General features: G+C 34.8%; 1 long non-coding RNA gene and 2 pseudogenes across 1 annotated transcript; 2 read left to right on the top strand and 1 right to left on the bottom strand.

Annotated features, from left to right (window-relative positions):
* Positions 1 to 214,050: 214,050 nt before the first annotated feature.
* Positions 214,051 to 1,036,034, bottom strand: LOC136794446 (uncharacterized). Its single transcript, XR_010841210.1, has 7 exons — positions 1,035,969 to 1,036,034; positions 916,206 to 916,327; positions 701,811 to 701,923; positions 590,538 to 590,633; positions 458,125 to 458,176; positions 316,750 to 316,833; positions 214,051 to 214,961 (listed from the first exon to the last, which is right to left on the bottom strand). It is a non-coding gene; the product is annotated as an uncharacterized lncRNA (long non-coding RNA).
* LOC131758227 (putative tyrosine carboxypeptidase MATCAP2 pseudogene) lies at positions 730,387 to 801,641 on the top strand (annotated as a pseudogene).
* LOC131758226 (ribose-phosphate pyrophosphokinase 2 pseudogene) lies at positions 807,812 to 808,351 on the top strand (annotated as a pseudogene).
* Positions 1,036,035 to 1,153,433: the final 117,399 nt, after the last annotated feature.

Below are 1,153,433 nucleotides of genomic sequence, written 5' to 3'. Positions count from 1 at the left end.
TGAGCCAGTCAGTTAACACTATAACATACTAACTAAATATATGCATTAAATATACCAAGAAACATATTTAACAGGCAATAGATTTGAAATCTATTGAAAATTATATAAAAATAAAATTAAATAAAGCTGTAGTTTTAGCACACAAAAGAGACACTTGCATATAATAAAAAGCATAATTTATACACTAAAATCTAGCTCTTGACAGAAGATGTAAACAGTTGGACCATCTCCTAAAACATTTAAAAAATTTTTCTTTATCTGTATGCACATATGTTTCTGGTTTGTGTCCTCCTGAATTTCTTCTAAAATTATCAAAATTGTACTTTAAAATTATATTATCTCTTATACACAGTCTCATTTAAATCTCTATGCTCTGAAGTGAGAATTTAAAGTTAATATGCCTCATTTTTTAGTTTCTCTATACATAAATGATATCATTATTATTAAATAAGTATTTATGCCAGCATACTGTGTTAGTATATTTATAATATAATAAGATATATACCTTAGGAAGACTTTTTTACAGCTGTTTCACATGACTGATGAATAGATTTTCACAAATCTAAACATTTGTGTAGATAGAGTTTCAGCATACTTTTAAGCAAATTTTAATCACCACAATTACTCAATTTAGTGATTCTGAAGTGAATTTGAGAGATCCAAATGGAGGGGCATGGGAGAGGCAGATAAAAGTATGAATAAAAGCTCACATGTACATTTGTCTATCTGCTTTTTAATTGAGGTATATATATTTTTCATTCTTCCCCATATTTTTCAATGCTCTCATTTTTGGTACTGTTGTTAAACAAAGTGAAAACACAATACAGTAAAGTTGCATGTGACAATACAATGTTTTGATGCTTATGTAATTGCTATTTGCCTTGGATTTTAACTTTAGTTGCAAAAATATTTCTCTTCTGTTTTATTTTCAAATGTTATAACATAAAATGGACTTGTTGGTTAATAAAATCTATGATATATCTTATGTTTATCCTAAAATATTAACCTAGTACCAAGTAGTGTGATATAATGTAAATGTTGTCTTCCTTATTTACGCATTTTGATTTAGCATGTAGTTTCCTTATGGATTCATGTATTCATACTGTTTTTAAATGCCATCCATAAGGGTGCTTTACTAACTCTGTATTTTCATTATGATAACTCTAAAAACAGATATAACTCTTGAGGATCTATATATGATCAATAAATACTGTGTACCTTTTAAGGTTAAGAGAATTTAATTCTTAGAAATGGGTTATTCCATTGACATATCAGTATTATCTCCTCTATTTTTATTTATACACTGCTCTTTAGTTTTCTTGCTGAATAATCTAAATCAGCTTAATGGGCATTCTACTTGGAAAACATAGTTTTGGAAGTCCTAGCTATAGCAATTAGAGAAGATAAAGAAATAAAAGGAATTCAAATTGGAAAAGAAGAAGTTAAACTGTCACCTTTTGCAGATGACATGATAGTATACATAGAAAATCCTAAAGATGCTACCAGAAAGCTACTGGAGCCCATCAGTGAATTTGGTAAAGTTGCAGGTTACAAAATTAATACACAGAAATTGTTGCATTTCAATACACTAATAACAAAAGATCAGAAAGAGAAATTCGAGAAACAATCCCATTTACCATTGCATCAAAAAGAATAAAATACCTCAGAATAAACCTACCTAAGGAGACAGAAGACTTGTACCCTGAAAACTATAAGATGCTTATGAAAGAAATCGAAGGCAACACAGACGGAAAGATATACCATGTTCTTGGATTAGAAGAATCAATATTGTCAAAATGACTATACTACCCAAACCAATCTACAGATTCAGTGCAATCCCTATGAAATTACCAATGGCATTTTTCATAGAAATAGAACAAAAAATCTTAAAATTTGTGGGGAGAACAAAGGACTCTGAATAGCTTAAACAATCGTAAGGAAGAAAAACGGAGCTGGAGGAATCAGGCTCCCTGACTCCAGACTATACTACAAAGGTATAGTCATCAAAACAGTATGGTACTGGAACAAAAATAGAAATATAGATCAGTAACAAGATAGAAAGCCCAGAAATAAACCCACACATTTATGTTCAATTAATCTATGACAAAGGAGGCAAAACTGTACAATGGAGGAAAGACAGCCTCTTCAATAAATGGTGCTGGGAAAACTGGACAACTACATGTAAAAGAATAAAATTAGAACAGTCTTCAACACCATACAGAAAAATAAACCCCAAATGGATTAAAGACCTAAATGTGAGACCAGATACTATAAAACTCTTAGAGGGAAACATGGGCAGAACACTCTCTGACATAAATTGCACAAGATCTTTTTCAATCTATCTCCCAGAGTAATAGAAATTTTAAAAACTAAAAATAAACAAATGAGACCTAATTAAACTCAAAAGCTTTTGCACAGCAAAGGAAACCATATACAAAATGAAAAGACAGCCCATCGAACGGGAGAAAATATTTGCAAATGACGTGACCTACAAGGGATGAATCTCCAAAATTTACAAACAGCTCATGCAGCTTAATATCATCGAAACAACCCAATCAAAAATGGGCAGAAGACCTAAATAGACATTTCTCCACAGAAGTCATACAGATGACCAACAGGCATATGAAAAGATGTGCAACATCACTAATTATTAGAGAAATGCAAATCAACACTACAATGAGATATCACCCCACACCAGTCAGAATGGCTGTCGTCAGAAAATGCACAAATAATAAATGCTGGGGAGGGTGTAGAGAGAAGAGAACCCTCCTACATTATTGGTGGAATGTAAATTGGTACAACCACTGTGGAGAACAGTATGGAGCTTCCTTAAAACGCTAAAAATAGAGTTACCATGTTATCTGTGAGTCCCACTCCTGGGCATATATCTGGAGAAAAACATGGTCTAAAAGGATACATGCACCCCAATGTTCATTGCAGCACTGTTTATAATAGCCAAGACATGAAAGCGACCTAAATATCCATCGACAGAGGAATGGATAAAGAAGATGTGGTACATATATACAATGGAATATTACTCAGCCATTATAAAGAATGAAACAATGCCATTTGTAGCAACATGGAGGGACCTAGAGATTGTCATACTGAGTAAAGTATGTTAGACAGAGAAAGAAATATCATATGATATTGCTTATATGCAGAATCTTAGAAAAATGATAAAAATGAGCTTATGTACAAAAGAGAAACAGACTCACAGACTTAGAGAACGAACTTATGGTTACCAGGGGAGAAGGGCGGGGAGGTGGATAGTTAGGGAGTTTGGGATTGATATGTACACACTGCTATATTTAAAATGGATAATCAACAAGGACCTATTGTAAGGTACAGGGAACCCTGCTCAATATTATGTAACAACCTAAATGGGAAAGGAATTTGAAAAATAATAGAAACGTATATGTATAACTGAATTACTATGCTGTACACTTGAAACTAACACAACATTGTTAATCACCTATACTCCAATATGAAATAAAAAGTTAAAAAAAATTACTAATTAACCACATTTAGAAATTAACTCATTTGATCAAGTCAGCAAACATTTATTGCATGCTACATTTAAGTCAATGACATTTCAATGAGATTGATTCATGAAATTAATTTGTCTTCAGTTATTATATGCAGTATGAATGGTATCCATTTCTCCCTTCACTCACCCCTTTATTTTAGTGAAAACTAGGTATAAACAAACATTTTTTTCTGCTAAGCTTATGTGTTTAGATAAGTAGTTTTGACTGTTGATATAGATGATCAAGCTCTGTATGAAACTCATATTTATTCTGTGAATCAGGTTGCCAATTAGCTGTTAATTTCTGGAAGTCTCTGTTTTTCCCATTTTCATTATGTTAGTTCTCTTTAGAGAACTGGAGAAAGTGTTTATTTTTGACCTAACTTGCTATAAGACTTCATTGATTTTTCTCCTCAATATTAAGAAATAAATCTGATTTTCATCAGTTGGCCCAACTAAAATGTGGTACAGAAGTGAATGGTAGATTCAACAGAAGTAATTTAGAATGTTCAATAGCAATTGCATTGATTTCCATCATCTTCTTCAGCCATGCATGTGACTTTGTGTAGACATTTCTGCATATTGCTCTGAGTTGGTCATCCTCAAGCATAAAGAATAGACAATATATTCTATGATATTTTGGTGTTTTCTAATCTAGTCAGGTATGATCCCAGATGGAGAAAGAAATGACCTAGTCACCATCTGATGCCAGAGCCTTCTCATTCATTATCTCGGGGGTGGAGTGGTCTATGCTCCTTTATGGATTTGTCTACATGACAGCAACTAACACTTTGGAAATTAATTAACATGAACATATGGAAGCAGGTGTTAGTTTCATAACATACAAACTGGTTTGGTTTTACAAAATGTTTCATCCAAATATTTCTTCCAGTGTAGATAAAATAGGCTCTTAGAATCATTTGAAAACTTGAAGGAAAATGTGCCTTAGTGATTCAGACTCACTAATTTCGGTAGAAGATAACGTGTCTTCATGGAAATCTTTTCTATTTTTGAAATTAAATAGGAAATTCTAAGACAAGAGTTTACCTTGAATTACCCAGATTTGTTTTCTTTCATTTTTTATTTAAAGTATATTTGATTTACAATGTTGTGTTAGTTTCAGGTATACAGCAAAGTGATTCAGATATACATACATATATATTTTTTTCAGATTCTTTTCCTGTATATGTTATTACAAAATATTAAGTATAGTTCCATGTGCTATACAGTAGGTCCTTGTAGGTTACCTATTTTATATGTAGTAGTGTGTATATGTTAATCCCAAACTACTAATTTATCACCCCATTTCTCCTTTGGTTACCATAAGTTTGTTTTCTATATCTGTGGCTCTGTTTTGTATATAAGTTCATTTGTATCATTTTTTTTTAGATTCCACATATAAGCGATATTGTGATATTTATCTTTCTCTGTCTGGCTTACTTCCCTTAGTATGATAATCTCTAGGTTCATCCATGTTGCTACCAATGGCATTATTTCATTCTTTTTTATGGCTGAGTAATATTCCATTGTATGAATATATATATATACCCAGATTTACTTTTATAGACCAACTCTCAATGTTTATACTGATAAATTCTTTTCATGGCAAATAATCTAAATTTTGCTTTTGTCTATTTTAAATAGTCCAAACTGTTAAATTGAATTAAATATTTTAAACTTGTGAATTAACTATGACATATTTTTACAATTACATATTTCCAAATAACTGATTTGATTAATTTTTCACTTGGGCTAGGTATTTATTGGTGAAATTAATAAATGTGCAAATGATAGCATTAAAGTTATAAAACCGTCATAGAATATCATTTAATTGGACACCAGTTCTGCCTGTAGTACAGTTAGATCCAGTTTACCCACCAACCTTCCTTTGAAGTGGGAACCAATCAATATGATACCTCCGCATGAATCTAAGCTACATTTCCCCATAATGATCCATGGTCTGTCCAAGGCAAGTTTCATAACAAGGATTGCACTAACATGATATTATTTTCAGATAGATTTCAGAGATTTGTACATAAAAATATAAAATTTTTAAATGGGATGTATATTGATAGAGAAATTTGTTTTTTAAAAAATTCATTACTGTCTTCATATATTTTTGTGTAATATACTCTTTTAATGTGTTTTCATTTGAAAATAGAAAAACGTGTTTTTTAAATTGGCTATTTTGTCTCAGAAGTAACATATTTTAAGTTCACCATTAGCAAAAAAGTTTTTCATATTAAATTCTAAAATCCTTATTTTTTTAATACCATTAAGGATAAACATAAATAAACAAGCTTTAAAAATAATTTTTTGACACTTGATTATTTTGTAGCTACCAGAATCTGTGTGATACATAAGAATAGTAGTATAAGTAGTACTGGTAATTTGCTAGAACTATCAAAAATGGGATTAATTTTAAAGTAGTTAACCTGAGTTGTTTTGTAGGGTATGCTATGTTTTATGAATAACAATTCTGTAATTGTGCATACATAATATAATTATCTCTCATTTCATATAAAATTAATGTAACTGTTGCTGCCTGACCAGCATAATTATAGCAAATTGCTGCCCCAAAAGAAATTTTCCAAAACAGATTCACTTTTGGCATAATGACTGACACAATGAACCTTTAACAAAGGTTTGGTCCCATAGTCATTTTCTGTGAGAAAGAAGATATATGTATGTAACAAAATGGAAATGCAGGTTCCACTATTAAGGGCAAATATCATTGAGCACATTTACCAAGGAAGAATAATAAAAAAGATGGGGAAGCACTTATTTCAGGTACAGCTCCCTTACTATTCTAAAGCTATAATGTGATGGACTGCAGGGCACCAAACCCTGGAGCTTCCATTTGTCCTAGGCTGAGCATATATGCAGAGACTGGAGGAATTTGTAACTGCAGTCTGCAGTCTGGCAGCATATGCATACTCTACATTTCAGATACATGCGTATCTTCTGTCTCACTCTATTCTCCCCCTGATTTTGTTTTAATTAATTGTTAAATGCTGGTTGTGTTCCTTGCTGTAGATCAGTACATACATACATAGGCATATATAAAACATACTATTATTAAGCAAATATTTCTACTGTGTATTTTAAAAGTCTTTTTGTTTGAGATAAACTTTATTGTTTAGCACAGTTTTAGATTTATAGAAAAATGGAAAAGATAGTACAGAGGGTTTCCATCTACCTCACACTCAATTTTCCCTATATTAACATCTCATGTTAGTACAACATATTTGTTACAATTACTGAACCAATACTGATACATCATTATTAACTAAAGCCCAAGCTTTTTTCAGATTTCCTTTATTTTTGCCTAATATCCTCTTTCTGTTTCAAGGTTTCATCCGAGATACTTCATTACATGTATTCATCGTGCCTCCTATGCCAAGTATTCTTGGCTGTGACTTTCTCAGACTTCCCTTGCTTTTGATAATGTTGACAGTATCAAGGAATACTGGTCAGGTATTTTGTAGGGTAGCCCTGTATTAGAATTGGTCTGATATTTTTCTCATATTTAGACTGGGGTTATGGGTCTTTAGGAGAAAGAACACAAAGATAAAATCTCATTTTTGTAACCTCATATCAAGGGTAAATTCTATCAACATTATTTTCACTACTTATGTTGACTTGATCACTTGGCTCAGGTAGAGTTCAACAGATTTGTCCACTGTGAAGTTACTGTGGAGTCAATTTACTCCACATTTTCCACTGGAAAGTTAAATGTCCCATTTCCATTGTGTACTTTTTGGAAGAAAATTACTATGTGTAGTCTACATTTGTGGAATTAGAAGTTATTCCATACCTCCTTGAAGGTAGGGTATCGAAATAAATTATTTACAATCCTTCTGCATGGGAGATTTTGTTTCTTCTGTGATGTACTTATTTATTCAATCATTTATATCTATGTGGACTCATGGATATTTATTTTATCTTTGGGTTATAAATGAATACTAATTTATCTATTTGGTTGTTCAAATTTTTCTGGCTGTAGACATTAGCAGTTCTACTCAGTTGTCTGCTTTATGACCCTTTGACATAACACCATCGATGTAGAATAATCATGAGTCACGTGATACACAAATTATTGAATAAGTAAACAAGTGAGAGAGAAGAGACAAACTTCCTGGTCAGAAAAATTCAGAATAATTCATATAGATATCTACCTTCAAGGAAATGCAGCATAAATTCCCCAGTTCTTAAGTGTGGTCTGTGAATAGTGACTTCCTTTGAAAGATTCACTCTGAAAAAGGGAATAAAACTAATAATTGTACCGTGGAAAACCTGAAAAACACTACTTCATCCAGATAACTAAGGTCAACGTTAACAATAAAAAGTAATGCTGAATAGTATGTACCCTTGAAATTATATGATAAAGACAGTACTTTATTTCTGAAGTTCTCCTCTTCAAAATTTATAACCTAGGTCTGAACATGAGAAAAGCTTCAGACAAATTCCAATAGAGGGTCATCCTGCAAAATACCTGACCAGTATTCTTCAAAACTGTCAGTATCATCAAAAATAAGAATAGTCTGAGAAATTATTGTAGCCAAGAGTTGCTAGCCTACAGAAACATGATGACTAAATGTAATATGTCATCTCAGATGGGGTCCTAGAACATGTCCTTTAGGTATACGATTCACCTAATATACCTAAAGGACATTGGTTTTTACCATGTTCTTCCGTTAATAATGTATCTACGTTATTTCATCAATTGTAACAAACCTTCTCATGAAAGATGTTAATAATAGGAAAAATTAGTGTGCAAAACATGAAAATTCTATATACATTTTTCTATAAATCTAAAATTTTTCCAAAAATAAAGTTTATTTAAAAATAATACAGTGTTCTTTACTCATAACAGAGTTAACATAGAAGTTTGAAATACAGATATCTGAAAATTTCTTAAATATTTGGAAATTTAATAACATACTTCTAAATATGATTAAAAGAGGAAATCACTAGGGAAATTATAATATATTTTGAATTACAAAAAATTGAACACTCAATGCATTAAAATTTGTAGGGAGCAGCTAGAGACCTGCATAGGAGGGTATTTATAGCACTCAAAATTCATATTAGAAGAGAACAATGGTGTCAAATCAATAATCTAAGCCTCCAACATAGAAAAAATTTTTAGAAAGAGCAAAATAAACGCAAAACAAGCAGAACGAAAGAACTAGTAAGTGTAAGAATAGATTTCAATGAATTTGAAGACAGAAAAACAATAGAAATAACAATGAAACAGAAACCTGAAGTTGGTTTTTGTTTGTTTTTTGTTTTACTTTTGGTGCTGAAACCTGGGATTGAAAGAAAACTGAAGTTTTGAAAGGATCAGTAATACTGATAAGCCTACTCAAACTGAATAAGAAAAGATAGAAGCCACAAATTACAAAAATCAATAATGAGAGAAGAATATATATATATTTAAATATACATATTATATGTATATTTAAATATATATAAAAATATAACAAATATAAAAATATATTTAAACATATAAAATCTATTTAAAATATATAAATAAATAAAATATATATTTAAATATATAAAATATATATGCATTCTGGTATATAGTTTTGAGGCTCTGACCAGAAGGAGGTCAATTCCCCTTAAGCAGCTGATTAAGTCAACAGATGTATAGGGTTTTTCCCCCATACTGACTGATTCTCTGACACCAGCTGGGTCTCCTACAATTTATTTTAGTTCTGACACTATCTACTTGCATCAGATCCCACAAGTTAAGGAAGGGCTCAGCCCCACAACGCTGCCCCCACTTCAGATGCCAGTCACAAGTCTCAGGTTGTCACTTATACTTTGACTGACTAGGTAAATCCAGGTTCCCATGACTCCTTCCTTGAGTTCAGTCATTTGCTAGAATGGCTCATACAACTCAGAGGAAATTTATTTACACTTATCAATTTGTTATATAATAAAGGATGTGATAAAGGATACAAGTGAGAAGCCAAATGAAGAGATACATACCACAAATATCATTAGCTGTTGGGAAGATAAACAATTTTTTAAAACACCATAACTACTTCAAACCTATGAAAGGGGCTAACACACACAACACCAAAGGATTATCCATAAAATAAATAATTGATAAGCTGTATTTAATTGAAATTGATAACTTTTGCTCTTCAATAGACATTAACAAGAGAATTAGAAGAAAGCCACAGGCTGGGGAGAAAATATTTGCAAAAGACACATTTAATAAAGGACTATCATTCAAAATAAACAAAGAACACTTAACCCCAAAATAGGAAAAGAGACAACCCAATAAAAAATGGACCAAAGACTTTAACAAATACCTCACCAAAGAAGATATACAGAGGAAAATAATCATATGTAAAGATGTTCCACATTACATGTCATTAAAATGACATTTAAAACAATAATAAGATGCCACTAAACACTCATTAGAATGGCCAAAATCCAGAACACTGACAACACCAAATGCTGGCAAGAATACAGAGCAACAGGAACTTTCATACATTACTATTGGGAATACAAAATGGTAGATCCACTTTGGAAGAAAGTTTGGTGGTTTCTTACAAAACTAATCATACTCTTACTACAAGATCCAGCAACCACACTCCTTGGCATTTACACAAAGAAGTTGGAAACTATGTCCACACAAAAAACTGTACACAGATTTTTTTTTGAATTTTATTTTATTTTTTATACAGCAGGTTCTTATTAGTTATCTATTTTATACATATTAGTGTATATATGTCAATCCCAATCTCCCAATTCATCCCACCACTACCACCACCCCCACCCCACTTTCCCCCCTTGGTGTCCGTATGTTTGTTCTCTACATCTGTTTCTCTATTTCTGCCTCACAAACTGGTTCATCTATACCATTTTTCTAGATTCCACATATATGCATTAATATATGATATTTGTTTTTCTCTTTCTGACTTACTTCACTCTGTATGACAGTCTCTAGGTCCATCCACATCTCTACAAATAACACAATTTCATTCCTTTATATGGCTGAGTAATATTCCTTTGTATATATATATATATATACCACATCTTCTTTATCCATTCGTCTGTTGATGAGCATTTAGGTTGCTTCCATGACCTGACTATTATAAATAGTGCTGCTGTGAACACTGAGGTGCATGTGTCTTTTTGAATTATGGTTTTCTCAGGGTATATGCCCAACAGTGGGATTGCTGGGTCTTATGGTAATTCTATTTTTAGTATTTTTAAGGAACTTCCATACTGTTCTCCATAGTGGCTGTATCAATTTACATTCCCACCAACAGTGCAAGAGGGTTCCCTTTTCTCCACACCCTCTCCAGCATTTATTGTTTGTAGATTTTCTGATGATGCCCATTCTAACTGGTGTGAGGTGATACCTCATTGCAGTTTTGATTTGCATTTCTCTAATAATTAGTGATGTTGAGCAGCTTTTCATGTGCCTCTTGGCCATCTGTGTGTCTTCTTTGGAGAAATGTCTATTTAGGTCTTCTGCCCATTTTTACTTTGGGTTGTATTTTTTTTGATATTGAGCTGCATGCACTGCTTGTATATTTTGGAGATTAATCCTTTGTCAGTTGCTTCATTTGCAAATATTTTTTCCCATTCCGAGGGTTGTTCTTTTGTCTTGTTTATAGTTTCCTTTGCTGTGCAAAAGCTTTTAAGTTTCATTAGGTCCGATTTGTTCATTTTTGTTTTTATTTCCGTTACTCTAGGAGGTGGGTCAAAAAAGATCTTGCTGTGATTTATGTCAAAGAGTGTTCTTCCTATGTCTTCCTCTAAGAGTTTTATAGTGTCCAGTGTTACATTTAGGTCTTCAATCCATTTAGGGTTTATTTTTGTGTATGGTGTTAGGGAGTGTTCTTATTTCATTCTTTTACATGTAGCTATCCACACACAGATATTGATAGCAGTTATATTCATAATTGACAAAACTTGGAAGTAACCAAGATGTCATTCAGTCAGTGCATAGATAAACTGTGGTACAGCCAGACAATGGGATATTATTCAGTACAAAGGAAAAATGAGCTATCTAGAGATGAAAAGACATGGAGGAACTGTAAATGCATATTTCTAAGTGAAAGAAGCCAATCTGAAAAAACTGCATACTGTATGGTTCCAGCTATATGACATTATGGAACAGGCAAAATTATGGAGATAGTAAAAAGATCGGTTCTTCCAGAGGTTGTGAAGGGTGTTTAGGATGAATAGGCAGAGCAGTCAACTTTTAGGGCAGTGAAAATACTCCATCTGACAATACAGTGATGGATATATGTCATTATGCATTTGTCCAAACGCATAAAACATCAAGAGTGAACCCCAAGGTAAACTATGGACTTTGGATGATTATAATCTGTCAGTGTTGGTTCATTCACATAAAAAATGTACCATTCTGATGAGTAATGTTGATAATGGGGGAGGTTATGCATGTGTGGGGTGGCAGGAAGTATGTGGAAAATCTCTGTACCTTCCACTCAATTTTATAGTCAACCTAAAACTTTTCTTAAAAAAGTAAAGTCTATATAAAACAACAACAACCCCAACAAAATGACTGCAAAGTACATTATGCTGAGAAAAATAACTTTGTTAGAAAGTGCTAAAACTTGCAGTTTTAGAGACCTTTAGCTCACAGACATAGTAATTAGAAATGCTGGTGTTAATTACATTACTAATGTCCCAGATATTCAATGTCTGACCCAGATCCTTTGATAAGCACTAGCAGTAATAATAGGTGAATGACCTTTTCAATTTTGGAGCCACCAGTAAGATATAAAATGTGAAAAAGTAATAAAATATATTTTAATGAGTACCTGATTGATCATGACTATTTATTTAAATTTATGTTTGATAATGTAATAAAATATAATAAAGAACTTATTTTTGCTAGATTTTTAAATTAATAGCAAACAGAAATTACAGGAAGGAAAGATTATTATTATTTTATCTTTGTTAACTTCATCTTTTAATACAATAGCTCTTTACACTTTGACTATATAGACATAATATATATTTTTATATTATATATAACATAAATCTATATTATATATTTTTTATTTCCAAAGCCAACCATACTCCTTTTGTCAACAAAGCCATGCTAAGAAACACTTTCTAATTTATGAATGGTTGTATTTTTCCCAATAATATTGTGACACCAATGATCAATTGAATTGCTTACCTGAAAGTCCTTTTAATAATTTTATTTCCTCAAAAAATTGGTATTACAATATAATATTAGAGACTATATGACTACCATAATAAGTTGGATTTTAAAAGGCTACTACTGATACTGATAAAATAAAAAAGGTAATCTACCTTACCATAGCTACCATAGCTCTCCAGAAATTATTCTAACATCTTTAAAGAAAGATGGCTAACAATAAGGTCAAGAATACATTTTTGAGATTAAACTATTATAATTGTAATGTTTTTTCTTTTTACTGATCTTTTAATGTTAAATCCTCCCTTTTAAATTCATGATGACAAAAGTAGAAAGTAATTTGAAAGAACCTCAATGTCATTTTTAGCTAAAATGATAATGTACTTGAGTTTTTAAAAGTTGTTTAAGATGCTCAAAATATTATTAGGCATATCATTTAAAGAACTCGAACTTTTAAAGTGCTCAGCTTATGAGATTTGCAAAATTAACTTTGTAATTACTGTGTGTCATAAAACACAGCACTGATAGGCATTTTCCAACTGAATGAAACTCACCTTAAAGCATTGAAAGCTATGCACAGCAGAATATCAGTAAATAATTTTGTCATCACCAAACCTTGTTTGTATGAAGGCATCAGAAAATAAATATTCATAAATTTTATATAAAATTTATAAAATTTATTTATTACCTGATTTGGATATTCCACTGAAATATCTACAGTAATTAAATCAAGTTTGTAATATGTGCCTTGAATAACAAAATAAATTTCATTTCCTTTTTGAAATTTATTTTTATTTGAATTATGACACTAAAACTGTCTCTAAACATGCTTTTGTCTGTATTGATTAGTGTATTATTTATTTATTAAGCAAATGATACAAATAAACAATTACAGTTAAATGAAAATTTGCTTCACTACTGTTTGTTTAATCCTGTAATAAACTTGAAGCAAGCAAAATATTATAACTTGAAAAGTAAATATTTTATGATTTTTAATACATTTTACTGTTTACTAAAAAACAGATACCCACTTTTTCTATATCATTGTGCAATACTACTTATCTTGAAAATGTCATAATAGAAAAGCTATTTTCCTATTTATAATCTTGATTTCCAATCTTATAACCTTACATATTAAAATTGTAAATCTAATAGCATGACATGAAAATAATATAAATTTTAAAAATTAGTCATGAAATGCAGTTCAAACTGGGTTATTGAAGTGAAATAAAAGTGATTCAACATTATTCTGAAGACCCAACTTATTTTACCTTGCTTTATTTTTGATGTTTCAAAATAAACTGTAAAGATAGTGCTCTCCATCACATATTTTTCACTATCCATTTCCTCCCTAATCAAGTCGGACTTTATATTTTAGTAATGGTTGCTAACATAGATAATATCTTTAAAATAACCTTCAATTAAAGTTTATGATATGAGCTCTGTAGGTGTGTTATGTGATCCTGAAAAATATAGGTATTGGAAGGATTGAAATAAGATACTGATGGGTAGTTATCATGAGAACACCATAAATAATGGTATCCTATCCTGACTCACATCAGAAAAATCCAAATACACCGCACCTTTCACTAAAAGCTCTGGCCATTTCTGGAATAGATCAATATGCCTAATATAAAAAGACTTAAACTATCCTGACTAAAACTTTATAATTCCTCAGGCTTTTTCCATTACTCCTTGGCATGTACAGACCTAAACTTTTGTAATTGGTATAATCATGATTAGAGGTATGTGGTTCAAAACTGAGATAGCATAGGGTTAGTCTGGGGACATAGTGTGATTTTTCTCTGGCTAAAATGTACGTCTTATTTCTTATGTAAAAACGACTGCTAAGATCATGTTGTTCTCAAGTCCAGAACCTGCACATTCAAAGAAAAGGATGTGGAGAAAAGCTATATTTTCAAAGGGGGAAAAAGACAGGTGGACATTGTTTATTTTATGCTTTTCACATAAACATACATGTGTTCTCTCAGTGTGTGGCCCTCCCTACATTTTATAAAATGAAGTTCATTTTGACATATGCCTTTCCACTAGGCAATAATTATCTCTAGGGATGTTTTCTTTAGAAAATACTGCTACAGAATGAATTGAATGAACTGTAGAATTAACTAATTTTAAAACATTCTTCTCTTCTAATTCTTCTATTTTCTCAAATCCTTCTATTTTTTGAATAAGCCCTAACAGATGCAAAGTTGCAAAGAAATGTTCTTTAAATAGATTTATGCAAAATTCAGTGACTGAAACAGTAATTCATCTCCTTAGAGAAACTTTTTTATTACTTGAGATTTAAAATGTGTTGTTCTGGGTGGTTCCCTTCAGAGCTGCTGCTAGCACCAGGACTCAGGAAGACAAAGTCAGAAAACGTGGGTTAAGGAACAGAACTTATTGAGATGGGAGAAAAATCACAAGTGCAGAATCAGCAAGGCAAAGCAACACGCAATACCTCAGCCTCCACATCATTCAATAGCGTATTGTACCGAGGCCAGAGTCTCAGCTGCAGTCCGCCATGGGGGAACCCCACGTCACTCTGTGGGTCTCCTTTTAGAGTGTGAAAAAATGGCCTACATGGCTGACTGGTGCCATTTAGTGTGGATTTCTTTTTTTTTTTTTTTTTTTTTAACATCTTTATTGGAGTATAATTGCTTTACAATGGTGTGTTAGTTTCTGCTGTATCACAAAGTGAATCAGCTATACATATACATATATCCCCATATCTCCTCCCTCTTGCGTCTTCCTCCCACCCTCCCTATCCCACCCCTCTAGGTGGTCACAGAGCACCGAGCTGATCTCCCTGTGCTATGCAGCCGCTTTAGTGCAGATTTCTTGCTATTTATAGGAGTTGCCTGGGAACTTGGAACTTGGGTACAATGCATCTGAAGAACTAGGTCCTGTGGTGCTTATGGAGTGTCACAGCCCCACCCGTGTTAGCATCCTCGGGTGGTGGTGGCTATGCACAACTGGGACAATGTAGCGTTGCGCAGACCACCCAGGTCATTCTTAGGCAGTTCCACTCCTGGCATAATCAATGTTTTTCCACAGTTAGGGCCATTTACTATGACTCTAAATTTTAGTTAAGAAATTATGATTCGTGAGTGACATCATTTCAGTTTTATACATGCTGCAACCCCTGTTTTGGAAGTCAGCGTTTCATCTGACACTCAGGGCGCCCACTGGTGCTTGAAACCTTTCTTAGACAGCATATCCTCCTCCTTTTACATTTAGGTTAGACTCTTGCTCTGCTTCTTTTCTTCCCTGGACAGTAGGTCTGTTGCCTCTCCGTGTACTATTTGGGCCACACAGGAGCTGACGCACACCAAAGCGAACAAATTAGGCCACCTTTCTGCCTGGTCATATTAACTACACTATCACTTCCTGAAACCCACCTGCCCAGAAGTCTCTGACCAGAGACCCAGGTCAGGAGTGGGCTGGGAACTCCTCGGCCTTTCCAGAATCTCTCCTCTTCTCTTTTGCTGAGAAACACCTAAACACAATATATATATTTTTTTTTCTTTCCCAGATCTCCCTCTATGCCTTTCATATTCCCTTAAGTCTTGAGAATTTTTTCCAAAGAGTTTAATGAAATGCCAATGTTTCACATGCACTGAATAGAAGCAGGAAAAAAAATTTAGGAAGAAGATCCCAAAGTTGAATCATATTTCCTCTGATAGAAAAACTCAATTTAAGAGAAGTCAGAGAAAAATCCAGTCTGGTCCAATCATTTTAAGTTAAAAAGAAAGGAAGAGCTAATGGGTCAACTTCATCAGAAAAGTAAGAGATAGGTTTGAAATCTCTGTCTTTTTGACTACAGGACCAATATTTTTCCCTGGTTCTCAAAAAGTTCTAGGATCACAGTAGAGGGAACACACTAGTAGTTTCCAGTAGGGAGAGGGAAGAAGGAAGGGGTAATATAGGGCTAGGGGATTAAGAGGTACCAACTATTTTGTATAAAGTAAGCTATGAGGATACATCGTACAGCACAGGGAATATAGCCAATATTTTATAATAACTATAAATGGATTATAACCTTCAAAAATTGTGAATCACTAAATTGTATACCTATAACATATAATATTGTACAGCAGTTATACTTCAGTAAAAGAAAAGAGTTTGATAGAGTATGCTAATAAAAAATATTTTTATCTTTAATTTTTTTTAAAGTTCTAGGATCCCGTAGACTACGTTTACTAACGTAAACGTAAACGTTTGGAAGACATTTATATATGAATTTTCAGCTAAATACATTCCCACAGAGGTGAGCATACTTAAAAGTAATGCTTAAAAAATGCTTTGCAAAGGTCGTGTGTAGCATTCTGAAGTTAATATTTCAGAAAACAGCAACAAAATCCTAGGCAACATGACCAAGACAATGGAAAACTGGAAAATTCATGGGCATCAAAGGAAACCCATTTTCCTCTGTTGAGAAATCAGAACTCTAGAGCCTTCTCTGGTGTGGGAGGCTTGAATATTTTCACCATACTAGTAAAGTAAATAATGAAAAATCCATTCTTACCTGTAAGATTGCAGATGTATAAGCCTTAGCATTAAGTGCAAAATACTAAAATTCCGAAAAGGAGAATCAACAGCACATGTTTTCTCACACTGTCTTTAAAATCTCATGATGCATTGTTTATTCATATTTGAGAAATGACCTATCAAATATTTTTTTAATTCTAATAAAATAAAAACTAAGCTATATAACTATATTAGTAGTAAAATATACACTTCACATTTTCACTCCTTGGAAAGATTTTTTGGTTTCACAGTTCGACATATTCATAATTTTTTTATTCCTACTAAGATCCATTGAAATCCATAATTGTCTCATTTGAGCTCAGCATGGTTACCATTTAAAAGCTTTTTTTTTTAAGGTGTCCATACTGCTTTAGTGCATAATAAGCTGTATGCAATCTTGTGATAACATGATGAGATCCTCACTTGAGGCTAGAATGACTGCATCTTAGCTCGGTATGAATGCTGTAATGATGCTTTGTATTTCATGCTTTGAAAAGAAGAAACAATAAAGTAAAATAGCAATTGAAACCCAATATATCATTTCAGATTTCAAACCAGAGGCGCTCTATGTGCCTTAGATACACCATGCTAACTGAAAGCTTATTTCATGTGAAAAAATGATGTAATTAGAACATGTCTTTCATTAAGACATTATAGTTACTATTTGGTTATTTGGTTTAGACTCAAGTAATTTATTGGTTATTCAGTTAAGTATATTTGAAATGTTAACTGTAGTTCCAGAGTATTTTAATTAGCTTTTTCATGGAATTTCAAAGTATATTATTAAAACAAATGCATGTAGTTAATGAACTGTGATAGTAAAAAAAGTGTTTTGTGTTCCCATATATCATTATAGCTACATATTGGTGTCATTTTATTAATCTATGTTTTAAAGTAATTTTAATTTTTCACTAAAATGATTTTCAATTCAAATAAATTTCTTAAAGTCTATTTCACTTTAATCAGTGATTTTAAAAGACCCTTTTTTCTGTGTAATTACTATTCAGAGCATAGAAAAAATAGGCAATGGGAAAGAGCATATTTCATTACTACTACTTTTTGACATATTTTAGTTTTGTAGTTGGCTTGTGTTTTTTGAGTACATTCTTTTTCAGAATAGCCGCATCTAAAAGCACCTAAATAACATTATTTTAAGACTATGTAAAGATGTCATACAAGGGAAAAATCAGAGTTCATTATTTAATATATTTCTTTTAGATCATTAAAATGAAAAGTAAATGGAGCATCTATTTAGGTAACTTTCTTTATCTAGACTTTATTCATGGTAGGACTCAGTGCATAACTAAGAAAATAAAGATCACCTGAGGAGGCTTATTTAACCCAAATGACTGTTTCTGGAGAGCATGTATTTGTCTCATACAAGCACAGAATATAAAAAGATACTTTCAGGATATAAATTTACACATGTAAAAAAGTTTCAGCTTATCAAAAGAAGAGTATTTAATCTTCTGTTTCAAGATATTCAGTATATTCAGTAATTTGGCATAACTTTATACTGCATAATACATCTTTTTCTCCTTTAATTGCCTGATATTTACATTTTTATAACTCATAATTCACTCCTCCTCCATTGTACCCCTTTTCTTATTCATCATTAGGTACATATAACCGAACTCTTCTTATTTATGAGACATGTAAAGTGCTAAAATCGGTTATGAGGGGAATCTCATTACATAAGTAATTAATAGTTGTGGTTCTAAACTATAAATAATCAAGTGATATTTTATGAAATATGTACAAGTAGTATAGGGATATGTTTTGAAGGTAATTTATAATCTAAAATTTCTGAAGGCTATGGATATTTAAATAAAAGGAATACTCTCGTACATTTTAATGGAAAAAAAATTAAGATAAATAGTAGTAACCCATTCTTACTTTTCTTTTTTTCTTTTCAAAAGGTTGCTGTTAATTTAAATGCAACATTGAAGTACTTTTGAAAATTATTGAATGAAACTGTACATTTTCACTCAGTGTGAAAATAAAAGATGCTTCACTTAAATTTCCTTTGCAATTTCAGAAATGTTTAGAATGGTCTTCATTCTAAATTAGAGATCACATTGATTAAGTAATTGTTTGACATTAATACTAGAAGTATACAAATTTTAGTCTTTCAGATACATAATTTGGACCACAACTTAAGGAATAAAAGGAAAATAGAGTTTAGTTAACATTCCTTCAAAATACATTGGTAGTAAACAAAAGAGACATTTTACTATGTAGTGGATGACTGTATTTTATCAGGGTGTTTTACAATCTTGTTTTCATTAAAATCTGTTGACAGTAAAACAAACATGTCATTATTTCTGAAAGCAACACTAACCCCCCAAAATCCATCAATATGCTCCAAGCACAAAGAACCTATTTGCACGCATCACTTGAAGTTTTTTTTAAAAGAAAGTGAAATTAAAAAGAAAAGCAAAATTTCAGATGAAATTGAAACAAAAACATTTCTTGTTTCAATACCTTGTAAGTAAAATTATTGTCATTTTCATGAGAGCAGCTCTTATGATATATGAGTAATATTTAAAATGAAATATATTACTAAATTATTTGACATAAAAAGTTAAGGCTTTATTTCATAAATTTTGGAAACTTTTTATATGTGTAAAATATGTATATACAATAGTTTAGATGTCATATTTTCCAGTGACATTGCAAATAAAATAAGATCATATTTAACTACATGCCTCATTATGCAGTTTAATTTCAACTTTAGTCCACGGTTGGTGTGAGTTTCTTACTGTGTTGCATACAGGATTAAACTGTATACCACACACCAGATGTAAAATAGCATTTTTCCTCAATAAATCATAGTTTATATGCACATTTTATTTCCTGATTGATGGAGTACCAAAATTGCTATGCATAATTTCTGCATAATATCTACAATTGTATTATTGAAATGTAACTTAATTCCATTTTATGACTAAAATAAAATGTAATCCAGTTATACCAGTGGGAATAAATAAAAGTACAGATATTACTTTAGGTGATTTTAGAAGGGATAGATTTATATAAAGTCATATTAAAATATAGTATATCTATATTTGTATTGAGAAATGTTTTTTGTTTGTATTTAGAAGTATATATCAATAAACCAATTTTTCCATCAAAAATAGGATGCCCCCTCCAGTTAGGTTTTAATGGTTGGTCCAAAACTGTGTTGCTTTTTTATATCCCACAATTCCTGAAATAACAACATGTAGTTACCCAATATCTACATTTGGAATGGGTGATCATTTTCTTTTTAAAAATACACAAAATGAAGAATATTAATTTAAATTAGAATAAATAATTGTAAGCAATTATTTCCAGACTTAGATTACTATTTTTATGTCTTAAAAATAGCAACAGAGCACATTTTTAAACAAAAAAATCCCATCTGTTTTTTTATAAATATACACCACATAAATGTTAAGTTATAACTGTAACGTGTGTCATGACATAATACAGATTTTAGAAAATACCTTTGTTATGCTTTCTTATATTAAGTGGAGTTGCATTTTGAAATACTGGATAAATGCCAATTTAAAAATTATTTAGATATATGAGAAAACTGTTAAAAGGGTTCTGCTTCCTGATAAGTAAAACACAATAAAATTAAACTGAAGTGAGCTGGCAAATTAAAATTGGTTTCTTTTTGGTTTTAACATTCTATTTCTCTGAGAATAATGAAACTAAATAACAACCCAAATTATTTTACTGTTGGTATTGATTACTTTCAAAAATATATCAAGTTCCACTCTGAATCCCCTATTACGTGATCTCTGTTTAGTGTTCTACGCTATTGATCATTTTCTCCATCTTGAAATTCTTAATTCCTTTGATTTCTATGATGACATTATTTCCTACTTCACCTTCCTCTTGAACTCCTCCTTTTCAGTGTTTTATGTCCCTTCTTTTACTCAAACGTTAAATGGTATCTTTTAATATTATAGTCTTCCATTTTTTGTTTTTACTCCTTTTACTTGTTTTTACTCCTTCCATGTGAGCTCCCTTAAAGATTCAGTTTCCACCAACCCTATATCATGCAACTCATAAATAGGTACAGGCAGAATCCTGCCTGATATTGAACACAATTATTTAAGGGTATATGGGACATATATATAATATTCTCCAATTAACTCAATATGGTTCTTCTCAAACATTTTCCTCATTTTATCTTATCCATTTTGGTTAATAAAAACACTATTGGGTTGGTTACCCAAGTAAGAAACCCACTGTAAAAATTAATTATAAAATTGCTTCTTCAATACCTACACTCAGTCACTTATTAATCCTGTTGACCTTTTTCTATTTTCTTAACATCTTTCATGACTACCCTCTTCATTTCTAAGTCTGCTGCTTGTTTCAGATCATGACTTACTTCTGCCTTTAATAATATAAAACCAAACTTCCAAAAAAAAACTGACTACAGGTAAAAACAATACTTATTATACTAGCTAAAATTTATCGAGTGTATCTTACGGCCTGGGCACTGTTCTGATTGCTTTACATGGATAGCCTTGATTCATCCACAAAACTACCTATGAAGCTGTTACTATCTCCCTTTCACAGATGAGGAAACTGGGACCCTGAGTGACTACGTAATCTACCCATTGCCACTCGGATAATAAGAGGCACAGCAGAGATGGGAAACCAGAGACTGGGATTTCAGTACTGAACTTTTGAACCCTCCTCTATGTGATCTCTTATTTTAAAAAGCGAGTTCTTTAATGTGAAGATCTTCCATGATTAAATGGCTACTTCTCTCTCATATACCTTCTGACAGTATTCTCTTTTTTAGGTCCTCATTTCAGGCACTCCATGCCCATATATTTCCCTGAATGTGAATAACATTCTTTCCTCTCTCCGTACATCTTTTTATACATCTTTATTGGAGTATAATTGCTTCACAATGCAATGCTAGTTTCTGTTGTACAACAAAGTGAATCAGCCATATGCCTACACATGTCCCCATATCCCCTCCCTCTTGCGTCTCCCTCCCACCCTCCCTATCCCACCCCTCTAGGTGGTCACAAAGCACAGAGCTGATCTCCCTGTGCTATGTGGCTGCTTTCCACTAGCTAGCTATGTTACATTGGGTAGTGTGTATATGTCCATGTCACTCTCTCACTTCATCCCAGCTTACCCTTCCCCCTCCCTGTGTCCTCAAGTTCATTCTCTATGTCTGCATCTTTATTCCTGCCCTGCCACTGGGTTCATCAGTACAATTTTTTTTTTTTAGATTCCATATATATGCGTTAGCATGCGGTATTTCTTTTTCTCTTTCTGACTTACTTTACTCTGTATATTTGGTGTTGCCTCTGAAACACTGTGCACTCTCTTCCCTCTTAAATACCTCTTGAACTATTCTCCACTCAGTATCTTATCTTTGACCAACTAGAGCATAGTTTATCAAGCTTTTCTTTTGCTATGCTGTATCATTGTTCTTATAGCAGTACATTTATATAATTTACGTGTCTTCCTGATTCATCTACTACAGTATGGCACAGGGACATGCATGTTATTTATCTTTGTACTCTTGCATACTATAGACATTCAATAATATTTATTAAATGAGGTCCAGATTTCTCAATTATAATTTTTTCTCCAGCAACAAAACTAGCACAATTTTATTTTTTTGATTAATTTTTATTGGAGTATAGTTGACTTACAATGTTGTGTTAGTTTCTGCTATACAGCAAAGTGAATCAGTTATACATATACATATATCCACTCTTTTTTTAGATTCCTTTCCCATATAGGTCATTACACAGTATAAAGTTCCCTGTGCTATACAGTAGGTTCCTATTAGTTACTTATTTTATATATGGCAATGTGTATATGTCAATACCAATCTCTCAGTTTATGCCTCCCCCCTCCCCCCTTGGTAACTGTGAGTTTGTTTTCTACATCTGTGACTCTGTTTCTGTTTTGTAAATAAGTTCATTTGTACAATTTTTTTTTTTTTAGATTCCACATGTAAGCAATATCGTATGGTATTTTTCCTTCTCTGTCAGACTTACTTCACTCAGTATGACAATCTCTAGGTCCATCCATGTTGCTACAAATGGCATCATTTCATTCTTTTTTATGGCTGAGTAATAATCCTTTGTATATATGTACCACATCTTCTTTACCCATTCCTCTGTCAATGGATAAATTTAGGTTGCTTCCATGTCCTGGCTGTTGTAAATAGTGCTGCAATGAACAATGGGGTGCATGTGTCTTTTCAAATTATGGTTTTCTCCAGATATATTCCCAGAAGTGGGATTGCTGGATCATATGATAGCTCTATTTTTAGTTTTTTAAGGAACCTACAAATTGTTCTCCACAGTGGCTCTACCAATTTACATTCCCACCAACAGTGTAGGAGGGTTCCCTTTTCTCCACACCCTCTCCAGCATTTATTGTTTGTAGATTTTCTGATGATGGCCATTCTGACCAGTGTGAGGTGATACCTCATTGTAGTTTTGATTTGCATTTCTCTAATGATTAGTGATGTTGAGCATCTTTTCATGTGCTTTTTGGCCATCTGTATGTCTTCTTTGGAGAAATGTCTGTTTAGATCTTTTGCCTGGTTTTGATTAGGTTGTTTGTTTTTTTGATACTGAGCTGCAGGAGCTGTTTTTATTTTTGAAGATTAGTCTCTTGTTAGTCACTTCGTTTACAAATATATTCTCCCATTCTGTGGGTTGTCTTTTCATTTTGTTTATGGTTTCCTTGGCTGAGACCTAGCATTATTTTAGAATGAGGCTCCTTAGAGCTACTGTACTTCTGATATTTCAGTCACATAGTAATCTCAATTAATGAGAGCAGAACTCTCTAGGTGAAAAATTCATAACTAGTAAGCTGAGTGGACCTACCCATAATACAATACATACGTGAAATCCCTCTTCTGACACATTTCTTACTCTGCATATTCATATTCTACCTTACTTCATTGTTATCTTCGCTTTAACTCTGATATGACCTATTCTGAATCTGTAAGATGACTTATTCTTGTTAGTGATGATCACATTGGCCTGTTCCTCCCCCAGTAAATTTCCAGGGCTTCATGACGTCAGCCAGAAAACAAAGGTCAAAAATAGTTTCTTCTGAAATATACATCCTCATTTATAACACTACTTGAAGCAATTAGCAGTTTTATATACTAAATGTTTCAAGTTTTATGAAATCCTGAAGTAAGAGACAGAGTCCCAACAGAGAATAAATGAGTACATTATGAATAAATAAATGAATATAAAAATGCAAAATTTTATGCATTAAATAGAAACCCATTTTTTTCCAATTAAGTTATAACAACATTATTGTGACACATTAATGCTTTTATCTCTATCCTGTCAGGTATTTATATAATTCATATTGACGAGCTAGAAATTATTTTATATCAGACTATGAATACATATTAAAATTTTTTTAAATGAACAAAGATATCATTTGGATATTGTGTTAAACTACTTTCACTGTTTAGCTGGAGTTGCAGGTTTGAGAGTTTAAGGAAATTCATTTCATTGTTCCATTAATTTTATAGTTTGGATGTAGTATTGTAATACTTATCTATAAAATCAAATGAGTTTTTACTTTGTTATTGTTTCGGTTATTACTGAATAGCATACTATCCACAAAGTTTTTGAATTAAAATAATAATCACTTTACTATATTTCATAATTTTATGAGTCAGGAAATTGAGCAGAGCTCAGATGGACAATTCTGCTCCACACAGCAAAAGCTGGATTCACTTGTGGTGTTCAGCTGGTGCCTGGTGTGGTCTGGAGGGTCAAAGAAAAATTAACCCTCATGTCTGATGTCTTGATGGGACCAATTTTACAGTTAGGCTCAGTAGGAACCCTCTTCTTCTCAGTGATTTTGGGGCCTCTATGTGCCTCCTCTCCAGGGTACTTAGGCTCCAAAAAGCCTCTCAGGGATACAAGAAGTGAGCTTTCCAAAAAGCCCAGGGAGAAACTGCAAGGTTGTGATGACCTAAGTTCTGAAGTCCCAGAATATCTTATCTGCCACATTCAGCTGGCCAAGCAAATCTCTACTCAAGCCCTGATTCACAGAAAGGAATAGAAGCTGCTTCTTGATGGGGAAATGATGTACCTGGTTAAGAAGAGAAAGGACTGATGGCAATCTTCTTGGAAACATTACCTTAGTCAGCTACTCACAACAAAACACCTTTAAGAACCGCAACGCAATTAGTCTAAGATTCCACTAAGATTGTCCTAAAACCGTATTTTAATTTTTTTTGTATTTAAAACCATGCACATATTTTATCAGTTTTGTTATATACATATACATATACATATTATGTTTGGCAGTTCTATTAATAGAAAAATTCCCACAAAACACATTATTGTGATTTTCTTCTAAAGAGTATACTTAAAATTTAGCCCACATGAAATAAATGACATTATTTTTATGTTCAATTTCTACTTGCAGTCAAACTTCACTCTGTTATCTGTACTTCTATTCTCCATCTCTTTCAGATACAGATGGCTCAAGTTTCAGGGACAAAAATTTTAATTTTTTTTTTTTCATAAGCAAATGTGAGCAAATTTGGAATTAAGTCTGGAACAGCAAAAAGTTATAGTTTTCATCTTTTCATTTACTAAGTCCAAAAATATTTTTGGCCACTGATAATATGTTGAGTATGGATAGAACATAACTGGAATGGCTTCCTAAAACTCCTCTCTCTGTATGCCTTTCAAACTATATCATTTCCCATAATGTTAGGTTCCATTTGCTGTGTTCTTCAATATTTTCCCCCATGGGTTCTAGAATTTCTTTCGATTGATATTATTTCAGGCAAACAACACTTTACATTTAACATAATTTTAATTTCTGTCAGGTGAAACAAAATGTTTTGGCTAATTGCAGTGTATTTCTTCATCAATAAATTGCATGTGAGGAAAAATGGTACCATAAACAATTAACTGAAGAGTGCTTTGATCTCAAACCCTAGAGTAAATCAGAGATCCACCATTCAGTAACGTCGCAAATTTAACTTTAAGTACTAGGATCCTTGTTTGTGTGGTAAAAATGCTCATATCCACAGGATTACTTAAATGAAAATATTTACTGTAATAAATTTCCATTGTATCATTGCACTCCTTGAATAAATCCAACTTGATCAATAGGATGTTTCTTTTTAAAATTTAAATAAGAATGAATTCAATATTGAACATTTCTGTTTTGAACTTTTTATCCACGCCTCTGAGTGTGATTGTTCTTATCAGGTTTGGTAACCAGTTTACACAGCCTTGCAAAAAGATGAGAATACCTCCTTTTGTATTCCCTTCGAATGCTTGAATAATATTGAAATTATCCATATATTCTTGTATATGTAATAGATGAATGGAATCCCTCTTTAGTCCCAAGTTTTATTTGTGGATTTTACCTATTGATCCATTTCTAATGATTATTTTAGAACTTAGATTTTTTTAGGTTTTATTAATCTTTTATTTTCCATCTAAGTAAGACTTTTTTAAGAAAATTGTTCATTTCATATATATAATTTATTTTTCAAAAGTACTGAATTAAAATATTTCAGTGGATTGTAGTTTTATTGTAAAGTTGTTCAAATATACACGAAAGAAAATTAACAAATAATCATCATTTAAAGAAGAAGAATAAAATAAGCAGCATGATTCCCATCACCCAGTTTAAGAAAAGAAGCATTGCCAAAATCTTTGGATCCGCCTTTCTTCCCTTTTTAATTCACATGTTCTTCTCCCTAAAAAAGCAACATTTATTATAAATATAGAGAGCTATATTGCCTTATGTTGTTTTACAATATTAGTACATATATATGTAACCATATAAAATAACAGTTGTTTAGCTTTCCCTGTGTTTGGATATTTTATAATTGGAATTATACAGTTTGTGGGAAGTCAATTATATTGCACAAAATTAGCTCTGAGTGTGTGATGAGAAGAATGCCTCTCCAAAGATGTTCACAGCCTAATCTCTGGAACTGGTGAATATGTTACGTTCTGTGGCAAAAGAGATTTTGCAGATATAACTAAGTTTATGGACCTTAAAATAAGGAGATTACCAGGATGATTTTGGTGGGCCTGGATGAATTCTATGGGCTCTTAAAATGCTGAGAACTTTCTCTGGCTTGAGTCAGAGAGATGAGGGCAGAAGAACTGAGAACTGCTGAGCATAAGGGGTAGTGGATGCACCGCTGCTGTTTCAAAGCTGTAAGGAGTTATATGGAAAGCGTGAGAAGGAGGAGAATTCTGTCAGCAACCAGTCAGCTTGGAAGAGGATCCCAAGCCCGAGATAAGAACTTCATTAATAATTGAAGTGTGGAACGTGACAGGTGAAAATTGATATTGATTTCTTTCCTCTAATATTTGGAAGAGTTCTAAAAGGTAAATAAAAGGAGATAACAAGAAAAAAAAAAAAAAAGAACTGCAACCCCAGCCTTATCTTGATTTTAAACCAGTTGAACCCTGAGTACCCAGTTGCGCCTACTAGGCTTCTGATCTAGAGAAATCATGAAATAATAAATGGGTGTTGTTTAAGGCCCAGAGTTGTGATGATTTTTATGGAACAATGGAAAATTAATGCAGATTGATTCATGCTGATTTGTATCTCTGTGTGTATTTCATCTCACTGATGAATAATATTCAATTTTGATGATCCTATAGTGTATGATCCATTCTGCCATTAGTATGCATTTCTTCCATTTACTTACTATAAGGAATAATGCAACTAAAAGTATTTGTATGTTTATCCATATATATGTCTATATATGGATGTATATGTGTGTGTGTGTATATATATATATATATATATGTGCGTGTGTTTGTTTCTCTAGGATATGTAGAGAAAGGGAACTATTGATTGTAGATTTTTCCTCTGTTAAACTTTATATTTCCTAATAGTTTATAAAAGTGATGTAAAATTTTGCACTCCCATATTTATACCAATAAGCTTGCATATTCCTTCGCGTCTTCTGAAACAACTGTCGGTGTCTTAACTTCAACTTTTTGTGTGTGACTCTGACATCTATGGAGTGGTATCTTGCTATAATTTTAATTTAATTTTCTTGATAACTAATCAAGCTAAGAGTATTCCTGAGAAATACCCCTATACACAGTTTAAACCCCCCACAACACACAATTTTTGGTCTTATTCTTACTGATTTATATGTGTTCCTAAATATTCTATATTATAATCCTTTTTTTCAGGTATTATTGTCTTCTCCAAGTTCATTGTTTTGTGTTTTAGTCTCTTTATGAAGTATTTAATAAACAGAGAAAATAATATTTATTTTAACTTGGTAAAATGTATTTATATCTTCCTTTGTGGTTTGCACATACGTTTTGCAGCAGAAAGATAATCTCTAAAGTCATAAAGATATTCCTAAATAAATTTTATGAAAAGTTTTAAAATTTATTTCACAATTAACAATTCATATATCTGGATATGGATTTTTTGTGAAGCAGGGACCAATTCCCACTGCTTTGAATATGGGTAAATACTAGTCTCAATACTACATATGCAATCTTCAGTTCTTTTCCCACTAATGTCAACTGTCATGTACCAGTTTTCCATAGCTCTGTGCTCCACTCATCTCCATTATTCTACTTGTCTACCTCTTCATCAACAGTGCACTTCTTAATTAAAAACAATAGTTTTCTACTGAGTATTGGTAGCTGGTACAGCAAGTATTTATACCTGGTTCTTCTTCAAGAGTTTTTTGACTATTCTTATAGACTTGCTTATTCACATAAATTTTAAACTCTGTTATCAATCTCAAGGAAAATTTCTATTGGCATTTTATAGATTTCAGTAAGTATGATATACAATCATACTTTCCTAACTACTATATCATTTTTGTGCAATATTATTATTTTAACTTCTAAAAATCGCAGGTAGACGTTATTTTTATTTTATTCAGTAATTTTTAAAATGTACCAGGTGTTTAAAGATTTATTTTGCCAACATTTCCTCATGCATCTCAGAACTTCCTTCTCAGATATCCTAGAGGTTAATTTAGGGAGATTTTGTTGTTGAAACATTCTCTGCATTTGGACCTATTTTTGAATAATAACTTACCAGAATTAAATTCTATTTCATGCAGCATTTTGAAGATACTTTACTGTCTTGTGTATTTCAGTGCTGCTGCTCAGTTGACTGCTGTGAGTGAAACTGATACTTTTTTGAAAATCATCTGTCCTTTATATCAGGGTGCTTTTAAAATGCTCTTTCTCTTTTGTGTTTAGCGATTTCCGTAAGTTGGGCAAAGGTATGGCTTTCTCAGTGCTATACTGGTAAACTAACTCTCCAGATGAAAACCGCGGACCGGTAATGTTTGTTGATGTCCATTGTGTGAATATTTCCATCAAGGCCAATGCAAGTTACCGATCTTTCAAAGATCAGCTGGTAAATTGCTGAATATTTAACAAATGACTCTTGTGGGACAATATGAACTAGCTCCAGCACACCACTGCCTTTCTTCCGTTTATCCTGTAATGAGGCCATTTACTTACCAAATCCAAGGCTTCCTGACTTTCATCAATTTTGGAAAACCCTCAATATCTCTTTGTGTTTTTATCTCTGTCTCATCCTGAAACTTCAATTAAATGTATATTAGACCTTCTCGTTCTGTCCTCCACATTTCCCACAATCCTCCCTTTTATCAATTTTCTGTGTTGCGCTTTGAATAATATATTTGGATCTATCCTTCTTAAATAAATTTTTAAAATTCATCTTCTCATTGTGGTTTCAGTCTATCAATGTCCCTGCCTTGTTGTAAAATTCACTATTACAACACCCCAACTAATGATAGCTAAACATTGTATCTCCAATAAAGCTTTAAAATCCAAGGCTCCAAGTTACTGGTATCAGTAGAAACTTGCAGGATAATCTTTGGGTTTGGCTTAAGTGTTTTCTTTGAACTCTTTTTAGCCCTCTTTTAATTTCTATCCTTGGTTTATTATTCTTGCTCTATTATGATCTCAGTCAAAACATGAAAGCATATTTGTGATATCATATTCAGCATTTCTAAGTGTTTACAATACGAGAGTTTTAAGAATATTTAACCTGACATGTTGCCAGGAGTAGAATACTAGTGTATTTTTATATGCAAATAAATAAATAACAGGTAAATTGGAAAATTACACAAACAGTAACAGTCAGCGAATATTGTCTATGTCATTGTGCATTATATGTAAAAAGTTAGAAATGGTTTACTGCTGCAGACCTTTCCTTTATCCATTATGTACTTATTATGGTATAGTTACAGTTTTGGTATGTCACTTGAATTCAGGCTACAATTATTTATTTAGAATAAAACATGCAAATCACTTTTTATATCAAGGTTCTTTGTGTTTTGGACGTTATCCTAAAAAGTCAATGTTTAATGTAGGCATTATGTAAAGATATCAGGAAGCTTGATGTGGGACAATGTATAAGTGGGTTTGTTTCTCTTTACTCCAGGGGCAGGTTTAACTTTGCTTTGTAAAACTGTTTGCATTCATGTATATGACCACATTGGTGAAATGTGCAGGTACTGTTTTTAACACAATATATTATTCTGAAATTTTCTGTACTTGAAGAGTTAGAACTTGTCATTTGCAGTTATTGAAAAGTTTGTTCTTTATTTGTTTCTACTCTAACTGTATGTTGAGCCCCAAAACTACACTCAATAAAAAGTTATAGTAGTATTTTATATTTACATAAATTATATATCGTACAATTTAGCATCATTTATAGGCCACAAACAAGAGAAGAGGGTTTGACATAAAAGTCTAATACTTTATTTCTTAATAACTTGCTACGTATTTTGACATCATTATTCAGAAACGTAAACTAGTGAGAGTAAAGCGGTATTGTGGTCTCTGTTTCTTAATTGTCTTTTTTTTTTTTTTTTTTTTTTTTTTTTGCGGTACGCGGGCCTCTCACTGTTGTGGCCTTTCCCGTTGCGGAGCACAGGCTCCGGACGCGCAGGCTCAGTGGCCATGGCTCACGGGCCCAGCCACTCCGCGGCATGTGGGATCTTCCCGGACCGGGGCACGAACCCGCGTCCCCTGCATCGGCAGGCGGATTCTCAACCACTGCGCCACCAGGGAAGCCCTCTTAATTGTCTTTTATTCCTGCATGTAATACACAGACGTCAGACCATAAATTAATTGTGAAAACAAACTGACTTTATAGTGAGCTATTTACAATTTTTTCTTGAAGATAACCTAATGCTATTTGAAAAGGAAGAAAAAAAGACAAATTAAGTTCTAGTTCCTCAAATTATTTGCCTGGACTGTATGACATTATCAAAATCAATACTCTCATTGAAAAACTCAGTACCTTGTTATATTCTGAATTATCGGTTTTTATTTAGTGGTTCTAATAGTGAACATATTTAAATGTTTTAAATCAAAATTACAATTGTATGCATAAAACCTTTCTCTAGAAAGAACACAGAAGTACCCTATTACCAAATTAGAATCACACATCAAATCATTCTATTAAAAAAATAACCCCCAAAATCCCTAGTGAGAAAATTCCAATAGATTATAAAAGTTGTATTTTTACTTCCTGGAGTAGAGTACATCGGTCAGATGTGGCCCTCATAATGTAAATTTACCAAAGACTCAATATATCTTTTCTTCTTGCCATTTGAGCTCCTGATAAAATTCTTCTGTACAGTTCTTTTTGAAAAGGAAATTATTCGTTTCTAATCCTTTGGATTTTCTTCCTAAATATCTTTTTAAAATTCAACGGTGAAATCTGTATATTGTGGATATTTACATTGCCTTTATTAAAGATACCCTCTTCATATTTTTGAATATCTTTTACAGTCACAATATGATTTACCATAATTATGAGTATATGAACCTCTATGAGTTCATAATTATGAGTATATGAACCTGTACTCATATATGAGTATATGAGTATATGAACCTCTCTGGATGCAGAATGTAGCTACATCTTACTTGACCTTACACCTTAATATATGGGGTTTCTATCCTAATTTTTGATGCTTTTCTTATTTAGATGAAATTCACATTTATAATTTAGTGTACCGTGTACAATTTTGTGGCATTTAGTGCTTCTGCAATGTTGTACCACCACCACCTCTCTAGTTTCAAAACTCTTCACTGCCTCACAAAACACCCTATATGTGAAGCAATTATTCTTCATCTCCCTTCTCATACTCTGGCAATCGCTAATCTACATTGTGTGTCTATGGATTTGCCTACTCTGGATATTTCATACAAAAGTAACCATACAATATATGGACCTTTCAAGTCTGGCTTCTTTCACTTTGCATAGTGTTTGTGAGGTTCATCCAAATTGTACAATGTATCAGTATTTCATTCATTTTTATGGCTGAATAATATTCCACTGATGTATAGCCATCGTTTACTTAGCCCTGTCTCCACTGGTGGATATTTTTGTTGCTTCCACCATGTGGCTATTGTGAATAGTATTGCTACGAACATTTGTGAATAAATATCTGAGTATCTTTTCATTTCTATTGGGTATATACCCAGGAATGGAATTACTGGATTATGTGGTAATCCTGGTTGTAACTTTTCCAGAAACCACCAAATTGTTTTCCACACTAGTAGCACCATTTTACCTTCTCACCATTAATGCATGAAGGTTTCTACTTATCCACATTCTTGCCATTTATTATTATTATTATTAAAGTTTTCCTAGTTGGAGTGAAGTGGTATCTCACTGTGGTTTTGATTTAGAGTTCCTTAACGGTCATCTTTTCATGTGCTTGTTGGCCATTTGCATGTCTTCTTTGGAGAAATATCAGGGCTTTGCTCATTTTAAAAATTAGATTGTCTTTCTTGCTGGTAAGTTGTAAATATTCTTTATACATCCTGAATACTGAACTCATTAGATTTGTAATTGCAAATATGCTTTTGTCCATTCTGTAGATTGTCTTTTCACTTGCTTGGTAATGTCTACTTTAGGCTGAATGTTTGTGTCCCCCCCAAATTCATATGTTAAAACTTGATCCTCAGTGTGTTGCCATTTGGAGGTAGGGCCTTGGGAAGGGATTAGGTCATGAAAGTAGAGGCTAATGAATAAGATTAGTGCCTTTATAAAAGATATTCCTGATAGTTTCCTTTGCTCATTCTGCCACACGTGGACACAGTGAGAAGATGAACATCTGAACAAGGTAGCAGACTCTCATCAGACACTTTATCTGTTGTGCTTTTATCTTAGATTCCCCAGCCTCTAGAACTGTAAGAAGTTTCTGATGTTTATAAGTCATCCAGTCTATGGTATTCTGTTACAGCAGCCTAAATGGATGAAGACAATGTCATATGAGGCATGCATCTTTAATTTTATGAAGTCCAACATATCTATATTTTGTTGTTGCTTGTGCTTTTGTTGTCTAATCTAAGAATCCATTGTCAAATCTGAAGTCATGAAGATTTACCCCTGTGTTTTCTATTAATAGTTTTATAATTTTAGCTCATATTAAAGATGTTATTCTATTTTGGGTGGATGTTTGTATATGGAGTTAGGTAAGGTGTCCAACTTGATTTTTAGAACGTCCCTATCCTCTCGTCCCAGCACAATTTGTGCAGAGAGTATTCTTTTCCCCCATTGAATGATCTTGGCACTCTTTTCAAAAATCAATTGGCCAAAGATATTTAGGTTTGTTCTAAATTCTTAATTCTATTCCATTGCTCTATATGTTTGTTCTTATGCCAGTACAACACTGTTTTGATGATTGTAGCTTTGTAGTAAGTTTTGAAATCAAGGTGTGGGCCTTCCTACTTAGTTGTTGGTTTTTGTTTTTGTTTTTTTCAGTACTGTTTTAACAGTTTAGAGCCCCTTGCAATTCCATATGAATGTGAGAATCAGCTTTTCCATTTCCTAGAAAAAAGTCATTGGAATTTTCACAGTAATTGCACTGAATGTGTAGATTGCTTTAGGGCATACTGCAACTTTAACAATATTAAGTCTGTGAACATGTCATGCCTTTCCATTTAAGCATTCTTTAATTTATTTTATCAATATATAGTTTTTAGTATACAGGTGTTTTATGTCATTGGTTAAATTTATTCCTAAGATTTCTATTATTTGTGATACTATAATGAAAATTATTTTCTTAATTTTCTTTACATTAGTTCATTGCTTGTGTATAGAAATAGAAACACAACTGATTGTTGTGAGTTGATTTTCTACTCTGCAACTTTGCCGAATTATTTATTAGCTCTAGTAGATTTCTTGTGCATTCTATGGAGTTTTCTTTATAAAATCATGTCATTTGTAAATAGAAATAATTTTACTTATTCTTTTCCAGTTTGGATGCCTATTATTTCTTACTCTTGCCTAATTGCTCTATCCAGAACTTCCAATACAATATTGAAAAGCAGTGATGAAAGCAGATATTTTTGTCTTGTTCTTGATCTTAGGGGGATAGCTGTCAGTCTTTCACCATTGAGTATGATGTTAGGTGTGGGTTTTTCAAACATGCTGTTAAACATGTTAAGGAAGATTCCTCTATCCCTAGTTTTCTGAGTGTTTTTATCAAGAAGGATGTTGAATTTTGTCAGATGCTTTTTCTGCATCCATTGAGAAAATCATGTATTGTTTCTTCTTTAATTCTATTAATGTGGTTTATCACTTAGATTGATTTTCTTTTACTGGACCACTTGTGATAAACCTCACTTTATTAAGATGTATAACTCTTTTAATATATTATTAAATTTGGCATGCTAGTCTTTTACATCTATATTCATTAGAGATATTACCTTTCTTATCTTCTTTTCTTACCTTTCTGATCTTCTTTTCTTACCTTTCTTATCTTTCACTGGTTTTGGTATCAATGTAATGCTGTTCTCATACAATGTGTTAGGAAGTGTTCCTTCATCTTCTATTTTTTTGAAAGAATTCAAGCAAGATTAATTTAATTCTTCTTATGCATTTGGAAGAATTCATCAAGGAAGCCAACTGATCCTGGACTTTTATTTATGGAGAGGTTTTTGATTACTGATTTAATTTCTTGTTAAAAGTCTGCTGAGATTTTCTATTTATTTTTTTTTTATTCAGCTTTGATAATTTTTGTATTTCTAGGAATTTACCCATTTCTTCTAGATTATCTAAATTATTGTTGCACAATTTCTTGTAATATTTTCTTATTATCCCTTTTATTTGTATAAGGTTACTATTTTTGCTCCAATTTTATTTTTGATTTTTTTAATTGGCCTCTTCAGCCTTTTTTAACATTAGTTTAACTAAATACCTGACAGAAACCAACCCTGAGGAAGCCCAATTACTAATAAAAAATTAACTGTATTAAACATACGCAAAGAGCTGTGGTAATAATGGACAAAGAGCTGAAGGAAATCAGGAAAATTATCTGGACTATTAATAAAGAGAAATTACAAAAAGGAAACCAAGTAGATATTATGGAGTTGAAAACTACAATAGCAGACATGAAAAAGATCACCAGAAGGAGTCAGCAGGGGATTTAAGCAGGAACAAGAAAAATATCAGCAAAATTAAGTATAAGGCAGTTGAAATTACACACTATAGGAGAAGAAAGAAAACAAAATGAGGAAAAACAGAACCCAAGGGAACTGTACGATATTATCAAGCACACCAAAATACACTTTTCTGTTATTTAGAATTTATTAATTTTCTACTCTAACTCTACATTCATACATAAGGAATGATTGCTGGATGAGAGTTCCTGAGTCTGTTCTCTGCACTTTCACTCTATGTTTGCTTTCCCTTCAGTCAAAGAAATACACACAGTCGACGCAGGCATTATGGAAAATAGAAAAAAATTTAATTCTGTAACCTTCTGATAAGAGGTAATATTAAGTAATTTTTCTATTTTATAATAAACCAAAATATTCATAATCAAATAAAGAAACTGCATAATTTTTCAATATTTAATAATTTATTAAAACTATTCAATGAATATGTTTCTGAGATAAGAATATAATATAATTAACGTTACATCACAAGACCTATATATGTAATTAATTTATTATTAATAAATTTTAATTGTTAGTAACACATTTGACATTTATCATATAAGCTGCCGTGCTATTTATATCAATTAACTCACTTATCTAATGTCAATTAGAAGTTTAAGGATTAATTACTTTGAAATCAATTTGTCATAGACTACTGCTTAAATGTTAATGTGTCAAAATTCCTTGTAATTACAAGGTAAATATGCAGTTTAGTCAATGAACATTTATTATTTATATTATGTGTGCAATAACCAATAGCAAAATAATTTTTTGAATATACATGAATCAGTTTTTAAAATAAAATATACAAAGTAATCAAATTTTATTTCAGTTTTAAAGAATCAATATCTTATTGATAAATAACATTTCAGAACTTCTTTTTAATTATCCACTATATTATATGTCTTTATTACTGTAATTATTCTAAGAATATTTAGAACAACAGTAAGAACAAAAGACAGAGCCAGAAGGTAAGTTTATGTAGGAATCAGTTAATAAGAAACAATATAACTCGGGATTTATTTGTAATCCTTTTACTGTGTTTATTTATGGCCTAGAAAACAGCTGCTCTGTATTGCAATCGGCATTGCATTGAAACCATTTTAATGCAGCAAGTGGTAAGAATCCCAGTTCAGACTGGCTTAGATGAAAAGGCATATGTATCATCTTACGTAAAATATAATGATGTCTGTGATCACACATTACCACAGCATCAGGAGATTAGGAGTCTCTGTCTCTGTCTCTCTCCCTCTCTTCTTGGTCTGGCTTTCCTCTAGGTTGATATCACTCTTAGGCAGGCTCTCAATCTGACAGCTGTTCGCTAAACCAGGCCTAAATTTTCCTGAGTTAAAAATTGTGCCTATCCTTCTCTGCCAATTAATTAAAATTCTCCAAGTTGAGTTTCATTAATGTGGTTTAAGTCATATGCCCATCTCTGAACAAATAATTATGATCAGTGAATAAAATGTACATACTTATGATAAGATTTCTAAGAGAAATCATATGCTCTCACCCCCAGTGATCCCTGAAAAACCTGGTACTAAAAATCACAAAAAATGAAGAAAAACTTAAAATGGAAAGAGGAGGAGAAAAACAAACATACAAAAAATCTGCTGATCATAAAACCGGATTATTGATTTCCTTCTGCATTACATCTTTTGTCTCATGTACTAATTAGTTTATAACTCACATTGTAAATATCAATACCAATCAAGAAGTATGTTCAGGAATATTTTAGATATCTTTACCAGAAAAAGGAAAATATGCTGGGCAAGCAGAAACCACAGATATCCACTATTAGAACAGATCTCACATCGGCATTTCTAAAGCCATAATCCTGTAGACTAATAAGACAGAGTTGTAGGCTGAAAACACTGTGCTGCCTGCCAGTTTCTGATTATGTCATAAAAGTTCTAGGAGAAAAGCATATATATATATATATATATATATATATATATATATATATATATACACATTTTAGTTTTTCTTATAGTAGAGAAATAGATTTATAGACATGTACCTATTAGAATGAAATAAATTAAACCAAAGAATACCTATTAATAGGGGAAGAGTTTAGTAAAATGTTGATATAGATAGCAGGTAAGACATTGCTAAAAGTAAAATGGAATGTACTGGATGCATTCTACCAAGATAGATAATCCTCACAATGATTTGTTGAATTTAAAGCAAGGTACAGGGCTTCCCTGGTGGCGCGGTGGTTGAGAGTCCGCCTGCCGATGCAGGGGACGCGGGTTCGTGCCCCGGTCCAGGAAGATCCCACGTGCCGCGGAGCGGCTGGGCCCGTGAGCCATGGCCGCTGCGCCTGCGCGTCCGGAGCCTGTGCTCCGCAAAGGGAGAGGCCACAACGGTGAGAGGCCCGCGTACCGCAAAAATAAATAAATAAATAAAGCAAGGTACAGAAAATGTAAAATTAAGTAACATTTGCGCGAAAAAAGCTTAAGAGTACTATATAATTTGTATAGTGTTGGGACTGGTTAGACGATTTCTTGCCTCCAGGAGGGAAATAAAGAGGAGACTAGGACAGCGGGAAGTGATCAGTCTGTAGCATGTGTACTATTCCAGTTTTTCAGAAGGACAGCTATTTTTGATATTTAATATTAACTTGAAGGTCATAAATAGAACAGAAGATTGTGTAGCCAGGGAAGAGAAGATGCAGTATAGAACCTGAGGGAAACTGAGTATATGAACGTGAAAGCAGGAAGAGGACACGGAACAGGCAAGAAAAGTCGCTGGGAGGTAGAGGAGCAGGAAGAAGCAGATACTAGGGATGCAAGGAGTAAGATTCAAGAAGATGGTCAACAGTGACATGTCCTAGAGAAAGAAGTGCGTTGAGAACTGAAGATCCAGGAGACCCAGGCAAAAAGTTGGAGTAACAATGGCAAGTCAGATTACTAGCGTTTTAAATAGAAAGGTGGAAAATGAGATAGTCGAGTCAGCAAAAGCACTCTGTTTGTTTCAATAGTAAGAATGTTTTAATTTTCTTTACAACACTTCATATACGCCAGTCATTGGCCCTGGCCTTATATATATTTAATCCTCACACAAAATTGGGAGGTTGGTACTATTATTATCACTGTTTTTAGACATGTTTCAGACAAAGGTACAGCGAGATTAAGTAACTTCCCTAAGGTCTCAGAGCTAGTTAGTGCTAGTGCCACATGCAGACTACAGAACCACTGTTTTATCACTGTGTTATACTGAATGATGTCAAATGCCAATTGAAATAAGGGAGAATGATTCCTTAATTGGAGTTGGAGAGATGTAAATTCCAATTACAGATCGAAATTAATTTTGTCTTAATTTTGTTTGTTTCTTTGAAAGGAAATTTGGTTTTGGTCATGGTAGACTAAAGACATGATTCAAAGGAGAAAAGGATAGAAGATCCAGAACATATGAGTAAAACCTGGGACGTAGAATAGGAGATGGACCCAAGGATGTAAGTGGGGCAATTCGTTTTACAGAAGAGGGAGAATAAGTCTTGAGTTAAGAAAGGGGAGTAGGAGATTCATGCAGTCATGAGCTCTAAGAAGAGAAACTGAAGGTTTTCTCTGCTATCTTCCTCACAAAATGGAGAGTGAATTTTTCTGCAGTGAGTGAGGTGGAAAGGAGTGAAGAGAATGGTACATATTTAAAATTTGAAAAATATCTGTGGGAGCCAATTGGAGATTACTGTCATCTGTTAAGAATAAAAATTCTGGATTGAATAGCAATGAATGTATAATGGAATCCATCAGCCTGGTTTTGTTATTTTTGCTAATATCCATCCAGAGTACTACAGTGTTAATCATATAAGACTATTCAGTGAGAAACAAAAACTACACTTAATGCATTAAACAAGAAGGATGTCATTTTAAGTAATTTGTAGGTTTTTATGCAAATGATATTACTTTCATCTTATATGGTGTCTCTTCATTTTCTCCATTATTCAGTCTGCCAGATTATTATTTAAACTAAACACATCTTAGTTTCTTAATGTTCAGTAACATATTTTAACAAGATGGATTTAAAAATTAACCTTGCAGAATAAAGCAGTTGAAGTTTTAGCTTTAAAATAATGTGTTTAGATATAGTGAGGAAATAGATTTACATTGTAATATATATTTTTTGGAAATATTTTAAAATTAATTTTTCTTTTTTCTTATTTTTCTACTTTTTCTAATAAATTTCTTTTTGAAATAATTTAATTATAGTGAAACTTAATATTTTTCAATGCTACTATATTTTTTTAAAGTCTTCAGGAAATCTTCACTAATATATGCAACCCTAAAGCAAATTTATGTCTAAGAAATTGAAGATATTGAGCATGATAGTTCAAAGTAAAGATACTTATTAATAATTAATGATTAATGATTAAGGTTTACTATAATTTTAAAAATGTGCTTCAGAAGACAAAATGTAGACTCTCAGATTATAAACTATCTGTGGGACAGCCTTAACTTTATTACACAAGTCCCTTATTGTGCGTCACATACAGTTATATTAAAAATAGCCAGTGGTGTAATACATCGATGTATGAATCGATGTATAATTTTTCAACAAAGTAGCTATCAAATTGTGGAAATAGAAAACTTAAAGTATACGAAGATTTAATCACTGTATCTGACGAAATAACGTTAATTATATAAACACTTGTACATTTCAGCCACTAAAAATATTTGATCCTGAACTTTCTGTTTGTATAATATGCTTGCTAGTGAAGTTCTGTCTGTCTCCATGGCAGAGAATATGTACAAATATTTAGCATCAAGTGTTAAATATATATATGTGTACACACACACACACACACACACACACACACACACACACACACAGAGGCATGCAGTTTCCTAACTGCATTCATGCCATTACTAGATTACTCTTAAGTGGGTAAGCCAAGTTAGACTATTTTCTAGACTTGCCTTTCTAGCTATTTCCAGCTGACACTGTGTGTACTTGACGTTTCATTTTTTTTTAGTTGTTTATTCTCTCAGCAGTCACTGCCATGTTAAAACAAGATGCTAAGTGCTGTTAATCCAATACTGAGTAAAAATAGTCTCCTACTGAAAAGTAAAGTCTGTGATAAAATAACTCTATGCAGCAAGTAGAAAGTGGCAGGCTTTGTGTTAAGTGCTTTGCATACAGTAATTCAGTTGTCATCATAACAAGCCTCTGAGTTGTATGCTACTATCACTATCATTATTATGCTAATAATAATACTACTATTGTTTTACAGTTGAGGTAAAGTAAGTTCAGTAACTTGGTACCCTTACAGAGCCAGGAAATAGTAAAGAGGGAAACTGGGTTGAGACAGCACAAATTCTCAATGGTCCCACACAAAACACACTTTTCTCCAATTTTTAAATGTGTTTTTTCTTCCTGGAGTGATCTCTTTACTTTTATGCTCAGCAAAGTCATTCTCATCCTTTATATTGTAGGCTCAGTAAATATTAACAAAATGAGTGAAATATGCTTGTTTCTCTCAATGTAGTATCTGTGTATAATGGTGAAATGAATTATCTAGTTCTAAGCAGTGACTCAGGACCCCTTGTAAGACTGCATTTCCTTTATGTCCCAAAGGCTCCTCATGGTTTGTGCCGAAGTATCAATACATAGTTCTCCAATGCATGGATCACAGAATTTCTTCAAACATTTTTCCTATTAGTATAATAAATTTTGAGCACACCCACCTAACGTATAATTTATAGTAAATAAATTATAAACATGTTAAAACTGTAGTTCAAATGCAAAGAATAATTTTCAAAGCCTGAGATAAAGTTGAAATTCTTAAAAGATATATTTAAATGACTTGTAGATTGTGAAGTTTGATGTTATCATAAACTAATTCTCAAGGCAAAATGCACTTGTAATGAGATTCATTAACAATAGTTCTAACTTTTTTATATCAAAAAGTTTTCTTAATTCCTTAATTTTCAGAACCCAGTAGATGACCAGTGCTTTTATCTTGTAGAGAAGACTGATTGTGAACTTAGTTAAGTTTAGAAATGTCAGCTCTACTATTGTCTTGTTTTCTTAGACTTAGACATTATCTTCAACCCGGAGTTTATTTACAAGAACCTTTAAAATCACCTTTGCGTTTTGTGGAGTTTGCTTTCATTTAATTTAAAATAGATAGTATAGTATATATTAATACTGGAGATGCCACTGTCAACATCCCCATTGAAGAACTCTCATTCTTCTCTCAAATTACATTGAGTACCTTGACTGAAACATGATTGTCTGGAATACAGGTCATGTGAGGACATCAGTGCAAATCTATGTATTCAATGTTGAAAAGCTTAGTTTATTTTTAATATGGAAATTACCAGAAATACAAATTGTTTTCTCCTGCATCCTAATGGCTCAGATTGCATATCCTCTAGTGTGCGTGCCACTTTGAAGTCCACAGCTTCAAGAAAGCACACTTAAGGGTCTGTAGTGATCAAATACTAGGCCCATTTCTACATGTTCTGGGCAGCCTCCTCATTTCGCCAATGAAAATAATAAGGGCAGTTACTTGACCCAATCTGTACTAAGAATAAAACTGTTTGCTTACTATGTTCATGCTCTGTGCCTTTGGGGACTGTAGTGTAGTTTATGTTGTGACAAAAGATTGTGTCAGGACTATGTGTCCGGAGCCCTTGGGTCTGGCTTTAGTAACCTCTCTGTTATACTACTTCCTTTTTGAGTTCCTGATCCTGGCACACTGGTAGGTCCGTGTGGGAACCCAAATTATTAGGTGAAGGGTGCGTTGGTGGAATAGCTGTCTAACATTGTAACTCCTGAAATATACTCTTTTTTAAACAGCCATTTTGGGGTATTTTTTTGTACCTATTATTAAAAGGGATTAATAGTTTTTAAAACTCTATTTATGTGTTGTCACAAAACAAAATCTAAAATATTTACAAGTTGGCTTCAGACATTGGAGGATTTACACGGTGTTTACCATGGCATAACTCATTCCATTCAGGGCAATGCAGTTTAGTTTTGGGGAGATGTATAAAAAATTTGATGGGATTATAATTTCATTACCAAGAAGGAATCCTTTACAAAACTGAAGCTAAAATTATTTCGATTAAATAAAGTTTAATTAAGTGTAAATTTTCAAAATATTTGCAACAAATTAATTTTGACCTATTTACTTACTTAGGGTATGAAAGTATGTGTGTGTACTTTGTATATACAGTCATAAAATATATTATAACTGTGTAAATAAATGAAATTAAATAATATAATTCAAATCATACATATATGCATACACATACACACATGTGCATAAATATGAATATAGAGAGATATATATGAAACATGAAAAATATATGAATATAGAGAAAGAGAGAAAGAGGTTATATTTTCATTTTTTAGGTTAATGTGGATTTTCACTTACCATTCTGCTCAATTACTCATGATCACGATTGTGCCTTACTAGTACACCTAATAAACTTATCTTTTACGGAGGCTGGATCCTATTTGTCTGAATTTGGTCAGCCAGATAGTTTATACTGGCCTTCAAAAACTGCATATGATCCAAAGATGAGTAGAAGAAAATATGTAAGATTAAAGGCAGTATACAGATGACAGAGAGCTGGAATTTTTTTTTTTTTTCCCCTTGGACGGACCAGAAAAGAAACCCAATGCGCTTTTATATAGGGACATAGCTTTCAGGGTAGGTTAGCCTGTTAAAATAATAGAGTCAGGGAAGAAAGTCTTTTCTAAAGTACAGCATGGCTATAAGCAAAGCCTCCTTCTTTCTGTTGCCTGCCTGACCCTCTATTGCTTTTCTGTGTTAGCTGTCTCTCTTCTGAGCTTCCTTAATCAAACCATATCATTATTGTGTATCTCTAAATATTAAACATCCTTGGTGAGAACAGATTCTATTCCATCAAGCTCGTCAAGCCTAAGTTTTTGAATAACTTCCTTTCTTTCAATAAATACTCATTGAAAATCTTTATATGTCAGGGATACAGTGAAAATATGTTATTATATTATTGTATTTTATTTTCTTCAAGAGGGGAAATCATGCTGAATCTATTGTTAAAAATGAAATGAGCCACATGCTATTTCCATGCTGGAAAACATTGCGTCCACAATTATGATTTGACCTTTGTAATATTCTTCAATGGAAAATTTTACTTATATAAATCAAACTCACAACTTTGAGAATTTTGGTTGCAATAAACAGGGTTTGCATGTCATTCCTGTGCAGGGTTATTGGGAAAAGAGCTAGAAGATGTGTGTGGAGGTAGGGCAGGGGGCGGGGAACAAAATCAGGAAGCTGAACAGGAGGCTATGATTGTGTCATAAAATATGGAAAAAACCTAAAAGAAGCTGAAAAAGAGGAAATGGAGAACTTACCCATGCACTACTGAAGCAGCTGACGTAGAGGAAGCCTCCTCCATTGGCCTTAAAGGGTGGACACTTTGTGCATAAGACCTGTATTTCTTCAACGAGGGTCCCAGGGAAGAGCTTACTCATAGAGTGGATCTCAATTCATCACAGCCTCAGACAAGATTCAAATATTTGGTTTAAGGGAGAAACAAATAAGCATGAGGCTTAAACAGAAGTAAGACAACTTTGCTAGAATCTCAGTGTAACTAAAAGGAAGAGACACCTTAAGACAATTTTTAGTGAACAATAAATTATAAATCTGATTGCAGATTCAAGATGCCAATTTACTGATTCTTTGGTTCCATTGTAATAGATTAAAAATCACTTATAAAGTACTAATGTAACTTTGTGGAAATTATGTCATTCCTTCAACAATATCTTTTTAACATCCTGTTTAAAAATTTAAAAAGAAAACCTTCATACTACTTGAATTCATATGTCTAATTCACCAGGGCCTTTAGACACATATCTAGAAAAGGAATAGAATATCTACTATGATTACTCTATATCTAGTCATTCTTAATTTTAAGATCTAAGTGAAACTTTTTTTATAAAGAGTTTATCACCAATACATTTCATGGGATCAATAGATCTTATATCCAATGCATGTTTCACTTGTTAAGTTTGAAGTGTTTCTCTGTACCCTGAACCTTTTGTGGATTTAGGCTTTATTTATTAAACAAAGACTTGTTTTGGTGAACTGTGGGCTATGTACTGGGAATTTCTATGTGGAACATGCTAGATGTGTTGCTTGCCATAAAGGAACTTAGAAACTACTTGGGGAATTGCTTCCAGTTCTGAAGTAAAAAGGCAATTACAATACAGGACACTACCAGGGCTCATAGTACCCGAGAATCCCATTTGGTGGTTAATAATGACATCTGGGAGGAAGTAGTGTCTAAAATAAGATCAATTTAAGATGAGTAGGGTTAGCTGATAGGTTAGGAGGAGATGAGGAGAATATTTCTAACAAAAGAGTCAGAGCAATATTGTTTATAGGTGGAATCTAAAAAATACGACAGACTAGTGAATATAACAAAAAAAGAAGCACACTCACAGATACAGAGAACAAACTAGTGATTACCAGTCGGGAGAGGAAAGGAGGAGGGGCCACATAAGGGTAGGGGATAAGGGGTACAATTTATCATGTAGAAAACAAGCTACAAAGATACATTGTACTATACAGGGAATATGGCTAATATTTTATAATAACTATAAATAGAGTATAACTTAAAAATTGTGAATCGTTGCATTGTACACCTGTAACATATAATATTGTACATCAACCATAATAAAAATATTATAGCAAAAGCAAAAATAATAAGGGAACTCAAGATTTTGCCTGAATAAAGCTGAAAGAATGGGCGGTCCATACCAGAGATAAGTGAGAACCGGACTAAGAATGTAAGGAAAAAAGAGGGAAGGATCATGAATAATACATGAGTTTCTTGTTTAAGCAACGGGAGGCAAATAATGGGTGCCATTTATTGAGATAGAGAGTTTAGAAGAAAGACTATTTAAAGAACATGTCAACTTACGATTTTGTATATATTATGATGAAGGATTTTGTGATCATACATGTTGAGATGTCTTGTGCGTGCTTAGGCATTTCATCCTAGAATGTTGAAGTAGAAGAAAAAATGTAGCACTCTAAGTATTGGATGTAGATATATTTCTGCATTGGTACAATAGAGAATAAAGACAATAGGAATCAGGATATAATTCATACAACAGCAATGTTTATATTTAATTTTTCTGTACAGTTTGTTTAAAAAGTAATTGTGAAAATAAGAGACTATATTGTTGACATTCAAGTATGAATTCAAACTTATTCCTTACTTTATGCTACTGCTGATAGGCTCACTGTCCCACAGTTGAGTACGATAACTGTACCTAGTTACTAAAAATACAGTATGTAATTAGCAAACATATATTGAATTCTAAATAAATTTTGCTTGACAATGTATATTTTCCATTAAGAATATTTTACTATTAAACAAAAGTGATTTTAGTTTAGCAAGATCTTAGTAGATCTGGTAAAAGTAAATAATAGGAATATCTAAATTTAGCCTTCAAACTCTTCTTGTAAAATGGCAGGGTAATTTCTTTAGCCTGAATCATTCATGTAATTGCTTTATCTCTTCAATGTACCTGTGTAGAAATAGCTTTAGTTTCTCTGTGTGCTAGAGATCTGAGGATTAAGTCAAGGCCTCTTTCCAATTCCAGAAGTTTCTAGATACAAGTATAGTTTCATTGTATCTATTAGTTTAGTGAAACAGTTTGATTGTTATAACTGTATCAAATATATTATTATCAAATTATTATTTGATAATTATAATTATCAAATTATATTATCAAATATGTTATTGTGAAAAAAGTGCACCCCACTGGTATAAAGTTAAGGAATAATATTAAACCTTCAAACCTGCAAAGCTTTGTGTCCAGCATATTAAAAGTATGTTTCATCTGTACTCTGGGGTATTTTTTGGGAAATGAAAAACATTATGTCACAACTAAAATTAGATACGTCCAACTGTAAAGGTTCAAAACCTAATAAAGACCAAATAATATAGTGAAGGATCAAAATAGTAAAGGAAGACAGAATAAGCATCAAGTACTAGTTGAGTTTGCATGGTTAATAATGTAGAGGTTAAGGCTTATGCATCTAAAATAATATACTTGTTCATGCTTTCTTCTAGAAAGAAGAATATAGAATATATATTTTTAAATTTAGGATCATTAAACGTATATTGCTCCAAAAATATCCAGGTCTTTATAACAACTTGAGAATATTAGTAAATATAACATGATTTAGCAAACATTTTAACTTTCTATATAATTATATAGGAGTAAATAGAGCAGTACCATTTCCTTATATGAAATTTTACAATTTCATATAATTGGGAAATATTTGAGTAAAAATAATATCCATTACTTTGTGTCCATATGTTATACTGTGAATGCTAGAATTCAAAATTTTAAATATTATTTTTAAGGAAATTATACTTCTGAGTGTCATATACATTTTTGTTAGATAACATTGTCTTGAGCATTCCATTAGTAAAATAAATACATGGCACTTCTAAAATGTATTTTAACTCTATATTGTAGTGGCCCATTAGGAAAAAAGATGTATGTAATTGATCGAACTATCAAGTTTGATTAATTGAATACAATTTAAAGAGTCCCTAATTTAAAATACAAATTGTCTTACTAGACTCTTGCAACAAATGTCTTTCCTAAATTCCTGAGGTAAGTTGTAAACTGAGCAAGTATATTTCCAATTTCTCCTGTATATTTTATTGATCAAATAATAAAAGAAAGAGTACATATATTTGGTTTTAGTACAGGTTTCCTCAAAGTTATAAAAGTTTATCACTGGATTTAGTAATAAACTTCAAAGTGCTGGAGGTATAGAGAGATATCATACACAAACTCTAAAAGAGTTTGAAACTCAAACTTTTATCTTACTGTTTATTTATGGTTGTCACAGAAATAGGAAAAGTGGTTCTGGTGGTGTCTGTATAAGAGTCATAGAGAAATATCCAAAATAAGTTATTTATATTTTCAAAAATATTTACTCTGCAACCTACTTATGTGTAAAACTGTGCTAAGTAACATTGTATATATAATAGTTAAAAATAAGACAGATGCAGCCAGAGGACTCTAATATGTATGTGTGTGTGTGTGTGTGTGTGTGTGTGTGTGTGTGTGTGTGTGTGTGTGTGTATATAACATATGCAAAGTCATTTGTCCTGAGGAAATGTACAAGAACGCAATTTTGTAAATTTCGGAGTTGTTTGAAGTAAAAATGATATTCCTGAAACCTGGTTCATGAGACGCTATTCACACTGGCGTAAGAAAATAGGTATTATTTATGTATGAGCAGTCAACTCAAATTATTATAGTTTCATTAATCTGCATTCATTACTTCATGGATAATAGAAGTTAGATTTATTTATTGAGTTTACAATTTTTTCCCTTTTTTCAAATTTCACAGTTAGCACCGTTGGAGAGAAAACAGAATTGAGAAGAAGTACAGGGATTTCATATGAGGTATGTTACACGATGAAAATTTCATAAATTAATTGCTTTTTAGTCATTTTGCTCTTATAACCCCTTTCACACAGAAAATGGAAATTTAATCTCATTTCCCTCTTTCACAAAAAGCACCCAGGTCTTCAGGGTCTAGATTTACTCTACTAGATACTTTATTTTAATATACTGATACTTTGTTTTACATGCAAATATAAGCATAGTATCACATAATATCAATAAAAACATTTAATAACTTTACAATTCTAGACTGTGTATTAAATGTTTTACATGGATAATTTCATTTAATTTCCACAATAGCCCAATATCATATTATCTTACCCATCCAAAATGGAGAAAACTCAGACATTTTTTTAGATTTAATTACAAAGTTATACTGCTTCATCATCATCTTCATCATTTTATTCATCTTCATCGTTGTGAAGAGTGGAATTAAATCATACACTTATTTCCAGGATATAATGAAATGTATTTTTATACACAAAATGCATGCTTACTTCTCTAATAAATTGCAGTAGCTAAGTCTAATATTTTGGAAATAGATGAGTTCTTTTGACACCTTTCTTTTTACTGCAATAAATACTGATAAAGTGCTATGAGAGGTAAAATTCCATTGTTAAAATGAGAAACTGTCATGAAACATAGAGCATTGGGGCCGAATCTGAAAGATCATAATGAAAGAGTAGTGGGATGTGTGGAAATTGATGTCTAAATAACTGAGAAGATCCAGCTGAGGGACAAAGCTTGCGTCCAGAGTTTTCATTAATATTCTTTGCAATTCAAGAGTGTGATGTTGGGGTTGGAGAGGGAGTATCGGGGTACATAAACTGGGGGGGGGGCAACAGTAGTAGGTAATATAATAAATATATTTAAATATATATAATAAATAAAATAGGTAATGGGAAAGTCACACTAGGAGTTTCCTAACAGTCTGTACCAATGTTCCATCCACTGGGCTGCATTTTAGGGGATTCTTTACAAAGAGCTCATTTCCACACAGAGTAATAATGTTTCTACAATAGGAATTTAGCAATGAGGTTACATCTTAAGGCGACAATGAGCGAAATACCAAAGACACACAGAAGCTAAGTCCATCTCCTCTTAAAGAGCTTCCTTTGAGGCTTCATATGACTTCTGCGCACATCTCCTTCACCAGAAGTAACCACTATCAGCTGCAAGGGGGTTAAAATGAATACTTCAATTGGACGGATCGCTGCCTCAAAGGACATTAGATTTCTGTTACAAGAAAGAAGGACCAAAAAGACACCAACAGTGTCTACTGCACTGGGATGAGAAGGGCCTTTATGAGTCAGAAGATGAATGAGAAAAGAAATAGAATTCATAAAATGAGAAAAACTCTGAAGTGTGACAGGTATACCATCCTCAGTTAAAGCTAATAAAGCTTAAATTTCAGGTTCCTCACTTATATAGAGCCTTCCAAGGCCTTAGGGAGCTTAGCAGTGTATCCTCATGATTGTATACTTTTATAAAATTCACAGTATTATGATATTTAAGTGAGAACTGGTTAAAGTATTCAATCTTTCTATCATAATTTTCCTCTTACATTTCTTTTTGTGAGGATGCCGTTTTTAGTATTCGGCTAAAGAAAATTTGAATAAAAAACATGCATAGTAAAAATATTTTGGAACATCTCAATAAAACAATAGGAAATTATAGACTCCGAATTTATTCATTATAAATCACTTAAAATAACTTATCTAGTCCCCTTTTAGATTATTTATTATAAAATTAAGAGAAAATAAATATATAAAATAGAATAAAAAATAAAGCAATGGCATCAATAGATATTATTTGGAAATCAAGCAAATTGGTATATAAATTAATTGAGTTCAAAAGTAGCAATTTATTAAGTAGAAGAGATAGGTTTTTTTAAATATGTTAACAAGAAAGCTGGGCAGCTAGGAGATTTTTCTTAGGGCTGCCTGTAGACAGCAGCAGTTTCCATTTATGCCCACCAGGGGGCAGATGCAGGTGAAACAAAACCGTGGACTTCGCAGATTCCAAGTTAAAGACTGCTAAGCGGGGCCCAGGTGTCTGGCTGGTAGCAGCAAAAGGGGAAAAAAAGTAGCTAAAGCCAGAATAAGCTTTAGAAAACTCACAGAGTATCTTGGAAATGGAAGAATTTCCAGGTACCCATAGTGGCATTAAATTAGCAGAAATCAGACATGAATGGGACTGCGCTGTGAAGGCTGAGAGCACAGATTCTGATGGTACGGCTTAGATGCGAAGCTGCCTCCACTGCTTATAAGCTGTGTGACCTTTAGCAAATTGCTTTAAATTTCTTTTTGTCTCAGTCTTCTCATTTTAAAATGAAATCACCGAGAGTACCAACCGGATGGGGATGTTAGAGAGGATTCAGTGATTAATATTTGAAATTAAAGAAAAAAACCAGCTAGTACTGTTACGTATCAAACGGCAAACATTCTAGAAGTATCAGCTATTATTAGATCCACAGTTAACTGTGTGGCCTAAAGATGGGGAATACAGTAAAATAGCTCAGAAGATAATTCATGGACAGACAACTTTTGGTTCAAGATACCTAGCTTCCACCCCTACTCCTGGAAATAAAGACACAGCCCAGAGTGAAAGAGAAGGGAAGCACCTGCACCAAACTAGGTAAAGTTTCTGCTATTTGTGTGGAATGAGGGCTTAAAAAATTCAATTCGGTATACAAATAAAATCTACTTTCATCTCCCCTTGAGTTTTTTGGACCAAATTAGTATCCACCAAAAGATTTGTGAGGATTATAGTATACATATGAATTGCACATCAGGGAAACCTAACTTAGTTTCAGACACCAGAGAATGTTTCACAAGGGAAATTATTATGAGCTGAGTCCTAGAGGATGAGACTAAAAATTCTCAATGCAACAGAGATTTTTTTTTTTCATCAAAAGGAAACCTATAAGTTCTTGCCTAGATAACAGAAAAAGCATTATAAATCCTAACAGCCGAATCCAGAGTGGGTATTTGTTGTTTTTTTTGTTTGTTTGTTTTTTTGCGGTACGCGGGCCTCTCACTGTTGTGGTTTCTCCCGTTGCGGAGCACAGGCTCCGGACGCGCAGGCGCAGCGGCCATGGCTCACGGGCCCAGCCGCTCCGCGGCACGTGGGATCTTCCTGGACCGGGGCACGAACCCGCGTCCCCTGCATCGGCAGGCGGACTCTCAACCACTGTGCCACCAGGGAAGCCCAATCCAGAGTGTTTTGAGCCTCAGGTATTCAAGGAAATGTCCTATCATTTCTACATCCGATATTTATTTTAAATGCACCAACTTATTTCCATTTTCACTGCTACCAAACTGGTTTCTGACCTGGATTTCTAGAACAACTGTAACTGGTCCGCATAGCTGCAGAACTGCTCTCATCCAACCCAGTCCCAAATCATAGCCAGGCGGGGACCGTGGGGAACACAGATCTGATGCTTTTCTTTTTAAAAAACGTCAACAGGTCCCCAGTGTATGTAGGATACGTTTCAGAAGTGTTGATATGACATAAAAAGTTCTCAAAATGCTGATTTCTTGTGTGACTCTCTAGCTCCATCCCCTTGTCTGTCTCCGTTCCAGCCTCAGTAGAATGTATCCCCATTAAGCCTATTTTCAAGGAAGCCAAGGATTGGCTCCTCTGCTGTATCTCAGGGACTGTGGCTTATGAATATTGCCTAATCTAATGACATGATGGAGAATTTTTTTTTTCTTCTTGAATTTGTGTGAGTAAGATGTTCATACCCACATGTAATTTCCTGTACTCCTCTTCATTTAAACATTAGGCACAGGGGCTCTGTGATATTTTAAAGACACTGTTAGATATTTTATCTTAAGAAAACTAAATAAAGAGAATTCCATAATTTGTTAAATGCAAATAAAAATATAATAGTTATAAGAAACCCAACTACCCATCCTTGCTACGAGAGGCAGAATGAAGAGAAAAAGGACTGAATTAACCATGTTTGAGCTGTGTCATATTTTTGGCACTTAATCTACATTGAACAGGAGTGACAACAGAATTTATTGCCCTTTATTTTTCCATAGTTTTTCAACAAGTGTTTGTAAATATTTAATTATTTGCATAAAAGTTAATTTCAACTCTCAGTAAGATATTAATATTTAATGATCAATTTGAAAAAGAATCACGGTAATTTTCACTGTAGATGACTGAATAATGTAAAACATTCATTTATTTATTTAACTAACATTAAATAATCAGTATTTGCCATAAACTAAACTATATAAAACAGATAAAATAGGGGTTCATTTTCCATGAGCTTATTATTTGGTATGTTGTGATCATTTCTTAAAATATCAAAAACAGATGCAGTCTACTTTGTATTCTTTTAATGAGCAGTTATTTCCTAAAGATAACTTTTTGATCTCTTAATTCTGAGTAATGCAAATGTCACAAATTATCCGGACTATTTGAAAAATAAGTATAAAATTTTAAGGTTAAGACTACCTTTAATGAAAGAAAATGATTTTTTTAAAGTGATAACTAAGAGACATGAATACAGAGAAAAATGAAACTATGCACTAAAATTGTTGTTTGTTTGATATATTTCCCTGCCTGTGATTTCAAACTCTAGCCAGTCTTTCTAATTTCATTCCTTTGGGATTTGGTACAAGCAGAAAGCTTCAATTGTCTGAAGTAAAAGCTTCTTCAAATGTTGCCTAGCAGTCAAAGCCCAAACAGAGGGGTGATTTCTTCTACACTTCCCGGGTACTTGGACACACATGGAATATTTCAGATCCTAGACTATTGAGAGTTCTTTCACCAAAGAATTGCGTATTCCAAATTTGGTAATAACAATAATGAAAATTCATAGAACACTTTTACCCTGTGATATAATTTTTTAAAGTCACATGTTCATTATATCCTTCCTCCTTACAATAGATCACAAATATTGTTATTATTTCCCACTTCATGGTGAGGAAACCACGAAAAGAAAAGCTAGGAAACTTACCAAAGGGCTTAGTACAATCAGTACTGTAAGGGCCCCCAAAATGTCCAGTAGCTTTGAACAAGGGAGAGATTCAGGGAACTGACCGAACACTCTAACCACAGAGGCTGCTCTGGTAAGCAGGATTGAGCATCCAGGATACAGGTGAGTTCCTGGACACAGTGGACCTGTGGGTTGGGAGTATGGCCAATTTAGATTACTAAGTGATGACAGCAGAGCCCTTCCCTAAAGCTTAGAACTTCCTGCGATTCTGAGATCAGGATGTAGGTGGGGAATACTTTAGATATAACTGCAGACTTTGGAAGGCTGGACAAATAGAGGATAATCAGCAGAAGAAAGTAGGAAGCATAGCATTGTTTGACTCTGCTAGCAAATGCCATTTCTCTGAGATTCCTAAAAGATCATTTAGAGCTGGAATGGACATTTAACATGCAGGTGCTTTCCTCCAATTCTTAAAAAACAAACACAAAAAACCCTCGAATCCATCAATAGCCTCAATGTGGACATACCTCAGAAGGCTGGTCAACCATGCTGAGACAGATTGTCAGACTGACATATTGCCTGTGCTGAAACAGTAATCTACCAAAAGTGAGTTTGTTTCCTGGGAATGGGATCACTGCAGTAGAACAAAAGATGTCCTTCCTTCCCTCCCTCCCTCCCTCACCCCCATTCGCCCTCTTTTTTGTTTTTCCTCTTCCCTCCCTCCCTCTCCCCTACCCTCTTTTCTCTCAATTCCTTCCTTCCTTCTTCCCTTCCCTTCTCTTCCTCCCTTTCTTTTCTATCTTTTGTTTATTCAGCAAATATTTACCAAATTCCTTCCATGCATTAAGCAACATCTTAAGGGCCTGAGATAATCCAGAAAAAAAAAAAAAAATTTCTGGGCTTATGGAGTTCACATTCTAGTGAGTGGACACAGAAAATTAAAAAAAAAAAAAAAAAAAGATATATGTCAGTAGTGTTCGAAACTAATAAAGGCTAAAAAAAACCTGTAGAGCAAGTTGCAGTTCTTAAAAAAGAGATACAGATAGGCTTCCCTGTGAAAATCATATTTGAACAAGGATTAGAAGGAGATGAGGAAGTTATCATTGGTGTTTTCAGTTTCACATGTCCACCTCACTTATCTCTCTTTCCTTTCTGATATTTTCATTCTGACCAGAAATTATTCAGAGGTAAATTTCAATTGAAATTACTACAAAGTAACTTTTTAGAGGACTAACAAATTTTATTTTGCCATCTAACCTTCTTATTATAAGATTACCAAGCATATTCATGGCTACAAGCTTAAGATATTGCTGGAATTCATTATGCATTCTGAGAGTACCTTTCAAGTAGTGCCAAGTACTCTGCATTATAAAGCCGTATGGTTTTCAAATTCTTTTTCTCAAATAGTATCAAAATACCTACGGTTTTCAATCTAAGTTTTACTTCGAAGACATTAGAGTGATAAAGTCGATTTTCTTTTCTCTAACCTTTAAGAATAACTAACTAATACACACACACACACGCACACCTTTTGTTAATTATGTTTTCCCTATTTACTCAAAAGTAGTGTGGGGAGTAAGATCTATTTAACCATTGAATTTAACAATTACAAAAATCTATGCAAATGTTCTTCTTTCAAACTTTGCCCTTTAAAATATCAATACGAAAATCTACCACCATTCCACCCCCCACGGTGTTCGGACTGTGTTCCTTTTACATGAGAACTTCCTATATTACCTCATATTGAGTTTGAACTTTTATCACTAGAAAAGGATCAAAGGATAGCGGAGGGAGAGGAAACACATGGCTGTAAATACATACATAACTGCATATTGCACATCCGTAAATAAGAACTCTCACTCATTTAGGCTAATAAGAATGTAAACTATTATAATCTGTATTTTAAATCTATATGTCTAGTGGGAATTGATCAAGGATAATATATTTAAAAAGCAAGATTTCTTTTAAGAAAAGAGGATCAAATATGGGTAAAGAGGGAAATGAATGACTGCAGTGTAACAACAGATATGGCATATATAACAAACTCATGATATTAAAATATTTACCCTTGAGATTCAAATTCAATTTAAAACATTTTTCGATGTAGATGATATGGTTTACAAAAGATGGAGCAGAAATATGAAAATGTCACCTTAGAATTTTCATGAAGGCTCTGGTTTAGAATGTGCTTTGTTTAGTATCTGATTTGTTTATCACAACTTTTCACTAAAATATTAATAAAAGAAGGCAAAAGATGTCAATACATAGAAATAGTTAATGTTTTAGGTTATGTAGAGATAGTCCTCACAGTCTAAATAAATGGACGAAAGAATTCAATGGGTGGTTTGCTACTTGTTTGATGACTTTTTTCCAGAGGTAATACAATGAGAGGTTAATGCTCTCATTGTTGGCTACATGGCTGCCAAAAATGTAGACTGTTATATTTCCAATCTGTGGACCCTGCTTCAGTTTAGACTGCATTATTGTATATCACCCTCTCTCCATACCCAACCGGTATTACTATTTTTATATCCATTCAGAATTCAGAGAAAACAATGATTTAAAATGTTGTGGAGGAATCAACTTTGGACATGAAATTTCTAGGAATAAAATTTTAAGACAAAGAGCCCCGTGCCCTCAGAGGGATGCATCTTAGAGTTATGGATTCACAAGTGTTTGATAAGTTCAAAGGGTCAGCCATTAAAACATTTGGTGTAGGAAAAAATGGAACATGAGTTCTAAAGGAATTTACTGAATGAATATTTGCCAGGTATTGGAAATTAGTCTAGAAATTATTCACTACAAGTTTCCTTTCAGCTATCGATGAGAAAAGCACGTTTTAAATGGTGCTAAAATATAAAGTGACCATAACAAATACCTGAAAGATTTTAAAGCCCAGTAATAAATATATATAGAATCCAGGCCAAGTAATATAACATTACTCCCTAGAAGACCCCAATATATTGTTTTTTCACCTTAGTCTCTTGGGATATCTTAGCCTCTGCACTTTCATAATACATTTATCTTGCTCCCAAAAGTTGTGATTTTGTTTGAAATTGTACTGATTTATAGATCAAATTGAGGAAAAAAACTAATATAATAATGATATTATTCTTCCTAGAGATACCTTTCTATTTATTTCTTTTTATCAAAGTCTTTTTTAGTGACTGTCAATGAGAGGAAAATATGTATTCATTATATTCATTATAAAGGTCTTACATTTCATTTTCTTATTTTTCTATATCATATGGATTTTATGGTTATTTTTAAAAAATAAGGATTCTGCTTGTTGCTGTATAGAAAGTATGTGCATATATATCATTAAATTCATATATACTGAAATACCACTTTTGATTTATCATTGCCAAATTATCAATATTATCAAATGTAAGAATTGCCAACAATACATTTGCAACCCAACTGAGAATGATTTAGTAGTATCTAACAAGATAACAAATGCACATACCCCTTTCCTGTCTATAAATATGGAGTTGAGTCTTATTTTAGTACATAATGGAATATAATGCAATCATAAAAGAAATGTAAAACTATCTTTGTGTATTAATAAAAAAAGGATCGCCAAGATACATTATTGAGTGAAATAATGGAGAGCAGATTTAATGATATGCTATTTTGTGAAAATATTTATATAGCTTTCCCTTTGTGTATGAAATGTACCTTTGTTACCTCCAGAGAGAGGGACTCAGAGACTTTCAACAAGGGTGAGAGGGAATCTTTTTGCTGTATTTTTCTGTACTTCCTTATTTTTGAACATGTGAATATTTTCCCTATTCAAAAAAAATTTTTTTCATTAAGCTTCTATTGAAATTATTTTGAAAAATGCAAAGATGAGATGACAAGCTGAAATAAGGAAGAATATAATTATATAAAACACCTGGGTCAAGAAGAGGAAAATAGTTATGGAAGAATTGACACCTTACTAGAGCAGCACAGAACAAATTAATAGTGTAAAATATTATAGGAGGGATATAAAAAATACATTTTTGCACTGTTTTAAAAAATCTAAAAGAAAAGGCAAAGAGATGGAAAAGATAAAAAAAAAATTGAAGGTAGAAACTAGAAATATAACTATAATTTGTGGACATTCACAGTTGTAACCAATTAGTATATAAAAGTTTCCTATTGTCCTGAAATTGACAATGAAGATTCAAAGCTTAAGATAAAAATTCATTGTTTATCCCATATCTATGAGAAAGCTACCAAGGAGCCACTAAGAATCAGGTATTAGAAGGCTTTGTCAGGGTCTACCACAGTGTCTTCCATTGACTTCCCAAGGCATCACCACTATCTTCTATATACACAGGACACTGCAATGGGGGTTGTTGGAGAGATTGTTTGGAATTGTGTCATTGACCTAGTGGGAAGGTTGTGGTTTCTATACAAGGAGCTTACTTTTCAAACACAACTTCAAGTCAGGTGAGGCTGGCTACTCTCCAAAAGAACCATTTGAAGAGATTAAAGTTGACTTGAGGAATGAAAGCCTGGCATTTCATTTCACAGTTAGAAGTCTACATACCCAACAGCATTGATTAGCTGCTCTATACCTATCTGAAAGGTAAAGATAATTGAAGAGGGGTAACATGATATAGAGAAAAATTTGCATTGGAATGTCCTTCTTTCTCACTTATTATCACAGCAGAGATGTACAATTTCCCTTCGGATATAGAGATACTGCAGAAGGTAAACTAATTGGGTTGTCTTGCTGGTTACCCAATTAAAGAAATGGCTGCTTGGTGAAAAGGGAGAATAAGTGGTGGAATTGGACCTAGATTTTCTTTTTCAGGGAATTGTGCTGTTATAGGATCCTCTGGTGTCACATGAGAGAAGTAGAATTTGAATACCTGATGCTCAGAGGACATTGACTGACAGCCAGTGTTAGTAGAAATGCAAGAATAACAATCAAGCATGTAACAAAAACCAACAGTTAAGTGAAGTAGAATTTGCTTTTATAATTAAGACCTTGAGAAAGGAGGGAATATAGATATTCCTGAGGCAGCCCATGCACACTGCCATCCCACACTCAAAGGGACTAGATAGCAAGGAGGACTGAAAAGTGGAGACAAAACTCCTCCATAACTCCAAGTCCCCAAGATTATAAGTGTAGCTGGGGCTTGGGAGGAGGAGAGAGCAGGATTGATTTTGAACAGGTTATAAATTTGGTATTTGAACTAGATGGATATTTTGTCACTAAACATACTCAAAAAATATGCCATCTGCCTAAAATAGCTCTAGGGGTCAGGAATTAACATTCTGGAGAACATGCTTGAAAGCAGTCATTGGAGAAATATAAAACTGTTTCAAGTGTGTATCCCCACAAGTTTAGACTGCTAAATAAATTAGTTACCCAAGGAAGCAATAGGAACAATTGGAGCAGAAATGGTAATATAATCATGCCTGAAGAGAATAATTCAGATTTGAAAAAAATCAAATCACAAGTGTGCATTCTTGCAAGGCTCTGGGATTTCTTTAAAAAACAGTGTACAGTAGTAGAGATATGCTTTTGTGTTGTTGAAGCCCACAGATATGGATATGAAGGCACATCAGGGAAACTTCAGGGAGGAGGCAAGAAGAGTTAAGAGAATGTGGATTAAAGACAGAAAACACTTGGTAGAGACCATCTATGGGTAAATGAACACCTCTTTCTTATCAGACAATCATGCAGTGAGAATTCCCTGAACCTGCTCTGAATGCTTTGTTGCAAGGAACATAGGCCTGGAAGAGCTGCAACCATTTTGCACCATGAGGAAAGACAGTCTGAGAATGAGGCTAAAACTTTGAAAAAGTAGAAGAGAATAAAAGAAAAAAAAAAACAGAGACCCTGCAAAACAAAACAAACACACAAGAACCGTTTGTAAAGCCAGTGATGTACTGGTCAGGGTTGGGGGGGGAAACCTTGAATTGTAGCTTTTACCATTATCCTCAGTGTAAATATCGTTACCAACTTGACGTCCCTGAATATGGATTTGGAAAGAGATGAAAACAAATGGCTCTCACTAGCTGATAAGACCTGGTTCCAGCACGTCACTTCCTGAAGCTCAAGTTGTTTGCAGACTTTTTCAACTGAATGGGAGACTATATTCCCATTATAATTTAAAAATGGAGCCCATAAGATACATCACTCAAAACTGAGAAAGTTTAAAAAGTGGCAGTATTACTCCTATTAAAGTGTTGCCTAAATTTGGACTTTTCAGGCAAAATGAGATGTTTGACCACCTTAAGGCAGCCAATTTGAGTCATGTGTTGTGACAATAATTACATAAAATATCTTCACTGATATTTAGAATTAAGTAATCCCAGCACAACTGTATTTCACCGGGTATGTCCATAAATACAATGCAAGAAAGATAAGAGTTGAGGACTCAGATGTGAAGCTCTTAATTCATAGCTATGTAAGGAGGTCTCATAAATTACTATTCTCATTCAGTGAAATATTTTCTAAAGCAAAAATTATAACCTGGTAGCCCTGCAGGTCACTTGTCAAATAGAGACATGTCCTCTATAGTCAACAAGGTTACTCAAGTTAAATATATTTATTCCTGTATTTATTCAATATTTGTATTATGGGAAGATCAGAAGATCTAATACTACTGCTTATTATGTTTGCTAATTTTCTCTTATTGTAGATTTGCTGTCTTGCATGTTTTGTAATTTGGGATTATGAGCTAATCTTATCTATGGAAAACCTGTCCCTCCAGAGCCAGTTTGCTTCTGCTACTGTTGAATGGCAGGCCTATCACTGGACTGGGGCCCCATTTTTATGTTGTTTTGGCTGAAGAGTTCCTTATCCATGTGTGTCATATGAATATGAGTCCCAATTTTTAGGTTTATAGTTTAAAATTCTGAAGGGTAATTTCAAGATTAGAATTGTAAATGCAGTATAAATTTTTACACTTCTTTTCTAGGTTTTTGTCTCTAGAGAGTAACTTTAATTTCTTGAAACTCAGATATTGATTTAAAACTATCTTGATATTTGGCAATTCAGGGTCTTCAGGATGTTTGTTTTCCAAAACACTAAAGCCAGAAATGGAAGCATATTTAAATGGATATCAATTAGCTCTTCATCTTAAGTAAGTTCTGAGATGGGAGGGAAAAATAAATCTAAAAATATCTCATGTCCATTATTGAACCAATTTATATAATCAGGTAACTATCATGCAATGAATAATTAAACCCAGGGGTTATCATGTTGAATTTGAATTAATCTAGATCTTCTCTTATAACTGAGAGAATACTACAAATGGCATAGACAGGTAGAATGGGTATGGGAGTATATAACACAATGTCTATTACATGTAGTCTGAAAATTGTGATTTATTTTACAACATGAAAATAAAAGAGAGAATCTTACCTTTAACCAGAAAACAATTATGAACTTGTTTAACACAAAGGAAAACAATCAAAAAGTTCTTCATGACATAGCCAAAATCAGGAAATAAAGGGATGTCACCTACTTTGTGTTCAAATAATTATACAAAGCAATATAGCAAATAATATACTCTGACATATTGTGATTTATTTGTGAATGCACAGAAATTTATTATCATATATACAAACACTCAGAAGGAAAGGCATCTATACAGTCATTTTTTAAAAAATATTTTTATTGGAGTATAATTGCTTTACAATGTTGTGTTAGTTTCTGCTGTACAATGAAGTGAAACAGCTATATATAAACATATATCCACTCCCTCTTTATATACTCATTCTTGAACAGATATTTCAAATGAAGACTCTACAATAATGATTGATTAATCAAATGATATAGTATGGTGTAGAATAAATAATCATCAGAGGATGCAAGCACAGTACTTCAGACATATATATAAAGAAATATCAATTGCAAAGATAATTATAAAGGAGCCTAAAAAATACAATTCACTAAAATACTTAACAATTATGAACTAGATTTTAAATCTAAGAATATCAATACAATGACAACTCAGCCTGAAAAAGGATTTGAAATAGGAGCAAATAAAATTGTACCAATTCACTTATGCTACAGAAGATCCATGACCTGGCAATTATCAACTGATATGGACACTGGCATTATTGTTGAAGGCAATAATTAGTGTGATAATCCCTGCAAGAACCACTGGCAGTGTGATAAAAAGTCTTAGAGTATGATGCACTTTAACTCAAATTACATTTCAGATACTATATTCTTTCTTTAATACATCTTTATTGGAATATAATTGCTTTACACTGTTGTGTTAGTTTCTGCTGTATAACAAAGTGAATCAACCATATGCATACATATGTCCCCATATCCCCTCCCTCTTGAGCCTCCCTCCGACCCTCCCTATCTCACCTCTCTAGGTCATCACAAAGCACTGAGCTGATGTCCCTGTGCTATGCTTCTGCTTCCCACTAGCTACCTATTTTACATTTGGTAGTGTATATATGTCAATGCTACTCTCACTTTGCGTCAGCTTCCCCTTCCCCCCTCCCAGTGTCCTCAAGTGCATTCTCTATACTGCATCTTTATTTCAGCCCTGCCCCTAGGCTCATCAGTACCATTTTTTTTAGATTCCATATATATGCGTTAGCATACTGTTTTTTTTTCTTTGGTTTTTTTTTTGCAGTACGCAGGCCTCTCACCATTGTGGCCTCTCCCATTGCGGAGCACAGGCTCCGGATGCACAGGCTCGGTGGCCATGGCTCATGGGCTCAGCCACTCCATGGCATGTGGGATCTTCCTGGACCAGACCACGAACCTGTGTCCTCTGCATTGGCAGGTGGACTCTCAACCACTGTGCCACCAGGGAAGCCCCTAGCATACGGTATTTGTTTTTCTCTTTCTGACTTACTTCACTCTGTATGAGACTTTAGGTCCATCCACCTCACTACAAATAACTCAATACCATTCCTGTATATGACTGCATAATATACCATTGTATGTATGTGCAAGATCTTCTTTATCCATTCATCTGTTGATGGACATTTAGGTTGCTTCCATGTCCTGGCTATTGTAAATAGTGCTGCAATGAACATTGTGGTACACGTTTCCTGTTGACTTATGGTTTTCTCAGGGTATATGCCCAGTAGTGGGATTACTGGGCCATATGGTAGTTCTATTCTTAGTTTTTTAAGGAACCTCCATACTTTTCTCCATAGTGGTGGTATCAACTTACATTCCCACCAACAGTGCAGGAGGGTTCCCTTTTCACCACACCCTCTCCAGCATTTATTATTTCTAGATTTTTTGATAATGGCCATTCTGACCAGTCTGAGGTGATACTTCATTGTAGTTTTGATTTTTATTTCTCTAATAATTAGTGATGTTGAGCATTTTTTCATGTGCCTCTTGGCCATCTGTAGGTCTTCTTTGGTGAAATATCTATTTAGGTGTTCTGCCCATTTTTTAATTGGGTTGTTGTGTTTTCAGTATTAAGCTCCACTAGCTGTTTGTATATTTTGGAGATTAATCCTTTGTCCATTGTTTCATTTGCAAATATTTTCTCCCATTCTGAGGATTGTCTTTTCATCTTCTTTATGGTTTCCTTTGTTGTGCCAAAGCTTTTAAGCTTAATTAGGTCTCATTTGTTTATTTTTGTTTTTCATTACTCTAGGGGGTGTTTTTCATTACTCTAGGAGGTGGGTCAAAAGAGATCTTGCTGTGGTTTATGTCAAAGAGTATTTTTCCTACATTTTCCTCTAAGAGTTTTATAGTGTCCAGTCTTACGTTTAGGTCTTTAATCCATTTGGAGTTTATTTTTGTATATGGTGTTAAGTAGTATTCTAATTTCATTCTTTTACATGTAGTTGTCCAGTTTTCCCAGCACCATTTATTGAAGAGGCTGTCTTTTCTCCATTGTATGTTCTTGCCTCTTTTGTCATAAACTCGGTGACCATATGTATGTGGGTTTATCTCTAGGCTTTCTATCCTGTACCATTGATCTATATTTCTGTTTTTGTACCAGTACCATACTGTCTTGATTACTGTAGCTTTGTAGTATAGTTTGACATTGGGGAGCCTGATTCCTGCAGCTCTGTTTTTCTTTCTCAAGATTGCTTTGGCTATTGGGGGTGTTTTGTGTTTCCATACACATTGTGAAATTTTTTGTTCTAATTCTGTGAAGAATGCCCTTGGTAGTTTGAAAGGGATTGCACTGAATCTGTAGATTGCTTTTGGTAGTATAGACATTTTCACAATATTGATTCTTCCAATCCAAGAGCATGGTATATTTCTCCATCTGTTTATGTCATCTTTGATTTCTTTTATCAGTGTTTTATAGTTTTCTGAGTACAAGTCTTTCGCCTCCTTAGGTAGGTTTATTCCTAGGTATTTTATTCTTTTTATTGCAGTGGTAAATGGGAGTGTTTCCATGTTTTCTCTTTCTGATTTTTCATTGTTAGTGTATAGGAATGCCAGAGATTTCTGTGCATTAATTTTGTATCCTGCAACCTTACCAAACTCATTGATTAGTTCTATTAGTTTTCAATGAGAAAACTCAAATGAGACTGCAACCTGGCTATCACCTTGACTACATCTTTGTGAGACCCTGAGCAGAGAATCCAGCTAATACATATGTATCCAGATTCATGATTGACAGAACCTATAGGTAATCAATGGGGGTTGCTTTAGGCCACTAAGCTTGTAGCATTTATTACACAGAAATAGATAATTGATATGATTACCATGAAGACCTAAAATGTTAATAATTCTAAAAGTAGTAACAATACCAATGACAAGCATAATCTTTCTTTATTTTATGTACATGATGCTGTTGCTCAGCTTCTATTAGATATGCACAAATATGCTGTTTGATTCACAATAACAAATAAATAATATGTACTGATTTTTTAATTAATAAAACAGAGTACCTGTGAATTGGAGAACAATAAGCCATGACTTTATTTTAGTAACACCTTCAGCAGATTTTCTCACATTTCGTTTTATTCTTCCTTTTAATTAAGGTTGTGATTTTTTAAAATTCATTTTGCACTTGCTAAATAATACTTCAACTCCTTTTTTCTTTCAGTGTTAGAATAATAATAATAGTGAAGCTGGCCTGACTAAAATTAGCTATGCACCTTTTGATTTATAATGTGTCTTTCATTTACATAAAATTAACAATAGTCAATACCATTAATTTTATTACATACACACAAGGGACTTTCAGCTTCTATTTAGGAAGGAAAAAGCTGGAATGAGCATCACACCCATCCTGACAATAAGAGAAAAAAAATCTGTAAAATCATAACTTTTCTTTAATCCATCAGTGCACTGAGGTCACAGGGCAATCAGCCTGAAATCTAAGAAAAGACAAGTACTTCCAATGAGAGAGAGAAAATAAGACAATGAACAAGAGGAAGATAGGGCTGCCATATAAGTAACGTGAAATTCAACTAAATTTTTTGACAAATTGCTAAGGGCTGAGTGTATGCTAGCATGAGTCTAGATACCCTGGTAGCCTCAGACACAAGGGGAGTCTGCATCTACTTGTAGGTTCTTTTCCATAGTCATTTACAATGTACTCATAAGGAAGATTGAGGGCAAGATACAGGGAAGAGCTTTCATTTGTGAATTATATACAAATGTACATAGTACAATTGTGCAGGAGGGATGCACAGCCATTATAGGAAAAGCACAAAGCCCCGTTTGATAATTTTCCTCTCTGGAACTAAAGACTTAAGGAGCTGTTGAAGGGCAGCAAACTGACATACATAAAGCAAGGAGAATACTCACCATGGAAAAGAAAAGGAAAGCAACCTCTAACACTCACGGAGGAGCAGGAAACATGCACATAGGAGATGTCCAATTTCTGGGGAAGGGACAGGATTGTTGAAAAGCTCCTCAACCCTGAGACCCAATGGCTGTTTAAGACTGAGACAATACAGGGCCACAGAGGACACCACCTCCCACCACCCATTGCCAAGCTAGCAAGCATTGAGTAAGGAGCAAGAAAGTAACACTGGGGGTAAGGGGGAGAGTGTGGAGAGAGACTCTCTCTAAGGAAAAGATATATGGGAAGGTGTAAAACTGTTGGAGGAGCAGATATTGAAAAAAACCCATTGGAAAACCAGTCTTCAGCCTGAGCACAAGGAAACACTGGAGAAATTATAATCAGAAGCATTGAAGGTAACAACACCCACAATAAAACACAAACCAGTTGGACTCTCACATACCAATGGCTTAGCAGAAGGGGAATAATAAGTTTCCAGGAAAAACACTATTTACCTTTGTCTCAAGTGCCCTACATCTGATGTCTGGCTCTCAACTAAAAATTAAGAAACAAAAATGCACATGCACACTCAAAAGACAAAAGCACTGTCCAAGGAGATAAAACAATCCACAGAACCAAAGCCATGTGTGACCCAGATGTTGGAAATATCTGAGAGAAAATTTAAAACTATGTTTTAAAGGCTCTGCATGAACTGATGGTGAATTTCAAGCAGAGATGGAACGTTTAAGGGAGAATCGAATTAAAATGTTAAAAAAAATGCATTAAAAGAGAAGAGTAACTTTGAGGTATTCACCAGTAGACCTCAAAGAGCCAAGGAAAGAATTACTGAATTTAAAGATAGGTCAATTTAAATTACCCAAACTGAAAACCAAAGAGAAATAAGAGTTAAACAAATGAAAAAACAAAAGGATTAGAGGACTGATGGGCTGCAGGACAAATCCTAATGACCTAACAAATGTGTACTTGGATTCCCAGAAAGACAGAGAAATCCAAGAAAAAGAGCCAGAGATTGGGCAGAAAAAATATATATATATTGAAGAGATAATGGCTGAGAATTTTCCAAATAACAAAACAAAAAAGAAAAATGCCAGCCACACAAATTCGAAAAGGTCAGAGAACACCAAGCTGGATAAATACCAACAGAACCCATACAAACACACATGTCCACACTTATTATATACAATGTACTTAAAAGCTAAATTAATAATACATATATACTGAAGGAGGGTAGAGAGAAAAACATCACAGAGAAAAAAGATAAGAATTATAATTATAAAAATTACAACCAAAGTAAAAGAGAAGTTTATAAATCTCTTGTTACTTAAAAGTTACCTTAGTTAAATGAATCTTATAGTTTTTCTTAAAAAATATATATTGCTCAGATGAGATTTATAATCTTTTTTTTCTGAAATTAAACTACCTTCAATGATTTCAGTAGCTAGTGGAAATTGAGCCTATACCAGAGAGGATGTAATATACCTCCTAGGAAAAAATAATAAATCTACATAATCTGTTACTGATATATTTTCTTATAACCTTAGTAAAACCAATTTTTAGTATGTATTCTGTGACATGTACATGAAGCAATTATTCATATTATCACACAAACTCCTGTAAGATATCAGATTAGGCTGAAAGCATAATTTCTATTATACAAATCAGAGAGATACAACAGGGACACAGCCTCAAACTATAAGTGGTAGAGAAAGGATTGGATTCCTGGCTTTACCTCCAACATAATAATTGTGTTCCCCTTCTGTTTTTCTAACTTTCTATGAAAAAAATATTAATGTTATCTCTTTTTATTTAAATGTGTACCTTGGGGTAAAGGCATTATTGTAGGCAATCTCAAGGAACATTTTTCCTTTTTTTTTAAATTACTTTTTAAATTGAAGTATAGTTCATTTATAATATTATGTAAGTTTCAGGTATATAGCATAACGATTCAGTATTTTTACAGATTATGCTCCACTATAAATTGTTACAAGACAATGGCTATAATTCCCTGTGCTATACAATGTATCCTTGCTTATCTATTTTACATGTAGTAGTTTGTATCTGTTAATCCCATACCCCTAATTTGTCCCTCCTGCTTCTCCCCTCCCTTTTGGTAATACTAACAAATCTATGTAGCATTTTGGACAATATTTCCCACTAACACTCTTCTAAATCTGTGCAATTAACAACTACAAAAACAAGTTACAAAAATAATTTTCAAAAGCACAGACCATCCTAAATCTGTCAATTTTGGATCACTTCAAATATGGATGTTACCGAAGTAGCTGCCCAAGTCTAGAAGGGGCATTAGTCCTTTCTGGGTTTAGGATGTCCTATGTGTGTGTGTGTGTATCAGATAATATATGCTCTAGGGCACAGGAGGGTTCTGCAGAAGTGTAAAGGGGGCCTTGGAAGTGTCATTGCTTACTTTCAGTTTGTTCAGATTACTTGGTTAAAATTTTGTGCTTCACAGAGAGCCTATCCACAATAACCATCCTAGAATCACTACCCCAGATAAGTAATTTAAAAAGGAGTCCCATTCCTATCATGTCACAGATATTTGCATTTTAAAATGCTCCACTAACGATGCTCTTCTTATTACATGATAAAACACATATCACAACTTTAATTATAATATTTAGTTATTTCCCCCAATAATAGAACATTAATTATATTAAAAGTTGAAATGAAGTAAAGAAAAAGGAGATATATATTTAGAAACAATAGAAATTGCTGAATGATGCATCTCAAATTTCCGTATTGTATGCAGTGTGAAAACATTTCCCATTTGTTAAAACTTAACTTACCATTATCTTTGCAAATGTAATGGAACATTAAATTATTTTAAAGGTGAATAAATGTGTGAAACATAGACTTTTCTAAGGATATCAAATATTGTCAACACTATTTATAGAAAAGGTATAGGTTATCATTTCAAAAAAATAGAAAATAACCTATCCTTCAAATACAGAATTTAAAAATAAGGTTAGTATATAATATTGGATAAAATATTATATATACAATTAGTATTTTCTAACATTTATTTAATACTCTGTGCCAGTTGCTATAAAACTTTTTCTTAGATATTAGCTGAAATCCTCATGAGAACCCTGAGAGGTAGGAATTATTATATCCTTTTTATAGAGAAAGTAACTGAAGACTCCATGACACCTGGAAATTTTTCCGAGTCACCCAGGATGTAAAAGATGTACGACTCTAAAACCTTTAAAAATGCTGGTGGGAATGTAAATTGATACAGCCACTATGGAGAACAGTATGGAGGTTCCTTAAAAAACTACCAATAGAACTACCATACAACCCCGCAATCCCACTACTGGGCATATACCCAGAGAAAACCATAATTCGAAAAGACACATGCACCCCAATGTTCATTGCAGCTCTGTTTACAACAGCCAGGACATGGAAGCAACCTAAGTGTCCGTCAACAGATGAATGGATAAAGAAGATGTGGCACATATATACAATGGAATATTACTCAGCCATAAAAAGAAACGAAATTGAGTTATTTGTAATGAGGTGGATAGACCTGGAATCTGTCATACAGAGTGAAGTAAGTCAGAAGGAGAAAAACAAATACCGTATGCTAACACATATATATGGAATCTAAGAAAAAAAAATGTCATGAAGAGATTAGTGGTAGGACAGGAATAAAACACAGACCTACTAGAGCATGGACCTGAGGATATGGGGAGTGGGAAGGGTAAGCTGTGACGAAGTGAGAGAGTGGCATGGACATATATACACTACCAAATGTAAATTAGATAGCTAGTGGGAAGCAGCCGCATAGCACATGGAGTTCACCTCTGTGCTTTGTGACCACCTAGAGGGCTGGGATAGGGAGGGTCGGAGGGAGGGAGACACAAGGGATATGGGAACATATGTATATGTACAACTGATTCACTTTGTTGTAAAGCAGAAACTAACACACCATTGTAAAACAGTTATACTCCAATAAAGATGTTAAAAAAATGCATATGGGGCTTCCCTGGTGGCGCAGTGATTGAGAGTCCGCCTGCCAATGCAGGGGACACAGGTTCGTGTGGGAAAATCCCACATGCCGCGGAGCGGCTGGGCTCGTGAGCCATGGCCGCTGAGCCTGTGCGTCCGGAGCCTGTGCTCCGCAACGGGAGAGGCCACAGCAGTGAGAGGCCCGCGTACCGGGGAAAAAAAAAAAAAAGCATATGTATTTGAAAGATACCTAGGAACATGGAAACTATCAATAAACATAAAGTACTAAATTATATAAATGGATATATTTTATTTATAATAGCTACACCTATATGTATAGTTAGAAGAGCAGCAACTTATGCTGTAGATTCAAAAACAGCTTTCCTCTGATCCCTGTTTCATCCCATGCTAATTATATCTTAATGTGATGGGCTTATGGATGATTTTCCTTATCCTTTTGTATGCCCTTAGAGTATTTTTTAAAACTCTGAAATGAGCATGTATTACTATATGTAATATTAAAATAAGCATGCTTAAAATGAGATCATATGCATCGTGATTTGTCTCTATAATTCATCATAATTGTCAGACTTCTGTTATTATTAATTTTAGAATCACTTTTTAGCCTGTTAGTTGAAAAAAAAATCCTTGATTGTAGCATTGCTCTGGATACAATTAAGTGGGGGCTGGTTACAAAATCATGAGAACGTATGGGACCAAAATCCAGTGACGTATAAAAGAAAAGATACCCAGCATCTTCAGTGGAGAGACTTTCAGTCAAGAGCAGGAAAGAATGTCTGCCAGTTTCTCAGTAGCATGATTTCATATCAGTTTCATGGTAGGTATAAATTCAAACGTACTAATGTGAAAATGTTGTTGGTATATATCTTGAGTTTTGGCTTGTTTTCAGTAGTTACATTGTTCCAGACTGTCTATCATCCCTTCCTTAGGATCTGCCTTTGCCTTACTCTTGGGCAAAGAGTTTGGGACATTGCCATTGTCACAAACACCGTAGGAGCAGCCAAATACAACTGAAGCTATTATACCATATGTACTATAATTTGAGTGTTGTGTGAAGAGACGAAGGGACCCAAAGGAGTTAGACCTTAATAGTCAAACAAAAGTCCTCTTCTACTTAAGATTCCCAAGAGGTACCCTGATTTCTATTTTTCCCAAAGATTGCTTGTTTTTCTCTTCTGTTGATTCTAAGCTAAAGATACCTTCCTTTTTCTTACCAGGCTAGTCTAAGTTTGCTTCTGTTGCTTGCAAATACATTATCTGAACTAATTCATACTCCACTATACATACACACATAAACTCACACACACACACACACACACACACGGACGACCGAACAGGATTTTCTTCTGGGATACATGAACTATTAAAAAGCATTATTTAAAATCATAGAATATTGTATAAATTGTAACAATCATGTTGCCATGTGACGTGGTAGAGATTGAGTTAGACATCTAGTAGAAGATCTATCAGTATGTAGGTATCAAGGAACTGTCCAAGAGAAAAGAGTGTTACAGACTGATATTTAAGCTCTATCAAACTTTATCTATTGTTATATTGTAATTTTTGACCAGTTAGCTAGTGTTTCTATAAACTCTTTATTTTTGGAAAATGCCAAATACATGGTTAAACTTCTGAATGCAATAAAATCTAGACAAAATACAGAACAAGTCTTTGAAAACATTGCTCTTTGAGCAATTCAGAGGCTTTCCCTCTGTTTTTAGTTTTTCTCTGACAAACTCCCTTTGACTATTTAAGAACATTTGTCTTGACTAAACACATGGGGTACCAGATATTTCAACATAAATCCCTTACAATAATATCTATGATGTTAATTACATTTTTAGTCTTCCGCAAGCAAATGAGTATTTAGTAGGTATAAAAGAAGTCAAGATTTTACTATTATGCCATTTGCAACTCATTTGGATTTCATCTGTGATAATAAAAGACCTTTTTCAATAAAAATTATTGCCATTTTCCTTTTTCAGATTAGAATTCTAGCTTAAAAAGTGATTTCTCCTGGAGTATTCTACCTGATACGAATGGAAGACTTATAATTAGTCTAAGTTTCAAATAAAAACACATCTATACTAAATTCATGACTTATATGTTTGATTTTGTGAAGTTTATTAAATAAAATTCAGTATTTTAAAAATTCAATATTTAAAAAAAATGACAAAGTTATTTTCACTTACCTTTTTCAGTAAATGACTGACAAATAGTATAAGCATTTTATCAGCAATATTGTACACATACTAAAATGTATTACTAAATTGCAAGCTTATTAAGTGACAAATTTTAATTCTCCAAGCACAAATATGTAAGAAAATATGATAACATTACTAATTCATAATTCCTGTCTATGAAATTACTACCTCCTATTAAAGAGGTATTCCGTTCAAGCATAAAAATTCATGAATTTCTGGATATTTGCTAATTTTATTTTTTTAAGTGTTTTTGATAAAACATCTCAGTTAAAATGATATATATTTTAAAATATTGTAAATAAATACTGATTATAAAAATCAGGCATATTTTAAACTTTTGAATAACATTAACAACAACATGAAACCATTTGATCAAGTTAATTTAAAAATATTTAAGAAAAATTAAGTACTAAAACAAGCAATTCTTTCAAGGAAGATGATGTTAAGAAAGCATATTTGTGGAACTAGGCTGTGTCTTTTTATTTTTTAAAACAAGTATCCATAAATAATTTGTGTGTGTGCGGGGGATGGGGTGTATGTGTTTGGGTTGGGTAGTTAAGTAGCATATAAAAAAATTATTGTCCTATAAGAAAATAAATATTAATACAATTGACGAGGCAAGTATGCAGTCTATGCCCTATAGTAGCAAACAACTAATATATCATGGAATATACTATTTAACAAAAGTTATCTCAGAAACAAATCAATCAATCCTTGATTCATGATATATTATTGTCATTGGTCTATGCATAGCCAGGTTATATCTTATCTTTTATACCTGATTAATGTATTCATTCATTTTTAATAACATAACGAATATCTCTGAACTCAAGATTCAACCAAGACCTGCAACATTACCAACAGCTTCTATTAACCTGTGCTCTTCCCTGACCTTCTACCTACCTACAGGATTTATCTTCTGTCCTGAATTATCTATTATTTGTTTCTTCAATTTATGTGTAATATTTGAGTATCTGTCTATCTATCTATCTATCTATCAACTATCTAACTTTATGTTATTGTGGTAAGAATACTTAACTTGAGATCTACTCTCCTAACAAATTTTTAAGTATACAACACATTATTGTTGATTCTAGGTACAATTTTGTACAGCATATCTCTAGAACTTATTCATCTTGCTTAACCCATCCATATATTTTACATGATGTCAGATTATAAATATCATTGCTATACATGGTTTGCTGGGTGAATATATCACCATGTATTTGTTCATTCTCGTGTCAATGATACTTTGGTTTCCATTTATTCAATTACAAGTTGTGTTGATAAAACACATTCACATGATTTACAGTGTGACATGTACAATTATGTCTCTGGGTATTTATAAGTAGAAGCTTTTGAGTTATGCAGCAGGAAATATTTCAATGGTACAATGACAGTGACACACTGTTTTGCATAATGGTTATAGAAAGAGATCTCATTGATTCACATTCTCTCCAATATGGAGTATTTTCAGATTACTGAATTTTTACAAATTTAATGGATATAAAATATTTTATTGTTGTAGACCCACTTTCCTGATTATGAAAATATGAAGGTAGAATACTTATTCTTGGTGTTTTTATTTGTTTTCTCTTCTTGTGATAACAGTTCATGTTTTTGTCCATTGTTCTTTTAGCTAACTGTATTGTAAGAGTCCTTCCAATATTCTTAATACAAATTGTTTGTAGAGTATATGTTTGAAAAATGTACATGAATAGTTTCACATTTTGATGTGGCAATATATTTTATAAATAAACAACAAAGCATTAACCATGAAAAAATAGATAAATTAATTGCATGAAGAATAAGAAATTCTGTTTACCAAAACACTTTAAAAAAAGTAAAATGTAAAAGTGAAAAGATAAGCTACAAACTGGGAGATAATATTTTCCACATGCGTAATTAACAAATCATGTATATCAAGACTATTAGAAAGACTCCCTGAACTATCTTCAGAGGGGGTGAGAAAGTTAAATCTAAGTGCCTGGAAGAAAAACAGAACTGATGTGACACATTGAAATTCTTCACCACAGTTTGGATTCATGGTATGTTTATGGGATAAAAGGCTCAAATTTGTATTATTATATATGAGAAGTAAAAACAAAGAGTGGAGGTTGATGCCTATGGATGGAATTCACAGATAATGTCAATAAAAGAAAGAGAAGATGGTTTTAGAGGGAAGATAATAAGTTCAGTTTCAGACACATTGATTTTTCTATAGACTATAGTGCAATCAAGGGAAGATGCTGGATCATATTAGGATAAGACTGAAGTTATTATTGATATGTGGGCTGGTATATAGATATAAGTAAATTTATGGTAGTTGTGAAGATTGCCTAGGGTAACTACAGTGAATGTTTATGGTAAGAGCAGAAAGACAAATAAACATGGGAAAGAATGCCAAGGAACAAAAACATTTCTTAGCAAAAAAAAAAAAAATTAGTAAAACTCATGAGAACATTTGGAGGGAAAGCAGGAGAGAGTTGCAGTGTTTCAAAAGCTGAAGGGAGAATATATCATAAGCAAATAATCAGCTGTATCACCAGTGTAAAAACCTGGGTGTTTCCACTAGTTTACCCAAGGGTAGGGAGTCTGGACCCTTGATAAAGTCACTTGCAATTTCAGTTGGTTAAGGATATACTCATTCTTGGAGGTAAAGGCAGCATAATAATTTCACCTTTTTAAGCCTTTAAAAGAGTAAATGTGCGTAATATATTGTCTTTTATCAGAGAAATGTGAAAAATTATGATTCTCTTACTTTCAGCTTTCAACTTTTCCTGAATTTGTTTCATACAAACTATTGATTCTGATTTTGTAAAGGTATGTTAATATAGGTAAGCATGATGATGGTGGTTTCAAAAGCATATAACTTTATTTTAATAATACATTATATACATAAATAATTAATGCAGTGTAAATATCTTAGCTGAATCATTTTCTCAGCTTGCTTAGAACTCTTTATGTAGTTAGGTAAAAAACAGCAAGAATAGTCAATCTATTATTCAACACATTGTGAAATCCCAGCCTTTTGAGATTCTAATTTAAATTCATAGGAATAAATAACAGCTATTTATAGTATCAAATAGGAGAAGTAACAACTTCACAGGTTTAGCCGAATATTTGTTTGGATTATCCTGCAAACCTATTTTATTACTTGAGAATGAGTATAGAATAATGATAGTGGGATTTATTTATTCATTTAACAAATATTTACTAAGCACCCACTTGTGTTCTAGGCACTATTTTAATGACAGGGATAAAATTGTGAACAGAGAAAAAAAAATCCTTCATGGAGTTTATAATCCAATGCTTGATATAGATAAGAAAGAAGCACACACACACATACACACACATACGTGTGCACATAGACTTACATATACATATGCAGTGATACATGCCATAAAGAAAAATAAGACAAAGAAATAATGAATGATGTAACCTTGTGGTGTGACAGAGATTGTCTTTGTGAAGACACGGCATTTGAGTAGAATATTGAGGGAGTGAATCAGCAAAGATCTTGGAGAAGAATGTTTGAGGGAGTGGGAACAGAACTTCAAAAGTTCCAGGTAGGAATGGCCAATAAAGAATAATAATTGAATTATTTAGGATAGCGATGAGATAATTGCACTAAAAATAAACTTGAATAATTGAGAGAGGATGGGTATTGACTAGTACACAATTGGAGGGATTAGTTTTAGGAAAAAACAGAAAATTCACCTATAGAATAAGAGGGAATGCAAAATATATGGGTAAATTATGTTATTTTATACATTAAAAATAATGTATTTTAGATTATGTTTAAGTGACCGTTTTTAAAGGTATATGAACAAATTAATAATGTAGGAAATTGGTGGTAGCAGGTTCAAGAGAGAAGAAAAGGTATGGAACAGTCATCTCAAAGGATGGGAGGGTAAATTAACAAGGAAACCTAGGCAGTATAGACAGCTCACCTTCATACTGTGGTTTTTAGTTTAAATTAGTATTTTGTTGTTGTTGTTCCACCTACATTTAACCACAGTAGGCCAAAATTAGAATAGGAAGAAAATTGAATCTAAGCAGTGTTCAAATTTACTAAGAGCGTTGAGTTAAAGAGAGAATGAAAAAAGAGTCAAGAATGCTCCAGGTGGGCAATTATAGAGGTGAACAATGGTGTCTTGGGTGAGTAGAGAAAAGTGAGTTCTAGGGAGACAGGGGAAAAATGGTAGCATCAATGGATTTAAGGTCCATTAGTAGCAACCGAGTTTAGAGTATAAAATACCCAGTTTTACTGCAGAAGCATGGAAGAAAAGGCACTTGGAATTTAAGAGTTTAAGGAACTGGGAGGCCAGTGTGTTGAATATTGTTGCGCGTGGACAGGATGGTGAACTCACTTTTCTTGTTGGATAGGATGCTGTAAAATGTTGATAGGTAGTTTGCTATAGTCTGAATGTTTGTGTCCCCCTAAAGTTCATACATTGAAATTCGAAGTCCCAAAGGTGTTGATATTAGTATCCCAAAGGTGAGGCCTTTGGGAGATGATTGTGTTCTGAGGGTAGAGCCCTCGTGAATGGGATTAGTGATTTCGTCCCATTATAAAAAAGATCCCATAGAGCTCCTTAGCCCCTTCCTCCACAAGAGGTTACAATGAGAACGCTGCAACTCAGAAGAGATTTCTGACTCCCCTACGTTGACACGAAGATCTTGAACCTCGTACCTCTACCACTGGGAGAGATAAGTGTCTGTTGTTTGTAAGTCTCCCAGTCTGTGGTATTTTATTGTAGCAGCTTGAATTGCAGTTGGGACTAGGACAGCAGAGGTGGAAAGAAAGACAAAGAACAAGAGCAGAAACCTGCAACTAATGGTAAATGCCCTGGGGTTTGGTAGATAGCAGATAAGTGTGTGGGGATCACATACACAGTTTGATGGCATGTCTTTCAGTGGAACTGGACTTTTTTTTTTCTGTTTGATGGAGGAGGGAAGATAACATGGAACCAGCTATTATGAGCAATGAGGATGCCTACCTGCATCCCAGGTTTTGTGTTAATTTATCTATAGGGAAATTCGAAGAGTTAATTCCAAAGGGGACTTTAGGGGAAGCCAGATACTTAGGAGAGCCAACCTCACCAAGAATGAGGAGGTAAAGCAAACAGTATGAGAAGTAAAATGTGATTTTTTAATGACACAGTGCACATAACAAAATGCGTGCATGAAATATTTGGGGGTGACAACTTGAATTGGATAAGGACAGATGCAGATTTGTGTGATAATACTATTATAGAGAATCAGTCCTCACCTGAAAGATTTGGAATTCCAACTTTGAATGTAGAAAATAGAGTGGGGAGTAAGAGGGAATTACAATTTGTAGCCTCTGTGGAGTTTGTTGGGAACAATTCTGAGCATGTCTTCTTTTTAGGCCTGTGAAGCCTGAGCAGTGATAAGGCAGGTGAAGCCGGGGTCTGTTGCAGAGCTATCCAGAGGCTTTCTTTGGCCTTACTATGGGAACAATGCTCATAAAATCCTGCCAATCCTCTGTCTCCTTCTAGGGTTGAGGAGAATTTCCCAAACTTTAAATCCAATTCTTCCACCTCCCTTAAGCTTATCCTCCTTCTGCTTTTCTGAATATTCAACAGTCCCCTCAATTGCACCTTTGCCCTGGCTTCCTAACATGATTATGAAGAAAGAAAACTAATTCGATTAACCAATCAATGTTTATTTCATTCCAAATCACCCTGTTGCCTGTCATCTGTGTGTGTCCTTTGTATCTCCTTTGTCCATGCAGTAACTAGTTTCTGTTTTTTAATAAATATTTACTGAATGTTTGAATGCTTCTTTTCCCTAATCATTTAATATTTGTACAGTAAGCCAGAATATCTGAGTTGTGAACATGAATAATAAAATGGGCTTTATGGTAGCCAAGGGAATTAAAATATGTGATGTGGAAAGTCATTGCCAAGACAGAAAGACTGTCATATGTCAAAAAATATAGATGTCTTTTCTCATGTAAGAAATAGTAATGTCAGGTTGGAAGTGGCAGCTTTATGCTTTGGGTATAACACAGGTCTCTAAAGACTTTGGAATTGTCTTTGGAGACGTCTTCAAGGTTCATTTTCTTCCCCAAGGTGTAAGATTTATGCAGTATTTTGGTAATAAAAGACATTTTATAATTGGATGTGTTTTATTGAAGCTTCACTTGCATTTTAGAAAATAATAAAGAACAGGCCCCACAAATGCTAATTATGCTGAATTGAGTTCTTCCCAGGGGCTCAGAAGACTTCAATCTGTTTTAATAAGTAGTTTGTTCTTTACTCAGGCATCATATAAATTAGGTTGAAGTAGATATAGTACATATTTCTCATTCATAGCATTGAGACTTGCAGCCATTCTTTTGAACTCACATACTTATTTAATATTATAGAAACCGTTTAAATGTTAAAATGTCACCCAAATATTTTAATCAACAAGTATTTTTTATATGCACACTCACACACACATACAGCTTAGAATGGTAATCTGAAGTGTACTTCTCCACACAAAATCTACAAGTATGCATTTTCTTTCTGAAAATTATTGGCAATTTACAAAATGTTAGCTGATGGATTGAAGGCCATAGAAAAGTGGGGACCAAGAATCTTAGTTGTTACTGTATTGAGTTTATATTTAGCCAGTAGGCTTTGGCACCGCTATGCCAATTGATACAATCCTGAAATATTTTAGTAGAGGAGAGAAATAGTCACTGGCTGAGTTCTCAAATCCCCCCTTTCAAAGAGACCCCAGCCACCCCGAATCCTACGAAAGGATGCCCCAACCTTCAAACAGCCCTGCCCAGTTTGATTACTACATTCACGTGCTCTAGGGTTACGCTAGCTTTGATTCTGATTGGTCAGTGCTCATTAAATCTTTGGAATATCATCATTGATTATATGGGAGATGTATCAAAAGCAAAGTGATATTTAATTGGATCCCATTATCACCATTGTTTTCATAGAGATTCTAGTAGCATTAAAGTTCCTCCATTAGGTCCAGAAGAGACTCTTCAGTAACTTCATGGTACTGATTTCCCTGCTTTGTACTGTATATCATATCTAATACTCATTTCTAATGAGTACAACACCAAGAGGCAGTCAGGGAATTCTATGATTAAGGTAATGGAATGAAGAGAGCCCTTTTCTTTTTCTTCTCAGAGTTCATGAGAATAAGTAGCAAAGTGCAAGATCAAATCAGAATGTAAAAAGAAATCTAAAGAGAATGTCTGATGGTGCAGTTATCAAACAAATGGAAGAGAATCTAGTACTTCCAAATGGGTATCCTCAAACATTTGTTGAGAATATCAGGTTTTGGGTGCATAGGATGGGAGGAGAAGCTTCCCTTGACCTCATTTTCTATCATAGTGAAGAGGGAGATGGGACAGAAATATACATTCATATCACTTTGTAGGTATTGTAAACATTTTATTATTCCGTTGCTTGATCATTCCACTATTAACTAAAAGAAATTCAAACAGATGTCACTATAGGATATTGTCTTTTAGAACCAGAAAAGTTTATTCTAAAATTTGTAATAAGTTTATAAGAAAAATATTCAAAAAGAGGCAGGAAATTTATGAAAAAGAAAGGGTAACTAATGTATTAAGGATGATTTGCCCTATCAGTTATTTAAACATGAAAACTAATCATAAGGATATCTGATATCTTGTGTGCCGGGTTAAGCGCCACGCTCTTAATATTTTATAGTGCTGGTCCTTGAGGATTATCTCTGTTTGAACGGAGGTCAAGATATGATCTGCTTTAGGATGATGTAGTAACTCCACGTGCAAACACTGACACCACTAGGAAAAATGAAAGAGGGATGCTGCTTCTCTGAGTAGAGGTTGGATGGTTTGAGTGTGGGGTTACTTTTACCAGCAAAGAAACTGAGGTATCAGCTCACAATTTTTGTTTGTTATTGTTCAGTAAATTTATTATTTTGCATTCTAAATAAGAGGAATTATATTTCAAATATCCATGAACCCATGCACTTAAGAATTCAGAAATCTGTTTTCTCTTCCCAATTCAGAATCCTTACTGTCCACCTTTTTTCCCCATCAGAGGAAAAATGAAATATTTAACTGAGGTTTAGCATTTAAACACTTTTTTTTTACACCTTTTAACATATATATATGTATATATGTTAAAAATGTATTCCTAAGGAGTACATTATTCTTTTATATGTTTAAAAACTTTATGTAACTGGTACAATGCTCTGTGAATTCTTCTGGAAATTGTGTCTCCCCCCCACCCAAAAAATGACTTGAGTTACATACATGTTGATATGTGTGACTCTGTTTCATTTATTTTGCTGTTGCATTCCATTGTATCCATTCCTCTGCTCTTGCAGAGCAATTTCCCTAGTGTTCACTCTTAGGAGTAAAAATTCAGTGGTAATAAAATAAATGGTGCGTTCAAATTCAATAGATATTGTCCAAGAGTTTTCAAAGATGGCTGTGTTAAATCACATTTGCATTAGCAGTTTATGAGCTTTCCCATTATTGTACAAGCAGTGCCATATACACTATTTTCAGATTTTTTAAAAGCCACCCATATCTTGGGTATGAAATTTTATCTGTGTAGTTTTAGTGTCTATTTTCCTGATGTGATACTGTGATTCATTTCATGTATTTACTGATTATTTAGGTTTCTTTTTCTATATATAGCTTTGCCATATCTTTTATCTGTTTTTCTATCATATTTAACCTGATTTATAGAAGTTCTTTATATATTATTAGATGAGATAAATACATGTATGTATAATCATTATTATTAGCATCAATCATTTGCAATATATTCTTCCTAAATGTAATGATCTTTACTCTTTTATGGTGTCTTTTGATACACAAGGTTATATAATTTAATATGGCCAAAGTTTAGATATTTTTCTGTATTATTAATATTTTCTATAAAGATGTTCCCTTGTAATTTATTTGTATTTTTGTAATTTATTATGCTTTTCTTTAGTAAGGCATATATTCAATAGAAACTGATTTTTCTGTATGGTGTGAGGTAGGGATTTTTTTTTTTCCCACATAGATAATTAAACATTTCTAAATTTTTTTTTTTTTTTTTTTTTTGCGGTACACGGCCCTCTCACTGTTGTAGCCCCTCCCGTTGCAGAGCACAGGCTCTGGACGCACAGGCTCAGCAGCCAGGGCTCACGGGCCTAGCCGCTCCGTGGCATGTGGGATCTTCCCAGACCGGGGCACAAACCCGTGTCCCCTGCATCGGCAGGCGGACTCTCAAACACTGCGCCACCAGGGAAGCCCTCTAAAATGTTGATTAGTTAGCCCTTACCCATTGCTGTGCAATGCTACTTCACTTGTATATTAAGCCCCTGTTTAGGCCTGGGTTTGTGGGCTCATTCTTCTGTTCTGCTTATCTGTTTGTTTATTAGTGAAGCAGCACCACATGCCTGTATCTCTTAAGAATAATTGGGATCCTCTTGTGGACTTTACAGGTTTGCTTTGGCAGAGACAGTTCTTAACCTGTTAGCTTAGTTTGGGTTTCTGGGTATGTTTGCTGGTAATGTCCTTGGGAAGGTGGGGCCTGCTATTATGGTATATTTTGGAGTGAGGCAACAGTTTAGTCTCTGAGGATGGGAATGGGGAGGATGTGCCACTGGCTAAGAACGTTTGGATAGGACTGCTGGCTTGATTACCTCCCCAAGTGAGGCTGTAGACTGGATTCTACAGCTGCCTGAGATCTCTGATCAGGCTTACTAGATGGTTGGGACTGAATACTATGATCAGTGTAGATGGAGCTATGAATTAGTTTCCTTGCCCTGACTGGGCAGCAGGATGAGTTCCAGGGCCTGTAGAGCTCATTGTTTGGGGGCCCACATTAGTCTAGCATGTGCACTGAATTTCCTGGTCTGGTGAGGCTAGCAGTTTTTCTCTGCAGATGGGGGAAGATACAGGTCCTGCTGTCTGTTCAAGTGCCACAGTAGTAGGGATGTTGATTGGGAAATGCACCTTCTTGTGTGCTCTGGTTAGGCTCCCTGGTCAGATAGTCTGAAGGCTGTATTCAGCAACAAACAAATCTATGAATTAGATTCCCTACCCAAGCACAGCAAGAGAAGCAGCTCTAAAGCCAGTAAAGCTTTTTGTTATCTTAACTCAAGCTGACCTGCACCCCCAAGTTTCCTGTCTGAACAGACCCATTGGCTTCCCACTGCAAACTTTCAGATCTGTTGACCTCTCTTTTCAAATGTCTCTGGGCCACAAGGTTTCCAGCAGTTGTTCTCCTTCTTTCGTGGTCAGATGGGTCTGAAGACACTCTCCACAGTGGGTGGGGCTATGTCTCAGCTCTCTTGCCTGGGCACGAGGGGAACTGGCCACTCCAGGCTACTGTCAATTTCCCAACAGTCTCTCAGGTTAAGAGGGGCAGGAGTTACCCTCAGCCTTGGCTATGAATGAATCCCTTGCCTGTATGTAGCAAGGGAATGCTCCACTCCCTTGTAGTGGCTTTGCTCTGGGGATGATCAGCTCTGCTCAGCACCTCTTGGCTCAAGCACCACAGGACTGCACGGCTTTCAGGAGTTGTCGTCAGTCCTTCTAGTAAGATGGGGCTGGAAAACGCTCTCCACAGAGGGTGAGGCTGTGATTCATCTTCTTGCCTGAACATGGCCACACTGGGCCTTAGGACTAGTAAAACCCTTTATTTGAAGATTCTAATGAGGCAGATCTATACCCCACCAAGTTCCCTGGTTAAAGTACACCTGCAACTTGGTTCTGCAGATGAGCAAATCCTCTGGTTGGGATTATTAACTGAGCACCACAGATGTGAACTCAGTCTTGTTGGTTTCTACAAACCCCTACTCCCTTCTCCATCAGAGTCAGATTCCCAGGGATTGAGTCCCACAAATTCCCCTGCAATCCCAGTGGTGCAAGATCAGAGTAGGTGCTCTTTAGAAGTGACCCACAATGCTGGAGAGGGACTGTTTGTCCCCTCTTGGTTCTCTTTTCCCACTGGAGAAACCAGAGGCTCAGTGGAGACCACTCTACATGGTGCTGCATTGGCATGGGGGAGGGGCAATGTGGTCAACTTATAGCCACTTGTCTTACCTTCTAATATGTTCTGTCTCAGTTTCTATCATGCAGAGAATGCCTCAATCTCAGCCCTGTGTTTTAGGATTTTCTCAGTGGTGTCTTGCTCTTGATAATTTTAGTTGTTCTTCCTATGAGGGGAAGCAAAGTCAGGAACAACCTATGTCACCATCTTGGTGAGGTGACTCCTCCTGAAATGCCTTTTTATTAAGTTGAAAAGTATCCTTCTTGTTTCTGGTTTGCTGAGGGGTTCATTATTTATTTTAACCATATTGCATTTTGAATGTTCTCAAAAATATTTTTCTGCATGTCTTGCTTGAGTAGTCATTTTTATTTAAGTCCTGTTAATTTTACAAATTACAATAAAGTGTATGTGTGTGCATGCATGTGCTTGTGTGTATATAAAATAACTTGCTCTTTCTTGTAACTACGTTCATAAGTAAGATTGGCTGGTGATTTACTTTTCTTTAATACCTTTATCTGATTTTTCATAAGAAGTTATATTACCCTCATAAGTATTATTGGGAAATAGGATCTTTCAGGTCTTTCCTCTCGTTATATTCCATGACGTAGTGTGAAACCATATCCCAATGAATTTGATAGATAAACTCTGATTATAAATTCTTAGTGAAGACTTTTTCCCAGTGTAGAACCAATTCTGAAACCTCAACTTGGCTTATTTTCTCCATTTTCTGACCAACAGTTGTTTTTTTTTTTCTAAGTCTACCCTTTTCTGAGAGTGTTTCTTCAAGGGACCTTGCAACATGCATGGGTCTCAGTTCCATTCCCCCTACCCCGCTCTGTGTGTTGACACAAAGGATCCTGTCCCTTAGCTGCTTAAAAATTTAAGGCTCTGAGTCTCACTATCAGTGAATGCTACCAGGAGAGCTGCAGGTTTCTTTCTTGCTCACCCACTCCAATTTTTATGTCTTTCACCTTTGCAGTCTTGAGAATTTTACTTATAAACATTCAAATAAAATGATGTTTGTTATATTTATGCAACAACTTCAGGTGTTTTGTTTGGGGGATTTTCTCAGACATTTAATTTTTGCTATTATTAAAAAGAGAGCTGACATGTAATTTTAAAGATTCATAAATTTAGTTGTAAAGATCATTTTGAAGTGTTTTAAAGATTAAACTAGGAAAGAGTAATTTACAGATATTTGAGAAACTTCCAGCATCTTTGTTTTAAATCTTTTAACAATATAGCATAATTTTTATATTATCTCATTTTGAGTGGCCTTATTATTAGGGAATGTTTATATTTTTTCACATGCATTAAGCTTTGAAAAAGAAAACCTTTTATAATTTCAAAGGAATATTATTTAAATGATATTTGATTATAACCACAGCATTAAGAAATGATTCTGTAAAACCCAAAATCAAAAGAAAAGAAAAAGTAGAAGGTATTATTAAAATCAAAGACTCAGAGGTAATTTTAGAGATGCATATCCACAATTCTCTTTGGATATTTCTCTAGTAGAAGAAAACAAGAAATTAGTGAGTTTTTCTGGCTAGATCACTCATTACTCGCTCATTTACAATGTTTTTGGTTTGCTCCTTCTACATGCCTAACTCAATTCTTGGAGATAGCGCAATAAGTAAGAATGACAAAATGTTTCCTCATAAAGCTTGCCTATGTTATAGTGAACAAAGCAGAAAATCAACTAATAAAAATATAAATAAAACTCATGGAGTGATAAGTGCTAGGAAGAAAAAGAGTAAGCAGCCAGTGAGCCAGAGGGATGAGAGCAATTTTTAAAATGATTGTCAACAAAACCTCTTTGGGAGGTCTTATTTTAGCAGAGACATGATGATATGAAGGAGAAAGCCATTATAAAATCAGGGAATGAAATGTTCTGAAGATATAAAAATGAGAGCAGAATTAGCCTGATGTGTTCAAAAAGTATTGACATTGTCAGTGTGGTTGGCATGTGAGATCCCAGGAGAACATGGTAAATAACAAGCAGGGAGAGGAAGACAGGGGTCAGATCGTATATGGGCTTTTGGGTGATCTGTCCACAGAATTCACAGCTACATAAGGACAGTTTTGAGCAACAGGCATAAACCATGACTGTCCTAGGTTCTCCAGGTCAAATTGTTGCACTGACTACAAACAAGATACAGAGTTTATATTTTCCCTAAGTGTAACAGAAAAACTTACCAATGTTTTCTGTGGAGGGGTGTTGTGAGCTGACTTAGTATCTGAAAGACCACTCTGGTCCTGTTTCATCCATTTATTTTATACTCTGGAACTGAATATGTAGAAAAAGTCCTGAGTTAGCAGGAGAGGAAACATTGAGACCAATTCAGAGGCCCAGGTGGCCATTATTCAAGAGGGAGAAGATGACTAGTCATGTTAAGAGGGTCACTGCTGATTACTTGCAGATTTGGAAGTGTTAAGAATCTTTGGAAGGAGCAAGTAGTAAATTTAGTAATGAAATAAATATTTGTGTGAGTGTATATGTGTCTAATATATATACATATTTCAATTATAGGTAATATTTACCAAACTAAGATATGTTAGTAAGTTATATACTCAAAGTTAATAAAGGTTATCTTTTTAAGATACAATAATTTTTCTGCAGGTTAAAAGCAATCATATTAACACTATGACCTTTATATTGTATAATATCATTTTTATGTTTTTCCAATAACTCATAAGAAGATTAAGAATATTTCATACACTGGAAATAGCGTGACCCCTGGAGTTACGATAACCAAGTGTCTGTCGCTTGCAGCCATGTATTTTTACACGTTCCCTGACCTTTCGAAGCCTCAATTTATTGTCTTTGTATGTGTGGTTAAGAGGATTTAAAGAGCTAACAAATTTAAAGATAAAAATATAGATAATGTTTCATATTAAACTCCTCAGAAAATGGTAACTATTTATCATCATCTTCATCATTATCCTCCTCATCATCACTGTTACTACTCCTTGAGATCTGGACCACGATGTTTCTGTCAGCACCAGTTTTTGAAAATGGGTACTTTATTCATCCAACTAAATGAATAGGATTCTTATAAAAGTATCTACCAACCCAGCTTCTTGAAGACTCCTAAAAGTAGTATTTAGTAAATTTAAGTTTTAAATCAGAGCTATTTATGTAGAAGGAGATCATTCTAAACAAAACTTCTCCGTAGGATTTTTTTAAAGGAAAAAAGTGTGTGACCAAAATTATCTTGCCCATTTTGCTTTTTAAATTACTAAGTGCTAAGTAGAGAGAGAGAGAGAGAACAACAGAGAGATGCTAATTAGTAATTTTATTTTTCCTGTTATTATTGTTAAAATTGGAGAATAGGTTGTTTAAAAAAGTGTTTCCATAATCCTTATTGCATTGAATCTTCATTAAATTCAGTAAAACAATATATTAAGTATTATTTATTATGTAGTAATATTTCAGTTATTTTTTGAAACAGAATATGTAATCATAGAGATTAGTTGATTTGTTCAGAGTTATACAATAAATCAATGGTAGAAATTGTACTGCAATGTATATCATATAATCTTACTTAAACTCTCAGTGTTATTAAGTCACAAATAAGAGCCATCCATGTAATGAGGTTTGTTTGGTTTCTTCATAAAATTTTGTATAATTTGTTAAAAATGCATTATCAACTCCCTCTATATATGTAGTTTTTATTTTACTGTAGTTCTACTGTAGACTACGGTAGTTCTACTTCTATTATATCTAAAAATACCTTTTCTTCCTTCTCACTTTTGCTCCAATATCTGAAATACTTCAAACGGTATCAAGAATTAGGCCCGATAAGAAGGTTCTAATGCTGGATGACTATAAACCTAGTGATGTAGCTTTCCTATGACTTTATTTTTAACCTTGAAGAAATTTGGATGTCTTGATTTTTCCATTTTATATGAAAATTACAAAGTGACGTGTTAACACACACACACACACACGCACGTATATAGATACATGTCAAATTACATAAGGTATATAGATTGCTAGCTAATAACACAGACCTAATTGTAATTTATATTAATATTCATAAAAAAGGAGTTATATTTTGGCCACTAAATATCTAGCTTTAATTTACTTATTCAAAAATATTCAACAGATCACTGCTTCTGAGGACCATTCACATTTATGGGACACATGCATATACATACATACACTCTTTGCTTTCTTACTCCCATATTCGTCATCAAGTATCTACTGAAGAATTGATTTACATTTTTGAAAATCCTTAATAATCTGAATGTATATGTTCAAATATCCTTCACTTCATCTCTATATTTTAGCATTTTAAGTTCATTGTGTTTATATTTGTGAAATAAATAATAGTACATAATCTCATCATGGAAACTGAAATTGATATGTCTTTCATAGTTTTTGTACCTTTCAAATATTAAAATAGAGAAAAATAAAATTTAAATAACCATTTTATAGAAATAACCATTTTATAGAAATAAAATATTAATGTGATTATTCTTTATCAGAACAAAATTTACTCTAAAAATAAAACACATATTTACCCTAGAAAATATGGAATTGGAATTCCATATTGGAATTAAAATAGGTTTAACTTTGAACATATTTTAATAAAATATTGAAATGACTCATGTTTAAAGTATGAATAATATTCTATTTTTAAATTCTCTGACATTACTCAAAAAAGCATTTTAATTCAAAGTTAGGATATTGCTTTGTCAAGATTGAATTGACCAGACCTTATCTATGTGGAGAGAATGTATTGATAGAGCATGACATAAAGAGCACATAGTACAGACTCTTGCATGGTTCTGAATAATCTCCTTCTTTTTAGTAAGTGTAACTGTCTTCTATCATATATATATTAAGTTGATTTTTCAAATTGAGGGTGAAAAATGGTTTATAATAATGATATCTCTTATGGCCTTGATACCATCTTAAAGTAATTTTTAACACATCACTTCATCTGTCATAATAATAATATCGTTTTTCCTCTAATACTGACTAAACTTTAACTTTAACCTTCACATCTCAATTTGTATTATTTTTAAAAAGGAAAAGGGAGAGGAATAAACTGTATATGTGAAAAGGTCCTTTTAGAATTCTGGTCTGAAAAATAATATTAATTGAATATTTTTGGCAAATCTTCCTCTGAGTAAAAATAAAATATTCTTTTAAAGTGCAAATTTTCATAAACAAGATGCTAACTTGCTCAAATACAAAATGTAACACAACTCATTCAAAGTTATATAATTAATTCAATGGCAAATTATATGACCTACTTTCATGTATGCAATTAGCAGTTCAACAAAATCTCTCACTCTGAATTACTGGAAATATGTTGGTGCCCATGAGAACCAGCGGGGTACTGTCTATTTTAAGTTTGCCTTAATAGCAGGTTATTATCAGCTTTAGGATATTTTCACTCATTTAGTAAATTATCAGTTTTTGAGAGCAGTAAAGCTGTATCTAATGTATTACATAAATCATCACCTCATTTCTAATTTGTAGTAAATAATAGTCAAGAGATAAAAATGATTCTTTTTTTCCTCTCCAATTCCTTAGTTGAACTTAACTGAGGAAGGAGCATAGAATAAATGATGTTTTTTCTATAAATGAAAAATGATCCCTTCATTTTTCATTTATTTTTATGATAGAAGGGTTAATTGGTTTTCTACTATAGTAGTGAAGGGTTAAGGGAGAAGATTTATACCAGTACTGGGTACTTTGTCTCATATATTAAGCTTACATTTACATCTCAATTGCATACTTACAAAGCGAAATAGGTGAGATTCTAAATTTTGGTCTTAAGTGTTTAATAACTTGAAAATGTTCAAAACATCTGAATTGGTGACAATATTTAAACAAAGAAATTGAAATTAGATTTGAATGAGGTAAAACATATTTCCCAACTCTCTTTGTTACCACAATTCTATTTTAGTAGCTTTTTATCAATAATATTGATGTAATTTTCAGGAGTTTTGTAAACCATATCCACATCTTGTTTTTGTAATAAAACAAATTGGCAACAATGTTACTTTTAATGGCATGTTTGCAATTCTTAAAGATTTTATGCCTGATATTTTCCTACTAATACCTAAAACAGGTATGTTTACACAAAATGCAGTTGATTTATATTAAAGAATGTTATACTTATTTAAATGTACATTATTTGTTATGAGTCATAAATTCACCCAAATAGTTTACTTATGTTTTACCTTAATTACTAAGCATTTCATACTTATTCTTCATAAATGAGTTAATGAATATACGTTTCTTCTGTGGCATTAAGCACTATCTATCTGAATGTCAGCTAAAATTATTTATTTCAGGAAGTATATTGCTACCTCATAAAACTAAATGATGGTTTATATATTTATTAAGGCTAATTAAGTAGACATGTTAATTTACTCAATGGTGAATCATTTCTCCTTCAGTGGTTTATAATCATTTTAATTCTTCATAACTGGAGGGTAATTTTTCCATCTTTCAAAGGCTATTGTGATCATCCGTGTAAACTTATTAAATAGTTTGATTTAGCTCCACCCAGAAACATGCATGCTATTCTTAGCCACTCAACATTTTTAAGAGATAAAGCAAATTCAAACACAGAAGATGCATTTAACCTTTCTTACTCTCTCAAATTTTATATTTTTTCCTAATTTAATAGTCTGTGGACGTCAAGCATCTAACATCCCCACCCACTACGCAAGACTCAAATTTTCTTTATGTATGTTATCTTGGAGGGACAGTGTGTCTGCCTTCCAAAGCATAAGGGACCGGATCCATTCCCACAGCCCCACGGCCTCTACCTGAGGACCAGGTACATTATTGTGGTCAGCTGTCTGATGTTTCTCAGAGCCAGTCTCTCCCACATAGCCCCGCATATGTCAGGACTTACTGAAGAAAAGCTGTGTGGATGTTAAAGGCTGCGAGGAAATGATTCTGTGCCTGACCTTAGATGTAGTTCCTGCTGCCCAGCAGGAACGTTGGAGCATTTTTAATTCCAACATTTTCGCCAGGGCTGTACCCTGAAACGATTATCTATCTGGGACTCTGTGATAAGTGCCAAGTGAATTCCACTTTTGCCTAAGATAACATGAATTAATTAATGTTGTGTTTTACTAGTTTATCGGTACGTGTCTTTTTGACTTGTATTTTTTCCTTACTTTATACTTAATGCTGAGATATACTTTTTCTCTCATGCTGTTTTATCTCTTTGGAGCTTTGCATTTTTAGGGAAAAAAAATACAGTCCTGAATCTGCAACGGGTTTCAGAAATATAAATCTGTAGTTTGAGAAGCTACAGAATTTTTTTGAGATGTCATTACTTTGATAACCACTATTCTGGCTTCTATCAGTTATATTAGCTTTGTCTCTTGAACTTCATAAGGCAGAGCCAGATAGTAGGTACTCTGTGTTTATAGCTTATTTTCCTCATCATTATGCGTATAACCTTCGTTCATATCATTTGGTACAGCAGTAGTTGTTTCTACTTATCAATGTGTCATATTTGATTGTACAACTACATTGTTGTTCTATTACTGATTCTACTTTTAAAGAGTAATTCAGTTGTTCTTGGAAATATTTTGAACATGGTTGCTTTGAACAGTGCTCTAATTTTTTTTGGTGAATATTTGTGCTTATTTCCATAGATAGATGATAGGTAGGTAGATAGAGATAGAGGTATCATAAATAGATATATTGCATAATATATATTTGAAATTTCTTAGTGAAGAAGAGAAGAAGAAAAGGCTTAGCTTCAGTGGATATTAATAAAAAAAGTTTGCCAAAGAGGTTTTTATAAGTTCTCATACTCACCAAAACTATATAATTTTATACATGTTTGTCATTCTTACCAATGTTTGGTATTATTAGTCCTTTTAATTTTCTTTGATATCTCATTGTGCTTTTAATTTGCATACTGGCCATTTGCTATTTCTTAATTGAAGTACCCATTAGAATTTTGGGTCCATTTTTAGGTTAAGTTTCTTATCTTATAATTATTGATTAGCATTTCAATTTTTATTTATTTGAATTTTGTAAAAAAATGGAGGTGTACATGACTTACAGTATTACATTAGTTTTGGCTGTACAACATTGTGATTTGGTATTTTTGTAACTTATACACCATACAAAGTTATATAAAATATTGACTCTATTCCCTTGCTGTACTCTACAACCCTGTAACTTATTAATTTTATAATTGGTAGTTCGTACCTCTTAATTCCCTTCACCTATTTCGTTCTTCCCATCACCCTTTTACCCTCCAGTAACCTCTAGTTTGTTTTCTGTATGTGTGAGTCTTTTTCTGTTTTGTTATATTTGTTTGTTTGTTTTGATTTTGAGATTCCACATCTAAGTGAAAACACACACGGTATTTGTCTGTGTCTGGCTTATTTCACTAAGCATAATACCCTCCAGGTCCATCCATGCTGTTGCAAATGGCAAGATGTTTGATGCTTTTTTGTGTTCTGCGTAATAGATCTTTGCCTAATCCACCAAGCTCATGAAAATAGTTTCTTATATTTTCTCCTAGAAGTTTTCTAGGGGAAAAAAAAGAGACTAACCAAGTGTGTATTCTCCCAAAAATGAAGCTTGCTATTTTAAAATAAAATTATTATTACCATGCAATTATTAATTGTAAATTGTATTAACAAACTAATATATATATATATATATGATCTTTTCATTTGTTAAAAGACATTCAACAAAATTCAACATCCATTTCAGATTAAAAAACAAAAAAACTCTCATCAACATGAAAAGCAAAAGATACTTCTTAAAGTGCCTGACTAAGAGCAGTTAGGAAAAAAACCTATAGCTAACATCCAACTGAAAGGCAAGAATTGAATTATTTCCCCCTAAGGTCAGAAACAAGATGAAGATGTCCACTTTCATGACTTCTATTAAACATTGTACTGAGGTTCTAGTCATTGCAATCAGGCAATAAAATGAAATAAATAAATAATATCAACCAGGTTGGAAACAAATGAGTAAAACTGTTTTTATCTGTAGACAGCATGATCAGCTATGCAAACCATCTTCCCTTCATGATATGCTGCCCTATAAATATCTGACTTGCTTAGCCAGCCCCACAATTGCATAAGTCAGTTTCTTATAATAAATCTACATACAGTTGATCCTTGAACAACAGGATTGAACTGTGTGGGTCCACTTATACGCAGATTTTTTTCAGTAAATACTACAGTACTACAGCGTCTGCAAATGGGTTGAATCCGCAGATGCAGAACCCCAGATAACATTAAAATTTTACTGCCTCGATTCTCTGGTTGAACCCTGGCTGATACAGTCATAAAGCTTCTTCTGAAATCTGCATTACCATTTTATTTTATTTGAATATGTTCTAATGAATTAGGATTCCTATGATAGTCAAAACAATATTTCCAAAGACTACCTCATATGTTATATTCCATCATACATCTACTAATTCATTAATGAATTTCCTCATTTAACCTATATTTTCTAGGATTTAGATGTGCTACCAAGAACTCAGACTTCAGCTAGAATTGGGGAAAAAGTTTGAGTATTTTAATACCTGTATCGCTATTTTTCTAACAATAGTCAGATTCTGTAGTCATATGATTGGCGTAGGTGTCAAATTTTATCAAAGAATCTGGCAGAAGATGAAACATACAGACTTTTTGATCTGATTGAAGGCAGAGAAGAATGTGTCAAGGAATTTCAAAATCAGAGTATATGTAATTAGAAATCTCAACAATGATGGCTGGATTATTACTTATTTTAAGATCAGTTCCTTTATAAAGGTAATTCTTGGTCTTTGCCAAAATGACAGAATAGCTAATATAGATTGTTCTGAAAAAATCCTTAGTTGCTATCAAGGACCTTTCTTAGACTTTTAAAAAATGATATATGAGGGACAAAACATTATACTTCAGATTGAACCAAATCTCTGAGGTCCCCATTATATGCAAAGTTCTGCAATAAATATTGTGAAGATATCAAAATGTATTTGTAATGTAAGGTATAATATAAAGTGGTTATTTTCTCTGAAAGTGATTTTCTATCTAATGCAATTGTTATTACTGAGATATACACATCAGTTATCCATTCATGAATGTCTACTCTCATGAATATGTTAACTACCGAAATCTCTATTACTTTCTATATCAAATATTGAATTAAGGCCTATACACAATAAATTTAACAAAGTCTTTACAAAACTTAAATCATCATCCACTAATTCATACAAAATTATGCATTGAACATAAAACCTTTCTAATCAGAAATATAATAAATTAAATCCAAGTCAGTGTATTTGGCAAAGTCTACTTTATAAACTGAATAAAAAATGTCATTATATCATGTTAATATAAACTTAAATCACATTGAAAAATACCCAAACTTCTGGAATGAATCAAATGATCACAATAAAAAGCTAGTGACTTTCAGAGCTAACAGCATCACTGAAATGGATGAGATGTAGTACAAAGCAAACTTTCAAAATATTTTCAAAATGATATTTGATACAGCACCCAAGTAATTATGAAATGCCACAATTAATCTAAAAAAGTTTTCACACATCAGTAATAAAAACAACAACAACAAAAACAGCCCTAAGATTAGGATGGATAGGACTTGTTATTTTGAATCTTTTATCAAGAAAAGAAGTTCTGCTTTCTGCTTTCATGGAAAGAAGCAGAACTAAGAAGTATTTAAGCATCTGTCCTAATCACAGTTTACCTAATTTTCTTTTACTTCATGGACTATATGTCCTGATAAAACCTATGTTGGAATTATGACAAGAAAGAAGTAGAGGAAAGTTACCTTTGTGATATGAGAGGCCTAAAAGCGTTACCTGCCTCCTCACCAGATAAATTTTTGAGCATTTTTTTTTAATTAAAAAAAATGCAGAAACTGACTTTTAAAGTTATATAAGTTAACTTGGAGGAGGAAAGGATAGTGAACTATTCTTCCATTTAACAGGGGACCACAGATTAGCTTATTAAATTAGGAAGTGGCTGGTTTTGAAAGTTAAGGGAAGGTGTGATGGTTAATGTCTTAAGGAAGATGAACAAACAGGGTGAGTTAGATCAAGAGGCAAAACAAGTCTCAAAAGATTGTACAGCCTGAAGTATGCTGATGGGGAAATAAAATGCAAGCAAACTGACAAGAGAGACTTAGTATATGTTTTACATACTTTGCCAGTTTGTTGATGCCATGTCTAAATTCCACAGTGGGCTCGGACCTTACTCTGACATCTAAAGAGCAAATGTCAGGGGAAAGGCAAGAGCGAATTTTGCATGCGTATACGAGAGTCCAACTGCTGACAGTTTCTCAAATATAATAAATAAATGATAAATATTTCATTTTATATATTACTTTTAAATACTAATCTTTCTTCCTGGAGCAATATTAATTTAATTTATGAAAAAAAATTTAAGCCATCTACTTCTTCTGGTAAAGGTTAAACAGTTTCTTGTCAAATAAAAGCATGCTATTTCTTAAACAAAAGGGCAGGTTTGTTAATATAACTTGGATTTACTTGCACATATGTCTTAAGTCTTACTGGATGATTGGATGAGTTGACCTTTATGTCTATCAAACCCTGAGGTTTTATGATTTATGATTAAATGACTTTCATTTATTCTTATATAATAGGAAATGTGATACATCACCAAAAATTTTAATTAAGTAGTTCTTTTCTAATCATAGAGATTTCCATGCAAAGGACACAGTCATAAATAAGGACAACCAACTCTAAGAGGCTTTATTTTGATCATCTTAGTGCGTGGCATGGTTGGGGCTTCAGGCACCAGGGTCAGAAGTTTGCAAGCTAATTGGAAGAATAGGTGAAAGACTCAAGACGAGCATGTCGAGATGGACCAAGAATTCGTCACTCTTTTCCATTTATTAGTTCTGTAACCTACAGCAAATCTTTTAATAGCAAAGGGTTTTATGAAGATTAAAGAAAATATTCTATGTGTAACCACTTCCCCAATTATAAGTTTTGTACAAATTTAAACATTTTTACTCTGAAATATTATCATGAATTTATATCTGCATTAAAGTTCTAGAACTATGTATATATAGATTTTCTATATCAACTTCTATACACTTGTAACTCCTGTCCTTATAATACTGCAGGGAAAAAAAGACCTTTTCTAGAAAAAACATGTGGTAGAGGACAAGAGAGGAACATCCTTCAAGGCTTCTAATATTCTTGGCCATATGCAGGTATATAAACTGATGCATCTTCTAGCTTTGTACCCGTGCCTTGTTTAGTCAGCCATAAGTTTGCAACTCAAAGTAATCATTAACTTGTATAAATAAGGTCTAGGGAAAGAAACTCTGGAGAATGCGTGTACATACTTAGTGATTAGTTGATAGAAGTTAATGGAGAAAATGGAGTCCGGGTTCATTTGAACCACAATAGTTAAAGTCTGTTTTTTTAACCTTTCTTCAAGCCTTCAGTTTTCACCTCCTCATCATTTTAGTGCTTTTTCTATCTCCGTATCTTTTTCTTGGTGTATACCAATTAAAAATACAGGGATATTTCTTATAAAAAATGACTTATTAGCTAGAATCAAATTTTATACTTAATATTTAGTGGCTTTCCTTTTGAACGCCATTATTTTTGTGCAATTTGGTCCCTTTCAAATTGTACTGCATTAATAGAACCTTCAAGATAACCAAAAGGAGGTTCTAAAAGCTACGACTTAAAACAAACAGAAGAACTTTTTACAGTTGGTGCAAGGAATTATCAAAATATAATTTATATAACCCAGTACTGTTTAGTACATCCCAGACTGAATAATTAAAATAGTATATTGATTTTTTTTTAGATAAAGTCCATAACAGTTCAAGCTGATTACTGAATAGGTCACTTAGCATATGATAGCTACTTGGTAATCAGCAGCAATTTAAATGTAGCAAATTTTTAAAACATATTTGCACCTGTTTAATAAATATCAATTTAAAAAATATTTTTCTAGCATATATGTAAATTATAAAAAATAATTATTGATTACATAGACTATTTTCATCACAAAGCCTCTGTAGAGTCCTGAGATATTAGCATCCCATAAAATGTCTTCTGGGAGGGTTGCCCTGGGTTGGGGAGATACGTCATTCTTATAAAAGTCTCATATTCTGAATCCCTGATGTTAAATTATAAATAGACAGAAGCCACAGTCATGAAATTATTATATGAAGTGTTGTCTCTAACTGTATTGTCTTGCACTTAGGAACCTTGAAAGGCAACTGTCATTTCTATCTATTCACTTGATCTGAGAGATATTCTAGTATATTATCAATGATTTGAATTTTCAGTTGTACCGTAGATCAGCGTAATCTGAAAGTTTGATCATTTCATGTGTTCTGCACCTGCCGAATTACCTTTGCCACAATTTCATCTTCGCAACAAGTCATACATCTCTTCCTTGTTTTACAGTTTCTCTCTGTAGTGTTTATCTCTTCTAACACTACAAATTTGTTTGATTTCCCCTCTAAACTGTGAGTTTCATGAGAGATTTTTGTCTCTTCTGTTCACTATTGTGTCGCAGGCCCTAGAAGAGTGTCAGATATTAATGGTGTCTAAAAAACATCTGTGGAATGAATGAAGAATGAATGAATGAGAAGAATGCTAGTTTCCAGGAAATCATTATATTTACCTTTTTTACATCCAGAGATATATTTACTCATCCCTAAGCTTTGTATGATAAATGTTTCCTCTCGGTACGTGACAAAAATGAATAAATACTAAAGCAATTCAGTGCTTTTGTCGTCCACCTTGAAATTATACAGATTTGAAGGACAAAGAGTAAAATTTACTTCTATTCCTCGAAAATTTAGACTCAGTCCAAATTGCTTCACATATAATAAGTTGTTCAAGTAAAATTCATTACATTTAGTTATTTTCTGAGTAGTAGCATGAAATGCTTAAAGCTAGAGTTGGCTTAATTTCAACAAATTAGTTTTACTTTAGTAACCCAGAAAATTAAGCAAACTTATTTTTCTCAGGGCTTAACATTGTAACTGAATTTATATGTTCAGGGGAATTAACTTTATTTAATAAGAATTGGTTATTTAGATGTTTGGGGAGATAAAGATTTGTATTTTTACAGGCATCTCATTTCAAAATCATTACAAAATACTGTGATTTTGGTGATCAACTGTTTATCAGCAATAAGATTTTGAATTAAGTTTTATTTTCATACTAGCCCTAGTGAAAAGGTTAAATTCCCATGTACATTTTTATTTAAAATACATAAATTATGTTGCTTTTATTATGTGTTTACATAAGAGAGTTAACCTGTTCAAGCTCAATCTTTTTGTATAATACTTGCTTATAGTGACACATAAAACAAAATGATGGTAACCTTGCATGGTTCTAATGAACAAAAAAATTAGGCAGGGCAAAAACTAATTCTAACAAGACTTTTAGCTCGTTTCCTTCGCTTATACTTTTTTCCTTTTTCAGATATTTACTGAACTCCATTATGTGTCAAACGCTAGTCTAGACACTAGGAATTCAGCAAGTAGAAGTTGTAATCTCATGCGAAAATAAAAATAATAAACCAATACATGCATAACATTTGGCCATTATGGGTGCAATGAAATAAACAGTGAAATGTTACTGTCAGCACTTCAATATTTAAGCAGATTAAATGGATGAGGAAAAGAAGACCATTGAAATGTTACTTAGACATCTCGGAAGAGAATTACAAGTAGACACAATAGCAAATTCGAAATCTTTCATAGGGAATAAGGACAAAGGCAGAAGGAATTCAGCTCTTCTCAAGGTCAGAAAGAACAGAGAAAGAAGAGCACGGCTGGAGAGGGTAATTCAAGCGGGAGGATGGCAGAAGGTGAGCGGGGCGGGAAGGGCAAGGATGAGCTCTTGCAAAGCACGATGGGTGCTGTTTAAACAAGGTATCCACAGGCAACAAGTAACTTCTTGTCCCTGATCTCCCTCTGCTCGCTTCCATAATCAATAAACCTCACTGACATCTTGTGTATATTACTATATATTGGCTTTTGTTTGTAGCTGACTTCATACAAGTATATACTATATGTATATATACTAAATAATATATGCTATATATATATATATATATATATATATATATATACAACATATAGATAAGTATGCATGTATATCATTTCATCAAAACGATTTCAGGTGGTTTCCAAAATAACCGGTTTTCCACATCTCAGGATAAGAATGCCCTTCACCTTACATTCTAATCTTCTAAGTTAGACATTGCATTGCCTGCGTTTCTAAGGGGCTGTATACCAGTGTGCTGTAAACGACAATCCACACAAACTTGGCTACGTTAGAAAAACCAAGATTCAGAGGTGGATAGGAGTCAGTTACAGAGAGAGCTGAATTAGTGACCAGCTCTCTCTTACCCTGCACCTGCCCCATCCTTCTCTTGGAATTGGCTTTGAAAGTAGAAAGGATACGTGTGTCCTTCAGAATTGTTTTCTCTAGAGGGGAAAAGAAAGGCTGGTGCCTATTTCTCCTCCAACAGAAATATGTGAAGATGAAAGACTTCCTGCAATGTCCAATATCCAACACACACAGGCCAAATGGCAACCACAGGCACTCAGAGAGGCGCAGGAGGCACCCTTCCTTTCCTGAGACTCTTTGAAGGACCTTGGTAGTCAGTAATGGACGGTATACGCAACAGGGAAGTGCTCAGCTGAGTGCCGATGTGATGCAGGTGAGAGGCCAAAGGACACATGGCTGCTGCCCCTTTGAAGCCGTCAGGAGTAAAGAACCAGCTGCACGAGAGTACCGTACAACGCCAAGTCTGTCACACACGCTGTGCACACGCCTCACTATCAGCGTCACCTGACTAGCTCTAAATCACACTGAGACCACAGGCTGCCACCACCCGACTTGTCTTAATGAGCCCTAAATTGTGTAATCGGACTCCTCTGTTTGGGGCTGCTCCCAGGCAGAGTCATACCCTTTGAAAATAAGCAGGACAGGTGACCAGTTTAAGAGGGACCTAAATACGCCTCAAGAAAAGCCTTGATGTTGAAATAATCGGGCAATTGAAACCCTTGACAGCAATTGGAATTTTAATACAAAGTCTGGCTTTGCCGTCACTGGCCTTCACTGAGAGAGTATATTTTTCTCCAGAAGCAGTCCCCAAGACTAAACTCAATGCAAGCAGTTTATTTGAGAGGTGAAAAGAGAGGAATGGGGAAATGAGATGGCTACATTATCCAGCTGGGTGCCAGTGGGGACCACTGGAGTCCAGTCTCACTGGAGACGTTCCTGGAGACAAAGGAGGAAACACATGTCAGAATTATCTCATCTGACGGGTGAAAGGGCGGGCGTCCTTATACACCAACCCGGTCGGTTCTGTCTGAGAGTGTAGGGGGGAGGTGTTAATTCTACAGCATGTATAGTCTGCTGTGCCAGGGCTAAAGTTGGATCTAGAGGCAAGAGAGCCCAGACACAAAGTGCTGTTGCTGGCAGTTGGCAATCTGAAGTGCTGAGTCTGTGGGTGGGATATGCTGTCAGCGTGTTGCACCAGGACTGGTGTAGGATAGGATGACTGCATCAGGAAAATGCAGGTCGGTCCAATGCCAAGATAGACATATGTCACTAGGACCATAAAATAATTGCAAGTGTGCACATACTTAATGGCAACTGCCTGATCATGCTTAGTGTGCATATTGTTGTGACTAATTAGATTCTAGTTTTAAGCGGGGAATGCAGAAATTATGATTGATTATGAACCAAATATGTGCCAGGCATGCTACTGGACAAATCATTTATTTTCACTGTAACCCTTAAGACCTGTTCTACCTGTTGAAAAGAAGAAAAATTGAGGCCCAGAAAAGCTTTCGAGTTCATGTATCTATAGGAGCTGAAAAATAGGGGATTCCCCGTAGTGTGCAGTGCTATACTTGGCACCCAGTTGATAAATAAATGCACAACAAAATGATCAACGTGAAAGAGTTAAAAATGGAAAAAAGACATTTTCAAATATGGACATTGCAATGAAAATACGTTCAATGAAGACATAATAATTTTGAAAAGTTCTCATTTATGTGTACTAACTTTAAGGTCCCCAGGCCATAGTGATTTAAGATGTTACGTTTTAACCATATTTGTATCCATATGTAATGCTGGCTAGAATGTCCTGTTCTCAAGCCAGCCCTCTCATTTGGGAGATTTGTTCTGTTTTACTCTCTGCATGCTGCTTGTGGAAGCTATCTCTCTCCAATGCAAAAACTTTACAGCCCCCTGAACACTGGCCCCATGGGGTGCCTTCATCTCCAGCTCTACTGAGCAGCAAAACTCCACTCCAGGATATCATTTTGTCATGTAGCACACATGGAAATACGATAAAGGAAATCCAGTTGTCTAGCTGAAAGGGGTATGTCTGCTCTTTTTATCCCATACCTCTCCTGACTTGGCTGTCTCTTTTCTTTCTCCCATTCTTATATTTTGTTCCTTGATTGGTTAAGAGGGACATCATATCTGGAATATGAACTGTGCCTTTTTTGTCTTGATTATCTTCATAATTCTTCCTTTATATACTTTTAACACTTTATAGTGTCAGAGCATGAAGTAGGAATTATTATCATATATTTGCTAATCTCTAATCTCAGAAATCTGACCGAAGCATGTGATACAACAAAATTTCAAATAATAATAAAAATATTACTAAATATTTTTCAAGTATATACTGTGTACTATGTGTTTATACACAAATTAGCTGATATCATCTTTAAATAACTTCATAATTTGGTGTTACCCTTATAAAAGATCAAAGGTGTATCATAATCCTATTTCCTTTACATGGCCTTATGATCCTGTACAGCAGAGAGAGAGAGATTGAAATGACTTGGTTTGAACAGTAAAGCTCAGCTTTAGCGTACAAATATTATACACCATTAAAAAAGCAATGATGTCCATAACTCTCTAATCACAAAATACATACAATGATTTAAAAAAAGAAATGGGGATAAGAGAAATGTCACTGGCTAGCCATCTGTCATGTTTCAAGTGATTAACACAGGCATAACTACCTACTATCTCAATTGGTATAATAATCCTATAATAGAGGTAAAATTATGCCCATATTACAGAGAAGAATCTGAACTTGTGAAGGGTAAATTAACAAAGGAATAGGAGTTAGGTAAAGATTTCTTTGTAAGCCTGGAAAAAGAAGGAAACTTATAAATATCTTCAAAGATCTTATTTAATTCTCAGTGATACATATTAACACCAAATGCCAACCTGTTTTTTTTCCAAATGTGAGAAATAAAAATTTGAGGATGACAATTAGAGGATCACAAGTAAGATATACAACTACTGAATCAATGAAGATGGGAACCAAGAAAACAAGAAAATCCATTCTATCTTGACAGAGTGAAAGAACAAAGAAGGAAGAAAGAAAGGGGGGAATAAATGAAGAGGGAGAGGTAGAGGTCAAGAAACTGTGACAAATAGAAAATGTGAAATACTTTGGTAGGAGCACAAAAACGTCTTAGCTCATTAGTAACCAAAATTCTTAAGATTAAAACAAACGAAGTGCCATATACTGTTTCAAAGTGCCACACCTCAAAGTAAAAATGATAAGTGGTAATACAGTGATAAAATAAATCTTTCAGAATACAGCCAAAGTTTAATAAATCTAACACCATAGTGGTTTATTTTTTAAGCTGCCTCAAAAATATTTTGTGGACTGAAAGTGAATAAGAACATAAAATATGTGAATAATTTAAAATCTATGTGTTCATAATTAACAAGCCCAACCCCATATATTATGTATTACTCAGCAAACAGAAAACACAGTTTTTTCAAGCATTTAAAAATTGATTAATGTTAATTAATGCCAAATAGTTTCAATATGAAATCCAAATTATATTCTAATAATACTACAAATTAGGATTTAAAGGAAAAATATTGTAAAATATATATGTAACGCTGAGCAACTTTGAAGCTGTTTCTAAGTACTAAGTAAGATTCCTTAAATAATTTATTACACTTGTGTCTAAAAATTAGGTATAAGTATGCTCAGTGCAGCTGTGAAAACAACCCAAATGTTTGTCATATGGGAGAGTTGGAATAAATTATATCCCATTTAGGCTATAGTTATAAAATCTAATCTATAGAATGCTATTTTACAATTTAAAACAGTTGGCTAGATATAAACGAACAGATTTAGAGAGATCTCCAAAGCAAACATTAAAAAAGTCACAGATAAATATGTATAGTGCCTTTTATGTAAACCTCTTATAAATGGGCATTGATTTTTGTTGTTGTTGTTATCTGTAATAAACACATTGAAACAGGATTAAAAGAACGCGCAGTTACAAGAGTTCGCAGCAGTTATCCCTGGGGAAGAGAGAAGGCAGTGGAAGGAAAGCCGTTAGAAAGGGAACTTTCACATTTATCTTGCTGTATTTCCACATTATTTGAATCTCTTACAACAAAAATAATTTGTGTGTTATTCAGTAATTAAAAATGTAAAACACACACCACATAGATATACAATTGCCAACTACTTGGTAGGAACTGACAACACTAGAGTTACTAAATTGTACTCATCGGCTCATATTTGGGTATCACATAATTCATTGTAACAAAAACCAATTTCTTTGGGAAAGTATATTTGTTTTTACACCCTGATCACTTTTACTGCTTCTTTTTTCTATTTTTGTTTAAAAGTAAAAAAAAAAAAAAAAAAAAAAAAAAAAAAAAAGCAAATCTAAATATGTTGCTCATTACCACTGTAACAGATGATAGAAATCTAAAGCATCGTGTGAGCAAGATAGGCTATGATTTGAGCTTTCAGGAGGATTAGTAGGATCAGAGCTGTGGTGCCCGAGACAGGAGTAAAGTGTGGACTGGGTAGTGAGAGAACTTGGTAGAGACATGCTCCTTAGCTTGGGGCAGGAGAGGAGAAACTTACCGGGATATAGAACTGGTCCTCAAACTAGAACATTTCAGCCTGAAGGTCAATGGCTGTAGCAAAATGTATGCTCCTATAACACAATGGGATTCTATTGATTGACAGTAGTTACCTTTTGAGTATTATCTCTACGTGTTGGAGAACTTTGTAAAAAAACATTTATAGACCTTGAGGCACAGTGAGACAAGAATTAAAGCACTGGCGAAATGGATGCCCGGACCCCTTTTCACCCAGGGAATTAGCTGCAGTGCAATTCTTGGCCCAGTCCCTGCTTTATGAATCATTTCATATAGGACATCATTTTTACTGCTTCTAAATCCTCCACTGGGTATTCTTGTACCACAGAGACACGTGTGTTAACTATAGCCTCACAGAGGAAACAATTTTATGCCTTTTAACTTACTCTTGTTTTCTAATGCCAGACTAGAGGAATTCACCTAAACCAATGGTTAACATTGTGAGTAAATAATCTCACTTGACCATCTGCAAGAGTTGGACTGATGAAAACATCTTAGAATAAGTCCATTTGTCTCTTTTGTGTTCACAGTAAGTTATATGTTCAAATTGCTTCACTTTTTAAAATTTAGTTCCACATTTTCACTCTTTGCATACTTGCAAACGATATATCAATTACTTGCAGAATTTTAACACAGTGTAAAAGAGATCATATATGGTCCCTTTCAATCAAATAGTCTTAACCTAATTTCATGGCAAATATTTATCCAAATAAAACATAGTAACATTAAATATAATCAAGATTTAGAATATGTCAATGAATATTGAATTTTTAAAGCCCGAAGTGTTTTCTGTCCAGTGGGCTTAGTTCTTATTGAGGACAGCCATAAATAACTTTAAAATATTCCAGTGTGATAAGAAGGAGCTGTAGATTAGCTCATTGTGGAATTATAGTTCCCTTGCTTAATGATTGTAGAAAATTGCCTGGCAATCGAACAAAGAGAAAGAGGGCAATATGGTGAATGCCGGCTAATTAAACCAATAATTGCTTCTTGTTGTTCTACCCAGATAATGTGCCCCTGATAATTTTAAGTGAAGTCTTGAAGCAGTCTTCTTGAATGAAGTGCTGTGCTGGTTAAAGCTCTAGTATATACAGTTCTCCTTGTGCTTAGATGGTGGCCTACTTCTAGAAGTTTCTTGCATGGCTTGATTTAAAAAAAAAAAAAATCAATGGCATGGAAGATGTCTCACATTAGAAATGTTTATGTCAGGTAATATCTTTGTATTGATGCTTTTATTCCTTATAACCTATTCATGTCATGCAGTATATATAAATTTGGGGATTAATTGCTCTAACAGTAGAGATGCCACACTCATGTAATTTCCTGGGAAGAATTCTAAACATTAAAATGTGTTGATCACCAAAATTCTATTATATTAACCACAACACATTTTATATAGTTCACCTTATGTTATTAACAATTAGCAACAAGATATTAAGACTTTCATTTCATAAATATCTTTAACTTGTTTATCCTGTAAGGTCATTAATAGTTTTTGAACCTACATCATTCAACAATTCTGGTTTAGACATAGTACACCAGTGTCCTCAGGAAAATAAATTCAGGGTTTTTAAAATAAAAGTTTATTATTTAATGTATATACGTTTATGACAATGCTTCTAGGGAACTTTTTCATTTCTCTACATTGATTTCCTACAATAACCACATTTTCCCCATTTATAATGATAAAACCAACATTACTTAAAAAAATTTTTAATATAGAGGAGAGTAAAATAATGGCGGAGTGTGATGTGTAATTTATTGAACACTATACACTGTGATCCTCAGCTTTTCCAAATTTTACTATGGATTGTAAACCTTACTGTTACCTGTTTGATTACCGTGTCATGACTTTGCTTTCTTGTTGGTTCATTTTCTGCCACCTTCCAAGAGTGAATTCTAATATACAGGTTTTGGCATCCGTACTCATCAAGTTTTACTTATTTGTCAGCTTTTATAAAGATAGTGGTTACATGAGGTAAAGTGAGATGTGCTAAATATGCAATTATTTGCATATAAAATGTCAAATATTTTATACAAAAATAATATATCCCTAGGTACTAGGGGTTTCTTAAACTAAGGAATCTTCCATATTCAGGGATGTCATTTTGTTTAAAATCATAGTTACTTCAGAATATGTCACATATTTAGATAATAAACACATTTAAGAGTCATATGTGCCCCTGTACCAATAAATGTCCATACATGGGAACACTAATTGTATTTCTAAACTATCCACATTTTTACTCTTTCTTCTCTAAATAAACAATTCTGAAAATCCACATATATTTAAAGTTATCTGCAAACAAATTATACTAATTTTATGAGCATTTGAGAGCTTTTCTGGAAAAACATGTAGAAGGCAGTGTTCATATCATCTTTGCTTACTACACGGCCTGACAGAGCTTCATGCATATAAGTGTTTACTAAATGGTTTGGGGCCATATTGTGTAAGTTGATCTATAAGTTTATGTTCTTCCATGTTTTATTTAGCCATGTGGGGACAATATAAAAAAAGGGAATTTTTAAAGGGAAAAGAAACTGAACTATAATAATATATTTATTAAATCTAAATTTTTTTAATAAAACTTTTCAATTGGAAATATCTGAAAATATGACATTAAATACAACAATTAATTTTAAAAGTGTAAGGGGTACTAGATGATTTAATTATATCCTCGGTATAAAATTAAAGTCACAAAAAAGGGGAGCCCTGTCTCATTCCTAGGGTTTACTTGTGGTCCTGGTATTGCCATTGTTTTTTTTTTGTTTTGTTTTGTTTTTTTTTTTTTTTTTTTTGTGGTACGCGGGCCTCTCACTGTTGTGGCCTCTCCCGTTGCGGAGCACAGGCTCCGGACGCGCAGGCTCAGCGGCCATGGCTCACGGGCCCAGCCGCTCCGCGGCATGTGGGATCCTCCCGGACCGGGACACGAACCCGTGTGCCCTGCATCGGCAGGCGGATTCTCAACCACTGCGCCACCAGGGAAGCCCCTGCCATTGTTTTTTCATACACACAGGTATCTCCCGAGATCCTCCTATACACATCCTGATGCTTTTTTTTTTTTTCATCCTGATGCTTTTAACACAAAAAACAATCTTCTCTGTTACAATAACTTGTCCTTAACCCAATACTATACCCTCCGCATCTGCTGTCCTCCAATGCTATGTAAGATGGACAAAGAAATTTAGTTTCTTTCTATTTACCAGTCATTTCACAGGCTTTTGAATTTATTGAACAAACCATTCTAATTCAAAAGGTATGCTGCACCTGTTAGAGTCAAAAAATGCACACACACACACAGACATTTGCCTCTGACTGCATATTAGTAGAAGTCAAATTTATATGTAAAGCCTGCATAAATGGTTTTTCATGTTTGCATGTGTGTTTCTTTATATTTTTACCAGACTAATGTATAAAAAGCTTATAATACTGAATAGATGACAGAAATCTAAAACATTTCCATACAGTATGTTATTTGTTACTCTTATTTTTATGTAGACATTGCATAAAAGCTTTGGAGTTTTTATTTTATTACAATCTCTCTCCCTCTTTATGACAGAAAGCCTTTTATCATTATGCTGCAGTTATGCTTAAATGAGACCAATATTGCTAAGCATGTTATTGGAAACATTCTATCATCACTTACTTTAAAAAAATTTTTTTTGGTGAAACAGTTTATAAGGCAGGGTGAGTGCTTCCTAAGAAGCAAATAGGTTTTCTATAAACTTATTAATTCTTTAGGAATCATAGGATATTACAGCTGGAAAATAGTTTAAAATCATTTGAGCTCAAATCTTATATTTTAGAGATGAGTAAGATTGTAACTTTGTAAAGCTTTTTGTTTAACTATAACATAAATATTACCTTAACTTTCCTGGTTTACTTACATAGTGTGTTATTACATTATAGTCCTCTGTAGATATGCAAATTTTTCCATTTTAGGATAGCATTTCACAGGTTTAATCTAAGGACAGTTTACATCTACATGCTGTACATTCGGCACAGAACAGAAGATACAGGTTAAGTATAACCCATTTTCCTAGCAGAGCCTACAATTCAGTCAGAAAAGTAAATCTGGCACAGTGATTCCCCACAAGGAAAATTCTTGCAACCTATTTTTAATAGAGTTATTATCCTGAAAATTCATGCAAAACATTTTCACAAATAGGTTATGATAAAAGTCAGCTTTTTAAAATGTACAATGCTGGGACTTCCCTGGTGGCACAGTGGTTAAGAATCTGCCTGCCATGGGTTTGATCCCTGGTCCAGGAAGGTCCCACATGCCACGGAGCAACTAAGCCCGTGCACCACATCTACTGAGCTTGTGCTCTAGAGCTCGCGAGCCGCAACTACTGAGCCCGCATGCCACAACTACTGAAACCCGCACACCTAGAGCCCATGCTCCGCAACAAGAGAAGCCACCACAATGAGAAACCTGTGCACCACAACCGAGAGTAGCCCCTGCTCGTAACAACTAGAGAAAGCCCACACGCAGCAATGAAGACCCAATGCAGCCATAAATAAATAAATAAATGTATAAAAAAATAATACATACATAAATAAAGGGAGTTGATTCCTAGTCTCCTGCAAGTTCCTGGTGAACCAGGCCACTGAAGACCTCCCGGACTCCCTAACCAAGAAGCTCCTAGGGTAGATCCCAGGATGATTCTGGTCTGAAAAAATAGTGGCATTGTCAATTCGGTTAGAGCAAAAGAAACAAAACTATTTAAAAATGATAAAATTTAAAAAAATAAAATATGCAATGCAACTGCAGTCTTTGAAGGTGACAGATACACATTTATAAGTTGTGAAATAGAAATTCAGAGAGAAATACACTCAATATGCTTGAGCTTGCAGAAATTCATACAGTGAGACACAATTTGGCCATAAAGAACTTATGTTTGTTCTCTGTCTTTATAAAAATTTTTGATATAAAAGCATCTATTTAAAACTTGTAAAAATAGTCTGCCCATGCACGTAATCCTAAGCATCATAAATTACTTGAATACTGAAGGTCTGAAGTGTTGTGCTGACATAGATGATTCCTGCTGATGAATGAATGTATTGAAAGGCAAAGCATGCCTGTTGAGAGTGGGAGTAATTGTATATCATTAGTGTTTTATACACAAATCATCCTCATTTCACTTCTAATTTATACAATAATCATTTTGACTTATATCAAAGTGTTTAAGATTACCAAAACCACCATAAGTATTGCTCCATTTACAACACAAAAGCTCGATATAATGAAATATTAAGTTAATGTCAGGAAAAATAAAAAGAACCTGAGAAAATAAATTTTACCCAACACATTATTAGGTTAAATATTTTTCACATCAACAAACCAACACATAGTATATTAATGGTATAATAACAACTGACTCAAAAATCATAACTTACTGTTTTAAAAAGGAAAATTTCGATATCATATGTAAGAAATAGCAACAGTTTGCAGTATGATATAAAAGTCAAAGTGCTAAGCAAAAATGTTTAAAATATGAAATGAATATATATTTAATAAATCACCTATGTCGATGCCAGATATTTCACTGTCAATCATAAAACAAAATAAGAACATAGACATTAGTAATCAAGGCTTCTGAGAAGCTCAAACACCAGTCATAAACTTTCATTATAGAAGCTTATGCAGTTCAGAGGAAAAACCACATTTCTTGGGTCAGGTACTGTCATCCTTTACTGTGAAGCAGAATTGCTCAGTGGTGTCCTGCGTGGGTGCTGGGTTGAATCCTGGCTCTTGCAACTTCCAGTTGTGAAATATTGGCTATCACCCAGTTTCTCCATTCTTCATTCGTTAAATGGAAATTTAATATTATCATCCTCATAGGACTGTTGAGTGAATTAAGAGAGTTAATATAAAAATGGTCATTAAGCTTACTGTTCGTTTATGCCAAAGATATAAAAATTGTTTTATTTTCTAGTGACATAACATTAGATAGAGTACCCTGTCTTGGACTGAACCTCCTTCCCACCATCTCAGTATTACAACCTACATTCTTCACTTACTGGGGAAATTGTGTATATTTGTAAATCTTTCAAACACAGAAAAGCAAAAATCTTGACAGCACATGTGATCTCCTATGTAAGATGCAGAATATAAATATTGATTATTTTTAATTTGCAGCAATAAAAATATATTTGAATTCAGTTAAAAACTAAAATAGCTGTTATAGCAAACATAAATTACCCTTGTAAAAATAAAGAGCATTAATTAACATAAAAAAATAGCAATCCTGAATTCTGTCTTTAAAAAAGGTATACATCTGTGAGAAAACAAATTTTGTTAAGTAATGAAATGTTTGAAAATAAGCAATCTTCAGAACAGTAGCAAATACAAAACAAAGATCAGCATGAAAAATGGGTGTCAGAGCAAGTAAAACAAGGCTACAAACACTGAGTGATCTAAATATAGTACTTTATAAAATATATCATTCTACATAGCACAATGATAAAAAGTTATGCTGAAAATAAAGTAGCACAGATTTAATTTTTCTTTTTTTTTCAATATTGTTAAGCACAAGACAGTGTTTGTATTCCTCATGCTTAAATCAAAAAACTTAATCTTAACATTTTATAAATTATATTGTATTCTATTGTTAAAAATATAAGTATCTGTATTATGGAACATGACGTGATTGACTTCCTTTCTCAGAATACTATAAAACAAGTAAGCAGTGTAAATTTTCTGTGAAGGCAGCATAAGTGAGAGATGCTCTCCTATAAGGCAATACAAAAGTCTCAGAACTTCTTATGCTCCCAAAATTATTTTGGGGCCAAAATTAACAAAATAAGGGAATTCCCTGGTGGTACAGTGGTTAGGAGTCAGCATTTCCACTGCCAGGGGCCTGGGTTCAATCCCTGGTCCGGGAAGTAAGATCCCACAAGTGGCACGGCGTGGCCAAAAAAGAAAACAAAAACAAAAAACCATAATAATAAGAGCAACAGCATTTGATCCCACCCTAAGGATTTTGTGATAATTTACAAACTTTTCATAAAAATGTTTCTTAAACAAATGCAACTTATGATTCCCCACTTCTTTTTCCACCCTTCATCCTTCTCTTAGCATCAATCATAAGACCCATCAATTATATCTTCCAAATATTTTCTCCTTTCTCTCTATTCCCACTGCTATCATCTCAGTTCAGGCCAAATCATCTTCAAACATATCAGAGAGTGCTGAGATAAACACATGACATTAGTACGTTTACCTCTATTCTAGATTTTTTAATCTACTGCCACCTACTATGTAGATACAAAATAAATATCTATGAGTTTACCTATATTAAAAAAAAAACAACCTTCCATTCTTCCTCTCCAAATGTGCTTTACCCAGTTCCCCATGTCAATAAGTTGCAACTCTATCCTTTAACTCCCTGAGACCACAATCCTTGAGGTCTCATTGATTAGACATTTCTTATCTTACCCCGTGTACAATTCACCGCCAATTCCTAATAGCTGTCTTTCAAATATATCTGGAATTCAAACATTTCACCTCTGTTTCCCAACTCTGAGCTACCTTCCTCCCTCATCCGGATTAATGTATTAGTTCCTTACTGAGGTCTTTGCCTCTGAATGCTTCTATCTTCAAAACATTCGACAAGACTGGTGTTTTTAAAAATAAATGACTAAGTCATGTCGCAACTCTTTCCAAATCCCTGCAATGGACTATTTTTTTTTTTTTTTTTTAATGATAAAAGTCCAAATCCACTCACTCTAAGCAGAGAGTTACATCTGTGTTTATGGACATGTCAAGAAGGTTTCATCCTCCAGGCAGAGGCCTATGTTTCAGCTTTTGCTTCTGCCTACAAAGATTTTCTCACAGATATCATACGAATAACTCCATCTCCTTCAGTTCTTTGCTCAACTATCAAGTTCTCAATGAACATCCTAAGACGATTTATAGCACCATGACATGACTGACCAGTGCTAGCTGATTCCACTTACCATTTGTGGAGGTTCACATTGTTTCTCTCATTTGTTTATTCTTTCTAGCCAATTTCATTGCAATTTCTTCTACTTTTATCCAGTTACATACAATTATAAATTGTATTACCATAAATAGCAGACAATGACATCTTGGTTAGAGGTCTGAGCTTTGGAATTAACTGCCCGTGTTCAGAACATTGGCTTTCAGATGGCATCAATGCAATGTTAGCAAAGTTAATATACCTGCATGTGCCTCAGTTTCCTCATCTCCAAAATATGAATGATAATAGAACCTATTTCAGGTTCTGCTATCAAGATTGAATGAATTTATACATGTATAGTTCTTAGAACTGTACCTGGTCTATAGTAAGGACTCAACTCCTGTTAACTTTTAGTATTAAAAAATACATAAAAGGTGATAATAACATTTCTTTACTTCAGTGGGTTTGATGGGTGATAAAATTGCCAAATATTAAGGAGTTCTCAATTTAAAAATTCGAACCATGCAGTTTTATTTTACCAAAAAATGAGTGTTCTAAATTTTTTGACATTTCCTATTTTGGGAACTATGTCAATATTTTGCTACCTAGCAGACATAATATGAAAGACAAGGGGATTATTCTTCCAAAATTCATCCGTTCTTACTAACAAAGTTTGTTACGTATATTGTTGTCTTGCCTTCTCAATTTTATTCACTTTGTGTTAGTTATGTACACTTCAGTAATGTCTTACAATAGCTTGATTCTAAAATTGAATATAAATGACCAATATTTAAATATAATTGTGTGATTATTATTTACAGTAATTGCAATACATTATCACATGTAACTAAAATACTTTGCTTAGGTGGCTCTACTGAAAACCGGGTTTTTGTTAATACTGCTTTGCTTCATCTGGATAATAATCACTTAACATGGTTTGTCTCCCGTATCATCCACCTCTTTTACTGTTTTACTTTGTTGAAATAATTTAAATATTTACTTTCAACTGGATATAGGTAGATAGATATAGATATCTAAATTCTTTAAAGACCAATATGCTTTTAATTGGCTCTCGCACTTGGATAATTTTTAGGCTTGGTGTGTAATTGTTTCCCTTCGTATTTGAAGCTGCTGTTCCATTACATTTCAGAATGTTGTATTGCAGATGAGAAGTCTAAAATCAGCCTGATATTTTTCCAACGAAGTTAAGCTGAAATTTTTGTTTTGCTTGTATTTTTCTTCCCATTCCGAAGGCTTTAAAAATATTTAGAAATGTCACTTGGTTTGTACTGAATGTGGATCTGATTTCAATCACACTTATTGGATCTCAGGTAGAATTTAACTCTGTCAGGTATTCTGAGTTCTGTAATGAAAGACCTAGTACAATAATACTCCTTTGGCCTTCTTTCAGTAGTTTCTATTGACTACAGGCTTGGAATTTCTTAGCCCTCTTATATTAGTGGAATGAAGCATATTTTAAAACAAAAAGTAAACCTGCACTCAGAGAAATTATTATGACGCTTGTCACGTACAGTATTATTGCTTGAAGAGCCTAAGAATACAGATCACTATAAACTGTTTTACAGAAAAATTGTGTCTTAGTATAATCCACCTGGTCAAACGTAATTAAGGTGTAATCTGTAATATGTTAACATACTTAATTTATCTCTAAGTTTGAAGTTATATAAACTTATAAAGACGTCATACATTCTATCCCTTATCCTAAGACACATAAGATAGAAAAAATAATTACAAAATGGTGATAAGTAGAGGAGTGGTTTTCTAAGTGATGCAAAGTTTCCTGTGAAAAAAACAAGAATGAACATTAGGTCCATTAAAATCTAATCAATAATTTGTTCTCAGTAATGTGTTGCTGAAATCTATTTATTCCCGACCACTTATTCGTGCTTTCCCCCCAACAATAAAGCAGTACGAGTTGGGGAGTGTATACTATCTGTAAGTCCTACATTAGTGACATATTATTGCCCTCTGCAGCCACTTTGCAATTTAGTAAAATAAATCGTACTCTAGATTCACCAAGGTCAGATAGTTTGGGGTTTGACTGTCCACTACTTAAAGGTTAACACCTTGATCTACTTAATCTCACTAACACCACGTTTGACATCTTTAAATGGGGAGTGGGCAAAATGATACCTTATCACCAAACGGCAATGCGAAAATGAAATGCCCTTCATAAAAAGCTTGGCATTTAGTGGTTGTTCCATAAATGTTCGTTCTCTCCATCGCCTTTTACCTGCTTTCTCTCTGCATCTTCTGCGCCAATCCAAGGGAAAATTTGCCTGTCATCTTCGTAACATTTTTTTTTCAGTATATTAATTTATTTCTTTACGTTTATTTTTCTTTAGTAATTTTTGGTTTACCTTCATGAAATGAAAGAGGCATATGCATGATGTTAGGTTATTAAATAAACTTTGAGATTTATGTGCCCGGTGGCTGAAATTGTGGCTGAGTATAATTGCAGACAACTTCCGGAAGATGATGAGCTCTGAAATGTAGTAGGTGTGTAAAAATGTTGCTTGGCAATGGGAGATGCTATCAGGACGTGTATTAATGAAATGTTTGTATGTCCTCAATGTCTCACTTTTTAATTATTCAAGGGAGCTATGAAATAAAAATGCTAAATTGGCAAACTGCAGCATTAGTGATCTAATACAGGATAGGATGCTAAGGATCTAAATTAGAGCATTCTTTTTTGTCTGTATAGAAACCCTAATAGTCTGAAAGAAAGAAGTTGAGCTTCTCTTAGGTTAAGCTCTTAGACCTGAAAACGATTATAAATTGTTCTTCCTGCTCTTCAACACGTTACTTTCCTTTTCTTCTTTGCCCAACGAACATTTTATTTTGTTTCTTGTAAATGTATAATGTGTGTGTATTATATATGAGGAAGGTCTATAAAATTATTTTAAAAGATGGCAGAAATATATGGTAGCGGCAAACATTTATAAATACCTACTAGGAGCTGGTGATCTTATACATAGTCTGTCTGAGAAATAGGTATTGTAATTGTCCTCATTTTAATATGAGGGGATGGACACTTCTGAGAGTTTAAGAGACTTCCTCAGAGTCACACATTTGATGAAAAGAAAAAAAAGAAAGAAAGAAAGTAGTAATCATCTGAAGACTTTTCGAAAATGTTATGCTGTTAGTTCACTTGGAAGACCTCTCACATTATTTTTGTTTGCCTCTGACATACACTAAGTGTTACTTTTAGAAACTTGGCCAAAGTACCAGGATAATTCCCTTCTCTTTGCTAAGACCTATTTAATAATTTGGTATTATATAAAGCATGATGTGGACATCCATAACAAAGAGAAACAGAGACCAGTCCAAAGAGTTTTTAGTATACCTCAGATTTTATTTGACAAGTCTCTTTTTAATTTTCTACTAAAAGTAATGTTAAATAATAGTCAAATATCACCTAAATTGGTTTATTTTTTTAATCTCAAAATAGAAAAATCTCTGTCATACAACCTGGAGTGGGGAAGGAAGAGAAATACAGTTTGCTTATGCTATATGAGTATTTCTATATTGTATAAATGTGATTAGGAATTCCTTCTAAAGTGAGGAAATGCTTTGATACTCTCCTTTATAATCTAGATGATTGAAGTTATGACATTTCAGTGAAACTTTTCTCCTTTGGGACACAAATGTTCAACTTTATCTTTCACCTGACTGAGCCATTACAAATAACCAAGTATGTGTATCTACCACCCCACCACTCCACCCAGAGAATAAGACATACAATTTTTGAGGCACATTGTATGTTTCTACTTACTCTTTTCCCTTGTGGTGATTATAATACTTTAAGGATCTTGCAGTGGCAAGATCTAGAAATACTGTGACAGCCTATCACACACGTGTTTTCCCTGGAGAAGATTAAAAACCCTAAAACTGGCAATGTGGAAGAAGTGGTGTTCAAGGAGGATTGTCTGCGTATAAAAAAAAATATTTGCTGTCTAACAGTGCCATCCCTAGCAACGTTAAATGACTAAGTGTCATCATGTGGTTTCCAGGGAATGAGCAAAGCAGAAAACATTTACACTTTAATCTTTTACTTTTCACTGAGTCTCCTACTTGGTGATGTTGAGCCGACATCCCCGCCAATCATAAAATGTCCTTCATCCTCCTTTACCTGCCCATAAATATGTCCTCCTCCTCCTCGTGCTCAAATATATTGATAAAACAGTTCATGTTTGCCCATCGCATTTCTTTCCATTTTTTCATCATTCCAAGCAATTTTACTTCCACCGTTAGCTTTCAACAGAAAATGTTCTGCAAAACTCATCAATGATCTCTTACTGCAAAATTAAACTTCATGCACATTCTTCTCTACTTACCTGCATTATTTCATCTCTATCTAACACTCTCTCACTCTTAAACCTGTTCCCTGCTTTGTTCTCTCTTTTCCATTCTTTGCCAACTGTTCTTCTCCTCTTTCTCTGATGAAACTTTCTCAGCCTCCTGAAAATATTCCCCATCCTCTACTTACTTCTTAAATATTGATGACATTCTGTGTTCATAATCTTTACTCCAACTCTACACTTTCATAAGGTCATTTCTTATATACACAGACTAGCATACAAATGTTCATATTTTACATTGTCATTAAAATAATTTTGTAAGTAGGTCTGTGACCCATGCCCATGCACAAACCAAAGACAAGCTTCTCCTTGGAAGGACTGCCTCTTAAATTGCTTACATTTCACAGTGTTTAGGATAGTGCATGCACACAATCACTTCTAAAAATATAGGTAGTCAAGTGAATATAGAGAAAGCTACTTTTCTATATTTTTATCTTTATCAACCTACACATAAAATATCTGTGGATTTTTTAAATTAATTTTTATTGACGTATAGTCACTTTATAATGTTGTGTTAGTTTCTGCTGTACAGCAAAGTGAATCAGTTATACGTATACATATATCCACTCTTTTTTAGATTCCCTTCCCATCTAGGTCACCACAGAGCACTGAGTAGACTTCCCTGTGCTTTATGGTAGGTTCTCATTAGTTATCTGTTTTACACATAGTAGTGCATATATGTCAATCCCAATCTCCCAGTTCATCCCACCTTCCCTTCCCACCTTGGTAACCAAAAATTGTTTTCTACATCTGTGTCTCTATTTCTGCTTTGCAAATAAGTTCATCTGTACCATTTTTCTAGATTCCACATATAAGTGATATTATACAATATTTGTCTTTCTCTTTCTGACTTATTTCACTCTGTATGGCAGTCTCTAGGTCCATCCATGTCACTGCAAATGGCACCATTTCATTCCTTTTTATGGCTGAGTAATGTTCCACTGTATATATGTACCACATCTTCTTTGTCCATTCCTCTGTCGTTGGACATTTAGGTTGCTTCCATGTCCTGGCTATTGTAAATAGTGCTGCAATGAACATTGGGGTGCAGGTATATTTTGAATTATGGATTTCTCCAGATATATGCCTAGAAGTGTGATTGCTGGATCATAAAAATTGCTGTATTTTTAGTTTTTAAGGAACCTCCATATTGTTCTCCATAGCAGCTGTACAATTGACATTCCCACCAACAGTGCAGGAGAGTTCCCTTTTCTCTGCACCCTCTCCAGCATTTATTATTTGTAGATGTTTTGATGATGGCCATTCTGACTGGTGTGAGGTGATACCTCATTGTAGTTTTTTTTTTTTTTTTTTTTTTTTTTTTTTTTTTTTTTTGCGGTATGCGGGCCTCTCACTGTTGTGGCCTCTCCCGTTGCGGAGCACAGGCTCCGGACGCGCAGGCCTAGCGGCCATGGCTCACGGGCTTAGTTGCTCCACGGCATGTGGGATCTTCCCGGACCAGGGCACGAACCCGTGTCTCCTGCATCGGCAGGCGGATTCTCAACCACTGCGCCACCAGGGAAGCCCCTCACTGTAGTTTTGATTTGCGTTTCTCTAATGATTAGTGATGTTGAGCATCTTTTCATGTGTTTTTTGGCCATCTGTATGTCTTCTTTGGAGAAATTTTTTGATTGGGTTCTTTGTTTTTTTGATTAAAATATCTGTGGATTTCTTTAGTATGCTTTATCTTGACTAATTCTGTAAGGTAAGCATGACTAATTGCCAGGGAGAATAAGGTTCAAGGTGCAAATAAAGGGTTGAATATAATAAAGAATCATAGGATTTCAGTGGAATAAAAAAAGAAACAATGACACAAAAAGTGTGATGGATAGTAAAAAGAATTTGGTAGGATTGATCATTTTCAGTGTCACCTGCAGTGCTGAATAATTTGCAGGAATAGGAGTATCGGATGGAGTGAGGTGGGAATTAAGGATGTTGTCTGAGAATGAGATATTTTGAAGTTGAGATTCAGGTGGAAGGGAAGTTACTGGTAATGACAATATGTAGGGTGTAGCCATAGGAGAAAGTGGCTAAGAGCAGAAGACAAGGTTACCTGCAAACAAAAAAGAGAAAGTAACAGAAGTTAAAATTCAAGAATAATCCAAGGCTTTTGAAAACAAGAAATATTATGACTGGAGTAGTGAACTAAAATACTTAAGATCATTTCTCCATGTATTCAAACATCAAATGATTATGCCGTACACCTGAAATGAATATAATGTTATATGTCAATTATACCCCAATAAAAAAACACTCAAGAAATAATCCAAGCATTTGTGATTAACAATAACAAGGAAGGATAGTGGAATATATATATAATTTGATGATATGAAATTCAAAGATTGGGATTCTTATGGAAGGAGGGAGAGTCATATAGAAGTTGCCATGTGGTTCAAGGAAGATAGATACCACACAGCCAGGTCTAGTCACACTAGGATTGAGAGAAAGAAAAGAGCTACCACTTGGGATGGCTTGAGAGGACTACTCCAGAAACATACAAACTTCTGGAGCCCTCCTATCCATTCTTATGTATGGTGGGGTAGAACCCTAGGGAAAAGAGTTTTTCAATTACACTAGACTTAAATATATTTCCAAGAAAGTATGGGGACTTGGGAGCTACAGTCTGACCCAGGGCTATCCAACTTCCTTTCTGCACCTGCACCCACGTAGCAGAACATGACTGAAGAAACAGAACAATAATTTTGCAAATAAGTCTCACTTTAATTTTAAAGTCACTAATCTCACATAGTTCCCTAATACTCCTGGGTAATCATTACTCTAGTACACTTTTCCCATCTCCTAGGTAACTATTTAGTACCTTTGCTCGACCTCCAAAATCTTCCCATCAGCCTCATTCCAACTGATGAGCTTTGAATTTCATTCAGATCGTAGTAAGCAATTCGAACAGTATTTACACAAGCTCCTGGCAACTTCTCCATATGTCAAAGGGCACCTATGCCCACATACTTCATTCTTCTCTGGTGGCATTGAATGACTCTCTACTTTTAGCCAAATCTAAATTCTGCATTGTACTCTAGAGTCCTGCCCTAGTCTGGGTTTAAACGGGAGCAGACTCTGAGACAATGGTTTGAATGAAAGAGGGTTTTAGACGAGGAGAGTGTATGGTATACGATTTAAAACTGAAGAAGTGATGAAGGACAGAGAAGGCGTTCCGTAAATTATACACTATCAAACCAGATTCTACAGTGATTGACAGCCCTTAGTCCTCTGGGGAGTTTCTAGGAAATAGTATAAAATGCATACTTTTGTACTATCCACCTGAGGGATGAAGGAAATGAGTATTTTATACATAAATATTTAAGGTCCTTGGTTAAGGGTTGTTCTCAGGAGATGTTAATTCCCTGGACCTTCCAGTCCATCCTATAGATGGTCTTCCAGGGCTCTACAGAATAAAAGCCTTCAGGCATAGAAGTGAAAATCGGGAGGGAGGGAAGTTGTTTACCTGAGGGACAGGAGTGGGCTGTTCTGAGGCGTATGGGTTGGGTCCTGACACAGTTGGCCACAAGCGCACTCCCTTCCTTCTACCTTGTATTCAAGGAAGTCACACCAACAGTCCTCCCTTCATTCTCTTTCTTAGACATTTCTATTTCTTTTCACTAGATCTTCCTTATGAGCCTATAAACAGAGTTTTAGTTCCTCATTATTAAAGAAAAAGAGCCTCTCTTGACTTCCTTTGCCATCCAGTTTCACCCATTTCTCTTCTTTTCAAAGGAAAAAAAAAAAGCTTGAAAGACTTGTCTGTCCTTGAGGTTTCATGTGTTCTCTACCAATTCTTTTCCTAACAAAAATCTGCACTGATCTCCACCGAGCAAAACACAGTGTGTAATTCTCAGTTCTTATCTTACTTCACCCACTGTTATTTATTGCAGTTGTTCACTTCCTCCTGCTTCAAGTACCTGCTTTATTTGAAACTCCAGATGCCTCACTTTCTTGGCTTAACTCATCATGGACTCTTTTGCAGTGTCTTTTAAAGGTTTCTCCTCCATTGACAATATTTAAAGATTGGAATTCTTCACTTCTCAGACTCTGAACCTCTTCTATGTTCTATGCACACTTACTTGCTTGGTCATCTTAAGGATTAATTGTTGTCCATACAGGAATATCCCCCAAATTGTGTTTCCCTGGTTTAGAAAACTTCATTTTGATGTTTCATATGTATTTCAATCTTAATATGCTAAACCCTTATCTGCTGACCTTAACACTACCCATACACACTTGCGTACGCCTACCCCAGCCTATAAATGGCCACTCCATCTTACAGCTGCTCAGGCCAGAAACGTAGAGTCATCCTAACTCTTTCCTTCACACCCTCTCCTCTCCTCTGGTTTAAAAGTAGCCTCCTAACCTGTTCTCCTTCCATTTCTGTCCCCCTGATACTTATGCTATACACAGGAATGGAAGTGTTATTTTTAGAAACATGTATAATCTCTACTCAAATCTTCCAGTGGCTTTCCATCCCATGCAGAGAAAGTAAGAACCCTCGACAGACTGTTTCTGAAGCTCTAGAAGGTCTCAGTCCTGGACTGTCTCTGAGCTACAACCATATTTCCTCTTTTCCACACTCCTCCAGCCAGTTCTTTGTCTTCCTAGAGCACTGCATACATGCTTCAGTCTCAGTCTTTGTACTTGTTGTTTCTTCTGCCTGGAATGTTCTGTGAGATATCTGCATGGCTTACTCTTTCACCTCTTTTAGTTCTTTGCTCAAATTTCAACTTTTCACTGAGCTCTTCCTTGACTATTCTATTAAAAATTCCACCTGGTCCCACTCCCTCATCAGGGATCTCTGTGCCTCTTACTCTGCTTTAATTCTCTATGTAGCCCTTACCATCTGACATACTCTCGTTTATTTATTATTGCCTCTCAATGTCTCCACTACGGAAGGAAAGATTTACAAGAGCAGAATTTTTGTCTGTTCAGCTAATAGTGCATGACACACAGGCATCCCATAACCATTGACTGAGTGAATAAAAAAATTAATGAGTAAACACTAGTAGACACTCTTATTGATGACTAGGTCTCTACAGTAAATGTCTCTAAATATCATAGTACTCTTTTAAACCATCTTGGTGCAGTGTTTCAAATCTGGGAGCACGATTAGTAAATGATGAAAAAATGTTATTTACATGTTCAATATCACTGCAGATTTTACGTGCCTACTTGGATACATTTGCTTTGATTCTTCTCAGCTTAATTTTGGCTTTGTTTAGGGCAAAACATTGGAGAAAGCATTGACAGATATTTGTCCATATATCCAAAACAAATTGTTCTTTTAGGTGTGTAATTTCAGGTCCTCTTAGAAATAGGTACCACCTTGGAATTAAATATGCAGGAAGAGTTTTAAGGGAAATATTTGTGAAAGAGAATGGAAAGGGAACCTGGGAGGCTGGTAGAGCCATGAAGCCACAATTCAGGCTGGTCACCAAGTAAGGGAGAAAAGAGAGGAAGGGAGGAACAGAAGGAAGGGAGGGAGAGAGGGAGGGAGGGAAGAGGAAAGAAGGGAAGACTGGGTGAAAGCATCTTAGACTGCCATCAGCTCTAAGGCAATTTTAGCAAGGCCATTCGAAAGCCCATGAGACTGTGTCATCCGTCAGAGGAGTCCTGCTTCTCCAGGCACAGGCTTGCCACAGTATCCCTGCTGGCTGAGGCATCAGAGGGAGCAGACTATGGGAAGTTTGGTCTCAGCCTTCAGGGCCAACGCAGATTCCAGAGTGCAGCAGATGGGGCCCTTGGTCAATTAACTTACCTGCCTTCAGAGATGTAAGAAGCATATTCTCATAGCCACCACATTTGGTAAAATCTTTTAGATTAACTGATATTATTCAATCTTGTAGAAACCCTCATCTACATTCACTACCTATGAACAAGAAGATTCGTATGCAGCAAATAGCCTTACATAGTCATTTAAATAGATTCATGCTTTGTGAATGTTTAAGTGCCTCTCTGCTTGCATTTCATTTTTGTTGTTGAGGCTGTAACTGTATGCAGGTCTAGTAGTAGAAGGACTAGGGACTATTTTGAGGGACTCTTTGGAATTCCCTGAATATTCCTGTCTGTAAGAAACAATGTAAACTGTTTCAAGATTGTGTCAACCTGATGTAAAATTGTGGAGGTAGATATATCTTTACTTTGGGGAATCTCCTTTACTTAAAAGAAGTTTGCATTCATGTAGAATTATATTATACATGGGAATTTTTAAATGATTTTTATTCCAGAGCTTTGTCTACTCTGCTTTAAGAGATTGTAAATATTGTAAAATATTATTCTAAATGATCATAGTTTAATGGGGTTCTGTTTTCAAAAATAAAAAAGGTATGATCTTAATTTTCTGATTCACAGGCATGCTTTCTGTCTGCTTTCATTATGTTGATTTAAATATTATATAAAGTTTGATGTATAATTTGTTGAATTAAAATTTATAAATTCTGCCCTTTAAAAATTCAAATTTACTGAAAGAGAGAAATGACTGCCTCAAGTGGGGAGAAGAAAACTTGGTAGCTTGCTAATAACTGTTTTTTTGTACTAAAGCACTGACCTGAATTTACATCTTTTATCTAGTAGCTAAAATGTGCTCTGCTGGTAGGAACAGCTATTATGTTCCTACCATAGCAATGCTATTCACCCATGCAGAATCGTCAAGCCCTTGAATCAGTCTACCCCACAGTAGCTATATTGAACCAGCTTCTCAAGAATAGGCTATACTATTTTCTATAAGAATATCTGAGTGCTGCCTAAGGATAAACTAACACAATAAGAGGCAGATTTTTTTGTAACACAGTACCTCACTTATGAGAGAAAAAGAGAATTGCAAAGAAAAGAAATCTATATTTTAAAATTTAACTCATCCAAAATTCCATCTAGGTATTTATATTAATAATATGTCATTTACTTTTGTATTATGAAGATTTATTATAGCCTGTATAAATTAGTGATTTTAGCTACAAAATGATTGTCTCATGTGTGTAGTATATAAGCTTGCAAAAATATTTTGAAATAAAGTTATGGACTTCTTTTTCCAGCTCCACAGAATGTGAGTGAATTTGGTCATCTTTTAAGCCTATTATAGATGCTAATTTGCATCTATTAAAACAAATTCCTAAGCCTTGATGTTCATTTATATTGAGATGTCACATATTTTTCTCATCTTCTTTCTCTCTATGGTGATATAGACACAAAGTCTCTGAGGAAACTTCTCTTAACGCTCTTTGGCCACCCCTCCATGAAGGTCATTTTTATTCTGCTACAAGACTAGTTTCAATGGAGAAGAAGGACAGTGCTTTCCAAAGTGTGAGCTGTGGACACATAATTCCCTCCCCATAATCTCCAGGGGGGGGTCTTGTTAAAAATACTGTACAGGTTTCTCGAAGTCACTTCACATGTACCGAGAAAGGAGTCATGGTGCAATCTGGGAATCATCATTTTAAGCCAGCAACCCAAGTAAATCTTTTGCCCAAGACACGTTGAAATGCATCAATGTAAGGTCTGAATTCAAAGCTTAGATAGTCAATAACCTTAGATAACCTTTTCAAAATATTCATTTATTTGCTTAGTTGTTGGCCTGGCACCAATAATGCTAAAATGTCATTAGAATATTTTGTTTATATTATTACACATTTGTGAATCATTATAATTGGAACAGCTGTAGTTTAAATGGCCTCTTTCTTGCACATATTACCTCTGAGAACATGCAGTGATATCATTTTAAAATATGAAACATTTGGGGCTTCCCTGGTGGCGCAGTGGTTGAGAGTCCGCCTGCTGATGCAGGGGACGCGGGTTCGTGCCCCGGTCCGGGAGGATCCCACATGCCGCGGAGCGGCTGGGCCCGTGAGCCATGGCCGCTGCGCCTGCGCGTCCGGAGCCTGTGCTCTGCAACGGGAGACGCCACAACAGTGAGAGGCCCACGTACAGAAAAAAATAAAATATGAAACATTTGTATTACAGACATTCATTGCAAGCTTGACATCTGGGAGGAGGAGTTTAACTGGTAAATTAATCAGTGTTTTTGCAAAGTTTGGAGAAAGAGGAGTATTCTACTGAATGATAAGGAACAAAGCAGACTCAACATTTGGCTCAGTTGCCACCTACAAATTTTTTTTCCATGTCATCTATAATAGAGTCATACCATATAATACTTTAATCAGTTTTGCCTCATCTAAAATATCATTAAAATTAAATTTTAATAATTTCCAGATTTGAATAACCAAAGACAAATATTTTAACATACCATTTAAAATTAACTAATGGAAGTCATCTCTCCTTCATTTTCTTTGTAGTTAGGTTTATTTTTTCTGGATGATGAAACTACCCCTCTAACTGCTGTTTGTGTAAATGAATACTTAGGGATTTCAGCAAATCAGAACTCACTACAAAGAAAAATCAAATACAGCGTTTGGGTCGGTTGCTTGCATTTTGGGGTGGTGCTTTGTGTAGGGGCTCACACTCTGCATGTGTATGTTTTCAAAATTTCTGCTGCTTCTATAGGACCCACCTTCACCTTCACTAATACGCATACAAAAATAACCTAACAGTTATGTGCAAACATGTGAATAACTAAAAAGTACTTCCAAACACACGTAGCCAGTTTTCCTTTATATTCTTAGAGTAATAGCTAGAAAATAGTGAGCAGGAAGTTACGTGTAAGTACACATTTGAATTCATACACATTCGATTCATTGTTTTACTGCTCACAACCAAAAGAGTGTTAAGACTTTTTTGAAATACAAATTTATTTTATTTATTTTATTTTTGGCTGTGTTGGGTCTTTTGTTGCTGCGCGCGGGCTTTTCTCTAGCTGTGGCAAGCAGGGGCTGCTCTTCGTTGTGATGCGTGGGCTTCTCATTGTGGTGGCTTCTCTTGTTGCGGAGCACGGGCTCTAGGCACACGGGCTTCAGTAGTTGTGGTTCGTGGGCTCTAGAGCGCAGGCTCAGTAGTTGTGGTGCACGGGCTTAGTTGCTCCGTGGCATGTGGTATCTTCCAGCACCAGGGCTCGAACCCGTGTCCCGTGTATTGGCAGGCGGATTCTTAACCACTATGCCAACAGGGAAGCCCCAAGAGTGTAAAATTTTAAATTCTTTCATGATTTTGGATTCCAGAAGTACTTTGCAAAGACTAAGAAGTTGAGTGAAATTCCTTATATCATAATCATGAATAGCAAAATCATCATAAATATCATAAATCATATCTGACTGATATAATTTATAAAAAGTATGTGGATAAACTAAAATTCATTGAGAATTTACAATGTGCCAGGCACTGAGTTGTTCATGCATGTATATATCATCCCATTAAACTTCATTAAAGAAACACAATCGTACATATTGTACTATAACATTTTACCAAGAAAAATAACTTCTAAAAGATCATTTGTTCATTAAAGCACTGATCCATGCATTACTTGGTCTCCGTTAAACTCAAATATATTTACATAATGATAATATAGCAAGGATGAAATTAAAATTATTTATATATATATTATCTATAAATATATCACCACAGATGCAAATACATATAACATTTAGTTAAGGACTTTATTAAAACTCCATTGGGTTACAAGAAACTGGAATAATTTTTAGATGAAACACATTATGGAATCAAAATACAAATAATTCAAATGTGCCCCCTAAAAGAAGCAAATTTTGACTTTTTAAATTGTAAATAAATGTCCCCAATAATAAATCTTGTCATCTTAATGCAGTAGCACAAAAATGACCAAGTTTATGATAATCTAATCCATTTTTCTGCTTTGAACAGTCCTTTTGCAACATATAAACTTATCTGTACAGTTTCAATAAAGAACATATGTAAATATTACAAATATTCAAAGGCAAATATAGTCAGCTGACATTGATTACCCTGATTAAATTTTTAATGTCTAGGGTTCTACATAATAAATACAGAACATAAATTAGCCTTAATGTTTGTGGAATGAGTTATTTTAATAATTTTAACAAATCACATTAGAGACACATAAGAACGTAAATAAAATAATGATGCCAATCTAAATGCAGCTGGAAGTTTGGACAGGAAAATCAGGATAAGTGATGACTTTAATAGGATTAAATTTTAAAGTAACTGAAAATTCATTCATTCATTCAAAAATATTTATTGAGTGCCTGTTATATGCTGTACACTTTTGTAGATGCTGAGGATAGAGGAGTCAACAAAATAGATCAGATCTCTATTCTCATTATTCCTTGGAACATACATTTTACTTAGGGGCAGTTTTATAGATAGGATATTTTAAAATTAACCAGTAAATATGGAATATGTTAGGTGATAGGAAGTGTTTTAATGAAAAATAAAACAGGTAATGCAGTGGTAATCTGGAGGTGGTTCATGCCAGCTCTCTAGAATTGATTATTAATTATTATGTTTTCGGGAATTTTGCAAGCTGTTTCAAGTTTCAGCCACTTGTATCTTGAAGCAAGTTATAATGAGAATATTTTAGAAATTGGAAATTGGGAAATCTACAACAGGGGGCTCTCTTTCCTCTACCCTCCCCCAGAGGCTGGTAAACATTTACCATTGGAATCAAATGTACTGGGTCCGGGTGGATATTAATTAAAAAGAGGGAGCCATGTAGGCATTCTTAAACAAAAATCCAAATAAAAAAGTTCTCCTCTTTCTCAATCTGTCATATAATCACTTTAGTTTCCATACTGCTGTGTGTATGTGTGTGTGTGTGTGTGTGTGTGTGTGTGTGTGTGTACACATACAACTGGTGAGCTGAAGAATAGTATAGCTGTTAAAACCAAGTCCTGAAGAAAGTTTGTCTAAGTTTTTAATTCAAATTTCTTTCCCCTTTACTATTTTGTCTCTGAATTTCTGTAGTCTTATGGGGATATTAACATAATCTACTGCAAAAGTTGGTTTGTAATGATTCAGTGAAACGAGGCAGGTAACTAATTGTTTAGTAAAAGTTAAATATTACCATCGTTATTAATGCTATTACCGTTCTAATTATCACTCTTACTAATAGCAAGAAAACAATTGTATATTTGAAAGTTGCTAACAGTATATTTTAAAACTTCTCATCACAAGAAAAGAAACTGTTAAGTACATACATGAGGTAATGGATGTTAACTAAACTTACTGTGGTAAACATTTCTCTCTGCCTCTCTCTTTACATATATATATATATATATATATATATACATACACACACATTAAATCATTATTTGTACACCTTAAATTAATATGTTATATGACAATTATATTTCAATAAAACTGGAAAAGATCGCAAAAAAACACATGTTCAAGGATATAGATTGATTTTTCTCTTGTTGCCAATAGCTACAAAATTTACTTAACCAATTTTTCCAGAATAAATAGAATAATAATGTAAATATTTAATTTGATGTTAATTTCATGATTAATAATTTGATAATTAATAATATTTAATTAGTAATTATTTGGTGCCACTGTATGGTCAGGCAATTCAAGATGGCTGTTCTCTTGCTCTCTGTACATCCCCCGCTCAACCTGGGCCTGCTTCACCTACACCCTAGTCACATGACTGACCTTCGTGCATACGTGCCCCACCCTAACTGGTGATTGTTCTCATCAAAGGGGCAGGGGAGGGCGTGCCCCTCTGCCGGTTGCCCTGGTAACTAATGAGCCAACTTGACTGATTCCGCCTATAACTGGCATCTCTCCTTCCTCCCAGGAAGGAAGACTGCTGTCCTCGTCCTCCGCACACGGTGGGGAGTCGCCCCAGGACCTTGCTTCAGACATGTAAGCTCCCCCATCCACTAAACCACTGATGTCTTTGTTAACGACTCCGGGCTCTTACTTTGGTCTTAAACCCCAACAGCCACCATGCAAAGCGATTTACTTCCATTAACTCATTTAGTTCTTATAACCACCCAACAAGATAAGCACAATTGTTATCTTCATTTTAAAGATGAAGAAACTGAGCTTAGGAATGTCAAGTCCGTATCCAGAGAGAGAATCCCAAAGCAGTCCTGAGGGATTTCAAATCCTGTGCTCTCAGAGTCTGCATGGAACGCTGGCTGAGAAATTTAGTTGCAACAGTACTTAGTAATATTTCCTAAAATAATTAGAAATATTAACTGTTGGAGTTAATTAGAGTAGAGAATTAACCAAAATTATTTTTTTTTTAGTGTTTTTCACTTGCTATTAAAATGTTATAAACTTGTGGGTGAAAAATATTTAGTATCCTTAGTGAGAATTTTGTATAGTGTATTAATGAGCATTTACCAAAGGATAAGGAATAAATAAGGAATAAATAATTAAATAAATAAGGAATAAATGTTTTAAATGTATTCCAGATCTGACCTAAATTCAGAAATGTTTTCTTTCAAGTCAAAAGGAATTTTAAGGACAATATTAGATTGATTGGGCTGATTCCCAAAGCTTTGCTTTCCTTCATGTTCTTTCTTTTTCAGGGGAATTGGCAGTATTGTGAATCAATACCGCAAAGACTGCAGCCTTAACTTAAACTGAAAAGTTATTTTTAAACTGTTTGTGCTTAATGTTTCTAAATTATAAAATATACACAAACAGAAATATACCACATAAATCACTATTTAAATGTCTTAAATTAAAATGTTTACTTCACAAATCACCCTATTCTATAGGTGGTCTTCTAAGACCAGAAGATGCATTTTGACATATTTTGACAAAATGCTCAAAAATTCAGAAAGCATTAAAGTAAGATTTACTAATTTTTATACTTGTTCTACCTTGTTTTATTTAAACATATACACGTAGAAACCCTTGCACAAAATCACATACAACTTTACTATTTACCGTAGCTTTGAAAGATGATATTTTTCACGTTCAATTATTCATAAAATCCTAAGGCTAATTTATATGTGAAAGAAAAGAAGAATGTAACTCTTGCTCCTAAATCTTTATTTCTGAACAGAAATCTAAAAGATTTATGATCGCTACATTATGGCGAGTTTCTATCATATGATGTATTAACTTGCAATCAGACGCAAGTAGAGAAGTCCTATAGTGGTAAATAAATCACAGGGTATTTGGTTTGGAGAAAACCTGTGGGGAGTGGTCATATTCATAACACAGGTGGTAGGAGTGAGGGATCCCAATACCCTCTAGAGTTTTTAATTAGGCTGAATGAGCATTCATTTGATTGTGACGTAGCCCCACCTCAATGCTGTCCTTAAAAAGATATCTCATTGTAAGCCAGTGGTACAGATGTACAAATTTAACACTTAAAACCACAAATCTGGTCTTGACTTATATCACTCATGTGTATGAATTCCTCCATGATGTTTGGGTCCAAGAAAAAAATGCAACTGTTTATCTTTCTAAATTAAATTAAATCCCTTAGCTTATGTGACCTGAATTGTTAGAAATTTTAAGCATATGTATGTGGGGTTGCTTCTCTTTTCCATTACAATTAAATAGGAATACTGTGTTTTATACCATCAAGCTAATTTGAAGAAGAACATCTTGTTTGTAATTTAGTGTGAGTCTTTGAATAGATTTAATGCCTCGGTAGTTCCATCATTTACTTGCTATGTGATCTTGGGCAAATTGTTTTACCTCTCTGTGCCTCAATTCCATAATTTTTCTAATGAAAACATAGTCATTGCTTTATAGGAATATTGTAAAGATTAATGATTTAATACATGTAAAGCACTTAGAAAAACTTTTTGCACAAAGTATGCACTGAACAAACATTTGCTTTTACTCATCAAAGCTAGGCCAACTTACTGGAAGCATCCATGTCTGTCCTTTGGATGCAAGCTCATGGGTTTATTATGCTTAGACATCATCTGTCAAGTTTCCACAGTTTCCCTTTATGGTTTCTTCCACAGTTAGGGTGGAGAATATTTGTTGGGTCTAATTTTCCACTTCTCAAAAATCTTCCCCCTGCCCTCAAGACTTTGCATTTTTGTAAACTTTACATAGTTTCTCAATTATTTGCTCGGTTCTGTAATATGTGCAATATTATGTATTAAGAATTTTAAGAAAGATGGGACTTCCCTGGTGGCGCAGTGGTTAAGAATCCGCCTGCCAATGCAGGGGACACAGGTTTGATCCCTCGTCCAGGAAGATCCCACGTGCTGCAGAGGAACTAGGCCTGTGTGCCACAACTACAGAGCCTGTGCTCTAGAGCCCTTGAGCCACAACTACTGAGCCTGCATGCCACAACCACTGAGCCCATGTGCCTAGAGCCTGAGCTCCAAGACAAGAGAAGCCACCACAATGAGAAGCCCACGCGCTACTACAAAGAATAGCCCCTGCTCGCCACAACTAGAGAAAGCCCATGTGCAGCAACGAAGACCCGACGCAGCCAAAAATAAATAAAAAATTAATTAATTAAAAAAAAAAGAATTTTAGGAAAGAAAGCTTCATAAACTGTCAGTGAGAATGTATTATATATAAAATTTTCAAAAATATAATACAGTTGAATCTTCTTAAGGCGATGATCGTTCATAATTATAAAAAAGTACTGAAGAGGTGTTGCTAGTAAATCCTTATTAATGTATCATCTATATATTTAAGTATATGAGTATAGTTTCTACACTAACTATATTAAATGTATGCAGGTGCTTTTTCCAATAGAGTTATTGTTATCTCAATATTCTAGAGACATTGTTTAACATACAATAACATAAATATAGTCTTTTCTCATTTCCCTAGTCTTTGAGAACCATCATTTTTACAGTTCTTTATAATGTAAAGATAATAAAATACCCATGAGTATTTTATCATGGGTAAACAGTTTCATTTTCTTGAAAGATGAAACTCACATAAAGAGTGTTCAGGAATATGTTCTTACCATTGTCGTTGTCTTGAGTTTCTTCTCTGCTCATGAACCACACAGGTGTATGCTGACTCTGGCCTTCTGCTTCCTAGAAGCCCTCTACCCTTAATCTCCAATCACCTTCAATTGTTGGTCTCTCCGTCTTGCCGTGTTCCCCTGGAGAAAATTCCACAACTGCAATGGGAATTATTCAGAGTTCTTTATTGAAGGGCCAGGTAGCTTTCAGCATAGCTGCACAGCGATGGGACAACAGTTACTGAAGTGGGTGTCACACAGGGTGAGACCTTTTCTGATTATGGACACCCCTTATGTCTTTATTATCTCTCCCCCTTCCCTCAACCAAGTTCCATCCTCCTCTTGAATCCCATTAGTCCCTCGCCACTCATTGCCTCTTAAAAATTAAGCTTTCTAGGTGTTAGCCAGAAGCTGCAGGAAGCCCTCTTCTAATCATCTGCTCAGTCACTGAGGCATGATGGAGAGAGTAATTATCATTCCGCAGTTAAGGCAAAAATGAGTGCTCAGAAATCACTCCTGAAACATGCAGAAATATCTTCAGGATGGAGATTGCCTTCACTGTACAGAGTGAGAGAATGTTAAAGGGGGCATAGACACATTTATAGATTATTTATTTTTATATTTGATGAATCCACACCTCTTTCCCAGGCAAAAGAATCAAGATCTCAAATTGTTTTCTTCTCCTTTTCCTAGTCTTCCAAATTTGTGTCTTCCTGCCTATTTCTTCCTTTTTTTTCTAAACTCACTGTAGTTATTACTGGCTCACTTTGATCTCTTGTAAATTATCTTTGAAGTCAATACACAGTTGTCGGTCAACATGTGATAGATTTTTTTTCTGTCTGAGGTCAAAGATAATCTACTGGTTTTGATAAATGATTTCCTAACATTTTAAAAATTGTAATGCAGTCCATAGGAAGGAAAACATTTTATGTTGTCTCTATACTTACGCAACACACCCTCCCCACACACAAATGTATGTATGTATATATAGTGTGTGTTTGTGTACATACATATATAAACTGAAAGTAAAAGTAATGAACCTGTATTTACTCTTACATTCAAACACTATCTTCTTTGTTTTTTAGTCAAACAGACTCCAGTTTAGTTTAAACTAGTCTTTTGTCTACTGGGAAAAAAGTGCACAACTTAAAAGTGGAGAATTATTTTTATATGGGGCATTGCTGAGGGCTATAGCCTGGAAACAGCCTCTCAGGTAGCTCTGAAAAACTATTCCAAAGAGGTAAGGGAGGAACCAGGATATATAGGAGTTTTTGCAAAAGAAAAAGAAAAAAACCCACGTGTAGTTGAACATCAAAAGATTATTGCTGGGACTTCCCTGGTGGTCCAGTGGTTAAGATTCTGGGCTTCCACTGCAGGGGGTACAGGTTTGATCCCTGGTCAGGGAACTAAGATCCCATGTGCTATGTGGTGTGGCAAAAAAAAAAAAAAGATTATTGCTAATCACAAAAAATAGACATCTCAAAGTTAGTGATTTTAGTGCTTTTCTATGTATGGGAAGATTCAAGAATGCAAGAGTCTGGATTTATTGAATTTAGTCCTTTGATATGCACCTTAACTATCCTAGGTCAGTAACCTGTTTTTCTCCATCCTGAATTCCCCTCAAGCACACGCTCGAGGTGGGGGGTTTACAGTGGCTGATGGCTTTATGGCTGAAACCTTTTTGTTTACTGAAATGCCGGGTGACGTTCTTTGTCCACACTTTTCTAGTCTAGTATATTCTCTTACATTCTATCCTATTTTTTATAACATTGGTCAAAATTCAATACCTTGATTCCAGAACCCACTATTTGTTACAACCTATTTTGAGAAACACTATTCCTGGTCAAATCTTGTAGAGAGAAAAAAATGATAATTTCCGTTTAAATATTAAGTATTCAACAAAAACTGGGAATCAGTAACTTTAAATTTTCTTAGGAGGATGATATGTAAAGGAGTGAATATTATAAAATAATAAGTACCGTAAAGAATGGATATATACATTTTAAAATTCTTGTCTCACCAATATAGTGAAAGGAAAAATATGCAATGTTTTTATCTCACAAAACAAACAAAAACTATTTGGAGTACATCATTTTATGAAAATTTAGCCATGAGATTTATTAATGAGGTGAAGAAATTATACAATTTTGATAACATATTTCTCTTACTTTAAGGGGCCCATAAACAGCTCTGTTGGTCACCAGATTAGGGTTTGTAACAAAGCAGAGTCCCATTTCAGGCCAAGACATATTCAATATTCTTTTCCTCTGACACAAACTCCTTCCTCAATGCATATTCAAGCCACTCTGGACATTACACTAGGATGACATGACAGCAGGAGAATGTTTCTGAATTTGTTGCAGGAAGGGAGACCCCTTCCAGGGCCTGAGAGTTGGCTCTTGTCTAACACTTGGAAGTGAATTGTCCTAGGACACGCACGTGCTGACAAAGCAAGAGACTTTCTTGGGAAGGGGCGCCCGGGTGGAGAGCCGGAGGGTGAGGGAATCCAGGAGGACCGCTCTGCCACGTGGCTCATGGTCTCAGGTTCTACGGTGATGGCATTCGTTTCCGGGTCGTCTCCGGCCAATCACTCTGACTCAGCGTCCTTCCTGGTGGCACATGAATCGCTCAGCCAAGATGGATTCCAGCGAAGAGGATTCTGGGAGGTTTGGTAGGACATATGGACTGGTGTCTACTTTTGACCTTCCCCAAATTCTTCTGGTTGGTGGTGTCTTGTTAGTTCCATGTTCCTTACCAGGACCTCCTGTGTAAGATAATTTATGCAAATGGTTACTGTGGTGCCTGGCCAGGGTGGGCGGTGTGTCAGTCAGTGTTTCCCCTAACAAATTCATTGCTGCCTAGAGCATTAGGAGATGAACAACTAATTTAGAAAAACGTTTTGACAATAAATATAAGATATTGACTTGTAAGAGTTGTAAAGAAGTTAGACTTCAGAAAGAAACATCAGGAAACATAGGGGTTTTTTTGCATTATTATTTGCAGTTGCTAAGATATGGAAACAACCTATCTGTGGACAGATGAATGGATAAAGAAATCGTGGTATATATACATACAGTGGAATATTATTCTGCTTTTAAAAAAAGGAGGAAATCCTGACATTTGCAAGAACATAGATAAGACTGGAGGACATTAGGCTAAGCAAAATAAGCCAGAGGCTGGGGAGTGGGGGAAATAGGGAGAAGTTGGTAAAAGTGTACCAACTTTCAGCTATAAGATGAATAAGGTCTCAGGATCTAATGTATAATATAGTGACTATACATAGTTGATAACACAGTATCGTATAATTGAAATTTTCTGAAAGTAGAACTTAAATGTTTGTTGTAGAACTGAAGTTTGTGTCTCCCACGCACAGTGAGGCCAAAGCAAAATGCTGCAGTTTGGAGCAGAGCGGTTTATTGCAGGGCCAACCAAGGAGAAAGAGTAGCTTATGTCCGAAAGACGCAAACTCCTGGAGGGTTCTGGGGGAAGAGATTTTGTAGGCAAAGTTTGGCAGGTAGGTCTGCAGGATGTGGACCTTCCTCTGAGTGGTTGGTGGTGACGTAATAGGATGTTTCTCCTGGAATCTCAGTCGTCAGCCTTCTGGTTCCAGCCAATCTGGGGTCCACATTCTTGTGCTCAGCCTGAATTTACCAACCTCCACCTGGGCAGGGGGGGGGGCCTTTGTTCCTATAGAATTCAGAGGTCTGTGTCAGATTTCTATGCACATCCCTCGAGGAGAAACCAGGCCCCTGCCCCGTCACTGCGCTCTTGTTTCTTGACAGCCTTTCCTCTGTTTTTGTATCCCCTCACCCCTCTAAATGAGTAACTGAATCTGCCCTTTGGAACTCAGGGAAGGTCTAGGAGGCTAAAGCCTTTTTTCTACAAGCAAGAAATGAGGGACCCAGAATGGCTTTTGTGCCTGGGAGGGCCCCACAGGGGTATAACATATGCTCAATTTAATCTTAGTGTTTTTGGAAGAAAGATCTGTAACTACTGTCATCTGTTTAACTTAAGCATGATTATGTAAAATCAACTACAAATGACAGAGGCGTTATTTTCTTGATAAATGAAAATTCTTAGGCAGTGAGGCTGAGAGAATTTTTCTGTTCGAGTGTGGCCGGGATTCTTCTTTATCTCGTGTTACTCAAGTATTGTTGATCCTCTTCTATGCTGTCCACATTTTCTTCCTCACACCAAACGATTTAAACAGAAAACGTTATTACCTTGAAACAGGACATTCACACTTAGGAGTGAAGAATTCTTTCTGTGCATCTCTAATTCCTCAAAGAACACTTTAACCAGGCCATCTTCATCAGTATTATTTTTAAAAAGGTTTTATTTTCCTCCAACATGCTCTTCAGAATACATTTCTCCCTCTCCCCCAGTTATCTTGGTATATTGCTGCAGTAAAGTGGTTTCTCTTTTTGCTGCATATATAGTCTGCGTGTCCATGGCCCTGATCTCTAATAGGGTTATTCATTCCCTCTGAACTTATTTTTTTCGATACACGGGCCTCTCACTGCTGTGGCCCCTCCCGTTGCGGAGCACAGACTCCAGACGCGCAGGCTCAGCGGCCATGGCTCACGGGCCCAGCCGCTCCGCGGCACGTGGGATCCTCCCGGACCGGGGCCCGAACCCACGTCCCCTGCATCGGCAGGTGGACTCTCAACCACTGCGCCACCAGGGAAGCCCTGAACTTATTTTATGTTTCCTCCAAACAGAGTAAGTGTAATTTCCAGATTGAAATCCCTGCTAAAATCAGATTTCCTTCTTCCTCTCCCTGATGCCAAAAACCTCGTCCTCTGTGCACCAGTGCTGAAGCAAATCTCGGACACAGAGTTTTGGGTGAAGTAGAAAAGAATAGTTTTATTGCTTTGCCAGGCAAAGGGGGACACAGTGGGCTTGTGTCCTCAAAACTGTGTGTCCCAACGGGGGGGGGGGGGGATTTGGTGAGGAGTTTTAGAGCAGTAGTTCAAGGGCCAGGTTGCTTATAAGGATTAGGGTGTGTAGAGCCTGCATTCCTTTAATCTGGCCTCAGGTGGTCTCCTGAGGAGCTTCTGTGGTTTGGGAGGTTATCAAGCTGTGACCTCTCTGGCATGCAGAATGCTTCATCAAGTAGTTAACATCTTCCGTTTGTTAGAGGTTTTTGTTCTGCGGAAGAGCTCAAAGATATTGTTATGTGTATCCCTTGAGGTCTGTCCCAAGGCTGCACTCGTGTCTCTGGATTACTCCTCCCTTGTGTCTATATTCCCTCCCTTCTCTGGTTAGCAACTGTTTGATCCTGCCCTTTGGAACTCAGGGAAGGTCGTGGAGGCTGAAGCCTATTTCCTACGAACACGAGAAACAAGGGATACAGAGAGGATTTGGCGCCAAGGAGCCTCACACGGCACTGCTAGATTTCATCCCTATATTCAAGAATGTACAGAAATATGGCTGCCGTGATACTTTTTGAGTTCTCTCTTCTCAGTACTCCCTCTCAATCTCTTTTCAGTTCAGAGCCATATTAGGTGCAATATCATGTGTGTTATACTTTAAAAATCCACTTTATTTTATTCATTTAGATAATGCTACTCAGCCGCATTTGTTCTACACAGAGTGTATCTTAACCTCAAAATCTATCCATGTTAAATGCTATAAAATGAATGTCTTGAAGAGTCTGAATAAATCAATATAATTCACTACAAGAATCTCTAAAAAGTGGAAATAGAATTCATATTAATATTTATGTGCATCAAGTACTTGGTAAAATTTAATAAAAGTCATGATAAAAATAAGTGTCATAAAGGAAGATGGTCTCATACTCAACAGATATTTATTTACAGGTTTATAGAGCAGTGAAATCCAATGGTCAGATAGTCAATATAAATATATTTTATTACATTGGCTGTTTGTAGCAGATTTGTTGCTAGATGATACATTTATATTTACTGATAGTACTAAAAGTGAAATGGATAAACAGAATGTGAAGGGATTTTTAATAAGTTTTATTGGTTTATATGACATTTGGAATTTTAAAATTGCATTATTTTATGGGCACTGAGTGCAAATTTTCCCAAGAGCTTATAAATATATAGCAAAGGCTTTAAAATAAGGCACAGAAATTAATAAATATTTATGGCTTATTGAAATACAATATTTAAAAACAGTAATTAAAGAAGATAATGGTGTTCTTACAACCACTGACAGATCTTATTTCTTATTTTTGTGCTTGAATTTTGACTTACATTAGATTCTTATACAATTATTTTATAGCTTTATTTAAAAACTTCAGATTTTAGGTGGCTATGAAAAAATATAGAATAAAGATGATTAGTGCTTCCTGATAATCCCATTATAATTCTCTATATAAGAATTTTTCATGGAGAATTTCAAGGCAAATTTCTAAGAAACAGAATGTAGGCAAATTCCTTTTCCAAAATTTGGGGTGAGAATATGGAATGCAGACAAGAATTTTAAGTTTACTCAACTTTTGAGTTTGTGAGAAAAGTGTTATAACATTTTTCTGGAATAAGATACTAAAGAAAAAGTATAGTGGGTTAAAGAGTAAGAGAAACCAGAGGAAAGAAAATAGATTTTAGTTCGTTTTGCTACCACAACCCAGAAAACATAAATAACTCATTAACATGTGAGAGACAGTAAGATTTACCCACTAGTACTGGAATTGCATCTAAGACGCAAGTCAGAGGACAAGGGGTCTTAATATTCACACCTTAGAAAGAGGAGTCAAGGAACTTCCAAAAAAGGAGAGCCAAATTGCCCCCTCCCAGCCTTCCCCCCACATCTTTATCCACCAGTCTGCCAACTGCCCGTCCTGTCCTCCTCATGGCAGGCCCCCCAAAATAGCAAAAAACATTTTTGTGTTTAGTAACTTCTAGAAAACAGAGTATATTCATTATAGCAGAATGATTAAAAATAATAATAATAATGAAACTGCCTTATCATTGAACTGCCCGATTTATTATCTTGTATCAGGGGAAAAAAATTCCCCTATTAGAAACATTTTGAGGGAATAGTGGGGTACAAATTTAGTTTATGATCGTGCCTCACACGTAATCTTCATCTACAACCTCTACAGGGAACCCACAACATCCAGAGAGAAAACTAGCATCACAGAGGGAAACGGACAATGTTGTAGATGAGACAAGGACACAGGCGCTCAGCGAAATATGACTGGTCATGTATGTAAGAGGATATTTGTATTGCCTTTTATCCCGTTCTGCTCCACACCAGGGGATCTGCGTAGAGCTGGGCTCTCAGAGCTGGGCAAGGCCCCCTCCATGCCAGAGATGGCCGTGCTGTAGAAGCTGGAGTTAAGCAAACTCTGAAATAGATTTGAGATTAGAATTTTAAACTGGTCTGGATTAAGTTTGAATAAACCACATAACCAAAAAATAATGAAATGTAAGTATTAAGAGGACCACTTCTTGGTGCAAATGAAAGGTTGACATTAGCACAAGAAAGGGATGGTTTATGGAAAGTGGCATTTTCGTGATACTTCACTAAATTGAAACTACCCAATAAACTAATTATATATATTCTGAACTTCAGAATTCAAAGTGATTGAATGGATGTCTCTATGATTAAAATTTTCCTTGAATATTATGTATGTCTGTACTCAAAACAAAAATGAACATTAAAAATTAGTGTCTTATATCTGGAGGTAAATTCCCCTGATGTTCTGCAGTCACACATTTCTTTTCACTTAAATGGTGATGTTGCCTTTGACTGTTTAATTCGAATACTGCACTTCCTTAATGGAAAAAAATTATGGAAGATTTATGACACTTCATATATTGTAAGATAGTTCACTTCAACCCTGTAATTTTTTACAGGTAAAATTTTAAGTAAATACTTTATTGTACTTTGCCAAATTTATATTTGAAGCAGCATTTTATGAAGATTATTTCTAGTTGTAAATTATTCTGTCTGATACAACTTGCTTCAACTTATCTGCAATCAATTTTATTGAATTGCTGAACCATCTAGATATGTTATGTTTGATTGCAGCTAGACAATGTCTTTGTTGAAAAATATTATTTTTTGTAAGCATTACTTACTGTTTTCCCAAGAACAAGCAGTACCATTTATATGATATATATGAAATGATATAAGCCAAAGTTACAAGGCTTAAGTTATCCTAGACATTTTACTACCCTCAAGACATCTTATTTTTGATTCACTGTTTTCATTAAGTTCCCTTTTCAACAATAGTGTTTAACTTTAATGTCATTTATTTTTACTTCTGTCTGCTCTGAAGGGATTCAGTTCTAGTTGGTACCTAGTTATTTTCTTTCAGTTCTATCTTGATGAAAAGTAAACATAAATATATTTTACCACCCAGAAAATTTTACAAAAATATACTGGAAAAAAAAAAGCTGTGTGGCATAGAGAAGGGTTAATGTACAATTTCATTCTATGTGAAATTATTAGAAGAAGATATTCAATGCGCATAAAAATTATCTCTGTGCTCTAGAGGCTGTGAGCCACACCTAATGAGCCTGCATGCCACAACTACTGAAGCTTGCGTGCCTAGAGCCCAAGCTCCAAAACAAGAGAAGCCAGCACAGTGAGAAGCCTGTGCATCGCAATAAAGAGTAGCCCCCGCTCACTGCGACTAGAGAAAGCCTGCGCGCAGCAACAAAGACCCAATGCAGCCAAAAATAAATAAATAAATTTTAAAAAGACCCCTACTAAATGATAAATTGAAATTAGTTTTGCTTAGAACATTTTGTTTCTCTGTATAAAAGAATATTTCCTATATATATATATATAATATATATTTCAAGTATATTTCCTATCTATTAGAAGAAAGGAGCCATATTGAAATGGATCTTTAGAAGAAAATATGTTTCAGTTTATAATAACGATATAGTTGGGGAAAAATGCTGTATTTTAAGTAACAGAAATCACATCCTTATATTCATGTTCCTATTTTGTAAAAGTTAAGTATAACTTAAAATATGTAATTGATGAGATGAGATGATTGATTACTATGATAAAATAAACTCTATTCAAAAGTCAGGATGACACTCTCAGGCGCTCAATAGTCACTTCTTGTGTTCATTTCTTAAAAACCACTTGTAAGTAATTTGGCGGTATAGGAAATAAAAGAAAGACTCACCAATTTCATCAGACACCATCTAACTGTCATTATTACGGTTGGGAAGGCAGATTCTCTTATTTGCTGACCCAACAGAGATATTATACATTCTTGCTAGCAGAACTGAAATTTTTGGTGGGGACAGAACTGAAATTTTTAAATGTACTCAAAAGCAGGAAATGACTCATGATTTCTGGTCACTTTAAATTGTCTTTGGCCCCTTTGCTGGATCCTGGAAATTAGACTTAAGAGAAATTATATCAGAGGATCTGGGAAGGAATGTGCTTTCTCATAAAAGAAATGGGCTCCCAGAGAAGCAAGAGGCAATTGGAGCTCACCCTGGAGACATAGACAGTTCTGGTAGCCATTGACTGAAATTCCTCCTCCCAGGAATACACTGGTCCTGGCAAGCACCATTTTGGAATCCTCCCTCTAGCTTATCAGCACCAGAACTGGCCCAGACCACCAGCCTGTCAGCACCAGTAATCAGGCACCTCAGGCCATGCAGCTAGCTGGGCTGGGATGCAGCCCCACACACCAGTAGGCCTGCTGCCTTAGGACCCCCTGGGCCCCCAGCCGCTCTAGGACCTGGCCCTACCTACCAGAGGGCCCAGGAACCAGCCCCGCCTATTAGTGTCCCAGCACTAGCCCTGGGACACCCTAAGTTCCTGCATCCAGAAACCCCAGGTCCCAGCTCTACCCACCACTAGCCCCAGGACCCTCAGGGCCCAGGCCCCACCCACCTGTGGGCTCATGCCAGCTCTGGAATCACCTATTACAGAAGCCAGAGACCCAGGCATCTACCTCCCCACACCAGTGGGTAGGCCACAGCCCCACCCACCGGAGGCCAACACCAGCTTTGTGACCCCAGGACCAGGCTCTGCCCATGTGCCAGTTGACACTAATCCCCAGATCCCCTGAGCACTGGCCATGCCCCCAAAGAGAGCTGACACCAGCCCCAGGATGACCACACCCAGAAGCCTGCTGTGCCAGGAACTAGCTCCACCTACCAAGAGGCCAACACCAAACTGCAGGGTCCTGCAGCCAGAGACCTCCAAACATGTCTCTGCCCCTCAGCAGGCCAATACTGGCTCCAAGACACCTTGGACCCTTCAGTCAGCCACCCCAGGGTCTACCCTCACTCACCAGCAGGCTGACACCAACTTAGGGACAGCTCAGACCCTACAGCCAGCCATGTCAAGAACTGGACCTTCCTACCAGCAGGCCAACACTAGATTTGGGACCCCTGTCCCTGCAACTAGAAACCCCTGGACTTGGCTCCAGGCAGTGGGCTAGCACTAGACCCAGTATGTCCCAGAGCTCTGCAGCCAGTAGGCACCCCACAAGGCAGGGCCTGGCAACCATACAGACCAGAGGCCAGTCATGCCTACCAGAACAGTCATAGTACACAGACAAGTAAGAGAAATAAAAGAATCCAAAGTAGAAAGGAAGAATGAAAACTGTCCCTATTTACAGATGACATGATACTATATATAGAAAAGCCTAAAAACGCTACCATAAAACTACTAAAGCTCATCAGTGAATTAAGTAAAGTTGCAGGATACAAAATCAATATACAGAAATCTGCTGTATGTTTTTACACCAACAATGAATGATCAGAAAGGGAAATTAAGACAACAAGCCCATTCAGTTGCATCAAAAAGAATAAAATACCTAGGAATAAATCTAAAGAAGGAGGTAAAATCCTCTACTCCGAAAATTATAAGACACTGATGAATAAAACTGAAGAGGAGACAAGCAGATGGAAAGATATACTGTGTTCTTTGATTGGCAGAATTAATATTGTTAAATGACCCTACTACCCAAGGCAATCTACAGATCATGAAATCCCTATCAAATTACCAAAGACATTTTTCACAGAACTGAAACAATTAATCCTAAAATTTGTATGAAAATACAAAGGACCCTGATTAGAAAAAGTAATCTCAAGAAAGAAGACAGAGCTGGAGGTATCACAGTCAATGATTTCAAACTCTACTACAAAGCCACAGTAATCAAAACAGTATAGTACTGGCACAAAAACAGACACATAGATCAATGGAACTGAATAGAGAGCCCAGATATGTACCCAAACTTATATGGGCAATTAATCTATGACAAAGGAGTCAAGAATACACGATGAAGAAAAGACAGTCTCCTGTAAATGGTGTTGGGAAAACTGGACAGCAACATATGAAAGAATCATACTGGGTTAGTTTCTCACATCATGCACAAAAATAAATTCAAAATGGATTAAAGACTTAAATGGAAGACCTGAAGCCATAAAACTTCTAGAAGAAAACATAGGCAGTATGCTCTTTGACATTGGTTTCAGCAATATTTTTTTGACTAGGTCTTCTCAGGCGAGGGAAACAAAGCAAAAATAAACAAATGGTACTACACCAACTAAAAAGCTTTTGCAGGCAAAGGAAACTATCAACAATGAAAAGGCCACCTACTGAATGGGAGAAGGTATTTGCAAATGATACATCTGATAAGGGGTTAATATCCAAAATATACAAAAACTCACAGTTCAATGTCCCCAAAACCCCCACACAACTCAATTAAAAAATAGGTAGAGGATCTGAATAGACATTTTTCCAAAGAAGACATACAGACGGCCAGCAGGCATGTGAAAAGATGCTCAACATCACTAATCATCAGGAAAATGCAAATCAAAATCACAAAATCACAGCTGTCAGAATAGCTATTATCAAAAAGACAACAAATAATAAGTGTTTGTGAGGATGTGGAGAAAAGAGAACCCTCCTATACTTTTGGTGGGAATGTAAATTGATGCAGTCACTCTGGAAGACAGTATGGAGATTCCTCAAGAGTTTAAAAATAGAACTGCCATATGGCCCAGATATTCCACTGCTGGGTATTTATTCAAAGAAAATAAAAACAATAATTTGAAGAAATATATACACTACTATGTTCATTGCAGCATTATTTACAATTAATTACAATGGCCAATATATCAAAGCAACCTAAGTACCTATGAATAAATGAATGGAAAGAAGATGTGGGAGATACATATATGTGTATATATATATATATATATATATATATATATATATATATATATAAAATTCAGCCATAAAAAATGAATGAAATCTTGTCATTTGAGACATGATTGGACTCAGAGGGTATTATGCTGAGCAAAATAAGTCTGACAGAGAAAGACAAATACAGTATGATTTCATTTATATGTGGAATCTAAAAACAAAACAAATGAGCAAACTTAACAAAACAGAAACAGAGTCATAGATTTAGAGAGCAAACAGGTGGTTTCCAGAGGGGAAGGGAGTGGAGGGAAGAGAGAAGTAGGTGAGGGAGATTAAGAGGTGCAAACTTCCAGTTGCAAAATAAGTGAGTCACAGGTATGAAATGTACAGTGTATGGAATATGGTTAATAATTATGTAATATCTTCCTGTGGTCACAGATGGTAACTAGACTTACCATGGTGATCATCTGGAAATGTACAGAAATGCTGAGACGCTCTGGTTTATAACAGGAACTAACATAGTGTTGTAGGTCAACTACACATCAAGAAGGAAGAAGCGACAAAACCCACAGAACAAGTGATAAGATCTGTGGTTGCCGGAAGTGGTGGGTGAGGACGGAGGGAATAGATGAAGGCAGTCAAAAGTTAAAAACTTTCCAGTTATAAGATAAACAAGCATTCAGGATGTAACGTACAACATGATAAATATAATTAACAAGGCTCTATGTTATAGATGAAAGTTTAAGAGAGCAGATACTGGGCTTCCCTGGTGGCGCAGTGGTTGAGAGTCCGCCTGCCGATGCAGGGGACGCGGGTTTGTGCCCCGGTCCGGGAGGATCCCACATGCTGCGTAGCGGCTGGGCCCGTGAGCCGTGGCCTCTGAGCCTGCGCTCCGCAACGGGAGAGGCCACGGCAGTGAGAGGCCCGCGTACCGCAAAAAAAAACCCAACAACAAAAAAAACAGAAACAAAAAAAAGAGAGTAGATACTAAGAATTCTCCTCACAAGGAAATCATGGTGTTTTTTTTTCTAGTTCTTTAATTTTGTATCTATATGAGATGATGGATGTCCACTATACTTATTATGGTAATCACTTCATGATGTTTGTAAATAAAATCATTATGCTGTACACCTTACAGTGCTATATGTCAATTATCTCTCAATAAAACTAGAAGAAAACAATTTTTTTTAAAAAACAGTGATTAAAATAAAAAAGAGAGATTGATAGTCTCTTCCATAACGAGACATTTTGCCTTTAGTTACAAAGGCCTCTAAGAATGAACAGGAAAGAGTGTGAAAAGCAAAAGTCAATGTGTTATAGGTGCCAAATATTCAGAATGAGTCAGTCTTTGGTGGTTGCTTCATTAAAATTTCAGTTGAAAAGATAGAATAAATTTGATTATGATTGCCATGAAATTTGGGGGCAATTACAATGGGATAAGTAGTAAGAAAAAGCAATAATTGTGCCCCCCAAAATAATATGTTGGAGTACTGTCTTAGTCCTTTCAGCCTGCTCTGACATAATATCATAAACTGGGTGGGATATAGGAATAAAGAAAGGAAAACATTATTTCTTAATGTTCTGGAAGGTGTAAGTCCAAGATCAAGGTGCCACCAGACTCGGCACCTTGTGAGAGCTCACTTCATAATTCATAATAGCCTTCTTTTGTGTTCTCCCATGGCAGAAGGGGCAAGGGATCTCTGCCGGGTCCCTTGTAAGAGGATTAATCCAGTTCATGAGAGCACCAGCCTCACGACCTCATCACTTCCCAAAGGTCCCACCTCCAAATACTATCACAATGAGGTTAAGTTTCAGCATGTGAATTTTGGAAGGATAGATTCAGTTAGAGCAAGTACTAAACCCTAGTACCTCAGAATGTGACTTTATTTTGAGACAGAGACTTTCCAGATGTAATCGAGTTAAAATGAGGTTATTAGGATGAGCCTTAATACAATATGACTGGTATATTTATAAAAAGGGGAAAATTGAGACCTAAACACAGACGAGCACACACGGAGAACTCATGTGAAGACTGGAGTTATGCTGCCACAAGCCAAGGAACCACCAAAAGCTAGAGCAGAGGCCTGGAATATATCCTCTCTACTGCCTTCATAGGGAGCACAGTCCTACCGTTGCCTTGATTTTAGAACTCTGGCCTCCAGAACCGTGAGACAATATATTTCTATTATTTTAAAGCACTGGTTTTTGGTACTTTGTTATTGCAGCCCTAGGAAACTAATGCAATATTTAAGTATTAAAAGTGCAATAATTTTTATTTAATCAAATAACATAAAAGTGAAAACATTTTAAAATAAATCTTACTAGAAAAAATTATTTAGTTGATCATATTACTCCATATGTAATGAGGGTAATAAATATAACAAACTTTCTAAAATAAGGCTCACATTAATTCTCAGTCTTCTGCAAGTCTATAACAGAAAATCAGCCTTTGTTCATTAGATTCCCAATAGACTTAGGTAGCAATGTAATATCTTTAAATTTCAGTCCATTCACAGTGCACCCTTTAGATCAGTTTACTTTGATATTTTTATAATGCAATCACCTAATCTATTCTTAATCCATGCTTTTGTATTCATTCAGCATAACAATATCACATGATTTATCTTTTGAATAAGGTAATACTTTTCTCAAATTGTATATGAGTCACAGATTTCTTTCTTCAGCAGAGGGAAATGTGAGCTCATTTCCTGCCAAAGTAACTGCATAAAAAAGGGAAGAAGCATATTAAGATGGAAGATTTACTTTTTAAAGAAAATGGCATTAAAGGCATTTTTGTTATGAAGGTTGAAAAGGCAAAGACCTAATTTCATCCATTTAAGGATGACAGGCTACCAGCTAAACAAATAATGAAGACATCATATTCTGTTCAACGTTGGCTGGAATAAATTCTGGGGGAGTTTACCAGCAAATCATGTGATTCTACATAAATCAGAAATTTTTAGACAGATTATTTTGTTCAGTTTTCTTGACAGTGAAAAATTCTACTACATTGTGTTACTGTATTAAGCATATTAAATTAATAGACATGCTTTGCAAATGAATTATTAAATTATAACAAATGAAAGAACAGATATATTCCAAAATTGGGATAATCAAAGCTACAATGATATTCATAATAATTTAAGAATTTTATTAATTGGCTATATGCTATTTCAAACTGTACTGAAGAAAAAAAATGGCTGAACCCTCAAAGACTTTTACTTCCCTTGTAAGTTTTTAATGTCTCGTATAGTTGTTTCTCTGTCAGATTCCACAGAATACAACGTAGCATAAACAAGACTGTGGTTAAATAAAGTTAGAAATGCTATGCACAATATGCTGCACTGAAAATTCACAAAACATATGGGCATATCAAAAGCAAGGAAACATTCTACAGTGAAAACTTTTGTAACCTCACTTAACCCTAAGTTTTCCAAACTTACTCTATTAAGAAATACTAATTTCATGAAACACCTATCAATATCACTAAGAACTGTTTCCCCAAATATGAGAATGTGATATATGAAACTTCAAGAAACTGAAGTCCTTTTTACTGAGTAATAGCAGATCATCCCCATAAAATGCATTTACAGAAAAAACTTAAAATTACGTATGCCATTCAATAAGAAAAGAATTGGATAGATATTGCCATAGTATATTCTAGGCCAGGCCAAATAGCAAATATTTTAGACTATAGTGGGAGCTATTCAATTGTCAGAACTACTCAACTTTGCCATAGACAATATGTAAATGAATGACTGTGCCATGTTCCAGTTAAACTTTATTTGTGGACAGAGAAATTTGAATTTCACTTCATTTTCATGTCCGCTAAATTTTATTCTGAATTTCTTTCAACCATTAAAAAATTTCTTACCTCACAGTACAACAAGTACAAAAAGTAGCAACAGGCCAGATTTCACCTGTGGGCTGTAGTTTACCAGCCATTATCCTAGAATATTAATCCAGTGGATTTTATTTCCCATTTATTTGTGCCTTTTAGAAAGAAATGCAACATTCTTGCATTCAGGCTTAGATTATTTGGACCAAAAGTTCATGTTCCTTTAGGAAGAACAAAGAAGAAAAATAGAAGGAAGAAAATATGGTATGATGTATACATCTATATTCCAATCTATATTTTGCAATGCCATGCTATTGAAATTATGGTGTGGTTTAATGAATTATATTTATGTCTGCCTATTCTTTGCTAGGTATATATTCAGACAAGGTCTATTCTTTTATTTTCTTAGCATATATGCAGTCTCATGACTTCATGAAAAATACACTAATACACTGTACCATGGAAAACAAAAGAAAGGGAAACGTAATTTGTGACTTTACTATAATCACATTTAAAATTATGTAGAAGAGCTATTTATTACATGTTAGAAAAATCAGTGTGGAGAAAGATGCATTAATTAAACTATGAGTCCTGTGTATTTTCTGGGGATTGATACTTCAACTCAACCTTATGTTTTAAAAATAATCCAAGTTGAAAACTCTTATTAATAGTGTGTTCATTTTCATTCCTCTGTAGTATTCCAGTATTTTAATATATTATTTATTTATTTCTTCTCCATTACTGGTACTTGTTTGGTTCTCATTTGGTGCCATTATATATGATATTTCTATGAACATTTTGTACGTGGATTCTGGTATATCTGTGCAAACATTCCTCAAAACATGTTTATCTAGTATAAGACTACAGGATATGTATGCAATCCTTGACTGTATTGAAAATAATTTAAAATGAAAGTTTCCCATAGTTGTGCGAAGTTATCCTCACAAGATTAGCAAATGCATCTCTCTATTTTCCCTTGCTAACAATCAGTATTTTCATAACTCATAGTTTTAAAAATCAGAGTCCATCTCTCACTATATATTTTTTTCCTTGCATTTAATATATATATATAGGTATTTCCTAAGTTTCAGGAACAGCTCTATGTAGAGATCTTACAAGCTTATTTCATCTCGACAGCATTGTAATGAGATGTGCACTGCCCTTAACCATTTTTATAGATGTAGCAAAGGAAAATAAAATTTCAATGAGGAGACAGTGCTCAGCAATATCAGAGACTGTCTCTAGGCCCAGAAAGATGAAGTCTGAAAAGAGTCCCTTGGCTTTGGCAACAAAACTTGGATGATCTTTGTTAGAGTGTTTTGATGAGATCTGAAAGCAAATTGCAGCAGGCTGAAGAGGAGATGGAAAGGGAGAAGGAGAGCATGTAGGTGACACTTTGAAGTTAGTCCATGGGGAAGAGGAAGAGAGTGAGAAGATGGGAAAAAAAAAAAAAAGGGTGGATTGGGCTTCCCTGGTGGCGTAGTGGTTGAGAGTCCGCCTGCCGATGTAGGGGACGCAGTTCGTGCCCCGGCCCGGGGAAGATGCCACGTGCCACGGAGCGGCTGGGCCCGTGAGCCGTGGCCGCTGCGCATGCGCGTCCGGAGCCTGTGCTCCGCAACGGGAGGGGCCACGGCAGTGAGAGGCCCGCGTACCGCAAAATAAATAAATAAATAAATAAAAATAATTAAATAAATACAATATTGTGAGCAGCCAAGAAAGCCTCTACTGCCCCCTTGCAGTCCATACCACCTTCAAGGGTAACAATTACCCTAAACATTATCACCATAGTTATTTTTTGCCCTGTATTTTTTGAAACTTCATATAAATGGAATCATAAAAATGCATACATTTTGTCTTATTTCACTCCATATTATGTCTAAGTGACTTGTCTATGTAACAAGCGTGAAAGTTGTGTACTTTTTCAATAAATAGGCTAGATTTATTTTTACAACAGTTTTAATATACAGAAAAATAGAACAGATAATACAGAGTGTTCTCATATTACTTCCCTGCCTTCCCACACACAACCACACACAGTTTTCCCTTTCTTTAACACCTTACCTTAGTATGGTATACTTGTTATAATTAATGAGCCAATGTTGATGCATTATTATTAATGAAAATCCATAGCTTATTCAGAATTCCTTAGTTTTAGTCCTTTTTCTGTTCCAGGATCCCAACCAGGATACTACATCACATTTAGTTGTCATGTCTTGGTAGGCTCTTCTTGGTTGCAAAAGATTCTAAAACTTTCCTTGTTTTGGATAATCTTGATAGTTTTGAGGAATATTGATCAGGGATATTGTAAGATGCCCTTCTGTTGGAATATTTGATGATTAGACTGGGGTTATTATGTTTTCTTGAGAGGAAGGCCACAGAAGGGAAGTGTCAGTTTCATCACATCACATTAAGGGTACCTACTATCAATATGACATCTATTGAAGTTAACTTAGGTCATCTGGCTGGCTTAGTGTTTGTTAGGTCTCTTCCCTGTAAAGTTACTGTTGCCCCCCCCCCCCTTTTGATAATATACTCGTTGAAAGGCAGTCACTGTGTACAGCTTAAGGAATGGGAAATTATGCTTCCCCTTCTTTAGAGTGGATTACCTACCTGCATCAGTGATTTGGGAATTCTTCTGAGTGGGACATTTTTCTCTCCTGTTCCATTTATTAACTGATTTAATCATTTATTTATATCAGAATGGACTCATGGATATAATTTTATACTCTGAGTTATAATCCAATAGTACTTTATTTATTTTGTTCAAATTGTTCTAGCTTTGGCCATTGGGAATTCTTTTAGTTGGCTCCTTGTACCCTTTAACATACCTCCATCGCTGTGATTTTTTTTTTGTTTGTTCATTTGTTTCTTTGAAGACTTTCTTACTCACCTGTGCTTAAAAATGCTCCAGGATCATCTTGTTTATTACTTGTCCTAGTCCTATAATCAGCCTTTTCTCCCAAGAGCGTTGTTCCTTTCATTGGATAATGGTATTAGAAGCTAACTTTAAGGCACTAGTCATGTTCATTGCTATTGGTTGTCATTTCTTTGAGGCTCTCTTAGCTGACAGAGCAAGGGGATATATGTGTGCACAGTAACCCGTGTATATATACATATTTATAAATATGTCAATGTGTAACCATCTGTATCTATATTAAGTAAAATATGAGTTCTTACAGATGTCTTCAACTCTAATCTGTTACCCTATGAATAACTCTAGCTTTCTCCCCTTGCTTTTCCCACTCGACAGTGAGAAACCTGATTCTTACCATCTGCCTTTCATTTATTTAACTGTTCAGTTTCAGCATACATGTATATCAGTGTCTGAATTGTTAACCCACAAGGCCATGGGAAACAACTTTATCCAGTAAAGTGTGGTACTTAGGTGAAGTCCCTTTTGTCTTTAATCTTACTGACTCCATCTATTTCCAAAGTTAACTAGGTCAGCACATTTCTCCTGACCCGTTCAGTGAGGTTGTCTCATATATTTATAGTACAGTTAGATTCTCTCATCATAGTCTGCATTCTTTCCTGGGATCCTATAGCCTTCTAAATGATTTTTTAAATTTTCATATATTAAGGGTCACTCCTTATGTTATAAAGTTCTATTGGTCTTTAGAAATTAATAGTGTCATGTGTCCATAATTATAGTATCATACAGAATATTTACACCACCTTAAAATTCCATATGTGCCAACTTTTCATCTCTCCCTCCCTCCCTTCCCCTGAATCCCTAGAAACCACTGCTTCTATAGTTCTGCTGATTGTTTTCTTTACTGATACTATAGTTTTGCCTTTTTCAGAATGTTATATAATTGGAGTCATAGCTTAAGTATCCTTTTCATACTAGTTACTTTTAATAGAAGTACGCATTTAAGGTTTGTCCATATTTTTACCTGGCTTTATAGCTCATTTCTTTTATTGCTGAATTTTTTTTGTTGTTTGGATGTACCACAATTTTTTTAAACATTTATCTATTGGAGGACATCTTGGTTGCTTCCAGTTTTGAGCAGTTATGGAAAAAGTTGCTGCAAGCACTCATTTTAGTTTTGTGTGTGTGTGTGGATGTAAGTTTTCAACTCAATTGGGTATATACCTAGGACTGTGATTGTTGGATCATATGGTGATACTATATTTAGTTTTGTAACTGTCAAACTGTCTTCCAAACTGTACAACTTTGCATTCCTACCAGCAATGAATGAAAGTTCCTGTTGCTCTGCATCCTTACTAGCCTTTGGATTGTCAGGTTTTTTGGATTTTAGCCATTCTAACAGTTATGTAGTGGTATCTCTGAGTTAATTTGCAATTCCCTAATAACAAAAGATGAACATATTTTCATATTCTTATTTGACATATACATATATATATATTCTTTGATGAGGTTTTGCTCATTTTTAAATTTGGTTGTATGTTTTCTTACTGCTAAGTTTTAAGAGTGCTCTGTATATTTTGGATGCAAGTCCTTTATTAGATATGTATCTTGCAAATATTTGTTTGTCTTAGGATCCCGTGATAAAGGCTGCCTCTCTTTCTAAATTTACTTAAGTAACAGGAAGGACTCGGTAAATTTTTCCGAAGCAAAATGGTCTATTCCAGATGATTGGAACATCTACCACTAAGCATAAAATAAGGGGCAACCATTTAATATATTTGTATAGGAACTAATAGAAGTGGAAGAAGAAAATGTGTAAAATGAGTATTGATACAAATCTTTATCTTGAATGCACCATTCGAATTTTTATTAAGGGACAGGAAGAACAGCCATTGCGGGAGAAATATTACAGGCTCAGTTTTTAGGGGATGATAATAGATCTATGTGAATATGTTTAGGTGGCATTTAAATACAGAAATGAAGCTCAGAATGTGATAATAATAGAAATGTACATTAGGTAATCATCCCCTCAATGTGAAATTTTTAAACTCTTTTTAAATTTTTAAAATCTTAGTCTACATCTTGTCTTAAATTTCTTTCTAAGGTCTACTTAAAAAAAGAATCAACAATTAAAGCTCCTCAAATAGCTTCGTATAATTTTTATCTTAAAGTCTATTTACCAAAGACTACAAGTTTAAAAAAATCACAAAAATTGAGTTCATCTTTTCTCAAAATCATTTTGATAATTTTCTTATTATGAATCGTAATAGCATTCTATTTTTAAATATTTCTTTTTCACAAAGTAATATTCTTTTTATAAAGGCTAATATGTATACTAGCATATTCATTTGAGTCAAAAGGGAATTATATCAATTTGTGCTTAGCTTAGGTAATTATTTCATTTACTTTATAATTATTATTTTTGAGTATGGAATATTCATCATCCAAGGAAAAGTTAAAGCCCATGAAATTCAATTATCATTTGAGCTTCAGATATGCTGCAGCTAGTGGATTGAAACTGTTTTCTATTTCGTGTGTGTGTGTGTGTGCGTGTGTGTGTGTTTAACTTTGAACTTCATAGACAGAAAATACTAGCTTAGTACATGTTGTTAATTCTCTTTGTCTTATTTCCCTAATGATGACAAATATCCTCAAGGAAAGCATATAGAAAAGTGCCAACATTTCAAAATAAAATAATAAGTACAATAAATGTGAGACATATAAAATAAAACTATAGCCGTGTTTTTGATAATGGAGGTTATCTCTATGTACTGTACCAAATGAAGTACCAGAAAGGTAGTCTCTGCTTTGAGGAAGAGAATTTTAATGCAGGAAATACAGAAAAAATCCTATTCAATCCCTTTTCCACTTCCTATAGGGCTTCTCAGATGCCTTCAGATATGTTTTGTTTGGCTAGGGAAGTATTTCACTTTATCACTATGAACATTATCACGTTGGGACTGTACTCCCCAAGATCTCCGATGGCTTGAGCATTCCATTTATCTCTGTGGCTTCTTCAGACATACACCTTGCCTTTTTGACATCTAGAAGCAATTGGGACAAATGTTACCCAATCCCATGTGGGAATTTTTCACCTTCTATTACCACACCATTTATACCTCCTTTACATTCTATTTGAGGCTTTTTTTTTTTTTTAAAGAAGGAAGTCTTGGGGCAGAAAAGAAAATTACCTTTTCAAAAATTAAGATTTTGGTGGTATTCGTCAATCTTCCACCTTCGAAAGGTTTTTTCTACTATTTCTGTATCTCTTCTTTCCTCTCAATTTCTGATATGGAAATGAACCACACAAATGTTTTCTTACCAACTTCTTACCCATTCTCTCCTCTTTATTCTGTTTATTTTGTACTTGTTTTAATGAAATTGCTAAGCCTTTAAATAAGTTGAAAATTTGCTCTCATTTTCTTCCCGTTCCATGGATTTTACTGGTCTATATGGTGCTTTCATAACACCAGCACAAATCTTTGAAACGTGAAAACATTACCAACTCCTGTTTTTCATATAACTTGGATTATAATGAATAATTTCACTTAAAATCAATAAAGAAAAAAAGGAAAGAAACAACAATTTATAATTTATCAGTTGACCATCTCACGGAGTTGGTTGGTATAATATAAGCTTCTTACCTGCTTACCGCCAGACGATCTCTTACCATCCATAAAACATTATGTGTACAATGAATATAACACAGCAGTTTTCCTCTCATTCATTATTAACATCAGTCCATTAACTTAGAAAGACCGTATCTTTCTTTCTTCCCCTTTCACATCCACGACTTCTCTTCAGAGCTAACTCCCACCTTGCTCTGCAGAGGGCAGGTAAGATGACATACATGACACCACTCCATGCCCACATCAGAGTTGTTCACAAGAGAGATGCCAGATTCAACCTGAGTAACTCCCTCTCACATAATATGAAGTCCATAGATGAAAAAAAAATGGGTTTGAATGCTGTAGGTTCTACACAGAAAAAAATCATGCAGACTTAGGGTCTAAAGCTACCATTTTAGAGCATACTTGGTAAAACCTAAACAGGCAGGTACATTTGCCCTTTACCAGTCTGAAGTTTTCTATGAGACTTACTTGTAATTCCTTCCCTTATTTGTGGAGGATATTTCTTATTGACTATGAATTCTCCAGTAAGAGGGATATCTAACAAAACAAAATTGTCTGAAATGGCTAATCACGATGTTCAACTGGTTTCAAATTGAAAATGATGGGTAAAATAGAAAATAAATAATAATATTTGGGAAAAAAATAATATAGATGTTGCTCGTTAGAATGTGTTCCCTAACTCTAGTCCTGAAATAGGTCTTCCTCCTGAAAAAGTGGGCACTTTGCTTAAATCAATTATGAGATATTCCATAATCTATGTCACTCCCAGAGACTGTAGAAGGGCTAAAGTAGACATGACAGAGGGTGACCAGTTGGGAAAACTCCCTTGGCCTTCAATCATCTCCCCTTTTTCTTTCTTCTTGGCTGTGTATCTCCTAATGCTCAGGGAATTTTGAGCGGGTAACAAGCCACAACACTTGCCAAAACTGTTCTCAGGGAAACACTGTTCTGATGCTTACTGAGATCCTAAGCAAATAGCATGAAAACAGGAATAATCCGAAACCATGGTTTAGCTTAATGTCAAAGACAGATGCCTAAACCAAAACTGCAAGGACACATACTCAGCTCTTCCTCATCCTGTAAAGACCTTGCTAAATTCACTAATTGTTCACATTTATTTTCGTGTTTTTTACTTTGTATATGCCTTATGATTTCTAAGTAATACATGTGTCTTCAAAAATATATATATATATATGAGTTTTATGTCTTTCCCAAAATGACGCTACACATAGACATTTTAATGATGAAGGAAAAGGAGTTAATTAAATGGTTTAACAGTAAAAGGGATGTCTCTTAGTATAAATATAAAATATTATGACATTTTATGAAAAGTACATACAACTTTGGTAGACAACACATAAAATAATTCTTACTTTTTATATACTCCTAATTATGTTTTAACAACTAGTGATATGCTGCTAATATCTACAAGGAGAATTTCCTAGATCTATGTGGTCCCGTTTATTATTTTAAAGAAACAAACAAAAAATCAGGAAACAATAATTTCATTCAAAGCTTATAAACTAAAGAAAACACTTGCAGAAGTTAAGGAAATAGGCAGTTGCAAATCTGCCTATTCAGACCTGTTAGATCTATTTCCCATTCTGGGTCAGAGGTAAAAACACTCTCTTATCTATGATTCCACCATAGATAAGGTTCAAGTGGTTGACTTGTTAGATAATTCTAAAAGTTTCTAAGTAGACCTAAAGTTATTCCTTTTTACGGTACTACATTTTGTCCTACAAAATGCAATTACACTGAAGAGCAACAATGAATGATAGTACTCCGGAGGCAAAGAGTAATGGGCTCCCTCCCTCCTCCGCCCCATGGTATATTGCCCTGATGTCAAAATATGAATTGTCTTTTCCCATCCGGCCCCTTTGTACGGGGTCTCTCTTTGAGAAAGAAGGATTCCCTTCCCTACTGATGTCAGACCTGGGCATGTGACATGCTTTGGACAATAAAAAGTTGAAGAGGAGCGAAGTGTGCCCTTCTGCCTTAAAAGTCAGCATGTAGTTCACCCTTATTCTTGTTCTCACAGTGCCATTTCTCATATGTAAGCTGCTCCCTTAGCTCTAGGCCCAGCCTGAAGATGATGTGAGGCAGAGCTGACACTGAACTAGAAAGGCCGTTCAACGTAGAAAAGAAATATTTTTTTCATTGGTGCACTAGTAAGACTTTGTTAACTATCGCATAACCTAGACGAAGTAGGCTGAGAGATGCCCACTCCAATTAATTAGCTTCGTCATAGCAGTGATTGGTTTATGAATCCACATCTGATTCTATTCAGAAACTCTGCTGGAAGCCTCCTGGGGAAGATTCCTTTGTTCCAGTTAGAAGACGCTGAAGATAAAGGATAAAGGCCCTCTGTCCTTCTGGTGTTTCTGATGTAGTGCCTGTAACTGCTAAAACAGTCCCACATAATCACGGAGGAAGGCAAAACCCAGATGATCCTAGCAACCAGAACCAGGGCCCTAATTTGCTGGCCCTGAGGTCTATCTTATCTCTAGACATATTCAAAGTAAAATAATCAATCCTTTTATTTTTCAAGCCAATTTGATTCAAGTTTGACATTTCTTTTTTAGAGTACCATGAGAGAGTTACATGCATTCTAACTAGAGTAATGGAAATTTATATATATATGCAAGAGAATACATCTTTAAAATGTCACTTTTAGGTCTGGTGTTACATGTTATAATGTAAAAATAACAAGAAAAACCTATTTTTACAAAATACCACTTTACCTCAGTTCCTATGGTTGAGGGTCTCTTGTTTCCATTGTAGCTGGGTGCGTGAAGTCTTAATAACTACGAAAAAGTGGCTTTCAGAGAAGCTTAGCAGCATTGCCAGATAATTTATTTCTGAAAATAGTGTGCAAAGTCACTACATCTTTGTTTCTTTCTTTTTGTTCTTTTTTGAGGTAAAACACTTTAAAGGTGTTCCTGTTTCATAATCAGAGCATTAAGGATTTTGTTGGTGGAACTCTGTGAGGATTTTCAATTTTGCAGCAGCTGATAAGTGATTGGCAATGAGTCTTGCAGAGCCCTGCAACTCTGAGAACATACAGCCTTGCACTTGGCAGAGGTAGATGCTATACTTCAAAAAAATTTCCTGAGTTAAAAATGCAAATTAGCGTAATAGTTTTCTGACTTCAAATTAATTTAACAAGTTGTTGAATATTCAAAAAACAGATAAAATGAAGAACGTAGTTTTTTTTTAAAGCACAGAATTCATCTAAATTATGGCTTTCTATATACCATCTAATTTGTTTTGTATTTGTATAACACATGGTTGTTGGTGAAGTTGGTGTTTGTATATTATAGATACACTCACGCACGTTCCCTGTGAGAGAGTGCAATGTGAGTAACTGGGGCATCCTTAAGGCCCTGGAGATAGAAGATGTAGTTCTTTGTGAAAGAATGCTTGTTCCAGTGTATTTGGAAATGGGTTGCAAGGAATATGATGCTGGGAAAAGGCACCTTAGAGGCAATTAGCACCAGTCATCAGCAGGCTGGAGAGCCGCTGGAGGAAAGGAATGTGCTGTTCATTGAGAATAAACCACAAATTACGTCTGTTTTAGTCTATAACCATGAAGCGTCAGTGTCAGCTTCAAGGGTGTGTGAGGGGTGTCACACAGGGCTCCACACTTAGAGGCCTTATGCTTGACTTAATGCCCCGCAGTTGCCATCTTGAAATTCTTGATGCTTTTTGTCCATGGGGTCCCACATTCTCACTTGCACTGAGCCTTTAAAATTTTGTAGCTAGTCCTACCTGACTTTGACATGCTTCAGTTTTAAAATGTAATGCTCAAGCAACATAGTTGAAGGTAATATTTTAAGGCCTAAAGGATAAAAAGAGATTAGTGCATTCAATACTGTCCTAATGGTATACCTATGTGTATATAGGTCCTAATACTTACCTAATGGTAAGATGGAGGTTAATTAATGTTTGTATTATAATGTGTGATGTGAACTTTTGTAAGAAAGCATATATTCCAGGTTCTTAGGTGCCATTCTGGTCAAGAGAAGTGATACATTTACAAAAGGTATCCTGATTTTGTTTTCCCCTGTTCCATACATTAACAGTAATAAGCTTACTTTATTTTTTTGAAGTAGATATCCTCTCAGGTAAGGATTTTTAGTAAGCATTTTATTAACTAACTATTTATTCAATGATTTTTGTATTAATTTGCTAGTGTTGCCATAACAAAATACCACAGACTGAATGCTTTAAACACCAGAAATTATTTTCTCACAGATTTGGAGGCCGGTAGTCCAAGGTCAAGGTGCGGACAGGTTTGATTTCCCCTGAGACCCCCCTCCTTGGCTTACAGATGGCTGCCTTCTAGCTATGTCCTCACATGATCTTTCCTCTGTGTGTTAGAGCCCCTGGTCTCTCTCTGGGTGTCCAAATTTCCTCTTATTATAAGGACACCCGTCAGATTGGATTACAGCCTACTCCAATAGCCTCATTTTAACTTAACACCTCCTTAAAGGCCCAGTTTCCCAAAACAGTCACTTTCTAAGGTGCAGGGGCTTCAACGTATGAATTTGGGAGTGGGGAACACAGTCAGTTCATAACAACTTCTATACGGCAAATGCTTTTGTACGCTCTAGAAATGGAAAGAGAATAATAGTGGACATTGACCTATAAAATAATCATGACTACAAAAAGTTTAAATGACTCTGCGAGGTGGGCATACAATGGAGGAAATAATTATTTTTCTTGGAGAGTCTAAACGAGAAAGTCCCTAAAGATGGATGAATACAAATACATCAAATAGGAAAAGCATCCATGTAGTAGAATTTACAGGAGAAAAAGCAGAGTGTGAAAGCGTTGGAGTTTTTAAGTGAGTGGTACTAGATTCTCTCTGATTAAAAATATACTGCAGAAATATAAATATAAATATGATGAGAGGAAAAGCAGGGATAGAATAAAATATAGGTTAGAGTCAAAATTTATTCAAAATCTACCTGGAAATGGGAGACTACATGCTGTAGAAATAAGAGAAAAGGCTGTGTAGTCAGAACATCCTAAATTCAAAATGGATTGATAGCACTCAGTTGTGTAAAATTGCACAAATATTTGAATGTCGATAAGCCTTGGTTTCCTTTACTGAATAAAGCAAAACAGGCGTACTGTGGCAGAGGTGCCACTCCTTTCAAACGTCCATTCTCCTACCTCTCCCATAATAAGAACTTTATTTTTTTAGGTTAAAAATTGCTGCCCAAGTAAAACACTGCTTTCTCTAGGTTCTCTTGCAGTTAGTCGGGTCCATGTTTAAGATTCAGCTGCTCTCATGTGCAACTTTCTGGAAAAGCTCTTAGAGGAAGGCCTGTGCTTTTCACCTCTGCCTCCAACTTTAAAGGGTAAGGCAGATATGATGGCAGGTACTCCAGCAGTCTCTTGGACCGTGAGGATAAAAGCCATATTTTAGGGATTATAGATTGGAGAAATGGAAGTAAAGGTGACCCATGAGCAACAGGGTGTGAACTGTGCAGGTCCATTTATATGCAGACTTTTCGAATAGCAAATACTACACTACTACATGATCCACAGTTGTTTGAATGTGTGAATGTGGAGCTGTAGATTCAGAGGAACCTTGGAAACAGAGGGCCCGTTATGAATTATGTGTGGATTTTTGACTGTGCAGAGGCTTGGCCCCCTAAGTTCCCAGCTGTTCAAGGGTCAACTGTAGTCTGGGTCCTGTAGAGTTTATGGAGCCAGCCAGTATAACACACTTGGCTTGTCTGCCGTGACACTTCTTTTAGGTGTAAGAGACATAATATCTTATTGGTATTAAGGCTCTGTTATTTTGCATTTTCTAACACTTCAGTAGTATTGAATCCTTTTGGGGGTTCACAGTCTTGTTACAAGGGTGCATTAAGAATAAAAATGGCTAGTATACAAGTTCTTTTACTGTCTTTATTAGTAAAAGGGGCCATCAAATTCGGATTTTTTTGTTTTTAAAGTGAGATACCAGCATGATAGCAAATCAGTTAAAGAAAAATAACTTTTGTAATGCTCAAAAATATAACCGAGTGGGAAAAGAAGAGGCAAGGAGATATTTAGAATATCTCAGAGTCTAAGATATAAAAATATAGAATAACATATTTTTAGATGGATCGCTCAGGAATACACAGAAGGAACCAGCAAAAACTTCAACTCCTGAGGCAGCAGGGACAAGGACCAAGTCTGGGGAACAACAGCATTAAGACTAGAAACATCCATTTGGGATTCAAATTTTGTGACTGAGTTTCGGTAGGTTAGAAGACTTGTTATATTTAAGGAACATTAAACATATTTCTATTACTCAAGTAAACAATCTTTTGAAATATTTATAGGCATGATTTTCTATCTGAATAATAGTTCTTTCTTGACGATCCGGTATTCTGGAAGCTGCCTAATTATCATCTTTATTATCCTCTGATTATTTAATATATCACCAAAAAAATGTACTCTATATTTGATTAGAAACTCAAGATGAAATTTTGTTTTATGTATATTTATTTAGATGCCTGGGTAATTTATTGCTAATAAATAACCCTTAGCTTGCCCTAGAAATTGAAAGCATTCCACAAATACCTCACAAAATTAGCGATAGGATCAAGAGAGACAGTCAGAGAAATTGTATTGTAAATTGGAAAGTACTAAAGCAAAGTAAAATATCTCTATTACTACCTATCTCTCTAAAATGCAGTTTCGTCCTTGTAAACGTTGACTAATCCAATTTGTTGGATGTTCGTGATTGTCAAATTATTCAATGCCTATTAAAGTGACATGAAAAAGTATGCGATGTCATGCAACTGCTTGGAATGTTCTTTAAATATGTTGACTATGATTTACTCTAGTAGAAAATATATTGATTATTTTGTTTATCTTTAATGCAATATATTATACTCAGCAAGCTTGAAAAGGGAGAATGTCAGTTAATCTATTCAGTGGTAATGATTTACAAGATTTAGAGTAAAATACATATACTAATACAATAGTACTACTAGCCTTTGGTTACAAAGAGAGATTTTTATCCACCAATGAAAATAAAAGGGATTGTTCTATCATTCCTCAAAGGGAACTACTGATTTTTTTTTTTTTTTTTACTTAAAGAAGAAGGAATCATTGAGAAATTATTTGCAAAGCAAGCAGGAAGATTACCATCTGCCTGTATATAATAGGTAGAAGGGACATTTCACCAAAGGGTTCCACATTCAAGAACCCTTTAGAAAAACAAAATGGAAAAAATCAAGACACAATAGCATCAATAAACTTTATAAATTTAAGATTCTGCACAACATATATTAAAATAATTTTCAGAAGCACTGAAGGACACAAAAATTAGATCAGTTGGAATTCAACAAAAATAAGAAATTCTATGCTTCAAAAAACACCATCAAGAAAGTAAAAGGACAACCTACAGGCTTAGAGAAAATATTTGTAAGTCATATTCCTAAGGAACTTGTATCCAGATTGTAAAAAGGACTCTTAACAACTAAACAGTAAAAACAAATATAACTCAATTTTTTAAAATGGGTAAATGATCCAAATAGATATTTCTCTGAAGAAGTTATACAAATGACCAATAAGCACGTGAAAAGACAGCATCAAGAGGCTCAGGGAAATGCAAGTCAGAACCACAATGAGAAAACCCTTCACACCTGTTAAAATGACTATAATCAAAAAGGCAGGGCTTCCCTGGTGGCGCAGTGGTTAAGAGTCCGCCTACCGATGCAGGGGATATATCGGGCGATGCAGGGGACACGGGGTTCGTGCCCCGGTCCGGGAAGTTCCTACATGCCGCGGAGCGGCTGGGCCCGTGAGCCATGGCCGCTGAGCCTGTGCGTCCGGAGCCTGTGCTCCGCAACGGGAGACGCCACAACAGTGAGAGGCCCGCGTACCACACACACGTAAAAAGGCAGATAATAACAAGCCCTACAGAGGATATGGGGAAATAGGAACCCTGGTGGGAATTTTTTTTTTTTTTTTAAGTGGATAAGGTTAAAATTCTCAGCATTCAGTGAAAATAAAACAAGAAGATAATCTTATTTAAATGTGAAAGTATGAATAGGAATACCAATTTTAAATAGATCTTTCTGGGACTAATTGGCTGCTAGTTTGAAATACAAAAAAAAAGGTTTAATTTAGATAATTAGTTGAAATGATATATATGAAGAATATTCAAACTAAAGATTGGCCTCCTCCAAAAAAGTGCAGGGTCAAGAAGGGAACGTGTTTAAGAACTATACAATAGAAAATGAAGGTAGAATCAGCTCAGATTACTCTTATCTGGAGATGAAAGATTTGAAATAATTAGTAGGGCAGCTGTTAATAGAATTTTTGTTTTTTTATTGTAACAAGCTGTTGGTGACAGGGATCTGCACATTTGGTGAGGTTCTATAAGGTAAACTTTAGGAAGAAAGTTTACCTTATAACAAAGTTTACCTTATAATGGCAGGATACTGCTCTTCCAGTTTATTAAAGGGATTTTTAAAAACTATTTATTTATTTATTTGGTTGCACTGGGTCTTAGTTGTACCATGCGAACTCTTAGTTGTGGTTTGCACGTGGGATCTCGTTCCCTGACCAGGGATCAAAACCAGGCACCCTGCTTTGGGAGCACAGAGTCTTAACCACTGCACCATCGGGGAAGTCCCTAAAAGGATGTTTTTAAATCTAACTTTTCAGCCCTCATTTTCAGTAAATGCTCATTTGCAAGAAAGCATTGTCTTTCTAAAACTTCTCTTCCTTGGCCAGACTGGAATGTTGGTGGATTCATAGCCTCACAAACTATCCAGTCTCTCTGTCTGGTTCTTGATTATATGTCAATGGCTCAGAGCTAAAAATGGAATAACAAATAATGAATCATCCTGACAGGTAGAAATGCATACGGTGATTTATAATGGTATTTGTTTATGACAAATTCTTTCTAGATTTGGCCCTTACTCAGTTGTTTTGATTGAGTGTTAAGTCTCATGAAGAAAAACAACGCTGCTTAGAAACATTAAATTTCTTTTGCAGAATGTTGATGTCATCCAGTACTTCGTTACATGACTGAAAATATTCGGAATTTATATTACTTATAACGTGATTAAGAAGCACAGTTCAAGAAACTATCTTCAAAGAAAAGGCAAGTAATACTTTTTAGTTTATTAATATATCATAGTAGCTAAGAAAAATGGAGCATTTTATCATGCTGCAACTATTGTATTATAATTAAATATGAAGTGCTTTTGCCCTGAGTATTATTAGTAATGAACAAAGATGTCTTTCTTCACACTTCCCAGGTGCCAGTTGAAATAAATAATGAGCTATACATTCCCTTATATGTTAAGGGAAATCATAAAAATGTGTTTGTATGAACTAGAAATCTTTCCATTTGACAAAAATACATCTTGAACTAAATTAAGCAATAAAAAGGAGAATTGGGTGGCTCTGCAAAACTAAACCATGAAAAGATAGAGCTGAATAAGAGTCAGGTTCAATTGGTTGAGAGGCTATGAATAGTTACAGGATTTCTCCTTCATTTCTAATCTGTGTTGTTCTCTGTATATTTTATCACCTTTCTCTCCTGGTACAGAGAGATAGTCCAGTCCTGTTTTATGTGTGTAACAATGGCAACTGGTAGCTCTGAATTTTACTAAGGCAGCTTAGAGACACAAAGTAGAGAAGACTTCTCTCTTGAAGCACTGATACAAAATTCTGGGGATAGACCCTGATTAGCTTTGTAGGAATCATGCTACTCAGCCTGTGTCAATCTCTGTGGCTTATAATGTTTGGCCCAGCTTCATTATATGGAATTCATCTGAAAAGTCAAGAAACCCAGAAAAAGAAAGCAGAATTGGAGGACTTAGTTTTCCTAGTTGCATCACTATAAAACTGCAGTAATGAAGACAGTATGGTCCTGGCATATGGACAGACATATGATCAATGGTACAGAATTGAGGGTCAAAAAATAAACCCTTACATTTATAGTCGGCTGACTTTCAACAAAGATGTTAAGAAAATTCAGTGGGAAAGAAATTGTCTTTTCAACAAATTGTGCTGATACATTTGGTTATCCACATGCGAAATAAAGTAGAAATTGAAGTTGTACTTTACACCATACAAAAAAGTTAACTCAAAGTGTATGGCAGACCTAAATATAAAAGCTAAAACCATAACTCTTAGAAGAAAATATAGAAGTAAATATTTATGATCTTAGGTTTGGCAGTGGTTTCTTAAATATGAAGACAGTAGTGCAAGCAATAATAGAAAAGAATGATAAAGTAGACTTCATCAAAAAGAAATATGTTTTCTGTTCAAAAGCTACCATCCAGGGCTTCCTTGGTGGCACAGTGGTTGAGAGTCCGCCTGCCGATGCAGGGGACACGGGTTCGTGCCCCGGTCCGGGAAGATCCCACGTGCCGCGGAGCGGCTGGGCCCGTGAGCCATGGCCGCTGAGCCTGCGCGTCCGGAGCCTGTGCTCCGCAACGGGAGAGGCCACAACAGTGAGAGGCCCGCGTACCGGAAAAAAAAAAAAAAAAAAAAAAGCTACCATCCAGAAAGTGAAAAGATGACAGGTAGAAAAGAATTGCACCATATATATAAACTATCTTTTTATTATCAGTGGGAAAACACCAAAATTACAAACTGGAGGTAAAATACAGATGAAGTTATTTTACTAGGGCAAACAGAAAGTTAAATACTGTATCTTTGATCAGTTTGGAGTCTCTAATTTTTGTAAAATGGAGAGTACAAAATTTGCCAATAAATAAACAAAAAAAAGCAGCAAAAATCCCTGGTAAAGCTCTACATTACCAATTAAAGATGGCAAGGGGAGCAAAAGAGATACTAGAAACTGGTGGCAAACCAAAGTAAAGGATGAAGCCTTTGGTGCTTTTTCTAAACTTCTGTCCTAAAGTTGTGTTTGTCAGTATTTTTCAAGATAAATATTACTATGAATTTGCCCTATCATGCCAATTCATCTCTACCTTTTGCTATTTCTCTCCACTTCCAAGAAATAAAAGGGAAGCTATAGTTCTGTCTGAAATCTGTCATATGATGTATATATATCATAACTGAATTATATCCAGATTAAAAAAAACCTCTTACAAGTTAACAATAAAAAGTCAATTCAATTAAAAATGGGCAAAAGAGCTCAAGAAACATTTTTGTTTTCTAAAGAAGATATACTATGGCCAATATACACATGAAGAAGATACTCAATTAGAAAATGAAAATCAAAACCACAATGAGATATGACTTCACACTCATCAAGGTGACTGTAATAATAAAAAAATAATAACAGGTGTGGACAAGATTGGGGAGAAATCAGAACCCTCACTGTTGGAGGGAATATGAAATGATACTGTTCCATTGGAAAACAATCAAAATGGTAAATATTTTCTTATCATAGGAGCCAACCATTTTACATCTAAGTGTATATACAAGAGAAATGAAAGCATATGTCCACACAAAGACTTACACTTGAGTTTTCATTACAGCATTATTCACAATAGCCAAAAAGTGGACACAACCCAACTGTCCATCAAGTGATGAATAGGTAAACAAAAGGTAGTATACTTGAATAATAGTCACCAATAAAAAGAAGTGAAGTATTGATACATCTTAGAACTGACTTAGAACTGACTGACCCTGAAAACATTATGCCAAGTGAAAGAAGCCAGACACACACACAGACACGAAAACACATAGTGTATAATTCCAATTGTATAAAGTTTAAAAAGAGCAAATATAATGAGGCAGAAAGTTAGTGAGATTAGTGGTTGCTGAGGGCTTTATTTAGGGTGGTGGAAATGGTGGAAATGTAGATTATTATAATGACTGTACAACCTTATCAATATACTGAAATTCATTGCACTGTACATTTAAACAGTCAAAATTTATGATATGTTAATTCTAACTCAATAACACTGTTTTTAAAAAAAGCAAAGTAGATCTAAATGAAACAATTTTTACAGTATCTATTGCCACAACAATGTGCTAATATGCCACAAGAATACCACCTCAAATGCACTGGCTTAAAGCAATAACCATTAATTTAGGTCATGAGTCTATAGGCCAACTAGGTGGGTCTTCTGGTCTCAGGTTGGCTCATTCCTGCATCTGTGGTCAGCTTGATCCAGCTAGGTGGCTGTAGATTTGGGCTGTGTGCTCAACACCAAGTATGAGGGTGGACTAACTTTCAGCTTGTCTAGGATGGCCTCAGATTTGCATTCTTGTTCCTTTTGCACATTAGTCCAAGCACGTTTTAATGACAGAGAGAGGAAAGCACAAAGAGAAGTGGAAATACATGAACAGTTTTCAAGCTTCTGCTTCTGTCACAACTGCAAACATCTCATTGGCCCAAGCAAATCACGTGGCTAAATTTAAAAACAACGGTGTAAGAAAATATAACCTTCTTTCCTTAGAGGAATGGAGGAAGTTGAAAAGTAACTTAAGAAAGCTAACAATAAGACTGGACAGGAAGACTCAGGACAGGCGACCTGGGGACAAATTAAGGAAAAAAAAAAAAAAAAAAAGAAAGCTACTCCCAAGTTAACTTTCAAGTAGATTGCAAAATAACATCACAAAGTATTTTCTTTTCTTTTTTTTTTTCACAAAGTATTTTCTTATTCATAGATTCCTCTCTCTCACACACATACATACACTTACACATACACAGTAAAAACAGAGTAAAAAGGCAAAATTATGTGCCAGAGTGGTCATTTCCAGGGAGAGTATCTAAGATAAATTTTAGCTTTTATTGTATTCAACTTTTCTTCAATGAATATATGTTTATATGTTTTTTAAATAAATTTTGTAATTATTTAGTAATTTAACAGTAAATAGTAAATATAATTAAAATGGTTTTAGATTTTACCAAAAAAATATTTTTGCAATAATTTTAAGTAAAAAGACTCAAAATATAGTTACCCTTAATGACTAAAAAGTCACCTAAAATATTAGACATGGAAAGAACTTCAGCACTTCTGAAGTCCAATAACTCAACTTATAGGTGAGGAAACTGTACCAAGAAACTTAAGAGATTTAACTTAGGTAAGACAACTAAACATCTTTCCAAAGGGCCATCTAAATTCCCAAATCATTGATTGTTTTTGTTGTCATTATAGTAGTTTATTTTTCCTGTACTCTGACAGGCTATTAGGATTAATTTTTAATTAAGCCTATATAAGGATAGTAGGAGTTGGTTTACCTCATAAGATCCATCTTCTATATTTTTCCAAATTATTATGGTCTAATAAACTCTAGATAAAGCAGATGGTTTTATATCTTGAAGTTCATACTATCATTTTAATGTATTTTCTTAGTATAATTAAAATGATGTAAGTAACACCATGTCTCTTTCATTTCCCACCTAAACTGGCAGAGAAACCCAGTAAAAAACTTAGAATATAATCTTCCATTTAAAAATAATTTTCAGCACTGGGTCATCAAAACATCTGATACAATATGAAAATCATTAAAATCAATGGTTATACATTAAACAGTGAAGGTGGTCATATAAATATTTATGCTTTTAAGCATTTTTCCTTTTAGAGACTACCAAGAAATCATTAACTGATCACATTCCTCAGCTCTGGTAACTCATTGGTAATATTTGCTTTCTGCAGTTTGGATGTTTTAGACAGCATTTATGATTTTTCATTCAGCATTACAATAACATTAATTCGATGATTCATTCATTCATAAAAACTGAAAATATTTATGAGATATCTACCAATTTCCTGGCACTATGTGAGGATCTGGGTCATGAATATAACACACTTACCCCTTAACCCATGGTGCTTATAGCCGTCACTTAAGGATTCATTAAAAAGAAACACTGTATTTGTTTAGCCAGGGAGGCTTGACTTTCAGGGGAGGAATTTTGTTAGGTAGTATTTCAAGGAGGCCAACACTACTTACAGTAAAGGTAATAATAATTATATGTGTGTGTATATAATTACAATATTAAGTCTTTAATAATAAACTTGTATTCAAAGTAATCGTATATATTTATAAATTTATACATATCCAATCAAATAATTTTAACTTTAGAGTCATCTCTTTTGGGGCTTGGACTTGTTTTTGTATTTTAGAATCAGATTTAGATTCTGATTCTAAATTGTATTAGAATTTTGTATTTGCAATAATTTTAAAAAATATCCTTCTGCAAAATATGTATTGAGTGTTGTCTCAGTACAGTACCTAATGTGACAAAAGTGAACATTTCAACTTTGTCACTCAAGCATCTAGAATAATATTTATTATGACATCAATGTGTTTTTTCTTTTTTTTTTTAATTGAAGAAATGAATGACCTGCATTCTAGGCATACCTTTGACTCTTAACATTGATGAAGTTATTTGTTATTAAAGCAGTGAACTAAGGTCCCTTCAAATCTTCATGACCATGGCTACAAATCCAAGAAAAAAGTGAAATCTAATCTAGGAAGTAAATTAGTTGTTTCAAGGTTCCAAGTGAAAGTTTCTTTGTTCTTTCATTTCATGATCCTTGCAGAGTTCTCTTCTCAAATGACACAACAGGAGGTCCCATTACATGGACAGATTCCTTTTTGGGCAATGGCCTAGGCATTGGATAATTGCTCATAAGATAAAGATCTACATTATGAGCACTACATAAATCTTTTGTGTAATATTTTACAGAGTGTGTTTTGTACTTTATTATCTTTTAGCACCCTATGGATATTTTTCAAAACACTTACCTCTCCTTATATTTTCAGGGATCTAAAGTATATAAAGCCTTCTCTGTTGGATGTCCATTATGCAATTCTCATTTTAAAATATTTTTCCAGTCCTTGTTTTGATTTATTTCAAGTCACCTAGGTATCAAATGATAAACCAGTTGGTTGCTGACCTTTAAAAATTCCCAGAGCTTTAAGAGAAAACCGTAGGGAAACTGTCCAAAATACTGCTCATTTTATTATAAGACTACAGCAATTTTCTTTTGCAAACAATTTGTAAGACTGCAAGCATTTTCAAAAACATTCTATAACTAGAATACATACTATTTTGTTAAGTTATATATTTTTATATGTTCCATACTTCTGTCTTCTACTTTTCTGTGACTATTTTGTGTATGTATGTACGTATGTATGTATGTATATGTAATTGAAAAGATAAAAAAACAGTATTATACATTGATAAACTATATTTAAATAAAACCAAAAATAGATGACATCTTAACTTGTAAAAATATTGTTTTTAGAAAACAAAATGAAGAGATTGACTTCCAGAATGATGAAATAAGAAGCTCTCTCAGAGAGGTGGTCCATTCTCTCACAAAAATAATGGAAATACTGGCAAAACAACTAAAATTAAACATTTCATAAATTTGCGAATTGACTGAACAGTAGGAAAAACAATAATGAATCACTGGTACATGCTACAACATGGGTGAACCTTTTTTTTTTTTTTTTTTTTTTTTGCTGTACGCAGGCCTCTCACTGTCGTGGCCTCTCCCGTTGCGGAGCACAGGCTCCGGACGCGCAGGCTCAGCGGCCACGGCTCACGGGCCCAGCCGCTCCGCGGCACGTGGGATCTTCCCGGACCGGGGCACGAACCCGCGTCCCCCGCATCGGCAGGCGGACTCTCAACCACTGCGCCACCAGGGAAGCCCAACATGGGTGACCCTTGAAAATATTATGCGAAGTGATGGAAAGCCCCTCATAAAACCACATGCATAATGGTTCCATTTCCATAAAATGTCCAGAATAGGCAACTCTATTGAAACAGAAAGTAGATTATTGATTTCCCGGAGCCAGAAGTTGGGAGTGGATATGAGACGGAGCATGTCTGCTAAAGTGTAGAGTGTTTCATTTTGGAATGAGGAAAATGTTCTAAAATCAGATTTGGGTGGTAGTTGCACATCTCTGTGAATAGAATGTTTTTAAATTGTACTGTATACTTTAAATAAGTGTGCTATATCGTATGTAAATGTTATCTCAATAAAACTGTTAAAAGAAAAGGAAAAAAGCAAGATGATATTCCTAAACTAGCAGGACTTTAAGAACTTTATCACATATCAGGAAATGATATGCATATGCATATGCATATTCCAACTTTGAGATCTCATTTCCATAATAACTATTTATATTCATTTGATATTAATCCTTTGATAGAGGAACATATTGACACTTTCTTCTTTCCTTAGTAGCCCTGATGCTAACAAGGCACTAATTTTTTTGTTGTCTTAGTCTGGATCTGAACCTTCCAGTCCTTACCCACACTGCATTGCGGTGTTCTTATTTGTGTAGTTAGCTACCCCAATTCTGTCCTCCATTGAGATTCTTTTGAAATGATGCTTATAAAAGTAGTGTTTTCAGCAGACCTTGTACATAAATACTATTTCATTTCTACTCCCAGGCAATATAAGGAGTGAAATAGAATAATGGATTTATAGAATCTTAAGGAACAATCTTTTATATTCCAGATACAGAGCTTTTTATATAATATTTTGTGTAAAATCCTCGGGCTATATTATGTAATAGGTTTAAGAAAGCAATTGCACACACACAAACAGGATTTTAAATACAGTGTCCCACAAAGCACTGTTTGACAAGAACATTTTTAAGCTAAAAAAAAAAGTGTTCTAGGCTTAAAATGTGTTTGTGAAAAAAATGGATCAAACAAAATTGAAATGCTTTTTTCCTTGTGGACTCAATAATCATCTACAGTAAACGTGTTGAAGTGAGCTGGAATTCTCAAGAAGGAAAATACAGTGGTTCCTAAAGTATATTTGAACACAGAAACCCCTCTCATGAACATCAACATTCTTAGATGTTATAAAGCACAGTTTTGGAAATGATGAAGAAATAACTTTTTTTAGTACGTTGTTTACACAATGAATTCAGGAGTCTCAGATTCCTTAACATCTAAGAGGGAATCTATGTATTCATCACTTCAATTTAATACTAATACTATATTCGACGTTGCTTTATTTAATTTTATTTGTATAACATAATACAAATACATTATTTTATTTATGTATAGAAAGTAAAATTGTAAAACAAGGCAAACCAACAGCAAATTTTTCCTTCTCTTTACCTTCTACCTCTTCGTTCCTACTACTTGATAACAGCTACTAGCAATAATTTTACCTCTCTCTTCTACTTTCATATTTCTAAAATGCATGCCGCATAGCTATCCTGCTCTTATCTTTTCCTAAAACGTGGTTGTTTATGTTGACCTGTCTGTCGCTTTCACTCTCACACACATACAGTTCTTCTCTCCACCTGTTGTGATTATCGTTACATCTCAATGTGTTGTCAAATAAATATCCACAGCTTACATTATTGTGACTATGCAAATTTTTCTTGTTGTTAAGCCACATAGTAAAAAAAGATTACATTTTCTTTCTTATAGATCTTTTTGCTTATATTACAGTTAATGATTGGGGGTGTGTGTGTGTGTGTGTGTATGTTGCTTAGTTTTCTATATACTCTTTTCCTGTTTATTCAAAACTTTCAAGCTGAGCTGGAAAATTTCTCTGAATGTATTTAAACATCCAGTATTCCATAAATCCTTCTTATCCTCCTGTCTATCTATCCTCATCATTTTCTCTAGAACTGCCAGGTTAGTAAGCATTTGGTCTGTTTTTCCAAATATTGCAAGTAATGATTTTACAAAATATTTTGCCCAGCATGTGTCAAGCAATTTCCATGTCGAAATTTAGGTACCCAGGCTCCTTCCACCTCGGGTGCCCTCATTTTTAATTACATGGCCTGCAGTCATTCCTAAATGAAAACAGAGAATGGAGAACCACTGACAGGAAGTGTTTTCTAAGCCAAAAAAGTATACCAAAAAGGTATACTGCCATTACGTCTGACACAACCCAGTCGTGGTTCAGCCAAACTACGAGGGGGTAGGAAAATACATGAGCTGTGGGCCAGTAAATGGTAGGAAAGCAAATGTGAGCAGAGCACTAGCCTTCTTCGCCTCCCTGAATTTCAAGGATAAAAAAGAAAAAATACAAGCATTCCAGAAGATTAAGCAAGTAATTTAGAAGGTGGTTATGAGGAAACCTTGATCTTCTTCAATGCTATAATTTGAACCAGAAAACAGTGAAGCAACATCTGTAGAGTTTCACATGTAAGAGACTGTGACACAAGAATTTCATAATAAGCGAAACCTAAATTGGAAACCAAGACACATTTTCAAGTACACAAACTCCAAACTCTTTGATTTACTCTTTTGGCAACAATCCATTTGAAGATGCATACTAACTAATTAGAGATGAATTAAAATAAGGAATTCACGAAATGGGAGACTAAAAGTAAGAAAATACTGACAATGGGTGTTGTCACCAGTTAAATGTGTAATTAAATTAATGAAATTTATATAGTTATTAACTAATGAATTTGTTCTACTTAATTAAATATAATGTTATTATGTAGTAATATCACTTTAAAAATAATAAACCCAGATAAAAATCATCGAAAAATATGAACAAGCATGTTAGGGGTTTTGAAAGGCAGAAAAAAGGCTGTGATGGTATAATATTTTTCTTATCATTCACATGGGATCAACAGATTGAATTTAGACCTTTGTATACAGAAAACAGGTTTGAGCATATTATATAATGTTAAATATGTTAGCACTTACAGAATTAATGCAAACGATGTACTTAGTAAATCAGGCAGTATTATAAAAACAATCAAAAAACAACATATATCTAATATACGATATAGAAAGCTATTAAAATATATTTAATAAAGAAAATAGAAACCTGTTGTCCATATTTATTCTTTATGAATAGTATAATTCAGATCATATATCTCAAAGTCAATTAAACCAATTGAACACGTTTAGCTTTTAACAGGAAATATAAACTCCTAGTATTAAACACACACACACACACACACACACACACACACACACACACACACACACAGAAATTGAACTAAGGGCCATGCTTGGAACACAGTGCCTCAAAAGGCTGAAGTTGAACAATGGACAATGTTCAACCTTGAAATGCAAAATCAAGGGAAACAAAGTTTTAAAATATGAAATACTTGAATTAAAAGAGAAGTGAAAGTTTATCAGGACAAAGAAGGTGACTTAATAATGATAGAAAATATAATGATAGATCACGAATGTAACTTTTTCTGGTTATATCGTAAATATATGCTATATACAAAATATTTATATAAGGAGTATCCAAGTTTAAATGACAGAAAAACTAAATGAAATAAAAGGTTAAAAAAAGCCTATCGATTTTAATTTGCCCCTTTCAATGTATGACAGATTCACAAATATAAAAGAGTAAGACCATAAAATGCCCATTTGTTTACTCTGTATATATATATATATTTTTTTTTTTTAGCGTTTACACTATATTCAATACTCTGCTATGTCAGGATGATGCAGTAAGCATTTTATTTCATGGAGCATATTGTCTAACTGGGGAAATGATCATTAATTAAATAAGTAACACAATGCAATGTATACTTTCAAAAGGATATAAGAGCCACAGAGGAATGGAGCCTAGTTAAAAGAGAACAGATAACAAAAGCACCTGACTCAGAATACAGAGAGAGTCTTAGAAGTGCTTTTGCTTATATCTGAAAGATGAGTAGTAACTAAAGGGAAAAGATGAAGCCTCTTTATAGTAGGAAAGAAAGAACTGCTGGTATATGCTCCAAAGCTGGAACAAACATACAAATACACCCGAGGACAAACAAATAAATCCGAGGAGCTGATTCAGATAAGGCAGCAAGGTGAGCAAGAAACAGAGCCTATGGGGCCTCAAAGTACTAGTTAAGTTAGTTTTGCCTTTATCCTCAGAGGCATGAAGAACTTGATGAAGGATGAATAATGCTCAGTTTTGCATCTTGAAGAGATCACTGAATGACACTGAATGGAGAGGGTTGCAATATGTGCGGAGACTGAGGTAGGAGGCCATCATAGTAGAGCAGTGAGGAATGATGTTTGACTTCACAATGGAGATGAAGAGGTATGGAGACAAATTGGAGCTACTTTTAGTGGAATTGGAAATGCATTGGGTTTTGGAGGCAAAGGAGAGATGCGTGTCTGAAGGATGGAGCCTACAGGAATGTACTTTTGCAACTCAGAGATATACATCAAACACTGTGGATCTGTGCTAGAAGGCACCATCTACCTGGCAAGAGTGAAAGGCTCTTCTGGGGGCTGGGAACATGCAGGAAGTGCATTGAATTTGGTTTGATTCAGCTTGAGAAGCATAGAAAGTGGAACAAGAGAAGTAAATACCTAAAATAATGTGACAAAGCGTAAACTGACAACTAAGTGTAACAGAAAAGAAAAACCAAGAAATGGAATTAATTGTATATAAGAATTCAGTATATCAAAAATATATCATTTCAAAACATTAAGCAAGGATGGCATATTTAAATAGCAAAACTCCCATCATCAGTTAATAATTTCATTTGTTGAGGGAAGAAGCATTGAGATATTTATATTAACATCACTCCATTATACTTTTAAATATTAATACAAGAAAAAAAAACCTTCCCAGAAATTATTGGGAAGAATATCTGCATAATAAAGTTCTCTTTAGACGGGAAAGGTCTTTGTAAGCAAGGCACTGAAAGGAAAAATTTGAAGGAATATTTTAATGCATAAGAAATATTTTAAAAATAAATACAGAGATGCTGTAAACAAATCATAAATTTAGAGATCTAAAGGAAATATCCAATTAATCTACTAACAATGTTATTTATTTTCAAACAGCAATTAAAAAGAAATTAAAATATAATTAAAAATAAAACTACATATATATCCACAAAAACTTACTTGAAAAAATAGTGATTTGGATAGTTATCTTCTGAAAATCATATGTGAACAAATTAGCAATGCAGATTTTGCATTGCAGTGGAAGGTGGAAAATACTTTACTTAGGGCAGCATGAATATTTTCATGGAAATTTCATGAGTTTTCCAGCCAAACAGACACATTTGATTGTAATTTCAATGAAATTAATAATTAAACATTTGTACCTATATAACTTATTTGACACTCATCTATGTGATGGAACACGTAAAAAGTTTTGTAAGTACACATTTCATTTGCTTAAAAAATTAACTCAGTGTTTATGTAGCTGCAAATACCATAAGCATTTCACACCTCTAACTTCAGCTGTGAGGGTGTGATACAGGAAAGAACTCTGAAAATGATTACTGAAGATTGGAAAAAAAACACAAAACCTGGGTATTAAGAGATCTGGATCCTTTTCCTCACTTTATCCTTTTGTAACCTTGGCAAAGCACTTAGCATCTTCAATTCCAGCCATAATCATGCAAGCTGAAGGATCAAAATACATTTTTGCTAAAGTCACCAGCTGTTGCAAAACTCAATAATTTCCTGAAGTTACTTAGGGCGTTAGTGACCTAAACACCTGTTTATAACCTCCAATTTAGGGTTCTTTCTAATAATTCTTCTGACTTCCAGAAGTTGATAGAATTTCCCTTTTTTCTTTGTTTTTTTTTTTTTTTTTTTTTTTTTTTTTTTTACTTCTGTTGTATATACTTAGCCTGCAGTAGTCAAAATTATTGTTAAATCAATAATAGTCTCTGGGTAGACTGTGCTTATGAAGATTAAAATTCCATCAGTGCCCCAACAGATTCTGTGTTGGCAGCCATTGCATAAATGCATCCATACTGGGAAAACAAGAACGATGGTCAAGTAGGACCCACACCAGTCTACTGGAGCAGTGGCCCTTGAGAGAAACACTGGGAGGCATAAATGGTCTCAGATGTAAAGCTCTCTCTCTGCCCATTGCATTCTAGGCGAGCACACAGAAGTCTAGCTGAGCCAGGCTACTTACTAAGACTTTGGAGGAAGGACTCTTAAGAGTTGGGGTGGGTGCTTAAGCTATTATACATGAAAAGTGGAGCACTGACCCAGTATTTTGATTTGGAACCTGGACACACTGGCAATACTTTATGGAAAAATCTTGGCTTGTGCTCTATCACATAGCTCAGTGAATGTGATTACAAGTGGCATTAGCCCTTCAGCTACAGCTTGTTTCCACGGAGTTTTCAGAAGAACAACTCCTTTGTGGGTAGTCCCGGATGCATATTGGGTTTTCAATATGCATATTCTGTATAGATGTGTAGCTACACTATGTATGCTAGCATAGGTGTATGTGTGCAGAGGTGTATGTTGGAGTTGGGAGGGGTAACTGAGAAAATGAAACTTTCCCTTCAACCTGAGATACACTGGAGAAAAGATGGTGTTCTCTGAAAGCTTAATTGAGGTCTTTACAGAGGTAATTCTGTTTTTTTGTTTTTTTAAAATTTATTTATTTATTTCTTGTTGGCTGTGTTGGGTCTTCGTTTCTGTGTGAAGGCTTTCTCTAGTTGTGGAGAGCGGGGGCCACTCTCCATCGCGGTGCGCGGGCCTCTCACTGTCACAGCCTCTCCCGTTGCGGAGCACAGGCTCCAGATGCGCAGGCTCAGCAGCCATGGCTCACAGGCCCAGCCGCTCCGGGGCAGGTGGGATCTTCACAGACCAGGGCTTGAACCTGTGTCCCCTGCATTGACAGGCAGACTCTCAACCACTGTGCCACCAGGGAAGCCCTACAGAGGTAATTCTTTTATTTTTATTGAAGTAAAGTTGATTTACAGTGTTGTATTAATTACTGCTGTGCAGCAAAGTGATTCAGTTATATATACATTCTTTTTCTTAATATTATTTTCCATTGTGGTTTATCATAGGATAGTGAATATAGTTCTCTGCGCTATACAGTAGGACCTGTGGTTCATCCATTTTATATATAAAATGGATATCCATTTTACATCTGCTAACCCCAACCTCACACTCTATCCCTCCCCCAACCCCCTCCCTCTCGGCCACCACCAGTCTGTTCTCTATGTCCATGATTCTGTTTCTGTTTCATAGGTAGGTTCATTTGTGTCATATTTTAGATTCCACATATAAGTGATATCATACAGTATTTGTCTTTCCCGTTCTGACTTACTTCACTTAGTATGATAACCTCTAGTTGCATTCATGTTGCTGCAAATGGCATTATTTCATTCTTTTTTATGGCTGAGTAGTATTCCATTGTATATATCTACCACATCTTCTTTATCTATTCATCTGTCGATGGACATTTAGGTTGTTTCCATGCCTTAGCTATTGTGAATAGATAGTGCTCTATGAATATAGGGGTGCATATATCTTTTTGAATTATAGTTTTTTTCTGGATATATGCCTTGGAGTAGGATTGCTGGATCATATGGTAATTTTGGAGGTAATTCTTATCTCCAACTAGGACATCACGGTTACCTTATCATTGTTTTTTGGAGGCCTACTGGTTGTATCTTCACATCTTTTCTAACATCACTTTCAGCCACCCACCTCTCATTCATCTAATTTCAGCTGCACTGGCTTCCCTTCTCTCACTTTTTCTGCCTCCAGAGTTTGCTCTTTACAACTACCAAACTTGAAATACTCTTTTGTATGATCTTCATGTGCTTCCTTCTACTTGTCATTTAATTCTCACCTCACACGTCACCTTCACAGGGTGTCCCTACCAGTCTCTCCAACTTCTAATGTTCTTTACTGTGCTTTTTGCAATCTGAAATGATCTTCAATATTTGTACATTTTCTGTCTCCACCTCCAAAACTAGTAATTCCATGAGGAAAGTGATGATATTCACTATTTTATCCCTGTGATCTGCAAGTGCTGAGTCTTCATTACTTATTCAATATATTGTTTATTGTCTGAACACATGAGAAGGTGTTCTAGAGGATAGTGAGGGGCTGAGGACTCAAATAGGGACGGGATGACGTCACCTGAACATTAACAGTGGGGTTCTTTACCAGCTGAGAAAGATTGTACAACATGAGGCTGACAATTGTTACCCAGCGTTTGAATCCACAGGAGGCCAGCATGGCCAGGTAGCACACGTAAAGGAGTAGGAGTCCAGTGCAGAGCCTTGGGGTGATTGGTGACTTTCATCTCTTCTCAAATCTCCCTTAGGTGTAAGCAAAGTGAGAGGTGACAGGACCAGGAGCTACAGCAGGAGGAGCCAATGGAGATATCAAAGTTCTGCCATAGCCAAAGAAGTACAAAGCATTCTAAACCATTAATAATAAAGAAAAGAGAGGGCAGGGTCAAAATGGCAGTGTGGGAAGACACTGAGTTAACATCTCCCCACATCTAGGGCACCTGCCGGCTGTTGGTGGGGGACCCTGATGCCAAGGAGATGGGAGGAACCCCAAAGTGAACTGGTAGGATGTGGAGGGACAGAGGGGGGAGGAGAAGTGAAGGCCAGAGAGGATCGGTGCCCCTGAGGCCAAGGAGATGAGGGGAGGTAGGCAGGAGGGGCCCTCCTGGAGGAGCGGAAGAGGAATGGAGGGCAATCGTGTGGCCCACTCGGCCTGGAGAGGCTGCTGAGCTCCCAGGCTGGTCCCCTGCCCTCAAAACCCCTTCCAGGCCTTGTGGGCCCTGGGGCATAGGAAGGAGGCCTAGGGGAGAACAGGAGAGGCAGGTGGGAGGGGCCTTTCAAGAAAGGAGGAGCAGGAGAGGAGCGGAGGGCATTCGCTCTGCCCACTCGAGCCCAGGAAGCCTGCTGGGCTCCCAGGTGAGGTCTGCTGCCCTCTGAGACTAGGGGTGGGGGCACGCCTGGGCCCCTTCTGTTCCTTGAGCCTAAGCCACACACCCCACAGCCCCCAGGGCCTTTTCCAGCCCTGTGGGCCCTGAGCCTAGGCCCCGCCCACCACCCAAACTTTGCCGTTGTTTAGGCCCTGCCTTCCACAGCCAAGGCCTTTTCCCCATTTTTATTTCATTTTATTTTATTTTTTTCTCTTTTCCCTCCTCCTCTTTTTTACTATTCTGTACTGTTGTACCTTCTGGTTGTTGATTCATCTATATTTTTATTTTTTATTCTTTCTAACATATCTGTTAGTTTCCTAGTCTAATTTTATTTTTTACTTTGTTATTGTTCTCTGTTTTTGTTTTTGTTTTTTGCCACCCCACATGTCTTGTGGGATCTTGGTTCACGAGCTGGGCATCAGGCCGAAGCTCCTGTGGTGGGAGCTCTGAGTCCGAACCACTGGACTAACAGAGCAACTCAGACCCCAGGGAATATCATTGGAGTTAGGTCTCACAAAGGTCCTCATCTCAACACCAAGACCCAGCTTTACCCACAGCCTACAAATTCCAGTATTGGAAACCTCAGGCCAAAAAACCAGTAAGACAGGAATACAATTCCACTCACAGTAAAAAAGAAAAAAAAAGAGATGGCAAAAAACATGTCACAGATGAAGAAGCAAGGTAAAAACCTACAAGATGAAATAAATGAAGAAGAAATAGGAAATCTACCTGAAAAAGAATTCAGAGTAATGATGGTAAAGATGATCCAGAATCTTGGAAATAGAATGGAGGCACAGATTGAGAACACAGAGAAGTCAAAAGCTTTTCAGACAAGCAAAAGCTAAGAGAATTCAGCACCACCAAACCAGCTTTACAACAAATGCTAAAGAAACTTCTCTAGGCAGGGAAACACAAGAGAAGAAAAAGACCCACAAAAACAAACCCAAAACAATTAAGAAAATGGTAGTAGGAACATACATATCAATAATAACCTTGAATGTAAATGGATTAAATGCCCCAACCAAAAGACACAGACTGGCTGAATGGATACAAAAAAAAAAAAACCCATATATATGCTGTCAACAAGAGACCCACTTCAGACCTAGGGACACATAAAGACTGAAGGTGAAGGCATGGAAAAAGATATTCCATGCAAATGTAAATCAAAAGAAAGCTGGAGTAGCAATACTCATATCCAAAAAAATAGACTTTGAAATAAAGACTGTTGCAAGAGACAAAGAAAGACACTACATAATGATCAAAGGATCAATCAAAGAAGAAGATTTAACAATTATAAATGTTTATACACCCAACATAGGAGCACCTCAATACATAAGGCAAATGCTAACCTCCATAAAAGGAGAAATCGACAGTAACACTATAATAGTAGGGGACTTTAACACACCATTTACACCAATGGACAGATTATTGAAGCAGAAAATAAATAAGGAAACACAAGCTTTGAATGACACAAAAGACCAGATAGATTTAAATGAAATTTATAGAACATTACACCCAAAAGTGGCAGAATACACTTTCTTCTCAAGTGCACATGGAACATTCTCCAGGATAGATCACATCTTGGGTCACAAATCAAGCCTTGGAAAATTTAAGAAAATTGAAATCGTATCTAGATCTTTTCTGATCACAGCGCTATGAGATTGGAAATCAATTACAGGAAAAAAACTGTAAAAAACACAAATATATGGAAGCTAACCAGTGCACTACTAAATAAAGACATCACTGAAGAAATCAAAGAAGAAATAAAAAAAATACATAGAAACAATTGACAATGAAAACACAATAACCCAAATCCTATGGGATGCAGCAAAAGCAGTTCTAAGAGGGAAGGTTATAGCAATTCAATCTCACCTCAAGAAACAAGAAAAATCTCACATAAACAATCTAACCCTATACTTAAAACAACTAGAGAAAGAAGAACAAAGAAAATCCAAAGTCAGTGGAAGGAAAAAAATTATAAAAATCGGAGCAGAAATAAATGAAATAGAAATGAAGAAAACAGTAGCAAAGATCACTGAAACTAAAAGCTGGTTCTTTGAGAAGCTAAACAAAATTGATAAACCCTTAGCCAGACTCATCAAGAAAAAAAGGGAGAGGACACAAATCAATAAAATTAGAAATGAAAAAGGAGAAATCACAACTGACACTGCAGAAATACAAAGAATTATAAGAGACTACTACAAACAACTATATTCCAATAATATGGACAACCATGAACAAATGGAAAAATTCTTGGAAAGTTACAATTTTCTAAGACTGAACCAGGAAGAATTAGAAAACATAAACAGACCTATCACAAATAATGAAATTGAAACCATAGTTAAAAATCTTCCAAGAAACAAAAGTCCAGGACCAGATGGCTTCACAGGTGAATTCTATGAAATATTTAAAGAATAGCTAACACTGATCCTTCTCAAACTCTTCCAAAAAATTGTAGAGGAAGAAACACTACCAAATTCATTCTGTGAAGCCACCATCAGCCTGATACCAAAACCAGAAAAAGATATAACAGAAAAAAGAAAATTATAGACCAATATCACTGATGAACATAGATGCAAAAATCCTCAACAAAATACTAGCAAACAGAATCCAACAACACATTTTAAAAGGATCATATACCATGATCAAGTGGGATTTATCCCAAGTATGCAAGGCTTCTTCAATATACACAAATAAATCAATGTGATATACCACATAAACAAATTAAGGAATAAAAACCATATGATCATCTCAATACATGCAGAAAAAGCTTTTGACAAAATTCAACACCCATTTATGATAAAAACTCCAGGAAATGGGCACAGAGGGAACCTACCTCAACATAAAAAGGCCATATATGACAAACCCACAGCAAGCATCATACGCAATGGTGAAAACTGAAAGCATTTCCATTAAGATCAAGAACAAGACAAGGTTGCCCGCTCTCACCACTCTTATTCAACAGTTTTGCAAGTCCTAGCCATGGCAGTCAGAGAAGAAATAGAAATAAAAGGAATACAAATTGGAAAAGAAGAAGTAAAACTGTCACTGTTTGCTGATGACATGATACTATACATAGAAAATTCTAAAAGTGCCACCAGAAAACTATTAGAGCTAATCAATGCATTTGGTAAGGTTGCAGGATACAAAATTAATGCACAGAAATCTCTGGCATTCCTATATACCAACAACGAAAAATCAGAAAGAGAAATTAAGGAAACAAACCCATTTACCATCACAACAAAAAGGATAAGATACCTATGAATAAACCTCCCTAAGGAGGCGAAAGACTTATACTCAGAAAACGATAAGACATTGGTGAAAGAACTTAAAGATGACATAAACAGATGGAGAAATATACCATGTTCTTGGATTGGAAGAACCAATACTGTGAAAATGACTGTACTACCCAAAGCAATCTACAGATTCAATGCAACCCCTATCAAACTACCAATAGCATTCTTCACACAATCAGAACAAAAAATTTTATAATTCATATGGAAACATAAGAGACTGCGAATAGCCAAAGCAATCTTGAGAAAGAAAAATGCAGCTGGGGGAAACGGGCTCCCTGACTTCACACTATACCACAAAGCTACAGTGATCAAGACAGCATGGTACTGGCACAAAAACAGAAGTATAGATCAATGGTACAGGATAGAATGCCCAGAGATAAACGCACGCACATATGGTCACCTAATTTATGACAAGGGAGGCAAGAACACACAATGGAGAAAAGACAACCTCTTCAATAAGTGGTGCTGGGAAAATTGGACATCTACATGTAAAAGAGTGAAATTAGAACACTCCCTAACACCATACACAAAAATAAACTCAAAATGGATTAAAGACCTAAATGTAAGACCAGACACTATAAAACTCTCAGAGTAAAACAGGAAAAACACACTTTGACGTAAACCACAGCAAGATCTTTTTTGACCCACCTCCTAGAGTAATGGAAATTAAAACAGAAATAAACAAATGGGACCTAATGAAACTGAAAAGCTTTTGCACAGCAAAGGGAACCATAAATAAGACAAAAAGACAACACTCAGAATGGGAGAAAATATTTGCAAATGAAACAATGGACAAAGGATTAATCTCCAAAATATACAAACAGCTCATGGAGCTCAATATCCAAGAAACAAACAATCCAGTTAAAAAATGGGTGGAAGACCTAAATAGACATTTCACCAAGGAAGACATACAGATGGCCAAGAGGGACAAGGAAAGATGCTCAACATCACTAATTATTAGAGAAATGCAAATCAAAACTACAATGAGGTATCACCTCACGCTGGTCAGAATGACTATTATCAAAAAATCTGGAAAGAATAAATGCTGGAAAGGGTGTGGTGAAAAGGGAACCCTCCGGCACTGTTGGTGGGAATGTAAATTGATACAACCACTGTGGAAAACAGTATGGAGGTTCCTTAAAAAACTAAAAATAGAACTACCATATGACCCAGCAATCCCACTACTGGACATACACCCTGAGAAAACCGTAATTGAAACATAGACATGCACCACAATGTTCACTGCAGCACTATTTACAATAGCCAGGACATTGAAGCAACCTAAATGTCCAACAACAGATGAATGGATAAAGAAGATGTGGCACATATATATATATAGTAGAATATTACTCAGCCATTAAAAGAAATGGAGTTGATTTTTTTGTAGTGAGGTGGATGGACCTAGAGTGTCATACAGAGTGAAGTAAGAAAGAGAAAAACAAATACTGTATGCTAACACATATATATAGAATCTAAAAAAAATTTAAAAATTGTACTGATGAACCTAATTGCAGGGCAGGAATAAAGATGCAGACATCAAGAATGGACTTGTGGACACGGGGTGGGAGGGGGAACCTGGGGTGAAGTGAGAGTGGCATGGACATATATACACTACCAAATATGAAATGGATGGCTAGTGGGAAGCAGCCGCATAGCACAGGGAGATCAGCTTGGTGCTTTGTGACCACCTAGAGGGGTGGGATAAGGAGGGTGGGAGGGAGACCCAAGAGGGAGGGGATATGGGGACATGTGTATGCATGTGGCTGATTCACTTTGGTGTACAACAGAAACTAACACAGCACTGTGAAGCAATTATACTCCAATAAAGATCTATTAAAAATAAATAAAATAAAATAAAATAAAATATTTGAGATCAGCAATGTTCAGAGGAAGCATATTACAGCTGACCAAGCAGAAAGGACTTTGGAAATCTCTTTGACTCTGCTCTGTAATCCCATTGTCCAGTTCTCGTCTCATGAGGAAAGAATTTAACCTTCAGGAAGGATGGTCTGGGAATTTTCAATGCATCATATCGGTGATTTCACCAGATGTGGTCTTGCCTCCCTTACTTGCTAAATGGCAGGATATACAGTTTTTACATGTATCTGAAGCCTCCAAGGAGGGTCCTGAATACTCTCAATGTAAATAAAGAGTAGACAGGGTGCCCCCCTTGTTCTGGGTGGTGAGAGCTGCCCCAAGATGCTCTCATCACTGATCTCATTTGCATGGCTGCCTCCTGCCCTGTTAGGAGAAGTACCTGAAGGCCTCCTGGGCTGTCAGGGAGGGAATTTGATCACAAACTCTCTGGTGACTTGAGAGATTGAACTGTTTGTATACTTACTGGCTAATGGCACATTATCTTCTACATTGTGTCTGTTCAGATCTTGCCTATTTTTTAACTGGTTTGTGTTTTCCAGAGAGTGTCTCTTGAACAAGGGTCAGAAAACTACAGCTTGCTGACCGCCTGCCTATTTTTGTAAATAATGTTGAATCAAAAGATGCCTGTTAAGAACCCTCCTACACTGTTGGTAGGAGTGTAAATTGGTGCAGACACTATGGAAAACAATATGGAGGTTCCATAAAAAACTAAAAATAGGGCTTCCCTGGTGGCGCAGTGGTTGGGAGTCCGCCTGCCGATGCAGGGGACATGGGTTCGTGCCCCGGTCCGGGAAGATCCCACGTGCCGCGGAGCGGCTGGGTTCGTGAGCCATGGTCGCTGAGCCTGTGCTCCGCAACGGGAGAGGCCACAACAGTGAGAGGCCCGTGTACCACAAAAAAAAAAAAAAAAAAAAACTAAAAATAGAGTTGCCATATGATCCAGCAATCCCATTCCTGGGCATATATCCAGATAAAACTCTAATTCAAAAAGATTCATGCACCTCGATGTTCACAGCAGCACTATTCACAATAGCTAAGACATGGGAACAACCTAAATGTCCATTGACAGATGAATGGATAAAGAAGATGTGGTATATATATATACATATATATATATGTATGTATAATATATATACATACAATGGAATATTACTCTTCCATAAAAAGAACAAAATAATGCCATTTGCAGCAATATAGATGGGCCTCAAGATTTTCATACTAAGCGAAGTAAGCCAGACAGAGAAAGAGAAATACCATATGATAACACTTATATGTGGAATCTAAAATATGACACAAATGAACTTATCTACAAAATGGAAATGGTCTCACAGACATAGAGAACATACTTGTGGTTTCCAAGGGGGAGGGGACGAGGAGGAGGGATGGATTGGGAGTTTGGGATTAGTAGATGAAAACTATTATATATAGAATAGTTAAACAACAAGATCCTACTGTAGAGCATAGGTAACTATATTCAATATCCTGTGATAAACCGTGATGAAAAAGAATGTATGTATATAACTGAATCACTTTGCTGTACAGTAGAAATTAACAACACTGTAAATCAGCTATACATTAATAAAATAATTTTTTTTAATTTAAAAAAATAATAAAGAAAACTGTTCTCAAACCATAGAAGTTTTTCAGTTATTATCTTCTGTCTTCACTAAGTAACACAAGAACATATTATTTTATAGTTTTCTTTTTATTTTTCCTCCTGGTGATCTTTAAAACAATGTAAAAAATAAAGCAGTTTAAACAAAAATATTCAAGCAGCTGAACAAAGCCAAATGATTTATTTCCATAATCCCAATGGAATGGAAGTAATTAATTGCTGAGTAAGAATGATATTGTACATTTACATCCTGAATTTTTAATCACCAGTTGCGTCTTACAGTTCCTATATGTGTCACAGCTCACTTAACATTTTGGTAGCATCTTTGGAAGATAGTTTTTTATATCTATGGCTATTCATTGACCTCTTGTCAATTTACAATAGGTTACATTAGCCAGAAAACGCTAAAAAGCATAATTCTGCAAAGTAGGAGAAACACTAAATACTTAGTGTTTAGTGTTTGTAATAATGGAAGTAGCAGAAACACTAAATACTTAATTTACATATTAAGTATTTCATTTTAGTGCAAATTGTAAGGTTTTGCCTTTTAAACAGGGTCTTCTCTGATTCAGTTTTATTTATTTACAGAATCCCAATGAGCAATTAATTGACCAATTTTTCTAGGTTTACCTACTGTCTGAATATATTGATACCCACTGATTTTTCTTTTTTTTTAAATTTCAAGGGTAATTTACAACATTTATTTATAAGTTGGTAAAGAAACATTTCCATGTCTGATTATAACTTTTTCTTTTTCTTTCCTATATTTAGCTTAAAATATTAATATTTTTCTGACACTAAAATAATCATCAAGAATTTTGACCCCATCATATAATAACAATATAATTTTCATCTTTAAGTTCATATTCGTATGTCCTTTTCATAAACTCGTGTTCTACTATGACCTAAATGTGATGGGAATAAGATAGTTGAACAATAAAAAAAACCCTAACTGCTATAGAAGAGATAGGAATTTGTAGAGTCTAGAATGAGAGGACTTTCCTTGTAATACTTTCCTTGATTTAGAAGCTTCTCTCTTCTCAGGAGGTATCAGAATACTCTTAAAACTCTACCTCATCAGCAAAATCCAGGGTAGAAAGTACCCAGATTAGAGAGGACCATCCCTGAAAACAGATAAAATTGAAATTGAGCAGAAAGGAAGGTAAACATCTTTAAAATATATTCTTGGGCTTAAAATATAAACTTTGAGCACGTCAGATAGAGAATGGCAATTCTTTCATTTTGCATAATAGCTCAGTAACACTGCAACCATCAAAACTGGGGGGGAAATGCAACAGGAGAAAGAAGAAGGAAAAGACCAAGAGCCAAGATGATGAAAGAAAAGCAACTTAGACAGAAGTTGAATGTTACCGTTCCTCACAGCAACAATTCAACATTTGGTTGCATATTTCAAAAATGCCATTCCTGTCATTCTTAAATAACCTGTTTGCTTTCTATGAAGATACAAAATAAAGATCACCTAGAGTCAGGCACTTTGACAGCAGAAACCATGTTAGTCTTTTCAGCACTGACTACCTAAAGCAGAGTGCCTGGCCTGTAATATATATTCAAATATATTTATGGAATAAATGGGAAAAAAAAGGCACTGGAATGAATGGATGAATTAAAGAAAGAAAAAGAAATCCAGCAGGTATTGGAAAGAGAAATATTTTTCTTCATCTCAACTTATCAAGATTGCAGTGCCACAAATTGGCCAATCTAGATACTAGGACACCCTTATGGATGTTCTGTGAAACGATTATTTTACTATCTAGGATTTTGTAATCCAGCATTTCTATTCATTTTATCAGAGAAGATACATACGAGTTACTTGTTTATTTTAATAATCTGTTTAATATAAATAAGATGATATTTATTTAGTAAGCATTGAAATGGCATGCCTCAAGAATAAGAAGACTCAGGAAAACCTTCATTGCTCTTGAGTCCGATATTTGGCTTCACTTCCTGGCTCTGCCAATGAAGCTGATATGTGCCCTTTGGTAATAATTCATCATTCTGAGACTCCAATTCTTCATCTCTGAAATGGGGATACAAATACGAACTGCTTTAGAGGGCTGTTGTGAGGAATGAATGTGATAATATTGGTAAAATAAATAAGTACATATGTACGCGTATATGAGGAGTTTAAAGGCAGCCATAGTTTTGTTGCTAATTTTAGATGTCCATGCTTGAGACAAAGTTGACTGAAGAATAGTTGGCTTTTAAAAATTATAAATTTATAGCCATTTCCATGCACGTTTCATTCAAGTGGTAAAAAGCCTTTAAAAAGAGTGATGATTAGGTTAGGTGGATCGTTTTTCTCTTCCCAATTTCCACATTTGCAAATGTTCAAATAATGCAATCCTTCAACTGTCTAATGTGAGGGATCAGGTATAGCATTTGAAAGTAAGAATATGGTTTACAAATCATGCTGTTAAAAATCTATCGAAAACGCAGTCATAAAATGAAAAATCACCTTCGTAAACCCTATACTTCAGTAGGATTTGTAAAGGTAATTTGTACTTAAAATAATACTTTGAATGAATTTTACCAAAATAAACCTTAATATAACGAAGACACGAAAGAGTAAATCTATATCCCAATTGAAATATTTTCAATTTTAGAATGGGCAAAACACCATTCCCCAAAATTTTTCTTTAATTTTTTTGATAAACTTAATTCAATTTTCTGAAACAGGACAACTTTTCAAATTTGATAATCTGTCTTCCTTAGAAGGTACCTGCTTCACACCCCAAGTGTCCAGTCACCCTAGCTCAGCCATCACAAGGGTCTCATAGCACCCACTGCACATTAAGTAGTCATAATTGATCTGTTTCCTTGTGTATCCTAAACTTCTATTTGATCCAAGCTATATATTTAATCTAATAAATTAGGCTCAAGGCAGTGCATACTTGTTATAGCTGTAGCCTCTATTAGGATCAATATCCTTAATTTTGTATTGTAAACTAAAAATTTAATAATTGCAGTATAGGTGATAGGTTTAGGTACATTAAATTTCGGTCTTATTTAAACCTCACCTGATCATTCATTTCAGTTATTATACTCGTCGTCTCTGTTTGGTTGTTCTTTATATTTTCTAACTCTTTGTTAAAAGCTTCTAACTTCTTGCTCTGCGCATCCATTCTCTTCCTGAGTTTCTTGATCATCTTTACAATTACTCTGAACTCTTTCTTGTGTAGGTTGCCCATCTCGACTTCACTTAGCTCTTCTTCTTGGGTTTTATCTTGGTCTTTCATCTGAAACATATTCCTCTGTCGCCTACCTTTGTCTAGGTTGCTATTTGTATTTTTATGTATATGGTAAGTTAGCTATGATTCTCAAACTTGGAGGAGTGGCCTTCTGTAGGAGGCGTCCTACGCATCCCAGCAATGCACTCCCCTCTCATCACCCAAGCTGTATGCTCTAGGGGTCCCCCCCTAAGAGGGCTACATGGGTCCGTCCTCCTGTTGTGGTGTCCTAACTATGCTGGTGGTCTGTTAGGCCCCTAGTCCGGTTGGTTGCCAGGTCCTGCCCTATGCGGATGCGGCCGGCTGCTGTTTAGCAGTGGCTGTAAGCAGAATCCTAGGGTGCCCTTGGGGCTAGTGCTGGCTCACTGGTGGCAGGGTCCTGAAGACTCCAGGGCTGTTGCCCACCCACCAGCAGATGAAGCCAGATCCTGGGGTTAGCTCTGGGCGATTGGCAGGCAGAGCTGGCTCCTGTAATGTGGCTGCAGGGCCCAGGGATCCTAGAGCTCCTTTCGGATCGTTGGTGGTGGGGGCATTGGTTCCTGACACAGTTGGGTATGGGGTCCTGGGTGTCCCTAAGGTGTCCCAGGCGTTGGCCTGCTAGTGGTCCAAGCCAGAGCCCCGCTGGTCCCAGGGTTGGGTCTGGCCTGTGTTGCAGGATGATCGGTTTCTTGCTGGTGGCTGTAGAGGCTTGTGCGGGTTTCCTGGTGGGAGGGGCCAGTGCCTGTCCACTGGCTGGGTGGAGCTGGGCCTGCCCAGATGCAGCTGTAGTCTCTTTAGTCTTTAGGCAGCCTGTCTGCTGCTGGGTGGGGCTGTGACCCCGCCCAGGTAGTTGTTTGCCCTGAGGCGTCCCGGCACCAAGCTTGCAGGCTGTTGGGTGCTGCCGGATCTTGGCGCTCAGGAGCCAAGATGTCTGCCGCCAGTGCCTGTGTTCCCGGGAGGAGCCCCAGACGCTTCTCGCTCCCTCCCTGGAGACTCTCCAAGACCAGCGGGTAGGTCTGGCCCAGGCTCCTATCAAATTACTTCTTTCGCCCTGGGTCCCGGTGCGCATGAGATTTCGTGTGCGCCCTTAAGGGTGAGGTCTCTTATTTCCCCCAGTCTTGCGGGGCTCCTGCAATTAAGCTCCACCAGCCTTCAAAGCCAAATGCTCTGGGGGCTCATCTTCCTGGAGCGGGGGCTCAGAACTCTTGCTTCTGTGGGAGAACCTCTGCAATATAATTATTCTCCAGTGTGTGGGTCGGTCACGCTTGTGGGGGGAATGGGATTTGATTATATCGCTAGTGCGCCCCCCCCCCCCCCCCCCCGCCACCGGTCTTGTTGTGGTTCCTTCTTTATGTCTTTAGCTGTAGGAGATCTTTTCTGGTAGGTTCCAGTGTTTTTAATCAATGGTTGTTTTGCCGATAGTCGTGATTTTGGTGTGCTCATGAGACGAGGTGAGCCCAGGCTGTTTTCACTTCAGCAAAATTGGCCTCTCGTTCGGTAATTCATTTATAATCAGACATTTTATTCCTTATTGAGGCATTAACTATAGTGATTCTTCGTAAGGGCGTTGAAGTACCATTGCCTGAGTTTAAATCCTCTACAACTCTCTACGCTTTAGTTTCCTCACCTGTAAAATAGGGATAATAGAAAAGAACTCAGAAAGCTGGTGTGAGGATTAAGTATGTTAACATTACAAAGCGTACCAGCTGACTCACCTTTAGTGATCAATAAAGCTATTATTGTTATTATTAATAGGCACTATATTAGGTACTAAAAAGTTAAAAACCATAATTACAATAGTGAAAATGACAAAAATATCAGTACTACTATGGTAAGCACCTTGCATGGTGAGCATTTTTCTAACTAATTTACATAGATAAAATTAAAGAATGTTACAGGCCTATAAGATATGTACTATTAATTTCCCTATTTTGCAGGTGAGGAACTTGAGGTCTGAAGAAGTAATTTCTCCCGAATTACCCAGTTAATATATATTGTGGTCAGAAGTGGGATTTAATCATTGTAATCTAGAAACTATGCCTTTATCTATTTTCCTATCCACCTTTCTCCTGTGGTCTGTGCCCTCAGCTGGTTCTCAGTCTAGATTAGAGAAGGGGGGGCTAAAATAAGAAATTACAGTAGAAAGTAAAAATGCACACAAGTCTATGTTTAAAGCAATAGTCTTCAAAAGCATATGAAAGAAAATTAACTGTGAGCTGGGTCTTACAGGTTGACGGGCATTTTCCACATGAATAAGAAGGGCGTTTGTATACCAGGAAGGGAGACGTACTGTGCAAGGTACATGCAGGTATACGCTGGATGCCAGAGTAAAGGCCGAAAATGATGTGAGCTGAGAGCAGAGGAGGCTAGGAGAAGCACTTGGTGACATGACATAAAGGTCTTTAAGATTCATGAAAAACTATTGTACATGCTACACTGAACAATACATTGGCAAAATCTCGTAATACTAGCATAAGAAATGAAAAAGTGTGTATTCTTGTTCTCCTTTTTTTCAATTAGCAAGCAAAAAATACTGTCTATTATTACTCAACTCACAACAAAGTGGATGGGATTGGATGGTCTAGGACTGAGATAAGAGTAAGAAGACAAAGCAACTGTTCAAATAAAAACCTAAAGCAATTGCAGTGGAGATACAAGGAAAGAAATAGACTACAGAGCAATTTAGGCTTTAAAATTAATAAGATGTTTTATACCAATTCTCTGTAAGATTCTCTGTGAGAGATTGGAAGGAGAGTCTTGGGTCACTCTGAAGTTTCTAGTATGAATGTTTGGATGGATATTTACAGAAGGAATATAGAGTAAAGATTTTTTTTTTTTTTTTTTTTTGTGGTATGCGGGCCTCTCACTGTTGTGGCCTCTCCCGTTGCGGAGCACAGGCTCCGGACGCGCAGGCGCAGCGGCCACGGCTCACGGGCCCAGCAGCTCCGCGGCATGTGGGATCTTCCCGGACCGGGGCACGAACCCGTATCCCCTGCATCGGCAGGCAGATTCTCAACCACTGCGCCACCAGGGAAGCCCGATATTTTGGAAAGATGATAAAATGAGTTAGATTTTGAGCATTTGGAACCGTAAGTTTTTAGGGGCTGTAAGTATGGAAACATCAAGTACATAGCAGGAAACAAGTTTTGAAGCCTAGGGAAAGCAAAATAAGAAAATAACGTGAAGATTGTAGAATAAATGATCTATTATGTACATAGCTGTTGTGTCACATAGAGTAACTCTAATAATTGGAATTACTAAAAAAAATATTGTCACCTTCTATTTAGCATGGACTACTAAATAATCCCTGCTACACAGCTGTTTTACTTTAACAAATCATTTTCATTGAAAAACAGATGGGAGTGTTGAACTTTATCGGAGCCTGGGGTTTCTAGAAAGCAGAGATGGTCAAGAACTGCCCCTCCCCTTTTGTGTTCTGGAAGAGAGCTAACAAAAGGACCATCTGCCCTGGCATATTCTGCAGAGTAACTGCCTTCACCCTTCAACTACGCTTCGCTCTTCATCATTCATTGTGACCCCCATAAGACTCACTCATGACTCCCTTGTTTATCGGCTCTTTAAAGCCCAGCCCTTCCTCCTTTTCTTTCAAATGATACTTAATAGCAAGAGTACTTCTGGGCTCCCCTGGTGGCGCAGTGGTTGAGAGTCCGCCTGCCGATGCAGGGGACTCGGGTTCGTGCCCCGGTCCGGGAAGATCCCACGTGCTGCGGAGCGGCCGGGCCCGTGAGCCATGGCCGCGAGCCATGGCCGCTGAGCCTGCGCGTCCGGAGCCTGTGCTCCGCAACGGGAGAGACCACAACAGGGAGAAGCCCGGGTACAGCAAAAAAAACAAAACAGTACTTCCTATTGTAGCAGCCTGAATAAAGTCCCCTCCTTAACTGTTTGATGCTTTTCATCTTTCACACAGCAGACAATCGATAGTGATTAATTTCCACGGAGAGTAATGGATCTGGATTCACCTCTGAGTTTACCCATTTATTAGCCACATAACACTCAGAAATGTCTTTATTCCTGAATGTTCTTACCTGGAAATTAAGCTTGTACCTTGCCTCACGGTTAAAGTTTTATTTATTTGGGGAGTTTAAATCAAATCGTCTACACTAGACAGCATGCCTAAATCCTCCCCAAATGAGGAGCCTGTTATGTCCAAGACAGTTTGCATGGGACAGTAAGACAGGAAAAGATGACATCCTCATTCTATCAGTTGTGAAAGTTCAAAGTCTGATATTAGTCCTTGTTTCCTCCGTTCCTTCATCGCTCATTTTCAATCAGTCACCATATCAGGTTGATTCTTCCGTTTCTTTTCTGACCTAATGCAACAATCTTAGTATAGTGCTTATAATTTTTTTTTGGTTTACTAAAATAGCATTCTAACTGCTATTGCTACTGGGAGAAAACCTCCCCCTCATCCCTATGTATCTTCACGCTCTTCTCAAAGATGATTTTGTTTGAATGACCATATGAATTTGTCGCTCTTCTGCTACATGTCTTTATGTCCATTAACATTTAGGAAAAAGTTGACATTCTTAACACAACATTAAGCCCCTTCATGGTCTGGCCAACGCTAACATGTTGAGCTTCATTTTTCACGCTCTCCCTGCCCGTCTTGTCTACGTCTGCAAAATCTAATCAATTACATCCTGTACTACAGTCATAACAAACCGCGCTTGAGCCTCCAAATGAAAATTGTTACAACTCTAATTTTACAAAGAGGGAAAACATTCCTTTCCGATATTCAACTGGCTGACTCTTATTGGTCCTGAAAATTTTTCGTGGATAAATTACTCCTCTCAATTTATACACTTATCAAACGGCACTGTTGTTTTTTGTTGTGGTGGTTTCTCCCAGTAGACCGAACGTACAGAAAGTAGAGCTATTTGCTTTACTTATATTTGCATACATAACACCTAGGTGCTTATCACAAAGTAGATGCATTCTGTATAAGAGAGATGTTATGATCTAAAACAACAGGTTAAGCAGAATAAACCTTGATCTACCTTTCATTAATCAGTCAGTAAATTATCAAGTTAAGTTTTTGTCTGAATAATATGTTCAGAAAACACCAGCAAAATCCTTTACTATGCGTACAAAAATGTTATTCACTATGTAAGAAAACAGTCAAATATTTGTTTTCAGTTTTTAGCCTACATACAGAAGCTGCATACGTTTTAACCTAATTTATGTAAACACAATTGCATTCTCTTTGTTTGTCTGCACTATGTCACATAAAAGACACCAAATGGATTTCACTAAATTCGGAGGCTGTATTTGATATTGTTTGACTTAAGCTATATATTGAATAAATTAGCATCCAGGTTTTGAATATATGAGTAGAAACACACATTTAGGTCATCATGATTGTCCTGAGAAGTAGAACAGCTATTCATTTCACTCATGTTCAGTAACCCTCTACCCTGCGAGGCAGCGTATCCTATAGGTTCTTAGCAGGCTTCCGCTAAGTCCTACGGACTTTTGGTTTAAAACCCAAATCTCCCATTTACCAGCTCAGTGGCCTGCATAATTTAGGTGCCCTCTTTTTGCCTCCAGTTCCTCGTTTTAAAAGTAATAATAATCTTACCTATACTCAATTTATGGATTTATTCTGTGGGTTAAGTAAAATTACACATCTGCAGTGCAGAACACACGCCTGCCACATAGTTGTAATAGGGAAGAACCTTTGTATTCTATTACAAGTTAATCACTAAAGGGATGTTGCCTATAAGCTTAAATTACACATCATGGCCCATCTCTGGGAACCTTGCCTCCCAGGTCATGAGCATTAAGCTAAAACACCTTTGTTTAGCTCACAGGAGACATCCTGACCAGGTCCACCTGTGAATGACTGCAGCGGGAGGAAATGAACACATCCCTTCCGGAGGCTGATGGGAACCAGGAAATGTTTGACTTTGCTCCCTCCCCTTTTAGTATAAAAGAAGCCTGAATTCTAACTCAGGCAAGATGGTTGTTTGGGGGCATGAGCCCACCATCTTTCGGTCTGCTGGCTATTCCTTGCCCCAACAACTCATCTCTCGATGAACTGGCCTGTTGTGTGGAAAGCAGCATGAGCTTGGACTTGGGTAACAATAGCTACTTATTGTTGTTTTGGGGTTGGATTGTTCTAGGGGATGGGTATCCTGAAAAAATCCAGCCCTCATGTACTGTATACCCTAGAGTAAGGACAGATAGTAATAACATATTTGCACATACTAATGCAATATTTCAGTGTTGAAAAAGAGAATATAGTTCTATGGAATCTTATATGAAGGTGAGAGGCAATTAATTGAATTCCAAGAGGACTTCTCTGAGGAAAATATGAATGACCTGAGAATTTCATTTGATGACGAGAGAAGGAAAAGCCTTCCACAGAGTGGTGGCACCGTAGGCAAAGTCACTGTGATGCAAGGGAGACGATGAGAACTCAATGAAGACTATAGTGGCTGGAGGAGAGAGAGCAAAGGAAAAGTATGGGGCCGGATGAGGTTAGAGAAATAAATAAGAGCCAAAAAATGCCGTTTCCACAAGGGAAGTGTGCCAAGATCAGATCTGATTTATTTGAATGATTAATCTGACTTCACTGTGGAAAATGGATTAGGAAAGTGGCTGGAGGAAATATTGACAACCCGGTTAGGAGGTAATTGTGATAGTCCAGGAAAGAAATGGTGGTAATTTGTGCATTAGGTCACGGGTACTAAATATGGAAAGAAATGAATGGGTTGAAGAGATATTTAGGAGGCGAAAGTTGTTATTTGTTAATGAATTGTATTTAGAAGGCAAAAGAGCGGGAACAATCTGAAGTGATGCGGGGGTGGGGGGGGGTGGAAATAACTACAAGAGAGGATACTCAGGTGTGGCATCCTTTTTAAGGTATACATTTAAGTACCGGTACAATTTTACCCATGTGTTTAAATAAGAGGATTAAAATGTGCTCTTGTCGTATGAACTTTGAGACGTTGGACACAGATTTTTCCATAGAGAATACATTTGATTCTTTTAGTCATGAAATTAGGAAGCTTGAAAATCAGTTATCTAAAAATGAAAGGACATAAAATGCTTATGATACACAATCAAAAAGAACCAAGAAAAACAGTCATTAATTACATTACAAATGGCATTCCAATATGGATAAAAGCATGTGAATGTAAATATCTGACTTATTCTCTTAATAGTAACTATGCCGATCGATCACGACTGTGATCCAGAGTAACGGTGTCTTTTTCCTATTCATTTTAATGCAGAGTAATTTTCATTAAAGTGCTGTAATGGTTTGAGAAGTAAAGAAGTAAAGAGCTAAAGACTGCAACCCACTGAAATAGCCTATATTTACCAATTGGAAAAAATTCAACCCACATTTATGTCTCATACTGAATATAAATTTAGAGTCTAAATATGCTGTGTATAATAAAATAATGAATATGTAATGTTAGGGTAATAAGTTATAATTGACATAGTGCTTTCACATAAGTTATTTTATTTATGTCTTATAACAGTATTATAAATAGTTACTTTTGACATAATTTTAGAGATTAAAGGACCAACAAGAATTAAAACATCTAAAATCAAGGAGCATATTGTCCCTTGAGACCAAGCCTTCTGGTTTAGATCAAATATTATTATTATTATTTTTGCTGCACCAAACTAGAACTTGTGATATCAACAGGAAATCATAGGCTGTCTGTAAAAGAAACAATTTAAGTCTGTGATTTATAGTTTACGAGGCTAGCAAATGCTCAGCCCTATTGGACCCTTAGACATCACTAATTAATCATCATATTCTCTCCTGCTGAACTTGAAAGAAGCTGCGCTCACAACTTTTCTCATTGCAATTTTGTTGGCAATAACTATTACTGGAGCAGAGTTGATGAGGGTGGAGTCTGTCTTCTGTAGCACAAAGACGGTTGAGAAAATTTTAAGTACCCTACAAATTTCCTCTTTGCTGAATTGAATCTTAGAAGTTTAATTTAAAAATATTCTGATATGAATGATTAAGGGCAATTTAAGAGAATTTAAGTGAATCCTTTCAAAATTTTCCATTTTCTTTAACAGGAAAAAGGACACCAAACTGATAAAGATCACAGATCTCATCGAAGATTATGTAGCATTGTGACAGCAAAGGTAGGATTTGCACTCAGTTCTACTTGACTTATGAACGAATGTGTAATTTGCTTCTTACTTTGCCTAGAGGAGAAGTGCCAGTGCACAAGCACAGTAATTCTGCAGTGTGTCTCCTAGGTTGTTCTTTACGCTTAGCAATATTGCTTCGTGCCAGAGGCGTGTAGAGAATGGATTTGGCAACATTCACCATAGTTAAGGCTAAAGGTGGCATATTCAAGCCAAAATGGAAAATTTGCTATGTTCTAATAAATACAAAGACTATCTACATTTTTGAATTACAAACTTTATAACTTTCCTTGCTCGCATTTTAGTTATAGTAATGGGCAGGTTGATTTTACTGCAAATTTCAAGAGACTATAAGATAAATGAAATCTTAAAACATTTAATTCCACCAAGTCACGCTTCAACACTGTGTTTTCATTCAGTACTGAATGAGTAGATTTTAGGTTAATGACAAATATTTACTTTTCAGTTCACCCTTTCTTAACAGTACTTTTCAGGGCTTGGCTGATTTCCAAGAACCAATATTAATTCTAAGTATCTTTAAACATTTTCTAAAACTAGATCAAGTTTACAGAGGTATCCAATTCTAGCGCCTCATATGCGTGTTTAATGAAATGCAAATATAGAGGTTGTGTTTCTTTGTGTACCAATTACAAAAAAAAAGTGAGTGCATGACAGTAGGCTAACTGGAGATCAAAAAATTATTTTATCATGCTAGCCTTGCAAATCAATACTTTTTTTTAAACAGACTCTATCTCAGCATCTGAATCTAACTTTGCTTGACTTCTTCCTCTTTCCCAAGTGATTTTTATTTGCTAGTAAAGGGAAATTTGAGTTGCCACCTTGCACTTCCTTTCCTGTCTTTAAAGTTTTCTTGTATATAGTTGCTGCTGTCATTGTTATTAACATTATTACTCATGCACTAAAATAATGTGCTTAGCGCAAGCCCACACATAGTGACCGGTCATGTCCGGTTTTAATCTAGCATAATAAGAAATACAAACGCGAACTCACTCAGAGCAACGTAGCTCATATTTTGTATTCAAAATAATACTGCTGACAATGCTAGCATGTTCACATGAGAACGATTAGGGGTAAAATTACAATGTGTGAACTGTTCTCCAATCCAAAGAACACTGTCCTTTATGAGCAAAAACATGTAATAATAACAACAACAACAACAATAATAATAAAGGAAAGAAGTCAGGATCAATAATGAATGGTTGAGCGGTTAGTATTGAAGAGCAGAGGGGCTGTTTTCAGACAGGGAATCTACCATGTATAGAGAAACTCAATGACGAAACTTGTATCAAAGATGAAGGAGTAAAATCAACTGGACAGTATCACTGCTTGGCCAGCATCATCATCTGGAAAATTGCAGATCACTCTGTTGTATGTGTGGCAGTGGCAGGGGCCGAAATGGGAAATATGCAGGTGACCTCAAGATTAAATGACTCATTTCCTTACTCTAGTCCAAGAGGGTTTGAAATCCACTGAGAAAAGTTGGGTGGACCCGAGGGAGGCTGAAGGAGCTGAGAACCCAGAGAATCCAAATTCTTATATTTTGTCGTATTTTAAATGAAGAACTGATTGTCCCCCACCCCCTTTTACCACTAATTGTTGAATGATTTTATGTAGCTTGTTCTGTTCCATATTACACAACCCTGAGGGTAAATTTATGGACCCAATAGACGAATAGAAAGTACTTGTTTATCTTCGTCATCATTACAGGACTGCACAGATAAACGTCATTCTTACAGGACCGGCAGCCATTCTTCAAAATACACTCCTGACCTCATGTCTAATCTATACTCAGTGGCGTTCTAAGGGCATCCACAATCAGCCTTCTTAGACACTGAATGATTGTCACTCTTCTCTTCTGCTCTTGTGGCTTGAGGGGACCTAATGCCAAGATCCATGATGCTCACACAAGTCGATCTCACATTGCTACAGCTGCTGCTGCTTCTAAAGAGAGGCTGTGCGAGCCAAATACTGCCTTGAAGCTGAGCTCATTTGGTAAAAACCAATCTCCAAATCTATGTTATTGTTGAACTGACCTGAGCTCTCTAGAACCCTTGATAAATCCATATAGTAATGTGTGCTTCCACATACACCCAACTTCTCAAGTGAGAGAATTTTCGGCGTTATGTTTCACTCACTCCTTTCTCATACTTAAGATAAAATCCAAATACTTCAGCAATTCATAGAGCTCTTCAAGAATTTCTGCCTAGCTCTTTAGTCTTAATTCTGTCTAATTGTATTTAATAGGGCAAACATGCTAAACAGCTTATAAGTTCCCAAATATACCATGAGCTTTCTTATCTCCAAGTTTTTCAGACTGTTACTTTTTTACCAAGAATATTTTCTCAACTTTTTTTCATATTGTATGATCAATATGTTTTATTTTTAGAATTTGTTTAAGTTTACAGAAAAATTGAACAGACTACTGAGAGTTCCCACTATCCTATTATATTTTAAAAAATGTTTATAATGCTAAAAATACAAAAAACCACAATCTTCAGAATCTCCACCATCCAGAATTAACCAGTATTGATATTTTATTATTTTCCTCTAGACTTTTTAAAAAGAAAAATCATTCTAGTTTCTGCTCTTTTTGGTAAATGATACAAGGACACTGACAATTATTTAAGCAATTTAGAATATGCAAATGCAAAAGTAAAACATAAAACAACACCCCAAATTACAGTACAAGTGACCACTCTTAATATTAGGTGGACTTCATTTTATATCTTTACTTCCAACATAGTAGATACTAGCCATGTATGATTATTGAGCACTTGAGTTGTGGCTAGTGAAAGTGTAAAATTGCATTTCTAATTTTATTTAATTTCATTAATTTTAATGTAAATAGCCAAATGTGGCTTATGTCTACTGTGTTGGAGAGAGAGCTATAGACATTATTCAGTGTATACATGCAGATAAAAACAAAGAAACACTGCCAAAAAAGAAACACTTCCAAAAAATGCTGTAGATATTATCTTGAATATTATAGCATACACTTTATGTTTGGTAAAATGAGAAGGGGAAAAATTGTTGATATTCAAATAAATGTGTCTACTAAATAAGGAATACCACTTTCTGACAGAAGATCTAAGGTTAATAATGTTTGAAAGTTATTAAGGTACTATAGTCAATTACAGTTCTTGTAAGCTCTATGGTTTAATTGACTCCTTACTCAAAGTGGTGATAATAGCAATTGCCTAATTCTCCAATCTCCTCTGCCTTCACTGTCATTTTGCTTAGTCATGTCATTATTTGAACGTTGTCCAAGTTCATATAATTTAAATTCTGTTTTGCATCAGAAGGAAATTTTTCAGTAGCAACATTATTTCTGAATAAATTTAATGCTTATAACTAGTCAGTTTTTATCATGGTTTTTCCATTTCTAAGTGCTTTAATTCAGTCTTGATTGGATAATAGTTTTACCGAGAATGATTAATAGATATTGAGTTCGTTCATTTAAAAGAAAATAGTTGAGAATGTCTGTTCGTTGCTGTTTATTTTAAATAGCCTTTTGAGTAAGTAAACTGTTCTAAAGTTCTATTGCAGTATAAACAACCCTAAAACTTAGTGGCTTAAAAGAGTAAACATTTAATTTTCTTTTCTCACCATTCTGTGGACCAGGAGTGCAGATTTAGAGTCTAGCAGGATGGGTATCTGGGGCCTCATGGAGATGATGGTAACTGAAGATGGCTCTTCACTCATATGCCTGGTGCCTCAATGATACCCCACTTGGTCTCTCTCTCCAAGATAGCCTGGACTTCTTACATTTCAGTAGAACACTCAAAAAGGGAAGAAGTGGTCATGTCAGCCCTTATGTAGGCTAAGTTTAAATCTGACACATCATCACTTGCCCTCTTGCTCAAAGGGGTGATGGCATAGACTCCGCTTAGAGGAACTCGCATTTGTGCACAGGGAAGGGATTGATGGCAGCCTAATTTGACAGATGCTCTCATGTATACTACTAATTTCCAGTCACATTTTTCTTCAAAATTTGTAGGTCTTCCCACGTATTACTTCATTATATGTGGTTAAGAAATTTTAAGTCAAGCTGAAATCCTATCATACCATGCTCCCTGCCCCACATACACATTCTATTTATTTTCTTTTTTAGTATATGTATTTGACAAATTCGTCTTTGATCCTTAAAAATTAATAGATTAATTAGTGTACATAGCTCCATTTATTCTGAAACTCAGTACTCCTACTGTCTGCAAAGTCATTGTTTCCCTACACGCTGGAAATTCTCTTGCATTATGTCTTTGAAGAGATCTCTATTCCATTTGTTGATTCCCTGTCTGTCGGATGGTATCTCTAAATGCTTTAACCTTTATCTTTTCCAGGTGTATGTTATTATTATCTTAATCTCTTCCTATATGATTCAGTTGTGCTCTTTTCAATTTATTCAATAAATGCACAGTCATGCTTTTTTGGCCCTTGCAGTCCCCCTTCTTATCTCATTCTGCTGTTCTGTCATCTCCTCTGATTGCTCTTCATATTAAGATGATGTTCTAATGAACTTATTCTTTGTATCATGCAGTGATATAGGATTATCTTCTCTGTATTGAGATATGTTTTTATCTAGTTTTCATTCTTTCTTTACTGCAGGCAGGGTAAGTTACTTTCTTCCTGTAGAATATGCACATGCATCACTGCCAACCTGTTTATTTCCATCTTGCTCAGCTTTAACTCTTCCCTTAAATGCCTGAGAACATCCTCATTCTACCCTCAAGTTGTGATTTAAGAACAATATATTCCTCTTCTACCAATTTTCTGTTGCCTGAAGGAATGGCAGAGGAGAAAATTTGGGGGAAGTAGTATGCTCTGTTCTCTCTTTGAGATTTTGTTAAAGCTTTTGTACAGATATTCACACTAATTATTTGGTGGAAGGATGAATAATTTTTTGCGGGGATACCCTTGGGCTTAAAATCATTTTGTCGTTTTATTCTATAACTCTGGAATCACCTCCATTGTCCACATTCTCTGTTTTTCTATTTTACTATATTTCCCCCTAGAGTTTTTTCTACTTTTCCTATGTGAAGAGAAAACAAATACACGTAACTACTTAGATTTACCATATTGGAGGTATAGATGAAAATACTGAGTATTGTGTTCACTTATTAGTATAGGTGCTGATGTATGGAAATAGATTAGAGCTGTTGCTCTCTTCCATATTCTCAGCTATATAATCTATGTCTTTACTTATTAAATTGAATAATCTCCATTTTCTTGTACAGTTGCTATTAATTAGCTATTGGGGGAAGAGGAAGGAAATCCTACTGGAAGAATTAATTCACTATTTTAATTCAGAAACACCTTTCTGCATTTTAGCTGAATGATGTTGGACCATCTTTCAGAAATCATGCTAGTATTATATCAGATTCCACTCAGTATGGATTGTGTAGCCCCTTTAGTTTCCCACAATACAACGAACCACTGATTTTCTATTTGTTTATCTGTCTTACACAGTATATACTGTGAATACTGTAGGGCCTACGTCTTACTTGCCTCTGTTTGCCAGTGCCTACTGTGTAATTTAGACTCTTAGTTTCTCTCAATCTCTCTCTCTCTCACTTTCTCTCTCAAATTTCCTATTGCCACTTCCCTACATTTCCAGGAGGGAAACCACAGGATGGCTGACGCCGTGGTGGTGTTCCAATCTGTTCCATCACTCTGACTCTGAGGCCTTTCCTTGGAAATAAGCCATGTACCTTACATTTTTGTTTTCCGAAGATGATGGAACTTTTCCATGTAGCTAATAAGATTGCCTCAGAGAAAGCCTGGAGATAGACCTTTTGCACCAATTTCGGAGTTTACAAAAAATATAGAAATTTTAAATAAATACAGTTACTTTCAAGCTAGGTTCCAACTATATATAGATATAGCTATATATAGATATATATCCAACTATATATATATATATATTACATACATACATATACATACATACATAAAATACATATATATGTATGTATGTATTTAGATATATTTTTTCCTGGATAAAATATTTAAACTGAGGCGTCTCCACAAAGTAAGGTCCAAGGCATTCTGACGGATCATAATGGAAATTACCCATTAATATTTTGTTTTTGTTATTGTTTTGTTTTACTTTTCTCCAACTCTTTATTTGGAAAATGTTCAAACTTATAAAAACGTTGGAAGAATAGTGCAGTGAACATTCAAATATACTTCGTTTGGATACACCGATTTGCCACATTTGCATTCTGTCTCTCTCACCCCTCCTCTCTTTCTCATTCTCTCTCCAAACTACTTGAAAATACTTTGCATACAGCATAACCCTTCCTCCCTAAAATTTTAACATGACCTTGTTAAAATTAAGAGTATTTTTTAAAAGAACCATAATTCCATTTTTTACATCTAGTTTTTTCTCAAAGTTTCAACCCAGGTGCAAAACTTATACTTAGCTGTTTTTGCCTTTTAAAGTTCTTTTAATTTAGAATAGTCCTCCAGCTTTTTGGTTTTGTTTTTTATCATACTGACTTCAAAAAAAAAAAAAAAATAGTCCAGGCTAGTTGTCTTGTGGACATTTTGAATTTGTCTCATGCTTAGATTCAGGTTAAACATTTCCAGCAAGATTAATTTATAGGAGCTATTGTGTAGTTAATGCATTACATCAGAGGACGTATAATGCCATACAACTACTACTGTCAATACTAAGTTAATTACTTAAGACAGTGACCACTGGCACTCTTTATTTAAAGTTATAGTTCCCCTTTATGTTCAGTAAGTAATCTATGAGTGATAATTTGCAACTATGTGAATATCCTCTTTCCCTACAATCCCATATCCCAATTTTAGCATTCATTGATGGTATTTACCTAGATAAGTTATTACACTGAAGATGGCAAAATGGCTAATCCTACCTGTTAACTGGAATTTTTCTCAAAGAACTACCCCTCCCTCCTATTTCTGCTCCTTTTGAATATCACAATGGACTTATTTTAAAATTTAATGTATTATAATCTATTACAATATTTATACTTTTCAATGCTCCAAGTATATCACATTTGGTCAAGAGGAGCCCCTTTAAGTATGCTCCTCTGTCCTTTTGATATGACCCTATTAGTGTTTGAGCACCTCTTTGCTAGTAGGGTGCCATTTTTTTCTAATCTACTCTAACGGATAAAGCTAGGAAACATACTTTTAAAATAAATTCATGTTGATATTTCCAAGTCAAATTTAACATTACCTCATTTTTCCTTAGCTCTTTAAATGCTGTATTTCTATTTCTTTTTCTCTCATAGTGAAAATCTTGATCCCTTACAATAATATATTTATTTGTCATCTTATATTGTAAATTCAACAGTTTAAGAATTAAAATAGTTTTACAACTAACAATAAACCTATTAGATAAAGTTTAACATTTCCTTGCAGTTCTCTTTCTTTTTAAAATTGATCCCACTAGGATTTTATAGTTAAGACACTGTTTCCAAAGGTACTTGAATTAATTCCTCTTCCTGTGTGGCTATATTATCAATTTAATGTATAAGTTAGAGTCATTTGTTTCTCTTTATATTTAATTTTAGGGTTTGCTTTTTTAATCTTTTAAAATTTATTTTTTGAATATAGAGAACTTTTGCATAGCTCAAATTACAGATTATATTAAAAATTCTTTGCCCTTCTATCTAGTCCCATTTATACCCAATTGGTAACCATTTTTAGGAGTTTCTGTCTCTTTCCTATGTTGTTTTTTTGGTTTTTTTGCAAGAATAAGCAAATATATGGTATCTATTCCTATTCCCCCTTTTTTTGTACAAAAAGTAGCATAGTATATACAATTTGCACCTTGAATTTTTTGTTTTGTTTTGTTTTGCTTAAAAATATATCCTCAAAACCACTCCATGTCAGTTCATAGACATGTTCCTCATTCTTTTTGACGGCTTCATAGAAATTCACTGTGTGTCTATACCACAGTTTATTCTATTCTTTTCCACAAATAAGCATTCTAGTTATTTCTCATTTTGCTATTGCTAACAGTGCAACATTGAATAATGTCCATTTTCCCCTCATATGCAGAGATATAGCCTCAGTATAAATTTCTAAAAGTAAGATTGCTCTGAGCTTCCCAAGTGTTCCTCTGTCCCCTGCCCCACCTTAGGTGGGACAGCATGGCTAGAGTGGGCTGGAGCTGGGTATTTCTCTTCTTCCGGGGTCACTTAGGCTCTGATAATACTCCAGTAGGTTAGACCCTGATTGACTAGTTTCTCCTGAGGGCAGACCTTGTCAAAAGCAGAGTACTCTGGCATATTTCAAAATAGTTCCTTTTCCCCTTCCTCTGCCAGAAACATGAGGGGATATTTCTCTGATATTTACTATGAGAATCTGGTCAAGCTCCTGGTGGTAAATCTACAAAACTGTGGGAGACCACCTATGACTGAGTCCCCCTAGATTTTTTAACTCTCAGAGTTGTTCATACTGAGCCTCCACAATTCATCAATTACAGTTCAGACTGGACTCTTGTGTTTTCTTGATCTGTTTTTCTACTCTTATCCCCAATACTACACTTAAGTAGTATAGCATTAATACAGTATTTGTTGTGGACCCAGCCCCTAATTCAAATTCCCAGGTGGTAGCAAACAAAAATAAAAAGGTAATAGGTAACACTAAATAAGATTGTATAAGTTTTGTATCTGTGTACCAGTCTGGATATGAATCATGCCTCTGTTTGATTCTTTTTACCTGTGACGATAAGCTTCTCTTTTCAGCATACCACTCTCAACCCCAGGCTAGACTCTCCTTCCCAATGTGGAAACCACTCTAGATTTATTTTTTACTCTGTCTACCTATCGCATATCTCTAGGCAGAAAACATCTAGCAGCAGCTACAGCTGTTTCCAACCAAAACAGTTGCACATTTATGAGGAGAGAAGTTGCTTTCAAACACATGAAAATGTAGCAGTTAGATATAATCTTTGCTCTGCTGACTGGGAAAAACAGGCAAAAAGCTCTTTGTACAATTTTAGAGCTTTGGCTATAATTATGCACATATAAGATGTCAGACAAAATCACCCTTGGAAGTAAAAATAAATGAGTCTGAATCATTTATTAATTAATCATTTATTAATAATCATTTATTAATAATTATTTTTTTCCTTTGCCATTTATTAGAAAAGTAACATTTCCAAAGCTGGTTAATTCATTTAAATTATTATAACTTTGAACAATACTAAGGAAAGAGGTGCATTTTATTACTGTTTATTACTATAAGATTATCCTGTTAACAATCAAAGCAATTCTCCATATAAATTGTCTATAGATAAATGCTGTAACTGACAGTCTTCTTATTACCTAATTCTGTAATATGAATCGACAGTGCTTGTGTATTCTATGATCCTAATATCATAATCTCACAAAATCATAAAATTAGAAGTGATGTTAAAGATAATATAATCTAAATGCCTTCTTCTGTAAGAGGAAATGGTATCCAAATAAGTAACTAGATCAAGTGATTTGGTCTTACAAGATCACAAAGCTACTTGGTAAAATGTTAGGACTAGAACATGAGTTATCCAATTCACCACTTAGTTTTCTCTCCACTAACTCACATCACCTTCCTAAAACCCTCAGACTAGAAAATGTTTAGGTTTATTCCTATAGAATAATGGTATGAACATAGACTCTCACCTCCTACTGGCTGTGTGACTTTGGAGGAGTTACTTAACCATCCTGTGACTCAATTTCCTCATTAGAGAAGAGACAAAAATTAAACTTACTATTTTTTCACTTAAAAAATACGAAAAATCAATTGCAGTGACAGTGTATTTTACAGTGCTTTCATGAAAGTTCTCCGTATATCTCCAGATATATCAACCCCTTACTTTCACAGACAGTGATGCCTTTATTTCACAATTTAAAATATCAGTTAAATAATGAAACCACTCTCATTTACATGTCATAAGACCAATAAAGTTATATTCTCCAGAAATAATTTTATTTCTCCTGTCCCTTCTCTTACATTTAAATGTAGCACATAAGTTGTACTTTGGAGCTTAACATTTTCTTTTTTTCTGGGGAGAGGGGCAGTTTCTAAATTCAGTTTTCCCCTGTTTTCTCTATCTGGCATTTAATCCTTTCTATTAGGATCTTTCCAAAATAATTTAAACTTCTTTCAAAAATCAAACAAATAGGGGGCACAGTGGTGGAGAGTCCGCCTGCCGATGCAGGGGACACGGGTTCGTGCCCCGGTCCGGGAGGATCCCACGTGCCGCGGAGCGGCTGGGCCCGTGAGCCGTGGCCGCTGAGCCTGCGCGTCCGGAGCCTGTGCTCCGCAACGGGAGAGGCCACAACAGTGAGAGGCCCGCGTACCGCAAACAAACAAACAAACAAACAAAACCCCCTAAGTGATCCCCAAATACCACATTTCAGCTGTGGACCATTACATTTTAATCTTATTTAAGTGATTTAATTTCCAAATATGATTTTTCTTTCCTATAGATTCTTTGCTTTTAGAGAAGACCTTTCAATATTTCTTTTAGGACAGGTTTAGTATTGCTGTATTCTTTTAATTTTTGATTGTCTGAGAAATTCTTTACCTCTCCTGATCTAAATGATAATTTTGTTGGGTAGAGTATGCTAGGTTGCAGATGTTTTCCTCTCAGGACTTTGAATATATCTTGCCACTCTCTCTGATGTGCAAACTTTCTGTAGAGAATCAGCTGATAGTCTTATAGGGGTTCCCTTGTAATTAACTCTTTGTTTTTCTCTTGCTGCCTTTAGAATCCTCTCTAACTTTTGCTTTTTCAACTATAAAATGTTTTGGTGTAGGTTTGTTTGGGTTCATCTTGTTTGGGACACTCTGTGCTTCCTGAACCTGGATATCTGTTTCCTTCTTTAAGTGTGGGAAGTTGTCAGCCATAATTTCTTTGATTCCCCTTTTCTCTTTCTTCTCCTTCTGGGATCCCTATTATGCGTATATTGACACAATTTATGTTATCCCATAGGTCTCATATTGATTTCACTGTTTTTCATTTGTCTTTCTGTCTGCTGTTCTGACTGTGTGATTTCCATTATTCTATCTTCCAGATCCCTTATTCTTTCTTCTGCATTATTCAATCTGCCTTTAGCTCAGCTTTCATCTTGGCAAATAATTTATTTTTTTCTGATGCCTTTTTGTAGTTTCTAGTTCCTTTTTACAGTATTCTGCATTTCTATTGATAGCTCTTCTTAATTCCTTCAGTATTTTTATTATCTCCTTTTCAAACTGGTGTCTATTAGTCTGAAGAAGTCTGTTTCATTGTTTATTCTTTCAGGAGATTTCTCTTGATCTTTTAATTGGGAATGGTTGCTTTGCTTCTTCATTTCACTTAAATTTCTCTTACTCTTTGAATTTAGGAGAAACAATTATCTACCCTGGTCTTGGAGGGCTATTTTTATGTGGGAGCATCCTTGTGTAGCTTGTGTGGTTTTAAAATTTTTGGTGTGAGGGCTGTTTTTAGTATGGATGCCTACTGTTTGTTTCCTTAGCATGTGGTGACCATTATCCACTTGATAGGGAGTGTGCAGATGTGGCAGCTGGCACCCACTCCCAGACCCCATGGCAGCGGTGGTGGCTGGAGCCCAATTCCAGAGCCTACAGTGGTGGGGGCTGGTGCCCGCCCAGGGGGCCCATGGCCATGGCATGAATCTTGTTTTTTTATCCAGTCAGCCACTCTGTCTTTTAAAATCTTTTTTTTTTTAAATTTATGTAATTTTGGCTACTTTGGGTCTTCTTGCTATGTGCCGGCTTTCTCTAGTTGTAGAGAGCGGGGGCTACTCTTTGTTGTGGTGCACATGCTTCTCATTGCGGTGGCTTTTCTTGTTGCGGAGCATGGGCTCTAGGCGTGCAGGCTTCAGTAGTTGTGGCACACTGTTGCCATTTTGTAAATTGTTTTCTGTCTTGTAGTTCTTTTGTCCCTCATTTCTTCTTTTAGATTTGTTTGTGTTTTGTTAGGTTGTTTTTTAATGTACAGTGACATGTTCTGATTCTTTTCTGATTTTCTTTTATGGATACTGTAAATGTTTTGTTGGTGGTTATCACGGGGCTTACATAAATCATGTTATAGTTGAAGCAATCTATTTTAAGATAATAATTTTATGTTCAATAACAAACAAAAACATTATACTCTTACTTTTCCCTATCCACACTTTATGTTATACTTACCACAAATTACATCTTTTTATTTCATGTATTCATTAACATATTATAGCTTTTTTGTTTTATTTTTGTCTTAGTTTATATGGTAGTATTAAAAGTGATTTACGCACTACCAGTACAGTATTACAGTATTTTGTATTTATCTGTGTTTTTACTTTTTCATTGAGCTTTCATGTTGCTGTTTAGCTTCATTTTGTTTCAACTTGATTGACTCCCTTTAGCATTTCTTGTAAGGCAGGTCTAGTAGTGATAAACTCCCTCAACTTATGTATATATGAAAAGTCTTAATCTCTTCCTCATTTTCGAAGGACAGTTTTGGTAGATAAAGTATTTTAGCTTGGCAGGGTTTGTTTGTGTTTTTGTTTTTCCTTTCAGCACTTTGAATATACCATCTTACTCCTTTCTGGCCTGGTAGGTTTTACTGAGGAAATTGCTGATAGTCATATGGGCTGTCTTCATCTGTTTGAGCTGCTATAACAGAACACCATAGATTGGGTAGATTATAAACTACAAAAATTTATTTCTCACAATTGGGAGGTTGGGAAGTCTAAGATAAAGCCAGAAGAAATGAAGGATGTCCCAGGGTTTTTTTTAATAAGGGCTCTAATGCCATCTATGAGTGTTTTACACTCATGACTTAATCACCTCCCAAAGGAGCCACCTCCCAATACTATCAAATTGGGAATTAGAATTTCAACATATGAATTGTGAGGTGACACAAACATTTAGTCTATAGTGTGGGGGTTCCCTCATATCTGAGAGTTGCTTTTCTCTTACTGCTTTCAAAATTATTTTTCTTTGACTTTTGACAATGTGCATATAATGTGTATTTATGTGGATTTCATTAGTTTCATCATATTTGGACATTATTACATAACTCTCAATTTATTTCCTTTTGGTGATTGATTTTATTTACTTATTTCTTTTAAAAATTTTTAAATTTTTTATTATTTTTATTTGAAGTATAGTTGATTTAAAATGTCACGTTAGTTTTAGGTATACAGAACAGCAATTCAGTTATACATAAATATACATACACACACATATATAGATAGATACAGAGATATATAGATATAGATGTAGATTCTTTTTCAGATTCTTTTTCCTTATAGGTTATTACAAAATATTGAGTATAGTTTCCTATGCTATACAGAAGGTCTTTCTTGGTTATCTATTTTAGTATACAGTAGTGTGTATGTGTTAATACCAACCTCCTAATTTATCCCTCCCCCTCATTCCCCTTTGGTAACCATGGGTTTGTTTTCTCTGTCTGTGAGTCTCTTTCTGTTTTGGAAGTAAGCTCATTTGTATATATATATTTTTTCCTTAGATTCCACATGTAAGTGATATCATATGATATTTGTCTTTCTCTGTCCGGCTTAGTTCACTCAGTGTGACAATCTCTAGGTCCACCCATGTTACTGCAAGTGGCATTATTTCATTCTTTTTCATGGCTGAGTAATATTCTATTGTATATATGTACCACATCTTCTTTATCTATTCCTCTGTTGATGGACATTTAGGTTGCTTCCAGGCTATTGTAAATATTGCTGCAGTGAACATTGGGGTTCATGTATCTTTTTGAATTATGGTTTTCTCTGGATTTATGCCTAGGGGTGGGATTGCAGGATTAATGGTATCTCTTTCCACATACCACAGGACCAGGCACATAGTAAGCATTCAGTAAATATTTGTGGAAGGAATGAGATTCTGGGCTCTCCATGGGTTCTCTGATTCATCAACATTTCATGTTTTTGCAGCCATTTTCTTTTGCAGGGTTGTTGGAGGGAAGGGGGTAGGCCTTCTGCAAAGGCTTTTGTCCTTTCTGTTGAATGCTTTGTTCCATTGGGTCAGCCCTGAATTTGCTTAAGGCCACAATAGCTAATCAGTGATAGAGCTGAATTGGACACAGGTTCTCGCCACCTGTGTCATAGGCAGAGGGAAGAATGAATTTCCATTAGGCTGTGACTTGTTGACACCCATGTATGGAGAACTGCGAACTGCAACAGAAGTCTCAGAGTTAGTTATCAGGAAAGTGCTGGGCAGAGCACAAGGGTGATGTGTTCCTGTTTGCCCCAAGATAGTCCTGCACATGAATATGTCTTTGAGTGTGTCAACTTATTCCTGGTCTTCACCCTGAATTTTTTCTAGGGTGTGCTGTAGGTCAGTGACTGCAGTGGCTAATGACTAATTCTTGTATATCCAGGTGGCAGGCAACATTCCTAAATTGGTGTTTGGCTGCACCCTGCAGGTGTGCAAACCTTGTAGTTGCCCAGAGGCAGTGACAAAGACATCAACCCATTATTGGGTAAGGGATCTTACAAGTGTGCAGTAAAAAGTCCTGGAGCAAGACCCCATTGTGGAGGGCAGATAGCAGGCAGGACATGGCAGGAATCTTCACTCAAATAAATGTTGAATTCTATCAAAAGTTTTTTCTGCCTCCTTTCAAATGATCATGTGGCTTTTCTTCTTCAATTTTGTTAACGTGGTGCATCACACTGATTGATTTAGGGATATTAAAATATCCTTGCATCCCTGGAATAAATCCCACTTGATTGTGGTGTAAGGTTCTTTTAAATATTGTTGGATTCAGTTTGCTAGAATTTTGTTGAGGATTTTTTTGTGTATATTCATCACTGATATTGGCCTATAATTTTCTTTTTTGTGTGTGTCCTTGTCTGGCTTTGGTATCAGGGTGATGGTGGCCTTATAGAATGAGTTTGGGGGTGTTCTTTCCTCTGCAAGTTTTTGGAAAAGTTTCAGAAGGATAGGTGTTATCTCTTCCCTAAATGTTTGGTATAATTCACCTTTGAAGCCATCTGGTCCTGGAGTTTTGTTTGTTGGAAGTTTTTAAATCACAGATTCAATTTCGGTACTTGTCATTGGTCTGTTCATATTTTCTATTTCTTACTGGTTCAGTCTTAGGAGATTGTACCTTTCTCAGAATTTGACCATTTTTTCCACGTTGTCCATTTTATTGGTATATGGTTGCTGTAGTAGTCTCTTATGGTCCTTTGTATTTCTGTGGTGTCCATTGTAACTTCTCCTTTTTTATTTCTAATTTTATTGATTTGGGCCCTCTCCCTTTTTTTCTTGATAAGTCTGGCTAAAGGTTTATCAATTTTGTATATCTTTTCAAAAACCCAGTGTTTAGTTTCATTGATCTTTTCTATTGTTTTCTTTGTGTCTATTTCATTTATTTCTGCTCTCATCTTTATGACTTCTTTCCTTCTACCAACTTTGTGCTTTGTTCTTCTTTTTCTAGTTGCTTTAGGTGTAAAGTTAGGTTGTTTATTTGATATTTTTCTCGTTTCAAGAGGTGAGGTTGTATCGCTATAAACTTCCCTCTTACAACTGCTTTTGCCACATCCTATAGGTTTTGGATCATTGTGTTTTCATTTGTGTCTCGGTATTTTTTTATTTCCTCTTTGATTTTCTTCAGTGATCCATTGGTTGTTTAGTAACATATTATTTAGCCTCCATGTGTTTGTGTTTTTACACTTTTTTTTATTGCAGTTGATTTCTAATCTCATAGCATTGTGGTTTGAGAAGATGGTTCATATGATTTCAGTTTTCTAAAGTTTACCAAAATTTGCTTTATGGCCCAGCATGTGATCTATTTTGGAAAATGTTCTATGTGCACTTGGTAAGAATGTTTATTCTGCTGCTTTCAGTTATAAGGCTCTATAAATATCTATTAAATACATCTGGTCTAATGTGTCATTTAAGGCCTGTGTTTCCTTATTGACTTTCTGTCTGGATGATCTTCCCATTGATGTAAGTGGGGTATTATAGTCCCCCACTACTATTGTGTTACTATCAATTTCTCTTTTTATGGCTGTTAGCATTTGCCTATATATTGAGGTGCTCCTATTTTGGATGCATCTATGTTTATAATTGTTATATCATCTTGGATTAACTCCTTGATCATTATGTAGTGTCCTTCCTTGTCTCTTGTAACAGTCTTTATTTTAAAGTCTATTTTGTCTGATGAGTATTGCCACTTCAGCTTTCTTTTGATTTCCATTTGCATGGAATACCTTTTTCCATCCCCTCACTTTCAGTCTGTATGTGTCCCTAGATCTGAAGTGGGCCTCTTGTGGACAACATATATACAGGTCTTGTTTTTGTATCCATTCAGTCAGTCTGTGTCTTTCAGCTGAAGCATTTAATCCATTGACATTTAAGGTAATTATTGATATGTATGTTCTTGTCATTTTGTTAATTGTTTTATGTTTGTTTTTGTAGGTCTTTCTTCTTCCCTACCTCTTTTGTTCTCTTCTCTTGTGATTTGATGACTATCTTTAGTGTTGTGTTTGGTTTCCTTTTTTTGTTTTTGTGTGTATATCTATTGTAGATTTTTGGTTTGCAGTTACTATGAGGTTTTGATATTGTAGTCTATATATATATATACAAGATTGTTTTAAGTTGCTGGTCTCTTAAATTCAAATGCATTTCAAATATCCTGCATCTGTACTCTGGTCTTCTCACGTTTGCTGGTTTTGATATCATATTCGTGTGTGTATGATTTCCTACCTTTACTGTCTGTTTACCTTTAGTGATGAGTTTCCCATTTCATAATTTTCTTGTTTCTAGTTGTGGCCTTTTCCATCTAGAGAAGTTCCTTTATCGTTTGTTGTAAAGCTGGCTTGGTGGTACTGAATTCTCTTAGCTGTTGCTTTTCTGTAAAGCTTTTGATTTCTCCATCAAATCTGAAGGAGAGACTTGCTGGGTAGAGTATTCTTGGTTGTAGGTTTTCCTTTTCATCTCTTTAAATATGTATGCCACTCCCTTCTGGCCTGCAGAGTTTCTGCTGAAAAATTAGCTGATAGCTTTATGGGGATTCCCTTGTATGTTATTTATTGCTTTTCCCTTGTTACTTTTAATATTTTTTCTTTGTTTTTAATTTTTGTCAATTTGATTAACATGTGTCTCAGTGTGTTCTTCCTTGGGTTTATCCTGTATGTGGCTTTCTGTGCTTCCTGGACTTGGGTGACTGTTTCCTTTCCCATGTTAGGGAAGTTTTTGGTTATTATCTATTCAAATATTTTTTCAGACCTTTTTTCTCTCTTCTCCTTCTATGACCACTATAATGAGAAATGTTGTCCCAGTGGTTTAGACTGTGCTCATGTCTTTTCATTCTTTTTTCTTTATTTTGTTCTACAGCAGTGATTTCTACCAGTCTGTCTTCCAGCTCACATCACATCACATCACATTCGTTCTTCTGCCTCATTATTCTACTATTGATTGCTTCTAGTGTATTTTTCATTTCAGTTACTGTATTGTTCATCTCTGCTTATTTGTTCTTTAAAGCTTCTAGCTCTTTATTAAACATTTCTTGTAACTTCTTGGTCTGTGCCTCCATTCTTTTTCTGAGATCTTGGATCATTTTAACTATCTTTACTCTGAATTCTTTTTCTGGTAGATTGTCTATCTCTACTTCACTTAGTTGTTCTCCTGGGGTTTTATCTAGTTCTTTTGTCTGGAATGTATTTCTCTGCTGTCTGATTTTGTCTTATCTTTCTGTGTTTGTGGCCCCTGTTTCTCATTCTCTAGGATTGTAATTCTTCTTGGTTCTGCTGTCTGCCCCCTGGTGGATGAAGTTGGTCCAGGGGCTTGCGGAGGCTTCCTGGTGGAAGGGACCTGTGTCTTCCCACTGGTGGGTGGAGTTGGGTTTTGTCCCTCTGGGATGCAGGGCCGTGTCAAGGGGTGTGTTTATAGGTGGCTGTTGTGTCAGGAGGACTTTAGGCAGCCTGTCTGCTGATGAGTGGGGCTGTGTCCAACCCTGTTGGTTGTTTAGTCTGAGGAGTCCCAGTACTAGATCCTGCAGGCTGTTGGGTGGGTCCAAGTCTTGGTGCCAAAATGGCGACCTCTGGGAGAGCTCACTCTGATTATTCCCTAGGGCATTCACCACCAGTATTTGCCCCCACAGTGAGCAACAGCCAACCCCTGCCTACCCTGGAGACCCTCCAATAGTCACAGGTAGTCTGGCCCTGAATCCTACAGAGTCACTGCTTTGCCCTGGGTCCCAGTGCATGTGAAACCTTGTGTGGGACCTCCAAGAGTGGAGTCTGTTACCCCAGTCTTGTGGAGCTCCTGCACCAAGCCCCTCTGGCCTTCAAAGCCAAATGCTCTGGGGGCTCCTCCTCCCAATGCCATACCCCTGGGCTGGGGAGCCTGACGTGAGGCTCAAAACTCTCACTTCTGTGGGAGAACCTCTACAATATATTTTCCAGTTTGCGGGTCACCCACCCAGCGGGTATGGGATTTGATTATGTTGCAAAAGCGCCCCTCCTACTGTCTTGTTGTGCTTCTTGTCTTTGGATGTGGAATATCTTTTTTGGTAGGTTTTAGTCTTTTTCTTCAATGGTTGTTCAGCAGTTAGTTGTGATTTTGGTGTTTTCATGAGAGGAGATGAGCTCAAGTCCTTCTACTCTACTATCTTGTCCCCCAAATTAGATGTTTGCATGAATTTGAAATTAAGAAGATATACCCAACATAGCATAGCTTTCTACATAAAAATATCCATGGGTAATTTATCTGAAATTTTAGTTTGATCTAATAGAATTACTTGTCCTAATATGTCAACATTTTTCTGCAGTTGTTAACTTCAGTTCTGCCTTTCAAAATAATGAAGAAAATTCTTCCTTTAGTTACTCTAAAAGTTCTAGAAATGCTTGAATTCACTTTATCTTCCGCTGTGCAGTGTAGTGTCTGAAAAGAGGATTTTCTAAATCCTAATAATGTTCGGGTAACCTGCAGAGATAACCCTAAATTATTAGGCAAATATAATCAATTAATAGTCTTTGAGTTTCATGGATAGCCATGTTACTTCTGTTTTTTTTCTACCATGGACTGGACTGTGCCTGGAGCTCTGAGTATTTCTGGATCTTTTTAATGAAACAGAGTATTTTTCAGATCTCTTCTGCCAGTGCTCAGGTAGAAAAACATTCTCTCTGTCCACTTAAAGCAATGAGGAGGCTTCTATATATTCTTTGATTTTCCTCCCTATCTAGAAGAATAAGCAAACTTTTCAAATTAAAAAATACACATAGACACATCAAAATTAAGTTCCAGGCAGTATATCATTAATATAAAATGTTAAGAAATATTTGTTTTTTCTCTGATGTGTTTCTTCTTTCCCTGAATCTTTGAAACAAACAGGAAAAGGTTATAATTAAAATTGCATTTATTGAACACCAACATATGTTAATTCTGAATTTATTCCCATTGCATCCTAATTAAAATAACTCTTTTATCTTCAAAGGGAGAAGAAATCAGAGAAAAGGAAAGAGTAATAAAATATTGAATACATCATATTGGCGTTCTGTTGAATTATTTTTAATGCAAAGAGGAATAGTTAATGGTAATGAATGTTTAAGAGGAAACATTAGGTCTTTCTGAACTTTTTCTTTATCTTCTAGTTTTTGCTCTGTGAAATTCATTACTAGTTTATATTTTTTGGATTATACCCTAGAAGGGTCTGGTGTACACTTATGTAATATTTTCAGCTGTCAACATTAAGCAACACAGGGCATAGTCTGTCAATGGCAGAAAATATACAATGAGAATTTCAACTATATTCGTAAATGCATCATTGATAATAGAGTCAAATGTTTCAGTAAAACTGCCCTAATAGTAATTAATTTTCAGCAGTATTTAATTCAGCTGATAATAAGAAAGAAATACAAAAATTTACTGCAAGGTGAAGAATGTTGTTAAATAGTTTCAGAAGCAACTGGTACAATATTGACTTCAACACTAGGTGGATCGATAAATACCAGTAAAAACTTTAATATACATAAAATTCTTTCAGTTTTCCTTTAGAACAAAATGAGTTTAGGCTAAATTCAAGTGACATTTTTTCAACTATTGCCTTTTGCCAATTATTTTTTAATGTATAACTTCAAGATAAAGACAATTTTAAAATAGTGAAAATCAGATTGTGATGAAGAAGCATGTGTAGCCAACATAGACAAGTGTACCGTGTTCTTAACTTCACTAGGGTTTGATTGTTTCTTTTCAGTAACCATGTTTACAACAAATTGGGAACTCGTCTGATTTACTGAAGGCTTGGCATCATTGAATTGTGATTTTCCCTATTCAGAGGGTATTATCTCTCAGTCTCATTGTACACAACATCCTCAGTGACACTAGATTCTTCCTGTCTCAATTATAACATCAGCTAATTGATAATTTCTTTTACAGTCCCCCTATCATTCATGCATGAAATACTGTTCAACATTTACTCAATGATTTTAATTTAAATGAGGGTTAGTGAGGGAGCCCATTATTAAACAAAATTGTACTGCAATATAATGATACTTTATTAATCCACACCTCTTTCTCTTTCTTCATTTCCTTACCAGGGAGGGATCTGATGTCATTTCTCAATACACATCAGCTCTGAATGGCTAGGTGATTATATAATGGCTTGCTTTGGGTGTTTTGTCTTCATTTATTCCTTTGAAATACTGCTAACGTATTCTGTATTTTCCTCACAAATGTGTTCCATCAACAGTATTTGATGACTGTATATTCTGCAGATCTTGTGCTTATTGCTGTGGAAGAAAGGACAAGAAAAATCATTAAAGCAAATATTCTCAGTTAGGAATCTAGTTTTCTTTTTCTGATATGTAAAATTTTAGGTATTTTTATCTGTAAAGTTTAAGTAGGTTGATCTGTTTAAAGCAGGTTATTTAAAATAAATATAGGCAGGGGTATGAATTATGAGACAATTAGAATTTTCAGAAATTTTAATGAGCTATTGATAATGCTACATATCAGAGGCTATGAGGAAGAATGTTATAACCTGGAAAGATATAACCCCCCTCCTCTTGATATTTCTTCTGGGAGATGTTTCTGCAACATATATGATAGTAAAGATCTATCCTTTTGAGTTAACTTGATGTGTTTAACACATGCTTCTATTTTTTTAAAACTATTGAATTGTATACTTAAATTATTTATTTTGGGCTGCTTTGGGTCTTCGTTGCTGTGCACGGGCTCTCTCTAATTGCGGCGAGCAGGGGCTGCTCTTTGTTGTGGTGTGCAGGCTTCTCATTGCGGTGGCTTCTCTTGTGGAGCACAGGCTCTAGGCGCACGGGCTTCAGTAGTTGCAGCGCATGGGCTCAGTAGTTGTGGCTTGCGGGGTCTAGAGTGGAGGCTCAATAGTTATGGTGCATGTGCTTAGTTGCTCCACAGCATGTGGGATCTTCCCTGATCAGGGATTGAACCCATGTCCCCTGCATTGGCAGGTGGATTCTTAACCACTGCACCACCAGAGAAGTCCCATGTTTCTATTCTTGCTGTTACTTTATGAAGTAAAATCACCAAAGTTATTGCAAAGCATATTTTTATTTATCTTAGTTATATTTATTGTAAACTTTCAGAGCTACTTTGTGAGAGTTCAGGTACTAGTAGTGTAGCTAATGTAAAGAAAAAATAAAGTGCTCTATAAATTTCCCAGTGACAACTGGATGATGCCTGGCAATGCTGGGCATCATTTCTTGTGCCTGTAGGCTATCTGTATGTTTTCTCTGAGTTGTTCTTTTTCTTTTTTGGTATTGAATTGTATGAGGTGTTTATATATTTTGGATATTAACCCCTTATTGGTCATACCATTAAAAAAAATTTCTCCCATTCAGTAGGTTGTCTTTTCATTTTGTCAGTGGTTTGTTTTGCTGTGGAAAAGCTTTTAAGTTTAATTAGGTCCAATTTATTTATTTATTGCTTTTATTTATCTTGCCTTAGGAGACATAGCCGAAAAATATTGCTATGATTTATTTCTAAGAGTGGTATGCCTGTGTTCTCTGTAGGAGTTTTATGATTTCAGGTCTTACACTTAGGTCTTTAATCCATTTTGAGTTTATTTTTGTATATAGTGTAAGAAAATGTTCTAATCTCATTCCTTTGCACGTAGATACTCATCAGAGAAATGCAAATCAAAAACACAGTGATATCACCTCACACCAGTCAGAATGGCTATCATCAAGAAGTCTACAAATAACAAATGTTGGTGAGGCTGTGGAGAAAAGGGAACCCTTGTACTGTTGGTGGGAATGTAACTGGTATAGCCACAAAGAAAACAGTATGGAGGTTCCTCAAAAAACTAAAAATAGACCTACCATATCATCCAGCAATTCCACTCCTGTGTATATATCCAGAAAAAATGAAAACACAAATTTGAAAATATACATGCACCCCAATATTCATAGCATTGATTACAACAGCCAATATATGGAAGCAACTTAAGTGTCTATCAACAGACAAATGGATAAGAATATGGTATATATATAGGTGTATATACAATGGAATATTACTCAGCTATAAAAAGAAAGAAATTTTACCATTAGCAGCAATGTCAGTGGACCTAGAGAATATTATGCTTAGTGAAGTAAGTCATACAGAGAAAGACAAATACTCTATTATCACTTATATGTGGAATCTAAAAAATAATACAAATGAACATATATTACAAATCAGAAACAGACTCACAGATATAGAGAACAAACTAGTGGTTACCAGTGGGGAGAGGAAGGAGGGGAGGAGCAAAATAGGGGTATGAGATTAAGAGATACAAATTACTGTTTATAAAAAAGATGAGCAACAAGGATATATTGTACAGTACAGGGATATATAGCCTTTTTTTTTTTTAATTTATGGCTGTGTTGGGTCTTTGTTTCTGTGCAAGGGCTTGCTCTAGTTGTGGCAAGTGGGGGTCACTCTTCATTGCGGTGCATGGACCTCTCACTATCATGGCCTCTCTTGTTGCAGAGCACAGGCTCCAGACGTGCAGGCTCAGTAATTGTGGCTCACAGGCCTAGTTGCTCCGGGGCATGTGGGATCTTCCCAGACCAGGGCTCGAACCCATGTCCCCTGCATTGGCAGGCAGACTCTCAACCACTGCGCCACCAGGGAAGCCCCTACCCTTTTTAAAATAACTCTAAATGGAGTATAATCTATAAAAAATATTGAAACTATGTTGTATATCAAAAACTAATATAACATTATAAGTCAACTATACTTCAATTACAAAATAAAATAAAAGCCAAACAAATTATGTCATGATTGGAACTGAAAGTACTGATACATCTCTAAAATACATTGAAATATTTTTTACAACATATTTACCTTAATGAGTTTATTAAATATTATGGATTTATTAATATAATAAACAGGTACTAAATAGGTAACATATCTTCACCTGGCACTGTATATCTTGAGCTACAATTCATTTCCTTTGAGTATCTGAACTTTTGTTCCTATATATAAGCAATCAGTGTTGTAGAAAAGAACTATTATAAAATTCTGATTTTATTTTCATTGCAGGCAAAAGTTCTTATATATTTCATTTCTCTTCCCAGTGTTGGCATCTCTGTTTTATTTGCCTATAAATTTGAGGTTCAGAAAAATTTTCAGTAGTTCTAATATCAGGTCTTCCTTTTCATTAATACTGATTGGCACTCAGTGTGACCTTTCACTGTACTAAGGAAATAAGCTTTTCTTCAAGGAACATTTTTTTTTTTTGGAATGCCAGTTCAGATATCTGGTGTTTCTTTTCTCTTAGCTCATTGTGACAGAAGGAATACTTATTTGTTCACTATTATTGAACAATAATAATATATTTTATATGCTTCTGTATCCATTAGTTTCCTTCAGAATTCTGCTGTAGGCCACCTCCTTTTTTATTCTGCATCCTTTTCCTTTGGTATTCTCATCATTATTATTATTATTTTATTTTTATTTTTTTGCGGTACGCGGGCCTCTCACTGTTGTGGCCTCTCCCGTTGCGGAGCACAGGCTGCGGACGCGCAGGCTCAGTGGCCATGGCTCACGGGCCCAGCCGCTCCACGGCATGTGGGATCTTCCCGGACCGGGACACGAACCCGTGTCCCCTGCATTGGCAGGCAGATTCTCAACCACTGCGCCACCAGGGAAGCCCTCTCATCATTATTTTTGACATATCCTTTAGAGAAATGATTATGTTTCCCATTTTGGGCACCTGCACTTCAGCACAATACCTGGAACAGGACCAATTATATACAAAGTATTAAATAAATGTACGCTGAGTTGAGCTTCCAAAATATGAATTGTGTTAAAGTTATTGAGGCAGGTCACTTGTTTAATCACTTTGGCAAAGAAAATTAGTGTACTAATCATAAGATAAATAATAGTCAAGAAAATTTTTTTAAGACAGAGAACACCTGTGTTAAATGATTTTAGCAGGCCTTACTAAAGGAAATCAAATCCATTTAAAACCTAAGAAATCTAATCAGTACCATCCAAACTATTATTTCCTGGCTAATTTTTATTTACCAGTCAGTGATTTTATTCACTTCAAAAATATCTGTAATTTTATATTAGTGCTTTAATAAACATTTACATGTAAATCCACATGAAATCATGAAATCTGTCAGTAAGAGATTACTGATACTGAAATTTAATTGAATCTTGAGTCCAAGATTTTTTAAGAAATGGTGTAACCAATAAGAGAATTCAAAGTAGGAAAATAAACATTATTTTTGATTAGAAACAATAAAGGGGAAAAAAATTGATACTATTTCCACAAATAAAAATATTATTTTCTTAACAAGAGTCATTTTCCCAGTGACTTTATTTTAGTAAATGGGATTTATGTATCTAAAAGTTATCTGCCTGCCATTCTCATTTCTGCCTCCCTCTAATCAGCTACTGTGATCTTTTATAACAGCCTTGGGAAGTATAAATACACAAACAAATCTATGAATAATTTATCATTAATGCATGTGTATATATTACTAATGATACTATTAATACTAATGAAGTATACTTTCTATATAATAATGAAATATGTATATAATATATGTATATATATACAAATAAAGTATACTATTAATATATACAAATATACAGGCACATACCTATATTAATTTTGTATATTTGTGTATATTAATGTATATCAACAAATATACACAAATACATGCATATAAAAGCTAGGAAGACAATAAGCAGTTCTCATTTCTCTACCTGTCATGTACTTAGAAGTTGGTATTATTTCTGTGTTCCATCACACTTCTAGTTTCCCTTTGTACTCAGACAGCCACTAATCAATTTATAGTTCTTTATCAGATATACAAAACATTTATTCCTGAAGTATCTATGCATTAGTGGTTCTGACTGTTTTGAGTTACAGTTTTCCAAAAACTTTAACCACTGGCAATGGGAGTGCTATGAAACAACTCAGAGGATCCCCCTGGATTTCTTAGTAACTAACACTTACCTTCATTATGGAGGAGCACCCAATTTCCAACGATAATTAGGATCAGTCGTCAAGTCAATAAAGCGAAACCATTATTTGGGGGTCAGTGGCATGTGTAGCTTAAAGTAGCCAGGATGTAGTTTCTGTTTCCAGCTCAATGAAAACCCTGTTTTGTCCTATGGGGAACAGCTCCCTCCTTTGAGAATTAAGACCTCTAAACCAATTTTCTAGTGGGAAATTAGGGGTAATAATGAGAAGAACCATTTTATATTTTACCCCTTAATTTCTAGGTCTGTGGCTAAATGGCATATATTATATAGTCTATATATATATATATATATATGTATATACATAATATCAGAGCATAAAATGTATCTCATAAGAGCACACAAACTTCATGATATTGTCATAGGCAACACTGGCTTTGTAATTGAGTTTTCTGTGGGCTGTTCCAATGTTATATGCAGCCAGTTGCTTCAGGATGATTGGAGTGTGGTAAGACCAGTGAATTTCATGGGCATGAGAACACTGACATACTTTTTCTTTGTAAAATGAGTTACTTGGTCATAAGTGATTCCATGTAATAATATCCTAGGAGGTAAATAAAGTGTCCCTTAAACTGCAGAGGCCATTGCTGGCAGAAGCATTTTAGGCAAAGAATGCAAATCCAGATCTAAATGAACTATTTATTCCAGTCAGGGCCAACTGCTGCCCCTTCCATGATGGAAGGGATGCAATATAATCAATCTGCCATCAGGCAGTTAGTTTGTTCCCAAGGAAAGCAATCGTATCAGGAGATTAGTGTTAATCTTTCTTATTGGTAAGTAAAAGCCCTTGTCATTCACTAACTTCATTCATTACTTCTTAGGCTTATTGAGTAAGGGCTAGGGTAAATAGTAAGAGAGGTTGTACGGACGTAATCAAAATGGGTTCTTACTTTCAGTACATTAATGAATGTAGCCTCCTCTGTAGTGGTTGCCCTTGATGAAACCATGTAAACATTCACATAATCACAAATATCCTCACTCTCTCAGCTAATTTTCAGAGGTCATCCCCAGATCTCTTTATCATCAATTTACAAATTTATTTCTCCCTTGAACTTCTAGACAAACTTTTGGCTATGTCTGTGGGTCAATTGTAGATCTTCACTTCTAGTCATTTATCTATTTAGGCAAAGGGAACTACTAAGTGAACTTTCAAGAAGACTTGTCCACTGGTAGGATTTCTTTTTGCTAAAAGCTTTCTGAACCATCCTTGAGCGATGCTGTAATGTCGCACCATTCACATTCAGGTCATGACAACATAGTGTTTTACTTTACATAGAAACTGGGGCTTCACTTTTTCTTCTTTCATCAATGAGTCCTAAGGAACTCAAATTAAGGGTATAGGTATAGGTATAGTTACAAAGAAAGTCAATTGTAGCTGGAGATATGTTATGAGATTGTGAGAAATTTCTCTTAGAAGTTATTTGTGCCTTCAGAAACTTCTCAGTACTGATCTGGTATATATTATTTTTATTTGATGATATTTTGTGTTCACTCTTATACACAAAAAATTATGGTTTGATTCTTAGACTTCTGTTCACAAAACATAGGGAATTTTTTTTCTCATATACAACTTGAGTAAAAAGTTTCAGAAGTTTTCCAATTTATTTCACTTTCATGATCAATTGGCAACTGCCAAAGATCTGTTTCAAACCATTCTGATTAATTCTTCAGGCTGCTTTCCATTATGGTAACCACTCATGTGTCTGGTGGTCATTTTCTATTATGGCCTCCATTGCTCCAGGATCTCACCATTGCCATTTAATTTAGAAAACCTGTTTCAATGGCTATGTCAGAGAGAGAGACATTTTAGACAGAGGGCATGCATATATAAAACATTAAGGCAAGAGATAATATGATGTGTTTAAGGAAGTAAAAGTAGTTTTCTACTTATATATTAAATCATTATTTTAGAAGTACATCTAAAGAGTAATGACACATGATACTGGAAGCAAATAAGTGTGTCTCGAAGAACCTCATGTGCTAGACTTAAAACAGTTCAAGGTTCTCAAATTCTAGAATCATATCTGAGTGCTCTCTTAATGCCAGATGTAGTAAGAAAAAATACCTTCTTATTTTTCAGCACAGAATAAGAGGAATGCCGTGGAATGTATATTGAGTGGAAGAAGTGAAATATACTTTGTGAAATAATTTCTCTCAGCAATAGCTATTTATCTAGGGCCAAGAATTATAGAAATATATATTTTAATATTTTTGTGGTTTTTATTAGTTGGGGTAAAATGGACATTTCTTAGAATTTTAATAAATCTGTAGCTCTCCAAGGAAATAAAATCCTAGACAGTAAATATTGACAGTATCAAGTATTTGGTACAAATAGATATCTCTTACAAAAATATCTGTTTTGAGCCAAATATGTTATTTATAAAGTATTTTACTATTCATTGACTATACTTCAGTAACAAGAAAAATTGAGCTTTAATTTTAACATTCCTGGAATATAGGGATTGCATTTTACACATGTGTCAAGAACAGCAGTTATGGAATTGTCTACATACAAACTGTAGTGAAAAAAAAGGTAGTCAAATTCACTAAACCATTGTTTATTTTGAAAATGGCCATTTGCTAATGTTTGACTGACAGCCACTTTCATATAATTAGCTGCTAAATTAAGCACAATGTGTTTTTATTCAAATAGGTTCCAAGTAAAAGAGCAGTAGAAGAACACATGTCAGGAGGACAGAACATAGCCTCTAACAGAATATAAGAACTGTAATTTAGGTTAACATTTAGTATTCATAATTTATACTGACTTAAGTGCCTTGTTTTATGACATATTATTTCCATAATAAGTTTTGTATTTTGTATCTTGTAGAAATGTTGAATAGTTTGCTATCCTCTATATTAGTGCATCCATTACACGCAGCTAGAAGCATATTTCAAGGAGTATTCTGACTAAAAGTCATTCATAATACCATTTGCCTCAGATTTATGTTTTGGTTAAATTCACTTTTGACTTAACATTTCCAATAGATTTTGCTCAACTTTACTGACTAAAAGTGTTTTAAATATAATGTATTTTTGGAAACACTAACATTTAAACAAAATTCTCAAATAGTGGCTTGTAATAATTTTTAAATTAATTTTTATTGGAGTATAGTTGATTTATATACAATGTGTTAGAATCTGCTATACAGCAACGTGATTCATTTATACATATAAATGCATCCACTCCTTTTTAGATTCTATTCCCTTATAGGTCATTACAGAGTATTGAGTAGAGTTCCCAGTGCTATACAATAGGTTCTTTTTTTTTTTTTTATATATAATAGGTTCTTAATAGTTATCTATTTTATATATAGCAGTGTGTATATGTCAATTCCAATCTCCCAATTTATTCCTCCCCCCTTTCCCCCTTGGTAACCATAAGTTTGTTTTATATATCTGTGACTCTATTTCTGTTATGTGAATAAGTTCATTTGTACTATTTTTCCAGATTCCACATATAAGCTATATCATATATTTCTCTCTCTGTCTGACTTACTTCACTCAGTATGACAATCTGTAGGTCCATCCATGTTGCTGCAAATGGCATTATTTCATTCTTTATGGCTAAGTATCTTCCACTGTATATATGTACCACATCTTCTTTGTCCATTCCTCTGTTGTTGGACATTTAGGTTGCTTCAATGTCCTGGCTATTGTAAATAGTGCTGCAATGAACATTGGGGTGCTTGTATCTTATCGAATTATGGTTTTCTCTGGATATATGCCCAGAAGTGGGATTGCTGGATCATATGGTAGCTCTATTTTTAGTTTTTGCAGGAACCTCCATACTGTTCTCCATAGAGGCTGTACCAATTCACATTCCCACCAACAGTGTAGTAGGATTCCCTTTTCTCCACACCCTCTCCAGCATTTTTGTTTGTAGCTTTTTTGATGATGGCCATTCTGACCAGAGAATGAGGTGATACCTCATTGTAGTTTTGATTTGCATTTCTCTAATAATCAGTGATGTTGAGCATCTTTTCATGTGCTTTTTGATCTGTATGTCTTCTTTGGAGAAATGTCTATTTAGATCTCCCACCCATTTTTTTGGTTGGGTTGTTTGCTTTTTTGATATTGAGCTGTGTGAGCTGTTTTTATATTTGGGAGATTAATCCCTTGTTGGTCACTTTGTTTGCAAATATTTTCTCCCATTCTGTGGGTTGTCTTTTTGTTTTGTTTATGGTTGCCTTTGTTGTGCAAAATTTTTCAGTTTAATTAGGTCTGATTTGTTTATTTTTGTTTTTATTTTCATTATTCTAGGAGGTGGATCAAAAAAGATCTTGCCGTGGTTAATGTCAAAGTGTGTTCTGCCTATGTTTTCCTCTAAGAGTTGTGGGATCCAGCCTTGCATTTAGGTCTTTAATCCATTTTGAGTTTATTTTTGTTTATGGTGTTAGGGAGTGTTCTAATTTTATTTGTTTACATTTAGTTGTCCAGTTTTCCCAGCACCACTTATTGAAGAGATTGTCTTTTCTCCATTGTATATCCTTGCCTCCTTTGTCATAGATGAGGTGACCAGAGGTGCATGGGTTTATCTCTGGACTCTCTATCTTGTTGCATGGATCTATATTTTACCATACTGTTTTGATGACTGTAGCTGTGTAGCATAGTCTGAAGTCACAGAACCTGATTCCTCCAGCCCAGTTTTTCTTTCTCAAGATTGCCTTGGCTATTCGTGGTCTTTTGTGTTTGCATAGACATTTTAAGATTTTTTTATTCTAATTCTGTGAAAAATGCCATTGGTAATTTGATAGGGATTGCACTGAATTTGTAGATTGCTTTGGGTAGTATAGTCATTTTCACAATATTGATTCTTCCAATCCAAGAATATGGTACATCTCTCCACCTGTTTGTCATCTTTTATTACTTTCATCAGTATCTTATAGTTTTGTGAGTACAGGTCTTTCACCTACTTAGGTAGGTTTATTCCTAGGTATTTTATTCTTTTTCATGCGATGGTAAATGGGATTATTTGATTTCTCTTTCTGATCTTTCATTGATAGTGTGTAGGAATGCAAGGGTTTCTGTGTATTAATTTTGTATCCTCTGACTTTACTAATTCATTGATTAGTTCTAGTAGTTTTCTGGTGGCCTCTTTAGGATTTTCTGTGTATGAGTATCATGTCATCTGCAAACAGTGACAGTTTTACTTCTTTTCCAATTTGTGTTCTGTTTATTTCTTTTTCTTCTCTGATTGCCATGGCTATGACTTCCAAAACTATATTGAGTATTAGTGGTGAGAGTGGACATCCTGTCTTTTTCCTGGTCTTAGAGGAAATGCTTCCAGTTTTTCACTGTTGAGAATGATGTTTGCTGTGCATTTGTCGTATATGGCCTTTATTATGTTGAGGTAGGTTCCCTCTATTCCCCTTTTCTAGAGAGTTGTTTTCTTTTTAATCATAAATCAGTGCTGAATTTTGTCAGAAGCTTTTTCTGCATCTATTGAGATGATCATATCGTTTTTATTCTTCAATTTGTTAATGTGGTGTACCTCATTGATTTGTGTATATTGAAGAATCCTTGCATCCCTGGGATAAATCTCACTTGATCATGGTGTAAGATCCTTTTAATGTGTTGTTGGATTTGGTTTGCTAGTAATTTATTGAGGATTTTTGCATCTATATTCATCAGTGATATTGGCCTGTAATTGTCTTTCTTTTTTGTGTGTGGGGGGTGTCCGTGTCTGGTTTTGGTATCAGGGTGATAATGGCCTCATAGTATGAGCTTGGGAGTGTTCTTCATCTGCAATTTTTAGAAGAGTTTGAGAAGGGTAGGTGTTAGCTCTTCTCTAAATGTTTGATAGAATTCGCCTGTGAAGCCATCTGGTCCTCACCTTTTGTTTACTGGAAGTTTTTAAATCACAGTTTCAATTTCAGTACTGTCATTGGTCTGTTCATATCTTCTGTTTCTTCCTGGTTCAGCCTTGGAAGGTTGTACCTTTCTGAGAATTTGTCCATATCTTTTAGGCAGTCCATTTTATTGGCATATAGCTGCTTGTAGTAGTCTTTTATGATCCTTTCTATTTCTGTGGTGTCGTAACTTTTTCATTTTCCATTTCTAATTTTATTGAGTCCTCTCCCCTTTTTTTCTTGATGAGTCTGGCTAATGGTTTATCAATTTTGTCTTCTCAGAGAACCAGCTTTTACTTTTATTGATCTTTGCTATTGTTTTCTTTGTTTCTATTTCATTTATTTCTGCTCTGATCTTTATGAGTTCTTTCCTTCTACTAACTTTGGGTTTTGTTTGTTCTTCTCTAGTTCCTTTAGGTGTAAGGTTAGATTGTTTGAGATTTTTCTTGTTTCTTGAGGTAGGATTGTATTGCTATAAACTTCCCTGTTAGAACTGCTTTTGCTCCATCCCACAGGTTTTAGATTGTTGTGTTTTTGTTGTCATTTGTCTCTAGGTATTTTTTAATTTCCTCTTTGATTTCTTTAGTGATACTTGATTATTCAGTAACATTGTTTAACCTCCATGTGTTTGTGTTTTGTACAGTTTTTTTTTTCCTGTCGTGATTTCTAATCTCATAAGTTTGTGTTTCAAGAGGTTGCTTGATATGATTTCAATTTTCTGAAATTTACCAAGGCTTCATTTGTGAGCCAAGATGTGATCTATCCTGGAGAAGGTTCTGTGTGTACTTGAGAAGAAAATGTATTCTCCTGCTTTCAGATGGAATGTCCTATAAACATCAATTAGTCTATTTGGTCTAATGTGTCATTTAAGGCTTGTGTTTCCTATTAAATTTTCTGATCTATCCATCGGTATGTGGGGTGTTAATGTCCCACACTATTATTGTGTTACTGTCAATTTCCCCTTCTATGGTTGTTAGCATTTGCCTTACATACTGAGGTGCACCTATGTTGGTTGCATATATATTTACAATTGTTATGTCTTCTTCTTGGATTTATCCCTTGATCATTATGTAGTGTCCTTCCTTGTCTCTTGTAACAGTCTATTTTAAAGTCTATTTTGTCTGATATGAGTATTGCTGATATCAGCTTTCTTTTGATTTCCATTTGCATGGAATATCTTTTTCCATCTTCTCACTTTCAGTCTGTGTCTTTCCCTAGATCTGAAGTGGGTCTCCTGTAGACAATATATTTGGGTCTTGTTTTTATATCCATTCAACCAGTGTGTGTCTTTTGGTTGGAGCATTTAATCCATTTACATTTCAGGTAGTTATTGATATGTACATTCTTAGTGCCATTTTCTTAATTGTTTTGGATTTGTTTTTGTAGGTCTTTTTCTTCTCTTTTGTTTTCCCCCTAGAGCAGTTCCTTTAGCATTTGTGGTAAAGCTGGTTTGGTGGTGCTGAATTCTCTTAGCTTTTGCTAACCTGTAAATCTTTTGATTTCTCTGTCGAATCTGAAGGAAAGCCTTGCTGGATAAAGTACTATTCGTTGTAGGTTTTTCCCTTTCATCACTTTAAATTTCTGGCCTGCAGAGTTTCTGCTGAGAAATCAGCTGATAACCTTATGGGGATTCCCCTGTACGTTATTTATTGCTTTTCCCTTGTTGCTTTTCTTTGTATTTAATTTTTGTTAGTTTGATTAATATATGTCTTGGCATGTTCCTCCTTGGGTTTATGCTGTATGGAACTCTATGCTTCCTGGACCTTGGTGACTATTTCCTTTCCCATGTTAGGGAAGTTTTTGATTATAATATCTTCAAATATTTTCTCAGGCCCTTTCTCTTTTTCTTCTGGGATCCCTATAATTCGAATGTTGGTGCATTTAATGTTGTCCCAGAGGTCTCTGAGACTGTCCTCATTTCTTTTCATTCTTTTTTCTTTATTCTGTTCTGTGGCAGTGATTTCCATCATTCTGTTTTCCAGGTCACTTATCTGTTCTTCTGCCTCAGTTATTCTGCTACTGATTGCTTCTAGTGTTTTTTCCATATCAGTTTTTGTATTGTGTATCTTTGTTTGTTCTTTAGTTCTTCTAGGTCTTTGTTAAACATTTCTTGTATCTTCTTGATCCATGTCTCCATTCTTTTTCCAAGATCTTGGACCATGTTTACTATCATTACTCTGATTTTTTTCAGGTAGATTGTCTATCTCCTCTTCATTTAGTTGTGGTTGTGGGTTTTTATCTTGCTCCTTCATCTGTGACATATTTCTTTATCATCTCATTTTGTCTAACTTACCCTGTTTGTTGTCTCCTTTCCACAGTCTGCAGGATCGTAGTTCCTCTTGCTTATGGTGTCTGCCCCCTGGTGCGTGAGGTTGGTCCAGAGGCTTGTGCTATTATTCCCTTGATAGGGGGTTTGACTGGTGGTGTGGTGACCAGAGCCTGCCCTGGATATTGAGCAAGCCCTCTTCTTTGCTCTGTGGTTGTCACTGCCCTTTTCAGGGGTGCGGTCTGCTCCCTAGTTGTTGGAGTAGAGGCCCTCAGAGCTGTTTTTTAGCTCTGTTTCTGATTTGTGGTGCAAGGTAGGTGGGATTGGAGCACTCCCACTGGGAGAGAAGCCACTGAGTATTCCTCCTCTGGAGTTGTTCACCTGTGAATGTGCTCTGTGTGTCACCTTTTGTCCTTTGTGCAAGCTCACAAAGTACACTGTTGTTGGCACTGCTCTTGGTCCCACCTTAATTGTGGTCATACTGGCAATTGGCCCTGGTGAGTCTTAGGCATTGTTTTCACCAGGCCACTGGCACAGATCCATGAGGTCAGATCCCAGGACTTCAGTAGTTGTGCATCTGGACCCACTGTGGGAGCTATGGAGGCAGATCAGACTCTGGCCTGGCCCAGCTCCTAATATTTTTGAGGTTATCCTGATGTGTCTGCCCAAATATCAGTGCTTTACTCCCTTCTTGATTACAAGTGTAACTGCAAATGGAATGAAATTAAATAAATATGGAAGATTACCAATTGCTGTTTGAATTCAACTCTGCACTTAAAAATTTTTTCATTTATTATCAAATTATTACACCTTGCCAACATTTGAAATGAGATGCAATGACACAAAAAATCAGAGCATTTATCACTAAAAGGCAGGCAGACTGCTTCTATTGGTTAGAAAGAGTGCTTGTCCTCTAGAAGTCCAATATGATTACTGAACTTAATCTGTTTCAAGTGGAAATTGTTACATGTTATCATTGCTTCCATCTGTGCTTCCTGTTTTGTGACTTTAAATCATAAAACAAGGTTTTCAAGTAATAACAAAATTTGCTTGAATTTTTCCAGCTTGTGCACCATAATTTCTTTACCTTTAATAGGCAGGTTGTCCCTGTCCTTATTTTACAGCTGTTGACACCACAGTCAATAAATCAATTTAACATTATCTTAATCTTATCTTAATCTTTTAACATTATCTTAATTTCATTGGCTTATTCCATAATTCAATATTTTTACATTATTGTCCAATTTTCTTAATTCAAAATTTAATTTTTACTCAAACCAACATTTACTTGGAATTCTAAACAAAACAATTCTAGTTGAACTTTGAGGTAGTTTTTTATAATAAGGGATATTATCTGATTGAATATATTCTACCTCATAAATGGATTACACGAAAGTCTCTATAGTTACATTTTATTGCTTAAACTTCCTTATACATAAATGCAGGAATAGCTTTCTTAAACATTTCATTTCCTATTAATTCTATGTATTGTTCTGGAATTAATTTATCTAACAAAGATATGTATATATCACTTCATATATATCAGTAACTGTTCTAAGTGCTTTACAAATGTTAGATTTAATGTTCAAACCACTTTCATTAACCTGCAAAATTTGGTCCCATTGCTCATTTTCTAATATGTGAACATTTATTTTCCTTCTATTTGGAATCTTTATATATATATATATATATACACACACACACAGATTATATACATAAAACCAAGGCTATACCATGTTAAAATAAAATTTTCTTTTCTTTTTATTTTTTTCTAGGGGGAAATCAATAGTTTCTCTTGAGGAAGATTAGTTTAAACAGAGGTACTGCTTAGTAAGATTACAGCAAGCACATTAGATGTTAGCTCATTAGTATAACTTAATTAAATATATTTAAATGTTTGTCATTACTAAGACATTCTTCTTGTGTACTAACTTCCAGATACAATGATAGATGTCATTTTAATAATCTGAGTAATTAAAATATTACTCTGTATTTTAGTCAACTCATTGAAACAATACAAATTTCAACACTGTTCTGAGACAGCTTCATTCTGGTAGGTCTGGTAAGCAGTTTTTAAAAAATCATTTGCCAATCAGATTTGATATCCAGGAAAACACAGGTGATATTCCAATCTGTTAGTAAATAATATATTTTTCAATGTACTCTAAATAATTACTTTTGGTTATAAAATAATTATAACCATTTAAGATTTTAATATTTTTCTAATGTCAAGTGAATGAAGAATGAATAAAACAGGACAGTCTATAATGATGTGATATAATGATATTTCTATAATTATTTCTCTATTGTATTTTTTACTTTTCACACATGAGTAAATTATTTTGTATAATTCAGACTAAACTGATCTAGAATATTAGCATAATCTAAAATAAATGGAAATTCTTAAAAATTCTTTATTAGAACCAGTTTATAATGTATAACTTTAACAGTTTAGCAGCCTAAAGTACTAAGAATACTTAGAAAATTTTATATAAAAACATTTCTCTACAATTTCCCAAATAATCATAATAGTTTGTTGAAAGCAAAACCGTAAGTAGTTGATGTTTAATTTTTAATAATCTCATACACTGGGTTACTATAGAAGTGAAGGTGGGATAAAATATCTCATCTTCTTCGTTAACTCCCTCAATCACCCTGAAGTAGTTGCTTCTCATAAATAAATCAATACATACATACATATATCTTGTAATTCCACTTTCACTTTATAACTCAGATTGTCTCTATTGAAATCATGCTTAGATTTCTTTGCTACTTTATTTAAATTCCCAACTCTTTTAAAAATGATTGTTTCAATTAACAATAGATGCTAATGAACCATCCCCCAATTTTGGGCTCTATAATGATTGATTATTTCTCATGATTCTGAGGGTTGGTTGGGTAGTGTCTGTCTTGCTTTGTTAGGCTGGGAGCAGGTCTTTACTAGATAAAGAGAAAGAAGCCCAGTCACACAATCTTCTCTCTTAGGTCTTTTATCCTTTGTTCTTCATGGCAAGATGGATGCAGGGTGGTGGAAGGGGTATAAAGTGAGGTTGTGAAACTTTTTGAGGCTAAAACTCATGCAATGTCACTTGTCTGTCATTATTGGCCAAAGCAAGTTACAATGATAGGCCAGATTCAAGGAGCATGGAAATAGATTTTACTTATTTGTGGGTAGATCTGCAAAGAAACTGTGGCAATGTTTAATGTACTCTCGTAAACTAGCCTTTATTGTGGCAATATTACATCTTCACTTTTACTCTTCTTTATATCTGAAGGTTGAAATCTCAAGGAGAGATTCCCATTGCTGCCAAACTAACTGTGTGATATTGGTGAGTTAATAACCTTTTCCAATTCAATTTTCATATCTGCAACACTATAGATATTAACTATATATATGTCCTTGAGTTATTCTTAAATGAATTAAGATAATGCATAGAGCACCTTGTTCAGTACCTGTCATATAAGTTCTAGATAATTGTCCTTAGCTGTTTCCAATAGCCTTTCTTTCAGTTCTCAAGCAATTGTACTCATAAAACAAACATGTTATGAACTATAACATAACCTGGCATGTATTTATTCTTACCTGGCATCTATAAGGCCTGTTATTAGAAAGAAAAACCTTTTTAGGTACCATATTTATAAATTAATATTAATGTTTAAACCTTACTCTTTCTAACAGCACTTTCCCAATTTGCTGAATAAAATCAACTATCTAATATTTACTCAGTGCAAATGCATTGTTTACTTACAAATTTTAAATATGAACCAGCTTGAATCTTTCCCTCTGCATCACTGCAGTCTTCAGAGTAATGGGCTCAACATAACTTGTAGGCCCAACCTTATCCTGTGCCATATCTTTACACCAAACCCTGGGCTCAAGGATGTCCTGCTATTAAATTTATAATGAGCCTTGAACCATTGCCTCTCTGGTCCTACTAATTAATGATTAATTATCATTATTGTGGTTAAGTCTGACTAAATTCTATCATGTTATTATGGACCCAATTTCCAAAGATTAAGCCTCTAGATTACTCAGTCTATCAGTAATTATGTACCAGTATATTTTCTCATCCAAACCTAATTTTCTATTTTTCTTAAAAGGATGAAATCACACCCTTATATACATACATAAAGATAAGCCTAGATACAGGTATAGTCCTCGACTGTCTGGCAACCCCTTATTTTTATTTAAAAATTTAGCTTAACTAATGTGACTATCTTAAAGGTATCCAATTGCTTTATTCTAACCATTGCTTTGTAATCAAGCTGTATTTGTTGTTGTTGAGTAGTGAACTAAAGGTTTATCTTTATTTTAAAAAATGTATTTTGAAATTTATAGTATAAGCCAATAGTCCAGTTTTAAAGTCACTATTATATACACAAAAGTATAACTTTTATGGTAGGAAGTAGCAATTATTCATCACACAATAAAATATATTATCTCCACTCACTCTGATGGCTAGGAAATTACATTTTTTACACAATTATGACAGTCTAAATCATATGATACAGATAATGTGGTAGTGAATTAGAGTGAACAAAAGTATTCAAATTTTTAAGATTTCAGACCAATGAAACTATGCTTAATATACCTGTGGATATTCTAGCGTCCTAACTAGAATCTGATGAATCTATGCAAAGACTAAATAGAAAATAAAACAAATCACATGCAAAATTGGAAGTGATTAACATTAATTAATTGTAACCATTTTGTTCATTAGTATATATTTATTTTTACTGAAATAAACTGGAAAATATCAATGGTACACACAGCAACTTGGATAGATTTCACAAATATTATGCTGAGGGAAAGTAGTTGGACACAGAAAGTACAGACTGCATAACTCCATTACATGAATTCATATAGGTGAAACTAATCAACAATGAAAAATTTTTAATTGACTTTTGCAGGCAAGAAGTAGGTGAAGGGTAAGGGAATGGCATGTCATGTTGACTGAATTCACTTGTTAGAAGAAATATTCTGGTTTGATGTGAGAAGATCTATGTCTTAATAAGGTGGAATTCACAGTTAAGATATGCACATTTCATTATATAGGTATGTATATAAGCAAAAAACTATAAAATAATTTGAGGGGTTAGGTGTAAGGTGAAGTTATAGGAGATACAAGAAAGACAAATGATGGTAGTTGTAGGTAGATGATGGGTATATGTGGGTTGATTATATTTAATTATTTTTTATATGTCTGAATTTTTCTATAATATAAAACTTTAAAATGTATTTTAAAATTAAATATTTAATTAAATAAATATAAACGAATATTGACTTCTTCCCCACTAAACAAATATTGACTTCTTCCCCACTATGAGACACTGCCAAAACTTTGAGAAGTGGTGTTGTCCATTATTATGGTAAATAACAGACTTTGTTCTTATGAACAGTTTGTTTCAGTAATGTGTGGGGAGCCAGCACCAACATGATGCATATTAGGTGCTCAGTGAACATTGTTTTCTTCCCTGTCAGGCAAATAATTATAATATGATTGAAATGTGGTTTTAGTAAGGTTTTTAAAAACTGTTGTATTATAAAATAAAACCCAGTAATAGCATTTAAGAATATCAACAAAATTCAGGATTTGAGTAAAAGGTATGTTATTGAGATATTAAAGCATTTTAAATATCCCATCCTGAACCACATATTTAAAAAACTGTATAAGAAATCTGAAAATATAAAACAGATTGGAATTTTAAAAAATAAATATCCAGAATTAATCTAGAAATTTACTATTTTCATAAAAGGAAGTTTTCTCCAAGATAATGTGATTATGCAATTGTGATCATGTAATTATGCTATGTAGTAATTGAAAAAATAATGGAAATATGATCTAGTGGGAGTTTGAAAATATGAGCAGAAAATCAATAAGTACCTGAATCAGTTCTTATCAGAACAAAGAACAAGGGAAACAAAAACCAGTAATGAATAGGGTAGATATTAATCCAATTATACCAATAATCACATTGACTATCAATTGTCTAAATGTACCAATTAAAAGACAGATTTTCAGAGTGGATCAAAAACTACTACCCAACTATATTTTTCTATTGGAAACCTACTTTAAGTACAAAGGTACATATAGATTAAAAGTAAATGGGTAGGGGGGGAGCGAGAAGATGGCGGAAGAGTAAGACGCGGGGATCACCTTCCTCTTCACAGATACATCAGAAATACATCTACACGTGGAACTTCTCCTATAGAACACCCACCGAACGCTGGCAGAAGACCTCAGACCTCCCAAAAGGCAAGAAACTCCCCACGTACCTGGGTAGGGCAAAAGAAAAAAGAATAGACAGAGACAAAAGAATAGGGACGGGACCTGCACCAGTGGGAGGGAGCCGTGAAGGAGGAAAGGTTCCCACACACTAGAAGCCCCTTCGCGGGCGGAGACTGCGGGTGGCGGAGGGGGAAGCTTCGGAGCCATGGAGGAGAGCTCAGCAACAGGGTGCGGAGGGCAAAATGGAGAGATTCCGGAGAGGATCAGTGCCGATCAGCACTCACCAGCCCGAGAGGCCTGTCTGCTCAGCCGCCGCGGTGGGTGGGGCTGGGAACTGAGCCTCGGGTGGATCCCAGGGAAAGGTCTGGAGTTGGCAGAGTGAAAACAGCCTGAAGGGGTTAGTGTGCCACGGCTGGCTGGGAGGGAGTCCGGGAGAAGTCTGGAGCTGCCAAAGAGGCCAGAGACATTTTCTTCCCTCTTTACCTCCTGCTGCGCGAGGAGAGGGGTTTAAGCACGCCGCTTAAAGGAGCTCCAGAAACGAACGTGGAGCTGCTGAAGAGACAAGAGTCTTTTTCTTGCCTCTTCGCTTCCTGGGGCGCAAGGAAAGGGAATTAAGGGCACCACATAAAGGAGCTCCAGAAACGGGCGCGAGCTGCGGCTGTCGGCACAGACAACAGAGATGGGTGTGGGACGCTGGGGTTGCTACTGCCGCCACCAAGAGGCCTGTGTGCGAACACAGGTCACTCTCCACACCGCTCCTCCCGGGAGCCTGTGCAGCTGCCACCGCCAGGGTCCCGGGATCCAGGGACTGCTTCCCTGGGAGAACGCGCGGTGCGCCTCGGGCCGGTGCACCGTCACGCCGGCCTCTGCCGCCGCGGACTCGCCCCACATCCGTGCCCCCCCCACCCCCCGCCTGAGTGAGCCAGAGACCACGAATCAGCTGCTCCGTTAACGCTGCTCCTTTGACCCCGCCCTCTCTGAGCGAAGGGCAGACGCCCTCGGATGACCTGTGCGCAGAGGCGGGGCCAGGTCCAGGGCTGAGCCCCAGGAGCTGTGCGAACAAAGAGAGGGGGAGGGCCCTCCCAGCAGCCTCAGAAACAGCGGGTTAAAGCTCCACAGTCAGCTTGAAGTGCCCTGCATCTGTGGAAAAACTGAATAGACAGCGAAATATCCCAGGTTGAGGAAGTGGACTTTGGGAGCAAGATATACTATTATTTTCCCCTTTTTTCTTTTTGTGAGTGTGTATGTGGGTGCTGCTGTGTGAGATTTTGTCTGTGTAGCTTTGTTTTCACCATTTGTCCTGGGGTTAGACCAACCTTTTTTTTTTTTTTTTTTTTTTCTTTAATAGAAATTTTTCTTCTTAATAATTATTTTGTTATTTTAATAACTGTATTTTACCCTACTTTATTTTGTCTTCTCCCCTTCCTTTCTTCCCTCCTTTCTTTCCTATTTCCCTTCTTCCTTCCTCCCTTCCCTCCTTCCTTCCTCCCTCCCTCCCTTCCCTTCTTTATTCCCTCCTTCCTTCCTCCCTCCCTTCCTTTCTTGCCTTTCTATTTTTTTCTCCCTTTTGTTTTGAGCCGTGTGGATTAAAGGCTCTTGGCACTCCAGCCAGGTGTCAAGGCTGTGTCTCTGAGGTGGGAGAACTAACCTCAGGACACTGGCCCACAAGAGACCTCTCAGCTCCACATACTATCAAACGGCGAAAATCTCCCAGAGATCTCCATCTCAGCACCAAGACCCAGCTTCACTCAAGGACCAGCAACGAACAGTGCTGGACACCCTATACCCAACAAAGAGCAAGACAGGTCTACAGCCCCATCCATTAGCAGAGAGGCTGCCTAGAATCACAGTAAGGCTACCGACATCCCCATACACGCCACGAGACATGGACCTGCCCACCAGGGAGACGGGATCCAGCCTCATCCACCAGAACAGGGGCACTGGTCCCCCCAACCAGGAAACCTGCTCAACCCACTGAACCAACCTCAGCCACAGGGGACAGCCACCAAAAATAGATAGAAATACAAACCTGCAGCCTGCAAAAGGGAGACCCAAAACACAGTAAGATAAGCAAAATGAGAAGACAGAAAAACACACAGCAGATGAAGCAATAAGATAAAAACACACCAGACCTAACACATGAAGAGGTAATAGCCAGTCTACTTGAAAGAGAATTCAGAATAATGATGGTGAAGGTGATGCAAAATCTTGGAAATAGAATAGACAAATTCCAAGAAACAGTTAACAAGGACCTAGAAGAAATAAAGAGGGAGCAAGTAACGATGAGCAACACAATAAATGAAATGAAAAATACTCTAGACGGGATCAGTAGCAGAATAACTGAGGCAGAAGGACAGATAAGTGACCTGGAAGCTAAAATAGTGGAAATAACTACTGCAGAGCAGAAGAAAGAAAAAAGAATGAAAAGAACTGAGGACAGTCTCAGAGATCTCTGGGACAACATTAAACGCACCAACATTCGAATCATAGGGGTCTCAGAAGAAGAAGAGAAAAAGAAAGGGACTGAGAAAATATTTGAAGAGATTATAGTTGAAAACTTCCCTAATATAGGAAAGGAAATAGTCAACCAAGTCCAGGAAGCACAGAGAGTCCCATACAGGATAAATCCAAGGAGAAACACACCAAGACACATATTAATCAAAGTATCGAAAATTAAATACAAAGAAAACATATTAAAAGCAGCAAGGGGAAAACAACAAATAACACACAAGGGAATCCCCATAAGGCTAACATCTGATCTTTCAGCAGAAACTCTACAAGCCAGAAGGGAGTGGCAGGACATATTTAAAGTGATGAAGGAAAAAAACCTACAACCAAGATTACTCTACCCAGCAAGGATCTCATTCAGATTTGATGGAGAAATTAAAACCTTTACAGACAAGCAAAAGCTGAGAGAGTTCAGCACCACCAAACCAGCTTTACAACAAATGCTAAAGGAACTTCTCTAAGCAAGAAACATAAGAGAAGGAAAAGACCTACAAGAACCTGAAACAATTAAGTAAATGGTAATAGGAACACACATATCAATAATTACCTTAAATGTAAATGGATTAAATGCTCCCACCAAAAGACACAGACTGGCTGAATGGATACAAAAACAGGACCCATATATATGCTGTCTACAAGAGACCCACTTCAGACCTAGGGACACTTACAGGCTGAAAGTGAGGGGATGGAAAAAGATATTCCATGCAAATGGAAATCAGAAGAAAGCTGGAGTAGCAATTCTCATATCAGACAAAATAGACTTTAAAATAAAAACTATTACAAGAGACAAAGAAGGACACTACATAATGATCAAGGGATCGATCCATGAAGAAGATATAACAATTGTAAATATTTATGCACCCAACATAGGCGCACCTCAATACATAAGGCAAATACTAACAGCCATAAAAGGGGAAATCGACAGTAACACAATCATAGTAGGGGACTTTAACACCCCACTGTCACCAATGGAGAGATCATCCAAAATGAAAATAAATAAGGAAACACAAGCTTTAAATGATACATTATACAAGATGGATTTACTTGATATTTATAGGACATTCCATCCAAAAACAACAGAATACACATTTTTCTCAAGTGCCCATGGAACATTTTCCAGGATAGATCATATCTTGGGTCACAAATCTTGCCTTGGCAAATTTAAGAAAATTGAAATCGTATCAAGTATCTTTTCTGACCACAACGCTATGAGACTAGATATCAATTTCAGGAAAAGATCTGTAAAAAATACAAACACATGGAGGCTAAACAATACACTACTTAATAACGAAGTGATCACTGAAGAAATCAAAGAGGAAATCAAAAAGTACTTAGAAACAAATGACAATGGAGACACGACGACCCAAAACCTATGGGATACAGCAAAAGCAGTTCTAAGAGGGAAGTTTATAGCAATACAATCCTACCTTAAGAAACAGGAAGCATCTCGAATAAACAACCTAACTTTGCACCTAAAGCAATTAGAGAAGGAAGAACAAAAAAACCCCAAATTTTGCAGAAGGAAAGAAATCATAAAGATCAGATCAGAAATAAATGAAAAAGAAATGAAGGAAACAATAGCAAAGATCAATAAAAGTAAAAGCTGGTTCTTTGAGAAGATAAATAAAATTGATAAGCCATTAGCCAGACTCATCAAGAAAAAAAGGGAGAAGACTCAAATCAATAGAATTAGAAATGAAAAAGGAGATGTAACAACTGACTCTGCAGAAATACAAAAGATTATTAGAGATTACTACAAGCAACTCTATGCCAATAAAATGGACAACCTGGAAGAAATGGACAAATTCTTAGAAATGCACAAGCTGCCAAGACTGAACCAGGAAGAAATAGAAAATATGAACAGAGCAATCACAAGCACTGAAATTGAAACTGTGATTAAAAATCTTCCAACAAACAAAAGCCCAGGACCAGATGGCTTCACAGGCGAATTCTATCAAACATTTAGAGAAGAGCTAACACCTATCCTTCTCAAACTCTTCCAAAAGATAGCAGAGGGAGGAACACTCCCAAACTCATTCTATGAGCCCACCATCACCCTGATACCAAAATCAGACAAAGACGTCACAAAGAAAGAAAACTATAGGCCAATATCACTGATGAACATAGATGCAAAAATCCTCAACAAAATACTAGCAAACAGAATCCAACAGCACATTAAAAGGATCATACACCATGATCAAGTGGGGTTTATTCCAGGAATGCAAGGATTCTTCAATATATGCAAATCAATCAATGTGATACACCATATCAACAAACTGAAGGAGAAAAACCATATGATCATCTCAATAGATGCAGAGAAAGCTTTTGACAAAATTCAACACCCATTTATGATAAAAACCCTGCAGAAAGTAGGCATAGAGGGAACTTTCCTCAATATAATAAAGGCCGTATATGACAAACCCACAGCCAGCATTGTTCTCAATGGTGAAAAACTGAAACCATTTCCACCAAGATCAGGAACAAGACAAGGTTGCCCACTCTCACCACTCTTATTCAACCTAGTTTTGGAAGTTCTAGCCACAGCAATCAGAGAAAATAAAGAAATAAAAGGAAAAAAAAAAGAAATAAAAGGAATCTAAATAGGAAAAGAAGTAAAGCTGTCACTGTTTGCAGATGACATGATACTATACATAGAGAATACTAAGGATGCTACCAGAAAACTACTAGAACTAATCAATGAATTTGGTAAAGTAGCAGGATACAAAATTAATGCACAGAAATCTCTGGCATTCTTATACACTAATGATGAAAAATCTGAGAATGAAATTAAGAAAACACTCCCATTTACCATTGCAACACAAAGAATAAGATATCTAGGAATAAACCTACCTAAGGAGACAAAAGACTTGTATGCAGAAAACTATAAGACACTGATGAAAGAAATTAAAGATGATACAAATAGGTGGAGAAATATACCATGTTCTTGGATTGGAAGAATCAACATAGTGAAAATGACTCTATTACCCAAAGCAATCTACAGATTCAATGCAATCCCTATCAAATTACCACTGGCACTTTTTACAGAACTAGAACAAAGAATTTCACAATTTGTATGGAAACACAAAAGACCCCGAATAGCCAAAGCAATCTTGAGAACGAAAAATGGAGCTGGAGGAATCAGGCTCCCTGACTTCAGACTATACTACAAGGCCACAGTAATCAAGACAGTATGGTACTGGCACAAAAACAGAAATATAGATCAATGGAACAGGATAGAAATCCCAGAGATAAACCCACACACATATGGTCACCTTATCTTTGATAAATGATGGAAGGAAACACAGTGGAGAAAAGACAGCCTCTTCAATAAGTGGTGCTGGGAAAACTGGACAGGTACATGTAAAAGTATGAAATTAGAACAGTCCCTAACACCATACACAAAAATAAACTCAAAATGGGTTAAAGACCTAAATGTAAGGCCAGACACTATCAAACTCTTAGAGGAAAACATAGGCAGAACACTCTATGACATCAATCACAGCAAGATCCTTTTTGACCCATCTCCTAGAGAAATGGAAATAAAAACAAAAATAAACAAATTGGATCTAATGAAACTTAAAAGCTTTTGCACAGCAAAGGATACCATAAACAAGACCAAAAGACAACCCTTAGAATGGGAGAAAATATTTGCAAATGAAGCAACTGACAAAGGATTAATATCCAAAATTTATAAGCAACTCATGCAGCTCAATAACAAAAAAACAAACAACCCAATCCAAAAATGGGCAGAAGAACTATATAGACATTTCTCCAAAGAAGATATACAGATAGCCAACAAACACATGAAAGAATGCTCAACATCATTAATCATTAGAGAAATGCAAATCAAAACTACAATGAGATATCATCTCACACCGGCCAGATTGGCCATCATCAAAAACTCTAGAAACAATAAATGCTGGAGAGGGTGTGGAGAAAAGGGAACCCTCTTGCACTGTTGGTGGGAATGTAAAATGATACAGCCACTATGGAGGTTCCTTAAAAAACTACAAATAGAACTACCATATGACCCAGCAATCCCACTACTGGGCATATACCTTGAGAAAACCATAATTCAAAAAGAGTCATGTACCAAAATGTTTATTGCAGCTCTATTTACGATAGCCAGGACATGGAAGCAACCTAAGTGTCCATCAACAGATGAATGGATAAGGAAGATGTGGCACATATATACAATGGAATATTACTCAGCCATAAAAAGAAATGAAACTGAGTTATTTGTAATGAGGTGGATAGACCTGGAATCTGTCATACAGAGTGAAGTAAGTCAGAAGGATAAAAACAAATACCGTATGCTAACACATATATATGGAATCTAAAAAAAAAAAAAAAAAATGTCATGAAGAGATTAGTGGTAGGATGGGAATAAAACACAGACCTACTAGAGCATGGACTTGAGGATATGGGGAGGGGGAAGGGTAAGCTGTGACGATGTGAGAGAGTGGCAGGGACATATACACACTACCAAATGTAAATTAGATAGCTAGTGGGAAGCTGCCGCATAGCACAGGGAGATCACCTCTGTGCTTTGTGACCACCTAGAGGGGTGGGATAGGGAGGGTGGGAGGGAGGGTGACACAAGAGGGAAGAGTTATGGGAACATATGTATATGTATAACTGATTCACTTTGTTGTAAAGGAGAAACTAACACTATTGTAAAACAGTTATACTCAAATAAAGATGTTAAAAAAAAAGTAAATGGGTAGAGAAAAATATACTATGCCAACATTAATCAAAAGAAAGCAAGAGTAGCTATATTAATTTCAAACAGAGCAGACTTCAAAGTATAGATTACAGGGATAAAGAAGAGCATTACATAATAAGAAAGTGGTCAATTGTCCAAGAAGACGTAATTCTTTTTTTCTTTAACTAGCTTGTGGTTTTTATTTAGGTAAAAATTTATGTGCAGTGACATATGCAAATTTAAAATTTTCCATTCAATGACTTTTGACAAATGCATACACCTGTGTAATGCCAGTCACACAAAGGTAACCAACATTCTGGTTTTTCTTAACAAGACATAACAATTATTAATGTGTATATGCCTAAAACAGAGTGCCATACTACATGAGGCAAAAACTAATAGACTACAAGGAGAAAGTGACAGTGATTCCACTACCACAGTTGGAATGTCAGTACCCCTCTAACAGAAAGAGACAGATCCAATAGGCAGAAAATCAGTAAGGACATAGTTGAACTCAACAATACCAACAATCAACTGGATGTAATTGACATCTGTAGGCTACTTCATCCAACAACAGAATACACATTCTTCTCAAGCTCATATGAAACATTCACAAAGATAGACTATATTCTAGGTCATAAAACACACTTAACACACTGAAAAGAATAGAAAACACACTAACACATTGTAAAGAACAGAAACAGGATATTTGTGCTCAGACCACAGTGAATTAAACTAAAATGGAATTAACAGAAAGATACTGATTCTAAAATATGCTGGTATTAAACAACACACTTTTAAATGACACATGGGTCCAAAAATCTCAAGAGAAATTTTAAAAATATTTTGAACTAAATGAAAATAAAAACATAATTTATGAAAATTTGTGGGATGCAATGAAAGTGGTGCTCAGAGGGCACTATAACTATTTAAAATTGAATCAATAATTGATAACCTTCCAAAACAGAAAGCAAGAGGCCCACATGGGTACACTGGTGAATACCACAAGACATTTACAGGAGAAATTATATCAATTTTCTACAATCTTTTTCAGAGGATAGAAGCAGAGAGAATAACTTCATAACTTATTTGGTGAGGCCAGCATTACCCTAACACCAGAATCAGACTAAGGCATTATAAAAAGGGGACACTACAGACCAATATCTCTCTTGAATATAGATACAGAAATCCTCAACAATATTAGAAAATCCAAAAAGTATAAAAAGAATTCTAAACCATGACTAAGTAGAATTTATCCCAGGTGTGCCAGGCTGTTTCAACATTTGAAAATCAACATGGTAAAAGAGAAAAATCACATGATCATATCAATAGATCCAGAAAAAGCATTTGACAAAATTCAACTCCTATTCATGATAAAAGTGCTCAGTAAACTTGGAACAGAGGAGAACTTTCTCAACTTGATAAACACTATCCACAAGACAAACTACAGCTAACTTTATGGTGAGAAACTTGAAGCTTTTCTATGAAGATCTGGCACAAAGCAATGATGTCTTCCCTCATCTCTCATTATCAACTTTATATTGAAAGCCCTTGCTAAAGCAGTAAGGCAAGAAAATGAAATGAAAGGTATATAGATTGGGAAGAAAGAAAGAAAAATATCTTTAAGATGTGGGATATACATACAATGGAATACTACTCAGCCATGTAAAAGAATGCAATGCCATTTACAGTAACATGGATGGAACTAGAGATTATCATACTAAGTGAAGTCAGAAAAGGACAAATACCACATGATAGTATTTATGTGTGGAATCTAAAATGTGACACAAAAAATGAACATATCTATGAAACAGAAACAGACTCACAGATATAAAGAACAGACTTGTGGTTGCCAAGGGGGAGGGATGGATTGGGAGTTTGGGATTAGCAGATGCAAACTATTATATATAGAATGGATAAACAACAACTTCCTGCTGTATAGCACAGGGAACTATATTCAATATCCTATAATAAACCATAATGGAAAGGAATATAAAAAATATGTATATATATAACTGAATCACTTTGCTCTACAACAGAAATTAACACAACACTGTAAATCAACTATGCTTCAATAAAATAAATTTTTTAAAATGTCTTTGTTTACAGATGACATGACCATCTATGTAGAAATGCAAAAGAATCAACAAAAATCCTGATGGAGCTAATAAGCCATTGTAGCAAGGTTGCAGGATAGGATACAAAGTATACTAAAGTTAAATGCTTTCCAAAATAGTGACAATAAACAAATGGAATAAAACACAATGGCATTCATATTAGCACCTGCAAAAATGAAATAAATATAAATCTAACAAAATATTACAGTATCTATATGAGAAAAACTATAAAACACTGATGAATGAAATCAGAGAAGAACTAAATAAATGGAGACATATACTATGTCCATGGATAAGAAGACTCAATACTGTCAAGATGTCAGTTCTTCCCATCTTGATCTATGGATTCAGTGCAATCCTAATCAAAATCCCAGAAAGTAGTTTTATGGATATTGACAAACAGATTCTAAAGTTTATATGGAGAGGTAAAAGATCCAGATAACCTTTCCCTTTCTTTCTTGAAGGAGAACAGAGAACTGACTATACCCAACTTCAAGACTTCCTAGAAAGCTACAGTGATGAAGACATTTTGGTATTGGCAAAAAAAAAATAATAGACAATTAGGTTAGCAGAACAGAATAGGGAGCCTAGAAATGGACCCCCTTAAACACTGTCAACTGATCTTTGACAAAGGAGCAAATGTAGGGTAATAAAGGCAGTCTCTCAACACTATGATGCTGCAACAAATTGACATCCACATGCAAAAAAAAAAAAAAAAAACCTAGATATTAACATATACCCTTTTCAGAAATTAACTCAACATGGATGATAGACCTAAATATAAAACAAAAAACTATAAAACTCCTAGAGGGTAACATAGGAGAAAACCTAGATGACCTAGATATGGTGATACCTTTTTAGATACACTACCAAAGACACAATCATAAAATAATTGATAAGCTGGACTTCATTAAAATTAAAACCTTCTATTCTACACAAATTAATGTTGAGAGAATGAGAAGGAAAGCCACAGACTGGGGGAAAATATTTGGCAAAGACATCAGATAGAGGAGTAATTTCCAAAATATACAAAGGACTGTTAAAACTCAACATCAAGAATGCAAACTACCCAGTTAAAATATGGGCCAAAGATCTTAATAGATACCTCAGCAAAGAAGATACACAGATGGCAAATAAGCATATGAAAAGATGCTCCAATCATATGTCATCAGGGAAAAGCAAATAAAAACTAGGAGATACCACTATACACCTATTAGAATGGCCAAAGTCTAGAACACTGATAACACCAAATGCTGACAAGGATGTGGACCATAAGGAGTCTCATTTATTGCTCATCAGATGCAAAATGGCACAGCTACTTTGGAAGACCGTATGGCAGTTTCTCACAAAACGCTATAGACTCTTGTCATAAAAACCAGCAATTGTGCTCCTTGGTATTTTCCCAAAAGAGGTGAATTTTTATCTGCACACAAAAACCTGCACGTGGATGTTTATAGCAGCTTAATTCACAACTGCCAAAAGTTAGCAGCAGCTAAGATGTCCTTCAGTAGATGAATGGATTAAAAAAACCAAAAACAAACAAAAAACTGTGATACATCAGACAATGGAAATGAGCTATTAAGCCATGGAAAACATGGAGAAACCTTCAATGCATATTACTAGGTAAAAGAAGCCAATCTGGAAAACTACATACTGTATGATTTCAACTATATGACATTCTGAAAAAGGTAAAACTATAAAGACAACAAAAAGATCAGTGGTTACCAAGGGTTGGAGGGAGAGATGGAGGATGGACTTGAGGACACAGGGAGGGGGAAGTGTAAGCTGGGACGAACTGAGAGAGTGGCATGGACATATACACACTACCAAATGTAAAATAGATAGCTAGTGGGAAGCAGCCGCATAGCACAGGGAGATCAGCTCTGTGCTTGTGACCACCTAGGGGGTGGGATAGTGAGGGTGGGTGGGAGGGAGACGCAAGAGGGAGGAGATATGGGGTTATATGTATATGTATAGCTGATTCACTTTGTTATAAAGCAGAAACTAACGCACCATTGTAAAGCAATTATACTCCAATAAAGATGTTAAAAAATATTTTCTTAAAAGAGAGATGAATAGGCAGAACACAGGATTTCTAGGGCAATGAAAATACTCTGCATGATATAATAATGATTGATTAATATTTACCCAAACTCATAGAATGTACAACACCAAGAAAGACCCTTAAGGTAAACTATGGACTTTGGATGCTTATGATGTATCAATCATATATAGGTTGATTCTTGGTAAGACCTGTACCACTCTGGGGAGTGATGTTGATAATGGGGGAGACTATGCGTGTGTGGGAGCAGAGGGTATATGGGAATTCTCTGTGCCTCTCAATTTTGTTGTAAACCTAAAACTTCTAAAAAATGAAGACATAACAAATTATCTATCTCTGTATCTATCTCTGCTTACTCTTGTACATATCTCTATTTTTATATAAACTTAAAGTAATCTTTAAAGGCAAATTATAGTAGAGAAATCTTTGTACTAAGATAAGTCAGTACATGATATAAATTTATATTTTTTATTAAATGCAAATATTTAAATGGTTTTAAAAGATGTGCTTTTTTTTCAAATTAGACCTTATTTCTATTTCATTTATTCATCCATCCATACACCTACTAATTTCCAGCAGCATGTAATCAAAAGTAAAAATTTACAATTTTTTTATAAAATGTAAATACCATCATTTTAGGGTGGCCGAACTTGAGGAAATATCAAAAATATTTTTTGTATTTTTCTTATCCTCTTCAAGTGAGTTTTAACCATTCAAAAGTTATATTTTTTTAACGGCTGGCAAAAAAAAACCCAGAAAACTTGTACCTACATTATATTTACTCAACTAATGTTAGATAATTAAATGTGTATTGTAAACATACTTAATACTCATACCCTTATATTACAAAATTACCTTTTTTAGAAATCTAATGAGTTGACCATGTGAAAATTAGTAGATATTAGTTTCATGTTTTTTGGCTTTCAAAAAAACTCCAAATTATCAGATTAATGTGGTGTGGTAGATTGATTACACTACTGGCTCCTGTTCTTCACCCCATGCTGTATCCATGCCCTTTGTTATATGATGATACTGTTCTTTACCCAAAACAACAACAAAAAAAAGCAAAATATATTTTCCTGCTCCTTAATTTTGAATTAATCCTTGAGACCTGTTTTAGCTCATAAGATATTAGCCCATTTAAGGTAAATAGATGTTCAAAAACACCTTCCTGATTGGATTTGTCCACTCTTGTTTTCCTGTGGTTCCTGTTGTACCTCCTAGTCTGCAGGACAATGAGAGTATGTGACAAGGTCCTGAGTTCCCCTAGTCATTCCAGCAAGAATGCCTTGATCAACCATGCTAGTGGTTCTCCCCAAAAGCAAACAAGCCCGTTCAGTCAACAGAGCTGCCTAGATGACTCATAGTTGGCAACAGATATATGAGTGAGCCCAGCTTGATCAATTAAGCCCAGACTAATGAGATTCATGAGTTAACAAATTTTTAGTACTACTGAGAGTTTGCAGTCCTTTATCATGCAGCTTTATTGCAGTAGCAGATATCTGATACATATCGCATATTGCTAAGTGTTCTGCATTTAAGTTATAAAATCATTATCTTATAAATTTTCTTTGAAATCATGTGTGTAATAAATTGACATTAACTCATTGCTTTGAAAGGACCACTTTTCTTCATCAGGTATATTTTTCTTCACTCTGAAATCTGTCTATTCAGCTATGTGTCTAACTTTCTTTCTACCCATTTTTTTCTTTCTCTCACACAAGAAACTAATGCAGGATTTAAATCACAGTTTTCTCTGCAACTTGACTTTTCTTGCACTTTCTCTTTAAGAAACTTATGTGGAGATTTAGACGCTTGAAAAAGCAATAGAAGTTATACTCATCAGTTTCTCTAAGGAAGTAAAAGTATATATAAATATACATTTAGTGAAAGCCTTATGTTCTTTTCATTTTATAATACTATAAATAAAGAAAAAACAATGTTTTACCCAGTTCTGAAATGTGCAAGATTTAGTATGGCAGAAGGCATTTTATTGCTTGTGGTGGTTTTCTTAAGTATTCTATATGTTAGCTCTAATAGCTACAGCTTGATAAATGTGAATATAATATCTACATTTACCCTAATCATTAGTCATATAACATTCTATCTGAAAATATTTTTACAATATATTAATTTTGTTATAATACGTCCTCACAGAAGTGTGATCACATAGTTTTAATCTGTGAAAATTATGTCATAAAGCTGCTGTGATAAATGTATTAAACATGTTTTAACATTTATTAAATATATATTATACAGGTAACAGCAGATAAATACCATTTCCCCAATTTTAAATAAACTACATAATCTTATTTCTAAAATTGCCTTTAGTTTTTATCTTTTTGCTTTGTTATAGAAACAAATCCCTTCTCATGCTTCTTCTATATCTTGAAGGAAAAATATCCCTTTTGCAGCAATATAACAGTGTTGAAATAGCATTCATTTGTAACCACTATGGAGCATTGTTTTGGAGACCTGCACCTATTACACATTTTTGTTGCATTTCATATTATTTTGAATCAACTACTAAGACTCTCTGAAACAATAAACTATTTCTATATAACTTTTGAATATAATATAGATGTATTATTTTAATAAAATTTAAAACAAATAAAAAGGGTCAGCCTGAATCTTTTTTTTTTTTTTTTTTTTGTGGTACGCGGGCCTCTCACTGTTGTGGCCTCTCCCGTTGCGGAGCACGGGCTCCGGACGCGCAGGCTCAGCGGCCATGGCTCACGGGCCCAGCCGCTCCGCGGCATGTGGGATCTTCCCGGACCGGGGCACGAACCCGCGTCCCCTGCATCGGCAGGCGGATTCTCAACCACTGCGCCACCAGGGAAGCCCAAAATGTACTCTTGAAAGTTTTTTTTTTTTTTTTTTTTTTTGCGAGCCTGAATCTTAATTCAGAGCCCTGACTCCTAAATTTTCCACTATAAGGGTATGAAGAATTTCTGTAACTCTCATATTTCCTTTTTATGCAGAAGAATCAACTGACTTTACAAAATACCTGTCTACTTTGCATCTTAGATTTCCATGTAGTCACTTATATTTCTTTTAAACAAACAGAGGAATTAGCATGTAAAGAATATAAGTAGGTGGTAACATGCACCACAAAATATATGCACTTGTAGAGTACAATAATATGACTTCAGATCCTCTTGCCCAAACTTTTCTATTTATACTGTCTTCACAACATCTGAATTCACTCTGATCTGCCCAGCTGTGTCTCTTATCCCTCCTAAGAGATTTTTGGATCTCAAACAGCTATCCTCATTGAACAGAGGCAAAACATTCTCTAACATAAATTGTATCAATGTTTTCTTAGGTCAGTCTCCCAAGGCAATAGAAATGAAAGCAAAAATAATCAAATGGAACCTATTTAAACTTAAAAACTTTTGCACAGCAAAGAAAACCATTAACAGAATGAAAAGACAACCTATGGCCTGGGAGAAAATATTTGCAAATCATGCAACTGATAAGGGCTTAATTTCCAAAATATACAAATAACACATACACTCAATAACAAAAAACCCAAACAACCCAATCAAAAAATGGGCAGAAGATCTAAATAGACATTTCTCCAAAGAAGACATACAGATGGCAATAGGCACATGAAAAGATGCTCAAAACATCACTGATTATTACAGCAATACAAATCAAAACTACAATGAGGTACCACCTCTCACTAGTCAGAATCGCCATCATTACAAAGTCTACAAATAACAAATGCTGGGGGGAGTGTGGAGAAAAGGGAACACTCCTATACTGTTGGTGGGAATGTAAATTGGTACAACCACTGTGGAGAACAGTATGGAGGTTCCTTAAAAAACTAAAACTAGATTTGTCATATGATCCAGCAATCCCTCTCCTGGGCATATATCTAGACAAAAACCATAATTCGAAAGGGTACATGCACCCCTATGTTCATAGCAGCAGTATTCACAATAGCCAAGACATGAAAATAACTTAAATGTCCATCTACAGATGAATGGATAAAGAAGATGTGGTATATATATATTATACACATATATAATATATATAATGTATATATACACACACACATATATAGACATATGTGCACATACACACACACACAAAATGGAATACTACTCAGCCATAAAAAATAATGAAATAATGCCATTTGCAGCAACATGGATGGACCTAAATATTATCATACTAAGTGAAGTAAGTCAGCAAGAGAAAGACAAATATCATATGATATCACTTATATGTGGAATCTAATATATGACACAAATGAACATATCTACAAAACAGAAACAGACTTACAGAAAACAGACTTGTGATTGCCAAGGGGGAGGAGAAGTTGGGGAGGGATGGATTGGGAGTTTGAGATTAGCAGTTGCAAACTATTATATATAGAATAGATAAACAACAAGGTCCTACTATATAGCACAGGGAACTATATTCAATATCCTGTAATAAACCATAATGGAAAAGAATATGAAAAAGAACATGTGTAATTGAATCACTTTGCTTTACAGCTGAAATTAACACATTGTAAATCAACTATACCTCAATAAAATAAAATTTTTAAAAACATGTCCTCATCTACTGCAGTGGAATTCCAAATATTGTGGAACATGCTGTGAAAGATGCAGTGGTTAAAGTAGGTCTTCTGTGCCAATACCTGTATCACTAATTTTTAGAACTAGTACTGTGTATTTTGTATTTTACAGTCACAATTAAGATAACTATTTATAGATTGTATATGATACACAGAGATTCAATATACCTCTGAACTTTGTTTAGGGGAGAGTCCCAGACTCATTTTTTGGAATGAGTAGGGAGTTGTTCTGCTATGACTTCTTAATACAAAGCTTTACCAGCTTCTTTCTGATGTTCTTTTTACTCTGTCTTAAATAATTTAAGTGAGAGATCAGTTCTTTTAAAACAAAATTTACAGTCATTTAAATACTCTTTGAAGATACTTGCAAATATTTCCTGACTGTCCTATTTTCCCTCTGTTTTCACAGGTTGGAAAGTATATCTAAGAAAACAACTGAGGTAATTTGCATTTCCTTATTACAAACAACATGATGTGGTTATGGGCTGAACTGTGTCCCCCAAACTTCAGATGTTGAAGCCCTAACCTCCATTACCTCAGAAAACGATTGTATTTAGAAATAGGGACTTTAAAGAGGTGATTAAGTTAAATGAGGTCATTAGGGTGGCCCTATTCCAATCTGACTGGTGTCTTTATAAGAAGAAATTAGAACACACAGAGATTCCAGGGATATCCTTGTACAGAAGAGAGGCCATGTGAGGACACAGGGAAGGCAGCCATCTACAAGTCAAGAACAGAGGGCTCAGAAGAAACTGTAACTGCTGACACCTTCATCTTTGACTTCTCGTGTCCAGAACTGTGAGAAAACAAATTTCTACTGTTTAAGCCACTCACTCTGTGGTACTTTGTTATGATAGTTCTAACAAACTCAGACAGATATATTTTTCCTTTAAATACAGGAACTATGACTACAAATTCATCGTAACTTTGTAGCTAAAATTCCAAGTTTCTCCATCCCTAAGAGGATCTTACTAGAATTTTAACATGTAGGATTGAATTGAATTAATTCTTACACTCTCATCATAATCAGTTCTTCCATAGTGGGGGATTGTTAGTCTGATCAAGTCCTAAGGATAAATGTTTCTTTAGCAATGGTGAATATTTTATCCCTTTTTTATTAAGATTTTTTTCGATATCTCACAACACCACCATTGTTGTTGTTCTAGATATTATATTCAGGATATTGTATTTTTTAAGCAAAATGATAAAGAATATTGCCAAAGACAATAAAATGTGAAGAGCACTTGAATTGCATTATAAGCGATAAAATAAAAATATGGCAAGCGTTTAGTTATGGCCAATATTTAAAAATGTAATTCAGGTCCTAAATACTTCATATTATTCCCAGTAAAAATGCATGGTCTAAACATTTGCTTCAGGTAAAATATAATTTTGTATGTCAAATCATTTCTTTTAAGAAACTGTCCCAGTTTAGTATTAAAATTTCAGAATAAAATTTGTGGAGATTGCAATAATGTTTTGTAGCAACTTCCATGACTTCTATAGATTTTTTTTAAAACTCAGAAGGGTAAAGAAAGTGAAGCATTTTTATTCATTGCTTCTGGTTAATCCAGAAAATTCAACACGTTTTATTTCACATTTTTGTCTATTCCTAACGGCATAGGAATTGTGGCTGCAAATTTTCTTACTTGATTGAGAGTTTTAGTAGTTTTCATCTATATAGTAAGTTGCCTGTCCTTTGTTGAAACTGCTTCTGTGCAGAAAAAAACTTTATTCTTCTGGATTTGCAATGGTGGTAAATGACAAAAATTACCCTGTAGATAAATGCACTTTTAAATACTCTAACTTGAATCATAAAACAGTTAACTCTAAAAGGCACTTTAGAAGTTGGCTATTAAATTATTTGTCCTCTGAATAAGATGCCCTATGTATTAGAAGCAGATGGATTTCTAACCTGTACTTATTCTTCAGTTTGTTTAATTTCTCCTTAGACATTAAACCAAAACAATCTACCATTCTAGATACTCACAATCCTTCCAGTCAAGGGTCATTCTTAGGATTAACCTTTTCAATGGGACAAAGAATTCTTTTTGTTTGGTTATATTTAATTGACTGATGACAATTCTAATTTCAAATGATAATTTGGCCAAATCCTTTCTTTTTCCTCACATGTCTTTCCTTGGTTTCTGCAACAAGTTTTCTTATTGGTCAAGTTCACTCAAACAATATCCACATAATTACAGTGGCTTGAAGAATATGTTACTACCAAATTTAAGACCATTATTTTACATCCAAATTGTGAAATATTTTGTCACATTTGCATCCCAACAAAGAGACACTTGTTATTGTTTGTTCTTGACAACCTAGACAGTGATTTCCATCTGAATGCGAGATTAGGCAGAGGTTTTTAAATATAATACAATTAGGTCAACTTCTATTTTAGCCAATCAGAATAGTCAGAAGAACATAGCTCCCCTCTGTGAACAAAATTAAAATAATTTGTATTGTTCCCTTGTTGAGTAAAGTAGTGTTGCTCACCCAAAGTATTATACTATGTTTAAAAGAATTATATAAGGATATCTGCAGTAATGTTTAGTAAGTACAAAATGGGGTAATAAATTCACACTTGCTTCTAAGAAATTGCCAAAAAGAAAATATTATAAAAAATATAATTAACTTTAAACCAGTAATATTGTTTTTAAATGAATAAATAAAATGTAGAATAAAATGATATTTAAAAAAAGAACTTAGAACAATGGCATTAATTATGTGATATGTCAGTAATGGTGTTACTGTGTTTACAAATTCTTATTTATGAAACAGTATTTTCACACCAACAATCTTATTTCCCCCTAAAAAATCCCCACTTTTTCTTTGAATGTATCATTTTAAAATTCCCATTCTTTAAACATGATAACTGAGCAGATTCAAACTTAATATTAGTACCTTCATTAGTTCACCATATATAGATCCAAATATAATTTACTGACTGAATGATCTTTCTTTTAAATAATGTCCAACACACGGCTGCCTCTCTTACTGTATTTAATTGCTTGGAGGTAGTTCCAAAAACTCTTATACAGGACTACCTAAGAAAAATTTGAAAGCTATATGGTCCTGCCACATTGTAAAAGAAGATTACAATGAGACAAAATTAAGTCGTGATACTGAAATTGTATAAAAGGCAAGATTTTTAGTTACAACCTTGAATAAGTGAATTCACCAGATCTATTGTGTGAGTTTACACTGAAAATGGATGATATTATAAAACAGTCTAGTCAGGTTGGGTTGTTGGTACATTTTTCATCTCTTTTATACTCCCTCAGTTGCTAATCCGATTATGTAGCCTCTGAAATTGACAGATATGAATGTAGCACAATTTAAACCTCATGGGCTTCGTCTTGTTAAGTGGCATTGATGGATAAGTAAACAATAATACTTTTACTCACTAGTTCCTTTAAGTACCCTACATATACTTAAGTATCCTTAGCCACTGGTTTAGTTTCCTTAATATATTCTGAACTCATAGAGGCTAAATATTTTAATCAACTTCTTTCCGTGAGGAATAAATTCTACCTCATAACACTGTTCTATTGGAATTAGAATATTCTGACCAAACTAGTCTCCTCTTTATTTCCACATGGACAAAAATTTCCACGTATTGTAGAATTCCAAATTGAGATTTAGATATATCATTTACTCTTAACTCATGAGTAGAATTTTCAAATTGCCATGGACTACAACCTATGGCTATTCCTGTAATAATTTCAATATTTCACATATATTTTATTATGGTCTTTTACTTGTAAAACATCTCTGTCTTTGCATTATAAACTAAAATACAGAAAAAGTTGTCCTGATGACTCAGTAAATAATTGTGTTTACCTATAATCTGTTGACAATTCCTAGCTACTAAAACATACTATTCTTAGACATTAATTTAAATAAATTTAGTTAATTATTTGAATACTAAGGAGCAGACTGCGAAACTATCAGTTCATCTTGTTTAGTCTCCTTTGTATGCTATGTTCACATTTCAAAGGTGAGTAAATTGTAAAATATTCAGAATACCTAATACAGATTTCACTACTGTGTTACCGCTACATTCCCCTTTTGGGGACAGGGTCCCCTCTGTCAGAAGAAGTCCAGTCAGTTTTGACCAGAGGAGGTACTGACCCCTCTCTGACTCCCAGCACAAAGCTTAAAACACCACCCACAGCAAACAAGATCTTACAGTGAGGATAGAATGTCACTAACCTTTTTGCTCTGTTCATAATTATGCCATCTATATGAATTCCTTAGTTTACTGAGGCCACTCTGATTACTACCTGTCCCTCTCACTCAGTTTCTTAGATTGCATTTGAATCTTTTTACATCCTCCAGCTTTACCTTTTGACTTTCCCCTGTTGCATATTAGGAATCCTTCTGAAACGGGTTCTTTGATTAACTGTACTATCAATAAGGAAAGGACATTTTCTCACCAGCCCCACTTAAAAAATCTTAGGGAGGAATTTGTATTAATATGGTGTGGATTATCTTTATATCTTTGGCCTAAAAATATTATAGAGACTGATTGGTAAGGCAGAGAGAGCCCCCTCACCCACCATGGTCAAGGTGCTGAAATAAGCAGCCCCACCTCAAACTTCTGGAAGGAGTCAGGGAGGACAAGTTGTTCAAGGAAAGGGAGCTTACTTAAGAAGTATAAGTTAAATGGAGTTGGATAGACCAAAACATACCTTTTTGCTACAGTATTCATCTATAATTTTTATGTTCAAAAGTTATTAAAAACAATGACTGATGTCACTTTAAAGATGAACATCCTTCGTAAATATATATAATTCACATAATTTCTAAAACATATCCAGTTAATTAAGGGAAGAAGCTGTTATGCATTTGGTGACAGTATTAGATGGTACTTAAATATGTGTGTCCTTTTAAATGTCGTTTTCCTCTAAAATTAATATAGCTTACTTTTTCATAGATTAAAATTATATATAGTTTAGTTTTATGTGGGTATTAATAAGCACTAAGAACTGTGCTATTCATTTTATATGCATTGCATCATGTAACCATAACAGCAAATTATGAGCACATTAAATAGACACCGACATTATTTTTAACATGTATCCAATAAAATATAAACACCCTAGCAATTTGATGCCAATCATCATACATTTAAAAATAAACAAGAATTTTATTAATAGTTGACGATTGTATGTTTTAATTTTCTCCTTAAGTCATGTTTCCATTTTTTCCTCACAGAATTTTACTGTACTCTACTATATCTGATTGAAAGTCTTATCAACCACCATAGTTTTCTGAAACACAAAAATGTACCTAAATTACAGTTCATATCTAATTTCAGTAAAACAAAATGTTCCTACCGGATTTAACTTTATAATGACTATGAGTATGTAATCATTCAAACATGTATACATATATTACAAATTTGTATAAATGATTATTTAACACAAGGGGTACACATTTTATTCTAAATGCACCTCTTAGTGAGAATAAATGGTGACAGATATGGTGCCTTAATCAAAGGGAGGCATCTGTATTTCCCACTGTCTCTTTTAATGACCTAAAGTTCTTGCACCCAGAGTCAATGCAAGGGAGGTAAGATTCCATGTGGGTAAGGGGTTTGAATTTCTCTCCCAAAGAGTAAGAAAGGATATTGTGAAATAGGAGATAAGGAAGAACCCATAGGGGGGCCTTAATCACAGGCATTTTCTCAGCCAGGTCACTTTTAGGAAAGAGTACTTCAGGGGATCAGCATCTGGAAATTGCTTTCTCTGCAACAATTCCTGGCTGAGTTTCCCTAGGAATAACTGCATGTTTCCCTAGGTTTACCCCGTGTGTAGATTGCTATTATAATCATCTCAGTTGGTCAGATGAGGAAACAGAGGTAGAGTTTAGGAAGATTTCCCAAAGCTACACACTTGAGCATTCAAGTCAACATTTGAATTAATGTCTATCTGACCCCTAACCCTATGCACTTAACCACTAAAATACATTAATGCCCACCCAACACTAATAATGCCACTGTAACACAGATTCATTATTAAGAGAGAGTTAAAGGACTTTTAGTACTACTGTTATTAATCAATAGTTTAATAAATAACACTTCACACCTTGCTTGTAATAGAGAAGAGTGGGATAAAGGGAACCAAATTTCAGAGAAATAAGAGAGATGTGTTGATCAGAATGAGTCCGTCACTCTTCTTCGGGGCACATTTCCTTCTGTCATTAAACAATAACAACAAATGCATATCTACAGACACACATCACTCACTTGTATTACTTCTTTATCCAAAATGCAATATAGGAAAGGGAGTGTGCTTATGTGTATGGATATGTATATGCTCCAGTGTCTAAGGAGAAAGAAGATGGAAAGAACTGGATAAGGAACTGTCTCTAAATGTTCACTTGAAACCTTTTTCCTTCAATATTTTTCTATCATAGAAACTATAGTAACCACAGTAGCCATTTTGATTTCTGGTCTGGTTAGCCAAGGTGTTTCATAAATCCAGACGGGTATACAGACTGAAAAGTGCAAGACCTTGGAGCTCTGTAGTCATTGAGCAATCCCTGGAAGACCATTAATGTGAAGAGTGAGGTAATTAAAGTTGTGGTTCCATGGCCAAAGGTTACATTCCCCAAAGCCCTGAGAATTATTAATGAGTAGTTGGGCAAAGTGAAAGTGTAACATTAAGACAAGAGGCAAAGAGAACCAGAATAATGCCAGATTAATGTTGCAGCATTACTCTAATCAGGAGATTTATCAAATGGTTGGAAAATGCAAGCATTAGGTGCATGAGGTAACAGGGAAAGTGACAAAGACTGAAAGAATCTACAAACATGAATACAAATAGACGTGAATGATAAGGAAGAGCAGTACAATTGACACATTTATTCAACACGAACTTATTGAAGAGGACTGTGTATGAAGCACCATGCAGGGGCTGGTGCTGCAAAATCAATCAAGACATGGGCCTTTCTCTCCAAGAATGTCTGTATCAGAAAACAAAACAAGAAAAATCAGACAACTCCAGGACACTGGACAATAGGCTATAGATAGGTTTAAAAAAAACTATGTACATTTTGTGGGGAGTATGTTTATTTTTGGTTACATTCCAGACATTTTAGGATTAGTTAAATTAGATGTAAGAGAGCCAAATGGTCTTTCTGTGTGAGTTTCTTATGCAACAGCTCAGTAATGTGAAACATTATGACATAAACGAGAAATTACAAGTAGTTTGGTATAATTGGAGTGAAAAAGCATTGTGTTGAAACGGTGGATTGGGTTAATTAGCTACTCAAATGGTGGATTTTATTAGTTTGTTAATCTATTATTGAGGATTAGGCATTCATCTTAGGTGTGGGCCAATGTTTAACACAGTTTTATACAGTTTATCCAGAGTGATAAGTTATGTCTCTCCAATCGCTGCCCATCCCCATAACACTTACATATGTATACTCACCCAATGTATTTCTTGTTTTCAAAATCTACATGTAAAATACAAGTGTGTGTGTGTGTGTGTGTGTGTGTAGTGATTACCCAGACTTGTATCAATCTTCTCTTATTTATCTGCTGCTAATTCAGTCATCTCTTATTTATCTGCTCTTTTTTCCCTCTTTATCTAGTTAAGACAAAAGAGAAGAAAGAAAAATTCAGGCTTGCAAGTATAAATATTTTCCACATTCCTTCTTTTGGAGAAGATAAAAAGTAGATAAAGAGAACAATCAGGAAAGATGGCCTTTCAGTTCCTGCTGTGGGACTTGACAGAAAGCATACAGAATAAAACTGCCAGCTGAGCGCTCCCCACCCCCTTCTCCAAATCCCTTTGAAATGGCAATAGAGATTTCCAAAAGGAGTGCTTTCTTAATAGCCAAGAATCTCCAAAAGCCACTATGTGAATGAAACTTTTCAGGGTCTCTTAAGGACTCCATAGTCCAGATCAAGACTAAAGATATATATATATATATGGATATGTATGTATGTATTTATATTTATATACTCAAGAACAATTCTAAGCAAAGCTACAGAACATGTAGAAGTGGGTCTTTCTGGACGAGCCTGTAGAGACTTCAAGTTTGAAATACCTACATCAATTCTAAAAGTAAGAACATAAAGGACTGTCATCATGGAAATAAATGGAAGGAATGTCTGTGAAACAGCTGGGCTGGTTGCATCCTCCCTTTTTGTCTCTCCTTGTCCTCCCACTTTTCTCTATAAAAAGAATATTTGTCAGTGCTTATTCTTTTCCCCAAGGTAAGCAGAACAGCTCACTGAAGAACTGAATGATCTCTCTGCAGAGGACTAGGCTTTCTACAATTGATATTGTTTTCCTGAAGTAAATCCCTTCTTATTTTTTTACATGCAAGCAGAGGCAATCTGAATGCCTTACCACTACTTTTTCACTATAAAGTGGTGCTTGCTAATCCATATATAACATACAAAAATCCTATAAAAATATACAAGTTCTCACTTACTTTGACTATTCCATGGGAAATAGGCCTGCCCAACTGAAGAGGAAACTCACACCACCTACTGTACACAAATTTGAATTAAAAAATCAAGACTCATTAGCCTTTTAGGAGAAACTAACAGCTCAAAAAATGACCAAGATGAGAAAGAAGATTTAATTAAGGAAAAGAAAATTTAAATTTAAATAAAATTATACTTGATAACTCTGGTGAGATTAGAGACATTACCTCCTGGGGAAAAAAGTTACAATAATACAGTAACAACAACAACAATAAAAAGAAAAACATCTTTCAAAAAAAGATATTCTATTTATCTTTATACCTGTGTTCACAAAATTCTCTGAAGTCACATAAATGGAGAATATTTTAAAAACTCAAAACACATTCTAGTATGTCTTTGAAATTAATAAATTATTTTTTATATTTCTAATCATTATGGAATGCAAAGATTATTCAATAAATTGTGCTACCAAAATTTGTTAAGTATTTAGACCAAATGGAATTTTATCCCATACTATATATTTAAATAAATCTATATGTTATAATAATAATGAAAATATATAAGTTAAATGGAACATGAAAAACTAGGATAAACTATACATTAATATTTATATGATAGTGAAAGGAGAATTTCTTTTAAACTACAAATGTAGCAGGAACTGCAAAGACATGAATTAAAAATTTTAGAGGAAAAGTTTAATATTTTCTTTAACACAATAACAGAAGAAGCCAAATTTTAGGTCAGAAATACATTTGCAATATTTATGACAAAATACTGACATTTACAACAAGAAAATGCTTAATATCATGATATGTGAATTTTTTAATATCAATAAGAAAAAGACTAACACTACAATGGAAAAAAAGTTTAAAAAAGTCAATTCCCCCAAAAAATCTTACTTGACTATCTAATATGTACTGCACTTTTTTGGTACTGAACTAGATTTTTCCTTGGGGACTTTTCTCTTTTCCTGTTATCCTTTCATATGTTTTTTAAGTCTTACTGGTGATTCAGAAAATAACTGTAATTGTTAGGGGAAACACTGACAAACCGCCGGCCCTGGCCGGGCAAGATACTAGCCACTTGCATGAGTTATCTTAACAACAGGAGGTCCTGGTAAGGAACATGGAACTAACAAGCCACCACCAACTGGAAGAATTCGGGAAAGGTCAAAAGGAGACAGGGGATGCCAGTCCATATGTCCTCCCAGAATCCTTCTCACTGGAATCCATCTTGGCTGAGTGATGCCAACACCACCAGGAAGGACCCTGAGTTGGAATGATTGGCCAGAGACAACCCAGAAACTAATCCCATCACCATAAAACCCGAGACTGCAAGCCACATGGCAGAGCAGTCCTCCTGGGTTCCCTTACCCTCCTGCTCTCCACCTGGGTGCCCCTTCCCAATAGTTTCTTACTTTGTCAGCACGTGTGTCTCCTCAGACAATTCATTTACGAGTGTTAGACAAGAACCCACTCGGGCCCTGGCAGGGGTCCCCCCTCCTGCAACATAATTATATATATCAATTAGATAAAATCCTTTGGGAAAGGCATATTTTCTATTCAATCCCACAATGTAATTAAAGAGAAGTTTGAAATAATTTTTTTTTGCTTTAAAGCTTTTCAAATTCTAAAATATCTTAGCCTTAAATAAATTCTAAACTAACATCTCAGGTATTCAAGCTTCAGGAGTTGTTTTTTTTTTTTCCTTTCAACTTCCTTTTGGCAATTTTTATGTTTAAATTCTTTTAAATCAGCCTGCACATTTTGAAACTTGTAAGCAAAAGGATTTAGAGCTGTCATTCAGAATGTCATGTCTGTTGTCAGTGGTTCATGAATAATTGACGCTGAGATTACCTAGGGAAATTTGCAATTAGCCTCCTCATTAACATAAGAACGAACAGTAGGCTGCTTGGTGAATGCTAGATTTTAACTTAGGTATTTACTCAAGAGATAAAAAAAAGTTTATAATAGGACCTCTAATGAAAAATTCATTAGTTCGATTTGCTATCCCAAGGGTTTCCCAGTTACTTCATAAATCAGTCATTGAGAAAACCAAGAATACACATTCAGTTATTAATTTATACTTTCAGTTACCTGTGAATGTCCAAATAACAAAGAGATCAATCTCCAGGTAACATAAAATGATTCAACAGCAGTGATGCAAAATAGTACCATATAGATCACTGTTAATCTGGCTGTTGATTATTCAGAGTTGAAAATTAGGTTCTAAGAAATGTACAAAATATTAATAAAATAATATCAAAAAATTTATTTGTAACTACTTGGAATGAATTTTAAATATATAAAACTCAGGTGATAATAAATATCTTTATGATTCAATTTATTCTCTTTAAGATTGATGCTTAACTCTCACAAGATATCAAATATACTTATATAAAAATTTTTTTAAAACTCACAAGAACATTAATATACATTTTACAAAGCACTAATTTTACCATTGCATCAAAAAGAATCAAATACCTAGGAATAAACCTACCTAAGGCAGTGAAAGATCTGTATTCACAAAACTTTAGGATACTGATGAAAGAAATCAAAGATGACACAAACAGTTGGAGAGATATGCCATGTTCTTGGATTGGAAGAATCAATATTGTGAAAATGACTATACTACCCAAAGCAATCTATAGATTCATTGCAATCCCTATCAAATTACCAATGGCATTTTTCACAGAATTAGAACAAAAAATTTCACAATTTGTATGGAAACAGTAGATCCTGAATAGCTAAAGCAATCTTGAGAAAGAAAAACGGAGCTGGAGGAATCAGGTTCCCTGACTTCAGACTATACTACAAAGCTACAGTAATCAAAACATGGTACTAGCACAAAAACAGAAATATAGATCAATGGAACAGTATAGAAAGTCCAGAGATAAACCCATGCACCTATGTTCACCTAACCTATGACTAAGGAGGCAAGAATATACAATGGAGAAAAGACAGTCTTTTCAATAAGTGGCGCTGGGAAAACTGGACAGCTACATGTAAATGAATGAAATTAGATCACTCCCTAGACCACACACAACAATAAACTCAAAATGGATTAAAGACCTAAATATAAGGCTGGATACCATAAAACTCAAATGCACACATTTTAGGTTCAATTTAATGCAGCAAGTATTTTAAAGTATTATTTTTTCTAGTTCTACTTTAGTATGAGTGTAAAATAAGATACTGAAGATGTTAGAAAATATTACAATATAGTTTTAAAATTTTTAAAGAGAATATGTCTGTATAGAGTGTAAGGGGGAAGTATTTCTGGAGGAGTTCATATTCCACAAAGCGTATGTTGTGGACGTTTGTATATACACATACTCTGTGTGTGTGTGTGTGTGTGTGTGTGTGTGTGTGTATACAGAATATGTGTTTTAATGAGACTTCCTAGCAAAGGATGCACTGTAAAACAAAAGTATTTTGTAACCCAGTTTTGTGAAAGGTAAAACTAACTACATTTAAAAGTATACTTTAGAAATTCTCTTCAAAAGAATCCTGTATTTGGACTCTGTTCATAGTTTTATTTTTTTAACTGTTTAGACAAACTGTTGGAAATTAGAACAATTTCCTGCATTAAGCTTAGACAAGTATAAATACAGCCCTATACAGTTTCATAGCTTCCCCTTCCTGCATTTGTGTATATTTGTGACAGTGGGTATATACAGCCTGAAAGTGTATACATGCATCATAACATGTAGATTAACATATTGTGAAGTATTCAGTAACCATTATGTATATGGTAGATAAAAATTAAAAGGGTTTAATTTCCAAGAAAATAATAGAAAAATGGTTTTTAAAAAGTTTATTAGAGCATAAAATTATACATACATTATACATAAAATTATACAAAGTTATACATAAAATATATACATATTGTATATACTATACATTGTGTATATATTTTATATACATACTTATGTATACATGTATATATGGAGAGTCAAGTAGACATAAAATTAACCACCACATAAGTCTATTGCCTTTTTGCCTAAGTAATATGGAAACTTCTGTGGAGGTCTTTTCAGTTTACTCCAGATATTCCTCACCTCCTTGTCTAATTCTGTATTTCATTCTATATGGCAACATAAGTTGACAAACCTCTAACAGAATTCTAGTCAGTATTTAATATTATTGTTATTATTTTAAGACTAGAAGTAAAATCTTAAGTTCAGTTACAGAAGATAAATCTCTATAGAGACATTGCTATTAAGAGCCATCTTGAGTCTTTCTATATATACTCAAAGGTCTCACAAGATATACTTTTCCAAATAGCAAATGTATTTAAAAAATTAAAAGTACACATACTCTGAAGAAATAACTCTGAACTTCAAATTAGTCACGACTGTGTTGAAGATAGCAATCCTGTATTCATCCAGTTATCAACATTAGTAATTTGTTCTAAGCAAATTATGCTTCTTATGATACTTCACTTATTTCCTTCATTATAAATTTGTTCACTGTGATTGTTGGAGCACTTAAATGTGGTGGCATGGGGAATATATTTCTAAGCACTTTCTTTCAATCTTGAGGATATAATATAGATTTTTAATCCTCCAGCTTTTCCCCTTTACTAGTAAAAAAGCCCTGAGTTTTAGCTTACAGAAGTTAAATCATTTTTTCCCCTATAGGAAATAATCTGAATCTTAAACATAAATCATGTAGAAATTCTATTTGAGTCCCCTCTTTTAGAGCCTCTTAATGGAGGATATCAACACTTGCTTTATAATTTTGAACTAATTAAATCAGTCTATTTGACTAAACCAAAAGTTCTGTTTACCAAAATACTGTTCTGTTCACTAAATAGCTGTAGTTTAACACATTTACTTTCAACCAGTATTTATCTTTCTACATCTAAATCCAGAGGTAAAAATATCCCCGAAAGTCTGAATTATAAATGTTCCCTTAAATGGTGTTAATTTTACTCTTTATTTCTTCCTTCAGATAAATTCAAGAAAGCTTAAAAGACATACCAGTAACTTTCTTTTTATCTAAATTTTCTTTTAAAATATAGGTGTTACTATATTTATCCATGCATATTTTGCCAGTAATTCTTGAATAAACTGAAAATTTATTTGGAGTTGTACAATACAGATAAAATCCAAGTGCTTACATTATAGCAGCATTATTCAGTTGATTGCCACCACATTCCAATATTAATCATGAGTTGTATATTAAGTGCCATATTCATTAACTTGATGTCTATTAACTAAAATTTCCTGATAATTGTTTTAGACTTCATTGAAGTAAGTTTTTGCATTATTATTACATTTTTTAATTTGGCTGGAGTTTATTTTAAAATATATATTCAGAATTCATCACCATAAATTATTTTAAAACTTTAACCTCATGGAATAAAATAAATATGCAAGTTAGTAGTTTTATTTAGTGTTACTTATACTATCACTTATTCTAGGTCACATTTTATGAAATAAAATGTGCTTCTGCCATCAGCCTTGTTCAGACAATCACTACCTCTCACCTGGATGATTGTAGTAGTTTCCTGTTTACTTCGAGCCAATCTTTTTTCCCCACAATAGATAGCCACATTAAGAAACCATAAATAAGATCATGTAATTTCCTTAAATTTCTTCAATGGATTCATAAAGTACTTAGAATTAAACCCTAATCCTTAACAGGGCTTACATGTCTCAACCCGTTTATTTTTTCAACCTTATATCAAACAATAGTCCCTTGATTAGTACACAAGTGTCCAGGTCTCCTTTTTTGTTATTGGAGCAATCCATGCTCTTTTTTAGCTTAAAGATTTCCTGTTGCTACTTCTGCTTTGGAAGCCATAAATTCCCTCAAGTTCTTCCTTTGTCTTTGTCTTGTCCTATCCAAGTCTACCACATTCTGCCCTATTATAACTCCCATATCTATTCCAAACACCCACGTTCCCCAGCAGGTTATCTTAAGAGTATTTTACTCTTTTTAAAGAATCACATAATCATTTATTTGCATATAAGACATTATTTTTCAGTCTTCCCTGAAGACAGTAAGTACTTCTGAAGACCTTCTGACACAGGTCTTCAGAAGTATATTTTAGAAGGATAAAATAATAAATTGATGAAATAATAGTTCATAAATTTCAATAATTCTAGATTGTGATTTATTTACAAGTATTTTTATTTGGTAGAACAATATTTTATTTCATTTAGTTAAAAGAAATGAAGGTAATTAAAAAGAGGCTTCTTATGTATTTAGCAGCACTATGGACTTACTATTATTGATCATTAAATTGGATTCATATTCATAGAAGCCAAAACAAACTAGAGAAATGTTTTTTGTTTCTTTTATCGGTGGATAAAAGCATGCTGATTCATAGTAAGAAATACTTGTCTCCTTTCAAGTAAAAATTGATAGAAATTGCCATGTTGGTGATTACATGTGGTAGCACAATAAACAAAAATTTCAACAATGTTTTCCAGAAAAAGACAGTTTTCATATCACTAATACAGACTACAAAAGCATGGAGTGAGAGACTAAAAGCAACTTAGCAAACAATTCTAGGGGGATGGGAAATTGAATAATAATTCAATAAATATTTATATTTATTAAATGCTTAAGTACTAGTGACACTGCAGTAAACAAAAGCTGACAAAGTTATTCTTCTCCTGACACATCAGCGGAAAAACTGAGATCAAATTGTTGAGGGATAGAGGTTGTTAATGAACTTATTGCTGTACCACTTTCAATGAAAAATCAAAGTGTAGCCATAGTTCCATTAAGACATTTTTTAACCCTATGAAGTTTGGGGCAGAGAGAAAATAAAGCACTAGTAAGTATGAGAAAAGGATAAAGAATAGCAAGATCTGTACTTAAACTGTCAGTTTCAACTTTGAAAAAGCAGATATTTGATAACTGTCAGTTATGATATATGCTTCTATACCACATTCTCTTTACCTAAGCCATAATCTCGGTAAGGTATCTTGAAATCTATTCTAATTATTTGTTCTGTATTAGTCAACTATAGCCACAATAAGGCTATATAACAAACTGCTCTAAACAAGTGTCATGCAAATCAAACTTTGATTTCTCACTCTTGTGGTGGTTTGGCTGGAGCTCAGTTGATCTAAGGCTGTGATTAATTCTTGACCATGGGTTTGGTTCAGGTCTGTTCCTTGTCTTTCTCATTCTCCTGGGACCAGTGGGTTTCCTGGGGCACGCTCTTCTCATGGCAAGGACAGAAGTACAACAGGGCAAACCCAACCACACAAGTACATTTCAGGCCTCTCCTCACATTTCTTCTAGCAATCCATTTGACAAAGCAAGTCACATGGCCAAAGTCCATAGAGGAAAGAGGAAGGAAAAAAATATTTGTGGAACAATAATCTAATCTACCACAGAATCTAATAGCCTGGCTAATGGACTGTTTCAAATATTTCATATATTTTACAGCCTATACTGTACTGTTCTTGTAGTTCCTGTTACTGCAATAAGCTAAAAAGTTTACAAGTATCTGGGCAGCCTAAACTATATAACATTTTTCATGAGTCACAAACAAGCCTTCAGAGAACTCATTTTTGCTTTCTAAAAGACGTATTATTTAAAAATTTTGTTTTGAGACGTTCAGATAAACAGACAGTTATAAGAAATAATACAGAAAGATTCACATACCTTTACCCATTTTCTCCCAATGGTAAATAACACCTTGCAAAACTGCAGTATACTATCACAGTCAAATGACATTGACACTATCCAACAACCTTATTCAGATTTCACTAGTTTTACATGCACTCATGTGTGTATGTGTCTATGTATGTATATGCAATTTTATTTGTAGATTCGTATGAATACACCACAATAAGATATAGCATAAGAGTTTCATTACAGGGATTCTTTGTGCTGCCCTTGTATAGCCACAGCCATCTTGCTCCCTACCAACTCCTGGCAACTATTAATTGGTTCTCTGTTTCTAAGATTTTATCTGTTTAAGAATGCTATATAAATGGACTCATAGTATATAGCCTTTGAGATTGGCTTTTTTTCACTTAGATTAATTTTTCAAATATTTGCAAATGACCAATGAATCAGTCTCCAAAGTTTACTAAGAGCCCATGCAGCCTAATGTCATTAAAACAAACAACCCAACCAGAAAATTGGCCAAAGACCTAAATAGACATGTCTCCAAAGAAGACATAAATATGGCCAAGAGGCACATGAAAAGATGTTCAACATAGCTAATTATTAGAGAAATGCAAATCAAAACTACAATGAGATAGCACCTCACACCAGGCAGAATGGCTATCATCAAAAAATCCACAAACAACAAATGCTGGAGAGGGTGTGGAGAGAAGGGAACCCTCCTACACTGTTGGTGGGAATGTAAATTGGTACAGCCACTATGGAGAACAGTATGGAAGTTCCCTAAAAATCTAAAAATAGAGCGACCATATGATTCTGCAATCTCACTCCTGGGCATGTATTCGGAGAAAAACATGGTCCGAAAGGATATATGCACCCCAGTGTTCACTGCAGTACTGTTTACAATAGCCAAGACATGGAAGCAACCTAAATGTCCATTGACATATGAATGGATAAAGAAGATGTGGCATTTATACACAATGGAATATTACTCAGCCATTAAAAAGAACGAAATAATGCCATTTGCAGCAACATGGATGGACCTAGAGATGGTCATACTGAGTGAAGTAAGACAGAGAAAAAAATATCGCCTGATACTGTTTATATGTGGAGTCTAAAAAAATGATACAAATGAACTTATTTACAAAACAGAAACAGACTCACAGACTTAGGGAACGAACTTATGGTTACTGGGGGAAAGGGTTGGGGTGAGGGATAGTTAGGGGGTTTGAGATTGACATGTACACAGTACTATATTTAAAATGGATAAACAACAAGGACCTACTGTATAGCACAGAGAACTCTGCTCAATATTATGTACCAACCTAAATGGGAAAAAAAATTGAAAACAAATAGATGCATGTATATGTACAATGCAATCACTTTGTTATACACCTGAAACTAACACAACATTGTTAATCAACTATACTCCAATATAAAATAAGAAGTTAAAAAAAGAATAATTCCCTTGATATCTATCCAAGTTGTTACATGGATCAATAATTTGTTCCTTTTCATTGCTGAATAGTATTCTGTGGTGTGATGTCACAGTCTTTTTAACTATTCACCTATAAAAGTACAATATTTCTATGGTTTTGGCTATTATAAATCTACTATTAACACTAATTATACAGGTTTTATGTTAGCATAATTTTTTGTTCCTCTAGGATAAATACCCAATAGTGCAATTGCTGGGTCAGATGGAAAACACATATTTAGCTTTGTGAGAAACTTCCATATTGTCTTCCAGAGTAGCTATACTATTTTCATTATTATTAGAAATATGTGAGTGATCCAGATTCTCTAACGGTCATATATATTTTTTTTTTTTTTTTTTTTTTTTTTTTTTTTTTTGCGGTATGCGGGCCTCTCACTGTTGTGGCCTCTCCCGCTGCGGAGCACAGGCTCCGGACGCGCAGGCCCAGCGGCCATGGCTCACGGGCTTAGTTGCTCCGCGGCATGTGGGATCTTCCCGGACCAGGGCACGAACCCGTGTCTCCTGCATCGGCAGGCGGACTCTCAACCACTGCGCCACCAGGGAAGCCCCGGTCATATATTTTTAAAATGTGCTGGGATAGGGCTTCCCTGGTGGCGCAGTGGTTGAGAATCCGCCTGCCGATACAGGAGACACGGGTTCGTACCCTGGTCCGGGAAGATCCCACATGCCGCGGAGCAACTAAGCCCGTGAGCCATGGCCGCTAGGCCTGCGCGTCCGGAGCCTGTGCTCCGCAACAGGAGAGGCCACAGCAGTGAGAGGCCCGCATACGGCGAAAAAAAAAAAAAAAAAAAAAAAAAAAAAAAAGTGCTGGGATAATGGCGCATTATTTTGCGAAATATGGGTAAAGTTTCGGTTTAACACTCATTTTATAGGAGTTGAAGTAATATGCATTTCTAAGAAAATATTTAAAACAAGGCTTTAAGCAGTGTTCAGGTAATAGGAAATTTCTCACAAAACTCAAGAACACTTTAATTCTATCCTCTTAAAAATCTAATCTTGTCCTTTTTTTTTTTTTTTTTTTGGCGGTATGCGGGCCTCTCACTGTTGTGGCCTCTCCCGTTGCGGAGCACAGGCTCCGGACGCGCAGGCCTAGCGGCCATGGCTCACGGGCTTAGTTGCTCCGCGGCATGTGGGATCTTCCCGGACCGGGGCACGAACCTGTGTCTCCTGCATCAGCAGGCAGATTCTCAACCACTGCGCCACCAGGGAAGCCCCTAATCTTGTCTTTTAATTTCAGGTATTATATGTTACACTGTATAAAATAATCAGGGGTTATAGTGGTTTCATATGGTTTTAGACACATAGCCTGATGATGATAATAGTTTGAGTTAACTATAATATAATAGGTTATACTAATCCCTGTGTATTTTGGGAGGTCTGTCTCCAAAAGGAGTGTTTCCACAGTTGGTATAAGTAAAGAATGTACAAACTAAGGGCTATATCTTTAATGTTATAACCATTAAGGCAATCTGTTTCCCTGGTTGAGTGACTCTTGTAGTAAAAGAATCTGTGGATACAATAATTAAAGTATCACGTTTTGTCACTTCTCTCATACACCAAGTTTGTATGATCCTCATGTATTTGATATAAAAGTAACATAATTGCTCTTAAAAAGCACAGAGCAGTCCATTATTTCAGGCTGAGCAAAATCTATTTAACATCCTCAGGCCCTGAATTTTCTTCACCAAACTTAACATCTTGACTCCTACATTTGTTTTCTACACTAGTTTACCTCATTTTGTTTTTATTTGATGATGACCTATAGTCTCTAGGATGCAGTCTAAATTTCTAGCCAGCTCTGTTTTCAAAAAACTTTTATTCTGTGTTGAGTGCTAGGAGAATACCTCATTTTTGTTTTGCCCTTCATGGATTAACAAAGTCCTCAGACCTAAATTCCATTAACTGAGGGATTTCAGAATCTGTAGTGGGGAGATACGTTCACTAAATTTGAATGGGACCATAGAGAGGATGGCGGTAGTAGTGGGGGCAGGTACAGTATATTTACAGAGGTGGGGCAGTGGGTTTTCTTAATTTAGTTGAATCATCATCAGTTAACTATTTTATCAGTGTAAGGTTTTATGGAATGATTTACCACCTTCAAGGAAGGAGAGCAGAGTGGCAGATCAGAAGCCTTTTGGACATTTTCCTATTCTGAACCAATGCTTCGGACTACAATCTCCCAAGTTATTCATAAATGAGATTAGAAAGGTACGCGTTTTAGTAGCCATTAATCAGCAATCTTTCTGCAGTAACTTGCAGGTAGTAGCATTATAATGCTTACTATCAGATATATTCCTTGGTGTGTATCCTGGGCATAGTCAAAGGAAGTGAAACATTCCAAGGAACAGTAAACTTTACCTTTAAGGCAGCAAGTTTTCCTCAAGAGAATTATGCAGAATTTATCAACCAATTATTACCTTTACTTTTTTAAAAACAGGCTTTTTTTTCCATGTGTGTGTTTTTCCTCCCCTGGCCCTGCCCCTTGGACAGTGGCACACTTTCAATTGCCTTAAACCCATAACCAAGCAAACAAACAAGGATCATTTTAGCTTAGCAAAAATAAGCTCATAATAAAATTAAAGGTGACAGTAAAATGTATGGCTTAGAAAAATAAGCAGCCAAGTCAGTTATAGGAAACCCCCTTATTACTCAAACTCTTGTAATGAAATTTTGGATATGCCATTAATAGTTTCAATGTAGCTAAAAGAATAATATTCCAAATTTGTAAAATCTGAACATAACATAATCAGAGGTAACAGACTTATATCAAACCATGATTATAGAGAAATTGATAAAAATTGTAGTATTTGCCAGTCATGTTCATCTGAACAGCATACATACATGCCAAGAAAAATAAAATCTCCTTATAAGAATACTTTAACAAATTGAAAATTTGGCAAACTATGGAAGGGGTGGATTTATTCTTTCTTATTTTCCTAATTTTCTGTATCAATGTGTGACTCATTAGGTCACCTTCCCTTCTATCTTTTTACTCTGTTTTTGCCTCTGAATCTTACCTTGTCTGGTGCTAGGTTAAAGCCTACTCTGAGAGACACAGTCAAGTCCTTAAAATCTTTCCAGGACACTATTATCTGCTCCCACCATCAAGTATCCATTGTTCATTGTTCAAGCTCAAGATACGTGTTCAGAATCAAATTAGAAAGAAGAAAAAGGCTTTACACAGCAGGTATGTTTAAAAATTAATCCTTAAGAGGCTAATGGAGACAAGGTGAGTAAAACTGTTAACTTAGCAATCAGAAGAAGGTACTATTCCTACTTTGTAAAAGAAAAATAACTTTTTTTTGAAAACCTGATTTTTAAAGTGACATTTTCAGAAGACTAATCAGAATAACATTCTCATGCTGACATCACCCTGTAAGAAGGTGACATGTTTTTATTGTGAAAGGAGATTTCTCCCACCATTTGAAAAAAAAAAAGTAGCAAATTATGTTAACTAAATGTTATATAGAAGAGCTTAGAAGGTAGGGAATGAAGAAATAAATTCATAAGAAGGATTGAGACAAGGACCTTAGAGGAAATTGATGTTTATCTAGCATTAAAATATCTAATCAGTGAAGAAAATGTGTATTGGCCATTCAAACTGACCCAAACCTGTAACAGCACTTTTTGAACAGGTCCAATCTATTATAGACAAGTTCTCTTGTAAAAAAAAAAATAGCCTTATACAAATGTATTACCTGCTCCTGCATTGCGAGAGTTATTCTTTAGTGTTTAAAAAAAGGGGGTGGTGGTGGAGGTAAGCGTATATTTACCTAACATTAACAACTTAGGATAAATTTCTAAAAGATGTCCCAAAGGGAATTAACATATCTAAGGCTCTTGCCAACAGTGTCTTCTTGTCCGTGTAGAAACGTGAAATGGAGAGTGTTTTCTGCTGCTTTGAGTAAGTGAAATTCTGAGGTCCGTGGTCATCAAAGCACAGTAAAATACAGTTTTGATTTGCTCATCATAAGAAACTTGGTAGTGCTCCAGGATACAATTGCTACATTTTTATGTGTCTGACACTCCACCCCTTTTTAGCGGAACGGATACCATCTCTCACCTGACGTCAAAAGAGGAGTGAATGATACAAACTGAACCAATCATAGTATCCTACCCTTCAAAATTTATGAACCAGGGATAAGCAAGCCAGTCCAATCAGACTCCTTCACCACATTCCTCCGTCCATTCACCAAAGCTAGCAGAAATACTTCTTTTTCCTCTCTGAAAGAAGGAATGAAAGAGTGAAAGAGAAAGGATTTAACCACAGAACTGTTTGTGGTCCTATTTTTCTGCAAAATGTAGAAATCTCAGTTTCAACGGAACAGACGGAAGCTATGAATTAGACATATGCCAACATGAAATACAGAGATGGAAAGCAAGGACAAAAGCAGAGGGAGGGAAAGAGAAACATGGGTTGAGTTCTGGATGCAGTCATTTCAAGGTCAAAACGTCTCCTGATCTTTCCAGTTTGGTGGCATGAAAGAGTGTATATTCCTGTTTTTTGTTTTTTTTAACTTACTGCATTGGTATCTCTATCATTTCCACCTAAAATAATTCTAAAAAATATGCTTTGCTTTAATGAGTATGATTTCCTACATTCTGGTTAGCTTTAAAGATAGTTTTATTTCTTTGGTCTTTTAAAATCAACATATAAATAATTACCACTTATTTTTTAGGTTTGGAAACTAGATATATATTTTAGGGAGTTAGGTTTGTAACACCTATTTTATATTTTAATACAGATCATCCCCCTTTTTTATTGAAAGAATATAGAAGTTATATTTTCAAGTTTATTTCTTAGCATAAACAAAATTCTAGAGTAATTCACATTTTCCTAAACATGTTATATCAAAATAAATTTTAATAAAAATCTTAGAAACACTAAAGTATGACCATTAGGCCAATAAAATATGAAAAATATAAGAGTGGGTTTGTTTTGTTTGTTTTGTTGTGTTTTCAGCTTGAAGTAGGTTGGGTATCTGGAGTCCTGTCCACTGGTTTCACCTAAAATACATGTAGCGATAGTAACCTCAGTGTCATCTTAATGAAGTCAGGACATCTGTGAGACTTGGAAAACAATGACTCTATACCATATTGTTAACCAGATATCACACTTGATCTTTAGAAATTTATTACAGAATTGTACCAGACTTAACTAGAAGAGTAGGTCTTGGCTTCCAAAAAATTCTCCATGATGAATTTAGGTATACAAACCTTAACTAGTGTTATATGGCACTACAAACAAAATATTTCCCTGAAAGCATCAACATTTTTTAAGGGATGGGAATAATTTTGAATTTATGTGGACTTTAAAAATTCTATTTTTGGCTCAGATGTGTGAATCTTGGTGGTTTGGCTGAAATTGTACAAGTTCTATTTTGATAATTAACTGTCTCTTTATTGAATATCTTCAGTCTATATAACTTGCAAATATCTATTTTATTATTTTGTTTATATATGTGTGGTTATGCTTTGGTGCCTTTCCACTTCAGAAAATTTTTTGTTAACATATAAGTTTTGGAGAAAAATTGGCTTTGGTATTATTTTTGTTTATATTTTGATGTATATTTAAATGTAAATAGTTTTTTAAGATAAAATACTTATACTTAAAAGAGGAAGCTTTGATGTATATCAAAAATAAAAATGTTTAATAAGGAAAATTAAAAATCTCCTGAAATACTTGTGAGGTTTGGCATACATACATACTCTAAGTTTTCTATACTACCCTTGACAATAAAGAATATTATTTCATAACCCCAACTACAGTTATTCAATGAGTAGCAAGTAGTAATCAATATAATAGTATAGGAGGCACTTACATTCTTTAGAATGATTTTTTTTTTAATTGGGAGATACAAATGATTCTAATCTTAGTATGTGTTATGAGTGAGAGACAGCTTGGAAAAAGATATGAAAATATTATTTTTATAGTAATATTTAACATTGATCGCTAGCATTTTCTTTCAGCTGAAGAGAGAATTGAATTATAAACAATACAGGAATATCAAAATCAACGAAACCAATCCAAAATTATTTAAAGCTTCCTAGGAGATTAACATAATATAACTGCCTTGGATAGTGAGTCTAAGATCATGACACTTTTGATGAAATCTTCTATTGAAGAGATGTCAAACCTTTGGGTCAGTAATCATGTTGATATCAAGAAATATCATTAAAATATGTAGCTAACAGTAATCAAATACATTTTAAATAACTCTTGGATAAAATGATATCAAGGTGTTATTTTAAAAATAGATGGCTCAGATATTAAGGATTTGACCATATTACTAGTTTTTGCTATGTACTTCGAAGAAGATATTTCTGAAGGATACATCTCAAATTATGTGAATTCTGCAAATGCTAATAATCAAAACTAATAGTAATTTTATGAATTTTTATGAATTCAGCAGAATTATTTTGTCTATTTGCTTATTTCATTTTCCCAGAATACCTTTATCATCTGGGGTGTGTGTGTGTGTGTGTGTGTGTGTGTGTGCATGTGTATGTGTGTGTCTTCTCCCTAAATTCCTTTTGGGAAACGCCCTTCTTCTATTCCAGGGTATGTGAAAGGCTTTCAGTCAGGATATCCTACCACCTTCTGGCTAACTGAGCTGTTAAGATATCTTCTCCTGTAAATTTAAGCAAAATTCTATTAGTTTCCTGTGGCTTGGTACCAAATTACCACAAACTTGGTGGCTTAAAACAACAGCAACTTATTCTCTCAAAGTTCTGGGGTTCATCAGTCTGAAATCAAGGCGTCAGCAGGGCTGCACTACCTTCAGAGACTCTTAAAAATTCAAGTTCTACTAAATCTATGCTCTAAAAGTTACACATTACATGGAACGATAGAGTTGGAGCAGATAAATCAAAGCCTACACAACTTTCTAAGCCAGGCACTGACAAAAAAAAAAAAATCTACACCTTGTGAGATAAGTTTGATCAGGCAAGCATCCCAAATGCATAAATGAAATGGAGTGAAAATAATGGCACCTTTTCCACCAGAGTAAGGCTGGTGGGTGCTGACAATGTAGAGGGAGTGGAGTTATGTGCCAGGGTTTCTATTCTTCAGGTGTGCATGGGAGGTGAGAAAATGAACTGAGATCTTAAACTAGTGCATCCAGAGTATAGGTACTCATTTTTTGATAGAGAAAAAAGTATTCCTGCTGCTAACATAGTCTTTCCTGATAAACATTATAATTCTGTTTCAGCCATTTCTATTTCATTGCATAGAAATAATTATCTATGTACAAATTTCACTTAGGCATTACACTGTCACCATTTAGCTTTTTATCAATTGCATCTGTGCTAATTAGAGACACAAGTACTGTCTTAGGCTGTACAAAAATCTCTAGAAAAGCTTCATTTTTGTCTCTCCCCATGTCTAGCTGTTCATCCTTTTTTATTATTATTATTAGAGATACTTCATATATTTCTAATTTTTAAAAAATTTTATTTTCCTTCTTGGAACCAAAAAACACTAGCATATTCTAAAAATATGTATATATGTAGAGAGAAAGAGAAAGAAAAGGAGGGAAGGAGAGAAGATTGTCCTCAGTGCTCCAACAGATAGATCCCTGAGAATATTTTGCACCGAAATTTCCTCTATTGATTTTTGTTTGGTTGTTCAAAGGAGTAATAAATATGACTAATTTTGTTTTATTAAACATTTATTCAAATTAAGTACATATAATTTTAATCAACAATGACCCTTTAAAGAATAAAACCACTAAGTGGGGCTTCCCTGGTGGCGCAGTGGTTGAGAGTCCGCCTGCCGATGCAGGGGACATGGGTTCGTGCCCCGGTCCGGGAAGATCCCACATGTCGCGGAGCGGCTGGGCCCGTGAGCCATGGCTGCTAAGCCTGCGCGTCCGGAGCCTGTGCTCCGCAACGGGAGAGGCCACAGCAGTGAGAGGCCCGTGTACCGCAAAAAAAAAAAAAAAAAAAAAAAACACTAAGTGGTATGAATGTTCATTAATAGGGGAAGACTGAAATATATATATATATAAACTATGGAATGTTGAGCAGGTATAAAAAGAATGAATCATAATTTATGCACAGCATATTTTGCATAAGCATGGAAAAAGGATGTTGAAGATACATATCAGGCCGTTAACAGTGTTTAGCTTTAAAGTGAAATGACGAGATGTGCTTTGGGAGAATGAATTAAAAAACATTAAGAATATGTAGTGTATATTTTTAATTGGTTACAATAAGAATGCATTTTGATAAAGTTAAAACAATTCATCATGAAAGATCTAAAAAAATAGGCAAATATTTGAAGTAGATCTGTTTCATGTGAACGCCTTCCAGATTTGTATTCGAAATTTATTGGGAATACTAAAAAAAAAATGGATCCAATTAATATCTTAAATCCTGATTCTGTCTTTGTCATTCATTTATTAAATTACCTGGCAGAAATGATCTTATGAATTGGTAACTCATTTGTCCTGTTGGTCAATAAAGAGAGGAGGCTCCATAATTCTGTGGTAGGCAGAATAATAGCCTTCCAAAGATGTCTGAGTCCCAGTCCTTAGGAGCCATGAATATGGTTGCCCTTATAACACAAAAGGGACTTTAAAAACTTAAGCTTAGGATCTCAAGATGGGAGATTTTTCTGGATTACCAAAATGGGCCCAATATAATCACGAGTTATTACAACTGGAAAACCTATCAGGCTGTGGTCAGAGGGAGATTTAACTACCCAGGACAGACCCAAGAGAGATTAGATGTTGCTGGCTTTGAAGATGGGAGGAACGAGGCTAAGGCCCAAGGAATGCAGACAACCTATAAAAGCTGGAAAAGGCAGGGAAATGAATCCTCTTTGACTGCTTCCCCAAAGAAACCTTGACCTGCCAAAATCTTGATTTTAGCCTAATGAGACCTGTGCCAGACTTCTGACTTACAAAACTCCAAAACAGTACATTTGTGCTGTTTTAAACCTCTCAATTTATGACAATTCGTTGTGACAGCTATAGAAAACTAATGAAATTCTAAGATTGCTTTCAAATATAGTTCAGTAAAAATATCCTTTCCTTTTTCTAGCTTAAAATTGTCTTTTCCACCTTCTTTCTACTTCTCTTTACAGTTACCTTTATGGGATATAACAAGTAGATTTTTCTTTAGCAATATCAAATTCCACTAATATAAATGTAAACAAAATGTACCTCTCAGAATATTGATTAACACATTCACAAGCCAAGCTAATATTTTAATATGTGCAAACATAAATTTCTGTATGGAGAGTTTTGTATCTTAGACTCTTTTATAAAAAGATAAATAATCCTGAAAACTTAACATACTGCTCCAGTGTTCTTATGTACATATAAAATGAGTAGTACGTTTTGCCAGGTTTGTTGTATACTGGAAACAGTAAATTCAACTTCTAAGTAGTTTGTGTTCACTGATATAGTTTAAGCATATGAATGTAAGCTTCAAGAGGGCAGGTAGTTCATCTGTATTTATTCCCAGCAGGTGGAACAATGCCTAGCATGTATCTGGTAACAATTAATCTGCATAATTAACTTATTATAAGTATAATCATCATCATTTGTATAGCTATATACTTACAAGTAGATGCAAATATATTTATCTGCAGTTTGCTTAAAATACAATAAATACTTGATTATAATATTTGATATTTTATATATCCTTATGAATCACTGAAAGATTACTATTACAACACTAATAGCATTTATTTTAAATTGTTTATAATTTTAAAAAATTTAAATTTTTATTTATTCATTGGCTGCACCATGAGGCTGCACCTGCCCTGGCATTGAAAGTGCCAAGTCCTAACCACTGGATCTCCAAGGCATTCCCTAAAAGCATTTATTGAGCACAAAACTGAAGTCGAATTTGTATAGAAAGGAGGAGAAATGTATGAATCACATTAATTTTAGCTCTTTTTTCTAAAGTTATAGTCATTTAAATTTCTCCCTTTTAAAGAAGATCTTTGTGATAAAACACTTCATATATTCAAACATGCAATTGCTGTATTAAGATATTTAAACTATTGTTGCAAAAATTTTTTAATTTTAATTTTTTCTCTATTAAACTGTCAGAACCATGCTAATACATTGTGGGTTGGCCAAAAAGTTCATTCAGGTTTTTCTGTAACATCTTACGGAAAAACCTGAACGAACTTTTTGGTCAACACAATACTCCTTGTAAGGTAGACTTAATTTGATTAATTTTCTTATCAGTCAGTCAAAAAATTATTACGTACAAAGAAAAACATGGCTGGGACTTCCCTGGTGGCACAGTGGTTAAGAATCCGCCTGCCAATACACGGGACACGGGTTGGAGCCCTGGTGCTGGAAGATACCACATGCCACGGAGCAACTAAGCCCGTGCACCACAACTACTGAGCCTGCGCTCTAGAACCCGTGAGCCACAACTACTGAAGCCCACACGCCTAGAGCCCATGCTCCACAACAAGAGAAGCCACCACAATGAGGAGTCCACACACCGCAACGAAGGGTAGCCCTGGCTCACCGCAACTAGAGAAAGCCTGTGCGCAGCAACAAAGACCCAACGCAGCCATAAATAAATAGATGATAGATAGATAGATAGATAGATAGATAGATAAAAACATGCCTTTAAGTCCTTATTTATTTTATTTGTTAATTGTCATAAACCGGGTTATAGGTTAGAATTTGGGTCAGATATAAAGGAACCCGTCAGTTGATCTTTCATATTCTTCCTCATCTTTATATTGTTCTTATTTTCCTTTTCCTACAATGCTTAGGTAAGTGGACTAAAACCGAACATGCAGAAGCAACTCTGGAGGAGAAAGAGTGAAGAGATGGAATGGGGAGCTGAAGAAGGGGAGCCTCCATTCCTGCGAGCGCTGCTCTGAGCCATCAAGCTGCTATTGCAGCTTTGTCTGTTCTGATCCTTTTTAAGCCTGATGAATTGTCCTCAGGTGAGGGCTCCTAGTTAAACCAAGTAAAAATGATTTTCTTATTAGTCGCTAATGGCAACTGGTATACTTTACAACCCACTCCACCATCCGTGCAGTGATTTTGAAATTCTATGAGGTTTTGTAAGCCTTCTGCATTTTACATTAGTACTTGTGCAAAATAAGACAATTTAAAGATCTCTTGGACAACAGAATTTAAAATTCAACCGTTCTGAAACACTGCAGGGAGTCTGGAGAAGAAGGGAAAATGGCAAAAGAGAAATGTGCAAATTTCAGATAGATATAACTTTTAAGAATAAGCAAAATTTACATTTTACAATATTTTTAATCTCTAAAGCACTTTCTTAGCTTATTGTACAACAACTTTGTAAAGTAAGGGCCTCAGTCATAATACTCATTTAATATTTATATTTGAATATTGATTGTTCATGTTGAGAAACTAAGTAACACTGATTCAAATACTTATGGCTCTACTGCAAAGAGCAAAGGTGTATTAAGAGGAAAAATTTCCACTCAGACCTTCATAAAGACCTCTGTACAGAAGGCTTACTTAGGGTCTCTCTGTATAGTGAGTTGAAAACAACTTTGCATTGTCTTTTGCGATCATCTAAATGTTTTTCGAAAAAACTTAGATCAATTTTAAAGCGCCATTAGTGACATGACTTCTTAGGGTTTTGCGCATGTTGAAAGATTGCCCAAATAAACGTGTTTGTTTATAGAAAAAGATATTGTAAATTATCCCGAGGAGAAGGTGGTCTACTACCTTTAAAACATAATATTTTGATTCTGTCATATCAAAATTTGAGATAGGGAGAGAATGTTAGGCTGATATCAGCTTGGTACAATTATTTTGTTTCCTCATCAAATAACAATTATTTCTTTACTGGTAACTTACAGAGAGAATGGGAAACTCTCAGGTTATCTAATTACTGAAAATGGAGTGTGTTGGACATAGGATTATGGATCTTTGATGTAGAGATAGTCTCATAAAATCATCAGTTCTATGATTACTTTATAGAAGATTATAAAATGATCATTTGTGGAATTACTTACAACAGCATTTCTTTTCATAGCTAATGTTTACTTTCAGGTCTGCCATTGTTTTTCAAAGAAAAAAAATCCATGGATTTATAAAATAACTATCATTTTGGTTGTATAAATTCAACAGTTCGATTTCATTCAATTTAAGTATTCCACTGTGTTTAGCTCAGCTCTATTTTAATAAACCTCAAAAATTCATTGGAACAAGAAATTAAGAAAATAAAAGTAAATACTAAATACAAAACAAATCAATTACTAACTTACCATTTACACATTATATTCAACCATTTTTCTGCCCATATATTATAATGACTTGTAAAAATCCTCAGGTATTCATTTACACTGCAAACGATAGTGGCCCAAACTGTTCTAGTCTTACTTTAAGTAGTTTAAGAAAGCATCGTGATTAAATTTAAATTATCAAGTATTTTCAAATAAAAGTAAATGTGAACCTCTAGTCAACTTACTAATATCCCAATACTGAGTTATTATTTAGAAAACATATAATAACATAAAAGAATACTTTAAAACTGACATAAACTGAAATTTCTTCCTTATACAATCATCACTAGAAATGCAACTTTTTCTCTGTTTTAAAATAGTAGGAGAGAGTGAGTATAGGTTATACAATAAGAATAGGCTATTTGACAAAGTTATATAAATTAAAATAGAATAATTACCGAAACATTTTAATACTACTAACATGTCAGTTAATAATATTTTAAATTCCTAGATTATACACAGAAATGAGGAAAAGTATTTCACAATACATTTCCAGAACATTTTTTCCATACTATATGGTACGTAATGAAAGGAAATAAAAGAACGTGTAATTTTGAAGATGGTTTTCTTCTCAAATTTGTTGATTAAAATCTCTTAATATTGGGATAGCTTAATAACACTAAGTCAGTAATTTAATAATTCTGTATTGTTAGTGTAAACATTCTCTGAAGTAAAATAATTCTTAAAAGAATTTTAAAGACAAATAGGAAATGTGTAGGCATGGATAAATGGATTCATAAAAGATGGAAAAATCACTACAATTTATAAATTTCATTGGTCATATCTTCAGGTCACTTTGATACTTGCCTGACCTCACCACTATTCTACTGCAGTACTTCCAAGATCACACTTTTCTCACAATCCATTGTCTTCTTATAACTCAATTTAGAGAACTCAGAGTAGGCAGTAAAGCTAAATATGACAGTTATGAACCACAGAGTAGTTTAAAAGTAGAAGGCTATGTCAATTCCCCTTTGCAGGAGCTGACATTAATCTCTACAATCACCTGAACTATGCTGAAAACTCCTTTCTCTGTCTGGGAACAAATAAAGATGGTAGCATTCCTGAAATATTTTACCCAGATAATGTTGTTTAAGAATCGGTATTGATGTTGGTATAGCTTCTTATCACGTGACATGGGTTATTGTTTTTGTTTTGGTATGTTGTTCATGGTCATGAACTCTTATATTATATCTTGAACATCCAAAGGACTATACTGCATTTATTATTAGGGACTAAGCCACAGAAGCATTCTATACATAAGAGTTTTAGTTTATATTGCATGCTACCAAGCAAGTTCTGGAGTTGATGGGACTTGACGGGACCCAGAACATCAAGCAAATCCTACACGGAATATCTAGCACTACGTGGTACACAGTACACAAGCTCCTCTTTTCCCAACATGTTAAACTATAGATACCGTTCCAGATTTGTAGCCCTGACATTGCATTTGACGTTTATCTTTTTCTGTAGGTTTTTAAGGTTGCCTTATTAACACTGGATAATGAGATAATTTCCTTGCCTGCTTAAATGGAGTGACATGGAAACTCAAAAATAATTAACTTCATGTTATCTGTGATCATTTGTGAATTAGACATCAAGAAAAATGGGTATCCACCCCCCTGTGTAAATCATCTCTGAGGCTCAATTCTAAATGCATGTTTACCCTAGATACATTCAGTGAGGAAAAGGAAGCTATAGAAACATGTTTCAATCGAGTTCCCAAACATATTTAACAAGTGTGCTAGTAAACAAAGATCCAACTGTAGGAAGAATAAGATCAGCATAGGAGAACTGATAATTAATGCTAAAAAGTTGATTACCAGTATGTAAGAAATAGTGGAAATTAACAAAGTAAAAATTTTTCCAGGTTGTCACAGGTCATAAATTACCATATAGAAGTTAGATTTTTTCCCCCTAATATAAATATTTCATTTGAAAATGTGGATGCTAATGTCCCTTTCTCACCATCTGTTCCATGGCAAGCTGCTTGGATTACCTAGAATTCTGTCTTTCACAGAGCAGAAACCGTACCATGACCCAATTAGCTTTTACAAATTCAGAAACAATAAGCTGCATCCCTGCTTTGATAAACAATGTTCTTGAAAGCCCTATGTTCTTGATGATCCCAATTAGTAATCTAATCCTACTTAAAAATCACATGGTTCTGAAGAGTTACCATTTTCACTGTTACATATGCTGTAAAAAAAAATAAAAGCTGTGAGAAGGACCATCTAGCAGATAGGTTTGGAATCCATGACCACTAAAAATAAGGTTTTCTCATTATGTCAACAAAATTATATTGACTCTCACTATAGAAGAATGTTTTCATTTTTGTAATAATTTCCTCAAATCAATAATGAAAAACATACTTTTGAATAGCCCACAAAATAGGTATATTTTCTTTAACAACCTACTGTAAATCTCTCCACAATTTAGAGGCTGGTAGAAAACTGTTGTTTCTCATTCTCTATTGGATTTGACCTCATCTATACGTCTACAGATGGTACAGGCTCTTTCACTAACATTATTACTAAAAAGAAAGTGAGCAAGACCCAAAACATGCAGCGCACCAAGAGAAGAGCTTTATGAATAAAGGGCTAGATTGTTTCTGGGTTGAAAAAGGTATATATTATCCTTTTCTAAATCTATTCATTATGTTGACTGTTTTATAACAACATTTATGCAATTTATTTGACCATGGATGTGTTTTTGAATTATAATGCATTGATAGAAAACCCGCAGGAGTTCACATAATATAATGCCTTTTTTCTAGTAAACTAGGGGGCCTAATGTCATCTCACAAATGGATTATAATTACTGCAAGAAATGATCACAGTTGGGATTTATCAGTTAAATATTGTGGACCACAATCTATCCTAGATCTATACTCTGCCTGCTCCCTGCAGCTCTGTTTTGGGAGGCTGAATTTGATGAACTATAACAATAGGCTGTCCTGCTCGCTGTGATTCTTCTTACTCCTCTCTTTTAAGAACAACCACAAATTTGAGATAATCTGAACAACCCCTTTAACTACAAAATCCTATGTAATGTTATACTAAGTAACCACGTTGAACTGCAATGCTGTTGACCTGTTTCGTCAATGCTCATCGCCCTCCCTGCTTCAACCACTCATTTATAATTTGCTCAAGAAGTTAGTTTTTGTATTTCCTTAATATTCATGGTGTCTGATCTTTGAGGATGGCATTTATAAATGTAGAAATATTATCTTTATGGGTAGACTTAACTGAAGAAAGAAAAGTAAGACGGATGGCACCTTCCACTAAAAACAGTACTCTCATTAGCACCTACTTGACATGGCTTTTTCTGTAAAATGAATAGTATGAAGCTTTTGTTCAAAACCTTTCTCTTCTACAGAATTTTATACTAGAGTAGTTCAATGGATAACAAAGTTATTTAACTAGATTTTTTTTCCTTTAGAAGTGTGTTGTAATGGATAAAAAACCAGCAAATGATGCAAATCCAACTCCTGACTTTGCCACTAGCTAATGCTAAGGTCATCACATAATTCCCCTGAGACTCAGTTTTCTATCTTGAACAATTTATGTCAGGATATGTCTTGACTTATTTAATATTTGAATTTGGATAAATATTATATATCTTTCTTATTAGAGATCATCTGTTGCCCTGCATTATTCAGTATGATGAAAAGTAATAACAAAAATCTCTCAAAATCTGAACACATTAGATAGTTAGCTCGAGCGAAATAGGAACCCAGAGTTGCTATTAAAGGTTAGATGATTATATATTTAAATTTCACATAAAATATTTGAATAAAAATATATTCATTCAAAATCGTACTTCACAATATGTATGTGAAATGATATAAACTACTCATATACAGATAAGAAAATAGGTAATGAAAATTGTTTTTTAAAAAGTTGTTACTGCATGCCATTTTTTTTTTTAAATGAGCAAAGACCTTTTATCCTTATCCTAAATCATAGGTAGTAAACTTGGTTTTAAAATCAACAGGAGTTTCCAGGATAAACAAGAATAAAATATGTTTTGAAATAATTTTTGCTGGTCTAAAGAAAACAGCCTAGGTATTAACTCTCTGAAAGGAATGAAATGTATAGCAGAGTTTTCCCACGTGACAGAATCAAAAACACAAAGTTTACAGCTGTGCACAGGATCTGCTCTTTCCCTTGGGTTGTAATGCTTGTCAGCAAGGCACTCATCAAGAGGAAGTCTTATTCTGTAACTTAGACTATAGACCAGATTATCCGGAAGATGTCTGGGCTCTGTCTTTCAGTTTGGTAAAAATTTGCTCTCTCTCCATGTTGCTTCTCTTCACCCACCCCAGCTGAAGGGCTCCTCTTAGTGAATTTCTCTTCTCAGCAACTTCAACTTTTCGTAGCCGCGATGTAATACCCAGGGCACGCGCAGACAATTTAGTGGGTTACGTAACTTGAATAAACTAGCTTGTGTCAAAGAGTTAACATACGTGCCTCCCTAAACCAATATACTTAGGTTTCCTTTAGGAGCTTCAGAAACGTCCTGTGAGCTAGCATTGTGAGGTCATCTGTTTGGCAAATATTCAGTGAGTGCTAACCGCAGGCCGAAATGTTACGAAAATATTCTCTTAATAGCCCTGCAAGTTAGGCGTTAGTCTATTTTAAGATGATAAAAATGAGGGTCAGAGACTAAACATTTGCGGCTGCACTGCGCTGCCCTTTATATCATTCTTCCTGGATGCTGAATTTACAAAGCACTCGGTCAAGGAGAGCCTAGCAAATGAGGTAGTTAATTTAAGCAGCCAACTCTCATTCCCGTCTGGGGGCCTGATAATCACGTTTGATCATCTCTACTGCCTAAATTGTCCAGATAGTCACCAAAGAGACCCTTCCTTTATAGCTGTAGAGACTCAGCTCTGTTGGAAGTTTTGGAAACTAGATCCAGCCGGTCTTTTCACAGCAAACAGAATGATCCCTCAAAACGGTGGTATATATTAGGTCCAAGTATTTAAAATCTTATTTCGTAGTATTTGTTCAGAAACTCACCAGTTCAGGTCTGACGGAGATTCCTGAAAGTGTTGGAAGATGGCATGACATTTTGTTGAGCTGTCCAGGGCTTATTTCCCCTCCCCCACCCCATCCCAGCTGGGCCAGTAAGAGCCTCCCTGAGGTGAGCATTCACTCTGTGGACTAATGAGACTGATGAGTAAATGATGAATTATAGGACACAGTGAACCCCCTTGGTTACACAAATTATCTCAGCTCAGAAAAGTGGGCTCATTTACTGAAATCCAAAGTTTAAAATATGTTTTTACTACTACTAAGATAGCTCTGTAAATATTAACCAAAAAAACCGTTAAAGATGATTGTATCTGAAAATTATCATTTTTTAAAACTGGACTATAGTTGCTTTACAATGTTGTGTTAGTTTCTGCTGTACAGCAAAGTGAGTCAGCTTTGTGTACACGGATATCCCCTCCCTCTAGACCTCCCCCACATCCCAAGCATCTAGGTCGTCACGGGGCGCAGAGCTGAGCTCCCTGCGCTATACAGCAGGTTCCCACTAGCTATCTGGTTTACCCGTGGTAGTGTACCTATGTCAAACCTAATTTCTCAGTTCGTTCCACTGTGTCCACACATCCCTTCCCTATGTCTGCGTCTCTCTTCCTGCGCTGCAGACAGGTTCATCTGTACCATTTTTCTAGATTCCACATACATGCGTTAATATACGATATTTGTTGTTCTCTTTCTGACTTTGTAGAGACGTGGATGGACCTAGAGTCTGTCATCCAGAGTGAAGACGGCATGCCATTTTTGATTATTTTTTATAATAAAACTTGTGTCAACCGATTTGAAACCAATCACTAAAGAAAATTAATTGGATTCGATGAAAGAAGACAACTCAGGTTCAATACCGTCAGGTAGTGTCTCTTCATAAGTAAAGTTTCTTTTTTTTAGTTTCGATTTATATTTATTTTTCTGGCCATGTCGCGGCATGTGGGATCTTAGTTCTCTGACCAGGGATCAAACCTGTGCCCGCTGCAGTGAAGCGTGGGTCCTAAGCACTGGACGGCCAGGGAAGTTCCCACAAGCAATGGTTTTTAATTGTAGTCGCAGCTGTAATGAAAAGTAAATCCCTTATACTATGCAGAGTGTTGAAATAATTTGTACATATATGTTATGTGTGTGTGTGTGTGTGTGTGTGTGTGTGTGTGTACATAACATATACATAACATTTACCCTCCCTATCAGAAAGTTAACAACGGAAGCTGATGCTTTGCGTTAGCAGATAGGATCCTGTATGATAACTCTAAATTCTGTATCCTTCGCCTGGCTGGATTCCAAGCTGGGTAATCCTGTTCCCCAGATCTTGAAGGTCGTTTCAATCAGATGTCACATGCTGCTTTACTTGCCGTCATGTACAGTTGTGTAGCGTTGAGCATTTTATTCCTGAGTGTGTTACAGTAATCGCTTTGGTTTGTCTTTCATAAGTTGCTTAGAAAATATTACAAAGCTTGTTGGAATCTTCAAGATGAAAGGTTATGAAACCATGAATGTCAATGTCAGAACCCATTTAAGAGGATTCTGTTTATCGCTGATAGGTTTAGCTTTTGTTGAAACCATACAGGAATTACCGTTTATATATATAAAAGCCCTAATTCATCGTCAGTTTGTCAATAAGCAAACATACTTTTGTTGTCATCAGAATGTATAAAATTTTCATCTTTGCTTATTTTTTTCATGGTCAGGTAAATAATAACTTTTCTCCCTACATGGATTTAATGTTTATGGATAAATGATAAGTCAGAAATCCTTATTCAGATGATTCAGATACTGCCCACTGTAGCCTCCAGGAAGTACCTTAAGTAGAAGTGGAAACCATTCTCAAAGGAGGGGTTTCCTATGCACCACCAGAGTTTACTTGGTAGAAGGTACAGGTGGAACTTCTATAGGTTAAAATCAATTCTCCCTAGTATCTTTCCCCTGTACAGGTCTCTTCTGTCAGAGGAGCAAATTAAAATCTCAATCCTAGCAATCTGCCCTGAAGAATCACCTCCATACAAATGAAATAACATATTAGCAGATTTTTTATGGTGGCATTATTTGTAATAGCAAACCATTGGAAATCTCTTAAATAATCATCTGTTGGGAGGCTTGAATAAAAATAAACTACCTGTGAATAAATATAAATAAGAACACATTTAAAAGTATAAAGCAGGCATAAAAATGCAGGTCTTTGTGAACTGATATGCAGTGATATCCAGGATATATTATATATTTATATATTTTGTTAAGTACAAAGTCAACATGTAGTATAACGTATTTATTATGCTGCTTTTTGTGAAAGAAAAGAATAATACACACCTGTATACTCACATACATCCCTACCCTTAAACCAGGTCTGAATCCTAGCTCTAGCATAGTTCTTATATAACCCTTACTAAGTCTCTGGCATTCTCTTCCATAAACGGAAGTGGCTGAAATACAAAATAATTCAAAAATTGTGGTTTCAAATTATGTCCTAAATATTTTGAAGACTTTCCTGGTTAGTATAAATGCAACCTAGAACTAAGAAGAAGTGCAGACGGGATTTTTTCTTCAGTATTCTTAGAGCACAAAGATAATAGGAAAAACTAATTTCCTTTAATGATATGTAAAACAAAGTATTCTAAAAACATTTTTTATATATGTCAAATAAATAAATTTTCTGTTGTTGAATATTGGAAATCATCCTAAGACCTAGGGTTTAATTTTCTTTTTTCCTCCCAAAACATCATATAAGAATGACTAGAATTTAAGAAGTCTTCAAATTTAAAGTTTCACATCAGGAGTACATTTTAAAAGTCATCTATTATTCCTTTATAAGGTAAAGTCTATGGAATACAAGGGAGAAAAAAAATCACACTGTTTGGAAGGAATTCTTTGGTGATTAGAACTGTTATCCAAACTTCACTCCAGTTTAAAAGAAGCTTAAGATCTATCAGGAATAAGACAAGTCTACGACTTCAAAGGATGGCGTGCAAACCTGAATACCAAGTAAAATGCACAATTGGAAGGAATGACCTTGGGAGAATAAAGAAATACCCGATTTATCTGTCATTGTGGGTCAAGACGAGAAATGCAACAAGACACTCCTTCCAAAGTCCCAGAAGAGTTCCTTCCCAAATAATTGATGTCACACAACAAAATATGTTTTGCTATAATTGCTGCAATAATGTGAGTGATAACTATAGCATAAATAGATATGCATCTACTCAATATTTTAAACTTAAAACATTTTTGTATGTAGAGCTATTTTTTAAAGTGTATTACTTATTCCTTACTTGTAGCAGAATATTTTTTAAGTGATTTAAAATCATCTTATTCAAATATTATAAGTTAATTAGATAGGCAATATTACCATTATTTTACAGATGAGTAAATTGAGTTTTATGGAATTAAAGTAATTTCCAAAGGTCAGACAGGTAGTAAATAGCACAGCCAAAATTCAGAGTTCATGACTCCAAAACCCAAGTACTTCGATAAGATTTATTGTGCTGAACACTGTATAGCATAATACATCACAGTATACCACAAAGAAGTAGTCATTCTCTAAAAATCATTAGGGAAGGATTGGCGTTTCCTGTTCCAGAGGAAAATTTTTATTTTTAATAATAAAGTATAGCTCACTCTCCTAGTTGTGTGGGCGTGTATCAGGAAAATTAACTCCTTTTTCTAATATGAAATAATTTATTGAGAATAACTAATTAAAAATAAAACCTTAGCAAAATTATATAGATGTAAATTACACATTAACCCAAACATACTCTACATACAGAAACTTAAAGAGGCAATAAATTTACTAAATTTTTTTTTTATATATAAACACCTGGTTTCTTTGCATTAAAGATCAGCTAATAATGGCCAGTTAATAGTCATCTGTATAAGTTTCTCTTGTTTTGGTTCTTTTTAAGTTCAGGTTCATCTTCTCTGTGCTATATGGAATCTTCTGTAACTACCCACCTCTTCCCTCAGATACCAATGTCTTTTAGAATCCTTTGATATAGATGCGAACAGTCCCTAATCTTTACATTTACAGAAGTCCACATTTGCCTTTTACTCGCAGCATTGCTCTCTCGCAATATAGTCTTTGTAAAGCTGGTTGTCTAGCTTAGAATTAATTTTATTTGTCCAGCTATTCTCTGTGACCTAAATGTTTGTCACTTTTCTATTTTCTTTCTGTGCTCTGCATTTTCTGTCATCCTTCAAAGAGAATGGTATTATCCTGTTTCATCTAAAAGGATGGTCATTTGTGTTTTAGGACGTGAGCTGAAAACAAAATGCATAATGTAATGATCCTCTGAGAAAACTTGCACATCTCCTTATACCTTTGCACACATGTCCAGAGCCGCTGCAGATGTTGGCTGCCATCCCTCCTTACTAAAGAACTAATGTATCATGTACCTCCTAAAATGATGGCGCCCACTAGAGTCAGAGTGTGAGCTAGCATTAGGGGTGGCGCTCCAGTGCAGTGTAAGGAAAGGACCCTGAAATAACTGACATTTATGAGCAACTGATTTGTTAGAAATCATTTAAAGAATCAATATTCAATTAAATCCATGAACTCTTTAGAGTCTAAGGAAGCATTGCCCAATAGAGCTTTCTGTGATGTTAAATATCCTATAGTCTACACTCTGTTCATTTGGTAGACAGTAACCACTTGTGGATTCATGCATGACTAAAGTGACTGAAGAATTTTTAATATTATTTAATTTTAATTAATTAAAATGTAAATAACCACATATGGCTATTGGCTATGTTATTGGACAGTGCAACAATAAGGGATCTTACAAATTGCTTCAATTAACTTTCAATTTAAAGAGGTTATGTATTTGTCCACCTTGAATACTCTGAAGGATTCTCAATTATAGACATATATGTGGTTATTAAAAATCTTTATTAGATATGATATTTATTCATTTTCTTACAATTACCACAGAGGTGGCTGTTGTACTTTTTCAATGATATAAGAAATATTTTTTTCAACTCATATTACCAAATATGTGTTCCATGAGATATTTAGTTTTGAATAAATGTCAGTGAAACTTTTCCTTCTAAAACACATTGTAATTTTTACATGTAAAAAATAAACACTTTTTATATTTTTAGTAATGGCATATGAAAACAGAAAATAAATTCACAAAACAGATCAATTTGAAATAATATTGATATATGCATTAATGCACTTTGTTATTAGCTACGCTATAGTTGTATGCAATTGCTATCACTGAAATTTAATGTCTCATCTTATATCCTCAGGAATTATAATAGTCAAAGTATATTATATATAGATCATATGCATCACGCAAACTAATTTTTCATGACTCGATGATTAAAAAAAGAGAGTTGCCAAAGTGAGAGACAAACATTTGGACCTTAAACTGCATTTTCAAAGGAAATGTCAATTATATCAACATTTTTCTCTGTAGAAATGTGATACTAATTGATAAATTGACAGGCGTCAGATGTAGGGGAGCCAAACACAACCATTATTATCATAAAATTCTTTAAAGACAACGGCTTAGGAGGGGTTAATGGGGCTGTTTATATGTTCTACCTGTTGCTTCCTCTCTGAGCCAATTTGTAAGATCCCATCCACTGGGAAGTTGGGATCTGCAGTTTCTTTCTACTAGCCCAAGGGTAAGGAGAAGAAACAAAAAAAGAAAGTCACAAGGTAGGTGGCTTTTAAATAGAGCAGATCCACAGGCCCAGAAGAACGTGAACCCAAGTCTGTCGCCATTAAGCAGGTATCTCATTCCTTCATTCCTCCTTTTTGCGGAAAAATGACTAAGCAATAGGTACAAGGCCAGGGACAATTACGCTAAAGACATCCTTGTACATGGGAATAAGAGGATGTTATGGGTCAAATTGTGCCCCCACCAATATGTTGAAGTCCTAACTCCTAGTATCTCAGAATTTACCCTTATTTGGAAATAGAATCTTTACAGAGGTAATCAAGTTAAAGTGTGGTCATTAGGGTGGGCCCTATTTGAATGTGACTGGGTCCTTATAAAAATGGGAAATCTGAACACAGAAGTAGACACACACAGAGGGAAGGCTACGTGAAGAGACAGAGAATGTGACATGAAGGTTCATGTTATGTTGCCACAAACCAAGGAGTGTCTGGAGCTGCCAGAAGCTGGAAGGGGCAAGGAAGGATCCTTCCCTAGCACCTTCAGAGGGAGCATGGCACGGCCTACACCTTGATAGTGGATTTCTAGCTTCTTGAACTGTGAGACAATGAATTATTTGTTACACAGAAGCCCCAAAAAACTAATAAAGAGAACAAAGAGAACTTCCCTAGGACCAAAGTAAAGAATCATACTTCGATTAGTAAACAAAACATGACCTAAGCTGTTCAAGGTGCAAACATTAAAGACTTTTGGAAGCACCTCAATCAAACACATATTTCAAATAAATTTCACTCTGTATTACTTTGATCCTTCCCTTTGCTGTCCTGTTTTTATGAAGCTTGAAAAAGGTCTTAATGGATGTCGTCTGCTCTCTCGCTTATCCATGACTTAACCACTATGATTACATGTTTACCCTTGGAAGTGCTTAAAGCGGTTAGCCTACCAGGACGACAGAGACTCACTCATGATATGCTTGGGGCATTTCAGGTGCAGTCGAATTGTGCTATTCTAGCCTGAGGGTAGTTTCTAGAGAGATGCTTAGCAGAGCAAAAACTATGTCTTCTACTTATAATATTTCATCAAATCAAAGAACCAAGATGTAGAAATGGAAGGAATAAAAGGAATTGTGGAGATTTTAGCAGCCATATTCTCTAGTATCTCATCTTCTAAAGTATATTCTCTTGCCCCCATGTGACTTTCTAGTTACTGAACCATTTCTTTAGCTCTCTTCATAGTTAAACTAAAAAGAATATTCGTCAGCACGTCCCCACCTTCAAACCTCCAATTACCATACAACCGAATACAATCTGGCCTATGCCACCACCATTCCATTGAAACTATTTGTCAAAATCACCAATTATTTCAATATTGGCAAGATTAGGTACTGGAGGATCTAGCTCCCAATTAAATTTCCAACCTCATTTCATTCCATCTTCTTTCTCACTCCTTCAAATCAAATACACTGGACTCCTTCTGTCTGTTTTCTCTAACATACCAAAACCTTTCTTCTCACTCTCTCTAGAATGGACATTACATGGAGGCTCTTTCTCAAACTTCAGATTCAGCTTCTATTTCAGTCACCACAGCAAGTCCTTCCTAATCGCCATAGAAAAATGTAGACCTTTTGTTTTCCACCTTATTTATCATTGTTCTTTAACCAATTCCTTCAGTGTTTACCACAACCTGAAGTTATATATTTATGTTTTCTTATTAGTATTTTATGACTTCTATTATATTGTAAACTACACAAGTGCAGAACATATATTCTTCCTAAAAACAATATAACCTTAGTTCTAATTCCACTGGATGGTGCATGATATAGTAATAAATATTTAATAGATAAATGTACTTTTCTTCTAGCTGCCATTAATACATGTCAATTTCATCAACTGTCATCTCTGTGTTGCTTAATTACAAATTTTAGATTTACATGGGAGAGAGTTCTATCTAGTCTATTATCAGTCTGCATGGTCAAAGGGGGCAATTCACATAAAGGGGATATGACCCTCCTTTAACACGTTGTTTTCTTCTGGGGAAGAAAGAAATGCTCCTAGCTAAAATGAGTCCACAATGAGTATTTACCACATAGGACCAAATACACTTTGGAAAGTTTCTACAAGAAAAGGTTAAATATAGACAATGACTTACTGCTGCCTTTAAAAATGAGTATCTGATTGAACAACACTTTTCTGAATATTAAGAACTATAGGATGGATAGAAATAGCATTGCTGAAAAGATACTGTGTATTTCAATTTAGAAGTGCAAAAAAAAAAAAAAGTGACTGCCTTCACTTTCTAAAGCTTTGTGTCCTGTCGCTGGTGGTGCAGGTGGGATTCATGGGGGATGGAGGAAAATTACACATTGAATTTTACTAAGGAAAGGCCATGAAGGAAAGGAACGTAACTGAGAGCAAACAGGCTCAGCACACTGCGTAATAGGAAACAGGACAGAAGCGCTTTCTGCTTGCAGGTTCCCTGTAGCTAACGGGCTTGGAATTTTTGTCTTCTTCCTGGTGCCACCACCACTACACACACAGACTCACGTCTAAGTTTATGAGCACACATGTGCCACATTATGAGGGACTCAGAGCATCTGCCTCCGTTCTTTTCCCTCTAAATCACTCCCTCCATTCACCAGCTGGAAGGATTTTTCTGGCTTTCTCTAAGCTGGCGGATATTCCATTACACATCATATCCTGTAGTTTAATGATGACATAAATACATGTATAGCCACAGACAGAGGTATAGGCATAAGCATGGTTCTAGGTATAAGTATGTAATCAGAAATAGTTTCATTTCAAATTCCTATTTTTGAAATAAAAAGCTTATATTCACTGTTTCTATATCTGCAGTCCAATGTTCCCTAAGCCAGAGGGCATTTCTAATTGAATATGGATACAATATGAAAATATGTATAAAATATACATTAATATATTTAAAATATTTAGCTTTTTAATAAATATGCATATTGTCATTTAGAAATACATTATAAAATTAAAGTTGATTTTTATCTTTGAAAATTTTTTCTTTAAAATAAAATAACTCTTTTTTTTTTTTTGGTGGTACGAAGGCCTCTCACTGTTGTGGCCTCTCCCGTTGCGGAGCACAGGCTCCGGACGCGCAGGCTCAGCGGCCATGGCTCACGGGCCCAGCCGCTCCGCGGCACGTGGGATCTTCCCGGACCGGGGCACGAACCCACGTCCCCTGCATCGGCAGGCGGACTCTCAACCACTGTGCCACCAGGGAAGCCCTAAAATAGCTTTTAAAATGTGTTTGTTCTATTGCAAGGTAAATAAAAAATATAAATTGATTATTCTTTTTTTTGGTTACAATGCACACATCTGTTAGACCATATTTTGGCTACTTACCGTTTATCATTGTAACTTATATAGCCCGAGGGTACACTAGCTATACATTTTGTTTTCAAACGTGTATCTTGATCAAACATTTTTGGCAAATGCTGCCTGCCCTATGATCAGATTAGAGATATAAAAAATGACTCTAAGATACACTTTCCCACATCTATACCTTTATCATTCCCATTCCCTACATCCTGAATGACCTATCCAGCAAGACCAGTTCTAACACTTAACATAATCTAATAACCATTCATAGATCCTTCTGGCTGGAAGTTCTCTCTTCTTTCGCTGAATTCTTTACTATGCTTTACATTATTCATGTTTCTCATCTGCATGGTTTTTCAATATATTTAAATTCTACTCCCATCATTTCAGTAATAACATCTGACTGGAGCAAATGGCTTCATGTCTTCCACAGTGCGCAGCAAAGAGTACATATTAAGTAAATGTTATATTTAATAAATTATACTCTTATTAAGGTATGTTTTTAAAAGTCATAATGCTTTTCCATTACATATTAATAAGAATAGGAATTATTTCAAATAACATCTTTAATTTATAATTAAATGCATATTATTGTTTCTAACCCTACAGTTATAAAATAGAATTTTATAATATTCAGAGTTTAACTTACTAAAAAACATCTTAAGTGAAAGGAATTGTTGGGATAGTTGAGTTTCCAATAGATAATTAAATATTAACTAAAGATATTTAATATTTAGCAATTTTTAATAATATTTGTATTAAACCATATGGAGTCTGAATCACATTTGAAAATTAAAATTATTTACAAATACCTTGGGTTGCTTTATCTCATAGCATCTTCGAAAGCATTTTATATTTGATCTGAAACGTCAGCCGTCAAATGTAAAAATACGCTACCTGCCTTCTCTCTGTTGGAAATATTATGTATTAAAGAGAGAAACAGGAAAAAAAAATCTAAAACCTATATTGAATTAACACCCATGTGGAAGATTTAATCTAAGAGAAACTTAAGAGAGGGAGTAAAAGTGAGAGGTCAAATTCATAAGCAAAAGACTTTTCCAAACCTAGAAGATATAGTCGCTTTTAAGGTCAGTAAAGCAAGGATTTAACCTTGCCACCACTGCAGTTTAAGTTATATAATTACATTCTTCAAGTTGACATTTTCACCTTGGTGGGCATAATAAGGCCATGTAGATGCAGGTGAAAACCAGTAATTTCAGCATTCTGCTTCCTCTCACGTTGATGATAATAAGATATGGCAGCGGAGCATGCATGAGCCTCCATTTAATTGGCAGTACAGTCTTTCATTTAAACAGCAAAATAGTTAGCAGTAAGCTTATACGTGTGGAAAGCATGCAAAATAGAGACGTAAGTCTGTTCCCTTTAAAAACACCTCACGTAGAAAAGTCCAAGCATTTAAAATGTGTTTCTACTACCCTTTCAAGAAGTCAAAACCAAGAGAAAATACATGACTAGAAAAGATAACTGGACTTTTTAGAGAATGAAAACAGTTTGCTAAACCATCTTTAAATGCATAAATCTTTAAATGTTGAATATATAGCATAGAAAAATGTGAGAAATCATTTAAACTTGAAATCTACTTGCACTACTTTATGCAGATTGTCTCTTAAACTCATAAATGTTTTTTTTTGACTAGAACTGGGCTTCATCTGTAGAACAACACTACAAGTAAAACAAGTCTTAAAAGATCAGCTACTGTTAACATTAAGAATATAATCATAGGGCTTCCGTGGTGGCGCAGTGGTTGAGAGTCCACCTGCCGATGCAGCGGACGCGGGTTCGTGCCGCGGAGCTGCCGGGCCCGTGAGCCATGGCCGCTGAGCCTGCGCGTCCGGAGCCTGTGCTCCGCAACGGGAGAGGCCACAGCAGTGAGAGGCCCGTGTACCACAAAAAAAAAAAAAAAAAAAAAAATATGATCATAGCTCTAAATGTTTTATTTTTAATGGATAATATATTTCTTTTCCAAAATTCAAGAAGAATATAAAAAGATCTCCATTTAGAAGTCCCTGCACCATTTCCCATTTCCCCCACTTCCCAAAACTATAGATAACAGTTTTTAAAAATTACTTTCTCATTTAAACTTCAGGAAAATAGAAGAGCAAATTTATTCTGAAAATATTACTTAAATATTTTTATATGTTCTAGAACACTTTATGAAATTATATGGAAATCTGCATATGAACACACAAAAATAAATCAAAGCAGTAGGAATAGAGGTTGCACTTAAAAGGATGAGGATTTAATCCGTTTTTTTTCCCTGGCTCTCTCCACTTCGTCTCATTCTCTAACTAGTGGAAACCCCAAGTTTCGGTCTGGGGGCCACTTCTCTTTCTATCCTACTCCCTATGTGATCTCATCTAAATACTGCTAACTCACATATCTCGATTGTCTGACAAGTTCCTCCTAATGAAAATTTCATAGAATATTTATCAACATATTTGAAACTTCCATGTTTCAAATTTTGATCTTCACTCAACTAGGCTGATTCTCCTCCAAAGCAACGCCACGTCTAGCCTTACCCATTTCAGTTTGTACCAACTCAATTCTTCTCGTTACTTAGGCCCTCAGACCTTGTTATTATCATAGATGCCTCTCTTTCTCTGCTGCACCAAACCCTTTCCTGCTTTACTTGGCCCCTGTTATTTCTCTGACCTCCTCTCCTCCTAAGCTCCCAACATTCAGCCATTGTCTCTGCGCCGGCCACGTGGGCTTCCCGCTGTCCCTTTACTCCAAGCATATCCCCACCTCAAGGCAACGAGCACTGAAATCCCCGCTGCTTGGAATACTCCTTCCCCAGACATCTATGCAGCAAGCTATTTCACTTTGCTCATGTCTTCATTTAAATTCTGCAGGCTATCCTTATACATATATCCAGAATTTAACTATCCATCTGTCACTATCCTGGCCAGAGCCCCATTTACATCACACTTTGGTGTTATATAATACTCAAACTAGTACACTGTTTCTACCCCTGACTGTCTTTCATGTATTTTCAGATAGCAATTCCAGTGATTTTGTTAAGATGTAGATGAGATTAGAATATCAGAATAGAACTCGAAGTCTCTCTCCATGAATTATAAGACCCTGTGTAACCTGGCCCTTGTGATTTGTCTCTCTGTGACCAAATCAACCTCCTTGTTTCTCAGATACCCCAGGTATGATCCCCTTTACTTCAGAGCATTTATGATCGCTGTTTACTCTGTTTGAAATTTCTTCTCTCAGCTCCTTTGGGTCTTTATGTATTTCATTACATCTACATATATATAAATGTTCTGTCTCCAACAGTGGAATGGACCCTCATTACCGCATAATTTTGTCTTTTTCTCAGCTCACTACAGTATTTCCAGTGCCCTGAACAGTGTCTGTAGTTGAAAGACATTCAATACAAATTTATTGAATCAAGGATTTTACATAGGAATGTGTGTTCACATGTCTATGAGATGAAGCATATTTTATAATTAATCTGGAAAATTAACATTTTGCTTTTTTATAAACTTCTATAAAAATTATTCACCTGAATTTTGCTAAACCAGTAAGAGAAAGTACAAAAGTCTGTTCTGAAAAATCTAGTTCTCACATCAAAAAGAAAAGGCAGATTTCTTTTAACATGCAAACCCATCAAAGGCTTATGTTATCCTAGTGCAGATTCAAAGGGCTTTAGAACTGAGCCATTGTTATTCTGTATATTTAATTAGCTTTCTACTTAATACAAAATTTTCAAAAATTTTCGCTGAGAAATATCATTTGTAAAATATTGCAAAAAATGCAAAACTGTTTCTTTCCCTTAATCATTTATGAAAAATAGTCTAAAACAATGACCTTTTGTTGTTTCTTATGTCTTTACAGAAATGCTTTATGAAACACTGACCAAAAAAAATAATTTTGAAAAGGTCAGTGACGTATCACAACATTTTTGTTACATAATTAACAGAATTTTCTTTTTATGTCTTGATGGGCTATCTTGGCTGTTAGTTGGTAATAACAACATACTGAGATTAGGAAACAGTCAAAAGGAAGTTATGTTCCAATATGAGACACAATTGATCATTTTGATCTGTCAACATAGTAACTCAGTTCATTAGATTTTGACAATTATTTTATGCTACTTAAATCGTAGCAGCTATCGAAATAGCAATGATTCTAGCATTAATTGAATAACAAATGACGAAATAAAAGTTTGCAAGTTTCTAGAACTATGTTGCACAGATATTTTTCATTTAGCAGCAGAGCCTCTCTCTTCAATTATATTTCTCTTCAAATTAAGCAATATCAATTTAAGAAAACCATGACAAGATAAATACCTACAAACACTGACACATGAACAGCAAAGTCACAGTCTGGAGGCCTTAGAATGAATTCAGTGTAGAGAATGATTATATAGTAGATAATGTTCAATAGATGAGCATGTAAAGATTAGGACACATGATACAAATGAACTTCTTTACAAAACAGAAATCGACCCAGACATAGAAAACAAACTTATGCTTACCAAAGGGGAAGGTGGGGGAAGAATGAATTAGGAATTTGGGATTAACAGATATACACTTCTATATACAAAACAGATAAACAACAAGGACCTACTGTAGAGCACAGGGAACTATACTCAATATCTTGTAATAACCTATAACAGAAAAGAATCTGAAAAAGTATATATATATATATATATATATATATATATATAAAACTAAATCACTTTGCATATTCCTGAAACATTGTAAATGAACTATACTTCAATAAAAATAAATTAATTAAAACATTAAAAAATCTTCATAAAAAACTAGGACATGTAACATAAAAATCTAGCCTTTTGGCTTCTATTGAGAAAGGGCTAGAAAGCCAACCCTTATTCTCTTATGGTGACAACTGGCTGGAGCTCCAGCCAATTTGGAGCTTCAATGTTCAGGTCACAGTAGCCCTCACCACGTCCCACTTATCTCGTTGACAGTGAAGATTACTGTCTTTTTTGCATTTCTCATCTCACTTGGCTTACTATATTCTTTGAAGAAGAGTAAAAATATTTTATTCATATATTTATTGAAATAGTTAGATAACCAAATGAGACAAACATAGATACATTAAACCACAAGTTAAAAATATTTAATATAGTATTGAGAACTTTTGAGAGTTTATATGGAAATATGAACGATAACAACTTTAAAAATTATACAAACAGAATTGAGCTTCACCAAATACATTTATTTACATGTATAAATTACAGTCATTGTGAAAAATATTATAATATCTAGAAAATATGTATGATTAAAATCTGTTTCACTAAAAAAAGGATAAAAATTTCAATCAGATTTTTACAGACACATTTACTTGAAATGTAACACTGTAGTAAATTGTGATATATGTTCAGAATATTTGCTGGTCTCTTTTCCTGGCCTTCATTGCCAACAAGGTTACTCCCTAGTATTTCTCCCTCAGGTAAGAGTGTATGACCCACTAGGATATAAGTCCAGGTTTATGGGACTGAACATTACAATGTAATGGCATTCTTTTAAGCAAAATAATATAACATTATGCTACAAAATTAGAAACAAAATAAATAAATATTAATTAAATAAATATTTAATTAATATGAAAGAATAAATTTAAAACACGTTTTAAATTTCAAAAAGTTTGATAATGCCATAGGCAACATCAAATCCAGAAAATAATATCTGTATTACCTGCCTAACATATCTCCATAATATTTTTTCTTTTTTTTTTCTGGCTATGTACTACAAGTGTCGTCACTATTTCTAACAGTATATTATTTTCAAGTCAGGAGATAAAGTCTATAATTTAAAAAATGAAATAAACTTAGACTCATATTTTCTTCATTTCCAAGTTCTAGAGAATGTTCTTTCAAAAAATAGAAAACAATTGATTTTATAATTAAATGATGTGAGCCCTACAATAGTACTTTCTAGTCAAGTAACCTTCCAGATTATAGTGCATAGAGGAGGAATCTAGAGAAAATACATAGGAGTCTCTTTAAGTTAAGAAGACAGAGGGTACGATTTTGAAAGAGGAAAGCTGGCATTTTCAGGGCAGAGTACCAGAGTGGAGGGTACTCTGTAGTCATGAAGAAGAAACCTAAAAGAATGTTGCAGAAAGTTAATCTGTGCATGCCTAGGGTAAAACTCTAACATACTGAGAAAAAGAACTGTCATGGGGCTTCCCTGGTGGTGCAGTGGTTGAGAGTCTGCCTGCCGATGCAGGGGACGCGGGTTCGTGCCCCAGTCTGGGAAGATCCCACATGCCGCAGAGTGGCTAGGCCCGTGAGCCATGGCCGCTGAGCCTGTGTGTCCAGAGCCTGTGCTCCGCAACAGGAAAGGCCACAAGAGTGAGAGGCCCATGTACCGTTTAAAAAAAAAAAAGAACTGTCAGGAAGGAATAAGCTAAATAATTCCCAGAGTTTACACAGGGCTAGAAGATACTCATATTTTGGCCATACAGACTAGAGAGATTTCACTGAATGATGGAAGGATTCAATAGACACCACAGAGGATTCATGCCATAGTAATAGGACTAAATTTTTCCTAGTGAAAACTCTGCTCTGAATATACACTAACCAAACTTAAAAACAAGTCTCCAATGGACAAAGCTTAACTGAAAAATACTCAACTCCTTACAAAAGTAAACGCTGACCCTCTTTAAAGAAAGACAAAATCCAGGCACACAAAAACTGTATTCACAGTGTCAGGATCTAATTATATATTACTACACATGCAAAGAAACAAGAAAATGACAGATGAGATTTTTAAAACAGCTATAATAAATATGCTTAAAGATATAAAGGAAAAAATGAGCATAATGAGAAGAAAAATGAAACATATGCAAAAGAACCAAATGGATTGTGTGTGTGTGTGTGTGTGTGTGTGTGTGTGTGTGTGTGTGTGTGCGCGTGTGTGTGTGGTATGCGGGTCTCTCACTGTTGTGGCCTCTCCCATTGTGGAGCACAGGCTCCGGACGTGCAGTCTCTGGCCATGACTCACGGGTCTAGCCGCTCCACGGCATGTGGGATCTTCCCGGACCGGGGCACGAACCCATGTCCCCTGCATCGTCAGGAGGACTCTCAACCACTGTGCCACCAGGGAAGCCCCAAATGGATTTTTAAAGTCAAAAATCACACTGTCAGAGATGAAAGCTACATTAAATGAGATTAACATCAGATCAGTGAATTTGAAGACATAGCAAAGACAGTTCAAAATGGAAACACTAAGGGGAAAAAATATATTAAAAAAATAAACAGAGCCTCAGTGACTTAACAGTCAATAGCAAATGTCTAATATAAGTGAAATTGGAGCCTTTGAAATGGGGAAACAAAGAATATATATATTCTTTATCTATGTAAAATATGAATAAGCCATTATAATTTATATAATATACATAACATGTTTATATACATAAATTATATATGTTTAAATTTTATATGTTTAAATATACATATATAAATATATATATATTTTTTAAGTGATAGACTACATGTTTACAAATTTGATGAAAACTAAAACTTCCTAAGATGGTCAGCAAATGCCAAGTAACATAAAGAGAAAACCAAATCAAATTATATACTAATCAAATTACAGTAAAGACATGGAAAAGAGAAAAGTCTTAAAAGAAGTTAGATGGAAAAAAAAAAGACACATTAAACACTAGGAAACAAAGATTAACATGATCAAAGTCTTCTTGTTGGATGTAAGACACAAACTCTACTCCTCCACCCCAACAACAAATGAAAAATCTTTAAAGTGTTGGGGAAAGGGAGATGGGGCAATTCTTCAATTTAGAATTATATAGCCAGCAAAAATATTTTGCACGAAATAAAGAAAAATAAATACCATTTCAAACAAAACAATGAAAAACAAAAAACTTTGAAGAACTTCTCACCTGCTTACTAAAAAGATAAAGTTTTTCAGAATGAAATAAAATGATACTAGGTGGAAATTCAGCACCTCACACTGTAATGAAGAGTAATGGAATTAGTAAATGTGAATAAATATGATTCTTTTCCCTCTAAATATTTCTTCAAAAATAACTGATTCTTTAAAGCAAAAATAATGACAATGTACTGTATTATTTAAAACACATTCAGAGGTAAATTTATTAAACAATAGTACAAAGGATGAGAGGGAAGAACCAAAGAATACTTGTGTAAGGAAGGCATATAGTTATGTTAAAGATATGCATTGTAGAGGGAGATCAAGGTGGCAGAGTAGGAAGACGCTGACCTCACTTCCACTCATGAACACATCAAAAATGCATCTACATGTGGAGTAATCCTCACTGAAAACATGGTATTAAATAAAAATCTAAAGAAGGTATGGAGTGGGGGGAGGAACAAAGGAAGTGGAACAAACAAAGCAAATAGCAAAATGGTAGACTTAAAGCCAACCATATCAATAACTGCATTAAATATAAAAGTTCTATGCACAGTTAAATGGCAGAGATCGCCAGGTTGAACAGAAGGAGAAACAGTAGGATGCAGAGAAGGAGGGAGAGGAGAAGGAGGAGGAAGAAGAAAAAGGAAGAAGGCAGAGGGAAGAGAGAAAACAACTGTCAACCAGACATATAAGGTTATAGATGTTTAAAGGAAAAGGTTGAAAAAATGTATACCATGCAAATACCTGTCAAAAGAAAGCTAGACTGGCTACATTTATATCATAAGTGGACACTAAAAAAAAAGAAATACAGATAATCTCATTATCTGTAGTAATTACATTCTACAGAGCTACCACAACACTGAATTAATGAATGAGCTGTTGCTCTTAAGGAAAATTTAATATTTATAAACATACATACACAAAGATCTCACATAGATTATAATTTTAAATTCTAAAAAAAATTTGATTTTTAGATTTTATTTTCTTCATTTTACAAAATAGAAAAGGTTCAGAATTGTTAAGAAACTTGCCTGACGCTGTCCGCTAATAGGTGTCAAGGTTGAGACTCAAAAACACTATCCAACTGGCCCCAGAGCTAGAGCTTCTTGAACTACACTGCCTTGTCCCCTACGATCTCCATCCCCTGGTCATTTGTGTATGAAAGATGAAACAAGAAGGCAGATGTCACCTTGTTCAATTACAGCTGGGAATGTGGATATCAGGCAACTCAATTCTTTTGCAACTCTGCATATGTCTGCTAATGATGGAAAAAGCCCCCAAATGTTGATTTTGGGGTTACAAATAAATTTTGAGTTTTTTATAAATACAATATACACAAATAATGTGGATCAATTGTGTTAATAGTTATAAAAGGGGACATATATAATATAAGGAGCAATTCAATAAGAAGATATGACAATCCTGAGTGTGCATGCACTTGATAACAAAGATTCAAATAACATAAAACAAAAATGGACAGAACCAATAGGAGAAATAGATAAATCTAGTATTATGAATCATGGTTTAAACACTCCTCTCTTAGTAATTTATAGAATAATTAAATGGAATAAATAAGGAGATAAAAATCTTGAAGAAACCTACCCTTTAATTTGGCCTAATCTCCATTTATGGAACAATCTATCCAATAACAATACAATTAATGTTTCTCAACTACTTCTTTGATAATAATCAATGGCGTTTAGTTTTCCTGGAATTGAAAGGCAGTGGAAACCCGATGGAAACTGGAAGATGATGTTTATTGGAAAGTGACGTTTGTTGTTTGTAGACTCAGAAATACCTTCCTTAAAGTCATTATCTGGATATTGATATGAACCTCAGATGCATAAATGAATACCCAGAATGCAACAGCCATGTAGATCTCTTTTCAGGATAAATAGCTTATAGAGTTATGTTCTAAACTGACGTATTCATCAATAAAGGTAGGTTATTTTTCTTGAGATTGAAAAGAGAAAGGAACCATGAAAAGTCCACCCCCTCCCATAAACCAACAAAACCAATCCATCTTTCCTATAGTGTGGTCTGCTTATTTATCTCAGAACACCAATTTAAAATATTGAGATTAAAAGACTTGGGAAATAGGGAGGGCAAAGCAATAAATAGGGAGAAAGAAGGAGCTAATTTTTATGTACATTTTATCCACATTACTGACTTCTACTTTGACAGCTATTCTAATTGTATTCTCTTGTATGTCTGCTAATTTAACATACTTGTTACAATCCCAGTAGTACCACAATTCTTTCTCTTGTGTGATGTGAAACATTTTTTACAATAAAATTTGGAAGTCTACATTACCTTCAATATCCCTTCGACCATTTTTCTGGTAATAAAAGCCCTAGTAGTTGGGTACCTGAAACCCCAGCTAAAGGCTACATTTCTCAGCTTCTCTGTCAGATATGTCATGACTAATCTCTGTAACTACATTCTACTAATGGGATGTGAGAAAAAAAAAGATGCATGCAATTTCCTTTGTGCCTTTAATGGGAATGAATATACACTCCTCTTCCTCCATATTCCCTTTTTCCCTTTGACTGAAGACATGATTAACCATGTGAATATGAGCAGCGCTTTAGGGAAGGTAGAACTACAAATTAAGAAGAGTTGGAGTACATCATGAATATCCCCTTATCACCATGGATTCCTTATCCTGGTCCTTGTTGTACAGGAAAGAAAGGAAAATGAAATTTCTATCTTCTACAATTTTTGTTTGTAATTTTTTGTTGTTGTAGCAACAGACATAAGTCTTAATAACAAATGATAAACTACATATTTTTAGCAAACTTCTCTGGAATATTGTGCAATTTAAGTTATTTTCATTAGCTTATAGGTTTTTGCTTTTCTTTTAAAATTATTTTCTTTCTCAGTTATACAATTAATTCTTATTTTAAAACTTAAAAAATGTGAATGGAAAGATTTAAAAATTAAGCCTTAAAGATTATTTTACTCTCTACCTCCACTAAGCTATGCTCTATTTAAATTTTGTATAATCTTCCAGAATTTTAATGCATTTGAGTAAATTTATAAATACTAATTTAAATAGAAAAAGGCTAACAACGTAGAACTATCATTTCTTATGTGTAATCTATAGTCACTTAAAATTTGTTTTAGAAAAATTGTTGTTTAAATTGATTATTTGGATTTTCAAATGGATAATTTTCATTTAAGTCTCGTTAACAGATGCTTATATTTTTACCACTTATTGGGTATTGCAGCAAACAGTTTTGTACTTACATACATCTTTGGAGAAAGTACAAGTATTGCTGTAGAATAAATTCCTAAAAGTTTAATGGACACATTTTAAATGTTGATGGACATTAGCCAAAAATCATGGATAACTGCATTTATCCAAAATTTCAAACTTTTATACAAAAGTGTCCATTTCCCACTTATACTATCCAGTCAAAACTATAAGATCACTTCATCTTTCCAGTGTCTTTGACATAATGACCTTTTAATTTTTCCCATTTCAATTTCATGCTCCTTATATTACTCTAGTTTTATAGAATATTTGATTTTTATTGAGTCTAAATCAAATTTTAAAATAAATTTAAAATATATATTTTTATATAAATTTTTATTTTCTTTTTGAGGTCAGAAAAACTGAAGCATTAATATCTGATTCTTTTGCCTTTCCAAAATACTGGTAGAACTTCAACTTTATAGCATCTTCTGTATATTGTTCTATTTATTTTCTATTCTTACTGTGTCAAAGCAATCTGTGATTTTCTAGAAATTCATCCATCTCTTTTGAATTTACTGCCCTATATATGCATATCATTTTATGATTATTTTAGCACTTTCATTATGAATGATTATATAATATTTTTCCTAAATCTGATTATGTTCAGTATTTTGTTTTTAATTTCAAACTTGATTCTTGAAAGTCATTACTTGAAATTGTAAAGGTATTTTTAAAGAATTAGCTTGCTATTAGTTATTCTTTAAAATGCTGCTTATTGGTAGAATGCACTTTCTCCAGACAGTTGCATGGCTTTTTCCAAATAGTTTGATTTTACTCCAAAGTATTCTACTTCTTGAGATATTCACTGACCATTTTTTTCTTTTCTTCAATTGCAACACTACTCTTCCTTATTCTCTTTTCTATTCAATTTCTACAAAACAGTTATTGCTATCTAATTATAATAAAGCAATTATCACTCTCCAAAATGTAAACTCCATGAGGGCAGAGTTTTTCTTTCTTTATTCAAAGCTGTTTCCCAAAGCCCAGAAGAGTGCCTGGCATACAGTAGGCACTCCAAAAACATTTGCTGAATAAATGATTTTGCTGAATAATTATGTCCTGGTTCATTAATTTAAATTTCACCAAGAAAATGTTAAATTCGTTGTTGCTAATCATTTACTAGTAACAGTTCATTTATTCTGATCGTTTATTAAAATTATTGAAGACATTGTATTCCCTCTAGAAACAGACTTAACATTTTCCCTTAGGTTTTCTTATGAAATATTTTCCATTTTATTACTACTTTCTGGACAATTTGACATTGTCGTTCTGATTTTTGGTAATATTTCCTAATTTCCATAAAGTAATTTATAATTTGTTTCAGCTAAATGGTTATTTAGGAAAAACTTTGATTTTTTATGAAAATAATTTCTGTGGCAAGTTCATTATTACTATTATTATAGCATAATTTTATCACAATCACAGTCAATATATATGTATATAGCCTGCTAATTGCTATTTGGGGTAAGTTATTAATGATTTCTTCCTGGCAAGTATATGATTAATTTTTATAAATGGTCCACAAACACAAAAAAATAATTATTCCCAGGAGGGTTAAATAAGTTATACATATACATGTCTCTAAATTTCTTGTCTATTTTCATTCTGTTTTGTCATACAGCCTGAAAGATGTATAAACATTTTTTTCACTGTAGTTGTCTGATCATGTTCATGTAGCTTGAAGTTTAAATAAAATCCTCTATTTCTAGAAGTTTGCTGTACAACTTTAGGTGCCATAGATACTATGTGCATTCCATCTTCTTCCTCAACAATTTTTTAACCTCCACATCTTTTCCTGCTTGGTTTTATTTAGTGTTTTTGTCCATGAAATCTATATTGTATTTTTGTGACTCCGTTTTATTTTTGTTAAATTTTCTCAGTGTTCGTTCATTTGTTTGTTTTTAACATAACCCCTCTTTTCAACCTTTTCACCTCATTTTCCTTCTTATGAATATAGGGCTCAGTTTGCATTTTCACCAATCTGAGGATGTCATTCTTTCTATAGAGAGATAGGTGTAGAGGAGTCCTACCTGCACATTTAATGAAGTAATTGAGATACAGAGCTAATTACTTTGTTTTAATTTACGTTTTATCTACTTTTAATTTTTCTATCATTATTCTCATTCTTTACTTTTCTTATTTGTACTGACTATACTGTTTACTTTCTCAAAATAGAATTCTGAAACATATTTCAGCTTATATGTTTGAAGAGTCCTAGAATGTTTCACTTTTCAGGAAGGAAATGGGAATTAATCATCTATTGCAGCTTCAGAGTCATTCAAATAATCAACAGCAGTGGCGTGGAATAAAGTACAGATAGAGGAAAAAGCCTTTAGTGGTCAAGGATCTGTGGCTCTTAGTTGTTATGGGTTAAACAGAGATTATATGGATAGAATTGTCAGATGACTTTTTTTGATTACAACCATGAAGGTACATGAAGAAAAGATAATATGAAAAGATAAATTGCAGGCTGTGAACTTCTGACTCCAAAACACAAATAAAAATTAAGAAGCCTTCTATGACATATTTCAAGGAGTCTCTTGCCTCCTACAGTCAAGGGATCAAATCCAGGACCTGACTTAATTACTGTGAAGTTAAAATGCTAACATCTCCAGGTCTTTTGCTCTAAGGTAAATGCTCTAGTAACAAAGGAGAATTATTATGGGAATATTTGGAATTACACATTAGGATAAGAACTCTGCACCCACTTTAACCTGCCTCGCCAGTGGAGGCAGTTCATACTACCTCTTTTGAACAGGTTAGCTTTCTTCCATATAAAAAGCTTTTTATTGCTTTACCAAGTTCCCTTCCCTCTCAAGGGGATTCAGATACTCATTTAGATCCAAACCTACTCTTGATACAGTCTCTAGCCTTGTAGCAAAAGTCCCAGCTTTCAGCAGAATATCCCAACATAAAACAGAGAAGTACAAGGTCAACACTGGGAGTGGATAGCCTCAACAGAGAAATACTTATGGAACTAATTAATATGTATCAGTGGGAGTCAGGGGAGCTTGTATTGGAATGATTTCTAAGAGTATTAGACAAAGAAGGAGAAAATACAGTCTTGATTTGGGCTACATATATTGACAAGGGATTCAGGATTTAATATATGGGCTCATGTACAGGAGAATAGTGAATAATCTACTAGGTTGGCTAATTATAATCGGACTTAAAAGTTGCCCAGAATCAATGGCGTATTTTGATGTAAACTGTATGAAGGAAACTGAAGGCGCAAGAATGCAGGAAGTCTTGACTACGCTATCATATTCAGCCTGATCAGCCACTCCTAACCACACCTTCTGGGGGGACGTGGAAAACACACTTCTTGCCAAGTCATTAATATATTAATTATTGAGTGAATGAATGAACATCTGCCTTTTGAAAAGCTGTGATGGGAGTTTACAATTTAGGAGAAATATTACTGGGGGGGAAACTAAAATGGGATTTATTTCCATGATATCAGTGAGAATATTGCAAGCCCAAAGTGGCAGAGCACAATAATAATTAATATTATTAATAATTATTATATTATATATTAATAATATTATTAATAATAATCAGAAAGAAAATGGGCATAATAACCTCAGTAGGATGGAATTATAAGCAAAGGGTTTGACCAGCTGGGATTTGTGGGGAGACTGAAAAATAATTTCCATTCAGCTGACAGCTAAACTCACTTATATTCTCTATTGAACAGAAAAAAATTTAAGCATATAAATAATATCAAACAAGATTACTCCATGACCATGATAAAGCAAGACAAAAACCACTATCATACCATGATCTTGTCTGAAAATGGACAATTACCACTACATTACACAGCCACAAAATAACCAATCATCTCCCTTTTTCCTCTAGCATGATTAGCTACTGCTTCTTTTCCAGTAAAAACTCTTAATCTGCTTTGGTTCCTCCTATTTCCTAGACAAAAATTAATAAGATAACCTGTCAATCAATTGTCCTGTGCTCAACTCATTGTTACCAAGATGCTCCATATTTCTTCTGGTATGTTTGCCTTTGTTACAGTGAGGTAATGAATCACATTTGTTTAATTACAGGCATGTTCTTAGTGGTCTTTGATCCCAGGGCTTTATCAGGTAGAGTTTCCAACAAAATTCTGTTGGGATACTTAACACAGATGATGAGACCCCTCAACCTAGCAATAGTAAACAACTGACAACAGTTGAAGATAAGTAAATTTTACTGAATTAGTACATCGCAGAACATATTAGGTAGAACAACTTTAAGGAAATCTACTGTATGTTTTTTCCTGTTAAAAATAGATTGGACATTAATCCAGTTCTGCAAATGGCAAAAGGGCAAACCAACAGAATTAATCATAACCTTGAGGCAGTCTTTAGGGATAGACTGCAGTGATGATTTTTTTGTGGCCCTTTCCACTCTTTGGTTGCTAGCTTACTAACAGAACATTTCTGGTATGTAAATAAACAATAGGCTTGCAGATTGCTTCACTACATGAATTTCAGCATTTGTCTGAACAACAGTAAGAGACTTTATATTATTTTTTTAAATACAGTTCAAAATAAAATAATGGCAGTAAAAATAAAGTAGCTTAATGGATCTGCTTTTGGAACCCCTCCCTTAAGTTGCAACAAATAACAAACAACAAAATTCTTCAAAGGAAAACTTGCTGACATTATTAATAAGAAGGCCAAAGGAAAATTAACTGACTCATTCTAGCTAGGTAAAAAATAAGTAATATAAGTTCCTAATCCTGAGGGAATCTGAATGAATTCCAAGCAGGACTGTAGTACCTAAGGTCCATTGATTCTCTTACAAGAATGAATAACTTTCCTACCATTCTTTGTACCACTTCCTCTGAGTCATAAGAACACTTCAGGTGGTAAACAAAGTGCCCCTAAAACTCTTCCCTCAAAAAATGTGTAACTGTAACTCTTGGCCCTCTCACTCGCCAACATAAGTTCCTTCTCTGTAACACCACTCTAGAAAATGTAATAGGAAGAAACTTCAATGGACATATGACAATGAAATCAAAGTTCTTCACAGACTCTTTCTAGAAATACATGAGGACTCGTCCACACATGAATCATTAGTACATCAACTGGACCCAAACAGAAAGGACTTACCCTACTGTAGAAGATTTCATAAAAAGGGGGATTTATAATGTTTTCCATTAGATCTTTAGTACTCCTATGTGGCGTATCAAAAAGCTTCATAGGATTCTGAGATATCAACAAGCTTCCAATCTTTCACGTTTTGGTGGGTCCTAACCCCAATACAGCTCTATCTTCAGTAATTCCCATGGCCACACACTTTTGGTGGACTGGTAAACTTTTGTTCTCCCTTAGTTTTCACTTAGATCCATACAATCAGTTTTGTTTGCCTTCTCATGAGAGAATCAACAATATTCTTGGACTGAAAGGCCTCTAGGTTTTACTGAAACCCTCCTTTATTCTATCAATTCTCTAATCAAGATCTAAGAATTTAATGTTCTCTTATGACTCTTTAATATGATACATAAATGACCCATTGCTAACCACATAAATGACCCATTGCTAACCTCAAAAAATGAACAAGTTCTATTACTGACACTTTTTGTTAAATACTTTATCTCAGAAAGGAAGTAAAGACTCAAAAGATAAATTGAAATTCTACTAGGAAAAAATTCACTTCTTGAAACATAGTATATCCCCCAAAGAAATATAATATATAATCCTAAAAGATTATAAGCTATTCAAAATTTTCCTAAGTCAATGACCCAAAATTAATTTTGTAGATGCCTAAGACTGGCTGAGTATTGCAGATTTAGAGTGCCAAATTTTCTGAGGTCACAACCTTTTTATATAACCTCAACAATTTTTCTGTTAAAGAACTTCAACTCTAGGAAAATAAAGAAAAAAGATTTGTTTCCTAAAGAAGGCTCTACAACTTGTGGCATATGTAACATATTTTGTTCCTAAGAGGAAACAACAAACAAAAATAACCTCTAGAACAACATTATCTTTAACAGTAATTATGGAAGAATAATTATAATAGTGCAGAGAAATGTAGACAGTGATAATCTTCTTATGCATAAGTTTATATACATAATAATGCCAGTAAAATTATGAAAACATAAATATGAACAAAATGAAAATTATTCTGACAAGGAAAAAAGTAATAATTACAATTTTTTGCAAAGGGTGGAAGACATATCTATATATTGGTCTGTTGCAGTAATGCATAGAAATTTAATATTTATTTTTACAACTTCTACAAATTTGTAAATGGCATTTTCAAAATTAATTTTATTTGCACATCCATGTTCAATAAACAATATAGCCACAGTGGTCAATCTATCTTCTCATGATTGATTAAAATGGATATTTTATAAATTTTATTTCTCAAAGATTTCTTTAAAATAAAGCAATAGATACACAAATAGTTAGGAAAAGTCTCAAACATGGAAATAAGTTTGTTGGTGTTTCTAAAAATTCTATTGGACAGTAAATTCCTGAAATTGCAATATTTTCCATGCTTATGCTTCTCTGGAGTTACTTCCAGCAGTTTTCAAATATCTTCATAATTGAAATTCTTCTACTAAAATAGATTCACCAGAAAATATATAACGAATTTATATTTATTTTGTTAACCACTTCTAAAGATTTATTATTCTGCAAACGTAAGCTAAAATGGCTGAATAAGAGTGAATTGAACATTTGATTAGTTGCTTTAGGACAAGTGTCCAGTGCTTGATGTAAATAATTGAAGCATCTAAATACTGACATTTGAACTTTTTTCTGAAACTATTTTTCTTTTTATTCTGTTTTTTTAATCTAAGTACATTTTCCTTTCCTAACATGCTGTTTTTGTATAGCTAATGGTACTCTGGACAATTTCTGCACATCAGTGCTCAAGAAACCATTTAAAACTTGTGTTTCACTGTGCTAGATTAAATCTGGCTATTGACAAACATTTTTGTGTCTGTTTAATCTCATCTAAAATTTCACACCGGAAAAAAAGATATCTCGGAAACAAAAGTTACGTATAGCAGAAACTAAAATTGGACCTGATCCTCTTGTGTCTGCATTTTTAAATGGGTCAAACACTGAAATGTTCAAAAAATACCTTTATTTGAACACAGCTTTATCCTGAGCACTACCGCTAGTCTGGCAAAATATTTTCACAGGTATTCTTACATTTTGCTGCAGCATTTTTCATTGATTAGGTAAAACTGAAAAGAATGATTTTTTTTCCTTGCAAAGTTAAACAAAGGTCACAAAAGAAGAAATACTTCAAAAGAGTGAATTCCACAAAGGAATAAATACGTTATCATTCTCATTTTGAATATACCATATAAACATGGGATATATAGTACTACGTAGTTGGAATTATTTGCATTATCTTCCATGAATACAACCTGATTAATGGATAAGTACTAATATGAACTAATATGAACTTTTCACGTATAATATATAATTTTAATAAATAATATATAAATACATATATTTGTTATATTATCTATATTTATATTTAAACATATAAATATATATTTACATATATACATTATATCAGATATATATATACATATATATATCTACCTCCACCAAAACAACAGCAATTATTTAGTTTTTAGAGCAAAAAAATGAAGGTCTTCCCAGGAGAAATATTTTATCACTGACATTATTTATAATTACTGTTTCTTCCCTCTGGAACCCAAAGGCTATCCATTTTTTAGTTACTAACAGGATACCTTATTCATTTGAGAACTTCAACTCTGATACTTGTTCTTTCTTGTTTGCAAGACAATATGACTAAATATTGCAAAAGACAGTCGCATCACCAAGCAGTATTACCAGCTTTCCCAAATTATCCACTTAAGAAGTCTATGCATGTCCTGAAACATGGATGCTTATTTTCAGAGACAGACAAGAAGGAAAAACCTCCCTTAATCATCTGTGGACATGACCTTTTAATTGTAGTGTTAACAACTAGCATAACATTACAACTTCAACATACTAATCCTTACATTTATGTATACTTTTTTTTTTTTTTAAATCACTGCTTCATCTGGACTATTGCACTTCTGTTTCTTTGGGACACTTTAAGTTGAGAATTCTTAGAAATCCTCTATAAGTAGATTAAATTCAGAAGAGAGCGCCGACTCAAGATTCTCAGGTTATCAAAAATTATCTTGAGGGACTTCCCTGGTGTCACACTGGTTAAGAATCTGCCTGCCAATGCAGGGGACATGGGTTTGATCCCTGGTCCAGGAAGATCCCACATGCCACGGAGCAACTAAGCCCATGTGCCACAACTACCAAAGCCTGTGTGCTCTAGGGCCCATGTGCTGCAACTACTGAAGCCTGAGTGCCTAGAGCCTGTGCTCTGCAATGAGAGACACCACTGCAATGAGAAGCCCACACACTGAAATGAAGAGTAGCCCCCGCTCGCCACAACTAGAGAAAACCCACGCATAGCAAAGACCCAATGCAGCCAAAAATAGAAAAAATTTAAAAAATCTTGAGACAAACAAAAATTAAAACAGCATACCAAAATTTGGGGGATGCAACAAAAGTAGTTCTAAAAGGGATGTTTATAGTGATAAATACCTATGTTAAGAAAAAATAAAAATCTTACATAAACAAAAAATCTTACATAACTTTACACCTCAAGGAATTAGAAAAAGGAAAACAAACTAAGAACAAAAGTTAGCAGAAGGAGGATTACCAAGATCAAAGCAGAAATAGAGAACAGAAAAATAGAAAAGATGAATAAAGCTACACATTGTTTATTGAAAGAAATAAAATTGATAAACTTTTACCTAGACTTACCAAGAAAAAAAAAGGGGGACTCAACTAAAATTATAAATGAAAGAGATATTACAATTGATATCACAGAAATATAAAGGATCTAAGAGACTACTATGAACAATTATATGTAACAAACTGGTCAACATAAAGATGGATAAATTCCTAGAAACACACAATCTACCAAGACTGAATCATGAAGAAACAGAAAATCTGAACAGACCAATGATGAGTAAGGAGAGTGAATCAGTAATCAAAAACCCTTCAGCAAAGAATAGCCGAGGACCAAATGATTTCACAGGTGAATTCTACCAGATATTTAAAAACTAATTAATGCCAATCCTTCTCAAACTCTTCCAAAAAACTGAAGGGGAGGGCACACTTCCAAACTTATTTTACAAGATCATCATTACCCTGATACCAAGGCCATGCAAAGAAACAAGAAAACTACAGGCCAATATCCCTGATGATTATAGATGCTAATTCTCAACAAAATACTAGTGAACCAATTTTAAGAGCATATTGACAGTATCATACACCAAATTCAACAGCACATTACTGCAATTCAACATTACACCATGATCAACTGGGATTTATCCCTGAGATGCAAGATGGTTCAATATATGCAAATACATGTGATACACCACATTAACAGAATGAATGATAAAAATCATTTCTCAATAGATACAGAAAAATTTTGACAATTCAACATCCATTTATGATAAAAACTCTCAAAGTGGGATAGAAGAAACATACCTCAACATAAGAAAGGCCATATACAAAAAGTCCAAAAATATCATCATACTCAATGGTGAAAGCTGAAAGCTTTCCCACCAAGATCAGGAATAAGACAAGGGTACCCACTTTCACCACTCTTAATCAACACAGTACTGGAAGTTCTAGACAGAGCAATCAGGAAAGAAAAAGAACTAAAAGGCATCCAAGTCAGAAAGGAAGAAGTAAAATTGTCTCTGCAGATTGCATAATCTATTTATAGAAAATACTAAAAAGACTCCACCAAAAAAATAACTTGTTAGAGCTAACCAACTTCAGTAAAGTTTCAGGACACAAAATCAACATACAAAAATCAGTTGAGTTTCTATACACTAACAACAAACAATCTGAAAAAGAAGTAAAGAAAATCATTTACAATGGCATCAAAAACAATAAACTCTTTAGGAATAAATTTAACCAAGGAAGTGAAAGCTCTATACACTCAAACCTATAAGACATTGATAAAAAAATTAATGAAGACACAAATGGAAAGATATTCATGTTCATGGATCAGTTAATATTGTTAAAATATCCATACTAACCAAAGCCATCTATAATCTTGAGACAGAAGAACACAACTGGAGGCATCACACTTGCTGATTTCAAACTATATTACAATGATATAGTAAATAAAATGGTATGATACTGGTACAAATCTGACATACAGACCAAAGGAACAGAATTGAGAGCTCAGAAATTAACCTGTGCATGATAACCTATGCAATGATCAAGAAATATTTGACAAAGTATCCAAGAATACTCAATTGGGAAAGGATAGTCTATTCAATAAATTAGGTGGAGAAAAATGGATATCCATAGGCAAAAGAGTAAAACTTGAACCCTACCTTATACCACTCACAAAAATTAGCTTGAAATGGATTAGGGGCTTAATGCTAAGACCTGAAACTGTAAAACTCCTAAGAAGAAAACAGGGAAAATGCTCCTTGACATTGGTCTTGGCAATGACATTTTAGATATGACACCAAAAGCACAAGCAACAAAAACACAAATAAAAAGTGAAACTTCAAACTAAAAAGCTTCTGTACAGCAAAATAAACCTTCAACAAAATGAAAAGGTAATCTACAGAATGTGAGAAAATATTTACAAATCATATTCTGATAAGGGGTTAATATCCAAAATATATAAAAAGCTCATACAGCTTATTAGCAAATAAATAATCTGATTAAAAAATGGGCAAAGGACCTGAATTGACATTTTCCCAAAGAAACAATAATTACATGAAAAGGCGCTCAACATCACTAATCATCAGGGAAATGCAAAACAACACCACAATGTGATATAATCTCGTATCTATTTGAATGGCTTTATCAAAAAGACAAGAGATAACAAATGTTGGTGAAGATTTGGCAAAAAGGGAACCCGTGTACACTGTTGATGTATTTCCATTATGGAAAACACTATGGGGGTTCCTCACAAATTAAAAATAAAACTACCATATAATTCAGCAATCCTCCTTCTGGGCATTTATCTGACAGAAATGAAATCACTATCTTATAATGATATCTGTACCTCCATGTTCATTATAGAATTATCCACAAAGACATGGAAACAACCTAAATGTCCACTGATACATCAATGGATAAAGAAGACTCAGTGTTTTATATATATATATATATATATATAAAACACAATGTAATATTCATAATAATGAAGGAAATCCTGCCATCTGCCACAACATGGATAAACCTTGAGGACATCATGCCAAGTAAAGTAAGCCAGAGCGAGAAAGAGAAATGCTGCATGATATATATAGAATCCAAAGAGCTGAACCATAGAAACAGGAAGTAGATTAGTCATCGTTGGGAGCTGGGGAGGGGGGGAAATGGGGAGATATTGGTTAAAGGGTTCAAACTTATAAGCGATCTAATGTACAGCATGGTGACTATTTAACAATACTGTATTGTATACTTGAAAGTTGCTAGAAAAGTAAATCTTAAATGTTCTCACTATAACAACAAATGGTAATTATGTGAGATGAAGGATGTGTTAACTAACATTACTGTACATTTTACAATATATACATGTATCATTGCATTGTACATCTTGTACTTGCACAACGTAATATGTCAATTATATATCAATAAAGTCAGAACAAAAGATTCCTGGATCAACCGTATGATGGGACAGAGCAGACAGCTTCCACACAAAATTATACAACAGTTTTCTAAGTCAACTTGCTGATTTCCATTTGGTTTACTACTTATTATAGTTATTGTATTTTGGTACCTGTTTGTGAACACTTGGCCTCTGACAGTTGTTTTTCCATATCTTCACCATATATTCTTCATCTCGTCTGGCGTTCTTCTGTCACTTAAGAGAAAGAAAGAAAAGCAAAACTCACTCAGTTTTTCTCAGAATATAATTCATGCTCTAAATCTTACTGAGGCCCAAATTTTTCATCTTCCATGTGATTCTGATGACACAACTTTAATAGCTGTTCCTTTCACCACTCAAAGTATATTTTCTTCAACAGGTTCCTTGTGATATATAAATCGTCCTATCATTATTCACCTCAACCTCAGTCTTATAAAAATTGGTTTCCACCTCCACTTCCAGTCAAGAGAATACTTTCACTGAAATAATATTAGACTTGTCAACAAAAAACAGCTCACCAGAGGAAACAAATATCGGGGCTATTCTGGCTGCTGTATCTAGTTTGTTCTCTTCAGAGACTTCCTAGCCTGATTTGTAAATGCTATTTATATCCACTCAGAAAGTCAGCCTGAATTCAGATACCAGTAATTGACTTGCTTTCCTGGTAATAAACAATACTTATACTCTCAATTCTTTCTGTGCCCACTAGGATACTACATCTTATGTGAAAACCAGGCATACCTTGCCTACTGAATACACATCTAGCCTGTGTATCTGTGCAATTGTTAGAGCCTTTCATACGTCTCAAACATATGTCATCTGTTTTCTTGAACAAGATATCCCTAAATATTCAAAGAGAGGCTACTACAGTCAGCCCTCTTACCCACAGGTTCTGCATTTGCAGCTGGTGGAGTCCCGAGAGGCAGAACCCTCCCATATGGAGGGCCGACTCTACTACACCATTTTATATATAAGGGACTTGAGCATCCACTGATTTTAGTATGCAGGGGTGCGTCCAGAACCAATCTCCCATGAATACCTGCGGACAACTATACCACCTATTCAGGAGAGCTTACAATTCACTCTTTATAATGTAAGCTGCGTTTTCAATGATGCAGTAATACAACTGGAAAAAGTTGTCCAAATTTTGTCTCTTACCCTAGGAAATGTCATCAATAACAGTATCTGTTTTGGTGATGCCCCAAATCAGTTTACATTGATTAACTGGGTTGTCATAAACTAGCACATACCCTTTGATTCCTCATCAAGGAAAAATGTGTGCTATATAATATTCTTATTGCACTGGTGTAAATATGTGACTTCTCTCAAACAGAAGACCAAACTGCTCTATAAAAGACTCAGCTGGAAGCGTGGAGATATTTCCATGATTGGGATCTGTGGTCCAGGTCCTGGTTTCATAGCCCCTTACACGGACAAATAAACTTTTCTTTTGTCAACTGCATGTAATGCAGCTGGCCAATGCATCCTGTCTCAAAGTAGTAATAAGAATGGGACACCACTGTCATATCAGATAATTCAACAACTTAACATGCCACAGAAGGAATAGGAAAGACAAACTCTTGCCCGACTAAAGACAACAACAACTTTCTGATCAACAAAATCTTGAAAACTATAGATCTGGGCTGAACAGAGTAATATTTAGTCTGACTTCAGCTGCCCTTGGCCAAAGGAGTAACTGAGAAAGAAAGAAGAAAGCCCCTTAGAGGATCCAACAGGCAACAGGAAGGAAACAACTAGTATGCAGTGTTTCATGCTGGACGTGAAAAATTTCACAGACTATCATCATCAGATGAGGCCTCTTCATCACTGTGATGGAACAAGACCAAACCAAGACCGTTCTAAATTCACTGCAATGATGTCTGAAAATAGCCAGGTGTAAGGGTACAAGGGCACTATTTCACAACAAAATACCAAATAATTTCCTTCTACTTACACTCCTTGCACCTGAGATAAATACATTCATTCACACACTCACACACACTCTCTCTCTCTCTCTCACACACACACACACACACACACACACACACCCCTACACACCATACTGGGTATAAATACATAGCGTCCCTCACATCTTATATGCTGTATGGTATATACCATAATGAGGTGGCCTCAGACCTTGGAAGACATCACACTGGAGTCCCACTGTTTCTCACCAGAAGCCAGTGTCACTGCCCCGGGGCTTGAGGTCTCCTGGAGGGATACAGATTTGCCCCCTGGGCATGCGCAGTTCACTGTCTCATTCTGGCCTTGGGAGGTCCTGCTCCTGCACAGCCTTAGGCCCAGGGGTTCCCTCCCAACCTGGCCGGGCCCCTGGAGAGAGGCACCATGGCACTGTGATCCCACGTTAGGTGAGGAGGTCTGGGAGGATTGGGGTTTGCTTGATATGTCCATGAGCTAGATTCCCCAGGGCAAGCCTGAGATGAGGGGCCTGCGGCACCTGGGTAGCCACAGGTGGCTCTCATCCCAAGACTACCCTGTCCGCCCCCATAGGACTCTTGGGAAATGGGTGAGCTGGCTTCTTCTGGGGAGAGCAGTGGCAGCAGCAGATCCTCACTGAATTTTGCTGATCTCTGAGCTGCCCCTGACACTCAAAGCATTCCAGCCCATCCTCCTGTGCCCCTCCGTCAGGACCTGCACTTATCACCCTCACACAGCTGAAGCCATATAGCACGCCCTGTGGGATCCAACTCCACCTGTTTGCCTTCCTGGGAAACACCATGCTCCACTCCACCCACCCGCACCAGGACTGGCCCCGGTGTCTCCCATTAAAAAATTGTTTGTCCCCCTCCAACCCCCATTAGCTCATTAGAGGGAAGCAGATACTTCCCTCTCCTTACAAAAACATCTCATGATTTCTTCAATGTTCTTTCATTACTACAGCAACATAATAAACTTAACTGCCATTGCATACCGTGGTGTTCCTTTTGAACTTTGGCCTTGGGCTTTATCAATGTTGATGGCTGAGACAATGTCCCTGAAAATGTAACAGATATTTATCCTTGTAAAGTGGTGCTAAACATACGTGGGGAAAAAGATCCAAGTTTGGTTTGCAGAAACCTAATACCTCAGACTTACTTCCCAGACCTAAGCCAGTTTACCGGAAAGGATATACTCAAATGGAGCTAGGTCTCTGAAATGGAGCCCTAAGATATAACCATAACTGCATATGTTACATTTTTTCTAGACCAAGCTGTGGCTCTTTGCCTGAGTGCCTATTCAACAGGGAAAAGAAAGAGCTGTCTGTTGGGCTGCACCCCGCAGACCTGCAGCCTTGTAATTGCCCAGCCTGGAGACCGAAGAAAGAGCCTAGAGACAGCCACAGAGACACCAATGGTTCATTGGATAGGGGAACTTACATGTCCGGAATAAAAGGGTCCTGGAGCGACACCCCACTGCGTACGGCAGCCGGCAAGAAGGACATAACAAATCTTCGCTACTTAAGGAAGATGGCGGCTACCATTTATAGGGGAACTGACATCAGGATGGCTCATCAGTTACCAGGGAAACCAGCGGCTGGGGCAGGGGGCAAGCATGTAGGCAATTACTGATTAAGCCCTATAATCAACAGGATTGGATAACCATGTGGGTGAAGCAGGAACTGGTAGAGGGGGCGGCTATATAAAGAGCAAGAAAACAGCTACTATCTTCTATGGCCTGACCATACAGTGTCATTATTATACAGAGCACTTTCTATCATGGAGAATTCAGTGATTCCCGCCCTTTGGGAGAAAGGTATCTTATGCAAAGGCATTTCAAGCCCTGCCCACAGGGCTTTTGTTAGAAGATCTTATCCACTGCCATGATTTCTCATTAACCATCATGTCTGGTGAAGGGATACTGTTTGACAAAGAGAGTCCAGACAAGGAATCACACTCGCAGAGTATTTTCACCATGTTCTATGTAATCTAGAAGCAGCTGGTTTGACAGAATTATATTATAACCCACAAAATGCTCAGTTTTAATGCCAGCTGGCAGACAACTGCCCGAAAGATTGAAGTGCTTTTCTAAATAATTCAGTTTATAACATCACCAGTAGCTGTCTTTTCCATAGGCAGAAACATAGATCCACAAACCAAGGGATGTGGTGTGGGAATGGCCCTTCTTACTACTGTCAAATAACCCACTAGACTCCATGGGTTTCAAGGTTCTATTGTATAAGGAAAAATTGCTTCCACCGTGGAATATGGCAATGATCTCAGTCACTTGGAAGCTAAGACAACACTCTGGCCATTATAGCTTCCTCATGCCACCAAACCAATACATAAAGAAGAGGATGGTTAAATTGCGTGACAGCTCGTTGGTCCTCGTTCCTAAGCAGAAAATGAACAACTCTGGTCTATACTGGTACCAAGAAGACCATGCGTGGAACCCAGAGGATTCACTAGGGCACCTGTTACAGTCTCTGCCCAGAGCTCATTTTCAATGGAAAAGTACTGAGGCTACATGAGACAAAGCTAACAAGGACTCAGATCTTGAAAGCGGTTTGAGTCATTTAGCCAAATAAATAACCAGGTCCATCTAGGTGCTGGAAGAAGGTAAAGGAAACAGAATGTGTGGTAGAAAAAGAAGCTGCACATATCAACTTAAGCTTTATAAGCAGTTACAGGAGTTTTGTTCTGTATTACTTCATTCATTTCTTCTCTTTATTTACTACTTTATATGGTTGAATAATATTTTTGGTTTCAGTTGAGAATGCAACTCAGTTGCCAACACCCTACAGGATATGGTAGCTCAAGAGAATTTTTGTATCCTCTGTGTCAGGAGTACAAAATTTTCACCCCCAACAAACCCAGCACTGAAAAGGATATCTTCTGTTTCCCACCCTAGAGTCATTCTCTGCTTTCTGTGCCCTGTTCTGTAACTGAGAAGTTCACCATTATTGGGCCACATCAGTAGATTTCCTTACTTCTCAGTTCATGATGTAGTTTCAACAAAGAGAGATGCTGACAGGAGAGCCACAGAATGAAAAGAGAGTTAGAGGTATTTGGTTCTCTAACTCCTATCATTTCAGATCTCTTTGCTTTGGTTGCATCTATCAAAGGGAGAGAATTCTTGCTTGGTGGCTCTCTCCATCCCTCTCTGTCTCTGTCTCTGTCTCTCTCTGTCTCTGTCTCTGTCTCTCTCTCTCTCTCTCACACACACACACACACACACACACCCTCAGCTTTTCCCTCTCCCTCTTTCTGGCTTTTCTTTCCCAGCACTTTAAGTATTAGAGCTGGAAATAACTCCCTATTGTTACTATACCTTGGTACTGAATTAACCTTTGCGTCTTTTTTTTTTTTTTAACTCTTCTCCACACCTTTGTAAATGCTTTAATTCACCCCAAATTATTTATTTATTTAACGTCTATTTATCCATTTCCCCCCCAAATTATTTTATTTCCGTCTCTTCCTCAAAACCATTTCAAAATTTCTGAGATTTTCAAATACGGTTTACAGTTATTTGCTCTAGTTTTTCATTTTGTTTTGTATTAGAGAATATCGTCTCTGTTTCAAGAATATTCAACATGTATATCCAAATTTGCATTTGTATAGTCAACAGATATTTACTGAGCATCTATTCCAGGCAAGAAACTGATCTAAAAGGATTACAAATACAATAATAAACAAAACATGCAAAAATCTACTCCTAAGGAGCTTATATTCTAGCAGGGAGAAACATACTACAAACACATAATCAAATAAATATAAAAATTAATCTCATATTTTTATCTATTTTGGTTTAACTCTATAATTTAAAATGTTTTTATCATGCCATTACACATTTCTCAAAACCCACAGAATGTACAACACAAAGAGTGGACCCTATATGTAAACTATAGACTTTAGTTAATAACGTATCAATATTGGTTCAACGACTTTAACAAATATACACCACTAAGGTAAGATGTTAATACTAGGGAAACCATGGAGGGAGAAGGAGGGCAGGGAGCATATGGGAACTCTATATTTTCCCTCACTTTTTTAACGCCCAAAACTGCTCTAAAAAATAAAGTCTATTAATTTAAAAAGTATATTGGAACTATGCTTTCTATCTCCTTTATCTTCTTTTACCTTAGAATTTTGTTGTTATAATAATAATTTAATAAACTAGTTAAGAATTTTATCCAGCAAGGAATAACAAAATAGCAGTGCCTTAAGATGGAAATTTATTCCTGTCTTAGGAAGAAGAAAATTCTGAAGTGAGTGGCCCTGTCTGATAAAATGAACTTGATAATCATTGGGGACCTCCTCTTCCTTCACCATGCTACGATGTAGCTCCTCTAATCAAAGCCAGCTACGCCCGAGATGACTCCGATGTTCACTCATGCACACATTCTATTCTGCGAATGAAGGAAAGGGGAAAAGCAGCAACAACAAAGAAGGCCCTCATCTCACCTGTGTTGACTCTCTTTGGGCAGCCTGCCCAGATGTTCCACAGAACACTTGCATTTATATCTCATTGGCAAGACCTTCGTCACATGATCACATGGCCTACGGAAGGGTAGGGAATATTAATATATTTTAGTCGGATGTGTGTTAGCTCAGAATAAAATTGTGGATCTCCTAAACTGAACACCTACTCATGCCTTTATGTGTCTTGGACCTGAAGATACAACAATGAACCAAATAGGTAGGATGAATCTGTTTCAACTTTAAGTGAGCTTACCCTCTAGGGGAGAAAATAAATTTAAAAATTATGTGGGACAAAATTATATATGGATGATAATATATATATATATATGTTGGTCTTAATCTATTTGTCCACATATATAAAAGTAAATATATAAATATGTATAAATATATGTATATAAATGTATATGTATGTATATAAATATATGTATGTTTCTTTTTATAAGTATAAATATTCATTCATGTTCATGTGTAAGACGTATATAACAAATAAATGTGTATGGTAATTTCACAATGACTGTAGTTACTATTAAGCGAAATGGAGAATATAAGAGGAAATAATGAATTAGAAAGTGACTGAAAGGCTGATTTTGTTCAGGCAGGGAAAGCCTTTCTGAGGAAATTACATTGAGCTCAGTCATTAATATTGAGAAGGTGGGAGTCATGCATAGATCTGGAAGAAGTTTCTAAGCCAAAAGGTCAACGAGTACAAAGGAACTAAGTTTGGCCCATTGAAAAGAAATAAGGGCCAGACTGGCTGGAGTTTAGCGAGCAGGGATGTGAGAGGAGGGAGATGACATCACAGCAGTGGATGACAGCCAGACCATGAAAGGCCTTGTACAAAATGATAAATATTGGGCATCATGCTAAGAATGATGGGAGGCCATAGGAATGTTTTAAGTGGAGGCATCATTATTTGAGTTATCTTTAAGAAAGCTTGAAAGCTTGCACTGACTGCTCTGTGTGTATGACAGAAGAACAAGAATGAACAGAGACCATTCGGAGGCAATAGCAGTAGCACAGCCAAGAAATAATGACTTATACCAGGGACACATGACTAGAAAGAGTTAGAAAGCATATGGTATCACTTCCAGTAATTTTTTCAGAAATAGTGATAGTATACATTTTAAATTATGACTTTACTTTCCCTTTCCGCTACCTATTTTAAATGAAATATTATTCTTTTACTTAATATAAAAAACAGTAAGATTACTATCGTCAGCTTCATTGTTTCAAGAACCCAAACATATCATCGGGGACATAGGTTCTTTCTTACGTTTATAATATTATGAAATATTTGGAACATACAATAAACTATAAGGAATAATAGAGTGCATACTCAGGCATCCACTGCTCATCTTAAAAAATAAAATTTCAAAAATATATTTGAAGTTTTTTAAACATATTTCAATGCTATTCTCTAAAGATCAACTGAACAAAAACTATCATGAATTGTAGTCATATATGTGGATAACACATACACATATGTTAATCATGTACATGTAGTTAATAATGTACATGCATTACTAACTATATAGATATCTGACAAAAATAATACAGATACACATATACATAATACCTTGGGATATTTTATGCATTTATGCACATAGTATGCCATGTATATATTCTTCATTTCACTGATATTAATTTTGTGAAATTCATACATGAACATGCATAAGCTATAGCTTTATATACCCACCTGATGGCCAGTGGCGTGCTGGTAAATATTTAAGAACCAGCTTTCCAGATAGATAGATGATAGATACTTAGAAAGATAACATGTTATTGATATTAGAGGTGTGCAGCACATGATTTACAAATAATAAAAACTGAAATACACTTTATTGAACATTCCAAATAGTAAATTGATTCTTACAAAATGCTGCCGTTGATTTGGCTAAACTGCCAACCGTAAACAAACTGAGCTTGCATCTAGTGAACTGGTGTAGCATTGACATGAAAATTGATATTTTCTTGATATTAACAAGTAAGAGAAAGTGAAATAATAAAGTATATGTTGGAACTCCCCTAGTTTGTTGACCACCTGTGTGTGATTTCTTTGCTGGAAAAGATGATAGTTTCCAAACACTGGAAAGATATCTCCACAAAATTCGCTGTGCCATTCACGATGTCATGGTCACAGACATGACAAAGTTTCGAGTTGCATCTGTACTATTAACACATTATTCATACCAATTTGTAGCATTTTCCAATTTCAAGTTACCAAGCTAATATTAGCAGTAACCAGGCTGGGAAAGCCATGCAAAACACAGAAATAAATGCTCCCCAGTGCTGGCTCAGATGTGGCCACAGAGAGAAAAGTACAAGAAGAACCTCCTGAAAAACGGAACTGGTTACAGGCAGGTGAGGCACCCAAGATATATACTCTTCTTGACGAGAAAGTTTCTGCCATTTCCTAAGAACTGGAATTTGCTATTGACTAGTGACTGTGACATGTTTTATTCTCTCCATTTCTAAATGGAGACTTACTCTGACAAATAATACACAATTTTATGTGTGATGCAAGGAGATAACCTGAAGAAGCTCACACAGGACCTAAGGTCCTGAACTGGGAGCTGGATGCCACAAAGGAAGGAGGGTCTGTATTGTCTCATACAGTGAGTGGGAGGGCTTATATTCTTTAAAAGGATGAGATGGGTATGCAGAAATACTTGGGAAGGGAATAGACTGTGGAAGATGCTTCTAGTTGTAACCCAATAAACACATCCTATTTTCTTTGGTAATTAAGCCCTCAAATGTTTTATAGGCATATGTTCACCCAGAAAAAAAAAATATTCCATTTCCCAGCTTCTTTTGCAACTGTGCATGGCCATGTGCATGACATGACTGAATTCTGTCCAGTGGGATGTGAAATAACTTCTGATAGGTGGGACATCTGTAATTCCTTTTCCAGGGAGGAAATGAGACGTTTTCCTCCCTCTCTCCCATTTTGCTGTTTGCAATGGCGTTAAGGATGGAAGCATCATAGACCATGTGGATGAGAGCACCAACCTAGGGTGGATTTAACTTGCGAGCACTTAGGGAGAAGCTGCCAGATGGGAGGGGGCTGCCTCTACAGTGTATATGCCAACAGTCCTGCCACCTTATTTCAGGAGCAGTGACAGTGAATGCCTGAGGGCACTTGGTCATTAAATGTTGTCTTCCACTTGTCATCCAAGCACAGATTTTGTGCTACACTGATATTACCTGGAGGAAAACAGCAAGCTTGTCAAAGGGAACACAGGGAGAGGCAAGGAAAACATATTAAAGTTTTCCTCCAATCTATTCTGTTACATAGACCTCTGAAATCTCTCTTATGTGTATTATAGCAACTCAATTCTTACAGATATGTGAATTCAAAACAGCCTTTAATATACCCAGAGACTTTTCAAGTTTTTGGTTGCCGCTGGAGTTCCTGGAATTCATGTTTATTTTCCCTCTTGCTTCTAGATTCTCTTCAGTACTGATTTTGAGGGAACGAGCCAGCAGGCTGCCGGAGATTTGCACTATCTTCACAGGAACCGGAATATACAGGCATACACATTTTCTTTCTCTTCAACAAAGAAACAAACAAAAAAGGAACTTGCTTAAGAATTCAAAGGAAGCAGAAGAACCTGTCATGTTCATATTTCAACTTGAGATTACTTTGATGGTAAACTTTTGAGAGATGTTTCAAATACTGAAATGATCTAACTTGGACAGTTGCCTAATTATCAATTTGGTCAACTAATCCTAATTGATATCACTCTACTTAGGCCGGCAAGTATTATAAATCCGTATGAAGAACAGACTTTAGATAATATACTACTGAGTTATAAAAGCCAACAAATGTTAAGGCATTTAATAAAGGCTCATTCATATAGTTTCATCTGAGTTTTGCTTTGCTTACTTGAAAAACTAAGTGCTATAAGTACTATAGTATTCCTGGTTAATACTGTGTGGCTTGTAAAAGACTGGTCACCTCAAGTATTAATGTTTGCTAGAAGTTATTTGGACTTTATGAAAACTGGAATAATTGAGTTCATTTATTCAGTTTTATTAATATAACTAAAAACTTAATTCTAATATTAAAATGTAATTTAAAATTCACTTAGTTATATACAGTTGTTCAAATTTTACATTGTACTATTTTTCCATTTTATAAATCAAAACAATAGTTTATTACTTACAATTTATTATGGTGTCATATAGGTCCAGAAAGCAAGCCTTCCACCTAAGTTAAATGTGATCTTTAATTAAACGTCTCTAAGTGTTTCTGATGCCTTTAGATTTACTGTATTTGATCTATGACCAAGTACACAGAATAAGTATTTCTTCCTATACACATGAAAGCTAATAGAGTTTTTCTATCATGAGTGTATAAGAGAAATAAAAAGTCAATCACCTTGTGAATGAATTTTTAATTTGGCAGTCAGTGGGTTTTTGAACATTATTGAGTCAGGATATTTTATTAGAAGTCCCTGCACTTATATACATGATTAAAACAATTCATCACTACCCTTTCCATCTGAAGAAGTTTCACTGACTGAGAGTTAATTTACTGTATAGACCATGATTTGGTAGGGTCTGAAACTTTTGTTCCTGAGTTAGTTAACAATACAATTTTATTGATATTTCTTTTTAGCCTCACATGTATGCTCCATTTTATTGGAATGAATAAGTAATTAAGTAAACCATTCTGCCTTGTGAATTACAAAAGAAAAAATACTACAATATTTGTATTTATAATCGCTCTGGCAGTCAAGTATTGTACAAGTATTAGAGAAAAAGAGTCCTGAATAAATAAAAGCCCATGAATAAATGAGTATGTTTCAATGTGTTTAAACAGTAGAGAGAATAATTTTTCAATTTCAGATACTGAAAATAACGATGAGGGAGAGGAATGAACAGTTCAATTTTTTAATTGTGATTTTAATTATTGTTGCTTTTGTTGTTTTCCTTTTCTGTGCTCAGCACCAATGCTGAGTCTTGACCGTTGCCATATCTTGCATCTGGTGAGCACAATTTTAAGAGAAACTCTAAAATCATCAACTTGTCATAAAATGTGATTATTCTAATAAAGACATTTTAATAACCTTTTAATAGAGAAACTGGTTTCTTTAATCCCACTGAATTCTGCTGCTTTTCTATACAACCACGGAGCTCACTCTTTGATCTGTTAAACATGAAGGCTGACTGCAAGAAGCTGGGAAAACACTGGCTAGTGGAAGGTGAATCAAAAAAGTTCAATGTTCTTGAGGTTTATCCAAGAGGGCCCTTAATTCCAGTTGAAAGCACTCTTCAAACATCGTACCCCACTCTCTACTTCTCTTAAAGATTTTTGGTGCATTTTGTTTCATTTTAATAATTTTCTTATTTATCTCATGTTCAGTTTATTATGTTCTGCTTGTTTTTATATCTATGCAAACTTGTATTTCAATTTTGTAAGTCATAAATGTTATATTTCTTCCAATCTCATAACGGTGTTATTCTCTCTCCACTGCCCTCCTCCATAACCTAAGTTTTCTGTCTTTGTTGCTGTTCATGTTCCAGATAGACTTATTTTTCATACTCAAGCTAAATGAAAGAGAAACTAATGGTTAGGAACCTGGCCAAAAAAATTGTTGTAATTTTTTGGCTACGACTAGGCTTTATTAATTAAGTTTAGATTCACAAGATTCATTCTTAGGAAGGACACTTGACCGAAGAAGGGGGCCATAAGCCACCTTTGAGCAAAAGCACAAATCTGAGATCCTATGGGCAATAATTATTATTTTGAACACTATCAATTTCTTGCCTTCAAGATGAATGCATCAGTTTTTCCCAAATGTAGTCCATTATTTGTGTTACTTTCAGTGTTTAGGAAAAATAAATTGTACTGAATGCCTCTAACTTTACTTATATACGCAAAACCTAACTTAATTGACTCTTGACAAGAAATTTGTGGTGAGATCCCCATCTTAACAGATGAAGTAACTGACACGTAGAGAAATAAATTAGACGGTTTCTCTAGCTGGAAAAGAGCTGAACAGAGGATCAAAACCCTCGTGGTGGCAGATGGAGTGACTGGGAACTACAACTGCTTACCTGCCCTGCAGGCGTCAAGACATGTGATAGCTGTACGTCAATACAGTGCAGTGAACTGGAAATTCCGGGGAGACTGAGTTCAATTAAAACTCTTATCAACCCGTCAAACTTACTCACAAATAGAAAAATACGTCCCAAGAAAACAGCACAGTAGCATACTCAGCATGGTGTAGTTGTTAAAAATATAAATGTGCCAGTTCAGGTACCTGAGGTCCAAACTTGCCTCTGCTTCTAATTCACTGTGTGACGTCCACTTAATTCACCTTTCCAAAAGTCCGTCTTTTTATGTGTATCACTATAAAATGCTGTTTCTCTATCATAAGTTTGTTTAAAGAACTGAATGAAAAATCACAGCGCATAGGGCTTATTGCATGGTAAATGTCCAATAAATACTAGTTGTTGCTTTCCTTTATGTGAACTAAATTGTAATGAAGTAAATATATGTTCTCCTTTTTCCTAACTTTGTGAAATTAAGTCAAAGAATGAAATGTTACAAAAATACAATTCTATCAATGTGTAAAAATACACTTGAGATATAGGGTCCTAAAATTTTCCTTCAATGGATACATGATTTATAGAAGTTAGTTCCAAAGAATTGAATGGATACCTACCTTGTGCCAGGCAGTAAAGTCAAGTAAGAGTATGAGATGAATTTTGTATCATCCTGACCCCCTAAGTAGTAATGGACGTGTGGGAATCAGAAACATCTGCAAGCTATTACGTGCCATCCTAATAAAAAGATAGGCAACAGCATGAAAAAGAAGAAGAGGGAGAAGCTATTTCACGTTGTGCCTCTGTGTGTGTGTGTGTGAAATGAGGGATTCAGAGGACATCTGATACCAAAGTTATAGCACAAAGAAATATAGGGAAATGAGTAATAAGAGACTGTGTTTAGGGAATGTACAAGCATAAAAGGAGGCTTAGGTAACTAAGGCCAAGAACCTCAGCACAGACCACCCACCTCTGAGCTCAGCTTTTCTCTGCATTCGTTCTCAGGCAGGCTTGCTCCTTAAGATGTGCAAGGTACTAGAAAATCCAGTCTTATATACCTTAAATTCAAGAAGAAAGAATGATTTCTTTCATGATCATTTTTTAATTATCCCTAATTAGCTCTATTTGGGTCACATTCCTGAACCAATCAATGTAAGATGTGGGATGAAATATATAGATTTTCCAAGCTTAAATGAGAACCTCACACCTAGTTCTGCAGTATGGCCAAATCAAATTACCTGGACTTTGGGAACATTAGTGGTTCTCCAAACACAATTGATGATATTGTCAGAAGTTTCAATGTGTGCCTGGTTGTTAAACAACAAACCAACCAACAAATTAAAACAAAACTAAGTCAAGGAGCGTTACTGCACTTGCTTATACTTGAGGGATGAATTTAAAATGGACCAGACCGGAGATTACTTGCAAATTTTGAAGTAATTGATGCCAGGGGCCTGAGCTCAGACACAATAATGAAGAAGAAAAGTTGAAAATTATAGATATTTAGTATTAAGGTCACTGAATGGAAAAGATATTTAATGAATAAGGAGAAGCAGTCAAGAATAGCTCCTAGATTTCCAGATGGGCTTGATCTGGAGTAATGAAAACAGAAATGGAGCAGTTGTAGGAAATGAGAGCTTGATATATCCCAGAAATTAGGCTAAGTGCTTTCTTACATAAATTATTTCTGTTTAATCCGCATGAAAACAGTAATGAAGTATTCAGTCTATTTGACAGAAAAGTATACTGAGCCTTATAAAGAACTTTTATAAAACCTCTAAGACTGGAGCTAAAACTTTCTTATAGCCCTCTTTCTGTGACAAGATAAGAAATATACACATATTTCCAATGAATATATGTCAATATATCCAATGGGTAACAGAGGTAGATTTAAAATACCCTGCACAGAATAAGTAAGACAATTTTATTGAGACAGGAATGTGAAATATGTGAATAACATTTAATGCATAGTAACCTTTACTAACAAAACTAGTCCTTCAATTCAAAAAGGCCATATTTTTCACCACTGGAAACTTTAAAAAAATCTATGTATATATGTCAACATATATATTCATCTAATTTGTTAATGTTTTTGCTTCCTCCACGTGTGTGCATGGATAACTGGTGTGTATAACACTGGTGCTTTTTTTTTTTTTTTTTTTTTTTTGCGGTGCGCGGGCCTCTCACCGCTGTGGCTTCTCCCTTTGCGGAGCGCAGGCTCCGGACGCGCAGGCGCAGCGGCCATGGCTCACGGGCCCAGCCGCTCCGCGGCATGTGGGATCCTCCCGGACCGGGGCACAAACCCGCGTCCCCCGCATCGGCAGGTGGACTCTCAACCGCTGCGCCACCAGGGAAGCCCTGGTGCATATTTTAATTAAATCAGTCTCAACAGATTAAGAAAACTTTATGTATTATTTGTCACTCTTAATATTCTGCATTGTTTATAAGCATCTGAAATCACAGTTATCAGTCCATAATCTTTTCCAAATAATCTTCTGAATTAATTCATGGGCAATTCTTACACGGCTCTTCGATTGTAAACCAAGAACACATTCATATTAGTTTTGTACTTTCTCCCTTCTCCCCACATTTTAGTGACACTGCTTTTAATCAGATCACCAAACTCCTGTCAGATCCATTCTTCTTGGGCCATGTGAGAAGTGTCCCGTCCCCGCCAAGGCTCCCAAACCAAATTCCTTTCTTCAGCATGATCCACCTAGCCAATACTTCATTTTTCATAGGTCTTTTCACTTTCAAAGTCATACTATTCAATGGGAAAATGAGATAAAAACACCATCTGTGTCCTCCTGTAAATTAATTCAATTGACTAGATAAGCTTGCAGGTTTATTTTAGCAGGATCACTTGTTCCTGCACCAGTCCGAAGGGTGTAGGGGTTGACAGGTTTGATAGATCTTGGCATGCTCTCTGGCATTTCTTGGTAAAACATTTCTGGAAAGCGAGACTTTTCCAGATTAGCTTCATGTGGGTGTTGTCTCTTAAAATTCTGACCTTATTTTTCAGAAACTGTCACTTAACTTCCCAAAGAGTTAGGAGATTATGCCATGATTTACAGTAAATTAGCGGTTTCATTGTCGTCGGTACTGCTGTTGCTGTTTTTATCCTTTGCCTCTGGATGTCCTAAGAACCACAAAGAAAAGGAAACTTCTTAACTATCAAATAGGCTATTATTTCTGCTCCTTTAAGTCAGCGATATCAATTCCTTGTCAAAGATAAGGAAGGTTTCAATACTGCTTTTTTATCACTGTTATTCCTTAGCATCATTTAGAGATTATCATCCCATTATACCTCCATGCAGCTTTTTTTTTTTTTTTTTAAAGAGCTGGGACTTTTAAATTTAATTTTTCATTGAAGTATGGTTGATCTACAATGTTTCAGGTGTACAGCAAAGTGATTCAGATATATATTATTCTTTCTCAGATTCTTTTCCAATATAGGTTATTACAAGATATTGAATATAGTTCCCTGTGCAACATAGTAGATGCTTGTTGTTTATCTATTTTATATATAGTAGTGTGTATATGTTAATTCCAAACTCCTAATTTATCCCTCCCTCTCTCTTTCCCCCTTTTTAAAAAATATCATTATTGGAGTATAACTGCTTTACAATGTTGTGTTAGTTTCTGCTGTATAACAAAGTGAATCAGTTGTATGTAGGCATATATCCCCGTATCCCCTCCCTGTCCCACCCCTCTAGGTGGTCACAAAGCATCTAGTAGATCTCCCTGTGCTGTGCGGCAGCTTCCCACTAGCCTTTCTGACTTCCTTTCCTCTGTATGACAGACTCTAGGCTCCATGCAGCTTTCATGCAATTCTCTAAAAGTGTTATCTCTCTATTGTGACATAGATCACGTGGATGTGAAACTGGCTTCCTGCATTTGTTCCTGGTTCTTTCACCCAGAGATCCTGGTCAAAGGAAATTCAGTAAAGCCTGTCCAATTTAAGTTAGTCCCAGATTTTTAATTTTCAATTGGATATTTTTATTACTGGTTACAGTAAAATAAGTACGAATTTAGTAGACTTTTAGTCCTTGCAAGGTTATGACTAGTAGTGTCTGAGAGGTATTTGCAGTGAACTGATTTCTCACTTTAATATGGAGTTAATTTGAAAAAATAACCAGTGATAATTCTTTGCTTTTTGGTTGTAATGTAACTAATAGCATTCCATCCAGGTTATTCACTGGTAAAATATATATATATATATATATTTTTTGTGGTACGCGGGCCTCTCACTGTCGTGGCCTCTCCCGTTGCGGAGCACAGGCTCCGGACGCACAGGCTCAGCGGCCATGGCTCACGGGCCCAGCCGCTCCGCGGCATGTGGGATCTTCCCGGACGGGGGCACGCATCGGCAGGCGGATTCTCAACCACCGCGCCACCAGGGAAGCCCTCACTGGTAAAATAAACACCAGCTGCCCGGGAGAGCTGGTGGTAGGACTAGCTGATGCTGTTGCTCCTGCCATCTCTTTGATGCAGCAGCCAATTTTTCTGTGGCCTGCACTGTGGTTTGTGAGATGTGCAAAGCCTCTGGGTAATCTGGTCATCTAGTGGAGGAATCAGTGAGAATGTTAGAAATAATAGTTTAGGGTGAATGTGAAATATGTGCAGGAAATGGTGGAAAAAGGTAAGAAAGTCTAGACATCATGTAAACTGTGTTTTATGTTTGTTTGTGATATCTTGTTCTATCGATAAATCAGGATTTTAAAATTTATTTTGTTGTTTGGTAGCACTATTTTATTTTGCAATAAACCCTTTGAGCCGCAATAAATTAAAATATAGGGAAGTTCATGTTTATTTACTAAACTTCTGTTTCTTAAGAAAGTCGATTTTAACATATAATTTGCACATAATTGTTTTTGGCACTTGTAGTCTACCACTGAGGCTCCAATGATATTGATTCTATAAATGTTTGAACATGCATCAGTATCTACTCTGAAAGTTCTTACTATTTTAATGATTGTCTGGAGATCACTGTGTAAAGTACACAACTGCTGAAATTGCATTGGCATATGACATAATTTTTTTCATTTAAATAAAATATAGTTTTTTATGTGTCTGTGTGGTCCTTCCACAGAAAGAGAGTTAGGGGTAAAAATGGTTTATTTGGGGCATGGAGATGTAATGCCTGTGCAGCAAACAGAATAATACTCACTCCCTGCCCCCCGCAAACGGCCATGTGCTAACGGTAATCCTTGGAACTTTTGAATATTCTGAATATGCTACTTAATCTGGCAAAAGGGACTTTGCAGATATGATTAAACATCTTTGATTCTTAAAGGTAAAAAGAGGGAGGCAGGTGGATCAGAGTTCAAGTGGTTTTAAAATGCTGTGCTTCTGGCTTTAAAAATGAAGGAAGGGACCAGAAGCAAAGGAATGCAGGCAGTCTGTAGCATATGGAAGAGGCAAGGAGATGGAGTCTCTAATAGAGCCTCCAGAAAGAATGCAGTTCTGTCCACACTTTGATTTTCAGCCTAGTAAAAATCATTTTGTACTTCTGACTTCCAAAACTGTAAGATAATAATTTGATGTTATCCTAAACCACGAAGTTTGGTATTTTGTTACAGAAGTAATGGGACACTAATAGAATCTGTGAAAGATAGGGAGAAAGGAGGATCTGCTGGAGAAAGGCTGCAGACTGCAATGCAGATATGACACCTGTGAAAAACGTAGTATTTGTTTGCTCAGCCTATCATAGCCAAATACCCTAGATTTGGAGACTTAAATAACAACATTTTTTTCTCACCGTTCTGGAGGCTATAAACCCAAGATTAAAGTTCTGGTGAGGCTGGCTTCCTCTGGCTTCCTCTCCTTGGCTTGCAGATAGCTACCCTCTTGCTGCCTTTCCACGTGGTCATCTCTCCTTTGTCTCTCTTCTTATAAGGACAACAGTCATAATGGATTAGGACTCCACTGTGATGGCCTCATTTAACTTAATCGCCTCTTTAAAGGCTCTGTCTCTAAATACAGTCACACTCTGATGTATGGGAGTTTAGGGCTTTGACATAATGGATTTGAGGGACACATTATTAATTCCTAACAGGGAAGAAAAAGAATTGGCAGACACTGACACAGATTGCAGTGTAAATCTGACAAAGTCTCAGTAAAACCAATTGTCCAGAATAAAGATTGCCCAATAAATGAGTCTCCATTTGTGCAGAAATCATCAGGCCCTAGTATTTCATTGTGTTCAGTCATTGTCTGTGGCTTCCCTGAAAGAGAGCAGGGCCTCAGCTCAAATGCTGCAGGAGGTCCCAAATGGTGCAGCTGGAGACTGTTATCTAAATACATTCCTCCCAGAAAGAAAGGCACCTTTTCTTTTGAAAGCAAGTCAAAATGGCACATCTCCATTACTGCCACAGTTAACTTTGCTCTTTTTTTATTCCAATTTTTCTTGTGCACATATGAAATGTGAAACAATAGCTCTTAACATCTTGGCATCATTAGCAGAATAACTAAATGTTGCCAGTTTTATAACATGTTATACGACAGATGCTTCAAATACAGAATCAGTTAACTTAATATCAATAATGGTTTATATTGTAATGGAATGCTCATAAAGCTTTTGAAGTTTATTCTTCAAAGGTGAAGTTTTGTTATTATTGTAAATAATATTGTAACCTCAATTAAAAGGTTTAACATTGAGGACAAAATTACTTGTCTTTGAGATGATAATTAGAAAACAAATATTAATATAGTACAGCATCATGATAAAAAAAACCTATTGTTAATAAATTAAGAAACCTATGGGGAGAGGAGAGAAGATGGCGGAAGAGTAAGACGCGGGGATCACCTTTCTCCTCACAGATGCATCAGAAATACACCTACACGTGGAACTGCTCCTATAGAACACCCACCGAACGCTGGCAGAGGACCTCAGACCTCCCAAAAGGCAAGAAACTCCCCACATACCTGGGTAGGGCAAAAGAAGAATGAAAAAACAGAGACAAAAGAATAGGGACGGGACCTGCACCAGTGGGAGGGAGCTGTGAAGGAGGAAAGGTTCCCACACACTAGAAGCCCCTTCGCGGACAGAGACTGCGGTGGCAGAGGGGGAAGCTCCGGGGCCACAGAGGAGAGCGCAGCCACAGGGTGCGGAGGGCAAAGCGGACAGATTCCCGCACAGAGGATCGGTGCCGACCTGCACTCACCAGCCCGAGAGGCTTGTCTGCTCAGCCGCCGGGGCGGGCGGGGGATGGGAGCTGAGGCTCGGGCTTCGGTCAGATGGCAGGGAGATGACTGGGATTGGCGGTGCGAACACAGCCTGAAGGGGTTAATGCGCCACGGCTGGCCGGGAGGGAGTCCGGGAGAAGTCTGGAGCTGCCAAAGAGGCCAGAGACATTTTCTTCCCTCTTTGCTTCCTGCTGCGCAAGGAGAGGGGATTAAGCGCGCCGCTTAAAGGAGCTCCAGAAACGGGTGCGGAGCTGCCGAATAGACAAGAGACTTTTTCTTGCCTCTTTGTTCCTGGGTGCGCGAGGAGAGGGGATTAAGCGCACCGCGTAAAGGAGCTCCAGAAACGGGCGTGAGCTGCGGCTGTCAGCACGGACAGTAGAGACGGGTGTGGGACGCTAGGGTTGCTGCTGCCGCCACCAAGAGGCCTGTGTGCGAGCACAGGTCACTCTCCACACTGGCCCTCCCGGGAGCCCGTGCAGCCGCCACCGCCAGGGTCCGGGATCCAGGGACTGCTTCCCCGGGAGAACACGCGGCGCGCCTCGGGCCGGTGCAGCGTCACGCCGGCCTCTGCCGCCGCGGACTCGCCCCGCCTCCGTGCCCCCCCTCCCCCTGGCCTGAGTGACCCAGAGCCCCCGAATCAACTGCTCCTTTAACCCCGTCCTGTCTGAGCGAAGGGCAGACGCCCTCGGACGACCTACGCACAGAGGCGGGGCCAAGTCCAAAGCTGAACCCCAGGAGCGGTGCGAACAAAGAGGAGAGGGGGAGGTCTCTCCCAGCAGCCTCAGAAGCAGCGGGTTAAAGCTCCACAATCAACTTGAAGTGCCCTGCATCTGTGGAAAACCTGAATAGACAGCGAGTCATCCCAAGTTGAGGAGGTGGACTTTGGGAACAAGATATACTATTATTTTCCCCTTTTTTCTTTTTGTGAGTGTGTATGTGTGTGCTACTGTGTGAGATCTTGTCTGTATAGCTTTGCTTTCACCATTTGTCCTAGAGTTCTGACGGAACCATTTTTTTGTTTGTTTTTTAATAAAATTTTTCTTCTTAATAATTAGTTTTTATTTTAATAACTTTATATTTTCCTCTCTTCCTTCATTTCTTCCTTCCTTCATTTCTTCCTTCCTTCATTTCTTCCTTCCTTCCTTCCTTCCTTCATTTCTTCCTTTCCTTTCTATTTTTTCTCCCTTTTATTCTGAGCCGTGTGGATTAAAGGCTCTTGGTGCCCCAGCCAGGCGTCAGGGCTGTGTCTCTGAGGTGGGAGAATCAACTTCAGGACACTGGTCTACAAGAGACCTCCCAGCTCCACGTAATATCAAATGGTGAAAACCTCCCAGAGATCTCCATCTCAACACCAAGACCCAGCTTCATTCAACGACCAGCAACCTACAGTGCTGGACACCCTAGGCCAAACAACTGGCAAGACAGCAACACAACCCCATCCATTAGCAGAGAGGCTGCCTAAAATCATAATAAGGCTACCAACATCCCCAAACACACCACCAGACGTGGACCTGAACACCAGAAAGACAAGATCCAGCCTCATCCACCAGAACATAGCCACTAGTTCCTCCAACCAGGAAACCTACTCAACCCACTGAAACAACCTTAGCCACTGGGGACAGACACCAAAAACAACAGGAACTACGAACCTGCAGCCTGCAAAAAGGAGACCCCAAACACAGTAAGCAAAATGAAAAGACAGAAAAACACACAGCAGATGAAGGAGCAAGGTAAAAACCCACGAGACCTAACAAATGAAGAGGAAATAGGCAGTCTACCTGAAAAAGAATTCAGAATAATGATAGTAAAGATGATCCAAAATCTTGGAAATAGTATAGACAAAATGCAAGAAACATTTAACAAGGACCTAGAAGAAATAAAGAGGAAGCAAGCAATGATGTGCAACACAATAAATGAAATTAAAAATACTCTAGATGGGATCAATAGCAGAATAACTGAGGCAGAAGAACGCATAAGTGACCTGGAAGATAAAATAGTGGAAATAACTACTGCAGAGCAGAATACAGAAAAAAATAATGAAAAGAACTGAGGACAGTCTCAGAGACCTCGGGGACAACGATTTCCTCTATGATCAGGAACAAGACAAGGTTGCCCAGTCTCACCACTCTTATTCAACATAGCTTTGGTAGTTCTAGCCACATCAATCAGAGAAGAAAAAGAAATAATAGGAATCCAAATCAGAAAAGAAGAAGTAAAGCTGTCACTGTTTGCAGATGACATGATACTATATATAGAGAATCCTAAGGATGCTACCAGAAAACTATTAGAGCTAATCAATGAATTTGGTAAAGTAGCAGGATACAAAGTTAATGCGCAGAAATCTCTGGCATTCTTATACACTAATGATGAAAAATCTGAGAGTGAAATTAAGAAAACACTCCCATTTACCACTGCAACAAAAAGAATAAAATATCTAGGAATAAACCTACCTAAGGAGACAAAAGACATGTATGCAGAAAATTATAAGACACTGATGAAAGAAATTAATTATGATACAAATAGATGGAGAGATATACCATGTTCTTGGATTGGAAGAATCAACATTGTGAAAATGACTCTACTACCCAAAGCAATCTACAGATTCAATGCAATCCCTATCAACCTACCACTGGCATCTTTTACAGCACTAGAACAAAAAATTTCACAATTTGTATGGCAACACAAAAGACCCCGAATAGCAGAAGCAATCTTGAGAAAGAAAAATGGAGGTGGAGGAATCAGGCTCCCCATCTTCAGAGTATACTACAAAGCTACAGTAGCCAAGACAGTATGGTACTGGCACAGAAACAACAATATAGATCAATGGAACAGGATGGAAAGCCCAGAGATAAACCCACACACATATGGTCACCTTATCTTTGATAAAGGAGGGATGGATATACAGTGGAAAAAAGACACCATCTTCAATAAATGGTGCTGGGAAAACTGGACAGGTACATGTAAAAGTATGAAATTAGAACACTCCCTAACACCATACACAAAAATAAACTCAAAATGGGTTAAAGACCTACATGTAAGGCCAGACACTATCAAACTCCTAGAGGAAAACATAGGCAGAACATGCTATGACATAAATCACAGCAAGATCCATTTTGACCCACCTCCTAGAGAAATGGAAATAAAAACAAAAATAAACAAATGGGATCTAATGAAACTTAAAAGCTTTTGCACAGCAAAGGATACCATAGACAAGACCAAAAGACAACCCTCAGAATGGGAGAAAATATTTGCAAATGAAGCAACTGACAAAGCATTAATCTCCAAATTTTATAAGCAACTCATGTAGCTCAATAACAAAAAAACAAACAACCCAATCCAAAAATGGGCAGAAGAACTAAACAGACATTTCTCCAAAGAAGATATACAGATTGCCACATGAAAGAATGCTCAACATCATTAATCATTAGAGAAATGCAAATCAAAACTACAATGAGATATCATCTCACACCAGTCAGAATGGCCATTATCAAAAACTCTAGAAACAATAAATGCTGGAGAGGGTGTGGAGAAAAGGGAACCCTCTTGCACTGTTGGTGGGAATGTAAATTGATACAGCCACTATGGAGAACGGTATGGAGTTTCCTTAAAAAACTACAAATAGAATTACCGTACGACCCCGCAATCCCACTACTGGGCATATACCCTGAGAAAACCATAATTCAAAGAGTAATGTACCACAATGTTCATTGCAGCTCTATTTACAATAGCCAGGACATGGAAGCAACCTAAGTGCCCATCAACAGATGAATGGATAAAGAAGATGTGGCACATATACACAATGGAATATTACTCAGCCATAAAAAGAAATGAAACTGAGTTATTTGTAATGAGGTGGATAGACCTGGCGTCTGTCATACAGAGTGAAGTAAGTCAGAAGGAGAAAAACAAATACCGTATGCTAACACATATATATGGAATCTAAGAAGAACAAAAATGTCATGAAAAGACTAGGGGTAGGATGGGAGCAAAACACAGACCTACTAGAGCATGGACTTGAGGATATGGGGAGGGGGAAGGGTAAGCTGTGACGACGTGAGAGAGTGGCATGGACATATATACACTACCAAATGTAAAATAGATAGCTAGTGGGAAGCAGCCGCATAGCACAGGGAGATCAGCTCAGTGCTTTGTGACCACCTAGAGGGGTGGGATAGGGAGGGTGGGAGGGAGGGAGACGCAAGAGGTAAGAGATATGAGAACATATGTATATGTATAACTGATTTAACTTGTTGTAAAGCAGAAAATAACACACCATTGTAAAACAGTTATTTTCCAGTAAAGATGTTAAAAAAATAAAAAATGATTAAAAAATAAAAGAAATAGACAACATACCTGAAAAAGGATTCAGAGTAAAGATAGTGAAGATGATCCAAAATCCTGGAAATGGAATGGAGAAAATACAAGAAACATTTAACAAGGATCTACAAGGACTAAAGAGCAAACAAAGAGTGATGAACAACACAATACGGAAATTAAAAACACTCTAGAAGGTATCAAGAGCAGAAAAACTGAGGCAGAAGATTTTATCTTCCAGAAGACCTGGAAGATAAAATAGTGGAAATAATTGCCACAGAGCAGAATAAAGAAAAAAGAATGAAAAGAATTAAGGACAGTCTCAGAGACCTCTGGGACAAATTAAATGCACCAACATTCGAATTATAGGGGTCCCAGAAGAAGAGAAAAAGAAAGCATCTGAGAAAATATTTGAAGAGATTATAGTCGAAAACTTCCCTAACATAGAAAAGGAAATAGCCAATCCAGTCCAGGAAGTGCAAAGAGTCCCATACAGGATAAACCCAAAGAGAAAATGCTGAGACACATATTAATCAAACTATCAAAAATTAAACACAGTGAAAAAAAATTAAAAGCAGCAAGGGAAAAGCAACAAATAACATAAAAGGGAATCCCCATAAGTTAACAGCTGATCATTCACCAGAAACTCTACAAGCCAGAAGGGAGTGGCAAGACATATTTAATATGATGAAAGGGAAAAACCTACAACCAAGATTACTCTACCCAGCAAGGATTTCATTCAGATTCAATGGAGAAATCAAAAGCTTTACAGATAAGCAAAAGCTATGAGAATTCAGCACCACCAAACCAGCTTTACAACAAATGCTAAAGGAACTTCTCTAAGTGGGAAACACAAGAGAAGAAAAAGACCCACAAAAACAAACCCAAATCAATTAAGAAAATGGTAATAGGAACATACATATCAATAATCACCTTGAATGTAAATGGATTAAATGCTCCAACCAAAAGACATAGACTGGCTGAATGGATACAAAAACAAAACCCTTATATATGGTGGCTACAAGAAACCCACTTCAGACATAGGGACACATAAAGACTGAAAGCAAGGGGATAGAAAAAGATATTCCATGCAAATGGAAATCACAAGAAACCTGGAGTAGCAATACTCATATCAGATAAAATAGACTTTAAAATACAGTTACAAGAGTTAAGGAGGGACACTATATTATGATCAAGGAATCAATCCAAGAAGAAAACATAACAATTATAAATATTTATGCACCCAACATAGGAGTACCTCATACATAAGGCAAATGTTAACAGCCATTTCTCCAAAAGGAGAAATCAAGAGTAACACAATAATAGTGGGGAACTTCAACACCTCACTTACACCAATAGACAGATAATCCAGACAGAAAATAAATAAGGAAACACAAGGTTTAAATGACACAATAAACCAAATAGACTTACTTGATATTTCTAGGACATTCCCCCTGAAAGCAGAAGAATACACTTGCTTCTCAAGTGCACATGGAATGTTTTCCATAATAGAGCACATCTTGGGTCACAAATCAAGCCTTGGAAAATTTAAGAAAATGAAATCATATAAGCATCTTTTCCAACCACAGTGCTATGAGATTAGAAATCAATTACAGGAAAAAAACAGTAAAAAACACAAATACATGGAGGCTAAACAGTGCGCTGCTAAATCACCAAGAGATCACTGAAGAAATCAAGGAGGAAATCAAAAAATACCTAGATACAAATGACAATGAAAACATGACAATCCAAAACCTATGGGACTCAGCAAAAGCATTTCTAAGATGGAAGTTTAAAGCAATTCAAGCTCACTTCAAGAAACAAGAAAAGTCCCAAATAAACAATCTAACCTTACTCTTAAAGCAACTAGAAAATGAAGAACAAAGAAAACCCAGAGTTAGTAGAAGGAAAGAAATCATAAAAATCAGAGCAGAAATAAATGAACTAGAAACAAAGAAAACAATACCAAAGATCAACAAAACTAAAAGCTGGTCCTTTGAGAAGATAAACAAAATTGATAAACCTTTAGCCAGACTCATCAAGAAAAAAAAAGGAAAGGACTCAAATCAATAAAATTAGCCATGAAAAAGGAGACATTATCACTGACACTGCAGAAATACAAAAGATCATGAGAGACTACTACAAGCAAATCTATGCCAATAAAATGGACACCATGGAAGAAATGGACAAATTCCTGGAAAAGTACAACCTTCCAAGACTGAACCAGGAAGAATTAGAAAATATAAACAGACCAATCACAGGTAATGAAATTGAAACTGTAATTTAAAACCTTCCAACAAACAAAAGTCCAGGACCAGATGGCTTCACAGGTGAATTCTATCAAACATTTAGAGAAAAGTTAACACCGATCCTTCTTAACCTCTTCCAAAAATTGCAGAGGAAGGAACACTCCCAAACTAGTTCTACAAGGTCAACATCACCCTGATATCAAAACCAGACAAAGATATCACAAAAAAAGAAAATTATAGACCAATATCACTGATGAACATAGATGCAAAGATCCTCAACAAAATACTAGCAGACTCCAACAACATATTAAAAGGATCATACACCATGATCAAGTGGGATTTATCCCCGGGATACTAGGATACTTCAATATACACATATCAATCAATGTGACGCACCATATTAACAAACTGAAGAATAAAAAACATATGATCATCTCAATAGATGCAGAAAAAGCTTTTGACAAAATTCAGCACCATTTATGATAAAAACTCTTCAAAACATGGGCATAGAGGGAACTTACCTCAACATAATAAAAGCCTTACACAGAAACCCACAGCAAACATCACTCTCAATGGTGAAAAACAGAAAGCATTTCCTCTAGGATCAGGAATAAGACAAGGATCTCCACTCTTGCCACTATTATTCAACATAGTATTGGAAGTCCTAGCCACAGCAATCAGAGAAGAAAAAGAAATAAAAGGAATACAAATTTGGAAAGAAGAAGTAAAACTGTCACTGTTTGTAGATGAAATGATACTATATATAGAAAATCCTAAAGATGCCACCAGAAAACTACTAGAAGTAATCAGTGAATTTGGTAAGGTTGCAGGATAAAAAACTGATGCAGAGAAATCTCTTGCATTCCTATACACTAACAACGCAGGATCAGAAATAGAAATTAAGGAAACAATCCCATTCACCATTGCAACAAAAAGAATAAAATACCTAGGAATAAGCCTACTTAAGGAGGTGAAAGACCTGTATCAGAAAACTATAAGACACTGATGAAAGAAATCAAAGATGACACAAACAGATGGAGAGATATACCAAGCTCCTGGATTGAAGAATCAATATTGTGAAAATGACTATACTACCCAAAGCAATCTACAGGTTCAATGCAATCCCTATCAAATTACCAATGGCATTTTTCACAGAACTAGAACAAGAAATTATACAATTTGTATGGAAACACAAAAGACCCTGAATAGCGAAAGCAAACTTAAGAAAAACAGACCTGGAGAAATCAGGCTCCCTGTCTTCAGACTATACTACAAAGGTACAGTAATCAAGACAGTATGTTACTGGCACAAAAACAGAAATATAGATCAATGGAACAGGATAGAAAGCCTAGAGATAAACCCACACACATATGGTCACCTTATCTTTGATAAAGGAGGCAAGAATATACAATGGAGAAAAGGCAGCCTCTTCAATAAGTGGTGCTGGGAAAAATGGACAGCTGCATGTAAAAGAATGAAATTAGAACACACCCTAACATCATACACTAAAATAAACTCAAAATGGATTAAAGACCTAAATGTAAGGCCAGACACTATCAAAGTCTTAGAGGAAAACATAGGCAGAACCCTCTATGACATAAATCACAGCAAGATCTTTTTTGCCCCAGCTCCCAGAGTAATGGAAATAAAAACAAAAATAAACAAATGGGACCTAATGAAACTCAAAAGCTTTTGTACAGCAAAAGAAACCATAAACAAGATGAAAAGACAACCCTCAGAATGGGAGAAAATATTTGCAAACGAAGCAACTGACAAAGGATTAATCTCCAAATATACAAGCAGCTCATGCAGCTCAATATCACAAACACAAACAACCCAATCCAAAAATGGGTGGAAGACCTAAATAGACATTTCTCCAGAGAAGACATACAGATGGCCAACAGATACATGAAAAGATGTTCAACATCACTAATCATTAGAGAAACTCAAATCAAAACCGCAATGATGTATCACCTCACACCAGTCAGAATGGCTGTCATCAAAAAATCTACAAACAATAATTGCTGGAGAGGGTGTGGAGAAAAAGGAACTCTCTTGCACTCTTGGTGGCAATGTAAATTGACACAGCCACTATGGAGAACAGTATGGAGCGTTCTTAAAAAGCTAAAAATAGAACTACCAGATGACCCAGCAATTCCACGATTGGGCATATACTCTGAGAAAACCATAATTCAAAAAGAGACATGTAGCACAAGGTTCATTGCAGCACTATTTACAATAGCCAGGACATGGAAGCAACCTAGACGTCCATCGACAGATGAATGGATAAAGAAGTTGTGGTACATGTATACAATGGAATGTGGCTAAGCCATAAAAAGGAACGAAATTGAGTTATTTGTAGTGAGGTGGATGGACGTAGAATATGTCATACAGAGTGAAATAAGTCAGAAAGAGAAAAACAAACACCGTATGCTAACGCATATATATGGAATTTTAAAAAGCGGTACTGATGAACCTAGTGGCAGGACAAGAATAAAGATGCAGATGTAAAGAACAGACTTGAGAGCATGGGGGAAAGGGGAAGCTGGGATGAAGTGAGAGAGTAACAATGACATATATACACTACCAAATGTCAAATGGATGGCTAGTGGGAAGCAGCCACATAGCACAGTGAGATCAGCTCGGTGCTTTGTGACCACCTAGAGAGGTGGGATGGGGAGGGTGGGAGGGAGGCTCAAGAGGGAGGGGATATGGGGATATATGTATCCATACAGCTGATTCACTTTGTTGTACAGTAGAAGCTAACACAACATTGTAAAGCATTTATACTCCAATAAAGATGTGGAAAAAAGACATCTAAACAAATAAAAACATAAATCCACCTTGAATAATGCAATTTTAACCAATATCAGCTTTGTAAAATTTAAATAATTAGGCATATATTTAAAGAAAATAAAACCTCAGATCATTTAAATTATTACAGCTAGCAATCATTTGTGAAACCACTTTTTAAATATATTCAGATAATCCCTTTTGGGTTTTATTTCACTAAATTAGACATAGCTTACTTATCTCTTTATTCTTTTCAGAAGAAAACACTCTTGGCTTTCTCTTTCACCATTTGCATAGTTTGCTTTTGAGAATACAATGTTGAAATAATGGTGGGTTCTCTTTTGTTTACCAAAAGAGTAGGGGAGGACTTAAAGTTTGTGTCGGCAGGCTTATGGAAAAAATTCACATGAAGAGGAATGAGACAATCAAAGGCTGAATCATAATTGAGATATTGTCACATAAACACCTAGAAACTTCTGGTCCCTTTTCATTATCTTAGAAACATTTTAACATGTATTGTAAGTTGATCAGGTTTCTCCTTTTTTCTTTTTTTTTCCCCATTTTTCCACGTGGAGTCTTTGGTTTAGTGTTTGGTACAGTGAGAGTTCATCAGGCTTTATGGATAATTAGACATTAGATTAGATGGATAGTAAAAGATCAGTCAAGATTTACAATACTTCACACTCCTTAAATCTGAACGACCCTAAGAGGCAGGTAGATGTGATAATTTGTCCATTTTATATGAGGAAACTGAGGCACAGAGCAGTTTAACTTGATCAAGTTTACACATCCATTAAATTGGAGATTTGGAATAAAAACTAGGTAGTTTTTCTCCAGACTCCAAGTCTTCATCCTAAAAGCCCACACAGCAGATGAAGCTTCTGTCGCTACCTAGTTTTGTGGTCTTTGAAAAGTTACAAAATTTTGTTGTAACTTTCTTTCTGTGTAAATTGTGAATCCTAATGTTTTACCCATCTAATGGCTTATGTCTGTGGATTTTTGAAAACATGTCCATGAAATGGAAGAAAATATAAACAATCCAAGTCTCCTGGCAAGGAGTCTTGTATGAATGGAAAAGAATTGATATGTTCTGCTGTTAGCTGTCTTATCATTCTTATGGTGTCATCATTTTAAAAGTTATCTTCTGAAAATTAACAGAAAATATTTTTCTAACATATTTCCACATTTAGAAGACATTTGTCTGGCTCCAAACTAGGAATGTTGAGTATTTGTAGAACAAAGAAAGTAACTCTATACTCTACTTCCTGATATGGCTTTCTCACCTACAATAGCATTCCTTGTTTGGAAATGCATGTGTTCTGATTAACTTTATGTAATTTAACATGTATTATTCAAAATTAAAAACAATTAAGCTAACTTTATATAAGTTATGCTTACAAATTATGAGATTTTGAATCTTTTTTTCTATAAGGATAAGAGTAGAAATAATGTTTTTACTCTCCCCTAAAAAATAATTAATACAATTCTTTAGATTTTTTTAAAATGAGGAAGCATTGAGAATGTATGTTTATGTGATAAAATGATCACAAGATGCAAAGTGAACTGAGCTCTTATGTCAGACTCCCAAGGAATCTTGGGCACTGTATCACCATTTATTCTTTGCTTTTTTTTTTTCAGAAAATGAATTATACATGAGGATAAATAACATAGGTATGTAAAGAAACAGCAAGAGTAACTTTGATGACAACTTTTTTTGGCATATTTAGCTACCTTCCAATGTTTCTCTGAGCAGATTTCAGATAGAAGAAAAAAATAGCATCTCAAGTTAAAAAAAGATAAAAAAGTAAAAAGAATTTCACATAATTATCTCAAGCTAAAACATCTGGGTATGTCCTCTGGTACCTTGCTTAAATTCAATAATGAGAGCTTTTTAAAATTAAAGAATCTTTTCCTCTGCTATCCAAATCAAGCCAAGCAGAGAGAATGACATAGTGCCCATTCTAAGATTAGTTGGCTGCTTCAGCAGGGACCAGATATCTTTCCCATTCTGACATTCAGGTATCAATGAATCAGCCTAGAGTAGAAGCTAGTAAGATGCTGAAGGAAAGGCTTGTGCCAGAGAGGTTTTCACCATGATAGAATTAAGTCATTGTTTACATATTTCTTAAAATAAAATCTAATACAAATACAAGAATAGTAGAAATAGTTAAAAATAGGTTAAAACGTGTACAACATGCTGTCAGGGTATGAGGTTAGAGAAGTGATAGACTCTAAAGCTACTTCTTATCTCACACTGAAAAAGTTCAGAATGCAAAGCATCATAAAAGAGGTGTAAGTTGTAATGAAGTGACTAAGTTATGTGTGTATGGCTGATGGGAAGGGAGTGGTTAAATTGCAAGTCATAGAGCAGTTTCCATGGAGTAGAAAGCATTGTGCCAGACTTCTGCATTTATTCAGGATTTCTAAATATGGACACTGTAGCTGTCAAAAATTGTATGTTCAATGCATAGGGCATAGATACTTTGATTTCCTCTTCAGTTATGTTTTCATTTGTCTTTCAATAGCAATCTGCCTCTGAATTTCATGATGATTAGGACCTTAATGTCCAAAGGAAAATTTAAACGTCAAGTAAATTTATCAAGAAAGTTATCGCTAAACTACTTTCCCAGTGAAGTAAACAATCAACTGATAATATCTAATTGAGGGAAACGTGACATTATCCTAAAGCTATAAGCTCTAATTTGCCATCTTTATTTGATATAGGAATTCATGCATACAGAGGCAACCATACAGAGTGATGGTAATTACTTAGCTTTTCTTTAATTGTATTGGCCTTTTCATGTATAAACATTTTTTTTTTAACAAAGCTAACAGCATACTTTTTTACCTTGGTTGTGATATCTTTTTTGATCACAGATAAAATTGTTTCCCAGAGATAAATTCGCTTACAGATTACTTTAAGACTACTATGAGAATACTTTAGCAGTGGAGTGCCCTGAGAGGGAGGAGACGTATGTGAGAATTACCTTGTTGTGAGTGACGCTGTACCACTTTTCGTCATGAGCAGCAGTGCAGCTTAGCATCCCGTGTGAGAAACAAAACATTTTGCCAAGCAGTTTAAATCACATTATTCCAAAGTTAACATGTAAATATTCCAATTTATTAAAAGACATAATGACTCATTTCAAGTCTGGAAAATTGGCCCCATATAAGTTGATAGGTTGAGATATTTATATTAAACATGACACATTTTAAAGTTGTGTTTGGGGATCAAATTTAAAATAAACATACCATTTTTTCACTGTTTATTATTTTTTAAACTTCCTTGCAGAGCAAACAGTTAAAAAACTCATCAAGCTTGGACAGAGTAATGGATAAATAAGATGTGTCACATATATACAATGGAATATTACTCAACCATAAAAAGAAATGAAATTGAGTTATTTGTAGCAAGATGGATGGACCTAGAGTCTGTCATACAGAGTGAAGTAAGTCAGAAAGAGAAAAACAAATATCGTATGCTAACACATATATATGGAATCTAAAAAAAAAAAAAATTGGTTCTGAAGAACTTAGGGGCAGGACAGGAATAAAGATGCAGACATAGAGAATGGACTTGAGGACACAGGGAGGGGGAAGGGTAAGCTAGGATGAAGTTAGAGAGTGGCGTGGACATATATACACTATGTAAGGTAAAATAGGTAGCTAGTAGGAAGCAGCTGCATAGCACAGGGAGATCAGCTCGTTGCTTTGTGACCACCTAGAGGGGTGGGATAGGGAGGGTGGGAGGGAGACACAAGAAGGAGGGTATATGGGGATATATGTGTACATATAGTTGATTCACTTTGTTATAAAGCAGAGACTAACAGACCATTGTAAAGCAATTATACTCCAATAAAGATGTTAAAAAACAAAACAACTCATCAAGCTCGAAGGTGCTTGGCTTAATAGCATGGCTACTATTAAGAATATGATAAGGTAACAGACATGATATTTATTCTAACTATGTCTATGAAGTAAGCTTTTAGGATCACTTCTCTTTGTTCAGCTTTATTGAGGTATAACTGACAAACAAAATTATAAGTTATTTAAAACGTAAAAGTGATGATTGGAGAGATATACACATTGTGAAAGGATTCCGCCACCAATATATCCATCACCTCACATAGTTGTGGGGTTTGTTTGTTTTATTTTTTGTGTTTGTGAGAGAATTTTTAAGTTATACTCTCTTAGCAAATTTCACTTATACAGTACAGCATTAACAACTATATTCATCATGTTATACATTAAATCCTCAAATCTTATTCAAGAGGATAACTTCTTTACAAAGCCACAGAGAACATCAGTGGTAAAGGGAGGGTCAGCATCTTTGCGATGCACTATGAATGGCTGTCTTCTGTGGGCAGAGGATATAAGTGGGAGATGCTTCTGTTGACATTAATGTCCTGTCCAGGAGTAACTATAGAATTCTCATGATTGCAAAAGGGAGAAACACAACACTTAACACCAATTAACCATAGAGCAGTGATTACTTAACCAGGCAGCAGTTACAGTGATCCCTCCCTATCTGTGGATACAGAAGGCCAACTGTACTACACCATTTTATATAAGGGACTTGAGCATCTCCAGATTTGGGTATACTGCTGGGGTCCCGGACCCAATCCCTGCAGATAGCGAGGGAGAACTGTAATCAGAATCATCTGACTGACAGATTTCGTCAGTCTATTAGCTATTAGATGATATGCTCCTAAAGCAAATACATTAGCCCATTAGGATTGTATTTTATCTACTTAACCAGAAAAACTCTTCTATGTATGGTGAAGAGAGAGTTCTGAACTGAATCATCAGATGGAGCTTTACTGTATCTCAAATTCCCATATACTAATTTCTCTTAAAAATAAGAGTCCTTTGAAGGAAGAGATAACCACATATTTGGATAAAGGACTTCGCAAAGACATCTTAAATATTTACAGCACATCTATTTCCCAGTCCTTCCCTAAGAGATCTATTTTGATTTCCTGGAGCAAACCTGCACTGGGGAGAAAACCAAATATATATATATATTCTTGTCTGGAGTAATTCAATATTGGCTCCAAACCAATTCTGCTCTCTTGGTTCTAGAATGTCATAGTGATTCATTGATCAGAGTGAGGGCTCATGAGGGTCAGATGATAAATAGAATTTACTCTGTTTATGAACTCACACTGTGCTTATTTCCCCAGTTTCTGAATGTGTGGTTAGAATATAAATACTCAGACACTGGTAAAATCACCGTAGTACTTCCCTGTAGAGTGAGAGTTATTGGTTGACAAGCTAATTGGAAGCTAATGAATCCTTAAGGCTTTATAAAATGTAGGGTCATTAACAACAGCGTCAAGGAAGGAGCAGAAATGGCCTCTGTCATATCCCTATTTATTTTACCATTTTGACTTGTGCAAAAAAAAAAAAAAAGTCTTAGAACATAATAAAGGAGTATTCTAAATTTAATTAGGTGATGACCATCCATATTTATTTTAATTTTTATCATTTTTATTGCAACAAATTAACATGGTCCCTAACACCAATTACACAGAATTAACTCCATTAAAAATTATGTTTTTTTCTCTATCCCAATAATCAGAAGAACAGAGGAAGCATTATGCCTTCCTCCAACAAATACAAGAGTAAATCTTCACTAGTCTGCTTAAGGCTATGCAACACTACTTCTCGGTCATAATTTAGCCTGCAGAGACCTTAATTAACTATCTTACCACACCTTACTTGCTGATAGTACCTACTGACAAGGAAGTAGCATTTGATGGATGCCAGAATATGGGAATGATATAACAGTAAGGCGTCTGATAGTTTCTGGCATCTATAGGTCTAGACATGTTAGGATACCTCCTTCAGAAGAAAGGAAAAGTTGCTTCAACTTACATTCTCTACCACCAGGTAAAAGGCATTAATGGTTGATGGGAATTGATAGTCTATTTAATTATATTGCTCTGACACACTTAAGTAGCCAGTTTTGATCTGCACTGAGAACAAGAAAAGGCTTTCCAGCTGGCTCAGTCTTTCACCTAAGCCTTCTCAGTTTCTGAATGTGATGGTACTTAAAATGCCTGTCCAATCAGGATGATTCATGAAGGCTACCATTGGCTTGGATGGCCAAATCTAAGTGGAGGGTGCTTAGGTTTTGGAGCAAATCCAGGCTCTCTCTGAAGTGACCAGCAATCATTCTTAGCTTGTTATTGTGCCATGGTGGATATTGAACACCTGATGATGGAACACATGACTGTAGTTCCCGGATTTCCCATCATAAACTTGGTGTTACTGGATTCCAAAACCAAACAGCCAGTAACATCCAGAAGTACTTTCTTACAATAGAATGTGGTATATTCAAGACAGATTGAGCAGGTCTTAATTTCCTTGGGTGCTTACTCCTGCCATTCATTTCTCTCTGAACCCACATTTAGAGTCTCATTAGGATCTTCCTATGGCAGTTAACTGAGGAGAACAATTTTGACCCAGAAGGAGAATGCTACAGTTAGACAAGATAGCAGGGAAGAAAATGGGAAAAGAAAATCTTGGCAGTAAGCAAAAGTTCAAGAGTTATATATTATTTTCCATTTGGTCTGGAATTAGACATCACTGGAAATACAAATAGGTATTCATTCATGAGTGGTATCTAATGGTTCGTTCAAATGATGAGGAATTTGGAAAGAATAAAATTGGAGGATTGATTACAAACCAGCTTTTGGAGGAGGAATGTGGATAGACCTCGCTAAATGGTCCTAGAAAGTGAGAATACTTATGGCTGACATGAATATTCCTTAGAGGAGGTTGTCAATAATTGGATGAACAAGATACCCTATCTAAAGGCTGTCAATCGTCTTCTTTCCACATCTGTTCTAGCTCTTGTTCAATAAATATAAAATGTGGTCATAGTGTCAGGGATAGAGGTTATGCACGGGCTCAATAGGTTGAATTTCCTCACAATAGGCACATATAATACTTTCAATGCTAAGACCCTGATCTGCAAATTGCAGAGAATTGTTAATATGATGCTATATCCTGGCGGAATCAGCGTGCCATCTAGTAGCACAATGAATATATCAGATACCTTTTTTGGGGAGAGAGAGAGAGTTTATTTTTCCTGACTGTAGTACATCTTTGTTTAAAAAGAATTATGTCTTTTCTGTCCACCAACCTGTTGTAACCACACCATTAACCATTTACCAAATACCTCATTTACCATCAGATTTTCACATAACAATATTAATTCTTATCACGGAATTCATTTTACCACAAAACAAATAAGGCAGCTACTGTTGTACAGGATTCACTGATGTACCGGAAGCAGCCGCTCTCAGAGAATGGGAGAGCTACTGAAGAGTCAACTAGTCTCAAATAAGTGGGGAAAATCCCCTGGTAATTTGGTTTTGTATTACAGAGTGATATTCTCTATGGCCAGAGTCAATATGTTCTGGTACTAAGGGATGGACTTAATAGTGGCACCTCTCAAAATTATACAATTTTGATAATTACATAATTATATATATATATATATGATTTAAAAACCATTTGAAATAATAAATAATTAAATAGTAAAGTTTACTTCCTATCTTTCAACTTTCATATCATATTTCAATAATTTGATACCCAAGGGTGCCATGCTTCAACAGGGACTTAAGAATGAGATCACTAAACTGAAAACTAAAACTTGCATCAAGTAGTTTTGGAAACTTCATGCCACCAGAACAATACCTAAAAAGATGGCATTTTTCAGTTTTTTGGCCTCTCCCGTTGCGGAGCACAGGCTCCAGGCGCGGAGGCTCAGCGGCCACGGCTCACGGGCCCAGCCGCTCCCCGGCACGTGGGCTCTTCCCAGACCGGGGCACGAACCCGCATCCCCTGCACCGGCAGGCGGACTCTCAACCACTGCGCCACCAGGGAAGCCCAGGGCTTGGTCTTTTAAATCAAAATTTATACGTACGCTGCAACAGAATCGAGAGAGGTAGTAGTATTTCTCAAACTCAAAGACTCATCCTAAACACATCTTAGTCCTGACATTTGGTAGATTCGAAATATCCAAACTGGATGACAAGCAAGAGACCTGAACTGTCAAGAATATACATTTTAGTAACTGCCCCTCCACCTTTAAATGAAGAACACTGACAAGGTGAGGTGCTCAGACGGTGTAAAATGGACATGGAACGGGTAATGGAAAATGAATATTATGAATGCCCACCAAGTCTTGAGAATTCTTAAAGGAATGAGAATATTTGTAGTTATCTGTATTTTTCTCTTCTCATTTATTTATAAAGATATAAGTATATACTATATATAAAAAACATATGTATATATGTATGTATAATATATGTGTATATATGTATAATATGACTGTTGAGACTAACAGAGAAAGTCAGAAGTGGTGATGTGTGGTTTCTGATAGTGTATCATAAAAAGTTATGGAGCATCTTTCTTGTACAATAGAGCCTTCATACTTTGAGCCCTGAATTCCTATACTGTGGGCCAGCACAGGTCACATGAACAGGCCACTTTATGGGTTTTATTCTACAACAGAGGTCCGAAATGCTTGCCATACTAGTGGGCCATCCTGGATATCAGCTCTTTGGAGTGTTTGGATGACTGTAGCCCTAACCTATTGGTTAGAGTTGCACAGAGACCCAAAAGAGAACTATGAGAAAAATATGATAGTGTGTGAAGCAGCTGCTAAGCTCTGAGATACTTTGTTTCTCTCCCATAGTAACTGGAACAGGATCTTTACTGGTGCTCTGTAACCAAGTGGAAGGAGGGCCTCCGTGGGTAGAGTTGACACGTTTTCCAATATCCACTCTAATGCCCTTTAAGCATATGGAGTCTGGACTCTACTTACATTTGCTGTGTTACCTTGCAGCTAGGGCACCAGATGTGATTTTGGTTCCTGTAATTAAATCACTCGCGATGGGCTTCTTTGAGAATTGAATAATATAATCAGAGTAGTATAGCTCTAGACTGTGATTATAGTGATGACTTCCTAATTTTTCAGAAGACTTTCCAGTTTGGTAGTTTGGGGTTTGTCACAGAAAAGAATTCATTCTGGAGTTTCCAGCATGATTAGCTTCCTGAGTTTCAGATTCCTGACAATGGCTCTTATGGTGGCCCGTGTCTGTAATCATAGAAGCTAAGCCTAAAGTCTCTATCTCTCCTAACAATTATGTGAGCTTTCTCTACAACGTAATAAATCCCTTACTACTTAAATTAGCTAGTTGGGAATCTGTTGCCTAAAAAAAAGTAACTTGACATCTTCTTTGACTCTTCAGGAAGACAAAAAGAAAAAAAAGTAAAACAAAAACCAAGTAAATTGTCTGGAATACACTAGATCAAGAAATATTAATTTTATTCTTTCCCATTACATTACCCTCTTGAATATCCTTGTGAGTTCTATTAATATTTTTTAGTTTATTTCTGAACAAATATTCATATTTTTAACATTTCCTCTGTAGAAAAATAGAATTTACATTACAGATTTTATAAGACAAAAAGAAGAGTCATGGTGCACTAGTTTTGTAAAAGTTCTACTCTCTACAAATTATAATTTATGAGAGCAGGACTTATTAATAAATATGCCTGTTTCCTGTACTTCTAATAACGTTCTAACACTGCTAGTAACTATAAGATTAGAATCAAAAGAAGTTGCCTTTTCTGTTTAATAAGAATGTCATAACCCCTTTTCATTTTTTATTACTAAGGTTTATCTTTCATAATCATGTTCAATCCTATGGGTACAGGATAAAAAAATTTGAAGTAGCTAGCGCAGAGAAAAGTTCATTATGAAAGGGAACTGATTGTCAATATTGGAAAAATAGTCTAACAATAGATTATCATCTTGCATTTTAATTTAACTTGGCTAAGTAGACAAACAGGCCTAAGGATCTGCAAATACCTTTAATATTTGAGGAAGAAAAAGAATTTGAAGCTAAAATCAGGTTGGCTTTTTGAAGCTGTACACATCCTTTCTATGCTAAAAATTTAATGATAAAAATCTCTCTTTTATAATGGAAATTTACCTCTAACTACTCAAAAGAAAGACAAGTGTTCCTCAATCTCCTGTGAGAATCAAATCTTTCTTTCGATATGCTAAATTTTACCCTTGTTTTTGAGAATGTAATAAGGAAGTATCATGAAAAAGTATTACAGTATTCTTTTAGACCATCTGTTATGTATAGTATAAAATATAAATGTATTTAAAACTATTAAAACATTCACATTACCATTTTCTCCATAGTTTGAAATAATGTTAGTCTCAGATTTGTGGTAAGACTGTTAATTGTGCTTTAATTGTTCACTAGGTATAATTATTTAACTACATTTTTCTCTTCAAAGAGTAATTTTTTTCTTTTTAATGAAAAGATATACTATTGAATCTGATCATATTTCTTACTTAATGAATCTGCTTATCCCTAAAGAGGAGAAATATTTCCAAGCTTTCTTGTCATTTACAACGTACGTATATATACAATCTCATAGGGAGCCTCTCTATGTAAAAACCTAAATATGGCAGCACTGTAGAACTAAGTGAAAAAAGACAGCAGCTGATGTCAGAAGGAAGTCACTACCAGAAGAGGAAAGAAGAGATTTTTGCGTGAAAATTAATATTGCATCTAAATAGTCACTGTGAATAACCCAATATCCAGCGACAATATTTTTTTGTTTTTACTCCTGAAATGTGAATACTTTTAACTTTGTTCAGATTTATTTTGCTGAGAGAAGGTTGACTTTTTGAAAAGAAGCACCAAATAATAGCCTGAAAATTTTTTTAAGGTATGAATTTTGCCATCACACTGAAAACATTCTGAATCCTGATAGTGTTCAATAAATTCATAGATGCTGTCAAGCTGACAGTAAAAATGGCAAATGAAGGAAATCCAGTGTAGGTGGGATGGGAATACATACATGTAGTGAGCCAGTAAGGATAGATTACATACACTCAGTACATTTTACTAAATAAGTCACTTGTAGCATTGTATTTCAAAATATTTAAAATACCTTACTAGATTTTTTACCAATTTAGTATGCATTGACAGCTATTTAGGTGTAATTTTTCTTTGATGAGGCATGAAAATGTCTTACGTGTATACAAAATGGTATTCATTAATTCATTCGTAATAAGCTGGCCTATCAATCTTGTCTTTGCTATTGTTGAGCAGGAAATAGATATATATAATAGGAAAACCCTAGAGGCAATTCCATTAAAAAGGGGACTAAAATAACAGTGCACGCTATAATAGTTTTAAAATATGTCAGCAAAATATTTGACGCTTCTTCCATTAAAAACTAGAGTCTAGTATGTTTCCCCTTGAATATGGGCCAGCGTTAGTCATGCTTTTCCATGAACAGAATGGGGCAGAAGTGGCATTTTTTGTCTTCCCAGACAAAATGATAAAACGTGATACATACACCTTTAACCTGGCTTTCTCTTCTCTTCATTGTAATAATTTTCCTTGGAACTCACCTGCCATACCGTAAGGAAGCCAAGCAGTCACGTGGAATGGTGAGATGTAGGTGCTGTGCCCCAAATCCTAGCTGATGCTCAAGCTGACAGCCCGCATCAACCTCCAGCGATGTGAGAGTGAGTGTTTGGATGGTTGCAGCCTCCAGGCTTCAAGCTCTCTCAGCTTGAAGAGATACCAGGCAGAGCACGAATAAACCTGCTGCATCCTGCCCAAATTCTAAATTTGTGATGTTGTTTGGAGACAGTAGGTTTTGATTAGGCAGCAATGCGTAACTGAGACGCAAGCTATCACGTACTACTCAATATTGTTCGGTAAGTTTGGTTTTTTTTTTTTTTTTTCCCAGTTCATTCACGCTTTAGTTTATTCATTCAACAAATATTTATTGCATAGCTACCAGAGGCTGGTGCAGGTTGAGGCACTGCAGGAGGTACATCAGTGAATATATATATAAAAAAAATCCCTTCCCCCACTGAAGGTATAGATTAGGAGCAGAGATAGAAAGGGTATAATGTTCAGCAGCTATGAGTGTTAGAAGGAAAAAAAAATGGTAAGTAGAGAGTGCATGACAGGGTGATGTCATTTAGATAGGGCGTTGAAAGGAATCATCTCTGAGGGGTGACATTTCAGAAGAGACAAGGAAAAAAAGCAGGAAGCAAGTCACTTTAATATCTGGAATAAAACATTACAGGCAAAGGGAAGAGAGAACATGTAGGAACAAAGAGGGATATCAGTGTGACTGGGGCAGAGTGAACAAGACGAAGAGCAGATAGAAAAACACGTCTCGGCCACAGATACTGTAGGGACTCCTTGACCACCTTAGTGGGTGACCTAGATCCCAATTAATACCTACATTGAGACTTCTTCTAAATGTAATGGGAAGACTTTGCAAGGTTGTGAGCAAGCAACTGGCATAATATTATGTAACAAATTTTAAATTTATTACATAAATTGGAGAAAACAGCTGACCTAAGCATTAAAACTCTGGGATTTATGGGGAAAATAGACTGTAGGGCTGCAATATTCGCAGTAGAGACCTGTAAATCGATCACTATGATACCCCAGGAAAGATGGAGCAAGAGGTTCGGGGGTGGTAGCTGACAGGTGGGTGAGAGACAGTCCAATGGAAAATGGATTTCAAAGAGAGAGAAATAGAACGAGATCGCCAGTAATTGGATGAACCAATGCTACAGTCAGAAAAACTATTAAGTGATATTAGTGCTAGAATAAAGATGCAAGTGTAATTATTTGCAGATGACGGGATTGCTTATATAAAAATTCTGAAAATTAATAATCACAAAATTGAATAAGATAAAATATTTTTATCCAATTTTGTATATGTAGAAATTGAGGCTTATTAAATTGATTAATTTGGTGTAGGATCACACACAAGTGATAGATGAGTTCAGACAAATACAGGACTTTGGGGTTTCCCTGGTGGTGCAGTGGTTGAGAGTCCACCTGCTGAAGCAGGGGACACGGGTTCATGCCCCGGTCCAGGCAGAGCCCACGTGCCGCGGAGCGGCTAGGCCCATGAGCCATGGCCGCTGAGCCTGCGCGTCCGGAGCCTGTGCTCCACAACGGGAGAGGCCACAACAGTGAGAGGCCCGCATACCGCAAAAAAAAAAGAAATACAGGACTTTGGAGTCTAGGATACAATTTTTTTCTACTACTCCTCAATTCAAAACTACAGAGAATATTTCAGTACTACCTTCTCCTAGTCAATCAACTGTAAACAAAAATTACAATCCTAAAAAATAATCAGATTTACTTATAATTTAAGTAACAGTATTTCTGGCTGTCAATTTTGTCAGAGTGTTCAAGAGTCTTCAAATTTTTTAGTTCTTAGTTTAATTAAGTCCATGATTCTATAGCTATAAAATTCTATGAGCTATAGTTCATAATCTAACCTAAGTAAATTATCAGAAATGTGTCTAGGCTTTATATGTAAACATTTAACACATTATTACTCATTGAAAATAAGCATTAATTAACACTTAGGTGAGTGTTAAATAAATACTAAAAATCAAGCAGAGAAATACTGTGTGCCTGTTGGAAGTTCTTGATGTTAAACTTACGGGAAAATTATTGCCTTAATGTCATTAAAAATACTGACCATAGCCATCATCTCCCAAAATACAAAATATCCTAAAGCTTACTCACTGAAAATGTCCAAATCTCTTAAAAATAGGTAATAATTAGCTGTTGTGAAAATTCTTAAACTGGTATTAATTTTCCCTGAAAATGACTGCTCTTGTGAGGGCTGTTTTCTCTTTGGAGTAGTATTACAACTAACTCCCTACATAAGCCTGGAAAAATGAAAGGTTTTTTTCTCTCCTAGAAATAGGCACTTAAATAATTACACCCACCAAGAGATTTAGCAAGTATGTTGGTCACCTAAACAGTTAAGCCTTTCATAATTAGCTTAAAATTACAAATTCCTATCACTCCTTGGGATTTAAAAAACAAAATAAAGAATTGCATTCCATAAAGCAATTATAATTTGCATAGTAGCCACATTTGAGTTGCAAAGAGCAAACAATAAAAGAAAACAATTTTTTCTTATAATCCTCTCTTCTTGTGAATATTTTAATATTAAATAACTGCTGGAGGCAGGGTAGAGTTTGGGTACACACAGTAGCAATGAAGTTATTGTAGCCTATGAGAAGCTTTCAGCATTGAGCCCTAAGAGACAGAGGATCCAATGGTATGGGAATAGTATTTCAAAAAGTAAGGGGAGGGCTTCCCTGGTGGCGCAGTGGTTGAGAGTCCGCCTGCCTATGCAAGGGATGTGGGTTCGTGCCCCAGTCCGGGAAGATCCCACATGCCGCGGAGTGGCTGGACCCGTGAGCCGTGGTCGCTGAGCCTGTGCGTCCAGAGCCTGTGCGTCCGGAGCTTGTGCTCCGCAACGGGAGAGGCCGCGGCAGTGAGAGGCCCGTTTACCACAAAAAAAAAAAAAAAAAAAAGAAAGTAAGGGGTAAAACAACAAGGTCCTACTGCATAGCACAGGGAACTATATTAAGTATCCTATGATAAACCATAACAGAAAAAAATATAAAAAAAGAATGTATACATATATATAACTGAATCACTTTGCTGTACAGCAGAAACTAACACAACATTGTAAATCAACTCCACATCAATAAAAATAAATAAATAAATGCCTTAATAAAATAAGTTTAAAAAAAAGAGTCAACAGTGGTTTTGGTGGGAATGTAAATTGGTGCAGCCACTATGGAAAACAGTATGGAGGTTCCTTACAAAACTAAAAATAGAGTTGCAATACAATCCAGCAATCCAACTCCTGGGCATATATACATACAAAGCTATAATTCAAAAAGATATATGCACTCTTATGTTCACAGCAGCACTATTTACACTAACCGAGACATGGAAACAACCTGTATGTCCATCAACTGATGAATGGATAAAGAAGATGTGGTACATGTATACAATGGAATATTACTCAGCCATACAAAAGAATAAAATAATGCCATTTGCAACAACATGGATGGACCTAGACACTGTCATACTCAGTGAAGTAAGTCAGACACAGAAAGACAAATATCATATGATATCACTTATATGTGGAATCTAGAATATGACACAAATGCACTTATCCACGAAACAGACTCACATAGAGAAAAGAGCTGTGGTTGCCAAGGGGGAGGGTGGGAGGGGGAGGGATGGAGCAGGAGTTTGGAGTTAGCAGATGCAAACTATTATATGTAGAATGAATAAACAATAAGATACTACTGTATAGCACAGGGAACTATATTCAATATCCTGTGATAAACCATAATGGAAAAGATATGAAAAAGAATCGCTTTGTTGTATGCCGGAAATTAATATGACATCGTAAATCACCTCTACTTCAATAAGCAATAAATTTTTTTTTAAAATAGAGGGTAAGGGCTTCCCTGGTGGCGCAGTGGTTGAGAGTCCGCCTGCCGATGTAGGGGACACAGGTTCGTGCCCCGGTCCGGGAAGATGCCACATGCCGCGGAGCGGCTGGGCTGGTGAGCCGTGGCCGCTGGGCCTGCGCGTCCAGAGCCTGTGCTCCGCAACGGGAGAGAGGCTGCAGCAGTGAGAGGCCCGCGTACCGCAAAAATAAATAAATAAATAAATAAATAAATAAATAAATAAAAATAGGGGGTAAAAAGAAAAATGAACTACGCAATATGAAAAGAGAAAAATACAGTACAAATTTTAAAAATTTTACACATATGAAGCCACAAGCATTTACAAACAAAGAAATGACTTACGTAGTGTTTTCTGAATTACCCTTATGCCAACAAAGAATTCCAAAAAAATGTTTCTCTCCTCACCCCTCTTCAGTTTGTCAGTAAAGCACCGGTGCTTGATTAGTTCCTCTATTTCTAAGTCCTCTGCACAATTTTACTAACAGGAACGTTAAAATCCCGTCTCCATTATGACCTTTAACAACTATCACCTAGTGCTTGCAATTAATTATTTATAACAATGAAAGTTGGGATTCCCGAAGAAATAAAACATTTATTTGTGACCTGGGTGGCATGCAAACATTAACCTTTAACTATATTCCATCTATTCTGGTCCCTTTGTTGGCAAAGTAACATAACTTATTATAGAAAGTTCAAGACCATGTGCTTGAATCTTGTAAATTAAAAAGTTCCATGTTGCGACACAATCTTCCAAAATTTATGGTACTTTCTGGGAAGAGTCTGGATATTTTTAGAATCTGCTGCCATACTTTCTGTCGTCTGGTCTGGTAACAGACAAAAATTTTGTCATGGCGTTTTTGTAGTCCATACAAATGAGAAAGCCATAGCATTAATAAGTAAAATATGTAATTTCAGGAAAGATCTGAAAAGTTTCTAGAGAAATTGTTTAAAAGTTCTTATCACCTTAGGAACTGATTTTACTTGGAACTGTGGCTGCTCAATTAAAAGTGGATGTGATTTCTCCCAGTAGAGTTGGTTTCTGCATGATGGATGGAAAAAACATGGGCAAAAGGGAAGATGCTTTATCTTTACTGTGTGTCAAAGAAAGTAGAGACTGAGAAAAACTAAGACCTGTAACACACTGTAAATGGCACAATATACATCTATTTACAGAGTGTATGAATTTGGTTAAAATCAATTTTTACGTGGGGTAGAAAAGTAGTGATAAATTCATAGAAAGGATCGAGAGGAGAAAAAGTACTTACAATAGGGAAAAAAGAGGAAGTCAGAAAAGTTCAAATATTGAACAACAAAAAGAAAATCAGAAGCACTAGATAAACGATCATGAGCTCAGTTACTTATATCAGTATGCCCACAAAATTGTTCACAAGTTAAAAAAATGCTGTCATATTTAGGACCATTGTTTCTGTATTGTACTATTCTACAGAAATTTAGTAATATTATTAATCTTGCAAACATCTGTCTGGTCCTCTATTTAAGGTCTAACTTTTAATATTCCTTTGAATTTATTATTCTATTTGTGGCCTTTGGTACTTGACAGCTATGAATAAAAATTAAATTACAACTCTACCTTTTAGAAAGTTCAGTATATGTATCAGTTATTAAACTGTTTCATAGTCTGAAATGTTGTATCTGCTTGTCTGATGCAGAATCAAATTTAGTCTGCATCTAATGTTTTATTGTGGGAAAAAAAAGTCTTGTAATAGGAGGCTTATTTGGAATTTCATGGATTTGAATTGCTCCTTGGATACATACCTATTTTTAAGATGATGGAAATGTATGTCACTACTGTCTAAATGTATACAACTAATTGCAAGTGTATTTAGGCACAAAATTAAAGAATACAAAATATAAGATAAAGATCAATGTACCTGATCATGAATAAGGACAAAATAGTAAATTGATTCCGATTACATACTCCAGGCTAGACTTCCAGCTTACTAGCTCTGTGGCTTTGTGCAAGTTAGTGACATTCTCTGGTCCCAGTTTTCTCTTCTATTGAATGGGGATGATATTGTGGAGGATTATTTTTTGCAAAGTGCTCTGGACAATACCTGGCACATGATAAGAAATTGCTAAGCAAATTAATTGAAATTCATCATCATTTTGGACATGTTTTATTGGAATTTAACTCTAATATTCTATAGTCCATAATTTATAATAATAATAAATATGGTATAATAAATACAAGTAATCTTTATATATTCACATGTGTAATTATTATTTGAACTAGACAATTTACTAAACTCCCCTGATATATTCATACTTCAGCGCCTTTACCATTTCCAGTTATTACAATTTTCTTCTTCTATTTTATCATTCAAATTCTAATAATTCTTTAATATTCATTTCAAATGATACTTTATAATTCTTCTCTGACTTATTCTTTGTACTTTCTTTTAGAGATGTTAAATTTATACTTAACAAGTTGTATCACAGTTTATTTATTAGTTGATTTGTATTTATCTATACATCATGACCTCTTTGAAAGTATGAACCTATCTTATATATGACTTTTAAATTCTAGTGTTCAATAAATATGTCCCCTTAGATATTACACATCCTTAAGGTACTGAAAAATGATTAATACATAATATTTATTCTTTCACTGACTCCAACTTAAGCCCCAAACCCAGAGTAGTGTTTCATAAATATACATTGTATTCAAGAAAAAAGTAAAACTATATTTCATCCTAGCTAGTTTCCAGTGTATTTCCCAAGGGAATATTTATCACTGGTAAAATGAGTGAATCCCTACAGCTACATACTTCTCAGCTCACTGAGTGGATCTCCTGTCGAAGCAGCAGCTGGAATGCAGGTCAAGTCTGCCTATTCAGAGCACCCGTGACCCTCAGTTTGGGGTACTAGTTTAAGCCGGGATTTGGTTTCTCCATCCTTGGCATCATAACACAAACATAAAGACCCTGGTTATCAGAAAACATGCTACTTGTGATACTCCACCTACGGCTTCTCTGGAGCAAAGATTTTCCAACTTTTTTCACCATAACCCACAGAAAAAAAATACTATAATTTTAACAGTGACAAACGTCACACACACACACACACACAAGTGAAGCAAAAGTTCAGGAAGTACAATTAACTTTGCTACCTCTGATGCACTTTATTTTTTTCTTTTTTGTTATGCCAGTTCTCATTTTTCTACTATAATATTCTTTTTTGATATTTTATTTTTTGAAATTTTTGGTTCTGAATCACTAAAGTTCTTCACTAACTAACAGGACACATCGGGCATTTTGTAAAACTTTGCTCTGGAGGACGTCATCCAAAGTCTGGGATATTCGAAGCTCCCCGACTCCAAATGAAAATTGAGTATACCACATACCCTGTATTCTAAATCGAGTTATCACTACCATACCTTCAAATTTTGGAGACAATCTCCCCAACAATTTTTATATAGTGCTTAAACTCGCCATAAGGCATGAGGTTAATTTGAAATTCTTTAGAGATTTTTCAGAACAGAGTTCTCTTTTAACTTGTGAAGCTTGACTTGAGTCTTTGTTTGCATAGCACTCATTCTAGCATCTTCAGTATTTTATATATTGCTTTTCACTTACATGTTCTGTAGAAATTTGGAAATAAATTCTTTCCCTAAATTTTACTATATAGGAAATTACCTTTTTCATCCTAAAAAAGGTGCTTCGATTGTCTTTCACACAAAAGCGAAGGGGATTGAACTCCCCTACCTCTCTCCCTTCTCTCCAGTCTCCAGCTAACCTGTTATATCAAACAAAAGTCTTTCTCATTATGGTGACTGCATAAAGCCTGGCTGTCCCTGACTGAGAAGCTGCCAATGGAGGGTGAATAGCTAAAGCTCTTTGTTAAGAAAAGATAATTTCTCCCCAGGAGAGCGATGGGTCAGAGAAGTTGCTGGGCAGCAGCAATGGTTCTGCCCCCAGTTTGTCCCAGACTGCGCTTGCTTTGACTTGCTGCTTCCCCTGGAGGGCGTAGACTCAGAGGCAAGCTTGCAGCTTCCTGTAACATCTAATGTGCGTGGCAGGAACTGGTGTTTCCTCCACGGATGAGCATGTAGCATTCGGCATCTATCTAATTAATCTCACAAAGATCTGCCTTTCCTGTGCTAGGAAGGAGGCATAAAAAAGTTAATCATTTAAATGAGATGTGTAAATTAAGATTGTCTGCCTCAAAATTACCAGTATTATGGAAACTATACTTTAGCTGTTTTTCTGAAATTTATCTTGTTGCTATGATAAATGAAACTTATGAAAAGAACATGCATATATGGAATCATGGCAAAATGTGTTCCTTTCTCATAATGTACTATTTGCCCATATAGAAACATCTAAGCTGCTGTATTGATTTTTCATTCTTCACTTACTTGAATATAAGATGACATTTATAATAAACTTCAATAAAAGCTCAGCAAACCGAAAGAATTAGGCCAACAAATGTAACATATTTTACTAATGAGGTCAGCATTTTATACATTTACCAGTTTAATGAGTCTAAGTTTTTATTAAAAGGACAATTAAAGGAAAATGGAAAACTATCCAAAAAAGTCCTTTTCGTTTTTGTAGTACAGATTTTAGCAAATGCTATGTTCAAACTTACCAAATTTTCTGATTTAGAAGTTTATCTGCGATAATGGTGCATTTGTAAAACTGCTGACAGTTACATATATTCACAAACTATGTCAGCCTCATAACTTAAGAAATTCCTAAATTGAAATGCTGATTATCCATATGAGAGCCTTTATTCTCAATGACTATGGAAGTAGCTAAATTCCATTTTACTTTAATAAATATGTATTATTTTTAAATGATAGTTTTTCCTTTTATTGCTTAATGATTACTGTTAGTAGTATTTGATACTATATTTACAAAGAATGGCATAAGTCCTAGCTCAAAATATATCTCTTTGTCATCAGTGAAAGTAAATATAACTCCTAGGATAAACCAAGTACTGCCCTGTCATCTGAGCAAAGCAAAGAGGCAGTGACCTACTTTCCTTTCACATTTTGCCTACCAGCAGTATTAAATCAAATGGAACACATTAAAACCATCACGAAAGGCAGACAATAGTTTCCCCCTGATTGCCTACCTCAGCCTGGTAGCAGTGTGAAAGTTACAAGTCATTTGTATCAACTCATTACCATGTCACCTCATTTTATGCCCCTGCTGGATAAGTGGCAATAAGCCCTGTGTTAGCGAATTCCACATTGTCACCATTAGAACAAACCCTAACAGCACCCACCTGTCGAAGATTACCCTAGACAGTTATTGGGATTTAGGAGAGGCAGCTTACTACTGATTTAGGGCATATTCTTTAGAATGGTCTATCATTTTTTCTAGAATAATGCTCCCAGTAGAGCGTTCTTCTTGCGCTTTAATTCAAGGTAATGATGCTGTTGCATCTTCTGTAGGCTTAATGCCAAACCACTGCCCAAACCCCTGTGTGAATTCTTAGGTCATGAAATTAACTGAAAAACTTAACAGTGAAGTGAATTCCTTGATGTATTGAAACTTTTCTCTCTTCTTTCATTATGACAATGAACAAACAATTAGTCTTCAGAAATTGTAAGGAAACCCTTTGACTTCACAAGCACATCTGTGGTCTGAGAGGTGAATGAGACAGAAACACTATGTAGGTGTATTTCTATAGGACCTTTATGACAAATCCAGGAGCTGCTCTTCTAAATGAAGACCCAGCTTTCTCTGCGATCTGCCCAGAGTGCAGTTTATGGCGGACAAAACCACCGCTAATTTAGCGCGTATTTTTATATAGTAGAGCACCATTTATCTTACTGTGCTGATGACTAAAGATCTTATAATTTACCCTACTTTCTACGTAGTGGTTTTATATCATTTATTAAGTTGGCGAGAGAAAACTAAAGAAAACAAACTGCACAGATAATTAAACTGGTCTTCAGGTTTACTTACTGCTACGCCACTACTCATGTAATACGTAAGCACACAAATGTTCTATTTGTTTGTGTAGTGTGTGCAACGCTACAAATGAGGTGAGCTGTTATGTGCAATTCATAATGTGGCTTTCTGTCAGCAACACCAGAATGCTGCCTATAATTGTCAGGTAGGATCTACCCTTTCTAGGTTATGGTTAGGTAAAATTTTAGGGGGAAGAGAGAGAAAGAGAATTTAGCCACATGTACTTAGGTTTGGGTAGTGGTGTGTATGTGCCTATGTGTTTGCATTTGTATAAAAGAGAGGAAGAAATTGAGAAAAAGAGTGAGTAGACTGCAATCTGCTGAATATGTTCTCATCCATTAAAGTTAATAACTGTGAGAGGTCCTGGCCTTTCAGAAGTGTCTTCTAATGAGTTCCCTCTGCTATCATGGAGATCAAGTGACTTGATCATTTTCTACATCTGAAAACCTGAGATAAAAGTAAAACCTCACAGAGTTTCTGGGATGATATTACACAATAAAAATTTAATAAAAATGATCTCATATAAGAATATTATACTAAAGTTTTTACAATCTTAACTCTAATGGAAGAAAGTCTACATTTAATTATGAGTAATTTTTGATTATATTACTTTTTGTTTCTGTTTGTGCTTATGTATTTGCAAATCAACCTGCATTTAATTAACTGTAATGTCCAATTGTATGAAATACCCAGTTTGGCTCTTTGGGTGCTTGCTTTTTAGGGAAATGAATACTTCCATAGCATTGGAATAACTGATGATCTTAAATTCATATACGCATCTATGCTTTTTATAAAAAAAACAACAACACAAGAGTCAAGCTGGTAAATGAATATGTGGATCAAATTCAAGTTAAGGCAGAAAGATTTGGACAGGTACATTTTAGTAATCAGACAAATTGGTGACCTATGACACTGAGAATGTTTTCTGAAAAATAGATATTTAGATGAGAAAACCACTGTCTATTCAATCTTTTAATACAAAATATAATACATACCAATTATGTGTGAGGTGTAGAAAATGAGGAGGCAGGATTGTTAGAATTTCATTGAGGTCCTTCTCCCCACCATGAATTTAGACATGATTCTGTCTACTGAAAATTAGATTATGAAAGTTAATCATCAGATTAGGTCAGATTATAATCTGTCAAAAATCTTCTTAAAAATCGACTTCGGTTTCAGGCCAGAATAAGTCTTGTGGCAAAGATAAAACTCCCATATCCCAAGTCCATTTTTATAAACTTACTATTATAAATTGATTTCCTCTTATAATTTCCCCATAGAGAAATCATCCACTCTCCAGAGAATTTGTCTTTGAACTTCATTAACATTATAGTACACACTTAAAAAAAATAGTGTCACATATCTATATCTGTGAGCATGATCATGTGTCTCTACTTCAAAAAGAAAGATCTAACATTTGTGGGTTGACCAATCAGATTGCTGAGACTGGAGACATTTATACTATTGGTGAACTCAACAACTGAATTCCACCCTGTTAAAATTCCTCATAGACTCTGAGATGAGACTCAGATTTTACAAGTGTGAATGTGTGCATGCATCTAGGGATATAATTTTCCATCTAAAATCTACACTATACATTATCAAGCTTCTCTACTTTGTAGAAATTTGACCTACCATTGCAAATTTTTGCTTTATCTTTTGCCTTGGTTGGCTCAACGTAAATTTATGATGATGGCAGTTTGTAACAGGCATTAACAAATTCATATGGGGAAATACAATATACAGATTTTTATAAATGTGCATATGTAAATATCCACAAAATTATGCATCAGAATGTTTGTTTTGAGAACAATAGAAAAATAGTTTGTGGAAGTCTTATAAAACCTACTTTTTTTTTTTTGTGGTACGCCGGCCTCTCACCGTTGTGGCCTCTCCCATTGCAGAGCACAGGCTCCGGACACACAGGCTCAGCAGCCATGGCTCACGGGCCCAGCGGCTCCGCGCGGCATGTGGGATCTTCCCGGACCGGGGCACGAACCCGTGTCCCCTTGCATCGGCAGGCGGACTCTCAACCACTGCGCCACCAGAGAAGCCCAAACCTACTTTTTAATGGCCAACCGTGGAAAGGTAAAGTAAGCACTCTTTAGAAGTCCGTAAAAATATTGCTACTGCTATTAAATAAACATTTTCAAAGCTTTTTAAAAGCTTGCTGTCTTGAACTATTAAAAAATCACAAAAATAAGAATATTTCTAGAGTCAATTGTTCCTTTTTCTATTGAATAGTAAATATACAATTGCATTCTATGGAGAACTGCTAAACTCTCTAAGGGTCATCTGTAGTCCAATAGAATCCTAAAATAAGAGTAGCGGCCTTTCTTTGAAAAAAATTAGATTACTTTATCTATGAAAAAACTGTTTTTTTAGCAGTTAACCTTTAGTTGTTCTATTTCTACAGTAATTTCTATTAAATATGCACAACATGGTCCATCTTGAAGAATACACGTTAATAAGAACTCTAATTTTTTCTGTCTTTATTTCTGTGTTGCAAAAAACATACAAAACAGGAACTGGGGCTCAACCATAATCCCATCTTTTCCTCCCTTGATGAAAAGTGAAACATATATTAATCATGGTCTGATGAGTATGTCAAGAATAAACATGTCAGTTTTTATGTAATTTAGAGTTCCACAGTCATAGCAGAGATTTATTGTCACGGTACTTATTTTTTTAAAGTATTCTTGGCTATATTATATCCAAAGGAACAGGTTTTCTTGTAGGCCTCACTATATACATGGCATTAACAAAAGATTTTCTCATGCATGCATTCTGTCATAAATATTACAAACAAATTTAATGAGAATTCACAGAGCTGCCAAGCTTAGGAAAGGGCAATTTTAAAACCATATTTTGCAATCGGTATCTCTGACTACTTGCAAAAATAGAAGGGCAAATAACTCTATGTCAAAAATGAATTGCTTTATGATCAGATAGTTTAAAAGGTATTTCAATGCTAGAAACACACAGAATTCTGAGAAAGGAAGTTAGGCAAGGAGAGAAATAGAGGTCATGATTTTGTAAACTCAAATTGTGGCTAGAAGAAAAGAGTATCAATTATTTGGGAGGGCTGGGGTTTTTTGTTTTGTTTTGCTTTTTTAACTTTGTAAAAAAGATAGGTCGTAAATAATGCAGGCTCATGTGAAAAAGGAAGGACCATTTCTTCCTTTTTCCAAATTCTCACTTTGGAGGAAATCGCTCCGTCCACTTTGGAAAATAACCATAAGTTACTGAGTTTCTATTCTCTTATTAGCAACTTTATTGCATGATGGGTATAAAGTAAAAGGTTAAGAAGTGATAGAAATCTAACTTTCCAGAGAGTGAGACTTAAAATAGGCAATCTATCGCTTGACTGCTAAAATAGATGCTACACTTTAAAATAGCTGTTAAGAGTAGAACCTCATCTTTATCTTCTTGGAGGGGTCAAACTTTATGCTCAATATCAGAAGTACACATTTCATCACTTATTTCTTCTTCTTCACCATTTTTGAATTTTGAATGCCTAAACTTAATCTTACTTTAGATTTAATTTTTGCTTAGATTAAGCAAAACTGGCACAAGTGAGCATCGGCAGTATATCAAATATTAGTTTAAAATCATCATATACACACACATATATATCACTTTGGGTTGTGGTTATGGATAAAAGGGGATGCTTTTAAAATATTTCAGAAGTAAAAAAATAAAAAATTAAAAACCATATTTAAGAAGTAAAATCAAAAGGAATTTTGGGCTGATTTGATATGAAGTTTGAGACAGATGTGAAGGACCAAGTTCAGTCTGCATAACTGGGTGAAAGGTGGTAATTTTCTTTTAAATAGGAAACACTGGAAGACGCTTGAAAGCCATTTAAGTACAAGTGGTAAACGAACCATCAGGCAAGGAAGCAGACACTAGACAGTGAGACAAGAAGACAAGAAGATGGGAGGACCCAGGATGGATGTTTGTAGAAAAGTTAACACTTAATTTCAGAATAAGGGAGGATACACTTTTAAAACGTACTCTCAAACCTGCCAGAGAGGTAAGACAAAAATCAAGAAACATAAAGCCAGGCAAAAGAAGGAACTGTTTCAAGGAGGGATTTTGTAAAAGAGTTCAGTGCTTTTAGGAGATCATTTATAAATCAGAAAAGAAACCTACAGTTCAGCAGAAGAGAACACTGATTCTCTAGTGGTAGAGCTGTGTTCTTAGAGGGATGGGACGTAGATGTATCTATGTAGAATGGAGACTGAATTGTGAAATTCAGATAGTGAGTGATGAAAATGATTTTGAGAACTTTTCTTTGTGATAGAGTGTATGTATGGTAATTAGAAGAAGATATGAGATCGTCAGGTCTCATGTCCGTATTTGTTTTTCTGTTATACGTTCCCATTTGTTCTTTCAAGAGGAAATATTTGAGCACATTTGCTTCAATTACTTATTGCTGCATGACAAGCTACCTCAAAGTTAAGTAGCTTAAGACAAGAATAATTTATTTTTCATGTTTCTGTGGGTCTTAATTTGGGCAGGACTTGGCTGAGTGACTGATGTGCTCCACATGACCTGTGAGTGGGGTCATGGGTGACTGAGCTAGCTGGGGGGTCCAAGAAGGCTTTACCTCACGTGCCTGGTGCCTCTGTACTCCTCCTCACAATCTCTGTCTCACCACAGGGTTTAACTTAGCTTCTCTTGCAGGTTAGCAGCTGGATTCCAAGAAGGAGTTTTCTAAAAGAAGAAGCCCTAATGTACAAGTGTTTATCAAGCTTCTGCTTATCTCCTATTTGCTAATGTACCGTTGACCAAAGCAAATCATATGTCCAATGCAAAGTTGGTGAGAAAGAGGGCTATACAGGGTATGCTCTGTGAAGACATAAAATTCACTTGGAGGCCGCAGACTTAATAGCCTCGATGTTTCAAAGCCAACACAAATGAACTGAGAGAGAGAGAACTGTCCATTTTTCAACAATTCAGGAAATGTGGGGAGGTTTGGGGGAATTGGAATTAGGAGAAGGCAAAGCTTCTCTGGCATATCAGGAAGGAAGGAAGTGAAAATTGATGGAGATATAGGTAGGCTTGTATCTTTAATCCTGGAAGACACTGTCATTAGACGGCTTCAATTTTCTCTCCAAAGCAGGAGGCACGATTGTCAGCATGTGTGAGGGAAAAGAAAGGAGGCTGGACATTTCAGAAGGAAAGGGCTTAAAAGGTCATGAAAATTAAGGGAGTGAGCTGGAGTCAAAAACTTAGCTGGGTTGTCAGGCAATGTTTAAGAACCACGACAGGTTGGTAATCATGTATTTTAGCAGACATTGTCAGCGTTTTTTATAAGTCAGTGTATTTTGCTGCAAAATTTTACTAAGGATGAACTAAAGGAAATTAATATAAAATTGAAAAAAATAATTGGGAAAATAAATGAGAATATATTTTAAGAAATTATTACCCTTTGAACATATAAAAATACCTAAATATTTGTTTTAGGTGTTATAGTTTACAACTCTTCGCCATTAAACTCACAATTTTTGAAATAATATTTTTACTAAAGAGTCAATTGAAATTCTCCTGAATTACCAAAAGTTGCAAGATGCAAACTTTACTCACTGATTTTTACTCTACATCACAGCTATCTCCCAGGAATTCAGTCAAAAAGTCACTTAATCAAACTCCAATTTGCTTTACAGAATAGAGACAGTGTCGCTTGACCAATAAGGATTATTATAGTACATAATGTGAGAATTTAATTTAATGAGAGAATATTATACAGTGTTTAGCTTAGTGCCTGAACACATAATAAGCACACAGTAAACAATAGATATATTGTGGTGATTATCGTTAGTAGTGGTGTTCAAAACTTACCCCAATCAAATTGCATTCATCATTTTAAGAAGAATAAAGCCCTGGAGAATAGCAAAGAACAACATCTATAGCTAGAGCAATGATAATTTTTCCATAATGATTTAGAAAGCACCTATTATGTGTCATGTAGCCCACTAAGTACTAGCAGCTGTTTCTTAAATCAGTGAAATGAGATTATATGATATGTTTTGAGTCCATTTTGCTGGCTGTGCCTTTCCCTACCTTCCAATGTATTCAGAAATTCAAAATTGATTTGATATAACTGAAGCAGAAAATCATTAGTAAAATACGTAAGTAAATCTGGTAAACAATTTTCCATTCAGACAGGCACAAATGGAAAACTTATACACAAGTAATCAATCCCTTGGTTCCTGAGCCTAGTAAAGACCATAGCTAACAGGAAAAATAATTAGAGACGCTAAAATCCTCCAAGGCATTACAAAATGAAATCTCACTTAATTTGGAATTACTTTAAATTTTCAATTATCTATAAAACCTTCACTTTCTTCATATATACACATATATGGCATACTGAAGGGGAAACTTGATTAGTTTGACTAGTTAGTAGATGTTTTATATGACATATAAGCTTATTCATATTACATATACCGACTGCACAGTACTGACACCATGGAATTTAAAATATATTTGTGATCATAATAGCAAAGAAACATTCCTTCATTTAAGATGTTTTGTTTTGTTTCTCTCTTTTTTTTCCCCCCCAGTTGTGATAGAAGAAAGCCACCATATTTGTACACAGAAAAGGTGTGATTCAATTTGGGACTTGATTTTGGGAGATGTGTGGGAGAGGGCTGGCTCACAAATAGGAAAGAACAGCAAGCACAATAGTTACAAGAAAGGAAAGGATAGAATTTATTTAAATGGTGAGCCTTTAGGCATACAAAACATTGTGTCTGAAAGTTATTAATTCTAAATAAGACTTTAGAGGTTAGTAGTATCTGCATTTTTGTATCTTAACTTCTATCACTTAGATACCTGCCATACATTCATATGGATCAGCATTTGTAATCCAAAACCTAATAAAGAGCCATTGCAATTGATTTTAAAGGAAATCATTACTGATTAGTCATAATTTCCTGTGGCAAATTTTGACTGGAGCGGATGTACACTAGGGAACTGTGATTTGTCATAACCGCTGAATTATATTCACGTGGAATTTCAAATTAATATTTAATTATATAGTTTCTACAGTTAAGAAAACATAATGATCACACTATAGCAGTGATAAACATGAAGAAAAATAATGACCCCCATCTCACAAATTGCTTCTTACGTTTTCCAAAAATGCCAAGGGAAAGTATGAAAACTGATAACACACATATTGCTTACATAACAGTAAAATAAATAAGAATGTATTATGGAAAATACTTTGGGTGCCAGAGTAATTACCAAGCAACACACTGCTAGAAAGCATCTCGGCCTCACACTCCAAGGCACCCGCGAGCTTCTGAGGAGGATAACATGCTACAGTCACTGTGAGCCACTGTTCTTTGAATCTCAGCTCCACCACAAACCAGCTGCTCAACTCTGGGCAAGTTACTTACTCTTTGTAAGTCCAAATTTTGTTCTTTGCAAATTGAAGAAAATAATATTATCTGTGTTCATAGGGTTATTATAAATATTTCATAGTAAAAATAATTACCATTAAATATATTATGTGCAAATTTTGGAGTCAGGCACTACTTCAAATGCCTTACATATATGATTCTACATAATCCGTTGAACAATTACATGGTGGGTTAGGTGTCATTATTATCACCATTTCAAAGACGACCAACTGAAGCCTAAGGAGCATAAGTAATTCACTAACATATAACACATGGGAAGCGTTTAGCAGAGCACCTGGTGCCCCACACCTTGACAGCAGATTGTTATTTTTCTTTCTGAATTTTTAGTGTCTCCTAAATTCTTTTGGACCAATCATTGGTAATTGCCATCAAAATGGCTTCCATATTTGTGGATAAATTTAAAGTTTTCCCTCTTTGTAGAAAATCTCAAACCCTCCCTCCCAACATGGAAAATAAAGTGAGTCAGTTCGTAATTTAGAAATTATGAACCCAAATGACCTCAGAAGCTAGGAAAGTTACAAAAACCATAAATCAACCTGTATATGACACAACAGAGAACAGTTATTTATATTTAAAAAGTTATGTAGCATTGCGTGCTATAGAAATATTAACTCAATTCCATATAACTCTAGGAGAGAGGAATTACTATTATTCTATCTAACAGAAAAAGAAAGTGAAGCCTACAAAGAGTATATAATTTGTACCACATGTTTAATAAGGAGTAGAGCCAGGTTTTGAACCCAGGAAGTTGGGTTCCCTCTTCACTAGTCTTAACTGCAATCCTCCTCTGTGTATGTGGCAGGGCCTGTGACCAGCTAGTGAATATACGTCTGCTTAAAATCACTCCTCTCTCCTCTCTCCTTTTTTTCTGCCTCCATTTTTTTCTTAACTGTACTTGGAAAAGAAAATGTATATACTTTTCTGAGCTGCTTCATTTCAATTCCTGATTAAATTAAATTTATGATTTGATGGTGAAAATAATACACAAAATCAGAATCTGTCTCCTTTTATCTTGAAGGAATATCACTGGTGCTTTGAGTTATGTTTGGCTACTGTATATATTTGTGGAAGGGAGACATTGCAAATAAGGGAAATTCTCAGGTTCTATGCAAGCTGTTTTTTCTTAAAACATTAAGCAAAATATTTTGTCTTCAAAGCCTCCAGGGTAAAGCAGAATGCTCTTATTTGAATGAAGCATTTCAATAGAATACCTTTTTCTGTAACAAATGTGGAATACAGCAGCAAAGCCAATTAATACTCATATTTCTTTTAATTCATTGGTAAAGCATAGAGGAAGGAGGAAGAAATATAGCAAGAAAGGTTTTCAATCTCAACCAAATTTGTGTGGCCTCCACACACCTCATAAGCTCTGCTCCTAGCGAAGCAAATGATCTAATATTAATATCTGTCATACAGAAAGGCAATCTTGTCTTTTAACGATGCCCTTTCTAGCTCCAGAGTTCAATTCTTCCTTCACACATTAAGACAGTGTCAAAAAATTATAATGACTAATGCAAGGTTGAATTTTAGCACTCCTTGTTAAACCCAAGTTTCCGAAGCATGTAGTTTCATTCTCATTTTATAGCAGTTCCCTTTCAGTCACAGAGTAAAAAAAGTAATCAGGTTTTACTGGTTTAAAAAATTAAACTTATCTGATATGCCCTTTGGAAACATATATTCATTTGTATAAAACATTATTCTTGATATATTACATCGGTTTCTAATAAAAAAAATCAGATATACCATTTGGTCTGAATGATGTATTACAAAATTAACTTTTTTTTGCTATTTGCCAAATAAAAATCAATTTCTTAAGATTGGCTGCTGGAGAGAAAAATAAAGACATTATCTCATCCAGAACAAGTGTTCTCTCTTCCCCTTTAGAGAGCCCAAAGAGAACACTGGTTAAGGCATGGAGTCTGATTAGGACATAACTCAGATTTCCTTGTTAGATTCCTTAACCTAAATTCTTTGCCCCATCCCTATCTACCATATTGTGGGGTGCCTTCATGCTCTCTTTTCTACCTGTTACTAAAAATTAATATTTAGGGATATTTTCATTTAATTAGAGAGCTTTACTGATGAAAGGAGACTTATGAAATACTTCTCCTCTTCTAACACCATTCTTACAATTTCATAGTAGTTAGAAATGAAATCATATTCAAGACTAGAGAGACAAACATTTGTGTTCTTAACTCATGATTAATGTATTCTTCTCTATCACACATCATATATGGAGAACTTAGGAATGCAGAGCTTTAAGGGCTCCTAAGTTACAACATGGGCTATTAGTCTTCTACAACTATGAATAGCACGGTAGGCGGATATCACTGCTTTGAGTCCATTGGTCACAATAGACATCTCTTCAATAATGGCATATATTCAAAATACCTAGCAAAGTGCAGCATCTGCAAGGTGGGAGGTACACAGACCGTAGTCTTCCTGTCTTTTCCAGAGCTACGGGCTGGTGGGGGTGTAGGATTAGGTTTTACAGCCGGCACCTAGATCTTAATACTTATATTTATAAAAGGAAATTTTTAGCCATGCTTCAATCACTTATTTCTGAGTTCTTTTGTTAATTGAATATCAGACAATGCCATGGCTTCTTGTATTATATCTTTATAACTGCGAAGAAGCTAAGATAAACTGAAGAGGCCACATATTTCCAAAAATAGAAAAGCATGTATTTCTAGTAGAAAAAAAAAATTTTGATTATGATTAATATTCAAGATATATCTCTATGTTCGGAAAACAACAATTGTTTGAAAAAGAACTATGGTAATGAATAGAAAGCTGGCATAATAAAAATGTGAAACTGTATTTTTCAATTTTCAAATTCCAACAGGATTTGTTTTAGAGTGTGCAGGAAGTAACTGATATCACTGTGAAAAGCACTGAAGTACTAACTGAAAAACTACCTATGTTGAGCTAATAAACACTGAGCTTTGAAAGCTGTCAATTTCCTCATCTTCATCCAGCATCATCACGATCCTTCACCTGCAAGTATCTCTCCCAGGCCTGTGCAAGGGAATTTAACAGGCAGAAGAACAGCCAGAAGAAGAAGAAGAACAGGCAGCTTCAGGAGAAAGGACTGATGGGAAAGGCATTTTCAAAATAATGAACATTAATTATGGGAAGTACCTTTACTTGCTAAAGAAATTTGAATTTGAACATTAGTATCATCCATAATGAGCTTTTTAAAAAATATTTCTTGGAAGTGTCCAAGTTCACCAATTTCAAGTCTTCCGTTCAGCTTCCCAAGAAGATGACATCAGTTAACCTCAGCATATAAGGTTCCCTGATGGGGGGAATATGTGATAAAACTATAAAATAATGAGTGAGACAATTTCAAGAAGAAATATGGAAAAAAGAGACCTGTCTTTAAAATTAGGCATTGGAAATCTAGAATAATACCTTCCTCCTGCTCATGACACCAGGTTTTGTTGTGTGTTACCACTGCAGTAGCCCTATTACAAGATTCTCATAATGAGACCTCTGCAGGCCTCTCTCCCCCATAGATTCACTGTATGACAGATTGTGGAGGTAAATATAACTGCACTGCCTTCTCATCGCAGTGAATTCTCACAGTCAGGGAAACCTCCCTTCTATAGATTCCCCCTTCTATAGGAGTACCCTCCATAGGATAAAGCATATCAGGGCTTCTATTGCATACTGACTGAAGATACCTTTGGATTCCTTGCTAGCAGGTGGAGAGGGAACATTTTGAGACACCTTGCTGAACCTGCTTGAATTTTACAAGATCAGTCATTTGGAGGCGTGCTCAGCTATTCGAAAAGTGAAATAGTATGAGTATCCCAAAGTAAACACATCATATTGATTTCTGCCACATAATGGGGCAGATATGGTTTTGTTCCATACTTGGCATATATACAGAATTGACATTTGAGGATATCACCAGTGAATATATATCTTCTTTAAATACAATCTTCCTAGGAAATCATATCTTTCCTTGGCTGCCGCTGAACTCAGACGTGTTTTTATTCGTGACTGATGAACACACAAACACTTTTTCTGTATCCAGTTACTAAATAAATACGTTAGGAAATCACTGAATGCTAAAGATTGATTCCACACTACGTGCATTTCTGACGTAAAGGGAGTGAAAAGAAAATACAGGTCAAATCCATGAGAATAGAGATTCATCCTCTGTAACCAGAGAATAAAAGTGAATGCATGCATAAGAATAACTGATCCTGCCTGAAAAACTAAGTGATTTATCTCCAAGGATGAAGAGGGATCTTCATAACTATCATCTTCACACTTTAAAAATTATTAACTAGATATTCTAGATGCAAATGTGTACAGTTGTTAAACATTAAGTTAAATATATCTAAAGAGTGCTACCAAATTATACTTTGAAATAATTCATTCCATTAAGTTTATCCTACCAAGTGATTACTTTTTCATCTCAAATATATATTATTATTTTAGCAAAATCATTTAATGGGTCCAGGATTACTAATTCATATTATGAAACACTTTAGCCAGGTCTAGCATACATTTCACAGAATGTTTAAAAAAGTAAAGTTTTTCATTTCTCTTTATAATCTATACATAATCACAAATGCATTATCCTAAAATAGTACCTCCCTTTTCCAGGCATCTCTGCATTTCGTGTAGCTTTAAGTATTCAGATGTTAAAATAATTCACTTGCCAAGTACAGCAAAGGGGACCAGAAATCCATGACCCAAACCCACACACAAACCTCTGACTGAGAATCTCTGAGTAACAACCAATAATGATATAAAACAGTTTTTACTTTTATTATCATCTATCATTGCTAAATACAAAATGTTGGCTTCTATTAAGACTGCTACTGAAGCTTTTATCTCTGCTCTCTGACTCATAATAATAGCAGATGCTGCTGTGATATTCGATAGCATCTTTATGTGGTTGTCCATACTGCAAAGCATGATTTTATTAGAGGGAGTGGATCAACAGCTAAGTGAGATAAATTAATCAGTTATCAACAAATGCATGAAACACCTCAAAGTTTTATATCTTGCCCTGTTGTTATGGCAATACCCATCTTCAGGACACCTACTCACTTAGAAAAAACATGGCAGGCAAGGGCTAGTTTTGCTATTTAAAATCTGCAGAAGGTTATGTATTATTACTCTTTGGATTTACAACATGATAATGTGAGTAGGGAAGTCCGAAAAAAAAGGGGGTGATGCTTAGTTTGTAAATTTAGAGATGTTCAAATTTCCTTATTATTATGTTGCCTGGTAATAGTAAAACTAGGGTTTGGTTGCCCTTTTAACCTTGCAAAATGTGTTAAAAATATTTTACTTGCTTAGTCTTTCTATGAAATTAGAAAAGATGATCATTTCCACTTTATAAAATAAAACACTGATCTCCAGAGAGCTTATATGTTTAAATCCAGTAGTTGAGCATAGCCTTTTGGATTCTCTGTACATGCTCCCAAATTTTACAAGAAACCCAAAACTAATTTTACTGACTTATCTTCCAGGCACCACTGTGTTTGTTTTATGTTCTGTAATACTACACTAAGCTAAAAAGTAATGTCATATAATCTCTGAATAAACTATAGGTTTCTCCCTTATTCTGAAAACAAAGATTCCAAACTTGTATATTACATTTCAGTTCATCTTAGTTACTCATAAAAGTATTCTATGTTATTAATTACTGAAAAGCAACTGCTAAAAATATATATTCCAAATTTAAATATTCTTTTCCTACCTATAAATATATATGCATATGCATATTTAATTTCTTTTAATAGCCTGACCCTTACTGTACAAATCCAGTCTTATATTCACAGCTGTCTAACAATAATACTGGAATAGAATAAATTTGTGATTCAGCATATGTTTTTTCTTTTCTTCAAGTTTCTTTTAAGTTGACATACAATTATTATAGGTTAAGAATCACACCAATGATTCAGACTAATTCACTCTCCTTTACATTGATATATGCTGGTTTTGGTATCCAAGTTTCCCTAACAAGTTTTCAGTTTTTAATTAGGTTGATAATGATAACAGTTGCTAGAAATGAAAATCATATGAACAACTTATGAGTGTCACTTTACCTCAATACTTTATATTCCTGAACTTATTTAATCATCAAAACAACCATACAAGTTAGGTATTATGTATATCTCCCTAAAGCAAATGAAGAAATGGAGACAAAAAGTGTTAGATAGAATCTCCCTGTTATAAAGCTAGTAGGTAAAGAGGCAAAAAGTGAGCAAACCCCGGTTTATTGGTGAGAAGCACAAATCTTAAACAACATGATATTCTGCATCCAGGTTTTCAATTCAACAAATAATACAATCCCTTAGAATAAAATGGTTTAATATTTACATGTCAAAATCAATAGATCATGGATGTCTCCTACATTCTCAGGTGGGAAGTTCATACAATTTAAGAATGCTGGTGTGCTGACTTATGTATGGAAGGCTAAGAGCTCCAAAGTCCATTAAACACATTTAAATGGCATTTACATGGTTTTAAAAAAATCTTTGATTCAATTGATTTCCACAATATTTCTGGCAAAATATTCAGTAGCTACATTATACAGATGATAATATGAGGAGCAAAAGTTAGATGCCATTCCCAAGGTATAATAATAGCAAAATTCATAGCAGATCATTTTTAACACCCACCTCCTCTATAAATAAAATTTTTTGTTATAATAAAGTTAAGTGAGTAATATTAATAACAGCCTGAAAAGAAATGAAAATGATGCAAATTCTTCTTCTCGAACTTTCTATGTATCAGAGCCACTAATTTTAAATAAAAATAAAAAATAAAACAAATCTGATGGTACAAAAGGAAAAAGTAATCATATAACACCTTCAATCACATTAGTTTATCTTTCTAAGAAAAAATATACCTTATTTTGCATCTTTACCATTTTAAATATTAAAAATAAATAAAAATTCCAGTTGTCACATAGAATAAGAGAATTGAAGTAGCTTATATTCTTTTACTTCATGCACACAATCCCTGTGTTTACTTCAAGACTACTAATGCACTGTAGAGGCTGGAGACACGATAAGTACTCGAAGTGAACTTGAATGCTCTGAATCACTGCAAACTTACTCTTGAAATAAATGTCTGTAGCTGATTCTTGGTGTGTTGGGGATGACTATGTAAATGGGAATTCTACAAATTAACTACCTTCTAGGATGCAAAGTTTATTAAAGAGTAATAAACATTACTAATTTGAGGCTACATGTATATTATTAAAATTCAACAGTAACTACAGCAGTTACCTACAACTTAGATTCATTAGAAAAATTTCCCATGGAGGAGAATTCTATCATAAAAGTTGCTTAGACTGACTTATGTAATATGATTATAAAAAGCAGATAGATATTTAGTTGGTTTTATTATTGTTTTTAAATTATCTGCAGATTCTGCACCCACTTACTGTCTGCACCTGGGAAGATGGAGACCATCACTCTACTCTTGTTAGGCAAGCGCTTGCACCTAAATGTAATTACTTGAAAGTATTTAATGAACACCTTTGTGTCAGGCAATAATATGAAATCTGGGGACATAATGGTGGTAGACATAGGTCCTGAGAGAGACTTTGTGAGGAAGTGTTTTTTTGATTTATAACCGAATGTTGGAAATTTATAGATCTGGAAAGAGAGAAAAAAGTTACGAATAGAGTAAACCACATGTGCAGAAGCTCTGAGCTTGGAGTATCCAGAAATTTTTTTTAAAAAGGCCTATCTGATAAACTATTTATATTTAATGTTAAAGTGTTAGTGGAAGCTATTAAAGGTTTTTTTTTAATTTTAAAAATAGTAAGACCCTGATACTATTTAAATTTCTAGCTTATTTTGAGAAGGAAATTGTGTGGAACAAGTGAGACAGCTGATCTGGTGAGCCAAGTCTTAGATTTCTTACCTTAAATATATTTCTAAATTTTGTACATGGAATGGAAATGGGAAGAGAATTAAATGTGATAATAAAACAGAATTCTAAACATTTAGCAAATATCATAAAAAGTCTAAGTTGACATCAAATGTGTTTTGAGATTAATAAAGGCAACCAATGGGATACACACACACACACACACACACACACACACACACAATGGAATATTACTCAGCTGTAGAAAAGAATGAAATATTGTCATCTGTAGCAACATGGATGGACTTAGAGAATATCATCCTTAATAAAGTAAGACAGAGAGAGAAAGACAAATATTATATGATATCACTTAAATCTAAAAAACTAATACAAATGAGTCTATACACAAAACAGAAACAGAATCACAGACATAGAAAACAAACTTATGGTTACCAAAGGGGAAAGGGAAGGAGGAAGGATAAATTAGGAATGTGAGATTAACAGGTACAAACTACTATACATAAAATAGATAAGCAACAAGAATTTACTGTACAGAGGAGGAACTACATTCAATATCTTATAATAACTTACAATGGAAAATAATCTGAAAAAATATATAACTGAATTATTTTGCTGTATACCTTAAACTAACATAATATTGTAGTTTAACTATACTTCAATTTTAAAAAAAATAAATATTATAACTTTTTATTTTATCAAAAAACTTTATATATTCAATTTTCTAATATTATATTTGATGTTTATTTGACAGTGCTCCTAACTGCTTTTTAAAATTATTAATACAATAAATTCTTTATATCATAGTAAACATTCCTACTTATTTCAAGTGGATTTTTTTAAAAAGGACCCATAATTAATAACAAATGAGAGTTGCAACTAAGACACAGATATGGTATGAACTTCCTTGTTTGATTGAAAGATACCCTATTTTAATAAAGTAATATAATGAGAATAAATATGAGGAAACAATATCTTATATATTTTTGATATTAGTTGAAAATTAGTAATTTGGCTATTAACTATTATAGGTTAAGATTTAATACTACAGGGAGGAGCTTCAAGATGGTGGAAGAGTAAGACATGGAGATCACCTTCCCACAAATACACCAGAAACACATCTACACGTGGAACAACTCCTACAGAACACCTACTGAACACTGGCAGAAGACCTCAGACCTCCCCAAAGGCAAGAAACTCCCCACATACCTGGGACAAAGCAAAGGGACAGGACCTGCACCAGTGGGAGGGAGCTGTGAAGGAGGAAAGGTTTCCACACACTAGAAACCCCTTCACAGGCGGAGACTGCGGGTGGCAGAGGGGGACACTTTGGAGCCGCGGAGGAGAGCGCAGCCACAGGGGTGCGGAGGGCAAAGTGGACAGATTCCCACAGAGTATCGGTGCCGACCGGCACTCACCAGCCCGAGAGGCTTGTCTACTCACCCGCCGGGGCGGGCGGGGGCTGCGAGCTGAGGCTCGGGCTTCAGTTGGATCACAGGGAGAGGACTGGGGTTGGCGGCATGAACACAGCCTGAAGGGGTTAGTGCACCACAGCTAGCCGGGAGGGAGTCCGGGAAAAAGTCTGGACCTGCCGAAGAGGCAAGAGACATTTTCTTCCCTCTTTGCCTCCTGGGGCACGAGGAGAGGGGATTCAGAATGCCGCCTAAAGGAGCTCCAGAGACGGGCGCGAGCTGCGGCTATCAGTGCGGACCCCAGAGACAGGCATGAGATGCTAAGGCCGCTGCTGCAGCCACCAAAAATCCTGTGTGCGAGCACAGGTCACCCTCCACACTGCCCCTCCCGGGAGCCTGTGCAGCCCGCCACTGCCGGGGTCCCGGGATCCAGGCACAACTTCCCCGGGAGAAAGCGCGGCGCGCCTTGGGCCTGTGCAGAGTCATGGCAGCTTCTGCCGCCGCAGGCTCACCCCGCATCTGTACCCCTCCCTCCCCCAGCCTGAGGGAGCCAGAGCCCCCGAATCAGCTGCTCCTTTAACCCTGTCCTGTCTGAGCAAAGAGCAGATGCCCTCAGGCGACCTACACACAGAGGCGGGGCCAAGTCCAAAGCTGAACCCCGGGAGCTGTGCGAACAAAGAAGGGAAAGGGAAATTTCTCCCAGAAGCCTCAGAAGCAGCGGATTAAATCTCCACCATCAACTTGATGTACCCTGCACCTGTGGAATACCTGAATAGACAACGAATCATCCCAAATTGAGGAGGTGGACTTTGGGAGCAAAGGTTTTTTTTTTTTTCTTTTCTTTTCCCTTTTTCACTTTTTGTGAGTGTGTATGTGTATGCTTCTATGTGTCATTTTGTCTCTAAAGCTTTGCTTTTACCATTTGTCCTAGGGTTCTGTCTGTCCATTTTCTTTTGTTTTTTTACTACTTAAAAATTTTTTTTCTTAATAATTATATTTTATTTTTTATTTTAATAACTTTATTTTATTTTATCTTCTTCTTTCTTTGTTTCTTTTTTTCCTCCCTTTTATTCTGAGCTGTGTGGAGGACAGGCTCTTCGTGCTCCAGCCAGGCATCAGGGCTGTGCCAGTGAGGTGGGAGAGCCAACTTCAGGACACTGGTCCACAGGACACCTCCCAGCTCCATGTAATATCAAAAGGCGAAAATCTCCCAGTGATCTCCATCTCAACACCAAGACCAAGATCCACTGAACGACCAGCAAGCTACAGTGCTGGACACCGTATGCTAAACAACTAGCAAGACAGGAACACAAGCCCACCCATTACCACAGAGGCTGCCTAAAATCATAATAAGGCCACAGACACTCCAAAACACACCACCAGATGTGGACCTGCCCACCAGAAAAACAAGATCCAGCCTCATCCACCAGAACACAGGCACTAGTTCCCTCCACCAGGAAGCCTACACAACCCACTGAAACAAACTTAGCCACTGGGGACATACACCAAAAACAACAGGACTACGAACCTGCAGCCTGCAAAAAGGAGACCCCATACACTGTAACTTAAGCAAAATGAGAAGGCACAGAAACACACAGCAGATGAAGGAGCAAGGTTAAAAACCCACCAGACCTAACGAATGAAGAGGAAATATGCAGTCTACCTGAAAAGGAATTCTGAATAATGATAGTAAAGATGGTCCAAAATCTTGGAAGTAGAATGGAGAAAATACAAGAAACGTTTAACAAGGACCTAGAAGAACTAAAGAACAAACAAACAGTGATGAACAACACAATAAATGATACTAAAAATTCTCTAGAAGGGATCAACAGCAGAATAACTGAGGCAGAAGAATGGATAAGTGACCTGGAAGATAAAATAGTGGAAATAACTACTGCAGAGCAGAATAAAGAAAAAAGAATGAAAAGAATTGAGGAGAGTCTCAGAGACCTCTGGGACAACATGATATGCACCAACATTCAAATTATAGGGGTCCCAGAAGACGAAGAGAAAAAGAAAGGGACTGAGAAAATATTTGAAGAGATTATAGTTGAAAACTTCCCTAATATGGGAAAGAAAATAGTCAATCAAATCCAGGAAGCACAGAGAGTCCAATACAGGATAAATCCAAGGAGAAACACGCCAAGACACATATTAATCAAAGTATCAAAAATACAAAGAACAAATATTAAAAGCAACAAGGGAAAAATAACACATAAAGCAATCCCCATAAGGTTAACAGCTGATCTTTCAGCAGAAACTGTGCAAGCCTGAAGATAGTGACAGGACATATTTAAAGTGAAGAAGGAGAAAAATCTACAATCAAGATTACTCTACCCAGCAAGGATCTCATTCAGATTTGATGGAGAAATTTAGACCTTTACAGACTAGCAAAAGCTAAGTGAATTCAGCACCACCAAACCAGCTTTACAACAAATGCTAAAGGAATTTCTCTAGGCAGAAAACACAAGAGAAGGAAAGACCTACAATAATAAACCCAAAACAATTAAGAAAATGGTAATATGAACATACATATTGATTATTACCTTAAATGTAAATGGATTAAATGCTCCAACCAAGAGACATAGGTTGGCTGAATGGATACAAAAACAAGACCCGTATATATGCTGTCTACAAGAGACCCACTTCAACCTAGGGACACATACAGACTGAAAGTGAGGGGATGGAAAAAGATATTCCATGCAAATGGAAATCAAAAGAAAGCTGGAGGAGCAATTCTCATATCAGACAAAATAGACTTTAAAACAAAGACTATTACAAGAGACAAAGAAGGACACTACATAATGATCAAGGGATCAATCCAAGAAGAAGATATAACAATTGTAAATATTTATGCACCCAACATAGGAGCACCTCAGTACATAAGGCAAAAACTAACAGCCATGAAAGGGGAAATCAACAGTAACACAATCATAATAGGGGACTTTAACATCTCACTTTCACCAATGGACAGATCATCCAAAATGAAAATAAATAAGGAAACACAAGCTTTAAATGATACATTAAACAAGATGGAATTAATTGAAGTTTACAGGACATTCCATCCAAAAACAACAGAATACATCTTCTTCTCAAGGGCTCATTGAACATTCTCCAGGATAGATCATAACTTGGATCACAAATCAAGCCTTGGTAAATTTAAGAAAATTGAAGTCATATCAAGTATCTTTTCTGACCACAACGCTATGAGACTAGATTTCAATTACAGGAAAAATCTGTAAGAAATACACACACAAGCAGGCTAAACAACACACTACTTAATAATCAAGAGATCACTGAAGAAATCAAAGAGGAAATAAAAAAATACCTAGAAACAAATGACAAGGAAAACACAGAGACCCAAAACCTATGGGATGCAGCAAAAGCAGTTCTAAGAGGGAAGTTTATAGCAATACAATCCTACCTTAAGAAACAAGAAACATCTCTAATAAACAACCTATTCTTACACCTAAAGCAATTAGAGAAAGAAGAACAAAAAAACCCCAAAGTTAGCAGAAGGAAAGAAATCATAAAGATCAGAGCAGAAATAAATGAAAAAGAAATGAAGGAAACAATAGCAAGTTCAATAAAACTAAAAGTTGGTTCTTTGAGAAGATAAGCAAAATTGAGAAACCATTAGCCAGATTCGTCAAGAAGGGAGAAGTCTCAAAACAACAGAAATAGAAATGAAAAGGGAGAAATGACACCTGACACTGCAGAAATATGAAGGATCATGAGAGATGACTACAAGCAACTATACTCCAATAAAATGGACCACTTGGAGAAATGGACAAATTCTTAGAAATGCACAACCTTCCGAGACTGAACCAGGAAGAAATAGAAAATATGAACAGACCAATCACAAGCACTGAAATGGAAACGGTGATTAAAAATCTTCCAACAAACAAAAGCCCAGGACCAGAAGGCTTCACAGGTGAATTCTTTCAAACATTTAGAGAAGAGCTAACACCTATCCTTCTCAAACACTTCCAAAATGTAGCACAGGGAGGAACACTCCCAAACTCATTCTACAAGGCCACCATCACTCTGATACTAAAACCAGACAAAGATGTCACAAAGAAAACTAGAGACCAATATCACTGATGAACATAGATGCAAAAATCCTCAACAAAATACTAGCAAACAGAATCCAACAGCACATTAAAAGGATCATACACTATGATCAAGTAGGGTTTATCCCAGGAATGCAAGGCTTCTTCAATATATGCAAATCAATCAACGTGATACAACATATTAACAAACTGAAGGAGAAAACCATATGATCATCTCAATAGATGCAGAGAAAGCTTTCAACAAAATTCAACACCCATTTATGATAAAAACCCTCCAGAAAGTAGGCATAGAAGGAACTTTCCTCAACATAATAGAGGCCATATATGATAAACACACAGCCAACATTGTCCTCAATGGTGAAAAACTGAAACCATTTCCACTAAGATCAGGAAGAAGACAAGGTTGCCCACTCTCACCACTATTATTCATTATAGTTTTGGAAGTTTTAGCCACGGCAATCAGAGAAGAAAAAGAAATGAAAGGAATACAAATTGGAAAAGAAGAAGTAAAGCTGTCACTGTTTGCAGATTAAATGATACTATACACAGAGAATCCTAAAGATGTTACCAGAAAACTACTAGAGCTAATCAATGAATTTGGTAAAGTAGCAGGATACAAAATTAATGCACAGAAATCTCTTGCATTCCTATACACTGATGATGAGAAATCTGAAAGTGGAATTAAAAAAACACTCCCATTTACCACTGCAACAGAATGAATAAAATATCTAGGAAGAAACCTACCTAAGGAGACAAAAAACCTATATGCAGAAAATTATAAGACATGATGAAAGAAATTAAAGACGATACAAATTGATGGAGAGATATACCATGTTCTTGAATTGGAAGAATCAACATTGGGAACATGACTCTACTACCCAAAGCAATCTACAGATTCAATGCAATCTCTATCAAACTACCACTGGGATTTTTCACAGAACTAGAACAAAAAATTTCACAATTTGTATGGAAACACAAAAGACCCCGAATAGCAAAAGCAATCTTGAGAAAGAAAAATGGAGCTGGAGGAATCAGGCTCCCTATCTTCAGAGTATACTACAAAGCTACAGTAGCCAAGACAGTATGGTACTGGCACAGAAACAACAATATAGATCAGTGGAACAGGATGGAAAGCCCAGAGATAAACCCACGCACATATGGTCACCTTATCTTTGATAAAGTAGGCAAGAATACACAGTGGAGAAAAGACAGCCTCTTCAATAAGTGGTGCTTGGGAAACTGGACAGCTACAGGTAAAAGAATGAAATTAGAACACTCCCTAACCCCATACACAAAAATAAACTCAAAATGGATTAAAGACCTAAATGTAAGGCAAAGCACCATCAAAGTCTTAGAGGAAAACAGGCAGAACACTCTGTGATATAAATCACAGCAAGATCCTTTTGACACACCTCCCAGAGAAATGGAAATAAAAACAAAAATAAACAAATAGGACCTAATGTCACTTAAAAGCTTTTGCACAGCAAAGGAAACCATAAACAAGATGAAAAGACAACCCTCAGAATGGGAGAAAATATGTGCAAATGAAGCAACTGACAAAGGATTAATCTCCAAAATTTACAACTAGCTCATGCAGCTTAATATCAAAAAAACAAACAACCCAGTCCTGAAATGGGCAATGACCTAAGTAGACATTTCTCCAAAGAAGATATATAGATTGCCAACAGACACGTAAAAGAATGCTCAACGTCATTAATCATTAGAAAATGCGAATCAAAACTACAATGAGATATCATCTCACACCGGTCAGAATGGTCATCATCAAAACATCTACAAACAATAAATGCTGGAGAGGGTGTGGAGAAAAGGGAACACTCTTGCACTGTTGGTGGGAATGTAAATTGATACAGCTACTATGGAGAACAGTATGGAGGTTCCTTAAAAAAACGAAAAATAGAACTACCATACTACCCAGCAATCCCACTACTGGGTATATACCCTGAGAAAACCATAATTCAAAGAGTCATGTACCAAAATGTTAATTGCAGCTCTATTTACAATAGCCAGGACATGGAAGCAACCTAAGTGTCCATAGACAGATGAATGGATAAAGAAGATGTGGCACATATATACAATGGAATATTACTCACCCATAAAAAGAAGCAAAACTGAGTTATTTATAGTGTGGTGTATGGACCTACAATCTGTCATACAGAGTGAAGTATGTGAGAAAGAGAAAAACAAATACTGTATGCTAATGCATATATATGGAATCTAAAAGAAAAAAAAATTGTCATGAAGAACCTAGGGACAAGACGGGAATAAACATGCAGACCTACTAGAGAATGGATTTGAGGACACGGGGAAGGGGAAGGGTAAGCTGGGACAAAGTGAGAGAGTGGCATGGACCTATATACACTACCAAACATAAAATAGATAGCTAGTGGGAAGCAGCCACATAGCACAGGGAGATCAGCTCTGTGCTTTGTGACCACCTAGAGGGGTGGGAGAGGGAGGGTGGGAGGGAGGGAGATGCAAGAGGGAAGAGATATGGGAACGTATGTATATGTATAACTGATTCACTTTGTTATAAAGCAGAAACTAACACACCATGGTAAAGCAATTATACTCCAATAAAGATGTTCAAAAAAAAAAGATTTAATACTACAAAATAATTAACTGTATCTACATAGTTACCATGAGTTGATATCAAGAAGTTCAATAGGAGACGTAATGTCTTTATATGTATTTTGAGACCAATACAGTTGACCTCTGAATGGTGAAGGGTTTAGGGGTGCTGATCACCATGAAGTTGAAAATCTCCCTGTAACTTTAAAGACAGAGCTCCAGTATCAGCGGTTTGGCACTCACGGATTCAACCTACCTGGGATTCAACCAACTATAGATTGTGTAGCACTGTAGTAGTATTTATTGAAAAAAAAGAAATCCACTTATACGTGGACCCATGCAGTTCAAGGACCAACTATGTAATGTGATATCCTTTCAAAACAATGATATAACTAAACACCAAAACTTAGTCTAGTCAAATAGTTGTTTAATATTCTAATTACACTTATTTATAATGTGTTTCAATGAAATATAAACAAATGTAAGGGAAGATAAATATTTTTAGAGCTAAATAAAAAGATTGAAGAAAGACCTTTGGGTTATGAGGCCACCTTTCCAAGAAGAGAAGTCTATCATTGTTACCTTCCTCCAGATCGTTAGACATGTTACTCAGGACCATATCAGCTTATCCTATTTGTCAGGCAATTCGGATTTGATAAATCTGGGTAATAATCTATGGTAAACAAAAAATTATTAAGAGTCTAAGAGGACTAACCACAAATGTCAAATGGACTCAAAAACCCCAAACAATTTGTAAAACTCAAACTACTGAAATGTCATACTTGAACTTAGGTCAAGTTCATAATCCACACTTCTTACTCTGTATCCACATGAGGAAAAGGATTTATGCTACCTCATAAGTACATGAATTACCATAGAGTTTGGTCTGAACCATTTTGATGACTAAGCCACTGCTCATGTGAAATATTTTCTCTCTCTAATCAAGTATACCTCAACACTGGCCTTATCCTCTTCTCAACTACGTATAAGTTGGGGTAAAATTCTCACCTGTTTTTTATGAAAATAAAAGAATATAGTTTAATTAGTGGGGTAAATTAAAGTCCCTCTTTTATTAAACATCAAATATTTGATTTTCATAATTACTCATAATCTAAGAAGATATATAAAGTTAACCACTTGAAAATGTATGTGTTAAATTGACTACCTTCGTATTTATTTTATTTTATTTTATTTATTTATTTTTTTTTTCACATAAAGCTCAATTTTTTTTGAATTTTATTTTTTTTTTATACAGAAGGTTTTTATTAGTTATTTGTTAAATACATATTAGTGTATATATGTCAATCCCAATCTCCCAATTCATCACACACACCGCCCCCCTGCCACTTTCCCCCCTTGGTGTCCATACATTTGTTCTCTACATCTGTGTCTCTATTTCTGCCCTGCAAACCAGTTTACCTTCGTATTTAAAAGGTAAGGGACAAAGAAAGCTAATCACATATGACATTGAAAGGCAAAGACTTTACTTGAACTTTCTAAGCACACTTCTTTTAAGTAAAATATAACCAGAAGATTGTATGTTTAAAGCATGTATAGCATTATTCTGGAAAATGATAAATTTTTGGTTAAATATTTTGTAATAACAGACTGTTATAAATTATTCTAAATAATGTTGGTGAGAATATTTCAGGATATAAAATTCCCTAGCTAAAGATGCTTCAGAAAAATACATTATCTGTTGGTTTTGAAAAGAAACTTATGGCATGAAAAGGGATTGATCAGTGTTTCATAAATCAACTTATTAATCCACGTAAGTGAATTTCACTTTAAAGGAAAAAATGGAGGTCTTGATTATTCTCTGTACTACTCCAGTGATAAGTCCCATATTACTGAATTACCCTTTGGAAATTGAGTTTGCTTCAATCACCTGTCCATACATTCATTTACTCACATATTTATTCACTGTGCAAATATTAATTTCAAATTCCTTTGAGGATGAAGAAAGAAAAATAAATTTAGTGTACTCATGTTCTTTCTTGTTGATTTCTATATAACACTACTTATACAGTTAAATGTAGTTAAGAGGCAGTTAAGGATCTGTGGAATGTTTTAACTTCAAGTTATAGAATCATTAAAAAACTTAGAAAAAAAAGATATGTCCTCTTTTGAAATTTGAAAACAATCCTCAAGAAATATAGGTGGGAGTTTTTTAAAAAAAGCAATGGAGTACTAAAAGTTCAAGACTAGTTCAGTATATACGGAGTCCTGGATAAAAACTAGTATTACTAGGTGAAAAATTATTTCCTTTCAGGCCATCAAATTTTATTTGATTAAGTCACAGACATTGTAGTTAGAAAGTAATAAATATAATATAGTCTTACCACAGTATTTCAAAGCTCAGTGGATGTTTTCTTAAGCAATAAGCAAGAAAACATGTCCTGGAAATTATACTGCTTGGAACCAGACCTCAAAATGAATTTCACTCGTATAAATCAATCTTCTCAAAATTTTAACCTACATATGCTCAATTCTGCAATATTTATAGTTTTGAAACTCATCTATTAATTGGACTTATTTCCAAATAAATAATTTTACAGTACCCTTGAAAACCTGAAATTAGTTACCATTGACTTGAAGCCAGATAAACATCGCTTCACTTGGAAGATTATATTCCCTCATTCATTCATATATTTTCAAACATTTTTTGAGCTTTCTCTATGTGCTAATCAGAATGCAGAAGATGTAAATGTACAGGGCGTGTTTCCTGATCACCTACGGCTTAGAGTTGACTTTTAGAAACCATATAAACAACATAAACACTTCAACAGCAAGTGGGAGTAAATCATAGGTAGCATGAGAAGAATAAGCCAGGCAGAAGAAGAAGAATGGGCAAAGGACGACAGCAACAAGAAAGATGACAGCACTTGATAGAGGTGATGGCGGTTAAGTATGGAGGAAGTTGAGAGTGTTTGGGGGAGTATTACATCATGCAGCCTGGGAGAGTAGTGGAGACTAGATCAAAAAATACCTCCGGGCTTCCCTGGTGGTGCAGTGGTTGAGAATCTGCCTGCCGATACAGGGGACACGGGTTCGTGCCCCGGTCCGGGAAGATCCCACGTTCCGCGGAGGGGCTGGGCCCGTGAGCCATGGCCGCTGAGCCTGCGCGTCCGGAGCCTGTGCTCCGCAACGGGAGAGGCCACAACAGTGAGAAGCCCGCGTACCGCAAAAAAAAGAAAAAGAAAAACCTCCTAGGCCACCTTAAGTAGTTTGTGTTTTATTTTCACAACAATGAAGAGCTATTGGAGTGTTTTAAACAGACTTTCAACATGATTGGATTTGAATTTTAGAAAAATCATTCTGAAGGCAGTTCCAGTTTGGGGAATTGATTAGAATAAGAGAAATCTGAATGTTGATACATCAGTTGGGAGGCTATTTCTTTTTTTTTTTTTTCCGGCACGTGGCCCTCTCACTCTTGTGGCCTCTCCCTTTGCAGAGCACAGGCTCCGAGGTATGTGGGATCTTCTCGGACCGGGGCACGAACCCGCGTCCCCTGTATCGGCAGGCGGACTCTCAACCACTGCGCCACCAGGGAAGCCCAGGGAGGCTCTTTTGATAATCCAGGAGAAAACTTTTTTTGACCTGTACAAAATTTAGTTTTAGCATAAATGGACCCATGAGAAGAGAGTCATAAGGAATGAAAGATGTAAGACTCAAAGCAATAGTATTCTCAGCTCTTAGAACTGGACTGGACGTGGGAAATAAGAAAAATGACTAGTCAAGCATGGCTCCCGGATTTCTGGCTTTTCAATATAGTGGATGATTGGCCTTCTTTGAAATAAGGCACACCAAGGGAATTCAAGATTTATATATATTGAATAGAACAATTTTCAATTTTTTTTAAAGTGAAAATGTCAAGTAGGCAGTGTGGAATATGCATAATTAGATGAAGGTAACTTTCTTTTTTTTTTTTTTTCTTCTTCATCCTAGCTTGTGCTCACCAATATTCATATTTTTATTTCATCCTTGTATACTGTTAAGCTATATTTTCTACTCTTCTGTGGTTAAAATGGGTATATTTTGCTACTCCTCACATTGAGATGTGGAATCTACTCCCCTGCCTGTCAAACAAGGACTGGCCTTAATGATTTGCTTGACAAATAGAAAGTGGTAGAAATGAATCTGTGTAACGTCTGAGACTACATTAGAACCTTGCAACTTCTGCTTTAGTATCTTGAAACGTTTTTCCTGGAAGCCAGCCACCATCTTCTGAGGAATCCCAAGAAGCACCATTGAAAGTACCAAATGGAGAAGGAAATGGGGTCCCTGTCCAACAGTGCAGCTGACCTACCAGGAGACTGCCAGGGCCAATTTACCAGCTATTGGTTGAGATATCAGGGGGATGGATCCCCTATAACAGCTGATATTGTAGCACAAATAGAAAGACAGATTATCCCTGTCCAAATTTTTGACCCACAAAATTACGAGTAAAACAAAATTATTTCTAATCACTAATTTTGGAGTAGTATGTTGCGAGCAATAGATAACAAGACTACCTTTGCAGTTAGCTATGAATTTGTGGCTAAGTTCTGGTCAGTGGTGTTGACACGCTACTTCCATGATTGGACCATAAAATGTTAATCCCTGAAGCATCATTATCACTGCACTTCTCTATCCATTAGCTTAGTAGAGAGGACTGTGAGGAGGAACAAGATAGAAGAGGTCTGAATTCTGCATAACTGCATTGAGCAGAACCCTCCAACCCCCCTCTAACCCATATTGGACTTTAATATGAGCAAATTTTAAAAAATTTTTTGTATTTTTATATTATTCAAGATATGGACATAAATTGTTTCAGCCCTCATCCTATTCTGAATAATATATAAATTATATTGTAAGTGAAATTATGCCATTCAAAAGTGGAAGAAAGTAGGTGAGTAAAGAAAAGAAAGAAAAAGAAAGAAAGAAAGAAAGAAAGAAAGAAAGAAAGAAAGAAAGAAAGAAAGAAAGAAAGAAAGTGATTGGCTTAACATTTGATCGCAGATAGCAAAGAAACAGGTAAGTCTTTTTATTTCATAGTTAAATATTCGGCAACACTGCTCCATGAGAATTTTAGGGGATTAAAGAGTCAGATAATTATGATAATTGCTATTAACCATATAAAATATGATATAATAAGAAAGAGCTAAGTTTAGACAAAAATTGGCTGGTTTGCAAATAGAAATGGAAGCCATAGTAAGATTTAAGAAAATGGTGGCCTTTAGGGGCATGAAAATAAATATTTTAAGAATCAGAAAATTATTTCTTTATTGAGGCCATGGAAGTTCTTGAAATCACCTAGAAATAGTATGCTGGGAGAGACAAAAAGAAAGTTCTAGATAGTGAGGCAGTGATGGCCCAGAAAACCCTAATCTTTGATTCTGTAGCAATTGTGTATCCAGAAGCTGTAGCCAATTTTGACTTGAGTTGGTTCATGCTGGGGACACGGCCTCAGATAAAAGTTTACTTCTCCTCAAATCAACACCAGTCTTTAGGAAATGCCTTTGGGGTTTGTGAAGACAACATACATCTATTCTCTGGCATACTTCATAGATGTGAGTACTACAGAGAAAGTCCTACAAAGAGATTATCATCTATGATACGGGGTAACACAAGCTCTCCTTCAAGTTCCAAAAGAGCAAGTATAATAGACATCTTGGAAAATAAGGATTTATCCCATTTTTTAATGAAATAAAGAGTAACTTCAGCTCAGTAAAGCTTGCAGCATTATTTAACAACTTGTTTGCAGCATTAGACTTCTGAAACTAATTCAGAATTAGTTTCTTGGGAAGCACCACTCTTAAATGGTACTCTGTAAGGACATAGTTTATATGGAGCTTCTGTTTTCTTTTCTGGCCAGAATTCTAATCCATTGTCTAGAAACAAAATCTATCTTTTCCTTCTCAGAACAGTCTTATTCCCTGCCCTCCATCCTTCCTTGAATGACCAGTTATTTAAGTAGCCATAGGACTCCCATGTCAGAAATGGTGGCTGGATAAAGAGACTGCCTTTTCTTGAGAGACAGTTGTTGATCCAGAACGAAGTACTGGAACTGACACATACCCTGAGACAGATCATCTCTTTCCTTCTAGAGTTATCACCGGCACTCTCTAAGAGCTTTCTTTCTCTATAAGCAAGCATTTAAATCTTCTTTTCTGTAGAACCTCTCGTCAACTGAAATAGTACATAAGTTTTTCCCATTTATTGATTGATAGTTGTCTGTCTTCCATTGTTAGAATTTAAGCTCTTCTCTAGATGTTACACTTGACACTCTACAGAATTTCCTAACCCCCCCATATTTTATCTCCATATGAGATACCACTGTACATATTCTACACAATCATTTATTTAGTATTCGTCTTACTTTACTGGAATTTAATCTCCTTTTGGGCATGTATTTGTGTCTTTCTGATCTCTGCCTAATCCTCAGTGCCTAGGCAGAGGGCTGCCACTTTGCACAGCTCAACGGTCAACATTCCCTTCTTATGCTCTGCCTGAAAGTGTCTGCCATGGAACAATTGATTATCTTAATCACCAGGTACCGAAAAGCTACCTGAAAACAAAGCCAACACATCTGTTGTGAAAACGGAGATATGAGAGACAGAATGAATGAGAGGTATTTCCAGAAACACTGGGAAGAGCAGAATCCCTTCAACTTCATGCTGCCCAATTAGGATGCAAGAACAACTGACTTTTCTAGGCTAAAGTTAGTTAGTTATGAGTTTGGGTCATTTGCACCTGAAGGACTCGTGATCAGTAGAAAAATTATGAAGCATTGGAGGTATTGCGAGTCAAAATTCCAAAACTGTAGGATTGATTGAGTCAAGGGGGGACCACAGTGGAGGGATTATAATCCATTCCTTAGCTTGGAGCCTGTCAACCTGTATTTTGGAATGGAAAACACCTTGTTAAGAGAGGTACTTTTCTATTTATGACTAAAACAGTGGGTATATTGAGATTGGAATTAAACGTGGATTGATGGAAATTTTAAGGGTGTTGGGTTTTGTTGGCCCCCTCTTGTGGCCGTCCTATAGACATGCTGTAAATCTCAATCCGAACAGTGCAGCCTTCCTAGACTAGGCTCTTTACTGGGGGGGAAATATTGATAGTATACCAGGCAGGAGTCTTCAGATAATCATGTACTTTGAAAGTTTATAAAAGCCACATTCTCTGCTCAAATACAATCTTAGCATAAGCAGGGAGGCAGGAGATCTAGCTGGAGAAGAAACTAGACCCTGAATCAACCCCCAGGGAACCAGCCTGAGCACAGGATGTTCCACACCATCATAGTGTGTACAATTCTTACTCTAGGCAGAAGATAAACAGACACTACCAAGCCCTGAAGCCTGCTACCCAGACCCAGAATCTTCAGGTTTAAGGCCTAATTTCAAGAGGCATGATATGAAAATAAATGTTTGGAGCTCTAAGTCAAAGAAATGCTAGTCGACCACAGCTCAGCTTGAAGAAGATGCATTGTCAGCTATACACCTACACTGATGAATTAAGGTCAACATTTGCAAGTATCTGAGGCAGTTCATAGGCTAAAGAAAATCATCTTCAAGAGTCATCACACAATTGGCATTGGACAAAAATAATCTCCCAGAAACAAAGCTGAGAGCGGACAGATTGCCTTACCAATTAACTCATTGCACTGTCATACTTAGGATTCCATGATTTCTTTTTTTGAAAATGGAGTATATTGATTTTCTTTCTCCTTCTATGAAAGTGGATTTGGTAATTTTCAAGTAATTATATCCCTTATACCACTATAGGATGTTGTTGACGGTCATATAATTTAATCACTTTGGGTAAGTAGCAGAATAGCAAGGAGGTATATCCAGGCCTGATAAATAGGAATGTATAACATATGAAAATCCTGTGATTGGAGCTTAGTGCAGTGATTAGATAAGTTTTGGGTTGTCCCCCTTGGTAAAATAAAAGAACATATTTGGTTGCATCTGGGATAGTGATATTTTGCTAGGTAGAATTTTAAAAAATTACAATAAAGCTATGGATAAATGTTTAGCATGCAAGAGGCTGAATGTATTTTAGAACTACTCTCTTAACTGGCAAGAGTTCCAGCTCTCTTCCCTTTCTACCTACTGAGGTGTCTCTCAGTCTATTTTATTTTATTTTATTTTACTTATTTTTAACATAATTGCTATGAGTGCCAGGAAATTATAGGACCTTGTAAGCTTGGAACTACCCGTAGCCATCTTTCCTATCAAGAGGAACACGCTGAGAATAAAGATAAAACACAAGAAAGGAAAAAAACTACAAGATGAATAAGAATGGAGTCTAAATGACAATATCCTGATGGCATTTAGCTATCTAAATCCAGTTGAATCTGTTTTTGGTGTCACAGGCAGGCTTTTCATTCATATACGCCAATTTATCCCTTTTCTCTTTGCATGAATTAGTTTCAACTAGAGTCCCTTAAATGATTAATATAGTTTGTAACCAGTGATACTCATATCTCACTATTGCTGTGATTTCATTTTTACCTACATACTGTCGTGGCCTGGGAATACTTGCTAACATAGATATGAAGAGACAGAGAAGCCCACACAAGAAAGGAGGCATTATCAATGTTTCTAAATGCTGCAAAGACTCTAATAGGATTAAAAAATATATAAAAATAGGATTTATTAAAAATGAGTTTGTGGAGAGGACAGTTTTAGTGGAATCGACATTTGAGCAGTGCTAGCTATATCTAGATTGTTATAAGCTTATTTCACACATACTCCATAAATTTTCAGTTGTAAACTGAAGGATCAGTGAATTTAACTCATTTCATCTATACTGTTTCTTCTGCCTATTTCTCAGGCTGAGAATTATCATATTGGTAGTAGAGTTGACAGTAAGGGATTAATATCCAATATTTCTCTATGTTGCTGCCTTCAGAAAGCCAGCAAATTCTCCGAAATTTCTCTTCATTAGTATGAAGGACAAAACTAAATCTGAAACAAAATTAACAAACCTATTTATTCATAAACTTGAGGCAAAGAAACCCATCTGTCATCTCAAGTTTCATCAGGGGTTCAAAGAGTTAGAAAGAGGTTACATTTTAGAGAGTAAAAAGAGGAAATACTGAGACAGTCTTTGGCAAGCATCCTATTAAGGTGGGATTTGGGGAAGTGGATGGGTCTTTCTAATTAGTCTTCATGTACACTTGGAAGTCCTTCTTTGGCTGCAAGGGAACAAACAAGCAAATCTGGGGGGTGGGAGAAATGAGATGTTGGTCAGGGGGTACCAACTTTCAGATGTAAGATGAGTAAGTTCTGGGGATCTAATGTACAGCATGGTGATTACTGTTAATAATACTGTATTGTATATTTGAAATTTGCTAGGAAAGTAGATATTAAGTGTTCTCACCACATTTAAAAAGAAAAAGGTAACTATGTGAGATGATGGATGAGTTAATTAACTTGTCATAATCATTTCCCTCTCTCTCTCTCTCTCTCTCTCTCTAGATATATATATGTATATATACGTATATATATATATACACGTATATATACGTGTATATATATATATACGTATATATACACATAAAATCACTACATTTTACACACCCTAAAAAGGTCACATTGTACAATCTTAATATATACAATTTTTATTTGTCAATCGTACCTTAATGAAGTTGGGGAAAAACGTTTGGGAATGTTTCAAAAGTGGAAGGATTGTTCAATGTCATGAGTGGAGGGTTTTCTGTACCTGACCATTTCCTAGAACAAGTAAATAGTGATGGCATGTTTTTTGTGGTCAAACTGTCATAATGGATCTTACTGTGGGGAAAGTTGTAGCTACCTTGGCAGACAGCTACTAAGTACCATACAAAAAATTACTAAATAGTCAATGTAGCATTGTGCAGAAAGTCCATTCATTCATTCACTCACTCATTCAACAAATTTTTTTGAGCTACTATAATATGTTAAGTGTGTTCTTGGAAATACAGTAGTGAAGAAATGGGTTTTCCCTCATAGAGTCACATGCTACCAGAACTGCAAAAACACAGAACAAAAACTAAGATAATTTCAAATGATGGTAACTCTTATATTAGGAAAGAGACAAACTGGAGAGAAAACCTGATTTTGAAAATATATTTAGAATTTTCTGAGGATGTGGCCTTTGAAACAAGACCAAGAATGTTATGAAGAAATGAACTGAAGGTCAAGAATGTGTGAGCCATGTGAAGATTCAAAGAAAGAATGTAAAGGCCAAGAAAACAGCTAACATAAAGCTCTTAATTCAAAATGAGTTTGGAATTTGCGAAGGACACCAAAAAATTTAGTGTGGATGTTACATAGCTAATGGGGAAGATGGACAATTGTAGGGAATAAGATGGAAAGATGGCAGCACTTGATCATGTAATGCCTTCTAGACCATTAGATGGGGGCCTAGATTTTATTTTAAATATAATATGCATCCCTTGGAATATCATAAGGAAGGGAGTATTGTTTCCCAAGTTTTATGTTTAAATATAACTTTGGCCACTGTGTGAAGAAAAAGATATAAACAGGTGAGCTTGGACAGAGAGGAACCAATAAGGAGTTTATTATGACAGTGCAGGCAGATGATGGTGCCTTGAACAGGTGTAATAATGTTGAAGCTGGTGGGATGAGTTTATATTTGGTATACACTTTGAAAATAGAACCAAAATTTTGTTGATAAACTGGATATATTGTGTCAGAGAAATCAAAACTGTCTCCAATATATTTCGTATGAGTGATTGTGAGAGGAAGTGTTAGTGAGATCAGGAAGGAACATTAGGGTAGGAGAACATTTGGTACAGCTATGATTGTGAGTTCTGTTTTCTACATGTTGACTTTGAGATGTTTTAGATATCCAAGGAGTGTTGCTGAGTAGGCCATCAGATGCATAAGTAGGAGCTCAAAAGAAAGGGCAAAGCTATCATAGAAAACTTGGAATCACCATTATAAAAATAATACTTAAATCGTGGGATTGCCTACAGAAGGAGTATAGTTAGAAAATATATGAACATGGAGAATCAAGCTGATTTTTGGATTATGTTGAGGAACAGGATTACTAACTGGATTTGGCAAGATGGAGGTTATCATTGACCTTGAAAAAAGTAATTTTAAAGATAGGAAGAAAGCAATTTAAGAAATCTTAAATTTAAGGAGTCAGAATTGATTTAATGATTGTTAGAGCTTTAAGAATACTGAATTATAATAGAAAATGACACATTTGTGTATAATGTTTTTCTACTAAATAAAAAGTGACTTGCATTGTTTTATGTAAATATCATCAGGTATAATCTTTATGCTTTCTTTAATTCTTTCATTCTTTAGTATTTATAGAGACGTCTCCTATGGGTCAAGTAAATTGCTGTTCATAAGGTATAAAGTTAAAGAGTAATTTGTGATATGTCATTATATATTTATTGTATTTAGCTATGTATGTGTAAAATTAAGAAATTATTGATTTATGGAAGTGTTTTAAATAAAATTGGATTATTACAGCATGTGTCTGTATAGGAATGTCTTGGAGATAGACAAGAAACGAAAATACTTATATTTCACTCTTTGTACTCACGCATAATTGCAGGTTAAAAGCTTTTTGATATTGTATTAAAATGAACTCAGATATCTGAACTGTAACCTATCAATTAATATATGTATAATATTTGTTTTAGGAGTCTATTAATTATATGAAGGTTTCAGTTTAATACTTAAAAGTTATATACGTTTACTTTTTTTCTATTTACACTATGAATTAAAGGATTAAAGTTACATAAACATCAAATTGAATAACTGTTCAATTTTCCAATTCACATTTCAGGGTGGATGTGGATTTAATGACATTTCCTTAAATTGCAGCAATGGAGAGATGACCAGTACTTTATTACTGACAAATAATGACTGATATATGCAAAGTAAATTTTCTTTTCACATTTTACCTAAATAGGTATTTTAAAATTAAAAGTGAATACGAAAATTTTATTTTTGTTGCTCAATGTTTTCTCTGAAACACATTTTCCCTTGTCAACTCTGAAAAGGCAATCTTCTACCATTTACATTTTTTCAGCTTTTTCACAGATCAGCAAAAGGGAAGAAAACATTGGATATAAAATGACTCTAGTTGATTTGTAATTCTTGGAAAAAATTAATGAACTGATTTTAAGGCTTACAATTTCCCATATTAGTTTTTGATAGATGAGGTACTGTGTAAACTTTCCAAAGCATATGTGCCAATCAAATTCATTCCTGACCTACAACATATTTTTCCAGAGCCCAGACTGTTACTTTATCATAGTAAACTGCTACACATAAAATGTCTCTTCCTTGTATTATAATTATTTTGAATGTTGTCTCTATGTGTTATGCCATATTTTTATTATTTGCTGTCTAACATCAATGAATATAATAGGCACTTGAAAAGTGAATACTACCAAATATAAATTTATATTTTCTCTGTAGAAAGGTGAAATTGTTAAAATATTAATTTTCTATCAAATGCCTAGTCCAATTTTTTTTAGAAAAACAAATTCTATCACAGCCAAGCGTTTAGTAGACTAGATGCAACAGGTCAAAATGTCATGGCTCCCACTAGTCCACTATTCCTCAAATGCTATTTTCAGTCTCACAGGGGTTTCTTTGTTCTGTCACTATGTAAAGTACAGCTTGCAGTATTTGGACAGTTTATTTTCCTGAAGATTAATTTGCCATTAGTTGAGCCTTTATGAGAGAATAAATTGATGTCATATTTGTGACAGGAAGAAAGTGACTGGTCATTGCTATGAATTACTTAATAATCATTGGTAAGTAGAAAACAAGTACAAGTGATAGAAATTATAATTTGTGTCTACACATGACATATAAATATTCCTTGAGGTATTCTTATGAATCTCTTGTAAAATACATTAGTCATATTTTGCTATTCCTAATTTGTAAGAGTCTCCAATGTGATGGAAAAAATAAAGTGTGGCCCGTGGTGCTTTTGAGCCAAGAAGAAATAATATTTTATTCTTACCCTTTATGAGAAAAGAAAATAATTAAACTAAATTTCCTCTGCAAAATTACAGCAGTTCTGTGCGATACGAAGCACATTCGATTGAAATGATATTTATACATTAAATGGATGTCCAAAAAGTCGAACAAAAATACACAGCATTTTATCAAAACCAATTAATCTTTTTCATCCAGAGTATGACATTTCACTATGTAATTGCACAGGAAATTAAAACTCTTTTCATAGATTTAATAATGGATGAGATGTGGGTTTCGAAATGATTGTTTTTATTGAGCTTTGTCTTCCTAAGGCATGATATGCAAGCTGTGACTTGCAACTTGCACCTCTGTCAGCTCCAGTATGAATTAGAGAAAAACAATAAGGGGCTCCAGTTGGAGCCCACCAGGGCACAAGCAGGTGCCAAAATTCAAGCAAATGTCTAATATTTTTATTTTTACTTTCAAATCAATTTCTCTGCCTGGCATACTGTGTTATGCAGCTATAAAACTACCCGTAAAAAGTTTCCACATTGACCTTCCTTTATAAACATGTATAAACATGTATGATGGCTATTGCTTTCTACAAACATTTCTATGCATTTTTTGGGTGTTTAAATGTATCTACAAAATTGGATTTCAATGGTCACATGATGAAATATAAAGCAACAGTAAAATACCATTAAATAGTAAAATAGTGCTTTTATAAATGAGTACAAGTGCCAAAGATTTGCACATTACATGTTCTAAAGGCTAAATTTGATAGATAGATAAATAGATACATAGATAGATACATAGTTAGATAGATAGATAGTAGATAGACATATGTCATATATGTGTGTGTGTATGTATAATCTGAAAAACACAGAATCTTTTTTTATTATTCATTTTGGAATAAATATCTGTTTTCTTTCTCATCCTAAGTACTTTTTATTTATAAATCTGTTATAAAGGAAGAAGTATTTATGAACTCATACTGGGAAGAAAGAATTGCAGTTCCATTTTGAGAAAAAATATCCTAATTTAGCAAAATGGTGAGAGAGAACAACAATATTCAGTTTCAAAGCTGAATACTCAGCTAAAACTCACATGTTCTCCGAATAAGGAAATAAAGATTGCTTGTGAGTTCAATTTGGTTGAAATACGATAGTGTTTAAAATCAAAGAATCTTAAAAATCATGTATTCCAATTGCAACAGCTCCTTTGTATGTTGTAGCTATTAAATTAATATTTCTGAATCAAATTAAAGTCAGGGTGATTTTCTCTCAGAACATTACTTTGTATATTTTCTACCAAACATATTGGAATATATACTTAATTTGGAAACTTCTCAGGTGCATGGTGGAAGCTGATAAAAGAAACTTTCTCCAGAGTATACCTGGGAAAAAAATACATTTGTTTACTACAGAAAATATGCTGCCATGTTGCCCATTCATGAGATAAGAGGCAAAATGTTAATTTTTATGCTCCCAATCAATGACACAGCTATGTCATCCACAGGAAGACACTGGAACTCACCAAAAAAGATACCCCACATCGGGCTTCCCTGGTGGCGCAGTGGTTGAGAGTCTGCCTGCCGATGCAGGGGACGTGGGTTCGTGCCCTGGTCCAGGAAGATCTCACTTGCCGTGGAGCGGCTGGGCCTGTGAGCTATGGCCACTGAGCCTGTGCTCCGCAACAGGAGAGGCCACAACAGTGAGAGGCCCGCATACCGCAAAAAAAAAAAAAAAAGATACCCCACATCCAAAGATAAAGTAGAAGCTGCAATGAGATGGTAGGAGGGGTGCAATCATGATAAAATCAAGTCCCATAACCACTGGGTGGGTGACTAGCAAACAGGAGAACAATTATAGCACAGAAGTCCACCCACTGGAGTGAAGGTTCTGAGCCCCATGTCAGGCTTCCCAACCTGGGGGTCCAGCAATGGGAGGAGGATTTCCTAGAGAATCAGACTTTGAAGGCTAGTGGGATTTGATTGCAAGACGTTAACAAGACTCGGGGAAACAGAGACTCCACTTTTGGAGGTCACACACAAAGTAGTGTATGCATGAGGACCCAGGGGGAAGAAGTGACCCCATAGGAGACTGAACCAGACCTACCTGCTAGTGTTGGAGGGTCTCCTGCAGAGGCAGGGGGTGGCTGTGGCTCACTGTGGGGACAAGGACACTGGCAGCAGAAGTTCTGGGAAGTACTCCTTGGCATAAGCCCTCCCAGAGTCTGCCATTAGCCCCACCAAAGAGCCTATAGGATTCAGCAATGGGTCACCTCAGGCCAAACAACCAACAGGGAGAGAACTCAGCCCCACCCATCAGCAGACAAGTGAATTAAAATTATACTGAGTTCTGCCCACCAGAGCAACAGCCAGCTCTACCCACCACCAGTCCCTCCCATCAGGAAACTTCCACAAGCCTCTTAGATAGCTTCATCCACCAGAGGGCAGACAGCAGAAGCAAGAAAAACTAAAATCATGCAGCATGGGGAACAAAAACCACATTCATAGAAATATAGACAAAATGAGAAGGCAAAGGATGATGTAAAAGATGAAGGAACAAGATAAAACCCCAGAAAAACAATTAAATGTAGTGGAGATGGGCAACCTTCTAGAAAAACACTTCAGAATAATGATAGTAAAGACGATCCAGGACCTAGGGAAAAAATAGAGGCAAAGATCAAGAAGATGCAAGAAATGTTTAACAAAGATCTAGAAGAATTAAAGAACAAACAAACAGAGATGAACAATACAATAACTGAAATGAAAACTACACTAGAAGAATCAATTGCAGAATAACTGAGGCAGAAGAACAGATAAGTGACCTGGAAGACAGAATGGTGGAAATCACTGCTGTGGAAGAGAATAAAGAAAAAAAAAATGAAAAGAAATGAAGAAAGCCTAAGAGACCTCTGGGACAACATTAAATGCACCAACACTTGCATTATAGGGGTCCCAAAAGGAGCAGAGAGAAAGGACACAATAAAATATTTGAAGCAATTATAATGAAAAATTTCCCTAACATGGGAAAGGAAATAGCCACCCAAGTCCAGGAACAACAAAGAATCCCAGGCAGAATAAAACCAAGGAGAAACATGCCAAGACACATAGTAAGCAAGTTGACAAAAATTAAAGACAAAGAAAAAAGTATTAAAAGCAGCAAGGGAAAAGCAACAAATAACATACAAGGGAATCCCCATAAGGTTAACAGCTGATTTCTCAGCAGAAACTCTTCTAGCTAGAAGGGAGTGGCACGATATATTTAAAGTGATGAAAAGGAAAAACCTACAGCCAAGATTACTCTGCCCGGCAAGGATGTCATTCAGATTCAAAGGAGAAATCAAAAGCTTTACAGACAAGCAAAAGCTAAGAGAATTCAGGACCACCAAACCAGCTCTATGACAAATGCTAAAGGAACTTCTCTAAGTGGGAAACACAAGAGAAGAAAAGGACCTACAAAAACAAACCCAAAACAAATAAGAAAATGGTAATAGGAACATACATATTGATAATTACCTTAAATGTAAATGGATTAAATGCTCCAACCAAAAGACACAGGTATGCTTAATGGATACAAAAACAAGACCCTTATATATGCTGTCTATGAGAGACTCACTTCAGACCTAGGGACACATACAGACTGAAACTGAGGTTATAAAAAAAGATATTCCATACATAAGGAAATCAAAAGAAAGCTGGAGTAATAATAGTCAGATAAAATAGACTTTAAAATAAAGAATATTACCAGAGAAAAGGAAGGACACAAAATAATGATCAAGGGATCAATCCAAGAAGATATAACAATTATAAATATATATGCACCCAACATAGCAACACCACAATACCTAAGGCAATGCTAACAGCTTTAAAAGAGGAAATTGACAGTAACAAAATAAGAGTGGGGGACTTTAACACCTAACGTACACCAACGGACAGATCATCCAGACAGAAAATTAATAAGGAAACACAATCTTTAAATGAAACAATAGACCAGATAGATTTAATTGATATGTATAGGATATTCCATCCAAAAACAGATTACACTTTCTTCTTAAGTGCACATGGAACATTCTCCAGGATATAGCACGTCTTGGGCCAGTATTCAAGCCTTGGTAAATTAAAAAAACTTGAAATCATATTAAGCATTTTTTCTTACCACAGAGCTATGAGACTAGATATGAATTACAAGGAAAAAAACATAAAAACACAAACACATGGGGGCTAAACAATATGTTACCAAATAACCAAGACATCACTGAAGAAATCAAAGAGGAAATCAAAAATAACTGAGAGACAAATGACAGTGAAAACATGATGATCCAAAACCTCTGGGATGCAGCAAAAGCAGTTTTAAGAGGGAAGATTATATCAATACAGTCCTACCTCAAAACAAGAAAAACTTCAAATAAACAATCTAACCTTACACCTAAAGGAACTAGAGAAAGAAGAACAAACAAAACCCCAAGTTAGTAGAAGGAAAGAAATCATAAAGATCAGAGCAGAAATAAATGAACTAGAAACAAAGAAAACAATACCAAAGATCAATAAAACTAAAAGCTGGTTCTTTGAGAAGATAAACAAAATTGATAAACTAATAGCCAGACTCCTCAAGAAAAAGAGGGAGAGGACTCAAATCAATAAAATTCGAAATGAAAAAGAGAAGTTACAATGGACACAGCAGAAATACAAAGCATCCTAAGAGACTACTACAAGCAACTCTATGCCAATAAAATGGACAACCTGGAAGAAATGGACAAATTCTTAGAAAGGTATAACCTTCCAAGACTGAACCAGGAAGAAATAGAAAATATGAACAGACCAATCACAAGTAATGAAATTGAAACTGTGATTAAAAATCTTCCAACAAACAAAAGTCCAGGACCGGATGGCTTCACAGGTGAATTCTAACAAGTATTTAGAGAAGAGCTAACACCAATCCTTCTCAAACTCTTCCAATAAACTGCAGAGGAAAGACACTCCCAAACTCAATCTATGAGGCCACCATCACCCTGATACCAAAACCAGACAAAGATACTACAAAGAAAGAAAATTACAGACCAATATCACTGATGAACATAGATGTAAAAATCCTCAACAAAATACTAGGAAACAGAATCCAACAGCACATTAAAAGGATCCTACACCATGATCAAGTGGGATTTATCCCAGGGATGCAAGGATTCTTCAATATATACAAATCAATCAATGTGATACACCATATTAACAAATTGAAGAATAAAACCATATGATCATCTCAATAGTTTCAGAAAAAGCTTTTGACAATATTCAACACCCATTTATGATAAAAACTCTCATAAAGTGGGCATAGAGGGAACCTACCTCAACATAATAAAGGCCATATATGACAAACCACAGCAAACATCATTCTCAATGGTGAAAAACTGAAAGCATTTCCTCTAAGTTCAGGAACAAGACAAGTATGTCCACTCTCACCACTATTTTTTAACATAGTTTTGGAAGTCCTAGCCACAGCAATCAGAGAAGAAAAAGAAATAAAAGGAATACAAATTGGAAAAGAAGAAGTAACAGTCACTGGTTGTAGATGACATGATACTATACATAGGTAAGCCTAAAAATGCCACCAGAAAACTACTAGAGCTAATCAATGAACTTAGTAAAGTTTCAGGATACAAAATTAATGCACAGAAATCTCTTGCATTCCTATACACTAATGATGAAAGATCAGAAAGAGAAATTAAGGAAACAATCCCATTCACCATTGCAACAAAAAGAATAAAATACCTAGGAATAAACCTACCTAAGAAGGTAAAAGACTTGTACTCAGAAAACTATAAGACACCGATCAAAGAAATCAAAGATGACACAAACAGATGGAGAGATATACCATGTTCTTGGATTGGAAGAATCAATACTATGGAAATGATTATACTACCCAAGCAATCTACAGATTCAATGCAATCCCTATCAAACTACCAATGGGATTTTTTTACAGAAATAGAACAAAAAATCTTAAACTTTGTATGGAGACACAAAGGACCACAAAAAGCCAAACCAATCTTGAGGCAAAAAAATGGAGCTGGAGCAATCAGGCTCCCTGACTTCAGACTATACTACAAAGCTGCAGTAATTAAGACAGTATGGTACTGGCACACAAACAGAAATATAGATAAATGGAACAGGATGGAAAGCCCAGAGATAAACCCACACACATATGGTCACCTTATCTTTGATAAAGGAGGCAAGACTATACAGTGGAAAAAAGACAGCCTCTTCAATAATTCATGCTGGGAAAACTGGACAGCTACATGTAAAAGAATGAAATTAGAACACTCCCTAACACCATACACAAAAATAAACTCAAAATGGATTAATGACCTAAATGTAAAGCCAGACACCATCAAACTCTTAGAGGAAAACATAGACAGAACACTCTATGACATAAATCACAGCAAGATCCTTTTTGACCCACCTCCTAGAGAAATGGAAATAAAAACAAAAATAAACAAATGGGACCTAATGAAACTTAAAATCTTTTGCACAGCAAAGGAAACCATAAACAAGATGAAAAGACAACCCTCACAATGGGAGAAAATATTTACAAATGAAGCAATTGACAAAGGATTAATCTCCAAAACACACAAGCAACTCATGTAGCTCAATATCAAGAAAACAAACAACCCAATCCAAAAATGGGCAGAAGACTTAAATAGACATTTCTCCAAAGAAGATATACAGATTGCCAACAAACACATGAAAGAATGTTCAACATCATTAATCATTAGAGAAATGCAAATCAAAACTACAATGAGATATCATCTCATACCGGTCAGAATGGCCATCATCAAAAAATCTACAAACAATAATGCTGGAGAGGGTGTGGAGAAAAGGGAACCCTTTTGCACTGTTGGTGGGAATGTAAATTGATACAGCCACTATGGAGAACAGTATGGATCTTCCTTAAAAAACTATAAAATAGATCTACCATATGACCCAACAATCCCACTACTGGGCATATACCCTGAGATAACCATACTTCAAAGAGAGTCAAGATGCTTCTTTAACATAAAGCCTTTTCATGTAAGTTTTCCTTTTTAAGTTTTATATGATACGCTTATTTCAGGAAGTGATGAAAAGATTTATAAATGTTCAAAATATGTTAATATAGTTTTCAAAAATAAAATTTTAAATTTATAGATGTACTACTCATATAATTTAGTTCTATTTTTAAAGCAAATTAAAATTATAGTTCTCATTTAATTTATTTAAAAATAAATTAGTTTTAGTGTTATCTTTTAAAATTTAGTCTAATAAATAATGACATTTTCCATACTAAGAGATAAACTAAGGCATATTTTTAAGATGTTCACATTATCCCACAAAATTAAATGTAACAAATGTCAACAATATTTAATGGCCAAGTTTTACTCAATATTAATTGTTGGAGTTTCTACTGAATCATTTTACCAGTTCAAAATTTGATGTGAGCGTATTTTTCTTTGCTAGTAACTCTTCATAAAATAATAGATATTATGGACAAATTTGTTTCACAAGCAAAGTAATGGTAGTGGAAGAAATGCAAACAGTTATCCTATACTTCTTTATTGACTGTGTGATTTTATGATTGTCATAAATATAGATTTTAAAATTGTGAAACTTAACTTCTAACTGCCGAGTAGTTTTTGTGGTTCGAGTATTAACCCAATCGATAGTTGTGGCTTATTTTCACCCATAAAATGTAAATGGTTATACTACTTACATGAGTTTCAAAACAGAAATATTAAAAGTTGGAACAGTTTTCAAACCAAAATTAGAAGCTTACCCAGATATGTGTGCACACAAAAGTGTAATATTAGATGCATAAAACCTACAAAATCCAGGTTGATTATGAGTTATTTTAAATTTGTATGATAAAACATACTTAATCATAAATTTAGCATAGTACAGAGCGTTCATATATCCTAAAGGATCAATGAGCAGTAAAATAATGGTATATCAGTGTTTCTAAAAGGTTTTATAAAAATATTTTCCCTTAGGATAGAGTTTGATCCTAAAATATTAATAGAAATATAGAAACTGAAATTATAAATTTTCTTGCTAAGTAAGTAATGATTGAGAAAACAAACTGTATTCTTAAAACATACATGCCTTAGTTACTCACATAAGGTATATCATTTTTATTAATAAAATGGATTTTTAAAACTACCTCATATAATTTTGTAGCAATTTCAGAAAAACATGTTATTTAAGTGTTTTTGTTTCACTTACTTCTAAAGCAAGATGACCTCACAATCATAAACATATGTCATTACAATTCATAAAAAGCTACATTTCAGCTTTATACTTAGAAATTTGAGAGAATTCCAATTTATTTTGCTTTTCAGGACAGTGAGAGGGTTGGCCTAAATAAACATCAAATTTAAATAAGTATGTTTCTTCATAGTCTCTTAAGGTACAAGAAATATTTCTACTTTCAAAGTAAGTAAAAATAAATGTAAACATAAAAATTTTCCTAGGCTCTAACAAATTTGACAAAAAATTAAAAACATGTTTTAGGTACTAATAGTTGTGTCACAGAAAGCAAAGTATTTTGCCTACATCATGAAAAGGTATGACAGTAAGCAATAATAACTTACATATTAGAGAAGAAAGTGAAAGTTCATATTTAAATAAGTCCAAAGCCACAATTCCTACGTGCCAGACCTATGCTTAACCAAAATTATTTATTTGTTTAACTTGGATGGTAAAGAGGCTTTCATTTAACAGAAGATTCATTTCTTAATAAGAGGACAGAGATTTCAGGTATTTGGAAATCAAGACAATTTTAACTCTTGAGAGGCAGTGAGAGAGAGAGATGGAACATTGAGCAATATGGAAATTAGGTGCAGCATAACATAACTGCAATTTACACAAGGAACTATACAGAGAATTTGTTTTGCTTGATTAGCAAGGACTTTAAAGGCCAAGCTTCTTCCCAGTTTATTACCGGGAATTAATCTAGGATGCAATAAAACCGTCTATGGAATTAGACATGCAGAAAGTTAAGAATTGCTATTTCCTAGGTGTTGAAGTCTAGGTCAGGTAATATTTATTTGAGCATGTATCAAAACAAAATATTCTGGACTGTAAGACTGGTTGAGATTCAGTAAGTACATGTGAAAATAAAAAGGTTAAAAGAAAGGGGGCCTGTGCTCTTTCTACACCAGAACAACACATTGAGGTTAAAAGGACAAAAGACATGGAGAGGGGAACTCTGGGAAAAGGAATTTGTTGACAAAGGTTATGGTTGAGTTAAAGGTTCTAAATGACCTTCCATTTTATACAATAGATAGAGATGGAACTATAATAAGAGTCACATTTAAGATAAAATCGGAGTCATTCTGGTGAGGATCTGGTAATAATAGATTATGCCATCTGCCCAGAATGACTATTTTAAAATGGAAAGTTCTAAAAGTGGTGAAAGGGCGACAGAACTGGGACCATGTCAGAAACTAAAGGGAAGTGAGCCACCGAAGTACACACTGACTGGCAAGCTTTTGCGAGACAAGTGGAGAAGGAAATATGTGATTGGTGCATATGTAGTAATACTGCAAACTTGTACGAAATTATATTCATAACTCAAGCATTCAATCAGAAAAATCAAGAAACATAATAGAATATAATATTGTATTTAATTAAAGAATTCTATGATATTTATAAATATTGTGCTAACACTGCTGTTTGAGTGTCAAGAGCAGGAGATGCACCGGGAGATTAACTGTCTGGTACATAGAAGTTTCTAAGCATATGTTTATTAATATCTGCCTTTCTCCCTGAACAACTTCATCTTTTCCCTATATATGGAGATATGCGTGAGCATTTTATAGAATTTAAAATTCATTTCAGACAGGGTTTCATAATTATTATTCTCTTCGACAGGGTACATAATTCAACTATTACAGAATAACACAACAAAATATCTGATTTTAAGGAGGTTTTTGATCATGTGGATAATTTTCCAAGATTTGCTTATTAGAAAGATTAGTTTAATAGATGGAGCATGGCACCTGAATCATGGTTCAAATCTAGAGTTATGAAGGAGGTAAAAAAAAAAATTGACATGTTGTGACTGAAAGAAAAAGTCACTGTGGATATAGACAACACAGGAGTGTGGAGCAAAACAAAGTTACAGAGGTGAGCTGACTCTAAATCATTAATGGTTTTTCAGGCCAAAATACAATTGTATTTTTCTCCTTGCCATGGAAAATCATTGGTAGGTTTCAAGCAGAATAGTGCATGTGTAACTTACATTTTAAAAAGTATTCTGGCTACCTTAAGAAGAGTGAACTATATTGGGAATTTCCTGGTGGCGCAGTGGTTAAGAATCCACCTGCCAATGCAGGGGACATGGGTTCCAGCCCTGGTCCGAGAAGATCCCACATGCTGTGGAACAACTAAGCCTGTGAGCCACAACTACTGAGCCTGCGCTCTAGAGCCGGCGAGCCACAGCTACTGAGCCCTCGTGCCACAACTACTGAAGCCCACACTTCTAGAGCCCGTGCTCCATAACAAGAAAAGCCACTGCAGTGAGAAGCCCGTGCACCACAACGAACAGTAGCCCCTGCTCGCAACAACTAGAGAAAGCTCACGCGCAGCAAAGAAGACCCAACGCAGTCAAAAATAAATAAATAAATTTGTTTTTTTAAAAAAAGACATTTCCTCTTTAAAAAAAAAAAGAGTGAAAAAAGACAGGAGAGAAAGCACAGAGACCGGTTAGACTGATATAATAGTTCATGTAAATTGTGCAGATAATTTGAGCAAGTAGATAGCAGTGGAAATAAACAATGGACACATTTGACATGTATTTAGAAATAGAGCCAACAAGCATAGTAGATGAATTGGGAGTAGAAGATGTAAGTTAATTGTTGTGAGCAATTTAGTGTATGATGATGTCAGTTACTCATACGGGAACAACTAAGAAATAATACCTTGTTGAGGGAAAATCAGGAGTTATCTTTGGACCTGTTAAGTTTTAAGTCTTTTAAATGTCTAGATAAAGATGTTAAGTACTCAGTTAAGTTTATGAATCTAGAATTCAGTGGAGTGAAGAGTGTTAGAAAACCTTTCAGTATTGGGGTTTGGTGGGGGATTAGAGAGAAACCTATCTCTGCAAAGAATAAATTTCCAAAGACAAGGGGGTAGAAGTTTCCATTTTATCTTTTTTAAATGAAGAAGGAATCAATAACTAGAACAGCTGGAAATCATTTGAAAGAATGTATGCATATATATATATATATATGTCTACATATAAAATACAGACATGTGAGGAAGAGGTGCTAATTTATCATTATTGTGATTACATACATAAAAATCAGAATTTTATGTTTAGTTATATTCCCAACATTCAAATTTCCCTACACAAGCACAGGGTTTATTTGAATTTGTAGAAATATCAGCACACGTTTATATATTTGTACATAGTAGACTAAGAGAACGTTTTAAGTATATATTCATTTTATTGTATCTATGGATGGTTTTTGCCACATCAATATCTTACAGAGACAGATAGATATGGTATTTCACTGAATCTGTTTATTACTATTTTGTTGTAAAGTGTTAGTCCTAAAAGAGGTTACATATTTATATAAAGAATGAATATTTCTTTTTCTTAATCTAAATTATCTGCTGGCTACTAGCATTGAAACTTTAAGATATAATTATTCTTCATCACAATAATACCCAAGTATGTAATATCTGTTAGGTAAATAAAAACCGTTTCAGTGGCATTAGCAAACAATTTAGACACTAACGTTCTTTTTCCGTGATCCCCTCTAGATTGCAATTAGCACACATCTAGAAAAAGATTAAAAGTTTATCCTCAAAGAAAGGTTCAAACCGCAGTCAGAAACCTCCACCGACCACACCATGGCAGCTTCATGAGCAGAGTTAGCGAGCCACAAAACGAGAAGGCTTCAAAGAACTGCCAAAGGCTGGAGTACAAAAAAGGGTTTACAGATGTGCAGGGGAAAACGGCGTGAGGGACTCCGAAGGCGACACTCTCATTAGCTATGGACTATGCCACAGAAAGAGCATTTAATCGATCAAGGGTGGAGAGTAGAATTGGAACAATGCAAAGAAAATAGCTGCTGACTAAGAAAACTAGAGAGAAAAGCAAAATGAAATCTCTCAGGAAAGGCTCTGCCGCTCGCTACTAACCAGCAAAGTAAATTGAGGGTGCTTTTTTATATCGCTTATGATCATAATGCAGAGGAAAGAAAAGAAGAAAAAGAAAAGTAGTATAATTGGCAAGGTTAACAGCCATCTTGTCCAAGAAGAGAATATAATGAGATCATAGAGGTAGAGTGGTTTAGCTCTCTTTTTATCCTACTTTTAAAATTTATTTTTAATTTTAATGTTGAGTTCTGCCTCTTCTGGAGATAACTATGATGAATGAGGGCATCAGATCTATGGCTGAGTAGAGTAGAAAGCATAACAACAAAATAAATAAACAATGGAAGTTAAATACTGTTCTTTAAAAAAAAAAATCACCTGTCAAAATTTGATAACAAAACAGATCAAATGCCACTTATATGTAGTAAAAAAAAAAGCAGGGAAAACAAGATAAAAAGTAAGGAACCCTAATAAAGTGAGAACTATACTTAGGGAACAAATCATAAATAGATCAGCACAATTTTTTTTTAAAGTAGATAAGATATAGTGAAATATAATGTAAAACAATACATTTTAAATATCTTTAAAGGGCAAATATCTTAATATAGTACAGAAAAAGGATGATAGTGAGATTCTTATGTATATTTGGCCTCTAATTTTGTTATTCATTACCCGCTAAATATATTTTTTTGGATCCGTGTTTTATGGCTGCCTGTGGTTATTGTGGTATTGATACTTATAATTCTGGAAAATACTGACAATACTCTCAGTGAACTACATTTGAGAAGAGTGGTGACTAGGAAATAAAAGTCAAGGTAATAAATTTGAGCTTCATACTTTGTATTAATTTATATATCCAACATTGAGCAAAATACTGCCTCAATGTGGACATTATAAAAATATTTTAAATGATTTAATGAATGGAATAAATTACCTCACTGAGTATCTCCACATTTGAATCCTAAAGAGATATTCGCAGATGTAAAATAATTAATATACAAAACAAACTGCATTTTGCTCTTATGTGTTGTCAGTAATTAAGAGAACTTGAGTTCACCGATCTGTATGTTTCGCACCTCAGAGGTTCACCTTGTAACCACTACATCTTAGCCTGGTCTAATTTTCTTGTGAAATTAATTAGACATGAAGTAAATACATGTAAAATTAACCCAAATAAACACTAATAATCCTGAAAGATTTTTATTTTTTGGTAATACTGGTAATTTGAGAATAAAATGTCATTGAACTGATTACAACGTTGGAGTACATTTGCAAAAAAAAAGCAGATCTTCAGGTTTTGTTTGTTTGTTTTTCTCATTCCAATCTCTTTGTATGACACCTTTAACTTTATGAGGCTTTCTACTTCCATTCACTCCAGTGTGACTTAAATGACTGAGTATTAAAATGTGTTGTGTGGGCAGTGAATTCCATGGGCGTGAGCACACTTCTATCCTTCTTTTGCTATGAAATCTGTTCTTTTTTGGGGAACATGTACAGAATATCATGACAACGAACAAGGCATTCAAGAGGCCTTATATGGCAATGCTGGCAGAATCATTGCTGTCAGGGCATGAAAATCCTTACTGGAATAGATGTCTATCATAGAGAGGACAAATTATTGCCTCTTGCATGATGGAAGACACCAATGGAAAGAGTTCAACATAATCACCTTTCCACCAGGTGGGTGAATGATCCTCAATGGAGAATGGTGCCATAATAGAGCATAGACTCAGCTTCTGCTTTTGCAAGTTTGGCATTCAGCCATGACAGTAAACCAGATTTTGTTTGTTGTTTTGCAAATCCTGTTTGTTGAGCTCATGTCTGACCTCAAACTCTACTACTGTGGCCACTTTGTACATGGATTCATTGTATAAGCACCAGGAAGGCTGACAGCAAAAGCAGGCCAACATCCAAAAGATGAATCATATTGACCACCTGACTATCGATGGATCCCTGTGTAATGGAGAAATGTATGTGAACTTTCACAAGGGCCACAAGTCTCTGCACACTTGGTGTTCATTCTGAGAAACCCAGCCACATAGGCTTTCATCGTTTCCTGTTGTCAAATCTTAAGATCATCTTCTTTCTAGTCCATTGCCAACTAGCCAAATTAATAGGCCTTGCACATTATTTAGTATAAATTTTAAACTCTAGTCATTTCTCCTTCCACATGAAATGCACCACTGGATGACCTGATAAAATTCTGCCTACAGAAGTATTTTCCTTTACCATTACCCTTCAGGGTCAGCCATGAGAGGGGCTGAAGTGCAGTAGCAGTCCATTTCCACCCAGTGGCAGGAATTCATACTGACCCATGAAATAGTTCATTTCTCTCAACTGTTTATAGTGAATAGTTCATGAGGTAGTAGTGTGGGGAAGGACAAGGGCAGCTCCTCACCAGTAGGAGGTGTTGTGAGAGTCTGAGCCATCTGCTCAAAACTTGTTTAAACCCTGTTTGTGTGCAACCTCACCACCATTTCACAATGTAGAGATGCTACTCATATCCAGCTTTGTGGAAAAGAAAGAAATCAGTTCATAAGAGGCTGCTTTGATCAACTACCATTTGGAGTCCCAAATAAGTTATTAAATCACTAACAAGTCCTTGGAATGAGACCTAAGGGGATTATTATCAGCAAAGGAACAGATTATGTGAAAACTCCTGGGTTGTGTGCTGTGATTCTACTCTGAGGAGTTGATTGCTACTTTGTACTCACCAGAGACATGCAGGATACCATGGGATATACTGCGCTTAAGGTCTAAGTGACAGGAAGCTTGCACCGCAGCCTGGACTTGCTACACAACTTCTTTGATGTTTTTGACACCCCTAGAAATTAGAAACCTCTCAAGTTCCTGGGTGAATGGTTTGAAGAAGCCCACCTAGATATGACACATTTTGCTTCCAAAATCTTGACAGGCTTCCTTAACTATCATTGCACTTCTAATTGGTAACTGGTGCAAGAGGCAGCAAGTGATTTTCAAATTTAGAATCTAGCCCCTTCCTCCTTAAAGTATGGTTCACCAAAAGCAGCACCAGCATGATCTAGAAGCTTGTGGATAATGCAGTATCCCAAGCCCTACTGACACGTACCGAATCACAATACACATGTTACCAAAATCCTCAGATGGCCTGTGTGCAGGCTCCTTTGGGATTGAGAAGCACTGCACCTGACCATTAAACGGAATCTCACTTTGGATAAAACTCCTAAATTTTGAGGTTTTAACTTTCACCCTCAGGCATATATGTGCTTTGCTAAATTATCTCAGTTATTTACTACCCCTGCTCATCACCACATCAAAATATCATGACATCATTAAGGGAGTTGGCGAGAGCGATGTTTAATGGGGTGTCTACACAGTCAATTACTCCATGCACCGTATTTTGACAGGCTAGAATCGCTGACATAGTCCTAAATTAATATCATGAAGATCCACTTCTTTCCCTTTCAGGTAATGTAAGCTACTTCTGGAAGTCCTTGCTAATGTATATGGAGAGTGATGTAATTGCCAATTCAATAGCCCATATTCATTTGCTCCTAGGTACCTAAACTGGAATAGTGGCTGCAGCCTGATTTGTCATTTCATTAACTTTGAGATGATCTACAGCCATCTTCCAGCTAACCAGCAATGTAGTAGATATCATCACCCTCAAATACTGAATATAATATTGCTTTTGCTCCACTTCTCTGATAGGAAAGGTCAGGGCCAGGGGTCTTCAAATGACTCTTCCTAACAATAATTAAAATAAAACACTCAGTGTGCTGGGGGTTATACTCGTTGTTGTTTATAATCCCTCCTAGGAACTAGGGGAAAAGCAGAGGGTTCATATGTGAATCTAATGGGCCTACCCTAAACATGAGAACTCTAAAACTTCTGCATCACCAGGTGATCACTGGGACATATGCTGAGGTATGGACCATCCAGTATCAACCCAGAGAGCCAGTGTCTAATAATCCCCCCAAAGCATGGATATTTACATTTCCCCAGTGCAAAGTCAACTGGTATCTGCTAAGTCCCTCTGAGAAAGGCTTAAAGAAAGATTTACAGTATACATTTATGTCAACAGAGCCAGACTTTTTTTTTTAATTGAAACTAGGCTATCTTTCAAAGAGCTTTGGACCTGTGAATTCATTTGAATTTGGAAAAGTTTTGCAAGGCCTTCATTTTCAATTGCAATCATTCAAATGTGATGCCTACTCATCCACTCTAGAAAAAAAAAATTTTTTACTAGTTATATTGGCCACGTTCTGTTTTAGTACACTGCACAACTGCTTCTCTATATCCTTGCAAGATATAAATTGTTAAGATCACGGAACACATTTATTTTTTCACTATTTCTCCCTGGGAAGACCTTGTATTTCTTCTCTTACCTCTAGTCACACAGGTATTTGACCTCTAGTTATAAGCCTGGAGGCAATGAGAAGATGAAGTGAATATTGAGGAGAATGGGTGGTCCATTGGAAGGCAACTGCCTCAGGAGAGGTGCTCCAGAGTTTTCAAGCAGGGCAAGGCTAGTTTCCTTAGATGGGGAGAATGGGGCCAGAAAGAAGAAAAGAAGCAAACCCCACTACTTTCACTGTGAGTGTATTGAATAATAACATTAGACTAATTTATTCTCAGCTTAAATGATTTTGTGGAATGAATAAGAATGTGTCAGAGAAATGCATTTATTTGTTTTTTATCCTTGGTAACAGATAGTCAGAAATTTAGAGAGAATTTTTTTTTAAAAAGGTATTTTCTTGTCACTTTCAAAATTTCTGTTTAGCATAAAGATTAATAAATCTGTAGAAATAGAAATAGACTTGATTATGATATGCTATATTAGTTATACTTACTAATAAAGTAAGAGAGAAGCTATATACTGAAATCTTTTTCTTCCAAATGTGCTTATTGCATTTTCAGGAATAAATAAGATGCTATTTTCTGATCAAATAAATAAATTCTAATTGGCCCATTACCTGAAACAGCCATAAGACTAAACTTACATATGTTAAAATAATTATTTCCTGAATAAGATGACTCTACAAGAGGTTCAAGACAATTAGATTTAACTAAAAATATACAGAAAGTAGAGAATTTTTCAAAAATTAAAAAAACAAAGTAAATAGGTAAAAATTAACAATGAGAAATTCATTAAGAAGACAGATACTCATCATATATGTCATTAGCATCCCCGAAGAAAAATAATGGTTGAAAACTTTCTGTCTCTCTCTCTGTCTGTGAATCATTTTCTCTCTCTCAGTGTATATTGAGAGTATATATTGAGAGAGAGAGAGAGGTTTCTTTTCAATATGTAGATATATATTTCTTTTTCTAAACACCCAGGCAAATTACTAAAGTCACTTATAATGGAAACAACATTAGTCTGAAATCAAAATTTTCATAAAAAACATATAGTAGCAACAGTGGAACAATACTTTCAAGAAAATGAAGAAAAGAATGTGTGATCCGTGAGTTTATATTCAGCCAAGCTGTTTTTTTCAGTGCTAAAAAAAAAATCATATTTAATCATGGAAGAATTCTCAAGCAAGAAATGACTGAAGAAATTTTGGCAAATAATTTGTGATGAACTTTGAATATATAATCTTGTAAATCTAAGAGTAAAGCAAAGTTTAGGACAAGTAATAATAACACAGTAAACTATGTTCTGCAGTATTAAATAACAACTAATACAAACAGAAGGAGAAAGGGGAAAGGAGAAACACTCCAACTCACTAACTGATACATAAGTAATAAATGGACATAGACGATAACATTTTAAATGAGAAAAGTGCTTATGTTGAAATAAATTCACACTTGGATGCGAAACAGTCTTTCTTTTTGTGCAGAGAGGTGTCAGTTGAAGCTCCACTGGACAGAATTCATTTGCATGTGCATAAACAAGAATTATTTTGTATTGCTATTGGTTATCTACAACTCAAAGAGTTGTAAAATAGCTCAAAGGCAGCTGACTAATCAGATAGCTGCAAGAATGAGTTCTATCAATACATTTTTTCACTAGAGCTGCCCAGTAATCTTTTTTGTTTATTCTGTCTTAACAGTATTTCCTCCTTTTTATCAAAATAATTCCAAACAACTATTATTCCTGATTGCAAAATAAAGAATGCTTTATTATGCATGGATTGCATATTTTAATAGGTGCAGCAAGAGCATTAATTTACCTATGTGCCTTCTTATATTTGCTGTGCTGAATATTTTCATAAGGACTCTCAGATTTGACTTTTAAAAACCTCTACTATTTGCTATCACAAAACTAGGAAGCTAAGCTCAATAAAGTCCTCCAGATTTCACCTGCAGAGTTTATAATTTGTGTAAATCTCTCTCTTCTTGAGATCTCAAAAATGTTCTAAAGATCCTTGACTTGCCAAGAAGTGATCTCTCTTATCATCTGCAAGGCTGAGAACCTAGTAGGCCAGGTAACACGGCAGTTTTCTTATTGGGGCTTTTAATCTTGCCTTCCATAAAGTAAACCTTAGTTTTTAAAAAATCATCTGTCATATCCAATTAAATAATTAGTACTGTCAAATGACATCAAAGGAAAGGCTTTAGTTGTTTTACCTTTCTTATTTATCCTAACAAAAGGAAGGACAGACTAGTACTGAACACTACTGTTATTATAGATTCATTACTTTAAAAGCATTAGAAAATTCAATAAGATTTTTCTGAATTGTAGAAGAAATTTTTCAAGCAATTTTAAAATTACAGTAAAATTATAAGCATGGTACAGAGATTTCCCATTTAACCCCTATCCCCACATATGCATAGCTTCCCCCCAAATCAGCATCACTCACCAGAGTGGTACATTTTTTTACAAAGGATGATCCTATATTGACAAATCATAATCACCTGAAGTCCTTAGTTTACCTTAGGCTTCAATCTTCTTTTTTTAAAAAAGATTTACTTATTATTTATTTATTTTATTTATTTTTGGCTGTGTCGGGTCTTAGTTGTGGCACGTGGGATCTTCGTTGAGGCAAGCAGGATCTTTCGTTGCAGCGCCTGGGCTTTTTCTAGTTGTGGCATGCAGGATCCAGGGTGCGTGGGCTCTGTAGTTTGCGGCACGCAGGCTCTCTAGTTGAGGCGCGCGAGCTCAGTAGTTGTAGTGCGTGGGCTTAGTTGCCCCACGGTCTGTGGGATCTTAGTTCCCTGACCAGGGATCTAACCCACGTCCCCTGCATTGCAAAGCAGATTCCTTATCGCTGGACCATTGGGAAGTCCCACTTTAGGTTCATTCTTGGTGTGAGTACATACTATGTATGTACTTAGACAAATATATATCCATTATTAAAATATTATACAGAGCATTTTCACTGCCATATATATCTTCTCTGCTCTATCCACTCTCCCCATTCTCCCCCAGCCTTAGCAACCACTGCTCTTTTTATTGTCTTCATAGTTTTGCCTTTTCCAGAATCTCATATAATTGGAATCATATAGTATGTAGCCTTTTCAGATTGGCTTCTTTCATTTAGTAGTATTCATTTAAAGTTTCTCCATAACTTTTCATGGCTTGATAGCTCATTTCTTTTTTAGCTCTGAATAATATTCCATTGTCTGAATGTACAATGAAGTTTATTTATCCATTCACCTACTGAAAAACATTATGATTTCTTCCAAGTATTGGCAATTGTTATAAAGCTCCTATAAACATCTGTGCACAGGTATTCCTGTGGACATAATTTTTAAACTCCTTTAGGAAAATGCCAAGGAGTACAACTTCTGGATCATACTGTAAGTATAAGTTTAGCTTTATAAGAAACTGCCAAACTGTCTTCCAAAGAGGCCATACCATTTGCATTCCCAGCAGCAATGTATGAGAGTTTCTTTTGCTCTATATCCTTACCAGCATTTGGTGTTTAAAGTGTTCCAGATTTTGACCATTCTAATAAGTATGTAGTGGTAACTCACTATTGCTTTAATTTGCATTTACCTGATGATATATAATGTGGAACATCTTTTCATTTGTTTATTTTCCATCTGTGTATCTTCTTTGGTAAGTTGTGTATTAAAGTCTTTGGTCCATTTTTAAATTAAGTTGTTTGTTTTCTTATTGTTGAGTTTAAGAGTTCTTTATTTATTTTGGACAACAGTCCTTTATTGAATATGTCTTTTGCAAATATTTTCTCCCAGTGTGGCTTATCTTTTCATGCTCTTGACAATATCTTTTGCTGAAAGAAGTTTTTAATTTTAATTATGTCCAGCTTATCAATTATTTACTTCATGGATTGTATGGTGGTTTTGGTGTTATATCTAAAAAGGGATCGCCATACCCATATTATCTAGGTATTCTCTTCTTATCTTCTTTTGTCGCTTTGCATTTACATTTCGGTCTATGATCCAACGAGTTAATTTTGGGGAAGACTGTAAGGTCTGTGCCTAGATTTATTAATATTTATTTCCTGCATGTGGATGTCCAGTTGTTTCAGCACCACTTGTTGAAGAGATTTTGTTCTATTATATTGCCTTTGCTCCTTTGTTAAAGATCAGCTGACTATATTTTTGTAGGCATATTTTTGCTTTTTCTATTCTGTTCCATTGACCTATTTATCTTTTCTTTCATGGTACAAAACTGTCTTGATTACTTCAGCTTTATTGTAAGTCTTGAAGTCAAGTAGTGTCAGTCTTCCAACTTTGTTATTCTCCTTCATTATTGTGTTGGTCATTCTGAGTCTTCTTCCTCTCCACATAAAATCAGTTTATCAATATTGATAAATTAACTTTCTGGGATTTTGGCGGGATTTCATGAAATCTATAGATAAAATTGGGAAGAACTAACATTTTGAAAAAGTTTAGTCTTCCTATTATGGACATGGAATATTTCTCTGTTTAGTTCTTTTAAAATTTTGTTCCTCAGAGTTTTGCAGTTTTTCACATATAGATCTTGTAAGTATTTTGTTGGATGTATACCTAATTATGTATTCTTTTGTTTTGGGTGTTACTGTAAATGACATTCTGTTGGTTTTAATTCCAAAGTCCACTTGTTCATTTTGTTATATATGGAAAAAAATTGACTTTAGTATATTAACATTGTATCTGCAAACTTGCTCTAATTGCTTAATAGTGACAGTTTTTTAAATTAACTATTTTGGATTTTCTATATAGATAATCACCTCAATCGTGAAGAAAAACAGTTTTATTTCCTCTGTCCCACTCTGTATATATTTTGTTTCTCTTTCTTGCATTAATTTTTTTAACATCTTTATTGGAGTATAATTGCTTCACAATGGTGTGCTAGTTTCTGATGTATAACAAAGTGAAACAGCTATACATATACATATAACACCAAATCTCCTCCCTCTTGTGTCTCCCTCCCACCCTCCCTATCCCACCCCTCTAGGTGATCTCAAAGCACCCAGCTAATCTCCCTGTGGTATGTGGCTGCTTCCCACTAGCTATCTAGTTTACATTTGGTAGTGCCGCTCTCTCACTTTGTCCCAGCTTACCCTTCCCACTCCCCATGTCCTCAAGTCCATTCTCTACATCTGGCTCTTTAGTCCTCTCTTGCCACTAGGTTCTTCAGAACCTTTTTTTTTTTTTTTTTTTAAATTTAGATTCCATATATATGTGTTAGTATACGGTATTTGTTTTTCTCTTTCTGACTTACTTCACTCTGTATGACAGACTCGAGGTCCATCCACCTCATTGCAAATAACTCAATTTCATTTCCTTTCATTGCTGAGTAAAATTCTGTTGTATATATGTGCCACATCTTCTCTATCCATTCATCTGTCAATGTACACTCAGGTTGCTTCCATGTCCTGGCTATTGTAAAAAGAGCTGCAGTGAACATTGTGGTACATGACTCTTTGAATTATGGTTGTTTCAGGGTATATGCCCAGTAGAGGGATTGCCAGATCATATGGTAGTTCTATTTTTAGTTTTTTAAGGAACCTCCATACTGTTCTCCATAGTGGCTGTATCAATTTACATTCCCACCAACAGTGCAAGAGGGTTCCCTTTTCTCCACACCCTCTCCGGTATTTATTGTTTGTAGATTTTTTTGATGATGGCCATTCTGACGGGTGTGAGGTGATATCTCATTGTAGTTTAGATTTGCATTTCTCTAATGATTAGTGATGTTGAGCAACCTTTCTTCTGTTTCTGGCAATCTGTATATCTTCTTTGGAGAAATGTCTATTTAGGTCTTCTGCCCATTGTTGGATTGGGTTGTTTGTTTCTTTGATATTTAAGCTGGATGAGCTGCTTGTAAATTTTGGAGATTAAGCCTCTATCAGTTTCTTCATTTGCAAATATTTTCTCCCATTGTGAGGGTTGTCTTTTCATCTTGTTTATGGTTTCCTTTGCTTTTGCTTTTGCTTTTTAAAAGCTTTTGCTATGCAAAAGCTTTTAAGTTTCTTTACGTCCCATTTGTTTATTTTAATTTCCCTTCCTCTAGGAGGTGGGTCAAAAAGTATCTTGCTGTGATTTATGTCATAGAGTGTTCTGCCTAGGTTTTCCTCTAAGAGTCGTACAGTGTCTGGCCTTACATTGAGATCTTTAATCCATTTTGAGTTTATTTTTGTGTATTGAGTTAGGGAGTGTTCTAATTTTATTCTTTTACATGTAGCTGTCCAGTTTTCCCAGCACCATTTATTGAAGAGTCTGTCTTTTCTCCATTGTTTATTCTTGCCTCCTTTATCAAACATAAGTTGGCCGTATGTGTATGGGTTTATCTCTGGGATTTCAATCCTGTTCCATTGATCTATATTTCTGTTTTTGTGCCAGTACCACACTGTCTTGTTTACTGTAGCTGTGTAGTATAGTCTGAAGTCAAGGAGCCTGATTCCTCCAGCTCCATTTTCCTTTCTCAAGATTGCTTTTGCTATTCGGGGTCTTTTGTGTTTCCATACATATTGTGAAATTTTTGGTTCTAGTTCTGTGAAAAATGCTGTAGGTAGTTTGACAGGGATTGCATTGAATGTGTAGGTTGTTTTGGGTAGTATAGTCATTTTCACTATGTTGATCCTTCCAATCCAAAAACATGGTATATCTCTCCATCTGTTTGTATCATCTTTAATTTCTTTCATCAGTGTCTTATAGTTTTATGCATACAGGTCTTTTGTCTCCTTAGGTAGGTTTCTTCCTAGGTATATTATTCTTTTTGTTGCATTGGTAAATGGGGGTGTTTCAATATTTCCTCTTTCAGATTTTTTTCATCATTAGTGTATAGGAATGCAAGAGATTTCCATGCAATAAATTTGTATCCTGCTACTTTACCAAATTCATTGATTAGCTCTAGTAGTTTTCTGGTACATCTTTAGGATTCTCTATGTATAGTATCATGTCATATGCAAACAGTGATGTCTTTACTTCTTCTTTTCCAATCTGGATTTCTTTTCCTTCTCTGATTGATGTGGCTAATACTTTCAAAACTATGTTGAATGATAGTGGTGAGAGTGGACAACCTTGTCTTGTTCCTGATCTTAATGGAAAAGGTTTTAGTTTTTCACTATTGAGAACAATGTTGGCTGTGGGTTTGTCATATACAGCCTTATGTATGTTCAGGTAAGTTCACTCTATGCCTACTTTCTGGAGGATTTTTATTATAAATTGGTGTTGAATTTTGTTGAAAGCTTTTCTGCATCTATTGAGATGATCATATGGTTTTTCTCCTTCAATCTGTTAATGTGGTTTATCACAATGATTGATATGCATATAATTAAGAATCTTTGCATTCCTGGGAGAAACCCCACTTGATCATGGTTTATGATCCTTTTAATGTGTCATTGGATTCTGTTTGTTAGTAATTTGTTGAGGATTTTTGCATCTATGTTTATCAGTGATATTGGCCTGTACTTTTCTTTTTTTGTGACATCTTAGTCTGGTTTTCGTATCAGGGTGATGGTGGCCTCATAGAATGAGTTTGCAAGTGTTCCTCCCTCTGCTATATTTTGGAAGAGTTTGAGTAGGATAGGTGTTAGCTCTTCTCTAAATGTTTGATAGAATTCACCTGTGAAGCCATCTGGTCCTGGGCTTTTTTGTTGTTGTTGTTAGAAGATATTTAATCACAGTCTCAATTTCAGCTTTTGTGATTGGTCTGTTTATATTTTCTATTTTGTCCTGGTTCAGTCTCGGAAGGTTGTGTTTTTCTAAGAATTTGTCCATTTCTTCCAGGTTGTCTATTTTATTGGCATACAGTTGCTTGTAGTAATCTCTAATAATCCTTCGTATTTCTGCAGTGTCAGTTGTTAGTCCTTTTTCATTGCTAATTCTATTGATTTGAGTCTTCTCCATTTTTTGCCTGATGAGTCTGGCTAATGGCTTATCAATTTTGTTTATCTTCTCAAAGAACCAGCTTGTACTTTTATTGATCTTTGTTATTGTTTCCTTCATTTCTTTTTCATTTATTTCTGATTTGATCTTTATGATTTCTTTCCTTCTGCTAACTTTGGGGTTTTTTTCTTCTTGTTTCTCTGATTTCTTTAGGTGTAAGAACAGGTTGTTTATTTGAGATTTTTCTTGTTTCTTGAGGTAGGATTCTATTGCTATAAAGTTCCCTCTTAGAAGTGCTTTTGCTGCATCCCATAGGTTTTGGGTCTTTGTGTTTTCATTGTCATTTGCTTCTAGGTATTTTTTGATTTCCTCTTTGATTCTTCAGTGATCTTTTGGTTACTTAATAGTGTATTGTTTAGCCTCCATGTGTTTGTATTTCTTACAGATTTTTTCCTGTAACTGATATCTAGTCTCAAAACATTGTGGTCAGAGAAGATACCTGATAGGATTTCAATTTTCTTAAATTTACCAAGGCTTTATTTGTGACCCAAGATATGATCTATCCTGTAGAATGTTCCCATGAGCATTTGAGAAGAAAGTGTATTCTGTTGTTTTTGGATGGAATGTCCAAGAAATTTCAAGTAAGTTCATCTTGTTTAATGTATCATTTAAAGCTTGTGTTTCCTTGTTTATTTTCATTTTGGATGATCTGTCCATTGGTGAAAGTGTGGTGTTAAAGTCCCCTACTATGATTATATTACTCTTGCTTTCCCTTTTATGGATGTTAGCATTTGCCTTATGTATAGAGTTGCTCCTATGTTGGGTGCATAAATAATTACAATTGTTATATCTTCTTGGATTGATCCCTTGATCATTATGTAGTGTCTGTCTTTGTGTCTTGTAATAGTCTTATTTTAAAGTCTATTTTGTCTGATATGAGAATTTCTACTCCAGTTTTCTTCTGATTTCCATTTCATGGCATATCTTTTTCCATCCCCTCATTTGCAGTCTGTATGTGTCCCTGGGTCTGAAGTGGATCTCTTGTGAACAGCATATATAGGGGTCTTATTTTAGTATCCATTCAGCCAGTCTATGTCTTTTGGTTGGAGCATTTAATTCATTTACATTTAAGGTAATTTTAGATATGTATATTCCTATTACCATTTTCTTAATTGTTTTGGGTTTAGTATTGTAGGTCTTTTCCTTTTCTTGTGTTTCTTGCCTAGAGCAGTTCCTTTAGTATATGTTGTAAAGCTGGTTTGGTGGTGCTGAATTCTCTTAGCTTTTGCTTGTCTGTAAAGGTTTTAGTTTGTCTGTCGAATCTGAATGAGATCTATTCTGGGTAGAGTAATCTTGGTTGTAGGTTTTTCCCTTTCATCACTTTAAATACGTCCTGCCACTCCCTTATGGCTTACAGAGTTTCTGCTGAAAGATCAGCTGTTACCCTTATGGGGATTCTTTTGTATGTTATTTGTTGTTTTTCCCTTGCCACTTTTAATATTTGTTCTTTATATTTAATTTTTGATAGTTTGATTAATATGTGTCTTGGTGTGTTTCTCCTTGGATTTAGCCTGTTTGGGACTCTCTGTTTTTCCCGGACTTGATTGACTATTTCCTTTCCCATATTAGGGAATTTTCCAACTATAATCTCTTCAAATATTTTCTGTCCCCTTCTTTTACTTTTCTTCCTCTGGGATGCCTATAATTCGAATGTTCATGCATTTAATGTTTTCCCAGAGGTCTCTGAGATTGTACTCAATTCTTTCTATTCTGTTTTCTTTATTCTGCTCTGCAGTAGTTATTTCCACTATTTTATCTTCCAGGTCACTTATCCGTTCTTCTGCCTCAGTTATTCTGCTATTGATTCCTTCTAGAGAATTTTTAATTTTGTTTATTCTGTTATTCATCATTGCTTGTTTGCTCTTTAGTTCTCTAGGTCCTTGTTAAACGTGTCTTGTATTTTACCCATTCTACTTCCAAGATTTTGGATCATCTTTACTCTCATTACTCTGAATTATTTTTCAGGTATATTGCCTACTTCCTCTTCATTTGTTTGCTCTGATGGATTTTTACCTTGCTCCTTCATCTCTATGTGTACGTCGCCTAAGTGTGTCTGTTCCCCACCCAGACAGTTCAGGGTTAAAGTAGCAGCTGATTAGGGGGTTCTGGCTCACTCAGGCTGGGGGGCGGGAGGGGTACAGAATGTGGGGCAAGCCTGCTGAAGCAGAGGCCAGCGTGACATTGCAACAGCCCGAGGCATGTCGTGCGTTCTCCCGGGGAAGTTGTCTATGGATAACGGGAACCTGGCAGTGGCAGGCTGCACAGCCTCCCGGGGGGGAGGTGTGGATAGTGACCTGTGCTTGCACCCAGGCTTCTTGGTGGCTGCAGCAGTGGCCTTAGCGTTTCATGCCTGTCACTGGTGTCTATGATGATAGACGCAGCTCGCGCCCATCTTTGGAGCTCATTTAGGTGGTGCTCTGATTCCCTCTCCTTGCGCACCCCGAAACAATGGTCTCTTGTCTCTTCGGCAGCTCCAGGCTTTTTCCCAGACTCCCTCCCCACTAGCTGTGGCACACTAGCCCCCTTCAGGCTGTGTTCACGCGCCAACCCCAGTCCTCTCCCTGGGATCCGACCTCCGAAGCCCAAGCCTCAGCTCCCATCCCCCGTCCGCCCCGGCGGGTGAGCAGACAAGCCTCTCGGGCTGGTGAGTGCTGGTCGGCACCAATCCTCTGCGGGAAGCTCTCTGCTTTGCCCTCCGCACCCCTGTGGCTGTGCTCTCCTCCGCGGCTCCGAAGCTCCCCCCCTCTGCCACCCGCAGTCTCTGCCCGTGTAGGGGCTTCTAGTGTGTGGAAACCTTTCCTCCTTCACGGCTCCCTCCCACTGGTGCAGGTCCCGTCCCTATTCTTTTGTCTCTGCTTTTTCTTTTTTCTTTTGCCCTACCCAGGTACGTGGGGAGTTTCTTGCCTTTTGGGAAGTCTGAGGTCTTCTGCCAGTGTTCAGTAGGTGTTCTGTAGTAGTTGTTCCACATGTAGATGTATTTCTGATGTATCTGTGGGGATGAAGATGATCTCCATGTCTTACTCCTCCACCATCTTGAAGGTCTCCACCTTTCTTGCATTATTGCATTAGCAAAGGCAATATCTAGCATGATGTTCATCTAGTAATGAGTGGGAACATCCTTGTCTTGTGCATAATCCTAGTGGGAAAGCTTCAAGTTTCTCACCGTTAAGTATGATGCTAGCTGTAGGGTTTTTGTAGTCACATATAAATTTTAAATGTTTCATTTCAGTTTTCAAAAGCAAGGTGTATTAAATAGTCATGGGTTGGAGATAGCTTAAGAAGAAAGACAAAGAACTTCCTTATATATTCAGAATATAGAACATTAGAACAATGCCAACAATATTCCAAATAAATTACATAATTAAATTTCCTTCATCAGTTACTTAGACTCCATGTGATTGATTCTTGTTCTCTTAGATCTTGGGTTAACATTAACTTTAAAGAGACCTGGAAAACCTGAGAGCACGGAGATATGATCGGAATGTTGTCTAAGCAATAAAATCAGAAGCCTATACCCAGAATCTATTATTTGAAGTGTCCTTGGTTTAAGGTACCTGATAGGGTCCTTTTCACAGGGTTTGATATGGTCTTTCTTTGATGAAGGAATAAACTGACCTGTAGCTAATTGCAGGGCCTTTAGCCAGCATTGAGTAAAATAAAATCTATGTGTAAATGACAGATACTAAACAGAGTTATTGTTAATTTACCACTGATAACTTTTAAGTGTGAAAATTATGATGAAAATCACAGCAAAAATAATGCAACTGACAAGGAAATGGGTGTTTCTGTAGCATGTGAAATAAGGTAAAATAGTGATTTCCCCAAAATTTGACAAGATGTCATTAAGAGCAATGATTATATGTATTTTCAAAGAAGTCAGTGAATATTACAAGGGATTTATAAAAGTTGATGAAAATAATTTTTATAGGGAAAAATTTTGGTGTATAACATAAAATAATCCTGAGGCATGACCTACATAATATATCAAGAACATACCAAAAAAAAAAAAAAAAAAAAAAAAAAACCTCAAAATATGCCATGGATATATCAAGAATATCAATTAAAGTGATTCAGTAAGTCTGGAGTAGAACCTAAACATCTGAATTTTTATAAAATATAGATAATTTAGATATGCATCCCTTATTAAAAAGAACTAGCTTAGAAGATGCTAAAATTAAATTTAAAAATAAGGTTGAGATCAAGTAAGCATTTAAAATAATAACTGATGTTATGTCTGGTAACATTTGAGTCTTATTATCTAAAATCAGACAACCAACCACCAAGACTCTATAAACAGAAAGATTATGAACACTGACAGTTTCTGGGAAATTCCCTATTTTGTGAAGAATAGTGAAGGGTATGATATGTTATGCTACTTGCACAGCTATAGCCAGAGAAAAAAGTTATTTATTGATACAACAAGATCAATGGCCTGAGTGACACCATAGCATCAGTGCCCCATCCTTTAGTTACAAAGGTAGTACATGAGAGGATTACACACTGAAGATGAGGGACTGAAAACATCCTCTCTGTTTATATACAGGAGAGAGATTGCTGCCCCTCTCTACTCCCACAAGGAGATGAAAACACAAAACAATACAAAAAACAAACAAAAAAACAAAACCCCAGAGCTTTTACTGTTTTGAGGCTTGAAGGAAAGGATTTTCACCCAAATCTTTTTAGATATATAAATAATCCTTTCTAAGATCCAGACAAACTGGAGTATCACCAACTTTTACAAGCTATAGATGTCTCCTAATTCTGGGCTTCAGCGCTTCTGAGATGTAAATATCTATGTGTCTCAGTCCTTTTTTGGGCCTTAACTTAGGACCTTGTACAGGCTGTAATCACAGGGCTATCTAGGGGAGATGATAGAAGTTTGTTATCCTTTCCTATCAGAGCACAGACAGATCATAAATGACAGATCAGAGACACAGCATAAATGACAAATCAGAGATAAATGACTACAGATCTAATCTCTCATGGATACAAACATTAAAATAATTCGGGGAGAAGTGAAATCAAGTGTTTTCTAGCTTCATGTCATCCATATTTCATGTGTCAGGAGTCTAGGGCATTTGCAGGAGCACTGAGAAATACAGGAACATGGTATCCCACCACATTCTCATAAAAAAGACAATTTATGAAGTATTTGTAAAAGTAATATTTTGTTTCTACAAATTTAACCTAGAGAATGTTGAGCATCTCTTCTAATTTGACAACAGTATTCATGCTACTCATGAGTAATAACATATCAAATAAACCTCATATTTTTAGCATCTCTAGTGAACACAGTATATTTTTTGCTCTGTCACTGTTGCTCCTAATATAGTTTCAACCACTTGGGTTATAACTCTTAGCCAAAGTAACTTCTATTCCAAAGAGACAAACTGAAGGCAGAGGATGTAATGGATAACTGAGAAGTGGCTGTCATGCACTAGATTTTAGCCTATAAACAGAAGTCCTGAGTGCATATAACATAACCCTCTACACATACAAACATCCCTATATAACTTCTCAAAGTGGCAAAAATGAATTTTTAAATTAACATGGACCAAAGGCATAGCCTTTTTTTAGCATATAAAAATAAAAAGCAAATTATGTAAACTTAAATTATCTAGTAGTCATGTTTCTATATTCTGTGTTAGAAATTATCTGGGTAGTCAAGGAATATCCATTAAGTAACTCAGTTAAATCAGTCTAAGGTTTTAAGTTACCTAAAGGGCTTGAAAATCATCTTCGAGTTGATATATTACAAAAGGTAATCATGGTTGAGTTTGTCATGAAAATGATTCAATTTAGTTCAATACACATTACATTTTTCATAATCTTAAACATTTACAAGTGTAATGTTACTTATTTGACCAGTAACATTTAAATGTAAAAATTTAGTAAAATCACACCCGACTAGAATAACCATACTAAGTAGAATAAAAAGCTATTCTACTTTAAACTGATTAATAAGAGAAGGCATATCTATATTTTTATACCAAAATTAGTAAATTATTTTTGCCAGTTTTACCTAATTTATGTGAATTTGGATTTTTTAAAGTCTCTGCATTAGTTTATATAAGAATACTATATTTATCTCTTAGTTATAGCATATTTAAATTGTAGAAGTTCAATTTCCTTATTATCTGTGAATTTTAGAAATTTAATGTTTATATAAGTGCTTATTTTTCTCAGTAAGTCTATTATAATAGCACTCCTTTACTTTAAGAGAATATATGGGCTAATTTCTTAATACCCTCCAGAGGGAAGAAACTATTATATATTTACACTATGAGATGTAAAAACCTGTCTGAGTTATGGACAAGCTTACAGACAAAAAGATAAATTTATAGTTGTGATTTTATATTTTCAGCCTTGAGTCAATAGCAAGCGCAAAAACGCAGTAATTCACCAGTTAAGATATGAAAGAATTGTTCTTAACAGTAATCAAAAATTTCTGATAGATTTGAGCTCAAACTACACAAGTAGACCAACAAAAAGGGCTAATAAAACAATTCTCCACCACTTCTATCAAGTAGTTAATAGATCTCTAAAACCATTTACAGAAATCATAAAATGAGCAAGCTATAGACCCAAATTCCTAATCACTGCTTGTGACTTATTGGCCATAAAAAAAGAAAATATATAGGAAAGAAAAACTGAAATTGGAAAAACAGACCAAAATGCTGTTGCTATTTGGATTCACCTTAAGGAGTAAAGGTGTCTGGGCTTGAATAGCCCATAGAAGTCACACTTCTCAGGCAACAGTGGTGATCTAGTTCTATCAGGTGAATGAATGCACTGGGAATCTCATTAGAAGGCTTCCAGAATTGTTAAAAAATAAATTTCCAAAAACAGTAAAATTATGACGTCTCAGACAGATATATAAGAAGAACCCTTATTAAAGATTTATTTAACTCAGTATTAATGAAGGCACCAGGGAGCTTTTGCAACCAATTCAAAAGAGAATTGAAAGAAACACAAATTTATTTTGAGTAAAGCATATTGAAATGGATTTACAAATGGACTAAAAACTAGCTTTTTTCAACAGTAGCAGGGAGGGAAGAGAAGAAAGTCAATTGAATCCCAGTGAACATAATTCATTTGCATTTTCAAAGATAAGAATTATTTTGCATAACTTTCAGTTACCTACAGTTTACAAGTTGTAAATTAAAGGCAATCAAATTCTAGGACCAGTTAATCTAAAAGGATGGCCTTGAGTCAGTGCATAGTATTCTACTGGAGACACCTAGCAATCTTTTCTGCAAATTCAAAAATGTCTTTACGAGATACATAAATAGATTAAAATTGTGCTCTTGTATGGATGTAGCAATGCTGTTGAACAGCTTAATGTCAATCTGATTCTTAAAACTTTTAAATGATGCAGTTTTGTTCCTAGGGAGTTTAGTCTGCTTTTTTATTTTGTTTTATTTTAAGGAGAGCTCTCCCTGTATTTGTTGTTCTTAGATTTCAGTACAATGGGTCTAGTTGTAGGGTTTTGTTTCTCTCTCTCACTGGATTCTCCCTGAGGTCTTTCAATTTGTGGTTTTTATTTATTATTTTTATCTTCATTTTTGTTTAGATTTTTTTGGTTATTCTCTGGATAGTATCATGTTATAAAGATATTTATTTGATTATTAGTTTTTATATCTTTCAGCTTTTCTTCTATATTTACTATTTATTTTTTTCCCTTGTGGGTATTTTGGTTAGTTTCTTACTTTTTCTTTCATTCAGTGATTTCTTCTTCCACTATGTCTGTTCAGTGATATATTCCACCCATTTACCCCATCATTTATTTCAGTTATTACATCTTGTGTACCAAGTATTTCCAAGTATTTCCTTTTTAGTGATTTTGTGATTTTCTTCAAACTAACATCTCTATTTATGTCCTAAATTAAATTTATTTAAAAATCTTGGACCATCTATTTCTCTTGATCTCTTCCAATAATACTTCAGATCTTTAACTTCCTACTTCATATGAACTTGCTTTAACTGTCCTCTTTCTCGTTTCTAATTCCACCAGTTCCAGCCTTCTGTTTCCTAAAACAACATTGCAGTCATCCATCCTTGATTTCTCTTATCTCCTAATAACTCACATTTATTTTTTCAGAAAATTCAGTTGGATCTTTCTTCAAAAATATCCAGAATTGAACCATTTTCTACTACTTTCTCTGAATCAAGACACCATTAGTTAACCTCAAGATTATGACAGTAGCCCCCTAACCGGTCCCTATTTTTACCACATCCTCCATCAGTCTTCCCAACATAACAGCTTACCAAGTTCTATGAAAAAAATAGAAATTAGATTATTTTAGTCCTTCACTCAAATTCAGTTACAATCAGCGAGTGGGGCTGAAAGAGTGCTGGTTTCCCAGCATGTCTTTATTCACACTAGGAGAACTTTTGTGTTGATCTAATATTACCTTTACTTTGGAAAAAGGCTAGCATTGTTGCTACTGGATTTTTGTGATGAGGGGGCAGAAAGTGATATCCCCAAGGTTACAGAGGAAAGGCTGCGGCAGGCCTTAAACACTTTACTGCCATGTGAAAGAGAAAAGCCTCTCAAGTCCAGGAGCTGGTCTGGTACTATAACTAGGCCTTGCTCTTTTTCTGTTGAATATAAATCATTTCATGGAACACTAACATTAAATAAGGCCCCTCGACCCTGATGGATCAAGACAAAAGGACCATAATCATATCTGAACACAGATAAAACAAGAGCATTGCCCAGGCCACAAAGTACCAAACATCCCCTCTCCCAGGTAATATGAGTGACTTTTACTTCTTTACCAAATTCAGCTTTAGCCTCAATCAAATTTTCTCTCTTTTAGATATGACTTATTAAGGTACTGAATCATGTAACCTCTATCTCCTTACATCACCTAATCCAGAGAAAAGCACCTCTTCCTATACCCTGCCCAAATTATCTAACACAGAACCAAATCTTTTACTAACTCCTTTCTAATACTCTTGTACTGAGATGCTCTCCAGTCCCCCACGGCACAAATCCTTCTTCAAGGAGGTTGTCTGACTTGAACAGCTACAGGTTTCTCTTAATGATCTTTGGCTGGAAGGCAGTGACACCCACCTCTTTTCATATTGAAGCCTCAGGAAGGCAGTTCTCTAGCCAGTAAAGTGCTGGAAAATATTTAAAAATGGGCTCTTAAAATTTTTTCTGATTTGCAGTGTTTGTTGTAATTATTTCCACCATGGGTAATTTAAAGCTATGAGAAATTTATTTGGCTCTTAAAATCCTTGGAATTCCACTAATCAGCTCTTGCTGGCTGACATAAATGGCTACAAGGCACTACTGCCTTTAGCCATCATGTACTCACAGACTATTTTTTTACTTCCTAAAATCCATGCGTCCCTGCAGATTCTACAGTTTCTCCACAGTAACTGGAGGGGCAAGAAAGCTGCATCTTTCAACTGAGCACTTCCAACACTAACTAGAAAGCCTGAAATTTAGTTTCTTCTCAAGTGGCCACGTGTGCAGGGGTTCGCAAAATGAAAATCAACCATTGACTTAAAAAATATATTGTCAACTACTTGAAGAAAAGGAAAGCCTTTTGAACTTATTGGAGAATAACTTCTACAGAGAGATCTCATTTTCCATTCAAGCTTCATCATAGCAAATGGCACAAATCATTATGTATGATATCGAAGGCAAATATTTTAAATCTATTTTGTCATTGACTTTCATTAATACTACTTGAGAGCTGTCTTTACAGGGAAGCAATTTTCTCTTAAGGCACAGACATAATGACGCTTAAATGTCACATGTAAAAGAAGAAGTTAATATTATTTGAATCATTTATAACTTTAATATTCAAACACACCGTAAATTGCAAGATCCAAGCTGAAATGTAAAACCCCTTATTACAAACTGCCTTCCTTCAGTGTTCCTAAAGCATCTATATTGTAAGATTTTGACAGCAGCCTGTCTGTTTTTGAAACTTGGAAAGCATACAAATTGGGTGAACTTAAATTACATAAGCTCTCTGTTCCTCAGTTTACTGTAAAATGAATGTGAAGTGAACAGGACCTACCTCATAGAGTGGTGGTGAGGGTTAACTGACTTCACATATGCAAATTGTCTCCAAAGTGCCTAGCACATAATAGGAGGTTATAAGCATGTGACTACTATATTTTCTTATTATTCTATGACTCCAGCACACAACATAATTATATATTCACATATGCACATTTTATGTAATTAGGCATTGTACAATAATTACAGTCATTTTTAGGGGAAAGCTTATATGTATAATATTGAAAATCTGCTCCTAGACGTGCACATTTCCAACATAGAATATCTTGGAAATAAAGAGTTACCAGATAATAATATTCACAGAACTGTATGGATGTTAGTTATTTGGGAGGAGAAAGTTATATTATTCAATATGTTTTAAAATAGAAGTCATAAAAAAGAATAAAACAATCATTATAACTGTGTTTCAGTATTGGCATATTTTAAGTTGAAATAAAAGCTTTTTAAGACTTTAAAAGTGTGAAATTACCCTTGCCCTTTGAAATGGTAGTTTAATGTAAATGTAAGAATTAAAAAGTGACTAACCATGTATTACTTTTTCATATTTGTCAGCTTAATCCAGTTGGGTAGTTTAGAAATTCTGTCACAGATGTCTGAAATTGTTAAAATTAGCATGTTTTATCTGCAGAATGCAGAATGTTCGTTTACATAAAATTGGTTCATTTCTAACACAATGTAGCTATAAAATTATGTTTTTATAAAATATATTTAAAGTAATTTTCTGAGAGAATTATTTGAGGGGAAAACTCATAGCAGATCTGATATCCACACTCTTACCAGTTGATCATAGTTATTGAATCCTGTTTTAAAGGGAAAGATTATTATTACTATGAAAACAGGGTGCAGTTTTAAGATTTATCAGCAACTTAAGTAATTGGGTTAGGCTGTTTTCATTGCATACTTCTCTGTCTATTTTCTAGAATATCCATTTCAAAAGATATCATGGCCTCTTATTATGTGAGACACCTCTAAGTATTTTGAGCAATGGGGCGTTCAGTCATATGAAAAGTAAGTAATTTTGTAAACTTATCTCTTTTTAATAAAAAAAAATTTTAAATAAAAGTCAGCAAGAAGCAGAAATATGTACTAAATTGACACAGATCAGAGAAAAAGAGAGAGAGAGACTGGGAGGGAGGGATTGGAAGAAAAGTAGTAAAAGAGCAAAGAAAAAGGTGAAATTAATTTCAGTTTAAAAAATTTATAAGTGAAAATATAGTTACAACAATTAGTATAGAATTTATGCAGGAAAATCTTTCAACCAAAATCTTTAGAGATTATGTTCACAAATGGTTTGATTTTACTTTTTAAAACCAAACATTAATACCAGAGTAAGATAAATATGTAAATTTATCCCTATATTAGTGTCTGAGTTATATTCCAAACCTAAGATTTTCTGCTTTCAATCCATTTTCTTTTAAGACTCTGCTCAAGTACCTCACAGCCATATAGGCCCCTTCTAAGTAATCCTCTTTGCCTATGAGCCCTGTTGAGGCACCAGCAAGAGTTGATTAGCTCATGGATAGACACTTGACCCAAGGGCAGCCAGTCTACAAAGTATGAAATTATCATTGAAGAGAAACCTGGTTTGAATAGCTTTGCCAGAGCAGCAGGGCCACTTCGAATCTTACTCTTAAAAATTTGGATAGGTAAATACGGGCGATATTGTAGATTTAGCAGTGACGATTAAACTGCAAAGTCATGAAGTAGAAAATGGCATGAGGAAGATGTGATAGCCAAAACGCTGACTAAATCAGATTTGAAGAAGCAGAAGCAATTATGTAAGGAAAATATACAACAAAGGGTGGCCGCTTTAGTAGTCAGAAAATAAGTGTACAAACAAAGATACGATATATATGAGAGGGGGCATAGTTATGTTAATGTTAGAAACTACTGTGCAAAATCACAAACTTCTTGACTGTACTCCTTATTCTCTAGTCCTGTTTTGTTTTCTTTCACTCCACTTATCTTAATTTAAATGCAATGTATTTTACTAATGTGTATATTGTTTATTTCTTACACTGGAATATAAGTCCCATGAAGGCAAGTTTGGGGGTTGGTTTTTCCCACAAAATCCAGAATAGTGTCTGGAATATAGTAAGTGCTCAAAAAAATAATATAAATAATAAAAATATATAAATATAATAAAGTAGATGAATGAATACCATTCCGATTTTAGTAGTTCTAAGTCTAAATTTGTTTGCATTTTTTGTTTGTTTATTTGTAGGGGGTTTATTTTTAAGAATGTCCCTAAATTACATTAAATAATTCTGCATGACATTAATTACACACGCACACGCACACACACACATATACACACACTACTATCTGGAATATTTCCACTTCCCCAGGGGAAATTATTTCAAATTTTTAAAAATCATACTTGTTTGTTACTTCCACTCACCTATCTAAATACTAAATAAAAGTTTTATACTCTTCCTTTTTTTGGCTTTGCAATTTTAGGTATTATTTATTGACTTCTAATCGTAGACACTATTTTATTTTATTTTTTTTTGCGGTACGCGGGCCTCTCACTGTTGTGGTCTCTCCCGTTGCGGAGCACAGGCTCCGGACGCGCAGGCTCAGCGGCCACGGCTCACGGGCCCAGCCGCTCCGCGGCACGTGGGATCTTCCCGGACCGGGGCACGAACCCGTGTCCCCTGCATCGGCAGGCGGACTCTCAAACACTGCGCCACCAGGGAAGCCCATGGACACTCTTTTTACTACCACTTATTTATTTTGCTTCTTCCTGTGGAATAAATAATTATATCTTTCAATTCAACTTTCTATTAAACTTTTAGTAAATTTTTGGCATAATTTTTTCCCCAAGAGTTGTTTCTGTTCTCTGAGTACTTCTTTGAAAATCACCTTGTTCAAAATATGTTGAAATAATAAGCAGATTACAAATAAAAGTTAAATAACTACACAGCGGTGGTTTTCAAGCTGTATACGGGTTGGAATGGGGGTAATCGGGGACTCTTTCTGTGCAGACTTCCTCTTATCTCCGTCAGTGTCCCCTGAAACACTTGAGGTCCCTAGGTGACCTCACCTGGGTTTCAAAAGAAAGATTCTGAAGAAATAATGATATAACTATAAACCTATTCAAATAAATTTTGTAGAATATTTAAAGAAAAAACATTTCTTGTGAAATAAACATGCCGTTCTTTTAGAAAGTTAATATAGTATCAAAATAATACATTCAGATTTAATAATGTGTCCTATCTTTTGAAAACATGCAATTAAAAGAAATGCGTGACAATAATACCGTAATTAAAATTAATTTTGTAAGAATGGTAGTGAAATTGCAATAAAATTACAAAGCTTTTAGATTTGTTTCTAAGCAAGATATTGGATTCTGTACTTTTTCATGACTTCCCACTCTACATGGAAGCTTTTTCACACTTAATATTTTTATTATTATCTCCAAACTATCAAATCCCGTCTTTTAAGTCCTGACCTTCTGTAGTAAAAAGACTTTAAAGAAAGATTTGACTTTATATATGTGGAGATAGTAACAGAGCATTTCACGTGAGTGGAAAGATTTCAGTTCCAAGGCCCTACAAACTCATCCCGCTTATCCAAACGTATTTCCTTAATTATTCCTTGTCACAAACCATAATAAAGACACATCTAGATGCACGATGCTCCTCTTTTCCTCTTTTAAAAGGCATTCTTGTGCAGAGGTTTTTAACCAGCTTCCCACTAGGCCCCTTTCTTTTATTTGTTTGGCCTTCATTTGTTTTTTGATGTAACATATAAAATTTGGGTATTATGCTTAATGGAGATTTCTAGATTACCTTGTAAAATCAGAGATTCTGGCTACATAGGACATGCATTTTCATAGTGAGTGACTGACTGGGGCCTGAGTGCCAGCTTCCTCCTTTACCCCAGGAAAAGGCATGAGCTGTACAGTCCCCACCATTAACAGCACATGTACACAAGATCTACCTCCCTGTGATGGCTTCACTATGAACACCTCCTAGCTGCTCTTGTAGGCACTTGGCACACCTGCAAATCTTAATCTAAATATTTGATCGAAAATAGTTGTAAATTGAGAGCTAGGAAAGTTAAATGACTTAGTGCCTATTTTAGAGAACTGGGCAATGAGTTAGAAATTAGAGCTCCTGAACCCCGGACTTTCATATTTATTGGATAGAATTTCATCTTGTTGAAATATAATAATTGTACTTTATTAAAATTAGTACTTTATTTGAATCTTTACGTGTGATTATTATTTAATATTCTTAGAAATGAACTCAAAGTATAGTTGCAGACAATGCACCTCTGTGTAAGTAGTATGATCTCTCAAAATTCTCTTCTTTATACCAGTAAGTGGAATTCAGTAATTTTCACATATACAATAATTCTCTGCTAAACTTTGTACATTTTCCTTCTGGATTCAGAGTACTCTAAAATAAAAAAGTCAATAAAATAAGACAAATATGTATGTTGGGTGTGAGTTAAGTCCTAAAATAAACTTTCTTACCAATAATATATTAATTATAATAGAGAGCAAAATATCAATGAAAATATGACTTTTTTGGATTCTACAATGTTGTTCAAATTCAATTATATAATGAATCAGATAATTTTGATCCTTCTAATTTTCTTTCCATCAAAAGTTTCCTAATATTTTCCGGTGGGAAAATCTATTGTTTATTTAGAATCATGGTTATTCCACTGTGTTCTTTGCAACTTTTTCATGTGCTTCCTCACTGTTTCATTATAGTACAAGAAATGAGCCAAAATGAGGGAAAAGGGTGATATAAATTTTGAGGCCATATTAATTTAGGGTGATTAAAGATAGTGTGGTTTATTTTAGATCCATACAATTGAACATTGGATAGAGTAGTGTATATTTTAAAGTAAAAGTATTGGAGAAAACCTTATGGAATATTGTTTACAAATATCTTTCAGTAGTGACTTTAAGCATACAAAGTTTTCCAAAGATCTTTAAGGTATAGTCAAATAATTTGTTCATTTAGTCAGTATTTTAATAGAGTTTATATAGTACTGATGGTCTTAATGATCTTAAGAGAAGTTAGATATGATAAGTATTAACTGATATACCAATTTCAAAAATCTGTCAATAGAAATTTGATTATTAGTAGTAGAATATTTTGCAACTGGCATTGTAGGAGATTGCTGGCAAATATACTTGGCATCTTTTCCACATTTTAGTTTTTTAAAATATACTACAAAACTCTCTTATGTGGCCAGAGATAGTTAATAGTCCATATTGAACAAAGATGTAAAATTGTACTTGATGGATATAAACTAAAACATTACTCTGTGTTTCATTTTGAACAGGTTTTAAAATGAAGACATTTGCATTTTTACTTTTCAAATACATTTTATCTTTTCAAATATACTGAGTAACTGGATTTTATTAGCATAAAATAAAAAGGTATTTTAAGAAGGCATAGAAGTAATTGATTTGCATTTTAGTGATATCAGAGGTTTAAAAGATTGCATTTTACTTCTATAATAAAAGCACAGTTTCATACAAACAGTAAAGAATCAGAGATTTTTCCCAACAATCACAATGAATTGTTTGAAAACTTTACTGTTATGAAAATTAGTTGTACATTGTGTAAAAGACATTTGAATCTCTATTTCTCATAAATGTATATTTATCTGGATGTTGGATAACATCTATAAAAGCAAAACAAAAAACAGGCAAAATTCTGTGTATTTGGGTATCAATGTTTACATACATTTAGCAAATTACAGGGTACTAGTTTGGTAACACACATTGTTTTGTGTTTTGTGTTCAAAACTTCGACCAAGATGGTTCTTTTTTCCTACTGTTATTGTAGAAGTGTCTCTAGAATTGGGTGTGATGACTTCGTATAATTTCACTATATAAAACTTAGTATAAGTAAGATGAAGTTGCTGGTGTTATCTCCAAGCATCATATAATTTTCTACATCATGAAATCTATTTTGGGGGAGAGGGTTGACCATGAGTAATAACGTGTTATATTTTTATGTGATATCCTTTGTGCTAAACATATCATTTCAAATTTCAGCAAAGTCACTTGCTAGCTTTGTGACTGTCCTCTAGAATCTCTGAAAATCATTTCTCTCATTTGTAAAACTGAAATAATAATATCTACTTCTCAACTTATTTGAGGATTACTTAAGTATTTTTAATAAGAGTATTAAAATGGGATGGACACATAATAAATAATATTCTTACCACAGAATAATTTTCACATCTTTCTCAGATATATATATATATATAGGCTCAAAAGTCTTCAATGATTATCAAATAGATGCTACATCTCAATTGTAAAGAAGCTTTTAGATAAAGATTTCATAATTTCCTTTGACATAAACATTTATTTCTAAATGTATGAGATATAATAAAGGCATCTAACATCAGGTGACTTTTTTCACCTGTTGGGCCACATTTTACATTTTTAAATACTTATGTTCTCTTTCACATATTATTTCTTTTCTGAATCTGAGTATATACATTATGACTATTTTTAATTTGGGTCATAAGGCTAAAAAGGGAAAGAAATGTTCCTTACTTAATAAGATAGAAATTAATAAAGTATATACAGATTGAAGAAATTGCTTGTCTTTTCTTTTTGGAAAGTCTACACACCAAAGTCAACTGAGGATAGGCACATGTATCGTTATCAAAGATGGCTCTTGAGCAGTTTGACTAGAGAACATTTTCAAGGCAGCAAATTGATCAAAGCAGTTATTTCCCCCAGATTTTAACACGAAGCAACATCAAATAACTTTGTTTTGCTGGTTTGGTTTTCTTGCATGCTTTGAACTAGAAGTAAAATATATTGACTGAGGCTTTGTGTCCTCAAGTAAAATTATGAGTCTTTGCTCCAGAATCCACTTGAAGAAACTCATGAATAGTTGAAGAAAACATAGATGAAAGTATTTTTCTTGCTTCTCTACTTAGTGACATTTTTGTAATCTTGAATTTTTAGAGCTTCAGACAGATAATCAAAATATCTCTGGCCTATCTGTATGGCTAGCCTATCATTTATATATTTATTCAAGAACGTGAGTTTCATATAAAAAAATTAAATGCTCTTTCGTTATGTAGTCCATTTTAGCAAAAGGCTACATAATGAAGAGCATGTAGATTTTCAAATATCTTAGAAAACTTCCAGAGATCATCTGAATTTTTCACTTGACTGTTCATATGTGGAGGCATATTTTCTTAGGATTTTATTTTTCCTTGTGCCAAATATTGCCAGTTATCTGGTATAAGAAATGTTATGACTATGACCGATTATTACTAAATTTATTTGTACTAACGAACTTGTGATCATTTTAAATGGTTATATTATTCTTTATATTTATACGATTTAATTCATGATTTTATTTTTAGTTTTAATACTATCATTATTTATAATATTAAAAATAGCCATATTTATGAAAGAGAGAAAAGAATTTTACTTCTCTAGTAATAATGACTTGGCAAAGTGTTATAGGCTCATGGGATTGAGTATTACTATTTTCCAGCCAATTTTAAGTACTGGGATGACAAAAATCAGCAATTAAATTTGCTTCCTTACTTATGACTTTTTTTGAAATAGTCTGAATCTCTGTTTTCTTACACTGATTGTGGGAATCGCATGTGTTGAATTCTAGGCAACAGGTTATGTGGGGATTATAGGAGACACAGGAGTGTGTGAACTTCCTGTCTTAATTCCCAATTGCAGTCCCGTATTCAGGGGTTGTTGTGGTGACAATAGAAAGAGCTAAAACGATGTGTTGGAAGAGCACCGACTCGGGAGTGTCAGAAGCTCTTCCTCATGAATGGAGTTGGGACAAACATGGTTTTTTGCTAGAACATATGCCCATCCATCTTGCGCCCCTCAAAATAATTCTTCAAATTTATTTAGAGCCTCTCTAAAAACAATTCAATATAGTTCAGGAACATATAATATCATCATTTACATACTATCGTTTGGTAGAAAAATTAACTGCCTTGGTGCATGATAAAGCTGATAATGACTAGATTAAATAAAATGATCAGGATCTCTCGGGAAGTCAGTAAATGGATAAAAATATGAATTAATTTTCATACTGATAATCTATATCATTAAATAGAACTGACCAAGGTCCTGTAACTCAGGTGAAAATCACAGAGTTCAATGAACTTTGCTATGAGACTCTATTGAATTTCCGTGTGTTTTTCACTTACAGAAAATTGCCTTAACCCTTTATTTTATTTTGCATACAGAATCTTTATGTTTCTAAGTAACTTACTCATGCTTAAAAACAGTTGACCAAAAAAATGTCCACTTAATTATTACAGTGATGTAATTTTTCATTTTTTTAAAAGATAGCATTGGAAATTTTAACTCTTATTTCTGACAGACTAAAATGCAGATACTGAAAAAATAATTGATAGATCTAGCTTCCTATTCCTACATTACTCATTTCACAATGAAAGCGTTGTTTTAAGTGCCTAGAATGAACAATAAATAGAACAGACAAAAATTCATCCCAATTCAGAATTTACATTCTAGAATGAGAAAACAGATAGTAAAAAAGAAAGTGAGTAATTATATATTAAATAAATGGTGATAAAAGCTTTGGAGGTAAAGGGTTTTGAGACTGCCTGGAAAGGGTGGTGGAATTTATTACTTTTTTCTAATGACCATTGAAAGCAGGGTATTTGAGAAGAGATCTAGAAGAAGCAAAGGAGTTATCCACAAAGGTAGCCAGAGTAAAGAAATTACAGAAGATAAAATCAGACTCAGAGTCTCAGGCCAAAGCAGTAAAAGAATAAAGAACCCAGTGTCCAGAGCAGAGTAGCTTAGGCAGTAATGGTAGGAGATGGACATGGTGGGCAAATCCTTTGGGGTTTAATTGCCACTGTAAAGACAATTTTTTTTTTAAGGTGTGCAGCCAGTGGCGAGTTTTAAGCTGTTGAGTAACAAGATCCTGTTTTATTGTTAAAAGATCACCTTGTCTACTGTATTGTAAATAGGCTGGTCACTGGCAAATGCAGGGTTAGAAGCAGGAAGTTCAGCTCTTTTAAAATTCTGGCAAGACATGATGGTACATAGGAGTGTGGAATAGGTGGGTTATGGCTGTGTTTGTAGGGTTTGATGTACAATAGATGTGGAGATGTACCAGAAACACTGAAGTCAAGAGTGACTCCAAGATTTGGGCAGAGCAACTAAAAAATAAAAGGTCAGCTGACTTCAGCTTTGAAAGAAGAGAAAACAGCAATTTGATTTTGGACATGTTAAGTGTGGGATTCCCGTTATATATTTTGCAAGTGGAGTGTCAAGCCTGCGTTTGAGATTCAGTTTAAAGTTTAGAGGAGAGGTACAAGCTGAGGATGTAATTTAGTTTTCATCAGTGCATAGATGCTATTCAAAGCATGTGACTAAATGAGATCATCTGGACACTTGGTGTAACTACAAAAGAAAGGAGATCCAAGCACTCTTTTGAGATCAAGGAGATGATAATAACTAGCCATACAACTGTAACGGCAACAAATACAGAGACTTAGAATTACTAGGGAGCTGGTAGGAGAATCAAAATGAATCTGGGTAACTGAGCCAAATTTTACATTAATGGAAAGATTAAATCCCCTGAGTAATCACTTCTTTTTTTAAAGAGATCATTATTGGAGTATAATTGTTTCACAATACTGTGTTAGTTTCTGTTGCACAACAAAGTGAATCAGGCATATGCATATACATGTCCCCATATCCCCTCCCTCTGGAGCCTCCCTCCCACCCTCCCTATCCCACTCCTCTAGGTTATCACAAAGCACTGAGCTGATCTCCCTGTGCTATGCTGCCGTTTCCCACCAGCCAACTATTTTACATTCGGTAGTGTATATATGTCGATGCTACTCTCACTTTGCCCCAGCTTCCCCCTCCCACCCCATGTCCTCAAGTCCATTCTCTATGTCTACCTCTCCTCTTTATTCTTGCCCTGCAACTAGGTTCATCAGTACCTTTTTTTTTCTTTAGATTCCATATATATGCATTAGCATACAGTATTTGTTTTTCTTTCTGGCTTACTTCACTCCGTATGACAGACTGTAGGTCCATACACCACACTACAAATAACTCAGTTTTGTTTCTTTTTCTGGCTGAGTAATATTCCATTGCATCTATGTGCCACATCTTCTTTATGCATTCATCTGTCGATGGGAATTTAGGTTGGCTCCATGTCCTGGCTATTGTAAATAGTGCTGCAATGAACATTGTGGTACATGTCTCTTTGAATTACAGTTTTCTAAGCATATTTGCCAAATAGTGGAATTGCTGGGTCATATGGTAGTTCTATTTTTAGTTTTTTAAGGAAACTCAACACTGTTCTCCATAGTGGTTGTATCAATTTACATTCTCACCAACAGTGCAGGAGGGTTCCCTTTTCTCCACACCCTTTCCAGCATTTATTCTTTCTAGATATTTTGATAATGGTCATTTTGACTGGTGTAAGGTGATACCTCATTGTGGTTTTGATTTGCATTTCTCTAATAATTAGTGATGTTAAGCATCTTTTCATGTGGCTCTTGGCTATCTGTATGTCTTCCTTGGTGAAATGTCTATTTAGGTCTTCTGCCCATTTTTTTTTTTTTTTAGATGTTGGGAATAGGAGTTAATTAATTAATTAATTAATTTTTTCTGTGTTGGGTTTTCGTTTCTGTGCGAGGGCTTTCTCTAGTTGTGGCAAGTGGGGGTCACTCTTCATCACGGTGTGTGGGCCTCTCACTATCGTGGCCTCTCTTGTTGTGGAGCACAGGCTCCAACACGAAGGCTCAGTAGTTGTGGCTCACGGGCCTAGCTGCTCCACGGCATGTGGGATCTTCCCAGACCAGGGCTTGAACCTGTGTACCCTGCATTAGCAGGCAGATTCTCAACCACTGCACCACCAGGGAAACCCTTCTGCCCATTTTTTTTTTTTTTTTTGCGGTATGCAGGCCTCTCACTGTTGTGGCCTCTCCCTTTGCGGACCACAGGTTCCGGATGCACAGGCTCAGTGGCCATGACTCAGGGCCCAGCCGCTCTGCGACATGTGGGATCTTCCCAGACTGGGGCACAAACCCGTGTCCCCTGCATCGGCAGGTGGATTCTCAACCACTGCGCCACCAGGGAAGCCCTCTGTCCATTTTTTAACTGGATTGTTTGTTGTTTTGATATTGAGTTCCATGAGCTGCTTGTATATTTTGGAGATCAATCCTTTGTCTGCTGTTTCATTTGCAAATATTTTCTCCCATTCTGAAGGTTGTCTTTTTGTCTTATTTATGGTTTCCTTTGCTGTGAAAAAACTTTTAAGTTTAATTAAGTCCCATTTGTTTATTTTTCTTTTTATTTCCATCACTCTAGGAGGTGGGTCAAAAAAGATCTTGCTGTGGTTTATGACAAAATGTGTTTTTCCTATGTTTTCCTCTAAGAGTTTTAATAGTGACTGATCTTACATGTAAGTCTTTAATCCATTTGGAGTTTACTTTTGTGTATGGTGTTAGATAGTGTTCTAATTTCATTCTTTTACATGTAGCTGTCCAGTTTTCCCAGCACCATTTATTGAAGAGGCTGTCTTTTCTCCATTTTATGTTCTTGCCTCCTTTGTCATAAATTAGGTTCCCAAATGCGCCTGGGTTTATCTCTGGGCATTCTATCCTGTACCATTGATCTATATTTCTGTTTTTGTGCCAGTACCATACGGTCTTGATTACTGTAGCTTTGTGGTATAGTTTGAAGCCGGGGAGCCTGATTCCTCCACCTCCGTTTTTCTTTCTCAAGATTGCTTTGGCTATTCAGGGTCTTTTGTGTTTCCATACAAATTGTAAAATTTTTGTTCTAATTCTGTGAAGAATACCATTGGTAGTTTGATAGAGATTGCATTGAACCTGTAGATTGCTTTGGGTAGTATAGTCATTGTCACAATGTTGATTCTTCCAATCTAAAAACATGGTATATTTCTCCATTTATATCATTTTTGATTCCTTTCATCAGTGTTTTATAGTTTTCTGAGTCCAAGTCTTTCGCCTCCTTAGGCAGGTTTATTCATAGGTATTTTATTCTTTTTGTTGCAATGGTAAATGGGAGTGTTTCCTTAATTTCACTTTCAGATTTTCATCATTAGTGTATAGGAATACCAGAGATTTCTGTGCATTAAATATGTATCCTGTAACCTTACCAAATTCATTGATTAGTTCTAGTAGTTTTCTGGTGGCATCTTTAGGATTTTCTCTGTATAATATCATGTCATTGGCAAACAGTGACAGCTTTACTTCTTTTCCAATTTGTATTCCTATTATTTCTTTTTCTTTTCTGATTGCTGTGGCTAGGACTTCCAAAACAGTGCTGAATAAGAGTGGTGAGAGTGGACATTCTTGTCTTGTTCCTGATCTTAGAGGAAATGTTTTCAGTTTTTCAGCATTGAATATGATGTTTGCTGTGGTTTTGTCATATATGGCCTTTATTATGTTGAGGTAGATTCCCTCTATGCCCATTTTCTGGAGAGTTTTTATCATAAATGGGTGTTGAATTTTGTCAAAAGCTTTTTCTGCATCTATTGAGATGATCATATGGTTTTTATTCCTTAATTTGTTAATGTGGTGTATCACATTGTTTAATTTGCATATATTGAAGAATCCTTGCATCCCTGGGATAAATCTCACTTCATCATGGTGTATGATCCTTTTAATGTGCTGTTGGATTCTGTTTGCTAGTATTTTGTTGAGGATTTTTGCATCTATATTCATCAGTGATATTGGTGTATAATATTCTTTTTTTGTGATATCTTTTTCTGGTTTTGGGATCAGGGTGACTGTGGCTTCATAGAATGAATTTGGGAGTGTTTCTCCCTCTGCAATTTTTTGGAAGAGTTTGAGAAGGATTGGTGTTTTTTCTTCTCTAAATGTTTGATAGAATTCATCTGTGAAGGCATCAGGTCCTGGATTTTTGTTTGGCAGAAGATTTTTAATTACAATTTTTATTTCATTACTTGTGATTGGTCTCTTCATATTTTCTAATTCTTCCTGGTTGAAGATTGGAAAATTTATCTTTCCAAGAATTTGCCCATTTCTTCATGGTTGTTCATTTTATTGGCATATAGTTGTTTGTAGTACTCTCTTATAATCCTTTGTATTTCTGCAGTGTCGGTTGTGATTTCTCCTTTTTCATTTCTAATTTTATTGATTTGTGTCCTCTCCCTTTTTTTCTTGATGAGTCTGGCTAAGGGTTTATCAATTTTATTTATCTTCTCGAGGAACCAGCTTTTAGCTTTATTGATCTTTGTTATTGTTTTCTTCATTTCTATTTCATTTATTTCTGCTCTGATCCTTATGATTTCTTTCTTTCTACTGATTTTGGGTTTTCTTTGTTCTTCTTTCTCTAGTTATTTTGAGTGTAGGGTTAGATTGTTTATTTGATATTTTTCTCGTTTCTTGAGGTGAGATTGAATTGCTATAAACGTCCCTCCTGGAACTGATTTTGCTGCATCTCATAGGTTTTGGATTGTCATGTTTTCATTTTCATTTGTTTCTATGCATTTTTAAATTTCTTCTTTGATTTCTTCAGTGATCTCTTAGTTATTTAGTAGAGCACTGTTTAGCCTCCATGTATTTGTCATTTTTACAATTTTTTTCTCTAATCTATTTCCAGTCTCATAGCATTGTGGTCAGAAAACAAACTGAATATGATTTCAATTTTCTTAAATTTTCAAAGGCTTGATTTGTGACCCAAGATGTGATCTATCCTCGAGAATGTTCCATGTGAACTTGAGAAGAAAGTGTATTCTGCCATTTTTCGGTGGAATGTTCAGTAAATATCAATTAAAACTCTCTGATTTATTGTGTCATTTAAAACTTGTGTTTCCTTATTTACTTTCTGTTTGGATGATCTGTCCATTGGTGTAAGTGGTATGTTAAAATCCCCTACTATTATTGTGTTACTGTCAACTTCTCCTTTCATGACTGTTAGCATTTGCCTTATGTATTGAGGTGCTCCTATGTTGGGTGCATAAACATTTATAATTGTTACATCTTCTCCTTGGACTGACCCTTGAACATTATGTAGTGTCCCTCCTTATCTCTTGTAACAGTCTTTATTTTACAGTCTATTTTATCTGAAAGCTACTCCAGCTTTCTTTTGATTTCCATTTGCATGGAATATCTTTTTCCATCACTTCAGTTTCAGTCTGTATGTGTCCCTAGGTCTGAAGTGGGTCTTTTGTAGACAGCATATATATGGGTCTTGTTTTTGTATCCATTCAGCCAGTCTTCATCTTTTGGTTGGGGCATTTAATCCATTTACATTACAAATCCATTTACATTTACATTCAATATGTATGTTCCCATTACTATTTTCTTAATTGTTTTGGGTTTATTTTTGTGCATCTTTTTCTTCTCTTGTGTTTCCCACTTAGAGAAGCTTCTTCAGCATTTGTTGTAAAGCTGGTTTGGCGGTAGTGAATTCTCTTAGCTTTTGCTTGTCTGAAAATCTTTTGACTTCTCCATTGAATATGAATGAGATCCTTGCTGGGTAGAGTAATCTTGGCTGTAGGTTTTTCTCTTTCATCACTTTAAGTATATCCTGCCACTCCCTTCTGGCCTGCAGAGTTTCCACTGAAAAATCAGCTGATAACCTTCTGGGGATTGCTTTGTATGCTATTTTATGTTTTTCCCTCACTGCTTTTAATATCTTTTCTTTGAATTTAATTTTTGTTGGTTTGATTAATATGTGTCTTGGTGTACTTTTCTTAGGGTTTATCCTGTATGGGACTCTCTGTTCTTCCTGGATCTAGGTGATTATTTCCTTTCCCATGTTAAGGAAGTTTTCCACTATAATTTCTTCAAATATTTTCTCAGACCATTTCTTTTTCTCTTCTTCTGGGACCCCCATAATTCAAATGTTGGTTCATTTATTTTTGTCCCAGAGATCTCTGAGATTGCCTTCAATTGTTTTCATTCTTTTTTCTTTATTCTGCTCCTCAGCACTTATTTCCACCATTTTGTCTTCCAGCTCACTTATTCTTTCTTCTGCCTCAGTTATTCTGTTATTGATTCCTTCTAGTCTGTTTTTCATTTATTTTGTTGTTCATCTCTGTTTGTTTGTTCTTTAGTTCTTCTAGATCTCTGTTAAACATTTCTTGTATTTTCTCAATCCATGCCTCCATTCTATTTCTGAGATTCTGGATCATCTTTACTGTCATTACTCTGAATTCTTTTTTAGGTAGATTGCCTATTTCCTCTTCATTTATTTGGTCTTGTAGGTTTTTGCCTTGCTCCTTCATCTGTGATATATTTTTTTTGCTGTCTCTCTTTTTTTTTTTTTTTTTTTTTTGCGGTATGCGGGCCTCTCACTGTTGTGGCCTCTCCCGTCGCGGAGCGCAGGCTCTGGACGCGCAGGCTCAGCAGCCATGGCTCACGGGCCTAGTTGCTCCGCGGCATGTGGGATCCTCCCGGACCAGGGCACGAACCCGCATCTCCTGCATCGGCAGGCGGACTCTCAACCACTGCGCCACCAGGGAAGCCCTCTTTTTTTTTTTTTTTTTTTTAATGAGTGGGATTGTGTTCATGTTTTCTTGTTTGGCCTGAGGCTTCCAACAATGGAGTTTGTAGGCTATTGGGTAGAGCTGGGCCTTGGTGCTGAGAGGAGGACCTCTGGAGATCTCACTCTGATGAATATTCCCTGGGCTCTGAGGTTCTCTGTTAGTCCAGTGGTTCAGATTCAGAACTCCCACCACAGGTCTTTTGTCCAACCCCCGGCTCATGAACTAAGATCCGGTTCACTTTGGTGTTCCTCCTATCTCCTTGGGCATCAGAGTCCCCCACCAGAGGCTGGCAGGTGCCCTAGTTGTGGGTAGATGCTAACTCCACATCTTCCCACACCACCATCTTTGAGTAATCATTTCTTTCCACATTAAAGTAGCTCATCTAAAAATATAGTCTGAGAGAATACAGTGAAAACCAGTGTCTCCATGAAAATGAGGTTTTTTGGTCTTTATTAGAATACATATTTTCCTATTTCAATTAATTATTTTTGAGGAAAATTCTCTAAAGTTCTTCTTAAGTAATGTTAAGTATAGAACTTACTCAAAGAAAAAATCAAAAACAGTAACTAGGTATACTTAGAAACTGACAGGATAACAAGGAAGGCTTAAAAACTGAAGTACTTAATAACATGAGAAATATTTAATTAACTTTCTTTAAATCACATACCTAACCTGGGGTGGAGGAGCCTGTCATCATGATTAACAGTCACAGTAGACTCTTGCAAAGAAATATCGGGTTAGCATGACCAAAAAAATTATGGATTGGGCTTTGAAATTTTCCCAATTATAGACTTTATAATTTCCCTGCTTTCATTGTCTTTTTCCTCTACTACTGGCACTGCTATAAAGTGAAAATCAGCACCTCCTCAACTAGAACCCAATTTTTCTCAAATGGTTTCCATCTCACTGATTTTTTGGCTCTACAATAAAAAAAAGTAATTAGTTTTATCTTCCTATAAAATCCTATGCCTATAGTCAATTCCATTTCTTAATATAGTATTTTAAATTTTTAATAAAAATGTTAAATTTTCTGATTCTTTCATTCTCATAGCAAGTCTGTTCTGTATTTAGAGCTGAAATCTCCTCTGAAAACTCTCTGAGTGTAACAACAGGATGTTTCTACATTGTCAGATTTTTTTGTTCATTAGTTTTTGTCTTTAATGCTCTTATCGCTTTTATGCTGTTATCCTCAAATATCTCATGATCCTTGGTTGTTTGATGACAGTTCTAAATGTAAGACTAGTAGGAAGCATTAACTAAATGTTTCTTCTGAATTTGTGTCATTTTCATCACACCCTTTTCTTGAATGTACAGATCTGAGTATATTTACATATTAATTTCCATTCATATGCAGGTATGCTGGGCAGGGTCAAAGGGCAGAGGAGAAAGGACTCATACAGTCCAACCTTTTGTAAATATCTGGTTCCAAACTAAAGTATCTCTGGTATTTATCAATCACTTTTCACTCATATTTACATAAACATCTTATTAAGCTAAACATTAAATGCATATAAAACTATAAAATATCTATATAAAGTTTTAAATATATAAATAAGATGCACACCTATGTACTGAAAATATCCCCTCACAAAAGGAACATTTCCAATGCTGTTAGCATCTTCTGGGTGCCACCTATAAATATAATCCCTTTCTCTTTATTGGAGGTAAGCTCTGTTTTAAATGTTGTGTATCATCAATATGCCTTCTTAAAAGAGATATAACATATATTTATGAAATCCTAGGCAATATTTTGTTTAGTTTTACTTATTTCTGAACTTTAAATATTATTATATTTATTATTATACAATGTAATATTTACAATATACAATATATCTAATATATTACAACATTTATTCTGCCATCACTTACTGGCTTTTTTGTTCTCTCAGACACATTTGTGAGATTCACTTTTGTATCTTCAGTGCAGGACTCAGCAAACTATGGCCAATGGAACAAATCTGGAAACTGATTTTTATTGTTTTCTGGTTTTTCAGCCCATGAGCTAAAAACCTTTTTGTCTTTTAATATATTTTAAAGGATTTTTTAAAAAAGAAGTATTCAATATATACAACAGACAACATATGTGGTTCTCAAAGCCTAAAATATTTACTTTTTGTCCCTTTACAGAAACAGTTGGCCAACACGTGCTCTAGTTTATTCCTTTTTCATAGTTGTGTAATAATCTATATTATCAAACTGTAATTTATATATTCTATAACTTTGGTGGGCATTTAATTATTTACAGTTTTTTTTTTCAAATTTTGTTTTTGCTGTTGTTTTACCATTGTAACATCTTATATATTTCTTAACATACATGCAAATGATATTTTAAAATAAAATAAAGCATATGTATTTAACATGTATTTTCATTTTTACTAGATTCCAATGTGATTGAACAAATTATACACTACTAGCAATGCATAAGTGCTTTCATTCCTACATATCCCACCAACACTTAGAATTGAGCTGCTGTAAACACGTACCTGTTTTTGGTTTTTACTTGCACTTCACAGATTATTAATGAGTTGAAATATCTTTTCATGTATCTATTGGCCTGCCATGCACTCGTGTCTCTAAAATCCCTGTTCATTTCTCATACTCATGATTCTATTAAGTTGTATGTCTTCTCCTTGATTTATTGTTCTTTATACTAACTAAATATTAATCCTCTGTAAATTATTCTTATTTCAAATATCCTCTTTATTTTGTGACCTGTCTTATGAGTTTATTATATTTTCTCTATAAACATGTATTCTTAATTTAATGTAGTAGAATTCATTATTTCCATTATGGTTTTACATTTTTTTATCTTAATTTAAAAAACATTTCCTAACCTAAGTTAAGAGATATTTACCTATTTTGATTTTCTCATTTAAATTTTAATTGAGTTTTGCATCTGGCATGAGGTACGAATCCAATTTAATTTGTTTTCTTATAGATAACCAATTTCCACAGTCCATCTATCAGTAGTCACTGATTTCCCAACTTAGATGCAATACCAGTTTCGTCTGAAAAATTTCCCATATAGCCATGTTCTTTACTTTTATGTTATGTTAATATATTTTATATTCATATACAAATACCCTTTCATATTAATTTCTATAATTTTATATTCTGTCTTGATATCTTACAATGTGTATCACTATTTGTCTAACTTTTGAAATATGTTGACTTTGTTTCTCTTTTGTCCTTCCATATAAATTTTAGAATCAGGTCATCAATGTTTCTTACAGAACTCTTAAGATTTTTATTAAAATTGGATCAAATCTGTTTATCAAATTATATAATACATTATATTATATATACTTATATATATATACAGTATATTAATATACTTCATTATAGTATTTACTTTTCCTATCTGTAACATATCTCTCAGTTTTATATACATTTATATACTTTACATTTTTCTCTTTATCACCAAGCATCCAAGAGAAAATATCGCGCACATCCACATTGACTTTCTGTCTTTCAAAATAATCTCTTCCCCAATTGCCACCATATCCAAATGGTCAGGGACTCATGCTGATATAATTTCAAAATTTATCCAAAATTTGGCCACTTTTCATTACCTCTGCTGCTACCATAAATCACATCCAAACTGGATTATTGCCAATAGCCTTTTACATGATCTCCCTGCTTTCACTCTTGCTTCCGTATGTTAAAATAAAATTTAGATCATGCCACTCCAGTGTTATAAATCCTTTAATGGCTTCCCATTGCATTGGGAGTAAAACTTGAAGAAGCTGCTAAAATAGCCTACAAGGTCCTCTACCATGACATCCTGTTATCATTCTGATCTTTCATCTATTATTTGCCACCATGCTCTTTCTGTCTCAGAAAGACTTCTTGGATAATTCTACTTCAGGACCTTTGCACATACAAATCTCTCTGCCTTGGATGTTCTTACCCTTACAATCTCCAGTTCTTACTGATATTTCAAATTATCCATGAGGTCTTCAATGATCCCCCCATTTAATTTACAATGCTCTCACAAATGTTATTTCTTGCTGCTAATCTATCTTTCTCCACAGACTTATTAACATTTCATATGCTATATGTTTCATTGACTTACTTTTTGAGTGAATGTAAACTCTATAATGCCAGAAATCTTTGTCAATTTTTTAATGCTCTACCATTAGAGTAGAGCATTACTTTACTCAGTATAATTCCAGACACATAGTAGGAATCCTATGAATATCTATTGAATGAATAAATAAATGAATAAATAAATTCACAAATAAATGGCTATTCTAGATATTTCTAAATCCTATCAAATAGTGATTATTTTGGCAAAGAACTTAACTATGACATTTGCTTCTTCATTAACATTTTTATATACAGTCAATAAACAATATATTTTCAATGAACATCAAATCTTTTGTACAACTTACACAGTAAATTGTACTTAAGATGTGATGTGGTCACAATGTACATCCTTGTCTATTTTATTTTAACCTGTGCTTTCACTTAATCTACTAGAATAGTTGTATATTTCTGGTCATAAAAATCTTCTCCTACACTTCTATACAACCTCACCTTTTTTGGCTTTTTTTTTTTTTTTTTAATTTCCTCTTCTTTTAGACTCATCCATCTCCTTTGAAATATCCTACCATGCCTGTTTACCTTATAGTGTAAAGACGTGAGTTCCACTGATTAAAAATATCTTTATTATACCAATAAATGCAATCCTAATCTTTCCTTTTATCTTTCTAAATTTAATACTAGCTCCCAATAGTTATCCTGATACATTCATTTATTTTTAAAGACATTGAAACTTACATCAACATAAAACAACCTCAGGTTATCCCTATGGTTAAGAAACATCAAAACCCAAGAGGAATGATTCTAAACACACATAAAATAGTAGAGTCACTGACCTTTGCACAGTGGACATGGCTTTCAGTCCTTACCATACTGGAGGTTTTCTTTCTGAAACAAAAGGGGGAAAAGGCAATATATGGGCCCAGTGTCTTTTCCAAGATGTACAGTTGTCAATTACCCTTTTTCAGAAGGTTTGTAAGAAGAGAAGTCTCACCTTTAAGGGCTAACATTGCAAAAATCTGTCTAAAATTAGACAATAGCTAGAAGATAACTAGCTCTATATTTTGAAATATTTGTTTTTAAGTAAAACTGAAAATTTCTGTTTATATCAAAGTTTGTCTAATAACAATGACTATAATAATAGCAGTTAACATTTATAGAACACTTGCTTTGTGCAGGCAGTGTCCAAAGCATCTTACATATATTAGTTTTTGTCCCTGCTCACCTAGGGATGATTTGCTTTTTATATGTTGAGATATTAATTCATTTAAAGACAGAGTGTGGCAACTCTAAAAGCTGGAAAATTATTATTGAGCCTTTTATGAATGCAGGAAATGGACCCAAATGATTAAGAATTTTATCCCTGGCATTCCTTCTCCTTTGCAATTCAATTGAAACTATCATTAATGCAAGTGACTCCACCACTGAAAATCTTTAAAAACTGAATGCAAAGGAAATAGTTGTTAATTTTTTGATTTCCCATGTTTTGGAGGGTCTTTTTCTAGATATAAAGATATAAATGTTTGTGTATCTGCATATACCTTATTAAATTTGGCATGAGAGATAGAGCAAGAATACAATAAACTTAATGCAAAGGAAGGAGAAAAAAATGTCATGAAGTAAATGGAAAAAATATATACTCCAGGAGGACGTAGTATGAGACTGGAAAATATCAGCATTATTTAGTTAGAGCTGATAAAGAGAAAGGTAATATGAGGACAAAATTTTGAATAATGATTCGTTTTGGGTATTAATGGGAAGAAGATATGTCTCCTTACAAAATTCAGAAATACAAAATGGATTTAAAGTAGAGTGAGAATATAAATTCTGCTGAAAAATGGGTAATACTTCAAAAGTTTGTAAATACAATTTAAGGAGGAAATAAGAACTTGCAAACCATGTTTGTTGATTATGAGTAATGAAATCATAAACATATTAGAACACCTACAATTAGATGCACTGAAATTCAATATTTATGGGGCATAATCACCCTAATGATCATCTAGGACAACATTCTTATGAAACTTGAGATATAGTACTGGTAGATGACTGAATTGTGAGGTTTCCTCTCTTAGAAATTTCAGAAAGATATATGAGATGCTTAACAATGAGAATAGCATTCATTAGGGAGTGCCAATCTTGCGCTAAAAATTTTCATGGATGAAGAGAGCAGACTAAAACATGGGAGCTATTCGTAAATTTTTTAAAAATTTTTATTTATCTTATTTTTGGCTGCTTTGGGTCTTCATTGCTGCATGTGGGCTTTCTCTAGTTACAGTGAGCAGGGGCTACTCTTTGTTGCGGTGCACGGACTTCTTATCATGGTGGCTCCTCTTGTTGCAGAGCACAGGCTCTAGGCATGTGGGATTCAGTAGCTGTGGCACGCAGTCTCAGTAGTTGTGACTTGTGGGCTCTAGAGGGCAGGCTCAGTAATTGTGGCACACGGGCTTAGTTGCTCCATGGCATGTGGGATCTTCCTGGACCAGAGATCAAACCTGTGTCCCCTGCATTGGCAGGCGGATTCTTAAACACTGCGCCACCAGGGAAGTCCAACTATTGGTAAATTTAACATTAAAGAGTATGTTCTAAATAAAACACACATATTTTTTAATATTACTTTTCTAAATATGAGAATTTGTGATTTTAACTACACATTGGAAGATGAGGAGTCAACATTCAGTATCCTTTTCTTTAACTCAGAAGTTGATGCTTATTGTGTTACTTTTCCCAGAACCTATTACTTCCTTCTGTTTGCCCATACTCTACCTGCAGCTGGAGTAACAGTGAAAGTTGAGAAAACCTCACTCCCATATCTACTAAAAGGCAAAATAATAATAATAATAATAATAATTTAAAAAAATTCAAAGCTGAGAAATTACAATCTTTTTTTTGCACTTTAAAAAGTGTTTTTTGGGAAAAAAAAAGGTGTCCTTCTATTTCTGTTTGCTAAGCATGCAAATGAGAGATGATGTCCATTTATTGGGAAGAAAACCGGTGAAGGTGAATGAAGCTGCCCACATGGTGAAAAGGAAAGACCAGGAATGAAGAGAGATTCATAAGCAACACTAGTTTCTAGGAATCTCTTCCCTTGTTGATGCTTTGATTTCCGTTCGTTTAAGCTATGAAATACACAGCACTCAGTTTATAAATCCCCTTTTCTGGACTAAGCTTTTACAAAAAATGTTTTTCATCTCATCATGATTCTCTCCATTAATTCAAATATGACATTTTTGACTTATCATAGCAATGTGAGTCTCCCTTACAGCCACATGAAAATTATGTGTGTAGAAAAATATGAAGCCAGCAAAGAAAGGTAAATAACCATTGTGAAGAAAAAAATAGTTTCATCATTTCTCTGTTTTTTTTTTTTTTTTTTTTGTGGTATGCGGGCCTCTCACTGCTGTGGCCTCTCCCGTTGCGGAGCACAGGCTCCGGACGCGCAGGCCTAGCGGCCATGGCTCACGGGCTTAGTTGCTCCGCGGCATGTGGGATCATCTTCCCGGACCAAGGCACGAACCCGTGACCCCTGCATCGGCAGGCGGATTCTCAACCACTGCACCACCAGGGAAGCCCCTCTGTTATTTTTAATTTGCATGTGTGTGCATGTATTTTGTGAGGTTTTGCAAATAAAGGAACAGATTATAGAATAATAGAATCAAAGAATATTTAAACCAAAGGCAACATATTAGAGCATTTACTCTAAGTCCATAATTTTAACTGGATGATAAAGATAAAATATTTGAACAAGATTTTCTAGGTTACATCTGACTGAGTAACAGAGAAAAAGGGCAGAATCAAATAGCATTCAAACTGTAGTAACCTTTGAAAAGGTGAATGAATTGGCAAATTAATATTTTAAGGGGTTAAGGTACAAATGGTACCTTATGGATGTAAAAACATATTTTAAAATTATGTTCATTGGTCTCATAATATTTTTACTTGACAAGTATAAGTAAAACTAATTTCTTAGCATCACAAGTATTCAAAAGTTATCTTTCTTTCCACTTGATGTTTTCTACAAGTATGATTCAGTATTTCACTCTTTTACTATTAGATTCAAAAATAAAGTAGACTTTAATAAGCCACACTGTGAATTGCTAACTCCTGGGACAATTTTTATGTATTGATGCTTGGATTTTTGACATTTCCCCCAAGTGAAAATTTATCATTTCTTTAAAATAGTTTTTCTGAATAAAATGTATCTTGTCCTATAGCATTTTACACACAAAAATGGTGTATCCTTTAACATTTTAGTAACCTTGAACTTCTTTAGAAAATAAGAGAAATGCAAATGTTTCATATTGAAAGCTGACAATAGACATTTAAAAATTCCTGGAATACCAGGCCAAATATGTTTAACTTCCAATGATAAAAAAGTGAGGGCTTTAAATAAATTTTAAGTGAAGGAACTGATAATTCTCCTTTGCTCCCCCAAATATCTGCCATAGACTATTTTTAGCTCTGTGTTCAGAAAACATATTAAAATGAGTAATAAATCACATTACTATTTCTATGTATATATTATAAAATCTAAAGTTTCCAAAGTATAAGGCCAGCTCTTAATTTTAAGAGTTGGCCATTGACACTATTATTTCTGTTCCTTACTCATTTATTTATTGATTGCACAGCTATTATGTGTCTAACACTATGCTAAGCCCCAGAGATGGAAACCAGCAGGACAAAATGGAAGTATATTATCCATTGGAAGTGTATAAAAAATGGTAGCATTCTGGTCTAGAATGGGTCAGGCCAGGCTTCCTGTAAAAATGAAGTCTAAGCAGAATTACAGGAAAGCAATTTGAGAAGCAAGAGCGGAGGAGAGGAATTACTAGAAGATTTAGTAGGTACACAAATAATGGTCCCAGGAAACACCATGTTAGAAGATTAAGATACAGGAAATAATTTGGCTCATCTGAAAAAACTGTAAGAATACAAACTAACAGGAGCTGAGAAAAAAAGGGAAGATCGGGGGAAAAAATACCTGGTGCACAACACAGTCAAGGATCACATTCTGAAAGTTTTGTAAACAACAATAAGGACAATACAAACATAACCTTATCTAGGGTTGTGACATGATGAGGTCTATTTTCTGAGGAAGTATCCAAGATGCTTCTTAAATTATTCACAATCCATACAACAGCTCCCTCATTTCTAATAAATCATTTGTTTCTGTGGCAGTTCATTATTTCTGATTGTGTCCTGCACGTTTTGCATATTATGTTTTGTGTCTATTAGGTTTGTCTAAAACCTATGGAAAGCACTGATTTTTTTTTTTTTTTTTTTTTTTTTTTTTAATTTTAGCAAGCAATCTGGCCACAAGTTGGCAACGGGCCTTCGGTAGACTGTAGTTCTAATATCAGTTCAGTTTTCACAGCTTCCCCATGTTATTCAGATCTGTCCTGCACATGTTTTCTATAAAAATATCTGTCTTTTTCTTATTGACTTACAGGAAATTTATATATATATATATAGGATATATTTTGCAAATATCTTCTACTCTCTGAACTTGTTTTTACCTCTCATTTGATATCTTTCAATGAACACATATTCTTGACTTTAAAAGAGTCCACTTTATCAATATATTTTATGATTTGTGTTGTTTGGGCCAGGCTTAAGAAAACTTCTATGATAAAGAACATCTCCAAAAATCTAAAACTAACATCACACTTAATGGTGATAAACTGGATGCCTTTTCTCAAAATGCCTTTTTATTTGTTAATTACAGACATCAGAAGTCTTAAATTCACAATCTGAAAGTGAATCTTTGTATGTGAAACAACTGTTCCATATAACAACCTGTAAGAACATTTATATATATATCTCAGGTTTGATAAATATCTAATCAACAAACTGATTCTAAAGTTTATTGGGAAAGGCAAAAGACCTAGAGTAGCCCTCACCACAAGGAAGAAGAACATAGTTGGAGAACTCAATCTACCGAATTTCAACATTTACTATAAAGTTACAGTAATCATGACACCAAGGTATTGAAGAAAGGAATAGACACATAGGTCAATGAAACATAGTACACAGCCCAGAAATAGATTACACAAATACAGTCAAAAATATTTTGTCAAAGAAACAAAGGTAATTTAATGGAGAAAGAGTTTTCAATAAATGGTGCTGGAAAAATTGGATGCTCACATGCAAAAAGAAATGAATCTACATATAGAACTTACAATTTTGAAAAAAATTAACTCTAAATGGTTCATAGACCTAAATGTAAATACAAAACTATGAAACATATAGATGAAAACATAGGGCAGATGATTTGTGTCCTTGCAATTAATGATTTTTCAGTTACATCAGAAATATGATCCATGAAAGAAAAACTTGATTTAAGTTGGACTTAATTAAAATTAAAGGGTCTGCTCTGTGAAAGAAGAATGAAAAGACTAGATGCAGACTGGCAAAAAAAGAGTATTTGCCAAACACATATTTGACAAAGGACTTGCCTCCAAAATATACAAGAATGCTTAAAATTCAACATCAGGCAAATAAACAACCCAATTAAAAAATAGGCAAAGGATCTGAACAAACACCTCAACTAAGAATATATACACATGGCACCTAAGCATATAAAAAGATGCACAATATCCTTTATCATTAGCAAAGCAGGTAGGACCTCTAGGTCACAGGAAGGATACTGGATTGTATTCCAAGCGTTATTTCATTCCTAGTGATTGGAGATTATCGAGCATAGAAATAATGTAATGAGGTTTATGTTTTAGATGATCGTTCTAGTTTCTGAAAGACTAGATTTATCGAGGTCAAGAGGGAAAGCAGAGAGGCTCTTTAGGAGGCTTGGGAAATATTTGAGGGAGAGATGATGATGCTTAGATAAGAGTAATAACAGTCAACATGACTACATGTGCATATTTAGAATATATATAAACATATATTTTTCTAAGATGGATGTTGCTGGTGAGAATAAACGAGGCAAAATAGAAAGGAGGATGACTCCAGATGGCAAGTGGTGGTGATATTTCCTGAAGTAGAGACCATATGGGAGGCGGAAGAGTCAGGGATGCATAGCTGCTTTAGCTAAATTTGAGATGCCTACCAAACATCCAAGGGGATGTCAAACACACAGTGAAATAAGCAAGTCTGGCATTTGGAGGAGGGTTTGAGGCTGAACACAGATGGAATTTTAAGCCACAGGACTGGAATATATATAAATGTTTATATCAATAGCTATCAGTAGACTTCCTAGGTTGCTATCAAAATAATGTGCTCTCTTTGAATACTTAATTTTACTAAATTTCAAAGATGAATGGTCAAGAGTAAACTCTTGAGATAGGTTTTCAAGGTTTCACTTTGTTTTTGCGTTTATTAAGTTGGCAATCTTTTTTCCTCTCTGAACATGAAAAGCTGAACTGTTACATCACAGCATTGCTCATTTGTGTAATCTGCCACCTCTGTATTCAGAACGACTAAGTCAAGCTTTTCACTTCTAATTCTTTTTAAATCACTCGTTAAACCATAATTTTGGGAATGCATTTTTGTCAATATTTGAATTACTGCACACTTTGAAGAATTATGTTTGTTTATTGGATGGTTGATATATCACTTAAAGCCAGATAAAGAAAACTGAAACAACCCTGACTACCTTGATTAGCAGGTGATTTAATACTGGTAATTTGGTGCACACCAATGTATTTCAAGCGCTTGGAGACTGCTGTTCAGGATGAGTTCAAGAATACACTGCAGAAGTTGCGAGTCAAGGATTAGGAAGCTGTTTCTGTTAGACCTATTACAAATTCTTGACAAGAAGATAATTAAAAGTGGGAGAACTGCTTGCTGGATTGGGCCTCACTTGGCACAACAAACCCTCCATCACTCAAGAAGCTCACAAGGGGACATGAAAATGCAAGGACTCTAAGAATTTTGCTAGCAGCACCAGGAGCAGGAGCAGGAGCAGGAAGAAGGCCTCATTTCACTTTCTGTGTCTAGATCTTCCACAGGTGCATCAATTTGGGAAGCCTAATCACATCCAAAACACTAGCTGTGAGCCTGAGAAAAAATTATTTTTCCAATATTTCCCCATTATATATATATTTTTCTTTGCTTTGTTGCTTTGTATTCCCTGTTCAGATTTTACTGACAAGGAGATACACTGAAAGAGAAGACAGATGCTGAGTAAGCCATTCCACAGTATCTACTATATTTTTATTTTTATTTTTACTGTTTGCTTATAGGTGTTATCATAAATAGGGCTTATATAGAAGTATACTAATATGACTAAACACTCCAGTCACATTTTGACTTGAAAGTAAGCAGTCATGTGTTACCCTTGGCCACCAATTTGAGTGTGTGTGTATGTGTGTTATAACAACACAGTATTGAAAATTACCATAGTATTGAAAATTCTGGAACCTATTTCCAAAAATAATATGGGTCTTTTACTTATAAATATATATACCTATAAATACATGCAATTTACCTATGAATATATTATATACACACATATATATAATTGTTTAAATTTTTCTCAGCACATAGTTCAGAATATGATAGTAGATGCTCAATAAATATTTGTGGGATACTTTCAAAGCCATATAGATTTTTATAATACATTGACCCATCATTTCATTTGTTGTAAGTCTATTTTATCATTTATAAATCTTTAGATCTAAACAATGAATACTACTGATTTGTGAAAGCTATGTTAAGAAATATGCTTAATCAAATAAATGACCCTTTTAGAAATTTCATCCCACATAAATATTCCAATGAACCTGTATGTGTCATTATTTCATTTCTTTATTTTAAAATGCTTTCCATTAACAGTTTTGCATATGAAAACCTAATAATATGCTATAAAATTGATGATTGTGAATTTTACTTATAGGAAGAATCCCCCCCCCCCTTGTCTTTTCCTTGAATGGTTGCCAAGAAAAATCTAGTTCAAGAGACTGTCAAGAGGAAGTACTTGAAATTTCTTCTCTATCCTAGATTTGTGCAGATTGTTATTTATATCTGGTGGTAAAGTGGATAATTAGGCTAATTCTTACCTCAATGCTCGGATATTTAAATCTCCTGAAATGAGTAGTTGTTATGATGATTGATAGCATGATTATACAAGATCTTAAGTAGCCACGATTACATTGTGAATTCTCATGGTTAAATTTTTTCAAGTGTTTTAAACTGCTGATAGCCTCCAAAATTAGTGAACACTAACCCAAAAAATGTTATTAGAATAAATTTATAAGATTGAAAGTCTCTCCAGATTTTTTTTTCTGAAATGTATCCCAGTATGGTGAATTACTTGATTAAACTTAACTACTGAAGAACTTCTAGAAATGTTTCTCTATTATTTTATAATATTTCAAAATACAAAAAATTAAGTTATAATATCTTTAAACATCTCTGATGTGTATTAAATACAACATAAAACATTCAATGGCTAATAGACTACATTTTAAAGAGTGTTTCAAAGAACTGTACTGCTATTATTTTCAAAATTGCAATTTTTTTAAAGTTATTTAGTAATTTTATCCTGGTCATAAACAAAACAAAATGATTCACCTTGTTATTTTGCTATAATTAAGATGCATTCACATGTAAAAAATCTAAAAATTTTGACTTAACAAAGAAAAATGTATGTGCATGTGTGTATGTGTGTATATAGAGAGCTTTATTTTAGTATAATTACTGTATGTATATATATAACCATATATATCCACATATATATGTATACATACACATATGTCTCTTAGTAGTTTTCCAGAACTGTTAATGTCTGTTGCAGAAATTCAGGAAACCATTTTGTCTTAGCTGAAATAAATGGTTTACTGGACTATAGACCAACTTTAAGACATCCTGGCACCATTGAACATGCAAAACCTGACAATAGTGACTCAGCTTTTCCTACAAAAATGAGTTAAATGTGACTGTGGTTAGATTCTGTGGTTTGTATTAGATCCTTCATCTTTTTAAAGTTTCCTTGAATTTTCACCTTTGTGTTTTCCTAACAATCCAAACACCGTTTCCTTCTTTCCTCTGTTTCATTATATTTTTACTTTCACAATTGTAAGTACTTGAGGCAGTTCTTTTTTCCTTATTTAAGATCTTTTAGAATCAAAATAGGCAAAACCAACTATGTTTCTAATATTTTTATATCTATTCAGACTGAAAGTTTTAATTTTGTGTATCTATTGATTTAATTTTTATTAGATATTTATTGAGGTGATTTCCTGACTCAGAATGAAGAAGAGAATTACTGAAAACATTAAATATATATATAGTATTAGCTCTGTTTTTGTTGTTTTCCACTTAACAGCTATATTAATGTTTTTCAGTGATTTCTGAAGAATTTCTTTGCAATGCTATGCATGTAATTATTCTTTTCTCCTACTAATTTAATTTTATCATGTCATATGCTGGTTTTGAGAATCAGGAATAAGGTGGCATTCAAGTGCTGTATGGAAAGATAAGCACTATTTAGATATGTAGAGGTGAAATAGGGAGAGAATTTCAAGTGGTGGGAAAGCAAAAGCTAAAACATGGAGGAATAGTTAGATCGTAGGACACAGAAAAGTGCTAATTAATTATTTGGATGTTGTTGAATAGATATGGTTAGATTAAAGATATCTTCAATGGGATTTTAAATATGTTTATTTAGCCTGTATCCAATTATGAACCCATCAAGATTTTTTTGAACATGAGAAGAATAATCAGATTAATGCTTTAAAATTATCAATATAAATATGGGCTAAAACATACCATACTAGGGGGAGAATCAAAGCAGACAGATGGGTTAGAGAAGTAATGAAATGTTCTTGAGTTAAGGAGGCCTGGAATGAGGATAGTAGAGAGACTAAGATGAGAAGGTGAAAAGTGATTCTGAAGTGTCAGGTCTAGATTGTTTTAAGAAAACAAAAATTTTTAAAACCATTTTCTAGAATTCTATGCTTCTAAGATTAATTATGAACACATTAATTTTCAAATTCATCATGACCTAGAAATATAGATACAATATAGAACTAGAGCTAAGAAGACAAAATGAGACCAAAAAAATCATGATTTAAAAACAAAAAAAAATTTATTTTTCAGTTGACAACCTTTAATGACTGTCTTTTGTGCTATAGTGTAGGCACTACACCAGCAATGAACTAGAGGCAGCCCCTTTCCTTGCAGTGCCCAAAGTGGTGTGGATTGTTCTCGGCGAAACCAAAGTAATTTCATGGGAAACATAATGAATTTGGTGTTTTTACCCTAGGATGCCTGATCTCAAAGGGATTCTTATATGAACTTGATTCTATCCATGGGCTCCAGAACCAATAGGTAACATTTATGCAAATAATCAGATATACATCATTCTACTGAGGAGATCGATGACTTTTGTCAGCTAATGATATTATTATGCTATGCTTCCCCACAAAAATTTCAAGTTAAATTAATGAAAGTTTTGAAGGCAGAACTTGTGAGTGTCAACATATGCTGTGAAAATAAAAAAAGACCTGAGAAAGTACTATCAGAATGGTAAACAACCTCAGAGAATTCATTAATCCTGAATTCAGTAGGAGGAAATTTTCAAGAAGGAAGGGATTAATACTGGCAAGTGCTGCAGAGAGGTCCAGGAAGTTGAGGATGGTGCAACTGCAATTAGCAAAAACAATTATCTTCTTTAGGGGTATAAAGAGCAATTGTAGATTAGAGTAAAAAATCAAACTAAGAAATATATTGAAGAGGTTCTTACTGGTTTAGTTTTGACCTTCATTTTCCGTCACTACCAAGTTATACATTATGTGTTTTCTTTTAAATTCTATCTTGAGGTTATTTCCTTTCAATTTTGTTGGTGTCATATCAAAATGAATGTCATATAAGCAATAAGTCCACTGATTTATAATAGATATTTGAGGTTTTATTATTATATTTCCCTTTATTGGAAGACTAGACCTTACTTTTTTTTTTGCAAATAACCTGGCTCTCTGGGTAAATTTAATAGTGGTTAAAGGCTTGAGCCCTGCAGTCTGGACAACTTGGTTTCAAAACTCAAATTTGTTATGATCTGGTTATATGACCTTACAGATAGTATTTAATTACCCTAAACCATTTTTAACATGTCAAAAGAGGGTAAAAATATATCTATTACATTTGTTTTCCAGTAGGATTAAATTAATAATGCTTGCATTGTTCAATATATAATTGCTATATTTTTACCAGTTTAATAGTTAGTAATTATTTCCAATTTATTGTAAAATTAATTAGACACTTTTCTAGAATATGTCTATATATTCTACCACTCCCAAGATTTACTTGAGAATTCACCTTAAGATGTTTTGTTTGGACTGGAGTTTGTTTGGATTTTTTTGTTTTTTATAATTTTTAAATTTTCGTTTGTTTTTTTGTGGGTGTGTGAATCTAGATTTACAAAGACATCCTCCTCCTTCTTCATTAAGACATCATAATAGCCTGTTTAGTCTTTTATTTACTACCAAATTGCACTAAATATAGGTCTTCCATATTTCTTCCATGTTATGGGAGAATTATGAATTACTGTGGTTGTTTTATTTAAGATGTGTATTTTGATAGATTGGGAAACATTTTCAAAGCCTACTACAATATCTGAGTGTCTTAGGAGGATGGAGGCGCATCATGCAGGAGGTGTAGCTCTGCGCGCTTGGCGACCGGGTATTGTTTGGATCCCTCTATGGGTGTTGATGTCACATAGGATAATGGCAGAATTTGTAATTGAGAAGAAGACAGTGGCAAGTGTGAAGAATTCACTGAAAGTAAGGGGCTGCAAGTGGGTAGAGAATATGGATGAGAAGGGTTGTAGAGATGTGTGGCCAATGGCTTAAGTCTCTAAGAAGAAGGTTATTCCAGGATCACAAAAGGGCAGAAGAATAGTGATCTAAAAGTCACAGCGTGAGCAAAAACTTGAGGTATGTGTATGCTGATGCTACATAAATACCTGCATCTGTTTCTTCTTTTCACTCTGGCTCCAAACCACCTCCACAAACACATCCAATTTCAATCTGTAATTTTCATTATTAACGTTTTAACAGCTTCTCATTTGTTTTAGAATAAAGTACAATCACTCCCTGTTTTAACTCTTTAAATATACTAAACTAACCCTCATCAGAAGGCATTTCCATAGGTTTCCTATACTTACTACACTTTTCCACACCTTCTCTCCAATGCAACTTTCACATCTCACCTTAAACATTTATTTTTCTCAGGAGGCATTCCTTGATTTCTTAACAAGATGAGGTCCTCATGCTGTATGTCCCAAAGATGCCTGTACTTCCCTCTTCCTGATGCTCATCGCACTTTATGAATATTACTAGCTTAATATTTTTGTTCTCTAAAGAACTCGAAGCTCTCTGAGAGCAGAGATCATGTGAGTCTGGCTCGATATGTATTCTCACCACTTAGCACCAGGACTGGTGCAGAGAAAATGTGCAATAAATATTTACGAAAGAAGAAATGAATTACTGATGCTGATTTAAGGCTTCCTGGAAGATTAATGTGCTTACTGGAAGATTTCTGCTGAACAGAGGAAAAGTTAAAGTATGAAAATAGGAAGAGAGGGTAACATTAAAGGGTAACAGGGAAGGGGGAAAATAAAGGATTGAGTACTAAGAGACCCCAAAACTGGTGACTCAGGTTACCAAAAGGAAAAGAGAGTCAAATGCCCACTCTGACAGGGTTCATAAAGTGATATATAAATCTCTTCGTGAATAAACAACTACAACAACAAAACAGGGAGGCTCAATCTAAAACCATACAAAACCAGTTGTTTGCAAGTCCTCATATTACAAACACCTCTACTCCTTGCCTTTGATTTAACAGTGACTGACAAGCCTCTGTAATCAAAAGATGGACTTAATTTTATATTTGCTGTTTCTCATTTGAACACACACTTTTTTTCACATTGTCTTCTCTGACATAAGTACCAATCACTAAGAGATACCCACTTGTCATGTTGCTTATGGTAATGCTGGTTTGGGCCCTGGGCATCACAAGAGCACCCAAATTACCTCAAGAACAATACAGATTCTTGGTACTGACAGCACAGTTTCTTCTCTTCCTTTGCTAAGTCCTCCTTTAGCTTTCCTCACAACACAGCACATTTATCTAAAACATCATATACTTTGTAAACTTCATAATGGTTTCCCCTCCTGTGCTGATTCTTTGTTCTGGGACAGATTGAAGGCATTCATGTGCTGAGTTGTGCTAACAGCATATTCAAAAAAAGGAAGATTTCATTAGCATAGAAACTGAAATTCATCAGTTTCTAAGTAAATTTCACAAATTTGAAAGGCAAAAACTACATGAAGGTAAAGGAGTGGAGATAGAATAAAAGAACAAAGAGATCAAAATAAAAGCAAGCAGGCAGATGAACTAAACTTATGATCACTTATTGATCACATTGTGATTAAAGTAGAAAAAATAAAATAGACTTTTTTCAGGTCTAGCCATGGGCATTTGGAATATTTTTTCTTTAAAGTCAGTACAAAAGTTAAAAGGGAAGACTGGTGACTCTCACTTCTCCTGAATGCTTTATTCTGTGCTCCTGATATGTGAGAACCATGATAGGCTCTTGGGGCAAGGAGAAGATACTATTCTGTTTCAATTTGGGGCATTTATTCCCAGAGAATTAGTGTTGAAAGTAGGTGCTGAAATATTACCATTCTTCCACATCTAGAGAATCATTTCAAATTACTACTGTGTGGGCACAATCCGATGCAGAACCTACACAATATAGCAAATGTATATGAAATTATTTTATTTTTTTTGAATTTTATTTTACTTTTTATTTATATAACTGGTCCTTGTTAGTTATCTGTTTTATACATATTAGTGTATATATGTTAATCCCAATCTCCCAATTCATCCTGCCACAAACCATCCCCCGAAATTACTAATTAAGGTTAAGATTGACATTGCCTGAAGGAAAATAATCAAATAAATAAAAAGCCTCTAAATTATTTGCTATTAAGATTTTTAGATGTCATAGGATTTGTTGCTGCTGTACAGAACTTCGTAAATATCTGGTCTAAGCCTTATTAGAGGACAAGTTACAAGTCACATCCTTGGCAGTTTAAGCATGGAAAGGCTCTGATATTTGAACTTCCAGGCTCCTGCTCTTAGGAGAATAGCAGAAGCCAGTTAGCCTTGGAGGATGCCTATGTTTAGGGACAAGGAAGTGCATTTAAAAGTCCAGAAAATACTAGAAAAGAAATTATAAAAAGGTAAATACATCATTAAGGCATTCAAAGTGGAGGTGGGAATGTTTGAAAACATAATATTCAGCTCTATCAAATGCTGCAAAGATAAAAAAGAGGGCTAAACCTTTCTGTGGGTAATTTTTGCCACATTTTTGCTTCTCTTATGGCATGGACTTGTGCATATTTTACCAGCTTTTAAATCTAGATTTTTCTTGCTTTAGTGTCAAATTTGCCTTCTCATTTCCAGCCTCCCGTATATGTCCAGCTGGCAGAGTAATGTTTCTGAGTCAGTTCGTCACATTTCACCTTCCCCAGGTTCTCAGTGCGTTCATGGAGTATTTCTCAAAGTGTGTACCCAAGGGCCCTGGGGTGAGAGTCCCCCATTGCGTGGTCCTTGCTAAAAATTCAACTATCAGCCCTCCACTTTACCTAGTATATTAGATTAGGGGGAATAGCCTCATGTCTTTTTTTTTTTAATGATAACTCTCTAAAACCTTTCCTGATCTGTTCCCCCATTATAATTTGTATCACATTTCCTCTGTTCCTTGGGTCCATTATAATAATGCTGGGAAGATGGGAGGTCCAGGGAATTCCCACTCCTGTACTCTTACAGCCAATTCTAATCAATGTTACGCACCTAAAAGGTGGAGATGCTGGGGGCAGCACATGAAACCCCTGGCAAAGCTGACGCTCAGCAGCCTAAAAACTCTTTCATTTGTTAAGGCAACTACAAACTGAAAATAGGAGGCTTCATTCTGACTGTTGAAAATAAAGGAAGAGACATCCGACTCCCTTTTCTTAAGGTATTTTCTTTAGAAAACTTGTCATCATAAATTCTTTGTCTCTTTGAAGCATACGGAAATCTTTTTAGAAGCTAAATTAACCCCTTGACAAATTTGCAACCCAGAAAGTGTCTTTCTCAAGGACCGTGTCTTTGTACTGGAACCATCAAAGAAGCGAGATCCTACCCGCCACTGTCTACGGGAGGACAGGAGCCTGACGTCAACAGGCACCTCCTTCCAAGTTGCACAACTACCTCTTACTATAACGATATGTGGAGATTATTTTTCCTTTGGATGAATTCAGTTAGCAAACGGAAAAGGGCATCCAAGTTACCAGGTGCATTGTGAGGAACTGTGTTTGACCAATGGTGCTGTCAAATTCTTCTACTTGAGAACAACTTACTAGTTATCTTTTTTTTTTTTAACATCTTTATTGGAGTATACTTTCTTTACAATAGTGTTAGTTTCTGCATTATAACAAAGTGAATCAGCTATATGTATACATATATCCCCATATCCCCTCCCTCTTGCGTCTCCCTCCCACCCTCCATATCCCACCCCTCTAGGTGGTCACAAAGCACTGAGCTGATCTCCCTGTGCTATGCAGCTGCTTCCCACTAGCTATTTATTTTACATTTGGTAGTGTATATATGTCGATGCTACTCCCACTTCACCCCAGCTTCCCCTTCCCCTTCTCCATGTCCTCAAGTCCATTCTCTACTTCTGAGTCTTTATTCCTGTCCTGTTCCTAGGTTCTTCTTTTTTTTTTTTTAGATTCCATATATATGTCTTAGCATACGGTATTTGTTTTTCTCTTTCTGACTTACCTCACTCTGTATGACAGACTCTAGGTCCGTCCATCTCACTACAAATAACTCAAGTTTCATTTCTTTTCTGGCTGAGTAATATTCCATTGTATATACATGCCACATCTTCTTTATCCATTCTTAAGAACACATATGTCATGGGTCCTATCTGCTGGCTTGGGGTGAGATTTCTTTGTTTTGGCAGAGTCTCTTAGTGCATTGCTTCTGATGTGCAGCACATTCGTTTAATGCTTATTCAATAACAAAGTTGTTTCCTTTCTCTTTTACCTCTGTGGAGGTGTTTTCTAGGTTGTTTTGAGATATTGTTTTTAACGACATTTCCTCAACACATGATTAAAGAGAAATTCTTAGTGCTTATGTTAGTAAATTTAGCAACAACAAAAAACCAGTAGAGAAAACCAAAAAGTAGGAAAGGAAAACAATAGAAATAAAGGCTTAAATGAATGAAATAGAAAATGAGTAAATGAATTTGAAAGATAAAAATATCCAAAAGTTCATTCTTTGGTATGAAGAATAGATAAATGTCTTTTAAAATTGATTAACAAAAAAGAAAAAAAAAGAAACAGAGACTAAAATAAAAATGTAACATATTCAAACATATGGAAGACTATAAAATAATTTTAGAATATATGTATATATATATTTTTGGCCACATGTGGCTTGCAGGATCTTATTTTCCCCTACTAGGGATGAAACCCAAGCCTCAGAAATAAAAGTACTGAGTCCCAACCACTGGACTGCCAGGGAATTCTCAGAAATATACTTTTATTATATGAAAATACATTTGAAATCTTAAGGATATTGACAATTTCTTTGTGTATTTTACACTTGCATTATATATTCCAAAAACAGATATTCAAGGAGTAGCTTTTTCCTTCACAAATCAAGTAACTTTCTTATATTAAGATATAGACATTAATTTAATGAACATCCACTCTCACTGTTGCATTTATACTTCCAACATTTCTAGGGCAGTCATCTAAAATGATACTTGCCTGGGAAGCTCAAGGCAAAATGCTTTACCTTCAGGCTCATTCAACATCACCCTATAGGCCTAATGCAAATTAGAATTCTGACTCTAGTTGAGTTTGGAACTTGATTAGCCTGAGGGAATAAGACAAAAGGGGAAGAAAGAAGGAAATACTTATTAAATATCAACTATGTAAAAACTGAAAAGCAGAGAATTCAAGAACAAAAAGAAAAAAGAAAAAAAATGGGGGGTGGGGAAGGATGTGTAGATATAGATTCATTAAACAAATATTTATTGAGTACCTATTCTATATCTCATACTATTGCAAAGTAAATATGCAAACTAACAACTATGCAAGTTTCAACAGAGAAAGGGAAACTCTTGATGTGAATTGTGCTGGCCATATATGAGCTTCATGGCATATTTGCTCTACATGTCTTCAAAGCTGGTGATGGCTAGACCTTTGCCTAATGATTAACTCTTTGTCTACATCTTTCATAAACTGTCTCAGATTCCCTAGGTCAAAACATCTACATAAACACTGGAATGTCATAGACCTGCATTTGTATTTCTCTTACTGCTATCTTTTCCCATTGTGTTTTGAAATTATTTGGATGAATATTAAATACTCTTTATTCATTTAATTTTTCAGTCCCTGAGAGTTGAGAACATCTTATTCATTTTGTGAGTTTAATACTTACTGAGTAAATATACTATCATAAAATATTTGTCATTTTTAGCTGATTGAGGTTTTACTTTTTAACCTGGAAACTCTGTGTGTTGTCTCCATAGTATTCTATTTTTGGAAGGCTTCGTTTAGGGCAAGGATACTAAAAATTACAAATTCTGAAATGGACAGATAGACTAAGACTTTTATCATTGTAACTGGACACTTCAGCCACTGGGACATCTATATTTTTTTCCTTCTAGCTCAGTTTCTAAAATCAAAATTTGCCTAAGGAAGCTACTTTCACAAATCAAAGTCCAAGTGTTATAAATTTCCAACCAGCACAAAAATGTGCAAGGGAAAAAGTGCACAATGGACAACGTTGTACATTAGCATGCAATGTTATAAAGAGGAGGCACCAAGTAGAAAACCCCAGCATTGCACTGATGTAGATCAGTCTCTTATTTTCTTTACAGTACATCTCAAAAAAATCTTCCAATTGCTCTGATGTTCTCCCTTGAAGGCAAGTAATTCTTCAGGGTAAAGCTCATATCATTAGATAAGGGCTTTGATGTGAGCTCTTTTATTTCCTGCCACTTTGTCAACTTTTTCAGTACCAGAGTCTGTAAAATTGCACATTAGAAATGGCTAAAATTTGGCTCCAGAGAGATGCAACAAAATGAGACTATTAAGCTTATTGCCTTCAGGGCAGATTCTGCTTTAGAGATTAACATGCTGTATATCACAGTAATGATGGGATTCAGGGTGTGGGCACTGGACAGAGAAATTCTATCCTGGAGTGATATTTCTGGGTTTCTAGTTCCAGGTAAAGTTCACAGCATACTCTGTAGACTAATTTCTATCACTTCAATAAGAATCCACCAGCTGTGGTTCAGTACAGGACACGAAATGTTATTTATTATGATGACCACATTTTGTCATCACACTGCAGACTATGGCAAATTATGACCAAGATGGGCATTGGCTATATTCACCTTTATAGACTTGTAGATTCTTTAACAGCTATAATATGTTTAATTGCATTCTTCCTCTTAAGAAAAATGAAAGCAAATACAAAGTACCAATGTTCTTAAGTAAGTCTCATGTATCAATAGATATGCCCTGTTTGTATAACCCTTAGAGTATAAATTTCACATTATTGCAACAAATAAACTGTTAACTCTTGGAAAATCACAGTGATACATTTTGTTCAGAAATTGTGTGCTTGCTATTTGAAGTTGTTACTAAAAATTAGGGAGATGCATGTCTGTTATTAGCACTGCCTCAATGGGATAATAAAATTATGATTGAAGTTGTCATGGCTAATTTATCCTATGCTAGATGTTAGAAGACGGTATAGAACACATTGCAAGCTTGGAGGGGGAAAAGCAAAGATTATAGGGGAAAACCTCTGTTTACTTTCACAAATGAAGAGGGAAGATGATTTTCTGGCTTGTTTAGATACATGATAAAGAAATGCCAAGTGCTGTATCAAACACAATGATACATGTAATAATGTAATAATATTTTTTAAGAAAATGGGGATAAACTCAGGCCAATCTTGAAGACTTTTGATGTCAGGAAATTTCTTCCCAGATTCCCTGGAGTCTGCTTACCTCTTTTCTACTTGTTTCACACTATTTTCTACTTTCTTCTCTCTGCTACAGCCACACAAGACTTTTATCTGTCAGATCATGCCCCAGGACATCTGCGTTTATTTTTCTATTTATTCCTGAACTCTCTGCTACCTATATATTTGCAAGACCGGCCCCTTTTCTTCATTTGTGTCCCATCGAGAAATCTTTATTTCATCTAGAAACTCCACAATAAACAGTACGTCCTCTCCCACCCCAGGTGCATGCCATCTGATACCATTGCAATGGACAAGGCAGACCGAGCCCCTTATTTCATGTAGCTTTTATCATATTGAAGTAGAGACAGTAGTGATCAAATGAATAAGAAAAATAATTTCAGACTTTTGTGCAAACTTTAAGAAGAATAAAGCAAGATAATACATTAGAGTTCAACAGTGACGGGAGGAGAGGGGGATCATATAATACATACTATAATTTACAAAGGAACATTTTAAAGATTAATATGCAAGTAGAATAATCCCTACATCACTCTAGAGTTTGGTGTATGACTTTTGAATAGAAGAATGATCAGACAGCCATCAGGCCATTTTGCTGTGTGCCCCACACCCTCAAATGTAAGTATCTGAATACCTCTTTTTTTTTTTTCGGTATGCGGGCCTCTCACTGTTGTGGCCTCTCTCGTTGCGGAGCACAGGCTCCGGACGCGCAGGCCCAGCTGCCACTGCCCACGGGTCCAGCCGCTCCGCGGCACGTGGGATCTTCCCAGACCGGGGCACGAACCCGCGTCCCCTGCATCGGCAGGCAGACTCTCAACCACTGCGCCACCAGGGAAGCCCATGAGTACCTTTTTTAAGTGTTGCTTAATGTCTCCCTTGAGGAAGGAATGCCTCTGGTTCTCAATATTTGGGGAATAAGAAAGGTAAAGGGACAGAGGTGAACCCAGCAAGGTGTATGTCAATTTCCAGTCATCCCTTTTTATAGCACTAAGCTTCACACACACAACAAAGCACGTGGCTTCACCAAATGAAGAGTCAGTCTAGCTCTTTCTTCTGCAGAAAATACAAGTTCACTACTCCCTGCCTGAAATATAGAGGTTATAGAGGGACCAGCTTTTGCAGCCACTCTGCAGAATTACTTTGACTAAATTTCTCAAATTTCAGCCTCATTACCAGTTTCAAAATACCTCTGGCCCCATTGCTTTAAGTTCTGTTTGTGCCTTTCAGGAATCTGTTAGGGCTAACATAATTCTTTCTCAAGAACAAGGATCTCTTTAGCCTACTGGGTTGTAGGTACCTAAACCCTGCTGTCAATCACTCCCCTTCTAGCTGATATCCATCTTCCCTAAACTCTATTGACATTCATTGCCTGACCATGTCTCTTTTCTCATTCTCTTTGTTCTTCTAGGTTTAACAGTATCCTCTTTTATTTCTTAAAAAAATGAACGCTCCTTTACTTTTGTTTTAATGGTGTGTGGAGGATAAGTCATAAACACATGTAGTTAATTTGCTCTGTTTCATAAACTTTGTTTTTTTAATAAACAATTAAAAGCAGGATCATAATAAATTTCAAGAAAATAATGTCTTCAGATGGAGACTTTAATTTATTATTTCCTTTGGCATCGTGATTTTCACTTAAAAGTGAATACTTGCAAAAAATTTCACATGCCTTATAAATAATCTTGAGTTTAAATGAACGATTTTATGTTACAATTAAAGATGATTTTGTGTATATATTTACATATAATTTCATTTATTTGATGAAATAAAAAATTGAAGAGTGATTCTTAGTAACATTCTTAAAAAGAATCGTTTTCCAATCTATGAAGTAATATTAACATTAAAAATTTTGAACATACGCATTATACTTTTTCCCTAATTTTGAGCTATAATTTACAGTTATCTCCTTTCAATGAAGTGACATAAATTCAATACAGAAATACAGATATCTGAGTCATATCAAATAGCAAGATATTTAGATATGAAACATAGGTGTGCCAGAGCATTGTTTAGGGAAATAAAAATGTATGCCACTTTTTTTCATTATCCTTTATTAAACTGCTAAGTTAAAAATGTCATTTTTCTAAAACATATTTAAAGTTAGACCTGTTATGTTAACTTCAAATTGGAGAAAAAACTAAATATCATTAAACATGGTGATAAATACATGTTAAATATTTTAGTGACCTCGTTTATAAAAAGACATATTTAGGATTGAGTAGGAGTATTGGAATCTAGGAACAAAAATGCAAGAAAGAAACTGGCCTGGATGTGACATCCCATAGCACATAAAGGACTAAACTTACAGAAATTATTAATACTACTATTTTAAAAATCAATATTTTAAGTATGTGATTAGTGGGTAGTGGTTAGAGTATTCAATATATCTCACATTCTTATTAACCTCAATATAAATTACCCACATACAAAACTGAGAATTACAGAGAGATCATTTGTTTTGACTTTTCAAAACAAATAGAATTTTGACTAATGGGAATAATCGGTGAATGAGAACTGAAGTCATTGATTTGACACCAAATCTTTAAGGTGCTTAATTTATTGATTTAATGTATTGTCTCTCCTAGCGCTGAACTCACTATTAGGCATTAAAGAAAGAAAAGTGACTAAGATGAACAGTTTCCCTGCCCTCATGTGGGTTAGAAACCTATACATGTAGGTGATGTTCACAAATTACACCTCAATATTATTCTTGTAAATATTTAAAATTTCCTACATGTGGTGAAGATAATTTCTTATACCTCACAAGAATTATTATAAAATTATCATTATGAATTTCTTTTGAAAACTGGGAAAACTTGTTGAGATGTCCAGTTATTTAATACAATACACACTTTCATATATATATGAAGTATGGCTACAAGAAAATGGGAACATTTTTAAAATAAAAAATCAAGATTTTAAAATTTAAGAGAGTATATTACCCCAAATGAGTCATCTTAAAAAATATATAAATATTCTGATTAGCCTCCTTTGTTAGTCTGGGCTCCCAAGAAAACAGGTAAGCATGGGAGAAAACGGAACTGAACCAGGGAAGGAGAAAAAAATCAAAAATAAAGTGACAAATTAGTAAACTGGCCACAACTTCACAAAATCCCGCTCATGTTAGGTCACGTAAGACATTCCCTGTGAGGCTGCATGAAATTCTCACATCTCCAAATATTTGGTTACAAGTAGGAAGGGCAAGAAATTCATCTTCTGGCTCCCTCATGAATGAAAAATCTCACTGTGAGTGTCTCCACCAGGTGTTAACTTCCTCAATTTCTATGTTCGTGTTCTGACCCCTCTTGGCAGCTTTGGGGAAGTCAGAGCCGCCTCTGAGAGCTCTCTTCCAGCTGTGGCCCACACAGTGGTCTCTCTCGTTAATGGGTACGAGGTGTGGGTTCTCCTAGATCTGTAGAACCATGGTGAAATTGATGGCTGAATCTTTACCCTGATAAAATGATCCACTGTGTGAGGAAACAGCAAGTTGCCTAGAGAGGGGAGGCTGGAGGGAAGAGTAAGGCCCCAATGGTTCTAGTTGGATGCAAATCCGAGTCCAGTATTCCTTCCATATTTCCTCTCTCTCTCGTTTTGAAGAGTGTGACTCAGATGTTTCAGATATGTTTCTCTCTGGATTTAACCACAACACACTTTTGTGTATTTTTAACATTAAATCAGTCATCATAGTGAAAATTAACATCTATAATGACATTAACAAATTGATTGCAATTGAAAATGTAAAACATTTAAAAATGACACAGTAAAGAAAAACTAGTTGATTAGTTATAAAATTTCTAGTGTTTTAAAATACCTTTGCCTTCTAATTTTAACACACATACACACAGACACACACACAGATTCATTAAAAGGTAGTTACAATTTGATTGCATATATCAAGTTATTTTTACTCTTTAGCAACAGGTGTGTCATACAGATTTTTTTTTTTTTGAAAAGTCTGCTTGCCCCAAATTTATTTCAATCTTTCACACAAATATGTGAATGAGAGACTTGGCTGCAATAGAGATATATATGAAATTATGTTAGTACTTTTCCTTAAAAAAATGACTATATCTCTAAAATGAAAAATAACAATGTAATTTCCAGATTGTAACCTTATTTCTCAGGAATTTATGGCATGAGCATAAAACGTTTAACAAATAAACCTATGTATTTCCTCAGATACAAGATGATTAATATCACTGTCCATCTATTGTCATCTTTCACATTTCATGTTACTTGTGTACTGTTTAGCAACTTTCCACTGAAGTGCCCTAATGTGATGGATAGGAAATATAGAGAGGCAAAATAATGCATTAATTAAGAATGCTTTTTGTTTATATTCTTGTCATTACATATTCTAGAAAAGAGATAAATTGGCAAAAGAAATATAAAGTAATTCTTAACATAGTTTTATAAAAACAAATAAAGAGAAATCCCATATTCCTTACTTAAATAAAGTTCATGAATAGAGGAGTTTTAGATAAATTAGGTATATTATGGTAACTGATTGCAATTTATATAATAGATTGAGAAACATTTAGTCAAAACACACGGTTTTTGTTAATAAATTTTGGTAGTTGAACCTGTAAATCTTTTTTTTTAACATCTTTATTGGAGTATAATTGCTTTACAATGGTGTGTTAATTTCAGCTTTATAACAAAGTGAATCGCTATAAATATACACATATCCCCATATCCCCTCGCTCTTGCGTCTCCCTCCCTATCCCACCCTTCTAGGTGGTCACAAAGCAATGAGCTGATCCCCCTGTGCTATGCAGTTGCTTTCCACTAGCTATCTATTTTACATTTGGTAGTGTATATATGTCCATGCCACTCTCTCACTTCATCCCATCTTACCCTTCCCCCTCCCCGTGTCCTCAAGTCCATTCTCTATGTCTACATCTTTATCTCTGTCCTGCCTCTAGGTTCTTCACAGCCATTTTTTAAAATTTAAGATTCCATATAAATGTGTTAGCATATGGTATTTGTTTTTCTCCTTCTGACTTACTTTACTCTGTATGACAGATTCTAGGTCCATCCACCTCACTACAAATAACTCAATTCCGTTTCTTTTTATGGCTGAGTAAGATTCCAATGTATATATGTGCCACATCTTCTTTATCCATTCAACTGTTGATGGACACTTAGGTTGCTTCCTTGTCCTGTCTATTGTAAATAGAGCTGCAATGAACATTGGGGTACATGACTTTTTTTGAATTGTGGTTTTCTCGGGGTATATGCCCAGTAGAGGGATTGCTGGGTTGTATGGTAGTTGTATTTTTAGTTTTTTAAGGAACCTCCATGCTGTTCTCCATGGTGGCTGTATCAATTTACATTCCCACCAAAGTGCAAGAGGGTTCCCTTTTTTCCACACGCTCTCCTGCATTTATTGTTTCTAGATTTTTTGATGATGGCCATGCTGACCGGTGTGAGGTGACACCTCATTGTAGTTTTGATTTGCAATTTGCAAAGGATTAGTGATGCTGAGCATCCTTTCATGTGTTTGTTGGCAATCTGTATATCTTCTGTGGAGAAATGTCTGTTTAGGTCTTCTGCCCATATTTGGATTGGGTTGTTTGCTTTTTTGATATTGAGCTGCAAGAGCTGCTTGTAAATTTTAGAGATTAATCCTTTGTCAGTTGCTTCATCTACAAATATTTTTTTTTCCCATTCTGAGGTTTGTCTTTGTGTCTTGTGTATGTTTTCCTTTGCTGTGCAAAAGTTTTAAGTTTCATTAGGTCCCATTTGTTTATTTTTGTTTTTATTTCCATTTCTCTAGGAGATGGGTCAAAAAGGATCTTGCTGTGATTTATGTCATAGAGTGTTCTGGCTATGTTTTCCTCTAAGATTCTTACAATGTCTGGCCTTACATTTAGGTCTTTAATCCATTTTGAGTTTATTTTTGTGTATTGAGTTTGGGAGTGTTCTAATTGGATTCTTTTACATGTAGCTGTCCAGTTTTCCCAGCACCACTCATTTAAGAGGCTGTCTTTTCTCCATTGTATATTCTTGCATCTTTTTATCAAAAATAAGGTAACCATATGTGCATGGCTTTACCTCTGGGCTTTCTATCCTGTTCCATTAATCTATATTTCTGTTTTTGTGCTAGTACCATAGTGTCTTGATTACTGAAGTAATCTGTAGTATATTCTGAAGTCCGGGAGGCTGATTCCTCCAGCTCCGTTTTTCCTTCTCAAGATTGCTTTGGCTATTCAGGGTCTTTTGTGTTTCCTGACAAGTTGTGAATTTTTTTGCTCTAGTTCTGTGAAAAAGGCCATTGGTAATTTGATAGGGATTGCACTGAATCTGTTGATTGCTTTGGGTCATATAGTCATTTTCACAATGTTCATTCCTCCAATCCAAGAACATGGTATATCTCTCCATCTGTTGGTATCATCTTTAATTTCTTGCTTCAGTGTCTTATAGTTTTCTTCATACAAGTCTTTTTTCTCCTGAGGTAGGTTTATTCCTAATTTATTCTTCTTGTTGCAACGGTAAATGGGAGTGTTTTCTTAATTTCACTTTCAGATTTTTCATCATTAATGTATAGGAATGCAAGAGATTTCTGTGCATTAATTTTGTATCCTGCTACTTTACCAAATTCATTGATTAGCTCTAGTAGTTTTCGGGTAGCACCTTTAGGATTCTCTATGTATAATATCATGTCATCTGCAAAGAGTGACAGCTTTACTTATTCTTTTCCGATTTGTTTTCCATTTATTTATTTTTCTTCTCTGATTGCCTTGGCTAAAACTTCCAAAATTATGTTGAATAATAGTGGTGAGAGTGGAAAACCTTGTCTTGTTCCTCACCTTAGAGGAAATGGTTTCAGTTTTTCGCCATTGAGAATGATGTTGGCTATGGGTTTGTCATATATAGCCTTTATTCTGTTGAGGTAAATGCCTTTTATGCATACTTTCTGGAGGGTTTTTATGAAAAATTGGTGTTGAATCTTGTTGAAAGCTTTTTCCACATCTATTGAGATGATCATATGGTTCTTCTCCTTCAATTTGTTAATATGGTGTATCACAGTAATTGATTTGTGTATATTGAAGAATCCTTGCATTCCTGGAATAAATCCCACTTGATCATGGTGTATGATCTTTTTAATGTGCTGTTGGATTGTTTGCTAGCATTTTGTTGAGGATATTTGCATCTATGTTCATCAGAGACATTGGCCTTTAGTTTTCTTTCTTTGTGACATCTTTGTCTGGTTTTGGTATCAGGGTGATGGTGGCCTCAGAGAATGAGTTTGGGAGTGTTCCTCCCTCTGCTATATTTGGAAGAGTTTCAGAAGGATAGGTGTTAGCTCTTCTCTAAATGTTTGATAGAATTCTCCTGTGAACCCATCTGGTCCTGGGCTTTTGTTTGTTGGAAGATTTTTAATCACAGTTTCAATTTCAGTGCTTGGGATTGGTCTGTTTATATTTTCTATTTCTTCCTGGTTCAGTATAGGAAGGCTGTGCTTTTCTAAGAATTTGTCCATTTCTTCCAGGTTGTCCATTTTATTGGCATAAGTTGCTTGTAGTAATCTCTTATGATCCTTTGTATTTCTGCAATATCAGTTGTTAACTTCTCCTTTTTCATTTTTAATTCTATGGATTTGAGTCTTCTCTCTTTTTTTCTTGATGAGTCTGGCTAATGGTTTATCAATTTTGTTTACCTTCTCAAAGAACCACCTTTTATTTTTATTGGTCTTTGCTATTATTTCCTTCATTCCTTTTACATTTTTTTCTGATCTGAACTTTATGATTTCTTTCCTTCTGCTAACTTTGGGGGGTTTTTTGTTCTTTTTTCTCTAATTGCTTTAGGTGTAAGATTAGGTTGTTTATTTGACATGTTTCTTGTTTCTTGAGGTAGTATTGTATTGCTATAAACTTCCCTCTTAGAACTGCTTTTGCTTCATCCCATAGGTTTTAGGTGTTGTGTTTTCATTGTCATGTGTTTCTAGGTATTTCTTGATTTCCTCTTTGATTTCTTCAGTGATATATTGGTTATTTAGTAGTGTATTGTTTAGTCTCCATGTGTTTGTATTTCTTACAGGTTTTTCCTGTAATTGATATCTAGTCTCATAGCATTGTGGTCGAAAAAGATACTTGATATGACTTCAAATTTCTTAAATTTACAAAGACTTGATATGTGACACAAGATATGATCTATCCTGTAGAATGTTCCATGAGCACTTGAGGGGAAAGTGTATTCTGTTCTTTCTAGATGGAATGTCCTATAAATATCAATTAAGTGAATCTTGTTTAATGTATCACTTAAAGCTTGTGTTTCCTTATTCATTTTCATTTTGGATGGTCTGTCCATTGGTGAAAGTAGGGTGTTAAAGTTCCCCTACTATGATTGTGCTACTGTCGATTCCCCTTTTTATGGCTGGTAACATTTGCCTTATGTAGAGAGGTTCTCTTATGTTGGGTGCATAAATATTTGCAATTGTTATATCTTCTTCTTGGATTGATCCCTTGATCATTATGTAGTGTCCTTCTTTGTCTCTTGTAATAGTCTTTATTTTAAAGTCTATTTCGTCTGATATGAGAATTGCTACTCCAGCTTTCTTTTGATTTCCATTTGCATGGAATATTTATTCCCTCCCCTCACTTTCAGTCTGTATGTGTCCCTAGGTCTGATATAGGTCTCTTGAAGACAGCATATGTATGGGTCTTGTTTTTGTATCCATTCAGCCAGTCTATATCTTTTGGTTGGAACATTTAATCCATTTACATTTAAGGTAATTATCAATATGTATGTTTCTATGACCATTTTCTTAATTGTTTGTGGTTTGTTATTGTAGGTCTTTTCCTTCCCTTGTGTTTCCTGCCTAGATAAGTTCCTTTACCATTTGTTGTAAAGCTGGTTTGTGGTGCTGAATTCTCTTAGCTTTTGCTTGTCTGTAAAGGTTTTAATTTCTCCATAGAATCTGAATGAAATCTTTGCTGGGTAGAGTAATCCTGGTTGTAAGTTTTTCCTTTTCATCACTTTAAATATGTCTTGCTATTTCTTTCTGGCTTGCAGAGTTTCTGTTGAAAGATCAGCTGTTAAGCTTATGGGGATTCCCTTGTATGTTATTTGTTGTTTTTCCCTTGTCACTTTTAAAATTTTTTCTTTGTATATAATTTTTGATAGTTTGATTAATATGTGTTTTGGCATGCTTCTCCTTGGATTTATCCTGTATGGGACTGTCTGCACTTCCTGGACTTGATTAACTATTTCCTTGCCCATAATAGGGAAGTTTTCAACTAAAATCTCTTCAAATATTTTCTCAGTCCCTTTCTTTTTCTGTTCTTCTTCTGGGACACCTATAATTTGAATGTTGGTGCATTTAAGGTTGTGTCCACAGGACTCTGAGACTGTCCTCAATTCTTTTCATTGTTTTCTCTTTATTTGTATTTCTGATGTATTTGTGGGGTGAAGGTGATCTTCACGTCTCACTCCTCCACCATCTTGAAGGTCTCCCCTGAATCTGTAAACCTTAACTTTTTATTTTGAATTACACTTATTTAGAAAAAAAGGTAGTGCTGTTTTAATACCTGTACACCTGCTCCATTATTAAGTGTTCTATCATGGTTTTCAAGAGTTCTATAGAGTAGCACTTTTATCTCTTTAGAGAAATATTGTAGTTGATGTGTTTTGAATGTGAACATATGGTAGACTGTGATTCTCCTCCTTCAAAATGAATGACATACTATCATGGTTACTGGGAGGGCTTCCAGAAGATAACGCTTGATTTCGTTTCCCCAACTCAAGCAGCTCTGTATAGTCAACGCATTTTCTGAAATACCACAGGGTCAACTGAGATATCCAGTGAAACTGTATCACAGTTCAACTTTTCCAGCTGCTAGTTTTTGCTTCCTTCTTTTTCCTTCACAGGATTTTATTCCAAAAGTACTCCCTAATAATCCTTCTGCCTCCATCTTAGAATCTGATTTCTTGGGGATTTCAACCAGCAACAGAATATCTGAAGAGCAATAAAGAGTTTCCAAGTATTTGAGCCTATAGCTTACATTGTAGATTAAATATGGCAGCAAATTTTAATGACTTGCCTTATTGAAAAGTACATTGTAATTCCCTTCTCTTTACTTCCTGGCAGGAGTTCATGAGTTGCTTGACCAACAGAATGTGAAAGTGGAAATGTTCTGGAACTTCGAAGGCTGGGTTATAAGAAGCCCTGTTGTTTTCACCTTAGACTCTTAGAGCATTTTCTGAGAGTCTTAATCCATGATATAATAAGTCTAATTATTCCAAGATTACTAAGCCTGAAACGATACATGTAGGTGCTTTGGTCAGTGGTTCCAGCTGCGCCCAGTCATCTGTGTTTTCCTGCCAAGGGGCCAGACATTTGAATGAAACCATCTTGGACACATCAGAAGAGACCACTGACCAGCTAATATCTGTCATTAAGTGACCTTGGTTGATGCTGCATGACACAGGAGAGTCACACTATTGAACCCTCACCAGCACCCTAATTCTTTAAATTGTGATGCATAATAACGTATTTGTTGCTAAAAAAAATACATTTTTACACTGTTATAGAGCAATAGAAAACAGAAATGGATATGGGTAGCAGAAGAAGGATGCTTTGTAATAGAGACTTTAAAACCATATGAATTTGTCTGTGGGATCCAGCAGTGGGTGAAAGCTAAAAAGCTTAGAGGAAGTTGTAAGGAAAGATGAGTACCTCAAGAAGACTGTTAGTGAAAGATGAAAAATTACCACAGATACTATTCGAAATGTTGACAGAAAAAGACAATTATTATTCGTAGCAAAAAAAAAAGTAGTTGAATCAAAAGCTGGAGTTGGCAAAGGAGATATTCAGGTGGTAGGGTTTACTGTACTAACTGGTTTCTTTCAGCTGTGTATGACAATATATGAATAGATAAAGGTGATATTAAAATTGAACAGTTCAATTTTAAGCAGAATTTAGAAGAGAGGTAAATGAAATAGAACTTAATAAAATTTATGAAGAAAGGATGTTTTTATTTTCAAAACTTCATATGGCAAAATCTCTCAGAATAAGAAATAGACTCAAGTTAAAATCATGTCAAAGTGTGCTTTAAAACCCTTTATTGAGATCTTCAAGATGGCCAAAGAGTAAGAAGTGGAGATCACCTTCCTTCCCACAAATACATCAAAAATACATCTACATCTGCAACAACTCCTACAAAACACCATTTGTCCCAGGGTTCTGTCTGTCCATTTTTCTGTTCTTTTTTTTTTTTTAGTACTTCATAGCATAGGTGGATTTGTGTTTTGGTTTGGTTGCTCTCTTCTTTCTTTCTTTGCTTCTTTCTGCTTACTACTTTTTAATTTTTTTATTTTTAATAATTATTTTTTATTTTAATAACATTTTTATTTTATTTATTTATTTCTCCCTTTTATTCTGAGCTGTGTGGATGACAGGATCTTGGTTCTCTGGACGGGGGTCAGGCCTGTACCTCTGAGGTGGGAAAACCAAGTTCCGAATATTGGTCCACAAGATACCTCCCGGTTCCATGTAATATCAAACAGCAAAAATTTCCCAGAGATCTCCATCTCAACTCCAAGACCCAGCTCCACTCAATGACCAGCAAGCTGCAGTGCCAGACACCACCCTATGACAAACAACTAGCACAGAAATCGCTGGCATTCCTATACATTAATGATAAAAAATCTGAAAGTGAAATTAAGAAAACACTCCCATTTACCATTGCAACAAAAACAATAAAATATCTATCAAAAAGTCTACCTAAGGAGACAAAAGATCTGTATGCAGAAAATTATAAGACACTGATGAAAGAAATTAAAGATGACACAAATAGATGGAGAGATATACCATGTTCTTGGATTGGAAGAACCAACATTGTAAAAATGGCTCTACTACCCAAAGCAATCTACAGATTCAATGCAATACTTATCAAACTACCACTGGCATTTTTCACAGAAGTAGAACAAAAAATTTCACAATTTGTATGGAAACATGAAAGACCCCGAATAGCCAAAGCAATCTTGAGAACGAAAAATAGAGCTGGAGGAATCAGGCTCCCAGACTTCAGAAAGCTACAGTAATCAAGATAGTATGGTACTGGCACAAAAACAGATATATAGATCAATGGAACAGAATAGAAAGCCCAGACATAAACACATACACATATGGTTACCTTATCTTTGATATAGGAGGTACAAATATACAATGGAGAAATGACTGCCTCTTCAATAAGTGGTGCTGGGAAAACTGGACAGCTACATGTAAAAGAATGAAATTAGAACACTCCCTAACCCCATACACAAAAATAAACTCAAAATGGATTAAAGACCTAAATGTAATGCAGAGACTATAAAAGTCTTAGAGGAAAACATACGCAGAACACTCTATGACATAAATCACAGCAAGATCTTTTTGGACCCACCTCCTCGATATATGGAAATAAAAACAAAAATAAATAAATGGGATCTAATGAAACTTAAAAGCTTTTGCACAGCAAAGAAAATCATGAACAAGACGAAAAGGCAACCCTCAGAATCGGAGAAAATATTTGCAAATGAAGCAACTAACAAAGGATTAATCTCCAAAATTTACAAGCAGGTCATGCAGCTCAATATCAAAAAAACAAACAACCCAATCCAAAAATGGACAGAAGACCTAAATAGACATTTCTCCAAAGAATATATACAGATTGCCAACAAACACATGAAAGGATGCTCAACATCACTAATCATTCGAGACATGTAAATCAAAACTACAATGAGGTATCACCTCACATTGGTCAGAATGGCCATCTTTAAAAAATGTACAAAACAATAATTGCTGGAGAGCAAGAACTAAAAAAAGAACTAAAGAACTAAAAAGAACTACCATTTGACCCAGTAATCCCTCTACTGGGCACATACCCTGAGAAAACCATAATTCAAAAAGGGTCATGTACCACAATGTTCATTGCAGCTCTATTTACAATAGCCCGGATATGGAAGCAACCTAAGTGTCTATCGACAGATGAATGGATAAAGAAGATGTGACACATATATATAATGAAATATTACTCAGCCATAAAGGGAAATGAAATTGTTATTTGCAGTGAGGTGGACAGACCTAGAGTCTGTCATACAGTGTGAAGTAACCCAGAAAGAGAAAAACAAATACCGTATGCTAACACATATATATGGAATTTTAAAAAAGATTAAAAAAAAGGTTATGAAGAACCTAGGGGCACGACTGGAATAAAGACACAAACCCACTAAGAGAATGGACTTGAGGACTTGGGGAGGGGGAAGGGTAAGCTGGGACAAAGTGAGAGAGTGCATGGACATATATACACTACCAAATATAAAATCAATAGCTAGTGGGAATCAGCCACATAGCATAGGGAGATCTACTTGGTGCTTTGTGACCACCTAGATGGGTGGGATAGGGAGAGTTGGAGGGAGGTAGATGCAAGAGGGAAGAGATATGGGGATATATGCATATGTATAGCGGGTTCACTTTGTTATAAAGCATAAACTAACACACCATTTTAAAGTAATTATACTCCAATAAAGATATTTTTTAAAACCCCTTTATTAAGACCTCAAAAAATATAAAAGAATATAGACCCTATACACAAACAAATAACTCTTTAGAATGTATTTTAAGGTCATTGTCCCACAATAATCTAATTCTTAGTCTTATCTAAAGACCTATATCCAAGAGATTTGTGGATGTGTTACTGTCTAATGAATGGACCCCAACAAGATTCAGAGTAATCCTACACATTTTTAAGAGCATTGTATTGGCAAAAGTACCATCAATTTTTATTGAGTTGGAGACATTTTAAAGTTAAAAGCAGTATTGAGGCTCCCAAACATCTAAAGACAGGAAATGATCTAAGAGGTCTACTCAACTGCAAATATGATTATTTCTTTTAGAAAAAATAAGATTATCTTAGAACAGAACATAGAGCAGTAACAGTAGAGCCAAAAACCTTGAAGAATTATTCCAAGAGTGCCTTAATAAAGTGACTGGCAACACGTGCCGAACATAATTTCAGAATTGCTGTGCATCTGTGACTGCTGTATGCCTACTTCTCCCCACTTTTGAATCAGATGTAAATGGAAGTTATCTTCTCATGTGTCATAATTGTATATTGTGGCCAAAGATGCAACTGGAGAAGGGGTGTAGGTAATTGGTCTCTTTACTTCACAGGTCTGAGAATTAAGAGAAATTGTACTTGAGGAACTGTGCCCATAGATCTTCTCATCTGTACCTGGACCTAGACCTGATTTAAATGCTTAGATATAGGACTTTGAGCAAATGCTATAACAGAATGAAAGACTCTGTGCCTTGTAAAAGGTGAAGTTTGCACGTGACAGAAATGTAAATATATTATGTAAATGTAAAAATATTATGCTGGGCATATTATGCTGGGTTAATGGTAACCCAAAATTTTGATAATCTTCCCAATGAGAGGTGGAGTCTCATTCTTCTCCTCTTGAATCTCATTTCTCATTTGAGATTTGTTTTCACCAATAAAATACTGCAGCTATTATGTTTTGGAACTTCAAGGCATATGTCTTAAGAAGCTTTGCATGTTCCAAATGGATTTCTTGACACTCTCAGCCTCAGATAAAAATAGATGTCCAACCACCCTGAAGTGCCATGTAGGAATCTGCATGCTTAGATACATGTCTAAATTATCCATCAATAGTTCTAGCTGAGCTAAGAATAATATTCATATACCTAAGGAAGTTTCTTATATACATGTATATATAGGAAGGAGACCTCCTTAGAATTCCAGGTCAGACCATTAGCTGGCTAGCCTTCACTGTGTGACTTTCATTGCTGACACATGGAACAAGAGACTCATCCAGCAGAGCTTCGCCCATATTCCTGACTCAGGACTCCAAATTGTGACAGATAATAGAACTGTTTTTGCTTTCAAGTACTAAATTTTGGGGTAGTTGATCATCCAGACACAGAGTATTAGAAAAACTTAGAATAATAACAACCTTATTTGGCTTTTTAAATTTCTAATTGCTCCTACAGTACATGTATTAGTACCTGTATTTATATATAATACTCAAATTAAAAGTCAGTACATGTATCTTATATCCCATTTTAAAACTATAGTAAAATTTCGCTTGATAAATTTAAAATACAAAATTTGACAAAAAGCAGAAAAGAAGAATGGAAAATTAAGTACTGATGATTTAATAGAAGAGCTATATAGAAATTGGTAGAGAAATAATTTAAAGGCGATAAGAATGGACTTAATTAGGGAATAATATCTACCTTATCTTACACAGAATGTCTCATTTATGTGTTACTTTGTAATATTGGAAACATCTGGGTATAGCGAGAGAATGCATGTTAATTCAGGTCAAAGGAGTTACATACTCATATAGAAATGGAGAGCAATTAAGTAAGTATTTTTAAGCAAAGGTCATTGGTCAGTGTGTGCTCAAGAATATTAATCCGATGATGCTCTTTAGTGTGAATTAGCATAGAAAGAACATAAATGTACAAAAATAATTTTAAAATTACTACAATAAGCCAGGCAATTGATTGCAAATATCTCAACCAATGGAAATGGAAAGTCTGAGGCCTTTGACATAAATTATATGAGTGTATCTTCATAGGTCCCAGTGACTGAATGAAGGTAATGACAAAAAGAGGGTTTTGAACTTGAGTCATGCAATGGAAGGTGATACCCTTATCAGATTTTGAAAGTAAGTGATGAGAGAAAGTTTTGGGAAACACGAAATACTTAACTTCTCTTTTTCTCTCAAATATGATAAATTGTTTTTGTCTTTGTATGTTTCCTATTCTAAAGTTATATTTAATAACATGAAAAATAAATCATACAATTTAAATGATTTGAAATTAGTAGTATAATTTGAAAATTGTAAAATTTCTTTTATAAGAAATACTTTCCTAGTTTTACTTTGGGTTTTAAAAATCCTTTGAATATTTATATATATGCAATTTCATGAATGTGTACACCTCTTACTGGCTAAAATTGCTGATATTTATAGTTTGCAGACTAATTGCTCCTCTGAAGTCATACGAAAACCATGTACAAATGGCTGTTCATTAAGTCCTATAAAGAAGCTTCAGCTTTGCCATTACTGATGAGATATTTAACAAAAATCCCTGACAAATTATATCTCTTTTTTCATTCCTTTGTATTTATGTGGCATCTTATTGATTCAAACCTCGCAATATTTACTGCACATCTGTTTTACATTTCCAAATACACAGAGTACTGCTTCATTCAAAGTTCTAGTCCTTACATTCTTTCTGCCTGATGCAATTACTGCGTTTAAGAAGAGGATAGAAATCTAGTTGAATGGGTAAGAAGAAAACAAGTGCATCCACAGCTGTATAATACTTAAACTTTATAATACATACAAATAGAGTTCTCAAGCCCCTGCAGGATGCCTAAACACCTGGTAGATGAAATGGAAATGCAAAGTAGCTTAAATATTTTAATTCGCTTTGCTCAGAGAATCAGAATATGTAACTAAACAGTCATAAACTGAATATATGGGCTGCATAAGATATCTCCTCCTAAAATGTTCTTCAATAAATGGTCCCAGAGCAGTTTTAAATACCTGTCAACCTAAATTTGGTGGAGCTTATCAAGATATGTTTAGTGACTGCAATCCATGCCTGTAGTGGACTGATACAAAAGGTTTTTTCTTTCTTCTTTTTCTTCTTCTGTTAGAATAAAAATCTCAAGGACAATATGTTTGACAGAGGATTTTCAAGGAGTATATACATATATTATTTGAGGGACTGGTTTTCAGAAGGCTTTCTGGGGACTATCTACACTATCAGTTTGCTTTGCAGGGGGAAGATAATGGTAACCATGTCATTAAATTTTTCTCTTTTCTTTCTCTGCATCAAATATTCTAAAAGCAGAGATTGGGTGGAATGTTATCCTATATACCCAAAGCTTGTTATCTGCTACACTCATGTTGTTAATCTGTCTTCAGTGTGTTCTATTCATCTACTATATATTTCTACAAAATCCTTCCTTCCATGAAAACCAAAATAAACAACAAATAAAAAACAGGGCTAGGCTTCCCTGGTGGCGCAGTGGTTGAGAATCTGCCTGCTAATACAGGGGATACGGGTTCGAACTCTGGTCTGAGAAGATCCCACATGCCGCGGAGCAACTAGGCCCGTGAGCCACAAGTACTGAGCCTGCGCCTCTGGAGCCTGTGTTCTGCAACAAGAGAGGCCGTGATAGTGAGAGGCCCGCGCACTGTGATGAAGAGTGGCCCCCACTTGCCACAACTAGAGAAAGCCCTCGCACAGAAATGAAGACCCAACACAACCAAAAATAATAATAATAATAATAAAGCCAAGCATTTGAAGCTCTTTTTAAAAAGAAAAAACAGGGCTAAATAGCCAACTGTGTCTCACAAAAGAAGCTAGAGTCCATGTCAATATTTCTGGCTTCAACCCAATGGCAACCATTGGCACCAATACTCCAGCTGTTAGAAATATGACTGCAGTTTCTTTTGAAATGTTATGGCCTAACATCTCCTAATCAAGGAATATATAAACACCTGTCTTTTTTATTCCACATGCTATATACAAAAAAAACAAAACATAAAATAGATTAGGCTCTCAAAACATAGTAAATATATATTTTTATTCTACAGGTGATACTAATGTATACATTATTATACATGACTAAACAATGTTTGCACATATGTTTTTATGTAAGGTATATATTAACAAATGCATGTAAAATATATACCTAAGAAAATAAAACATACATTCTAATTTATTTTTCTGCAAATCTAGTAGTTTATCATGCATAAGATTTCTTTGGAAATCATTGCCCAATCAACCACAGCCTTTCCTTGGGGAAATCATGATATATGAGATCATGATAAATTCACGATCTACTGGCTGGCAATTGGACAGATCAGAAAGAGAGAAGTCCTGCTTTTTTTATTGTGTTTGTAATGAAAAGATTTTCTTGCCATCTAAGATTAAAGTCCCTAATAAAATTACCCACAAAAATGGTTTTGCTTTTATTTTGGACCACCTCGTGACTTAATCATTATGTGTATTATTTTGTGTGAAAATGTATTTAGAAGTGTACGTGATTAGAATTTGTGTCTGTGATTAGAATCACAGACAAATATTTGGAATACAGTATCCTTTAAATCTGGTATTTGTCTGTTAAAATAAACATATCTCTTATGTATCAAGTTTGTTCAATCCACATCCCTAAATTTGTCAGAAAAAATGAACCATATAATTATGATACTTTTTAATATTAAATTTAATTTTTGAATTGTCAAAATATTACCACTTTTGATTAAAACTATGCTAAAATATATGTCACTTTTCCTACATTCTCAAAGAGTTTTAAGTAACGAATAATATTCAATCATGACTTTAGAGATTATTCATACGTAGGGTTAAATAGGGTAATTTTGCCATTTTGACTATTCCTTAAACAATACTTTTGCATAATGTTTAAAGAGACTCCTCATTACTCTGTGTCCATAATATTACAAGAACTTAGGAAATATTTGAAGAATGAATGACTAAATTAAGGAGCTTCATATAAAAAATTATTTAATTAATTTTTCTGAAGGTGCAGAGCCAGCCACGGAGGGCAAAAAGTATGAAAGAGGGAAAGAATGAGTGCGTTTCTTGGTCAGAATTTGAGTTTACTTCAGCCAGGATTTCTAATTTTTTCCTTCTTGATTTAGGTTAACTAAAAAAATAAAACAAACAAAAAATTGCCAGAGACAGAGTTTATGAGGCATTACTTTACCTGGGGTAGAAGTACAACCCTAGTGAAGCAAAATTAAATTAAAAAGGAAAGTGAGGCAGAGGAAGGAGAAATAACTGGTTCAGTGACACAAACCACCCCTAGAAAGGCCCTATGAAGCCACAACATTTTAGAAAAGTTGGGGAAAATAGTAGGAATGAGAAATTTTTCTTCTAGCTCTTTTCCAACCTCCTGCTCCTAAATGTGTCTCAGGGGGAATTAATTTCCCAACAATTCTGCATGACGTTAACAGGTGCTTCTGGACAGAATCTGAACAAAGCCAGAATTTCTGTCTTACTAGGAAAGTCAGATCTAGGTTGGAAGCTACTGTTCTACTGGGAAAGGCCCAGTGGATGTCAAGGCAAAGCCATACACACGCTCCTAGGGAAAGTTAAACAACTGGCAATGTTCAGTGATGAGGCAACACATGTGGTAGCGAGATTTTACTGCCACAGAACACAATGCAGACCATCATGGCGGCATTGCAATTGAGGAAGCAGCACAGGTGGCTGAGACCAGGGTGGGCAATTGGGGCCGAGATTTGGGAGACACATAAATTGTTTCTGGACTACTCTACCTTCTTAAATCCTGGAGCCTGCTCTTTATATTTCTGATTAATTTCTGTCTCTTTCATCCTTGATGTTTTGAGTTTGGACTTTGAATGTTCTAGAAAATCAAGCAAAGTAATAAATATCAGTTATTGAGCCAATAACATGTGAATACTAATATGTCTATTAAATCACCACCACAAGCCCCCAACAGGTAGTTTTTATGCCATATTAAAGAAATGTGACTGCGACATAAGAATTTAAATAATATGCTCAAGCTTAATAGTTTTGTAATTTGTGACACCAAAATGTATACCCAGAACTTCTGAATGAAAGGAAAAGTCATGTTTTAAAATTCTATACCAATATATCAAGAATTGTTTTAGGTGTAATTCTTTTGAGCCAGCTTAAGTAAGAAAAAAATTGCTTAAAATCACCAGCCTTAGATCTTAGATGTAAGTATATTTAGCTTCAGATACAATTTTAATAAGTTGTATGGTAGATCTACTTATAATGGCATCAACAAATAGAATGTTATCTTACAAATAAAGGGAGGGAGCAGATTTTCTAGTAATTGCCCATGCTCAAGAGGTAAAGCCAGAATTAAGAGAGTCCCTAATCAGTGTCTGGTGTTTGATGTTGTCTATATTCCATACTAACACTATTAAGTTGCTTTCTCTGAGAAATGATGAGATGTATTTCAATTTTAATTCTCTGAGTTATAGTATTATGTCATAATTATAAAGGTGATATTAGGTAGTTTTCATAAAATAGGTTGAGAACACTTTATTCTCAAATAGCTTTCTTCTTTAACAATGTCTTATGACACATGACAATGATAAAAACAATCACCAGCAGCACAACAGAACCCATGTACTTATGAATCTATGTTTGCGTGTTTGTATTTCAAGCTGAGAAGAACCCAAGAATAAACCCATTATAAAGCAGGCCATTTGCGTGATAAAGCCGATGTGTACTTTGCCCTAGATCGGGACAAGTTTCTGAAATCAGTAGTCACTGGCCCTCCACATTGCAAAATTCTAAGAGAGGATTTTCAGCGATGCAATACTTATGGAATACAACCTGAATAACAGTAACTGCCAAACCTTCTATGATTACGTCCAGAGTAACTGCTTAAAAGAGCAGAAAGTGTCCAAAATTATAAATTTTATTCTAATAACTGGTTCAATTTTATGCATATATTTTGTTAAGTGAAACACACATTTCCAGTAACATTGAAGCAATTGAAGACAGTACATATTTCTGACAAAGTGATTATTAGTTATTCAATATCCTAAAAAGCAAAGAAAATAAAATAAGAATTGTGGCAGTAAAAATTTACCTCTTTGACTTACAGTCTTTTTAACGAAAAGATAATTTTCAAAACAGTTAATGATGAAAAGAAATGTAAGCAAGTAACACAAGTTATTGAAAAGCTCATCTCTGCATCAGTATGTGTCTTTCTTCCCAAGTAAACAGAAAACATCCACACCTCTGTCATCTTACTTAAGCACAGTACTGGAAACTCCTTGTTAGTTGAACACAACTGAAATTTTTATTTTTATTTTTATTTTTGCAATACGCGGGCCTCTGCTGTGGCCTTTCCCGTTGCGGAGCACAGGCTCCGGACGCACAGGCTCAGCGGCCATGGCTCACTGGCCCAGCCGCTCCACGGCACGTGGGATCTTCCCAGACCGGGGCACAAACCCGTGTCCCCTGCATCGGCAGGCGGACTCTCAACCACTGCGCCACCAGGGAAACCCTGAAATTTTTCTTTGTTTAAATTCAAAAATTAACCAACTGTATAGAACACTAGCAATCCAAACAAATTTTTATATCCCTTTTAAAGGCACATTTCTGTATTTTATTAATGTTCAAATAAAATTCTGATTTTCAACACAAATTAATACTGCCTTTCTCATAATAAACACTTGAGAATCAAACTGCATTTAATCCTCAAAAAACTCAGTGTGTTTATTGTGAATTAATGCAATGACCCCAACCTCTGACTGAAGACTCTCTACTGGCAGGGATGAAAATTATCAATACAAACACTTAAAACTACTGTTAGAACTGCTTTGCTGGCACACATATTCAGAAATCTAATGACATTCTGGGGATATTGAGCATGTACATGTTTCTACCTCCTGCAAAGCTAGACCAAGCGTGAATAGTATATGATTTCATCACAGTTATGGCTAAGATATTTAGCATTAATTTGAGAAAGATAATTTTCTGAATTATGTATAGAGAAAAAAAGTAATTCTATACTTCAGTTTCAGGAATACAGCATCAAAAAAGCATAAGAAGATACTGAGTGCTGAATTATAATTACTGATTATCCTGTAATTAAAGTTTAATTGTTAAACACCTGTTTGAATAGACACTATACAAAATTATTATCAGCTCTTTGAATTTTAAATGGAAAATATAATAAATGAAACCAAATATAGATTGCCCCCCTATGGATAAAAATGTTTTTCATCTGCTACAGATTGGTTGATACAAATATAAATTAGAAGGCACTCTAGTCATCATGTAATGCTCATAAAAGAAGATTAAAAATTGCCAGATTATTATTTTTTAAATTCATTTACTCAAAGATAAGTACCAAGAAAGCTAAAAAGAATCATTACCTCATAAGTATTTCAAATTCAATATTTTCAACAAGTATATAAAGTGTTTGGAATTTTATAGCGCAGAAAAGTAATGAAATGGAAATTAAAGTGGACTTGTATACATACTGTTAAGAAGTTTTTGATGTTTAAATTCCAGAAGAGATAAAGTGAGTTTACTATGTTTTTGCTTCTCTATTTCTGGCTGTTTTACGAAACTAAAATGTATGTTATTTAAATTTTTGACATAAATTTATGCCTTACCTATTAAAAGCAGAATATTAACTTTGAAAAATAATTAGGTATTTTTATCTTCATTCATTAAATTGACATTTAAACATTTCCTCAATTAACTTGAAGTTCTGACAATGTACTTTGTACTTTGTGTGGCTCTCTAAGGAGGAGCTTGGTTAGGAATGTTATGCTCATGCTTGAATATTTAATCTGCAGAAATATTTGAAGCCCTTGCATCAATGAGGATATTCTAGTGAAACACACTGTTTTGAAACAGAGAAAATGTTGGTTAACTTTTTAAGAATGAAAATATAAAGTACAAAATATTTGTAGATATCTTTGTCCAAATGTACCTTGAAATTCCATAATGACCTAAGACCAAATACATAAAGGGTTTTATTCAATTTCTTTTCTCTTGTGCTGAAGCATACCACTCCCATAGCTTTACAGCATTCAGTCTTAAACATGAGGGAAGACAAAATAAATGGCACAAAATTATTAAGATTTTAGTTTTATTTACTTGTTAGAAGAAGACAAATCATATAAAAGTTTTAGTTGGTAGAACTAATGAAATTAAACTAACCATTATATGTAGATATCATGGACATTCTTTAAATTACACATGATGTAGATTAAAAAATCATTACTTTTTATCAATACTATCCAAGTTATTTACCCTCTATAAGTAACAGGCATCAACACATAATGCAATATATAAATACACAAAGTAGACAGAATGCTGGAGAAGAGAGTATGTGCTGGAAAGATGTAGAATTTTGAGATAATTTTGGAAAAGATACAGGAATGTTAAACCCAGCTTACCCTTCCTGTGGGTCATACTGAAATGAAAAATGGCAGAAAGCAGCCTTTTATGCTTATGGAAAGTGAGAGTGGTGATGAAGCAGGTGAGACAGTTTCCAACTAATTCACAATTTTATTTACACAAAGGTTTTGAGTTAGGTTCTTGAAATTAGCTATATATTTGAATGCTTGACAAACTTGGCAGACTTTCAGACTTAACTAACCTCTACACAGCAGTTTTTTCATCTGCTACATCAGATGTTTGTCACAAGCAATCTACTTGGCATGCATCACACATTTATTTAACAAATAATAGATAAATGAACACCATGTGTCAAATATTCAACTAGACATTGGGGAATAAATTGGTAAAGAAAATCAGATGAATATGTATGCCTCCCATGTAATAGGAATGCATGAAACATTGGTTACATAATCTCTGTGTTTACATTCAATAGCTATTTTTCTTAATTCTAAAATTTCTTTTAGGAATGTTGCTTATAAAAATAAAGTAGTGAGATGCTATCCAACATGTACATGAACTCTATTTCTACACAAAATTAATAAATCCATAAATCTTTCATCTCTAAGGATAGAAGATATTTAATGCAAAATTTAACAACTATACTTGGTATATTACATGTCTATTTTTACTAGCCAAGAATTCCTTTACTTTTATTGGAAATTAGAAAAGGAAAAGGAAATACAGAAATTTTTAACACAACCACAGGCAATTTCCCAGTGATAAAACTGAGGCTTAAGTGTCAGAGTGACTTAACCAAGTTTCTTTGGAGTAGCATTCATTTTTATATTACAATAATCAGGGCTTCCTTGGTGGCACAGTGGTTGAGAATCCACCTGCCGATGCAGGGGACACAGGTTCGTGCCCTGGTCTGGGAAGATCCCACATGCCACGGAGAGGCTGCGCCCGTGAGCCATGGCTGCTGAGCCTGTGCATCCAGACCCTGTGCGTCCGGAGCCTGTGCTCCACAACGGGAGAGGTCACAACAGTGAGAGGCCCGCATACCACAAAATAAATAAATAAATAAATAAATAAATTACAATAATCAAGTAAACTTATTTTACTCTTCATAGTATAAAGGAACAAGTGAACAGAATATTAATTAATATAGTTCTACATGTTTCTTTTAATCCCATTATATTACCCTAATGAGCTATGTCTCCTTGAATATAAACTTGCCTGATTAACTACAGAATACATTTGTGGACATATAGGTCATTCAAAAGTTTGCAAATTATACTTGTTGATGCAGTCCTAACACTGTGTCTAATTGGAAAAATCCAAACTGTCCAACTCCAAATTGATGCCATCAGAAAGACAATCATAATATTTATTAAATATAGCTAAAATCTATAGCATGGTAACAACAGATGTTATATAGTCAATTTGGTGTTCTGAATATAAAGAAAAGTGAAGAAACTTAACAAATGGAGACCCGAGAAAGCAGATCTAACCCTAACCCTAAGACCCTGTCAGCCACACGGCTCAGAAGAAAAGGGAGAAAAAAAGTAAGAAAAATAAAATAAAATAAACTTATTAAAATAAAAATTTTAAATTATTAATTAAAAAGTAATAAAAAAGGAAGAAAGAATGAAGAGAGCAACCAAACTAAAAAACAAATACATCAATGATAACAAGCACTAAATACTATATTAAAAAAAAAGTTCTCAAAGAGATCTCCATCTCAACACCAAGACCCAGCTTCACTCAACGATCAGCAAGCTACAGTGCTGGACACCCTATGCCCAACAACTAGCAGAACAGGACCACAGCTCCATCCATTAGCAGAGAGGCTGCCTAAAATCATAAAAAGGCTACAGACACCCCAAAACACACCACCAGACGTGGACCTGCCCATCAGAAAGACAAGATCCAGCCTCATCCACCAGAACACAGGCACTAGTCTCCTCGACAAGGAAACCTACTCAACCCACTGAACCGACTTTAGCCACTGGGGACAGACACCAAAAACAATGGGAACTATGAAGCTGCAGCCCGCAGAAAGGAGACCCCCAAACACCATAAGATAAGCAAAATGAGAAGACAGAAAAGCACACAGCAGATGAAGGAGCAAGGTTAAAACCCACCAGACCTAACAAATGAAGAGGAAATAGGCAGTCTACCTGAAAAGGAAATCAGAATCATGATAGTAAAGATGATCCAAAATCTTGGAAATAGAATAGACAAAATGCAAGAAACATTTAACAAGGACGTACAAGAACTAAAGAGGAAACAAGCAATGATGTACAACACAATAAATGAAATTAAAAATACTCTAGAAGAGATCAATAGTAGAATAATTGAGGCAGAAGAACGGATAAGTGACCTGGAAGATAAAATAGTGGAAATAACTACTGCAGAGCAGAATGAAGAAAAAAGAATGAAAAGAACTGAGGACGGTCTCAGAGACCCCTGGGACAACATTAAACACACCAACATTCGAATTATAAGGGTCCCAGAAGAAGAAGAAGAGAAAAAGAAAAGGACTGAGAAAATATTTGAAGAGATTATAGTTGAAAACTTCCCTAATATGGGAAAGGAAATAGTTAATCAAGTCCAGGAAGCACAGAGAGTCCCATACAGGATAAATCTAAGGAGAAACATGCCAAGACACATATTAATCAAACAATCAAAAATTAAATACAAAGTAAACATATTAAAAGCAGCAAGGGAAAAACAACAAATAACACACAAGGGAATCCCCAAAAGGTTAACTGCTGATCGTTCAGCAGAAACTCTGGAAGCCAGAAGGGAGTGCCAGGACATATTTACAGTGATAAAGGAGAAAAACCTACAACCAAGATTACACTACCCAGCAAGGATCTCATTCAGATTTGATGGAGAAATTAAAACCTTTACAGACAAGCAAAAGCTGAGAGAGTTCAGCACCACCAAACCAGCTTTACAACAAATGCTAAAGGAACTTCTCTAGGCAAGAAACACAAGGGAAGGAAAAGACCTACAATAACAAACCCAAAACAATTAAGAAAATGGGAATAGGAACATACATATTGATTATTACCTTAAATGTAAATGGATTAAATGCTCCCACCAAAAGACACAGACTGGCTGAATGGATACAAAAACAAGACCCATATATATGCTGTCTACAAGAAACCCACGTCAAACCTAGGAACACATACAGACTGAAAGTGAGGGGATGGTAAAAGATAATCCATGCAAATGGAAATCAAAAGAAAGCTGGAGGAGCAATTCTCATATCAGACAAAATAGACTTTAAAATAAAGACTATTACAAGAGACAAAGGAGGACAGTACATGATGATCAAAAGATCAATCCAAAAAGAAGATATAACAATTGCAAATATTTATGCATCCAACATAGGAGCATCTCAATACATAAGGTAAATACTAACAGCCATAAAAGGGGAAATCGACAGTAACACATTCATACTAGGGGACTTTAACAACCCATTTTCACCAATGGACAGATCATCAAAAATGAAAAAAAATTAGGAAATACAAGCTTTAAATGAGACTTTAAACAAGATGGACTTAATTGATATTTATAGGACATTCCATCCAAAAACAACAGAATATATATTTTTCTCAAGTGCTCATTGAACATTCTCCAGGATAGATCATATCTTGGGTCACAAGTCAAGCCTTGGTAAATTTAAGAAAATGGAAATTGTGTCAAAAATCATTTCCGACCACAATGCTATGAGACTAGATATCAATTACAGGAAAAGATCTGTAAAAAATACAAACACACGGAGGCTAAACAATATACTACTTAATAACAAAGTGATCACTGAAGAAATCAAAGAGGAAATCAAAAAATACCTAGAAACAAATGACAATGGAGACACGATGACCGAAAACCCATAGGATGCAGCAAAAGCAGTTCTAAGATGGAAGCTTATAGCAATACAATCGTACTTTAAGAAACAGGAAACATCTCAAATAAACAACCTAACCTTGCACCTAAAGCAATTAGAGAAAGAAGAACAAAAACCCCCCAGATTTAGCAGAAGGAAAGAAATCATAAAGATCAGAGCAGAAATAAATGAAAAAGAAATGAAGGAAACAATAGCAAAGATCAATAAAACTAAAAGCTGGTTCTTTGAGAAGATAAACAAAATTGATAAAACATTAGCCACTCATCAAGAAAAAAAGCGAAAAGACTCAAATCAATAGAATTAGAAATGCAAAAGGAGAAGTAACAACTGACACTGCAGAAATACAAAAGATCATGAGAGATTACTACAAGCAACTATATGCTAATAAAATGGACAGCCTGGAAGAAATGGACAAATTCTAGAAATGCACAACCTGCCAATGCTGAACCAGGAAGAAATAGAAAATATGAAGAGATCAATCACAAGCATTGAAATTGAGACTGTGATTAAAAATTTTCCAAGAAACTAAAGCCCAGGACCAATGGCTTCACAAGCGAATTCTATCAAACATTTAGAGAAGAGCTAACACCTATCTTTCTCAAATTCTTCCAAAATATAGCAGAGGGAGGAACACTCCCAAACTCATTCTACGAGGCCACCGTCACCCTGATACCAAAACCAGACAAAGATGTCACAAAGAAAGAAAACTACAGGCCAGTATCACTGATGAACAAAGAAGCAAAAATCCTCAAGAAAATACTAGCAAACAGAATCCAACAGCACATTAAAAGGATCATACAGCATGATCAAATGGGGTTTTATTCCAGGAATGCAAGGATTCTTCAATATATGCAAATCAATAAACATGATACAGCATATTAACAAATTGAAGGATAAAAACCAAATGATCATCTCAATAGATGCATAGAAAGTTTTTGACAAAATTCAACACCCATTTATGATAAAAACCCTGCACAAAGTAGGCATAGAGGGAACATTCCTCAAAATAATAAAGGCCATATATGACAAACACACAGCCAACATCATTCTCAATGGTGGAAAACTGAAACCATTTCCACTATGATCAGGAACAAGACAAGGTGCCCACTCTCACCACTATTATTCAACATAAGTTTAGAAGTTTTAGCCACAGCAATCAGAGAAGAAAAAGAAATAAAAGGAATCCAAATCGGAAAAGAAGAAGTAAAGCTGTCACTGTTTGCAGATGAGATGACACTATAAAAAGAGGATCCCAAAGATGCTAGCAGAAAACTACTAGAGCTAATCAATGAATTTGGTAATGTAGCAGGATACAAAATTAATGCACAGAAATCTCTGGCATTTCTATACATTAATGATAAAAAATCTGAGAGTGAAATTAAGAAAACACTCCCATTTACCACTGCAACAAAAACAATAAAATATCTATCAAAAAGCCTACCTAAGGAGACAAAAGACCTGTATGCAGAAAATTATAAGACACTGATGAAAGAAATTAAAGATGATACAAACAGATGGAGAGATATACCATGCTCCTGGATTGGAAGAATCAATATTGTGAAAATGACTATACTACCCAAAGCAATCTACAGGTTCAATGCAATCCCTATCAAATTACCAATGGCATTTTTCACAGAACTAGAACAAGAAATTATACAATTTGTATGGAAACACAAAAGACCCTGAATAGTGAAAGCAAACTTAAGAAAAACAGAGCTGGAGAAATCAGGCTCCCCGACTTCAGACTATACTACAAAGGTACAGTAATCAAGACAGTATGTGACTGGCACAAAAACAGAAATATAGATCAATGGAACAGGATAGAAAGCCTAGAGATAAACCCATACACATATGGTCACCTTATCTTTGACAAAGGAGGCAAGAATATACAATGGAGAAAAGGCAGCCTCTTCAACAAATGGTGCTGGGAAAAATGGACAGCTGCATGTAAAAGAATGAAATTAGAACACACCCTAACATCATACACTAAAATAAACTCAAAATGGATTCAAGACCTAAATGTAAGGCCAGACACTATCAAAGTCTTAGAGGAAAACATAGGCAGAACCCTCTGACACAAATCACAGCAAGATCGTTTTTGACCCACCTCCTAGAGAAATGGAAAAAAAACAAACCAATGGGACCTAATGAAACTTAAAAGCTTTTGCACAACAAAGGAAATCATAAACAAGATGAAAAGACAACCCTCCAAATGGGAGAAAATATTTGCTAATGAAGCAACTGAAAAAGGATTAATCTCCAAAATTTATAAGCAGCTCCTGCAGCTCAATATCAAAAAAAACAAACAACCCAATCCAAAAATGGGCAGATCTAAATACACATTTCTCCAAAGAAGATATACAGATTGTCAACAAACATACGAAAGGATGCTCAACATCATTAATCATTAGAGAAATGCAAATCAAATCTACAATGATATATCACCTCACACCAGTCAGAATGGCCATCATCAAAATATCTACAAAGCAATAAATGCTGGAGAGGGTGTGGAGAAAAGGGAACCCTCTTGCATTCTTGGTGGGAATGTAAATTGATGCAGCCACTATGGAGAACAGTATGGAGGTCCTTGCAAAACTAAAAATACAACTACCATATGATCCAGCAATCCCACTACTGGGCATATGCCCTGAGAAAACCATAATTCAAAAAGAGTCATGTACCAAAATGTTCATTGCAGCTCTATTTACAACAGCCAGGAGATGGAAGCAATCTAAGTGTCCATCAACAGATGCATGGATCAAGAAGATGTGGCACATATATAACAAGGGAATATTACTCAGCCATAACAAGAAACAAAATTGAGTTATTTGTAGTGATGTGGATGGACCCAGAATCTGTCATACAGTGTGAAGTAAGTCAGAAAGAGAAAAAAAATACTGTATGCTAACACATGTATATGGAATCTAAGAAAAAAAAAAAAGGTCATGAAGAACCTAGGGGTAAGGTGGGAATAAAGACACAGACTTACTAGAGAATGGGCTTGAAGCTATGGGGAGGGGGAAGGGTAAGCTGGGACAAAGTGAGAGAGTGGCATGGACCTATATACATTACCAAACATAAAGTAGATAGGTAGTGGGAAGCAGCTGCATAGACAGGGAGATCAGCTTGGTGCTTTGTGACCACCTAGAGGGGTGGGATAGGGAGGGTGGGAGGGAGGGAGATGCAAGAGGGAAGAGATATAGGAACATATGTATATGTATAACTGATTCACTTTGTTATAAAGCAGAAACTAACACACCATTGTAAAGCAATTATACTCCAATAAAGATGTTAAAAAAAAAATGAAAAAGGAGAAGTAACAACTGACACTGCAGAAATACAAAGGATCATGAGAGACTGCTACAAGCAACTATATGCCAATAAAATGGATGACTTGGAAGAAATGGACAAATTCTTAGAAATGCATAACCTTCTGAGACTGAACCAGGAAGAAATAGAAAATATAAACAGACCAATCACAAGCACTGAAATTGACACTGTGACTAAAAATTTTCCAAGAAACAAAAGCCCAGGACCAGATGGCTTCACAGGTGAATTCTATCAAACATTTAGAGAAGAGCTAACACCTATCATTCTCAAACTCTTCCAAAATGTAGCAGGTGAGGAACACTCCAAAACTCATTCTATGAGGCCACCCTGATACCAAAACCAGACAGAGATGTCACAAAGAAGGAAAAGTACAGGCCAATATCACTGATGAACATAGATGCAAAAATCCTCAACAAAATACTGGCACACAGAATCCAGCAGCACATTAAAAGGATAATACACCATGATCAAGTGTGGTTTATCCCAAGAATGCAAGGATTCTTCAATATATGCAAATCAATCAATGTGATAAACCATATTAACAAATTGAAGGAGAAAATCCATATGATCTTCTTAATAGAAGCAGAAAAAGGTTTAGACAAAATTCAACACCCATTTATGATTAAAAAAAGACCCTCCAGAAAGTAGGCATAGAGGGAACTTACCTCAACAGAATAAAGCCATATATGACAAACCCACAGCCAACACTGTTCTCAATGGTGAAAAACTGAAACCATTTCCACTAAGATCAGGAACAAGACAAGGTTGTCCACTCTCACCACTATTATTTAACAAAAAATTTTAAGTTTTAGCCACAGCTATCAGAGGAGAAAAATAAATAAAATGAATCCAAATCAGCAAAGAAGAAATAAAGCTGTCACTGTTTGCAGATGACATGATACTATACATAGAGCACCCTAAACATGCCACCAGAAGACTACCAGAGCTAATCAATGAATGTGATAAAGTAGTAGGATACAAAATTAATGCACAGAAATCTCTTGCATTCCTATACACTAATGATGAAAAATCTGAAAGTGAAATTAAGAAAACACTCCCATTTACCATTGCAACAAAAAGAATAAAATACCTAGGAATAAATCTACCTGAGGAGACAGAAGACCTGTATGCAGAAAACTATAAGACACCGATGAAAGAAATTAAGGATGATATAAACAGATGGAGAGATATATCATCTTCTTGGATTGGAAGAATCAACAATGTGAAAATGACTATACTACCCAAAGCAATCTACATATTGATTACAATCCCTATCAAACCAATAATGGTATTTTTCAAAGAACTAGAACAAAAAAATTCATAATTTGTATGGAAACACAAAAGACCCCAAGTAGCCAAAGCAATCTTGAGAAAGAAAAACAGAGGTGGAGGAATCAGGCTCTCAGACTTTGGACTATACTATAAAGCTACAGTAATTAAGATATTATGGTACAGGCAGAACAACAGAAATATAGATTAATGGAAAAGGATAGAAAGCCCAGAGATAAACCCACACATATAAGGTTACCTTATTTTTGATAAAGGAGGCAAGAATATACAATGGAGAAATGATAGCCCTTCAATAAGTGGTGCTGGGAAAACTGGACAACTACATGTAAAAGAATGAAATTAGAACACTCCCTAACACCATACAGAAAAATAAACTCAAATGGATTAAAGACCTAAATGTAAGGCCAGACATTGTAAAACTCTTAGAGGAAAACATAGGCAGAACACTCTGTGACATAAATCACAGCAAGATCCCTTCATCCTAGAGGAAGGGAAATTAAAATAAACAAACGGAACCTAAAGAATCTTAAAAGCTTTTGAACAGCAAAGGAAAACATAAAAACGATGAAAAGACAACCCTCAGAATGCGAGATACATTTTGCAAATGAAGCAACTGACAAAGGATTAATCTCCAAAATTTATAAGCAGCTCTTGCAGCTCAATATCAAAAAAACAAACAACCCAAACCAAAAATGGGCAGATCTAAATATACATTTCTCCAAAGAAGATATACAGATTGCCAACAAACACATGAAAGGATGCTCAACATCCTTAATCATTAGAGAAATGCAAATCAAATCTACAATGATATATCACCTCACACCAGTCAGAATGGCCATCATCAAAAATTCTACAAAGCAATAAATGCTGGAGAGGGTGTGGAGAAAAGGGGACCCTCTTGCATTCTTGGTGGGAATGTAAATTGATACAGCCACTATGGAGAACAGTATGGAGGTCCTTACAAAATTAAAAATACAACTACCATATGACTCAGCAATCCCACTACTGGGCATATACCCTGAGAAAACCATAATTCAAAAAGAGTCATGTACCAAAATGTTCATTGCAGCTCTATTTATAATAGCCAGGACATGGAAGCAACCTTAGTGTCCATCAACAGATGAATGGATAAAGAAGATGTGGCACATATATAACAAGGGAATATTACTCAGTCATAAAAAGAAATGAAATCGAGTCATTTGTAGAGAGGTGGATGGACCTAGAGTCTGTCATACCGAGTGAAGTAAGTCAGAAAGTGAAAAACAAATACTGTATGCTAACACATATATATGGAATCAAAAAAAAAAAAAAAAAAGATGGTTCTGAAGAGCCTAGGGGCAGGACAGGAGTAAAGACACATACATAGAGAATGGACTTGAGGACACAGGGAGGGGGAAGGGTAAGCTGGGACAGAGTGAGAGAGTGGCATGGGCATATATACACTACCAAATGTAAAATAGATAGCTAGTGGGAAGCAGCCACATTGCACAGGAAGATCAGTTCTGTGCTTTGTGACCACCTCCCTAGAGGGGTGGGATAGAGAGGGTGGGAGGGAGACGCAAGAGGGAGGAGATATGGGTATATATGTATATGTATAACTGATTTGCTTTGTTATAAAGCAGAAACTAACATACCACTGTTAAGCAATTATAGTCCAATAAATATGTTAAAAAATAAAAACAAAGGAATAATGGACCTTCTCAATTTGGGGGTCACCACTGGATTTGATCCTTTGAGGGATAGATATTCCCTATAATATTTGTATTTAAATGTCCTACCAGCCCAATAAAATGGAAGCTCTAAAAAAAAGAAATTCCCTCTGCACATTTGAGTTTTAGTGAAAGTAAATTTGTTACTTATTTGCCTGAGGGTTAATCTAACAGAGATAACATCATAAATCTTTTGTACACAAACTTCATTGAACATACAAATTTCATTAATTCAAAGTAAAAAATACTTTTCTTATATACAAAATCTCCATTTTAATTTTTCTGGATATTTGATCTGAAATTAAAGCTGTTGCAAATACAGGAATCATTTCAAACAACTGTTTTATTGTTTTTGTCACATTAATAGGATACAGTTCTTCTGTGCATCAGTTAGTGCACAGATTGTTCTGCTCTCCTTCCAGCTACCACACCAATATTCTGATTCTTTTTGAGGAAAATTCTTTGAAAGATCTGTCTATGTCATTTGTTCCTACTTCCTCTCCTCCAGTACTTTCTTGAACTAGGTCAATTTTTATTTGATCCACATCACTCCACAAATTCATGTGTAGGTCACCAGATGATATATCCAACAGTTTCATTTTCTTTCTACTTTAATAGTAGTTTTTTCTTATCTCTTCATTGCATCCTTCATATCTTTGACCCCTAAAGTTTACTATTTCAGCTTTTATCATTTTTTTGTATCTTTCAAATAAAATATAAATTCCATTAGGACAAAGAGTTTTGTCTGTTTTGTTTATTCTTGTAGCTTTAGCATTTAAAACCGTTTTTTAACACCTAGTTCATGACCAAGAAATATTTCTAATTTAAGGAATGAAGGAAAATAGTGAATGACTTGGCTTCAGGAAAATGTTGTACTGAAAAGAAGGTACATATAATGGCATGTTATCCCATGCTCGCTTTTATACTCATTAATTAATGTTTTTATTTTGTCTAGACTATCATGTGTCTTTTGTGTTAGCAGAAAGAATTTTCCTAGAAATTAGGAATGGAATGTATTGTAAAATGAAATAATTTAGATTTAAATTTTCTTAAACTGTATTACTTTTCAGTGGTATAAATTAAGTGCATAATTAATTAGCTGTGTAGACCAATTCCAGGATGACACCCATATATATTTACCTCATGGAACATAGGCAGAGGTCAGAACAAACATGTGAACCAACAAATTTTCTCAGCATGTAATTATTGCTTCATTTTCAGTCATCCCAGGAACAGAAAATGTTCTTCTACACAACTGATTTCTGAATAGCTATCAAAGGTAAAACAAAACATCTTAACATTAAAGTTCCTCCCCAAAGTTATATATACATATATGTATAAACATTTGTACAGTTTGATTTCTTGACAGAATGTGACATAAATACAAGTGTCATCAAACTGATTTAGTATCACATTCTAGAGAGGTCCTGATATCTATTTTCTGAGCACTTTTTAGGTTTAAACTAAATCTAATTTGCCTTATAATTATCTGTTTGTTAAAACAAGATGGAAATGTTTATATATTTCTCCTGTATATTTTTGTTACTTCATTTAAATTGTTGATTTTATCAAATGCTGGCCTTTTCATGGAACTAAGAAGATGAAAGAATATGAATATTTCAAAATAAACGTACATTTTCTTGTTTCTATTGGATATTCACAGTTCTTCATTTTCTTTGCTATGCTATATAATAGCTAAACATACTTTGATACTTTATAGATAAAAATGTATTAGATTTATGAGAGTTATTTAGATTTGCTTAGCATATCAGAATATATATCAACTCCTGAGTTCGCAAAATTTAACAAAAAATTAATGAAAGTGAAAATAGCATTTGAAAAATTCAAAATTAATGAAATTTAGAAATCAAGGAACTCTAAGAAGTCACTGGTATTGTTATATTTTAACTGCAATTAAAGTTTATTTAGGTTTAAACTACTGCAACGTTCCAGTCTAAATTGGGGGTAGTATATTATTTCAAAGTTTATTACCTGTAGTTACTTCCAGAGTTCCAGGGAGCAAAGATCAGCTTTACATAGGTTATAGCTGAATAAGCATAACAATGAGCTTGAGTATAAGTGAAACGCCCTTATGGTTATAAGCAAGAATGACCCAGCTTTTCTGACATTTACTGCCTTCTATGGTTTTGCAAGCCTTTTTTCTCTGCTGGATTTCTTTGCAGCAGACACAGAGTAAAATTTCCCAAGTGATTATTTCTTTTTTGAACTGATACTACAAAAGAGCAACTCCATTTTTTTAAAGTGCCATGGGTTTTTAACACACAGGCAATGCTGAAAACATAAATGTCTCTGTAGAAGTCATCTTCTCATGCCCTTTATTGATATATATTGGCATCACAGGAAATGTAAATAATAGAAGGGCAGTAAAGACTTAGACAGTCTCAAAGTAAAAATGCACCCTGCTAGCAACTTGTTTTCTATGTTATTGAAGAATAAGACTAAGTGGAGAAAAGGCATGTGGAGATCCAGGCACTTTTAGAATTTAATATAGAGTAAAACAGAATAGTAAGACAAGGTGATAAAATGTCAACTGACATATGCTAGAACTTGCCATTTATTTCTTAAATGACAGTTACTTCTTTTTAATAATTTTTATCTTGATGGTAGGTAACTAAATAGAATTTCTTCCTAAACCTCACAGTCATTGCATATGTGTTTGTGTAGATAGTTGTCTAAATATTCATAATACCAATTAGAAATTATCCTGAATACAATAAACTTTAAATTTCTATGAGATATAAACTTATAAGATATATTGTATTCAAATTAACTATTCTAGTGGATTGTTTTTCACATATTTATCCCTCTATAATTAAAATTTTAAGCAAATTATGAAAGTAATATTTAAACAGAGTTAAAACATTTAGATCAGTAAAACAACAGTTCCCTCCCTTACTCTTTTTTACTTTTAGTCTCACTGCTCAGAGACCATCCCATTTAATTACATATTTCTGTTCTTAACACTTTGGGTTGTCATTTCATCTCTAAATAATATGGACATTTTATTATTTTTTGATTTATCAGAGCTAGAGATTATTGATTTTGTTTTCACATTATCTTTATATTTATGAAGTCTCTATTTTTGCAATGACCACATCTGGAATGTGAGACCACATACCAGAAGTTTCATTATTTCTGCTAGAGATCATAAAAAATATTTCTCCTTCCTCATTTTTTAGAATAAAAATAAAAGTATGGTTGTCCATTCTTCCATCTCTCACATTCTAGTTTTCTACCTTTAAGAAAAGAAAGGAAGAAAGAAAGAAAAGAAAGAAAGAAAGGAAGGAAGGAAGGAAGGAAGGAAGGAAGGAAGGAAGGAAGGAAGGAAGGAAGGAAGGAAGGAAAGAAGGAAGGAAGGAAGAGAGAAGGGAGGAAAGAAGGAAAGAAAGAAAGAAGGAATGGAAGGAAGAAGAAAGGAAAGAAAGAAAGAAAGAAAGAAAGAAAGAGGGAAAGAAAGAAAGAAAGAGGGAAAGAAAGAAAGAAAGAAAGAGAGAGAGAGAGAGAGAGAGAGAGAGAGAGAGAAAGAGAGAAAGAAAGAAAGAAAGAAAGAAAGAAAGAAAGAAAGAAAGAAAGAAAGAAAGAAAGAAAGAAAGGAAGGAAGGAAGGAAGAAAGGAAGAAAGAAAGGAAGGGATAGGGGCTTCCTTGTGGTGCAGTGGTTGAGAATCCACCTGCCAGTACAGGGAATACAGGTTTGATCCCTGGTCTGGGAAGGTCCCATATGGTGCAGAGCAACTAAGCCCATGCGCCACCACTACTGAGCCTGTGCTCTAGAGCCTGTGAGCCACAACTATTGAGCCCACATGCTGCAACTACTGAAGCCCACACACCTAGAGCCTATGCTCTGCAGCAAGAGAAGCCACCGCAATGAGAAGCCCGCGCATTGCAATGAAAAGTAGACCCCCGCTTGCCGCAACTAGAGATAGCCCATGTGCAGCAATGAAGACCCAATACAGCCAAAATAAATAAATAAAATAAATAAATAAAATTTTTAAAAAAGAAAGAAAGAAAGAAGGAATGGAGGAAGAGAAAGAAAGAGGAAAGAAAGAAAGAGAGAGAGAGAAAGAAAGAGAGAGAGAGAGAAAGAAAGAGAAAGAAAGAAAGAAAGAAAGAAAGAAAGAAAGAAAGAAAGAAAGAAAGAAAGAAAGAAAGAAAGAAAGAAAGAAAAAAGAAAAGAAAAGAAAGAGAAAAAGAAGAAAGGGAGGAAGGAAAGAGAGAGAGAGGGAGGAAGGGAGGAACTTTTATACTGTCAATTGAGACCTTTTTATATCTGTTATAGGATAATTATTTTGTCATTTACCTTTAAAGTTACAAAATTAAAAACCAATAAACAGCATAAAGTAATTTTTATAATGCAAATATCATTTAATGCTGCACTGTTTTCTTATGACAATATTTAATTCTCAAGGGATCCATTCTGAACCACTCAAGGAAGAGTTTTCTAACATCAAGTTGAAACTGATATTTTTCTTATAGTCTTCTACTCACTCAGAATCATGCTGTTACTTAGTTTGTTTATATATAAACCATACCTTTCTTTGATTTTCTTTTCATTTTTTTGTTTCTAAATACTTTTTTTAAATTCAAATTTTACTTTTACAACTCATAGTTTTTAAAATCTTTTTCATACTCATATTTTTCTTTTTCCTTGAAATCTTCTTCCTCAAGGAAGAAGACTGGTCTGCTGCAAATCACAGTTTTTCCCCTGTAGGTTTTCCCTAAAGCTGTTTATCTGGAAATTGTTGCTTTTCTGGAACTTCCTTTCATGGTTCTGCTAGTTCTTGTATCCATGCCTTTTTCCTTTTGGGATTTACCTTCCATTTGACTGTCCTAAACCCTAACACCCCAAGAGAAAAAAATGCTTTGGAGGTAATGTTTCCTTTTTAGCAGATCTAAAATATCTTTGTTCTGTAGCTACACTTGCCTGATAATTTGGCTAGATAGGGAATGCAAAGTTAAAATCTATTTTCTTAAGATTTGAAAAGTTATTATCTGTTCTTTTAGTTTCATAACAGTTTGATCTTCTTTGTAGGTGACTAGATTTTCCTCAAAAGAATTGTTTCCTCTCTCCATTTTTAATTTTAATAATTCACAATGTTTTGAGTTTTTAAACGTCCCTACAGATTCTGATCAGTGTTTGTTAGGGATGTCAATTTTAGACTGTGTTCACTTTAACAAAAAGTCATTTTAATATGTAATATATTTGATAAATTCTTCCTTTCCATTTTCCCTCTTCAGTATTTCTGGCCTCATTATTTCTTTGTTGGCTTTCCTAATCATTTCTCTATGGCATTTATCTTTTATCTAACATGCTCTCACTTTTATTTTTAGTTCATTTTGGTAATCATGAATTTTTGTATTCTAAATTTTCTAGTGATTTCTTCTTATTGTTGGCAATTATATTTTTCTTCTGGAATTCGTCTGTTGTAGTAGATTTGTTTTCTTTTCCTTTGAATTCAAACTCTACACAAAATTCTTTGAGGACAATAATTGGAAGCTACCTTTTGATTTGTTTGCTCATGTTAATTTTAACATTTTCTCAGTACCCCAAATTATCACAGTATGCTTAGATTCTTTTACTTTTTTCTTTATTTTCTTTTTCTTTTTTTAAAAAATAGGTCTTTCTCTGTCATGTTGCAGGTTTTCTCTAAATGCTTAGTGATTCTGGTTTATCCAGTTATTTGTGAATAAGACTCTTCAGATTTTAAGTGCGTAAATGAATAGAGTTGGTCAACTGGTTGTCCTTGCTTTTGGCTGAGCAGATGAGCAGCCAGCAATGACACTAAGGGACACATATATTTCAAGAACACAAAGGGTCACCTTCTTGGAATCTGTGCTGGATCTCTTCTGTTTGCTTTTCCAGCTCTTCTCTAGACCCCTACACCTACTACATCAGCCACAGTCTTGCTGGTTCAGGTTACACTGCTCCCTCCCTCCCTCCCCTTTCCCCTTCAGGCCTCCAGGTGACCAGGTGACCACAGCTGCAGGATGTTTCCAGACTGAGGTACTTCAATATCTCTAATTGGTTTCATTAATCCTGCCAGCACCTCTGTGGTTAGTGTCTTCAATACACTTTCCCCCATTACTCTGGTGGAAGGAACGTGCCATATGTTTCCTGACAGGCTCCTGATAGAGTATCTAACACACAAAGGATCTGACCTAGTTCTACCATGATAACTAAGTCAATCTGTAAAGAAAATAACACTGCATTTTTTTGACATGGGATTAAGCCATCCTACAATGCAGACATTCAACTAACCCCCCCTCCCGCCCCGGCATCCCACCACTTCCAACCTCATTTTTCCCTCTTCTGTCTACAACACATGCATTCTCCCGGAATGGATCTTCTGGAGTACTGCAGACAGGTTTGCTCTCTCTCGGCTTCAGCCCTCTCAGAACAAAGCTGGATCTTCCCCAGCTTTGCTCCCTCAATAGTTTTTAATGGGATACAAGAGGAGAAGAAAATATTGTATTTGTTCTATTTGCCTCACTAAATGGAAAAATCCCTCTTCCTCCAGTTTACTTTAAATTGAGATATAAGATGCCATTTTAATTTTATTAAAAATATATAAAACACTTATGAGGTATAAAATGCAATCTTCATACAAATGTCTGCTGTGGGAATTCTCATTCCCATTTTTTTACCTTTGTCCTAATACCCTCTAGTTCATATTGGTAAAATTTGTGTTAATTTCTCCTTACTCCTTACAGTATTTCTTATTGCAAAAATAAACAAAGATATATTAAGGTCTATTCTACACAAATATTAACATATGTACACAGATGTGTCTATATTTAAACTAAAAATCCTTGGAAGCAATTTATTTCAGTTTATAGGTTTTATTTTATTTCATATTTATAGGTTATTATACTCAGTATTCCATTGTATAGAGATATACTATATTTTATTTAAACTTTTCTTTATTAATGGGTATTTGGTCTGTTTACAGTATCTATCTGTACAAAACAAATTTGTATCTTCAGGTGTGTAAATTCGAGGAAGATTATTAGTAGTATGATTGTTGGGTCAAATTGTAAATTGGTACGTATAGAGAGGCAGAAAGATAATCTTGTTACATGTCAAATTAATATCTGCAGGAGTTGTATGATTTTGAACTCCCACAGACTCCCAGCAGAATGTTCTGTTCAGTTTCTGGATTTGTGCCAATATGATAAATGAGAACTAGTATTTCATAGTATCAATTTGCGTTTCTCTTATTATGAGTGAGTTTGGGTATTTTTCATAATTTAAAGATCATAGAATAGTAATGAATAGAGGAATAAGTTAAAAATAAGTCATGAAAAACAGTTATTAAAATTAGTGCTTATAATATTAACTTAAGTCATGAGAAGATTTTAATGATATATTAAGTGATAAAGTCTTATAAAGCTGTAAACTATTCTTGCCTTAAAAGTCTATCTTTTAGGAATGTGATGACCACTTGTAGATCCTTCCTTAGAGGTGTGCAGATATAAGCAGAAAGAATAGTAGTCCTTTTCTTAAAATTTTATTTAGTTAATCTGTAGAAATAAATGTATATATTTCTTTTAAATTTAAGAAAACGTTACTTATAAAATGATCGCATTAAAAATATGTTCATTTTTAAGCATACGTGTATACATGTTTACCTGTGTTAAATTCTTAAACAACAAAAAGTATAAACTAAAATTTTAACCATGATTATCTCTAAGTTGTTAGGAGCAAAAATGACTTACAACTTTTAAATATATACATTTTTAATTTTCCTATGATGAACATCTATTTTTTTATGATAAGAAAAATAATTATTTTTATTTTGATAGAAAATCAGAAATTGAAGAAGTTGATATCACTGACTTTGATTAGTTTTCTAAAGATTTGAACTTTTACAGAAGCTGGGTCATATTTCAGTGTTCTTCTATTAATTATTTTAAAAATTCTCTTGCTTTACATCTTTGGAAAATATAACCATAAATATTAATTAAACTTCAGGAAAATACTTGTCCTAGAATTAACCAGCAATAGGCTAAAGTTTGTACTATATATAGTCTTGTTTTTTCCAATTTGTTTCTGAAATGTTTAGAAAGGTGAATTACTTCTTCAACAATTGTCTTTAGAATTTTTCTGCAACTTTTTGAGGGTAGGGTCAACCTGTCCCTATTTTTTTCTTCAGAGCCTAGCTAAATATATCAAAAGTAATACATATTCGATCAATATATTTAAATTAATAAATGGACAAATATTTAAAGGAAGAAATCAACATCACAAAAATACACTAAATATGCTAAATCATTAAATAATTCCAACTTCTCTTTCAAGTATGAACCACCACAGATTAGATATATGTGCTTTCACATATAAGATATTTTTTGAAAGCAATCTCAGTGAATTGACATATGTGCTAAATATGAGTATCTTATTCACTAAACAAATTTTTGACTAGTTTCTATAATCTGATTCTGTACCAGAAATTGGACATATACATTGAACAAAGCAGGCATGGTCTCTGCCTTTCTAGAATTTAAACTCTATGGAAAAGATATACAAAGATAAACAAAAGACTAATCACAAACAATTTAAATCATGATAAATAAATCTAATAGTGTAAATTAAAGAAAACAAATATGTAAATGTTTTAGATTTGATGGATTATGAAGGCCATTGAATTTGGATATGTTATGTTACACAGAAATATTTAACTGATACAGACATTATTTGAAAATTCTACCAAAATTGGTAAGATTATTTTGAACCTCTTTACAGAAAAATAAAGTGAACAAACAAACAAATGTAGGAATGAAAAGATATAGCTAAAACTACAGAAAGCTTTTAATCATTCATTATGCAATATACAGCAATTTAAAGAAAATATATTCTAGAAATTAAAAGTAATAATCTTCCAGCAATATATAAAAAAATTGCCAAAAAATATCTAATAGGAGACTGCTTGAAAAAATTACAATAACACTTAGAATTTTAAAAGGATTGATGAGTTCTATTAAAACTGTTACTAGGAACAGATGGTTTTTCTAATTTCTACTTAATTATAAAGAACAGATAGTCCCAAAGTTACTTAAACTTTTCCTGATCATAAGGAATGATCAAAGTCTCCTCTATACATGCTATCAAGTAAGCACAGCTATAACTTAAAGAAAAAACTTGTATAAGAGGATAAAAAGAAAGTAAATCATAGGTTGATTTCACTAATGGATATCAACACAAAATTCTAGGTAAAATATAATCTGCATCACCTATCAAATAATACAAAGTATAAACCTTTATGAATGAAGAGCATTCATTCTAGGAATCCAAGATGTTTAAATATTAGGAAACATCAAAATAAGCTATTATAGTAAACACACACACGGAGTTATATAATTGTCAAAACCTCTTGATAGATATCAAACAACCATTAAAATGTCAAGAATTCTTTATTAGTAGGAAGAACCTAAAATAGTAATCATAATGAGTTATAAAAATTAAATAAAGTGAAAAAAATTTAAACATCTAGGAGTAAATTCAACAAGAAAAAGAAACAATATTAAGAAAACTCTAAAATCATATTTAAGGTCCTAAAGGAATTTCTGAATAAAAAAATGTATAACTTGCCTTAGTAATTGGATATTTAAATATAAAATTGCCAATTAAAACATATATATCTGTGTGCATATATTTGCTTGTATGTACTTAGCACTATTGCGACTATAACTTATGATATAAACTTTGTTTTGTTTGTTTATTTGTTTGTATTTTATGCTGTCTTGACCCAGTTTTGAGGCCCTGGATAGGGGCAGGTCAGTTACCCTGACCTAATCAAGAAACCGGTGACTTTCCCCACTACTTCACCATATGACAGCCCAAGTTTACTATGACCTTAATGCTGTGGTCTCATACATTAAGGGTCCCGTATCCAATAACCCAGTACTATTAAAATTACTAACTCCATCTAATCACCAATCAATAAAAGTTTTGCTAGTATACAATGGCTAATAAGTTCTTTTCAGTGTCTATTTCAGTAAATTTTTCCAAACACAGTTTGCCTTCACATCTGAAAAGACACAATACATCTTTTCTAGGCTACACTCAGGAGAACTCCAGAAATTTGCCATCATACACTGTCTTTGCAGATAAGATTTTAACTATACTCACCTTTTCCTGGGTGACATTACATCAATGACATTACATTGATGACATTGTCCTCCAAAAATGACAAGTGCTGAGGCCCACATTCCATCTAGTCTGGCTAATACAAGTCAGCAGGCTAAAATCCTCTCCAACTTGCCCATCTCCATATAAGGGTATAGAAAAATGTCAATTAAATATGGCTCTTGAGATATCATTGACAAATATCGCAAGAAGGGCACCAGTGAGATTTTAAGGCATAAATAAAATTGTAGTGGGTGGAATAATAAATGTACCAGAGCATACAGAGTCAGCATATCTGGTTTACCTTTTGAAAATTTGGTAAAGAAATGGTAAAGTATTTGGAGAATAATTTGTGCTCATGAAATATTTTCTTATATGAGACAATATTAACTTAAATATGAATGTTGTTGGAAATGATTTCATAAATTGTGGGCACTGACGATTTGGAAGAAACAAGGATTCATGGCAGGAGCCGGGTGCTATGGAAGGAGAGAGAGATGATATTCAGAGTGATAACACCATGTGTGGAAAAGGATTTTGACAAGGGGATAGTGGTTTCATTCATTCTGAGACAAGAAAGAAGGAGTCTATGTAGGTGCAATTTATAATTAGATTTGATGGTAGAAAAATGAGAAAAATGAAGAATGCTAATTTCTCAAAGACAATATAAAGGAAGTCATCAGCTAGTGTGTATGTGGAAGAAATTTGAGATGACAGGAATAGGATATAGAAAGAAACCAAAATATAAGATTCTCTTTTGAAAAGCAGATAAAAAATCTAAAAAATGTTCTCAAAAATCCTGGAATTACTGAGGACATTTTTTAAGTTAGCAATTCTAATAGGAATATACATATACATGGACAAAAATATATACATATATGTATAAAATACATATGTCACCCCTAAATCTATAGCCTGCTTATAAAATAATTTTATGAAATTACTTAGTTAGATGGAGTGGGAAGTGCTTTCAGTATCAAATATTTATTGTTGAAGGCATGTTGTAGCTATGTGAAATAAATATAAAATTAGAAATTTGATTTTTTACATACTATCAATGTGGAGACAAGTTAAGAAAATTACACGGCAAGAATGAATCTTTTTTTTTTTTTTTTTTTTTTTTTTTTTTTGCGGTACGCGGGCCTCTCACTGTTGCGGCCTCTCCCGTTGCGGAGCGCAGGCTCCGGACGCGCAGGCTCAGCGGCCATGGCTCACGGGCCCAGCCGCTCCGCGGCACTTGGGATCTTCCCGGACCGGAGCACGAACCCATGTGCCCTGCATCGGCAGGCGGATTCTCAACCACTGCGCCACCAGGGAAGCCCAAGAATGAATCATTTTAAATTATCTAAGTATTTAATGTTAAGATAGGTATGTACCAGATGTACAAGTAAGCTTACAAAAGTTTCAGTAAAGTTAAACTATAAGAAAATTTGTTGTTTTTCCTTCACACACACAAAAAGAATGCTAAAATTTTCAAGTAGTTTTTATTGTGAAGACTATTCTATGTGATTTTTTACTTCAGAAAGTTGAATCTTTGAATATGCATATCTAATTTGCATTAAAATACAGTTATCTGCATAGCTATTTTTTCCAGTCTTGACTGTCAAAAGTGCACCATACTGAATAACTATTTTTTAAAATGAAAATTTGAGCGCATAAGCTTTGTATAATTTTAATATAATTACATGCCTGGTGCCTAATGTCTAATACCTGATTTCATGGAAATCATGGATCAACTTATACTAACATAATTATATAGGTTGATATTTTGTAGGATTATAATTTATTGGCAAGTGGTAGGAATCTATGGGAAACATTAGGAATTACTTAAATAAAACACAAGATAATCTGCTAACAAGTAGAAAGTGTTTTGCTTTCTATAAAGGACTTTTCAAAGCATAATTGTAACAAACTGGAGATCACACACAATTATGTAGCTTGACAGCATACAAGTGTGAATTCAATACAACATTGACATGCAGGATATTGAGTTAACAAAATCATTACTGCATAGAAAATATGTGAAAAATACATATTAATGGAAGTGTTTATTCTGCAAATAGGTTTTAAACTCACGACACAAAAGGCAAATATTTTTCAGGCAATATAAACATAAAGTTGATATGGTCTTTGTAATAACCTCTCTTAAAACCTTTGTGACAGGGCTTCCCTGGTGGCGCAGTGGTTCAGAGTCTGCCTGCCGATGCAGGGGACACGGGTTTGTGCCCCGGTCCGGGAGGATCCCACAAATTGCCTTTCTTCATGGACTTTATAACTAGTGTGGCACTCAGAAATGAACAAATACTTCTCTCAGGTGATGACAAGTGATAGGAGAATTAAGGCAGCTAAAGAAAATAAGGAGGGACATCAGAGTACATCAATCAAGTACTTAACACTGCCAGTGATACTGCATGGAGCCGAAAACTATTGGCGGCAAATTAGGGTTCGTCTTACATCAAAATTACCGCGTTGCCTCATTAGCTGAATGAACGGTGCAAAGAAGGTATGTCAAAGAAGGAAAAAAAAACCTACTGAACTAGTGTATCATAATTGAACAATCAATATTCAAAGATCATTTTATCTATTCTTAGAGCTGACCTTCTCCCATGACCCTGATATTCTCAATAATTATTGTGATTTTATATTTAAAGAAATAAAAGATACATATTTTGTTCAAGCCAGTTTAAATCATGACAGCATGAACCTTTCTTTTTGGCCTCAATGGGATATGCTAAAACATGTTATATGGAAAGCAGTTTTATGGCATTTTAGCTATTCTGTAAACCTATGTGTTTAAAATATAACACTTTAATAGGCACAAGTCTTCACATTTTGTCAGGTAGACAAATAAGAATTGATAGGATCACATGTACTCAGGGAAAAACAAATAAAGTTGAAATTAGCTAACTTTATGTTAAATTAATAAAATTTGTAAGAAATGGTCATGAATTATGAAACAGCAAAAATACTTTTCCTTGTATTTCAAACACAGATGTATTATTATTTCTGGATGAGGAAAGAGGGAGGGAGGGAAGGAGGGAGGGAGAAAGGAAGGAAGGAAGGGAGGGAAAAGAGACAGTCATTTTCCCTTCAATATTATAGAAGGTAATTCACATTCCCTATTCGCCTTTTGTCTTGAGAAATAAAAGGGCTTACTTGATTATAAAGTAATCATCTGTTGAGTTCCTTTAAGTTATACACTTCTTAAGGAAACTCACATTATGATTTAAAAATTTTCATTTCTGCTAATTTGTTGGTAAATCTGATGCTGATATCAGCATGTCTTTCTTATATACAGTGTGGGGTATGTATGCAGAAAAGTTGCCCACAAAAGAGGTTCACGTCTCCATCGCCCAAACCTGTGAGTATGTTATGGTACATGGCAAAAGTGACTTTGCAGAAGTATGTAAATCAAGGAATTTGAGGAGGGAGATTATCCTGCATTATTCAAGTGGTTTTAATATAATCACATGGGTCCTTAAAAGCTGAGAACATTTTGTACTGTGGTCGGAGGAACATAGGACAAGGGAAGAATAGTCAGAGAGATGCAACCTTGCTGACGCTGAAGATAGAAGGGAGCTGTGAGCCAAGGAAGAAAAGTGGTCTCTAGATGCTAGAAAAGGCAAGAAAAGAGAATGTTTCCAGTCTCTCCAGAAAAGAACATAACCCTGTTGACACCTTAGTTTTAGCCTAGCATGAACTCTATCAGACTTCTAACCTTATAGGATTTGTGTTGTTTTAAGCCACTAAGTTTGGGAAGTTAATACGTAGTGGGAAGTTACTGCCCAGTAGTATGGGACATTTTATATCTTTCCTGTTGCCTCAGGAACATGCATATGAGAAACAGAAGAACAATACTCAGTTAGAAAAAAATACAATAGTTTCTATAGAAATACAGCAAGTCCCCAAATACGAACGTTCAAATTGTGAATTTTCAAAGATGCGAACGTGCATCGGCACGTCCAAACACGTAAGTTAGTTCACGTGTCTGGCGTACATCGTCACGTGCGTGCATCCTCTACAGGTTGTTACGCTTTTGTGTACTTTATTGTATAGTACTGTATAGAGTACAGTAGTATAGTATCTTTATTTGAAGCCCAGGACGTACGGAAGCAAGAGTAAAAGCAGTGGTGATGAAGCTCATACTACTGCACTTTTCAAGGTACTGTACTGTACAATTAAAAATGCTTTCTTTTTTTGTGTGTTTGTTTTTTATGAATTATATGTGTGAAAAGTATTATAAACCTATTACAGTAGGTTTATACGGTACAGTACAGTACTATATAGCTGACTGTGTTAGTTATGTACCTAGGCTAACTTTGTTGGACTTACGAACAAATTGAACTTATGAATGCGCTCCTGGAATGGAACTCTTTCGCATGTAGGGGACTTACTGTAATGGAAGTTTCTTTCCAAATCAATATTTTCCCATTACTTCATGATTCTTTCCCAAATTAAAAAAATGCAATTGTAACCAAGGCATACGACAATGTACTTTAGTACTATTACACCAGAGAAAACAAATACATTTTCATGCAGTGTCATAAATAGGTAGAAGATAGTTCATAATTCCATTGCTTATAAAAGATCATCTAGGCTGCAGTACTGTCAGTGTGTGTTTGTTTTTTACAATTGATGGATTGGGTTAAAAATCCCATGAAATATTTGTTTTGAGATGTTCCCTCATGAACTTTTATTGTGCTATTAAATTTAATTGCAAACAGTAAGAATGATAGCATTTATATTAGATATGAGCAAACAAGGCAAGGTTAAAAAAATTGAATTATGTATTGAAATTCTGCACAATATCATTTACTTTCTTGTAAATTACTCAAGTATATTTATTTGTTAATCAAGGTTACAAGAGACAATAATTATATATTTAATTTCTAGCTGATATTATTTCCAATTTAGCTTATGGAAAGATGAAATCCTTCTTTTAGTGAATGTAAACACTGATCTGAAGCAATATTCTATGTTCATCTCTTTATTATGCATTGAAATATTCTCTATAGCAAAGATGACTAGCAAATTTTGATCTCCCAACCTTCAGCCTAGTAATTAACTGAGCATTAGTAACACAGCACACAAGCAAAAGTCATTCATCTGGTGAGCATGAGGAGGTAAAAAGAGGATATTTAGAGAAATGGAGGGGCCAAGATTATTATGAGTTGAGGAAGATTAGTGGAATATCTAGAAGGGAGTATAATTGGCCAGAATGCATTTTACATCATTTAAGAAAAATTCTCTGAGCAGAACAGCAACAAAAACATGCTAAGGAAATGGGGCATAAAAATGTTAAATGAAACCAATAAACGTTGAATAGGCAGATACTCATATGTGTTGGCAAACTGACACTGAATAAAGTAACAAAATCGAATTTGGAGACAAGCAAATTAGATTACTTAGTATGGATCAGTCTATAGTATGAACAAAATGCAAATGAAAAAGTGTCAACTCAAATCATTTTGGTAATATCAAGTTAACCAGGAATCAGTAAACTATGAAGTTATATCAAAGTACCTCTCACCACCTTCTGCATGTGAATATGGTTTGATAACATATCATGAATGATGGGTGCTGGAGAGAATTAAAGAAAAGAAAAGAATCTCCATCACCTTCTGTGGTAGTGATAAGACATAACTAATGATGGGGGAAAAACCCTGTACAAATCTTTTGGGATACTTTACTAACTATTCTAATAATGAAGCATATTCTCAAGTATCCATAACAATGCCTCAAAATCTGGTGTAAAATTATTAAATTTCTGCTCATTTTTTATGCTTTTCTCTGATGCTAGTACCTATTGATTCAGACTTAGGACTGCTTTTGAAGTTAGGCAAGTGCTGTTTGCTTTGATGTCAATAGATGTTCCAAACTTGACTCAGCTCTATAGAGGCAAGGAACAAAGAGAGAATCTGAGTAGAGACTTTAATAAAATAGGTTCTCTGTACACAAGCATAGATATACAGGAGAATATCAGAAATATAAAAGAAATGTCAAACCAGACAGAAAAACTTTTTGATGTAGGTGTCACAGATCAAACTTTGTTGAGAAAAATGTTGATGAAATGTCCCTGAATCCTCAAGAAAAATATATCTGTTCACTTGGAGACTTATTAATAAAAGTTTATTTAATATCAACTGGATATATACAATGAGCTTTCTACAGTTTTACAAACAAATTTCAGGTTTTATAACTTCTCTGGGTTTAGGTTATATGGTTCTCTTAAAAATAAGTATAAGCACAATATATTTTAAACTATACTTTTTGGGTTCCTTAAAATTATGGTGTAACTTCTGTATAATATCTTGAGTCTTGGTGAGAGATACTGTAAGAAGGATTTATTTCATGTAGATATGTTTAGAAGACAACATCAGTATGTCAAAGTACACACTAGAGCATACCGATGTCCTCATTTCCTTGCTTAATCATATTAGATCCCAGCCCCTCAATGTAATCAATCATTTGTCCTTCCTCAATTCCTTTGCTCTTTCTGGCTTCCCATACTTTGCTGGAAAAAGATGAAAACAAATACAAAACAATTTGGTTAAATCCTATCTTCTACTCTGCACCTGACTGGTTTTCACTTTATTCATGCTGACTGCACTCCCTTTTAATTACTTAGTATCTAGAGATACTTAGTATCTCTACTAGAGATACTAAGTATCTCTAGTAGACGGTTATTCCTGCAATTAACTTCAGTGCATTTTCCGTTTGTTTACTTCTCACATTCTTAAGACAGTTGCTTTGTACCTTCCTCTCCCTCCTTAAATTTTTAATGCTTCCATTCTCACTCTTATCTGATGAATTCTCTTCCGTTTCATTGAGAAAACAGAAGTTGATCAGAAGAGAACTTCCATGACACTTCCCTGAAAAAAACTCTCAACAATGCCCTGCTATGTTGTACATAAATGTCACAGTTCTGCTAATGCCACATAAATCCATACATGTTCTGAGCCATTACTCCACTTTTTTCTCTTATGTCCTCTGTGACTCCTCTCCCTTTTTTCCAGCCAAGCCTTTGTTGATGTTTCATGAAAACACCAGGCATTTGACTATGCAGATGTCTGGCAGTTTTGCTTAGAAAATTCCCAGATATCAGCATGGTCAAAAGTCCCCTTCTCAGTGAGAACCTCCCTGGCCATCCTCTTTTTTTTCAGAGGACATGGCTAATATGGACACTTCCTTTCTCTTTGCCCTGTCAGATGTTTCTCCATAGCACTTACCATCTCTGACCAACAATATTAGAGTTCATTTACATACAGCACATAAAGTACCTATACTGTATCAAGAGCTATATGAGTATTGGCTGCTATTACCATTATTATTATTATTAAAATACATTGCACTTAAAAATTTTTATGTCACCCTAAATCCCAATGTAAATCTGATAAAGTCAAGGGTTTTGTGTGTTTTGCTCACTTGTTTATCACCAGATGTTTAGGCCCTGGTACACTGTGTGGTATACAGAATGGGCTCCACTAATGTTTGTGAAACTATAACTGAATATTTGAACTGCTTTAGGAGTATAATTATTAGTCATTATATATCTATCTAGTTTATTATTCTTTAAATAAGGGAGCCATTAAAAAACAAGTCGAAAATAGCTATTTCCTATCCCAAGTTTTATAAAATGGATATGTTTCTGTATCTTTAAAAATTATATATATTTTAAATATTTACACATTGCTGTGAATAGAAATTATAATCTACTGCCCCAAGCTTGAAGAGCCAAGTATTTATTTCCAATATTTTTTGAGATAAGTACGGGATAACACTTTTGGGAAATGATTGTACCATTTTTAAAATAGTGACTGTTGCGCAGCAGACTCAGAAAATTAATTTTTTCAGTCCATTTCTCTGTCTTTCAAAGTCCTATATAATATATAGCCTGTTTGGAGAGCACTTCACTTAATAGACTTGTTTCAAATATTTATACTTGAATCATACATTCATTATAGCAATAAGCATATAGGAATATAGTTAATTGTTTAATCATTTGTCTTTTCAGTTAGAGGGGAAACTACCTGAATCCATAACAAAAGGGCTGGAACATAAAAGGCATTAGGTTATTTTTTTGTTAAACCAATCACATCTACTCTCATCTATTAATCAACCAATCAATCAATAAGTCAGGGTCTTTCCTATGTCATCTACTCAGAAAACTGTTTTGCACTTCCCTGCTTTCCATTTGTGTTCTGAACTGTTACTTTCCTATATAAGGGATTTTTCATTAAGGAGAGTTAACTTATATAGAAAATCACTCCATGTGTATATAGGCATGCTATCTCAGTATCAACATAGGAGCATGCATAATGCCATGTCTGTGTGTAAAGTATAAGCTATAATACATCCATATTAATACTCATATATATGCAAGTTACTGTAACAGGAAAAAAGGCTAAAATTGAACTATATAGGAAACATAGATAATTGAGTTTATGGTTCCCATTAAAATCTTATACAAATATCTGAATTTAAAATTTGAAATTTAAGATATCTCAGTGTTTTGAAACCTGAGAAAGTTTCCCCCTAAGTCACAATGGGGTGTAGTAATTTGAACAACTATTCTACATTTTCCTTTCTTTAAAATCCCCACTCTACACTCCTGCACATATGTACACATTCCAGCACTTTCTCTCTGGTGCTTAGAGAGAGCAGGAAGCATGTGAGGCATGGCCAGGTGCCTTTACACCACAACGATAGTTTCACAACCATGGGAACCTGGAGGAGGGCCTCTGGTAACGGTCACGGACACTCCTTTAGTCCTCAGCTGTCCAGCCTGTGAGGTAGCTGTTGGTTCCCAGAGGTGTCAAGAGTCTCCAAGGGAGTGTCTGATTGACACGAAGTTATTAGTGTCTGTCAGCCTCTCATGCAGCAACCTACAAAACTTCCTGGAAAGCAGGCATCTAGTAAAAATTTCAGCATTTTGCTATAGGCATATATGATTTTCTTGCTGAATTTTTTTCCCTGAGACAAAAAATAATTGTCTCATTGGAGGTTGAGGTTGACTTTTAAAATATCACGTTGTAGTACGAAGTAATCCCTCATTTTACTTCAAAATCTATATCTAAATATGCCTCCTCCTTTAAGAATGATGGCTTAAGACCCACCAAAGCAGACCATAATTTCATTTTGTTTACAACAGGAATTTTTAAATAAACAAAAGTTTTGCTATGACTTGGATTCATGACTTTTTTCTAATTAGATATTTAGAGAATAGTCCTGGTAGAAAAAGACCTACTTAAATCAATTTATCTTCTAGTGAAAGCAAATGGGATTTCTTTAAGTGTGCCACTGCCTATGCAAAAAAAAAAAAAAAAGATTCTTGCATCCAAGATAAATAGTCTAAGGGAAAGAATTCTCTGGTTCCACTCTCAAATGAACATCTAATCATAGCTGTTAAAAGGAAAAGAGAAAAGCAGTCCTCTTTAGCTGCTGGATTGCTTTTCTTTATTGCAGCACTATTCAAAATAGCCAAGGTGTGGAAACAACCCAGATATCCATCAACAGATGAATGTCTAAAGAAAAGGTGGTATCCCTAAAAAGATGAAGCCTAAGACACACCAACCTATCACATTTATGTTATAAATATAAAGAATTCTAATGTTCCTAGAGTAAGAGAAGTTCTCTTTAATTCAAACCTTTGTGAAGAATTAAATTCATATATACTTACATACACAAATAATTTCAATGCTGCTGGAAATTTTATAAATACTGTAGAGTTTTTTCAAAGAAAGTTCAACTTTTTTGCAGTTGTTTTAGCATTTATCTCAGTTATGACAATCTGCCACCTTTTAAAAACCTGCACATGGATTTTGGTTGCCTGTGATGGTGTTGGAACTCTTTACAGCCCATATTTGTTAATTAATATTCTGCTTATAGATTTAATGTCACTGGAAACTAAACAAAAGTATTACGTGAAGCAACAAACAAATGTCAAATAAAGTTAATAAAGCAACATGCTACAAAAATAGTAATAACAAAAAGAATCAATTTAGATGATAAGTCAGAGATACTATTACAAAAGGAAAATATTGAAGTGTTAATAGAGATTTATTTAACCCAATCCCCATGCATAAGAATTTATTTCCTGGTACACAATTGAATGGGTGATTATTTTAAGATGTCCCTGCGTACTTGGTTCTGAGACAGCAATGAGCCACTTGTATGCAATAAGATCCTCAACAGCACCAATGCCCTTGCTGTGTGAAGAGATACAAATGGGCTGCAAGTGAACAAGGTCTCATGGGCTAATGATGGAATAGTTAATGAGAGTACATTCCCTCTCAGGTACTTCTGTGGATTGAGTTGTATTCCCCCATAAATTCATATATTGAAACCTTAACCCCCAATGTGACTGTATTTGGAGATGGAGCCTTTGGGAGGTAATTAAGGTTAGATGGAGTCATGAGGGCAAGGTGCTCGTGATGGAATTAGTGGCTTGATAAGAAAGGAAGAGTGAAAGATTGATCTCTTTCTGCCAGGTGAGGACGCAGCAAGAAGGTGGCTGTCTGCAAGCCAGGAAAAGGACCCTTACCTCAATCAAAGAGGCTGAATTTGATGATGGACTTTCCAGTCTCAAGAACTGTGAGAAATAAATGTCTATTGTTTAAGCCACCCAATCTGTGGTATTCTGTTACAGCAGCCTGAGCATACTAATACAGGTACTTTGGAGGCAAGTATTGGCTCCAAAAGGCATGAATGCTTTTGTCCTGGCTTGAATGAGACCTGCTAATGAACTTCTAGTTCCCAAAAACTGTAGTCAGAGAGTTTCCTGTCAAGGTACCTAAGACCAGTTTCCCAGTGCTTAGAAGGGAAAGCCCCATTCCAGTTCAACATTTATACTGTGGCAGAAGGTCGCTGGAAACCTCTCCCAGGGCAGGTCCTTTGGAGCCATGAAGTGGGGGTCCTTTGGAACCCAACCATGACCACACGTAGCTTGTCTACTTCTCCGTAGCAGATCTGCGCATACTGCCTGTCCATATTCCTTGAAACTTTCTTTGTCCTACAGCAAATTACTCCCACTTCTATCTGCATCTATGGTCTGAGGGATGTCTTTCTCTTTTCTTTTTTCCCTTGGAGCCATATAAAGCTACTCTGGATCCCACGTGGTAAGAGCTTTAATGCCAGGAAATCAACATTTCCCCCGGAGTAGCCTTAAGGCAATAAGTATAAACACCCCAGCCCCCTCATCTTTTTCAGGGATATATTTCTGAGATATTTTACACAAAGTCTCAGAATTTCTCTCTGAGAATGATCTCCATTTGCCTCCATTTTAGTTGAATTATAAGTGTGTCCTTTATTGGTTACCTTCCCTTCCCTGTATTACTCTCCACTCCTTGCTGGAAATTCCTGCACATCCCAAATAATCTACCAATAATCAAATCCTTAACCCTGATCTGCTCATGGACAAACCAAGCTAACACACACTGACACTCTGAAGAGCTGTGTACTTACTCTTCTTAATGGATACGAGATAAAATTCTATCTAAGCATATTGGTACTTGAGAATGGGGTTTTCCTCCATTGTAGAGCTGGACTTCTGTGTTGAGCAGCTGAGCTAGTAGCTATCACTGTTTCGGCTCTGCATGGTCTTCTCAACTTAGCTGTTCACAGCCCAGATTGTAGGGCTAACATGGGGTAGCAAAGCAATAATAGCTAAGCTTTAATGAACTCTTCAGACCTTGTTGTAAGAGTCTGACATATGGTATTTCATTTTATTATAACCACTCTATGAGTTAGATACCATAGTGTCACCCAAATGTACAAAAGAATAAACATGCAAAGAAGATGGTGTAATAATAGGTTCAGAATAACAGCACTAGTAAATAGCTTAGTCAGGAAGTAAACCCAGACAGTTTAATTCTGGAATCCAGTCTTAAACAGTATACTCTCATCTCATTGACTAAGTTTCTCAGATGATTCAATTTTTGTTTCCAAATTGGTAGAGGGTAAGGTTCATCTTTGTCCTCAGCTTTTTCTCATTTGAATTCAGTCACTGTCTCACCTGGAGAATCTACTCCATATTTACAAATAGTTTGGCCATTGGTAAGAACAGGAATAACACCACTGAGAGAAGGACACTTATAACTAGTTCCCTTACAACATGGAAGCAAAAAATAAAGAATAAAACTGGGGAATACTTCTATTTCTCAGTTTAATCTTCCTTTCCATATATTTTGATCTAGTAGGCTAAGGAGCTAGTGTAGCAGGAAAGAAAAATCATGTCTCCTCTCTCCTGGAATTTATATTCTAGTGAGCTGATAAAGAATATAATCATAAAAAAATGAATAAAACGTTTCCAGGAACTTTTAAGTGCTCTTTAAAAACACACACAACAAGGTGATACAATAGAATGTCTGAGGTTACTTGCTGAGGGTGGAACAATTGTGCTCAGACCTGAAAAGAAAGAGAGCAAGGCATGCAATATTCTAGGGTGGATGTGTGAGGCAGAAGGGATAACAAGCCCAAAGCCTAATATGGAAAGAAGTTTGTGATACTCAGTGAACAAGAAAAAGGCCAGGATGGCTCGGGAGTAATGAGCAACGAGGAGGGGTTTCGAAACAAGCTTGAAGAGTTAGACAGAAGTCTAGTTCTATAGAGCCTGGTACCTGGGGAAGATGTTTGGATTTTATTCTGAGTATAGTTAGAGACAGTGGAAGATTTTATGCATAAAAGACATAATCTGATTTATTTTGTAAAAGATACATTTACCTTCTATGAGGAGAATCAGTGAATGGGTCTGAGGGAAGAACAGATAAAATACTTTGAAAGCTACGCAGAAGTTTAGGTGAGTGGTGGACCAAGGTGGTATTGGTAACGATGAAGAGTAGATCCACATAGGATGATGGTGTGCATGTGTATCCAATAAGACTGCCTCACCGCCTTCCTGCTGAATCCCATAAGCTGACTATATTCCAAAGTCTTATATAGTAAACAATGTAAGAGAAGGAGTAGGTGTGATAGCAAGAGCAGAGAGAGTGTGCCTGGTGTAGTACAGAGTTTCTTTTTCATGCTAACCCTACTGCCTTATTGTAATTTCAGTATCATTGATTGGGCCTGGTCTTCCTGAAGTGCACCATGCCCATTCCATGGGGTCAAAAACCAAATATAGGAATATAGACAGGCAAAGAAAATGAAGAAGTTCTAATTCTCAAGTAAGTGATCATTTTGGACACTTATAGTCTATATTGGAAATAAGAGCATAATTTTTTTAAAAAAAACCCAACTACCTACCACTATATTATGTTTCTATAGTGCTTCAGCATCTGAAATGAATAAATTACTCCTAAGAAGTAGAAAATAGATTGCTTATGTGAAGCAAGAAATTAAAGTAAGCAAAGTCAACAGTTGAATTTATCTGTTGAATTTGAATAATATAAATAATCCAGGTGATTTTTCTTTTACTTTAAAGTATGAGTCTTGAAATCCTCTTTGCGCTATAATTCAAACTGAAGTCAAAGTTTCATCACGCAAGAGTAGAAAGTATTTCATAAAATGTCACTCACTAATGTCATACCAAACCAACCACTTATTACTCTTTTCTAAGATCCTTATTTAGGTTCCACAACTTGCACTGAATTAATCAGGGAGATGAAAAAGCAAAGATGGCCACATTTAGTGAGGTCTAACTTGCAAATGCTATTCATTGCAGATAACATATTACTATATTCTCTGTCTCTAATACAGAGTATTAGTTCAGATAGGAATGTGATTTTAAATAAACCTTATAATTTCACAATGAATTGCTTAGGGAAATTCTCACTCTTTTAAATCAAACCAGAAACTAGCATTTAAATTATCAGATGTAACATAAATGAATACACCGGTGCATGAAAATAATAAATACAAACCAATTTCTATGGTTTTTTTTTTCCATTTTCTGGAGTAATTTACAGCACCTGTTATTGAGTCTTTAATTTATACTTCACATTTATGTGAACTATCTCTTAATGTTGACTGCTATATAAAGAAATCATATTTGTCACTATTTCCAGGATCCTACAGTGATCTAGAGATTTAATACAACAGAATTTAAAATTATATTTTGCATCATGAACACATATAATGGACACTTTAGCAAATCAAGCACATTTTATGAAACATAATGATGTGATCAAATAATGTAAATCAATACAATATTTTTCCCTGTTTTTTTTGCCAATGTTAGGCAGAGGCATGCCTTAAAATATTCTTATGACCTGTGTTTCCAGTAGTGAAAAACGATGCCTTTTAAATAAGAACCCCCTCACTTCTCACCCTTGTACTCTAAATTCCATTGTAAGGATTTATTTTTCTTTCTTTCTTTACTTATTTATTGTTTTCCCACGTTGTCTTTAATTTCTAGTTTTATTGCATTGAAATCAATGTCATCTGTATTGTTTTCTTTGGGAGATTTATTAAGGAATTCTCTGTGGTCAGTTTCTGTGGTCTCTTTCTCTTTTCAGCTTTATTGAAATATAATTAACATATAACATTGTGAAAATTTAAGGTGTACAGTATAATGATTTAATAGAAGTATATATTCCAAAATGATTATCACAATAAGGTTAGTTAAAACATCCATCACCTCACATAGTTACAATTTGTGTGTGGGGGGGGGGGAGGGCATTGAGAATTTTAAAATCTAGTGGGTAATAACATTTATTTCAATGTATATATATATATATATATATTTAATCTTAGAACTCATGGAAAAAGAGAGGTATAAGACAGGGAAAAGGAGAAAAAGAGCAATGAAAATAAATGAAAAGATGTGAAAATAGCAAGTTGATAAACAAACATACCATATAAATAAATGTATTAAGTCTAAATGGACTAAAAATGCAGAGCTTTTTAGACTGGATTAAAAAAATACTCATCTTTATGTTCTCTATAAGATAAACATTTTAAATGTAAAAACACAGATAGGTTAAAAGTAAATAGAAATATTTATACCATACAAACAAGAAGCATAAGTGCATTAATAGCAGATGAAGTAGATTTCATACAAGGAATATTGCAGGGGATAAATAGGGAATTTCCTAATGATTAAACAGTGAATTTATCAGGAGTTAAAAACGGTCTAAATACACATATATACCTAATAACAGCTTCAAATTACACATAGCAAAGACTAATGAAAGTAAAAGGAGAAACAGACAAATTCAGTCACAAGTAAAGGTTTTAATATCCCTCTTTCAGTAATGTATGAATTTGAAGAATACAAACCACCTTGACCTGATATTTATTGAATATTATCACCAAGAACTAAAGATGCACATTCTTTGTCAAGTGCATATTAAACATTAACAAAGCAGGCCATATACTGGAATATAAAAGCAAATACCAATGCATTTAAAGAAATGAAACAATACCAAGATATCTGTAATCTCCCTAATATTCAGAAATTAAACACACACACACACCCACACTCCTAAATGGTTATGCATTTAAAGAAATGAAACAATACCAAGATATCTGTAATCTCCCTAATATTCAGAAATTAAACACACACACACCCCCACACTCCTAAATGGTTCATGGAAAAATAAAAGACCCAAAACCCAAGGAAAGAAATCATAAAGAAAATCAGAAAATGTTAATAAAAATGTCTCAAAATTTATGAGATGCAGTAAAGCAGTGCTTAGATGAAAGCGTATAGCTTTAACTTACTGTGTTAAGAGGAACATATTTAAACTCAGTTATATAAATTTTTACCTTAAGAAGCTAGAAAAAGGAAAAAGAATCTAAGCACAAAGTGCCTGAAGGAAGGAAGTAATTACATACAGTATATTACTATTAATTAGTATAGTATATTAATACTAGTTATATGTTTCTACCAATTACTATAACAGTATAATATATTACTAATTTCTATAATAATTTAATAATAATAATATTAGAAATCTATGAAATAAAATCCCACAAACAATAGATAAACTAAATTAAATCAAAGCTGTTTCTTTGATGAGATTGATAAAATTAACTTCCAGACACACTAAAGAAAATAAGATAAAAAAATACAAATTTGGCATTCATATTTTTTTCTCCCTGGCCTAGCACTAGCAATTTAAATCCAGATTTTTCAGTAATACACAGTGGGCAGTAAAACCCAGATGTCATCTTTTCCGCAGACCTGGATCAATTAGCCAAAGAATGTCCTTAGTCTCTAAATCTGCTTGCTAATGACACAGGTGGCCTGCGTCACATACTCTAGGCCTGGTAAGGCTAGTTCTTCATTTCCTGGTCCTCAAAAAGCCATGCACACGTGTATGAAACCAAACACTTTGTTGAAGGGGTGGGAGAACTGTGGTGAGCTGCCTAACAATGCCCCTAATGTTTCATCATTAGGAAATTTCCCTCTTTACCCCCTATGATAATACTCCTTGTATGGAATCCACTTCCTCTGATATTAATAGTCACACGAGTACTAAGTGAAATTTCTTATAGTGCCATCCTGATTTAAACAGACAACACCAGCTGATAAAGTGATAACTCTAGACCTGATTTCTCCCACACTTGATGCAAAGAGAAATACATACTCTGTGCAAGAAAGAGAATAAGGAGAAGGAAGAGGTGAATTTCAGAATGGTACTCTATGTTCAGGTACCTACTCGCAGAAAAAAAAATGTGGCATAAGATAGAGCTGTTCCCTAAAACTGTAGAAATCTGAAAAGGGACCTGCTGGGCTGGCTTTGCCTTGGTTTAGCCAAAAAAAAAATTTTAATTTTAATTTTTACACCCCAAATTCGTATGGCATATCATACAATATGCTCCATATTTCTAGAAGAAAAAATCCCCAGAGGTTGTTGCTTTTAGTGAGAAAATTGTAAACTAAATACTTCCAGTGGCTTTCGTTGCTTCATAATTATTAGTAGAAAACAAGTGACAATAGGGACTCTATAAATTCTTGAAACTGTGGTCCTGGTATGTCCACAGACATCTAGTTTTACTGAAAATGAAAAAGCATAATAGTTCAGTAAACAGAGATGAATTCATAGCTCTAAGTAATAGTAACTGATTCACTAAAATAATGACGTTTGTCTTGTAATTTACTTCAAATATTATTTCTGTATAAGTAAATATATCTAAGTAATAGATCCAGTTAATAATTATGACACAATATTAATATAGATGCATATTATTGCTTTGCCTGGCCCATGGCTTGTTAGTTTTTGTTTCTGCAAACTAGAGCAACTTAAACTTCAACCTTCAGGTTCATGTACATTTCTGGGTCTCACATTTGAAAAATGAAGATGAATAACTAAATAACTCCTAAGAACACATTCAACCTTTAGGTATCTATGATGCTGCTGTATTTTTAACTCAATTCAAAATGGATGTTTCTTTTTTTCTCTTGTTTCTAACCAGTATTTCATTTTCTCTCCCAGTTTTAGAATCAGTCTTACTGGACACTTGTATTTTTCTCTCATTTAAAATCTATGTCTCAAATCCTTACTTCTTGGCCTAACTTCCCCTGAAGAAGAAGTCTCTCTTGACATCCATTCATAATCCTTCTAGGGTTGCACATTCTATTTCTTCACACTGTTCATTGAGATTGGATCTTCATCCCTTGCTTCTAAAGCTCATTCCCTATATCATCTTAACAGCCTTCTTAATCTGCACCTAATTCCTTTTCTCAAGTATCTTAATTTTCTTCTCTGCCATATCACCTGAAGCCTCTGAATTTCATTGCTTTTGGCATATCCTGAAGTGGCTTTTCCTACCCTGTCCACACTCAACTAATCTTCATAGTTGTGTTAAGTTCCATATTCTATATTGTTATCTTGTAGTTTCTGGAGTTTCCTGTAATTTTTCATCCTGTAGTTTGACAATACCAAACAAAATGCAACCTGCATATGCATTTACCTTTTTACCCCCAAAACCCCACTTCCAGGAGTCAACTCGGAAGATATAGCACCAAGAATACCAATATACAGATACATAAGTTTATTATGTACCATAATTTATTCAACTGCTCCTCTATGTAGGGACACATAGGTTGTTTGCAATATTTCCCAGTTATAAACAATAAACTGCAGTACATTCATACAATGAAGAACTTTGCAGCAATAAAAGCTAGAATGAGAAAGATTTCTATGAAAAGATACAGAATGATTTTCAGGATTACTGTGTGCGCTGGAGCTTTTTGCCCCTGCATTACTGCTGTTCAGATTGGCAAGCCATCCTTTTGTAGCCCTTTTATGCTACTGTTCATGTAAGAAATAAGATTTAAGAAAATACATAATACCTGGCCATTTGTAGAAAAGAAATACAGGAAGAGAAAAAACAATTGTTTAACTACAGGGGTTGGGTTCAAAAAGGGATGTGTAGTGGAGAATTCAACCTTGTCCAGAAAGGTCTGGTCATTGCCCTCAGCTTCTGTGAGGTAATCTCTAAACCTTTAAAACTTTGTGCCTGACAGGAATATCTTTGTTTGCCCAGGAGCCTTGATTCATGACAGATAGTCTAACAAAATGATTTAGAGTGGGGGCTAGTCAAACCAGAGAGTCTAACAATATGATTTAGAGGGGGGGGGATTTGGGGTCGCATCCTAACAGCTTGACCTCTGGAGAGGCTGGCAACTAAGGTAATCCATTCAGGTTCCCAGGCAGTGTGACATGATTGAGCCACAATAATGACTCCAGATACAATGTGCAGGTGAGTTTCCCTGGTGGGCAATGGTCCATGTGTATTGTCACACATGGATGCAGGAAACTAAAGCTGTCCGTGACTCTATAATGATCAGACAAATGGAAGCTCAGTGCTTTGAAACTCCTGTACTCTGCTCTATGCATTTCTTTTCTGACTGATTTTAATCTGTACTTTTTAATGTAATAAACTGTAACTGAGAGTAACAGCTTTCAGTGAATTCTGTGAGTCCTTGTAGCAAATTATCAAACCTGAGGATAATCTTGGGGGCCCCCAAACTTGCAGTTGGTACCAGAAGTGAAGGTAGTCTTGTAGACTATGTTCCCTCTAACAGTTCAATGGATGAAAATTTTGTGGGTGAAAGTTTGAAAGAAATTGGACATTTGCATATACTGAAAGTATCTCAACCAAGATATTTCTTAATTATGAAGGGAAAAATAATTATTACTTAAACTGGAGAAACCTAGATGATGCCACCTTAACAAAAAGATCAAGGTTATATCAGTAATTCAAAGACATAGTCACATTATATGAACCAGTCCCCCTCCCGCTGCTACCCCAGTATGCTACACTGAAGATAGGACAAGGGACAGCATCATTTCTATGGTTCCTTCCAAAAATACATGTAACCTCAGTATAATCATGAGGAAACATTAGACAAAGAAAGTTGAGAAACATTCTACCAATAACTGCTCAGAACTTTTCTAAAATAGCAAGGTCATGAAAAACAAGGAAAGACTGGAGAATTGATACAAATGGAGAAGACGAAGGAAATATAACAACTAACTGCAATGTGGGATCTGTGATTGGATCCTCGAATAGAAAAAGGATATTAATGGGAAAACATAAAATCTGAACCTTGGCTTAGAGTACCGTACCAATGTTAACTTCTTAGTTTCGATCATTGTGCTGTGGTTGTACAAGATGTTAACATTATTGGAAGCTAGATGAAAGGAATGTGGGAAGTCACTTTTTACAACTTCAGTAAGTCTAAAATCATTTTGGAAAGAAAAAAAGAAGGAGGGAAGGAAGGGAGGGAGGAAGGAAGGGAAGGAGGAAGGAAGGGAGGAAGGAAGGAAGAAGGAAGGAAGAAAACTACACTTAACGTAAAATATTATTAGTCATCTGCTTCCAAGTAATTTTGATTTATGAATCAAAACCCATAATATTTAGTTATATTTATGTTCCTTTAATTCTTTTAGATCTCATTTGAAGATTGGAAAGAACTGGAAAGCATTTTATATACACAGATGCTTGAATTTTACTCCAAAGAAGTAAATCAAAATCGCTAGAGTTGGAGACTTGTTATCAGTAATTTTTCAAAGCACCTCCAGGTAACCGTTCAGACAGATTTAAGAATGTCTAGCTCAGATCATAAACTACTTGATTATCTGACTGTAGTAAAAGAGAATGCACACAAAATGTTAGGAAGTGCTGTTAACTGATGATATATCAGAAATGAAGGTAACACACTTCTATAATTATAATGCAATTTTATGGCAAAACAGGATTACATTTTTTCACAACTTCTCTCTAGAACATCTGTTGTGGAAAGTAAGGCAAACATAAACATTTTAAAGATGTATTTTCTAAAGGAAAGAAAACAGTCTTGAACAATAGCAATTGACTTGGTTTGAGAGATATAGAAAGATAATGAGGTACATATTAAAAATAATGGTTATTGTCATGAAAATATTAAACTGCTAAACATCTACATTAACAGGAATTTTGTGGTCTATCATTATATTATCTGGTATTTGAATATGTGATATATACTCTTTAAATTGTTTTAAAATAGAGTCATATTTTCTAAAATACTACCAAAGATGTTTCTGCTCACTTCAAAAAACTAAAATCGAGAGATTAGATTGCAATTCATACATTTGTTTCTCTGAGAAATTTCAGTCTTTTCTCACTGAAAATGCTGCACCCAGAAGCTACAATATAAAGTTCCAGGTACACCTTTTCTAGAGCATCTTTTTTTCCTTAGTGATCATTTCACACCATTCTCATTCACTCAGTGAAGTGCTCTAACTTTGAAGTATCCAAAGTAAGACCCATGTACTCTTTCTTCCTACACATGCAATTGATATATGAGGCAGATTCTTTATTGTCTTCTATCATAGTAAGCACCAAAGTTAAAAATAAGAGATATACCTTAATTCGACTATGTCTACATTTATAGCTACATTTTGCAGAGTTGCACTGACAGCACATTACCACTGAAGAACATATTTGATACATATACTTATGGAGAAATACTGAAGATTATTCAGTAAGCATTAGAAGTAATTTATTTCACCCCACTTCTTTTAGAACTATCCGGTTAAATTTTTGAGTAGAATTTAAATTTATGTGTTATAGTTTTCTTTTCTTGTGGTGTCTTTGTCTGGTTTTGGTGTCAAGGTTAATGTTGGGCTTATAAAATGAGTTTTGGAGTGTTTCCTCCTCTTCAACTTTCTGGAGGTGAAATATATATGCACTGAAAGCTACACAACATCAGTGAAAGAAATTGAGCAAGACAAACAAATGAAAGACCTTTTGTTTTCATGGATTGGAAGGATAATATTTTTAAAATGTGTGTACTACCCAAAGTAATCTATAGATTCAGTATAATCCTTATCAAAATTCCCAAGACATTTTTACAGATATAAAAAACACAATTCTACAATTCATATAGAATCACAAAAGATCATGAATAGCCAAATCTAGTTTTAAGAGAAAAGAACAAAGATGAAGACATCACACATCCTGATTTCTAAATATATTATAAAGTTACAGTAAACTCAACAGAATGGTACTTATGTAAAGGTAGGAATATTAACCACTGGAACAGAATAAAGAGCCAAGAAATAAATCCAGGCATATATGCTGAATTGATCTTCAACAAATGGTGTTGGGAATACTGAAAATCCACATGCAGAAAAATGAAAATGGACTTTTACTTTACACCATATGCAAAAATCAACTCAAAATGGATTAAAGACTTAAATGTAGGACCTGAAACTGTAAAGCTCTCAGAAGACAACATAGGGGATACCTTCATGACACTGGTCTTGGCAATGATTTCATGGATATGACACCAAAATCACAGGCAACAAAAATAAACAATAAACACATGGGACTGTATCAAACTTAAAAGCTTCTGCACATGAAAGGAAACACTTAGCATTGTGGAAAGGCAACCTATGGAATGGGAGAAAATCTTGCAAAGCATATATTTGATAAAGGGTTAATGCCCAAAATATATAAGGAATTCATACAACTCAATAACGAAAAGCTAGTAACTGAATTAAAGATAGGCTAAGAATTTGAATAGACATTTTTCCAAAGAAGACATACAAATTACCAACAGTTATATTTAATAATACTCATCATCACTAATCATCAGGGAAATGCAAATCAAAACCACAATGAAATATCATCTCGCACCTGTCAGGATGTCTCTTATCAAAAAACAAAAGACACCAATTGTTGGTGAGGAAGTAGAGAAACTGAAACCCTTGCACACTCTTGTTAGGAATGCAAAATGGTACAGTTACTGTGAAAGACAGTATAGAGTTTCCTCAAAACATTAAAAATAGAATCAGCAAGTTCACTTCTGGGTATATATTCAAAAGAATTGAAATCAGAATCTCAAAGAGATATTAGTACTCCCATGTTCATTTCAGCACTCTTCGTAATAGCCAAGGTGTGGAAACAACCTAAATAACACGTGAATGGATAAAGATAATGTATGCACATACAACGGAATACTATTCAGCTTTAAAAAAGAAAGAACTTGGACAACATATGACAGCATGGATGGACCTGGAGGATACTATGCTCAATGAAATAAACTAGACACAGAAAGTACTGCATGATCCCACTTAAATGAGGTATCTGAAATAGTCAAATTCAGAAAATCAATGATTAAAATAGCAGATAACAGGGTGCAGGGATTAGTAGAAAATGGGAAGTTATTAATCAGGAAGCACAACATTTCAGTTAAGTAAGATGAATAAGCTCTAGAGACTTGCTGTACAACATTGTACCTATAGTCAACAATAATGTGTTGTACACTTAAAAGTTGCTAAGAGGATAGATCTCCATAGCTGTTCTTACCACAATGAAATAAAATAAAATCAGAACTGACAATGAATGTGGGTGTGTTCACATTCCTATATAAAACTTGGTATTTTATATAAAATGTCTAGGAAGTTTTATATGAATTATATACAGATAGATTTGGGTGACAGTAGAAAATATTTATATTAATGTGCATGTGCCGGCACTTGTAAGATTTTGTCATAGTCATGCAACAGTAGGATTGTGAGGGATCACATATATAAGTTCACACTAAAGGTGAGAAGCTTACCGACTTGTCAATGTTACCCATAGAGCTCACTGAAGAGCTGGCACTAGAAAAGAATTTCACTCATGATAGGGGCTATGTGCTGTCAGGCAGTTAAAAACAACTAAATTATACATATTATTCAAGCACCAAAGGACTCTAGTCATATAATGTGATAGATGTTTTAAATGCTTTCCATTTATAATTACATAAATCAAGGAAAATACCATATTCAAATTCATACAGCATGGAAAATACACCTGTCATAATAATTTGTTTAAGGAAAAATGAAAAGAAAAAATTCTGCTAGCCATTCAATGCCCTAGTCAATCACTTTAGATGATATGCTAAGTATTAAAATTTTAGTTCAAAAGTTTAAAAAGCATATCTTTTGTTGTTGTTGTTTTAGTGGTATTTCATTTTTAAACCTTTTGTTTAATTTAAACTTAAGGAACCCTAGCTTGTTCAGAGTTTCTGTAAGTATTTTCCCTCTGGGGCACCTGTAAATATGTGTCAGTGTATAGAAAGTAAATTTAAATATTATCACATCTTTCCCATTTATACACAAACAGATCAATTTTGTACATAATTCTTATTATTTATAGTAAATTATTTATTCAAGCATTCTTTAAAGTTTCACTTACTACTATGTTTCTATTTTTTAAACTTAGCTTTACTGCATTTCATTGAACTTTGGTCACTATTTATCATCAAAGAAATTATATTTCTTGGGGATTCTGCCAGCAGCTTTCATTTGGGCTGCAACTATTCCCAGGGACTCTGGCCTGCAGGTCTACTACATCAGATTTTGGATTCACCAAGTCTCCACAATCATAGAAAATAGAAAGCCTAACCTGGAGGACCTTCAAGATGGCAGAGGAGTAAGACGTAGAGATCACCTTCCTCCCCACAAATACATCAAAAATACATCTACATGTGGAACAACTCATACAGAACCCTGGCAGAAGACCTTAGACTTCCCAAAAGGCAAGAAAATCCCCACGTACCTGGCTGTGTGGCTGACAGGGTCTTGGTGCTCTGACCTGGTGTCAGGGCTGAGCCTCCAAGGTGAGAGAGCCGAGTTCAGGACATTGGACCACCAGCAACCTCCCAGCGCCTCGCTGATAAATCAGCAAGGGTTTTCCCAGAAATCTCCATCTCAACATTAAGGACCAGCTCACTCAATGGCCAGCAAGATCCAGTGGTGGATGCCCCATGCCAACTAACTAGCAAGACAGGTACACAACCCCACCCATTAGCAGAGAGGCTGCCTAAAATCATGATAAGGTCACAGACCTTATCAAAACTCATGACCGGATGCAGCCCTTCACACCAAGAAGGAAAGATCCAGTCCCAACCAAGAGAACACAGGCACCAGTCCCCTCCAACAGGAAGCCTACATAAGCCAATGAAAAAACCTTACCCACTGGGGACAGAAACCAAAAACAATGGCAACTACAGAACTGCAGCCTGTGAAAAGGAGAACAAAAACACAGTAAGTTAAGCATAATAGGAAGACATAAATATGCAGCAGAGCGCTTCCCTGGTGGTACAGTGGTTGACAGTCTGCCTGCTGATGCAAAGGACAAGGGTTCGTGCCCCAGTCCGGGAAGATCCCACATGCTGCAGAGCAGTTAGGCCAGTGAGCCATGGCCACTGAGCCTGCGCGTCTGGAGCCTGTGCTCCACAATGGGAGAAGGCACACAGTGAGAGGCCCACGTACCACAAAAAAAAAAAAAAAAAAAAAAAAAAGATATATATATGCAGCAGATGAAGGAGCAAGGTAAAAATCCATCAGACTAAACAAATGAAAAGGAAATAGGCAGTCTACCTGAGAAAGAATTCAGAGAAATGATAATAAAGATGATCCAAAATCTTGGAAAAAGAATGGAGAAAATACAAGAAGCATTTAACAAGGAAGTAGAAGAATAAAGAGCAAACAAACAATGATGAACAACACAATAAATGAAATTAAATATTCTCTAGAAGGAATCAATGGCAGAATAACTGAGGCAGAAGAACGGATAAGTGACCTGGAAGATAAAATAGTCGAAATAACTACCACAGAGCAGAAAAAAGACAAAAGAATGAAAAGAATTGAGGGCAGTCTGAGAGACCTCTGGGACAACATTAAATGCACCAACATTCAAATTATAGGGGTCCCAGAAAAAGAAGAGAAAAAGAAAGGGTGTGAGAAAGTATTTGAAGAGATTATAGTTGAAAACTTCCCTAACATGGGAAAGGAAATACTCAATCAAGTCCAGGAACCACAGAGAGTCCAATACAGGATAAACCCAAGGAGAAACACCCCAAGACACATAGCAACAAATAACATACAGGGGAATCCCCATAAGTTTAACAGCTGAACTTTCAGCAGAAATTCTACAAGCCAGAAGGGAGTAGTAGGACATATTTAAAGTGATGAAAGGGAAAAAGCTACAACAAAGATTACTCTATGCAGCAAAGGATCTCATTCAGAATCGACAGAGAAATTAAAAACTTTACAGACAAGCAAAAGTTAAGAGAATTCAGTCTCACAAAACCAGCTTTACAACAAATGCTAAAGGAACTTCTCTAGGCAGGAAACACAAGAGAAGGAAAAGACCTACAAAACCAAACCCCAAACAATTAAGAAAATGGAAAGAGAAACATACATATAACTACCTTAAATGTAAATGGATTAAATGCTCCAACCAAAAGACATAGACTGGATGAATGGATATAAAAACCAGGCCCGTATATATGCTGTCTAAAAGAGACCCACTTCAGACCTAGGGACACGTACAGACTGAAAGTGAGGGGATGGAAAAACGTTCCATGCAAATGGAAATCAAAAGAAAGCCAGAGTAGCAATTCTCATATCAGACAAAATAGACTTTAAAATAAAGACTATTACAAGAGACAAAGAAGGACACCACATAATGATCAAGGGATCAATCCAAGAAGAAGATATAACAATTGTAAATATTAATGCACCCAATATAGGAGCACCTCAATATACAAGGCAAACACTAACAGCCATAAAAGGGGAAATCGACAGTAACACAATCATAGTAGGGGACTTTAACACCCCACTTTCACCAATGGACAGATCATCCAAAAGGAAAAAAAATAAGGAAACACAAGATTTAAATGACACATTAGACAAGATGGACTTAATTGATATTTATATGACATTCCATCCAAAAACAACAGAATACACTTTCTTCTTCTCAAGTGCTCATGGAACATTCTCCAGGATAGATCATATCTTGGGTCACAAATCAAGCCTTGGTAAATTTAAGAAAATTGAAATCATATCAAGTATCTTTTCCATGCTATGAGACTAGATATCAATTACAGGAAAAAATCCATAAAAAATACAAACACATGGAGGCTAAACAATACACTAAATATGCTAAATAACCAAGGGATCACTGAAAAAATGAAAGAGGAAGTAAAAAAATACCTAGAAACAAATGACAATGAAAACACGAGGACTCAAAACTTATGAGATTCAGCAAAAGCAGTTCTAAGAGGGAAGTTTATAGCAATACAATCCTACCTCAAGAAACATCTCAAATAAACAAACTCTTCTTTCAGCTAAAGTAATTAGAGAAACAAACAAACAAAAAACCAAATTAGCAAAAGGAGACAAATCATAAAGATCAGATCAGAAAGAAATGAAAGAAATGAAGAAAACAATAGTAAAGATCAATAAAACTAACAGCTGGTTCTCTGAGAAGATAAACAAAATTGATAAACCATTAGCCAGACTCATCAAGAAAAAAAAGGGAGAAGACTCAAATCAATAGAATTAGAAATGAAAAAGGAGATGTAACAACTGACTCTGCAGAAATACAAAAGATTATTAGAGATTACTACAAGCAACTCTATGCCAATAAAATGGACAACCTGGAAGAAATGGACAAATTCTTAGAAATGCACAAGCTGCCAAGACTGAACCAGGAAGAAATAGAAAATATGAACAGAGCAATCACAAGCATTGAAATTGAAACTGTGATTAAAAATCTTCCAACAAACAAAAGCCGAGGACCAGATGGCTTCACAGGGGAATTCTATCAAACATTTAGAGAAGAACTAATACCTACCCTTCTCAAACTCTTCCAAAATATAGCAGAGGCAGGAACACTCCCAAACTCATTCTACGAGGCCACCATCACCCTGACACCAAAACCAGACAAAGATGTCACAAAGAAAGAAAACTAAAGGCCAATATCACTGATGAACATAGATGCAAAAATCCTCAAGAAAATACCAGCAAACAGAATCCAACAGCACATTTAACAGATCATACACCATGATCAAGAGGGGTTTATGCCAGGATTGTGAGGATTCTTCAATATATGCAAGTCAAGCAATGTGGTACACCATATTAACAAACTTAAGAATAAAAACCATATGATCATCTCAATAGATGCAGAAAAAGCTTCGGACAAAATTCAACACATATTTATGATAAATACTCTGCAGAAAGTAGAGGGAACCTACCTCAACATAATAAAGGCCATATATGACAAACCCACAGCCAACATCATTTTCAATGGTGAAAAACTGAAACCATTTCGTCTAAGATCAGGAACAAGACAAAGTTGCCACTCTCACCAGTATAATTCAACATAGTGTGGAAGTTTTAGCCATGGCAATCAGAGAAGAAAAAGAAAGAAAAGGAATCCAAACTGGAAAAGAAGAAGTAAAACCGTCACTGTTTGCAAATGGCATGATACTATACATAGAGAATCCTAAAGATGCTACCAGAAAACAATTAGAGCTAATCAATGAATTTGGTAAAGTAGCAGATACAAAATTAATGCACAGAAATTTCTTGCATTCCTATACACTAATGATGAAAAATTGCAACAAAAAGAATAAAGTACCTAGGAATAAACCTACCTAAGGATACAAAAGACCTGTATGCATAAAACTATAAGACACTGATGAAAGAAATTAAAGATGATACAAACAGATGGAGAGATATACCATGTTCTTGGACTGGAATAATCAACATTGTGAAAATGACTCTACTACCCAAAGCAATCTACAGATTCAATGCAATCCCTATCAAACTACCAATGGCAGAACTAGAACAAAAAAATTTCACAATTTGTATGGAAACACAAAAGACCCTGAAGAGCCAAAGTAATTTGAGAAAGACAAATGGAGCTGGAGGAATCAGGCTCTCTGACTTCTGACTATACTACAAAGCTACAGTAATCAAGACATTATGGTACTGGCACAAGAACAGAAATATAGATCAATGGAACAGGGTAGAAAGTCCAGATATAAACCCATGCACATATGGTCCCCTTCTCTTTGATAAAGGAGACAAGAATATACAACGGAGAAAATTCAGCCTCTTCAATAACTGGTGCTGGGAAAACTGGGTAGCTACATGTAAAAGAATGATATTAAAACACTTCCTAACACCTTACACAAAAATAAACTCAACATGGATTAAAGACCTAAATGTAAGGGCAGACATTATAAAACTCTTAGAGGAAAACATAGGCAGAACTCTCTATGACATAAATCACAGCAAGATCCTTTTTGACCCACCTCCTAGAGAAGTGGAAATAAAAACAAAAATGAACAAATGGGACCAAATGAAGCTTAAAAGGTTTTGCACAGCAAGGGAAACCATAAAAAAGACGAAAAGACAACCCTCCAAATGTAAGAAAATATTTTCAAACAAAGCAACCGACAAAGGATTAATCTCCAAAATTCACAAGCAGCTCATGCAGCTCAATATCAAAAAAAATAAACAACCCAATCCAAAAATGGGCAGAAGACCTAAAAAGACATTTCTCCAAAGAAGAGATACAGATTGCCAACAGACACATTAGAGAATGCTCAACATCATTAATCATTAGAGAAATGCAAATCAAAACTACAATGAGATATCATCTCACACTGGTCAGAATGGCTATCATCAAAAAATCTACAAACAATTAATGCTGGAGAGGGTGTGGAGGAAAGGGAACCCTCTTACACTGTTGATGGGAATGTAAATTGATACAGTCACTATGGAGAACAGTATGGAGGTTCCTTAAAAAACTAAAAATAGAACTATCATAGGACTCAGCAATCCTACTACTGGGCATGTACCCTGAGAAAACCATAATTCAGAAAGAGCCATGCACCACAATGTTCATTGCAGCTCTATTTACAATAGCCAGGATATGGAAGCAACCTAAGTGTCCATCAACAGATGAATGGATAAAAAAGATGTGGTGCATACATACAATGGAATATTACTCAGCCATAAAAGGAAATGAAGTTGAGTTATTTACAGTGAGGTGGATGGACCTAGAGTTTGTCATACAGAGTGAAGTAAGTCAGAAAGAGAATAAAAATACCGTATGCTAACACATATATATGGAATCTTAAAAAAAATGGTTATGAAGAACCTAGAGGCAGGACGGAACTAAAGACGCAGACCTACTAGAGAATGGACTTGAGGACATGGGGAAGGGGAAGGGTAAGTTGGGACAAAGTGAGAGAGTGGCATGGACTTGTCTATACTACCGAATGTAAAATAGGTAGCTAGAGGGAAGCAGCCACATATCACAGGGAGATCAGCTCGGTGCTTTGTGACCACCTAGAGGGGTGGGTTAGGGAGTGTGGGAGGGAGGGAGACACAAGAGGCAAGAGATATGATGATATATGTATATGTATATCTGATTCGCTTTGTTATAGAGCTGAAAATAACACACCATTGTAAAGCAATTATACTCTGATAAAGATGTTAAAAAAAAAACCAACTACAAACAATAAATGTTGGAGAAGGTGTAGAGAAAAGGGAACGCTCTTATACTGTTTGTGGGAATGTAAGTTGATACAGTCACTATGGAGTAGAGTATGGAGGTTCCTTAAAAAACTAAAAATAGAACTACCATATGACCCAGAAATCCCACTACTGGGCATATACCCTGAGAAAACTGTAATTCAGAAAGAGTCATGTACTACAATGTTCACTGCAGCTCTATTTACAATAGACAGGACATGGAAGCAACCTAAGTGTCCATCGACAGATGAATGGATAAAAAAGATGTGGTACATATATACAATGCAATATTACTCAGCCATGTAAAGAAACAAAATTGAGTTATTTGTAGTGAGGTGGATGGACTTTGAGTGTGTCATACAGAGTGAAGTAAGTCAGAAAGAGAAAAACAAATACACTATGCTAACACATATATATGGAAAGTAAAAAAATAAACAAAATTGTTTTGATGAACCTTGGGCCAGGACGGGAATAAAGATGCAGATGTAGAGAATGGACTTGAGGACACAGGGAGGGCGAAGTGTAAGCTGGGACGAAGTGAGAGAGTAGCATTGACATATACACACTACCAAATGTAAAATAGATAGCTAGTGGGAAGCAGCCGCATAGCACAGGGAGATCAGCTCGGTGCTTTATGACCACCTAGAGGGGTGGGATAGGGAGGGAGGGAGGGAGACGCCAGAGGGAGGGGATATGGGGCTATACGTATATGTGTAGCTGACCGATTTTGTTATACAGCAGAAACTAACAAAACATTGTGGAGCAATTATACTCCAATAAAGATGTTATTTAAAAAAAGAAATTATATTTCTCTCCATTGTATACATCTCTAAAAAAATCACTAAAAATCCACATGTGTTTTCATTAGTAAATTGATTTTTCTCTAACTTAGAAGAAATTTTTAATTGCACTGCTTTGTTGAATAACTCTTAGCCTTTATTTTGACCAATACAGCGTGAAAATTAGATTAAATATTCTGAAGAACATTAGACAAAACTTAAAAGTTTCAAAAATTGTTTCTCCTGGAAAAATTAACAGTATTGTATTCAAAATTCTATGGCTTCATTACAAGATAAAATTGGCATTTTCTTGTAACTGTATGTCATTCTATTTACTGGTTACCTGACTCTCCAATTATAGGAATTTATTAATCATAAATCAAATGGAGGCGTTCATTTCATTTCATTTTCTTCTGCCTCTTCTTTCTGTTTGCCAGGTCCAGAGACAGACGGTGAGCTGCCAGTCACTCTGGCCGGCTTGACTGACTGTAGCTGTGTCTGCACTGGCTGTAGCGCTCATCAGGGAGTATGTGTTCCTACAAATCTGCTGAAATATTAATACAGAAAACTGTACTGAGGTTTCTGATAGCAGAAGCCTGGCTGCTCTGTGGTTTTCTGATTAGGGGTCTATTGGTGATTCCGAGAAGTCAGTGGCATCTAAATGGGTTAAGGCTGATGAGGTTTGGAAAGCTGATAGCATTATTTAAGACGATTTTCAATCTCAAAGCTACAGTCCTGGCTGACCCCAGCAAATTACAGTGTTTGTTAATGCTCTGTTATAGACATCTTCTAGTCAACCAAAACCAGATATATTAAGTGAAAAAATTGAGTTGTGGTCCTCTAAGGAATGTTCTTGTGTACATTTTGACAGACCTTCTGATGGCAATTTTTTTAAGGTATCTGATACTTCCTAGTATTTTAGGGGATGAAATCAATAAACACACACACGCACAGTCACACAGTGGTATTACTTCTTGCTGAGGAAACGTGATCACCTTAAAACTTTACCATCATGATTTTATACACTATGTTTCTCATGGGAAATCGAAAATCAATTTAAATAATCTCAGACAGAAGGAAAAGACAAAACCAAAAACTTCCCGTGATAAAAAAAACAGGCAGAAAAACAAACTAAACAAATGAACTAAAAACTATATGTGTCTGTAAAAGAAGAACGTGAAAAAAGCAGTGATTAAATTTGTTAAAATGCATTTTTACAGACTCAGTGTTGATAAGAACTAATGACGAAACTAGTGGTGCTTTATTTATTTATTTATTTGTGCTAGGCGGGCCTCTCACTGTTGTGGCCTCTCCTGTTGCGGAGCACAGGCTCCGGACGCGCAGGCTCAAGGTCATGGCTCACGGGCCCAGCCGCTCCGCGGCATGTGGGATCTTCCCGGACCGGGTCATGAACCCGTGTCCCCTGCATCGGCAGGCGGATTCCCAACCACTGCGCCACCAGGGAAGCCCACTAGTGGTGCTTTAGAAGTGAATATTCTCACATATATTAAGTACTACAGGTAAAAAAAATTATATTATCTCAAGGATAGAAATGATATAAAGTATATTACATAAATAATAGTTTGAGATATTTATAATTTCCTTACAGCTTAAGGCAGTATTTTACAAATACAGCACTGTAACAGAAATATGCTACACTAGACGAAATCTTAGAAGCTTTGGAAACTTCTTTTGAAGTTACATTTCTCAGTCTTTTATAATTGTGGGTTTTCCTGAATTATATAAAATATTTTCTCCCATTTTAATTTTTTAAAATGTTTGCTTAGAGATCTGAACTTCTTTTTATCATGCAAATCTTGTAGTCGAATTCCAGGAAATCAGAATTAGTAATAGCTGTGAACTGACTACACATGTTCTTGAACAAGCTGATGGTGCAAATGTTATAAAGTAAATGTTTATTTAAAAGTGAAATGTTTCTTCTTTAAAAGTTTGTAATTCCGTGTATATCAAAAAGTGTCTTCCCTCCAGCAAGAGGGAGGAGATATGGGGATATACGTATATGTATAGCTGATTCACTTTGTTATAAAGCAAAAATTAACACACCATTGTAAAGCAATTATTCTCCAATAAAGATGTTAATAAATAAATAAATAAATATTTTAAAAGTGTCTTCCCTCCAGTTAACTGAAATTATAGTTTCCTTTAAATTTTAGTATTTTAAATAATTTGCTTTCTTCTTTAATATTTATCAACAAAATAAAATAAATAAAATAACACATCTTTATCAATTAAAGCATCTTTACAAAAACTTTGATGTCCTATGATAAGTATTTTGTTCAAAATAAGTAAAATAATTAAAACTGTTAGAAAAAAGAGAAAATTTTATAAAATGTTTTTAGAATCATAGAATAAAAAAAATTCCCAATACATTAAAGTCAAGCATTAATTAACATTTTACTTCTAGGTACTTAATAATCAATTAAAAGTTATTTGTGTTTTGTAATTTGGGATGGGGTGGTTGCTTATAGCTCTCCAAAAGCATAAACCCCTCTATTAAACATGAAATACTAAAAACTCCTGAATTAAAATACTGTGATATGAAAACATATTTGACTAGTTTTGAACAGATGTACAAAATTTTATGTTCTTAAATACCTGCTGAACTTCAAATCAGTCACTGTGGATGGTTACATATATATTTCAACAATGCAGTCAATTCTCCAAACATTTTGATATTCCTCTTTCAGAATTTGCTCACATTCTGACTCTAAAGCCCCTAAAATTACTGTGACAGTCCTTGATTTCACCTGAAAGCCTTTTACTAAGCTATGTCACTTGTAATTAATCATTTCTAAAACCAACCAACCAAACAACCAAGTCTAAATTCTCTTTTAAAAAGAATTATAGACTTTTGAGGTAATTCCAAGAAAGCAACAAAGTAGTTTAAATAAAAACAATTTCATTAGAAGATGGATTATCAGTTTCAACGAAGATAATACATTTGAGTGAAATAGTCATTTAAATACTTAGCTCATGGGCACTGTAACTTACAATACGAAATAGCCTTGCAACAACAGTTAAGCATTTTGCATCTTAGTGCAAAAGAAAAGTCAGGATGATTTATATTATTGCTAAATAATCCCAGACATTCATTTTACAAATAACATTCTTAAATACAGCTTTGTTAGTTAAAATGGAAACTCCCTGACTCTTGACTGCCTTTGGGAAATATCTGAAGAAATTATATGTAAAAATTCTTAATCTAGTTATCTTTGCATTTCCCAGACTTTTATATGATCGTTTTGCATGAATTTTATATAGTTATTTAAATATTTATTTGCTTATCCACAGCCTATGAACAATGTTATTTAGACACAGATGAGTTAAATTGAACAAGTTTGTCGGAACAGAAGTGGGCTGGAGGAGTAAAAAACACTTTGGATCTATAACACTGCTTAGGTCATTAACCAACATCTCTATAGAACACTTTTCAGAAAGAAAGAGAGATGGATGCTGTCTTTCCTCTCCATTTATTTTTTATGGTTAGTTATTCACAGATGATGTAGGCAGACTGTGTGCAGAGAGAAAGCATGGGTAATTTACAAGCAGATGTAATCCTCACTTGGCTAGGATATTCAAAGTGCTCTAAGGAATTAAGAGGAAAGTAGGTCATTTGAATCATAAACGTTTTTAACTTTTACTTCATAAGTGAAGCTAATATGTACTTGTTCTAAAAGCAAAGGGAAAAATTGGCTTCAAATAGGATGAGGAAGAAAGTTAAACAAAACAGAATTATTAAACCATCCCAGTTTCCACACCTCTATGAATGTCAGTAGGAGATCTACTTCTGACAGTGCGCAAACCAGCAGGAGAGTTTACTAATGAAAGACAAGATACATGTGTTGACATAGCATTAAATGACTGGTTTGTTACTCCCCACAGGATGTGAATTGTGGATTCTATGCTGCAATAGCACAAACTAACTGCTTTTATCCTCTTGTTTTCTTCATTTTAACTTCTCACACAAGTTAACAGCTTTCTGCTTGCCATTTGCATGTTTATTTCATGTCATGCTTGGTTAAAATGAAAACTGGCCCACTAGTTACGGCACTTCACAATTTAGAACTCTTCAGAGACCTGCAGGATGACTTAAGGAGTATGCCATGCAATTCTCTTCTTTAAATCACATTTAATATGTCATTTATGTTCAATACTTTAAGAATACATTGTGTATGATATAAACTGAGAATACTCAATATAAAGATATGGTTTTATGTCTTCCATGTCTAAAAAAATTCAGTGATTGGCCTCTCATGGATTTTTACTCCTGCCACAGAGAAATTTCTGAATTCAAACACTGCAGCTCTATGACATTGTGTCCCTGATTATGAACAGCAGCAGGACCTTAAAAGATCAAAGCTCAAGTTCTCCTTTGAAAAAGACACTGTTGGGCTTCCCTGGTGACGCAGTGGTTAAGAATCCCCCTGCCAATGCAGGGGACATGGGTTCGAGCCCCGGTCCAGGAAGATCCCACATGCCGCAGAGCAACTAAACCCGTGCGCCACAACTACTGAGCCTGCACTCTAGAGCCCGCGAGCCACAACTTCTGAAGCCCACGTGCCACAACTACTGAAGCCCGTGTGCTTAGAGCCCGTGCTCCGCAACAAGAGAAGCCACCGCAATGAGAATGCCGCGCACCACAATGAAGAGTAGCCCCTGCTCACCGCAACTAGAGAAAGCCTACATGCAGCAACAAAGACCTAACGCAGCTAAAAATAAACAAATTTATAAAAAGAAGAAGAAAAAGACACTGTTGTAAAACACAACAAAAAACAATGTTCTCCTTTTTATTACCACGGGATATATCCATAGGCTGGAGAGGTCACCTTGTCATTCAAACTCTTTAAAGTCAGTTTTTCAGAGTGAAAAAATAGTCAAACTAAAGCACATTCCCGAGAGGCATGCAATTTAGTTAACTTTGGCAGCAACATTACCAGGTGGATACCAGTGGCCAGGGAAGAGGACCTATAACCCGGTAATATAAAAATCAGGGAATCTATTCGTCTTCAAGTTTTTCTTTTAGTATCAGCAGCATAAGAATTACCACAACTGGTAACACTGACTAGTACTTCTAATTAAGAGATGAACAAGAAGATCATTGACATGAAGAGACTACCTAATTTGCTCTTATCTATGTTTACACATTTATTGCAGACTGAGATTGGCTTGAGATCATTAATCTTAGTTTGACAATTACTGGCAAGTGACATTTTTCCCCTAGAAAATTAGCACTGTATCCTTATTCTAATTGAGGAAGTGCTCACCTATGCTGGTTTAGAAATATACTTATAAATTCCAACAATTCTATTCATTCTAGATGTAATTTTGTTAAAGTAAGAAACTTTGGTCAGTTTGAAGAGAGACAAATTTTAGAAAAAATATTACATTTGAATAATATTTTAAAATATTAGAGTGTGTCCACTTTCTGAAAATCAACAGTTTCTAGAAACAAGTCTGATAAATATGTTTTAAAGTTAATGTTTTTTAATCACAGCAAGGCTGATAATTCTTGTACTAATTTTGTTAAATAGCACTGCAATCATTAGTAAAAATTAATAGAAATGATTCCTCCATCAAATACATAGATGTAGATAGCATATTCCAATTTAAGAAAGCATAGCAGCAGTTTTTAAAAAGCAGGATCTGGGGCTTCCCTGGTGGCGCAGTGGTTGAGAATCCGCCTGCCGATGCAGGGGACACGGGTTCGTGCCCTGGTCCGGGAAGATCCCACATGCCGCGGAGCGACTGGGCCCGTGAGCCATGGCCGCTAGGCCTGCGCGTCCGGAGCCTGTGCTCCGCAACGGGAGAGGCCACAACAGTGAGAGGCCCGCATACCAAAAAAAAAAAAGCAGGATCTGGTTTAAACAATATTAAACTAGACTAACCTATTTTGGGGTCTAATCCTGTTAGTTATACTAGCTTCAAACAATAATTACGTAGTTAGCACTTGCTGAGCAAGACTGTGTAAAATGCTGTGGGAAATTCAGATATGAATCATACTTTTTTTTTTGAAAATTCAATATTTACCAAAGAATAAGGCTCTATTTATTTAGGGGTTAAGAGCATAGACTCTGTAGAGATAGAAGAAATTTGAATTTGAGACTAGTCATGTCATAATTTCAAATTTGAAAATTGACACTAGTGATAACACTTAGAACTCCTGTAATGTCGTCTAGATGTAATAAAATAATGTCTCACTTTTCTTTTCCTCAAGAATCCCGTCTTGAGGATCAATTTGTGATATAATTAGGAAGTAAAAGCAACAGAAATGTTTGATGTAGGATTTGAAGAAGAGGGAAGCATCAAGCATGATTTGTAGGTTATATGTTTCTTTTGTTGTGGTTGTTGTTTTTATTTATTTATTTATTTATTTATTTATGGAGTAGAGTTGCTTTACAATGTTGCGTTAGTTTCTGCTGTACAACAAAGTGAATCAGCTATATGTATACATATATCCCCTCCCTCAAGTTATATGTTTCTTAAGTGAATGCATGTGGGTTCACATTCATGAAAAAGAATGTGAATCATGAAAAAGATGAAAACATTATAAAATCATGTTTAGAAATGACAATTTATTTTCAGTTATGAACACATTAAATTTCAAACATCTGAAAGCAAATATGAAATTTTACAAAAGAGGACTAGGCTGGAGATACACATGAGACAATCATCTCTGTATAAGTGGAACTGAAGTCACTGATAGAATAAGGATCACTAGTTTGAATGGCAGGATACAAATTTTAGTTATATTAAATGAGACTTCAAAGGGAAGAACTTATGAGGAAAAAGAAAAAAATAGAAGTATTTGATATCAAGAAAACCAGGGAAGACAGTTTCAAGAAAGAGAAACACTCAAAAGTGTGGAAACCTTCCAGAGTCAAGTACAAGAAAAAAAAAATTCTTGATGGATTTAGTCACATGCAAGTGAGTTGAGATTTATATTGGAACCAGAACGTGTTTTGCGAAAGGTTGATATGTGAAAGAAAATTAACCAAATGGTGATCAAAATTTTAGAAAACTCAATACAAGATTGTGAAGAAGTCAGAGAAAGACAGATGCTCTATGACTTCAATTATAAGTAGAATCTAAAAAACAAACAAAACAGAACGCATAGATACAGAGAAGAGATTGGCGCTCTGCAGAGGCAGGCTGTGGGTGTGGGTAGGTGAAATGGGTGAAAGCGGATCAAAGGTACCAACTTCCAGTTATAAAATAAGTCCTGAGAATGCAGTGTACAAAATGATGACCAGTTAATAATACTGTTTTGCATATTTGAAAGTTGTTAAGAGACTAGATCTTAGAAGTCCTCATCACAAGAAAAAAAGTTGTAACTATGTCTGGTGATGGATGTTAACTGGAGTTATTTTGGTGCTCATTTATCAATATGTACAGATATCAAATCTTTACATTGTACCCCTGAAACGAATAGACAGTCTACAGCAAAAAGCATGTACTAGAAGCACCTACCCTCTTCAAAGTTGAACATCTGAGTGTAACTTCTAGTCAGACCTCCAAATCCACAGCTCCACATCTGGGGAGTCCACCAGTCTTGGATCATGTAGTACTGGGATATTCACGGTTGAAAACAATCTCCCTATAAGTGGACCTGCGCAGTTCAAACCCATGCTGTTCTAAGCTCAGCTGTACTGTTATATGTTAATTACATCTCAATAACAACAACAACAAAAGAGTCTGACTCCCTGAGCTGGGGCCTAGAAATACCCTCAAGTCAGAAGGATTTCACCCCACCTGTTTCCCATTTCTCACAGATTACTGTCCTTACTTTCTTGATGTTTAATGTCTTGAAAACTGCTATTTCATATTTTTGGTCTTTTTTGGGGGGGTTGTGGTTTGGTTTCTATAAGTTATGAGGTTAAACCTGGTTCCTGACACTCTACCTTGGCTGAAAGTGGAAGTCCATTGCTTATGATTTCTAATAGATTTAATAGGGTGTGTGAAAAAAGGATGAAAAGTCAACATAGACTCCAGAGTTTGGGCTTGAACTACTATAAATATGCAGTTGCTATTAACTGAAACAGAAAAGACTCTTTAATGATGCTTCTTAAGAGGTAGTGTTATTCGTTACCTACAGTTTTTAAATCTGGTTGCAAATTAGAATCACCTGGTGAGCTTTCCTCAAAATGCTTAGATTCCTCCCCCCAAAATTTACAGCTCAAGTTTTTTAGTGTGGCACCAGGGAATTGATATTCGAAAAAGATTTCTACTTTATACTAATGTTCAGCCACGTTTGAGAACCAGTGCTCTATACTATTGCTTCTCACTTCAATGTGCTTGTGAATCACTTAGGGATCTTATAAAATTCAAATTCTTATTCAGTTTTTCAAGGTGATAAACTTCGTATTTCTAACAATGTCCTAGGTGATTCTAACGCTGCTGGTCCACATTTTGCACAGAAAGGCACTGCTATCCAAATTCATGAGAGAGCTTTTTCACTGTACGGATTAATGACATTAATTAAGCCTGGCAAACAGTGAGTTAAAAATGATAGAGAGGTTTCTTTATTGCAAGATTTTTCCTAGCTAATGCCTTCCTAAAGTTATTTCTTCCCGAACCCCATTTTCATGGAGCATATTATAGGATTAGGGATTTGCAAACCGGACTAGCCTGTACTAATACAGAGGTCGAACTCTCTTCAAATAATTTTTGCTACTTTCTTAAAAGCTTTAAATTTTACGGAAACATCTATTTAACTGATTTGTTTTCATTTTCCTAATCTGATTCATGACTTGATGATTCTAATTTATTTACAAATCCAAACAGGTTTTACAAAAAACAAATTAATCATGCTCTGGATTGTGAAGTGATTATATTGCACATACTTATATGATTCCTTCAAGTATTTCTTTTCTCTTCTACAGCATTTCCACGCACACATTTTCTTATGATTTTCTTTGCATGATTTCATAGCACATCATTTGTTGATATATTCCTGTTTACTAACATTTGGGAAATATATGACATAAAAGAAAATTTTTTTTTCCACAAAATTACACTGAAGTTTCATTGATAGAAAAAGTTTTGTAAATTTTCTTAATAAGTAGATCAATTTTATATAGATAAGAATTCTAATATAATTCATTATTTCTTTGAAAACCAGTAATGAAAGCCAAACATGCCAGGACTTACCAGCCTACAGGTAAACAGAGGCTCATTTTATGTTAATGCTCAAATTATGATAGGTTTTAGTTTCTGTCACCTCATGTAGAACTTCAGAGCCTTCCCTGACATCCCCCAGGGCACTGACTCTAAATATTTTGAAACTTCCCCATATGTGGTTGAGGTTCCTAAATACTCAGGCTCCCCTTTTTTTCTGTTCCAACCTCCTTATCCAGAAGTCTTGCCTGGCAGAGAGGCAATTAAGAGACACAGTCAACAGGTGGGTCATGCTTGGGTGTGAAGGGGGTGTGGGACCCGAGGTATAATTAGTTAACTTTACACCAAAATACACAGAATGCTCTAAGAATCAGAACCAGTTACACAGCTTACAATTTACATTAACATAATTTTAATCCATTGTCTTCATTAATATAACTCTATAATGCTAAACCTCTTGCCCTGGAAGATCAAATTCCAAATCATTTCATTCCAGGAACTTTCTGAAAGGTACATCAACTCTCCAATAGGAAGCATCAAACAATAGTTTACACCTTAGAAAGTTTTAAATCCCTTGCCTCAAGTCCTTGCCTTGCTGTTCTTAACCAATTCTAAACTGTTACATGATTCTTACTCTAAACTAACTGAACCCCTCCACTGAAAGACGCACCCTAATAAGACTTCAAAATCTGACTTTGCCATTCCCTCTCAGAAAGCCTACTAAGCCACTGTCAAGGTCGTGCTCTCCTATTGAGAATATTTTTCTTTTGCTGCACAATCAGGGCTTTCTGATAAAGACAACTGACATGCTCCAATGATAGTGTCTCCTTTTTTCTAAAATCATTTACCCCTCATACTGTAAGGAGATAGGTTTGGAGCCCTGTGTTTACATTTCAAATGGTAATAAAACCCAGAATCATTCATTACATTCCAAATGGCTGTGAGAACCTAGGGGACTTTCACCTTCTCTCCCAAAAGGAGGATTTGTTTACATTCCAGAGTAAAAATAATCACTCTATCTCTCGAGGGGAGTTGTAGGTTATGTGCCAACACCTATATATTAAGTTTCTAGTTTTATTATTTCCAGTTCCTTTCCTACAGTATGGATGCCTTTCTACTCCTCCCCTCCACATGCTGGGTCCAGCTGGCTGTCACCTTATCGCGCCATGGAGGAAAACGTAGCATGGACAGCTAGCACTGAGATATTTTTTGTAAGCAAATAATCAATCTGCCTCTGATCCAGAAACCTTGTATTTACTGTCGGGATAAAATAAAATATGAATATATATTTACTCCCTTACCATTTAAGCAATAAACATAGGCTTGTGTTACTAATAGGTTGCTTTGGTGACATTTTGAGAGCCAACATTCAATGGTGCTGATTTTCCCAATGGTTTTGTGAAAAGAAGAACCAAAAAACCCTCATCCATTCTGTCCTTGAGAGCTCAGAATAGCAGAGTAGCACCTTGGTTCTAGTGAAGATTCAGAAAGTTCCATATTCCTTTTTCATATCCTTCCCCTCTTACCCTACAAACAAACAAACAGAAGACCCACAAAGGACATAGATATCAGCTGTTACAAACTGCTGCCTAGAGAATTAATTGTTCCCTCTATTTCCCTAAAACTCCAATTAGGGCTCAACAAAGGCACACTGCTATCATCTAAAATGTTTCTACGGTCCTATGTCCTCCTGCATGATACACAAGATATGCAGCATGATGAGTGATTTCCTACCTTCCCAGTAAAATATTGATTAGCACTTGTTTCCAAGGTTCTCAGATGGAAGCATGGGTTACACTGCTGTTCCTGTCTTTACCAGAAAGCTGTAATCAGCCTCCAACAGACTTTCCTAGATCCTCTATGCTCACTAAGTCCTTCCGCTTATCTCCACAGTGTACTCTGGTATAATCCTAAATTCCTGGTGTAAGATTCATCTGAATGCTCAAGTATCTCTTCCACATTCAGATTTGCAATTTCATACAAAGTGGTTTTATTTGTAAATTTAAAAATATGTATTAAGTGGTACTTCCCAAGTATTTATGTGTGTTACAAATTACTTGGGGTCTTGTCAAAGATGTCTTTCCAACAATCTCCCAGGAGATGCTGTCACTGATGATATGAAAACTACTCATTAAGTATCAAGGTGTTAGAGAAAAACAAGTTTCCAAGGTCAGACTTTGCCAATTTCAATAAATATAAGCAAGGCCCTCCAACATAAAATGAACTGTTATTTTTTATTGTAGTTGATTTACAATATTGTGTTAGTTTCAGGTTTCAGCAGTGATTCACTTTTATATATATATATATTTTTCAGATTGTTTTCCATTATAGGTTATTACAAGATATTGAATACAGGTTCCTGCACTTTACAGTAAATCCTTGTTGCTTATCTATTTTATACATAGTAATGTGTATCTGTTAATTCCATACTCTGAATTTGTCCCCACCCCTCCCTGTCTTTCCCTTTTGGTAACCAAAAGTTTGTTTTCTATGTCTGTGAGTCTCTTTTTTTTTGTAAATAAGTTCACTTGTACTATTTTTTAGATTCCACATATAAGTGATATATAATATTTCTCTTTCTCTGTCTGGCTTAGTTCACTTAGTATGATAATCTCTAGGCCCAACCATGTTGCTGCAAATGGCAATATTTCATTCCTTTTTATGGCTGAGTAATATTCCATTGTATATACGTACCACATCTTCTTTATCCATTCATCTGTCAATGGACATTTAAGTTGCTTCCATGTCTTGGCTACTGTAAATAGTGCTGCTATGAACATTGCGGTGCGTGTATCTTTTCAAATTATAGTTTTGTCTGGATATATGCCCAGTAGTGGAATTCCTAGATCATATGGTAGCTCTTTTTTTAGTTTTTTGAGGAACCTCCATACTGTTCTCCATAGTGGCTGCACCACTTTACATTCCTACCAACAGTGTAGGAGGGTTCCCTTTTCTCCACACCCTTTGAAGCATTTATTATTTGTAGATTTTTTTTATGATAGCCTAAAATGAACTATTACTGTTAAGCTGTGGAAGCCACCTGTGTTAAAACAACCTGAGAATTATACCTCAAAGTGAAATTAGCACCAACCATGTACCAAATCCTTTGCTCTTCCTCCTTTCTTTCCCTTTATTCCTTTCCTCCTTCTCTTCCCTTTGTGTCTAAATACCCACTTCTCTTTTTCATTTCCATACTAATTCTTAATCTCTTTTTACCCCTCTCCATTCAATTCCTAAGAAATAAAGTTTATATTTCTGCTTATTCCTTTCAGACTCGATTCCAAATTGTTTTGCTGTGACCTATATGTGTATTAGCGAACTCCTCCACATTCAGAATAATCTTAAAAAGGAATGGACTATCCATATTGAACAATCATTTTTGAGGAATGTGAAAAAGATTCCAGCATTGTGAGTTATACTAGACCAAAAGATATATAATAGTCAGTTTCCTCAAGAACATAATCAATCCTATAATAATTTGAAAATATTTTTCTATACTGGTATCACCTTATCTACTATCTTATAAGCACACACACAATTATATTGTGAACAATGTTTTAGTTTACTGAAACCATTTTATAGATGCATTGTTTTTCAAAAAATAAACACTTTAGACTTATTGGTTTACTGATTTTTTTGTTCGTTTCTCTTCCCTTATGAATATATTTTGTACAGATACAGGGGCAGGTTATTTGTGACATAAATTGTCTTGAAATAGATTGTCTTAGCTGGAGAGCATAAATAAATTGTAGTACTATGATTTTTTTCCTAGTTGAAAAAGGATATGTGAGTTTAGGTTATGGGATTAAAAACTAACTTTTATAAAATGTTAAAAAGGCAATTTTATTTCAGCTTCCTTCTGATTTTCTGTTTTGTGACTAAGAAGAAAAGTGAAGGGTGGTTGGAAACAAAATCAGCTATAGGGAGTGTGAAAACAGAACTATGAAAGATTTTTAAGAAGAAACAAAAAGCTATTACATAAAAAAAGCAGCAACAAATGCTTAGAAAAAGAAAGATAATAACAAGTTCTATAAAATTAGGTTCTAGAAAAGTGAACAGGCTAGGAATACCAGATATGCAATTGATTTTTAAAAACTTTAATATATTCCTTAGTTTTGAATGTTATTACTCATAATTTTCTACCTTTGTTCTTGTAAAATAAATTTTTTTGGACAATATTCAGACTGAGAGAACAGTTTTATACAGTGAATTAGGTGCTAGGCATAGCATAGAACTGGGGATGCTGTGCACTGGTTCACTGAGTTTACAATCTGAGTTAATATTATTGTGTGATGCTTCAGTGAGTATGGTGTACCTAAGAGGCAAATGAACTCTATCAGACACCGAAGTGTCACTTACTGTATCAGAAGTGGTAACAGAAATAGAACCCTAGTGTTGTGGAGGAAGATGTTTGCCTCTCACCAGTGATCACCGGAAACTACTTTGCTCACAGAAAGACTGGGTACTGATTGTGGCCATTTTGCCTTTACTTCCTTTTTATTAAGGATGCATGGTCACAAAACTACCATCTCAATTCTGGGAAAAACCAAAGATAATATTCAAGTATAAAAAGAAAACAAACTTACATACACTCACTAAGACACGCTCACACTAAACAGATGATCAAGCCTCAAATTTAGTGCTTTTCTGATTATTTTACTTTTGATTTCAGTGTTAGAAAAATACAGCAGGTATATTAAAGTTACATGGGTAGAGGACTGCTTCTTAGGATGACCCCTCAAAAATTAAGTTTATGGACAAGAACAAGAAGCTGCTGTCTACTTGAGTTTGGGTTGATATTGGGGATGTATATATAAATCCGGGGATAAGCTTAGTTTAACTGGAACCGATATGATTTAGATCCTTCAAATAAAGAGGTTTTATAACTGAAAGAATAATTTTAACATTGAGAGTATGTATACTGTCTGTTTCACTATAAACCTGCTTGTAATATTTCTTCACTGATTTTTCTGAGAGAATCCCCAAATGTCAGGCCATTTATCATCCTTTTAACATACTTTTTTGTATACCCGTAGGTGGGGCTGGTGGGGCGTGGTGGCAAAATTAGGAAAGAACAGTTGCTTGAATCATTTAACAAAATATCCAGATAATTTCCTCCTAGGACCGAAAGGACAGAACTAACATGCATAACATAACTACTATTAGACATGAACTCTGCTAGGTTATTTGCATATGACATTTTATTTCGTTGTAAAACTGCTTGGAAGTGAATGTAATCCACACCCTCATCACTTTGGAAAATGAAGTTTACAGTGATTGAAAGGCAATTTGTATGTTGTATGGACATGCTGTTCACACTTGATCATGGCTACTCTTCAGCTTTTTCTTTAGATATATTATAGAAATTAAGGCTGATTGGGAAGTAGAAAAAAAAAGATAGCTTACAGGCAACCACAAAAAGTATGACTGTAAAACATTTATAGAAGTGTATTTAAAAGGCACATGAGTCCCTAAAATAAGTGATATTATAAATAAGTACTTCTTAAATAAGTGATATGATAAAAATTCGGTGAGTAAAGCTTACAAAAGTGTACTTACTACATGTTGTCACTAATTATAATAGCATACGCCCCAGGAGGTAAAGTACAAATTTGCTTGAAAACATAATTTATTATTTTCACTTACATGAATAATGGTTTTTTGGAGGATGATTTCAAGGATTAAAACGCTATCATAAATTTAATGATTTTATATTTATTGTACTTTTTAATATTTTCTTTTGTAATGTATTTCACACGGCTCTAATTTCTTACGTGAATTAAAAACTTGATTGATTCTTGGAATATCATATAAATTGCCTTTTAGAATTTGTATTCTCAAGATTTATTTATTATAAAGTGTAATAAAATAACTGTGAATAACACATAAATGTGATTGCTTAATTTATTAGAACACATTTAAAGCATTCACTACCAGTCAGAAAAGCTCACTAAATTATAGCTACTATAGATATATGGATGTCATTGTTCTAGTAAATCATTCTAAATCAACATATTTATTTTATTACTTGCCAACGTCAGTAGCTAAACTTTACAGCAAAAAATATTTTTTTCTTTTCTGTTACCCTTATTTTAACTCCCAATAAAACAAAATACAGATTCTATAATTTGGGAGTACACTTTTTTACTTGATGTTTAACCAAAATCATTAAATGTTGATTTCCAACTATACTTAGTAAGTACTTGAGTAGAAATAATGAGCTCCTTAAATATGTCTGACTTTAAATAGTTGCTTTTACCATTTCTACAAGTCTAATAAATATCCATTTCTACTTGCCCAGAAGAAACAATGTCTTGGGCTTCCCTGGTGGCGCAGTGGTTGAGAATCCGCCTGCCGATGCAGGGGACACGGGTTCGTGCCCCGGTCCGGGAAGATCCCACTTGCCGCGGAGCAACTAAGCCCGTGAGCCATGGCCGCTAGGCCTGCGCATCCGGAGCCTGTGCTCCGCAACGGGAGAGGCCACCGCAAAAAACAAAAAAACAATGTCTTGCCAATTGATTCTAAATTCAAATATATGTTGATCTTATTTACTAAATTTTATTTAACAATAAACAGTAACAAGCAACACTAACAACAAAAACAGTAATAAAATTGATGACTTTGCTGCCCAGACATTTAACTGGATAGAGTTCTTAATTATTGAAACTAATCCCCAAGTATGTAAAATCCATTCTATTTTTTTTGTTTGTAGATTCTATATTTAAATACATTATTCAAAAAAATCTATTGTCAAAACCAAAAGAAGTATGTATAATGCACATACATTGTCTCATTGAATGCATACATTGAGAGCAAAAATTAACTCAAATTTGCTTTTCTTTTCTATTTGAAACAAATGAATCAATTCATTGCTGACTTAGGTACTCCTATGAACTTTATCACAATTATTAGCATATGGTGGCTGACTGAAGAGTGCTGACTAACCCCGGGGTACCATAACAAATGAAAAGTAAATCCAAAGATATTTGTGAAATATTTGTAAACTGTTATCATCCAGAATTTTTGCTAATTTTTCTGTACTATAAGAAGAGCTAATGGGAACTATGTATATCAATTATCTCTGAAGTTCTCAAAAGCCCTGGTATATATGATTCTGAGCATCAGAAATGCTACTTAAATTGCTCAGGTTTTAAGTTTGCAGGTGGAGAGTCAGGATATGAGCCCAGACTTCTCACAAGGCAACGGTTGTGTCTGTGCCACACTTACACACTGTTTCTCATTCTCCACGTATGGAAACTTAGCCATCATAATGCACAAATATGAATTCATGCAGCTTAGATGTCCATGAATATGAGCCTTTTATCTGCCTATCCCTACTTGCAAATATAGTGCTCTATTTTACATTTCTGAATTTCATCTAGATGCATCTAGATCTGACACTTATGGACAATTTGAGTATTATTTCTTTGAAAAGCATGCCATTAAGGAAACAAAAATCTATAAATGTTGACAGGTGAAAAGTTAATTCACTATATGCAAACTTTATTTGACCTCTACATTCAGAAAGTAATTGAAATCTAACAATGAAATCATGAGATTAAAAAAAAAAGATTTAGTGAACAATGAATACTTAATAAATATGTAATTTAATTAAAAATTTTATTACACACATGCAACTGATATACAGTATAAATACATATGTGTGTATATATTTTTCAGTATGATATGTATGTGCAATCTCAATTATTTATTATTATTATTAAATGGTAAAATTTGATTATCAAAAATAATATTGTTTTGCATTTTTCAAATTAGTTGTATTCTGTTTTGAATGGCTGATAAGAACATGATTGCTGATATATACGTACCTTTCCAGTAGATGGTAGTACAGATGTTCATAAGAGAACATTCAGCAGGATAGATTTTGAGAGGAGAGAGGTACTTTCAAACTTGAAAATAGTATAATAAACAAACAGTGTTAAATACTATGTGAATTAACGAGAAATGGGAGAATTATAAGAACTGATATATTTAGTTTGAAAACTTGATATTTAAAAATGGTGTGTGTGTGTGTGTGTGTGTGTGCATTACTTCTAAGTAAAATAAGCTTAAAAAATCAAAGCACCAAACCCCAGAACATCAATCTCCAGTGTTTACATGTGTTTATCACTATAAATCCAAACATTGCTTATTTCAAAAAGCTCATTTGATTTGATGTCTCATAGTCAACACAATATTTAATCAAGTCTCCAATTTTTAGTCATCGTTAATAAAATAACATTGATATACTTTGTCCCTCGAGATTTTCCAATGTAAATATTTTCTATTTTTACTTTTGTGGATATTTATAGTTTTCTTTGATATATTATTGATTTAAATATATATTCCAAATTGGTGATATAAAAATGATAAAATAGTCAGAAATCATTGTTGGTAGTTTTTTTTTTTTTTAAATCACAGTTGGCTAGATTTTTGTGGATAATTTTAATGTCAAAAAAAGTTTGTATGAGCAGACTTCTGACAGGAGAATATAGAACTTTTTCCTTTCCACCCGTTTCTTGTCACATCCCAGTTGTCAGAGGCAGGATTCATGAGGCTTACACACAAAAAAGTAGAGAGACTAGAAAGTAGTAGAGAGAATATATGTTCTTAATATTATGAACTTGTAAGAAACAACCTAATTATTAAACCATCAAATCTTGTAAAAAGTGACCAACAAAAAGCAATATTTAGTAACTAAAGTTTAATATATCTTCATATAAGAACTAATTATTCTCAACAAAACTTCCATTAAATCCTATCACTTTGACCAATTATCTATTCCCAATAGTCTTATTTACTTATTTATTTTTCCCCAATAGTCTTTAAATGTACACTGTCTACAACTTCTCTTCAGCAAACATCAGAGATAACCGCAAACAGCAAACATAAGACCCATATGACTACATATACATATACATGCATGCTTAGAACAACTATATCATTTATTAAAAGGGAAATTTGATTATAGCAAAAAATCCTTTGGCCATCTCTATTTGCATTTCAAACAATCTAGCGTAACCCTGCCCTCTCATCATAAGCAACCTCTTTATCATCATCCTTTATTTTCACAAGGAAGATGATTCTTATCCTAGTGGGATTCTCCCCTCCTCCCACCCTACACGTGGCTAATATAAAAATATCGCTGTAGTCTAGAAATTGCAAATTGGTCTCCCTACCTCCTATGTCTCTTTTTTCTCTCCAAATCCATTTTGTATACTCCAACTTAGATGATAATATATATATGAATATATACCATTAATATATATTATATATAGTTAATTATAACATGTATATAATATGAATATATGTAATTCTCTTTCCTGCTGAATTCAAACCTTCACAAACCTGATCCAACTATCTTTTGACGCTTACGTCTCTACTCCCTGAAACTTATAAAAGTTAAACAAGTTGGACTTTTGATTTTCTTGATATTCTGCAGCAAAGCTTGTTAATGCTTCTGTAGCTTTGTACATCTTATCTGTTCTACCTGGCATGCCCACTATCCATTTAGTAAAATCTGATCCACTGTTTTATGTCTCACTCAAAGGGCATTTTTAAATTCAAATATTCAGTCCTAATTCCACTTGAAAAAATTATTACCTTCTGAAATCCTATAGAACATGATACAACTCTCATGGAGATTTATACAGTTTCCTTATAATTTTTATCTCATACTTAAATTCGTGATCTTGAAATTGTGTAGCTATGGATTATTTATCCTTATATTCTGGATTTTTTAGCAGAGTAAATAGGAAATATATTTGTTAACTGAATTTACAAATACACTAATTGGCATTAGAAATTAAATAATCATTTTGGGTATAAGAAAGGTAGTACAGATAGCTGCATAGAGAAGTGAAAATAGCTTAAAAAATTTTGGGCAATCAGCTCTGGAAAATAAAATTAAAAAAAATAAAAATTACCTCAATGTCAAATATAAAAATATATCTGTGTATAAGATCTTATTTCTTCTCCTTTATACATATTCTAATAAAATATTACCTAATGTTTTTGTTTAAAATACTTTTTATTGGATATTAAAAATGGTGGGATCATTTTGTGTCATTTCTCTGTCATAGCAAAACAAACTCAGACTTACATTTGTTTGGGCGTTTATAATATGAAGTGGGTGGTAATATGGAAGATGGAATAGATACACAAAAGTCTTATTCCATGGCAACAGATGTAATTAAATATTTACTTTCATTTTTTTGTCTTTTATTATTAATAATCTTCAGAAGAGTTTGCTTGTGTTTTCTTACTCTTTAGGGTATAAATTGGTGATTAAAAGTTATATTTATGATATTATGAATTAATTGCTACAAAACATGTTCTAATTAAACGACATGACCAAAGTACAGTCAGGGATATTAGTCACATTCACCTTTTAAACCCGAAAAAAAATCAACTTTATCTTCATGAATAATTTCCTGTATTAAAGTTGGTTAACTCAAAAATATGAGCTGTAGTTCTTGAAGAAATAAGTGTCTATTCAAATAATTTTTTTTCTTGGGTAATGATTTGTGACTTTATTATCTTTTTGTGTCCAGGATTACAAAGTTGGCCCTCAGAAGTTTTAGATCAGTCTGGCTCTTTGTTTATGAGTAAGTGTGTTCCTCTTGAGTGACTAGCCATTCCTTGGTTACTTATACAACACATTTTGTGAAAATAAGATTGTGGAAATCTTTGCAACTAATGGAAAAATATTATAATAATGTTCTATTTTTAAGTCATAAAACCCAGTTTGAAAAAATATAGAAGCAGTAATGGGAAACATTTTAAAACTGAGAAGCAAAAGGAAGATTCAGACACAAACACTGAAGAAAAGAGTTGTATAGCTATCATTTCTTATTATTGAGGTTACTTCTGCTAAGTAGCATCTTTTTTCAAAGTGCTTTGGATAAAGAATGTTATTCACAGAAATGAAAAAAAAAATAAGAGTTCTGTATCTTTTGAAAACATAAAAGAACAAAAGAAATCATGGATTACAAATTGTATGCACGTTGAGTGGCAAAAGCTACAAGGAGCTGCTGGAAATCTTCTATGTTATGTGTCAAATATCGCTCCCTTATAGACAACTCTTAGATAGTAGGAGAAAAGAGGGTTTACAAGAAAAAAATGAGGCCTATGCATCACCTTTTCCCTAAAACAGGACCAAGAATTAAGCCCTCTTGATAAAAATTTAATTTTAATGTTCTCTATGCCACATTTCTTAACTTTTCTTAGTAATCCTGTTTGAAGTCAGGTGTAGGTACAGTATGAGGTCATTGCCATTTTCGCGGCTTCCTGGTCAACGACCTCTTGGCTTCATCTTCTCTAGTGTTTGGTCGGTGCCATTTTAGACACTGCCAAAGAAAGGCACTTACATCTTATGGTTCTCGTTTCATTTTCAGGTATGTTGTCCATTTCTATTCTGTGGGACATATTTCTGCAGTTAATATTTTGAACTAAATAAGACTCCTGGGGACCATAGTTGCTAGTTCTTCCCCTGACAGCTAATAAAATCTCCCACATGCTCATGTCTTTTCTGGTCACTCTTAAGTAATTCAGAGAACTATAGTCAATTTAAATTACAAATAGTGTCTCACTTCAGTAAGTAAAGTTTTTCAGAACTGATAATCAAAACTCCTAGCCAGAATTACATTAATGACTTCTCTTTTTCACTTACTAACCATATTTCCTGATAATCTCTCAAGTTGAAGCATAGGAAAAGAAGAGAATAATTCAACTAGCTCCACTAAACAATGCCTCCACCCCCTTCTCGGCAAGAAACTTATTTAAAGCTTACACTCTGGATAATGCATGTAGGTTCTTTAGAGGCTTTCTTGTTGGGCCTCTCCACAATAACTTTCTAGACAAAAGCACTATTACTTTTTTTAGCTGGCTGATTCCAATTCTACCTAACTGTCTGTCCCTTTTATTACACTCCGTAGCCTCTAACGGCTGAACTGTAGTGGACCTTTCCTTTGTCCTGTAGGGTGGATTTAACATGGCGGCAGTATTGGAAGCTATGCATGGGTTCAGTAGCATCAGCTCTCTCAACATTGATGTGGTGACTGCCACTTCTGAGTTTCTGACCTACAAGCAATAGAGACAAAAGCTGGGTCCATGAAACCAACTTTTGTGGACGACAGCCAACCACTTGATAGAAACTCTCAATATCAGTCACCTTCAGCCCTGGAACGGGCAAAGTTTCCTTCTGACTGGGTGGGTATGGGTTTGCCTTTCCTTCCCATAGTACGTCAGCCAGCACCACTATGTGTATGCTCAGATAGGGTCTTATGAGATGTTTCACAATATGTTCTAGGCTCAAAGGGACCAATTTACATCTAAGGAAAGACAGCAGTCCTTACAAAACATGGACTCAACTGACCCTGCCACGTATCACACTGTTCACAAGCTGCTAGACATTCGGTGTAAAGGAATGGTTTCTTGAAGGTGCAACTGATCTACCACCTTAGAGATGAGACTTTGTAAAGATGGGACACTATCCTTCAGGATGTGACTTCAGTCTTCTGAGACCTTGAGCAGAGAACCCAACTAAGCTATGCCCAGACTTCTGATTTACAGAAACTGAGATAATAGATGAGTGTTGTTTTAATATGCTAACTTTGTGGTAATCTATACAAGCATAGAACACTAATCCTGGAGAAGTTGTTTTGCAAACTAGGTTCCCCCTTCTCCATTCTTTGACCATTGAATAAAGCTTGTGCTTTTCTAGTCTCAAAAACTAAATGAAACAAAATGCTAACACAACTCCCTTTTTGTTTGAAAGCACTCCCCTAATAAATCACTTGAACAAAATTCTTCATCTTAGGTTTTTCTTCTCTGGAACCTAAACTAACACACCATCTCAGGTCTGATCTCTTTTCATTCTACTATGATTGTTCATCTGGTCTCCAAGATTCACATGTATTTGATCTGCTGTCAGAAGGCAACACAGTTATTTCCCTGACAGCAGCTTTTACTCTGTTGAGGCAAGTTATGTTCACTTTCTAATATGTGAGTCATGTACCCATACCCTGTATCTACTCAACCACAAAAAAAATGTATATCAAGTTCCGTATGTGGTCTATTTGAAGCCTCTCTCATTAATCTTGGGCTTAGGAAGTAGTACCACTCATATATTCCTCTTGAGAGGTAGAAAAATCAGATTCACAGCACTATTTTTTAAAATAAATCTTTCTAATCAAATCTACTTAATTACTAATATCCTAAAATATTTATATACTTGATATAGAATAACATTGGAATCTATAGTAACTTTGTACTGTGTTCATTCACCTAAGTTGTAACTATAATTACAGGAATCTTTTTTCCCTTGGTGGTTCCATATAGAGGGGGGTCACAAGAGCAATCTGTGTTAAATTTTAAATTTGGCAGTGAAGGAGCAGCCATTACAAGGTAAAGGACATTACAGTGTGCCAGGTATCACTGTAACTCGAACACATTTTCGCACCGGCTCACCATGTTGGTATGGGACAACAGGAGGACCCACAGCCAATTCCTCTTTTCCTTCAGGTAACTCAACTTCTAAACTGTGTACTGGGATAACTCCGTAGCAAAGGATTCCAGCTTCTTTTGTAGGTTAACCATGCCATTGATATGCATGCAGTAAGGACAGATGAGGGTTTCAGTTTGTCCTTGTAGGTTTCAGATTGTCCTTGTGAGTTCTAATTTACCCTCACTCTCCATTGCTTCACGTCCAACTTTTCTTAGCAACTGCCACCTCTGCTGACACACAGTGTCTTCAGGCTTACCAACACACACACAGGCAGCAGCCCTTCATAGACCTCATTACCAGCTCCCACAACTGTATAAAGTCCAGTTGTTCTAATAATTCATGCAAATATGTATGAAGTATGTATAATTCATACATATTTTATATGTTTGAAATTTACATAGCACTCATACTGGTTCCGATTTCCTGTTCAAACCCTAACAGTTATGGATGCCTACTTTGAAATTTCCACAAGACGGTATTGCTCGGACATTAATAGTATCACAATACCACGTTTGTATCTTGTAACATATATCTTTTACATTGAATTCAGATTTCTACTGCATTTGAACATTACCAATATAGCATTCAGTGTCTATCTGTAGCATTTATCACTGTTTTTTATTCAATATTTAATCCTATGCTCCTTCAGTTGTGGGACTACTCACCCAGGCATGCAGGTGACCCACCAGCTGCCAGATTCCTCCTCCTACCAGCTGCTGGGCTAAAGAGCAGTGCCCCACTTGACGACTATGGAATCCATTTCCCCTTCCAACAAACCACCGCCTTAATCCTCAGTGCAAGGGTGACCTTCAAGCGATTGTAATCTTCATGCCAGGACCTGCCCTGTTAACACCTGAATCAAGGGTAGGCTAGGGGTTCAAAGTTGCTCATCAACATTATAACACCGCCAGCCCTGGGGGGAGACGGCACCACCTCCTCCCTGAGATTCCTTGGAGTGTATAGGTATAATCTCTCCTTTCCCCATAGTTGTACCCAAATCCCTTTGAGAGACGGAAGACAATTGCAGAACACAGACTTCCTCTGCTCCACCCATTCCCTACAGGAAAAAGTCATCATGAGACAGAGAGAGAGCATGGGGGGCCAGAAAGGTCCTGGGGCGTCAAGGGATGGGAAGAGAACTATCAAGAAAACATCCTGGGAAGCCAACGTGAGGAGGTGGAAGATGGGTGGACTATGGTGGCCAAGCGGCCAGGCCCCCGGGGCCTGTTTCATTAGCCCATTGGATGCCACGCAAAGAACAAATTCAAAGGCAAAATTGTTAGGAGTTTCAAGACAGTGAACAGAGAACATTTAATCCCAAACATGGAAGGTCTTTTGAACGTGGGACCCAGTGCACACACCTGTAAAGCCAGCCCGATTTCTATACGTATGGGGTTGAGAGCAAATACTTCTCTTCACCTAGCTTTGGAATATTACTTAGCCATAAAAAAAAACCATAAAATAATGCCATTTGCAGCAACACAGACGGACCTAGAGACTGTCATCTGAGTGAAGTAAGTCAGACACAGAAGGACAAATATCATATGATATCGCTTATATGCGGAATCTTAAAAAAAAAAAAGGGTACAAGTGAACTTATTTACAAAACAGAAGTAGAGTCACGGATGTAGAAAACAAACGTATGGTTACCAGGGGATAAGGGTGGCCAGATAAATTGGGAGATTGGGATTGACATGTATACACTACTATATATAAAACAGATAATTAATAAGAACCTACTGTACAGCAGAGGGAACTCTACTCAATACTCTGTAATGGCCTATATGGGAAAAGCATCTGAAAAAATTAAAAACCAGTGGATATATGTATATCTATGACTGATTCACTTTGCTGTACACCTGAAAATAATACATTGTAAATCAACTATACTCGAATAAAATTGTTTTTAAAAAGAGAGAAATGAATTTCCATAAGTAATTCAAGCAGTATTTGTCTAGAAAACCATGTACTCTTGTCCAATGTTCTGTTTATGGTCAAACAAAAATTAGTAATAAAGTTTCCATATTTAACAAAGAATAAAATTAAAACTCTTAGCAAAAGTAATAATAGAATTCAGCAGAAAGTGAAATATTATAAACGTTTTCTCAGAACTCCGTCTTGAAGTATAAATGATAAAATTTCAATAGTTAAGTTCAGGAGAGGCAAATGTACATTATGTCATTGAAGGTCATTGCATTAAGTTAGTGACTAGTATAGAAATTCCTTTGCAAATGTGGTCGCTTTCAAAATTGATATTCCTGAGCAACCTACTTCTTGTCAAGACTAACTCCCAAGGTAATCTGGCATTGCTGTTACAGGAATCCAAATTCATATTCATTCACGTTCTCTGAAACACACACCATAGTAACAGAGATATAACATCAAATTTTAATTCCATAGAAGTTTTGAGTTCTTGGTCTCAACTCTGTTCCAGGCTGACCTATTTAACAGAAAACTAAAGTCACCTCTGGGGGATACATCTTTCTATAAGCAAGTTTGACAAAAGGTTTAGGGAGGGGCACACATCCACTAGATGAGGCAGTGAAAAGCTCATTTAAGAAGATCAATCAGGAAATAATTAGCCTCAGGATATTTGAAAGTGAAATAGCCAGTTTGAGATTAGAGGTGAGAGAGAGAGAAAAACAGGGCCAAGGTTCCTGAGAATGTTCTTATCTCTAACAACTCCAATTTTGTCTCCAAGGGATAGGACCTGCCTATCATCCTAGTTTTTAAAAGTCTCCCTCAGATACACAATTTTACTTCTCTTTCTCTTTGTTAGAATAGCGAAAATGAGCTCTTTTTGAGACCTGACTTATGTCAATAGAATAACGTTTCCTCAAACATAGTCTACCATTTTACTTGAGGAATGAAGGTTGTAAATCAAGATAAAAGAATATTAGCAGTTTAAACTTTATGTGACATTTGCAAAAGAGAAGTTAAATGGTTTAAGAAACAATTTCACTCTAACAGTTAATATTGCCTAAAAAAGGCAATCTGGCTAAAGTTGAATTTATATAAAATCAGATACAACATGTTTGCTCAGATGGTCCAGAACTTCTCAGAGTCTCATCTGAAAGGACTTAGCATACCTGTTGGCATTTGTACAAGTTATGGCTCATCTGAAACATGCCAGATCATCCTCTTCTTTTCTCTTTTGATATTTCATTATTTTTCTCTTATGTTTGTTATCCCTTTTGACTTTATGTCTTTCTTTCTCATGCTCTTTTATTCTCCTGTTATTTTATTCTTCCACTATTTCTTTTTTAACCAAATGCAAAACTAACTGCCATTGTTTTCGGATATCAAAAGAAGTATACTCTACTATTGGTTGGTAATTTCCTCTTATTAGATCATTTTTTCCTCTTATGAGATCATGTGGTTGATTCCCCTTTATGTTTTGCTCTTCTCATTGCTTTCAATTGATAGCTATGTTCTATGAAGCAAGAAAAAATAGAGATTGATAATATGTTTTGATTATGACCTTGTTTTTGCTCCCGCATTCTTGTGCACTCAGGTAAGTTTGCTCATTGATATTTAACACATTTTTCAAGCCTTTTTATTTATTGGTACCCTTCACACCTTTCACAGTAAACATAAAAGTCTAGCTTCAGTTTATCTTGCTGCCTATTTTTTCCTTCCCTTCTATAAAATTTATGAACAAATTTAGTGCTCAAACACAGCAACCGTATTTGCCCTTATGGTGTGCATATGATTTCCTGATTCAAAATCAAATAAATATCTATCGAATAGATTGTATTTTCCAGAATTAGGATGAACAGAGGCTGGTCACCTCATTCAAGTAGCTTATGGTTTATTGAACGAGAGCATTAAGAAACGAGCACTGTGTTTCACATTCTACCATAGAGGTAAGGAGGTAGTGTCATCGTAGTCAATGAGAGGGGTACCTGTTTCTCAAAGCCAAGTATACTGATATCTTAGCAGAGTCCTGAAGAACATGGAGGATTTTACCAGCTGCAGAAGACGGAGGAGAATTCCATGCAGAGAAAGCAGGATGTGCAAATGCTCCAGTGTGAGAAACAGAATGACAGGTTTTAGAACTCAATCTTCCTGGGAAATAGTGATGTACATGTTTAGGCAGAAGAAAGAAGAGAGATATCGGCAAGACATGAGAATGAAGAGATAACCTTGTCAGGAGGAGTCAAAATATTCAAATACCTACGGCGACCCAACCTTAAGAACCGATAAAGTTTTCCTTATTTGGACGAAAATAAAATGTGGGGCTATAATACAATAGGAACCTATATGAAATTATGGGTTATAGAACTATTGCTTCTAAATCACATACTCCACTTTTTATGCTCTGCTCTGTGAATGCTGAGGCTGAGATCTTGCAAACTACACATCGCCATTGACAACTGACTTCTGGTTAGATTGTGCTAACAGGGGATTTAGAGAATGACTGAAAAGTGGACAGAGAATAGAAGACACATTCTCTTTCTTATCTGCTTGCTGTTGGTCCTACAACAAATCTCCTCAGCAATTTGGTGGTCCCAGCCTCTGGCTACTTTTGGCATTCCTAGAAGCAGCCTTATTGCACTTCCTGAAGGGCCAGCAGCAGTCTGAGTTCCAGTTCTGAAAGCTGTTTCCCCATCCCTCTAACTTCTGATGAACTCAATCTTTTTCCCTTATGTCTCCCAGTCTTAGGGATTGTAGCTACTCCCTGCAATTACCTGGCATCACTCTGTGTTTTAGTTCTGGTCTCAGTACTATAACAGGTACATAACCTATTGTCAAATGAAACACCTTCTGTTTAAATATTTTCCATGTATTCTGTTTCCTGGCTGAGACAGTAACTATAACTTAAATTCAATTTTAAAGCATGCCCATTTAAAATATAGAAATAAATCACTGCCAAATGTGACTTTTATAGTCACTTAGAACCAGAAATCTGATTTTTTTTCTCCTGCACAAGATGTTAGTGTCAGTTCTTATCATTAGTTTTTTGATTTGCAGGTCAGAATTTATCCTTGAATTCTTCAGTTGAAATTAGTGCTTTATGTACTGATTATTTTTGTTTGTTTTGTGTTCTTTATGGTTTGTTTAAGTTCCATAATGGAAAATGGCTCTTGGAAAATTGTTCCTAAAATACAATTTGCCATATGCTTCATATCCAAAGTTTTTTTTGTAATATCAATGAAGAGGCTATCGTAGCCAGAATTTGAGCAACTGAAATGATATAGTAAGAATGTTCAGTACATTTTGTAATAACAAGTAATTGCAATGATTTATTAAAATTATTACTGTTATAACAGTGTTAATAAAATGTTATGAATTTACAAACTATTAATCATCTATTTAAGTAGCATGCCATCAACTATACTCACATATGTAGCTTAGTTAAGCCTCCTAATAATGTATCAATTCCTCAAAATATATTAAAAAGTCCCATATTAAATTCAGAAAATGGTGCTTTCTCTCATTTCTGTTTGACAAATAATTTGATTCTATTTCATATTAATGTTTTGCTAATTAATAGAAACCATACTTAATAATATATTATTTTTAAATTTATATTTTAAATTACTTTATAATACTCAAACTTTTCTAATAAAATATATAATAGTTTTTCATTATCTTTAAACTGTTCTTTTGCTACTTTTACTTTTTAAAGAGTAAAAATGACAATATTTGGGGCATAAATTATTTTTAAACCACAATTTAGACTAATCATTTTACTTTGATGAAACTGCTGTTTCATCAAAGTAAATAATTTAATTATATATGTGTGTACTTACATATATGTATGTATATATACACACATACACATGTATACATTTTTTAATACATAGTAAAACTAATGACATCTCTTCTAAATCTCTGACACACTGGTGGGATGGTAGAGCAAGATCTAATTTTCAGCATTGGGAAAGAAAGAAAAAGATTTAAGGAGTAAAACATTGTCTGTTGGACAGTTATGGAAGGTATTTGCCTGAAGCAGATTTATTATATGTTCACTTCACACCTGGGCACTCTTCCAAAACTATCTTCTTTTCCATTGCATTCTCTTCTATTACCAATCTGTTCATGCTTTACAACCTTTTGTAATTTACCGGCATAAAAATTTGAGTAAACATTTTGGCAGTACTGTATACAGTTGATCACTCCTATTCCATATGACTCATAATATTCATATATAAACCTAAAAGAAACTCTTGGACATATTCACCAGGAGGTATGTTTGAGAAAGTTCATAGCAGCACTATTCATAATACTAAAAACCTAATGCTTACTCAAATGCCACAGAAATGCCAAGTTTATTTCTGCACAGTGGAAAATGGAGATAAACTGTGGAACAATCACATGATAAAATATTATTACAAGTGAACTACAACTAAATGCAAAATAAACAAATATTAGTCATATAATGCTGAGTGAACAAAATATAGGAAACACATATCCTTTCCATAAATTAAAAAAAAACCTTCTAGAAACACATGCATTTTAAGGTACATAAACAGATGTATTTTTTAAAAAGCAAGATATGGTAAAGCTAAAGACTCAGAAAGGGTTTACTTGGTGGGGTGGGGAGGGGAAGTGAAAAGAATGGCAAAGTAGAAGGAAACTACGTTGACATTGTAGGTGACCAAGATGAAGCAACCTTGTTCACAAGGATGATCATTGAAGGCATCTAGGAACAGTCGGAGGGATTTGGGAATGATAATTTGCAGAAGCACATTAGTAAACAACAGCTACTGTATTGTTTTGACTTTGATGAACAAATAGACTGGATGGGACTTAAAGATTAGATACTCTAGAAAGAAGAGTAATATGATTCATTTTAAAGTCAATAAGATTAAAGCATGACTGAGATAATTATTGGATTGATTTATACCAAAGGCTGTATTCATGACTCATTTGAAATATGAATAATAAGGTCAAGGTAGATTGCAGAAAAGCTACCAAAGATCAGAGGTATGACATTTCAATACACTTATTCTATATACATCTATGTATGTATCTATCATCTATCTACCTACCTATTATCTATTTATCTACCTATTTCTTTTTTTATTGGAGTATAATTACTTTACAATGTTGTGTTAGTTTCTGCAATATAACAAAGTGAATCAGCTATATGTATACATATATCCCCTCCCTCTTGAACTTCCCTCCCATCAACCCCATCCCACCAAACACAGAGCTAAATCTACCTATTTCTATTTTGCCTTTTCATATGAAATTCTATTTTTTTCATACATTTGAGCTAGAGAGCATTTTGACGTGAACATCCAGCTAATGAACGTGCAAGCCTCCAAGATGTTCTTTGAAAACCATACTGTAAATATGAGTTGAATAATCTTTAAAGTGTATTTATTTAGTCTTCTTTAAAAGTGAGCCTAATTTTCTGCAATACATAATAATAAATAAATTGTATCCAGCCCTTCTTCACAGTAAAATAAGTATACATTTTTAAAGCCTTACCGTGCTTTTCTAGGAATTACTTAAATATTGTGTATATTTTTGTCCAGTTTTACTTAATTACATTACAACAAAAAGAAAATTTAAATGGTAAATCATATATTGTGACTTTTAAAGACTGCAAAGACAATGGACATATAGAAATAGATAGGAGGTCAAATAACAAAACACTGAAATCAACCCTGGATAGATTGACAGAGGGACTGAAAGTTGAAGAATAGGAATCTCAAGAGGCTAATCAAATATATTTTAAAACGTGAAAAATCGACAAGTCTGAAAAACATAATTTTCATTCAACAAATATTTCCTGGACACTTAATATGAACTGGACTGTCTCAGGCACTTGAATACATCAGTAAATAAAACAGACATCATAGAGCTTATATTCTTATGGGTAGATAGTGGGTAAACAATAAACATAATATATAAGTGAATTACTTTCAACAGTTCTTCGGAAAAGTAAAAATGTAGAAGAGGGTAAGGAGAATCTAGGCATTTGAGCTGGAAAGGGAGGTTGCAATACTCAGTAAGATGGCCAGTGCAGACTTTATGAGAAGGTGGATGGTTTTAGCAAAGACTTGAAGGTAAACACTCAGCCAGTTGTATCTGGGAAAACATTCCAAGCAATGGGAAGGGGTAGAATAAAAACATTCCCTGTAATTCAAGGAAAACAAGAAGCTCAGTGTGGCTGGAGTGTAGGGAGAGAGGGAGGATAGAAGAGGAGATCAGAGATAAAGTACCAGGGTGAAACAGGTTACCATGTAACCTGACACAGGAAGGTCATTGTAGGCTCTTCTAAGGATTTATTTAGACTTTAACTCTGAATAAAATGGGGTACCTGTGCAGAGGTTTGGGCATGAGAGTCGTATTTTGAAAGGATCCCTGCATTTTGTGTTGAGAATAAATTACTTAGGGTAGAGTTGTGGTTGGAGCAACGAGATCAACTATAAGCTACCATGAGAGTGAAAGGTGATGGTAGTGCTGACTCAGAAATATGCATTCTAAAGGTGAGTTCTGCAATCGTGAGGCTTTGGGGACAATCTCAACACATAAGATAAATGCTCTAATATCATCATGATGAAAACTATACTCCACTCTGGGTCTGAGATGATGTCTCCAATATGAGAGTTGAATATGTAGATATCTACAGAGCAACATACTATAGAGAATATAAATTAGGGAACAAATCCATACTAACACCTGCTTCATCCATAATAACATCAAGGTTATATCACTATCTGGAAGCTCCCCAGACTTGCTTTTGCATACATAGATAGATAAATAAATGTGTTGGCGAGTCACTGATATATCTAAATCCACCAGAACAAAGGCTCCAGACCTTAAGGACTTTATTTTATCCCTACTGCTTTATCCCCAGACCCCAGAACACTATCCGAACATAAGAGGGACTCTATAATAAGTTATTGAAATAAGTATTGAATGAACAAAAGAAGATTAACACCTGCTATCATGCCAGGTAGAGATTTAAAAAGAAAATTCTTGTTTAAGGTATGGAAATTTGTTATTTTAACTGCTTTAGCTCTTCAAAATTGTAATTTTAAATGTACCAAAATATTTTCTAATTGAGATTCAAAATTTACTTTCCCTTACTAAAGTGCTGTCTATTTTCCTTTTTATTGCAACAGACTGTGTGTTTTAGTTTCTTAATTATGTTATCTATCAAATATATTGTAAAAATATTTTAAAATTTGCAAAATTTCACCCAAACTATTCTGCTTTTTTAATATAACATAGTACAAATACATATGCCTGATTTTTAAGACAGTTTGGAATAATTAATTCATGCCCTCTATCTAGAATTTTCTTCATGACATCTGAAGACACTGTTTTTAATTCAAAATATTTATTGTGTACTATATGTCAGTCTAAAATGTAGGGTTAGTACTAAGATTTAAAACATGGGCAATAACTCAGAATACCAATTTATGCTAGAATTTTAGATATGGATGACCCAATAAAGTGGTTTCTTGAGATGGAATCTACTCCTGGTGAAGATACTGAGAAGATTGTTGAAATGACAAAAAAGGATTCAGAGTATCACATAAACTTAGTTAATAAAGCAGTGGCAGGGTTTGAGAGGATTGACTCCAATTTGGAAAGAAGTTCTACTGTGGGTAAAACGCTATCAAACAGCAGTGCATGCTACAGAAAAATTGTTTGTGAAAGGAAGAGTCAGTTAGTGCAGCAAACTTTATTATTACCTTATTTTTTTAAATTGCCACGGCCATCCCAACCTTCAGCAACCACTACCCCAGTTAGTAAGCAGCCATCAACATCAAAACAAGACCCTCCACCAGCAAAAAGATTATGACTCGCTCAAGGTTCAGATGATGGTTACCATTATTTAGCAATAAAGTATTCTTTAATTAAGGTGAGTTACATTCGCTTTTTAGACAGAATGCTATCGCACGCTTAATAAACTACAGTAGAATGTAGGCATAGATTTTATATGCATTGTGGGAAACAAAAAAATTCAGGTGACTCACTTTACTGCCACTTTGCCTTTATTGCAGTGGTACAGAACTGAACCATCCGCACCTCTAAGATATGCCACTCCACGAGAGGATGTCAAATTTTCATGGTATATCTTACTCCCTAGATTGTGTTGAAAAGAGATTATTGGGTAAAATGATCATTTCTAAAATTTGTCATATCCTATGAAGCAGAAAATAAGGCATAGGTGGTTTCTACTAATTTAACAAACAGTTCTAAAGCCTACTTGCTGTGAGTGTTTTTGAAGCCGATACAAGTGATCAGATTATTTGAGGAATTTTTTTTTTTCTTTCTCTTCGTATGGTGTATGCTACCTTTTCCTCCAAGGAAATCAGAAACCTAGAGGATGCCATGGCCAAACATAGTGAAACCTTGAGGGCTATAATCTAAGGTTTAATGGGACCATGTAGTCTCTGTTTTGTCAAGAAATTGGGAGGATCAGCCTGTTGAGAAAGGTGAACTTGAGAGATGCTGAAATAATGTTTTATTTGCTCAAGATATGTATGTCTGTGCGCGAGTTTTCCCCTTAGTGCCACCTTCTGATACAGTTTAAAACCCCTCAGTACCAACAGCCACATCTAAATGCTCTTTTGAGTTCCTCTGTTATTTCATTTTAACTACTCATATGAATAATAATCATCCTAATAATTATAAATGAATATATAGTACTGTTTTAGCAGACTGTAGGAAATATTAGCACTATTATAATATAATTATCATTTAGAAATGGATATATTTGTATGACTTTTCATTGCCCAAATTTATTTCATTTTGCTTTCACAGGTTTACAAAGTCTTAAATGGTGTTTTCAATATGTGCTTGAAATGCTCAGAAGTCCTTTTGATACAATTTTAATAAAAGAAATTACATGAAGAACGGACTTCCCTAAAAGACTTTCTAAACTCTACACTTTTAAATTTTTAACTAATCTTGGGATGGTTAAATGATTAAAAAATATATTGTGCTGACACATGAAGATAAATATGGTGGACTTTATAAAAGTGTAAAATGATTTAGATAAACATTTGCAAAGTATTAAACTACTTATTGAAGAAACAAGAAAGAAAAAAAAGTTTCACCTATATCGATTATATTTTTGTGTAAGTAATTGAACTAGGTCCTCCTTAACTTTCTCATAAAATGTTCACATAAATTTAGCTCAAAATTCCTGAACACAATTCATTTCTACCTGGGATAGTTGTATTCTGTGGTTTTCAAAATGAGCAGTGGCCAAAAATGAGTTTACCCCCCTGCTAGTGCCTAGGCAACAAGAAAGGAACAATTTATTCCTTGAAGTCATTTAAATAAATAGAATGCAGATGATGAAAGATTTTAGTCTTTTGATGTCATATTTGAGACCATAATCTCAACCACTTCCTCAGTTGTCGCTGTTCAGTAAAGGATGCTTGTTTTTTAAATCATAGAGCTTTTGCACCAATAAAATTCTTCTCCATCTTATTATGCTCATTGTCTGCCACTCTAAAATGTATGTCATATCGAAGGTATTTTATGTTTTTAAATGATCTTTTTATTTTCAAGTGTGTGTATGTGTCTCTGTGTGTATTTGCCATTCCATTATTCCTTGGCTAAGATGTAGAGTTACTATTGCTATTCTGGCTTGTTTTTTATTTTCATTGTGATGAGTAAGCATTTGCTTTATACTATTAACATATTTCTTGAAAATGTTAGAGTAAATATATTATTGGAAAGAAATCAAAACATTTTCCCTTTTCTTATATTGGAAATTTCTAGTTTTATTTTTACAAAATGGTACCCCAAATTAACATCATCACAGTTAAAAAACAAAAAAGTTTATAAATATGATAAAACATATTTCCAGTAATATCAAAACAATATAGACATAGGCATACCCTACATAATGTAACCTAAAATTTGGTGACTGCCAAAGAGAAATGGAATAAAGAAAGCTTATTTTACTGAAGAAATTCTCATGCTATTCTTGAGAAACTTCATTTAAATGTAACTGCTTTGAGCATTTTTTTTTCTCCTAGTTGTTTCCTATAGCTAAATCTTTTACCCACTGGACACGTTCCAAATCTTTTTATTATAAGTAATAAAATCATAGAAATACTGTACACTCATACTTTAAAATTAGACTTGATTTCTTTCACTTGAGTTTTACAATTGTTTCCCTCAAGTTTTTGGTTGTTGAAAGAGAATAAAATCAATGACAAAAATACTAGTGAATAGCACTTGCCCTCTCCTGCCCACCAAAAACCCCCACAAAACCCCCAAAATCTCCAAAGAATGACAATGGCTAAATATTAATAATCTTTATGTGAGCATACTGAAACAACCAATTTGTAAATATAGTAAAAGTTACAATGAATAGCTGAAATCAGTTTGTTAAACAATTATAGTGAAGGCTGATCTTTCAAAGGATTAACTTGCTCATAAAATTGGCTATTTTTAGTTTCCCAGCTCATACTGAAATATTTGATCATAAATCTCTAAGAATCATTTCTTCAACATATACTTGATAATAAAAATGTGTAAGTCCAAATCCAGTTAAGAATGTCTTTACTCAAAAAAAAGAGTCATTGAGCTGAGACCTGGGATTTCAGCAGAGAGCTATACAAAGTTCACTCCTTTCTTCACGGAACTTTATGATCTTGTAGGTCAGGCAAACATTAAACAAATAAGTACAAATTGATTATTTACAATGATTGTAAAACAAGCCAAAATCACAGGATGCAATCAATGTGTATTATGGGATGAAAGGAATCGCTAACTAAATAGAGTGTAACAAGGAAGATTACACGACGTTTAGAGGAATAAAAATGAAAGCAGAAGTTTACCAGGCAAAAAATTTTTAATAAATAATTCAGACAGAAGAAACAGAAGCTGTAAAATCACTGAGCAGGAAGGAACTTGTCACATCCCAGGAAACAAGAGAAAGCCAGAGTCTCAGCAAAGACCCAAGAGGTAGGTAGGTGACGGTATTATCATTTGAGGTCTCATATTACATAGAGTTTGTTCAGCTGTGTTCTGGGAACCAGTGAATGGTATTGTGGGATTTTTAAGAAGGAGAGTAGCATGATCTTACTTGTTATGATGGAAACAGATCGGGGGATAAAGAATGTTAACAGAGATCCCAACCAGGAAACTACTGTAATATTCAGGTGAGAGATGTTGGTGATTAGTGGGTGGTAAGAAGAGACAAAATAGAAAAGAGTTAATTGTTGATTTTATGTTGTGTGGGAGAAAAAGGGAGGAATCAAGATGGCAATTAAGATTCCAGCAGAAATGCAGGGTAAGTCTCATACTGTGTTCTTACAAAAATAAAACACAGTTTTAAACAATGAAATGTGTGAAGAACCTAGGGGCAGGACAGGAATAAAGATGCAGACGTAGAGAATGGACTTGAGGACATGGGGAGGAGGAAGGGTAAGCTGGGACGAAGTGAGAGAGTAGCATTGACATACACACACTACCAAATGTAAAATAGATAGCTAGTGGGAAGCAGCCTCATAGCACAGGGAGATCAGCTCGGTGCTTTGTGACCACCTAGAGGGGTGGAATAGGGAGGGTGGGAGGGAGACGCAAGAGGGAGGGGATATGGGTATATAGGTATATGTATAGCTGATTCACTTTGCCATACAGCAGAAACTAACACAACATTGTAAAGCAATTAGACTCCAATAAAGATGTTGAAAAAATGAAATGTGTACTATAATTTAAGTGAATGAAAACAATGTCGAGATACAAGGCAATTGGAATAAGACATTGTATGTGTAGCTAATAAAGTTTTCCAAATGAAGGAAAAGAGAGAATGGGAGAAGAAATATTTCAAAGATACTTGCTGAGAACATTGGAGAACTTAAAGACAACATGAAAAGCATACAATTTCAGGTTCAGGAATTACAACTAATCCCACAGGGGCTACAGAAAAATAAATCAACATCAAGTAATACCATAGTGTTTCAATCACCAAACACATTGAGAATAGACAGTTTATCTTCAAAGAAATGAATTACTTTGATTTCAACAGCAACAATGTAAGCCAAAGACAATGGAATCATGGCTTCTAAGTGATAGAGTTTATAATGTTAAGTCCAATAGATTAGATTTAAGGATGAGGGAGAAATGAAAACTTACTTCATATGTAAAAATGGAGAGATTTTGCTACTGACAGACACATCAAAGGGCCTTTTGAGGAATGTGTTTTAGGAAGATGAGAAAGAAGCAGTAAGAAGAACGGATAATCAAAGAAAATGTAAATATGTTTGCCTAAAGAACCACATAAAATAATAATAACAATATATTATGGGGCTTAAAATAACAAGGAAGTAAAATAGTGGATAGCAAAGATGTAAGATGGGAGAGTGTGATAAGTTAAAACTTTAGGAGAGTTATTTCTAGGGGAAGAGAATAGATATACTGATTTGTATTATATTTTTGTTAAGGGGAATAGACCGTCCTGGAAAAGGGAAACTAAAACTTCAACAGATTTCAAAGAAGAAATGAATCCAAAAAAGGAAGCACAATATGACACAGTAAATAGCACTTCAGTAAGATGGTAAAAGTAATGCAAATATATTTGCACTGAAACAAGCATAAATATTCTCTATTTTATACTTAAAAATAGATTGTCAAAAATTGGAGGAAAATTAAATCAAAGGAAATTCTGCATAAGTTTGATCTGCTAAATATATGAACACACTAGTTTCAAAGGAAGAAGATTGCAACAGCATTGGAATGTTGAAAATAGAACATATTAAACATTTGACATGTACCTAAGATGTGCTTAGCGAGAAATCTGTAGGGTTAGTGAACACTTTTTTTTTTTAAGTTGAAAATTGATGCTTGTAAAAGAACAGCAAAAAAAAGGTGATGAAAATAGCAAGGGCAATATTAAAAAGTGATAAAACTAAAAAGGATTAAAAGAGAAGATAAAAATGGTATTACCTGAAAACAACATGACTGTATACATATAAGGTATAAAAGAATTATACAAACTATTAGAATTAATGAGTGAATTTAGCAAAGTCCCTAGATATGAGATCAATCTATACAAATCAGTTATTTTTAAACAATTATCGATAACAAAATAGAAATTATACTAAAAACTTGCCACTTACTATAGCAGTAAAAAACTAGGGGTAAATCTAATGGAATACGTACAAGGGTTCTACAATGAAAATGCATCAGTAGGAAAAACTAAAGAAAACCTAAATAAATAGATTAAAGCATTTTCAGGGCTTTGAAGTCAGTATTGTTAAGGATCAATTTATTTATAGATTGAACATACTAAATTTTAAACCAGTAGGATTTTTTTTTCTGTGGAAATTAATAAGGCGCTTCAATAATGTGTATGGAATTAAAATAGGCCAATAATAGCCATGGAAATCTGGAAGGAGTACAAACCAGGATGACTTTTTATTTAATTCTGGAAGAAATATCAAATTTCTAGATTAATTTTAGTAATTAAACCTTCTATCTTATAAGTATACAGTAGTGAGTTTAGATTCTGCACGACATGAAATAATGTCATTGCTCAGAAGCTATTAAATATGTCTGCATATTCCTGTGTATTAAAAGTCTCTTAATTTTAATTTCTAATTTGATAAATGTCAGTAGGTATAACCAAATAAACAAAACCTTTGGGGTTCACAATTTTTTAAGAATGTAAACGGGTCCTGATGTCAAAAATTTTGAGAACACTGATGTGAGATTGCAGTAGATTGGGTTTTGAATCAAAAGAGATTTAGGTGCAAGATATAAGTATTCCATTTTTTTTTCTTTTCCTTTCAAAGTAATAAGCAAAATATTTCTCAGCCACAACAATGCCTCTTCCCAACCAACACTCATCCCCAAAAAGAGTTTCATTGTGAATACAATTGTTAGGCATTTGTCTTGGAAGCTGAAATCACCATGTGGCCTCTCCTCTTACCCGGGTCATACCTGGGAAATGATAGGTAATATCTAACAGTTTACTTTTTAAGACATGATGATGCCACCTTAGTGATATGAAATAAAAATGATCAGAGAGTAAGAGTGAGGGATCTATTTGGTGAAAGACTTGACATATGACAGTGGAAGAGAAACTTGTGAGAATAAAAATATCTAATAAGAGTTTCTAAATTTTCGAATTGTCCTTTGCTGTAGGTTACTTCTTTTGTTCTCTAATAACAATGGCAGTAGGCCCTGACTACACAATGATGAACAAGAACAGTTTTCTGCCCCAATAATTTGATTATTTTTGTTTATGTTTTCTCATCTGACTAGAGTATAATTTGAGAGAAGAAACCTTGTCTGCTTCGTTTCTCACTTGATCATTAGCACTCCCAGCAATGTCTGATATGCATACAACTGAATGTACAGGTGACGGATGGAGTCGAGACAGGGACGAAGCTCCTCCATTCAATGATAAGACCCATGGGGGCCAGGATTTTGGCTCTTTTAGTTACTAATTTTCCCAAAAGTCAGTCAACAACAGTGAGTAAAACATAGAAATTGAATAAATATTTGTTGAATTAATAAATCCTGAATTGCTTCTTTCTGATTCAGTCTTCTGTGCTCTTAGAAGGTAATACTGAACAAGTCAAAAGAACCCTGAAGGCCATGCCTTCACTCTCTTCAGTGGGACTTTGTGTAGCATTCATTAAAAGTCATCAGATAACAGAAAGAAACATAATATATGATAGTCGCTAGATCACTGAATTATGAAACAGCCAGTATCATCCAAAATAATAAATCCTTCACTTACTAAAAGAGACACAGTGCACGCATAGTTTGAAATTTGAAATAAGAAGAAAAACAGCATCTACCTCATGGATTTGTTGTCACGGGTAAAGGAGACCATGTGTGAAGGTACAAAGCAGCAGCATCTCATCCATAATTGGCATCCAACAATCTTCTCTTTCCTGAGTAGAGGAAATGAGAATAATTGTCCTTTAAATATAATTATAGGAAAATTTCCTTTAAGGATTATGAAGTTTAAAAAAGAGAGATTCTTAACTGCACTTTTGAAAAAGTGTGGAGTGATCAAGACAAAAACACAGTCATTTATAGACAATGTAGAAATAATATCGTGCTTTCTATGACTATATTTAACCTGAAAAGTTTGAACTGCAAAATACATTGAACAGAGCGCACCGGGTACACTGACTTTTAAGGAGTCCCAGTCACGCTGATGTGTCTCTAGTTATATCTCTGTTTTACACACTCTGTTCTCATACCAACAGAATACTAATTATTTCAAGTGGATTACTCAGCTGACAGAGACCTTTAGCAGAAAGACAGGCTTGACATGGACAGTTGAAAGTTAGCTAATGAAGAACACTGAAACCAGCTTGATAGAATGTTAATTAACTGCCCTCATTTATTGGGAAAAGGTAAAACTTTCACATGTAAAATCATGCTGCCTGTGTCAATATTTTATAGTTGCTAGGGCTCAATACGATTTGAATGAATACACTCTTTTTAAATTTAAAATATATACTAGGTTTTTGCCCCAGATATGGTTATTGTTCCAAGAGTGACGTTTCCAAGATTTAGAAATTCTCTGCTTTTTCTTATAAAAGAAAACCAAAAGACTCAAAAACAGTCATGGAACTTTGCCACACTACATATGCACAATTCTCCCTTTCAATTTTGCATAATAATTAGAAGGCCTAATACTTTTTATATCAATAAGATGACGGATGGAGTCTTTACTGGTACCACAAATTTCTTTTGTGTTTTAAAGGTAAAAGTTTAGATGCTCTTCTTGGGCAATGACAATTTTCTTAGACCAGTGGAAAACGCACTGTGTTTTAATGAATTCGTATAACTCTTTAGTATATTTTCATTATCTGGGAACTCAGAAAAAAGTAATGTAGTTGACTCATTTTGAGTATTAGTTATGCCTAAACTCTATGCTAGTATGTGTAGAGTTATGATGTCAATATAAATTTTGAGCACTGAGTGAAAAGTTGGGCTTATTAGAATACTTCCAATCAAACATTTTTACCATGTGGAAAGTTTTATGTAGCAACTTAGTGAAAATGTGTTTTCTTGTGACTCATTTCTGCTTATTTGTCCTTTCTCCTTATTTGACTTGATTCTGATGTATGAAATACTTTTTCCCTTCAACTATAATGACTCTCTTCAGGAATATTCTATCACTTTTTGCTTCTTTCACTTTTGAGGTTTAAAACTTGCTATCACTCGAGCGATCTTTCAATTGGCACCTCTCCACTAATACAATCTGCCATGACCTTGATTGTCTGCCTTGTTTATTAAAAACAGGATTAATTAATGATCTTTGTGATATTTCTGGTGAATAATTCTCTTTTTATCTTAATTCAAATATGCCTGGCATGTAATGATGCCGACCAGTAAGGTGTATGTATTAGACTAAAAAATATACAAAAATTGACAAAAGGGCTTCCCTGGTGGCGCAGTGGTTGGGAGTCCGCCTGCCGATGCAGGGGACGCGGGTTCGTGCCCCGGTCCGGGAAGATCCCACATGCCGCGGAGCGGCTGGGCCCGTGAGCCATGGCCGCTGAGCCTGCGCGTCCGGAGCCTGTGCTCCGCAACGGGAGAGGCCACAGCAGTGAGAGGCCCGCGTACCACAAAAAAAAAAAAAAAAAAAAAGAGTTTAAAAATTGACAAAAATCAACAATGGGAGAGTAATGTTATGATGCACCTGTCAGAATCTTCATTTACAGCACCCTCCTATTCTGGCAAACTTTTTAATAGGTCAGCTGGAGAAAAAACAAGGAGAGTGTGCTTGTCATTTCTGACTAAATTAACAAATAAAAATCCCCATATGAACTTCATGATAAATATTAAAAGTCAGATATAGCACCTGTTTTTTTGTAAAAATAACTATATATATGTCATTAAGGTGTTGTTAAATATGTTATTTCACATTCTCATTTCAATGTAAGTCCATATTATTAACCAAACACACATAGATAAAGTCAGTTATAGTTCACTGATAGATCTAGCTATATTTCAAGTAAATTATGTCAATATAAATGGAGATATCACTGAATATATTAAAAGAGTTAAATGTTGAAAATACTTCATTTAGGTTTACTGTGTTCCCTTACCAAAATATTTTTTAAAAGCATTTAAAAGTCTCTTTGAGAAAAACCTAATCAGACATTTTAATACGAGATCGCTCTTTTCACACACTGCCATGACAATGCAGTGTTAATGAATGAATATATCAGGTTTTTTTAAAATTTATTTTATTTTATTTATTTTTGGCTGCATTGGGTCTTTGTTGCTCTGCGTGGGTTTTCTCTAGTTGCGGCGAGCGGGGGCTACTCTTCGTTGTGGTGTGTGGGCTTCTCATTGTGGTTGCTTCTCCTGTTGCAGAGCACGGGCTCTAGGCGTGTGGGCTTCAGTAGTTGTGGCTTGTGGCTCAGTAGTTGTGGCTCGCAGACTCTAGAGCGCAGGCTCAGTAGCTGTGGCGCACGGGCTTAGGTGCTCCACGGCATGTGGGATCTTCCAGGACCAGGGCTCGAACCTGTGTCCCCTGCTTTGGCAGGCAGATTCTTAACCACTGCGCGACCAGGGAAGCCTTGTATCAGGTTTTGATTGAATGCTTGTGCCAACCAGGTTAGTGAAAAAAGGAAAAGAAGAATGTTAGTTTAAAAATTTGCTTGCAGTTGAAATGACTTGTACTGAGAGGGTGGCAGCATCACTCATTGAAATAAAAGTGATTTTGCTGGAGAAAAAAAAAAAAATCTTGATTGGCCTCTTTGGTGATGAAAGACAAGGCACAAGACACCTTTGCTATTATCTACATGGGAGATATTTAGATAAATAAGAATTAAATTTCTCTTTAAAATGATGAAAGGGGATTTTGTACTTGACAGGTGATGCGTTAAAAATAGAGTAGGTTTCCTTGGAGAAAGGACGGGAAGAGGGCCAAGATGTGGTGGAGCAGGCAGGGGATGTGGTCGGGGCAGGGTGAAGGCAGCCACACTGGAGGACAGTTGAGCCTCCTTCCATTTTCCATCATGGCTGACTACTGAGATTCTAGAAACAATGATACATAGCTTTCAGTTTGAAGTTTTCTTTTTTTTTCCTGCTTGCGTTGTAATTTTCTTTTAACAGTCAAAATTTGGTAATGGCTTATCACACACAATACCTTTCAGTGATGCTTTGGGCAATGAAGGATGAGAGAACATGGACCAGTAGATTTCATTAATGTTCAGCAACTGTATGAGTAGAGGCCTAACAGCAGTGCTCAGGATAGTGATTGAAAGCCTGTTAACTGTTGAGGAACAGGTAGAAGTAAGTACCCACCTTCCAGGCTCAACATACCATTTCACCTAACTATAAAGCAAGACTTAAAAAACCCAGATGCTATATTCTAACAATCTCTCAGATGGTGTCTAAACATATCAGCAATGTCAAATAACTCATGATGATTTAATATTATACCATCAAAGAACTTTTTTTTTTCTATTTTCTAATGAGGAAATACTTAGAAAGGTATGAGTAGCTCTGAGAGAGAGAGAAGAGAACTTACCAAATTTTTTTGTGCAAAAACGTATATTTCATGTGATGAGTTGGATATTCATAAGGATATATAGATATACCTATGGTTCTTAATAATTAAAAAGAATATGCACAAAAGTGCTAGATTTTAAGAGACATATCAGAGAAGGACAGTGATGGATTTTCACAACCCAGGTCAAGCATGACCTCAATGATTGTCATGCACTTTCAATTTAAGCTTTCAGAAAATTAATCACTTTAAACCATTTTATGTGCTGAAGTAACGTGGCTTTTTTATGACATAATTATCAGACATGGCAGGGTAAAGTTGTTTCAGCACTTTCATCGCTCTCAGGTGGATAATAGATTGTAGCTCTGTACAGCAACTCTAACTAGAAAGCATAATGTGCTTCTTTATCTTGTCAGTATAGGTTTTCTTTATAAAAGTCTTAGATAATGTAAGAGAGCTTTGCTGACAGCAGGAAGAACTTCCAGTGATAATATTTCTTGACCTGTGCATATAACTATAATTTAAAATGTAAGAATTCAAGTCCCATGACTTTAAAGCATCCTCCTACAAGTAGGAGAGATGTTTTGTAGACTATAAACAAGCTGATAGCATTAGTTAAGCTGATTGACATTATTTTAATAAAGGTATAGAATATATATCTAAGAATTGTCAAAATTGAATGAATAAATGTTGGTTATAGGAAAAAAACCCTTGATTTTTAGGTCTCTACCACCATTAATTTTAACAGCATAATAACTGAGATTGATTTTTTTACTGCAATATTTTCAAGGATACATAGGGTTCACAGTAAATACAAAATAACTGGCTGCAATCTTTAGAAGTTCGATTTTTTTTAATTATACTTTAAAAAAACTCCCTTTAATTTATGAGTAATTGTAGCTGACTGATACATAGTAGAGAAGGGATCTTGCAGAATGCATTCCTTAAGGATATATGTCAATGAAAACAGAAACTGAAATAGAAACCAATTTCTAGTACAAAGAATATTTAAGAAGGAAAGAAAGCCCTTCAAAACACTATGAGAGTTACTCTGTGTGTGTTCTAAGTACTGGGTTGGCCAAAAATTTCGTTTGGGTTTTTCCATAAGAGCCTACAGAAAAACCCAAACGAACTTTTTGGCCAACCCAATAGCATAGTGAGTTGTGTTTAACCTTAGAATAGTGGTTCCTTTATATCAATTAATCTGTCTCATTAGGAAGTAAAATATATAATTGTGAAAGTAAAGTATATAATTGTGAATGAAAGATGACATAGTAAATAACTGTAATTCAAATTGGTTTTAAAAGGCATCTAAAATCTAAAGATTTAGGGAAAATTATATATACTTCTTCTAAAATAAACTTTGGGTTCATGCCAGTTAATTGAACCCAAACTGTTCATTTATAAATGTTTTGGATTCTGTACTCATTAATAAATTTTGTAATAAATTACTTAAAGATCAATTAACAACTCTATTAATTGCCATGATGATAAAATTAGATGGTTTCACAAAGTCTTGGTGTATAGCTGTAAATATTAACTTTTGTGGTGAGATGATAAATATAATAATATTTACAAATTTTGATTTCAGGGCTTACAGTTTAACATGTTTTCCCTGTATGTTAAAATACTGGGCTGGCCAAAAAGTTCATTTGGGTTTTTCCGTAACATCACAAGTGAACATTTTGGCCAAGTCAATAGTTGAGAGTCATTCATTCATATCTGTTTATCACTAGCAGACCATATTAACCCAAAAGAGAGTTATGGTGGTTGAATAAATGATCTCAAGGGAGCAAAGTCACGGAGGACAATAATGCTGTGAGCAAAAGCAGGAAAAAGCAGTGAGGTCACAAGAGAGGTGGACTTATGTGCAGCAGAGTGTATAGGAAAGGAAATAGGTAGACATGAAAGAGGAGACCAAGGGCAAGATGTTAAAAAGTACTGACAAGCAAACATTAGTGGTTAATGGGCAATACAATTTTAAGATGGGAGTCTCCCAATCTTAAAGGTATTGATTTTTGTATTTTTATTACAGGACAAGACACCAAAATAATATCACCAGCAACTAATGTCCTTTAAATATCCACACTTCGCTTGAAGGAGATAAAAAATTAATCGTGGACATTATTCCACCTGCTGCTTAAGTCATTATTTACTCAAAAATTATGTGATTAGGGATGTGTTTAATTCTTCCAGTCTATATCCTAGTAGTGACCTTGATGAATTAATGCATTTTGCAGCATGCCAACTCCTTTATTTCCACAATGTTATTAAATTTTCCTCACACGTTAAAAGGGTGTTTTTGCTAATATTTTATTGTAGGTTATTTCATTCAAATTTAAACATCTAAATACATTTAACTGTTGACACTTAAATGTATCAATTGAGAAATGTACCACTGAGAATAATATACACACACTAACATGACCCATATCCCATTGGATATACATTGCACTGGATACCATAAATATATTAATCTGTACCATTGGATTTACATTTTTTGCATTTGTTAGAATATGGCTTCTCCTTTCTCTGTATATATTTTAAATACTTATATAAATGTCATTGATCTAAAACTTAATGGTTGTGTTTTGTTTTAGACCCAAGTTTTGACAGGTGAATTAAATAGTACAGCATATATGTAACTTCAATCAAATAAATATAGTTTATATAACTCTTTTTCCATACTATAATCACAATAATTATCAACTGTCTAGTTAACAGCATTTCCTATAATGGCGACATCACATTACATATAGCTGTATAGTTGTTTATAATTTGGGTGATTTGTTTTCTTCCTTCAATGCTTATGTAAGGAATGGAAGTAGTTATTAAATAAGAGTAATAATTTATCTAAAATCAAACATGTTCTAGCATTCTTTCAGGTATTTTAATTAGTATTTAACTTTATTACAGACAATTTGAGTTATTAAAAATAACTATTATTTTATATTATTATGTGCTTGAAACAGTGTTTTCTTGGTTCTAAACAACCAAAATAAAATGTAGAAATAAGCTAGATATAATTCTTTTTTGGGGGGCGGGGGCTAGGCGGGCCTCTCACTGTTGTGGCCTCTCCCGTTGTGGAGCACAGGCTCCGGACGCGCAGGCTCAGCGGCCACGGCTCACGGGCCCAGCCGCTCCGCGGCACGTGGGATCCCCCAGGACCTGGGCACGAACCCGCGTCCCCTGCATCGGCAGGCGGACTCTCAACCACTGCGCCACCAGGGAAGCCCTAGATATTAATTCTAATACCCAGTTTCAAAATATTTTTACAACATTCCTTTTAAAATATTTTTTTTATCAAAATAGCCTCATACCTCTTGGAAAAATATCAAATATTAAATATGTTTAATATTCTCCAACACATACTTTTTATTTTGAGAAAATATCCTCTTTTTAATAAATCATAATGTTCCAGTAATAACAACTGTTGTGTTTAGAGGATATTTGGTCTAGATTGAAATGTTTACTTATCACCGAGAAACCTCATTTCTAGATGTGTTAGTCAATCGCGGAACGTTTCAATTGAATCTAACACAAGAGAGAAACCCTCACCTTTCTTTAATGTACCTGTCAGACCACATTTAGAGTGTGTATTCATTTCGGCACAACGTCTTATCAGCAGAAACCTCTACTTTCAGACAAAAACAGGAGTCCTGGGAACAGTGTTCCACTTGCCAGCCGTTTGACCGGGCGGTCTCCCCCATAAAGTTGTTTCAGAAATAACTCACTGGGTTTCTGTGAGAACCAAATGAGATAACAGATACAGCTGTGTACTTAAAAGACAATAAAATTTATAAAAGATAAGGATATCGTGTATGGAAAGCTTATTTCTTGGAGATTCAATTTATAGGTAATAGGACAAAAGTACTTTTCCTTCCTTAACTATTTCTCTGCAGCTAGCTATTGACAAAGTTACCATTTTCCTTAATATCTACTTGTGTGTAGGTAATCAGAATAAATTTTATCTGTATTATTTCTCATAAAAAGGTTACTAGATATTTTCTCATATATACATATATAAAATATGGATTATTTCCTAACTGAATTATTTCCATAAAAAAAAAAAACCAAGGTTAATAGATATGTATCCTGACTTACTCATCCTACTAGACAGGTTATATGGTTCGGACAATTCCACGGTCTGCAATCAGGTTAAACAAGTGATTATTGAGTTTCTGTCATGAACACCACTTACATGGTGATACGCTTATTGACTTAATCTGCAATTGCGAAATGACCGTCCTTTATAACACTTAGTGCATCGCAAGACCCTCTATCTCCTTTGGAGGTGCTCACTGCGCTGCCACTATGGCAATATATAAATGTCAAGAGTTTTTGGAAAAGTGAAATTGAATAACTAAAACTGGCCTTTCAATGAACTATCTAAAAGCTTTTTTCTGCAATGTTCTGAGAAATTTTTTCTGCATGTCAATATGTTTGAAATGATTACACTCCTAAGAATTGAATGAATTTTCCTTTCCTGCTTGGCCATTTTTATTCTATATCTGTGTATTCAGAAGCACCACAGTGCATTAATAATTAGAAAATACCCTTTCTAATATGGAACTTCTAGACTTCAGGTATCACTTTGTACCTTTTAAAATCAATTTGTACAGACTGAAATTTTGGATGAAGATAAAAGTAAGATACAGAAATAAGGAAAAACTCTCTTGCAAAAATTTGCAGAACTTAGTGTTTCATGAGTGACTGTCAGCTAGTTAATGCATTAAAGGATTATCCCTCATGGGTAGTTACTTAAACATTTTTTTCTTTTAATTTGGTTTCACTCCTGAAAAAGATTATTTCCACATGAGATGTGCATATTTTATCCTCACCTGCATGAAATTAGAGCTAACATTAGGGACGGGTGAGCTACTTTCAAGAAAACTAAGCTTTCTTCCTAAAAAGGCAATAAAATCTTAAAATATTTTCAGGAGAAACAGACAAATAAATGCAGAAATATTTTTGCAACACATCATACAGGTTGGGCCAGAGACAAAGATTGGATTCATCTGTCAAGTGAACGTAGGCAGCTTCCTTATGCTAACTATCTGTGAAGGTAGTTTTCCATAAAGGCTCCTTGGTGGGTGGGAGAAGGAAAGACACGTGCATTCTATTTCACATATAAGATTCAGACGTATAAAGATCTGGTAGAAGGAACTGAAGGCTTTTCATTAAAAGACAATGAGACCTCTTACGTAAAAGAAATCTGGAATGAAAATCAGTATTAGCAACGCTGCTAGACGGTCTGAAGAGGGGCTACTCTGCACGTGGTTCCTTGGACGTTTAGAGACCCAACCAGGCTGGAAATACATGTGGATCTTTTTTTTAAAAAAGAAAGAAAGAAAGAAAGAAAAGGAAAGGAAAGAAAAGAAAAGAAAAAAAAAGAAAAAAAAAGAAAAGTGTTGATATGTATTATGCAGCAATTTTTTATTTCTGTATTATGGCAGGTTCTAAGCACAACTTCTATGGGCCCTTAGGCAGACATTCTTTTATCATTTTATTGAATATAACACAGAAGGAAAGGAACCTGTTTTCACTCTGTAAGAGTGTTTTTAAGCAAGGCATCAGGGTACTGAAGTTCAGCTTGTCTGTAGCCTGAAACGCAACTCAGTTTGCAGCTGCAGATCTTGGTACTCTAAAGGCTGCCATTGGAGAGACCAAGTTAAGCTACCAGGGATGGCTACAGATTCATGCCTGATGCATGGTAGTGGAAAATAAAAGGCAGCAGGAGTGGGAAATAGGAATCCACCAAAGGAGTGTGGACAGGAGTAAATTATTCCTTGGGTGGCCCCAGTGCTACATGGAAATGGAAGCTTGGTACATGCCTAATATCGGGTCAGTAGGTAGGGGACAAGAGGTGAAATTAGGGAGTCCTATTAATGTGACCATATTTATACTCACTTTGCCTAAAGCCTCCTTATTCATTTGAAATATGCTCCTTTAAACTTCCAAACTTCTTTATTTCACAGATTATGAAATTGAAATATGTAGGAAATCTTCCAAAAGGATGCTCTGTGTGTTATACAGAAATTTTGACATCTCTTTATCACAAAAGTATTTTGAAGAATCTACATGCTTAATACAGATGAATATATTACTCTGTTGCTACCTGAAGGCTAATTCAAAATGCTTGCATGAATGCATGATTCTGTAACAATTCTAGATTCTGGAACAAGCAAAACCCCAAATGTCAACTATTTGCACACAATTATTTCTTGCTCACATTACAGCCCAATGAACATATTCATGGCAAGAATATGCCTTCCATGTGATGACTCAGGGACCTAGCTGGGCTTCTTCTGATTTTCCAAGTCCTCTGTGTTCAGTTAAGCAGATGAACAGAAATCATGGCGAAGACATTCTTGTTTTGTAAGTTCTAAGATATAGAAATGTGAAACACTTGACTAGCCAGTGCTGAGAATTAGACCCTCTAGATATACAAGAAACAAAGAGATGCAATGCCTGGCATTCTGTTCTATGAAAGAGAAAATATGAATCTTTGTGGATGGCTGGTCATCTCTGGGACAATGATAGAGTGTTTTATTGTGTATAAGATAGTTTCACATATTTTATTTTATGTGATACTTAAAATAAGACTGAAGCTGATTTAGAGGGTTAGAAATTTAGTAAAGAGTGGGGTTAGGACTAAATTTTAGTCATTCTAACCCACAATATATAGTGTTTCCTTTCTATAACAGATGTTTAACTTAATAAAATTCTTGCGAAATACCTTGACTATTTTTCTTCATGGCATGCCTATCCTTGACATAAGCTATAATTTTTTTAATTATATATATATATATTACATATATAATTATATAAATTCCAAGTACCTATTAATATGAATTTTTATATCAATGCTTTCCATTCAAAAGCTAATAGAATTAAACACCTCCCTAAAATCACTATAAGGGCTAATTACAATAATGGCATTTGTAAAAATAAAATGTGTTTCACACTAATGGCTAAAATAAGGCAGGTGACTTTAAAAGTATTTGACCCTAGCTCAGTCTATGCCTAATAATTGCATCACTTATAAACTAGTGATAACTCTATAACATAAATAGATTATGATCTCTTTTATTCATATTCTATGTAGAAACTACCTGTTCTTCAGAATTTTATTAAAGCATATCATGTGGCTTGTGATGTGAGAAAATGGGTAGAGAAAGTCTAGTATGAAAACCACAGACTATTTTCATTTACCATATGAATTGGAGGCTTATTAAGCTAGGTTTGAAGTCTAGTACCTGTGAAATCATTTATTTCCCTTTGATAGTCCTTTGCCTTCTCCCCCAGATATCAATTGAGGTCCCTTTTGCTGTTATTATAAACACGTCACAATGACAATGTCAATTATTCTTAATCTGTCATCTATTATTAGTCTCTGTAAGATTTAGAATCCTAGCAGATGTCACTCCTGTCTGTCAAGTATACTGCAAGAAGTCTTTCGTTGTATGAAGAACAATTCTCATCCACAAATTCAGCATAAGGATGCAAAACACCCTACAAGAAGTAACATTATATCCTTGCGTGTTATACATTTAAATAAACAGACTTCAGAACACATCCTTTAAGAAAGCCTCCTGAATGCTAAGCACTTAGCAAATTATGAAGGCATTTTAACATTTTTAGTGTGGAGCAACTTAGGTATACACTCGTTCAAAGAAATAGGTGACACAGTCAGTAGCCTTGAAAAGGTTATAATCCTGGTAGGAGAGTGGAGGTAATAGGCACTAAATACACACTCACTCTTCATTCTTGTTTAGAACATATAGTTACTGGTGGATTTTAGTTTGTGCTATATTTAGGGCTGTGGTGAGTGATATTCTGCCAGGATGCCTTTTATTCTATGAAGCACTCTGAATAAACCACAGAGCTTTCCCTTGATGAACTGTTGCCTAGAAACTCAAAGTTATCACCCTTTTCTTAAAAGAACCCTGCATGTCCTTGTCCCATATTCTGATTACATCATTTGCTTTATTGCCACATTTCTCTCCTGGAAAGACTAAACAATGAGGATATTTATTTAAACCATTCAAAAAAGAATAAGGTGATTTGAATTTAAGGGGTGCTTGTCATATGTCCACGGTCATTCTTAACAAACAAGACAGCAAAGACCAATAGTGGAGGTGTTTAGAATAAAAATAATAATAATAGATCTTTAGAGATTATGCATAGTTTGATGTCTAGCCTCATATCTTGCTGGAATTGGAGGTGCTGTTAATTATAAAAACCTCCCTTTATGTGTATAAGAAATGAATCATTTGCTTAGCATTGCCCAAGTCTACTCTACAAGAACATACTAGTTTTCTATGGCTGCTGTAACAAATTACTACAAACCTAGAGGCTTAAAAAAACGTACAAAATTATTTGCTTGCAATTCTATAGTTAAGAAATTCCAGTGAGTCTCATCAGGTAAAAATCAAGGTGTAGCAGGACTGCGTTTCACTCTTGTGCCTCCACAGGAAAATCCACTTTCTTCCTATTTCCATTTTCTAAAGGCTGGTCACATTCTCTGGCTCTTGGACCCTCCAGCATCTCTCGTACTCTCACTCCACCCCTTTTGCCCCTTTCTTCCACATTTAAGGAAACTGGGCCCACCTGGATAACCAAGATGCTACGGGCTCTCTTAAAGTCAACTGATTAGCAACCTAAATTCCATCTGCAGACTTAATTCCCTTTGCTACGTAACCTAACCTATTCAGAGGTTCCACGGATTCGGATGTGGACATCTTTGGGAGGCACTATTCTGCCTACCCCACGGGAGTGATCTAATACCACAGGTACTTTGTTCTGTTGTTATATTGCATGTAGAAACCTCTTATCAGGCCTTGTAGCTAATGTCCTATCACTCTCACTGACCCTTTGAGGCCAGTGTGGCCACCTTAGTGCCTCACTAAGTTTCAATCATTATCTGCTGGAAAACCTCCAACAGAGATGTAAAACTGATGTGCTTCTCAAGACTTGGGCTTTTTTGAGACTAGCAGGATGAGTTTGGCTGTCGTCAATACACATTCTCTTCAGACCTCACGTACTGAACCCAAGGCTGCTTGCAGGGCTGCCTGCCTCCCCGCAGAGGTGACTACTCCCTCTCCCTTCCCTTGGGAAACAGAACCCAAAGGCCCAAAGGTTGCATCAGTCAACCCCAGAAAACAGGAAGTAAGATATTATACTTGACCTCTTTAGCAAGAACCCTTATCAGTCCTGCTAACTCTACCACATCCCACCCAGCAGCCCCAAGTAAAAGATTGGTGAGAATGATGACCAGGTTCAAGGTTGTTTGTATTTGATTTTCTACGCAGCCAGCATTCAGACAGTTCAAAGGATAAAGGATGAGGACGATATGACCTGATGCAGTTCCCAAATGCCTCTCTGCTCCAAGGGAAGCCCATCTAAATGTAAGTGTTCACTGAGGAGCCTGCCATCATTAGGCTTAAGGAGGGGCAAGAGATCCCAGGAGGCAACTGCCTGCCATACATTTGGAAGCGCTCACAGACTCATCGAGTCCTGCCACTTGTAACTATCCCATCTTCTGACTGCAGAATTATTTACTTTGCTTCCACTTTGTTTTTATTACACGGTGAGGAAGTAATTTTATTCATATGTTTGGACCTAAAAAATATTATGCAGTCTAATAATCCCAGTTGACAGTCAGAATCATTTTAAAAATGCATATATATTAAGAAAGAATTTAAGAAAAGCAACAACCAAGCCCCGACCTGGCTCCTCTGTTTTGCCGGGTGGCACTGATTTATACCAGCAAGTACAGTCATTTGCGAGTGCACTTCATGATGAATGCCTGGCCGAGTTTGCCTTTATACAGTATGAAAAGTCATCTCAATATCTGCATTTGTGCAAGCGGGCCTGCTAAAGAACTCTGCCTATGCTTTGCAGGCAACTGAGAAAGCAGTTCATCTTTTTTTTTTTTTTTTTCCCTGTTTTATTTACATACTGAATACTTTTTTACCCTATGATGACAGCACAGGTATTGATCTCTGGAGAGACACGGAAGTCCTACTATATACACCCTTTCAAAAGCTTAAATGGGGTTGTTTTAGATGTTGGTGCAAATCTTTTCCAAAAATAAGAAAGGACGTTTTTCTTCTGTTCGGATAACCTTGACATTTTTCTAGAGAGATTTAACCTAGAAGACGTGAAAGTCTGTCAGGGAAGGCTGGTCTTCACTAAGTGCGCCAAGAGTGGGGCCCCAAGCTCAGGCCAACTCCAGCCAGCCAGCCAGCTGTGGGTGAATCCTGCGCTTCTCGGGCAGAGCTCAGCACCCACACTTCCCTCCACCCACACTGAACAAAGAGAAAAGGCCTCCATTCTTTGGAACCACAGATCATGGAGAGAACTGCATAAGGTGGCTTTTCTTCTTCCCTTTCTCGCGCTCGCTTCTCTGTACACCTGAAGTTTAGGCAAGTGATACATCTCTGGCTTTCCATGCAGCCCCTCAGGGGCCCCTCCTTCTGGATAAGCCTCAGCCTCCTGGCTGGTCTTCCATGTTTGAAAATTCCTCCCTTTCTTTATACGTATTTACAGGATGCTGTGAATTTTTCCCTGCCCTTTTTCCCCTTGTAAATGTTTATCAGACGTAGGGCATTTTAATCTGCATTATTCCTTAGTGCAGGATTTTCAAGCTTATCAACCTAACACAAAATATTCTAAGATATGATTAAATAGTGGGTTTAAGTTTTACTAATCTCAAATATTTTGTTATTAAATATTTGATAATTTATCATTATAACTGATAAAAGGATATATATGAATATAAGTGTAGAAAAGTGGGGCCCTATTTAATAGTATATTATTATATTAAGTGCCATAATAAAGAAAAAGTTTGTTGGGCAAATAAATTTAGGAGCAAGGAGTTAAAAAAACAAGTTTAACAGGATCAAATGTGCCCATGTGCATGTTGCGCGTGTGCCAGTGCGGAAGGCTTTTTCCATGTCAGTGTGTTACATACGTCTCCACTGGGGAACAAACAATTCAGAGTTAATGAAAGAAAGTAACTTGACTAAGGACAACACTTTTTGAGGAAAAATTCACAAGAATATATTCAGTGGAACAAAACTGTGGATATCGGCTCTAAACCGTCTCAGTTTTCCTTCTCACATTATTTTTTTATGTCAACAATGTATTTATCCTTAGAAATGACAATATATAAAGTTACTGTATTATTTTAAATTTTTCCTGTTTCAGTATTTTTATTGTACATGATTAATTTTCTGCTTAATTCTTCATCCGTTACATGTCAGTGAGTTAATTAATAAGTAGCTACATCTTTAGTTTATCTTCAATACTTAATTATTTTTATATCAATTACTTAATTGTTAATACTTTGTTTACAGACCAATAAATAGAAATGCTAATAATTATTACATTAAAAAAGCAACCCACAGGAACTGTGGAGATTATGTATAGCAACTTCCATCTGTAATGACAAAGTTTAAAATTGTTTATGTTATTGTGTAATAATTGGAAAGAAGGACTTGTGAAAATGTTACTCTTCAAGTTTTGTAACTTTCAGGTGAAATTTTTTTTTTTTTTTTTTTTTTTTTTTTTTTTTTTTTGCTGTATGCGGGCCTCTCACTGTTGTGGCCTCTCCCGTTGCGGAGCACAGGCTCCGGACGCACAGGCCCAGCGGCCATGGCTCACGGGCTTAGCTGCTCCGCGGCATGTGGGATCTTCCCGGACCAGGGCACGAACCCGTGACCCCTGCATCGGCAGGCGGACTCTCAACCACTGCGCCACCAGGGAAGCCCCAGGTGAAATTTTAATCTTACTGACTTTCACTGAAATTAATGTTTTAGTAAGAATATTTAGGTATACGTGCATATAAATATGTATTTGACAATCAGGACGCAGTGTTTTGACAAAATGTGTGTATGCTATTCTGTTTTTCAGGTAGTGCTGGCAAAACCTTTCTTGGAATTCTCAGCCTAGGGCTCCTTCTCAGGCACTATTGTACTCACTGTGATCGCCTTTCTTCCTTCTGCAGAGTTTATCCTTCTTTGCTCTCCTTGCAAACTATTTATATAAGACTCTATTTTCTTGGTTTTTTATTTCCCCTTTCAACACCTATAGACTAAGTAATAACCTGTTTTCTTAGCTTTCATTTTCTGTAACTGCACCCAAATACAAAGACGCGAAGAACCGCAAAGAAGCACAAAAATAGCAGTAGTGACACAAAGCTAACAAATTTCTTTGTAACAGTCACAAAGCTGACACATTCCTTAAGTAGCAGCTCTTTTCCCACATGCTGTTATTCTGAAATGGTAATTCAAAACAGTGATTTGAAGGTTATAACTCTGAAAAAATAAACAGTATTTTGATAAGCTTTAGTCACATCAAGAGCTTGCCTGCGTTTTCTGAAAAGCGGAATCCAAAGTACAATTAACTCTGCAAGAGATTTACTAGGGGCAAAGATTATACAGGAAGATAAAGGAACCAGGGAAAGGCAAGAGAGCCATCAGACCCTGATGCAGCTTTGACTCAGGTTAAAACAAAGAGGGAGAAGGGGAGAGAAGGAAGGTTGGGCAGAAGCATCTTAGACTGCAACCCAGTTCTTTTTTCCCCCAGCTTTACTGAGATATAATTGACATATAACATTGTGTAATTTTCAGGTATATAATGTGATGATTTTATATATATATATATATATATATATATATATATATATATATATAGTGAAATGATTATTACCACAATAGGCTTAGTCAACACATCTATCACTTCACATACTTAACTTTGTGTACATGTGTATGTGGTGAGAATATTTAATATCTACACTCTCAGCAACTTTCAAGTATACTAATATACAGCATGGTGGCTACAGTTAAGAGTACTGTATTGCAATGCAGTCCTAAGAGTTCAGCATGGTTTTTGAGGAGACTCTGAGTCAAAGTCACCCAAGTGTCAGAGGATTCCAGTATCTTCTAGGAATGGATATGCCTTCATGTCCCTGCCATGCTCAGTCCCTGTCAGGGAACAGCTAGTGACAAGGGTGGATCTCATAGGAAATCTGATAGATGTCATAGCTGTATGGCTGGAGCCTTTGCTCAGTTATGTTCACTGCAATCAGAGATTGGAGAGGCAGATTCTAATGGCTATCATGGATCATATACCTCTCAACATTTATAAAAATATTTCTGTCACAGAGAATACTTGACCTTACACCATCTCCAGTCATTCTGCATAATTCCAATTCTTGGAATGTTGATTAATGGGAATATTTGGTGATATTAATAGAAAGTTCTAAAAATACGCGATGATAAGCATGACTTGGGAGTAATTTGCCGATTTTTATTGTTTTTATTTTCCTTCCCTCTTTCATCTCATCAGCGTGTTGCAACTGTAGTTTGCAGTGAGATCTATTAGTCACCAGTCTGAAGCCCTGTTTATATAATAATACACGCATGTTAGCCTCAAATTCAAATTTTTTAGGCTGTTTTGATAAATCACCTTATGGATTTGTTTTAGTATGTACTGTTTATACTTTTTCTTTATATCTCCCTGATGTTTTCACAATTTCTTTCTATTTTATGTCTTCCTAGACATATTTAATAAAAATAAATTATTAATACCACTTAAAATGTATTCAAGTATTTTGCAAGGTTAATCACATTTGGTATCTGCTACTCAGGGGAGCCAAATTAACAGATGATGCGGCTAAAATTAATCAAGCAAAATGCTGTTTTGGTTTCAGACTTTCAAGCTTCTAATCATTGCTCCAAATTACCATTTCAGAATAAACCTTACAGTATCACAAGATGGCATCCAGATAAGATAAGATAAGATATTGGCAAACAGTAATCCCAGTACTATTTATTTTAATAGTGCTAACATGTGGCTACCACTAGGGCAGGACTGGACTCTTTTTGATCTCTTTATCTCTAAGCCTTGGATACTTATAGAAGATTTAAAAACAAACAAAAAATGCTTCTTGAATTGGTGAACAAATGATAATTTAGAGAAATATCCATTAAGAAAATACAGATGAGGTTGAGAAGAATTCTGAAGTGAAAGGGAAGCTTGAATCATTGCACATATTAACTGAATGCCTAAGAACAGTGAATCTACTTTTTCTCAAAAAAAAAAAAAATACTGGATCCAGACTTAAGTGAATTTCAAAGGAATATTTGGAAATGGAGAAGAAAAGTCTATCTTACAGGTTTGGTCTTTAACTGCAATAAAGGAATTGCCTTCATTTTATTCCTTTAAGAATAATCCTGGGATAGACTACATGATGAGTCAGTGCGTCAGAAGGCAGGGGTGAATGCAGTCACGTGGTTGCTGACATGGGAAGAGCCTAACTTTTTCAGACCTTGAAGATAAGAGCCAGAAATTTTAAACTGGATTCAAAATTGTATTGTATGGCTTGATATAGGGATGGAAACCATCAACTCAAAAAGTATTTTTTCCCTTTTTCTCCTTTTCTATTCTTCTCACCTTAGCACCCTCTGGGATTGGTCACTGAAATATCAAAATATCTAGAATCATTCATCTGGCTTCATGCATTCTGAGCTGCCACATAAAGAAAAAAATCAATAAAGGGGTTACCTGCGTCTTGTAACTGTGCTTGGCACTTTTTGTGCATTTTATTCTCTGTCAGGGATCTTCTAGCACTTGGAAATGTGATATTCCAACCATTTGCCATTTGGTCCCAATCATTTCTAAGCTAATCCTTTTTATATTTAAAACCCCTCAGTTTTTGAATTGATAAATATATTTAGGTATGAAATGTTTTTTCATAAATTTGTATGTGATCCTTATTTGAACAATCTATAAAAAGTGGAAGATTTTTTTTAGAAATGGGGTTCTGGGATTACTATGCAACAAATATGAATGATACAAGAGAAATGCTGTATTTTACACGTTTAATTTACACATTTGCAAGTCTTGATGCTTAAAACAAGTTCAATATATCATCATTCCAAGGTATGCATTACTCTTTTCATTACCTCCATCATCTCTTGGAAAAAAAATATTATTTAGTTTGGGAATTTCTAAGGATTAGTTAAGATTAATCATTTCCTTCTTTTCAGCTGACGTTTAAACAAAACTAACACAATCTCCGGGAATTAGATATGTAACAATTTATCAGTTATGTTTAATTTGTGATTCTTCACCACAACTATATTTTATGTAATACTGTTCATAGGCAAACCAGTTTCAATTAATATTCAAGAGTTATTTGTAAGACACTAATATAACGCTCCGCTGAAATTAAAATACATTAGAATGCCTTCAGCCCTCCACCATTTAATTTCGTCAAAGTAGAAGTGAAAGAGTGTTGGCGTGACCTTCTTTCCAGACCTGTGATGTTGATGTCCTCGACTCCTTTTCTGAAGTTGTGTACAGCTGTGATTTTTATCGTCAACCCAAACTGACTGACCTCAGAACTAGCTTTGTATAAAATGACTGAATTGTTCAGTATCCTCCTTGGCTTTGGTATCCCATCCAAAATTACCTTCATCATCTCCAAAGTGTAACCTTCTGGTCCTTACTGTACCTCCTTAGTTCACTTTTCCTCAGTGCTTGCTTGGATTACTACGATAGCCTAGAGTCTCTCTTGCACAGCTTTCCAACCGTAATGCTACTATATCCATATATTCCTATAAATACATAATATTGGTCTTGTCCTTTCTCTGTCTGAAAATCTGAACTTGCTTATTAAAGCCAGTAGAAAAATCCCACACTTTTCATTGTGGAATACAAAGCACTTCAACATCTCAGGTCATTATACTTTTCTTGTCTATTACCCACCCCCTTTCCCCCATACCCCACCCAGCTGGAAATACATTCTGTATTCCAACTGTGGTAAGAAGTTTGCTGTTCCTAACCTGCCTGCCATACTTTTCTTGTCCATTTGCATGTGCACATTATTTCCTCTGCTAAAAATTGATTTTTCTGTTTCATTGACTGATAGCATTCTATGGTGAATTCACAATATACAGTGTGCAACAAATGTTAAGTTGTTTCTGAAGTAATCCATCAATCATCCTCAAAGCCTTGAGGTTCCCTCAATTACTCTCTCTAGTGTGGTGTAGGCCTTAATTATATTTTCATCACATTTGATTTTGATATTCTTTTGACCGGTAGTGTCTACTATTAGATTGTGAACTATTAGAGTGAAGAAGAGTTTCATCCACATTTGTAATAATCTACACTTGCTTTAAAAAGTTGCTTTATCACTTTAAACAAACACAATTCTAGGAAGCAGAACAGTTATTTCACAAATTTTATAGGTAAGTATACTCAGTATGATTAAGAAACTGATTTAGTCTTATTACCCATAGCTAGTAAGTGGTAGAAATATGATTTGTTTTTATTCTTTCTTCACTGCTGTTTCTACTATTCTATACCTACCCTCACAAGTACTGGGGTTTTACTATTATAAATTTATTTATTATGTAATAAGTGTTATTTAAAATCCAATGAATGAAGAAATTGAAATCCAAAAATTTCATGCTCAATGAGGACTAATACATTGGTTCATTGGTTTTAATAGCTAAAAATGTACTGTTGAACTATAAATACTCTTCAGTATTATTGAGTTTTAACACTAGTTACAATTTTTTTTCTTTTTTTTTTTATGAAGTTCACAAAAATGAATTGCTACAGGTCTTACATTTAAGTCTTTTTTTTTAAACATCTTTATTGGAGTATAATTGCTTTACAACGGTGTGTTCGTTTCTGCTTTATAACAAGTGAATCAGCTATACATATACATATGTTCCCATATCTCTTCCCTCTTGCATCTCCCTCCCTCCCACCCTCCTTATCCCACCCCTCTATTTATTTATTTATTTTATCTATTTTTTCTTTTTTTTTTAACATCTTTATTGGAGTATAATTGCTTTACAATGGTGTGTTAGTTTCTGCTTTATAACAAAGTGAGTCAGTTATACATATACATAGCACGTAGCTGATCTCCCTGTGCTATGCGGCTGCTTCCCACTAGCTCTCTATTTTACGTTTCTACATTCAGTGGACTAATCTCATGGGATCCTTCAGTCAAGGATCAAATCTGGTTTAGGTCAGTATTTTGCTATCCATGCATGTTGTGGTCATTTAAATTAAATACATGATAACATCTAAGTTTAGCCGTTTGTAAATAAGTAAAAAAGTGTATCACTTCATAATGCCTTATAAAATGTCCTAAAATATTTCCATGTATAGGTGTAGTTAAAGATTCCCTTTCTTGTCCCCCAACCAATCAGTAGTGTATATTCATATTCAGACTGATATAACAAGCTAATTTAAGATAATCACATAGATTGAATAGCACTTACAAAATAACATCCTGTGTAGGGGATTTAATCAGCAGTAATTAAGTCCACTGTGCAATACAGGGTGCTGAAAGTGCTTTTAAAAATTAATATTTCAAAATGAACAATAAATTTAGAGTAATCAATACTCTTGAGCATTGTTTTCCTTTTTATAAATAAATAAATAAGTCAATAAATAAATTCTTATAAGTAAAACTGCCCAATAAAAAAATATTTGAGGGGCTTCCCTGGTGGCGCAGTGGTTGAGAATCTGCCTGCCAATGTAGGGGGCACGGGTTCGAGCCCTGGTCTGGGAGGATCCCACATGCCGCGGAGCAGCTGGGCCCGTGAGCCACAACTACTGAGCCTGCGCATCTGGAGCCTGTGCTCCGCAACAGGAGAGGCCGCGATAGTGAGAGGCCCGCACACCGCGATGAAGAGTGGCCTCCGCTTGCTGCAGCTAGAGAGGGCCCTCGCACAGAAACGAAGACCCAACACAGCCAAAAATAAATAAATAAAAATAAATAAATAAATTTAAATTATTAAAAAAATATATTTGAATTTCACCAAGGTACCCAAAATGGCATAAAATCTTCCTTCGTTTGGTTAGGCTACCAGTATTTAAGAAGCCTACCTACACATTCATGTGCACACTTGTGCATGCGCACACACGATGTAGGTGCACAAACACGCACACACATACACGCACACACGGTTTCAACAAATAATCTGTTACCAAAGATCACTTAATAGTTTTAAATTACAGAGTTCACATCTTAACTGTTGTTTTCTATGTATTCTTTCCTTAGCATTTAGGAAAAGATAGATATTTGTTGAAGGGCTTTGTTTGACTATTCAAGTTGAATACAGTACAACTTCTACACATTAGATAAATGTTGAAAGTAACAAATAGGATCTCCTGAAAATTTTCAGATATCTTTGGCAAACATATGCATTCCTGATTTATTTTGTTCATTATAAATATATTTACACTTTTCTTTTTAAGTCAGTTTAGGTAAACTTCTACTTCTTTACTTAGAGACCAACCCTGGGCTTTACTGATTATATTTTGTTTTGGTTTTGCTCTTGATAAGTTTGCAGTCATTCTAATTGAGATTTGTCTACTGGCAACCTGTTTACTCTGCATGTTTATGATATCCCCCCACTGTTACTGGTGATCAACAGTTTCACTATATTTCTACATGAGGTTTTTTAAACTACATTTATTGGGTTTCCTTGCACTTTACTGAATTTGAGATAATTATCACTAATAAATTCTGAAAACAATCTTCATCCATTATATAATCATCAATTCCCTTTCCCCTGTTGAGGTTTCTTCTTTTAGAATTTTGATAATACTTAGGAGAGATCTTGCCATCTTATTCTTCTCCATCAGTGATTCAAAAGCATATAAATATTTTCCATCTCTTTGCCTTTTGAGTTTTTTCTAACCTCTTCTTCTACCTTTTAGTTCACTCAAACTACATTTAGTCTATTGTTAACCAATCTTGGTTTAATTTTAATCAAAATATCTTATTTCTAGTTTTATACGTTTATTTTCAAATCCACTGTGTCATTATTTATCATACCTTCTTCTTTGCTCAGGTATTAAATTCCCCATTTTTAATATTGTAAAAGTTTTAATTACACTTTTATATCCAGTATGACAATTGTAATATATAAGGTCCTTAGAAGTGTGAATTCTGCTGTGTATAATTTCCACTGACTCTTGCTCCTAGGGTTCAATGTGTGATGATGCTTTAGATTATATTCATGTTCGTCTGAGTCTATGTGGTGCTCGTTCTGGAAGGCCTGGTTTGAGAATATATTCCTTTAAAGTGATCACATTTGCTTCTTTTGGATGTACTGATTCTCTATCAACCTGGGACCAATTAAACTTATTTCTCAACTTTGAGTTACCTGGATCAGTTAGTAGTATCCATTTGAAACTACAACCTAGCAGAGGACAGAACATAAATTTTGAATTACCAAAATTAAAATTAAAAGAGAGCTGTGCTTTTCCTTCCTAAAGTCCAAACAAAAAAAATTTTTAACTTTCCCTTTGCTGATGGAAAGAGATCTTCTAGCCATCTAATTTTGTACCCCTTTGATACCCTGGCTTTACATGTGAATCTGAGTTCTAACTACCCAATTTAATTTGGCTAAAGGCTTTATCTCCTGTCCACAATTAGCTCATTAGTATCCAAACCTTCATATCATTTTAGGTTGAAAACACATTTTATTTATTTATTTATTTAATTTTTTTTGTGCTAGGCGGGCCTCTCACTGTTGTGGCCTCTCCCGTTGCGGAGCACAGGCTCCGGACGCGCAGGCTCAGCGGCCATGGCTCACGGGGCCAGCCGCTCCGCGGCATGTGGGATCTTCCCGGACCGGGGCACGAACCCATATCCCCTGCATCGGCAGGCGGACTCTCAACCACTGCACCACCAGGGAAGCCCTGAAAACACATTTTAAAAGTCAACTGGGGGTGCTTCCCTGGTGGTGCAGTGATTAAGAACCTGCCTGCCAATGCAGGGGACACTCGAATCCCTGGGACAGACCAGGGATTCGAGCTCTGGTCTGGGAAGATCCCACGTGCCACGGATCAACTAAGCCTGTGTGCTACAACTACTGAGCCTGTGCTCTAGATCCCATGAGCCACAACTACTGAAGCTCGTGTGCCACAACTACCGAAGCCTGCGCACCTAGAGCCTGTGCTCCCCAACAAGAGAAGCCACCGCAATGGGAAGCCCTAGCACTGCAACGAAGAGTAGCCCCTGCTCGCCGCAACTAGAGAAAGCCCGCGCACAGCAACAGACAACCCAACCCAGCCAACAAATAAATAAATAAATCTATATTTTAAAAAAGTCAATTGGAATGATAGCTTACTTATACAGCAGCCCCTACTTTGTTTAGTGCCCAAAGGATTTTCTTTACTTCCTTGAAAACATTTAAAAAGAGGTTTGTTGTTTCATGTACTACAGAATTTCTAAGTGATAGCCATGATTTTTGAATAGTCTACAGTATTGTTTTAAATGTATCGAAGAAGTTTTATTTCTAAAGATTTTGGAGTTTTTTCTTGGCGGTAAAGTGCTAATTTTTATATGGTTAGTGGAGAGGGAATGGACTTGGAAGGTCTTTAGACCTGATGATATTTATATTCTCTAAGAACAGACTATATTTAAAGCCATCTACTGAGACTGAGAAGAAAAGGATTCTGAAGTGGTCTTGAATATCTGGAAGCAAGTTTGGTATGGCTGCTAAGATTACTGGGAGTTAGAAGCAGAAAAACAAGTAAATATATTGTGAACCATATTCATTGGCCTATTTGAGTTTGGAATTAATGATTTCTGGAAGAACCAGTTCAATTTTTTCTTCCACAATGTTCAGCCACAACTCTCAGTAAAGAAAGAATATACATTTTAAGACAATCAGTGGTTCAGATTGTACATAGTAGGTGTGGCAGAAAGAAAGTGGTTGAGGAAATGAAAATAATTCAATTGACTTACTTTAAACATTATTTTATAATTAAATTTCATATTAACCAATTGTGCTAACTTTACCTTATTTACCTGCATTGATTGTTAGTTTGATCAATTTCATTAATAACATTTAATATCATAAGCTTCCTTTTTATGTAGAAAATTTTTATTTCAACTAAGTATCATTATTTGAAAAGTGAATATGAATTTTAAAATTTGATATTTTAATTAATAATAATTAGAAATGTGCAGAAAGCAAAATATTGTTTTGAAACAGAAGAGTAAGTCTTTGGAATCTAAATAATAATGTAAAATAATATTGATGAATAACTATTGAAATACTAGTTACCATGCATTTCTATAATGATAGCAAGCATTGTTATCTAGTGAATATTGAAAGAATTAATTTTCCAAATATAACTGTTCTTTCACCTCAAAAAAGATAAACTTTAAAAAGAGAAATAATATGTAGCTATTCAAAGCCATAAAAGCTTTCATTAATATAAGCAAACACATCTGTCAACATTTATGCATAGATGTCATTAAAACACCATTTGCCCCAATCTAAAACACCTATCATTTTTTCCTTATATAATAGCAACATATTTACCTAGTTCTGTCTAAATTATTAAATGTACTCAATTTTAGCCATTAGTATTTAACTAGTATTTTATATAATAAAAGATGACATTTCCAAACTGTATTAATCAGATAATTACTTTAAAATACAGGTACTGGATAATATCTATTCGTCTCTTAAGATCAGCTCAATACCTTCCTCCTCCTGTTGCTGTTTCCAGAAAACTGAAGGTTCCATTGTATTTTGGGTAAAATTTGGATTCAATCACCAAGGAATACTAGCAGGAAACTAGAGGGAAGGATGTGAATGAGTCTGATTATTTATTCCCCATCTTCCTGTGGACTTCATGTACTATTTCATGTGAGTAAAATTACAGTTCCTGTTGAACAGCCTTTCCACATAGCTCTCTCTTTCCCTAAGCTCCAGTAACTACTTTTTCCTTTGACACTTTAGGCCTACATGTAGAAACCTGTTACTAGGGGTTCTCTACACATTGTCTGCTCCTGTGTCAACATTCTCTCCATTAACTCTTCTGAAATAACCCAGTCTAAGCATCCTATATTTCATGCAGAGATTCTAACAGACTTTTTGAAATTTTCTTACTTTTTTCATTATTTATTTGAATTTTGAATATTTTATGTGTGTGATTTAGGCATTTTTTAAACACAGATTCCAGTTTTACCATAATCCAGAAGCAAAGACCATAATAATAAGTCACTAATAATAATAATATTGACTAAGATGCTAATATTTATTGGATTCTCTCTAAGAGTTTTGCAATCATTAACTCCTAATTTTATAGATGAGGAATCCAAAGCTGAGATAAGTTTTGCAACTTGCCTATGGTCACACCGACAGAAAGTGAAATAAAAGTATGTGATGTATAGAAAAAAAATGAGAAGAAAGTAATCAGGACAAATGATATCTAATGTAGAATAAAACAACTTACATTCTATATAGAGTTTCATTCTAATGATGTTGGCCATTTATGTAAAAATTGTGTAGCACTTTTCTAAAGCAAAAAACAAGATATTTGAAGTTCAAATTGTTCTCAATGCATCATTTTACATTATAAATAAATTCTCCTTCCCTCGACTTACAATATACACATTTCTTTCCAGTACAATAATATACAGCCTCTGAAAATTCTAGCTAACCCAAAATAAATGCCTGCTTGAGATTCACTTTAGCTGTGGAAATGCTACCCTCAAGAGAAAATGTAATGGACTTTATGGTAATTTTGCAAAATAAAGATTGCATCTCTCCATGTATACCTTCTGATTACTTAGACATTCATAAGAAAATTATTATTATTTTATTTGCATTATTCTAGATGATTTATTTTATTTTTAATTTTAATTTTTAGAGGAGTTTTAGATTCACAGCAAAACTGAGTGAATTATCCATATATTCCATGCCCTTATGCATGCTGGTCTCCCTCATTACCAACATTCCTCACCAGAGGATACATTTCTTACAATTGATGAACTAATACTAAGTCATAAACATCCAGAGTCCATAGTTTACTTTTGAATTCACTTTGGATGTAGTACCTTCTCTGGGTTTGGATGCATATGCAATGACATATATCTATCATTACAGTATATACCAAGTATTTTCACTGCCCTAAATATCCTCTGTGGTCCACCTATTCATCCCTGGCTCCCCAGCAACTCTTAACAACCATTGCTCTTTTTTACCATCTATAAAATCATAGTTTTACCTTTTCCAGAATGTCAAATAGTTGGAAGTATATAGTAGGAAGCCTATTCAGATGGGCTTCTTTCACTTAGTCATATGCATGTAAGTTTCCTCCATGTCTTTTTATGGCTTAATAGCTCATTTTTTTCAGTACGGAATAATATTCTGTTTTCTGGATATGCTACAATGTATTTATCAATTCACCTACTGAAGAGTATCTTGGTTGCTTCCAAATTTGGCAATTAGGAAGAAAGCTGTTGTAAACAACCATGTGCGGGTTTCTGTGTGGAAATAAATTTTCAACTCCTTTGGGCAAAAATCAAGGAATGTGATTTCTAGATCATATAGTAAGAGTATATGTTTAGTTTTATAAAATACTGCCAACTGTCTTCCAAAGTGTACCATTTTACATTCCCACAGCAATGAATGAGAATTGCTGTTGCTTCTCATCTTCTCCAGCATTTGGTGTTGTCAGTGTATAAAATGAGAAGCCATGAGTAAGTAAAAGTTCTGGATAGAAGAAATAAATTATAATTAATGATTAAGGGAGTAGGAGGAAAATAAATATCAAGACAAATAGAGATCATGATTCATTAGGTTAGGGAGCTCTAGGTAAGATGAATACCTGATGAGGGAAATACTGACTATTCCATATGTTATACTAGAGCTACTATGTGTCTACTAGAGTAACCTTGTGTCTAGACTTCCTAATGCTCCATGAAACCTGCTGAGAGAATAATATATTTTTTCTAGTTCCTTGAGTATCTGTAAAGTGGACATATTAGATATTAGATAACCTAAATATACTGCTATTGCATTCAAGCCAAAGGGCTTAAATGATAGAGAATTCATTTTCCCCCAAGTCACATTATTATTGTATATGCACCTAACAGAAAACTGAAGAAGCAGAAGAAATGATGAAATATTCAATTTTTATCTTATTCAAGTTCATCTTATTAATTTATATTACATTTAAACTTATAGCAAGTTAAACAATGTAACATCAGTGATATTATTTTTCTCTGCTCCTACTCATTTCCCTGACTTGCTTCATAAATGTCATTCCTCTGCTTTATTTAGGAGATTGGAAAGGAGAAGCAAAGTCTACTATCTGTAATCAAAACTTCTCTAGAGAGTAAACAGTTCCAGCTGTGTTTTAAAACTACACAGAAATACACTGCTTTTATTTAATTTAGGTGTGCAAAGTTCCCCATGGGAAAAAAACACAGAATTTACCCATCTATGTCTTGCCACACACCTGAAATACAGAATATTGAAAAGAAACATTTTGTGATACTTATTGAGATATGTTAGCCACCAAAATCTTTATAGATTTCACTTCTGATTTATTCTTATGTTTGAAAAGGAAAAGAAAAATGTACCATGTAGATATACAGTGTTAGTTACTGAAGGTAGAGATTGATATGATTTTAATCTTCAATAGAAAGGCTCTGAAAATATTCATTACAGATATTTATAATTCTTTCATTTACTAATTTATTCAATAAGTACTACACGGCAAGGACTGATCTAGAACTGGAGAGATGGTACCACATAAACTACCTAACATTGTGGAGTTTATATTCAAGTGGAAGAGATAGACAGTAAACATATATTTAAAAATCCAATGTAACATGTCAGTTATTATTTGGGAGAAGAAGATAAAGATGCTTGCAGAGCAGAATAAAGAAAAAAGAATGAAAAGAAGTGAGGACAGTCTCAGAGACCTATGGGACAACATTATATGCACCAACATTCGAATTATAGGGGTCCCAGAAGAAGAAGAGAAAAAGAAAGGGACTGAGAAAATATTTGAAGAGATTATACTTGAAAACTTCACTATTATGGGAAAGGAAAGAGTCACTCAAATCCAAGAAGCACAGAGTCCCATACAGGATAAATCCAAGGGAAACAAGCCAAGACATATATTAATAAAACTATCAAAAATTAAATATAAAGAAAGATTATTGAAAGCAGCAAGGGAAAAACAACAAATAACATATAAGGGAATCCCCATAAGGTTAACAGTTGATCTTTCAGCAGAAACTCTGCAAGCCAGAAGGGATTAGCAGGATATATTAAAGTAATGAAAGGGAAAAACCTACAACCAAGATTACTCTTCCCAGTAAGGATCTCATTCAGATTCGATGGAAAAATTAAAACTTTTACAGACAAGAAAAGCTATGAGAATTCAGCACCACCACACCAGCTTTACAACAAATGCTAAAGGAACTTCTCTAGGCAGGAAACACAAGAGAAGGAGAAGACCAACAATAACAAACACAAAACAATTATTAAGAAAATGGTTATAGGAAGATACATATTGATGACTACTTTAAATGTAAATGGATTAAATGCTCCAACCATTGAAGCAATGGATTGTTGCTCCAAACAAGACCCGTATATATACTATCTAAAAGAGACCCACTTCAGACCTAGGGACACAAACAGACTGAAAACGAGGGGATGGAAAAAGATATTCCATGCAAATGGAAATCAAAAGAAAGCTGGAGGAGCAATTCTCATGTTAGAAAAAATAGACTTTAAAATAACGACTGTTACAAGAGACAAAGAAGGACACTACATAACAATCAAGGGATTAATCCAAGAAGAAGATATAACTATTGTAAATATTTATGCACCCAACATAGGAGCACCTCAATATGTAAGGCAAATGCTAACAGCCATAAAAGGGGAAATCGACAGTAACACAATCATAGTAGGGGACTTTAATACCCCACTTTCACCAATGGACAGATCAACCAAAATGAAAATAAATAAGGAAATACAAGCTTTAAATGATACGTTAAACAAGATGGACTTAATTGATATTTATAGGACATTCCAACCAAAAACAACAGAATACACTCTCTTCTCAAGTCCTCATGGAACATTCTCCAAGATACATCATATCTTGTTTCACAAATCAAGCCTCGGTAAATTTAAGAAAATTGGAATCATATCGAATATCTTTTCTGACCAGAAACCTATGAGACTAGATATCAATTACAGGAAAAAAAATCTATAAAAAGTACAAACACATAGAGGTTAAAAAATACACAACTAAATAACAAAGAGATCACTGAAGAAATCAAAGAGGAAATCAAAAAAATACCTAGAAACAAATGACAATGAAAACATGATGACTCTAAACCTATAGGATGAAGCCAAAACAGTTCTAAGAGGGAAGTTTATAGCAATACAATCCTACCTCAAGAAATAAGAAAAATCTCAAATAAATAACCTAAACTTACACCTAAAGCAATTAGAGAAAGAAGAACCAAAAAAACCCAAACTTAGCAGAAGGAAAGAAATCATAAAGATCAGAGCAGAAATAAATGAAAAAGAAATGAAGGAAACAATAGCAAAGATGAATAAAACTAAAAGCTGCTTCTTTGAGAAGATGAACAAAATTGATAAACCAATTAGTCAGACTCATCAAGAAAAAAGGGAGAAGACTCAAATCAATAGAATTAGAAATGAAAAAGGAGAAGTAACAACTGACACTGCATAAATACAAAGGATCATGAGAGATTACTACAAGCAACTCTATGCCAATAAAATGGACTACTTGGAAGAAATGGACAAATTCTTAGAAAAGCACAATCTTTGGAGGCTGAACCATGAAGAAATAGAAAATATAAATGGACCAATCACAAGCACTGAAATTGAGACTGTGATTTAAAATCTTCCAACAAACAAAAGCCCAGGACCAGATGTCTTCACAGGCGAATTCTATCAAACATTTAGAGAAGAGCTAACACCTATCCTTCTCAAACTCTTCCAAAAGATAGCAGAGGGAGGAACACTCCCAAACTCATTCTGTGAGGCCACCATCACCCTGATACCAAAACCAGACAAAGATATCACTGATGAACATAGATGAAAAAATTCTCAACAAAATACTAGCCAACAGAATCCAACAGCACATTAAAAGGATCATACACCATGATCGAGTGGTGTATGTGAAAGAATGAAATTAGAAGAAAAAAAAGAAAAAAAACAGAATGAAATTAGAACACTCCCTAACACCATACACAAAAATAAACTGAAAATGGATTAAAGACCTAAATGTAAGACCAGACCCTATAGAAGTCTTAGAGGAAAACAGAGGCAGAACAATTTATGACACAAATCACAGCAAGATCTTTTTTGACCCACCTGCTAGAGTAATGGAAATAAAAACAAAAATAAACAAATGGGACCTAATGAAATTTCAAAGCTTTTGCACAGCAAAGGAAAACATAAACAAGACCAAGAGACAACCCGCAGAATGGGAGAAAATATTTGCAAATGAAGCAATTTACAAAGGATTAATCTCCAAAATTTACAAGCAGCTCATGCAGCTCAATATCAAAAAAACAAACAGCCCAATCCAAAAACGGGCAGAAGACCTAAACAGACATTTCTCCAAAGAAGATATGCAGATGGCCAAGAAACACATGAAAGGACGTGCAACATCACTAATCATTAGAGAATTGCAACTCAAAACTACAGTGAGGTATCACCTCACATCAATCAGAATGGCCATCGTCAAAAATCTACAAACAATAAATTCTGGAGAGGGTGTGGAGAAAAGGGAACCCTCTTGCACTGTTGGTGGGAATGTAAATTGATACAGCCACTATGGAGAACAGTATGGAGGTTCCTTAAAAAACTAAGAATATAACTACCATACGACCCAGCAATCCTACAACTGGGCATATACCCTGAGAAAACCATAATTCAAAAAGAGTCATGTACCACAATGTTCATTGCAGCTCTATTTACAATAGCCAGGACATGGAAGCAACCTAAGTGTCCATCGACAGATGATGGATAAAGAAGATGTGGCACATATATAACAAGGGAATATTACTCAGTCATAAAAATAAATGAAATTGAGTCATTTGTAGTGAGGTGGATGGACATAGAGTCTATCATACCGAGTGAAGTAAGTCAGAAAGAGAAAAACAAATACCGTATGCTAACATATATATATGGAATCTAAAAAAAAAAAAAAAAAAAGGTCTGAAGGGCCTAGGGGCAGGACAGGAGTAAAGACGCATATGTAGAGAATGGACTTGAGGACATGGGGAGGGGGAAGTGCAACCTGGGACAAAGTGAGAGAGTGGCATGGACATATACACACTACCAAATGTAAAATAGACAGCTAGTGGGAAGAAGCCACATAGCACAGGGGGATCAGCTCAGTGCTTTGTGTCCACCTAGAGGAGTGGGATAGGGAGGGTGGGAGGGAGACGCAAGAGGGAGGAGATATGGGGACATATGTATACATATAGCTGATTCACTTTGTTATACAGCAGAAACTAGCACACCATTGTAAAGCAATTATACTCCAATAGAGTTGTTAAAAAAAAAAGAAAAGAAAGGTGCTAAAAGTAGGTCTTTATGACAGAGTGCCATTTAAGCTGGTACCTGAAGTGAGCAATTTATGTAAGCAAATATTTAGGAAAAATGAATAACAATGTTTTATACATTACCATCTAATTTTAATAAAATTTGCATCAAAAGTTTACATATAGACAGAAGGATGCCTAGGAGGATGACCTGAGAGAGAGGTATCCAATAGTTAGACTTGTTTTCTATGATTAATCATTTCTAAAGGGATAGGTTCAGAAGTTTGGTATGTGTAGATAATATTAAAAACCTAACATAGCAGTGGGAGGGACATGCAAGAGGGAGGGGATATGGGGATATATGTATACATATAGCTGATTCACTTTGTGATACAGCAGAAACTAACACACCATTATAAAGCAATTGTACTCCAATAAAGATGTTAAAATAAATTAATTAATTAATTAGCCTAACATAGACCAAATGTCATTCTATTCATGAACTTTTACCTGATAGTGTGACTATAAATGTTTCCTGTTTTTTAAAATTCTGAAGCATTTTTTAAAATCTCTCTTATGAGTCCTTCATTAAATAGACTATAGCAACCAAGAGGGAAAGATTTTTCTTTACTCTTTACCACAGTGACCTCAACAAGTAATATAGTCTGAATACAGTACTTAAATATAGTAGAAATGAAGTAAATTTTCTTGAAATTATGAATAAATTAATGAAGTGGTCATTTGCATAAATTTCAGATGTTATCACCAGTATCATGCCTTCATTATTATTTCCTTTTCTTATTGCTAGTTGTATAATTTAATCCATTTAAGTATTTAGATAGTTTCACAAATTATATTGATTAATCATTGCAAGTTACGCTAATATAACAAACTGAAATCTCAGTGGTTTGATGAGTTTTTCTAATTCATTGTAAGCCTTCTGTGGATCTTCTGGTAAATCATCCATATTGCAACAATTCAGCAGCTAGTCTGGAAGAGGCTACATCACCCATTAGCTACACTGTTGAGAGCTTATAACCACCTTGGTCGGCTTATCAGGAAAAGGCACATATTGAAAAAGGTACACATCACACCTACCTCCCTATCATGGAACATAGCAAGTGACATGGCTGTAATTAACCGCAAAGGGGTTACAACTAAAAGGAGAAGAGGACCAGACATGGGTAAGTAAATGAAGTTTAGACCACAATTTTTTTGTTTCTTCTGAATAAAGGACAGGAAAGATAATGCTGGATCCATTTTATTGATTAAGATAGCTGTTATAAATAGCAACAAAACATATTTTAATGTGCACAACCATAAATCATATCAGAATTGGTCTAATTAGCTTCCTGATAATTATTCTTGTTATTTTTAGTTGTATTATAACACACTGAGTACAAAATTAGTGAGACATTTTTTTCTGAAATATAGGCAACATAACCATTAGAAATGTTTTGGGTACTGTAAATAACATAGAGAGTGTGGTGGAGTCATTATTATGTAATTTATGGAATAATATTGAAAATAAGAATAGTCATAATATCTAAACTCTAAAGAATACTTTACAAGATTACCCATTCTGGCCCCTGTTAAATGGTGTCATCTATCACCATTCTTTACCTTAAAACAGACTTTCTAGCCATGATAAATTACTTGCAATGAATAGAGTCTAGAATTTGCTTCTCCAAACAAAGCCTCCATATTTTTTTCCTCAATATTCCATTTTCTTGCAATAATGCTACAGTAATTCTTTACATGACTGACTCTTATTTATCCTTTAAAACTTAAGTCATTCCTCCAGGAAGGCTTCTCTAATTTCAAAGGCTCATAAGTATTTCTATTTTTTTTCCCTCATATTTAGGAGCTTCCTTTGTGTTTATCCCTACTGTAGAATTTTGATCTCTATTTTAATTATATGATCACCTACCAGTGACCTCAACAGACCTCACCAGACCACTGATTATTTGAGAATTAAGACCATTCTTAACTACCTTTTCAATCTCCAGTTTCTACCACAATTCATGTCCTAAAAACAAATTAATGTGATAAATATAATTGCGGTCTCTGGCAGAACACTACAAGTCTCTCAAGCAGGTCCAAAATGGTTTGAAAGAGCAAGCAAAGGACAGTGGCCTAGATTTTTCTGAGGATAGGGCCAGGATAAAGGCTCTTACAGAAAGGGGCTTGTACAATTTGAATACATGACTTATGCTAGAGAAAGAGCACCCAGGCTTTTTTATCAGCTTGATCAGATGTGGAACACAAGAGAGAGGGGTGACGCCTAAAGCTTTCAGGAGTCAGACATCACAAAATGGAGTGAGACTCCTCAATGAACGTTCATAAAATCTTAGGAATACAGACAGGATAATCGAATTTTCTACTTGCCACCAGATACAGAAGGCATTAAGATGAAAGCTACTTGTCCTTTATATTTCTACAGTAACTGTTTTTCTTTTCGGAGTTCGACTTTTAAGGGTAACACATAATATAGAAGATTATTAATTTTAGTCTTTTGGGTTAATATGATTTAAAATAACTCAATAAAATATATCTTTGCAAGACTTAAGTAACTTAAATAAGCACTATATTCAGTATGTCAGTCAGCTGCAGTACAGCTTTACTAGTCTATGGAGAAATCTGCATTTATAAAGAACAATGAAGATAATTGAGAAGCAATTATTACTTTGTGTAAAGATGAGTTATTTTTGCTGCCGATTATTCTGATTTAACCCTACTAAAATAACAGTGATAAAAATTTATTCCTTAAGCCACAAACTATCAATTTTTGTTTTCATTTTGGTTCAAGGTGTTAATGATTTTCTAAGATGAGTACCTATTTATGTAAGCATCTATACTTTTTTTTTTTTTCTTTTTCTTTTGCGGTACGCGGGCCTCCCACTGCTGTGGCCTCTCCCGTTGCGGAGCACAGGCTCCGGACGCGCAGGCTCAGCGGCCATGGCTCACGGGCCCAGCCGCTCCGCGGCACGTGGGATCTTCCCGGACCGGGGCACGAACCCACGTTTCCTGCATCGGCAGGCGGACTCTCAACCACTGCGCCACCAGGGAAGCCCTATACTTTATTTTTAAAGTCATTAATATTTTAAAAATCACCTTCATAAAAAATAACTGTAGGCATTTCTAGGTGTGCATTTGTGAGCATAAATAATTTGTACATTCGTTTTGTTATGTTGTATGAAAATATCTGCGTTTAAAACTTGCACAAAACTTTATGATTAAGAGTTCTCCAAGGAACTGGAAGTTTATTCAAGGAAAATAAAAGAATGATGTCACAAAAATAAATATTTTTGGAGAAAGTGACAAAATCTTTCCCCATTCTTTCTATCATTACTAATAAATTGGGATTTCAATGGTCTTAAAGTCTTGAGAAATTTTAAAGTTTCAGTGTCTTTAATAAAATGAATCAATAAGTAATAATTTAGTAATCAGTGAAAGGATTAAATAAATGAGAGATTTTATATGTTTAGAGATTAAGACAGCTTCTATCTCCATGACAAACTTCATCTCAGGCATATGGCTAATTTCCTTGATACAGTTGTAATAAAGTTGCTATCTTCTGAATAATTTGCTGTAATACAATTTCACAATAAAAGAACAACTGCAACCAAACAAGATGATGAAAAGATGAGCAAATTCTATAGATGCTTGTTAGAAATGACATAATCTGTGATGAAAATTATTATAATGATAATATCCCAATCATTCCATAATTTAATCGTTTTTAATAAAAAGTGGCTTATTCCTTCTATACTTGGTGATACTTTCCCTTTTCGTAGGAACATCTCCATGCGTATGAAACCAACACCCCTTTCCTGTGAAAAGCTAGCTATATATACATATAGCTCCACAATTTCCCTGCGGTTCACCCATAAGGTGATGCCTTCTACCGTTTCTTCTTCCTTGAAGCTACGTTCTGCTTCTCCTATTCCTCTCCATCAATGAAGGGCCTCTCACAGACAGGCATTGCTCACCAACTCATTCCTGTCTCAGGACTTATCCCTCATCACCAATGCTTTGTTGCATCTGCTGCATTTCTGCCCCCAAACCCAATACTCCAGTGTCACTTATTTTTAGAACACTTCCTGTCTTGCCCCTTCTGCCAAGGACTGACAAGTCAACTACTCCTTGTGGGTCTGGGACTAGCAGCTTTTTGAGAGTTTCTAGTTCCTACACCTCCCTCCAACTTATTCCTCTGTTACTTTAAGTCTTTGTCTTGGTTTTGAGACAAATGTAGAAATCTTTGCTAATGTAGAAATCTTCACGACTGTTGTGCCTCAGATTTCTACAACATTTATATCTCTACTCTTCTAGTTATAGAATAATCTGCATGTTCAACTTATAATTGATTAAATTCTCTGCAATTTTTGTAGGTTTTAAAAGATGCTCGCTATTTCAAATAAATGTTAGTTTAATAAAATGAGTAATATGACACATTTTAACAGAAAGATCACCCAGTAAAGTCTTATTTTCCACTTCTCTGTCAACTCTATTTAATTTTATATTGTCATGCCTTCAGTATTAGTCTAATTTGTTTTGAATACTAATATAATTTACAAGCCACTCCTATTGTTTTTCTAACTTGATCCTCGGGGCATCCTTGTGAGGTAGCTAGGTTGCATATTTTGCCCTTAATTTAAATGAAATTGAGGCTAGAGCTTTCACATATTTTCTGAGTAGTGCACACCCATCAAGTGAAAGAGGTGTTACCAAATCTCATGTTTTTGCTTAGTCCTTGGTTGGACTGTGATTTCCTCTCACATTTGACTTTAGAAGTTAAGTAAATAAATGAATTATCTTCTGAGGGAAAGCAGGATCTGACAACTCAGTAGGGAGACCAAATCTTGCCAAGTGCATTCCAAATGTGAACACTGTGTTAGGGCACTTTCTCATTTAAAACATTGCTAATTAGACACCAATTTGCCCACCAAGTAATTGAGCCTCAGAGTGTATGTAGCTTCCCCACGGTCACACAGCAACAAAATAGCAAACCTAATGAGGTCAACTAGCTACGAATAGCATGCTCTTTCTACTATACCATTATTCTTTCATATTTAGATCATTTTTAAAAATGCACTGAAGCGTAACTCGTGTAAAACAAAAACGAATATATCTCGTCTCACAAAGACATTTCTAGATATATTGTGCATATTTACTTTTAGCTAACTTTCTCTCATGTGATTTCTTTTTTACTTCTCTGACAGATTATACCAGCAATTTGGCTATCTTTTAGACTACACAGAAATATTTAAATATAATTTATATATAGAAAGTTTACATTAGTCATAAATTGTTTCCAACAAATACTATACAATCCAGAGGAATCACATTAATACATTATTTTTCCACTTATTCAAAAGACCTTCAAGAGTTTGGTATTTGGCAAATATTGTAATTGGCTCTAAAGTTGCAATCATTGAGTTATATAGGACCTTGATGCTCTGTGCAAGAAGAGTGCTGACATCGAAGTGTAATAAAGAATAGACTAGAATGACAAAATCACAATCAAGTAAGTCTACTCAAGTTGGGTTTGGCTGGGTTGGGAGTGATTGGGGTGGCAGAACTGCAGTTACATGAAGATGGAGTGATGAACAGATATCAACGAAAGGATGTATAGTGCATGGAAATAGAAAGGGTACATTATCCCTAAAGAAAAGTACTTAAGCGTTTTTCTTGATCAACTTAGTTTTTTTTCTCCCCGTGTCTTATTAAATAGAAGAGGTGAATTATATTGTTGGATTAGATCAGGGCATTTATTTAGTGGTGGTGGTGGTAGCAGGATAATCAGAACCTATTTCTCAGAAGTGTTAAACTTGATGTTTACATGACATTGACCCATTTACTAACATCTATTAAGAAAAAAATTTTTTATGTCCCAATGTTATAGGAAAATCAATGTATTTTCATGAAATTATATTTTTAAGTCAACATTTCACTTTCTCCCCATTCTGGAAAACAACAGTGAAGAAAGATGGAGAACATTGCTCTTTGTTGTTTACAGTTAAAGACTAAATCTTTTGTTCATTTTCTTTAGAGCTATTGTTTCTTTAGGAAAAATTGTTTAGGGACTTATTGTAATTTATCAATTTTCTTCAACAAAATGTCTGGTTTTTACAAAGTCATCATCGTGATCTGAAGAACACAGTTAAGATGTTCAGTCCCTTGAAGTCTGTATTTTTTAGCATTATTTTATAAGACAATAAACAACTTAATTTAAATAATTCTAATATTAGTAGACTTGTATACTCTAGGACAGTATTTTAACTAAAATAACTGTGATTAGATATTTCTATAATCGAGACACTGTGTGTGTGTGTGTGTGTGTGCGCGCGCACGCGTGTGCTTATGGTTAAAGAGTATAAATGTTGGGTAGGGATGCAGGGATTTGGATTTTGGTAGACTAAAACGAATCTCTCTACATCAGTGGGAGAGTCTCCCTGGCTTACCATTTATTTAGTTTGATTTAACTAAAATCAAATAATTTTATTTCTGTTCTAATTTTATTGACTCTTGCAAAATCCCCATTGGCAAGGTATAATTAGTCCTTGTTACTCTTTATTAGCCAAGAGAGACTAACTGTTTTCCGTGAATTTTCTTTTGGCAATATTCATTAATTTTTTTCTTGCCTGATTATTTAGAGCATTCTATAATTCAGTCAACTTTATTTAATAAAACTGCCACAAATTCCTCACTACCATATGTTGTGTGAATATTTAACTATTATGCACATGCACACAGAGACACACACACGATATCCAAGTAGATGTGTCATAGCAGGTAAATAAGTACATTTAATAAAATAATATATATTCATGTACAGATCACTTAAGTTAGAAGTGAGCACCTCAGTCGAAAAAAACTTCCTTGAAAGTGTTTACATGTTGAAATTCTTAAAGTGTGACATAAAGAATAGTCGCTAAAGGTGAAAAATCTGATCAACAGAAATATCTAATTTTCCAGCCTTTTTTACATTGCAGAATAATACATATTAGGGTAAGTGTTAGGAATGAAATGAACCAAGTATGTGGCTGATAGTTTCTTGGCTTTTCTCATCCATTTCTATCACAATGCTAGCCAAGCAGTTTAAGAATACAGAGGATCATTCACAAATTGTGGAAGGTATTCAACCCGAAAATTTCAGAGCTGTCAAGGTTGAGTGTTTCAATCAATCTTGACATTTCCTGCCATTTCCTCTCATATTCTAGATTCTATAAATAATATCCTTTCTTAGGTATCATTTTAAGTTCGAAGGCATGTTTCTCCTCCTAACATGAAAAGGTTGTATCTTTTAGCATGTCTTTTCTTTTCTACCTTTAGTCTGAAAAAAAAAAAAATTGTGGTATGTTAAATGAGCTATCTGATCCCAAAGTGCTGTATAGAGAAGAAATGTACTGGTAGGTGATACATTAATAACAACATATTATTTAGCACGTGTAAAAAAGGATTTCTTATGAAGATTTTTAAATGTTTTAAGAACTTACAATAAACTCTACAATAAAGTAGCATGCCTGTTATTTGAAAGAAACGCTTTCTAAAGATTACCGATGATTTCCCCATGTATATAAATACCTAAGAATAACTATTGAAACACGTATGTTGTAATTTTTTTATACCAAATAACTTCATTTTGAACAAAGTTGTTTCATCTGGGCTCCACTTCTAGCTCGACTTAATTTTCACAATATAAGAAGGATCGCTTTATAAAGTGCTTTCACTATTAAAAAAAAGTCACATAAAGCAAGATCAGAAGGAAAGCTTGAAGAATAATTTCTAGTATTTGCCCCAATAAGCTTATTCTTATAATCACCACTTTCATTTGGCATAGTGCCTTAAACAGAAATTAAGTAAGACAATATAAAATATATCATATCATGCAAAATGAGTATGTTTGAGATAGAAAAACTCTGGGATCATTTTATTGAGAATTCCTTAAGCTAAAAAAAAATGTGATCCAGAAAAATTAAATGATTTTTTTTCCAGAATCACAAAAAGACTTAATGGCAGAGCCAGAAATATGAACACAAAGTACCTCACTCATAATACAATATATTTGTCCTCTATATGACTCCATTTTTATGCCAAAGAGCCATAAGCTTCAAGTGTGCTTCAAGGACTCATATTCTGAGGAATTCCACTGCTGTGTAACTGGCACTTTCATAATCTGATAGAGATACTTTTAGGTGAATATGTGCATTTCTGTCAATGATCTGTTCAGTCATGAACTCTCCAATCTTTCACACATTTGATTACAGACATGCTCCCTCTCCATGTGTACTTGTCAAGGTAGATGTGATGAATGTATTTCTGTGGTAGACATTACTAATCATCACCAATATCTCATTCCCCTCTCCTTCCTAGGGAAGCTTACCAGCTCTTTTGAAGCTATAGTCAATCATGTTACTTTTTGTAACTAGGTCTGGCCAATGGATTGTGAGTAGAAGTGGAATATGTTTCCTCAGAATCATGGAGAATACAAGCCCTGCCTGGCTTTCCACCTCTCTTTGCTGTCACCACTTCCAGTAACCCATTTGTTGAAATGATGAGACCACATGATAGAAGCCAACTGGATCACTAAACTGTCCTAATGATCCACCAGGATCAGAGCAGGTTTTGAGTAAGTGAAATAGAAAATGTCAGTGTTAATCATGGTAGCATAATCTAATCAATCTTGATCAATATATTTACTATTGGAATATATTCTGTGTGTGTATATAAACAAACCTCTTTTGGGCTATGTATAAAAGTTTATTTCTGTCCTTAATATATAAAAGCCACACATGTTTAACACTTGTGTTATGTTTTCCTTTTTTAAATTTGAATTTTGTTTATTTATTTATTTACATACAGCAGGTTCTTATTACTTATCTATTGTATACATATTAGTATATATATGTCAATCCCAATCTCCCAATTCATCCAACCACCACCAACCCCCCTGCCTCCGCTTCCCCCCTTGGTGCCCTTGGTGTTCTCTACATCTGTGTCTCTATTTCTGCCTTGCAAACCAGTTCATCTGTACCATTTTTCTAGATTCCACATATACATGCTAATATATGATATATGTTTTTCTCTTTCTGGCTTACTTCACTCTCTATGACAGTCTCTAGGTCCATCCACGGCTCTACAAATGACCGAATTTCATTCCTTTTTATGGCTGAGTAATATTCCACTGTATATATGTACCACTTCTTCTTTATCCATTTGTCTTCAATGGGCATGTAGGTTGCTTCTATGACCTGGTTATTGTAAATAGTGCTGCAAAGAACATTGGGTTGCATGTGTCTTTTTGAATTATGGTTTTCTGTAGGTATATGCCCAGTAGTGGGATTGCTGGGTCATATGGTAATTCTATTTTTAGTTTCTTAAGGAACCTCCATACTGTTCTCCATAGTGGCTGTATCAATTTATATTCACCAACAGTGCAAGAGGGTTCCCTTTTCTCCATTCCCTCTCCATCATTCGTAGTTTCTAAATTTTCTGATGATGCCCATTCTAACCAGTGTGAGGTAACACCTCATTGTAGTTTTGATTTGCATTCTTCTAACAATTAGTCATGTTGAGCAGCTTTTCATGTGCCTCTTGGCCATCTGTATGTCTTCTTTGCAGAAATGTCTATTTAGGTCTTCTTCCCATATTGGGATTGGATCTTTTTTTTTTAAATACTGAGCTTCATGAGGTCTTTATACATTTTGGAGATTAATCCTTTGTCTGCTGATTCATTTGCAAATATTTTCTCCCATTCTGAGGGTGGTCTTTTCATCTTGTTTATAGTTTCCTTTGCTGTGCAAAAGCTTTTAAGTTTCATTAGGTCCCATTTGTTTATTTTTGTTTTTATTTCCACTACTCTAGAAGGTGGGTCAAAAAAGATCTTGCTGTGATTTATGTCAAAGAGTGTTGCTCCTATGTTTTCCTCTAAGAGTTTATAGTGTCCAGCCTTAACATTTAGGTCTTTAATCAATTTTGAGTTTTATTTTTGTGTATGGTGTTAGGGAGTGTTCTAATTTCATATAGCTGTTTTACATACAGCTGTTCAGTTTTCCCAACACCACTTATTGAAGAGACTTTCTTTCTCCATTGTATATCCTTGCCTCCTTTTGCACAGATTAGTTGACCATAGGTGTGTGGGTTTATCTCTGGGCTTTCTATCCTGTTCCATTGATCTGTATTTCTGTTTTTGTGCCAGTACCATATTGTCTTGATTACTGTAGCTTTGTAGTATAGTCTGAAGTCAGGGAGTCTGATTCCTCCACCTCTTTTTTTCCCCCTCAAGATTGCTTTGGCTATTCGGAGTCTTTGCATCTCCATACAAACCTTAAGATTTTTTGTTCTATTTCTGTAAAAAATGTCATTGGTAATTTGATAGGGATTGCATTGAATCTGTAGATTGCTTTGGGTAGTATAGTCATTTTCACAGTATTAATTCTTCCATTCCAAGAACATGGTATATCTCTTCATCTGTTTGTGTCATCTTTGATTTATTTCATCAGTGTCTTAGAGTTTTCTGAGTAGAGGTCTTTTGCCTCTTTAGGTAGGTTTATTCCTAGGTATTTTATTCTATTTTTTGCAGTGGTAAATGGTATTGTTTCCTTAATTTCTCTTTCTGATCTTTCATTGTTCGTGTATAGGAATGCAAGAGACTTCTGTGCATTAATTTTGTATCCTGCACCTTTACTAAGTTCATTGACTAGCTCTAGTAGTTTTCTGGTGGCATCTTTAGGATCATCTATGTATAGTATCATGTCATCTGCAAACAGTGACAGTTTTACTTCTTTTCCAATCTGCATTCCTTTTATTTCTTTTTCTGATTGCCATGGCTAGGACTTCCAAAACTATGTTGAATAATAGTGGTGAGAGTGAACATCCTTGTTTTGTTCCTGATCTTAGAGGAAATGCTCTCAGTTTTTCACCTTTGAGAATGATGTTTGCTGTGGGTCTGTCATATGTGGCCTTTATTATGTTGAGGCAGGTTCCCTCTATGCCCACTTTCTGGAAAGTTTTTATCATAAATGGGTGTTGAATTTGGTCAAAAGTTTTTTCTGCATCTATTGAGATGATCATATGGTATTTATTCTTCAATTTGTTAGTATGGTGTATCACATTGATTTGCATAAATTGAAGAATCTTTGCATTCCAGGAATAAACCCCTCTTGATCATGGTGTATGATCCTTTTAATGTGTTGGATTCTGTTGGCTAGTATTTTGTTGAGGATTTTTGCATCTATATTCATCAGTGATATTGGTCTGTAATTTTCTTTCTTTGTAGTATCTTTGTCTGGTTTTGGTATCAGGGTGATGGTGGCCTCATAGAATGAGTATGGGAGTTTTCCTTCCTCTGCAATTTTTTGGAAGAGTTTGAGAAGGATGGGTGTTAGCTCTTCTCTAAATGTTTGACAGAATTCACCTGTGAAGCCATCTGGTCCTGGGCTTTTGTTTGCTGGAAGATTTTTAATCACAGTTTCAATTTCATTACTTGTAATTGGTCTGTTTATATTTGCTATTTCTTCCTGGTTCAGGCTTGGAAGGTTATACTTTTATAAGAATTTGTCTATTTCTTCCAGATTGTCCATTTTACTGGCATATAGTTGCTTGTAATAGTCTCTTAAGATGCTTTGTATTTCTGTGGTGTCTCTTGTAACTTCTTTTTCATTTCTAATTTTATTGATTTGAGTCCTCTCCCTCTTTTTCTTGATGAGTCTGGCTAAAAGTTTTTCAATTTTGTTTATCTTCTCAAAGAACCAGCTTTTAGTTTTATTGATCTTTGCTATTGTTTTCTTTGTTTCTATTTCATTTATTTCTGCTCTGATCTTTATGATTTCTTTCCTTCTGCTAACTTTGGATTTTCTTTGTTCTTCTTTCTCTAGTTCCTGTAGGTGTAAAATTAGACTGTTTATTTGAGATTCTTCTTGTTTCTTGAGGTAGGTTTGTATTGCTATAAACTTCCATTTTAGAACTGCTTTTACTGTATCCCATAGGTTTTGGATCATCATTTTTTCATTTTCATTTGTCTCTAGGTATTTTTAAATTTCCTCTTTGATTTCTTCAGTGATCTGTTGGTTATTTAGTAACATATTGTTTAGCCTCCATGTGTTTGTGTTTTTATGTTTTTTTCCCTATAATTGATATCTAGTCTCATAGCGTTGTGGTTAGAAAATAAGCTTGATATGATTTCAATTTTCTTAAAACACCAAGGTTTGATTTGTGACTCAAGATGTGATCTATCCTGGAAAATGTTCCATGTGCACTTGAGAAGAAAGTGTAATCTGCTGTTTTAGGATGGAATGTCCTATAAATATCAATTAAAGCTATTGGTCTATTTTGTCATTTAAAGCTTGTGTTTCCTTATTAATTTTCTCTCTAGATGATCTGTCCATTGGTGTAAGTGAGGTGTTAAAGTCCCCCACTATTACTGAGTTACTGTCGATTTTTTCTTTTATAGCCGTTGGCATTTGCCTTATTATTGTGGTGCTCCTATGTTGGATGCATATATAGTTATAATTGTTATATCTTTTTGGATTGATCCCTTGATCATTATGTAGTGTCCTTCCTTGCCTCTTGTAACATTCTTTTTTTTCCAGACACATTCCATTGTAATTTATTTTTATTTTTAAATTTTAAAAATATTTATTTATTTATTTATTTATTTTGTGGTACACGGGCCTCTCACTGTTGTGGCCTCTCCCATTGCGGAGCACAGGCTCCGGACGCACAAGCTCAGTGGCCATGGCTCACTGGCCCAGGCGCTCTGCGGCATGTAGGATCTTCCTGGACCGGGGCACGAACCCATGTCCCCTGCATCATCAGGTGGACTCTCAACCACTGCACCACCAGGGAAGCCCCCTCTTGTAATATTCTTTATTTTAAAGCCTATTTTATCTGAGTATTGTTACTCCAGCTTTCTTTTGATTTCCATTTGCGTAGAATATCTTTTTCTATCCCCTCACTTTCAGTCTTTATGTGTTCATAGGTCTGAAGTGGGTCTCTTGTAGACAGCATACATACGGGTCTTGTTTTTGTATCCATTCAGCCAGTCTATGTCTTTTGGTTGGAGCATTTAATCCATTTACATTTAAGGTAATTATTAAAATGTATGTTCTTATTACCATTTTCTTAATTATTTTGAGTTTGTTTTTGTAGGTCCTCTTCTTCTCTTGTGTTTCCCACTTAGAGAAGTTCCTTTAGCATTTGTTGTAGAGCTGGTTTGGTGGTGTTGAATTCTCTTAGTTTTTGCTTGTCTGTAAAGCTTTTGATTTCTCCATTGAATCTGAATGAGATCCTTGCCAGGTAGAGTAATCTTGGTTGTATGTTCTTCCCTTTCATCACTTTGAATACATCATGCCACTCCCTTCTGGCTTGTAGAGTTTCTGCTGAGAAATCAGCTGTTAACTTATGGGAGTTCCCTTGTATGTTATTTGTCATTTTTCCCTTGTTGCTTTTAATAATTTTTCTTTGTGTTTAATTTTTGTCAGTTTGATTACTATGTGTCTTGGCATGTTTCTCTCATTTATCCTGCCTGGGACTCTATGCTTCCTGGACTTGGGTGGCTATTCCTTTCCCATGTTAGGGAAGTTTTCAACTATAATCTCTTCAAATATTTTCTCGGGTCCTTTCTCTCTCTCTTCTCCTTCTGGGACCCCTAGAATGCGAATGTTGGTGTATTTAACGTTGTCCCAGAGGTCTCTTAGGCTGTCCTCATTTCTTTTCATTCTTTTATCTTTATTCTGTTCTGTAGCAGTGATTTTCACCATTCTGTCTTCCAGGTCACTTATCCATTCTGCCTCAGCTATTCTGCTATTGATTCCTTCTAGTGTATTTTTCATTTCAGTTACTGTATTGTTTATCTTTGTTTGTTTGTTCTTTAGTTCTTCTAGGTCTTTGTTAAATATTTCTTGCATCTTCTCAATCTTTGCCTCCATTTTTTTTCCTAGGTCCTGGATCATCTTCACTATCATTATCCTGAATTCTTTTTTAGAAGGTTGCCTATCTCCACTTCATTTTGTTGTTTTTCTGGGGTTTTATCTTGTTCCTTTATCTGGTACAAAGTCTTCTGCCTTTTCATTTTGTCTATCTTTCTGTGAATGTGGTTTTCCTTCCATAGGCTGCAGGATTGTAGTTCTTCTTGCTTCTGCTGTCTGCCCTCTGATGGATGACGCTATCTAAGAGACTTGTGCAAGCTTCCTGATGGGAGAGACTGGTGGTGGGTAGAGCTGGCTGTTACTCTGGTGGGCAGAGCTCGGTAAAACTTTAATCTGCTTGTCTGCTGATGGGTGGGGCTGAGTTCCCTCCCTGTTGGTTGTTTGGCCTGAGGCAACCCAGCACTGGAGCCCACAGGCTCTTTGGTGGGGCTAACGGCAGACTCTGGGAGGGCTAATGCCAAGGAGTACTTCCCAGAACTTCTGCTGCCAGTGTCCTTGTCCCTGCAGTGAGCCACAGCCACCCCCCCACACCTCTGCAGGAGACCCTCCAACCCTAGCAGGTAGATCTGGTTCAGTCTCCCCTGGGGTCACTGCTCCTTCCCCCTGGGTCCCGATGTGCACACTACTTTGTGTGTGCCCTCCAAGAGTGGAGTCTCTGTTTCACCCAGTCCTGTCAAAGTCCTGTAATTAAATCCTGCTAGACTTCCAAGTCTGGTTATCTAGTAATTCCTCCTCTCGTTGCCAGACCCCCGGGTTGGAAAGCCTGATGTGGGGCTCAGAACCTTCACTCCAGTGGGTGGACTTCTGTGGTACAATTGTTCTCCAGTTTGTGAGTCACCCACCCAGTGTTTATGGGATTTGATTTTATTGTGATTGCTCCCCTCCAACCATCTCATTGTGGCTTCTCCTTTGTCTTTGTTTGTGGGGTGTCTTTTTTGGTGAGTTCCAGTGACTTCCTGTGGATGATTGTTCAGCAGTTAGATGTGATTTTGGTGCTTTTGCAGGAGGGAGTGAGCACACTTCCTTCTACTCCACCATCTTGAACCAATCCCCACATGCTCTTCTTAAAATGTGATGTTCATACTCTTCCATTAAGAGGCTACATCTGTGTCTGTATTATGTTTTGTTAAAGTGTTTGCTTTTTTTTCTTTTTTTTAACTTTCACCTCAAGTGCTACTTTTTCTCTAACCATTTCCTACCTTCTCTGCTGCCTGCTTATTTTTGTATATGCCATTGTTTGGACATTGCAAGGGTTTGCCTTGTATTATATCCATTTATGTATCTCTCTCTTCCCCTATTGCACTGTAAACTCATGGGAAGAACTATACAGAATACCAGTCAAAATTTGCTTTGATTGGTTGAATATCTGTTCTAATTACTCAGTGCCCATGATAGACTACACACATTTGGTATAGACCATATTTGTCTTGGAATTTCTGTAGGACTTGAAATGTGCTGTACTTACATTCAGTGCTAAAAAATGTTTAAGAATTAAGTGAATGAACAGAATTTCTATTTGGAGATATGGCAAAGAGAAGAGTTCATATATATGATGTTAAATTGTTCTTTCTATTGGAAGCTAAGATTCAATACAGCTGGAGAATTATAAGGTTACCACTTTGTCAGACCTCTCTCATAGCCAAAAATAGAGTAGAAACTAGCATGAGTAAAAAGGAGATAAACCTATTCTTTGGCTTTAAAAGTGACAAAACTAAGCAAAGGAAGAAAAATATATTTTCTCTGTTTCTGGAACTAATACCCAATGGCCTCACTTATCTTGACAATCTCTCTTGTCAACTAATCTAATAATTTTAACAGTGGCCTTTGATTACATGGTAATCTGTGGACAAGAAATAGAACAAGATTAGTAGGTCTAAAAATTAGATAAATTATGTGTCTAGTAAGACACTGATCTTTTCTTTATATTGAAAGAATGTTTGTAACATAATACCACACTATTATAATGTTACAAAGGCAGACAACGAAGAACGTTTATGAGATTGGCTGGTAGGTGGCTATTGTCCATCTGGTGTGTTAAAAATTTAAAAATAAATGTTTGGAGGAATTAATGTTCTTTATATACAAATAAATAATAATGATAAATAATGATGATTTCTCATTGCCCAATACGAACATTATACATGCACCTTGACATAGAGGTTTTTTTCAAAGTATTTTAAGCAGTTTTAGGTTCAGAGCAAAATTGAGTGAAAATTAAGAGAGTTACCATAAATCCCTTGTTCCCAAGCATGCACAACCTCCCCAACTACTCACATCCTGGACTAGAGTGGTATAACTATTTTTTTTTAATGCACCTACATTGACATATTATCACCCAGAGTCCATAGTCTACATTAGGGTTCACTGCACTAGGGTTCATTATATATTCTCAGAGCTTTGACAAATGTATAATAACTTGTATCCACTATCATAGTACTTTACAGCTGAGTTTCACTGCCCTAAAAATCCTTGTTCTCCCTCTTGCCTACCCCTCTTCCTTAACCTCTTTCTCCCCTACCCTTTGGTAACCACTGAACTTTTTAGTCTCACTGTTGTTTTAATTTTTACAAAATGTCTTATAGTTGGAATCTTACAATATGTAACCTGTTCAGATTGGCTTTTTTCACTTAGTAATATGCTTTTAACATTTCTCCATGTTTTCTCACAGCTTGATAATTCATTTATTTTTAGTACTGAGTCATATTTCATTGTTTGGATGTAACATAGTTTATTTACCTGTTCACCTACTGAGGGACATACTACTTGCTTCCAAGTTTGGGGAATTATGAATAAAGCTGTTGTAAACATCCACATGCAGGTGTTGGTGTGGGCATAAGCTTCCAGTTCCTTTGGATTAGTACCAAGGAGCACAATTACTGAATTGTATGGTGGAAGTATACAAAGAAATCCCCAAACTATCTTCCAAAGTGACATACAGTTTTGGTCATTCTAATAGATGTGTAGTGGTATGTCACACACCACTCATATTGTTTGGATTTGCAATTCTCTAATGATCTATGATGCTGAAAATGTTTTCATATGCTTATTTATTTGCTATGTGTATATCTTCTCTGGTGAGGTGTTTAGACAGGTCTTTTGCCCATTTTTTAATCAGTTTATTTTCTTGTTGAGTTTTAAGAGTTATTTTTATATTTTGGTATGTGTTGTTTATCAGATATATCTTTTGTAAATATTTTCTCCCAGTCTGTGGTTCCATTGATACGATCATGTGATTTTCTACTTTAGCCTGTTGGTGTGATTACATTAAATGATTTTCACATGTTGAATCAGCTTTGAATACCTCTGGGATGAATCCCACTTGATCATGGTGTATAATTCTTTTTATACTTTTTTGACTTTTATATACTAATATTTTGTTGAGAATTTTTCCATTTATGTTAATGAGAGATACTGATCTATAGTTTTCTTTTCTTGTAATGTCTTTGTCTGATTTGGGCATTAGGATAACGCAGGCTCCATAGAGTGATTTAGGAAGTATCCCTTCATCTCTTATTTTCTGGAAAAAAAAATATAGAGAAGTGGTATAATTTCTTTCTTAAACACTTATTGGGATTCACCAGTGAACCTATCTGGGTCTGGGTCTGGTGCTTTCTGCTTTGGAAGGTTATTTATTATTGATACAATTTCTTTAGCAGTTATAGGCCCATTTAGACTGTCTATTTCTTCTTATGTAAGTTTTGGCAGATAGTATCTTTTAAGGAATTGGTCCTTTTCATCTAGGTTATTGAATTTATGGGCATAGAGCTGTTCAGAGTATTCTTTTATTAGCCCTTTGAAGTCCTTGAGACCTTCCCTCTTTTTTTCTTAGTTAGCCTGGTTAGACACTTATCAATTTTTATTTATCTTTTCAAACAGCTTTTGATTTTGTTCATTTTCTCTATGGAGAAATACTGTTTTCAACTCATTGATCTCTACTTTTTATTATTTCCTTTCTTCTGCTTGCTTTGGATTAATTTGCTCTTCCATGTTGTTTATTTCTATTATTAGGTTGGGTGTTACCTCTCTCAGTCTTGGAGAAGTGGGCATTTGTAGGATATGTCCTATGGGACCCAGCATCATGCTCCCCTCTAGCCACCAGAATTAGATGCTCCAAAGGTATCCTCTATGTGGGGTGTGTGCACACTTCTGTTGTGCTGGGGCTGACTACTGTAGGTCCACTTGTATGTGGGCCTGGACTCTGGTCTGGCTTGCTGCAAAACCTTGCCTCATGAGGTTGCTTTAGGTGCACTGGTGGGTAAGGCAGGCCCTCAGTGTGGCTGGTTATAAGGTTTGTGTCTTGTGACTGCTGCAGGCATATCAGTGGCCAAAGCCAGCCCCTGGTGCTATTAGGCTGGAGGGAGGATTTCAAAATGGTACCTGCCAGCACCAGTGTCAGCACAGTAAAATGAGGGTCACAAAAATGGCTGTTGCCAGCGTCTCAGTCCCCAGGGGGAGTCTCAGCTGCCTCTTTTTTCTCCAGGTGATTTTTGAGATCACCAGTCAGTCTGACCAGATGTCTTTCAATCAGCTGCCTCTGTGTTGGGACTTGGTGCATGTGAGATTTTGTGTGAACATTTTAAGAGTGGAGTCTCAGTTTCCTATAACCCTCTGGCTCTCTGGAATGTAAGTCTGCTGGCTTTCAAAGCCAGATGTTTTGGTGGCCCAACTTCAGGTGCAGGACAGCCAGGCTGGGGAGCCCAATATGGTGCTTGGACCCCTTGCTCTTCACAAAGGCCTCTGAGGTTGATAACCCTCCTATTTGTGGGTCGCTGACTGGGTTGTGGGTTCTGACTAGATTGCATCTCTGCCTCTCCTACTCATGTTGTTGTGGCTCCCTCTTTATATCTTTACTTGTGGAAAATCTTTACTGCTAGCCTTCAGGTCATTCTCAGAGACAGTTGCTCTGCAAGTAGTTAAAATTTTGGTGTGCCTGGAGGAAGAGGTGAACTCAGGATTTTCCTCTTCCACCATCCTGATCCCAAACTGTAATTTTTCTTTCCTAATATATGCATTTAATGCTATAAATTTCTCTCTAAGCACTGCTTTCATTGAATACCAAAATTTTAATAAGTTGTGTTTTTATTTTCATTTTGTTCAAAGTATTTTTAAATTTCTCTTGAGATTTCTTCTTTGACTGTTGTTATTTAAAAGAGTGTTCTTTCATTTCTATGTGTTTTGGGATGTTCCAATTATCTTTCTGTTATTGATTTCTAGTTAAATTCTAGTTTAAAATTTCTTTTAATTTTAAAGTGTACTTTACAGCCCAGAATGTGATCTATCTTGATGAATTTTCCATGTGAGCTTGAGAATAAAGTGTATTATGCATAATAATAGACATGATGCTTGAGAATAATGTGTATTATGCTGTTGTTGGATGGAGAAGTCTCTAGATATCGATTATATCCAACTGATTATACTGCTGTTGAGCTCAACCATCCGTATTGATTTTTTGCCTGTTGGATCTGCCCATTTCTGACAAAGAACTGCCGAAGTCTCCAACTATAATAGTGGATTCATCTATTTCTCCTTCCTGTTCCATCAGTTTATGTCTCATATGCTTTGGCACTCTGTTGTTAGATGCAGCCATTAAGGATTGTTATGTCTTCTTGGAGAATTGACCTTTTTATTATTTTGCGATGTCCTTCTTTATCCCTGAGAAGTTTCCTTGCTCTGAAGCCTGCTGTGTCTGAAATTAACATAGCTACACCTGCTTTCTTTTGACTAGTGCTAGCATTGCTCCATCCCTTTACTTTTAATCTATGTATGTCTTTATATTCAGAGTGAGGGTTTTTGTAGAGAACATATAGTAGTCTTGTTTTTTGACAGTCTTTACAATCTATGACTTTACATTATTTATATAGTTGAATTACTATCTACTATATTTATTACTGATTCTTGTTTGTTGCCTATATTTTTTGTTCTTACTTTTGTCTTTTATTTTTTGTCTTTTTTGGTTTTAACTGAGCATTTTATTTGATTCCACTTTATCTCCTTTCTTAGTATTCCAATTATTATTATTTTGCTTTTTTTTTAGTGGTTTCCCTAGAGTTTGCAGTATACATTTACAACCAATCTGGGTGCACTTTCAAACACTATAGTACTTCACGGATAGTGCAAGTACCTTATAATAATATAATATTCCTAATTCCTCCCTAACATCTCATCTATCATTGCTACATTCATTTCACTTACACATAAACTATAATCATTGAATATACTATTTTTATTATTTTGAACAAACTGTTATCTATTATATCAATTATGAATAAGAAATGTTATTCCTTTCATTGTGTTTTTTCTTTATGTATATCTGAGTTTCTGACCTATATTATTTTTCTTCTCTCTGAATAATCTATTTTAACATTTCTTGCAAGATAAGTTTACTAGCACCACATTTTCTCAACTTTTGTGTGTCTGAGGATGCTTTCATTTCTTCTTCACTTTTGAGAAATAATTTGCACAATACAGAATTCCAGGTTGGTGGTTTCTTCTCTCAATACTTTATTTCAATCCACTCTCTTCTCATTTGCTTGGTTTCTGAGGAGAAGTTAGATGTAGTTCTTATCTTTGTTCCTCTATAGGTAAGGTGTTTTTTCCTCTGGCATTTGTCATTTTTTTTCTGAAGTTTGACTATGACGTGCCTATGTGTTGTTGGGTTTTTAAATATTTTTTCTTTCTTCTTTTTTGTTTTTTTGTTTTTTTTTTTTGGTTTTTCATTTTGGCATTTATCCCACTTGGTGTTCTCTGAGCTTCCTAAATCTGTGGATTTATGTCTGACGTTAATTTAGGAAAATTCTCAGTCATTATTGTTTCAAATATTTTTTCTGTTTCTTCCTTTCTTTCTTCTCATTCTGGTATTACCATTATGCATATGTTACACCTTTTTTAGTTTTCTAACTACAAAATGTATAGTTATTATACATTCTATTCCATTTTTTCCCAACTTTTTTCTCTTTGCTTTTCAGTTTGAAATTTTCTAACAGCATATTCTCAAGCTCAGAGAATCTTTCCTCAGCCATATCCAGTTTACTAATGAATTCATCAAGACATTCTTCATTTCTGTTAGTGTTTTTTACCTATAGCACTTCTTTTATATTCTTTCCTAACATTAATTAATCCATCTCTCTGCTTACATGTTTCCACATGTTCTTTCATGTTGTTTAATTTAATTAGAGCTCTGTGATGTTTAATTTTCAAATTGACTAGGCTGGGAATCCTTAGGTAGCTGGTAAAACATTATTTACAGGTGTTGTCTATGAGATGTGATGGAGTAGGTATCATCCAATCAGTTGAGGGCTTGAATGGAAAAAAAAGGAGGTGAAAGCTTTATGCTTGAGCTGGGACATCCATCTTCTTCTGCCTTCAGATATCCTGGTTCTTGGGTCTTTGGATTCAGACCAAGATACATTATTGGACTCCCAATTCTCAGGCCTTTGGACTCAAACTGGGACTTAACACCATCGAATCTTCTGATTCTCAGGCCTTCAGATTTGAACTGAATTACACCACTGGGTCTCCTAGTTCTCCAACTTCCCAAAGGCAGATCTTGGGACTTCCTGGCCTTCATAACTGTGCAAGCCAATTCCTATAATAAATCAACCTCTGTCTAGATAGATAGATAGATAGATAGATAGATAGATAGATAGATAGATAGATAGATAGATAGGTCATGGGCATGTCTGCAGGGAAATAAAAACTTCAGTATGAGGGCACCTGCATCAAGGATTCCAATGTGCTGGCTTATAACAACATTGCCAGTGGTGCCATCATTCCCCTGCCCTCAAGGACAGAGTGAGGAGGAAGAAGTAGAAAAGAGAAAGCTGTCAGGTCCTGGCCACTGCCATTTTGCCTCTCTTATTCTCCACACCCTGCTCCAGATGCGAGAGACTCTGCCTTGAACATTTGTTTCCCTCTTATTTAGTGTGGAAGCTCAGATTGTTCGGTAGAATTTTCTTGCCCACACACCATACACACACACACACATTGATGAGAGAGGGCTTTCTAAGCCACGCTCCTCCCCAGTGGTTTCTGGAATCCTTTCTGTTTGGGTCTTGATTTGAGGGGATTAATTTAATCAGGCAGCCCATTAGAAAATGTGAACCCAGAGATGTCCTCAGGATAGTATCATAGTGCCAAGTGGCACTTAGCTGATAGAATATGGTTGTTATCTTCATTAATCATTTTGTATCTTGTCATGGGCCAATAAACCTCTTCGATCCTTCTTGTGAAAAAACATGTATCCTATTAGTTTTGTTTCTCTGGAGTACCCTGATGAATACGAGTTCGTAGCATACTGATCATAGTTGTTTTAAATTCATGGTCTGACAAATTTTAACATCACTGCCATATCTGGATCTGGTTCTGATGATTGCTCTCTCTCTTCAAACTATGTTTTTTTGCCTTTTACAATACCTGATAATTTTTTGTTGAAAGGTGGACCTGATGTTCTGGGTAAAAGGAACTGCTGTAAATAGTCCTTTAGTAATGTAGCAGTGAGGTGTGGGGTAGGAGAAGAGGAGGAGCTCTATGGTCCTAAGTTTAGGTCTCAGTCTTTTAGTGAGTCTGCTCCTGGGCTATGAACTTCACAAATACTCCTAAGTATTTCCTTTTTTCATCTTCATGTATGGTATAGGATGGCTAAAGGGGGCTAGAACTGAGTATTTCCTTTGTCTCCCATGGAAATTTAAAGTGGACTGAAATTGGGTACTTCTTTTCCATCAGGTCAGTTAGGATCAGATAAAACCACAGTAGGTTAGAGTCTGTTAAAATAGTATCTCTTGAAAGCAGACTTTGTTAAGAAGAACATAATATTCTGGTGAATTTCAAAATGGTTATTTTTCCCCTCCCTCTGCTGGAAGACCAAAGAGATTTTTTCTCTGATGTTCACTATGAGAACTTGGAAGAGGTCCTGGAGGAAAAATTCATGTAAGTGAATCTCCCTGGAGTGTGTATCTCTCAGAATCGTTCACATTGAGCCTCCAGCTATTTATCAAGTACAGTGCAGATTTTCTTACCAGGGTAGTGGTTCCAGTCAAGGTGGGTTTCTGCTCTGGTAAGCTGGATTCTCTGTATTTACCTGTTTATCTTTCCATACTTCATAGCAGTTTGCTCTGGCACCTCATTTCTCTGGCGGATGTAAGAAGAGTTGGTGATTTTTCAGTTTGTTTGGCTTTTTACTTGTTGGTAGGAGGGAGTTATGACTCCTCAGCTCCTGACATGCTGAACTGGAAACCAAAGTCCTTGAGATCAATTTGCTCCAAATCTTGCCTCGTTCCTACTCAGTGCTACTCACCACATCTATTCAGCCCATATCAAAGTTCTAACTAACTCTTCCTTTCTTGAACACAATATGATGTTCCACTCTCCCTGTCTTGGCACTTGCTGTCCTCCCTGCTGGACTTGTATTGCCTCATTGCGGTGGTCCCCAACCTTTTTGGCACTAGGGACGGGTTTTGTGGAAAACAACTTTTCCAGAGACTGGGGGTGGAGGCGTGGTTCGGGTGGTACTGCGAGGAATGGGGAGCGATGGGGAGCGGCAGGTGAAGCTTTGCTCGCTCATCCACCACTCACCTCCTGCTGTGCGGCCTGCTTCCTAACAGGCCACGGACTGGTACCAGTCCCCAGTAAACTTAGCATACATGTTTATATTTATTTGAAATGTATTTAGTTGCTTATGTAAGTGTATTTCCACTTCTTTAGACTAATACTTTGAGGATGAGTCAGTGGATTTCTTGTTAGCTGTTGTTTGCTTTTTAAAAAAAAAAAGTATATGTTTTTTTACAGTGCCTGTTAGAAGCACTCAGTTAAGTCTTCATAAAGATATCAAAATTATGTTGTTTTGTGTGTACTTCCTTCAAATAAATAAAAAGGAGAGTAAAGCATTTAGGAAAATCAATCAATAACTATCTTGTAGGAGTGTTCCTGTTGTTTCCTAAAAGGTTTTGCATTTAAGATGTGCCTCTTCGGAGACAAAAATACTTCACATTAAGTTTTCTGAGTGTGACTATTCAGCTAAAACGACCCTGTCCTTAACTGTGTGCATACCAGAGTACAATTAATTGGCTTTGATCCGTGAAGTATTTTTATTTTTTCACTTTAATGGTTTAAGAAAGATAAAAGGCTAACAGCCATGAAAGCTTCATGAAATTGATTGGTAGATGTCTACCAACACAACTGATGTGTTAAAAACTTTAAAATACATGTTCCTTCGTTGAAACAGATTGGAAGAATCCATGGTTTTTATGTTGCAAACTTTAAACTGATGCACTATTAAAGATGAGTACTGCTTTTATCTAGAGGTTCTTAGGGTTAAAAACGATAATCTTTGTGATCACTAATTTCTTTTTTTTTTATTGGGGTATAGTTGTTTTACAATGTTGTTTTAGTTTCTACTGTACAGCAAAGTGAAGTAGAGGTCCCTGTGCTATACAGCAGGCTCTTATTAGCTATCTATTTTATACATATTAGTATATATATGTCAATCCCAATCTTCCAATTCATCCCACCCCCTGCTTTCCCCCACTTGGTGTCCATACATTTGTTCTCTACATGTGATCATTAATTTCTTACTCAATGCTCCTCCCCAAAGTAATTACATTTGATGGATCATTTAATTTAATTACCATACCAATCCTTTGAAATAAGCATTACTATTATTGTCTCCATTTTACAGATGTTATATCTGAGCACCCAGAGAGGTTAAGAACTTGCCTAAGACAATACCCCTGGTATATTAAAAAGCAGAGATTAAAAAGAAACAGTCTGATTAATAAGTGTTTATTCTTTACCAGGCTTCCATATTACCCCAACCACAAAATTTCAAAAGGCAATAAAAGTTAAAGAAATAAGGTTATTGTTTTACTTATGTAGTTATTTAAAATATGTTTGGCTTGTATAACATGTGAAGTAAAATTCCCAAACTGTATTTCTACTTAGAAATTCTGAACATTTAGTTGTAATAAGGTTTCTAATTCCACTTTTCTTTCCTTTAAGACTTCTCTATCTCTCCTCCATCCCATATTCATTTTTGTATATTCTAATGTGAGCCAAACATTTCTATTAAGAAATTGGAGTTCTATTATTTGTTTGAACAAATACTGAAAACTTGGCAAAATTTTTCAGACATCAGTGTGAGGATATGTGTTTTCTACATTTCTAAGCAGATGCTATTTTTATATTTACAAAGTAATTTTTGGTGTTGTGGTAACTATAATAATGATTCCCCCAATAATGGCCATATCCTAATCCTCAGAATTTGTGAATACGTTAGGGTCCATGGCAAAAGAGGATTAAGATTGCTAGTTAGTTTATCTTAGAATAGGAAGATTATTCTGGATTATCTGGGTAGAAATAATGTCTTACAAGTGGTAGGAGGAGGTGGAAGGAAGAGATGGAAGTTATGATGACTATGGGAGAAAGGTATGGACTGATGCACCTTTGCTGGATTTGCAGATGGAGGAAGGAGGCTCTGATCCAAGGAATGTGGGCATCCTCCAGGAGCTGGAAATGGCAAAGCAAAACAAAACAAACAAACAGATTCTCCCCCAGAGCTACCAAAAAAGAGTACAGCCTTGTCAACACTTTGATTTTAGCCCAGTGTGACCCTTGTCAGACATCTGACCTACGGAACTGTAAGATAATAAATTTGAAGTGTTTGAAGCCTTTGAGTTTTCAGCAACTTGTTATAGTACCAACAGAAAACTAATACAGTTATAAATTAATCTACTTGACTTTTTAAACATTAAACATAGGGAAATACTTAGTTTTGTCATTTTACTTGCTATTTTAAAAGATGAGATGAATATCAACAGAGTGCCTTGAGCTAAGTTCTTGAGATGCTATTGCAGTTTGTAAATGTGTGTACTGTGTTAGTACACATCACATATGCAAGCATAGATCTAAAATACAGTAGCAGATATTTAAAATCAATCCTTCTTACAGTAAGTGGAATGGGTCACCAGAATGTGTCAGTAGGGGGTGCTCATGTATAGGGCAACATTGCTACTGCTGCATACATCATCTGATTGGGAAAAGGGCACACTAGAAGCACCAATTCTGTGAAATACACGTTTGAAGAAAAACTCAGAACCTATGACTGAAATGTGCCAATCAGAAGAATCATTATTCTGCATTGGTTCTTGGATATATATTCCACATATGAATAAATAATTCTTAAAGAAAGACAACTTTAATTTTAATTTATTAAATTCATTTTTGCCATATTTTTCTTGATAGTATTTAATGGAATGCCTACATTTGTGATCATACCAAGTTTGGAGGTAGAAGACAAAATTGTAGCTTGTTTGCTACAAATTTGGGGTAGAATTCTGGATATTTATGGTGCAATTACACAGCATAGAAGTGTTTTATCATAGTTACCAGAATTTGTTTTCAAGCAAATTTGCCATTTTGGTGACTCAAATTTGCCTCTATATTTTATGACCATGTAATCATTGATTAAACACATTTGAACTTTTGTATTGGAATTTCCCGAAACAATAATTCATGAATATTCCCAGAATATTAAGCTTCCCTTTTTTCATTTATTTCACTTTCTCTGTCACATCACCTATCTCTTTCTTTAATATTCTTGTTCTGTATCTTCTCACAATGAAAGTTACTTGGTTTTATTATTCACATTGTTCATGGAATTTGTTTGTTTCAAAAATTGAAATTTACATGAAATAAAGTTTTGTCCTAATCTAGGATATTCAAACAATCAATGAACTGAATTTTGCACACACATACAAAGGTGAAGAGGTCTACCACAAACGAAATAAATACAGCCCTTCTGTGCTAGAAGCTTACCTTGTTGCCTGACACAATCTCTATACACTACATGAGTGAGGCTGCATAAACCACATCAAAGGTCCAAACCTAAGCTAGCCCCAGGGACCAAGTGAATCAATGGATTTGTTTGTCTGCTGTTCTTACCACTGATTTAAAGTTGTTCCATAAGTCCCATACAATAAGAAATATATTTTGTCCTTGTAACCAACTCTCTGAGATACACCCATGGTTTAATAACTTGTTTTTGACTTCTTCCCACATTTCAGTTTGTCCATCTTGCCCCCTATCTGATCACTCTGTCTAGGACAAAGCTTTCTTTTTAAAACTTGGTCCTACTGCTTAATGAAGTCATGCCCTTTAACTGTCACCCATTCATACAGGTGTAAGTAACCCACAGCTACATGCTGTTTTTAATACTTTTCATCATCCCAGAGAAAAAAAAATGGTAACCTATAGATAGAAAACTATTGTTAATAGCTTGCTATTCTAGACTATCTTGTATTTGCTGCTGCTGAAACCTTTTTTGCCAAAGAGAACAAATCTATTGAACAGGTCCATCCAAGGTCATACTTACTTCTCTGTAAACTGAATCCCACGGTAACTATTATTAGAGAATCCTGCATTTATTTGGTTGTGTTTATGTTTCTTAAACAAAGGAGTATACACAAGTATTATCTGTAGCCATTTAAAATGGATTCTTTGGAGACTTTAAGAAAAAGTGGGATATTTATAGATAAAACAGCTATTTGCAGAAAAGTGTATCAGCTCATTCAGACTCATCTTGGCACTGGCTAATATTTAGATAAGCGTAAAAACAAATTCATGCTCAATCAAATCTAGTTTTGTTATTGTCAAGGAGTGGGAACTTGTTTCTAATGAGTTAATAATTCTTAGAATGTCTCCCAAGTACATACTAATAGGCTACATTTTTTCATTTGTTTTGCTTATCGCAAGTGTGGTTAACTTTATATTTGCTTCAATGATGGGATTCTTTCAGAGTGTTTTGACCTTTTAGTCAATTTGGAATGCTTTTTACTGCTTTGCCACAGTTAGGAAAGATTGATCAGTTACTACATAAGCCTTCTCCGCTCTGGAAGGCTCCTTTATGCATCTGGGTCAAGATCACAAACAGCTGAACACAGATTTTTATTGGTTTAATATTGCAGGTAGTTATATCACTCCCATAAAAGAGCTTTTACTTTCTTTAATTTCAAGGTAGAATCTGGGAAGTGAACTGATAATCAATCACATTTGTTCCATTGCTTTTGAAATGCTTCACTGTGAAAAGATGCTACAGAGCAGAGTGGGATTTCATAACGGTTTTTATTAGACAGACCCTATGCTAGCTTAAAAAATGATCTAATTTGCAGTGTGCATATACCACAGATATTACCATTGCAGGAGAACCTATGGGGTGTGAAATATCAATTTACATTTTTTCAAGACCCAATCATTCTAAATAGGTGTTGTGTCTGTGGGCCAATTCACAAGGGAGATAGGAAATGGAGTGATGTAGCAACAAGCAGGTGCAGCAGGCGAATTCATCTTTACTGGATATTTGAAATCATGAAATTCAAGTAGCATTTACGGTTCTCTTTTATTCTTACACCTGCGAAATGCAATGGCAAGTGCACCTCACTGGGACCTGGGAGTCTTGGATTCTGTACATGGTTCTATGCCTAAAGAGTTAGAAAGTAAATTAGGTCCTCAGATACTAAGTGAGTATAAAGGAGGTGATCACAAAGAAAATGACTCTGCTAGCCAAAAGCATTCAGCAGGAGTTTTGGGCTACCCCAAGAATGTCCTGGCCTCTCTATAACTGGCAAGATCTGACAAGAGTCTCTCTTTCTGAGGGGTGTCATTAGTTTTTTGGTGGACGTGATATACAGCAGGGATTCAATAAATATTCACACACTTTTTTTTTTATCTTTATGTATTTTGTTGTTCATTTTAAGGGGTGGTCTGTCAATCTAGATTGCCATCTTTGAATCCCTTCTCAAACATTTGCTGCTTCTTTAATTCTCTGTACAGTGCAGGCTGAGAAGGATGGAGTGTAGGAGGTGTTCCTTAGCTGAAGTGAGCTCATTATTATGATACTGACACATAATTAAAATTGATAATATTTACTTATTACCTACTTTCTTCTGAGAACTGTCATCGAAACATTATTTTAAGCTTCAAAGTAGCTCAGAGATATAAAAACTATTATAGCTATAAAGGAGGGACTGAACTTCGAGGGTCTAAGTTGGTTCAGCAGGTTCACACAAGCAGTGATCAGTGGAACCTGGATTCAGATGATTCGTTGCCCCTTTACAATGTACTTGAATGTAAGTACTTCAGTAGCCAATTCTAAGTGGCACCTGGCAAGATCTGTTTTCATTCTTAATATTTTTAGGAACCCAATAGCATTAGTTCTCAATAGAAATGTGTTAAAATGTCCAAGAAGCTATATTTTGCTTAAAAAGTCAAAATATTAGCAAATTTAATGTAGAGCGGATATTTACTGTAGCTCTACTAAATGGATAAGCTATTTTATGCAACTTCTAATTAAATCTGATTGTGTTTGTATCTTTAATTAAAATCCGGGTAAGATTTCTGTCTCTCCCAGGCATATAAAGAAAGTAGCTGCTTGTAGGAACACTGCATGATTTACTGACAACTTCTCACATTAGCAATGGAAGATCATAAAGCACCTGAAAAGGCTGGGAAAGATGATCGCTGAGGATTCACACATACGGTCAGTGACTCATATGTCAGAAAGGAGTTAAGTATTTATATCTTGAGGCCCTTCTCATTGAGATATATGCAGACACACAGAAGGGATTGTTTTTTAAAAAAAGCAAACAGGCAAACAAACAAAAAACCAATACATTGAATCAATGATCCATTAACTGCATTCTACTTCGAACAGAAACATCATTTTCAGAACACTTTGGGACTAAGTGTTCCTGGAGAATAAGACTTTCAGACTCAAGAATAGAAAGCAGTTGAGCTATATGGCTAAGGCTAAGCTATGAAGGGTTTTTTTTTCACCGTTACAGGAGAAATGAGAAGCAGAACTACAGCACAAGCAAAGCTAACTCCATAGTTCTCAGCGTTGACGGTGTTCTAGAATCACCAATGAGGCTGGGGTCCACTCCCAGAAATGATCAGTTTCCTGCTGTGGCCCCCCGGGCACCTAAAACTTGTATGACAATCCAACTGATTCACATGTTCAGCCAGAGTAGAGAACTATTTCTCTAGTATATTACTCTTTAAAGGAAAAAAAAGAGAAAACCCTCCAAATTGTATTGACGTAAAAGAGCAATGATTGATTGCTTCTCACCAATTCCTTGTAAAGTCAAGGAAGGCCTTCCAGGTTGTTCTGCTCCACATGTCATTGGCTGAGGTCCCCCAGTCAGCTGAATTCAGCGGACAGAAGAGACTGGTCCAAGAAGGTTTCATTCAATAGCCAGGCCTTTGGGGATCTCTACACGGCCTCTCCACTTCCATACTATGCCTAAACATTTATAAGTGTGCCCCAAGCTACTCTATGGTATGAAGGTGGCCTTCCCTGGAGAGGAAAGAAATAAAAACTGCCAGTTTGTTTGAACATCTGGCCTTGAAAATTCCAAAACATCATTTCTGTCGCATTGTATTGACCAAAGTAAGTATCAAAGGCAGCCCATATTCAAAGGAAGGGAAATTTGACTGTACTTCCCACTTCACGTGGGAAGTGGCCAGCCCTTTATTATTATCTCTAATCCACTGCAAGGACCACTACTGCAATCCTTCTAACTCTCCCTTAGCTACCGGTTCTGTGGCCTTCAGAGGAAACTGTGTCTGTATAGTAGAGCAAGGTTTCAGATAAGGACAAGAGGGAAGGTGAGAAAGAAAGAAGAGAAGGAAACTTTTAACGACAACGCTGATAAGCTGAGGCTGTAGAAGAGTTATATTAGTCATATAATCAGGGTGTCAGAGAGGAATCTTGGGGAGAACTGTAGAGATAAGGTAAGAGGGAGTATAAACCCAGGGCAGAGAAAGCACAGTATTGATCAAAGAACAGGTGAACTGAGTTTAGCCAGCTTCAGTTTCCAAAGTCTCTTCACACTGAGGGTCTCCGTGGCAGTCATTAGTGCTATTTATCAAATACTTTCAGTCCCTTGCCTTCTGGGTACTTGGCAGATCTGCAGTTGCCCACCCCTTGGACGTTGTGCATGCCCACGTGATTTGCTTTAGGCAATGAAATGTGGGCACAAAGCGCTATGCCCACAACTGAGCAGAAATGGCAAGAGAGTACAAACCTTACACACCTTCCCTTTCCCTGTAGAACAGATGTGGAACCAAGCATCACTATCGATCTTCTAATCTGGGTATTTGAAGAACTAGGATGATCAAAGTCCTCTCTGTCAATAGCTTTGCACATGGACATGAAATGTGGGTAAAAATAATCTCTTTTGGTTTGGAGTCACTGATATTTGTGGTGTTTCTTTGGTTTGCTCTGTAGTGTAGTGTAACCTACCTACCAGGTCCTGATGGTACAGTGGTGCATGTTATCATGGAGAGGGAGCGCTCCTTTTCCTCATTTTTAAAATAATTTCATGCTGGCAGTAGAGATGTGCTATTTCTCTTGGTCTGTAGGTTTGGACAGGGCCGAGTGGAAGTAAGTTTATAGTGAGACTCATGGTCTAGCACACAAATCAGCTTTGAAATGCCCTGTCACTTGAATCCTTATGTTCATATTTTATAGTTTTATATCTTCTCTGACCATTTGTTGATGAGTGCAATGAATGCTTAAGGCTCCCAGTGAATTATTTATTCAACTTCCCAGACCTAAAGTCACCAGCAAGGAAGGCTTTACTGCTGAAAGTGCCATGTTTACAGAGGTGGCACAAGGAGATGTCCTACAGAAGGAAAACATCCAGAATCCATATCAGATTAAAATTTAAGACTTTCTTTTCTTGCTTTAAGAAAAATTTGTTTTACATTATCATTTACTTAGGGCTTAGAGGCTAGAAGTCCACATCTTCAACTGAATATTAGAGTAAATGGACTAGGGTAGAGGGTTTAATATTTTTTATATAGGTAAAGTATCCGTATCAATTTTGTATCTGTATCAATTTATTGTGTTAACATGCCTTTTCTGCTTTTATTTGCTGATGCTTCAGATAGGGTTTCCAATTAGCTTTCTTCTCAGTAGTCATGGCAGTGCTGTGATGGCTTATTAGAGCAAATTCTACCCTGCACTTATTTTTCTTCTATTAAATAGATTTTGTTTTTTACAACGGTAAAACAAAATTGAGAATAAAGTACACAGAACTCCCATATACCCTCTGTTTGTGTGTGAGCATGCATGCATGTACATGCATGCCCATGTGAACACACACACATATACACGTACACACATATAGCCTCTCTATCAACATCCCCAGAGTGGTACATTTGTTATAATTGATGAACCTACATCGACACATTATAAACACCCAAAGTCCATAGTTTACACTAGGGTTCACTCTTGCTGTTACACATTCTGTGTTTTTTGGACAAATGTATAATGACATGTTTCTACCTTTATAGTATCACACATAGTAGAGTCACTATCCTAAAAATCCTCTATGTCCTGTCTATTCATCCTTCATTCTTCCCTAACACCTGTAAACCACTGATCTTTTTACCATCTCCAGTTCTGCCTTTTCCAGAATGTTATAGAGTTGGCATCATACAGTATGTAGCCATTTCTGATTGGTTACTTTCATTTAGTAATATATTTTTAATGTGCTCCACGTCTTTCATGGCTTGATATATTTCTTTTTTTAACTTATTATTTTTTGTTGTTAATTTCTTTTTAGTGCTGAATAATATTCCATCGTCTGGATTGACCACAGCTATTTAGCCATTCCTCTACTGAAGAACATCTTTGCTGCTTCTAAGTTTTGGCAATTATGAATAAAGCTGCTATAAGTATCTGTGTGCTGGTTGTTTTGGTAGACCTAAGTTTTCCACTCATTTGGGTAGATACCAAGGAGCATGACTGCTGAATAATATGGTAATGACAGTTTCTGTTGCTTCATCTCCTCACCAACATTTGATGTTGTCATTTTAGCCACTCTAATAGGTGTGTAGTGGTATCTCATTATCATTTGAATTTGCATTTCCCTTATGACATATGATGTGGACCATCCTTTCATCTGTTTCTTTGCTGTCTACATAGCTCCTTTGGTGAGGTGTCTGTTCAAGTCTTTTGTCCATTTTTGACCAAGTTGTTCACTGTCTTGCTGAGAGTTTTTGTGGGTTTGTTTGTTTCATATATCTGTATTGTGTTCTTTGCATATTTTGGATAAGAGCTGTTTATGTCTTTTGCAGACATTTTCTCCCAGTCTGTGGCTTGATTTTTCATTCTCTGAGCAGTGTCTTTTGTAGAGCGGAAGTTTTTAATTTTAATGAAGTCCAGCTGATTAATTATTTCTTTCACAAATCATGTGTTTGGTGTTATATCTAAAAAGTCATCCCCATACCCAAGGTCATCTAGATTTTCTCCTATGTTATTTCTAGGAGTTTATCATGTTCTTTTCTCTTCATTAGTCTGATGAATTAACAGAGCTATTTTTTTTACTACGTTAAATTATTAATTAATGAAGCAAAATACAGAAAATTTGGGGGTAAGACAAAACAGTCTGTTATTTCAATTACTTTCATTAAACAACTGTTTGTTTAATGAGAAAAAAAATTATCCTTGTCAGGTAATAGTCACCTTACTCCACCTTTTGTTTTTCAGAGGAAATAAAAAGAAAATTTTATGAGCCTGAAATGACAAGTAAAAATGTATTGTCTAAAGTAAAATAATAAATGGGAATAAAATCAAATACATACATATCCTGAATATATTATCTCTGTATATGTGTACATGTAAATGTGTGTGAATGGAAATAATTGACAGAAATATAGGATTTTATTTATTTAATAGGATACCCTGAGCTTGACCCTCATTCTCTCTCCCCATGGGAAGTGCTTATTGTTTGCTTCCTTTCTTTTGACTGCTTGCTATGTAATTTAAGACTGATGCCTCCCTGTGGGAAACAAAACCTGATCAGAGAACAGGTTGCATTGCTTCCTAAAGAAATCATGCCACAGTGACTGCTGTTTTCAGCTTTGTCATCATGGAACTGTATAATTAATGCCGTTGCTTCAACAGTTTTAGAAACAGAACCATCTAAAACTGATTCAAAAAGAAGGATTTGATATTGAGCCCTCTCTCCATCTAACCGTTAATGCTTGGATTGTAGGGGTCACAGCATTATAAAATGGCATGATTAGATTTTTGATACCTGGATTGGTTTTTGTGGCTATAGTTGAAATACTAAGTAATGGAAACCTGCCTAAGCTGGGACGAAGTGAGAGAGTGGCACGGACATATACACACTACCAAATGTAAAAGAGATAGCTAGTGGGAAGCAGCCGCATAGCACAGGGAGGTCAGCTCGGTGCTTTGTGACCACCTAGAGGGGCGGGATAGGGAGGATGGGAGGGAGACGCAAGAGGGAAGAGATATGGGGATATATGTATATGTATAGCTGATTCACTTTGTTATAAAGCAGAAAGTAACACACCATTGTAAAGCAATTATACTCCAATAAAGATGCTAAAAAAATAAAATCAAAGAGAATAAAAAGTCAATTTCATAAGGTGAAATTCTTCTGTAAGTTGAGAAAATCAAGCTATTTGTATTTTTTTCTTACAATGTTTTAGGTTTAATACATTTTTAAATTTCAGAGCTGCATCTGCTTATGAGATGAAATTCTGCTTGTATTTTTACAATGTATGATGACCTCAATTTTTCCAATTAACAATTTTTGTTTTTGTTTTTGAATTCACAGTAGAGGCTGAACATCTGGTAATATGATTCAAATGTCCTCCATCTTCTCACCCCTGAGACTTAGTTTGACTATCTGCTATTTATATTTTGAATCAAATTTTCAAATGCCTACTATATTCTGCTACAATATGTACTAAGGGATTTGAAATGGATGAATCTAATACGTCCTTCAAGATAGTTCTCCCAACCCTTAAATACTAGTGCTAATTAGAGCAGTACTTTCAAAGGAAAAGAAAATGTGTAACTGAATGACTTTGCTAATCAAACATTGTTATAATTTATGGACAAATGCAATCCAATAAAAGATTAATAATTAAAATAAGAATACTACTTTAGTAAGTGTAGTAATCAAGGATGACAACTGGCTGCAAAGGAGTAAGTATGTTAAAGGGAAAAATCCACAATAAATAATTAAATACGTATTTTGTTAATTGCTACAATTTGAGAATGGTACTCAAAATCATCACCAGAATCTGGACCAATCAAGCATGGACAGTTTGCCTGACTTTGTGGCCTTGACCTATCACTTTTAGCTAGGTAATCCTAGGTTATTTAAGTGTCCCTTTTTTTATAGCAGAGTGCTGGCACTGGCTAATATCAGACTGTGTGAGTTGACTGTAAAACATTTGGAATTTGGGGAGCCAGTTGATGTCACATTTGTAGCTCGAAAGCAGCTGTGGTAGGAGTTTTGTACCATAAAAATTGGCAGATACTACAAATAGGGCCTTTCTGTTCAACATACTTGTTGTTAAACATTTAGCAGCATACAACTCTCTCTATACCTTGGTTTTTGTAATTCTAAAATGTGAATAACTCTATCTACCTCTAACATTTACAAATTTGAATTACACAAATTGATTTTTTATTGAGGTATAGTTGATTTACAGTATTATATTTGTTTCAGGTGATGTGACTCAATATTCTTATAGATTATACTTTATTTAAAATTATAAAATATTGGCTATGATGAAGTCACCCAATCAGAACTGCAAAGAGAAAAACAAATTTTAAAAATGAGAATATTTTAGGGGACCTTTGAGACAACAGAAAGTGTACCAACATTCACCTTATAGGATCCCCAGAAGAAGAGAGAGAGGAAGGAGTCCAAAATGTATCTGATGAAATTATGGCTGAAAAGTTCCCAAACCTGAGGAAGGAAACATATATCCAGGTACAGGAAAAACAGAGTGTCCCAAACAAAATGAAGCCAAACAGATATACAAGATATATCATAATTTAAATGTCAAAAGGTAAAGGCCATATTGTACCTCATACATTGATATTTTGAAAGGTGTAGCATAGTGACATGTACAGTCAGCTCTATATAAGCACTCTTATCTAGAAAAACTAACTCAAGCAAACTTGGATGCATTCTACAAGTATTTATTGAGTACCTCATAATAAGTGCAAGGCCCTCTTTTAGGCCCTTGGCTTAAATCAGTGACAGACCAAAGATCAATGTCCTCTCAGAGCTAGCACTCAAGCTGCAAAATGAAGTCACATAATAATTTATAACATAACCTAATCTAGAAGTTTTGATGGTGGTACTTATTACAAAGAAAAGAAGGATAGGATAAGAAAATGATAAGAAACCTTAAATAGTGTGATCAGAGTAGACATCATCTGAGAATTATACAAATGGCTTGTGAAAAATATACAAATACGGTCAAAAATTCCTTACTAAACTTTTTCTAAAAGCATTAAAAGAATTATTAAACAGAATAATTCTGACTCTGTGTCTAATGCCTTAAACGAATTCCATCTCTGCCAGTCTGATCTCTATTTGGCCAATGGATATTAATCAAATTTTTTGAAAAGTATCTTTAGAACATCCTAAAACAGGTAGGATTGGAATACAATATTAAATGTTCTAAAGAATATAAAGGCATTAATTACCTGAATAATGGAGCTACATACTATTCGTGACTTGCCAGTAGAGAGTGCCCACTGGCAATGAAATAAGTTTCTAGTAGCTAAATTAAATGCCTAGGGAATACAGCATAAAGATGCTGTGGGACTTGTTGCTATCTCCCTTCTCATTAATATTCTTATTTCACAGTTAGCTGCCATGCAGCCGATGAAACCGCAGTAGTAGAAACTGTTATAGCTAAAAATTCACAGGAAGAGATGTGCTTTCCTCCTATCCTTCTAAGCCAACAAAGGATATTCATTTCACGTGTCTTGGATTCAAGTAATAGCTTCATTTTCTAATGTAGTGCAGGGCTGGGGAGCATGGAGTTGCAAGAAGAAAAGAAAGATTGAGCTAGAAGGAAGGAATCTGAGAGGAAAATATGGTCCATAAAATTATTTTTAGAATTTCTATCATTTCTCTGGAAAAGTAAAGGGTACCTATCTTTTAATGGGGTTACTAAGTGACACAATGGACAGAATTCAGTAATTCTGTTGTAAGATCTGAACAGATCTTACAAAAAGAGTAACAGTTTGAAACTTTAAACATTTATAAGTTTATATACATATCCTTTCCTTCAATAGCGGAGCCTTTCTGGCTACATACCGTGGACATATTGTTTGATCCTATTTCTCTACTTCAAAATAACAGAAATAAAAAATTTAGGCTTTAAATACATTTCTTTCTTGTTAACATGTTTGGTAGGTATTGTTTTCCTGCAATAGATTCTTACCTATGCAAGTTCTATTTAACATAAAATGTTTCAAAAGAGAGATACAGCATTTTATATAGTAAAATGTGCACCTAAATAAAGCTATGAATGAAATAAAACTGTGTGGTCTATGGTAGTAAAAATGATCTCAGGGAATATGAGAAGTAGATATAACTTTGCTTCACATATCTTATCAGATATGATTCACTGATCATAACTGTAGTCTTACTATGACTTATATGATAAGGTTTTAGATCAGGACCCTAGGAGTAGAGGATTCAGTTCTATTTTCTTTATTGTTCACTTGTTTGTGTTTGCAGTATTTTGTTATATTTGATATGCATTTTACTTTCCAGAGCCCTATTAAGACCTTTGGAGAAATTATAACAGTTAATTCAGGTAATACTAAATAACATAATTCTAATATAGACAGACTGAGTAAAGATCACACAGCTAATATGTGTATTTTCTGGATTGAAAATAATAAGACTAGACGTTCTCATAGTTTCTTCCCAAGGAATGGTATCCTTAAGGATACAGGTATCATATTTTGAATAGAGTCAAAAGGAGTTTTACAGGTTACATCTATACCAATGAAGTTCTGCAACTGTGTAAGTGTAGTTCAAAGAGTAGAACAAGCGTGGACTGTCTACTGTCATCATTAGCAATCGCTGTTTTTATGGGCTATACATTAAGTAAAGCACAAAAACATTCAGGATGAATGGTAAAAAAATCAACTAAGTTTTTTGAGCTCTTTGCTAACCGCAAATATACCTGAGTGCCTGTGTTTGTTGAACCTCTTTTTATAAGAATTTTTGTTTGCTAATCTAAACGAAAGAGAATGAAAATGAGTCCTTCAAACACATCACCTCGGGCACACCGCAAGCAAGAATTCCTTTGAGGTTCTCTTAGTGAAGTAAACAGATTTCCCTATATTCGCTTGCCTCACAAACAGCTATTTTTAATCACCTCCTTAGTTTTAAGGCACAGGGGGAATAATTTAATTTTAATTGTTTTTTTCTTCTGGTCTGATATGTGCAGATTTAAAGCCAGAACTCTTTTCATTCCTGCGTACATGAAGCCGTTCTGAAACGATGCACTGCTCAGTGAAATGTAATGAAAAATAATTCCGGCCTCTTCACTTAACATGTTGATGTGCTGAACAAATTTAAAATCATAGTTCAATAAGTCATAAAATATGAAAGTACTATAGCAGATGTCTTGTCAGCGATGTTAAGATACGGGTCCCATAACCAAATATATATATATATATATATATATATATATATATATATATATATATATATGTCTCAAAGCCATGGGACGCCGAAAACACAAGAAGGAGGCATTATGGTACATTTATCATTTATACTGCATGTGAGGTTAGGACCTCTAGCTTTCTTATGATGGTTCCACTTGAGTGGTGTAGAAATAAATGTATCTCAGTGCTCCTTTGCCTTCACAGTTATGCATTTACACAGTAACAGATTTTCCAGGGAGAGATGCTTTTCATACAGGCACAAATGAAATATATGGTACATTAAAACACCGTGCCTCTTATATAATGTTTCCTTACAGTATGCACAGTGTGCAGGTGATCCTTTATATAATATATAAACAATCATTTCATATGCTTTCAGAGGCCCCGCTGGTCTCATTAATATTTGGAGAAACTCTCAAGCTCAGTTTACCAAATACATCAAACTACAGTCAGGGAGCATTCAGTATGATTGCTGGATTTGGGAATTATTATGAGCCATTAGCAATGATTCAGAGGCCTTCAATGTAGCCAAAGAAGCCATAGAAAACAAGTAAGCGTTTTTCCTTGAGAACTGCTGCTAGAAAACAATTTCAACTGTTTTTCCATCTGTGGATATGCTGCTGATTCCTTTTGGTCTTCCCTAGCCAGAGCTTCCCACGGAAGCCCCAGGGGTCAAGGGGAATCCTTGCACAGAATGCCTATGTCAGGTTGCTAAGGGCACTTTCCACCCCACTCTTCCCCTAAGAAGAGGAGTCCCCATAATGTGGTTTATTAGCGAGTTTCTACATACAAGGTGCATCCTCATTACATTTACCATCTTGTTGGTATTTGGGTTATAATTGCCATTTGATTCATGGGAAACAGGTGTGTAAATATTCCTATTGTTTCTGTGGGAGTTACAGGCTGATTCTTCCTTAATTAGTTGAAATGTGCACCTTATTCAAAGGAGTTAATGAGACTAGAAAAAAGATAGAAGCTGGGGAACATGACCTTTCATCAGCACAGTCTTCTAAAAAGTACCAAAGAGATTTTTATTCAGTTATAACTATGGGGGTCTGGGAGAAGGGAATCTCAGGGTTTTAAATACACCATAAAGACATTATTAGGACACTATCAGGAAAGCACAGAAATCCGGTTCAACTTACTGATCTTACAGCAGCAGAAAAAGTTCCTTTATTTGACAAGTACAAATTACCTACTTTTTTTTTTTTTTTTTTGGTTTCACAATTGTAGGTAAATGTCTGTATCACAGAGCATTGGCAGTATCTTTTGATATCTTTAAGCTGTACTACGCACATGACCTTTTGTGCAAATATTTTAAAATAAAATTTATTTTGGCTATTTTAAAGAATTTTAACTCATTAGCTCTTTAGCTTTCTCTCCTCTATTTTTTATGTGTAATGAGATCAATAAGGATTATATCAAGGACTATCATCTGAATGCCATATACCATCCATAATGTCAGTTTGTTCAACATGAGTCTTCTGATATTTACAAGTTTCCTGTTACTTGTTGATAACAGACTTTTCTGGAGCCATCCGAAACTGAGAGTAATTTCCAATAAATATTTATAGTCATTTGAAATTTTTTTATACTCAAAATGTTAAATCACAGTATATTAAATATGTAATCTCTGACAAAAATGCTACATAATGAAGTTTATTCCCTTAAAAGGAATCCACTTCAGAGAGTTGTTTCAGTGAAAAATGTGTGAAATTAATAGACAGAAATGTATTCATTTAACTGACTTAAATCTTTTATAATGTCAATCCATCATTCTATTTTATCTTTTGGTACATTTGATATAAGCTTGCAGTTTAACAGGTACTTAAGAATCATCCATGTTCCTGAAAGTGAACTAGAATATATTAAATATTATGGGCAACATTGTAAAAAACATGTAAGTGCACCTCAGTGGTGGCTAACAGGTTTTTGCTCTTAATGATTTATCGAACTGTATGTTCATGTTTTGTGCACTTTTGTACATGTGTGCTTTAGTTCACAGTAATAATTTCAAAATCTGATATAAGGATATTAAAGATGTATTTTTCTTCAAATTTGTCCAGGTCATCCTCATATTAACCCCCTAAAGTACTTCTATGCTATCCTGAGTCCTGGCACACAACTCCTCCTTTTAATTGATTTTCATCAATTAACTTCAAAAAATATTTTTTGAATATTTTCTATACACCAGTACTTGAACCACGTGCAGAAAGTGATGATTAACATTGATGGCCCTGTCCAGATGAACTTACATTCTGGTATCTTTGTGACATTTCTAAGTCTTATGAAAGTAACTTTTAAAATTCTTTATTGATAATAGACTCAGACACTTTAATTTTGGGGAAACTGGCTAATAAAGGATTCTTTTCTACATCATTTTCAGATGATTTAAAAATCTTTCCAGAAGTTTCACATGACAAAAATTTGAATGTAAAATCCTAAACATAATTTCTTTGCACTACTATTCTGTTATTTTTAAAATTTCTAAACCATCTAAGCCTTTCCCAAATGCTATAGTTTTTCCTCATTAATCCAAACACTAATGTGATTTCCACTATGCAGTTTTTTTTTTTTTTTTTTTGCTGTATGTGGGCCTCTCACTGTTGTGGCCTCTCCCGTTGCGGAGCACAGGCTCCGGATGCGCAGGCCCAGCGGCCATGGCTCACGGGCTTAGTTGCTCCGCGGCACGTGGGATCTTCCCGGACCAGGGCACGAACCCGTGTCTCCTGCATCGGCAGGCGGATTCTCAACCACTGCGCCACCAGGGAAGCCCACTATGCAGTTTTTATTTAGGTGGGTTGGCCCATTGCCCTAGAGATGCCCCACTGGGTTTCTGACACAGTGCATTTTTTCATTCTGTTTCTAAACTCACTAAGAATGTCCTCAAGATGTGTCAAGGAATATTTGCACCAGGCAAGTGAAACAGGTAAGGAAGATTTTATTTAGAACAATGGCAAAGAGGGTCAAAATAACTCAATTCCTCTAAAACAGAAGACAGGAGAGTTTTTAAGCCTGGGGTTAGCTACTAGAAAAGTATTCAAGGAATTAGCTGGGAAGTTCATCAGTGAAATTTGGCCATTTATGTTTGCTAATTGGTGCTTACCCAAGTTAGGCTCCTAGCCTTTCAAAGAGAGTGGGTAATATAGACACTATCTTTCTTTTTTTCTTTTCTTTTCCTTTTTTTAAATTTATTGAAGTATAGGTGACATACAATAGTATATTAGTTTCAAGTGTAAAAAATAGTGATTCAATATTTTTATAGACTACACACCATACAAAGTTATTTTAAAATACTGACTATATTCCCTGTACTGTACATTACATCATTATGACTTATTTATAACTGGTAGTTTGGACCTCTTAATCCCCTTCACCAATTTTGCTTCTCCCCCCACTCCCTTGCCTCTGGTAACCACAAGTTTGTTCTCTGTATCTGTCAGTCTGTTTCTGTTTTGTTGTATTTGTTTGTTTGTTTTGTTTTTAGATTCCACACATAAGTGAACATATAGTATTTGTTTTTCCCTATCTGACTTATTTCACTAAGCATAATACCCTCCAGGCCCATCCATGTTGTTGCAAATGGGAAGATTTCATTCTTTCTTATGACTGAGTAATATTCCACTGTGTGTGTGTGTGTGTGTGTGTGTGTGTGTGTGTGTGTGTGTGTATTTATGTATAAAATGCTGCTGTGAATACTGGGGTGCATGTATCTTCAAATTAGTGTCATCATTTCTTCAGATGAATACCCAGAGTGGAACTGCTGGATTGTATGAGAGTTCTACTTTTAATTTCTTTAGACATTATTTTTTTTTTAAACATCTTTATTGGAGTATAATTGCTTTACAGTGGTGTGTTAGTTTCTGCTTTATAACAAAGTGAATCAGCTATACATATACATATATCCCCATATCTCCTCTCTCTTGCATCTCCTTCCCAACTATCTTTCTTAAAGCTTACATCTCAAAAGGATGGCTTCTAGATCCTTGAGAAAGACAATCCTGGGTTGTAAAACTGGCCAGAGGCTGCGAGAAGATTTGCATCTCAAATCAGCATAGAAAATATTGAAAGTTGCAAGTTTTCTAAAGTAAATGTGCTGAAGAGCAGGGGCCTATAGTCAGGAAAATACCCCTCTAAAGTGTAGTCAAGCTGAGGGGAATCTTAAGGTGGTCTTGGTCAGATCTCATAATGGATTATATCATGATAGTAGAAGGATGTTTAACAATGGTTAAACATTCTTTCTATCCTGAACCGCAGCAACTCTGCCTGATTTTAAGAGTTAGAGAAAGGTCAAATTAGGATTAAATTTTTTTTTTTTTTTTTTTTTTTTTTTGTGGTACGCAGTCCTCTCACTGTTGTGGCCTCTCCCGTTGCGGAGCACAGGCTCCGGACGCGCAGCCTCAGCGGCCATGGCTCACGGGCCCAGCATGTGGGATCCTCCCGGACCGGGGCACGAACCCGTGTCCCCTGCATCGGCAGGCGGACTCTCAACCACTGCGCCACCAGGGAAGCCCAGGATTAAAATTTTTAAATAAAGAAAAAAATCATCTGTATGTCTTCTCCAAAGAAGACATACAGATGGCTAAAAAGCACATGGAAAGATGCTCAGCATCACTAATTATTAGAGAAACTCAAATCAAAACTACAATGAGGTATCACCTCACACCAGTCAGAATGGCCATGCTCAAAAAAATCTATAAACAATAATTGCTGAAGAGGGTGTGGAGAAAAGGGAACCCTCCTACACTTTTGGTGGGAAAGTAAACTGGTAGAGCCACTATGGAGAACAGTATGGAGGTTCCTTAAAAAACTAAAAATAGAGCTACCATATGATCCAGCAATCATACTCCTAGGCATATACCCAAAGAAAACCATAATTCAAAATGATACATGCACCCCCGATGTTCATTGCAACACTAGTTACAAGAGCCAGGACACAGAAGCAACCTAAATTTCATTAAAGGGAGGATGGATAAAGAAGATGTGGTAAGTATATACAATGGAATATTACTCAGCCATAAAAAAGAGTGAAATAATGCCATTAGCAGCAACATGGATGGACCTAGAAATTCTCATACTGAGTGAAGTAAGTCAGTCAGAGAAAGGTAAATATCATATGATATCACTTATATGTGGAATCTAAAAACAAGGGTGCAAATGAGCTTATCTACAAATCAGAAATAGAGTTACAGATGTAGAAAACAAACTTAAGGTTACCAGGGGGTAAGAGGGGGAAGGGATAAATTGGAAGATTGGGATTGACATATACACACTACTATATATAAAATAGATAACTAATAAGGACCTACTGTATAGCACAGGGAACTCTACTCAATACTCTGTAATGGCCTATATGGGAAAAAAAATCTATAAAAGAGTGGGTATATGTATTAATATATGTATAACAAATTCACTTTGCTGTATACCTGAAACTAACAGAACATTGTAAATCAACTAAACTCCAATAAAAATTTTAAAAAAAGAAAAAAAATCAATGCTTCAGAAAGTGATACCATTTGATGTATATGTGTGAATAACTCACTCACTTTCCTGTACAGCAGAAATTAACAAATTATAAATCAACTATACTTCAATAAAATAAAATTTTTTAAAAAGTGATGCCATTTGATTATTCCTATTTGGAATAATCTTCTCACAGATAATAATAATCATAAAGGAACTAATAACCATTCAATAATTCTACCTCTTGAGTAAAAACTAAGTGTGATGTTCCTTTTACACTGTAGCATGACATTTAATAATAGAAAACATACTATGAACCCATTGTTTTTCTTCTTTTGGGAAAAAGTCATTATTCTCTAAAGAAGAATTGGTAAACCATTCTTAAAAGCTTCATCTTTATGTCTGAAGCTTTAAGAGAAGGAAGTTTCAATCCAGTTATAGAGTTCATCAGAATTAGAATGTCAGTCAGGGGGTACGTCAAACATAAAAGATTCAAGATCCAGTGAAGGTGGAGCAAGATATCTAATAAAAGAAACATAGGTTACTAGAAGAAAACTATTTTGACATAACAGCCCATTCTCTTCAGGGAACTGGATTTGGAAAGCAAGAAATTAGTACTCATTATACTGGGAAACTCAGAGGCTTAGTCTATATCTCCACAGCAACTAGGCCATAACTGAATAAATAATATGTATTGAACACTGGTCGATTTTTATCCTCACTAGACTGATGCAAGGCTAACTGAGTTGGTAAAGACAAATGTTCATATGGAAGTGATTTGAGAAAAATGAAAAAGCTCCTATTATTGAGATATGGCGCACACACAAAAAGGTAATTATTGTACATGGAAAAGAACCGTAATGATGCTCGCACACTTGTTTAAGGTACTCATATACTGTTATAACTTTGTAGGGTCAAGAAAATAATTTTTATGTTTTCGATACTGTGCCAGATAAATCATTCCCTTAAATCGTAGAACAAAATGTCGTATTACAAATTCACCGATGAGGTAATTGAGGTACGGGAGGCAACTAATTTACTAGGAGTCACAACATTAGTATATCTGTATTAGTTTTCAAAGCTGAAAGGAACTTTGGCTATGACACTGAATACATTGCTTCTTTGAGTTCCTGCTTGTACGACATTTATCTGAAGGACAAGTAAATCTGGATAGTGATAAAATTTGACACTGAAGCCTCTCTCCTTTCTCTGTAACACTACAAACACTTTAACATAGGCTTCTCTTCACTCTCTAATCAAAATATATTCAAAATCCAAAATACTTTGCACTACCTTTTCTGCTACCATACTGTTCAGACTACCAACATCTCACACCTAGATTAGCATCCTCGCTTCTCCCCTGCTTCTAGGGTTGCCTATGTAATCTCTGGGACCCAGTGCAAAATGAAAATCTTTTTAAAAAGAAGGGAGAAAGCCACCTCAGTTTCCCCAGGTCAGTCAGCTCCCAGCCAATGATGCAGTCACATGAATGAACTCAGGCAATACCAGAAGAATGGCACACAAATTTGTGAGAGATAATACATTCTTATTGTTATAAGCTATTAAATTTGGGGGGTGCGTTTTTATGCACCAATAGACAAGACAGGGTTTTTCCAGTTACAGCCGCTTTTTTCCATGAGAGAGTTTTTTAAATCCCTCTCATAAAAGGAATTTTCTTATAATATCTTTTGAATTCTTTTTGTTTTCCTACATTACATATTTTCTAACAAATTACAATCATTAACAAAAAAACTGGTGAGAAGAATTATAGAGTAGCTGAGTGTGTGAAATTCCACATATTTTCTGTTTTGTTTTATTTCTACAAGTCTGAAAAAAGTTCCACAGCAACTTTTGTAGCTTAACCCAAGCTTCTCTCCTTCCTTTTGATCTCCCCTACTGAGCTGAGTCCATTGAGTCTATTGAGAACTGAAATTTGAATTTGTTTCATTATCAATGTGGATTGTCTCTGTATATCTCAGGAAAAAGGCTTGAGATACAAAATTCTGAGCCTATTTGAGAAACTGTTTTCTCAAAGGGCCTGTATCTCTTCTAAAGCAAACAATTTGATCAACATTTAAAAAGAAAACTTAACAAGGTTTTGAAACAGAGTAAAAGTGATTTTACTGCAAACATATTTTTTCCCCAATTTGAAAGAGAATCAATTGGTGACTGTTATGATCAGCTGTAGACAGCACTCCTTTTTGTTCTTTAATTTCCATGATAATTGACAGGTATTATAGAAAGCTGGATGAATCTTCCTTTAAAACACCACTTCATATGCTAAAAGAAGGAGTTATTTTGGGAGGATGGGTTATGACATTTCCTTTAAACTGACTGGAAAACATCAGTTAGCTTTTCCTGGAGCATTTAATACTATTTATTTTATTTTCACTTAAAAAATAGTTCCTTAATGTGTTGTAAATATTTTTTGCATTCATTATTAATGTTAATATTTATTATACATAGTGTGCTTACATTTGGCAGTAAAGTTTTCAATCTATAGTTCATAAAGTAGTGTGAATATAAACATGAAACTGATAAATCTGTCAAAAAATACCTTCAGTAAGATGTACGTACTTTACCTGAGGTAAAAGAAATTATATTAATTTAAAAATATAAGTAACAGACACTTAAAGTTGTTTACATATATGAAGCAGACATTCTCTTACTTGCAAGGTGAATGTTGTACTAAAAAGAGAGTAGGGCTTGATGTCAGGAAAATTGAGGTTCAGAGATGGCTTGGCTACTAACAAATTGTATAAGATGAACAAAGCTGCTTTATCTCTGGGTAACAGTTTCCTAATCTTTAAATGAAAGTGTATATAATGAGTTTCTTGGTGATCAGATTAATTGAAAGTTTGTTAGAAAGCTTTTAAAAATAAATTGAGGGCAAGAGAGTTTTCCTCACATAGCTCCTATTTAAACAGGAAGTTAGTATAAGCCTTCCCCTCCTAAACGCAGTTGAGTACAGGTGGCCGAAGCTATGGACACAAATGCCTCAGCCAGGAAGTAGTCCTTCTGTACTAAAAGAGCATGAAATGGTACATATGATCATGCCCAAGGTGGCTACTGAATCCTAAAGGAGTTCACAGTCCTTGCAGATGCAGTCAGATGAATTATAAGAAGATCAAGCCATTAAGGGCAGTAATGCTTCTGTACCCTACCATTTCATTTTATGATTTGCCCTATGTACGACTAAGAACCAATTGTGAGTCAATTGGAGCCTGGAGGATTCTGCAGAAAGCTAATGACATTTTCTGGTTTTGCTTCCTCTTCATCACAGCCCTTGTCTTACTTAAATCATGTATGACAGGTAGTTAATGTAATTTGGGTTAAATCTAAGGTACCTGTGCCATTCCAGGAACTGCTGGCTTGAGAGGAGAGACGGAGGCAGGAATAATTTTTGGTGTGTCAATGGAACTTGGTCAAGTTTCTATGGCTAATGGGAGAGGCAGGAATCCCTGCTTCAAGTGGACAGATGCAGGTGCTTGCCTTGACAATTGGACTTTTGTAGGTGTTGGCATGTATCACTCCTGCTAATAATACATTGGCACCTTCAGACTAATCCTGGGCAGTAAGATACGTCATAATGTGTTTTCTAATTTTCCACAGGCTGCGGATTTTACACTTGGGTAACACAAACCACCTGAGTAGGGGCGTCGGCCAATACAGTGAACGCCAAATACGACGGTTGAAACAGGTGGTATATAAGCCTTGATCTTTTGAAATTAGAGGGATAAACTATGGTCCAGAGCCTCCCTGTAAGGCTGACAAACACTAAAAACTGGAATATTCTTTATTTTTTTCTTAGAGTAGTTTAAAAATGGATATTTTTCATGCCCCAGTTCACACATAATGAATGAGGTCTTAGTGAAAGTACAGTGACGGTTTATAACACTTTTTTTTAGTACAAAAGAAGAAAGTTCCAAAACATCGTTTTCATATTATCAAATAAATGTGATGTATACCAATGCATATTCATAGAATTTAAATATTGAGCAATGTTAGAATTATCTTAATCTGCTCTTGAACACTAATGTTAATCATGAAAGCATCAGTAACTTTGTCAAAGGGCTAATTAGCACTCTTCTGTGGAGTCCTACTAGGACCCATATTGTCATTGCTCTTCTTCAGACAGATAGCAGGCTTTTTAAGTGAGAAAGGCATTTGATATTTAGATTTTAGTTCCTCAGATTATATGTCCTTCAGTACAGAGGAAACAAGAGTGTGGAATTCTAGATAGCTACACTACGTAATGCATTGTATGTGAGTTTAAATAATGGATGGCTTGAATCTAAGCAAAATATAAATGTCCTGAATTTAGTCAAAAATGCATGGAAATAAAATTTCAGCACCTCATTTTCAAAAATATGTAATAATACACTCTATATTCATGTATATAACATTTTCTATGTGATATTTATATGTTTACGACTAAGGGTTAGAGAGGACCAAGAAAAAGTGTAAATAGATATTTTCTTTGGGTAATTGGGATTACTAGTAACTTTTTTTCTTTTTACAATACAGATTATTTAAAATAACTAATTATTCTTTAAAACACCATGAAGGAGAACATAGAACAATATGTACTGATGTATACTTGAAAGTAATAAAACCTATTACCACAAATTTTGAAATTACAATACAACATTATAATATAAAATGCTCTGTTAATAAGAAGAGGTCTCATAGGATGGGTATGAAATGGGGCAGAGAAAGATTTATTCTCTTAGACAGAATTTGACCAGCATCTTTTAGTAGTAATTTAACATTTAAAATTTGTAGGATTTATTTTTTTTCCTGTTTTTTTTTTTTTTTTTTTTTTTTTGGTCTGTGGATGTTTCTCTCTTGCTTACTCCCTTAAATGAAATGAAAGAGATGCATCTTAAAGTTCTCAGGCCATTATACCCCTAGACTCAACCATTCTTTTCTCAAAAGTTTTTAACAGGACAGTCTCAGTCAGGTGAGGGCAGCAAAGAGCAGAAAAAAGAAAGATGTCTCCGTCCCTTGGGCAGAGTACCTAGGGAGCTTTGTGAGGCAAGTCAGAGTTTGACATGGGTGAACAGCTCAGAGCAGGGATAGGTGGGGCAATGGACAATGTCCAGGTTTTCCTCTCATGAGAATTTTACACCGCTTGCAAAGTCTTAGGAAGAATGACGTGAGCAGCAACACGCCAGATGGAGGAAAGCATGAAAGTTACTATACACAGGGTTTGCAAGCATCAGAACCAAGGCCAGATAAGCAAAACAAGCTTAACAAGGCATTCGTTCAGACACTGAACCTACTTCCAAGAGCTAGCTTATCTTATTGATGGTCCTTCAGAGCAGTCAATTCTCATAGATTATTAGTAACTTTGAGTATTTTTTCATATACCTGCTGGCCATTTATGTGTCTTCTTTGGAGAAGTGTTTGTTCAAGTCTTTAGCCCACTTTTAAATTGGGTTATTAGTTTTCTTGCTATTGAGTTTTAGGAAGTCCTCATATATTTTGTTATTAATCCCTTATCAGATATATGTTTTGCAAATATGTTCTCCCATTTTGTAGTTTGTCTTTTCACTTTGTTGATTGTTTCTTTTGCTGTGCAGAAGCTTTTTAATTTGATGTAGTTCTACTTGTTTATTCTGGTTTTTATTGCCTGTGCTTTTGGTGTCAAATCCATGAAGTCTTTGCCAGAACCAATGTCATGGAGCTTTTCCCCTATGTTTTCTTCTAGGAGTTTTACAGTACCATACTATTTTGTTTACCAACTTATTCCCCTTCACTTTTAATGTGATTTCACATCACATATGTATATAACAAATAATCACATGTGTGTATGAACAATGTTCATATGTACAAAGAAAAAAAATAATAATAGTTTCTGCATATTGATTCCCTTGTTATACATCAAGTAACTATGTAAAGCTTTTTACTATACAACCTCTATTCTTCTATTCAGAGCATGAGTTCTATATTTGAATTTGCATTTACAGGTTAGTAAACTGAGACAGATGTTAGAAGCTTGATCCATGACACATGGAAGTTAGTGATGTAATCAAGGTTTGTATCTAAATTCCTGGCATCATCCAAGGATAATGAACCAATATAAGCAATATTTTTTCATCAGTACACTAGTGATTCATTCAGAATACTCTGAAATCAGAAAGCATGCAATGCCGAGACTCTACCATTGGCGTAGTTAACACTTCAGACAAGTTTGCCTTGATTTTACATACTTTGTTCTTGGTGCTTCAGTCAGGAATGGATATAAGTATTAGAGACACAGCTAGTTAGTGGCTTAAAAAAAGAAATAACATTTTGTTCACTAATGATCAGACATAGACAATCCATTTTTTTTTACAAAATTCTCAGGGACCCAGATACCTTCTCTAGATTTTTTTGTTTTGATTTATTTTGTTCTTATGTTCATTTTTCATGGCCTCTATTCTCAAGGTCACCTCCCTTGTTAAACCCGCTCTAGATCCAGTCATGTGGAGCAAATTAGACATTAGTTGTCATATTCCTGGAAGGTACAGTGTCACTCCTTTACAATCTTCACAATTGAATGTCAAGGGAAGATCTTATATTTCAGAAAACTTGCAGTGGGCTTTGCCTTACATGGTTTTATGTGTTATTTCCTCCAAGTTTTTGCCCATAATTAATAATGTTAATGGCCACAAAGTGGCCTTTGGAGACATTTTAGTTAACTCACATAATTTTATTAAGCATCAGCCCTTTGAGAAATACTATAGTGTGTGGTGTTACAATGAAGATGAGTAAAACACGCTCCCTTTTCTCAAAGAATTTCTAATCTTGCAAAAAGAAAAAGTTGAAAATCTGTACATAAATCAAGCCATATATCGAATAAGTGATAGGGAAGAGTGGCAAACAAGTGCTAAGTGGCATAGCTCTGGAAAAATTGATAGGTTGTTTAACTTTTCACCCAGTGGTGTTAGATGGTCCCTCATAATGAACAAATTGTTCTTTTTTCTATTCTCTCTTAGCCAATGCCTTCCTTTGTAAATGTTCTTCAAACACAATAACCACACACTGGTACACTATATACCTTGTTGAACATGGTTTTACTTGTTAATTCCCATTATTAAGGGCAAATGTTACTAACATACAGTTAGTTTCAGCATACTGATATTTCTGCATTACTTAGTGTTCATCCATTAGCACATATTCCATTAGCTTTGCCTCATAGGACTGATCACAGAACTCTATGAGGTTGTTTTCACTTCACATTCTCTTCCTTGATAGGCTCATCCACCATCAATACAGACTCAATCTAAATTACAGCACTTTAGATCTAGAAAGGATTATAAAATATCATCTTCTTTTTTCAGTTCCTTATTTACCAATTAGGAAACAGATACCCAGGTATTTATCCAGAAACTAAATTAACTTTCATACTCTGAGCACAATGTATTTTCATGTGCTCCAAAAGAGTATATCTTCTGCCTCTTCTGTCTGGTCTATGAACTCAAAACCTGAATCTCCAAGTATATTTAGAAGAGTTACAATTGAAGAAAGTATAACGCATGTTAGACTTACACCTTTCTCCCATATTTAAAGGATAACTGAAATAATAATTTCAGTAATAATAAAATTTTGTTAAATGATACATCTTTTTTTAAATTGACGTATAGGTGATTTACAATGGTGTGTTAGTTTCAAGTGTATAGCAAAGTGATTCAGGAATATATATATATATATATATATATATATATATACATATTCTTTTTTAGATTCTTGTCTGTTATAGTAACCTACAAGATATTGAATATAGTTACCTGTTCTATACAGTAAGTTGACATATTTTTTTAAATAGAGCTCATTCCTGTTAAAAGAAGTGCTATTTTAGAATTTTGCTCAAAAGCTTGCTGGATAGTCATTTATTAGTGTGGATATACTAAATTGGGCAACTCTGGGTACATAAATAAAAGCTAGACAAAATTCTTTTCCATGCTTAAGTTATTATTATTTTACTTAATCTTTCAGTCATGGGGTCAATTATGATAATATCACCCCCCAATGTGTAAGTCACTGATAGTTAGATCTCAGAGAGATAAATAAATTTGGTTTCATTTAGCATAAAACTAAATGTTCTATCAATTTCATGATATCATTTCTATATTTGTCCATTCAGCTATATTATTACTCACTATGCAAAAGTTGGAAAATGAATACTAGCAAAGGTTAGAAAATGAGTATTAGCAAATGATACATGTGTGTGTGTGTGTGTATATATATATATATATTTTTTTTTTTTTTCTGGAGAATTTAGTTTGATAAAAGGAGATAAAGTACTAGAATGGGATTTAAGAACCCTGGATCTAGTATGTTCTATAACTAACTAAATTACCTTGGTCCACTAATATCAGTTCTATGGATATCATTTTCCTTATTTGACAATTACCTGGCTTGAACAGCTTTTCAGAGGTACTTTGACCATGTACAACCACGATCTGTAAACTTCCACATCTGTAAAAAGTTAGATTCTAGAAGAGGAATGAATCCTGCCCCTGTCACTTAAGGTCCATTCCTGCTGCAAAGGAATGAGGAAGAACTATCACACATGGAGGCACACTGGCCTCCCAGACATTGTTTCACAAGCCAGCAGCCATATTTTAGGATCTGGAAATAAGCATTGGATATCCAGAAGTCCAATTTCATCAGCATCCTTCAGATAACAAGTCTCTTCAGAGTCTGATCTATTAATAAAACTCACACGGTACTGATGTGTATGAATTAGCGGGATGAGTTATTCATCTAGAGCAAACGTATAACCAATAAATTAACCATAACAATTTAATTGGCCCAACCAATTTTCCTCTATTGAAGACTTTACATGGAAAACTGAATTATTATCCAAAGGCTGCTTGTTGAGCATGCAAGCAAAGCAATAGAATGTGGCATGTTTTAAAAGGTATACAGTTACATAGTGGGTTGAAATAGCTTCATGAGTTTACACTTCTCAACATAGCTGGTCCACAAACTCTTTGCTCCCAGCTATGGGAGATAAGAAACCTGTACCAGAATGCAAACTGAAATTCCAGCTGACCTAAGTAGTATACTGTTGGTCTAGTTAATTTAAATTATAACACAAGCTCCTTTCACTATGGTGACCCAGTGACATACTTTGCAGACCACACTTTAAATGGCCCTGGAATAGAGGTCCATCTCACATGAAGCAACAGAGATACGATGATCATAATTTCCAATTTTATACCTGATTTTCCAGACTCCCCACTTAAAATCCTTCATGTGGTAATGAGGTCTTTCATCAAACGGAGTACTTGGAAATTATTAGTAACGTGGTTTTTATCATTATAGTCACATTCCAACCAAACTTTTCCAACACCAAATTAATGCAACCTACTATCTATATTTCCTAATTTCTTCACCCTCAATGGTAGTTGCCCTTAGCACCTTATCTCCTTGGCACTTACAATTTCCACAAGGGCTGCCCCAAATGCCAACTGCCAGCCTCACAGCGTTTTACCTCAAGGCCTTGTATGTCCATACCAGCTTTCTCGGCTCTTGCACACTGGAAGAGAGGTGCAGCCTGGAAGGACTGGAAATGAATACCCTTTGAGAACTGCACTCAACTAATGACAGACATGAGTTGGGGAAAAACCCTGACCCCACACCTCCTTTTGATAAGTCTTGGGCCTGTGTTTTAAATCGTTTCCCAGAATTCTTTAGCAGCACCCAAATCCATTTGCCCACAGCGGTATCTTGCTTGCAACTTTTGTTAGCTCCTCCCCTTCCTGTTTTGTTTCCATTTGTTCCCACCAGGGTTCACGAATCACTTCCCAAATAATCCATTTGTACTTTATTATTAGTTTCAGGTCTTCTTCTGAGAGAACCAGTATTAGAAACATGAAACCCACTTATTCACAAATGACCCATCAAGTTATTTCTATCAGTGAATAATTTAAAGTGTTTCATTTCTTTTTTTCCCCCCTAACTTAAAAAGTTAACTTTTGGAAGTCCACAGACTTCTATGTGTCGGCTTTAAAATCTAGCTCAGGTAAAGCACATAAACATCAAGTACCAAATGAGAGTTCCACACAGAATTTAGATAATCATATTTTAGATAATGAAAAGGGTAAGATCACTAGAAACAGGTAATGTTAAAAAGGAGACTTTATAGACAAATTGGGATTTGAGTGAGGTTTGAGGTTGTGTATGAATCTATACATACACAGTCATTTGGAATCTAATAAACAATTTTGACTACTGTAAGAAGAATATACTGAGGAGTTTGTAGATTTGAAAAGTGAAGAAAGTACATTGCAAGAGCTATAGACAACAGACCTAAGAATAAAGCAACCTGTATGCAACACAGTACTGCGGATAGATGTTACAATAAAGAAATAACACATTTGAAATGATTTTGCAGTCTAGGCACATAAATCTAGTAGCAGCACATAGCACTGACATGACTGTGAGTAAGAAGAAAGCTGGGTAAAAGTTTATTTATTGTTAAATCTGTAGAGTGGAAACATTTTTCCAAGTTATTCAGGACCTAGGCGTGTCACATCCAGAACTCAGGCAACTTTTAGGAGGCATTGATCGTATTGGAAAAAAAAAGAGATTAGACAGACTGGAAAGTTAGGCAAAGATGACCTTCAAGCAACAAGTCATTAAGTAGGTATTAAACAGCACTAAAATCCAAGCATGTGGGCATTACACACCATCACGTAATGAACAGAATCCCCAGAAGTCCTGAGCGTCGTTCTTATCCAGGCTTAAGGCAAGAAATAAGGATTCAGTCATGAAGATGGTTTTGGTGTGTCAGGATTAAATTAGTAAAACAGACCATAATTCCAGAAGACCAGATATATGAGAAAGATAACCACCCAGAAAGTCAGGCACAGGAAAGCAGACATGCAGCTGAAGGAGAGAGAGAAACTCGTAGCGAGGGATTGAATGCAAAACAAGATGTACATATTCAATTTAACCAAAAGAAAAGTCCAGAGCAATAACAGAAACTTAGAAATGAAGTGCAGGATAGATGTCAGGAATGAAAATATAATTTAATTTTATACACATCTGATTATAAGTAAAATACAAATAAATGTTACCGGGTTGGCATGCGTTGCGTCAAATAGCTTCAACCGAGGAGGTCAACGGAAGACCCAGACCAGCAATCTCGGTCCTTGTGATAGACAGCAAGCAAAGAATTACAGGCTACCACTTCGGACTTAGGCGCAAAGCAAAGTTTACTGAAGCATAGTTACACCCTCAGAGTGGGAGCGGGCTGTTTCTGCGAAGTGAAACCAGCCCTCCTGTACAGGCTTAAGGGTGTTTATAAGGAGCGTTCTGTGAAGAGGCGGGGTGCGATCGTGGGTGAGTGACAGGGGATCATTATTTGATTGGCAGTCCCCGGGTTAGGTAACAAGTTCATTATTGTGCGTGCCCTTACCCTTGATTCGCTAAGAAAAGCCCACCTGGGGCGGGGGCAAAACCACATGCAGATTTTACTAGAGTGATGGTATGATGAGTTAGGGTTTACTATCGGTTACATGCCGGTCTAGTCTGGGCACGGGCAGCCCAGGGAAGTTCCCTTGTGTTACTGTGTCCCCTCTTTATCAGGATAAGTTGCCCACCACCCGACCATAATAGTTCTGCCTTTTCTGGGTGGGGTCGGGGAGGGTCCCCAGATGGTCGGGGTGTAACTTGACTACTCCCCTCTTGTCTTTTCGCCACTGTCACCTCCTTGCTGCTAATGTCTGTCTATCTAACACATATATGTGGTCAACTGCAATATTTTATTCATTTAACAGGAAGACTTATAAAGCAGTCTGTCCCCTCCAGAGGGAGTATTAGAGTTTAAAGGTGAGATAGATACAAAAAACATATCATTACACCATTATGGTAGTACTTAGCCAAGAGTTAGTAGAAGAAAAATATGACGTGTTGAGTGATTTAAAGCTCATGAAAGAGGCAAACTGACTGGGTTTAATTCTTAGCTTTGCCAGTAGGGAAAATTATTAAGAGTTCTCTAAGCCTCCAATACTTATTTGATAACTACAACTATTAATAGTACATGTCTAATGGGGTTTTGGGGATTTCAATAAAATAATATATGCAAAGTTCCAAGTACAAAGCCTAAAATCTATCCCCACCAGCCAAAGACCACAAGGAATCACATACAGTAAAAGAGTTAGGTGTGCTAGCTTAGTACAGCAGGGAAGAAAGCTTTCCATGTGTAGCCATGAAGCATCTCAGCAAGAAGAATTTAGAACAGGCTCGTTACAGAGTTTGGGTTTAGAGGGGGTTTAAAGAAATGAGGAGTTGTTCTAGATTGTTTTCTCCCGGGGGTGAGTTCAATTTCATGGTTAAATCTTAACAATTTTTATCTAGGGTGAAAGAGGAACTAAGCACTGCTAGGTTTAGCATAGGTAACCCTATGCATAGGTAAAGCATAGGTCAAGAAGCAGTTGTGATACATGTTAGTCAAGAGAGGGGCATGAATTTTCTGATCGTATTGTATCTTTCTCTTTGTGTTCAGACATGATTACTAAGTAGTTTTGCTTCTGTCTTGATGCACCAGAGCCACAGCGTGGCTTTGCCAATTGTTCTGGATTTCTTGTAAAAATTCGTTATGTTCAGTATTGTGGTAGGCAGGCTTCGAAAATGGTTGTCAATGAGCCATGCCTCCTGGTATTCACGCCCTTGGGCAATTCCCTCCCCTTGATGTGAGCTGCACCTTTAACTTGCTCCAAATGAACATAAATATGGGGCTTCCCCGGTGGCGCGGTGGTTGGGGGTCCGCCTGCCGATGCGGGGGACGCGGGTTCGTGCCCCGGTCTGGGAGGATCCCGCGTGCCGCGGAGCGGGTGGGCCCGTGGGCCATGGCCGCTGAGCCTGCGCGTCCGGAGCTTGTGCTCCTCGAAGGGAGAAGCCACAGCAGTGAGAGGCCCGCATACCGCAAAAAAAAAAAAAAAAAAAAATGAACATAAATATGGCAAAAGTGATGCGTTATCACTTCCAAGACTAGATTATACAGACTATGACTTCCATCTTGCTAGCACCCTTTCTCCTGCCAGCACTCTTTTGCTCTTTCGTTTGACTTCCTGGCTCGTTCTCTTTGAGGAAGCAAGCTGTCATGTTGGAGAGGTTCACATGACAAGGAACTGAGGACTGTTCCTGGCCAATAGCTAGTGAGGAATTGAAGCTCACTGTCCAAGAGCCCATGAGGAAATGAATCTTTCCTACAACCGGGTGAGTGAACTTGGAAGTGTACCCCGAGATGATTATGTCTCTGGCCAACATTTTGCCACCTGTGAGAGACACTGAAGGAGAGGACCCAGATAATCTGCAGCTGGATTCCCGACCCACAGCAGCTGCAAGGTAATAAATGTTGTTTCAAGCCACTGAGTTTGGGGGTAATTGATTACTATACAGGAAAGAATTAATTCAGCAGTACTGGGCAGCTCAAACCTGGCACATACCCAAGAAAGTCCTGTCTTTATGACTAGCCCTTGGCCAGCCCCAGAGACATGAACTCTGAGCCTTTGGAATATTTTACCCAATAAGAGTGTGTTTGCATGCCTGAGGCAGTAAGCCACAAGGTACCAATGTGATCATATAGTTTACGCTAACAATATGATTTAGGTTGGACATCTGATTTTGCTCTTGTGAGTCTAGAGTCTAGGTAAGTTGAGGTCGTTTATGCAGGTGCTACATGCCTTGGCTGATTTTAATCTGTATATTTTTTTCACCATATTTGTGAGAATAACAGCTTTTGCGAGTCCTGGGAGACCTTCTAGCAAATCATTGAGCCTGAAGGTGATCTTGGGACCCCCAACACAGTTGCAGAGCAAAGCCTAGCTGGCTCCTACCAGGTTTCCTCATTTCAAAAAAACCCAAGGGTATATAATAAATGCACAGTAAATGTTAGCATATTAATTTTTTGCAGTCCCTGGAGAATAAATTACCTTAAGATCCTGAAGCAGAACCTCCCTCTCCTGGCTAAGACAGTCTCAGCTGACTTTCTTCTACTCCTGACTTCACCTTTTCCCTTTTATCAGCAAAATATAAATACAGATTTTCAAGCATGTCCAATGCTCTTTTAGTTACTATTAATATTTTTAATAATTATAAAGTATTTCAATACCTCTTCTGTCATTTTACCCTGTGAATAAAATTTCTGACTACAAAATAGATCACTAGAGCTGTCTCTTTATTAATCCAACTATTATGGTGATCTCTTTAATCTCAAACTTATTCACTGCTTGCTCAATTTAAATTTAATTTTTTTATTGAGGAACATTATAATTCTAATTTTTGTATTGATGGATATTATAATGCCATAGATTTGTTACAAAATCACAACTGTTTTCTTGATCCTTTATTTACAAAACAAAATAAACCAAGAATTGAAGTTTTAAGCTTGCCTTTATGAAATTAGATTTGATTATTGTTCTATGTATTCATTTGAATTGATAAACAGTTCATTTTAAAGGGGTGTTCAGATATATTTCACTATCCCCACTCTATTATTGATTAAGATTACTTTAGGATTGGGTTTTTCTAGTACTGTCCTGGCATATGGACTTAAAGACTTTAAAATATTGTATACTAAAAATAACAGATGTTGCAACTGTTTTCTTTAGGGGGTTTTAAATTTTTTAAAACCTCTTTAACACGCTCTCTTTTACTGACTTCCTTGAAAGACCTATTTAATTTTCATGTGACAACTATTAAAGTGAATTCAGCATTATCAGCATAAGTGAACCACATTACCTAGTATCTAAATAGAATCATCTCATTTGAAAATAATATTAAAGTTAAAAGAACTATGCATTTTTCACAGAAAGAGACATAGGGAAATAAGTTACTGTTAAAATATTTTTGAAATTTATGGTAAGAAAGGAACTAAACTGAGATCATTTTCTTTACATGACGTTAGGGTATTCCTTTGCTTGTTAGGGTTTTTTGTTTAAATACTGTAAAAATTTTAATTTCATTTAATATTTTCTCTCTTTCTCTTTCTGTGTCTCTGTCTCTCTCACTCTTAGTCTCTCTCTGATTTTTGAAAATTTCTGTGCAGTCTATAAAACTCTATGTCAATTTTATTTTCTGAAAAATTCCAACCTAATTGTTTGAAGCATATCGCAATTAACATGGACATTTTTACATATTATACTTAAAATAATAATTAAATAATTAATAAAATTTATTGATATAGAAAATGATAAATGTGAGAATATAAACAAGGAAAATACAGCTCTAATTTTGAAATTTATAATATTAGTAATATATTCCTATTTTAACTAGAGTAGAAAAACGTGTTATAGCATAGTGCATCTAAATAAAAATGGAGAGTGAAAAGTTACCAACAAGGGTACAATTTATCCTCATAGTAAAAAAAAAAAAAAAAATTTCAAAAGGAGAACACACACATGTATATACACATATATGCACACACATGTATATGTGTAAGTAAATATATAGGCAATAAGTTAGATATAAACAAATCAATATTTTTAAAGATTAGAGGTATATCAAAAGTCCATATCAAAATCATTAGGTCTCCCATGTGGATTTAGAGGTCACACAATAGATTTATTAGAACAGCTGCCTCTCCACTTAAGTCCCTAGCTCCCCCAGTAGTAAATCTAGTTCTAGGTGGAAAGCACTAAATTCTCTTTACATTTTGCAGCTCTGGTGGTCAATAAGCTCCTTTGTTTCTCTCACTGTGTGCTACATCACTACCAAAGACAGAGCAAACAATCTACTAATTTCATAAATGTAATTATACCAGGTTAGCTAAAAAACTAATGTGACAGCAAGATTCACTGCTACATGGATTATTTATGACTCTTGTTCAAGATTATATGGTCATGGATAGAACCTTATAATACTGGAAGTTACCATAGGGACTAAAGTGCTCAGGTGTGGGCAACAAGATATAAAAAATACAGGTAATCTGGTATCTTAGAGATGCAGGGGAGTATGGAACTTAAAATATATTGGGTATAAATGAAATATATATCCCTCTTGACAGCTCCAATAATTGAAGTTTGAAATCTTCAATATATAATATAGATTTTTTTTTTGTAATTTAAGTATATGTAGAGTTTTTTAAATATATGAAATGTATTTGTTAATAAGCGACATACTTGTGAAACAGTCTTTAATACTTCTTTTCTGTGTTTAAGAGATATGAACCCTAATATCTTTAAAGAGAAGTTGAACTTTAAATAATTTATTTTATCACATATTTATTTTTTAGCTGCCATGGAAACTGCCTAAAGATTTTCTAAGTAAATTATATATCATACAGCCTGGTTATCTGACCTTCAGCCCATCTCCATTTGTCCGTTTACAACATTAAAAAACAAAACAACAAGAAATTTTATTAAATAAAACAATTAATACCAAAAGATCCTGACAAAAATTAATATTATAAAAAATGAAATGTCTACAGAAGCCAGATCTACTTCAGCTATTTTTACACAGACACAAATGTTGTACTTGCTAAGTAAATGTTCTCAACCCAAGGACATTTGCATATCTGGTCTTATAAAATGTCAGAAATAATCAAAGAGGCATGCTCTTGAGTTCATTTGTCAAAGTATCCGTCTTGATGTGAGGAAGGGAAAAAAAAAGAACGTTCAGCAACATTTTTAAAGGTCTTAATCTAACTGTCTTTTTTCATGTTCTTAACTGAAAATAAATTTAGGCACATGTATATTATCTTCCTGATGAGAACTTCTGTTTATTATTTTAAGACACACATAACCATTTTATAATAAGGTTGAAATGTTTTCCAAAATTATATTTATTTATTTATCATTAATAAACTGTACAATTTAATGAGTACAGGAAAGTATTGATTGCTATGATTATATTACCTAAACTGAATAATTCATAAATCATTTTCTTCAACATCGTATGGGTGATAACATAGCATATATATATGCTATGTTATATATACATGTGTATATATAACATATATATATATACTTATGTATATAATTTCCTTTTAGATATTGTATTGCTAATATCTTGGTGTCTAAAATATTATTTGAGTAACATAATTGTCTTTTACAAATATAATCCATCCTCCCTAAGCAATGCCTTTTTGAAATATCATTTGATATCACCATCTGAATAGAATATGATTTTTTTCTTTTAAACCTGATACGTTTTACACCAGACCTCAAAAAAAATCCTAATTATACTTTTGCAAATCAAAGTTTCCTGTGATGCAAATGATGATTTTTTTATTCATAAATCTCTTAATCCAGTACAATTATTATTTCTTAATACTATTTTATGCAATATCATAACTATTTTAACTATGTAAATTCTGATTGATAAATATGGTAATTAAACACAGTTCACCAGTGATATTTTATTAAACTTTGATAACAGAAAGCCTAGAACAATTCTGCTTATGCTGGGCACTGTGTTTGCTGCTCTAAGTTAGAGAAATTAACCAGGCAAGGTCTCTGCCCTCAGAGAACTCATCATGGTAATTATTAGAGGAAGTCTTAATATTAAAAAATAAAAATGTTAATAATATTATTAATAGATGTCCTCTTAATTAATGTCTATTCTGGAGGACCCAGTGCGCTAAGTGTTTGAAGCAAAAATCTCCTCTAATACAACAAGCTCATGAGGCAGTCATTATAGGCACAGGGTATAAAATATAGAACAGGAGGGTAAAGCTAGGCATCGAAACAGTATATTTTATTACTCATTGTGGTGAAAAGTGTGCAGGTTCTACAGCCAAACTTGTTCATTTCAAGTTTTTACTCTTCCATTCATAGCCTGTATGTTCTTGGGTGAGTTACTTAACCTCTCTGTGCCTCAGTTTCCTCATCTATTAAATAAAATAATAACAGCAGTTACTACATAGGTTACTTGTAAGCACAAAATGGGTAAAAAATTAAAACTCCCTAGAACTTTTTTAGACTTAGTAAGTCCTCAATAAATATTTATAATTATCATATTATTTGAATAACAGGTGATAGATTTTATTTTCTGTTATTGTTAAAAGTATGACTTAGCTCACAGCTTACTTAGTTGGTTTAAAATATTTGATATTTTTTTCTTGTTTTATGATATTACTAGTGTATTTGTCTATTTTACTTAGGAAAACAGAAGCTACTCTATGTAATCCAAGAATGGAATTGTTACTATAGGAATTAAGAATTTACACAATTGTTGAAAGATTGTGCAAGGAAAAGTCAGAGAAGTACTTCACTAAAGCTCAGGAAAAAAAGGGATGATCTCATACTGAAGCTCCAAGGAGCTCATAAGGATGCATCTGTGAGCGTCTGTGGATCTCATATCCACTCATGCATCTGGCAGCAACTGCCTGCAGGGAAGTCTAACTTTTCTGCCCCATTGAAATCCCAGGGGAGGCTGCCATTTGGCAAACTGAGAATTAAATGGAAAAATGGATTGGGGCAAAAACAAGTTTTGGCATCCCTGAAGGAATTCAGAGGAGGTTTTTTGGAAGTGGTAGCAATGAGGTCACGTTAACAACAATTAGGGCACCTAAACCATCTATGCTCTTCCATGGAATCCATATTCCCCTCTTACAGAAGTTGAACCAGAGACACGAAGACATTACATATTCACCTACATCCACCAGATAATAAGTAACAAAGTAGGATTTGAGCCCAGCTCTGCCTGACTGTCATACCCAGGTCTTGTTTTAGCCACTGGGTACACACTTTCATGGAGGTGCCATGCCTGAACTGTAGCATGGAGAAAGGAATATCACAAAAAAGATCTTAAAAACTTTTTTCACTTACATTTCAACAGTATAGAAACTTTTATGAGTTGATGTTCAACTCATAAAATAACTTAATCACAGTATATTTAAAATTGGGTGTTCTCTAATGGTCGGCAATTGAAAATGAAGGGTCCTTCAAACTCCAGGTAATTGAAGTTTGTACAGAACAAAGGAGTACTGTTGCTACCAAAGAAGGATCCAACCCTGTATAATTTAAAGCTGAGTATGTCCGGCCAGTGCACATTAACATCCGAAGGCAGAACTTAAAGAGCCATACAATGTGATATTTACAATTAAAATAGTAATGAAATACAACTGACCTTTAATAATTATAACGTACTCTAACTCATTAACTGAAACAATGTACTGCAGATGAATGTAAAAATGTTTCAGACATTTTCATTTAAAGACAGTTTCAGACCCCTGAAACTGTCTTTAAACCTTTAAATCACAACCTGAAAAGGCATCTGGCTGAATCACTTGTTTTATTTTGTCTTCAAGATGTATATCCTCTTTGCATGCAGAGAACCTTTTCAGAAGGAAGTTGTTCAAGAGGTAGTCCGTATGTAAATTCACTAATTAGATTACTGAAAACACTAATAACACATCCTGTTGTTGCTTCTTTAAAAAGACGGAATATTCTCCACAATGCATTCGCAATAATGTAAACTAAATATTTGCCTGACTGCAGAACAGAATTACTTCTACGGGAATCAGTAATAATATGACTCCTGATAGTATAAGCCTTTTGCATAGCCTTTTGTCTTTTAAATGAGTCATGAACTCAGGGATGCCCAAAACTGTTCCATATGATTACGATGTGGTGAACCACCATAGGAGACATTCACATACCTAAGCTCTGAATCATACGCATATATTTTTAATTACTGAACAGTCCATTTATTAATTGACAAAATATTTAACTTAACAAAGTGCTTTTAGAACAAATTTCTCATTTAGTTGGCATTTTTAAATGAAATACATCTGAAAAATATTATTACTGAGATTAAAAAAACATTATGCTAGGAAGAAGGGAGGACCATAATTTTGGGTATTATTTTGGGGTATTTATGGGTAACACATAAACTTTCTGAACCTCAGATTTCTCATTTCTGTAATAAGAAGGATGAAATGCTTTCTAAGGACCATAAAATTCTATTTTCCTCTGATAAATATAGTTTTCGCAATTCTTGACATACTATGAAGCCAACGTTGCCGTTGCATATGAATATCATATGCACGGTAAACTCATAGTTTTACCTTTCAGAACAGGATTTCCTTTCAGGCATACTCTCCTAATTGGTTGACAATTGCATTTATCTTGGCATTTCTGCTGAAATCATCACAGACCAATTTTTCCTTTCTTTTTAACAGCACCGCAGAACCTCAGGCTCTTAGAATGCTAGTTGTTTGTGATCATGGTTTAAGGGATCATTCAGCCCGGTGTTTCTTTTTAGAAGCGCTGTTGCCATTTGATGGGGCTAATTCTTTAAGTGCACTTGCAGCCTCCTCTCTGTGGTGCATTTAGTGTCCCTGGAGACCTGCTCCTAGACTCTGGCAGTAGCCACAGCCCTCTCTCTCTACAGGTCATTGTGATAAAATCTTGCTCCATATTTCCACGTCCACTGTGCCATAGTTGGGCAACAAAATATGTCTATATTAATTGTTAAATGAGAATTTGATGTTACAGGAGTTTATTTCTACCCAAATCAAAGACAGGTATGAGTAGTTTCTAGAATCTGAAGCAAGACCATCTTTTTTTTTTTTAAATCACAATTCAGAATCCGTTCCAAAAATAAGAATGTTTTTTCGTAGTTATAGCTTAATCATTCATTTTTTTCTTCCTAAAATTATGATTGGAATAAAATATTTTGTCCACTTGGATTTTTCAAAAGCAGGAGTTGCTTTGCTTTCTTCTTCCTAATCTTATTTCTCTTCTATTGAGTCTCCTGGGTTGGAAATTTATATTTTCTTTAACTAGCACTTTGTTGAAAAGTCCTCTGATATTCCATGTAAACTTGAGTTTATTCTGTTTTCTGCAGTGTCCTTAATCTTCAGTTTTGAGGTTATATGTTCTTGCTTTTGTCCTCTTTGCCAACTTCTTCAATACATTCTATTGGAAGGCTTTTTAAACTATTCTTTTCTTGTGTTAGCCTTTCTCTTAATCACTTCTATTCTCCACCAAACCACACCCTGAGTTTCTACATAGAGTATAAAGCTTGACTCTACTTGTTTTTGCGTTATACTAATTCTTGAAATACAGACACCTTAAGCTATAAAATAATACTCCATCCACCCAAACTTGTCTAACTGGAGTGATAGGCCAATGTATAACAAAAAAATATTTCTTCTGGAATCACTCCTTGTTTCCTTTGGCCAAACAGGTGTTTATTAATTTGCATATGACTATGGTTTGGAGTAATAGTTGTTGTAGAAATTATTGTCTTTTAAATTATTAAAAGACAATAAATTATTGTCTTAAATTATTATGCTTTTATCTTACTTTTTGGGTTTTCTTTTTCCCCATCAAAATGACACCATAAGAATTACTTCCCCAATCAGAGAACGTTGGGAGTGTTGGAAGTCGTCCCAAAGGCAGTGCGGGAGGACAACCCCAGGCAAATCAGAAGTGCTCGGCTCTCCTGCCTCTGTCATTTAGCCGTTGTACACATTAAATGAATCCCAGCAAAAAAATAAATAAATAAAAGTTTGTGGAAACAGGTAACTAGGTGTAAGACAAACAAATGGTAATTTGTATTAAAATGTCTCAAAGGAGAATTCAGTGGGAATTATTTGAAGCCCCCTGAACCCTCTAGTGTCAAGTCTTACAAGTGAGTTATAGCAGCTGTTTGATCTTGCCTATTACTTGATTTCTGTACCTGAATCACCCACATTTACTTTCCTATTTTCCTAAATTTTCTCAGAGAATTGATTTGGCTAAGGTTTAGAAATAAGAAGGATTAACATTTGAGACTGTGTGAAGGTGAATTTCTCACAATTTGGGTTTTATGGGCTGAAGACACATCTTTTTAAAAGGTGGCAACAAAGCATCCTGGCCTGATGTACTGACAGCAGAATGGAGTGATGTGTTTCCTGTTATGTGCACTTACCTCTCATCTCCCCTTTTAAGTATGTGTGTGTGTGTGTGTGTGTGTGTGTGTGTGTATAATATACTTATGCAATATATATTTATATATGAATATATATATACTATACTGTATATACTAAATATATATGCATTTACTGGATATATATGACATGTCGTTTGTCAGATAGCTTTAACTTCTTTACTCATGTCATATTGATGAAAAATATTTTGAAGGGATCTGGTTCCTTTGTTTTGTTTTGTAAGTTTCAAATATTGCAAAATATGACTAAAAGGCATAGAACTTTTTAAAGTAGAGGAAAATTTCATTATGGTATAGCAGGTTTCTGGGACTAGACTCTGTCGCAAATGGAGGGGTGTGTAAGATAGTATTTGCCTTCACACATCATCTATTGGGATAAAAGGAATAAAAAAAATAGTATCAAGAAAACGTACTATTAGTGCTTTGGGTATTCCAAAGACAGAGAATTCACAAAAAATGAAAAATCAGAAAATATTCTTGTAGAATGCTGAATTTTAGAGTTCTTGGTAATGTTTAAGATTATTAATTAATAATTATTAAACAAATATGTATTAATGTCTACAGTATGTTAGGCCATATAGTATGGTCATGGACAAACAAAATATGCTTTTTACTGTGATTCAAAATAGAATCCATCTTATTTCAAGATAAATGAATTTTATGGTTTTTGTTTAATTGTGGTGAAAGAATGCCAGCATCTGGTATTTGTCTCTATTTCACATTGCTTTGGATTCAGTATCTCATTGGGGAATCATGCAAGAAAATACAAATATAACTCAGATAGTTAGAATTGATGATCTCAGACCAATCAACCTCGTCAGCAGGCTGTGTTTCCTTGAAAAAATTATGTGGCCTCTCCAAGCATCACTTTTCCATGTATGAATCCACATAGTATGTAGTACAGATTTGATGAAATAATTTACATAAAACATTTAGTACTGCCTTACACATTATAAGTGGTCAACATTTATTGATTTTTTGCTGCTAAAAAACAACATAGCACACAGAGAGTTATGTCTGTTTAACTGAGATGATCTACTTTTTCGTTGGTCTGGAATATTTATTTATGATGTTTTCTGAGGACAGATGTTTGTACGGAATGATCATTAAAGACATTTTCTAAATTTTATTAGAAATATTACACATATTTATTATATGTAATAGTACCATTATGAACTTGTTAAGCTTTGTCAATTTATGTAAACTGAATAAGGATACATACATACAAATTAATGCACTCTGTATATTTTGGGGCAGAATGACATACATTGACTCAAACTTGCCTATATTTCTGTTCTACATTTAGGAACATTTGAGTTGACTCAATCTGTGCATGGAAAGGCTGGGTCCTCAGTTCTATGGAACTTCATTAATATAGTCTCAGAATGTTTTCAAGTGACTTCTCTTTTTAACTAGAGGATGAATTATTCTGTACATTCCTATAATAAAGCCTGTCTCTGACTCACATTTTCAAAGTTGCATACGTTGACACACTGAATTTATATTTTAATTTTAATCTCTCATTTGTTTCATTAATAGCTTTCAAGAACCATTGAAAATACACAAAACTGCAAGAGATAAATAAATACACTTGGGTTTATTTCTTTTCCTTTTTTGGAATGTTGTGTCACTCACTCATTGCATTAATTATGTGACCCTAAAAACAAACAGAAAGGATCAGGATACACAAAAAAGCATGGTTGAACATAAAAATATTAACACACAACTAAAATTTGTTAATACAAATCAACTATAGCTGTTGTTTTATCAAGTATAAGCAAGTGTGTTTTGGAGGCCTGTTGTTTCCAGTTACTTTAAATGATTCTGAAACAAAATATAAAAACTAGGTTTTCAAAATACATGGCCTTAGATGATATTTACCAGGACTTTAGCAGTGAGATATCAGCCTAATGAGGTAGGAGCAAATGTTTGGCATATGTGGAACCAATCTGTTTTCAAACATTGTTAGCCTTGTCTGTTTCAGTAAATGCACTGTGTGAACCAAAATATTTTACTTCCATTCTGGGTAGCAATCAGATATGTGGGTGATGTTTCCTCAACAGGAGCATTTTCAGTATGAGTGAAAATCACTTGTTTCCCAAATAACAGAATCAAGAAGAACATGGCATTACAGATGAAACCCTGACCTCCCAATATCTTAACCTATCATGTTTCAAGGTTCTCCTTGTCCTCCTCCAGCTGAAATAGGAAGCCACAGCATACTCACCTCCATAAATATCCACCTACCACATACTGAGAAGTTATACACATTATGTATCTATTATACTTCTGGTACAAACCAAAGTTCCCATATTATAGTGTTATCAATTTTCTGCATAACCCCTGAAACTAAGAACGGGTCATAGTAAATTTAGTACAGCTGTTCAATCCGTTAGCTAGATTAACAGCAACTCCAATATTCTTATACTGGTCATTAATAATAGTCATATTAATTATAAAACAAGATATTCTACTTTCTACTAATTTATATGAGTTCATTTTTCTAGTTTCTCTCTTTATATTTAATATGTTAATATTTTTAGTTTTTTAATACTTATTTTTATGTTAAGTTATAATAGGAGCTGATATAATGCCTATAAATCCATGAAGATTCAAAATGAACTGCTACCACAGCTAAAAACAGACATATCTGCTCCCACAAGAGTATACTTTTGGCATATATTAAATTTATTGTAAAGTTTTCAAACCATTTCCCCCCTGTACATAATAAATTTTAAAAAGCAATTTAGAAATTACTCATAGAAAAGTGAATTGCCTAGCAATCCCATGAGTTAAAATTATGTCCTTGAGAAATCGTTTAAAATAAAACAGACTTCATTAAATGAGAAAAATAAATCCCTCTATTAACATAGCACCCAAACGCTAACAATACAAAGTAACAAATCGCTAGAGGCCTCAAATCATAGCATTCTAACCAAGGTTAATTTCTTTAATATTTTGAACACTGAGAAATTGTAGTCTAGAGGAAAGAATATATTAAGTCACTAAATTATCAAAATATCATGGGAAAATAACAGATTTAAGTTTTTACTATCCCTCCAATAAAGCCCTCTTGAGTTGCCAATAAATGACTAAGTGGAAGAAGAATACTTGGTATATATGTTTGAAATCTTTGGGGGTAAAATAATTAAATCGCTGCAGTCTTTTTCGTGAAGAAAGAAAGTAGCCATTCATCCAAAGCTTTTAGGGATTTTTTTTTTTTTTCTCATAGAGAAGTGATTCCCTTTATTGCTCTTTGAAGGGTGTATAATGGATGCTAAACAATTTATTTCCAAATGGAAATGCATCTTCAGAAAAATTCATATTAATCTAACTTTAATTTACTTCAAGTCAACAAATATTTATGACACGTTGATAATATGCAAAATTCTATGCTGTAAATTCCTAAGGGATATATAAAGATGAGTTAGACATATTCTTGTTTGGGGGAGTAAATATAGGAAGGAACGCCTAATTACAAGGGAGTTAAACACATCTGAGCTGGATCTTGAAGACGCAGGATGATGTGAACAAGCAAAAATGAGTGGGAGATATTCAGATAGAAAGCAGTACAAGAAACAAGAAAAGACAGGAGCTGAACAAACTGATATAAAATTAAAACCTGTTAACTTACTTTTCATAGATGATGAGTGCTTCCTCATGTATAGACACGTCATCCTCAGAATAACCCAGTTATGTAAATAGAGCTGGTACCATGCGTGTGTGTATGTGCGCGTTATAGATAAGAAAACAGTGGCCTTTTAGTTCCACTATACTGATTAGTAACAAAATTAGAAATGAATCCTGTTCTTTGGCTATTAGAGCATTTCTTTTCCCACTACTTTATGCCACCTTTCATATTAGTTCAGATTGTATTGAAGGAGCACTATTCCCTAAGTACAATATAAGCTGAGAAGTTGTAGGAGAAACACCATGCCTCAAGTAATTTTCATGAAACTAACTATCCAAGTAACAAATAACCAGAACATTGCCCTCAGTTTAGATTTCAGCTACATGTAGTTATACTGAATAAGCATGAGATAAAGGCGAACTCAAATAGGAGTCAAATTGCAAGGTTCCCGAAAAAACTTTCAATAATGATGAGGAAGACTTTGGAATATGGGGTCAAAGTCAGTCATGGGACCTAAATATGGTGAGGGAGCTGTGATTTGGTTTTTCGAAGAAATAATCTTTCAAGTTATTTCTATGTCCTGGTAAGGAGACCCTCAGTTAAAAAAAAAAATAGAAGAAACTATGAAAATTGCATAAAATAAAAATTGAATTTCTTTTATAAATGGTTTCAGTAGTTTGATTCAGCAAATACTCAAAGAACATTTATTGATGACACACTGGAAACTAGAAATATAGCAAATGACAAACTCTTAACAAACCAAAATATTTATCACAAAAAGTTGAATTCTTAAAAGTAAACTCTAAATACTTTTTCACTGTCAGTTTATATGTCAAGATTTACTCCACTTTTCTATGTATATTTTAATGCAGCTATCCATTCTTTAAGTAATCCCTTCTAAACACTTTTTTTCTTTTTTTAAAAAACATTTTCAGTATTAACTTATTTTACTCTTTAATAATAAATGTGTCACGATTTTCTCCTTTTGATTTTTGGGCTTCTGGTATTATTATTATTATTATTTTTTTCTTTTGCGGTATGCGGGCCTCTCACTGTTGTGGCCTCTCCCTTTGCGGAGCACAGGCTCCAGACGCGCAGGCTCAGCGGCCATGGCTCACGGGCCCAGCCACTCCGCGGCATGTGGGATCCTCCCGGACCGAGGCACAAACCCATGTTCCCTGCATCGGCAGGGGGACTCTCAATCACTGAGCCACCAGGGAAGCCCTTGTATTATTTCTTAAGTATTTCCATTTCTATTATGTTTGTTTTTTGTTTCCTATCCATAGCATCTGAATTGATTTTTATCCACTGTTCTTTTTTTTAAATTAATTAATTAATTTTATTTATTTTTGGCTGCGTTAGGTCTTCCTTGCTGCGTGCTGGCTTTCTCTAGTTGCAGCAAGCAGGGGTTACTCTTCGTTGAGGTGCACAGGTTTCTCATTGTGGTGGCTTCTCTTGTTGCGGAGCATGGGCTCTAGGTGCGTGGGCTTCAGTAATTGTGGCCCGTGGGCTCAGTAGTTGTGGCTCGTGGGCTCTACAGTGCAGGCTCAGTAGTTGTGGCACAGGGGCTTAGTTGTTCCACGGCACGTGGGATCTCCCCAGACCAGGGCTAGAACCTGTGTCCCCTGCATTGGCAGGCAGATGCTTAACCACTGAGCCACCAGGGAAGCCCCACTTTTTCTTAAAATGTGTGTGAGTGTGTGTGTGTGTGTGTGTGTGTGTGTCTGTGTGTGTGTTTTAGGTTTCAGTAATTTAAAAATTCAGCAAATAGTCAAACTTAAGCCATTCTTTTATATTATTAATGAGAAGATGAGTTCAGTAAGGAGAACCAACGTTTTGGAGAGTCCATATACTTTCTTGACTATATAGGTACGATTTGGGGGTAACCAATCACCCTTAGGTCAGTGATTTGCTAGAAGGACTCACAAAATCTCAGCAAAACTGTTATATCATGGTCATGGTTTGCTACAGTGACAGGATATAGAATAAAATATCAAAGGGATGAGGTGCATAGGGCAAAGTCCAGGAGACACTAGATGTAAGCTTCCTGGAGCCCTCTCCCAGTGCAATTGTGCAGACAGGGTTTATTTCCCCCAGCCATGATGCGTGGCAACAATATACAGAGCACTGCCAACCAGTGAAGCTCACCTGAGCCTAGACGTCTAGAGTTTTTATTGGGGTCCAGTGACATAGGCATGGTTCCCTGCTGACCTTTATTCTGCAGCCCTTCCAGAGATCAAGCTGATAACACATGGCCCAAGCCTACTACCGTCAATCACACTGTCACCAAGAACTCTCTTTGTTGCCCAAATTCCCCAGGTAACAAAGATACTCTGAACAGACAGGATACTCTAAGGACTTACCTCCCAGGAATCAGGCAAGAGACAAGCCTTTAATGTGCAGTGTGTGCACAGCCTGGGCTTGCTGAGTTGATCATTTTCTGCACAATAGGATTAACTTTTTATTAAAAAGACAAAAACATTTCTCCTTTAGGTATTAGAAACACTATAAGTCAAGGGGAGATAAAAACATACACTTGAAACAGAAAAGGGACTGAGGATAGCAAGCAGCAAACTTAATTTTTTTAAAGAGTAATCTACACTGATGACATTACTTTCTTATCTCTCATTCATTTCTCAGATAGCTGGCTTTTCTTTTCATCACAGTAAAGAAACTCCCCTCTGTAATCCAGAAGGACACATAAAACACTGGAGATAATAAGTCCAAAGAATTTTTCAAACCTTTGCTTTAGACACTGCGGGTCACAAAACATGCTATATTTTATTTGCACTTTTGACTACTTAAAAAGGTGTGCATCACAGCAAGATCCTTTTTGACCCATCTCCTAGAGAAATGGAAATAAAAACAAAAATAAACAAATGGGACCTCATGAAACTTAAAAGCTTTTGCACAGCAAAGGATACCATAAACAAGACCAAAAGACAACCCTCAGAATGGGAGAAAATATTTGCAAATGAAGCAACTGACAAAGGATTAATATCCAAAATTTATAAGCAACTCATGCAGCTCTGTAACAAAAAAACAAACAACCCAATCCAAAAATGGGCAGAAGAACTAAATAGACGTTTCTCCAAAGAAGATATAGATTGCCAACAAACACATGAAAGAATGCTCAACATCACTAATCATTAGAGAAATGCAAATCAAAACTACCATGAGGTATCACCTCACACCGGTCAGAATGGCCATCATCAAAAACTCTAGAAACAATAAATGCTGGAGAGGGTGTGGAGAAAAGGGAACCCTCTTGCACTGCTGGTGGGAATGTAAAAATTGATACAGCCACTATGGAGAACAGTATGGAGGTTCCTTAAAAAACTACAAATAGAACTACCATATGACCCAGCAATCCCACTAATGGGCATATACCCTGAGAAAACCATAATTCAAAAAGAGACATGTACGAAAATGTTCATTGCAGCTCTATTTACGATACCCAGGACATGGAAGCAACGTAAGTGTCCATCAACAGATGAATGGATAAAGAAGATGTGGCACATATATACAATGGAATATTACTCATCCATAAAAAGAAATGAAACTGAGTTATTTGTAATGAGGTGGATAGACCCTGAGTCTGTCATACAGAGTGAAGTAAGTCAGAAGGAGAAAAACAAATACCGTATGCTAACACATATATATGGAATCTAAGAAAAAAAAATGTCATGAAGAGATTAGTGATAGGATGGGAATAAAACACAGACCTATTAGAGCATGGACTTGAGGATATGGGGAGGGGGAAGGGTAAGATGTGATGAAGTGAGAGAGTGGCAGGGACATATATATACTACCAAATGTAAATTAGATAGCTAGTGGGAAGCAGCTACATGGCACAGGGAGATCAGCTAGGTGCTTTGTGACCACCTAGAGGGGTGGGATAGGGAGGGTGGGAGGGAGGGGGCGCAAGAGGGAAGAGATATGGGAACATATGTATATGTATAACTGATTTACTTCGTTGTAAAGGAGAAACTAACACACTATTGTAAAACAGTTATACTCCAATAAAGATGTAAAAAAAAAAGGTGTGCAAAAATCCAAATTTTCTACAAGTTTATAAAATGAGAGGTGTTACTCTCAAGACCATTTCTAACCTGAGAGATAATCACTGTTCACAGCTTTTTGAATGTCCTTCCAGAAAATTTCTACACACACACACACACACACACACACACACACACACACACCTTTGTTTGACTCCATTATTTACACCAAGTAATGTATAAAATATATAAAATAAGCTGATCCTTTTATTTAACATCTAATTGAGATATTTTCATGTAAAATACAATGATAAAACTTCTGGATTTTTATAACTGCAGAGAATATTGATATGACTATGGTATAATTTAGGATATAAGGTGATATTTCTCAAGCTGCTAAGGTAAACAATATCTTACTGTTATTATTTCAATCTTCAGTTATATTCAATAAATTTGAGCATCTTTATATACATATGTAATAGCCATTCATAGTTCTTGATTTTATATTTTCTTCTTGTAGTAACATCATTAGAACTTATGCTGTTATATTTGTTGTGAATGCACATTTCCTTTTTTTTTGGTTTTTGTTTTCAATCTATTTTTGGCATATTTTCTCTGCCAAAAAAATTCTGTAGTGAAGTTTATCTGTGTTTTCCTTTATAGCTTCTGGGGTTTGTGTCTGGTTTAGAAAGAATTTCCAAACAAGATTATAAATGGTACCTTTCTCCATTTTTCATGCAGATTTTCATCTGTACCACTTCTATGTTTTGAAATCTATTGACAGTCTCTTTGTGGCTTAATATTTAATCATTTATTATAAATTTTGCATATACTCTTGAAAATATGTTTTAGTGCCTGTTTTCAAGGAACACAGTTTAATATGTATCTAATAAATTGCCTCCATATTATTTGGGTCCATAGTCTGTGCCCATATTTCTTGTTGTTTACTTGCTTTGTATAGGTTTAGTGACAAGTTAAAATTTTAACATCATTATGAGTTTCTGTTATTTTCTCCAATATAATTTCTATAGGTAGTATTTGATCAATTTTGATTCTGTTTTTTACTACACAAAATTTTGTTCTTTTAAAAATAATTTGTTTCATTATTTAATTCTCTTTTTCATTCTGTTTAAAAATTTTCCCTTGTTTTCAAACTTCTCTATTTTTATTTGTATTTTCTGGTATGCCATTTTCTTTAAGATCATGTCTATCATTTTTATGTTTATTATTACAATGTTTTGAGTTAGTTCTACCTTATAATATGCTTTTTGCTTTGGATGTGCCTTTGCTTTCTCTCTCTTACTGTAGCCTCCACTACTACTAAACATGCACGCATTGTTTTTGTATGTTTTTTTTCCTGCTGAAAATTAAAAATTTAGATTTTTTTCTTTAGATTATTATGACTAATGTTAACATCTACATCTTTAAGTGATATTCTTAAGCTTCTATTGTTAGATTTATCAGACTTAAATGGTTGCATGATGTTGATTTTCTTAATCATTCATCATCAGCCATGAAAGAATAGTGAATTTATCACCTAATTTATTACTTTGCCTTCTACTATCCTATTTTAGGTTTGTTCTTTTCTGTAATATCATTATTTATTACATTAAAAAATTTTAAACCATAATTACCATAACCGTTTTGAAAAGGACTCAAGGGTGCCGTGTTTACTGATTTATCTCATGTCTAAAGATAAATCTTCATACTTGAGAATCAGTTTGTTTGAATATTCTTAATTGCCACTTACATTTTTTGAATATTCTTTAGACACATCTTCACAATCTACTCACCCCATATGGACATCTAATGTCAGGCTGATTCCCCCTGAACAATAAAGGGTTAATTTGGAAAGTCAAGGTAGTCCATACCCCATATGATCCAAACAAAATTTGGCCCTTGTCTGGCTCCTAGGGGATAACCTCTAAGCCCTTGGAATATCTTGTCTGATAAGAGTATCTGTATCTGAGGGCCTTGGACCATGCCACATTGACTACATTAATAATGTGATTTATGGTGGGGGCTTGGGACTATAGGTAGCCGCTTGACTTCTGGAGGGGTGGGAGTCTAAATGCCAGCCATGCCAGTTAACATACTCATGTAAATGACCTCTAATAAAAGTCCTGGACACCAAGGCTTAGGTAAATGAGCTTTGCTGGTTGGCAATATTCCATATGTGGTATCACACATGTTGCTACACATATAGTATATTACTGGGAGAAGTGAGTGCTATCTGCAAAAATCCAACAGGAGAGGGAAACTGGAAGCATTCCCTGGTGTCTCCTGAATTCTGCCCTAGAAGCTTCTTTCCTCTGCTGATTTTAGCCAGTGTTCTTTCACAGTAATAAACTATAATCATGAATACCACAGTTTTTCTTAGTTCTCTGAGTCCTTCCAGTGAGTCATTAAACTTAACTGTGGTCTTGGGACCCATCCCCTCCAAACAGTACTCCCTTTATAGTTCCTTTGAAATTTTTGTCTTTGGGGGCATGTAAAGCAGGGGCAGGTATTTTTCCATTTTAGGAAATTGTTAATTTCGTTATTTTGCTTTCAAATGTGTTTCTGTTTCATCTTGAAGTATACCAATTACAGTTGTGTTAGCTTTGAATTTTCTGTCATCCATATTTATTTTCTCTAGTCGTTTCTAGCTCTGTTGATTTCCATTTTTTATTCCTGTGTTTTTTCAGACCTACCTTCCATGTTCTTGACTGTTTAGAGTTGTGCTTGTTTTTCTTTTTTGCTTCGTCTAAATGAACATCATTTCTATGGTTATTTTATTTTCTCTTCCCTTATTTTCTGAACGCTTCTACCAGCATTTTTATATTTACCTTTGTATATTTTCTTTGAATTTTTATTTCAGACAAACCATATTTTCTTTAATTTCATTGATTTCTTATAACATTTACCCACAAATTTGTAAAATAGCTTACCTGATATGTAATTTTGGGAGGTGTGCATCTTTTATCCCCTTTCCTCCTTTCCCTTTTTATATTCCTTTCCTCTCTTTTCATTCAATATCTTTTCACAAATTCTATGCTGGTTCCTTTGTAAATTTTTTTCACCTTTGAAATGCAGGGTTACTTTTTTGGGGCTGGCTATTTGTTGAAGGATGGTTTGAGTGAGGTTAAAGACTAGGGTCAATAGGCCACATGGACTTTGGCCCATTTTCTCTGAAACCTTTCTCATGAATACTCTCCCTGAGGATAATTCTCTGCTCTGGCATAGTAGGAAATAAGTAGAGAGAACCCTAAAGCCGTGTATGTTCCTGTCCCCTGCAGTGATTTAACAGTTACTTCTGCTGATCCGACCAAGACTGTCCTTAGCAGTGATTTCCACATGCTTTTTCTTTTCTGACTTGCCCTATTGAAGACTTGGCTACATTTTAACAAAGAAACAGATCTCTGTGTTTCTTTTTTAGCCTCCTCTCCCATCTACACTGCCTTTTAAATTGTCTGAAACTAATTGTTTAAATCAGTTGAAACTTAAAAATGGACTGAAGAAGTTGTGATTTGCTTGTTTTTAACTTTAGCTTAGGAGTTATTTTTCTATATATCTCTTGTTTCCTTTCCGTCCACCATGCTGTAGATTCAAATATTATTCTGGAATGTTCTCTAAGCTCTCATATGTACCCAGATCAGCAACAAAGTTTTGTTTTGTCCCTCAAGATATATGTTGCTAACTGACCAAGGCCCATTTAATAGAGCTCATCTCCTACATTATTTTTGGTAGTTTCCAAAGATGTTTGATGTAAATAGGAGTTAACTACCTCACACATTTACTACCATGTTAAAATAAAAGCAAATCTCAGAACAAGCATTGTCCCACATATAAAAGACAACAAACACTTATTACAGAGGAAACAGAAATCATGTCATAAAATCTTTTTTAGGAGTTTGACAAAAATCCCAGTTCTCTGTCCTTTTAAGTACTTGAATCATGTCACATGAAAAGTGAGAGAATAATAATAAAATAAATAAATAAAATAAATAATAAAATATAAATATAAATAAATATAAATAAATATAAAATATAAAATAAATAAATAAAATAAATAATAAAAGCAGAGAATAATATTCTAGAGGCAAGGTTATTCTTAAGATTATCATCAGGAAAATAGAAATACTTCAGAACAAATTTCTGGATATAAATCTGTTCAGTGATCAAGTTTCTGGCTTGCCCAGATTCTTAATACTATTAATGAGTAATAAAAAGTTTAGCTTTTCCAAACCTACTGAATTTAAAATTGAGAACGTATTTCTAATATTCATCACGTTATTTGACAAACCAATGTTTTCACTAATAAAAACACATTTTTATTTCAAATTTGCTAATGAACAAATATTCAACTATTGATCTAGTTATGGATTACCTTTGGATTAGGGTCTTTTTGATATAATAACGGCTAATCACCCCTGTCATATGTTTTTCTGATTAAAGCAACTGATTGTGCCTAGAGTTGAAGCTTAAACTAACTAGTACATACTTACTAACATACTGTATATATCACTCCGCTGAAATGTTGAAATCTTTAAAAACAGATTACAGATGATAAAAAAAAATGCCCAATTTACTTTTGGAGAAACTGGCTCAATTCCCAAGATCAGCTTTTCAGCACGCAAAGTACCATATGTCATCGCTCTTGGTAGCACTTTTTCTTTATACATTATGTATCTAGATATACACTAACTGTATCAAGGACAAAAGTTTGGAGCTTTGACTTCTCAATTTCATCATATTTAAGAAGAAGATCCAGGAAGAACTCTCTTCATGCCCTCATCCTTCAAACCAAATATCTACATGTTTTTTCTTGGAAATTTTCTTTCCTTTATTTCTTTCTGTGTTTTTCTTCCACTGCCCAATATTTTTGTTTGTTTTAATTGTTTTCAGTTTGATATGATTTCAGCATTACAGAAAATGTGTAAGGATAATATCCAACCCAAGACCATATGTTCAGCTCCTCAGACTTATCTTTTATGACCCTAAATTTTTTAAAAGCACATGGAAAATACCCTTTATTTGAGTTTGCCTGGTGCCTCCTAATGATTACAGATCATACAGTTTGGCAGGAATACTACAGGATATATTTTGTATCCTGTAACTTTAAGGTACATGATGTCCGTTTGTCCCTTGATCTGTCAACTACAAGCTGGAGACCCAGGAAAGCCAGTGGTGTAGTTCCACTCCGAGTCTTAAAGCCTGAGAACCAGGAGCAGTTAAGATGCTACTTCTAGTCCAGGTCCAAAGGCCTGAGAACCAGAGTCCAATGGTGTAAGCTCCAATCCAAGGGGAGGAGAAGACTGATGTTCCAGCTCAAGCAATCAAGTAGAGAGAGTGAATTTTCCCTTACTCTGCTTTTTGTTTTATTCATTCCCTCAACAGATTGTATAATATACCCACTCATATTGGCGCAGGCAATTTGTTATACTTGATTTACTGATTCAAATGTTAATCTCGTCTGGAAACATCCCCAAAGACACATAGAGAAATAACGTTTAGCCAAATATCTGGACATCTCATGGTCTAGCCAAGCTGACCCATGAAATTAATTATCACAATAATTTTCATCACTTGCAAGCCCAGAGAACTGGGATGTTTATAGATTATTTTTCTGTGCTCACCTACCCCCTCCAACACCTAACAATGCACTAAGAGATGTAATTAATATTTCCCTTATGACTCTCAAATCTGTCTCCTCTTTCTAATTATCTCTGTGACTATCCTAGGTAAAAGCTTTGTAATTTTATAATATTTTACTATAGAGATTTTGTAACTAACCTCTCAATCTCCAGCACTGTCCTTTTTCAATCCACTCTTCCTGTAGCTGTCAGTGTCAGTATTCCATGTGGTTCCCGACAGTAACAACGTTGCCTCTTTTAAACACCACGGTGCTAGAACAGTGATTAAGATATAATAAATATTCTATAAACATTGGTTGAATAAAATAATAAAATGCAAACTTGAAAATGTAATGTCCAAACCAAAATCACTCCATCATTTCTCACAGATTTACAGACATTCTTCAAACACCTTGGCCTAGCAATCAATATGCAGGTTTACCTGGAGCAAATTTATCATCCAACACCCTTTAATACCCCTTATTTGCTCCAGTAATATAAAATTATTATTTTTCACATAACCCATAACCCATCAATCTTTCATACATGCTGTTAGTTTGACCCTTTCACTCTTTTTCGAACTAGCTATAAACAAACATTTTTCAAAAAATGCAGCTTGATTCTTACTTAATCACCATGTACCCCATGATGTCATATAGATATATATCTTTTCTGTCACCAGTAACATACTTCATCAAAGCACTTAGTTCACTGAACTATAATTACTGTCCTATTTTTCTCTCTCCTTTTGGGTAAGGGCCATTTATTATTTATGTTTTCATCACCAGTTTATAACTGAGTACCTGTTATAGGTAGACAATCAATATATATTTGCTGAAAAAGTGAATTCTGAGCCCTACATGTCAAATAACCTTTCACCCCATATCTACTTTTAGTATTTCTGCTCTACTCATCCTTAAAACTGTTTTCACTTCAGGAGAAACAGTCTATTTTCCTTCTTGGAATTCAATAATCTCTCTTTGCTCTCATCACTCTTAATGTTTGTCATTATTAAAACATTTAAATCAATCTGATTTGTAGTATAAATGATTATTTGTTTTTCTATCTCCCCAAGTGAACTACAAACCCTGTGACAACAAAATCTATGTCTTCGTTCTATTAGATATACTATAATAATTATATTACCGATAATGGTACCTTAAGGAAAAAGTTTTATATTGGGTAATTGTCAGAGCTTTATTACAGAAACAAACCATTGGAGCTAATCGTGGAAGTGAACCCTTCAGGGGCAGGAATTTTATGGAGAATAAAAGGAAAATCATATTATATTGTGTAACAAAGTATAGATAGAATCAGCTGCTTTGTAAAAATTACTGTGTTAGACATAACTTGATTGAAGATAATCTGTGGTTGGAGCATAAAGACATTTCATGTTCATTTTACATGTACTTTGCTTTTTGAGAATTATTAGTTAAGTACAAATTGTGGAAGACTTATTATTGTTCATAAAGTTTCTTCTCACATTTTGATAGTGATTCACACTTTTAAAATTGTGTTTACATACTTTATTTCACATTAATACTTAATATTAGTTTGTAAAGTAGGAGAGGGAACTGAGATTCAGCAAATTCGAGTTACGTTCCTGAGCTCTGTCATATTGTTAATTATCACAGAAGTGTGCAATTTTATTACCATGGTAATACAGGCAGAGAGAAAAAAGAAGCAATGATTTGGGATGTGATCTAAGATTTTTTTTTTTTTTTTTTTTTTTTTTTTTTTTTGTGGGGCAACTGCCAGGAAAGCTTGTCCTGGTGTAAAAACTAACTATAGGTGCTGTGACTCTGAAGCATGTTCAAAAATACTCAATAGAAGTAAAGTAATGCAAATTTCTAACATCAAAGAAGCTTCCATTTATCACCCATAAAAATAGCAAATATATTTTTTAAACTGTTCAATAGAAAGATGACATAGGGTCAGTTATTTAACCAATATTTAAATTATGAGATGTCAAGTGGACAAAGTACAACATGCAAAGGAATCTGAGATTTCCATCATTCTATTTGGTTTTGTAATTTAGAAATTAATCGAAAGTCATCAGATGCCCCATGCTTTGTGTGTGGCCAAGGTTGGGAACTAATAACTTCTAACCAAAAAGCAAGTCTCCTGGCCCTGGATCTGAATTAGGACATGGTCGGTTGACTTATGACCGTGTTCTCAGAGCAGGAGTAAGGGTAGAAAGTTTAGGTAACAATGTTATATTATTGCCTCATGTGGGAGTGTTCCTCATGCATAATTTGGAGGAAAGGGTAGTGTTAGTAAACCTCACACTGAAAAGTAAAATGAAGTGACTGGTGAATCTTGAACTTTAATCTTTTGTCATCCTAGGTCCAATGCATATTCTATTCTGTCCACTCACCACAACCACAGCAGATATTTTCAGACATTCACTAAATATTAATTGTTGAGTGAATTATACCCTGCAAAATATGTTTCTGTAATGACTTCCCTACAACTTTAAGAATATATCAATTTTCTCATTCTCCCCATTTTGAAATATTGACATCCCCTACAAAATAAATAATGCTATATTTTAGGTCACCAGCTATAATTAATAAGGCATTCTATATATACATATTATCTCTTGAATTATTCATTCAACTACATCATGAATTATATATAATTCTTCATTCTCATTGTCACCACTTTAGTTCAGGCCCTCATCCTTGCATGCCTGATCAACAGTGATATTATAAATAATTTTCCTATTTCTAAACTAACAGATACCCTGAATGTCTTGTTTTGTTCATATTTTCTGTAGCACTATGTTGATCATACAGAACAACTTTAATGACTCCATACTGAATATGTATAAAGTACCAAAAGCACTTTATAGAGATTTTATCCTCACTATTTTTCTTGTCTTAGTAGGATAGTAATATTTGGGTAATTTTTTGGCTTCTAAAATATTTCAAGTTGGATTTAAAACTTCAAAAAAGAAAAAACAAAACTTCAAAAAAAAATTAAAAAGGAAAGAAAGAAAGGAAAAAGAGGGAAAGAATATCAATTTGGGAACTCATTGTATCCACACTATTTTACCTTCATGTTCAAGTTCTTAGTCTGATACCTGTTGGGGTACAAATACTGAACCAAAGAAAGAGCAGTGATCCTTCTAACTAGTCATTCATTTCATTCACAGCATGTAAATGTGTTGCAAAAACATACATACAGAATTCAGTTAGAATTTAACTCTCACTCTTCCTCTGCCCCATCAGTCCAACTCTTATTTAATAATAAAATAGGGCTTCCCTGGTGGCGCAGTGGTTGAGAATCCGCCTGCCGATGCAGGAGACACGGGTTCGTGCCCTGGTCCGGGAAGATCCCACATGCCGCGGAGCGACTAAGCCCGTGAGCCATGGCCGCTGGGCCTGCGCGTCCGGAGCCTGTGCCCCGCAACGGGAGAGGCCACAACAGTGAGAGGCCCGCATACCGCAAAAAAAAAAAAAAAAAAAAAAAAAAAAAAAAATAATAATAATAATAAAATAGATTGTAGATTAATTTATACAAATTTTTTTTTTTTTTTTTTTTTTTTTTTTTTTTGTGGTATGCGGGCCTCTCACTGTTGTGGCCTCTCCCGTTGCGGGGCACAGGCTCCGGACGCGCAGGCTCAGCGGCCATGGCTCACGGGCCCAGCTGCTCCGCGGCATGTGGGATCTTCCCGGACCGGGGCACGAACCCGTATCCCCTGCATCGGCAGGCGGATTCTCAACCACTGCGCCACCAGGGAAGCCCTATACAAATTTTAATATAAAAATAATTTTTGACAAGGCATACTGAAGATGGAACGGTTTATCTTAGGAGGTGTTCAAAATGATGGTTATCAATGTTCAGAAATGCTCTTTGTAGAGTTTTGAAGAGATCTGAAATATTGCTTTTGAAATCCTAACTGAAAATTAGGTTCAAATTTTGAGTCAATGAAAAATCCCTTTAGAACAACATAAAGCCTGAATCATTATATGCATATGGTATTTTCTGAGACTGAACTATGAATATGCATAAATTGATTTAGAATATATAAAAATCTTGGGATGGGACTCTAATCATAGCAAAGATCTTAGTCATATCAACCAATTTTAATTTTGTACTGTTAATTTTTAAGCATTCCTGCAAAATTACTAGACATGAATCACATTTCTAAGAATACATTTTCAGTTTTTTTGTCATTTTCTTCCAGTAACTGAAATGAAGTCTGGACTATTTAGATAACTTAGAGAATATAATGAAACCGTAATCTAATGAGCAGTAAAGTTCAGTAAATGTTCTGATGCATCTCTTTACTACCAGGAAATAATAAATAGTAAGCTAATTTCCATTAGAGTTAATGCTTAGTATGAATAAAATATTAATGTAATAATAAACTGTAATATAATAATACGTAAGAAGGAAAGAGAGTTGAATTTATTTGTTTCTTTCTGCATAAGGAATGCTTCTCAGTTGCCCTAAAGTTTAAAATATTTTTTAATTACAGAGGTCATTTTTAAAGATGATCTAAAAATGTTTCAAATTAAACTAAAAATACGAGTAAAATATGACAAAATTAAAACAGTAAAAAAATGAAATAGTCCAGTTGACATATCATGTGGATTCCTAAAAATATATTAATATTATAATTTTTAGATGAATATGAGGTATCTTTATTTATTTATTTTAACATCTTTATTGGAGTATAAATGCTTTACAATGCTGTGTTACTTTCTGCTTTACAACGAAGTGAATCAGTTATACATATACATATGTTCCCATATCTCTTCCCTCTTGCATCTCCCTCCCTCCCCCCCTCCCTATTCCACCCCTCTAGGTGGTCACAAAGCATGGAGCTGATCTCCCTGTGCTATGAGGCTGCTTCCCCCTAGCTATCTATTTTACTTTGGGTAGTGTATATATGTCCATGCCACTCTCTCACTTGGTAACAGCTTACCCTTCCCCCTCTCCATATCCTCAAGTCCATTCTCTAGTAGGTCTGTGTCTTTATTCCCATCTTATCCCTAGGTTCTTCATGACCTTTTTTTCCCCCCTTAGATTCCATATATTGTGTTAGCAAACAGTATTTGTTTTTCTTTTTCTGACATACTTCATTCTGTATGACAGACTCTAGGTCCCTCCACCTCACTACAAATAACTCAATTTCGTTTCTTTTTATGGCTGAGTAATATTCCATTGTATATATGTGCCACATCTTCTTTATCCATTCATCCGATGATGGACACTTAGGTTGCTTCCATGTCCTGGCTATTGTAAATAGAGCTGCAATGAACATTTTGGTACATGACTCTTTTTGAATTATGGTTTTCTCAGGGTATATGCCCATTAGTGGGATTGCTGGGTCATATGGTAGTTCTATTTGTAGTTTTTTAAGGAACTGTTCTCCATAGTGGCTGTCAGCAGTGCAAGAGTGTTCCCTTTTCTCCACACCCTCTGCAGCATTTATTGTTTCTAGATTTTTTGATGATGGCCATTCTGACAGGTGTGAGATGATATCTCATTGTAGTTTTGATTTGCATTTCTCTAATGATTAGTGATGCTGAGCATTCTTTCAGGTGTTTGTTGGCAATCTGTATATCTTCTTTGGAGAAATGATTTCAAAGTATATTTAATTAAACTGAAATGACATATTTTTCTAAAAAATAAAACTAGTTTTTATCTGGTCATTCTTATGTCATTCATACCTTTACCTCTTCATATTTTGTAAAAATATCCAGCTTGTTATATGAAGGAAATTGATTTCATAATCACCTTCACAATGACAGCAAACCTCCAAACATCAATCTGTCACTACATTTCTGTTTAGTGTCTTTTGAGTGTCCTGAGAGGAAATGAAAGCTGAAGGACCTAAAGAATTACTACAGAACCCCTGAACATAAAGAATTTACATTTTATCTTCCAGCATCATCATGAAGTCCATATCTTATCCCCAAAACTCAGCATTTATAAAATTGTATGATTACTGCTGCCCATATCATAAAATGTAAACTCCTCAAAAAGCACTTTATGCCTGACCTCAGCTAACTTTTCCGGTCTGATCTTCCAGCCTAACCTCCATTTAGAGAACAATTAATAAATAAACAAGACACCTGAAAGAATTGGCAAAAACACATGACAATACAACATATATTTTCTTAATGAATTGTGAGGGACATGGTCCAACTGCTAATCCATTGTCAATTGGCTAGAATAATCAGAGCTTCTTGGAGAAAATATTAAACACTCTTTTGAAAGCAAACTGGGTATAAATTGGTTTACAGGAGCGAGAACACCATTTCTGTGAAGACACATTAATAATGAAGGGGTGATTATGAAGTGAACACTGTAAAATATTAATATCAGTCTGAATACTTAAGTTGTATTAATATTTAAAAGTAACCAGAATTAGAGTTTAGTGAATAGGGAGAAAACATTATGAAAGACTATAAGATTAATTTAGAGGAGTCTTGATCGGTTTCAGAAGTAGGATTATGAACAAGAAATCATATATGGTCCATTTCTCAAGTTGAATTGCAAAATGTGTGATTCTGCTCCTTCTTTATTCATTTGAAATTATGTATTGAACTTCTGAATGTCTTTGTTAAATGCCGGACATATTTACAGCATTACCCAATTTTGGAAAAATAAAATTCATGGGTCACAAACATAAATGTCTTACAGGAAAGAAATATCAATTATTTCTTCAACAATTACTTATTGAGCAATTTCCATGCACTGGGCACTATTCTCAGATTGTCAGATACAAAACAACAAGGAGTCAAGAGAACTATGACAAACTAGAGAATTTCTGCCTGGTTTAAATTCTTTCTGTTTATTTATTTATTTTAATCAAGAAAGTGAAACAAGACAGATCTGGTAACTTCCCCTTTGACCTATCCTGACTCCTACCTAAATATATACCTGTGCTGAGTCTTTGTAGTTGAAACCAACCTGAGTTTTTCAGAGATTCTGAGGAAATCTCAGATAATATAGAAGAAATCATCATTTGGGGGGGTTTGTTTCTTCCACAGAACTCTCAGGATTAGAGGGCATCAATATTGGATACTGGAACTACAGCATGGAGAAAAGTTTGAGGTAGAGTCAAACAGCTAACCCCTTTTCTATTTTATCTTCAAAATATTGCCATCTGCCAGTTGCCAAGTGAAAAGCAAAGCTAATTTACACCTCTTTGAAATTTCTTTAACATCAAGTCCTCTTTCCAGGCAGCTGCTGGGATCCTGCCTTAGTTACGGGCACAATGAGTCTTTGAAAAGTGATCAGAAGAATTCAGTTACTTTTAATTTCTGTAGAAATGAGAGGCCAGTAAGATGAGAGGAGAAGAATATGAAGGAAATAAAAATGTTATGATGTATTTTTCCCTTTTGTATGTGTTTGTTTGTAAAAGTGATTTAAAATAATCAAATGTGTCATCAGTTGGTTAAAAATAACCAACTTTAAGAAAATATCAATTGACAGTTATATTAGAAATCTATAGAAGTTATTTCATTCAAAATGAAGCAAAAACCACGATTATATTTTATTTTATAATGGTGAGATGATGCTAGCTAGATCCCTGTGCAAGATCTGGGCATATATGAACCTATTGTATCAAAAAAAGAATATCTAAAAATTCTACTCAAAATGTTACTGTTTGCATAAACATCATTGTTTAATAAGCTCATGTGCAATTTTATATCTTGGAAATATACATATATCAACTGAGCCAATTTTTTACCTAAATATTATCATAGATTTGATAAAGAACTAAATTTCAATACCATCAAAATGAAAAAAAATATATAGTATATTAAATTGGATTAGACCAATATAATTTGCTGGTTAATAAACACTATTAACAGTTTACAAGATCAAAGAACTGAGTCACAATATATTTTAATAAATATTCCTCCTACTTTTCTCATTTAAAGAAATGGAATGACATACTGCTAGTTAGTGGCAGATATAGGAGTAAAACCATTGTTCTCATATTTTATTACCCCCAAACCCATTAACTCCTCCACTTATAAGGTTCAGTACATTTGATTTTGTTACTCCAGGCAGGTTACGTGACTTGGTCAAGGTATGATGGTTGTCTTATTGTAATGGTAGCAGTGGACTGGGTCTGACTCACCTGCTATGGACCTCAAGCTAATGCTCTTTCCACTACATATGCTGTTAGTATTCATGTTTACACTTTCTTCATGCAATAGGTATGGTTCCTATGTAATTAACATTTCTCTTCATGCTGGTCATAAATTGATTCAACAAACCAGTGGAAAACTAAATAGAGGAATTAGAAAATCAGTTAGTGGTAGCTGCATATATGAATTACCATTCATGATTGTGCTGACTGATATTTAACTTACAGCAGGAAATTACTTTTTAAGAATATTTAATTTTCTGTAAACACCAAAATCACAAAATTCAATTCTTGCTAATGTTCAATGAACCAGACATATGTACATATCCATACATAAATTAAATTTAGACGTACCATATGCACATGTATTCAAAGCAAAAATTATATGCAATTTTAAAAAGTAAAAACATGGCAAGACTCATGGCATCAATTTTTATCTACTGGACATATTCTTAATAATGTGTTGTTATTGAGCAGAGAAGAGTGAGATATACATAATTTCAATACAGTTTTAAAGTAACTGCCTCTGCCTGAAGATTTGCAGAGTCCAATGCTTACACAAAACCAGCAGAGATGTAAAGTCAGAACAAAGAAAATTTACTCAAATCTTTTTCTCAAATCTTATGGGAGGTAAACTAAACCAGATTTATAAAATTAAATTGTACCCATCAGAAGAATAATCCCCTTTCTCTTCCGGTTTAGTTTTACAAGAAAATCAAAATGACCAGTAGAAAGTTCGTGCTTCCAAATGATCAAATCCATGATCACTTTTCTTTTTGAAGGACTCCTTTCTCAGGAATTCTAAATTCACCCAGCATAAGGGAACAGAGATAAGAAGCAAACATTCTTCAAATGGGTTATTAGGTATAATAGTGAAGGGGTGATTCCTCTTTCTTACTCTTTGTTCCCATGTCTATGAATTCGGGCTACAGGAAGGACTATGCCATATATTGGCTCTGGTTTCAAGAATATGCCAAATCTTGTAGAAAAATGTAGAAAAATCTTGCAGATATGTCCTCCAAGCAGGTGCCACAACTCTTACTATAGCTTGCTGTCCTATCATTTACTCAAGCCAGCTGCTTCTGGATGATGCGACTCAGGGCAAAAATAGTAACTTATTTGTGTAGGAACCAATTGTCACAATTCCTTTTCTACAAAATAGGGCCTGTTTGAATGCCTAGCAGTTGAATCTGAAACGAAGATTCTTGTAAAATTTACTTACAAAGCAAATTACTCAAGAAAAAGATAAAAGGCAGGTGCCCTAGAGGAAAATCAAGCTAAGCAAAGATGTCTCAGCTGAATTATAACTTCAGTTTGATCAAATGGGGAAGGTTTAGAGTGAAAATAGAACCGCAGAGTTTGTTCCATCTTGAGGCAAGAGTGGTCCATTGTACTTTGTATTAATGTATCACTGAGTGCTGAGTTTGATTCTCCAAATAATGAGAGAGCTGTGAGTTAGCAGCCAACTGCAATAACTGCTGGGTTGTGTGTACTGTCCCAGTAAAGGGTATTAGGTGTGGAATCAGCAGCATTTACCACAGAGTTGATGTTGTGTGGGATTCCATTGTGCTGGTAAAGAATACTGAAGTCCAATCATGTCAGCACTGGCATTGAAGGCAATCTAAACCTGAAATATTTTCTTTCCCTGTGAGGACAAAGTTGCTGACCCTCTGTGATGGGAGAAATCCAATGAAATTAGCCAGTCACCACACTGTTGGCTGGATATTCAGGAATTTGTACTATGTCAGGGGATCAGCATTGACCTCTGCTGTTGGAAAGCTGTGCTCATAGCAATGGTCATAGTCAAATCATGGTGAAGGGAAGACCATGTTGTTTTGTCAGTTGCCATGGAGACTTTGTTCAACAACCAATTATTGAAAGCCTCCTTCAATGTCAAAATCTTCTGGTTGGCATTTATGTGGTATACAAATATTTTCACCTTCTCCTAAGGGGACCATCCATATACTTCTCTAGATTTCCTAGGACCGATTTTCCAATATTATTGAATCTAAATCTTTCCAAATTGTGCCAGCTGCTACCCACTGTCTATGAGGCGATGTAGAGCCATAATTTAGGCCATCTGTTTTTTCATAAGAAATGGACAGCCAAACTTACGTCTTATGTTCTGAACTTTAGAAAATGAGTTTGTAAGGCAGCAGCTATCTAGCTTTGGCTGGTGTCTGCGTATTACACAGGTCCATCCATAAACAGAACTGCAACTCTTTCTCTTCAAGGAATCTGTCAGAGGGAACTTATAAATTTAGGGCTTATGAAGGGGTCAAACAAGAGCAGGTGCCATGGGATTCTGAGTCACGTGCATGAAAAATTTAATTCTGTCTTTTAACCATGCTCAGGACTAGTCTGTATGAATCTCTTCTATTTTGTAACCCTACTAGACATCCCAATTTTATTGAGAATCAAACCTGTCATTTTTAATACTCTACCACCCTGGTCATGGCACATGATGGAGAATCAATGCATGTATATACTCAATAAATTAGTTTAAGATTTTAAATGGAATACATCAAAGTTGTATAAGAATTAGCCTAAAATCTTATATATTTTTCTTTTATTCTCTAGTGTTGCTTTAAATAAGGTAAGATTACCTTCTATAATAAAAAAAAAACACCAATATCAGTAGTTTTATAGAGTTTTTTTCTAATTTACATGAATTTTTCAAATGCCTAGAAAGAGTATACATCCTTTCCCTCAACTTCCATTATCTGGAAATTAGTTCCATAGCCACTCCTAACTACCAGAGATGCTTGAAAGTTGTGATAAAATATTTAGTACTAGTCAATATCAAATCACACAGAAAATAATGTTATTTCCATGTATAAACTACATTTGAATTATTGAAAAAGAAAAGGAAATTAATAAAAATTAGGGAAAAAAGCAATACGAAGTAATTGAACATTTGGTCAAGATTGCTAACTTTTCACCAAAGTTGCTCTTTTCTTATTACTGGTCACTCATTGCTGCTAGATTATTGTTGTTATATAAGTGGGCCAAAATTGGCCCCTGTGTATTGGCCTAAAATGGCTCCCATGCTATTTACTTTTACAAAACAGGCTAGGACTGTTATCCCAAAGCCTACCAGAATCAGAATTTTGGCTTAATCAAGGAAGAGACAGAATCATGAGAAGCAGTAACACACAAACTTAATTGGGCAACACTTGGACAGGGTTACTTAGAAGGGGAAGTCCCTCCCAGAAAGACACCTTCCATAAAGGCACACAGGGCCACCACCCAGAAGGGGAGTAGAGCAAGGGACCTTTTGGGGAAGAAGGGAAACCAGCGAGGGTGCAGACTTGTCTCAGCTGCAAGGTGGGGGTGTCTCTGGGTCAGAGAGCTCCATAAGGCAGCAGAAGTTTGAAGTCTTATAGCTACAGGGTTTGTCTTGTCTATGGTTGTTAGCAAATGTTGGGTGCAGTTTGCAGGGTTTGAAAAGTAGTTCTGATCTAAATGGCTAAAAGTATGTCTATTTGGACTACATTTAAATCAATTAGATGTGTATGGATTTAAGCTTGGTGCTGGTAGGCTTGGGATTAACTTGGCTAAATACCTAGGGGTGGGAATTTTGGACCATAGGTGAATGTCTAACCTTTTACAGGACAGCACGATTTCCAAAGTGGACATACGATTTTACATTTCCACCAGCAGTGTATCAGAGTTCCAGTTCCTTCACATCCTCACCCACACTGGGTATTGTTGCACGTTTTCATTTTAGCCATTCTAAAAGGTTTGCTTTGCAAATATTTTCTCTTACATTGTGACTTTTCATTCCTTTAATAATTTCTTTTGGAGAATGAATGTTTTAAATGTTTCTTAAATTCGATTTGTCATTTTAAAAAATTTCTGTTGATTTTGTTTTTACTGTCATATCTGAATAATCTTTATTTAACATCTCCCATTTTTTTTCTACAAGTTTTAGGCTTTACATTTAGGTCTATGATTAATTTTAGCTTCTTTGTATACATCTTGTGAGGCATTATTCTAAGTATTTTAAAATTGCTCGTAGTGGTAAATGATTATAGTTTCATGATTACAATAAAGGGTACAATGGTCTTTTGTCTTCACTTGAACATTTCCATCATGTCTTAAGCAGTTCTGTATATCTATAATAAACACAACTATGCATCCAACTATTCCTTTTTCTCGGGGGGATACAATATTCAGCAGGGGGTAATATCAAATACATAATTAAAAATTACGATTACAGCTGGAAAAAAAGTACATTGAGTCATGAAAGGGAAAAGCAGCAGGATCTGAAGTGATTCAAAGTGGCAGCTGTTGGGTGTGTGAATCAGAAAATCTTTATCTTTGAAAAGAGATCTGAGAGTTAAGGAGAATTTCTTTGCACGCGCGCGCGCGCGCGCGTGTGTGTGTGTGTGTGTGTGTGTGTGTGTGTTGTAGGGCACTGTGTATCAGGGAGGATGGCATTCATCCCACCATACTGGAAGACCCTAGAGTGGAAGAAAACAGGGAAAGTTCAATGTATTCAGAGAAAATTGCAGAGAGCGTGGAGCTATGATAGGTGAGCATTGTAACATGGGATTTTTATTATTCAGAGCCTTTTCTGTGACACCATCAAAGGTTTTCAAGTAAAGGATGGACATAATTATACCATTAAATTTTCATTTTAAAATGATTGCTCTAGAAGCAATGTGGAACAGGGTGTGGAGGGAGCAGAAGAGCATGTGGGGAAACAGATTAGTACTTTTCTGAAAGCGGGGAATTAAAATTGCTTGTATACTTATGAGGGGGATTAGGCAGAGCTCGGCAAGAGATCGGAAGAGTTAAGGAAAAAGCAAGTGCCAAAGATAAATCCTGGTTTTCTGGTTTACAAACTTTCATGTATTTAAACAGGTAATCGTGTAACTGGCTTAAAAGTGTGGTTTTTAAAACATTGATTTTATAGTCTTTGTAATACCTTTAAATTAAAGAAAAAAGAAAAATTCTGGTAACAGTGCTAATTTTTACTAAAGCACACTTGTCACCTAAACTATCTAGAAATGCATAATCTTTAGCATCCATTTTCACAGGATAGATAGATACTTAAGCAGAATTAGTTAGTTTTACTTGTTTGTCCTATTTAGGTCCAACTCAAACAAAATAAGGAGGTTGCTAACCTGAGTTATTTCTCCAAAAGAAAGAATAAACTATTTAAGTTGAACTAGTATAGAAAGTCATGCTCATTTGAAGCATATGAATTTAATAGCTGAAATATTGGAATAAGTATAATGCTATTCTTTGAATTTATTCTCATTAGAGAACACAAGTTACTCAGTATGTCAGTAGCACACACTGCCCACCTGTTTGGGGGGACAATTGCCAAGTAGTATGATCTATGAAAGGCAACTGAGATGACATCTCAAGGAACTTGGGTTTCATGTTGCATTAAAAAAAAAAAAAAAACCACAAAGCTGGCAGTCACTTGATAGAAATTTCTAGAATGTTCACAAGGAAGAAATTTTCCACAAATAATTGATCCTTATACTGTTTTTTTTTTAAAAAAAAAAAACAACTGGATTCTGTTAGAGGTAGGTCTCTGAAGTTAGATTTTTATGGCTATTTAACCTGTTAAAGACATTTTACACATTTTTTATTTACAATGCATCTACACAAGGTGATCCAATGAAATGTCAGATGTAGTTGATGACTCTGATTTTATTTCAAGGACATCTTTTTGCTCGTTGTGAATACAATGCATCTTTGTGGGACACATTTGTAAATTTCAGAGAAGAAAACAAATAACACTATAGTTCTACTGAGTTAGCTATAACACTAAGATTGGCACAGTTTCAAAAACTGTATGGCAGGTATGACCATTTAGATTTTGTTATTAAACAAGGCAGTAAGCAGTAAAAAGGAATTATTCAAGATTCTGAACAAAAGAAGGTGGTCCTAGATCCCAATGTTTCCTATTTTTCATCTTCATGAATATGTGACTAAAATTCAGTAGATTTAGAAATCCATTTAGAGTGAGTCTATCAGGTAGAAAAATCCAAGACACTCAGCTTCACTGCTTTGAATTTTATTTTACTCTTAGAAAACAGACCCAGTTAAAGAATATTATATCCTGTCATAATTATGTGGTTTTTCACTCTGTTTCTTACTATATTGTTGGGTTCATTGGATTGTTTCAGTGTATGTGATCTTGTGATTTGTCATAAGAAATATATATTTGGGTTTTTTTCCCATTCTTGGTACATAGCTCTTAAACCCTTGGAATTTCCTGTGATGAGAGCTGAGAGCAATCAAGGTGTCTTTTGATAATGATGTAAATTTGAGGAGCACCTAAAAATGGGAGCTGTTGCTAGTGGAAATAATCATGTGATTAGAGGATTGGAACTTTCAGACCCACTGATTTCTGTGGTGGAGAGAGAGGCTAGAAGTTGAATCAATCATCAATGATTTAATTGATCATGCCTATGATTTGAAACCACCATAAAAACCCAAAAGGATGGGACTTGGAGAGCTTTCAGGTTGGTGGACCAGAATTCATCCACTGCTGCCATGCTGGACCCCAGATTCCACAGGGTCAGAAGCTTCTTTGTTCAGGACCTTGCCCTATGTATCTCTTTATCAGGCTGTGGATTCATATTCTTTATCATACTTTTTTTTAAAAAACTGGTAATCTAGTGAGTAAACTGGCTTAGGAAGTTCTATGAGCTGCTCAGGCAAATTAATAGAACCCAAGGAGGGGACTATGGGAACCTCTGATTTATAGCCAGTTTGTCAGAAGCACACCTGGACTTGTGATTGGCATCTGAAGTGGGGAGCAGTCTTGTGAGACTGAGCCCTTAACCTGTGGAATCTAATGCTATCTCCAGGTAGATAGTGTCAGATTGACTTGAATTGTAGGACACCAAGTTGGTGTCAGGAAAAAACCCACACACTGGAATTGGGTGCAGAATTAGAGCATAGGGTAAGTCCCCTACATATGAAAGAGTTCCGTTCTGAGAGCATGTTCGTAAGTCCAATTTGTTTGCAAGTCCAACAAAGTTAGCCTAAGTACTCAATTAACACAATTGGCTATATAGTACTGTACTGTAATAGGTTTATAATACTTTTCACACAAACTATACATAAACACAAAAAATTAAGAAAACATTTTTAATCTTACAGTACCTTGAAAAGTACAGTAGTACAGTACAACAGCTGGCATACAGGGGCACATGAACTAAACTACATGATTTGATATGTAAATGTGTTTGCATTTTTGAAAGTTTGCAACTTGAATGTTTGTATGTAGCGGACTTACTGTAATAGGCTTGACTACAGTTTCCCACACTCAGCAGCATTTATTACATATAGACACATAAATATTTATTTGGTATAATATATAACAAATGCATATTATGCAAAACATAAATAATAAATATTCAGTTATACATATCTGTGTCTATATCATATCTGTTTTAACTCCATAATTATTAACGTTTTTCTCCATATTTTGCTTCAATTATTCTTTGATTGCAGCACAAATGGCTCATCCAGTATAGAATCAGAAAATAAGGTCTGAAAATACTTGAAAAACTTCCAATTCATGAGTGTAAGTGTAAGGAAGAAGAGACATAGCTATGAAAGTATCACTGCAAGATGAACTGCCTCAATCCTAGATGAGAGAAGGAGAGAGAGAGAGAGCAGGGCAGGGAGGGAGAAAAAGAAAGAGACAGAAAGAAAATCATCCATGAGCTAAATTTAAGTTACCTCTAGAGTAAGTACCATTTGATCCAGCTTTGGCAAACTATGAGAGGCTGAATATGAGCTCAGTTCCCTTTCTTTGTTACTCGGCAAAGACCACCAGATGACAGTAGCTATCTTGGCTCCTGTAAAGCAATGTATACCTATGCTCTCAGACTCTTAGTTTCCCTCTGAACTTCATAATGCTCTTAGTAGAATAAGTCACTGCTGTCCTTGGAATGATGTAACAAGTATGGTGCAAAATCTCCCACATCTAACAAAGATGGGACTAGAGAACCAGTACCAAATGTCTTACAGTTTGAAAAGACTGCAAACCATCAGTCCTGTTTATATATTCGTATTTATAGTTCCATATATTTTAATTTAAGTTTTTTTATGTTCAGATTTATGTGTTTCTTCTCTATATGATAGTAAATATAAATTTTTCTATGTCTTGATTAGTTTTGGAACACTTTTCTTTGCTGGTGGCATAGCAGCGTACAAGACTTGGGCCCTTCTCTCCTGTCTCAATAGTCTTGCCTTTCCATCAAGTCACAGAGGCCATATTGCACTGAGGAAAAGAGTAGTTGTGGCCTAAAGAGTTCTACTTCTGCTTAGTCTCTAATTGTAATTTCCATTTAACTTTTCCCAATTTTGTTGCTATTATAAATTAGGAGGTGATACCGTCATTTTCATGCAAATATCTCATTATCTGCGGGGATAAATTTATAGATGTGAATTTATTAGGTAAAAAATATATATTTTTAAGACTGTTGATAAATATTTTCAAAATTATAAAAATTATTTTTTCACCCATTTATCTTTTCACAGCATATGCAATTATGATACCTGTTAGTATTTCTCACTTTTCCTATACTAATTTATTTTTTAGTTAAAAATTGGCAAGCATTGCAGTTATGGTTTCATTTGTTTAGTAAGATTTAACATATATGCATAAACTTATTTGACATTGTCTTCTGCACTTTCTTATTTTGCAAGGGTTTCATATTCATGGAATGTCTTTTTAAAAACACTTTGTGGATGTAGAATATTAACTGTTACTATGGCATGCATTTAAAGATTCTGCTTCAGTTTGCTATTTACTTTTAAATTTTATGGCATTATTTAAGAATACTTATGTAGTCAACCTCTAACTCCTGTTATGATATATAGAACTCTTTCTTATGTCAAGGTAATGTCCATCTTGATTTTTTAATTTGTTTCCTTTTCTCTCAAACTATTAGGTTCTCCTGGAATTTACTTTGCTTTTTTATTTGTGCTTAATAAGTTTTTCCATTATTATTTATTTCATAGGCTATCCTTGTTGCATTAATTCAAATTGTGAATGTTATCTTATAATAAATTTCTACATATGTGTTTGGATTTCTTATATTTTTATTCCATATTACCTGTTATTTTGCTTATGACACTAATATAAGCTAAATTCTAAGTTCAAGTAGTACAAATTCCCTTAATTACTCAAATAATTCACTTTTATATTAGTCTGTTACTAATTTTAAAATGTATGTGTGTATGTACATATATAATATTTTATGCTTATATATTACATATACAGAAATTTAGAATGACTGTGTCATTCAAAAACATATATTGTAATTTAAATTGCATTAAAACTTCAAAATAATTTGTAGATATTGGTATTTTTATCAAATTAAGTCTTATCCACGAGGAATTACTGTTGTTTCTTCAAGCATAGATATCTTTACTTTTCATTTCTTAGTAAAACTTTGAATTCCACCCCTCCTTACATATAGTTATTATTTTTTACCTTATTTGCTTTACAGTATATGCACATCAACTCAGTTGATGCAGAGAGGACCAGTCCTTGAGGAAAATATGTATTAAGCCTTAAATCCTTGCAAGTATAACAACCAAACCAACACAACAGAAGGACAAAATCATGGACTTTGCTTCTCTCCTTACAGAAACTTCTGAGATTATAATGCATGAGTTAGTAGTCCTTTTGTCAAAGACGGTATCTAGTCAATAAGGAAGTTAAACCTATACAGGACTTAAGGATCAACTGAAGTAACAACTTAAAAGGAGAAAATAAGTCTACAAAATCTGAGACTAGGCTTTTTATTTTTTTAAATCATCTTTGATGTCATTTATGTCTTCAAACGCTTTTTGTGCCTGCCCCTATGTTTCTTATTTGAGTAAATTATTTGAGCCAATTTATACATATGAAATCAAAGTAAGTAGTGCAAGGGTTAATTTAACTAAAATAAGTACCTAAATAAATGAGAAAAGTAAAAAAAAAAAAAAAATGTCAAATATACCAAGAACTGATTATTAAACAAGCATGTGCTACGATTTTACTATATGTATTATATAAATGTTTTTGCAAAATTTCAGAAGTGGTATGATTTTTTCAACTTTGATAAAATTAAACTGCTTTACATTTAGGATCTTGACAAGCATGATCAAAGGGTAAAGTACTTTTAGGAAATCTAAATCAAGTTCACCTGTTTAATACATCAGGAGAATAACCCTGCTATATCTCATTTTAGGAACTGTCCATGTAAACGTAACATCTAAAAACTATAAGAGCCCATACAGTAACTAGACATATATGATTTTAGTGAATGGTTTTGGTGTTAAATGTGACACACTTTGAAAAATAGATTTTATTTCTAGTACTGAATATTTATACCTCCTTCTTACAATTGCAAATTACTTTTGAGAATTGTGCCCACTAATCTTCACAGAAGCCAATGAATTAGACTTCCATTTAGAATTCAGGTTTTTAGAGGAGAAAAGTAACATGAAAATGTTTAATTGTGTGAAAAAAGTCTTAAATAGTGAAAGAAATCATTTTATAGTTCTATTTACTCTTCTTTCTTTATCTCACGTTTTTTCTTTAGATTTTTGTATCTCTACATTTGCTCACACTAAATTACACTTAACCTGCTTAGAGAGGGACATTTGTAAATCCTCATTTTTTTTCTTCTCCAAATACTACTGTTTATCCCACAAATCACTAAATGTTACATCTCATTGTTATATAGTGAAGAGAGCAAGATATTATGATGTAATTGTAGTCGAAAATAGCTTTCTAAGAAAAGACAGTTATAACCTATATTTTATTTTTTCTCAGACATATCTCTTGTTTATTTTTTATTTTTTATTAATTGATAATATCATCTTTCAGTTTGGTCATTCATAAAAGTAACTTACAATATCAGCTTTGTGGGTATCCATGTGTGCATGAGTGTGCGTATATTTTCTGCCCTAAGTGAAATAAGAAACCACTGTACTAAAACAGAGAGAAAACATGAAGACCTCTCAATTTGACAAACGATGTAAGTACTTTCCTTCAGTTTAGCTCCACGATTAATGTGATCATTTTCATCAGAGTCAGATAGACTCTGGTTAAAAGAATCATGTGTACCACTTAAATCTCCTATATAATTACAAACAAACAAACAAAAATAACTAAAAATTCATGTAAGGATAACTAGTATCTGATTCTTCCTTTAGTGTTTCAATTTCTATAAAATTATCAAGTACCAAATTCATTAAATTGTTTATGCTCCTTATGCTTTGTTCACCATTGAACGTTAGCTCTATTCAGACTCTTGAAAACCTTCTAATTATATATCAAGGAGGCAGTTGACCATGGAGATTCTCAAAAGCATTTGACATTTGTGGTGTTCTTGTGACATCAATTAATTTATAATATTGCTGTTGCAAACAACTTTTCCTCTCTGGAGCCACAGAGCACCCATCAGTTTTTATTGTGGTACGTTTATCCAATCTGCTCTTTCAACAGAGTGGAGTGTAATTCACACATTTGTAATTTTTAAATGTTTTATTGAAAAAGCAAGTAAGTGTCGCTCTGCTATTTTTATAAAATTTGTGGGTATCTATGCTAAGTTTTCTAAGTGTCTACATTTGATTACAAGACAAAACCAAAAAACTGAAAAATTTTGCAAGGTGGAGTAAGAAAAAGTGAAAATCAATGAGTGATATAAAAGATAAATTGGTAGGGATAATTTTTATAAACTCTTAACAATGCTTTGAGGAAAGTGGGTATGAGTGACTTGCTATGGTACTGAATGAATTTTTACTATAGGTGCCTTCTTTTCCTTACATTTTCTTCATAAACTGTTCAGATTATTTTATAAAAGATAAAAACACATTTCTATAAAGAAGTTTGCTGTTTCTTTTTTGATTTTGCTTTTATCACTATTGTTTTGCCAATTTGTTAAGAATGAAAATATTTAAATCCATAGGAAGATATGTACTGAGAGAGATTTTTATTTTCAGATAAATTAAATTAGCTAGCATAGCTTCTGATAAACTATATAACTAAATAAAGTAGACTATAATAAGGTTAAAAAGATCAAGAAGAACAACAAAAAAACCTGTTGACAAAATAGAATGAGATTTATTCTCCTTAAGTCTGTATACTTGAATAATCATCATACTTATTATGCTATTTGTGAAATCTATTTTTAGTGATGTCTAGGCAAAGAACACATCAATAAACAAAATAAAGAAAAAATTAGTCAGTTTCCACTGTGATTTTACTTTCAGTGGATAATTATTAAGATATTCTGCCAACTTTGTTGTCAAATGGAGAAGCTGTTTCTTCTTGACTCTGGCACTCCTGGGCAGCTTTGTCCTATAGCTGTACCCATCTGTGCAAACAACTAAGTCTTTCTGATTAACGTGTTGCTACATTTTTAAGATTGGGCAATGTGTATTTCGTTCTTGCTCTTGGAAGTTGTTGGAAAGCAGCACGTTCATAGAAGAAAATAATAGTTTACTTTCTCAGAACTTTTTTTTTCTCCCAAAAGAACAGATCCTTTCATCAGAAAGAGGAATTTTATCTAGTTATTACATGAAAAACAACCATTACTGTTGATGGGATCATGTGTGTGTTGACCATACTTTTGCAATGATTATTCACTACAGAGGTATACATTAAAAACATACAAGTGATTTCTTCCATCAGATACATTACTTAAGATGGATTGTGTTTAAACTTTACAGGAGTAGAGATTCCATATATCTACCATAATCTTTTCTGGTTTCAGTTCTATCCTGTATTATTTTTTTCCTAAATAATTTATTGGTTCAATTTTTTCCTAAAATCCATTTTACCATTAGTTTTACTTTGCCCTGGTCTACAGGTTGCAGAATACACAACACATATGCTCTATTCTAGCTTCAAGGAACCTATTCCACTAGAAGAATCAACATAATTATAAATTGGAATTGATTAAATATTTCCTTGTGTTTTTTTTACCTTTCAATTAATTATAAATCAACAAGAATTTATTAAGCCCAAAGGAATACCAGAAACTTGGCTAGTTGCCAAGAATTAAGGACATAAGATATTTTCCTCCCTGAAAGCAAAAATTCTTCCTTGCTAAGTTTTAAAACTATACATTTTTATTGTCTTCTACAAAGGTAAAAAATAATTTCCAGCATTTATATATACTTAAAAATAGTTTTTTATTTTAGCATTCTCTTCCTCAGGGATAAAAATGAATGTACATAAAATAATATAAAAGTAAAATAAACACAGTGACTTTTATTAGCACATTTCTGTTCCTTTAATTACTTATTGTTGTCTCTATCCTGATGAGTGCCATACATTTCTTTTCTGAATGTGAAGGTGAAATTTGGATGTAAGACTGTATTAATAACATAACCACATTTAAATTACATATTTACAAATATGTGTTTTTATTAGCATCTAAGATACTAATTTGTATCATATAATGCTTCACAAGAAAGACAATTGTGAACATAAATACCAGGAGGCTCTGTGATGGCAGTAACCAATCTGCCTTCTTAACTCTCCAGGCACCCATTGCGACTTTTGGCCTTCTTAATTTTCCTGAACCCCATTAAATCAATAGCCCTTCATAATCTCCGGACAGCCCTTAAAACAATAAGCCCCCTTAAATCACGTGATTGCGTTTGAGTCAATCCATACCTTTGTAAACCTCCTGATCTTCATTAAACCAACCAAACACCTTAGGTTTCCTGACCCCCATTAAATCAATCTGTCTTCTTAAGTCTCATGACACCCATTAAAAAGGATGATTGATTTGATTAGGGTCACCTTATTTAAGAAGGTAGATTGAATCAATGGGTGTGCTGTCCCCCTTTGGGGGGTGGCCAGACGACCCAAATTAAGGAAAACAATTCAAAACTAAATTTCTAAAACTTGTTCAATTTTGACATTACATTAATCAATTAAAAGTACTTTAGAAATTATATTTATATAATTTGTTGTATTCAGAAATTAAGAAATTCAAATTCCATTGCTTATAATATGCCATTACAAAAAAGGAATACGTTGCATTCATGTATGTGCGTGTATAAACGTGTGTATATATGATATATATAATCAAATTTTTTCACAAGCTTTTTCTTTAACTCAGGTTTATGAGGCATAATTTACATACAATAAACCTTATCCTTTTTCATGTATATTTCTTGTTTTTGATAAAGGCATCCAGCGTGTAAGCACTGCCACAGTCAAGATATAAAAGTTTCATTGTCCCATAAAATTTACTCATGCCTTTGGTAGTCAATTGCCCCAACCTACTCCACTATAGCTCATGAGAAATACTGATCTGTTTATGCTTTTGTGTTCTACAAGCTTCTCTTTCCTACTGTTTTTATTATAAAATTCTGAGTTATGTAACAGTATTCCAAAGTAAATGAAAGTACAGAAATGCTCTTTAAAAATATAAAATCAATATTTGCTTCAGAGGCTTGTTTTATTCTCATAATGTGTGAGTGTATGTGTGTGTTCTTTTGGCCAATTTGAGTAGTAAGTTGAGAAGTACCTAGAAATAACATTTTATCAATTTGCTCTGTAATTTACTATCAAAAGTTGGAAAATTCTTTTTTCTCTTTCAAAGATTAGAGATTTTCCTTTTCATGTCAACCACTTAAATATTGTTTGCTCATAAAATTATTTTATTTAATTAAATAATTTAAATTTCAGTACTTAGTAATTATTTACAAACCCAAGATATGGAAGCAACCTAATTGTCCATCAACAGATGAATGGATAAAGAAGATGTGGTATAATTATACAATGGAATACTACGCAGTCACACAAAAGAATAAAATTTTGCCATTTGGAACAACATAGATGTACTTGGAGGGTATTATGCTTAGTGAGGTGAGACAGAAAAAGACAGATACTGTATGTTTTTTCTTATATGTGGAATCTAAAAAATAAAACAAGTGAGTAAATACAACAAAACAGAAACAAACTCACAGATATAGAGAACAAACTAGTGTGTACCAGTGGGGAGAGGGGCAAAACACTGTAAAGGTTTAAGAGGAATGAACTACTACATATAAAATAAATAATAAACAAGGATATGATTTATAGCATAAGGAATACAGCCAATCTTTTATAATAACTTAGGTGGAGTATAATCTATGAAAATATTGAAGCACTATGTTGTATAGCTGAAACTAATATAATATTGTAAATTAACTATACTTTAATTATAAAAGAATTTTGTTTCTTATTTCATTGTAGTCTTAGTATGTCATTTTGGAATTCTCTAAGAAATTTCCCAATTTCTTTTTATTTTATAATCTAATCATAATTCTTTTTCTAAGTATTTTATTTGATAAAGTTACTAGTTCCCTGATTTTTTCTGAAAAATAACTTTCATACTTTAAATTGCATTGGCAATTTCTTTCAATATCAATTAAATTGAAATCTGGAATTATGCTGTTCAGATCATAGAAAATCAAATGCTTTCCAAATCTTATGTTTATAAAGTTGAAATTCTTCAATTTAAAACTGAGGTCCAGAGAGGATGTTATTCTTGAATGGTATAGATATAATTAACAAAGCATGTATGGTATATTCATAATTTACACTCCTACATACATGAACATAGATGGGAGAGGAAAGTAGAGCTTATGTTAGGACACCCATGATCCAACACTTGCTTTGCTACTAATTGTATGAATTTTTATGTCACTTAAACTTTCTACACCATATGTAATTTTCCCCTTTGAACAATAAATGGATATCCCAAGGTACACCCTATTGCTAACATATTTCCTATATGCAAATCTCTTGAAATTCATTATATTTTACATATAGCCACATATTTCCAAAGAAAAGGCTTATCAATGTGGCATGATCATTTTTACCACAAAAATTTTGTGAAGCTACCAATATTTCTGACATAGAAAACTTAAAATTAACAGAATAAACTGAACATTAACTAAGGTTCACTTAGTTTAATTAATATATCCTTAACTTATGTATTAAGAACTCTCAGCAATATAAGCAATGCAACAATAATTCAACAAATACGTAACAGTCACTCTCTTTGAATTTCCAATGAGACTCCATTGGACACATTAATTATGAATTTAATCCCAAGAATACAATACTCTTTGTTAGCCAACACTGTAATATCCACAACAGTTTACTTTCTGATATATTTTTTCTTAATAGTTTAGTTTGTCAGGCTTCAGTGATTTTTGTCATGCCTGAACATGCAATGAATAATTACTACAAGTAGCATCTTTAAATACTGATGACAGGCACATAAAATAACTTCTAAATATGTATTCACTTATTTAAGCCATTAAATTTAAGCCACGCAGTGAACTTCACACATGAAAAAAACCAATGTGCCTTGGAAGGCATAAAAAGTGCAATGAAAATATTAACTATGATATGTAAAACTGACTTCAAAACACTTATTTTCTTTATGGAAAATAGCAAAATGTTTTCCTATTAAATGTAAAACATAAAATTCTAATATGCACAGAGGAGGATTAATATGAAACTTGTGGAAGGGAATTATGAATAATTCATTATTAATTATAACCAAGGCTAAAATATTTGATTTATCCTTAAAACTGATATATATATAACACATTTTATGTAATAAAGAACTTACTTTAGTAACTATTAAATATAATCAATTGACAATATACTAGAAAAGTAAAACCAGGTTTTCTAAAGAAATATTTCAAGTCATAATAGGACTGTCGTATCTGAGTGTATGTGTCTGTTTGTGGGTGAAAATAAAAGGAAGGTTAAATTCAGAACTATTGGATCAACTTTCCATTTTGTATGAAGACTGAAATTCATCCATGCATATAGCTGCCTAGGATGTCAAAGAAAGATGAGAAATGAATGACATTTTAGCTCTATTCCTAAATAAAATATAAAGATTCAAAGAAATGGAAATACATATTTTGATGATGTTGAAGAAATTTCATTCTTTGAAATGTTTTGTTTGGTATCATTTTGAAAAAAAAAAAAACTGATTTGGGGCTTCCCTGGTGGCGCAGTGGTTGAGAGTCTGCCTGCCGATACAGGGGACACGCGTTCGTGCCCCGGTCCGGGAAGATCCCACGTGCCGCAGAGCGGCTGGGCCCGTGAGCCGTGGCCACAGAGCCTGTGCGTCCGGAGCCTGTGCTCCCCAACGGGAGAGGTCACAGCAGTGAGAGGCCCACGTACCACAAAAAAAAAAAAAAAAAAAAAAAAACTGATTTGATTCGACTACTGCAATGAACTCCTTCTCTTCAACCACTTGTATTCTTGAGAAAAATAACATAATTTTTGCATTCAAATTTGTACAAATTATTCTTCATAAGTCTATATTACATAGGGTTATACATAATTACCTTCCACAAACAAAAACATGATTTCACAAATAAATTTATTCCTAATTATAGTTGAGTATCTAGTTAAATTTCTGATTCTTAAAACACAAAACCTTACATTATCCTCTAATATTATATTTCCCTGAATATATCTTTTTCATGAAACCTGAAAAATGATGACATGTCCAACATTGTGTACAAGAAAAAAATCATGCCTTATTAATATATCTATATATTTTATTAATTCTGAGTCTCTTTTATTTATATATGATTTTCAGGATGCAGACTACTACTCTATGTAATTTAGAAGCAAATGAAGGATTTTGAGCCACATGAGTGATAATCACTGTGAAGAAAATGTAGGAGAAAGTGTGGATTCAGGGTGACAGGTTAAGATGCTAATGCAGTAATTTGGGGGACAGGTATTAGCCTCTTGGAGCTGGTTGAAGTGGGTAAAATTGAGTAGAGTAAAAACAACTGTTTGGTTTTTGAATATATTTTGAAGGTAGAGTTAACAGGATTTACTGACAGATTATAAGCATGCTTTGAGAAAAAGAGAGGAATCAATCATATTTCCAAAGTTATTGTCTTGAGCATCTGGAAGGATAGAGTTGCCTGAGGTGCGGAGACTGCCGGAATAACACATTTTAGGGAGTGAATTTATAGTATTTTATTTTATTTACAAGAAACTATTTTTCTTATATATGAATCACTTCTATTTTTTCTTTCCAGTATGGTTTATTACAGTATATTGAATATAATTGCTTGTGCTATACAGTAGGACCTTGATGTTTACTTTACATATAAGTAGTGTGTATCTGTTAATCCCAAACTCCTAATTTATCCCTCAACCCACTTTCCCTTTGGTAACCATAAATTTGTTTTTTATGTCTGTGTTTCTGTTTTGTAAATAAGTTCATTTGTATTATATTTCAGATTCCACATATAAGTGCTATCATATGGTATTTGTCTTTCTCTTTCTAGCTTACTTCACTTGGTATGATAATTTCTAGGTCCATTCATGTTGCTGCAAATGGCATTATTTCATTCTTTTTAACGGCTGAGTAGTATTATATTGTATATATAAATATACCACATCTTCTTTATCCATTCTTCTGTTGATGGATATTTAGGTTGCTTCCATGACTTGGCTATTGTAAATAGTGCTGCCATGAACATTGGGGTGCAATTATATTTTCAAATTCTAGTTTTCTCCAGATGTATGCCCAGGAGTGAGATTGCAGGATCATATGGTAACTCTATTTTCATTTTTTAAGGAACATCCTTACTGTTCTCCATGGTGGCTGTATCAATTTACATTCCCACCAACAGTGTAGGAGGGTTCCCTTTTCTCCACACTCTACCCAGCATTTATTATTTGTAGACTTTTTGATGATGGCCATTCTAACCAGAGTGAGGTGATATCTCATCGTAGTTTTGATTTGCATGTCTCTATTAATTTGCGATGTTGAGCATCTTTTCATGTGCCTATTGGCCATCTTTATTTCTTCTTTGGAGAAATGTGACATTTTAAATTTGAGATGCTTGGTAGTAGAAATAGCATATATTAAATATGACAGTAGCTGTATATTTGAAATAATCTTTACCAAATTAGAACATATTTGGCATATCTTTCAGAGTTTTTTAATCAGTGATTTGTATTTTTATGAGTGGTAAAATGAGGAATATAAGTTTGTTTTGGTCTTGTTCAGGTATAAAAATTTTAACTCTATATCTTAAGTGTAAAAATGAGTAGGGAGTTATGTATGTACTTTGAAGTAAAGTGGATTGAAGGCACAAATTTGGTAGTCATCCACATATTTATATACAGTATTTAAAGGCAAGAACCCGTGTATCATTATCAAATGAATAAATACGGACAGAATGAGGAGAGGATCAAGAGCTGAAGGATAAGGCCATCCAACACTAAAAACTGAGAGAGAAGAGGAAACACCAGAAAAGGAGACTGAGGAGGGTTAACCAATGAGGTGGCAGGCAAACTAACAGATGCAGTAGCCTGGGGTCCAAGTAAAATGTTTTAAGGATTATGGATGAAAAATGTCACCTGCCATATCAGTAAACAAAGGGTGTTGCAGTCATCAAGCCAGCAGCCATTGCAGCCTCCCCCAGCTGTGAGCCCTGAGGGGAAGAGCCTAGGGGTAGGACAGGAATAAAACACAGACCTACTAGAGCATGGCCTTGAGGATATAGGGAGGGGGAAGGGTAAGTAAGCTGTGACGAAGTGAGAGAGTGGCATGGACATATATACACTACCAAAGGTAGGGTGGATAGCTAGTGGGAAGCAGCCACATAGCACAGGGAGATCAGCTCAGTGCTTAGTGACCACCTAGAGGGGTGGGATAGGGAGGGTGGGAGGGAGACACAGGAGGGAGGGGATATGGTGATATACGTACATGTATAGCTGATGCACTTTGTTATACAGCAGAAACTAACACACCATTGTAAAGCAATTATACTCCAATAAAGATGTTAAAAAAAAAAAAAAAAAAAAAAAAAACAAGTAATACAGGATACTGGCCCTAGAAAGCTAAGGTGCATATCAAAGGAAAGATTCCAATGAGCCCAGACTTTTGCATCTTCCCAAATACAGAAAAGTGGTATCTCAATTCATTAACTTGAGATATCTGGTTTTCTTTAATTAACAGTTATCTTTTGATGTTTCAACCACCAGTTTTTGTTGCAAAACTCCCATATATCCTGGATCCTCCCATACCTCTTCCGAGTAGTCCCTCAGAGCAATCTGAGAGGCTGTCTTCTGGGCTTAAGTCCTTAGAAAATCCGCTGAATAAAACATAATTCTCAAATTTTAAGTTGTGCATATTTTTTTCAGTTGACAGGAGAAAGAATTCATCTTTGTCAAATTCTGTTATAGGTAAGGTAAAATAAAGACTGAGAAGTTACCATTTTATTAAGTAATGTGTAAGTTGTCAAGAACAGTTTTGGGCTGAGCATTGAGGGAAACATTCTGGTTTATGAGAGAATTAGAAACAACATGTAGAGAGGATATTTTTAGGAATTTTTCTACAAAGACGATTAGAGAAATGGAGTAGTAGATAAAAGGGAAAGAGGGATGATCACGAGAAGACTGTTTCATTTTTTCCACATAAAAGAAATAATAGCGTGTTTCCATGCTGATGGATAAGTTCTGTGGAGAGTAAGATCTTGGTGATATAGGAGAGAGAAGGGAGAATTAACTCAGTCATTTTTTGCGCATGCACAATGTGATGGTATTGGGTTTCGAGAAGAGCAGAACCGATATATCATGATACATCACGAGCGAGAAATGGAATATTTCCTGCCAGTAAACAAAGGATGTCACAGTCATCAGCCATTGCAGCCCTCCAAATTGAGCGGGTGAGCCCTTAGGAAACTCAGGAAGAAAAGAATACCTGCCATCTAGCAGCAATCAGACTGCAGCCACTCTCCATGGTGAGCCCTGAAGAAACTCAGGATATAGAAATACCGGATACTGGCCCCAGAGAGCTGAGGTGCATGTCAAAGGAACGATTTCACGGAGCCCAGACTCCTGCATCTTCCCATACATAGAAAAGGGCTAAATTCCTTACCTTGGGCTATCTGGTTTTCTTTAATTAACAATAATCTTTTGACATTCGGACTACCTGCCCTTTGTTGCAAAACTTCTTTATATCCTGGCTCACTCCTGGGATCAGTTCTCTCAGGGTTACTTGAGATGATGCCTCCTGGGCTTGAGGTCCTAGATTACTGCTGAATAAAACATAACTCTCAACTTTCACATTGTGAATGTTTTTTACGTCGACATGAGTAATGATCAGAGTATATGAACACAGACATTGATAGGCTAGACTGCCAATTGCACAACTCCTGGGTGCACTGTAACAGTGTATTCTGTGGAGTTTTGCTCTAGTGAGTAGCATAAAAAGTGAACTGCAGCCTCTGGTATTGTTCAATGCACAGTGGTACTGGCAGCTGGATGTTGTGATGGTGAGAGCCTGTGGAAGTCCTTTGGTGACTTTGTCAGCTAAGCAAGAGAAGTTTATCAGCTAGACGAAGTGAGAGTGGGTCGCCTGTTGGAGGAGTGAGTGGAATGTGTGAAATAGTCACTTAGGAGATCTGGACAAAGGAAGTATAGGATAATATCAGTGAAGCATTCATGGCCTGCTTGAGGTTAATAAGCATGAATTTAAAGGGATATCACCATGCACTTTGGGGTGTGTTAGTCTAGATACGTTCAGTTGTGTGGGTATAAAAGCATGCAGAGGGCTTCCCTGGTGGCGCAGTGGTTGAGAGTCCGCCTGCCGATGCAGGGGACGCGGGTTCGTGCCCCGGTCTGGGAGGATCCCACATGCCGCAGAGCGGCTGGGCCTGTGAGCTATGGCCGCTGGGCCTGCGCGTCCGGAGCCTGTGCTCCACAACGGGAGAGGCCACAACAGTGAGAGGCCTGCTTACCGCAAAAAAAAGAAAAAAAAAAAAAGCATGCAGAGTGCGTGTATTTGGATTTAACACAAAATGGAGATAAGAAAAGGATGTTCACCATATCTACAAATATTCCACTTTTTTTTTCCCATCAAGAGACAAACACTCTGTACTCTCTCCTGAGTGTATAGAAGTAAAAAAAGATAGACATCAATCAGCCCCTGTCCTCAGTATTTTTAAGCTTCAATCAAGATTTAGGAGGAGCACTGTAGGAAGAATGTTCCTACTCAGTAGCCTAGATTGGTGTGAATAATTTTCTGCTGAAAAACTTAGATCTTACATTGAAATTCCTTTTGCAGTAGGAAAACTCCCTACCTCCATTTGAACAAGGAGCATGCTTGTGGGTCAAAGTAGGCTTTCTGAAATAATGCTGCTTGTTTATGCTACACAACTCTGGATCTGTTATGGTAGAACTGCCTTGAGTCTCAAATATTTCTTGACTTGTAGAACCCTGTAGACATTCAGTATAGATAATTCACTATTTTCTTTTGTAAGGACCTCATACCATAGTTATCATGACTATCATAGGTTAAATTCTTTCTACCACCCCCAAATTAAAGATATGCTGTAGTTCTAACCACAAGCACCTAAGAATATGACCTTATTTGGAAATAGGGTCATTTAAATGCAATTAGTTAAGTCAAGATATGCCCATCTGGGAATAGGGTGTGCCCCTAAATCCAATATTCACAAGAGGATGGCCATTTGTGAAGACACAGACATACAGGGAGCATTTCATGTGCTGACAATGCAGCTGCAAGCCAAAGAATGCCAAGGATTGATGGCCACCACCAGATGCTAGGAAGAGGGTTTCAAAGGGAGTGCCTTTCCAACACCTTGATTTCTGTCTTCTAGCCTCCTGTGAGAACTGTGAGACAATAAATTTCTGCTCTTTGAAGCCACTCAGTTTTTTGTGCTTGTTATGGCAGCCCAAGACTGTTAATATAATGACCTAAAGAATTTTTCAGCTAAAGTCACTAAACTAAAGCTCCATCAGTATCTCTATCTATATATGTAGACATCTCTCTATATATAGTGTGGTACAATTATTTGCCCATTCAGTTTTTCCTTTTCTAAATATTAATGTGTTCTGCAGGAAACCACTTCATAGTCTGATATTAAGTCATTTGTGTTTGATTCCAGATTCTATTCCATCCCATTATAAATGTGACCTTAATTAACCTTCTTAAATGCATTAGATTTCAAGGACAGCTTCCTGAAAAGGGTGTTACAGTGCTAGTCAAATGATAAGGTAATATCACTTCATAACACTATTTATAGAAAAGACCCTTGAATAGTAAAAGCTTCCAATCACTTGAAACTTATATGGTCATTGTAATAGAAATGTTATTTATCTTGATGTACAAAAAATACATTCTTAAAGCTAGAAGAGCAAGCTGCCTTTTGAATAGTGTTCATAGATAACAGTATGATAAAATTACAGCACAAGAAAAATATAATAGTGTCCTTCAAAAAAAAATCAAAGGAGTTTAAATTTAGCAAACTCTAGATATACTTAAGATTGATAGAGTATTCCTACTCTAAGTCTTGCTGATTCAACTGCAAACTAATTTAGAATATATGGAGATGAATGTTTATTGTATATTTATATATACTTTTCAGTACCAATTTTCTGTACATTGAAAATTTGATGAGATATAATTCAGAAGGTCTTAATTTTAAAAATCATTAAAAAGTCCTTTAAGGCACCACTTAGAAGAAGAATTGAATGTGCTTGAGATTAAATTGTTTTGTTTGTCTGTAGTTGACACAATACAGGTTGCAGAGCTAATAATGGGTTTTTATTGAACAATATATGTTAACTTTCTCTTAGAAGGGCAACCCTAGAAAGCTGTAATTACTACTCTTATTTTTTTTTTAAGTAGAGGAAAAGTTAGGAAATGGTTTAAATAAATGAAGGCCCATATACCAAACATAAATCTTATGAATATTTGGGCTGCTGTTTTCCTCAGTGGAATTTGAATCAAAATGAGAATATCTTGATGAAATGTAAAGAAAATGATTTAATTTGATGGGATATTTTATATCTTGCCATTAAATAAAAATATTTTCTGGTTTATATATCATAAAGTTTTCTAAGAAAAAAAGAATGAAACACTAAAAATACATTACTTAAAATTAAAATGAACATTCCCAAAATGACTACTGAGATGCAAGTATGTATCTGCTTCTTGCAAGCATGAAGATAATACTATGTATGTTATTACTGAAAAATTGACAAATGGGGAAGATCTTTAAAAATTACCCATAAATTCAGCTTACAGGGATAAGCACTCAAACTAATTGCAGTATTTCTTGTCAACGTCCTATGTTATTAAATCTCTTTGTACTGTATGTTCATGACAGGTTGTTTCTGTCATATGGATGAGCCAGGATTTATAACTATTTTGGATGCTTAGTTTGTTGCCAGTATTTTATTGCCACAAATAATTCTGCTGTGAGTACACATGTTGTAAGTCTTTGGGCACCCTTGGATTAATTTCTAGAAGTGGCATTAAAGGTCAAAGAGCAAAAAATATTGCCAAATAGTCTTGCAGAAAAAGAAGGCTCTTAATTTACACTCAATAAGGTCCTATTAAAGGTAAAATTACAAGCTAGAAAAAGAATCACACAAAGGATAAAGTAATTATTCATGTTTATACTACCCAAAAATATCTGGGGTATGACTTGTATTTCTAAATACATTTTTCTACAGCTATCAGTTTTATACACAGTTAAAATGTAGTTTACAAACAATTGTGAATTTGACCTTTTTTACATTTTTTTCAGTTTGTAAGCAGTTTGTTAAGATGCCAAAAATTCTTCACATTTGTTATAATAATAGTGCATAAATTAGATATGCAATTTCTCTAAAGAAGGAAACGTAGGTCATCTGCAATTTTTCGTTATTATAAATAATCTTGCTGCATTGTATGCAAAATTTTTTTTAAAGACTCATTGCCGAATAATAAATTCCACTGAATGGGACACTGCCTCATCATGTACAAGCAATGTCAACAGATTTTCGTGGTGGTGGTGGTAGTGGTGGGTTTGCCAAAATGTCATACAAATTTCAATACCGATAAGACTAAATCCTTATTCCAAGCTTTAAATAGTCTTTCGCCAGCTTTGGGATTTATGTACATATGTGTAAATACCCAAGACCTTGGAGATAGAATGTCTGGTTAAAATATTAGCTCCTACCATGTTATAGCTGATTAATATTAGAAAAAAAAGTTTTTTTTTCTTTTATAAATTTATTTATTTATTTATTTTGGCTGCATTGGGTCTTCGTTGCTGTGTGTGGGCCTTCTCTAGTTTTGGCGAGCGGCGGCTGCTCTTTGTTGTGGTGCGTGGGCTTCTCACTGCAGTGGCTTCCCTGGTTGTAGAGCACAGACTCTAGGCTTGCAGGCTCAGTAGTTGTGGTGCACAGGCTTAGTTGCTCCGCAGCACGTGGGATCTTCTCAGACCAGGGTTTGAACCCATGTTCCCTGCATTAGCAGGTGGATTTTTAACCACTGCACCACCAGGGAAGTTCTAGAAAAATCTGTTAAGTTTTTGTATCTTGGGTTCCTTATTTATAAAATTTTTAGGAGGGGAGAGAGAAGATGGCGGAAGAGTAAGATGCGGAGATCACCTTCCTCCCCACTGATACATCAGAAATACATCTACACGTGGAACAACTCCTACAGAACACCCACTGAATGCTGGCAGAAGACCGCAGACCTTCCAAAAGGCAAGAAACTCCCCCACGTACCTGGGCAGGGCAAAAGAAAAAAGAATAGAGACAAAGAATAGGGACGGGACCTACACCGGTGGGAGGGAGCCGTGAAGGAGGAAAGGTTTCCACACACTAGGAGCCCCTTCGCGGGCGGAGGCTGCAGGTGGCGGAGAGGGAAGCTTCGGAGCCGCAGAGGAGAGCGCAGCAACAGGGTACAGAGGGCAAAGTGGAGAGATTCCCTCAGAGGATCGGTGCCGACCGGCACTCACCAGCCTGAGAGGCTTGTCTGCTCACCCACCGGGGTGGGCGGGGCTGGGAGCTGAGACTGGCTTCCATCTGATCACAGGGAGAGGACCGGGGTTGGTGGCATGAACACAGCCTGAAGGGGCTAGTGCGCCACGGCTGGCCGGGAGGGAGTCCGGAAGAAGTCTGGAGCTACGGAAGAGGCAAGAGACTTTTTCTTCCCTCTTTGTTTCCTGGTGTGCAAAGAGAGGGGACTAAGCGCGTCGCGTAAAGGAGCTCCAGAAACGGGTGCAAGCCGCGGCTATCAGAGCGGATCCCAGAGAAGGGCATGAGACGTTAAGGCTGCTGCTGCTGCCACCAAGAAGCCTGTGTGCGAGCACAGGTCACTCTCCACACCTCCACTCCTGGGAGCCTGTGCAGCCCGCCACTGCCGGGGTCCCGGGATCCAGGGACAGCTTCCCCGGGAGAATGCATGGTGCACATCAGGCTGGTGCAATGTCACGCCACAGGCTCACCCCGCATCTGTACCCCTCCCTCCTCCAGGCCTGAGGGAGTCAGAGCCCCCGAATCACCTGCTCCTTTAACCCCGTCCTGTCTGAGCAAACAGCAGACGCCCTCAGGTGATCAACACACAGAGGCGGGGTCAAGTCCAAAGTTGAACCCCTGGAGCTGTGCGAACAAAGAAGAGAAAGAGAAAACTCTCCCAGCAGCCTCAGAAGCAGCGGATCAGAATCAACTTGAAGGGCCCTGCATCTGTAGAATACCTGAATAGACAGCGAATCATCCCAAGTTGAGAAGGTAGACTTTGGGAGCAAGATATATTATTATTTTCCCCCTTTTCTCTTATTGTGAGTGTGTATGTGTGTGCTGCTGTGTGAGATTTTGTCTGTATAGCTTTGCTTTCACCATTTGTCCTAGGGTCCTGACCATCCCTTTTATTTTTATTCTTCTTAAAAATTATTTTTTATTTTAATAACTTTATTTTATCCTACTTTATCTTCTTTCTTTCTTCCTTTCTTCATCTTTCTTCCTTTCTTTCTTAATTTCTTCCTTTCTTTCTTCCTTCCTCCTTTCTCCCTTCCTTTCTCTCTTCCTTCCTTCCTTTTTCCTTCCTTCCTTCCTTCCTATTTTTTTCTCCCTTTTATTATGAGCCATGTGGATTAAAAGCTCTTGGTGCTCCAGGCAGGCATCAGGGCTGTGTCTCTGAGGTCGGAGAAACAACTTCAGGACACTGGTCCACAAGAGACCTCGCAACTCCACGTAATATCAAAAGGCGAAAATCTCCCAGAGATCTCCATCTCAACACCAAGACCCAGCTTCACTGAAATTCCAGCAAGCTACATTGCTGGACACCCTATGCCCAACAACTAGCAAGACAGGACCACAGCCCCATCCATTAGCAGAGAGGCTGCCTAAAATCATAATAAGGACACAGATACCCCAAAACACACCACCAGACGTGGACCTGCCCACTAGAAAGACAAGATCCAGCATCATCCACCAGAACACAGGCACTAGTCTCCTCGACAAGGAAACCTACTCAACCCACTGAACCAACCTTAGCCACTGGGGACAGACACCAAAATCACCGGGAACTATGAACCTGCAGCCTGCAAAAAGGAGACCACAAACATAGTAAGATAAGCAAAATGAAAAGACAGAAAAACACACAGCAGATGAAGGAGCAAGGTAAAAACCCACCAGACCTAACATATGAAGAGGAAATAGGCAGTCTACCTGAAAAAGAATTCAGAATAATGATAGTAAAGATGATCCAAAATCTTGGAAATAGAATACACAAAATGTAAGAAACATTTAACAAGGACCTAGAAGAACTAAAGGGTAAACAAACAGTGATGAACAACACAATAAATGAAATTAAAAATACTCTAGATGGGATCAATAGCAGAATAACTGAGGCAGAAGAATGGATAAGTGACCTGGAAGATAAAATAGTGGAAATAACTACTGCAGAGCAGAATAAAGAAAAAGGAATGAAAAGACCTGAGGACAATCTCAGAGACCTCTGGGACAACATTAAATGCACCAACATTTGAATTATAGAAGTGCCTGAAGAAGAAGAGAAAAAGAAAGGGAATGAGAAAATATCTGAAGAGATTATAGTTGAAAACTTCCCTAATATGGGAAAAGAAATAATCAAGTCCAGGAAGCACAGAGAATCCCATATAGGATAAATCCAAGGAGAAACATGCCAAGACACATATCAATCAAACTATCAAAAATTAAATACAAAGAAAACATATTAAAAGCAGCAAGGGAAAAACAACAAATAACACACAAGGGAATCCCCATAAGGTTAACAGCTGATCTTTCAGCAGAAACTCTGCAAGCCAGAAGGGAGTGGCAGGTCATATTTAAAGTGATAAAACAGAAAAACCTACAACCAAGACTACTCTACCCAGCAAGGATCTCATTCAGATTTGATGGAGAAATTAAAACCTTTACAAACAAGCAAAAGCTGAGAGAGTTCAGCACCACCAAACCAGCTTTACAACAAATGCTAAAGGAACTTCTCTAGGCAAGAAACACAAGAGAAGGAAAAGACCTACAAGAACAAACTTGAAATAATTAAGTAAATGGTAATAGGAACATACATATCGATAATTACCTTAAATGTAAATGGATTAAATGGTCCCACCGAAAGAAACAGACTGGCTGAATGGATACAAAAACAAGACCCATATAAATGCTGTCTACAAAAGACCCACCTCAGACCTAGGGACACATACAGACTGAAAATGAGGGGATGGAAAAAGATATTCCATGCAAATGGAAATCAGAAGAAAGCTGGAGTAGCAATTCTCATATCAGACAAAATTGACTTTACAATAAAGACTATTACAAGAGACAAAGAAGGACACTACATAATGATCAAGGGATCGATCCATGAAGAAAATATAACAATTGTAACTATTTATGCACCCAACATAGGAGCACCTCAATACATAAGGCAAATACTAACAGCCATAAAAGGGGAAATTGACGGTAACACAATCATAGTAGGGGACTTTAACACCCCACTATCACCAACAGACAGACCATCCAAAATGAAATTAAATAAGGAAACACAAGTTTTAAATGATACATTAAACAAGATGGACTTAATTGACATTTATAGGACATTCCATCCAAAAACAACAGAATACACATTTTTCTCAAGTGCTCATGGAACATTCTCCAGGATAGATCATATCTTGGGTCACAAATCTAGCCTTGGTACATTTAAGAAAACTGAAATTGTATCAAGTATCTCTTTCGACCACAATGATATGAGACTAGATATCAATTACAGGAAAAGATCTGTAAAAAAAAACAAACACATGGAGGCTAAACAATACACTACTTAATAACGAAGTGATCACTGAAGAAATCAAAGAGGAAATCAAAAAATACTTAGAAACAAATGACAATGGAGACACGAAGACCCAAAACCTATTGGATGCAGCAAAAGCAGTTCTAAGAGGGAAGTTTATAGCAATACAATCCCACCACAAGAAACAGGAAACATCTCGAATAAACAACCTAACCTTGCACCTAAAGCAACCAGAGAAAGAAGAATTAAAAAAAAAAAAAAAAACAAATTTAGCAGGAGGAAAGAAATCATAAAGATCAGATCAGAAATAAATGACAAAGAAATGAAGGAAATGATAGCAAAGAGCAATAAAACTAAAACCTGGTTCTTTGAGAAGATAAACAAAATTGATAAACCATTAGCCAGATTCATCAAGAAAAAAAGGGAGAAAAATCAAATCAATAGAATTAGAAATGAAAAAGAAGTAACAACAGACACTGCAGAAATACAAAAGATTATGAGAGATTACAACAAGCAACTGTATGCCAATAAAATGGACAACTTGAAAGAAATGGAAAAATTCTTAGAAATGTACAACCTGCCGAGACTGAACCAGGAAGAAACAGAAAATATGAACAGACCAATCACAAGCACTGAAATTGAAACTGTGAGTAAAAATCTTCCAACAAACAAAAGCCCAGGACCAGATGGCCTTACAGGTGAATTCTATCAAACATTTAGAGAAGAGCTAACACCTATCCTTCTCAAATTCTTCCAAAAGATAGCAGAGGAAGAATGCTCCCAAACTCATTCTATGAGGCCACCATCACCCTGATAACAAAACCAAAGATGTCACAAAGAAAGAAAACTACAGGCCAATATCATTGATGAACATAGATGCAAAAATCCTCAACAAAATACCAGCAAACGGATTCCAACAGTACATTAAAAGGATCATATACCATAATTAAGTGGGGTTTATTCCAGGAATGCAAGGATTCTTCACTATATGCAAATCAATCAACTTGATACACCATATCAACAAACTGAAGGAGAAAAACCATATGATCATCTCAATACATGCAGAGAAAGCTTTTGACAAAATTCAACACCCATTTATGATAAAAACACTGCAGAAAGTAGGCATAGAGGGAACTTTCCTCAACCTATTAAAGGCCATATATGACAAACCCACAGCCAATATCGTCCTCAATGATGAAAAACTGAAACCATTTCCACTAAGATCAGGAACAAGACAAGGTGGCCCACTCTCACCACTCTTATTCACCATAGTTTTGGAAGTTTTAGCCACAGCAATCAGAGAAGAAAAATGAATGAAAGGAATCCAAATCGGAAAAGAAGAAGTTAAGCTGTCACTGTTTGCAGATGACATGATAGTATACATAGAGAATCCTAAGGATGCTACCAGAAAACTACTAGAGCTAATCAATGAACTACTAGAGCTAATCAAGCAGGATACAAAATTAATGCACAGAAGTATCTGGCTTTCTTATACACTAATGATGAAAAATCTGAAAGTGAAATTAAGAAAACACTCCCATTTACCAATGCAACAAAAAGAATAAAATATCTAGGAAAAAACCTACCTAAGGAGGCAAAAGACCTGTATGCAGAAAATTATAAGACACTGATGAAAGAAATTAAAGATGATACAAATAGATGGAGAGATATACCATGTTCTTGGATTGGAAGAATCAACATTGTGAAAGTGACTCTACTACCCAAAGCAATCTATAGATTCAATGCAATCCCTATCAAACTACCACTGGCATTTTTTACAGAAATAGAACAAAAAAGTTCACAATTTGTATGGAAACACAAAATACCCTGAATAGCCATAACAATCCTCAGAACAAAAAATGGAGGTGGAGGAATCAGGTTCCCTGACTTCAGACTATACTACAAAGCTATAGTAACCAAGACAGTATGGTACTGGCACAAAAACAAAAAAAACAAACCGAAAAATATAGATCAATGGTACAGGATAGAAAGCCCAGAGATAAACCCACACACATATGGTCACCTTACCTTTGATAAAGGAGGCAAGAATATATAGTGGAGAAAAGACAGCCTCTTCAATAAGTGGTGCTGGGAAAACTGGACAGGTACATGTAAAAGTATGAAATTAGAACACTCCCTAAAACCATACACAAAAATAAACTCAAAATGGGTTAAAGACCTACATGTAAGGTCGGACACTATCAAACTCTTAGAGGAAAACATAAGCAGAACACTCTATGACATAAATCACAGCAAGATCCTTTTTGACCCACCTCCTAGAGAAATGGATATAAAAACAAAAATCAACAAATGGGACCTAATGAAACTGAAAAGCTTTTGCACAGGAAAGGATACCATAAACAAGACCAAAGACAACCGTCAGAATGGGAGAAAATAGTTGCAAATGAAGCAACTAACAAAGGATTAATCTCCAAAATTTATAAGCAACTCATGCAGCTCTGTAAGAAAAAAACAAACAACCCAATCCGAAAATGGGCAGAAGACCTAAATAGACATTTCTCCAAAGAAGATATACAGATTGCCAACAAACACATGAAAGAATGCTCAACATCATTAATCATTAGAGAAATGCAAATGAAAACTACAATGAGATATCATCTCACACTGGTCAGAATGGCCATCATCAGAAAATCCAGAAACAATAAATGCTGGAGAGGGTGCGGAGAAAAAGGAACACTCTTGCACTGTTGATGGGAATGTAAATTCATACAGCCACTATGGAGAACAGTATGGAGGTTCCTTAAAAAACTACAAATAGAACTACCATAAGACCCAGCAATCCGACTACTGGGCATATACCCTGAGAAAACCATAATTTAAAAAGAGTCATGTACCAAAATGTTCATTGCAGCTCTATTTACAATAGCCAGGACATGGAAACAACCAAAGTGTCCATCAACAGATGAATGGATAAAGAAGATGTTGCACATATATACAATGGAATATTACTCAGCCATAAAAAGAAATGAAACTGAGTTATTTGTAGTATGGTGGATGGACCTGTGGTCTGTCATACAGAGTGAAGTAAGTCAGAAGGAGAAAAACAAATACCGTATGCTAACACATTTATATGGAATCTAAGATAAAAAAATGTCACGAAGAGACTAGGGGTAGGATGGGAATAAAACTCAGACCTACTAGAGGATGGACTTGAGGATATGGGGAGGGGCAATGGTAAGCTGTGACAAAGTGAGAGAGTGGCATGGACATACATACACTACCAAATGTAGGGTGGATAGCTAGTGGGAAGCAGCCACATGGCACAGACAGATCAGCTTGGTGCTTTTTGACCACCTAGAGGGGTGGGATAGGGATGGTGGGAGGGAGGGAGACGCAAGAGGGAAGACATATGGGAACATATATATATGTATAACTGATTCACTTTGTTGTAAAGCAGAAACTAACACACCATTGTAAAGCAATTATACTCCAATAAAGATGTTAAAAAAAAATTTAATACTCTCCACTTCATAGTGTTTTTTTGGTGCATTAAATGAATTAATTTATTAGAATAGAACAGAACTTTGCATATGTATAGTTTACTACGTATACATTGGTGCTAACTTTTAAAATATATATATATATATATATATATATATATATATATATATATATATATATATTTAAGCTTTGGAATTTGTGATAAATCCCTGAAAATTAAAACATTAGTTGGAAAAAAAGTCAGATATTTGCCATTGTTGTCACAGCACTGATAGTTCCCCACTCATCAAATTGGCTACTTCTTTTTGCAACTTATTGTGAATGATTATTTATCAAGATAAGATAGGTAACATTCAATGCAGTAGTGTTAATTGCCTTTGTTTTACATTAAAATTATTTGATCCCTTATCCCAGAGAAATGGTAAGGATAATGTAATGAAAATAAATTTAAAATATACATTATAATTATGCTTATATAATTATGTGAAAAATCTAAGCATAAAATGTGATATTTAATAGCAAGATGTACAATAGAATATTAAATTAAATATGTCTTTGCATTTGGTCATCTGGTTTTTGTTTTGTTTTAAATTCCAGAAAGGAAAATAGCAGCCTGAATTCCAAATCTAATATATGCCAGAAGTTAAATTTTCAGATTTGCAGCTAATGTGTTTTACTTTATTATTGTCCTAACTCTTTACTCCCTTTGATCACTGGTAAATTACTTATTAGAATTCTCATTCACTTACATCTTTCATAGTTTACTTTGTCTAGTTTGTTTTAAGAATTACAACAAGCAAATCAAAGTTTCTCTAGATATTTGGATTTAATAGTTTCCATTTAATTCCAAACATATCTTAAAACAGTTTTGAGAAGGCTTGTGATATAGGTATATACTTTATCTATGAGGATTTTATGTTTCTTCCATTTCTCTGGGATTTTATTTTTCTTCCATTTCTCCGGGCTTTTAAGGAAAAATGGTCAAATCAATTCCAACATTATATTGTTTTAATTTAAGCCTCTTTTAGTTTCACAGAATTTTTTTTAAAGTAAATGAACATGCCATGATGTTGGGTTTTGAATAATAATAATGCACATGGTTTGATAAACTTCTCTAGCTGCAAAACTTAGGACTTCCTCTACCCTGAGGAATTTAGTTCTAGCACTACCTTTTTCATCAATTCTCCATTAGTACTTCCTTTCATGACGGAATTCATCCACATCTTGGATCTCTGATATATGTTAATAAAGTAGATTCTCTTTCACTCCTTCCCTAAATGCTTTATTATATTTGGTATAGAAAGCATTGTTATTATTTTATTTTTTAAATATTTTAGGGATTTATAATTATTTCTTCATTTAACTTGTTTAATAATTTTACACAGTATTATATTTAAGATTATTTAAAAGCTGTTTCATGAAATATAAGGATAGAATGTCTTTGAATTTCTATTCAGCCTTCCAGCCTTAAAATTCCTATTATCTATAAATCTTTAAAAAAACTTAGCTCAATTTATTATAAATTTATATTCATGGTAAAATGCATGTAGTGTATTAAAATAAAAAGCAAAAAGCAGTTTATTTTCTCGACCTGATTCACAGTTCCATTGCAGAATACTGATATATACTTACAGTCTGAATTTTAAATCTGCCATGGGTTGGTTCTCATGAGATCTGACTATTTCACTTACTAGCTTACAGAAACATTTTTTTTTCAAATGACATGTTAATTTTATAAATATCAGAGTGGATATTTACTTGACCCAAGACACTGTTGAATATATCACGTTGGTGTTAAAAATGATATCTTGTTTTAAAATTCTTGCTAAAATGTGAACATCACCAACCTTTTTGAAGATTCTCAATGTTATATTAATTTTGTGTTTAATACTAGGTGATAAAAACAAGAGCTTTTACCCATTCTAATGTGGAAGCCCAACACATCTCTAAATAAATTCAGGCCATCACATAACAGCCCTCAAAGAATGGCACAAATAGATAGGTAGAAGATATATCAACAAAATTAGCATATATAAATGAAGGGATCAATGCTGATATTTTAGTGATAACATTTTCTTCTCCTTTAAGTGTTCTTATTTTAGAAAAGAGGATTTAATTGACAAACTACATCTGTAACTACAGTTCATTCTATGCTAATTTATTATTCTGTTTTTATAAGTGAGGGCAAATTACTTTTCAAAACCTCCGATTTTGCATTCTTTTTGACTATTCAGAAATTTATAACAAACAAGTCTTAACTGGCTATGTCAAAAAAAAACCCACAACAAACTACTAATACACCAAGTACATGAAATATAATCTATAATAAGATGAAAACAAGCAGTAGTCACTATAATACAAAGGAGGACTGGCCCTAGACATTCAAGACAAAACTATGTAACAATTAGTGATTCATGAAGGACACTCCACAGGAGAAGGCATCATATCATATAGCTTATTTTTAGAGATATATACGTATAGCAGAAGCAAAATATCTTTACAATATAAATTTTCTATTAGTTTTGTCTTGCTGGTAAGTGACATGTTGGTATTATCACGTGTCATGAGCATTGAAAAGCACAGAATTTACAAGAAAATCTCTTCCAGTTTTCAAAAGCAGATGCAAAAACTTGGAATAATTTTTTACAGTAATGTTGTAATTTTACCTGCAGTACAAAATTGCCTGTTGTCAGAATATAGAATTCTAAAACTAATATTGAATTAATTTGATTTGTGTAAATTACCAGTGACCTTATCGTTTTTGAGCAATTGTAATTTGATCAAAGAAACCCAAAATAGGTATTTACTTTTGATTATAATATAATTTCTGATCAAGATTATGAGGCCTAGAATTGAATCATAGCCCATATACGCTGTCAAAGGATACTGTTTTACTGCTTTCCACAAAGATGTATTAATGCTTTCACTTTTTCCCCCAAATCATCATTTCCTTTCATTTCTTCCTTGGAAAAGACAGAGTCAGCCCCATCTGTATGATGTCAGGTTATTGTTTGTATTTTCCTTTTACAAAATATTCAGGAAAATGATAAATTTGGGGGCTGTATATACAAGTGGTTCACATATCTTATTTAATATTTATATTTTTTACTGTTTTTTTTTTCTTTCCCCACAAGCATGGGGAAAAAACACTTTCTCTTTAAAAGAAATAAATGCCAGGATCAAGGCCTCACTTATTCAACTATATGAAAGCATTTAGCAGTACTTAAGAAGGCAATGTCCTTTTATGTAGAATATGAAACACTGACTTATTACAGCATTATTAAATATTAAATAGAAAAGTACATATGTGAAATATTGAGTGAATTTATTTTATAATATTATCAATGATAAACTATTTTATTTCATCTACCACTTTTGAAACTATCTTTAATAATATGAATAAAATCAAATCTCTTTTGGCTATATGTTTGTCAAATGTTAGGTTATTGCACATCCTGTAATTCTTAATGACTAAGTTTCTAAGAGTTTAAAATCTAATATTTTTGTATAAATATCATATTACTTAAAAGTTATTTATTGGATATAGAACACTTAAAAAGCTCTAATCCCTTATAAAGTATTTTATTATACTAGAGTAACATGTTAAGTACATTCATATAGACTCTGGAATTGGCACTGGGAAAGTTAGGGATTGGTAAAACACAATCTCTTCTTATAATTTTTTGGAAGAGGTAATCAGGAGGATATAAACACTGGTTGATCCTTGAGGTGGACTTGACCAATGGGAGGGATCAATCTTCACTCTTTCCCCTATCTTTGGAATGTGCACTCTACTATTCCCACACTGGGAGCTCTTGCAAGGACACAGACTTGAGAGAGTAAAGTGTTGTTGAGAAGACCTGGATGGTGTACATTACTGAGCCCAATTAAAGCCTCTATGTTAACTTTTAAGATTCTGGCAGGAGAATGCAGAGATCAGCTGCTATTGTGACCACTCAAGACAAATCTCGTAAGTTTCTGTCGATTTCTCCTTTTATGGCTGTTAGCATTTGCCTTATATATTGAGGTGCTCCTATGTTGGGTGCATATATATTTACATTTGTTATATACTCTTCTTGGGTTGATCCCTTGATCATTACGTAGTGTCCTTCCTTGTCTCTTGTAACAGCCCTTATTTTAAAGCCTATTTTGTCTGATGTGACCATTGCTACTCCAGCTTTCTTTTGATTTCCATTTGCATGGAATACTTTTTCCCATCCCCTCACTTTCAATCTGTATGTATCCCTGGGTATGAAGCACCATATACTGAAGACAGCATATATATGGGTAAGTTTTCTAGCTTACTCAACCTGCCTCCTACCAATCAGTAGTGGTCTGCCTCTTTCTTGGGTCTCTCCCTACTCTCTGTGTACAGGGGCAGATTCTACCAAGGAAGCTCCTGAGATTGCTAACCAACACATATAGAAATCTTAATCAAATAATAAATCCATATTTGTACACTCAGACCATGATAACATACATGACTGTTTGAACAGAGGAATGAATGTTTCTGGCTGAAATCTGGAAAGTCTCCACAGATGTTATAATCTTTGATCTAAGTCATTGATATATAATGTTGCAGACCCACTTTCATCCAGGGATAGCCTGATTAAGAATTATACTTATTTATCTTTTTACATTGATGTTACATGAGATTAGCTTTTCTTATAATATAGGTAGATACCATATGCCAAACATACATATTGATAGTCCTTGAGAGCTGGGACGTACCACTATATTAAAGATCTTAACCTAAAGACTAATGTAATCACTGACTCTTATCAGAACCTGAAAAATTTCTTTCCTATATTTCCCCTCCACAATTTTTCTGGACTTACTGGTAAAATTAATCTCACCTAATCTTCCATTAGGACCCATTTATTACTGATTAAATATCTTCATATTAAAGGATTCCTTTCTGTCCTCTAGAAGAAACTCATCATTGGACATAATAGATGTATTCAGCATGTAGTTTATCCACTATCAACAAATATAAAACAAACAAAATAGAAAACAGACCTCCCTCATGCTGCTTTCTCTTGAACCCCAGCATCTTTTTAGCTCCTCTCTGAGAACTTTTAATATTAGCCCTGTCTCGTGGCACAGTTGGTCCTAGCCCTTGCTCCTGTCTATAGTTCAGTCTTGTGCTCCATCTATAGATAAATCTGGAAATTTATTTTTGTTATATGTTCTATCAATACAAAATTGATTGAACACATGTAAATAAAATCACTTATATTGTTAATCAAATTGGTAAATTCTGTCAGTATTTATTGCCTATTAAGAGTTTTTTTTAACATATACAAGTTAATCTTATTTTATATAAACACAGCAGCCTTAAAACTGAGTGTCAAGGAATTCCAAGAATATATAAAGGATTATAAAGTCCCTGAAGACGAAAGTGGAATCATTTAAAGGTGTGTTACAGTACTTTCAGATACTACTTTACTCAGATATAAAAATGAAGACTGACAGGAAAAATAAGCACTATATATGTCAATATTTCAAATATACACTAAATTTTAAAAAGCTGGTATCTCTCAGTGTGTGTGCATATGTGTGTGTGTGTGTGTGTGTGTGTGTGTGTGTGTGTGTGTGAGAGAGAGAGAGATTTTTAAGACTAAGCAATTTACTGAAATATATTATATGGAAAAGAAAAGATAAACAAAAGATGGATCATTGATCATCCTATTCTCATGCTGTTGCCTTTGTGACACAAACGTATGACTAAATATATTGAATTCTAATAACTTACATTTTTAAATAAAACATTTAGAAACATGCACACTTTGTATTTTATTCTATTAATAGGAATGGATCATTTTAAAAGTACATCTTGAAGAGGACATTCAAGATGGCAGGGGAGTAAGACATGGAGATCACCTTCCTCCTCAAAAATACATGTGGAACAACACCTACAGAACACCTATTGAATGCTAGCAGAAAACCTCAGACTTCCCCAAATGCAAGAAAATCCCCACATACCTGGCTATGTGGCTGAAAGGGTCTAGGTGTTCTGGCCAGGTGCCAGGCCTGAGCCTCTGAGGTGGGAGAGCCAAGCTCAGGACATTGCTCCACCAGAGACCTCCCAGCCCCTTGTAATATCAATCAACCAGAGCTCTCTCAGACAGCTCCATCTCAACGTTAAGACCCAGCTCCACTCAACGACCAGCAAGCTCCAGTGCTGGGTACCCAATGCCAAACAACTAGCAAGAGAGGAACACAACCCCACCCATTAGCAGAGAGGCTGCCTAAAATCATAATAAGTTCACAGACACCCCAAAACGCACCACCAGAAGTGGTCCTGCCCACCAGAAAGACAAGATCCAGCCTCATCCACCAGAACACAGGCACTAGTCCCCTTAACCAGGAAACCTACTCAACCCACTGAACTAACCTTAGCCACTGGGAACAGACACCAAAAACAACAGGAACTACGAACCTCTAACCTGTGAAAAGGAGATTCCAAATACAGTAAGTTAAGTAAAAAGAGAAGACAGAGAAATACACAGCAGATGAAGGAGCAAGGTAAAAACACACCAAACCAAACAAATGAAGAGGAAATAGGCAGTCTACCTGAAAAAGGATTCAGAGTAATGATAGTAAAGATGATCCAAAAACTTGGAAGTAGAATGGAAAAAAATACAAAAGATGTTTTAAAAAGACCTAGAAGAACTAAAGAGTAAACAAACAGTGGTGAACAACACAATAAATGAAATTTAAAATTCTCTGGAAGGAATCAAGAGCAGAATAACTGAGGCAGAAGAATGGATAAGTGACCTGGAAGATAAAATAGCGGAGATAACTGCTGCAGAGCAGAACAAAGAAAAAAGAATGAAAAGAATTGAGGACAGTCTCGGAGACCTTGGGGACAACACTAAATACACCAACATTCGAATTTAGGGGTCCCACAAGAAGAAGAGAAAAAGAAAGGGAATGAGAAAATATTTGAAGAGATTATAGTTGAAAACTTCCCTAATATGGGAAAGGAAAGAGTCAATCAAGTCCAGGAAGTGCACAGAGTCCCATACAGTATAAATCCAAGGAGAAACATGCCAAGACACATATTAATTAAACTATCAAAAATTAACTACAAAGAAAATATTAAAAGCAGCAAGGGAAAACAACAAATAACATACAAAGGAATCTCCATAAAGTTAACAGCTGATGGTTCAGCAGAAATGCTGCAAGCCAGAAGGGAGTGGCAGGACATATTTAAAGTGGTGAAAGGAAAAAGCCTATCACCAAGATTACTCCACCCAGCAAGGATCTCATTCAGATTGGACGGAGCAATTAAAACCTTTACATACAAGCAAAAGCTAACAGCATTCAGTACCACCAAACCAGCTTTACAACAAATGCTAAAGGAACTTCTCTAGGCAAGAAACACAAGAGAAGGAAAAGACATACAATAACAAACCCCAAAGAATTAAGAAAATGATAATAGGAACATACACATCGATAATATCTTAAATGTTAATGGATTAAATGCTCTAACAAAAGACATAGAGTGGCTGAATGTGTACAAAAACAAGACCCGTATATATGCTGTCTAAAACAGACCCATTTCAGACCTAGGGACACATACAGACTGAAAGTGAGGTGATGGAAAAAGATATTCCATGCAAATGGAAATCAAAACAAAGCTGGAGTAGGAATTCTCATATCAGACAAAATAGACTTTAAAATAAAGACTATTACAAGGGACAAAGAAGGACACTACATAATGATCAAGGGGTCAATCCAAGAAGAAAATATAACAATTGTAAATATTTATGCACCCAACATAGGAGCACCTCAATACATAAGGCAAATGCTAACAGCCATAAAAGGGGAAATTGACAGTAACACAATAATAGTAGGGAACCTAACACACCATTTTCACCAATAGACAGATCATCCAAAATAAAAACAAAAAAGGAAACACAAGCTTTAAATGATACATTAAACAAGATGGACTTAATTGATATTTATAGGACGTTCCATCCCCAAACAACAGAATACACATTCTTCTCAAGTGCTCATGGAACATTCTCCAGGAGAGATCATATCTTGGGTCACAAATCAAGCCTTGGAAAATTGAAGAAAATTGAAATCGTATCAAGTATCTTTTCCAACCACAGCACTATGAGACATCAATTACAGGAAAATATTTGTAAAAAATACAAACACATGGAGGCTAAACAATACACTACTAAATAACCAAGAGATCATTGAAGAAATTGAAGAGGAAATTAAAAAATACCTAGAAACAAATGACAATGAAAACACGATGACCCAAAACCTATGGGATTCAGCAAAGCAGTTCTAAGAGGGAAGTTTATAGCAATACAATCCTACCACAAGAAACAAGAAACATCTCAAATAAACAACGTAGCCTTACACCTAAAACAATTAGAGAAAGAAGAAGAAGAACAACAAAAAACCCAAGTGAGCAGAAGGAAGGAACTAAAGATCAGATCAGAAAGAAATGAAAAAGAGATGAAGGAAACGATAGCAAAGATGAATAAAACTAAAAGTTGGTTCTTTGAGAAGACAAACAAAATTGATAAACCATTAGCCATACTCATCAAGAAAATAAGGGAAAAGACTCAAATCAATAGAATTAGAAATGAAAAAGGAGAAGTAACAATGGACACTGCAGAAATAAAATGATCAGAGATTACTACAAGCAACTGTATGCCAATAAAATGGAAAACCTGGGAGAAATGGACAAATTCTTAGAAAAGCACCACCATTTGAGACTGAACCATGAAGAAATAGAAAATATAAACAGACCAGTCACAAGTAATTAAATTCAAACTGTGATTAAAATCTTCCAACAAACAAAAACCCAGGGCCAGATGACTTCAGAGGTGAATTCTATCAAACATTTAGAGAAGAGCTAACACCTATACTTTTCAAACTCTTCCAAAATATAGCAGAGGGAGGAACACTCCCAAACTCATTCTCTGAGGCCACCATCACCCTGATAGCAAAACCAGAGAAAGACGTCACACACAAAGAAACTACAGGCCAACATCACTGATGAACATAGATGCAAAAAACCTCAACAAAATAGTAGCACCTGAATGCAACAGCATATTAAAAGGATCATACACCATGATCAAGTGGGGTTTAAACCAGGAATCCAAAGATTCTTCAATATATGGAAATCAATCAATGTGATACACCATATTAACAAATTGAAGGATTAAAACTATATGATCATCTCAACAGATGCATAAAAGCTACTGACAAAATTCATTACCCATTTATGATAAAAACTCTCCAGAAAGTAGGTAGGCATAAAGGTAACTTACCTCAACTTAATGAAGGCTATATATGACAAACCCACAGCCAACATCATTCTCAATGGTGAAAAACTGAAACCATTTCCACTAAGATCAGGAACAAGGTTGCCCACTCTCAGTGCTATTATTCAACATAGTTTTGGAAGTTTTAGCCAAAGCAATCAGAGAAGAAAAAGAAATAAAAGGAATCCAAATTGGAAAAGAAGAAGTAAAACTGTCACTGTTTGCAGATGACATGATACTATACATAGAAAATCCTAAAGATGCTACCAGAAATCTACTAAAGCTAATCAATGAATTTGGTAAAGTAGAAGGATACAAAATTAATACACAGAAATCTCTGGCATTCCTATACATTAATGATGAAATATCTGAAAGAGAAATTAAGAAAACACTCCCATTTACCATTGCAACAAAAAGAAAAAAATATCTATCAAAAAGCCTACCTAAGGAGACAAAAGACCTGTATGCAGAAAATTATAAGACACTGATGAAAGAAATTAAAGATGATACGAATAGATGGAGAAATATACCATGTTCTTGGATTGGAAGGATCAACATTGTGAGAATGATTTTACTATCCAAAGCAATCTACAGATTCAGTGCAATCCCTATCAAACTACCTATGGCATTTTTCACAGAACTAGAACAAAAAATTTCACAATTTGTATGGAAACACAAAAGACCCCGAATAGCCAAAGCAATCTTGAGAAAGAAAAATGGAGCTGGAGGAATCAGGCTCCCTGGCTTCAGACTATACTATAAAGCTACAGTAATAAAGACAGTATGGTACTGGTACAAAAACAGAAATATAGATCAATGGAACAGGATAGAAAGCCCAGAGATAAACCCACGCACATATGGTCACCTTATCTTTGAAAAAGGAGGCAAGAATATACAATGGAGAAAAGATAGCCTCTTTAATAATTGGTGTTGGGAAAACTGGACAGCTACATGTAAAAGAATGCAATTAGGACACTCCGTAACACTGTATAAAAAAATAAACTCACAATGGATTAAAGCTCTAAATGTAAGGCCGGACACTATAAACTCTTAGAGGAAAACATAGGCAGAACACACTATGACATAAATCACAGCAAGTTCCTTTTTGACCCACCTCCTAGACAAATGGAAATAAAAACAAATTACTGGGACCTAATGAAACTTCAAAGCTTTTGCACAGAAAAGGAAAATATAAACATGATGAAAAGACAACTCTCATAATGGGAGAAATATTTGCAAATGAAGCAACTGACAAAGGATTAATCTCCAAAATATACAAGCAGCTCATGTAGCTCAATATCAAAAATACAAACACCCAATCCAAAAATGGGCAGAAGACCTAAGCAGACATTTCTCCAAAAGATATACAGATTGCCAACAAACACATGAAAGGATGCTCAACATCACTAATCATTAGAGAAATGCAAATCAAAACTACAATGAGGTATCACCTCACACTAGCTAGAATAGCTAGCATCAAAAAATCTACAAACAGATGCTGGAGAGTGTGTGGAGAAAAGGGAACCCTGCTACACTGTTGGTGGGAATGTAAATTGATACAGCCACTATGGAGAAAGTATGGAGGTTCCTTGAAAAACTAAAAATAGAACTATCATATGACCCAGCAATTCCACTACTGGACATATACCCTGAGAAAACTGTAATTCAAAAAGCCATGTACCACAATGTTCATTGCAGCTCTATTTACAATAGCCAGGACATGGAAGCAACCTAAGTGTCCATCGACAGATGAATGGATAAAGAAGATGTGGCACATATATACAATGGAATATTACTCAGCCTAAAAAGAAACGAAACTGAGTTATTTGTAGTGGTGTGGATGGACCTAGAGTCTGTCATACAGAGTGAAGTAAGTCAGAAAGATAAAAAACAAATACTGCATACTAACACATATATATGGAATCTGAAAAAAACAAAATGATTCTGAAGAACCTACGGGCAGGACAGGAATAAAGATGCAGATGTAGAGAATGGACTTGAGGACACAGGGAGGGGAAAGGGTAAGCTGGGATGAAGTGAGAGAGTGGCATGGATATATATACACTACCAAATGTAAAATGGATAGCTAGTGGGAAGCAGCTGCATAGCACAGGGAGATCAGCTCGGTGCTTTGTGATCACCTAGAGGGGTGGGATGGGAAGGGTTGGAGGGAGACGCAAGAGCGAGGGGATATGGGGATATATGTATATGTATAGCTGACTCACTTTTTTTATATAGCAGAAACTAACACACTATTTTAAAGCAATTATACTCCAACAAAAAAGTTTTTAAAAATACATCTTACTAAATGACAAACATATTGCCTTATTTCTTAACTTTAATATTTGCAGTTGCTATATAGACCTTTTTTATTACTTGAGTTATAATTTTTAAAATAACTAAAAATAATATTGAGAAAGATAGAGAAATTATAAGGGGAGACGGGATATTTGACTCTGGTGATGTTTCTGTAGATAATTCAATGACAAAGATAAAAAAAGGTTTTGCAGTAGAAATTGAACAAGACCAGTTACAAAAAGGAAGGACAAAGTTATTTCCACTATCTTTTATGTTTTCTGTATTTCAGTAACAAATTAAATTTTAATATTACCATGAGAGTAGTCTCATAGCAGAGAGATAACATTATTTTAAAATTCTGAGAAAATGAAATTTTACAGAAACATATGGTTTGCTCCTTTCACTATTCCTTCCATTTCATATTAAGTAAAACAAGCTCAATTTATATAACACACACAATGATTTAATCTTTTTAATTAGGCCAAGAATGTTATTCCATAAAATAGTGTCATAAGTAATATTAGATGAAAAGACATTCCTTGATTCTTGCCAAAATGTGTTTTTCTTGCTTAACAGTGCCAATGTTTTATTCTTTTGTATGAGTTTTAACAGTAGTATTAATGAAATAAGAATTGTTATTGCCTTATAAAATTAGTTAAGATGACTATACACAGTTAAATAGTATTTAGTGCATGACTAAAGAGCCTTTGGGGTTGAATTGTGGATATCAGAGATTTGTTTGCATGTTCACTTTTTACCGTGCTGTCTGCTTGAAATATATGTTTTTCTGAGCAATATTCAGTGGCACATGGAAAATTCATAACAAAATAAAATGCAGTGAAAAAATGCAGGCAGCTAATACTGATTACAGAATGGTCTCATGCACTTTTGTGCTGCTACTTCATGTTATTTTTGGCCTTACGATATTCCTCTTGGAGAAACTTGTTTCTGTTTATCTACATCTTCCCCTCCTGAATAGGTTATGTCAAATGTCACAGTTCATGAAGAGTTCCTTTAAAAAAACCTGTTTCTGGACTTCCCTGGTGGCGCAGTGGTTGAGAGTCCGCCTGCCGAGGCAGGGGATGTGCGTTCGTGTCCAGGTCCGGGAAGATCCCACATGCCGTGGAGCAGCTGGGCCCCTGGGCCCGTGGGCCATGGCCACTGAGCCTGCGCGTCCGGAGCCTGTGCTCCGCAGCGGGAGAGGCCACAACAGTGAGAGGCCTGCGTATCGGAAAAAAAAACAAACAACAAAAACAACAAAAAACCTGTTTCTTAGAAGCTAAACTTTTATAGCTTTCATCCTGTATTTCTCACCATTCACTATCATGTGGTAATTCTCCACTGTTCAAGCAAGCCAACTAAATAGTAACTCTCATCTTGTGCCCATTTTCCACCAGCCTGTTTTTCTCTTATTTGTTCCCAAGCCTTTTACTATTTATTAGTAACTTTTAACATTGTAGTCACGTTAGAAAATAACAATTAAGCACAATTAAGGAAATTAAAATGAACCAGAGAGAACTAAGTATTATGAATATTTGTAGATCTTTTTTTCCAGTCTATTTTCTACACAAACAGAATAACAGGCAAACTTTTTTATTAAACTATTAATATATAATGAAAACTTTGTGTTGATTAAAAAAAGACAACAGGTGCAAAATGTAGTCACTCATTCTATGCTCCCCATCAACAAACCAAAATTTAACATAATTATAGTCAGGGCTCTTCCAGAAATGGACTCTTAAAACAGTCAATCAGGAATCTCCTGCCCAGCACTAGTTAGGTAATCTGCCTGATAGACCCTCATTATCCGTTAAGTGAAAGTAATCGTTTAATAACCAATCTGTATTTTTGCCAGTACGACTTCCTTGCTTCCATTCTTTTTTGCCTGTAAGTTTTTCATTCTGTACAGCTCCTGGAAGCTCCACCCTATCTTCTAGATAGGGTGCTTACCAATTGAAATCAATTTTTGCTCGAATAATTTCTTAAATTTTTAATATGCCTGTTTATCTTTTAATATATATATTTTTTGATACAGATTTTTATATTCTAACTGTCCTCACTATCCAATTCCCTCTTCTCTTTTTCTAGATTCTTTGTGGATCAATTTCTTTTCTCAGTTTAGGTCCTTGATCTCCTTTCTTTTATTGGTATCTCCTCCAGTGTTCCAAGTGTTTTTCAAAATAAAGAAAAAGTAAATTCCTTTTCCTTTTGATTTTCTCTTTTAAAAAAAATTGATTAATTAATTTATTTTTGGCTGTGTTGGGTCTTTGTTTCTGTGTGAGGGCTTTCTCTAGTTGTGGCAAGCGGGGGCCACTCTTCATCGCGGTGCACGGGCCTCTCACTGTCGTGGCCTCTTTTGTTGCGGAGCACAGGCTCCAGACGCACAGGCTCAGTAGTTGTGGCTAACGGGCCTAGTTGCTCCGCGGCATGTGGGATCTTCCTCGACCAGGGCTCGAACCCGTGTCCCCTGCACTGGCAGGCAGATTCTCAACCACTGCGCCTACAGGGAAGCCCTGATTTTCTCTTATATCTCTATCATTTATCTCATTACTAAATTTCTTCCAAGAGCTTTCTATGTTTTGAATTCCCTTTCTCATGTCTCATGTTCTTTGTTGACTTAAACATAATTTCTATTAGCTACAGTTTCTGCAAAAGTGCCCTTTTAAATGTCACTATTGACCTCAATTTCAGAATATAATTAGTATTTTATCCATTTTTCTGCTTTTTGGTTGTCTAGAGCATTCCATGCACTGGTCATTATTTTCCCCTTGATACTACATCATTAGCCACTGTTATTAGTCAGAATTCTCTGGAAAAACATAAATAGATAAATATCTATCTTACAGAGAGATTTACTTTAAGTAAGTGGTTCACGCTTAGAGGCAGACAAGTCTGAAATACATAGTGTGGTTTGGCAGGCTAGATATTCAGGCAAGAGTTGATGTTGCAATCTTGAGTCTGAGATCCAAAGGGCAGGTTAGCCAGGCTGGAAACTCAGAGGATTCCATGTTGCACTACTGAGGAAGAATTCCTTTTTCTAAAGTTTAAGAAAACTCATTCTTCACTCTTAAGACTTTCAACTGATTGGATGAGGCCCAAACATACTAAGGAGGGTAATATGCTTTATTTAAAGTCTGGTGATTATAAACGTTAATCATTTCTAAAAAATACTATACAAGCAACATGTAGAGTGGATTTGACCAATCAATTGATCACTGTAGTCTAGCCAACTTGACATATAAAATTATCACAGCCACTAATAGATTTTCTCTCTTATTTACCTCTATACATCTCTTTTTCATTGGTTCTGTTTCCCAATTTTTTCTCTTTAATGTTTTTATCAGTTTGCCCTATTTCTTCCTATTTTTTACCCAAATTGTTATCTCCAGAAAAATTTTCTACTTTGTTTGAATTGTTACCCTGCAAACAGCTCACACATCTGTTTTTTCCAGGTATAATTAGTTCTTTAAACTCCATATGACCATATATTTACCTAAATATTTGAAAAGGTCTATGTGGCTGTCCCATACACCCTCATGAGATAAATAGCTCTAAATTATGTAATAACCTATTATGATTAACAATATCCTATTTTTTCCTAGTTCTGGTAACTCAAAGATAGATTTGAAAATGTAACACTTTACATAAAACCTTTCAATCATTTTGGATAATACTCAATCAGCAATTAGAGAATAATTACTACTTATCCTTAGTCTGTTTTTTTAGCTACATCTCCACACCACCTTAAAGAAGACTCATTACCAGAATTCAGCATGTCATATGGGGCATTGCTCCTTTACCCAAGCTACTTGGCATGTACTCGTTCAAACAAAATATTATTGATCAATACCAAGTGCTAGTTACTTTGTGTCTCCTCTACCACCTTGCTCATCAATGGGCACTCAATTAGTCACACAGTATAATATACAGCCAGTTCTAAATCAGAAGCAAAAACCAAGTAGAGATCAGTAAATGCTGGAATCAATAACATTTAGATGTCTTTAGAGATATGTTTATAATGTTAGATAATACAAAGAGGTCAAAAGTGAAGAAGCTGTAACTAAAGTCTGCTATATTTTTTTCTTTTTTGGTGTAAAGTATTAGTCTGAGAAATGCTGGTCTGAGATTTAGTGATGTGGAAAATAGCAAAATGTTTAGCTTACATGTCTCACAAATTAATGGCTTTATGTCCTTTTCTGAACATGAAATAAATTACACTCTGAGTTCATCCACATGGGATCTTGCCTGTTGAGTTAATTAGGATTAACCAATTCTCAAAGATCATAGGTCACAAGTCAGAAGAGTAAAATACATTTTAAAGTTGTGTCAGAAAATCTTCACCATGTACGTTAAATTAAGATTTTCAAATCAATTAACTGAGTAAAGAAATGTTACAGAGTATAAAAAGTAAAAACAAGAGATAACAACTTTCATGAAGATGTCCTGCAAAATATAAGATTTTTGAGGAATTAACTGAGTAAAATGCTTTATAATATTTCTTGCTCAGTTTCTAGTTAAGAAATTATGTCTCCAGATTTATCTTGTTTGTGTTTACTTTTGCATACAGAAAATTCTATACAAATTTTTTAATATTGAAGATAATTTAAGTATTTTCAATTTAATAATAATTCATTGATAAGGATGGAAGGAGAAGGCTCCTTCAAAGTTAAACTGAATTGATGTTTTAACGTATTTTGTACAGTATGAAATGTATGACATATGGTATGTTTCTCTTATATACATAATCTTTTGCTACATTAGTTTTAATCTGACCTTGTTAAGCAGAGAATAAACAAAATGAAGAATACCTTAATTCTAATTTAGATAACAGAGTCAAATTAGAATTACATGGTATAAAACTATCATCTTGATTACTTGAGTAAGCAGCTAACTAGTGATTCTAATAAATATATGAACACTGATATCATGAATGAGAAAATAAGAAAGGTTCTACCCAACAATAAATTTATCACATGGTTTTTAAAAATTTTGCCAGAAATTATTCAATATATGTACAACCGATTTAATTGATATTGGAATAAAAGTTATTGCATTTTACAAATTTTTTTTTTAAACCTCATCTAGGTAGCTTACCATAGTAAAGTAATTAGCATAACAAAAGTTATGTTAGCTCTCTGGATTTTGGGATTTAGATTTTTGGTAATATGTTGAGAATTTTGTTTTTATTTTTACTTTTTATCTTTAAAAATTTTTATTGCAGTATAATTGATTATAATGTTTTGTTACTTTCAGGTGTACAACAAAGTGAATCAGTTATACGTACACATACATCCACTCTTTTTTAGATTCTATTCCCATGTAGGTCATTACAGAGTATTGAGTAGAGTTCCCTGTGCTACACAGTAGGTCCTTATTAATTATCTATTTTATATATGGTAGTGTGTAATGTACATCCCAATATTCTAATTTATCCCTCCCCACCTTACCGCCTGGTAACCATAAGTTTGTTTTCTACATCTGTAACTCTATTTCTGTTTTGCATTTTTTAAAATTTCCTCATTCAATGGTATTTCATTAAATGTTCAATTTTAGGCCCTGATTTTTCTAGCAGTATGTCAAACTATACAAGGTCTTGTTGATATACCCCCTAACACCTTCATCCTATCTCAAAGGAGAGGGTTGGATGATATGAACATGTTTAGGAAATCATATTTTTATTTGTCATCACTGGAAGGAACATAGTCTCTCTGTTGGGCTCTCTCTCACACTTCTCTTAGGCTCCATAAGTAGGTAGTCTCCTTAGCTTACTTCACGTCTACGTGGTAATTTAAACTCTGGTCTTTCCTCCTTGTATTAAGGAGCAAAAAGAGCTCTAAAACTCCTCCATATGTTGGTGGTCATCCGAACGAGAATTTGCAGAGGGTTTAAAGCAAAACAATATAGTGATGTGTATCTGAGTGTGTTCCATGCGTATTTAATTTATTGAGTGGCTGAGTATAATGCATGTTTTATACTGAAATATATTATTCCAGTTCTGGAGAATAAATATAAAGACTAATGAAATATTACACTTCTTTCAAGTCACAGAAAAATATCCAAATATTTTGCCATATAAAATTATATCAAATTTTAGCCATGAAGCCATTAACATTATACTTGTAAAATTACATGCCCTTGTGGAAACTGAGTTGTTTTGTTATTTGCCTGCTTTTATTTGGAAAAAATATACAGACTCAATGAGTTTTAAATTTTAATAATTTAGCCAAATAATTTATACTTAGGAAGTTATTACAGTTCATATTTGAACCTATTAGGCAAAGAGTTACACTATTAATATTTGTTTCCTCCTTGTTAAACATCTATCCCCATCTTGGATACAAAGATATTCAGTGACTAACTTAAACCGAAGTATTTATATGATGCTTCCCCTTTTCCAATTTATAAATACAATGTCAAGTATATACCTATTCTAGGATTGACTAGTGCAAGGAGTAAAATCTTATGATTGTCTTTTGGAAAAAATATGAACATTTTTATAGTACAAGTAAATAGTATAATATAATCATCAAGAATTGCTTGTTACAGAAGGAATATTAGAAAATATTTGCAAATGAAGCAACTGACAAAGGATAAATCTCCAAAATATACAAGCAGCTCATGCAGCTCAATAACGAAAAAACAAACAACCCAATCCAAAAATGGGCAGAAGACCTAAGCAGACATTTCTCCAAAGAAGGTATACAGATTGCCAACAAACACATGAAAGGATGCTCACATCTCTAATCATTAGAGAAATGCAAGTCAAAATTACAATGAGGTATCACCTCACACTGGTCAAAATGGCCATCATCAAAAACATCTGCAAACAATAAATGCTGGAGAGGGTGTGGAGAAAAGGGAACCCTCTTGCACTGTTGGTGGGAATGTAAATTGATACAGCCACTATGGAGAAAGTATGGAGATTCCTTGAAAAACTAAAACTAGAACTATCATATGACCCAGCAATCCCACTACAGGGCATACATCCTGAGAAAACCATAATTCAAAAAGAGTCATGTACCAAAATGTTCATTGCAGCTCTATTTACAATAGCCAGGACATGGAAGCAACCTAAGTGTCCATCAACAGATGAATAGATAAAGAAGATGTGGCACATATATACAATGGAATATTACTCAGTCGTGAAAAGAAACGAAATTGAGTTGTTTGTAGTGGGGTGGGTGGACCTAGAGTCTGTCATACAGAGTGAAGTCAGAAAGGTAAAAAACAAATACCGTATACTAACATATACATATGGAATCTGAAAAAAAAATGAAATGGTTCTGAAGAACCTAGGGGCAGGACAGGAATAAAGATGCAGATGTAGAGAATGGACTTGAGGACAATGGGGAGGGGGAAGGGTAAGCTGTGACGAAGTGAGAGAGTGGCATGGACAGATATATACTACCAAATGTAAAATAGGTAGCTAGTGGGAAGCAGCTGCATAGCACAGGGAGATCAGCTCCTTACTTTGTGATCACCTAGAGGGGTGGGATAGGGAGGGTGGGAAGGAGACCCAAGAGGGAGGGGATATGGGGATATATGTATATGTATAGCTGATTCACTTTGTTATACAGCACAAACTAACACAACATTGTAAAGAAATTATACTCCAATAAAGATGTTAAAAAAAAGATTTTATATCTTTCTTCTCTAAAATGGCATTAAGATAAAAAAAAGAGAATGAACTGTTTAAGTAGATTTACTTGCTTTATGGTTTAGCTAGCTTGTGAATTTTCAGTGATACTGGACAGTAATGAGAAATTTAGATTCTTTATTTCTAAACATCCTGTTTTTCTCCTGGGAATATCTGCAAGTACACAACATTGATTATATCTTCCTAGAAAGTGTTAGGAAAGATTCACAGGGACTTAGTCTTCTCTTTAATAGAACTTAACTTTGCTTGACACTTAGACATCTTTTTAGATTGAAGGAGTTAATAATCTAATTATAAAATTTCTTTTGTTGAAGCAAAATTATAGAAACTTGTCTCAATGTTGAGGATTCTTTTAAAATCTTCTTGTGTTTTCTCACCTCTTCACAAGATGAATAAACTACTAGTACTTTCTACCAGATAGAAAAATTAGTAAAGAAGTTATCTTTACGCTTGATACAGAAAAGCCAAAAGTGCTTTCCCTTGGTAATTCAGTAACAAAACAATTTATTTTGTAACATCATGCTATATCCTAGGAAACATCTCTTAACCTCCTCTGATATTGGGCAAGCCTCTCAGCAAGCAAACTGTGTGATTCTTTACATTTCCACCCCAGGCTTAGATGCACCACTTGTGCTTCTTTAATTGTGACTGCTCTGTCTGTTCTCCTTTTATTCCTTCCTGCCTCCTTCCAAAAAATCATGTTATCAGTCATCTACCCAGCAGCCATCCTTCATAGCTGTATTGTCTCATTTTCTACCATTTCCATTACTTTTGATCCCCCAAAATGTCCTGTTCTCATTCCTGACACTAGTTGTTTTTTTTTTTTTTTTTCAACCTTTTTCTTTTCTTTAATTGTTTAATTTCTTAGGAGATGGTCATACACTCTATGTTTCCCATTTCAACCATAATTCCTTGCAATTTACTTCTGAATCCACTGTGTTAATAAAATGCACTTTCTTAGATCAGATGTATCTCATAAATCCCTTTTTTCTTGACATTCACAGTATATAAAATTGAAAAAATCAATTACATTTTCAACTTGTATTCTTTTTCTTTTTGACTTCCTAAAAATAGTCTCTAGATTATCTTCAGTCCTAAGCTGCTTTCCTCTTTTCTAACTTCTCTCTGTTTTTCTTTTAAATTTCTTTTAAATTTTTCTTTTAAATTTATAGTCTCTCATTCTAAACTCCCATTATCATTATGGCCTTTTGCCTTTATAAGGATAACTCTCACATCTACAGTTCCAGAGCTGACTTATTGTCTGACCTCTAGAGTCATAAATATCTGCTCAACATTTACTTTAGAATCTTGCCATCATCCCCAAATCCTATTAAGTTTAAGCTAATCATTCCTCCTTCATCATATCTTTCCTTTATTTCCTTGTCAATCTTTTCCCATTTCTCCCCTTGCTCATTTATTCCTGTTTATTCTTCTTTTTCCATATCTCTCTCTTCTTTTTCTCTTCCTGGTCTTCCTACTTCTCTTATTTTTTTTTTTTTTTTTTTTGTTCTTTCCCTTTATCTGTTAATGGCATCGCGTTTATTCTTTATTGTTCAGATTCAAACTATTGGAGTTATTGTTATATTTTTCTTGTGTGAATCAATAGGCATTAAATATTAAAATCAATATTTAATTCCAAAGCTGCTACCCAGTGAGGCAGGTATTACTCCTTGTTTTACAGTATAAAAATGGAGTCTCAGAGAGGTTATTTGCCCACAGTTTCTACAAAATAGTCATTGGGTTCATGTGATTCCACTGCTGTAAAATCTTTAGTGGCTTTTCTGTGATCATAAAATCCAGGCTTCTTATTCTGCTACCGAATGCTTTCTGTTATGAGACCCCTACATAAGTCTCTGTTTAATTTTCCTTGGGATTGTCATCCTGAGAACACAGTACCTGCCTAGAGACTTCAAAGGAACTTTAATTTTTACCCAAATTATTGTCCAACAAATGGAAAACAACACCATCATAAACAAAACAACAAGAAACTTTCACTTTGCTCAGACTGTTATGCCTTTCTATAATGAATTATTATTTTCCACTTATTTAAGCTACATGCGTTCCTTAAGACCCAGGCTGTCACGTCTTTTTTCCAGCAAGCCTTTCTCCACTTCCAGTCACCCATGCAGAAATACTGAGAACACTGTGGTGGGTATTGTTATTTGTATTTTGTATACGTTAGCAGTTGGATGGATGTGACACTCCTTTGTAGACGACCTGTAAGCTTTTAATTGTGCAATTCTGGGACAGTGATCGGTATTTGAGAGTTATCAGATTGTATGAATTTTTGAAAGGCTGATGGTATATGGAATGGCTTAATTAAAGACTGTAATCCAGTTTATTACTATTTCCTTAGACAAGGACTTTGGTTTTTTGTTCAATATATTGTTTCTGACATTAAGATCATGAAAATAGACTCACATATCATTGCACCGTATATGTTATTCTCATACGTAATTTTCTTTTCAAAGACTTATAATCTACCTATTCATCCTTCCTTCTCCCCTAATCCCTTGTAATCACAGATCCTTTTACAATATCCATAGTTTTGTCTTTTTATGAATATCATATAATTGGAATCATAATACATAACCTTTGTAGATTGACTTTTTTCACTTAGTAATATGCATTAAGCTTCCTCCATATTTTTCATGCTTTGATAGTTCATTTCTTTTTAGTGCTGAGTAATATCCCATTGTGGATGCACCACAATTTATTTCTCTGTTCACCTACTGAAGATGTGGCGTCTTGGTTGTTTCCAAGTTTTGGCAATTATGAATAAGGCTGCTATAAAATATCCATGTGCAGATTTTTGAGTGGATGTAAGTTTTCAGCCCTTTCAGGTAAATACCAAGGATTCATTTGGTGAATCATATAGTAGGAGTACATTTAGTTTTCTAAGAAACTTCCAAATTGTCTTTCAAAGTCGTTGTTATATTTTGCACTGCTACCAGCAAAGAATGAGCGTTTCTGTTGCTTACATCCTCACCAATTTTTGATGTATCACTGTTTTGGATGTTGGGTATTCTAATCATTATGTAATCTTACCTCACTATTGTTTTACTTTTCAATTTCCTAATGACATATGATGTTGGACACTTCTTCATATGCTTGTTTGCCAAATGTATATCTTCTTTGGTGAGTTGTTGATTCAGATATTTTGCTCATTTTTTTAATTGGGTAGTTAATTTTCAATGACCTTTAAGAATTCTTTATGTTTTTTAAATTAATTTTTATTGGAGTAGAGTTGATTTACAATGTTGTGTTAGTTTCTGCTGTACAGCAAATGAATCAGTTATACATACATACACATATATCCACTCCTTTTTAGGTTCTTTTCCCATATAGGTCATTACAGAGTACTGAGTAGAGTTCCTTGTGCTATACAGTAGATTCTTATTAGTTATCTATTTTATATATAGTAGTGTATATATGTCAATCCCAATCTCCCAATTTCTCCCTCTCCCCACCTTTCCCTCTTAGTAACCATAAGTTTGATTTCTACATCTGTGACTTTCTGTTTTGTAAATAAGTTCATTTGTACCATTTTTTTTTAGATTCTACATATAAGCAATATCATATGTTTATCTTATGCAATCCCACTCCTGGGCACATATCCAGAGAAAACTCTAATTCAAAAATATACATGCACCCCCGGTGTTCATTACAACACTATTTACAATAGCTAAGACATGGAAACAACCTAAACATCCATCAACAGATGAATGGATAAAGAAGATGTAGTACATATATACAATGGAATACTACTCAGTCATAAAAAAGAATGAAATAATGCCATTTGCAGCAACATGGATGTACCTAGAGATGATCATACTAAATGAAGTCAGAAAGAGAAAGACAAATACCATATGATATCACTTATATGTGGAATCTAAAATATGACACAAATGAACTTATCTAAGAAACAGAAACAGACTCTCAGACATATAGAACCAACTTTGGTTGCCAAAGGGGATGGGGGTTGAGAGAGGGATGGACTGGGAATTTGGGATTAGCAGATGCAAAGTATTATACATAGACTGGATAAACAATAAGGTTGTACTGTAGAGCACAGGGACCTATATTCAAAACTCTTTGATAAACCATAATGGAAAAGAATATGAAAAAGACTATATATATATATATATATATGTTTAATGAATCACTTTGCTGTACAGTAGAAATCAAAACATTGTAAATCAACTATACTTCAATAAAATAAATTTAAAAAGAATGCTTTATATGTTTCAGATAAGTTTTTTTTTTTATCAGGTATGTCTTTTGCAAATATTTTTTACCAATCTGTAGCATGTCTTCTCTTTCTCTCTACATTGCCTTTTGCATGATAGAAGTTTTTAATTTTAATGAAATCTAGCTCAATTATTTCTCCCATGGACTGTGCCTCTGTTGTTGTATCTAACAAGTCATCACTATACACAGGTCACCTAGATTTTTTCCTATGTTATCTTCTAGGAATTTTATAGTTTTGCATTTTACATTTTGGTTTATGATCCATTTTGCTAAATTTCTGTGAAGGATGTAAGGTCTGTGTCTAGATTAATTTTTTCTTTTGCACAGGGATGTCCAGTTGTTCCAGGACCATGTGTTGAAAAGACTATCTTCTCTTCATTGTATTGCCTTTTGCTCTTTTTTCAAAGTTCAGTTGACTTTATTTGTGTGGGTCTATGTCTGGATTCTCTATTCTGTTCCATTTATCTCTTTGACTAGTCTCTCACCAATATCACAGTCTTGATTAGTGTGGCTTTATAGTAATTCTAGAAGACAGGTAGTGTCAATTCTCTGACTTTGTTCTTTTGCTTCAATATTATTTGGTTATTCTGGGCCTTCTGTCTCTCCACATAAACTTTAGAATCAGCTTGTCAATATCCATAAAATAACTTCCCTGGGATTTTAATGGAGATTTCATTAAATCTGTACCTCAAGTCAGGAATAACTGACATCTTGACAATATTAGCTCTTGCTATTCCTGAACATAGAATAGCTCTTCATTAATTCCACCCTTTGCTTTATTCCAACAAAGTTTGTAATTTTCCTTATATAGATCTTGTATATATTTTAATAGATTTATACCTTAGTGTTTTGGGTTGGGGGGGCTGTAATGTGAACAGTGGTATTGTGTTTTTAATTTCAAATTCTACATGTTCATTACTGGATTTTGCACTTTTTACTTCTAGTATTTTCATATGTTTCTTCATTTTCAAAATACCCAATAATATAATTATTTTAAAGGTGCCTGAAAACTCCTTTATCTAAACCCTTTTTGAATCTATTTTAATATGTGGTGATCTCCACATTTAATATGTGTTGACGCCTTTAGTCAAGTGTCCTTATTTTCTCTGATATCTGGCGATTTTTAAAGATTTTATATGCTGTATATGAAAAATGTGAGCAAGAATGATAGTAACTTTCTTCTGATACAATGTAATTTTGCCTCTCACAAGCCGTCGGAGGTAGAAGCAATCCAAGATCGCCCTAACCCAGTTTTGATTATGGAGATAAATTTAAGATGTGCATCATTTCTTATGAAAGCTGTACTCCTTCTGATTTACCATAACCCCAAAATTGTAGCATGCTCTTGTCCTAATCTAGACTCTATTTTGTTCACTAGCTTCCATTCAAGTTTCAGTTTTCACTTCTCAGTTTTGTCAGCCTTTCAGAAACCTTTTCAAAATTACCAGATACTCCAAGGGGAAGAATGGTACTAATTGCAACATAATTCTTCACCGCTTTGTCATCTCCTGAATTTGTTCATGTAGATTTATTTTTAAAGGCATTTGTTCATCTTTTACAGTTGTCCTTGTGGAGAAGATTGGTATGAATTACCTAGAAAACCATTACTGTCAGTAGAAACACGTAATTTTTTCTTCATTTTTTTATCCATCAGCCTGTGATATCTCAAAGAAGAATTCTTTATACTTCTCTTTATGTATTTTTATATTGTAATTTCTATACCATTCTCTTGAACACTGTGAACACAAATGATGAGCTCTCTGCAAATGACTGAAAGAATAAAATATTTAAAACACACACAATTTCATTTGCTATTCCCACATGTTTTGAAAATAACATATGATGATTTTTCACTTCTTTACAGAAGTGTATATCAGTTATAGGGAGGACACAAATATTGGCAAAAGTATATGTTCTCCAATTGTTCCTTTTCCTCTATAATAATATAATCAGATTTTAAAGAAATCAACTTTAGTAAATAGGCTCTATGGTTTCTTCAACTGTTATTGGAAAAAGAACATTCTTTTCTGAAGGATAAAGGAAAACGGCATATTTTGGCTATGAATGATTATCTTTTATATATTTGTGTGGTTATGCCTTATTTCACTTATGTTTTAAACTCCAAGTCCCACACCAAAAATAAATGTAAAGCCATTTAATTTAACTTAAATCAAATTAGTCTAAAATATTATTTAGGAAATTGAGGTACAAGGAAAGTATACGAAAATTATATTAAAGCCACCAGAGTTTTAGGATTTAAATTCTAAAAGGTTAGGCAGCAGGTTTTATTTGTGTTTGATAAATCACAACACACATCATTAGGAGAAGGTGAATAAAACACCTGGATTCATGAAAATACGTTTATGTGTTTGAAAGTGTACATAGATAATATCCACATTTTTTAGCCTCCAGTACACTACAATGGAACTAAACAAAAAAGATGAAATATCTCTTCATTCGGGAAAACAAAAGCAAAAACAAAAACAGCCTATAACTTACTTAAAACTTACTTATAACTCTATGAGTTCTGGCTGGATATCTGCTGTATTTCTTTTCACACTATGACTTTTCAGCCAATTCAAAATTTATATGAGAGTAATGTCTAGTTATTAATAATTGAATTTTGCAATTTTATTTCTGCTTATTGACTATAACGTATTCAAAAAAAAGATTTAAGTATTGAGTTTCAAGACACTGAAACATCTTTTCACATACCTGCTTAATTTGTAAGTTTCAAATTAAATAAGAAATAAGAGACATCAAGTTAAGTTGGTATATAAGATTTCACTTTAAAATATCTCGTCTTTTTAAAAAAAGATACTGTGTTGGATCCAAATTTTAAAGAGATTACTCAACTGAATATACATCTCAATGTCCACTAAGAAACAAAAACTCGGACTGAAGAACGGAACTGAACTCTAGTCTGGCAGTAGTTGAGTAGTGGTGGGTTTGTTGTGGTATATGTCTCACCTCTGAAAAACAATAATTGATGTGAGGTTAAGCCTTCCCTCTCACAAAGAAAGTAAAAGAAAACATCTGTTCAACAACTGGATGTCTGGGAATTACGGCTTTGTAAAGTAGGAAGAAAAAGACACAAGGACATGGTGTGGTAGATAGGAACTAACTTACACCTATACCTGGCTATATAAATAAAGTGATAAGTTATCTAATATTGCTGAGGAGTAAGAATCATAAAGCATTATTATAAGATCAGTGTCTGGATTGGGTGTGAGGGAGGGAAATAAACAATCTAACTACTAAACATAAAGAAAAAATAAGAGAAAATAAAATTTCAAGTCATATACATAAGTTCTAGACAAACTAACACACACATATCAGAGAACAGAATATTCCTATCTACAGCATTAGATATGATAGGATCACTTACATTTTTATGCAAATATCTGGTATTGCAATCAGTATCACTGAGCAAGGCAAAAAAAGAAAAAAAAATATGTCTGAATCTCAGAGCAAAACTCATAGTAGAAGCAGACCATGGATGATCCAGATATTTGTTAAAAGGGTTTAAAACAACTACAATTAATATGTTTAAGAAAATAGAGAAAATATGGACAAAGATAATGGAATGGATAACATCAACCAAGAATTAGACTGGAAAAAGAATCAAGTTCATTCTAGAAAGGAAAATAAATATATTAACTAAAATTAAGATTTTGATACATGAGTTTAACAGTAGATTCCCTATAGTACAAGATAGGAAAGTTGAACAGGAAGACAAACTAAAAGCAGAGTAGAAAAAGTAATTTAAAAAAAATCAGAACAGAGCATAAGAGACCTAAGAGATGCCAAGCTGTGAAGCAATCTCCAGGCAACAGTGACTACTTGGCTGCTAGGTTGGTTTGTCACAATTCCATACATTCAGCCACTAAGGAAACAATAAGCCCGTATGTATTTATACAGTTAATTACTTAAAGAGATAGCATACAAAAGATCAGCATGTTATCAGCTCCTTATGTCCCTTGTTCAATTAAATGACTCTAAAGTGAGAGAGCCAGATGACAGATGGCACAAACAATGGGTTGCCCTGTAATAGAGAATACTTTCTAAGCTGCAAGTAAGTGTCTTTATAGTCCTCAGCTATAACCAAATGGGTACAAAATGGGAAAATCCAACTGGAACCATGAAGGTAGATGATGAGCTGCCTTGTGGCAGCCTCCTGCAAGATAGGGGGCCATCTGAAAATTAATGTTAGTTGAGAAGTGACCTTGTGACAGCTCCTCACAAGACTGCCTGTCTTTCTGTATTCCAGGAGAGGATCACGTGGTGGTCTGTCAAGATGGGTCAGACTGTGGTCGAACCTTCCTTCTGTATCTAGTGTGGAACATGCAAAATTTCCAGAAAGCCATGATGCAGCTGTTCCTCCTCACAGCACACAAGGAAAAGTTCTTACATACATGCAAATGAAGTTCCAGAGAAAGAGGATAGGGATAATGAAGAAGAAATATGGTATATGTTATTAATTGAGAATTTCCCAAAAGTGTTGTAAGTCATCAATCAATGTCAGAAGAAACTCTGTGAATTACAAACAGGAAAAGACACATAGGAAAGCACAACTATGCTTATTAGAGTTAAATTGATACAAACCAAATATGAAGAGAAAATACTGATAGCAACCAGAGGAAGAGACATGTTTCCTTCAGAAATCACCAATAAAACTGACAGCCAACATCATAAAACAATGGAAGTCAGAATACAATTGAATGCCATAGTGTTAAAAGATAATAAATGCCGAGGCAGAATTCTATTCCAGATTTTTTAAAAAGTGATACAATTATTTAATAAAATAAATATACAAAGAATTTATTACTGCACATCCACAATAAAATTTTTATTTGAAACCTAATGGGCATATTTTATGTAGTATAGTGTATAATACCACAAAGCAATATTGAAATAAAGGAAGGAACAAAAAGCAATTAAAAAGGTAAGTATATGGGCCATAATATTGGGTATACATTACACTATACTTTATGTTGGCTACCATGTAATATATGTAGAATCAAAATGTAATAATACAACAGGCCATCTAAGATTCTAGTATTTTCAAGAATGCAGCAAAGTATTTATACTATCATAATATGTCAAAATTATATAACATGCATGTTAACCACAAAAATTATAGTAAAAATGTGAAATTAAGATAGTATTAAGGGCTTCCCTGGTGGTGAAGTGCCCTGGTCCGGGAAGATCCCACATGCTGCAGAGAGGCTAGGCCCGTGAGCCACGGCCACTGAGCCTGTGCGTCTGGAGCCTGTGCTCCGCAATGGGAGAGGCCACAACAGTGAGAGGCCCGCGTACAGCAAAAAAAAAAAAAAAAAAAAAAAAAAAAAAGATAGTATTAAGATGTAATAACAAAAATGAGTAGGTAATTATACATCAGGACCTATAAAAGAGGAAATAAACAATCTGGCATAACCGAATTACAGGAAAAACATTCAATTATAAATGCTGGAAATAAAAGTAATAAATATTGAAATAAAAATGACTCAGTTGAGAGCATAAATCCTTTACTGGATAGTGAAAAAGAGTTGTGAAATGGAAGATAGTTTCCAAAACACTGCACTGAGAAATAATGAGTAAGTGAAATAGATGATAAAATGACTTGATAGAACATACAGCAGTTGCAATTGGCAAAGAAATATCTGATTACTCAATATTTTAAAATTATTCAAAACTGAAATAATTATGCACATATATACATATATATGTTTGTATATATAGATGAATGTGTGTGTATGCCTGCTATGCTAAGAAGTCTAAATAAATATGAACCTTCTGTGGACAGGTAATAATTGAAACTTCACCATATGAATTATAAAACATAACCTTTACCAGAGAGAAAAGAGATTGATTAAAATGAATGAAGTTTCTTATAAACATCAATAAAAACTAGGATAAAATAAATGATACTGGACATGAAGATAAAATAATGTACTCATATTATTTACCATAAAAGAAAACAAAATATTGCCATTTAGATGCCAATGACTGTAATCTCACAGACATTAAATATATAAAAATATGTTAGAATAAATTGAATACAATATTTAAAATGTATATATTATATATAATTCTATAGTATTTAAATATATACTATATATAGAGTATGAATTTTTATGAATAGTAGTATAAAAACATGCACATGAATGGTACCTGTCAACTCGAGATTTTTTCAAATTTCTTTTCTCCATCTACTACTCCTAATAGATGGAGAAAAGAAACTTGAAATATGTCAGACATACAGAGAGAAACATTCAAATTTACCTTTTGTTTTTGTTACATGAAAATAAAACAAAATATTAGTATTGGGCATTTCTTATCCCTGATCTTTTCTTTATGCTATAAATACTTCATAAAAATATTTTTAAATAAATGATATTTCCATAGAATTTAAGTTTTTCCTATGGATTGTAAAGTATATCATCAATTAGTAACATGAAATGGAAACACTCTATATTAAATATGCCCACTGAATGATATTCCAATTTCAGAAAGATTGAAATATGAAAAAATAAATATGCTTAGAATCTTAGAAACATAACAGTTCACTAATTTGACTGCATTTGCAATAGTCTCAATGAATGAGGTATTTTTTGCTTAATAGGAATTAAAGAATAATGTATTGCCTTTCACATGAAGGTGTTTGTTATTGAGGAATATTTATTTGTTTCACTCTTATGTCAGTTGTCTCAGCAGAAATATTTTATCTTATCTCCCAATAATAACTTATATTTGCACAATGTAAACAACATCCTACTTCCTCATTTTGTAATATGAATCAAAAAGCTTTGCATTCTCATTTCAATTCTGGAATTTGCTTATCTTAGCAAAAAAATCAATTATTGAGCAACTCCTTGCAGTCACCTATGGTTTTACAGGTAAACATTAACTAAGAAAGAATTCCAGGAGTGTACCAACAGACAGGGGGAGTCCTTGACCTGTTAAACTTAGCTATGGGATTCCTCAGATAATGTATTCTACCGGTAGCAGCCCCAGGTAAATTCAAGAGACTAATTTGGTTCCTTTTCAAATTGCATTCAATCAATGACCCAGTCCATTTGGAAAATCAATATCCACAACTATCACCTTTGAAGAACCACATTATTCAGTAAAACCTAATTATCATAAATACTTGCTCTATTACAACAGCTCTCTACTATTGTGTTAAAATTATGAAATAAGATTGTCCTGACATTTTTAGTGAGTGAAATTGTAACAGCAACAGGAAATTAGCTTTCTGTACTATAATATGCTATTACTTTTTTGTATTGTGATTCTTTTTCTAGTTTGGAAATTTTTTCAAAATTAGTCTGAAACTGTACTAATCATCAACTCTGTTAACTTTCTGAATTCATAAAAAAATGATTGAAAAAAGGACTGAAAATCTTCTCACTGGTCTTGAAAACTACTGCAAAACAGCTACAAATTAAAAAGTAATTTAAAGCAAAATTACATATGCAGCTATTTATAAGATACTTTCAAATCCAAATGGAATAAGCTTACATCAAAGAACTGAGTAAACTAGAAAACAGAACATATATGAAATAAAAAAGAATCAATTACTATTGTAAATAATCCTCCGACTGTATTTTCAGCTGTGAACATTTCAACAGCCTGTGTGATATCCCTGATTTGAGTAACTATGCCCAGGTTGGATCAAAGGAACCCTAGGTTCTCTGAAGCACATAGGAGTTATTGTCTGACAATGACTTTGTACAGTATAGTCAGTGTAATATAGAGATTGATTCAGAATTGAGGAAACTGCCCTGGAGATTGCTAGTGATGTAAGACACCCTGACTGGAGAGTTCAGTAGATTTTACATAAGAAGCGTAACAGAGAAATGAGATAGTAGCTGAAGACTGACACTGGGGCTTCCCTGGTGGCGCAGTGGTTGAGAGTCCTCCTGCCAATGCAGGGGACACAGGTTTGTGCCCCGGTCTGGGAAGATCCCACGTGCCGCGGAGCAGCTGGGTGCGTGAGCCATGGCTGCTGGGCCTGCGCGTCCAGAGCCTGTGCTCCGCAACGGGAGAGGCCACAACAGTGAGAGGCCCACATACCACCAAAAAAAAAAAAAAAAAAAAAAAAAAAAAAGACTGACACTGGATCAAAGACAATTTGCATTATTTCTGCCTTTTAATTTGATATTTATATATCTTATATGACATATTAATATGCTCATGGAAATGATCCCAAAACACAGAAGAAATTGATGATCCTGGGGAGAAAAACAGTGTGTAGTAAAAGATTAACTTTGAACATAGAAAGATTTGGCCCTTTGCCCCCACTTCCTGCAAGGGAACCTTTTAGCCCATGGAATGTCCTGCCCAATAGGAGTGTTTTTGCTTACCTGGAGGTTTGGAGCCATAGGAGGTAATTTATGTTAGCAATGCGATTTATGTGTGGGAGCTTGGGATACATGATACCAGCATGACCACTGTAGGGGCTGGAGAGTAGGATCAACCGCGTGGCTGTTTAGCCATGTCTGTGTGACCAACTCCCAATACAAACTCTGAACACAAGACTCCGGTGAGATTCCCTTGTTGGCAATACTGTGTGTGTTATTACATGCCATTACTGAGACAAATAGTACTGTCCACAGAAGTCCACTGGGACAAGACAACTGGAAGCTTTGCAAATGATCTTTTCTGTACCCTGCTGTATGTACCTCTTCCCTTTGTTGATTTTCATCTGTATCCCTTCACTGTAATAAACCATAACCATGAGTATAACAACTTTTCTGAGTTCTAAGAATTGTTCTAGAAAATTATTGAGTCTGAGGGCAGTCTTGAGGACCTCCAGAATGAGCAGTCCAGCTCCTGGCCAAAAATCCCTGCGTGAATTTTCAGCCTCAACCATAGGCAAGTACAAAGGCTTTACGTGGCAGGCCTCATAGCAGAAAACTGCTGTCTCTTCACCAGATTTGATGCATAGCCAATGCATTGCACTCTCTGAAGGAGTTACAGTCAGGGACTCAAGACCCTCTGGCTGGCATCCTCTTTTGTAATTTGCATTCCCAGCCCAGGCACTTGCATTTGGAAGTTTCCTTATAGGGAAATCCTGAAGACACCGTTCCCTACTCTGACACAGTACCTAGTTCTTTTCTACTCCTAGCCCTCCCCTTTTTGCCTTCTGCTAGCCCCCCAGTTATTAAAATTCCAAGAGCCTTTATTTCAGGGCTCCCTCAGCATTGATATATGACCACCATACCTGTCTGATCCAACCCGATTGGCACTCCATTCCAAGGGTAAAATCGGAAAAGGAGGGAGTTGATGCAGGCTCTAGTTTTAGCCTTTTACTTATACTAGCATAGTAAGTGATTAAGGCTTGATGGTTACTTCCATTTTGGCACATGGCTTGAATTGGCTACTTTGACACCTGGCAGCTCCCTTCAGCTCTGCTGAGCTCTTGACCCTAGTCAATTCACAGAACTCTGAAGGCTACAGAGAGAGAACTGGGTTGGCTGAAATTAACCCAGTGGTTGGAGATGAGAACATCTTGGAGCTCACTGTGATTAAACACTCTGAGGTGGCTGCTCTTTTCAGAAACTGGAGATAATATAGCTAATTCTGTGTTAGTTCTTACTTTCTAAATGTTATCACCCTTATTCTTTGTTTCCCCCCATCTCATCTTCTAGGACTTCCAGTTCCATGTTAAGTGAAACACAGCAGAAACGTTTTAATAAGAATACTTCTAAAATTTCACCAATAAGTGTTGTCTATTACAGGTTTTTGATAGATTCTCCACATCGGACTAAGATGTTTCTTTTACTGCCAGCTTCCTGAGGGATTTCTTTAGAGGGAAATGTTTGAATTTTATCTAATGACCTTTTAGCCTTTATTAATAGATCCTATCATTTATATTCTTTACTTACAAAGCAAATTTATTAACACATTTTCTAATTTTGAATCCTGCTTTCATTCTGGAGTAACATTGTGTTTTTCCTTACACTGCTAGATTTTCTTTGCTAATAATTTAGCATTTCTTTTGTACATTCATATTTAGTTTGTTCTGTAGTTTTATTTTTCTGTTATTTCTGCCATGATTTTGTGTCAGAATTAGACTAACCCCACAAAATTAATATGAAAGCTTTCCTATTGTTCCCATTCTCCAGGAGAATTTACATAACATTGAAAGTATCTGTTATTAATGGTTTGTTATGTCACCTGAAAATTCAAGACCTAACAACTATTTTAGGAATAAAAATTTAAATATGGAGTTTCATTTGATAATTGTCTTTGTATATTCTTTTGACCCATTTCATTGACAATATTATTTTAGGACATGATACTTTACCTCTAGTTATTTTTCAAAATTGTTGACATAAAACTGAGCATAATGGTCCCATCATTTTTTTAAGGCTAAATAAATTGAATTATTTCACATTTGTCCATTTTGACAAAAATGGATAAAACAATTGGAAAAGAGAAAAGGAGACATTTTTAATCCAACATTTTCTCTCACCACTTTCATCTTTGTTAACTGTGAGTTTAGTACAATAATCAAATATCTAGCTATTTGTGGAAACTTCGGAAAAAAAAACTTCTTCCATGTAAAATGCATGTCAGGTCTTATTTTATGACTATTACTTCAGTGATACTACAGCCTTTAAAAAATTGAAATTATATAAAAGTTACAAAGAAAATCATCAAAAAATCTTAGATATAATACCCATGCTCAAAACATTTTAAATGTGGTGATTTTGGAAAGTTTCTGCATTCTCCCTTAACCACTATGTCATGAAGAACTATTGAACCATCTTTTGCTAAGTCTGAAATGCTTCTCTGTGGTGGAGTAACAACATTCCAGCACTTTGTTACTCATTCTGTTTTTCTGGTAGTTAATACAGTTAGCAGGTGGTGATAATTAAAATGCAGAAGTAAGCAGATGAATATCTCTACTGAGTCCAAGTCAAGAAGATAATGAAAGATTAAGAAAAAATTTCTTGTCACTACCTGAATTATCTCCACTTCAGCTGAAGCCATTTTATCTTTTGTGTATTGAGATATACTGACAAAAAACCAACAAAATTTTAAGAACACATTAAATTTCTTCTTAAATCTTCATATAAAAAATTTCCCTAAGGTAACCAATTCCAGTTTCTTTATTCTTCAAAGAAAAGGAAATATTGTATAAGCAAAAAAGACACACCTGGGATGCAGAAGACATAGTTTTGTGTTTTGTTGTTGTTGTTTTTATCCTGACTCTCTATAAAAGCTGTGTGTCTTAGGGTAAGTCACATAATTTTTCTGAGTCTTACCTCCTTTAAAAATTGAGAACATTAACACAACTCACAACGTTGTGCCTAACTCACAATGTTGTAGGAAGGATCTAGTTAGGTAACTTCAACCCATTCATTTAACAGATGCTGGTCTGAGTGCCTACTGTACACTACTTTAGCTTCTGGGTCAACAGGACACATTCCCTGCTATCATGGAACATACTTTCAATTGGGAATATATAGTAAATAAATGATAGCCTAGCTCCTACAGTTAGAAGCTTTATAAATCTGTAATACATATTTTTTTAAAAGGCTCAATTAAGGACTGAAATGAAAATAACTGATCCTTCTTATGTTGTAGAATGTATCTCTGCCTTTGATTTTGTGACTGGTAGAATTTTCTCTTCCCTTATTCATAGAATATGATAAACATTTAAAACATAAACATATTTTGTCTCATAATGTCATACTAAGTTTCACCAGTTGGCTATGTAGCATCAAATAAACTGCACATAGAATGTACAACTATTTTTAATGGGTTATCTAACTCAGAAAAATTAATATACTTACCTTCCAAAAGTACTGAAGGTTTTTTTATAGTCAGATTAGAGGGTTAATTTAGGTCCAGAAGCAGAATTATCAGCTCTCATGAATGACATAGTAATAAGATGTATGCTGAGTGGTTTGGCAATGTGTAAATCTCACTTGTTTAGTCTTAAATCACTGAGTTGTCTGTACTTACACCCAATAATTAACACGTCTCTTTTTCCTGTGGAATATGTATGAATTATGGACATAAAGACTAAAAATGAATAAAGAAAACAGCTGAAGAGATCCATTTCACTCACCCCAAAATTGCTAAACTACTTACATATCAATAAAGGAAATTGACAAAGTGTAGAGGCTATAAGGAGGGATAGAGAATGAGTGGAACACAATTCCCCAGTATTCTTCTTAAGGTGGAGTCAGAAGCGAACAAAATACATAGGCTAGATCAGGGGTCAGCAAACAACTTTGTGAAAAAAAAAAAGAAGAGAGTGAATATTTTTAGGCTTTGAGGGTCATCCAAGCTCTGTTGTAGTACTCAACAGTACTAGCCCTTGTAGGGAGGAAGTAGCCAAAAACTGTAAGTAAAAGAATGAGTGTGACTGTGATCTAACACACCGTTATTTACAAAAAAAAAAAGCAGCAGACTCTTGGGTGATAGTTTGTTGAACTCTGATCTTGGTGATATATATAACTTGAAATATTGAAAATAATTTTTATATTTTGAATGTTAGTTTTTTATATTTTTCGGCATTAGTTTTAACTCTGTTTAAATTAGGATATACCAAATATAAGTTTTTGGCAATAATAGATTCCAGAAGGCAGTAATAGTTATCTTAAATTACCTTAAATTATCAAAATTTGCATTTAGAGTTTTAAAATGTTAGGCAAGAGTCTTTTTTTAAATTTTCCAGTTTTATAGAGATATAATCAACATCTAATATTGTATTATTTTAAGATTATAACAATAATTTTTGACATGTACAGATTGTGAAATGATTACCACAAGTTTAGTTAACATCTTTCACCTCACTTCGTTACAAATTTTTTATTGTGGTGAGAACTTCTAAGATCTACTCTCTTAGCAAATTCCAAATATTCAACACAGGCTGGGAGAGAAGATGGTGGAAGAGTAAGACGCAGAGATCACCTTCCTCCCCACAGATACATCAGAAATACATCTACACGTGGAACTCCTCCTACAGAACACCCACTGAATGCTGGCAGAAGACCTCAGACCTTCCAAAAGGCAAGAAACTCCCCACGTACCTGGGTAGGGCAAAAGAAGAAAGAAAAAACAGAGACAAAAGAATAGGGATGGGACCTGCACCAGTGGGAGGGAGCCGTGAAGGAGGAAAGGTTTCCACACACTAGGAGCCCCTTCGCAGGTGGAGACTGCAGGTGGCAGAGGGGGGAAGCTTCGGAGCCACAGAGGAGAGCACAGCAACAGGGTGCGGAGGGCAGAGCGGAGAGATTCCCACAGAGGATCGGTGCCAACCAGCACTCACCAGCCCAAAAGGCTTGTCTGCTCACCCGCCGGGGTGGGTGGGGGCCAGGAGCTGAGCCTCGGGCTTCGGTTGGATCGCAGGGAGAGGACTGGAGTTGGTGGCATGAACACAGCCTGAAGGGGTGAGTGCACCACGGCTAGCAGGGAGGGAGTCCGGGAAAAGTCTGGAACTGCCAAAAAGACAAGAGACCTTTTCTTCCCTCTTCGTTTCCTGGGGCACGAAGAGAGGGGCTTAAGTGCGCCGCTGAAAGGAGCTCCAGAGACGGGCGCGGAGCTGCCGAAGAGACAAGAGACATTTTCTTGCCTCTTTGTTTCCTGGTGCGAGAGGAGAGGGGATTAAGCATGCCACGTAAAGGAGCTCCAGAAACGGGAACAAGCTACGGCTATCAACGCGGACACCAGAAACGGGCATGAGACACTAAGGCTGCTGCTGCTGCCACCAAGAAGCCTGTGTGCGAGCACAGGTCACTCTCCACACCTCCCCTCCCGGGAGGCTGTGCAGCCCGCCACTGCCGGGGTCCCGGGATGCAGGGACAACATCCCCGGGAGAATGTGCGGTGCGCCTCGGGCTGGTGAAACGTCAGGGCAGCCTCTGCCGCCACATGCTTGCCCCACATACATACCCCTCCCTCCCCCCAGCCTGAGTGAGCCAGAGTCCCCGAATCAGCTGCTCCTTTAATCTCGTCCTGTCTGAGCTAAGAGCAGACGCCTTCAGGCGACCTATGTGCAGAGGCGGGGCCAAGTCCAAGACTGAACCCCAGGAGCTGTGCAACAAAGAGTAGAGGGGGAGGTCTCTCCCAGCAGCCTCAGAAGCTGTGGATTAAAGCTCTGCAATCAACCTGAAGTGCCCTGCATCTCTGGAATACCTGAATAAACAGCGAATCATCCCAAGTTGAGGAGGTGAAATTTGGGAGCAAGATATATAATTTTTTTCCCCTTTTTCTCTTTTTGTTAGTGTGTATGTGTATGCTTCTGTGTGAGATTTTGTCTGTATACCTTTGCTTTCACCATTTTTCCTAGGGTTCTGACTGTCCCATTTTTAAAAAAATTTTTCTTCTTAATAATTATTTTTTATATTAATAAATTTATTTTATCCTACTTTAGTTTATCTTTTCTTTATTCCTTCCTTCCTTCCTTCCCACCTTCCCTCCTTCCTTCCTTGCATCTCCTTTCCTTTCCTTTCCTTTCTATTTTTTCTCCCTTTTATTCTGAGCCGGGTGGATTAAAGGCTCTTGGTGCTCCACAAGGCGAAAGTGCTGTGTCTCTGAGGTGGGAGAACCAACTTCAGGACACTAGTCCATAAGAGACCTCCGAGCTTCACATACTATCAAACAGCGAAAATATCCCAGAGATCTCCATCTCAACACCAAGACCCAGCTTCACTCAACGATCAGCAAGCTACAGTGCTGGACACCCTATGCCCAACAACTAGCAGAACAGGACCACAGCTCCATCCATTAGCAGAGAGGCTGCCTAAAATCATAATAAGGCTACAGACACCCCAAAACACACCACCAGACGTGGACCTGCCCATCAGAAAGACAAGATCCAGCCTCATCCACCAGAACACAGGCACTAGTCTCCTCGACAAGGAAACCTACTCAACCCACTGAACCAACCTTAGCCACTGAGGACAGACACCAAAAACACTGGGAACTATGAACCTGCAGCCTGCAAAAAGGAGACCTCAAACACAGTAAGATAAGCAAAATGAAAAGACAGAAAAACACACAGCAGATGAAGGAGCAAGGTAAAAACCCACCAGAACTAACAAATGAAGAGGAAATAGGCAGTCTACCTGAAAAAGAATTCAGAATATTGATAGTAAAGATGATCCAAAATCTTGGAAATAGAATACACAAAATGCAAGAAACATTTAACAAGCACCTAGAAGAACTAAAGAGGAAGCAAGCAATGATGAATAACACAATAAATGAAAAAAAAAAAAACTCTACATGGGATCAATAGCAGAATAACTGAGGCAGAAGAACGGATAAGTGACCTGTAAGATAAAATAGTGGAAATAACTACTGCAGAGCAGAATAAAGAAAAAAGAATGAAAAGACCTGAGGACAGTCTCAGAGACCTCTGGAACAACACTAAACGCACCAACATTCGAATTATAAGGGTCCCAGAAGAAGAGAAAAAAAGGGACTAAGAAAATATTTGAAGAGATTATAGTTGAAAACTTCCCTAATATGGGAAAGGAAATAGTTAATCAAGTCCAGGAAGAACAGAGTCCCATACAGGATAAATCCAAGGAGGAAACATGCAAAGACACATATTAATCAAACTATCAAAAATTAAATACAAAGAAAACATATTAAAATCAGCAAGGGAAAAACAACAAATAACACACAAGGGAATCCCCACAAGGTTAATGTCTGAACTTTCAGCAGAAACTCTGCAAGCCAGAAGGGAGTGGAAGGTCATATTTAAAGTGATAAAACAGAAAAACCTACAACCAAGATTACTCTACCCAGCAAGGATCTCACTCAGATTTGATGGAGAAATTAAAACCTTTACAGACAAGCAAAAGCTGAGAGTTCAGCACCACCAAAGCATCTTTACAACAAATGCTAAAGGAACTTCTCTAGGCAAGAAACACAACAGAAGGAAAAGACCTACAAGAACAAACTCGAAATAATTAAGTAAATGGTAATAGGAACATGCATATCAATAATTACCTTAAATGTAAATGGATTAAATGCTCCTACCAAAAGACAGAGACTGGCTGAATGGATACAAAAACAAGACCCATATATTTACTGTCTACAAGAGACCCACTTCAGACCTAGGGATACATACAGACTGAAAGTGAGGGGATGGAAAAAGATATTCCATGAAAATGGAAATCAGAAGAAAGCTGGAGTAGCAATTCTCATATCAGACAAAATCGACTTTAAAATAAAGACTATTACAAGAGACAAAGAAGGACACTACATAATGATCAAGGGATCGATCCATGAAGAAAATACAACAATTGTAAATATTTATGCACCCAACATAGGAGCACCTCAATACATAAGGCAAGTACTAATAAACATAAAAGGGGAAATCGATGGTAACACAATCATAGTAGGGGACTTTCACACCCCACTTTCACCAATGGATAGATCTTCCAAAATGAAAATAAATAAGGAAACACAAGCTTTAAATGATACATTGAACAAGATGGACTTAATTGATATTTGTAGGACACTCCATCCAAAAACAACAGAATACAGATTTTTCTCAAGTGCTCATGGGACATCTTCAGGATAGATCATATCTTGGGTCTCAAATCTAGCCTTGGTATATTTAAGAAAATTGAAATCATATCAAGTGTCTTTTCCGACCACAAAGCTATGAGACTAGTTATCAATTACAGGAAAAGATCTGTAAAAAATACAAACACATGGAGCTAAACAATACACTACTTAATAACGAAGTGATCACTAAATAAATGAAAGAGGAAATCAAAAAATACTTAGAAACAAATGACAGTGGAGACACGATGACCCAAAACCTATGGGATGCAGCAAAAGCAGTTCTAAGAGGGAAGTTTATAGCAATACAATCCTACCTTAAGAAACAGGAAACATCTCGAATAAACAACCTAACCTTGCACCTGAAGCAATTACAGAAAGAAGAACAACCCCCCCCCCCAATTTAGCAGAAGGAAAGAAATCATAAAGATCAGAACAGAAATAAATGACAAAGAAATGAAGGAAATGATAGCAAAGATCAATAAAACTAACAGTTCGTCCTTTGAGAAGATAAACAAAATTGATAAACCATTAGCCAGACTCATCAAGAAAAAAAGGGAGAAGACTCAAATCAATAGAATTAGAAATGAAAAAGGAGAAGTAAGAACGGACACTGCAGAAATACAAAAGATTATTAGAGATTACTACAAGCAACTGTATGGCAATAAAATGGACAACCTGGAAGAAATGGACAAATTCTTAGAAATGCACAACCTGCCGAGACTGAACCAGGAAGAAATAGAAAATATGAACAGACCAATCACAAGCACTGAAATTGAAACTGTGATTCAAAATATTCCAACAAACAAAAGCCCAGGACCAGATGGCTTCCCAGGTAAATTCTATCAAACATTTAGAGAAGAAACACCTATCCTTCTCAAACTCTTCCAAAAGATAGCAGAGGGAGGAACACTCCCAAACTCATTCTATGAGGCCAACATCACCCTGATACCAAAACCAAACAAAGATGTCACAAAGAAAAAAACTGCAGGCCAATATCACTGATGAACATAGATGCAAAAATCCTCAACAAAATACTAGCAAACAGATTCCAACAGCACGTTAAAAGGATCATACACCATAATTAAGTGGTGTTAATTCCAGGAATGCAAGGATTCTTCAATATATGCAAATCCATCAACGTGATATACCAAATCAACAAACTGAATGAGAGAAACCATATGATCATCTCAATAGATGCAGAGAAAGCTTTTGACAAAATTCAACACCCGTTTATGATAAAAACCCTGCAGAAAGTAGGCATAGAGGGAACTTTCCTCAAAATAATAAAGGCCATATATGACAAACCCACAGCCAACATCATTCTCAATGGTGAAAAACTGAAACCATTTCCACTATGATCAGGAACAAGACAAGGTTGCCCACTCTCACCACTCTTATTCAACATAGTTTTGGAAGTTCTAGCCACAGCAATCAGAGAAGAAAAAGAAATAAAAGGAATCCAAATCGGAAAAGAAGAAGTAAAGCTGTCACTGTTTGCAGATGACATGATACTATACATAGAGAATCCTAAGGATGCTACTAGAAAACTACTAGAGCTAATCAATGAATTTGGTAAAGTAGTGGGATACAAAATTAATGCACAGAAATCTCTGGCATTCTTATACACTAATGATGTCTGAGAGTGAAATTAAGAAAACACTCCCATTTACCATTGCAACAAAAAGAATAAAATATCTAGGAATAAACTTACCTAAGGAGACAAAAGAACTGTATGCAGAAAATTATAAGACACTGATGAAAGAAGTTAAAGACGATACAAATAGATGGAGAGATATACCATGTTCTTGGATTGGAAGAATCAACATCGTGAAAATGACTCTACTACCCAAAGCAATCTACAGATTCAATGCAAACCCTATCAAACTACCACTGGCATTTTTCACAGAACTAGGACAAAAAATTTCACAATTTGTATGGAAACACAAAAGACCCCAAATAGTGAAAGCAATCTTGAGAATGAAAAATGGAGCTGGGGGAATCAGGCTCCCTGACTTCAGACTATACTGCAAAGCTACAGTAACCAAGACAGTATGGTACTGGCACAAAAACAGAAATATAGATCAACGGTACAGGATAGAAAGCCCTGAGACAAACCCAAACACGTATGGTCACCTTACCTTTGATAAAGGAGGCAAGAATATATAGTGGAGAAAAGACAGCCTCTTTAATAACTGGTGCTAGGAAAACTGGAGAGGTACATGTAAAAGTATGAAATTAGAACACTCCCTAACACATACACAAAAATAAACTCAAAATGGGTTAAAGACCTACATGTAAGGCCAGACACTACCAAACTCTTAGAGGAAAACATAGGCAGAACACTCTATGACATAAATCTCAGCAAGATCCTTTTTGACCCACCTCCTAGAGAAATGGATATAAAAACAAAAATCAACAAATGGGACCTAATGAAACTGAAAAGCTTTTGCACAGCAGAGGATACCATAAAAAAGACCAAATGACCACCCTCAGAATGGGAGAAAATAGTTGCAAATGAAGCAACTGACAAAGGATTAATCTCCAAAATTTATAAGCAACTCATGCAGCTCTGTAAGAAAAAAACAAACAACCCAATCCAAAAATGGGCAGAAGATCTAAATAGACATTTCTCCAAAGAAGATATACAGATTGCCAACAAACACATGAAAGAATGCTCAACGTCATTAATCATTAGAGAAATGCGAATGAAAACTACAATGAGATATCATCTCACACTGGTCAGAATGTTCATCATCAAAAAATCTAGAAACAATAAATCCTGGTGAGGTTGTGGAGAAAAGGGAACACTCTTGCACTGCTGGTGGGAATGTAAATTGATACAGCCACTATGGAGAACAGTATAGAAGGTCCTTGAAAAATTACAAATAAAATTACCATACGACCCAGCAATCCCACTAATGGGCATATACCCTGAGACAACCATAATTTAAAGAGTCATATACCAAAATGTTCATTTCAGCTCTATTTACAATAGCCAGGACATGGAAGCAACCTAAGTGTCCATTGACAGATGAATGGATAAAGAAGATGTTGCACATATATACAATGGAATATTACTCAGCCATAAAAAGAAATGAAACTGAGTTATTTGTAGTGAGGTGGATGGCCATGGAGTCTGTCATACAGAGTGAAGTAAGTCAGAAGGAGATAAACAAATACCATATGCTAATACACATATATGGAATCTAAGAAAAAAAATGTCATGTAGAAAATAGCTGTAGAACAGGAATAAAACACAGACCTACTAGAGCATGGACTTGAGGATATGGGGAGGGGGAAGGGTAAGCTGGGACGAAGTGAGAGAGTGGCATGGACATATATACACTACCAAACGTAGGGTGGATAGTTAGTGGGAAGCAGCTGCATGGCACAGGGAGATCAGCTAGGTGGTTTGTGAGCACCTAGAGGGGTGGGATAGGGAGGGTCGAGGGAGACACAAGAGGAAAGAGATATGGGAACGTATGTATATGTATAACTGATTCACTTTGTTGTAAAGCAGAAACTAACACACCATTGTAAAGCAATTATACTCCAATAAAGATGTTAAAAAATATATATATTCAATACAGTATTGTTAATGGTCAGCCTGTTGTATATTACATCCCCAAAAGTTATTTATCTTACACGTGGAAGTTTGTAGCTTTTTACCCATACCCTTTTTACCCATTTCTTCCATCTCCCATCCCCCAACTCTGGCAACCATCAATCTGTTCTCTGTTTTCAAGAATTCAAGTTTATTTTAGATTCCACATATAAAGGAGATCATACAGTGTCTGTCTTTGACTTATTTCACTTAGCTTAAGGCCTTCAAGGTCTATCCAGGTTTTCCTTCTTTTCAATGGCTGAATAATGTTCTATTTTATATATATATATATATATATATATATATATATATACATCACATTTTTTATATTCATTCATCGACACAGGTTGTTTCTACGTTTTGGCTATTGTTAATAATGCTGCAGTGAACATGAGGGTACAGATATCTCTTTCAGATTGATGTTGTTTCCTTAAGATATATGACAGTAGTCTTAAATTGACTGTATATTATTAGGTAATAATTTTACATGATATTTTTGAAAGGATTTTTACTTTGTCAATAATTTAACATATGGGGCTTCCCTGGTGGTGCAGTGGTTAAGAATCCACCTGCCAATGCAGGGGACACAGGTTCAAGCCCTGGTCCGGGAAGATGCCACATGCCGTGGAGCAACTAAGCCCGTGTGCCACAACTACTGAGCCTGTGCTCTAGAGCCCGTGAGCCACAACTACTGAACCTGCATGCCACAACTACTGAAGCCTGCGCGCCTAGAGCCCGTGCTCCGCAACAAGAGAAGCCACTCCAATGAAAAGCCCACACAGTGCAACGAAGAGTAGCCCTCGTTCACTGCAAGTAGAGTAAGCCCACACACAGCAACAAAGAGCCAATGCAGCCAAAAGTAAAAATTTTAAAAAAATAATAATTTAACATATGAAACTTTCAGCTTTTTTTCTTCAAATACCTCAAAGCCTAAAACTTAAAGTCAGTTACATTTTAAAACTCATTTTTGGACACCCATCACAGATTCAGATGTATGACCATTCAACTTCAAGTCAGAGTATGTCAGTTGACAGAAGATTGACCATTCAAAAGGAGCACTGGCCTTCTGTTGTTTCTTGACATATATATATATATATATATATATATATATATATATATATATATGGATTAAACTAGCAAAAATATGGCCAAGAAGTATTTAAATGAGATCAGGTTGACTTTTCTAAATGCTCATTTGCAGGTTTAATTTAAAATTACAAAATTAAAAAAAGGAAAGATGTTTTAGAATAAGAAAAATTTTTAATAAGATCCTTTATACTTATTATAACTTTCCATTGTATTTAACTTCATATTTTATGTCATGAAGGGTGAACAGAAGGAATTAGCTGGTAAGGAATTGGAAAGAATATTTTCAAGGAAGAAGTCAGAATATAAACAAAGGTAGCATATAGCTCAGTATGGAGGGAGCTGTATGCAGTGTGTGTTAAGCTTCAATAGAGAGACATGGAGAGTTACAGACGAGATTTGCCATGGAAGGGCAAGGAACTTAGATTTTATCCTGAAGTCAAAATTTAAGGAATGTGACATAATCTGATTTACATTATACAAAGATCGCCTAGGCAGGAAATGAAGTGTGAATTTTAATTGAACAAGTCTGGAGACAGGGAGAATAGCAAAGAAAACGGATTTAGAGGAAAGATAATGCAGATGTGAACTAGGATAACAGAGGAAGGAATGACTAAGAGAATACAGAATCAATGAATAATTAGGACACATAACTCACAAACCATGCATGGACAGTGGGAAGCTGGGATAAAGAAGGACATCCTGGATTCTAAAACTAGACGAAAAGAAACAAGAGCAAATCATTGTCAGTAAATGTATTCTGAATACAGTATTAGGGAATGCTATCTAAGTAATATGAGTATAATAATTACATAGAACAATTGAAAAAAGTATTTGATACCAACCACACCAGTTAAGTTGGGTTATATGGTTACATTTATCACCATTTCAGGATAATTTTAATAACTACCCAATATCTCTTACAATTCGATATTCCTGATTTCATTTTTTTTTTTTTTTTTTTTTTTTTGTGGTACACGGGCCTCTCACTGTTGTGGCCTCTCCCGTTGCGGGGCACAGGCTCCGGATGCTCAGGCTCAGCGGCCATGGCTCACGGGCCCAGCCGCTCCGCGGCATGTGGGATCTTCCCGGACCGGGGCACGAACCCGTATCCCCTGCATCGGCAGGCGGACTCTCAACCACTGCGCCACCAGGGAAGCCCCCCTGATTTCATTTTAACTATTTAACTATAACCTACAGACTGCTTTAAATTTTGGTATCATAAATAAGGCTATGATAAATTTTCATATATGTAAAGATTTTAAATTGTTTTTATTATTTGTAGCATTGCCATGACAGAAATATGAATGTGTTTAAAGCCATCACTTCATAATGGGAGATTGCTTTCTAGTTCCTACTGGTACTAACAATATATCACAGTGTCCATTTCTTTACATTATTTCTTAGAACTGAAAAAAAGTACAAGAATTTCTTGTTGAAAAGCTAATATGTCTATCAGTTTAAGGTATTATTTTGTATTTATGATGAAAAATTTAAATATACTTATTCTAAAATTCTGATTATGTGAATTACTAGAGCATGTTCTTTAACATTTAATTGTTAGGCATTATTATTTTCTTGCTTGTAGGAATTCTTTTTAATTTAATTTTTTATACATTTTAAAGTTTTAGAAAATCTGAAAAATACAGAAAATTATTAAAATATAAAAAATCATCAATAATTCTACTACTGAGAGATAAACTGTGGATATATTTTCTTTCTATGCCTATAGTGTGTATGTATATATGTAAAATAATTTTTAATAAAATTATGCTATGCTATAAAGTTTCAGGGCCTTATTTACCCACAAAACAATATGTTATGTATTTTGCCGTGTCAGCAAATGTTCTTTTTTTGAGGGGGCGGATTTAAACTTATTTCTGGTTATTACTTAAAATTCTGACAACAGCTTTACATAGTTTATTGAAGTATATTTGATTTATAGTTTTATATTAGTTTCAGGTGTACAACACATTTATTCAGTATTTTTATAGATTACACTCCATTTAAAATTATTACAAAATGATGGCTGTATTTCCCTGTGCTGTCCAATATATCCTTGTTGCTTGTAGGAATTTTTAAGTTAATAATATTTAACATGTTTGCCATATATAACATTTGTCTTTTCTTTTTCGTTATGGTATGTTTTTAATATACAGTATTATTAATAACAATAACCTGGATATAAATTCTTGGAAGAAAGCAGATAGAAGGTACTGCTATAAACATTATCAGTTTGCTGACAGAATCTAGTTATAGACTTTGTCAGCATTCAGGGATGGAAGGACCCTTGAATAAAGTAAGCAGAAAAAGCTAATAGAATATTTGGACTTTTCATTTAGAAATAAAAAGCTCATGAACAAATCGAAGGAATAAAGGAGAAAATGCCTGTCAGAATGAAACACATAAAATGTTGTAGATGAATATGACATGTAAAGAGAAGCAAAGAAGGAATAGAGTCAACTCAATAGAAAACATTTAAACAGGAAGAAGGCCATAGTATAGAGGGCTTGTGAGTGAACTCAAAAGAGGTTATAATTAATAGTTGCTAATGAAATAAGGAATCCATGTAAATTTTTGACAAAGAAATTATTTGAAAAATATATTTTATATAAATTTAAGTCTTCAGACACTAGGGGCAAGTAAACATCAAATAATCACATGTATCTGTTATGTAGACAGTCATAATTTCCTTTTATATGCTCTAATACTGAACAATACCGATTTAGTTGTATATGTAGGATCATCTAAGACTTTCAAATATGCCTTTGAAAGCAAAATAGTCTTTTGTGAAATGCTCTCTTCACACACCTTTTTTATTCATATTTTTAAGATATGTGGAAAAGAGATCTTAACAAATTAGTAAATTTACCTCTAGTTTTCACTCTTACAGACAGATGGGTGGGCAGGAACATATTGTTGATCTCAACTTGTTTGGAGCAAAATTGTTTTACATTGTTGTGTTACTTTCTGCCGCATAACAAAGTGAATCAGCTATACGTATCCTTATATCCCTATATCCCCTCCCTTTTGCATCTCCCTCCCACCCTCCCTATCCTAGCCCTCCAGGCCGTTGCAAAGCACCAAGCTGATATCCCTGTGCTATGCGGCTGCTTTGCACTATCTATTTTACATTTGGTAGTGTATATATGTCAATGCCACTCTCTCACTTTGTCCCAGCATACCCTTCTCCCTCCCCATGTCCACAAGTCCATTCTCTGTGTCTGCATCTTTATTTCTGTCCTGCCCCTACATTCTTCAGAACCATATTTTTTTTAGATTCCATATATATGTGTTAGCATACAGTATTAGTTTTTCTCTTTCTGAGTTACTTCACTCCGTATGACAGATTCTAGGTTGATCCACCTCAATACAAATAACTCAATTTTGTTTCGTTTTATGGCTGAGTAATATTCCATTGTATATATGTGCCACATCTTCTTTACCCATTCATCTGTCAATGGACACTTAGGTTGCTTCCATGTCCTGGTTATTGTAAATAGAGCTGCAATGAACATTGTGGTACATGGCTCTTTTTTTTTTATGGTTTTCTCAGGGTATATAGGCAGTAGTGGGATTGCTGGGTCATATGGTAGTTCTATTTGTAGTTTTTTAAGGAACCTCCACAGTGGCTGTATCAATTTACATTCCCACCAACAGTGCAAGATTGTTCCCTTTTCTCTGCACCCTCTGCAGCATTTATTGTTTATAGATTTTTTGATGATGGACATTCAGACCGGTGTGAGGTGATACCTCATTGTAGTTCTGATTTGCATTTCTCTAATGATTAGTGATGTTGAGAATCCTTTCATGTGTTTGTTGGCAATCTGAATATCTTTGGAGAAATGTCTCTTTAGGTCTTCTGCCCATTTTTGGATTGGGTTGTTTGTTATTTTGATATTGAGCTGCATGAGCTGCTTGTATATTTTGGAGATTAATCCTTTGTCAGTTGCGCATTGGCAAATATTTTCTCCCATTCTGAGGGTTGTCTTTTCGTCGTGTTCTGGCAGGTGAGCAGACAAGCCTCTTGGGCTGGTGAGTGCTGGTCGGCACCGATTTTCTGTGCGGGAATCTCTCCGCTTTGCCCTCTGCACCCCTGTGGCTGCGCTCTCCTCCGCGGCTCCGAAGCTTCCCCCACCCCCAACCGTTTCCCCCACTGAAGGGGCTTCCCAGTGTTTTTGAAAATTTTCCTCTGTTACAGCTCCCTCCCCAAGGTTCAGGTCCCATCCCTATTCTTTTGTCTCTGTTTTTTTCTTTTTTCTTTTGCCCTACCCAGGTGTGTGGGGAGATTGTTGCCTTTTGGGAAGTCTGAGGTATTCTGCCAACATTCAGTAGGTGTTCTGTGCGAGTTGTTCCACATGTAGTTGTATTTTTGATGTATCTGTGGGGAGGAAGGTGATCTCCACGTCTTACTCCTCCACCATCTTGAAGGTCCTCCCGAAAGAAGAGTTTTGAATTAACTTCTATCTACTGTGTGTGTATTGCTTTCCATTCAAATTCTTTAATAGCTGTTTCTCAGAGAGTTTAATGGATGTATGCAAAGTCACACAGGAAGGCAGACTTGGAAGCCAGGTCAGCTTAGCTCAGGCCCCTTCTCATGGGTCCTCAGGTCTCCCACTCGAATGAAGTTCTTTCTCAATGCTCTCCATAGATCAAAACATGCTTCCATTCATTTCTCTTCTTCATTCAGCAGTTTTCTCCCATAATGCTGACAGGAGGCAGAACTCAGGTGCTACTGCAAGCACTGGGGATCAGCATGATCAACTGGGCTTTATTCCAGTGATGCAAGAATAGTCCAACATCCACAAATCAATCATTCAAACTGAGCCACAGCATTGGTAGTTGTATTAAAAAGTGCCAAGGAAGGTGAACTTGTGTCTTGTAGCACTAAACCTAGTGCAATTATCCTTCAGTATCCACAGGAGATTGGTTCCAGTACCCCCCTGAAGATCCTAACAGATCATTTTAATGCCAACGAAGAATGCACAGAATACAATTATGCTTTCACAGTATGGTTAAAGAGCTAACAAGATGGATTGCCTGCTTTTGTAAAAGTGCACAAATAACTCTGACATAATAGCCTTCACAGAAAACCCACAGAATTTTAGTGTTAATATTTTAAAATTCATTATTAATATCAAAAAATATAGAAAATAATACTTTTTTAGCATCAGAAATTAAAGGTGTTTAATTTTACAGAGAATATATAAAGTTAGAAGAAACATTTACCTGTGGAGAAAAAAAAGGAGGAAGGACTTTTCAATTATTCTTTAATATATACCAACAACATATTTGATTAAATTTTCTCATTAATATTAAATTAATATATTGTTATACATATAACTCCTACATATGCATAAATTATAAAAATCTCTTTACTGATAAAATTTTTGCTTGAAATTTTAAATATGCATCTATTACATGGGTGAAAAATAGCATTTATATACATGCAGTTGTAAAATCTGATGAATTAAGAACAATGTAATAAAAGCACACAAAATCTAGTGAATTAGACAAAGCTATTTGATGATCACAAACACTAAATTTTACTTGCAGCTTTTTAAAATTGAAATATAATTAACATATTCTATTTGTTTCAGGTGTATGACAGAATGATATGATATTTGTATATATTGTGAAATTATCACAATAAATTTAGTTAACATCCATCATCACACATAGTAGCAAATTTTTTTCTTATGATGAGAACTTTTAAGATTTATTCACTTAGAAATTTTCAAATATTCAATACAATATTGTTAACTATGGTCACCATGCTGTACCTTCAATCCCATGACTTATTTATTTTATAACGGGAAGTTTCTACCTTTTTACTACCTTCACCCATTTCCCTCACCTCCGACCCCCTGCCTCTGAGAACCACCAGTCTGTCCTCTGTATCGATGAGCTCAGCTGTTTTGCTGTTGCTGTTGTTAGATTCCACATACTGTAAGAGATCATGCAGTATTTGTTTTTCTCTGTCTGACATTTCACTTAGCATAATGCCCTCAAGATCCAAATTCCAAGGTCAAGATCCATATTGTCACAAATAGCAAGATTTCATTCTTTTTTGTGGATGAATAATATTCCATTGTGTGTGTGTCTCCCATGTTTTCTTTATCCATTCATCTATCTATGGACACTTAATTTGCTTCCATGTCTTGGATATTGTAAATAATGCTGCCATGAACATAGGGGTGCATATATCTTTTCGAGTTTGTGTTTTTGTTTTCTTTGGTTAAATATCTAGAAGTGGAATTGCTGGATCATATGGTAGCTCTATTTTGAATTTTTTGAGGAAGGAGCATACTATTTTCCACAGTGGCTTCACCAACTTACATTTCCACCAAGAGTGCACAAGTGTTACCTTTTTTCCACTTTCTCATCAATGCATGTTATTTCTTGACTTTCTGATAATAGCCATTCTAAACGGCTTAAGGTGATAGCTCACTGGGGTTTTGATCTGCATTTCCTTGACAATGAATGGTGTTGATCACTTTTTCATGTACCTGTTGACCATCTATATGTTTTCTCTGGGAAAATGTCTATTCAGATCCTCTGCCCATTTTTTAATCAAACTGTTTGTCTGCTATTGAGTTGTGTAAGTTATTTATATATTTTTGATTATTAACCCCTTATCAGATATGTGATTTGCAAATATTGTCTCCCATTCCATAGGTTTCCTTTTCATTTTGTTAATGGTTTCCCTTATTGTGTAGGAGCTTTTTAGTTTAATGTAGCCCCACTTGTTTATTTCTGCTGTTACTGCTTTTGCTTTTTGTGTCAAATTCAAAAAATAATTCCTAAGACCCATGTCAAGAGTTTGCTACCTATGTTTTCTTCTAGGAGTTTAATGGTTTTAGGTCTTATTCAAGTCTTTAATCCATTTCAAGTTAAACATTTGTAGCTTTTGATGACTCATAAAGTTTGCAAATCAAGCATTAAGATGGTTGACCACTTAAGCCACCGAACAGATCTGTAATTACTTTGGTTTTATCTACTAGAAAATTTCAATTAAAGATTTCAAAATTTCTTGATTCAAATGAAGTCCACATTATACAGTCCATGTTACATACGGTAGTGTGTCTCATTTCTAATCTCTTCTTTCTTCTCCTCCACACTGCCATCCCATTTTCTTCTAAATATTTTCTCTGCCATTATATACAATATTTACTGTATACATATTTCCCATAACTATACCATTTGAGCTTTCTTAATGAAATAGGGCTTTATATTTCCTTTTTTATATTTAATATTGTGTAAATAGTCTATGTTTGGAATAATTAAAAACTCCGCTATAAATCTGTAATTGTGAAAGTGTAAAAATTCTGAAATAAAATTTTATTGTGATTTTCTTCTAAAACCAATAACCTGTTATTCTGAAAAAGACAATCTTTTCCTCACTGACAGATTTAAATTTGTTGCTCAGGGGCAACACACCAAGAACAATGGTCATTTCATCACAGACATATTATGGTTTGTCTCCCTTTAAACTAGATGCCTAAACCAATAAGGTTCTATCCTGGGTAGTGTAGCCATATTGTCAAACAGGTTATGACTTGGTAAAAAACTAAAGTGAAAAAAATTTATTTTTGACTTGTTATGTAGCTCAAGATCAGAAGACGTTCGGCAGCTTTCCAATGCTGACATTAGAGTGAGCATTCCCTTGATTCAACACATCATTTTCAAGAGTCTGTACATCTTTAAGACATTTTGCCTTGAAGAAAATAAGTAATATATTTTTTCCCCTATTGCATAATATTTATTTCAACAATAAAGAAGAGTTTCCTTCAAACATTAGAAACAATCTGTATTTCATTTAGTGCTTGTGCTTTATACTTACATTTCTTTTTGAGTTATTATTTATGTGATTTTTCCTTTTAGTGTGTTTTGTTGTTATCACTTTCTCATATGTCTCATATGTTAACGAGGCTGAAACTAGTTACTCGGTTATTTTCTGCTTTTCAGAACAGTAATTTGAATAATTAAATAAAATAATTTAAATAATTAAATAATCAAAGTGGTGGTAGACTATCATATATGTATCTATATCTATATATGGAATACCTATCTATATCTGTATCTGCATATGGATATCTACACACACATCTATATATGAGATCTTGCATTCTCTCTCTATATATATACATTTATATAAATTATTTTACATACATCACTGACAAAGAAATTATTACTTTTATAGCATTCAAGTCACATTTGGCACATTTAAAAAAAATTGTTTGCTGACAGAGATTCAAATAGAAGAAATAGAAATAACTGAACGTAATATGATATGACTATACTGACATTATGTTGATTGTTCCACAGCACATAATAATGCTTTATTTGTACCATGCTGTAATTGGCACATATACATTCCTTTCTCTGAGAGGCCATTAGAAATGCAATTATGCCAAAACATGATGATATATTTCAGCACATGGAATTGAACCTCTGCCTTTGGCAATAGTCCCATGAGGTAAACACAGCTCTGTGAGCAAAATATTTATCAAAGAGAAAAGTAAAAGCTCATTTTACTATTGTACTGTATAGTATTTGCTTCTCAGCTTAGCCCAGTTAAAAAAAAAAAAAAAAAAAGGGAACAGGCTGATACTTCTCCCTAGAAAGTAATCAGTCAGTGACTGATAAGATCATATTAGCAACAGAGGCAGGCTTATGATATTAACCACCTTGTGATCTTATCTGCTCCAGATAATTATTTTGCAATGGAAAGCAAGCAGTAAGCAATACCATCAGCCATTACTCATGGTAGGTTGAGGTTGTGTATTCTGCACTCCTTATGATAAGCCATTCTCCTTGTGTTGTTTTAGTGTCAAAGACAATCCCGATGTGTGTTAAAGATAAGCTATGCATTTTGAAATTCTTCATAATACTGTTTCATTTATCTAAGCCACAACCAAGATGATTTACAAACATGAAAAACAGATATTGGAAAAAACATTTAGTGACTTTTAGTTTCTATAATCAGATGTTGATAAAAGTCAACATCATGTTTGTGAGAATATTCTAGAATTCTTATGTCTACCTTACAGTATATTTACCATAATTCCTTAAACTTAAAATATGCCAAGAAACTTATACACTTATTTTATATATCTTAAGAAAAAGACAGAAGCTATTAATCACTTTTAACATGAAGATACCAAGAGGTGGAAAGGCTATAGACTGCTGGAGGGAAACATAGCTAAACTAGAACCCAGGTTTGAATACCACATGAAGAATAAATTCCACCTAACCAAACTGTATGTATAAACAGCTGGCATTGGAAATACACATCTTGAACATTTTCATGTTATGTGGCAATAAGTAAGGAGGAAATTGGCGAACACAGCATTTGAGAAAGAGTCAAAGAATGTTAGACTGTGTGAGAACTCTACAAATCATTACTATGTTCTGTGAAAAGATTCTTAGCAGTGCTATAAAAGATGATTTTAATATGTTTTATGATAAATAGAGAAGTTTTTTCCTCTTTCCCACGAGTAGAAGCTGAAGTTTTGGCAGTAATGTTTTAAGATAGATGTAGAGAAGCCCTTTCTGACTATGGGTTGGTCCTCCTGCTGCAGACACTCAAAAGGAGGTGTGCAATGCTTCAAAGAAGTTTTCATTGCTCTCTGGTTGGTATGGGCTACATTATTTAAAACACAGAATTACAAGTATAAATAAGTGGATTTCAAAAATTCCTTTTGGCCTGCTGGAAAACAGGTTGTAAAAAGACCTTGTATTAATAGGAAAGGGAAATAAAAGTAAATTTAGAGTTTAGGACTGGTCTTTTTATAGCTAATTTGTAATGAATTAATACACATGAAAAGAAAGTTGATATTGCAAAATGATGTAATTACTTTGGATTAAAACAATACATAATTTTAAGAGTAGTTTATAGACAATTCTGTTATACTATGTATAATTCTTCCTTGAGATTCTCCTCTTTTCTTTCTTAAATAGAAACAGACTATTTGCATTAATTTTAATGGTTCAACTGTTTGATTTCTCTCTGCATGAGATTGCATGCTTCAGTACCTCATAGCTGCTGATATAATAATTCATATACTCTCAAGAGGTGTCAAGAAGGGATTTAAAGTAGAAGCAAAAAAATATGAACTAAAATTAATGATGATCCCCAACCACTTGCTGATGAACAGTAGAACAAGGTCATTCATTTCAACACAGAGGGTCTGCCTTTTCTCTTAATCTTTTCTGGTGCCTCTGGCTCTGGGGGTGTGATTACAAGCTCCTTTGGCACTGCTTGGCACTACTGAGTGGAATAATACTAAAGCTATCCATTAAGAAGTAATAAGGCCATACTATGAAATAATAACACTGCATTGTAGTAAACAATGGTACCCAAATATATTGAATATGTTGAAATAATTCATGCAGTATTAAAAATGTACAGTCTAGAGAAAAATTTATATTGATTGATTAGGAACATGGCTACAAATATCAGAAAAGACGTACCAACTCACTCAAAGAACTAAAATTTTAGCATACTTTTAAATTTTCAAGGATTTAACAAAATACATTGCTTTTGTTTCTCCTCAATGAACATTTCCCCACCAAAATTATCCACCTAACAATGAACACAAACGTGTGAAGTGACTTTATTCATAATTTTACAGCAAGAGGTTTCCTTGAATGTCATAGAACAGTTCTGCCTGCATGTCTTAGATGCTTTTTATTATTTATGGAAATATGTCATAAAACTGCCAATAACATCTCCTGAATTTGTTGTTCTAGTCCATTTCCCTAGGGGAAAGTGTATAGGTAACAGTATCCATCCTCACATTGCCATTATTGTTGCTTTTGTAAGTAATCTCAACAATAACCAAAAAATGACTGTAGAATATTCACTGTTTAACTTACATCCAGTGGCCATTTTGTGCTATTTAAAAAATAAAAGACATGCACTAGTGGATACAATACTCCCTGTACTTATTTCCAGTACTTATTGAATTTTTGAAGTGGCTAGTTGTCAAATTTGTGAGCATTAAAATCACTTTAAAAATCAAAAAGCAAGAAGTCATTATTTAAACTATAGAGAAATACTTCAACTGACCAAGGACTGGGCACTGTATCACCGTGACAAATGGATGAGAGTGTCACTCCTCCCCCCAAATGACATGTACATGTCAAGTAAAAATTCTAATGTCAGGATCAAAGAAAAGACCACTTCACTAGTGTCCCATTATGATGTGACACCCATACCGGGCTCAAACATGCCACAGACTATTATCAAACTCACTTTGAATTATTAAACAGATGTTGAGACTATGCAAATGAAAGGATAATCATATGTCTTTGATTAGTTGATATAAACAGATAACATGAAATAGTATATTTAAAAACTCTATACCTTTCTTTTCATTTTAAATCTCTAGAAACCCCCATTTTGACAGTTTTCTCATTCTCAATTATTTGGTAAGTTAAGTAGTTAGGAGATATTCCAAGATGTCACACTGGTGAAATCTTTGGGACTTTAAACAAAAATGTCTACTTGCCAGCTTTCTCATTAAGTGGACTCAATGTGGGATTAAGGATGTTATTTTTCATTTTTGAAATAAGCACAATTCAATTGGCTACATGATTACAATTCACATTATTCTTTCCTTTATCACATGTAAGTGTATTCATTATACATTTTTGTGAAGTGAAAAAGAAAAAAAAGGATAGAATGACATATCATTGTCAGTATAATAAAATGGATCTTCTTAGCCAATTAGTATTTTCTTTTGTTTCACATCTCAAATATAATTTTAGTTGGCATCTATGTCTGAGCATATATACATCTCACTACCGAATCGTGACAAGGATCGCTATTGAACTCAGAAACTCATCGTAAGTCCTGATCAAGTCAATTTCTACGTGGTCACTTTTTATAGTTGTAATTTGTTGAAATCTCATGGGCCTTGCACATTTCCAAAGCTGGTAGATTACAATTAAACTTAAGTTTCAAGCTCAAGTGTAGGAATTAGTTTTAAATCACTAAATCAGCCCTTACATTCACCATGGAATCTACTGTATGATTTCCTTAGGTTCAACATACTCATCAATCTACTGGAGGGAGGTTGTAGTAGCTTCAGGCACCTTCATTGCCCTGTCCAATGTCAGTACAGCCCTCTGATCATATCTGTTTGTGAAACAGAATTGTAACAATACTGCTGTACACGCTAAGAGACTTGGCAATTGTTAATACCTCTGTAAGGATTTCTTTATTTCTATTTTATCTGCCCTTTCTCTCCATAAATGCATCATTCAAAATACCAAAACTTTTCTAAAATATTTCCTAATATTTATTTTGATTTGATAATTGCTTTCCACATTAAAATTAATTGATACAAAGTATATTATTGTGATCAATTTCACTCCCTACTTCCCTACATTCATTCATTCAATCATTCAACAAAAAGTTTAAAAGTTATTTACTGCATAGTAGGTGAGGCATACTCATAGATAATTGGAAGGTATCAGTGACCAAAAGAAAAATATATAATAATCATTTGAGTTTTATTCTTTTTCATGATTTATTCCCATTACAAATAAACTATATATGGAAATACCTTCTTACATGTAACAGCCATTTGTATTTCATTTATTATAAAGTATGTTTTGCCCATCTTTCTTTTGAGTTGTGGTCTTTGTTTTTTCATTTGGACTACTGTTTTATTTAATCAGAATTTATTTATTTAATGCTACCTGTTGTACACATTGCAATTTTTTCCAGTTTGTGTTTTTGAAATTGATTTTCTTTCCAGTAATATTACTGCTATTCAGATAACTTTCCTTTAGAGTAGCCATCGGTACCAATTTTTATGTGTGGGGTTTGTGGTTTTGTCTCTTGCTAAATAAACACAACCATCCACACGCTGGTATATTTTCTAATAATTTGGTGATTTCATTTTTTATGTTTAAGTCTCTGATGCAACCAGAATTTTTGATGATGCAAAAATTTGACGTTAAGATAAGTCTATATATTCACCAGGTTTTTAACCGTTTTTTCTAGCGATGTTACTTTGCAATTTTCTCCCGAATGCTCTGACATTCTACCTATATTTAGTGCTATAATTCTGTTATGTATTTAGATAAATTTCTAACTATTCTTTTTTCCCACTTTCCTGTCTGTCTACATATATGCATAGTAGAAAACAATTTTAATTATAGTAGCATTACAATGTAGCTTAATAATGCAGAAAAAAAGTCTCCACTGTCTCCCAATTGTTCTTTTACAGAAATTTGCTAGAAATTCTTGTATATTACATGATAAAATCAACTTTATTGGTTTATAATTTACACACAATAAAATGCACATCTTTTACATGCAGAGTTTGATGAATTTTGGCTAATTGACACAGTCATGTAGCCACAATAAAGATCACTTTAGATTATCCCCAGTGTTCCCTGGTGTCCCTTCCTAGTCACCTTACCAGGGCATTGAACAACCACTAATCTGTGTTGTCATTATAAATTTTATTTGACTCTTCCAAAGTGTCATATAAATAACATTATACAGAGTACCTTCCAGCACCTGCGGGCTGGAGGGAACGCTGCTCGCAGCTCTCTGTCAGCACGTCTTAGTCTGTCCTTACCCGCCTTATCCTGCACCCGGTCGCGGAGAGCAACCTTCCTCCGCGACCCCGCGTCTGAGGCACGGCTGCAGGCTAGAGGCCGCCCGCGCGGTTCCTGTCTCGCCCTCGCCCCCAGCGCCCGCGGAGCCCGCTGCCCGCGGCCTCATTGGGACGATACTGGAGTCCATTCGCGTGACGGAAAAGCTTCACTGGCCTGAGCAAGAACTTGCTAAGAAGTCTATTCTAAATGCAGAAGAGTCCTTGATCATTGACAGCAAAAGAAGCATGCCACATTTATCTCCTGTAATACTAAAAGACATTTTCACAACTGGAACTAGTAGTTACAATGTCCTACTACAGAGCAAAGAGGAGAAAGAGTATCTTTCTCAAAAACAGTCTTCCTCCACCTACTCCAAAAGATGTAGAAAACCCAGCAAATCTCGTAGCTCTTCACATAGTAAAGATCTTCGCAAGATGAAAGCCCCAGCGCCTGGGATGGGGAGTGGTACTTGGTACTGCCTAGAAAGGAAGCCTGCTGTTTTTGTCACTAGTTCAGTGTCAAGTCCTGAAAAGTTTATACATGGTATCTCTGTCACAGGAAACAGCATAGTACTGCCACCTACACCCACAAATGAAAGAAAGGTCAAGCGACGTCATTTCTCTACTTTTCCAAAGCCAAAGCCGCAGCCTCAGCTGTCTAGAAGTTTTGAAAAATGAGATGAATTTTCTGGAAGGAAATTTTGCGTACTGACTGCTATAAAGCCCACCAGCTTGGAGAAAGAGAAAGGGAGACTCTTAAGTCTGACTTTACCCACAGTCCTCAGTTTGAATATGCTAATCCTTCTCTGCCAAGTGTGTTAGCCAAGCACAAAGCAACGGACAGGTTTCTGAAGCAGGTAAAATGCTACTTCAGTAGTGATATTTCATTTTATGTAATGAAAACAATTATTTGCCATCTTATAGAAAGCCAAAAAGAGTTGTTTTAAAATATTCCAATTACTTATAGTTAACTCCCATCCAGAACATGTAAATATGTGACAAGAAATCTGTAGGTGTCACAGCTCATATGTAAACTACTTTGCACTAATCAAAATCTACAAAGAATCTATTATATAGACGTTGTGTCAGGAAGCAACTATATTAGGAAAAAGCTTCAGATTCTGGTTCCAAGCTTTCATTTGGGAGTTACAAACTTACGGCCCATTGGTCAGCCCACAGACAAGTGTTTGTGTTTTCTTTTTGATTCTGAATGCCTTAGATGGAGCATGTAGTATCTCTGGTTCTCCCTGTTATAGTACATTCTCAGCTTGCTTAGGCCCCTAAAGGCATTTTGGGGACTAGGCTTGATACTTGCCAAAGAACTTTTTAATACTTTACTGAAATTGTTAATAATCATCAAATACTTAAGTACTCATTTAAAGAAGAAAATAATGGAATTTAAAAAATTATCTTCAAGGTTAGCAAATCATGATGTGGATGATATAAGCAACACCTTCCAAATTGCTCAATTTAGATACTTAGCACATAGTTTTGTGTGTTAAGGTCTTAAAAAACTTCAAAATCCACTTTATTTGAGGAGAAATTGGCTGATGTTTACCTTCAGGGCACAGAGTTGAGATCATAAAAGCAGATTACATTTGGTTAAATTAACTTGGTACAGGTTTTTATAATGCATTAGGTTCAACATGGCTTTGCCAGTGATTGAAAATCTGTCTGTAGGCTAGGTAAAGTTGCATGATTCCATTTGACTGTGGCGAATGCCTTATTTCAGCATTTTGCTGCAGTGCAAGTTCTTTGGACTTGCGACCAGCAAATTTTTTATTGTTTGGCACAAATTACACGGAATCTGACCAGTCTTTTCAAGCCATTATGTAAAGTTTATTTTAAGATTAAAATAATTTTAATCTTGCTATTTATTTTCCCTTGTTAGAAGAAACCTTTTCTACTGCTTCTGTTTTTTGAAGGTACACTCCCCCCTTTCTTTTACAATTGGAGTGTAGTTGATTTGCAAAGATGTGTTCGTTTCAGGTGTACAGCAAGGTGAATCAGTTATACATATACATATATATACTCTTTTTTAGATTCTTTTCCCATATAGGTCATTACGGAGTATTGAGTAGAGGTCCCTGTGCTATGCGGTAGGTCCTTATTAGTTATCTATTTTATATATGGTAGTGTGTATTACATTCCCTGTTTATTGAAATATGCTGAGATTGTGCTAAACACTAATAAAAATGTCAGCTATTTTAAAAAGTAATAATATTATACAGTTTTCCCTAATTTGTTTCTGACCACTCGCACTCAGCATCATGTTATGGAGATGCATCCATCCATGTTGTTGTGTGTATCTATAGTGGGTTTTTTTTTTGCTAATTAGTATTCCATTGTATGAATATAACATAACTTATATAAGCTTTCACCTGTTGATAGAAAAATGCTGGGTTGTATTTACATGCATGTTTACTTTTCTAATAAACTATCAAGCAGTTCTCCAGAATTGTACAATTTTGCATTCCCACCACCAGTGGATGAGTTTTCCCATAGCTCCGTATTGATGCTAACAACTGGTATTCTCAGTCTTTTTAATATCAGCCATTCTGATAGATATGTCATGGTACTTTATTATGGTTACAAATTGCATTTACCTGATGACTAGTAATGTTGAAAAATTTGATGTAATTATTAGCCTTTTTAATATTTTTTACGTTAGATGTCATCCCACATATTTTGCCTATTTTGATTTGGTAATAATAAACACTCTTCTCTTATTCCTGCTTTTAACAAGAATATTAATACTGGGTAACATCATGTGATACTTATTTTATAATGTTACAATATTAGCTTACCAATCTATCTAATATTGTTAAGGAAAATGGCAGTTGACTTTTATTGTGTTAGTTCAATATCAAGGAGGCTTTATTTTTGATTCATCATAGTTGTTTATAATCTTCAATTTTGTATTGTCAAGGGAGCTGTAACAGAGCAAAATAGTGGATCTGACAGGTTTATGTATCACATTCAGGTAGTGTGCCCAGGGTTAGTATGGGGTCTCTCAATTCATTAAGACCCATGTCTCTTTCATTTTGTTCTATTGGATTCAACTTGTAGATTGTTTTAAATGTTCCATAATGTTTGTTCTTGATCATGTCATCAGGTCTGTATCTATACGATCATCTTTTTCAAATTATTATGTTTCTTCTATTTGTGATTATTTTCCTGGTGTCTGTATTTTAATTCTTCTGATCCATGAACACAGCATATCTTTCCATTCATTGTGCATCTTCTTCAGTTTCTTTCATCAATGTCACGTAATTTTCAGTGTAAAGATCTTTTACATCCTTGTTGAAATTTATTCCTAAATATTTTATTACTTTTGATACAATTGTAAATGGAATTGTTTTTCTTTGTTTCTTTTTCAGATAGTTCATTGTTAATACATAGAAATGCAATGGCATTTTGCATATAGATTTTGTATCCTGCAACTTTACTGAATTCATTAATTAGCTCTAACAATTTTTTGGTGGAGTCTTTAGCATTTTCTATATATAAGATCATATAATCTGCAGAGAAAATTTTACTTCTTCCATTCCAATTTGGATGCTTTTTATTTCTTTTTCTTGCTTATTTGTTCTGCCTATGGCTTCTAGTACTATATTGAATACAATTGGTGGGAGCGAGCACCCTTGCCTTGTTTTTGATCTTAGCAGGAAATCTTTCAAACTTTCACCATTGAGTATGATGCCAACTGTGGATTTGTCATATATGGCATTAATTATGTTGAGGTAGTTTCCTTCTATAACCCATTTATCAAGAGTTTTTATCTTGAAGGGATGTTAAATGTTGTCAAAACTTCTTTCTGCAACTATTGAGATTTTTATTTTTCATTCTATCAATGTGGTTATCAAATTTACTGATTTGCATGTGTTGAACCATGCTTGCATCCAAGGGATGAACCCCACTTGATCATGGTGTGTGATTCTTTTAATGTACTGTTGAATTCAATTTGCTAGTATATTATTGGAAAGTTTTATATCTATATTCATCAGGGATATTGGGCTGTAGTTTTCTTTTCTTGTAGTGTCCTTATCTTGCTTTGGTATTTAAGTAATAATGCTGGCCTCATAAAATGAGTTTGGGACTGCTCCCTCTTCAATTTTTTAGAAGAGTTTGAGAAGGATTAGCCTTAATTCAGTTTTAAATGTTTGATAGAATTCACCAGTGAAGCCACTGGTCCTGAACTTCTCTGTGTTGGGATTGAATCAGTAAGGAAACTGATGCAATCTCCTCACTTGCTTCTGGTCTATTCAGTTTTTCTATTTCTTCATTTCTTCATGATTCAGTTTTGGTAGGTTGTACATTTCTAGAAATCTATCCACTTCTAGGTTATTCAATTCACTGGTGTATAATTTTCATGGTCGTCTCATGATGCTTTGTATTTTGGTGATGCCAGTTGTAATTTCTCCACTTTCATTTCTGATTTTATTTGAGTCTTCTCTCTTTTTTCTTAGTTAATCTAGCCAAAAGTTTATCTATTTTGTTTATCTTTTTTTAGAAAAACAGCTTTTAGTTTCATTGATCTTTTCTATTGTTTTTCTGCTATTTATTTGTGCTCTAATCTTTGTTATTTCCTTCCTTTTGCTAATTTTGGGCTTAATTTGTTCTTCTTTTTCTAGTTTCTTGAGTTGTAATGCTAAGTTGTTTATTTGTGATCTTTCTTTTTTCTTGTTAGGCATTTATCACTATAACTTTCCTCTTAGAACTGCTTTTGCTACATCCCATAATTCTTGTATGTTGTGTTTCCATTCTCATTTGTTTCAAGATGCTTTTTGATTTCCCTTTTCATTTCTTCTCTTACCCCCTGGTTGTTAAGGAGTGTGTTGCTTGATTTCCATATCTGGCCTGCAGGAAACAGTCTATAGAATACGTAGTGGGGGCCACCCTGGTGCTGTTCCAGCCAGCAAACTGGTTTGGTAGATGTCTGCCAGGAGGCCAGATTTACAGGGTCTGGTTTGGAGCTTTGGGCCACGGAAGCTGCCTGAGACCAGGGGAGCCAGCTTGTGCAGGGATGGGCCAGAAGGCATGAGTTACAGGAGTCTAATGGAAGCTTCCCACCTAAAGCTGTAGGAGTTGGCCTTGTGCTAGAGCTGGCCAACATTGGGGTCTGCAATGAAATCAACTGCTCATTTCACTCTTTTTTTCCCATGGTGTCTCACTCAGTGCTGGGCTCCCTCAGCTTAAGCGTGGGCTGAATGATGGGGATAATGTGGATCTATCTCTTTTATACTCTTCGATGCCTATTTCTGTGCTTTATCTGGGTGCTATAAATCCTCACCTGGAATCCCTAGCTCTTTGTGAAAGTATTTTTTTGCATGGATAGTTCAAATTGATGTTTTGGGGAGGAGGCAGTGCTAGAAATTCCTATATCACCATCTTGCTGATGTCACTGCGTACGTTGTTGAATTTCTCAGTTGACTAAAACTATTTGTGCAGTTTTTCTTAAAATAGGAAGATTCTCTAAAAGTTTCATCATATTTGAAAATATTTTCCTTTTGTTATTATATTTAAATACGGTTTAACTCAGTTTAAAATTCTTTGCTCACTCTTTCTTTTCCCAAAGACCTTATAGTCATCGTTCATTTTCTTCTAGCTCTGAATTCCCAATTTTAATATCTGAATTCAGACTTTTTTTTTTAAGTTAGGAGGTAACTTTTACTCTCTGTACTTTCAAAGGATTTATTCTTCATCTTACAAACATGGCACAATTTTTATTGGTATCCAGCATTTCTTATTTGGAATAGTATATGATACATTGTGTTACATACATTTTTAATTGAAGTATAGTTGATTTACAGCGTTGTGCTAGTTTCAGGTGTACAGCCAAGTGATTTAGTTTTATATATATATGTATGTTATATTCTGAAGTCTTTGTATATTTTTGGAATATTTTGTCATATTTTTTAGTATTTCTGTAACCACCTTATTTGTCTCTCTTCCTCAAAGATACCAATTATGGATACATTGCGAATACAGGTATATGGAGTATACCTGACTATTATGCACATCTAAGAAATGTCTCTGTAAACAACTTAACTTTTTGCTTATTCTCCTCTATTTTGCTCACTTACACTTGAGCTCATGTTTATTTTCATTAACTGTATTGAGCAGAAATCATTCTCTTTTTTGAGACCTTAAATCTTTATTTCTGCAATACTTTTATAGTCTCTTCCTCTTCTTTTCTGAATTTTTCTAGCTTATATTCTATACTTGTAGAATTCTAAATTTTTTTCCTAAGAACTTTAAAATATATTATGTAGTTTTATTGACTTATGTAATTTTTAAAAGAAATCTCTGTACATGAATTTAATGTAATGTATGAGAAAAATTTTGTGTGTATATTCTTCTTTGTGCTGTCTTATTGGTCATCTATTATCCCTATAGAATTTTTTATACCTGATATGATAGGTCCACTTCTATTATTACTCATTTTAAATGGAAATAATTCTTCCTGAACCAACCAAGTACCTTTAGGGCTATGCTCCAACCTGTGAGAAAATTTTCCTGACTCACGGTAAATGCATAAACGATGGAAGGGTAGGAGTGCTCTTTGTTTGTGTGTGTGTGTGTGTGTGTGTGTGTGTGTTTGTGACAGAGAAAGAGAGAGAGAGAGATCATTGATATTAGATAAGCAGTTGTATGGATGCTTATATAGTTGAAAGCTTAGGAGAGAGATGTGGGGAAAGTCACTCCACCCAAAAAAGATCAAGTTGCCCCTGAAAATTCAAACTGTATATTCAGTATAGAAAAAATATTATAGTTAATTATTATAGTATGACAAAGTCCTATTTTTTAAATTGTAGAGCTATATAACATGACAGAATGACTTCAGAATCAATCCATCAGTAGGATTTAAAATGTCTATTTGTTTAATTATGATTTATTTACCTAAATGTTTATGTTATTTGGAATATTTTTTAATAATCCAATTTAGCATTGATAGAATATAATTTAGATTTTAAATCGTCTTACATTTAAATTCTTAAGTTAAATTTTTTAAATTTATACTTAATATCCATCCATGTATAATCAAGATTTGTTTTTTATACAGTTATTTAGCTATTTTGTTACAATTGATAAGGATGTAATTTCATTATCTCCCATGACTGTCCTGACGTATGAGCTGAAAGTTTCTTTCTGCCAAATCCATAATAGTTATACTTTTATTAATGAATACTGCATCACTGTTTCACCTGACGCCAGGGGCGCCAAAAGGGTCACGTCAATCGCAGACAGGTTGAATGTGGAATTTGCCTCGATTCGCAAGGAGAGGAAGAAGGCAAAAGAAGTGGACCGGACGGTGCTGGTGGGCGATGTGAAGGACCGCGTGGCCATCCTTGTGGATGACATGGGCGACACGTGTGGCACCATCTGCCATGCTGCGGACAAGCTACTCTCGGCTGGAGCCACCAAAGTTTATGCTGTCCTTACCCATGGGATCTTCTCTGGGCCAGCTATTTCCAGAATAAATAATGCCGCCTTTGAGGCTGTTGTTGTGATAAACACTGTCCCCCCAGAGGGCAAAATGAAACACTGCTCCAATATTCAGGTTATTGACATTTCGATGATCTTGGCTGAGGCGATTCGAAGGACCCACAGCGGTGACTCTGCGTCTTACCTGTTCAGCCACGTCCCACTGTAAATCCAGGATTTGAGGTGTGGAAGCAAGCCTGCTCTGACTTCTGACTTGCGTGCATTTGTCTGATTTTCTAGCTTTAGGACTAAGCAGTTATATTGATGCAAAAGCATCAGATCTTTGTATACTCCCAGGTCCACTGTTTTCTCCCTCTTAAAACTCTCAACCATTTATTTTCAGTTTGGTGGGGAGCGCAGTGGTTATATGATCTTTAAGTGAACACTCTTAAATGAGAAATGTTGTTATCTTGATTTGTTCTGATAGGTGACCTTTTTTTCCTTTGTTGTCATTGCTTTGAGGCCACAACTTTCAAGTTTATAATTCCATTGTGGAAGTTCACAGTTTATGTATTTCAGAGTTACCAAAGGTCACCTCAGATTAACGCCTCTGTGTAAATATAAAATGATAATGCCTATGGACATTTGGGTGAAACCCTGTAGAGAATTAGCCTTTTACTTCTGAGTGAACCTTAGAGAATTTATAATACCCTGAATTTTGAGTATTTGTTTTAGTGATCAGGTTTCCAATAAACCATTTTGGTTATTATGCTTAATTTGGACAAAATTTTATGTAGCTAAAGATGGCCACTGACATGTTTATTTCTGGTAAACGTTAGACATATCAGAGGCAATGTAGTTCAGTATCTTTTCATTGCCATTTCTAAAATACATAACTGTCACTTATCTGAAATACCTTGTCCTAAAATTCCAAAATTTTGTTCAGCAATAGAGCTGATTGAGAGACTGTTTTGAGATAGTCTGCAAGTTCACTGTCACATTCACGCTCTGTCCATCCCAGATGCACCTCGTGTTCTGCCATCTTGTCTTTCTTAATGTCCTGTTCTTAGCTCTAGCTTTTACTTTGCCTGTTTTCCAAGACTTTCATGTTGTGGATTTCCATCACAACAAAGACTTCTTTCCCTAAATCCCCTCATATTTACTAGTCTGATCTCTGTTTTGCTTTTGACATGATAAAATAATGAATTTTTTGTGGGTGCCTCCAAATACATTTTTAAATATTATTTCCTTAGTGTTGATTTCATGGTTTTTTGCCTTTTGTAATCACAAGTAGCAAGCCTCCTAGGCAATGGATTATTTTAACTAAAGCTGTTAAATGAAAAATGTGGGTGAGAAAGGCCTACAAAAAAAGGACAAATAAATAAACATTAGTTGCTCCGTGAAGTTAATGTTCAAATGGTGGCCCAGGAGTGATGGTGGAGGGAAGATAGCTTTATCCACAGGTGGCTTCTGATGACTCCTGAGTGAGGTGACCCCATCCCCGGTGGCAGGTGGCAAGCATCGACTCTGAATTTTCCTAAGTGCACCGTTGGTGGATAATCAACTGAGTGCTTCCTCCCCCGAAGAAGAAAATGTGCCTGCACAGACAGAGGCCGGGAATAATAAATAACAATCTCCTTCTGCTGAATCTCAAAACTTGAAGAGAAGAAAGTCTCTGATCTAAATTCTGTGGTTGGAAAAATGAAATCTGTTTAAGTTGTTGACAAACCTGAATAGCAATCTTAAAGGTTTCAAACCACTACAGCAGAGGTTGAATCAAAGTTTAAAAGTATCGCTTTAGTCATTGCAGAAACGAGCATTCTGCTGTACCTTAAGATGACTTTTGAGAAAAAAAATAATAGTGTAGCCTGGTTAAGCTCAGCTATGCAATACAATGGACTTTATCTAGACAAGAGTTGATTTGAGATATGTAAAGAGCCTGTTTAGATGTATGTATTTTTATTTTTGGCAAATGAGTAATATCTGTATTTCTTGAAATTTCTATGCATAGAGAAATGAAAATGTAGTTATGAACGCATGCAGGTAGACAGCTTGGCATCCCAGTGTAGACATGTTGGCAATGATTAAAACCAGTTGGTTTAAAGGTAGTCATTTCATTTAAGATTTAAGAGTCTAACTCATAGAGCTAGTTTTAAAACAATGTTCTTCAGATAAAGATATTACAATCGATATTGTCATTCTCCGAATTAAGAACTGATTGTTTCTATGGTTATTTATCTCCACTTTTGTATTTTAAAGTACTTCTGGTACATCTATCAACTAAATAGACTTAGCCCTGCGCAGCGGCAATGTAGACCTTAATTATTTGATGGTCCAGTTCAAAAAAAAAGATGAAGACAGCCTTGAGAGCAGCTTAATCCCAGAACTCGTGAGTCCCTTGCTGCTTATGCAGAAACATTTCAGTGAAACCACCAAATATATTGATTGGTCCTGTCCGACTCTGCTGCATGACAGTTGACTTGGCATACATCTAGCCAAAAAAGGGAGTCAAAGAAATATGAATATACCAAAGTTACTCAGTTTTCCAACTTAAATTACATTAACCAGCTTAAAGAGATTTGTAGTATAACATTCCTTTGGTAGATATGATGTCAAATAGATTCAGGAACTACATCATTTTTAGTGCTTGCATTGGTTTAAAATATAGGATTTGAAGATCTTCCAACACTGTACTAAAGACATTTCAATAAAATCATGCTCCTTCTTTCAAAATAAAAAAAATACAAAGACAGAGATCTAAACAATTAGTCAAGTTTGAACTTGTCATGGACACAATAACATACCCACTGGTCACTGTTAGCATACTACAAACTACTTCATGGTGACTTTTTTTTTTAAACTAAATTTTAATTTTTACTCTAATAAAAAAAAAACTATACAAAAAGATTCACTGACCCTTAAAAAAACATGGTAATTGTCAAGTCTTGTAGGTTTTTCTTAGGAACACAGTTATTTTCTAGTTATAGATCTCAACATTTACTTTCTAAAATCTATAAAAATGGCATCAAATGATTTCCTGATAATCATAATAATAATAAACTTCAGAATTGATGCCTGGACTATAAATTTATTTTTTGCTCAAAGTTAGTCTGGTAAGTTTATTTTTTGTCTAGGAAGCTTACAAAGATTAATTTTATTGGTTCTCTTTCCCACACCCCCAGATACATAATGATGGAAACTACAATATTATTTTGAGCACAAGTACTTAAATACCCATTTAAAACTCAACATAGAACTAAATGGATACAAAGTATTTTCAGATTTGAGTGTGGACTTGTGTTATTTCTCTTCTAAGATCTAAATGCTTTCAGAAATTTAAACTATCAGATTTCCCTGCCCTAAAACTCAATGATAAAATTTCCAGAAAACTGAGCAGTCAGGAATCAATATTTTACTTTGGTCACTATAATTTCATAATGTATTAAACATTTGGATTCCATTTTACTAGAAAATGATCACAAATGTATTAACCAATATATTTTTGTGAATTTCAGCTCAAGAGTTATGTTCGAAAAATTCAAATATATGTGTTGTAGACAGGCCAAAATGTAATGTACCATGTGCTATCTTCAACTTCTATTTTGGCACTCAGTAATCTTGACAGTATGGTAGAAAAAAAGGAAACAGAGATAACACGCTTGTTTAGAGTGTGACAATATTGATTACAGATTTTTTTCTTTAATCACTTTACTATCATGAAATTAATATTGAACATATGACATATAGGAAGACCTTTGTCATCCCACCTTCTTAACATTGATTCAACAGTTACATTATGAATAAGAGTTGGAATGATGGCCTGAATTTTATAAATGATGTTGACAAATATATTGAGCCTTAACAAAATATAACAAGTTCTATATTTTATATTTACATATGCCTTTTTAATTTTGAGCTCTGAGAATTTAAAAAGCATATTTTCTGTATTATTTTTCTCTGATAAATCAATTATTTTGTTCACTAATAAAATTTTTTTTACACAGAGAAAGTATATTCTGGAAAAGGAAGTGAACTCCTAATTTCTCGGCAAAATAGTCACATGATATAAATGTTAAACATGTAAAAATCATGGGAAGTATATAGTATAAACACATTGAAACATAGAGGTTTTAATTTAAAGGTGAATACTTGACATTCTGTACTAGAAAAGAGTAATAAGATATACATGATTAATGTAAATACACTTTATTTATATAACCATTTCATAAATTTGAAAGAAATAAAATTTAAATCAAAGATCAAAGATATTGCACATAAAGTGATTAAATTAAATTTTTACAAAATTAGGGTAAATAGTGTACTGGTTAAATATGAAAGTATGAACAGGATCTAAAGGATACCTCTTCAATCAGGAAATTAAAACTTCTAGGTTTGATGAATAATGTTTGCAATATAAAATTATATGAAATGTGAAAGCAGAAATTAGGAAACTTATGAAAATCATTACACATGAAGCAACCTTGAAATTCTATTCCTTCTATATTCCTATCTTATTCTGACTTCCTTAATGAAAGCTCATAAAATTCTCATATTGGATAATAAATGGGATCAGCAGAGAGAAAAATGGATATAATGACAAAGAAAAGATTTATTAGAGCAAGTTGAGACTTATCTCTTTTGAATTCAGTTCAGTTAAACTAGTATATGCTGGGCTTGTGCTATGTGTTATTTACTTTTCCAGGTGCCAATCCTATCCTCATGTTCAAGAACATTAGAGGTGAGATTCAGACAATATCGACTGAGCAGACAAAAAGAGAAATTTGGAAATGGTTAAGCTTCTTGAATTTTGACAAGAATTGCTTCCAAACAGTTAAATGTGCCTTAAATCCGTATACATTTGATGTGACTAACAGTAATGATATCTAATTACAATGTATCCACTACCACCCCTTTCTACTTTGACTGTGAGAGTCAATCTTTTTCCTTACCCTCTAAAAAAATATTAAAAACTAGCATGCATGAAAAGTTTTCAGACAGAGAACAGAGATCAACATTTCAGAATATTATTATTTTGTTCACTTGCCTATCAGACCATATGTAAATTATATCTTGGAAGAGGGTGGCCATGACTCTATAGGACCAGGCTCTGGAAATAATAGAGGCAGGTTATTCACCCAGACTCTTTCCAGGTAACAGTAGAATTATGGCATGGAAAATATCCAGAAGTCCATGTGGCTATCAAGATAATTTTTCAAGATTTCCGGAGGAAGATTGTACAGTGGCTTGTTACATTACTTGAATAATATACATGGAATGATCTTAGAAAAAGGCCTAGGACATGGTAAATAATGAATAAATATTACTTATTATTAATAATAATTATTAATTAAATACAATTACTATTAATTTCTATTATTAAATTCCCAGGTTTTATTAATTTTTTTTCACTCCAACATTTTATTTTGTACTGTCAGCCAGAGGAGTTCATTTTGAATTTATATAATCAGGGTTACTTCTTCTGGAACTGCAACCAGAACTTTCTACTGTATTATAAAATAACATGAAATTAATGCATCCGAAGTTAAATTTTCCAACAGCTGTCTTAAAGAATAATTCACATAAGTTACACATATTTAGAGTGTACAGTTTAAGTTCTGAAATACAGAAACACCTGTGAAACCCTCACTATAAAAAGACACTGAACGTATTCATTGTCCCCCCAAAGTTTCCTCATGCCCCTTCATATTTCTTTCCTTCCTCTTTATTCCTACCCCCTCCCCATCTCCAGGCATACTCTGATCTGCTTTTCATATATACTTAGATTTTGCACATTCTGAAACTTTATAAAAATGAAATTATATAGTATCCATTCTTTTATGAGGGCTGTGGCTTCTTTAACTCAGTAAAATTAGTTTGAGATCTCATCCATCTTGTAGCATGTATTCATTTTTATTCTTGAGTAATATTCCAAAGTATTGATATACTGATTTGTTTATGCATTGAACCAGTGATGAACATTTGAATTGCTTCCAGATCTGAGTTAAGTAAGGCTTCTATTAATATTCATGCAAAAGTACTGACATGTGCTCACATATCTCATAGGTATATACTGAGGAGCAGAATGACTAGACATATGGTAGGTAGGTGTATTATTAAATTTAACAAAACTGTCCAACTATTTTTCTAGCTGATTGTCTCAGTGAATGAAAATTCTAGTTTCTTCTTATCTTCACTAACCTTTGGTATGTTTGGACTTTTTAACTGCCATTCTAAGTGATGTGTACTTAACTTGTTTTTTTAGAATAATCAGTATATTGGACTATTTTTCATGTGCTTATGTACCATGTGTTTATCTTTTTTGGTGAGTGTTTGTTCAAATCACTTGCCCATTCTAAATTGGCTTTCTTAAAATTGCATTTGAAAGGTCTTTACATATTCTGGATACAAGTAATTTATTGTATGTATGGTTTGCCAATATTTTTCCAAGTCTGTGTATTGTCCTTTCATTTTCTTAGCAGCATCTTTGTAGAGCAGATTTTTAATTCTGATGAAGTCCAGTTTACCAACTTTGTTTTTGTGTAGCACGTTTTTGCTGTTGTATCCAACAAATCTTTGTCTAATTCATGGAAACAAATATTTTCTTCTATGTTTTTCTCCAGAACTTTTATAGTTTTGGTATTTACATTTAGATTTCTGGTTTATTTTGGCTTAATTTTTGTATATGGTGTGCAGTATGGGTCTAAGTACATTTTTTGTGTATGAATATCCAACTGTTCTACCACTGCTTTTTTAAAGTCTATCATTTTCCACTGAACTGCCTTTGCAACTATATCACTATTCCCTGTCTTGTTCTATTGCTCTATTTGTTTGAATTTATGCCATTATCACACATCTTGATTGTTGTAACCTTATAATATCTTATAAAACATAGTGTTGGCTTTATAAATTTGTTTTCTCTCTCAAAGCTGTTTTGTATATTATATAATTTTGCATTTCCATATAAATTTTAAAATCAATTTTCGATTCCTGCAAAGCACCTGCTGGGATTTTGATTAGGATTCCTTTATATCTGTATATCAATTTGGACAGAATTGTTCTCTTAACAATATCAAGTCTTTGAACTCACGAACATGGTATGTCCTTTACTTATTTAGATCTCTTTAATTTATCACACCAATGTATTATAATTTCCAGTGCACAGGTCCTTCATATATTTTGTTAGATTGATCTCTAATGTGTTACATGCTTTGACACTATTGTATATGTTATTGATTATAAATTTAATTTCTGATTATTCATTGCTATAAGATACAATTGATTTTTTTTTTTTTTTTTAATGGTACGCAGGCCTCTCACTGTTGTGGCCTCTCCCATTGCGGAGCACAGGCTCCGGACGCGCAGGCTCAGCGGCCATGGCTCACGGGCCCAACCGCTCCGCGGCATGTGGGATCCTCCCGGACCGGGGCACGAACCCACGTCCCCTGCATCGGCAGGCGGACTCTCAACCACTGCACCACCAGGGAAGCCTGATACAATTGATTTTTGTATAAAGATGTTATTTCCTTCACTCACTTATTAGTTTTTGTGTTCAATTCACTTATTTGTTTCAATGGGTTTTATAGATTCCACTGACTGGATGATCATACTATTTGCAAATAAAGATATACAAGATCATCAGAAAAAAATCTTCCTTTTTAAATTTGGATTATTTTTTCTCATCCTATTATATTGACTAGAATCTCCAGTACAATGATGGATAGAAGTGGTGGGAGTAGTTGACCTTGTTTTCTTTCATATCTCCAGAGTAAAAGATTAAATTTTCACCATTAGATATGATGTTAGTTGTAGATTTTTTGTAGATGCTTTTTATCAGGTTTAGGAAGTCTCAATCTATCTTAAGGTTTTGATAATTTCTATCAGTAATGGATGTAGTATTTTGTTAACTGTTTTATCTATATTTATTGAGATGGTCATTTCTTCAAAATTTTTAAAAATTTGATATAATGAATGAATTGATTTTACAAGTGTTAAATCAACTTGAAGAAACCATACTTGGTAACCGGGTATTATTTTTTGTACTGATAGATTCAATTTGCTAAAATTCTGATTATAATTTTTACAGTTCTTTGCCATATAATTTTCACTTCCTCATAGTGTCCTAGTCTGTTTTTGTTGTCATGGTGTTCCTGGTGTTACAGAATGAGTTGAGACAATTTTCTGGAGGAGTTTGTGTAGAATTGGTTTTATTTCTTCTTTAAATGTTTAGTTGAATTCACCAGTGAGGTCATCTGGGCCTAGATTTTTCCCTGTGGAGAAGCTGTTTAACTATTAAAGATATACTGTTCCTCTCTGTGCCCTTGGTGGCCTCAGATTTGTTAGTCTCAAGAGATTCTTCAGCCCAGTGATCTTCAGAGGGTAATTCTCCAGCTCAGAAAATGTTGAAACCTAGGTATCCCTTCCTAGGAACCAAAATCATCAGAATAAAGAATCTTGGCAGTGATATGACACAGCTGAAAATGTCTGAGAGAGCATATAAAAATGGAAGTAGAAAAATAAGAGTAAGAACCTGAGACTGTAGAGAATACACAGCAGAAACCTTTTCTTGTAGTGTCATCTTGAACCAGTTCTGGAAATCAACTCATGCTTCCAAAATGAACATGAAGTGACTGTGAACGAGGAGTCCCTGTCATCAGCTAGAGTCACACTCAGGTCTCATGTGAGGTAATGAGTGTGCAAGACACTTCTGAGAGGAAACAGAATATGGCTGAAGAACACTGAAGGGAAGACAGGCATTGGATGGGATCTGCTGACTAGCTGATTCTACCACAAGGAAATTCTAACATTTGTTAGAAGTTTAAAATATCTCAAATTATGTTAGAACTTTAAAAAGCAATATACAAAATGGATATCTCCCTATGATGCCAGAAGTAGTATGTTACAAGTAACCTCATGATGAGAGAATCTCTCTATATTTATGTTTTATCTATATATTTATGTTTATATGTATGTTTATATTTACAGGTTGTACATTCTGAAAAACCAGCACAGATGATTTGAAATACTGACCAGGCTGAAACCAATAATATTTTCTTTTTCTGTTGTGTTTTATGTGCTTCCTCTCTTCTCTGGATAACATAAATTTTCTGCTATTTTCCTCAGCTAACAATATCAATGCTTGGGTCTTACTATGCATTGGGTGGCAGAAATATAACAGAGAAAGGAAATTTGCTTCTACTTTTTAAATGTTTGGATATCGAGGTTAATTAATGTCTAAGAAAGTTTACAGCATGAAAGTAGTTTAGAGCAAGACAGACAGATATAAAAAGAAAGGGAAAGAGAGATGGATGTGAACGAGTCCATTGTTTATTTTAACATGCTAACACTGTCCATCAGAGAAACTAGGTCAGATGATTGTCATTGTTTTACTGAGCTCTCTCCTCCCTTGGAGAAGTATACTTAAGTGGAGAGGATAACGACAACAATAATAGCTGACATTTATTGAGTGTTTATTACTTGCCAGACTGTTTTTCAGCATGAAATATGTACTCCCTCCTTAGATAGTTCTTTTACTTGTATAATATTACAATAGTCCTTTCAGGGATGTATTATTACTGTTCCTATTTTAACATGAGAAAACTGAGATACCAGTGAAATTAAGTAAATCGTGAGGATCACAAGCTGGTCTGTTGTGGCTTCAATGTTCCAACCCATCTGCTTTGTGCCTTTAGCTTGCACTAAATTATACTTCATAAATGTATTTCTCTGCACTTATAATTTGACAGGATATTGGTATAATGTCTATCTGCTCTGAGATAATATGAGGGAATTCAAATATGTATTCATTCCCTAACAAATAACTAGAAAATAAAGTTCAAACCACTTAAAATAGCATTAAGATAACCTGTATGATACATATGGTTGAATGAACTATTTCTTAAATCCCTTATTATCTCTCTCATATATTCAAATACTCCACTCAAGCTGTTCAAATTCAGATCAGCTGCAGTAATATGTGCCCAATTCTTCATTAAATACTTTTGTTGTTTATTTTATAAATGTCAGAAAAATACAATTTAAAATAAAATTAATTCAGTGCAGCAAGCAGGTAATTTTTTAAAGATGAAGGATGTAATTCACCATGTGGAGATAACTCAAAATTCTTTTTCCAAAAATATTACTGGAGACATTATAAAGAACCAGTAGAAATCCAAGAAAAAAATCTGTTCAGATATATAAAGAGATCAAGTGAATGTTTTCATTGGTATAATATTTTTAGTCTTTGCAAAATGCAAAATCAATATTCACATATCTTATAAAATGTTCATAGGTAGAACTGTGTATTTATTATTTTCCAATAATCTGTGATTATCAAAAAATGCTCTAGTATCTTTTTCCTATTTACCCACCCCATCTTTTTTTTCCTCATATAGCCTATATACGTACGTTACTCCAAACTTTTCTCCATACGAATGAAGTAATACACAAAATATACATGGAGGATTTTTTATTGTTTAATAAAAACTGGTTCATGCTATATAAGTTTTATCTTCCAATTTTTCATTGTATGTAATTATGTTTTTATTATTTTAATTAATTCTTTTTATTGCCTTAACATTTATTTTATTGTTTGTATGGTTACAACTTATTCAGAAACTCAAATGTGTTAGGCATTCATGTTGTGGATAGTTTTGGTACTATAAGCAGCTCTACAGTAAATATTATCTACTATAAAGCTTTTCAAGTATAATTTCTATTTTGATCTAGTATAGCCCCAGGACTGAAAATGTTGTGTCTAAGAACATGAGCACTTACACTTTAATAGACACTGACTGTTTCATTTCTCAAGAAGGTGGGAAATACTTCACATTTCTACTACTTAGTGCATTAAAATACTTCTCCCTCAGCATTAGGTGTTATCATTCCCCTTCCCACTTTATTTTATATTATCAGTTGTTAGAGTCATATTTTTTTCACTTTGTATCGTATTTGGAATAAGGATGTCATTTATAATGAATATTAAATTTATATTTGCAAGGTGTTTCCCCTGATGTTATATAAAATAATGCTTTGTCTTAGATTTTATGAAATATGGTTAGTTTTAAAAAGCTCATTCAGGAGGTACAAAACGACTTAAGAAAATCTGTATGATTTGAAAATGCTGTGTAGTACTTTAATTGGCAATTTAATTTTACTTTTTGGTAACACATAAAAAATAAGCCTCTTAATATGTATAACTGAATCACTTTGCCATACACCAGAAACCAATACAACATTGTAAATCATCTATACTTCAGTAAATAAATAAAACAATGAAAAAATAAGCCTCTTATAAACAATGTCATCTTCAATTCAACAAAATAAGCAATATTCCACTATGTTGAACCGTATACTTAATACCTACAAAACATGGGGCCAGAAGAAAAGGTGAAAATAAAAATAGCTCCTCTCTCACCATCATTACCAATAATCTACATACATGATAATAAATTATTCATTCCATCTTGAAAACTGGGTTAAAGGTCCTAGCTCATGGAGAACAGAGAGGACACAGGGGACACAGCAAGCATCCCACTGAATTGGAGCTGCCACTCCCCACTGGTCACTTTATGCTCTTTAGGCTAAGGATCAGGGGGCAAAGGAAGGAGTTAATTTGCTGTCAGTGGTAATAGATCCTGATTACCATGAGAAACTGTAATTGCCACTATAAAATCACAGCAGAAAGAAAAGTATATGGAACCTATGGAATTCACTGGACACCTGTTAGCGTGGTGTATATATGTACTGTGATAATAGAAAACAGCTGTGATAAGAAAGGCAAAACAACTAAGACTCAGATGGCTGGAGCGTGGATCTGTGAGTCCTTGACTTAGCCCATTTGCACAGCTGTAACAAAATACCACAGACTGTGTAATTTATACACAACAGAAGTTTATCTCTCACAATTCTGGAGGCTGGGAAGTCCAAGATCAAGGAACCAGTAGATTTAGTGTCCAGTGAGGGCCCACCTCTGGTTTCACTGTATTCTCACATGGTAGAAGGAGCAAAGGAGCTATCTAGGGTCTCCTTTATAAAGGCATTAATTCCACTGATCAAGACTCCATCCTCATAGCCTAGTCACCTCCTAAAGGCCCCACCTCCAAAACCATCTCATTGGTCATTAGGTTTTAACATATGAATTTGGGGGGAACAAAACATTCAGACCATAGTAGTCATCTCACCATATAAGCACAGCTGCCTGATCAAAGTGCTGCCCAAGGGTAAGAGAAATCTAGAGTACGTAAGGGAGAAGAAAGATGGTGAAAATGTTTCAGCTATAAGAGCAGTTGCAGCAGCAGGACTGTAGCTTGTTTCTTAAAGACACCACCTTGAAGAGGAAGCTGATGGACTGTACCTTCTGTCTCAGAGAAGAAGTAAGAGCACCTTGTTTACACACAATGTGTTCCCTCTTGTAGTATCAGAGATGGTAATAATGAAAGTACAAAGAAATGTGAGTGGCACACAGGACTGCACCACACATCTCTGATTGTTAATTTCAGCCCCACACCTGTCTCTTTCTTTCTTTAACTGTATCTGTTGCCTGGACTCTGTTACTGTATTACTAGAGCCTGATACTACTAGGACCTAAGAGTAATCAGATAAGAAAAATGATCTAGTTTTCCTAGATTAGATGTATTCATTTCTGAATTTATATTAACACACAAACTTTTATATGTAGGAATTATATCATTATAAAATTATATGAATAAACATTAATTTGAAAATACTTAACTATACAAAATTTGAAGTATGTCAGTATTTAAATACAAAAGTATTTAAATATATTTGAGTAATTTTTCAAAGTTATGCATTTAAATAGCAGAACTGAGAGATAAATTGGGAGACTGGGATTGACACAGATAACACTATTATATATAAAGTAGATAACTAAAAAAGACCTGCTATATAACAGAGGGAAATCTACTCGATACTCTGTAATGATCTATATGGGAAAAGAATCTAAAAAAGAGTGAATATATACGTATAACTGATTATATATACATATATGTATACGTATATTATATATACGTATACGTATAACTGATTCATTTTGCTGTATAGCAGAAACTAACACAACATTGTAAATCAACTATACTCCAATAAAAAATAAATAGTAAAATTGATATTTGAACTCATATTAGTCTGATTACAACTTGTAAATTTTTGTCTGTCATTATATTCTTCCTCTTACTTTAAATGATTTATAAAATAGTACTGGGAAAATTAAAGAAATATTAATAATTAGAAGAAGAAATGATTCTCATTATAGAAATAAAAACACAGTAAAATATAATTTGTTTAAATTTAAAAAATAGAAACATTTTGGAATCTTAAGTTATTGAGAAGGAACAATACATATACAAGACAATTTTTGAGATAGATTAGTAATAATATAAGACTTTCACTACCAAATATTAAAACTCTAATTATATCGACTATACACAATAGGTATAAAAATGGGCAAAGAATAGATAGAATATGGAGTTGAATTCTGTTGCATAACTGATTACAACAAATGGATTCACCATTTTTAAGAATTATTCAAAACCTGTATATGTCAGTAATGTTCTCTGTAATCCAGTGTCTATTAACACACAAGCAGTTTTACGGATTCTCAATGAATATATTGCTAAGAAATGCCATTTAACTCTGTCTTAACTCTAGGTTTAGGCAGTAGTAAAGCTAAATTGGGCAAGCAAGGCCACGGTATTTTACAATGCTCTATTTTCCCTGTCTTTGTATATGTTATGTTTGTCTGTTTTCACTAAAAAGCAAATTCATGTATAACATTTTGTGTTGTGAAGTTAATTTTATCAATTCACTTGATTATTCTGAATAAGTAAATAACAAGTTTTTGAGGAAATTAAAAATGTGGGTTAGGTTGACCTTTTTTTAAGTTGATGTTTCAAGAGTATGTATTAAGTTATCTACTTGGGTAATTATAAAAGTGTTCAGTGTAGATACATGAATATGTCATCTACTGCTTGCATAGAGATGAATAAAAATAAAATACAAAAAAGTAGAAACATTTTTATTATAATAGATAATAATTGGCATAAAATATTTTTAACTACTCAATCAAAAAATTACTGTGGGGCTTCCCTGGTGGCGCAGTGGTTGAGAATCCGCCTGCCGATGCAGGAGACACGGGTTCGTGCCCCGGTCCGGGAAGATCCCACATGCCGCGGAGCAACTAAGCCCGTGAGCCATGGCCGCTAGGCCTGCGCGTCCGGAGCCTGTGCTCCGCAACGGGAGAGGCCACAACAGTGAGAGGCCCGCATACCGCAAAAAAAAAAAAAAAAAAAAAAAAATTACTGTGTAAGAAGAAGCTCTTCTGTTTGCAGTTGGTTAGTATGAGAGCAGAACTGTTTTGCATTTTAGAGGTTAAAATATTTAGGCCCGGGGCTTCCCTGGTGGCGCAGTGGTTGAGAATCCGCCTGCTGATGCAGGGGTCACGGGTTCGTGCCCCGGTCCGGGAAGATCCCACATGCCGCGGAGCGGCTGGGCCCGTGAGCCATGGCCACTGAGGCTGCGCGTCCGGAGCCTGTGCTCCGCAACGGGAGAGGCCACGACAGTGAGAGGCCCGCGTACTACAAAAAAAAAAAAAAAAAAAAAAAAAAAAAAATTTAGGCCCAATTATTTTTATAGATGCCAATGTACTTTTTCTCTTTCCTTCCCTCCCTCCTCTTCCTTCCCTCCCTCCTCTTCCTTCCTTCCTTCCTCCCTTTCCTTCCTTTCTTTCTTTCTTTCCCTTCCTTCTTTCTTTGTCCCACTCCCTCCCCTTTCTTTTCTTGCCCCCCCTCCCTCCCTCCCTTCTCTCTTCCTCCTTTCCTTTCTTTCTTCCTTCCTTCCTTCCTTTCTTTAACTGAATACATATACTTTCCCATTACTGTTGTTTAATTTTCTCCTTATAAAACAAATTAATAAGAAGACACCTTTTAGTTATCCAAATGAATCACATCCTTAATAGAAAGCAGACCCTAATTTTTATGCCCAGGGAAAGATCTCATACTTCACTAAGTGGGCAGTATATTTAGGTTTCACTTTTTTCTCCTTTCTATTTCCCTCAAGTCATTAGGAAGAACAGGGGTACTCTTTTCTCAAAACACCTGCATTTAATTGTTGGTTATTGTTTGTCCCATAGGAAGACATGAACAGCTGGATTAAAATAAAATGTAATGATAGAAGAAGAAAAAAAATGAAAGAGAACATTCTCATTTGGTGGATGATTTACATTGTTCAGGGGGAAAAAAATCCAACAAAATTAAATAGGAGTTCTGAGGCTAAATAATTTATGCTGTGGTTTTGCCAAAAATTTTTATTTTTACTTCTGTCTTTCTTTGACTCCATCATGTTAATGCTCTGAAATAAAGGCATTATTATCTGAAAGTCAATATACTGAAAAGTATCTATTAAAACCTCATCTTAGAGAAAAAAACAAAACAAAACAAAACAAACTACTGTAGTTGACTGAGCTCTCAGGCTCCTGTTTGTTTATTAGTGAAAAGATTTCCCACAAAGCTTTGGCTGCTAGTCAGAGTCTACACTTAAATGCATGTAATTCAATAAGATCAAAGCACTATGTCTGAGAGTTAAAGGGAATGGATGTTGGAGGTAAAGGTTCTGAAGTTCATGACTCCTAGAAGGGAAGGGGAATGAAAGGATCTCAGCGAAGAAGGTAGGAGACCTTCAAGATGGCGGAGGAGTAAGACGTGGAGATCACCTTCCTCCCCACAAATACATCAGAAATACATCTACATGTGGAACAACTCCTACAGAACACCTACTGAATGCTGGCAGAAGACCTCAGACTTCCCAAAAGATGCCCTCAGGCAACCTACCCACAGAGGCAGGGCCAAATCCAAAGCTGAACCCCAGCAGCTGTGCGAACAAAGAAGAGAAAGGGAAATCTCTCCCAGCAGCCTCAGGAACAGCGGATTAAATCTCCACAATCAGCTTGATGTACCCTGCATCTGTGGAATACCTGAACAGACAATGAATCATCCCAAATTTGAGGCGGTGGACTTTGGGAGCAATTGTAGACTTGGGGTTTGCTTTCTGCATCTAATTTGTTTCTGGTCTTATGTTTATCTTAGTTTAGTATTTAGAATTTATTATCAGTAGATTTGTTTATTGATTTGGTTGCTCTCTTCCTTTTATATATATATATATATATATATATATATATATATATTTTCCTTTTTCTCTTTTTGTGAGTGTGTGCCGCTTTGTGTGATTTTGTCCGTATAGCTTTGCTATTACCATTTGTCCTAGGGTTCTATCTGTCCTTTTTTTTTTTTCTTTTAGTATAGTTTTTAGCACTTGTTTTTTTTTTTTTTTTTTTTTTTTTTTTTTTTTTTTTTTTTTTTTTATTTTTTAACATTTATTGGAGTATAATTGTTTTACAATAGTGTGTTAGTTTTCCTTCTACAACAAACTAAATCAGTTATACATACATACATGCTCCCACATCTCCTCCCTCTTGCATCACCCTCTCTCCCACCCTCCCTATCCCACCCCCCCAGGCGGTCACAAAGCACAGAGGTGATCTCCCTCTGCTATGCAGCAGCTTCCCACCAGCTATCTAATTTACATTTGATAGTGTATATATGTCCCTGCCACTCCCCCACTTCGTCACAGCCCACCCCTCCCCCTCCCCATATCCTCAAGTCCATGATCGAGTAAGTCTGTGTTTTATTCCCGTCCTACCACTAACCTCTTCATGACATTTTTTCCCTTAGAGTCCATATATATGTGTTAGCATACGGTATTTGTTTTTCTCCTTCTGACTTACTTCACTCTGTATGACAGACTCCAGGTCCATCCACCTCATTATAAATAACTCAGTTTCATTTCTTTTTATGGCTGAGTAATATTCCATTGTATATATGTGCCACATCTTCTTTATCCATTCATCTGTTGATGGACACTTAGGTTGCTTCCATGTCCTGGCTATTGTAAATAGAGCTGCAATGAACATTTTGGTACATGAGTCTTTCTGAATTATAGTTTTCTCAGGGTATATTCCCAGTAGTGGGATTGCTGGGTCGTATGGTAGTTCTATTTGTAGTTTTTTAAGGAACCTCCATACTGTTCTCCATAGCGGCTGTATCAATTTACATTCCCACCAGCAGTGCAAGAGGGTTCCCTTTTCTCCACACCCTCTCCAGCATTTATTGTTTCTAGAGTTTTTGATGATGGCCAATCTGACCGGTGTGAGATGATATCTCATTGTAGTTTTGATTTGCATTTCTCTAATGATTAATGAGGTTGAGCATTCTTTCATGTGTTTGTTAGCAATCTGTATATCTTCTTTGGAGAAATGTCTATTTAGTTCTTCTGCCCATTTTTGGATTGGGTTGTTTGTTTTTTTGTTATTGAGCTGCATGAGTTGCTTATAAATTTTGGAAATTAATCCTTTGTCAGTTGCTTCATTTGCAAATATTTTCTCCCATTCTGAGGGTTGTCTTTTGGTCTTGTTTACGGTATCCTTTGCTGTGCAAAAGCTTTTAAGTTTCATTAGGTCCCATTTGTTTATTTGTGTTTTTATTTCCATTTCTCTAGGAGATGGGTCAAAAAGGATCTTGCTGTGATTTATGTCGTATAGTGTTCTGCCTATGTTTAGCACTTGTTATCAATGGTGGATTTGTTTTTGGTTGGCTGCTCTCTTCTTTATTTTTTTAAAATTACTTTTTAATTTATTTTATATTTAATAATTCTTTTTATTTTTTATTTTAATGATTTTATTTTACTTATTTTTCTTTCTTTCTTCCATTTTTTCTTCTCCTTTTTCTTCTGAGCCATGTGACTGACAGGGTCTTGGTGCTCTGGTCAGGTGTCAGGTCTGAGACACTGAGGTGGGAGAGCCGAGTTCAAGACATTCATCCAAGAGAGACCTCCCGGCCCCTTGTAATATCAATCGGTGAGAGCTCTCCCAGAGATCTCCATCTCAATGCTAAGACCCAGCTTCACTCAATGACCAGCAAGCTACAGTGCTTGACAACCCATGCCAAACAACTAGCAAGACAGGAACACAACCCCACCCATTAGCAGAGAGGCTGCCTAAAATCACAATAAGTCCACAGATACCCAAAATCACACCACTGGACACGGTCCTGCCCACCAGAAAGACAAGATCCAGCCTCATCCACCACAACACAGGCACAAGTCCCCTTAACCAGGAGGCCGACACAACCCACTGAACCAACCTTAACCACTGGGGGCAGACACCAAAAATAACGGGAGCTACGAACATGTAGCCTGCAAAAAGGAGATCCCAAACACAGTAAGCTAAGCAAAATGAGAAGACAGAGAAACACACAGAAGATGAAGGAGCAAGGTAAAAATGCACCAGACCAATAAGAGGAAATAGGCAGTCTACTTGAATAACGATTCTTAGTAAAGATAGTAAAGATGATCCAAAATCTTGGAAATAGAATGGAGAAAATACAAGAAACGTTTAACAAGGACCTAGAAGAACTAAAGAGCAAACAAACAGTGATGAACAACACAATAAATGAAATTAAAAATTCTCTAGAAGGGATCAATAAAAGAATAACTGAGGCAGAAGAACAGATAAGTGACCTGGAAGATAAGATAGTGGAAATAATGCTATTACTATTATTAAAGCAGAATAAAGAAAAAAGAATGAAAGGAATTGAGGACAGTCTCAGAGACTTCTGGGACAATATTAAACACACTAACATTCGAATTATTGGGGTCCCAGAAGATGAAGAGAAAAAGAAAGGGACTGAGAAAATATATGAAGAGATTATAGTTGAAAACTTCACTATTATGGGAAAGGAAATAGTCAATCAAGTCCAGGAAGCGCAGAGAGTCCCATACAGGATAAATCTAAGGAGAAACATGCCAAGACACATATTAATCAAACTATCAAAAATTAAATACAAAGAAAAAACATTAAAAGCCGCAAGGGAAAAACAACAAATAACATACAAGGGAATCCCCATAAGGTTAAGAGCCAATCTTTCAGCAGAAGCCCTGCAAGCCAGAAGGGAGTAGTAGGACATATTTAAACAGATGAAAGGGAAAAACCTGTGACCAAGATTACTCTACTCAGCAAGGATCTCATTCAGATTTGACGGATAAATTAAAACCTTTACAGACAAGCAAAAGCTAAGAGAATTCAGCACCACCAAACCAGCTTTACGACAAATGCTAAAGCAACTTCTCTAGGCAGGAAACACAAGAGAAGGAAGGGACCTACAATAATAAACCCAAAACAGTAAGAACATGGTAATAGGAACATACATATTAACTACTTAAATGAAAATGGATTAAATGCTCCAACCAAAAGACACAGACTGACTGAATGGATACAAAAACTAGACCCATATATATGCTGTCTACAAGAGACACACTTCAGACCTAGGGGCACATACAGACTAAAACTGAGGTAATGGAAAAAGATATTCCATGCATATGGAAATCAAAAGAAAGCTGGAGTAACAATAATCAGATAAAATAGACTTTAAAATAGGGAATGTTACCAGAGAAAAGGAAGGACAGTACGTAACGATCAAGGGATCAATCCAGGAAGAAGATATAACAATTATAAATATATATGCACCCAACATAGCAGCACCACAATACATAAGGCAATGGTAACAGCCATAAAAGGAGAAATCAACAGTAACACAATCATAGTAGGGGACTTCAACACCCCACTTTCACCAATGGACAGATCAACCAAAATGAAAATAAATAAGGAAACACAAGCTTTAAATGATACATTAAACAAGATGGACTTAATTGATATTTATAGGACATTCTATCAGAAAACAATGGAATACACTTTCTTCTCAAGTGCTCATGGAACATTCTCCAGGATAGATCATATCTTGGGTCACAAGTCAAGCTTTGGTAAATTTAAGAAAATTGAAATCGTATCAAGTATCTTTTCCAACTACAATGCTATGAGACTAGATATCAATTACAGGAAAAAATCTGTAAAAAATACAAATACATGGAGGCTAAATAGTACACTGCTAAATAACCAAGAGATCACTGAAGAAATCAAAGAGGAAATAAAAAAATACTTAGAAACAAATGACAATGAAAACATGATGACCCCAATCCTATGGGATTCAGCAAAGCAGTTTATAGCAATACAACCCTACCTCAAGAAACAAGAAACATCTCAAATAAACAACAATCAATTTGAGAAAGAAGAACAACCAAAAAAACCCCCCAAAGTTAGCAGAAGGAAAGAAATCATAAAGATCAGATCAGAAATAAATGAAGGAAACAATAGCTAAGATCAATAAAACTAAAAGCTGGTTCTTTGAAAAGATAAACAAAATTGATAAACCACTAGCCAGACTCACCAAGAAAAAAAGGGAGAAGACTCAAATCAACAGAATTAGAAATGAAAAAGGAGAAATAACAACTGACACTGCAGAAATACAAAGGATCATGAGACATTACCATGAGAAAACCATAATTCAAAAAGAGTCATGTACCACAATGCTCATTGCAGCTCTATTTACAACAGCCAGGACATGGAAGCAACCTAAGTGTCCATTGACAGGTGAATGGATAAAGAAGATGTGGCACATATATACAATGGAATATTACTCAGCCAGAAAAAGAAACAAAATTGAGTTATTTGTAGTGAGGTGGATGGACCCAGAGTCTGTCATACAGAGTGAAGTAAGTCAGAAAGAGAAAAACAAATACCCTATGCTAACACATATATATGGAATCTAAAAAAAAAAAAAAAAAAAAAAGATCCTGAAGAAACTAGGGGCAGGACAGGAATAAAGACACAGAAGTAGAGAATGGACTTGAGGACATGGGGAGGGGAAGGGTAAGCTAGGACGAAATGAGAGAGTGGCATGGACATATATACACTACCAGTTGTAAAACAGATAGCTAGTGCGAAGGAGCCGTATAGCACAGGGATATTAGCTCTGTGCTTTGTTACCACCTAGAGGGGTGGGGTAGGGAGGGTGGGAGGGAGACGCAAGAGGGAAGAGATATGGGGATGTATGTATATGTATAGCTGATTCACATTGTTATAAAGCAGAAACTAACACATCATTGTAAAACAATTATACTCCAATAAAGATGTTTTTTAAAAAAAGCACTATGTGTTTTAGAAGTGGTTTATTTAGAAGATAAAGTTTAACTTAAGGAAATAAATATATATTTTTTCATGCTGCTGTGTATATAAAGTTTTAATTGGTTATTTGTGAAAGGTTATGAATTCCAGCCATGGAAAAGGATAGGAAAAGTTGTACCTTTTAAATTTCACTGTAACTGCTTTCTATCTTTACAAGAATGTTTTGTGGAATACAAACTGTAACTAGAATGTTGCAAAGACCACTGCAAAAATGCCCTTCTCCCACACTTTATTTATTTGATGTTCTCTCTGACTGTGCAGCTATAGGATGAGGAAAAATAATAAAATTGGAAATGTAGCCTGGACATAAACATGTTGTATTGTGTATATATATATATATGTGTGTGTGTGTATATATATATATATGATTTTTTGAAAATTCATTGCAGTTCCATAGTAACATGTGTATTTACAATATGGAACTTGGGAACCTGAAGTTACAATTGACCCTCCTGTATTATTCTTATTCTTGGAAATATGCATATTGACAATCTGAAAATATTGAATTTTATAGCATATTCACAATACAAGATAATATAAAATATCTAAAATGCAAAATTTAGCTATTATGAAATATCAGCAGACTACAAAGAAGAGTAAATGTGAGGCTTCCTATGAACATTTGAGCCCCGGCAAGTCAGAGAGAATTTTGTCTTTATCTTATGTGGCACTTTGAGGGCAGGCTCCTGTGCCATCATGCAAAAGGTGCTAGGAGCTGGCACCCTCTCAATTCAGTGTTAAAATACGACAATCTCTGCCTTTTCAGGATAAGAAGAAATTAGAGCAATGTATTAATAATGGATGTCTTCTGGATATTAAGGAAACTTGATGGAATGAATGGGAATGAAATGGAATGAATTCTTACAATTTACATAACTGAAAGCAAATTATTGACCATTAATTTAATTTTTCTCAGCTACAGTTATTATTTACCTTTTCCATAAAGTCTATATTCTGTGTGCTGCAGAATTGACTACTGTTTTATAAATTAGCCTTATATATTGCAGTTAGCCAGTAAATAATTATCCACTAATTCTTCTCTGGACATCATTTCTATAAAATCCATCTATATCTGCCATATGATATCTATAATTTTAGTTCCCCTCTACTCTAATTGCTCTTCTTATTCATGATTTTCCTTTGTCCAGGTTTAAGTTTTTTGTAAAGTGTATATTTTCTTTTATTTCCCCTATTAGCGTGTCAGTACACATATACTATGTATGCAATCAATTTTTAAAATCCATTTACTCTAGGTGTACTTCTAAGTACTTTTAAATTTAATCCATCAACTTTGGTTAACTTATTCTTAGATGTATTTATGTACTAAATAAATTTGTTTCCTAAAATTAATTCAACACTTATAGAAATCTTACTAATATTGGTCACTGTTCAATCACTGTATAAATGCAAAAAAATATTTATTGAAAGCATAATTATTTAAATACATAAATATATCCATAAATTAAATTTAAGAGCTTGATACACTTATGTCAAGAAAATAAGAATTTCAACAGAAAATAAAAGGCCTGTTAAATTTTTGACAAAGAGAGATAAAGTCAAATCAGTTTCATTGACTTTAGAACTGAATTCATTTTCCTTAAGTTTTATGAGATGAAAAATAAAACCAAAGTTGGGTTGATTCACAATGAAAATTTTGTGGGTTGTTTTGTCTTTGAAATTATCTCTGGATAGGAGGATTTAGGGGTCTAATAGATGGTGTAGCAGAGTTTGGAACAAACTGTGGGGTCTGAAACAAGTCTTTGCCAGTTACTAGCTCTGAGGTCTTAGAGCAAATAATAGGACCTAACTGACAAGGGTGATGTGTGATACACCTGAATTTATATATATGGTATGTTTAGAACAGTGACTGGCATATGTGTTCCAGCTAAAATTATCATTACCTTGTCATTGTTTTTATTCTTTGCCCAAGTGCTGAACTACTTGAGAAATTAGGCAAAGCTCTAAGGCTTAGCAGACATAAGAGTGTCTTTCTTGGGGAACAAGCTGACACTGGAGATCCTGGCTCATATCTGAAGAAATTAGGTTTCCAAAAAGTGAATCTGGGATTGAGACAGACTTCCCATCTTCTCATAGTCAGTTATGCATTAGGACAGAGGTCTCTACTACAGTTACATGGTTTACAGGTGAAAAATGTGAGGCATGAAAGGGCAGAAAGGAAGATGAGAGCGGTGAGCTACCAAATGAGAGAGGAAAAGAAAGGGCTACACTCCAGATCCTGTTGTCTCTTTTCTAAATCCCAAATCGGCAAAATTACTCCAGCAAAACACTACAGCACAGGGAAGCGAAGGGAACAAAAACGGAAAAGAACTTTGCACTAACAAGCTCCCTTGTCATAAATGGAAATTTTCAGGGAAGGAAATAAGCCTCCCCACCGGCTCCAAAAAGCAATGGATCATTATATCCATTATATAAAAATCATCTCATAATTGTATTGAAGGACAGACCTCAAATAGAACCTAATTCCAGAGAGGTCTTTGGGTTCTTTTTGATAGTTTTATGGAAGACTGAAAATTTGATTGGGAAGTTTAATAAAGATAAGGAATCAAGTAACTTCTTCCATATGCATTTATTTACCATCGAACAGATATGTATGTATTACCACTGAGGACACAGAAGCCATGAAAACAAAGGGTGTGGTGTTGAAGACTTTCAGTGGGTATAGGGATAGGAACAGATACAGGTAACAAGTATAGCTATAGATATAAGACAGGTATAGGTGTAGACGTAGGGCAAGGTATAGATATGTTTATGTCTACTTATATATAAGTTCATTAATTTTGGAGCAAAAACATTTAGCTGGCAGAAAGAATTGTGCTTAATACAAGGTTAGGAATGGTTTTCATTCATTTATTATTCAACAGGAATTTATTGTCTAAATGCATAAGCAGAGATAAAGAGAAAATCTGTATCTTCAGATAGCTTTTATATCTATACCTAGAACTATATCAAGATTTAAATTTGATGTATTACATTTAATTATCCTAAATGCTAATTACAATTGCTAGTTACAAATTCTAATTGCAAATTTTGCTTAGAATTTCAAATGTATAATGTTGTTAATTACCTGTAAGTTATTTAAGGTGTAGAATTCTGAAAAAAATGTTATTTGTTGGGAAAATATTCTTTCTACCTTTTTGGAAAGGGCTCAATATCATTTTTGTAATGCAGAGAATCTAAGCAAGTCTAAATATACACGAATGAAAGTCTCTATATCATACCTTTAAAGAATGTGAGCATGTGATGGTGAAATTTATGGATGAATTTTTGTTAGTTTGCTTTGGTTTTGTGTGCATATAGTTTTAAAAATTGCTATTTTTAAAGAGATTTGAAATAAATATGCTCACTATTTGTTATATCTACTAAAATAATTATGGAAATTTTGTGATAATAATTCTAACCATTTAAAAAATACGGTGGGAGACTGGAAATTCTGTCAAAGCTCACTGTTTTGCTTGATGTTGAGACCATTAGCTGATTTGGGGCAATAGAAATCTTTTAGTAAATTACCATTTAATTTTGTTCAAAATTAAATATTACCCTGTCTAAATTCATTATCTTATAAATTTCAATATTTCATAGCTTAGTTAAAAGGTCATAAAATGTCTTAAATCACAAAATTATTGAAGGTAATGGCAGTAAAATGAGGTGGTTTTATTTACTATCTATGGTCAATAATTTTGAGGTTCTCTCTCAGAAAGCATTTAAGAATATACAATATTTAAATTTTATTTTGTTTTTTATTAAATGTTTAAATTTAATATTTTTGAAAATACTCATTGCTGTTAAGCTTAATAAACTCATTAAATTTTAGTATAGATATAATTTACATGTGTATATATGTTTATATGACAAATATACATGTTATGAATTTGTGTGTATTCATGCATATCTTAGATTTTAGAGATTCATAAAGTTGAAGAAATTTTGAAAAGTTTCTGCTTTTATCAATCACTGCTTTCTGGTTCAATAGTTACCAATGGTGCAACTTTGGACCTCACTGTTCCTTAGTTCCCTGACCTGTGAAATGGGGATAATATTTCTCATCTCACAGGGTTGATCCAAGCCTTATATTAAGTATACATGTAAATTCTTAGATAGTGCCTGACACAGAATGAGTTCTCTAGAAATTATAACCATTATTTATACTTAACTATAACTAATTGTTGCTATTATTATTCTATTATTTTAAACTAATTTGAAAACATAAGAAAGATATTACAAGGAAACTACCTCAGGCACCCTGATCTTAAAGATGTAAAATGTAAGGTTTAAAAGGCTAAGCAAGGTACCCACTCTCACAAAAGAATTTAAAGATTATCTTAGAACTAAGACAAGGTTTCTAGACTAAAACTTGATCTGTTCCACCACACTTTCTAAACTTCAACATACACTAACGATTTTTCTAACCTTTATTAAGAGTGATCTTAGGGCTTCCCTGGTGGCGCAGTGGTTGAGAGTCCGCCTGCCGATGCAGGGGACGCGGGTTCGTGCCCCGGTCCGGGAAGATCCCACATGCCGCGGAGTGGCTGGGCCCGTGAGCCGTGGCCACTGAGCCTGAGCGTCCGGAGCCTGTGCTCCGCAACGGGAGAGGCCACAACAGTGAGAGGCCCGTGAACCACAAAAAAAAAAAAAAAAAAAGAGTGATCTTAAAGAAAGACTACATTGATGCTGAAGCTTTACCCTGGTTTTGTATTTCCATGTAACCAAACCAGATGCAAGTAAGTAAATCCACAGCCCCACAAAATTATACATTTACTTTTAGTACACATGAATCTAAATATAATATTTATCTAAATATCTAAATCTAAATATAATGCAATAATATTAAGTTTCACTTGAATAATCTTGACATAAAAATGTATAGATATATGTATTACATGTTTAAAATTATACTTTGTGTGTATATATGTGTATGGTTTGTGTGGGTATTAGTAGAGTACGGAATGACACATAGTACACTATATAAGCCCTTAAAAATGTTGGAAATTAAATCAGCTAATAGCAAAAATATTTATTAGTACTTATTATTAAGAAATTTTATTTGCAGGTCTGCAAACTCCTCTTATAGAAGTTTACCTTCTCAATCTTAATTTACGGATAAACAGCTTTTATCTTCCCACAAAGCACTTAGTCACTGCTTTGCTGCATAATTTTAAAAATAGTGTATTTTTTAAATTATGAAGAAAAAGAAAAAAATGAGTCATATATATTTTTGACCTCAGGAAAAAAAATGAGTCATATATTTTTTTCTATTATATAATTAAAACTATGCATTTAGGTTTCTCTTAGTTTGCTGCTATATATCTGTTGTATATATTTTATTAGAACGTCAATTAATTTAGAAGGAAATTGACATGCTGAAAAATTTTAAAAAACGATAAAATAAATATTTTAAAAATCATCATGCCCCTGATCAGGGTCAGACTTAATTTCCCCTTACCTTTCCTACATCATTCTTCTTAGAGAAGGAGTTAAGAAGGTTCGAGGGTGATTACATATCTTGAGATATGTGCTCCCAAAATAATGAAGTTAACAAACGATTCCACAAATGCAGTTTAGATATCACCATTCACAAAAGGACACGTTTTACATTATTTTTGGAAACAGGAAGAATTCCTATGTCACTTGGCAGAGACCTAGTCCATATTCATTGCATTTCCTATGTCACATGACTGTAAGAAGGGACATACTATGAGGGTTTACTAATTGGTAGAATGACAGATGCTTGGCTGTACTGGTGTTACTACCAAAACTAATAGAAGGCAAAATTATATGATTAGTGGTAAAGATTACTATTAGTCCTTACCTAAGAAAAATATTTGCAGGCAGTTTTTGTTTTAGCTCTTTTAATCAAACTGAATCAATATTCCCATAATATTTTGTTAGCCCAGCTCTTATTCAGTAAAAATGATAACAGCCTGTCATGAAACTGAAGTATTATTCTATTAATGTTTTTATTTTCAACAGTTTCATGAAAGTGCAAGTTCAATTTTCCATTCACAGGGAATTGTAATTGGTTTCTTGCCATTCTCTAAACATTTATGGAATTCCATTCTATTTAACTACAAAAGGAATTTCATTATAGATAATTTCACAAAAATAAAATACCATCTTAATTTAGAAATAATCAAATAAGTATGCTAAATTCCTCACCACTGTGGAGAAACTTTCTAGCCATTGAGCCTGCTGCCTCTTCATATAAAGAATGACTGTTATTTAATGGCATCACACCAAAATTCACTGCAATGAGAAGCTATATAAAATATTAACTGGGACTTCGGTTTTGCAGATCCATAAATATTTGAAACATCGAGAACCTATTTCCTAAGACCTGTAGGTGGTGAACTACTTCTTTAAATTTTTTAAATTGAAAAAAATTATACAAGCAAATAGTATAAAAACAGTCAAAGACTTCACATTTGCTAATCTTTCCTTTCTCACTTTTTTCCTCAGATGGTCCCTCAAAGAGAAGGCTTTTTCGTCAAAAAGCTGTTGTGTTTTTCTTGGTCAATGCAAAAGGAAAAGGTAGGAAGGTTAAAGCAGAAGAAAGTTAATCTCACAGTTACACCACCTGCTTTACCTTGTGTCAGCCAGTGCCCCTGAGTAACGTAAGCGTGTGGGCAACATCCCGAAAGGGGAAGGCTGCGTGGTGCAGAATAGTTTGCTTAGCTTAACTCTCCTTTCACAGTAGAATTTGCAAAGCAATATAATAAGGTGGTTAGGAGCATACATTTGACAGCAGACTGAAATATGTTCAAATTCAGGTTCTGCCACCTTGTAGATGTAAGAACTTGTCAATCTCCTTAACCTCTCATACCCTGAATCTTCAACTTAAAAAATGAGACTAATATTCTACCTCAAATTCTTTATGAGAATCAAAATTATGTATGAAAATACACGGATGTATAATGTCCCTCACATACTAAGCACATAAAATACTGTTTGCGTGTGCTGAAACAATGACTAGATATAATTTTAACTTGGAATTACAGCAAATGCATCCACTGTATGGTCATAAAGAAGACACAAACTTGAGTGAAGGATATATACTTACTATAGAAATAGTTTTCTTGTTCCTTACTGCAAGAGTGTTTTTTCAAACACCTCACATATCTTCAACATTTTGGCAGTGCATATTCAGAGAGGAGAAATTTACTTATCAAGGTGTGGGTACCCGAGCGAATACCAGAGGTAAAACTTGAGCAGATATGGTCGTTAAGGATGTAATTAAAATATTACTCTGAAACTTGAATTCCACCCGTAACTATTGCATAGACTTACTATGAGCTCTGGGTTCAAAAAAAGACACATCACTGTTAATTTTCCAACACTTGAATTTCTGGATTGTCTTTTGGGACCATTTTGACTGACTTTTGGTTAACTAGGAATCCCAAGGGTTTAAGGGGTGCAAAGCTGAGTGGAGAGCAAGTTATGGGCAGTGGGCCTGGAGAAGAGATTTCACTGCTCTAAGCAAATAGGCGAGGGCTGGGGGAGCCACTGCCATGAGCACAATCCAGGGCTGGCTTTGCTTCTCAGACTCATTCCGGGTCCCTTTACTAATGGCTTTCACTGTCCAGGCTGTCCACATTTGGACAGTGCCTTACACAACCTTGCACACCCTGTCTGGTTCTTGGTGGGAGACCAGTCACACTCCTTCATACAAAGATGTCAGGCATTTAAACTCTTAGTGTTGCAGCTCTTATTACGTATGTGGCTTTTATGCAGAATACCTTCCTGCCTCAGAAGTTCTTCCCAATAATATTGTTTTAGCCAGTTATTTACTTTTTTAAAAAATAAATAGTAATGTAGCATTGTTTGCAGCATAAAGAATATATGATCTTTCTGCTGGCAGCATAAATAATACATAATTTATCTTTTCAGTATTTGGCTTGGCCACAGATTGTGTGCCATTTCTTATATTGTTATTCATTTAGCATTCTTTGCTCAAAAACTATGTCATTCTATGTTCAAAACCTATATGATTTTTATAAATATGTGTCTGAAAATTATGTAAACTTAAAAAATAATAATATGAAAGTATCTTTAAAAATAGTAGGTTGTTCTGTTTAATAATTTGGATACATTTGGTCTCTATTCACTATTATATTTTACATATCTTATTTGTTAAGCTTTCTTGTGACCTTTTGCTTCTCTTTCCTTTACTTTTCAGAACTGATTGAAATTTCATGGTATTTTCTACTACTAATATAAAGGATTTATATACTACTTGTATTCTTTCAGAAATTAATTTTAATTTTCAAATGACATTTAAATATTTCTTTCTTACAAAATTGAGAATATTTATAACTCCCACCAAATGAGAAGCCAGATATAACCATTCCTCAAGTTTAATTAACACTCCACATATATCAATTATGCTCATATTTTTCAAGAATGCTTCTTGTTTTCCTAGTATGCTGTTTTTTTTGGTGACTGATCTTAATTGATATTTCAACAGTACCTCAAACTCTCTGCAGACTCTCCTGAGGAAATAATCCGAGGTTTTTAATTTTTTTTCTTTCTATTTAATCTCTGCTTCTCCTCAAGTCAGTTATTTTATTCACATGGTTTTTCTGTTCACTCTTGTTTTTCTGAAATGATCGATGATTTTTAATTAGTCACATAGACATAAATAAAGCATTGGCTTTCTTGACTGCAAGCAAATTATTTCTATTCAGTTCTGAAAGGCTGTTCCATGCCAATCTCTCCATTCTATACTACCTGGCTGTGGCTGTGTGGTTAAGCAGGCAGAGGGATTTAAACAGAGCCTCCAATAGAACATTCTTAAAGAAAACAGCCAGAGCCATGTGAATAAAAAAAGTAAGCAAGATTTAATCTAGGTTTATGAACTATAATACATTTTATTTTTAAACTTTCTCTCTTCCTTCATAAGTTTTCTACCATAATCTTTGATAAGGTTCAAAGCAGCCTATTCCTGTTTTTCTCTCGTGTAGACATATAGTAAGAAGATGTGGAGGAGCATCACCACTTTATTTATAGAGCACTTCATGAGGTTACACCTGGGACTACAGAGTGACAGGATGAAGACTTTGAAGGAATTCTGGGTCCAGACTTTCCATATACATCCAATTAATTACTCTAACTTTGGCCCCTTCCTTTCTCCTATTCTCAGCCCTGGCCATCTACAAATATCATATTTCCTTGGGGGTCTTTTGAGAAGAAGAGCCCTCTCTGCCACATTCATCCTTCCCCGTGCCACTATGGTTTGCAGACTTCACCAGGATGAATTCTAGCTCAGACTAGCGTGCCTTTAAAAGACAGGCTGTTGACAATATGCTTTCCTACTTCCATCACCTTTATGGGTTTCTCGCTCTTCCTTTTGTTCATTCAGCTAAATTGCATTTTGGGAGGGAAGGAAGGTGAAAGCTTATGTTTAGCATACAATTTTGAAGCAGAAGTTAGAAATGGTCTCTTGAATGGTCAGTCTGTTTGGATTATATGCCCTGATGAAAAAAAGCTTTGTATAACTTAAATAATATGAATTGGCCATAGATGTATAATCAATACACTCAACCATTTAGCTATTTTCATATTCTCATAAACACTTTAATTTTTAAGGAACATTAAATGCTTAAAGTTCATTGAAGTGAAATGGGGCTGTACTCTCTTATAATAAACTATAGTTTTCTCTATTTACTCAAATCAGTTGTACTCATAAAATGAATAGCTGGACTTACCTGGAAGCCTATTAATTTCTAGAAGAATATCACCAAAAAGGAACTGCCCACTTTAGAAAGCAGGCGTTTTCCAGAATTTCTTTTCTTTGCTGTTTCTTTTATTCATCTTATGTTCTTTGTGAGAGCCCTTTAACTTATTTATGTAAGGAAGCAATACCCTGGTTAGTACTTATTAAAGAATCTTGTTATTTCCTTTCAACTATTTGTCTTGTGATGTTTGATTCTCTTCTCTGTGTATCCCAGAGAAGGAGAAATAAAGCTGCTTGGCTAAGAACCACTGTTCAGAGATGCAGGATTTTTAGCTACTAATTAGGACTCAGTTATTTCTAGTTAATTTTCCTTATGTAATAGAGCTGAAAATCTGCATCAGCAGGATTCCAAAGAGTAAACAGTGAATCACAGGGAGTTTTTAGAGGGTGTTAATGGACTGAATGTGTCCCCCCCAAATTCTGCCTTCGAAGGATAATTAAGTTTAGATGAAGTCATGAGGATGAGCCCCTGGTGATGAGATTAGTGCCCCTGAAAGAAGAGACACCAGAAAGTTTACTCCCTCTCCACCCACCCACCCACACCTAGGAAAACCCATGTGAGGACACAGTAAGAAGGCAGCTATCTGCAAGCCAGGAAGAGGGTCTCCCTAGAACCTGACCATGCTAGCACCCTGATCTCAGACTTCCAGTCTCCAGAATTATGAGAAAATAAGTGTCTATTGTTTAAGCCACCCAGTCTATGGTATTTTGTTATGGCAGCCCAGGCTGACTAAGACAGAAGGGCAAATCTACTGCCACACTCTTGATTCCTGCAATCAAATTCTCATCACTGGGGATCCAGCAACTCATCCAGCAAGATAGTACATCAAACTTGAAGCATGTTATTCTGAGATGCTATCACTGCTGGGCCTTTGACAGGATAACCCATGTGTGTCTGTTTTCATTTGTTTGTTTAGATATGATAGCTCCTGAATCACAACACCCTCTATGCTTTATTGACTTATGTAAATACCCATTATTATCATATAGAATTTGATCCCCAAACAACTCTAATTATAAAGATTGTATAATAGTTTTGCTTAATATTCTTGTTTCTCATTCATATTATACAAAACATATGTAATATAGCATGCCTTCCCATGAAAGAAAGAAAGAAAGAGTGAGAGAAGAAAGAAAAGGAATGAAAGAAGGAAAGAAAGAAAAGGAATGAAGGAAGGAAAGAGGGAGGAGGGAGGGGGGAATGACTTTTAAAAATAAAACACTGTATGGCTTCTTTACTGGTTCTATTTTATGTTCTCAAACTTGTTGCTAATTCTTTCACACATATTATAAATTTACTTAAAAATATTGAAGAAATTCGAGCACATATATTGGGTGAACCCATGCCAAGATACAAAAACAATACACAAATCATGGTGTACAAATTGCAGCCCAAGAGGAATCTAATTAGTGGACTATTTTTTTAATATCGCAACCATTTTGGCTGCTTTTACATTGAACGTTTCTATAGTATTTTAGTAAAGAATATTAGTATCTTATGCATTCACTCACCTGGAAGTGAGTGAATCAAGTCAATTTTGAGTCTACTTCTTTACTATTTGGCTATATAAATATAACCATGAAGAACAAATTACTTTTGTTTCCACCTGGCTTCCTATTAGTAATTAAATGTAAATTTTCCAAATACGTCTAGTGCATTGATGGATGGTTACTTGCTTTATGGGCTGCATTTAAGTTGCTGGGGTGCAATCCATAACACAACATAAATCAGTCAGCATGAGGGTAGACATGAATATCGATTCTGGTGGTGAAAATTCTCAGGAGATGGTTTGTAGAAAGCCACAGGTTAAGACTAAGTCTATACAGAAATATCATTGAGCATTTATTGATCTTCGGCTAAATAATTATACTAATAATGGTAGACAACTTGTCACTGTTGCCAGTGGACCTAAGTTACATGTTTTAGGTCTAAAATCTTAACCATTCCTAATACACAAATAGATAACTATATATTTTGACAGAATAGAAGTCACTGTTGCTGCATATAAAATCACTGATGTCTTTGTACTATCTCAGTGGCCTAAAAAGAGGACCTGAAAAACATAATTGCTTTGTAAGGATATAGACAGTGGCAAAGAGAAAACAAGAGGGAAGTACTGTTTTGGCTGGTTCACAATGGATGAAATCAGAAGTATGAGTTGGTAAGATTTCTTTTTATCTAGCTCATTTGCCGAAAGAGATAAGAAATCTACAGAACCATTGATAGTAACATATGAAAAATCATATAGAAATGTTGTTACTACCACTTCTATCACTGTTTTGGCTGCTGTTGCTGCAGCTGCTACTAAAAGTAGAAATCTTAATATGGGAAAAAGTATGAACAAAGAGGAGAAACACGCTAAATGAACAAATAAAGCTTAATTTACTCTTCACGAGAAGGCATTTTATATTGTGGCATCACCTTAATTCACTTTACATAAAAGCAATGAGCGTTGAATGTATAGTGTTTTAAATGATGGTAGTGGTACAATGACAGTGAGCGCTTAGGTAGTGTGTCTGCCCTTTCTTCTCTTCAGCCTATTCTCAGTAGAGCTGTTGGCGTGAGCCTCTTAAAATGTGCACCAGATGCTGTCTTTCATCGAAGGCTTCTAGTAGCTGCCCATGGCCCTCAGTGGAACCATGCTCCTGGGAGTGACCTGTAAGGTCAACATTCTCTAATTCCTTGGTGGCTCTGTCCTCATCCCCTGCTCTCTCATTTGCTGTCCATATTCCAGGCACTTGGTCTCTCTGTTCGTTATTGAGTATCCTATTCACTCTCCTCTCTTTGGGTTTTTACATATCATCAAACCACACCTCATCATTAAAGTATTCCCTGAGCACCCCACATAAAATAGTCAATTACCTACAAAACACACACGACAGTTCTGGAGACAGCTGTGCCCATTTCCCTTACCCTGCTTTATTTATTTATTCATTATTATTTTTTTTTGCGGTACGCGAGCCTCTCACTCTTGTGGCCTCTCCCGTTGCAGAGCACAGACTCAGGACGCGCAGGCTCAGCGGCCATGGCTCACGGGCCCAGCCGCTCCGCGGCACGTGGGATCCTCTGGGACCGGGGCACGAACCCGTGTCCCCTGCATCATCAGGCGGACTCTCAACCATTGCGCCACCAGGGAAGCCCCCTGCTTTATTTTTGTTCATTGTACTTCTTGTCATTGGGTTTATTATGCATTTAATTGTTTATTTACTTATTTTTATCCCCATGCCTCCCCAGGAAATGAAAGCTCCCCAAGGGAAGAAAATTTGACTCTTCTGCTGTATGTCCTGTTCCTAGAAGATACGGTCTCAATAAATACTGTTAAAAGCCTAACACTACAAAGCACCAACATTTCCCACACTTATCTAATTTAATCTTCCTATTATTATGAACTATATTTTACAGACAATAAAGCCCAAGTTTAGTTAAATTACATAAATTCCCAAAGATCACCACCTTGCAATTGGTCGATACGGGCTTCTACACACTTTGTTTGATTTATTGCTTAGTATAGTGGTTTCTCTACTCTCTGCATTGCAAGTCATTTGGTAATTCAAAGGACGATCTAATGACCAGCCTAATAATGTAAAATGAAATAATATTCACCATATATCTTCTGCCTTAGTCACCAATCTCAGGGCCAGAAAAAATGAAGCAACAATAAGAACTGAAGCTATTTATAGTTCAAGCCTCAAACAGTGCCATTTAGTTTTGGTAATTCTCTTTTATGTGAAGAGAGTATATTGTCCTACATTTAATTCAGGGAATTACATGCAGCATTGCTATAAGGTAAAACCAATAAATATTATGTTTTTCTCAGCACTGTCATCCCTAAATTTCTATGCCTTCTGCTGTTTTCAAACTGTGCCTAGTTCAATAGTTCAGAAAAGTTGTGAGATTCTCCCTACCTATTACCAAACATACAGTATGTCAATTCCCACAAATTTTTTACACTAGATACTGCCATATAAATGGATGATCTACTTTTTTCATGCCTTCCCTTATCTTTCCTAGCCATGAAGGTGAGATACGTCCAATATGTCTTAAAAATATCCCATTTAAATGGTGTCCTAGTGATTCCAACTGCCGTATCTTGCATCAAGCCTAGCACTTTCTTTTTGAAAATTAAATGTGATCGTGGATGTTGAAAAGCACAGTTTAAGCAATTATTACAAAAGGCTATTACTTCTTTGTTATTTAAAGAATGGAAATATTAAGACATCTAATCAACACTCAGCATCAAGTGTAAGACAAAAATGTAAGAAGAGATATATTTATAAGGATTCAGATATCCACAAGCTCCCCATAACTATCAATTCTCAACTTCATATCAATTGCCATTTTCCCTGATGTGGTAATGATTACAAATATGTTGGAACAAACTAATATCCAGATCCTGCAAATTTACTCAAATTGTTTATCTTTCTTGACAATGCAATATTTGAGAAATAACACTACCAAATTTAATCATAAACATTTCGGAACTAAAATGGAATAGTACCATATAGCTTATATGAGAAGAGATTTTACAGTTTATGTAGAGTTTCTGTGATACAGCAACTTAGGTAAGTGCCTGCATTGAAACCTAGTCAATAATGACTCTTTATTAGCTAAGTGTAATTAGGTCATCTTTCTTTTAACTTCATACATTTTTTAAAGAACATACAAAGCATTTTGTGTGAAATGAGAGAAAAGATGGATCTAACTGTTCTAAAAATTGGGAAAAAAGAAGACATATCATAGCACACTGTGTTTATTTTCCCCCCCTTTTTTTGGCAAGTGGTGAATCCACTGGTTCATTGTATAGTCACAAATATACAAATGTACTTGTAATGGTTAATTTTATGTGTCAACTTATCTAGGTCATGGTGAACAGATATTTGGGCAAATATTATTCTTGATGTTTCTCTGAGGGCGTTTTTGGATGAGATTTACACTTAAATCAATGGACTGTGAGTAAGGCAGAATGCCCTCAATAATGTGGCGGGGGGGAGGGGGCTCATCTAATCAGTTGAATACCTGAATAGAACAAAAGACTATCTTCCCCTCACCCCACCCCCAGCAAAAGGAAATCTGCAGCAGACTGCTTTTGGACTTCAACTGCAGTTCTCTAGCCTGTCAGCCCACCCTGCAGGTTTCAGACTTGCCATATTCCATAATCCCACAAGGCGATTCCATTACAAATATATAAAAGCAACTTAGGTAAGTGGTTGCATTAAAACATAGACAATAATGGTCCTTTATTATCTAAGTCAAGTTGAGCTAATCTTCCTTTACACTTTACATTGTTTTGAGAACACACACACACACATACACACTCACGCGCCCACACACACACACACACACACACACACATTCTATTGGTCTGTTTCTCTGAAGAACCCGGACTAATACATTATTTATCCAGAGAAGAGATGAAAGAAGTGGATAAAGGGTATGGGAAAATATCTAAGCTATTCATTTAACACAAACCATTATAAAATATTAGAGTAAATTTCTATAATCCTAGTATATTGCAAAAAACATCAGTACAGAGCTTTAATGAATTTCCAACCTCTCTTTTCTGTAACAAAGTACAGAGATAATGATTATTATTGGAATTTTGCCATAGAATCATTTAGCTCCCCTCTTACATAAATACTGATACGTGTAACAATATAGTATGATATCATATGACACCAAATCAGCCTTAAAGGGTATTTGTTTTTCTGTGATTTTTATTATATATATTTTTTCAGATCATTAAATATTTTTTCTGGGAATCTACCATCTTATAAAACTAAATATTTCCTAAGAGTCCTCATGGAACTGATAGGTTAAAAAATTAAAAATAAGTGTTATTTGAGGCAATGGGAAATGTAGGCTATGTGTATGAAGCTACAGTGCACACATGATGAATTAAGAGCAGTAAGTATTAAGTAGAAATAGATTTCCAAACTTTCTAATTTTATACACTCAGGCTATTTTCAACCAAATAAAAACATAAATTAATATATGAATGGCTTAATATTAATCCATAAGGTTGACCTATGAAAGATAAGAATTTGAAAATATATAACTATGACAAAAGAATCTTTATTTACCTTTTTCTTTTTTAAAATTTTAGCTAAACTATAAATTGGGGGTTTGATGTGCATGTTTATTTTCCTTTATATTATTAATGTACAAATTGATATTAACAAATAAAAATCACTTTTTGTAAAAGTATTCTATACGTGTCTAGTGTAATGTGCTACAACCTTATACACTATTATTGTTGCTGGGTGCACTTTTTTTATTTGGCCATCATGCACTAATAGAAATCCTTGCAGTAAATAGAAATCCTTTAATAAAAGCTTTCTACTTTACTGGAGTCAGACTGTCTGGTACTTAGTATCCCATTCATGACCCATGGAGACATTCAACAACAAAAAAAGAATATTGAGGGTGACAATTCATGACAAATACATCATGAAAAACAATGACTAAACTAAGTGATGTTATATACAAAGGTATTTAACAAGAAGCAGAGATCTGCAGCCATTGTGTGCCATCCAACTATTCCATCATATCTCAGGGAGAGAGTTTTTACAAATGTTTACTTAGAATGCTTGGCAAAAAAACAGAATACAGATGTGAACATGACAGAGGGCTTATGCTGTTTTGGAGTAAAGTACAGGATTGTCTTCAAATATGCTGACGAGAAAATTCATAAGGGAAAACAAAAAGAATGGCAATAAATTAAACTTGGGCCAAAATATATCTTGGGTTACAAAGAGAGGTACTTTTCATTTAATTCTGCCTTAGTGAAAACACCAAACCATCCCCAATTTAATGTGTATTCTTTTTCATCCAAACCATTCTTTTCAAATACAGAAACCAAGTCATTGTTTTTAATTATCATTACTCTAAGTTCCAAGGAGAAGAGAGAAATGGGTTGCGAAGTTGGAAATTCCAAATGTAGAAAAGAGATAAACCACAAACAACTGAACACTCAAAGGATAAAATGTTTACTGGCTACAATTTTCTTACTTAGAACAGCAGACAATAGACAAGTCCTGGAACATCTTGCTTAGAAAAGCTGTGATAGACATAGAGAACACCACCTCTATTCCTGCATATCTTTGTGACAGATATGTGTAAGAAAGTCAAGTCCTGAGGTCTAAGCATTAATCTCTCATGGTGTAAACATCATTTCACCTTCTGTCTATTTTTTAACACCTTTAATAAAATCTATGCTTTCACCAAATCGGAACACTTTTTGATTATGTGAAGAATAAAAATTGACTCCCGTAAATATATTTGAATATATTTCTTAATAATAATAAATAAACGTATAAAAGGTAAAAGATTCAAAGATGCATTGGTTAAATTTTCTGTAGAAGGAAGATAACTTTATACTATTTCATATTTAAGTGATCTTCAAAGTTATTTAAGAAAATAGTCTCATTTAATGTTTAGTTCTTGCTTCAAGGGAAAAAAGATTTACATAAAGAAAGAACATGAGAGAATGAATAAGTGTAAAATACAATTTTATTATTTTATTCTTAATTGATCAAAAGATAAGTTTTTGCTTAAAGAAACAGTAACAATGTGTTGGAGTTTATAACATATATTAGTGAAATGAACAACATCAAAATCATAAGGACTAAGGCAGAAGAATTGTGAATACTTTGTTATAAAGTACCTGCACTAATTGTGAAGCAGTATAGTATTATTTGAAGATTAATCTATGTTAGCAAAAATGTATATTGCAGACTCTAGAACACCCACCTAAATGTTCAAAAAGAAGGATATTGAAGGGTAAGCTGGGACAAAGTGAGAGAGTGGCATGGACAAATATACACTACCAAACGTAAAATAGATAGCTAGTGGGAAGCAGCCGCAAAGCACAGGGAGATCAGCTCGGTGCTTTGTGACCACCTAGAGGGGTGGGATAGGGAGGGTGGGAGGCAGGGAAATGCAAGAGGGAAGAGATATGGGGACATATGTATATGTATAACTGATTCACTTTGTTATAAAGCAGAAACTAACACACGATTGTAAAGCAATTATACTCCAATAAAGATGTTAAAAAAAAAGGATATTGATATGCTAAGAAAGAAGATAAAACAGAATCATATAAAAGGCCCAATTTAAGTAAGAGATGTCAGAAACAGAAAAATGCAGGAAAAAAGAGTAACAAACATTTTAGATGTTAATTTAACTATATCGATAATCTCTAAATATGAATGGTATAGATATACTAATTAAAGACAGAGGTTGTCAGAGTGGATAAAAAAGGCCCAATCATATCTTATTCATAAAAATTCCACTCTATTTGTAAAATCTCACAATTTTACTTTTAGTTAAAAGTAAAGGAATGGCAAAATATTTACCATGCTAACAGTAATAAATGAAAGCTGGAGTTGCTATGTTAATTTCAGATGAAACAAATTTGAGAACAAGAAAAATGATGGAAGATTAAGAGGAGTGTTGCATAATGATAAATCGGTCAATCTGTCAATTCTCCCAAAAGATATAACAATCTTAAATGTGCATCTATATAACTATACAGAATTAAAATATGTGAGACAAAAACTGATAGAATGATGAAAGGAGAAATAGACAAACCTACCACTATAGTTGGACACTTCAGCTTTTGTCTTTCAATAATTCATAGATCAAGCAAGCAGAAAATCAAGAAAGATAGCTGACCTAAACAGCACTATCAATAAAAATAATCTAATTGACATTTATAGAATACTCCACCCAAAAACAGAAGAATACACATTTTTCTCAAGCTCATATGCAATATTCACTAAGAAAACATTCTGGGCTATAAATATACCTTAAAATATTAAAATAATAGAAACAAAGTATGTTCTCATCACATGGAGTTAAATTAGAAATCAATAATAGAAAGACAGTTGGAAATTCCAAATATTTGGAGATTAAATAACATATTTCTAAATAGTATATGGGTCAAAAAAGAATTTTCAGTTAAAACTTTTTAAAAATATTTGAACTTATGAAACATAAAATAAAAGGTCAAACTCTATAGGAAATTAGTTCTAAGGCTTTAGAGGTACATACATATAAGAAAAATAGAAAGATCTGAAATCCGTAATTAAAGCATTCACCTTAGGAAATTTTGGAAAGAAGACCATTTTAAGTTAAAGAAAAGAAATAATTTAAAAACAGCAGAAATCAATGAATTTGAAATCAGGAAATCGATGAGGAATTAATGAAAGTAAAATCTGAATCTCTACTTATGCAATCCAGTAAAATAAGTAAGGAAGTCACAAATAAATATCAAAAATGAAAGAAGTTCATTACTACTGATCTCATGGACATTAAAGAGTGATAAAGGAATACTATTAACAACGCTGTGTTCACAAATATGCTAAATTTGATGAAATGGACTAGTTCCCTGAAAGACCCAATCACCTAAAACTCATACAAGGAGAAATAGATAATCTCAGTAGACTTACAACTGTTCATGAAATTGAACCAATAATTAATAACGTTACAAAAATGAAAGCCTCAAACTCTCATGCTTCCACTGGTATATTCTACCAAATATTTAAGGAAGAAGTGATACTAATTACTCACAAACTTTTCCAAAAAATAAAATCAAAGTGATCCCTTACTAATTCATTCTGTAACACCAGCATTACTCTCATAACACCAAAATAAGATAAAGATATTACAAGAAAGGCTAATAGAAAACCAGCACCTCTCATGAAAAGAAGTGCAAAAATCCTCCAGACAATACTGAAACTGAGTTCAACACTAGATTAAAAGATTTATACACCATGACCAGGTGAAATTTATTCCACTTATACAAGGCTGTATATCAACACTATAGCAACAATGAACCATCAATATAATCCAACGAATTAATAATATAAAAAATAAATATCACCCATTGATGATTTTACAAGACTCAGAAAACTAGAGGTAGAAGAGAATTTCCTCTACTTGAAATAAAACTTCTACAACCCTACAGCTAACATCAAACATATGGCGAGAAACCAGATGCTTTATCCATGATATCAGAAACCATACAAGGATGTCATCTCTCTCACCATTCCTCTACATTTTACTGGAAGACCTAGTTAGTCTATTAATACAAGAAAAGTAAACAAAATATGTAGAGATTGGAAATAAATAAATAAAACTTTTCTGTTTATAGATAGTATGATTTTTTAAAATCCCAAAGAATTGACAAAAAAAAAAAATCTCCTGGAACTAATAAGCAGGTATTGCAAAGTTGTTGGATATAAGGTTAATGTTCAAAAAGTTGATAGTTTTCCTATATTCAAGCAAAGCACAACTGGAATCTGAAGTTAAAAAATAATAATAATACCCCAAATAATGAAATACATAGGTGTGAAACTAACAAAATATATACAGAATCAATACACACAAAATTGAAAAATTCTAGTGAAAGAAAAAAAGAAGGTGTTAAAGAACTGGTGAAATATTTCATGCCTATGGGTTGGAAGACTTGAAATTATTATATATGAATTTTTCCCAACTTGATCTATAGATTCAGCACCATCTCAATCAGAATCACAGCACTCTTATTTTTGGATATTGGCAAGCTGACTGTAAAGGCAAAGAACCCAAAATAGCCAACAAGATACTAAAGAAGAATAAAATTAGAGGGCTTGCATTACCAATTTCAGGACTTTGTATAAAGCTATGTTAGATAGGATGGCATGGCATTGGGGAAACAATGGAAACATTGGTCACTGGAACAGAAAAAAGAGCTCAAAAATAAACAACACAAATACAGGCAACGGATCTTTGACAAAGGAGCACACGCAATTCAATGAAGAAAGGACAGTCTTTTCAACAAATACTACCACATGAATTGGACATCAATATTCAAAACACAGAATAAATTTACAAACATTATGCCTCTCACAAATAGTATCTCAAAATTAATCATAGATCTAAGTTTAAAATGCAAAACTCTTAGTAGAAAACATAGGAGAAAGTCTAGATGACCTTGAGTTTGATAATGAGTTTTTAGATACAACACGAAAAGTACAACCCATATGGAAGAAGAAACTGGTAAGTTGAATTTCATTAAAATTACAGACTTATGCTCTGTGAAATATACTGTCATCAGAATCGAAAGTAAAGCCACAGACTTGGAGAATGCATTTTCCAAAGATATTTTTGAAACGTCTTGGATCCAAAATATGTAAAAAACTTTTATAACTCAGCAATAAGAAAACAAGCAGCCCAATTTAAAAAATGGGCAAAAGAGCAGTCAGAGACCTCACCAAAGAATATATACAGATGGAAAATAAAATATGAAAAGATGCTCCACATCATATGTTACTAAGGAATTTTGAATTAAAACCATAATGAAATACCACTACACAACTATTACAATAACTGAAGTTAAAAAAAATACTGGTATTACAAATTTCTGGCAAGGATGCAGAGCAACAGGAACTCTAATTCATTGCTGGAGGAAATGTAAAATGCAAGACTTCGGAAGACAATTTGGCTGCTTCTTACAAAGCTAAATGTAATCTTGTCACATGATCTTGCAATCAAGATTCTAGATTCTTACCCAACTGATCTGAAATGTTACGTCTACACAAAAAGCTACACATGAATATTTATAGCAGCTGTATTCATAATCTCTAAAAAGGAAGCCACCAATAGCTCCATGAATAGATACGTGGATAAACAAGCTGTGGCACAGCAATATAATGTAATATTATTGAATAATAAAAGATGAGTTATTAAGCCACACACACAAAAAATGAATCAACTGTAAATGCATATTGCTAAGTGAAAGAAGCCAATCTGAAAAGGCTACATATTATATGATTCCAGTTAAATAAAAATTTGGAAAAATCAAAACTACAGAGACAGTAAAAAGACTGGTAGTTCCCAGGGATTTGTGGTTGTCAGAGTATGTTTGAATAGGTGAAACAGAGAGCATGTTTTAGAGTGGTGACTCTATGCTGTATGTTATTGTATCTGTGGGCACATGATGTTATCCATCTGTCAAAATAAATAGAACCTTATAGTACAAAGAGTAAACCTTAATGCATGCAAATTTAAAAAATAATTTAGTAGGCCAAGGGATCCCAGGAAGGAATGTAAAATAAGGCAAAACAATCTAACTGTATTGAAAATGTCTGAAATGACCTCACTGAAGAGAACAAGGGAAAATGTGTTGACCAAAGGCACTTTGGAAATGAATGACATAAGTGAATTTAAAAACAAAAGAGGGCTTCCCTGGTGGCGCAGTGGTTGAGAGTTCGCCTGCCAATGCAGGGGACACGGGTTCGTGCCCCGGTCTGGGAAGATCCCACATGCCGCGGAGCGGCTGGGCCCGTGAGCCATGGCCACTGAGCCTGTGCTTCCGGAGCCTGCGCTCTGCAACGGGAGAGGCCACAACAGTGTGAGGCCCACATACCGAAAAAAAAATAAAAAAATAAAAAATAAAAAAATAAAATAAAAAAATAAAAACAAAAGAAATTTTCAATCAGCACCATACTCTAGCTGATAATGGCATGTCCCATGAGGTTATGCATTAAGAATTCTGATATTGCTATACATGTATGCCTGTATTGGTATTGAAAAGTAAGTAAATGGATGACTGATGGGGAAAGCCACATTTCTCACTATAGCAGTGACAGATTACAGAGAAGCAAAAGGGGGAAACCAGAATAATTCATGCAGTAATCAAACAGAGTTGAAGACCACAGTATGAACTCGTATTTAACTTAAGTTCAGATGTATACAGATGGAGATATTTATGGATTTCTGTGTATACACAGGTTAGTATTCACACGTATGTTTCCTTGTTCTGTTAGTTGAGAGGGCCTAGATATCATGATGCCCTCATAGCAACAAGCACACCCAGCACCCAGACCTTGGCTTCTGATTCCACTCTTTAATAAAAAGAACCAGGGCTCCTGTGAGAAATGACTAATTCTAGGACCAGGGCAGGAGATACACAAATGAGCCTGGAGTAGCTTATAGTGACAGAAAGTAAGGAAATGCTCAAAAGAGAGAGACAGAGAGAAAGAAACTACACACAGTGATGGAGGTGTATAAAAGTAATACAGAATTTAACAGAGAATTCCACAGAAAGAGCTCCCAACAGCCAAAGCAGGACAAAATTTGATCAAATAAATCATTAAAGTAGAACTGGATTATAAACCAGGCATAAAATAAACATCCACGATTCCACGCTGATACAAATAAAAGATTAAATACATAATGGAAGGGTAGAGATAAATCTCTCATGCAACAGAATTCAAAATATATATGTAGATACTGTGCCCTTAGCATGGGAGCACATACCTCTCTACTCCATACGTGTGGACTGCATATAGTGACTTTAGAAAGAGTGCATTATGGAAAGGGGGAAATAATAAAGAGTAAATTTACTATGGAGAAACCTGACAAACTACTTCAGCCAGGTTACCAAGGTTAACATCAAAAGTGATACGTCTTGTTGATAGCATGTAACCTTTATGAGGTAAAGAAAATGGTACTTTTCCTCTATGACTTTCCTCCCCCAAATTCACAACCCCAGTGTAATCATGAGAAAAACATCAGACAAATCCCAACTGAAGAGCATTAGACAAAATACCTATTCTCAATAAATGTCAAGGTCATTAAAAAACCAGGAATGTCTGAGAAACTATCACAGATAAGAGAAGCCTTCATAGACCTGACAACTAAATGTCATGCTGTATCCTGGATGGGACATGCTGTAACAGAAAAGGACATTAGATAAAAACTAAGAAACTACGACTAAAGTATAGACTTCAGCCGATGATAATGAATCAATTGATTCTTTACTGTGACAAATGTACCAAACCAATATAAGATATTAACAATAGGGAAAATTTGGTGCAAGGTATATATGACAACTGATTGCAATATCTTGCAATGTTTCTATAAATCTCAAAAATATACATTCTAAAAATTCCAAAAATTAAAGTTCATTTAAAATATATGATGGTGTACTTTTACTAAGGTTACCTATCTATTTATTTTTACTTGGCTTCATACAGTTAATGAATAGTATCCTCTCTGAAATACCTTAATCTTTAAGGATCTGACATTCAATCATTGTCAGAATTCCATATGAGATATTTAATATTTGAGGAAAATTCATTAAAATATCAGTTTGTCATGCTTCATGTAGATTATTATTTATCCAAAAATATATCTATTAAGGAACTACTACATACCCAGTTTATAGTCATTATTACTGATACCATGTGTACAAAACTATTATGGTCTCTTCACAGAGCATCTAGTCCCTGGATCTAGTTAAATTTCCAGTAACACAGTTGAAGTTAATCACCTGAACTACATTATTTTGGATTTATCTTGAGACATTTCAAAGTATTATTATTTTACCATCTTAATAAAATATTTATTAACAATTAAAACTCATGCTCATTAATATGTCTTGTCAAAGATAATTCTTTTTAACAAAACAAATATATTCTTTTAATGCACTATATAAGTGCATATAGCTTCATCTTTTTAATCAATCAAAATTAAGGAATTAATACTATTTACTTGTTTGTCTCAACTATCGGGATGTTCAGAGGAGATATTCTTCTCAGGCAATCATATATTTAATGTATACCTCATATTTAATCAGACTTCTTTTACTTGTCTCATTTTTATTTGCATTACTTCAATTATTTTATTTTATTTTATTGACTCAAAAACTCATTTTTGTTAAAACTTTTAACCAAAAATTTGTTGTAAAAACAGGATAAAATCATTATGTGAAAAATAATGTCTGTATGTTTCATATGGGGAAGTGTACATCATCCTTACATGTTGCGAGTTACCCTTGTAACTCTGTATTAAAATATATCTTAAAACAAACAAACAAAAAAATAAAATATATCTCTCCTCAGACTTTTACATTTGAATTATGGCATAACAAGAACTCAGAGGACAAAATTTGATTACCTCTGAATTAAGCTATATTGAGAAGAATATCCTTTTGACAAACATTGTTTCTGTGTTATATGCAAATAGAATTTTGTTCTCCTATGAAATGTAGTAATGAGTTTTGTATGGAGAATGACTAATTTGGAGGTATTCATTGCCATTAAAGAACCACAGCAAATTTATATCAAAAGCTACTAAATTGTACAAGTAAATATTAGTCTATTCAATTTCTAGTCATTTGAAATTAACCTTTCCACGGTGTCATTTGACAATTTTGTTAGATGAAACTGTTTCCTCTCCTGTTCTGTATATCTAGGAATCTATCTTAGCACTGTGCAAACACAGGATTCAGTATAAAGAGAGGTCCAACAGAAATTACATGGCCTAGTTCAACCAGGTGTGGGTGTTGGGAGGAGGCTAAATAATACAAGACACTTAAAGGGTGGCAATTTTGGAAATAATGATTTGGGTTTGGCTGATTGATGAATTCAGTATACGATCTGTATAGTTCAATTAAAGGTGGTTAAATTTAGCATTTTAAATTTTGCATGAAAACATATAAATTAATAGGCCTTTAATATTCTGGGTAGAACTACAAAAAACAATCAACAGAAGATGCAAGGAGAGAAGGTTTTTGAAAACCACGTCTCTTTTCAAAAGCAAGAGAGTAGTTTCCCCTTACTCAGGGACTTTATGGAAATGGAACCTGGGTGGGTCCAGGGCACAACAGTGTTTGCAGAAGACACTGGATTCCCATTCATCCAACAGACTCTGAAGTGAGGTGATCAATAATAGTTCTCTCCATTTTGTTGTGTAGACAGGCCAAAATCTGAGATAGTTCTGAGTCTTGAGAGAAGAGTTTAACAGGAAAATGCAATTTGAGTTCCACCTGTACTGCTGTCATTTTGCCAATGTGGATTATAGGAAATGAAATAGTTCGAGTCTTCAAAAACTATGAACTTCAAAAGATCAGTAAGATTTTTACAGTGAAAGTATAGTTATCATTTACAAGGTAGATGAAAGATATTTCTTTAGTGAAAGTAAAACTAAGTTAGCTAAAAGTTAATCAATATATTTTAATGAAAATTTGAAAAAGGAAGAGAGCCCACAAACATCCAGTTCCCTCTGTAAACCAAAGCGTTTCTTAATGAAAAAATGTCCTGCACAGTTGAAATGTGCTAGCTTTGTGCCTCACTACCTACCACCTCACACACCAGAAACCTAGTCCTCTTGATTTCAACTACTGCTGATTCCCCTGTAGGTGCAGTGCTACCTCACTGCACACCCTAAGCCTTGGGATAACTTCCAGAGATGGAGAAATGCAGTTCCAGCCCTCTAAACAATAAGCTGTAAGTGGCAGTCCCTTTTCTGGGCAAACCATTTTGGTTTTTGATCTTGATCATTCTCTGCGCAATCTGGTGAGTTTTACCTTTGGCACTGCCTAGAAAAAAATCTTAAAATGGTCTTCCCATAACTTTATCCTACACTGTACCAAATTAATACATGTTTGTTTACTAAGTCTCCTAATTTCAGGCATTCTCACTCCTTTCCATTATTTTGACTGCTAAAGACTTAAGTTAAACAAGGGTAACGCACACATACCTACACACGTGGACAATGATGTTTAAAGTTTATCAGCAGGCTTTTCTGAATAGCCCTATTAAATCACTCCCTCAGTAATAACTACCACAGTCCTACATGAGCACTTTGATTTCCAATAAACATAGTTCAATACATATATTAAATTCACTTTCTTTGAGTCATTGATAATTTCCACTTCCTTCCTAGTATCATCATGATATATGCCCTGCAACTGACATTGTCTGATTGATTACAACAGTTCCTAAAAATGTATTAAAGGGTATGTAATAAATACCTCTTCTAGTTCATGTTATTAGATAGGGAGAAAAATATTTTCATAATTAAAAAAATAGCATTGAGTCAAATACCAGTCTCTTGCTTATTGTGTGACCTTCAGTATATCACTTAACTTACACATGGGAAAATAATGCATACCTCAGCATATATATTTTTTTAAATATGTATTTTTTAGCACAATTTTTCTTTGAATTTTATTTTTTTATACAGCAGATTCTTATTAGTTACTCATTTTATAAATATTAGTGTATATATGTCAATCCTAATCTCCCAATTCATCACAACACCACCCCACAGCCACTTTCCCCCCTTAGTGTCCATACGTTTGTTCTCTACATCTGTGTCCGAATTTCTGCCCTGCAAACCGGTTCATCTGTACCAGTTTTCTAGGTTCCACATATATGCGTTTATATATGACATTTGTTTTTCTCTTTCTGACTTACTTCACTCTGTATGACAGTCTCTAGATCCATCCACATCTCTGCAAATGACTCAATTTTGTTCCTTTTTATGGCTGAGTAATATTCCATTGTATATATGTACCACATCTTCTTTATCCATTCATCTTGTCAATGGGCATTTAGGTTGCTACCATGTCCTATTGTACATGGTGCTGCAATGAACATTGGGGTGCATGTGTCTTTTTGAATTATGGTTTCCTCAGGGTAGATGCCCAGTACTGGTACTGCTGGATCATATGGTAATTCTATTTTTAGTCTTTTAAGGAACCTCCATACTTTCTCCATAGTGGCTGTATCAATTTACATTCCCACCAACAGTGCAAGAGGGCTCCCTTTTCTCCACACCCTCTCCAGCATTTGTTGTTTGTAGATTTTCTGATGATGCCCTTTCTAACTGGTGTGAGGTGATACCTCATTGTAGTTTTGATTTGCATTTCTCTAATAATTAGTGATGTTGAGCAACTTTTCATGTGCTTCCTGGCCATCTGTATGTCTTCTTTGGAGAAATGTCTATTTAGGTCTTCTGCCCATTTTTGGATTGGGTTGTTTGTTTTTTTAATATTGAGCTGCATGAGCTGTTTATATATTTCGGAGATTAATCCTTTGTCCATTGTTTCGTTTGCAAGTATTTTCTCCCATTCTGAGGGTTGTCTTTTTGTCTTGTTTGTAGTTTCCTTTGCTGTGCAAAAGCTTTTAAGTTTCATTAGGTCCCATTCATTTATTTATAAAGTGTGCAGGACACTGCTTGGGATGTAGTAAGAGTTTAAGAAACAGTTGCAGTAACTCAAAAAACTGCACATTCATCTGTAAATTATTTTTTGATGACATGAAAAAATACCACCTAATGAAATCAGTTTCCAAGGGAGAGTATCCAAAGGCAGCTGTGTTAGTAAAAGCACATTCCTTTATCAATGTCATGAGAAACACTGGATTGTTAGCTTAAATAACCACTCTGACCTTAAAAAAAATGCCAACAATTGTTTACCAAGTATAGATAAAATAAAATTGAAATGTGAGAAAAGGACCAGAGGCTGAATCTTTTACTCTCCCTTATTTTCTGTTTTCAATTGCACCAAACATATCTGCTAGAAAGGAAAAAAAAAGTTGCACTCTACATTCAAGTTGCTGGAAAAGTACATGCCTGGAGTTTTAGAAATAGTAAACCACATTAGCTAACCACATTTTTCAAAGGAACAAAAACAGATGAATGATGTGAAATTGTTTTCCCATATATAATTGGAAGCAGATATATTGTACCCATTTAAAGAGGTGTATTTATGGCCTTCATGCTCTGCTGTAGCTGCACAGTGTTAAGGTGTTAACTTCTACTCTCATCTGAAAGATAACAGATGGCAGATCTGGAAGATTTTAAGCTGCCAATCATTTAGAGAGCTGCATTTGTGTGAATTAAATAAGCACCAGTTATTAAAGCTAGGCCTTGACATCCAGGAGAGCCTGTGTGGTTGTTTAGATGGCAAGTGAGTTCTGTCGGTCCCCGAATGATGCATCAGCCCTGAATATATCTGTTATAGTCAGAAGCCAGTGAAAGGGAAACAATATTCCAGATTGCCAAATGAAGTTGTTACTATTTTTTGGCCAAAGGAATTCTATTGACTGATGAAAGTTTGCATTTGTCACTTAGAAAGGGTACTGTAAGTACCATAAGAGAAGATATAAATATCATTACACGTGTGAGCCACTCATTTAAAAGGCTTTCTAGTTAGAATGCTGTGATTGTACTGTAGCTAGAATTGAATATATCCAATTCCCTGAGAATGAATAATAATCATAGTATGAGATATGATAATATAGTCTCAAATATTTTGTCTAGTTAAAACAGTGTTTGCCACCAAAATGGGATAGATAATCTATGCCACTTGAAGACTTTCCACTTGTCTAAATTAATTTATACATTTGTCTGTTGGGCATTATATCTTGTGTGATAGATTTCTAAATGACATGCTGTTTCAAAACTTAATGTGGTCTTCATTTCTAGCTGCTGCTCAGTAGTAATGGTTTGAATCACAGTATTCTACTAAAAATAAATCATAAATTGTGATAGGACTGTGGTTATTCATATGAAATCACCAAAGGTCATTCTAAGAAGTATAGACAGCTATGTATCTGTCTTATCAAAGACAGGGAAGGAAATTGAGGGAGGGAAAAAGAAAGTTAAGAGTTTGCTTTTCTGTGACCCTTCCTTATTTCTTAGTTAGAAGAGGGTTAGATTATCATAAGCACTTTTTTTCATTATTCAAAGTACCCTCCATCAGAAAGAAATAAAGAAGCCATGGGGCATACCAATGCATCAATTTTGATGAATGCTAATAGGTAAATTTAGCTAACAACTTTATGCCACACTACTCAATGTCTTTGAGAATTGTGGAACTAAATGTTTCATAGGGTTGAATTATACTATTAAAATATGCTACCTCTATGCTTATTTCTGTCCCTCTGCAAACCAGGTTTATCCCATCATGTAGGCAATATGTAATGTGAACAGTTTTATCAATGTTTAAATAGAAATATTTTCAACAATTTTGTTTACTCTTTTAAAGCTAGTAGTACATGGATGAAAATTAATTCATTTATACAGATAATTAATTAAATCCAAAGAAAGCTTTTGACTGAAAAATTCAAATTATTTAAGTTAAAACATGTTTGTTTCCCAAGTTAACTCAGTAAACTTTACATGAAGATACAAATCAGAATCTAAATCCTCCCATAATAATATATTAATAAACTTATAACTTACACTTCTAATTTCATTATGTCTTTCAATATAAACTATGTCCAGTTTCAGTTACAATTTTACACAAATTTGTGACATCTAAATCTAAAACATTAAAATTTTGGAAACAATTTATAAAACTACATTTTATTTGTTCATACATTTTAAAACGTGTAACAAGAGTGTCATATATAGTAAGGCCATACTTTTATGACTATGAATCAGGCATTACAATTAGTTTAAGTTGTGTATACAAATACATTCACATAGTATTCGTTTGAATGAATTAAATATATGGTGAATTTTAAACTTTTTACATGTTCTACACTAAACAGTTTTAATATATATTCAATAATGCAATTGGAAAATGTGGTAATGAAGGCTTCATAAAATATAATACTTCAAATTATAAAGAGAAAATTTATATGCAATGCTTGAATATTTTATTCTTTTTAATTATACAACCTTGATATTCTTTGCAATGGAAATTGATTATCATCTAAGTATATGCATATTTTCAAAATGATTATGTAGGAAAATATGTCTGCATAGCAGAACCATGCAAATGTTATTGACAGACATTAAATATATATCAAGAAGTTATGAAATGACAAAACCTCTTGAGACATAGTGCAAACCATATAATTTAGCTTTGGGAAATACTTGCTAAACTTCAGTAGTCAGTTGAAAACATTTGAGAAAAGGAACAAAGTAGTTCAACAAGGTTTATGCAAAAGATTTTTCAAAATTTTATAATTTTTAGCATATGTCTACAGTGAAGAAATGTTTAAAGTATATCAAATGTTCAATAAACAACTACTCATTTATGTGTTTTGGTTATATTTATTTAACTGGATTTATAAATATACATTTTTGTTATTCCTAATTTTTTGCATTTACTAATAATCCCACGGTGAAAATATACTTTTGTGGTATGTATCGCATCCTTCAATCAAAAGACATGTCCATTAAAATTAGGACAGATATTGGCAAGTTGCCTTTCAGGATGACCGTATCAATTTCCACTCCCATTAACAGTAGAAGAAAATCCCTGAATTCCTAAACTTTGAAAATTCTAAGATGATATTTCATTATTCTTTTAGTTTGTAGTTTTAAAAATATAATTTTTATGGTTAGGGTTAATTTTAATTAATTTTTCTCTGAAATTAACTTTCTTTCCATCATATAATTTTTAATTTTCTTGATTTCTTATGATCTTTTTAAGCAAAGATTAGCAGTTTATGGACAAAATTTTGATCTCATTTTTTATGGTATCTAACTATGCATCATGTTTGAAAGGCTCCTTAACTCTATACTTACAGAAGGAGTATCAATATTTTTGATTTTATGTTTTAGAAAAACTTGATCCATAAGAAATATACTTTAGATGCCGAAGGTTCTTAAGATATCAATAAATTTAAAGGAAAGAAAAAGTTCCTATACATTTTTAAAATTCGTCAATGTTTTCATGTTGAAACAATTTTTTTAATCCAAAAATTAGCCTTTATTCATTCCTTCCTCCCTTCCAGCACGTATGTAATAATCAATAATCATATGCCAGGGTATATGATCTTGGCAGTTTTTGCCTCTTCCTTGAACAATATCTTAACCATCATGATTTCTTCCTGAACACCCTCCATGAGTCTTACTCTCTGAATGATTAGGAAAAGGTCAGCAATTGTTAGCAAATTTGCTAAACAATCAGGATTCCCCAAGACACGAGATACAGTGTGCCTTGTCCCTAAAACATTTTCTTTCACTATCCCTCATGTCAAAGCTCAGCCTGTAACTTTTTCAATCATGTAGACAAGTATTATAAAGTTATGCAATAACTGTTTCTAAAGAATGACACGTAAGTTTAAAAAAATCTTGATTTCAAAGTTGTTTTTTTTAACATCTTTATTGGAGTATAATTGCTTTACAATGCTGTGTTAGTTTCTGCTTTATAACAAAGTGAATCAGTTATACTTATACATATATCACCATATCTCTTCCCTCTTGCGTCTCCCTCCCTCCCTCCCAACCTCCCTATCCCACCCCTCTAGGTGGTCACAAAGCACCAAGCTGATCTCCCTGTGCTATGCGGCTGCTTCCCACTAGCTATCTATTTTACATTTGGTAGTGTACATATGTCCATGCCACTCTCTTACTTTGTCCCAGCTTACTCTTCCCCCTCCCCGTATACTCAAGTCCATTCTCTAGTACGTCTGCGTCTTTATTCCCGTCTTGCCCCTAGGTTCTTCATGACCATTTTTTTTGTTTTGTTTTTTAGATTCCATATATATGTGTTACTTTTATAAGATTTAGAGAGCCACAAGCATGCAATCCAAATTCAATTCATTAAGAAGTTTTTCTCATGTCTCAGAGCTGGTTCTATTTTATGAGTACATGTTCAGCTGGGAGGGAAAGAAAAAATCCTCCTACTTTCATTTTAACTTTTAATACCACTCTAAACTTCATCAAAATCAACTATTATAGGGTTGGTCCTTAAAGAAAACAGGCTTCACTTATCCAATAACTTATTAATTAGATTAATTGTATACCTGTTATTAAAGATTGATATGTATTAAATACCGAAGAAGCTAGGAACATAATGCAATGTTTCTTTGTGTTAATTCTGCTCATTAGCTCCAGCCTAATTTTAAATGAATGTCTGTAAATGAGTGTGATCTTAAAAAGTTCTGTGATATTTTACAATTAACAGAACTACTCTATGTCAAACAAGAAATAAATGCTTTTTCTTACTATTTCTAAATTATGCATAATATCTAAACGATTTCAAAAATTTTCTAATTATAAACTCAAATTTAGGTTCAAACGTCATTTGATTATTAGATTGAAATTTGTAAATTATTATATTCTTAAACAGTGTATCTGAAAGTGCAAAAATAGATTATTTGAGCTGTCTCTGTTCTTACAGCTAGTCTATAATTCCCAGTGGCCTGGAAATACTCATTTTAACAGGCTCACCAGTAATTCTTAAAGACTCAAAAGTCTTTCTGCTTTATATTACTTAATCATTTTCACCTGGGAGAAATAAATCAGACAAATAAGCTTGTATAATCTGTAACCTATTTTTACCCAGATGGCAGGAGGAAATGAAGGAAATAAAGAAAGAAGAAAGGGAAAGAAAGTTTCAATTTATGTGAGAAATACTAATATGTAGAGTATTACTTCTGTTATACAGATAATGAGAATGTGGTATTAGAGTGGTCAAATATTTTTCTTAAATTCTAATAACTTGAAAATACTCTTCATTGTAATTCTTGTACACTGTTGATAAGAGGCATAATTGATAGCATGGCATAATTTTTTAGAAAATGAATGACACTTTTTATTTTATTTATTTATTTTTATTTATTTATTTATTTATTTTTTCGGTATGCGGGCCTCTCACTGTTGTGGCCTTTCCCCTTGCAGAGCACAGGCTCAGCGGCCATGGCTCACGGGCCCAGCCGCTCTGCAGCATGTGGGATCTTCCCGGACCAGGGCACGAACCCGTGTCCTCTGCATCGGCAGGCAGACTCTCAACCACTGCGCCACCAGGGAAGCCCCTGAATGACACTTTTTAAAAATCATGCAATATTGAACCTAACTTTAATATCATAGCAATTCCACTCCCTAGTATTTTCCCACAGAACTGAAAACATATGTACACAGATGCAATTGAATTAGAATATTTAAAACAACTTTACCTATAATGTTAAAAATTTGAAAATATCCTAACTATCCAACAACAGGACGATGGCTAAAAACATGGTGGTATATTTATACAAATGCATTTCTAGTCAGTAACAGAAACAAACAACTGATACATGAAATGACATGGATGAATCAAAACCACTGTGCTGATCAAAAGTCACATAGTATGAGTCCATGTACATGAATGTCTAAATCAAGTATACCAGCTAGAGTGAAATAAATCAAAACAGCGGATGCCTCTACAGTCTGGGGAGCAAGGGGAAAGCAGTGATCTGGGAAGGAACATAACCTTAGGAGGTGACAGAAATAATCTACATCTTAATCTGCTTAGTGGTTTCATGGTTGTAAAACATAATCTTTCCAAACTTGTCTCTTAGCCATTCCATCCATTCCCAAAGGCATCGGTTGTTATTACTTTCTCCAGTTCTACAGATAAATTTTGCATATAGAAACATATGCATGTGCATCTTCCCCCTTTAAACATAGGGATATTGTGCTATATCTATGCTTTCTACCTTGTTCTTTTCACTTAATAAAGGTAGAAGAGATTTCCATTTTATTACATACAGTATGTGACAATTTTAAAACACGTCTGCAAATACTTTGAAACTCCTTCCAGATTTTAGTGACATTTATGTAACGAATTTCTGGATTTAGTTCAGAAAAGGTCATTCAGCAGTCAGCTGGCTTACTCTGGGGAAACCCTAGAGGGAGAAGATTCCAAGGCATGTAGCTCAACAAATCTTTTCCAAATACCTGAACCCAAAAATGTGGGGGCAAAATAAAATTGCTATGTTAAGCCAGAAATGTCTGTGGTATGGTAGATTACTACCCACCATATTGATATGTGCTTACTATGTTGATATTTTGTGTATATATATATATATATATAATATATTGATAATATTCAAAATAAATTATGTCATTATCATTATTCTTTCTAAACTACCTACTTCTAAAGCCTGTATAGACAATAATATATGATCATTGTGTCCCCCTCATTAATGGATATTAAAGTTTGGTTCAATATTTTGTGATTATTAAAAAAAAATCACTGAGTGAATAAAATTCTACATTCCTTCTCTAATTCATGGACAATATCTATAGGATAAATTCAGAGAAAAATAATTTTAGATTTAGAGAGTATGTGTATTTAAAATTTTTGAAAATGATTTAAAAATTGCCAGAAGTATTTTATCAATTTGTGTATTCATCTACAATTTTTAAGAGTATGTGTTTACCTAATAACTTTGCCAACACAGTGGTTAGCAAACTTGAATTTTTGCCAATCTTAAATTTAAAATAGTATTTGTGTAACCTTTAACAATTTTGAAAGAGATTTATCTTTTTATCCTTAAGAGTCTTGTTCATTCACCTTGTTCATAAATTGTTTAAAATATAATTGTTGATCTTCCTATCCATTAGTAAGGCCATGTAGCAAATAATTAAACACTGTCTTTCAGATGAGCTGAAAATATATTTTCCCAAGTTTTTTTTTTACTTTAAGATTTTCTCATAATTTTTTATTTTGTATAGCAAAAGTATCAATCATTTCCTTTATAATGTCTGATATTTTATTTTCATATTGAGACACATTTTCCCTACTTTATGAGTCAAGTTTTCCAAGTGTTCTTCCACCATTTGAATTGCTTCAGAATTTTGAGATGTCTTTGATTTGTTTGGAATGTATCATGTCCTGTTGTAATTTTGGATAAAAGTTCCAAAATGATGCTTTCCCTATATGGCTACCCAGATTTTCCAACATTATTTCTTGAATAATCCATCTTCCAAAATAAGTTGAGATGTCATCTTTATTATATATTTAATTATCAAGTGTATATTTTCTTTAATATCCATTGTTTTCATGATATATAAGCTTATTAGTACATCAATACCACACTTTATTAAGTATCTTAATTTTGTACTATGATTTAACATCAAGTAAGCCTAGGTTTCTATCATTTCTCTTCTTTTAAAAATATTCACAGTCACTGTTGCTTAGTTATCTTTCCATGTGAACCTGGAATTAGATCATCTATTTCTCATAAAAAAATAACAACAAAAAATCTCCTGCTGGTATTTTTACTGACATCACCCTAAATGTGTGAATTAAAGAGAAATAAAATATTGTTTATTTTGAATGTCCATCAGATGCCTTTCCATGTGTTCAAAGATACTTGTATGCTCCTTAAGAATATATTCAGGTAGGTTTAATATTCATTTTGAATTTATTCTTTGATATATAGTATTTCTGTTACTTTTGAAATAAAATTTTTTCTTCTATTACTGCTGTTGTGCATATGAAGTTAGCGACTATATTACTTTTTGTGCTATCATCTTTTATATTCTCTTATTTTATAATGGAAATTGGTACAATTCCTTCAGTTTCCTGGGTATAGTACCATATCTTCTACAGAAGTTTAAAAAAAATCTTCCTATCCATGTTTCATATTTTTTCATTTCTTTCTCTGTTCTAAATATATTGGCAATAATTTCAGAATAATATTACTTAACTGGCTGACAGTGTACATTCTTGTGAGGATAATACTTGTATCTGATCAGTAAAACAACACTGGCTTTTTAGGTAACATGGATATAGATAACTTTGTTGTTGTTTTCACTATGGAGAATGTACTCATGCATTACTAATTTATTGAGGGTGTGTGTGTGTGTGTGTGTGTGTGTGTGTGTGTGTGTGTGTGTGTATGTGTGCTTGTGGGTATGTTGAGTTGACTTAGAATTCATCCCATCAGACCTAGAATTTTTCTAATTATATATTCCAAACAGCACCTTTATAGGTTCTCTATCTGTTCCAATCCTAAAAAGCCTGTAATCAATTAGCCTTCTCCACAATTCTCTGCTGATCAAAACATTCTGATTACTAATCTGTCCCTGTGGCCTGGTTATGGTAATTTCACCCACCATTTAGTCTACTGGGCTCTCTGAAGGTTAAGTGCTACCAACTGGCCACTATGGTTCAGAATGCTCATTATTCCCATTGAAAGAAGGGAGCCTAATTCCATTTGCAATGTCTCCCCTAATCATCTCTTGCCTAGAAAGAGCAAAAATAAACTCAGAGATTTTCAGAGATGATGGTACATTTCCCTCGTCCCTTCCCCTAATGCGTTTCTCAGTTTCTTCAGTAGTTTTACTGTTGAAGGGAAGGTATTTCAGACTACTGTGGAATACAGTTGAATAGAAGATTCCTGAGCATAAATTGGACCCTTATTGTTGAATCCAGATTCAATTAACCAGCCTAAACACAATTAATATCACTCACAATTTTTTAAGCCGACACATTAAATTCCACATCATTAGATAAGACATTGCCTCCTCTTTGTTAGTCTAATTATCTTAACATCCACTCTTCTACATGATCCCCAGCTGCCTGCAACCATAAATTGTTAAGGTTTTGCAACTCTTTCAAAATACAGACATCTTCTTCTGGACCAGTTTCATTGTTTTCTATCTAGGCTATGCCAAAATTTGATTTTTATAGTAGCTAAAATACAATGAGTATGCATTAAGGGCAACTGACATCTCTTTGTGAGACAACACCAGTTAAAGTCATTAGAATGTATATATGCATGGAAAAACTCAGATGGGGCACAGGATACGTTTTTCTCAACAAGTAGTATTCAGAAATAATTGGGGATTCTCAGCCCTATCTGGTCCACCCCAGTGTTTCAATCCCATTTTTTCAAAGATCCAGAACTCCTCAAATACGTAAGTATCTCAATTCCTAAATCTTTTTTTTTTTTTTTTTTTTTAGGATCTATGTTCAAAACGACGTCTGGTATAAATTACAGAATCATTGAAGGTTGAATAGGAAAAGATGGAATATGTATGAAGAAAATACTTACAAGGGTGTGGCATTGTTTAGGGGAAACAAAAGGAGTGATAAGACAACCTAGGACTAGCAAAAGTACCTTTGCGCCTGAAGGGAGAGGAGCTGTGTGGAAATGGGCTTCCCCACAAAAACTGCAAACGTTTATCAGATTAAAGTAGTCTGTTAGGGAGAAAGCTGGTATAATAAATGCCCAGCCTCCTTCTCTTCCTTCCATTAGAGGCTCTACTATTTCCTCCCACTAGCCAAACCTTATGGAAGGCAAAAATATTTTCTTGACTCAGAATAAAGGGTCAGCCTCCCAGGAAACAAAAGAGATGACGGGGGTGGAGAGGGAGAATACTAATACACAGCTCAATGATACTTGACTTCCCTCCACTGCGTCTTGCACTCTGGGTCTAGAGAAGCCCTTGCCATAGACTGGCATATCCACATACCTGCTGCTGAAAAAAAAGAATTTAGGGTTTTTTAGTTCATGGTATGCCACTCATCTTTAATTATAGTTGAACAATGTGGGGGTTAGGACCACCAATACTCTGTGCAGTTGAAAATCTGTATAATTTATAGTCTCCCCTCTACAGAGCAGTCCCTTCATATCCAAGGTTCCTCCGTATCAGTGACTCCACATGTACAAGTTCATCAACCCCAGTTCCTGTAGTACTATAGTATTTACCATTGAAAACAACTCATGTATAAGTGGACCCACACAGTTCAAACTCATATTATTGAAGGGTCATCTGTATAATGGTTCTTCCATATATGAATCATCTGTATAGGTTTTATTCTGTGTCTTAGCTCTAGTTTCTTTCACATGCTCCGTAATTAATCTCTACTACTTTTGGTAGCCATAAACCTCTTTGGGGGAGTCTAGATTTTAATGGTTTTGATATTTGTTTTTCATTTTTCTTTTCTCTACAAAATGGAGAGAAATTCTGATTTTATACCACTATATTCAGGCTGGAAGTAGTCCCATCAAATGCTTTTATAAACCTTTATTTAGTATGAAGACTATAATATATTGCATCTAATGTGTCAATATTCCTTCAATGAACCATGTGCCAAATTAAATTACTGATAAACGAAAAGCAGATCAAGAGAATTCTTATAAACTGGGAACAAGAAATGCTTTTAGATGTTATAAATTTGTATTTAATTATCTTTTTCATGCTAGTCTCCCATAGCAAAATGTGTAGTCTTCAAAAACTATAACACATATATGATCTGAAATCCTCTGGAATGTTTCAATATTGTATAAAAATTTGGTATGATTTCAATTTAGAATTCAAGTCTAAATCAAGTGATCATATCTTAATGATATTTGCAACTTCTTTATCAAGTGATTAAATAACTTGAATGTATTTTTATAGCTTTTTGGCTGTTAAAATGTATAAATATATTCTCTCATACTAGAAATTAATATGAAAATTAATTCTATCTTTTAAGGTTTAATCTGACTTTGGAATAACAACTTCTAAAGTCATTCAAATTACAGTACTTATTTGTTTTATTTTCCTGTGCTCAATCTGAGAACAGGAGCATGCAAATAGCTTATGACATCTTTCATAATAACAAAGACATAAAATTCCCCTAAATGCAAATAAATTTTACTCTTCAATTAAGACTTCTTCAGTCTAAGACATATAGATCATTTATCATATCCATTAATAATTCCCAGAATACTAGTAACTTTTCAATTTACTTGTATAAGATCATACAATTTAAATGAACGTTAAACCATATTTCATATGACAGATAGGTCATATGCCTGTAGCAAGATCGATTCTAATGAAGTAAATAGCATGTATTTTTTTCCGGTTTTATTGAGAAATAATTGACATACATCTCTGCATCAGTTTAAGACACAGAACATGATGGTTTGATTTGTATATACTGTGAACTAATTACCATAGTAGATTCAGCTAACATCTGTCTTCTCATATAGATACAATAAAAAAGAAGAAAATAATAAAGGAAAAAATATGTCTCCTTGTGATGAGAACTTAGAATTTACTCTCTTAACTTCCCTATATATCATACAGCAGTGTTGGCTATAGTTGTCATGTTGTACATTACATCCCTGGTACTTATTTGACATTTTTTTAAACATCTTTATTGGAGTATAATTGCTTTACAATGTTGTGTTAGTTGCTGCCGTATAACAAAGTGAATTAGCTATGGGTATACATATATCCCAATATCTCCTCCCTCTAGCGTCTTCCTCCCACCCTCCCTATTCCACCCCTTTAGGTGGACACAAAGCACCGAGTTATTCTCCCTGTGCTATGCAGCTGCTTCCCACTAGCGATTTTACATTTGGTAGTGCATATATGTCCATACTACTCTCTCACTTTGTCCCAACTTACACTTCCCCCTCCCCATGTCCGCAAGTCCATTCTCTATGTCTGTGTCTTTATTCCTGTCCTGCTCCTAGGTTCTTCAGAACCATTTTTTTTTAGATTCCATATATATGTGTTAGCATATGGTATTTGTTTTTCTCTTTCTGACTTACTTCACTCTGTGTGACAAACTCTAGGTCCATGCACCTCACTATAAATAACTCAATTTTGTTTCTGTTTTATGGCTGAGTAATATTCCATTGTATATATGTGCCACATCTTCTTAATCCATTTATCTGTCGATGGACACTTAGGTTGCTTCCATGTCCTGGCTATTGTAAATAGAGCTGCAGTGAACACTGTGATACATGACCCTTTTTGAATTATGGTATTCCCAGGGTACATGCCCAATAGCGGGATTGCTGGGTCGTATGGTAGTTCTATTTTTAGTTTATTAAGGAACCTCCATATTGTTCTCCATACTGGCTGTATCAACTTACATTCCCACCAACAGTGCAAGAGCGTTCACTTTTCTCCACATCCTCTCTAGCATTGTTTGTAGATTTTTTTTATGATGACCATTCTGACTGGAGTGAGGTGATACCTCATTGCAGTTTTGATTTGTATTTCTCTAATGATTAGTGATGCTCAGCACCCTTTCATGTATTTGTTGGCAATCTATATATCTTCTTTGGAGAATTGTCTATTTAGGTCTTCTGCCCATGTTTGGATTGGGTTGTTTTTATGATATTGATTTGCATGAGCTGCTTGTAAATTTTGGAGATTAACCCTTTGTCAGTTGCTTCATTTGAAAATATTTTCTCCCATTCTATGGGTTGTCTTAACTTCTTGTTTATGTTTTCCTTTGCTGTGCAAAAGCTTTTAAGTTTCATTAGGTCCCATTTGTGTATTTTTGTTTCCATTTCCATTTCTCTAGGAGGTGGGTCAAAAAGGATCTTGCTGTGATTTACGTCATAGAGTTTTCCACCTATGTTTTACTCTAAGAGTTTTATAGTGCCTGGCCTTACATTTAGGTCTTTAATCCATTTTGAGTTTATTTTTGTGTATGGTGTTAGGAAGTGTTCTAATTTCCTTCTTTTGCATGTAGTTGTCCAGTTTTCCCACCACCACTTATTGAAGAAGCTGTCTTTTCTCCATTGTATATTCTGTCCTCCTTTGTCAAAGATAAGTTGACCATATGTGCATGGGTTTCTATCTGGGCTTTTGATCCTGTTCCATTGATCTATATTTCTTTTTTGTGCCAGTCCCATACTGTGTTGATTCCTGTGGCTTTGTAGTATAGTCTGAAGTCAGGGAGCCAGATTACTCCAGCTGTTTTTCTTTATCAAGATTGCTTTGGCTATTCGGGATCTTTTGTGTTTCCATACAAATTGTGAAATTTTTTGTTCTAGTTCTGTGAAAAATGCCATTGGTAGTTTGATACGTATTTCACTGAATCTGTAGATTGCTTTGGGTAGTACAGTCATTTTCACAAGGTTGATTCTTCCAATCCAAGAACACGGTATATGTCTCCATCTGTTTGTATCATCTTTAATTTCTTTCATCAGTGTCTTATAGTTTTCTGCATACAGGTCTTTAGTCTCCATATGTAGGTTTATTCCTAGGTATTTTATTCTCTTGATTGCAATGGTAAATGGGAGTGTTTCCTTAAATTCTCTTTCAGATTTTTCATCATTATTGTATAGGAATGCAAGAAATTTCTGTTCATTAGTTTTGTATCCTATTTTACCAAATTCATTAATTAGCTCTAGTAGTTTTCTGGAAGCATCTTTAGGTTCTCTATGTATAGTATCATGTAATCTGCAAACACTGACAGTTTTGCTTCTTCGTTTCTAATTTGGATTCCTTTTATTTCTTTTTCTTCTCTGATTGCTTTAGCTAAAACTTCCAAAACTACGTTGAATAATAGTGGTGAGAGTTTCCTGTTCTTAGTGGAATTAGTTTCAGTTTTTCACAATTGAAAACAATGTTGCCTGTGGGTTTGTCATAAATGGCCTTTATTTTGTTGAGATAAGTTCCCTCTATGCCTACTTTCGGGAGAGTTTTTATCATAAATAGGTGTTGAATTTTGTTGAAAGCTTTTTCTGCATCTATTGAGATGATCATATGGTTTTTCTTCTTCAATTTGTTAATATGGTTTATCACATTGATTGATTTGTGTATACTGAAGAATCCTCGCATTCCTTGGGATAATCCCCACTTGATCATGGTGTATGATCCTTTTAATGTGCTGTTGGATTCTGTCTGCTAGTATTTTGTTGAGGATATTTGCATCTATGTTCATCAGTGATATTGGCCTGTAGTTTTCTTTCTTTGTGACAGCTTTGTCTGGTTTCAGTATCAGGGTGATGGTGGCCTCATAGAATGAGTTTGGTAGTTTACCTGCATCTGCTATATTTTGGAAGAGTTTGCACAGGATAGGTGTTAACTCTTCTCCAATTGTTTGATAGACTTCGCCTGTAAAGCTATCTGGTCTTGGGCTTTTGTTTGTTGGAAGATTTTTAATCACAGTGTCAATTTCAGTGCTTGTGATTGGTCTGTTCATATTTTCTATTTCTTCCTGGTTCAGTCTCAGATGGTTGCGCTTTTCTAAGAATTTGTCCGTTTCTTCCAGGTTGTCCATTTTACTGGCATGTAGTTGCTTGTAGTAATCTCTCATGATCCTTTGTATTTCTGAAGTGTCAGTTGTTACTTCTCCTTTTTCATTTCTAATTCTATTGATTTGAGTCTTCTCCCTTTTTTTCCTGATGAGTCTGGCTAATGGTTTATCAATTTTGTTTATCTTCTCAAAGAACCAGCTTTTAGTTTTATTCATCTTTGCTATCATTTTCTTCATTTCTTTTTCATTTATTTCTGATCTGATCTTTATGATTTCTTTCCTTCTGCTAACTTTGGGAGTTTTTTTGTTCTTCTTTCTCTAATTGTTTTAGGTGTAAGGTTAGGTTGATTATTTGAGGTGTTTCTTGTTTCTTGAGGTAGGATTGTATTGACTATAAACTTCACTCTTAGAACTGCTTTTGCTGCATCCAATACGCTTTAGGCCGTCGTGTTTTCATTGTCATTTGTTTCTAGGTATTTGTTGATTTCCTCTTTGATTTTTTTCAGTTATCTCTTGGTTATTTAGTAGTGTATTGTTTGGCCTCCATGTGTTTGTATTTTTTTTTTTTTACAGTTTTTTTCCTTTAATTGATATCTCATCTCATAGGTTGTGGTCAGAAAATATACTTGATACAATTTCAGTTTTCTTAAATTATGAAGGCTTGATTTGTGATCCAAGATATGATCTATCCTGGAGAATGTTCCATGAGCACTTGAGAAGAAAGTGTATTCTGTTGTTTTTGGATAGAATGTCCTATAAATATCAGTTAACCCCATCTTGTTTAATGTATCATTTAAAGATTGTGTTTTCTTATTTATTTTCATTTTGGATGATCTGTCCATTGTTGAAAGTGGGGTGTTAAAGTCCCCTATTATTCTTGTGTTACTGTCGATTTCCCCTTTAATGGCTGTTATTATTTGACATGCATTGAGGTGCTCCTATGTTGGGTGCATTAATATTTACAATTGTTATATCTTCTTCTTGGATTGATTCCTTGATCATTATGTAGTGTCCTTCTTTGTCTCTTGTAATAGTCACTACCTTAAAATCTGTTTGTCTGTTATGAGAATTGCTGCTCCAGCTTTCTTTTAATTTCCATTTGCATTGAATATCATTTTCCATCCCCTCACTTTCAGTCTGTATGTGTCCCTAGGTCTGAAATGGGTCCCTTGTAGACAGCATATATACGGGTCTTGTTTTTGTATCCATTCAGCCAGTCTATGTCTTTTGGTTGGAGCATTTAATCCATTTACATTTAAAGTAATTATTGATATGTATGTTCCTATTACCACTTTCTCATTTGTTTTGAATTTGTTATTGTAGGTCTTTTCTTTCTCTTATGCTTCCTGCCTAAAGAAGTTCCTTTAGCATTTTTGGCAAAGCTGGTTTGGTGGTGCTGAATTCTCTTAACTTATGCTTGTCTGTAAAGATTTTAATTTCTCCATCAAATCTGAAGGAGATCCTTTCTGCATGTAGTAATCTTGGTTTTAGGTTTTTCCCTTTCATCATTTTAAGTATGTGCTGCCACTCCCTTACGGCTTTCAGAGTTTCTGCTGAAAGATCAGCTCTTAACCTTATGGTGTTTCCCTTGTACGTTATTTTTTGCTTTTCCCTTGCTGCCTTTAATATGTATTTAATTTTTGATAGTTTGATTAATATGTGTTGTGGCATGTTTCTCCTTGGATTTATCCTGTATGGGACTCTGTGCTTTCTGTATTTGACTGACAATTTCCTTTCCCATATTAGGGAAGTTTTCAACTGTACTCTCTTCAAATATTTTCTCAGCCCCTTTCTTTTTCTCTTCCTCTTCTGGAACCCCTATAATTCGAATGTTGGTGTGATTATTGTTGCCCCAGAGGTCTCTCAGACTGTCCTCAATTCTTTTCATTCTTTTTTCTTTATTCTGCTCTGTGGTAGTTATTTCCATTATTTTATCTTCCAGGTCACTTATCCGTTCTTCTGCCTCACTTATTCTGCTATTGATTTCTTCTAGAGAACTTTAAATTTCATTTATTGTGTTGTTCATCATGGTTTGTTTGCTCTTTAGTTCTTCTAGGTCCTTGTTAAACGTTTCTTGTATTTTCTCCATTCGTGTTCGAAGATTTGGGATCATCTTTACTATAATTACTCTGAATTGTTATTGATGTAAACTGCCTATTTCCTCTTCATTTCTTTGGTCTGGTGGGTTTTTACCTTGCTCCTTCATCTGCTGTGTGTTTATCTGTCTTCTCATTTTGTTTAACTTACTGTGTTTGGGGTCTCCTTTTCACAGGCTGCAGGTTCATAGTTCCCGTTGTTTTTGGTGTCTGTCTCCAGTGGGTAAGTTTGGTTCTGTGGCTTGTGTAGGCTTGCTGATGGAGGGGACTCGTGCCTGTGTTCTTGTGGATGAGGCTGGATCTTGTGTTTTTGGTGGACAGGACTGTGTCTAGTGGTGTGTTTTGGGGTGTCTTTGACCTTATTGTGATTTTAGGCAGCCTCTCTGCTAAGGGTGGGGCTGTGTTCCTGTCTAGCTAGTTGTTTGGCATAAGTTGTCCAGCACTGGAGCTTGCTGGTCTCTGAGTGGAGCTGGGTTAGTGTTGAGATGGAGATCTGGGAGATAGCTTTTGTCATTTGATACTACATGGGACTGGGAGGTCTCTGGTGGACTAATGTCCTGAACTCGGCTCTCCCACCTCAGAGGCTCCGGCTTGACACCTGGCCAGAGCACCAAGACCCTGTGAGCCACATGGCTCAGAAGAAAAGGGAGGAAAAAAAGAAAGAAAGAAAGAAGGAAGGAAGGAAAGAAAGAAAGAAAGAAAGAAAGAAAGAAAGAAAGAAAGAAAGAAAGAAAGAAAGAAAGAAAGAAAGAAAGAAAGAAAGAAAGAAAGAAAGAAACAATGAAAGAAAGAATAAAATTATTAAAATTTTAAAATCTATATTAAAAATAGAGAAGTAAAAGAGTAATTAAAAACAAAAGATGGTAAGAAAGAAGAGAGCAACCAAAACAAAAAACAAATCTGCCAATGATAACAAGTGCTAAAAACTATACTAGAAAAAAAACAAAAATGGACGCAACCAAATCAATAAACAAATCTACCAATGATAATAAGCTCTAAACACTAAACTATGATAAACATAAAACCAGAAACAAATTAAATACTGAAAGGAAACCCCAAGTCTACAGTTGTTCCCAAAGTCTACTTCCTCAATTTTGGGATGATTCGTTGTTTATTCAGGTATTCCACAGATGCAGGGTACATCAAGTTGATTGTGTAGATTTAATCGGCTGCTCCTGAGGCTGCTGGGAGAAATTTCCCTTTCTCGTCTTTGTTGGCACAGCTCCCAGGGTTCAGCTTTGGATTTGGCCCCACCTCTGCATATAGGTCACCTGAGGGCATCTGTTCTTTGCTCAGACAGCACAGGGTTAAGGGAGCAGCTGATTAGGGGGCTCTGGCTCACTCAGGCTGGGGGGAGGGAGGGGTAAGGAATGGGTGGCGAGCCTACAGCGGCAGAGGCTGGCATGACATTGCACCAGCCTGAGGTGCACCGTGTGTTTTCCCGGGAAAATTGTCCATGGATCACGGGACCCTGGCAGTAGTGGGTTGCACAGGCTCCCAGGAGGGGAGGTGTGGATAGTGATCTGGGCTTCCACACAGGCTTCTTGGTGGCTGCAGCAGCAGCCTTAGCGTTTCATGCCCTTCTCTGGAGTCTGCATTGATAGCCGTGGCTCACACCCATCTCTGGAGCTCGTTTAGGCAGTGGTCTGAATCCTCTCTCCTCGTGCACACCGGAACAATGGTCTCTTGCCTCTTAGGCAGTTCTAGACTTTTTCCGGACTCCCTCCTGGCTAGCTGTGGTGCACTACACCCTTCAGGCTGTGTTCACGCAGCCAACCCCAGTCCTCTCCCTGGGATCTGACCTCTGAAGCCTGAGCCTCACCCCCTGCTGCCATCTGCTCTGGCAGGTGAGCAGACAGGCCTCTCAGTCTGGTGAGTGCTGGTCGGCACCAATCCTCTGTGCGGGAATCTCCACACCCCTTTTGCTGTGCTCTCCTCTGTGGCTCCGAAGCTTCCCGTCCACCCACCCCCCATCTCTGCCAATGAAAGGGCTTCCTAGTGTGTGGAAACTTTTCCTCCTTCACAGCTCCCTCCCCAAGGTGCAAGTCCGATCCCTATTCTTTTGTCTCTGTTTTTCATTTTTCTTTGGCCCTACACAGGTACGTGGGGAGTTTCTTGCCTTTTAGGAAGTCTGAGGTCTTCTGCCAGCATTCTGTGAGTGTTCTGTAGTTGTCGTCCCACATGTAGATACATTTTTGATGTATGTGTGGGGAGGAAGGTGATCTCCACGTCTTTCTCCTCTGCTATCGTGAAGGTCTCCCCTTATTTGTCTTATAACTGGACTTTTGTACCTTTTGACCTCCTTCCTCCAATTCCCTCTCTTCTTACCCCCTCATAACAAACTTTTAAACAGTTCCCTTATCTTGCATATTCAAGCATTTTTTATTTATTCTTTCTCCTTTTTAGCCATAACATGTATTTTCTGTTAATGGGTTGAGTGAAATATTTGATTCTCCTCTACCCTTCCTATTGGGTGTGACATTTCTTTAGAAACTCACACTGCTGCTTCAGACATTCCCCCAAAATACCTGTGTATGTGCTTTTATAAGGTCAAACCATATGGTATTTCCATTTTTGTAAGTCAAAAATGGCCAAATATTTGCAGTTTCATGTGGTTCAACCTAATAATTTGTTAATTATCATAACAATGTCTTTATTATTTTTATAATGCAGTGATGAAGTCAGTCCCTAAATGAGTTATGGAAGTAGCACAAAGAGCACACAGGGGCTTCAGTAAAAGACAGATCTGGCTTTGAATTCTGCTTTTCTGCTACCAACAATGTGCCTTGGGCAAGTGGCTCAACTTTGCTGAGCTTTGATTTCCTTTGTAAAATGCAAATGCTGATGCCTGCCTCATGGGCTTGCTGAGCAGAATGCTCATGGCTCCTAGAATGGTGCCTGACATATGCTTCAAACTCAGTAATGGTCATAATCTTGTTACTAGTAACCACTGTTGTACTCTCTCAATCATAAATATCTAAATGTTTTGCTAGAATAACAAAAAAATGCACCTAAATAGATTAAATGAGAAATGGTCACAAAAAGGAGCAAATTCCTGGGAAGAGGAGTCCTATCTTCTAGGGCCATGTAGACTTTACAAGATTCTCAAGGGACATTTTGGGAAAGAACAGGAAAGTTGTCTTTCATGTCAGCCTCAAAAAACTATTTCTGGAGCAATAATGCCCTAATTCTTCTGGCATCTGCAAATTTATTTCAAATGTTTTCCTTTTTAAATTTTTTTAATATCTTTATTGGAGTATAATTGCTTTACAATGTTGTGTTAGTTTCTGCTGTACAACAAAGTGAATCAACTATATGTGTACATATATCCTCATATCCCCTCCCTCTTGAGCCTGCCTCCCACTCTCCTTATCCCACCCCTCTAGGTCATCACAAAGCATAGAGGCATAGAGCTTATCTCCCTGTGAATAGCATGTATTTTTAAAGGTTGTTTTCTGGTATTAGTAAAATATGGTCTTGAAGTCTTTAACTGGATACTACATTCGTCATTCCTATTACAATCAGCTATCTATTCATATGCTCCATGATTCTTTACCACACTAAAGAAAGTATGCTGTGTTTTATGATGATGAATATTTCACTGATAAAGATTGGTTTTCTTTGTCACTGTCATTGAAAAGATGGATAACTCTAGCTTACCTTGATCCTGGGAAGAATTAGAAAATTCAAGGAAAATCATGCATTTTTAAAACTTTCAGGTAGAAATGTAAATGTCCTTATCTTAAAATTACTATCATATTTGGGATTATAATCCTCCCTCAATTCTGGGGTACATGTTTTAATAATTTTTTTTTCTCCCAAAACTTGTTCTTATTCACTTATTTACCTTTTTATTTATTTATCTATTTTTTTTCTGAGAAGGCCATATTTGCCTCCAATACTAATGATTTCTATTTTTCTTATCTCCCTAATAAACACTAAAAAAATAGAATACCAATTTTTATCTATATGAGGGTCAACTGTGCAATCTCAAAAATGAGTTGATGAAATGAAGGTGAAACTTGATTAAACATTGTACTCATGAATCAGCTGGGCAATTTCTACTGTTTTGTGTACTCTGAACTAGATAAATATTTGCTTTTCTTCATTCAAGCTTTCCTAATCATCATTTTTAATCATGCAATAAGTCAGACTGTAGATTATTCAATATCATTCACAATTTTCCAATCAAAATAAAAATAACTAAATAAAGAGGAGAATAATTCAGATAATATTATGCAAACTACGTGTTTGGAGGGTACTGGGCCAGTGTCTTCTTATATGTGAAAAAGAAAAATACATCTCAGTATGTATTCATTCAACAAATGTAGCAAGGGCTTCTCTGTGGTAGGCAACGAATGGCATCAACTGTGGAAAGAAATCCAGCAGTTGTCAGCATAAATCAGTAACCCAGTAAATATGTGTTGAATGAATGAAGGAACATGAAAAGAAAAATCAGAATAATACTAGTTTTAAACTATGCAATACAGCATAATGGCTACTGAAATAGATTAAGATAACTATTAGAAGAGGCATGTGGATTTCTCTTAAATTGACAACAATGTAAAACAGGGAAATGCCAGAAATATTCATATGAATTATAAATATTAAAATAAGTAATGTGGATATGTCAAGATTTTGGTACATGAAATTATATTCATTTGAAATGTAATTATTTTGTAAAAACAAAACAAAGTAGCATTTCTGGTAAGAAGCATGTTTTTATCTTCAGGCATATTTGGCACAGAGAATGTATTTTATCACCTGACATAAAATGTGATAGTAACAGCTATCATTTATTAAGTGGTTAATTGATGCCAGGAAGTGTGAAAAGTGCTTACACAATATATTAATTAGTCAGGATAGGCTACCTGCCATAAAAAATAATGTAAAAATATCACTGACTTAACATCATAAATGTTATGGCTCATTCACATTATAGTGTTATGGTTCTGGGAGAGGAGATGACAGGAAAGGGGTTTCTGCTTTGTATGCTCATTCAGAGACCTAAGTTCTTTCCACCCTGTGGTATTTCACTATCTTTAACATGTAATGTCTAATTTTCCTGCTGATGCGAAGAGAAGAAAGTGAAGAAAGGATACCCTCTCCTAAATACCTGGGCCTGGGAGTAATAGACCTCACTTCTGCACATGTGTGATGGCAAGAACTAATTACATAACCTCCTATATGCAAAGAATCAAATAAACATACTTAAAAGTTGGTCACAAAAGAGAGCATGTTTAGTAAGTATCTATCTAATATCTGCCATGCAAGTGAGTGACTTCATGTAACACCTTATAATATTCTTATGGTCAATGTTATGCATACACAGTAGATTTTTCCCCCCTAAAGATGAATAAAACAACAAAGGCTATAATGCTTGTCAACTTATGATAGAATTACACTATGCAAGAATAAGCTAACCATAGAGTAAAATGTCTGATAATAGAAGCAATGAGTAGTCAGTTCAAAATAATTGTGAAAAATTAATATTAAATGTTTGTGTTGGTCTAAGGTTTGTTTCACAAAAGACGTTTATAAAATTTCATTAGAGGGCATCACTTGGAAAGGACTGTCTAGGTACATTTCCAAAAATTTATCAACCCAATGTAACAATATCTCAATAGCTCTTAATCTTCACAGACTCAATGCCCTCTTTTTATAATAAATATTCTATAAAATCCCTTTAACTATGCTGAAAGATAATCAGCAATCTAAACTGCATGTGTGTGTATATTTTTTTAAATTAATAGAATGATATAATGAAAAGAAGAAATTTTAAATGTAATGTATAATAAAATACTATACAATTCAATGTGTAAAATATTGGCAGAATTATAATAAAACCACAGAGAAGTAATTAGATCTTTGAATCCATGTATAAAAAAAGTTTGGATATAAAAATGTATTGTGTCATTTAAATAAAGATTGCCAAGTCATCCTCTTTCTACTTGGCATTCCCCAATAAATGCTGAATACATATTTTGTACAGCAACAGAGCAGTGTTGCCATTTGTGATGGTTATGTTTATGTGTCATTGGCTGGGCCAAAATGTGCACAGGTATTTGGTCAAACATAATTCTGATTGTTTCCATGAAAGTTATTTGGATGAGATTACATTTAAATTGGGGGACATTGAGTAAAACAGTCTGCTCTCCATAAGAGGCGTGAGTCTCATCGAATCAGTTTAAGGCCAGAATAGAACCAGAGCAAGAGAGTATTCTCCCGCAGAATGCCTACAGACTTCTGCTGCAGCACTGGTTCTTCCTGGTTTTACGGCATAATGTCTTTGGACTGAAACAGGAACATCAAGTCTGTTGGGTCACTAGTCGGCAGACTTACACTGCATACACATATGTCTCCAGTTGATTCTACTTTCTAGAGAACACTGACTAATATGTTATTGCTATTTTTCCTAATTGTAAACTACTCTTATTAACTTTTAATCAAAACAAATTAATTATTGCCTCAATTTATATAGGGGTATTCCTGACAAATTTGGAGTGCATTAAGATGATGCAACAATACTTTATCATTATTTGTAAAATGGAAATAGATTACTGTCCTAGATAATTATAATACGATTTTTACCTCAGGAATTTGCAATGAGGTAGATATTAATGCAGCCCATGGGCAATCATTTATTTTATTTAGACTCTTCTGCACATTGAAATACCTCTAGCTTCTCTAGGTTTTGCCCCATGTCATTTTAAGTGCCCATCTCAGCCCATCACTGTTTTACACATACACACACAGACAGGAAATGTGTCGTTATAAGGCTGAACGGAACCATATCCACACTAAACACTTCCTTGAGAGCATTTCTGCTCCTCACGGACTTCCCCTAATTGAAACTATGGCTGCTGCAAGGGCCACTGTTTGAATCCTAGCTCTGCAACTCAAAAGCAATTAATAATATTAAAATGCTGATATTACTAATAAAAAAGGACTCTGCTACTGATTTTATAACTATAGATAAGTCACATAACCTCTCTGGACTTATATGTTCTCACATTTCACGTGGGGTGTATAATCATTAAAAATAAGATCAGAAGGGGGATCCAATGACCTGATGATAAAGTCTTGGTGAAGTCCCCAGCCAGTCAGGCTCTCCTATTCACATATCCTACTCATAAACACTGATACCCTTGTGAGGCTGATACTGTAGTAGATCTCAATTTGAATAATCGATGCCAGCCACTTTTGGAATTATGAATCTATGAAAATGTAACTTCCTACTGGTTGTACGGGAAATTCAGAACCCTTTAGTACATAAAGCTACTGTGTTATCAGAGGTAACAAACTCTAGCATCTTTTGGTTAAGGTTTATTATAAAAGCTTGAAAATATTTTAACTCTATTTGTAGAAATAACACTACTGAAGATACAGAGAAAGAAAACATATATTTAGTATAAATATCACCCAACATCTGAGTGCAATTTTTAGTTCAATTTGACTTGTGATTTAAAAACATAATCTGTTAATCTGTATATGACATAATTTTCTAACCTTGATATTACATGATGCCAGTCTTTAATGCATTTTATTTTAGAAAGTCTGGCAGAATTTCTAAGTTACTGCTTCATCTTTTGCTTCAGAAAGTGTTAACAATTTTTGGAATGTTTAGGACAAGTGAAAATCAATTTCTTCTTCATACCTAAGAGTAAAAGCTCTTCACACCATGATATTCAGTACTTCCAATCACTCTTAAATGTATGGTGAAGAAAAGCACTTACAACACATTGATCAACTGATGGAAAGAGCTAAAATGGGAGAAATGTTGCTGATTTCATATCAAATACAACTCAGCAAAGGATTTTGCTCCACTTTCCTTTAAACATAGAGCAAAGCAGTACATTAATATTAACATATCTATTGATAATGATTTAAGGTATTTATAATAGCATTTTTAGGCTGGCATGAATAAATAAAAATAGTTTGGATATCTTTATAGATGATAAGATAATAAATATTTTAAAGACAAACTATGAATAATAAGAACGTGTTTCACACTTCAATGCTCAATATAAGGATTTCATTTTCCTTGGCATTATCATTTTTTTTTTTACTATCCATACAGTAGTGTGATCTAAGATCAAAATTTAAAAATATAAATCATATAATAGAAATTTTTTGCCATCTTTGAATGCTACTTGCCACTCCACTGCAATGAAATATTAATAAATGACTGTTTCTGGTGATCAAATAATTTTGTCAGAGAACTTTATGAATTCAGTGGCAGGTATAAAGACTAACATGCAATATTATTTTTTATTCTTATTTTAAGTGAGTTAGGAATGAAGGTCCTAATGAAGGTCTCAAAAAACTCATCCTCAGGATTTTCCATTATTCCAAAAAATAATGACTATTTTTCTCAATACCTTCTAGATCCACAATGAAAATTTCAGATACTGAGATGATTTATATGATAGTTTGATTATAAGGAAGGAAGGAAGGAAAGAAGAAAGAAAGAAAGAAAGGAAGGGAGAAAAAAAGAAAGAAAAAAAAAGGAAAGAGAAGTACTTTCTTTTATATATTCACATATCTTTGCCATTAGCACGTTCATGAAGATAGATAATTTAATGACAACTTTAAGTTTCATGTAATCCTGACGTCCTGTAGAAATCTCAGTGAGTGCAAGCCAGTGTCACTCCTATGATATTAGATATAAAGTAACACTAGGGTACCATCTTCTACACTACTGTTTGGAAGGAAATTTATTCATGTTGAACCATTAGCTTTAAAATGGTTGATTATAGTAGATGAGGTTGTAGTTTGTACTTGAAGCAGAAAATATCTCTTTTCACCAAAGGAACTAAAGATTTGACTCCTGAAGCTCATGATGATAAATGCCCCAAATAATTTTCTAAACCAAAGCAAAACCAGATGATGAGTCTGTGATGTCACAGAGATGGAGACTGTCATGGAGACCAAAATTCATGGGGTTAATCTGTAAAGTTGTCAGCCAACATTGTGCAGACAGGAGGAAGAAATGTATATAGATAAACGTCCCTGAAGCAGGAAAGTGGCAGTGGATATAAGCAGTGTGGGACAAGATGGGTTTGAAATTCATGGAAGAGGATCTAAATCTGATTAAATAAAGAGAAGTTCCTGAGGCCTCTCTAAGTAAGGTTTATCAGTTCCTTACGAAGAGGAACTAGTAATTTATGTCAGAACATTCTGAGCACTTCATGTAAACATTCCAGTATACAAATGTTTATCTAGTGACCTGGGATACACTCATTTCCAACCATTAAAAAAATAAATTCCCGGCAAGTGTTTTTTTTTGTTGTTGTTTCTTTAACTTTTGTTAGATACGGATTTATGAAGTCTGTAGACCATCCTGACTATTACAGTCAAGACACCAGTCCCACTCTAGTTAAAACTACAAATGCCATAGGGATTTTAGACACAAGAATATTTATTTCTGATATTTGCTAAAGATACATGGTTACTATATTAATCAGTGTTTACTCCTTTCAGACAATAAAACATGTAAATTAATCTGCATATGCTCCCACATGCGAATGATTTTCTCAAAAGCCAGGAAGGTCAGTATATTGAAATCAGTCTATTTTCACTAGAATCATTAAATTTTAAAGAATTCATGTACACTTTAAACATAATCTTCAGAACAATTATATATGAACTCTTTCATTAAGGGAATGTGACAGCTATGTACTCTCAGAGATCAAAGGTATAGCAACTTCCGTTTTGTCAAATATCCTGTTTTTCACAAATTGCCTTACATGATTCATTGCTGCATCCTTCATTTATCAAAAAGTTATTGAGCACCCGATGTGTCCTAAGCACTGTATTAGGTTCTAGAAAGAGAATAAAAAGCCATCATTTGTTTTATATCACACAGTATTACGTACCAAAAACATGTAGTCCTGGCACGAGAAGGTTGCCTGGCAGGGTGGTAGAAAGAAGGTACTTTGGTCTATAAGTGCCAAAAAAGCAGATAAGACTAGTGATCCCAAGAAGCAACTCAACAGTTGGAGAACAAATCTAAATGAGGATGAAGTAATAAAATCCTATCCCTAGTATGTAGTATGTAAACAGATTCTAGAATGCCTTCTTTGAACCACGTGTCAGGGGACTAAAAAAAAAAAACAACGTTGAGTAGGAAACCCAGGCAGAAAAAGAAACGGGCATGTGATCTAGGTTCCCTATTTCCCTATGAGGATATTTAAGAGGGCTCCCATAAGTGCACCCTGGAAGTTTATGGAGCTCTGTCAAAGCATTTTCACTGCCTAGAAACAGGAAAATGTCACCTGCCCCTTTTGTTAAAATGCCTAGAATCTCATTCTCCATAAGAACTAGATTAATTTTCTATATCTTCAAGTAAATGACTTAGTTGCTAGAAATCAGGATGAAGAATATTGAAATAATCTAGACCAGAGCATGAATTAAGTGTGTGTGTGTGTGTGTATGTGTGTGTGTGTATGTGTGTGTGTATGTGTGTGTGTATGTGTGTGTGTGTGTGTCTGTGTGTGTGTGTGTGTCTGTGTGTGTGTGTCTGTGTGTGTGTGTGTCTGTCTGTGTGTGTGGGGTGTGTGTGTGTGTGTGTGTGTGTGTGTCTGTCTCTGTGTGTGTGTGTGTGTCTGTGTGTGTCTGTGTGTGTGTGTGTGTGTCTCTCTGTGTGTGTGTGTCCGTGTGTGTGTGTCTGTGTGTGTGTCTGTGTGTGTGTGTCTGTGTGTGTGTGTCTGTGTGTGTGTGTGTCTGTGTGTGTGTGTGTGTGTGTCTGTGTGTGTGTGTGTGTGTGTGTATGGCAGGGGAGGTATTATTGCCACATCTGATCACGTTCCTTAACTTTCAAGACTCCTATTCCTACCCACCACTCTATAACTTTTAAGAGATGGGAAAAAAAATAGAAAAGAAAAAGAAAAAATTTTTAAAAGGCAAGCACTGAAAAGAATATGGAGGTAAATGATGCAAGATAGAACTTTTGCCCCATTGAATTGGAGGGTACACTTAAAAAGAAAAAAAAAAATTAAAGTAACCAAAATACTGCTCTGTCTAGCTACACAGCTTTTATATTTGAAATTTTGACACAAAGCATATAACTAAAGATATTTATGTGAACAGTGTAAAAATGTAGCTTATAGCTTGTAGTATTATGCAGTGGCACCAGTAGGGATGGGTTGAAAACAAAACCTCTGAACAGGGCTGTCTGGGGTCAAATTCCAGTTCTGAGTGACCTAGAGCAAGGGACTTAAACTTTTCTCTGTGTTGGTTTCCTTAAGTCTAAATTGAGAATCACAGTAAAACCTACATTATAGAATTATGAAAATTTATACAAGTCAATTTGTATAATTTGCTTAGAAGAAAGCATAATCAATAGTAAGCATTTAAGAAACATTAGCCATATTATATATAGTACATCTCATTAAATACTATACACAGGTGATGACTTTAATACTTTGAGTAAAAAAAGTAAAGATCATCAATGACATATTTTGACTTACTATAGGAATAAAAAATAACTTATTGGAAGATTACAAAAGATTTCCTATATTTTGAAGAGTTATAAAGCTGATTTTCTTTAAAACATTTTAAAATTGAGATACAGTATTATAGGAAAAGACTCACATTAATTTATATAAAAAATCTCTCACCCAGAGGAGTTTATGATTACTGTTGAGTGATTCATTTACCTCTAAAGAATCAAATAAAAGTGGGGAATTTCTGAATTTCCCACTATTAAATCAGAAACTGTACATTTGAATGTTTTAATAAAGCTAAAAGTGAAAACAAACTTTCAAGTAGAGATTTTTAAAAATCTCAACTTTCTAACTAATGTGAGGTCAAAAAGTATCAATTATTTGGTTCTGAGAGTGAATACAAACAAGGTTATCGATGAATTTTAAGGATCAAAAAAGGCAAAGATATAGGAGGTCATCTCTTTTCCTTTTCTATAAGTTTCCTTCCATCAGATTTTTTTCCCCATCTATTTTCAAACATCCCACCCTGCATTTCTAAAATTTCCCAGGGGAAATAATATGGACCTAAATTAAAGGCATACGACAGTTCTCATATACAGTAACTTTTTGGAGAGCACTGTAGAGCAGGTAATATGATACCATAAAATGCCTTGGGATAAAGAAAATGAAAAAAAAAATCGGATTTCCTTCTTTAACCATTAAGATTCAAGGTAAAAAACCACACAATCCAATGAAAGTTACAATCATTCATCATGAATATATCTACAATTTCTCTTCCCTTGACTGTATTATTTTTTAGATCATAATGAAATACAACACATTTGAGGGTGCTTTAGAAGAAAGTAGTTTTCATTCACAGATTTCCACTTGAAAGGGGCCTATATTGTGTTTCAGGAAAGAATGGCCCATCTGTATGTTAACACACATTTGGACCTCACACAATTATCGTGTCCTAAACAGCAATCGCAGAAAAGTAAAAGGAGTACCATTTCACAGTATCAATAGACTTGCTCTCTTCATATTTCTTTATGAGATGGAGCTGACATGCACAGGAATAGCTGAAACCTACCTCTGCAGATTTAAAATTTAGTGACCAAAAATCCTGAGGATGAGGAATCAATTTCATTATTCTCTTTAATTGTCTAGTACATTCCAAACAACAGTTCCCTGACCTTACAAATATTACTGAAATTCCTTTGCTCGCTCCCTCATCTGTCAATGCCGGCATTAATTTATTCATTGCATTTATACTTCTTGGAACTCTATAATTTGTCTAGACTTTTTTGTTACCCTTGTGCTAAAAAATGAATAGAAAACTCTCAGTTAGTGCATATTTATGCAGGATTTAAAAACTGCATATTTTGATTTATAACTAAGGCCATAGAAAGCATATTTTAAAATGAAAAATATAAAGCAGTCTTTTCAACATTTGGACTATTTGAATGACTAGCTGCTATACTGAACTTGAGGCTAAAATGGTTTCTTATTACGGCCGATAAAAATGGACCAGAAACTGCTTCTTTCCCTAACTCACAAGATTGTCGTAAGGATCAAAAATTGTAATGTATGTAAAAAGCACTTTGGAAATCGTTAAACACTTTACGCAGGGAAGGTAGAGCCATTACTATTAATAAACCTATGATCCACTTATAGGAGCAACCAATAAAAATAGGAGAAAAGCCAAGTGCCAAAATTAAATACAATGAATATATATCTACCATCCAGAATGAGCAATAATGTACTCTGCAGCCTGTCTCTACAGAGAGAAGAAAATTTTTCTCTCTGCTGATGACAAATTATTCTGCATCCTACTGTAGTTAGCACCGCTTGTGTGTGCAATCACTTCTTTCCTGTTTGATTTATTCCATAAGACATCATTTTAAATAACTTAGTGATATACAGATGTCTGAGATAGAACTGAGGTTATCAAGGTGCTAAAATACATTAAAAGTTGATAAGCAATATATACATATAACGTAATATAGGAAAACAGTTTTTTGTTTTGTTTTGTTGTCTTGGAGAAGGAGAAGCTTGAGCTAAACCTGGAAACAAAAGGAAAGATATTTCAAGGGAGGAGATGTGGGTAAAGGGCATCTAGATGAAGGACGTTGCATAGAGGTAGGAATTTGCAGTCCCTGTTCAAGAAATAGTGAACTCTGTCCTTTCTGGAGCAAAGGTGCTACAAAAGAAGTCAGAAAGCGAAGCTATAGAGCATGTCTCACATACATGAGCACATTCCAAAAGCCATCTCATGTGCTATGTAGTGCTCAGGCAAACAAGTGTGTCACTATATTCCTGAAGGTGTTTCTCTAAGACTAATTCTTTTCTTCCTAAAAATCACTAGGGACTTCTTAAAGCAGGTTATAAAATGTAGCACAACAGGCATGTCCTCAATTTCCTATAAACTCCTTTCCCAAAAGAAGGATCATAAGAATATATGAGCTACCACTTACAATATTTTAGGAAAGCTTTTAAGATAGCGTGATTCGATTTATAACTAAGGGAAGGGGAATATTGGAGGGAAATAAATGGTTGACGGGTTTAAAATTACCTTAATCTAAGAAAAACAAAAGGAAGCCACCTTCATAGAAAATTCTGGATATGTATTCAGATATTTGACACAGACATTTTCACCTTAATAAAGGGCTGGTTTCATGCTTACAAAGACAAAACATTTTAAGGAGAATTATACTAATTTTGACAAATACATATAAATAAGTTACTGTAAAAAGTGTTCTTAAGCAATATTAATTCCCTGTAAAATTTCCCAAGTAGTGAAATTTGTTTTCTCTATTTTTCTATTTGATTTCTGACATATATTTATTGGAGTGAGTTGTTATCATTATAAACATTTCATAAAAAATTTTATCCATTTAAATATCAGTTTTATCATACAAGTAGAATCAGTGTAGGTACTTTTGTGCATCTGGCTTCCTGTGCTAATATTTTGTATGTGAGAGTCAATCTTGTTGTTTCAGGTTATTTATGGTTTGTTCATCCTTGATGCTATACATTCCATTGTGTGATTATACAACCACGAATTTATCCATCTCACTGTTGATGAGCATTTGAGTAGTGTCCAGCATTACATATGATGTTGCTATAGACATTCTTATATGTGTCTTCTGGTCAACATGTATCTGATTTCTCTTGGCCATATACCTAGGAGGGGTGATATGTTCTCTTAAATAATAAAGATCTGAAAAAAGCTTTGAGGGCTAAAATAAATAATAAATATCAGTTTTGATGATGTAAAATATAATGTTAAATTCTTTGTCATTAAGGCTATTGATTCTCTTAAGTAATTTTATTAGGGCTATTGATTCTATTAAATACAATTTTTATTGGCTAATTTTTGTATCTACTGTTTTTTTTGTTTGTTTTTTTGTGTTTTTTTGCGGTACGCGGGCCTCTCACTGTTGTGGCCTCTCCCCTTGTGGAGCACAGGCTCCGGACGCGCAGGCTCAGCGGCCATGGCTCACGGGCCCCGCCGCTCCACGGCATGTGGGATCTTCTCGTACTGGGGCACGAACCCGTGTCCCCTGCATCGGCAGGCGGGCTCTCAACCACTGCGCCACCAGGGAGGCCTGCATCTACTGTTTTTAAAGATACATTTTATCAAAGTTTTTGCTATTAGTTTATGTGTTCAACTGATTTCAGTTTTATCTTTCCTATTAATTCAATAAGTAACAGTCACCATTCCTTCTTCAGAAGTGTATAAGAGAAGAGTCAAAATGTAATGTTAGAATGGCTTGATTTGGGGAGCAGTAATAATCAGCTTTGTATTGTAATGTTACACTACAAGATTTATGGAAAAATTGCACTGAATTTCTCATATTATGTTTAAAGATTTATGGAAATACAAAAATGAAAAAAATCAAAATAAAACTTTGTGAAAATGTAAAAATAATAATTAACTTCTCAAATCACCATAGTTTTAAAATAGTAGTTTAAGATAGTATGCGGCATCACTTGTAGATCATCACAGTGGAAGGATATAAAGACCATAGCTGTGAAACAAAATCCATCTAATTTGCCTTTTGAAAGAATGTTATTAATATAAAGTTAAGTTCTATAAAGTATAATGCTATTAATTCATGTATTTAAAATCAGGAAAGAAATATCGTATATTAATGCATATATGTGGAATCTAGAAAAATGGTAGAGATGATCCTATTTGCAAAGTAGAAATAGAGACACAGACGTACAGAACAAATGTATGGATACAAAGGAGGAAAGGGGGGCTGGGAGGAATTGGGAGATTGGGATTGACACATATACACTCTTGATACTATGTAAAAATACATAACTAATGAGAACATACTATACAGCACAGGGAACTCTACTTAATGCACTGTGGTGTCCTCAATCTAAAAGGGAGGGAATATAGGTATATATATATATATATATATATATATATATATATAGCTGATTCATTTTGCTGTACAGTAGGAACTAACACAACATTGTAAAGCAACTATACTCCAGTAAAAATTAACTTTAAAAATCAGGAAAGAAAGCAGAAAAGCCTGCTGTCATTATTATCCTTCAACATTTTAATAAGACAAATTAATTTTCTTATAAAATTTGGAAGAAGGATGTAAAATGTATTTATGTTGATATTAGAAATACATGCATTTATATTGTAAATATTTTTATTTATAAATATTATTTTACATAAATGTAAACAACTGCTAGTATAAAATAGAATTTGGTAAAGGTGCTTAATATAAGAAAAGCCCATAAAAATCAGTACCTTATATCTAAATAAAGTATTGATAGGGTGGTTAGGGTGTGAAGACAAAACAAAAACAAAAATCTCTTTCCTTAGTAATAGATGCTATACAAAATAGTTTGTAGGGCACCAGCACAGAAACACACACACGTCCTTATAGACACCAGACTTTTATGTATGTCTATATGGAGTTTCATAAAATAGTATGTGTACATCAGATATGTACAGTAATAAATGAAAGATGTTATTTAATTTCACTGAATAGTAATAACTGGTAAAAATCACAATTCTAGAAAAATAAAACTATAAAGTATAGTTTAACTTTTTTTATTAACAAGAGATGAACTTTCAAAGCAATATCAGAAACAAACAAGTTATGATGTAAAAGGTAGACATAATTTATGGTATAATTCTGAAGTGGTTAAGATATATATTTTGTGATATATCTTTAAATTTCTTTTCTAATTAAAAAAACTCCTAATGAAAACCTGGAAAATATTTTCAGCTTATGTAACAGATAATATATTATATGCACTATATAAATAATTTCTACAAGTATCTAATAAAATAGTAAAAATTGGTAGAAAATTGAATGCAATTAATAAATACTATCCAGAGAGACCAACCAACTAACCACTCCTGGAACGAAAGGAAATATAAATTAATTGATGAATGATATACCCCTTTTTCATATTAGCCTGAGTGAAATTAAAAAGAATGATAGTACATTATCAGGGTACTCATAAAGATGAGATAAAAAGACCACTCTGTTTCTGTAAGAATTGTGAACTGCTGCAGACTTTTGAGAAAATAATCTGTTAGTACCTGTACAAATGGAAACTATTCTGGAATCCAGGAATCTAGCCCATGGAAGTAAAAGCACCACTACTTAGACTATATGTAAAATAATGCATACTGACAAAATTTTGTATTTGGGAAATGCTGGAAACCCCTTGAAGGTTTAGCAATATTAGAATATTTGAATAGGTTTTGAAATATTATACAAATATTGAATAAAATGAATTGCATTTGCAGTTATTGTCTTTAATGTATATTCATGGTGTAATATTATTTGGAAGAGATGAAGCAAATTGATGAATATGCATATAACATCTCAATGTACATATTATAATTTTTCTTTCTCTCTCCCTCTCTCTCAATAATACACAAACACAAAATTCTATATTCCTAAAATTTGTGTTTATAACCCCATGAATATGGAAAAAAATAGCAAGAGATATATAGCATCTATTATTATTAATATAAATGGGGAATTACAGAAAGGGGAAATAGGTGTTTGGCTATGATTAAGAAACTCTATAGCAAAGGTGGAAATTAACAGAATACAGAAAACAAAAAATTCTCTAAAAAAACAATATCAAATATATATGAAAGTTAAATATGAGTATGCACAAAAATTAAAACTATATAGGCGGGCTTCCCTGGTGGCACAGTGGTTGAGACTCCGCGTGCCAATGCAGGGGACACGGGTTTGTGCCCCGGTCCGGGAAGATCCCACATGCCGTGGAGCAGCTGGGCCCGTGAGCCATGGCCACTGAGCCTGTGTGTCCGGAGCCTGTGCTCCGCAATGGGAGATGTCACAACAGTGATAGGCCTTCGTACCAAAAACAAACAAACAAACAAACAAAACTATATGGGCAACTAAAAACACTGATTAAATCAAATCATGGGAAATTGAATATTCAGGGTTTTGGTTTCTGTCATTATTAAAAACATACTCTTTGACAAGTACCAACTTCTATTGTTACTAAATGTTGGAACAATTCGGAAAGGACATTTCTACTCTTAATGTTAATTTTCTTCTTGGCTGAAAAGTGTATATATTTACATACTTTTCTTTCTTTTTCCTATATTTTAAAACTTTTAAAAGATATATATAACAGCTTAATGTATTTTCCAAAATTATTGCTACATTCAAATATACAAAACATATCATTAAGAAAAATTAAAAATCATACTAAGCTTAAATAATGGCATAAATATTAATATATATATATATATTTAGAATATCTCTTAAGACAAAGATTTTTTTTTTCAGCACATCAAAAACTTGTATGGAACATTGGCCTACAGTAAAGTTTAATGGTTAAAACAGTTTAGTCACGTCTCAGAATACATCTTAGTTTGTAACAGTTGTATAAATTCCTGTGTACATTGTAGCTTCTAGACCGTATGCAATTCATTAGGAAGTCCTCATTTTAAATTGAGGCTGAGTCTATGAAGGGCAAAGTATAATTTGTTAGCTATCTAGTTTAAAAATGGAAAACAACTGATACTTTACAGGTCACAATACTCATTTATATCCCCGATGTTCAAACTGCCTCTCTCTTCACTGAATATGTTTCATTTTGTTCTATTTATTATTAATAGCAATACTTCCATATTCCTTGAAGGAACAGATTTTTTTTTTAAGAAAAAGAAAAAAATTAAAACTTTGAACTAGTATTTCCCTGGAGTCTACCATATCACTTTTCCTCTCACAGCGGAAACTCAACTCACAGAGTTTCTGATTAGAAAAAATTCTGTAAGATTTCCCTGTAGAGAAAGACCCTGCCTTGGGGAAAAGTCCCCAGTCAGTGTGAAAAGCCACAAGGAAAAGAATGTTCTCCCTGGAAATTTAAATCAGCTTTCAGGGGGGAAAAACGGAAAGGCTTACTCTATTTGACACAGAAATTTATAAAGAAAGAGAAAAGCTGATATTTTGAAAAGATTTTCAAATTTATATTTTCATTTCTAGCACTTTTAAGGACTTACTTTTTAAGGAGAAATTGAGCAATAATTGATTTTAATTGTTCTTTTTAGAAATTGTGGCTAAAGATGTAAAGAAAATACATTGAGATTATTCCTTCATCCTGAACAATTAAATTGAAAAACAGTCAAATCATAAAGTTAGGGAAATCAGTTTTATTATAATAGAATACATTACGGAATGTATATTTGTAAAGTATTATTCACCTTTTCTTTTTAACTTTTATTGCTCTAATCCATGAACGTAATTAATAATTCTGATACTCTTGGAGTCTAGTGCCTTGATCTGGATAATGAATCATTTAAAAAGAAGAGAACCCCAGGGAAGTAAGTGTAAATTGTTTCTCTACTTCATGCCTAAGACGGTTTCAACATCTTAGATTAGAATATATTCCTAGAGGGTTACATAAATTCCTGTGGGTAAATTAGCCTCCAACCTGATTGACTGAGCTTAAAGCATATTTAAAATGTTATGAAAAACAGAAATATTCTTCAAGATGGCAATTTCATTATTGTATTCCACAAATAGGGAAATCAGGATACTTGAACAAGCTCATTGAAGGGTGGCAATGAAGATTTGGAATGAGAATTAGGGACAGAATCTGTGTTTTTCAGGCCTGAAGGTTATCCAACTTGTAGGGTCAGCTTAAACAGCTTGCTTTAGGAACACAGAATTACATATTAAAATCAAGTATGAAAGTACATTTTCAAATGGAATGGGAAAATAAGTTACAACAATATTTACATTTTATAAAGCAGAAAACTACTACATGCTTCAAAAACATCCAGAGAATATGTTTGTCTGTATAAACCTTGACTGTGTCTTTATACAGCCACAGAAACATCAGACTTTCCTCTACTCTGGCTTATTTAGAAGGATATGAGTCGAAGGATACTCACGGCTGGAATGGACAAAGTTCATAGGATTGTTAACATGCTTCTATTGTGCACGACACCAAAGTGTGCGAGTATTAGGGAGATGTATAAGCAACTGTGTGAACCGTACAATTTTATCCCCCAAATTCCAAACCAGAAATATATACTCAACCATCCCTTAACTTAATATCCACACGCTAGCACCTAATCCTATGCTATCAGACAGTGTAATGGACCAGAAGTTAGAGTGGAAAGAGACCTCATTCTTATTCATTTACTGATAAAATTATCTTACTTTTGCAAATTATACTCAAAAAAGTAACCATATAAACATACGGCAAGGGAGGAGCACCAAACCTTAACCTTCATTAACTTGAAAGTAATCTAGTGTATTACTACTGGTTATAGTAATTAGAACATTTTGGGGAAAAAAAATCCCTAAACAGATGCTTATGCTATAAAATAAATAATAGTTACAGGGAACAATCATTCTAGAAAATATAGAATAGAACTGATAGTCAAATATTCTCTCTTTATATGCCCCTATATATTTGCCTGTTTGCTACAATCTTCACCTTTTGGTTAGAAAAGTCTTGGTACTTTTTGCCTGACATCTAGAAGTTCATTATATGATAATTTACACAATAACTTATCAATTATACAAGAACAGATAAATGCAAATTTGAGTGTTCTTTCAACCATTTCCCACACATCTATGGACTTATGTAAAGATGAAAATCAGTGTAGATAAACATAAAGATATAGGAATTGATATAGGTATAGATACAAATTGAATTATAATAAAGATAGAGGCATCGTGGTAATAATAACAATAAGTGGATATAGAAACTGTAGGCATAAAGGTTTTAAATTGCCATAGTATTATCTTAACGTTTACCCAGAATCATTACTTCAAATAGTAGTTTCTCTTCCTCCATTTTGTTTTTGTTGATGTAACCCTTAAATTACACTCCTACACACACCCAAAATACTGCCAGATATACACAGCAATTACAACAGAATGCCTAGAAATTCTACTCCACCAGGTAGGTAATGTTGAAAACCATAACATATTTTTGAATAAGTGAATACATTTATAGGGATTTTATGTGCTCAGTATCATTTTTAAGAGCCATGAATTGATTTCTTGTTAGGGTTTCAACTCTCAGCAGGGATGGAGCTAATGGACTACTCGGACACTTACTCTGCAATTATCTCAAATTCACATTAATGTTATCCTTGCCAAATACAACACTCTTCCAAATATATTTTTTATTTAATATATTACTTTCTCATAAATTCAAATGACTTTTAATATGTTATTTAAAAAATTAAATATCAGAAGTTTTCATGACAGAGATAATGTTACATACAATTTTAAGTTCAGAAATGTAAGAATTTATAAAATAAAAATATTCTCTTCTGGTCCATTTTCACTCTCCAGAAGTAACTACTGTTCATAGTATCTTGTTTGTTCTTCTAGCTATCTTTCCCACACTTTGAAACAAAAGGAATGAAACCATATGAATTTTTAGCATCTTGGTTTGTTTCATTTATATTAACAGAAATTATCTCAGTAATTTTGTGATTTTTATAAAAATATGCATGCTGCTTTACAAGTTAAAATAGGAAATATAGTTTTTTGAATTTTACTTTATGTACTGAATATTGTGAACTAATTAATTTATGAATAAGATCTCTTTTGCTGACTACTGTTTCTTAAATTTGAGGATATAGGGATTTTGCCCTCCGGTTTTTAGTTTCTCATCACCTTCTACAATCATATTTTTCTAATCCAGTAATTCAAATAGTCTTTCTAGGAAAACACAATGATATTTCTTTATTTATAGATTGCCCTTATACTACAGGTAGCCTTTTTCATTGAGGCAGTTTTTAAGACCCCTGAGCTTTTGACATAGGAAACTACTGTCTCTCACAAAACTAACAAAATGACAACCTACATTGTACTATTTAAATGTAATAATTATATTCACAGCTTTATGGAAGTCAGAATGGAGAGACAAGTTATTGTACATGTAAATACAAAATATTTGTACCCACCTGCCCAATTTGCATATAATTTTCATGCATGTGTGTGATTAGCTATCAAAGTCAATTAATTTTTGACAATTAAATGAGTCATTACCATCTAGAAATACTTATTCTACATAAAACACCCATAATAAGAGACTTAATTTCACAGATTTACAGATTTTAACATTATTTGATATTAGAAAGAAGAGATAAACTGATAACAACTTCAAATTAGATTCTTAAACATAAATACTTGTAAATCCAAACTAGATTTGATTATTAACTAGCTTCATATGCCAGTAACATTTTCTATAAGGGTGGGAATACTGATGTAGGATATTATGGCACAGAGGTTAACAGCATGTATTTCAAATCACACAAATATGTGTTTGAATGCCAACTTCAACATTTAAGCATTTTTGTCTATAAAATAATAATCTCTACCTAGTATGATTGTTACAACAGTTAAAAGAGATAATATATAATACTAAATTTGTGAATTCAACTTGTGTACATAGGAAGCAGTCAATAAATGATATTTTTAAATGGCTCGTGTTCATTTATAGTTATTAAAGACTGTATATTTTATATTCATGTAAATATATGCCAATAAAAATATCTAATCCTATCCCATTTGTATTCTTACTGAGCTTTATACTGCTGTTAGAGGACTTAATATTCAGAATACATGTAAGATTTGCTGTTTGGAGGAAATACCCCTCAAATATTATAGTTATTTGATTTCTTTGAATGTATTACAAACGGAATGACATCTATTATTTGAGACTCAATTATATATCATAGTATACTCCTTGGCATCCTATATACAATCAAATTACTATTTAGTGATTATAAACCATAATAGATTATAAAATCAATTCAGTTGGGGCCTCCAAAACTTAAAATGCCTTTTTGTACATTTTCGTTAAAAAGAAGACAATTTTCCTCCTGTGCAGGTCTCATCATACCCAGTGGCCAGCTTTTCACAAGTTTGTGCACACATGATGTGTTTTAGCAGAGATCCTATGTCCTTGGCAACAACCTTAAATAATACTTTAATTGTGCAAACTAAAGAAATAATGGTCTATGGTCCAAGCTCTTTGTTAGGCACAAAGCTAAACTGTACTCCCTGATGCATCTGATTTATGATGCATGATTCGTTGAGTCACAAACCTTCAATTCCATATTTTCCAACATATAACCTATTAATACAGGCACACATAATATATACATACCTAGTGGTTATCATTCATTCATAAACATGTTATTGACTCTCTTTTCTCAACACCTCCAATTAAGGCTGTTTTCCAGTAGGAACAAGCCTGTCATAAAATTTCCCCAAAACTATATTTAATAGCATACCTTTGAAATATTATTAATCTGATTAGGGGCTCATGATGTGTTCTTTTAATTTGGAAAGTACTTTGACCTATAAGGTCATTGCATGTTTAAATTGGGTTTATATAGACAATGTTCTAATAAACTAAATTTGCTATTTCAGTCAATTGAAATGATTTTTCATTATAATGAACTCACTTTTTTCATGCTTCTGTCACTGACATGACAGACACTGATGCAATGTAAATATTGCATTGAATAGTCCTGGAAACAAGTGGTCAGTCTTGTTGTAATAACAGTTGGGGATCATGTAACAGAATATTGTGGAGGCATTAACATTTTGTGAAATAAAAGAATTTAAGTTTTAAGATTCAGCTATAGAGTGCAAGGAAGATACAGCAATTGTAGTTGTGTATCTACTACTGCTCTTCCCCACAATCTGGTGGTGTAATCAGGTGTAATTAACAGAAGGGACTGTGCCAGTAGCTGGACTGGATAAGCCCTGGAGCAGGGAATGAATCTTGGGGCCTTCAGAGGACCAGGAAAGACACTGGCAATGGTAATAAGAAACCATTGTGGACACACTGGGTATTCAGCGGTACAAGATAAATGATGACCTTCCCTCATCAGTAACAAAAGGGATGGACTACCCTTGAGTCACCTTAATCAATGTAATTGTTTATTGTTCATTAGAGGCCATCAGTGGCATATACCAGAAACGGATTTTTTTTCCGCAGGAACATAGATTAATATGCAAGAATTTTCACTTTTTCATCTTGGCCATATTTATATCCATCACTCATATTCCAATAAAACAAAATTATACCTAGTCAAATAGAAAGTGGGTATTGAATACCTACAATACGACTTGAAGTGTTACAAATTTGGGTGTTTGACTTTGAATGCTTCCTGATACAGTGAAGTGAGAAACAGTGGAGTGATAATTTTTCTGCAGTGTAAGTAAAGGGCAATAGATCAGGGCTGTAGAGTGCTTGATCCAGCTTATGGCATCATGGAGGAGATCCTACAGGGCACTAAGAAAGTGAGGTTTATGATGAGTGGGAGCTAAGAAAGCAAAAATGGGACTATATATATCATTTATCTTTAAAAGAATTTTATTTTTGAAAATAGATTTAATTAGAACTATTATATAGGGTCCATCTACTAGAAAAATCCTTTTGCTGGTCATAGAAATGTTTTTCAAAAACTATATATAATTTTAAAACATATATCTATTTTAAATCATATAGAATTTAGAAAGTAAAAGGCCTGCTATGCACATCCCTCATATTCATGTATTGATATTTCTCAGAAAAATATTTTAATAGTATATTATTTTTAACTTTTAATCTTTATCACTATGGATTTTTATGGTTAATAAATGTGAGATTATTGACATCTTCAATTGATTTTTCTATGAGAGAATTTCACAGGTGTTGGTTTAATGGCACCATTCTGAGTAACCAATTTCCACAAACATTTTGCAAGACAAAATTCATGAATGGTTGACCAAGTTTTTATGCTGCTAGATTTTTGCCTTTGCAATTTGCTTCCCCTTCAGTATAGAATATATTTATCCTGTTACAAGTTGAAATTTCATTGAAGATTCTTCCCACAATTTGATATTTCAAATTTCATTTACATAATTTCAAAATTAAATCGTCATACAGTGTTCGAGTACTCACCATCTAATTCTTTAGTTCCTGCAAGTGTGGTATAGAATAATATGGAGGACAACATGGGCCTAAGTGTTCAGTGCTAGGTTCAGCTTGTGGGGCCATGAAAGAGGTCTTTTCTTACTTTTTGCAAACTTCACTTTAAAAACTTGCAGTTAACTAAAATCTTCAAAAAAAATGTTTTAACCATTCTATCTGTAAGATACTTTGACTAAAGTTTTCTAGTTGTTTTTGAACAAATATAAACAAAATTTAATATATTCATTTATTTAAATATCAATATTATTGTGGGATACACAGGGTAATTTATAAGAAATCTTTCAATAAATCAAATATTTCTAAAAGCATAATGATTATCAGAAATGAAGAGAGAAATCTCGTACTCTAGGCTGAAATAGGAATTTTCCAACAACTATTTCACAAATTTTGTCATTCAATTACTATAATTATAACACACACACATAGACATTTCCACAAAATTTATATGTATGCTAATTGGCAGCATATGGTGGTTTTTGGTAGGAACAATTATAAATTTTATATGCATTACCAATAACACTAAAGTTTTACTCTGTGATCGTTAATTTTATGTGTGAATTTGGAGAGTGATTTTGAATGAGATTAATATTTAAATGAGAGAATGTTAGGTGAAGTGGCAGCCCTCATCTGATCAACTGAAGGCCTAAGTAGAACAAAAAGACCAGCAAGAGGAAATTGTCCAGCAGATGCCTTCAGCCTTCATCGTCACCACTGGCTCTTGTGGGTCTCAATCCTGCAGCCCACGCTGCAGATTTGGAATTACTAGTCTCCATAGTTGTGAGCCAAGTCCCTATAATAAATCTCTATAAATATAAAATACACACACACACACACACCCTTACTGGTTCTGTTTCTTTGGAGAACCCTGACTAATACATACTCCATAGGTTTCTAATTTTGTAGAAATGTCACTTTTACCTAAACAATTCTCCCCCAACTTTTTGTTTGTATTATCAGTGAAAAAAATTTCGTCTCTATGCTGACCTTTTAAGTAAGCTTATAGTGGCATTCAGAATGTTTCCTCTTGACAGACTAACCAAAATTTGGTTTTGGATGATGAAGGATGATAACACACACCCAACAAGGTATGCAAGAATTTATTGCACACGTGAGACTTTCTGGGAAGAGTAGGGCAGGCTCCTAAGAGGGAGCCAAAATGGCTTGAGCAAAGGGAGGGGAGCAGTGGCTCAGATCGTGGCTGTGGTTAAGAGGTGGGCTGGTGGAGTTAGGAGATTTATGGCAGCGCGCTGACAGGGATATGCTTTGTGCATGGTTTGAACTTCCTGCGAGGGTGAAGGGAGGGACTACGTGAGCTTTTTTATGCCTTTGTCCAAACATGGAGCAAGAGAGGAAAAGGGAGGAGTGGAACTTGAAAACCCCCACTGATTAGACATCAACAATAAAGTCAGACTCTTTATTACAACTGTGAATCCATAAGTTGAATATAATATCAACTGATCATTAAATGAACTTATTCTGTGTTTGAAAAAATCTAAATATGTGTGCGTGCACATGCGTGTGTCTGTCTGTGTTTGCATATGCAGGTTTGTCTGTTTACATCAGTAGAAGGCCCGATATCACTATTCCCCAGTGGTTTCCTGAGTAAAAAGGAAAAACACTGGAATTTCGTAGTATTGGATTTCTTGATTATCAGAAATATGAACTTCATCCAGTGAAAGTATGTTACCCAGTTTTTCCCAATCAGAGTGACCAAAAAACCCAAAGAAAATGCCTTTTGGTGGCATTTATTTTTCCTTTGTGCTAGACAGCAAGTGATGGGCAGTGCGGAGATAGAAAGTCAGCAATGGGGGAGTTGTAAAGAGAATGGAGACACAGCTTGAGGTAGTTACGGCAGTGGCTTCAATATGCCATTTTAAGATTCCATGTCTGTTAGCAGCTGCCTTTCCCATCAATGAGTGAATCTCTTTTTGCTCTTTCATGAAATGATACTAGGCAGAAAAGAACTGAACTGCCCCCATAGAATTCTGTCATTCAGCACAGTAGTTATAACAGTATATTCTTACCCTCAAGGCTGTACCTGGCTTGGGAATTTTTCTCTGTACAAAATGCAGTCAATCAAGTGAAAAAGGAAGGAAACTTTGATATACTTTTATCATCACTTCAATTAAATATAAGGTTTTTTTTTCAATCCTGCACAAATAAAATTTACTATTTCTATGTGAGGAAAAAATAAAATAAAATTTTAAACAACAGCAAAAAAATGGATTACCAGCAGAACTGGCTCCTATAATAACCATCTATAAAATACCACCTGAAAGACTCAATGTCTATTCTAAGGGCTGTTGGATTGTTAACGAGTAATTCATAACAATTTGCTACTTAAATGGAAGTATGAATGAACGCTATTACATTAAGTGTGTTAAACCATAAAGAGAACAGATAAACAAGAGTTAAAAGTAGTAGGAAGAAATAATGTAATAAGTCAATCAAATTAGCATGAGCTTAAAATAAGTACCTTTTACACCTTTTGTTCCATCAAACAAAAGCCACTGTTTAGCTATCTAAAGTGACTTAGACCAATGTGCATTTATCTCCTTTTAATACATTAAAATTTATTGCACAAAGAATAAGTTTATTTTTTCATCTGTAGATTACAGGTGTTCAAGAGATTTAGCCAGTTCCCCAACCTTCTTTAAATAAAGTCTCTCTAGACTTGAAATATAAAGATGAAATCAGCAGCTTTACCTAACTCTTAGACTTATGTATTAAATGCAACTACATATTCTTTAAAGGTAAGAAATCTCTATTTAAATATTTAATACCTTGTTTTTATATGATTTATATATAATGAAATGCTATAATTATAAAAATCTTTAGTTGTTCAGGCAGTGGGATAACTGTGTTTATTTCACTATTATGTAACCACAGCACAGAAATATGAGTTATATATATTTGCTGTTTGCTTTAATTTTGAACCTATACACATATTGCTTATATAGTTATCTAAGTGTCTCCACAAATATGACTTTTCTCAAAGTTAATTGCAAATTATTCTAGAACAAAGCACAAGTCTAAACACATAACAGATGCACAATAAACACTCTATTTTATTTTGATATATTTTATAAATAATTAACTAAAATTATTTATGTAGGTAAATCCTAGAGTTGCAGCTGAGAAAGCAATAAGTAAGCAGTGCTCTAAATATTGCCCATATAATAGTTTTCAAACAATTTAGATTGAAGAAATAAATCTAAAGTTATTTTCTTAAATTCTTGTAAAGTGTTTGTTCATAAGTATACCATTATTGTTCACATATACTTAGAGAATAATGAAAATGCATTCATTGGACATATATAAAATAGAAGTTTATTTAGAGGTAAATAAATAAAGGTAAATAAATCAATGTATATATTGATTTCTACACATTTCTATACAAAATTATTTTCCTTTTTATATTGCAGCACCACTAAAATGATCAAGATGTTTAAAATAAATTTGCAACCTAGTAAATGACTGTAAATACTGCTGCTTCATAATCAGAGTCATCTTTTCCAACCTTAGATTTCTTTGCTATGTCACCATGACAATTAATATACTACAAGATAAAATCTATGCTCTTAAACACCAAATGGTTCACCTTCTGTTAGATCACAGTGTTAGGTTTTTTTTTTTTTTTTTTTTTTTTTTTTTTTTTTTTTTTTTTTGTGGTATGCGGGCCTCTCACTGTTGTGGCCTCTCCCGTTGCGGAGCACAGGCTCCGGACGCGCAGGCCTGGCGGCCATGGCTCACGGGCTTAGTTGCTCCGCGGCATGTGGGATCTTCCCGGACCAGGGCACGAACCCGTGTCTCCTGCATCGGCAGGCGGATTCTCAACCACTGCACCACCAGGGAAGCCCAGTGTTATTTTTTGATAATAAAATATGGGATTTTTTCTTACCTGAATTTCCCTAATTTGAAAAGGCATGTTGTTAAACCTAACAGGAAGCAAGTTAAAATGTTCAGCTATATGCTTCTCATTATAGGTTGTTATTACTAATAAATCATTATTAATAGTTTATATATGTGTGATGATGATATTATTATTGAAATAATTATCAAACTGTCAAAATAACAATGGCATTTTTTACAGAACTAGAATAAAAAAATGAAATTTGCATGGAAACACAAAAGACCACAAATAGCCAAAACGATCTTGAGAAAGAAGAATGGAGCTGGAGGAATCACACTCCCTGACTTCAGACTATACTACAAAGCTAGAGTAACCCAAACAGAATGGTACTGGAATAAAAACAGACACATAGATCAATGGAACAGCATAGAAAGCACAGAAATAAATCCAGACACTTATGGTCAATTAATCCATGAAAAAGGAGGTAAGAATATACAATGGAGAAAGGACAGTCTCTTTAGCAAGTGGTGTTGGGAAAACTGGATAGCCACATGTAAAAGAATGAAATTAGAACATTCTCTAATATCATATACAAAAACACACTAAAATGGATTAAAGACCTAAATGTAAGATGAGACACTATACAACTCCTAAAGGAAAACAAAGGTAGAACTCTCTTTGGCATAAATCTCAGCAATATATTTTTGGATCCATCTCCTAGAGAAATGGAAACAAAAGCTAAAATAAACAAATGAGACCTAACTAAACTTAAAAACTCTTGCACAGCAAAGGAAACCATAAACAAAATGACAAAACAACCTACAGAATGGGAGAAACTATTTGCAAACATGCAACCCACAAGTAATTAATCTCCAAACTATGCAAACAGCTCATGCAGCTCAATATATAGAAAAAACAAACAACCCAGTCAAAAAATGGGCAAAAGACCTAAATAAACATTTCTCCAAAGAAGACATACAGATGGCCAACAGGCACATGAAAAGGTGTTCAACATCGCTAATTATTAGAGAAATGCAAATCAAAACTACCATGAGATGTCACCTCACACTAGTGACAATGGCTATCATCCAAGTCTACAAATAGTAAATGCTAGAGATGGGACTGAGTTTAAAGACTCTGGGCACAGAGTTAATAAATGATGAACCAGATTCTGGTAAAGACAATGTTCAGGCAGCTAAGAGAGGTAGTGAAGAAAAAGAAACAGTCATATAATTGGTGACAAATAAAACAATAAAGTTTATACCATGGGACCAAAGTAACCCACAGTGAGACACATAATGCTTACAATAGCTGTCTTTGTTTGGATGCTGATTATTTTATTAATTTTTAAGAATTTTCTTTGTTTTATTAATTTATATATCAAAAATTTATATTATTGCATATACAGTATCTCATAAAGAGACTTTTCCAAGGTTTGCAAATCCTTTGAAAAAAGGTAATGTCCACAGTATGCTGACTTTATCCACAAAAAAGGGAAAGCATCAAAATCCCTAGACATCCACCCAGCTGTTTCTAGCTTCTGTTATATTTACACTGATTTATCTAGCATGGCATATAATTAGTTGTTTGGGTTATTGAATAAAGCCTGACTATACTTGATTATGATTCAGAACACATCATTTATATTGTCATTATGAAGGCACTTTTGGGCCCAGGTGCATATCAACTTCTTTTTGCTGAGGAATACATGTAAAAAAAAAATGGTACATAGCCTTCTCCAAAACACTATAAATTATTTGCTGTATGTGCTTAATGAAAACATTGTGTTTTTAATTAAAAATAAATGGGCTTAGAGAGTTCTCCTAAAATAACCCTATCCATTTAACAACATCTGCCTATAGAAGTTTTTCACAGCCTTTAACTCAAAGTCCATGTTTATGGAAATTTTCATCTTAAATTTAGTCAATATAATGAAATTAATTCGTATTTACAATGCATATGACATACATAGTTGCATCTACTTGTAATAGTGGACACTATAAATATTTGTTAAAGAGCAAAAGAAAGGGAGGAGGCAGGTATAGCGCTGATATGGATTAATTGTCCTTTAGGATCAAGGTTTTAATATATGTCATCATTTTGCAACGTATAACTATTTCACACCAAATCTAAGATGATATATTTATTCATCATTCTCTTAGACTATTTTGTAGACTATTTTCCAGGCCTTTTTTTTTTCTATCTCTAATAAAATACCTTCTGATTCCAAAGCAGCTGAAATCACTTTTATTTTAAAAACAGCAAGGGTACATGTGAAGGCATGACCGGAATGCAAATGTTTAAGAAAATTTTTACCTACGGTCAGCCCAGAAATCTAATTTCAGTAGAATATCTTATGAAAGTTACAAATATGAGACCAAATTTATAATTTTCCTTCCAAGGTTTCAATAAAAAGTCACAGTATAGTTTAGAAGTCATAAAGGTCTTTAATTTATGTATCAATGCCTGCCTTCATTTGGGCTAGAAATCCACCTAGCACACAGGCGAAGCACTCCCCAATTGCTCATACCAGCTACAGGGTGACAGGAGCGCTGAGATTAATTGCTTTAAGGCTAAACCTGACTCAGCTATTCTAAAGGTCAGACAAAGCTAAAAGTATCTGAAGACTCTATGGAAGTAGTTAACTACTGCAAAGTATTATAATAAATTAGTTAAAATTTGCTGGTAACTTCTTTTTATTAACTAGACTGTTAGAGTTTTGGTATATTATATTATTCTTGTGTATTTTGGAATGACACCAGCTCCCATTTTTTTATTGGGAAAATTAATTTAGGATTTTTAGCTCTAGCATTATTGCTGCTCTATGAGGGAGACAATGCTAGTTCATTTACTGAAAGAAAATGTATTTTATAAATTAAATGGAAATTACAAGATAAATTTTATACCTGAGTGTAATCAGTATAAAGATAGTCTCCAATTTGCCATTGCTGCCTGCTTTTCTTGGCTAGTATCTATGTCCTCCAAAAGCACCCTTGAAGTGAACAATCTAAGAGCTAAGACCATTCATGGCTCTGCTTTTTCACACACCTGAATCTGTCCTTAAATGGAATGTTTTCTACAAGAAACACGTCAAGATTCCAGTTTATGAGCTGATACAGAGGTCAGTTACTTCTACAAATTAGGGTGCATCTAAAACTAATTATCACAAATTTTCATCTGTGATATAAAATGTTTGCTGCAAAAGTGCAGTGTCACTTTGCCTGTCTGAATTAGGCAAAACTCTTGAAAAGTTCAGAGTCAGGGACACTGTTATGAATAGGTTCACCTCTATGATTAGATACTTAAAAACACAACTGGAGATTGTAGAATTGGGTAAGAAAAGCACAGGAAATGTGGCCGCAACTTCTCTTTGGTCAGAATTTTTTACAAGAATTGAGAAAAGTTAGCATTCCAGGGGGGACCAAGTTATGACCAGGAGAGGGCCCAGGCTCAATATTCTGCTATCTGGAAAACAGACCCCCTATGATTTCACTTTTTGTCAATCTTCATCTAAACTGGTTTCTTAAAGTGTGGTGCTTGTGTGTCCTAATTCATGGGCTAAAAGGCCAAGCACCTATATTCAAGTGAACAGTTAGGGAAGTAACTGTGGGCTAGTTTATGTGATTATTTAAATATAAAAAAAACAGCAACAAAATAGCTCTCCTGGACATGTTATATCACTAGTGCACATAAGGAAGTAGTCCTCAAGACCACAAGTTTCTTCTTTCTTTTTGCTTTTCAAAGCAAGTTTCTATAGCCTCTTGCCCGCAGAAAATAGCAAGAAAAAAAAATCAGCTGTCAAGACTGACAATTTGTAATAATTAACATCATGAACAACAGACAGCTTTCCTTACTCCTACTCACTAAGCAAAGTATTCAAAGTCATTGAAACTGTTTGAGAGATAATAAGGACTAAAAAACTTGCAGGTGTTACACACAGAGGCAATGAGCAATGCAGCCATTATACCATTCTAATTCCAACCAAAACAATCTCCCAAACAGTTGCAGAAGAACTTTTAATGGTGTCTCACTTTAAGGAGGAAGGTTCTTAAGTGTAGCCTTGAGCCGTAAACCTTTGGAAGGAAGATTAGCAGGCAATTTTTGGCCTCATAGTTGTAATCTTTATGGGTGATTCTACCTGAAATTTGGCTTCTGTCTAGCTATATCTCGGATCCCTTTGAACACCTGTGTGCCTGAGATTTGCTGTGAGGGTGCCATTGTCATTTTCAGGAGAAGAATTACGCCAGCTGCTTTGGAATTGGTAAGGGATCTATGTGAGACAGAAAGAAGTCTAGGAAATGACTGAGGGAGAAAGCATATAATCCAGGGTACGAGTCATGCTTTTTATGTCACATAGATGGGATTTTCTTTCCCAGGATTGTCTTTTTGAATTCCTCCTTGAAATAGCAGCAATACTGAATTTTGATGAAACAACACCTGTTTCAACCCCGGGGCAACCTTTTGGCCAGTAATCCTTTTGGATACTGATTTATTCGAGTCTGTTAAATAATTAGTCAAATTCCCTAGTTGATTTCCATTCCTATGGGCAATGCTAACTCTTATCTGATTTGAATCGGTTTATAAGATAATTCCAGAATACAGTGTCTAACAAATGAGATCCAAGTTTAAAAATACAATTTCCTTTTTTAAAGAATTGTTAAAGAAATACTTAATTTAAACATTTTTGTGTAATGAAAAGTAAAAACACGCCAAGGTATTTATAATACGTTTATTTATATATTATTTATTATATTTATATATGTATTTATATTATATGCTGCAACATATCACTGGCAAAAATAAAAACATAATCTAGGATTCTTTAGAAATGAATGTAGCAATGTGTTCTTATTATGACAGTGTCTATATTATTATTTTTATGTATCTTTTGTTATTTTAATGTAATCACTTAGTTGAAAATGACATATAAATGATGATGATGTGTATTTGTTGATTTCCTATGAATTGCTTAGCCCATCGACAACATCCTGGCCCAAGTGGTACTGACAATAAACATGTTCTATGAGCTAAATTCAATTACATAATTTTAAAGTTAAAGAAATTAGGAAATTTCCATATAGTAGCACATAAATATTAATCTGCATACGTCATCTATAACTCTTTGTGAATATAAACTTTTGTCATGTAAACTGATGCTTTTATATGTTTGACATACATACTTTATTCAATATACTAAAGAGACTTACAAACAATTACAAACCTTTAAGTCTTTCATATTATATCTATAAAATATTCAAAAGATGGATCTCAGAATATACAGCTAAACTCAGTTACATTTCTGAGTAGAAAATTTAGACACAATGTAATGAAACAGGGATAATAATAATTTTAAAAGAGATTCAACTGAAATATTACATTTTCTCAACCTTGTTAAGCAATCACACAATCAGGGACATTCACTGGCTCTTTGATCATTCCATTCTCTGCAACCTGCCTCCTGTATTTCTATTGGAACTCTTGCAGAGATCTTCAGTGAAGTTCTTTTTAAAAGATCCAACAGAAATGACATGCAGCCGAGAACTATAAAAACTGCATTGAACTATATTTGATCCACTTTGAGGAACATTAGGCAGGTAGAATAGCTATTCCATAGAAGTGTATATGATGATACAAAATACACTTCAATAACTGTTAACAAGACGTTTCGAATAGTGTGTTTTACTTTCATCTATATTATAATAAAAAACATAAGATTAAACTTTTAAATACTGGCTTATGTCTAGAATAGAGACAGAGAGAGAAGTAGAGATAGATAAGACTAAGTTACAAGATCACTGGGAAAAACATTTTTTAGATTGCACTTTTAGACAATGGTTATTTTTAATCAGTGTGTTTGGGTATGAATTGAAATTTTGTTGCTAGCTCTCTATTTTAAATTTTCATACACTATATATATTAAAGACATTAAAATAAAATTAATAAATATGATATGAAAGGTAAGATACTAATGCCTTAATTATTTTTAAAATAAAGAAAACTATAATTCTGTGCAACTTTTAAATTTAATATTCTAATCCATATTATTTAATTATATTTTTAGTATTTCATGTTTTTACACTGTTAAAATGCTGATATTTAATAAGTAAAAAGAATAGCCACTACCATGTGGAAAAAAAAAATCAGATTTGAATGGCAATTAAACATTTTAAATAATTTACGTGAAATTATGACAATCAAGTATCAAATGTTGCTTTTCTCATATACAGTCTCTAAGTTACCTAAGATTGCACTGCAATAAATTAAAGTTCATGAAAATTATTTTAACATATTTGAATATTAATATTGTTATATTCTTACTATTATGATTTCCAAAAATGACTATTTCTTTTTAAAATAAAAGAAAAATATACTTACACAAATTAGCAAATTAAACTTTCCTGACTGTTCAGATCCTGTGAAATGAGTTTTACTCTCTCAGTCTGGATCCCATGTGAAAATGCCACTAGCATAACAAACCAAAATACCATTCTGAAATGTATTTCAAATGGAGTATTGGTTATTATTACAGTGACTGTAGATGCTGGCTGTTGTTTATTTCAAACTAAGCTGTTCTGAGACTGACCTGGTAAGAGATCTGGAAAACTGTTAGTAATTTATTTGATCATATTAGTCATGTTCACAACACAGTCATCTCCCAGTTGTAGAGGCAATGTTTATGGAATTCACCTATTTTATCTGATACTACACAGTAACTTAGGATGGTTTTTATTCATAATTCTCTTAGCTCATCTTTACTGGAAGAAACAATATTGTCTTCATTTCAATGTAGAATATCATTGTTTGAGGTATAAAGCTCTTTTGTGAGTATAATTCCAATGTAATCTCAATGATGTCCAACAGTTAGTGAAGTATGTGCTTCTTTTCTCTTGCATCATGAAACAAATATATAATATTTAACATTATATAAATGTTGAATATAATATAATGTAAAATAATATAAAATTTTCTTCTGGTACATTACACAATGAAAAAATGGATACATTTAATAAGTACCATTGCACTATGCTTTGATTTAGAAGAGTTTGTATTATACCAAGCTCTGACATAGTTATGCCACTTAACTTTTGATTAAAAATGTATATCCTTATTTTTCATTCATTTTAAGTGAATACATTCTTCAGTGTTTTGGAGACCTACAGCCACTTGGAGTGTATTCTCAGAGGGTTCAAAATATAACATAAGACTTCTGTTTTACTTTGATATTTTATTTTATGGCAGCTATAACAAATAACCTGAGGTGGTACTGTTCCACGATAAGGGAATATTAATTCCCAGGAACAGATGTGAATTTCTCAGTTTTACTACCAGGTACAATTTGGAAAATACAGTTGCTATTTTTGTTTTTTCACAATTTCACTTTTGTTCTTCTGACTCGGCCTTGGCAACATAGCTAGAGACGGGATATATCGCTGATAAAATTTTTGAATTGGACTGTTTAAAGGGCACTATCAAATAGTTTTTGTTTATTTGCTGTTGTGTTTAACTTCCAAGAATTTTTTTGACAATAACATATTAGAGACACTTAGATACATTTGTAATTTATGACCAACTACAAAGTTTTAGGGAAACGGCAAAGGTTACGGTAAACAGTCTACACAAAACTTCTCTCATTTTTAACACGAACTGCAATTTGGGAAGCAGGGTTTACAAAGCTGCCTCTGGGTTTGATAATTCTCTAGAGGGACTCACAGAACTTAGACCTGTTACACTTCTAACATCCTCAACTCATGGAGTTACAGACCTGTTACTTTCCCAGCATCAGTATGTGACAATACACTTGAAGTATTGGTAACAGGGAAGCTCTCCAGTCTGGTGTCCAGAGTTTTTACCGGGTCTCCTTCACATACTACCCTTGTGACTGACTCTTAGTCTTCAGCTGCTCTGGAGACTGAGTTAAAACTTTTATTTTCTAGTCTCTTCTGGAGGCAGAACTGATACCATGTAGCTAAATGCCCCAAACAAGAAACAGATTATTAGACTGTCCTTTGGCCAAAGCCCCTAGGCAAACAAAGGCACTTCTCTCAGGAAGAACGTTCAGTGGCCTAGAGATCACCCTGAGGACAAAAGCCAGATCTACCTTTGGTAAGGTTAATTTTTCACCACCTAGCAAATAAAATAACTAAACCTAAAACAGACACATTTAAGTCAGCAAAAGTTTGATGTAATAATTTTCATTACCATTTCTCCAGTACTTGATATTTCTGATAATTTCTTTGTCTTAATGCACAATTAGAGTAAAATCATGATATAATTAAAGGAAACTGCTTTGCATACTATTGAGACACTTCACTATGGATTTAGATGGTCCTAGTTTCGCATCTCAGCTCAGTTTTTAAAAATCTGGAGAAGAACATGTTTCCATCCCGTTTCCAGAATCAGCCCTTCGTTTAAAGGGAAATTATCACCAATACATCTCTCAAATCTTACTTCATGAAGATACTTTTCTATTGGTTTTATCCACAAGGAAGTACATACAGGAAGCTGCAGAGGCCATAACAAACTTTCTTTTCCAATTCTTTTTCCTTTCTTCCTTCTCTATCTCCCCTTTCTCCAAACAGAACCTCTTTCTTCTCTATTAACTAGAGTCAAGTAACTATTGAATGAATCTTGTAGATATCCATCATCCAACACAAAACCCACAATCAATAAATGAGAAAGGAGCTTCAAGATGGCAGAAGAGTAAGACGTGGAGATCACCTTCCTCCCCACAAATACATCAGAAATACATCTACACGGGGAACAACTCCTACAGAACACCTACTGAACGCTGGCAGAAGACCTCAGACCTACCAAAAGGCAAGAAACTCCCCACGTACCTGGGTAGGGTGAAAGAAAAAAGAATAAACAGAGACAAAGAATAGGGACGGGACCTAAACCAGTGGGAGGGAGCCGTGATTCCACACACTAGAAGCCACTTCGCGGGCGGAGACTGCGGGTGATGGAGGGGAAAGCTTCGGAGCCGCAGAGGAGAGCGCAGCAATAGGGTGCGGAGGGCAAAGCGGAGAGATTCCCGCAGAGGATCGGTGCCGACCGGCACTCATCAGCCCGAGAGGCTTGTCTGCTCACCCGCCGGGACGGGCGGGGGCTGGCAGCTGAGACTCGAGCTTTGGCGTTCGGATCCCAGGGAGAGGACTAGGGTTGACGGCATGAACACAGCCTGAAGGCGGCTAGTGCACCCTCATGCAGCTCAATATCAAAAAACAAACAACCCAGTCCAAAAATGGGCAGAAGACATAAATAGACATTTCTCCAAAGAAGACATACAGATTGCCAACAGACACATGAAAGAATGCTCGACATCATTAATCATTAGAGAGATGCAAATCAAAACTACAATGAGATATCATCTCACACCAGTCAGAATGGCCATTATCAAAAAATCTACAAACAATAAATGCTGGAGAGGGTGTGGAGAAAAGGGGACCCTCTTGCACTGTTGGTGGGAATGTAACCTGATATAGCCACTATGCAGAACAGTATAGAGGTGCCTTAAAAAACTAAAAATAGAACTACCATACGACCCAGCAATCCCACTACTGGGCATATACCCTGAGAAAGCCATAATTCAAAGAGTCATGTACCAAAATGTTCACTGCAGCTCTATTTACAATAGCCAGGACATGGAAGCAACCTAAGTGTCCATCAACAGATGAATGGATAATGAAGATGTGGTACATAGATACAATGGAATATTACTCAGCCATAGAAGGAATGAAATTGAGTTATTTGTAGTGAGGTGGATGGACCTAGAGACTGTCATACAGAGTGAAGGAAGTCAGAAAGAGAAAAACAAATACTGTGTGCTAACACATATATGGAATCAAAAAAAAAAAAAAAAGGTCATGAAGAACCTAGGGGCAAGACAGGAATAAAGATGCAGACCTACTAGAAAATGGACTTGCGGACACGGAGAGAGGGAAGGGTAAGCTGGGACGAAGTGAGAGAGTGGCACGGACATATATACACTACCAAATATAAAATAGATAGCTAGTGGGAAGCAGTCGCATAGCACAGGGAGATCAGCTCAGTGCTTTGTGACCAGCTAGAAGGCTGGGATAGGGAGAGTGGGAGGGAGGGAGACACAAGAGGGAAGAAATATGGGGATATATGTATATGTATAAGTGATTTGCTTTGTTATAAAGCAGAAACTAACACACCATTGTCAAGCAATTATACTCCAATAAAAAAATTTTTTTAAATGAGTAAATAAATAGCAAACAAGTTTGAGAATATAAAGGTACATCACTTCAAACAACAAAGGACTTCAAAAAGACAAGAAAGAGACAAATGATCCTACAGAAATCTGGAAAAGGTTACTAATATGAAATATACACAAGAAGACATACAAAAATATTAAAGCACAAAAAGATGCTCATCTTCACAAATAAGAGAAATAAAAATTATACTGAGGAAAAAAAATGTGTTTTTTGCAAAATAGATTTCCAAGAACACACAGTCTTGAATATGATTTTTGGGGTGAGATGTTGACATTGCCTTCGGATGTATCCCCAAGGATTTACATGTTATTTTGCATATAACAGACACTCAATAAATTTTCATTAGCAAATGAATGGATTTCAGAGTATAAATCTGAAATGGATACATTTTGTTTCTGATTAAAACTAATTCATAAGCTTTGATCATTAATCAAATGGACTATAATATTGACCTTGTTTATGAAATTTGAAGAGCTCACCCTGGACATATTGCTAAATGTACATCCAATCCAGTCCTATGTAGAGGAAGTAGATTTTAGTAAATGCCCACATATAATTAATGTAGTTAAACCACCACAGCAGTGAAGCTAATTTGAAAACCTTCCTATTGTAACTAACTCCTTGCATATATACATATAGGTATATAATTATATACACAGATATCATTCTAGTACTGATTTATGATCCTTATAATATGGTAAGGTATGTAGTAGGCTACAAAAATTAGTAAATAACAGAGACGGAAATATAATTCTGTCTTCTTGACTCTCAGCCCATTACTTTTCTTCCCCAGGACTAGAAATCTTTTATTTCCAGTTAAACTCTAGAAATCTCAAAATTTATAGCCATACATACAAAGTAACATACAAAATATTATAGTAATATGAACAATTAAAGCAGAAATAAAGCTAATTTTTGATGTATATATTTCTAAATGCTTTTCATCCAGTACTTTCTAAACACCAATGCCTAATGTATAAGATTGGAAAAGGGAAAATCAACCATGATGATGGTTTTTCCCTTTCTATTAGTAGGTTATTGTTTTCGTAGTTTAGTTCTTCAGCACTGTCAGCCTCTTTCAGAGTAGCAGCCCATCAGTGTCTTACACCACTTCCTACGCCTGCCATGCTCTTTTTTTTTTTAATAGACTTTAGAGCAGTTTTAGGGTCACAGCAAAATTGAGCAGAAGTTACAGAGATTTCTTATATACTCTTAACCACCCACACGCAAAGCCTCCCCCACTATCAGTATTCTGCCCCAGAATGGCACATTTGCTGCAATCAGTGAAACTACATTGATTGATACATTATCATCCAAAGTCCACAGTTTACATTAGGGTTCACTCTTGGCTTTGCGCATTCTATAGGTTGGAATAAATGTATAATGACACGTGTCTACCATTATAGTATCCTACAGAGTTTTTTCACTGCCCTAAAGATCCTCTGTGCCCTGCCTATTTACTTCTCCCCTCCCAACTGCTGACAACCAATGATCTTTTTACTGCCTTTTCCAGAACATCATATAGTTGGAATTATACAGTATGCGTCTTTTCAGATTGGCTTCTTTCATTTACTAATATGTGTTTGAATTTCCTTCATGTTTTTTCATGGCTTGATAGCTCATTTCTTTTTAGTGCTTAATAATATTCCAGTCATGTTTCCTTGGATAACTGTTCTTTTAATCCCAGCAGGGCTTTCTAGTCTTTATGTTTTCACATTATACATTGCAGATTAATCTTAACCAAAAAGAAAATAATAACTGGTAGGGAATTGTTTAAAACAGAATGGACTTATAATTTTAAAGTTATTATTTATTTAAGCTTTAGTCAAATAGCTAAACCAACTCGGCTCACACTTGGTTCAAATATTTCTGTTGTCTTAGAATATCATCTTCTCCTAAATTCCACTCACTGCTCTCCTAATAATTTGAATTTCAGAATACCCCAAAACTACAGTTCTAATAAGCATGAAGGTCATATTTGGCTCTTCTACTCCATAAAGACCTAATAAGATCAGATAGTCTTGATTTACAAGGAGACAAATGTGGACTCATATCTTTTCTTTACTAATATTTACTCATTTATTTTGGGTGTGCCAGGTCTTAGTTGTGGCACGTGGGACCTTCGGTGTGGCATGTGGGATCCTTTGTTGCGGCATGTGGGATCTTTTGTTGTGGCATGAGGGCCCATAGTTGCAGCATGCAGGCTTCTTAGTTGTGGCATGTGGACTTCTTAGTTACGGCATGCAGGCTTTTAGTTGCAGCCTGCATGAGGGTCTAGTTCCCTGACCAGGGATCAAACCTGGCCTCCCTGCATTGGGAGCACAGACTCTTACCCACCGGACCACCAGGGAATAACTGACCAAATACTTTATTATTATCATCACATTATTATTACTATTTCTGTAATTTTCATAATCTTCATCATCATTTTGGTTCCTTAAAGTCGATCAAACATGCAATATATTATTCTAGAATTTTTAAATTGGGATCATAAAATACAATCTCCCCAAATAATATTTTAGAGGAACATAAGTTGTTTGATCTATTTTAATTTTTAAAATAATAACATACATTCCTTTTTCAACTTTTGACCCAAAATGATACATTTTGATAGATACTTTCTGCTGATTATTTCTGAAGAATAAACAATATTTTTCTAGGTAAAATTTCATTGAGTACTCATGACTTCATAATATTTATCTTTTAAAAAGAAATGTTAGGAATTCTTAAAAACTGAGCATTAGTTTTTTCTGGCTTATATATTAAATTTCACTTACAGGTATTATGAAATAAATATATTATGTCTATAAAATATTTAAATTGTGTTGTGTGATCAGTCTAAACCAATAAAACATATTGCAGTAGAATATTTCTATAGTCATTTAATCACCAGAGAAAATTAATAATTTTTAAGAAAACATTAAGAAATTATCAAACCACTTCTTGCAAAACAAATGTATTCTAGTTTTAACTTTCTAAAATAAAGTTAGCTCCCACTACCTAAATTCTCTGTTGAACTCAATGAACTCAGGCACGAAGGCTTGCAAAATGCAAAATACGTTACATGTTCATGGAAATATATAAAATGATTCTGTTTCTTTTTCAAGTCTAGGTAGAAAGTTGTTGAATATATTTTTCTCTATAATGTAGTTATGTTGACAATAATATAGATTGCTTTATGTTACACCAACATTGTTTTTCACAACTCAAGATGTCCTGGGTTAATTCAGCCTCTATTGATTTTATATACTTTGAACAACTCTCTCTCTCTCTCTCTCTCTCTCAATCTCTCTCCCCCTCCTCTCTTTCTACCTCTATCTCTCTGTCTCTGTCTTTCTCTCCATTACTTTGCACTACATCTGTGTATTCAGATACACATATATACCGAGTAATACATTGATTTTCTTTCCTCTTCTTGACATAACTACTGTAACCATATAACCCAATAAAAACTTGGTTAAGAAAAGAATGTAAGACAATTCATTAAGACATTACATGGGAGAACCTCTGCAATATAATTTATTCTCCAGTTTGTAGTTTGCCCACCCCAGAGTATAGGATTTGATTATAATGAAAGTGTGCCCCTCCTACCTGTCTCATTGGGGTTCCTTCTTTGTATCTTTAGTTGTAGCGATCTTTTCTGGTAGGTTTCAGTCTTTTCTGTATGGTTGTTCTGCAGTTAGTTGCCTCTTCAATAACTGGTGCTGAGAAAACTGGAGAGACACATGTAAAAGAATGAAATTAGAACACTCTTTAACACCATATACAAAAATAAACTCAAAATGGATTAAAGACCTAAATGTAACACAGGATTCTATAAAACTCAGAGGAAAACATAGGCAGAACACTCTTTGACATAAACTGCAGCAATATTTTTCATGGATCAGTCTTCTAAAGTAAAGGAAATAAAAGCAAAAAATAAAAAATAAAAAAACAAGCTTAAAAGTTTTGCATAGCAAAGGAAACCACCAACAAAATGAAAAGACAACATACTGTATGTGAAAAAATATTTGCAAATGAGAATACCAATAAGGGATTAATATCCAACATATATAAATAGCTCATACAACTCAACATCAAAAAAAAACAAACAAAAAACCTGATTAAAAAATGCGTAGAAGAACTGAGTAGATATTTTTCCAAAGAGAACATGCAGATGGCCAGAAGACACACGAAAAGATGCTCAACATTGCTAATCATCAGGGAAATGTAAATCAAAACCACAATGAGATATGATCTCACACATGTCAGAATGTCTATCATCAAAAAGAACACAAATAACAAATGTTGGCAAGTGTATGGAGAAAAGGAAACCCTTGTGCCCTACTGGTGGGAGTAGAAAGTGGTGAAGTCACTGTGGAAAACAGTATGGAGGTTTCTCAAAAAACTAAAAATAGAACTACCATATGACCCAACAATTCCACTCCTCGGTATATATCTGAAAAAAACAAAAAAACAAAACCACTAATTCAAAAAGATACATGCACTTTAATGTTTATAGCTACATTATTTACAATTTCCAAGATAAGGAAACCACTTAAGTGTCCATCAACAGAAGAATGAATAAAGAAGATGTGCTACACACACACACACACACACACACACACACACACACACACACACACACACTGGAATACTACTCAGCCATAAAAAAGAATGAAATTTTGCCATTTGCAGCAACATGGGTGGACTTGGAGGGCATTACGCTAAGTGAAATGTGAGACAAAGAAAGACAAATACAGTATGATATCACTTATATGTGGAATCTTAAAAACACAACACATTAGTGAATATAACAACAAAAAAGCAGACTCACAGATATAGAGAACAAACCAGTGGTTACCAGTGGGGAGGGGGTAGGGGGAGAAGGGTAATATACGTGTGGGAGAGTGAGAGATACAAGCAATTAGGTGTAAGATAGGCTCAAGGATGTATTGTACAACAGGGAGAATTCAGCCAATATTTTATAATAACTGTTAATGCAAAGTAATTTTTTAAATTGTATAAAAATAATAAATATTGCATTTATTTAAGTAACAATAAAATGAAAATGATGCCGCTTGATAGGGCACTTAAAGCAGTTATCTATTGGAAACAAAATTAATATGTAGACTTAAAAATCTGGAAATGAATATTTCATAAGTTTATTAGTAACAATTATTTAAAATTTATGATTCAAAACCAACACATATTAATCTTTTGTCCTATAAAATTTTAATAAGCAATACTTCTGTTTGTAGTTAAACAAAACTTCCACCAAAGGTAAAAATATTCCCCTAAAAACAATCCAGTCATTTTACACAAAACTATAGTTTAATTATTACGTAGGAATGGGAAAATAAATATTACCTGTTATAATTTTTAGAATATTACAACTTTATTGGTTTAAGCACAGAAGAAATCAATGGACAAATTAAAACTTTAGTCTGTTAAATTTTCTAAACGATCTCAATTAGTTTTTTTATACTTCTAAAACATAAACAGATATAGTGATAAAAAAGAGTGCCAATTAGCAAAGGAAAAAATTTTAACGCTTACTTATTAATTATGTATTTGTGTATTATGTTCCCAAATTGTTAATTAGGATATAATCAGGTTTTATGGATGTTTTGAAACAGGCCAAGATGAGATGAACAAAATCCTAAAAGGAATTATAAACACTAGACAGTGTTTACATATGGGACCTGGTTTGATGCTTGTGATCAGAAATTTGTTATGTAAAAAGAAAGTTTAATATAGATACTCAACCATTATGATGATAACTATAGTAGTCTAATCATAGATTTATTAAATATTCAAACTAATTGTAATTTAAGAATCAGTCCAACTTAAGATAACTTTTAGTTGTTACAAAATATAAACCTCTCTCTTTTATCTATTTCTACTAGGGGATATTTTAAAATATTCATTTTAAAATTATTCAAATATGAATACAAAATTTTTGCATGAATATGAAGTATAAATGATATTAGTCTATTTATATCATTTAGAAAACCTATGTAAATCAGTGTTTTAGCAACCCCCCAGAATTTATTTAAAAAAGAAAATATTCTCAACATACTAAATCATTTAGAGATTGAGAAAAAGCAAACATTTTCTACACGTGAAAGAAATGATCACAGTGTTGCTGATGTTTTCACAAATCTATGCGTTCAACAGATTGTAAGAATCTAATGTATGAATTATGCAATTGAGGTTATTAAAAAATACTGAAATATTTTCTTCAAAGAATTAATAAATGTTGCCAGTTATATTCTGAGCAATATTATAGATTATCCTTGCTAATCAACAGTCAGATAATAAATATTACATCTATTGACGTCATCATTTATTGTCATCGTTGTTAAGAGAACAACAATCAGTGGCCATTATATTAGAAAGTAATCATAATTTACTTGTTAAAAAAGAATGTTAATTTAGTTTATTAAATGAATGTCTTTATTCATTTATATAATTTGTAACTTATTCAACATTCATTTGAAGCTATGATATAATATATGAAAGTGTTTAAAATAAAATATATGATCTTGAAATCTGAATAAAAAGAGTTGACGTTTACATAAAAACTTTAAGAACCACATTATATATGTACTTATTACTGTTATATAAGTAATATAATTAATTCTATCTGAATCGAGCTCTTTTACTGTAAAAATACATATATATATTTAAAATTTATATGTCTATCTTCCATAAACAAAAAATAAAACTTTTATTAGATTCTTAGATATTTTGTAAAAAGAGTCAGTGACCCGGTACTTTCTCTCTCTGGTGCAGATCATCAGTGAAAATCTTCAGTGGCCTTGTTTTGTTTGGTCCTTTCTAAGCAAATAGACGGATTTGGTGAAATCCCAAGATTTATACATACAAACTTGGGTTGAACAAATAGTACTATTAACCCATAAAGCTACGAGTAACTTCAGAAGCAAAACAGTAATCATAAAATTATTCCATTAAGCATGATAGTAGTAAATAATTGTGTTTTGAAATTGTTTATTTAAAAAAAAAGAAGCAAGGGCTTCCCTGGTGGCACAGTGGTTAAGAATCTGCCTGCCAATGCAGGGGACACGGGTTGAGCCCTGGTCCGGGAAGATCCCACATGACACGGAGCGGCTAGGCCCGTGTATCACAGCTACTGAGGCTGCGCGTCTGGAGTCTGTGCCTCCGCAACGGGAGAGGCCGCGACAGTGAGAGGCCCGCGCACCGCGATGAAGAGCTTCCCCGGCTCACCGCAACTGGAGAAAGCCCTCCAACACAGCCATAAATAAATAAATAAATAAATAAATTTATTTTTAAAAAAAGAAGCAAAAACTGAGATCCTATCCAGTTCCTAAAAGCAAATTTATGAAAGTCAAAACATGAAATGCAAGGTATTTTATCAATATGAAGCCAAACTAAGTTACCTCTTGTCCAGCCTCCTGATAGTTCCCAGTGAACTCAAAGAAAAAGATTGCCTCTGTATAAGCTTACACTGTTTCAGTGATACACCACAGATAGTTACATCAACAACCTTACTATTGAAATAAAGTTCAGTGAATATTTTCTTCAATTACGTATGTCTCATATTTTAAAAATTCATGTAGTTCAATTCCTGTGGGTTGTTTTTAATAATAACGACAAACAATATTATTTTTCTTCTAGTGAGCAGTTTCTCTCTACAGCTAGGGCACAGAAAATAAAAGCCTACATTATTGCTGGCTAGAATGTCATACAGATCCATTTTTAAATCATATGTGACATGTAACTGAGGCTTTCTTAAGCAAAAGGATTATTAACCCATACTCCAAAGAAAGATATATAGTACTAATTAGAAAGGTTTTCTGCTTTTGTTTGTAAGTATAGCTTCTATTTTAACACCTGCCTATTGTTAAAGTCTTAACACTGGAATATATACTTAGAATGATTTTAAAAAGCAAGGTAGCTTTGTTCCCTTTATCTACTCTTATTATTTTAAAATGCATAGTTTATATATCCAAGTAAATTGTGCTTTGTTTTCATCTTTGTCTCTTTCTACCTTTCTTTCTGTCAGTCTTTATCTATTTCTATCACTCTGTATGCAATGTGAGTCTCAGATTGGGTATTCACTGTATCTGTTGATTACCAGTGGCTGATCTGAAAATCAAACACCAAAGACAGAACTGAAGGAGAGAGAGATTCTAAATATCCATTCAGAGACTCTCTCCTATGCCTAATATTTTACTCTAAGTAGTGCTAGCATTTCAATATAAAATCAATCTCAGGATTGTACATTTAGCATGGAGTGTAACTGGCAGCCCTGATACAACCTTTCTCAACATCCCAATAAAAAATACACAATTCAAAGGAAGTATAAAATTTCCATATGATGTTTTTGAAAAGAACTAGTAAACAATCAATTCCCAATATCTGGGAGGTATTTTTACTAACTTTAATCTTCAAAAGAACTGTACTGAAAAATAAGCAATTGAAAGTTTCTATGCTATGCCCCTGAAAAGTTACCCAACAGGAATTAGGTGAAGTAATCACCCCTTTTTCTTTACTACCTCAAACACCATCCTTCGATTCCACCTGTTACTTTAGTTGCAAAGACTATGAACTCCTGACTATAAATTCTGAAAACTATTTGTCCACAGGACTTTAAATGTGTAATAACTGAATTCCTAGGGTAAACCAACTAGATACAGTGAGGAGACATCAAAGGTTACATTACAAAGTAAGATATACTGTGCTTTTCAAAAATTAAAAGTGTTTAAGCAAGCCAGATGATTTAAAACAGGCATGCTTTCTATGCTCTATATATGTGTTTTTAAATGAAACAGGCAGAGGAGCTAAGATTCAATTTTGCCTCACATTGGCAAATCTACAGAAACTAGATACTTGCCAGATGTTGGGAAAGAAATGCTGTACCTTTCCCAGAGTGCTTTTATGTGAACATCTGAAAAGATTATTACACCAGCACAAATGTGGGTACCAAATAGATCCATGGCAACACAGACATCCTATACAATCTCTCAAAGTTGAAAACTCCTTGTTCTGTGATAAGTGAAAGAAAAAACAAATCACCTGTACATAAATAGTATTGGGAATGCAGAAAACTAAGAGACTGAAAAGACTTCCCTGAAGACTGAAAAGAAAACAGGCCTGTGAGGGAACTCCCTGGTGGTCCAGCGGTTAGGACTCGGTGCTCTCAATGCCCGGGCCCTGGGTTCAATTCCTGGTCTATGAAATAGGTTTATTTACTACATAAACTTATTTATGTAGGAAACTGAATATGATTTATAATCGTGTGGCATTTCTCTGTGAATAAAAAGAACAGAAGATATAAATAGGAAAATTGAGATTAAACATACAAATCAAAAACAAACAAGAGAATGATACTGAATGGAATTAGTTCTACTATGCTACTTGACTCATTAAAAGTGACAAATTCTATTTATGTAGTGGAACAATAATTGGGATGAAAATGATTGCAAAGCCCCCGCCCCCGAAAAGGTTAATACCAGAATTAAAAGCTACACTGGAGGTACAAGAACAGAATTTTAACAGTAGAAATTGGAGTTAACATAATGATGAAAAACTACCAGCAAAAATGGAGATAGAAATGACAACATAAAATAATGAGAAAAAGGATAATAGGCATAAGTGTAGGAGTTAGTGACTTAGCATTCTGAGGGATTCTGAGTAAAAACATAAAATATTAAAATAAAAATGGGTAGCAGATATTTCCAGAGTTTAAGAAATACCTGAGTATGCAAAAACAAAAATCCTCAACACAAGAGAAAATCAATAAAGTTATATGCACCCTTAAATGGATTATATCATATTTTAAAATAGAAAACAGACTATTGTGCATGGTTTCTTGTACCTTATTTTTTTCTACTTGGTTATCACTGCTGTATAGGAGCACTATAAATATTGCACTATACATTTCAGTAATCTTATTAAATTGTTTTTTATTTCTGGTAGTTCATAAATTATGTTGAAGTTTCTATATAAATAACTACATTACCTAGAAGCAACACAAATTTTGAGTATCTTTTCAAATCCATATGGAATTTAATATCCGACTCCTGCCTTATTTCAACGACTAGGACATCCAGTAAGAATAACAATACACATATTTTTATTGTTCCTAATGTTACTTGGGATGCCTGTGAATTTCAATATTAAGTATGATGTCTGCTAAAAGATTTTATAGGTACTAAAGAATAAATGCAACCCAAGTTGTGCAAGACCTTTATACAAAAAATTGTAGAGTATTAATAGAGAACAAATGGAATGTCTATAATTAGAGAGACTCAAAGTTGTAAGGACACCGTTTTTCTTGTTGACAATCTATTGATATAAATCCAGTGCCAATCTCATTGATGTGTTGATTATTACAGAACTTATTACAGAATATTATTACAGAACTTGAAAAACTGATTCCAAAACTCACATGGAAGACCAAGGCAATTCTAAGAAGACAGGAGTAGAATATATCTAACCAAGAAAGGATGGAAGATTATTATAGAACTAAGAATATAATATTGACATAGGTATAAACTATAAATCAGTGAGACAGAGAAAAGGTCATATATAGACACATAAGTACATTTAAATATTTGCCATATGTCGCATATGATATGTGAGGTAAGAGGCATCACAAATCATTAAATTGTGTGTGGATAGTGCATATCTGTCACATACAAATACATATATACACACATACATATATAGCACATATAAGTACATATATATACACAATTGGATCTATACCTCACATCATACAGTAAAAGATTCCAAGTAGATTAACATATAAATAAGAAAAGTAAAAATTTAAATTACTAGATTAAAATATAGAAGAATATCTCAGTGATCTCACCATAGGGAAAGATTTAGGAAATAATACATAAACAGCAGAAAATGTAAAAGGAAATATTCATTTATTCATTCATTCAACAAATATTAAGCAAGTATTATGTTCCAGAAATTCTTCTAGATGCTAAGAATGCAGCAGTTAATGCAAAATGTCCTGCATTTATAAAGTTTAAATTTTTGTAGTTAATTTTTAACTGTATCGAAAAGAACATACAAATGCAGAATAAGGGAAGACATTTGAAACATATCACACAGAGTTAATATGCTCAATTTAATTTTTTAAATTAAAAAATAGAAAAACAGAAAAACACAAGAGATTGCAGGATATTCACCATTTGCTTCCCTCCATCCATTTTTTATCTTTCTCCACCATTTTCCATATGTCAGGACAATGAACTTTACGGATGGCATCAGGGTGCTCCTTTGCTCTTTAGCTTCATATTTGGGTTTGGCCAATGGGATCCATTAGCAGGAGATTGAAAGGTAATGACGAGAGGAGGACAAGGTATTTATTTTCCTGTCTACACTGCCTGCTTGGACAATTTGTTTTAACTGCATTCCTCTATAAAAGGCGCATCATTTGTAAGATAGGTATCTCTTACAACTCTTTCCACGTTCTAGAAATCATTTACTCCATCAGATCTGCCAGTATTAACAGCTCCTTGATGTTGACAGCCCCAGGGTGCTTCAACATTTCATGTTGATTTGATTCAACACAACCCTCTTCTTCGTAAAATTCTCCTTTCTTAAACTTAGTTATCTCATTTGAGTATACCATCTGTTTTCTGTTAGAACCCTGACTGATATAATTGAAAATAAAAATCAACAGAGGGCTTTCCTGGTGGCGCAGTGGTTGAGAGTCCGCCTGCTGATGCAGGGGACGCGGGCTTGTGCCCTGGTGCGGGAAGATCCCACATGCCGCGGAGCTGCTGGGCCCGTGAGCCATGGCCGCTGAGCCTGCGTGTCCGGAGCCTGTGCTCCGCAACGGGAGAGGCCACAAAAAAAAAAAAAAAGAACAGAAAATTCACAGAAAAGTAAATCTGAGTTGTCAATATGCTTTTACAAAATCAAATTAAGCTCAGTTGTAATCAGAGAAATATAACACAAAACCAATATTTGGCATTTCCAACCCACTAGAAAGGTAACAATTTAAAACATCTGATAATATCAGACTTTATGCTGGCAAAGATATGGGAATGTTTGCTGGCAAGGATATAAAATATATAATCATTTTAGTGAGCAATTTGGACATATATAGCAAAGTTTTATATATATATATATATATACACACACACACACACACACACACACACACACACACACACATACACTCCGTATGTCAACATATATATTTTATAAATACATTTTATATATATGTGTATATATAAACCTTTGTGTATACTCAAGGAGATATATTCCCTAGAAAAATTATTGCTTCTGTATAGAATATTTATTTCAACTTTGTTACAGAAAACTATGTTTAAAAACTAATTGTTCATCAGTTAGAAAATGGAAATATAAACTTTATAATATTAATGAAATACAATACTTTAAGTAGTTTAAACATTTCAGGTTTCTAGCATTTCACAGTTTCTTTGGCTTTGTCTGTTTCACCTTTTAGTTTGTTAGATTTTACTTTTCATAGTTTGAATCAATATTATTAAATGTAGACAAATTTAGAACTAGTTATTATTGGCTTCAATCATCTTTTTTATCATCATGCCATACCAAAGTATTTCCAAAGTATTCTTTATCATTAAAGCTTAATTAATAACAATATATTGACAATATGGAATGCAAGTTTTCTTTTTATTAGTGTTTTTATTCAAATTTTTTCATTTCAAAATTTCTGTATCCCCATACTTGTTTCTTGTAATCAATAGAGTTGTTTTTATCCAATTTCTTGTTATCTTTCAATTGAAGTATTTAATCTATATAGCTGTATCTATAACTATACCTTTACCTACACATATATAATATATTTTGTGAATATGTACACATAATATATTTAATACATATGCATAATTATATTGATAAACTTTCTTTGTTCACCTTTTTTTAGACTCATTATTTTAAAAAATTATTTTACATTGCTCACTCTTGTTAATTATACATTATGTTACTACTATAGAAGTGTTTACCGTAGAAACTTCAACAGGCTTCCTTCATTTATTAAAATATTATATAAAATGGTACTCCACTTTCTGGACAATGCATGGGTTAATTATAAAACTTAACATTTAATTACAATACTTAACATTTATTTATCCATCCCAACATATCAATATATTATTTTATGTACTCATTTCTTATTAAATTTAGCCTCTCCATATATCATTTTTGTATATAGTCTATAATCATTAAATATGCCACCATATTTACTGTTGTCCTCATTTTACCCTTTCTTACCTTACCCTCATTTTACCTACTCTTTTACCTTTTCTTCCTGCATCATAAACCTTCTAAATGGAATAATTTCTTTTGCCAGAAGAAGAGTTTTTAACTAATGTTGAATAAATTCCATAGCTCTACTATGTCTGGAAACGTCTTCACAAAATGAAATACATTTTGACTCAATGTTGATTCTAGTTTAACAGTTAACTCCTTGAAGCACATTCATTATAATGTCCCATTTTATACTGGCCTCCATTTTTCCAATGAGAAATTAGCTACTATTCTTGTTTTTATTCCTTTGAATATAAAGTGTCTTTTTTTCCCCCAGCTGGCTGCTTTTAAGATTTTCCATCTCTTCTTTGATTATAAAGGTTGGAATAATATGACTTGGTGACATTATATGTATGTGTGTTCACATGTGTGCACAGGGATGGGGGGGTTATTTAATGCTACTAAATTTTATAGTGATTCTTGAAATAATGACTTAATGCTGCCTCTTCTTCGAGGAATCTAACTGCACAAATATTAAAATTTATAAATAATTTGTATTTCTTAGTTTTTCTTCTATATTTCCCATCATTTTGTCTTTCCAAACTCCAATGTAGGTATTTTATATCATACAGTTTTCTAATTCTCTTTCCTTAGCTACTTTTAATCTGCTATTAAACCCATTAGGTATGTATTAATTTCAGGTTTTCTTTTCAATTTTGTGATATATATTGGATTCATTTTAACAGTTTCCAGTTATTTACCCTAGAATTTCCATCTGGAAACTTAATTACTGAAATATTTAATTGTAGTTATTTAGAAGTCATAATCTGATGACTCCATAAACCCTATCTCTGTATTTTTGTCTATTTTGTTTACTGATTTTTAGAAATATATTTTTTCCCTTATGCTTTGTTATTTTTTATTGTGTTCCAGATATTTTATCCTCTGTGCTACAGTAGTTTCCTGAAGATGTGAAAAACTATTTTTACATATTAGTTGAATGTTTACAGTTATGTTTAAGATTGTTATTCTATACGTATATCTGTAAAGCAGGGTATTTCCCAAGTACAACCAAATTTTATATTTAAAGAACTATGTAAAGGTCACTGGTTTGAGATATGTTAGCTATTTTAAAAAATGTAATGACAAAGAAATTAGAAAGCCATATACACAGTGTTCTGAATTAGTGAGTATTAATCAGTGAGTTGCAGTAAAAGGGAGGGTGGTAGAAGAGGAATATGAAAATATTTTGATAAGCAAATTTAAATAGACTTCTTTCATCACTGAGTTTCTCTAAGATATTAATATGGGAATGAATAATTAAAAGTATCCAAAAATCATTATTTACAAATATTAACATATTTACTGGCATAAAAATTTATATCAATCGAACATCCTACCGGATACATTTCCAAACCATAAACTGTTAGGTGTAGATTGGATGAACTTGAGAGAATATCTATTTCATTATGTGAATTGGGTTGATTAAATTTAAGATCAAATAAGGGGTCTTGTTAGCAACTGTCTTCTAGTGTATGAATAGTTTTTGAAAGGAAGATACTGCCCATCTGTTGTCTTGCTCCACTGAGAATAAAACAAAGCATTTGAAACTCATGTTTGAGAAAGGGAGTTTCAGGTTAGTTGTAGGAAATAACTTATTGACATTAAGAGTTGTTTAAACACAAAAATGCACTACCAAGGGAATTTATAAAATGTCTTTCTCTGAACACCAATAAAAATAAGCCAGAAAACCATCTGTCTCAGTGGTTCAGTTTGTGGCCCTGCCTGAAAGCACAGTACTGGATTATAAAGTTTCCAATGTTAGCTTCTATTTTTTATTTTCTAACACCTTTATTGCAGTGTAATCGCTTTACAATGGTGTGTTAGTTTTCTGCTTCATAAGAAAGTGAATCAGTGATACATATGCATATATCCCTATATCTCCTCTCTTTTGTGTCTCCCTCCCACCCTCCCTATCCCACCCCTCTATGTGGTCACAAAGCACTGAGCTCATCTCCTTGTGCTATGTGGCTGCTTCCACCCAGCTATCTGTTTTACATTTGGTACATATAAGTCCATGCCACTCTCACTTCGTCCCAGCTTACCCTTCCCCCTCCCCATGTGCTCAAGTCCATTCTCTACGTCTGCGTCTTTATTCTTGTCCTGCCCCTAGGTTCTTCGGAAGTTTTTTTGTTTTTTTAGACTCCATATATATGTGTTAGCATACGGTATTTGTTTTTTTCTTTCTGACTTACTTCACTCTGTATGACAGACTCTAGGTCCATCCACCTCACTACAAATAACTCAATTTTGTTTCCTTTTATGGCTAAGTAATATTCCATTGTATATATGTGCCACATCTTCTTTATCCATTCATCTGTCGATGGACACTTAGGTTGCTTCTGTGTCCTGGATATTGTAAATAGAGCTGCAATGAACATTGTGGTAGGTGACTCATTTTGAATTATGGTTTTCTCAGGGTATATGTCCAGTAGCAGGACATATATTCCTAGTATTTTGTTAAGGATTTTTGCATCTATGTTCATTAGTGATATTGGCTTGTAGTTTTCTTTCTTTGTAACATCTTTGTTTGGTTTTGGTATCAGGGTGATGGTGGCCTCGTAGAATGAATTTGGGAGTGTTCCTCCCTCTGCTATATTTTGGAAGAGTTTGAGAAACATAGGTGTTAGCTCTTCTCTAAATGTTTGACAGAATTCACCTGTGAAGCCATCTGGTCCTGGACTTTGTTTTCTGGAAGATTTTTTATCATAGTCTCAATTTCAGTGCTTGTGATTGGTCTGTTCATATTTTCTATTTCTTCCTGGTTCAGTGATGGAAGGTTGTGCTTTTCTAAGAATTTGTCCATTTCTTCCAGGTTGTCCATTTTATTGGCATATTGTTGCTTGTAGTAATCTCTCATGAGCCTTTGTATTTCTACAGTGTCAGTTGTTACTTTTCCTTTTTCATTTCTAATTCTGTTGATTTTAGTCATCTCCCTTATTTTCTTGGTAAGTCTGGTTAATGGTTTATATATTTTGTTTATCTTCTCAAGGAACCAGCATTTATTTTTAGTGATCTTTGCTATTGTTTTCTTCATTTCTTTTTCATTTATTTCTGATCTGATCTTTATGATTTCTTTCCTTCTGCTAACGTTGGCATGTTTTTGTTCTTCTTTCTCTAATTGCTTTCGGCTTAAGTTTAGGTTGTTTATTTGAGATGTTTCTTGTTTCTTGAGGTAGTATTGTATTGCTATAAACTTCCCTATTAGAACTGCTTTTGCTGCATCCCATAGATTTTGGGTTGTCGAGTTTTCATTGTCATTTGTTTCTTGGTATTTTTTTGATTTTCTCTTTGACATTGTCAGTGATCTCTTGGTTATTAAGTAGTGTACTGTTTAGCCTCCATGTGTTTTTATGTTTTAAAAATTTTTTCCTGTAATTGATATCTAGTCTCACAGCATTGTGGTTAGAAAAGATACTTGATACAATTTAAATTTTCTTAAATTACCAAGGCTTGATCTGTGACCCAAGATATAATCTATCCTGGAGAATGTTCCATGAGCACTTGAGAAGAAAGTGTATTGTGTTGTTTTTGGATGGACTGTCCTCTAAATATCAATTAAGTCCATCTTGTTTAATGTATCATTTAAAACTTGTGTTTATTAATTTGCAGTATGAATGATCTGTCCATTAGTGAAAGTGGGGTGTTAAAGACCCCTACTATGATTGTGTTACTGTCGATTTCCCCTTTTATGGCTGTTAGCATTTGCCTTATATATTGTGGTGCTCCAATATTGGGTGCATAAATATGTGCAACTTTTATATCTTCTTCTTGCATTGATCCCTTGATCATTATATAAGTCCTTCTTTATCTGTTGTAATAGTCTTATAAAGTCTATTTTGACTGATATGAGAATTGGTACTTCAGCTTTCTTTTGATTTCCATTTGCATGGAATATCTTTTTCCATCCCCTCACTTTCAGTCTGTATGTGTCCCTAGGTCTGAAATGGGTCTCTTGTAGACAGCATATATACAGGTCTTATTTTTGTATCCATTCAGCCAGTCTATGTCTTTTGGTTGGAGCATTTAATCCATTTACATTTAAGGTAATTATCAATATGTATGTTCCTATTACTATTTCCTTAATTGTTTTGGGTTTGTTATTGTAGGTCATTTTCTTCTCTTGTGTTTCCTGCCTAGAGAAGTTCCTTTAGCATTTGTCGTAAAGCTAGTTTGGTGGTGCTGAATTCTCTTAGCTTTTGCTTCTCTGTAAAGTCTCCTAGGTTTTACAGTTTTATTTTATTCTAAATAAACTTATTAAAGTATAATTAACATGCAATAAAATGCCTATATTTTAAGCCTACCATTTAAAAGATTTTCAACAGATATGTATACACTGGTGTATAAAACTGATGACTAATAAGAACCTGCTGTATAAAAAAATAAATAAAATTCAAAACAAAGATTTTCAACAAACATATGCCAATTTAACTACCACCTAAGACAGAGAATATTATTATCACCCCAGAAAGTTCTTTTCATGCACCACTATTATCAATCACCAACTTCCAGGTAACCACCAATCTGAATTAAATCACTATTTCTTTATCTTGCCTGTTCTCAAAACTTCATGTATATTATATATTCATGTATATTCATATTGTATATTATTAATACTCTGAATATTATGTGCTCACATTTGTATATATTTTTTGCATTCCATTTGTTCAACACAATTGTCTGAAATTTATCTGTTTATTTGTATCAATAGTTTGTTCTTCTCGTTGTTGAGCAGTATTCCATTGATTGACTAAAGCACACTTTGATTACCCATTAACCTGTTGATGGGCATTTGGGTTGTTTCTGGTTTTTGTCTATTATGAGAAAACCAGCTCTAAATATTGCTACTGTACACATTTTGGGGGGGTATATATGTTTTCTTTTCACTTGAGTAGACCTCTAGATGTGGAATTGCTGGGTTATACAGTAATTGTATGTTTAACTTTATAGGTAAATGCTACACACACATGCCAAACACACATAGCAAAGTAGTTTTCCATTTTACACTTTCACCTGCAGTACCGAAGAGCTTCAGTTGGTCTGCATCCTTGTCAACATTTTTATTTTCAATCTCCGATTCTAGCTGTTTTAGAAATGATTGGCACTTCCCCAGTAACTACTAATTTTGGACACCTTTTTATGTTTTGTTTTTTAAAAAATTTTATTTATTTATTTATTTTTGGCTGTGTTGGGTCTTCATTTCTGTGCCTGGGCTTTCTCTAGTTGCGGCGAGTGGGGGTCACACTTCATCGTGGTGCGCAGGCCTCTCACTGTCGCGGCCTCTGTTGTTGTGGAGCACAAGGTCCAGATGCGCAGGCTCAGTAGTAGTGGTTCATGAGCCTAGCTGCTCTGCGGCATGTAGGATCTTCCCAGACCAGGGCTCGAACCTGTGCCCCCTGCATTGGCAGGGAGATTCTCAACCACTGTGCCACCAGGGAAGCCCCACTTTTTATGTTTTTATTTGACATTTCTAACTATGCTTTTCTGAAGTGGCTACTCTCTTTTGCACATTATTTGTATTTTTATTGTTCATTTGTAGGAGTTTTATATATATTGGTGCTGAAGCCCTGTCAGACATAAGTAACAGGGGTATTTTTCCCACTCTGTGCCTTGCATTTTCATGTTCTTATCACTGTCTTTTGTTGAGGAGTTTTAAATTTTAAATCGAAATCATCATTTTTTTAATTAATAAAGATTCTTATAAGACAGGCTGGGACCTGGGACCCTCTGCTGCAGTGCTGCAATGCTTGCACCTGGACACACCTCTCCTTGAGCAACAAAATACAAAGAAACTATATGGGACTAAAAATAACTGCATGCATGCACAGTTGGGGCAAATTCTGGACCCAAAAGATCAAAGAGACCAAAAAACCAAACTACCAATTTTGAAGAGCCTGGAGCACAAACAGGGTGTCGGGAGCCAAAGCAGAGTACTGAGCATCTCCCCTGCACACAACACTACCTAAGGGGTGGGCGAACACCTAAGCCACCCCTCTGGCCTGACCCCTGGACATACCCCTACCCTCACCCCACATAAGGAACAAGCTTGACCCCCCCTTGGGGAGCAAGCAAGGGAACCTGTTGTTTGCTCTCACTGCCCCCTATTGCAGCAGGTGCCCCAATAAAGACTTGCCTGAATTTCTTGTCTGGCCTCTAGTCAATTTCTATTCATTGGGAAAGGCCAGGAACCCTGGTCGGTAACACATGTCCTAAGACCATTATTAATTATATACAACAACATGGATGACTATTGAATACTATAATAGAATCCCTAAGTATGATTTTGGATTGGTCTATTTTGCCCTTTATTTCTGTTCCCTGATTGCTTCCTGTGTTTTGAAGGTCTGTTATTAAGTGCATATGTACTCTGATTGTCATGTGTTCCTGAAGTCTACACTTTTTCATTATGAAATGTTATTTTATGTTTCCGTGATGTTCTTTGCATTGAGATCTATTTTTTAAATATATATAAATAAAGCCTCATCAGTTTTCTTGCGCTTACTAATTACAGAATAATTTTTTTCCTGATCACTAACTCTTAAGTTAGCCTTTTGGGACACAAGGGAGGCCTGGGAGACTAAAGCAAAAGTCTTTTACTTCAAAGGAAAGGAACACAGGGGTTTGTATATGGTTTCATGACCATCTACTTTCCTACTATATAAATACTTGACATGATTAGGCAAAAAACTCTAGATCCTTTACTAAACTTCTTGGATATTTTTATCAAGATATAATTTCTTGTTTAAAGGAAAAAAATCTATACTTTTTGAGGAAGGTGAGTAATGAGAAATATAATCTTCCTCTATAAATACAGCTTATTATTGTCCCTAAGGATTAATGGGAACTTGATAATATCTGTTCTTATAATATAATAATGAAAAGAAATATTTAAATATCTAAGACTATTACATATATAACTCAGTCAACACAACAGTACATATCTTTGGTTCAGATTTTTTTCTTTTTCTGAACTTTAAAAAAGGCCACAATAAAAAATTTTTAAATATTTATTTTGTACTTCATAAGAATAAATTGTCTTTAAACTTGAGGAGTAAAAACTGGATATAACAAATTTCATTCCACATTTTTATTTTAAAGTATTCAGGATAGGGAGGATTTAATAGTGCCTAACATTTTCTCCCACAAGTGCACTCTTACAGTATATCAAGCTTTTAATTGTTAAGAGAAGCTAAATAAGGGATAAGCTAACAGTTTTAAATGGATATAAAATACTATGTAGATATCAACTTTAAAAATGAATCTTTGATGTGTGTCTTTTCATTTTTGCAATTAATTTTAGCTTTTGAAGTTATTTGGCATTTAATTTAAGTCCACAGAGTACAAAATTATGCATTAACTTGAAGATAGACTCATATTTAGCACAAACAAGGTTGGAAGATCAACAGGATTAGAGACAAATGTTAATTTCAAATGTATAAACTCAACTTTATTGGGGCTTTTAAACCAACTAGCACGTTTGCTCCTAATCAAAGGCTTTAAATTAATCATCAGAGACTGTAAGGTGCTTTTCAATTCTGCCTGTCATACAGAAGAGACTAGCATTTATTGTCACACAGTTTGAGCAAAGATTCAGATGAATCTAAAATAGAAATCCAGAGACCCTAGGAGTTTTGATGAAAAATTTACCTCTGAAGTGAGTGGCATTAGGAGCTGAGACAAAGAAGCTTGAGCAATCACTTTGAATCTACTGTTTTTCTGCAATAAGCGGGATGAATTGGGAGACTGAGATCGACATATATACACTATTGTGTATCAAACAGATATCTACTCGGTGCTCTGTGGTGACCTAAATGGGAAGGAAATCCAAAAAAGAGGGGATATACGTATAAATATGGCTGATTCACTTTGCTGTACAGCAGAAACTGACACAGCAGTGTAAAGCAACTGTACTTCAATTAAAAAAAAATTAATCTCAAAAAAAAAAAGAAGGAAGGAGGGTCCTAATGTGAATGCATATTTAAAGCTGAAACTGCACCCTGTAACTTACAAGTCCCATAAGGTAGAAATAAAATCATACACCATGAACACCAAGTTTGTTTTGCTGAATTCCAGGGAAGCAGCAGATATGGAAACAACTTCCTGACAGCCCCTTCTGCTGAGCATCTTGCAGGCACACTGAGGGACTAGGATGACTGATAGTGAAGTTTAGAGGTCACAAGCCAAAAATCCACTGCATGTTACATACTGAACTCCCCGAATTTGCACGTGACCCATGAAGAGGCATGAAGAGTAGTCACGTCTGGCAGAGAACTCTCGGAACTTACAAACTGCTTTCCACCAATCATTTCTGAGTCCCCTCTCCCTCTTATTCTCTTCTTCTACCATAAATATCTCACTCAACAGCTAATGGGGAGAGAGATCTGAGCATTGCTTCCTGTCTCCTTGCTTGGCTTCCCTGCAATAAAGCCTTTTCTTTCTGCAATAGACCATTGCCTTTGTATTTGGTCTTTTCATTGTGCAGCTGGCAATAGCCCACTTGTTCCATTACAAAGTGAGCTACAGGTTGAACAGATTCGGGACAGAATGAGGTAGAACTGGAAACCCTAACCCTAGGTGAGTTTTCTTTGGTGATATTTCCTGCTATATTCTTACATCAACTCTCATGAACTGTGAAGTAGCAAAAAGATATCTTCATTATCAATCCATTTGACTAGCTTCACTATTGAATTTGATTTTGAGACTTTTAAACTAATTTTCAGACAACTAATCAACTTTGCTGCTGAAAATGCTAGAACCAGTTTTACTCTCAACATACTGATTAGATAAATCTTCAGATAGTCTATACAGATAGGGCAAAATACTGGAGAGTAAAATGCTAGTCAAAAGCTATTTTACAAGCATTAGCTTATTTAATCATCTAAATATCCATATAAAATATGTATTATATTTTTTGTTATAAGGAAGAATACTTGTTCAAGGTGAGGAAGCTTCAAAAGGATGACAACTGATGTTCTTGATCGTCGATGCACTGTATTTCGGAAAATGCGATTATTAATGCTCCCATGTATGCTTACTGGTTTCCTCACCTTCTGACTTTACTGGCACCTCACTTGCTTTCCTATAAACTTCAGAATTGTTCAAAATACTTTCAGAAACACCTTGAATTAAGTAGTGTTCTCAAGTGAGCCTATACTTTTATCACAAAAATCCATTTCAAAATTCTCTTTAAGGAACAAAAATTAACACTGCCCCCAAAATAATAATGTTTTTCATGAAGTATGATATCTAATGGATTTAACAGGGCCAGTATCTTGATTGATACAGAGATAATTCAGAACGGCATTACAAAAGAAAACCTCCAGAAACATGCTTCACTTAGCAATTACATTTTCAATTTCCTTTTCAAGTATTTACATTTATGAATCTTGTAGAAAACAATAACCCTGCTCACATTCACAGTGAGCTCTTTTATTCATTAGTTACGATCGGTGAACAGTGTTTTCTGGTCTCATCAGCCACTTGTGTTTCCTGAGTAAATGCAAAACCGTGCAAATGAGCAAACAGATAAAGAAAATGTAAATGGCAACAGAAGACACCGTAGATTAAGGAATAATCATGGATAAATAACACAAGGAATGTTCAAGGCTGCCCAATGCGTTTAGTTGAATGTGTTACTAAATAGTCAACATACAATTACTTTTCTGTACTTAATAACAGAAGTGCATTCAGGAAAGTAAGATTATGCTTTGACTTTCTTGCTTTATTAGCTTTGTACAAAGGTTACGTTTTGGTGGACTTTCCATGTTTTTGATACCAAAAATGTATATCTTCTTAATCTTAAAATCTGATTTTTTTAGAATTTTCCTCACTTGGCGTTTATGAAATTTTTCCTCTCATTAGTTAAAAATTTATATGATAAGATTATCTTTTACCTGAGACAATATTCTTTCTGTATGAGAAAATTTTTATTGTTAAATTCACTCTAACACACAAATACTAACTAATATTTTTCACTTTCTTTTCAGAGAATAAATACGTACTACATCTAAGTGGAGGCCACTTGAACTAACTATAAGAATTGATAACAAAAATGTGACTCTAGAGTTGAATTTTTAGAGCTAATGCATGAATTGAAAACACATCATTGTCTCTAAAATATGAGCAATAAGGCTTATAAATGACAAATATGAGAAATTCAATAAAATATTTAGGAATGTACTTTAAATACAAAATGAAATAAGTAATCTACCCATATAATTTTATGTATTACATGATAAATGTATTTCCCATGTGTATGAATAAATATGTAATATTTTCACTGTTTTCCTAAGTTCAAATTATAAAAGGCCTGAAAATATGCCCATTTGTTTAAAATAATAAGTATCTCAGTACTACATTCACTTGAAAAATAAGATAATTTTCTACAATGTACTCCATTTGCCTTGTTACATATATCAAAAATTCCTACTTAAGTTCATTCCTCATGTAGAGCAGGAGAAATCCACTATTAAAATAAAATGATGTTTAGTATCTATCGCTACAGTATATAATTGTGCTAAAGTGAACCAAACAGTTTTATTTCAGTTTTTATATTTATAACCTCAGTGCAATTTGGTATTGTTGAAGCCAAAGGCCACCAAGAACATACCTACGGTCAAAACAAGGTAAGGTTCATTGAACTTGCAGTAGTCGGGGAGAATGCAATCAAAGGAAAAATAGAACATCTTGGTAAGAAGTAGTTCAGAGGTGATTATGATAGACTATGAGCTTGGAGTAGACAATTCTATGGAGGGTTTAAGGAATAGGGTCCAGTTTTGGACTGGTTGCTACCAGAAAGCGGAAAAATTTGGCAAATGAGACTCATGGTATTTTTGGATGGGAGAGGATCAAAGCTGGGGACAGGTTTGTCATTGGTAAGGAAGCAGTTATAGGTCATGCTGAAAGAAGATAATCATTGTTGTGGTTGAAGAGCGTCCTTGTCTCTGTTTTGTTTCACCACAATCATAGAGTGGCTTGCCTGATCATTTTAAAATATTCTCTGAAGACTGTTTATGTTCAGTTGGCCTTACTTGCTAGCTGCTAAGGCCATTTTGTCACATTCTTAGGGTAGAATTATTAAGTACAAGCAAAATATCCCAAGCCTTATCTGAGATTTCTTATTACAGATATGTTCTAAATTATTCTAAAGAGCAAAAGAAAAAAGTAAAACTAATGAATTTTTTTTGGCTTCTGGAAGTACAAACAGTCCTCACTTTGCATGGTAATATAAGACTGTAAAAATATCCGTGCAAGCTGACACTGTACAAAGTGACCTTAATTGTAAACGGGAAAATAAAACTGTTCTGTGATCTTTAAAAAGTTTGTCAAAATATTAATTCTTTACTGTTGGTTATAAATGTATAATGAAATAAAACAAATTGTAAAATTAGTATTTATTTAGTGTCCTATAATTTGAAACATCAGAAACATGACAAATTAAAGTGTTTTATTTCCTTGCAAAAAGTTATCAAGAGTAGATTGAACAGCGCTTTTGTCTTTTTCTTCTCATTGTATAACTTACGGCATAAGAAACTTTTCTATGCCTTAGTGAATTGTCATACTCCTTTCTAAGATTATATCAGTTTCAAAAATTTTATCCTTTGTGCTTTCTATGTTGTGAAGTATCTCGAAGAGTTATTTTTGCTACTGACACTTCCTTTCTGACATATTCATTCTTTTCATCACAACCACTTTCCCATTTGTGTCAGTAAGGTTGTCTTTGCTAACACCCAGAGGCTGTATACGTAGACACTCTCCCACTGCAGCAGTATCACATTCTCACAGTTTGCAATTTCTTCTATAACTTTGTTGACATTCAATTCTAATTTCACTTCCTTTGTTATCAGCTTTCTTTGCTTCATTTTAATCTTTAGTGACCAATTCCCTCTTTTGATTTTCCATATCTGTAATCTGTGTGTTAATCATTAGGAGACAAAACAGGAACATAACTACAAACTTGCCTATTTGTGTATGAACCAACAGCTGTGCAGTAACCAATCACCAACAGACTTTGAAAGAAGTATTGTGGTTGGTCTCTGATCATAATGTGTTATATCTGTTAGTTGCACAGTGATTTGTGGACTGAAGTGTTTGTAGCAAAGTTATACTTTATGCAACTACTCTTAGTTAATATAGCTTGATAACTAAAATTTGAACCATGTAGTTAGGGGGCTGTTTGTTTTCTTTAAAACTAAGCCATGGTAACTGAAATGCAAGCATAGCAGAACCATGCAAAAAGAGAACTATCTGTAAATGATCTAGCATTTGGTATGCTTTCAATTATTTTTATAAAAAGTCATCCATGTGCCATGGTTTTATATAATACCATAACTATGGTTATTTTATTGAGATGAGAAGAAAGCTCATTAAGAGTTTAATATCTTCCTGTGCATCATGTATGAAAGAATACATTTCCTATAGATTATAAAAAACCAAATAAAATAAATATTAAAAGCTATATTACTTCACATAATAAGATAGAGTGGTTCTATGGATGATTAGTAAAATGACTTGATGTCATTATAAATGGACTCAAGTTTCTTCTATATTTTCCACTCTAACATTATAGCTACTAGCTTTGTCCTTAGGTTAGTACCCCTTGTATCAGTTTCATAGGACTGCCATAACTTGCATGCAATTCTGTTTATCCCATTCAGAGCTAGAAGATACCAAGATTTCTTATGTGTCTCTCGTCAAGGAACATTTCCCAGAAACCCACCAGAGGAATTTTTCCTTACCTCGTTAGCTAGAATGCTCTATATACCTTTGTCTATATTTATTACTGATAAGGGAAATGAACTCTGATGTCTGGGTTTGTGTCTAGTCTCCTTTAAAGCTCATAGCCATGCACGCTGAGGAGCCTGGATACCAGAGCACATTCAGGACTCCACTGGGAAAGAGCAAAAAGATGGGAATGGAGGTTGGCTAGACAGCCAACATTGCCAGTTCTGCTTACTTTCCAGCTCTTTGTATTCACTTAACCTTAGCAGATTTGCAGTAGTGTAGTCTGGTCTGAAGAACATAAATTTTGGAGCTCAAATTTGCATCTTTTATTTACCAATTGTGAGACCTAAGCTCTCTGAACTCACATTCTTTTTTGAAACAATTCTTAATTACTTTACATAATTCTCATGAAAATTAAAAGCCCAAGAAATAAAGTTTCTGGAACATTCAACTTATTTAATAAATTATAATTAATAAGTATGCTTCCACTATACCAGGTATTAATTCCTGGGATCACCTTCATGATCTTCCTCTTTTTAACATGATGCCACTGTACTGTTTTCCATTTTGAGAATGCTTTAACAAGAGGCATTTCAAAAAATGCCACCAGTTTTACTGAATGCAAATATTGATCACCATACCTACATTATTTCCACCATCTTAATAATCCTCCTCACTCCTGTCATAATAAGATTGATCAGACTTCTTCAACTTCAGTTCCCACTAGCCTCACAGTGAGATAATAGAAAATACATATATTGGTCTCTGACCCCAGTTCCTGGCACAGAGCTCCTAAAACCTTTGTAATTTCCTAAGTGATAAGAACACTAGAAGCATCTCTTGTTCTAATATTTGACCTTTCACCTTGTACCTGACACACAGCTCCTAAAACCCTTGTAAATTTCTAAGAGCACTAGGAGTATCTTTTGTGCTAGTAAGGCAATTCTAGGTGGGCTCCTGGATGGGGACTGGTCACCAGAAAGACCATGTCATGAATAGAAGGTTGGAATTTTCAGCTTCAACCCCTATTCTGTGGAGAGGGGAGAGAGACTGGAAGTTAACAGTTGATAATGTTTACATGAGAAATCTTCCATAAAATCCAAACAGCAGAGGATTCAGAGAGCTTCTAGGATGGGTAACACATCCACAACAGAAGGGTGATGCATCTCAGCCCCACTGGGACAGAAATTCCTGTGTTCAGTACCCTTCAGACCTCATCCTGTGTATCTTTTCATCTGGTTGTTCATCTGCATTCCTTATCATAGTCTTTAATAAACTGGTAAACATGTTTCCCTGAGTTCTGTGACCTGCTTTAGCAAATAACTTGATCCAAGAGGGAGGAGGTTATGGGAACCTCTGATTGGTAGCCAAGTCAGACAGAAGTTTTGAGTAACTTGAGGACCTACTACTTTGTGATTGGCATCTGAAGTGGGGAGGAGTCTTGTGGACTGAGTCCTTAACCCACAGGGTCTGATGCTAATTCCAGGTAGATAGTGTCAGAATTGAATTAAACCGTAGAACAGCAGCTGGTGTCACAGAGAATTGCTTGCTGTTGGGGAAAACCTCCACGTATTTGGAGACCAGTGTCAGAAATGAAGTGGTCTGTGAGAGTAGGAAACGAGACACTCAGAAAAGAAAGACCTATAGTAGAAAAGAACTGGGTTTTCCCCCATGTAGGAGGTGGAAAACAGAAGTTTCCCCAACACAACCACATATATTGTCAGTTTATAAAAGACCAGCCTTTTATCACCACCCAAGCTAATGCTCCATAGTGTTATAGGCAGGTTCAAGTAACTTTTCTGCTTCATGCTTCTCAGCATTTTCTTCAAGGCCTGTCCCAAGCATTTCCTTCCTGCAGCCTTCACAGATTATTTCAGTTGACACTGATCCCTACTAGGAGCATAACAGATCTGTTTTCTTGATTATACATTTTGGTTCTTGATTATATTTGAAGCTCTGTTTATATTATACAGAGTGCTCTGTGATAAATGCCAAACTAATATATAAGGTACTGCATGCCCATATGATCAGGTACACCTCACCTTTGAATGAGGGAATAAGGAAATTTTGGTGGAAACAGAGCCTCAGAAGACAATTGAGTTTCAAAAGGGAGAATGACTGCATAGAGAAAACTACTTAAAAAAGAATGTAGCTTAGAAAACTCTAAGTTCTACCACTAGGTACTTCAACACACTTTGGTCAAGACCCTTTTATTTATTTATTTGTTTTTAACATCTTTATTGGAGTATAATTGCTTTACAACGGTGTGTTAGTTTCTGCTTTATAACAAAGTGAATCAGCTATACATATACATATATCCCCATATCTCTTCCCTCTTGTGTCTCCCTCCCACCCCTCTAGGTGGTCACAAAGCACCGAGCTGATCTCCCTGTGCAATGCACCAGCTTCCCACTAGCTAGCTATTTTACATTTGGTAGTGTATATATGTCCCTGCCACTCTCTCACTTTGTCCCAGCTTACCCTTCCCCCTCCCCATGTCGTCAAGTCCATTCTCTAGCAGGTCTGCAACTTTATTCCCATCCTGCCCCTAGGTTCTTCATGACTGTTTTTATTTTTTTTAGATTCCATATATATGTGTTAGCATACGGTATTTTTCTCTTTCTGACATTTCACTCTGTATGACAGACTCTAGGTACATCCACCTCACTACAAATAACTCAATTTCGTTTCCTTTTATGGCTGAGTAATATTCCATTGTATATATGTGCCACATCTTCTTTATCCATTCACCTGTTGATGGACACTTAGGTTGCTTCCATGTCCTGGCTATCGTAAAAAAGAGCTGCAGTGAACATTGTGGTACATGACTCATTTTGAATTATGGTTTTCTCAGGGTATATGCCCAGTAGTGGGATTGCTGGGTCGTATGGTAGTTCTATTTTTAGTTTTTAAGGAACATCCATATTGTTCTCCATAGTGGCTGTATCACTTTACATTCCCACCAACAGTGCAAGAGGGCTCCCTTTTCCCCACACCCTCTCCAGCATTTGTTTGTAGATTTTTTGTTGATGGCCATTCTGATTGGTGTGAGGTGATTTGCATTTCTCTAATGATTAGTGATGCTGAGCATCCTTTCATGTGTTTGTTGGCAATCTGTATATATTCTTTGGAGAAATGTCTATTTATGTCTTCTGCCCATTTTTGGATTGGGTTGTCTTTTTAATATTGAGTTGCATGTGCTGCTTGTGAGGTTTGGAGATTAATCCTTTGTCACTTGTTTCACTTGCAAATACTTCCTCCCATTCTGAGGATTGTCTTTTCATCTTGTTTATGGTTTCCTTTGCTGTGCAAAAGCTTTTAAGTTTCATTAGGTCCCACTTGTTTATTTTTGTTTTTATTTCCATTTCTCTAGGAGGTGGTCAAAAAGGATCTTGCTGTGATTTATGTCATAGAGTGTTCTGCCTATGTTTTCCTCCAAGAGTTTTATAGTTTCTAGCCTTACATTTAGGTCTTTAATCCACTTTGAGTTTGTTTTTGTGTATGGTGTTAGGGAGTGTTCTATTTCATTCTTTTACATGTAAGCTGTCCAGTTTTTGCAGCACCACTTATTGAAGAAGTTTCTTTTCTCCATTGTATATTCTCACCTTCTTTATCAAAAAGAAGGTGACAATATGGGCATGGGTTTATCTCTGGGCTTTCTGTCCTGTTCCACTGAACTAAATTGTGGTTTTGTGCCAGTACCATACTGTCTTGATTACTGTAGTTTTGTAGTATAGGCTGAAGTCAGGGAGCCTGATTCCTCCAGCTCTCTTTTTCTTTCTCAAGATTGCTTTGGCTATTCAGGGTCTTTTGTGTTTCCATACAAATTGTGACATTATTTGCTCTAGTTCTGTGAAAAATGCCATTGGTAGTCTGATAGGGATCGCATTGAATCTGTAGATTGCTTTGGATAGTATAGTCATTTTCACAATGTTGATTTTTCCAATCCCAGAACATGGTATATCTCTCCATCTGTTTGTATCATCTTTAATTTCTTTCATCAGTGTCAGTTAAGACCCTTTTAGAAGAGGGAACTCTATACATATGTTCTCAACATAATGCATTTGTTTTGAATTTCTCATTTTCAGTTGAGTCATCTAGTTTCATTTATCTCATAATTTCCCCTCTCATCTTCAACTATTTTTTTTTAACCTTCTCAGTTTCTTTTAAGTTATTACAGATGTTTCATTTAGTTCAAGCCACAGACTTCCTTTTAACACTCACTTCAATAAAAACTGACTAAATTTCTTGAGAGAGTTAATAGTGTTTGGAAAGTGTTCTAAAGTCTTTCCTAGTATATTTACATCCTCTGAGAATTAACATAACTTAGCCTCAAACTTTCAATATAAGCAGCTAAAAATGAAACAGGAAACTAAAAAGTCTAATAAATCAGTTCCAGAATGTATTTTTAGTTTGATTTACTATTAAACCCCATTCTTTCTACTGTTATTAATATTGTATATAATATCCACTACATGCATTTGATTCAAGAAGAAACTTTATATTCATGAATTTCAAATCACAACTCATCGCAAACCCACAGAATTATAAAGGAAAAAGCCATAAGCCCAAGTCAGTCTAACTGGTCCACAAATAGCACTATCTTCTTTAATGGCCACTCCACACAAGGTATGGAAATTTAATTATTCCCCAGAATTCTCTATAGTTCAGGCCTCCAGATGATATACTATAAAATTGACCTTATTGGTTCTTTGCCCCTAATCTTTCCTCATTGTGATAGAGTTGGTCAAGAGTGCTCCTAGATGTATTATCTTTCAAATCCAGATACTGTAGAGAAAATGTAAATATTAAAATGTCTAATATATCCTCTCAGAATTCTGAAAGATTTAAAGAGCCCATTCATCCTCATAAAAATAGAAACAGGCAAATACAAAAAGTGCTTTAGATAGCTAATGATTTATTCTACTTTTAGATTATCCAAAGAATTTGCATAGGATGCAGAGAATGTTGTAAAAATGTTGTAAAAATGTAAAAAAAATTAAATCAATTTTATAGACCACATAATTATTAGCATGCTATAATAGAAAATATTTCGGCACTTAGTTGAGTCTTCTCATCATCAGTTCCCACCAATCCCACAGCCCTTGATGAAAGAAACTAAATCATTCAAGGCGGCCCTGGCTATGGCACAGAAAATATTTGCTACCCAATAGTACCCATTCACAGAAAGATTAGGAGAGTTCTAAGAGAGAAAGATCTTTTTATTAGAATTTGCATTTAGCATTAAGTAGGTAGATTTCTTACAATGGCTGATGCCTTGTCCACCATGCTTGTATAACACAGAGCAACATCCCTGAGCAGAAAATAAGGCTGAATAAATATTGCTGAAGCAAACTCACCTCTGTTGAATCCATACCCCAAACTGTAATTGTCATAGGGAACTATTCTTATTCATATATCTGGTTATAACAATACATAAAGGGGACTTCCACTTGAATACTGTATATTTTACCCTACAAAATATTTATTTGATGTTGAATTAAATCCCATTGAAGGATATATGGTATACAAACTAGTCCACTTTACAAATATTGCACTCAGAAAATTACCAATGATATTCAGGGTAATTTGGATGTTAATGCCCAAATTTTCATCCCCAAGGAGCTGGACAAAATTTTGTCAAGCACAATTTCATGAACTGCTTATTTTTTGTTCTTTTAGAATGACTCCCCTTCTTCATCTCCTCTATTCTCAGTAATTTTCTGCTTTTTCTTTAAAAATAAAATCAAAAGAAATATAACCAAAATCTGCTAAATAAAAACTTTATTTTTTGCAAAAATAATTCATACCTATTTTTGTAAAACTGAAAAAGTCATAAAAGCACAATAAATAAAAAGTCAAAAAGAACAAGACTCCACTATGCAGAGAGAGGCATTTTCAACAGGTGTTGAATATCTCATAAATTTTTTAAAAGTTTGTCTGCGAGTTTTTTCTATAACCCTCATTAGTCCACAAATTTCATTCATTGCATTTGCAGAGATATTTTTGTCTTTCTGCCTTTCTCTAACTCTAGTTACTGTTGTTTTTAATAGATAATAAGCAAATCTGGGCAATGAATCCTAGGACATAAGGCAGTCATCTGTCCTTCAGCTACACTGCAATTGCTTTTTGCCTCAACATTCTCAGTCTCTGTGCTAATTCCTTTATACCAGTTCCCTTCTCTGTTTATGTGGCACAGTTTAATGAGTTCATTGTCAACTTCACCTTTTGGCAAGAAAATAATAAACTGAGGCTGAGTATAGCCTGAAAAACACTCCTAGCTACACGAAGTCAGTGATTTTGTGTTGCTTCATGTATCACATGACACATTATCAAACATTCCTGCTGGCTGTAGCAGCCCATGACTCTATCATTCAATGATTTTATATCTGCTGTGTGAAAAATTTATGAACTTTTGCAGTACATTTGCATATCTATGCTTTTGCCATTGCTATCCCCAAAAGTATAGTGTTGTATCAATACAGAACATGGCCTGAAACCTCTGTGTATGCCTATCATTTGCATGTAAGAAAAAGAAAAAGTGTATTTTTTCTTTCTTTCATATTTGTAATATTGTGCTTCCTAATTACTTAGGTTGTGTTCAAATAATGTAATTGAGATCCTGAAGAGTATTGGAGTAAGCTAGACATTGGTGGCACTTAGACAACACAAACTTGTGGATGGAAAATCACCAGTGTTAAAAATTTGCGACATGGAAGAAGAGTGTATTCTTCTTACTTTTAGTGTGACCTATGTTGCAATTTGAATGATGCCATCTCTTCCTGATGATACACATTCTACAACATCCTTTTAATTATTAATTTTGGAGCATACCTGATGTCTTCAATTTGGAAAAAACGTGCAGTGAGCCATAGGGTTCTGGGAGTTAGTCAGTCATTAGAGACAGCACAGACAGTGTATTCCGTGAGTTGAAAAAAGAGAAACACACATATTCTGGGGAACTCTCGACTAGTTTGTGTGTTGACTCCAGTGCTCTTGAAGCAAATAAAGGAATCTTCATACCTTAAGGGAGGGGTCCCCAACCCCTGGGCCGAGGACTGATACCGGTCCGCGTCTGTTAGGAACCAGGTTGCACAGCAGAAGGTGAGCGGCGGGTGAGTGAGCGAAGCTTCATCTGCCTCTCCTCATCGTTTGCATTACCGCCTGAACCGCGGCTAGCACTACTACTTGAACCATCCAACCCCCCCACCAACCCCGTTCATGGAAAAATTGTCTTCCACGAAACCGGTCCCTGGTGCCAAAAAGGTTGGGGACCACTGCCTTAAGTCATAATGGAGAATTTAAATCCAAGATATCTAACTGAATAAATAAGATCTCATCCATTCCAACATCTACTGGAACTTACATATGAAATAGAGAAAAAGAGATAATAAATTCAAAGTAGCCATTGAAAGCAAGAGAGATGAAACCAGCAGATCAGAATGATAAAATCTTTCTGGAAGTTATAAAGCAGAGAGAAGGAAGTAAAGCCCAAGGAAAGTGGGGAACATAAAATTCAATACAGAGGAAAGGAAGAACATAAACATCAGAACCAGTGGTGAGTGGGAGGAAACCAGCCATGGGAGAACCAAGCAACTAATCAAATAATCAGGTGATGATGTCTTCTCAAATGTTAGAAGAAATGGAATAATGTCTTCATTATGAAGGAACATTTTTTAATTTGAAATTCTTACTCAGTTGTTTAATTTAAATTACAGGAATAAAATATGATATTTTCAGACATAAATGTTTACCATTAAGAAATCCTGATAGGATTACACATAAATATTCCTAAGCAAAATGCAAAATAATTCCAAATACAAGGAAAATTACACTGTTGAGTAAAGAGATGTACAAAATTTATAGCTAACTAAAATAACCCTGAAATTTTTTGAATTTAATATTTTTAAATTGGAATATTTTAGATAATTGCAACAAAATATTAGAGTTAATTTTGAGAAGTTTGAAGTGATAACATGGAAAAGAAATTGTATTTTGAGTAAAAAATGGAAACTATAGGCACTTAACTTTAAAGGAAATCACTAAAGAAAAATATGAATATCTTGCTAACAGTTATAAAATAAATATACAAATGCATACAATATATATGTATCTGTATTACCATTAAAATAGGAATAATTAAACAAAAATTTTCAGAAAACATGTATTATATATATGAACTCTATCTATCTTCAAATTCTCATACACATATAATATGAAGCAGAGATAATGAGGATAAAATTCAAGGGAACTGGGAAACCTAAAATTAAATAAGGATAAAAGACAAAACTCAAAGATCAAAGTAGTGGTAAGTGGGAGTTTTATATCTATCTATCTATCTATCTACCTACCTACCTATCTATCTATCTACTTATCTGTTATCTATGTCTTCATCATCAACACATAAGCAGAATTGTATACACTTGATATTTGATATTTAACCAAAGTTACTTATGTAGGAGAGAGAAACGTGAGATTTATGAGGGTTGGGGGTGAAGCAGGGCTTCCTTGAATTTTGTTTTTAACCGTTGACATTAATTCACATATTACTTTTGTAATAAAAGTTATTGTATAATTGGTATAAATGTTACCTATAAATTAATCTTTTGCTCTGCATTGCTAATAATTTTTCTCTCTTCTCTAGTTTGTATAATTTCAAGGATCAATATACTTTGTAGCTTTAGATTGTCTTGAAACACTAACACTATACCATAAACAGTAAGGACAGTGGGTTTCTGAGTTAGAAAAACCTGATTTAAATTACAATCTTTCACTTTCTAGTTTTTTAATCTTAGGATCATTACTTAGCCTCTATATCTTATTTCTTCAATATTGTGAGGATAAAATAAAAACTTGTATGTAGAGCCCTCGGTTCACCTACAGTAAATGCTCAACTCACGGTGTGGCTGATTAGAACAATGACGAAGATGAGGATGTAAACCTCTCATAGTCCTAATATTCAGAACCAAACTCACATTCTTCTCTCCAAAGCCCAGTCCTCATGCTAACTTCAGTATATCACTTATTTATTCAGTTAATATTCATGTAACATTCGTTTAATGTTTATTTAATATTTATTAACTGTGGAGCTAGGTTTTGGTTACACAAAGCAGATATGGACTATACCCAAAAGTGTGATAAAGTCCAGTGAGGGAAACATATATTAGTAATGCAAACATATATAAATAAAGTTGTAAATTAGGGTAAATACTAAGAAAAAAACTAAGATATCTGAATATGAGAAATTTACATTGGGTGAGTAGGGAAGAAATCTTTGAAAAAGCAATGTGTAAGAAAATATATGAAGGTATGAGAAAGGGGCTCTGAGGAGAGAAGGTGGTGTTTGGAGTTTTTTCAGAGAATCCAGTATGTTAGAGGTCCTGGAGAGGGAAAATATGGTCCAATCAAGCCCAGGCTAATATCCTGGAACTCGCAAAAGTGTTATTAAGATGAGGTAAGAGAAGCAGAGGCCACAGAACGCAGGGGTTCATTCTGTTTCAATACGGACATTATCATGATACTACTGAAGTTGAAAAAAACTAAACAACAACAACAACCAAAAACCCCAACCACCATGTGAAGAATTGATTAATGTCATCATCCATAAAAAGGCTATTGGAATCTGTGACCTCCTTTCCATCGTACCACCACTGTGCTCTTAGGCTCTACGCTTTCAGCTCTGGTCTGCTAGATTATGTTCTTAAAGAGTGCTTGCTCTCAACATCACCATTCCTTCCTTCTCCTAACCAAAGCCATCCTATATATGGTCACCAAGATGATTCTTCTACAGCAACTCAGGTCTTATTACCCAGTTCAGAATAAGCACCTGGAAGCTCTCAAAAGTTTGGATTCCTCATTATGACAATAACTTTTTATAATCTGTTCACTCTCTCAGGCAATGTTCCCACCTCTCCTGTTATCAAACGTTCCACTCACAGTGGGCAATTTGTTATTCCCTGTACACTCCATGCATCTTCACAACACTGGTGGGAAGCCCTGTTTTGTTTTTGTTTTTGCTTTTTTCAGCTGCTGAAGCTCAAATGTGACCTGTTCTTTAAACTATAACTTCATCTCTAGGTCCTGAAGCAATTTTGCTTTCTTATTTTCCCATAGCACTTAATATCTTTCTTAGAACCAATCTGAAGGTGTTACATTAAATTTACTGAATTTGTTTTTGTTCAGTTTAGTATTTTGAAAGCATATTGAGAGCAAACATCATGAGCATTTATCTTTGGATCTTCAATGTCTAACATTATGCCTTGAACTTATTTGCTTTATTAATGTCTGTTGAGTTGAATATGAAAATTTATTTCATTATAACAATAAATAGATTAATTCTGTGCATTATCAGCAATAAAAATATATTTTGTGAGATTATGTATTAAAAACTTATTTCCATTTTTGGAAAATAGGTTGTTAGTAAGCTAAAAATAAGTGTGTCTCAAGATAAAGGAGTGCCAGTTCTGAGTGTATAATATAATAGTGTATATGAAGTGCTAAAAAGGTTTTAAATGTTTAAAATCTAATACAGTATTTGTTTTAAGCAATATGATTTAAAACATATTTGGTGATTTTTTTCTACATCATTTAAAAAATAGGTGCCAAATATTGGTTAGCTTTTTTTCAGCACACTATTTTATTCTCTATTTTCTCTGGGTGTCAAAATGTCTGTCAGCTTGCTTGTTATAATTCACCACATGACTAACTCGCCTTATCTAATACACAGTCTGCATATGGTGATGATATTCGTGGGAAATGCACTGAAAGAAATTCTGAATTGCCCTCCCACCTTTATGCCATAGAACCCTTTAAATAACATGATAGCTGGAGCCGAAGAACAATACACCAGATGCTCACCCTCAGAAATCAACAAAGAGAAAAAGATTCTAAAATATGCTCAGCAATATAATCTCCATGTATGTTCAAAATAATCATTATGATAATTAAGAGTAACCCTATTATAGGAAAATGGTGCAAATAGAGAAACAACAGGCAATTTCTCATTTTAGATGGAAATCCATGCATTGTGCAATCTCAGGACTTGGGTCAGAAATGTGATAGTTGGTAATGTAGTGTAAATGTCACAGACAGAGAGAATAGGAACAAAATCGAGAGAACTTGCACCTCAAAATATGAGACTGAATACCAATTTAGATGTTAGAAGTACAAAATGGAAATACCATGATCCAAAGCATGAATTTTTAAGCATAAGTATGGAATAAATCATGCAGTATAAGCAATCTGTATTGGGTTATCACTTTATTCAATGTTTCATTATTAGTTCATTCACGCAAAAACTTTTGTGGATTTATAAATTCTAGGCATCATGCTAGGTGCCAATATACCAAATGTAGAAGAGATATGGCTTTGTCTCTTTGAATCTCATAGCTTAATGTGAAAATTATGAAATATAAATTTAATAAAAGAAATATAATGAATTAGGGAGCGAGATAAAAATATTGAATATTTTTGCCTAGACATTGGGAAGAGAGTCTTTGCAAGGCTTCAAGAAATACGAGACATTTTACTTGACACTTGAAAGATAAATATGAGCTTGCCAACTAGGTAAAAGAGATGGGTATTTCAGACAAAACACACTTCAAACTCTCAAAGTCATTGAAGGGTTTAAATGAAAAATAAGTGTTAATAGTTTATTATGAAAAATAGAAGAATATGTTATTATTAAGATCCCCACATTGAGAACAAGTTTCTCAATGAAAGCTAGAACAAGTTTATCTTTTTTGTTGAAAAATATACATTTAACACGTGTATGCACACACACACACACACACACACACACATACACACACACTGTATGATTCTCAATCTCTTCATACAAGTTTTTGGGTGTCAGATTTAGAAGGGATTTTACCATCTATAAATGCAAAGCCATTAATTCTGGAATCCCTTCTAAAATATCTCTGCCTCATAGCCACTTATCATGGGCTCTAACTGCTCCAATAATACAGGACCTTCTGAGACTGCTGGGAAAGACAGTAGCATTCCTGAGCGGGTTCTCACCCCCATTCAGCTGCACAAGACTGGGCCTGGGGCCCGGCACACTTCCTTACCGAGAGCTTAAGAACCACACAGACTGTGCTGGGCCTGCCACCTTCTGCAGCAATATTTTTCCCGTTTTAGGTTAAATGAGTGCTCTTTTGTTTCTGCTTCAAACTTATGCATCATGTGCCATCTGACCAGCCCCACCGCTATATCTGTCTTTAGCAAGGTTCCTTTCATTGCAACGTGAGAGGAGTGCAAATTGCCCTGCGATGGCTACAAAAAACAGACCCACTGGCCATGAGGAAATGATGCTCACTGTTGAAGCTGATCTTGCTCCTTCTTTTCTCTTTGTAAGTAAAGCATTGTTCCATCCAGTGCTTGACTGCAGGTGCTTGCCTTGGTGGCTCGAATACCAATATTTATTTGGCAGACAGTTTAGCGTCCTCTGTTTGGACTGGTAACTGGCGTATGGTGTTCTGCTCGACAAAAACTTTACTGTGAGAAATGTTAGAAAACAACTTCTTATTTTAAGTCAAACTATCTCCCAGTAAATTCCACATATCGTTCATATGTTGTGTTCATTACCACAACAATCAACTCCAGTCTCACTCTGCACATACAAAAATAACCTAATCCCTTTTCTACATGAAAGCCCTTTGAAAATATGCATGTGCTCACTTTTAAGTCTTTACACCTAGTAAGGGTGAAATCCTACATTGAAATACTTGATATCAAATTTATTTGCCTAGATGGTCTTAGACAAATATTCATTCTCTCTCTTCCTTATTCTTACTTGTCATGTGGGAATAATAATACCTCCATCACAGATTTTTTATGATGATTCAATAAACTAAAATGTAAAAGTACTTAGGAAAATGCCTCACCTCTACTATGTTCTTGATAAGCTTTGGCTATTATATTAAGAGACTAAAATCTCTTTACTATGTACTATTTTGTGGACATTGCTCTACAAACTAACGGACCTTATTTTATTAACTCCTCAAAAACTGAAAAATATTGTGCCCCTATTTATGATTTGTTAATATCAATATCATAAAACCTAGGGAAATTCCAATAGAGTCCAACTGACTAGCAGCTCAACTCTGTCCAACAACTTACCCCCCTTTAATAAGGGGGTTGAGAATAGAATGGATAGAATGAGGACAGAATAAAGTTCTTATTTTCTATAGATGGAAAGGGAAATCTAGGCACCCATTTGGAGATTAAGGAGGCAGTGGGTACATTCCTTGTTCTTTAGTTTTCTTTCAGCCTAACCTATCCGTGGAGTGTCCAATAAATAGTCACAAATCAGCTGAGAGATTCCTGGAATTACTGCCACTGTCATGGAAGTCCTAATCAGAGAAGATCATAGTTTATACCCTACATATATTAAACCAAAAAAGGAAAGGTAGATAATATAACCGTGATACACCTAACACCAGGCAGGACAGAAATGGGTTTGAGTTGAGTGACAGGACTCCTGGAAACCCAAACCAACTAGCTTTGCAAGATCATCCCTGTCATTTCATTAACCTTACAATAATGCTATTACTTATTTTATGAGAAATTTTTATCCCGACTTTTTGCATTTGGAAAAGATTTTGCCATATTTCTACTTTGTGCATGAGTTTACAGAAGTTGTTTAGGACCCCAGAGTAAGAATATGGCTCCAGTTGTGTCCAACTTGAAAGTAAATAATTTTCTTTGAAGAGAAATGTCCTTCTTTTTCACTGTTGTTAAGCAGGTACCTAATAACTTGTTCCTCAATGGGCTCATCAAAAATATGAACGGAGTAAATGCTGTTTAAGAAACATTTCATGTTCAAAATAATTTGACTCTAAAACTCAATTTAGAACCATAATTTCACAGGGCAAAAAGAGGTTCCCAAGTTATCCTATAAATTGCAAATTCTATTCCCAGGTCTTCAGCTGTTATTGTGAGATTGGAGATTTTTAGTATAGCTTTATTTAGTTTTATTTTATTCAACATGTTTTGAATCTCTTTGCAATCCCAGGTCTTGTCCTCTCAATAATCCTCTTTAACTGTGGCAAAAAGACTTACAAAGAAGTTCTATCAGCCACTATGTTCGAAATAATATAGCCTAAAACTATTAACGTTTTTTGTTGCTGAAACAAGCTGCTGAATTATATAACCCTACTGATTATTAGAATATATATAATTTGTCCACACGTTTAGTTAAATTATTTAATGCCTATTGAACAATTTATGTTTCTATTGTCTCTCAGCTACCTGCTCTTGGTTCTATGTGCGAATCATTAATGCTAGCAGAGCTAGAAGGCTGCAAATTGCATTTCTGAGGTATCACTGCCAATGGCTTTCATTTGAAAGAAACTCAGTATTGAAAAGGAACAAACTATTTATAGAAGCAAAAAAAGATGGATAACCTCAAAGCATTATGCTAAGTGAACGATGTCAGACTCAAAGATTACATACTGCAAAATTTCATTTATAATATTCTGGAAAAGGCAAAACAATGGTGATGGAGAATAGATTAGTGATTGCTAGGGTCCGGGGGCTCACAAAGAGTTAGTTGAACTTAAAAGAAGAAGCATGAGGGGATTATAGGTAGAAGAAAACTGTCCTCTAGGATGCATGTGGATTTTGTTAATGAGAGTGGTTGTAGAGGAACAGAATTTTACGGATGAGTTTTTGGAATTGGTTCTGGGGTTCCTGGAATTAACTATCTAATCTGATTAGATTTAAAGAGGCTAATGAATCTATTTCCAGTAGGAAAAAGAGCACTGATAGTCAATAGAGTTACTCAAACTATCTGTATTTGATATTCCTAATCTCCCAGTCATTAGAAGCAAGAACATTTTTCGAAACTAAAGAATATAATTACTTTGGTTGGTTGCTTCTATAAAAAGAAAATAAACAGAAACCTGGATTAAATAGAGCCAAAAGACAAGAAGGAGGAGCTCTCACACCCCTACAACCATAGCAGAGCCCAACAGAAAGAAGAGAGACTTCCCCTTTTTGCCTGGCAAGAGCTCAGCCAATGACAGACTGTCACAAGTTAGCTGATAAAAAGGCACTAAACCTTGAACTCTCAATTCCTCCAATGGACTCTGTTAACGATTGTCCTCCCAACTTTCTTTTCCCCTCTATAAAAGAGTTCTCCTCTCCATTTTTTGCAGAGAACTTGCACATGGCTCACCATGGTTGCAGTCCCCAAATTGCAATTCTCTGTCAATGCTGAATAAACACACTTTTGCTGTAGAAATTTTTGCTGACAGTCTATTTGTTTTAGGTCAACACTTCTAATGTCACTGAACAAAGTGGTGAAAGGAAAGGCTGAACTCAGGGTTTTGGATTCCCACCTCAAATAACCCAAAATGACCTATGAGCTTCTGGGTATGCCCTGAATGAGAGCCTTATTTCCTGCAGCCACAAAGCTGAAATTGCTAAAAATCAAATGCAGAATCTCATCCTGTGATGGGCTGAATTATAGTACAAGTTGAATTCTCATCCACACGGGGTATCATTTGTTAATATAAGGGCATTGAGAGTTAAACAGACAGGAACTTAGCTACGGTCAGTAAGTGCTCAATCTTCCTGTTACCAAGACTAACAAAGTCTCCAGTATGGCGTAGTTTTCCAGGGTGATCAGCCAAGCTACCCGATGGCAGACATTACATTTGAATTCCTCCATTATGGAAGGGGCAGCATTTTGTCCTTAATGAAGTAGACACCACTGGAAATGGTTTTATCTTCCCTGCATGCAATGCTTCTGTCCAGACTATCAGTCTTGGACTTACAGAATGCCTTACGCACCATCATGGTATTCTGCACAATGTTGTTTCTGATCAAGGAACTCACTTCACAGCAAAAGACGTGAGGCAGTGGGCCCATGCTCATGGAAATTACTGGTCTTTCCATGTCCCCACCAACCTGAAGCAGCTGGTGGAATGGCCTTTTGAAGACTTAGTTATAGCATCAGCTAAGTGGCAATACCTTGCTGGCCTGGAACAAGGTTTGCCAGAAAACTGTATATGCTCTGAATCAGTGTCCAATATATGATGTCGTTTCCCCATAGCCAGGTTTTATAGGTCCAAAGATCAAGGGGTAGAAATGGAAGTGGTACCACTCACTATTACCCTTAGTGTCCCACTAGCAAGATTTTTGCTTCCTGTTCCCACGACTTTATGCTCTGCTGGCCTGGAGCTCTTAGTTCCAGGGGCAGGAATGCTTCCACCAGGAGACACAACAATGACTCATTGAACTAGAGTTTAGACTGCCTCCCGGCCACTTTGAAATCCTCATGCTTTCTTCTTTCCTTTTTTCCCCTTTTGGTATAGAAGTGCCTCTCCTCTGCCTGTAACAACATTATATTTTGAAAGCACATGACATGTTTGGTTTCACAGATGCACAGCTGGAGAGCAATTTGCCTCTGAGTGAATTATACCTTGAGTTTTACCCCTGTCGAATTTAGATGATATTTAGATGTCTTGGACTTTACAGGTTTACAAAGGTAGAGCCCTCATGAATGAGATTAGTGTTTGTATAAAAAATGCCCTAAAAAGTTATTTGCCTCTTTCACCATGTGAAGTGACAGTGAGAATAAGGCCATTAATGAAGAATGTCTACCTTCACCAGACATCAAAACAATGGGCTCCAAAAATAAGTGCCTTGGTTTTGGACTTCCCACCCTCCAGAATTGTGAGAAATAAATTTCTGTTGTTTATAAGCCAGACAATTTATTATACTCTGTGTAGCAGCCTGAAGAAGAGAATCCATTCTGTGAATCTGTCAAAATGTACAATATTGGCCAACAACCAAAAAGTGAATTTTGTATGTAACTTCAAAATAATTATGTAAATTAAAAGTAAATTTTAAAAAGGGTAAGTAAAATCTAAGTGGTCAGCATATAGTTGTTCACTATAAAAGTCTGTTCAATCTGGTATATGTTTTAAAATGTATATCATAAAATGTTTTCAAGGAAATATAAACAAACAGGGAGAGAACAAGTGGAGAAAGAGAGGGGGGGAAAGTTAGGAGCAGGAAAGGAGGAATGAGAAGAGAAGAGAGAAAACAATTAGAATATTATTCTAAGGGTATCACAGATATAAGATCTATAGAATATTAAATAATTGATTGATGCTGTCTCTGTACAACAGTGTGCTTATTTTTCCTAAAATATTTCTATCTTTACTTTATTTGAGTAATTATTTCTTTAGCTCATGATGGGATTTTCCACCCAGACTTCCATTTAAATCCTTTAAAATCTCTATGGCTGATAAGAATTGCTTCTCCCAAGGTCAACTCTCTTTACCAGGACCTGCTCATCCAATGACTGCTCAACATAGTACAAAAATCTAGTTTCCTCATCCCAGTATTGTATAATTCCAAATGACCATCCTCATTTCTAGGAGATCAGCTGAGATCTTCACTGAGACTATAGCATAATCCATTTTTCTGTCCCCCCCCCCCCCGACTCTAGTCCTGCTCTGTCCTCTTCTTTTCCTTCTACAGGTAGTGAATATAAGAACATCCCTAATAAACTTGATACACACTAATCTAATCTCCATCTCAGATTCTACTTTCCTGGTAATCCAGTCTATGACAATTCTTCCCACCTTAGGAAAAAGAAAACTACTTCCTTTGTAGTGAATTGAACAATTAAACATATAGAGCTCCTCTAAAAACAGTGGAAAGCAGAAGACTGTGAACATCTGTAAACCAAACAACCATCCTTTTTTCTAAATAACATAAGTATGCAAAGCCATCAATTAGTACAATTCTCAAAAGTTCTCTTAGTTCTCAAACACTTAGTTCAGTTATTGGATAAAAGGAAAAGATTTAATCAATTATCTTCAATTGCATTTATGACTTCATTATAATTTCCTTTTGAAAGGATTTGTTTTAATGCAAAACACCAGAGAATCCAGTTTTGTTGATTGTAGCCCTGGATTAATTTCCTGAGAACTCTTACAAATCTTTGAATAAAATCTGTACACTAGCTAGTGTATAATATTGAAAACCTGTTTAAATTGCAATTCTAATTTTTACCAGTGCATGAAACTATTGGAATTAAAAAATAAAAACTGGATGAACGATTTACCTTACATTAGCAACATTTGAAGCATTCAATTTTTCTGCTAAGTAGAAAAAGATATTTCCCTTAATATTTGGATATTGGCTTACTGCAGTTTCAACATGAGTACTTACATGTGAAGACTTTTAATCTTGGAAAATGTACTGTTTGCATAATTAAGATAGAATAAAATGTCTAATCTTTTAAAATATTCACAGTGAATTGAAACAAAATAAAAGAATGTTTACATAAAAAGTTAATAATTAGGGTCATGAGTTAAGGTGGGATGGGGAAATAAGGAAGGGGACATAAATAAATTACTTGGGTAGAGAAGCAACAAACTCATAGAAAGAGGTGGTAACACATTGTCAGGAGATAGCTTGAGGCAAAATAGGTGAAAATCACAAAGCAGAGCCAGGAAGCACAGAAAGGGAAACACAATTGCAGAGGAGTAGCAAAAGCAAAGGCTTAATAGTTATTCTGAGTGGGACATGTTGACAGCATGCTGAAAGAATTAGGATCTAATCAGTCTGAAGGCCCAAAGATGGTACAGAAGAGGCAGAATCAGATAAATGGAGTCTATAAAAAAAGTCAAGGGAACAAACTGATTTTGAAGGGAATATTATGTTCCTGCCAAAATCCCTTGACTCAGAAAAGGAAAGACAGATGATCCCTCTGGTTACATGACAGTTGGGTCATAATCTTCATTTTATGCATGGATAAGAATGACACTATTTTTCAGTCAGCCCATGGAAGATCTAGGAGGCTATCTATCCATCAAGGGAAGACGTGACCCTTTATTAAAGAGAAAGATGTAAAATAATAATCACAGACCATTTTTTCAGTATATGTGTGTGTGTATAATTAATGAAATTGTGCTACATACAGAATGTAATTTATTGTATATATGATTCATGCAATGTTTCTAAGCATTTGAATTAATGACATGACTTCTTAATTTTTCAAATGCAGTAAAAGCTCTTAACTGACTTCCTTTGAACTAACTCACCTGATGAACTGATATTCATTCACTCAATACAGTGGACTAATGCCCGTGGTTCAGCTCTTCTCAAATAAATCACATTTCTACTCCAATATGCTTAGCAGTTTTAGTTGCATTTGTTCCAAAATTTGTTTATCAGAGTAATCATACAGAATTGTAAAATTGTATTATGGTAAACATATAATAAGCTGATGGATGAAACATGAGGCTGTAAAGAATTGTTTTATAACTAAGTATAACTGTCCAATAAATACTGCAGCACCCTAAGAGAATATTTACACTAGGATCCATGAGAACATTATTATTATTACTCTCAAAAATAAAATTTTTAAGGAAGTCGTCTGTATATAGTACAAAACATATTTAGGTCTGCTTCTTGGTAAACTTTGAGATTTGGGGAAGGTTACTTGACATCTCTGAGTCTCCATTCCATCACTCTTTACATGGGAAATGTATATTCCACATAGGATTACAACATTATCTCCCTCTCCACACACCCTTCTTAAAGTCTGACTTGATCCTCCAGCTGTGGAGGGCTGAGTTATGGCCTCTCTTCTTGAACCTCGGTGGATCTTTATACATAGTAAATAGAGCTTGTTATAAGATGACAAACACTAACTTTTATTCAATGGCAGGATATATTCATCCAGACCTTGATTCACTTAGCTAAACAGATTTACAGGTATGTTATTTCCAGTTGACAAAATGTTAAAAAAAATCATCTCAAGGATTAGCATTATTCTGATAATAAAATCTGACAAAGACTACAAGAAAATTCTTCATGGTCTAATCATGTGTAATGCTGGGGGATTCCAGGCTGGAAAAGTTCACCTAGAAACAGACTACATGTTATAATGACATAATGGAGAAAAGCTGATCGTCACTTAGTTAACAGACTTGCTAGGAGATGACAACATACAAATTTAAGCTTTTGTTAATATATATAAAATATTCAACATAGTTAATCATAACCATTTCTGTTTTTCTCAAAGGAACTTGTTAATAGGTTTTTAAAAATCAAAAGGATATAATTAAGTATGTGAGAAATTATCATATCAATTAAAATTACATAATTTGCACCTACCTGTCAACCTATGCTTAGGTGTATTTGACGCTGGCTTCTGGGGCAAAAAATCTTTGCACCTTCTTTTTAAAAATTAATATTCAATGTACTGAAATAAATTTTAAAAACTAGAGTTTTACTTTTAAATCAAAATTATAAAATCTTATTCTATATAATACTTTTCTATCTCTGAAATCACTTTGAGGGATTTGCACTTAAGTAAATAATTTTATTAAGAAATTTAAACTTGATTAATGTATGTAATATATTCAATTTTCTTCAAATACCCCAATCTAGCAAAACCATCCCAACTATTACATACATGCAGTTAATTTAGTCAATGATCATACAAAATTGGATAATCTTAGATTATCTTTAAACATTTGAATAAGTCTCATTTCTGCTACTCCTCATAGATAATATGAGTGCATAACTTAAACATTAAATACACTTTAAATACTAATACAGATTATTACTGAGATCCAGAACAAAAATACTGATGGTTTGTGTTTGAGTTACTCATTCATCTTCATCTTTAATTCTAAGGACCCAAATTTAAAGACGTCCACTAACACTATATTTTCAGGAATCATTTTTATAGTTTGTCACTAAGGAAACAGAAGTCTCCGTTTCAGAATGATTTGGGCTAATTTCTCTATGGGCTGAAGTTTTTTTATTAAACATACTTAGCCAAGATGGCAGATCTAGAAATACACTTACTTAGCACATTTTTTTATCTTTCTGTTTAATTAACATGCCAATAGAGACTACTAATCTATTCCCTCCAAACAGGAAGGTCTCCCAGCATTCATACCCGAGTTCAGGTTTTGCTATTACCTGCTAGCCTCCACATATATTGCTTTACCACTTCAATGGATTCAGTTAATCTATTTGCCAGATGACTATTTTGAATTAAATGTGTATTCTTCCTTTCAAGTCAAACTCTTATTAAAGACTTTTAAAATACACACAATTTAAGGATTTATCAAGTTTTACTCTGGTTTTACACTACATTTTTCTAAAGTAACTTCATTCACAATTCTCTTTCAATCATCCTTGAAGTATTTAGAAAAAGGATATTTCAACTTTTTGTAAGAACATGTAACATTACTATAGATATATACATATACATACATATATACGTATGTGCACATGTACCCACACATATGAATATATATATTATTTTTATGTGTAATCATGCTTTTACTTCATAGAGCTAAGAGAAATATGTTAGAAGACCCCAACATTACTGAGGACCTACTATGAACTACTTAGTTATCATTATATGTATTACTTGTCATATGCATTTTACAAATGAGGATGTGAGCCTGAAGGAAATCAAGTCACTTGTTCAAAGTCACACAGTCAGCAGTTCACATGTTATTTGAATTTATATCTACAGATTTCATAGGCTATGATTTTTTCATAATAATAATGTAATTTTTGTGGGGGAAAATATAAGATGCATAAAGAGGCCAGCATTGTATACAGACTCAATACTGACTAAAATATAATCTGAATCAAATTATTTCTCTAATCACCAAATAGTTCACTAGGAAAATGGGAATTCATAAACATTCCTCCTTCCTATTTCAAAGAGTACTGCGGGGGGAGGTTGATATTAAATGTAATCAAATGTGTTGAAAATATGTTGGATATACATTTATATTTCAAAATTCCTACCAATAATGAATTCCAAAATATTTTAATGTACATATATACATATACATATATACACACATACACACATGTAATGTACGTGTGTATGAATATATTCTCACATATTAAATGATAGTATTAATATTCACCCATTTTATGGTTACTAAAGAAACTCTCAAAAGGACTCAACTCCAAGGGCCATAAAAGTCTTTCAAAAACAAAACAAAACAAAACCAGGAATAATTAAATTGGAAATAAACTACTCTCTGCATCTTTTTGTATCCTTTTATGTTTGTGAGGGTACTAGAAATAAATGGATAAATTGGCTAGGTATCTGATTTTAAACTGAATTGTTTTCAATGCTATGAGTCTCAGAAAACTTTCAAAATTTACAAATTTTCAAATTAAATGAAATTTACTTAACATGCTATAATATGCCTTCATTAAATGTATTACCCTCTGGATCTCTGCAATGTCCTGTTATAACGTCTCAGTCAGACATGAAAGAAAATTTTGTTTGGCCATTTTAGTGCTACAATAGGGCCAACTGAAGGAACTACAAATACATATTAGCTACCTACAAGCAGGGACTGTGAAGAATATTTTCCCTTATAAGTAACAAAATTCTCTTTCTTACATCATTCTTTTATATTAGTGTTCTTTAATATAGAGACTAGTGATTTTACCAAAAAGTAATGAAAAGAACTGATGAGCATATATTAGCAATTCCTCAATAAAACTGACTTTTGAAAATTTCTTGATAAATACACAACTGAACTTTTTTCTTGGATAATAAGACTGTACTACAGAAAAAATATTTTAAATGCATTCTGTCTTTATATTTAACTCTGAAATATTCAATTAAATTTTTTGAAAACTCTTAAATATTTAGAGAATTTAGTATTTTCTTTTGAAAATTTAACAACATGTATTTGGGGGTTAAATGACTATGAAAAATATTTGATATTTAGAGTGTACTGCAGCATGAATGTCATCACCATGGAAAATATAACTCCTTTAGAATTCATTTATGAGAAATTTATTGCCTTGAACATGATACTCATTCCCTTTGAGGTAAAAATATCTTTTAACAAGTGAAATACTTAAAGCAAATAACCTAAAATACCTCATCTTAAAAAGTGTTTTGTATCCTTGGATATTAAATTAAATAGGTTGAAACTGAATAAATAAGAGTTAATATTGTGTTTCTTTACAATGTTTCACACTGTCAGGAACACATGGTTGTGAAAAATAAAAATATTAGTGAAAGTTGTATACCTTTCTTATATCACATAAAATCACCAGTAGTATCACACTATGTACAGTATTCTATAAGTTTCTTTTTTACTTAATGACATAATGGTTCAAATTCTTAACTTACAATATCTGAATGCTACCAAATAATTCATAACAGGAAAATTAACTTGAGACATGTTTAACGATTCCTGAATTATGCTTTTATTCCTACTTTGTATTTAAACTCATCTGTTCATCTGTTCACTAATTCAATTTTAAAAATCTATTCTTTATAGATACCAATGATAAAATGGGAAGCCACTAAATAGTGGAATCACATGACTTCATTTGAAGTTTAGAAAGATTACTAGGTGTGCAGTGAGAAAAAGAGATTGCTGTTGAGAATCTCTATGGTAGGAAGTCCTATAAGAGGAACAATACAAAATTAGGCAAGATCATAAAATATATGAGTAAAGATGGCAACTGAGGTGATGGATGTAAGTGAAGGGATTTGTTAAGTTTAGAAAATAGAAGAATTTTGATGGAATATTTAACATGGGTTAGGGAAGTAAAAGATATGGTCAACAATGAGACAGGTTTTATGGGCAACTGAGTGGACAGTAAACTAAAAACACATACAAAGAAACTGATTTGTTGGGAATGAGAAAATGCAGGGTGACATCTTTTATAAAGTTTCCTGAGAACTGTCCAAATGCAGACTTCTAATATACAATTGAATATATGACTGAATAAGAAGTGTATGCTGTAACAGGAGTCAAGGTATCACAGCATGAAGCATTGGTCAAGAATATCTCAAATAGTGCTAATGAGAAAATGACTAAAAAAGTCCACACTTGACTAGTAACACTGAGGTCATTTTTTGATTCTTACAAAATAATTTGTTATATTGGGGGTACAGATCTCAGAATACTTTGAGCTGTATAGTAAGTCAAGGAGTATAAATAACTCTCTCAATAATTATGACTGTGAATGTGAAGAGATATTTAGTTGAAGAGAACATAGGGTAGAGTCTGTTTTTTTGTTGTTTGTTTATGGATTATCTATATCTCTTTAATTGTTAAAGGGAAGGCCTCCCTAAAGAGAAAGAACTGATTATATATGAGAAACCTTTGGCCATGGTATGCCAGAGAAGGAAAAAGAAATAGGTCCCAAAACACAAATAGAAAAATTATTTCTAACATGGAGGTAATACTCCTCCTATTACAACTGGAAAAATAATGGAAGGGATAGATTGACACACATGTATTTCACTATTATAGTAGCAAGAAATTGAATTAGGTCTCTTGTGATTGCCTTACTTAATGGGGGAGGATATACTGTTTGACAGTAAGGGAGAGGGGGTAGGGGATTTTCTGCTGATTTTTCACAGTTTGGAGGACTTGTATATGATTTTTATAATGTTCTATATATTTCTGCCTTTATCTATATATTGTCCTATATGTCTTCTAAGAGAGTGCAGAACATTTTTATTTCCATCTCTTTATAATAGAGTTTAGAAACAATTTACACCCTTAAATAACACAATTTTTTCATAGGTGTTAAGGAGCATTATACATATTCTAAAAAAAAAGTACATTAATTTAAAACCTTACAATAATAGAGGCATAAATCAATATTTCAAATAATTCAATATGTATAACAAATACCAACTGCTTAAGAAAACATGGCTTTATCTTTTAATTAATACAAATATTTACACTTTTACTGCCCCAAATTAATCTGTAAATATTTTCATCCAATTTGAAACTGATCAAAGACTGTTATAATAATGTCTACAAGAATCCTTAAAAAGTCAGAGGAACATAATTTATGGTAGTGCAACAAACAAAGAGTTAAGATGGAGTCTGAAGGTTGCTGTTAGACAGTTTGTAAAACTGTCAAAAATACATGTCAGAGAGAAGAAAAAAATCCTTCTGCCTAAGTTGTCACCTGTGGCCCATTATACCAGGTACATGTATTTAGACACTTTCAACGAGTTATCATGGGATCATATCCCAAAGCCCAGTGTTGTTTGGGAATTCAAGCAGAGTGACCTGATGTACTAAGCATTCCAGTTTGGCTAACAAGCAAAATCTCAGGAAGAAAATTTGGTCTGTCAGCTCCTTGATTTTAAGTAGTGGGACCTAAGCACACATTTGCCAAGATCTCTGCAAAGCCAGGAGGCAGTCTGGGGGCACTAGTTGCCACAGATACAATTATAATTAATTTGATTTAGCCTCATTAAACCTTCTAAGTGCTCTTTGCCACATTTATCTACGTTAGAATAAACTAGTTCAGATATTATTTTTTGCATGTGAGTGAATGTATACATTATATGTAGAATTATATATATGAATTATTTATATATGTATGTGTATATATTCCGTCAAGTATTTTCAGCTTTAATCTTTGTTAAGTTATAAGCTTATAAACCAAGATAGTTTTATAGCAAGAAAAAAATAAAATTGTTCTATATAATTTGGTTCATTTTAGAAATTTGATATTCAATTTCCGGTTTTGCCAGAAATCCTTAGCTACTTTACAGACAATAAATAAATGATGCCTTACTCAATCCTGCTGAGTACTACCTGCAGGCATTATAAATGCTGTTCATATTTTTATAGAATCACTAATACTAATATTTCTACTTACAGTTTTGGAGACCTGGCTATAAAACTTATATATATATATATATATATATATATATATATATATATATAATGGGAATAATTAAAATATACATAATATAATACTAATATATATAGAAATTGTATATATATATATGATTTACACTTTATAGAAATCTTGAACAACATACTATAATTTAGTATTTCTAAGTTTAATCTTTACCCCCAAGTAAACAGAGATTCACCTATTTAAATCTGTCAATGCTTGCAACTCTTGAAGTTCTACTGCTTTTCTCTCATGAAAACAAACACCAATATAAATACAAAGATACATTTGTTTGTAAAATTAAATGCTTGGTATGAGAACTGTATTTATTCTATCAACCTCTTATTTTTCTTTTCTTATAGAAACTCCCCCCCCCACCTCTGTTTGTAAGTCTTAGTTGTGCACATAACTTCCCAGCTAAAGACCCTATTTCCCAGTCTCTCTTGGCCATGTGATTAAGTTCTTGCTAATGAAATGTGAGTAGAAGCTAAATAAGTAACTCTCAGGCTATGTGCCCTAGGCTCTCACTCTCTTTCCTCCTTCTGGGGGCCTGGAATAAGTATGTGGTAGTGACAAAAGACTTGACTGTGTAGACAAGGACAGCACCGTGAAGCAAGGTGAAACAACAAGATGGAAAGACTGAGACCCTTAATGAGCTAATGAAGCTACGGCTTCCTCTCTTCTGAACGGTTATGTGAGAAACAAAAAACTTCTGTCCTATTTTAAAATGTATGTTTTAAGATTCTTTACTAAAGCAACTTAAGTTGCACTCTAAATAACACATTTGGTTTCAAGGGAAAAATGGAGATAATAGGTTAGCTCAAATAATTTTCGAAGTTCTCTGGGAAATCTGAATAAATGAATTAGGCAGAGTGTTTTATGGTGATAGTTTTACTACTTTTCATGTCTTAGATATTGTCCTAGACCCTTTACATATCTGAGAAACCATGCCTGAGGAGTATATATTTATCATACTGATTTTATTATATCTTTTTCAAAGTTTATTCTTCTTTGAGGTGAAGAGAATGTAAGTTTTTATATAAGTTTTATATAATTTTAACTTTTCTCTCAAAATTAAAAAAAAAATTATTATAGTACTTACATGTCTAGTACCTAAAAACTATTTCTGTTAAAAAATAGGTATAGATAATAATTCAACTGATGAGTTAAAGTGGAATAATAAAAAATGCTCAACACAAGTGAAGGCAGAAAAAGAGGAAAACAGAAACCCACAGCTAAAACCATACTTAATAGTGAGAACATAGATATTTTCCCTGTAAGATTAAGAAGAAAGCAAAAATGTCCTTTTCACCACCGCTATTTTTTTTAATACTGGAAATCCTCGTATTAAAGAGAGAAAATAAAAGTAATATAGAATGAGAAAGAAGAACTTATAGAGACTTCATTTGCAGATAAAAGACTGTCTAACCAGAAAATTCCAGTAATAGCCTAAAAAGAGCTTCTAGAGCTAATAAGAGATTACAGCAAGGTTATAGGATACCAGGTTAATATATTTTGAAATTAAAACCAAAGTACCACTTACATCAGAAGCAAACTAAAGGAAATACTCAGGTATAAATCTAACAAAATATGTACAAGGAAAGCTGCAAAACTATATTGAAATAAATTAAAGATGATCTAAATGAATGAAGAGATATTCCGTGCTAATGGATAAGAAGAGTCAACATTACTATGCAACATTTTTTCCCTAACTGATCAAATTTAGTGGAATCCCAATGAAAATCTCAGTGGATATCAACAAAATAAAGTTTTTTTTTGAAGTATAGCTGATTTACAGCGTTGTGTTAGTTTCAGGTGTACAGCAAAGTGATTCAGTTTTATAGATATATATATGCAGTTTTATATATATATATTTATATATATTTAAATACATATATATATTCCTTTTCAGATTCTTTTTGATTATAGGTTATTACAAGATATTGAATAGAGTTCCCTGTGCTATACAGTAAATCCTTGTTGTTTATCTATTTTATATATGGTAGTGTGATTATAAAGTTTTTATGGAAAAGAAGAAGAGCTAGGATTGGCCACACAATGTTGAAGAATAAAAAGTGAGCAGACTGATTCTACTCAACTTCAAGACTTCCTATAAAACTACAACATGGAAATGGTATGGTATTAATAAAAGAATAGACAAATAAGGAAATGGAACAGAAGAGAGATGCCAGACATATAGACATACATATATGTCTATAGCTATTCAACTTATCTTTGACAAAGAGCAAAAGCAATTCAATGAATAGAAGATAGCGTTTCAATAAGTGATACTGGAACAACTAAAAATCTGGTTCATTAAAAAAAAAAAAAAAAAAGAATCTAGACACAGATCTTATATCTTTTGCCAAAAAAGTTAACTCCCTATGGATCACAGAGCTAAATGTAAATACAGAAATATAAAATTTTGGGAAGGTAACTTAGGAGTATATCTAGGTGACTTGGATTTCACCACAATGACTCTTTTGATAAAACACCAAAAGCACTATCCATGAAAGAAATAATTGAAATGTTAGACTTCTCTGAAATTAAAAATTTCTACTCTGTGAAAACACTGTTAAGAGAATGAAAAGTTAAGCAACAGACAAGGGAAAATCTTTTGCAAAACACATACCTGGTAAAGGACTGATATTCAAAAGATACAAAGAACTCTTAAACCTCAATAATAAGGACACAAACAACCTAATTAAACAATGGGCACAAGATCTGAACAAATACCTCACCAAAGAAAACATACGGATAGCAAATATGCATATGAAAATGTGTTCAATACCATGTCATTATGTAATTGCAAAATAAAACAACAATAAGATATCACTACACATCTATTTGAGTGGCTGAAATCCAAAACACTGAAAACATCAAATGGTGACAAGGATGTAGAGCAACAAGAACTTTCATTTACTGTTGGTTACAATGTAAAATGGAACAACCACTTTAGAAGATAGTTTGATAGTTTCTTCTAAAGCTAACCATAGTCTTATATGTTTCCTCAGTAGAGATACTAGACATTAACTCAGTTAAAAAATTACCTCCACACAAACCTGGACACAAATGTTTATAGAAGCTTTATTCATAATTTCCAATAAGGAGAGGCAACCAAGATGTTCATCAATAGGTGAATGAAGAAACAAACTATAGTACATCCATCAAAGGAGTATTATTCAGTAATATAAAAAAAAATAGCTAACAAGCTATGAAAAGACGTAGAATAATCTAAATGCATATTCCTAAGTGAAAGAAGCCTGTCTGAAAATGCAATCAGTACATATTGTATGATTCCAACAATATGACATTCTGGAAAGTTAAAACTGTAGAATTAGTAAAAACATCAGTGGTTGCCAAGGATTTAACGGGAGAGGGAGAGGGATGAACAGGAGGCACACAGAGGATTTTAGGGTGGTGAAATTATTCTCTATGATATCTTAATGGTGAAAACAATGATTGATTTGTAAAGCCCACAGAACTCTACAACACAAAGAGTAAACCCTAATGCAAACTCTGTACTTTAGTTAATAATAATGTATAGAGTTTGGTTTACTGTTTGTAACAAATGTTCCACACCATGCAAGATATTAATTAATAATTTGGGGAACTCTGTGTGGTTGGGGTAGAGGGAGTACCAGGGAACTACTTTCTCTGCAACTTTTCTGTTAAACTATCAATGTTCTAGGGCTTTCCTGGTGGTGCAGTGGTTGAGAGTCTGCCTACCGATGCAGGGGATAAGGGTTCGTGCCCCGGTCCAGGAAGATCCCACATGCCGCAGAGCGGCTGGGCCTGTGAGCCAGGGCCGCTGAGCCTGCGCGTCCGGAGCCTGTGCTCCACAACGGGAGAGGCCACAACAGGGAGAGGCCACAACAGTGAGAGGCCCACGTGCCGCAAAAAATAAATAAATAAATAAATAAATAATCAATGTTCTAAAAAGGAGAGTCAATTTAAAAATAAGCTACATGTTTTGTGAAATATTAAAATGTTTTAATATTCTTAAATTTATTTCTTCATGTATTTGATAATTTTAGTGTTTATATGTACTATAAAATAATTTTAAAATAATATTTTTATTTGACTCTACTTGGAAAATTTAATAACCCTTACTTCTCACCCACTATTGTGTGCTAAAATATTGCTGTCTTTAATTAATTTTCCTCTCCCATAATAGTAACAGAAAATATTAAACAGAAACAGTTATTTCTGAGGTTTTAAAAAATATATATGGAAGCATACTTAAGGAAGCTAACATAAAAAGAGATTCATTCCAGAATGAAATAACTACAGGATGAGAGTTTGAAGCAAAATATACAAAATAAAATTAAAATGTTGGATGTTGGGGAGTTCCTTGGGGGCGTAGTGGTTAGGATTCTGTGCTTTCACTGCTGTGGCCAGGGTTCAATCCCTGCTTGGGGAACCGAGATCCTGCAAGCCGTGTGGAGTGGTCAAAAAAAAAAATTTTTTTGGATGCTATACCTTGTTTTTAACCCAAGGGAATCCCCAGGAAAAGAAAAAAAAAATTGATGATTTTTTAAAATGTTAGGTGTTTATAACTTTTAAAATTTGGCATTCACAGGTAAAACCTCTCTGAGATGTCCTTATTCCTTCCATGGATAATGCCTCTCTCTGCACAATTATTGCCATCTTCCCTTGCCTCACCTTGGACCGTGTTCTGTTGTTACCCTCTCTTTCTTAACCACTTTCAGAATCACACTTCATACTGGCTTTATTTTTTTCTTGCCTAAAATATTTTAAGGCCCACTGTATTCTAAGTCTTTAGTATATCAGGGATGGATGGATGAAACTTTATCTGCTACTTGTTTTTTCCCCCATGTGGATGGGTTGGGGAAGTGAAATGGGAGAGGAGGGTCCCTAAGAGTCAGGTTGAGTCACATGTACAAAGGGAATGCCAAGGACCTCTGGATGAAAGCATCTGTATGCAAGAGACATCAAAAGTCATTTCCAGTGGGTGCAGGTTCAAGGAATAAAAATTAGGCCAGGCTGGTTGCCAGTGAAGGGAACTCCTAGACTATGAACTGAAAACCCTGCATAGGGACAGTGTTTGAGTAGTTGACTTTTTAACCTTTTCTTAGCACTGAACTTTACTCTTAGATGAAGATTTAGATTTCTCCCTTCTACCTGGACACTTCTATATAGATGAAATACTGTCATCTAAAAACTGAATCTGTCCTACTCCCCGTGAACACTCACTTCTTCCCTTTCTTACCTCTCAACTCAAATATCACTCCTTAGCCATCCTTGCTAGAAAGCCAAGATTTATTTATGAATTTTTTTGATTTTCCTGCTTTTATGTCTAAATTATATATTAGACCAATAAATCTACTATACTCTGTACTCAAAATGTGCTTTTAAAAATTACTGGCAAGGAGACTTAGGGGCAGTGACTCTTTCTCATTAAAAATTACCATGTTGTTTTCTTTAATATTTAGTTGTAAGCTTTATTTGGGTGGGAACCATAGAGGTTTTGCCTGCTATTGAATGCCCAGCACCAAACACAATGCCGGTCATACAGTTGGGATGCAAACATTTCTGGGATGAATTATAAGCTAATTAAATGTTACTCAAGAGCAAGAAAAAATCTCTATCCCCAACCCAAACCCTTAAGATTAATCAGGATGGTATATAGGAACCCCATCTAAAAAATTCATAATGTTACATAATTATTATTACCAGTGTCTGCAAATGTCATAGAAATTTCCTACTGAGGAAAATTAGAATTTTTTCTGTGGGTAAGGATCTGCTATAGATGGTATTTAGTTTAGCACAAACTTTAAATAACATTTAGGTATTAAAAGATAGATCTGAGGTTTAGTTTAGGAAGAGGAATAGGCAGGAATACTTACCTGCCCTGCTTATAGTGATAATGAATGAGGGAGTAGAGGCTGGCCCATAGGGAGAGGTCAGAAAAAGGCAGTGAATGGAGACTAAGAATATAGCTTTTGGAAGAAAGTCAAAAGTTAAGGAGAGATGTCTTTTGATAAAGTTTCCAAGATAAGGGATAACCAATTGGAAGAAAAAGGGTTCTAAGCTATAATCTATATGGTAATATTATTATATTAGCACAACTTCCACTATACAGGTTAACCTGTGTTAGCTGTATTTTAGGTAATTGAAGAAAATACCAAAAACCCAAAACCTACATCTCCACTATGTTATAAATTTTCTACATCCCATATAAATAATTATAAATTATATAAAAATTAATAAATTACATATCTGTATATTAAACACATATAAGTCAATGGAACAGGATAGAAAGCCCAGAGATAAACCCACACACATATGGTCACCTTATCTTTGATACAGGAGACAAGAATATACAGTGGAGAAAAGACAGCCTCTTCAATAAGTGATGCTGGGAAAACTGGATAGGTACATATAGAAATATGAGATTAGAACACTCCCTAACGCCATACACAAAAGTAAACTCAAAATGGACTAAAGATCTAAATGTAAGGCCAGAAACTATCAAACTCTTAGAGGAAAAGCAGAACGCTCTATGACATAAATCGCAGCAAGATCCTTTTTGATCCACCTCCTAGAGCAATGGAAATAAAAACAAAAATAAACAAATGGGATCTAATGAAACTTAAAAGTTTTTTGCACAGCAAAGGAAACCATAAATAAGACCAAAAGACAACCCTCAGAATGAGAGAAAATATTTGCAAATGAAGCAAATGACAAAGGATTAATCTCCAAAATTTACATGCAGCTCATGCAGCTCAATAACAAAAAAACAAACAACCCAATCCAAAAATGGGCAGAAGACATAAATAGACATTTAGCCAAAGAAGATATACAGATTGCCAACAAACACATGAAAGAATGCTCAACATCATTAATCATTAGAGAAATGCAAATCAAAACTACAATGAGGTATCACCTCACACCGGTCAGAGTGGCCATCATCAAAAAATCTAGAAACAAAAAATGCTGGAGAGGGTGTGGAGAAAAGGGAACACTCTTGCACTGCTGGTGAGAATGTAAATTGATACAGCCACTATGGAGAACAGTATGGAGGTACCTTAAAAAACTAAAAATAGAACTACCATACGACCCAGCAATCCCACTACTGAGTATATACCCTGAGAAAACCATAATTCAAAAAGAGTCATGTACCAAAATATTCATTGCAGCTCTATTTACAATAGCCAGGACATGGAAGCAACCTAAGTGTCCATCATCGGATGAATGGATAAAGAAGATGCGGCACATATATACAATGGAGTATTACTCAGCCATGAAAGGAAATGAAATTGAGTTATTTGTAGTGAGGTGGAGGTACCTAGAGTCTGTCATACAGAGTGAAGTCAGAAAGAGAAAAACAAATACCGTACGCTAACACATATATATGAAATCTAAGAACAACAAAAAAAAGGTCATGAAGAACCTAGGGGTAAGACAGGAATAAAGACACAGACCTACTAGAGAATGGACTTGAGGATATGGGGAGGGGGAAGGGTAAGCTGTGACCAAGTGAGAGAGTGGCATGGACATATATACACTACCAAACGTAAAATAGACAGCTAGTGAGAAACAGCCGCATAGCACAGGGAGACCAGCTCGGTGCTCTGTGACCACCCAGAGGGGTGGGATAGGGAGGGTGGGAGGGAGAGAGACGCAAGAGGGAAGAGATATGGGAACATGTGTACATGTATAACTGATTCACTCTGTTATAAAGCAGAAACTAACATACAATTGTAAAGCAATTATACTCCAAAAAGATGTTAAAAAAATATATATATATATATGTCAAATAAAAATATGTCCTGCTGATGTAGTTATAACACACGGATTTTACTAAAATCAGAAAAAAAAAGTTATCTGAGAAATAGAAATTACATGTTTATTAAAAATTAAAATTTATTAAAATTAAAATTCATTAACATTTCTTAAAATTTCAGGCAAAAACACTAATTTTATTTAGAGATATCCTGAACAACTGTTCATATAAAATATAGATAATACTGTATTAATTCACAATGACCAAATGATACCAACAATTTAATTTCGGTTTTCAGACATATCCTTTGACTACTGTAATACAACTCAGATAAATTATAAAATACCTTACTGCTAGTTTATTATGAATCATATTTACTATAATTATGTAAATGATTAAATATCATTAATTTCATGAGTATATTTATTAAAAATTCAGGTGATAGCTGGTTAATATTATAATAATTTTACAGAAATCCCCCCAAAATTTAGTTTACATTTTAAATATTGCTATTTAAATTTAAGTATTCTATTAGAAAACAATCTCACCTATGAAACTTTCAAAATACTATGCAAATTATGACATAGAATATGGTTACTTTTGTTAACTAAATAAATCTACTAATCTCTCCAAAGTGTTTTAGAAACCAGTTATGGCTTTATCCATCTCTCTTATTACCTGTAAATACATAATAGTAGCTTCATAAATGTCTACTGCTAAGCACACAGAATAAAGTAAAGGGATAAAGTAATGTAATAGGAAGAAGTGGAAGAAAAACAGAGAAACCCTAAAACTGAAGGAACGAATTAAAAGTTGTGGGAGAAGAACAAAACAAAGAAAATAACATGAGGGTTATATATAACTTTACAATTGGCCACTTACCCACCTCTGCAGCTTGTGTAATGATTAATTCTGACTGAAGAACAAAGACTACTGGTTTGATGTGCTTAGCTAGCTGAATTCCTGAGAGGGAAAAAGAACTGACAACTAAAAAGAGACTGATAATCTTAATTTTGAATAATCTGAAGTTTAACTAAGTTTTAAAAGGGGCAAAACTATTAAAAAGTATATGCTTCTTTTTCGTTTTCATATTGACTTGAGAAAACAGTGTTTTATTGTCATTAGTGCTTTGTAGCTATGATATTTACTGATTTCTCAAATTAATCTTATTACAGTTAGCCTAAATCCATTAATTGGTCTTGAATACAGACATGTTTCCTGGCCACTGTAAAAAACTAACACATTTTCACAAATATAGACAGAGGCTTTTTTCCTTTACATTCTGAAGACTGAAATTATAATGCAACTCATAATAAATATCCAAAGAAGCTCTGTAGCTACTATGTAGACGCGTATATTGTGATTTCATATCACTGTCATTATGTGTACATGTGCAAACTTAGCAGTTTTTAAATGGTCCAATCACCTAATTATCAACTTTGTTGAATTATTTTTATTGGAAGCAGTTTGATTTAAGCCAAGTTTCCTGTTTTAACTTAAAATATCTTCAAATGTATTACAGTGAAATTCAACACTGGACACAAAATTTCTTGACACATACTAGACAATATAAATAAAGGCAATTAGATAAACTCTAATTTAAAATAACTGGAAGAGACAAAATATTATTTAGGTTTGTTTGGTTTGCAAGTGATAGAAATCATTATTAAAACAGAATCATTAGATATCTTGCAGAGTTAAGCTTGGGAAAATCAGGAATACAGCTTGATCAGATATTTGAACATTTGAGAGCATCCATTTCCTTGTCTCGTTTCTGCTTTCCTGTGCAGCTGATTAATTCTGTTCTCTCTTTTCATACTTATTTCCTTTACCCCTCCATCTACTTTGAGAAAAATATGAATATCTTTTTTTTTTTTTTTTTAACCAGGAGGAAGAGAGTGTTTCAAAACATGATTTGAAGCTTAAAATCCTTAGGGATCTCTTTGGCCCATCTTAAGAGAAGTATCCAACCCTGGATCAATCAAACGTGACAAAGGCAAGAGGGCTGTGATTAACCTTACTGAAATCAGGTACCATCCTAAGACTAATCAACTATGGTGGCAGTAGGCTGACATTGTAAATGTGGCCATTCTTAGGTAAAGCTCATTGTTGGAGGGAGCAGTTATGACAAGTGCTGGAATGAATAGGTAGCTAGTCTCATAAGTTTAAATGTATCCTGTACTTAACCACATCTCAAAATTATACTGCAATCTTAAACATACGAATTATGACAAATCTGATGATTATTGTGATTATTATTATGGGATATAGAAAGCAACATGCCACCAGAATAATGTAAGTAATTCCTAAGAGTTTAAAGAGATGTAGAAAAAATTGCAGATTCTGAATATGATAAGGAATAGGCACAAAGTTGTACTGAGGTACCAAGGAAAGAATAGCATGTAATTTTATGGATTAATAAATGCTATTTACTAACTTCCAGAACAAGACAGCAGAGATAGGACATAATAAAATATAACTCTGGAAATGATTCAAAGGCTATACAAACAAATTTATGAATATAACACTGTGCTAAAACAAAATGAGAATATAGATTTTGCAAGAAGCGGATATTTAGGTTCATGCATAAGAGGAATATGCAGTTAGGAAAACACAATGTTCATTCGGTCAGTAACGATGCTCCTATGAGACCAAGTAGGGAGCTTCTTCCTAGGTGTTGGAGCAGAAACAACACTGACTTAAGGCAAGAAACAATATTGCCATATGTGTTCTACATATAAAATTTAAAGATGCTCATCAACTGGGCCAGAAAGAAGATGTAATCACTTTTTAAAAGTTTACACAATATTTCAAAAATGAAAATCAATAAAATTTTTAAAATACTATAAAACATTTATAGAGAATAAAAATCAGTCTTATAGCTTATAATAGGTACTAACTGCATTCAGAATTAAAAACATCTGTTTTTAATATGGATACATATAATATATATCCATATATATAATATCCATATATGGATATATGGATATATATAATTATGGATATGGTAGATAATTTTTCATGTAACAGACAATATAAATAATTTTATAAAATAAATTTGAAGATATAAATTCTTCTACAAAATTATAGATGCAAGAAAAATTGTCAAAGATAAACTGAAATTTTTACCAAACTAATTATAACTAAAAAATTGAAATATGTGTTAAATGGCAACACCCTAAACGGTACGAGACCCAGACTGATTTGGGAATTAATTATGGCAAAACTTCAGGGAATATATATTTTAGGAAAATATAAGACAAGAATGAGATTAAAAGGCAATACTATGATTGCAAAATGAGGCAGACATCCTAAATAATATAGCATATCCAGTAGGATGTTAGAGAATACTATTTTGTGACCTAAGTAAGATAAATCCCATGTAGTAAGGTGTTTCAGCATGAAAAAGAATATTACTGTAATTTACTAAATTAATAGATTAAAGGAGAAGATCATGTGATCATCTTTATAGAGGGATAAAATGACAAAATTCATTACAAGTTCATCATATTAAAGTAATCATGGTGAATTGAATTTAAAAGTGAACCTCCTTAAATAGATAAAAGCATCTATTGTAAGCATCACACAGAAAGAATGCCTATTCTCACTCTTATTATTACATTGTAATTGTGTTCATAGCTAACGCAGTGAGACAAGAAAAAGAAACGAGAGAAAGATTTAAAAGGAAGAGTCAAGGTCATTAGACTCAGCAATATAGTGTAGCTGTAAAAAGTAATCACTTGGGGCTTTCCTGGTGGCGCAGTGGTTGAGAGTCTGCCTGCCGATGCAGGGGACACGGGTTCGTGCCCCGGTCTGGGAGGATCCCACATGCCGCAGAGCGGCTGGGCCCGTGAGCCATGGCCGCTGAGCCTGCGCGTCCGGAGCCTGTGCTCCGCAACGGGAGAGGCCACAACAGTGAGAGGCCCACGTACCTCAAAAAAAAAAAAAAAAAAAACAACTAATCACTTAAGTCTGGAGCAAGGACTGTTAAAGGACTGCTAAGATGAGTTTTCAAACCTCATCTTTGCCATTTACTGCCAGATAACCTTGAACAATTCATTTAACATCCTTCTGCCTTTGATTACTCATCGGTAAAACAGAGGTAATAATAATAACAATAACACATAACTTGCGAGGTTCCAATGAGGACTGAAAGAGTTAGTTTACAACAAGAACCTAGAAAAACTTTTCATTGGTAAATACTGTATAAGTTCTTAATTATATTTTTAATACTTACAGCCAATATGAACATCTACCAGGAAAGAGTTGAGAGTCAACTGACAAATGTAAGTAATCAGAGATTTGAAATATTGTCAGATAGAAGTTCAAAACACAATAGTTTTCAGACAGCAACTTTACTAATTAAAAAAGGACTAAATTAAAGATTCCATTAATATGTCCCAAAGTATAGTTATCCACCACTGACCCATTCCCCCTCGCAGTCTTCCCCATCAGAGTAAATAGCAATGCCAATCATCGAGTTGCTCAAGACAACAAACTTGAAGCTGTCCTTGACTTCTTTCTTCCGTACTCTACTACTTTCTATCAGTAAATACAAAATCAAACCACTTCTCTTCATCGTCATTGCTACTACTCTAATCCAGGATAGCATAATTAATCACCAGTATTAATTCCACAGCTTCCTTACTGGTTTCTCACCTTTGACTCCTCTCCTGTATTTTCAACCAAGAAGTCAACTATACCTTTAAAAGAGAAATTAGCTCAAAATATCCTTTGATTCTCATCTCATTCAGACCAAATCCCAAATGCTTAGAACATCTGAGAATTGCTTATATAATCTGGAGAACAATTCCTCTCTGATGTCATCTCCTATGTCTCTCTCCTTCCTGTAATTCACTGCAGGCTCACGAGACCCTTGCTATTCTTCCAACAAGCCAAGCATTTTTCTGCTTCAGAAGCTTTACACTTGCTGCTCCTTTTCTTCCAGAAATATTGTCCTTCAGACACCAGCATACCTTAATTTTTCACTTCAAGTTCTTGCTCAAATATTATTAAAGATTTCCCTCATCCCCCTATGTAAAATTGCAACTCCAATCCCTCACCTGAACATTCCTTATTTACCGTACCCAGCTGTATTTTTCTCCATAGCAGTTAAAAACAGACAGCATGTTATGTGTTTTCTTGATTGTTTCTTTATTGTCTATGTCTTCCCCATTAGAAAAAACTGTGAGGTGAGCGAGTTTTTTGCTTGTTTGTATTTCTTTTACTTTTTGTTTTGATTCCCATAGTTATATCTCTAGTACCTAAAAGAGTGCCTGGCATGCATCAGGCACTCAGTAAACATTTGATTAATAAGTGAAGGAATTAATATATAAGTGAAATAAAATATAAAATGTTTAGCAATAAAACAAAAATATATAAGATTGTTACAAATAAAACTGTATGACATTATTGATAAGATTTTTAAAAGACCTGCAAGTTTGGAAAGGTATATGATATTCATTATATTGCAAATACTTCGGATCTCTTTAAATTAATATATAAATTCAGTGCAAGTCAATCACAATTTCAAAGAGATTAATCACGGACACCAACACACTGACTGTAAATAGATAAAACCGTGGAAATGCTGTTTATAGCAGCAAAAATCAGAAAGCCACATAAATTGTCATCACTTAGCAAATAGATAAATAACATGTATTATAACTAAATAACATTTAGAGTAAACTATATCTATATGCATCAACTTGAAGACAGTAAAGAAATAAATTAAAAGTGGATATATATGCATCTATACACATGATATATCAGTTACATATCCATGATTTCAATTATCTTTAAAAGGTCATCATGCAAAAGAGGTATTTATTTTATGTGAATGTCTTATTACTGATTTTTTAAAGAAACTTGGGAGTTTACAAATCAAACTTAATAATTACCTGTGAAGAGAACAATAACAGAAGCTTGTCCAAATTTAGTGTACTTTATTATGACCTAAATGTGTTAAAGTCATTGAATTAACATTTGACAAATTATATTTCTGTTCTTAACATTAATTTTCAAATCAGTGATGTATGGTAGGTTAATAAAGAAAGAGATATCTTAATGTTTAATGTAATGTTCCTCTTCCCGCCCCCGCCAAAGTGTTATTAAATTAATGGTGTGTTTTACTTAAGAGTCCATGACATTTAAAAATCAATGAAATATGCGATTTTTACTTTGAAACTGGTATAGTACAAAATATGAGGAATTACATCAGAAACTGCTAAAGAAAAATTGGAGTAATGATGCTATTTAAGGATCAATATTGCTAAATATCCTACCATCAGTGTATATATTGTTGTTACAGCTTATGGAAAGTTTGGCTTTAAAGTCAGAATGCAAACCTAATAACATTGTTCACATTGACTTCTGAAAAATTCCTTCTAAGAGCAATACATTAGAAATAAGCATATTTTATCTCCATCAGCCCAGTGCAACATTATATTTTCTCAGTACTAGAACAGATGGCTTTTCTCCATTTTTCTTTCTATCAGCATAAGACACTTGTTAAAAAAGAAAAGAGAAAAAAAATTTCATTTACGCACTAGCACCTCTCTCATTACATTCAGATGCTTGTACTCTGGGAGGGTTAGGGAATGAAGCTGATGCAAGAAACCTGCAACAAATCTTGAGAGCATGATCTCATTGAATGAAATAAATGATTTAAATTATTATTTCTCATTTTATTTTATTTTTCTTTGTCATACTGTTGATTTACATTTGCTGAGACTAAGTGTACTTATGGAGAAGTTATTCAGACCCCAGCCACTGAGAAACATAAAGAAAGAGGGAATACTCCGAAGAGAGGCTTATCACCTAGCTGAGAAGGCAATATACCTGAAACAGCACAGATCTGCCCAAATGGTGTTTTAGTGTTGCTTATTCCCCAAGAGGAACCAAAGATCATAGACACACATGTCAGTGCTCTGGGGAGTACTGAGCGGGGGGGTGGATCTAAATTTGGGAGATCTGCTGGACATAGATGTCCACGTCACCATCCTACCTGTACCACGAGCTAAAGAATGCCTGAATTGGACAAATGGAGTTATGGGAAGAGAAGCTCCTGTGAACTTGTGTGTATAGACTTTGTGTTTTTTCACTATAAAACTCTTGTGATTTCTACTACTGAAAGTATGTTTGGTGGGGACGTTTTACATGTCTATATTATGAATGTTCGTAAGTGCCATAGAGTATTGGGCCATTTCAAAAGAGCCACATATAAAAAAAAATGCTGATCCCTTTAGGATTTCACAACCCGATAAACACTTTCGAGTTACAAGTCTCTATGACTAGTGATTTTGCTGATTGGAGCCTCTGTTAAAAGGAGTTGGGCTTTACCCAATGGTACCCCTTGAGGTTTTCAGCTTGTTGCTTCCCTGTGGTTGGTTACCAGCTGCACTCCATTTTACAAAGCAGCTATTCGATTATTAATAGACTTTTTTTAAACTGAACTTTTAAGTCGTGGAGGCTTTGTAACTCTTGAGGACTTCAGTTCCTGGTTATCAAACCTTTGCATGATTTTCAGATCTGACCACAGGCAATCACCAAGATGAGTCTCATGGGGAAAAGTCTGCCCTCCGCCTACTGGACTTTGTCCACAGCCAAGGTGTTACAGTCTCTCAAGAGGGCTGCATAAAGGACTCAGGCCCCCTGGCTGAACATACTCTTCACATATTTACATTCCTAGCCTGGTGCCTAAGTTCCTAGGTCTCTTCTTCTGAGACCTTTTCTTTGGGTCTCCCTCGAAAGTGAGGTGACCCCCATGTTTGTCCTGACCTACCTGACCACTGATCAGCGCACCATCCCGGGGGAGAAAAGGGAATGGGGAGACTCTGCACCTTCTCTGGCTTTAGACTCTTGCTTATACTGTCACAGTAACTAATTAAAAGCTCAAGTCTTATTTTTGACTCACTGCTACTTTTCTGGTAGCTAAGTAGCCAATCAAAGTAAGTTACCTCACCCAACTCAGCGGAGCTCCTGACAGCTCTCAAAACTGATACTCCCATTTGGGGATAGCTCAGTCAGAATCAACAACTAATAATGTGGGAAAGGCCCAACAAGCCTCAGTTGCCAGTGGCAACTGGAAATGATATATTCTAAGAACTCAGTAGACCTGACCCAGTAGCATCTTGACTTTAAGTGGAAAAGTAGTAGCTATGCTGTTAAGGGGAACTTTGTCCCCCACTCTGGCCCCTTAAACAAAGCTCCTGGCTCACAAGAGACACTGATTTACAGAGTTCTCTTAAATACCTGGAGCATGGCTCACTAATGGATGGGTCAGGCTGACACCTAATGTGTCCACTGTGTTCCTGCTGATGTTCAACCACAGCACCAGCAATGCAGAGCTGGAAATGGGTATGATCACTCTGTTCAACGAGCAGAAATCAAGACTTTTCCGATAGCTGTGATCAATTCTTTCCCTGATGAAACTTGTTATATTTTTACTGACACTTGAGCTACTGACGAGCCTATCTCGTCAGTCTGCCACTTGGAAGACTTCAGAATGGCCAATTAAATGCATCCTTCTTAGGGGTCACAAACTGTGGAAACAGATCACAGCTGCGGATTGGACCATCAGGGTAACTCAGGTAGCATCTATGGTAAAGACCTATTCTCTGATGAGAGAGACTGGAATCAAGCTGCTTATCAAGACTGTACTGCCCAGATTGCCACTCCTGCCCTTTAGATCTTCATGGCAATAATCCACTATCAAAGAGTGGGCACAAAGGAAAGGATTCCATGTTTCTAGAAGAGGGGCTACCGCTGCATGTTAGATTTGTGACACTTAGCAAGTTGATATAGTTGCTCATGGTGAGGGAGGTCAAACAGCATAGTATTTGCCTCTGATTACTCCTGGCAAAACCAAGGTAGAGTGTCTGTATTTGCTAATACATCCCATTTACCTGGGTTAATGCCTCAAGCCAAGTTAAGAGGTTAATACAGAAAATTAAGGAAAAAACCACCTGGTTTTCTAAGATAAACTCTAATGATTTGTGGGATTTATAGAACTAACTGGGTCAAGAACCCTTTGTGGCATAACCGAGGACAGCACTGCAGGTTGGTCTCATTTTGCTGCTCTAAGCCCTGTTCACAGTAGCCTTAATTAAAGCAGTTGGATTTGGTCTCAGTCTCTGTCGCAGAGCAGCAGACAGAATGATGTGCTCATGGATAATTTGCCCAGAAACCAAATTGAGGTATAAACAAGGGGTGGATATAGTTGAGAAATAATACTCCATCTTCTCTCATGTTTCCACATATCTTATGAGCAAAGCAATAACTGTACTTTTGCTATAGATTATCTTTTCAAAGTTTTTTGTAAAATAATTAGCCTTGGAGGATAGAGATAGTGTCTCCCCTCAAAGCAAAGAGCAGGTTTGCTTTACTAATATAATAAAATAATCTTTACCTCTGGTAAAAAATAATGTTAATAAAAAAAGTTTGCATAAAGCCAATTATAAAAGATTTGAGTTTCTAAGCTCAGAGTTCTGGGAACTAGTGCATAAATCTGTTGAAACTGTGATAACTGCAATTGCTATGAGAAATAAACTATCCTTTGTCTTCTACTGGAATCCATGAAACTGTGGAGGCTAATGTGTTAGATACCAATAGGACAAATTTTCAGATATTTCACATTTCATGTCATATTCCTCCCTGTGCATATCATAGGTTCATCACCTCTTTTTATTGTTTTTTTTTTTTTTAATGTCATCTTTTTTCTGAGGCTATAGTAACCTTATCTAAAATTACTCCGCCTCACACCCACATTTCCCATGCCACTTCCTTGATTTTCTTGTCTCAGCACCCATATCTAGCAATTCTACTGTATTTTACTTATTCATGTAGTTTACTGTATCTCAACCAAAGAGAATGTATACTCCCTGAAGGTCTTTGTCTATTTTCTTCATAGTTTAATTGCCAGTATCTAGAACTGTGATTGAAACATGGGAGGAGACCAATAATACTCTTTAAATGATTAATAGGGTGGCAAGGGCTGTTAAAGATGCTGAGGAGAACAGGGGAATATATTTGGAGGCAATGGGAGATGAAATGTGCAAGATAGATACATGCCGAATTCTAAGTCTTTGAAAATCAACAGAGAACAGTAGATTCCTCATCCTGAATTCACTGTTTTTGAGAACGGAACCAGAATACCCTAATTGTTACCCTTCCATCTCACTTTGGTACAGAAGATCCACAGATCTCATCAATTCTACCACATAAATACTCTAGGATTTTATTCCATTCACAGCTTTTTGTAATTTGCCTCACAGTTAAACTCTAGTCTCATATTTAACCATTCTTCTCTGTGTTTTGCATTTACTGACATATTTAACATATTCAAACACATTGGTTTTTCAAATCTCTTTGTGGCTTTCTGTGTCCTGATGGTTCTCCCCTCTTTACCCACTGGCTTGCTATCTCCTATTCATACTTCAAAACTTAATTGGAATGTATTCTCCTTTAGAAAGCTGTGTTAAACATCTCCTTCACTCATCCAAAAATATGTTACCGAATGCCCCCAAGGGGCATAAGTTTAAATCCTCCATAGAAATCATTAACTTAAATTGAAATTGTCTCTTATTCTTTCATACTAGAGTGTTAGAAGATCATTGAAGAGAAAGGATTACATTCTTTTTATTTTTTTAAATGCATCTATGATTCCTGTACCAATACCCGGTTCACAGCAGTAACTGAATACAAATAAAGTTAAATTTACTTCTGTAAGGTATTGTGTACAGAATAATTAATCTTAACATCAAATATATTTATAGTTAAAGTCCACTTGAAGTGAGTTCTGATTTTGTTTTACTGAGTTTTATGTAAAATATCAACATGACAATACCTCAGTATGCATTCCGTAATGCGTAAAATATGCATTGGTTGAGAAGCCATTATAAATATGTGGATTAAATCATCAGAATAAATGAGATTTCTGTGGAAGACAATCTGTGCTCAGTGTGCTCATTCCCTCTTCTCAGTTTTGTTTTCTTCATATGACTTATCACTGTCTGAAACTGTACTATTAGTCTGTTTGCCTGGTTACTGTTACTCACCTAGCAAGGATTGAATAGTTCATGGGAGCAAAGGTCTGCCTGGGTCACAGTCAGAATTAGGGCTGTCACATAAGACACTGAATAAACATTATTTTTCTTTTTCCAGTTGCTTTATCTTGCCCCAAGAATAATTCATGATATTAATAATCATAGAGAGGTCTGATATTAATTATGAAGATTTCTAAGAATTCAGCAAGCTTATTTCTTCTGTCTTTTAAGGACAGGGCAAGCTTTGAATGGCCAGTACACATGTGTTATTATTCTGAAAATTGAGGTTACAACCTGTTTTAAAAACATGCCATTTATAGCCTTTTTAGAACTTGTTGAAAAAGATAAGTATGTATTTTATTCTTCTAAATGGCATGTAACATGCTTTTGTTTTGTTTTGTTTTTGTTTTTCATGGAGCCCCAATGATTCTAAATAGGAATTATTTGAAATGTCAAAGAATTAGGCACTTGGTGGTGAGATGATGGAGAACTTGCAGGATAAAAACTAAAAGTTGTAATAATAAGCTAATTTTTATTATTGTTATTGTTCTGCTAACACTTTATTTACTCACAGTTCCTTCTTACATGCCGGGTGGGAGGGATATTAGTAGCAATGTTCTTTCAAATGTTTAACAAGCTCACTATTGGAAACACAAAGCAAAACAAAACTTAAACTGTACCACTTACCAATTACCATGGTGAAAACATTTTCGACATGGTTGATTTCAAGCTACTGATGTGTCAGTGGCTCACAAAATTCCTAAAACTTTGTTAGTTTTCCAAAGTGATTAGGAGTTGGCTTGGAAAACAGAATATGTTTGGTGGGAAGAAACAGAGGAGATTAAGCCTGTAAAAATTTGTGTTTTTTGATTCATGCTTGGCTTGGGATTCATATTTACTTGCCTGGAAGGATGCCTACATGTGAAACAATTATAAGATTTTTCATTCAATGATCGTTGCAATCTTTTATCAAAGTTTTCTTAGTACTTTCAAAAGTGTCATGGCCACAGAGAAAATGGTTCTAATCACTTTTACCATGTAATAATTAGATAAGTAAATTCTATGTTGTTCTTTTTTTAACCTGCAATTAGATGAAACATCATGGAGTGGAAAGATTTAGGAGTTAAGAGACTTAATTTAAATTCTAGTCTTGCTCTGTGAATCTGATGGTTAAACTTGGTCCAAGTCACTTAACCTCTTATAGTTTAGAATTCTTAATAAATATTTTTTACATACTTGAATGAGAGTATTAGACTACTTGCTCTCAAAAATTCATTTATGTACAAACTTTACTAACTGCCTGGATACTTCACAACTCAAAACTTTGCTACCTGTTATGATGACATCATATAATCTGATATTATAATAATTTTTTTGCAAACAGTGCTAACTTGAGTAACATCAATAAAATTAATAAATATATGCATAATGCATATACAGGACATCAAACATATTATAAAGAAACAAGTACAGATTATTTTGTGTTAAGAACAAATTATCTTCAAGATAATTTATAAAAATACAATATATTCAAGTACATATTATTATTCTAGAATATATTTGTTACCATCTATATTAATCATAGAAATTACCAGAAGTAAAAAACAAATAACAATTACATCAATATTTAGAAATTAAGTTCCAATTAATTTTGAATAGCTACATTTGTAGTAGTGATGGTACACCAAAAAGATTAATATCAATACTTAAAAAGTTTCCTCTTTAAATTTATTAAAGAAATTTTAGAGTAGATAAATAAGAGACAAAAATTAAGGGCATAATAAGGGCAGCATACTTGATTCTGGTCACGTTTGAATATAAATCTAGTCTTAAGAAGCCTAAGCCTAATTCATCCTAGTGATGGATGTAACTGAATGTCAATAACTGAAGATAAAACTGCCTATTGAGATAAAATAATTGAAGAGCCACAAATTTCTAAATCTTTGAGTAAAAATTGTTTTTCTGAGGGATGTTCAGTAAAGTTCAGAAGATACTTTCAGTGACAGTGTATTCTTTTGTTTCTGTTGTTTTGTTTTTAATGCGGCCAAGGTCCTTTCTAGTCAACATGATTGTGACTGGCCACCTGGTGATTGTCACCTTCCCTTTACTGGACTGGAGTCTCTTGGTCTCAGAAACTTTGGATAAAACCATTTCTTAATATTGTTCAATTTTAATGTTCAGTATATGGAATAAACATCTCCTCTACTAGCATTTCCCAGTAGAGATACAATGTGGGCCACATATGTATTTTTAAATTTTCTAATAGCCATATTAAAGATAGTAAAGGGAACAGATTAAATTAATATTAATAATGGGGCTTCCCTGGTGGTGCAGTGGTTGAGAGTCCGCCTGCCGATGCAGGGGATGCCGGTTCATGCCCTGGTCCGGGAGGATCCCACGTGCCGCGGAGCGGCTGGGCCCGTGAGCCATGGCCGCTGAGCCTGCACGTCCGGAGCCTGTGCGTCCGGAGCCTGGGCTCAACGGAAGAGACCACAGCAGTGAGAGGCCCGCATACCGCAAAAAAAAAAAAAAAAAAAAAAAAAGAAAAAATTTAATAATGTATTTGAGTTAATTCAACATATCCAAACTGTTTTTATTTCTCCTTATAACCAATATAAAATTAAGTATAGTATTTTTTTCTTGTCTTCAAAATTATGTATTTTATACTTATGATACATCTCAAATAAAATGCAATCTTTTCAACAGTTCAAGTGAAATGTAATCCCACCAAAACAATAACGTTGTGTTTAACAGAAATATACAGATAACACTTCAGCTTTTAAATTTAAATTATATTGAAATAAAAAATTTATTTCCTCAGTCCTACTAGCCACATTTCAAGTACTCAGTAGTCAGATGTGGCTAGTGGCTACCCTATTGGGTATCTCAACTCTACAATAATGTGGGAGTAGAATTTAGAAGAAAAAAAGAAAAACTAAAGAGAGACTATATATCTACACATATTTTCAGGTATTTTTTTCAGACAAACACAAGCAAAATTTTATTCAACTGTTTTATGAAAATTCAGTGAACAATCACATTATAATCTGGATTGCTTTGCTTACTCTCTACTTTTAAAGACTAATCCATTTTATATATTTAAATTAAAAATTTATGGTAAAAAGCTGTTGTTGGGGAAGGGGGAATTTCTCCCCTACTCTTCTGAATTCTTTTGGCTGGTCCTATAATTAAATTGACACAAAACAGATTAACAGGATAAAAAAAAATTAATCTGTACATATGGAGGTCTCATAGAAACAGGAACTCCAAAGTAACAAAAGCAGGCTGTTTTTTATCATTTTTAGACAAATAATTACTGTCAAGATTTAACAAAACAATAGGGCTTGTGCTTGGGGTAGCAAACTAATAAAGAAGTAACAAAGTTTGTTTACACAGTTTTCTTAATCTCGATTTCCCTAACTCTGGTGATAAGGATGCTTTCCAGCCTGCTGGTATAAAGAGGATACCTTCACATTAAGAGATTTATTTCTCACTTTCAGAGAGAAAGAGGGAGATCAGAGGGTTTTAAAATATTTTTTCCCACCAATTTTTTCTCAAGCAACTTTAATTAAAATTAATCAACATTCTACTGTTACAAATCTTATGGCTGTCTGTTCCGAGCCTCAACACTTCCCCCTTTTTTTTTTTGCATTACGCAGGCCTCTCACATGGCTCACGGGCCCAGCCGCTCCGCGGCACGTGGGATCTTCCCAGACCAGGGCACGAACCCGTGTCCCCCGCATCGGCAGGCAGACTCTCAACCACTGCGCCACCAGGGACGCCCAACACTTCCATTTTTATGCCAAACTTTATTAAACAAAAGTTAATTCATAACTTCTTAATAAGACTTGATACCTAATTATGAAGAATAAACAATAACTTTATTTAAATTAAGAACTCATAATAAATATTGAAAATGCAATTATATTTTTTTCATTGGACTGACTGCAAATATGATCATAGATTAACCATTTAAACTTTTTTTCAGATGTAAGTAAATGATAACATCTATAATACTATAAGTGAAAGAAACACTACATGGGTTTAGGAGGCAAGAATAAGATCAAAGTTGTCTATGCACATAAGAAACATAATAGCAATATTGGGTAACTAATTAGAATTGCTTTCAGAGAAATGCGTATTTTGTATTCACTTACAGTCACTGTATCCTGTAATTTTAGTTGCTTTCTGATGCTGTGAATGGTGAAAAGAAGGTCCATAGACTTGTCTGGTCAGAATAGGCCCCAACTGTCACATGGTGATTCTACCATAAATTACATTCACATAGTCTCTTGCAACTGCTCCATTTTCTCTCTGAGCTGCATTCTTCCAGAGAGTGTAGTTGTTACTACACCTGGCTCTTTGCCCTGGATGCTGCCCAGTTTGCTTCTGTGACATTAACCTGGTGCCTGAGAGTCTGAGTGTCAAGAAGCTTGACTCATTTACAGTTTTCCATTATGTAGCTCTAACATTTTATGTTGTTTCCTAAATAATAGATGCCGTTTAGCTGCCCTAGCCATGGTAAAAATGCAGCTAGTGTCCTCAGTGGCTGTGTAACAATAATCTTCATTGCATTACCTGGATATACAAATATATGTTTTCTCTATTTCCTTATTTTTGTTCACCCATGTGCCTTAGAAGAAGGCTGGAACTTCCACAATTAGAAAGAACCACCCCCCTTCTTTTCTATTCTATCAGGATTTGAGCATGTGAACAGGATGTTATCCCACTTTTATATTACCATATATGAAAATTTATATAAATTAAATCCAGTATATAACATTACTGCATATAAAATAGGAAGGTATAAAAAGATCAATTATTCTATAAACATAACGAATACTCCATTTTTTCTGTACTGTATTAGTAAAGAAGTGATTATAGAATGTGACAGGGGTTTTAACTAAACATTATGTCAGAAATTTGGATCCAGAAGCTTGTGTATTTACGTGTGTTTGTGTCTGTATCAAATGATTTTTAATATGTCCAAAGACAAACCCAAATCAAATACAAAATGGAAAATACATTGTGGAAGCAAATAGGCAATGATTTTGTTTTGTTTACATTTTAAACATAAAATAATAACCACATTTGGACAACAGAGCAAAGGATGTCTAAGTGTGTATTCTCTAACTTGAACTTTGTATTCTTGAATTAATCCTGAAAACAAGGCACATAAATGTTACAAAAAGGTTGATTTGACAACAGAATACATATAATTGTTGTTGCTATGCTACGGGGAAAAAGGGATTAATAATTCAAAGGCTACCTTATTTTAAGGCTAACTTAAAAAAAATCTCAATACATATTCTGTTGTCCAATTGGGATGGATATGTATATACAGGAGAAATATGACACTGTTTCTTTGTCAGAAATATAATAGTGCTGTGTTGATCATGACTTTTAAAATTTCTATAAATAATGTGACATAGGTGGACAGAATGTTAAAGTACTTCTTCTTCAGTAATTCAACTAGGAGTTGACATATCTCTAAGTATGCTCCCCTTTAGTCATTACTTCTTGTCACCCTTTGAAAATATGCCTGAATACAAGAAGCTATTTTTCAATAAGACATTCAGCTATCAACACTTATTCTATGGTAATTTAAGTTCCTTTGTCTCTTAAGGAAATTGCTGTTGAATTATAGTCTTAGACCATCTCTAACAGCACAGTTACTAAAACCGATTTTTCATACATATTCATAACTATAACCATAAAGACCCTTGCAGATTTCAAAATAATACATCAATCAATGCCACAGATTCTTGCTTAGCAACTCAAAAATTAGAAAGTAGAGCCTAATATTTTCTTTGTAAAACACTGTGCATTTTTATGCAAAACATTATCAGAAAACAATCTGTCTTACGCATATATATATATTTATTTATATCACAGATGTATGCAAGGTTGAGAAATAAGCAAAATGCAAAAAAAGAGAACTCTTTATGCAGCTCTCTGCCCTTCAAAGTCAATACTCTGCCAGGCAAGTAATATAGTTCTTAAGGGAAAAACTAATACAGCCCTAAGCTAGGATACTGTTGAACTTGGTTTGGACCAAAAGAGTAGGTAGCAATGTAATTCTGCAGTGTTCCATACCTTCTCATGATCCCTAGGTAACATTTTTTCTCACCTATCAACACTAAAACATGAACCTAATATAGGAAATTCTAGATTAAAGAGTCTTGTGTTGAAACATTATGAAAGAAATTTCTTTATACAAAATTTTCTTTTACAAGCAAAGGAAAAAAGTAAATGGAAAATCCAGCATAATAGCAACAACAAAGAAATAGACAGCACTATGAAAAGGAGACTACGGGTGTTTAACAATTAAACCTTCATCTTATCAACAACAGTAGTGAAATATCTGTTGAAGTAAACTGATCATATTACATAACACTCTGAAAGTTCTTAATTTTGATTTTTATATCATATTATATATTCAAGTATATAAAAACTCAAAAATCACTTCAATAATTTAAAACAACATGGATCTAAAAATATTTTTAAACCTTTATGAGTTATTTGCAATAATTTTCTTCTTCCCTCATAAACTATGTATATGTTTTCATTATGGTGACTTAGAAAAGGATTATGAATTGAAGAAATACCTCATTTTAGAGCTAAATGAATAATTTCAAAAAGGTTTAATAATCCCTACTCATTAGAGCAAGGCATTATGGGAAGGTATGCAATGCTAGACATCTAAATTCCTTCAACTTTGCTCCATCCAAACATCCCCCGTTTATTTACCTTATTTTTCCTTGATGGTTATAGATTTGCTTCCTTGATCAACTAAAGAGACTTTATAAGGCTAATTTTTCTAGCTTGTATTTTTAATCATATTCCTTTTTTAGCTGTTTGGTTAACCTACAAGATACTCAAATTTCCCACAGTTTAAAACCAAATATCAGTTATTATTATCACCACCACCACTACCATCAACAATAACAAACCACCTCCATTCTGCCTTGTCACCTAAAGGCAGTACATTTCAAGCCAGCTATTTATTTAGCGTTTCCTTCTACCTGGAATGCCTTCCATCCTGCCATTCATCAAGGCTCTTTCTAAATATAACCTTCCCTCATATTTGGTCATATGTCCTTTCATGAAGGATGTTCAGGATAATCACAGTGCTCTAAAAATGCATATCTAGCTCATTTTTGTATCGCTAATGTCTCAAATAGATTCACAGTGTCTACTACATAGATCACAAGCAATGGTATTGGCAAGGGTTTTAGAAATTAGACCATATTCATTGTACAGATACGAAAATTCAGAGCCTGAAAGATGAAATGAATTTCTTAAAGTCATAGAGCTAATTAGGTTGAGCTGAAATTAGAACTCACATTTTCTGACAAATGCAAAATTCGTTCTCCTAACATCATTTTGCTTTCTTCCCTATGTTGAATGACCTATCTTAGATTACAGCACAAATTACACAATAATAAATATTTATCATAATATCTTATAGACTCAGATGGTAGTCAAAAACCATATACTAGAAGATGTTCCATGGAGGCAAACATACCCTTTCCATGACTCTGTGGACCCTTTACCTTAAACTCTGTTTGGAAACTCTACCACAGAGATGGTCAATTGTTTCTTCTTTGCTGTCATCAACATATCTCTGAATTTCAAATATAAATAAGACTTCCTTCTATCAAAATGTATCTAAAACTATGTTAAATAATTCTTAAAATGTAGTATGATCAGTAATACTGTATCATCATTTTGTCTATAATTTTTTTCAAATGCTTATTCAAAATTGTTCTGAAGGGATTTTCCACATTAAAATGGCATTTGATGACTCACTGTTGGAAAAAAGAAATTTCTTATGGTATAGCTCCGATATAAATGTTTTCTTCCACGTTATAGTTACTTATCTATGTCTAAAGACATATGGACAATTAGAATGAAAACCTAGGCACTAGTAGATATAAAGTTTGCTAATAATTTTAGGTAATATCATATGGTGGTTAAAAAGAGTAATTATAGTATTTATGAGGCAAAATCCTATCTATTCAGCAGTATCAGTGTTTACAGATCAAATCCATTTAAAATGTAACACCTATCTGCTGTGATGTATTACCAAATTGTGTATAGCTATGCACAGATGTGCATATATAGAATTCACATATACATAAACATCAAATGATGAAAAGTGTCTTCAGATGTTTGTTTTTTCCCCCTGGGAAATCTCAATTCAACAGACTGAGACAAATATATTTCATGCATATGCCCTTTCCTCATATACAACATGTAGAAAGTTTAGGTGAAATGAGTGTCGAAAGTACAAACATCCCAGAAGAATTATACTTACACCTGAAGGAATCCCTGTGGAGCTGGATAAAGGCTGAGATTTGAAAGAAATGATTCATTTTAACTAAGAGGCCACAGTGTCTGAATACAAAGCATATTTATAATAGTTTTCATATTTCTGACAGGTTTCTTGATTTAGTATCACAGTTTTAATGTGCAATGGCTAATAATTGTGAAGATGTTTATATTAAGTTATAAGTGAATAAAATGTCATTTTGCCTTTTTATTTTAAAAGCCATCATACCTTATAAAATATTCTTGCTTTATTGTGTTCCATTTACTTATTTCCATACTTGTAACTTGTCCAAACTGTTTATTAAATTTTATATTTTCCATTATGATAGCCATTCTAAACATTCAAAAGTTTTTTGACTGGAAATTTAAAATCAGTCTCTCGGGCTTCCTTGGTGGCTCAGTGGTTGAGAGTCCGTCTGCCAATGCAGGGGACACAGGTTCGTGCCCTGGTCCGGGAAGATCCCTCATGCCGCGGAGCGGCTGGACCCGTGAGCCGTGGCTGCTGAGCCTGCGCGTCCGGAGCCTGTGCTCCACAACGGGAGAGGCCACAACAGTGAGAGGCCCGTGTACCGCAAAAAAAAAAAAAAAAAAAAAAAAAAAAATCAGTCTCTCTCTTCTCTTTCTCTGCCCTCTCTCTCTCTCTCTCTCTCTTCTCTCTCTCCCTCTAAAGACACATAATGCTATTTTTCTCCAGTTGTAAGCAGTAAAATTAGTTTTAGTATTAGATGTCCTAAGGTAAGGTCTTATTATATAATAATGCAAGAGGACAGTATCATTTCATCTTCAAGATAATTTGGGCAGAAGTGAGAAAAGAATGCTCTTCAAGAAATACAAAGACATGAGTTATTTATCTATCTACTAATTTAACTGTAGAAACAAAGAGAAAGAGAGTATCCTAATTTCTACCTGTGAAGAACCGTGAAGGATATGAGATTTTATCCTGTTTACAAGCTAATAAGCTAGTTTGTTATTACTGTTCATGAATGGAAATTGGGGGAAGACACAAGACTCCTGCGTGACAGACAAAGGACTTTATAAGTCACAGCCAGAGCAGTAGCTGGAACTTCATGGCGTTCTGTGCCAGTTCCATCTTGTCCCCTAAGTTCCACAGAGGTTATGCAAAGGGATCATCAAGGATGCTTGCTGATGCAATAGGCTGTGTTCAAGAAGACATGTGAGCCTGATTTTTTTTTTTTTTTTTTTGGTACACAGGTCTCTCACTGTTGTGGCCTCTCCCGCTGCAGAGCACAGGCTCCGGACGCGCAGGCTCAGCGGCCACGGCTCACGGGTCCAGCCGCTCCGCGGCATGTGGGATCTTCCCGGACCGGGACACGAACCCGTGTCCCCTGCATCGGCAGGCGGACTCTCAATCACTGCGCCACCAGGGAAGCCCGAGCCTGCTTTTTTTAAGAGGAAGCAAGCCTGCTCTTCACCTGGGTTGGACTTGGGAAGTGAGGGCTTACCTCATCTCTCAAGCTTACTTGTTGTCAACTCAACCATGAGAAATGTTCTGGGTAACGGTATTCAGGCTCTTATATTCTTACTATGTCAGTAAAAATGTAAGGGGGTGCTCAAGGTCCATGGCAGTTGCCTCTCAGAACACTTCCTTATTAATTTCTATTAGATTAATTTCTATTAAATTTAAAAACTACAGATTCTTAAAAATCATAATCATGAAACTCAAGATAAATTCAGGTCTTTTAACCTGCATGAAAGAGGTTAAGAAACTTTAAGGAACATGGAACCCAAATTACTCTAGAGATGATTCACCTTTATTGAGGTACTAAGAATTAGCCATAATTTTTGCTTAAGTAAGAAGAGAAAAATACAAAGGAAGACCTGAGAGGTCATTATCAGGAAGAGCTTTGTTAGCACTATTCTGAATTCAAAGAAAAAAAAAAGTTTCCCATACACCTGGCACATACTAACACTTAATGCTCTAGGCCATGGTGAGAAGATGATTAAAGCTATTGCTTGTTAAATAGTGTTTTAAATGGTGTTAAAAATCTAAGGTATAAATAAATACTTTTTATGTGCTTGTCCTTTAGAAAGCTGAGTAAAGACATTTGTCTTTTTAATAGTCTATTATTGCAGTCTAATTCATAGAAATGTGTGTGTTCATATGAATTTTACTCTAAAGTAATACTATTTTTATTCTCTTATTGAAGAGTTTAAACAGCTTAACATTACCTGAGGGCAGCATTATTTTCTTATGCCATTTTCTACCAAGACACTAAAGCAGAGAAAATTAACTTTATTCAACACTTGTGTCTTTAAACAGATAATGATTTCATCTAGTTAAAGCTGTCCTGGGCTACTTAGTTTATTTCAGGGAAGGAATTGCCTGCTCCCTCATGATGAGATAATCTGTCACCTTGGATATTAAATTACCCACCCTTGTTTACCTGAGGAGCTGTGCTATAATACTTGTTTGCTCTATTACTATCCTTATATCAGAATGTGCTCAATTCTACAAGAACATGTGTTATATAATCAAAGTCTGTAAAGCAAACTTAAATAGAACACAGTCCTGCTCCATAATCTAAACTGAACTTGATAGATAGATAGGGAGAGTTTAATGAATCTCAAAAAATTATCCAGTTAATTTTAGGATATTCTGTGAATTAACATATGTGTCTCTGAGAGAAAAAAAAGTTTATTCCACAGCATATTGCCCAAACCCTAGTTTAAAATGTTTAACATTTTCTAAATATTTATTTTTGGATTTTGTAACATTAATAAAGAGCCATTGGAATTGTTTTATTGAATAAATAAGACAAATATGTGTATATATGAGATCCAGCTGTAAATACTCCCTTTAAAAAAAGGCTTCTTGTGTCTCTCTGAAGTTTTATTAAACGTTGAAAACCTTAACTTTCCCCCATTTTCTTTTTCCCCCATTTTCTTACAATTTAGAAATTTAGATATGAAAATGCTTGTAATTGCTTTTTCTCTTTAATTTCATTTTGGAAGGCATGACAAACATCTTTCATAGATGGTATAGCTCTCAAAATCTGTTGTATAAATAGATTTACAGAGAATAACCTTTTAACTAAAAGTGTTTTTTTTTAACATCTTTATTGGAGTATAAGTGCTTTACAATGGTGTGTTAGTTTCTGCTTTATAACAAAGTGAATCAGCTATACATATACATATATCACCATATATCTTCCCTCTTGCGTCTCCATCCCTCCCTCCCACCCCTCTAGGTGGTCACAAAGCACCAAGCTGATCTTCCTGTGCTATGCGGCTGCTTCCCACTAGCTAGCTATTTTACATTTGGTAGTGTACATATGTCCATGCCACTCTCTCACTTCACCCCAGCCTACCCTTCCCCCTTCCCATGTTAATGGAAATACCTGAAGATGTTTAATGGCTAAATAAGTAGGAAGTTTAGCAAGTTAGTAAGGAGTTAGGAGAGTTCTTTCACCCCTTTCCTATGTGTAATAATGTTTTAGAGAGGGTGGATAGAAAATCTGTGATTGCCAGGTGATGAGTCAGGAAGAGTGTTGCTGACTAAAGATTAAAAGTGAACAAACACTAAGTCTATTTTTGATATGATGATGTTCTGGGCTGAAGTGTGTCTTTCCAAAATTCATGTGTCAAAGTCCTAACCTCCAGTTCCTAACAATGTGACTGTGTTTGGAAATAAGGTCTTTACAGATGTAATTATGTACATTAAGATTAAGTCATTGTGGAGTAGGGTGATCAGCTACTCCAATATGACAGATGTCCTCTAAAAAGGGGAAATTTAGACACAGACATACACACAGGAAGAACACTATGTGATATGCCTAACAAGCCAAAAATGTCAAAGATTGCCAACAAATCATCAGAGACTAGGAGACAGTTATGGAACAGATTCTCCCTTACAGCCCTCAGAAGGAACCAATCCTGCCAACACATTGATCTTGGACTTTGAGCCTCTAAAACCATGAGACAATACATTTCTGTTGTTAAAGCCACCTACTTTGTGATCTTTGTTATAGCAGCCTAGCCAACTAGTAAAAGTAGTAATTGCTTTCTCTTTGGGGAAAGAAATACACCATCATATTTGTATACCATTTTCTAGGTTATATAATGCTTCCCATACATTGCTACTCCTGATCCTCAGAATGATCTTTTGATTGATATACTCAGGCTGGGTATACTTACCCTGATTCCACAATAATAAAATTGCTACTCTTACAATTTAAGAGGTCTGGCAAAGTAACAGAGCTAATAAAAAGTACAGGGAGGACTTGAAACTACGTTGTCAACTCAAATTCTATGCTATTTCTTAAACAGGTAACATTTTTTTTAAATATAATCGTTATTTACATGAATTTTTTTGCCTAGATCAGAGAAAAACTCCTATTGTATGCCTAGTGTTCCCTCTAAGAAGATAACTGATAGGATAAAATAAGGTAATGTGGATATCTAATCATCTTGGCAATGATTTTTCTCCATTTACATTAAAAGCTGGCATTCTAATTAAAATGGATTTCTAATATACCTCATATTCTGGGAAAGGAAAAAGTAAAAAATAAGATGGTCTGAGTGAATTTCCTCCTTAGCTGCTATATTTCATGCCATAATCAACATAGTAGAAAAATGTTTAAACAACAAACATGAATTTTGTGCTAAGAGAAAACTGCTCTTTGCAATCTGGAAAATATGCCTTCAGAGATACAAGGATAAGACAATGCTCTTGTTTGTGGAAAATTCAGGAAAAAAAAAAACTCCCCATGGAGATCAGTCTTGATAGATGGCTAAACTCTCCTCGTGACCACTCTCTGCTTATTGTATTCCTTTTTTTTTCCCCAAATAACTACAGAGTGTCCTACAAAAATATTTTTATACATGATTTTAAAATACTGTACATGCAGAAATTCCAGTAATTTATCTTGGCAGTTTTCATGATTATGTAGAGAAAGGAGGAAAATCTTTAAGAAATAGGGAGTGTGGAGATGTTAAAGAAGAAAATGCCCATTGGGCTTAACAATATGGTGATCACTGATAAACAAAAATGGTTGTCCATGTATGGTCAGGATGAGAAGAAAGGAAGAGAAAAATAAATCCATTTTGAAAGTTTAACTACAAAGAAAAAGAGTAATATAATTGTAGCCGGCCAGGGATTTTCAAGTACTTTTACTCATACCTTATCTTGAATGAGTGGAGTCAAAGCAGTTTTCTTGTAAACTGAAAAAACTATTCCAAGCCTCTTTAAAATTATATAATATGTGAGAGAGATTCATATTTTGCATCTACATTGTGGTATAGAAGACAACCTGATTAACCTTTTCCCTATCCTAATCCTGACTTCCACAATTAAGTTTATAAAAAAGGATCAATGAGCCTCTGAAAAGTTAAATATTGGCTTCAAGTCCACACAATTAACTCAGATCATTGTATGTAATAGAATGCTACATTTTTATGATCAAAACTGCCCAACTTGGGCTTCCCTGGTGGCGCAGTGGTTGAGAGTCCGCCTGCTGATGCAGGGGACACGGGTTCGTGCCCCGGTCCGGGAGGATCCGCATGCTGCGGAGCGTCTGGGCCCGTGAGCCATGGCCGCTGGGCCTGTGCGTCCAGAGCCTGTGCTCCGCAACGGGAGAGGCCACAGCAGTGAGAGGCCCGCCTACTGCAAAAAAAAGAAACCAAAAAAAAAACTGCCCAACTTGCTTAACTGTTTTCATTCCTTTGCTGAGTTAAAATTTAATGGTATGATACATTTTTGCTTACCACTGTCTCTAAGACACTTTGTCAACAATGATTCTCAAGGTGTTTTTTAGCAAGGACAGGTGATATATTCCTGGCTGATGTTATTTTAAGGGGAAACAAACAAACAAACAACTTTGCAAATCTTTGAAGGTTAATTTAAAAAAAATGTAAAACTACCTTGAAGACCATATTTATTCTCTTTCAACTTTGGGAGACTTTGGAGCCTTCTTCCAGCTCAAGGTTTTTGTTTTGTTGTTTTGCTTTGTTTTGCTTTTTATTCTATTCAGGGGCATTGAAGCATTTTTTCCAGACAATCCCATTGCTTGAGTTTACTTTTTAGCTTTTTCAATTTCCTATTTCCTAAAATATTACTTGTCAACATTTATATGTCTTTCTAAAACCAGGTATAGTAACCATCTTAAATGAAATTTAGCAGCTATGTCTTCCCTTCAGATTCCATGTCTGTTCTTCTCTGGAAACTTCTGGAACTTGTTCTAGAACATATGATCCATATAGTGTTATTCTTTCTACATAGTCCTTATGAAAATTTTTATAACAAAAATAGTTCCTTTTGAATCTAGAAATTCTATTATAATTTTTTATTTTTCCTACAATGGAATGAAAAACCTGACTCTTGCTATTTGGCTTGATATTTTTTCTAATTCATTAATTTGAAGTATGCTTTTCTAAAATTCTTCAACAATATCCGTATTTTAAAGCTTGAAGAATAAGCCTACTATTAACTGAAAAGGTATGTTTTTATTAGTTCAACCGTTAACAAAGTTTTTTCTCAAGTGTCTTATAATTATTAACATTATTATATACTTTCAAAGAATTCACAGGACTTCTAAATTGCCTCAGTTCATGACTATAAATATTAATGAAAAGTTTTATAGACTGTCACTACTCTGTATGCCTTTGTCTCTGGTTATGTCTATTATCACACTGGGATACCCTACAATCAGGGTTTTTATGACTTTGAAGAATTCTGGCATGCTGTTTGTCTAAAAATTAATCACTTTCATGGAAATCCTTAGCAAATGTGAAAATTCATCTCTGGAGAGCTTGACATTATCTATTCACTATATTTTACTTAATTTGTAAAATAAATGCTAATTATAAAGTTTCCTAAATTAAACTGTGTGCTAATTTTTGAAAGTAAACAAAATCCTGTCTTATAAAGCTTGTCTGCTTTAAGATATGTTCTAAAGACACACTTTATTTGAAATGACTGATTACAGAAATTTAGTGCATATATATGAAGTATGAACTTAAACATATTATTTTTCATTTTCAAAGAATAAAAGGTTTTTCATACCTTGACATGATTTATTATTTGGAAGCAGCAGAGGTGTGTAGCTTTATGTGCTCAAACTAAGATTCCTTTGCTAATGAAATCATCATATCTTTTATCATGTTTTACCAAAGTTTCATTTTTAATGTTATTTTGATGGAATGTTTTTTAAAAGAGTCCTACTAAATCTTCCCAAAGGACAACTTTTCCTGGAAAGAATAAATATCAAAAACCTACTGCTTTTAAAGTAAAATTGACATAAGGTTATAATTACATTCTATTATCATGAGCTATTTGTTTATCTCTACAGGTTAAAGGTGAGTACTGAGTACTTTTTTTAAAAACAGAAAACAATTTAGCTATTTTTTTATATTTATAAATACTAAAGAAACAGAAATTCATTAATTATCTTATACAATTTAAAGAAGAATGAAAGCCCCAAATTTTCAGACATTTTCCAAACCATTTCACAATCCTTCTGTTCATTTCAATAACCATAATTCCTTCTGTATATTAGCAAACTCTCAGAAAGGCATGATATAGACTCTATGTAGATTTATAGATTTTACTTTAGTACCAATTCATTAACTCTTAATGATCTAAAGGGTCATTTTCACCTATAATTTATCAAAATGTTAAAAATTTTTCAATTTTAAGTTTCTATATAAAATGGAAATTCAAAATGGATTAAAGACCTAAATGCAAGACTGGATACTATAAAACTTCTAGAGGAAAACATAGGCAGAACACTCTTTGACATAAATCGCAGCAATATTTTTTTTGGATCCATCTCCTAAAATAAAGGAAATAAAAGCAAAAATAAACAGATGGGCCCTAATTAAACTTAAAAGCTTTTGCACAGCAAAGGAAACCATTGACAAAATGAAAAGACAACTTACTGATTGGGAGAAAATACTTGCTAATGATATGACCAGTGAAGGATTAATATCCAACATATATAAACAGCTCATACAACTCAACATCAAAAAAACAAACAACCCAGTTAAAAAATGGGCAGAAAAACTGAATAGACATTTTTCCAAGAGGACATGCAGATGGCATATGAAAAGATGCTCAGTATTGCTAATCACCAGGGAAATGCAACTCAAAACCACACAGAGATATCACCTCACACCTGTCAGAATGGCTATCATCAAAAAGAACACATATAACAAATGTTGGTGAGGATGTGGAGAAAAGTGAACCCTAGTACACTGTTGGCAGGAATGTAAATTGGTGCAGCCACTATGGAAAACAATATGGAGGTTTCTCAAAAAACTAAAAATGAAACTACCATATGACCCAGCAATTACACTTATGGATATATATCCAAAAAAATTAATTTGAAAAGATACATGCACCCCAAGGTTCATAGCAGCATTATATACAATTGCCAAGATGTGGAAGCAATGTAAGTGTTCATTAACAGATGAATCGATAAAGAAAAAGTGGTACATACATAAAATGACTACTCAGCCATAAAAAAGAATGAGATTTTGCCATCTGCAGCAACATGAATGGACTTGGAGGGCATTATGCTAAATGAAATGAGTCATACAGAGAAAGTCAAATACTATATGATACCATTTAGTGTGGAATCTAAAAAATACAACAAACTTGTAAATATAACAAAAAAGAAGCAGACTTACAAATATAGAGAACAAACTAATGGTTACCAGTGGGGAGGAGAGGAGGAATAATATGTATGGAATGTGAATTGTATCTCAATAAAGCAGTTTTCAAAACTATATATATTTCTATGTTTTAATGCTACTGAAAATATCAAAATAAAAAATTAAAATTGTAAACCCTCATTCAGTACTACATTACTAGAAAATAATGAATAAATGCTATTTAATTGTAATGCATTATTACTTTAAGCAACTCCTTATGCATCTCCCTTTGTAATGAAATATTTCTTGAACTAGTTTCTGAAAATACAATCTGTCTTACACATACCATACAGAATATTATTTTATTATTTTAAAATGTGTTATAAAAACTACAAAAGAGCTTTAGGAAAAACAAAGAAATAGAAATAATTTGTAATTACATTATCAGTGTTTTATTAGAAAGAACATACTTTGCAATTAACTGATATTTCAAAAATATTTATTTTCTAATTGTTTTGGACAGACAATGGAAGAATATTTTTAAAGTATTACTTTGTTTTGAAAACTATCTCTTTAGCTGTAGGAAAAAAGGTTACCGTTAAATTTTCCCTCTGTCAATATAATTTCACATTTCTTACAGTGAAATATAATAGTAATAATGGAGTTAGGTAAATTAGCAGAATCTGTGTGTAATTCATATCTTAATATATTTCATTGCCCTCAATGATAACATGTTGTTATTCCAAAACTTTGAGGTTTGGGGAATTTATATTATTTCTATAATTATTTTAGGATCCAAAAAATCTGTTGTAGAATTAGAATACATTATTTCTAAATGTGAAAAAATTGAGCTTATAATTTTATACATTTTTAATACTTTCAAAAATTTTTGCTAATTGCAATATTTCTTCAAAGTTAAGAATTTGACTAATTTCTTATGTGAATAAATCTCAGTAGATTATGATCAATCTTTTAATAGTTTCTGATGGCTTTATATGGCTGTTTATATGACAAACAAAAACAAAAGAGAACAAGGTATCAGTCTTTTAGAGTTATTACTCTACATGACATAATAATGTCTCATATTCATTAAATGTTTACCTTTGCCAAGAACTATCCTATATGTTTCATTTAAATTTTCTCATTTAATCCTCATAATAATGGTATGAGATTGGTACTATTATGGTCACCATTTTACAGATGAGGACATTGAAGCAACCAGTGTTAAAATAACTCCTTAGCATCTACGCCATTAAATTAGAACCAGGATTTGAACCCTTACATAATATTCCCCTAGCCTAGACTTTTAACCACAAATATGAATGCAAAGAAAAGCCTCAACTTAGCATAAGGATCAAAATGTTTCAACGGGATAACTACTGAACACATGAAAAATTTTTCTTTTGTAGATTTTCTCATATAAGCTTTTCCTTGAGAAGGATTTGAGAGAAAGGTTAATACAGACAAAGGAATAATTTTAAAATTACAGATTAACAATGAACGGAGACCTTCAAGATGGCAGAGGAGTGAGATGTGAAGATAACCTTCCGCCCCACAAATACATCAGAAATACATCTACACATGGAACAACTCCTACAGAACACCCACTGAACGCTGGCAGAAGACCTCAGACTTCCCAAAAGACAAGAAACTCCCCATGTACCTGGGTAGGGCAAAAGAAAAATGAAAAAACAGAGACACAAAGAATAGGGATGGGACCTGCACCATTGGGAGGGAGCTGTGAAGAAGGAAAAGTTTCCACACACTAGGAAGCCCGTTCATGGGTGGAAATCGGGGGGTGATGGGGGGGGAAGCTTCAAAGTCACAGAGGAGAGCGCAGCAACAGGGGTGAAGAGGGCAAAGTGGAGAGATTTCTGTACAGAGGATTGGTGCCGACCAGCACTCACCAGCCCCAGAGGCTTGTCTGCTCACCCACTGCGGTGGGCAGGGACTGGGAGCTGAGCCTCAGTCTTCGGTCGGATCCCAGGGAGAGGACTGGGGTTGGCGGCATGAACAGAGCCTGAAAGGGCTAGTGCACCATGGCTAGCCAGAGGGAGCCCAGAAAAAAGTTTGGACCTGCCTAAGAGACAGGAGAGGCCATTGTTTCAGGGTGCACGAGGAGAGGGGATCAGAGCACCACCTAAACAAGATGCAGAGATGAGTGTGAGCACGTCTATCAGCGTGGACCCAAGAGACGGGCATGAAATGCTAAGGCTGCTACTGCAGCCACCAAGAAGCCTGTGTGCAACCACAGGTCACTATCCACACCTCCCCTCCTGGGAGCCTGTGCAGCCAGCCACTGCCAGGGGCCCATGATCCAGGGACAACTTCCCCAAGAGAACATACTGGGCGCCTCAGGCTGGTTCAATGTCATGTCAGCCTCTGCCGCCACAGGCTCGCCCCGATTTCCGTACCCCTCCCTCCCCCTGGCCTGAGTGAGGCAGAGCCCCGTAATCAGCTACTCCTTTAACCCCATCCTATCTGAGCAAAAAACAGACGCCCTCAAGGGACATACATGCAGAGGTGGGGCCAAATCCAAAGCTGAACCCCAGGGGCTGTGTGAACAAAGAAGAGAAAGGGAAAGTTCTCCCAGCACCCTCAGGAGCAGCGGATTAAATCTCCACAATCAACTTGATGTACCCTGCATCTGTGGAATACCTGAATAGACCATGAATCATCCCCAAATTGAGACGGTGGACTTTGGGAGCAACAATATATATATATATATATTTTTTTTCCTTTTTCCCTTTTTGTGAGTGTGTATGTATATGCTTCTGTGTGTGATATTTTCTGCATAGCTTTGCTGTTACCATTTGTCCTAGGGTTCTGTCTGTCCGTTTTTAGTTTTTATTTTTATTTATTTTTTTTAGTATAGTTAGCTTTTAGCACTTGTTATCATTGGTGGATTTGTTTTTTGGTTTGGTTACTCTCATCTTTCCTGTCTTTTTTTATTATTTTTTAATTTTTTAATAATTTTTTAAATTTTAATAACTTTAGTTATTTTCTTTTATCTTTTTACTTTTCTTTTTTTCTCCCTGTTCTTCTGAGCCATGTGGCTTACAGGGTCTTGGTGCTCTGGCTGGGTTCCAGTGCTCTGATGTGGGAGAGCCGAGTTCAGGACACTGGTTAACGAGAGACCTCCCGGCTTCACGTACAATTAAACAGCGTAAACTTTCCCAGAGATCTCCATCTCAATGCTAAGACCCAGCTCTACTCAACATCCAGTAAGCTACAGTGCTTGACACCCTATGCCAAACCACTAGCAAGACAGGAACAAAGCACCACCAATTAGCAGAGAGGCTGACTAAATCATAATAAGGTCACAAACACCCCAAAACACACCATGGACGTGGTCTGGCCCACCAGAAAGACAAGATCTAGCCTCATCATCTAGAACACAGGCATCAATCCCCCCAACCAGAAAGCCTACACAACCCACTGAAACAACCTGTCACTGGGGGCAGACACCAAAACCAACAGGAACTACGAACCTGCATCCTGCAAAAAGGAGACCCCAAACAGAGTAAGTTAAGCAAAATGAGAAGACAGAGAAACACACAGCAGATGAAGGAGCAAGGCAAAAACCCACCAGACCTAACGAATGAAGAGGAAATAGGCAGTCTACCTGAAAACGAGTTCAGAGTAATGGTAGTAAAGATGATCCCAAATCTTGAAAATACAATGGGGAAAATACAAGAAATGTTTAACAAGGAACTTGAAGAACTAAAGAGCAAACAAACAATGATGAGCAACACAATAAATGAAATTAAAAATTCTCTAGAAGGAATCAATAGCACAATAACTGAGGCAGAAGAACGGATAAGTGACCTGGAAAATAAAATAGTGGAAATAACTACTGCAGAGCAGAATAGAGAAAAAAGAATGAAAACAATTAAGGACAGTCTTAGAGACCTCTGGGACAACATTAAACGCACCTACATACGAATTATAGGGGTCCCAGGAGAAGAAAAGAAAAAGGACTGAGAAAATATTTGAAGAGATTATAGTTGAAAACTTCCTTAATATCGGAAAGGAAATAGTCAAGTTCAGGCAGCACAGAGAGTCCCATACAGGATAAATCCAAGGAGAAATACGCCAAGATACATGTTAATCAATCTATCAAAAATTAAATACAAAGGAAAAATATTAAAAGCAGCAAGGGAAAAACGACAAATAACATACAGAGGAATCCCCATAATGTCAACAGCTGATCTTTCAGCAGAAAGTCTTCAAGTCAGAAGGCCGAGGCAGGACATACTTAAAGTGATGAAAGGGAACAACGTACAACCAAGATTACCCAGCAAGGATCTCATTCAGATTCGAGGGAGAAATTAAAACCTTTAGAGACAGCAAAAGCTAAGAGAATTCAGCACCACCAAACCAGCTTTACGACAAATGCTAACAGAACTTCTCTAGGCAGGAAACACAAGAGAGGGAAAAGACCTACTGTACCAAACCCAAAACAAATAAGAAAATGGTAATTTTCTTATTTATTTATGAACAAACATATCAATAATTACCTTAAATGTAAATAGATTAAATGCTCCAACCAAAAGACATAGACTGGTTGAATGGATACAAAAACAAGACCCATATATATGCTGCCTACAAGAGACCCACTTCAGACCTAGGAACACGTACAGACTGAAAGTGAGGGGATGGGAAATGATATTCCTTGCAAATGAAAATCAGAAGAAAGCTGGAGTAACAATTCTCATATCTGACAAAATAGACTTTAAAATAAAGACTATCACAAAAGACAAAGAAGGACACTACATAGTGATCAAGGGATCAATACAAGAAGAACACAATCCAATTGTAAATATTTAACCACACAACAAAGGAGCACCTCAATACATAAGGCAAATGCTAACAGCCATAAAAGAAAAAATAGACAGTTAACACAATCATAGAAGGGGACTTTAACACCCCACTTTCACCAATGGACAGATCATGCAAAATGAAAATAAATAAGGAAACACAAGCTTTAAATGACACATTAAACAAGATGGACTTAATTGATATTTATAGGACATTCCATCTAAAAACAACAGAATGCACTTTCTTCTCAAGTGCTCATGGAACATTCTTCAGGACAGATCACATCTTGGGTCACAAATCAAGCCTTGGTAAATTTAAGAAAACTGAAATTGTATCAAGTATCTTCTCCAATCACAACGCTATGAGACTAGATATCAATTACAGGAAAAATTTGTAAAAAAATACAAATACATGGAGGCTAAACAATACATTACTTAATAACCAAGAGATCAGTGAAGAAATCAAAGAGGTAATCAAAAAATACCTAGAAACAAATGACAATGAAAACACGACTACCCAAAACCTTATGGGATGCAGCAAAAGCAGTTCTAAGAGGGAAGTTTATAAGAGTACAATCCTACCTCAAGAAACAACTCAAATAAACAACGTAAACTTACACATAGAGCAATTAGAGAAAGAAGAACAAAATACCCCCAAAGTTAGCAGAAGGAAAGAAATCATAAAGATTAGATCAGAAATAAATGAAAAAGAAATGAAGGAAGCAATAGCAAAGATCAATAAGACTAAAAGCTGGTTCTTTGAGAAGATAAACAAAATTGATAAATCATTAGTCAGACTCATCAAGAAAAAAACGAGGAAGGCTCATATCAATAGAAGTTGAAATGAAAAAGGAGAAGTAACAACTGGAACTGCATAAAAACAAAGGATCATGAGAAATTACTACAAGCAACTATGTGCCAATAAATTAGACAACCTGGAAGAAATGGACAAATTCTTAGAAAAGCACAACGTTTTGAGACTGAACCAGGAAGAAATAGAAAATACAAAGAGACCAATCACCAGTAATTAAATTCAAACTGTGATTACAAATCTTCCAACAAACAAAAGCCCAGGACCAGATGGCTTCACCAGTGAATTCTATCAAACATTTAGAGAAGAGCTAACACCTACCCTTCTCAAACTCTTGCAAAATATAGCAGAGGGAGGAACACTCCCAAATTCATTCTACGAGGCCACCATCACCCTGATACCAAAACCAAACAGAGATTTCACAAATAAAGAAAACTACAGACCAATATAATTGAGGAACATAGATGTAAAAATCCTCAAAAAATACTAGCAAACAGAATCCAACAGCACTTTGAAAGGGCCATACACCATGATCAAGTGGGGTTTAGCCCAGGAATGCTAGGATTCTTCAGTATATGCAAATCAATCCATGTGATACACCATATTAACAAATTGAAGGAGAAAAACCATATGATCATCTCAATAGATGCAGAAAAAGCTTTTGACAAAATTCAACACCCATTTATGAAAAAAGCCCTCCATAAAGTAGGCAAAGTGGCAATTTATCTTAACATAATAAAGGCCATATATGACAAACCCAGAGCCAACATCATCCTCAATGGTGAAAAACTGAAACCATTTCCACTAAGATCAGGAACAAGACAAGGCTGCCCACTCTTACCAGTATTATTCAACATTCATTTGGAACTTTTATCCACAACTAGCAGAGACAAAAAAGAAATAAAAGGAATGCAAATCAGAAAAGAAAAAGTAAAGCTGTCACTGTTTGCAGATGACATGATACTATACATAGAGAATCCAATAGATGCTACCAGAAATCTATTAGAGCTAATCAATGAATTTGGTAAAATAGCAGGATACAAAATTAATGCACAGAAATCTCTTGCTTTCCTATACACTAATGATGAAAAATCTGAAATGGAAATTAAGGAAACACTCCCATTTACCACTGCAACAAAAAGAATAAAATACCTAGGAATAAACCTACCTCAGGAGACAAAAGACCTATATGCATAAAACTATAACACATTGATGAAATCAAAGATGACAAAAACAGATGGAGAGATATACCATTTTCTTGCATTGGAAGAATTAACATTGTGAAAATGACTCTACTACCCAAAGCAATCTACAGATTCAATGTAATCTCTATCAAATTACCACTGGCATTTTTCTCAGAACTAAACAAAAAATTTCACAATTTGTATGGAAACACAGAAGACCCAAATAGCCAAAGCAATCTTGAGAAAGAAAAATGGAACTGGAGGAATCTGGCTCCCTGACTTCAGACTATACTACGAAGCTACAGTAATAAAGACAGTATGGTACTGGCACAAAAACAGAAATATAGATCAATGGAACAGGATAGAAAGCCCAGAGATAAACCCCTGCACATATGGACACCTTATCTTTGAAAAAGGAGGCAAGGACATACAATGCAGAAAAGACAGTCTCTTCAATAAGTGCTGCTGGGAAAACTGGACAGCTACATGTAAAAGAAAGAAATTAGAACACTCTCTAACACCATACACAAAAATAAACTCAAAATGGATTAAAGATCTAAATGTAAAGCCAGACACTATAAAACTCTTAGAGGAAAACACAGGCAGAACACTCTATGATATAAATCACAGTAAGATTCTTTTTACCCACCTCCTAGAGAAATGGAAATAAAAACAAAAATAAACAAATGGGACCTAATGACACTTAAAAGCTTTTGCAAAGCAAAGGAAAACATAAACAAGATGAAAAGACAACCCTCAGAATGGGAGAAATGATTTGCAAATGAAACAACTAACAAAGGATTAATCCCCCAAATTTACAAGCAGCTCATGCAACTCAATATCAAACAAAAAACCACCTCAATCCAAAAATGGGCAAAAGACCTAAAGAGACATTTCTCTGAAGAAGATATACAGATAGCTAAGAAACACCTGAAAGAATGCTCAACATCACTAATCATTAGAGAAATGTAAATCAAAAGTACAATGAGGTATCACCTCATACGAGTCAGAATGGCCATCATCAAAAAAACTACAAACAATAAATGCTGGAGAGGGTGTGGAGAAAAGGGGAGCCTCTTGCACTGTTGGTGGGAATGTAAATTGATACAGCCACTATGCAGAATAGCATGGAGGTTCCTTAAATAACTAAAAATAGAACTACCATATGACCCAGCAATCCCACTACTGGGCATATACCTTGAGAAAACCATAATGCAAAGAGAGTCATGTACCACAATGTTCACTGCAGCACTATTTACAATAGTCAGGACATGGAAGCAACCTATGTGTTCATCAACAGATGAATGTATAAAGAAGATGTGGCACATATATACAATGGAATATTACTCAGCCATAAAAAGAAATGAAATTGAGTTATTTGTAGTGAGATGGATGGACCTAGGGTCTGTCATACAGAGTGAAGTAAGTCAGAAAGAGAAGAACAAATACCGCATGCTAACACATGTATATGGAATTAAAAAAACAAAAAAGTTATGCAGACCCTAGGGACAGGAGAGGAATAAAGACGCAGACGTAGAGAATGGACTTGAGGACACGGGATGGGAAGAAGGGTAAGCTTGGACGAAGTGAGAGTGTCTCATGGACTAGTATATACTAGCAAATGTAAAATAGATAGCTAGTGGGAAGCAGCCACATAGCACAGGGAGATTATCTCAGTGTTTTGTGACCACCTAGAGGGGTGGGATAGGGAGGAGGGGAGGGAGGGGATATGGGGATATATGTATATGTATAGCTGATTCACTTTGTTTTAAAGCAGAGACTAACACACCATTGTGAAGCAATCATACTCCAATAAAGATGTTTAAAAAAAAAAAGAGAGAGAAGAGGGGGTGAAGACTTCAAGGGAAATCAAATGGTAGGAAAATAATGAGAAACAAGTGGGGGAAAACAAGTGGAAGTTTTGGAAAGCTTTGTATATGTAATTCTCCTCTGGGTACAAGTGGTCTTGTAAATCTTCTAGACAGGGATTTATGATGGCTGTATTTTGGGGAGGTTTTGCTTAAGTTAGCAAAATATGGTTAGCTGTTTTTTTGTTTGTTTTTTTGTTACTGTTTTTCTGTGGCTGCTGTGTTTTTCCACTTGATGGGTCCAAGTGCATCCCATCATCAAGATGCTTAATAGTTTATATATCTCAAATTTCTGCCTCTCTAATTTTCTTTTTGCTATGCAATGTAATAAATACAGAGAATTAAGATAGTTCAAAATCATTTATTTTTTTCTACATTTTTTAAACTCTTTAATGGCTTCTCATATCATTTATAATTAACTTCATTTTCTATTCTGTCCAATTAAGCAGAACACAATTTGACTACAACCAACATGTATTGTTCTCAATTCCTACTTCTACCATTTTCAGACATTATGTCCTAGTAATTTGGAAAAACCCAAACGAAATTTTGGCCAACCCAATACAAAAAGCATTGAGTGGTAACATGCCCTTCATTACTTTTTTTTGCTTTTTTTTTCTCCTATTAATATGTCTTTTGAACTTTGACAGTTAATTCATAGGCCCCCAATCACTAAACCTAAAGTTGGCAAAGTGAAAATCTTTTTATTTCCTTCCAATTTCAGATAGATAGAAATTAAATGATAAACGTTAGGTTTCTTTGTTCATTCATCTACGTAAAATGCATTGATTCTCATTTTAAACAGGACAGCATATTTTGCAGAAACGGCAAAGGAGGTTTCTTCCTCCTGAAAAATTCTCTTACTGGCAATTAAGTAAATAGATTTACGTATGTATGTAACTTTGGAAACTGTTTCCAAAACCAATTATTTTCTTCATGTTTGTAACCTACAGGAATGAATAGGAGTCCAAATAGCTCACTAATTTTAGGAAATTTTAGATTCATCTTTCTGCATTTTTCTCCACTTAGTATCTACCTTCTTGAAACATACCTCCACTAGTAAGGTCTCATTCCTCCCCTTCGGATCACTCCTCCACCCACTCCGTTCTGCCCTCTGCTCCCAACTACAGCATTAAAACTGCCATTGCCAAGGTTAGCAAAATACTTGCTCTTGCTTCCAAGTACAACTAATCTTTTCAGTCCATTTGACCTTTTCTATCTTTAATTTAAAAATTGATAAATACATTCTCTAAGTGAATGCATTCTCATTATTAAAAACAAAATATGAACAATTCATATCTACTCATCTTTCCACATTTGTAAATCTGTTTGGGCCTCAAATGCTTAAATATCTTCCAAGTATTTCACTACTTCCCTTTGACTTGATTGATGGATGTTTTCACTTGATTTTCATCACAATGTTCTTGTACATGTATATGTGTTTACTTTTTCCTTGAACAATTCTCTTCCTTTTGCTTCTGAGAAAAGACATTCTCACTCTTTTAATTTTTTTCATGCTTCTACTGATTCTATTCAGTCTCTTGTTCAGACTAAACTCCTGCTCATTTTTAGTATTCTATATGGGATGCTTTCTCTTTTTCTTACCTGCCCACAGATTAACCTTGCACAAGCTTCTTTTCATTCAAGGCTCAACTTCAATGTATATTCTAAGGACTCATAAATACTATTCCCAATCCAGAAATATCTTCATAACTTCAGATATGTATCTAACTGCCAGTAGCTTCTACATTCAGATGTTAAACAAGCCTTAGAAACTCAGTATGTCTAATCCTGAGCTCATAATGTCCCCAGCCAACTACTATCTGCCTTTTTCAACATCACAGTGAAAGACACTAACATGTATTGCCTAAACTGGACATTTTAACTCCTCCTTCTCTCTCTTATCACCTAAATAAAAGAAATTGCCAGCCCTGATTTATCCTTCAGTATTTTTTTATATTCAACCACTTTTGAACATAGTCAAAAACCACTACCTTAGTGTAAATTCCTAAGTAATTACTCTAACATATATTCCACAAAATGTTAACTAGAATAATATATTACTAATATGAAAGTTGAATAATACCACTCTCCTATATACAGTGGCTGGCACTGGACACGATAAAATCCAACTTTTTATCCTGGTATATACAGCCTAAAAGATCTGACCACTGTTCTCCTTTAGAGTTACATGTCTCAGAGACAGTACAGCACAGTGGTTGAGGCCATTCTCTGTGGACAGATTGCCTGCAATGAATTGTTACTTCACCTGTTTCCTAATCTGCATAATGAGAATAAAAATAGTATTCTTATAGACTTGTGAAACAATGCTCAATCCAGTGAAACCATTCAATAGATATTAGATGCTATTACTTGTCAGTTTTCAAAATATTTTTATCCTCTACCTTTCTTATGTGATCTTTCCATTTTTCAGCAAATAATGTTATGGCTCTTGAATAAAAAATAATAATGTTTTCAGATGCACAATGTGTCAGGTACTAGGCTAAGAAACCATGTGTCAATGCTATTTGGATAGCTCTTTCCTATTCTCTTTAAAAAAGAGAATTCTCTTTAAAAAAGAGAACTTTTAAAATATGTAATATCCCAAAGGTTTATTTGATTACACAGAGACTTACATAATTACAGCTGTGGTAAACTTACCATAGACGAACATTCAATGGAATCAGTTACAAGGAAATCTGACCTCAGGATGTGACTTATAATCTGAGCCTAAAGCATAAGCAAGAGTTAACTAGATGAGTGAGGTTTAAAGGACAGAAATTTATAAGAGGGCAAAGTGTTTAGATTTTCCATCCTGATCCCAAACTCTAACTGTTTGAATTTGCCTAGTCATCTTTTTAAATGAACATGCTCTTTATTGCTCAACCCCTAAATTTTTATTTTTTTATGAGCTAATCCATTATTCTCAGCTGTATTCACATTTCTTTGACTTCCAGCCTTTACCTCATCCCTCTTTTATCATGTTATGTTTTCTAATGAAGAATACTTTTTTTCTTTTCCTTGTTCATTAGGGAGAAAAATAATTTAAATTACCTCAATTGCATCTCCAGACTCTCAGATAGTCTTTCACTCCTATCACTGAAAAAAATCTTACTCTCATTCTTGAATAAGCTGTTATCATGCTTGTGTTGTTGATGGCATTGTGTCCTAAAACTTCTTCTGGATACTGTTGTCTTTCACTGTTGCTTATTCAGTTGAGAATTAGGGAAAGTACAGATTGGATAATGGCGATGGGCATATAAATCATACTACCCCACTTACTAGTTGTGCTTTCACGGCCAAGTTTTTAACTTCTTTGAGTCTCAATTTCATGATGGGCAAAAATGGAATAGCAGTCATATCATCTTGTATTTTTTATTTAAAGGTGAAATGAGATTACATATTAGCTAGCACAAAATAAGTGTTTAATAACATCATTATTTTCATCAGCTTCTCTTCTAATATAAAATATGAGATCTAACCTGTATGAATTCTAAAGGCTGTTTTACCATTTTTGTTTTTGTTTTTTTCCCCTTTGGCTGCACATGCATCATGCGGGATCTTAGTTCCTCGACCAGGGATCAAATCTGTGCCCCCTGAATTGGAAGTGTGGAGTCTTAACCATTGGACCCCCGAGGAAGTCCCATACCCTTTAGTTTATATTAATATATTATAACAAAATAGGATTCTCTTCCACCTTTGCCAATTCTTATCCTGGTAGGAAGATTCTACCTTAAGCCTGATAAAATCCCATGAGAAGCACTCATTTTTTATAGAGGTAACACATGTTTACTTTATAGATGTTCTACTCTGGGGCATCAAAAGATCTCCTCAAAAGAGCACTCTAAGTACCTATCATTGCTTTTCTTGGATACAGCCAAGTTGAGGGTCTCTGAATCTGAAATCACTTCTATTGTATCATTTAGTGGTGATTACAGGTCAGTGATTTAAGAAGTAGACATATTTTAGAGATGAGAAAGCTGAAGCTAAGAATGATTGAGAAATACATGGAAAGTTATACAAGTGAGTAAGCAGATGTCTCTAATTACTAAGTTCAAGGGTATATGATCAGGGAACAAATAAGAAAGGGAAAATATGAGTGATAATGTTTACCTGTTTATCTAAATATTGTCTGTATAAAACAGTCTTGTTAACAGAAGACTGCTATGGGCTTTTCAAACTTATTTGTATTTTTAAAGGGTTGTTTATTTAGAATTTAAATGTCTCTTGCATAAATCAATAATAATCTTTTGAAGTACCTGTCAGTAATAGAGTACCAAAATTTATCATTTAAAAACAATTAGGGCTCCCCTGGTGGCACAGTGGTTGAGAATCCACCTGCTGATGCAGGGAACACGGGTTCATGCCCCGGTTCAGGAAGATCCCACATGCTGTGGAGTGGCTGGGCCAGTGAGCCATGGCCACTGAGGCTGTGCGTCCAGAGCTTATGCTCTGCAACGGGAGAGGCCACAACAGTGAGAGGCCCGTGTACCACAAAAAAAAAAAAAAAAAAAAAAATCCAGAATTCCTGGATAATATGCAGTGTTTTTTATATGAGAGAAATATCCAAAAACATCAGTATATTATGAAAGACTATGAGCTGTAAGAAGATAAAGAAAATACTGTTATTGCAAATGCACTTGGGAAATTACTTAAACTGTCATAGTTAAATACAATAATACACTTTATATTGTTATTAAATTAGAACATTTTCTAGTAAATAATTACATATACATTAACTAAGGCTTTTGATTTTGTTAAGATCTTTGTGTTGTTTCAAAGAGGCTATGTTTTCTTGCACCTCCAAGTGGATGCCACCAATTTTAAGTGTTCTTTTGTTATATACATTTCCAGAGGGATGCTCCACTTTGGAATGTTCAGAATGAAAATCTCTTTTCCTTTATAAATACTTATTTTTCTATTCAGACACACTTTTGCCAATAGCTAGTCTATTTGGTTTCATCAGAACTTTATGCTCTCTCCACCTGGATGCTGGCTTTATTTCTACATCAGATATATTGTTGGACAACAGTTTGATCTGTATACAAACATTAATTCTCAGTATTTGACAGGAATCTATATGAGTTGTGAGACCTTGGACAAATTATGCAACCTCTATGTAAGCTTCCCCATCTGTAAACCAGTGATAGAAGTAGTACTTAATTCATAAATTTGTTGAGAAGAGCAAATGTGTTAATTTAATCAAAAAGTTGGCAGTACATGGTACCTTGTAAGCACTTTCTTGGTGAATATAAGCTATTAAAGTGCCTCTGCTTTACAGAAATGGATTTTCTTATTTTCCGACCATTTGAACTGTTAAAAAAAAAAAAGGTACATTCCAAACATGCTGCTAACACCCCTTATCATTTTACTTTGGAACACTATACACTTAAGCACCCACTATGAGTTGCCCCCTTTTCCTACCCTTTTCTATTCAGAATCTTAAAATACAGGAACAGCAGAGGTAACTGTGCACCCCTTTAAGTTAAGAACCTAATTTTAAGGTAATATTAGCATTTGATATATTAATCTGTGATTACAAACACACAAAGAAGAAGTGCTCTTCTGTCAAGGGGTTAGCCTGCTTCTGTTTTATGTGAATAGTCATCTCCTTCCTTATATTAATGGGAAACATTGAATAAATTCTGGCATACCATCAATGCTAGTCTGGGGCATATTTGAATCTTTACTTCTGTGTATTTAGGTAAACGTTAAAAAAGAAAAGTCTCTGAAGGGTCTTGAAGTCAAATGCCACTTTAAATTGGTAGTCTGATTGACTTTGCTGTCCTATGGTAAAATAATATCATCTATGTTTTCAAGCTTCTGAATGCTATAATGAATAGTATCAATGTCACTTCAACTTGTCACATAGCTTTTGACAGAGATGTATTTAAAATACTTTATTTTTAGTAGAGTTAAACTGTATTTTTCTTATTCATGTTTTCACATCATTAGAAATTAAACATCTATAAAGAGCATCCTCATGCAACAGCCTTCTAGTTCTGGAAAATAGGTTTATTTCATTTCTTAAGATCCCAAGATGAGATTTCACTCTCATGCCATCTGGCAAGATAATAAGATAACAGCTAAAATCAATACTTTAATATGATCCTGGCTAAAAACTAGCCTCAATGAGAATTAATGGCATATGGCTGAAGCTTAAGAAAAAACAAAAAGGCTAATGTTACTTTTTGAAAACTGCATAAAGAACCTAGTTTTTTTTCTTAAGAAAGTAAATAAAGTATAAAGAAACTGCTTCAACTCAGAAGAACTGCTCATTGAGTATGATGGAAATACTTTTTATAAAATCTTTTCTCAAATATAGTTTATGTTTAGTTTGCAAAGCTCCAATTTTTTTAAAGATAAAGCAATATATTAATTAACAAGAATAAGTTAATAACTTTATAAATGACAAAAGACTTAAAAATGGCCATGTTTAAAGATCTGATGAGACTTCATTATAATGCAAATAACAAGGAAATTTGTTTTCTTCTGTGATGTACGTTCTAAAATTATTACTGATACCATTATACCACTACATATCAGATTTTTAGGAATTTCGTACAAATATAACCTAAAGCAAGTTTAGCAGGACTTGTTTGCCAATACTTCCCATGTGATTAAACATACCAAATAAGCCAAATTAGTTTAATATCTCTTTTATATGGAAAGAGAACACATCTTTTGCGATGTTCCAGGGACCTCTGGAAAATTCCAAATTTAGTTCAAGGTCAACAAGACTTCATTTAGCATTTGGTTCTAGGGAATTTTGTCAAAAATATCAAAAATTTTAAAACACTCGATTAAATAAGATCACAGATCACTACGAAACAGTGCTTAGTTATCCATTTAACCAAACTGACAATTAAACAGACATCAAAGGCAAATGCAGAAAGTCACATAGTTGTAAAAAAAAAAACTTAGTTCTTTTAATAAAGAGCAAGTTTTCTTAAGTAATCAAAGACCTGATAAAGAAAAAATGCAGAATCTTCATTTTCTATGCAAATTACACTAAAGGTAAAGAAAAACTTTTTTTTTTTAACAATTTCTTATTAAGAGCAGACCAATAGTCTAAAAATAACTTTGTCCTTTTAACAGAGAGAAAACCAAAATCAAATTTTGCACCAATGTACTTTTGATATTAAGACTCTCCTTTTTTGAAATTCTTTTTAACTTAAATAAATCCATTCCAATCTAAGCTTGACTACACATAAAATTCCTTTCTCAATAAATATTCTTTTTCACAAACCTGTGTACCCCATCCTATATCCAGTCAGCTTTTGTCCAATCTTTTTGTTTTTTCATTCTGGAACAATAATTTTACTTTAGGACAGAATTACTTTTTTACCTGATGTCCTTCGTATTTTTCATCAGGTGAAAAAAAAATTCTATTTTCCTTACTTTTCATATGTAGTCATTTTCTCTCACCCTTATTATCTCTAGTAGTCACGTAAAAAAGCTTAGTTCTTTTACAAATATCAATGTTGGCGATACCATCTGGAGGTAGAAAAACATCACATACACACAACATACATCTATAGACATACATAAACATACAGGCAGACACAAATAGAAATCCCATGGCTTTCACTCTAAAACTTTAAGCATGAATCACCACTCAGATGGCTACATTTTAACTGATATTTGTGATCTTATAAAGGCTATGGACTAGATTTGGGGGGCAAGAGAACTTCTACAGCAGTCTGTATTTTAAAAAGCCTCTTTCCCCCTTTTTCTCTCCAGTCTTTGTAGGCAGTGTTTCAGTCTTAGTTGTTGGCAGTGTCTTTTACATTTCAAAGACATAATAAGATTTACAACTTCAAGAGATAGAGAAAGAATACAAGTTTTCTGCTACGAGTTTGGAGTATACTTTTCTATTATCAAGTCTAGGATAATTGCTGCTTAAAATTTTTTATTGTATTAGGGGTTGGACAGCATGAGGCACTCTGTCCATTTCATTGTCAATCACTACAACATCCTCCCCTTTGCTCTCCTCACTTTCTTGGCGATTCTACCTCTTAGCATCCTAATCAGGCTCTGTCACAAGTGCTCAAACCTTAATTCATGGCAGCTTGTGCCCCCCCACCTCAGCTTTGCAAAACAGCCCACTAAGTTCTCCAATTTATTTTCCTGCCCTCCCACCTTATATTCCAGCCCTGAAGCTAGCAGAGTACTGGAAAACTACATGTCCTTCTCTAATCTCAGCCTTTCTTCCAATTTTCTAACTTGAGTTTCAGCGTCTAGTGGGACATTGGTGTCTAGCCAAACTGCCCACGAGAGGCCAGTCCTCTGTAAACCATTCATTTCACTTCACTGCCACAGTGTGCTGTGCTCACCTCCTCAATCAAGCACATTAAAGCATCCAGCATTTTCATGTGATGGCCATAAGAATCTAACATATGGGCCACCCCTCCTAGAGTTTGATGGCCAGTAGGAATTTTCCCCAAAAGGTGACTCTTTCCTAGGTCCCATTTCTTCAGTCTCCTGGCAGGCTTGCCAATTGTTGCTTTGTAACCTACTCGAGAACTTCCACGGCATAATCCGAAATCAACCCTCAGACTCAGTTGGCAGGGAGAGACTGAGTAAAGAGGCAGACCACTCCAGATTGGTAGGTGGCCACCTTAATAAGCAAGAGAACATACTTAGGAGGCTCATCATGGGTGACTATATGAGAAGATTTCTGCCCCTGCCCATGAAATCTTAAAAGTTTATATAGTTATTAACTGGCTTCAGTCACATATACCATCTAGAAAGTATCAACACCATATTTTTATCTCAAAGCTGTATCCTTGGGGAAGCTTCTGGGAACAGGGAAGGCAAGTGGAACACACATTCCAAGGGCAGGGGAAAGGATAAGGAGCTTCCATTTGCCTGGATCCAGCTCTAGGGTCAACCAGCAGTGGTCATGTCTTTTTGATGATCTCCACTAAGACTAGCTATATATCTTTTTTTTTTTTTTTTTTTTTTGCAGTACGCGGGCCTCTCATTGTTGTGGCCTCTCCGTCGTGGAGCACAGGCTCCGGACGCGCAGGCTCAGTGGCCATGGCTCACGGGCCCAGCTGCTCTGCGGCACGTGGGATCTTCCCGGACTGGGGCACGAACCCGCGACCCCTGCATCGGCAGGCGGACTCTCAACCACTGCGCCACCAGGGAAGCCCTATATATCATTTTTGGTAACGTGTCTGTTAAGGTCCTTGGCCTGGTTTTTTAATCTGGTCGTTTGTTTTCTTACTTTTGAGTTTTAAGAGTAATTTGTAAACTTTAGATAACAGTCCTTTATCAAATGTGTCATTTGCAAATATTTTCTCCCAGTGTGACTTGTCTTTTTATTCCCTTAGAGTATAATTTTTTATACATAGTTGGATTTGATTTGCTAATATTTTGTTAAGTATTTTTACATCTATATTCGTGAGAGATATTGGTTGGCAGATTTTTTCTATTGCAATGTCTGTCATTGGCATTAGGATAATGCTAGCCTCAAAGAATGGGTTGGGAAGTATTCCCTCTCTTTCTATCTTTTGAAAGAGATTGTAGAGAATTAGTATAAATTCACTGTTATATGTTTGGAAGATTAACTAGCAAACCCATCTGGGCCTGGTACTTTGTTTTGAAAGATTATTAGTTACTGACTCAATTTTTTATTAGAAATAGGCTAATTCAACCTGTCTATTTCTTCTAGTGTGACTTTTGCCCAATTGTGTTCTTTCAAGGAATTGGTCCCTTTTACCTAGGTTAACAAATTTGTGGGGATAACAAATTTATCTGCTTTAATAATAACTTGAAGAGTATATCTGTTTCTTTAACAAGAATTGTGACTTTGTCTAAATCTTATATTTCTGTTAATTTTTGCTTCATGTATTTTAATCTGTATTATTAGCCCATACAAGTTTAGAATTTAGAATTATCTTAAGTTTATTTTGATTGGTCTTTTTAATATATAATAATCCTCCTTATTTATAGTAATTATGTCATCAAAGTTTGTCTCATGTTAATGTCTCAGCATGCTATGGTTGATATTTGCACTCTCTCTCTCTCCATACATATATATATATATACACACATGCACACATATATATAAATGTATGTACTTTACTCTCACACTTTTAGCATCTTCCATTTATATAGGTGTTCCTTAATATTATGTAACCATTTTTGTTTGTTTTGATTTTATACATTGAAAATTTTTGGTTTTGAGTTATAACATTTCACATACATTTATCATAGTGACATAAATTTGGATTTAAACATACAGTGCTATTCTGTCATTCCTATTTGCCCCATTTACCTTTTATATTATATTAATTTTTTATCCTCTTCTCTTTATCAATTTGTGGTTCTGGAAATTTTAACATGAAGACTTGTGTTTTCATTCATGGTTAATATGTGTCCTCTTTGAACACAAAGATCTCAGAGTATTTTAACACAAACTAAGATCTTTTTAAACTTACATGATATTGTTTTCAAATATTTAAATTCTGACTTCTTTTACTATACTCCTTGAAACACTTTTTATTGTTTTATAAAATCAGTGTTGGAGGGATTTAGCTATATACTTGTCTTATTGTGGACTGAATGTCTGTGCCCCCCAAATTCATATGTTGAAATCCTAACCCTCAGTGTGTGGTATTAGCAGGTGAGAAACTAAGTACCTTCTGGAAGACAAACTAATGTCATTGTGCACCTGATCTTCTTCTGGGACCCCTATAATAATGATAGTGAAAATTGGGAAAACTAAGAGATATACAACAAGATTTCTCAGAAAGGCTTTCTTTTCTCTTCTGTAAAGTATTCCCATGTGTTCTCTGCTTCATGACTGGAGGTTCCCCATCACACCTACATATACCCTGAACTTGGTCTTGTTTTGCCCTGGGAACATAAGGACACATACTTTGATATTTAGGTCCATTTGAGAGTCAGAAGTAGGATATTCTTGTTCCAAAATATTTTAAAGTATGTATATGTTGTTTGTATTCTAATATTAAATTTAAATCAAATTATAATACAGGAACTCTTTTACCAAATTTTTTTCAGCTGACTAAAAAAAAAAAGAAAATTTATCTGTTTTGAAAACCTATTTCTGTTTCCATGCACTTTTGCATTCATGACAATGGAGTGTAACCTGATGTGAAGATTATACTTTATGTTTAGAGCCCTCAGGTTAGTGATATGATTAAATTGTCACGTTGGAAAAATCAAGCTGGATGCAGTGTGACATTTATTGAAATAATACAGTAATAAAGGTAGTAGTTAAATACCTCTGTCTGAAGAGTTATGGTAGACCAAAGGTTCTTAAACTTAAGAGTGTGACAGAATCATCTGAAGCCTTGGTAAATTCTTGGTTGCTGGGCACCATCCTCAGAATCGTGATACAGTAGGTCCGAAATTAGACCCTTGAAGTTTCATTTTTAACAAGTTCCCAAGTGCTGATGCTCATTGTGGTAGAATATAGTAATGTGTATGAAATTAATCTTAACCTAACTGATGAATGTTGAAAAAAGTGACTAATCATATGTACTATCAAGTAAACGCACTGTCAGGGGCAACCACAGGATGTTCTGATAAAGAATTATATAAAGCAGAATATCAAAGTAAACTTAATGCATCTACTGATGCAAATTGAATAACTCTTGTTTGCTGAAAGTTTAACAGTAGCTTTAATTCCAGATAAATTGTACAGAAAATCCATTATGACTTTATAGTCACTTGTGGGCTACCTTTATACAAGCACTGTGATTTCTTTTATCAATAATAAGCCTAGCTAATTTTATACTTAGAATTAGCATGTTCCCTTGGGTCTTGATTTCTTGTTTCCGCAGTAAACTCCATAGAATATTGCATCGAAAGAAAGATTTTCTCACCTCCTCTCTTGCTATGTTCTCCCCTGCCCATGTCTCTCCTGTCAGTTTCTGTTTATTTTCTCTGAATACACCTTTCTTCTCTGCCTCAATACTAGAGATGGATGCAACACCTCTTGCATGCAACACTTCTAGTTACTTCTTGGAGATGTAGGAACAGTGCCCTAGTGTGCTGGCTTCAAAAAAATGAGGTGAGAAAAACCATGATGCTTCACTAATCTGTCTCCAGGGAGGATATCAATCCATTCCTTAATTCTCCAAAGGGCAGGTTACATAGTTATCATGGACTTGGTGCTAAAGGCAGGAAGAGAACTACAAAGAGAAACTCTAACGAAAACCTGTAAGGTAAAGATATAAACCCTGAGTTCAGGGGCAAAATCTTCTGCAGAAATCCTTACTTCTAATTCCCAGTCCAATTCTAGGCTAATGCACTACCTCAAGTTTTGCCTTCTTTATCCATTCTTTCCAGAAGAATGTCTCCAGTTTTCTGCCCATAGGTTCACCAGTCTGAATTTTCCATTTTAGATCTATGTGAGTCCTCTTTGACAGACAAGTCTTGGGGACTGCATGGCAGTCGAGGAAAGAAAGGCAAAAATTAAAGATGACTGTGGTATGTATGTAAGTGATGTATTTACTATGAAAGTAGTGAAGTTTAAGCCTTTGGGTACCTTCTTTCATGTTCCATGGTTTGGGGAAGAAACCTAGCAATATGTCCGTAAGTTTCTGTAACAATTGCAAAAAATGTTTTAACCACAATTGATCATAAATCCACCACCACTCTCCACTCTATTTTTTTTTTTTTCTCTATCAGACTTCTTATGTATGGTAGTGTTGAAATAACAGGACTTTTTTGTGTGGGCTAGCTTAGGGGAAACTGAGTAGAAGATATATTTAATTTAGATTCAGCTTAGTGCTACTTACACATATATTTATCACTGGCTGTATTCATGTGGAAAAACTTCTAGGAATTTCCCAATTCCCACTGTGCCAAGTCACCAAGCATTGTGCCAAGGGGTACACAGGAGGTATGAACTTATGAAAGAGAAACAAGTTTGAGATAAACAGAGTCAGAAGGTAGGCAGTGTAAAAGTCTTCCAATCATCAGAAAAATATGAATATGTATACAGTTCTCGCTAATGAATAACCAAATCTGAAGTTTTCACTTGTCAGGAATATACTTAGTATTGTAATGAATGAATTTAAAAATCAACATACATTGTTTTTGTCTTGTTTTGTTTTAATTAGAAGCATGTGAAATTGAATTTGCTGTTTAGAATTTCTGTGTTTTTAGGGAACAAAATGGTAGCAGTACTATAGAAATAAAGACAACTCAAGTGAGAGCAAGCATGGGCTGTTTATTCACATATTACAATAACAGGGCATCAGCCACCATTCTTGAGTTTGGCAGAGACTCACATAGGTAGTAGGAAAGCTTCAGGTATCTCCTTATTGTAGGCTACTGACATGGAGAAACCACACTCAGACTAGATAAATGGAGGGCATTCTTTGTGATTGGTTAGGGGGTACATAGTTGGCTTTTTCCAGTTGGTCCTAATCTGGAAAAGGGATCACAAATTAGGAGCTGTCAGTTATAAATCAGGAACCAGTTGTCTGGGGTCAAATGATACAGGGGTTATCATTTATCTTCCTGGACTGGGTGCTAGGGAAAGTTGTCTGAATTCCTGGTCTGGTTACGGTAAATAGTAAATTGGCTTCCTGGTCTGGTTACTGTAGATTATGGGTCAAAATTTTACTTATATAGATAGTCTATTGTCCTTTTGTATATTCAATATCTCAGTACTATAAAGAATGTTTATGTCTGAGTCCAAAGTCCTGTTTTGCACATCCAAAAATGTTTGAATACATCTATATCAATGCCTCTTGCCCTGATGACATCTACATTTTGTGATGGTGTTTATGGTATTGATCAACTTCTTTAAATTTATAATTTGTTGTGATTACTTTCTCTTTGCAAACAAATACTGTCTTTTATATCTAAATTTTATATTCATAATTTTGTATAATATTATTTCACAGAGAGACCAACACCCAAATATAAAAGCCCCAACTCCAAATTTTGGGGGTCTATTTCTGTTCGAAGATTCTGGCTTGTACAATGGGCCATTAGTGCTATTTATCTTTATGTGAATGACTGGAAGAGAAAGAATTTGGGGATCTGCATTCACAATTTTGATTCGAACACATTCACACCTTGATACTAATTAGGCTCTGAAATGGAGATGTCAGGTACTTTTTTTTTTAACATAACAATCTGAATATCTATTATAACACATGGTCCTGAATTGGATCATATTAGAAAATAGTGCATGTAAAAGAGAGCCTTAGGATCAAGATTTGTCAACATTTAGAAGTCTGGTAGAGGAAAAGATTCATATAAAGAGAGAGAAATCATATCAAGTATTTTTTCTGACCACAACACTGTGAGACTACATGTCAATTACAGGAAAAACACTGTAAAAAATACAAGCACATGGAGGCTAAACAATACGCTACTAAATAACCAGGAAATAATCACTGAAGAAATCAAAGAGACAATAAAAAAAATACCTAGAAACAAATGACAGTGAAAACATGATGACCCAAACTTATGGGCTGAAGCAAAACAGTTCTGAGAGAAGTATATAGCAATACAATCCTACCTCAAGAAACAGAAAATATCTCAAATAAACAACCTAAACTTACACCTAAAGCAATTAGAGAAAAAAAAAAAAAAAAAAAAAACAAAGTTAGAGGAAGGAAATCATAAAGATCAGATCAGAAATAAATGAAACAAAAATGAAATAAACAATACCAAAGGTCAATAAAACTAAAAGCTGGTTCTTTGAAAAGATAAACAAAATTGATAAACCATTAGCCAGACTCATCAAGAAAATCAGGGAGAAGACTCAAATCAACAGAATTAGAAATGAAAAAGAAGTAACAACTGACACTGCAGAAATACAAAGGATCATGAGGGATTACTACAAGCAACTATATGCCAAAAAGATGGACAACCTGGAAGAAATGGACAAATTCTCAGAAAAGCACACCTTCTGAGACTGAACCAGGAGGAAATAGAAAATATAAACAGATCATAAGCACTGAAATTCAAACTGTGATTAAAAATCTTCCAACTAACAAAACCCAGGACCAGATGGTTTCACAGGTGAATTCTATCAAACACTTAGAGAAGAGCTAACACCTATTCTTCTCAAACTCTTCCAAAATATAGCAGAGGGAGGAACACTACCGAACTCATTCTACAAGGCCACCATCATCCTGATATCAAAACCAGACAAAGATGCCACAAAGAAAGAAAACTACAGGCCAATACCGCTGATGAATACAGATGCAAAAATCCTCAACAAAATACTAGCAAATGGAGTCCAACAGCACATTAACAAAATCATACACTATGATCAAGTGGGGTTTAACCGAGGAATGCCAGGATTATTCAATATACACAAATCAATCAATGTGATACAGTATTAACAAACTGAAGGATAAAAACCATGCTATAACCTCAACAGATGCAGAAAAAGCATTCAAAAAAAATTCAATAGCCATTTATGACAAAAACTCTCCAGAATGTGGGCATAGAGTGAACCTACCCCAACATAGTAAAGGCCATATATGACAAACCCACAGCCAGCACTGTTTTAATGGTGAAAAACTGAAACCATTCCCTCTAAGATCGGGAACGAGATAAGGTTGCCCACTGTCACCACTATTATTCAAAAAAGTTTGGAAGTTTTAGGCACAGTAATCAGAGAAGAAAAATAAATAAAAGGAATCCAAATTGGAAAAGAAGAAGTAAAACTGTCACTGTCTGCAGATGACATGATACTACACATAGAGAATTCTAAAGATGCTACCAGAAAACTACTAGAGGTAATCAATGAATTTGGTAAAGTATCAGGATTAATTAATGCACGAAATTAATGCACAGAAATCTCTTGCATTCCTATATGCTAACAACGAAAAATCTGAAAGAGAAATTAAGGAAACACTCTCATTTACTACTGCAACAAAAATGATAAAATACCTAGGAATAAACCTACCTAAGGAGACAAAAGACCTGTATGCAGAAAACTATAAGACACTGATGAAAGAAATTAACGATGGTACAAACAGATGGAGAGATATACCATATTCTTGGATTGGAAGAATCAACATTGGGAAAAAGACTATACTACCCAAAGCAATCTACAGATTCGATGCAATCCCTATCAAACAACCAATGGCATTTTTTTTTACAGGATTAGAACAAAAAAAATCTTAAAATTTGTATGGAGATACAAAAGACCCTGAATAGTCAAAGCAATCTTGAGGAAAAAAAATGGAACTGGAGGAATCAGACTCCCTGACTTTAGGCTATACTACAAAGCTACAGCAATCAAGACAATATGGTACTGGTACAAGAACAGAAATATAGATCAATGGAACAGGACAGAAGGCCCAGAGATAAACCCACGCACATATGGCCAACTTTTCTTTGATAAAGGAGACAAGAATATACAATGGAGAAAAGACAACCTCTTCAATAAGTGGTGCTGGGAAAATTGGACAGCTACATGTAAAAGAAGGAAATTAGAACACTCCCTAACACCATACACAAAAATAAACTCACAATGGATTAAAGACCTAAATGTAAGGCCAGACACTATAAAATTCTTAGAGGAAAACATAGGCAGAACACTCTATGACATAAATCACAGCAAGATCCTTTTTGATCCACCTCCTAGAGTAATGGCAATAAAAACAAAGATAAACAAATGGGACCTAATGAAACTTAAAAACTTTTGCACAGCAAAGGAAACCATAAACAAGATTAAAAGACAACCCTCAGAATGGGAGAAAATATTTGCAAATGAAGCAACTGACAAAGGATTAATCTCCAAAATATACAAGCAGCTCATGCAGCTCAATATCAAAAAAAAACAAACAACCCAATCCAAAAATGGGCAGAAGACATAAATAGACATTTCTCCAAAGAAGATATACAGATTGCCAACAAACACATGAAAGGATGCTCAGCATCACTAATCATTAGAGAAATGCAAATCAAAACCACAATGAGGGGCTTCCCTGGTGGCGCAGTGGTTGAGAGTCCGCCTGCCGATGCAGGGGACGCGGGTTCGTGCCCTGGTCCGGGAGGATCCCACGTGCCGCGGAGCAACTAAGTCCGTGAGCCATGGCCGCTGGGCCTGCGCGTCCGGATCCTGTGTTCCGCAATGGGAGAGGCCACAACAGTGAGAGGCCTGCATACCGCAAAAAAAAAAAAAAAAAAAAAAAAAAAAAAAAAAAAAAACCACAATGAGGTATCACCTCACACCGGTCAGAATGGCCATCATCAAAAAAATATACAAATAAATGCTGGAGAGGGTGTGGAGAAAAGGGAACCATCCTACACTGTTGGTGGAAATGTAAATTGATACAGCCACTATGGAGAATAGCATGGAGATTCCTTAAAAAACTAAAAATAGAACTACCATATGACCCAGCAATCCCACTACTGGGCATATACCCTGAGAAAACCATAATTCAAAAAGAGTCATGTACCAAAATGTTCACTGCAGCACTATTTACAATAGCCAGGTCATGGAAGCAACCTAAGTATCCATCCATCGACAGATGAATGGATAAAGAAGATGTGGCACATATATACAATGGAATATTACTCAGCCATAAAAAGAAATGAAATTGTTATTTGTAGTGAGGTGGATGTACCTTGAGTCTGTCACACCAAGTGAAGTAAGTCAGAAAGAGAAAAACAAATACCGTATGATAATACATATATATGGAATCTAAAAAAAAAAAAACAGGTTTCTGATGAACCTAGGGGCAGGACAGGAATAAAGACGCAGATGCATAGAATGGACTTGAGCACATGGGGCGGGGGAAGGGTAAGCTGGTACGAAGTGAGAGAGTGGCATGGACATATATACACTGCCAAATGTAAAATAGCTAGTGGGAAGCAGCCGCATAGCACAAGGAGATCAGCTGGGTGCTTTGTGACCACCTAGAGGGGTGGGATAGGGAGGGTGGGAGGGAGACGCAAGAGGGAGGGTATATAGGGATATATGTATACATATAGCTGATTCACTTTGTTATACAGAAGAAATTAACACAAAATTGTAAAACAATTATACTCCAATAAAGATGTTATTAAAAAAAAAAATGATTAGGAGGACAGACATTAGTGCCCCAAACTAGATGATAAGCTTCAAAAGTATGATGGTATTTTCCCTAAGAGTAGAGGGAGGTTTGGAAGTGGCATTAAGTAACAAAGGTAATGCTGATTTCATCTTTGCCTCAACACACTCCTAACCTGCTTACTGTGATGGTGTGGGTGAATAAATACTCCCTGTTAAAGTGGGCCTTATAATGTAAGTAGCAGTTTTAGGGGATTTCTATGATTGAATTAGGAAATAACATGGAAACATTTTCATGCTACAAGCTTTTTTTAGTAATTTATTTGTAATAAAAAAGGAAGTTTGAAAAGACTAATGGGGTGATGTTTGGATGAAGGGTATAAGTGGAATAATTTAAGCTGTGAAAGGAAGCACAGATGGGACACTGTATTTTTGTTCAGTGCCTAAGGAGAAGAAACATGGATGGAATTAGCTGATGCTAGGTTTCCAAATAATAGTGGTAGAAAGAAAGAAAACAAGTTATAAACTTCACAAAACTTATACAAAGTTCTTGACTATGGTTTCTGACTCTTTTGAGGATATCAAACTGCAGACTCCCAGTATTAACCTCTTCTATTATTCTTAGAGTGAAGATAACTCAAACTTCCCCTTTTTGTAAGCCCACTAAAGGCCTAGTGACCTCATCTGTCTTACTGAACTCATCTAGCAGGGAATCATTTTCTATCCAGAGGCACCAAAACTCAATCCAGATTTCATGACAGTTCAAGGGTAACCTCCATCAGGAGGCTTTCCCTGACTTTGCCAGCCTAAGAACCATGACCCTCTATGCTTCGACAGCTATATGGGCCTATGTAATTTGTCCTCTGTTTCTACGTGTGCCACTGTTCAGTCTGCTTTCAATACTGCAGCCACTTTAAAACAAAAGTCAGAAAGCCACAACTCTACTCAAAACTCCACGATGGCTCCCATTTCAATCCAAGCACATGCCAAAGTCCTTACAGTTGCCCTCAAGTTATACAGTCTCATCTATTATTTTTTTCCTTCCCCTTGTTCATTTTGCTACAGTTACCCTGACCTCCTTAGTTTTCGGTGTATTCTCCAGGTAGGATCATGCCTTAGGGACTTTGCATTGGCTTCTTCCTTGTCTTGGAATACTCTCTTCTGAGATATCTATGTAGCTAAGTACATCATGTTCTTCAAGTCTTTGCTAAAACCACCCTTATCAAATAAATCTTACAAACATAATTTAAATTGCCACCTTTGACACTCTTACTCTGCCCTTTTTTCCTATTGTCCTTATCCACTTCTTACATACAATATAATTATCTCTTTTATCATGTTACTGTTTTATTATCTGTTTTCCTTGCTCTAGTATGAGCCCCACAAAGGCAGTTATTGATATATTTTTTGCCTTTTCCATTCACTGATGTACCTTAGAAGCCTTAAGTGTGGTAGGCACTTAATAGTTGCTTGTGGGATGAATTACATCATTTTACTATCTGTTTATTTTTCTGTCTTCCCAAACAGACTTGGTCTAGGAGTAAGATTTCAGCCTTATTTACCTTACTCTTCAGCTAAGGGGCCAAAGATCAGGACACAAATGATGACAAGAAGACTTGAAATGATGTGTAAAATATGTGACATACTTGCCATTCTGCATATTTGCAGGAGAGATTTTTGTAATGTGAAATATTTTTAAAGTAATGCACTAATTTCAATCTTTCAGTAAAACTGAAAGCTAGAACATTTTTTAAAACCTGAAAGTTCAATTTATCTCTTATTTAAGATAGAGATGTTACACAAGAAACAGCACAATTTAATTGCCCAATTTACCTTCAGTTATCTATATGTGCAAGACAGCTTGTATTTGTCAAATTACCTGTACAAATTTTTAATCCTACTTTATTTGTTTCCATTGTTTTGTGTACATGCTCAAGAGTATAAAATAATGTGCATTAGAATCATTTTCAGAAAATCCTAATGCAGATACTTAATCACATATTTTCCAAGTAAATATTGGTCTTTTCTTTTCTTCTTCTTCTCTCTCTCTCTCATCCTTCCTCCCTTCCATCCCTTTTTTCCTTCCTTCCTTCCTCCCTCTTCCCTCTCTCCCTTCCTCTCTCTCTTTCTTTCAATCCACAAAAATATGGCTAACTGATTTTTGACAAAAAAGCAACAGAAATGTAAAGTAAAAAGGAGTCTTTTAAACAATCCTGGAACATCTAGACTTTCATTTGAAAAAAAATGGAACTCAACCTATATCTCAAACTTATACCTCAAACTTTATACAAAATTAATTCAACTAAGATTATAAATCTAAATGCAGAATACACAATTATAAAACTTTTAGCAGAAAACACACCAGAAAATCTTTGTGATGTTTGGTTATACAAAGTGTTTTTAGATAGAACAGCTAAAGGATGTTATACACAAGATAAAAATTGAGAAATTGCTCTGTGAAAAAATCTGAGAGAATTGAAATATTAAAACTCATATTAGGAAGAAACATTTGCTAATCACATATCTTATACATGACTTGTATCTAGAATATATAAAGAACTCACAAAACTCAACAATAAGAAAACAAAATAACAAAATAATTGTCAGACTTGCCAAAAACTTCATGAGAGAAGATACACAGATGGAAAATAAGTATATGAAAGGATGCTCAGAATCATTAGTTGTTAGGGAAATAAGTTACAACCATGCTAAAATTCCACTTAACACCCATTTAGAATGAGGGCGAAAAACTGACTATACCAAGTGCTATGGGCTAGAAAAGAATTCAAAACTGGAAATCTCACATATAACTGGCCAACATACAAAATAATACAGCCACTGGGAAAAAACTATGGTAGTTTCTTATAAGGTTACATATGCACTTACTATGCATTTCAGTCACCTCACTCCTAGATATTTATCCAAGGGAAATAAAAATCTATGTTCACAGATACTTGTATCTCTATAACAGTTTTAATTAAATCACCAAAAGCTGAAAGCAATCCAAATGTTTCTCACCTGGGGAATGGATAAACAAATGGTGGGATGTCCATAATGAAATGCTACTCAGCAACAGAAAGAACAAGCTATTGATACACAAAAATTATCCATAGTCACATATTGCAGGTGTTCTTAAGATAAGAATGACTTTCAAATATCTTCATGGGATCAAGGATATCATCTAAGAAAATACTGATCTGGAGATGGAATTGTATAACTTCAATTAATGGGTTATATATAATTAATGGGAATATAAAGGGTTATAATATACTCAATACTATATAACTCTCTGGCAAGGTAATAATTCTTTTAATCCCTTATTTTTTAAAAAAAGTGATAATACAATTTTCATAATTCTCCAGAACACAGACTGCCATTTTCTATAATGGACCAAAGGTGCTTAGTGGGAGATAACCAGTAAATTCATATTAATTTGGTAATCTATATAGATCTATGATATTTCTCAATTTTAAAGCATTCATTAGAATTTCACTTTAAATCAGTCTCTTACGTAAGCGGGTACCCCACTTAACAAATTTGATTCTGTCTACAACATTAAACAACAGCATAGCTAAACATGAAAACTAAGCACCCCATCCATGTCACACGTCAGAAGTGGCTGATACCCCTGTTTAGTATCTCCAATTACCATTAATTATATAATCAACAACCATAGTAGTAATGATATCCACCCTTAAAAGCCCTTAAACCACTTCCCTCTTAGACGTAGGCTTACTTACATCCTCATCAGTAGAAGGAAACATCCAGTATTTACTATAGGTACAAGGTTCCATGCAAGAGGCATTGACATCATTCAATGTAATCTGTATATCATCTCTGTGCAGTAAATTTATCTTCTATTTTTAAAATGTGGAAAATGAGGTTCAGAGAGTTTATCTTAATCGAATCCACATAGCTAGTAAGTGCTGGAACTTAAAATCTCCATGGTATCTTTGTTCATATCTCAGAAACTATCCGCCTCCAACTTGAAGACTCTCACAAATATCTGCACAATGACTCAGCAGATTGATTTTTGTCAATTTCATGTAACACAAAAGAGAAGGGCAGCAGAGAGTGGTGGGGGAAACTTCTGACAATCTAGGTATGATTTATGATGAGAAAATCATTTTAGCACTTTTTAGCCAAATTACATTGGTAAAATTTAGATAGCCTATCCAATCTACGGAAAAAAAAAATATATATATAACTACATACACACAATAAATATAATTTTTAAGATAGAACACTTAAACACTGTGTATTTTCAAGCCAACAATTCTTCAATTCACTGGATGAATTTCAATGAAAAGTTTGAGTAATTATGAGTAATTAACACTAAATCTTATTTAATTTTAGAGAGTGTTCTATTTTTTAAATCTTGTTTCACCACATATTGCTGATGTCTGTCTCTTTTTCATAGTGAGAGACTGAACTGGCTGCCAAGACAAAGGAGAGAGATTACAGAAAGAAAAAGAGTCTTTACAGTCTTATAAACAGCATGTTTAAGCCTGAATTTTAACATTACAATGGAGTAATTACCTATTGGGAATAGAAAGGAGTATTAAAATATGTCAAGTGATAACTCTAAGTTATTACATCTCCTTTTAAGAGTTTATGTAGTCTAGTTTAGCTAGTTTAATTTTTTATGTAACTATTCATGATTAAAGGTTAAATCAGCCTCTACTTGCAGACTTCATTTAAAGATCATTTAAGAAGGCTGTTTGGAATTGGGCACAGTGAGACACCCAATATTGCTAGGTCCACCACATAATTGAGATATTTTCATTTACCAAGCTTACATTTAGCTCTTTTCTTAAGCAACACAAGTGATGGGAGATTCCAACATGGAAAAGCTCCAGGGAATGTGAATAGATATTATTTGCTCCATGGGGTCAAGAGGAAGAATGTTCCAGCTCAAGGCTTGATTAGCAAGTGCAAGGTAATGATGAAATACTGAAGATATCCGAGCACTGAGATTTTCCTTTCAGGTGAACTTCAGAACTTCAACAGTTAACATGAAGATTTGAAGGCTTTCTTCATGAAAAACTCTTTTGCAGTTACCATGGAATTCCATATGCAACACAGTCAAATGTTGCTAGTTTTACTTGAATTTGAAAATTCAACCAATAGTGCAGTTAGAATAGGCCATAGTTTGCACATCGAGACTGCCATTACTTATTTTGAAATAAAATTCATATTTTATGGCAAGACAAGAAAAATTTAAACACAATTTTTTTTTTCTCTGCCCTTTGGCCTCTTCTCTTCCCTCTACTGTGCATTGTGCATCAGCAATATGCATCAACCAAACCTCCCCATCTACGGAAACACCGGCTCAACCATAAAGAGCAACCTTCTCCTAGCACCAACAAGACAACTCCTTAAAAGATAACATTCCTTCTTAATCTTATAAGGGCCCAGGATGACCCATAACCCACTGCTTGCCAGACTGTGTAAACTGTCAGTAATACGTAACTTACCATACACTCCTCTGTCTCAAAAAACTTATATAACTGTGTTTTGACTTATAATAGGTGGAACAGTTCTCAGAGCTTTCCAAGGTGCTATTCCTGGGGTTATAATCCTCAGTTTGGCTAGAGTAAAACTGTCTATTTCTCTCTTAGATCAACTGATTAATTTTTCGTCAACATTATCAACTGTCTGTCTTCAAGAAAAACGCTTTTGCTGTCAATTGATTTATCTGAGGTTATTCCTTTTAGAATTACTGCTACCATTAATGGAATCTCTTCCCAACATACTTTTGGAGGTTTGACCTTTGTAAAACATAGGTTAGAATGGATGTTCACAGTGGCTTGATGCTACCTTTTTCCAAGAGAATCCATTTTCAGACAACTACTGCTGTTGTTATGGCTGTGGCAGCTTGACAGAGGATACAGCCCACTTTATTGGGTTCTGTTTTTGTTTTTAAATGTAGTGACTGACCCTGGCACCATAAAAAAGGTTAGTTCCTCTTAGAAGACGCCTCAGGCAGGTGGTGGTTAATTACCAATCACAATTTTCACAAACGCTCCTCACCTGTCTTCAATTGTTACTTCCAAAGCGTAAAGAACCCAAAATATGCTTGCCAACTTCAAATGGTAATTCTGATTTCCTAAATGAAACCAAAGAAAACCACATGCTCTGCACGCTGGCACTGTTCATTGTCAAGCACGGAAGGTGGTACCATCGGAACCTTGACCACTTCCTCCATATGAGCTATCACTTCCGGGTGCCCCAGTGTATGCAGATAGGGTAGGGGGAGATTGGAGGAAAAGAACCAGATACAGCTTTTTGACACACGAGAAGCCATTTTAGGCCTAAGCCATTTTGTGATCTAGGCCTGGCCCCAATGCTTGCCCTTGCACAGGTCCCAGTAATAAAAATCGTAAGGGAACAAACAACAACAAAAACAATTTTATCAGGCCAGAGAAGTAACAACAGTAAAAACACTGTCAGTTGTAAAGACTCCCAGTTGTGCTTTAATGGTAAAGATTAGCCTGAAACACTTTCTTGAGCTGTTTTGCAGAATTTAAACCCCCTCGAGCGCTCAACCACCGGATCAACCAGAACCTAAGGGATGATGGTGTAGACTTTTTCCGACCCTCCTGACTTGAATCAACTAAAGCTTGGACTCTGTCAACTTTTGCCCCAATTCTATGCTGAATTCTCTTCAGCTCAAACCCCTTCACGAACGCACACGTACCCTCAGCTTAAAACCTCCCCAATTTTGCTGTTCGGGGAGACGCTGCCTCAGGAAAGATCCCGGGTGTTCTTACTTACTGCAAGTAATAAAGCCTTCCTTGTCCCGCTCTCTGCCTTGCTTGTGTCTTTTGGCTCCGACACGCTCTGAGAGGCGAACCCAGTTCTGACGTAACGCCAGAGCCTCAGCTCTACAGTCTCTCTCACAAGCTGCACCTGTGCCCCGCGCTGCATTGTGGGAGCTCACGCCGCAGCCCGCCAATTACCAGAGGGAGCCCGGAGCCGCCGGCACGCTCATTGAGGCCGGCGCAGCTCCAGTGGAAGGTTCCGCGGCCACACGGGGCTGGCTTGTCCTGGCTGGGCCACCAGGTTCGGGGCTGCAGGGAAGGAGATAGCATGGACTGGCCGCCTCACTGGGCCGGGGGCGCCTTCTGTTCTGCGAGCGCCAGGCGAGGCCCATCAGCAGGCCCAGACCGTTGGCCTGGACAGCGACAGGTGTGTGCTATTTTAATCAATTTATTTCTAAGTAAATCAAATATTAGATGAAATCTTTTGCTCTAGGGAATATGTGTTCATACTTGTATTCAAATTTGAGATATGCTTGATTCTAGCACCTCGGTTTCTTAATTCTACCGTAAGTCCCCTAATACGCACCTTCCAGTTGCAAACTTTCAAAGATGCAAACGTGCGTTGGCTTGTCCAATCATGTAAGTTAGTTCACGTGTCTGGCGTACATTGTCACATGTGTGCATCCTCTGCAAGTGGCTGTGCTTTTGTGTACTTTACTGTACAGTAGTGTGTAGAGTACGGTATCTTTATTTCAAGCCCAGGATGTGTAGAAGCAAGCATGAAAGCAGCGGCGATGTAGCTGGTACTGTATTGTACTTTTCAAGGTACTGTACTGTAAGATTAAAAATGTTTTCTTTATTTTTTGTCTTTTTTATGTATTATTTGGGTGAAAGTATTATAAACCTATTACAGTACGGTACTATATAGCCAATTGTGTTGGGTACCTAGGCTAACTGTGTTGGACTTACAAACAAATTGGACTTACGAACGCGCTCTTGGAACGGAACTTGTTCCTATATAGGGGATTTACTGTATTCTTCAAGTATAATCCAGCTCACCTGCAGACACTTTTTAATATAAGAGTTTGAACATTTTCTTCAAATGCCTCTTTTACCTTTAGCCATGTTTTCCAAATGTGTAAGTTTCTGATTTCACAGAGAAGGTATTCTGAAGATTAGCTACGACTCCACACATAATTGTTAATTGGATGAATGAATCTCTTCCAGTCCCATCATTTTACTGATGAGGCAACTTGTGGCTATAAAAGAAATTCAAATTATATTCCACATTCACACAGTACATTGTGGAAGCCAAATTTAGAATATGAATTTCTTGCCTCAACTGGCTCTATTCCAGTTAACGTTATTAATGAACAACAACAAAAGTACCACAAATATAAATATAATAAAGCATTCTACTTAATTTATTTTAAGAAATAATTATTGTTTAAATAAGTGGAAACAGGCAAGTGGGTGACATATCTCTACTTTGACTCAGAAAAGTGCTTCTCAGCTTAAGAGACTAGGAGAGACTTAGAAAACAACATTACTAGGCTCAATGAGGTAACCTGACCAGTCTCTATTTGACCACTGCAAGCACTGGGAGGGCCAGTGTCTCATCAGCCCTAGAACCAGGATGACACAGATTCAGCATGTTTTTTATACAGGCACACCCTTTATTAAAATATTAAAATTTTCCAACTTCCCTTGGTAAATAGCCAGTTCTCCAAATGCCCTGAGTTCCCTTCCTACCAAACAGGTATCTCCAGTACAAAATCTCTAGATTTCCCTTTCATACAGCAACAAAAGGTAAATCCTAGGCAACAGGTTGCCTTTAGGACTCCAGTTCCTTGCTGGTCCTCTGCCTGTGACCCAGCATTGTGTCCAGACACACTAATTAGACATTGCACTCTCAGAAATTTTACTTTTTTTTTTTCTGGAAAGTTTTGATTAATTTCTTACTTGCTTTGAATTTCTATTAGACATTCCAGGATAATTTAATACTCCTTGAAGTTATTAGCTAACCATTGAGGATCTCTTAATAATATGGTAATACCATTATAAAACATGATGCATAAGGTTTTTTAGTCAAGTGTTACAATAGAATTACTACGTGTGCAAGCACTGGTGGGAAGTACAATATGTTTTTTCAAACCACAAGCTATAGAACTAGACAGATACAGGTCTGAATATTACTTCTATACCTAGCTAACTCTACGGAGGATGCAAATCCTCCAGAATTCCATTGCTTTACTTATGAAATGGGGATTATAATCTTAAATACCCCTTTCCTCATCCCCACACCATGTCACCTAATGGATCCTATAGCAGAGAATTACTAGTAACACCTAACATTTTAAATCTGAATAGAATCTTACCATGCATTTTTTATATTTCTGATTTAAGAATTTTTTTAACATTTACAATTCCTCTCAATAAAAGTATAATATTACACTTACCTCTCTGGGAAAAATTTAGCTGATAGTGTTCTTTATGGAACATTTCAGAAGAAACTTCATCATCTTAAAAAAAAAATAAAAAACAAAAACTCAGAGCCCTCAGAATATGAGCTTGATATATTTAGAAGACAAAGTATGTCATTCTCCTTTAAATCAAAATTTAACTATAAAGACAATTTAAACTAACTGTAATGAAATATGTCAGTTATCTCATGTATATTTTTTCAATATTTGAAAGATTGTGCTACTAAAATGACATTTAGGAAGTGTTTTTTTTTTTTTTTTTTTTTTTTTTTTGCGGTACGCGGGCCTCTCACTGTTGCGGCCTCTCCCGTTGCGGAGCACAGGCTCTGGACGTGCAGGCTCAGCGGCCATGGCTCACGGGCCCAGCTGCTGCGCGGCATGTGGGATCTTCCCAGACCGGGCCTCCGGACGCGCAGGCCTAGCGGCCAGGGCTCATGGGCTTAGTTGCTCCGCGGCATGTGGGATCTTCCCGAACCGGGGCACGAACCCGTGTCTCCTGCATCAGCAGGCGGATTCTCAACCACTGAGCCACCAGGGAAGCCCTATCATGCTTTCTTAAAGATATTTTATCTTAAATTGCCCATGACTCTTTTCAAATAATCTATTATTTGCCTTAAAAATTTATATTTTCCTTTTGATCTAATTTTCCTTAGATAATCAAATTAATCTTTTATTTCAGGTATTTTTTAAATCATATCTCACTAAAGAAAGTCCTGCAAGGTTTAGTTTGTTTTAACTCTTTTATTTACACAATCAGAAGATACTTACTGAGTATCCATTGTGTGCCTAGAACTGTGCTAGGCCTTTAGAAAGATTTTCTTTACTCCTAAATAAGAATTCTTATGCACAAAGTACGCCATCATTCCTCTGTCATAACAATATTAATAATCCTTTCATCTTGACATTTAGTCTGCTTAATTAAAATAATCACTTTACTTTTCTAACCACTACCCCAGGTAAATGGAAAGCTAGTAGTAAAATATCTTTTACTTACTCATTAACTGTAGTAGAATTGTAGTTTGTATCTGAAACCATGTGTGTTTATTTCAATCTTTTAAATTGTTTTCAGTGTTGATGACGGAAATTTCTCCAACATAATGACTGCCATCAGTGATATCAAATTTTGATTTATCTTCCAGTGAAACAGAAAATAATTTTCAGTGAGACTTGTGTACCTGAAATTTGTTTTGCCTTCATAAATATTTGAAAAACTAATTCTTGGTAAAATTATTGGTTGAAAAATGTTAAACTCAGATTTCTGTGGAACTGCTCTAATTTGGTAGCACTTATGTTCTTTGGTTGCAGTATTAACAACCACCAAAAGAAGACTCAGATTCAGCTAAGTTAAATAAGTAAACAAACAAAGGATTTATATAAAGGAGAGTGAAGTAGTTAAAGCTAAACATTCCAGTCTGAGGAAACACAGATCAAGGCAACACTGAGATTGGCAGCAGGAAGTCAGGGCATTCTGACCAGCCTTAAAATAATGTAATTTAATGAACCCTAGCCTCTTCATTATAGATTAATATTCACAAGAATGAACATTATCTGAGTGACGGGGGTTTGAGATATTTTGATTTAAGTTAGTCTCCGTCACCTACTACCTCTCCCTGTTGCCATAGAGATTGGGATCTAGGCAAGCAAAAACAATAGAAATCATCATACTTACCCTACCTGTCCAAAGTCATAGGCAAGTACTAACCTACTCCTTTTTCTATGTATACAATTCCTAAAATGTTCCTGTTTTACATAATGTGTCTGCTTCACATATAACTGAAAATTATCTTATTCCATTTACAGTAGGAGAAAACCGAAAGTGATTTTTGACTGTTGCTTCTAAAGATGATAACTATGTTCTCTGGGTTATATCTGTGTCTTCTGTTTTTCTGTCATCATAGCATCTCAGTGTTCTGTGATTTATTGACTAAATTAACGAATGCACTCTATATATGAGAATGGACAGAAGCAAGAAAAAAAAAAGGAAATACATATAATAGAGTAAGCAGTTCTGCAAATGATCATGAGAAATAAATTTATCCCTTATTTTTTTTTCTAATATGTATTTCATATAACTTTATCTTTGGCCAGAATGGTCTCAGCTCATATTTCTTTATTTTTTATCTTGTGAGTTGAACTACACTATCTGTTCCTTGATATTTGAGCTTCCAAGGGCCCTGTTATTCTATCATATTGTCTAATTTAATATTTATTACGAGGCATGTTAGTATGTGAAAAGAATCCAGGCTATTCCTTGGATTTCACCCATGTTTCTGTAGCAATATCTCCCCTTCTCCTTGATTACCACGTCAGTCATTCTAACAAAATATGTAACCCTGCTCCATCACTAGGAGCATCAAGAAGATAGGCTTGTAGAAGTATTGCCTTGTTGGATTAAAAACAAACCTGGTACACTCTAGCAATCATTCTATAATGCAGAAAACTAGATTTTGAGATGTAATATTAGGTGTAAGAATGAGAAGTACCAAAACCTTCCTCTACCCTTTATTTTCTGGATTCATCTGTTCATAGATTTAGCACTGTAGCTAAAGAAAGGAGAGCAACATGCATTTGTCATGGGTTTAGGTTATAAATACAGTCATTGTACAGAAAAGCCAACTTCGTGGGGTGTTGTCTCTCTCCTGGAGCTAGAGTTGAATCTGCATTAAATTTTTAATAAAGCCAGTTGCTTCTGTCATTGGAGCAGCAAAATTAATGGTTATCAATGCATTGTTTCTTTTGCTTCAAGAAAATTTCTTAATTGGATACAGTGCATGTGGAACAGTATGTTAATTTTTGAGGCATTTAGGTAGTCCAAGGTTGGTGGTCTCTGACCAAGCACAATTAGTCTGAAAAGAAAATCCACATCTAAATAACTTTTTGTCTATTGAAGAAAAATCTTCACCAGAGCTCTCACCCAGGGAAAAGTTCTAATGTAAACATCTTGAAGCCACCATGTAGCTGGCTCTTCACCTAAAGTATGGAGCTGTATTGAGGAATAATATTTAATTATTTTTGCTAGTAATTGCACTTTTATGAGTGTGGCTAGGTCACCTTGAGGAGAGGAAAACTAACTTTAAAGTTTCTCCCAACTGCCATGCACATTTTAATTGTGAACTCATTATGCAAGTTCTGGGCTACCTGGGAAAGAATTTAGCTGAAATTTAGCTAAAAATAATTAGCTAAAAAGTCTATTATGTTGTAAACCTTATTATTAGGATATTTTTTCTACAGTAGGGACAAATATATTTTCATGTTCTGGGCCCATTTCCGGAGTACCAACTACAGGCTTCTTGCAAAAAAAAATTCTTGGGATAAATTATTTATTTATTTAAATTATTTGACTTCTTATTTAGTGAAAACATACATTTATAATACTACACAAACCATCTGGGCACAGCTCAATGCATTTTTACAAAGCTGGACACATCTGCATAAGCAGCACTGAGATCAAGAAATAAAATATTACACATACTTCAGAAGGCCCCCAGCACTCTTTCTACTAGTCTCTGTAAACACAAGAGTATAACCCTCTGATTCCTATAGATTTGTTTTGCATGGTTTTGAACGTTATATAAATAGAATCAAATAGTGGTTTCCCTTTTGTGCCTGACTTCTTGAGCTCAACATTATGTTTGTGTGATTCATACGTATTGTGTTCAGTGACCAATTATTTAACCATTTTCTCTTCAAGTTATCCAACCAAACCATTGCCCAGGAGCAGAGATTCTTACTCTAGGCATCACTCCTTCTCTGTCTCTTACAAGAATTTCCCTCCTCCATTCATGGTCACAGCCACTCCCAAGAGAGAAAGACTTAGTGCTGACTTATAGAATAGAAATGTATATATATTATGTATTATATTTGCAATTTTTAATTCTTCATCATCTGGTTATTGATAATCACTTATAGTTTGAAGTTGATGGAGGGAAGGTGCTCTAATAAGATACGGTACCGTGAGAGTACGATAAACCTATTTATATTACTCACTTGTTCCTTCGGGTTGTGTTAGGGACTGTTTTACATATACTGTTGCCAAACAATAGTGGAGTACTTTTGTTTATGCACACATTTACAGTTAGGCAGATCAAAAAGCACTGAGAACATAATGTAAACTTATATCCCCAGGCTACTTGGTATCCCAAGTCCATGTATTCGGTTCTTTCTGAAAGGCAAGTACTGTTTTTGCTTTTGTTTTGTTTTTAAATTATTCCTTATTAAATTAATAATATTCCTTATTGAAGAGACATTTTTAAAAAATCCAAATCTTAGGATTACTTGCTATGATTTTTTAAAGAGAAGTATAGTCGATGTACAACATCTTATTAGTTTCAGGTGTACAACATAGCAACTGAACATTTTTATAGCTTGTACACCATATGAAGTCACAACAAAATAATGGCTGTATTTCCCTGTGCTGTATAATATGTCCATGTCGCCTATCCATTTTATATATAGTAGCTTGTACTTCTCAATCCCCTACCCCGATCCTGCCTCTACCCTGTCCTCTCTGTCCCCATTGGTAACCACCAATCTGTTTTTATACCTGAGTCTGTTTCTGTTTTACTATATTCATTTGTTTCATTTTTTAGATTCCACATATAAGTGGTAACATAGTATTTTTCTTTATCTGACTTATTTCACTCAGCACAATACCATCTAGGTCCATCCATGTTGTTGCAAATGGCAAAATTTCATTTTTTTATGGCTGAGTAATATTCCATTGTATATATGTACCACATCTTCTTTATCCATTCATATGTTGGTGGACACTTCAGTTGCTTCCATATCTTTGCTATTGTAAATAATGCTACTATGAACATTGGGGTGCAAGAGTCTTTTTGAATTAGTGTTTTTGTTTTCTTCAGATATGTACCCAGAAGTAGAGTTGCTGGATCATATGATAGTTCTATTTTTAGTTTTTGAGGAAACTCCATACTGTTCCCATACTGGCTGGAAAAATTTACATTCCTGCTAACAGTGTACAAGGCTTCCCTTGTCTCCATATCCTTGCCAAAATTTGTTATTGGTGGACATTTTTGATGGTAGCATTTTGACAAGTATGAGGTGATATATCATTGTGGGTTTGATTTGCATTTCTCTGATGATTAGCTATGTTGAGCATCTCTTCATGTGCCTTTTGGCCATCTGTATGTCTTCTTTGGAAAAATGTCTATTCAGGTCTTTGCCTGTTTTTTAATTGGGTTGTTTGTTTTTTTGCTATTGGATTGTATGAGCTGTTTATATATTTTGGGTATTAACCCCTTATTAGTCATATCATTTGCAAATATTTTCTCCTATTCAGTAGATTCTCTTTTTGTTTTGTCAATGGTTACCTTTGTTGTGCAAAAGCTTTTAATTTTAATCATGTCCCATTTGTTTATTTTTGCTTTTTTTTTTTCTTTTGCCTTAGGAGACAGATCTAAAAAAACATTGCTGCAGTTTATGTCAGTGTTCTACCTATGTTCTAGGAGTTTTATGATTATGATTTCAGGTCTGACTTTTAAGTCTTTAATCCATTTTGAGTTTATTTTTGTATATGGTGTGAGAAAATGTTCTAATTTCATTCTCTTACATGTAGCTGTCCAATTTTCCCAGCACCACTTATTGAAGAGACTGTCTTTTCTCCTTTGATTATTCTTACCTCCTTTGTCATAGATTAATTGACCATAATTATGTGGGTTTATTTCTGGACTCTCTATTCTGTTCCATTAATCTGTGTGTCTGTTTTTGTGCCAAGATCATGCTGTTTTGATTATTGTAGCTTTATAGTATAGTCTGGATCAGGGAGCATATTACCTCCAGTTTTGTTCTTTTTTCACAAGATTGCTTTGGCAATTCAAGGTCTTTTATGGTTCCATATAAATTTTAGGATTATTTGTTCTAGTTCTGTGAAAAATATCATGAGTATATTGATAGGAATTTCATTAAATCTGTAGATTGCTTTGGATAGTATGGTCATTTTAACAATATTCATTCTTCCAATCTATGAACATGTAATACCTTTCTGTTTCTTTGTATCATCTTTAGTTTCCTTCATCAGTTTTATAGTTTTCAGAGTATAGTTCTTTCACCTTTTTTTTTTTTTTTTTTTTTTTTGTGGTACACGGGCCTCTCACTGTTGTGGCCTCTACTGTTGAGGAGTGGGTATTTTATTCTTTTTGTTGGGATTTTAAATGGGATTGTTTTCTTATTTTCTCTTTCTGACAGTTCATCATTAGTGTATAGAAAAGCAACAGATTTCTGTATATTAATTTTGTATCCTGCAACTTTACTGAATTCATTGATGAGCTCTAGTTTTTTGTTTGTTTTTGTGGCATCTGTAGTATTTTCTATGTATCTTATATCATCTGCAAACAGTGACAGTTTTGTGTCTTCCTTTTCAATTTGGATTTCTTTCCCTTTCTTTTTTTCTTGTCTCATTGCTGTTGCCAAGACTTCCAATACTTTCTTAAATAAAATGGTGAAAGTGGGCATCCTTGTCCCTGATCTTAGAGGAAGTGCTTTCAGATTTTCCTCGTTGAGTATGATGCTAGCTGTGAGCTTGTCATATATGGCCTTATTATGTTGAGGAATGTTCCCTCTGTGCCACTTGCAATAGAGTTTTTATTGTAAATGGATATTGAATTTTTTCAGAAGAGTTTCTTCATCTTTTGAGATGATCATGTGGTTTTTATTCTTCAACATGTTAGTTTAGTGTTTCACATTGATTGATTTGTGCTTTCTAGTCTGTTTCACATTTAAGTGACCGTATTTTTCAGTTCTGACTGGTTCTTTTTTTATATTTTTTAGATACTTTTAAAAATTCCCACTGTGTTCATCTACTCTTTTCCCTAATTCAGTTATCATTTTTATTACTAATGCTTTGAACTAATTATCTGGTAAATTATTTTTTCTATTTCATTAGTCATTTTTTCAGGTTTTTCCCTTATTCTTTCAATTGAAACAAATTCCTCTGTCTTCCTATTTGGCTTAACTTTCTCTGTCTCTATGAAATCAGTTGAAACTGTTACCTATTCCAGTCTTGAAGTGGTGTCCTTGTGTGAGAGCATCCCTATTTAATCTATGTTTGCTCATAGACTGATGGGAGAACTGGATCTGACAGGATCAGGAGTCACATCTTTCCCCAGGGTGTGCTGGCAGCTATCACCTTGGTAGGAGGTGGGGCTGGAGGTGAAGGGGCTAAAGCCAGAGCCAGGTGTGAGCAAGGGCTTCTCCTCTGCTCATTGACCAACACTATTGGGAGTATATCCCAAGTTGCTGGAGCAGAAGATTTGAGGGTTGGGTCTAAGCTGGCTCTGTTCCCTCTAAGTGTGTGCTCTCCCCCCTCCCAGTATTAACATCCTCACGCCCAGAGTGGAAGAGTCCTGGAGCAAGAGGGGCTGGATTGGGCACTCCATGTGTATCATGGTGTGGGCTGCGGCAGTCCCAGCCCTAGTCAGACACCACCCCATTCAGATACTGTTTCGGGTCTGAGCTGGCTCTTTCCCTAACAACTGAGCCTTCCCTTTGGCTGTGGCAGCCTTTACCCTAGGGTGGAGCTGTGTTACAGAGCAAGTGGAGCCAGAGAGGACACTCAGCTTAGGCTAGAGCACATGCCAGGGGGATCTCAGTAAACTAGCCAGAGTCCCGTGCAGTTTCAATCTACTTCTGCCTTGTTTCAGGGGTAGGCAAGTGTGTGCACACCCCTCATGAGAGGAATCTAATTTTCTTATAGCCCTCATGTTAGTTCCACTGACTTATTTCTCTTAAGATAGTTTTCCATTTATACCAAGGAAAGGAATTGAGACTTGTAAAATTTGTTCAGTCTGTTTGAATAGTGTAGTAAATGCCCTACAGACTTATGTAAAAATCACTTATGTAAAACCACTGCTTTAACTTCTAGGAACAGATAGTATCATTCTTGCCCCCAAGTACAAGTAGAAAAACATTGAAAAATGTACCAAACAGCATGTGTTTTAAGCACAAAAAAAGAAAGCAAGTCAGGACTTGAGGAACCAGGGTCCCAAAGAGTAAGGAAATAGACTGAGATGAGCCCAACAGCCTGTGGCAATTTCCCTCAAGGTATTTGCAAATTAAATGTGCCATCGACTGAGTGACTAAAAAGTTGAGCAGAAAGTAGCATACAAGGAGCTGAGAAACTTAGTTGAGCTTTCAGCAGCCTCATAGGACTGAGGCAAATTTACTATTCATAACTACTGAGGTAGCTAGTACTTCAGAGGCCATGATTCTTGAGAGAAAGAAAGTGCACTGAAGTGATTCCAACCTTTTGTACTACTTTTAACTTCAAAACATTATCCAATTCATAAGCATCCAAGAAGGTAAGAATCAGAAAGGGAAGAACACCAAGATGGCACATGGGCCTGGTTAGATGAAAATCAGAGGTCAACCCAAAGAAGAAAAGTCATATTAAAATTCCCAAGTAGAGACTCAGAGACACATAGTAGGAACAATCACAAATTAGAAACAGAACAATTTTCACAACAACTTTATTTTAGACTGAAATAGGAGCTATGTTCCCACTCTAATTGCTTACCTTGAGAAATAGTAAATACCCTCTGAAAGATGACAACTCATCTGAGCCTCAAATTAACTACACAGTTTTTCATACACAGTGTTTGACATACAATAAAAACATTTTCAGGAGTGGTAGGAGATGTGACCAAATTTACAAAATATAAGAGAAAAAATAGACTTGCAAATAATCTAGGTATGGGAGTTATCAGACACTTATTTTAAAATTATTGTGGTTAACATATAAAGAAAGTAGGGTCAACATGCAATATTTCATGACAGAACTTAAAAGAAGAATCAAATGATGCATTTAATTCTAGAAAAAAGTATTACCTGCAATTAAAAGTAGAAGAAAAGGCTTAAGAGCAAATTAGAAGCAGCAGAAAAGAGGATTATAGTATTAGAATATATAATGATGGAATTTTTTTCAGATGGAGGCAGGGATAGAAAATAAGAAACAGAAGTTGAATATGAAAAACAGATAGTATTAATATTTATTTGGAAACCGAGAAGGACAGAAGCCAGAATGTGGGACAGTGGCAATATGAGTAGAGAAACTAGCCCAAATTGAAAATGATGAAAGATGTTAAGCCACAGATTCAGAAAGCTCAATAAACCCCCAGTTAGAAGAAATACAAAGAAAAATGTCTAGACACATTGTTTTAAAACTGCAAAAAACCCAGACAGGGAAACTGTCTTAAAAACAGCCAGATTACAAAAAAGACATATTATCTTTAACAGAGCAACAATAAGACTGAAAGGTCTGAGTTCAGCAGAAGCGATGGAAGAAAAAAAGCAAAACAAAATAGATACCTTTAAAGAGATAGTGTTAGGGTGCTAATGAATTTACATCGTCTGTGAAGTAATAGCTATACTAATTTATGTTAGACTTCTGTAATTCAAAGATATTTGTTAAATTTTCTGGAACAACCACTAGAAGAATAACACTAATAAGCTAAAAGAGAATACAGATTGATAAAATGCTTTAATAAAACAAAAGATGCCAATAAAAGAGAGAAAAGGGACATAGAATGAGTGGTGCAAATAGCAAAACAATAGGTGGTAAATTCAAATCCGTACTTAAATGTGTCATTATTTACATTAAATTTAAAACCAGTGCTCAGTTGTGATATAGTAGGAATAAGAACTCCAATTAAATAACTTTCAAAACATATTTCACAAAAAAGTCCAACTATATGCTGCTTACAAAGTAATAGAAAATATGAATACAAAAAGACTAAAATTAAAAGGATAGAAAAAATATTCCATAAAAATATTAACCAAAAGTAAGATGGTTTAGCTATAGTAATACCAGATCAGTACCACATAAGGCAAAAAGCATTAAAGATAACTAGAAACATTTTCTAATGGTAAAGGATCAACAACAAGAAGTCTACATTTTTTTGTATATTTAATATAGCCTTAAATTGAGGCAAAATCTGACAAAGCAAAAATAGACAAATCAAAACCATAATAAAAATTTTAAATCAGCTTGTGTAGTAACTTACAAAACAGAAAAAAATAGATAAGGATAAATAAATGAATGGTTGACAGATTATAAACTGTGGGTCAAATATGGACAGCCATCTGTGTTTCTATGATCCACAAATTCAGAATGGTGTTTGTATTTTTAAAGGATTAAAAACAATTAAAAGAGTAATAGTATTTTGTGAAAAACAAAAATCATGAAAATCAAATACCAGTGTCCATAAATAAGGTTTTATTAGAACAGTCAGCTTATATATTTACATACTATCTATGCCTCCTTTCACACTACAATGCCAGACTTAAATTGTTATGGGAAAGACCATATGTGGTACTTTCATCACTTCAGACATCCGTGTGGAGCATTTAAATTGCAGTGATAGAGTTGTAAGTAATTTTTTATTCTTGGCACTCAAAGCCTTATTGAGGGAATAATAACCTCAAATGCATATTTTCTCTATTTTCCCCAAATCTATAAAGTAAATTGGAGTAATTTTTATATCGAAATCTTACAGAATATGCCCTTTGATTGTGGTATTGAACTAGAAAATAAATGCAAAATGACAATTTTTAAAAGTTTATCAATTGAGCTATGCATTTCTAAATAACTCTTAGATCGGAGAAGTAACATATTGATTAGTAAATGTAGCTAAACTATGCCTTAAAGGAAATGTATACCCTTAAATACATATAAGAAGAAAGTGTAAAAACCCACATATCTGAGCATCTAGCTGAATAAGTTGAAGTACAAATGATAAATGAAACTGAAAAATCAGAAGAAAAAATAATAAATATATAACCAGAAATGTATAAAAAATAGAAGATAAGTATACAACAGAAATAATAAATACAGTAGTCTCCCCTTATCCATGGTTTCACTTTCTGGAGTTTCAGTTACCTGTGGTTTCAGTTACCTGTGGTCAACCTCAGTCTGGAAATATTAAGTAGAAAATTCCAGAAATAAATCACTTGTAAGTTTTAAATTGCGTGCCATTTTGAATAGCGTGATGCAGTTGCACTAAGGCCCGCTCCATCCTAGTTGGGATGTGAATCATCCCTTTGTCCAGCATATCCTGCCCATTAGCCACTATGTAGCCTTCTTGGTTAGAACACTGACTGTCACAGTATGCAGTGCTTGCGTTCAAGTAATGTTTATTTTACTTAATAATGGCCCCAGGCTTCCCTGATGGCACAGTGGTTGAGAGTCCGCCTGCCGATGCAGGGGACGCGGGTTCGTGCCCCGGTCCGGGAGGATCCCACGTGCCGCGGAGCGGCTAGGCCAGTGAGCCATGGCTGCCGAGCCTGCGCGTCCGGAGCCCGTGCTGCGCGATGGGAGAGGCCACAGCAGTGAGAGGCCTGCGCACCGCAAAAAAAAAATAATAAATAAAAAATAATGGCCCCCCCAAATGCACAAATAGTGATGCTGGCAATTTGGATATGACAAAGAGAAACTATAGAATGCTTTCCTTTAAGTGAAAAGGTGAAAGTTCTTGACTTAACAAAGGAAAAAAATATATGCTGTGATTGCTAAGATCTTTGGTAAGAATGAATCTTCTATTTGAAATTGTGAAGAAGGAAAAAGAAGTCTGAGCTAGTTTTGCTGTTGATCTTCAAACTGCAAAATTTATAGCAACAATGTGTGTGATAAGTGCTTAGTTACAATGGAAAATGTATTTGTACAACAAGATATTTTGAGAGGAGAGGGACCACATTCATATAATTTTTATTATGACATTATTATAATTGTTCTATTTTATTTTTAGTTGTTAATCTCTTACTGTGCTTAATTTATAAATTAAACTTTACCATAGGTATGTATGTTTAGGAAAAAATATAATATGTATAGGGTTTGGTACTATCTGAGGTTTCAGGCATTTCCTGGGGGTCTTAGAACATTTTCCCTATGGATAATGGGGGACCATTGTACTACTAAAATTTGTTCTTTTAAAAGACTGAAAAAATTGATAAGCTGCTGAAAAGAGTGATTAAATACTATGAAAGAAAGAGAAGCATCGCTATAACTACTACAATCATTAAAAATTATGAGCAGATATTTTATATAACTTTATACCAACAAATTTGAAAATTTAGATAAAATTGACCATTCCTAGAAAAACAGGACTAACAAAGAAAAACAATATGGTTAATCCAGTAACTATTAAAGAAATTGAAGCTGTTAAAACAAAATCTCATAAAGAAAACTCAAGACCCATATAGTTTTACTCATGATTTCAAGCAAACGTTTAAGAAACAGTAACATCAATCACATAAACCCTTCCATAGAAGAGAAAATAAAAGGAAATACTTTCAATGCATTTTATCAAACCCACACAATCTAGAGAGCAAACCTGATATTAAAATAAATGATATTTATGTACAGAGATAGACAAATAATTTAAAAAGTAGTAAAACAAACTTATCAATATGTAAAAGAGATAATATACCATGTCAAAGTTGAGTTTTATCCAGAAATATAAGTTTAATTATATACAGCATTGTAATTCATTACGTGATTAAAACATCATGTTCTTTTTAATGGATGCTTTAAAAGGATTTGATAAAATATTAAATCCACCTGTAATTTAAAATAACATAGAGAAGAAATATTAAAATGTGATAAATGTTATAAAAATGTACAACAAATAACTAATTTGATCATGAAATATCCAAAAATTTTCATGTGAGAACAAGATAAAAATTACAATACTTATTTCTATTCAAAAATCTACTGAAGGTATGTGACATTGTGATTTATAATAAGAAATATATGTTTGATCTTCATCCCAATTCTTGGCACAGAGCTCCTAAATCCTTTGGAATCTAATCTCCTAAGTAAGGAGAGCAATAAAGATGTCTTTTGTTATGTTAATGAGGCGACTCTTGGATCCCACCTAAATATGGACACTGTGTCAGGAGATTAGAGGATTGGTACTTTCAGTCCCAGCCCCCCCACCTTCAGGGAAAGGAGAGGGACTGAAGTTTGAAGCAGTCACCAATGGCCAGTGTTTTAATCAATCATGCCTATGTAACGAAGTCTCCTTAAAAAACCAAAAGGATGGAGATTCAGACAGCATCCCAGTTGGTGAACACTTGGAGATTTGGGGACTCAGAGAGGGAATGGAAGTTCCATGCCTTTTCCCCAAATCTTCACCTATGCATCTCTTGCATCTGGCTATTCCTGAGTTATATCCTTTTATATAGCTAGCAAATTAATTGAACTCAAAGAGAGGGTCCTCGGAACCTCAGATCCGTAGCCTGATCTACAGTGGGTCAGAAGCACAGGTGATAACCTGGGTTTGCTACTGGCTTTTGAAGTGGGGAGCCAGAGGGAGAGCAGATAACCTTTGGAGTCTGAGGCTATCTTTAGGGAGGTAATATCAACTGAATTGAACTGTAGGACACCCAGCTGGTATCCATGAATCGCTTGGTGGTGTGGGGAAACCACCCCCTACACATACTGGAATTGGTGATCGGAAACTTTAAGCTACAAGACAATAAAGAGAAAAAAAAAAGACACAATGTTCAGAAAGGAAAGAATAGCATTTTTAGTATTTACTGTCTTGATAGTTGTACACAAAGAAAACCAAAAAGATGCTACAGGTGAAATATCAGAATTAATAAACATTTTTTGTAAGGTAGATATAAAATCAATATAAAATTAATTATATGTCTGTATACTAACAACATATGATTAAAAGGTGCAATGGAAAATGATATTTTCCATTTGGTATTTACAATATCATAGTTAAAGCCTGAAATATCTGTGAATAGGAAAAACAAAAGATGTGCAAGTCTGTGATCCATCCCCCTCCCCCCCAAAATAGAAACTATAAAGCATTTCTGGGAGAAATTGAAGACTTAAATAAATGAGGGTAAATACCATATTCATGGAAGGATTCTTATTGAAATTTTTCAGTTTCCACTATTTGATCTGTAGAATCAATGTGATCCCAATTAAAATCTCAGCTTTCTTGGAGCAAAACAACCAGCTGTTGTCAAAATTCGCATTCATGTAAGTGCAAAAGGTGAAAGGATTAAAGACATTCAAGATGAGAAAGAGAAGGAACAGGAAAAAGGAGAAGGGGAAAGGAAGGGGGAAGTAAAGAAGGGGAAGAAGGAGAAGGAGAAGTGAGAGAAGGAGAAGGAAATTTGAGACATACACTACCACATATAAAATATTTTTTAGAAAAACGATTGTAATTAAATCAGAGTGTCATTGGTATAGGCTTTGAAAAATAGAAAAGTGATAAAAATTTAGAATTCAGAGACAGGCTCCTTCCAATAGGTAGCCGCTTTATCTAAGACAAAGGTGAAACTTTAGAGAAGTGGAGAAAAGATGGCCAATTGAGTAAATGACTGCATATCCACACAGGGGCACCAAAAGTATCTGGGCACAGATAAGATCTAGATTTTTTTTTTTAATGTACCTTATGAAAGGCTGAAATGCAGAACATTAGGATTTCTGAACAGCACCATTATTTATATTTTGGAATGGATAATTATTTTTTGTGAGATGGCCTTCTGCTTGTAGGACATTTAGCATTATCCCTGAACTCCACCCATTATATACAAAGAGTACAAACCACCAGTTTTAACAGTCAAAAATGTCTCCAGATATTGCCAAATGTACCTGAGTTTGGGTATGTGTGTGTTGAGAACCACTGTTCTAGAAAATAAGATATAGGGACTTAATCCTGACCTTAGGGTAGGCAAAGATTTCTTATACTACTACAGGAAAAAAAATAATGGAAAAGATTAAATTATGGTACATTACATTTAAAAAATCGGTCATCAAAAAACCCCATTAAGTCAGTGACTAAGCAAGCTACAAAATCAGATACTCCAATGTATATATAATTCCTATTTCCAAGACATACAGGATTGAATAAAGAATTTCTACAAATCACTGTTATCATACAGTGCTGGTGAGAGTATAAGTTAATAAAATGACTATGGAAATCTCTTTGGCAATATCTATTTAAGCTGACCATATAACTTAGCAATTTTACTTGTGCATGGGTATATACACAACAGAATGCTTACAAATGGTCACCAAAATTCATGTACAAGAATTTTTATAGGAGCATTATTCATAATAGAAACTAGGAAAAGCAAAAATACCCTTCAATGATAAAATGGCTAAATAAATAGCTGTATATTTATATAATGGAATATATTTCAGCAATTAAGATAAATTTTGATAAATTCAATAAGTTTCACAAATATGATGTTAGTCAGAAGAGCCTAACATAAAATAACACATCAGTATAATTCTGTTTATATCGATTTGTATCAATTTATATCAAGTGTATACTATAATGGAGCAGGAGTGTAAATTCTGGAAAGCTGGACGTGTTTTCTATTTTGATACATATGTAATGCTTACATAAATATGTTCAGTTCATATACATTCACTGAGCTGTATACTTAAGATTTGTTTCATAATTTATGTGTATATTGAATAAGCAAATTCATTAAAAATGGCCATGAAACACCATACAGACTTTAAGATGAAAGGAGGTATTTTACAGAAAGGTCATCAAGAAATTTTCAGTTTGAAAAAATAGTCACAGATAAATGTATAGTAAAACCTATTTTGTATAATAATAAGTTTTGTATGTGCACATATAAATATGAGTAAATGCAGTGGTAATGACTGAAAAATGCATAATAATGTTAACAGTATTTCTGGGGAAGTGAGTGCAAATACAAAAAGGTGAAAGAAGACTTTCAAGTCTTATCATTTATTTTTTATGCTTTTGATTATTTAAATGTATTTAATCCTTTATGAAAGTATTTTAATTTATTGTATATTGAAAAGGGGCTGGGGTAAATATTCAACAAAACCAAAATTATCACTGTGATATGGCAGGAGATTTGCCATTGTTTGTGAATTAAAGTGCTGAGAGGACATGATACAGAGACAATTGTTATGTAGATAAATCTCTAAAAAGATATTGTGAAAAGCATAATTTAATCCCTAGAGTAATGTCTCAGTGGCACTGAATATCCACTGATTATAAAATAATTATCATTATCTCACTTAGGGCTCATATGAATACTGGATAAAAGCAACATTCTTGTTTACCTGTTTTCAAAACCTGTTAGGAATGTCACTTCTATTGTACATGCTGCCATTCTTATAACCTTAAAACTTTATTAAACTGATGAAAATGGAAAAGATAGAGCCTACAACATTCTTTTAAAACCTCATTTTCCTTTTACTAATATTTCTCTAAATTTCACTATTGAAATGGATAGAATCAATGTTCTGGACTTTTGCTAACTGTTTAATTGCATCACAAAGTGTAATATAGAGATAGGTTTTACAAGCAAAATAATGTTCTAAACTCAAATTTCCTGGTTGACTCCTTTTGATTTTAAATTTCAACTTCATTCTCATGGTTCTGACCACAAAAATTATAGTCATACCTTAAATAATAAATAATACAACTCATCAAATTGTTATACATTACTTTTCCCAACTTCATGGCTACAGAAATTTTTTTTTTGCTGTACGCGGGCCTCTCACTGTTGTGGCTTCTCCTGTTGCGGAGCACAGGCTCCGGATGCGCGGGCTCAGCGGCCATGGCTCACGGGCCCAGCCGCTCTGCGGCATGTGGGATCTTCCTGGACCGGGGCACGAACCTGCGTCCCCCGCATCGGCAGGCGGACTCTCAACCACTGCGCCACCAGGGAAGCCCTGAATTTAGTATTCTTAATTATTTTTATTGATAACATATACTAGGTCTAAGTGTACTAAAGCAATATAGTATTTTTTAAAAAAATAATAAATATTTTAATCCATTGATTATTGTAATTTGATTAGGCAACTGATAAAGTGAACTCTTTTCACTTATACCAAGCACTTTTTTCTTTAGGTTAAAAGTGATATATAAAAAGAAATTTTATTAGTTAGGATTAAAAGCATATGTTTCTTAAAGTAGTTGCTATTTGCCTTGGTATTTGATTGGATTATTTGGGGTCAACCATGTGTCTCTGGATTATTTTAAGTTTACAATATAAAACATCATTTAAAAATTTTGGTAATATTGTACATTGCTAAATGCAGAATACTTACTGCATAAAAAATTTAAATCAGTCTAACCGACTACATATTATTTCTTTCATTAGAAACTTGCTGAGTATCCAATATGTAATTTATTTGTAAAGAACCTCATTAAAAAGTATATTTATATGACTGTATTACAATGAACTTGGCTTAATTTTACAAAGTATGTTATAGATCTCTGCAGGTCGATTCAAAGGCTTTAGTTAAATGGTTATAGGTTATGAGTCAATATGTGAACTTCATTTTATGGTACATTTTTCATATCCATTGTCAAATATATTATTCATGAATATATTAGGGGTAATTTGAAGCAATTATGAATGATTTTGAATAATTTTCTGAAAAAAATGTCAATCTAGTCTTCCATTATGTATAACATTTTTCTTTCTGTTTTCCTTTCTATTTAATTCATGCTTAAATGAAATGCATAAGTTTGGTCATAAAACCATTTTATCATTAAATATTCAAACATCTTAAAGATGTTTAAATAGCATGCAATAATTTAATAGTAAAGAAAGCATATAAGAATATTTTTCTTTAATGCTAAACAAGAGTAAACACAAGAGATATTAACAAGAGATACATATTATGCAAGAGGTTATCTACTGTAAAATAGGAAACAATTTGATGTAATACAGACTTGTAATGTAACTACATGGCTATATGATAGCTCTCAATTCACAGTGCTAATAAGCTAAATTAGAGCTATTACATGAAATTCAATGTAATGCTGAACTGTATTGTATATTTTGTAATATGCCCATATTTCTTGGGTTATTATTTTTGTGGGAGAAAACTGGTACATAAATGCTTAAATCCATCAACCCATTGGGGTTTTATATTGTATATTTTAGAATTTTGAATAAGCATTATTTTGAGTCATTCATGTATACTAACAGAACAGTGGCAGTCTAAGATAATATAGTTAAAATCCTTCCATGTGAAATACTAAGTGATTCCTGAATTCCTTAATTTAAAAGGATATGGAGTATACTTTTCCAAATGGTCATTATTACTAACCTCAAATTAGAAATTTAGATGATTTAACCAAATTCAAGAAGTATTGTCCCACTACAAATATATGTGTGTGTTATATAAATATGCCCATATGTTTGTATAGCATCTATAAAAATAAAGTAGTAAAAATATGAAATTTTTAAAGAACAAAGCACATGCATATAGATAAAAACTGCTCATTAAAGTAGAAATAATTAAATTAATACATAATTATAAGAATTTTAAAGAGAACTACTTAAGTGATTAAAATTTGTATTTTCACATACAATCTATATGCATGAGGTATAGGGCAAAATTAGAGTTTGTGCATTGAAATAAATATTTGTTTAATTATTTAATTACAATTGTAACTACAAAGTAGACTTAGTATTATTAACTGGTTTCAGTGTTCACTACCAAATATTTTATTTGAAAATAACCACAATTTTGAGTCCCTAGTGGGATCCTATATTAGTTATCTATTGCTGAGTAACAAAGTATTCCAAAATTTAATAGCTTAAAGCAGCAAACATTTATTATCTCACACTGTGTGTGAACAAGGAATCTGGGTGCAGCATAGCTAAATACATCTCACTTGAGAACTCTCATGATGTTGTAGTCAAGTTGTTGGCCAGAGCTTCAGCCATTGGAAGATTGACAAGAGCAGAAGAATTAGCTCCCAAAGTCACTCACATGGTTGTTGGTGTGTATTTGTTCCTTGCAGGCTTTTGGACTTAGGACCTCTGTTCTTCACTATGCCACCTGGGCCTCTCTGTAGTCAGAGATCTGCTCAGAAAATGACAGTTTGTTTTCCTTAGCATGAAGGATCCAAGAGAGATTTAGAGAACTCTCAATATAGAAGCCACAGTCTTTCTTAGCCTAATCTTGGTAATGTTGTCATATCTGCAGGATGTTTCTCACTAGACGTGTGGAAGTCCTGTGTACACTTGATAGGAGGAGATTACAGAAGGGCATGAGTACCAGGAGGCAAGGATCATTGGGATTTTCTTAGAGACTGTCTACTATAGAATCGCATTTGTCTCTCAATCTCTTAAGGTTTTAACATTTTTCTAAAAGTTAGGAAAATTACACAGTTCTCTTGGTCTTAAATAGCTGAATGTATGATTTAGTTGCCTTCAAACAATAAGAGAAATTTAGGTAACAAAAATTTTGATGTCATCAATTTCCCAAGAAAAATCTTAGGAGTAGTCTCTATAATATTTCTCTCCACTCTGGGAGAGATTCTAAAATTTGTACTTTTCAGCACTGTATCAATCCTAATTATTATTATCTCAACACAGTTTTGATTTTTGCCTGTCCGCCATTTCTTATAATCTTTATGGCCTTTTGGCCTACTTTCACTATACTCTACCATTTGAAGTGACAAAATCTCTTATCTTTTTCAAGACTTAAGGCCATACTCTGTCTTATAGAGTGAAGTATGTATAAATTCTTTAACTATCATTTTTGGTATGTCAGTCTTAATATTTAGCAAAAATACTTTCCAGATTCTGAACACTGTCAGGATAGTCTGTACTGATGTAGTTTGACATATTCTTTTTCCTGTTGTTTATAGATAATTTGTAAGTATTTTAGAGTGCTATTTCAGGAAATATTTTTAACAATAACTATTTCTTTATTCTTCATAAAAATTATTTCTTCCACCAGAAAAGGAAATGTAAATTAGTGTTTTGTGTTTATTTGTGTGTGTGCTATAAGGATTAGGAAATTCTGAATTCATTTATTTACACTCCCTATGTTTGTATTAATGTGATTTAGCTATTCATATTTAATTTGTTAACTTGTCAGTATTATATATTTGACCTCTAATGAGTTATTAGCCTCTTAGTATTTTAATTAGTAATAACATCAGCTCTGCCTTAATAAGTACATAAAGAACTTCATTTCACATAAAAACATATATTTTCTAATGAAATAAAACAAAAGGATATTAATGAAAAGAAAGCTATATACTTGTATATCCTCTCATCTTAATTCATGGTGTTGTTTCTCTTCACCACTAGTGTCAAAACATTATAGTGACATCCCTGACATATCCATTGCCCCCTGAGGTCAACTGTGCACAAGGCTGATCTCACATCAGACACCGGAGAAGCTGAAGCAGAAAAGGTTTAAGATAAATATCTAAGAAAAACATAATTGATTGTTGCACTATAGGAAGAGTTTTTAAAATCTTAAAATTAAAAATGTGTATAAACATATGGGTCTTAACACAAATTGAACATTATGCCTTCTCATTATGTTTAGTTTGTTTCATTAAGCCTGCCAATGACATATGTTAAAAATGAGGTTTCAGAATGCTATTCCATTTTGAGTAATTTTTAAAGAGAGATTCAATAGCATTCTGGCTTGTTACCTGGCCGAAGAAACACCAGCCATGAGTACACTGTCAGGAAAAACAGCTGAAGTAGGGGAACCACTGGGATGCAAACATGCTCCCATTAACCTCCCAGAGGGGAAATAAACCTAAGTCTGAGAAAGTGACAGAATTGTCAAGATAAAGCCATATCAGTGAAAAATTATGTAACTTAAGTCATAGTTGTTTTTGGTAGCTGGTAATATGCAGGTAACCTACAAAAAATTAACCATGCCGAAGTATTTTATGTCACTCCAGATATTTTACTCATGTTCTACTTAGATCTGTGGATTAAAAAAATATCTTCCCCACAATTTTATTGTGGCAAATAAAAAGAAAAGTATATTAAAGGTGTTTTCTTTGCAAAATGTAACACATTCAAAAATATTATTTTAATTTGTACCAAACAGCGTTTTTCTACACTTTATGTCTGCAACTTACGATTTCTTAATGATTGTAGTGGAGGTAAAAGCACTGAAATTTCATGAATTGTTAACTTGGTGCCAGACACTAAGGCAGGTACCATTTTTTGATAACATCTTCAGAAAACTTTATATCACTGCTGTATTAGCTCATTTTCCAAAGAAAGAAATTGAGGCTCACAGAGAGTATGCAAGCTGACAGGATGAAGTATGTAATAAGTGACTGGGTTGATATTTAAATTTTCATTTAGATCTAATGGGGATTATGGAGGTTATGAACCACTTACATAAATAGAAGCTACGACCACTTTTACGGAAGTGGTCAAATGGAAGTATTGACCATTTCTGTAAACTTCCAGCAAACGTGCGTATACCTATTATATGATTTCCAACGCTGCATTGAAAAATCTGTTATTTATTTTCCTTTGATTTGGAAGTGTTATGAAAAGCCTCTATTGTCCAACATATCATAATCACTTAGTATATGATAACTTCATTATTAGTACAAAGGACAAACATTGCAGTAGGTCACAGAAGCCGAGGGAGATTACAGAGAGGCTGGGGATGATGGCAAGGGGGTGGCTGGGAAGAGGGCTTAAGTTCATCAGGCTGGTGGTTTTAAGAGTCATCATAAACATACAAAGGTGTTATTTAAGCAATATTGCAATTGCCTTCAATGGTCATGTGAATTTGGAATAACAAAGACTAAGAGGATAGTAATGCACTGTGTCCTTTAAATTGTCAGTGATTACAATATTCGCAAACTGGTTCAGTTACCATGGTTTCCTTTTCTAGATATTGATTCTAAAAGTTCAAAATTATTTAAGTATAAATGACATATCCATTTACTGAATTCTCAAAAGTTCAAAAACCGTGTCATATACTATTTGCTTTATGTTTGGACCATAACTTGGTGGTATGATTTTTTTTTTTTTTCCCCTCCAGTGGAATTCCAGTTGACTTTCTTTTCCTTTGTTGAAAAAAGAAACATATGTTTTCTTCACCATATTATGAAAATCTTCCAGAATTTGACTTTAGTATATCTAGTCAATGCAATTTATTTTATTGTACATTAAAAAAAATAGAACTCTCTGTCCATTATATTCTTGTTCTAATTTGGAAAGATTACTTTAAGGATTATTTCAAAGCTGTCATGGTGGGATTTCATTTCATTGCATTCCAGTTCAGGTGCTCTATCTTTTGTGATCCACATGTTCTGTTTTCCAGTTTTCTCACTTTATGAAAAGCATCCTATAGAAGTTCACTTAAGCCTTACACTTCTGAAGATATCTTGATTTGTTCTCACGTATTTGATTGTTATTTTGACTGGGTATTGACTTTTACGTTTAAATTAATTTTCTTTTAGATCTTTAGTTCATTTTTTCCCCTAATGTTTGGTTTGTCTGATATCAGGTCTGATACCACTCCAATTCTTATTTATTTTGTGATATATATATATTTTTCCCATCTCTGAGAGATGTAAGGATTTTCTTAGTTGCAGGTATTCAGAAATTTCAACAATATGTAGAAAATACTGGTGTTGTTTAATTCATCCTGATAGATACCAGCCTGTCTTTTGTTGTAAAGATTCAAGTCTTTCTGTAAGTTAGAAAATATTCCTTCATTGTTTGTTATTTTTCTAGTCTGCATTTTATCACTTCTTTCTTTATGGAACTCCTTTTAGCTATATATCAGATATTATAGCTTGTTTTCTATTTTATATATTTTCTGATGTGCCATCGACTTTCCATTTAGCTCAGCATTCTTGGAGATATACATAATGTCTCAGGCTTTCTCCTGCTATTTTTACTACTGTTTATTCTTTTTCAATTGTTATATATTTATGAAACATTATGACTTATTATTCAACTGATAAATACGATTCAAAATGAACTCTTGAAATACCTCATTGGAAACAAAAATAATTTTCTTCCAAGTGTACCTATAAATGTCTTTGCAAATTTTAGATTAGATTTCACAGATGAGCAATGGTATAATCTATTCTTAAATGTTGTTCAATATTTCAGAAATAACTTACATGTTAGAATTTTCATACCACACTACAAAGAAAATTGTATGTGAGATTTTCCAATGAAGAAGGAATCTTGTGGCAAAAGTATTTCAGAAATGTTATATCATTTCATACCCTTTATAGATATTCACAGTTGAGATTAAAATGTGAAAAATATTTCAGCAAAGAATCCATTTGTTGTGGTTAAATATTTTGCAAAAATTACTTGATGCTGGATTATTTTTCAATACTTGTTAATATTTTTGATCTACTGGATAGAACAGTTTGAATAATGTTCCCCCAAAATAAAAGTTGTAAAAAGGGAATACAAATCCAAGTAAAATTGATTTGCACACATGTATGTGATATTGTAAAAGGGAATAATAAAGTAGAAGCATTGTGGAACAAAAGGGTTTATTTTTGTATCTTTTTTTTTTTTTTTTTTTTTTTTTTTTTGCGGTACGTGGGCCTCTCGCTATTGTGGCCTCTCCCGTTGCGGAACACATGCTCAAGGCGCACAGGCTCAGTGGCCATGGTTCACGGGCCCAGCTGCTCCGCGGCATGTGGGATCTTCCCGCACCGGGGCACAAACCCGTGTCCCCTGCATCGGCAGGTGGATTCTCAACCACTGCGCCACCAGGGAAGCCTAGGGTTCATTTTTTAAAGTGTTTGTTAAGCTTCATCATACTTTCTAGAAGCATTTAGAAAAGTGATTTTATCCCATGTTTTAAGAGTTAACACTTTGTTTCCTTTCTTGGCAGTAGGATGAATTTAACATATCTCAGAATAAGCAATAAGATATGACGTTATTTGACAGAGATATTAAATATTAAGTTTGAGTTACTTGGTCTCACTGAAGACAACGAGAGAGAGCTCAGGTCTGTAATTCTCAGAAAGACAAGCATAGGTGTGACTTATGAGACAAGAGTTAAGGATGAAAGGAAGCCATCTCTTTTGAAAGAGTTGGTTTTGTAAGTTCAAATATATATATATTTATGCTAGCAATCAGCAAGCATAGTGTGTAGTATTCACTCTTCATGAAATAGCGTACCACAGTCATTCACTATCAATAGGCAATAATCTGTTTAGAATCAAAGATATGATCAAGTTTAGTTATACGTGTTGAGCTTTGAATAATGCAAACAAGTTACCCTAATTGCCTCATAAATTCTTTCAGTGAACATGCAACAAAGTAATCAGAGCAATGTGAATTTGCATATTTGAAGACCATTTTTGCCCTTCAGAAAAAAATGTATGTTAGCATGTTGGATTGTACATTTTAACCTAATTTCTTCTGATGTGACTGGAGGATATGGAGGAAGAATAAGCAGGCAGGTTTCAGATATACTTAAGGGCTAGCCTAAGCAGGTAGGATTTTTATCCATTGGACAATGGAAAGGTACTGAAGGGTTTTAAGCAGAAGATTCATACTACGTAATTTACATTTAAAAAAAAAATTCACATGACTTACTGATTTTAATGGGATGTTTGTCACTACCAGTCTGAACTGGATTTTTCCAATACAAAATAGAAAAGCTTTGGTGTCAGTAAAGGGCAATTGAAAAGAACAGCTGTGCCAGTGAAGTAAGGATTTAAATTGAAAACAAAACAAAAACAAAAATGACAACCAAAGCTTATTTTAAAAATGTGTCCAATTGTATAAATGGAACATTATCTATATGCCTTGCCCTAATTTTAAATGACAATGAGTATATCTAGTGGACAAGATTAGGAAAAGCAATTAGAGCTCCTTTATTCCTTATTTTAATGTATGTATATATATTTATTCTTATTTATCACAAATAAGTTTAAATTTTATTGCCTTCCCTTTTAAAATGACTTAGTTCAACTGTCATGTTATAATATCCTAAAGATGCCTCAGACTGTTTTATGGGGTGATTTGTAAAAGGCCCAGGGCTATCTCAGGCTTTTGAAAATATTCTGAAATGTTTATTAATGGCCTCATAAACTATGCTCATCGTGTTTTGCTGATGAATACTTGGCAGTTGGAAAAAAGGCACTCGGTTCATTACCACATGAGATCACAAAATCTTCTGTAAGGATATACCTTACTAATTTCTGATATATGTAAAACTATGAGTTTTTAAATTATCAACAAAATTTAATGTACAAAGAGTACACTAAAAATCACTTCAGTCTGGGACTGAGAAGCCATTATTTTCTTATCCACAGTTTAAGATACTTAATAAAGGCAATCAGTGGCTATTTTCAAATACATTTTCAGCATTTGTTTATTTAGAAAGTGAAAATCAAATTTCTATAACCATCCTCTTTCAATAAACTGAAAAGCTGTTTTTTAAAATTTTGCTCAAAATAAGTCTATAGATATATATAAATAGAAATAGTACTTTTATACTTTATTTTTGTCCTGTTGTTGGTTGCCTGGATAGCTACATCACAGATAGGCAATTAATTAAGCAAAATAAATAATTTAGTTCATTTTTAATATTTTCAGCGGGTAGGCAATGTACTGTGGATGCAACATTAAGCAAAATTATAGTGGGTTCCCCCCATATCACTGTCAGGTCTGTACCAAATGGAGCAGCAGCTTTGGAGAAGAGTTTTGAAAAGCTTTTCAATTAATTATAAAGTACTACCCAAATGATAGATATAATTAGAATCTCGGGAGACTCAGAAGCACCAAAAAATAGTGATGTTAATTAGAGTTCTTATAAGTGGTTTCTGTTTTCAGTGACTAACTTCTACTTTGCGGATTTTGGACATACATAGTAAAGTAGGGGAAAATGTAGGAGAAACAGTAAATAACCAATATTGCTTTATCTTGGAGAGCTAACATCTATCCAATTATCATAATCAATACATATTCTAAATTTAGCATTATCATAATTAAAATATGTTCTAAATTTTCTGAGCAAATGCTTCCAAGAATCCTACCAGGTATTTGCAAATTATTAGTCTATCTATTAGTATACTGAAATTGTGGAATTGTTTTTTAAATATTCAGCATGTAATACCTGAAACTTGAAAATTAAACTTATTCATAATGCTTTTAAGCACAGGCTTTTAGAACTTAACAAAAAGTTAAGAAAGCTGTAAAGTTTCCAAATTGGAAAAAAAATGGTTCAAGAGTCCTTTTGTCCATTTAGACATCTAAAATTCATGAAGCAGACACAACTAGCTCAGATTTTTAAAAAAATCTAATCTCTTCAATTACATCTAGTTTTGCTTATTAAAGTAATCTAGAAATCATTTTACTTCTCTACCTAAATATCAAGGGATATAATTATGAAAGGAACCTTCACTTTATTTCTATTGGAAAAGAATGTCTTAAATTAGATGAAATAGGTATCTTTTTCAAGTAAAGTATAATAAGAAAAATAGTATGTTATGCATGACCAAAACCCCCAAAATTTAAAGATTAAAAGATAAATAAAACTGGATAATTGAGCCAAAAATAAAGGACCAGAGACTATTTCATTGCTGTTTCCCTAGTGAAGAAAATTAGTGCTCCGAAGATGTAACTGAGTACAATAATTTCTTGTCAGGCTATCAGAAATATCTTTTCAAAGCATTTTATTTTGTTTTATTTTGTGTCTGCACTGAAACTCTTTCATTCATATTTGACCCTTTCCTCATTTACTCTTCCCTTTTTCTCCCTTTGTGCAATGCACTTTAGAGAATGTGTGTCTTAACTCAAAATGATTGACTTGGTGAAACTGTTCTGGGCCATATTTTATGGATTTTGTTTGTTTTTTAATTTTATTGAAGTATAGTTGATTTACAATGTGTTAATTTCTGCTATATAGCAAAATGATTCAGTTATAAATATATATACATTTTTTCATATTCTTTTCCATTTTGGTTTATCACAGGATATTGAATATAATTTCCTGTGTTATACAGTAGGACCTTGTTGTTTATCCATTGTATATATAATAGTTTGCATGTGCTAACCCCAAACTCCCACTCATACCCTCCCCCAGCCCACCTCCCCCTTGGCAACCACAAGTCTGTTCTCTATGTCTGTGAGTCTGTTTCTGTTTCATAGATAAGTTCATTTGTGTCATATTTTAGACTCCACATATAAGTGATATCATATGGTATTTGTCTTTCTCTTTCTGACTTACTTCACTTAGTATGATAATCTCTAGATCCATCCATGTTGCTGGAAATGGCATTATTTCATTCTTTTTATGGCTGAGTAATAGTCCATTGTATATATACCAGGTCTTTTTAATGTAGTCATCTGTCTGTCAGTGGACATTTAGGTTGTTTCCATGTCTTGGCTATTGTAAATAGTTGGCTGATATTTTATGGAAGGTAGTGGAATGACTCATCTAGGAAAGATATACAGAAATCCCTGCAGGGGAAGGAGACTGGTACAAGGAATACACTGAAAGCAATATTGATGGAGAACAGAAGGAGGGGGTAACAAGATGAAGTGGGGACTATCGGTTAGGGCCAGACGTGCAGGGCCTGGGCACTACGCTATGAGCAGTGAGCAATGCCTTTTAAGTATAGCGTTTACGGTGACAGGATCAAATGTGTGATTTATAAGGTCTCATTCTTGGGGAAACATATCTTTTGGAGACCATGAAGTTATGCTTAGAAAAGGAGGCAATCATAGAAATTAGAAGCACAGAGCAGAGGGCTATTTCTGAAGACTAGTAGAGAGATATCAATGGTTTGAATGGGGAGATAGAAGTTGGGATATTTTAGGCATATTGGACGTTATAACACCAGGATTTTTCAATGGGACAGAGCTTGTTGCAAAGGAGACTACGATTCTAAGCTATACGTAACAGCTATACCATGCATGGCCCTCCATGCATGGTAATAACTATGAGGACTGTAAAATTTGTGTTTCCAAGTCAAAACACTGTTCATAACCTCCAACTGCTGTATGTCATGGGTTGCTCAACATCTATAGTTAGCTGTCTCACAGTTATCTTGAATTCATTTAATATATATTGAACTCGTGGTCTTTAACCCATTATTATCACCCCCCCCCCGTTTTGGTGAGGATTAAATGATATTTATTTATTTTGTACTTAACATAGAGTGAATATGTCTTCCCCTTGATTTACTATGACCAAGTACAGTTGTCCCTCTGTGTCCCTGGGGATATGTTCCAGGAGTTCACTCAGATGCCAAAAGTCAAGGATGCTCAAGTCCCTTATCTAGAATGTTGTAGTAGTTGCATATAACCCACACACATCATCCTGTGCACTTTTGAAAAATTTAAAGTGTAGCTTATGTACAATATTATATGTTACAGATGTACAATACAGTGATCCACAATTTTTAAAGAGTATATTACATTTATTGCTCTTACAAAATATTGGCTACACTCCCTTCATTGTACAGTATATCCTTGTAGCTTATTTTGTACGCAGTAGTTTGCACCTTTTAATCCCCTACCTCTATCTTGTCCCTCTCCCTGCAGACTCACAGATATAGAGAACAACCCAGTCGTTTGTTCTCTATATCTGTGAGTCTGCTTCTTTTGTTATATTCACTAGTTTGTTTGACTTCTTAGATTCCACATATAAATGATATCATACCTAAATGTAAGAACAGAAACCATAAAACTCCTAGAGGAAAACATAGGCAGAACACTCTTCGACATTCGTTATAACAATATTATTTCCTTCTTAGTGATCCCTGTTTTAGTAAATATTCCCTCCCCAAACTGCACCCGTCTTGACGTCTTGACTGCCTTCACTTATATGAGAATGGGGAGAAGATCAAATTCTCTTTTTTCCTTTTTGCTATTAAAATCCTCGAGGAGGCTGGAGCCGAGCCGAGCCTCTGCAGCTGCCGCCGCGGGCGCCCACCAAGCACTTTGCAGGCTCGCTTCCACCCTGCGGGCCAGTCCGCGCGGCGGGGCCCGGGCTCAGGGCGGGCGCGTCCGGGGACAGGCCATGCAGTGAAGCCCCCCCCCCCCACCCCGTCCACCTTTGCCCGGAGCCGCGGGCAGCAGCCCAGTACGTCCAGACGGCCCCGGGGCAGGAGCGGCGCTGGGGGCGGGGGAGGGTGGCCCAGTCCGGACACCGGGAGCCGGGATTCGAGCTGAAGGCAGGGGAAGTGGCGCCGAAGTTTGCCTCAGACTCGGCGCTGCGGCAGCACTGTTGCTGCCGCCTCCGCTGCTTCATTGCACATTCAAGTGGAAAATTTTCGGGAGTCAGCAGAAACATGGTGTCCAAAAAAAGACTGAGTCGCAGTTACCACCAAACCCTGGAGGAGACTCTCCCTGGAAAACTTCCCTTCGGTTTATTTTCTTGAAAAGGCTCCAGGCTTCGGCTTAGAAAATCCAACCACCAAAATTGAGCCCAGCAGCTGGAGCGGCAGTGAGAGCCCTGCCGAAAACATGGAAAGGATGAGTGACTCTGCAGATAAGCCGATTGACAATGATACAGAAGGGGTCCGGAGCCCCGACATTGAGCAGAGCTTTCAGGAAGCCTTGGCTATGTATCCACCATGTGGGAGGAGGAAAATCATCTTATCAGATGAAGGCAAGATGTATGGTAGGAATGAATTGATAGCCAGATACATCAGACTTAGGACCGGGAAGACGAGGACCAGAAAACAGGTGTCTAGTCATATACAGGTCTTAGCAAGAAAGAAAGTTCGAGAAATTCAATCCGCCATTAAGGTGTCTGGTCACATTCAGGTTCTTGCCAGAGGAAATCTTGTGATTTCCTGACTGTAAACCTCACCACGCAGGGGTGCTGCCCTGGCCCTGAGGTCACCCCAACTTTTCTAAATCCTGTTTGAGTGAAGTCATTTTTTCATGTATTCATACTCATTGTAGCTGTGAAGTTCTGGTACCGTTGTAAAAAGAGAAATCGAGTTGCTTCTGTGTGTTATTCAGATCCACAGCCCACAGTTCCTCAAAGTTGAACCTTAAGAACCCATCTTTGTTTGCAGAGACCTGTTTCTCGTTGTGGTAGGAAAAAAAAATTAAGACAGAGCATTTACCATTGGACATTTACAGCCTTTATACAAATGTATTTAGTGGTTTTTCTTTTTCAACATAAAATTCTTGTTTTAAGATACAAGTAAAATTAATCTTTAAATATAAATGTAAATTAGTACACAAAACTAAGAATCTTTAGACTTATCTTTGTAACAAATTAGGGTGGAAGTTATGAAAGAACGTAATTCACTAAATTATTTTTTAAATGAAACTTTTGCTTCTTTTTGAAACCAACGTTAAAATATAGCCTTAAAAAATGCTTGGTAGAAATATCCTAATGAGACAAATTTGTACTTTTTTCCTCAAGGTTAAAACTAATCTCCTAATCTATTAAACTCTTGAAACAGCTATTACAGAGGAAGAAAACTTCACCCCTTATCCTTAACATATATAGTATATTTAAAAAATATAAAATTGTATTGTAAAAAATAATAATAATAAAATCCTCAAGGACACTTAGCATCAGGTATATTTCTTGGATGGGGCAAAAGGGAGCGGGAGCCCACCTAGGACATGCGTATGATTCCTAGGAGTGAACATAAGATGCTGAAATTTAGTCTCCTTTTATGGACACTATCAAATTTCAATTTTTTTTCCTGTAAAGTTGCTAAGGGATCACTGAAAGATGCTCATTGTATAATATTTTTTCATGTGTAATTATATTGAGTCTTTTCAATTAGTTAATAAGTTTGGTCCTTTCAACTGGTTAATAATTTTACTAAAAAAGAATTTCAAGTAGATCCTTTTTGCCCTACAAAAATATCCCGAAACAACAAATTACTCACGGTGTAGGTCTGGGTTTGATTTGTCCCATCATCTTTATACAAAGATTGATTTTAATATGTAAACAGTGGGAAGCCACAAATGAGACTTTACTGACTCAGTTTGATGAATGCCATAAGCTACTTTGCACTGTGTCTGCACTAATGATAACTGTGGTGGATGGTGTTTGGTAAAGATAGAATTAATACCCAGTGAGTTCCGTATATAAAGTTAAGTATCAATGTACAGTTAACAAGAATTAGATGTTAGAAAATAGGAAGGTTTTTATTATTAAAAGATGTTTACTAGCACACAATTTCCCTAATGGGCTTATGGAGATAACGGGACAAGTGAAGTTTCAAAGCCCCTGCTGAACTTACAATTTCCTGTAAAATAGGCATTAATGCATAAAGATAAAGAAAAGGTATCTTTATTTTGAAGAACCAATTGAAAGTCCTTTTGTCTTTGGGGATTTTAAATAAATTGTTTTGAATTTGAGAGACTTTAAAAGAGGGCATCGACTTGAATATGCTTTCTACAGGAAGTATAGTATGTGCTCTAAAATGTTGAGAAACATTAATGTAGACAGCAAGACTGTACAGAAGCAGAAACAGGACAGTTTTTCAGAAGACAGGGTTTGGGGGTGAATGTGAGTTTGAGGCTGTTTCCACGAATCACTTTAGTTACACAATCATTCAAGTCAGACAACCAGTTTGACTGGTTTTTTGACCTTATTAGCATGATGCTTGACCAAACTGATTCAAGAGTTCAGTTGAAATGGCAGGATCACCAACAGTCCTCGGCTCTGCAAATCCATCTATAATTTCAAGTCAATTGGACCGCATTCACCATGTGCAGAGGGTGTGTATATTGCAATAATTATTTTAAACCTTTTCTCCTCTCCTGAACCTGCTAGTCCTGCTCCTCCCCATTTCCTCTCAGAGGTCACCTTGCTTCCTACTTCAGAGAGAAAATATACAAACACTGTGTAAATACGTGCCACTTGCACAAATCGTAACTGACAGGTACGGTCTCTTGCGATGAATACCCCTGACTTTCAGAGACCTCAATATGCTTATACCCTGATAAATTTATTTTTTATTATTACTATTGTTATTGCTTTCATTTGAAACATGAAATGTGGATTTTACTCAGCAGAACATTCTTTTGAGGAAAAAAATTCCAATATTTCCAAGATCATTCCACTAGAATAAAATTTTTCTTCTCTGAATCCAGTTCTCTTCTGGACTATACGTCTTTATAATAGTTAAACATTTATCCAGTATTGTTTAAGTCTCTGACGTAGTGATTGCATGACTATAGAATGATGTTACCAATTCTGTTTATTCTAATTTTTTGAACAAAAATAGAAAGGTAGGAAAAGAAAAAATTTAAAAAGAAAAATCATTTTGTAATTTCCTATGCTAGATTTCTTAGTAGATAATTTAGCACCTCTGTGAGGGATGAGGTTAAAAATGTGATAGGCACTCTCATGGATGAAACTTCTAAAATGCTAAATCCTAACCTTAAGATTCTTGTTTCAATACAGAATAGGCTACAGTCCCCAGTTGCTTTATGGAATAAATTGGTAGCTAATTCCACATTTGTGTGATTTCAGCATAATTTGGATTCATTCAGGGCAATACTTTTTCTCTATTCTTGATAGAAAGTACTATACAGTGAAACCTATTTGAATATAACATATTAGATAGTGTAATAGGATGGTTACAATCTATAATCTGAAAAATAAAATTGTAGCTGCAGTCATAGCATCTTTGTTCTGGGAAAAGCCTGCTAGTTCTTGAATAAAGGGAACAATGGTGTTCATCAGATTATCCTAACAACACAAAATGAAATGGCCCGTTCTATGAAATTCTCTCTATAGAATTCACTCAGCCAATCAAAGACATATTTGTTTTGCATTTGAAAATGTTCATACTTAAATAGGAATGTCTCGTGAATGGCATGAAAAGTAAATACTCATAAAAATGTTTACTGTCTGCATATTTGAATAAATCATACTATTCAATTAATGGAGGAAAAATAGGTCTGTCAACTTTGATTTAATCTCCTCCCTGTGTTTTTCAGAGGAAGAAAAGTCAATGAAAACAGTAGGATTACTCACTAAATACTGAATTAAATAAAAAACTTCAACACTAAACCAAAGCAAAATTTAAAAAAATATAAACAATATAGTAAATTTGAACTAAATAACAGCCAGTTTTATTCTATGCTTCGCATCTTAAAAAAAATTAGTGAGGTTTATTTACTGATATGGGAAAGGAAAAAAAATTCCTTTTGCCTCTCTGTCCCTCAAACCCAGACAGTTCTCTTTATTCTGGGCCACTGACAAAAGTATGGTGGTGTTACCAGTAGCTTTCTGCCAGGAATACACTAACGGGCCCAGAACTAGTACTTGGGCCCATGATATTTGGCTCTACCTCTGCTCATTACTCTCTGGGAATTAATTTACTTTTCTCTCCCACTTTCTCATTTGCAAATGAAGAATAAAAATGGCCAACTATCTGATTTGAAGGTACAATAAAATATATATGAAAATTTTTTTTATAAAATGAAAACCATCAAAATCATGTAAGTTAATCATAACAATTTGTTCTTTAAACTGAAATACAAAACACATGCTCTTGAAACATACCTTGAAATTGGGTAGAACATGCCTATTTCCACCTGCTTTATGTTACTGTTCAATATTGTTTCAGAACTATTCACCCAACAAATGCACAAGTAATGCCACTACATGTAGAACTGAAGCATTTTCCCCTTGTGCATTAATTAACATTAGTTTCCTCCATACAAAGGGCATTCCAAGTCAGTGTTCCCTAATATTATCATCTAAGGACCATACTCATTTCTTTCACAATATGTGCACTTTCTTATAACTTTAGTAAAAGGACATAAAGATTTCTGTCAAAGGAAGGCATTAGTTTATAATTAAATGTAAAATCCTAGGAGTCAGAGACACCCAAGTTAGAATAATGTCTCTACCTCTTACTAATTTTAAACAATGAAGCAGTTACTTAACTTCTGCAAGACTCAGTTAAGCTATAAAATGATGATAATAATAGCTGCGATGCAAGGTTGCGAAGATTAAGTACAAAAATGTATATAAAATTTTGACACAAGGACCAACAAGTGTTAAGCATACAAAACTGGCATCTGTTAGTAATATGATCTGGTTTCATATTTCACAACTACTATCCAGCTGAGTAAACTTAGGTAATTTATCTAATCATTCATGTATAAAATGAAATATTGATTGGGTAAGTACATGATAGCCATTTCTAGCTTCATGAATCCAAGAACCCCCGTCTAACTCGGGATACCATTTTATAGTACCACCTTCTTTAATTAGAGGAGGGGTTCTGTCTCCATTTAATATATGAAGGAGACTCCCTGGCAGAGTTAATCACTTCCCTCAGTTCATCTAGAACAGGGGTCTGAAAACTTTTTCTGTAAAGAGACATAATATTTTAGACTTTGTGAGTCATAAGGTCTCTGTTTCAGCTACTCAGCTGTGCTATTGTAATGCAAAACCAGCAACAGACATTATGTACACCAGTGTTTAACAATACTTTATGTATGGACACTAATTTAAATTTTGTGTAATTTTAATGTGACACTAAATATTTTTAAAATTTTTTCTTCAACCACTTAAAAATATAAAAAATATTTTTAGATCATTGTCCATACAAAACAAGTGGCAGACTGGCTTTGGTCCATGCCTTAAATGGTTAGTTGGGACTAAACCCCAGGTTTTAAAAGACAAAGTTCTCTGCCAATAAGAACATTCCAAATTAATTGACTTTATTAAAAAATTTCTTTATCATAAAATATTTATATCTGGAGTCCATATTTCTTGAATTATATTATCACTGCCTAGATAGCAGATAAAAGACTAAAATGTAGTTGCAAAATTTATATTCTTCACTAAAGTTATAAAACAAACCAATAATTCTTTCTTTTGAGGGGCAACACTATTTTCAAAATGGCAAAGAAAAATAAGTGAAAAAATTTTATTGCCTTTCCATGTACATATATTTGGCTTAGTTTGATGCTGATTGTGGGGTCAAATGCCAAAACTTCAGCAGGACCAAAATATTTGTACACCTTGGGAAACCAGCACAAACCACTGTTTGTGTAAGATTCACAAAAAGAAAAACAAACTTCCTGATGACAGTGGTTAGCAAATTGTTTTCAGAAATGAAGAAAAAGGGAGTAATGTAATTTTTTCAAATGGAAAGGCAAAATTCAGTCCTAATTAGTGACTGGGCTATAAGACACATGGTAATCTTTTGTGCCAGTGGCTTACTTACCTTGACATGTCTAATTTATTAAGGAAAGCTTTAGAAGGTATTTACAAATTAATGGATCACTTTCTTTTGTCACTTTTTTGAGGTGGTTTTATGTTTGTTGCCATTTTTTTCTTATGATCGTAGGGAGTTAAAAAGAAGAACCCACACTAGGAGGGAGGTCCTTTATCCTGCGTTGAAACGGTATTGATTTAATCCACAAAGCAAGACAGTAACCAGAAAGAGTTCGAATTTAGCCCCTTCCTTTGTATTCTTTTTACATTTAGACCAATTGTGCTGGAATATCGAATCAAATTCAAGACATTGTATAGTAATGTTAGAAATATCTTCGCACAAATTTTGTCACCCTGAAACCTATAGTTTGCTCCAGTCACTGGCTAAACTTCACGAACTTGATTGTACTAGACTATGTGCCATTTTAAATTATTCCTCAGGGAAATATCCTTAGTTTGACAGTTGTAAGGGAATATTGACATAACTTTCTGTCATGTTAGTTGTTGACTACTTCTACCCGACATGGAAATTTGACATACAAAGTAATTAAAATTCAGGCAATATAATTGCTTAAAGGACTTCTTTAACCTAAAAGTGAATTTTTCCCTGATTCCTTTTGTGTATTTCATGCTTTTGTCCTTTGTATTTAACATTACTGGTATTATTACACTGTTCGTAAATGAACCATTTCAGAAAATTGGCCACTTATTGCATTTGGAGGATATTTATGTAATGGTACACAATGATTCTTGTAACACAGACCCTGATTTTCATCTGATTCTTGCTCTTGAGAGACAATAAAAGAGGAAAAGGGAACAAGCCTTAGTCCTCGATCCTAAAATCCTCACCCACTTTTTATTAGACAAAACTTAGAGCTTGTCTTGGAAGTGAAATGCTATATGGAGTAATGAAATGGTGAAGTGATGCCAAAGTGTCAGAGGACCTTGCAGGAGCTTCTGAAAGGCTAATGTGTTCCCACACAGGGATTGAGAGGCCGGCACCTGAACCCAAGAAACCTAGATTCAAATCCTAGCACTACCAATCCATGCAATTTTATAAATGTTATTTAAAATCTCTAATTACTCACCTAAGAAACAACTGATCACCTAATCCATAGAAATTTTATTTGAGTTATATATGTGATCATAGATAATAATACTTTGAAAGTAATAAGACAAAAAAAAAAAAAAAACCCTCCTCTTGCTGCTTCTTGGGATTTAACCAATAGAGACAATTTAAAAATAGAAAAGGTGCAGTGGTTGAGAGTCGCCTGCCGATGCAGGGAGCACGGATTCGTGCCCTGGTCCGGGAAGATCCCACATACCGCGGAGCGGGCTGGGCCCGTGAGCCATGGCCGCTGAGCCTGCGCGTCCGGAGCCTGTGCTCCACAACGGGAGAGGCCACAACAGTAAGAGGCCCGCATACCGAAAAAAAAAAAAAAAAAATTAAATAAATTGCTTTCAAAATATTAAATGGCCAAGTGTATATCTTATGAAATCATAAATGAAACTGTTCCTTACATATAAAGCCTAAGCCTCCAATTCTCTCCCCAAATTGGTTTTGATCCCTGCCAGTGGTCTACAAATCTAACCTTGTGGATGCTAGACTAAAAATCCTCTACAGTCTGGGCAGAGAAAGAAAGAAAGATTAGCATGAAAATGAATTTTCATCCATTCCTTTTGGAGAGATTCGCCTTCTTGGTTCTGTAAATCTTTATGGAAAACTACTATCCTAGAATTTCTTTTCCTTTGTGATTCTATACTACCTGGCATTGCTAGAATAGAAAATAAATTATAAGAGAAGAAGGGGATCCAATATACATAAATATCTAAGTACTTTCCTGGAGGGAAACAAATAGAATTCTCCACCAGATCACTGGAATCAAAGTTAGGAGACATTTATTGGTGGGCAGGTTGGCTCTGAGCATAAAAGTGCAACAAGAATCCTGATGCCAAGTTACCTGAAGGCAGTGGGAGTCTAGGCTGCTGAACTAATTTCAAGGCAAGGAGTATTGTTTCTTTGGAGGATAGCTACCATCTTCCTGGCATGAGGTTGATGCCAGAAGACCTAGTGCATAGCTTGATTTCTAAGAATACAGACTGAGAATAGGTAAATAGAGAATGGAGACCAACACAAAGAAACTTAATTGTGTTTGCCCTACAAAGAGTTAAGACGTCTTTGCTGTGGAGGTTGATGGCAGTTTGTGCTAGATCTCGGACCAGAAAGACATTATTACAAAGGGGACCGACAATGGGTGTTGTTTGTGGAGGGCTAGAGTTCAACAGGGACACCACATGACACCAAGGAGAAAGGCAATAGAGGAAAGATCAGCGATTTTTACTCTTTAGGGAAATTGGTTCCAGTTTAAATATGGAAGTCATTCAGATCACCATTATGGATTCCATAACCCTCCAGAGTTTTGGAAAATCTGAAAAGCATACCAAGAATTAGATACTTAGATTCATCCCAATTTGATATGTGAAAGATTTATTATGTTTTATTTGAAAAATAAGAGATCTATGGAACTTGTACTCTGAATTTGCATAGTAGGCCATTCTTTACATAGCTTGACATATGTTAAGGACTTAAAATCTACTAATCCATAAGTGTTACGTATAAAAAGAATCATTTTGGGTGGAAAGATTTTTAGTTGTGGATCTCATGGAGAAAACAATAAGTAGAGTATGAAAGTGGGATCCAAGAATTACTTAAAACAGCAACAGTTAAAAACCTCATATTCTCAGGTTGGGACTCGGGTAATGTGAGGGAGACAGTTGCCTCAGGGGGAAAATTCAAGGGGGCACAAAGTAAGTACATAATCAATGTAAATAATATTTAATGCAGTATTTTAAAAAATAAAAGTAATTCAAAACCCATGATAAAAAAAATAGCAAAAATTTAAATAAAGACAGAATTTGACCCTGCACTTGCATAACTGTGCCTCACTCATCTCATCTAATCCCAGTGCTTGTTCCAATAAAACTGTATTTACAAAAAGAGATGACAAGCTCATGAGCCACAGATTGCTGGTGATTTTTTTAAAGATATTGTATGAAAATATTACATATTTTGATTACTGAGTTTTCCTGTCCTCTTAAGTATTGTGTCCTAAGGCAAAAACCTCTTTGAACTTAACTTCATTCCTGCTTGGAAAATATCAGATTTTTAAAATAAATATGAATAATTAAAGAAACATAAAACAAGAGAGAGCCAAAGAAACCAAAGACATAAAATCATAAACTAGAAGAATGAAAAAAAAAGATAAAATGTGATAAGAATTCAAAGGCAAACTAAGTGAAAAAAAAAATGAAGATCATGCAAAATAAAATTTCCCAAGGAAGGCTATGACTATTTTAAAGGGAAAAAGTAGATCAATTATATCCTCAATCAAAATAAATATAATTGGGCATTCTCTCTGCATCTGTGTCAGAGCAGGCACCTCTGAGTTCAGAAGCTTTTCCAGCATGGAGTCATCAGTATCAGAAATACTTGGGGGCTAGGGAGTGAGGGGTAAAGGAGAAGGAAGTCGCCTCCTTCTTCATCTTTTCCTGAGGTTCTTCATGCAAAGTGGATATTTCTTCTTCAAAAATAGTAGCTTGATAATTGAAGAGATGAGTCTCCCATTCCTACCTCTCTCAAGTGTTCAAAAATTAAAATTCAAAATTGTGTAAAACTCAGCTAATGCTGACACTTTCCCCTAGCCCTGCTAAAAAGAAAATAAAAACAGATTGAGATGATTCAAGTGGAATTGTTTAAGACTTTACTCCTAAGTCTTGTCTTTGGTATTACCTTGAAACAGCTAATGCCAAGCACTTTGTAACAAGATCACCATCATTTAAATCCCTGCTTTACGACTTCTATTTATTATGTGATCTTGAAGAGGTTATTTATTTATTTATTATCATTATTTTTTATTAGTGGCCATCTATTTTTTTTAAATTTTATATTGGACTATAGTTGATTTACAATGTTGTATTTCAGTTGTAGAGCAAAGTGATTCAGTTATACATATACATGTATCTGTTCTTTTTCAAATTATTTTCCCATTTCAGTTGTTATATAATACTGAGCAGAGTTCCCTGTGCTATACAGTAGGTCCTTGTTGGTTATCCATTTTAAATATAGTAGTATGTATATGTTAATCTTTAAACTCCCTTTTTTTCAGTTTACTCATCTCTAAAATGGGGATAATAATAGTACTTATATAAAGTTATAATTAATATTAAATGAATTAAAGCATGTAGAGCTCTTGCCTGGCACATAAGTAATTTCATAAATCACATTATGCTTATAATAAATTATTATGTTATTATCAACAAGACTCTTAAAATAGGAAATAAAGTAATCATAATTGCAAAAATATATATACTTTTTATAGTATAAGAATGTTTTTGCAAATCACCAAGCAGTGGGCTAGGAATGGCTAAGTAGTAAAACCTTGAACAACTGTAGCCAGAGATGCTTAATAAAGATACATTTCTTTCTGATAGGAAGTCCATTTTGTAGCTTGTAAACAATTTGGATTGATTCTTTTTGCCCAAAGGAATGAAGCATAAAACACAAAGCCATTAAAGCAGTGTTGGCAGAAGATAGAACACAGAAGTATTAGAATTGATAGAGAAAAAGAGAAAAAAAATGTATTGAAGGCAGGCATTATACATGGCAGCTTTTTTTTTTCCTTCAACCCAGAGTAAGAAAATATTCTACATTGTAACTAAACACACAGCACACAAAAATCAACAGGTTTCCTTAAGTAACACCTTTATTGCTTGTTTTCTCTGCTCTTCTCCTTTATACTTTTCTTCATCTTCTATTCATCTTCTTTGCTACTCTAAAAGAAATTGTTTATCTAAACTGAACTAAAAGCAAATGCATGAAGACATTCTATGCAGTTGCAATAGTACCAACAGCATTATTTAAAGAAAGCAAACATGGCAGAAGATGTTATAATGGCATTTATGAAAGAAGAAAAAAAGGAAGGGAGGATAGGAAGGAAGGAAGAAAGGGAGAAAAGAAAGAAAGAAAGCAAGAAAAGAAAGGAAAGAAAGAGAGAAAAGAAAGAAAAAGAAAGAAAGGAAAGAAGGAAGGAGGGTGAGGAAGGAAGGGAAGGAGGGAGGGAGGGAGGGAGGAAGGAAAGAAGGAAGGGGGAAAAGGAGAGGAGGAAAGGAATCACCAGAATTTGAGCAATGTAAGAAGAAAATGGAGTAGAGCAGTGGTATTTCCTAGATTCTAACATGATGTGAAGTATGATGTCTTGGCCAATTCCATAGGTAGGTGAAATTTAAAACTAATATCCAGATAGATATCTACATGAGTTTTATTTTGTTTTATGTAATCATATTTAAATTCTACCTGGAGATTCTCATTACATATTAAATATTGAATAATTCATGTCATAAAGCCATGTGTGAAAGACGAATGTCATTACCAGTGACACCTTGACAAATCATTAAACACAAATTACAAGGGGGTGTCAGAAGACTATATCAGGCAAGACTCTGATGCCAAGTTGAAAGACAAGTAGGATTCTTTAATACTGCTGGTTCTCAAACTTTAATAAGCACCAAAATCACCTGCAGGGTTTGTTAAAACAGATCTCTAGGGTCTACCCCTAGAGTTTTTGGCTTAGTAGGTCTGGAATGGGGTTTAATTGCTTTGCATTTCTAACAAGTTCTCCATTATTCTGATGCTGCTCTTTCCAGGACCAAACTTTGAGAACCACTATCTTAAACAATGATTTATTCACAGCAGGCAACCCATGAAATTTCAATGTACATGCTCACGTTCTCTTTTCACATTGTTGCTATGAGTTAGGTATTATTTTTATTTATAAATGAGAACAGAGAGACACAGTGCTATGACTTAAACAAAACAATACAGCTAATAAATGAAAAATCTTAACTGAAACCCTTATTTCCTGAAACCAAATTGTATAATCTTTCTACTATTTTAAATTGCATAGAAGGGGGAGTGATTATCAGCTTAGGGCACTGAAGAGGTAAGAGAGAAAATCTCATATGGTGAATTATCTAGGAAATCAAAAAGAAACTAATTGTAGGTTTGATAAACAGCATCAAGAACACAATTGAAATTGAATGGACTTGAATTTGTAATTATCAGTTTTGCACTGTTTTTCAACTTCTTTGAGCAATAAATTAAATGTCACCATGGGCTGCTGCTCCTTCCAACAGATCTATGCCCTTTTGGATTAGAATCAGAATCTCAAATTACTAGCAGAACCTTTATACGTATCTATTGTATCTATCACTGATGGGTACATAAAAATTAACTGTATATGGCCTTTTGGTATTTAAATCAGAAAATAATACTATTATAGTATAAAAACATTATTTTAAACACTGACATTTTGAAAAAAATCATGACAGGGATTTTAAAGGAAATGTGGCACTTTACATGCCTTAAGTTTTAACATCTTTTTCTCAATATGTATCAAAGTTAATAAAAATTAAATTTTGTTGGCACGCACAGTTATAAAATTATAAAAATAATTCTGGTTTTGGCTTTTAGTCAAATTAATTCAGATTCTTCATCAGCTGGCAGTGCAATTTAGAAAGGCTGCATTATACATAGTTCTGATTATGTTACTACAAAGTTTGCACTCTGAATCAATTTAAATGAAGAAGTTACGGCCAGAGATATTTTCTAAATTGTTCTGCCATTTAGTGAGTAGACATAGCCAATCTCCTGTGAAAATCTGCAAAACCAAAACAGTGGGCATCTGTTCTTCCGGAATAGAGTGAAATGTCACTATCACAGCATTAGGAACACACAATTCAGTATTAGGCAAATGGATTTTGGACACTCTCCAAGGGATTTTATTACTATAAACACCAGAAGTTCCATTCATTGCACTTTCACCCATCAGGACTTTGAGAACAGTATCGTATTCAAACTTTCTTGTTCCTTTAAGTGAATAATTTTATAGCAGCTACAGAAATATTTTTCATTTCCTTTATAGGGGGTAAAGGGGAAGGGAGTTGCCTCTGCTGCTTATAGCTATAAACATCAATGTTTCTGACTACATCTCAAAAGAGAATGTGGGACCTAGGTTTTTAAAGTTAACAACCATTTGCTTTCATTTTCCTTTTTTTGATGGCTTGAGTTGGAAGTCAAATATTCTTAAAAAGCTAAAGTCAGGTGTTTTACAATGCTTTTTAATCACCATGAAGTGATTAATTCATGAAATCTTGTTATTTCTTCTGTGATGAACTGAATAGGAACAATTAGATGTCTTTGTTTATGTATATGATTATAACCATTAAATATTTTATGAGATATTAATTCTTCCCCAGATTACAAGATCGATTTTATAATACTCGAGATATTTTTTAATTACTAACAAAAATCCTAAATTTTATGCTTGTAGTTATCTTATATTGCTACACTTCTGAGCAAACCACAGTGTTCATGTTTTATTATATTCACCTGCTTCTTTTCCAAATTTACAATGCTATCCGGTTCTATGTCATTTGATAGATGTTCAGTCAAAGATACATTATTTACCTAGAGGGAATCGTACCATCTATTAAGATGAAGCTAAAACAATCATAAAGTGATATTCATATTTCTAGTTGATTGTAAATATAATTCCATCATTCAAATATTACAATACCTTGTTTCCCTCTAAGAAATGAATTTGCACATGGTGTAAAAAGAAAATAAGTATTAATTTGGCACTATTAAAGAAAATAACAAAACATTTTAGTACTCACCCACAAATCTCTCAAAACCGCAATAATTACATGAGTTATCTCTGAGTTTATATATACTCAAGTTGGGGGAAAATGAAAATATGTTGACCAGCTTTAGCAGTATATAAAATCAAGTGCTTCACACAAATGAGAATTTTGCATGTAACTTTTAGAATAAAGTATTAATTTTGAAAGAAGTTTCCCAAATATATTTGAATATCCTTTCTGTAACAGAAACTGACAAATTAACATAAAATTTACCTCAATTATTTTGTCATCTTTGAAATGGTCCCTCCAAGTACCAAGCTTCTGAGAGATTCAACAGGGTAAATGAACTTGGTTGTTTGCAGCTATTCTTCTCAAAATGTGTTTACGTTAAATACTTCCTTACTCATTAAATTAATGATTCTACTGCTTCGTGTAATTCAAAAAATCGTTGAAATCTTTGCTTTTACCTTCTCTCCTATATAAACTCTTGTACTTTTTATATTCTTGTACCATATTTTTAGTGGGATGTTGGGGAAAAAAAAGTGGTTAAATGCCTGTGCATAAGCCACTTGTTTCTTAATCCCTATCATGTTATTTTAAAATACTTCTTAACTGACCACCTCTTAGATATGTACTAACTGCACAACTCTCTTGCCTTTCAGAAAAATCCTTTCTCTCATGTTCATGCTTGTTGTCTCAGTTCCATCCTTCATTAATCCTATTTCTGAAACAGAGCAAAAATATCTAGACATAAATATTCTTCACTTTACATATTCTCCTAATCAGTGCTTCTTGCAAATCCTATAAAGCAATAACTAGTATGTAGCTTGTATCACCGTGCAAACAGCTAGAAATCTGGACATACATATGAAAGCATGTTTTCACTAATTGCAGTGATGTTAATTATAGGATTATGGTTCATGAGAGAATGAGGTGAGCCCTACAATTACTCTGCCTTTCTGTCCGAAGGGGAGGCAGGTTCTGGATTACAGTGCAAGAAAAGAGCAGCAAAGCAGAACCTGAGAGTTTTGTTGAATTGAAGAGACACAGTTGGAGTTTGGGAGACTGAGGCTGATGGAATTTGCAGGGTAGATTATCAGAAAGAAGAGAGCTTGGAAAAAATTCATTTAGTGGTCCTCTTTTTTTCTTGGCTGAATATTAATCTGCACATGCATTTGGTGAACCTCCACAAACCTCTGGGAGGGAGGTGACTGAAAGGATACACAAATAAAAATTTTCCACCACCCGAAAATTTTCATACTCATTGTGGTTTGGGTTACATGCCTGTAAATGTTAGTCAAATTTCATAGAACTGTACTCTTTGCATGGTGCATTTTTGTAGATATAATTATATCACAATAAATTTAATTAAAATTTAAAATATGTATATCAAATTCTAAACAGACTTCTGAAGTCACCAGCTTTCTACTTATTGAAACAAATAAGTGTGACTGTGTGAGAAGTTGTGAAATTAAACTTTAAAAGTGTGTAAATAGTTTCATGAAGCAGCGCTAGGCTGCCCAGTTTGGTAGTTGCCAGAAGACCCCTATAATTCGAATGTTGCTGTGTTTAATGTTGTCTCAGAGATCTCTGAGGCTTGAGCTCTCCTCAATTCTTTTCATTCTTTTTTTTTTTTTTTTATTCTGCTCTGCAGCAGTTATTTCCACTATTCTGTCTTCTAGGTCACTTATCCATTCTCCTGCCTCAGTTATTCTGATATTGATTCATTCTAGAGTATTTTTAATTTCATTCATTTTGTTGTTCATCATCATTTGTTTGCCCTTTAGTTTTTTGGGGTCCTTGTTAAACATTTCTTGTATTTTCTCCATTCTACTTCCAAGGTTTTGGATCAGCTTTATTATCATTACTCTGAATTCTTTTCCAGGTAGACTCTGTATTTCCTCTTCATTTGTTTGGTCTGGTGGGTTTTTACCTTGCTCCTTCATCTACTGCATATTTCTCTGTCTTCTCATTTTGTTTAACTTACTGTGTTTGGGGTCTCCTTTTTGCAGGCTGCAGGTTCCTAGTTCCTCTTGCTTCTGGTGTTGGTGTCTGCTCCCAGTGGGTAAGGTTGGTTCAGTGGCCTGTGTAGGCTTCCTGGTGAGGGAGGCTGGTTCCTGTGTTCTGGTGGGTGGGGCTGGATCTTTTCCCTCTGCTGGGCAGGGCTGCATCCAGTGGTGTGTTTTGGGGTGTTTGTGAACTTAGTATGACTTTAGGCAGCCTCTCTTCTAATGGGTGGGGTTGTGTTCCTGTTTTGCTAGTTGTTTGGCATGGGGTATCCAGCACTGGAGCTTGCTGGCTGTTGGGTGGAGCTGGGTCTTAGTGTGGAGGCAGATATCTCTGGGAGAGCTCTCGCCGATTAAAATTACATGGGCCCAGGTGGTCTCTGGTGGTCCAACATCCTGTGCTCAGCTCTCCCACCTCAGAGTCTCAGGCCCAACACCCAGCTGCAGCACGAAGACCCTGCCAGCCATATGGCTTGGAAGAAAAGGAAGAAGAAGAAGAAAAAAAAAAAAAAAAAGGAACAGACAGAACCCCAAGGCAAATGGTAAAAGCAAAACTGAACAGACAAAATCACACAAAGAGACATATACACACACACACAAAAAGCGAAAGAAAAAAAAAGAAAGAGAACAACCAATCGAATAAACAAACCCACAAATAAAAACAATCACTAAAAACTAAACTAAGATAAACATAAAACCAAACTGAATCAACCTTAGAAAGCAAACCCCCAAGTATACAGTTGCCCCCAAAGTCCACCACCTCAAGTTTGGGAACACTTATTGTCTATTCAGGTATTGCACACGTGCAGGGTTTATCCAGCTGAGTGTGCGGATTTAGTCCACTGCTCCTGAGGCTGCACAGAGAAATTATCCTTTCTCTTTGTCCACATAGCTTTTGTGGTTCAGCTTGATTTTGGCCCTGCCTCTGCATGTAGGCCCCCCTTTGGTGTCTGTTCCCTGCCCAGACAGGAGGGGGTTAAAGTAGCGGCTGATTAGGGCTCTTGCTCACTCAGGCTGGGGAGAGAGAGGGGTACGGTAGTCACGATTGGATTGCAGGGTGTGCCTGCGGCGGCAGAGGCTGGCATGACGCTGCAACAGCCTGAGTTGCACCGTGTGTTCTCCTGGGGAAGTTGGCCCTGGATAGTGGGACCCTGGCAGTGGTGTGCTGCACAGACTCCTGGGAGGGTGTCAGTAGTGACCTACGCTTGCACCCAGGATCTTTGGTGGCAGCGGCAGCAGCATTAGCAGTCTCTGCCCGCCTCTGGGGTCCTAGCCACGGCTCGCCTCCATCTCTGGAGCTCACTTAGGTGGTCTCCCACCTGTGGGCACATGGGACAGGAGCCCTTCTCTTCAAGCACCCCAAAACAGTGGTCTCTTGCCTCTTCCACAGGTCCAGACTTTTTCCTGCCCTCCCTCCCGGCTAGCCGTGGCACACTAGCCCCCTTCAGGATGTGTTCACACAGCCAACCCCTGACCTCTCCCTGGGATCTGACCTCCCAAGCCTGAGCCTCAGCTCCCAGCCCCCACCCGCCGCAGTGGGTGAGCAGACAAATGTCTCAGGCTGGTGAGTGCTGGTCGGCACCAATCCTCTGTGCAGGGCTCTTTCCACTTTGCCTTCCGCACCCCTGTTGCTGCGCTCTCCTCCGTGGCTCTGAAGCTTCCGCCAACGCACCCCCCCCCCAGCCCCCGTCTCTGTCAGTGAAGGGGCTTCCTAGTGTGTGGAAACTTTTCCTCCTTCACAGCTCCCTCCCAGAGGTGCAGGTCCTGTCCCTATTCTTTGGTCTCAGTTTTTTCTTTTGCCCTACCCAGGTACGTGGGGTTTTACCTCCCTTTTTGCAAGTCTGTGCTCTTCTGCCAACATTCAGTAGGTGTTCTGTAGGCGTTGTGCCACTTGTAGGTGTATTTTTGATGTATCTGTGGAGAGAAAGGTGATCTCCACATCTTACTCCTCCCCTATCTTGAAGGTCTCCTATTTCATATTAATTAGTATAAATTTAGTGCCAATTTTCTTACCTTTTAATCAGTGTAATGAGGAATAAATTAAATGAAAAGAGATTAAAATGTTTAGTTTTTTCCTTTTTTTTGTTTATTTGGATCGAAAAGAAACCAACTGCTTGATTTATTGATTTCTTTCTCATTTACTCAACAAATGTTTTAACAATATATTTTGTAGCAAGGTTTGATAGCAAACATCTAAGCCTTAATCTGACCCCTAACTCTTAACATACAAATACAGTTACTCAACTATAGATGAGAGTCTGGTTATTTAAATTAGACTTTGATAAGCTAATTGCTATTTAAATATCCTGGTTCTAGCTTATGATGGTATGTATAGGCCAAGACAGGAAGAGGCAAAAAAAGAGTCTATACACATCTATATACAGAAATGAATACTATCACACACACACAAGTATCAAACAAACTAATCTATGTCTATAGATTAGTGTGTGTGTATATGCACCTGTGTGTGTTTAATAAGAGCCCAGGAAGCCCAGTTTTCACTTTACCAGAAAAAAAAAAAATCATTAAATTTCAAAATGTAGAACATTCCATTTTTGTTTAAAACAAATAAAATGCTGATTTTGAACAAGATTTGTACTATTCTTATTCAGAATAGTATAAATGTTGTTGACATAACAAAAGCAATATTTTCTGAAGAAGAGCTCTAAGAGGAATGCCTTGGAAATTCAGTATTGACTACCAGGAGACTTTAGAAAACACTAAGGAAAAATTAAAAGTTCAGCAACACCTCAAATTAATTGTAAACACCAGTTAAAATTTCATTGGTATTCCCTCAGGTAATGTCAGATCATTTTTGTTTAGGTTTTCTCGGACAAAGGAGTTATTTTGCTTATCCCTTTGCCTTGTATGTCTTTCCAGAGACTATCAAACCTTCTTGTAGTTTTTATAATTGCCAGCAATAATGTTTGTATACCATACACATTTCTTAGAAGTATATAAATGTTTGCACATGAAACATAGTTTACTCGACCATTAACCTAGGTATTGGAACCAGAGGTTTTCAATTTTGTCTTAACACAGAGGACTGTCAATATTCTGTACTGCAAAACCATCTCTCAGCCATGCCAATGAATGATTGGAAGACTATGCACAATCTGCAATTTAAATGTAACTTCATTCCTTTCTCTTCAGATTAAGATAGAAATGAAGTAATATAGAAATGAAAATAAGGGGAAAACCCCAAATCTACTTTACTTGTGTTTATTTAAGGTAAATTATTCACAGCCTTTTTTTTTTTTTTTTTTTAACACTAACAGTGGCAGACTTCCCACAACTTATAATTGTCCTGACTTAGAAGTTGGGACTCACTGAGTAAGACATTGGACAAATCTGTTTAAAAAAATAGAATTGGGGTAGATAAGCATCACCACAGGTTGTTTTGAAGGCAGATAATTTTGGAAAATATTTTGATAAACTTTGGTTTTTAAATGTCTAACACTCTCTTCTACATAAATTTTTAGTTTTAATATACTAACATGCTTTATAAATTGCCAAGAGATATAATTTGCAGTTTCCCAAACATATTCAACCATATAACTCCTCTACCATCACCATCACTATTTTTCCCTAGAATATTTTGCAGAACAGATACTGTGGAATGTAATTTTGGAAATGATGCAAGGTTTCCTGAAGACTCTTCTGATTCTAAAATATTCAGCATTGTTAATGGCTTCTATAAGAACATGATGAAGGTTTTATAATTGTTTATTGATCAGAAAAGAAAATCCTGCTTTAAGACAAAATGCATCTCTTCTGCTGTTTGTCTTTAGAATGGCTCTGTGTGATAAGCTAGTTTTATCATATACAGAGAACGGAAGTAATTTGGAATTCTGAAAAAGTATGCTTGGTAAACCCCAAAAGGAAGCATTTAACTCAGTATTCTAGGTTTCCAGTCAAGTGAATACTTTTGAACTAATGGTTTGTTCTTCTATTTTCTATTGCCCTACTTTCTTCTCAAAACATGACTTTAAAATTTTAGTTGCATGTGATATAAGGGGTTCCATATCTTCTCTGTGAGAATTTTTCCCAATTTAATACTAAGAAGTGATATTTTAATCTATTTTTCAAAGTGCACTTATTAAAATAGGAAAAATTTTCAACTTCTGTTTCTGATGATTTCATCTTAGATGGTGGTAAAAGGAATGCCCACACCAACCTAGGCGCAGATACATTCCAACAGAGCAATGTTTATTATTATTTCAATTTGGAAATGAAAAACATACTAAATATATTCACACTGGGATGCCAGTATGTTTCAGTAATGGATTGTTACAATTAGAATTAATTTTATACCAGGTAGAGTTTTCTGGTTATAAAAACCTTCTGATATTTTAGAATTACTTCACATAATTAAGCACTGTGAAAATTTTGAATAGAAACCTTAGTTTACACAGACATACAAGACACACACAGTAGGCCACACAGTCTGCTCCTCCAAGTAAATAAGCCAAAGAGAAGTCTGTTTGTGCTCCTGTCCAGGTGATAGCATCTGGGGGTATCAACCGGTGGGGGCAGTGCCTTAGTCTGACAGACAGGAGAGGACAAACCCGTAAGAGGGCTGAGCTCTGGTTAGGAGACAGAGCAGCTCTGGGGTGCAGCATGCAAATTTGGACAGCAAAAATCAATCTAACTCTGCCACTGCACAGCCAGCTCCTGAAAAATGTGGTACCAGTAGCAGAGAAGTTATACTCCAAGTCATGACATTAGTTAACCTAACGTTGTTAACATACCATTGTTTTCCACAGATCTCAGTTCTAAGGAACATTGCGGTCAAGCCTGAGTGTCTCTTGCCTTTGGATCAAGAAATCAAGAATAAAAGATGCAGGTGTGTGTTTACAATTTTACCTTTTCCTTTTGCACCCAAGTGTAGGCCAGAGTTCATTTGCTAAGGTCTGGCATTGAGTACTCAATCTGGCTTATGTAGATGGATTAAAGAAGAGTGACATAAGTTGCTTCACCTGTTCCGGATTCCTTCAGACGATGAATGAACCTTCTAGAATTATTTATTTATTCAGTTAAAGAATCTGTCATTTCTGCCAAATAAGTTCATGCATTTTGTTTACTGTCAGTATTTCATGAGTGTTTGATCATTTGCTTGATATTTATGCTGGTATGTGCCTTTGTTTGAGCAACAAATTCCATGAAACTTTTCTAGTTAGCTCTCTGGGTCTGGTATTTCAATAGATTATATTTTTTCTGTGCTCCTGGGAGCTGATATTTACAAGATCTGAGGCCTAGATAGAAATGATTTTTGTGGAAGAACCCTGAAATCTGGGTCCCCTTTTAACACCTGTGGGAGGACTTAAATTAATAAAGACTCGTTTGTTTCTTTTTAAGGAGACAGTAGCTGTAAATGTTTTTCAAAGTAGTAAACATTTAAAATATACTTTTTAAATGTTTGTACTTCTAACTTAAAATATGTAGAAATATTATGAATAACATATATAATCTGTATTTTACATGAATGTAGCAAAATTATATATTCAGACAGTACTTTCAAAATTGCTAATTTTATTTCAATGTTATATGATCTATTTTTACATATAACATTCAGAATAACTACATTTTTTGCGCTCCTTGTTTATATTTACTTTCTTTCTTCTCACAGATTTCCATACTTTAAACAGAGATGTAACTCTTAAATATAAATTCTTTTTGTTACCTTTTTAAAAAAATATAAATAAGAAAATTAATTTTAGGCTTGCTTTCAACCATGACTTCTTTAGATTTCCCCTTGCTGGTTATATTGAGTAAGATAAATCATTACATTTAAAGGATTCTGAAAAGTTTTCTAAAATGAGAGTTGAATTGGTCATAATTACACATACACAGAAGATTCTATGAAAAGTCAATTGTATAATGATGGGCTGAGACTAATGGCTAAAACTACAGTTAATGACATTTACCCCAGGGTTTTAATGTAACATAAAAGCAATCTAGGGAAAATTGTTGCTATTCTAAATAGGAACCAACATATGGGGAGATTTGATCTGGATTAAAAGGAAGAAAAATAAATTGAAAGGGAAAAACTGAGGTAGAGGAGAGTTCAAGCATTCAGTATTTGATTTAATCCCATATTCAGTTCCATATGTTCATTTGAGAGGATCACAGAGAGCCAACAATACAAAATACCATTTTTTCCCCTAATCACTTAGGCATGGTTTTCAAAGCACAAGCTACTTTCCCACCAGTTTGAATCAGAATACTGGCATTTATTTCTTCAGAAATCTCTGCCTTCCTGTAACAATTGAATATTTAGAAAATAACTTTGTTCTAACCAGTGAAGCCATGAAAGACTTTTATGAAACGCTTCAACCTCAAAGAACTTATACTCTTCCTAGGTAATTTGGACTTGTTTTAAATATTTAAAGGAAGATGAGTATTACTGTTTACTAGAAAAAATGCAAAGTGATTTAAGTAAATATTTTTAATGTCCAGTGAGTATAAAATAATGGTTAAACATTTTAACTATGACCATTCTGATCTGTGTGAGCTGGTACCTCACGGTAGTTTTGATTTGCATTTCTCTAATAATTAACAATGATGAGTGTCTTTTCATGTGCCTCTTGGCCACCTGTATTCCTTCTTTGGAGTAATGTCTATTTAGGTCTTCTGCCCATTTTTTTATTGGGTTGTTTACTTTTTTGGTATTGAACTGTAGGAGCTGTTTGTATATTTTGGAAATTAAGCCCTGTCGGTCACATAATATTTTCTCCTAGTCCATAGGCTATCTTTTCATTTTGTTTAGGTTTCCTTTGCTGTACAAAAGCTCATAAGTTTGATTGAGTCCCATTTGTTTATTTTTGCTTTTATTTCTATTGCCTTGGGAGACTGACCTAAGAAAACATTGGTATGATTTATGTTAGAGAATGTTTTGCCTGTGTCCTCTTCTAGGGATTTTATGGTGTCTTATGTTTAAATCTTTAAGCCATTTTGAGTTTATTTTTGTGTAGGGTGTGGAGAAAAGGGAACCCTCTTGCACTGTTGGTGGGAATGTAAATTGGTGAAGCCACTATGGAAAACAGTATGGAGGTTCCTCAAAAAACTAAAAATATAGAGTTGCCATATGATCCAGCAACCCACTCCTGGGCATATACCCAGACAAAACTATAATTCAAAAGGACACTTGCTCCCCTATTTCACAGCACCAGTATTTACAATAGCCAAGACATGGAAACAATCTAAATGTCTGTCAACAGATGAATGGATAAAGAAGATGTGGTATATAGATACAATAGAATATTACTCAACCATAAGAAAAGAATTTTTTAAGGTACTGTACTGTAAGATTAAAAATGTTTATATATTGTGTGTGTTTGTTTTTTATGCATTATTTGTGTGAAAAGTATTATAAATCTATTACAGTACAGTACTACATAGCCTATTTGTTAGTTGGGTACCTAGGCTAACTTTGTTGGACTTGCAAACAAATTGGATTTATGAATGTGCTGTCAGAACGGAACTCATTTGTATGTAGGACTTACTGTGTGTGTGTGTGTGTGTGTGTGTGTGTGTGTGTGTGTGTATAAAACTGAGACACTTTGCTGTACAGCAGAAATTAAACACAACATTGTAAATCAACAATATTTCAATAAAATTTTTAAAAATAAAATAATGGTTAAACAGATGCTAATATAGGTGTGTAGGTACAAATTCCCTTTTTCTTGACCATGATGATTTTAATTAAATATTTTCCATTATAAGAAAATCAACAATGCAGCTCCCATGCTGAGGGCTTAAAAAAAACAAGGGAAGATTATATATGAGGATCAAGCAGGGGGTCTAATGGAAACTTTAATATATTTTCCTTAGTTCATTTGTTTATTGCTTTATTAAAGAGTATTATAGGAATAATGGAATACTTCTGGGTGTGTTATTTACAGAGACATTTCTGTTTACTGAAGAAGCACAAAGAGGAATACCCAGATTTTCCAATAATACATATAATTTCACGAGGTTAGGACAGAAGCACTATTTTTTGAAACTGGCTTGATGTTCCCATTTTTACTGCACCACTCGTTAATGAAGATTGCTCAATTCTTCTATGCCCATTTTAGGATTATGGTGGACTCCATTAGCTTAAAACTTGCCAGAAAATATCAGGTGGACATATGTGTTGGCAGCTGTGCTGGACACTATGGGAGGTCCAGACACAGAAAGATTTCCTGTGGTCATGGAGTTGATAAATCAAGGTAAAGAGACAAGACTGAAAAATGATTGAAAGAACACAGGCTGAAAATTAGAAAAAAAGTGTTGTTCTAACCCAGAGTTCCCCTAAGATTTCTTGGCTTTACTTTTTTTTCTTTCATTTATAAAATAATTGGCTCAAACCGTATAGCTTTAAGGTGATTTCTAACTCTAGAGTAAAATGATGGCATACATATTAAAATAAATAAATCATAAAACTCATATGCCCTGAATGTACAAAAAATGTACACAGTAGTTTCTCTTGAAAGAGAAAAACTAATATTGAGTGCCTTCTATGTTTCAAGCATAAGTTAGACATTTTCACTAATATTATATCATGAGCTATCCATAAGAACCCTAAGAGATAGTATTTTAAAACCTTGTGAAAATTTTTTTTAAATGCCTTTTTCTGAGTTAAGTCTAAATGGGTTATTTTTTTTTTAAAGAATGAGGTAAAAGTTTCTTGTCATGAAGAGACCTTTACAGAAGTTATTTTGCTATCCCTTCTATTTTCTACGTGAGACAGTGTTAAACAATTTCAAATATTACCTGCAGCCTTCTGCTTATAATGTTTCTTTTTTGTCCAAATGTCTAACTATTTAGGACCCATGAGTGCTTTTCATAGCCAAACTCCATGACAGCTACTTGGGAATACTTAAAAGCAAGGAAGGTGATCTGACTTAGGGAGAAAGGACGGGCCATAGTAATAAATATTCAGCACTTTTTCACTTTGTTCAAGGCATTAAGGCTTATTTTCCCATCTTCCCTGTTACTTATTAAAAATAATAAAATTGCAAGCAAGCACAATTATTGCACAAAGTTCTCATGAGTATTTCAATAATGATGACGTGCTGAAAAGGAATGGATAGAGTCTTACTGTATATGTGGCTTTAGAAACAATAATTAAAACTTACAAGTTCCATATTTTCAAAACAGGATTGATTGTAACATTGCAAATATTTTAAAAATCCTAATATGTTAGGGGTATTTCATTTTTTTACATAGATAAGTGTTAATATTCTTACACACCAACCAAGGTAGTTAAACTTAGTCACATCATGCTAGTATGTCTGAGGTTACAAATTGGAATCAAATGGAGAGATACAACAATCTCACTTTTCTCTTTTACTACATGACTGATGCCTAAGAGTAAGATTTTAATAAATGAGGATGAAGAAGAAGAAGAAAGGAAATGCACATGTATGTAGGCTTTTATAAAGTTTGTAAACAGTATAAAATATTTGCATGTAGAAATCTTAAAAATTCTTAAAATTCTTTTTTTCTTAAAAAAATCATTTCATTGATCCCTTACCATAAAAAATTTATTCAAATTATACCCATTTGAAGTGTTAAGATCACAGCTGGAGAACAGGTTACCCTGTAACAAATCTGTTTGCAAATTCCATCATAAAAACTTTTTAAAAATATATTACATATTTTCTTTTTTAAACTAGCATACAACACAAAGCTAAACTGATTAGTAGTATGCCGACTCCCAATTTTGGAAGGAATACTTCTTTTTGAAAACATCACGTACCCCACAGGAAAAGAAAGTCCCACAATCTGACAGTTGCCACCCAGCTCACTCTGCAAGGCATCTTCCTTCAAGTCCCTCCTCTCATACACAGGCGTCATCATGCACACGCTGAGTTCTTACTTTCTTTTTCCTGAAAGCCTAAAGTTTTAAATACTGGAATTGTATTTTACAGACCTACACTTACAACAAAAATGAACACAAGGATCACAACAATAACAACAACAAAAACCAATTGTTGTATAAAAAAAAAAAAAAAAACTGAAAGCAAATTTCACATAATTTTAAAAATTCCAAAAAACCCTCTCTTTTTTATTTCATAGATTAAAAAGGGGGTTAATAAATGTCCAAATCCTGTAAGTAAAATATACATGATAATTTCTGTTGGTTTAATTTCAGAGCTCATCTAGCCCAACTCACAAGCCACAGAGAGGTTAGGAGACAGAGTGCTTACCCTCTTATAAGGCAGTGCCCTGGCTGCTGCTGCTTCTCTTTAAAACAGTAGCATCCTTCCAATGAGAGACCTTTGCCAATATTTGATGAAAATTGAAATGAATACTTCATACACTTATAATTAAACTTTCAAACTCTAATTACTAGAAACATGTCTACTTAAATTTGATAGTATAATTAGATTACTTTAGCTCCAATTATAAGATAAAGAAGTACGTGTGTACGTGTGTGTGATTATATGATTTTAAGCGTCAAATGCAATCTATACAATAGAGGTGATATAAAACACTAACAGAGTTATTTGTAGTGAGGTGGATGGACCTAGAGTCTGTCATACAGAGTGAAGTAAGTCAGAAAGAGAAAAACAGATACTGTATGCTAACACATATATATGGAATCTAAACAAACAAACAAAAAATGGTTCTGAAGAACCTAGGGACAGAACAGGAATAAAGACATAAAGATGCGATGTAGAGAATGGACTTGAGGACACGGGGAGGGGGAAGGGTAAGTGGGGGCGAAGTGAGAGAGTGGCATGGACATATATACACTACCAAATGTAAAATAGATAGCTAGTGGGAAGCAGCTGCATAGCACAGGGAGATCAGCTTGGTGCTTTGTGACCACCTAGAGGGGTGGGATAAGGAGGGTGGGAGGGAGACGCCAGAGGGAGGGGATATGGGGATATATGTATTCATATATCTGATTCACTTTGTTATACAGCAGAAACTGACACAACATTGTAAAGCAATTATACTCCAATAAAGATGTTTTTTAAAAAAGGCAAATAATTTAAAGTTTAGCTCTAATTTTAAAGAGCAAATAAAATCTTATCCTTTCCCGAAAACAAACAAACAAAAACACTAATAGAGGAGAGATGAGGCACTAAGTGTCTATTATTGGGTTTGTGTGTGTTTGTCATAAATTTACAATAAGGGTTATGCATATAAAAAATTAGAATCAGTTAAAAAATATTCTGTAGAATTATTTTCCTGATAGCTTAAACTTACATAGGCAGAGCAATTTTTAAAATGCATTACTTTTTTGATTAATAGCAAAAGTTACTTCACTGTAAATTGGGAAACAAGGTAGTTGAATCTGAATGTTTTATTTATTTAATTCAATAATCTACATATTTAAAATATTTAATAATATCTTGACATTAGGCATTGAATTAAAAATTTTTATTTGAAAGGTGAATATTTCTGTTAAATATAAATATTTGGCAGGGAAAATGCTTTAGATAAAGAAATGAAATATATTTGTAGATATTTGCTTATAGAGGTACCAGAGTAATTTATAGGAATTGTTTATCCTAATCAAAAAATGCTTTAATAAAGATGTCAGCTCTTCCACTTCATCTTAACAACTTCAGGAGCGTATTAGTTTCAAAGCCTAGTTGGAAGCCTTTAAAATCTAATACAAAGAAGAATGAGTAATTTAAGAAATAAATATTCCAAAGATGAGAGACTTTAAAATGCTCCCTTTATGTTCATTCTTTTCTCCCCAAGGATAGGCTCTTTACTTACTTTTAAAGTAAGACAGTGGTTATACTAACTCAGCTGGAAATTGATTAATATTTTGTTCTGCCCTTTCATCCTTGAAATTTTATTTTTAATTTTCTAGTCTCCTTCCATTATAACAATTGGAAAGGAGAAAGTACACATGGTTCTTTTCTGGACAACCACTTTGATAAATACTGTTGTAATTATCACTTGTGGCACAGGAATATGACCTGGACATTCCACAAACATGTGGCTTTTATTTGGGAAGAGTCCTGCACTTCATCTATGGACATACAATGTAATATTAAGGAATTAATGCATGATAAATAAAGACCAGCATTCACCTGAGTTAAATTCGAAGTTATATATATATATATATATATATATATATATATATATATATATATAAACCACTGTTTGACTCAGTATAGAACTGAATGAAGACCAGAATGATTGTTGTAATAAAACATATTGTTAAAGCACATTGTAAAATATGAATTTAACATTTCATATATTTCTATTTTCATAGTTTATGTACCCATGAAATCTCAGATTTCTCCCTTTAGAGATCTTTGTGTCAGTGACTAACATTATGTTGTTAGCCATACTCTAAATCTCTGTCAACTGCATATAATAGAAATTTAGTTATTTCCATTTTTAAGCATAAAGTTGGGTTATATTTTTAATTTTATACAGTTTTTATTATTTTATTCGTTTTTTATACATATTACTTTATTTTATTTTTTTATGTATTTGTTCCATTGTACCAATTATTGGGTAGCTAAATCATTACATGTGGAAATACATTTTTTTTCAAAAACACATCAGTAAAAAATGGGTGGCTTTGGTAGAAATTAATTAAATGTGATCATCAGGAATATTTCTGTTAAGCTGTCATTTTATATGGCAGTTGTCAAACCTTATGGTAGAAACATTTTAAGAAACACTGCATGGTGGGAAAGTCAAAAGGTGCTTTCACAAAAATTACCTTGTGTGTGTATGTGTGTGAATATGCATGTGTATTTCTTCTTAATATAGTCCCTGAAAAAGTCTATAAAACAAACTAGAATAGCTAGAGGCTACTTAAATATAGTAGTGTTTTAAAGTATGGTATCCTTTATGCATTCTAAATAACACACTGACATAGCAATAGAAGTAATTAAAGAAAACATTATAAACTACAGTTTTCCAAATTTGAGAAAGCATAAGAGAATTATTTAACTGAATATTATAAGAGAAACAATAAAGTGACATATTCTCAAAGGAAAATGCAACGACAGTATAAAAAATAAGTAAAATTTAACTTCAATATCTGGAAAGCAGAGTTAGGAAATGTTTTAAAGGTAAATAATTATGGCTAGAAATGAAAATATCAGGGAGAAAATCCATAAAAGATAGTAAACTAATTCACATAGAATCAGATCTCAAAAGGATCTTAGAATATTATTTTGGGAAGATTTTTCTTTGAATCTGTTTGGCTAATCTAATCCAAGGGAAAATAACAGAGAAGTAAATAATTGGTATGAAAGATTGTAATAACTACTATGAAGTAAATCTATAGGAGAGAGTGAGATAGGAAATGCTAATGGTGGAGGAGGGGATAGTTAAATAATATGTTAAAAAATATTCTCATTTATGTGGTAATATTTGAGCAGAGAGCTTAAGAAAGAGTTCCCCATCATATCTGGGGGAAAGTTCTAGTCAAGCAAACAGCAGACATAAAGTCCCAAGTCAGCACAGGCTTGGCATGATTGTGAAATAGCAACCAGAAATAGCAATCCACTGATCTATATTTCTGATTTTGTGTCAGTACCATACTCTCTTGATTACTGTAGATTTGTAGTATAGTCTGAAGTCCAGGAGCCTGATTCCTCTAGCTCCATTTTTCTTTCTCAAGCGTGCTTTGGCTATTTAGGATCTTTTGTGTTTCCATACAAATTGTAAAATTTTTCCCCTAATTCTGTGAAAAATGCCCTTAGTAATTTGATAGGGTTTGAATTGAATCTGTAGATTGCTTTGGGTAGTATAGTCATTTTTACAATATTGATTCTTCCAATCCAGAACATGCTATATCTCTCCATCTGTTTGTGTTGTCTTTGATTTCTTTCATCAGTATCTTATAGTTTTCTGACTACAGGTCTTTTGCCTTCTTAGGTAGGTTTATCCCTAGGTATTTTATTCTTTTTGTTGCAATGGTAAATGGGATTGTTTCCTTAATTTCTCTTTCTGATCATTAAACTTAAAAGCTTTTGCACAACAAAGGAAACCATAAATAACATGAAAAGACAACCCTCAAAATGCGAGAAAATGTTTGCAAATGAAGCAGCTGACAAGGGATTAATCTCTAAAATATACAAACAGCTCATGCAGTTCAATATCAAAAAAAACAAACAACCCAATCAAAAAGTGGGTGGAAGACCTAAATAGGCATTTCTCCAAAGAAGACATATATATGCCCAGCAAACACATGAAAAGATGCTCAACGTCACTAATTAATAGAGAAATGCAAATCAAAACTACAATGAGGTATCACCTCACACCAGTCACAATGGCCATCATAAAAAAATCCACAAACAATAAATGCTGGAGAGGGTGTGGAGAAAAGGGAACCCTCCTACACTGTTGGTGGGAATGTAAATTGATACAGCCACTATGCATGGCAGTATGGAGGTTCCTTAAAAAACTAAAAATAGAACTACCATCTGACCCAACAATCCCACTCCTGGGCATATACCCAGAGGAAACAATAATTTTAAAAGATACATGTACCCCAAAGTTCATTGCAGTACTATTTACAATAGCCAGGACATGGAAGCAACCTAAATGTCCATCAGCAGAGGAATGGATAAAGAAGACGTGGTACATATACATACAATGGAATATTACTCAGCCGAAACGAAATTGTGCCATTTGCAGAGATGTGGATGAACCTAGAGATTGTCATACAGAGTGAATAACTCAGAAAGAGAAATAAAAGTATCATATAATATTGCTTATATGTGGAATCTAGAAAAATGGTACAGATGAACTTATTTGCAAAGCAGAAATAGACACAGATGTAGAGAACAAACATATGGATACCAAGAGGGGAAGGGGGGGTTGGGATAAATGGGAGATTGGGATTGACATATATATACTACTATGTATAAAATAGATAACTAATGAGAACCTATTGTATAGCACAGGGAACTCTACTCAATGCTCTGTGGTGGGAAAGGAAATCCAAAAATAGAGGGGATATATGTACATGTATAGCTGATTCACTTTGCTGTACAGCAGAAATTAACACAACATTTCAAAGCAACTGTACTCCAATAAAAATTAATTTAAAAAAGAGCAGGAGCTGTTGCTAATTTTACAATGCTGGAAACTTGTACAATTTTGGAGGTCTTTTAAAAAATATAAATTTTGTAATGCAGTGCTTGGTATAGTATCTGTAAATAGGGCCTTTATAAATGATTTCTGAAGCTTAAACTGTATTAATGCCCTAGTAAATATATTTATGAGCAGGAGATGTTGGGGGCAAAACAAAGCTATGGACTTAGATAAAAATACTTAGGTTCTAGAAAGGTAGGAGACGGAAAGAATACAAACATCTCAAGAGTAACCAGAATAAAGGAGCTGAAGTAAAACACTGGGAAAAGCCATTAAAGAGGAAATAAAACAACTAATTCAAGTAAGGAGAGGATTTCATAGGAATGAAATTATGAATGTTCATAATATATTAAAAATTATAGAGCTTTAAAGCTATGTAAGTTTTTAGTTGCAAGTAATTTCTTAGATATGTTTTGCTTGTATATAAATAAGTTGTTGTAAGAAGAGATGAGAATTAGTTATTATTTTTAAATAAAAATAAAAAGCTGTCTGACAGATGAATTCTATTCTGGGGCAAAACATTGGGAAAATTTCCTAGACAAGGAATCACAAAAAATAACATACTTAAAACACATTGTCCCTAACTTTACAGCTGAAAGTTGGGGTATTTTCGTAGACTTGGACAGCAACAACTTTAGCAATATTTCTTTCTTTTTATAAACCTTGACACAGATGAATATAAATTGGCTTCTAATGATAAGTGATTGATTTCGGTTGAGTTCAGTGAATATACTAGTGCAAATTAGATGAGGCTTTTAAAATATTACATTCATAGCACCTCATGATACTTACAATAAAAATATCTGCTGTCTTTTGAATATCCCAAAAATGAGGTCAAATATTAAAATTATGTACTCATTAGAAAAGGATGTTTTTTATTCCAAAATTGTATTTCTATTCCATCTGTCAATTTACCTATCATCAATTGATACACCAAAGTATTTTAGTGGATAGAATGTAAAACAGGATAAAAATTTTTCCTACCTCCTCAAGTTTGTGGAGATCTCTGTGTGTGTGTATACACACACGCGCTTGCATGCATATGAATGTGTGTGTGATTCTGCAAAAGATAAAAAGTTTTCTTGAAAGTATTGGGGCAGCTGCACTCTTTTTAGTCTGCTTCCTTTTTCATGAATACAAAAGTAGCATTTAATTTATCATTGTACTCAAGGGCTTATTTATTTATTTTTTTTTTTTGTACGCGGGCCTCTCACTGTTGTGGCCTCTCCCGTTGCAGAGCACAGGCTCTGGACGCGCAGGCTCAGTGGCCGTGGCTCACGGGCCTAGCCGCTCCGCGGCATGTGGGATCCTCCCGGACCAGGGCATGAACCCGTGTCCCCTGCATCGGCAGGCGGACTCTCAAACACTGCGCCACCAGGGAAGCCCAAGGGCTTATTTTATAAGCAATAGAAAAGCAGCTGGGAAAATGATTTTGTTACTTTTATCATGGTTAGGTAATTAAAATATTCTGGATTAGAGATATTTGAGTGTTTTCTATGTTGCTGATGATAGTTCTTACTAATGATATTAGTGCAGTAATTTTCCAATTTCAAATGTTAAGTATTTTTGTGTGCTTAAGTGATTTTGTTGAATCATATAGATTAAGTATGAAATTGAAGCCGTGAACATTTGCAGGAAATTTTGTTCTTATATTTTCAGCTGCTCAACACTTGTATAGTATTTCCTCCACTCCTTCACCTTTTTTGGGGGGGTGGGTGAGGCAAATGTAGTGCATGGGAAGGTGTAAGGATTCCAAGATGTACCTTTCTTCTCACACTGTAGAAACAGGAAAGGGACATTGTACCAAAAAGGATAAAGGTGGCAAGGTAATAGGTGAGAAATACAGTTGGGACATAGAAACGGATGTTATGGCTGAAGAGGACACTGAGCAGTAAACTATCTCATTTCTCCTTGGTTAGGAAATACATCAGTTAAGTCTCTCATAAAAACAAACAAACAAACAAGAACTACTTTATCTTCTGATGATTTCCAGAAATGGAGCTTCCACATTGCGCCCCACGGTCATTTATTCAAATGTATAAATTCTATATTTGTGCTGATTATTAAAATTTATTATTGTAAGAGTTAACTTGAATTCTTTGTAGCATCCTTTAATATATCCTTGAAGTATCAGTTGTTCTGAAAATCTCCATTTTTCTGAACAAAGAGTCATTTCTTTACATTTCTACATAGAAGTTGTTTCTTTTCGGTTGTTACTTTTCCCTTGAATCCTTTAGATTCGTAGACTATAACTGGAATACCAATCTCAAGTTTTGTTTATTTACAATTGAATATGATCATTAATAAACCACAGTAATGTCCTCCCAGTTTTTCAACATAGTTTTTATCTACATTAATATATAGCAATAGGAGGAAGGACTAACAGTACTACATTAAGAGGAAGTTTTAACTACTCTGGGGGTTATGGAAATTAACAAATTTCTCCACACATTCTCAAACAAACAACAAATCAAAGAAAACAAAACCCACACACAAATCGAAACAGGAAACAAACCAGCTATAGCCTATACTCTCCCCTATCAACAAAACAGAGAACACGACAAATTTTAATGTCTGTGTGTGTGGTGAAATGCAGATCTCTGATCAGCAGGGTTCTCTGTTGAGTCTAAGCCAGAGTGGAGAATTAGGCAGGGATTGGGCAGGAGAGAGAGGAACAGAATCCTGATGGTGGATGAAAACAGAAACCCTTAACCAGGGTTATCCCGAGAGAGAGTTTCCACATTGATTGTAAAATATTAAAAATAGTTCTGAGATCTGGTGGATCAAAGAACAGACTATTGTCATTCTTAGATAGGCACTATTTCTGGGAAAGGAAGTAGAAACATAGAGGGTAAGGTGTTCCTCATAAGTATTGTAGCATTAAAGTATGAATGCTACTAAAGAATATTAATATCAGAGATTCAGAAGAAACATGCATAATACATAATGTACTACCAAAGTGAAATCATATTTTAATGAAATGTACATAGAGGTGAAATAAAATAAAACATACACAAACTAAAAACCAAATTAATTACCCAGAACTTCTACACTTCCCTCCATTTTGAATTGCCTATTGTTTTAGGACAATTCAATGTAAATAAACATGAATTCAAAGAACACAGCTCTCATTTTAAAAATAGTGTAAAAAGAAGAAAGAATTAAAACTTTTTAGTTAATGAATATATTCCTGCCCCAACATACGTACATGCACACACGAAGGCATGAAGGAGAGGAAAATGGGATCTTCACCCCAGCTTGAATCCAAAGGCATTTAACCAATGCCCAGAATAGGAAGGAACACTGAAATCAGAAATTCATAATTTCAAAATAGATATGAGAATCAGAAAGATATGAAAAGATAGCTGATGGTTCTCAGAAAAGAAATGGATGAAAAAGACAAAATTGTCTGCAAAAAGAGGTCTGAGCTACATGGTGTCCAATGGAGAAGAGTTTTATGAGTGAAATTACAGTAAAGAATATACGAAATAGAACTGAAGTACAGTTCCTTTCCTGGCGGTCTAAGAAATCCTCTCCAGTAAGGCTCTGCCTCTGCTATTTCCAACCAAACAGCTCTTCTCAAAAGCACTGTTAAAATGTATATTGGTAAATCCATTGAATAGTCTTCATCCCTTGGAAGAAATCAGCATTTCATACAAGCGGTCTCTCACTTCTCCAGAAGACTCTTTTCATTTTTAATTTGACTTTAAGGACGCCTCACTTTGTTGGTTTTCCTCCTACCTCTGTGACTGCTGCTTCTCCATCTCACTGCTGATTTCTTCATTTCCCCCGACATACAAAACCTTGGTTGCTGCAGAGTTCAGTCCTAGGATATCAGATTCTATATGCGCTCATATATATGCTGATTTCCTACAGTCTATGGCTTTCAATAAAACTTATTCACTGACAAATATCAAATGTGTAAGTCCAATCTCAAATTTTCCTCTGAACTACACTCATTAAAAGCTTCCCTGAACAACACATAAAATTTTTATATCTCCTCCTGCCCCTGGAACATTATGTCCAATGTTGTGGACATGAACTTTCTCTATGAAACTCACCACTATTTTACATGTTATTTGTTTAATTATTTATTTCTTTACTGTCTGTCTTTTCTGTAATGTAAGCTCTGTATCTCCAGCGCCCAGAGTTGTGTCTGGTACATAAGATGTGTTCAAAAAATGTTTCTTGAATATAAAATTAATGAGTGATTAATAAATCATTCAGCTGTGGGATCAAAACCCATATTTGTTGGATAGGTATCTTTTTAATGCACATAATTTATCACAACATAAAGATTTATCTAATACTTAAAATATTATTTGTTAAGCTGGTAATTTAATTTCTTTCTGTGAGGTACTTTGGGAAAAGTTTAATATTAAAATATTCTGAGTTAGTATCATGTTTCAATAAGGTGTACATGACTATATGTTTAGCCAATATTTGAATGTTTACATTTCAGATTGATTAGATTGTGTTCAGTTTTACTAATGATGAATATTTCACTTTTCCCTTTAGATTACTAATTTTGAAGAGAATCATTCAGCTTACTTTTAGTTCATCATATTGCCTTCATATATTGTATCACCTACATGAGTCATTGATTTTTCACAAGTCATGTTTCATATTCCACTAATCATAAGTTTAGAATTTCGTATGTTTTTTTTTTTAATAACATTACCTCCTATACAAAACTTATTACCTTTGGAGTAAATAGAGGTAGACATACCCTATTACCTACCATTTATTTGTAAGGATAAAAGACATAACATTAGCTTTTACAATTATTTTTGTGTGCTTTATTTCATCAATTGATGAGAACTTTTTCTTCTTGGTAAATTCATAAGGAGTTTCCTCCATACATTGTGTTATATTTCAAAGATATGTGGGGGGTGTGTGTGTGTGTGTGTGTGTGTGTGTGTGTGTGTGTGTGTATAATGTCTATATGTGTGTAAGCAACACTAAAATATATAAGCAGTTCCTAATTTCATTAAGTTTATTGGCTCACTATGAGTAAACACAGATTGGAAAACTCTGCAGATGCTATCAGTTTCCTGCTCACATCCTCTCAGTTATGCTTCAGTGTACAACAGGTAGACTTCCAAACACCAGCACTGCAGTTCTTTGCCCATGGGCTTTCTCTACCCACTAGAGTCTTCTTTGCTTGCCCACATGGCAGTCCAGAAGTGACAGGAAACTAATACTTTCAGAATCAGCCCTCAACAGATGACTGATGGAAATTGCTGGATAAAACCCAGCTTTTTCATAGCTTGGTGGGAGTAGAAAATTCAGAGGTATGTATGTATTCTATACTGCTCCCAAATTTATCCAAAAGAATCGAAAGAATATATATATGTTTATATATGTATATATTTATCTACTCATCTGTATATTTAATTGATGATGATACCAATTTTTCTTCCTTTCCTATCTCACTTCCCCACTCACTTACTGTTCTGTCTAGGATCACCTGCTTATATTAGTTTATTATTGCTGCTATAACAAATTATCATAAATTTAGTTACTTAAAACAATAGACTTATTATCTTATAGGTCAGGAAGTCAGAAATCCAGAATTAGTTTTGTTGGACTAAACTAAAGGTGTTTTCAGGTCTGTTCCATCTGGGGGCTCTAGGGCAGATACGTTTTCTTGCCTTTAAAAAAAAAAATTAATTAATTAATTTCTATTTTTGGCTTTGTTGGGTCTTCGTTGCTGTGTGCGGGCTTTCTCTAATTGCAGCGAGTGGGGGCTACTCTTCGTTGCAGTGCGTGGGCTTCTCATTGTGGTGGCTTCTTTTGTCATGGAGCATGGGCTCTAGGCACATGGGCTTCAGTAGTTGTGGCACAGGGCTCTATAGCGCATGCTCGGTAGCTGTGGCACACAGGCTTAGTTGCTCCGCAGCATGTGGGATCTTCCCGGGCCAGGGATCAAACCCATGTTCCCTGCATTGGCATGTGGATTCTTAACCACTGCACCACCAGGGAAGCCCTCTTTGCCTTTTCTACTGTCTAGAGGTCATCTTCATTCCTTGACTGGTGATATTCTAACTAGCATCACTCTATCCTCTTGATTTCATTGCCTTATCTTCTTCTATTGACTCCTACTTGTAAGGATGTTTGTGACTGCATTTGGCCCACCCAGATAATCCAGGATAATCTCCTTATCCTGTGATACTTAATTTACTCAAAACTTCCAGTGTCTTTCACCACATAAGGTAACATAGTCACATGTTCCAAGGACTAAGTCTTAGACATTTTTGAGGAATATTCAGCTTACCACATGTCATGAATCAATTACGTACACCTAAGACTTTGATACAGATTCATCTTGATAACTACCCTTGGTCTAGAGCGGTCTATGACATATTGTTCAGAAATTTATCTAAATTTGCAAGTTTGGGAACAGAAATTACCTTCACTTTTTACTACAGTACATGCTAAAAAATATTTGATTTTGTGTGACAGTTTCATATTAATTCTGGTAATTTTGAGTAGAAAATAGACAGGCAAAACCAGTTTTTCTTGTATTGTTCTAGTATTTGGGGAATGGTGTTAGAGATTGTCTTCTTAACATTTGGTCTATCAAAACATCAGAGGTTGTTTTATCTCATGAAGTTTCCTTAGTTATCAGAATCCAAAGCTAAGATGCAATCACTATAAGAAAATTTTTAAAAGAAAATAATAATGATATTAATTGGAATAAAAATAATTTTAAAAGCCAATATTTATGGAGTAGTCACTATATGCAACACAAAGTATTGGTGATTTGTATGAATTATATCATTCAATATTGTTAACAATACTTTGAGTTAGATATTATATTAGCTTCATTCTACAAATGAGAAAATTGATATTGAGGAAATTTTCCAAGATCATGTGACTAGGAAAAGAATATATACCTCAATATCTAGACCCTCCTGGGTAGGCTGTCTGCTAGCTTATGTTGTGACTTTGTTAAAAAAATACAAAAGTAGAAAAAAATTAGAATTAAAAAAAAAAAAAAGGATCACACAATCTGGCAGACTAATTGGAAAATGTGGCCCTGCTTGCTGGGAAAATTAATTAGTTAAAATGTCATTTCTTCCTCCAAAATGACAGTACATTCTGGGCTGGATTTTAGCCCCCTTGGCCAGACGCCCTTGTTGTGGACACAATCTGCACAACTATTCACAGGAAAAAGTCTCTTAAAGTAATTAAGGAGTCTCTTCAACTTAATGTAACCAATGTCTCAGTTTTGCCTATTGTGTGTACTGTTCAAATTAAGACACACACTGGCAGATGGACTGCCAGAAATATATTTGCTGAGAGACTAACTTCCTGGGAAAAGAAAGTCATCCGAAGGGAGGAGAGACTGAGTTATAAAAAGTGTGTCCCAGTCACTGGCAACAAATATTTAGTGATCTGGGCAAAGGGAAATTTATGCCCTTATTCCCTAAGTTATCTATATCTTCATTTCTTGAGTAACTAATAATTGCAAGCCAATAATATTTAATCTTAGCTCTATCATGTAATAATTGTTTGATCTTTTATAGTTCCTTAACCTTTCTCAGCCTCAGGTTGCTCACCTGTGAAATTACAATAATAATGCTACCTAACTCATAGTATTTTGATGATGATTAATTTACTATACTTGAAGCATAATAATCACCGTACTAAAAGTTTCTTAATGAATAAACAAAAAGTAAATGTACCAGGTAATATATCAGGCACTCTACATACGTCTACATTTTCTGTTTGCTTTGTCAGGTAGAGAAACAACACATCTCATAAAATGATTATAATTAATGTGAAAAGTGATAGATCATTGGTACAATGTGGTACAATAGCATAAAGAAGAAGAAAACCTCAGAGTTCACAAGTAAAATGATGCCTTATCTAAGACATGAAGGAAAATGTGTCAATTCAATAAAAATGTAGATGGAGAGTACTAGGGGAGGTCAAATGTTGAGGGAAATGTATTCCATAAAAGGCAAGATTATGTGCTAAGGACCAGAGTTGAGAGTGAGGAAATCTATTACATCCAGGGAACTGCAAGTAGTTCAGTGTGAGAGAAACACTGTAGGGAGGAGTATAGGTAATTAAGAAAAATGATGCTTGAAACTGAAGCAGAGAACAGATTCTAATCTAAATGGTCCTTTACACTGCACCAAGTGGGGAATATGGAGTCACTAAAAGAATTTAATCGGAGAATATAATGATAAGATTGGGATGTTTAAGATAGCTCTTCATAGAATTGTAAAATGACTTATAGTGAGAAAAACCTAAAAATTATCCAGTCAGGAGATACTGGTCACAGAGAGAGATAGTGGTAATGAAGATTGGGAAATAAAAGAGTAGTGTCACAAGGTAATTAAACATGTAGAATTGACAGTTCTCACTGATTGAACGTTAGAGCCAGTGATTCACTTTATGGGACATTATGATAGGAAACATGGAAGACGGAGCAGAAGTTTGCAAGAGAAGATGAATAATTAGTGTAACATATTTTTAGATACCCTAGGTGCATTTATGTGGAAAGTGTGGTTTCAGACCTCAGGAGAGAGGTCTGGGCTGGAGATATAAATTCAGAAGTTGTTGGCATCTGCTGACAATTGAAGGTATAGGGGTGGACAAGATGTCTAGGGAGAAAGTGAGGAGTGATAATGTGAGAGGGTCTAGGAAAGATTTTTGAAGGGCTCAAGTATAGGAAGTTTTTCCTGAACAGGATGAGAGTACAGTAGAAGGAAACTCAAGAGAACCTGTGGTTTAGAAGTCCTGGGAAAAAGCGTTCCAAGTAAATGTGAGGAAGTTCAGTGCAAGTAGTGTGAATAGAGGTTTAAGGATGAGGAAATGGAATCAACAATTATTGATATTTCTCTAAAAAATTTTGATATCAGAGCATAGGAAAATGCTAATGCTGAAGATAAAATTGGCTTAAGGTTACGGTTGAGTTATTTTTAAGCTCATGAACACTTGAGCTGTGAATAGTTATGAGAATGAGCACAAAGGGAGAAATAGAAGCGACAGAACGAGACAGGTACAAAATTTAGTACAAAGTGTAATACAGTCACAGTGGGAGATAAGATAAATGGAATTGTGAGCAAAGGTAGAGAGGGGTAGGTCTTACTACTCCATTTATTATGTCATTAGATATTTAAGGATTATTGCATCAGGGTCTGTTCTAGGCGTTTCAGATATAAAAGTTAAAATACAGAAGGAGTTTTATTCTGTTGATGGAAATGGTAAAGAAACAAATAAAATCAGTAATAGCATAATAAACCAGTGTGTTATATGCAGCAAAATTATATGGAGAAAAAAGGGGGATCAAGAGAGCTGACGGTGGGTTTGCACTTTAAAATTAGGTCACGTGCAACAGATGAAACGACAGAGAGGAGGAATCAAGATAGCAGAGCAGGAAGACTGAGCTCATCTCCTCTCATGAACAAACCAAAACTACAGCTACATGCAGGACAGCCCTCTCTGAGAGTGACCTGAAGACTAGTAGGACAGCTGTTCTACAGTTAAGGATATAAAACAAAGCCATGCTAAGACAGGTAGAAGGGAGGAGAAGTGATCTAGTCAGGACCCACACCCCTGTTGGGTGACCTAAAAGAGGAAGGGGATATCACAGACTTGGAGGTCCTCCCTAAGAAGGAGGGGTCCAAGCCCCACATTGGGCAACCCAGCCCTGGGCCCTGGCACCAAGAAGATGGACCTCCTTAACTGATTTGAAAACCAGTGGGGCTTATGACCAAGAGAGCTGGAGGGCTGTAGGAAACCTAAGGCTCTGCTTTTAAAAGGCACAAATTTACTCACCTGAGTCCCAGTACAAGAGGCAGCAGTTTGAAAAGCACCTGGCGCTCTAGCTGTCCTTTATAGAGTAAAGGTAGTGGATCACCACTTAAAAAGCTAGTACGAGGTTAAAAGAAAAAAGTTGTAAAATAAATTATAAGTACAGTAAGTTGTTAGGGATACAAAAAAGATGTAAAATATAATGTCAAAACACAAAACATGGGGGTATGGGTAAGAAATATAGAGTTTTTAGAATGTGTTTGAACTTAAATGACTATCAGTTCAGAACATGGATATAGATATAAATCCAGATATGGATATAGATATACCTTATGGTAACATCAAACCAAAAATCTACATTAGATACACAATAAAAACAAAGAGAAAGGAATCGAAACATAACACACAAAAAAATCATCAAGTCACAAGGGAAGAGATCAAAAGAGGCAGAAAAGAACAAAGAACTAGAAAAGTAGCTGGTAAACAAGTAACAAAATGGAATAGGTATATACCTATCAAAAATCACTTTAAATGTAAAGGGACTAAATGCCCCAGTCAAAAAAATAAAAAAGAGTATGGCTGAATGGATTTAAAAAAAATAAGACTCAGCTATATTCTGCCTATAAGAAACTTACTTTGGAGCTGAGGATTCTTACAGACTGAAAGTGAAGGAATGAAATAAGATATTTTATACAAATGTAAACCAAAAGAAATCTGGGTAGCAATACTCATATCAGGCAAAATAGACTTTAAAACAGACTATAACAAAACACAAAGAAAGGCAATACATAATGATAAGGGGTCAATCCAAGAAGAGGATATAACATTCATAAGTATATGCACCTACCATAGGAGCACCTAAATATATAAAGCAAGTATTAACAGATACTTGCTTTTAAAGGGAGTAATTGAGAGTAATACAGTAATAATAGGTGACTTTGATATCCCAGTAACATCAATGGATAGGTCATCCAGGCAGAAAATCAATAAGGAAACACTGGCCTTAAATGACACATTAGACCAGATTGACTTAATAGATATCTATAGAACATTCCATCTCAAAACAGCAGAATATACATTTTTTTCAAGTGCACCAGAGTACCAAGACCATCCAATGGGGAAAAATATTCTTTTCAACAAATGGTGTTGGGACACTGGATAGACATGTAGAAGAATGACATTGGTCCCTTACCTTACACCACATACAAAAAAAATAGCTCAAAAGGAATCAAATACCTAAATGTAATAGCAAAGACTGTAAGCTTTTTAGAAATAAATAGGGGTAAAACTCATGACATTGAATTTGGCAAAAGTATCCTAGCTATGACACTGAAAGAATTAGCAACAAATGAAAAAATAGGTAAATTGAACTTAATAAAAATTTCAGGGCTTCCCTGGTGGCGCAGTGGTTGAGAGTCCGCCTGCCGATGCAGGGGACACGGTTTCGTGCCCCGGTCCGGGAAGATCCCACGTGCCGCGGAGCGGCTGGGCCCGTGAGCCATGGCCACTGAGCCTGCGCGTCGGGAGCCTGTGCTCCGCAACGGGAGAGGCCACAATGGTGAGAGGCCCGCGTACCGCAAAAAAAAAAAAAAAAAAAAAAAAAAAAAATCTCCTTTCATGATTTTACAGTTTTATTCCATTACTTGGCTAAATGCATTATATTCCTTAGTAGGTAAGTTGATCATAGAGAAGGTGAATGGTTATCAGATGGAGATGGAAAAGAATAAGGGGATGGGTAACAGAACTTGCTGAAAGAATAGCTTCTAGCTACCATCTATATTAATGCATATCTATATTGATATATATCAATAGCATAACCATATATGAGACAGCACACTACTAGGTATATGGTGGTCTATATCTGAAAAAAATGTGTGTATTGCCTAAAATAGCGAATATCTTCTAAATATAAATTTTTAATTTTGTAAAATGTAAAGATTTTATGCACAGATTTTTTTCCTTTGTAAGTTGGCAAGATGGTCTATTTTCTGTTGTCATAATTTGTCTTTGGTTCATAATAAGTTAAATGCATTCGCTTCCTTGTATAATGCAGATAAGTTGTTGACACCTAGAATATTTAAAATCCATGTTATTTTAACCTATCTGTGGGACTGGTTAAGTCAGTTATATTTCTGTTTTGGCTCATGATGTGGACTGCTCCTTCTCAGCCTCCCAGGTAGCTCTATCTCTTCCCCCAGTTGCACCTTAAATATCTGTGTTTTCCAACCCTCTTCTCACTTTATGAATTTTTCCCTTTGTATTTAAATAATTTAGACAGTCTGATGATTCAAAAATTTTATATGTCTAGACAAATCTAATGCAAGCCTGTATTGTGTTCAAGCAATAAGAAATGGCCATTTCTATAGACAAAAAATGATAAAATGAGCATATTCATATGGTTCAATCTAAAGATATGCACCCCCTTCCAAAAGAGACTCCTTCTTTGCCCCTTCTAGCTTTGGGTGACTCCAGATATTCTTTGGGTTATAGCAGCACAGCTCTAATCTCTCCTTCCTTCTTCAGTTGCTCTTCCCTTCCTCCCCTGTGTCTTCTCTTCTTGTAAAGACAATTGTTATTTGATTGAAGACCCGCCCTGGTGATCTAGGATAATCTCATTTTGACATCCTTAATTTAATTATATCTGCAAAGACACTTTTTCCAAACAAGGTCATATTTACAGCTGCCATGTTCCCAAAGCCTAGACAGAGCCAATAACAGAGTAGGCACTGAATAAATATTTGTAGAGTATCTGAATGATACATGAGACTCAGAACAGAGGGGAAGTTACCACCAGAGAAAATCCTGATGAGATCTAGAGCATAGATAGTAGAGGTTGCTTTGGAATGAAGGTTTACCTTTTTCTCTAAGATGGAAGAGAATGAAAAAGAACCAGTGGGGCTTCCCTGGTGGCGCAGTGGTTGAGAATCCGCCTGCGGATGCAGGGGACACGGGTTTCGTGCCCCAGTCCGGGAAGTTCCCACATGCCGCGGAGCGGCTGGGCCCGTGAGCCATGGCCGCTGGGCCTGTGCGTCCGGAGCCTGTGCTCCGCAACGGGAGAGGCCACAGCAGTGAGAGGCCCACGTACCACCAAAAAAAAAAAAAAAAAAAAAAAAAAGAACCAGTGGGTATGTGCCAGTATTTGTAGGTATGACACTGGAAAAACAGAAAGCTGAGGGACTTAGTACTTTATAATTATAAAATTATTAGCAAATGAAAAATTTTCCCTAATGTATATTAACAGTTCTAAACTCAGAGATTAGTGTAAAGATTTTTGTTTATATTTTTTTTTAAGACCTGGAAATGAGTGTTCCTGCTTCCCTGACTTTATTCAATATACTCATGAAGGGTGGGAGGGAGGCTCAAGAGGGAGGGGATATGGGGATATACGTATACATATAGCTGATTTGCTTTGTTGTACAGCAGAAACTAACACAACATTGTAAAGCAATTATACTCCAGTAAAGATGCAAAAAAAAAATTACTCATGAAGTGAAATACATATGTTTTTCAATTGTAACTACTTAATATAGGCAAATATTTTTAGGTAACTTACTTTCTTATTTTAGTTACGCCTCCTTTAAATGTGAAAAAGAAAAAGTATCCTTATTTTGCCTGTTACTGCACTGATATGTTGATCACTGTAGAAGCCACAAACTCTGGCTTTAATAACCAACCAAAAACCTGCCTTTCGTAGAGATCTTTTCCATGTCTGATTTTTCCTTAGTCCTGTCTTCTATGATTTCTTAGATTCAGTACTTATCTATTTTGCATCCATTCATCACAGAGTCAATTATATTAACAATTTTTTTTTTTTTTCTGTATTCTTGATACTCTGGCATTTGGGAACTTTATAGACCCAGGGAGAGATGGCCCTCCTAGGGCTAGGTAATTCCTAAAGATAGGAACAACTTGTCTATGAGCGAGCTGCTCGTATACAAACCTATCAATCCTGAGTCCATAGTCCCAACCAGCTCCTCATCTAACTTTCATACACGAGTCAATATACCATACCCAGCCCTAAATCATTAGAGGGCCAGGTACCAGGCAACTAGAGACCACCCCTCTAGCCCAAAGCCAGAAGGAATTATTCAAACTAGCCAACACCAGACTGTATACTCTGCTCTGCCTTGCCTTTCCACAGAAACCCCAGTACTAAAAGTTGTGACCTCAGCTTCCCCCTCGCTCCTGCTTCTGCCTCCTGACTGAAGTCAGTGAATCTCTATATGGCCCTGCATGGTGTAGCATGCCTCCTTTTCTCAGGGAATGTACGTGATAAATAAAACTCTTTCAATGGCATTGCCCTCTCCGTGTCGTCACTCAGTCACCTCCATAAATTAAAATCCTATGGGTACATTCTGCAATTTATTTCTTCCTGAAATGAAGTGATGATACATGTAATGTCAAATACTAATAGGTAGAATTATATAAGACAGTGGAAAAAGAGATAATCGGAGGTTACATGGAGGAATAATAATTAGAATTAGACAAAGGTTGACTGGAATTGGAAATTTTAGCCAAACCATTTAGAATATGTTGTTTTGATCTATGATTTATTTTATGCTATGAGAAATATTTTCAAGCTACTATTTCAATCTACCTTCCATTCCCCTCCCCCTCCCCCATTCCACCTCCTTCTCTGTCACTTGACTTGGTGGCTGGCTTGGCTTGCTGTCAGGAGAGAAAATCAGGCAGCAGTGTGAGGCTCTGTTGGGACTGTCAGAAAGAGAGCTAGTGATGGGGATGTCAGAAATTTTTTCTCTTCCTTAGAATGATGTAGTTGAGGGCTTTTCACCTAGAAGATGTATAATACAATCATAAGGAACATACTGCATGGAATATTCTTAAAATTTGTTTAGTAAGAACTGGTACAGCAGTACCCTTCAGAGTTGTTTAAAAATAGCTTTTTGAAGGAAGCAAAGACAAAGCCGGTAAGAAATGGTTTGGGAGGCCAGTATTTCCTGAGTATTGCCTCGACATTCCTTGTGTCTTACAGTAATGACAAGAAATGCAAATGCAGTTACCGCAGTATATAAATAAATATGCTACATTTAAAATTTTATTTCTCTTCATCTATGTCTTCATTTGTTTCCTCTAAATTTCCTCTTTAATCCTTTATATTGCTCTTGCAAACATTTATTTTTGATCATTGAAATGTATGCTAGTTTTTTTTGTTATCTATGTTAATTTAAACTAGTAGGTATAAGAAGCTTTCAAAATTCTCTCATATGGTATTTATATTGATCTTGAAAACGAAGATTCTATTACTCTGCAATTGAAGATAAGGAATGATATCATTCTGTATCAGTTTTCAATATAAATACCAAAAGTGGCGATCTGAAAAATGAAGTAGAAAACTCAATAGGCAATGAATAATTACATAAATAGCAAGAGTAATAGACTAAGATATTGATTGATGTTATTTCCACAGGTATGTCATTTAGATTATTATATGGAGTTGTCACAGCTCAAATAAAAATATGCCCAAAGCAACTGTTTTCTGTAGGTGAAGTTTCAGTGTCAACTAGAGCTGAATGTCTGAAGTTGTGACATTGCTTCAGGCAATCTTTCATTAAGGACTGTAATAACATGGCAGCTTTGTGCAATCTTGAATCCCCTTAGGAAAATCAGATGTCAGATGGTATGCATACAAGTAGGAAGTCAGATTATTCTCATGTCCAAGCTCACCAATACTAGAAAAGGTTGTGCTAAAAAATTCAGCACAAAAATTGTAAAATGAGTAAGGGGCATTGTAGGAGAATATAATTTGACAGTCAGTTTTCTTAGTGAATGATCCCAAATCTTGTCATGTGTTACTATGTTACATTGTGAGAGCCAAACAATGTGTTAAGAACTATCTAATTCTACAAGGTAACTATTAAATGACCTAAAGACAGAGAAAATGCTCATCTGGCAGTATGTTTTAGGAAAAAGTCATGGGTGCATCACTGGACATATGAATGTAAATGTCTGATGGCCTAAAATGATTCACTCATTTAAACAAAAATAAGCAAAGAAAAACTGTACTCAATAGTAGGAAAGAAATAGCAAGTAGTGACCAAAATCCCAAGGAGAGGAAACAAACACAAAACAAACCTACATTTTTTAAGAACACAGCCAGGCATTTAAATTTGCTTAGCCAAGCCACTTGAGACTTAATTCTTTCTGTCATTTCATTTTTCTCATTTATTCTACCTGCCCTTGGGCTTTTTTCCCTTATGTATTCTACAAAAAATAAAAAGAAATAAAAGATTCCTTTCCCCAAATGTAAAGAAAACTCTACATGTACACATTTACTGCTATTTTCTAAGTTTCTGCCTTTTCCTCAGTTTTGTGCATAATGCAGACATACTGTGTGCTCAGAACGCATTCTTTTAATTTTATTTTTCCTCCAGTACAGGCACTCCAATCTCCGCTGATAACCACTTTCAGCTTATGATAATACAGAAAACACTGCAGTGTTGCCCTAACAATGCAGGCTATTGGTGTAATATCCTCTCTCCACAATTCACTACACATGCCTAGGGAGTGGTTTCAAGTTTTCAGGCTCTAGCTCATGATTGTCTGTAATTGTCATTCAGGAAATTGATCTGTAATATCACCACCAATCCTTATGATGACAATAATAATCTATATGTGTTTGAGGATATCAAGCTAAACCACATCTTCCTTTGCTTTCTAGTCTGCTTCCCCTTGGTGTTACAGCAGTATTTGTCTTAGTCCCTATTTCCTTTTAGCAAACATCCCCATGATTATAGGTAATATTTACTTTGTTGGTGTTAGTAATTAGAGTTAGCTGCTCTTGAAAGCATTACAAAACAGCAGTTTCTATATGTATTTGAATAATATCTCATCCTGCCTAAAGTTATTTTAGAATGCTACTCAATGAGAGAGCTTCCTGAATACAGTGGGGAAAAGCTCAGAAGGCTAAGTTGTATTTTTTACTACAGGATTTAGTGTTTTTAATGACAGCAAGCAAAAATTTCTCCAAACTTCTCTTGGATGAAAGCATCTGAGAAGTTGAAATTGCTCAAGAAGCACTTTCTGCATGCTGGAATCGGATTTGAAGGTTTCTAAAAGCTAAGAAAATCCTAAAATCTCTTCTGAAATTTTTATATCTTCTCCCTCAGATAAATTCATTTCTAAGCTCTCAGTGATTTGTATTGCTTAGATGTGTTTTTACTTTTATAGATAAAAGTTGGAGTATTGTGTGCATCTACATTAATTAACTCCAAGAATAGAAATTTGTAAAACTGTTGCATTCTGTATAAAATAGCTAATTGCCCATATTCATTGCGTAATTGTCCATATGAATTTTCTAGTTGCAGTTCTTTCCAAGATAACAAGAAATCAATGTTCATTTAATTTTTAATCTGTAAAATAGACTATAGCTTAATGGTAAAAAAAAAAAAAAATACAAGAAAAGACTTAAATGTTAATTTGATACACATGTACACACAAACACATACACATATTAGGCTGAATAATGGCCCCAAAAGTCCATGTCCTAATCTCCATAACCTGTGGACGAACACATATTAGCTTACATGGCAAAAGGATTTTGCATATATAACTAAATTAAGGATTTTGATTATCCTGGATTATTTGGATGGGCACATTGTAATCAAGAGTCTTTATAAAGGGAGCCATGAGTGTCAGAGAAGGAGGTATGATAATGGAAGCAGAGTCAGAGAGAGTTTGAAGATGCTATGCTGCTGGCTTCAAATATGGTAGACTAGGGAGCACATGGCAAGGAATTTAGGCAACCTCTAGAAGCTAGAAGTATTAATATAAGGAAATGGATTCTCTCCTAGAGCCTTGAGAGTGAATGGATCCTTGCAGAGTCATTCAGATTGTGTTGTTTTAAGCTACTAAGATGCCTTAAAGGTAATTGTGTTGTTTTAAGCCACTAAGTCTACAGTAATTTGTTACAGAAACAATTTGTGTATATACACACAATATATGTGTATATATGTATATACATACAATATATGTGTATATATGTATATACACACAATATATGTGTATATATGTATATACATATGAATATACATTTGTGTGTGTGTATTTATCAACAGATTAAGAGTTCAAAGACGAAGGCAAAGTAGTCCTTGAAAGGATTAGCATCCTGGTTTCTTGTCATTTGGACTTTAAATTATCTGGGTGGCCCAAGCAATCTCAAGCATTAAATTTGGTTTAAGAGGGCAAAGACTGGTACAAATGGTGACAGAAATAAACCTTTTTTAACTTTAAAAATCATTTTGATGTTGACATTGTTGTATTATATATTCACAATAATTATTTAGTAAACAAACATTGTTTCATCTTCCATATGAGTTTTTCCTTATTTCCCAAACCATAAGTTTTCCATTCCTGGGATATCTGATTAGATTCAACTTTCAATCTATTTTCTTCAATATGTATTTGGTATTTTTTATGGAAGATATTTAAATAAGATAATTTCTGAACTCAAGCATGAGCAAAAATGACTTTCAGATTTGTCGAAAATGAATGACACCCTTGGCTTATTTAGAATTCTGTACACAAACTTTTCTTCTTCTAGACATGGTAAATATTGTTCTATACTATTCTGTTATTTGTACTTGAGAAGAGAAATTTTGATATTTTGCATTACGCTTTGTTAGGGATTCTCCTTTTCTGCCTGGGTTTATCAACTTTTTAAAAAACTTTTGTTGACATTAAAAACTTTAATATAGAATTATATACTTTGAAGTAGAACAAACAGGTTATGTTTATACATGAAATACTTTCCCTTAGATATTATACAGCCCCTCCATCACATTTTTTTAGTCCTAGCCCCAATACTGCATTTTTTTTTTTTTTTTTTTTTTTTTTTTTGTGGTACGCGGGCCTCTTACTGTTGTGGCCTCTCCCTTTGTGGAGCACAGGCTCCAGATGCGCAGGCTCATGGGCCTAGCCGCTCCGCGGCATGTGGGATCTTCCCAGACCGGGGCATGAACCCATGTCTCCTGCATCAGCAGGCGGACTCTCAACCACTGCGCCACCAGGGAAGCCCCCCCCAATACTGCATTTTTAAGGAGATCTTCCCTGACCATATTATTAAAAGTAGAAACCAACCTTTTCCCCTTCCAGCATTTTCTTTATTTGTTCTTCTCCTTAGCATTTATTATCTTCTAATATGTAATTTACTAATATATTATGTCTGCCTTTACTAGAATTTAAGCTCCATGGAGGTAGGAAATTTGATCCATTTTGTTCATTGACATATTTTCAATAACTAGGATATTAGTTGAATGAATGAGTAGACAATGGATGATTTTGTGACTCTCTTAATTATATTTTTCTTGCATTGCTTGAATACTGTTGGTCTGTATACTTAAGTCTTTCTTCAGGTCATAGAAACTTTCTTCTGTTATTTCACTGTTTTTTTATTTTTATTTTTAAAATACATTTAGAGACTTCAGAGTGACTCTTTCATCTGAAATACTTTTTTTCATAGAGTTGGTATGAATTTTTTCTGTTTTCTGTAAGTAGTTCAGTATTAGGATTTGGAATGCAATCTAAGATTTTTGGATTTTATTCTGAGACTTCATTTCAATCAAAGAAAGAGAAATGATGTTTACATTTACTGGGTTATACTTTGTTAATCCAGGTACCTATTAACCTGCAGATGATCAAAGAATGAGTCAGAGCTGAAGTCAGTCAGTGTCTGATATTAACATCTTTGTTATTTGTTTGTATGAATCCAGCCAATTAAATGAAATAGTGATCCAATTCTTTGCCTGGCTCACTTTTCCAAGCTCAGAATGAGTATAGCAATGTTCCGGTTCTATTCTTGTGTAGCTGTCCAAGTGAACTATAAACTTGGAGTAAATTTTCCATGGCTTCACCACTCTGTAGTTTTTTGGGGTCTCAAGAGGTTCTTAAAGTTCATACCAGAGTCCACGTATGCTCTAAAAGTACTTTATGACCTGTTTACTTGGTTTCTAAAGAGGGCTCTTTCTCATATTTTGGACCAATCTTTGTCTCAAATACAGCTTTTGGGATTGAGTTTTCAATATAATTTTGTTAAATGGTAAATATCTCAAATTTTGTAGCATATGGTTTTTCAACATTTCCTGGTTAGTATGGAAATTTTTCCTGTTTATTTTTGAAACTCTCATCATAATTACAATAGACATCCTGTAGCTGCGTGTGCTCATGTCAGAGCTAATGAGAAGCAAATGGGAATTTCATTTAATCAAGTATGCAAGTGTATGAAATTTTCTAGTTTGTCTTAAGTGCTTTAAAGACACAATCCCAGCCTGCAAAATTATATCAAACTATAGATATGTCTACACAGAATGGTCTTGAGAATAGTTAGTTTTTGTGAAATTAAGTCTATAATAGATCTTCAGACTTGTTTTTATTGACTTGTAAAAACCATGCTGTTTTCTCTCCCTTTTTTCTTTTTCAATCCAGTGTACTTAAGCGCTTTCCGCATTTCTTAAATTATCTTAAATTTGTCCCATAATTCTTAAAAATGACCACCTAATAGTTTCCATATTTACTTTCATTTGTAAACATAAGATCTATATATTTATGTAGGTTTTCCCAAGTTTGTAAAATATGATTTTCTAAATTCTGACTCTGACTAGTATTTCCTCCGATCCCTATTAGAGACTCAATCATAACAATTTTTTCACCAGAAATATTAAATGTTGAACCAGACAACTGAGTATAAGTCCATATGTTATCTACGTGATTTGGTACAAGTCACTTAATCTCTGAACTTCAGTTTTCTTATGTATAAGATGTTCAGATTCAACTAGATAATATCAAAGCTTCATTCAAACACTAAAAACTCTCACCCACCAATTATTTTCTTGTTGGATGGAATTAAGTTAAAAATAAAAGTCATTTTACACTGTGACTCATGGGAATGTAAGGTTTTCTTAAAAATTAATCTTGGCAACATTAATGCAAATGAGAAGGAAAAGAAAGAGAGGTTTTTAGGTGAGCGTGGATTTTTAAAATAAGACTTATAGAAGGGGAGATTCATAAACACAGAGGAATAAAAGAAATATCCAAGGTTTTATATGAGCTCCAGAGAATAATGGTAAGAAGGAGACATAGAATTGACTGGGGTTTGCAACAAATGCCAGCAAAAACAGAGAGTTGTTTTGTTGTGTTGGTTTCCTTTTATTTGATGATTGGAGAAAGAAGGTTCTCTGCCTAGATTATTGTTTTGTTAAGAGATGACTGACACAGCAGAGTTTTAGGGTCTTTCATCTCCATTAAGAAAAATGATCTTCAAGCTGGGGACTTAAGTCTTAAAGGAAATTAAACTTCAAAATATTCAGCTACACACACGTGTGCCCACACACATGCACACAGAGGTGAAACAACTGTAAGAACAATCAAGTGCTGTAATACATTGGCTGCCACTATGCCCTAGTAAACTTCCAATCTTGCAGCTGAGATAAAAACAACAAAAATAAACAAGACAAAACAAAAAGCTTCTACCTTCTAATTCAGCCTTTAGAGCAAGCTCTGAAATTAGTCCATTTACTAGGCTTTTATTTGCCCTAGGCTACCAGCTTGGTGGTTCAATAAAAAGGCAGCCGTATGATTGATTTCATTCTGATCTTGAATCTTGATTCTCAAAATCATGTGTTGTGAATAGGCTGCTATGCTAGAATGGTCTGTCAAGTCAGCAAGCACCTACTTGATGTGAATAAAAGCCATGAAACAAAAAATCATATATGCTTGCCTTAAAAAACAAAACTAAACTATCTCACTTCTAGAAGCTTCTGCTCTTTCCTCACTGTTAATTTGTAAGAAAGGAGTAGATAAAAAAGAATATCAAAATAATATTTGGGGAGACATTTGGCATCCTTGAAGTATCTTTCTGGAGTGGGGAATGACTATTGTATAGTCACATTGCGACTTTAAGAAAAGTGTTTAGCCCAGCTTAAACCTGGGTTCATTAATACTAGTCACATGCACCCCCTTTAATGCTTATTTATTAGTTTCTGTTCTCAGTGACATATTTAAATAAACATTGAAGAACCCCAGTTAGATTTTTCTCTATTCAAACCAAATATTCTCAATCATTAATAGTAAAACACAGACAAATTCTTTTCCAGTCATTCTCAATTGATATTATTAGCATCCATCTACCTGTGGACTTTTGGAAAAATATATAGGTCACTATTTCTTTTTTATTTCTTTCCACCCCTTTTTTATCCTTTTTGTGTATTTAGTGACATTTATTGGATGGGATTCAGGGAAGCTAAATATTTTATTAAATGTACAAAAATATGAGGAAAAATTGCCTTCTCAATTTAAATTTCCCATTTTCTCTTAATTTCCTTTATTCAGATGGAAGCCCCATAAGACTAAACTTCACCTAAAGCATATTAAATGTTGCATTATATGCTGAATTAAAATGAAAAATATGGTACCCTAAGTTACATCTTCCCAAAGTTTTGAAATTTAGAAACTTAGTGGATAACTAAGGGAACATGAAATATAGGCATGACTGTATTTTGATACAGAAATTGTGAAATGCGCTCAGGTTCTTTTTAAACTGCCTTTTCAGAGATGTTATAATGTGTTAAAAAGCTCTTGAATCTGACTAGGTTGGGCAAATCTTTTGTTCTTAGATACTTTTTCTTTAAAGAACTTAAAAGCTGGAAAATGTTTCAGTCATACCCTCTAAATTGAGGGGTTGTACTTACAGCATCTAAGATCCTCTGCTCTTAACATAGCAGTGGCCAGAGTGGACTTAAGAATGAGGGGGGAGGAGGATGATAAATGCACTTCTAAGGAAGGAAAAGGAAAGCTTAGAGAAATGTAAAAAGTCATAAAGTGAATATTTTGTCCTTTGTTTGGTATTAAGACCCTAATGGCTTTTTGTTTGACTTCTTTTGTAGCTATTTATATTATAATTAGATTGTGTTCATTGAGAACAATGTCTCTAAATGTTAGTATTTTCTTCCCTATGGTCAGGGCATTTAATAAATGTTGGTCAAAATAAAGTTAACTCTGTTTACAGGGTTAATTCTGTAAGTTTTTACTTTGAGAAGATATTTAGAAATATTTCTTAAAATACCATTAACCACTTGGCATCATTTCTTCACAAAGAGAATATCTTTCTAGTGTATTAAGTTTTATTTTTCGGTTGAAATGGCATACCTTTTTCTCAGAAATCTTTTTTAAAAAGTTGAACCCATAGTAGAGATATTATATATATTCTTTACCAACAGCTACTTTCACCCCCAGGTACTCTAGTGTTATAGCTTCAATGCTCATTCAAAAAAATTCTTTTAGCAATGTATGAGTGAGAGAAAAAACTAAAGATTACCTAGTGTGGTAGACAAAATGGTTCCCCCAAAATGTCCATGCCTTAATTCATGGAACCTGTGAATATATTACATTACATGGCAAAAGGGACTTTGTAGATGTAATTTAGGTTGTAGACCTTAAAATAGGGAGAGTACCTTGAATTATCCAGGTAGCTAGCTCCAAGCTAATTACATGAACCTTTAAAATCAGAGAACTTTCTCTAGCTGAAGGGAAAAGAGATAGAGGAGGAGAAGTCATAGTGATTCTAACCTTGAAAAAGGTAAGACCTGCCTCTGTTGGTTCTGAGATGTGGGGTCCTGTTTGCAAGTACCAGAGCGAGGCCTCTAGGAATTAAGAGTGAGCCCCCAGTTGACAGCCAGGAAGAAAATGGTGATCACTATTCTATAACCGACTTGATTCAGCCAGCAACCTGAATGAGCTTGGGCATGGGAAGGGATCCATTTTAAAATCAGACTGTATTCACCTCATCTTCTTTAAGTATAATTAATGGACTCTTCCTGATATCCTCCAAAATGCCTGCAGATAGTAGGTGTTAACTACATCTGCCGAATAGAACCAAATGATTGTGTCTTCCATTGAAATAACACTGATTATAATATCTGACATTTGATATATAGTAGAAATGTTATATTAGCATCCTCCTTCTATGTAAATATCCCAAGTGCAATTAATGCCATTCATTGGTATACTGGTGCCGTTTTTATAGGAATGTAGTTCCAGAAACTCATTGCTCAGTTTGCCCTTTAATGTCAGGTAAATCAAAGTATTACTGGGAAAATAGCTTAGATCAAAGAAAGCCAAAACAGTCAAGTCAATTAATTCATGAACTTCAGTAGCCAGTGAGTGGTGAGTCTCTAATTTATTTTAAAATGTGACAGTTGAAGCAAAAGGACGCTGGTTTAGAAAGTTGTACGTGTGAAGCATTAGCTGAAAGAAGAACAGATTTTGACTGAAGCACCAATTTTGGAATACTTTAAAACTCCATTCAGCAGTATTAGAAAGATAAATGAACAAAGAAAAATAAATGAAAGGGAAATATAAATTAGGAAAATATCTGATAAAGTAAGAGAATTAAACTTCACTGTTGTAATATTTTCAGATTCTGTTTTAAGTGTATTAGAGTAGACAAGAAGTTGTATTATTCATCAAAAGTGAAAGGGATTGAATTAAAATTAATAAACCATAATGCTCCATATTGGGTTCACGCTTTAGAAGTTTAATGAAATAGCAGTTGAATGGACATTTTCTATAAATAAAGGAAGAAAGTTATTATTCAAGCCCATATGTTAAGGGCTGCTTCAGTGCTACCAATTCTCAACTCTTTATTAAATAAAGAAAGTTTAAGACAAAGTTTATATTACCTTACTAACTTCTTATGTAATAATAATATTATCTACTCATCTGAAATACAAATGCAAATACTGCGTGGTTATATTTAGAAGTTGGATCTTTAAAATAAGGATACATAATGTCATACATTAATGTTTTCATCTAAAAAGAAACTGTCTAATATCAAAATACCTTTAGTATTTATAGTTATAGGTATCCCCTGTGTTTTATTGCAGGTAAGTTATCAAAATATTGAATCTACAGGATCAGATGGGGAAAGGGAAGGTTTTAGGTAACTTAATATTTTGGTCCATGTTAGTAGAATAAGAGACTTTCAGGATATGTTGTTTACATATGACTGATAATGAGAAGAAGAAAAGCAAGGGTAACATGGTCAAAAGTTCTCAGCAGGTCAATATAAAGAGATATTGGTAAAGTTCTAGACTGAGAATTCTGTGACTGGCAATGTTAAAAACACATTAGAAAAGTGTGTCAGGGCTGGTTAACATAGGGAAGCATGACAACTTCCCTGAGTCTCAGTTTCCTTATTTCTAAAATGATGGTAGTAGAACTGTCTTCCATGAGGTTTTTGTGACGATCCAAAGACATAATATGTAAGGTCCTAGTATATAATAAGCACACAATAAAGGTTGGTTTTATTATTACTGTTATTATCATTATTGTTGTTATCATTATAAAAATGTCATGCAAGAAATTTGGATTTGGCAAAAATTCTCCCCAGAATGAAGATGTTTATTCTGGTATCATCTCAAATGGAGTAGAAACCTGCAAAGTAGGAGCACACCATTATATCAACAATTAATGTAACAAAGAGGCAAAGAAATTGTAGAGTTTCATATTTAACCTAACTATTCATGTTTTCTACACCCTTCCCAATTTTCTCTACAAATTTCAGGAAGGACTTTTGGTTGTAGGTGCTGGACGACTCAAGAGAAAAAAGATAATCTGAGTATATTAAACAAGATATTTGTGAAGATGACACACAATGGCATTTGATTCATATAATTCCTTTTTAAATACCCCTACCATGTCTGTTTTTCCTCTAAAGTATGGAACATAATGCTTTTCATGTCATTGGAATTCATGATTGAATGGAATTGAATATATGCAGCTAGTAAAAGCAAAACCACTTGAGTAGTTAATCTAACTTGTATTCTTCCAGGTTCAAGTCTTAAAATTAAAAAAATTCAGTATTCTTAAATGTCTCTTTGGTTTCACAAATATAACAGGTACCTACATGGATCTTGGATAGAGGCAATGGTGGTGTTTCAGGAAAGCTTCATATATTAAATTATTTTAAAATTTTTTAAGCTTTTAGAAAACTGTTTAAACAGTCTGCATACAATTTACTGAGGGAAGGCATTAAGTTGAACTTGGACCATCCTTAATTTAAACTTGAAAATCAACTCTCCAGTTCTGTATCTTTTCTTCTTTTGCCTAAAGGAAAAACTGACTTTTAGAAACAAGCTGGGACAGAGATTATTCCCACGCATCTCCTTTTTGATGGCCCTTTTAACAGGAAGGTCTCCTTTAAGTCTGATTGTTCACATCCAGAATCAAAGGGCTCTTACCTCTCTTCAGATAGTTTGTTAATATAACTTGCAGTTATTTAACAGTAGCTTCAAGGTTCTTAGCCTTTTCCTTTCCTCTATTTTATTTGCCAAATCAGTAGTGACTTTTTAAAGAAGTTAATCACTACTTTTTTCCAGAACATAAATTGGTTTTAAACTGGTTATACAAGGAATTCTTTACTTTCTCCCCCTCACTCCCACTCTCCTTCCCCTCTTTCCTCTTCCCCAAGGTGATTTCTGAGTTCCTTTCTATTTCTTCTGTTCTTTGTGTTCTATGTAATTTCAATAAATGTGAAGATAGTGAACTGAATCATTCTTCCATAATAGATAATAAAACACACACACACACACACACATCAATAAAGGTAAAAATGAAAACAAAACAAAACAGAAAGCATAAAATCTATAATTACAAATACAGAAAGAGGGACATCTTTATACCATATACTTTGAAAAGTTGTAACAATGTAAGACACAGAGGTCCTCCTTCCTGTTCATGCCTACACACACACACACACACACACACGCACACACACACAAATAGACACACACATGCATGATAAGGAAGAATAAACAAATCTTGAGTGTTATCATTAATAACTCAAAATTTTATAAAAGTGATATGAGGGGGTTATAAAGTAGAACAACAACAACAAAAAAAACAGTAAAATCTCTTGGGATGTGAAGTTTCACATTACATGTCATAAAGTCTACAACATTATTGGACCTTTAAAGGGCAAGTGTTTCTGACCTTGCCATTTTCCCAGGAGCAGTACACATTACGGGAAAAAAGTCAAATCCCTCAAGAAATAGGGATACTTATGATTAAGTGGAGTGGACCCTGGTCAGAGCATTGAACAATATATCCTGAAATCAACCAAGCTTAAAAACGCTTCCACCCATGTCTGAAAAGAAGTGTAATATAGTCTCAGTATATATAAACTTTCTCCCACCTGATCCTCTGATGTATGGAAAAATGAACTTTAATCAAAAGTTGTACTAAATCTATAGCTTGAGAAGATAAACCACAGGAAAGATTTTCCTGGAGAATTAGCTCACTCTGTATTGGGATTTTAAAACTCCTTTGCTTCAGTTTCTTCATTTTAAAATGGAATAACATTTATTTCATTGTATTGTTGTGAAAAGTACCTATCAGAATACTTAAGGCCGAGTGGTACTTGGTAATTCCACTCTGTGGTAGAGAACTTTTGCTTTTTTATCTCAACTTTTGATGTAGTATCTTCAAGATCGAAAAGCTACATGAATGTCACATGTCAGAAAAGAAAAATAAATTGATTAGACCCAATATCCAATATAAAAAATAATGTTCAGCTAATATTTCCTCTGATACTTATTTTCAGTGAAGATATTTTTTGCATTAAATCAATGTTCAGTAAATAGATTTTGGATATTTATTTTTCAATTCTATCTCTATGATTGTGTGCAGTTTATGAATTTAACACTTCTAATGTGGTAGGTAGTTACAGTTGAGTAAAACTAAGATTCAGATGTGTCCTAGTTTGTTAGGTGAGTTATCACAATAAGCAACTGTAGATATCTATTCATATAATAGGCTTGAGAAGAAGTGACCTTTTAGAGGATTGTATATTCTGGCAAACAGGGCAAATACAGAGAACTAGAGAGGCATTGTGATGTTGCTTTCTAAATCGTGTGTGTGTGTGTGTGTGTGTGTATGCAAATATATATGCATATATATTTGCTGCCAAAATCATATATATTTATCTATATCTGTGTCTATATATATATCTATATATATATCTATATGTATTCCTTTAGAAAAAGCATCTTAAGGGCAGAGCTAAAGGGACTGGTTCCACTATTTCCCATGGAGGAGTTAGTCCCCTGTAGCTATATGAGCTCTCTTCTCAGATGGCCTCATGGATAAAGAGATATCAGTCAGGCAGACTGAAGCAAAATAATGTATAGGGACTATTCATGCACAGTCAAAACTTGGAACCCCAAGAAATAAAGAGACTTGAGAGAAAAAATCCACAAATCTCTGTTATGTATGTGTGTACAAACATCTAGGAAAATTTTAGTTATTTCTTTTTATATGACTTGGACATTTTCCTGTCAATCCTTTAAAACAATAGGAATGCTAGTGACTCTGTATACCTTCATTTTGAGTAGATAAGTGACACTTTGTATTAAGAAATATGGTCATTCTTCCTCTACAAGTTTGCTTTAATGTATATTCACTGGGCAGCTCCTCATTAGTGAACCTCCAGTGGTTGTGTTTAATTGTTTTGCTTTGTTTAATGTCTCAGCTTGTATGGTGCATTATCTTTGATAGCCCAAGTTGAGTAGTACTGTTCAAGTACCCACAGTTAATGAATCTGTTAAGTAGAAGATTAATTAAATGCTTAATATCTACTAGAAACCGTGGTAGACAGTGGGGATTTAATAGTAAAGAAGGCCGACATTATTCCTTTGCTTTATTCTTTGGTTGGGAAGAAAGACACTGTAATAATTTGCAATATGATGCATTTTACAAATAGGGATGTGCTTTGTTCTATAGGGGCACTTAAAAGGAGAAATTAAACTAGCCTGGAGTTTCAGGGAAGTCCTTCTTGTATAAGTGAAAATAAGGAAAGACCTTTAAATTGGAAAAGAGTAGGCTGGATAAAAAGTGGTATTGTAAGCGAAAGGAAGAATGTGTGTGACAGCCGCTGGCAAGAGGAGAAGGCATATTCAAGACACTGTTAGAAACCAGTAAAGTTAGAACACACAGGCAAGTAGGAGATAGAGGAAGATGAAGCTAATGAAAAAGTCATGGGATAAACTGTGGAGGGGCTTTTAAGACAAAAGAGCCTTAGATTTTACCATAACTTAATAGAAAGCCATTTTTTGAAGAAGAACTAACAGATATGAATTAAGTAATTTCAATTCAGTGATGCCATTGTACTTAAACTAGTAACTGTGATCAATTTTAATATTTGAAACTTCATTGACTATGTAGTAGGTACAAAGGAACTTCAGTGTGCCAACTAATGGAATCTCATTATGTAACAAAAAATATAGTTATCTCCAGGAATTTTCCAGATTTTAAAACACTCTCATTTTGGATATTCAGTAAATTTTAAATACTATCTCTTGCCTCTGTCACATTGAACTCTTCTCCACAAGACAGTTTATTTATTGTTAGCTTCAATAAGCTACCAAAAGGGCAAAGATGGGGAGTATGGTCAGACCTACTTTCTTTCTTGATTCTCATCCCCACTTTTTTTTTCATGTACCTGGTATCTGCAGAAGCAGGGAATTGAGGGGAAATGACAGAGAAAATATTCGCCTAGATAAGAAAAACACATTGGTTGCAAATTTTGGGGCCCCTTCCTTGTTGGGAATAGGCATATTCTTCTTCAAACTGCCTGGCCATTGGCTTTCAGAGTGCTGTTGGTATCCAAAGGCTTTCTCCCATGTGGTGCACTTGTTTTTTAGGCTGTCTCCCAATACTGCCCCGCCCCCACCATAGAGTTCTCTAATTTGTTGTGCCTATCAAGGTGGAGATGCTTTTTTGACCACCTTCTCATAACTTTTCTTCTATTTCATACCTACCTGCTGCAGGTGCACAGTGCCCATTCACCCCCTCTGCCCCTCAGAGAAATGCATATACCCTTGCCACACCAAGAAGTAGGAACCATAGCTGCTGTATTCTCAGTGTTACTGTGTCTCTTCTTTTACATGCTCATGTTGTAAGACACCCATCAGCAGTATGAAGGCTTATCAAAATTCAGTGGAGTTTTCTCAACTTAGGAGTCAAAGAGAATGGAGAGGTTTGATTTGAGCATTTGATTTGACCCACCCTTTATAGGAAAGGAGGAAGAAAAGTATTAATGCTTCATAAAATATTCTTCTCAAGATGACAATTTCCTTCTCTTCCTTCCTGCAAAAGCCAAAAAATCGGTTTAGTAGGAAAGTTGATATGGATTATATGGGTCTGGCACCAGAAATAGGACCATAAGGAGCATGGTGTCTTTCTTTGCAACTATGAGTTATTTTTACTGTGTAGCTAGACCTCCTGCATGTTCTCTGACAGGAATAGTAGCAGGAGTGTCTCAGTCATATTCCCACACATATCCTTCTGCCTAGAGTGAGAAGAATGGGTGAAAAGGTGGAAAGAGAAAATGTAATGAAAACAGTACGGAGACTACGGCAATAATCCAGGGGCAAAACACGGGTGGCTTCAAAGAGAATCACATATTGATATTGGAGAGATGTAGAATGATTCAATAAGAGAGAGAGAGAGGGAGAGAGAGAGAATGATTTATTTCATCTAACAATGAAAGAGAAGGACTGAAACTCTCAAAGAGTATTGTGTGATTAACTGGGTGAGTGAATGAACAGATACTTAGATTGTGAAATATTTAAAAATGTGAAGTCATCACAACCTGAGGTTTGTTTGGAAGTAGATGTTAAGAGAAAGAAATATAGAGGTGGTGAATATGAACTACCCTTTAAGAAGTTTACATGAGGAGGGTTGGAATTTTATGGTGAATGAAGTATGAGTGTAGATTTGGAGTGACTTGAGAAGAGAGTGGAGAGAGAACTAGTCTATGATAAGAAGAGCAAGACAGTAAGGAATAGTCAATGATCAGTTAATGGAATAGGTGAAGGGATAGGTCTTGAACAGGTTTTGGTCTTAATACCAATACCAACTTAATACAAAATAGTTGATAATAGGTATGTATTTCAATAAATTTGTAAGGCTAGAGATGCAAAAGAAGAAAGCAATAATATGAAGGTTATAATCTTGACCTATTTATCACTATACAGTAGGAAGCAATAACTTAGCAGCAGTTACTTGTCTTATAGATCAGTAGCAAACATGTGTTCACTTATTCATTTATTTATTGGACAGTGTTTGTGGCAATATAATATGTTAGAGATTGTGTTAGGAAGAAGGATAAACTTAACAGGACAGAACAGGCCTTTGATCTCAAGTAAGCTAAAATCCACTGTAGTATTTGCAAAGACATGCACTGTGAGCAGCTATAGTCTAGCATTTAGGAACACAGGGCTTGGAATAGAACACCTGGCTTTGAACCCTAGCTTTACTACCTATAAAATTTGTTGCCTTGAGAATTTACATACTTTCTCTCTCTGCCTTAGGGTTTTTGTTTTTCTTTTAATCTAAAAAAAGTGTCTTTTAAAATGTTTAAAACTGAGTTTTAATGATTAATTGACATTACTCATATTAAGAAGACCCCTTTTTAGACTACAAAGCTACAGTAATCAACACAGTATGGTACTCGCACAAAAACAGAAATATATATCCATGGAACCAGGATAGAAAGCCCAGAGATAAACCCACACACATATGGTCACCTTATCTTTGATAAAGGAGGCAAGAATATACAATGGAGAAAAGACAGCCTCTTCAATAACTGGTGCTGGGAAAACTGAACAGCTAATGAATAAAAGAGTGAAATAAGAACACTCCCTAATGCCATACACAAGAATAAACTCAAAATGGATTAAAGACCTAAATGTGAGGCCAGACACTATAAAACTCATAGAGGAAAACATAGAGCACTCTATGGCATAAATCACAGCAAGATCCTTTTTGACCCACCTCCTAGAGAAATAGAAATAAAAACAAAAATAAACAAATGGTACCTAATGAAACTTAAAAGCGTTTGCACAGCAAAGGAAACCATAAACAAGACAAAAAGACAACCCTCAGAATGGGAGAAAATATTTGCAAATGAAGCAACTGACAAAGGATTAATCTCCAAAATTTACAAGCAGCTCATGCAACTCAATATCAAAAAAAACACAAACAACCCAATCCAAAAATGGGCAGAAGACCTAAACAGACATTTCTCTGACGAAGATATACAGATTGCCAACAAACACATGAAAGAATGCTCAACATCATTAATCATTAGAGAAATGCAAATCAAAACTACAATGAGGTATCACCTCACACCAGTCAGAGTGACCATCATCAAAAAATTCAGAAGCAATAAATGCTGGAGAGGGTGTGGAGAAAAGGGGAGCCTCTTGCACTGTTGGTGGGAATGTAAAGTGATACAGCCACTATGGAGAACAGTATGGAGGTTCCTTACAAAACTAAAAATAGGACTACCATACGACCTAGCAATCCCACTACTGGGCATCTACCCTGAGAAAACCATAATTCAAAGAGTCATGTACCACAATATTCATTGCAGCTCTGTTTACAACAGCCAGGACATGGAAGCAACCTAAGTGTCCATCAACAGATGAATGGATAAAGAAGATGTGGCACATATATACAGTGGAATATTACTCAGCCATAAAAAGGAACGGAATTGAGTTATTTGTAGTGAGATGGATGGACCTAGAGTCTGTCATACAGAGTGAAGTAAGTCAGAAAGAGAAAAACAAATACCGCATGCTAACACATATATATGGAATCTAAAAAAAAAAAAAAAAAATGTCATGAAGAACCTAGGGGCAGAACAGGAATAAAGATGCAGACCTACTAGAGAATGGACTTGAGGATATGGGGAGAGGGAAGGGTAAGCTGGGACAAAGTGAGAGAGTGGCATGGATATATATACACTACCAAATATAAAATAGGTAGCTAGTGGGAAGCAGCCACATAGCACAGGGAGATCAGCTCAGTGCTTTGTGACCACCTAGAGGGGTGGGATAGGGAGGGTGAGAGGTAAGGAGATGCAAGAGGGAAGAGATATGGAGATATATGTATATGTATAGCTGATTCACTTTGTTATACAGCAGAAACGAACACACTATTATTATTACTATAGTGTAAACTTCTGAGGATGAGAATAATAATTTTTTTATGGATGTCTATTTTTCTCCTCCCTAGAATACAGTGTGGCACACAGTAATTGTTAATAACAGTTCATTAATACATATTAATTGTTGATAAATTAAAGTCAGCAGTCTTTAAATAAGGTTATAAAACTTTGAGTTAAACAAGATTCAATTGGTGTCATAATTACCATATTTCACAGTGCCTCTAAAATGCCGATGTGTATTACATAATTCAGAGGTATTTCTCACACTTACTTGATCACACAACCTGTGTCTTGCAGTGTATATCTCGACACTATTGTAATGATAAAGGATGCCTTTGGGAATCACTGGTCAACTTGTGATAAATAAAATGTATAGTGAAAAAAAAGCTTGCCATTTTTTGTTTAGGACTACAAAAGAAATCCAGTAAAGAAAAGAAAGTAAATATATATTTTGAAATAATCATTATACTTAATATGTATATATGTACTATGGAAGCTTTTCCTATAAAATTTCATAAAGTATACATTTGGTATTATATACTATAGGAATATATTTTTATTGTGGACAATTTACTTAAGAAAAAAAGATATTTATTAAGCCAGCAGAAGTCAGAATACTCTAAAACATTTATATTAATGTAAGGAAAAGAAACATCCTTAATATTCTATTTTAATCAAAAGAAACCTAAATATGTTATTCAGTGATTTATTTTAAAATGTGAAGTAAATGTGAGTTAAATGAGTTTAATATTTTGAAGATCTAAATTCTTGGCTCCAGGAGACTGAGAAGAATAAAAGTCTGAGAAATGTCCTAAGAGCTAAATACATTTTAAAATAAGAATGGAGGGCTTCCCTGGTGGCGCAGTGGTTGAGAATATGCCTGCCAATGCAGCGGACATGGGTTCGAGTCCTGGGCTGGGAAGATTCCACATGCCTCAGAGCAACTGGGCCCGTGAGCCACAATTACTGAGCCTGCGCGTCTGGAGCCTGTGCTCCGCAACGAGAGAGGCCGCGATAGTGAGAGGCCCGCGCACCGCGATGAAGAGTGGCCCCCACTTGACACAACTGGAGAAAGCCCTAGCGCAGAAGCGAAGATCCAACACAGCCACAAATAAATAAATAAAAATTTAAACATAAAATAAGAATGGAGAGGGAGGTTAGGTTGGGGTAAAAGGCAGACAGAGAAAGAAACAGACGATTTAAATGTTGACAGGCTTTATATACCCTGAGTATAGGAACTATATTAGGCTCTCAGAGTTGTTAGAAAAATTGGCTGGGGCATAGACTTTGGAAAAGTATATGTGTATGTAAGTACAGCAGTTTTCCCCTTATAATTCTACAAAGAAGAAAAATGGTTGGGGGGAGGGGATGGTAGGGATTATAGTTTCATTTAGAAAGCATTTGTGGGAGGAATTTTTAGGAGACTTAAAACCAGTTATCTTATTTTCTGAAAAAGAAACTCCGATATTAGACATTAAGTATTCTAGTTTTGTAAGAAAAGCTTTAGGGTTTCAGTAATTAGCTTTCTCTCCTAAGACAGAGTTTTATTCCATAACTTGGTAATTTGACTTAATAATGAATGAATATTGAAGGCTATCAGACTCATTCTTTTGGGAAGACATTTTTCCATACACAAATAAATAATTTTCTGAATTTGAAACATCTCATGCAGCACAGACATCATTTTATCATCCACCTAATTAGTACATTGAATGGAGAACAAGCTTATTTAAACTGCATACTTATTAAAAACTCAGGAAAGGACCAAATCAAGGATGTGCTCACTCTTCTGTTTTCCCCATGAACACTCGTGACATCTGCGCAGATCCACTGCAGGGGGCCATAGTTGCTTTCCTCTTCTGGATGATTCTCTCCTGTTGCAGGAAGAAAACCCTACAAAAGAAAGAAAAGAAGTATCTTTTTTCCATCTATTTAAAATAAATGAGTATTTGCTGGAAAAATCAGAAATGATTAGATTCTCTCTATTTTTACCAAATTTGGAATAAATGTAATTAAGTGTGGCTAGAAATCATATGCTGCTTTAATTAATAAATCAATAAACCTAGTAAATATGCTAACAAAATTTACTTCTATTAATGATAATAGTAGTAAAGCAATAACTAAGAATTTACTAGACACCAACTGGGTTATTTACATCTCTTAAATTACCTCTATTAATTCTCACAACGATCATATAACAGATGTTGTATCAATGCTCACTATGCAATAAGAAAATAGATTTAAAGAGGTGAAGTAACATATTCACTATCATACAGAACATACTCAAGGTCACACAGCTGGTAAGAACAGCTGTGAGAAGTCACACTGACCCGAAGATTGTGTTCTTAAACTTGATACTATAAAAAGCACGTGGGCTTCCCTGGTGGCTCAGTGGTTGAGAATCCGCCTGCCGATGCAGGGGACACGGGTTTGTGCCCTGGTCCGGGAAGATCCCACATGCCGCAGAGCAGCTGGGCCCGTGAGCCATGGCTGCTAAGCCTGTGCGTCTGGAGCCTGTGCTCCGCAACAGGAGAGGCCACAACAGTGAGAGGCCCGCGTACCACAAATATATATACATATATATATATATATATATATATATATATATATATATATATATAAAGCACATAATCCCATTTTAACGAGGGAAAAAAAAATGCCTCGTAGAGCTCATACATCTAGTAAGCAATTGTTTGATTTTGTTGTTTTGTTGTTTGATCCTAAGAAACAAAGAAAATTATTTAGCTAAATTAAAAAATCTATTCCTAAATAAAACAAATGTTCTAACTCAGTCTTCTAGCATGCTCAAGATCTAGTCTTTATGTCTTACTTTTAAAACCTGAGGCCAGTGATCTGAATCATTTTCAATCTCTTCTTTCCTGAGATGTTGCTTTCTCTCTGTTAGCTCTTCTCTCTGATACCTTTGAGAAGTCTCACCCATGGTTGCCAGCTGTCTTTTGTACTCCAAAATTTCACCAATTCAGCCAAGAGATCAGCTGCTACATGAGACCCATGAGTTGAATGGGGTGAGAAAAGACCCTTTTAAATATGTCCTCTTTCCCTTTAGTCCCTGAGTAAGATCATCTTTCCCAAATCCTATCCGAGGTTCCCAGAACAACAGAGGAAATTACAAAAAAATATTTTTTAAATGTACCCATATAAAGTTACATGTACTTTAATCTTGGACACCCCATCACTCTATTGAAGAATGGTCTTTACTATGATTATTTTATTGCATAGGACCAGAAATGTATCCAAAGGAATTTTTCTTATCACAGGTAGAAACAGAGGCTGAGTACTTTACGCATAATCCCTTATGTTATCCTTGCAATGCAAGCATCCTTTCTTATGGATGAGGAAATTAAGGTTCAACATATTTAAATAATATATATACCCCTAGAAAATAAACCCCATGAAAAGTTTTTCTGTATACTTGTTCTGTCAATGTTGAGTCCTTAGTGCCTAAAACAATATTTGGCACATAACACATGCTTAATAAATAATTAGTAAGTGAATGAACAAATAAACAACTGGCTTAGCCATTTGAAAATATATTTTTGACTCCAAGTCATCTGTTTTTATCATCTAAGATGAAAATAGTTTTCTTTCTTTTGTTATGTGCATTTTAAAAATTGCTTTTAGTTATATATGATTGCTGAATGTCTTGGAGAACATTTTAAGTTGTTCTGAATGTTTCAGAAACTGTGGTCTCCAACTGAGGGAGATGCTTTAGGTACTTAGTTCCCTATACTCAGGTCTTCAGGAAATGTACCATGTAACCTCATTTAGCTGGACAAACCTAAAGAGATCTGAAACGAAGTTAACAATTCATATCCTGGCTCCAGGTGTTTGAGATTCTTGAGCATTACAATTCTGCCTAACAGAGCAAATTATCATGGTTGCTGGCTGAGACACAGGCAGTGAAGAGGATCAGAAACTGAGCCTTGCTCTTAGCAAAGGAGCTGCTTCACCTGAAGTCATGCCCCTTCCTGAGACCACCAGCATCCACAGTCATTGTGGCGATACAGAGGCCAAACCACATGCCTCATTTGGGGGTAACTTGGAAGGGCCATACCAACCACAGGGCGTCCATTTAGCTGCTCCTTCCTGCTCCTTCCCTTCCTTACAGCTGTTGCCAAGAGCAGTGCCCTCTATCTTTCTTGCATACAAACTCCATCTCAACATCTTACTGTGAAACGCAACCCACTAAATCAAAACCTTTGGAGACAGTAGCTTGAGAGTACATACTTTCGTAAAATACATATTTTCATGATAAAGTACCGAGTTTGAAGTAGCCACTAACCTAAGCAGTCTTGCATTTTGCATGCAGATTTACCAGCTAGAAAAAGGACATGATAAACAAAGAGATATCCGAGTGGTGTACAGGGCAAGAGGGATGAAATTTTAAGATGAACTGTGCTAAAAGTAATGCTATATAATAAAGGGTAGGAGAAAATCGGGAATTGCTATAAACTTTATTTTCCAGTTTTTCATATGCCGGCTTTAAACAGAAGCTATAGTTTTAAGTTGGTTATTGCTACTCTGCAGAATAAAGATAGAAAATAGATTTTTAACCATGTCCTAATTCTGATCAGTTGGTAAAGGCCAGATTAGAAGAGAGCCTGGTTCTAATTCTGTGGTTACTGGGGAAAAGCGCACGGCTCATTAGTGAATTCTCTCTTGAACGGAAGGAAAGAGCAGATACTGGAGAAGAGCAGAATTTTTCATCTCGAAAGCAGTGATAAAAATGTAAATGATTCTCCATTATCCTCTTGGTTTTCGTTAATAAATCCAAACTTTAGAGTGTACCATAAACCTTTAACTTCAGCAGAATGTAGTCATTGTGTAGATTACTGGGTACTTATTATGGCAGAGTGGACAAGCCTTCACTCATTGCTGTGTCTCTTACGTAGGATAATTGGCAGTATCTTCCTGGCATCTAAGCACATACATGTTTGTACTAGGGCAGCAGGAAAGCTATCATTAAAGAGGAGGATGCATGAGTTTCATATCATAAAGCACTAAAATGAACTAAGAAGACTAGATTCACTTAATATCACAGACTCCGTGATATCATAATGAAGAAATCCTCTTGTTTACTAATTATAATTTCTAAAAGTTGTTTTTTAGACCCAGAGTCTTTACTTTCAAAATAAGGTCTAAAAGTCCAAACGACACAACCAAATTACATTGCAAACCAAATAGAGATACATATCCCGTTTATTTTTCACTGTTGAAATTCAATGAGTCTGTCTCCAAAACTAGTATATATACTTAGGTAAGGGAAGTTTAAATCACACAGTAGAAAAATATGTTCCTTTTTATTGGGGTTTTATTTTTGAATGTATAATATGAATACACATCTGTAGGTATTTGTTCCCTTAGCTGGCATGGAAACCAGATGCATTAAAGAAAGTTCAGATAATACACACAGAAGATAGCTACTTACGGTTTTTGATCTCAGTAGTTGTATTTGGTTTATGTTATTTTTCCTTTTTGATCATGTGTTGTATGCTTTAATAGATGAAGTAGGTTATAGCTGTAGTCTCTAGCAACTTGTGTAAACTGCTGAGCATATGTATAGTTAGAGATGCCCGATTCAATGAATTAACAATCTTGATCACATGCTGAAGCATGAGTAAAGTCTTCCTCTTGTTTCAGAAGTTCAGATAAGCAGAGGAAAAATGGTGACAGAAATAATCAAAAACAGAGATCAAAGGTAACACATTTTGTAAGCGTCCTCTACTTCGTTTTGATGATGCTAAAACCTTTCCAGAGCTTTTACATGACTGCACAATGGCAGATGGCATGTTTTGCAGAATGGGTGATAAAAATATAGCCCAACCTCAGACAGGAAAGTAGTTCAGTTTATATGTGTTTCTGGAAAATTGCCTACAACACCATACCAACCAACTCTATAGCATACAATCCCACAGAAGGTATTCATTAGGTCAAGGAATCTTTAAACTTTATTCTCAATCTTAGTTCAGTAGTTTTTGTTCACATATTTAGATTAAGATGTCAATTAGGCTATTTAATTTCAGAGCCCTACCACTAAATTATGCACTGCAGGAATTTACAAGAATCAGCTTGCCAGAAAATAAATAAGTATATAAGTTATTTTGTAAAGAACCCAATCTTTTCTGTCTACTTAACCATCTTTAAAATGCTAGGCTCAATGTAAATAACTGCTTTTTTTCTGTTTTTCATTTAGGGATTTTCTATATGTATCTCCTAAAAGCCCTATGCCACTATCCCACGGGGCCCTAAATGCTTATTTTATCCTTTGTGGCTTTCTCTGCCATGTTTGATGGTCTAGTTCTTAATAGAATTTCTTGTTTAGGCTTCAGCCTCTAAATTGAAGAAGTGAGTGAAAAGCATTTTTAAAAATAACGGGGCTTCCCTGGTGGCGCAGTGGTTGAGAGTCCGCCTGCTGATACAGGGGACACGGGTTCGTGCCCTGGTCTGGGAAGATCCCACATGCCGCAGAGCGGCTGGGCCCATGAGCCATGGCCGCTGAGCCTGCGTGTCCAGAGCCTGTGCTCAACGGGAGAGGCCACAACAGTGGGAGGCCCGCGTACCAAAAAAAAAAAAAAAAAACAACAACAACAACAAAAAAAAAAACCAAGAATGATATAAAAAGCAAAGGGAATAGGAAAAATATGAGTACTTGCTGTGGAGAAGTTATGCTGGGTAATTTAGTAATTATCTTTAATTAAAGAGCAAATTTGTAGAGAGTAATGAGATGGGAATAGTATCTCATTCAAATCTCTCTTCCAGGAATATCTTGTTTCTATAGCTTTTAGGAGTACTGTCAGCAAAAAGCCATCAACTGTCAACCCCTTCCTGAACTGCCTTGGCTGCAAACAGTAGCATCACCCAAAGTCACACCGTATGTGGGAGAGCCCATACTTAATTGATGAATAAGGTGGTCTCTGAAGTCTTGGCCATTTCTACCCAACATGACACAAGGTGGGCTGTGGTACCTGGGAGCTCTCTGTGGAGTCATGGGAGGCAAATGTCAGGACTGCATTGCCACTCAATTTCTTCTGCCCAACCTTCGCCCCTCCCCCATCTCCCCTTCCCCTGGCGTTGATCTTAAGGTAACTACGTAGTAAATACCGTGAACACTAAACTCCCCTTGTAGAGTATCCTTCTTAGAAAAGCAACTTGCGAAGAGCGTTGTCCAATATTTCTTCTAATATTATAATAGATGGAAAAAATAACCTAAAGGAGGTTTATATTGTAATTATTTGTTACTTTAAGGATTTTTAGTAGAAAAATAACTCTATTATCCATTCATATTTACAAATTTTTAAACCCCAGATCTGATAAGATTATCCCACTCTGTAAAGCCCTTTAAGGCTGCCTCTCTAATTTCTTATGGCAGTATTTTGTTATATGCTTCCCTGCTCATTAGTCCTATGAGTTGTGTCAGGAAAAAAGGATCTATAGTCAGGTGCCATTTGTGGACCTGAAATTCCTCTCTTTTCTCTTGGTGATTCTTTAAGTTCCTTATCTACTTCTCCTCTTCATTCTATCTCCCCGAAAGAACAGTAGACTTCTTTTTCTACCAAAATATATTTCCCCCTGCTTACTGCTGTCCACCTTTCACGGATCACATTTTCATCATGTATTAAAACGATAGGCCTAACAGACTTTTCCCAGGTGCAAGTAGTCAAATGACACAAAAAGACCTTCTCAGGAGGTAAGAGAGAGAGAGAGAGTGTGTGTGTGTGTGTCTGTGTCTGTGTCTGTGTGCACACACACACGTGTAGGGGATAGGGAATGGTAAATACTAATATTATTGAGTTCTACTCCATCATATATATTAGATCCCAGCATCTTTTATCCCAGGTACAGCTATTATACTACAGAACTACTGTTTGGACAACAATTTTCCGGGAGAGGTGGGGTGGAACAGGAGGTAGATGTAAGAGCTGAACTCAAAACTCCTAAGTGTGTCATTCAAACGTAATCACCATCTGACTTCAAACTATTACTTAAGTCTGTATATTTCAAACTACCTTTGAGCCATATGTATCCTGCTTCACATTTCTGTAATTTTATACAAACTTTTCCCTTATTCACACTATCTTGGTTCATTTGGTGTGTTCCTATTCATCCTTCAAGTCTCAGGACAGGAGTCATTTCCTCAAGGAAGTCTACTTTGGTCCTGCAGGAAAACTAGACAGTTCCTCCTCTGTTCTCCCACAGCATATTTTATATGTTTATCTCAATACTATTATCATTTAGTTGTATGTTTTTGTTTTTTGGCATACCTTCCTTTACTGTAAGTTTCTTCAGAGAAATAGTACAGTTACTCGTTATCTCTACATCATTACAGTCTAGAAGTGCCCATGATACAAAAATTACTTAATGCAATGTTTTCTGGTAGTTCGAAAGGTCATAAATTCATTCATTTAAAAAGAGTGGACTTACAATTAGAAGTGTCTATTGTTAGTTAAATTTGATAACACTGCCTGAATCAGAAGTTACAAAATAGAGTCCCTGTCCTCAAGCAATTTATTGCTGTGAATTAAGAATAAGAAAAGTATGGGGAATTCCCTGGCAGTCCAGTGGTTAGGACTCCATGCTCTCACTGCTAAGGGCCTGGGTTCAATCCCTGGTTGGGGAATTAAGATCCCATAAGCCTCAATGTGGCAAAAAAAAAAAAAAAAAAACTGTAATAAACACTACATAAAACAGATAAACAACTACAAACTAGGTCAAAGAAAAGTAATACTCTGGAATAGGCTCAAGTACTTACATTAATCTAATACTCAGTATTCAGTGTTAAAGCTGGACAAAGCTTATACTGCTCAACAAAGTCCTGATTCACAGAAAAGTTAAAATTACAAGAGCAAAGTGCCTAATGGTCTCAGTAATGGCAGGGAATAAACAGAAGAAAGATTAGCCTTGATATTTGTTGAGTATATACTTGGTAGAATATAACTTCCAACTAAGTAAATAATTGTCTTCAGTCTTGGATACTTTTATGAATTTACAAAAATTCTGAGGAATGAAATATCTGATTTATGGTAACTACTTGTGTTATTTGTTCTTATTATCAAATGAATTTCAATTGGGGCATAGCAGATGATGCTTTTAGTAAACATGGACCACCTGAAATAGGATTTCATTAATATAATCATCTTTACAAAAATTCTATGCACATATGAATGCCAAATCTCAGATACACCAGGGAATTCAAGGTAAACCTTTATATTTGATTGAAGATTCATATTTTTCTGTTTTTCCAGGTTTTTCCTAATTTGTAAACATGTGTTAAAACATGCTGATATTAATCCATAGTTTACATAAAATGAAATCTAGATTCTTTATGTATTTCATCTCAAATATTATTCTTTGTTTTTATCTGTCATTCATTGATCATTTCAGTGGCTTTAAAATTTCTATATTAATGTACTAACATTTTATTTCTATATCATTATTTGAGGTTCAATTCAAGGGCATTTTTTTATATCAGTGGGTTGAAATATGATTCTGATGATTATATCAAGACTATAGAATAGTTTTTGTTTGGCTTATCAACAGGCTTTACATTTCTTGATACTAGTTTAAATCTAAAAAGTTGATACTTTGAAATTACTTTTGCTAAACTTCCTGAAGTCGTAGATGATAGTGCACTGTAACAAAGTGCAAAGACACAAAAAAACCATGTATAATTTTTGTTTATTTTCTGAAGCCATTTTTTGTGTAAAGTAGGTACACCAAAAAAAGCATATTGGCATTATATTTTGGATAGGTACCAAACTCCATCTGGGGTCCATCTGTTGTGTCAGACTGGCATGGCATATATTATTTGGGTACTTTTGAACACACCGTTTTTGTTTTTTTAAAAAATCTTTATAATGACTGACAAAATCTAGAGTGAAAAGAAAGAAAAAGATTCAAAGACAGAAGGAAAGAAAGACAACATCATTACTAATATTTTACTAGAAAATGTGGACTTAAAAAGGCTTTCATTGCTTTGACATTCCATCTCTATGAAGTATCACAACATATTTCTTGCACCTTTTTAAACATAAGATACGATATCGAGTTTCATTTTAAGGCAGATGTCTTCAATTTATAATGTCTTACTCATTTCACTGAGGTTTATCTTTTTGTCAAGAGACAAGCTCATAACTTGGATCTGTACAAAGGCAAGTGTGTCCAAGCATCCGGTATTATTTGCCCCAAGACATCTATTCCACACTTCATTTTGATGTTACCCACAATAAGCACTAAGAAAAGAAGAAAACAACATGTAATAATCAAATGCTGCTCCATTCAGGAATGTCCCAGCAGATGTCAGTTATAGAACAGTTAGGGAAGTTCAATATGAAAACATATTGAGGACATTGAGAAGAGAGAAGGAAATGGTGATGGAGCGAACATATTAAGTTCAGCTGGAAATGGAATCTGAAAAAGAGCTAAGGGATCCCAAACCAACCTGAGATCAATCTGGTGATGTTGCCCTCAGGGCCCTTGTCTGCCTTCTTAAAGTGCTCTCTACTCAGGCTCTTCTAGGATTCAGTCTTATGAAATAAGACATTCTTAAATTTTGGTTTCTTTTCTCTCTCAGCCCCTGCTATTCATCAGCCCTTAATTACAACGTAGAAGCATATGAGAGATGGAATAACATCTGCAACATAACGTGTCAGGAAGAAGAAAGAGATTATCTCTGGAATTCTTTTTCTTTTGTTCCTATGATATACAATATTTCAATTTCTCTCTACTCTCTTCAGATGTATTTGTCTTCACATATTCATATTTATCTAGTTTTTTTCCTGCCTCAGTTGTATGAATATACCTTATTCTGTTCGAGCCTTCTCCTTCTGTGTTATCACTTAGAAATCCTTGCTTTTTCATTTAACATTCTTCATTTCAACTTCTCCCTTTCCAGTTGTTCCTTCCTTTTACTTATGTAAACATGTCCAAGACCTTTTGTGAAATTTCATGACTGTCTTATCTATTCCTTTCCCTTAAAAACCAAGCTTTTTCAGCAAGTAGTATGCTTTACTGTTTTTTCCCTCATAACAGTTCCATCTCTGTACATCACTGCAACTTGGCTTCTGTCCTCATCACTCTGCTGCAACTGTTCTTGCCAAGGTTGCAAAAACACTTGGAATACTGCCAATCCCTTTGAGCACCTTCCTTTATTTTATTTATCTCTCTGTGGTATTTGACAATGTTAATTATTCTATTCCTTCTGATAATTTTCCTTCCTTAGTCTTCCATAATATTTCAAAATTTGAGGCAACTTCTTTCATGTCTGGCTGTTCTATCTTTGTTTCTTTTCTAGTAGGACCTTTCTCTATCTACCATTTAAATGGATTTCCGTTCATAGTCCTTCTTCATACATTTTACTCTTACCCAAGGACATTTCAAATTCATATGGCTTCAAATATTTCTGCATTTTGATGATAAAAAATATCTACCTGTAGAAAAGATTCACTTCTTGTGATCAGACACAAGCCTCCACGTATTTTTGTATATTTGGGTGTGTGCGTTCATCATCTTCCTCTCATACCTGAACTTCTACCAGTATTCTTCATTTAGGTAATGGTACCACCATCTCCTGAGTTAGAAACATAGGAATCATCCTAACTTCCTACACTTTCTTTCTTCCTAAGTTCAGCTGGTCACTACCTCTTGGATATTTTGTAACATAAATATTTTTCATCTTCTCTATAGTTTATAAAAAAATCTTGGTAGTCTCTGCCTGTATTCTAAGTATGAAGGTACTAAGCAAATGGTCTCTTTGCCTTTCTTACTGCTCTTATCTGAGTTGAGGTCCCCATAATTTGCCACACTAAGCTATTATAATAGCCCTTCAAATTGTCTCCATTGTCTCCAATTTTCATTATTTCCACTCTTTCTTCCTCTTAAACTGAACAGTCATCTTTTTTCCTATCCAAGTGATAAGTCTAAAGCAACAGCCTGAATATGACACCCCTCTAGTAAGTATCCATCAACAGCTTCAATTAGGCCAAAGAATAGAGCCTGGTTTTCTCAGCCTGGCAATTGGGAGTCTCTATCCCTCTCCCTTGCCAACTCAAGCCTTGCTTACTACAGCTCCTCATCTGGTAAATTACCTGTAGACTAACCTGAAGTAATTACAGTTGCCTTATACTGGGCGTTATTTCTCCTTCAATATTTTCACACATTGTTTTTCTGTTTGTTTGCTTGCCTACAGAGTTTTCTCCTTTCCCTGTCAGGTATGAAGACACATCTCACCTGTCTTTTTCATTGGCATTCATAAGTCCCTTCAGTCAGAAGAGGTGACTGTTCTGTGGCTTGTACTTCCCTATTTTCAGAGTTTTCCAATATTTTAGAATACTATAAAAGAAATAAAATGAAACACTGGCTGACTTCATATTGTAGAAATATGTATATTTCTCTTTATTTCTATATTTTCAAGTTTGTATAGTGAGCATATATTACCTTCATAATATAATAGAATTATGTTATATAAGACATTAGAGCATTTACAGATCATTTATTAGAAACACAAACATTCCTCACTAGAAAGTAAACTCCTTGTACACAGACATTTTTCACTTTTCCTTTTCTTTCTTTTTTTGAAAATTTATTTTAAAACTTATCCCTATTTCAACTGGGGGATTACTGATCAAATTATTATTACACATTAATAACATGTCAGAATAATGAAACAGTAAATATAATTCAGCAAATGTGATTTTAAAAGCAAATGAAAATATAAGCACGGCTATCCTGACATGAAGCGCTAAAGGACAAATGGCATTTTAAGATTTGTCTCTTTACATTTTAGAAATGCATCTGGACTTTTGTTATAGCATACAACATTTTGTTGGTATTAAGTGTGCCCAGTACTTAATTCAGCTTCTAAATTTGGGATTTGTTTGTTACAAATCACATTTGCTTGCTTGTGTCTTTTAAAGGTCATATATTTCTTTGTATAGATACTATTACGTAGCCTGTTCCTCTTTGTTTCGTCATAATTCTCTTTTCTAACCTCCCTTTCTGAGTGCTTCTCATATCGATGCCATGGTTCCTGGTCCCATATTGTTGTCTTACACTAAGGATTATTTAATTTGGTTCTCCTCTGACATCTTCTATATTCTCTCTGATACTAGAATTTTGTAGTCTAAAATCTCCTTTTGGTACATGAATGGTCATTGTTTCATCAAATATCTCATAATCCAGCACAATCTATTTCCACTATTAGTCATAGCTATTAGAATGTTATGTTGATATATTCCATAATATCTTATGTATTTTAAGAGTGGTTTTATGGATCGTTTCCATACATTATTTTACCATAATGTTGCCTGTATAACATTAGGAATATCTTCCCAAACAAGGAGAAGAATTTGTGATAGCTTCAATTAGTGCTGAATGCATCACAAGTAGATCTTTTGATTGTCCTTCAAATTACACTTCATAAATATCAGATCATTCTTCCTTGTGTTCTGCTGATACAACGTGGAGGAGCAGTGTATTAACAAAAGACAGGAGAAACGATAGGTGTGATCATGATATGCTCTTTGCCCAAGTTTGCAGTTATCGTTTGTTTCAGAGAATAATGACACTATCTGTCAACTGCAAAAAAGAATTCTTAGGAACCTAAGTATCATAGACTAACAGCAACAGACTCTAATAAAATAATGCAGTGTCTAATGGTTCATTGACAAGTGAAAAATGACCAGGACTGTTAGTAATACATTTAATTTACAGCTGAGTGATGTTATTTTTCATGTTAGAGAAAAGAAAAGAAAATGTTATCCTCTTTGATATCCAAATATTTCATCCACAGTTTTGGCTTCCCTAAAAGAGAATTACTTCATTTTTTATAGTGTTAAAAGAAACTAAAGAAAATGAATTTATTTCAATTCATAGTAGTTTTTTTAAAAGCATATATTTTAAGGGGCTTGGGTATGAGGTATTTAACGCTGAGCTGATTGTATTTGACCAGTAAATTAAAATACAGTGTGGGATCACTTAAGTTCTATAAAGTACTTATTGTAAAAATAGGTCTGTTTAATAATTATGATTATCTGGGGTAATTCCCTGGCTGTCCAGCGGTTAAGACTTTGCCTTCCAATGCAGGGGGTGTGAGTTTGATCCCTGGTCGGGGAGCTAAGATGCCACATGCCTCGGGGCCAAAAAACCAAAAAAAAAAAAAACCCCATAAAAACTAAAAACAGAAGCAACATTGCAACAAATTCAATAAAGATGTTAAAAATGGTCCACATCAAAAAAAGAATTAAAAGAAAATAATTATGATTATCTGGAAATAAGTTTTTTAAAACCTTTAGTAAAATAATTTAAAATTGTTCTTCCCAGAATCAATACATGAAATTTTACAAATTGAGCACATTAAAAAGTTTCAGTATGGAAAACACATAATTACAGTAAAACTATGAAGAATAAATTGGAAAAAATAAGATACAAATTTGAAAAAAAAATTCATTCTAAACATTAAAAAAAATAGAAGCAATCCGTTATAAAAGTGAGAAATGGATAAATCTGGCAACTTTTGTAATGTAAATGGAGACGATCAATAAACCTCTGAAAAGTCCCTCAACCACACTCATAAATAAATCAATGAAATTTAAAATAGGAACCCATTTTTCACCTAAAAATGAACCCATATAAAAATGTTGATAATGCTTCTCATATAAGGTGGCAAACTTTCAGGAGTATCATTTGACAATGTTAAAATTAGAAATGCTACATCTGTTAGTAAATGTGCATTGTTTATAGTATCAACACCTTGGAAATAAGAAAAATACTTATTTATAATCTTTATATCGATTATTAATCACATCAGACTATTCTATATACTTTTGAAATAGCATATAGCATATTGAAATAGCATATAGATCATTTAACTCTCATAACTGCGTTGCGAGGTACTTGCTATTAGTAGCCCCATTTTGCACTGTAGTCACAGAGCTGTTGAGTGCAGTAATGAGCTAGTGGGTCAAGTCTTAAGATACAAACCCCAGAAGTCTGACTCTAGAGCCTGCGTGCTAAACCACTACACTAATCTGCTTCTCTGAAGAGGTGGTGAGTTACATGAATATTGATTCATCCATGCAATAATGTTACAATATTACATAGGTGGGAGACGTAAGGTAGGTCTCAGTGTATTGATAGGAAATATCAGTAGTTCCAAAACTCATTATCATGTGTAAAAACAAGGTGCAGGTATGTGTGTATAACATGAACAAGTTGGTTAGTGTGAAATTGGAGAGAGGGAGAGGTGTGAGTGGCAGGGCGGGTGGGGAAGGAAAGAGAGGGAGCAGGCTCAAATTCTGCTTTAGAACTTGAGTACTTTCTGGTCTCGGGCAAGTCACTTGTCTTACTTGGGCCTCAGTTTGCTCATACATAGATTGGGAGTAACAATAGAACCAATCTCATGGGTTTCTTATAGGATTAAATTAAATAATGTATGTAAAATACTTAAGACAGCATGCAGAATATAGTTTAAATTCTGGAATTCTCAGTGTCTTTTGGTTGTTTTCAATAGCACAGGGATTATCCGATTGTAAATTTTGTTCTTTGCTGTCATAGTAAAAGAAACCTACTTTATAACTTATTTATAATTGAATATTAAATATTGACTTATTTATTCAAGAAAAATGAGAATATATTGCAACATTAATTTATGTTGGAATACTTATATAGTATTATTCTATTTAGCTGACATTCCTAGGGAATTTCTCAAAGTTAAAATCTGTTATATATAGAAAATATGCCTTTTCCTCTTAAACCTAGAAGAGTTGTTGGGTTTACCCTAAGCTGGAATTTTTTGAAGTGCGGGGTTAGTCCTAGTAGTGTATTTAAAACTGTATTAAGATCAGTCTAATACAGTATCTTACTATTAAGGGAAGTATTGATCAGCTTGTCCCACAATGGATAGCCTGAATCGGAATTCTTCCAGCAATTGGCAAGCCCTGAGTATAACTGCCCCCTTCAGATGCGGCAGATGCTCTCCTTTCTTCCATGGTTCCCACCATTTCTAGTTTTATTTTTGCTGTCACTGATCTTAACAGTCAGCTCTCGTTTGTCATTATAAACCAGGACTCTAAAGCCACTAATATCAGGCCTGTTGTGGAACATGGAGTTTGTGAACAATGAACAAGGATGTAATCATTAGATGATCTCAACAATCATCTAACTTTTGTTACTTTGTCTTACTTTTTGTGGTCCTCAATAAATGATACAAACTTCAGTTGATGTACATCCCAGGAATAAAGAAAGGAATTTTTCATATGACTTAAGGGGGGAAAAGTATCAAAAGAGTTAAGTGAATATTCTAGAAGAAAATATTCAAAAGATAGCACACAAGACTTTAATTTAGTGAATGATTGAGTATGATACTACTTTGAATTTTGGAGAAATATCCTCAACTCACTGACTCTAATTGGGCGTATTGTTTTATCTGAAATACAGACAAAACACCGTACCCCCACTTTTCATCTAGGAAATATCTCCCACTATGATCCTTATTTTTGCCTTCAAAATAGGCATACAAACCATATATAATAAGGCATTTGGGAAAAGGTTAGAAGAAAATAGTTTCTTCGTATCTGAAATAATGTTCTGTGTTTTATCTTTTGCTAGCTGATGTTACCAAATATGCAGATCAGTTTTGGTCTCGTTTACTTGTTCCTGTTCCCCCCCCCAGAACAACACAGCATGCAAATACTTTGCTTATTATTTTGAGAACTTTGTTAGTATAAAGTGATCATGAAAACCAAAGGGCATAATTCAGTTTTTGGTAAAAATACCAAGGTAGTTTTTACATCAAGATTAAGTTTTTATCAAATATACTTGAAAATATACTTCAGAAGTTATCAGAAAATATACCCAAGAATCCAAATCTGAAAAAGAATAATGGGAAACGAATTCTGCTGTTAAATTGGAATTTCTGGAACTACCTCCAAGAATAGTTGTGGCACCAGCCATTTAGCCTGAACCACAAAGCTCTGATAAATGTTGATGGAAATGATCGTCCTCTTCATTTCAGGTTAATCAGTGAGCAACACAATTCACTTAGTCAGCACTGAGGGTTGACATGCCCGTGATGGAATACGGTGCTCTATGCAAATACTCGTCCATTACTCAATTATAGTTTGTAGAAGGTGACAGTAAAGATCGATGTGCATCCATAGTGCACCTTTTTAGTTTAATAGCAGGCTTGGAGCTGAAGGACAGATCCTGCTATTTATATAAGTTCAATTTGGAACTTTCTTCTCTCTCTTTCTTAATTCTCTTTCCTTTTTCTCCAGCCTCACCCATAAGGAAACTCATGGACAGGATCAAAAATGGCTGGCAGAATATTTATGATGATTATTTAAAATAAAAATGCTATGTATCCTTTCAGCATAGAACATTTAGAAATACAGGAATGATTTAATAGTTATTAATTTCCTACTAGGTACTAAGCACAATGCTAACACTTCACATCCATTTAATTCTCTAGCAACTATTATGAGGTAAGTGAAGGGATTAAGAGCTCGAGGTTAGGAATCAGATTCCTGAGTTCAGTCTCTTTTACACCACTTGTCTGTTCTGTGACTTTCAGTAAGGAATTTACTGCTCTGTGTCCCAGATTTTTCATCTGTTACAAATGGCAGAACAGTGTCTGGATCTCTTACTGTGTAAAAATGTAATAAGACAAATTTATAAAACTATTATCCTAACTCAAAAAACAGGAGGAATATACCACATAGTAATTATTGTTATTACTGCCCATATTCTACAGTTAAGGAAATGGAACTTCAGAGATGTCATGCAATTTGCCAAAGGAATAAAGCAAATAATTTAGACTGGATTTCAAGCTACTGTGGTTTTTCAAAGTCTACATTTTTTCTCTCCAGAATTTTCTTGATAATTTCTTTAGAAAGAGACGATAAAGAGAAAAACCATTGTATTTTAAGGTAGAGGTAATATATTGAAGTTCAAGGATATAGCTTCCATCTCCTTATTCTCTTCTCATTTCATTCACAAAAGTCTGAACTTTTTAGACACTATTTGTTAAAAATATAGTGCAGTGCAACACTTTATGTGGAGTAGTAAATTGCCATTTGTACACTTTACCCCCAAGGGTTTTCAGCATTAAAGACCCTCTTGGAGAGATTTATATCTCTGTATTACATATTTGCTCCCAGCTAAAAAATAGCCTACAAGTTCTCAGCTCAATAATTATTTGATTTTTCTTTCTAACATTTTTCCTTGAATGAAAACATTTATTATAGTTAATATGTAGGAAATTCTATATAGTTAATATGTAGGAAATTCTATAGTTAATATGTAGGAAATTCTATAGTTAATAGGTAGGAAATTCTATGTAGGAATTCTATGTGTAGTCCTTTCTGCAGTTCTTAATTACCATCTCCTTCAGGCACTGCTGGTTTTTCAGGATATTTTTCTAGAATTTTATTTCTTTTAGTGATACCTTCAAGGCAACATTACTGTAAAATAATAATGTACATGTATGGTCACTTAAGTGGAACTCTACTTTTCTAACAGTGAAATTTTGTTTCTTCCTTTGTTGCCTATATTGTGCCACCTGGGGGCTTAACATTTATACTGTAGTATAAGAAACAGACATTAAACAATAGTATGTAGAAATGCAGTCCATATTTTAAGTAACCTTGCTTTGACAATAGCTAATGTGGAAAAATAGTGGAAATATTTTCACCATGGAAATTGGCAAACACTACAAATCAGGGCTATCTTTCAGAGAGCCAGGTGTTAAATATTTGCTAGCACGCCAATTTCTGCAAATAAACAAAACTCATGCTTGCCTTGGGCAGCAAGGGAAAGGAGTAAGCAATTTCTTTAATGATCCTTTAGCAGTGATACTACCCACTCCTCCCTACACAACTGAGCTGTCTACACGTCGCCTTTCCTCAACTTCCCCTCCCTCTTTCTGGGTGAGAATTACTGCTAATGGACCAGCAGCAAACCAATATATGTTACTCCTTGATATGGTTATTGTAATTAAACTAGGCAAAATTCATAGTTTTTCAAAAAGAGTGCAAGCAGTAATGCCATTGCAAAGAATTCAGAGGCAGGTCATTCGGAGCATGTGGAATTTTGGTGTCCTTCATTAGTATCCGCGTAGGTTTAAAGATCAAATTCACTTCTCATTTCACTAGAAACTGTAAAAATATGTATACAGTTTTTGTTTACTTAATAAAACTTAATATTTGGATAAAAGTAAATGTGTTGGCTTAATTTATTCAAATAACTTTTCTGAATGTATTTTTAAATGTCAGTGGTGACATTCAGATTTTTGAATCGTGCAATAAACACGTGAAGTTGATAAACATATAAATAAATATATAAATGTATATCTCCTGAAAACCTATATCTTTTAACTTTCAAGGAAAGGATGGCAAAAAAAGTTTGTAAAAATGAACACAGAGTATTAAATTTATATTACAAATTTCTTATAATGCCAATAAAAGAACTAATAATTGTATTATTCTTTCTTAGAAGAGACTAAACCAGAAGCAAAATCTCTAAAATGTAGGACAAATATATTGTTTTCTCCTTAACTCACGTTGGATAAATATTGAACCATATATTTTAGTACTTAAGCAATATATAGTTTCATTTATTCAATAAATATTTATTAAGAACATACAATGTGTTATATATTTACTAGGCTCTGGAGCTACAAGAGTGAAAAACACAAACTCCCTACCCTCAATCATTTACATTCTATTGATTACATATTTTAATTCTATCACTTCATAAGTGAGAAAAATTGACTCAGAGTAAAGGCTTAGCCTCTCATCTCCCCCATACTTGAAGAATATTTAAATTTTCCTTCAGTTTTCTTCTTTACAAAATTTAATAAAGAATAATTATCATCTTGCTTGATTTTCATATTTCAAAATGTGAATCATCTTTGAGATTCCCGTTTAAGTTTTCTAACTTTGTTGGAGTCTAAGGGTTGATGATTATGGTCTAATCTCACAAACTTTGAGGATAATAATTATTCATGTTAACATTTTTTACCTCCTCTAGATTTATCTTTGGATGACACAAATTTTGTATCACTCTTCCTAGGAACATTCTTTAGAAACAAAAACAAAGCAAAAACTAAACAAACAAAAATTTAATGCCTGTTCATATTGAAGAAAGTCATTAATGTCCAGAATGTGTGAAATATCTTTACTACATGGACAATCAGCTAACACATTTATGGTTTCTAGAAGAAAAGCCCCCAAACTATCAGAATTTCCTAGGTCCTAAGAGCCACCTAAAATCTACCAAATCAGATTCTTGTGAGTGAATCCACAAAATTGCATTTAAAAAAGATCACACCATGGGGAAACATCAATCTAGAATTTAACTGTTAATCCACACATTAAAAACATGAAATTACCCAAGCCTTCCTGAACTCAAAATTATTTCCATTATTTCCTATTTCTTGACCAGACTATTGAAATCAAAAGGGGGTAGTTTTGATTTTGGTGGTCTCATTATCTGTGTATTAATTCTGATTTTCATAAGCCACTATGTATAGTACTAAATGTTCAAAACTGCTTTTATTTTTCCTTTGTTCTCCTTAATTAGAATATCCTCCCCTTAATGTGTTCTTTCTAAGCCAAAAACAAGTTCATTTAGACAAAATAAAATAGATGCTAATTAAGACTTTGCTCTGATGGGAATTTTTTTTACATGTTAGTTTTATGTTTGGTCAATTCACAGTAATAATTGAAGAAACTCACTTTGGAGCAAAATGTAAATTTTTAGGCTTTACATAAATGGTTTGTCCATATTGACTACCTTGGTGTATCTGACTAGGGATATAGTGCAAGGATTTATATTGTCACTGCACTTTCCATGTACGTTGCAACTGATGCTCCAGATTGATGATCATTGCTACAAACATGAGTAATTACATGCGATCTATTCTTTTTTATCTGAAAGTACTATTAATGAATCTGTACCCTTTCCTTGCCTATTCATCTCATACAAAAATCATAACTACGTAGTTGTCCATCCACTCTACTTTTTCTGTTCTAAATTCCCTGGTTCCTAGTTACTTTGTACTAAAATTCTTAATCATGCTCTGGAAGTTCATGACCTGTGTTTAGTTAGGAATCTGTCACACGTTTCTAAGGTACATTTTAACATAACATATTATAAATAAGATGTTTCTCATACTGAGTAGACTTAATGTTCATTACTTAAAGTATGTTAGTAATGTATTTGGTAGCAGGACTTGAAAAAAATAAAGCCCAGCTAAAGATGTTTTTCCAAAGGTTTTATTTTTTTCTATTTGTACAGTTAGATGGTATATGGGCTACAGTTTAGGCTGCAAGCTAATGGAGATGCCACATTGCTTTGGGTAATGGTGAAGGGGTTCCATTATAGCACCTAGCGTTTACTGGGTGAAAGTTTAGTTTAGATCAGTATATATGCATATAAGGATCATAAGCATGGTAAATGAAACAGGAAATCTTATGTCTAAGTACTTTATGTTGTTATTTTCAGACTGTATCTGCATATGTAAAGAGGTGTTTTTTTTTATTTGCCAGTGTTTCAAATATAATAGCTGGTTTTAAAAAGCTCTAGGTAAGGGAACTGAGTCATGGAGATGTTAAAAGTAATTTGCTTAAAATAACACAGGGCCAAGTGGCAAAGCTGGGATTGGAAACCCAAATGCATATTCTTTCTTGTGTGCAATGTATCATATTTAAAAATACTAAGTACTGACTCAAATTTGTGTAAGTGGATAACAAATTAATATTTAGTATATTCTATCCTTGACTTATTTTAAAGAAAAGTTGCATGTAGCTATTGGCTGAATGAAACAAAAAATATGAAAGTATACATTTCAAAATATATGTATAATTTGACATCTGAACCTTGAAAAAAAGCTCCGTTTGCAATTACTTCTGATATCAAAATTTTGTATGCATTAAATATTATTTTTAATTTAAAAGTTATTTTCTAAATTTGACCTTTAGGTCTAATGTTTAAAAGTAAACGTTTTAGGGCTTCCCTGGTGGCGCAGTGGTTGAGAATCCACCTGCCGATGCAGGGGACGCGGGTTCGTGCCCCAGGCCGGGAAGATCCCACATACCACGGAGCGGCTGGGCCTGTGAGCCATGGCTGCTGAGCCTGCGCGTCCAGAGCCTGTGCTCCGCAAAGGGAGAGGCCACAACAGTGAGAGGCCCGCGTACCGCAAAAAACAAAACAACAAAAAAAGTAAACGTTTTAATGTCACTCAGTGAGGAACACTGAGAAACATTAAGGAAAAAAAATACTTTTGTAGGACTCAGAACATTTGGTTTGATGAGGGTCCCTTCCAAATGAGCAATTACTCAGTTATAAAGATTAGGGTTATAATTTTACATGCAGCCTTTAATGGTTCAGTTTTCTGGGACTTACATGTAGGAAAAATAGAGCATTCTTTATCAGAAACGTTTAAGGCAAATTTAGTTTTAAATTTTCTTAAATTTTAGTTTTATATTAAATTTTAGTTTAAATTTTAGTTTAAATTTCAGTAATATGCAAAGCATAATGAAAACGGAAGGATGACACGTGATTATGTAATTCTAGTAAGTATTTTTGCCATTGTTCCTCATATATGTGTAAAAACTGTTCACATCAAATGAACCAGGGCAAACAGAACTTGTCATAACTATTGACAGACAAATGTTATAAAAGAAGTTTCTTGAAAACAGGGATTTCTTTCTCAATGCTGGCAGCTGAGTAGCACACAAAATAAGGTGCACAGTATTGTGTCAGCAAGAGAACTGGGAACACTCTTCACTGAAATGTTGTCCTAAATACTTACAAGAAACAGAGTTTGAAGGCTTCAAAGAGTTTGAGAGCATATGTAAAGCATTGTGAATTTTTAGATATCGTGTGTGTGTGCAGGCACGTAAACTGGTGGCTGTGTTTTGATAAACGTTGCATGATTAGTAGAATTACTGAGTAAGTGGATGACAGGATATATTTTGCTTGACACAAAGATTTTATTTAGCACTTGCCATGTTGAGCTAAAGACAACATAGCTGAACGAGTCTTTGAAAGATTTTCTTTGCAGTTATTCACATTCTGTTTTTTGCTGAATTTGGGCAAGTTACCGAAGCATAGCACCAACTGATGTATCATTCAGTTTTCAACTTGAAGTGTTAACTAAAGGCACTTCTAACTTTATTTCCCTTGGTAAAGCCATCCAGAACGACTAACATTAAAATACTCTCAATTTTTAATGAAAGTGAGAATCTGATCGATATTCTAATGTATTTAGAAAACTCTAACACCAGTGTTCTTAGATAAACTTATTTATTTTTATTATATGTAGATCACACTTAAGTACAGATCTATAGCACTTTAGTTCAACACATTTCTGAAAGAATTAGGAATTGAACTGCACTAAAATATTTTGTATAAATAACATAAACCAAAATAATCTTAACATGACTAGCAAAATCATCATCAAGCATAGTGCATAAGGTTTAATTTGGATTACTTGAGCAAATCTTAGCTGTATAAAATAATGATAAAGGTGGTCAGAAAGTACAAAATTCCAGTTACAAGATAAATAATACTAGGGATGTAATGTACAACATGCTTAATATAATTAACACAGCTGTATGTTATATATGAAAGTTATTGAGAGTAATCCTAAGTGTTCTCATCACAAAAATGTATTTTGTTTCTTTTTCTTTTATTTTGTATCTATATGAAATTATGGATCTTCATTAAACTTATTATGGTAATCATTTCATGATGAATATAAATCAAATCATGTATACCTTAAACTTATATATGCTGTGTATCAATTATATATCAATAAAACTGAAAGAAGACATAAATTTAAATTTTTTAAAAATTAAATGAGAGCTTTAAAATTTTTAGATAAAAAAGATTTAATATTTAAATTGTCAAATATAATTTCCTTAAAATAGCATCCAAAATCATTAAAAAAAAACCCCTCAATTTGAATTAAAGTAGCACAACTAAGAACAGACTAGTGTTTATGGTAGAAAGGAAGAAATTTCTAATATTCTTATCAATATTATGTATACAAGCCTAGCTAATACAAAATCAGGGGAAGATTAGTGCAAACAAATTAAAGAGAATTAGAAAACAACAAATAACTCTCCATTCATTTTTCTCAGAAACTATTTATTTTGGATCTGGTAAGTACCAACTATTGCTGTTTGGACTCTGAGAAATAAAATTAATTATCACAGAAAGATACTGTCAAGAGCAGAGCTGAGCTGGAGAGAGGGAAGCGGCTAGGTTGGAGTAGCTGATTAAAGCAACAAGTCAAAATGGAAGGAACAGTCAAGCCTTTGCTTGACTGAAAACAGCTCCTCCCCCACTGTTCCATTTTTCTCCATGGAATAGTGCAAGGCTAGTGCCAGGGATCTGGGTAGAACTGGAGAATCCCTGATAAAGGAGCCCTGGAAAAAAAAAGCCTCCTCCCATTTTATGGACTTCAGCTCAGGGAGCAGGAGGGAGGGGAAGGACAAAGAGGGGAAAATTATTGAGTATTGAGTTAGAGTAGAAGATAATGTCTTTAAGACTCACCACCTTTCCCCTATGAGAAGGTGTCAGCAGAGATGCCTGAGAAAGACTTTGGCCAAATGCCTTCAACAAGGAGACCTCCAAAACGGAGCAATGGGGCTTGTGATACAGATACACATGAGGACATTGTAGGCCAGGAGGACGTGAGTTCTTGACTGCAGCTGCCTTCTGAGAGTACACTTCACTGGTTGTGCACCAAGTCTTATGTGGGGAAGGCAGTTTTCCCCCGTGAGGCCTGCCAGGTTAAACCGTAGTAATTGCCCATAGTGGAGCCTGAAAAAAATCACACATAGGATTTTGACCTGGAACCAACTCCTTCTTATTCACAAGAATCAAAATAATAATTTTTGAAATATAAATATTTTAAATTCTTC

This window comes from Kogia breviceps, chromosome 6 (genome assembly GCF_026419965.1).
Source record: "Kogia breviceps isolate mKogBre1 chromosome 6, mKogBre1 haplotype 1, whole genome shotgun sequence".
NCBI classification, from domain to species: Eukaryota; Metazoa; Chordata; class Mammalia; order Artiodactyla; family Physeteridae; genus Kogia; species Kogia breviceps.
This window is presented reverse-complemented; position numbering and strand designations above follow the sequence as displayed.